This window comes from Dermochelys coriacea, chromosome 3, assembly GCF_009764565.3.
Source record: "Dermochelys coriacea isolate rDerCor1 chromosome 3, rDerCor1.pri.v4, whole genome shotgun sequence".
Taxonomy (NCBI): domain Eukaryota; kingdom Metazoa; phylum Chordata; order Testudines; family Dermochelyidae; genus Dermochelys; species Dermochelys coriacea.
Window position 1 is genome coordinate 99,535,674 of NC_050070.1, and position 1,097,776 is coordinate 100,633,449.

The window sequence follows — 1,097,776 nt, forward strand, 5'->3', positions numbered from 1 at the left end:
TGGGGCTCGCCTGGCTTTTGGAGCCGTCCGCCCTGCCCGGACCCGGCAGAGCTCCGCTGGAGGCTGGCGCGCCGGAGGGCGCCCGTCGGCGTGGGGGCAGCGGGAGGAGGGCGCCCGGCAGGCCGGAGCAGGGCAGGGCAGGGCAGGGGTGTGTCTTCTTCCCCCGCCCCGAGGCTGCAGGGTGTCTGTCTCCGCTCTCCCAGGCGGCGGCTCACTCGCCTCGCTGAGCGGCGGGGGGAGAGGCAGCGGCTCAGGAGCCATGGCACGGGGAAGTCCGTCTCTCCTCCTGCTCCTCGGCGCGCTGGCCAGCCGGTGCAGCAGCCAAGCTCAGCCGCAGCCGCCGCAGCCAAGAGGTACCGTAGCGTTGGGGGCTGGCGAGTTGCTGCCGAGCTCCGAGCGGCGGGGCAGCGCGTCGCCATCAGGCTCGGGGGGCTCGTTTGCCCGCCGTTCCGCAGACGGGGGGACTCGGTGTGACAGGCCCGAGGGGACCCCAGGGCAGGCTTGGGGTTTCGCCAGGGGTAGCACCGTTGGCATCGCCCGCGGGCCGAGGAGAGACTTTGTGGTCAGGCTCCAAGTGTCCGTGCGTTAAGCGGGGAGGCAGCCCGCTGGGGTCCGAGAGGCAGCGGGCTGCTTGTCCGTGTCTGATCATAGCAGCTTGGGGGCTGGTTCCCAGCCCTCCGTCCCCATCTGCGGTGCTGACTGTTGACACGTCAACTTTTCAGGTTTCAGAGTAGCAGCCGTGTTAGTCCGTATCCGCAAAAGGAAAAGGAGGCCTTGTGGCACCGTAGAGACTAACACGTTTATTTGAGCAGAAGCTTTCCTGAGCTACAGCTCACTTCATCGGATGCAACTTTTCAGGCGCACCGGGCGGTAAAGGCTCTTTCACGTGCCAGCTGAGAACAAATCTGATTCCCGGCTAATTCCTTCCCTACCCCTTCTCACAGCGCGCACACAAATCCCTGTTTCAGGAAAAAGCCAAATGCCAAGTATTTCTCCTTATTCCCGTTTCAAAATATAGGGGAGATACAGTTCCCAACGTTGTGAGTGACCATTTCAGACACAATACCGAACGGGATCATTGCAGCTTGAGAAATACACTAACTCCCATATCTGTAATTCACTAACCCCCTCTTTTTGTCCAATGACTGCAGAGGTATTAATGCCACTCTGTCTTGAAAGGTCCCTTACAGTATGTGGTAACTACTTATGCTTAACAGTCTGTTCAACCTTGCATGCTGGGAGTATCTTTCCCAGACCTGAGGAAGAGCTCTGTGTGGCTCAAAAGTGTCTCTCTCTCACCAACAGAAGTTGATCCAATAAAAGATATTACCTTACCCACCTTGTCTCTCAAATACAGGAGTTGTAACTCAAAGTGTGATATTTTCTGTTATACTCACATAGTTTTCTATTGGATTTGGTAGGGATGGACTTGAATATGACTTCAGTTCTCCTGTCTGCTGTCTAGCCCATGCCCCACCTAACTTACATCTACAGGCATCTCTCTGTGATTGTAATGAAGTACACATTGATATCTATGTAAATGCATGCAGTCTTTATATGGCATTCCAATTTTAAGCAAGATCATAGGTTGATGCAGTAGTTGCATGATAGTTTAGAAGACATGGTGGTGTTGCTCAAACTCCTAGTCATTTTTAAAATAGAGTATATCACCTCAAGGGAAGTGGGATCATGCCCTTCTCAAGTACCCAAAATGCTGTGTCTATAGTAATATTTTGCAGTTACACAGTGCTTAATTAGTAACTTTAAAATGAAAGGACATTTTTTTTTGTTTTTGTTGCTAAGTCTGTATTACTGTAGGTGGAAATAAGATGATGCTGTACAGATACAAAAGAAATTTTTAATAAAAAGCCACATCAAAGAAATAAGCTAAAGAAAAGAAACTTTTAAAAGTTTTAGAGCCTGTTCTTCCTACCCTAACATTTTTAGCTCTGCTTAAAAAAAAAAAAAAAAAAAAGGAATTCAGTAAGACGATACCATGAGTGTGTGATAATAAATCTCTGATTAAAATAGCTAGAATAACAATGAGCTCCTAAATGACCTTGATATCATGCTATAACTTGAGAATAACACACAGCTTCAGATTCATCTAGGGTTTTTTCCTCCATTCAGGTTTTGGGTACAGGTGTTTGACACCTATTTTATAAAATATGATGTATTGTCTCAGAAAAAAGTGTCTCAAACAGCTGACTCCTTAATGCTAATTTTAACTATGTGAAGATAGATGACAGTTGACTAAAACTTCTTCATAGAACTTAAATAGTTGTAGTAAACCAAAGGCAAGAAATCTCACCCAGCCATATTGACTACTTTTGGAAAATGACTCACTGTAAATATTGAAGAGTAAGGAAGATCTTAAGATAGAGTAAAGATACAGAACTACATACATTTGCTATAACTGTCATTTGGGTTTTGCTCCGAAGAATTTAATTCTCAGCCAAAGACACACTCATTTTGGCAGGGTTTCATTCCTCCCCGCCCCCAACCATCTCTTATTGCTGGGGAATGTGCTTTTCTTTAATCAATGTCTTGGGTTTTTGACCTCCATGATGAAGAAACTTGCTTATTACTTTCCTCTTAGGAAGGAAGTGGGAGGCTTTGGTTTTCATCTACTTCAGCTGTTCTCAGATTTCATGGCCCCCGACCCCCTTCTGACAACAAAAATGACTACTCCACCACAGGAGTAGGGGCCGAAGCCTGAGTCTGCCTGAGCCCCACTGTCCTGAGTTGGGAGGCCTGTAACCTGAGCTATGCTGCCCACGGCTGAAGCCCTCGGGCTTTGGCTTCGGCCCCAGGCAGCAGGGCTCAGGCTTTGGATTTGGCCCCGTGTGGTGGGGCTTGGGCTTTGGCCCTAGGAAGTCTAATACCAGCCCTGGCGACCCCCATTAAAATGGGGTTGTGACCCACTTTGGGGTCCTGACCCACAGTTTGAGAATTGCTGATCTACTTCTTTATTTTGGGCTGCCACACTGTTAGTTTTATGCTATATGAGTCCCATTCAAAGAGGAACTCTAGTACTACTTGTAATGGAATGTTAAACTAAGTATAAATGGGACCTTTTAGACCTCACTGCTGAATTCCAGTATTGGACTGACAGTTTTCCACTTTATTTATACTTGTCCCTAATCTCTTTTTAAGATGGGCTACAGCTGCTAGGTGGTTCTCGCACATTATAGAGAAATCCCTCTACTGCTGAAGAATGATACAGTCAATTGTACTGTGATTTTAAGGTCCAAAGTCTGATCTCAGTGAAATCCAGTGGGAATTTTAACACTGACTTCAGTGGGAACTAGAACTGGCCTTAAATTTGTAAGTTTATGTTCACAGTTTTTGTTTTTTTCAGTTAATTCTTTATTTAATTAATAATACTGTATGGTTAATGCTACTATGAGATTTGGCAGCAATCTGAGAGATTTGGGGGGAGTAGGAAACTGTTCAACATGTCTTGAACAGTTTGGAAAATAGCACTAAGATGTCACATGGAATTTACATTTTTAAAGGGCAATATGGAAAGTTCAAGAACATCTTGTACCTCAAACATGAACATGAATGTAATTCTACATTTTAAATTGCTTGGGAGATTTACTGTGGTCAGAAACCTGGAGTTAATTTTGGGTATTGTTCTCTGCTACAGATGTTATTTGTTCTGTAGACCGAACAGTAAGTATTTTTGTAGAATTCCTCATAAACTGACAGCATCATGTCTGGGTCAAAATAAGCCCTGGTCTACACTACAGAGTTAGGTCAACACAAGGCAGTTTACATTGACATGACTCTAAGTGTCTACACTAAAATGTAACGTACATCAATATAACTCTCCCACAACACCGAATTAGCTCCACCTCCATGAGAAGCGTAGCACTTAAGTTGATGTAGTTAGGTTGACATCACGTCAGTGTAAACGCTGTGTTGTTTACATTGACTATTGCTGCCTTTCAGAAGCCATCCCACAATGCTCCACACTGACAAATAAATTGGTGCAATCACTCCTGGTGAGGACGTGCACTGCTGACACAAGGAGTATAGTGTGGATATGTAAAACTGATTCAATTACTGCAAAGGCTGTAAATTAACATAACTTAGGTAGACTTAATTTTGTAATGTAGATTTGCCCCAAGTGTATTTTACAATGCTATTTCTTGTAGGTTTTGGTATTTTATAGTTCAAGCAAGAATGCCAAGGAGATAGATAGCCCTTTTTAAAGCCTGACTGGGCTTCATCCTCCTTCTAGAATATTAGAAATAGACAGATTGGTGGGAATTCAGACAGGAGCAACAAACATCTCTATGAGCTTGGAGAGATTGAAAAATTAAGTATCTTACTGAGGAGTGAACATAATCCTGCAAATAGCTGAAAGGTGTAAGCACTAAGGACCAGAACCTGATACTTATGCTGAGGAGCACTGTACTCTTTATTTGTGAAGTAAGATGTTCCTGAACATGACGAATAGCATCAGAATCTGAGTCCAAATTACCTACAATGCCTCATATATGAAATAGGAAGAAATAAATGAAAGAGAAATATAGATTAAGTATCAGGAAAAACACACTGAGGCCACAGTGATACTCGGTCAGTGGTTCTAGAGTTGTATGCACCACATATGGCTTTTCTGGAGTCTGATGGAAGCTCTTTTGCCTGCCTGGTCTCATGTCATTGCTGATGTCTAGAGTCACTAGAATTCCTTCCCCCTACTGTCAGCAGGAAGGAGGAAAGGTAAGAGATAGCAGGCTTGATCCCTACCCCACCTCAGTTCCAGTAGACATGAGAATGCAAAAGGATAATGTATCAACTGGAGTTGCAAAGAGCCATAAAGTATCCTGTCACTTCATTGTGATGCTGTCAGTGCATAATGATACAGAGTAACAGTGATCCCCTCTATTATTTTGATCCCATCTATTATTTTACATTATTATAATGCAGCGCCATTTAGTGGCATTTTTGTGACTCTACTTCATGTATTATCTCTTTGCCTTCTCTTATCTACTGGGAATGAGTTAGGGAAGGGGACAAGCCTGCTATCTCTAACTTGTCCTCCTTCCTGACTGCTGACAATAGCGCAGAAAACAACTTTCCCTAGTCTCTATACAGATCCAGAATCAGATAGGCTGCCCGCTTATTTTTATTGTTGCTAAGGGTCTGTGGTTGCCTTGTCCTATTCAGAAAAGTTATTACTCTATTTATATAGAATGATTGCTACACAGCCTGTTCATGGGTCCAATTCTGCAAGCTCACTCTGTGCAGAACTCCCATGAGCACTCAGATACCAGTGCAGTGGGCACAATAAAAGAACCCAGATGTTAGGATCTGGCCCCAAAGCATGGAAACTTCAGGGAGATGGATTAATAAGGATACAGATATATCTGTTAATATGAAGGTCCCATTACAAATATTAAATCTTCAGAGTATTATGTGGATTTAGGTTCTGAAGCATCTGGTATTGATTGGTGTTTGAGACAGAATATTAAACTAAATGCACTATTGCTCTGACCTAGTAGGGCAATCCTTATATTCGGATATAGAATACTCTCTCTGGAGGATTTTGTTCTGTCAAAGAATATTAGAACCTTGTAACAGATCTAATCCTGCTCTGATATGTTTCATGGTACTTAACCCGTTTGCTGCTGCTTCCTGGTGCAACATTACTTGGAAGCGTTGGGTTTCAAAATGACTTATTTAGTATGTGAAGAAGTACTTTAGATGTTTTTAACTCTATGTACTAGGCATCAGTGAGAAACTATATATTTTCCGCACACTGGCATACTGAAATTTAAGACCATAATCACTTCACATCACGGACCTTACAGAAGAGCAAACTCATTTGGAGCAATCTTTTGAAAATGATTATTTCTAGGACGAGCAAAATACAAATTCCATGTGGAAACCTGGTCCAGCTTCTTCTCAAAGCAGTAGATAGATGGATTTGACTTACCTCAGTCAAGGGAAAAAACCAAGTCAGTCAATCTCCCAGCTTCTTTCTTGCTCCTTGCCCTATGGCATGATTGGATTTGGCAAACACTAACTCTCCACGCCCCCTGGCACTTGATGCCCTTTCCTTACTATTCCACTAGCTGCAAGTGACCAGAACACCAGTGAAGGAAGATAAAATAAAGCTCCAAACTAGAGTGCTGGTCAAGTTCCTTTCTTCAGGTCTGGCTTTATTAACAACCATAGAAGCTGTTTCAGCACAGGACCCCCCCAGACCCTGTTGCCGCCACCTCAATAGTCACCATTGTGGTAGCTCTTGTAGCCCCATCCATGTGCTAGTCAGGGAACTTGCATTCTACATGTAACTCCTTTCACAGTGGAACCTATGTAGCACCCGTTTATACTCCTGCAACAGTGAACCCCAGGCCATAAGAGGAGATGATGCTATGGGAGCCTGATGAGAAACAAGCTAATTACTGCTGCCACATTATTGCAGTTGTTATTGTTTTGCTTAGAACAGAAAGCAAGCTTGAGGCTGAATCTTGTGGGATAAATGATGGTCCTCTTTATTAATGTCCATCAATGGCTATTAGCCAGGATGGTCAGGGATGGTATCCCTAGCCTGTTTGCCAGAAGCTGTGAATGAGTGACAGGATGGATCACTTGATAGTTACCTGTTCTGTTTGTTCCCTCTGGGGCACCTGGCATTGGCCACTGTCGGAAGACAGGATACTAGGCTAGATGGACCTTTGGTCTAACCTAGTATGGCTGCTCTTATGTTCTTATTACAGGAATTCTAGCAGTCTGCTCCAAGCACTAATTGCTCATGCAGTAGAATAACTTTCACCAGAACTAAGGTTCTAGATTACAGTTTGGTGGCCTTAAAGGGAACATATCATAACTGCTTCCCTCTGGTTGCTCAGAGTTGTTGATTAAGGCTACATGCCTCCTCCCCTTAAGGGAAGCTGCTTCATCTCTAGAGAATATAGGGGAAGGAGGGAAAGAGTAGCACAAAGAGTGGCAAGGCTGAAGGAGAAGCCCACTCTTGGTGACATGAAGCAAAGGAGGTTCCTGGGTTGACTACCACTGCCTCCAAAGTTACAACGTCCATCTGCACCTCCAGCTATAGGAAATCAGCCTCCTATTTCCTATAGGAGATGGGTTGGGTCTGTGTCTCTAGATGAGCAGCAGGAGCTCCCAGTCATCCTCAGCCTGTTCATTGTCTTCCACTGCCTGTTCTTGCTAAGTGCGTTTCCAAAGTGAGAGGAAACTATCATCTGGTCTACTGTCTTCACTTTTGCACTGGAATGGTCTGGCCACAGATACCTTTCTTGGCATTTAGCTTAGTGCCTCTGCTTAACTTTCCTTCCTGGTCACAGCATGGGTAGAGGGATGCAGGGGTACAGGAACTGGAACAGATCCCTTTGTCATTTTTGAAGATGGCACAAGCGTGTTTTTGTATTTTCCCTCCACCTTACCTGGTCTGTATATCATAGGCAATGTAAATGTATGTTTTAGTTTGATGCTTTAGTTTAATCCTCCTGGTTTTATCTTCACAAGACAATAGCACAGAAGATGACTGCCATGATGCTTCTGAGGAAAATCTGAAGACGTTAAAATTTGAAAGCTCAAATTTTTGGACTAGAAATAGGTTTTGCCAATCAATCTGAATTCTTTTGCCCCTCAAATTGATATTTTTGAGATTACACATAGGACACAAAACACATCAGTGTGAATTTTCTTATTTTTTACCAGTTTTGCTTTGTCCTAATTGTAATCCTGTTCTTAAGGCTACTATCTATCTTTGTGTCTTTACTAGATACTGAACATTGGGAGATTAACACGTATTTTGAACGTTTGGAAGCAGTTGACAACTCCCTGAATATATTGGTTTCTTTGAGGTTGTTAATACCAGAAGCAATAGTTGTTTAGTGTACAGAACTTCAGAAGGAGATTTTTAGTGTCAACTTTCCTCTTTATATCCTTCAGGCACTGCAGGTCCCGGTCATCTAATTCAGAGAAAACAAAAGACATGATTTCTTCTTAACCTTTAAGGCTAGGATAGGAAGCAATGGGCTTAAATGGCAGCAAGGGAGGTGTCAGTGGGCCCCAGTGGGTCACAGCTGATAATACCGATTCAGGACAAACTGCTGAGAAATAGGGCAGACTGCTCACCAGTTCGGGAAGATTCTACAATTAGATAGAATCTCCAAGGCAGTAACAAAAGTAAACTTCTGTCTCATCACACTGATTATCAAGAAGTCAAAAATGCAGTCTCCTTAGGCGTTAAGCACTTATTTCACCACCCAGATTTTATGATGAGTGATTATTGAAAACCAGTTTTATCAAACAAAGGCTTCTTCTCATCTCAAGAGATCTGTGTGGCTGATCTCAGAAGATCAGCCACACAGCCAGGTCAATATATAACTCAGATCTTACCCAATAATCATGCTGTGACCAATCCTTTAGTAACTAAAATCTAAAGGTCTAATTTTTAAGAGAAAAGAAGTAGAGAGTTAACATGGTTAAGGAAATCAAATACATACAAGAACTTTGCAATCACTTATATCAGGCTTGAAGCAGTGATGGAAGAAACTGCTAATTTGAAAAAGTCTCTCCAGAAATTATCCAAACAGCTTGGGGGTTATCAGTCCTCGTTCAGAGCTTCCTTGTTAGAAATCCTTTCCAGAGAAATGAAAAGGAAAATGAAGGAGATGTTTCCAGAGTCTTTTATACCCTTTCCCATGTGGATGGAATTTTACTGTTCCAAATAAAGCTCACAATCTAAATTTGTAGAAAATTACAGGCACAAGATGGAGTCTAGGGTCACATGAGCAAGTCACATGCCCTTACATGGATTTGATGACTCATAGGAGCAGCCATTGCCCACTTGGAGGCTAAGGCGTCCAAAGGAAGACTTGATGGGAGGGACGAGTTTCTTGTGTGGCCCACTGTGAGAGCAAATTGCCTTTGATGGGCCATTGACAGAAAGCTGTCTGGCTTCAATGTTGGTTTTTGGCTGGTGGGTGTTACCCCAGGAACGAACAAACATTGGGTATACAGATCTATACCCAATATTCATAACTTCAGGTACAAAAATACATGCATATAAACAGGATAATCATACTTAGGAAATCATGACTTTTCCATTGACACCTTACATGATATACTTTGTACAAGTTTTGCTACAATTGTCTAAAAGTGGTAGCAACAATAATAGTAACTCCTCACTTAACATTGTAGTTATGATCCTGAAAAATGCTACTTTATGTGAAATGATGTTAAGCAAATCCAATTTCCCTATAAGAATTAATGTAAATGGAGGGAGGGTTTAGGTTCCCGGGAATTTTTTTTTGCCAGACAAAAGACATTATATATACACACACACACACACATACAGTAAGTTTTAGACAAAGAATTTAATACTGTACACAGCAATGATGAGTGTGAAGCTTGGTTGAGGGTGGGGGTGGAGTCAGAGGGTGGAAGAGGGTGAGATATTTCCCAGGGAATGCCTTGCTACTAAATGATGAACTTGCACTCGGTTGAGCGCTCAAGGGTTAACACGTTAATGTAGTCTGACACTCTACAAGGCAGCACGAATAGAAGGAGGAGACACAATAGACCATGGCAGTGGCTGCAAAAATTCCCTCGGAAACTGAATATGATGATGAACCCACACTATCCCACTGGAGTGCACCACTCCCTCCACTTTCCAAAGTGCCGGGGGGTGCATGTGTGAGAGAGAGACACGCACCTTGCCATCAGCACCTCTCTTACCTGCTACCCGCTGCATAGCAAGCAGGAGGCTCTCAGGAGCAGCACATGGCAGTGCGGGGCGGGACACCCAAACTGCCTAGCAATTCATAGCCTGGTGAGCAGCTGCCGCACAGGGAACTTAGGGGAGCTGATGGGGGGGCCTGCTGGCCCACCCTGGTTCTAAGCCCCCACCAGCTAGCTCCAATGGTCTGCTCTTCTTGCAAGCAGATGGCTGCCAAACAAGGGTTATAAGGGAGCATTGCGCAACTTTAAATGAGCATGTTCTCTAATAGATCAACAATGAAACAACATTAACTGGGACGATGTTAAGTGAGGAGTTACTATACATGGTCACATTTCAATCATAAAGCATCACAGACAGTTTAGGTTGGACATTTGGAAAAACTTCCTAACTATCAAGCTAGTTAAGCTCTGCAACAAATTGCCTAGGAGATTTGTGGAATCTCCATAATTGGAGGTTTTTAAGATCAGCTTAGACAAACACCTGTCAGGGATGGTCTAGATAATATTTAGTCCTGCCTCGAGGACAGGGGACTGGACTAGATGATCTCTCAAGGTCCCTTCTAGTCCTACAATTCTATGATTGATTCTCCTTCCTGAGATTTACAGTGCAGTTTCAGACAATTTGTCCCTTTGGTTAATAAGTGTCCAATTACAACCTCTTTTGGTTTTAATTAATTCAGAATGAAGGAAGGAACTCCACCCCCACAAATGCCTTCACAGTCAATCTGGCTATTTGGACTGATAGTACTTGAAGAAGATCTTGATTCCGAATGGAGGCAGCAGGACTTTCTCCTAAGTTCCAAATGCAACGGTGATAATGCTAATGAGCCTCAAATATATGTATAATAAAACAAATGTTTCTATTTTGTTGTCCGCACCCTTATTTTACTTGACTTTTTAAACTGTAATTTCTTTGCAGCAGGGGCTTTGTCTTTCTTTCCGAGGGTGAATCATGTCCAGCATATTTCTGATAACACCCACATACTACTACTAATTGAGGCTGCTGTCAAGGCTGAAACACCCCTCCATTGTAAAATAAATAGACAGAACTGACTGGTAATCTGTATATTGAATGTCTTCAAGGCAGCAATGGGACTCCTTTGCTGGCTGCCACTAAACTAGTTCATAGTAGGCATCCTACTAGGGACTGCACATCATTGTCCTTCTAAACCAGTTTCTGTAGCCAATCATAGGTGCTTGGTTCCTGTTTCACTGATGGCGGTTTGGATGCCTTGTCAATCAGGAAGAACAGATAGTAATTGATGAGGTACCCAAAAATAATTTGATAACTCTTAGAATATTGTTGCACTGTGTGTGAGATGGAGTGAAGTACTGCAGTGTTCTTACTCAGGGCTTTTATTGACAGGATTTCCAAGAAAAGTAATTTAAATTAGTATGTGGGGTTTTTTTTGTCCTGTCAAGTAATAAGATTGCTTCTCAGGATTAATATATAAAAAGTCTTCTGTCATTGCAATCAGTTAGTTATTTTAGTATAGATTACTCATCACCAATAAGACTTTGACAAGGACTGAACTCGCTGCCAGATTCCTCCAGCAGAAAATTTCTGACTCAGAGTCTAATGTCATTACAAGGTCTGCAACAGCTGTACAGCGATATGCCAGTGAACACTTATGAAACTTTATAATGAACAATAAACATACTTTTAGAGGATCCTATCCAAATGCTGCTAGTACGCCTTGTCCTACTCCTAATTGACAATAGTATGTGCATGTATTTGGTTGACTTGGGTTCATGGGTTTGACTCACAGTCATGTTCAAACAAATCAAGAAAAGCTGGGGTTTGACTTCATGCCCATAACATAAGATCCTGCTTCAGGAATAGGCACAGTTACTTTGGTGGCAATGAAAAGTGGAGCTACCAGAGCAGTGTGGAAAACTGCTTTGAAGGTGGTAAAAAGAACCACTACTATGGGAAAGGAGAGAGAAGTAGGAAGAAGTCATCTTAGGGAAGCTGGGAGTGACAGGTTGAGAAGGAAATTGGAAGGACCTCTCCTTGGGAGGTTTGGGGATGGGGAATGGGAATCTTCATGATCTCAGGGCAGGGATCCATGTATGATAGAAAAATAAATTGGAAATGTGCCTTGAGATCTACACATGAAAGCATGATATTAAGAGGAGGCTTGGAAAGATTAGATTTTTATCAGTAAATGTTGGTAGACATCAATTTCACCACATACACAAACTGAAAATATATTTTCATGGATAATAAATATTTACAGATAGACAAAGTAAGAAAAATGCTGTTTGAGAACTTAGAGTGAGAATCCAGTGATTTAAACATCTGAATTAGGCTTGTTACAAATGGATTAGTGAATGAGTAGTAAAAACTTCAGGATATTTACTTTGTATGTTTTGACATGAGATGCTGACAATTTGTGTTTTAATGGTATAAAGCTTTAACTTTTTGAATCCCAGCTGCTACTGTCATTAAATAATTCTTGTCTGACCCCTCATAATTCCCTGCAACTGTGAAAATTTAAATTGATTTTTAAAAAATGCTTAAAAAAACATTGATTATAAATAAATTTAATTTTGCCAAGCCTAATTAAGAGCTAAATATTATTAATTAATTACAGTACTAGGGCTGTCAAACAATTAAATTAATTGCAATTAAAAAAAATTGATCACGCTTTCATAGTGATAAATCTTGCTGTTTAACAATAGAATATCATTTATTTAAATATTTTTGGATGTTTTCTACTTTTTCAAATATATTGATGTGCTAAAGATTCATATGTCCCTTCATTCTTCAATCACCATTCCAGAGGACATGCATCCATGCTGTGATGGTCTCTGCTCGATAACCATCCAAAGCTGTGTGGACCAATGCATGTTCATTTTCATCATCTGAGTCAGCTGCCACCAGGAGAAGGTTGATTTTCTTTTTTGGTGGTTTGGGTTCTGTAGTTTCTGTATTGGAGTGTTGCTCTTTTAAGACTTCTGAAAGCATGCTCCACACCTCATCCCTCTCAGAGTTTGGAAGGCACTTCAGATTCTTAAACCTTGCGTCGAGTGCTGTGGCTAGCTATCTTTAGAAAACTCACGTTGGTACCTTCTTTGTGTTTTGTCAGATCTGAAGTGAAAATGTTCTTCTTTTTAAGAACACCTGCTGGGTCATCAGAGACTACTATAACATGAAATATATGGCAGAATGCAAGTAAAACAGAGCAGGAGACATACAATTCTCCCCAAAGGAGTTGAGTCAAATTTAATTAATATATTATTTTTTTTAACAAGTGTCATCAGCATGGAAGCATGTGCACTGGAATGGTGGCCAAAGCACAAAGGAGCATACAAATGTTTAGCTTATCTGGCATGTAAATACCTTGCAATGCCAGCTGCAAAAGTGCCATGTGAATGCCGGTTCTCACTTGACATTGTAAATAAGAAGCAGGCAGCATTATCTCCCATAAATATAAACAAACTTGTTTATCCTAGTGATTGGCTGAACAAGAAGCAGGACTGAGTGGATGTATAGGCTCTAAAGTTTTACATTGTTTTGTTTTTGAGTGCAGTTACGTAACAAAAAAAATCTAAATTTGTAAGTTGCACTTTCATGATAGAGATTGCACAATAATACTTGTATGAGGTGAATTGAAATCAACTTTTGTTTATCATTTTTACAGTGAAATATTTCCAATAAAAATATAAAGTGAGCACTATACACTTTGTATTCTGTGGTGTAATTGAAATAGTAATGTTTCACTCCATATTCTTTATGAAAATATGCTTATGATATGAATGACATAAGATATATACTTTATACAAGATGGCTCATGTAAGATATCATTGGAAACATTATGATTTATTGAATGTGATTATCCAATTTGTATGCCTGTATCATTTCTGTATCTGAAGTTAGAATATTAACTATATATCTGTATTTCAAATGTGTTACTTTGGGTGTCACCTCAACCAGTCCTTCAGCTACAACAATGGAAAAGCCAGACAGGGCTAATGAGCCATTAGCAGAGACAATGGATTATGAAAAAGCGTAGTCTTCCCATGGACACTCCAGACAGCCTACAAGTAATGGCTGCCACAGCCCTGCAGAGACATGGGTCTGAGTCACCTGGTACAGGACCCACCCATTGGAATGCCATTGTTCTTCCCCTGGGAGACAAAGGGTTCCTGCCATACACAAGAGCTATGTAAGGCAGGGGAGTTCTCATCATCAAGGTTCTCCTCTACCACCCCACCCAAAGAGACACTGAAAAACACCTGGAAGCAAGAACTGAACTGAGGGGAGAAGGGTTGAGCCCAGACTGGGAGGACATCCAGTCTGTGAGTGGAAGTACCTGAAATTTCCAGCTGCAGGCCAGTGCAGCTACCTTTCAAGACTTTCTGTAGTCTACCTGTGACAATATTTAGGATGAGCAATTACATTTTGTAATTCTTCTGTTTAAGTATATTAAGCTTAACTTGCATATTTCATTTTATTTGCTCAGTAATCTGCTTTGTTCTGTCTATTATCTTATATTCACTTAAAATTCACCTTTTGTAGTTAATAAACGCATTTCTTGTTTATAATATAACCCCAGTTGTACAATTCACAATTGGGGGAAGGGGAGACAAGAGGTCGTGCATACCTTCCTCCACATTGAGGGAGGAGGTGGATTTCATAATATATCTTTGGGTCTACACCCCAAGAGAGGTGGACACCTGAGTGCTGGGGCAAGTCCCTTAAGCTGAGCCTTCACAGAACTGATCTCAGTGTCTGTTTCATTCTGCAATTTGGTGTGGCCCTGCCTGTGTGTGTGCTGGAGGAGGCTTAATAGAATAGCTGGGCTCAGCAAGACAGGTTAAAAGGGTACCTAGGCTGGCATAATAGACAGTCTCAGTGGTATCTCAGAATCTAAGGTGGCATCCTAAGGGGGGCAAATCATCACAGATATATTTGAAAATGTAGAAAAACATTCAAAAATATTTAATAAATTTCAATTCCATTCTGTTGTTTAACAGTGAAAGTAAAACTGCGATTAATCTTTTGAGTTAATCGCATGAGTTATCTACGATTAATCAACAGCCCTATTTATTACTAAAGTTTTATTAAAACTTTCAATTACAAGATCATATATTTATTGAGTGTGTCTGATGATGCAGTTAATCATAAAAGCGATCTTGAATGGTTTTGTGTAGTCATCAGAATCGAGGGATTCGATTCTATTCAGTATAGGTTCTTATACCATGCTCATCACTGTAGTACCTGGAATCCAAACCCCCCATGACCCAAACTTTGCCTGTACATTTGTCCTAATACATGGAACTAGTTCCATGGTCTGCTCCTAGGGTTATGTCTTCACTGCAGAGTTTACTTGGGTTCTTACTTGGGTGTTGCCTGCCTATACCTCCCCTCTCATCCACACACAAAACCCTCTCACCAGATTTTGGTGGTGCTTTAAACCTGGCTAGCTGGCACAGCTGGCAGTATAGGCTAGACCTTTGCTACTGCTTGCATTTGGGCTGGTAACCTGCCAACTTTGCAGCAAGGATGAAGGTTAAATCAGTTGAGTGCTGATAGTCCTCCAATGCCTTCCCACAATTCCTCTTGTGTGCTCAGAAGGACAGGTATGTTCCCCCACAAGTTCACTTAAAATGTGCGCACTAGAACTGGACACAATATTACAGCAGAGGTTGCACCAGTGTCAAATACAGAAGTGAAATAACCTTTCTACTACCATTTGAGATTCCCCTCTTTATGCATCTCAGGATCATATTAGATCTTTTGGCCACAGCATCACACTGGAAGTTCATGTTCAGCTAACTATCCAATATGACCCCCCCAAATCTTTTTCAGAGACATTGCTTCCCAGGATGGAATCCCCCATCTTGTAAGTATGGGCTACATTCTTTGTTCTGAGATTAATACGTTTACATTTAGACATATTAAGAACACGCAGTGTTTGCTTGAGCCCAGTTTACTAAGTAATATAGATAGTTCTGAATCAGTGACTTGTCCTTTTCATTATTTGTCACTCCCTCAACTTGTCATCTGCAAACTTTTTCAGTGATGATTTTATATTTTCTTCCAGGTCATTAATTAAAATGTTAAATTGTGTAGTGCCAAGAACCTATCTATGTGGGACCTGCCTGGAAACACACCTACTTGATGATCATTCCCTGTTTAAAGTTACATCTTGAGATTTAGGAGTTGGCCAGTTTTTAATCCATGTAATGTGTGGCATGTTAATTTTATATCTTTCTAGTTTTTTAGTCAAAATGTTATGCAGTACCACGTCAAACACCTATATTACATTAACACTATTACTGTTATCTACCAAACATGTAATTTCATGAAAAAAAATCAAGCTAGTTTGACAGCATCTATTTTTCATAAACCTATGTTGATTTGCATTAATTATATTACCTGCCTTCAATTCTTTATTAATTAATTCCAAGATCAGCCGCTCAATTATCTTTCCTGGGATCAATGTTATGCAGACATGCCTTTAATTACCTAGATCATCCCATTTAGCCTTTGTGGAAATTGGCATAACATTAACTTTCTTCCAATCTTGTGGAACTTGCTTCAAGAGTTGTTGAAAATGAACATTAATGATCTAGCACGCTCCTTAGCTAGGTCTTGTAAAACTCTTGGATTCAGGTTATCTGGATCTGCTGCTTTAAAAATGTTTGACTTTAGTAGCTTCTGTTTGACATCCCATAGAGATACTAGTGGAATGGAAAGAGTGTTATCAACACTATATGATGAGACTGTCATTAGTTTTTCCTCAAATACAGAGCAGAAATATTTATTGAACATGTCTGCCTATTCTGCATTATTAGTAATAATTCTACCATTTCCTTCTAGTAATGGACCAATACCATTGGCAAGATTATTTTTGTTCCTAATATATTTTAAAAACTCCTTCTTATTGTCCTTAACTCTGCTGGCCATAGAGTTCTCCTTGTGTCCCCGGCTTCCCTTATTAATTTTCTACATTTCCTGATTTATATTAATTACTATCAACTTTTCCTATCTTCCATTTGTTTTATATATTTAATTTATAAATATATCTGCCTTCACTTTCTCTGTAAACTAGGTTGATTTTTTTTTAACTAGCATGGTGTTTTCCCTCATTTCTGGGATTATGGCCTCTGAATAAGGTATTCTTAAATGATTCCTAATTATCATTCACATTTCTGATGAAAGTCTTCTTCCCACCTGATTTGGCTCATAATTGTTTTCAGCTTTGTGAAATTGGTCCTATTAAAGCACCAAGTATATATATTTCTGGTCCGGACTCTATTCTGCTTGCACATTATAAACGTGATCAACTCTTGATCACTTGTATCCAAGTTACCATTAATTTTTAGTTCTGTGATCAGTTCCTCTTTATCTGCTAGAATAAGATCTAATATAGAATTCCTCTGTGTTGGCTACAACACTTTTTTGAGCTTGGAAATTGTCATATATAATGTTTAAAAATTCCAAGGATGTTTTAGAATTAACAGCATGAGATGTCCAGCATATGCCACTCTAATTGAAGTCCCCCAGGATAACAGATTTTCTCCCCTCTATACATTATAGATAGGAGTGTAAGGAGGTGGTCATCCTGTTCCCTAGTTGATTTGGTGGTCTGTAGCAGAGACCAGCTAATACCCCAACTTATACACTAAAGTAACCCAGATTCAAGCCTCTGCTTTGCCCCACACTTCATGTGTACAATGGGATAGAAAAGGGAGTTACACCCCTAGGTTATTTAAAAAATTCTGCTAGGCTTCTGCATCTTGCATCTGCATCTTGAGGTACTTAAATACCTTTGAAAATCTGGCTTTTGGTTACTAATTACTTCAGTTCCCATCTGCAAAATGGTGGGGTGTATAGCACTTCTATATCTCACGGGGGTGTTGGGAGTAAATCAGCATGACTAACTGATTTTTTTTTGGTTCATTGACTAAACTGAGAAATTGGGGGATGGGGAGAAATAATTTTGGGTTGATAAATTCTTCCATTGACCTAGGTACAGCGTCTTGGAGAAATGGATTTACTACAGCAACAGAATAATCTCTTCCATCGCTGTAGTATGTGTCTACACTACGACACAGCTGCTGTGCTTCAGCTGTGCCGCTATAGTGTTTCTACATAACCAAAGACATAACCTAAAACCATCTCTCCCTGGGTCAGTACTCTCCCAACTCTCCCATTACTTCCCTGTTGTCATTGCTATCTTCCTTCAGGTTTCAGAGTAGCAGCCGTGTTAGTCTGTATTCGCAAAAAGAAAAGGAGTACTTGTGGCACCTTAGAGACTAACAAATTTGTTAGTCTCTAAGGTGCCACAAGTACTCCTTTTCTTTTTATCTTCCTTCAGTTTCACTGCCAATTAACACTGCAATCCATGTGTCGTATTTTAAATATATTTTTCAGTTTTCCTTAGATCACACAAATTAAATTTCACACTGTTGGCACTTGGCCCACAGCATCTTGCTTAGTGAGGCACTTTCCCACACGTATACTAGTAGTTCTAGTGGAAGGCAGTCAGCATTAGCACCCTGGTCATCTGTGCTAGCAATACGCTGTGGCATCCTGTAATAATGGCTGCATATATACATGGCATGCATGTAAGAAAACGTATCCCCTAATAACCTATTTGGGACCTTCCCCTGTGCTGCAGGCATCTCTGGGGATGCAAAACTATTGCTATAAATTTGTTCCTGAATGTTTTTCAGATGTGGAAAAATAAATATACAGCAATATTTTCTTTTATTATTATGTCTTTATATATGTGTATGCAAAAATACTCATTACAGCAGCTTTTATTATACATGTATTTTCTAAATCTCATATGCTAATTGTATAGGAGCATGGAATTCCTCTGGGGGGAGAGGGTGCCATGGAATAAATTGAAAACCTTGCCTTTTAAATAAATGTATTGTATGAACTAAAACATTTTGGGTTTGATTAAAAAAAACCCATTAGGCATGCAATCCTTGTGCCTATATTGTGTGAGCAAATCCCAATACTGTTCATGCAAATGGCCAGTGCTAGTGATTTATGTATGCCTGAAGTCATTGCAATAGCATATGTGAATTCAGGGTGCAATTGTCCACATATTTTGTGGAGAATCCTCATAGGGTGGTATAACTGACAGAGCAGCACTAGCGGTGTTTTTTGCCTCTCAAACCATGCAAACCAGGCAGTGGTTAAAATTACTTGTTTTTTTCTTTGTGCCATTTTCAGACCCTAGGGTGATATCTAGCCCCCACTATAACAATTTTTAAAAAAACGTAACTGAAAAAAGTTAAAAATGGCATATACAATATGCAGCTTAAACAGAATAAGCCATTCATTAGCAGTACAGAGTTGTTTTCTGTTAATGATGTAGTACAGTATAACTGATCTATGAGATTCCACCACTTGTACTAAACCCTCTCAATATGTTTTTTAATTGAAAATGCATATTTAATTGGCAGTGTATCTTCAAAATATCTAAAGCTTGGAGGATTTCTCTTTTGAGCAAGTTGAGCTTTCTGCAGCTCGGCAGAAAGCCTTCTGAATTAGTACCATTGTATTAGACTTGTATATTGTGTGGGTTTTGGATCTGCTTAAATGTGTTTCTCCCTCCCAGCCATTTCTTTATGGATGTACAGTAAATATGGCAAATATTTGCTACATTCAGAGTGGGCGGGCAGCTTTTACATGCATACCCTATCATTATTGATTATGCATGGAGCTACAGTTTTCCGCTCTTCCAGCTGCAGCTTGGACACAGAGTGAGACACAAGTTTTCCAGTAAAGCATATGAACTTTTTGTGCCACTTTTTATAGCTTGGCAAACAGAGGGGAAAACTCACTCAACGTGCTTGCCTTATTGTAGGCTATGGAGTCATTTAAAAACTTTGTAGTGTCTTTGGAACTCATGGATTAATTGGTAAAAGAGCTTTTGTATGTGTGTGGTTTTTAAAAGCAATAATATCCACGCCCTGGGCATTTTCTGGGGGGGGGGGGGGTTAATGGCTGCCCAGGAGAGATGATGACACAAAGTAAGGCTGAAGCTATTGTATCCAGTTATTCATGGTCAGTATTGCTACCAGATCATCATCATTATGTTCACTCCCCACATCACTATTTCTCTTCCTACAGTATAACTTAGGAAATTCAGTGTTTTGAACAATTAGTGGATGCAACTGTCCTTTGTCAGCCAGGAAAGGTCTAGTGCAGACAAACAGATGGTGTAAAATCTTCAGAACAGGGACCATTTCTACATCTGTTTGTACAGCACCAACAACAATGGAACCCGTATCCTATCTGGGGCCTCGGAGCATTCCCGTAATATACATATTTAATTATTTGTCTGATCAAAGGTGATTATGGGTTCTTACTGCAACTGTCTCATTGTACCCCCTCTGTGTGGCATCCACTTGTTGTCTCTCATCTTACATGAGTCCCATGGGACTAGTCATGGAAGTAAACTTATGCATGTGCATAATTGTTTGTAGGATCAGAGCCTTTGATTTTCTTTTTGTATATGATAGTACTGTGCCTTGCACTATGGATTCCTGTCCTTTAGTTGCTACCAGAACAACAACAACATCTTTATTTTTAAAAGAGAGGGAAAATATCCTTTGAAAAGTTGTTCACTGCTTTTCTTTTTAATCCCAATAACATACTTGGTTGCTGTATATAGTCTGTCACTGCTTATTCCTAGAAGTGTTATTGTGGGGACAGGCAGTGCTGTTTATTGGCTATTTGTGGGGAAAGAACTGGAGAAAAACCATTATCCTTGCATTTTTTGCCAACAGTATGTCTCTAGGAATGAAGATCAAAAAGAGTTAGAGGTTCTCTGAACACTAAAGACTGCTAACAAACCAAGCTGTATGTTGCATTTTTCTTGCCACTTTAGGTTTGTAATAAAGAATTATAAATGGAATTGAATGTTGAGACAGTTCAAGCAATCTGACTGGATAATAGGGGGCATTAATTCTCTAGAAATGCCCTGTACAGCACATAGCAAATTAAAGTGATTCACCTATGTACAACAAAACCCGCTCATAGTCTTTTTTTCTTTTTAATCTTACAATAGCAATAGCTATCTTGGTGCAGAGCAATTTATTGAGAATTAATGATGGCCCACTCTGGTTAATGGCCTGAGACACAGCCAAGGGTACATCTTCTCTTCCACCTGGTCATTAATCCCCAGGAAATGCCCTATATCTTGACTGTAATTGTTTAATTATATTCTAACAATCTAAAAGTAGAATGTTTCATGTTCATACTATCAATCCACATTTATTCTGAATACTGGGCAAGTCTTTCTTCTTTTACAAACAGTGCCTCTTGTGCATAACTAGAAAGAAATAAACCCCTTCCATTTAATAAGATGTTGGGTTGGGTAAATGATTAGAATGAAACAAAAGATTTATGAAATTAGTTTCAACATCTCCTGATTGGTAAGGAGTATTGCCACTGTGTCTTTGAGGGTTGCAGAATTGATCTCTCATTCTAAAGACAGGCTATACATTGCTCTTGATCATTTCCAAGCTGCTAAAGCATCATCCAATGATATATAGCACAAGATCCCAAGTATGATATTTAGAACAGATTTTAGGATGATGTTCTAATTGGTTATACAAAAATGATGTCTGAGATATTTTTCTGTTTAGCTGATTAAACTAATCTACCGACAATCACGTGAAGTCAATTGGGGTGCTGGAAACATTTGTATAGTGGGAGTGTTGAGAGCCACTGAACCAAACTGTGAACCCTGTATATGATGGGAACCACTTCAACTCAGGGGGTACGGCAGCACCCCCAGCACTCTAAGTTCCAGCACCTATAAAGTCAATAAAATGAGGTGTACATTTAAAAAAAATAAAGCTCCTTCTTTTAAGTAAAGGAAAACCTTATATAATCCTCTTTTAAAAATCATGTAGTGGGTTGCATGTCAGTCATCCTTTATCTGTCTCCTTGTTATTGTATCTGTGGAGACCGCAAAAGTTGCAGAGCAAAGTGAGTAGGTACTAACTACATACTCTGTATGAGTTGTACAAAATGATTTAATCTTTACTGGAGAGATTAGGAGATTTTGGTAGCATTTTAAGAATGTAAATTGTCTTTTTTTAAAGGCTTTCTCATTAGAGTTGATGATCACCCCAATAATCAGGAAAGCATTTTATTCAATGCCAACTAATGTTGATTGCTTCAGGAAGGAATCTTTGCTGATATTGGCCCTCTTTTATTCTTTTTCTCTCTAATTGGTATAGATTCTGGAATGTAATACAGTACTACACCGCACATGCGGGACAGTTTAGGTAAATGCAGGGGGGAAAATTGGGGTAGTGAGCAACAATAAATTACATGTATTTAATTGATGACTGTGCTTGGCACTGTAGAGGACATAGTCAGTTCTTACCACACGCGGCTCAATCTAAAGGCTTGTCTGTATGAACACTTCATTTGCGGCAAACTGGGGTGTAAATCTAGCATGCAATACACTAAGTGTCTGTGTGGAGCCATCTGCCGTGCACTAAAAATTCTCCAGTGTACTTTTGATATACTGTGTTTTGAAACAGAAGTAGATTAAAGAGTGCTAGGGAACTTTTAGATCATGGCAGCAGAGTCCACAAGGACAATTAGAATGCAGCTGGCTAATGTGGGGTAGATTTACACCCCATTTTGCTGCAGACTAAGTGTTTGTATAGACAAGTCCTAAGAGACTCCAATAAAGTTATAAAATATAGGATTTGGCATGGTAAATTTGTGGACACAGGATAGGATTAGAATAGATTCATCATCCCAGGGTAGGGTTATGGTGTGGTGCCATTTGATGGTCTCAGAATTAGTATGGATTTTAAGTTTGGGCTAAGGTTAAAGTTATTGCAGATTTACAGGCTTAGACTAGCATAAGGGCTGTGTGCAGTTCAAGGGCTTTGACTAGGAACAGGTTTGCCTGGAATCGGGTGAAATTTAGAGCCAGCTGGTGGAGCTGGACTAGGGTAAGTGTTGAGAACTGTTCACTGTCCAATGGTAGGGTTAGCACTGGGGCTGTTTGCAGTAAATCTGGGTGAATAACTGATTTTTTAGTTTGCTGGCAGGTCATGAAAATAAAAAAAAAATCTTTTTGGGTTGATCATAGTCACTCTTGTTCACATGCAGCACTCCCACTGATGTCAGTGGTAGTTTTGGGCAGAGATACAGGGTAGAATGGCCCCCATAGTAGTTTATAGATGTAAGCCTATATCCAGCAGATGGATGTGTACAGACCCCGGTGCCCCATTTGGAGGTTCTTTGGGCTCGGTTCAGGCACACTGCTGTGCCTGCATGCAATGAATTGCAGAATCAGGGCTCTAAATTCTTATGAGAGACTGATTTTATTATCATGATTCGGAGTCTCTTAATGTTAAGAGTTATGGGAACTGTGGTCATATAGTGAGAAAATAAATTTCTAATGCATTACTATATGAATTGTCACTAATGCCTCACTTGAACAACATTTTTTGTTTTTGTCAAGTGACTCACAATACAATTATTAGACTCGTAGAAAAATAGAAAATTGCATTGCTCGAGCTTGTTTTGCAAATGCAAATAATTATTAAATCACAAATTTACATGCCATTACTTCCCAGAGCAGAGATATTTTTGATTTATTTTGAAATTGCAGTTTAAAAATGTTAGCACTGTCCACCTTTTCAAATAAATAACTTTATACTGCTAGTGAAGAGGAACTTGTTAATTCCTCATCATAGATGTCTACTAGACAGTGTCCATAAGGCATCAAGTGAAAAGCAGTATTAAAGAGAAGAAATTAATTTTTTATGATTATTATAATCTGGAATTTTTACTATGATACTTCTCTTATTGTGACATCTGTAGGTAGGTGCTATCAACACATCAAAGTGAATCCGGGCCTTGCTGTAGTCAGTGGCAAAACTCCTATTGACTGCAAAGGAGCCAGGATTTATTCCCCAGTCTTTATGAACTCAGCCATATAGTCCAGAACACTAATTCTGTTATATCCCAATTATCCATTGAATATATGTGAATAGCCACAGTGATTTATTTCTACAATAATCAGATGAACTAGAGAATTCAAACGGGAAGGTCTTGTATCTATCAGCAAGAACAATTTAACATGGAGGATCAGCTATAGTTGAAGGCTATAGAAGACTAAATCTCTACAAACAGCTATAAACAAGGATTTAAAGTCATTTCCTATGTAAGTGACAGATTTAGCTATTTTCTTTCTCCAAATTATATTAGCACTGTAAAAATTATACTTAGTGGTACCAAAAGGACAATAAAAAATATGTTTTTAAGAAATAAATGTAGTGTGGAAATGGCATATGAGGGGAATGCTTTAAAGAAGACATATATCAGGTTTAATCAGTATCCAGGAATTAAACCACTTTTCTGTCTCAGTTGAAATCTGTTTCTAAAATATCAGCTGGGCCTAATGAACATCTGGCTCCAAAGCTCCAAAGAACAAAAATATTGATCAGTATGTTCTCACACAGTACTACTGGCATCCCACTGACTTGTTTCAAGGACATAATTCATATATGTTTAATTTAAAATGCAACCAGCAACAATTCGAAATATGCACTCTGTTGTTGTTTTTATACAATTTCCCCCCTCAGTCCTTTGATAAAGACATTTGTAGTTTCCAGTAGTGCAGTAAAACCTCGACAAAAGACCATTTTTATTTTCCAAATTCTTCTCTTCAGAGACCACCTGTGATGTTCTGCTTAGTTCACCCAGAACCACTAGACACTGTATTACCCCACTGCCTCAGCAAGAATGAGCTTTGTTGTTGATTAGACCGTGTGTCAGCTCCCTGTCACAAAGGTCTGTCAACTTCATCAGCCAACTCCTTGAAATTCTGCCATTCTACACCTGGCCTTGCTGGTAAATACAGTGAACCCCAGTTTCTTAGTTTCCCAGAGACATCTCCCTCCTCTCACTGGACACTCACAGAAATTAAGTTCACTGCCCCCAAAGAGACAGAGCAGACTCCAGCCTATTAGTTTAGTTAAGGACACAAACCTATCACAATATAAGAGCACTGAAATGGTTTATAGTAAAACTAAGAATAAGTTTACTAACAAAGAATAGAATTTTAAGTGATACTAAGCAAGAGCAAAAAGTGACTGGTTTGGTTATAAACAAAACAAAACAAAACACAACACACTTTCTAGTGACCAAAACTTAATTTTAGCTAGTTACAATATTTGTCTAAACAGTTTTTTTACTGACAAGTACTGACAGCATACTTAGCCCTCAAGGCTAAGGGATCCAACTTTCAGAGGCTCAGAGGGTGCTGTACTCTGTGACCCCTAGGTGATGGATAACTAAAATGTCTTTTTGTTTCCTTTATATTACCCAAAGTCCATTGTCTCTACCTCAAGAATTAGGAAGCGTTCCTGGAGTGCAAATTCTGTTTCCTGGCATGATCGCTAAACTATCTTCTTAGCCGCTTGTTAGCCTGATGGCTTTGCTTACCTTATATGTACATTTACTTTCATTATCCTCTGCCTATAATCAAGCCAGTCAGACGGGAATACACATTCCTTTGTTTAGGGCAGGCTGGGTTTATGCATTGCACCCAAACACATTTTAAGAACATATTTCTTGCACAGATCTATAACTGTTTGTATACAACCGTACATACATCACACAATGATTTTCAGGACCAGTGTGTCACCAGTTTTCATATGATGCCTTTAGTAACATCTTTTAGATACATATGATGACAACAATGTATTGAGGGTAATGAGTGTGTCAGGCCTGATGGGTCCTGTGCCAGTTGGCATTAGCAGAATACATAGAGAGAAATAGTCCCCAAGAATATTCCACCAGATCCTGAAATCCTTAGCTGTTTTTATTCAGTCTTTCCTCAGACAAATCTTTTATTAATGATCAATAGAAGTTCTCTATAACCTGAATTGAAATTTGTACATTACGGTGTGCTGGGGACACAATTATGGAATGTGATTATACCACTGTATAAATTGTGTTTCACTCTGTCCAAATTAAATACAACTGGGTGTAGATAACATTTGGAATAACAGATGTTAGTAACCGTAAACTATTATACGCTATTAAAATGCTGTCTACATTTATTTTTCAGGAATTTCAGTTTTAGGGAAATGCCACTGAGAGAGGAGTGTGTGTGTGTGTGTGTGTGTGTGTGTGTTAGGCTGAAGGAAATTGTGAATATTAGAGTTTCACTGTATTTTTACTTTTAATTTTATAATTAAAACTCAGGGTCAGAGACAGAGAAAACTTCCCATCCTTAACAGCAACCACTTGTTTTCTTTATTTATCCCATTATTACATCTCCCAACTTTATTCTCCATGCAGTTGCCATGCATAACTTCTATGAATGGGAAATACTTGTATGCATCAAGAATAGATGCATTCTTGGAGGGTTGACTCAATTGTTCTTTTCAAACTCCAGGGAGGAGACAGCGACTGTGCTATTTGGGTAGGTACATAGCACTTCCAAAAGGTTAAATATGTAATGTGATATTGAATGAATTTGCAACAGGACCTCCATGAACATTAATAGTAGATGCGTAGTTTATACCCACATATTGACTCCCATCCATGAGCTACACTTGGTTGATCTGATGAGGTGGTTAGAGGAGAATGTATACCATCCATCCCCAATTATCTAGGCCAGCCTGGAGGCTGAGGCTAACTTAGACTAACTTGTAAAACATTGCCTTAGGGGGGCATTACATCAGCCAGGCATTTCTGGACACAACAAGCTTTGGCTATTGCCACCTCCCTCCCTGATATGTACCTAGAATACCCATAGGGTAGGGTTCAGGAGTGGGTCACGTAATGCTGTCTTCACACCAGCTATGTATTGTTTAGTTGTTCATTTAGTGCAGTGTGGGCCAGGATTTCATCCACTGTGTTCAAGATTTTAATGTCTTCACCTCTCTAATATGGTCATATTCTTTTGGCCCAGGGTTTTTAGCTTGGTCAGTCAAAGTATCACTTTAGAACATTGTTTTTCTTTTTCCCATCACTGGCCCAAACTGTCCCTTTTGGTTATGGGAGAAGAGGTGTCTTAACACAGACAATGTTCTCATTGGCTAAGCAGAAAGTTTGAGTACTGTTTCTGTGCTATTGTACGCCACAAAGACATGTAATTGGAGTGGGTACTTTCTAGGCTTGGAGTACAAGGCAGGGGAAAAAGAGAATGAGCAGCTCTCCAGATGCTGCTTTCTACTCAACCCATGGTTTCTCCATGTTGAAGTGTAGGAAGTAATTAATCTTGTTTGAAGCAGCATTATCTCCTGAGAACTTCTTTTTCTTGCTGCTATAGAACCAGGTGAAGTGGGGAATGACAGTGCTGCTGCTCCTGAAACTGTGCTGCTGTGGGGAAGGGGAAATAGGGGTACCCTTCCCAAAATGTTTTCCACAGGAAAGCGCAATCTGATCCATATTATACTTTTTAAACTATCAGGTTTCTGAAGACAAACAATTTTGCATTAGAGTATAGACTCTTGTCCAGCTTCTGATTTGGCAAAACTTTTCAGTTTTGACTTTTACACTTCCAATCTCTTTCATAGTAGCTATATCTTTCCCTGAAACCTCAGCTGAAATGGTGGAGTGTCCATTTCCAAACCTGAAGTTTCATGGATCAGGCAGTAGGTACTGATGAAGAGTGAGATGGTTGGCTGCCTTTCTTTCCCCATCTGGTCTCCACCTGCTCCCCTCTGATCCAAGTTGTTCACATAAAAGATATGTCCCAGTTTCATCACAAGTTATCAGGCTTTTTGCAGGAATTGCTGAGTGAAGTTCTGTGGGTTGTGTTATGCAGGAGGTTAAATTTTATGATCATACTAGTTCGTCTGGCCTTAGAATCTATGTATCTATAACTGGTGTGTTTGGACCCTGTTGAAAGGAAGAGTTTGGAGTTCCATTTTTTCTCCAAGGCTCAGTGCTTTGACCACATTAGGAAACTCACCTGATTAAAGCTATTAAGAAGTGTATGATATAATGTCATGCTATTTCAGAACCTCTGCTGGTAGTTCAACTATAGTAGACCTTACTTACCTTAGCGATCGCTCCTCCATACAGATCAAGTTACCAGCAGAATACCATCATGATGAGTTATGTAGTTATAAAATGAAGTAATACTTACATTATGGTAATACTCAAAGGTCTTAACATAAGTGTTTCCAGGATCAGGACCTAAAAATACTAGTAATACATGAAGGGTCGGGGAGAGTCATAGCCTTCTAGGTCAGGTCAGGGTGAATCTTTTTGTTAACGAACAACTGTACATTTTGAGTTTGAACAACATACAGAGGAAGTTATAAATTTAAATAATGGTTAAAAATAGTCATAGATTTACATCTGGATTTTGTTACTAGCCTCAAGATGCTACCCAGAGCAATTGTAGTACAACATACTGGAAATCTGATTGTTATACAAGTCAACATCATGCACTCTAATTTGGAGCATAGTTTCCTGCAGTATTGCTGATATGCCAGATAAAACAAACACATGTCCAAAATCAACCTCCATTATAATTGAGCCATTCTTCTTAGTTCCTGTCTGTGCTGTAATTTGCTATTAATTGTTCACTGTCATAAAAGTGCAGCAAGAATATTTTTGCCTGCAGTTTTGTGTCTGAGCTCACTTCTGGGTGAAAAAATAACTGTGGTTTACGTGATAGTTTGGAAAAGATAATAGACTTAATATTGCTTTTGTGCCATGGTTAGGTATACAAATAATTTGATTCAACAAAAGTGTCACAGTAACTGTTAACTTTCATGACACTGTCATGTCTTTTCATCACCCTGACATAAAGATTACTGTGACCAAGGTTCTGCAAAATAATAAGCATGGTTATTTCTCATTCCGTTAAAATGAAAAGTAGGACAATCTATGTTATCTATAGAATTTAACTGTCATGTTTTGCATAAGCAGACAAAAAATTATTTGTTTTGCTGTTTTTTTTTCTCTGAAAATGTTGAGTAGAAGCTGTGACTAAACACTGAAGACACCAACCCTTTTCCCTTCTAACCCTAGACAGAGTTTTTCATCAGAAGCTTTGCAATTTGCAGTGGGGTTTGTGAAATGCCAAAAGTGACATTTTGTAATTAAAGAACTAAGAGTATGTCTACATTGCAATCAGGATGTGTGACTGCAATATAAAGAACAGAAGTACTTGTGGCACCTTAGAGACTAATAAATTTATTAGGGCATAAGCTTTCGTGGTCTACAGCCCACTTCATCAGATGCATAGAATGGAACATATAGTAAGAAGATATATATACTATATATAGATATATAGATACAGATAAGTTGGAAGTTGCCATACAAACTGTGAGAGGCTAATTAGTTAAGATGAGCTATTATCAGCAGGAGAAAAACACTTTTGTAGTGATAATCAAGATGGCCCATTTAGACAGTTGACAAGAAGGTGTGAGGAACTTAGGGAAATAGATTCAATATGTTTAATGACCCAGCCACTCCCAGTCTCATTGGAGTCTGTTTTGAAGCTTTTCTGTTGCAAAATTGCCACCCTTAAATCTTTTACTGAGTGGCCAGAGAGGTTGAAGTGTTCTCCTACCGGTTTTTTAATGTTATGATGTCAGATTTGTGTCCATGTATTCTTTTGCATAGAGACTGTCTGGTTTGGCCAATGTACATGGCAGAGGGGCATTGCTGGCACATGATGGTATATATCACATTGGTAGATGTGCAGGTGAATGAACCCCTGATGGCGTGGCTAATGTGATTAGGTCCTATGATGGTGTCACTTGAATAAATATGTGGACAGGTTTGGCATCGGGTTTTGTTGCAAAGATAGGTTCTTGGGTTAGTGTTTTTGTTGTGTTTTTGTTGTGTGCTGAGTGGTTGCTGGAGAGCATTTGCTTCAGGTTGAGAGGCTGTCTGTAAGCGAGGACTGCTCTGTCTCCCAAGATCTGTGAGAGTGAGGGATCATTTTTCAGAATAGGTTGTAAATCTTTGATGATATGCTGGAGAGGTTTTAGCTGGGGGCTGAAGGTGACAGTTAGTGGCGTTCTGTTATTTTCTTTGTTGGGTCTGTCCTGTAGTAGGTGACTTCTGGGTACTCTTCCGGCTCTGTCAATCTGTTTTTTCACTTCAGCAGGTGAGTATTGTACTTTTAAGAATGCTTGATAGAGATCTTGTAGGTGTTTATCTCTGTCTGAGGGATTGGAGCAAATGCGGTTGTATCTTGGACCTTGGCTGTAGACAATGGATTGTGTGGTGTCCTGGATGGAAGTCGGAGGCATGTAGGTAAGTATAGCGGTCAGTAGGTTTCCGGTATAGGGTGGTGTTTATGTGACCATCGCTTATTAGCACAGTAGTGTCCAGGAAATGGAATGCTTATGTGGATTGGTCCAGACTGAGGTTGATGGTGGGATGGAAATTGTTGAAATCCTGGTGGAATTCCCCAAGGGCTTCTTTTCCATGGGTCCAGATGGTGAAGATGTCATCAATGTAGCGCAAGTATGTGTTTGCATACTTGAGCTGCTCGAGTTCCCGTAACAGCGAAGCCATGACAACACAAGCTTCAAAATAGGCTGTATTAGATTAAAGGTTGCGCATGTATGTCTACACATGCTGCAATTGCAGTGTGGCCATACCAGAGAAGAAGAATCATAGAATCATAGAATCATAGAATATCAGGGTTGGAAGGGACCCCAGAAGGTCATCTAGTCCAACCCCCTGCTCAAAGCAGGACCAAGTCCCAGTTAAATCATCCCAGCTAGGGCTTTGTCAAGCCTGACCTTAAAAACCTCTAAGGAAGGAGATTCTACCACCTCCCTAGGTAACGCATTCCAGTGTTTCACCACCCTCTTAGTGAAAAAGTTTTTCCTAATATCCAATCTAAACCTCCCCCATTGCAACTTGAGACCATTACTCCTCGTTCTGTCATCTGCTACCATTGAGAACAGTCTAGAGCCATCCTCTTTGAAACCCCCTTTCAGGTAGTTGAAAGCAGCTATCAAATCCCCCCTCATTCTTCTCTTCTGCAGACTAAACAATCCCAGCTCCCTCAGCCTCTCCTCATAAGTCATGTGCTCTAGACCCCTAATCATTTTCGTTGCCCTTCGTTGTACTCTTTCCAATTTATCCACATCCTTCCTGTAGTGTGGGGCCCAAAACTGGACACAGTACTCCAGATGAGGCCTCACCAGTGTCGAATAGAGGGGAACGATCACGTCCCTCGATCTGCTCGCTATGCCCCTACTTATACAACCCAAAATGCCATTGGCCTTCTTGGCAACAAGGGCACACTGCTGACTCATATCCAGCTTCTCGTCCACTGTCACCCCTAGGTCCTTTTCCGCAGAACTGCTGCCGAGCCATTCGGTCCCTAGTCTGTAGCGGTGCATTGGATTCTTCCATCCTAAGTGCAGGACCCTGCATTTATCCTTATTGAACCTCATTAGATTTCTTTTGGCCCAATCCTCCAATTTGTCTAGGTCCTTCTGTATCCTATCCCTCCCCTCCAGCGTATCTACCACTCCTCCCAGTTTAGTATCATCCGCAAATTTGCTGAGAGTGCAATCCACACCATCCTCCAGATCATTTATGAAGATATTGAACAAAACGGGCCCCAGGACCGACCCCTGGGGCACTCCACTTGACACCGGCTGCCAACTAGACATGGAGCCATTGATCACTACCCGTTGAGCCCGACAATCTAGCCAGCTTTCTACCCACCTTATAGTGCATTCATCCAGCCCATACTTCCTTAACTTGCTGACAAGAATGCTGTGGGAGACCGTGTCAAAAGCTTTGCTAAAGTCAAGAAACAATACATCCACTGCTTTCCCTTCATCCACAGAACCAGTAATCTCATCATAAAAGGCGATTAGATTAGTCAGGCATGACCTTCCCTTGGTGAATCCATGCTGACTGTTCCTGATCACTTTCCTCTCCTCTAAGTGCTTCAGGATTGATTCTTTGAGGACCTGCTCCATGATTTTTCCAGGGACTGAGGTGAGGCTGACCGGCCTGTAGTTCCCAGGATCCTCCTTCTTCCCTTTTTTAAAGATGGGCACTACATTAGCCTTTTTCCAGTCATCCGGGACTTCCCCCGTTCGCCACGAGTTTTCAAAGATAATGGCCAAGGGCTCTGCAATCACAGCCGCCAATTCCTTCAGCACTCTCGGATGCAATTCGTCCGGCCCCATGGACTTGTGCACGTCCAGCTTTTCTAAATAGTCCCTAACCACCTCTATCTCTACAGAGGGCTGGCCATCTCTTCCCCATTTTGTGTTGCCCAGCACAGCAGTCTGGGAGCTGACCTTGTTAGTGAAAACAGAGGCAAAAAAAGCATTGAGTACATTAGCTTTTTCCACATCCTCTGTCACTAGCTTGCCTCCCTCATTCAGTAAGGGGCCCACACTTTCCTTGGCTTTCTTCTTGTTGCCAACATACCTGAAGAAACCCTTCTTGTTACTCTTGACATCTCTTGCTAGCTGCAGCTCCAGGTGCGATTTGGCCCTCCTGATATCTTTCCTACATGGCCGAGCAATATTTTTATACTCTTCCCTGGTCATATGTCCAAGCTTCCACTTCTTGTAAGCTTCTTTTTTATGTTTAAGATCCGCTAGGATTTCACCATTAAGCCAAGCTGGTCGCCTGCCATATTTACTATTCTTTCGACTCAAGAGATGTGCAGTGTTTGTCTGCAGCAAAACTATGTAGTTATACTACAGGCCCATTGGTCACATTTAAAGTTTCTTCCATTTTGAAAGGTTCAAAGTGTTTGTTTGAGAGACATTTGCTGTATTTAAAAATGGGAGACTACTGCTGTAACTGGTAGTCATAGAATCATAGAATATCAGGGCTGGAACGGACCTCAGGAGGTCATCTAATCCAACCCTCTGCTCAAAGCAGGACCAATCCCCAACTAAATCATCCCAGCCAGGGCTTTGTCAAGCCTGACCTTAAAAACTTCTAAGGAAGGAGATTCCACCACTTCCCTAGGTAACGCATTCCAGTGTTTCACCACCCTCCTAGTGAAAAAGTTTTTCCTAATAGCCAACCTAAACCTCCCCCACTGCAACTTGAGACCATTATTCCTTGTTCTGTCATCTGCTACCACTGAGAACAGTCTAGATCCAGCCAGTTTGGAACCTGCTTTCAGGTAGTTGAAAGCAGCTATCAAATCTCCCCTCATTCTTCTCTTCCGCAGATTAAACCATCCCAGTTCCCTCAGCCTCTCCTCATAAGTCATGTGTTCCAGTCTCCTAATCATTTTTGTTGCCCTCCACTGGACGTTTTCCAATTTTTCCACATCCTTCTTGTAGTGTGGGGCCCAAAACTGAACACAATACTCCAGATGAGGCCTCACCAATGTCCAATAGAGGGGAACGATCACATCCCTCGATCTGCTGGCAATGCCCCTACTTATACATCCCAAAATGCCATTGGCCTTCTTGGCAACAATGGCACACTGTTGACACATATCCAACTTCTCGTCCACTGTAACCCCAGGTCCTTTTCTATAGAACTGCTGCCTAGCCATTTGGTCCCTAGTCTGTAGCGGTGTATGGGATTCTTCCATCCCAAGTGCAGGACTCTGCACTTGTCCTTATTGAACCTCATCAGATTTCTTTTGGCCCAATCCTCTAATTTGTCTAGGGCCCTCTGTATCCTGTCCTTACCCTCCAGCATATCTACCTCTCCTCCCAGTTTAGTGTCCTCTGCAAACTTGCTGAGGGTGCAATCCACACCATCCTGCAGATCATTTATGAAGATACTGAACAAAACTGGCCCGAGGACCGACCCTTGGGGCACTCCACTTGATACCGGCTGCCATCTAGACATGGAGCCATTGATCGCTATCCGTTGAGCCTGACAATCTAGCCAGCTTTCTATCCACTTTATAGTCCATTCATCCAGCCCATACTTCTTTAACTTGCTGGCAAGAATACTGTGGGAGACCGTGTCAAAAGCTTTGCTAAAGTCAAGGAACAACACGTCCATTGCTTTCCCCTCATCCATAGAGCCAGTTATCTCGTAGAAGGCAATTAGATTAGTCAGGCATGACTTGCCCTTGGTGAATCCATGCTGACTGTTCCTGATCACTTTCCTCTCCTCTAAGTGCTTCAGAATTGATTCCTTGAGGATCTGCTCCATGATTTTTCCAGAGACTGAGGTGAGGCTGACTGGCCTGTAGTTCCCAGGATCCTCCTTCTTCCCTTTTTTAAAGATGGGCACTACATTAGCCTTTTTCCAGTTGTCTGGGACTTCCCCCGATGGCCATGAGTTTTCAAAGATAATGGCCAATGGCTCTGCAATCACATCTGCCAACTCCTTTAGCACTCTCGGATGCAGCGCATCCGGCCCCATGGACTCGTGCTTGTCCAGCTTTTGTAAATAGTCCCAAACCACTTCTTTCTCCACAGAGGGCTGGTCACCTCCTCCCCATGCTGTGCTGCCCAGTGCAGTAGTCTGGGAGCTGACCTTGTTCATGAAGACAGAGGCAAAAAAAGCATTGAGTACATTAGCTTTTTCCACATCCTCTCTCACTATGTTGCTTCCCTCATTCAGTAAGGGGCCCACACTTTCCTTGACTTTTCTTGTTGATAACATACCTGAAGAAACCCTTCTTGTTACTCTTAACATCTCTTGCTAGCTGCAACTCCAGGTGTGATTTGGCCTTCCTGATTTCACTCCTGCATGCCTGAGCAATATTTTTATACTCTTCCCTGGTCATTTGTCCAATCTTCCACTTCTTGTAAGCTTCTTTTTTGTGTTTAAGATCAGCAAGGATTTTACTGTTAAGCCAAGCTGGTCGCCTGCCATATTTGCTATTCTTTGTACACATCGGGATGGTTTGTCCCTGTAACCTCAATAAGGATTTTTTAAAATACAGCCAGCTCTCCTGGACTCCTTTCCCCCTCATGTTATTCTCCCAGGGGATCCTGCCCATCAATTCCCTGAGGGAGTCAAAGTTTGCTTTTCTGAAGTCCAGGGTCCGTATTCTGCTGCTCTCCTTTCTTCCCTGTGTCAGGATCCTGAACTCGACCATCTCATGGTCACTGCCTACCAGGTTCCCATCCACTTTTGCTTCCCCTACTAATTCTTCCCGGTTTGTGAGCAGCAGGTCAAGAAGAGCTCTGCCCCTAGTTGGCTCCTCCAGCACTTGCACCAGGAAATTGTCCCCTACACTTTCCAAAAACTTCCTGGATTGTCTGTGCACCACTGTATTGCTCTCCAGCAGATATCAGGGTGATTGAAGTTTCCCATGAGAATCAGGGCCTGCGACCTAGTAACTTCTGTGAATTGCCGGAAGAAAGCCTCGTCCACCTCATCTCCCTGGTCCGGTGGTCTATAGCAGACTCCCACCACGACATCACCCTTGTTGCTCACACTTCTAAACTTAACCCAGAGAGTCTCAGGTTTTTCTGCAGTTTCATACTTGAGCTCTGAGCCGTCATACTGCTCCCTTACATATAATGCAACTCCCCCACCTTTTCTGCCCTGCCTGTCCTTCCTGAACAGTTTATATCCATCCATGACAGTACTCCAGTCATGTGAGTTATCCCATCAAGTCTCTGTTATTCCAATCACATCATAATTCCTTGACTGTGCCAGGACTTCCAGTTCTCCCTGCTTGTTTCCCAGGCTCCTTGCATTTGTGTATAGGCACTTGAGATAACTTGCTTATCATCCCTCTTTCTCAGTATGAGGCAGGAGCCCTGCCCTCTCGTGCGCTCCTGCTCTTGCTTCCTCCTGGTATCCCACTTCTCCACTTACCTCAGGGTAGTATCTCTCAAGCATGGAAATCTTTTGAAGTGTGATCATCGTATTGCAGTATTTCACTCTGTTATATTGGTAGCCAAAATGGTATGGAAAATATCCTCCTCCTTCCCTCGCCCCCACTCCCCAACCACCACCACCCCATATGGTGCTATTTGACATTCAGCTCTTCTCAGCAGAGCAGACAAGTAATAGAAATTGAACTAATATGACTAAGTAAAGGAGATGGAATTATTATGCTGCCTTTAGTGATCCCTCCAATCTAACAGTGAGCTACATAGGTTGGAAAGTAGGAAGAAATTTGCAATGAGAAAGTGTCAGTGTGAGAGAGCTTGTTTGGACTGCACCTGTTGCATGGAAAAAGTAGGGCTAGTTTTTAGGACCTTTATTAATGCTAAAATGCTGTTTTTTAATGAGATGCATGTAGGTGGACTCCTGCATCCATATAGAGACCCATTGAGTTCACTGGAGCTGCAAGCACAGGAGTTTGCTGCGCACATCTCATTGCAGAATTGTGGCATAAAATAGGCTAGTAATAATTTGCACTTCAGCACCTTCATCCAAAGCTCTTGAAACATACTCCTTGGGGCATTCTGTGGCAAAAAATTAAATATTCTGTGCATAATATTTTAAAATCCTGAAAAATTCTGCAAATTTTATTTGTCAAAATAACACTACCTAATCATGCCAGTTTCAATTATTTTGGTCATTTATTTCAAGTTACCTGTCAGCAAGTATGTCTGTAACCATACACACACACACAAAATTCCTCCAAGAGATGAGAGTTAAAGAAACCCCTATGACAACCCAGTTCCTGTTTCTCTGTCCCTCCCCCGAGTCCAGATTCCGGGGGGTGAGGTGGGGAGGGGAGGCAGACACTCACACCCCCTCTTTTCAGAGCCCAGTAGACCAAGATACCCGCACTCCGCCCCCCCCAGCCCAGCTACAGGGCCCCTCTGGCACAGATACCCACACCTCCCCCCCCGGCTCAGATACCCGCCCTCCTCTCCCCTCAGAGCCCAGGGATCCAGAGGAAGAAACAGCCCAATGCTGGCTCCCAGACTTGCACAGAGTTTCCTGTGTGCCACCCTCTCCTTCCCTCAGGGCATGCTGGGAACTGCAGCTGCCAGGATCCCTCTAACTCCCTCTCTCTCCACCCAGCTGTGACTTCTATGTGCAAGCTGGGCTCTGCTCCGTCCAGTGGCCCCTAGTGGCCGCTAGCAGCACTGCAGCCCATTTCTGCAGGGGAAAGGAAATTCTGCAGGCACAACATTCATTTCTGCAGAAGTCTGCATTGCTCAGTGGCACAGAATTCCCCCAAGAGTAGAAACACTAAATAAATACTAACCCTCAAAACCCCTATGGAGGTGCTAGAATTGCTGACTTTAGGTGCATGTTTTTTTTCTTTTCTTTTTTCTTTCTTTTTTAAAACAGCTGCTCACGAACAGCTGGGATTCTCTTGTAAATTTCTGTCCTTGTACAACATGGGTGTCATCTTAGCTTTTTTATCTTGGGACTGAAGACAGAATGCCCTCATTGAAGACAACTGCTCCCTGACCCTTACAATTTGTAATCTGAGCTGAAAGGAAGCTGTGGGGTCAGGGGAATGTGGGATGCAAGAGGGAAATGGATGGGGCATGCAGTGGAATGTGGGACCAAGGAAAGGAATAAGGATCTGGTAGCCGGGAGATGGGATGGGGCAGTGGGATAGAGGAACAAAGAAAATATGAGGGGTTTTAGGCACATGGAAAAATATGGTGGGCAGTTGTGGTACTGGAGATGGTTGGGGAGAAAAAGAAACTGGGACAGTGGAGAGGATAGTGAGGGTAGCAGGAGGGAAACTGATCAGGAAAGAAGATGGAGTGGGCAGCACCCCGCCTAGGGGTGAAGTGAGGGCTACTGAGGAGGCTTTCATTTTCATTTTTCCAGTGCGTACGTGTGCTTAAAGTTCCTGAAATGAAGAGAAAGCAAAGGTTGTTGCTTACCCAAGAGGCTGGAAAAATCACAATGCAGACCAAAAATTTATTATTCTTCGATTAAAATCTCACATGTTTGAGCTCTCACCCATGATTTTTGAACACTTGGGTATGGCAATACTGTGTACACATCTTACTGCTGGATAAACAGAGGCACATGAAGGTTAAATGACTTAACTAAGGTCATAGTGAAAGTTAGTGGCAAAACTGGGAATAGAAACCAGGAGGCCCAACTACCACTCTGTTGTACTACTGCTAAACATTTTTTCCCCAAAATGCCAAGGAATCAAAACTGAAACTTTGCAAAATAGATTCAGATTTGAAGAATCTCCTAACTAAAAAAAAAGTTTGAAAAAGTTTTCAAAATGAAAAAAATGCTAGTTTTCCAATTTGAAATGCCTTTACAGTTCAAAACTTGAGCTAATTAGGCACACAAAGGTTTTAAAAAGGGGGGGAAATAGTCAAAATTGAAACAAAACATTTCAAATTGATTGAAAGAAAGCATTTCAATTGACGTGAACTGATTTTTATTTCAGTTTGTGACTATTTAGCAGATTTTGACATTTTGTTCTGATTTGAGACAGGAAATTTTTTTGAACATTTGAAAATATTTGAGGACTGGGAAACCATTTCCCATCCACCTCTCAATATAAACTAGTTTACTAGAACATGAGCCACCAAGGGGAAGCCTGCTGCCAGCTACTTCCTCCCCCAAACATTCCTTTAATTCTCTTATGGAATAACTGATGAATGAATACTCACTGTGTTCCTATGGATGCCTCACTCTCTTCGGTTCAGGAGAGGCAGGTAACCACTTCCTCATGTTGTCCCTTTGGGGAGGGTACCAATTTTTGCTGTTACTTTCCCAAATCTCCAAGGGTCCAGGATATGGCGTGTAATCCTGCAAACCATATTTTAATGTATCAGAATTAGTATTCAACCAATAGTGTAAATTGAATTAGTGTGTAACTGGAGTATGTGGACAGGAAGAATAAGAATTCTTTTTTGTTTGGGCAGCATGACAATGCCTGAATCTTGTTTGGAAATGTAGCTGCAGCAGCAGCTGTAGTCTTGGGTACCTTCTGAGAGTAGGTGTGGTTCACACCCACCAAACCTAGCAAGACCGTCAAGATTTATTTGAAGGGAACTCTCTCTTGCAAATGAGCTTGAATAAACAAAGGGAGAGGTGGGGAGGGAAAAAAGGAAAAGTACAAATTTTCCTGTGAGATTTTCTTGTTCTTTCTTCTTAGAGCAATGAGCCAAAAGAAGGGTCTTCTGCCTTAATAGTGATAGATATGAAAAACAACCCTTGTGGGGAAGTTCTGCTTTTACTTTTCAGAATATTAGAACTAGACATATTCCTGAGGTCAGTGTTCAGGGCACCACTGCTATAACAGATCCTCAAACACAGGTGGTCAAGTAATCTGTGGTGCATAGTGCTTAATTTGTTCCTGGGCTTGCCTGGGCTGAGCTCCGGCACTTCTAGGCTTGGCACCTAATTGCTTGAGCTCCGGCACTTCTTTCATTACAAACGAAGCACTGATGGTGCAACACCATTTAATTCAGTAAAGTTGAATGGTGCTGAAATGCTGTTTAGGACCAACTACTGTCATAATGGAGAGGGAATGGGAATTCTCTACATCTTAATGTTCCAGTCCTGCACACGCTACTTCAGGTGGACTACCCAAGCATTTAACATTCAACCACCTTGCAGACCTGAGTCTTGAATCTGAATTTGTTTGGCTATAGTGAATGCCCCCATTGCCTCAAAGACTAGAAACCAAAAAATAAACCAAAAAAAGGGAAAAATAGTAATCAACATACCTAAGGAAAAAGCTGATGCTTGTCTGAATGATATGAATAATTCAGTCCTTTTGCTATTAACGTAATGTATTAACTGTGCCATGCTGCCACAGCTGAGATCCACAGAGGTGCTCAACGTGGAGCACCATTGGTATAAACAAGGGCATTCTATGTGAGCGCCACAGGTTTGGAATTTGTTCTCCCACTTGGCTGAAATGGCCTGAATCCGATGCCCTTTGGGGCATTTTGCAAAGCTCATTTTTCACTCAGGGATCTGAAAATGAGCTGAGGAATTGTGGGAAGGCCTGTGTGTTTTCTGATGGGTTATCTTAAATTGCTGCCCTTGTATTTTTAAGTTATGTCAAAGGCCCCATTGCCTTTTTTTCAATCACTTTTATAAATGCAAAAATAATCATTGTATTGAATGTTTTTAAGAAACACTATCAGTGTTGGCAGGCCTAAGATGTAATCTCTCCTATTATTTACTCATTTTTATTGGCCCACCAATAAAGAGGTGAACATATCAGCCAAATAAGAGGTTACAACCTTGTTAAAATCCTAGATCATAGGCTGAGCAACCCACTACTAATTGATAAATCTGGGATATTGGGTTGACTGCAACTTGTGATTGAGTGCACTGATTCTTTGGACATTATGGGCCTCTAAAGGAAGGTCATGCAGAGTCAGGGTCTAGAACTAGGTTTCTGTATCTGATTTTCTGCTGTGGAGTATCCCTGTGTGCCAAAAGTGATTGGAGGAATCCCTAGGATGCAGGCCTGCCCAGTTAGGCTCAGAGCCTTAGAAAAAAGCTGGGATCCTTTTCAGGGAATAAGCAGATGGGGATGTTATCTTAGAAGCTAGGACAAGAAGTTCTGGAGACATGAGAGCTGCTCTGTTAATATTGTTTTGGAGTTTAGCTGGGAATGTGGCCAAGGATTTAGCTAGTCTGTTTTTTTTATTTTAGTTGTACCAGAAAAATGTATAAACTGGAAATCCTAGAGAGGACAGTTTTAATGCTTAACCTCTGGCTTCTGCTTTCATTTCTGACAAGCTGTGCAGACTCTGACCTTCCAACATAATTATTCATGTTCAAGCATATAAATTAAATGATGGTATCATTCTTTGATATTGCTGTAACTTTTACCTGTGTTTTTCCCTATGTACCCTCCCGCCTCAGCTTCACTGCTGCCACTCGTGTCTAAACATATAGCAGGGAGTAAAGCCATGTTATTTATTCACATGTGAGGAATTCTTTTGCCCCATCAATACCCCCAAGGTGTGAAGAGCTATGCTCTTCATGCTTGTTGTAACAGTTCAGAGATTCCCGCCCCCCTCTGATATTTCTCCTTTTATCTCCCTTCCTCCACCTAATGCTCATGGGACTGGCTTCAAGGGACAGCTTCCTGTTCTATCAGATGCAGGCTACAGCATATTGCCTACTGCCATTTGCATCCATATTCCAGATCCCATCTGCACGGGGGGGCGGGAAGACATTTGCAGTTCTAGATTGTTTTATCTTAGACCCAGCCTCCACTTCAGAGCATCTTTCTAAAGACATCTTTGATGCTGAGGCAATTTCTTTCCCACTACAAATCTGTCAAGATACCTGCTTCAATGGTCCTTGATACAGGGACCAGTTGTGGTGGGGTGGATGCTGTATTGACAGGAGTACCATGTGGTGTGCATTTTTCTTCTTAGGGAAGACCTCTGAATCTATGGCATCTTAACCTTCCTCTCCAAGATTAGGATCATCCTTGTCCCACTCCTCTGGTAATCCTAACATCTGGAGGAAACTTTTGTGCAATTCCTCACGAACACAAAGCTCATTCCCACTCGTAAGGTAAAAGATACCGAACTCGAGAAGCTGTCTGAGTAATGAGAGTGATCCAGTGGAAGGTGGTCAATTCTTGGGGCCAGCAGTGTAGAGGTTTAAAAAACAGAAGAGAGTAAATGAACCTAAACTCCATATTTCCCAAATGAGAAGTGGGTAAACTCAGTTTACCCAAGTTTACTCTCAACTACACCACCGTGTGGGGTCCTTTCTAATGATGTTGGTCTCTTTGGAGGCTGATTAAAAGTCTGAAAGGTGGGGTTGCCTATCAGAGGCCTGGCTGAAAGGAAAGATTTTCTCCTTTGCATATAGTGCAAAATATGTCATCTCAATAGCAGGGCAGATGCCCTGTGTCATTAAGGGGAATGAGAGGACTCTGCAATCCGCTGCTGGAGTATTGCCCTTTCAAGCCCATCAGAAGGGATGTTAGAAGTCTCAGTTCCAGGCCCTGAAGTGACCATTTTTGGCAAGTAGCCATGCCTCCTCCTGTGGTGAAGACACCTCTATCTCTGGCAGAGGTAAGAAATGTTCAAATATTTGTCCCCTGGCCAAAAGGATTAAACCTCTGAAAGCAATCTGGAGGGAGTTCCTCTAGTGTTTACAGAAGATGCCTTTGCCAGATCTAGCCCTGGTAACCATAGGTGGGTCTCAAACTGTGTCCAAGTCTGGACAAAATAATATATCTGGTCAGTGCTTAGATATTATGGTGATGGGTGCTATAGAAAAATAAGTTTAGGCCCCACCCCCACAGCAGCAAAAAAAGTGGAATTTAGAAGATACCCCTGCCTCCAATCCTTCCACCCAAGGCAGAAAAGGAATTATTTAATGCTGAAAGTGCACTTGGTGCTGTACAAGATCAGACAGACACTTCTTACCCTTGGGTACTCTCCCAAAGATACCAGCCCCAGGACATAGAGGTAGTACCACAAGATAATATTTATGCAGACTACACAAGCTGATATTACAAGTTCTAGACTTAGTGGAAATTTGAAATTCTGAACCAGTTCATTCTGGGGAGATGTTCCACCACCTTTGCAGTTACATAAACTACCTTTCCAGGAGAATAGCTACAATTATAGCCAATTGTGTATTGAACATTATAGCAGAACTATACTGAAGTTAAATTGCGTTTTGACAATGTCAACAAGTCAATATAATATCGTTGGCTCTTTCCTTTCCCTCTGCATTTGAATAGTGGTAAGTGAAGATATGCTGTGAAAATGCTGTTAAAGTGTGTTTCTCTGCAAATAAACTCAGCAGTAATCACATATGACAGGTACCTAGTTTGTAGTTCTGATATATGGCAGTTTTTTCTTAAACCGAATGTGTATGTGGAACACATTTCTTTAGATACCTACATGGAAACATAATGTACAGTGTAGCATGATGTATATACAAGGAGGTTTTCTGACAGTAGATTGATAGTGTGTTTAATGGACCCAAGATTAAAATCTAAAATTTAATACCACATTAGAACACAACACAACATTTCTACTTCTAAAGGTGACATATTTAGGCACTTATATGGCCGCTTGCTGTACTATCTGAGCTATTTGGATAGAATGTATCTATTACTCCTGGAAGAATTCTGCGCCACTGCACATGTGCAGAATTTGTGTCCCCTGCAGATTTATTTGCTTCCTGCAGAAAAATGACTTTCTGATGGAGAAGCAAAGGGAAGCCACAAGAGTGGTCATGCAACCCTTCCCAGCAGTATGTTGTGGGGGCCCAGGGCAGCCAGCAGAGAGGTAAATCACTGTGGGTAGGAGGTGGGACTGGGGAAGACCCAGCTGGTGACTCCTACTCTGTGCCAGGCTCAGCTGCTGGTCCTGGCTGAGCTGGGGAGGACAGGACTTCCTCTTCCCCTGCATGGCATCCAGGGCCAGGTCAGACCCACCCTCAGATTTCTCCCCCGGCTGAAGGAAGCACTGCAAAGTCTCCCCGCCCGCTTCCTGCACCCATCGCTTCTCAGCCGCAAGGGGAGCTGCTCCCCCATCTGCCCAACCCTCGTGCATCCAGACCCTCTCATACCCAGACCCTCCCGCTGAGCCTCACCTTCCACTTGCAGAACCCCCCCACCGAGCCCCTCTCCCTTTGTACCTGGACCACCCTGACAAGCCATCCCCACCCCACCAAGCCCCAACCAGCGGCACCTGGATCCCCACCCCACTGAGCCCCTCTCCCCCAGCATCTGGATCCCCCACTGAGACCTCACATGCAGACCCCCTGCCGAGCTCTATCCCGCCCATGCCTAGACCCCCCCGCCCCCGGCTGAGACCCAACCACCTTCACCTGGACCCCTCTGCAGAGTCCCATTACTGTTGCACCCAGAACCCCACAACAAGCCCCAGTGCATCCAGATCCCCACCACACCTGGATCCCCCACTGAGACACCCGCACCCAGATCACTCTCAACCTATACCTGGATCCCCCCCCCCACTAAGCCCTTCCACACTTGGATCCTGCCTTGCTGAGCCTGCCTTCCGACACCTGGTTCACCTGGCACAGATGAGATGCCCTGGGATGCTTCTAGGGCAGGACCAGTCCTTGCGCTGTGTCAGGGTTGAGTGCAGCCACACCACTGAGTCTGTGTCCCGGGGGGAGCTGCACAGTGATCTCCCATCTCTGTTATTTTAATTCAGCGGTTCTCAAACTGTGGGTCATGACCCCCTTTGAATGGGGTCGCCAGGGTTGGCTTAGACTTGCTGGAGCTTGGGGCTGAAGCCCGAGCCCCACTGCCCAGGGCCAAAGCCAAAGCCCGAGGGCAGTGGGGCTCAGGTTACAGGCCCCTTTCCTGGGGCTGAAGCACTTGAGCTTCAGCTTTGGCCCCACTACCTGGAGTGGTGGGGCTTGGGTTTTGCCCCCACCCACCCGGGGCAGCAGGGCTCGGGTGGGCTCAGGCTTTGGTGCCCTCTCCTGGGGTCATGAAGTAATTTTTGTTGTCAGAAGGGGGTCACGGTGCAATGAAGTTTGAGAACTTCTGTTCTAAATAATACTGATGTTGTTATATAGAAAGAAATGACTATTGCTTACAGGCCCTATACAGTGGAATTAGGGTGGAGGTTAAAAATGAAACGGCTGTATGCTGCTGCATGTAGTTAGTGGCCTTGGGTTTGGACCCTATTTGAAGTAAAGGGACTGATTCAGTGCTTCACACTAGGCCTCCTACAATATATGCTCCTGATAAATTAACCCGTATTAATCATGCTTAAAACTTCTCCTGTCTCTTTGCTATATTTACAACTGGGATTGGAACAGCAGCTACTCTGTTCAGACTCACACCTCACCAAAAGACTCTTGTCTTGTTGCTTTGCAGTATCTGCTTTGCAGATTTTAAAAGTTTTCATGTTGCTTTCTTTGCTGCTGCGCCCTACTGACAATATCCCACTTATTCATCATTTAATTACTTGGCAACTTAGAAGCATTTCCTTGCTCACCCTAAATTTACCAAAATTGTATCCAGCCAGGCCAGTGAAATTTGACCTGATAAATGGTATGTTGTTGTCTAAAAGACAGTGGAATCAGGCTTTTCTGTAGCGTGAATGCATGTGTTACTGCAGCCCCAGCCCAGCACTCAGTCACATGTGAAACAGAACCCAGATGCTGTGATAGTGTAGATTATGGTTAACACTCTTTGCCAATGAATGGAGAACAGGTAGGAAGGCGGGAAGAGGATAGCATATGTAAATGTACCTGCAATCCCAGAAAAGGGAGGCCACATTTATCTCAGGATTGGCAGAGATAATACTGTAAAGATGTTGCCTCTTGGGTATTAAGAAAAGAACAAAGGGAAAGAAACAGAGAAACATTACAATTTTGGCTTGCATGGGCACATACACAAATATGCACATGTTCTGTGTCTGGCAGCTGGGAGTGGTCTTTTTGCTACTGCTGGTACTTATCATAGCAGGGGAGCATAAAAGCAAGAAAAGAATAGAGACTATGCCTGCAGTGCACAATCTCTTCAAACCGTCTCACAGCAACAACATAATGTTCAATAAATGTGGGAAGTAATTGCATTTCAATTTCAGCGTATTTAGGACCAAGGAGCCTTTCCTTGGCTTGGTCACTGTGTATGAGAGTGCTTATTTTTAAGTTTTGGAATGTTTTAAATCTTAATATAGAATGTCCTTGGTGAAAGGTTCTAACTTCCAAATCTGTGGCTGAATTCCTATTCTGTTTGCGCATAGCACATGCTGCAGCAGTAGCACATTGCACACACTTTGATGTCATCTTTATGTCTTCTAATATTAATGTCCTAACATTATGGATGTGTGTCTGACATTTGGGTCTGAAGCTCATAACCAGTGAAATTCTTTGCATTACTGTTTATATGTGTGGGCTAGGTTGTGTATTTAGGCACAGCCCTGAGGAGGGAGTGGTGGTATAAACTGTGCCACCCCAAGAACAGCCTCAGGAGGTACTCAGAATCACAGTTCCCTTCATGCGTGTGTAGGCCAGCAGGAAATTACAACATCCCATGCTGGCTAAACTATGCTGACTAGCATATATGGCAGTGGTGATCAAACTTTTCCAGTATCGTCCCACTTACCAGTAATGGAACCTGTCTGCGCCCCTCCCCGCCCCCATTACTGCACAGCCAGGGCTTCCTCAGCAGCAAAGCTTGGACTGAAGATGGAGCTGAAGGCAGAACTGGGGATGTGGGAGGAGCTAGGGCTAGAGGTGGAGCTGTGGCTGGGGGCAGATTGGAGCTGCAGCTGGAGGTGGAGCTGGTCTGGGGTTGGAGTGAGTTGCGACTGGGGTCGGAGCTGGTCTAGGGGCAGACCGAGGCTGGGTGGTGCTCCCTCCCCATCCTCCATGGAGGCTGGCCTGGGCCCTGCTATGTGCCCTTCGAATGTTCCTCTGTGCCCCTCTGCTGGGGCGTGCCCCAAACTTTGGGACCACTAATACCGCCAAAGCTCTGTCCCTCCTCCATCCTTACATGGGAGGATGTAAAGTAAGAGGGCACATGCACCTGTCCTGAATCCTCCGTCGGGTAGCTCTTACTGATCTTTAAGTGGAGGCTTCTTACCTTCCTGTGCAGATGAATCATCCAAGTCACAAGTTATCCTGCAGTCTATTCTCTGCCTTTCATAAGAAAAAATGAACTCAGTATCCTCATTTCAGTATTGACTGTTATAAGTAATAGGATTTTTTCATATATTTTTACATGAATTACACTGTGTCATTCCTTTTTGGTTTTAATATAGAAGATTAATGAATTTTTAAATAAAACACCTTCTCCCTCCCCCAACAGAATACGCTGTTTTCTTTTAACAGCTGTCAAGTGTTCAGCAAAGTGGGTTGGAAAGATGTCTTTCTGTTACGGCAGTGCACAGTTTGTCACACTTCTTGCAAATGATGTAACATGACATTATGCTTGAATTTGCAAGTGAAAAGATTGGAAACATTGCACAAAGCAAGTCCAACATTTGACAAAGGAATCCAGTTTCTGTACTTCAGTAAGTGTTTTCACTCCTTCCTGGTGCTCTTCCCTCACTTTAACCCAACATGTGTCCAATATACAAAAGGGGTGAGGGGAGGGCTGAGGCTGTTCCTTACACGCTCACATTCCATTGAAACCACTGGAAGTTTTTGAGTGAGTGAAGGATGCAGCATTGGGCCCTGGCTGTACAGGTAAGATTTTAAAAATTGCCTCTACTTAGTCAGCATAAATTACAATCCTAGGTAAAATATCTAAAAGGTATCTTCTTAGCAAATACATCATGTTCTAATATCTAAGAACACATCTTCAGAATCAGAAGTAGCCCAAGTAACTCATTTTGCTTGTTTTCTAAGCACTTCACACCCATCTCAAAAAATATTTAGGTAACATTTACATGTCATAGCCAGTGGCCTAGCTGAGAGAGAACCTTCATCTCTGAAATGTATGGAAATGTTAATTGTATTATTTTGTGTAAATACTTAATGAGCTGGTTATTTGAAATTTTCTGTGGAGAAATGGGTTATTATACATGAGATGAAGCATTAAAGAGGGGGAGGGAAAAGATTACAAAAACAGGGAAACAAATGCATTCTAGTTTTCATGATGAAGTACAGTATGCATTTTTTCCAGTGGCAAATTGGCTGCTAATACTGCATTTTAATCTCTGCAGTTTACACAAACTACCCATGCTGTGCTCAGTGAGTAAATGATACAATAGCTTTATGTAACTGGGGCATTTTATCACTGAAACTATAACTATACAAGGAATCACCTTAAATGCTTAAGCAATTGTATCTCCAAAGGGATTGATGACTTAAATGTGCTATTTTAATTAGCGGCAAGAGAGATAAAATAAAGAATTCCTCACTGAGGGAAGAGGTCTTCAAAATAAATTAAATGTCTCCAAGTCAGAGAAGTGCAGGATTGTGGGGAAAGGAGCACAGAAAGAAAACTGGAAATTGTGGTGAGAAGAGACCTGAATAAGCATGAAAGGGTGCAGTGTTATTCTTATATCTATCCTTGATTGTCTGGGACATTAATGCACTAAGAGCTTTGCTCATTGCTCTCCAGCTCTACAGAGCTGCTTCGTGCATGGCCTCTGAACAGTATCCATCTGTCTGACGTGGCAGGTCAGGCAGAGACTAGAGTGTTACATGAAGGACACGTTTCCTCCCTTTCTGTCTAATCATCAAGAATGCTCCTGTGGTGTTCCACTCCCACTACTTTGTCCATATGTTTCAGACCAAGTGGGATGCCAGTCGGAGACGTTTCGGCTGTGGTCACAAAAGGACCTAATTTTGATTTTCCTCACAGGGACTTGAGTCTCTCTCTCTTTTGCCTGCTACAGGTGGGTTTATAGTTTTAGTGCAGAAACGGTACATAACAAACCCAGTAATTTAAGGGTATGATCCTGCTCCCTTTGAAGTCAATGAGAAAGCTACTACTGATATCTATGACAGCCTGGTTAGACTCTGTCAGAGGACTCTATTAAATATACTGATTAAGGGATAAAAGTGAGGGCAAACCTGGAGAAGAAAGAGCAGGTGTGTTGTAGGCTGCTGACTTGAAACCGCCATTTGGATTTATTCTGAGTTTGAATGTCTATTGCTGGGTAAAATAAAAGGATAGAGAAAGCTGGAAGGATCAATTAAAAGCAGATGTAATCCATATCTGTACAAAAGGCCAGATTATGTTTTCTCATGTACAGGATGAATGGAGTGGAAATCTTGCTGCTTTGGTCCAAAATTTTTTTTTTTTCTGTTAAAAAACCATGTTGTTGCAGACTGAACAATAGAGAAGCAAATTATATTTCCATTTTCCAGCTAATTTGTTTTCTGTGGTTCTGTGGAAACAGAACAGATTTCCACACAGTTAGATTTTTAAACCCAGGCGAGGAAAAGAGATTTCTCATTTTAGCTGGGGTTGAAGAGCAGCATAACAAATTTCATACAGATCATAAGGAATCAAATTGAAGAAATAGAAAAGGGAGAACTAGTTGATGGGAAAATGCTGGATGGTAATTGGTAATTGTCCTGTCAGAGCAAGCAGTGAGGAGTAACCCAACATCTTCACTGTCTTGTACGAAACACAGATAGCAAAATAGCCGGGAATTGGCAATATAATTAATTTTCATTGAAGAAAACAAATAGTAATGCTACTTTGAGCAGTGGTAACTTACTTTTGGCAAAAACAACACATGAGCTTGGCAAAATAATATTTCAATGAATGCATACGAGGATTGGTGGCAAAGGATTGCAAGAGGCTTGGAAAAGTTTGCTTATCATATGTATTTACTTCTTAATACAGATGAAGATGATTGATGATTTATTTGTATTATTGTAGTGCTAGGAGAAGATACCTGGGATCAAGGTATCATGGTACTAGGTGCTCTACAAACACGGGGTAGGAAATTCTGCCATTTGAGTAAAGCATTGCATTTTAGCATGGATCACACAGAGGGAAAAATTGTCATAACTAAGAGGTGGCATGGCTAGAAACACACAATGAGGATTATAGCTGCTATTGACCCAATTCAGACCAGGTTTAGTGGGCTCATCTCAATTGACTAAACTTACACCAGATCTGCATTTAGCCAGTTTTGTCTATCATGCTCTATGTGTTTCTAGTCATGATTTTTTTTCCTCATCACTGGATGTTGTGATCCATATTAGCTTATAGTTCAGTTGTGTAATATATCTTTGAGGATCTCAGCCCTTTACTTCAAAGAGTTATATGTCTCCCAAAGAGCAGATATTAATTTTTTCTTTGGAACTAACTTTCACCTGAGTTTCTGCTCATGAATGTAATTTCTGAGGGTACAACATGTGGTTTGAGCATTGGCCTGCTAAACCCAGGGTTGTGAGTTCAATCTTGAGAGGGCCATTTGGGATCTGGGGCAAAAAATGGGGATTGGTCCTGCTTTGAGCAGGGGGTTGGACTAGATGATCTCCTGAGGTCCCTTCTAACCCTGATATTTTATGAAATGTCATCTAACATTTGGCTACTGTCTTCACAGTTGTTACAGATCTTGAAAATAGCCAAATCTACCAAGGAAGGATCTCCATGATTTTATTAGAACTCATTTTTTCACTATAATATTAATATTAGGTAGATATTTGTGTTGAGAGAATTCATTCCACAGGTAACTGCCTTATGCTATTGTATGAGATACATAAAAACTGTGCATTGACCGCCCTTTCAGTTGGTGATAGTGGAAGATTTTGCTCATAAGATTAATCTTATTCATATGAGCGACTTGGAAAGCTTGCACAGTCCATGAAGTAACTATTATGCCTTTACAAAGGACAAATTGTGACTTCTGTTAAGCTAGGCGTGTTTTGTGTTGAGAGCTGAGCAAATAATCAATTAAAATTATTTTCCTTTGTTGTGATTTCCTTAAATGTATTTGCTTGAAAGTCCTTCCTTCCTCCCTTTCTTCCTTTACATGTTTTTAACTCCATGGATTGACTATGACCAGTTTTCTACAATATTTTGCTATTTGAATAATGTTGGTTGGCTTCTTCAACTTCTTTGAAGTCTGTTGTGAATGGCTGGATGAATAATATGTTGTTGTTTCTGATCCCTCACTGGATGAGGAAGCAAGCAATAGTGGCATGATTTTAAAATTGAGTTCTATTAATAGTTGCACATTCAACTTTGAAATCTGTTTTCTGTTGACATTTATGTGAGTAAAACAAGATCATTTAAATATTTGTCTGAAGGGAACATAAAGAGTGTGAGCGTGGCCAAAATTTTAAATTAAACATTCACACTAAACATTAAACATTCACACAGTGTTAGGGTTTTCAAAGACACAGAGGGTAATTAGGAACCTAGTTGCCATTTGTGTCTTTGAAAAATCTATCCCAAATGTTTTTGTAGTATTTGTCCAGGACTGGCTATCTGCAGATAATTTAAAATGTGCCAAATTTCAGTTTTGGTAATATATTCACCTTGAGACAGAGACAAAGACACTTCAGCTGTTTGGTGTTAAAATAATCACTGTGGCTGTAGGCAATAAGAGCTGGCAGAGAGGTTTAGTACTCAGAATGACTGTACTTTGAGTATTTTGATGAGGCAGGGTAAACATATGAGAACAGTGAATTTCTTTGCTTCAAGGAGATGCTGTTAAAGGACTTCAAGGAGCAGAGAATCCTCCAGCAAGTGACCAGCATGGGGCACGGGTCACTTGCTGGAGGATTCTCTGCTCCTTGAAGTCTTTAAACCATGATTTGAGGACTTCAGTAGCTCAGACATAGGTGAGATGTTTTTCGCAGGAGTGGGTGGGTGAGATTCTGTGGCCTACATTGTGCAGGAATTCAGACTAGATGATCATAATGGTCCCTTCTGACCTTAATATCTAGTATCTATGAATAAAGAGTATACGTTCTAATTTTTTATGAGATGTTGGTAACAATTTCCCAGTGATATCATGACAAGAATACATCCCTATTTATTTCCATTAGGTTACATACAGTGCTGCTGTAAAACACTTGTCCCTAATACAAGTCCCACGATCTTCTGAGCACTAGTTTCCTGTATATTAGCTTCTTCAGCTTATGCCATTTTGTGGGGTGAGCAACAAAGGAAAACCACATGTCTGTGGATCTGAAGAGAGTTAAAAAAAATCTATAAACGTCAGCAACAGCATGTTATAAAAAATGGAACAATTGTATCGTTATTGTAGCACTGGGAGGACACACTTTAGGTTGGGGGTTCAAGAATAAATTCAGATAGGAGAAGGGATTAAACACTCACCCTCTACTAGATACTCCCACCAGCCTACTGCCTATGCTTCCTTAAGTATTTGGAAAGTACAAAAGATACAACCTTGTCGGTGGATGCAAGGGAGGTGTATTCTGTTCATAGTATTTCTTTGCTAGTGAAATACTTATATTAGCGTCTCTCAGTAACTGCCAAACCAGTTTATGTGATACTACTTAGATGGTTCTTCACATTGGATAGTTCTTGCCCCAAACTTTTGCAGCAAACAATAATAAAGCAGACTGCCAAAGAGTGAGAGAGGCATAAAAGTATACAATTTGAGCAAAAAGGATCAGACACACAATTAAAGACAAGTTTATGATTCAGAAATGTTTTGCCTGTAATTATACCCATGCATCCCTATAAAATGTCTCAGTAAAGAACCACAATCCTGAGGGATCTGTTATCCAAGGAACTCGGCAGATGAATGGGAATAATTAAACTGTCTGCACAATGTGTGATCTCCCTGTGGATTTCTTGTGATACATATTCAACTTGCCTGTTTCACATGGCTGTTTCTTGTAAAGTTTGCTCGTGTGAAACTGTAGATAGTGTTTAGGGGTTAACGCTCCAAGAGCTATAAAAGCATGCAATCAAACAACCTTGCAATTTGTCAGGTGTGGTTATGTTGGATATAACTCAGTCATGCTGTTCTGAAAAACTTTCTTTTGGAGTCCAACATAACCTGCAAATTCTTTATGTGGATTTGGAGGATTTTTGGATTGTGGCTCTGTATATATAAAATGGATGCTGTTTTTCAGAACAGTTACCTAATTTGCTAACATAAGCGCCTATTGACCTGTACAATGAAATGTTGGGGTCAGGGGAAGGATGGGGAAATTTCGCTTTAATTAGATATGTAAATTACTTGGTCTTCCAAACAGGTTAGTAAGTCTTCCATTATTAGTAATCAGTCCATACAAATCAGTCCATAAAGAAAATGAAGTTCTCACAAAACACTATATAATCTGTCAGAACACAGCCAAGCCATCCCAGATAGTGTCTACTCACACTTTGCAAACTCCTTTGTTAGTCCAGTTAACGTTGTAACCAACCTCTCATAAATTTGTCACTTTTTCATAAAGCAGCCATTGTTTTTAATGTGATGGAAATTGTTACATGTAAATACATCTGTCCCTGATATATGATACAAAGGAATTTATTCCATCAAGTTACATTAACCCTTTAGAGCTACTTTGAGTAAAGAAGAAGCAGAAGAAAGAAAAGTGATGTTCCCCTTCATGCTGGCTAGTGGCAGAACTGTAAGCACAGCCAGCAAACATGTAAGAGGATCATATTTTCAAGTGATTTTTCCTTTTCCTTTCCAAATGATGAGTTTGTAGGAATTCCAAGTTGCTCAGAACCAGGGAGATGGTGTGTTGCATTGATATAGAGACAGGCATAGGCCATAAAAATTGCCACAGAATCTATCCCATGCTACAGATTTTTACCATGGAAACTAAGCTTTCATTGGCCCCTTCTCCCTCTAGTTAATTTTAGCCTTCATGATTCATAGATTCCCTGTCCAGAAGAATGATTTTATGATTTCATTACTGATTATTTTAGCAGAAACATCCAGGTAACATATTCATCCCATAAATGCAAACTGCTTCCCATGCCTTGTAAAATGACATAAGCCACAACTGTTTCCTACCCATCTGACAAAATCTCTAGCTTCCCCCTGATAAATTCTACAATGCACTTAGAAATGACCAGTAAAAAAAACCCTGTAGCACATAGAAACGAAAAATATGGGCACAGAATAGAACTGAGTGTAATACCAAGATAACACCAGGACCACTGTGCTGATTTTATTACTTTTTGTATTAAATTAACTTCAGTTTTTTGTTTTGTTTAAATGAAGCTGCCACATGCAGTTTGAAGCAAAATGGAATTCCAGTTTGTTTAGGAATATAGCAAATGCCTTATTGCATCAAACTTGAGGTCCATCTTGTCCAATATTAAGTCTCCAGTTGTTGGCCAGCTTTAGAGGAAGGTGCAAGAAGCCCCACAATAGGCACATAATGGGTAATCTTCTCTATGTGGTACTCTCCTTGTAACACCTAATAATTAGGGTTTGTAAGCCTGGAAGCATGGTAATTGGTTATTTATATCCTTATTAAAACCATTTAAGAAAGCATTTACTGTTGTAGTTCTCATTATTCTTGTTATCCATATAAATGTCCAATCCCTCTTTGAATCTTGCAAAGTCATTTCTTTAAATAATATCCATACCAAATCTAAGGGTTTTACTTTCTTTACTTTTTTGTCTTTAGGTCCTTTTTGACTAGTCTCCTCTTTTTATTGAAATCTCCCTTTCTAAAGTTTAGTGTTACTGTGTCACTTTTTGGTAGCCTACCTCCTCCTAGTATGTTGAACTTAGTCATATTTGTGGTCACTATTACTTACTGGCTCAACTTTTGTTACTTGTTGAATCAATGCTTGCACATTACTTAGGACTAAGTCAAGATTAGTCTTTCTTCTCATGTAATCTAGAACTAGCTGCTCTAAGAAGCAATAATTTAGTGTTGAGAAATTGCTTCTTTATGCCTTTGACTGCTTCATATGTGGACACTTGAAGTCACCTACTATCATCATTTTGTTATTTGCTGCTTCCTTGGTCTCTCTCTCTGAGCATTGTGCACTCAGTGCCCTTTTCTTGATCTGGAGGCTGGTGGTATAGCCCTCTAAGTATATTAATAGTGTAAATACAGTAGTAGGGATTACTTCAGAGTGTGTTTGGCCTTGGATATAGGACAGTCTGTGCTATAGGAAAGCAGATAAAGTTGACCTGATTAGACATGGGTGAACTGGTTTGACTGGAATAAGAATTGGCCTGAACCTCATCCTAATTGAATCTGGTTTGGATAAGTGAAATCCCCCATTCTGCCCCACAAATTGCACTCTTTCAGTTTGATGAAGCTGCTTGGCCCCCAAACTCTCACATGTACTAGACTATTCAGTACTCTCTAGATTCTCTAGGTGTTGGACTGGAAATCTTGAGCCCTGTAGTGAATGATCTGTCTCTTGAAAGAGGAATACATAAGGAATGCAGAATCTGAATTCAGAGGTGACAGGGCCGATCTTGGGGTCTGATTCAGTTGTTGGGCTGTTGCATGTTTGTTAATAAAAGTAATGGGGGCTGTGTACATATTGGGAAGGCCACCTTGTGAAGGTGGTGGAGGCAGCATCCTGTTGAAGGGAATAGGAAGACTAATGGATTGACAGGAGACTGTCCTGGCATAGGGGTTGGGAAGATACTTAGTAGGAAAAAGGTTTGCAGAGTTGTGGTAGCCTTTCACAGCAGGGGCACAGAGAGAGGAAATAAGGCATGTACCACAAAGATAGCTCTAGGTTGCCAGGAATTTGTCACAATGGTTATAGCAAAGAAAAGTAGTAAACGGCCAGGATCCCACCTGGAGCTGGGTAATTAGGCATAGTTGAGGAGGAAGGGACAGCCTGTATGGCGTTGTTGTAGAAAGGGAAATTGAAAACTTCTGAGTGGAGTCAATTTTTACATTAACCCCAAAATGTTTGGATGCTAAGTTGAGTAAATCTTGTTTTGAGGTTCACATGCTAATCTTAACTAGCAGCTATCTGTCTCTACTGTTGTACAGTGTAATTAGGTTTGCCAGTTTTGGTTGGACATATTCCTGGAGATTTCATCACATGACATAATCTTTAAAATTAATCTTTAATTACTGGAGAATCCAGGACAATCCTGGAGGGTTGGCAACCCTCCATGTAGTACATGCAAATATGACAATGATTTATAAAGAAAAAGAGAGAGATGAAAGCTGGGAAATAATACACAGTAATAACACATTGTGTCAATGTTTGAATTCGCCTTCACACTGGGGAAACTTGGCTTAGGTGGCTTTATAAGGAGATATTTTGCATTCTGTTGGCTCTCTCTATTATGAATGACTGTTTCTAACTGGGATGGTGAATTAGACTTATATGGTTCACAGCAATGATGACTTGTTCAGTAGCGGAAGTGTACATCTTTGATAACCACATCAGGAATGATCTGTGTGTATTACAGGCATATATGAATGTAGAGTAGAAGGGCTGTGTCAGTTTAAGTTAACAACGTTTCCATGGTGGGGAGAAAAAATTATTTTTCTGATTAAGGCAATAATTTCCCCGCAGACTTTATATTTTATAACTGAGACATTCATCTTTAATTATTTTCAGATCTCTGTTCAGTATTCTATGTTGAGTAAGCAAAGACTTATTCTCTCTGCTACAAAGCATACTTTTACTTAATCCTATAGGGGATTTGTTTGGAAATCACATCCTAAAATTCATTACCTAGCTGAAGAATAGGTTGCACTAGTTCTGAGAAGGCTAGAATCAATCAGAACATCCAGGTCATCCATTGTCCCCTTGATCTGATGCCTTCTCAGCTATTGACTTCCCTTGTTGTTAATCTCACACACTATGTTAGATACTTATATGGCCCTCATTACCATGGTGTTGAATGCCTCAGACATTTTAATGTATTTATTCTCTCACCACCCCGTGAAGGGGAGAAGTACTCTAATCCCTATTTTCCAAACAGAAAAAAACTAGGCACAGAGAGCTTTTCTTCACTGTAGTGTTAGCTCAGGCTATAACTCGAATGTAGCCCCAAACCAGCTCCCCTCTGCACACACAAATAACTAGCTCAAGTTAAGTAGTATTTTACATGTCAGCTAGCTGGCCTGTCAGGAGGTATGTTCTGAAGTGTGAGTACTGCTGATACTTGAGCTAGTATTACAGTGGGGATGAACTTACAACATTGGTGCTTAAACTTTTTCAGTCACGCTCCTCTCCCTTACCAGTAATAGAATCTGTCCACATCCCCACCTCCATTACTGCACAGCCAGGGCTTCCTCAGCAATGGACCTTGGGCTGAAGATGGAGCTGGGGATAGAACTGGGACTGGGGCAGAGCTGGTTTGGGGGTGGAGAGGGAACGAGGGCAGAACCCGGCTGGGAGCAAAGCTGGAGACTGAGTGGAGCTGCAGCTTGGGTCAGAGTAGATCTGGGGACAATGAGGCAGCAGAGCAGATCTGGGCCTGGAGGCAGACCAGGACTTGGGGCTGAATGGGATTGCCGGAGGAGTGAGGCTGGGGATGGAGCTGGTCTTGGGGAGAAGCAGGGCTGGAAGTATGGCTCTACTTCCGGGCCCTCCATGGGGGCTGGCCCCGCCCTGGCTGTGCCCTCCCACATTCCTCCATGGGCACAGTTTGGGGGCCACTGACCTACAGGGTTACAGCCCAAGTTAGAACAACTGATTCGCTTCTAATCCAATCTGTGGATCTTAATTGTTGTTTTGCAGTGTGGACACCACTCTCAATTGAGCTAGGCTGACTTGACTGCAATAACGTCAGCTAACTCTTTCAGTAAATACAAGCCCGATGTGACTTTTGAAAGGTCATGCATGGAGTCTGTAGTAGAGCAGGGAACTGAACACAAGTCTCTAAATCCCAGACTTTCATCATCAGATGCAAGCTCCTCACAGACCAGGAGACACCAATTCAAAGCAGCACCAACACTGCCCAAACAACAGATGCAAACTGCAGACCAATCTCCCCTGCTACGACGATCAACACCTCCTACAGCACACCTTTCAAGATCCATGGATCCCACACATATGTATCACAACATGTGGTGTACCTCATCTAGTGCATTACATGTCCCAATAGTAGCTATGTGGGTGAAACCAGACAAACGCTATGTTCTTGAATGAACTCACACAGGAAAATGATAAGACAAAAACACCCTATCACCTGTGGGTGAACACTTTTCACAAAGCAAACACTCCATGTCCGACTTGTCAGTCCTTGTCCTCAAAGGAAACCTGCACAACACTTTCAGAAGACAAGCCTGGGACCTTACATTCATAACTTTGCTAGACACTAAAAATCAGGGATTGAATAGAGACACTGGATTTATGATTTAGTCACAGTGGGTATTTTTAGTAAAAATCATGGACAGGTTATGGACTGTAAACAAAAATTCTTGGGCCTGTGACCTGTCCATGACTTTTACTAAAAATACCTGCTGTGACTAAAACTTGGGTGGGGGGCCGTGGGTGCTCGGGTCGGGGGAGGTCTGGGGGCACCGCGAGTGCTGAGGGAGGTGGCCCGGGAGGTGGTGCAGCTCCTAGGCAGTGGAGGGGTCAGGATAGGGGCAGCGCACAACGCAGAGATCCCGCCCCAACTCCTCCACTGCAGGGCCATGCCAGTGAGAGCCAGGACTCCCCCACCCTGAGGTAAGCAGCCCCCTGAACCCCCTGCCCCTAGCCCTGAGCCCCCTCCCAGACACCCAAACAGCTGCAGCTGGCCCAAGGGCTGCCCAGATGCTGCAGAAGTCACGGAGGTCATGAAAAGTCATGGAATCCGTGACTTCCATGACCTCTGTGACAGACTCGCAGCCTTATTTGTGGTTTGTTACAATAATCTGTAACCCACTAACAACTCCTTCCCAACTGCTTCTCCCCCCTTCTGTCCTATGACTGGAGAGGTATTAATGGGCTGCTTCACCTTGAATGGTCCCTTGAAATATATGTTCACTACTTGTGCTAAACAATCTGTTCCACCTTGTATTTAGCTGTGACACTCTTGTGTATTTTTCCCAGACCAGAAGAAGAGCTCTGTAGAAGCTCAAAAACTTGTCTCTCTCACCAACAGAAGTTTGTTATATAAAAGATGTTACTTAACCCACCTTGTCTCTCTAAATCTTAGTTAACACATTTGTCTCAATCTCCCATCAAGTCTTGTCTATCTCAACTGTGCCTGTCTTTTAAACTATAAATTCCTTGGATTAGCATCTCATTAATTTTTGTCTTGATCAGCATGAAGCACATCGCTGATACTTTACAAATAATAAATAACCCTCACCCTAAATTTGAACCAAACATTTTTTTGAGGTTTAGAAGAAGTTTTGTGTTTCATTCTGACCCACAATTTAATATTTATTTATTTCTGCACTTTCTGGTTTTGGCTGGATTTGGAAGTGCAGATGCCATAAGGAAGTAGTAGAAATCTCCTTAGAAAATTCCTAGCTGTTTTGTTTAAGCTGAATTTTCCTTGCCCTACTATTTTGAAAAAACAAAATACGTTTACCAAATTGTCTCTGGCTGACTGTTATGGTGTTATGCCACTCCTCCAGTGTTTACTGTGTAATTTTGTCTTTTTTGCTTCTATGGGAATATGTATGCATGAAACCTTATGATTACCGGGCAACCTGTTTTTTGGAGTTCATGTCTTCCTGACCATTGGAATTATATTTTCTAATTTAGTCAAAAAAAAACCCCCAGACTTTGTGTTAAAGCTAAAACACTTTTGAAGTGCTAGGGTATTGGCAATAACAAGCACAGAAGACATCAAAGGCTTATTTTGGAAACAAAATCTGTAGTTCAGAATGATACTTTATATCATTGTCACTGCTGAGGATGGCTATCATTTTAGCTGTTATAAAACAGACAAAGACATCAATGAGCATTAAAATATAATGCTTGCATTCACCATAACATAAAATTAAATAAGGTGAATACATGAGCATTAGTTTTTGATCTGAGACATTTAAATAAGATTTATTTATTTTTGATTTTTTTGTGGTATATCATTATTTCTGTGAGAAACTGTAAACTGTATGGCAGTCCTTTGTGTCTCAGATATAAAGAAGCTTTTGGTTTTTATGGAATCTTTAAAGGAACATAATGTACCAGTGTAAGTCAGTGAAGAGTCATCAAAGTTGATTTTGTTTTGAATATGTTAAGTTCATACCAGTGGTTTTAATTCTTTTTTGGTTGGCTCTTTTATATTGCTGATGACTCATTTTGATTTTTGCTTTAGCTCTTTACATGTCACATGGTGTAAATCAATGTAGTAAAGCCCTGATAGTCAGGTAAATGGTAGAAGATAAATTTCCATGAACAATTCTACAAAGCACGGGATGAAGAGAGGATCTGAGTAATTCTTGTAAAACACTTAAAAAGATTAGGATCAGTGGGATTTTTTTTCTTAGTAATCACTGAGGACCAATGTGTTGGCTTGAAGCCATGGGCTTCTGTAAGGGACTGTGTGGGCAGACACTGCCTCAGCTAGGCACAATGTCTCTTGGCTGTGCTCTCTGGCATTCCCAGAATTACAGAGTTTGGAAGGGTGCAACATGTGCTCCTCCTACAAATCCGTGATTGCACCCCAAACGTCAGAGGTCTGCTTCCAATAAACAAGGCAATCAAGTGAGACTTGCATAGATTGTACACAGAATTGTTTAGACTAAATCTAGCTAAACACCGTTAAATAACCTCGGGCTTTGTCATGAAGTCCATGTAGCCAGTTAGCAAAATCCAGCTCTTGAGCTCAGATGTCACATCCTGAGAGAATTTTCTGGAGAAAAAGTATTGTTCTTTCTGAACTATGAGGAACAACTACATTTTACTTTAAAGGGCTGCTATCATGATCAACAGGCCCTGTGTTTTACAAAGCTTTCAGTTTTTATATCTGTTTGCAAAGTCCATATGCTACTATGTTTCCTTCAAAAGCAAATGCTTTTTATGTTTTTAAAAGGAAGCCATTGCTAGCTTTTGAGTACTCATGAGCAACCCTATAATAATAAACTAATTTGCATGTATCAGGGAGGAAAACTCTTCAGGGCTATATTTTGCAACTCATGCTGATGAACATTTACTGGTATGGTGAAAAATACATTCATTTCAGTGGGACTACTCTTGTGAGTAAGTGCCCAACAACATGAGTAAGAGTTGCAAAATATAGCCTTGAGCAAGGAAATGGATTTCAATTTGCAGCTTCCAAAAGGCTAATAGAATAGCAATACAAGAAAGTTGTATTAAACTATATAGATAGTTCCATATAGAACTATGGAAAATGGCTTGCCAGCATCCTTAATATTAGGTTTATTAATTCTGTATTTGTAGTTTACAGTAAATAGTCAGCTCTCATAGTTGTCCTGTATTCTAAACTGTTACCAAGAGAAAAGAACTTGTGTTAACATCCTTTTTAATATAATGCCATCACTATTATATTATGCTTGCCATTTTATTCATAGGAAACATCTGTCTTCAGGGATTTAAAACTTGCCGCAAAAGAGTCTGAGTAAATTTGACACATAAGATTTTCCATCAGATATAACTTTGGTTTTAAAAGATAAACTAAAGTGTAAACAAGACATAGTTAAAGGTTTTGGATTATTTCTGTGGTCAAATGACTAATAAATGTTTTCCATTTAAACAATAAAAACTGGAAAAACTCACAGTGGGCCAGTTTAGTCTTGGTGTAAGCAGCTACTACTCGGATAAAATCTTTTAAAATGCATGTGAAATTCAAAAGAAGTAACAATGCTTATGCAAATTCTATTAAGCAAACATCTCTCCTTTTTGGTGGGGAATAGAGGGGGAAAGTTAGGGGAAAGATCCTAGGGTGCATGCAACTATCTTTCATTTGCTCAAAGAAGGATTAAAATAGCCATTGTTTTTGAGCTACCCTGTGTATTTGGAGAATCTCTCCATTCTTTGCCTACAGGATAGTCTAGGATAGTCCTGCTTCATCTGCATCTAACCATTTCACATGCAATGTCCTAATTGGTCAATGAGACAAATGTCAAATAGAGAGTGATGATTAAGTGGTATAGAAGTTATGAGTGTCTGCTGCCCTTTATGCTGCTGTAGTTTGGGGATGTGAATCTACTTATCATTTTCAAATGACATCCAAATATGGTTACAATTTTCTTTTACCCATTAATATTCAGGTACTACATTTTGGTTATGGTGCAGTAGCCTTGTAAATGGTTGTGTAGGCCAGCCACCACAAAATGGCAATGGTTCCTTCTGATAGCTGGATGAGATCAGTTGTGAGCTCTATTCAACAGAATATATGTTCTATGCAATTTTATTGTAAATCATACAAATTGTGCCCCAGAACTACTTTATAGAATTGAAAAATAATAGCACAGGAAGAAAGAAGCTTTGACAGAAAGGACAGCGGCAAAGCCATGGCCTGTGTTAAATGAGCAGAGACCTCAGAGTAGGACCGAGAGAAGATGAATTGCTTCTTAAAGCCTCCCTGATTGTCCTCATGATTAGTCATTTCAGTGCTGTTAAGCCATATTCTTTGTTCCTGAACAGAACAGAGTTAGGATTTTACTCTATTTTTCCTTACATTTTAATTTTTGTTAATATCTAGTATTGCCTGTATCAACATTTATGCACATAATCAATATGTCTGAGAAATAAAACTGTTTTTAGAAACTCGCCTTTCACAGCTCTGATGTCACAGCTGTGAAATAAGGCCTTCTGATACTTCCATACCTTTGAAATTAAATGGGAGGAAAAAATCAAACGATGTGAATGATAATTGGGTCTTGTTTAAGATAACTTTACAAGATGCCCCCCCAAAGACACAGTTCCACAATCACAAAAGAAGATTTTGTTGGTTAAAAACTATCCAAATTGAAGGAAGTGACAGGAGAAATAAAAATAAAACAGCAATATTTAACAAATGGAAAATGGGAAATTTGACAGCAATGACTATAAACTAGCAATCCTGAAATGCTGACAATTAATGAGGAAAGCTACAAGTATCAATAAAAAAAAATCAGGCCACTTAAGGCAAAGGACAATAAGAAGGAATTTTAAAAATATATCAGGTTTAAAAAGAAATCCCAGGAATTGTATAGATTTATTACTACTTAGGGATTGGGAATGGTAAAATGGCATTCTGAGCCACTGATATTGATATCTTACAATACTGGAGAAATTTCAGAGGACTGGAGAAAAGCTGTATTTGTGCCAACATTTAAAAAGAGTAAATGGGATGACCCATGTCACTATAGTCCCGTGTGCTTTACATTGATACCAGTAAAACTCGTGGGAAGGCTGATATTGGAGGCAATCAGTAAGGAAGAGAGCATAATTATTACTGCTAACATGTTTCTCTGAAAAAAAGCCCTTGTCAAATGAAACTAATTGTTTTTTTCATAAAATTAAGTTTGGGGGGCAAAGATTGACATAATATAATTAGATTTTTATAAGAAGGGATTTGACTTAGTCCTGTATGACATTCTGATTAAAGAATTAGAACTCTACCAAATCAGCACAGCACATATAAAATGGATTTTAAAAGTGGCTAAGTGATAGATCTCAAAAAGGAATTGTAAATTGGGAGTGCACATCCAATAGAGGTGTTTCTAGTGATGTCCTATGGAAATCTGTTCTTGGCCCAGTATTGTTCAATATCTTTACCAGTGATCTGGAAGAAAACCAAAAATCTTTGCAGATAGAGTTCATAAATGACACAAATTGGTGAACTGGGTAAAAATGCTAAGAAGATGGAAGTTTTATAGCGCTTAGATTGCATAGTAACCTAAGATCATTTGAACAACATGGGTTTTTAATCAGCTAAATCCAAGATGATACATCTAAGAATCAAGAATGTAGGTCACGTTTATAGGATGGGAACTGCATTTTGAAAGCAGTGATTCAACAAAGGATTTAAGGGTCACGGTGGGTAACCAATTGAACATAGACAGACAGTGCAAAGTGGCGGCTAAGAGAGCATGTGTGATTCTTGCATGTATTTGTCAGGGAATATTGAGTAGAAGTAGGGAGGTTTGTTATTACCACTGTGTATGGCCTTAGATCATTACTGGAATACTGTGTCCTTTTCTGGTGTCTTCACTTTAAAAATGGTGTAGACAAATTGGAAAGAGTTCAGGAAAGAGCTACTAGATGATTCGAGGCCTGGAAAACAGCCTTACAGAAGCCAGTAAAGAAGCTCAATTAATTTATTTATTGAAGAAAAGAGTAAGTGGTAACGTGATCATGGTCTACAGGTACCTACATGGGGGAAAAGACGTGTGATAATAGATTGCTCTTTAATCTAGCAGAGAAAAGCATAACAGGAACATATGAATGGAAGCTAAAGCTAGACTAATTCAAATGTAATAGTTAGGGCAATTAACATTGGACCATCTTACCTAAGGACGTGGTGGATTCATCAAGACCATATATCTGTCTAAAATAGATTCTCTAGCTCAATGCAGAAATCATTTGGTGAAATTCTATGGCCTGTGTTGTGCAGTTGGTCTGACTAGAACAATGGTGGGCAACCTGTGGCCCATCAGCGTAATCCACTGGTGGGCCGTGAGAATTTGCTTACATTTGCATGGCCGCCTACAGCTCCTAGTGGCCGCACTTCACCATTCCCGGCCAATGGGAGCTGCAGGAAGTGGCATCCAGTATGTGTAGTGCTGGAAGGGATCTCAAAAGTTCATCTAATCCAGGCCCCTGTGTTGAGGCAGAACCAAGTCAACGTAGGCCATCCCTGACAGGTGTTTGTCCAACCTGTTCTCTAAAACCTTCAGTGGTAGGGATTCCACAAACCTCCCTTGGAAGCCTATTCCAGAATTAATTATCCTTATAGTTAGAAAGCTTTTCCTAATACCTAACTTAAATCTCCCTTGTTGCAGATTAAGCCCATTCCTTCTTGTCCTACCTCCAGTGGACAGGGAGCACAATTGATGCTTGTCCTTTTTAAAACAATCCTTAACACATTTGAAGATTGTTCTATGGTTCCCCTCAGTCTTCTTTTCTCAAGACTAAGTATGCCCAGTACTTTTAACATTTCCTCAAAGATTGTATTCTTAACCTTTTCTCATTTCTGTTGTTCTCCTCTGGATTCTCTCCAATTTGTCCAATCTTTCTCAAAGTGTGGTGCCCAGAACTGGACCCGGTACTCCAGCTGAGCCTCACCAGTGCTGAATGGAGCAGAACAATTACCTCTCTCGTCACTTGGTATTTTTTGTATTTCCTGATTGGATGCCCTAACCATAACAAACTTGCACATTTATCAGATATTAATTTTGTTTGTTTGTTAAATTAATCTTGGTTGCAATTAGAACTGGACAAAATGTTTAATTAAAAAAAAATTCAGCAAAAAATAGCTGTGAAACGATGACATTTTTCAGGGAATATTTGAATCCCACTACAGAAAAATTTCATCCAAAACTTAAAAAAAAAAAAAAAAAAGGTTGTGGCTAAAATCTGATATTTTTCTGATTTTGACTAAAATGTTCATTTTTGATACTTGAAAACAGAATGTTTGTATTCTGAGGTTTTTGACAAAAACTTTTGCAGAACAATTTCCATGAATTTTTTTGTTTCATTGACATATTCATGGAAACATAAGACATTTCCCCACCAGCTCTGTACTAAAGTCCTGAAGTTTGCTTTCATTAAACATCTGTATAAACAAAACTGTGGTCATACAGATATTCAAAAGTAGTGAAGAGTGGAGACAAAACTAGGATGAATCAAAAAGCTATCTTGGAATTTTTTGTTTTTACACTATTTGACCAGCTCTTTTCTGCTCCATACTGGGCCTGCCCCAGTTGTGTCCTATAGATTTAAGACAAGTTTGACTAATTGGAAGCCTAAGCTACATTGGTTCATAGGCTTGGAGCTTTTTACAAAGTATTTTTATGACAAGTTCACTGTCTTTTAGCTGTTTAGTGATTTACTATGAATTATTTATTATAACATCCTCTCAGTTCACTTTTTCATAAAATTGCTGGCGAAGTTCATGTGTATTTATGCAAATAAAAACTTGATACAGCTTAGCTCAGTGGGATAAATATTTTTTGGTAATAGCAGGAGTTTTTTTTCTCATAAAGATAATTTAATAGACTATTTCATAAATTCCCTAATTTCTGCTCAGTAATCAGGAAAGAAATACAAGTAAGAAATCCATCGTCTCCTGTAAGATGTAATAACTTGTGTACTATGGTCATCATACAGAGATTTCCCAGGGCTTCACATGGTCTCCTTGAGTTTTTATTATAACTGTAAAGAAACTGTTGTCTGTTCCAATCTGGTTCATTTGCTTACTTCCTTTTATTTTTTGGACAGGTTATACTAAAGCATTCCTCTAATTCCTTACTGCTTCAAGAAGCCATAGTAGCAGAGAATAAAACCAAAGAAGTTGAACTTATTTATTTTGTGTAATCATAAAATCCATTCAATCTTTTTTGGAGAGGGTGGGATGCAAGGGGAGGATGAACAAAGTGAATATTTCCCCACTGCTAGAGGAGTCCAGGGAAGGAAAGCAACTCTCCACAATGACAGAGTGGAATCCCTCCCTCTCCATTTTTATAATATGTCATCTGTGATTTGGAAGACCACAGGAAATTCCAGGTGCCAACAGAGTGACCAGCCATCCCAAATTGGGTGGGAGAGTCCTGAAATGCAGAGTTCAAGTCCTAGTCCCTGGCTGAATGACTCTGGGCCAGCATTTGTCCTGAATTTCCTGCGGCACTGCTATGCACTACCCAAACCTGAGGGGCAGCACCAACCTCTTCCTGGTGGGAGTGGGGACTCAAGTGGGCCTTAGCCTTGTCTTGTCATGAGGACCTGTCCCCTGCTACTCCTCTTTTCCCCGAAGCCCCACCCTGGCTAGGCTGGAAGCTGGAGCTGGGTTGTGGTAAGAGCTGCCCAGGCCTCTCTGGGGAGACATGGACCTTCCACCTGCCTGGGTGGTGTGCCTTGTGTGGGCGGGGCATTGGCCGGGGGACGCTCTCCGGCAGGGCCTCAGGGGAAGAGGAGGGATTGGAGGTAGGGTCACAGGGGTGGCGGGACTTCTGCATGTGTCTGCTTTTGCCTTTTGAAAAGATGGTCACTCTAGATGCCTTATTAATAAAGGACTACAGATATTGATGTACTAAAAACAAGCTCATTATTATGGTCAGATCTCTTTCTGACTAGTGTCAGAAGTGAAAACTATGAAGTGCCTTTGCACAAAACCAAGCACATATCAGGTTAAAAGCTTTTTTGTTCTGGTCTGCATCATACAATACAGGAAGTGAAGGAAAAATTAAAATGTGCACACTGTGGGCATTACCTTGACAGCTTTACACAGGTAAAACTGCTACTGAAATCACTGGAATTTTTGTCAGAAGAAGGTCCAAGTGAAGAGTTCAGGATTTGCCACCAGGTTATTAAAGAGATATAATTATCTTCTGCCAGTGAAGGCTCTTGAAAGACCTGTGTTAATTTTAGTCAGAGCAGAAACAGAATTGTGAGGTCACATGGATGCAGTAAATGTTTTGACTGATAGGGCAAAAGGCTTTGCTGGCCTAAGCAGCCACAACTCCATGGAAATGAATGCACCTGCTTATACGAGCTGTGAATGCGTTCCATACGCTTTCCGCTAAATAAGTTGTCAGTATGTTGATCTTTGCCATTTGACCTCATCTCTCTCACAATAAAGTAAGATTTTTAAGTGCTCCTTCATGTTGACAGGTTTTGGGGTAATTTTTTAATATCTATTTAAAAAACCTTTATTTTAGAAGAGGTATTAAGATACCCAATATATGACATTAACCTTTATCCAGCCTCTTTAATGCAAGGACTGGAAAGCACTATATAAATATTTTTGAATTAAGCCTCTCAACACCTGTGTGAACTACGTAAATATTGTTCTTTGGGGAAATGGGTAATGGAGGCTTAGCTTAAAATTTTTCAAAGGTGGTAGAGGAGCCCAATATCTTAGGAAGTTTTGAAAATCTCTGTTGAAAACACCCAATGGTATTCAAATGCTCAATGGTATTCAGTGAGTCATTGATAGAGTGGAGACTAGAACCCATGACTCCTAAGTACTATGTGGCTGCTCTAACCACTATACAAAACTTTCGGTCAAGGAGATAGTGATTGATGAGGTATTTTTATTGTCTAGAACAACTCAAATAAAACAAATGGTTAAGCAGAAAATCTGTTCAAGTTGTTAACGGAAGCAGACTGTTCATGTCACTTCAACAGCTAAATAGACTCATCATACTTGCATGGTAAATCCATGTGTGCTTTTGCTAAGGCTAAGATGCCTGCATATTATTAATGGACATTGGCACAGAGATAGAGGCAAAACTAACAGTTAAGTTATCACATTTTAGCTGATGAAACATTCATTGAAATGTTATCTCTGTAAGTAAGTGGGAAACTCATCATTAGAAAGTTAAATAGGCTGAGTTATAGTACAGGAAGAACATAATCTACCAGGGGAATTTAACTTCAGCATCCAATTGGCCTAAATTAAGTGAAAGTACAGATGTTTATAATCTTCATATGTGGTATCCCAGAAAAAGGAACATTTTCAGTTTAGCTATTCTGTTTATTTTCTGAACATTTTCACACAAAGACCTCAATTAAGAGCAGATTAGTTCACAACTATTGTTTACAGTTTTTCCTTAGTGCAGAATTACTAGATAATTGGATGGATGGGAAATGAGATGAGTTTTCTTTACTGCATTAACTATGTATGTATGGATGCCTTTAAAAAAAATAAACAACTGTAGCAGCTTTTATTTCTGAAGAAAAAAAATCCTGTTTTTAAACTGGGATATACCAAATTCAAGTTTTTACAGAAGTAGCTTAAATTGTATATGAGGCCTGCCCCAGTAAATAAGAGGAAATAAGCAGAGATGTAAATCTTCAGAACAGCTGCGTTAGCCTGTATTGGCAAAGACTAGCTGTATTTTTAGTTAAGTGTTATAGATGTGTAAAAGCTGAGTTTTCATGCACAAAATGACACTAGACAATTTTGTAATCTATTCCATCTTTATTTCAGTCTTTTAAAAAACACTTCTTAAACCTGCAAAGTGAAGCACTCAAAAGTTAGGAAATGCCATAATGAAGGTTGCCTGTGCAACTTTGATTTGCCCCCGTTGTGTGTATACATTATGATACAGTCTTTGGATATGTCTAACATGTTACTGTGGTTCTAAAAACCCAAAGCTCTTGGTAGCGATTACTCTTGACAGAGGCATTAGCAGGAAATAAATTAGTGGAGACATGTCTGTCCGACTGATAGATGGCTGGCACAACCAGTATACCACAAGAGTGCTTTCACTTAAAGCTGTACTTTTAGCCTCAAGCACTTACACATGTCTGCAACAGGTTCGTAAAACACCCCCAAAATCAATAATTACCAAAGTCTGGAGCAGTCTTCGAGTGGTACAATGACAGCTGTCCAATTGGCCAGTCTTTCAGCCGCTGTTGGAGACCTTGCGATGGGTCCACAAAGTGTTCCTGAAGAGTCCGACTACCTCATACTTTTTCTTCTTATTTATTTGGGTTAATGTAATAATAACATGTCAGTCAAAAAAATTTGTTAAGCAGACAATTTCAAAGTCTAAGCAAGAGATTTCCTCAAACCATTAATTAGACAGATGTATTTTTGCAGAGTCTGCATGTCTTGTGGGCCCTGACAAACACGTCCCAAAGGGCAGATATGGATAAGCTTCCTGTTTTTCTAAAACACATACCGCAGCAATTTCAACAGAGATCTTATCAGGAAGGATAGAGGGTCAGTCTCCCCCCCAGCCCTCCTGGCTGCTTGCTTAGTTATGCTAAGGCCATTGCAGAGGCCTGCTAAGACCTACTGATTTAGCTGCTTTTGGCAATAAGCATGATAATCAATATTCCAATTATCGGTAGTGGTCCAAGCATTTTGCTAGTCTGCCAAGATCTCCCTGTATAAACACTGCATGCTTCTTTCAGCAGCCTGTAGAGTACATTCTCACATAGTCCACCATAGGCGCTGACTCTGTGGGTGCTCCGCGGCTGGAGCACTCCCGGGGAAGCCCCTCTACCTGCTCCCCCCACCCCCTAGCACCTCCCGCCCACTGGTGGGCTCCACTGATCAATACCTCCCCCTCCCTCCCAGTGCCTCCCACCCGCCACAAACACGTTTCACGGTGTGCAGGAGGCTCGGGGGGAGGGAGGAGGAGCAAGGATGCGGCACGCTCAGGGGAAGGGGTGGAATTGGGTGGGAAGAGGTGGGGTGTGGATGGGGCCTTGTGGGAAGAGGTGGATTGGGAGTGGTGCTGGGGTGGATTTAGGGGTTGAGCACCCCCCAGTACTTTGACAAGTCGGCACCTGTGTAGCCCACCCAGCATAGGTGTAAATAGTAGTGTAGCTGGTGAGGCATGGCTTAGGCAAGTAAAGACATGCCTGAAAGGTGTGGATATGTTTGCAAGTACAAAGCCTACACGCTCTCTCCACCCCAAGCTGTGCCTCTCCATCAGCACTGCTATTTTCAGCATCATAGTATCTTGCTGTCTCCCTGATGCTGGAGCTCTTCCTCTCCACAGGAAAAGACTCCCCACAGTGGGGAAAGGCTCAGCCTTCCCCCCCTTCCACCTGCATTTCCTCACCTTGATGAAAGGCTCTGGCGGAGGGAAGCTGCTGAAGCCTTTCCCCGCTGCCTCCCCTCTACCAGATTATTTCACTGACATGTAGCTACACACTGGAGTGTAGACGCAGCCTGCTTTTCAGTGCAGCACATAGCAATGTGTACTGTACATGCCGCTGCCACCAGTGGTATGGTGTGTAGACTTAAATCACGTGATCACATGCCGTTTTTCCCCAGAGCCCCATATTTTCCAGTGAATGGGTAGTTATTCAATATTTCTTTTCATCCTCATGTTTGGCCTCAGGCCTTATTCACCGCACACCATTCAAACGCTGCACTGAAGAGCGGACTGATAATTTCCTCCTGGACATTTCTATAGTGCTCTCACTATAGTGTTTGAGTGCTTCATGAGCATTAATGAATTTATCTTCACAGCATCCCTGTGAGGTTAGATGGTGGTATTTTACAGCCGGAGAATAGGCACAGAGAGATTATGGTAAAAATTGTCAGAAGTATCTATTAATTTTCTGTGCTCAACAGAGGAATCCAGGGACTAACTTTTCTGAGTACTAGGCTGAAGTATGCTCAGTGTAGATAGAATTTTAGGAGAATCTTGCTGCCAAACTATAAGAAGTTTCTAATGAGCATGTGGTGAATTGAGATTTTTTTTTAAATGGTGGTTCATAACTTGGCCAAACTTGGGCAATTGTTAAGGCACATCCATGACGCTGGGGTGACTCCCAAGCCAAATTTCATGTGCCTGCTTCAAACATGAAGGCACTAGTGCTTTTTAATGAAAAGGATGTAAGGAATTAATATGGGAAAAATATTTTCCCCTAATCTTGTCCTGAGAAACATGAACTGTTTAAGATTAAAGTTTCCAAAAAACAAATCCTGAGACAGACCTCTGGCATGGAAAAGATTATTATGGTTAAACTTCGCAAAGTTATAAACAACTAAAAATAGGATTTTATAATGGAACTCTTAATTATAGGCAGTGCTACCAGCGTCAGCTATAGTAAGAAGGGTTTTTCTAAAGTATTACTACTCAGTAAACTTGTGTGTAGGTTTATTGGTGTAAGATTGCTCTTGTCCTTCTTATTTTATGGGTTTTCTTATGGTACTCAATGGCGAAACTATGCAGAATTATAACTTTCAATCTTGAGTTAGAGGGTCTGGAAAAATTGGAATTTTGGTTTTAATAAGAGGTCTCACTACAAATAGGATAAAGAAAATAAGATGTGTCCTTGAAATAATCCAGTCAAGTCAACTCTCCCTTTTAGATAAAATGTTTATCTCACAACAAAATTGTTGGTGATTTTATTTATTGTTCTGGTGTGTTTTAATTGAAACTTCATTACACGGTATTTTGGAAGTATATTGCTTTTTTGTCATTATAGTGCACTTCTCTCCAAAGTATTTAGTAATTAATTAAAAAAAAGGATGCTAAACAGCATTTAAAAGGGATAAACATTTTTAAATCAGCAGGCTTGGATAACTTGCACCCAAGAGTTCTAAAAGAGTTGGCTGAGTAGATTTCTGTCTTGCAGATGTTAATTTCTAATACATTTTAGAGTAAAAGGGAAAGTCCAGAAGGCTACAAGAGTGCTAATGTCATGGCAATATTCAAAAAGGGCAAGCATGATGACCTGGGTAATTATAGGCCAGATAGCCCGACATTGGGCCAGGGCAAAATAGTGGAAAAGCTGACAACGAACTCAACATGAGCTCCCAGTGTGATGCTGTAAGAAAAAGGGCTAATTTTATTCTTCTTATTCATAAATATGGGAATAGTGAATAGGAGCATGGAGGTGATTTTACCTCTGAATAAGGCCCAGGTGAGACTGGTATTAGAATATTATATACAGTTCTGGTGTCAACATTTTTAAAAGGATATGAAGAATTGGAGAGGTATAGAAAAGAATCACAAAAATTATCCGAGGGCTGGAGAAAAGGCTTTACAGTGAGAAGCTTAAAGAGCTCAATCTGTTTAGTTTATCAAAAAGAAATTGAGAGATGACTTGATTAGATGAGTATGAGTACCTTCACAGGAAGAAAATACCAGATATTAAAGGGGTTTTTAATCTAGCAGAGAAAGGAATATCAAGAACCAATGGCTGGAAGCTGAAACCAGACAAAATCTGATTAGAAATTAGGCACACATTTTTAACAGTGAAAGTGATTACCACTGGGACAAACAACCAAGCGGAAGTGGTGGATTCTCCATCTTTTGAAGTCTTCAAATCAAGACTGTCTGCCTTTCTGGAAGGTATGCTTTAATCAAATGCAAGTTATTGGGCTCAATACATTGACTGAAATGTAAAGGCCTGTGTTATATAGGAGGTCAGACTAAATTAACTAATGGTTCCTTCTGGGCTTAAAATCTATGAACCCATTAAAAGTACTTGGCTAGTAGTAGACTGGATTCACATTTTAGGCCTTACAGAACTGGAAAATGTACAATACTCTAATGTTCCCTTCCAAAGTAAATATTAATACACCCCAAAAGACAGCAGAGTATGAATCTGATTCGAGTAAATGAATTAAAGCGTCTGTGAATTTTTGGAGGCCTGGCCTCTCATCTTACTTGCAATGTATTTATAGGGTGCCTAACATAATCAGGGGCATTGCTCCTGATTGGGGCATTTGGGTTCTACCAAACTATAGATGATGGTGCTAAATCGGTACAATCCCTTCATTCTGAGATGATGTTTCTGTGTAAATCTTTCTGAAAATGGTACTCTCCTCAGGAATCAGTAAAGCAGAGTGTCCTTTTGCAAGTCACTTCTTTTGTTCTCTGGGAAAACAGAGAACCCTCAAAGATGCAGTCTTTTAATTTTTGTGCATCCTCCTGTACAGGACAATATTTCTGACTTTTCAAATAAATGCTCTCAGAAGTAGTTGTGGCTTGCTTATTAAGACTTCAGTCCCGCAAGCATGTGCATGATAGTTAACTTTAAGTAGACCATGGGGACTACTCATGTGTAAACTAAACATTTGTTTAAAGTGTTTTACTGAATCAGAGCCCAGTTTCCTGACTCTGCACCATTGTCATTTTGCCCCGACATGACTGGGAGCAGGAATAGTCCCCAAAAGACATTTATTGTCAAGCTCCCAAAAGTATGCAAGGTGCGGCGCAGACCCTGCCTTTGAAGAATTTACAGTCTAAAGAGACAACAGAGAGAGGCCAGGATGGTGGGAAGGGGAGAAATACGTTAGTGAAATGATTGAGATGAGGTTCTTACTAGTTTCACTATTTTGAAAATATTAAGTCCAGCTCTTTTCTTCCCACGCAACTCCTCAAATTTCCCCTTTGCTACATTGTGGCAGGAAAATCCTAATTCCTGTCCTCATAACTGTTCTTTCTCCCTCAACATGCAGTAGGGATCAAGGGGTGAGAGAGTCTACATTACTCACAAAAAGAAAAGGAGTACTGGTGGCACCTTAGAGACTAACAAATTTATTAGAGCATAAGCTTTCGTGAGCTACAGCTCACTTCATCGGATGCATTTGGTGGAAAAAACAGAGGAAAGATTTATATACACACACACAGAGAACATGAAACAATGGGTTTATCATACACACTGTAAGGAGAGTGATCACTTAAGATAAGCCATCACCAGTAGCAGGGGGGGGAAAAGGAGGAAAACCTTTCATGGTGACAAGCAAGGTAGGCTAATTCCAGCAGTTAACAAGAATATCAGAGGAACAGTGGGGGGTGGGGTGGGAGGGAGAAATACCATGGGGAAATAGTTTTACTTTGTGTAATGACTCATCCATTCCCAGTCTCTATTCAAGCCTAAGTTAATTGTATCCAGTTTGCAAATTAATTCCAATTCAGCAGTCTCTCGTTGGAGTCTGTTTTTGAAGCTTTTTTGTTGAAGTATAGCCACTCTAAGATCTGTGATGGTGGGAGGGAGAAATACCATTCCCCATGGTATTTCTCCCTCCCACCCCACCCCCCACTGTTCCTCTGATATTCTTGTTAACTGCTGGAATTAGCCTACCTTGCTTGTCACCATGAAAGGTTTTCCTCCTTTTCCCCCCCCTGCTGCTGGTGATGGCTTATCTTAAGTGATCACTCTCCTTACAGTGTGTATGATAAACCCATTGTTTCATGTTCTCTGTGTGTGTGTATATAAATCTCTCCTCTGTTTTTTCCACCAAATGCATCCGATGAAGTGAGCTGTAGCTCACGAAAGCTTATGCTCTAATAAATTTGTTAGTCTCTAAGGTGCCACCAGTACTCCTTTTCTTTTTGCGAATACAGACTAACACGGCTGCTACTCTGAAACCTGTGATTATACATTACTCACAGTATCTCTACTATTAAGCAAAAAGAAAAGTACTGGTGGCACCTTAGAGACTATTATTAAGGGCATTTGTAATAGAAATCTAGATGCACTTTCTTCCAGTGTCCTCTTACAGGGTGCTGCTTTGAGAAATCTGGATGAATGGAGATATACTTAATGTAAGACATTTGCAGTGGTGCATATCAATATATTATAAATCTTTTTGGGGGTTTTAGACTAAGATCCACTTTACTCATTTATTTTTTGCTAGGAAAGACAGGACTGAATCTTAGATTGTAAGCCCCTGAGTGCAGAGGCTGTGTAAAGCTCTCTATTTGTGCAGTGCCCAGCATAATGGAGTCTGACCCTGGTCAGGGATTGTAAGTGTTATCATAAACTAAGTTATTCGTAAATCCAACACAAGTCATTCAAATAACATCAGTTAACACAGTATTACAGAAAAAGAATCATTTAGACAGCAGTACAGGTAAGGTAAACAGACTGAAAACTGGAGAAGGAAGGGCATCAAAGTATGATTGTGGTGGTATTTCAGCCTTTTGTTTTCTTCTCTCTTCAAAGTTGTATAATATTCACCTTTATTTCATTAATACCTATCTTCCTTTCTTGCTTTGCTTTGAGGGTTAGTAATAGAACCGCTGAAAACACAGAGTTAGAAATAATTTAAAAATTAATAAACCCAGATAAGACACTTACAACTACGCCTTCTGAATATTTAGTCACAGGAAACAGTCGACATTTTTAAAAAGTCAGCAATTGTCCAGTCATTCTATTACAGGACTTTAGCACAAAGAAAAGTAATTTGAGTCTTTTGTAGTATTTCTTGATTTTTCTCAATAACAATAATTATTAAAATATATATTAATTAATATATTCTTACAGGTATACGGCACACAGTAAAATGAATGATTTCAAATACACACACACACACACACACACGATTATGGGATGAAGCGTCTCAACCTCATAGATCTTCTTTTTCCCAATGGCCTTTAGAGGTGAATCCTTCTTGTATTTTATTAGAAGATAATCAATTAATGCCCGAAGGGGAGAGAGCATAAAAGTATCTAAGTCTATCCCGGGGGGGGGGCGAGGGTGGAGAGAAAAGCAGGATAATGTATGCAGACATACAAAATAGAAGAGCACTTCCCAAAATGCTTTAGGGATATTTGATTGTTGAGGTATTATAGAGATTATTTATAATCTGGTGTATGAGAAACTGAGATCCTTATAGCTAATGGAAAAAATGAAGATTTTTTTCTGAGACAATCTGGTGCTTAAAAAGATGAGGCATGAATAAAGAAAAGAATGCTGACCTTTCACATTTTGTTGACTTTTGGACTGGGTTCAATATGTGTTCAGAAGTAGAATGACTAGGATGGTTTCACTTCAGTCACTGATGGACATTATTTTGGAAAGGTAAACTATTGCACAAATTATTCAACATTGTTGACAGTCTCAGAGGTCTGCCTAGCATGGAAAAATTTTGTCACCCATAGACTCTGTAAATTCAGTTTGTGATCACTGAGGTTCCTATGTGAGATGACGTTGTTGTTCTTTTCTTCCACCGTACTCATTTTGGGCCACTCAAATGAAAATAAGAGTAAAAAGAAAAGGAGTACTTGTGGCACCTTAGAGACTAACAAATTTATTAGAGCATAAGCTTTCGTGAGCTACAGCTCACTTCATCGGATGCATTTGGTGGAAACAATGCTTTACGGCTATGTCTACACTACAAGCTAGGGTGTGATTGCTCTGCTTGCATACACCTACTTGCGCGAGCTTGAGTATAAATCACAGTGAAGCCATGGTAACATTACAGGTAGCAGAGACACACCTTAGTTGTGACAAATACAAACCCACCTGAACCCTGTGGATATGTACTCGACATGGCTAAGCCATACCTCTGCAATCCATACCTGTGCTACAGGGCTATTTGTAGCTGGGCTAGCTTGAAGAGAGCTACTATGTGTATTTGAGCAGGGGATTCACACCCTTCATAGTGTAAATATAGCCCATAAACATACCTTTAGTTAAACCAATGCAAGTTTGTGTGTAGACAAGGCCTTATTTCTTGATATACAGTGTATGGGCAGAACTTTGCAGTCCTTATTCAGGCAAAACTCCCAATACACATAAGTTGGCACAAATTAGAGACACTTTAATATTTCCAATGGAGTGGTTACAGGTTGATTCTATGATGTCCACATTTTTAGAATAACAGTTTATGAATAGCTGAAAACTGCTACCCAATCATCAGAAAGTTAGCATTGTGTGCTGGGATCTAAATTAAACATGGCTGTTGAAAGACATGCCTGTGGCTCTGCCCCGGTATTAGAATCCACGTCCCAGTGCTAAACAATTCAGCTGGGTTCGGGACTCAGTGTTTCTCTACTCCATGTTCTTTTTGCATCTGGCCCTGGCTAAGAGATAAAGCCCACACAGAGGAAGGCACATAGCCCGACATCGGCTTAGCTGCGGCTTGAAGATTATTTTCTTCCAGTACAGGTGTTTTATGTTTTATAAAGAGAGGAAGAAAAAAATTGTGTGGTGCTGGCTAAAAGTTGGGTCAAATTCATCACTGGTGAAATGTAGCTGGTGTCATAGTTGTTACGTCTGGCGTATTGTGTTTATATAATCGCTTCTCTTAATCTGTCTGTCTGTACTACACAGGAATCTTTCATTAAGGCCCTGATTCAGCAGCGCACTTAAGCACAATGCTTATGAATAACTGGAAACAGCTGCCTAAGCATTAGAAAGTGGACATTGTATGATGTGATCCTTAATCATATCTGTCTGTCAGAAGACAGGTTAGTGGCGCTACCCCAGTGATTAAAACCCACTGAAATTATTGTAATTTAGGCTTGTATTTGAAGTTAAGCATATACTTAAGTGCTTTGCTGAAACAAGGCCTAATTTACTGGTGCAATTTTCTAAAAAGCATTTGAAAAGCCTGCTAACGGTAGCCAAACACATTAGAGCTGCTATTCATGCATTAGTTATTCATTGTGATAATGTTATCACTGTACTTAGTCCTGTCTAGAGTGCAGGGGACAGGACTAGATGATCTGTCAAGGTCTCTTCCAGTCCTACACTTTTATGATTCTATGCAATTTATTATATTTATTTCTGTTATTAGTGTTTGTTTTTTTAATGATGATTATTACCGTAGAGACTAAGGTCCAATCAAGAATGAGGCCCTATTGTGTTAGGTGCTGTACAAACACAATTGTAGATGGCTCCTACCTTGATGACTATTTAAATAGACAAGACAAGACCAAGGGTGGGGGAAGAGGCAGAACCCACAAGCTGAGTGACCAGTGTGATGGCAGCAAACAGCATGTTAGTTCTATGATTTTTTTTTGGTGGTGGGGGAGGTGTTAGGAGGGGATAAATTAAATGGAAAGAAAATAAGAGAGAGGAAACATGGAAGGGAAGGGGATGGGGAGCACTGAAGAAGAAGATAATTGGACAGATGTGGAGTGAAGCTAAGAAGTGAGGGAGGAAGGGAGTGGAAGGTATGGAACAAGCAGCCAGTCAGCACAGGGCAGAAAAGGTCTATCAAAATGGATGTAAGCAGGATCTGAATGAGCTCTCCCCTGACATCTAGTGATGCACTCACAGGGGTGGGGAAGACTTCAGGAGCAGACCATGTTTGCATAGACACGCCTACTCTGCCTAGGTGTGCAGCATAATGAAGCTACAAAAATGATCAGTTTTGGCTGGTTTTGGGTTACAAATCACTCTAGTATTTGAATGCAGGGGTTATGGAATGTTGTTAACCTTATTGTATGAGTAAAGGGCAGCAGAACTGTGCTTAGTATGCCCTATTGATGGGTTCACCCTAAACTTAATCTCAGTGGCTAAGCAGGAGGTAGGAATACCAGTGGCAAGGGGGGAAAGGGAAGAGAAGAGGTGCTTGTGTTCCTGCTTGGTGATATGGCCTCTACCTAAAAAGTTCTAGACATCATTTGACCTTCCTTCTTTAATGTTTAATAACAGAGCTGTAGTAGACTCAATTAGGAATTTATGTTTCCAGTTGGTGATTTTTAGAGCTGTCCTTACAGCTGAGTAAGTCTAGGGGCTCAGACTCAGATCTTGTGTGAGAACAGTGAAAGGCAACGCAGAAACTTCACTGGCAATGAGGTTCCCCAGTACCTGCTGAAATCACTGAGAGCTGGGTTAAGTTGTGGAAAGAATGTGACATCACAGCAGCAAGGAGCACTAGCCACTGGTGGTAGCAGAGAGATGGTGGCAGTGGTGGTAGATAGCAGTCGGAGAAAGACAGCAGTAGCTGGGAGCCAGTTGCAAAGGCGGCAGTGGCGAGGCATTGCTCAACACCCCCCCCCCTTGTGAACACACCTCTGAACTCTGGGTCTTCACTAACCAGGGACTACCAACTGTGAATGGGGTGCTGTGGCGAAAACTCTACCCATTAATATTAGTGAAAATTAAGTAAATGCAGATAGTTTCCCCTTAAGATTACCTGTACCATCTGCTCCTATCGCTCTTCCTGGTGGTATTTGCAACGTTCTGAGGATCCTTTTAGAGAAGAAACTCTTCTCCATCAGCTTTAAATTATAAACCCCAATTTTTGTGATCCCTCTGTTATGTGAACAGATATAACTCAAACTCTTGTTACAGACATTTTAAATACACATGAACTACAATGAAATTCCCTCTTGCTCTCGTCCCAAGGCTAACCGTAATCTACTCTTGAAGCCTTTCCTCATAAGAGAGACCTTCTAATCCCCAAATAAACCTTGCAACTTTTAAGAATGTGAATATCTTTTACAGTTATCCACTGAGTCTTATTTTTGCATCCTTATTTGTGCGTGTGCTGGAGATGTATTATTTATGAAGCATGGTATTGTACCATGGAATCTTTATGGACAGAAATTCCATGCTTGAATAATAAGAGCATAGCAGTAGGAATATACTATCGAGCACTTGACCAGGATGGTGATGGTGATTATGAAATGCTCAGGGTGATTAGAGGCTACAAAAACAGAAAACCCAGTAATAATAGGAGATTTCAATTAGCCTCATACTGACTGGGTACATGTCACCTCAAGATGGGATGCAAAGTTAAATTTTTAGACACCATTAATAATTGCTTCTTGGAGCAGCTTATCCTGAAACCCACAAGGGGAGAGTCAATTCTTGATTTAGTTCTAAGAGGACCACAGGATCTGGTCCAAGAGGTGAATATAGCTGAACATCTCAGTAATAGAAACCACAATGTAATTAAATTAACATCCTTTTTGGGCGGGGGGGGGGGGAGAATACCAAAGAAACCCACCACAGTAGTATTTCACTTCAAAAGGGGAAACTAGACAAAAATGAGGAAGCTAGTTAAATGAAAATTAAAAAGAACAGTCACAAGAGTGCAGTACCTGCAAGCTGCATGGAAACTATTTAAAAACACCATATTAGATGCTCAAATTAAATGTATGCCCCAAATAAAAAATAATAAGAGGACCAAATAAATGCCACCATGGCTAAACAACAGAGTAAAAGAAGCAGGTAGAGACAAAAAGGCATCCTTTAAAAACTGGAAGTCAAATCCTATTGAGCAAAATCGAAAGGAGCATAAACTCTAGCAATTCAAGTGTAAAAGTATAATTAGGCAGACTCAAAAAGAATTGAAAGAGCAACTAGCAAAAGACAAAAACTAACAGCAATTTTTTAAGCACATCAGAAGCAAGAAGCCTGCTAAACAATCAGTGGGGCCACTGAATGATTGATTGAGATGCTAAAGGAGAACTCAAGGAAAACAAGGCCATTGTGGAGAAACTAAATGAGTTATTTGCATTGGTATTCACTGCAGAGGATGTGAGGGAGATTCCCACACCTGAGCCATTCTTTATGTGACAAATCTGAAGAACTATCCCAGACTGAGGTGGGATATTGAATTTGTATTGAATTGAAATATGAAATTGCAGAACTGCTAAGTGTGGTATGTAACCTATCGCTTAAATCAGCCTCTGTGCTAGATGACTGGAGGATACCTACTGTAACACCAATTTTTAAAAAAGGCTCCAGAGGTGATCCTGGCAATTACAGGCTGGTAACCCTAACTTCAGTACCCGGCAAATTGGTAGAGTAAAAAAAATAAAGAAAGGGAATTATCAGACACATAGATGAACATGATATTTGAGGAAGAGTCATCATGGCTTTTGTAAAAGTGAAGTAATAAGTCACCTATCTATTAGAATTCTTTGAAGAGGGTCAACAAGCATGTGGACAAGGCTGGTCCTTTGGATATAATGTACTTGAATTTCAAGAAAGTCTTTCACAAGGTCCCATACCAAAGGCTCTTAAGCAAAGTAAGCAGTGATGGGATAAGAGGGAAAATCCCCTCATGAATTAATAACTAGTTTAAAAAGATAGCAAACAAGGGGTAGGAATAAATGGTCAGTTTTCACAATGGAGAGAGGTAAATACCAGACTCTCCCAAGGATCTGTATTGTACAACATACTCATAAAAGAAGGAGGTGAACAGTGAGGTGGCTAAGTTTGCAGATGATATAGAATTACTCAAGATGGTTAAATCTAAAGTCAACTGCAAAGAGTTACAAAAGGGTCTTCACAAAACTGGGTGACTGGGCAACAAAGTGGCATGTGAAATTCAGTCTTGATAAGTGCAAAGTAATACATATTCAAAAACATAATCCCAACTATACATACAAAACGATGGGGTCTAAATTAGCTGTTATAATTCAAGAAAGATCTTGGAGCCATTGTAGTTAGTTCTCTGAAAACAATTGCTAAATATGCAGCAGTAATCAAAAAAAGTTAACAGAATGTTAGGAACCTTAGGAAAGAGATAGATAATAGGACAGAAAATATCACATTGCCTCTATATTAATCCATGGCATGCCCACATCTTGAATACTGTGTGCAGATGTGGTCACCCCATCTCAAAAAAGATATATTAGAATTGGAAAAAGTACAGAGAAGGGCAAAAATGATTAGGGGTATGGAACAGCTTCTATATGAGGAGAGATTAAAAAGACTTGGACTGTTGATCTTAGAAAAGAGATGACTAAGGGAGGATATGATGGAGGTCTATAAAATCATGAATGGTGTAGATAAAGTGAATAGGGAAACGTTATTTATTACTGCACAATGCAAGAGCTAGGGGTAAGCCAATGAAATTAATTGGCAGCAGCTTAAAAATAAGATAAGGAAGTACTTCTTCACACAAAGCACAATCAACCTATGGAACTCATTGCCAGGGGATGTTGTGAAGGCCAAAGGTATAACTGGGTTCAAAAAAGAATAAGATAAATTTGTGGAGGATAGGTCCATCAATGGCTATTAGCCAAGATGGTCAGGGATGCAATCCCAGGCTCTGGGTGTCCCTAAACCTCTGACTGCTATAAGCTGGCACTGGATGACAGAGTACCAATCACTTGATAAATTGCTGTGTTCTGTTCATTGTCTCTGAAGCATCTTGCACTGGCCGCTGTTGGAAGACTGGATACTGGGCTAGGTGGACCACTGGTCTGATCCAGTATGGCAGCTCTTAACTGGCATCTAACTTTCAGTTAATGGTAGTGCACTAATGAAGTAGACTGTGATTGCTGATTAAGCAGTTATACTCTTCAAGGCTCACAAGACAAAATGGTGAGGAAAGAACTGGACCTAGCAGAAGCTAGCTTGCAATTAGGCACATGATGGTTCCTCAAGCAGTCATAGGATAACCCCAGAGAGATGAACTAGGGCTTTGTCCTCTTTCATGTTAGTCTTCCAATTTTTTTGAGGTGACTATCCAATCTATAACACATGGGAGACATTGGCGTATTGTCATGTATGTTTCAGCCCCACTCTCTAAGAGACTGAGATGGGAACATTTAGCCCTTTTCATGCTTAATTGTAAATTGAACCTGAAGCTGTTGCATTCTTCACTGACTTTCCCAGCTGAACTATTGCAGGAATATTACAACAACCAACAGTGCATACTGAGCAAGAATCTTTCCTTACCGGGAGCTGGTCAAAGTTATAAAAACTACAGGTGCCTTTCACTTCCATTTCTCCCAGAGCTATGTCACAACAATGAAGCTGCAGGCTGTCTGATCATCCTGGAGAATTGGTATTAAAGGCAAAATGAAATGCTAGAAACTGCAGATTACTAGAGGGAATGAGTATTGAGAAAACACTAAAAAGATCTCCTGAAAAGCAAAGATGACATGGGAGGTGAACTTATTCTAAGAACACAGTAACTCTCTTCTTGCAAGAGAAAACTGTTATACGGCTGCATTCCATCTTGTCTCTGAAAGACACCGTCTGGAGTCTCTCTAGACAATGGGCTGAACACTTGAGAAGTATTAAGTTCTGTTCTCATATAGCAGTTTGTCATGAATTGTCACAAATACTCTTCTGATGTAGTCATTGGGCAAAACTGGCATAAGATAAAACTATTTTTTCTCCTTTCTCTCCTACCCCCTTTCCTTTAATTATTGTAAATTTCTCTGAATGGTGTACAGGACCATGCAGTATGCAAATAATCCTTTGTTGCCTATATGCTACACTAAGGAATAATCAATATCACAGATCAGTGATACAGTCAGGATTTAGAGTAGCAGCCGTATTAGTCTGTATTCGCAAAAAGAAAAGGAGTACTTGTGGCACCTTAGAGACTAACAAATTTATTAGAGAATAAGCTTTTGTGAGCTACAGTTCACTTCATCGGATGCATTTGGTGGAAAAAACAGAGGGGAGATTTATATACACACACAGAGAACATGAAACAATGGGTTTATCATACACACTGTAAGGAGAGTGATCACTTAAGATAAGCCATCACCAGCAGCGGGGGGTGGGGGGAGAAGGAGGAAAACCTTTCATGGTGACAAGCAAGGTAGGCTAATTCCAGCAGTTAACAAGAATATCTGAGGAACAGTGGGGGGTGGGGTGGGGGGGAGAAATAACATGGGGAAATAGTTTTACTTTGGGTAATGACTCATCCATTCCCAGTCTCTATTCAAGCCTAAGTTAATTGTATCCAGTTTGCAAATTAATTCCAATTCAGCAGTCTCTCGTTGGAGTCTGTTTTTGAAGCTTTTTTGTTGAAGGATAGCCACTCTTAGGTCTGTAATCAAGTGACCAGAGAGATTGAAGTGTTCTCCAACTGGTTTTTGAATGTTATAATTCTTGATGTCTGATTTGTGTCCATTCATTCTTTTACGTAGAGACTGTCCAGTTTGGCCAATGTACATGGCAGAGCGGCATTGCTGGCACATGATGGCATATATCACATTGGTAGATGCGCAGGTGAACGAGCCTCTGATAGTGTGGCTGATGTGATTAGGCCCTATGATGGTATCCCCTGAATAGATATGTGGACAGAGTTGGCAACGGGCTTTGTTACAAGGATAGGTTTCTGGGTTAGTGGTTCTGTTATGTGGTGTGTGGTTGCTGGTGAGTATTTGCTTCAGGTTGGGGGGCTGTCTGTAAGCAAGGACTGGCCTGTCTCTCAAGATCTTTGAGAGTGATGGGTCGTCCTTCAGGATAGGTTGTAGATCCTTGATGATGCGTTGGAGAGGTTTTAGTTGGGGGCTGAAGGTGATGGCTAGTGGCGTTCTGTTATTTTCTTTGTTAGGCCTGTCCTGTAGTAGGTGGCTTCTGGGTACTCTTCTGGCTCTGTCAATCTGTTTCTTCACTTCAGCAGGTGGGTATTGTAGTTGTAGGAATGCAAGATAGAGATCTTGTAGGTGTTTGTCTCTGTCTGAGGGGTTGGAGCAAATGCGGTTATATCGTAGAGCTTGGCTGTAGACAATGGATCGAGTGGTATGATCTGGATGAAACCTAGAGGCATTTAGGTAGGAATAGCGGTCAGTAGTTTTCCGATATAGGGTGGTGTTTATGTGACCATCGCTTATTAGCACCGTAGTGTCCAGGAAGTGGATCTCTTGTGTGGACTGGTCCAGGCTGAGGTTGATGGTGGGATGGAAATTGTTGAAATGTTTTGATGGCTGCCTATAGCAAATCTAGTTGGGGGATGGATGCTCTGACAGGTCTTGCAGGACAGGAGTAGGGGTACAAAGACATTTGTCTAGCAGAAGTTCTCTCTGTTATTCTTGGTGGACAAGTCATTCCTAGTTCTCACTCCTAAAAATAGTGGACGCTGATTGTAGTGCATATCTCTTCATTACTCCTACTCTTTATACAGTGGAGTGTCTTTTCATGGTAGAACTTTTCTCCTGGCTGTAGTTTTTCAAGAAGAAGCTCTTTCTTTGGCTACCTTTTGTATCTCTGGCTTTCACTATCCTCAAATAGATTCTCTGACTTGAGATTACTCCTCCTGACTCTTGTACAGTCAAAAAAAAATTCTGCTATTCTTGTTCTGAGTACAAACATGAGTAATTATGAATTACAGTGATTACTAATAACAAATATTGTAGAATTAACAACTAGTAAAGAAGTTATCTGAAGCATTTCAGTAGATCCTACTTTCCAATAAAACGTTTAAGTTTTGCTTAAAAGAAACTGATACAATTGGCAAGAATTTTCAAGTAGGGGGCATTATGAGCAAAAACAACACAAAAAGGATCCCTTATTCCCCCCTCTGTCATTTATTTATATAATGAATTAGTTTGGAAATTATTTTTAACATTTGTGAACCTTGACAAACTATTGTCTGTAAATTCTATGGCAGCTGCTGTTGTCTTGATGATCACGCTACTATACAGTAACATAATAAAGAGATAAGTATTCCAGTGCATTTGTGTTTTCCTTTTGAAGCCTAAACATTGAAAGGATATGTGTTGTGTTTTAGTATTTTTAGGATAGATGGGATTCTACCTGGGGTGCTTATCATGTAAAGAGGAAATACCTTGTCCCTGCTTTTTTATTAGGGACTTTTCTCACAGAACAATGTGTCAGATTAGGTGAATCATAGGAAGCATAGGTTGATTGAGCTCCTCAGTATATCTGCTAAAGGAATTATATATGCAGAAATAAACAAACTTGTTTTTACACAGTGTCAGAATGAGGGGCAATAATCAGAAGTCATATAAACAGTATTACCACCAGCTGTAGTACCAGTTTTTGTTTATTACACATGTGCTTTGTTTGATGCAGTCTTTTCAGTTTTCCTGATATAAAAAATAATCTTTCTTGCATCTGTGCTTGTTCCTATGATTTCATACACCTGGATGGCCAGAAAGCTGATATTTTGGAGTATCTGGAGTCCATAGTTCCTGTGAAGAAGGTTTTCTTGAATCAGGTCTTAATTCAAAATTTTTTTTATTATTACTAATTTAATATTTGTGAAAGATATTGGAATGGCAGTCCTGATGATGGGAGTCCCCTGCATAGGCCTGATCCAAAGGCTTCTGTTGGTTTCAATGGGCTTTGGATTATGGCCTATAACCAAGGATAGCAGTGGGGCAAACTTTCCTGCCATCATACCTTGTCTATGAATTGGAGGGACCATTTCTAGGGTTGAGAGTTGCTCATTCTCTAGGCCCTTTTCCATCTGTGCTGAGATGCTAACAAGAATCCTGTTGTAGGTTTTTGTGAAGTAAAAATGGGTTTGAGGTCTGTTTCACATAGGTCATTGATGAGTTATATCATTTTTATTGGCTTTTTTAATTTGTTTTTTGCTGTTCTTTCATGCCATCTTTAATAATTGATATGTTTCTCTTGTTCTTGCTTACAGGCAGAGGGGGCCACATGTGTTCTGCTGTTACTAACAGTGTTTGTTTAGCTGGTTGGGAGGCTATGGTGGGCAGAGTGTGACTGTGGATACCGTGTGAGAACTGATATGTGAATACTATGACCAGCATGCTTGCCCTGAGGATAGAAATAAATACTCTGGGTAGGAGTTGCAAAGCTGCCTTGTGCATTTAGGTGCTCATTTCCTATTAGGCAAATCCCAATCCCATCCTTTATTCATGCCCATATTCCCTCAAAACACAGCATGAAATCCTGAGCTTGTATTTATTATACGTTTTTGTAAAACACACTAACTTTATCAGTTCCCTATAATTATACACATTCCAACCCAGGTGCATCTAGTCATGATGTGCTGATCCTGTCACTTTGGGTCATGTGTAACAAATGATTGCAGGGGAGCTGGAAAATGTTCTTTCCTGGGAACTGCCATAGAACACAACTCAAAATGTTGAACACTTTGAATCAATTGGAGCTGCATTAATTTTACAATGTACTCTCTTTTGACCCTTAGCAAAGAATTTATTGTAAATATTTCAATAGTGCTGAGAACTTTTGAATATTTCACCTTACATTTCTCTGATGTAAAAGCCTATTTTACATTTGAGTAAAGGTCACTAAGAATTAGTTCCAGCCTTCAGATTTTATGTACCTTTTTAGGGCTCAAATTCTACCTTTGGATGGTCATAGATTGCTACCATTAAAGTCACTGGAAGCTCCATGCACATGTGTGAATTTTATGTCTGGGGCCTACAACAGAATTACAGCCACTTGGAGTTGTGGGTGGCCGTGCCTGCGGATGGTCAATGTAAACATTGTCTCGCGGCCCACCAGCAGATTACCCTAATGGGCCGCATGTGGCCCACGGGCCGAAGGTTGCCCACCACTGAGCTAATTTATAAACCTGTAGGTGGGTAAAAGATCCCTGACCCACACTGTGACCCATATTGTACTGTCACATGATGAAACACATAGGAGGGGAACAGAGGGCCCAAGAACTCAGTCAGGGTTATTTTGTGGAGTTTTCTTCAAGTGCTTCTAACAGGGTTAGGGGCTTGGATTGGCCTTAGAGGGAATGGAAAGCAAGGCCTTCAACCCCCCAGGATCCACAGGAAAAAGAAGCTCCAACCCTACCGTGACTCTCTAGAAAAGAATGAATGCCATTTTTGGCACACCTTTCTCATTGTTAGTATCCTTGCCCATGGTGAGGGGACAGTAAAGAGTAGGAATTAATACTGCTTTGAGCAGTGATAACTCTGCTGGTTTAGCCAGTAGTATTTCCACCAACTTCAGAGGACAGAATGCTGCACAGACTGGCTGCTCTATTCTCTACTACCAAACCACAAGCATTCACATTTGACTCTGGGATTCTGGGCAGACTACAGGGGATGAACCTGGTACATGCTCTGTTCTGCTGCCTGTTTCCACTTCTTTTGGGGGATTCTGTACATCCCCTACAGAATAGGAGAGCATAGGTCCCAATAGTGGTATTTCTGGGATCCCCTGTAAAATAAACAAACAATAATCATCTTCACAAGGGTCCCTTTTCCCCCTACTATCCTTCACCAGACTTTCCTGTTTGCTCAGTAGAAAGCATTCTTCTTATTATGAACACTGTTTTATTTCTCGGTACTATTTTTCTTTTTGTACTGTTTGTCCAAAGCTAACCAACTCTGATATGAAGCCCTTTCTCCAGTGATTGAGAATTTCCACTGAGGAAAGAACTGAACACGTTTTTTATTAGATGTCAATTAAAATGAAACAGATTGGGGCGGAGAGCAATGAGGATGTTTTAACCTCAAGATATTGGATTCCATTTTCAAATTACACTGTAGTTTAATCCCAAGAATCAGTCACTTGCTGCAGACAACCAAGTTTTTGATGAGTTCTTTGTTGTATTTTCATTTCTGTAGGGCTAGCAGGGGGTGCCTGGGTTACTGTTATGGAACACAAATTGCATTCCTAAGCCTTGGGAATCAAACATTTTGAAGCACTATAGTGTGTTAAACATAAAGGCATGACTATGTCACTGTTCTCTGAAACCTGTTCTCTAGAAACTGTCTCACTTGCTCCTTTCTGTAGAATATTCTACAAATTAATTAGTTGGCAGGTCTGAATTACCTATTTTTTATTACATATGCAAAGACAGAATATCACATTTTACTCTTTTGATGTAAATCACCGTGTAGTACTCTGTAAGTACTGTACTGCTCATTTCCCCGCCCCTCCTTGTTCATAACCTATTTCATCCCCTTTTGATTTATGTCTGTTACATGTGTGTGGTTATGAATGCAAAATGTATCCCTATGAATGAAAATAGGTCAGTTGCTTATACAGATTTGGGAGAAATTGATGCCTTTGTAGGCTCTCATCTGAAGAGCTCAGGTCTAAAATATAGATCAGTTAAGACTGACAATGCTGCTACCAGATAGAACGTGTGAAATGGCTGTGCAGCTTATACTGCTTAATGTTTAGGGTCAAATCCTTTGCTTATGAGGATTATTTTTTCTTTTAAGGATTGCTGGGATGGGGCTGGGATCTTGTTCATTCTCTGTGTGTTTGAATACAGACCAACATACTATGTGTTGTTATTTTTGTAAGCCTACTTCTGATCATACATAGATGTTACTTCCCTTATTTTCATTTCTACAATGTACTTCATCATTGATTACTGAAACCAAAGTGGCATCACGGTTTTATCTTTCTATGCATGATTAGTAAATTAATTGCTATTGTCAATAGTACTGCCTGCCAAATAATCAACAGTCCGGTGAAAATCAAACAGCAGTTTTTACAAATGTGTTTACAAAACAATGTAGACATTTGAATACTGGAAAGACAGCTGAGACACCTTGCTAAAGGTTGCCATACTCCCTTATGTAGAGTCAAATGTGTTTTGTATACCCTAAAAGTGTATCTATTATAAATAATGTCAGAGCCCTTCCCACACAATAAACAAACAATTCAGATGCAAGTTAACATCTGTATTCTGGGCTATAGATTCTGTATCCATTGCATATGCAGAAACTCATGATAGGGCTCAGAAATCTCTGTTTCTCTGACCAGTAATGGCAACTGCAATTATGTTTTTGCAGAACAGTAAAACTGAGTTTATATAATCTCACATTTTGATCCAGTTCTGAGGGTTCCCTCTTCTCAGGAGGCGGGTGGAGTTATCGGAGCTAACTTGATCTCCGGTTCAGAAATATATTCAATGGTAAATATTTGTCAGATAGCATTCAAAGGATTCTGACATTTGAAGATAATCCTCAAGATATAGACACACAAAACATAATCCATTAGCTGACTTTTACAGAACTAAATTGGCAAGATGAAGAGGCCTGGGTGACATTCAGAGTAGATTTTCAAAATGCTGTGCAGGTTTTTAGCTATGCGACTTGAATTCGGGTCAATGAGAGCTGCATATCTAAAGCCTAGGACGATGCCTTGAAAACTTAGCCTCATGTGTTACAGGATGGAATCTCAACCATGCTTTCAAAACCTTTTAGAAGGTGGCGGTGGTGAGTGTTAAAGTAATGGAAAGGGGGAAGTGCAGCTTTCACTCCTCTTCTAAAAGTGGATGAGAGCTCCCTTCCTTGCCTTGACTTGGCAAGCAGACCATGCTCCCATGCGTAGCTCCCCCTCCTCATTGGTTGGTGTAGTGAGCTCTCCTCCCTTTTCTTTCAATCTCCTTTAACCTCTGGGTGGAAGGATGTCAGAGGACACATTTTAAGAGCATGCATCTCAAAAAGTTCCTTGTCGGCTAATGATTTTGGGAGGCTCAGAGATAAATATTTCATTACAAACAGGGCTGGCTCATCAGCTCAGAAAAGGGAGGTGCAGCCTAACCAAGATTTCCTAAAAACTACAAAATACATTTTGCATATTCTTTTTAAATTGATAAGTATATAGGGATTTATAGACAAATTATGATTTGATGTAAATGTCACAACTTACTCTCTCTCCAGTAGCCAAATGCAACACCAGAAATTTTTAAGATTGAAGTGCTGGGTAACACTTGAATCTTGGTTTAGCTAATTGAGCCTCACAAAGCCCTCATTACCAGGGCACTTTACCATGCCAAAGAGTGACTTTGTAAGGGTATTGCTTGGTAGGGACCACAGCTGGCCTGTAGCAGTTAAGCCTGGGCTACGAAGTGTTTGCAGGGGGTGGAGATGGGGCCTGTACCTCCCTGGCCCTCTTCCCTCATGGGGCAGGCCTAATGGATGTGTGTGAGGAGCCAACAGTGGTAGATCCAGCTCCCAGGTCTGCTGCTGTTGCTTCACTATTAATAAGGTAGGCTTTTAATAGCTATTAAGTTATAAATTGGGTGGGGGAGGAAATAACTAATTGTGTTTTGTGCCTCACCTTTAAAAAAAGGCAGCAGCCACCATTGGTTATGAATCTATTGAACGAACTGGCCGTTTGTTTTCTGGAATAGTGGTAGTGTAGAACTTGTGGGTTTATTTACTTAAATTATACTGGTTTGTAGCAGAGCACATCCTCTCTCATGGAAAACTTCCACAAAGCATATAAACATCTACTTGCTACCAACCTAAGTGGGATCTGCACCATCCTGGATTAGGAAAACCTGTCTCAGGGAGTGGTTTTACTGGGACCCGGGGAGAGCTGGCACATATGGGAGCCTCCAAATCAAGTAATAAAACTAGTAGCTCAAACTACTCTGCTCCCTGGTCCACTTCCTGCAGGAAAAAAGACATCAGTTCTCCTGTTTGGCTAAAGCTGTTGCTGCTTCTCCCAGAGCGAGCGAGAGAGAGAGAGAGAGAGAGAGAGAGCAGGAAGCATCCAGTTCCTGAGGAGCTAGGGCAGAGGGGCAGTAAAAGGAGCTGGAGCTGGGGGCCAATGAATTTGTAAGAAACAGGGGCTCTGCTCCTCCCTCCCTTCCAGTAAAACAGCTTTTGCTTCTCTTAGGTCTGAGTTACTAGTTTTACTGCAGAGGAGGATTAGTAGGTTGTAGATTGCTGTAATAAGCCATCAGTCACTGCACTGATGCAGTGTTTTAAGTGTAGACGTGCCCAGAGACTGCCAATGGGATGGTATAAACTTGCATGTGTATGGCACGGCTGCGAGTACTCCTGGGTTTTGAACATCTCTGCTGGCGAACTGGAATCCTGGTCAGTACCCCAAGGCAGTGCCAGATGGCAGGCTCCTCATGGTCTGCTCCCTGCTTCCTTTCAGTAAGACAACTAGCAACTCCTGGTCTAGAAGGGGCAGCTGCCTTTACTGGATGGAAGAAGGAAGCAGAAAGCTCAGGAATTTGTGTGTGTCTGAGAGGGATAGGAGCTGGAGCCCTAGCTGCTCTGGGGCATCCTGGAGGCAAGAGCTAACTGGAGACACCCATGTGCTGTTTCAGAGTAGCAGCCGTGTTAGTCTGTATTCGCAAAAAGAAAAGGAGTACTTGTGGCACCTTAGAGACTAATGAATTTATTTGAGCATAAGCTTTCGTGAGCTACAGCTTCCGATGAAGTGAGCTGTAGCTCATGAAAGCTTATGCTCAAATAAATTTGTTAGTCTCTAAGGTGCCACAAGTACTCCTTTTCAACCTGCATAGGGACTCCGATGGGAGCAGAAGCTGCAGGGTCATGGGGTAAACAGATGGAGAGAGAACTATACACGTCTCTCCCACCCACCCCTCTGAGAGATGGGAGAGATGCCAGATTTCCAAATGCACAGAGGAACATTATCCAAAGGTGGAGTATGTGCACATCATCTATAACACTAAGGAACACATTTATTTAAGCATTAAATAGTTACAAATGCATTAGCCACTTTCTGCATATGACACCATATTGTGCTGAAATCCACCACGTCACCCTCCCAAAAGAAAGAAACTTTTTAGTTCTCTTCAACAGCTGTTGGCAGCCACCCCCACTGTGGATTATTGCAGTTTTCTCTCAGAGTGGAGGATGTACCACATATCAGTTTATTCAGCCCATTTTTACTAAGAGATTTCTGTGGACAGAAACTCTTTCCATATATTCAGAACGTGTGCCCCTGTGAGTCTAGCAATAAATCATATATCAACCTTTATTTGAGTTTTCCAATGGCAGCATGCATTGCTTTTTACAATCAAGATACCATCAGGATTGCACCAAAGTTCTTCAGTGCAGGTCAATGGGCAAGGTAAACTTGTCAAGATAGACAAGTCTAAAAACTATGTTGCTACTTTAAAGCAATTGTAAAGAGAAATTAGAATTGAAGGTTACATGGCTAGTGTTTTTGGTTATTCCTTTCTGGCTTTTAAAACAAATCTTTTGGGAAGAAACATAATATCATAACTGGTAGTCCTATGTAAATAATATATAAACTATAACAACAGTATGTGTGCATAATATAGTCTGGTTTTGTTGTCATAAATATTTGAAAGCTCTGGGAAATTTTGTCAGTTTGGGGGGAGTGGCAAGGGATGTCTTCATTTTTATTCAATTGAGCAAGAATAGCTGATAATTTAATTTGGGGGCTAATGTTATTCATTTTTATTAATAGTCCTATTATATTAGCAAATCTGTTCTCAAGAATGGCAAACCACATGGAGTGTATGATGTAGTGTTTACCAACATCCAAATCTCTTAACGTCTGGGTTTTGTTAAAGCAATAAGAGAACTTCATTCAAAGCTGTTGGCTTCAAAGACCGAAAGTAAAATACTTAATATCTCAGCCCAAAGGAGTAAATAATAGATTTTTATACATCTGATATCTTTTATTAAAATTATGTTTCACATACACTGTATGTTACCCAGCTTAATATTTAGAACAAGTGCCAGTGCTGACATGATACTTGCATCCCTGTTTCCATGAGAGAAGATTTTATATTGAAGATTTTAAAAGGTATTCATTTATAATAAGGCAATATTTCACTGCATTACCAGCATTTGTCTCACAAAATTGGTATGATAGCTTTCTGTTATAATAGTGTTACCAACTTTCTTCATTTTATTGAGATTCTTGCTTTGGTACTTTTTCTTAAAGCCCCAGCTCCTGGAGGTTATTATGTGAGAATTTCAGATTCCATTTTTTTAAAAAGTAATTTTCTTGTCTTCGTGATTGTAAAGAAACTCTTGAAAATGCGAATTGAATGTATCCTGAAGGCTCAACATCTGGCAGGCAAATAAAAAGAATCCAAAATGTATTATTTTTAAAAATCTTATGATTGTCATGGGGCCTGATTCATGATTTTCAAGGTTAGCAACACTGTAAGAGTCTGAGCCATAAAAAAGAGCAATGGAGAGAGAAAAGAAAATTGCTTCCCAAGTAACTGAACTTGTATTTTTTGTATCAACAGAAGAAAAGTTCTGGATAATGGGTGACATTTTGATATTTCATCTCCACTTATGGGCCAAATTCTGACAAGACAACACAAAGTGAATATCTCAAACCACCCCATAGCAAACAAACCAGTACAAATATGCCACCTCACACAAGTGACTTCCAATTATGAATATGTCTGTGACCTGAAAGATGTGGCAATCTGATTCCACCAGAGCTATCCAGAGCACCATGCATCCGATGAAGTGAGCTGTAGCTCACGAAAGCTTATGCTCTAATAAATTTGTTAGTCTCTAAGGTGCCACAAGTACTCCTTTTCTTTTTGCGAATACAGACTAACACGGCTGCTACTCTGAAATGAGTACAGCTGAGTCCCATCCAAATTGGTGTGAAAAATTGCAGTCTCGGGGGGGGGGGGTTGTCTGTCTTATTGCATATCTTCGTAGCATTCAGATTGTTCAAGATTGTACTCCATAATGTGTTTTCCCCTTGTGTCTAGGTTGACAGATTTGTGGCTTCCTTATAGATATATGTATCCCCATGAAGGGCCTGCTTCATTTTATTGCTGATTCTGAAACTATTTTGCATCCTGAAAATGAAATATTATTGCTTTTTCTAATACAAGTGATCCTATCGAAACTTAATTTAAGTGGGTGAAAACTAAGCAATTTATCTCATGAAAGCAATACTCTCTTCATATTTTTCTTTTAAAAAAGTATTTCAAAGCATAACACTGTCAAGTTTCCAGCAACCTGTAAAAATCTTAAATTTCCAACGTTCCACAAAAGAAATTGTATGATATAAAATAACCTCTAAAGGAATATTAATGCAGTTTGTGTGACTATATTAGTTCCAAAAGCAATTTTAAGTTTGCTGTGTTGCATAAGGTCATGGAATTATAGGTCAACAAAATAAAACCGTACTGAATTTCTGGTCTTAATTCAATGGGGCAAAACATGTAGAAGTTGGACTCATTTCCATATTGTATTTCTGTATTCTGTAAAGAGAGAATGCAACCAGGAAGAAGTACTGTGAATATACCCTTGATTACTGTTCTGAAATTTTGAGCCTTACTAGTAGTAGTAGTAAAAATAAATTAAAAAAATTGTGTAACTTGCCATTGGTTTGTTGCGGAAGGCTAAGTTATCCATCTGGGCATAAAAGACTTGTTTAGATCTCAAAGAATCTTCAAAAGTTATGCATGGCCTGTTAAGATGCATACAAAGGTCAGTCATGTAAGCAATTGGACTAAAATATACTGTAGAAAAATTAATGAGACTGGGAAGATTAAAGGGAAGATAAAAAATGTTCAAAGGGATTTTTTTACTACTCTCCAGTACGTCAGTTGTGTAAATAGGAATATATTAGTTACTTGATAAATAGTTCTTCATTGAAAGATGCTTGTGAAACCATTGTGCTTTAAGAGTAAAGTATTATGTTAGTGTTAAAAACCAGAAAATCATTTTTTCAGATAGTTGCAATTAGAATTGCATAGAATGCTGTATAATATGGTGAATATCGTCACATCTGTGAATGCTGTTGAAAACTGATGGACCAAATCAATGAGGAATGACAAAGAATCTTTCTAGGACATCTGTGTGCCTGGGATGGAAGGAACTGTCATGTGGAAAGAGCAGCATATTATCTAATATTTTCTAGAGAATGCCAACGAACACTAAAGCATAGACCAGCAGAGCACTCCTTGGACATATCATAGATGGCATAGCAAGCTGGGCTTAGTATTTGAGGAGACCAAAAACATGGTTCAGTAGATGAAGTAGTCCTAATATCTAGCGGATGTTGCCCATCTGCTTCACCTTAAGCTGTTAGCAAAGGCATGAGGCAAACTTCCTACTTTTGTCTCCAAAAATAAGAAATGGGAAGACTGCAAATGCCTTTGATGAGGTCTGACAACCTGCAACGTGGTAGCATAAGCATGAGAAAGGGGTTACCATTCATAAACAAAATTTCCTGGGTATAAAACAATAGAGCATTCTGGTGTACAGTTTTAAGTGATCAATTTATCTGACTCATACTTTATGGTTTTGCCTTTGACTATCTGTTGCCTGCAAAATCTATGGCTCAAGTGCCACGCACCCCAATCCTGTCTCTACCTTAACCATGAGTAGGTAAGATTGGCAGAGAAATTGGCTGTGATAATTAGTTGATATTTTTGTCATCTGAAATAAAGGAGGATGGAACTTAAGTGTAATAGATGTAGGTTTTATTCACCTCAGAGCAGACAGTGACAACTTTAATGAGCAGATACTATGGACAGTTCTGAAACTACTTGCAACCAATTTCGTAGAAACTTTTGTCAGGAAACCAGACTTTTGTCCACAGATGTATGAAAGACAAAAAATGAGGCGTTTGAGTCAAAGGGGACGATGCAAACCAGTTCAGACTGAAATTAGAACTGAAGATAAGTGCCTGCTTATTTTTGTTCTCTTGCTTTTGTCATGAACATTCCTGTCTCCTCATTAATTTTACTGGCAAATCGTCTGACACCAGTGAGTATGTGTAATGTGCCAGTGCTGTCATTACTTCCTGGTGTGAGAGGGGAAACTAAACGTTCTTCAGATCATCAAAGCTGATTTGGATACTGAAGTTTGTCAATCTGTTGACAAATGATACTGAAGGTAGAGGGCAAAAATGGTCCAAGTTGCGGTAAAGCTTCTGTACAAGTGGTCTTATTTTACAACTATATACCAGCCGTTTCTTAATTATCAGGATATGCTTTCATATGAATGAACTCTTTCCCATGATTAGGAGGTGCTGTAAATCCATGTGTCATGGTTACAGGGCTAGCTGCACCTCTGACCCCTTTTGGGTCTCTCTGAGTGCAGCCCCTCAGCTGTCAGGTCCTAGTACTATAGGCAGCTTAGGCAAGTCCCTGGTTATTGTAACCAGTATATCAACTGTGCTTACCCAGCAGGTGTTACTGGGTCTGAGACTTGCAGTTCTTCCCTTCAAGAGTCTGGGACCAGTTGTGTATGTTGTGACCAGACAGCCTTGTGGAAGCTGTTGATTTTAGAGAAGAAGGATTTTAAAATGGCAAATAGTATACACAGCTTACCTAAAGTCTTATCCCTAGGCAGGCCTAACTTCTTTAGACATCCTCATAAGTTTCTATGTGTCAGTCTGGTTTCCCTTCCCGCCGTACCCTGCGTAACTCATTGAACATCTGCCTCCACTTGAAGGAGTGTTCCTTTTTCACCTGCTACAGTACTTTTGATCTTCTGGTTCCCAGGCCTTGATCCTCCTCATCAAAACCAGTTCTGTAAGCTGACTAAGCCAGGAGGTAGAATCTTCCAATGGAATTGTCTCTTAATCACCCTCAAGTGTTTGCTGAGAAGTAGATTATTTTAAGCCATTCTTCTCTTCCTGCTTGTTTTCCTTAAAGCCTACTATTAAACTAAATCAATACATTCATACCATGAACATCCCAATAACCAAATCAACATACAGTATATATAGTCCCCACAAAGGCTAAAAGCATGTTCTCTATGTACAGTTTATCATTAACAGAAAGACAAACATATTTCATATATAACTTCAGGTGCATGGAAAGGATTCAATTTCAATACTTTGTAACTCTCTCATAAGTGCAAGTGATGGATCATTTTGCAATACAATAGCATTACTTCAGGGACATCATCCATCTAGTCTTTCTGGATTTTTTCCAGATGATTCACACTTAGCTGATCTGCTGGGAAATAGTTGAAAGATGACAATAGATGCTTAGGGCACACCAGACGTGAACAGCTGGGTGTTCTGCAATTTTACATAAGTTGACTAGATTCCTTCACTGGCCATGCAGCTATTATCCAACACAACCAGTTTGGAATGACTGGTTATAGGAATTCCTGCAACACTGCAGAAGAAATTCCAATAGATAGATCTTTATTTGTGTTCTTACTTGCAAATGTAGTTCTAAAAAATTAGATATCTGAACAAACTACAGAATTAACACTTGAATGTTTTCGTCCTAAATTACTCCCCATCATGAAACTGGAAGTTTGGGTTTGAATTACATGCATATAGTCAATTTGAAAAACAAATATCCATCTGAAATTGTGGTAATAAATTATACCTATAGATGCTATAAATGAGCAATTAAGGGAAATTATTTATCTTTTTCTTTGTTTAGTCAGTTTCACTTTTCAAGAGAGGGTAGGTGTTCTGTTGTGCATTTGATCGTATATATTGCTAGAGGGTGAGCTCAGAGCTCACATACCTTGCAGATCATGCAGGATGATGCTTGTCAGTGATACACAATCATAGCTGAAACTCAACAGGAAGCAGTCAGAATTGTACACAGAAAAGGGAAGTGTAAATTCAAATTATATTTGGCACAAAGGCTCACCCAAAAGACTCTTCTACACCAGCAGGAGAGCAGAAAAAGCCCCTGTAAAAATTTTTTAAAGGAATTTATTGAAAAAGAAGTGTCAGGACATGCTATTGAAAAGGTTTTATATAAAAATCTTTGATTTCAAAAATTAGTAAAAATGTTTACAAGTGTCCCTGAAATTTCAGAGAACCTGTGCCCTTATTCTGGGCTATTTTCCCATTATATGGGATGTGGCACACCCTTTCCTTTATAACTATGCTCATAGCATATTCTTCTTTTCCTTCTCTGACCTATCTTACTTGAACTTTGCTTTCACATGTTATCATCTCGGTCTTTGATGTCCTGAGAATCGCATCCTTTTGGAGCCCTGGTGTTCTCTCTGGCAGCACATATTATGCTAGGATTTTCAGAAGTAATGAATGATTTTGGAGGCCTCAAGTTTTTGGGTGTCCAGCTTGGTACTCCTTAAAGGAGTTTGATTTTCAGAAAGCAATGAAAATCTACCATCTGAATCAGGAGAATCAGTCCTTTTAATGTATCTCAAATTAGGCAACATTTGTGACGAAGTGGGACTGTTCTTAATGTTTCCTCTGATTACTGTAGGGGTGTCTCAATTTCCCCTATGCATTTCTTAAGTCTCTAGGTGGTGGGATAAGGGGTATAATTGTTGCAAAGCAAAGGGCCAGTGTACATAAATGGCCGACACTCTCTGTTTCCTGGCAATTGATGGTCTGGGCCCTTCCCCCCTGCAAGGTGATAGCTAAAGGGTTGGAGAACAAAGAAATCAGGTGACCTCCTGGCCCCAGAAAGGGACAAAGCCCAGAGGAGGAGGGGCTGAAGAATTAGTCAGTTGGGACTGGCTGGGGATGTGGAGTGAAGTGCAGACGTGGTTGTCTGGCTCACTGCCCCACAAAATGGACCCGGCTGAGGGGTCCTGTTCTCTGAACCTACAAGCTCTGTTTTAGACCGTGTTCCTGTCATCTAATAAACCTCTGTTTTACTGGCTGGCTAAGAGTCATGTCTGACTGCGGAGTTGGGGTGCAGGACCCTCTGGCTTCCCCAGGAGCCTCGTCTGGGCAGGCTCACTGTGGGAAGTGCACTGAGGGGCAGAGGATGCTGAATGCTCTGAGGTCAGATCCAGGAAGGTGGAAGCCATGTGAGCTTTTTGCCCTGAAGACAGTCCGCTCATAGAGAGGAGGCTCCCCCAGAGTCCTGACTGGCTTTGTAGGGAGCAGTTCCAGAGCATCGCCCAGGGACTCCGTGACACCACTGGAATCCATAAAGTCTTCAGGCAGGCTGGAAATTTGTTTTCTAATGCTAATAAAATACTTTATAGTCAGGAATATATTGTTACTATTTTAATTATTTTTTATTATTTTTACAGGCATGGAACCAATTTCAAACAAATGAAGAGTTCTACATTTCTGACTATAAAATGTGAAATTACATATACATGTGATGTATTTATATATATATAAAATAATACATCACATACATGAATATATACAATGCATCACATTTTCCCTTCTGCTTTCTGATTAAAAAAACAAAACAGATCTAAAACCAAGACCAGGGAGAAGCAAAAACTAAATCAAGGTTGGTATGGTGAAAGGGAATTAGAAACTTAGTCTTGTAAATAAATAAATTTAATTAAATAAAATATTTTCATTAGACCATAGAATTGCTACATAAATATTAGACCTTTATGTTTCTTTAATGTCCGTTTTCAATGTGGGGGCTCTGCTTGGAGCACAAACTGATTCTGTGCAAAATCAAGGCTAACTGGGGAGGTTAGCTTTATATTCCTCCTGTTGCTGATTCAGATCGCAAAGGAGCACTTTTCTGAGCATAGACTGTTGAAAATGGTATATCAGACTGTGAGTACGTTTTTTATTTTTTCTTCTAATATTGCTCTCACAGCCTGTAAACTGTATTCAGTTTTCAGAAGATGACCTTCACTATAACTTGCATATATAACTATAAAATGCATGGCTCTGGAGAACAATTATAATGACGGCAGGATGTGCTTTCGTGATTATACAGTAGGGTCCTGTTTCCCACTTCCATTTTTGCAGGATATTAAAGGAAATATTAAAAATGCGGCAGTTGTTCTGCTTGCCTGACTGTAGCTGTGAAGGAGACAAAAATGATTCCAGCTTACGGCCTTGTGTTCAGTGTTGTTCAGCAGCACCTGTTGGCTGCCAGCTGTTTGGGATTATTACAGGTTTCTTAGTCATGAAGAGGATAGCAGCAACAAAAAAATCAGATTTAAATTAGCTACTCAAGGGGTTTGGTTAAAATATTTAAGTATTTTTATATTTGAAGATGTTAATTTTAATTGTTAAACTAAATATCTTGATAAATACAGGCAATTATTATACATGCACCAATATCTGTGGATTCCCTCTTAGATTCCATCACCAGAGGAAAAAAAATGTCAAAATCAAACAAAACCTATAAGCAGAGGAAATAATTTCCTTTTTGACCGTTAAATTCATTGTCTGGGTCAAATGAAGGGTACCTCACCCCATGATTAGAATTTCTTACAGTTTCTCTCTCTCACACACATAAGGATTTTATTTAATCAAATCTCCATTCTGTGAGGGGGTACTTTGCAGTGAGAGTCAAGATATTTGCAGAAGAGTTGGAGAGTAATTAAACTCCATATTTACCGCTTCTGTCATGAATCTGAGGATTAGTGTTGTAAAGTCACTAATAGACTTTTTCTCTCTTACTGTTTAACCACAGCCATTATAAGATGATATGTGTACTCCTTGGAACTGGGGAGGGGATGATAACTGTATAGCAAGACCTGATACTTTGCAAAAGATTGTCGTGTTTTATTATTTTATGAAGTTATAATACTTCAGATTGGTAAAAAATGCAATTTTGTTGAAAAACTTCCATAGGCCTGTATTTTTCCCTAAAAGCTAAAATATGTAATATGATGATAGTTTTTGATTTTAAAAAGTTTTAGTTCCTCTTGGTTTTTAAAAAAAGTATGGTTTTATATAACAGATTGCCAGGTTTTAGATTTTGGATTTTGCTTGGTAGAAAGGGGATAGTTTTGATTATTCCAGAAGTACTTCATGTGGTTTTCTGTGAAAGCACATCTGTTCCTGTTCATTTTATTTTGTTCTTGAATAGCTGTTGTTTTTCCACTTACATCTTCTCTTACAAGCACAGCATACGGATCCTAAGGCACAAAAGGTCTCCTTTTGAAGAATAATTTAAGTTAACAACAGACATCATTTTGGTGGCAAACCACTTAGCAATCTGTTCTACTTATTGAAGGTTTTCACCCCTTCCAGTTACCATGAGTAGTGAATTTTGTGAAAGGGCTTCATATGTAGAAAATAATCCTTTGATTGCTTTCCTATTTCAGTTGCTTTTCTTCCCAGGTGTATGCCTCTGAAATAATACTAATTTATCCCTTTATGCTTTTTCAAGCTCTCTAATGACCAAACTGTACCTAGGTGAGTGGAAGTTCTTTTGTGCTATGCTCAGGTGACCAGTCTGTCATTGAGTCTCATAAAGCATTTCTTCCTACCGTCATTGTGTTCTGCTTCAAATAAGAAAAAATCTTACTATGGATCAATCTTATGACCTCCTGTTCTGAGAGCAACTATTTTAGCTACAGTAGCATTCACTTGGGTGTTTTTGGGGATACTAGAGGACTTGTAGTGATTTATGTCATGAGTTATGATCAAGAAATTGATGAAAGGTTGTAACAGCAGAGATGTTGTTATGGGAAGTTATGGATGGTCTATAGCTTCCTGAGATTACTACACTCACTTGCAGATAATCATGTGGTCCATTAAATAAAAGATCCCTGTGAGAAAGAAAATATCTTGCCACTTTTGGAACAAATATACTGAAAAAATAGGAATGTTAGTCTTATAAATATTTCCGCATGTTATGTTTGCTTCAACCTGTGTTTCTTAGGTAAGTAATATATTACCACTTCATCAGTTGATACTCAACAGTATGCTCTTTGTGTATGTAGCTGTGTATAGAGGGAGGAGCCCAGAAAGAATGGAGAAGTACAAAATATGATCCTACTTGAGCCAGTTTGACATCAAGATTCACTACAACTGAAATCAGTGACTTTATATCAGGATTAAATTCAAACACAGCACTGTATTGGTTTATTGTAAAAATAAAACAAGTGTATTAGCAAAAGGACATAGGTTAAGTGATACCAAGTAGAAGGAATAAAAATAGAAATGGTTAAAAACAACCAAAAATAAAAATACACATCTGAAGACCTAACTTAACATACTACAGTCTTTGTTCAAGGTAGTGTCCTCGCCAATCTTCTTTTTCCATCAATAGCTGACTAACTCTTCACCACAATCCCCATAGAGTCCAAGGCACTGATTTTCCTTGTCTTCTCAGGTGAAGGATAATCCAAAGTCTTTCTATGTGTTGTTCTATCTGAAAGTCTGCTTTTGCTTCAAGGGTCAAATTGATCCCCTTGGGTTCAGTCTTCTCTATTTATTAAGAGGTCCCTTGATGTGTTCCAATGTGATTCTTCCTGATAACAATTTACAATGTAAATGTTCTCTTCCTGCAACCTTTGGTACAAATGAATAGCTCATTGAATTTGACCACGCCTGATCTGAGATGTTGGCCTCTTTCTTTTGTCTTGAGAAAACCTGTTCATCAATTCTCCCTGACATGCTTGGTTTAAACACTTTTGAGTCGTAGACTTCAGAGCCTAATATCAGTGAGTATCCATAATTCCACACACAGCATTGTCTCATGCATTTCAGAATGATATTATTGACCAGTGTGTTATGAGTTTTCAAATGATAACTCACATGGCATATGTTGTACAAATACCATTGCGGTGGCATGCAGGGTATGAACAGAAAGGGTGCACAAACATAGTGCAGTTAGTCATATTTCTTACACTGTATGTTTTTACATTATTTGCACATTTTATGCCAAATTTATAAAAATGCATAGTAAAAAATATGGGCAAACCTTAAAAGGTCCAGAAATTTGGATGAGCCTGGAAAATTTTGAGGCTGACCTAAAATGTATCTAAACCTTTTTTGAAGACTCTCTTTCTTCCTCTTCACCTCCTACTCCTTACTCCTTATAACCCATCTAAATACTCACTGCATTGTATCCATCTTAGTTTCCTCTGATCCTCCTTTTTCCTGACCCCCCAAAAAACTACCTTTACCTTATTCTAAACAGGATCCAGCTCTTTCGGCTTTTCTACCTTTAGTGACATTCCAGCTGCATATCTAAAGAAGTTTTGGTTTGCTTCAGTTTGAGATTTATGTGGAGGATTGCGCCAGTTCTTTTTAGTCTCAGACTGGCTTCCCTCATCCCTAATTCTGATATTTGTCCAAAATTTTACCTCCAGTGTAAGCCGCTGTAGTTCTTCTCTAATAGATATCCTGTCATTCAGAATTTACTGTATTATATTAAATTGATTGGTACTGTTTCACTTTGTTAGTTATGTCATTTTTGATGTTGGTATTGTAAAGTTACGTCAAAGGTGATTAGAGGGTATGGATAGGTGATTTTTTACTGTTGTGTGTATACAATACTAGAGTTATAGGTTAATAATCATCTTATATTGCTCTGGTTTTCCACAAGCAGGTGCTAGTTTGTGCTCATATTAACTATGTTGCTTTTGACTTAGAAGGCCATTTTTCATATTGGACTTTATCTGCATAATTGATTACATTTTTATCACTTGCATTTCATGATCTGTTTACTTCTAACTTCTTATCAAGCTATAGTTTTGGTTACAGATGATGGGTGCTATAGTCTCATGTATATAAAACAGGGATAGCTAACTCAGAAAAGTTTAATAGTCTTTTCACTTCTTCGGCCGGAGTTCTCCTTTTGTTTATTGGATAGAGCTGCTCACTTTGTATACTATCAAATCTTGGACAAATAAAAATAGAATCAATTTTCATTTTCATTGTATAACAAGATTTCCACTCTAAGGAGATAACTGGGAAAATATGCTGTTTTTAAAAATACCAAGGATAAAACCAAGCGAAATTTTTGTCTTTCATTTAAATGCATAGCAGACCAAGAATCATTACAGGCTAAATCCTGCTTGCCTTGCTCAAGTCTGACTTCAGTATGACTATTCATGTGAGTAAGAAGAGCATGATCTGGCTGTAAATGGGTATGAGTCATAGCAATCTGCCCCATCTCTCTCAGATTGTTTTTTGCAAAAATACAACACAACACAAGGTGATTTATAGAATGAACTTCCAGATAAAATTGTTATCTTGATACTGTCCACTATGGATACAGTATCATAAGCTATATTATATGATGATTGGTTCTCCATAAATGCCAAAAATAGAATAAAAGGGCTATTTATGCCTCTGAAGAGGCCTCCGAATGATTCTTAGGAAAACGCAGTGCTGTCCCAAGCGGCAGTGCCTGAAAGCCTAATACCTTGAGATGCACGCAGGGGAGTGGAAGTGGGAGTGGGCTGGAAGACTTGATAAATTTGTTCAGCCAGTGTAGACAGTGCTCTTCTCTCAGCTTAATACAGGCTGGATAGTGTAGGAAAGATGGGACATGTGGGGCAGTGACCTTGCCTAGACTTGGCCTTGCCTAGATGTGTGCTCATCAGCAGCACTAGTGGAGCCCTCTTCCCAGTACCTGCAGCCAAATTATAATTCCTTCCTGCCTGGGTATCCTGCTGAGTGAAGGGCTCCCTGCACCCTTTCCATCCTAACACTTGTGCTATAATTAGGCCCATAGAATTTAGAGATGGAAAAGACACCGACTCAGGTTCTGAGCATTGAACATAAATGGTAGGTAAAATCTGTCATTGGCGAATGCTTCTGTAATATCTACTACTTCTCGGGTATTTTCCTATGTGTAAGGGTTATTCCAGTCTGAAATAGATTGATCCATACCCAAGTCACATTCATCCATGCCTGTTAGCCAGCGATGAGGGGGTTGTTCCATCCAACTGGGCAGTTTAAAAAAAATTATAGGTTTTTTAAAGTATTTAAATCTAGTTGCAGCTGGCACCTGGGGGCAGTGGTATGGTGCCTGTAAGTTAACTGGATTTTTAAGCTTACAAAGGCAGGAGATGCTGCAGAGAAGGCAACAGTGTCTTCTGCCTTTGAAGTGTATATGCAGCACTTTTAGTCATTAATATATTTTCCTGGATGCCTGGGTTGTATCTAGATTTATTATATCACAGAGAGTGTAATATTAAACTGCTTTGTAAAGAGCCCCAGGATGTCTTTTCTATGAAAGATGGCACATAAATGTGCATCGTATGGTATGTGTACATATTGACATCATTTGTAAAACAAAACAAAACAAAACAAAACAACAACTTAGCCTGTCTGAATTCATTTTGAAGGGCTTCTGTTCTACATAGGTTCTTATGCCACTCATCACCATAGGATCTGAGGACCTTCCAGAGCGCATTAAATGATGTGACAAAAATGTGTCACATGTGATTTGTTCTTCCTTTCATTCTCTCCTCTCTCATGCTCATTCTCACAGGGAAGAAGACCTGTGTGTGTAGTGTAGTGTTTTTGTTCTGATTGGGTTTTGATATGGGTTTCTTTATTTAAATGTACATACTGCTACGTGTGTTAGAGAAAGAAAGGTCAAAGAAGTGTATCTTGCACTTGGAATGGAAAGTGGTAAGGTTTGTGATGCTCCTTAGTTCTTATGGGAGTTGGTTCTGCTATCTTGGACTGGCCCCTGAAAAAGTTATGTCACAGACAAAATTTACTCTTTTGATACAGAGTTCCATTAGACCTGAGGACTGGAGTAGCTGATCTCAGTCTTCATCTGGGAGCTTTAGGTGATATTTTGTAGGCATGCTGGATCCAGGCATTGAGCACTTGAAGATAAAAACTTGACTCTGTAACCTATGATGTTCTCATTGTAGATTGTGTTGGTGAGGAGACATGCTGCAGTCCTGTACTATTTGGCGTTTCCTACAGCCTGACGGCTTCATACCTAGATATACTGCATTACTGTAGTCTTCATGGCAGATGACAAAGAAGTGTATAACTGACGACAGGTCATTGTCTGCCAGGATCAAGTGGAGCCTCCCTATACCCCTGGAGATGGCAGAAAGCATTACTTGAAATAGCACTTTATTGTTCTAAGGCCAAAGTCCTGCATCCTGATTTGTTATTTTGGCGCAAATATATTCTGTCATGGGTAGGAGAAAGAGGATATCACCTCCAAGGTGTCAGTGGAATAGATGGTAGTGAAAGAATGTGTATCTGTGCAATAGCCTCAGTTAAGTTTGACTGGTACCTTAATTTAGCACAAACTATCTAATCTGTCTAGATAGCTGTTCTGTGCTTATCACTTTGGTATCTGAGTACATATTGAATATCTTACTGTTGACATGGGGATTCCACCACAAAGGGCATTAAAGGGGACAGTAAAAGATTTAAAGCAAACTAACTTTTTATGCTGTATTGAGTAACAAAGAACGAAGTTATGCACAAGAATTGGTGGGTTGAATAGAATGCTCTGCAAGAACTGCCTCATAACGGTCTGTGCTGGTTGACTCCAGCTACCTACAAAATGCTGCATTCAAATAAACTGATACAGTTTCTATGTCTGGAAAAGGGGCACTCTGAATCGTCATCTCAAAGTGAGAAAAATATTTTTTTTGGTTCCTTACTAACTTGTGCTGAAGGTCTTTAGACTCTGCTTCTACCAATTTTTTGAGCAGAACACTTTTCATCCAAGGATCTCCATATGCTTTATAAAGGTGGGTAAGTATTATCCATGTTTTACAGATGTGCAAACAGAGAGCTTTCCACAGATGTGCAGAAAGGAAATGACTAACTCAAGATCTTGCAACAAGTTAATAACAGAATTGTGAGCAGAACCTACATCTCCTGGCTTTCATTAATTTCAACTAGCCACTTTAAATGCTGCCACTTGCTTTATGAGAGTGAAATTTTTACAATTTAACCCCAATGAGAGATTCTAGATGGGATAAGGAACAAAATCCTGCTTCTTCTTAGGCTACTGCATGCAGGAAACTCATTTTTTCTTGTTTTATCCTCACAAAGTTATTTTCTAAAGAAAAAAGTGAACATGAAGTTATATTAAAGCAAAACAGGTTCATATTTATCATAATACACTGGAAATTGTAAAGGAACAATGCACTTTTATTCAAAGATGCCATTCTGTTGCCAAGGTCAGAACACCTTGGGTTATTTTCCTTTGTAACTTACTGCCATTTGCTCAAGTTAAAACCAGCTGAGTCTGCTAACTCATACAACTGACCTTTTTGGTGAGTTTTTAAAATTTTGAGGCCATTTGCACTGCAAGGGGCTGTCCTCTAGTCTTTTCTTTTTCTTTATAATTGTGCATCTTCCTAGTGCTTGAATATGTCAGATGTGTATTATAATATTTGTTCCAAACTGCATGTGACAAAATACCTGTTTTGCATTCACTGGCTGGGAGAGTTTAATTTTACCATTTTTTCTGACATGAAAAATAGATTTGCTGTGCATGCTGTAGCTCTGCTAGGAATACTTGTCCCTAAACTAAAAATTATCTTGAGGCTGAAATATTAAAGGCGTTTGGAAATTTTTAACAGTTCATTTCACAGTATGATTTAATAGCCTGTAAAACAACTATAATACTTTCCCGACTTCCATAAATTGTTCTCTATTACACACTTTTTCTCTCTCTTACCTGTAAGGATGATCTTTTCGTATAGCTAATGAATCCATTTATTTTTAGGCTCTGCTGCTTTTTTGTGTTGTTTCGATCCCTATTTGCATTGTCAGTATGAAGTTCATTTGGTCATGTGATTGTATGTTTATATTTAGAACTAAAGGGAGATTTAGGGCTTAATAGTTTTAAATGATGATAGCATTAAGAGAAAAATCAGTGTAAAATGATAATGTTGAACAGAATTTCTGTAATTGAATAAAATCTGTCAAATAATTCTGATAAAGTTGCTGAGGTGATTCCAGGAGTCCAAATTTCAGAAGAAATTAGAATAATGGAATCATAAAAGTATCGGTCTAAGGGTATCTGTTCCATCTCCCTGAGTTGAGGCAACACCAAATTGTTTGTAAAAGAGCTCATTCTAGCTTTGTTTCTCACATTAAAGGGAAGGTCTATTGTCGTAAGCTGTATCATGGCATGAAAATCACAGCATGAGTGACAGCTAGGAGGAGGGAGAAAAAAATGTAAGGTCAGAACCTGGTTCTATTAGATTCGCAGGAGAGATTTACCATAGACTAGAGCTGGTTGACTGTTTTCATTCAAACATTTTTTTAAAACAAAAAAAAAGCCTTGCTTCAGAAATGATTTTTTTATGGAGAATTTTCAAAATTTTCAATGAAGACCCCAAACCTGAATTTTTTTTTACCTCTCTTCCCCTCCCCCCCCTTTCAGAGTAAAATTGGGAATAAAAAGAGGGAAAGGGGAGAGAAGGAATTGGGGGAGGACTGCAAAAACTGATGAACTAAAAATGCAAACTTGAAAAATGTTTGGGTTTGAGCTTCTTTAAATCGAACAAATCTGAAAATTGAGGGTTTTTTTTAAACCTAGCTAACGTTTTTCAACCAAGTGGTACATAGATTTAATGTGGGAGTTGGATCAGGTCCTGATGTTGTATTCAAGAGCTGTGTTGACAGGATGTAAAAGGAGGTACACTTAATTCTCCGGGGCCAATAGGCTGTCTTAACCTATTGCAATGCCTTTGGAAGTGGATAAAAGGGAAAATGTGGCAATTTTGTGCGAGTTCTTCAGAAAAGAGCAGAGGCTTTGGTACATTTACACAAACAAAACGATGATTAGAGCTGGTCCAAACATTGCCACAAAACCTTTTATCCAGTGGAAAATGGCATGTGAGAAACAGAGATAACAACACCTCACACCCCACAATCCATTTTCATCAAAAACCAAACACTCAGAAGCCAAACGGCATTTGTTGTTTCTACACAAATCTGAAACACTTCAAATATTTTTTCATTTTTGACATTTTTCTGAGTATAAAAAAAAATAAAAAAAAATTCCCGACCAGCTGTCCTGAACACCTATCTACCCATCTTGCATACTGCATACTCGGTTTTCCTTCCTAAATCACTGATTTTAAGTATCTTCCCCAGCTAGGTCACTGATGCTTTAGAGGGTGTCAGAAGCGAAGGAAGAATGAGAAGAGCTTGCAGCGTTGAACATCCTTACTGTGAGAGCTCCCTGAATGGGTGACTTCTGTAAAATAATAACAAAAACATTTTTTTTTCAGGAACCTGCATACAATTCCTTGATGGCCTTTCATTATTCTCAGGCAGAGATTATAACATTCTTATATTTACTGGGAGGAACATTAGCCAATATAGTGCAAAGAAAAAACTTTCAGATCTGTCAAAAATTCTGCAGAATGGTAAATATAGGCATAAAAATGAAGAGCAAATCTACACCTAGTTTAAAAGTAAAATTGTATTGGAAATTTAAATTACCACTTACAAATAATCTTGATTCTGCTCCATATTAGTGGGAAGTAGGGGTATTGGTACAATTTGTATAGTGGGGGTGCTGAGAGCCATTGAAGCAAACTGTAAATCCTGTATATGATGGAAACCATTTCAAGCCAGGGGGTGCAGCAGCACCCCAGCATCCCTAGTTCCAGCACCTATGGTGGAAAGTTATATAATTGTCTCAGTCTAAGAATCATAAAACTAGAGACAGATTATATAATTACCTACTTATCCAGTAATGCAAGTATAGGCTTTGATAATTTACATCTTGTACCCTCCATATTTACTTATAATAGTATTTCATTATAACTGGTAAGATATGACACATGGGTAAATGCATTTTTACAGTAAATTACAAATTCATCCTGTGTTCTCCAAGGAGATTAAAGATAGAGGTGATAAGGGAGAAACTCAGGTACCTACCCTAGGTCCTTTATGCAAGAGGAATTCACATAGGGGATAGAAACTGGAGTTTCCATTCATGGATGTTCCTCCCAATTGTCCTGTCACACAGGTTCTCCTGTGTGGAGTTTGGCTTCTATGGAACTGGCTGGAGGAATGGCCCCCAGACCTGTTGATTTCAGGAGATTTGGGTCATCCATACAGAGCTTCTGTGCCTCTGCACATACACTCACTCTCCATGATGGCACACCTCCTACAGGAATTAGTCTTTCATGGGCCTTCCTGCTGGCTGCTGTCTTCAAACCTCTCCTGAAAGGTGTGTATTGTCATGCAATAGCCTACGCTGCCCAGTATAAGGAAAAAATGAATCAGCAGGGCCATTTGTACCTTTGAGCCCGCCTAATGCTGCCCTGCCATTCCTCTCCACATCTGTAGAGTTAGATCTGAACTAAGCCCCAGCTTGGGGGGCCTCTGTGGGGCATTTAGGATGTGTGTGCAAAAATACAGCAGGTGTTATGCAGGAGTTGTGCTGGGCCTAGTTGGCCCTACTCATCGGTAGTCAGTCTATAGAAGAGTTAAATGGTGTTTAATGGAATGGTTATAACACACACACTTTCCCTTGCAATTTTTTAAAAACACCTTCATACATTCACTATATAAATAACTGGTCTCAGTACATGGGCTTGATGACTTGAGAAGTGGCATTTTGGTTATCTGCGGCACTGCTGTTGGGTCAGATGAACTTTTATTTACACAAAGTGACAGCAGAAGTATAGATTTTGATGTTTGAAAGCAACGCTGACTAGAAGATATAGCAAGAGGAGGAAAATAAAATCAGATTAGTGCTGAGTTTTGAGCTGCCACTCTAAATTAAACAAGAGTATGGAAGGCTGGGGACTGGGGGTAGCTTAGTGGCCTAAGCATTGGATTTCTAATACTCCCTGAAAATACCAGTTCCTATTATAGTAGGGTCATCTCAGTGTTTCATCCATCTGAGGTGGGTAAACTATTTTGCATGCAGTTTGCTATCTGGGTGTCTTTCAGATTCGGCCATAAGAACTCAAGTCCACTCTGGTGTGGGGACATTAAAGATCCCCTGTCATTCTTGTAACAGAATGCTGTCTCCCTCCAACTACTTTCAGATGAATTGTACAGAATACATATTATCATCAAGAGTGACTAATGTTAAAATGAGGGAAGAAGTGGAGTTAAATCATAGATACACAAAGAGAGGGAGAAAATATCCAACTCTAAAAAGATTATATACAAATGTTACACAGTTCAGACAAGCCTTAGAGCAAGATGTATTAGGTAGTAGCACCCCATAAAATCAACAGAGAATAAAAGTGTTGCTAGATGACAGCAGGGGTGCTTTCCTTTGATCACAGTATTGACAGAACAATTGAACTGTAATTTAAGACAGAATAAAACCTGGTAATATTATTTTACAGGAGAGAATATTAGCACAGAAAAAGCCTTCCACTGCCATAACAATATTTTAGTGAAATATTAAATGTACTGTATGCAGGCAAGTCAATGAGCAGGGATCTGTATGGAAAATTTGTATGTAGTTCTAATTTGAGTTGAATGGTAAGTTAAAGAGCCTGGGGGTTCTTATTAAATGTGAAGAATTAATTGAAATGTATACTTCTGCTATCTCTAAAATAACTGAAAAACGTTTTCTAATGAAACATTCTTCTCTTACAGGAAATTAAAGTGATCTGTTCTGTCTGGACTTTTCCATTGTCCCCACCTATTAGTTACATCCATTTGTAGAAGAAAATCAGGGGAAAAAGTATAAATAGATGGGAATCATTTTAAAAAATTTGAGACTGCTTTGTGTGGGACTACAGTATATGTTTGACTGCACAGCATGTAGGGCAAGTTTTAGCTGGCTGAGGTTACGTGGTCATGTGGAAACCTGAGTTTTAAGGCAGAGCCCTGCTAACACAGGTCTTGGTCCAATGATAGCTGGATGCACTGCAAAGATGACAAGTTATCTTTTCATATATGTAGAGATCAAAGCAAAAACAGTAAGATTCTATGTTAACTAAACTATTAGAGGGAGTTGTCAACATCTCCTGAAGTACAGTGCATGGGTAAGAGGGTTTTGACATGGAAGAAGTACAAGGCAGATAAGGCCTAACAATACAAGAGGGGGAAAAATTGCTTGACTGTAGTGAGACTATGCAATACCCATAGGAGCATGAGTAAGGCATTCTAGTGTTTGCGGTCCCAGATTAGAGTAAACTGATTTGTAGGCACACATTTTCTTTTTGTTGCGGTTGTTGGGTTTTTTTGTTTTAACTCTGTCCTGGAGTGACACAATGAGAGGAGAAGTTTAAGTGCCCTCTGTGGAATTCTCTGAAGAACATTATTCTTCAGCCTATGATGAAGAAACTTTCATTTATGAAGAATTAAAGCAAAATAAATAACAAACTTAGAAAAACCCCACACCTGTGAACATCAAATATAGCCTATGTACATAACTTCAGGGAAGTTTAACTATGAAAAGTTTGAAGACTCTGCATTATTCTATTATTAAGACCACTTGGTGCTAAATTTCTTAAAGAGCCCATTTTAAAATTAACTTCATCTTAAATTTATTTTTACAAGTAAATTCTCAGAAAATTCATTAGTTAAAGAGCTCAGTATTATAATTTTGGGAAGATACACTGTGTTATTAATACATAACAGAAGCTGAATCTCTGGTTTAAGGCAAAGCCCAACTCAACATTAACTGCCATCTCTATAATGAAGAAAGTATTTAGAAAAAGATATGCTGTTTTCTTCTCCTCAGTACAATGTAAAATTAAGTGAATTTTTAATATGAAAGTTTTAAAGTTGACAAAAATGGCTGCAAGCTCTGCATTCAGACACAGTGGCTAATGCATAGTTGGAAAACCCCTTTCTTCTTTGAGGAAATTATCTTGAAGAAAACCCTGTGTCCCACTGTATCTTCAGAAATGATAGTGATTTCCTCCTTGAAGTTTTGCCAGTCCAATTCTCAAAGTGATAGCTCCTCTGTGTAAGAAAAAGCCGATGAAACTATGAAAAGTGTGTAGAAAAAAGGAATTCTAGAGTTGAGCAGTACTGTCTCTGTTAATGAACTGGAGAAGCTGAAGACAACCTCTGTAAATGTGAAAAGACTATGTAAAGCAAAAAGCTGCTGTTGAGCACACAAAGCTACTAGAGACCAGTAAAATTTCCCCTGCTCCCACCTACCCCATGCCACTTTCCTACTTTCAGAACAACGGCATAGCCCCCCAAATGCAAACTCCCAGGGAAACAGAGTTGCTTCAAATTTCTGGAGAAAAAAACCCATTTGTTCCCAGGCTGAGAGCCCATGATTGCAATGCTTATTTATGCACTTCATCCCTTACTTTTGAGAGTAGTATTATTGAAGCCAATCAAAATCCTATATGAAGGACTGCAGGAGTGGACTTCTTGATGTCATCCTATGCATTTTTAAAGCATCATCTATATGCAGTTCCAAATTATTATTAATGAAATGTAAAGCTATGTTCAGCTTTGAGTCACTTAAATTCCAGACGAGGACGAGTTTATATAAGGGAATGTAGGACTTCCCTACTAAGATTGTGCCCAGCAGATATGATTACAATTTAGTATTCCTGAACGATAAAATAAATATAAAGGAACATTACAATGAATTCAAGCCAGATTTTTTTTTGGCATTTTTTGCAGGAACTCTGCACTGTGTACCATGTTGCATATTTTTGTGCACTAATTCTCAGCCTGCTATGCAGTATTGGTTTGCTGACAGCCAACTGCTCAGACCTCATTTGATCTTCCTATTCAACTGCAGTTTGAATTTGGTGGGGTGGGGGTACAAAGATGGAACAAACATTTTTTTAGGGAGAATATGAGGTTTTGTATAGCTCTTGTGGAAACTTATGTTTTTAAAATGTTATTTCTTACTAAATATGTAAAAATAAAAAATAATAGAAATGAACTATTCTCTTATATTTTGGGATCAAAAGGAAAAGGTTTAGACCATGTACAATTTTCTATGTGTATATATATATCTATATATATCTATAATATCTCTGTGAGTGTGGCTATGCAGGCAACAAACAAATAAAATATTAATGTCGTAGGTAGTGCATATGCAGCTTGATTCCTCATTCTGTTACAGAGAAAGCTATGACCTATGCAACAAATTACTACAGATCAAACATATCCGAATAAAAGCAGCCAAAGAAATTGATATAGAATTTTCAAGTCTTCCCACAGTATTATGTATAGTTCAAGAGCTTCTGCATTAATCAAAGTACAGTAAACTCCAATATGTGTTAGTGCACAATCCATTTAATATGCAGTTTAATTGTGCACTTTTGGAGGGCTTGTAAGGTACCCATCTAATTGCTGCCTAACAAGATGGTGGGAAGAGTGGGTACAGAAAGAGATATTAAATCAAATAAACCTTTTCTATTTAAAATTCGGAGACTGTGTTTCAGAGTTTAGAGCAGGGAATTGGATCTCATGGACTTCCTGGTTCTATCTCTAGTACTCTTGCAAACTCTTCTGCACATCTGCTAGCACAGAACAGCTTGCAGATTGGGAGCCTTATGGTATGACCTAAGGAAAGTAACGTCTCTGTTCTGCATTTTAATATGTGTAAAATCAGGCTAAATAATAACTACCTAGCAATGCTGTGTTGTGGTTTAATTGATTTGTAAAGGCTGTAGAGATCTTCATATAGAAGTGACTATAGTAATGCACAGCATAATTGGTGGTTTTGTAATATGAAAGAGATGTGACTCTCATTTGTTTTCATCAGCATGTATAAGAATAGCACTATGGTAGTTTTTCAAAATGGCCACAGGCTGTTAAGACAAGAAGAACATAAGAACGGCCATACAGGGCCAGACCAACAGTCGATCTTGCCCAGTATCCTGTCTTCTGACAGCTGCCAGTGCTTCATGCTTCAGAGGGAATTAACAGAACAGGGCAATTTATCAGGTGATCCATCTCCTGTTGTTCAGTGCAGGCTTCTGGCAGTTAGAGGTTTATGGACACCCAGAGCATGGGTTGCATCCCTGATCATCTTGGCTAATAGTTATTGATGGACCTATGGTCTATGAACTTATCTAATTCTTTTTAGAACCCAGTTATAGTTTTGGCCTTCACAACATCTCCTGGCAATGATTTCCACAGGTTTACTTGCATTTTGTGAAGCACTTCCATGTGTTTGTTTTAAACCTGTTGCCTATTAATTTCATTGGGCGATCCCTGATTTTTGTGTTATATGAAGGGGTAAATAATACTTCTCTATTCACTTTCTCTATGCCATTCATGATCTTATAGACCTCTATAATATGCCCCCTTAATCATCTGTTTTCTAAAATGAACAGTCCCATTCTTGTTAATCTCTCCTCATATGGAAGCTGTTCCCTACCCCTAATCATTTCATTGCCCTTCTCTATACCTTTTCAAATTCTAATATATATATTTTCTGAGATGGGGCAACCAGCATTGCATGCAGTATTGGAAGTGTGGGCATACCATGTATTTATACATTATGATATTTACTGTCTTATTTATGCCTTTCCTAATGGTTCCTAAGATTCTGTTAGCCTTTTTAACTGCTGTTACACACTGAGTAGAAGTGATCAAAGAACTATCCATGATAGTTCCAAGATCTCTTTCTTGAGTGGTAACAGCTAATTTAGACCCCATCAATTTGTATGTATAGTTGGGATTATGTTTTCTAATGTTCATTACTTTGCATTTATCAACACTGAATTTCATCTGCCATTTTGTTACCCAGTTTTGTGACATCCCTTTGTAACTCTTCATAGTTAACTTTGGACGTAACTATTTTGAGTAGTTTAGTATTGTGGGCAAACTTGCTTCTGATGTACTTTAAAAAAATTTGCAACTAGTTTTTGTGTCTTTGCTAGTTGCTCTTCAAATTCCTTTTTGGCCTGCCCATTTATACTTTTATACTTGCCAGAGTTTATGCTCCTTTGTATTTTCTTTAGTAGGATCTGCCTTCCAATTTTTAAAAAGATGTCTTTTTGTCTCTATCTACCTTTTTTACTCTGTTTAGCCCTATTGGTGGTTTTTTGGCTCTTTTACTGATTTATTTTTAATTTGGCATATACATTTAATTTGAGCCTCTATTCTGGTGTTTTTAAAGTTTCCATGCAGCTTGCAGGCATTTCACTTTTGTGACTGTTCCTTTTGTTTTCCATTTAACTAGCTGCCTCATTTAGTGCAATTCCCATTTTTGATGTTAAATGCTACTGGGTGGGTTTCTTTGATATTTTCCCACTCAATAAGGATGTTGAATTTAATTACATTATGGTCTCTACTTCTGAGCGATTCAGCTATATTTACCTGTTGGACCAGATCCTGTGTGTCACTTTGGACTAAATAAAGAATTGCCTCTCCCATTGTGGGTTCCAGAACTAGCTGCTCCAAGAAGCTGTCACTTATGGTATCCAGAAATTTAATCTCTGCAGCCCATCCTAAAGTGACATGTACCCAGTCAATATGGGGCTAGTTGAAATCTCCCATTATTACCGGGTTGTCTGTTTTTGTAACGTCTGTAATCTCTCTTAGCCTTTCATAATCACCATTACAATCCTGGTCAGATGGTTGATGGTATATTCCTACCACTGTACTCTTATTATTCAAGCATGGAATTTCTATCCATAAAAATTCTATGGTACAGTTTGATTCATAATTTTTTAATTATATTTGACTCTATGCATTCTTTCACATACAGTGCTACTCCTCCACTAGCACAGTCTGCTGTCATTCCTATATATTTTGTACTCTAGTATTACTGTTACCCATTGATTATGATCATTCCTCCAAGTTTCTGTGTTGCCTATTATATCCATAGGTGCTGGCACTAGATGTGCTCGGGTGCTGCCACACGCCTGGCTTGAAGTGGTTTTCATTATATACAAGGTTTACAGTTTGGTTCAATGGCTCTCAGCACGCCCACTATAAAATTGTTCCAGCACCTCTGATTATATCAATATCCTCATTTAATTCCAGGCATGCAAGTTCACTCATCTTAGTATTTAAACTTCTTGCAGTTGTATACAAGCACTTATCAAATTTGTCAATATTTAGTTTTGCCTTCATGTGAAATAATTGAATGGGACTTGTTTGTCTGATATTCCTTTTTAGGACTCAAAGAGCTTGGCTTGTTTAGCCTAACCTAAAGAAGACTGAGGGGAGATATGATTGTGCTCTATAAATACATCAGATGGATAAATACTAGCGAGGGAGAGGAGTTATTTAAGTTAAGTGCCAATGTGGACACAAATTGGCCATCAACAAGTTTAGGCTTGAAATTAGATGAAAGTTTCTAACCATCAGAGGAGTGATGCTCTGGAACAGCCTTTCAAGGGAAGCAGTGAGGGGCAAAAAGCCTAACTGACTTCAAGACTGAGCTTGACAAGTTTTTGGAGGGGATGGTATGATGAGATTGTCTACAATGGCATATAGCTGGTGATGGGACTGCTAGCAGCATGTATCTCCAATGGCTGGTGATGGGACACTAGGTGGAGAGGGCTCTGAGTTACTACAGAGAATTCTTTCCCAGGTGTCTGGTTGGTGAGTCTTGATGAAATTCTCAGGCCACCATATTTGGGTTTGGGAAGGAATTTTTCATGGGTCAGATACCCTCGGTTTTTTTTTTTGCCTTCCTCTGCAGAATGGGGCACAAGTTACTTGAAGGTTTAAACTAAAGTAAATGGTGGATTCTCTGTAACTTTAAGTCTTTAAATCATAATTTGAGGACTTTAGGAACTCAGTAAGAGGTTTTGGATCTATTACAGGAGTGGGTGGGTGAGCTTCGTGGCCTGCAGTGTGCAAGAGGTCAGACTAGATAATCATGATGGTCCCTTCTTGGTCTTAAAGTCTTGAGCCTGTGAGTTCCTATCTGTACTTTGTCAGTTTCTGTCCTCTCTTGGTTGCTAGGATATAGAGATCTCCTTTAATAAATCCTCCCCTAAGAGATATATCTGTCCAAATCACATGCTGTTCTGCACCTGTTGGCTTTCCCCCAGGCCTTAGCTTAAAAACTCCTTGACCTTTTTAATTTTATATGAATGAATAATGAATGAATAAGTTCAGTTCAAATAGGAAATGACCTGAATGTTTACCCAGCCCTCAAACTGAACCCATACTGATGAAGCTCAGTTAATTTAAAATTTCCCATCTCTACTCCCTGCTGTCATTTTCCCCTGCATCTTCCCATAAGCAAACTGTTCCTCTGCTCTTTCCAGCCCAATCAAAAACAGAACTGTTTGAAATCTCTCAAGGAAGCCTGTTATTCTAGCACAGTAGCTAGTATTTTGTGAAGTCCAGTATAAACCAATAGTTTAGATAGCAAACTGGGAGCAGGGAATACATTTTTGTTTGGAAGAAAAGCAAATGTAGGAAATAGGTAGCATTCTGACTAGTGCTGTACCAGATTCCACTTTACAAGTATTTGCGTGTCAGAGTTTGGTAAGTATGCTTGAGAACTCATATTTGAATATACACTAAAATGTGTGTTGCTACTTTGAAATACAGGGCCAAGTTCTTTAATCATTTTTTGCTAAAATCTTGAGGGCTTCATAGATGTAACAGGTGAGTTCTTGTTCCTATGAACAAGAAAATTTTGCCCTGGAGAATTCTGAAAATTTGCAGTGAAGCCGCCTTTTTTTTTTTGATGGAAAGATGTTTCAGTATTGCAGAAAGCAGTGGAAAAAAAAAGGTAAATTAAATAGGGCTTGCTTTCCACACCTGCCATGCACATATAACTGCAGCTACCAGAACCACGGTAGGAAGTAGCCCGGGGGGACTAGCCATAGTCCCGGACATAGGCAGCGTGTTGCGGTTTGATCCCCGCTGACCTCAGTGGCGGAACCCTTTGCCACTATTAGGGTCCTGAGCTGGGATCCTGTGGAGTAGGGAGCTACCAGTTCCCCCACCCTAGGCTGCCACTTTCCCCTCAGGGGGCGGCCCACTACCCTGTGAATCAGGGATGCCTCATTGATTCTGGCCACCAGGCCTGCCTACCCTGCAGCCCAGGGACACCTCTTTGACTCTGGCTGCCAGGCTTGTCTACCCTGCTGCCCGGGGACTCCTCAGAGACTCTGGCCGCTTGGCCTGCTTACCCTGCGAACCAGGGAACCACTTTTGACTCCGGCCATTAGGCCTTGAGACCCTGTGAATCAGACCCCCCCCAAGGCTCAGAACACTAGGTCTTGACCGTGCGAACCAGAGAGTCGCTACTGACTCTGACCGTTAGGCCTTATTGCCCTGTGATGCAGGACAATCTTATCAGTGTAAGACCATCAAGTGTCCTACCCCAAAGAAATGGGCACTCAAAGTAAGGGATGTACTCACCCCACACTGGACGGAAACCCCCACCCCATCACAATGGCCCCTTGTGCTGATGGTCATTCCATCAGTGCAGTAGTCTCTTTCCCCATAATTCATGATGCTTCCTCTTTGTGACTTTGCTCTGACTATGTCGTTGTATGGCTCCCCCCACTTCTGAGATATCAAAGTCTCGCCAGGCCAGCTGTCCAGAGGCACCTCTAGCAGTTCTGCACCACTTCCCAGTTGCTGGGAGGAAGAAACCATGCCCTTCCTCTACACTGGGTTCCATTCCAGAGACCCTATAACCAGTAGCCAAGGTCTATACAATCACCATCCATGCTGCTGGTTCCCTGGGTTGCTTCCTACCCTGCCTTCTCAGTCTTTCTTTCTTCACAACTCCCCTGGGTGACCCTTCTTCCAGGGCTAGGATTCTAGACTTATTCTCCCACTTGGGTTTCCTCCTCCCCACTCTCTGCTTCCAGAGAGTAACTGCAGACCTCCCTGCTATAGCCACCTCATTACTACCAACTTCCTCTCTTTATATTTCTTGCCCAATCTTTGTTGTTGTTTCATCATTGTCTCCCCGCCCGCCACTAGGTTCCATCAGCAATTAGTATTTATGAATCTCAGGGCCTCCCTTCAGGTACAACTGTAAAGGTTAATTGGCCTCTTCTGGGCCACCTTAACCCCTTCGGGTCTGATATGGGATGAATACCCCATCACAGATGGGTTATTGGGTAAAGTCTTGGTGTGTGCTGAACTCAGAGTGTTCTGTCATCGACTGCAATAGGGTTGAGATTTCATCCATTTTGCTGCCACAGGTCTGAGAGATGAGATCTGGGTTCTTTTCATAGCTTTGTGGCAGACTTCCTATGTGGTGATCAAGTATCTGTGTGACCCAGTATCTCTTTGTGGCTCAGTTCCCAGTCTGTAAAATTGAGGCGTTGTATGGTTATGCCAATAAAGTTTATATGGTCCTTTGACATACTTGGATCTCAGAGGCCATAGAAGTGTACTAGAAATTATCACTAGATAATCAATAGTTCCTTTTCCAGATGCCCCCACTAGTTATAAGCATTGTGAGCAGTCTTGTTTAGTGCTAGAAAACACCTGTTATTTTGAGTTTCATACTATGTATTTTGACTTGAAGATGAAAATACTATTTTAAAAAAGGTATTGTCCTATAGTACAAAGAAAGAAATTTGCTTGGGATTTTAAAGCAAACAAAACAACCCTCGCAACTTTCCACTTTCTTTTGAGGGAGAGAAGAGAGCGGGACTATTTAATACTATATGAACTGTTAGAGCAACAAACGTGAACTGGAACTACAGTATGTGCTTTCTGATTTTGTTTGCAGCTGTGTAAATGAGTTTAGTGTCATTTTTTTCCAGTCTGCAAGCACTGTCATGTCTGAACAGTTATTTTTTCAAATTGGAATTATTTTCCAGTTGTCTAAAACTCTTCATCTACATTGTGGATCGAGTGCATTAAGTTACTCCCCATGGGTCACAGCTGGAAACCATTCTTTGCTGCAACATTTTGTTTTGTTTTGTCCCAGTTTTTTTCTACCCACTGTGTTCCCACACACTAGCATAGCTTAGTACTACAACAGACAAGTATCTCTCTTTTTTCCCCATTGACACTTCTTAGAACATCTTAAATAGGCATGTTCTCTTTTGTCTTTTTAATACAAATTCAGTGGCAAACAGCTTTGCTTGCTTGCATTAAGATTTCAAAGTACTTTGCAGACTAGGAAGACTGGTTGGAAAAGTTTGACACATTTAGGCAGACTGTTTTCTTTTGCTGTTTTGAAGAGATGAGAGATGTTTTGAGAAAAAAACTGATGCCCAGTAAAAAACACTGTGCCCAGTAGTTGTGTGTTAAAAGAAAGCATGGGGACACTGGTCTCAGTAGAACTTTCTTTAAGAAAAAATAGTAACAAAACCTTTAGGTGCTTTATGAAATATTAATGAATACCATATACAGTAAACTCTTTGGGGGCAGGGACTGCTGTTTTCTGTCTGTTTGTACAGGTCCTAGCAAAATGGGATGCTGACCTGGTTGCGATCTAGGTGCTACCACAGTCTAAATGTAAATAATACATACACATATATAGTACAATCAAGTGTTTCCTAGTACTGAATGTAAGGCTTTCTCTATGAACCTCCCCGTGCCATCTGCCATCAACCAAATTAAAGGCAATGTCTAGGGGATTGGTCTGACTGCAATTATTTGCAATGAACTGGTTATGTGAAAAACAAAATAAAACCAAAAAATATATTCTAAATGTCAAAATAGCATACGTTAGAGTGGTTAGAAGATTAACATGAAAGGTATTTTTTGTATTTACTTGGATTCGTATCCACATTTGTAAAAAAACAGATTTCAGTAGGTGCTCCTTGACACATTTTAAAAATAGTTATGCTAGTAAATTGTTCCAGAGACCACCACCAATTGTGCCCAACAATTAACATATAATCATCCAACAGTTGAAGAAATAGGCAACATATTTGATTTACCACCAGAGTCCTCCCAGCCCCTCATAATTAGGAAAATCAGCTAGGTTTTGCAGGGGGCGCTGCAGGTCAACCAGATAGGACTATTTTGGACCATGTTGGGAATGAGTTGAACAGCTGAGAAGGATCCTTGCAGAAAATATGCTGCACTGGCTACCCTCTCCTTTTATGGGTGGGGCTCCAGATCAGGTGTCTTTGCTGATCTCAACTGTGGTCTTGTAGCATAGGGAGAGAGGCTTTCCTAGATAAGTAGGTAATAGGATCGTGCCAAGACGTCCATTCCATTGATACTCATTGGGGTGAATTTTACAAATCCAGGGGTACTGAGAAAGTCTGAAGTAGATAAAGGAGAAACATTTGAAATCTAGGTCCTTATGTTTCCTTCTGCAATGAGGCACACGAGAGCAGCAAATACAAAATAAAATGAGGAAGATAGTAGATGGGGGAGAGCCGTGTCTTTTGCAGCATATTTATTTTCTCATGAAGAATCTGTTGAGGATTCAAAGCAGCAGCTAGTGAAGTCAGGGCTCCATTAATGTGTAGGCATATTGTGATGTGAAGGAATAAAATGGATAACACTCACTCTGTGACATTATGACACATAATAAGTATTAGAGACAATAGTATTATGGTAGCACCAAGAGATCCCAAACAAAACTAGGGCCCCATTGTGCTAGGCACTGTACAAACACATAGTGAGAAACAGTCTTTGCCCTGAAAAGCTTGCAGTCTAAATAGACAAGATAGACAAGGGTGTGGGTGTTTTGGGGAGGGGAGGATTATTGATCAAATTTGCAGGGGTGAAAGTAATTTAAAGGATTTACCGGTACTCCAGAGTCCTGACCAGGGGGCATGGCCTCAACCGGAAGAGGTGTGGCCTTTAAATACCCGAGCCCTTTAAATCAAGATTTAAAGGCCCCGGGGCTGCAGCTGGGAGTCCCAGGGCCTTAAAATCACCCCTGGAGCTACCAGCTGCAGAGGCGGCTGGGAGCCCCCAGGGCTCAGGGGCAATTTAAAGGGCCGGGGCTCCCCACCGCGGCTGGAGCCCCAGCCCTTTTAATCACCGCCAGAGCCCTGCCGCTGCTACCCCAGGGCTCCCGCAGCGGAGCTCGGGCAGTGCTTTAAAGGGCCTGGGGCTCCTTGCACCAGCCGGAGCCCCAGGCCATTTAAATCACCGCTGGAGCCCTGCTGCCACTACCCCAGGGTTCCGGCAGCGGGGCTTGGGCGGCGCTTTAAAGGGCCTGGGGCTGTGGCTGCTGTGGGGAGCCCTGGACCTTTAAGTCACCACTGGAGCCCTGCTGCCAGAGCCCTGGGGCTCAGGCAGTGCTTTAAAGGGCCCGGGGCTCCCCGCAGCAGCCGGAGCCCCTGGCCCTTTAAAGCACTGCTGGAGCCCTGCCGCCACTACCCCGGGGCTTCGGCAGTGGGGAGCCCGGGCCCTTTAAATCGCCAGCCTGGGGAAGCTGGACCAGTCCAGCATGGCGTACGGCTCTTGCCGGTACGCCATACCGTACCATACCAGCTTACATCTGCAAATTTGTGAGGCCTTCGACCAGGGGTGGGCAAACTACTGCCCATGGGCCAGATCCAGCCCCTCAGGGCTTTGGATCCGTCACACGGGATTGCACCCGCTGTGGTGCCTCAGGCCCCGCGCTGCTCTCAGAAGTGGCCAGCACCATGTCCCTGGGACTGGGGGAGAGGGAGGGGACAGAGGGCTCCATACATTGCCCTTGCCTCCAGGCACTGCCCTCTGCAGCTCCCATTGGCCAGCCAATGGGAGCTTCGGAGGAGGTATCTGGAGGCTTGGCAAGGGCAGCAAGCAGAGCCCTGTGCCCCCCTCTCCCCTAGGGGCTGTGCAGGGCCATGGTGCTGGCCGCTTCCCGGAGCAGCACAGCGTGGGGCCAGGGCAGGGAGCACGCCGCTGCCACCCTGGAGCTGCTTTAGGTAAGTGGCGCCAGGCCGGAGTCACTTTAGGTAAGTCGCGCTGGTCTGGAGCCCGAACCCCTCCTGTATCCCGCCCCCCAACTCCCTTCCCTAAGCCCCCTGCCTGCACCTTGCACCCCTCCTGCACCGCAACTTCCTGCCTTGAGTCCCCTGCCACAGTCCGCACCCATCCTGCACCCCAACCTCCTTCCCTGAGCCCCCTCCTACACCCTACACCCCTCCTCTGCCCCAATTCCTTGCCCTGAGCCTGTTCCTGCACACTGCACCCCCTCCCACACCCCGCACTCCCTCCCACACCCCAACCCCCTCCCCCAGCCCTGCATACAATTTCCCCACCCAGATGTGGCCCTTAGCCTAAAAAGTTTGCCCATCCCTGCCTTAGACTCAACTTGGTGGCCTTTCTCTGTTTGGATGTATTGTGATAACTTCTGAATGCTGCAGCTAATCAAGTCCAAAAATTTGGGGGATGTTCTAGGCATCAATGGGCAGAATCCTACTGATCTGGTGGAAATTGGAAAACCTGAAGGGGAAAGTGGGGGACACTCACAGCCCCTGGCATATGGCTAGCAAACCATCAGCTTCAACAAGGTCCGTAATTGTGTATAGATCAATGATCCAGTTCATGGCACTCTTTAACACCTTCCAGTATAACATCATCTCCCATCTCAGCTCTGTCCATCTTCCCAATAGGGTTTTAAAAAGTCAACAACCTTGAAAATGAAAAGAAAGGAGGAAAAGAAGAATGGTGTGTGGGCAATGGGGTGAGCATATGAAGCTTATGGTGGGTGGGAGGGTGGAGAATGGGAGACCTTGCTGGGAGAGAGTTATGAGGGGGGACACCCAGAGGCCCTGGTATAAGAAGAAGAAAAACTTTTTATTTGTATTACCCTAATGCCTATGGGGGACCCCCAGAAAATGGTTGGTGCAGACCTGACTATGAGGGAGGGGTGTGCACACAGAATCACTGTCAGTGGGGGAAATAGGGGGCACACAGAACCTCTGGTGGAAGGAGAATGGGGGACCCTGGTATGTGGTGGAAAGGGGAATGGGGGACCACACAGAATCCATGGCATGAAGGCATTGCAGGGACGCCTTGACATAGAAGGGGATGAGAGGGTGGCGCACAGGGAGTTTGTGGAGCAGGGAATGGAGGGATGCAAGCAGCCCGTGGTGCGCGCAGTGAGCTCAACCTACAGAAGCAACAAAGCATGTCACCCGCTTTTTATCCTCATTTTACAGATGGGCAACTGTGTCACAGAAAGACCAAGTGACTTGCCCAAAATCACACAGAGGTTGTTGCAGAGCCAGAAATTGAACCCAAATCCCTTGAGTCTCAGGTCAGTGGCTTAACCACAAATCTTCCTTCCTCTCCTGCCCCTCAGCCTAATTGTCAGAATTTGGCAGGTTTTTCAGAGTGAAGCTGTTCTCTGCCAAGGGCGGGAGGGAGGGAAAAGGGGGAAGGCATGACTAATTTGTCCATTGCCAGCCTGAGAGAGCCAGGCTGACAGAGGTAAGCCTTGACTTACAGGGCCTGACTCTCCAACACTTGGCATCACATGTGGTAGTTTTACATGCACTGTGCAAATGGATATAAAACATGTTCATTCTTATTTAGTAGTACGTTAAACCTTCCTTGCACAGGTGCAAATGACTACCTACGGATCCAGGCAGTGAGGAATCAGGTCCACAGAGTAGCATCAAAGGGTTGTCCCTAAGCACCAAAGGTCTTTAGGGCTCCAAAGCTGGAATGTTTCTGCAGATTCCCAGATTTTCCTTTCTCTTTATTGGAGCTCGCTGGGTGAGATTCCTTCTGAGAGACAGTTTGGAGGAAACTCAATAAGATGAGCCTCAATATGTAGGGCTCTCTTGTCTCTTTCTCACTGGCTTTAGAGGGAGAATGTGATGTGAACCTTTTGGAAAATGTAAACCGTCTGGATCAGTACCACAAATGTGTTTAAATCTCCGTTTTAAATTCAAATGACCTTTTTATAGGACTCGAGCCAACCAGTGCTTTCCATTTGTGGGTTGCTCGAATTGCATGCTTGTATCAGAAAAGTATGGTACATCCTGGGTGCTATGAGTCAGTCTAAATGGCAAGGCTCCCCACTTCCAGCACACTTCCAAGTAGACTGCATCTTAAAAGCACAGCAGTGCTTCGGGAGGGAGTGGCTGCAGAGGGGCATTGCTGCAAGGAGAGCTTGAATTCTTTCTGTGGCTTGTGGAGAGAATTTGCTGCTGTCCTGTGAAAGGCTGCAGTATGAACAACCTTGTGTGCCTGAAAAACCCTGCTGGGTGATACAGAAGGAGAGAATCACCCCTTAGTTTGGACCAGTTCAACATGGCTGAGAGGAGCTACAGCTCCATGCTAGAGCACCACTAATGGTAGTCTCCAGAAAGGGAGTAGGGGATAGACATCTGATCCTACCTCTTCCTGTTCCTTTGAGGAGGCTAACATCATTGATGGTGCTCGTATAGAGTCATGCCACTCTCTGCCATGTTGGGGTCGCCCAAACTTAGCCTTGAAGGCTCCAGGCGCCCGACCCCATACATCTGCACAAGGGAAAGAAGCAGGATAACCATATATCTGGCTTTAAAAGCAGGTTCATATTTTGTCCAAATAATGTATAAATAAATTGCAGTACATATAGGGTGATCAGATGTCCCAATTTATAGGGACAGTCCTGATATTTGGGGCTTTTTCTGATTTAGGTGCCTATTACCCCCCACCCTCTGTCCCGATTTTTCATGCTTGCTGTCTGATCACCCTAAGTACATAGATTCTGGGTGCTGTTCTTTGGGACTTGGCAATGTCTTCTGCATCCATAATTCAAAATGCAAACTGGGAGTCACAGAAGGTGCATCCTAGGAAAAATATGTTCATTGCTTCTCAATATTTCAAAAGCATAACAGCAAACTTAATATTAAATGGCACAAATGCAGCCCAAACTGTAGGAAAGATTACTATCATTTTGGCTCCAAAAATGGCCTCTCTTGCAATCAACACTTGAAGCTAACAGGCTTTTGTCAAGAGAGAGAGAACCTGTGATCTGCCCCATAAAAATTACACTTCCTATTCTAAAATGTCAACCTAAATGAAAAAATAACCAACATCCTTTTGAAAGAAGGGCTGGCTATGTAAAACAGTATTCAAATATGTGTTTATCAACTGTGATAAAATCCGAGCTCCAAAGCTGGGTGACTCAATAGCAACAAACCCCAAATGCTGGGTATGTGGCAGAAGTATGCATACATTTTGTGCAACTTCTGTGCTTTTCCTGTCAGCTCCATTCTTATGAGCAAGCAGGGAATTGAAAGTGACAAGTTTTCTTCTCTCTGAACCACTGGGACCTTAACAGTGTCTCTTTAATGAAACATCTAACAATATGATGATTAACCAGGCTCTGCCTCATATAATAATAAATATCTAGCTCTTGTATAGCATTTTCACTAGTAGGTTTCAAATTAGTTCATTTGTATAAATTTAACACCACAACATACATGTGCATATATCCAGTGTGTGTATAAATAAAATATTGTGTGTGAATGCTTCCAACATAGTGTCAATGTATATTTGTAAAAGTGAGCGAGAGACAGGCATGCTGTAGTCCTTTTCTGCTTCTATCTGTCACCTTCTCCATTACTTCTCAGGGTTTATTTTCACCAGATCATGTGCTGGAATTCTTTTCGTACAGTACTATATTCTTTTCTTATGCTGGGCTCCCATTTGAGGAAGCTAGTTGCTGTACTCAAAGCAGAGTGCCAGTCTTCATGTTGTGGCTAACTGATCACTGGCTTTTATGTTATTAATATTACACAGCCTCAACATGGAATAAGGAGGCAGTAAGTCAAGTGGTTCTACAACTGTTCACAATTCATTTGTGCTTGCAACGCTTACAGTCTTTAGCAAGCAACCCTATTGTAGACAGCAATAAATATCACTGAACACTTTGAATAAAAATACAATGGATATAACAATATAGATTTTAAAATGTAATGAAAATGGGCTGTAATCTGTAAAGAAGCAGCAAGCTGCAAACTCAATAAAATCTCAGCTATTGATTGACTGACTGTACAAATTGGACAAGTAACTAACTAATTGGATGCCTTACTCGAGCAATATGTTTAACATGGTTTTAAAGTGAGCCAGAGAGTCACTAACTTATGTCAAAAGATAACTGTACCATGACCACTGAGCTCTGTAATTAAATGGTAAACAGGTTAATTGCAGGGACTGTCAGGAGAACAGAGTTAGCAGATCAAAAGGAATCAGATGCATGATGTTGTATTAATTCAGCTAGCACAGTACATCAAGGAAAAGGAGGAGAGTCATTACCAAAGGAGTTTCATAAATGTGCAATAATTTCAAGACCCGTTTTGGCAAAGGACCTATTTTGAGGTTAGGTTTATGCTCTTTAAAATTGGCCACCGATTACACTGTCTAGAACTAGGCAAGAGGCAGGCAGACACTGGTGGAAATCTCCAGACAGATCTGTCAATGCCCCAATCCAAACTACTTCTACCTGTTACATTGCAGTAATGGCAGTTTTTAGCAAACTGCTTTCTAGCATGGAAGGTTCATGTGTAAGCTCAACCTGCCACATCAGTTTGCCTCCGCAGATCACCTTTTTTCCCCTACAGCTCTCCGGATTCAATCTGCATTTGGTGGAAAGGGGAGTAGACTTTACTGAATGATTGTTCGTCAAAGGATTTATAATCTTTATTGCATGCTGTGGGGTTCCTCTTATAGGCCTTGATTCAGCCAAACACATGCTTAAGTGCTTTGCTGAATGAGGATCACAGTATGCAATACTACAGGTTTCAGAGTAGCAGCCGTGTTAGTCTGTATTCGCAAAAAGAACAGGAGGACTTGTGGCACCTTAGAGACTAACAGATTTATTTGAGCATAAGCTTTCGTGAGTTTCATCCAATGAAATGGGCTGTAGCTCACAAAAGCTTATGCTCAAATAAATTTGTTAGTCCCTAAGGTGCCACAGTGCTCCTTTTCTTTCAGTGTGCAATACATATAGCAGTATGTACATCATATACACCCACAAAAACCCCAACAACTATCAAAACAATACTGCGCACACAATTCTCTCCCTGAGGAGTGGATGAGAGAGAGAACAAACCACATGTGACAGATGTTAGTCTTGTTGCCTGTTGGAAAGTGCTCAGATATAAATGTGATGAAAGTGGTCTAAGAACCTATATAGAACAATAATACAGTGAAAACGTAACACAAATTGTAAAGTGTATGCAAGGCAAGATTGGTAATGTTCCGCCATGGAGATGAAAATAGAGTGTAAGAAGTTGCACAGATAATTTGCAGGTGTGATTCAAATAATGTTCAACTTGTCAGTCACTGGAGAGCTTGAATTGCTTATAATATCATTTCTTGATACTTTGAGTAAGCTACTTTGTCCAACCTTTCAAGTAATACAACAGTAATATGTTTTCAGATGTATGTAACTACAAGATATTTTTTGTAATCAGATTTTAGAAGGTCGTAAGCATGATGACATTATTAGTAATGGCTTTAATCAGATGTCTGAAATCTAGATTGAAAAATGGAAAGGTGTTTGATGTCGGCATTGCATTCTTCAAAATATATATACAGCCTTGAATGTTAGGTCTTTTGCTTTATTGCCTTAAAAAGGCTAAATATGTAGTATACATTTCTGTTTCTACTGAACTCGTTCTGTCCTCACTTCTGTTGTTTTTCCCCCCTCCCCAGGATTATTTCCAGCAGTGCTGAACCTGGCTGTCAATGCTATCATCACAACCAATGCTACCTGTGGCGAAAAAGGCTCTGAAATGTATTGCAAACTAGTTGAACATGTACCTAGGCAACCAGCAAGAAACCCCCCCCAGTGTCGTATTTGTGACCAGAACAGTAGGATTCCACATCGTATGTATTCAATTTTGTTATGTTAATAGACATGGTCTTCTATGGGAGTTTGGTCTAGGTTCATTCATATTCAGGGACTTTCTGACCAAACGACTGGCAATGGGTGGGGAGTGGAGGAGGAAGAATAAACTCTAGCTCATTGGCTTAATTACTTTGGAAAATTTCTCTTGTTCTAAGTAAAACAAATTTTTTGTCCCTGGGCTAGTTTTGCAAAATTCTTACCTGTAAATTAAATTAAACTTTTTGGGACAAAGAGTGCTTAAAGTTCAGCAACTAAATCTATTATTAGAGGCTCTGCAGCTCTCAGTGAGTTAATATGGATTTGTGTTTGCTTGACATACATGAAAATCAGGCCATTTTATAAGGTACCTAAATATGGGATTAGGTCCTTAATTTTAATCAGAAAATTCTGATCTTTTTGAATCATTTACAAAATTTTAATTTGTGGATAAGGCCAATTTTATTTATCTTAAGTCTGTTCTGTGATTCTCCCCACCCCAACCCCTTCTCAGCTTGATGTTAATTCTAATTTCACTGACTAAAAAACCCCCAAACCACTGAGTTTTTAATTACTTCATTTTTTTAACACTAGAACTGATCTTTGCTAAAATTATTACTATTTTTTTAAAGACCAGCCTCAGGGTAAAATCAGTTTTCAAGCATTAATTTATTATCAGGTACAAGGAGAGTTTTGTGCCTCTTACAAGGTAAGTGCATACAAGGAAGACTTGAACCTAGATAGAGCTGTATGGTAGTATTCCCGTATTTTCACCTGCCCTTTCAGTGATGGAGGTGAACAGCGTATTAGCAGCTATTCTCCATGGTAATTCCTGAAGAATTTCCTGTATGTTTAAAATCACACCCTCCATTTTGGGAAGAGCCAAATATTTTAATAATAATAAAAATATATAATCTATGATAATTCATACAGCAAACCAAACACACAGTGTGAGGAATAGATTTTGGGTTGCTACATCCCTGTGCCCTGCTCCAACCACTAGACAGTAATGCCTCATTTATATATAAAAACACACAAGTGCTGTAGGTCTATGTGTCTTTCCCTCTTATTAACCTGCAACTGTCTGGTTTTAGAATGCCTGATCTTTCATAGCCAACCACATCTCAGTTTAAGGTTTTCATAATGATAATCTGGCACTGTGAAGAGCCTTTTTTAATCAGAGATGACTCATTAATCAGAATACCATGTAATGTAACCAGACTTTAACTGATCCCCTTGGAATCTGTGAGTCTGGTGTGCCTCCCCTTAATTACTGTAGAAGGAAATGAACACAGACTCCCTGGTTAATGGCATGCGAGCCCAAATTAAAGGGAAGAGTGGGATGGGCTAACTCTAGGTGCAGTCCCCCTTGTCATCCATCAGTCAAGTTAGTCCTAGGAGTAGTTTTTCAGTCCCATCCCTTTTGCAAGTATTATATTATGTTTCTTTCTTACTTTAAATAGGGAAAACATGCCAGCAATTAATCAATGTTTTCAAATTAATTATGATTAAACATTCATAATGGGGATTACAGTTAATTGTTGATTCATCTCCCAACTCTACTTTTCAGGACTAAATCTCGTATCAGTTTGGTTGGAGGAGACTGATATCAAAATTTCCAGTTAGACAACTTCTATCACAATCACCTAGTAGCCCTGAGTTGAATTTACAGATGATTTTTGCAAGCACACATTTTAAGATGGGGCTGTAATGATGATCAGAGTTGTTAGCTTTGACAATGCCTAGAGCATCGGCTTTTCTGTGTGTGTGTGTGTGTGTGTGTGTGTGTGTGTGTGTGCGCGCGCTTCTGTGGAGACCTTTTTTCCAGTCCTCTGCGTTTTGAGTGGCAGGCCTTGCCTCCACTTCTGTTTGGGACGCAGCTTTGTGATACAACCACTCCCCAGTTGGGTCTCTGGATTGCACCACCTAGGTAGCTTGCTGTAATACCTAGCAAGCCCAATGGACTTGTCACCTGCAAGTGCGCTCGTGGATAGCGGTAATATGCCGTGACATTTTCAGGGTATGTTTTTATTGATTTTTTTTTGTATATGTCCAAAAATTGAGGTTTATATTGTACATATATAATAGTATATACTGTAATGAATAATCTCTTTGTAATGTTCCCTCGTGCACTTTAATGTTGTGCGTTTGAAACAGTACTACATTAAGGTGCACAAGGGAACCTTTAGTGCACACCAGCAGGGTCTTCATCGACAAATTAATGCACAACAGATTAGTGCACTTTAGAAATCACACCCTACAGAGCACATTACCCCACCTTCTAGACAAGCCTTTAGATACAGGTAACTGTTTCTGGAGTTTTTATGGTGTTTATTGAATAAACCCTGGTTTTAAAAAAAAATTGTATTGGAGGTATTGATTCGTTAAAACCTAAAACCAGAAGCCCTTGTTCTTGTTCCCCTTGAGGCCCTAGGTAGACATGACTTAGACTTGATGTTCCCTATTCTCTTAGGAACCAAACTGTAGCCTCCTTGCTGCAACAAGCTCTCTCTCTCTCTCTTTCTCTGTCAGCTTTTGATCCCTCCTTTCTTGGCCTGAGCCAAACAGCTCTGTTGCCAGAGTGGGATCTGAGCAGTTCCTCTTCATGGTTATAAAGCTGTTTGAGGGGAGGCTTCTTACCTGGGCTGCTGTTGTACTCTTCCTGTCTGATTTCTTTAACAACTCCCTCTGATCTAATGGTATATTCAGTCAAATATTTTCCAATTATCCATACCAATTATACTTCCATTGTACCACTAGTGTTATGACAAGCAAATGCTAGTGGTCACTGGTGCCGCTGAAGCATTTGATATTTAAATACACTTCTGGCATTTGCAGTTTCTCCCACAAAACACTTTAGTTCTTTCTTTAAATATTTTCAGACATTCTGGCTTTAATTAATGAGGCAGGATTCCTGTCCTCCACAGACAGCTGACGTGGTACGAAACCACAAAAAAACAGACTTTCAATCTTCTTAATCTTCTTTATTTGTTGTTGACGTAAACAACAAATAAAAGGCCGGTAAACTCTCCAGTTTGATTTAGTCCCCTAGAAATCTAAGAACAATAAATAACTCCTTTTTCTTCCCATTTTATATATCTAGCAATGTATTTTAGGAAGTCATTCTAGGTGAAAGGGTAACATTTATCAGGTGCTTGATACCACAAGAATAATACATTCTCTGACTGTGTTTAATGTCTTCCATATCTAGCAGCTGGGGGAAGGAGACATATTATTTCTGAAATAACTTCTGATTTTTTCCCCTCCTTTGGATGTAGTCTTGCTCTCAGATAAATCAGTGATTTCTGTAGGTGCAGGATCAAATCCTTTAGAATTGTGGGTAGGCTACCATCCTGCATGCACAAAAGGAGCAGATCTTCCTGAAACATGGATAGACAAAAAATACTCTTTGCAGTTACTGGGTGATATTTACCTGAATCAAGAGAATGCAAGCAAGACCCCTCACCTTCTAAATACCATAACATAAATAGTTCAGAGGGTCTTGAGGAGAACCTTGAGGGGAGGGAGAGAGAGAGAGAGAAAGAGAGAGATGGAACCTCTATCATTTTAAGCAGTGGATTATAAAGCACTCAAATACTACAGTAATGGTTCTTGGATTAGCTCTGTGTAGAATAGAATAGAATTTCTTTCTGCATGAAAACTGCATGATTGCATATGACTTCCAAACACAAATACTAGCAAAAAGAACCACAGTACCTTCTCCTTCACCTGCCTGCCAAGTCCTAAATTCCTGGTTTGTGTTCATTACATTAGCTGATGATCTCATATTGCCTGCCTGGAGATGCTGGTTTAGATGGCTGTGGTCTCCTTGGAGGTTGCAAGGCAAACATATAATATTAATATTAAACTTTCTTCAAAAGTAAAAGAAAAACAGATTATTGGTTATTTTGTTTTAATGTACTACTTTGTCTTTTTAAGTCTATACTTGTATTCTGTTACTGATTTGGGGGGTTAAAAAGTCTTTTTGATACTTATTGCATAATAAAGCTTTGTGGTTCACCTTTACAGCATGTTGCATACTGTGCCATAACACCAACAAACACATGGAAGTACTTTTATGTACAATATTATATTCACATGCTGTATTAACTAAATGCTACCACCAAACGACTGCTGACCATTCTAAAGATGTTTTTCTTTTACATATTGCCAATGGTCCAATAGAACGACACCCAATAACTAATGCAATTGATGGGAAGAACACTTGGTGGCAGAGTCCCAGTATCCAAAATGGGATAGAATATCATCATGTTACCATTACATTGGACCTTCAACAGGTACTGTTTGTTCTTTGTTTCTGCAAGCCTTTCTCACTTACATAATTGCTGTCTCATTCGTCATTCCTTACTTTGTCAGTGATGCTTTTGGATCATAAAGATACTCCCAGATTCATTATAACATACTGAGTTATTTATATGGACTACACACAATGTATCTTCTTCATTGTAGCATAATACATATATGGTTTGGTTTTTTTAAAAATCAGATTTCAGGTTATTTGTCTTTAAGACATATTTTGAATTAGTCTAAATATGAAGTATTCAGTGTTTGTTTCAACTGTAGGTTTGGATATTTAGAAATAAATCTAATTAAAAATGGTGTATGTTGGGGGAGGAAATTTATCAAAGGTTTAATTATTGGTTTAAAATGCTGCATTTTTTAACTACTAAAATAAAGCACTAAGAATGTCTTCAGCTTTGCTAAGGATAGGTGCGCTTAAAGATTTTTTTAGGGGGTGAGGATGTTAACAAGGCCCTTAAATAAATTGCTTCTCATTACTGAAAGCTCTGCAGGCAGTCAGCTGGTAAACTAAACCTGGGCTACTTGGAGAGTTAACAAGACCTGTTGTATTTGCATAGATTCAGTAGGAGTAGCCTCAGGTTTCATGTTGCATCTTCTGCTAATCATTTCTGTCTCTTTCTATGGTATTCTTGACAGCTGTAGTTTTCCAGAATACAGTTGTTTGATGCTCACGGATTTGCTGGATTATGCCAGACATGCAAGCACAAGGATTTTGGGTGCTGGAGGAGAGGTAGTTTTATTTGTATTCTGGTAATGCAAATACAGAATAACGATCCGTCACCAGAAATACACATCATGCTATTAGATTTATCATCCTGCTATTCAATGTCATAGAAATTAAAGATGGACTAGATAATCCAGGAGGCTTTGACTTTATCCCCAAGACAATGGAATATTGTCACCAGGTCCCCTCAAAGTCCTCTCTTTTCTGTGATCTATAGGCTTGTCCCATATACCAAGATGACTTATGGGATGGGCTAAAGTGAAGAAAATGCAGTTCTATTTTCCTTTGTAAAAGCAAAGGGGAATGTCCCCATCTCTCCCTGGCTTGGGTAAGTAGCACAGCCCTCACAACTCTCCCTTCTCTATACTTAAGTGTGCAGAGATCCTCCTACAACCTCCTGATTCAATCTCCTTTAATCCCTGAATGGGATTTCTTGGTTTATGACTTTCACCCAGAATCTGAGTGGTGCATATGCTCAATTATTACTTCTCAGAAGGACCATTAACCTCTCCCCAGGATTACAGGACTGTAGCTGATTATCCCAGAATGAGTCAATGGTCCAAAAGGGTCTTGAATAAAACACAGTTTATTAGAAACTTAAAATGAAATCAAATGTAAGAGTACAAGAAAAACATCTGTAGGTCTTGGAGTCCCTAGCCTTGTCTAGTTTGAGCCTCACCCTTGAAGTTAATCAAAATCCATAAAAACTACAAAGCTTAATTTTCAAAAATTCTTTCTTTCATTTCCTCAGAAGAGACAAACCACCATCTATATAAATGGCGGTTAAAATGCTTGTGGTTGTTTTACATTAACTTTCCCTCTAGTGGTGCTGCAATGGTCAGAGAATTTGAGAAAATGGATTTGCAGACATGGTAGCTTGCTCCTGTTATACCTTGGAGATGCTCTGAAGTTCAGGTGTGAGCCCCTTCCATTGTTAGCATTCTAACCCTGGAACCATCTTTGTCATTACCATGTTGAAAATAAGGTTGCTCTGGACACCCACCTATGTCATCGTCTCATATCCCTGGTCCAGGGTCTAATGAATATTTTTATTTTATCCAATAAGATGATTTTTTTTTGCTGGAACAGGTTTGATTTTAGTCTTCTGCTCTTAAAAAATGTTCCTTTGACTTACAGGTACTATTACCTTCCCCCTACACATTGATTTTCTCTCTTGCTGGCTTGGATCCATTAACATGCAAATAGCTCTCATGCATCAGAAATTAATTAGCATCCTTACCCTTAACCATTCACCCCGCCCCAAGACATTGCGTCGCTGATTGTCAGATAGTAGTATGGTTTAATTCAACTACAATTTTAAGAATAAGGCTCCTCTATATCCCAATAATTCTTTATGTCAATCCCAGCATCATAAACTATTCCATCCCCTTTAGTGCTGGTATCCAGATTGTTACAGGGAAAAACCAAGAATAGCTTTCTTTAATTATGTTTTGCTTACATAAAAAGAGCTGTGGTGACTATAGAGTTATAGTGCCTATGCTGACACGTACATGAGGTGGTGGTTTGACTGTATTTCAGGAATTTCTGCAGATACCAATAGCATATTACAATTAGCACACTGTGACTGCTATATTAGTTTGCTTAAATAAAACTTAAAGTGTGTGATAGTGTGAAAGGGGGAGATTGTACTGTTACCCCTAGCCCATGGTCGCTGCACAGTTCACTGTTTCAGGAATAGTCCAGAGAGAGAGCTTTAAGCTTAGACCAGTGCCATCTGACTTCTCCTGCACCAGCTCAGCTGTGCAGGGTCAGTGCTTCGGAGGAGCAGAGTCAAGGATTTGCCTTTCATTCCCTATCCATCTTCACAGAAGTGGGGGAAGTTGTGAAGCCTGTGCTCTCCCCATGCTCTGGTTGGCAATGTGAGTAGCCCAGGCAGTTAAGGAGGCACCTTATACCACTTACCATCTTACATAGGACAAGGGATAATTTTGCCTCCCAACAGTAGTGATATATATCAATAGTCTTGGCTTTAAAATGTCAAATATATAGCTCTATACTATAAGGTTTTCTTTGCACACAGAGAGCTGTAGGCTTTAATAGAGTATTCAGTAAAACATGAGATGTCTGTTCCAGCTGGGATCACAGATTGCAGTCACCAGGAATGGATGAAGGTCACAAGATGCCTCTGAGGCATCATTTAAAAAAAAAAAGATTTTGCTCCGTATCTTTGTTGGCAAACATGAGATTCAATAATTGCCAGTGATTTTACTGATGTGTTCTTAATGTAAGTACAAAAATGTGTAATTTTTTTGAAACAGATTTGTCACATTATTTCTGCAAAGAATGGACTGTAAATTGCAGGAATGCATTAGCAGTATGTGCTATTACTAATAATTATGACTATACATGGAGTACTTTTAGCAAATTCTAATTTTATGAAAAGAAATTAGGAAAATAATTACTGTTTCTTTCATTAAATAATTTCGTACCTTTTGGGGGCGCTTGTATTATTTTTCTATTGTTTCTATGTTTTATGTTTATAAAGCACTTTGAGATTCGTGGATGAAAGGCACTGTACAAATACTGCATAAGATTTATTATTCTGTTACAATTAATAGCTGATCAAAAATATTCATTTAATGGAATTTGGTAAATGTAACTGTGCTTTGTGCAGACTGTTCATATGGCAAGTTTACTTGGGGATAAAAACACACTTAAATTGGGCTGGCCTGGTAGTGTAGCAGAAGAAGTTATGAATTTGATTTTAAATGGATCCTTTAATCCATATAGTGAAGCACCATATCTATGAAATGTGCATCACATAGGAACAGGGAGTGTTTTGCCTCCTGCATCTGATTGTGTTGGAAACTGGGTTTTAGCTTTGGGAGCAAGGGGTAGTTTTGCATACATCCTCATCATGCAGCAGAGGATATTCTGATGCAATGAGATCAGTTCCAGCACAATGGGAAATATTCCTTTTTAAAAGGATTACACCCTTTCAGGAAAGGCAGGGGAAGGAAGCAGGGAAAAATTGGAAACGTGGACTTTCATGGAGACCTGGAGTTGCAAGTTCTACTCCTTGTGATATTGATTCCCCTAAGTTCTCTAATAGTCTGAAGCTGAAGAAGCTGCTGTGAAAGATTAGAAGGGTTTCTATAGGGAAAACTGGCAAATCCACAGGGAAGCTGATAGGTGGTTGAATGGTCATCCCTTCCAGTTCTGGTCCTGGAAAGGAAAAAACAACAACATAATTTGAAATGATTAGCATCTCAAAATATTTCTTTCAAATTTTGTCTAAAAATGAGGTAGTGTCCCTAGTTAAGCTCACCATCACCTTCACTTTCCTACTTCAAAAGACTTCTGATAAATCTTCTGTTCCATTGTTCATGTTCTGAGTTGTATTTTAGCTGCTATTGCCTTTAGAATGCAAGCTTTCAGAGGTAGGGACTCTGTTATTCAAATGGCACGTTTAGTGCTTTGAACAGTGCCAGGTACACCATGTGGAACTATATAACAAATAGAATGGCTGGGAGCGAGAGGGAGACATATTACTTCATCTGAAGCAGTTCTCCCATCCCCAGTTATGAAATGCGTACAGCACTTTCATGGATGTACACTCTGAACTCCTTATTTCATGATTTTGTGTTGCCCAAACATCACTTTGAGGATTTTGATCTGGTTCAGTATAATCTTTTATGAAGTGAACCAGTTGATTATCTTTTAGAACAGAATCAGTTGATTGCCCATGAGTGAAGCCACAGAAAAATGAACTTCTGCGTTATTACTCAACTCCTCCATAAACTTAATAGGAATAGTGTCACAAAGAAGAAAATTGGAAAAGAGAGAGTTATGTGTTCGGTTTTGTTTGGTTTATATATATGACATTGCAGAAGTGGGACACTGTGCTGAAAGAGAGACATAATGGAACTAGGCAACTGTGACAAGTTAAACTGAGAAAGGCTGGAACATGAAAACAACAGGATGGAACTAAGGCTAGTACTATAAAAACTCAGTATAGCAGTTGGTGGAAAAAGCTCCTTAGAGAGACTTCTGTCAGTGGAAGACAAGATGAAATCAAAGCAAAATTTTCTGCAAAACAAACACCTAATTAAAAAAAAAAGTCATTACGGGGAGAGAGATGAATGGAAAGAAATCTGTGTAAAAATCATTTAATCCTTTTTGATCACTACAGTTATGGAAAGGACAAAGTAAAACAATTAGAAATAGGATATGATAATGTCTTTAAGGTAATTTTTCACAGCTGTATTATGGGTTCCACTTATAAAAAGTGGATGGTTTCATCATTTTGGTATACTACTTCTTTTACTTTCTTACCTTTGTAAAGCTTGAGCATTTAGGTTTGTATGCAATGGAGTTGTTTATGCATCTGCAGCTGTATTTTAAAATATATCTGTAATATGGGCTAAAGATGAATTTGAACATTTGGGGCCATATTTAAATGGAGCTAAGAAAAAATATGAATATCAGTGTTTTGTGAGTATCCAGTGTGATCAAAAAATATCAAAAGCCAAGTTAGTATCAAGAGCCTATTAGTATTTATCTACCCAAGAGCTGTGTTCCAGGATGGCCTAATATAGTTATTGCTGATCCATGCTTGGGAAAAAGAAACCTTCTGTGAAGGGGGCAAGCACTGTCTCCTCCTTAACTTGTTCCCATCTAAGGCCTGACTGGCCCTAATGTCTGCTTGGGAGGAAGTTCCCTTCCCATAATGCACACCACAGAAGGGATCCTGGAGTGAGGTTTAGCTGTTCTTTAGAACTCTTGGCCAACAGAAAACCAAGAAAGTCTCATGTTCATTAGAGATGTAGCTTAGGCTGAGACACCGTTTTTTTCAAACTTGGGTGCCTAAAATTGAGCACATAAACCCATATTTACAAGCAAAATTAGGCCTTTTCAGAGATATTGAGGAGCTGTAGCTCCTGTTGAAGTTGGTGGGAGCAGTGGGGCTCAGAGTTTTGTTGGGGTACTCAAGTGCCCAAACCTAGATGCCTCAAATTAAACTCCTAAATCTGTACTTAATTTTCTCAATAAATTTAGCCTCATTTTCAAAGATGCTGAGAACATGCAAATCCCATTTGACTTTGGGATTTGTGGGTATTCAGTACAAAGGATCATAACTTCAGACACCCATGTTTGAAAATATTAATCAGAGCTTTCCCCCCTAAAAAGTGTTTGAAAAAGAAAGTTAGAAACACACGGGAGTTGAAATATGTAAGTAAACTGAAAAACATAATGTTGTTTTTTCTGAAGAGCCACTGCTGAAGTTTTGAGTAAATGAGTCTAGGCCTTTGTGCTGTCCCATCTCTGGTCACAGCTGTATTCTGTGTGTACCATGGTGTAAATTAAGTGCCAGAGGTTCCGAATTTATTAAACCATTGTCTGTGTCCACTTATTTCTCTCCTAAAAGAGATATAACCCACTTTTTGAGTCCTAAATCTTAATGATTGCACAATAGTTATGGCATTATTTTAGATTCTGAAAGTTCATCTTTGCAGTCTTAGTTCAGAGACCCCCTAATTTAGTGGATCAGAGCCCCTTGTGTCAACCTGCCCCTCCTGGCTGAAATCACATTGTTGGGACTTGTTAAACTAATACTTTAGGGAGCAACATCAGAGTCTCTCTTCCAAAGTGAAGTGTAACTTATGGTAGAGTAGTAGGAAATGTTACTCACACAATAGGGTTTCTTTATTGTTGTTTATTATTTTGTTGCTACAATCGAAAATGGCTATCCAAGGGGTGGTTGGTGAACCAGAACCTGTTTTGCCTCACAGCCATATTGCAGTGACACTTGACACACCATCAATATGGTCTACATTATAGTAGGTAGAAACTAGTCCTATACATCAGTGTCAAACTTTGATCTTCACACTTTGCTCTTAGGCATTTTCTGGCCTCCAAGGAAGCGGAGTCATTTTTCTCAGATTGAAATTTTATGTAATGTAATAAACCACGTTTTCATATCTGAACTTCTAGATTAGGGTAAGGAGATAGGGAATAAAGGATTGGTTTTGTTGTATGCTAATCTTCATGCCATTGCTTTAGACTGCAGATGGTAGAAATTATATTAGTCAACTTTAATTCCACATGGACTTTGTGTGTTAGGAATGTATTTGCATCCACGCTTTTTACATACTTTTACTTAAATATCTGACCAATAGAAAAAAAAATGCCAGATATCCTGGGCTTTAGGTGCTTTTGACAAAAATAAAAGTACAGTTACATAAAAGATAAAGCCAGCAGCTTCCCTCCACCCCAAAAGCAGAGTGTAACCAAATAGGAATTAAAGTGTACATCTCATTACCAACAAATGCCAGCCCCTATTATCCCTCTTCTACCCCATATACTGAGAGAAATAGGGCAGTGTGTACAGAAAATCAACTGAGTAAGTTCTGGGACACAAGAAAGAGGGCTCTGGAAAGAGAGAGAGAACTAAATTTGGAAAATTGAAAGAGATCTAGCTCTGGAGGCCTTGGGAGATTCAGGCAGGGTCTGCAACACCAAGATTTATTTTATATAGTTTTTTTCCCCACAATGTAGTAGAAGTAAATTAAGCCAACTATTTAAAATATTATAGTATTTGAGAATTTGGAACTTTTAAGATTCTTGCAAGGAAGCCTTTGATTCTTATGTACATGAAAGTGCCTTTACACCAGTCTGATGACATAAAGGGTTTTAAAGTGGATGTGAATTACATTTCTTACAATCATACTTACTCCTACTTTAAGACTTTTATTTTGCCAGAATGGTGAAAAAGGGGCCTAGAGTAAAAGAATGAAGATCTTGTTTCTAAGACACGTCCAGCTAAATTTCATGTACATGAGAAGTTTTGTGAAGTCGTTGAACTTTTGGATACTTATCAGAATTTAAGCTGAACTTTGATCCTTTTGAGAGTTGCTCATCACTACTTTAGGTTTGTATTTTGCTGGTACTAAGGGACATATACAAAGTATGTGGCGGATTATATTTTGCTCCTGGTTCTCGAGGACTCTTTCGCTGAAATATTTGCTGCTTGAGCTGAAGTAATTTTATAATTGTGCTCATTGTTTCTGATCATTTAAAGCAATTCTGCCATAAGCTTCTGATAACAAATATTCTGAGGAAATATAATTATTAAAAATATTTTTTAAAAACAAACAGAACTGTGGTAAGTGTTTTGACAACATAGTTAGCTTTTTAATCACTACCTGTGTAATGTGTATAGTATCTAGCATACCTCCTACCCTGTAATTTTCCCCTGCCTTTTCCTCTGTTTGTTTAAAATGTAGAAAATGTGCTTGTACAAAACTCAAAACAATGTACATACATTGCTGATAGATGTCAACCCAGGAAGATTTCTGCCCCAGAACAATATTGTACTTATTATTTTCCCCACACTCCTACTCCTCAGACAAATGTCCAAGCAAATCAATTAACCTTTCACCAAGATTAACAAATGCAGGTTCTTCCATACCAGCATGGGAAAGTAGTTCTATAGCAAAGGATTCTCCAAGAGAACCTCTTGTATTTTTAATGGCTGAATGCTTAAGACATGATTGTCAGTAAAACCAGTCCAGTTGATCTCTGCTTTTGTGACAGTACATTAGAAAGACAGGCTTCTCTTGGATAGCCAGGTGTCAAAACAGACATAGGGAAGCCATACCTTTCAGTTGCAACCTAAAGGATATGTCTACACTATGAAATTAGGTTGAATTTATAGAAGTCAGTTTTGTAGAAAGTGTTTTTATACAGTCGAGTGTGTGTGTCCCCACACAAATGCTCTAAGTGCATGTAGTTGGCGGACTGTGTACACAGTAACGAGGCAACCATCAACTTCTGGAGCTTTGCACTGTGGGTAGTTATCCCACAGTTCCCGCAGTGTCCACTGCCCATTTGAATTCTGGGTAGAAATCCCAGTGCCTGATGGGGCTAAAACATTGTTGCGGGTGGTTCTGGGTACATATCGTCAGGCCCCCGTTCCCTCCCTCCCTCCATAAAAGCAAGGGCAGACAATCATTTTGCACCTTTTTTCTTGAGTTACCTGTGTAGACGCCATACCACGGCAAGCATGGACCCCCGCTCAGCTAACCGTCACCGTATGTCTCCTGGGTGCTGGCGGACGTGGTACTGCATTGCTACACAGCAGCAGTTTATTGCCTTTTGGCAGCAGACAGTGCAGTATGACTGGTAGCCGTCGTCGACGTAGTCCTGGGTGCTCTTTTAACCGGGCGCCTGGGCAAACATGGGAGTGACTCAGCCAGGTCATTTCCCTTATTTCGTCTCATGGCGATTGAGTCCTACCGGCAGTGCACTGTTTTTTAATCTGCAGCCAGCAGAAGATGATGGCCAGCAGTCATACTGCACCGTCTTCTGCCGAGCACCCAGGAGGTGACGATGGCTAGCGGTCGTACTGCATAGTCTGCTGCCAGCAAGATGTATAAAGATAGATGAAGTGGCTCAAAACAAGAAATAGATCAGATTTGTTTTGTATTCATTTTCTCCTCCCTCCCTGTTGAAATCAACAGCCTGCTAAACCCAGTTTTGAGTTCTATCCTTGAGGTTTTGAGTTCTATCCTTGAGGCAGCCATTCAGTTTCTCGCAAAGCCACCCCCTTTGTTGATTTTAATTCCCTGTAAGCCATGTCGTCAGACGCCCCTCCCTCCATCAGGGCAACAGCAGACAATCGTTCCGCGCCTTTTTTCTGTGCAGACGCCATTCCATGGCAAGCATGGAGCCCGATCAGATCACTTTGGCAATTAGGAGCACATTAAACACCACACGCATTATCCAGCAGTATATGCAGCACTAGAACATGGCAAAGCGAAACTGGGCAAGTAGGCGACGTCAGCGCGATTACGAGAGTGATGAGGACATGGACACAGACTTCTCTCAAAGCATGTGCCCTGGCAATGTGGGCATCATGGTGCTAATGGGGCAGGCTCATGCGGTGGAACGCCGATTCTGGGCCCGGGAAACAAGCACAGACGGGTGGGACCGCATAGTGTTGCAGGTCTGGGACGATTCCCAGTGGCTGCAACACTTTCGCATGCTTAAGGGCACTTTCATGGAACTTTGTGACTTGCTTTCCCCTGCCCTGAGGTGCAAGAATACCAAGATGAGAGCAGCCCTCACAGTAGAGAAATGAGTGGCAATAGCCCTGTGGAAGCTTGCAACGCCAGACAGCTACCGGTCAGTCGGGAATCAATTTGGAGTGGGCAAATCTATGTGGGGGCTGCTGTGATGCAAGTAGCCAACGCAATCAAAGATCTGCTAATATCAAGGGTAGTGACCCTGGGAAATGTGCAGGTCATAGTGGATGGCTTTGCTGCAATGGGATTCCCTAACTGTGGTGGGACCATAGACAGAACCCATATCCCTACCTTGGCACCGGAGCACCAAACCAGCGAGTACATAAACCGCAAGGGGTACTTTTCAATAGTGCTGCAAGCACTGGTGGATCACAAGGGACGTTTCACCAACATCAACGTGGGATGGCCGGGAAAGGTACATGACCCATATCTGAGCTATTGAAGTCCTTAAATCATGGTTTAAAGACTTCAAGGAGCAGAGAAGCCTCCCTCAAGTCAACCGTGCCCCATGCTACAGAGGAAGGCGAAAAACCTCCAGGGCCTCTCCAATCTGCCCTGGAGGAAAATTCCTTCCCGACCCCAAATATGGCAATCAGCTAAACCCTGAGCATATGGGCAAGATTCACCAGCCAGATACTACAGAAAATTCTTTCCTGGGTAACTCAGATCCCATCCATCTAATATCCCATCTCAGGGGATTTGGCCTATTTACCCTGAATATTTAAAGATCAATTACTTACCAAAATCCCATTATCCCATCATACCATCTCCTCCATAAACTTTTTCATAGGAGTGGGTGGGTGAGATTCTGTGGCCTGCGCTGTGCAGGAGGTCGGACTAGATGATCAGAATGGTCCCTTCTGACCTTAGTATCTATGAATCTATGTATCTATGACGCTCGCATCTTCAGGAACTCTGGTCTGTTTCAAAAGCTGCAGGAAGGGACTTTCTTCCCAGACCAGAAAATAACCGTTGGGGATGTTGAAATGCCTATAGTAATCCTTGGGGACCCAGCCTACGCCTTAATGCCATGGCTCATGAAGCCATACATAGGCAGCCTGGAGAGTAGTCAGGAGCTGTTCAACTACAGGCTGAGCAAGTGCAGAATAGTGGTAGAATGTGCATTTGGATATTTAAAAGCGCGCTGGCGCAGTTTACTGACTCTGTTAGACCTCAGCGAAACCAATATTCTCACTGTTATTACTGCTTGCTGTGCGCTCCACAATATCTGTGAGAGTAAGGGGGAGACGTTTATGGCGTGGTGGGAGGTTGAGGCAAATCGTCTGGCTGCTGGTTACACACAGTCAGACACCAGGGCGGTTAGAAGAGCACAGGAGGGTGCGGTGCGCATCAGAGAAGCTTTGAAAACCAGTTTCATGACTGGCCAGGCTACGGTGTGAAAGTTCTGTTTTTTTCTCCTTGATGAAACCCTCTGCCCCTTGGTTCACTCTACTTCCCTGTAAGCTAACCACCCTCCCCACCTCCCTTCGCTCACCGCTTGCAGAGGCAATAAAGTCATTGTTGCTTCACATTCATGCATTCTTTATTAATTCATCACACAAATAGGGGGATAATTACCAAGGTAGCCCAGGAGGGGTGGTGGAGGAGGGAAGAACAAGGCCACACAGCACTTTAAAAGTTTAAAACTTATTGAATGCTAGCCTTCTGTTACTTGGGCAATCCTCTGGGTTGGAGTGGCTGGGTGGCCAGAGGCCCCTCCACCGCGTTCTTGGGCATCTGGGTGAGGAGGCCGGTTGGTTACACAGGGGCTGTAGCGGCGGTCTGTACTCCTGCTGCCTTTCCTGCAGCTCAACCATACGCCAGAGCATATTAGTTTGATCCTCCAGCAGCTTCAGCATTGAATCCTGCATCCTCTTGTCACGCTACTGCCACTTTTCAGCTTCAGCCCTCTCTTCAGCCCACCACTTACTCTCTTCAGCCTGCCACCTCTCCACCCGGTTATTTTGTGCTTTCTTGCACTCTGACATTGTCTGCCTCCATGCATTCGTCTGTACTCTGTCAGTGTGGGAGGACAGCATGAGCTCAGAGAACATTTCATCGCAAGTGCGTTTTTTTTGCCTTCTAATCTTCGCTATCCTCTGGGAAGTAGAAGATCCTGTGATCCTTGAAACACATGCAGCTGGTGGAGAAAAAAAAAGGGACAGTGGTATTTGAAAAGACACATTTTATAGAACAATGGGTACACTCTTTCACGGTAAAACTTGCTGTTAACGTTACATACATAGCACATGTGCTTTCATTACAAGGTCGCATTTTGCCTCCCCTCACTGCGTGGCTAACAGCGGGGAACATTTCTGTTCAGCCAGAGGCAAACAGCCCAGCAGGAATGGGCATCTCTGAATGTCCCCTTAAGAAAAGCACCCTATTTCAACCAGGTGACCATGAATGATATCACTCTCCTGAGGATAATACAGAGAGATAAAGAACAGATGTTGTTTGAACGCCAGCAAACATACACTGCAATGCTTTGTTCTACCATGATTCCCGAGTACGTGCTACTGGCCTGGAGTGGTAAAGTGTCCTACCACGGTGGATGGAATAAGGCTGCCCTCCCCAGAAACCTTTTGCAAAGGCTTTGGGAGTATATCCAGGAGAGCCACGAATGCCAGGGCAAATTAATCATTTAACATGCTGGCTTTTAAACCTTGTATAGTATTTTAAAAGGTACACTCACCATAGGTCCCTTCTCCGCCTGGTCAGTCCGGGAGGCAGCCTTGGGTGGGTTCAGGGGGTACTGGCTCCAGGTCCAGGGTGAGAAACAGTTCCTGGCTGTCGGGAAAACTGGTTTCTCCGCTTGTTTGCTGTGAGCTATCTACAAGCTCATCATCATCGTCTTCCTCATCCCCAAAACTTGCTTCTGTGTTGCCTCCATCTCCATTGAAGGAGTCAAACAACACGGCTGGGGTAGTGGTGGCTGAACCCCCTAAAATGGCATGCAGCTCATCATAGAAGCAGCATGTTTGGGGCTCTGACCCGGAGCAGCCGTTTGCCTCTCTGGTTTTCTGGTAGGCTTGCCTCAGCTCCTTAAATTTCACGCGGCACTGCTTCGGGTCCCTGTTATGGCCTCTGTCCTTCATGCCCTGGGAGATTTTCACAAATGTTTTGGCATTTTGAAAACTGGAACGTAGTTCTGATAGCACAGATTCCTCTCCCCATACAGCGATCGGATCCCGTACCTCCCGTTCGGCCCATGCTGGAGATCTTTTGCGATTCTGGGACTCCATCATGGTCACCTCTGCTGATGAGCTCGACATGGTCACCTGCAGCTTGCCACACTGGCCAAACAGGAAATTGAAATTCAAAAGTTTGCGGGCCTTTTCCTGTCTACCTGGTCAGTGCATCTGAGTTGAGAGTGCTGTCCAGAGCGGTCACAATGGAGCACTCTGGGATAGCTCCCGGAGGCCAATACCATCTAATTGTGTCCACAGTACCCCAAATTTGACCCAGCAAAACCGATTTCAGCGCTAATCCCCTTGTCGGGGGTGGAGTAAGGAAATCGATTTTAAGAGCCCTTTAAGTCGAAAAAAACGGCTTCATCATGTGGACGGGTGCAGGGATTGCATCGATTTAACGCTGTTAAATTCGACCTCAATGCCTAGTGTAGACCAGGGCTTGGTTAGGAAGCAAATATATTCCTCTAAGAAGAGTTGGAATATCCTCTGTGTACAGAAAACACAGCTAACTTGTTACGTAATTGGGTTGCCAATAAATCTCTTCTGAATTATGCCCCCAATCTCTTGAACTTATTACTGAGTCAGACTACACAATTTTTATTGCCTAGTGGTCTGGAAGATTTCTTATTAACCTGTTTTTCTCACCCCCACATTGGAACACATACTGGCAAAGAACAAAAGTGCTTCAGAATTTTCAGAAAGAGAAACCCTTTCAGTTTCTTGTTTCATTTTTTCCCCAGATGACTGAAGTATTGATGAATATTATTTTTCCTCCTTCCCATTCAAGCTGTTACTATAGTGGCCTTTCTATCAGTGGTCAGATAGTTTCAGGATATATGTCCTGGATACTGTGTTGTACCTCTAAATCCCAGATGACACACTGTGACCTAATGCACCCCTGTATTCACATCCTGCACACTATTGTAATAGTCTTTGACCAAAATATGGCTTGTGAGGTGTCATTTGAAAACTAATAACTCACTAATCAATAATATCATGGTAAAATACGTGTAGCAACATTATATGTAAAATTATGAACATAAGGTGAAATTATGACTTAAATCTGTTTTCCAGACAAATCTGGAGAGGGGATAAACCTGTTCCTCAAAGACAAAGGACAAGCTGGCCATGTGTCATCAAATTTGATTGGTAATCACATGTCAAGTGGCCATTCTTTGGCAACAGAGGGGAGCAGGAACAGATAAATCTGCATTTTAACAAACCAACAACATGGAACCTCTTTCACCACAAGACTCGATATTTCCGTCCTCACAATGGGAAGGAATTTTATCTAGGGTAACCTTCAGGAAAATGCATTTTAAAGGGTTACTGGACTATGAAAGTAGGGTTGAAAACAACACAGCTATTCTATCTTTCTTTCTCTGCCTATCTCTCTCTTGCTCTGTTTCATCTAAGAAGACAAAAGAACCAGCTTTTGGATTTCGAAGGCATTCTGACCTGAGAATTTGGTCAGCCCTGTTGCTGGAAACGTGGTAAAGATTTTACCTTGAACCAAGTCCAGTTTGTTAAATTTTAGTTACTAGAAAGAGTTTTATCTTTATTTTTGTCACCATTTCTTTAATACCTGTTATACTTGTACTCATTTAAAATGTAGCTCTTAGTCATTAAATAAACCTGTTTTATTCTTTAATCAAAACTAATCCGGTGTTGTGTTTTAACTGAACTGTTTGGGTAACTCAAGTTAAAGTAGCAAACTCTTGCATATTGACCTGTTATAAGGGCATTAAGCCTATAATATCTGAACTGTCCAGGAGAGGGCTGGACAGTGCAGAACACATGTTTTGGGGGAAAATCCAGACTGGAAGTGTGTTGGGGTCACCTTGCAAGTGGTAACTGAGTCTGGTGGAAGCCAGAGTGTTGTCTGGAGTGTTGTTGACAGGCTGAAGTAATACACAGAAACTTAGGATATGACCTGCATGCTGTTTGGCTGTTTGCGAGGGGGCTACAGCAGCAAAGCATTGTGAGGCACCAAAAGTTGCAGAGCTTGTAGTGACACAAGCCCTTATCATCTAGATTGCACCCCAGAATGTGATACACACACAAACACACACACACACTCGTGCATTCCAAAATGATTATTTTATGACTGTTTTATTGCCAAGTCCTCTACTAAACAGAGTCCACAGAGAGTCCGAGAGACTGGTAGCATGGCAGGTAGAAGAATCAGAGGAATCTAAGTCTTGGACAGATTTTGCTCCTCTCGCTGAAATGTGTTATAACTGAGCAGTTGTCAGTGAATAAAAACCAAATCCTTAAAAACTGATTTTTCTGGTATACTATATGGGAATGCTGATGGTCATAAAATATGACAGTGGTACTATTACAGCAGCCATTTAACACAAAATTATTATTGAAATGTAGGATCCATGCTAAAGCTAAAAAGGAAATTTAAGGGCAGCAAGAATCTGTGGTAGCTGTTGTGTCATAGGTGATGTGTAGGGAGGTGTGTGGGGTCAAGTGCCCCCCCATCCCCGATTTCTACTTGGCCTGACCTAAGGGAGGGAGAGCTCTGTCCTTCTCCCACTGCACCTGCTCCCTTGGCATGCTTGGCTCCTGTCCCCAGCAGCTAGGCCTGGGCAGGGAGCAGAAGGGGCAGGAGCAGCCACTTCTTATGCCTGCTGCTCTGGCTTGCTGCTCTATGCAGTGTGGCGGCTGGCTCCCAGAGCCCAGATGGGGAGGCGGTGGCTTCTGCCTCCCCTCCCCCCCCACCCACTAGCTCACACCCGGCTGCCGGGGACATGGGCTGAGTGAGCAGGAACCCTCCCTTCCCCCGTTATGTTTCCGGCTCTCTTTGCTCCTGGCCCTGGCAACTGGGCCCGGGTGGAGAGTGGGCCGCCACCTCCACAGCCAGGCTCTCTCAGGCAGCTGCTGTGCTGCACAGAGCAACGACCTAGAGCAGACAGCTTCAGCAGGTTTGAGAAGGGGTTCCCTCCCACTCCTCACCTGGGCCCAGCTGCTAGGGAGAATGGCTGAACGTGTGTGGGGAGAGGGAGATGCAGTGGGAGAGGCCCCCCGCCTTCTGAAGGTAACTCTGGTGGGGTGGGGAGAGCACCGGCCTCGGGCTGGGCACAGGGTGGTCGTGTTGCTGGGCAGAGGAGACACATGGAACGGTCATGTGTGCTCCTGTTTAGATTGTGCCCCCCAGTATCAGGAGGCATGAGTCCTCTATGTGTTGTGTTATTGAAAGCCACTGATGATAAAAGTAGGATGACATCAGCAGACCTATTAGAAGGTTATTTATTGATTGATTAAGTTGCTTTTTTGTGGTATATTGGCCTTATGGTCATAGGGCCTAATTCTGCAATGAGCACCCTAATGGGAGTTCAGAATGCTAAACAACTTGCTGTAGGCATTCAGCAGCTTGCAGGATTGGGTCAATAGTGATAAACTTGAAGCAAATGTCAGTAAGTCAGTTTATTTCCTGTACTTTTTTTGTATTAGCCGATTGTGGGCTGTAAATATTATTTAAAAACATGAGTAAACCCAATATTTAATAAGACACCACCGTCCCTGGCAATATGGGTTATATGCCAGGACATGGCCTAGGCCAGACCATTGCATTTGAAAAGATGACTTGCCAGCAGCTTCAACCCAGCAGTGATCTTGATTTGCTAGCACATCAAGAACCACCCCAAGTTAATAATGGTGTGGTGATAATAAAGTAAACGTTTTGGTAGAACCTGAGGCTGCTGAAAGGCACCCAAGGTTCATTGATTTAAGATGAGGAATGTGTATGTATGCCTTTTTCCTTTAAAGACGGGAGAATTCATTTGTTGCTGGCAATAATACTATCCGTTTCTGCTCAGTTAAACCCACGTGCAGCAGTGTGCTTCAGTAGTGCTTGGGGAGTCACTTTTCAGTGATTCAGTTTAAACAAAAAGAAAAGACACTCATTAACACATGCCTCTTGCTCTTTGATATTCTAAGTCACTGAACCTCTTTAATGAAGAGGATATTTATTGTGTCTCTTCTAAACACCATTACCAAATAGTAGAGGGTTAGCCTTTCCTTACATAAAGTGTACAGTTTTATTGCCAAGGAACAGCTTTTGCTTGGCTCTTGATCTTGAAATATTACAGTTCCTGACTGTAGCTAAGGAAATTCTTCTTATATGGATGTGGTAATTTCTCCTAATACTTTTCCATTTGAGAGTCCATTCTTTATGGTCCTTCACCCCCCTACCCCAAACTCATCCATGCTGTCTTGTGCTTATGTTTCAAGTAGTCCTCAAAGTACTTTGAAAATATTTGGTTCAGATAAGCACCCAGAAATTCAGATGCTTAGCAGAATGTGCATAAATGTCTCTGAACTGCAAATCTCATAACATTTTTTCTGGGAAATTTCTAATGCTTGCTGGCATCAGCTAGGCTGGAACCACTGCCAGAACTGTCTTTTACAGTATTTCCACTTCCAAACCCAGGTGAAGCAAAGAAGTGCAGAGATGAGGAGAAATTAAAGAAAACAAACTATTATGTAAATGAACTTTAACAAAACTTTTTCTGTCTGTATGAAAATCTGCAGTTTTGGTTTGAGATTTGTTTGACGGTTTGTGTCATTTCAGTAGTACTACTTTTGTTATTCAGTTTATCCAGTCAGATTATTATTATTTATGTATATTATGGAAGCTCCTGAAGGCCCCAGTCAGGGATACTATACATACATATAATGAAAAGATGGTCCTGACCCAAAGAGCTTACAGTCTAAGGCCTGATACTGAAAAGACTTGTGCACATGGTTAACTTCATGCACTGTGAGCAGCCCCATTGACTGTAAAGTTAAAAACATACATAAGTCTCTGCAGAATCAGGACCTAAGAGCATCTTAAATGGTCTAGATAAAACATTTCAAGTGCTTAAATGATATAGGAGCTTAAATCCTGTTTTCAGAAGTGTCTTAGGTACATAGGAGCCTAAGTCACATGGAAAGTCAATAGGACACAGGCTCTTAAATGGCTAAGTTATTTTTGAGAATGGGACACACACTCCTAAGTCACTTAGACACCTTTGCAAATGTTATCCTGAAGTTAAAATGAGTCTTTTGGATTTGGTGTTTTAAGAGTTCTTTTCCCCCCAATCTATTTGAAAACAATTGTTTTTTTCACTAGAACAGTCTAAGCACATTCCCACTAAGATTTCAATAGAAAGATATAAAGGTTTTAAATGTCAGTTATACTAAATGTAAGCGGGGGAATAGGCCCGCTGTTGTGGGGAACTTTCCTGGCTTCTGCACTACCCCGGTGAAGTGGGCTAGCGAAAGGATCTGAGTCCTTGCTCCCACTTCCTTTACCCAGTGGCCTCCCTGTCCTTGAGGACTCCCCTTCCACTCTCCTGTCTGGCAGAGTCCTTGTAACCCCAATAAGGCTGGGCCCAGGATTCCTGGGGGGCTCAACCCCCAACCCTGCTGTGGTCACCTTGGACAGAGGCTAGGGTGTCCCCACTCCGGGGTATTCTCTCTGCACTGGGCATTTCTCTGACCCACTGACCATTACATACAAGTTAAAGCAAACGCAAGTTATTTATTCAACAATTAATTTTAAAAAGAATAAGGAAAAATGGGAAAGGTTAAAGGAAACACTTCAACCGGCTCTGTGGCAGGGAACATCACAAACAGTGTCTCTGGAATGTCAGGGCAGTTCACAGGCTGTTCCTTGTAAGTCCCAGACCTTCTTCTCCGGCCCTGGCTGTGCTGCAGGGATGCTGTGGGTTGGACACTTGCTCTGGTGGTGGCCACATGCTCTCTGGCTCTAAGTGGTAGAACCCTTCTTCCCAGTGTCGCCCCGGCCCTGTCGGGTTTATGATCCAAGCCTGGCCTGCAGAGCCTCTTGGCTGAGGCGTCTCCCTGTGTTGGGCCCACTGCCCAGGGTCCCCCTTGCTCTCCCCAGCAGCTTACCGCACCCAGCTCGGGACTGCTCCAGCCCCAGCTGCACCACTCTGTCTCTGCACGGCTGCTGTTGCTCTGCCTCCAGCTCCCTGGGATGCTTCTTTGGCCCCTCTGGCTCTGGTTGCTACAGCTCTGCTCCAAGGACAGGTCTGCTCTGCAGGCTGCTTCTGTGATTCTGCTCCCAGCACTGACCTGCTTCCTGGGCTGCTTTTCTGGCTCCTCTGGCTCTGGTTGCTGCAGCTTTCTTCCCAGGACAGGGTCTGCTCTCTCTGGATCTGGCGCGGCCCTGCTCCCTAGCTCAGCTTGGGCCCCTGCTTTCTCCTTAGCTCGGCCCCACTCTGTCTGACCCAGGCAATTCCAGCTCACACAGAGGACGGGACCTCCCTGGCCTCCTGACTACCTGATTAGCCTGCCCGCCCTGTCATTCAGGCTGATCTGGAGCATTGGCCTCTCCCCATTGTTCCTGGGGGCTATCAGTCTTAGGGTCCTGATTCCCCATAGACCCTTCCCCCTTTTTAGTACTGAGTGCTAGCAACTAAAACACCCCTACTGAATGTAAGTAAGGGGGCAACAGTCCCTTAGATAAAGTTGCTTTCTGCTCAGCGGTACAGCAGTTTCACAGACATGTGTTGTATCCTTCTTTTCAAAGTGGGTAACAGGTGGGTGTCACCTCAGATTAAAAATAAGCATTTCTTTATGTACTATTAATATAATTTTTTTCCATTGAATTGAAAAGTACAGAAATCATAAACATGAATAAAATTTTTAGACTTCACATTCATAAAACTGTTTACTGTTGTGCGAACTTGCTGTCACTTGTACATAAAGCAAATCCTAAACAATTTCAGTGAGAAAATTAGGCTTTTTGGGGGGAAGATATCTTAGTGCATATTGTACCTTTATCTGACCAAAATAGCTTTATTTGTTTCAATATTAATATTAAGGTTCCTATGGTGGAAATAAAGCATATATTAAAGTGGGGAATATTATTGATGGTGTTTGGAGTCATCACTGGAATCTAAATGATATTCATTGTTGTAGGGTTGGCTCTGTAATCAGTGCTGAGATTGAGAGTGGCATTGTAAATAACTGGAACTCCTGATCAATGTTTCAAATGGCACCTGTAGAATTGCTGCCATCATTACCAACTCCTCAAGCATACAGATAGCTCATTTTGGAATGAAGTAGGTGAAGAGGGCCCCAGTGGAATTTTCGTTAAAGTACATGAAAACTCCCATTGTCTTGGGAGCTGGATTGGCCCCAGAATTAGCACCCCTTCTCCCCGCTATTCCCCACTATGAGTGCAGTTCTGGCTTGCGGGGAAAAAAAAGCATTCCAGCCTGTCTTTCTTGAAAGTAATAGGAACATAAGAACGGCCATACTGGATCAAACCAAAGGTCCATCTAGCCCAGTATCCTGTCTTCCGACAGTGGCCAATGCCAGGTAGCCCAGAGGGAATGAACAGAACAGGTAATCATCTAGTGATCCATCCCCATTGCCCATTCCCAAATTCTGGCAAACAGAGGCTAGGGACACCATCCCTGCCCATACTAGCTAATAGCTATTGATGGACTTATTCTCCATGAATTTATCTAGTTTACCTTGTTATAGTCTTGGCCTTCACAACATCCTCTGGCAAGGAATTCCACAGGTTGATTGTGTTGTGTGAAAAAAATACTTCCTTTTGTTTGTTTTCTCCATGGAAAGAAATGTAGAGCCATAGGAAATGAATAAATGTAAGTTGCTTTCTCCCGCTGTCTTACAGGGGAAGTGACTGGGAAAGACTAATTTTGACCTTAAACTCTGGTGTGATAAAGGCTAAAGACAAGAAGCCGCAAATGTTGTCCAGAGAAAGCAACCAATCCTTTATAGGCTTTGACAACTAAGCAGCAAGTTCAGAAAGTAGAGAAAATCGCAAAGAACTGAGGCTGCCAGAAACTATGCTGGCACTTACGCTCCTCACTCAGCTGAATGTGTCTCTAAGTATTCAGCAGCAGGGCAGATCAGGAGTCAGGTCTAGTTTTGCAGTGCTTTGGCTTTTCACAGAGTGCTTTTTTGTTTGTTTTGTTTTGTTGTGGTAGACTTCCCCTTTACATGTTACAATAATGAGATGAATTCTATTGCTCTGCTGCTTAGAACATGATCAAAATGTGAGAGCTGTTATGTTAGTAAAGTATTTAGTTTTCTTAAGAAGAACATGGTTTTTAGAGGATCTGTGGTTACTCTGATGGTTAAAGGTGGTCGTTGCGGAGAAAGTTGGACCAGGAAAAAAAGGCATTTTTATACTCTTGTTTAGGGTACATTTTCCAGATACGATTTTATTGATTGAACAGAATTGAGATGTCCATATGAGTGAATATTATTGTTTCATGAGGAAGATAAATACTATTTCTAATTGGAAAATGGATAGATTTACAGATATTGATGTTCTGACTTAGATTTTTGGGGTTCACTATGTCAAAGCTTTTCCCACATTTGCCCCCAAAATCTGTTCAGTGGCACCTTATGTTCTGTGACACTCTCTTCATGAGATTTTAACAGGACAAAGAGTCCCACCCTGATCAGTTGCAACTAGTGAAGTCTATCACATTATGGAGAAACTACCTTGGAATCAAGCATGTGCTTTTAGCCCAAGCTCCCCATTAGTAGGAGAATTTCAGCTGGCAGCAACTCCGATGAGCAGGAGAGAGATACTGTCATTAGAAGGCAAACTACAGCATGGTAGGGAGCTGTTTGGTTCTCTAAATTGATATTAGTTGACTCCTACTAAGCATCTTTTCCCCTATGCTGGCATTTTCAATTATAGCTTCTCTGACTGTGAGAGCAGAATGTTTGAAAGTGATGTGCCTGTCTCTCTCATGACAAAGTGTTAGATAGAAATTTACATGGCAGCTTGAGGAGTTTTGAGAGAAATGCTATTCTTAAATTAGTTTCTTTTCCACATCTGAATTAGGCTTTAGAGTTTTAAAAGTTGCTTACATGAGGAAAGCTGCTAATTTTTTAAAATATCCACTATTTTAAAAATTCTGATGTCAAAGATTCCTATCTTCTGTCAGAAATGAAAGAGGCACATGATATAAACTCTTGTAATGGTCTCTGACCACACGCCAGAACCGACAAATGACTGCTTACATGGGGTGTTGGGAACTGAATGCATGATGGCAGTCTTCAAAAGCATGAGCTGCTACACCATGTACCAATGAAAAATCTGCTTAATAGCTATCAGTAGCAGTTGGACTTAGTATTTCTTTCAGATGTAAAAGCCATTAGAAAGCAAGACTATTACAAAATGACAAACATTGTAGGTCTAATATTTCATCCAGTAGAGGGACGTGATATTCTGCATACAAAGAAACCAGTATACACTGTTAATGATGATTTTAAAATATGGATATGAAACTAACTGTGTAGTATAGGAATTGGCATTATATTAATTTCATTATATTTCATGATTATATTTGGATTTCCTGATGCATGGATGATGTTCGGTACACAAAATCTGACTATTAGAATACTGTTATTAATCTGAGGACTCCCTACTCTCTCACCCCAGCTACATCCTTCTGCAGCTGGCTCTGAGATCCTCTCTTACTAATGTATGCATTTCAATATCACTCATCATCAATGTATCATCTGGGCTTGGACAAGTCTCTCCGTTTTAATCAGTGTGCGGTGTCGACTCTTCCCATGTCCTCAGAAGTAAAGGTCCTCTGCAAGGCATTCTGCGACAATGGGAACAGGAAATGCTACTACTACCAGCCTGATTCACTGGCTCCAGGCCGAGTTGCTTCATGAGCTCATGTGTGTTGCTGCTAGAGAAATCTCAAGTTTTGGGATATGGGCAACTTAAATACTGAAGTCCCAGAATTTTTTTCACTTTACAAACGTTCATAACCTCAACATACATCAATATGAGAAATTTACTATATTGGCTGCATATTCCTGCAAGAAGAAACTGAATGGAATAAAAAGAAAGGATGCTGACAGATATTTTTTTCTGTTTTCAACAAAGTATCGTGTAGAACCTTCACACAAGTGTAGACAGCCTTAGAAGTGCATGCTTTTTTTTATTGACTCATTCTGTCAGATGCTAGAACCTGACACAGAGATGCAGTTATTTCTACTGACTCATAGACCAAATAAATTCCTTCTTTGCTGTCCCTTTATGGATAGGACAAGAAGTTACTTATGTATATAATATTTTGGAGGGGAGAAAAGAGCAATAGAGGCAGGAACAGTGGCTTGATGACCTCCTCACCAACCCTTGACAACATCCATTTGCCCTGGTTCATTATCCACCACTGCATCCAGTATTAGTACATGTTTCTTGTAAAATGATCAGCAGATAAACAGTTAACAATGTTGGCATCTCATTTATTATCATTACATTCCAGAGTTAATGCATCATTGAGATGAATGGGTAGTTCATACTTATAAGAGTTGTTTTAGGTTGCCTGTTTGTCAATTCAGGAAGAGGAACTGACTATAAACAATGTTAGTGTTAAGTTTAGGAGGATATTTTTGCAACCATAAGGATTAAAAATTAATTATGAATAGAAAAAAATGCTTAGATTTATCCACACAATTTTGCAGAATTAGGTTAATTATGTTCATACATCTTAAGCATCTAAATAAGAATATAAACCTTTGTCCAAATTCCGAATGCCACATATATGTTACAGTTTACCTGATTGATGTATAGAACAAAAATTAAAGAGAAAACTATAACAGTAAAGAAACAAGTAAAGAAACATTTTATCCCAGATTGTTGGTATAACTCTGAAACATTAGCCCTGTTTTTCAGAATTAGGTTCTGAGATGTTGGGCAATATTCTATATAATTGGTCAATACTGTATTTAATTTGTGATGCTATTCTGAATTACAAAAACTACTATTAGCTGATGGATTTATTTTTGAAATAGAAGACAAGGTGGGAGTAACACACAAGGAAATTTCTGCTTCATTGGCTAACCTTATGCAGATTAATGATTCACTTCAGACAATCTGAATAATATTAGTATAGCAAATTACCTGTACAATAGCATACACTTTCCTATATCTTCTGAGCCATTCTTGAGAAGAGACAGTGCTATAACATATGGAAGTGTGTTTCTCAATGTGTGTTTTGAAGACTTTGCTGCTGAGATAATTAGCAATGAAAATGAGACCCAAGACTCATTTTGTATCTCATCATGAGGCCCATTCTGTCCATAATTTGGGAAAGGCTCAGAGGACTATTTAGAGTATTCCCCTACTAATTATGTTATAGTCACATGAATGAAGTAACTGGAAACAGTTCCAGCTGTACAGTGGCTGCTGTGCTAATTGGCTGCTATACGCCACTAGGTAGTTTGGTACTGCTCTGCTCTTTTTTCACATTCAGATTGGCAAACTTTGATTACCAGTTGTACTCCATTGGACTTGTGTAAAAAGAGATATGCTCTAAGATTGATCTATTATGATATCATTTACTCGTATCAGCCTACTGATCTAATCAAAAAGTAAAACAGAAAGATGTATTTCATGAAATACCCTATGGGAACAAGCTCAGAGTGAACATTTTACTAGGAATTTTGACTCCAGCTAGCAGAACTGGTTCACTTTTTGTGTCATTGTGAAATAAACATGGTGACAGTGTGACATAAGTGCAGTAAATCTCAAAGATACTTTAGGTTTTATCTGTATTAGAGCACTCAGTTGCTGAGTTCCAGTTGGTTGTATTGTGCTAACTGAAGAACCATTGACAGGTTTGTCCACTAAGGTAAGGTTGCACCCACACCAGGAGTGCCTTACACTAATTCAGGTGGAGTGGCTGTCATCTTTGACAAAGATGACAGCTCCCTGAACTAGAAAACCTCCTTTATTCACTGGCTGAGAGTTCCCTCTCAGCTACCCATCTTGTCACACCCCACCTGTCTCCACAGTACCCTCCTCAAAATCTTCCCCAATCCTGTCTCTTGCCATTCCCCCCACATTATCCACTGAAAATTCCCTGGCAACTGTGGTTCTTCCATCGAGACCGTTATAATGTAACTTACTTGCTTGCCTCCCCAACAATCAGATGAAGCGCTTTCGTTTGTGTATGGGTAAGGGTAGTCTTCAATCATTTTGAGGGGGTGTGAAATCTTGTAACTTCTCTAATATAGACAAGGCCTCAGAATTATTGAAAAATCATTCATCCACCCCATTATCCCTATTCCATTTTTTGTTGTTAGCATGTTTGGAATCTGTACCAAAGCGAGGAATTTACCACCATAAGGGTGTTATTTTCAGCTGGTGTTAATCAATGGAGCTTTATTGACTTACAGCAACTGAGGGATCTGACACTGAACATTTACATTTTAATGGTGCCTATAGTAGCATTACCAGCCTGCCCAAAAGAAACTGTTTCTCCCTGAGCTCCTACTGGTGTGCAGTTCCACAACTCTCTCAATGCATGTCTGTGTCTAAATGGGACCATTTAGTCCATACTCTTTTGTGGGGATCAAAAAATTCATTTAGTTCCCAAGTTTGGCTTTCCTATTCTATTGCATGGCCCACACTGAAGGAATAATCTTGTTTTATTACAAAGACACCATCTTTGGGGTCAGCTGATGAATGGAGACATGAATTAGAAAAATGGAATGTGATTCATAACTGTATGGAATGTAAATAATTTGGCATCATTTCAAAAGCTACTTTTGGAATTCTCAAATCAAAGGCAAGACAGAGACAATGCTCTGGGTCAGCTGAAAACTCTAACTAGTGTGTGTTTAAAAATGAATCTTTATGTACTACACTATTAAAGTGTTTTCTTAAATTAAGAAAAAATTCCATGAGTTGCAGCATCTCAACTGTTTATTTTCTTTCCCTTTATATTTTCTTTAAAACTTTATTGCATTTTTCTTAACACAAGTAAACAAAAATAAACAAAACCAAAAGATATGTAATCAACTGATAACTCATCCATAATGTACAATATCTCAATGGAATACAAGAGAAAGGAATTAGGATAAATCTTCTGCAGTATACACAGGATCCTTATTAAAGTATGGTTCCAATCTGAAGAGTTTCAGAGTAGCAGCCGTGTTAGTCTGTATTCGCAAAAAGAAAAGGAGTACTTGTGGCACCTTAGAGACTAACAAATTTATTTGAGCATAAGCTTTCGTGAGCTACAGCTCACTTCATCGGATGCATTCGGTGGAAAATACAGTGGGGAGATTTATATACACACACACAGAGAACATGAAACAATGGGTTTTATCATAAACACTGTAAAGAGAATGATCACTTAAGATGAGCCATCACCAGCCGGGGGGGGGGGGGGGGCGGAAACCTTTCATGGTGACAAGCAAGGTGGGCCATTTCCAGCAGTTAACAAGAACGTCTGAGGAACAGTGGGGGGTGGGGTGGGAGGGAGAAATAACATGGGGAAATAGTTTTACTTTGTGTAATGACTCATCCACTCCCAGTCTCTATTCAAGCCTAAGTTAATTGTATCCAGTTTGCAAATTAATTCCAATTCAGCAGTTTCTTGTTGGAGTTTGTTTTTGAAGTGTTTTTTGTTGAAGAATAGCCACTCAGGTCTGTAATCGAGTGACCGGAGAGATTGAAGTGTTCTCCAACTGGTTTTTGAATGTTATAATTCTTGACGTCTGATTTGTGTCCATTTATTCTTTTACGTAGAGACTGTCCAGTTTGACCAATGTACATGGCAGAGGGGCATTGCTGGCACATGATGGCATATATCACATTGGTAAATGCGTTAGTCTCTAAGGTGCCACAAGTACTCCTAATCTGAAGAGTGACTATAAAAATGGAACCTTCATCCTCAATAAGTCTGCTTACTTTAGTTGTAAAAGCAGCCTTTTACTTTCCTTTATTCCCGTTAGCCCTGCAGAGCCCAACACAACTGAGAGTGTAAAGTGAACACTGACAGCAGTTTTTGCAGCGATGAGAACATGTATTTGAGCAATGCTGATATTGGAGCATGATGGTATTCAACAGTAGAAAATACTCCTGGTCCATACTCTAGGGTTGTCAGACCAAACACTACACCTCCCATTTTTTATTGTGTATTTCAGTGTGATTGCACAGATTTCAGCAGTTCTGCTGTTGTCCTAATATCTGAGCTTCGAGTATGAAATCAAATACTAAAGTATTTGTTGGGAATACTTCATAGTGAAATCTCTGGACTGGATGTTTTGAGCCAAAAAAAGGTTACATGGCTGGACTAGATCAGACATATTAGTGTAATATGAAATTATTTAGTTCAATGGAGCCACTACCCATGCAAAAAAAGTCCAAAATAACTTTCTGTACAAATATATCAGAAACAGTCTCCTAGACAATGCAGTTTTTTCTCAACAATTACAATACAATGTTTTAAAAAAAATTATTGAGCTCTCCAATTAGATTGTTTCTTACCAAACAGCATAATTTTGTGAGGGGAGAAAATAAAGTTTAGCTATTTTTAAACTATTTTTATTTACTGTTTACAGATCCGGTGTGGCTGTAATTTATGGCTGCAATTCAATCTGTCAATAAGTGGGAACAATGAAGAGAGTAAAAGGCATGTATGAAATAAGAGGAGAGTGATTGAACGAGACCAATGAATAGTGTGGTTAGTCTTTCCTAGCTCAGGGTTTTGCTGGTTTATATGCTGATATATGTCCACCAAAAATAGTGTTCATAACCAAGTTCTCATGCTCTGAGTGGACACAGTAATACTCACCACCTAAGGCAACCCTCAACAAAACCTCTCCCATATGCATGTTTTTCAAGTTGAAAAACAGATGGCAAGTGCTGTGACAGCATGGTGCTTGTAAATACTGCAGGAGCTTCTTCTTAAGAGGGCAGAGAGCAGGGAGCTTCTCTTGCCTGCCCCTAATCCCATCCCAAAGATCTCCAAGCATTGTTAATACTTGGGCTTCACAGAGGGCAGAATTCTGTGCTCTGGATCTTAACTATTTTGTTCTTGGTATGTGCCTGGAGGGCAGAATGATGGAGTTGAGGTGTAGATCTGATAATTTTTTGTCATATATGTTCTTCACAGTCACTCTCCCAAATCCAACATTGAAGCCATTAAGCCAGAAATTAGTGCGATATTCTCCCTCCAGCCTCCTTCTGTATGTGCTCATGGCACTACCTCATAGAAAAGTGACTCTAACTATTAATTCATCGAGTTTTCCACCGAATGCAGTGAGCTGTAGCTCATGAAAGCTTATGCTCAAATAAATTTGTTAGTCTCTAAGGTGCCACAAGTACTCCTTTTCTTTTTGCAAATACAGACTAACACGACTGCTACTCTGAAACCTATTAATTCACAGTACATTCATCCCTTCTAACAGGTACCTATGTACTCACTCCTCTGCTTCACTGTTAGCACAGTGGTATCTGTATGTTATTAGGGGAAAAGATGCTGCATCATTAGCAAATGTTGTTCTGGAGCTACAAATGTAACTGTTGTTTGTGACTCAAATCCCAGCAAGCAGCCTAGCAGGAAAAAACCTTGATACATCAACTGGAAAGACAGATGAAGCAGACAATAATAAGTGTTGATTACATGCTATTATTCTGTTTATAGTGACATTTCATGTATCTCTATAAGGCTTATTTATGGCAGCTGTGCAGAAGCCATGTGTTGTGGCCAGAAATGTTTTATAGAGAGATTTCATATGACATGATTACCCACTAATGTCTTAACCACAGAGTTTTACATGAGAGAGAAAATCACAATTGAGTTTTGGAAATGGGTAACGGTTACAAAAGGTGTGTGTGTATGTATGCTCAAATGAACATTTATATGCATATATTGATATACAGTAAATTGTACAAATGTAAATACCATATACAAAGATAAAATTTTCAATATTTCAAATGAACCTGAAGGAGAGGTTTGGCAATTCTCTAGTGAGTTAGATTGAATCTGGAGGATTATTTTTTATCACACTTCCAAAAGTCTGTGCTGTCACAGTGGAATTTCTTTCTTGCAGAAATATTACTGGAGAAGGGATATTTTCACGGTCAAAGAGTTTCACTGGAAGGTGTTGCCTCCTTTCATTTTCAGGGAAAAATTCTCAAATGAGAATTGACTATATTTAGCCTTTTTACTTTGGCAGAAAATGAATATATAAATACACATTTACGTGGATTTTTAATTTGTTCTCCAGGTATTCCAGATTGCATATGTTATTGTGAAAGCAGCTAATGCGCCTCGACCTGGGAACTGGATTTTGGAGCGTTCACTGGATGGTGTTAACTATCAGCCATGGCAGTATTATGCCATAACAGACACAGAATGCCTGACACGTTACAACATTCATCCCCGCAGAGGGCCTCCATCCTATGCAAAAGATGATGAAGTTATATGCACTTCGTTTTACTCCAAGATCCACCCACTGGAGAATGGAGAGGTAAGATTGGAAATATACTTCAGCCAACATACCAACAGAAATATTGTTTTGCTTAATTGATAAGTATATGCCTTGTGCAGGCAATGTTTTTGTATGGGCTTTATATATGAAGGATGGAGCTCTTTTCCTTATATGTGCATCAATTGAAGTTGCCATATATCCCATTAAACAGGGAGAAATACTCACTAATAAACACATGCAGTGTGAAGAAACTGTGTGGTCCTTAATCTCTAGTACTTGCAGGCTAAGATAGGCAACAATTCCAATAAGAAGCAGAGAAAGATACTGGACGAAACTCCCAGTGACTTCAGGGGGGTTATGATTTTACCTGCTGCATTTAAATATATCACTTGCAACTGTAAGCTGCTTTCCCCTTCCTTTTACTTATTAAAGTGGCAAGAAATTTATATTTTTCACAGAATAAAATGTTCATATTTATTAAACTTACTCACATCCTGATAATTCACAAAAATAAAATGACTATTGGATATGGAATAGATTTTAGGCAACACATTTTAGTGTACATTAGTCACAGGGTGAGATATTTTTCTATTACTGTACTGACTGATTGCTGCGTAATTCCTGACTATCATGCAAAATCTCACGCTTTTTATTGTTTTAAACCAAAACTGTTTTTGAGTTTGTGGAGCTTCTGAACTTTCAGCTTTTCTTCTTTCATACTTCACGCCTATTTCACTTCATCTATGCACCTCACTATATATCACCGCTAGATTTTTTTTTATGAACAGAATGGCATAGCTCCTAGTTATGGGTGACTTTATTGTATTTTTTTTTCAGTAGTTTACATTTCAAGGCCCATGGATTCCTGACATGCTGCAGTCAGGACTGCTGTCTGCAAACTTTTCACAATTCTGGACAATACTCAAAACATGCATGTTTCTGAGCTCTCAAAATGCTATCTGTCTAGAGACACAGTGGATTGAACTGTGAAACTGGGAGGCTGGAGGTCTGCATTGAAGAATTTGTGTATTTGCAAGCTTATATTTCTGTTTGCAATTACCATGATTATCTGTGCAAATTGGGGGTTAAGGCATGGAAACAGCCATTTCTAATGCAGTTTCAGAAATAATACATATACATGTAGGCATGAAATATACACAATTTCTTGCAAGGAAATTTTCAAAAGGACCTGAACCTGCCCTTCTAGCATGTGCAATCGGATACACACAAGATACAATTCAAGACATAGACACCATTTGTGTTCTCTTTTCACATGAAGTAGACTGTACACATGTAAAATGTAACACTTGGCTATGAAAATGACGGTGCTAAAAACTGTATGTGTACAGATGTCATATTTCTAAAATATTTATGAGTAAATCCAGGGAGTGAATAGGGGATTTGAAGCAGCAATTTTACTAAGATAGAAATTTCAAACAGTTTCCTTTGGTGAGAACATTTGTATAGTTAAACCTAATGCCACCAGAACCTTTTCAGCATCTCAGTTGTTTTAAATTCATTCTCTTTCTTTAAGGGCATAATTCTCTTCTGAGACTTGCAGGCAAATCTTGACTCCAATCTTCTGCTGTCCTGTGAATGAAACTGTTCAATCAGATCCATGCCTCCTTATGTCCTTAAAGTGGATTAAACTGGTTTCAGTGAACTATGGGCTCCTAAGTAACGAAGGGCCCCAGTTCAATAAAGCACTTAAGTATGTACTTAACTGTAAGCACATACTTAAGTCTTATTGACTTCAGTGGAACTTAGCCCATGCTTAAAGTTAAGCACTTGCTTTAGTTCTTAGTCTCTAAGGTGCCACAAGTTCTCCTTTTCTTTTTGGGTTCCATGTGTTGTTAGATTGGGATGTTGCATCAAAGCTCATAAAGGACATATACCAGTGATTATGATACGTAAACAGGGCTCTGATTTTAAGAAAAGGAGACTTGGTTTGAACAAGGGATGTATTCAGCATAATGTCCAGTTAAAGCAAATTCTTATCCAAAAACTCTAGTCCACTGAAGGCATGATAATAAAAACATCCCTCTGGAAGCTTATCTCACACTTTTTAAAAGTATCCTTCCATGATGCAGATCTATATGGAAAGTCAACTATCTCCAGTGGAGACATCAAGTGGAGTTTGCACAATCATTGGAAGAGTTTGATTCCATGTAAATTAATAAGCATAACCAGTAACCTACACAAACCTGTTACCATAGGCATAACATCAATCTTATCTGTTTTATTAGTACTGACAGCACTATGAAATAAATGTCAGCCACAGTCAGTTTTTTAATATTCAGCCAAAACACACATGAGGTGAGCAATAATAAAATAGAAATCCATACAGACTTCATAGTTAGCCATATCTTACATTGCAGAAGATTTGATTGGACCCTGGTCTTTCAGCAGAGCAAAATACGTGCATTACTTATTTCACTTTCAGTGTAGAAATGTGATCTATATAATAGTTACTGAAAGCCAAGATTTGCATGTGTGATGCATGATTAGTGATTGTGGGTATGTTCATATCTTGGTGACCTGCTTGGGATACCTTGAAGGAGCCTGATTTTCAGACAGTGTGTACTCATCATCAAGCCTGACTACGTGCAGGATGTATATGGATCTACAAGACACTGCCAAAGTCAGATATATGCTCTGGTATTACACATTTGTTCATAGCAACATTTGAAATTAAAACTGGGCAAATTAGAGGGGGGAAACTCCTGTGTTGGAGCCCTTTTAGTGCACGTTATCTACATATATTTTAGTCAATGAGTTTATTGATGATAATATTAATAGAAATGGCAATTTTAAGTAATTATTAGATATATTAATCAAAATGCATATCTGGAATTCATTAACATGGTATTTGCTCCAGAAAGAAGTTTCTAAGATATATTCTCAGCCAATCAGGGAATAGAAACAGTACCGCATGACTTGTCTTCAAGCCAGCCTAACCAACACAGCTGAATTTCATATAACAGATTCTTTACAATCAGGTGCTTGTAAACAATCAGGTACTTGTAAACAATCAATCTACAGGGCAAGAATTATTTACAGAGATGAATCATTGAGTAATTTTTTTAACAAATAAATTTGAGAAAATCAAAACCTGCGCAAGAACATTTTATGAACAATAAAATGGGCAAAATCAATTAAATTAGTTACTTGATCAGCTCTATTTGAAAAGCACTCTGAAAAATGTTGACTTAAGTAAATGCATTGATACCACTGAAACAGTTAAACCCACCACGCATTCTGAAGTCATTGGGACTTATGGCTTGTAGGAAAGGTAGAATGTTAGTCACACTCCACTGCAAAGACTGTGACATTGTTTTTGGTTACAGCATGTTTCTCAAAGAATATCAGTACATGAACAGACCTGCAGTATGGTGAAAGCTTATTTTCAGTACGAAAATATATCTTCCAATATCTCAAATATTATCAGATGAGAGTTTCTTTCACATATATATTAGAGGATGACATGTTCTTTATTGTTTTTATCAAGCAGGTTCTTTGATTTAAAGTTAATTTGTTTGACATCAGTCAGGAAACTAAAAATAGATCTGGGGGACATATGAGGAGGCTGTGACTGCCATGTTTTGGTGTGGGGAGAGAGCCCTAAGAATTAGCCCATGTCTCTTTTGGTTTCATGACATTTCCATCCTTCCTTGCTGGGATTACTACTCAGATCATCATTAGTCTGAGAACTAAAAATTAATAGTTAACATAGTGATTTTTTTGTTTCATTTCCCTGGCACAGAAGTCTATTATTTACATCTAATTTGTTCCTTTTTTACTGCAATCACTTTCTTGTTTTTCTGGACTGTAACCAGTGCCTGGACTTCTGTTTGATTCTATTAGGTAGATATTGGTCTCTGGAACATTTTCTTAGTGCCACTTATTTTTCTGGGTGGTAGCCGGGCTAGTCTGTATCAGCAAAAAAAACAAAAAACAAAAAAAAAACCAACAACAAGGAGGACTTGTGGTACCTTAGAAACTAACAAATGTATTTGGGCATAAACTTTCATGGGCTAAAACCCACTTCATTAGATGCATGCAAAATAATTACTTGGAATTAATTTGCAAACTGGACACCATTAAATTAGGCTTGAATAAAGGCTGGAAGTGGATGGGTCATTACACAAAGTAAAAACTATTTCTCCGTGCTGTTTCTCACACCTTCTTGTCAATTGTTGGAAATGGGCCATCCTGATTAAAACTACAAAAGTTTTTTTTCTCCTGCTGATAATAGCCCACCTTAATTGATTAGTCTTGTTACAGTTGGTATGACAACACCCATTTTTTCATGTTCTCTGTGTATATATATCTTCCTACTGTATTTTCCACTGCATGCATCCGATGAAGTGGGTTTTAGCCCACGAAAGCTTATGCCCAGATAAATTTGTTAGTCTCTAAGGTGCCACAAGTCCTCCTCATTTTTTTTACTGATTTTTCTGTGGACTATATAGAGTTTTCATCTATTTTGATGTTTTAAATGGCATGTATAATGTCGCATACTATACGTTTTATACTTAGACACATGAAATTTTCCCTTTGTATCCCGTCAGTCTTTGCTGGATGCTTCTAAGTTCATCTGAAGAAGAATGGGAACTGAGGTGCTTCTGCCTCTCACTGTAACTCATTAAATATTTTAGACATTTTCATCAAAAATGACCTTTTCTGCTGGGCTGCAGCTTGATTTGGGGTGGAGTGAAATGAGGCAGTCATCTCTTTTCACCTCCACCTACAAAAACATTTCCTCAAGCACAGACAGATGTTTCAAGCCTATTATAGGGAACAGGCAGAAACTTAGGGGAAAATAAATTGTTTTGCCATTTTCTACATAACCAATTGTCTCTGCAAGCAGAGCTTGCAATTCTAATCTAGTGAAAAAGGGTGGAGAGAGCTCTACTCAGGGTCTGTGCCAAAAGCATTCAGGGTCACTGGTGAAGCAATAAGAGGGATAACTCATCATCCAGAAGGCTGCATGCTTCCTGATTGGGCTTTCAGCCTTTGGCAACTCTATAAAAGAGAAGATAGGATTTGAATTTAGATTCTTCCTTTGGCAGTGATGAAGAAATCTAAATCCAAATAGCCATTTGACTACCTGGTTCACTTTACTGTGATCCCATACAAGAGATCTGAAAAACTGCTCTTCAGAAGATATGATTAATGTTGATGCACAGCAATTAAGCAAACTTGCAAGAAGGAGAAATATCTCTCCCTGTGTGGGTACAGTCTGTCTTCCTGAGTATTGCTTCAAAGCATCAGTCTGCAGTAAGTTTAATAAAAATGGGAATAGCTGAGAGTGCATATAAATTACAAAAGCTAGTCCAATTTACACATTTAAAAGGCACACAGATTTGTATATGAGGAAGACAGGATCAGGGAATCAGAGTTGGGAATGATTCTGTTGTGAATGGAGAGTGGGTATGCCTTGGATTGGTGACATGGTCACTTAGCATTAATGGCAGGCCAAGCCACTGGGGGAAAGAAGACAGTTTGGATCCAGAGACACTGCACAAGGAATAATTATTGTTGAGTATCTTTCTTAAAGTCCCACCCCTACCCCACCCAGGGGGCATGAATTTTCAGAAGTAATGGACCCTGCTGAGGGGAAATCATATTAATTCTGCAAAAAAGAAAAGAAGGACTTGTGGCACCTTAGAGACTAACAGATTTATTTGAGCATAAGCTTTTGTGAACTACAACTCACTTCAGCTTATGCTCAAATAAATTTGTTAGTCTCTAAGGTACCACAAGCCCTCCTTTTCTTTTTGTGGATACAGATTAACATGGCTGCTACTCTGAAACCTGTATGAATTCTGGAGAGCCACATAGCTGGCTCTTCCTAGTACACGTTGCACTTACCGCTTCTCCTCTTCATTAGACCAAGCAGCAGAAAGGCAACAATGTTTAGGCTCCTGCCTATTATCCTGGACCGCTATCATAATGGGAGCCATTTTTACACCTGATCTGTTAGACCGATGACCTTGGTAGGTCAACACTAGGCATGGAAGGCAGAGGAGTTGTTTTTCAAGCAGAGCCTAACTATGTAGTGCACAGTAGAAGAGAAGTGCCTAAGGCAGATCAACTGACTTAAGCCCAATATGGAAAGAAGTTGCTAGAATGGAATCATCATGTTATACTGCAGCTCTCTGAGCGTCAGAGGAGAGTACAGCCAGGCATAAGTCACAATCACTTTACTTTTGCCTTCCCCCCCGCACATGTATTCTGGCTAATTGTTTGTCTCTTTCTTCTAAAGTATCGGAGATGGCTTCAGCTGGAGATGGGACGCTGGATGGGGTTGGCCAGTGGTCTGAGGTGGTACTGAGCAGTCTCTCTCAGGTGCTTGGCTGGCTGGTTCTTGCTCACATACTCAGGGTCTAAGCATTGGGGGCAGGAATAGCTCAGTGGTTTGAACATTGGCCTGCTTAAACCCAGGGTTGTGAGTTCAATCCTTGAGGGGGCCTTTTAGAGATCTGGGGCAAAAATTGGGGATTGGTCCTGCTTTGAGCAAGGGGTTGGACTAGATGATCTCCTGAGGTCCCTTCCAACCCTGATATTCTATGTCAATATGGAGGATGGGTAAGGAATTTTCCCCCAGGTCAGATTGTCAGTGGTTCTGAATGGGTTTCACCTTTGTCTGTAGTGTGGGGTGCAGATCACTCGCTGGGATCATCTCAGTTAATCATTTCCCTGCCATTGTGGGGACCTCAGCTATCAGTGCCCTTTTCTCTGCCAGTGGCACATACTAGCTTAGTCTCCTTTGCGTTGTAATACTTTGATCTAATGTTGGGTGTTAGATTTAGTGTGTGGGTGCGGGGTGGCGCTGGTGGCCTGTGATATACAGGAGGTCACACTAGATGATCTGGTGGTCCTTTCCGGGCTTAAACTCTATGACTGCACATGGACATCATTGCTCTGGAAAAGCAATCTGAGAAATAACAATTTAGCTAAGCACTGATGCATGCTTTTTAATGAAACCTTTCACAGTAATAATAATATATATTCTTTTTTCTGTCATGCTCCTTTCCCCCTCCCTCTGTTACTTAGAGAGTCATCAAATTAACTAGGATAATTGCAAGCTTTTCTGCTTTCAATCACATTGTAATTTTACTATGTTCTATTTCATTTTTCGTGACAGTATAAGCTTCAATGTTCAGATTAGTTCTGTCAGGATTGTCAAACATCTTAGTAACTTAGTATAAAGCCAATATGGTATCACAGCACAGAAAACACATGGGTGAACAAACTCATCCCCCCCCCCCCCAACCAAAAGACCCACATACGGTACACAATGTGCCACTAATGGGGGAAAAAAGCATTCAGAAAGCTACATGCTCCTTAAAGAATCTGGAGTTGGCAAGGGAGAACTCAGAGTTTCAGGCACTAGCAAATATATTTTGGTAGAGATGGGGGAATTATTGCTGTTGATAAATACCTAACATCTTTGTGAGAGATGCTTTTCATTAAGAAGAAAATTAAGTCAGAAAGATTCAATTTTGTCTTCCATTGTCTCTGGTCTGTGACCCTTCGCTCATTTATATTTCTGGCTGGGGCTAGTACTAGTCTTTGCTGATTTCCAGGATCTGTAAAGTTATGAAACTTTAGCTGTATTTTTGCAAGGAAAACTTATCTGTCTGGGAATAGGAATCTGGCATAGATGGATTTTGGCCATATTTGCCATTATCTAACATGTAGGCCAGGCATTTTGGTTCAAACCTAACATCTCTTCTCTGATCTTTCTGAGCCAGTGGCTAGATCAGTAGCGTGCTAGAAGCAAAATACCTGTCTGTAGATAAAGTTAAGCATACAGTGGACTTCCTAGGATCTGTAAGCAGCTACTTTATTTTCTAATCCATTAAAGTTACTTACACTATTCTGAGCCATTTCAGCCCAAATGTACCTTTAGTGGGTCATAAGTACTAAAGCAGTGGGTTATTGACTTTAACAGTGTCAACCTACTCTCACTGTCTCATTTAATTTGATAAGTCTGCAGCATAATGGTTAAAAACATGCTACCCATGGTCAGATGTACAGTATTAATGTAATATTGATTCTTCATAAATAGAGCAGGGAAATAAGAGGGATTTAGAAAGGAGCTGTTAGGTGTCAGAGACAGCAAGGCAGACAAACAGAAGGAGAATACTGGAGACAAATAAAAGGACATGTATTGATCATGCATTCTCTCACAGTCACTGTGTTCTGCTGATTGGTACTTAGAGAACTACAGTTATTCGTTGTGGGAACCACATATATTCACTGGCTTATATTGTATACAATTTTATGTATAAATAATGCTTCAGCTCCATATCTGCTCCATAAGCATATATGGAATTGCAGAACAACCTAGTGTGGTATGTAACCTATTGTTTAAATGAGCCTCTGTACCAGATGACTGGAGAATAGCTAATATAGTACCAATTTTTAAAAAGGGTTCCAGAAGTGATCCTGCCAATTACAGGCTGGTAAATCTAACTTCAGTACTAGGCAAATTGGTTGAAACTATAGTAAACAACAGAATTATCAGACACATACAGGAACACAGTATATTGGGGAAGAGTCAACATGGCTTTGTAAAGGGAAATCATGCCTCACCAATCTATTAAAATTATTTGAGGATGTCAACAAGCATGTGGACAAGGGTGGTTCAGTGGACATAATGTACTTGGACTTTCAGAAAGCCTTTGACAAGGTGCTTTCACTGAAGGCTCTTAAGCAAACTAGGCAGTAATGGGATAAGAGGGAAGGTCCTCTCATGCATCAGTAACTGGTTAAAAGAGAGGAAATAAAGGATTCCCCCAAGGATCTGTACTGGGACCAGTGCTGTTCCACATATTCATAAATGATCTGGAAAAATCATTCCACAAATACAGGGGCCACTTTAGTAGTATTGTTCCCCTACATTTTGTCCCACTTGGACCTCATTCTTTCACTTTCTGTCTTTGGCTCTTGCTGTTAAGATTTTTCCTCTTCCACTTTTTTGCCTTCTCTCTCTCATTTCTTCATCTTTATTTGCTTTCTATCTCCTCTTCCCTTCAGACCTTTTGTTCTTGCTCCCTGATTTTTTTGGGTGCTTAGAGTCTGATTCTTCATCTCACATAAACATTTGATAATTACACTTCTCTTCTTTTTCCCTATAGTTGTTCTTGAAGCACTTGAAATGCCATGGTAATAAGTGTAGTACAAATACTTAGATACATAGAAAGATACAAATGTAGTGTGACAATGTCTTATAGATAACTGCAATGAGGACTTCAAAAATGTCACTGATAAGCTGAGGCAATGCATGAAATTAGCCAAGAGAGACCGAAAAGTGTTAAGGGAAGAATCTCAGAGGAAACGAGGAATTTGCTAGAGAAGCAGAGGAATATGAAGTGAAATGATGGCGACAAACTTGAGTACTCTCTCCTCTGCAATCTGGTAAGAAGACGACTATAGGAGGACTTTGAGAAGCATCGAATTGAGAGGCTTTTAAAGACGGCTGAAGATCGCAGAAGCCTCAAAAAATGCAAACAGGAATTAACGCTGTACAGGTTGACAATAATGGTGCTGAAGAACAAGGATAGAAAAGCAGTAATTTACAGAACAGGGATGGAAGTGGTCTGCAAAGATTTCTACACTGAACTGTTTGCGTTTCTTATAAATATCCCACTACCAACCCTTCAACAGACCAACAAGCGCATACTTCCAGTCCTTGTACGCAAAAATCAACATGCAATTTACCAAATGAAGGAAGGAAAAGGTCCAGGAAAAGATGTATTGAAACCGAAATTATAAGAACTGGAGGTCATGACTTCTGGAAAACCCTTGTTCAGAGGTTTATCCATTTCTTAGGAATGCAAAATATACCATTCAAGTGGAAGGAGTCCAATGCCAATTTGCTGAACAAGAAAGGCAATCATGAAGATCTAAAGAACTATCATCCAATATGCCCGCTTTCACATGTCAACAAGCTATTTACCAAAATAATAATGTAACCCTTCTGCCCATCAGAGTTGGCAGCAACAAAGGCCGGGTTCAGTATCCAGGGATTCCATTCCAATAACACAATGCAAAACCGGCTCGAGCCCCCACCCAGTGACCTGGGACAAATATATACCACCTGCGCTGGGTACCTCCAAGAGGCAATACTTCCCCTCTCACAAGCACAGAGTCTGAGTGTAGCAAAAACCTTTTAATAACAGAGAGAAACAATGTGGCATTATGTTGGGGAAACACCCACAGGATTCATAACACAACCCATGAGCAAAAAACCCACCCCAGTTGGAGCATGTCCTTTCCCTTTGGTTCTTGAGCCCAGCAACCCAAAATCCCCAAAAGTCCAAAAACCCAAAAATCTCTGCCCTGGTCAGTGCAGCCCCAGAGTTCAAAAGTTTATCTGCAGCGTTTTACCTCCCAACCTGGGTGGAGATGGGGGAAGGGGGTTAAGGGGCACCTTACATGGTCCAAAGCCGATCGCCCCACCTCTCCATGGGGCTCTGCTCCACTCCACCAGCTAACCCACAAATTGCTCTGCTCTGCCAGCTGCCCCCATGAGCTGCTCCAGGCATCCCACAAACTGCTCCACTCCACCAGCCGCTTTGCTCTGCCAGCCATTCCATGAGCCGCTCCAGCCGTCCCCGCAAAATGCTCTGCTCCAAGAGCCACTCTGCTCTGCCAGGCATCTCACAAACTGCTCCACACTATATCTTCAGGCTCCCCCTCTACTTAACACAACACTCAGTGATTTCAGCTCTTAGTAAGTTTAGCTCTTTTATGATTTCAGCTTGTAGTAGGGGAGCTTCAGTGCTGGTGCACCATTGGCCCAAAGTGAATTCAGCTCAGCAGCCTGTAATTAGACTCCTAATGGAATCAAAATTAGTTCTGATATTCCACAGTGGAGAGAGGAGGAAGTGCAATTAGCACGTAAGGCCCTCACCAGGAGGCCCATACCACCAAGTATCAATAACTGTCCCCAGCCTCTCTCTATTCACTGGGTTTTGGAACCCATGACCCTTGCCTAGCGAGTGCTGCTTAGTTGATGGTGAGTCCCACCATCATAACAAAAGGCCAAGTACAGTTCCACTGTCCTTGATTCACATAATCAGGATAACAACAGTTTATTCTTGCCCCAATAACAGAGAAACTGGAGCTCCTAGAGCAGCCACAGTGACCATCTAGGCAGGGTGGGTGTGTCTATGCAAATGAGATCAGCTCCTGAAGTTCTTTTCTACAACCCACCATGACTCGCCACCAGATGTCAGGGTAGAGCTCATCCTGACTCTGTTTACAATAATAAATCAACTCTCACAGAGTCTGGATGAGCAGCAGCTAAGAGAGTAGGCAGGTTTTCAAAGGAACTTCAGTACATTGGACCATATCTTTACTATAAACCAGCTATTGGAGCACTCAAGGGAATACAAATTCCATTTATGCATTGCCTTCGTTGACTATGAAAAAGCATTCAACAGCATAGAGATCAATGCAGCGCTGAAAGCTCTTGCAGAGCAGGGCATTGACACAAACTACATCAAAGTACTAAAGGAAGCAAACTCTGACTGCACTATGGATATAACTCTATTTGACACTCCCCTTTGCATCCTAGTCAAAAAAGGTGTGAAGCAAGGAGACAAAGTTTCACCAAAACTCTTCACAGCCTGCCTTGAAATGGTAATGAGGTGGATTAATTGGAAGAGTGGAATCAGCGTCAATGGAGAGCAGTTAAGCAACCTCCGATTCATGGATGATATTGTGTTGATTGCTTAAAACACTATCAAACTACAGAAAATGCTCTGAGAATTCAACACAAAAAGCAACTGAGTCGAACTGAAAATGAACCATTCTAAAACAAAATGTATGTGTTTTGATACCTTGCCAAAAGCCCAAATATTATTCAAAGGAGAATAAATAGAAGAAGTTGAACAATACGTGTATATAGGCCAAGAAATTAACATGTGCCACGGTCAGGAAGGGGAACTCTCGCAAAGAAAGAAAGCCAGTTGATGTGCATTCAATTCTATCAAGGATGTCTTCCAAGGAAAAATCAATAAGGAAATGAACACCAACCTCTTCAACTCAACAGTGCTGCCGGCAATGTTGTATGGCAGCGAAACACGGTTGCTGACAAAGATAGAGGAGCAACAACCGTCTGTTCCAGAGAGGATGGTAGAAAGAAGAATTCTGGGGTTTTAAATCTGCGACCGAGTCCCCAATGAAGTGATCAGACAGCAGAGTGGAATGCAGAACATCATTGTTCAAAGCAGGTACAGTAAAATTGATGGGCCGGGTATATAGCTAGGATCACTGACAATCGATGGACTGCAGCTGTCACCGAGTAGTACCCGCAGGAACTGAAATGACCACTCAGCCAAACTCCAAAGAAATGAGAAGATTTTATCATGAAAAGGCATGGCTGCACATGGAGAAAGAAGGCCAGGATAAGAGAAGAATGGAAGACATGTTGTGATCGGCGCAATCTATCTGAGGGCTGAAGGACTGATCGATCAAGGTGCCAATATAACAATTTTGATGGATTTTGTGGGTATTTCTCATCTCCCCACAACCATCATTAACATGATTCTACTGTTAGAACCAATGGCTGACATTGAAATGAAAAATCTGTCTCTTCTACACTTCTTCTAGCTACTGTTTCCAATGCACATAGTGCTAAAATTATATTTAGTAAGCCTCTTTTGGTGTTCTGTAAGAGCCTCTGTGATGAAAGTAAAGATTTGGGAAGAGAGGCAATCCACAAGAAGATCTTTCTCACAAAATGTGGGAGAACCATTGCTCTGAACTACCGATATCCTCAAAGCCTTCAAAAAAGGATTTCAACCATAGATTCCTAGGAGGCACAAGCTGTTCTACAGATTACTAAACACTTAGCAGCTGCATCTTTTTCAGCATTGTTTGTGTTAGATGGGGGACAGTGTTTTGAGGATATTTTCACAAAGAAGTTAATACCTCAGTCTTTCGTTTTCTCTGACAGTGGCACACAGCAGTGTAGTCTCCTGAAGACTAAAATACTTTAATTTAAATGAAGCGTTTGGCTCAACATAGGGGTACTTGGGTGAAATATAATGGCATGTGATATGTAGGAGGTCAAACTTGACCATCTAAGGGTCCCTTCTGACATGAAACTATTAAATCAATATTTCAATTTTCTAGAGCCCCTTCCAGCTGAAGATTCACTGAGGGGGGAAAATGAGAGACCAAATGACTTAGGCAAATTAATTCTCCTTGTGACTGATGTAGGGTGTGCCAGGAATAGAAACCAGGTCTTTTGGGTCCCAATCCGAGGCTTTAATAACAAGACTTTCCTTCCTCCCTAAGATCAACTGCCTAAGCCAAATGATAAACTGAGGATATAGAGGAGGTGATGTAACATTCTGTTGTCTTTTTCCTTCCCTTTCCTCATATGAGTTTTCCTGTCACCATTTTTATTATGGTAAGAATGTTGATATAGCAATAGTGGCAACGCTGTGTTGCTACCTCAAATTTTTAACCCCATGGTTTTCCTGAAATGGTAATAAGATAAGTGTAAAGTCAAGTAGTAATAACCCGTTTCTGTGCTTAGAAAAAAAAAGGCTGATCTGACTGAACAGCCTGACTGCATCAGTCTTTGTTTATTTCCTCCATACAAGTGGAAGCCTGAAGTACACATTAAGAGACTGAAGGAAAATGAGAATCCTTAAATAAACAAAAGAGAAATATTCTTTCATTAGAACAAATTTAGACACAACTTAAAACTGCACTTATGGCTGCAGCTGAGAGACAAGTGGTTTGATTTTAAAATGTTGCCATTCCATTCACTTGCCATGTGCTCACCCTCTATCTCCTCGTTCCTTCTTCCAGTTATCTTTGTGTTGCAGGGCTTGATTCCTTGACTCCCTCAGATATTTTTTTGGGGGAAGGGGCAAATTCCTCTCCCCCTGGCAGGGACTTTGTTTCAGTCACTTCCCCTCTTACATAGAGACAATGGGTTTTGCTTGGATGGGGAGCCTCCCCTCCCTCTTGTTCATCAGTGCATGAGCCAGTGCCTCCAGGAGTTGAGTTCTTGGTGGACTCCCTTGCACTCTGCTTTACAGGTATAGACTCCCCATGCATCAGGTCACAACACCATTTGGCCCAGTTACCTCTCTGTCTGGACAGAGGGGCAGCCAGTCAAATTTCAGTGGTGTCGCAATGCCACACATTGAAATTTGGCCCATCCACCCCTCTGTCTGTAGGGAGGGGGTGGCTGGGTCCAATTTCAGTAGCATTGCAGTTCTCAAACAGTACCCATACTGATTTAATACAGGTCTGTTTAAAACTGTCTGTCCCATGTCTGCCCTTCCCCCGCGGCTCTGCAGCCTATGGAACTTTGAGGAAGTGCAAAAACTTGAGAGGCATTCAGATGAGCAGACCTCTCCCATAAGCACCACTGCTTCCAAGACCCCACTTACCTGGGGATTTAAAGCTCCTCTGTCCTAGTATCAGACCAATGATGTCAGGAGTGTCAAACTCTGCTACTGCTTAATGCTTGCCTGTTAGTGTTCTCTTCTTTATGCCCTAATGCTTGGCCTGTTCGCTAGAATACGACTGGTTGATAGGGAGAGGCAAAGAAAGGAAAGGGGAAAGGGATTTACAAATGAACTGTAAAATTAATTCTCCCCACAGCCAGATTTAATCCTCGTACACTAAGAGTTGGGTATTGCCAACACTAACAGGTCAAAGTGTCAGCATTGCCAACAGTACTCAAAACTAAAAGGTATTCAATTCAGTGTCAGTGAGATTGAAAATTTGCTATGACATCTTTCTACTTAATAAAAGATAACTTGGTGCATGTAGTGATTCTAGCACACATAAAAAGGGGTTTGCATAGGAATTTATGGATAAACTCAATCATATCTACTTTGCTATTTCCATTTTTAATTTGACCTTCTGAGCACCCAAACTGCATTTTGTATGTTGTCTTTGCCTGTGGAAATCTGACTCCAGAGCTTGAACTGTCAGTTTGCCTTGAGTTGCTACCGTTGTTCTCTGCAACAGCAGCAGGTACAGAAAAGATGCCTGCAACGTGAATAATAATGCCAATAATCTCTCTCTCCATGTGCTCTTTTGCAATCTCTCAAGGCATTTCTCATGGGCATGAAAAAATTCAATTTATCTGAAATTATTATACAATTAAAACCAAAAAAGAAAAGGAGTACTTGTGGCATCTTAGAGACTAACAAATTTATTTGAGCATAAGCTTTTGTGAGCTACAGCTCACTTCATCTGATGCATTCGGTGGAAAATACCTTTTTCTTTTTTGCAAATACAGACTAACACAGCTACTACTCTGAAACCAATTAAAACAAAGAAACCTGTACTGTGCATTCCCCTAGAGTATTTATTTGTAAATGTGTGCGAGGAAAGATGTTGTTTTGCACCAATATTTAGTGAAGACACAGGGTACATATACATCTTCCCAGCCCAGGTAGACAGACATGCACTAACTCTGCTTGAGCCAGCATGCTAAAAATAGCAGTGTAGGTGGTGGTAGCACATCTGACAGCCTGAGTAACAAACCCACCAGGAACCTTACTCAGGCAGCTAACCTGAGCTACCGCCTATGCTACTCTGGCTACACTTTTAGCATGGTAGCCCTGCTTGAGCTAGACCGTGTCTATCTACTCCAGCTGGGAAGCATGCTTCCAGCTGAATTATAGATGTACCTACTTGATTGTTACCCAAAGGATAGTGGGAAAACTTGTAGTAACAGTAATTTATTATTAACAATTATTATTTATTAATAAATAACATTTATTATTAACAATTCTAAAATTTGGCCTGGCTGTGCTAAGCATTTCCTTCAAAGAATTTACACTTCTTGAGAAGGAATCACACTCTAGACACAGGCAACATGGTCTACTGCATGTAACTTGGCACTTGGGAGTCCTGAGTGCTAATCCTGACTTTCCCACTGACTTGTTCTGCAGTCTTGGGCAAGACAATTAATGCAGGGATGGCCAATCTGTGGCTCTGGAGCCACATGCGGCTCTTCAGAAGTTAATATGCGGCTCCTTGTATAGGCACCGACTCCGGGGCTGGAGCTACAGGCACCAACTCTCCAATGTGCTGGGGGATGTTCACTGCTCAACCCCTGGCTCTGCCACAGGTCCTGCCCCACTCCACCCCTTCCTGCCCTCTTCCCAGCCCCAGAGTCTCCTGCATGCCATGAAATAGCCGATTGGGAGGTGCAGGGAGGGAGGGGGAGGTGCTGATCTGCGGGGCTGCCAGTGGGTGGGAGGTGCTGGAAGCGGGATGGGGGAGCTGATGGGGGCTGTTGACATATTACTGTGGCTCTTTGGCAATGCATGTTGGTAAATTCTGGCTCCTTCTCAGGCTTATGTTGGCTACCCCTGAATTAATGTCTGCCTCAAGTTTCCCAACTGTAAAACAGAAATTTTAGACATATTATAGAGATATTGGACCTAATCGTAAGTCCACTGTAGTCAACAGAGAGACTCCCATTGACTTCAGTGGGCATTGGATCAGGCCCTCATTCAGTGCTTTGAAAATATACAGTGCTATATTAACATAAAGGTGTTGATGGTGCAATCCTTACTCACATTATTTACTAAAATGAATAGTTCCATTGAGTTGAATGGGATACTCGTGTAAATAAGTGGGAGTAAGAATAGTACAAACTAGAGCAAAATATTAAGTCTGCAAAACTGAGCTGTAGACCACCCTTTCTTCTTGTATTTTGACAATTACACTTTTAGCTGGAGTTGGAAAGTTCAAATGAGAACACAAACAGGAAAAAACAAGTGTACAAAAAGTTTAACCCATCTTTTTCCAAACTAATACGAGGCAGTGCAGATGAGAGTTTTGGGCAAAGGTTCAAGTCTGGATCTGTTTGCCTGGCTCTACAATATTTTTTGTCTCATTGAGTAAAATGGAACTTGAGTGACCCATATAGAAATTATCTATCTATCTATCTACCTATCTATCTATCTATGTATCTATCTATCTATCCTCTTACACATGTGTGCCATATAAGAATACATTTTATGTATTGAACTTACACAATTGTATACTGTCTCATTAACTAACATAGAAATATTAACTAATATTTCATATAATGCAGTTCAAAAACACATAACATATAGTAAAATATGACATGCTGTCTACATGTGCGACACATTTATGCTTGTTCCACATGGGGAAATTGTCTGGGCAAACTTTTATTATGTGGTAGGACCTATAGGTGCTATTAAATTACAAATAATGATAATAATTCAACTGCTTAACTGGTGTGCAAATAGTCCTGCACCTTACTACTGTACATTGTAGCAAGCTACATACTTTGGTTTTGAGCCAGAAAAAAAAGAAATCTATACCAGTTGCCTCTTCAAAATTTGGTGCTATTTTGCAGAGCACTAGATCTCTTTCTTTGCATTAAACCTGGCTTGTGATCTTTTCAACTAGTAAAATGTAAAGAGGATATAGAATTACTGTTAGATAAGAATATTTAAATTATATACCAGAATGAAAGTGACTCTTAAAACTTATTAATAAGATGGACAGCAATCTGTCATTAGTTTGAAAACAAGGGGGAAAGAGGTTTGCTGTCATTTCCCAGGGGGCCAACTTGGAAACAAAACTTCCTCCTGGTAGCACATGAGACAATCCTTTTTTCAATTTTGGCATTTCCTCTGTCCCTCAGCAGACACTGTTGTAATTTCTGCCATTTGTGTAAAACAGAACAATGATTTATAACATGAATCATAAAGCCTTCTGGGATAATGTGTTGCAAATGATTTAAAAGTAACAATTTATAAAGTACATACTGTACTGAACAATCTTTCATAGTTTGGGGGTGGAGGATAGAAAGGATTAGATAACCTGTTTGGTCTTTTCTCTGCCTAATTTTTATGATTCTATTGTCTGTAATTGTTAACTGGAAATCAAAATGTTACAAATAGCTCAGATTAAAATAAATATCTGCCAATATCACCAAATTAATAATACAAAGATTTATACCTATACTTGCTAATCATATTTGGATATCATACTTGAAACCGGACTCACTGTTTTAGGGCTACGTAAACTTGCAAGGCTCCTGAGGGAAATGCACTTCAGAGTTTCAGCGTTTACTTGGGTCATGGGGATGATAATCGCAATGCTGCTCTTTTTCTTTTAGGCTGGCAGCTATGCTGTGGCCAGTGGTTGGTTTCATTCCAGCAGAAGAATCATACCATAGTGCACTAAGCAAACTATACATTTTTTTTCTTCTTGTGCATGAGAGGAAGGAATTTAGGTTTCCTAAATAATTACTTTAAGGGAATGGATATCTGAATACTCTGCACTGTTGTCTGAAATATACAGTTGAAAATGTCATGTATATTGAATAGGATCATTAATTACTTTTCATAACATTTATTATTTACTTAGATAGATCGATCGATTGATAGATGGATTTAAGTAAATCTATCTATCTATCTAATCTAGTACTGTATAGGACCCCAAAGTGAGCCAGTGTAGAGGAGGATGTGAATGAGTTAATGTGGTTGCTTGTTTCATTTTGTTGATTAGTAAAATCCAGGAAAGACTTAATGGGGGGCTGGGACAGGGTTGGTTTGGTGTTGGGCACGTGTATGGTAGGGTGACTGGAGGAAATATCAGAAGATAGATGAGAATATGGGAGCCAGGGAGATGAAGAGAAGGAGCAGCTGATGTTCATTAGCGCCAGGTGAGAAAGGAGGTAAGGGAGAGTGAAACGAAGGGCAGGAGGAGGAAAAGGGGTCACTTTTTTATACATTTATAGTGGATTTATGCTGTAATTCTTTTAAATATGTGGAATTACATAAACTCATTAGAAGTTTGACAAAACACTCTCAGAGCTTGTATTTATAGCCACTCTGAGTAAGTACTACAGTTTTTGTAATATTACAGCAATTAGTGAAAGAAGTCAGGAGAAAGATATAATTGTTTCGATGGCTATAATTTTTAAATCTGTCATATTTCAAATTAGTTTGTTTAGACAGATTTATGATACCGCTGCTGACCTTTGCTGTTCTCTCTGTACTACTTAAAAATGGATTTGTTCTGTTTTTTCTTCTATTAGCCCCCATAAAATAACACCAAATTTGGAAAGACCTGGATCAGAGTGGGAGAGGGATCAAAAATGCTCATGTTATACAGCAGAATGTCTTGTGTCTTCTCCTGTTTTGTTTTTAAAACATCATAAATGATTTAAAAGACATTGAATGCTTCCCATTCAAGAGCATCCCATCTGTTTTTTCAAAACTATTTGTCAAGTTTATGTTCCAGCTGAAATGACACAGGTTCTGGCACTTTGGATAGAGCTTAAGCTCCAGCCTTGTACTGTGATTGAAACTGGCTCCTCCACATATGGAACTGAAATAAAAAAACAAAGAAAAAGCACAATGTGTTACTTAAATTTCCCCAATTACTCGTTCTTGCAAATCATAGCTCAAAACAAGCATGGTTGTTATAATGTAAAGGCACATCAGTGGAGTTTATGTAACAATATTCAGTAGCAGGTGTATTTGATCAGTGTTTTTAAATGCACTGTTTTTGTACTATCCCCACCCTCCTTACCCTTTATTAAAGAAAAGATCCTTTGAATGCTCACACTCCCCATCCTTTACATCAGTAGTTGTATTTGGGATCCCTTCAGAACTGCTTAAAAAGCTGGTCAAGTTCAGGTGGGTTCTTTCCTCTAGTCATTGTCATGCTCTGGCCATGAATTGTCTGTGATCCCACAGTGCACACCATAAATGCTCTCTTATCAGAAGGTATGCTAGGACATTTATGGAATATGCAATGGGATCACAGAACAGCCTTATGGTGAACAAGTGAAATCAAGACTCTGCAAATTTGGGGAGTATGGGGTGGGGAGAGGTCTCTTATCATTATTTAGATCCCCCGTTGGTTAAACTTGTGAATCAGTATTTTTTTTTGGTACTTCCCTTAAGAAAACTTGCAATTTAATAAATACTTGTCTGTTTTTGTATAGCTATGCTCATGGAATGGTTTGCTTCTTTAACAATCACTGTCCAATAATAATAATAAAAATAAGCTCATAACCGTTAAAAGAAAATTATCATGAACTAATGAAAACTGTCATATTTGGGAAATATGCCATCTATTTTTAAAGTGAATTTTTTAGTGCTTGTGAAAGATGCCAAATTGATAACCCCAGAGACTGAAGTACTTTATTCAGAGTATGAGATAAGAGGTAGAGTAAGCTTCATAACACCAGTGTGCTTCAACCCTGGTGAAGAGGGATCACTTGCAGGAGCAAGAGCTTATTGCATAATATTCAGAGGTGCTATGCACTACAGCGCCCGCTGCCATGAGGCAGTAATTAGTGCAGTCTCTATGTTCTCTGTGGGTATGTCTAGCTATTAAAAACCCGTGGCCAGCCTGGGTTTGTGAAGCTTGCGCTAAGGGACTATTTAAATGTAGTGTGGATGTAACACTGACAGACCCCGGTTGCTGGCGGGCGGATTGAACTCCTGGGACCTCTGATGCTTAGTGCATGCGCCTCTACTGCATGAGCTAAAAGCCATATGGCTCTTAGCTGAGGCTGTAGAGCAGACTCATTAATCTCTCTCTTTAAGTAGTCTCGGTGCCACTAGATGGGACAGAACGCCACGCCCAGGAGGTGTGTGGGTTACATAGTCATTTGGGCTCAAGCTGGGCCTCTGGTTCTAGGATGATGGAAGGGTCCCAGAGTTCTAGCTGAAGTCTGAATGTCTACTCCGAATTTAAATAGCCCCTTAGCCTGAGTCCTGTGAGCCTGAGTCAGCTGGCACAGGCCAGCTGCAGGTGTCTAATTGCAGTGTAGCCATACCTTCAGTCCTTAGCCTGACTGCTAAAACTACCAGTTTAGGCAGTAGTTTTGTGATGTTGACATCTGTAAACTTGGACTGATACACCAATTAATTTTTCAGAGGGATCAAAGGCCTGATCCCCAATGACTTCAAGGGAATTTGGATCAAGCACCAAATAGCCAACAAATGATAACTTTGAATTGCTGACAAACTAACAAAGGCTCAAACTGGCAACCTGGAGGTTGAAGATTCTAGACCCTGTTACCAATCTCCTTAAAAATACAATCCACATTTTGCATTTTTGAGAAAATTGTACTTCCTATAAGAGATGAGCCTTCAGCCTTTTTCCCCCAACCAATTTAGCACATTCTGCTGTTTAATCCTGAACACAAAAGAAGCAAGAGCCTTTTTTTTAAGGGACTAAGGAGTCTGCAGAGTGATATGAATGAGATTAACATTTAGAAGTATATTCTGAGAAGCCAATTGTACAGAACCAAGCAGGGTTGTCTTTGTAAGGGTACGGTGCTTCATATCTGTTGGCTAAATCCTTGATAGGTTTAGATATGCACAACTATTGCTGAAACTTTCAACCGAATATAATATTTCCTCTTAGCTGCTGCAGCAACAAAGGGAAAATGACAAATATACGTTCAGGAGAATTGAATTCCATATTATACTATGATTTATTAATAACTATTGCTTTGACAAGTAACAATCTGTTTAAATATCTCATGGAGGACAATGTCTTTGACAAATTATTTTTCATCCAAAAATGACAAATGCAAGAATTGCAGTACTGTAGAAGAGGAATGGCTAGGGGAAGCAATTTAAGTTTCAGGTGCAATTGAAACAACAAGATGACAAAAGCAAGCAAAATAGAACTGGAGAGGAAGTCCTACTTAGCCTAAGCTGTAGGGCATAGCTGTCAATGACACAATACTATTTGCTAAACAGTTCATTAAGCTGATATTTGCCTGTATTCTTTGGGGGAATGAGTTAGCTGAGGTAGAGTCTACATGCACAGCCCTTGACATTTTCCTGCAAGTTCAAAGCATTGCATTTCAAGCAGCTCTGTACTCATTATCAATACATAGAATAGGAACTGGTCTTTGCTATAATAAACTATTAATTTACTAAGAGAGTCAGACATTTATTAGAAATGCTGCAAACTCTGTTTAATACACTATGTATTATACAGAGAAAGGAATTCTAACTATTTTATGTAGGAACATTATGACACAGGCTATGAGAAATCCTCTGGTTAGAAATCATCTGTTACGTGTGCTTCCAGTCTATATTTTTTTCTGTTTTGAAAACAACTCTAATGATGTCTGAAATTATGAGCTTAGGATCCTCATGTGAAGAAACACCCACAGAGCTTTTTCTTTAGGCTCCATGAACTAGCTGCTAAGGGATTGATTTGCCAATAGTAATTTAAATGAGTTGAAAATGAATTGTTTACAATGGGTTTATTCCATCATTCCATTATTGAAGGTTGCAGCAAATAAAACTACCAGTAGAAATAATTAGACAAAATGGTGGGTTAAACCAGGTATGTTGTAGCTGAGCTAAAATATTTGGATAACCAGCAAATGGGACCTTATACAGTTACCAAATAACTGTATAAAACTCATTTGACTGTTATACTGCTTATTATCCATCTTCATATATTTAATGCTTTTGCATAATGTTTCAGGAATATTTCACAATATGTCCTGCTTTTAACAATTTTAAGAATAAAATGTCTGCCTCCCACTTCTCAATAATTTATTGTTATGCTTCAGGATAGAAGCTTCCTGCAGGGGCCAAAAAGAAATTTCCCCTTCCATTGCACTACTGCAATGGATGTGTAAAGGGGGATATTCATCTTCCTCAGAAATATCTCAAGTACTACCCACTATCTTGCCTTAGGTAGTATACCAGGCTTGATATGACAATGGCTTTACTATGAAATCCAAAGTAAACTGGTGAGGAGTGGAACAAAGGGATGCTATGTTGTTAAACAAAGGTTACTTTGAAGTGCTAGTATTCTCCTAATGCATCTCTGAGACAGGTCCAATTGAGATGCATTCATCTTTTACAAAAGAATTACAGCTTCCAGTAAAATCAGAACCTAGACTAGTTTATTTAACCATCAGCATATATATATTGCACCAGTGAAAACATCCCAGCCAGTGATTATAGTTTATTTGAAAGGAAAGTGAACGTGAAGGTTTCGCGCAACATAGCCAAACAGCTGGGTTTTTTTATATCCCTAAAACAGCTTGGGGCTGACTGCACTGAGTAGATTGCTTGGCAAAGTAGCTCACTTCAAATACCAAAGCTGTGAGTAGAAGAAATACTGTTTTGTTGAATTCCTCAAAAAGCTATCATATGGTTTATTCATTTAAATGAGAAAATCTGCATGATTTAAAATAAGAAACAACCTTATTTGTTGAAATTTGCATTGATTTTAAGTTGAAACCATACTGCCATGTGAAGCACAAGTGTTGTGTCTATTTCATTAATCAAAACAAAGAGAGAAAAAGTCCCCTTTGAAGCTACAGGTGCTTTACAGACAGCTTTAAGGTCATCATTGGAATTTTTCTCTATTCCAAGTACAAGATTTATTAGAAATGGAAGGACAAGGAAATCCCTGTTTAGATAAACATGACTGAGGTTTCAGCAGACAGATATGCAGTAGTTGTAAAAGAGCTTAGACTCCAAAATGAATCTAGAAAAGAGTTTATATGGTAGCTAGAACTATTTGAGGACATATAGCTATCACTACAGATATCAGGCCAGATTCTGATGCCCTTGTGTTGAATAGTACCTAATTCAGCAAAGTACTCCATTGATATCAATGACCTGTTGAATTGGTTATTAATAAATGCAACTGCAAGATGTGAAAAGCATGAGATTGTTTCCTAAATGGGGTTTTATTTTCAAGATGGCCCTGTGGTTTGGGCACTTGTCTGGGATTGAAGGACTCATGTTCAATTCTCAGCTTTGCCACAGAATACCTGTGTGTCCTTGAGCAAGTCATTCAGTCTCTCTCTGCCTCAGCTCCCCATCTGTAAAAGGGGAATATTAGCACTGTCTTACTTCACAGGGCTTAGAGACGTACATTAAAAACTGTGAGGTGCTCAGATACTATGATAATGGAGGCCATATAAGTACCTCAGATAACTCTAGACTGTTTGGGACAGTTCTTGGGGCTGAATCATAAGCTCTTGGGCCAGGAACAGGGACTGTCACTCTGGGTGCCTAATCAACATTGGGGTGAAGGGGTGGGCCTCATCCCCCAGGCAGTTTTGTTTGTTTTTGCTCTGCTGATCTGCCTGGCCTTTCCCCTTCTTCCTCCCTCTCCATACTTGGCTTGGGAGGTGCCGAAAACATTTTCCACCTTGGTGGCAAAACAACCGCCCTGGGCAAGGACCACATCTTCCTTTTTCCTTGAGTATCATTCAGCATGCTAAATGCTTTCAGGAAGTGAAAAAGTTTGAAAAAATGAATGTATGCTCTTGAAAAACTCTAAAATCTTATTATAAAAGTGTTAAATTGAAACAATATTTTATTAGTCAAAAGCTGAAACTTCTTTTTAAAAAAACATATTTAAATGAGTCATAGTTATAATTCTAGCTTCATATTTCTGATTTAATGGCAAATGTTTCCTAGGTACTCTTAGTTCTTTCCTGTTCTCTTCTAAGAAGTAGGAACATCTTAGTCTGCACTATTAATGGAGATTCTAAAATGTTTCTTGGGGGAAATTTAATGATTTTTTCACAGATGCTGAAAAGAAGGAGAAATTATTTGGGTAATTACATTTTGCCTACCTAAATTCCCCCTATACATTCAATTTGATAACATGCTCCCCATTTATTCTCCGAAACCGAGGTGTAGTGTTGGTGTGCGATGTTTAACAGGCACCACATTTCACCAAAGAGGTGGCTACATTTGAGTGGGTATGTAAAGTGATGCCTATCTAGATTTAAAATGGGATTATATACTTCTTAATGTTCATTCTGTATGAAAGATACAGCATAAATGAAAATCATTACTGTTACTGTGCTAGCTTGCAGAAGAGATGGGTTCCTGGCAGATAGACCATGGAGCCTTTGAAAGTGTAGTTTTACACTGAAAGGCATTCTATAAAACTACAGTTATGGGGGCTCCATGTCCTTGTCACAATGACTTCCAGATTCAACTTGGCCTTTTTGTAAGTAAAAAGGTGTCATTCCTAGTTGCCACCTGTAATGTTCAGGGGCACCTGTAATCTCCCCTAGTCTCTCCTGTGGCCACTTTTTCTGCACTCTTCCCACAAGGCTACAAAACACCCCCATTCCCAGCATACTGTCACAGTTACAGGCTGAGTGGCATCTTAAACAGCCCTTCTCAAGGATATCACTCAGGTGACAGGTTCTGCTACCTTCACCGCTCTCTGGGTGGTATCCCACAGTTCTACCACTCTCCAACTAGATACCAGGGTGTCAGCCTCTCTCTTTCCAAATGTTTTGTTTATTCACCCAAAAGTACACAGCAGGCACAGAGAAGTGTTTAAACAACAAAAATCTATAGGTATCTGGTCTCACCTAAACTTTATCCTTCCTTTGAAAGTTTCAGCAGTTACCACCTAGCCCAGTTAACTTTGTTGCTGGGCTGGAAAAGACAGGCTGGAAGCATGTCCCTCTGCAGTTCTCTCTCTCTCTCTCATTCATGTTTCCCCCTGAACAGCTGCTGCCTGCTCACACCTCCTTTCTCTCAAGGTCAGGCTCTTTATTAGTTTAGTGCCCCGTTGATCATAGGTTCAGAACTGAGAAAAATTAACCTGCCAGCATGCTTGGAGACAGGTAAATGGACATTTCCCAACAAATAGTCCCCCATTGTTTCCGTAAGATCCCTTGATATGCTCTCTGGTGGTAACTGATCTTGGTCATTGTATTGTTCCCTGTTTACATCCCCTCTGTTTAAATCCTTTGATTTAATTCCGTTCAGTCAGGCAGGATTATGTCAAACAGATGAACTCAAGTGGATATGATAGTCATAAAAATAATACAGATAAATCCTTTTGTAAAGCAACTGCTCAGTCCAACAAAACAAAACAAAACAAAACAAAACAAAACTCTTGACTCACAGGACTGTAGGCAGGAATTTGCTGCTTTATTCCACTGCCTCAAAGTGTGTGTGGGACACTGTTCCCTCCAAACTGTGCGTGTGTTTGCGCACACACAGATCCTAAACCCCATGCACACAGCAAAACACCGTGTGCACAGAAATTTGCACAGAAGCACAGCAGTTTGCACAGAAGAATTTTTTTGCGCACACGGCCTGTCAAAAATTAGAGGTAACATTGGTGTGGGAGGGAGAAAACTCTTACTTTCAAAAGGAAGTCAGGGATGAGTGAAGCAAGGCTCTATCCTGTAACGCTCTGGGCAACCCAGTTAACCCTATCATGGTCACTATGCTACAACTCCTTCATTCTCCACTCCAGCCCTGCGTATTCAATCTGAGATCTGAAAATGGAGTCATGTTCTTTTTGTTCATCAGCTAGTAATAGAATAATAGAATGTAGTTTCTGGAAGGGACCTCAAGAAATCATCTAATAAAGATACACCAATCAAAAGTTAACACTCCAGACCATAGAGTAAAATGTTTTGGTTTTCCACAAAGTGCTCAAGAATGGTATTTTATTACATGTGATGTTTTCTTCTGGCAGAACTTTTCCAAGAACACTTCCCGCATAATCCCTTTTCTTAAATTTCTTGCCCAATGACTTAATAGGAGGTTAGTTTAGAACAGGAGAATTTATCTGCATTAGGTTTGGACATATTATTATTTATGATTTATATATTGGTTGGAGCCAGTTGTTCTAGAAACTGTTCAATATACAATAAAACAGTTTTTTGGAGGCAGGGGGATATTTGCTTTCTAAAAAAGAAAATATTTGAAATAGTACATGGTCCCCTGTCTCCTTATCTGGTTTGACACCATAACTGTGACATTTGCTGGCATCTTCACAAGCAATATTCTTTTAATCTGATCATTTCAATAATTCTGTCTTTAGATTCACACATCACTGATCAATGGACGACCTAGTGCTGATGATCCTTCCCGAGTATTGCTGGAATTCACCTCAGCTCGCTTTATTCGACTGAGATTTCAGAGGATAAGGACACTGAATGCTGATTTAATGATGTTTGCACACAAAGATCCCAGTGAAATTGACCACATAGTTACAAGGAGGGTAAGTTCTGGTAAAGGCATAGAACTATATAATAGATGCTGAACTATCCTTACTAATATTGTATCTGCCTTTGATCACCACAGGAAATCTTGGAAGAATATGAATAGCTTCTATTTGCTGTCAAACTCCCAGTGGCAAATAAATAGCTCCCCTTTCTTCAGTCTTTTTTTTTTCTTCTCAGCAAAAGGAAAAGTTTGTTTATATTTTCAGTTTAAATGTGTTATTAACGTGAAGAACCAGTAGCAGTGCTACTCTGTAGCTGTGGCTGTAAAGATTTCTGGGATTATTGTACAGATGATCTGCAGGAGACTGTGGTCAGATAATGTCTTTTACCGCTCATGCCATCTCCTCAATATCCTTTGGATCATTGTACAATATTGGTGTTAACATTTTAATTCAAGAGATTTCTTTCATTATTATTATTCATATCGGTTTTAAAACATGTTTTAGTGTATAAGAAAAGGAGGCGTGCAGTGCTTTCGTTCTTATTTCTGCATCATTTAGTGTTTTACTCTATATGTTGTCGTTTCAAAGACATATTCCGTTTGGTAGCTAAAGTTTCAGGACTTTGTCTGATGTTACACTAGTGCTTGTAGGAAATTTCACAGCTGTGTGAACACCAGCTGGCAACTAGGTAAACTTGAGAGTTTGGGGTCGGGGGAAGAGACTCGGAATAATTTTTGTGAGGGGAAAATAAACCTTGTAAATCCCTGAGGTCAAAATCTGATTACTCTTCCCCACTTACTGACAATATGTCTTTAAGGTGGAACAATGATTCTTCCATTGCTATGAGTATTATTTATTTTAATAGTTCCTAACTGTTGACAGTAATAGTCTGGAAGCTAATTGCTCATATCTCAAGACAGGATGCACAGCTGATCTAAACGAGGCAGGCTTGACAACTGAATCATCTAGATAAGGCCACCTTGTGCTGCTCAAGCCCCAGTAGGAGGATCCACAGGTAGCTAGAACTAGCACAGTGGTTTCTGTACTATTTCCTACCTATGGCAGCTGCATCCAGATGGTGTTGACTGGGGAAAGAGGGCATAACTGTTATTCCCTTGTATCCCACCCACCCATTCCCTGCTGCCCCAACAGACCCTTTGAGGCCATATTGGCTGACGTGTTTAGAGTAACCTTTAAGCTAAGTGGCAGAAAACAAAGGTTAGGCAAAAATGGTCAATTTTCAATATGGCAACAGTTGAACAATTTTAAATATGTCCCTACAGTTACATACTAGATCTACTATTGTTTAATGTATTAATGACCTGGAAAAGGGGGTGAGTAGTGAATTAGCAAAATTTGAAAATAACCCAAAATTACACAGGCTAGCCAAGATTATAGAAAAATGTGAGCACTTCAGTGGACCCTAACCAGACTAGGTGAATAGTCAACAAGATGGCAACTGAAATTGGCTTTTGACAAATTCATGGTAATTCACAGTGCAAGGAATAATTTGAACAGCTCATATATTTTGCTGGTTTAAAATTAATTGTAACTACTCATGAAAAAAGACATTGCAATAGCTCAGTGAAAAAGTTTTGTTCATGATGCATCAGTAGTTTAAAATTGTTAGAATGGAAAGTAATACTGAAATTATTATAATGCCTTTAGGTAAAGCAGTGGTATGTCCTCATCTGGAGAACAGTGTTCAGTTCTGATCCCTCCTCGCAAAAGGATATGGCAGAAATATAAGGTGTGCAGAGACAGGCAATGACAAATATCAGAGGAATGTGAAGACTTTCATTGAGGAAAGACTAAGAAGAGTGGGAGTGTTCAATTTAGTTAGGGGATATTTTCAATCTAATTAGGCTGGGGGAGAGGTCCCTGCCAAGCCAATCTTGGTCTTCATTCTTCTACAGAATCTCGTGCAGCAGTGCTACTGCTAATTAAGTTTTGCATGGTTACGTGCATTTGGGGGTTCTAGTGTGGGATCTGTAAGACCAGCCATACATCTCTTCCATATATAAGCAGTTTCAGCCCTACTGAAGCCTGTTTATTTGAAGGGTATTGCTGGTATTCTTTCACCACCATGGATGCACTCCTTGCTTTTGTCTGGGCCATTTATCCCCACCAAAATCAGAAGGGAATGGTCAATGGGTGGACTGACAGACCATAAGTACATTAATCAGGATAGGGAACTCTCCCTTCTCTCCCACCCCCATTTCCTATCAGGTAAACCTGCAGACCAGCAGGAGATTTTAACTGTGCTTCTCACTGTCCGGGGCATGCCAAAGCATTACCTTATTGAGATGAGTAAAGGCCTTTGTTACATAGCATTTGTTAAAAAAAAAAAAAAAGTTCTTCCTTTAACACATACTATGTATTTGCTGAGTGATTTTGTACCATTACTGTTAGTGTACTTTCACCATGGGTTCTGAGCTTTCTTCTTTCACAGGTGTAAAATCTACATATATGACCTGCTCTTTTATGTTGTGAATATTTAGCCTTTATTTTTTCTATATCTGTGTTCTGTACGTGAACTGTGAGCCAAATTCTATACTGTATAAATTGGTGCAGCTCCTCTGACTTCAATGGAGCAATGACAATTTACACCAGCAGAGAATTTGATCCCTTTTCTTTTTCACTGAGGCCTGAATCTGATGTTCAGGAAGCAGTTACCTACCATACCATCTGTTGTATTTGTAATAAATAAAAAGGAAATAAAATAAGCAGTTTCAGTACTTGGCCACCTGCAGCTTGCAATCCATTTGGCAATTCCTTCTCTGTTTTGTCTTACAGTATTACTATTCTGTAAAAGATATATCTGTTGGAGGCATGTGTATCTGTTCTGGCCATGCAAGGGCTTGTCCTTTGGATCCAGCAACTAACGTACGTATATTTCTAGGCTCTTTATTCATGGTGTAGAGAACGAATATTCCCCATTGACAGAGTTCTGTGAATTGATGTCTGTTCCCACTTAGACAATATAACCAAAACCTGTGCCAGGGTGAAATAACATTGGTAGTCAGAATGATGGACTTTGAAATCCACCATCACAGTGACAGTGAAAGATTTTCTTCTTAAAAAAAAAAGGCTTTGAACAAATCCATTCATTTTGGAAACTCTCCAGCTCTGACAGGAATTTACATGATTTAGCTTTGGAAACTGAATGCCCTCAAAAAGAAAAGGAGTACTTGTGGCACCTTAGAGACTAACAAATTTATTAGAGCATAAGCTTTCGTGAGCTACAGCTCACTTCATCGGATGCATTCCGATGAAGTGAGCTGTAGCTCACGAAAGCTTATGCTCTAATAAATTTGTTAGTCTCTAAGGTGCCACAAGTACTCCTTTTCTTTTTGCGAATACAGACTAACACGGCTGCTACTCTGAATGCCCTCAGTCTTTCTATTCCTTCCATGGTAGTCATCATAATTCTTCTCAAACAAACAAACATCACCAATTTAATGGTTATAATTTCTTTTCCTATATTTTTAGCTTTCCACTCAAGTTCAGCTCTATGAGAATATAATCAAACAAGGAATTCAGTTTAAAACTGATTCTCCAGCTTCTTCTCAATTCCATACACATGTATGCACACATTAATACTAAAATGAAATTGCTGAATTTATCTGTAATGTTACTAGCATGCAACAGTGTAAGATCGCACCCAGCTTTCCCTTATGGAGAAGTCCTGTAGAATTTTATAGACAATAATAATCTTTTTATAGGATTCTGAAGCATCCTATAGAATATAATAGAAAATCATGTCCCTGCTATAAAGTGAAATAGGATATTTCAAAAGCCCTCTCAAAAAATCTCATTCTATAAAAATATCTATAGTTCTGAATAATTTCTATAGAATCCTGTTGGTTTTATTCTTATAGGCCTTTTTCATAAGATCTGCATAACAAATGCTGAACCGTTTCTGCAGTTATTCTCAAAGAACAACTGTCAGACTACAATCATAACCCTAGAGCTATGCCTTTCCATTAGGCTTGCCTTGGAAGAGTGATGGTAACATTGCAGAACCAGAAAGGGGTGTCCAGAAAATTCTGTTTGGATGTTCTGCATATGCAATACTTTGTTTTCTTTTTTTTAATGTCAATTGCAGTGGGGTGAAGTATCCTGTTCTGCCACTATGCAAATATTTGTAGTCTGAATTGTGTTAAAACTATAATACATTAAAAAATGAAATATACCTGGAATTCGTTGTAGATCATTTTGCTTGCAGTAATTTGCATAAATGTATTGCTGGAAAGGGACAGGTCTCAAATATTTAAGATCATTATAAAAATATGATGAATAGATTGTAAAGGACCATTGAAGAAAACAGGATAATATAAGAGAGGTTGTCAGTCACAGGCGGGCAGGTTTGCATGTATTCCTAACCTCCACCTGTCTCAGCGCTCTTCTCTTTGCTTTGTTATAACATCATGCTGTGTTAGAACTTTGTTTTCTTTTTTCTTTAATGTAAATTAGAGATCTACTTGTGAATGTGAACACAACACATGTGGAGACAGTTGTGATCATTGCTGTCCCGGTTTTCATCAAAAGCCTTGGCAAGCTGGGACATTCCTGGTCAAGTCTGAGTGTGAAGGTAAATTATAAAAAAGCAAAGCAAAATAGAAAAGTGTTAGCTTAACTCCTCGTCACTCTGAGTAGTATTTAGTCCTTAAGCCTCTGCAGAATTCATTTAACTTCAAAAAAACACTTGCAAGTGATTGTAAATGTAAACCACATGTTGTTTAGATCCACTATGCTATTTTTAACCATATAATTAATAGACGTGGTTGAAAAAGTTTTGATTAAACAGATTTCCACCGAAAAATAGAGTTTTATCAAAATTAAAATGTTTTGTGAGAATGTCAGTTTTGATTATTTGATTTTGAAATTTTCAATAGAAGAATATCAAAACAATTTGTTTTGACTTTCTCATTTTGTTTTGATAAGGTAAAAATGGTTAATTTCAATTAATTTTGACTAAGATATTTATATATTTATATGAAATGTTTCAACATTATCTAAATGAAATAATTTAATATTTCCAAATCATTTTTTCTAAATTTACATTTTCTGGAAAATATTGATATTCAACTTTTTGTTCTGTTTCGGAATGAAAACAAAGTTCAAAAAGCTGGAATTTCTCCTTTCTCTAATAATAATAGTTAACACTGATGTTCACAAAGCACCTTAATTTCTGAACCTATTAAAATGCAATGCTACTGTACATGAGTGTTCATATGGCTACAGGAGTGCAGATGCATTTATTCTAATGCTCTTTGCAGCCCTTTAGGTGCAGGGCTGTACCTAAATAGTGCAAACGAGCCCATAGAGTCTGATCCAAAGCATGCTGAAGTCAATGGAAAGACTCCCTCTGAGTTCAGTGGGCTTTGGATCAGGGATTCCTCTTTATTAAATTTTGGAATTGATAATTACCAAAATTCTACATTTATACAAACCAGGCACCAAACTTGTTTATAACACACAGGAAAATATTAGAGGTTGGCCAGGGAGGTGGAGTTTAGATCCCGATTAAATTGAGCCTAGGGTTTGGGGTCTGAGGCCAAATCATGATAAAAGGGTTGATTCAATAGTAATGAAATCTTGCAGACTGTTTTACACATTTTAATAGTGAAAATCTCATGAAACGAACCAGAATATTGTCCTCTTGTAATTTTGGGTCCAGCCTGGAACAAAAGCCAAGGGGGCAATTTTGGATCTGAAGATTCAAATTTGAACTGTCCTGAAATTTGAAGAAGTTTGGATTCAAAGTCTTTGTTGTGACCATCTCCAACATGCATTATATGTAGATGAAGTACTTCCATTAAGCTTCCTTTTTTGGTGAATATTAATGTTGCTAACAGTTTTAACATCTCAATAGATTCTTTGTAGTCCTTGTATCTTCTTAGGTCTTGTACTGTCCAACTTTCTCATGAGCAACATGTGTATTCTGCAAAATGTTATGGGATCACCAATTTAAAATAGTGAATTGCAGCATTTTTTAAAAAAGAGCTTTTAGGGCTTTTTCCCAAGACAAAACCCCTAGAAAGAAATATTATGTGAAGGAACTCCAGGCACCGTTTGTGAGTGGACCTTATTATATTTAAGAGCTGAAGAAGTGGTGTGCTCATGAGTAAAGTTGCTATGTGTTTCAATGTTCATGGTATAGATATCAAAATGATGAAAGGATGTTGTTAATACTTCAGTAAAAATGTTATTTCTGCATGTCTGTAGTCTGGGTGTGAGGTTTGCTATTACAGTTGTTTCTTTTTCAGAATGCAATTGTCATGGGAAGACTAAGGAATGTTACTATGATCAGAATATTGCAGACAGAAATCGGAGTTTGAACATCCGTGGAGAATATACTGGGGGTGGAGTGTGTATTAATTGTACACACAATACCGCAGGCATAAACTGTGAGACCTGCACTGATGGATACTTCAGGCCAAAAGGGGTAAAGTATGCTCTGCTGTCGCTTCTAAGTAGTTCAAGCTATCACTTCTGTTTGGGAGTTAGGTTATTTAGTAGAGAAGACACACTTTTGATTACCATTTTATGAAGGTTAAGTTCTAATTCTGACAGCCAACTAGTCGTCTTTCACAGTTGGAAATCTGTAAAGTAGATGTTCACAGGAATGTGAAAGCAAATTGTGTTGATATGAAGGAATGTACTTAAGGTCAGGGCCTCCAGCTAGTACTTCAGTTTGAATTAAAGGAGGATGCAATCCTGCAAACACAGCTTTTGCATCATAGAGAGTTTCAACATACACTCTCAGAAAGCAGAGAGAAATTGCTGTAGTTGTTGGGGGTGGTGAGGAAATTGGGAGAAAGGAGAATCTCTAATTGGTTTAAGCTCTTTGATTTAGAAGTACTGCTATATTATATTTAATCTGTTAATCTGTCACCTGACCTATATCAGGCATGGCCAAAATGCTGTTGCAAACCAGACATAGTCAACAAAATGCTACAGTATATCCTGGGGATGCCTTCCACTTCAGTAGAGAGAGATATGGTCTGTGGAAATGCTACCGTAAATTCCAGAAGATGATGCTCCATCTCAGTCTGAATTGAGGCCATGAGAAGAAGCATGGCATACTGGGATCTGTTATCTCCATGAGCTGTCATCACTCTGTATTAAAGATCCAGAGAGCTGCTCTCTATTCTGGTCAGATGTGCCTCTTGGATTCCTGGAGGTTCCTGGTACATTATCATTGTGGCCCTCAGTTCAGCAAAGTCTGACCACTGGGCCTGATAGATCTTCCCTCTACTACCATGGAGGCTAACAACAAATGAAAAAAATTAAAAATTCCCCCTATGTAGCAAGGTTGCACTTTGTCTTCAAAGCATATAGAAGAAAGAGTTTTGGTCTTTTGTCAGCAGCTGGATGATAAAACTGTTTTTGGAGCAAAATTTAAGCAGTCCTCCAGTTAATAATTTTTGTGTCCACAGTCAATTGTGAGTATAGAAAATGTGGACAAGCTTCTGAAAATAGAGTAGGAAGACCAGGCTTTCGAAAATGTAGGGCTAACTGACTTGTCCAAGGTCACAAAGAAAGAGTATGACCAGCCTTTGACTAGAACTCTCACCTCCCAAGTCATATGGTGGTATTTTCAGAAGTGCATGAAAGACATATAGGACCGCAAGTTCCATTGACTGTCAATAAGAATTGTGCTCTTAAGTCACTTAGAAACTTTTGAAAATATCACTCTAACTTCTTTGTTTTACTGTGAGAATGTTCTTTCTTCCTAATAACGGAAAAAGACTATGAAAATATTCTCAAGGTTCAGTGTGGTTTTGGCAGCTTTCCGTGTTCAGAGATGCTGGTTTATCAATGGTAAAAATGCTGAATCTTGGAATAAGGGTGAGGATACACAGGGTTCAATCTGGGTTGGGTCTTGTCCCCTGAGTTTTGGGGATCAGGCACAGAATGGAAGTGTTACTAAGCTTTTACAACCAACATGATAGCTCTTTACTGCTTGTGCCCAATTCATCAAGCAACACCAAGTAGAGGTCAACTGACCTTAAGGACACTTGAAATGAACAGCTACATGGGGTCCCAAAATGATGGGGTACTCACAGAGGGAAATATGATTGCACTTGCCAGTCATAATCAATATAGGTTCCATCCCCTTCCATATAAATCCTCTGCTGCCCACAGGAAAAAGAGAATGATGGAATATGTACACCTAGATTTCTCTGCACTTTTTACTTTTTGTCCCAGGCATACTGTTATAATAAAATGTGGGCCTTGTCTGTGGTTCCTTTTCTAAGATGGGAAAAGGAAAGGTGAAAGCAAATTGTTCAGTTGTCTAGTGTTCACTTTTCTTCATTTATCTGTAGTTTAATTACTGTTTTTCACTCGTCTTGGACCGTGTAACTGAACTACTCCACTTACAATAAGTTTCAATCCATGCTTCTCATTCATTATCACACTGCTGCAGAATTTAGCTACTAGAAACCCAAAGAGGTTTAAAAACTAAAGCATGCTTTCACTCCCTGTAATTAAAAATTATAAAAACATTTCTGTTAACATTAGTTTATATACAACTGTTTTTTCTTTAATAAACTAAATTTGGGGCCTCAATTACTTGAGTGTCTCTTTAGTAAAAATTTGCTAAGATTAACATGCAGACTGAATAACAAACGAATGGACTGAATGAACAATGCTGTTTCAGTTTTTGAAATAAACCCTAAACACAGCATGATTCGATCCTGATTTTTTTTTTGGTTATTTTTTTTAAATTTATGTACCAGTTTCTAATTTTTAAAAGGTAAGATTTAGCTTTGAAACTCAATGTGTTTTTTTTTTTTGTACTTGTATTTATTTCTGGTAGGTATTACCAGATGACCCGAACCCATGCCGGCCATGTTTCTGTGATCCAGTTGGGTCTTTACATGCTACGTGTGTCAAGGATCAGAAACATGCGGAAGGAGGTGAGATCCCTGACAGTTAGATTACAGTTATAGTGCTAAACATTGTGACCCAACATTGTTAAAATGAAAGCTGAATCATCTCCCTTCACTGAGCCAGCCCTCACAGCAGACCAGTGCTGATTCATTCACACGGTCACTAGTCCGCCTGTGCTCTCACAGCATTTTTTCATACTATCTTTCCGTTTTGCAGCCCGCAGGCACGTGCACATTGGGAAGAATATTCCCAACTGAACTTTTTTACGTTGGCTTTCCCATTATTCCAGACTTCTCTGAAATGTAGTAGATACTGACATTCAAATACACAGACACACTAGACCTCTCCCCAAACTCAGCCTATAGCATGTCTCCTAATTCTGTGCTGGGAAGCAAGATGCATGCATGAAGCACACAGCATGCAGTTGCATCCTTGTAAAGGATTTTCTAGTCCTCTTGCCAAGAGCAGAGAGCTTTCTCTTTCAGAGACAGAGATTAAAATAAAGCAGAACCTTAATCTTATCCTCTCTTTTCTTCTGAGTGCCTATTTGCATTTGAAAACTAGGAAAAGTCCCTTTGAAAGATGGGGACCTACCATTTACCTACCATCTCTATTATTACTGTAGGATTGTAAATTTTTCACCTTAGTTTCTCTGTAAGAGCCACCTTCAAATAGAGAACATGCTGCTTTCTTGTAGCTTGGAAACCATATTTTTTTGTTGTTGACATTTGGTTGGGGTGCAGCAAAACTTCCAGGTCAGGTTTTAAGAGATTTTTTTAATTGGACTAATTGTACACTATTGATAAGAGACAGGTTTCAGAGTAGCAGCCGTGTTAGTCTGTATTCGCAAAAAGAAAAGGAGTACTTGTGGCACCTTAGAGACTAATGAATTTATTTGAGCATAAGCTTTCGTGAGCTACAGCTCACTTCATCAGATGCATTTGGTGGAAAATATAGTGGGGAGATTTATATACACACACAGAGAACATGAAAAAATGGGTTTTATCATCCACACTGTAAGGAGAGTGATCGCTTAAGATGAGCCATCACCAGCAGCGGGGGGGGGGGGGGGGGAAGGAGGAAAACCTTTCATGGTGACAAGCAAGGTAGGCTATTTCCAGCAGTTAACAAGAACATCTGAGGAACAGTGGGGGGTGGGGGGGAAAATAACATGGGGAAATAGTTTTACTTTGTGTAATGACTCATCCATTCCCAGTCTCTATTCAAGCCTAAGTTAATTGTATCCAGTTTGCAAATTAATTCCAATTCAGCAGTCTCTCATTGGAGTCTGTTTTTGAAGTTTTTTTGTTGAAGGATAGCCATAGTGTGGCTGATGTGAATAGGCCCTATGATGGTGTCCCCTGAATAGATATGTGGACAGAGTTGGCAACGGGCTTTGTTGCAAGGATAGGTTCCTGGGTTAGTGGTTCTGTTGTGTGGTGTGTGGTTGGTGGTGAGTATTTGCTTCAGGTTGGGGGGCTGTCTGTAAGCAAGGACTGGCCTGTCTCCCAAGATCTGTGAGAGTGATGGGTCGTCCTTCAGGATAGGTTGTAGATCCTTGAGGATGTGTTGGAGAGGTTTTAGTTGGGGGCTGAAGGTGATGGCTAGTGGCGTTCTGTTATTTTCTTTGTTGGGCCTGTCCTGTAGTAGGTGACTTCTGGGTACTCTTCTGGCTCTGTCAATCTGTTTCTTCACTTCAGCAGCTATGTCCACATATCTGTTCAGGGGACACCATCATAGGGCCTAATCACATCAGCCACACTATCAGAGGCTCGTTCACCTGCGCATCTGCCAATGTGATATATGCCATCATGTTCCATCAATGCCCCTCTGCCATGTACATTGGTCAAACTGGACAGTCTCTACGTAAAAGAATAAATGGACACAAATCAGACGTCAAGAATTATAACATTCAAAAACCAGTCGGAGAACACTTCAAACTCTCCGGTCACTCGATTACAGACCTGAGAGTGGCTATCCTTCAACAAAAAAACTTCAAAAACAGACTCCAACAAGAGACTGCGGAATTGGAATTAATTTGCAAACTGGATACAAGTAACTTAGGCTTGAATAGAGACTGGGAATGGATGAGTCATTACACAAAGTAAAACTATTTCCCCATGTTATTTCCCCACCACCACCCCCCACTGTTCCTCAGATGTTCTTGTTAACTGCTGGAAATAGCCTACCTTGTTTGTCACCAAGAAAGGTTTTCCTCCTTTCCCCCCCTGCTGCTGGTGATGGCTCATCTTAAGCGATCACTCTCCTTACAGTGTGGATGATAAAACCCATTGTTTCATGTTCTCTGTGTGTGTATATAAATCTCCCCACTGTATTTTCCACCAAATGCATCTGATGAAGTGAGCTGTAGCTCACAAAAGCTTATGCTCAAATAAATTTGTTAGTCTCTAAGGTGCCACAAGTACTCCTCTTCTTTTATTGATAAGAGATACTCTAGTGATCTTTTTTTTCCCCCAAGTAATTGAATGGAACATAGAAGAAGCACAACAGAGCTATAAATACAGAGTCCAGAGGTACAAAATCTACTACATCAGCCATGTACTGATCACATGAGCTAAATAACATGATTAAAGATTCCAGATAGAATGATAGAGCCTGATTAATACAGAAGTGAAAGAAACAGTATATCCCACAGATTAATAGGAAGTTGTATAGAAACTGAAGTGCACATGACTCCCAGGGTTAGAAAAGACACAGCAAGACAATGTGATGTCTTTAGCAAACCTGTTGATGAGAGTGCACAGGTTATATATTATACAGGTTATAGATGAAGGACTTCAAAAACTGAATGCTATTAAAAGGGACCTCTTTTATTCAAACATCTGCTACTGCTGATGTTCAGTCTCTTTAGTAAAATAATGAGGCTATCATTTTGAGAGAAGAAGGCCTTAATTAAAGAAATGTGGTGCCACACATGCATGAGCTGTCTCCAGGTAGCTGTCAGCTACAGTACAGTTTATTTCTCATACCTACTGAACTAACCACAGTAGGGGGCATTCTACAGAGTTTTGTACTGTGCGGAGCAGGATTTTAAACCTGCTTCAAAATAACTGCATCCACATGTCCTTCTTGAAACCTTATCCTCCCTTGCTTTTGTGATTCTTGTCTTCCGCTGGTTCTCCTCCTGCCTCTCTAGTCATTGCACCAGTGTTTCTTCTGATAGGTTCTGCTGCTCCCCTTTTCGTCTTTCTGGTGGAGTCCTTCAGAGCTTCATCGTTGATCCACTCCTCATCTTTCTCCACAGTTGTTCTCTAGTGTCTCAATCCATCCAATTCCATATTGCAATGTCTCTCTTTAACATGTCTACCTGGATGTCTTGACATTTTTTCCCCTCTCTTCACACTATTAAACCTTTGGTCTAGACCCTCATCATCTCCTAGCTTGACAGAAGCTCCTCCTTCCTGACAACCCTCTTCAGCTCCATCTATGTTAGAACATGCTTTTAGTTTCTGTGCTGGCTCTGTCTTCTCTACCATATCAGATACAGTTCCCCCCCCCGTCACCTTTAAGGTCTCTAACACCTCTGTCCCTCCCTACTTACTTGTTCTTGTATCTTGTCATATTGCCTTCCAACTCTTTATTCTGCCAATGATACCAGCCTCAGTTGTTCATTTGACCACATCTCCAATAACTCCTCCCATCTTTTTTCCATGCCAGCCTTCATTCATGGAATACTCTCCCTGAAGCAGTCTGTGCAGAAGGACAGAACACCCTCACTGAAAAAGGCTGTAAAGCCACTCTTCCTTCCTCCTTGAAGTCCCTCCACAAGATCCTTTTCTATTATGATGCTTATGGGAAAGGACAATTTGTGATGGCTGGCTAGAGGGCCAGTAAGGGAGTTCTGATACTTATCTTATATATATTTAAAATTAGCAAACTCAAAACCATCTGTGCATACAACTAGGCTACATAATCACATTTCTGGTCACAGTACCTTTATCGTTGCTCCCCTATTACCTCCAGTTATTTGTTACTCATTTCCTGTTGTCTTAGACTGTAAACTCTTTGGGACTAGAACTGTTGGTGGTGCTGTTGTTGTTAAAGTCTTAGAAGTCTTGTTTAATAGTCTCTTAGATGGGATCAAGGATGATAATAACTGTAATCCAATGTGGTGTTTGGGATTCAGCTGGAGCTGGTAGGGGTGCAATGTCACCTAGGTCCCTTTCTTTCTGGCCTGTTCTGATCAGGATTATGATGATGAAGGGCTGGGTTCCTGCGAAAAGGTGGAGGTGGCAGCCATGATGGTGAAGCTCATTCCAGTAGAGTCTGTCTGTTCTTTCTGTCTGTTTTCCATTTTGTTCTTTTGTACTTTCCCTACAAAAATCTCTTTCTTTTAAGGACCCCAAAAGGGAGTTATGAGTGGAAGACCCCATCCCATCATTATTTTGACCTCCAATTAGGCCTAATATCAGATATGCCAATTTTGGCTCATTAACCTCTGGTTCCACGTCTCCTATTTTTAACAAGTATAATTTTAACACAGTCCTTGAATCATATCAACTTGGCCTGTTACGTTTTGACTAATTTAGTTTCTCTGTCTGATTCTCTTGCACCTGTTAATAACATGTTTTACTGAAAATAACATGACCTACTTTCCATGGTAAATTCCTAAGCGGGCAAAAGTTACAGACCAATTGTCACAACAGCTCTTATACTGCAAGCATCATTGTAATAGCTAGGCACAGATCCAAACTTTTCCCTTACAGATCCCTGTTCATTTATGTCTTGAATATGTGTTCACTAGCTCATTGAAACCCTATGTACTAAAAAAAAAATATATTGTACCCAGCCAGTTGTGAAGGAAGTACTATGTATTGAGCCCATAATATGCTACTTTGATAGAATCTCTATTTCAGTGAAGATAGCAAAAAACCTCTCATCCAAGACAGCAACTGAAAATTTATCTGAGTATTTGTAAACTGAAAAGAGTCTGTTTCTTGTCTGAATGAAAGGCTGAGAAACATGATCCATTCCAATGAAATTTCTCTATATACTTGCAAATCAGAATGAATACACATTAGATATATTGAAACACATTCCAGAGGAGCTGGCTGGTTGTTTAAGGAGAAATTGTTTACATGATGTAAAATGGAAATCTGCTTCTGAAGCATGTGGTACACCAAGCAATAAACAGGTTATAATTCTTAAATTTAAATGGGAAGATGATGGTGATTGAGGGTATAGGCTAGTAACGAGTGCTTCTCACTGAGATGGAGGTTGCAGGATGTGCACTCTGGATATATCAAGGCTGAGGATTATTGAATATGAATAATAATTAAAATGTCTCTCTCTGGCCCAATGCAGGAGTACTTTATATATTTGGTACAATTAACAATTGGCCATTGTTACAAGAAGATACTATAGAAAATTGCATAATGAGGTTTGGATAGATCAGAAAACAGGTTGGAGAATTATATTCCCAAGCGATCTGGAATTGTTTCAGTAAAAACATTTATTTTTTATTGTATAGTTCCCATTATGAACATCATACCGTACGTTTCAATAGCAGTACTTTTTCTACTGTGCTAGTATGTTCCACTGATAATCCTAAAGGTAAATAATGATTCTTCTGGCATAAATAGCACATTTTAATATTTGACTCTCAAAGTGCTCATTAAATACTGATTTTCATAATTGTCCTGTGTAATAGGTTTATGTTCAATATAGATAAGGGCCAGAACCAGAATCTTTTATGAAACCATCACCCTAGCTACAACCTTTGGTATGGATAAAATGGAGCTCTGACCCGAACAACCCTTGATTTAGGATTTGAAAGGCCATAATCCATGCAAAGATTTTCCAGATTAAACAGTGACCTCTTTAGCCCATCTGTAATCTATGTTACCAGTGGATAAACTGAAGCACAGAAGTTTAAATGATTCAGTCCATAATCACCCAAGTCAGTGGCAGAGCTGGGACCTCTGAGACCTGACTCCCAGTCCACTGCTCTAAAAATTAGACAGCAATCCTTGACTGAATCAACTCACCTCTTCATCCAAGGCACTCTACTGTGGGGTGAAATAAATAATCTCCTAGTAAGTTTGCTTTTAAACAACCTGTAACAGCTCTGGTAGTTGAATGCTTCCTGAATCAGAGACGCCATCATGCTGCCATTTTTTTTTTGCCCACGTATTTGTATATGTAATGCTAAATCTTAATGATAGCTGTTTATTTTAAATGTAAAGCCTGCTCATACAGTGTGGGGTAAATGAGATCTAGATGCTGCTCCCACCCCTCACATTTAGTCGTACTACTTTACTTATGGAGCAGTCCCATTGATTTCTGGGGGATGTCTTGTTGGGTTAAGGTGCTACTCGATAGGAGTAAGAGCAGCACACTGGCCCTAGGATTGTCAGCTTTTCAGGGCATGCTCTGTGCACACAATTTATACCTGTACAATGTTGAACACAGGTATGGCCCCAATCCTTGCAATCATAGTACAAATAACTCATAATAAAGATAAATCAATACATATGTGGGTTTAGTGTTGTCTTTGACTTTCCATAGGCATGCTCCCTGGATTCTGCCACTGCAAGACTGGCTATGCAGGTGAAAGCTGCAGTCGATGTGCATTGGGTTACAAGGGTTATCCTGACTGCATGGCCTGTAGCTGCTCTGTGAAAGGCAGCTTGAATGATGACCCTTGTATAGGATTCTGCATTTGCAAGGTATGAGTGTATTTTCAGCCATACTAATTCACCATTGATAATATGAGAAATTAAAACCCATTATCCTCTATCATCATTTCAATGTTGTTATGCTGTTCTTTTTCTTCGAGCGATTGCACACGTCTGTTCCACTTTGGGTGCGTGCACACCTTATGCACAGTTGTTGGAGATTTTTCCCCTAGCAGTACCCATCAGGGCAGCATGAGTGCCCTCTGGTGCCTCATGCCACTGCACATAAGTATAAAGGACTGTGTTGCCCCCGTCCTCCCTCAGTTCCCTCCTACCACAAGTGATGGTTGTTGTTGGAGCTGCCACTTTGATTCGTCATGTAGAATCATAGAATATCAGGGTTGGAAGGGACCTCAGGAGGTCATCTAGTCCGACCCCCCTGCTCAAAGCAGGACCAATCCCCAACTAGATCATCCCAGCCTGACCTTAAAAACTTATAAGGAAGAAGATTCCACTACCTCCCTAGGTAACCCATTCCAGTACTTCACCACCCTCCTAGTGAAAAAGGTTTTCCTAATATCCAACCTAAACCTCTTCCACTGCAACTTGAGACCATTAGTCCTTGTTCTGTCACCTGGTACCACTGAGAACAGTCTAAATCCATCCTCTTTGGAACCCCCTTTCAGGTAGTTGAAAGCAGCTATCCAATCCCCCCTCATTCTTCTCTTCTTCAGGCTAAATAATCCCAGTTCCCTCAGCCTCGCCTCATAAGTCATGTGTTCCAGCCCCCTAATCATTTTTGTTGCCCTCCGCTGGACTCTTTCCAGTTTTTCCACATCCTTCTTTTAGTGTGGGGCCCAAAATTGGACACACTACCCCAGATGAGGCCTCACCAAATAGAGGGGAGGAATAGCTTCCCTCCCTTAGTGTAAATAGTACCTGTAGCATTAGTTTGTAGTCTTGTATAGCATATCTGTAAATAGTTAGTTTTAGGGATAAGTTTGGAATACAGTCTTTTTAGTGTACAGTTGCTGATGCCTGATTGGGTACTGGGATTGGTACCAGACTGTACCCAGACAGGTGCCCTGCTCTCCTGGCTTTAAGGCCTGTTGTTCATGTAACAGGTCTATGCCAGTCAGTGACCCATACCCCACCTACCTTAAGTCTGTGGAGAGGCGCATGTAAGTGACAAATGTCACATTTCTAGAGGGTCCCTGTTGGAAAAAGGGCAGGGCTGCCAGATGCGAGTACCTGCTCATGGAGTCTGCACTCCATCCATCATCAGAACCTGCCCCCATTCCAAATGGGTTTCAAGCATGTCTGAGTCTCCTAGGAGTGCTCCTCCTATTCTGACAGAGTCCTCAGGCAGATCTGTGCTACAGGAGCCTAAGAAGAGATGCATGAGTCTAATATAGATTTGATACCACCACCCTGCAAGGAGAAGCACTGAGTGCTCACAAGAACTCAGAGGTGTACTCAAAAAAGTCACACCCCCAGCCACAGAGTGAGCCAGGAAGGGTCAGCTGAGACCATTTCCCAAAGGGTTGGCACCCCTAGTGGTACCTCAAGCCCAGGAACACTTTCCAGTTGCTTTTGACACCTGAGGCTTTCGAGGCACCCTGAGAGTTGCTTAATTTGTCAGTACCAACTTCTCCTGTGATTCAAGAGCCTTGCACAGTACTGATAGCAGAACATGCTCTGGCCCAGCCTCAGAGCACCGCTCAGTACCAGCCACTTCTACTCTTGCGGCACCTTTATGTAGGATTGCGTCTACAGGCAAGCCAGCAATGATTTGGTTGATACCCTCTTCCCAAGACTCGGAACCTCTCTCCTTGGTACAAATGAGTTCAGCTCCCCAATGCTCAGAGGAGATAGACTCCTCCTCAGACTCAGATCCTTTGTGTTCTGACCTGAGTATGCCCAGCAGCCCCAGTGTGATACTGTCCACAGCCTCATCATCCTAGTAGTCAGTGGTCTACACAGAGCTGGGTTCAACCTCCATACCAGTAACCCTTCCAGACCCCTTTGGGCTTCCCTCTACATTCCAGAACCTCTCTGCTGCCTTCCCACCCTTCTATGTCAGCCAGGAGCCTGGAGCATCTGCAAGAAGGTCACCATCTTCCTTCCCCTGGTACCAGTATTGGTACCATACAAGTGGAGCTGCAGGCTTCGGACTCCCAAGTAGAGGGATTGGAGGAGGTACCTCCTCAACAACCTTAGCCTCTTCTATGTTGCCTGATGAGGCAGTAGTGACTGACTCTACCTCTTCCCCTCCTGATGATTTTAGAGCTCATCAGCCATTGTTGAGGAGGTTGACTGTAGTTCTAGATATCCAGGCAGAAGAGATACAAGAAAGGTGTCACAGGCTTGTGGGTATTTTAGCTTCTGCAGGTCCCTCTACGGTAGCTCTCCCTATTAATTAAGCTGTCCTGGAGCCCGTCAAGATTTTATGACTTACCCCTTCTTCTCTGCCTCACTCTCCCTAAGGGTGGAGAAAAGATATTATGGGGTTTTGAACACTTTTACAGCCACCCTTCTCCAGGCTCCCTGGTGGTTGCAGCCACCAACAAAAAAGGAGAGGCAAGGACACCAGGCCTCTACTCTGAAGGGAAAGGAAGCAAAACAATCTAGATCTGTTTAGCAGGAAATTTTATTCCACTGGGAGTTTACAGCTCAGGATCGCAAACCAGCAAGCTCTGCTGGGTTGATACGATTTCAGCCTATAGGATAATATCCTACTTTGCCTCATCAGGAAGCTTGTCATTGAACTTCAGGAGTTCTCTTCTTTGGCAGAGTAAGGCAAATTAATTGCCAGAATGGCATTGCCGTTGAGCCTGGATGTTGCAGATTCCACAGCTCAAGTTATGGCTTCTGCCATCATGATAAGGCATTTATCTTGCCTGCAGGCATCAGGCTCTCTCCAGAGGTGCAACAAACAATTCAAGACCTCACATTTGAAGGCTGTTGTCCAGTAAAACTGATCAGAGGCTACATAGCCTTAAGGATTCAAGGGTGACCCTTAAGTCACTGAGGATCTATACACTTGCCACAAAAAATAAAGCCGTTCCACCCACAGCATTCCCAGTGGTTTCAGCTCTTCTTGCCACATTCTCAGGACTTGTCTAAAAAAAAAAAGGGGGAAGGAGTTACAAGATACATCTTCCTCCTCTACCCCCCTCGGCAGCTACCAGCTCTTCTAGGCAATCTGGATTATCTAAGCAATTATTTTGACCTGTTGGTTGAGGACAGCATACACTCCCCATAGTGCCATCTTTCCTGAGTGCTATTTTTGCCAACCACCTATCCCACTTACTAAGCATTTGGACCCACATCATCATGTATTAGTGGGTCCTAAGGAAAAGGAAACTGTGATACAGTCTTCAATTGATTTCTACCTCCCTTTCAACCTCCCTTCCCCATCCCTCTTCAGGGACCACGCTCACAAGAGGATGCTACATCAGGAGCTCCAGTCTCTGCTTTTCCTGGGGGAAATACAGGAAGTTCCCATGTTGTTCAGAGGGAAGAGATTTTAGTCCTGTTACTTCCTGATCTCAAAGGCAAAGGGGAAGGGTGTCCTCAGGCCAATTTATTCTGAATGGCCACTGTAGCATCTAGTATCCCTTCCATAGATCCAAGGGGATTGGTTTTGGATTGCTGCTCTAGACCTAAAAAGATGTTTATTTTCACATGGCAATTCACCAGAGTCACCAAAATTCCTCAGGTTCATGATCAATGGATTCCACTACAAATTTGCAGTGCTGCCTTTCAGACTATCAGCAGCTTGTAGCATATTCACAAAATGCATGGCTGTAGTAGCGGCATTCCTGAGCAAGTCTGGACTGCATGTATTTCCTTATCTGGATGACTGGCCAGCCCAGGTCTCTGGTACTCTCCAGTGTAGCAACTATTCAGTCCACTTTTGACACACTGGGGCTACTGCTCAAGCACAGATTTCACTGTATATCTCCTGTTCAATGAATAGAATTCATTGGAGTAGTTTTGGACTTGACTTGACACAGCAGAGGTTCCAAACAAAATGACTTATTGCTCTAGATCTAAAGGCTCATCCTGGCATCAGAGTTTGAAACTGCCTCAAACTTCTAGGATGCTTGGCATCATGCACCTACATGCCAAACTACACCTGAGACATCTACAGGGATGGATAACCTTGGTGTACTTACTGGCCCGTCATCATATAGACATAGTGGTTCAAGTACCCATTTGGGTCTTATCCTCCATGGACTGGTGAATGTTTGCATGTAGAGGCCCAATCCACAAAGTTATGCCAGGAGGCAATCCTCCTGTGGTATATATGCTTCACAGGTTCCATCAACCTGAAAGCTGCTTACAATCCGGGAGCTCAGAACACTCTCTGTGAGCAGGTCATTCATAGGCCATCATGAGTTGTCCCTTGGACCAGACTTTTCTAGCTCCATTTTCCAGCAGTGGGGAACTCCTCAAGGGGATCTGTTTCCAACAAGAGAAAACAAAAAAAAATTTGTTGTTCCTGAGCAGGTCCTTCTGCCTTGGTTGAGAGGCCTACTGTATGCCTTCCCTCCTTTTCTGCTCCTGCCCAAAATCTTATCCAAAGTCAAGCAACATCCACACACTTTATTCTAATAGCTCTAATATGGATATGTCAGCATTGGATTTTGACTTTACTAGCTCTATCAGTCAGACTTCTGCTCTTGCTCCTGAGAGATGTGCATGTGATATCACGGTCAGGATCACGGTCACCTTCTTCATTTCAACCTTCCGGCAAAAAACAGTTACCTACCTTTCTGTAACTGTTGTTCTTTGAGATGTGTTGCACATGTCCATTCCACGACCCACTCTCCTTCCCCTTTCTATTGGAATCTTGCTAGTAGGACAGAATGGAGAGGGATCAGGGGGCAGTGCAGCCTTTTATAGCTGTGTGCAGTGGTGTGAGTCACCAGAGGGAGCTCACACTGCCCCAGCAGGTACAGCTAAGGGAAAAATCTCTGACAACTGTGCATGGGCTGCACACACAACCACAGTAGAATGGACACATGTAACACATCTTAAAGAACAACTGTTATGGAAAGGTAGGCAACTGTTTTTTTAAGTGTGGTGATATCTGCATGTCAAGAAATTGTGACACCTTTTAGGGTTAATGTGTTACTGTGACACTTCGAGTCTTGAGTACAAGTCTTAAAACAAGTAATTAGGAATCAGCTGCCATTCAGGTAAACCCAATAGAATGATACTCAAGATAAGATATTTAATACATTCAGAAAGCTATGAATTGCTTATTTCAAACTCCCACCCCCATCCGCCCAGGAGCTATACATTAAAAGCAGTTGAGCACTGTCAACTCTAAAAATAACCTGTCATATATCTTTAAAAGAGCAAATATTCTGAACTATTGGTTTAAGGGGAAATGGCATTTAAGGCCTCTATTTTATCGGTTGTTATGTAATATATATCATTCTGCTGCTAAAGTTTGGACAAAGGAGATTCTCTTTTCCATTTTGGGCACTTTGTTTGGAAACCATCAAGGTATTTCTGTCAAAGATGCTGTTAAAATCTGACTGCTGAGGCTGTTTGTGCTGTAGCTGAAGTTCTTAGTGCTGTGTGTGTGTAAATTCAGAGAGCCAAGTATTAATATAGCTTTTGAATTAAAACACTATTTTAAAGTGATACACAACTATTTTTATTTAAAAAAATATCCTGAATACCAATAATACACATGAAGGTCCTGTTGTCCAAAAGATGCAGCTTGCATAAGAAATAAGTCACCCTGACTATGCTCAGCAGAGAGCAACATGGCAGATACTGTGGGTTATTTTTCAATATTTTGTTGTGTATGTTTCATTTGGATGTTTAATTTACAGACTCAGATACAAATGCAGTGTACAAGATGCAATGCTTCTATTAAGTTCTCAAGAGCACGAGTGTACAAAAAAGTTTCATTCCATCATCTCATATTGAATATACTCATAAACCACCAGTGTGACAGTTGAACAGCACTGAAGTCTGTTCAGGGTATTAATCTTATCCTCACTTGGCACATATATAACACTCAAATGTTCTCTATCAGAAGTAAAATCTCTTCCTATCAGGATTTTAATTTTTAAGCTATTGTGTTTACAGGATCAGACTTGGGGCACATTTCATTATATTCTGATTTGAAAACGAGCTTTGATGATGAATTATACATTCAAAATATACTATACTGTAGGAAACAATTCTGCACTGGCAGAGGGATGGGTTACATATCTTTTTCCAGCTTCAGGGTTTAGGATTCTGTTAACTTCCTGTCTTTTCACAAGAATGGTGTAGATTACTTGCAGTTGTAGAGTTCAATTGTGCTGAGCTTTGTTACTGAAACTTTTATTATAACTAATACATTTACTTTTCAGTCTTCACTTTTCTTTCCTCTTCCCACCCTGCCCACAGTAACACATCAGCAATTCAATTGGATCCTATTAAAGGAACTTTTAGGGCCAGATTTTCAAAGTGTTTTCAAAAATTGCAGCTGCAAACATTTGTGTGCATAGAAACCACTTTCAGAGGCCAGCTACAGTTAGAGTATAGTAGTACTACAGCTTACATTTTCAGACCAACAGCCTTGACAATTGCTTTAAGCTTTTGGTGTATAGACTCCTACTGATGTTTCTAGTTGGCATTAGAGACAATGAAAACAGATATAGGAATTACCACATCATTGGTGTTAACATCCTTATCTGCCCTTTGCCTCTTTTTCTTTAGCTGTGCCCCATTTTTCTATCTCTTTTTTTCTCTTCTGTCTTCTTTTTCTTTGCCCTTTGTGTTTCCCCTTTTCTCCCCCTTCCTTATCCTTTATTTGACTCACTCTTTCCAGCATCTCTGACCAGAAGGCAGGCAAGTGGCTTTCAGTACACTTATTTCTGTGCTGCAAAGCCAGGCTGATCCTAACCTACTTGTGTTATGGGCAGGCTTTCCATAAACTGTTCAGCCTCTGCTGGCCTGGAGCCAATGATTCTGGTACATCTGTGCACACTTCACAATGTGGTGTCGAGGATTAAAGAGACCATGTGCAAAATATTTTTGAGAGAGTACTTATAAGAATAATTCTTCTCTGGGATATCTTTAAAAACTACTGTTGCATTATTCAGCTCCCACCACAGTGTGAACCTTTTTGTAATGCACCCCATGTGGAAAAGAGGCATCTTTGTCTCTGCATATGGGCCAGATTGATTACATATTGGTAACTAGGCATCTCAACTAGTAAAATAAACCTTTGCTGTAAAACAAAATTACAAAATGCTGCAATGGTCTGGCACTTGGGTCCTCTGCTCCAGTTCTCTGTAGGTTCACAGATCATCTATGTGGTAGGCAAATACTGTCAGTCATGGAGGAAGAAATACAGGCCTTGCCAATACTTGGAATTAGCCCTCATTCAGCCACCAGTGGCCAGCTACAGGAGTAGCTGCACTGGTGCAAACCCCAAGCATAGACAAGAAGAAATGAAATGCTGCATTTTGCATTGGATGATCATACCCTAGTTTCAAGTAGCTTTTGCAGTTGCTGGACATTGATTGCTGATTTCCAGGAATAGGCAAGTTGTACCCCATGCTTTCCTCCCTTTGGCCATCCATGTTTTAGAGATTTACTAGATTATTGTGAAAAAATAATATGTTCATGGAAAAGATATAAATTAAATGGCCAAATTCTACCTTCAGTTACACCCATTCAATCCCTTTAACTTCAGTGGGGTTGCACTGGTTTAATTGTTTGGAGATTTTGGCTCTTATATTGAAAAATGAGGGGTAGTTTCTCATAAATGTCTTCTTTTTGCATTGTTGTATCAAACCAAAAGCAAGCAAAAAGCCTCTAATTTTAATATGTGATAGATGAAGTAATATTCTAATGTGTATTTCCAGGAAAATGTTGAAGGAGAAAACTGTGATCGTTGCAAACCAAGTTTCTTCAACCTGCAGCAAGATAATCCCAGAGGCTGTGAGGAGTGTTTTTGTTCAGGGAAAACAAACGTCTGTATAGACTCTCACTGGACCTACAGCAGTGTAAGAAAAATAATAGTAAACATCATAGCAAAAATATGTCATTGAGTATGCTGTCATTTAAAACATATCTTGTACAAAAGATGTTATCCTAAGATCTGCAGGCACATTATATACCATGTAAGTCTTTTCAGATATCCAAAAGGAAAGGATTTTTCACACACAAGAACTGATCTTTCTTTGTTTTCATTGTGAAAATGTTCTGAAATCAACATTATGACTGATATAGAAAGCAACTCCGAAATGTCTGTCAGAGGTGAAGCTGTGTGTGTGAAACAGTCATGGAATGTGCAGATGATAAAGTATGAACATGAGGGTAATTCTGAGGTGTCCATAGGGGTGCCTCTTCTCTGGGTGTGTAATAAATATCCATATAGACACATATGGGTTAATTAAGAATTTACACTTACAAATACAAATTTATGTAAAAAATAATATCCTTCATAGGGGCATGTAAACAGTGAGGGTCTTACACCTATGGTGAATTTCTTATATACAATATGTATATAGCATTGAAGCTAAAGGTGGAATGACCCTTCCAATGGTCTTACTTGCAAAAGCACATTGTAGAAAATACTATTTTTTTTGTACAAGCATGCCCTATACTTTCAATAAGGTCTCAAAACCTGGACACCAGTTTCTCTATAAAGGGGCTATAATATATGTCCATACATCTAGCGTAGGAAAATCTGTTTAGGTTAAATAGCTACTGTTTTGGCTGTTTGGTATATGGGAACTCTGGGAGTAAAGTGTGCCTGGTGTACTCATTTATATACCAGTATCCAGAAAGCTTTTCCAGCTCATAGCTGAGCCATTTCATAGCTCTGCTGCTATCTAGGCTTCTGGAAAACAACCAACAACCATACAGCGTGCTTGTATGTATATTAAGCTCTTCTGTACCGGTTAGTTTCCTGATAGAGGATTTCAGAGATTCAGGGTCTGAGGTTTTTGATCTTTGCTAGCTGGTGCAGTAGAAGCGACCTTTGAACTTCTAAGATATAGGTCTTTAGAACAATAAACTACATTGTCTATGTCTGAATAATATCTGTTCAGATTTGTTGAACTCTCAATTCAGGCTTCTGTACCATCTGGGACTTATATCACTTACAGAGTATTTGTGTTGTGTGACCTACAGTGTGAGCATGAATGGCTCTTATTCAAATATTGTTGGGAGTGAGCCGACATTCCCTCCCCACTCTCTGTTAAGTCACTGGGAACAAATATTTACCTATCCCCTAACTTTTTGGCAGCCTAAATGGCTGTCCAGGACACAAAAATCCAAGAGCTGGTATGCATACAGTAGATTAATTTTCCTATGAGTATTCTCATGTCACTGAATATGATTCTTCACTGAGATTAATCAAGATCTTAAACCAAATTAAGCTGCAGAAAAGACAAAAAAAAAAACAAAACAGAGAGGCTGGTGGGTGCTGGGACTTTGATATCTTGACTCTCCCTCCAACAGGTATTTTATTCTGTCATTATAGGTAGGAGACATGAGTGACTGGTATCTGACTGATGTACCTGGTCTCCTTCAAGTTATACCTCAGCAGGACAGTTTTGGTGGACTTCAGCAGCTTAGCATCAGTAATGTGGTTGCCAGAAGAGTGCTGCCGCTGATTTATTACTGGAGTGCACCCAGTCCTTATTTGGGCAACAAAGTAAGTGCAAATGGTCCTTGACTGTATGTTAATTTAATTTATTGCTAGGGAAAGATGTAAGCAATTTTTTTTTAGTTCCTGTTGGAGGGAAGATTAAGTTGGATAGATATTTGACCAGCAAAATTTCTTGCTGAAAAGAACTGAATTAGGCATGTAGAGAATCCTTATGGGGCACAAAGCATCAGGGGAAAGCAGAATAAACGAAGTACTTCAATTCTGAGACCTCTTGAGGCCTCTGCTGTCAGGTCTTAGAGAAGCTCAGATAATTTGCAGCGTTATTTCTTAACGAATTGGCTGGCATATGAATATGTGTTTCAGGTTGTCCTCTTCTCTTTCCATCTTGTCCTTGGATATGAAAGGCTGTTCCCTATACTGCTTTTCACAGATGAAAAGTGAATATCAGATGATGTGAGTTAGGTTACAAAGCTTTAATGCTTGGCATAAACTTGTGTCGGGAACTCTCCCCTGGAACTCAGAAGGTGCTGTACTAAACTTTGTGCCAGTTTCTTTATTCAGATCCACTCACCGGCTTCCCACCCCTCACACACAAACACATAAATATATAAACATATTAGTATCTGCCCTGAAGGTTACTGCATTACATTATTTTTAAAATTTTTGAAGACCTCCCTGGCTGCCTTAGTGGTCGGAGTATCAGGCTTACTATCCACAGACTCTGTTATCACAGGTGGTGTGCTCTTAAAATGAGTTTTCTGTCAGGCTTTGGAATTGGGGACTGTGTTCAGAACTTGAGCTTTTTTCTGATTATGGTGAAGTATATGAAACTATGGTGTGCTTCAGCACATTTTCCATTCTAGTCTCTTCAGGCTTGTCCGCCTAGTTTTTTCCTGTTGGCTGGAAATCAACATGACAGAAGGTAAGTGAGCATGTGAAAATTAAACAGCATCATTTCCAAAGAATGTGGGCATCCTGTTCATGGCTATAAGATGCTTAAAGATATATAGCCAAGCCCATTCAATTGGGGTAAGGGAAGTTTTTTATAGCTTCCATATAGTGAACTTTTCCTGTACTCTGATAGAAACTTTGCACAGACAAACTTCTTTCTTTTCCATTTGGTGAACAAAATAATTGTCTGAACATGGAAGACATTTTTTCAGTGTAATTTGAAGGTCCTTTGTGGTTTACTGTCAGACATTTCTGTATGAATAAAACAATTTGCCTTAATAACTGAACCAAATACATTTTTGATACTACAATAATACTGAAAACACTCACAAATTACCACAGTACATCTTAACTGTCATGTTACATCATGTAAATTATAGTCATGATGACATGCTTAGCTTGGATGATTTAGTGTATTGCTATGGAAATGGAGTATTGCAGGTTCTTATTTGTAAACTCAATAAAACATCTCTCTAAATAGCTGAAACTGGATTAAACCAGCCCGTCTCGACTATGACTGCTAGCTGTGTTACTAGTATAATAATTGCTGTTTTATGGTAGGTGTGCTTACCTAAGAATGTCTGCCTTAAAAGTACGCAGAGAAAGGTTTTAAGAAGTTTTATATCGAGACATTTAAGTTTAGTGTAATCCATAACTCTGGAGTTCATGCTACATTTTCAACTCCCTTTCTTTCTATCTCTACCCATTTCATTAGAATGTTGTCTCTAAAAATAAATTTGAATAAAACATGGGGACAACTGTCCCTCTATATTGAGAGACCCCAGTTTTAAAACATAGCCCAAAACCTTTGTTTGAAAGGCTTCTTTTCACATAAGGCTGGCATGTGATGCATATGTCTCCACAATGTTGATTGCCATATATATTCTATCTGCATGTTTTCGATCCACCTTCAAGTCTGCTTTCACATGACACAAATGTTATAAAATGGGATGATACTGAGTTTGTAACCCTGAGCTTTGTTTAAGAATGAATGACACTGGAGTTAAATGAGATTGTTCTGTGGCAGATTCTGGTTTCTCTAAAAAGGTTGGGCTACAAAGTGAGTAACTGGAGGCTATAGGTAACGCTTTTAGGACTGGTTTCAGAGCAGCAGCCATGTTAGTCTGTATTCGCAAAAAGAAATTATATTAAATATAAGTACTGGTATAGTAATACTAATAGCTCACCTTACCTGATCACTCTCGTTACAGTGTGTATGGTAACACCCATTGTTTCATGTTCTCTGTGTATATAAACTCTCCCCACTGTATTTTCCACTGCATGCATCCGATGAAGTGAGCTGTAGCTCATGAAAGCTTATGCTCAAATAAATTTGTTAGTCTCTAAGGTGCCACAAGTACTCCTGCTCTTAGGCCTCTTGTTTATGTGAAAGTGACAGTATGACTATGGGACAAGAAAGCAAGAAAATGAATGTAACATCTCAATTGTTGTTTAGAAAAACAAGAACAACAACAACAAAGTACTACTGTACTACTAGCAAAATGTCAGGAGTTAGATGAAATTTTACCAAATTAAAAATATAAAATACATGCAGCTCTGTGTTATCTCAAATGTAGATTTTTATTTTTTTTAAACAAAGGTTAGTTTTCAGATGCTTGTTTTAGCCTATATTGGTTTAAAATGAAAATTTGAAGGTGTGGTGTATTCATTAGATGGAGTGCTGTTATTTGGATAATTCTAGAGCAATATAATTTTGTAAACTTCCGAATTATTTTATTAGGAAGAAATTTTATGCTGGGCTACTATTAAGATTTAACAGGGATCATGTAATAGCTTTTCCGTCTATTTTATGGTTGCCAATTTAATTCTGGACTGACACAGTCATAAGTACTTGGTAACACAATACTCTGTAAGTGTATGTCTACACTGCAGTTAAAAACCTGGGGCTGGCCTGTGCCCGCTGACTGTCGCTCGTGGGTCTTGGGCTAAGGGGCTGTTTAACTGTGGAATGTAGACATTCTGGCTGGGGCTTTAACCTGAGCTTTGGGACTCTCCCACCACACAGGGTCCTAGAGTCTTGGCTCCAGGCCAAGCCCCAACATCTGTATTCCAATTAAACAGCCCCTTGTCCCAAGCCCCATGAGCCTGACTCAGCTGGCATGGGTAAGCCCCAGGTTTTTAACTGCAGTGTAGCCATACCCTTAGAGATTCTGCCAAGTGAAGAAAAAGCTTTTGCTCTATTAAACAGAAAAATATTACACATTTGAAAGCCCCTGTTTGGTAAAACTGCCTTTTTAACAATTGCTTCCACTAGGAATTTATTTTTGATGATCTTTAAAAGAAAAGGGAATATGTTAATATAATGTCAGCATTCTGTTTTAAAGCTCCAAGAGCCAAACATTTGAATTAAGGCTAAATTTCATCCATAACTCTTTCCACTGTGCATAGGTATTGTCCTTCTGTGTAGGCCCCAAAAGAAGGGCTGCTTTAATGTCCCATATGATCTGTACCAGCAGTGATAGGGCATATTTTTAGCCTTAATTAGTTTTATTCCTTCAGTAGGTTTAATCTTGAGGGCTAATCTTTAGAATGTTTGCATCTAAAGGTGCTCCTGAAAAAATAATGTGCAGCTTATGCCACGGAACTTGCCCACGCAAATGGACAATTGCACATGGACAAATACCCATTTACCTGGGCAATGATCTGATAGTTTTCATATGCATTACCATGTATAAAATAACATCATCATAAATGCTATAACTTTAAGACCCTGTGCTGCTTGGTATTATTATGCAGTAATGGGCTTTGAAAAGAACTGCAGGTACAGCTTAGTGAATGCTGTAAATTAGTGCATCACCATGATTTCAGGAAAAACAAAAATAGCGTAAGTATCTTACTGCTCTGCGTATAACAGGACTTTGTGCTCTCTTTATTTCCTTCTATTTGTGTTCATTTTTGGTGCAGTTCTGGTCCAAGAGACAGAATCATGCCAAAGAAATTACAGAATACAGATCACACAGAAAAAAACCATAAAGCAGCGTAAATAAAACAATGATGGCCTGAAACAGAATGCCAAGATCAATTGTCCTAAATTATTAATGCATCTAGACCATCAAAACTCCATCTAGTATTCACATGGTTTAGCTTCAGATAGCAAAAATTGGAGACTGTTTCTAGATCATCAGACACGATAGCTGCAATTTGATACCAAAATATGAAAACATTTTGGCTTGTTTTCACTGCAAGCCTGGGAAAGGAAAGCATTCTCTCCTTGATACTTCCTGATGGTTGAGATGACAGACAAAGTGCTATTGTAAAAAGAACAGGAGTACTTGTGGCACCTTAGAGACTAACAAATTTATTAGAGCATAAGCTTTTGTGAGCTACAGCTCACTTCTTCGGATGCATACATGAACTGAGCTGTAGCTCATGAAAGCTTATGCTCTAATAAATTTGTTAGTCTCTAAGGTGCCACAAGTACTCCTTTTCTTTTTATGGATACAGACTAACACGGCTGCTACTCTAAAAAGTGCTATTGGAAGCTAATTTTTGGATAACTTTTTCTTTCGAGAGCTGCTGGCACTTCTTGGAAAACCTTAAATGTTAACAAATAACATTGATAGCACTACTGTATGTCATAACTGATCTAGTGAATTTTGCTAAATTATTTATAACTCTAGCTGCACTGAGATATAGATAGATAGATAGATAGATAGACACACATACAACACCCTTTTAAGTGTATTTATTTATTTATTTATTTATTCATTTTGAGCTAATCAATTCTGATGGATAAAACGTCATATATTTAATTAAATGGAAGTAAAATCGAATGGGTGTCCAGTAAGGTGGATAAAACTGAATTGTTATGTTTCAAATCAGATATTTTACTTTTTTTTAAATTTAGATTTATTTAAAATTAAAATTTGAATTTACAACTGTGCCCCAAGAACCTCTTAACACCAGCTGGCGCAAGAGGGTGCAGAGGGGTTACAGGGAATTCCTGAGTCTGGTATATACATAGAATCATAGAAATGTAACACTGGAAGAGACCTCGACAGGTCATCTAGTTCAGTCCCCTCCACTGAGGCCAGATGAAGTGTTATCTAGACCATCCCTGCTAGATGTTCGTCTAACCTATTCTTTAAAATCTCCAATGATGGAGATTCCACAATCTTCATAGGTAATTTGTTGCAGCTTTTTACTATGCTTATACTTAGGAAGATTTTCCTAATGTCTAGTCTAAATCTCCCTTGCTGTAATTTAAGTCTATTACTTCTTGCCCTGTCCTCAGTGGTTAAGGAAAAAAAATTATCACCCTCATCTTTGTAAAATCCTTTTACATCCTTGAAGTCTGTTATCATGTCACCCCCTCACTCTTCTCTTCTCTAGACTAAACAAACCCAGTATTTTCAAAAAGAAAAGGAGTACTTGTGGCACCTTAGAGACTAACAAATTTATTAGAGCATAAGCTTTCGTGAGCTAAATGCATCCGATGAAGTGAGCTGTAGCTCACGAAAGCTTATGCTCTAATAAATTTGTTAGTCTCTAAGGTGCCACAAGTACTCCTTTTCTTTTTGCGAATACAGACTAACACGGCTGCTACTCTGAAACCAGTATTTTCAGTCTTTCCTCATAGGTCATGTTTTCTAGACCTTTAATAATTTTTGTTACTCTGCTCTGAACTTTCTCCAGTTTGCCCACAACTTTCCCAGGAGTGGTGCCCAGAGCTGGACACAGTACTCCAGTACATTCTAGTTTACCAAAGAATGTCATATGAAGTCTCAAAAGCTGGTGTCAAATTGGTCATCAGTATCACTGTGTAAGGAAATACATATAGATGCTGAAAATTGTATTCTTAAGATCTCGGTCTAGGGACTGGTCGCCAGCAAAGGTGAAAAACAAATTTCTGTCAGACAAGAAATGTTTATCTATTTGGCTGTTTACATGTCAATGAAATATTGTATGGTTCACAGTGGATCTCCTCTCATCAGTCTGAACTGAATGCTAGTGAAGGATTGTAAGAACTTCAAAGAAAGAAGAATAACAGGAAGAAGTAAACAGTGGGGTGGGGAGAACCTTATCTTGAGGTGTGCATCAAAAGCTTGCTCTAGTTCATTTGCAGAACAAATAAGACACTGTCATTTTTCACCTACAAAATAAATGGACTGTGAGTTAGCTTCATGAAAGAGGAGTCTCATTCAAGGCTTGGTTGAAATTGGTGGAGAGAACTTTGTGTGAGACAAGCCTGTTTAGATAGGAGTATAACTTGTTAGTTTAGTCTCAGGAAGGTGTGTTATGATTTTGTTTTATATGTAACTACTTGTTTCCAATATTCTTACTTGCTATCACTTAAATCTCTGTATTTTGATAATAAATCTATCCTTGCCTTCGCTATAAATATAGCTAAGTGCTGTGGTGTCAAGCAAAGTGGTGATTCTGAGTTGAATCTTACAAGCTGGTGTGTTCCTTTGGGAAGAGCAGGCCTGGTAATTCTATTAGCGCTCAGTGTATAAGGGGCTGGACATGACAGGGAAGGTTCTGAGGACATGGGAGTAGGTCTTTGCCTTTTGCTAACTTGTACAGAGAGAGCGAGATCTGGAAGGCAGTGCTTGTGTTGCCAGAGGCTGGTGGTTTCTGAGAGATGGTCCACAGCAGGCACAGACAAGACGCCTCATGCTATAGAAACCTGGATACCCCTGGGGAGTGTCACAAGTACCATATTTTCCAAGGATTTGTCTATGCTGTTTGAAGAGCCATATGATTTTTTTAATTGATTCATAGATCTGTCTCACATTTTATTAATGGCATTTCAAAATCTCATACTGTGGCATCAGTTATCAATATGAAGCACAAATAACTAAAGACCACTATTATTGCCTTTCTAATCTTATTAACTTACTCTAATCAAAGGTGGAGTTCTGTCATTTTTAACACTGTCATCATAAAGCACCGCAACTCAGCAGGCTCCAAGGTGTCCAAGAAGCATGAGTAGTGGGGAAAATAAATATATAAAATAAATTTCTATTACTACCTTAATATTATTCAACAGATTGGAAAAATCTAGATCCAATTAAGATTTCATAAAAAAGAAATAATCAGTTTAGGTTCAAGTACATACAAAAGTTTATTTTCTTTTCCTCTTTGTTCTTTCTCTTCTTTTTTGCCACTAATAATTATTACTCTAATGATAATTATATAATAATTTAAAAAACAGAAAGCATAATTCTATAAATTATCCAAAATACCCAGTGTTTAAAAAAAGGTACATGAACAATTTGACCATTGCAGGAGGGGGTGTAATTCTATCCCCTACACCTGCCGCAGACTAACTATTCCTGTACAGTTTTCTGACATGCGTTAACAGTTTGTTAGAGCACTTTGATCTAGTCCTCTCTGAAATGGGACTAGATGGACTAGATAGGCCCAAAGTAAGGTCTATGAGGCAGGTCCCCAGCTTGTGTAAATTGACTAAATAAATTACTTAACAGGGCCTGTGTCAAGGTTCCTTCCCCACTCTGAACTCTAGGGTACAGATGTGGGGACCTGCATGAAAACCTCCTAAGTTTACTTTTATCAGTTTACGTTAAAACTTCCCCAAGGTACAAACTATTTTACCCTTTGCCCTTGGACTTCCACTGCCGCCACCAAACGTCTGTATTTATTTTTGATAGTGTTGTTTGGAAACGTCTTTACCCCCAAAATCCTCACCAAAACCTTGCACCCCCCTGCCTGGGGAAGGCTTGATAAAAATCCTCACCAATTTGCATAGGTGACCACAGACCCAAACTCTTGGATCTTAAGAACAATGAAAAAAGCATTCAATTTCTTACAAGAAGAATTTTAATATAAGAAAAGGTAAAAAGAATCACCTCTGTAAAATCAGGATGGTAAATAACTTACAGAGTAATTAGATTCAAAACATAGAGAATCCCTCTAGGCAAAACCTTAAATTACAAAAAGACACACAGACAGGAATATCCATTCTATTCAGCACAGCTTATTTCCTCAACCATTTAATCATAATCTAACGCATATCTAGCTAGATTACTTACTAAATTCTAAGACTCCATTCCTGTTCTGTCCCTGGCAAAAGCATCACCCAGACAGACACAGATTCTTTGTTTCTCCCCCCCTCCAGCTTTGAAAGTATCTTGTCTCGTCATTGATCCTTGTGGTCAGGTGCCAGCGAGGTTATCCTAGCTTCTTAACCCTTTACAGGTGCAAGGGTTTTCCCTCTGGCCAGGAGAGATTTTAAAGGTGTTTACCCTTCCCTTTATTTTTATGATAGCCTGATTTTCAGGGGATGGATATTCAGCACTTTCTGAAATTCCTTTCTTTAAGGTGTGTCAAGTTGGGCACCCAAAAATCAAGGAACCCAACCTCACTAGGAACTTTTGAAAATCTTGGCCTAATAGTAAATAATAATGGTGTGATTCTTCCAGAAGTTATCCAAGCATTCACATAGCATTTACCATTATCTATATTCCTGGAAGAAAATATGATAGGCTTTTGAGAGCTCAGCACTGAAAACTGGAGTTTTCTGTTTGACTGAAAAATGGCAATTCCTTTCCTGGACTAATAAACAACTTTCTATGTGAAACGTTAAGAAACAAATGCCAGTCAGAGCTGATAGAAAAGCAACAGACCAACAGGGAACTTGAAAAAACAATGAGGAGTCCTTGTGGCACTTTAGAGACTAACACATTTATTTGGGCATAAGCTTTTGTGGGCTAAAACCCACTTCATCAGATGCATGGAGTGAAAAATACAGTAAGCAGTATATATATTACAGCACATGAAAAGATGGGAGTTGCCTTACTAAGTGAGGGGTCAGTGCTAACGAGGCCAATTCAATTAAGGTGGAAGTGGCCTATTCTCAACAGTTGACAAGAAAGCGTGAATATCAGAGGGAAAATTACTTTTGTAGTGCTAACAAGGCCAATGCAATCAAGGTGGACGTCGCCTATTCGCAACAGTTGACAAGAAGGTTTGAATATCAGCAGAGGGAAAATTACTTTTTGTAGTGACCTATCTACTCCCTAATTTGATGGTGTCCAGTTTCAAATTAATTCCAGTTCTGCAGTTTCTCGTTGAAGTCTGTTTTTGAAGCTTTTTATTGAAGAATTGCCACTTTTAAGTCTGCTATTGAGTGTCCAGGGAGATTGATTTTTGAATGTTACAATTCTTGATGTCTTATTTGTGTCCATTTATTCTTTTGTGTAGAGACTATCCGGTTTGGCCAATGCAAATGGCAGAGGTGCATTGCTGGCACATGATGGCATATATCACATTGGTAGATGTGCAGGTGAATGTGCCCCTGTTGGCATGGCTGATGTGGTTAGGTCCTATGATGGTTCCCTTGAATAGATATGCAGACGGAGTTGGCAACAGGGTTTGTTGCAGGGATCGGTTCCTGGGTTAGTGTTTTTGTTGTGTGGTGTATAGTTGCTGGTGAGTATTTGCTTCAGGTTAGGGGACTGTCTGTAAGCAAGGACTGGCCTGCCTCCCGAGGTCTGGGAGAGTGAGAGATCGTCCTTCAGGATAGGTTGTAGATCCTTGATGATGCGATGGAGAGGTTTTAGTTGGGGGCTGAAGGTGACGGCTAGTGGCATTCTGTTACTTTCTTCGTTGGGTCTGTCGTGTAGTAGGTGACTTCTGGGTACTCTTCTGGCTCTGTCAATCTGTTTCTTCACTTCAGCAGGTGGGTATTGTAGTTGTAAGAATGCTTGATAGAGATCCTATAGATGTTTGTCTCTGTCTGAGGGATTGGAGCAAATGCGGTTGTATCGTAGAGCTTGGCTTGTGTGGTGTAGTCTAGATGAAAGCTGAGGCATGTAGGTAACTATCGTGGTCAGTAGGTTTCCAGTATAGGGTAGTGTTTATATGACCATCACTTATTTGCACGGTAGTTTCCAGGAAGTGGATCTCTTGTGTGAACTGGTCCAGGCTGAGGTTGATGGTGGGGTGGAAATTGTTGAAATCCTGGTGGAATTCCTCAAGGGCCTCCTTCCCATGGGTCCAGCGGATGAAGATGTCATCAATGTAGCGCAAGTAGAGTAGGGGCTCTAGGAAACGAGAGCTGAGGAAGTGTTGTTCTAAGTCAACCATAAAAATGTTGGCATGCTGTGGGGCCATAGCAATGCTGATGACTTGAAGGTATAAATTGCCCCCAAATGTGAAATGGTTATGGGTGAGGACAAAGTCACAAAGTTCAGCCACCAGTTTTGCCATGACATTATCGGGGATACTGTTCCTGCTGGCTTGTAGTCCATCTTTGAGTGGAATGTTGGTGTAGAGGGCTTCTACATCCATCGTGTCTAGGATGGTGTTTTCTGGAAGATCACCGATGGATTGTAGTTTCCTCAGGAAGTCAGTGGTGTCTTGAAGATAGCTGGGAGTGCTGGTAGCATAGGGCCTGTGGAGAGAGCCCACATAGCCAGACAGTCCTGCTGTCAGGGTACCAATGCCTGACATGATGGGGCATCCAGTATTTCCAGGTTTATGGATCTTGGGTAGCAGATAGAATACCCCTGGTTTGGGCTCTAAGGGTGTGTCTGTGTAGATTTGTTTCTGTGCTTCTTCAGGGAGTTTCTTGAGCAGATGGTGCAGTTTCTTTTGGTGACCCACAGTGGGATCATAGGGTAATGCCTGTAGAATGTGATGTCAGAGAGTTGCTAGCAGCCTCTCACTCAGATTCCGACCTATTTGTGATGACTACAGCACATCCTTTGTCAGTCTTTTTGATTATGTCAGAGTTGTTTCTGAGACTGTGGATGGGGTTGTGTTCTGCATGGCTGAGGTTATGGGGCAAGTGATGCTGCTTTTCCACAATTTCAGCCCATGCACGTCAGCGGAAGCACTCTATGTAGAAGAGTCTGTTGTTTAGACCTTCAGGAGGAGTCCACGGAGAATCCTTCTTTTTGTAGCATTGGTAGGAAGGTTTCTGTGGGTTAGTATGCTGTTTGGTGGTGTGTTGGAAATGTTCCTTGAGTCAGAGATGGTGAAAGTAGGATTCTAGGTCACCACAGACTCTTCAGCCGGGCTAAGAGTATAGCTGGATAGATTAACAATATTGTTGGGTGAGTTAAGAGTACCATTGTTGTGGCCTCTTGTGGCATGTAGGAGTTTAGATAGTCTAGTATCCTTTTTCCTCTGTAGAGAAGCAAAGGGTGTGTTGTAAATGTCTAGTTTTTGTAAAATCCAGCCACAAGGAAGTTTGTGTGGAAGGTTGGTTTTTTATGAGAGTCTCCAGTTTTGAGAGCGCATTCTTGATCTTTTCCTGTTTGCTGTATGGATGTTGATCAGGGGGTTCTGCAGTTTCTTTGTGACTGTGTGGCACAACCTGTCACCATCGTCTGTGTGGTATGTTGATTGTAATGGATTTTTTACCTTCAGTCCTTTTGGTATGATGTCCATCTGTTTGTTTGCATTTGGAAAGGAAAATGTCGTCTGTCTGTATCTGCACGAGTTTTTTCATGAAGTTGATAGTGTGTATTTCAATTATTTTCTTTTACAGTTTTAAAAACAATAAAAATTTCTAATAACATGAATTACTTATGCTTTGATCTGATCATCTAACATCTGACTAGAATATTGTGTCTTTTAAAAGCCCTCAGGCCCTCGTCTCCTCTACTCTATCATTACCTGCTGCAAAAGATTTCTGAATGAGTCCATACTGCTTGGTTAATCCCTGGAATGCAAGCTGAGCTGCATTCCCTTAGGTTTCCATTAGCTTTGACTACCAGATTTTGATCCTCAACAGGATGGTAAGGTGGGGACAAAGATTTTGTTTTTCAGAGAGATAATTCAAGTAATGACAGCAAATTTCTTTAGAAAGGAAATCTCAGTGGAGATTTTAAATATGCAATAAGTCTCTTGACTTTTTTTAAAATTCTGTTTATTTCCATGGGCCCAAGAGATGAAAGAGTTAAAACCAGACATTCAGCAGATTGAAATTGTAGTAATATGATAGAACCCCAATTTGAAATGTGATGAATTATTAAACAAGCAGTTTGTTGGGTGATTGAATATTACCTGCAAAGTACTGCTCATCTCTGACTCCTTGAGGCACATCCAAAGCTAACGGAATTGAGCCAATTAGACTGACTGTCTCTTCAATGAGTTGTGACCTATCAATGGTAATAGCTTATTATGATGATAAATGAACCCATCTCTCAAACTGAAGCCTGAGTACACAGTTCAGCAGTTTCCTTGAAACATGGGGCCATTACCTCTCAACTTCAGATCGACAGGAGCGACTGCAATGAGAACAGATAGCATGCATGAATAGACACAGATGATTGTTTTACCCAAATGAATATATTTACAGTTATTTTTGGTGAAACTATTTTTTTTAATATGGATCTGTCTGAACATTCCCTGTTTTCACTGGAAATATATATAGCATTTCTCACAATGTATGAAGAAGACCACTCTCCATCTCCTGAGATGGCTGGATGAATTTCTGATTAGTATCTACATGCCTTTTCAATCAGCAAGGTTTTAGAGGCATTGCTATATGGCAGAATATCTTTTCTGACTGAAAAGTTTGCTTTATTTTTTTAGTCCTATTAGCCTTTGTACTTACTGTGCCAGAAGTAGTCCACTTTGGGGGGAAAAAGAAGAAGGAGCAGCAGGAGAGTTGTGACATCAATAAACTTTTGTTTTTTCATTAATTTATTCTTACCGTAAAGAAGATTTTTGAAACTTTCAAGTGAAATATCATGAAGCATTTGAGAGTTTTCTGGAAGAATTTTATTTATTTAGTTAGTTAGTTGTGAAGAAGGGATGTTTATGTAAGAACAGAGTATGTTTACAATAGTTTACTTTCTGCATTAATTTGCTCATATTTTGCGTAAGAATTCAGTTTTATTAAAACAGTGGTGCCAGAGGCACACAGAGTATGTTCATAAGAACATAAGAGTGGCCATACTGGGTCAGACCAATCGTCCATCTAGCCCAGTATCCTGTCTTCTGACAGTGGCCACTGCCAGATGCTTCAGAGAGAATGAACAGAACAGGGCAATTATCAAGTAATCCATCCCCTGTCATCTAGTGTCAGGAAAGATGACTGATTGACAGCCACCAAACTACACTTCTTTTATCCACAGATAGTTACTTTGACCTGGAGTGACCACCTTCTTGAATGAAAGTATAGTTCAGTCTCCAGAGCGAGTCAGTCAATTGTGTATATACAGTGTGACAGTCTTTAATTATATTATCACATGCTACTCTCAAATAATACAATTCATATCAAAATATCTCCTGCAGAGCCCTATATCATTCAAATGCACACTTTGTGTATTTAATGAAGCAGGAATCCTACAATTACATCTACATTTTTGCATTGCAGAATTGCACAGCATGTCTGCAGAGGTATTAGTAGATGTGGAGAGTACTCTCTGGAATTCATCCACCAACTTTGCATCTTCCACCCTAAAGAACTCCATGGTAGCAATTATCACTTAATCTTCTTCTGGTTCCTCCAAGGTCATATGATCAAAGTTCTTTCTTTCTTTCTTTCTTTCTTTCTTTCTTTCTTTCTTTCTTTCTTTCTTTCTTTCTTTCTTTCTTATTATATTTTATCTAGAACTAAACACAGCTGTACATTGTTAGTCATTATAGTACAGTACATAAAAATGTGAGGAAATTGGTCAATATTGTATTTTTTGTAATATTGTATTACAATATTGTAAATTGTATTTTGGAATTACCAAGCCTATGCAACCAACATTAATAACATTAATTGGCTAAAACTACTTTATTTAACTTACGCCATAGGTCTGAGACAACAGATGCCTTTAAAGCTAATCAATACATAGACACGATGATATTTGGTCAGCTGTGTCTTCTTATTTAAATGTTTCAGTTAATGTTGTTTAGTCTGCTGCAATTGAAAGTCCTCTCTGGAAAGAAAGTTTATACTGCATTGCTCCTTGAGGTCTTTTGTCACGTGAAGTGCAGTTCAGTTAACTCTTCATTGTTTTTTTTATATTGATATAAGATATATGCAGAGTTCAGGCAGAAATACAAAAAAATCCCATCCTGTGTAGCATTCTTCTTTTGTGTCTTTCATAGTACATTTTTGCAATCACGTTTTTCTTAGACTGATGTAAGTAACATATATGTGTGTAATATAAATGTAAGTTACATCTGTCTAAGAAAAATATGATTGCATGACACACAATTAGAGACAAAAGAGGAACACAACACAAAATGGGATTGCAATTTTTTTAAACATGGAAACTTACAAATATAAAATAGGAAGGTGCCACTAGTTCCTGTTGTGAACGTGCTTTATGTTTATACATTAGAATTCGTTGGGATTTTCCCATCCAAATATTTCCATGGAAAATCAAAATGAATTTTTTTGTTTCAGGTTTGGTCAACCTGAAATGAAATATTCTGGTTGTTGAACTGAATCAAAACATTTAGTTTCAGGTCAGTTTGACATTTATTTGTGTCTGCCTGAGCTGCTGCAGTGCATCATGGGAGTTGAGATGCCTCATGCCCCCACTCTCTTTTGAGGATTGAAAGGGGGCTCTGAAGAGTGGAGAAAGTGCAATATTTAGTGACAGAAACACCAGCCCACAATCCAGTGGGCATAGCCCAGGAACAACCTCCTAGTGGATGGTCAGACCCACAATGTGTCAGGCCTCCCTAGACTCCCATGTAACAAAAAGCCCAGTCAAGGATCTGAAAATTGCATTGGTCAGCGAGACAAGCATCAGCCCAAAATCTGTAGACCCTTCCCGAAAATTGGTGGTCAGGAAGAGGGATACAGCTCAGCAGCCCTATCGAGAATCCTATAAGCAGATGGTCAGTCACACAGTGTATCCTGGCTTAGCCCCATTCCAAACTCAAACAGATTAGCAGTTTACCTTCTGTGACATGCAGAACAACTGAGCCAATCACGTGCTTTTCTTCAGATGATGGTCTCTATTGTATTCCACTGAGGGTTATATGCATGAACCTGGAGTCAGAGCTTTTCAAAGTAGTAATGTCTGTTAGTTCCTGCATGCACCCTTGTGCCACCGTTCTAGCTCTGGTTCTAAATCTGGTTCCAACTGTGGAGCATGTACCGTTGATGCCAGGGAGGATCAAATTGGCTCCCACACCTCATGAACTCTTTGCCTTGGAGGTAAGGTCTCCACCTCTTCAGGGATTATGCTCTCCTACATTGTACTTAACTTGTTTTGGTTGTGTTCACATCCACTCCCCTACAACTCCGGTGGTTCTGCCGGTACTGCCATTTAAACTGGGCTCTGACTTCTCAGCATCAGAGGACTTGAATGGAGTGCAGGGTCAACCCCTCCTGTGCTGTTGATATGGCTATTTGAAGATTCTACCAATTCAGTGGCAGTACCCTCCTTTTTCTCAGCAAAAGAATAATTGATACCCCACTCCTAGGGGTCCTCTGCAGCAACTGTCGGATCCAACTTGTTGGCTGTCCTGGGGGTCCTGGCCTCAGTATCCACCTTAGGAACCTTTCTGCTCAGCTTGGGAGGGCTCCCCCATCTCACTTCAACTGTCATTGAGTAGGCATTTAGAACCGGTATTGGGGGAAGATGGTTTAATGTTTCCTCCCTCGCCAGCGACCTACAATTGTAAGTACACACAGCAAGGATTGTCCTTTTCCATGTTGGCCTAGCATCTGACATTTTTAGCAACCTCTCATCGCTCAATTTCTGCTCCACCACCGTAGAATGGTTCGATGATGCGCAGGGAACTAAGACCCATTTACTTGTGTTGTTTTAGCTGTTAACTTCAAGCCATCTCACTGGCTAGGCGGGCAGGCATGCATACCTCCTCAAGCTTAGCTAGCCTTCTACTTCTAAGGAGAAGGAAAAGCACTCTTTCCTCTGAGGGAGCAAGTCTGAAGCACACTACACCAGATGAAGAAGGAAAAAGCTCCAAGAAAAGATGGAATAACATCAGAAATGATCTGCAGGAGGCAAAAAACTTTGGAAGGCCCTCGCTTTAAGATTTAGTCAGTATCTTGAAGAAGGAAAAATACCATCAATCTGGAAAGAGTCAAATACCATCTTGCTGCACAAGAAGGGCAATTGAGAAAATCTTAAGAACTACCACCTTATATGCCTGCTTTCTCACATCTACAAGCTTTTTACAAAAGTGATAATGAACCGACTCTCACAGAGTCTGGATGAACAACGGCCAAGAGAGCAGGCAGGGTTTTGAAGAAATTTCAGCACGATTGACCATATATTTACCTTAGCCAGCTCCTAAAAAAAGCGAGGGAATACAAACTCCTGCTGTGCATTGCTTTCATCAACTATGAAAAGGCCTTCAATAGTGTTGAGTTTAACACAATATTAAAGGTGCTTGCAGAGCAGGGCATTAACATGCAGTACATCAGTTTGTTAAAGGAAGCAAATACTGGATGTACAACAGACATTACTCTCCTTGAAATTCCCCTCCACATCCCAATCAAGAAAGGCGTAAAACAAGGAGATACGATTTCACCGAAACTATTCACTGCCTGCGTAGAAATAATTATGAACAAGATCAATTGGAGGAGTGGTGTCAACATAAATGGGGAACGATTATCCCATCTCAGATTCAAGGACGACATCGTACTAATTGCCCAAAGCACCAACCAACTGCAGAGCATGTTACGAAGGCTTGACAAGAAAAGCAGTCAGGTTGGCCTGAAAATGAACCTCTGCAAAACGAAATACATGCGATCAGACGTCTTACGAAAAGCCTGAATAATGGTAACAGGAGAAGAAATTGAAGAAGTGGAACAGTATATATATTAGGGCAAGAAGTTAATATGTGCCAAGACCTGAACAGAGAACTCTCGCGAAGGATTCGGTCAGGGTGGTATGCATTTAATTCCATCAAGGACGTCCTCAAAGGAAAAATCGATAAGACCACACATACAAATATCTTCAGTTCAACAGTGCTGCCAGCCATGCTGTATGGCAGTGAAACATGGGCACTGACGAAGAGAGAAGAACAGCAGCTGTCGGTAGCTGAAAGGGTAATGGAACAGCTATGTTGGGAATTTCCCTTCTGGATCGCATCCCAAATAAAATTATCAGAGAACACAGCAGTGTGAAAGATATTATCGTGGAAAGCAGACATAACAAGATGCGATGGGCGGGGCACACAGCATGGTTCACGGACAATAGGTGAACCGCAATCATTGCCAAGTGGTACCTGCGAGAATGGAAAAGACCACCCGGTCGGCCTCCAAGAAGATGGGAAGATGACATTGTTAAACATTTCGGATGAACATGGAGAAGAAAGGCAAGAGAAGAATGGCGGACATGTTGTGATCGATGCAGTCTTAACGACAGCTGAAGACTAATTGATCCAGGTGATTGGGGGAAGAACTGCTTAGCCTGCCAGAACTGGAGTGATTCCTTTCCTTGTCCCCGGATGCCACAGTGTCTTCGGCTCCCTCTTCGCTCCCGGATAACTACCGCCAGTTCCAGGACCTATTATGCAGGGTGGCCGAGTACTTCCACATCCCACTGGAAGAGGTACAGGATGAATACAACCAGCTGCTTGACATCTTGTGTGCCTTAGTACTGACCAGAGTGGCTGTACCGATCAACGATGCCTTTCTTCAACAGATTTGGACTGTCTGGCAATTTCCAGCCACTGGCACATCTACCCCCAAGGTGGTAAAGAAGAGGTACTATGTACCTACAAAGGGGTCTGAGTTTCTGTTTTCTCACCTCTCACCCAGTTCCCTTGTCATATAGGCGGCAACAGATTGAGTTCGGCAACAACCCCCACACTCCACGCAAGAGAACAAAAGGGCAAATGACTGAACCTTCTGGGTCTCAAGGTCTTCTCCTCTGCCAGCCTTCCATTTCTAATCCCAAATTACTTGGCTCTATTCACTAAATACAACTTCCTTACCTATGGCAAGTTAGCAGACAAACTTCCCCAGCAAGATGGTGCCCACTTCCAGGCTATCTTAGAGGAAGGGAAACTGGTCAGGAGGACAACACTTCAGGCCATGGTGGATGCGGCAGACACTTCTTTGCACACAATGGCTATGGGGATTGTCATGAGGAGGGAGTCATGACTACATTTGTCAGGTTTCCCAAGAGAAGTCCAGAACACAATAGATGACCTCCCTTTCAATTAATCTCATCTTCGGTTAGAAGATAAATGATTCCCTCAATTCCCTCAAGGACTACAGAGCCACTCTACAATTGCTGGGTATCTACACACCAGCACCCATTCACAATGTCTACTGCCTGACACCAGTGCAATGATTCAGAGCTCCTCAATTCTTCAATCAATGGCACAATGAGTCTCCTCGCACATAACAGGAGAGCCCATGGCCACTTCTCCAGGTACATAATCACAGCCTTCAGCATCTCATACTAAGTATTTGCAGAAGCAATATTTCTGAGTGCATCTAGAGAGCCGTCAACCATCTTGCCTCATGCAGCACTCCCGAACCACCCTCTTCGAGGGGCATCTAGCACTCTTCTTACCAGCTTGGAATAGGATAACAATGGAAAAGTGGATCCTGGATGTTATTTGACATGGCTGTACAATTAAGTTCATAATGATACATGACCATATCCCCTGCTCTAGCCCCGCCTCAGGGACCACTCTTATGACAGTATCCTCTCCCTAGAAGTGAACTACCAAGTACAAAGGGGAGCAATAGAGCCTGTTCTTATGATCTATCAGAGCTCAGGGTTCTAATCCACCTATTTTCTGGTTCCCAAAAAGAAGAGTGAGTAGAGATCAAACTTAGACCTCCATTCTCTCAACCGTTCCATACATAAGCGAAAGTTTTGTATGGTCACTCTAGCAGCCAACATACCTTCACTAGAAAAGGGCATGTGGTTTACAGCTCTCTTACTTTCACATAGATATCCATACTACCCACAGACGTTTCTTGAGATTCATGGCAGGCCTTCGACACTTCCAGTAGAGGGTTCTACCATTTGGACTTACCACTACTCCATGGATCTTCACCAAAGTTTTCTCTGTAGTGGTGGGCCACCTTTGCCCTCAAGGGGACTTTATATTCCCTTATCTTTATGACTAGCTAATAGCAGCGTGATCCAAAGGGAAGGCTCGAGCCTCGACCCACATGCTGCTCACACTCCTCTTCTCCCTGGGAATGAGTGTAAACATTGAAAAATCACATATAATCCCTAGAAGCCATTGGGGCCCGCATTAATGCAGTCTCGGCATATGCCTACCTACCAGAGGGCAGGTTCCAGATCCTACAGGAACTGATTACCAAGGTGTTCTCTGGTCCTTCTGTTCTGGCCAGGACTTGCTTTTCCCTTCACATGGCGACCTGACAGTACATTACAGCCTTCGCTCATTTTTTCTTTGACTGCCTACAACTGTGGCTCCAGAGGGCCTGTTCACCCATGTACCAAACCATTGGTTTCCTACTGACAGTTCCCCCCCAAGGTTCTCTCCTCCCTTCAGTGGTGGTCAAGTCTTCACCAGGATACCCTTCCTCCCATCCTCCCCAAGCACAACGATCATCATGGAACCTCACTCAGCAAATGGGGTGCCCATATGGATGAGCATATATCATGGGACTTGGACCACTCTGGAATCCCGGATACACATCAAAATCCTGGAACTTCAGGAGGTGTGGAGAGCATGTCATGCATTTCTTACATCTAGTCACTCCCGTCATATACTTATCACATCAGACTACACCACCACCATCATTTACTACATCGACAAATGAGGGGGCATTTGGGATTGGTGCATTACACACAAGATCTTGTTGTGAGTAGCATATCTTCCCAGGACTCAGAACATAACCACAGACTCTCAGCAGGAAATTCATGGCCAATCATGAATGGGAGCTCCACAACACCATGATTGCTGACATTTTCGACCACTGATCTTTTTACTTCCCATGCCAAAAGCAAATGCACCCAGTACTGCTCCTGGGGAGTGGGGGTGGGGGTTGGGGAGGCTCAGCGCCCTTTACCTAGAAGATGCCCTGGTCATCCACTGGTCAGACCAGATCAATTATGCCTTTTCTCCGCTACTGCTCCTGCCACATGTCTTACACAAAATCAGACAGGAGCAAGGGACAATCATTCTGATCACTCTATTCTGGCCTCATCAGATCTGGTTTCCCCTCTTTCTCCACATGTCGGCATGTCCCCTGCTTCTGTTGCCACCTTTCCTGGAGCTCCTCATGCAGCATGGTGGCAGGATCAGGCATCCGGAACTGCAGATGCTTCACCTAAGAGTTTTTGGTTTTTGGATGGGCATATTCGCTAGAGCGGGAATGATCATCAGCAGTTCAAGACATCCTCTAGAGTAGCAGAAAAGAGTCCATGAGGTGGTCCTATATGGGCCAGTGGAAGCGTTTCACCTCAGGGGCCAGTAGAGGGGTTTTGCCTCTGAAGATGTGGACATCCCTATTCTTCTGGGCTGCCTCCTGTCCCTGAAGGCGTGAGGACTCATGCTCAACTCCATCAAGGTGCATATAGCTGCTCTCAGTGCCTTCCATGCCTCTGTGGAGGGGCACTCTGTCTTTTCACACCTTTTGACTACCAGGTTTTGGAAGAACCTTCTCCTGACTTATCCACCCATTGAGCCAATTGCTCCCAAAGATCTCAACCTTGTCCTTTCTGCCTTGATGAATTCACTCTTTGAACCTATGGCCTCCTGCTCCCTGTCTCTCCTTTCCATGTAGGTTGCCTTCCTGGTAGCTATTATTTCCACGAGAAGGGTTGGTGAACCGGAGGTCATGATGTATAATAACAAAATTTCCCTGCACTTGCATGCCAAGTTTCTGCCAAAGGTTGTTTTCAGACTCAACCAACCCCATACACTTGCTTGTTTTCTTTCTGAATCCTCACACCTCAGTAGACTTTGTCTTTCTAATACTCTGTATTTCTTTTCATGAAATAAAGTGATTCCAATATGCCTTCTGCTATGAATACATCATGTAGTGAATTAACCTGGCCCTGGTGTGTCATGCTGCCGATTTCCAACACGAGTGCTTTTGCTTTCCTCTCCTCACTTTTGTGCAGTAAAGTATATCTTTAGCTCATTTTTCAATCTATGTAGCTTTCATGTTTTGGTATCGTTGGTATGGGTAATCAGTACATACATGCTGCAGGTTTTATTTAGCAGACAACTGTTTTACAGATCTGTATGAGTCATTGGCACAAAAAATAATCTTTCTTTTTTTCAGGAGTGTAATTGAAGGAAATTTCAAAAGTATTTTCCTAAATGCCCACTGTTTTCTCAGAAGACTCTTTGGAAATTGTAAAATATGGGCTAAATTCTCTGACTCTTAATACAGATCTCTCTTACATGTTCTGCACAGGTTTTACTCTTGATATCCCATTAAAATTAGTGATAGTTTTGCATATGGACAGGATATACAGAATGTGCAATTGTGCTCTGTTTGGTAGGGAAGAAAGGACAGTGCTGATCAAAAGGAGAAATTTTACCCATTGTCTGTAAATAAATCACTAGGGAGTCTTGAAGTACAGCTGATAAGCAGCAAATTCTTTTCTCAGTGACACCTGTGCAACATTACTAGTTTTCTTCCCCCTTGGTTTCAGTTGAGTTGCATGGTTGCAATAGAGTGCAAAATTTGGCAATGTTCTCTAGATATCATTGCCTTATAGTCTGTAGAACCCTGTGTGTGTTTTTCTGAAAGGTTCTTTTCAGGAATCTAGAAGACTATTAGGCTTGATGTGCTCCATCTGACACCCAAAATTCCATTGGGGAGAAGCTCTACACTGCCAAAAAAAAACTACACAAAAATATCAAGCTCTAAACTGAGCTGTATTGCCACTACTGTTTCATGTCTTAGGAGCACAATTTTCTAATACCTGAAAACTTAGGCATCTAACTCCATATTTGGGTATCAGCTACTCTTGAAGGCTGTACTTGTGGCACCTTAGAGACTAACAAATTTATTTGAGCATAAGCTTTCGTGAGCTACAGTTCATCGGATGAAGTGAGCTGTAGCTCACGAAAGCTTATGCTCAAATAAATTTGTTAGTCTCTAAGGTGCCACAAGTACTCCTTTTCTTTTTGCGAAAACAGACTAACACGGCTGCTACTCTGAAACCTGTCTTGAAGGCAGTGAAACTCGATGTTCATTTGAATGGTTAACTTCAGTCATCTGTGCTTGAAAATTTAGGTCTGAGGATTCCTCTTCTCACATTATCAATCATCACCCCATAGAAGCAAGCTGATTTTGTGTATGAGGGCTTAAAATGTCATAAATAATAAAGCAATGCTGTAGTATGTGTGATTGCAGTGTAGTTTTACATCTCACTTGTAGAGCTTTGGGATTGCTAGTATCCCTTTGGACTACCCTAGAGCATCCTAGGAATTCAAGTTACCACTGCAAGGCAGGGTTTCATCTTCCCTAAGTAGGCAGTGAATACCACTTGATAATAAGTGAACATTAATTAATGCTCAAATACAATGGAAGTATTATTGGAATTATTTTTAAAAATCCACATTATTACTCAAAGGAACCATCATAATGAATGCTAGAGTCCATGTTGAATTACGATGTAATGCTTATGGAAAGGTATATGACATACATTAGGTATTATAATGGATATCATTATGGTCAATGTTAATACAATGAATACCAAATTAATTAATATGAAAGGGACACTAAAAATAAAGTATAATCATTAGCTGTGTTGGTAAAGATATGCAGTCTTATCACACAATTATCCAGACACAACAGCTTACCATGCACTTGTTTTGGGTGATCTGAGAACATCAGGAAAATGTCTTTACTTAGAAAGTTGACTTTGCAGTAGGTCAGGAAGTTATAAACCACTGAACTACAGCCAAATATTCTACGTAAAATATTAAAAATGCTAAGAATGTAGTACTAATACTGCCCAAAAGGCAATATATTCATCTTCCCTTTCTTTGATATGTGAGAAAATCTACACAGAAATCCCAGCAAGCTGACAATAGAAATTAAACAAGTAAAAATTTTTCTGTTTGTGTGCTTTTACGATGATGTTGATTGTGTAAACAAAAATGTGAATTCCCAGTGACTTGGCTTGCCCTTATAAATATGCCTCTGTAGGACAGTATTAAGCATCCTGTTTAGAGCAGAGAAAATGGTCCCAGCAAACTGGCCCAACTGTTAATATGTATACCCAAAAGTTCTGTGAGCTCTTCAAAGTGCCAAAGATTCTTCTTGTTATCCCTTGAGGCTTATTTTTCACTGGAAGCCAAAAAGTTCTGTATGGTTTTTTTATAATTATTATTAATGTGCCACCAGGACATGAGGAAATTCAAACTCCAAACTCAGGAGACCACAGGCTTGTGACAAAACGAAGTGATACTCAGAATGAGAGTGTTACACATAATCTCATTGAGCTTTTCATTTTAGCTGGGATGAGGAAAAAGAAAGGGGTGGGGAAAATTGTAGAAACACATTGATTACCAAAATGCATCCGATGAAGTGAGCTGTAGCTCACGAAAGCTTATGCTCTAATAAATTTGTTAGTCTCTAAGGTGCCACAAGTACTCCTTTTCTTTTACTGATTACCAAAGAATCATTTCACAGTATTTATTTTAGCATCTAAGAGAAGAAAGAAGAAAAAGATGATTTTAGCCACAAAGAACAAAACATTTTCCTTTTTTCCTTGAATGTCTAAGAAACTACAGTTAAAATTCTGCTCTTTGATCTACAGTGTGGATCTGTATTAGATATTCTACAGTAGCTTTGAGGGAAGAACTTCCACTGTCATCACTAGGAGTTTTGCTCATGAAACAGGTGCATAACATATAATGTAGCTGCACACTGAAGCCAAGAGATCCACACTGCAGATCAGAGAATAAAAATTTGCCATGAGAAAGGGAGTGTAGACTGAAGTCCAAAACTACTCTTGTGAGTATTTTTTCTTGACTCTTAATAAGGGAGAAGCAGGGGTATGTGGTAGGGATTGTAGAATAGTGTCGTTTCCGGGCATAATGCTTAGTGCAGGAATTGAGCACAGGCATTAAAAGGAGAATATGCACTTCAATTCCTGGTGTCAAGTCCTGTGCTCAGAACTGCTTTCTAGGGAACATGTTCGGAGGCCCTAAACAGGGCATTCAAATATTGAAGAAAAAGGGGGACTCTGAGGTGCCTGAGGCTGAAAGCCTGTCTCACTGCTTTGTTCCCCCTTTATCACTAATTTTGTATTATTACTGAAAATTGTTTGAGGGTATAGAAAAGCTCTTAAACACAGGAACAGCCTTTCCCACAAGCCTCAAGAGTACTGACTGGCCTTACTGTGGTCCTGCCGGGGAATAAGAGTGGAGTAGGACTCCAGTTCCTGCCTGGTTGTGTTAGTGCTTCTGGTGGCGCTAGCACAGCTTTTTCATGAGACCTTCTCCTAAGTGGCTGAGTGGGGTAGGATTGGAGAGAGGCAGGCCAGCTGAGCTGAGCTGACTTGAGGGGGGGGGAAATAAGCATCTAAGAGAAGGGCTGCAGCTAATTAGTTTCCCCTGGGAATAGGGCAAGGAACTGTGATGCATTTCCTCCCCAGATCTCCTCCTTAGACAGGACAGCTACAAGCTGGGCATAAAGCTAAGGTTCAATCTAGCCATTTTGGGTTTGCTGTATTACATCTGACACCAGACAGGGAGAAAGGAAAATATTTTTGAGAATATAAATAGTAGAATTCTTTAATGCCTTTATTCTTGTTTTTTCTTAGTGGCTTATTTTTTGCCTCCACATGACATTCCCTTCAGTAGCTAATCACATCCCTTGTGTCAGCAATGCCTGAAATCTAGAGGATTTCAGGATTTAATCTGTCTTTTCCTGGATTGGCTTCAAGAAGATTGCAGCATTTTAAAATTCTCTTTGCTTAGGCTCAGAGCAACATCATGCACTAACACACCATCTATTGTTAGGGCATTATGCTAGTTCCAGGTCTTAACTTCAGTACGCCCATCACATGCTGCTCTTTGTGCTAAAGCATATCAAAAGCAGTGGATCAAGGAGAGAGATTTGAAGTAATATGGGTACCCAGTCTTAAAAATCGCTTAATGGGGTTGAGTGAAGGGAAGTGAAAGGACAGAGCAGGCAAGGTCACAGAAGGAACTGGTACAGGAACAATCTCATTACTAATAATTTTATTCTTTAAAAGGCCATATTTTGCCTTCTGTTGAATGGATTTGTACAAGGAACTAGAGGGCACAGCAGAGACTGAACAGCTATACCTCTTCTTGTTCTGTGTTGCGGGCAGCTAGGATCTTGAACCTTGTGTTCTCTGCTGAACACAAGATTGGGTTCCCTTAGGGTCTTCAGTTATATGAAATATCCTAAAAAGAGTGTATGGCCATTGCCTCAACACTTTTCTGCACCAGCTGGCAGTCTAAGACCAATGCTTGTGGTAGCACGCTGTGTGCTCTTTTAATGAATATCAGTTGCTGCTATTTTGTGCACTGTCCCAAATGTCTGGTGGTATTTTAGTTCTTAACCATGTATTACATTTGTAACACACTCCCAACATGGTTGTTATGGGATAAATTAAAGATCCTTTCATGGACTGAGAACTGGTTAAAAGACAGGGAACAGAGGGTAGGAATAAATGGTAAATTTTCAAAATGGAGAGGGGTAACTAGTGGTGTTCCGCAAGGGTCAGTCCTAGGACCAATCCTATTCAATTTATTCATTAAGTGATCTGAACAAAGGGTTAAACAGTGAGGTGGCAACGTTTGCAGACGATACTAAACAGCTCAAGATAGTTAAGACCAAAGCAGACTGTGAAGAACTTCAAAAAGATCTCACAAAACTAAGTGATTGGGCAACAAAATGGCAAATGAAATTTAATGTGGATAAATGTAAAGTAATACACATTGGAAAAAATAACCCCAACTATACAAACAATATGATGGGGGCTAATTTAGCTACAACAAATCAGGAGAAAGATCTTGGAGTCATCGTGGATAGTTCTCTGAAGATGTCCACTCAGTGTGTAGTGGCAGTCAAAAAAGCAAATGGGATGTTAGGAATTATTAAAAAAGGGATAGAAAATAAGATGGAGAATATCTTATTGCCCTTATATAAATCCATGGTATGCCCACATCCTGAATACTGTGTACAGATGTGGTCCCCTCATCTCAAAAAAGATATACTGGCATTAGAAAAGGTTCAGAAAAGGGCAACTAAAATGATTAGGGGTTTGGAACAGGTCCCATATGAGGAGAGATTAAAGAGGCTAGGATTTTTCATCTTGGAAAAGAGGAGACTAAGGGGCGATATAATAGAGGTATATAAGATCATGAGTGGTGTGTAGAAAGTGAATAAGGAAAAGTTATTTACTTGTTCCCATAATATAAGAACTAGGGGCCACCAAATGAAATTAATGGGCAGCAGGTTTAAAACAAATAAAAGGAAGTTCTTCACACAGCACACAGTCAACCTGTGGAACTGCTTGCTTGAGGAGGTTGTGAAGGCTAGGACTATAACAGGGTTTAAAAGAGAACTGGATAAATTAATGAAGGTTAAGTCCATTAATGGCTATTAGCCAGGATGGGTAAGCAATGATGTCCCTAGCCTCTGTTTGTCAGAGGGTGGAGATGGATGGCAGGAGAGAGATCACTAGATCACTACCTGTTAGGTTCACTCCCTCTGGAGCACCTGGCATTGGCCACTGTCGGTAGACAGGATACTGGGCTGGATGGACCTTTGGTCTGACCCATTATAGCCATTCTTATGTTCTCATGGTATTGGCTTTGAAAGCCACAATCTAGAAGACCATAGAATGATGATACACTGAGAGCCATAACAACCACAAATAAACTCAAGAATCCAGATTTTTAGCTGGTGTAAACTGTCATTGCTCCATACAAGCCAACACTGCTACATAGAATTATACTATCTGAAGGCTGGGGCTAAAGTGTCTAAGTGCTGTACTGCTATTGTAATATTGTTGGTCAAATTATAACTCCGAGTGAGTGAGTGAATTGGTTGAAATCTGACCGATACGTTTAGAGATTGTGTTGTAACACGAACTTTAAAACAAATCCTCTAAAAATTGAGGCAACTTTACTGCACACAACAAAGTCCTTATTAAAATTTCAAATCTGTAAGAGCTGTGGAATTCATATACCTTGCAGAATGACTATGGGAGTCATATAAATCCCTTGTACAACACATCACGTAGGCACTATAACAAGTTAATTACTTTGCAGCAGTTCCTAAAACTGGATTGTATTAGCAGATTAGTGATATAAAAACAAAATGACATGAGAAATCCTCCTGCTGTATGGACCGAGTATTAGTTCTGACCATACCAGTCACTTAAGTTAATAAATTCTCACATCTGAAGTTACATTATACACTTTTCTATGTTTTACAGAATCCAGCTAGGCTCAATCAATATCCTGAGGAAATGTAGCTTTCTATTTTAAGATGACATTTTTTTACTTGGCAGGATATTATTCTCATACAGCATGTGTACAATATGGTACTAATTTGGATCTCTATGTGTTAGTCTGGGAAAACTCTTACTACAGTGAGTCGGGGCTTAACTCTTACTTTTTACATGCTTTAAAACACTCTTAGAATATCTTACTTTTCCTCCTCCTTGAATTATTGTCAGATGATGTTGAATGGATGAGATAGGCAGGCAGTCACAGAGTCTGCTAGTGCTGCAATACTGTAGTTAAGGGCTATCGCTAATTTCATAATGAAATTTTTTAATCAGGGTGTCAAATTTCATCTGGACACTGAAACTGGGCACATAAAATTCTTGAAGTGTTTGTGTCTATATTCGGCAAGAGGATCAACTATAGGATATGGTTTGATGTGTTTTTTTGGGTCCAGAGATTACCTGTTGGAAAACTAATGTGGAGATTAGTTGGATAGTAGTTTTTGAACTAACCCATCAGAAGTATCATTAATGTGGATACTGAAGTGTTCCAAGACATTTAAACTTAATCACCAGGTCACATAGGAGATGTCTACACTGCACAATAAGCTCTGGATCTGACTCAGGTTTGAGCCCAAGCCCCCGTTCCATCCACCCACAAATTAGTCTTAATTGGGTCAGAAAGCATGAGGACCCAGATCTTCAGGCCCTGTCGGGTTGGGGTGGGATGGAGTGGGGGAGGGAGACGGGGCAGTCAGAACCTGAGTCCCACATTCCACACAAAGATGGACTACAAGCCATCAGGAACAGTATCCCCGATACTGTCACGGCTAACCTGGTGGCAGAACTTTGTGACTTTGTCCTGACCCATAACTATTTCACATTTGGTGACAATGTATACCTTCAAATCAGCGGCACTGCGATGGGTGCCCGCATGGCCCCGCAGTATGCCAACTTTTTTATGGCTGACTTAGAACAACGCTTCCTCAGCTCTCGTCCCCTAATGCCCCTACTCTACTTGCGCTACATTGATGACATCTTCATCATCTGGACCCATGGAAAAGAAGCTCTTGAGGAATTCCACCATGATTTCAACAATTTCCATCCCACCATCAACCTCAGCCTGGACCAGTCCACACAAGAGATCCACTTCCTGGACACTACGGTGCTAATAAGCGATGGTCACATAAACACCACCCTATATCGGAAACCTACTGACCGCTATTCCTACCCTACATGCCTCTAGCTTTCATCCAGATCATACCACTCGATCCATTGTCTACAGCCAAGCGCTACGATATAACCGCATTTGCTCCAACCCCTCAGACAGAGACAAACACCTACAAGATCTCTATCATGCATTCCTACAACTACAATACCCACCTGCTGAAGTGAAGAAACAGATTGACAGAGCCAGAAGAATACCCAGAAGTCACCTACTACAGGACAGGCCCAACAAAGAAAACAACAGAACGCCACTAGCCATCACCTTCAGCCCCCAACTAAAACCTCTCCAACGCATCATCAAGGATCTACAACCTATCCTGAAGGACGAGCCATCGCTCTCTCAGATCTTGGGAGACAGACCAGTCCTTGCTTACAGACAGCCCCCCAATCTGAAGCAAATACTCACCAGCAACCACACACCACACAACAGAACCACTAACCCAGGAACCTATCCTTGCAACAAAGCCCGTTGCCAACTCTGTCCACATATCTATTCAGGGGATACCATCATAGGGCCTAATCACATCAGCCACACTATCAGAGGCTCGTTCACCTGCGCATCTACCAATGTGATATATGCCATCATGTGCCAGCAATGCCCCTCTGCCATGTACATTGGCCAAACTGGACAGTCTCTACGTAAAAGAATGAATGGACACAAATCAGACGTCAAGAATTATAACATTCAAAAACCAGTTGGAGAACACTTCAATCTCTCTGGTCACTCGATCACAGACCTAAGAGTGGCTATACTTCAACAAAAAAAGCTTCAAAAACAGACTCCAACGAGAGACTGCTGAATTGGAATTAATTTGCAAACTGGATACAATTAACTTAGGCTTGAATAGAGACTGGGAATGGATGAGTCATTACACAAAGTAAAACTATTTCCCCATGGTATTTCTCCCTCCCACCCCACCCCCCACTGTTCCTCTGATATTCTTGTTAACTGCTGGAATTAGCCTACCTGCTTGTCACCATGAAAGGTTTTCCTCCTTTTCCCCCCCCTGCTGCTGGTGATGGCTTATCTTAAGTGATCACTCTCCTTACAGTGTGTATGATAAACCCATTGTTTCATGTTCTCTGTGTGTGTGTATATAAATCTCTCCTCTGTTTTTTCCACCAAATGCATCCGATGAAGTGAGCTGTAGCTCACGAAAGCTTATGCTCTAATAAATTTGTTAGTCTCTAAGGTGCCACAAGTACTCCTTTTCTTTTTGCGAATACAGACTAACACGGCTGCTACTCTGAAATGAGTCCCACTGATACTCAGGTCCAAGTCCTGTCATTTTTCAGTGATGCAGCTCAAGCCACAGACCTGAGTCAGAAGGTCTGTGTACGGCAATATGGATGCACTAGCACGATTGTGAGACCAAGATCCATCAATTGTAAAACAATGTTTACAATGCAATGTGAACACCCTAGTGTGGGCTTGCTACACTGAGTCCACAAGTCTGAGTCCCATAGACATGGGATTACAATGCTGTGTCTCTGTCATAGTGACAGAGTGTCTCTGTCAGCTCCTCTGGGAAGCCTTTGGTATTGGGGTATTTGAAGATTAACAGAATATCCCAATTGGGTTTGTCTCTAGAATTACAAATTGAGCGAATACGTTCAGAGTATTTTACCTGAAACTGATGTCAGTAAAAACTTTTCTCTCTCTCTCTCTCTCTCTCTCTCTCTCCATTTTTATTTTCTGTCCTGCCCTATCACAAAGATATTTTGCTGCTGGATCATATGCAAAATACTACTTTTCACACATAAACTACTTCCTGCCTAGTCCTTCTTTTCCATTGCCTAAATACAGTCCTATGGGCTAATATTTTTACCTTTCAGATTCAAGCAAAGCTGAAATTGCGCATCAATTGATCTTAGAGCAAACCCAAAGCACCATTAATCATTTGGCAAGATGAACTCAACCAGAGAGAATAGTTCTATGCAAATTCTGATTTAACTACTACTCATGCGGTTTGTAAAATGAAAGTCTCTTATATTAGAAATGGGAAAGACCTGTTCGTCCATGCTGCTGAGACACTGTTGATCAAGGCAGATGTGTATATATAGGATCCTTGAAAGGATTTTGGCCACTCACTTCTAAAATAACTGCGAAGTTGATACATTAGGCTTTGAAACCCTTTCATCTACATCAGGTATTCTCTAATAACACTGCCATAAATATAACCTCCTTCTCTCAATTAATCTCTATTGATCATGGTTAATATTAGGGTGACCAGATAGCAAGTGTGAAAAATCAGGACAGGGGGTGAGGAGTAATAGGGGCCTACACAAGACAAAGCCTCAAATATTGGGACCATCCCTATAAAATCGGAACATCTGGTCACCATAGTTCATATCATTGGAATAGGTAGTGTGGCATTTGGTCACTAACTTTACAAATCTTTAGTTTTGGAAGCTCTTTCATGATTGGGTGGATTTATTCTATTCAGACCAGATAGTATTTGCTGGAGTCAAGGGCTATATCACTCATTGAACTGAGTTACGTAGGTGGTACAAATCTGTGTTTTTATAAAAACAACAATAACATATATGATAGCAGAAACACATGCACTGTCTCCCTTTTCTTTTATGATTGCAAGGAGCCACTTCCCCCCATTCATGATTGCTTACCAACCCTGTGGTGATAACAGCTACTATTTATGTGGGAAAGTACTGTTAACTAATATTTATGCATCTTCTCTGTCTCCTCGTAAAATGCAGCAGCTGGAAACAAAGAGAGTCAGTGCCATGTGACCAGTGAGCACCCCATAAATCACCAGAGGTCCACGGACCGTGCTTGGGGAATCATTACACTAACATTGATACTGCTTTTATATACATTCAGTTTCATGATTCATTTCAACTTTCCTAATAGAAACAATTTACAATACTATAGGTTATATAGAAACAAGTAGGAGAGGTAAATGTGTCCAAAAGCAGCAGCATCCCTAGAACTGAAGATGAGTTGAGAAGAATTTTGAGTAGGGCAGAGGCAAGCGTGTAGGATGCTGATGTTTTTTAAAAAAACGTCATCCTCTGCCTGGATAGGTTTCAAGAAAAACACAGTTATTTAACCTGCGTGGGAAAGAATTTAAAATTAAAAGTGTCTAAAGCTGCATAAATATTTGTACCACCCAAGAGAGTGTGAGAATAGTGGCAGTCTACATCCTGGTGGATAGTCAGTGCTTTCATGCCCTGCTTTGAACTCTGAGCAGAAACTCCAAATGTCCTGGGGGCTTGCCTTTGCAGAGCAGAAATTCCTGTTTTCTTAGAAAACAGCAAATAATAACACACTAACAGTCTGTGTCCTGAGGAGACACCTGTGATTTATGGTACATATCCAAACTAGAAGGAAGTAATAGAAACACTTAAATTATCTAAATTAAGAAGGCTATAAAGATATATATTCCACACTTTGTTGTTCATATATAGTCTTTTCATCCCTCCCCCTCCATGTAGCAGTTAGATGTTTAATCTGCAATGGGAAGGTCATGATTTGCACTATGTATAATTCATATACATTGGAATTTTGTGACATTAATTTTGAGCGTTAAAAGATACAGCCAGTAGGAAAACGGATCAGAAATGTAACAATATATGAATAGGCCCTGAGCACAAATTTAAAGGGCTCTTCTGCTCCTTGCTCCTTCTTTGTTCTCAATGTTAGTTTTCCCTCCTGTTCTTGCTCCACTCCTCCCATGGAGGCCAATCAGAGACAGGAAGAATAAGGATATTGGAGTCTTACTGTAGCTCCTCTGGTCCAAGGTAGCAGTGGTGCCTCTTGTAAGGCCCCTATTCTTACACATGCCCAAGCATGATATTGAAAGGTTTATGCCATTGTGGAATGTCATTCTATGAAGTGAGAGCATATCTCAAACATAATGGATGCACCCCTAACTAAAGTATTGTTTGGCTTGGACGTACTTGAGTCACCAGTCAAAGCGCCACTGGAAGAAGCTTCCTTATTGATAAAACATTTGTATTGGCTTGCTGAACCTTAGTTAGATAAAACTGAATTAATTTGGAACATTTTGTTTGTTTGTACTGAAAACCCTTGAATTTTACTCAGATTACTGTTAACATTTAATATCGTAGCTCGATCCCCTCTGTTGCACTTCACTGAAGTGCTACCATTTAATAACATTGAGGTGAGGGCTCAGACTGAAAACTCTAAGGTGTCAATGTGGTTTTCATTGGAACTTTTTTTATCTAAGTAGTAACTAAATCTAAAACTTTCATGGCATGTTTTACATAAACAAGTAATACAGCATTGAAAAGATATTAACCACTTACCATTGCCACTTGTTTTAATAACCTCACACACACTACTCAGAAGAACACATGCTTGTTTAGCTGATTCTTCGATGCTTATGAGCATGTTTTGACCACTCTTATTCTCTGATTCTCTGGGACAGGATCTTTGAAGTGCTAAGCATCCTGAGCGCCCCTTAATTTCAGTTCAGTTTACTGAATTGAGTTCATTGGATTGATTTCAATGAGAGCTGAGGTTGCTCAGAACTTCAAAGGCTCAGAGTCTGTACCTTCAGGTGTTTGTCAGTCACTCATCTCTTGTGAGAAGACCAAGTCTTCTCCACAAACAGTAACCAAGATGTCATTCACACTGATTTTTACCTGTTTCTGATAGGAATATCATTGCTGTGCAAAAGTAATCTCTTAAATAAATCAACTATTTCAGTTAGATTATGAAAAGACAATAGGTTTTTAATATGTGCTAAAATACAGTATAATAAAGAAAATATTCAGTTCTAAATCCAGAAGTTTGTACTCAGGCCAAACTCCCATAAAGAGGTTGTTTTTTTTTGTTTGTTTTTTTTTGTCTGAAGGAGGTTTGATTAAGGACTTCAGGATTTGGCCCTCTGAAAATAAAAAGTGTTATATGTATTGCATGCTATCCTTGCATGCCAATAGAAATTTTAATTTTGGTAAGAAAAATGAAATTTAGCAAAATATCTTCCAGTCTAGTTGTAGAAACATCACTGATCCTCTATCCCTAGCACCAATATTTTGTGCGATTCCCTTCTAAATCAGATTGTTCACTAACGTTGTGCAGACGTATATGGTAACACAGTATATAAGGCATTGGAGAATCAGATGCATAAAGTGTTGTATGGGTGTGTGATGGGATGGACTAGGCCAAAGGCCCCCTGCTGGAGGCTTCAGGGTTCTGCCATACCCATCCCAGGAAAGGAGCAGTGGAGAGATCCTACAAGCAGGCTAGACAGACTGCAGGGGAAGCAGCCAATCAGGACCCAGGAGGGCCATATAAGAGGAGCTGCAGAACAGAACAGTAGCAGGAGAAGAATGCATTGCAGGTTTGGCTACCTGGATGAGCAGTAGGATTATAAACAGATGCTGGATGGGACCAGGGGAGTGAGAGGCTCCTGGCTGGCTGCTAGGGACTGAGTAAGGACTGAGTCTGGGAGGACTATAGAAAGATAGTGTTTCCAGGGAAGAAGTCTTGGGGATAAAGCCCCATACCAGTGCTGGACTACTTAAAGACTAAAGTCCAAGGAGGGCTACAGAGAGACACCACCACGGAAGTACTGAGATAGGCCCCTGTGGACTGTATACCCCAGAAGAAGTTTCTGCTGGCTAATGTGCAGACAATGTGACTCGGCTGGAGGGCTGAGTCACTGAAAAACCTCCTGAGAATGACCAAAAGAGATCTCCAGACCTAAAGAACTCAGACATGCCCAATCAGAAGGGGGCACTCGTGAGAGGTGGGTGCCAACCCAACCATTACAGGGTGTTGATATTAATATGCAGTAAGAAGAGTTGACATATGAAATTATAGTGATGCTTTTCAAAATTCACAGACACACAAAATTAAAAAAATCATCAATATTAAACTTACATTTATTTATATAGTGCCATTCATCCTGAAGAACATTTAAAGTGATCTTCAAAGAGAAATCCCTTCACCTGCTGTTTAAACACAGACACCTCTGGGTTGGAAAGACAGCAACCAGCTATATATCCAAGGGCTTAAGGTGAGCCCCACTGCAGCCCAACAAAAATAAATATTGATATGGCTCTGAAGCAGGTTACTTATGGTGATAGAGGTATTGAAGAAGACGTCCAAGTCCTACAAGTTTATTAAAAACAAAGGCTGGGATTTTCAAAAGTGCTCAGTGTTGACCAGACTCTCTCCCACTGAAGTCATATGGGAATTTTACCATTGATTTTCAGTAGTATTAGAGTTAGATCTACACTGCACATTTCTGAAAATCACAATGAATCATGAAGTAATGACAGAGCTGGTACTTCTTAGCGATAACTGTAAGCCAAGTGGACATCTACACACAAGACTACAGTGTAGTGTGGAGAAAGAACATTTTTGATTAAGGAGTCTGGGAAAAGCTCTTACTTTTATTATGGTCATGTTGACAGAGAGTCTCAAACTGGCCTCCAGGTTTTGCATAAACACACTTTTCAGTTATTAATACCTACCTATGCAGTTTATAAAATTACATGCACAAAAACCCATCACAAGCACACAAGATGGCAGAGTTTGTACTGATGAATGTTCAGTCAGAGGTGATTGTTCACACAGAGTTGAGACACGCAAATGGAGACTGTGTTTTGTAAATTTGGCTCTGATTTCCCATGCAGAGCACACATCGGTTTAAAAGGCCCATCTCATATCCTACATATGTAGAGTTGTATGGATTTAGTGTGTAGCAATGTGAGCCCTGGTTCTATGAAATTCCACTGTTTCAATATATTTAGTGTATGTTCCCTTCCCTCTTCTCTTTCCTCAACAATGGGGAAATCTTGATTACCAGCTGGACAACATATTTGAGTAGATACAGTGGATTGCAAGTAGTGTTTTATGAAAGTTAATAGCTCTGAACCTGCAAATTATGTAGTAGCTAGGTGTCCCAAGCTTTCACACACACGAAAGTAAATTTACACACAAAATTATTCTCATTTAAATGAAACTACTTTACTTATGTGTAACAATTTACAGCATGTTCTTATTTCTGTGTTGTTTGGTGGCAAAGGTGATGGTCCAGAAACGTGTGTTATATCATGTAGACAATTGTCCTTCACCTAAAATATGCTTTGAACAGCCCGAACTTAAGTTCAACACTTTTAATCATTTTCTCTTAATGCTATTGTCAAGCAATAGCTCTTTTATCCACATTTTATCTTCCAGCTATAAAGTTAATCATTGCTTCAGACTACACTATTTGCATTATATCTAAGGCACCGTGAAACCCTGCTAACTATTAAAGAGTTTGAAACTGAAGCATTTTAGCAATGTTTACATTGTTAGTCAGGACTTGTTTTATTGAGGCCTGGCATCCTGATTTACATTGGAACTAAGCAGAATATACACTTTGCCAACAGACAGAAGGAAGGAATAGTGTATTGGAACACTTTAATTAAAAGAAATGCATGTAGGTAATGTATAAATCACACTGATCGCACTCTGTGGACCTTGTGTTTATATATTACACATGAACTATACCTACAACAACTACATGTTGACTTGAGTTGAAGTTTAAAGTTAACTGTTGCACATGAATTGAAAAAGTGATTAAGTTAATTAAAAATGATCTGCTGGAATAAGGATGGGATTTTCCCAACAGCCTTAGGGAATTAGGTCTGATTCCCATTAGGCACTTTTGATAACCTCACCCTGAGTTCACAAGTCTCAAATACGGTGGGTGAAATTCTAGTCCCATGGAAATCAATGGCAAATCTCCCACTGATTTCAGTAGGTCCAAGATGTCACCCTTAAGCATCTGATGAAATTCTGTGCTGAGGCTTCTCTGTTTTTCGCTGCCAAATTGTATCACCTTAAATACCTTATACTAAAGAGGGTTCTTCTTGCTGGAAAGAAATGACAAAGGTAAGAAAAATGCTGGTAGGAATCTATTCATGGCTAGCAAGGTTGCATCATTCTCCTTGATTGGTACAGAAGATGAAGTATTATGGATAATGGGTAGCTTGGAATACAGATTTGCAGAAGGGTATTTTTCAGTGGTAGTGAAGATTTCCCGGCTTTATCTTGCACTGCTGTGTATATGATACCTTATACAAGGTTTATCCTGTACATCCATTGTGATCATATTGTCTTTTTAGAAACCAAGAGATTGTGACTTTACACTCAACTGTGAAAAAATTATTACTTTTCTGCTACAGCTGATATTTTCTGAAAATTAAAATGGACTATATACAGACTAATCTTAATACATGGATCCTATGCTCAATTTGCCATGCAGCATAGTTGGAATGTGAGGAAATTCTGACAATGGATGGGTGAGTATGTGGCAAGGAAAGTTGGCTATTGAGAAATCTCTCACACACACTTTAATGCACATGCACACACATGTAGTACCACTTCAATAACCTTTGCAATATATCCATATGGCACAGGGCTAGGTTGGTAAAGAAGGCAGGCCTGGGAACCCAGGGAGGAGCTTGAGAACATTTTCTTTAAGCAGAACATTCCTCTACCTGTGTAAAATAAAATCCTTAATATAACAATAATACTTTAACTCACCTTGTGGAGCTTCAGTCAATATAAAGGGGACAGGGTGGAGCATGGATTGTGAGCTTGGTGGGATCTGTATTTAGTGGGCAACTTGGTTTCCACTAGATACCCACTTGCCACTAATTTTCTTAGCATATTTTCCTGCTAGCAATGCACCTTCATCCTGCTTATGAGTGGTGCTAATGCAACCAAAACACAATGCAGAGCCCCAGAATTTCTCCATTATATTGCCTACCATGCATTTTTACACAGGAGGAGAATATACACGTCCTGTTTTCCTCAATACAAATTATGTCACATGATTGTAATAGACATAATCTTCTCAGCAACTGACATCTCATGCCATTTCATAAGCCATATTGCACCAAGCCCAAGTAGGAAAATATTACATCTTAGGAATCAGTGATAAGCAGAAGCGACAATTTATGTTGGCCAACAACAAAATAATCTCATTATCTCCTGATCAGTGTAACCACTGCAGAACAGATATCTTTTTGTTGTTGTGGTGTTTTGGGTTGTTTATTTTAAATGAAATAATGGTAATAAAATGATATTAAAGATAAGAGACAAAAATAAACAAAAGCCAGGAAATTCACAGAGATAGATTATCCTTGCAGCGCCCTGGGGATTTCACATGTTCAACTCCCATTAGTGTGAATGGGAGTTAAAAGTATAATTTCTCCCATGGATAGAAACAAAAATATAGCCTTATTTAGGGCTAATAAAGCATCCCTATCTCACTCTCTCTTGTGCCTAGACATCAATCCAGTCATCCTCACTATCTCTTTCCCCTTTATTTCCCCTCAGGAAATAAACACATTGAATTTGATACACAGGAAAGGTTATATAATTCGATCTAAGAAAAGTAAATTTAAGGAATTCCTCTAATGAACCATATTGTAGCAATGCAAGAAAGCTGATATAAAGTAACAAGACTCCGTGAGGATTTTCAAAGAAAGCCTTTTTCTTTTAAGGTGATATTCATCAATTTTTTTTAAAGCATGAATGGCTGCTTCTATATTTGTAGTTAGGCATATTTCCTGTACATAATTTACAAAGAGATGAACATAAGCCAAGGTTTGTTTATATATACTCTACAAATTTTCTGGACAAGTCATCCATGGAAGATATCCTGGCTGTCAAATTATCCACTTGGAGGACAGGAATACAGTGTAGCAAGTGTCAGAGTAGCAGCCATGTTAGTCTGTATCTGCAAAAAGAAAAAGAGTACTTGTGGCATCTTAGAGACTAACAAATTTATTTGAGCATAAGCTTTCTGTGATTTTTAATTGTGTTTTAACATGTTAACTTATACAACTGAGTTTTATCTACACTAGACTTTATAAACATTTGTTCATCATGTAAAATGACTATTAAAATTCCCAGGATTTCTACACTGGGAAAATGCACCATATTAACTGACTCATGTTTTAACTTGCACAGTTTAAACATGATTTTTGTTCTTAATGCAAAACAAAACAGATGTGTTCAAATGCATTAGCCAGTCCTGATTAGTATAGTCAGAGGAAGGCTATAGTGCACACAAGCTCAGAAAAAGTGGCCTTAAATTTATTTATGACAGATGATTGGCAGTAGGAGCAAAGTAACTCAAAAAGTTGGTAGAACAAGCTGAAACGAGTGTATGGTCAGAGCAACTGAGAAGAGTGCTGATTCACTGATGCCCTTTAACAGCTCCTGCTCTCAGAGATCTCAGGTAGGATTTAAATTTGGAGCTTTCCTAGAAATCCCAGGAGAGGGCCGAGGCAGGAATACTGCATAGGAGGCTTCATTTACAGATGGAGCTTCATTTATACTCTGAAACAGCTTTCCTGAGTTTGACCCATCAGCAACTTGTTCAGTTAACTTTTTTAAAGAATTGAAGTGTACCATATCGAAATTTAACTTTTTCATCTCAGAACTAGTGTCAGTGTTATGGTAAATGGTGACATGTTTATACCATTTTATGTTTGTTTAATATTTTATGGTTTGTTTTTACTGCTTATTCTTTTGATGTATGGCCCTTAGAGGTCTCCATAATATAGTGAGGTACTAAATAAGAATACATTTAATAAAAATGAGTCACTGAAATGGAAAGTACTGGACTTCTCAGAGTCCTATGTGATGTTGTAGAGAGGAGAGAAACTTGCATTCAAATTGGTGGCTCTCTTCTTACAAAACCTCCCACTTTGTTTTTAAGGAAAAACATATTTAAAGGTAACGTAGGGAACTTCTAATGGACAATGTATATTCTCTGTCAGAATAATTTACAAGATGGATGCTGTAATTACATGAGTCTTGTCAACTGGATACATTAATCATAATAAATAATAATTTATATTTATGCATTCCTTTTAATGAATGATCCCCAAGTTCAAACTATGATATATAGTTGTGAATTACGTGTGCAGCCATTTTGGGGTTGGTATGCAGCAGCACGTAGCAATATTACAAAACAGCTTAGAGCAAAGAGATAAGAATAACCATTTCCAATTAACTGTAGAGAAGGAAATTAGATAAGTACTATAATTATTATTTATTTATACTGCAGTAATGGCTAGGAACTCCAGTCATGAACCCTTGTGCTCGGTGCTGTACAGACACAGATCAAAACATGGCCCCTGCCCCAAAGAGCTTACAATCTAAGTAGATAAAATGAAGTTACAAAAAATGGAATTTAGTCAGTATTTGCATTTACTCATGCAAAAACTGACTTTACCTCTCTGCTAAACATGATTGTTTGGGACCTTGGTTTCACATTTCATGCTAAAGTTCCTATCTCCAGCTGTATAGCATTTATATATTGATTGCCCCCAAAGGCAATAACAAGTCTGAGGACAATCTGTACCATCGAAGGTACTATTTTCACCCATCTTTTAAACTATTGTCCCTAGAGAGTCACTATTTGTTTCATTAGCCCCTTGCTTTTTTTGTTTGTTTTGTTTTTATGAGAGATGACAAAGTCAGAGCTTGCAGTGGGATAGCTGCAGGCAAGGAACCTGCCAAACTACAGAATATGGGTTTTCTTAAGTTTTGGGGAAAAAATTGCATATTTTTGGTTTTAGCCAGAATCTTCATGCAGGAGTACAAGGATGGTGGGTCAGTTCTTGTCATTTGAAACAGGGGAGTTGGATGTAGACACAGACATTCTTATTTTATTTTAATATTACAGGAAGGCATTAATTGATCTATCGGCCATAATTATGACTTTGGCCATTTGAGGTCTATGGTTCAGGAACCGATAAGTAAACATTTGGCCAGTGAAATTTAGAATTGTTTTCAGTTATATATCTGTTGGCACTTTCAAGACCAGCAGTACAGTTGTGTGTAGTTTTCATTTGGAAATGTTTGCTGAGGATATACTGTTTGGAACCAAAGATGAGACGCAGAGTGGATAACCAAATTGCTGAGTTTGATTTGCATCACCATTGGTCGTCTGTAACCTCTCCAACACTAAAAGAAAATGTGGTACTTTATGCAACCTTACCTCTCCCCAGCCCACTCCACCCCCACTAAATTATTGTTCATTAAGGGAATAGCAGCTGTTGCAAAAATCTACTCAGCAGCTGGTGAGCTTGTATTAGTTTTTTTTGCAGTTTAACTACATTCAGACAGGGAATAGGGGTTTGGATAATATTTGTAATTCTGATGAAGCACTTAGTAGATTTTTTTAATAGCCCTTCATGATGAAGGCCTGGCATATTCTATAGCCGGATCACATCTGTTGGCATTTTTTGCCAGACTTGGGTGGTTTCCAAAGTCTAACTCAGACTGTTTGTCACCACGGTACTAGAGGATGTGAGTATATTCTATCTGAATTATCTCCACCTAGCCAATATTGGCATAATATATGGTTTAGTTTGGATGTTAAGAACAAGTCTGAGGCCTTGATCTAACTGCAAGCAATGTGTGGGAGTAGTGTGTAGGAAGGACACAACCATGTAAGGTATTTTTAGTTATGTGCGAAGCAGCTAACGATAGGGGTATAATAGTGATCTTACACTCTGCATATTTCAAGAGATCATCATTGGCAGAGAGGATCTTTGTCACAGGGAATAGGCTGATGAGATGGACTGGAATCCCTACTCCAAATAAGAGAATATGGTAATGAGAAGCAGGAGTGGTAGCAGTGCTTTGTACATTTATAGTACATGGATTTACAGCAAGACGCACATTTTCAATACCCAACAAACAGTATACAGTTTGATACTGGCACTCTTATATAACCCATGCTTCTGTCACTGTTCCTTTGAAACAACAATAGTCAGTTTTGTTTTTTTCCAGAAGAGTGGAGCAGCTCTCCACTGACTCCAGCTAGTCTGGGACAAGTAGGTAAACAAAGGGCAAAAAGTTCACAAACTCTCGAAGCATGTTTAATAGGGCATCTCCAAGAGTGGAGGCCAATTCCACTCCCAAATATGTCAGAAAAAAGGGCACCAAACTCATTAATTCATCAAGATCCAGAGGGAGACAGTCATACTAGAGGAGATGGGAGGGGAAGATCACTACCCTGAGGGTTGATGCTTAAGGCCTGCTTTTTTACTAACTGCAGGAATATGCTGGAGCCAAACTTAATTATGGATTCCCTGTTAGGAATTGTTGTTATTAGATGTTTAAGAATACTGTATTATGTGTGTTTGAGATGTATGTTTTTGTGTGTTTGTATGGGTATAGTTGCCAACTTTCTACTCGCACAAAACTGAACACCTTTGCCGCACCCCTCCCCGGAGCCCCGCTTCTTCTCAGAGGTCCCACCCCTGCTCACTCCATCCCCCTCTGTCGCTCACTCTCCCTACCTTCACTCACTCACTTATTTTCACCAGGCTGGCTCAGGAGGCTGCGGTGCAGGGGGGGTCAGGACTCCGGCTGGGGGTGCAGGCTCCAGGGTGAGGCCAGAAATGAGGAGTTCAGGGTGCGGGAGGTGTCTCTGGGCTGAGGCAGGAGGTTGTGGTGTGGAAGGGGCTCTGGGCTGAGGGTGTCGGTTCTGGGGTGGGGCCAGAAATGAGGGGTTCAGGGTGCAGAGGGAGCTGTGGGTTGGGGCAGGGCATGGGGGGGAGGATTGTGGCTGGGGGTGCAGGCTCTGGGATTGGGCTGGGGATGAGGAATTTGGGGTGTAGGAGAGTGCTCCAGGATGGGACCAGGAGTTCAGAGGTGCTCTGGGTTAGAACTGAAGGGTTTGGGGGCCCTGCCCCACACCTCCTACGAGGTCCCGCCCCTTCTCTGAGGCCCCACCCCCACTCACTCCATTCCCCCCATCCTCACTCACTCATTTTCATCTGGCTGTTCACTGGGGGATCAGGGCTGTGACATGGGGTTGGGGTGCAGGGGGGCAGTGAAGGCTGGGTTGTAGGCTCTGAGGTGGGGCTGGGGATGAGGGGTTGGGGGTGCAGGAGGGTGTTCCGGACTGGGACTGAGGGGTTCAGGGGTTGGGGCGTGGGAGGGGGGCGGGGTGCAGGCTCCTGGCTACGCTTACTTAAGGCAGCTTCCGGAAGCAGCAGCATGTTCCCCCTCTAGATTCTGTGTGGAGGCATGGCCAGGCCACTCTGCGGGCTACCCCATCTGCAGGTGCCACCTCCGCAGTTCCCATTGGCCGTGGCTCCTGGAAGCAGTGGCATGTCCCCCCTCTGGCTTTTATGGAAAGCCAGGGGCCTTGTCAAGGATCCTTACCCACACTCTGAACTCTAGGGTACAGATGTGGGGACCTGCATGAAAGACCCCCTAAGCTTATTCTTACCAGCTTAGGTTAAAAACCTGGTACGCTGCCACCACGAAGCAACTTAATAAAGAATCGGGGAAGATCCCACTTGGAGATGTCTTCCCCCAAAATATCCCCCCAAGCCCTTACATCCCCTTTCCTGGGAGGCTTGAGAATAAACAAGTTGAGCACAAATCCCTTGGATTTTTAAGACCCCAAAAACAATCAGATTCTTAAAAATCAGAAGTTTATTAGATGAACAAAAAAAATAAGAGAACAACTCTGTAAGATCAGAATGGAAGATAATCTTACAGGGTAATCAGATTCAAAACACAGAGAATCCGTCTAGGCAAAACCTTAAGTTACAAAAAGGCACAAAAAACAGGAATACACATTTTCTCCAGTAAATTTGCAAGCCAAAACAAAGAAAACCTAACACATTTTCTAGCTAGATTACTTACTAACTTTACAGGAGTTGAAGGGCTTGCATCCTTGATCTGTTCCCAGCAAAGGTCTCACAGAGACAGACAAAAAAACCTTTCTCCCTCCCCCTCCAGATTTGAAAGTATCTTGTCCCCTCATTGGTCATTTTGGTCCGGTGCCAGCGAGGTTATCTTAGCTTCTTAACCCTTTACAGGTGAAAGGATTTTGCCTCTGGCCAGGAGGGATTTTATAGCACTGTATACAGAAAGGTGGTTACCCTTCCCTTTATATTTATATCAGGCCTCTACACACTGCCCTCACCCCAAGCACCAGCTTGCAGCTCCCATTGATCGGGAGCCACGGGCAATGGGAGCCTGACTTGGCCCCGCTGTGCCACCGACCGGACTTTTAATGGCCCGATCAGCGGTGCTGACCAGAGCCGCCAGGGTCCCTTTTTGACCAGGTGTTCTGGTAGAAAACCAGACACCCAGTGACCCTATGCATGTGGGGAGAGGGGCGTGGAACTCCTCCTCAAAAATCTTGAGTTAGTTCAGGCAGATCCAGAGAGAGACAGCCATGCTGGAAGCAAGGTGAAAATCTCTGCCCTAAGAGGTAATGCTCACAGGTCTGGTTTTACTAATTGTAGCAAAACGATAACCAGAAAGAGAAGGGTACTGTCACATTCAAAGAACTGAGTGCTTGCTGCTTGTTCAGCTCAGTGTGGCGACATTAATGTCAAATCAGTTGTGTAAGTTCTCAATGAATGGGATATACAGCCCATATACCTTCTGGTACTGAAGAAATCTGTGTGTGTGATATTATAATTATTACTATTCATTTGTTTTGTTTGCACAGTATTTGCTGTATTGCTGTAATGATAAGATTGTGTTTAGATTTATGAGGAGTCTTAGTTAACCAAACCTACTAGGGTTTGGTCCAGCTGCTCCTCCGGACAGAGGGGCAGCCAGGCCAAATCTGAGTGAGGAGTGTTATGACGTGGTGCAGGGAGATGTGGAGCCCCTGAGATCTGGAAATGGGCTGGCCAGGCCAAATCTGAGGGGCATTGTAATCCCATGCAACAGGTCAACGCCCAGTGAGGGGAGCTGGGCCCCACGCTGTGGAACAGGAGCTACTGCTACAGGGTGAGCCCACTCTCCAATCTACTCTTCTCCCCTCCCAGGTTCTCTGCTCCCCACCAGGTAGGGAGAATTGTGTTTGCCTAGGCCCCATAACCCATCTAGAACCTTCCTGTGACCCCACTGGTGGGTCGGGATGCTTGGGAAACTGCTATAATACATGTCTGGTTCCACTGATTTCAATGGAACTACTTGCAGAGAAAGTTATTACGCGGCAGGAATAAAGGTGGCAGAATGGAGACCACAGTAATCAGTACTAAGAAAATGGTGTCCTCCAAATCCTCTCTTCCTAATAAATGAGATAATGTACTCAGATGGAAAAAAAGTTCCATTTTATCATTCTACACTTTGATGCTGTATTAAAAGTGTATTCCATACAATAAATTATTGAACTTTATTTAGACAAGTGAGTCTTTTTTTTATTTCCAATGAATGATGTAGTCTGATTCATTTAAGAGTAGCTCGGAAGTAGGATTGTGACTTGGTAATGTATATACAGTATTTCAATAAAAGTGAGATTGGGCTGGATTTATATGTATAATTTAGAAAATCCTCAGATAATAAACTTTTTATTGTATTACTTAATCTTTTCCATTGAAAGATTTCTCATTACGGCAGATATATTGAATTGAAAGAAAGATGTAAGATGGATTTTTAATTTATATGTATTGCATATGACAAGCTGTCCATTTCAAATGTAAGGTGCCCAATTGATACAAGAATTTTGATAGTCTTGTTCAAGATAGTAAGCAGCACAGACCACGGCTCAAATCTTCTACAGCACGAAGAAAGAATAGATGGGACCTGAAGATCCCTACACACATGTGCTGCATATATTAGTATTACTTATGTACTCATATTAGAGTAGCACTAATTATGTGTCTGGCACTGTCCAAACATATAATAAGACACCAGAACAATGGTTAGGGGACTGGTGATGGGAAATGGAGCCTTTTATCTGTCCAGTTTGTCTTGCATGGTCTGAAGAGACTGAATGATGGGTTTCTGTGATCTGTGTCAAGAGGGCTGTTGATCTCTTCCCATTTCCTAGTGTACACAAAACCACCATTATGGTTGGGATCCCAATAGGCACTCTTATAAACAAGGCTATGATTGAACAAGTATAGAAACTAGACCAGTGGTTTTCAACCTGTTTACCATTGTGGGCTGCATATGCAGCTCTCTATGTGCTATGTGGGCCGCATCCATACAATATATATACTACCTGTACAGCTACACAAAAAAAGGTTTAGTATTTCTTATATGATAGAAATATGATTCAAACTGATATAGTACCTTTCCTTTCAGCACTGGAAAATATCTACAAAGCACATTTGAAATTAGCAAAATAAGTCAAAACATTAACTGTTAAAATTAACTAATTCACTATAAGGGTGGCAGGGCATAGTGTATTGCCACCCTCACTTCCGCACTGCTGCTGGCGGCGAACCTGGGCTGAGAGCCTGGAGAGAGCAGCTGCAGAGCCTGCTTACGCAGATTGGGAGCCCTGTCCGGTGCAAGGTGCCCTCTCATCCAGCCCCCCATCCAAGGACAGTGACCCAGTATCTATCCCCCGCCCCACCAGCGACTGCTCTCAGCCTCTTCTTAGACTGCCATCCCAGCCAGGGAATGCCCCACCATCACTCAATCCCCACCCCCGTGACTGTCCTCCTGCTCCCTGCATCCAGACTTCCCCCCCCCCAACACTGGGCTGGCACAACCTCCTGCTTGGGACTGCCCCCTCCAGCATCCAGTCCCCCACCCAGGGACTGGCCCCCAGCAACTGCCCCAGTCTTCCCCCCCATGACTGCCCCCTAGTACTCAACCTCCCCTCCCCCTGCATCCAGGGACTATGTCCCAGTATCTAACCCCCAATCCAGGGACTGTCCCCTGCCACCAGTCCCCACACCTAGAGTCTGTCCCTCATGCACCAGTTGCACCCCTCCCTGCAGCCCTAGCCCCCTGCATCCCCACCACTCACCCCAGCCCCTGCGCTCTCTTACCCATGCCTGTTGGTCTCCTACCTCAGCTGCACATAGCTAAGCCCTGCAGCCCACCCTGCCCATCTGCCGCTGTGGTCCTAGTGCCAGGGAGTCCACTCCACCCAGGGTCAATGGACAAGTAATCCTGTGAGGGGGGCAGGCACTGAGCATCTTGGCCTCGTGCCAATGCTGCTGGACCTGATTCTGCCAAGGGGAAAGATGGGGGCTGACGCTTGGCCCTATCCCGCGCCACCCCATTTTTGCATCCCACCCACCCCGTCAGCTCTGCACCTGGTGCAGGTATCCCTCCTACTCCTTGTTACTTCCCTGAGGATGTCTCATGAGCTGCAGCTGTGTACTGGTTGGGTTGCAGGTTGAGAACCGCTGAACTAGACTATCCTTAGGGATATGGCCAAGGCATATAAGAGGTGTTGTGTGGGAACTCTGATTTTCTGTTCTTTCTCTGTAAATAGAAGATATAATTCTCTTAGGTTGCAAGTTGCCTTTCACCAGCTACATTCATTCAAAAAGAGAAGAGAAAAGCAGAAGAAGAAACAGATTTAGTGGCTTTTTTACTTTCACTGCCGGGAATCAGCAAAACATTCAGGGGTCTTGTGAATTCTTGAAGCTATTGTCCTTTATCTAGTATCAATGTGCACTGTGTAAAAAGGCTTATTTAATGCGTTTGTGAGAAATTGTTATCTAGATTTGCCATGAAACTCTTTTGAGTAGAACAGAGCGGATGTGTTCTCAGTGATGTTCTTTATAATTGATGTTTACCCTCCCTAACATAAAACCTTGGTTTGGTAGAACTAGTTCTGATAAAATGAATACTCACCCAACAAAATCACTATTGAAGTTTGGAAGAGTTAATTGTACCTCTGAACTGCCTGAACTTCCAGGCCTGCTTATGGGCTGGAAGTGAAATATTAAAATACAATGAGCGTATATCATAATATTTCTGACATGATTTCAAAAAAGAAGTAATGGAAATCCTTTGACTTCCTGAACTCATGAGATTTCCAGTCTGATTTGTTGATCAAAGAGGTATGTTCAGGTAAACTGAAGGTGGCTACTAAATGGCAATTTTTAATTATGCTATATTAGTCTAAGTAGTTTGTCTTGTAGAAAACCACTGACAGATTTGACAAAAGCTTCAGGTCCAGGGAATATAGTAGTAGGCCTACAATCTATACTAAGGGTATGTCTACATTACCCGCTGGATTGGCGGGCAGCGATCGGTCCAGCGGAGACTGAATTATCACGTCTAGTCTAGATGCGATAAATAGACCCCCGAGCGCGCTCCCGTCGACTCCGGTACTCCACCGCCGCGAAAGGTGCAGGTGGAGTCGACAGGGCAGCGGCAGCAGTTGACTCACCGTGGTGAAGACACCACAGTAAGTCGATCTAAATATGTTGACTTCAGCTACGTTATTCACATAGCTGAAGTTGCATAACTTAGATCGATCCATCCCCCACCCCAGTGTAGACTAGGGTTATGGAAGTGTATTCCTTAAGAACACAGTTCTGAAACTTTTCTGGCTGTTCCAATGACTGTTCTGGAGTATTATGTTGAACGAATGTAGGTGATTTTAATGTACAATTCAGCTTGTGCAGTTATAGAATTATTAAGTATTCAGAGTATACCTAAATAGTAAGCCTGTATAAGACTAAGGGCTGGAAATGTCTTTTGCTGTACACTGTTATGGCACCCAACAGACCAATTGGTGGTGATTGGAGGTGGACTCCATTGCACAATATAAAGACTACCTTTCTAGGAAAAATATTTATGGGAGGCAAAAACTCTAAACAGTGAGAAAAAAGTGAATCAGAACTATGCAGTTATTCAAACAGAGCATTAAAACTGGCATTACTGCTGTCCCCTTTATCTGAAACATGAGTACAAACTCTCGGCAAAGTTTATGTATGCTACTTAAATTCAAGTCCTATCTAAGATAGTGGAGACTAGATAATCTCTTTCCTAACAAAATGCAACTTGAATAGATCTAAAACAGTGAGGACCCCACTGGAATTTCTTTCTCATCCCTTCCCCCACTCCACATACATGCACACCAAATGCAACACTCAACCATTGAATCAACCATTCCAAACTAAATTTCCTTAGGAGTTTGCAATCTGTATTTGGTTTTTGTTTTTGTTTTTTAAAATGTTAATCCAGACCTGAGCTGCATTAATGATGGAACGTTGCCTTAAATGTAGCAAGTAAACTCAGGACAAACAGATGTTTGGACATTCCCACCTGTGAATCCTGCACTCAGTAAACCCACCCGAGGCATATACATAAACTCTTTGTACTTACATCCATCTGTTAAAATGGCATGCTGTCCAGTCACCACTTGTCAAACCCCATCACTATAGCATAGGTGCCAGTCAATTATGGATTGAGTAAACAGCCTATGGAACACTCTGAGTGCTGTTATTTTTGTGGGGATTTCTTCCTCATTGTCACCATTGCTGTAGTGGCATCAGATGTCTCTATATTTGCTAATACCTATGTCTTAAAAATAAATACATACCTGAAGAGTGGATGAAAGTCAAGACAATCCAAATAATGTGGATTGTATATAATGTGGTTTCAGTATCTCCCGGCATTGTGTGTAAAGAAAATCTAGTGGCAAATAGAAAAGGAGTACTTGTGGCACCTTAGAGACTAACAAATTTATTTGAGCATAAGCTTTCGTGAGCTACAGCTCACTTCATCAGATGCATCCGATGAAGTGAGCTGTAGCTCACGAAAGCTTATGCTCAAATAAATTTGTTAGTCTCTAAGGTGCCACAAGTACTCCTTTTCTATTTGCGAATACAGACTAACACGGCTGCTATTCTGAAAATAGTGGCAAATACTGCCACTAGTATGCTGACAGAACCCACAGAGTAATGAACATGTTGTCAGGTGTCATAACTTGGGATCATGACAAATGATGGGAAGTTCATAGGCATAAAGTGGGGGAAAAAATCTTAGTAGGCAACATTTTCTCTTAGCATGCTCAGTTAGTGTCAAATGGTTGGTGTGTGACACCTTCCAAACATTGGTTTCCTGGAAGCAATTTGGAGAAACTCCTGATTAGAACATTCTTCCTATTCATATATTGATGGTAGCAGAAATACTGCTGCTTCTTACATAGTCTAAGTCTACCATACAAAATGTAAAAAGAAAAGGAGTACTTGTGGCACCTTAGAGACTAACAAATTTATTAGAGCATAAGCTTTCGTGAGCTACAGCTCACTTCATCGGATGCATTTGGTGGAAAAAACGGGAGATTTATATACACACACAGAGAACATGAAACAATGGGTTTATCATACACACTGTAAGGAGAGTGATCACTTAAGATAAGCCATCACCAGCAGTGGGGGGGGGGAAAGGAGGAAAACCTTTCATGGTGACAAGCAAGGTAGGCTAATTCCAGCAGTTAACAAGAATATCTGAGGAACAGTGGGGGGTGGGGTGGGGTGGGGGGGAGAAATAACATGGGGAAATAGTTTTACTTTGTGTAATGACTCATCCATTCCCAGTCTCTATTCAAGCCTAAGTTAATTGTATCCAGTTTGCAAATTAATTCCAATTCAGCAGTCTCTCGTTGGAGTCTGTTTTTGAAGCTTTTTTGTTGAAGGATAGCCACTCTTAGATCTGTAATCGAGTGACCAGAGAGACTGAAGTGTTCTCCAACTGGTTTTTGAATGTTATAATTCTTGACGTCTGATTTGTGTCCATTCATTCTTTTATGTAAACTGTCCAGTTTGGCCAATGTACATGGCAGAGGAGCATTGCTGGCACATGATGGCATATATCACATTGGTAGATGTGCAGGTGAATGAGCCTCTGATAGTGTGGCTGATGTGATTAGGCCCTATGATGGTGTCCCCTGAATAGATATGTGGACAGAGTTGGCATCGGGCTTTGTTGCAAGGATAGGTTCCTGGGTTAGTGGTTCTGTTGTGTGGTTGCTGGTGAGTATTTGCTTCAGATTGGGGAGCTGTCTGTAAGCAAGGACTGGCCTGTCTCCCAAGATCTGTGAGAGTGATGGGTCGTCCTTCAGGATAGGTTGTAGATCCTTGATGGTGCGTTGGAGAGGATAACACATACAAAATGTGTTATCTAGTCAAATTTTTAAATCTTGCTAATGGATACAAATTGTTAAATAATATCTCTAACCATTGAGAAAACACATGTAAATGCTACTTTGATGACTAATTTGATTTCTGATTGTCTAAAACAAAGGACCAATTTGGCTTTGGCAGCTACAAAAATAGAGGTTGGGGTCAGTGTCAGTAAAAGTGAACATAGGTATTTTCCATTGAATGCATCCAATGAAGTGAGCTGTAGCTCATGAAAGCTTATGCTCAAATAAATTTGTTAGTCTTTAAGGTGCCACAAGTCCTCCTTTTCTTTTTATAGATCTTTTAGTAGCTTATTTGATATTTCTCATTCATTATATTTTATATCTGTGTAATAGCACCAATGCCAATGGAATGTATGTGTAATAGTCATGGAATCACTGATATTAGAAATGGAAAAGACCGGTTGGGTCATTTTGTCCACCCTTCTGCCAGTATGCACTTCTACTCCAGAGTGTATTCATTGCATTTCTAAAGTCTTGTACTGTACGTAGTAAATCCCTGAATATATATCATGGGTCCACTTCCCTGCAGTAATTTCTTTCTGCTTTTTCAAGTATTATGCTCTCTTGGATTAGGTCAGAGATTAAAGCCTTTCTGAAAGAAATCCATTCGGAGGCAGGAGTTTTACTACTAAATGCACCACTGCACTCATGGGCAAGATATATACGTTTTATATTCAACATTACTACTATTGTTGCTTTTACAAGAGGTTTTGGAATCTCTTTTGTGTCTTCCTAGTTCGTTTTCACTACCAGCAACAAAAGAAACTTTATAGAACTGACTTGAAACATCTTTCTATAGAAAGAAGTGAAAGTGATGCACCATATGTTAAAACCTTTTAATGTGTGTGTTTTAAATGTATATAACGTTTGCTAAAGATTACTGTCAGAGTTACTGGGCTAGCTACACCTCTGTCTCCCTTCTAGTCTCTCTGAGTTCTCTCCTTCAAACATTAGGTCTCATGCCCTGACCCATCTCAGGGTGGAAAGTTGCAATTCTCCCTCTGTTAGACCAGGATCTGCGTACAACACCCTGTCTATGCTAGCTTATTATTGTGCAGGTCTGGCTGGACACCTGTGTTTCTTCCCTTTGGGAGTCATCACAAACTCCTGAAGGGAAGAAGCACAGGTGTTCAGTACATAGTGATATAGTGAACAGCAACATTCTTAAAACAAATGAGTTCATTAGCAAACAGAACAAAGCATTAAAGAAAATTTCAAAACAACAAACAGCTGACACTCATATCTAAACTCATATAATCTTGTGGTTCATTACGAGCTCATCTAGATGGACTTCCCTTTGAGTTGCAGAAACAGAACAGACCCAATTTACATTCTTTACCCAATTACCACATATCTCAATGGATTTTCTTATAAAGCCTACATGTGAAGTCGTCTTTTAGCCAGCGACTGTTTTTTTCCCCCCAGATAGCCAGGCAGACCGTCTCAGATAATGTCCCTATGATGGCTACTCCATTGTTTGGCAATTAGACCTATTCACTCTTCGTGGCCTGTTTGACACTCTGGGGTGTAATCCAGACCAGTGAGGGTCTATCTCACACCTGTCCTGCAACCTGGGGTGCCTCAAAATGCTTTGCTGATGAGTCCAACCTGTGCAACCTGGGCTTCTTACAAACAGCCGAACAGCATGCAGGTTACACCCTGAGTGTATATAGCCACAGCCCTGGTCAGCAACGGTGACCCCAGCAGCCTGTTAGCAAACACCAACCACACTCTAGCTTCCAGCAGCCTTGGTTACTACTTGCAAGGTGACCCCAACACACTCTCAGTCCTGGATTTCCCCCCCAAAACATACATTTTGCGCTGTCTAGCCCTCTCCTGGATAATCCAGATATATTAGGTCCATTGCCCCTCTTAGGGAATCAATGTACAACAGTCTGCTACCGTAAATGGATTTACCCACACTGCTCATAACACTGGATTACTTTTGGTCCAAGAATAAAACAAGTTTATTTAACTACAAAGAAATAGGTTTTAAGTGAGTACAAGTATAAGGCACTAAAAGTCAGACATGGTCACAAGAAAAATAAAGATAAAATGCGTCCTAGTACTAAATTTAACAAACTAGACTTGGTTCAAGGTGAAATTCTTACTACAGGTTCCCAGTAACACTGTTGACCAAGCTTCAGGTCAGGATCTCTTCCCAAAGTCCATAGGCTGTTTCTTTTGTTTTCTTAGGTGAAAGAGAGAGATGGATAGAGAGAGATAACTTGAGGTGGTTTTGCCCCTCACTTTTATAATTCAGTCACCCTTTGAAATGTATTTTCTTGAGCGTTACCCTGAGATAAAGTTCCTTGCAGCTGTGGGATGGAGACATGGAGTCTCATTGTGAAAGAGGTTCCATGCTGTTGTTTGCTAAAATGCAGATATGCCTTGTTTCCCTCTTGCTCTCTCAAGGACCTTGTTTATTATTTACATGTTTCACACATTTCTTTGTTTAAGATCTGCTTGACCAGTCCTGCCTAATTGGGGCTATGTGGGTTTGAACATGTGCTACCAACATCATTCAGGGGAATTCCTAACTTTACATATAATGTTGTTACATACATTTCTCCATATTTTTGACTAGTGAATTATTAGTTTTCAAAAGATATCTCACAAGGCATATTTTGTACAAAGATTATTACAATAATGTGAATATAGAATCATAGAACTCGAAGGGACCTCGGGAGGTAATCTAGTCCAGTCCCCTATACTCAAGACAGGACTAAGTATTATCTAGACCATACCTGACACATGTTTGTTCAACCTGCTCTTAAAAATCCCAATGATTGAGATTCCACAACCTCCCTAGGCAATGTATTCCAGTGCTTAACCACTCTGACAGTTAGGAAGTTTTTCCTAATGTCCAACGTAAATCGCCCTTGCTGCAATTTAAGTCCATTGCTTCTTGTCCTATCCTCAGAGGTTAAGAAGAACAATTTTTCTCTCTCCTCCTTGTTACAACCCTTTATGTACTTGTGAGGCAACATGATAACAGTTTTCAGTCTTCTCTTCTCCAGACAAAACAAACCCAATTTTTTTCAATCTTCCCTCATAGGTCATGTTTTCTAGACCTTTCGTTTCTCTTCTCTGGAATTCCTCCAATTTCTCCACATCTTTCCTGAAATGTGGCACCCAGAACTGGACACAGTACTCCAGTTGAAGCCTAATCAGCATGAAGTAGAGCGGAAGAATTACTTCTCGTGTCTTGCTTACAATACCCCTGCTAATACATCCCAGAATTATGTTTGATTTTTTTGCAACAGCATTACACTGTTGACTCATATTTAGCTTGTGATCCATTATGACCCCAAGATCCCTTTCTGCATTACTCCTTCCTAGGCAGTCATTTCCCATTTTGTATGTGTGCAACTGATTGTTCCTTCCTAAGTGGAGTACTTTATATTTGTCCTTATTGAATTTCATCCTATTTACTTCAGATCATTTCTCCAGTTTGTCCAGATCATTTTGAATTTTAATCCTATCCTCCAAAACACTTGCAACCCCTCACAGCTTGGTATCGTCCACAAACTTTATAAGTGTACTCTCTATGCCATTATCTAAATCATTGATGAAGATATTGAACAGAACTGGACCTAGAACCGATCCCTGCAGGAACCCACTCGTTATGCCCTACCAGCCCTACCACTGATAACTACTCCCTGGGAACAATTTTCCAACCAGTTATGCACCCACCCTATAGTAGCTTTGTCAGGGTTCCCTCCACACTCTGAACTCTAGGGTACAGATGTGGGGACCTACATGAAAGACCCCCTAAGCTTATTTCTACCAGCTTAGTGTAAAACTTTCCTGAGGCACAAACTCTTTGCCCTTGGAGGGTATGCTGCCACTGCCAAGTGATTTAACAAAGAATCAGGGAAAGGACCACTTAGAGTTCCTATTCCCTCAAAATATCCCCCCAAGTCCTTACACCCTCTTTCCTGGGGAGGCTTGAGAATAATATCCTAATCAATTGGTTACAAAGTGATCACAGACCCAAACCCCTGGGTTTTAGGACATAGAGAAATCAGTCAGGCTCTTAAAAGAAGTAGAACTTTATTAGAAAGAAAAAAGGTAAAAGAAGCACCTCTGTAAAATCAGAAGGGAAACTAATCTTACAGGGCAATCAGATTTAAAACACAGAGGATTTCCCTCTGGGCAAAAACTTTAAAGTTACAAAAAGAAAACCAGGAATACACCTTCCTCTCAGCACAGGGAAAATCACAAGCCAAAACAAAAGTAAACTAATGCATTTCCTTGCTAGTACTTACTAATTCTAATGGAGTTGGGTTGCTTGCTTTCTTGATCTCTCTCTGGCAAGCAAACAGAACAGACAAACAAAAGCCTCCCCTCACCCCAGATTTGAAAGTATCTTGTCCCCTTATTGGTCCTTTTGGTCAGGTGCCAGCCAGGTTACCTGAGCTTCTTAACCCTTTACAGGTAAAAGGATATTGTGCCTCTGGCCAGGAGGGATTTTATAGTACTATATACAGGAAGGTTGTTACCCTTCCCTTTATATTTATGACAAGCTTCATCTAGGTTGTATTTCCCTAGTTTGTTTAAGAGAAGGTCATGCAAGACCATATCAAAAGCCTTACTAAAGTCAAGATATACCACATCTACCGCTTCCCCCCTACCTACAAGGCTTGTTACCCTGTCAAAGAAAGCTATCAGGTTGGTTTGACATGATTTGTTCTTGACAAATCCATGCTGATTGTTATTTATCACCTTATTATCTTTTAGGTGTTTGCGAATTGATTGCTTAATTATTTGCTCCATTATCTTTCTGGGTACAGAAGTTAAGCTGACTGGTTTTTGGGGTGCATTTGGTCACAGCTTTCAATCACTGGCCTTTTGATAGTGGGGGAACTGTGCTGAAATTGTCTTCTTCTCCTGACATTCCTAAACTCCACCTCAAAAATCCTATAAAACAGTTTAGAGGCCGGGTCCATATTAACCACCAAGGGCCCTCCTCCCCCATCCATTATATTTATCTTCAGGTTTGGTAGTGTTTTCATTAGTTGTATCATGCATAGTAAAGCTTCACATTAAAATACACAGATATCTCAGGAAAATTTGAGTTACCAAGCCAGCTCCAACCAATGGTCTACCTCAGGTCCACTGAACAGGATTTCTGTTTGAATAATAGCCCAAATCCTGCTTTCCATCTGTATTTCATAATTAGGCAAAACTCCTATTGACTTCAGTGGCATTGATGGAAGTTTACCTAATGATTAAAATAGTAGACAGAAAATAAAAAATATCACTTAGTATGTTATTCTATTAAATGTTAAAATCTTTTATCTTTAATACTCTTAAAATCAGTGTTGCCATAGCTAACTAAAATATGTCATGTCAGTATTTGCAGTATTCCCTAAAGTATTAAAGGAAAATTGAGAGATCCAGAGCTGTCCTACTTTGTGTTCAGGCTTGTATATATTCAGATATTTTTGAATAACATTAGATTCAAAAAGTTTATTATTCTACTGAGATATTTCCTTTTCCCTTGCTGTGACTTGAAGGTGTAGTTAGAAATATTAGGGCTCTTCTTCTAAAACTCCAGGTCAATAGCAAAGTATCCTCAGCTAAAAAAAAAGTATCAAAAGGATAAAAATATATCAAAGATCTGGACAAAAGAGAAAACAGAGGAGAGTATAAATGTAAAACACTAGCTCCATAGGTCGTAAATATGGAAGATAGGACACCTCTATTTAAAGTTTTTTAGTTTATGGATCAAAATTCAATGTCACTAATTTTTTCATGAATGAATGCTACTAAAAAACTACAGTATTTCTTAACATTTCCTTACAGAGTGAGCCTCTCTGAAACATTAAACAGTCACATACAAAATATTTTTCAGTTGCAATATAACTTAGGAAATGATCCTGCAACCTGCTGAGCAATTCCTGGAGTGCTGAACACTCTCAGTTTATCTTGAATTCAATGCAATTTTAGTGAGCTTGCAGGATGGAGCCTTAACTCATCATCTGGTACAGACAGAAGAAGAAAGATTATTGGGTTTTTTTGTAGAAAAGTTTTCTTCTTGCTTAATCATTCCCTTCTCTATTCCCCTTTCTTATTCTTCCCATAATTTTTTTTAAGAAGATACTTTGTGATCTCACAGCTATACCAACTTGAGCATTACCATACATATGGGAAAATCTGCCTGTCTCATTAAATCCCTGATGCAGTGTGTTGCATACGTACCATATGATTACTGGTGACATCAGGTTATATTGCACAATAATTGTAAAGTTACTTGTAAATATGTTGTTTCTTCCCCTCCAGGCTGAATTAAGACAAATGCACATGGAAAGAAGATTCTTGTGTTTTTGTTTTATTTTAATTGGCTAAACTTGATACACATGATAATGAAAGACTTGCAGTACTAGTTACCTTCAAGCACAGTGTGGACTGGTGCTGTGCGGCCTTCTTCTACAGAGCTTAGGTACAGCACCTGAATGTTGACTAGCTTCATTCCTCTTATTTCTGTCCTAGAATCGCTCTTCAGCAAAGACTGGAAATCAGGTCAAATCATACTAACCTGTGATTTATGCTATTGATATGCATATAGTACCCAATACTTGCCAACATTTGGAAAATATAAGGAGAGAAATAAGGATGCTTCTTTTTACCTCTGTTGATATACATGGGGATATATATAAGAGCTTTTTTGCAGGGATGTAGTGGGATTAGTGAAAATGTTGCTAAAATACTTGTTCTTCCCATGGCTTCTAACTTGTTGGAATCCCCATGGTTCTGTTATCCCTCCTGTTCAGTGTATATGTAGAGTATTGTTGCTGAGGGAAAAAATTAGATGATACGATATGCAGTGCCAAGAATATGTGGATGGCACTTGGTTGTACATCTCCTTTTGTTGAATCTGGCTTCTCTAGTCTGCTCTGTTAACAGAATGTAACAGAGAACATAAGAAGAGCCATACTGGGTCAGACCCAAGGTCCATCTAGCCCAGTATCCTGTCTTCTGACAGTGGCCAGTGTCAGGTGCCCTGGTGGGAATGAATAGAACAGGTAATCATCAAATGATCCATTCCCTGTCACTCATTCCCAGCCTCTGGCAAACAGAGGCTAGGGACACCATAGGTAGGGCTATGTTTTTTCCAGATAAGATGGTAGTCATTCTGCTGTGTAGGGAGAAATGGGGAGGTCTTGCTCCATCATTTGTAGTATCTGCATTCTCTGATGGGCCCCAGTCAATCAAAACTCTTAACTTTAAGAGCATGAGTCGTTCCATTCATGCTTACATGGTTTTCTAAATCATGGCCATAGTTGCAGCATCTTGTCATGCCTATTGTCATCTACGTTTTCCCAGGAAGCTGTGGCCCTTCCACTCAGATGCAGACTTTGCTACAAGAACTGGTCAGAAAACTTTGAAATTTCATGAAAAATGGTGATAAGAATTCTGTGGGGAAAAAAATACCAAAAAATTCTTACCAATTTTTGAAGCAACGTTGCTTGCCTCAGTGATTCTTGCGTTTGTCACCATCAAGATAGACTATGACATTGTGAAAAGAAAAGGAGTACTTGTGGCACCTTAGAGACTCACAAATTTATTAGAGCATAAGCTATCGTGAGCTACAGCTCACTTCATCGGATGCATTTGGTGGTAATACCATTTGATATTACCACCAAATGCATCCGATGAAGTGAGCTGTAGCTCACGAAAGCTTATGCTCTAATAAATTTGTGAGTCTCTAAGGTGCCACAAGTACTCCTTTTCTTTTTGCGAATACAGACTAATATGGCTGCTACTCTGAAATATGACATTGTGTTGTACTTGGTGTTAAAAAGAATGCAGAGGATGACCCTTGAAAGAGGACTTAGACTCTTCAGATGATGCAGAGTGCAGCAGTTCTGCTGAATGTTGAGTTGGGTTTATATGAATATTTTTCACTAGTACTCCATGCCATGCTTAATTTGTACCTGGGTGAAAGCACTTGCAGACCCAGAAAATAAAATTTCCACAACTCAAGCTGGGTCTTGGAGGGGCACACATTTCAATCCTGCCGGGGGGTGGGGGGAGGGAATTCCTTCTGATTGGCTGCTTTTACCAATTCCCTCCCCTAAGGAGCCAAAGTCATTTCACAGGAGGAGAAGAAGGAGTCCCAACAGTTACTGGAGGAGCAGAGGTGATGCGTGGGTTGGGGGGTGGAGCAGGGTCAGAACAGATGTGGGGTCAGAATTGATAGGGGGCATGGGGAAGAACTGACGGCAAGCTGGGAATGTTACATGGGGTGGGATCTGAGTTACTACAGAGAATTCTTTCCTGGGTATCTGGCTGATGAATCTTGCCCATATGCTCAGGGTTTAGCGGATCGCCATATTTGGGGTTGGGAAGGAATTTTCCTCTAGGGCAGATTGGAAGAGGCCCTGGAGGTTTTTCACCTTCCTCTGTAGCATGGGGCATGGGTCACTTGCTGAAGGATTCTCTGCTCCTTGAAGTCTTTAAACCACGATTTGAGGACTTCAGTAGCTCAGACATAGGTGAGAGGTTTTTCGCAGGAGTGGGTGGGTGAGATTCTGTGGCCTGCGTTGTGCAGGAGGTCAGACTAGATGATCATAATGGTCCCTTCTGACCTTAATATCTATGAATCTATGAACAGATGTGGGGGAAAATTGATAGGGGGCGGATGGACAGGCAGGTGTGATATTGCTCTCATTTATGTAGAAAATGATAGGGCCCTCCCACTTCTTTCAGACCACTTTAAGTGCTGGGTCCATGCTCTTCTCAACCTTCCTGTTCACTTCCACATACAATTTAAAAAGTGTTGGTTGCAAAATATTTAGTATCCCTAATGGTCTAGGATCCAAATTTGTGAGAAATTCCCTACCATCCTGTGTCCTGCTGCAGAAGTTAAGATCTGCTGTGTTTCTCCTTCTGACTGGATCTGGAACTTAATTGTTTAAGATCACTGGTAGGTCATTCTCAGTTGAGAGTAATCAATAGGAGGATGGGAAGAGGTGTGGCCTAGCCAAAGCTATAAATGTAGAGGCCTCATGAGAGCAGAAAAAGCCCATGACAGAGTGAGTGAGAGCGAGCATAGCAACTGAGTGAGCTGCCAAGGTAAGGAGAGTTTAACTCTAGGGGGAGGAGTCTGAGGGATTTAACCATTAGAAAGGCACCAAATTCCCCAAAAAAGTAACTGATGGAATAAAGAGAACCCAATACACTTCACAAACATCCTCTAAGCTTAGGCTGAATAAAAAAGCAGATAGAACACCAGTAACAGAGGGTGGGGGCTACCCAATTAATGGCACTGAGTGTAATATGTATGATTACCTGCCTCGCAGGCAGATGGTGTATGTGTGCATGTAACGCAAAGCCTTCAGAGACAGAGTACGGGCTCTGGAGGCAAAGGGAGACAGACAGGTACACGAAGGACATACAGCAGTCCCACCTCTTGTCCAACAGTGCTGTACTATTAAGGAGGATGAAAGTCTGGGCAGGAGACCATGAAGCTGGATTGGAGGGGAATGATCCCATAGTTGGGATGCATCTTCTAGATAATGTCACGGTATCCTCTCGCACTGAAGATATCCCTCTTGGCGGGGGAGGGGGGGAGAATTCTAATTATTAGGAAGACACTGGCAATAGCAGAGGAGGAGTCAATTTTTAGAAATACAGATAGTTGGGTTTGTGATGACCAGGAGAACCACAGGGTAAATTGCTTGACAGGTAAGAAGGTAGCAGAATTGCCCTGTTCTGTACATTCCCCCCTGAGGCTGTGGTATGGGCCACGGTCAGAGAGAGGATAATGGGCTAAATGGACCTGGTCAGACTCAGTATGGGAATTCTTATGTTCTTATGAGGCATATTTGTTTATGCAGCACAGTGATTGCAGGACTACAGTTTATGAATTTAAACTGATAGTCTCAGAGTGATTATTTTATGTCATGAAATTTTAAATGTGTTATTAAATTGCCCAAATGTTATGATGGTAGTTCATAAAAATACCAGAATAAAAAACAGAACTGCCCTTCCTAAATTAGGATACTTGACATCAGACGAAGATGAGACTACCACATTCATTTTTACCCATGACTTAAATTGTAACTAAACCTAGGTTGCAACAGAGGAAGGCTAGCAAAAACAACGGCAAATGTAAATGATAACTTCTATCATATTGTGAGACTTCAGTTGTATTGTTAACCACTTCAGTATTACATAGAATACCAGATAAAATACACTTCCAGAGCTGACCAAAGTACCTCATAAGTGCCACTTTGAAACATCAGAGACACATGGTGGGTGAGGTAATATCTTTTATTGGACCAACATCTGTTGGTGAGAGAGACATTACTTGGTCCAATAAAATATATTATCTCACCCACATTTTCTCTCTACTATCCTGAGACCAAAATGCAGCTACAGCAACACTACATACAACTTTGAAACATTGGCGTTCCTGTGCTACCATTATGGTGGCATTTAAAGAAACTCTTCTAACTCTTCAAAGCTGTGATGGCACTATGCGTGGAAGGGTTGACCACTGAGAATTTATATTGTATTCATGTGTTCATTATCTGTGCTAGCTAAAAAGGGACAGGTCAACTAGAGAAAATAAGAATTGACCTCATTCAGACCCTTTCTGAGATTAACTAGACAACTAGACTAAATAAGAACTGACCTGATTTCAACCCTTTCTGAGGTTGAATAAAGCTTGACTATCTTTGCTTTCCTATTGCTTTTCATTCTCCTAATTGCCTACAGGCTCAGTCAGGACTAGAAGCAGAGGTGCCAAAGCACTGCATTAGAGGCTAGGGATTTTTTTTAGGTGTTTTTGGTGTCACCAGAGGCTAGAGGTAGTTTTGTAGACCCAGCTGGTCTGGATAACATTTGAATACACATCCAAACTTTTGGTTGCTTATGAATCCTGGGAGCCTCTTTTAGTTTTCACATGGCTACTAACTATAAAGCCTAAATCCACAGATTTTTATACTTCCATATGTTATCTAAAATGAGCTGATTGCTGCATCTTTAATAAGGAGATTGATTTGTTTTCCCCCTTCTTCTTAAAATACAGTGCACAGGAAAATATGAGCATCCTTGGCTTTCTGGTACATATGTGCAAACATGCCGTGTAACACATCCAGTATGATGAATGATAGAATATAGTACGTTGTTCCCTTGGATCAGTCTTGAGAATAATCATACTGTTCTCCTTCCTGCAGAATACTCACAAGACTTCTCTGTGATCAGCAACATGGATTGGGAAGGGCAGGGAGTTTGCTGTTGTAGGTTGTTCATCTCAGAGGAGATGTTACACTGGAATACAAAACAGACTTTTTTCATATTTTTTTTAAAAAACTGCTCTTTTAACAGTGTTTTGGTGCAAAGCAAACCTGCTGTATTTGCAGTAAACTCAGTCATTCATGACAGTAGTTTTGATTCCTGTCCTAAAAATGATCTATACATGTTGTGATTTTTCTCCGAAAAGTTATTGTCAGGGCCCTGAATTTGGGTGCAAAAACAGAGTAGGAAAAACATACTGAAATGAGATACGACCTGAAGTTATTAGCCTCTTATTATGGAAAGTGACTCAGGCTGAGATAAAGAACATACCATTCCTTTGTTTGACTGCATGAGGACAGACTATTACATTCCTCTATTTTTGGTTACAATTGATATGAAAGCAAAACTCTTTTTCCTTTATGCCAGTTTGCCTTATTGGTATATTTTGCATCAGAATAGGAGATGCTGTATCCATTATTAATTATTATTATTATTGTTGCTTATTATTTGTATTATGGTAGTGCCTACCAGTCCTAGTCCTGAATCAGGGGGACCCCGTTATGCAAAGTGTTGTACAAAACACTGGTTGGTTGATTCTTAAGGAGGCAAGGACCAGATGGGGCTAAAGTAGCTGAAACACATTCAAAACCTATCTTTGAAACAGCCCTTAGCCTTCTACAATGCAGATTGAAGGGAGATGTATTTGCACAGATTTCAAAGCTGTTTCTGAGGAACTGCTGCTGCTTAGTTTTACTGTATTTGGAGTGATTTGCAACCTTTGCCTGGCACTGGGGAAAACATTAGTAGGTGAGAGTGAGTCCTCTCATGCTTGGGGCAGGGAGGGAATGGTTCATAAGGACTTCCTGCTTAAGGCACTAGATCATCCACATCTCCTTTCACAACACTGGAAATCCATTTCCTGGAAATACTGTCATAGGAAAAGAGTAACCCAGAATGGTTAAAGGCATGTTTCCTATCATGTAATAAGCATCATTCTGCTTTATTATAGATAACAGCTGCTGGAGGGCATCTGAAATTTACCATCTCCTATGACCTCACAGGGCAGGAAGAAGCTGTTGAAACAATACTGCAGTCTGATATCATCATAGAGGTAAAGTATTTTCATTTCCAGTGACTGACTTTTGTCCATCTCTTTCATGAACACTGAAGGCTAATAGCATCCAAAAGTGAGCAGGCAAAACCGACATGTAAAGGTGTGTCTGCAGCCAATTTACAGCAACAAATAAGGATCAGAGCTTAATGACTTAAAACTAGATAGGCAAGACTAACTACCCAAAGGAGCCTCTACTAATGTTAGAAAATATTGTAGACTACATTTGTAATGATGAGCAAGAAAAATGAATAAATATAATACATTTGTTCATTGAAATAGCATTTGCAGACACTTTAAACCACTTTACACTTTAAACATCTGTGCTATATAGTATCATGTATACTGTGCTTCAGTGGGTTATCTGGATTTTCTCATACTCATTCAAAGCCACGCTACTGGGTTCCAATTGGGTTACCTGAATTTTGCATGCACTGACTTTTTGCAACAAAGCTCATATCAGGAAGATTAGAAAATCCAGTGCATTCCTGATATAGACTGTTCTTATAAAATATGCTTTCCAGTTCTTCTTTATACCAAATATCTACAATGATACAGCATCTTTTCTACCCTTTTTTATATTTAATTGTATCCCTAACACATCGCTCTCTCTAGGGAGCTGGCTTAAGAATCAGCACTTCAAAGGAGGGCATTCACCTACAGCCATTTGAAGAACACACTGAAGAAATTGTGCTGAAACCGGACTTATTTACTGTACAGGGCACTGACTCTCCAGTCAACAAAAGGGAATTCATGACTGTGCTGGCAAATATAAAGAGGCTCCTCATAAGAGCCACATACAGCTATGGGATGGATGCCATCTACAGGTAGATGTGGGAACTGCATTTATGATAATGTTCTGCAGGCCGTCTGATGAATGCTTTTATTTTCTCTTTGTGCAGGGCTGAGGTTGGTGTAATTTAGAAGGATGCTTATTGTTATTTTTCCTCAATTAAATCTTTAACATTTATTTAAATCTTAACATTTTCAAATAGTCTGCATTTTTCCCATTCTGGCTCTTTTTGGGGGGTGGGGGGCTTCTACTGGCTAACCTACAACAAAGTGAAATCATGTGGACTATTAGGAGAGAATCACAATTCTATAAATACATCTATTTTGAAACACTATATTTCCGTTGTATATGATAAGTGATTCTGATGGGTAATAGTGCTGAGATGCCTTGGTTATGAGAGGAAGATCTTAATTTTTTGTTTCCCCATTTAAAGAATAGAGTATGCCAGGATGTTAAGACCATGCAGGAGAGAGGGATCCTTTAGCTCTCAAAATGAATAAAAACCAAATTGACAAAATGTAGCTAGAGGGATTTTTTTAATCGGTATTGCATCTACAACTAGGTAATCCCAAACCTAATTTCCCTCTGATTTATGTCAGATGATTCTACTGTCTGGTCGTCTTAAAATCAATGGTTTCATTTGAAGTCTTTTGAACTCTTTCTATAAAATGAATGATGTGTGCCCTGAGGAGCTTTATGTGAGCTGGCACAGCAGCAATCCCATTTAGGTGGCTGCAGTGTATAGTCTACAATACCTACAAAACTTTGTGATTCAATCTACAAAGCTAGCATTGGATTTGGAATTTCTGTTAGTGCATTAGTGGACACTGCAGGTAGGCCAAACGTCAGCCTGGTTCCTGGTTCTTTAGATTTATCCTTTGTTAATACACTATTGCTCAGTGACTTGAATCATGTTTGTAAAATTTGGTACTGGAATTAATTCCAGTTTATGTTCCATTGTGGTTTTCCACTCATGAGGTATAATATCTGAAGTGTAGACTAACCCACGAACCAGTCACTTCAGTGATCTTAACCAAGTGGAGGTAGAGGGAGCTGACTGCAATCCTGTGATTACTTGCCTTGAATGAAGTATTATCTAAAAGAGGAGAGTAATCAAAATCTTTGTGTTGCCCTGTTCCACTAGAACACATTCCTAGATATAGTATATGGAACCATCTGCTAACATTTTCAATACTTTCTAATTTCTCACCTTTACTTAGAGAACCTAAAACGTAATCATTTTAAGTACTATCCAGCTGAAACGTGGCAAATAAGTTGAAAGCAAATAAACACCGATTTTGCAAGTGAGCAGAGTGTCTTAAATCACAAAAGCCATTGTTTTAATTCCAAATGGGTTAAACAAAGATTCCAACCTGTAGATGTGGAAATTCAGGTCATGGCAAGCATACAGCTTGCTGATGTCAGCTTTTGTTTAGGTGTCCAGGGAAATTTGTCCCTGTAACATTTGATCTTGCTTCTTTAAACTTAAGAACAAGCTAAGCTGCAAAATTTGGTTCTAGATCTAAATTTTCCTCAACTTAGTAGTGTTTGGATTTGGCATTTTAGTTTGACCCATTGTGGAGGAAAGAGCCTGCCAAAACTTCAGCAAAGGTCAGTAGGGTTCAAATCTGAGTGTCTTGGCATTGGCCGGTCTCTATTTAAAACTTTCTCCTACAAACTGCGAAGTAGTGCCCAGAGTCCTGCCTGCCAAGTTCCAAGTTTCCACTCCTCTTTTGATTCCCCACAGTTTACTTTCTTGACAGAGAACTCCTTTTAACATTTAAAGCTAATATGCTGATTCATAAACTGTGCCATGCAGGTTAAATATGCTAGCTAAACATTGTGAAAACATACATAGACCCCAGACTCTCAGAAACATGATAATGCTTTTCTTATAAGCACTTTTTCTCAAAAGCAGATCTCAAAGCACTTTGTAAAAGAAGGCAAATATTATTTTCCCCATCTGTAAAATGGGGCCCACAGGTGAAGGGATTTGCCAGGACATTCTGGAGGCTGCTGGAAGAACCCAGGACTCCTGATTCCCAGTCCAGTGCCCTGTCCACTAGGTCACACTGCCTCCCTTTAAAGAAGCCCCTTTGTTGCTGAGATGGTGCACAGCATTTTGGGGGCACTTGAGAAGTTCAGGGAAAAAGGAACCTCTCTGCTGAGTAGTATCCTTAGGGAAGCTCAGCAGGAGAACATATGGATGGGTCAGAATAAAAATCCTTTTTATAAGTGCTTTGCAGGGTTGTGGCAGTCTCTCTCCAGTTGTTGGATTATGGTTGGAAATGCAGGTTCCACAAGGGCTATGATAAAAAAGTAGCTGTTAGTCATTTAGAAGAGTGTTCTCTATTTTTATTGTCTTTGGCTAAAAAATGACTTTGAGTTGCTCTCAAAGATGTGTCACTATCTCTGTGGATGTTCTGCCTGTGTTCACCACAGACATAATACTCCTAATCAGTGCTGATGGTACAACCTCCCTTCCACACATAGCCGTTGCTGGTAAATCTGAGATCCACCCACTGGTGTTGTTTAAAGTAGCTTTTTGTGTGTGTATAATACCACCAGTATCATGCAAAGCCTTTCACACTTGGAAGATAGCTTGCTCTTTGGTTATTATGGTATACTGAGTGCTAACAGGGTGCTCAGTGCTGTACAATATTGAGGAAGACATGGTGTGAAACCCAAGCTACCACTGAAGTCTATGGAGGTTTTGCTAAGATTTCACCCAGGGCCTCTGTAATTAAGTTGATCTTTTGATGTCCATTACATCACACATGTACTGCTAATTTCCAATGAGTGCCTAGGTCTGACTGTGTTATTTTCTGTTAGATTCCATTTCATTCTTATAAAACACTGTAGGCCCTGGGGCTACGTGGTAATGCTCTTTACTATCTTGCAAAATACCTGATTCAATTCTCAGTTGGATGAATACTCAATAATAATCTTGCACATTAAAATAAATGTATAATATTCTGTTTTCTCCATAGTGGATTTGGCTAAACATTAACTTTATTTCCTGTTCCCTTGGCCCTACGAGCCTTGGGAGTACTATAGGGAAAATCTTTAAGAGTCTGTGTGCTTTGTGTCACTCAGCAGTGACTCTTCTGGCTGCTTAAAGACTAGTGTTGATGGGTTCTGAAGGAAGTCAGACTTCCCCAGAAAACTCAGATAGCCCCAAGACTAGGAGTGTGAAAAAATAAATGTATGTGTAAAAATGTTCCTTGAGAATGTGACAGAGATGCAGAGGTCCCACTCCATCTGGTAAGCATTTGAGTGTAATTAGGTTTCTCCAGTGGGTAAGTTCCACCTCAGAAAAGCAGCAGAAACTCACTACCTTTAAATACCCTGTTCTTTTAAATAGAGCAAATATTCAAACTTCTAATGACTTCACATCTGCAAGAATTTTCAAGGGTGATTTTATAGTTTTGTGTTTGAGAATCTCTCCACGGAGAGAGAGAGAAAATGAGTTGCACAAAATCATACAGAACGGAGAATTGAACCCAGATGTTCTGAGTTCCAGTCAGCCTGAGCCTTAACCAGAAGATCATCCCCATCCCCTCTATTTTTTATCCTGACAGAAGGATAAAAAAACAAGCCATAAAAATTTCAGTATCATAATAATTTGAGGATACTTCATATTAATGTGTAATGACTGATGTGCCCTTGACTAAGCAACAGCATTTGATCTTGAATGTCTTGTGGATTATTTTAAAGCTAGGGATGCAATTATTACTGTATCTCATAATTAGGAAGTTTCCTCAAATTAACATCTAAATAAAAGCCCATTTAGAGAGGATAAAAACATGAGGAGAAGAGAGAAATGCATCAGAAGTTTTGAAAGTGATTGTTGCTTTTCTGCCTAAATTGGGAGACTCTGTTAAAGCTTGTGGAATCTTTCAAATTGATTGAACTTTTAAAAAGTATGTATTGTAGTTGTTATTTAATCCAGTATTGTTTAGACTCTGTTCTAAGGAAGCCTGTAGTAATAACATTGATTCTTCACTGTTAATATTTGCCAGTGCAGCTAATGTAAATGTGGTGTAGACTGAGATGGGCACTGGAGAGCAGTTGTAGAAATCTTGATAAAGACAATATATTACTTGCAGTCTGAAATAGACTCATCACTTAACATGGCTGCTACTTTGAAACCACTAAAATAGAGGGGAGGAGGATGGGAAAGGCAAAGCAGTGGGGTCCCTAAGTATACAGAATTAGCTAAAAGACAAATGAACAACGCTCAGGTCAGTACCTCATGTTACTTACACAGCTGATGTGATTCAGATGCTTGCCATAACAGGCAGTAAACTATGCTGATACTGTCTGAAATGTCTCCTTCCTTTTTAATCTTATTTGTATTTAGAAGTCAGCAGTTGCCTGCTGACAGTAACAGTCAGCTTAAATATTTGGTCTAGATGTTGAATCTCAGATTGTTCACGTATCTCCAGAATCCAGTGCTCCATTACTGCCAGCATTATGTATTTTAATGAATGCAGAATGGCACGGAGGAATAGAAATTACAACAATGAAGTGGAAAAAATGCACTGCAGCTTTCTTCAATGAGTAACTGTTTAACACTGAAAACTGTTAAACACATTAAAATCCCATTTAGCAAACAGCAGAACCTAATGAAAATTGGAAGTATTCAGTGAATACAAATGTGAAATAATATTAGATGAAATGTTTCTGTGTGTAACAGTTTCTCCTTGTTCTAAATTATATTACACAGAGCGGGGAGCAGGCCAGCTGTAATCAATAGGCAAATGGGATTCAACATTTCACTGGCAATTTTTGTTTTGCCTATAGGTCTTTCTTTCTAAATTCTTTGATTTATTCTGTGCCTTTTTCTAGCTTTTCAGTAATGTTTCTTTAATATCTAAAGGGCTAGGGATTGTTCATAGAAAGTAGAACTCAAAAAATGTAATTGCACAATTGATTTGTAGCAAGGAGCAAGGTAAATAATGAAGGAGAGAGGGAGCTTTCTGGAGACTCAGGGGTGAACTCAGCTCATCCTCTCTGGGTTGAGTTTTATTGCAGGGGTTCTAGGTTTTGTCTGAATTGATCCCAATTTGGCAAAAGTCTCTAGCTGTGCATTAAATTCAAGCCATGGCAAAAAATAACTCCCTTGTAAACCACACAGAGTATCTCTTACATTTCCCCAGACTCCATGCTCTACCATCTAGTACAGGGGTAGGCAAACTTTTTGGCCTGAGGGCCACATCTGGGTATGGAAATTGTATGGCAGGCGATGAATGCGCACAAAATTGAGGGTTGGGGTGCAGGAGGGGGTGAGGGCTCCAGCTGGAGGTGCGGGCTCTGGAGTCGGGCTGGGGATGAGGGGTTGGGAGTGCAGGAGGATGCTTCAGACTGGGACTAAGGGGTTCAGAGGGCGGGAGGGGGGCTCAGGCTGGGATAGGAGGTTGGAGCGTGGGAGGGGGTCAGGGGGTGCAGACTCCAGGCGGCGCTTACCTCAAGCAGCTCCCAGAAGCAGCGGCATGTCCCCCTTCCGGCTCCTGTGCAGCCAGGCGGCTCTGCATGCTGCCCTGTTCACAAGCGCTGCCCCGCAGCTCCGAATGGCTGCGGTTCCTGGCCAATGGGAGCTGCGGAGCAGCACCTGGGGCAGTGTGCGGAGCCCTCCTCCACGTAGGAGTCAGAGCGGGGACATGCTGCTGCTTCCAGGAGCCACACACTGACCCCACTCCCCAGCTGGAGTACCTGAGCGGGGCAAGCCCCGGATCCTGCTCCCCGGTGCGAAATCGAAGGCCGGATTAAAACGTCTGGAGGGCCGGATGCGGCCCCTCGGCCATAGTTTGCCTACCCCTGTTATAGTAGCTAATCCCCCTTCCTTTCTTTTCATCTGTTCCCCTCTTTCTCTGTGAGAGCAATCCATGTATAGCTGGTTAGGGAAATAGATTCTTTTTTCCTGTAGAAAATTTTGAGACTGTGTGTGTGTGTGTGCATTTTTTCAAATCAACATTTTTTTTTTCAGTTTTTGGCAACCAAAACACCAAACTTTTTTGTTTGAAAATCAAATAGTTTTCAGTTTTTCAGTGAACGTTGATTTTTTTTTCACAAAAATTGTGAAATTATTGTGCCAAAAAAACTATTTTCCTTTGAAAATGCAGTGTGGTGGAAAGTTTTCAAACACCACTAGTAATAAAGGTCTCCTTTAAGGATGCTAAGTGAAAATAGGCTAAGCTGCACCTCACTAATTCAAATGGTGTACCTCTGAGCCATAGGTGTAGTTTCACTTCTATTTTTAGGGCTAGGGGGCAACTCCAGTTAGGCCAATGGGGCCACAGGTGTGTGAGGGACGGGGGGCATATTCTGTGCCTGCCCCAGGCTTGCAGTTTTGGGGATCAACAGACTCCTGTCCCTTTCCCCCCAAAAACTCTGAGCCCTGGCTGAGAATCAACCCCACAAATCCCAGCCTGCTATCAGCCAGTGGGGTATCTCTGAAACAGGGTGCAGCAGAGATGCATGATCCCTTCCAGGACTCACCAAAAGATTTGCACAGTCTGTCCAGTGTGCAAGGAGATGGGGTGACTTACAACACAAATTTGTATTAAAATAGCTGTCAGCTGTGATGAAGTACTTTCTTGACTTGCTAATTTATACATTTTTGAGTGAAGGTTTTTTAAATAATCAAAATAATACTTAAAGTTTTGCCAAGTCATTTATGGAGAGCATGGAATATTGGAGCATTTTTTCTGACTGGGTAAAATGATTGATTTTTTTTTTGGCTCCTTAATTTTTTCAAAGGAATAGAAAGAAAGTTACTAGTGAGGGGTTTTAGAGCTAGTTGCCACTGAGATATATATCAGCCATATCACTGAGATGCCAAAACAATTCCACGAGAGGTAGACTTAACATTTTCTTTCAGTTTTCTGCTGCAAGATTATGGAAACAATAGAAATTCCTGTGTGTGTGTCTTCTCTTTTTGTGGCATTTGGAGAACTGGAACTAATGACTCTTATGTGCAAGGTATAGAATTCTTCCTGCACAGAGCTGATAAGTTGAAATCTTTTTCAAAAGGGCAAATCTGCAGAAGAAAAATGTCCAATAATCAAAGCTCAGTAATGTAATGTTTTAAGCAGGAGAAAGTTGTTTTACAGTCTAAAATTCTTTGCTACTTCATTTGCGACAAGCAGGCTATTTATATGTACATCTGTAATGGAAGCTAAAGCATACAACTTGCGTGCCAAGAATAGTCTTTCTCTTACAGATACAGTATTCTGAGTTTTCAAGTGTGTGCTGACCATATTCTTCTTCACATGATGAACAGAAATAGCTAAAGCCTGCAGACATTAGTCTAGGAAATTGAGACATTGGATAAATATGAATGCCTTCCTATATTTAAGCAAGTAAATGAGAATAGCACACCGAGTCTCCCCATTCACTTTTAGTTGTATGCAAGTGTACTGATCTGCCTTCTATACTTGGTTTGTGAGTTAACTATTTTATTTTTGTTAATCTAAACTCAGGTTGAGTGGGGTTAGCCTTGAAGCTGCTGATCGTTATTCAACTGGTAAGAAGGTGGCATCTTCTGTGGAGGTTTGTCAGTGTCCTCCAGGGTATGGTGGTACCTCCTGCGAAGTGAGTATCCATGTGGAGCTGAGATATATTTCAGTGCAAATCACCTGTGCTAATGCCACAGTCTATTGGAGCTGCCTGTTGATGCAACATATCAAATGAGCCGTTTGATAGATTCACTTTCTCTTGGATTTTAGATCGAATGGGAAATTGCTGCTTGAAATTTCAAGTTGCAGTCTTGTGGTTGTTATTGTTGTTGTTATTTGATTAGGGAACTTTGGAAATTGTAATAATTATTTGCAAAACATAACTTTTGATTCCCAAGTGCCTCTTCTGTAAATCTGATTTGGTCCCTTGTGTAGTTTCCCTAACTCAAAAGTAACAGACTTACTATTAGACTTCAAAGATAACGTTTTAGACCCCAACAATGATTTCCACATTATGGAGTGGAAAAATATTTCTCTAGAAGATTTTCTTGTGCTCTTCAGATAATTTATTTTGCAACTGCACAATTTAGAGACATTACATATGTATGTAAGATATTGCTTAGCAATAATCTTACAATTTGTGAGCATGAGCTGGTATCAACCACTATCAGACTCCGGCCATGTCTGGTTTACAGACTTCTGATGGTACAGCTATGTCAGTGAAGGGCATGAAGAGGTGTGATCACTGACCGACATTGCTGTGCCAGTAAAAGCACTAAAGTAGATGCAGTTATACAGCAAAACTCGTTCTTTTCCAGCATAGCTTGTTTCACTCTGTGGGGCCAGAATTACCTATACCAGCAAAATGACAGTTTTGCTGGTATATATGCTGCATCCATGCTAGGAACACCTTGTTGGTACAGTATACCAGTATAGTTATACTGGCAAAGCACTCATACTATAGACTTGGCTTCAGTGTAGTCATGGTCTGAGTGTAGCTGAATTCCCACTTTTGTTTCCCCAGGTTCTTTGCATGAGTACTGTTCAGGTTTTTCTTTTTGTTCAGGTTGAAGGTTAGAGGAGTAACATATACATGCTCTCAGAACATGCATATGTTCATACAATCTCACTAATGCACCCTTAATGCATGCACACACATACACTTATGCTTAACCGAGAAAGGCATGGCTTGAGGTAGATTGGAGCGCAAAAGTCTTCAAAAGCTATGCCTCTAAGGAAGTGGTTTCAAACACCAAGATGCTCTGCTTCACAAAACTACAAACAATATGCCATTTACACAGACACTCTAGGCATTTGCTTGTCAACTCTCTTTTTCTTTAAATCACCCCATGCTTATATATGATATTTAGGGCTTAGAGTCTTGTTTCATGCCAAATACTTTTGCTTTTTGCTGGGGCTAGTAATACTAATCTAGAAAGAAGACCTAAAGGAATCCACAGAAGCTCATATCATTTCCAAAATCATATAGATAGGAACAAAATCAAATGAGACCATTGCTTAGCTAGATAGATGCAACTTTTACAGCCTGTCTCCTGTAGGTACAATTACTTGGAGAAGCACAACTGGCTGAAACACCATTATTATCCTGGACACTTATGCTTCTGACTCCTCCATTACTCTTCTTAATTCAGACCTTAACTTTGATCTCAAGGCCAGAAATTTTAGAGGCCCCTTGACTGCAATTGTGTCTAATTCTGCCTACTGCCAACTTTGGAACATTGGCAGAGTTCCTACTTACCTTGACTCTGCTGAAATTCTGACTCATGCTGTAACCACTTCTCATCTTAATTGTCCTAAATCCCTATCTTCTGATCTCCAGGGTGTCCCAACCAGACCATTCTCTTGCTCCAGAAAGTCAGACTATATTACTCTCATATTCTGTCTCCATATCCAATTCACAGTTATTGCCCATTTGCAACACTGCTTATGGATTTAACACACACACAGAGGCCTAGATTCTACATTTGACAGTACATCTGCAAATGGCTGCACTGTCACAGAGCCCTAGTGGAGTCCATGGGGCTCTGTGGGGGTGCAGCAGTCTGCCTGTGTTCTTTCAATTATGCAATCGGAGCCTTTGTGCTGAGCAAATAATGTGCTGTGGAAAATTCTGTTTGACAAGTTTAGCCTTTATTCCTGCTGACAGAATGCCAGTGAGCAGATCATTATTTCCTTATATTTATTTATTGAATTGACTGTTGTGAGCACTCCCTACTAGAGATTCAAAGTCTGAGCTGTGTGCTGGCTAATTGAGATTCGTCACAAAAATCACAAAGTATTGTTTCTGGACCCTGACTGGATGACTATGACTCTTATAATCAGGAGACATGAGAAGGAGCCAGTGGGGCTTTGAATCTCCCAGGGAGTATAGCAGTTGAGAGTATCCAGTTAAATAGGATTTTAAGTAACTTTAACCTCTTTCTTTCTCGGCAACACTGGCTTTGCCCAAAGCTTTGTTTTTTCAGAACTGAAGCTACTGTTGATTTACTTCAATGGTGCAGATTTTAAATTTAACTTTCTCTCATCCTGTTTATACAAGGCAATTACATGTCCATGCACAAAACAACTGATAAATAGGCACTACAGCAATATAAATAATCATAAGAAGAAAAATAGTTGTGAAAGGTGAGGTCAGACCCTTGTCTGGTTCATTCAGTTGCACCTGTGGTAATGTTCTAGTGAGGTGTTTGAGGAACCCAGTTTCGTTGCTATGCTAGAACGTATCCAATCCCATATTAAAGATGTCACCACCGGTGAGAATACTCAAGTGCATGAGTTTAAAATTCACTTTCTACAAGAATTTGGGCAAGGAAAATTGTTCAGTTAAATGTGCATGGGCACAGCTGAAATGGATCAATTTTTAAAAATCCAAAAATGTTCATGCTTGTGATAATCACCTAGTTCTGCCCACATCACCCCTCTGACCTTGTAACCACCTGTTTCCTTGCATTCTCACTCCTCCCCCGGCCTTGGTTTCTTGCTGGCTTTCCTTCCAGTTTTCCACTGTGGGAGTCAGTGTTTCACTTGTGCTGCCATGATTATGTGGGATTCAGCACCCATCCTCTGAATCAAAGTAATTTCCTCTTTTCAAATCTCAACCCATAAACTCTCTCCCTCTCTTCAGTGCAGTTTCTTCCATTTATGCTTTGAATCTCATCTTAGATGTTCCACCACCAAACCAGGCTGGGATTAGGCATCCACATCCTTTGGATGTCTGAAAATATCAGCCTTAAATAGTACAACGTGGTGCATGCTTGCCAACTCCCTCAGACTAGATTAAGTTTCTAAGACAAATTAAAAACTGTATATGCAGTTTATAAAGGAGGGAAAGATTAAAACGTGGAAGGGGGCTGCTCAGGAACCTATTGATGTGTCTTGCACAGCAGGAGAAAAAACAACCCTCTTCTGTTAAGTTTTCTTGTTCTTAATTTGACATCTACAGTTTATCTTGATTAAGAATGCATAGCCAAAACCAAAACAGCAACAAAAAAACCCAACATCTTTTTCTGGAATGTTTCTCAAAGAAAATCTTCCTTTTCTAATCAATCTTCAAAGCTATCTCATGTTATACAGGAACATGACTAAAAACATAAAAATAAAAAGCAACTCCCCTTAAAGGGGAAATGAGATCACTTGTCAACTGGAGGTTGTTTGGAAAACATTTTTTAAAATGTAGGATCATTTTATTATAAATATCTCTGTTTCTGTAAGACTACTCCCACCTTATATAAGGCTGGCTCTCTTCAAGGTCAATACAGTATGTCATACACCTATTTACAATATGCAAAATCCTTAGATCACATAAACAACTTTATAGAAGGAGAATAGTTTGTGAAAACTGTAAAGCCATTTTTGAAATATATAGTAAGACTGCTGCCTGACATCTTATTATGAATAAGTGAAACAGCTACATTTTTGCCGATGAATCAGTTGTAAGATATCACCGTTGCCAAGAAAAATCTAGTCATGCATTTATTGGATCTAAATTTAAAGTAAATAATTTCAGATGTGAAACTATTATACATGCATGAAGAAATAAAACTTGCAGATAAAGGAGCATGCTTTGTTTTCAATCTATATTGTAATTTAATGCAGTCTCCTATTAGACTTGGAACAAGAAAGATTGAAGGGTATCTTAGTTGTACATTGTTTGCAGTTAAGCTTCTCAAAAAAGGTCCTTGCTTTTTTCTCTCTCTCTTTCAGTATTTTGTCTTCTGGCTATTTTTCAAACTGTACCTCTTGCTTTGACGCTGTCATATTTCCATTCTTCATTTCTGTGCTTTATTTTACCATTTCAGAAGAAAGATCAAGTTAATGCTTCCTCTAATCTCTCACCTACCAATAAAGCTAAGGTCAGTGCAAAGCCACAGTGCCAGGAAGAATAGCTTTCTAGAAATAGTTCAATATTTTTAGACATTTAGCAAATATATTTTCTGAGCCTGTCTATCAAATTCAAAACTGTTTAAAAAATAAAGTCACACACAAACTGTCTGACAAATTTGTTGTCTTTCTTGCAGTCTTGTTGGCCTATACACAGACGAGTGAACGGCACTATTTTCGGTGGGATCTGTGAACCATGCACATGCTTTGGTCATGCAGAGTTCTGTGATGACATCACAGGAGAATGCATGGTAAGTGCTGCTGCCTTTGGGTAACCTGACTGGTGGCACCAATATTGGCTCAATATACCAATACAATTGAATTAACCACCACTGGGACCTCAAGTACTTGAGGAAAAGAAGCAGTGATTTGACAGAAGAGATCTTTATATTGAACTGCTTCTGAATGCCCCTATATCAGGATAAAGTAGCTTCTGCAAATAAGCAAAAAAAGGGTTTATTCACTTTAGTCTGACGCGGTAAAATAGGATCAACAGCATATGATATGGCATGATGGAAGGGAGCAAAGCATATCAATAAGCTTTCCATGCAAGATTTCCCATCTCTGTCTCCTGCTGTGGGGTTATTCTGTGTATTGTTTGTAGAAGGTAACTTTGTAAATTCTGTTATAATATGGCAAGAAGGTGTTGTTGTTGGCTTCTTCCTTCTAGCTTCAAAGAAATGCTTAATAAATCAGAAAACTTTTTTTGTATTTAAAGCATATGGTTCAGAGTAAATAGAAACCAGCATTTTTGTTGCAGAATGCATATATTCACTATAGTTCCCTGCTAATTCAGCAATTAGGTCCATGCTATTATCCAGAATAATCTTACCCAATATACAGCTGTTTCCATCCTGCTCTGTAGCCTTTTGGAATGGGCGAATTACGCTGAATAGACTGTTCTGATTAACTCAAGGGCATTTTAGTTTTATATTCTCTGACATGGCATGAAGCTTGAAACAACATTTCTCATTTCATTAGTCTTGCAGAAACACAGTTTGAGCCGGTGCCAATTTAGTGGGATATCATACTCTCATTTCCCTGTAGAATTTCAAGCAGGCTCCGTATTGAGTGTGTTTCTAAATGTTCCCTTTTCTTTCCTTAAGAAAAAGCTTCTGGGAAAAGTCCAAAATGAAAATTCAGGGTTTTTACAATGTAATTTGGCATTTAGAATTACCACTGGTCTTCCTGTTTTCCCCCATACAGGATGTTTAATTGCCTTGCAATATAAAACAAGATAGCCTTAATTTGTGGATCAGTGGAGTTTTCAAATTGCTTTTCCATGAATAGCATTTTAATTATACAGTAAGTCTTAAAGATGTACCTCGGAAAACATAACCCTCCTGACAGTTACATTTTGAATCCTTCACTTTAAATGCAATGAGAAAAATTCATGACCATTCTGATATGGGTTTCCTTACACAGATAGGGAGAATTTAGTATATTACTGATTGTAGCTCCCAACCACAATCTTTGTAACATCAATACGGGATAGAGTCAATTAAAAAGAATGAAAAGGGGAGGCTTGCCAGTGGGTCAGTGTTTAAGGCTCCAGAAGGTAAGTCAGCTGCTCTGGACTACTTTGCTTAGAAGTGCACGGCTGTCTGGCCACTTGCTCAGCCAAAACAACCCAATAACCTAGGACCTCTCTTCATTTTTCTCTACCAGTCATTCACTCACACTCCTTTGTGGGGAGTGATGGAGAGCTGTATTGTGGAGCTTGTGTAGTCCACTGATTTTGATGTTCACTAGTAAATCAGTGACTGAGATTCGTATAGTTCCCCCATCAGATATCTCTAGGAACGCTGCTGTGAGGATAGCACACTAGTGAAAAGGACTTGGAAAATACCCAGTTGAAAAGAATAATACCTAATCTACCTACATTATCAAGCATTTATGCTGTGCTCATCACTGTACTATCTGTGCATGTACTATAGCATTCTGTCGAGAGAGGAAGCACAGAAGGGCTTAAAAGTCTGTCTGGAGGTTTCTTGTAGCTACCATTAAGTGTACTCTAAGTGAAGTTAGATTGGTTAGTATCCAGGCAGACTGTTAAATGCTGCTATTCAGTTTGGATCCTAAGGCTTTTGAAGTGAAAGAGAGAGAAGTTTGAGTGCTGAAAGAAAGAAATGTTTCACATCAAAGGTATTCTTTATATTGAGATTTACACAGTCTTTTGGCCTCTTTATTATAATTCATGGTGTTTTTTCAGTAATATAACAGACAATTTAGGCACCTAATTTACAGATATGATACTTCTTTTTACTCTTCTTAAGCTTTGAAATGTGATTGAAAAGCAGCTGAAATATGTTTTTGACTCATGATAAAAGCTCGGATCATCTGCTCTAGCATAGGCCTGCATAAAAAGCTCATTTCTTACGCACATCTTGCAATAACCTGCAAAGCCCTTTGATCCCTGGAACAACTGTACTGCGAGAGCTGCGTGCTATATCATTTACATTACCCTTGTGATATACATGATAACTGCTTTAGTAAGCAGTGCAAGTTCTAAACATGCAGAAATCCTTTTTTGTAGTGTTACGAGAGCACTATGCAGCATTAGGAGGCTGGTTAAACCTAGTCCTTGTGAAGAACAAAAGCACTCAGTGGTGTTAATATTCACTGCAGCATACACTATTTGTAATGAAATATTAAATCCCAACTAGTAAGCTAGGAGAAAATAAACCCTCTGAAATTTTGTTTTGAATTTATTCATGTTGGTGATAGGATGGTTCCCAGAATCCTTTGGGAAGCTGGCCTTCATTGTTTCTTCAATCATCTATAAATGGGGCACTCACCATGAGCACCATAGCTATGAATAGGCAAGGATTGGAAGGATCATGGTGGCCAGAAATATACTTTTTTAATATCTCCTCTCACTATCCTCTGCTAGTGTAAACTAACAATGGGCATGACTCTCCATGACAGAAATCCAGAGGGAGGGCAGCAGTGCACAATCATTCTGCTCTGGCAGGCTAAAGGGGCCTTAGTTTAAATAAGATATAGGTTCTTAATATATAGTAGTGTTAATGTTTATGCATTAGCAAAGTTATATTGAGGGTCTTGGGCACTATTCTGTACTCTGACAGAAATTTTACTGTGTGATCTCCAGGACAAACAGTATAATGCTTTGAGTCCTACCTGAACCTTAGATATAACATTCCTCGTACCTATTGGCAACATTATCAGTCATCGCCTCATCTTCATCCCATTTCTATTACTCCAGTTTACAAGGTCATCCAAATCTTCTTGTATGATATTCCGGTCCTCCTCTGTATTGGCAATACCTCCCAACTTTGTGTCATCCACAGATTTTATTAGCCCAGTCTCACTTTTTGTGCCAAGGCCAGTAATAAAAATGTTAAATAAGATTGGTCCCAAGAGGAACTCCACTAGTACCTTCCTCCATCCTGACAGTTCACCTTTCAGCATGACCCATTGTAATCTCCCCTTTAACCAGTTCTTTATCCACCTTTCAATTCTCATATTAATCCCCATCTTCTCCAATTTAACTAATAATTTCCCATGTGGAACTGTATCAAATTCCTTACAGAAATCCAGGTAGATTAGATTTACTGCATTTCCTTTGTTTTAAATGTGGCTATAGGAAAAAGTGGTATGATCATTGCAAAATTCTCAGGATGGGGTGAATTGAAATGTCCTACCCCAACATTTTGGATATGCTGAGGACTTGGCTATCATAGGAGAGACAGATGATATGGTTCGAAGGATGACTGGAGATTTGAAGGAAGCAGCAAGAAAAATGGGTCTTAAGATTGGTGAAGGTAAAAGCAAATATGAGCTGATGAGAGAAAAAGGGACAAGTTTATGTAGCAGTCTATAATCATAGATATAACCAGTTAGACAGTTTAAATACCTAGGAACATTAATTACCAATAACAGTATGGTGAGTGAGGAAATTAAGGCATGGCTTCAGAGCAGGAATGCCTGTTACCTTTCTCAGCAAAAAAATTTCAGCTCCAAACTACTACTCAGAAAGACCAAACTTCAGATATACAAGACTTTGTTATATGTGGATGTGAGACCTGAACAATGACTAAGAATGATAGCTAAATACCTTGAAAAATAAAGTATTGAGATGAACTTTTGGGCCAATAAGGGAGAATGATGTATGGAGAAGAAGTTCTAATAAAGAACTGTCAAAGGTCTATGGAGAACCAGGTATAGTAAATGTAGTGAAATACTCAGGGGGCAGGTCATGTAGTTAGAATGACAGAAGACAGACCAGCTAATTGTCTCCTGCAAGGACATCCTTGTGGTGTCCAAGGTAATGGTCGATCAAGGAGAAGATGGAAGGACAATAAATATTGAGAAAAATCTAAGAGCTCTCAATGTGAATTACCCTCAATGGGAAAAGTTATGCCCTTGACAGAAAGAGGTAGGGGCAAACTGTGAGAGCAGCCAAGGATCTCCATGGTCTGTAGAGCCAGGGATTGAATAAGTCACTCACTAACAAAGGAGCATACGTGATTGGTTGAGATTCCATGTTTTGGGGGCCAAACATATAAACCCAGTTTCTGCCCTCTAATTAGAAGTAAGACTTGAAGGGAATTTCAAATCTTACTTGTACCTGCAAATCATAACACTGATCCTGTTATACAGCATAAGTAATAAATTACCAGGGGTCAGCTTCTGATCCAAAATAGAGTGGATTGCCAGCCACAGACCTCATAAAATGAATGACTGTACTTAGATGTGCAACTGCAACAGTTATTTGCAGATGACTGTGTGCTGTATATGTGAGATCGGCATCTGAACCCCTTAATTTTTCATCAAGAGTATAAGAGTAAGGCTACAATAATAATCCTTTTCACATTGCTAAGTGCATCAGGCCCCTTTAAAATATGCCAGATCGAAACAAGAAATAAGGAGGTATAAATACTCTTTTCATTTGGCTTAAGAAAATCTCTCCAGAAAGAACATAAATGTGTCTTTGAACCACTAATTGTAAGAGTTAGTTCCCTGCTAAACAGCAAAACAGTAGAACATGTACTGTAGGGAACAACCCTGCACTAGTGGGAGAATGAATTAGATGACTTACAAGGTCTTTTCCATGGCTGGTTCTTTGATTTTGAGATTGAATCGACATTCTCTACTTTCCATCTGCTATTCAGGACTGCAGGTACAATACAGGTGGCCCATATTGTGATAGATGTCTTCCTGGTTTCTATGGCGATCCTACTAAAGGGACAAGTGAAGACTGCCAGTTGTGTGCCTGCCCATTAACTATACCTTCTAACAAGTAAGATGCATATTTACTGTATAACAATAATTTTTTCATACATTTAATAAATGGCGTTATTTTTGTGTTGAGTGCTCTTGCTCTTTTGGATGAGGATCTTCAATTCCCCCTTATTTAAAATAAAAACAACTATAATATTGTACAATAATGATCTAAACCATGGAATCTTATAGGACTGGTACTGCCTCATTTTGGGCCAACCAGTGCTGTACAATATTGTCTCACAGGGACGGCTGCTACTCTGAAACCAGGGATTTTATGAACATTAATAAATATCATATGACCTCAGGTATGTATTAGTCCCACTTTAAAGATGGGAAACAGTGGCATTGAACAGCTGAGTGGCTTTAGTTACTATGCTAGTTAAGGCTGGGGCCAGAAGTAAAATCTAAAATTCTTGACTCCCAGACCTCTGTTCTCACTAATCAGTATTTCTTTTTATTAAAGTCCCCCTTCCCACTCTGCCCTCCCCTACACCTACACAATAGCTAGCCATTTAAATAGAAAGCTGAAATTACAGATTTTGTATGTGTTTTTCTTAGGAGTTGATGTTGTTTTTTTTAACTTTCTGTTGGATAACCAACTAGTTGGATAACCAATTTGGCTGAGATTCCTTCCGTCTTTTTATGTTTAATTGGGATTCAAATAGGTCATGGTAGCTGCTGATTCATTCTCAATCTGATGTACAGAACAGAATTTTCTCAGTTGAATTCAGCCTTGTAACTTGCAAATCAAGATATTCTAACTCATTTATAAATATTTCTTGGAATAATTACTATGAACTTGTATTGTTAAATGTTGTAAAATATTGGTGAGATTGTTAAATCATGATTAGTGGCTAAGATCAATATTGTTTTGGTAACTACAAATATTTCTCTGTGATACTTAAGTACAAGCAATTCAGTAGATTGTGTGGTTTGAAAGACAGTTCGCTGGGTTTAGCCAGTGCAAAATCCTGACAGTTCAAAATACCAAAATTCTATTGATACTGTGTAGTCCAGGTAAAGTTCTACACTCACACCCTCATATTGGATTAAGATTGGTGAAGGTAAAAGCAAATATATGGCTATGAGCTGATGAGAGAAAAAGGGACAAGTTTATGTAGCAGTCTATAATCATAGATATAACCAGTTAGACAGTTTAAATACCTAGGAACATTAATTACCATAACAGTTTAAACACACTCTCCTATTCTGCTTGTCTTACATGTGAAGGAGTATTTTAAAATAAATATATGGGTTCACATTAACTTCTTTAGCATATTCCAGCCACAGGTTAATTGAGGCCCTCTTGCAGCAAAGTGTCATTGTTAGTGCCACCAGCATTTTAGGAGCCCAGTGTTGAAGATTCTAAGTCAATCTCCAATCTGTTTTAATATTTAGGAGACAAAGATGATGATCATTTCATAAGAAGTTTAGGGCTAAATGATTTCTCTATGAGGCAGAGCTCTGCAGGGAACAGGGAGAGATTGCCTGAATGGCAATCTGCCTGCATAAAGTATAGGTGGCCCAGTTTTTGTTCTATTTACATCACTCTATCTCTGTTGACTTTGTTCCACATTCACATCTCATTGTAAGTCAGAGCGTACTTTGACCAAGAGTGTGCAGAGATCCTGGGGGAAAGTGGTGTACAACTTTCCCTGTCAACAGAACTGTCCTGGTGCTGGTGCTCCTCAGTGTACATGGCTCTACACCCACCCTGCCCAGACATGGAACCACTAGTACTGGCATTTCACTTAGTACTCCCCAGCAGAGCCAGTAGACTGCCTTCCTCTACAATGGGTGTATTGCTGTCGAACGGCTTCTTGCATTTCATTCCTCTAGCACACTCATTTGTGCAGAGCACCTTCTGCTTTTCCTTGGTATTGAACCCTCAGTTTCCCACAACCACACAGTTTCCCACAACTCCACAGGCTGCTTCTAAAAAGGAGATATCTATATTGCAATCACTTGGTGTAACTTCATCTTGAGTAAACATACCTGAGCTAGCTTTAATCTAGTTAGCTTGGTTCCCAGAGCAGTGAAGCCAAGACAGCATGCTTTTCAGCATGGGCTATTCAGCCCTGCCTTGGAACCCTGAGTAGTTCCTCAAATGGCTAGCTCTTCCTGACGGGCATGCTGCCACAGCTTCGCTGCTCCTGAATGTCGACTCAAACTGCAGGCATACCCCATGATTGCATTATAGACATACTCAGCCTCATTCATGTTACTTGTACTTGGCTCTATGCTCATGCTCTCATGTGAGAAGATTGCAGTAGCAGCTGCTGCATAAACAGCATGAGGAACTCCCCACTATGTGAGTGGAAGTAGAAGACTGAAGTAGAGCTTCCTACTGTAGCAATATATACTGGAATACAGTCCTGCCCTCAGTTAACTATGGGAGTGCTACAAAAACAATACAGTACCAGAATTGTATATTGTGCAAAAGTGTAGTGGCCTAAATCAAATCTTGTGGTGGGGTTAGTTTTCACTGGCAACATGTCTGTAACAAAATGCCTATATCAGATAGTTTACTTGCTGGCAATGTGCTTTTTTTACATCTGGATGATGAAAGCTCTTCTTTCTACACTGAGATTTTTTCCTTAAAGATATGGGCCCGAACCAGCAGGCCATTTGATCACTCCTAGGCTGTAGTGGAGGAAGGAAGTGTTTGGTGGAAGTCTGGCCTCTAATTTTACTGCTCAGGCCCAGCTGTAAACATGTTTTATGATATTAAAACAAAATAAAATAGAGTGAGAATGTCTATTGCAGTAGGGCATATTATGAAGTTTGCTTAAAATATTAGTTTTTTCATCATTACTGATATTATGTCAATATAACTTGGTGGCATTTTTTGGTATTCATGGCCTGGATCCTGTAAACCATTCAGAAAGCAACAGCAAAATCCCTTCAAAGGTGGATCAGAAGAAAGGTCAAAACATTTCTGGCAAACTTCTGCCTTTCTTCACTGACACATAATTTTCCCCAATTATTTATGTATCTAAAATTTGCTCAAAATCTTGAAGTTCATGGACACTGATGCATTAAACCTGCTTGAGCACACTCTTGTATGCAGTGTTGTAACTGTGTCTGTCTCAGGATATTATAGAGACAAGGTGGGTGAGGTTTATCAATTTCTGTTTGTGCGAGAGACAAGTTTTCAAGCTTACATAGAGTTCTTCAACACATTGACTATGTTTCCCAGACCTGAAGAACGGCTCTGTATATCTTGAAAGCTTGTCTCTCTCACCACAGAAGTTGGGTCAATAAAAGATAGTACCTCACCCACATTGTCTCTCTGAGCTTACAGTTAACACACAGTTTCTGTTTTTAAAATATAATTTAATCCACTTTCTTTGCATCACATGATTTAGTTTTCAAGAACCTAGGAAGTGGCCAGAATATGTATTATGTACATACAAAAGTCTAAAGAGTATTCAGCTCATCAAATTACACGATTAATTGGACATCCCTGCCTCTCACTCTCAATCTGAGTAAAATGTATCTGGTACTACTCAATAATGTCTATACAAGGAATTTCTGAGCAGGTCTGCAGACTTGGCTTATTTTTTAAGTCAAAAAAAGAAAACTTGAAAAATCCAGATCTGAGTGATATTTTTCTGATAATTAAAAGTGTGGAAATATTATGTTTATACTACTAATTTTATTATTACTTCTATATTACTAAATACTAATATATTGTAATAAAATAGCTGCTAAACTATGTAATGCGGGCCAATTTCACATGACTATAAAGGTGCATTACATGGATCATAACAGTGTAAACAATACCCCCAGGGGGAAAAACAGAAAATTACAAACCCTTGTTCACGTTTACTAACCCCATTGCACTCATTCTTTTCATGGAGCTATGTCCTAAGGCTGCTGGACCACCGGTATGTCTTGTGGCAGCCAGAGTGGTTATAAATAGAATTAAATTAATCTATAATTGAAACAGAAGAAAGCATAACTGAGGATAGATTGCTTTAAAGTGGTAAAGCAATGGATCTCCTGTTGTTCTAAAACTGTTTATATCTTTCTGTGTGCCAGCAGATTACCTCATTATAGTGTGTCAATCATGTAACAGGGAGGAAAAACATAGAAAACAAAATGCTACAGGGCAGAGGAACACGCCAGGATAAAACACCATCATAGGAAGGCTGTAAGCATGCAAATAACTGCATTGCCAAGACCTGACTATTACCTCTGTTATATAAAACTACAGCTAAAAATGTGTGTGAAGTAAAGCTCAGTAGTCTGCAGAGCATTCTGAAATTGCAGTGTGACTGGATGGCTTGTTGATACTGCTATTGTCACTGGATTTGCTCAGATAAGGCTTAGGCAGAATTTTAATCTTGAGTTATGTTGGAAGTTTTACCAAATATTTTTCTTTAGCACCCCCCCACCTTTGTGCATTGGGGTTTTTTTTTACACTCCACATAAACTACATTAACCGAGCTTTCAAAACAATTGTCCTTCAGTTTCAGAGAGATTTAGCTGGAGAGTGTAGTCCGAGGTTTCATGTTTTGCCAGACCCTCAGGGGCACAGACAAACAGCTGTACATTCCTGCTTTTTAATGGTGTACTGACTCAGTGAAAAACTAAAGTCCCATAATAACATGACATTGGGATGGTGCCATCAGTTGTGCTATATCCAGTGTTGGTAGAAATAGCAGAGTCATTCCAACTTCTATTGGCTGGAGCCAATCCTAAACTCCATGTGCTAGAGCAGAAGGACTTTCTCTGTGCTCTATTTTCAAAGTAATGCTTTTTGAAGAAGGAAGGGAACTAAAACACTAATGATTTTGTTTTTATGTTTCCTCCTTGTCCCTGTTCTTGCCCAACATCAACAACGTAGCTTTAGCCCAACATGTCATTTAGACCGAAGTCATGGATTACTATGCGATGACTGCCCTCCTGGGTATGCAGGACCACGCTGTGAGAGGTAAGCAAGTGCCATACAGCAGTCTTTTTTACCATTTCTCCCTTAAAGTATAAAGCAAGAGTGCTTTTCACACAGGATTATTATACCTGTTTGTTCTCTCCCTATGCCCCCCAACTTGCAATGAACTCACCAAGGAGGTTCCTATTCATACTTCTCTATTATAGAGTATATGTACTGACATAATTTATTTATTCTCTATACTAGTTTTCTTACGTTGCTTTATAAATCAGCTGCAAAAAAAAGGGATCATTTATAATTTTAGGGTTAAACACCAAGCTACAACTTCAAAAAAGCATTTGTCAGAAAGCAGTCAGAGTTTTTAATATTATCTTTCTGGCTATTTTGTGCCCCTTTTGAGTTTTCATAATTATTTTTGTGTCTTTAAAATGTAAGTCAAATGCTTAGAGCATGGTGAATCAATTATTCAGTGCATTACTGTTGGTTCTTTTTAAAAAGTCAGGGTACAACCAAAAATGCAACTTTTCTAACAGGATTTATTTGTTGTGTTAATTATTTTAAACCAATATTTAAAATGTTTGTTGCTTCTAGATCTCTATTGCTGTAGCTTACTTAGCAAGTGGAGCTACTGAGTTTTAAATAGTGACAGAAAAATATCTGTGACAAATATACAGCAATGCCCATTAATAATTCAGAGACTTTTCTGTTGCTTGAGAATATTAAGTTTTTAACCTATACAGAAAAAGACAAAAAGAGAAGTTTTGTGTATAAGAACATGAGAATGGCTGTACGTGGTCAGACCCGTGGTCAGACCCATGGTCCATCTAGCCCAATATCTTGTCTTCCGACAGTGGCCAGTGCCAGGTGCTTCTGACAGAATGAACAGAACAGGGCAATTTATCAAGTGGTCCATCCCCTGTCACCCAGTCCCAGCTTCTGGCAGTCTGGTGTATTTCGTGTATACTTGGTCTTAGTCTAATTTCCCTCCATGAGCTGTTGGTATTGAGAGAGCCTAAGGTTTGGTGAAGGTCTTCTTCCATCCCCGCACCTTTTTTCTGTGTTGTACTGGAAGGGCCTAATTTAAATGGCTGCAGAAGTTACCATTGTGTAGATTGAGATAGGTTGGGGTAAGAGCACTTGACTCCCTAATGCTAATCAGGGAGGCGCAAATTGCACACCTTTGTACCACAGGGAACAATTGCTCACAAGGGGAATATCACCTATATGGGAGGGAAGGCAATGTTTACACTGTCACCTCCTTTAGGGGCTTCACCAGAGAGGGGCAGCTTTTCAGTTCAGGCAGTGCTGAATCAGCATATCCTCAGGCTCCCTGACCACAGCCCCTTGCTCTCCAGCATATCATCCTGTTGTATAGGGCACTGTCTAGACCCTGGATCCTCTGTGGTCCCCCTTTGACCTTTCTTTGAATGAACTCTCTGACACTTGGGACTCACTGTTCGAGTTTCCTCCAGCATCTTCCAGCACAGACGCTAAAGTGAATGAAGGCCACTGACTGTAAACTGATGTAAGTTACAGGATGAGAAGTGGGAGAGTGTGGTTGTAGCAAGAAAACTGACAAACAAGAGGTGTAAGAGAAGGCAAGGGGCCTGTTTTACACCCCTTTTCACCTTCCTGTATATTTACTCTTGTGTAGCCCTGCCTGTCCAACTTACAGTCACAGTGACTTCCCCCGAACCACAGAAAGAGAGAGAGAGAGAGAGAGAGAGAGAGAGTATGCAGGCAGTCACCTGTTCCCACCCACCCTCACTGTGGCTGCTCCTGCTAAGTGCTATTTCTGCCTGTCTTTTCCTGTCTGCCTCGGACAGCATCCTCCTCCTTTCAGCTAGGGGGCTATGAAGTTAATGACTGCAAGAGGTAATCACATCAGGAGCACTTTGGTGGCAGTTTTCAGAGTAGCAGCCGTGTTAGTCTGTATTCGCAAAAAGAAAAGGAGTACCGGTGGCACCTTAGAGACTAACAAATTTATTAGAGCATAAGCTTTCGTGAGCTACAGCTCACTTCATCGGATGCATTTGGTGGAAAAAACAGAGGAGAGATTTATATACACACACACAGAGAACATGAAACAATGGGTTTCATTCTATAGCTATACAGCTGTAGCTCACGAAAGCTTATGCTCAAATAAATTTGTTAGTCTCTAAGGTGCCACAAGTACTCCTTTTCTTTTTGCGAATACAGACTAACACAACTGCTACTCTGAAAACTGTAAGGAGAGTGATCACTTAAGATGAGCTATTACCAGCAGGAAAGAGGGGGGAAAGGAGGAAAACCTTTTGTAATGATAATCAAGGTGGGCCATTTCCAGCAGTTAACAAGAACATCTGAGGAACAGTGGGGGGTGGGGTGAGGGGAGAAATAACATGGGGAAATAGTTTTACTTTATGTAATGACTCATCCACTCCCAGTCTCTATTCAAGCCTAAATTAATTGTATCCAGTTTGCAAATTAATTTCAATTCCACAGTCTCTCGTTGGAGTCTGTTTTTGAAATTTTTTTGTTGAAGGATAGCCACTCTCAGGTCTGTAATCGTGTGACCGAAAAGATTGAAGTGATCTCCGACTGGTTTTTGAATGTTATAATTCTTTGACGTCTGATTTGTATCCATTTATTCTTTTACGTAGAGACTGTCCAGTTTGACCAATGTACATGGCAGAGGGGCATTGCTGGCACATGATGGCATATATCACATTGGTAGATGCGCAGGTGAACGAGCCTCTGATAGTGTGGCTGATGTGATTAGACACTATGATGGAGTCCCCTAAATAGATATGTGGACAGAGTTGGCAACAGGCTTTGTTGCAAGGATAGGTTCCCGGGTTAGTGGTTCTGTTGTGTGGTGTGTGGTTGCTGATGAGTATCTGCTTCAGGTTGGGGGGCTGTCTGTAAGCAAGGACTGGCCTGTCTCCCAAGATCTGTGAGAGTGATGGGTCGTCCTTCAGGATAGATTGTAGATCCTTGATGATGCATTGGAGAGGTTTTAGTTACAATTAACTTAGGCTTGAATAGAGACTGGGAGTGGATGAGTCATTACACAAAGTAAAACTATTTCCCCATGTTATTTCTCCTCCCACCCCACCCCCCACTGTTCCTCAGATGTTCTTGTTAACTGCTGGAAATGGCCCACCTTGATTATCACTACAAAAGGTTTTCCTCCTTCCCTCCCTCCTTCCTGCTGGTCATCCTAAGTGATCACTCTCCTTACAGTGTGTATGATAAAACCCATTGTTTTATGTTCTCTGTGTGTGTATATAAATCTCCCCACTGTATTTTCCACCGAATGCATCCGATGAAGTGAGCTGTAGCTCACGAAAGCTTATGCTCAAATAATTTTGTTAGTCTTTAAGGTGCCACAAGTACTCCTTTTCTTTTTTGCGAATACAGACTAACACGGCTGCTACTCTGAAACCTATTAAACATTTAGAAGGCAGAAGAAAACATGTTGTATTTGCTATTAAAAGTGTATGTGTAATTGCCCAAAGATAGTACATGAAATTCCTTTTTATTTTAGCAACTGCAAGCTAACAACTGATCTGAGTCATATGAAACTAGTAATTTAACAGTCCCAAATTATCATGAGGTATCTTATATACAGTTCTCTCTCAAAACAACAGCTTCATACCCTTTCATTCCTACAGCTGCCCACAAACCTGCTTTTGCCTGTTGTAGGGGGATCTGGTCAGGACTCCTTTATTTAGGATGCATAATACTCTCCATTTCAAGGATTTCTGGGACCTTTTTATTGTGAAATATCACCACCTTCATTGTTTACAGCAGGCCTTGTATTCAGCTGGGAAAAGCTCACACCCACCACTCCCAGCTTCCAAAGTGCCTTTTCTTTGTCCTATGAAATTGCATTCAGATTTAGCAGAATGTTAAAGTATCAAAAATCACTGTCAGTTTTCACTTGGGCTTGTCAGGAACATTTTGGTAGCCTAACAAAATCATTGACCACTCTGAAAAGCCTGGCCTCTATCACTACCAAAACAGTGGCAGCAGAAGGAACTGCTCTGGGAATGCTTGGGAGCTGCCAGACCAGCTGGAGGTGGGGGATGCGGGGGAGACAGCAAAGCTAAGTTCCCCTAATAATCCTTCTTCCCCAGACTTCCATTTTCTCTTTCTTCAAGGGTGTGGTATAGGGCCGGAGTTCTCCCAACTCCCAGAGGGGCAAGAGAGAGAGCCGAGCCAAGCCAAGCACCCCCATAACCCATCTCAACACAATACATGGCCCAAGTCACAATTTACCTACTCCATTCTGGGGGCAAGACATAGAGCAGGAGTTCCCCTAACTAGTGAGGGAGGGAGGCAAAAGAGAGCCAAGTTGATCTTCCCCGTAACTCCCTGCATCCAGCATGTAGTTTCAGCCGTCCATCCTCCCCTCTGGGGGCATCACATGGGGAAGGAGCCTCCCATCTCACAAGGCAGGGAAGAGAAAAAAGGGCTGGGCTCCCCCTGACCACCTCCTGGACCCAGCACATAGTACCAGCAGCATGTTCCTTCTCTGTGATAACTGCTTTTTCTTGCTGCTGGCTAACAAAAGCTCAAGCAGTAGCAATCTTTGCTACAATACAGACTACTCAGGGATCAAATCCTTATGATGATATTTGATGGGGGATTATTATAGTGATACAAAATAGAATGTGGTTTTACCCTTGTTATTTTAAAAATACCCTCCCCCCCAAAAAAAACCACCAACCAGAACCAACCTATGTTAAAAGAATGCTGTTTAGGTTGCAAAGCCAGGCACTCAAAAGTTAGGATTTATGGTTGTGCATGCAACCTTAATGTGGCCACCCTGTGCATATTCATTGTGGTGGTTAATCACATGCTATTTTTTCCATAGCACCATTGCTTTATTGAATACAGAGGTTGGAAGCACAAGGGAACTAAATTAAGGTTGCACAGGCAACCAGGAATCTAGTATTTTCCTAACTTTAGAGTACTTGGCTTTGCAACCTAAAAAATTTTTAACAGTTTATAGGGATTCTTGGGTCAAAGTAATTTTTCTGTTGGTTGGAAATTAGTTAATAGTTGCTACCCAGGTCAAGCTCAACAGTATAGTTGGAAGAGGCAATAATCAAGCAACTGGAGTAGTAAAGGATTTAGCATGAGTTTGATTCTGCATGCTTCACTAGTGTTGAGTCGTACCATAATCCATGAGCAGGCCTCTTTAAAGCAAAAAGCAAAATCTGGTATTCTGTGGCTCTTTGTGTGAATGCAACCTGCAGGTGGTGAGAGAAGGAGTTATATATTTTCCAGCTTGCCTAGGGCAGCAAAAACCATGCAGCTACCACTGGATGTATGTGCCAGATAGATACAGAGTATGTCAGTGACTTGTGTTTATGTTGGCATCCTTTCGTCTGTGACAGATGGTGGGAATTGCAACCTATGATGTAGATAGTTTGCAATGTCTCATGACTGAATAGGCCAATCTGAGATTTGCATTATCTTTGGCAGTTATTGCAAATGTATGTGTCTTGGTTGATACCTGCTTGCTTCCCATGGGCTCTTTTCTCCTCAAGCTGTAGGAGCCAGCTCCTGTCATGGACTTGGATAGCCTGAGAGAGATGATGGCGCCCCTTGTTACGAACACTTGCCAAGATTTCCCATTGGTCAAAATCAATTCCAAATTCCTTCATATCTTGCTTGCATGTGTCTTTATAGCAAAGCTTGGGACGTCCTGTAATACTTGTTCCCTCTGATAGCTCCCAGTATAGCATGTCCTTGGGTATGCATACCTCTTCCATCCTACTCAGATGGCCCAGCCAGCACAGTCTTCTTTGCTTGAGCAGGACTGTCACAGTTGGTAAATTTGCCCTTTGAAGAACCTCTGCGTTGGTGACTTTATCTTGCCATTTGGTGTAAATGTAAACAAACTGTATGGCGGCCCGCCAGCAGATTACCCTGACGGGCCGCATGCGGCCAGCGGGTCGCAGGTTGCCCACCACTGACCTATACAGATAATCCCTTTTGGACTGTTTATGTGAGTAAGGCTTACATAATCTAGACTGTAATAGTTTTTAATTTTAGATATGATGGTGGAATAGGAAAAATTATATTTAAATTCTATAGCATTCTGCTACAGATAGATATTTGATCAGATCCAGATAGAATTTTCTCTCCACTCTCAATCATTCAGCACTTTATGAGCTCTGTTAGTATCGAAACTAATAACCATTTCGTAAGACAGTGGTACAGTAAGTGTTAAGATCCCTTTAAAAACCTTGATGGGATGTGCTGAGTGCAAAGAAAGGGTGAATTTGAGGGAAATGGGTGAAGTTGCCTCTGAAGTTCTGAGAGGCAAAGTGTAGCGGAGATGTATGCATACATCCAGGTACAATGCACAAGATTCTTGCTTGTGTATCCTGCCCAGTAGGTGATGAGATGGAACTGTCAGCTCGTTGGAGACACTGGCTTAAATAACATGGAGGTTAGTAGAGTTTTAGCGTTCCTTTACGTTAGTCTGAATTCTTACGACATGACGTGAACAACAATATTAGCCTGAATTAGGAGACTTTTACGTTCCTTCTTTTACTTCTCCCTTTACAAGTTGGTCTTACTGTGAAGTGTGAGCAAATGCAATGGAAAGGGAGAGCCGAGCGGAATATAAATAGAAAATGGTCTGCAACAGTAAAGATACACTTTCAAAACATGCAGTAATGTTCACTCAGGTTCAGTAATGTTTTACATGGTACCTATAGAAAGCAACTGACAGGTAAATTGAAAAATAGGTGAGTTTTTTAACATCCCTAGTTTGAAATTTTCAAAGAGCAGTATATCTTACTTTGCTACAACTAAGTGGTTCCTGCATTACTGAGTTCACTCTACATGACCTCTGTGTGACAGACATACATCCCTCTAATATTAAACAGATTGTTCCATGTTGCAGATTTGGTGTTTATTATTTTATTTTATTTTATTTTATTTTATTTTACTTTATTTATTTATGAGGAAAACAAATACATTTGGTGCTGTATTACCAGGTGAACTTGTTTTTCTCAAAAATATTTTATGGCCAGGGATGGGGTGGGGGTGGGGAATTGTCAGTCTTCCTGATTAGTGAGTACAGAAAATCAGCTTACTTGGGTAGCTACACATGATGTGCTGTACAAAGGCTTTCCAACATGGACCTGAATTTCTCTGGAGTGCCAATAGACAAATTTCTTATTATGCTTTTGTCTCGTCTTCAGTGCCAGTGACAAGATTCCCGCTCCCCCACTGAAATCTAATTACTAGCAGAGCTGGCAGGATTTCAGCTGGTTCTGTATCTACAGTGCTGTTTTTTAAGGCACTTAAAAAATACTTGAAAGAAAAATCAAATCATCCTTAGTGATTAGTGAGACAACAAAACTGTAAACATTTCTCCTAACAGGACTATGTAATCAGGACTACCCTGATTGATAGTATCTCTTGTCTTAGGTGTGCAGATGGCTATTTTGGACAACCTTTAATACCAGGAGGATCATGCCGGCCCTGCCAGTGTAATGACAACCTTGACTTCTCCGTTCCTGGCAGCTGTGACAGCTTATCTGGAGCTTGCCTGATATGTAAGCCTGGTATAACAGGTCAATACTGTGAAAGGTGTGCTGATGGATATTTTGGAGATGCTCTTGATCCAAAGAATTGTCAATGTAAGTCCTGAACTCTGGCTGCTCCTGACAGAACTGATATATTCCATATCCACATAACTGATGTGTACCTGAGATGTGTGGGGGGGAGGTGTGCATGTGAGTGATTCAATATATTTATATAAGTAAAAATGATGCTATATATCTATGTATGGAAAGAGATATTTCAGTGTATATATAAAGTAGAAATTGTTGAAAAGCATCCTGCTACATGTGAACAGTGACCAGGATAAATTTGTGTGTTTGGTATTGCAGCAGGGGCTACATTTTTAAAATGGTGTTTTAAGAGATATAGTAATCAGTAAACACAACTGCCATTTACTATTAAGACTGTGTGTTTTTCAGGCCCACTTGTTGGACATTTTACTTCATTGAGGGCTTGATTCTCCTTTTTCACTGGGATAAATCAGAAGGCCACAGAGGCCAATTTAGTTACATTGGTGTAAAACTAGTTTAAATTAGAAGAGAATCAAGCAATTGTTTTACTGCAGTGTGCTTCATGGGCTGCAGTTTCTAGAGCATTTGGCTAGAATATGAAACTTTGGGCCATCACTACTGGGTTTTGTAGTTTTATCTGATACTGACTTGCAGTTTGGTAGTGGGGAAAGTCATTTAGGCACACTGTTTCAAAAGTGCTCTGTAAATTTGGGTACCTTTGTTTGGGACCCCAACTCTAAAGACTTTTTTCCATACATTCTGAGCATCACCAACTCCCTTTGAATTAAATTAGATTGTGGTCAGTACCCCTGAATATCAAACCACTTGTATTTAAAGTTGGACATCCAAAACTAGAAGTACTGGGAGTCCTCGACTTTACGACGTTCGATTTACGATGGATAGCACTTATGATATTTCTGAATTGACATCCTGATTCGACTTATAACACTTGGTTTTGACTTTAAAGCGCTTGGTCCCTCAATGGAGAAGATTGCGATTCTGAGTTACAACATTTCGACTTACGGTGCAATTTTCAGGAACCAGTTGTGTAGTTAGTCTGAGGACTGCCTGTACCTCAACTTAGAGGCCTCTTTTGAAAATGTTGGTCTTTATTCAGCAGTCTGTTTAATTGGCATACAATCATAATACTTATCCATCAGAGGTTGAATTAATTATTGTAAAGCCCTTTGTTCTTTGTGTATAGCATTCCTTTCATGGAGGATTTCAAAGCATTATTGACAAATTATCAAGTTTTTCCATTGTGTGGATATACATATGTGTGTCCATACGCTGTATGGGTGCATAAAAATATTCTGTGTGTGTGTAAAGATATAATCGGATATGTATGCATACCTATCTCTATATACTGTATGTATATGCAAAATTATAATGCTAATATCTAGCTTATATGTAGCACTTTTCCTCATTAGATCTCAAAGTGCTCTACAAAGATGGTCAGTATCATTCTCCTCATTTTACAGATGAGGAAACTGAGGCACAGAGCAGTGACATGACTAACAAAAGGGTTTTTCCAAATCTTCTACACCTAGACAGTGCTAAAAACTCAGCATTCACAAGTAGCCTCAGAACTGGTTAATAATTCATGGGCATGATGTCACATGATTTAAGACTTTAAATATATAATGTCACGTAAAAAGCAGTGCATTTCACATATCAAACTACAGGTACAAGCACAGCTCCCAATACTGCCTCACCCTCTCTCAGACATTGACATGGCTGAAGCTTTGAACATTTCTGCAATGGTGGCAACTGCAAAGGGGAGGTATCTGGAGTATGATGAAAACACGCAATAAAAATATTAAAAATAAATACATTTTAACGCATCATTAAAATTGTTGCTTTTGTAGTTAGTTATGATGACAGTAAAGCCTCAATGTATTCATATCCTTGTGTTCACAGCTACCTTGCCTTTATTTTCTCTCCATCTTTCTTGTGGATTTTCTTTTTGCATAAGATTTTATATTTCTTTAGCAGCATTCCATGAAGTGTGCCCTGCAGCTACAATATCAGAGGGACTACGACTTGACTTTGTTGTTTTCAATTTTCACTTTTTATCAAAGAGCGAAATCCCAGAGTATTGTAAAGCATGAATTTTGCTCTGAGGTTATTATTTGAAATGTTTCCTGCTCTTTCTTAAGAAGAGTGCTATTGTCATTTGCATTAGCCGTTTCAAAGGATGGCCCAGCTGTATATTATCACAGCATTTCTGAATTTCAAAGTGAATTTAAAAAAAAATCAAATCTAAGAATATTGAACAAATGTCTTAAGCCTATTTGATATGATTCTTCTGGGTTGGTTTTTAGTGATGATAGTGTGAAACAGCCACAATCTGGCAGAGAAAACAGCAAGCAATTATCCTGGTACTATCACAGTTGGATCAGATGAGAAAAATTGCATAATGATGTGTATATGTGTGTACCATACCATAGATAAAGATAGATGAGTGAGTGAGTGAGTGTGTGTGTGTGTGTGTGTGTGTGTTTGATATGAATAGTAGATTTTGACCAATGTAATTTGGGGGGAAATTTCCACATTTGCTGGAAAGAACAAAACATTTCCCTGATAGGCTATTTTATTAAATTGCAACTTTTTGAAGTTGCTCAGAGGTTTGGACAATAACTGTGGAGGTGAATCAGTGAGCAGTGTAAAAGTGAAATAAATGCAGTTTATTGTGTGGATCTGTAATGTAGCAGATGATACTACTAAATACATGCTACTCCTATACGTATTATACACATTGGCAGAGCTGGGAAAAAGAACCAGAGTCCTGACTTCCAACTTTTGCCCTAACCACTATATTACACTCCTTCTCAAGAGCTCATCTGTAGTCAAACTAGGAGTACACTGTGTGGAATTTTGAGTATGATATTACTAATAACATAACCTGATCTATGTAAAAAGTGTAATTTCTGACTTAAATTCTTGAGATACCGTATTTGGAATTGTCTGAAAGACAAAAATCCAATGAAGTCTTCAGTAGACTTACTATATATATATTACATGCTGACAACCTATGTTATGCTTTTAAGAATGGAGGTTTACAAGTGTATAATCTTTCACTGTTGATCTCAGAATTAGAAAGCTATTTTGAAAGAAGTATGTAATAATAATCATTATGTATCCTTTTTGGAATGTAGGTAGTTTTAAAGAGTAAACAATCTGGGAGGCAATAGGAGGAATGGTGGAAACAAGGGTGAGGGAATTGGGACAAAAATGCAGCTAGAAAAAAAATCAGGGAAAAGTGGGGACAAGTGATATAATCTATAGGAGAAGGGTTTTTAAATCTTTGTATTATACTAAATATATCCCAAAATGTAAGAAGATTAAAGCATTAGGAAGACATGAACAAGCTTTGCTTGTTACAAAAAAAGACATTAGGGTAGTACAGGTTTTAATTTATGTATGTATGTATTTATTCCAGTATGTGAAGTGCTTATCTAAAGACCTAGGAAAATGGGACAATGAATAGACTCACAAGTTATAAAATCCTCAGTCTTTTGTTATGAAGTGACAATCATCACATAGCACATAAAAAATACCATTCTGTATTTTGAGCGAGCATTTATCTGCAGATCGGAGACAGTCATGTGAGATGACTGCAGTATTTCCCCATACATAGACTAGGAACAACTGCAGTATCTGAAATGCCATGTGGTGGTCTGTCAGATGCTAACTTTTTAATGGTGATCACAATGTGTATTGTTGGGACTACAAGTGTTCCTTAAAATGAAATGTCAAGTTGGGGTTTGAGAGAAGGACGAGAAACAGGCATTCAGGGAAGCTGGCAGGGGCAAAAGATACTGAAGCAGGGACCTGATAAGCAGAGGGAATTTACAGTAAGAAGTATAGGACTATATGAACTCCTCTCCTGGGGAAGAAGGGAGACGGAAGGTCCTATTCATGAAGGTGAAGGGGGATGTGAAAAGTGTCTATATGGTCACATTCCTCACCATCATATAGCCACCTCTCTCCCTTCTGTAACCATTATGGATTCTCTGGTCTGTGTGACTGAGAGAGGCATGATCAAAGGGAGTGGGAGGAGCAGTTGGTAGAATAGCCTCGCTGTGCATCAGGTTCTTCCTCTCTCAGAGCATCAGAACTTAGAATGCGGAGCATCAAAAAGTATCAAAAAGTATCAAAAAAGAGAAGCAGCAATTCCTTTCAATAGCTCTTTCAAAGCGAGATTGGGCATAGATTGGATGAGGGCCAGCCAATGGCAGCAGGATGCCTACCTGAGTTACATTGCCCGTTGCTGAGATGGAGACATGGAGGCATATGATCTCCAGTTTCATCTTTGGGCATTACAACAAGCTAGTCTCTAAACCTCAACCCTATACCTTTTCATCGCTACTCAACCACCATCCTGTTGATACGAAGATTTGTTACAGTGGACAGGCTGCTCTTTAGAAGCAGTGGGTTTCAGCAGGTCTTTGTTCCTCATTCCTCAGTTTTCCATGAGATTTTGAGCATGTAATCTATAGAGTAGGAAGTAAAAGTTTCAGACCCTTGATTATAGATGAACATGTCCATAGTAGTATGCTCTCCTATTTTTGAATTCTGGTGATTTGCAAATGATTTGGTTTATCTTGAAGCAAAATTCCTAGGTTTGCAAACAGTTTTATAATGTACAGTTAGAGGTGCACTAATCCTAAAATAGGTGTGATAGTATTATGTGCTGAGTACCCTGAACCGCCTTTATCATCAGTGAGAGTCTAAGCTGATCAGCACCTCACAGGACCTTGCCAGTAATAAGACTAATAATACTGTAAATGCTTGGTTTCAAAAAACTGTTTTGAAATTGGAGTGTAAGCTTTCACTTATTATGCATTTCATGTCCTCACAAAGTGCATTGTGAAACTCTGTTTCCCTATAGCATGTCACTGCAACATCAATGGCTCATTCTCAGAGATCTGCAACTCTCAGACAGGGCAGTGTGAGTGCAAGCCCAATGTTGTGGGACGTCGCTGTGATGAGTGTAAGGTGAGTAATCTGAACTGGGATTTCATTTAACTCTTCTCGACTGTTTGACATGACTAAGTGCTTTTCCATTTAAAAAAATATTATGGATTGTTCCAGGCAAAGAAAAGCAAAAGTTAAATGGTTTTATTGCTATAGCAGGAGATCAGTGTGTATTCTGGGAATTTTCTGGAGGAAAACTCAGCACTAAATGAATATGCCACTTTCTGTGTAATTAACATGTATACCTTTCTATTCTAAGTCACCTGAAAATTATATACACTATCAATACTTAATGTATATGAAAAAGGTAATACATATGAGAGCCCTGAGGAAAAAATTACTGCCTTAAAAGAGACTGGCTGATTTGCAAAAAAGCAAATGCTTGTCTTCTCTGCATTGTATTTTGTGCTTTATGCATTGTGAAGATTTTCATGGCATGAAGGTAATGAAGATTTTCATGGCAAAACTGCCTGTTGTCTTGGTGCATTAGTTCAAAAGTGGAAAACATTGCAAAAAACAGTTCCTCTCATGGACCCACCCAACAGCCCAGTCCCCAAATCCTTGATTTTCAGGATGTTTTGTTCTTCTTCATAGATTATTGTAGCTCTACAGACTGCCGAGTGAGAACTCCTGGCTTTGGCCCCTCTCTGTTAAAACACCTAAGCAGGTGCCTAGTTTAAAGCACATGAGAAATCCTATAGAAATGGAATGGATTATTTCTACTTACTTACTTACTCTTAGCTGTGTACTTACGCAAGTAGATTTCTGGGTCAGGGCCTCCATAAATGCACTACTTTGATTTTCAACATTCGTCAAAGGTTTCATTCAAGGGAGCCCCACTGACATCATTGGAACATACCAGGTGTAACAGAGGGCAGAATTTGTCCTTTGCTGTACAATGTGCACATACAATAATTAAAGCTAGTTAATACTAACCATAGAGTTTATATTTTAGTTCCCATTATTAAATTCAATGTTTTGTGTATTTTATTTCATAAGTATGTTATCAGATGGTAGATAGCTAATCTTTGTTTAATGCCGCACTTTTTTCTCAACAACTTTCCATATCACTTCTCTGCCTTTGTTGGCTAACTATCTTTTGCCTTTCACTCCTAAAGCCCAACTACTTGTGGGCCCCAGAAAAGCAATTCTGCATACCCTGTGGCTGCAGTCCTTTAAGATCCATGTCACTGAGCTGTGATATGTTGGGGAGATGCATCTGCAAATCAGGATTCATGGGTAAACGCTGTGAGCTCAGCAGACAGGTGCATAAACGGAAAGAAAATCCACGGGCCACTCAGCAAATCCAAGTCCCTTCTAAGAGATGGGGCTTCACTGGTACCAGCGGGTGTCCACGGGGTGCTTACAGCCCTGTCGCTTTGGTAATAAGAAAACCTGTGTGATGCATGGGCTGGATTTCAGCATTTGTTTGTGCATGGGGACTCCCAAATAGTGGTTGGAGGTTTTTACACCCATTCTTTGTTGTGCTAAATTAATAGTTTATCAAGAAACCACAGGCTTAGGAATATGACATGGTACAAATGCAGACTTTTAAAATATTTACACTCCTTCAGGATTGAACCTAGCCCAAAGCACAATGTAGGCAAAACCATAAATACCAGAATAAGTCTAGAGACAACATAATCAATAGTGACACGTACAGAAATTATGGGTGAAATCCTGGCCCCATTGAAGTCAATGGGAGTGTTGCCACTGACTTTAACTGGGCAGGATTTCACCCTAAATCTTTATGGATTCCAGATATCAAGAAATTTAGTCCAGGAGAAGGATCAACCCTGATGATGAACATATGTAGGGGTTCTGGATCATCATATGTAGTAGACTTTGAGTTTTCACTAATTCACATGCCAGCTACTTGAGCTGACTTCTTTTATTACCTAAAGTGCACATTGGAAGAATCTATTTCCCAACTGAAAACAATAATCAGGATAGTCCTGTTATTTTTCATGTCTAGTCAAAGCAACCTTTTTTGAAGTTGGTGTAATTATAATGCCCTGTTCCTAAATGGAAGCATTTAGGATATACTTTTGTTACCCAAAACCATACGCAAAAATACTATTTGCACATATATTACACATACATGAACATCCATCATAAAGACAAAACATAATAGTATATTTGGAAAGATTCAGCATATTTCTTTGTTTTTATCCAGAGTCTTAGAAGTGAGAAATTTGCTCCCTGTTAAATATGATTCTTATAAAATAGAGTTTTAATTTCAATATATAAATAGATTTTATTGAGGATTAATCTGGGGGGACTGCATGACTTATCAGAATGCCTTTCACTCTGCAAAACTCATCACTGTAGAAAATAGCGTATGCTGGTGATCCTTCTTTCCATCACGCTATGCAGTTCTAGCCTGTGAGCCAATTTTACTGTTTTTCACCCTGATAAACAGAATTTATTAGATCCTATCAAACCTTTCATTGAGAACTGAGTTGCATGCTGCGTTATGCTTGCTTCGCTGCATTAATCTGAATCCCTGTCCTGAGATTTTGCATATTCACATTTCTTCTTTTGAATTCTATTTCTTCCTCTTATGAAAGAAATCTTTAGAGATGGTCTGTAGATTTAATTGAACCTGGAAATTTAATTACAAGAGTTTGGGTATTCCTTTCTCTGTTATGTTTCATCATGCTAAGGTACATACCAGTGTAGCATATCACTATAAAATTTGGAAATGAAAATTTGGATAATTACTTGTTATATGTATGATCCTTCATTAGTTTTCACATGATTCTCCCAGTTGACCTCTGCCCAGATGCCCAGATTGCCCCAGCAAAACGATCCATGTCAGATCCATGTCAGCTAAACAAAAATACTCCACCTCCACAGCCTTATGCACTTTAATGACAAAATCACTATATGCAAAGTTTGGTTTCCCTGTCATATTCACAGTAAACATATACCTAATGTAAAATTAAACTCATTATTTTAATATAAAGAATTTTGTGCTGCCATAGAACTTCTGTTCAGCTGATTCAATTTAACCTATCGGCCAAAAGCTCAGCATAGGTCTGTCCAGTTTGATATATATTAAAGCCTTATCTTCCTTTCTTCACAAGTATTTTTGCCTTATACAGATAGCCTTAAGGGGGAAGCTACTTAGTGTTATATCCGTTGATATTCAACTTTTGCAGAATATTTTTCTTCAGGTTTTGATTTTGGAAGGCCCCTGGAGTGGTTAATGCAGAAAAAGTAAAAGAATAAAATGAAGAGAAACAAGAGACTGGTTGCATAGCTTTATCTTCGGCTGTCAGAGCTATTTAATTGTCCTGAAAATATTGGACAACACTCAAAACTAGAATAAAAGGATGCAACTCACATTGAAGTAAATAAAGTTGCACTCGCTTATACCATAGCTGAAGTTGGCCTGTAAATTTTACCTTAATGCTTCCCCCCTCCAATTTGGCAGGAAAATAAAGGGTTCAGTTGTTTTTTGTAAGTTATCTCTATGCATTATTCACAGAGTGCTGTAGTCATATATACTGTTTGACAAATGTGTGAGAAATGGTCCCTGGCCCAAGGAGGTGAAATCTGTCCTCCCATTCCATCCTGTTTCCCTTCTGTGGGAGCAAGAATGGGCCTGAAATCAGACAAATGTAATAAAAATCATAATGATAATGTGCAAAGCATATAGCAGACTGTGCTGAAGCATAGGTCAGTATTTGTGTTTATTCAGTTAGCTTATGACTATAACCTTCAAAAATATCACAATCCAAATATTCAATTCAGCAAGATGGAGCCGGCATTTTAGTCAGGTTAAATGGCAAAGTTCTATAAGTGACCTTTTAGAGCACACTTCAAAATCTCCCTGCTGAAATAAATTGCTATACTTAGGGATGCCTTATGAGTATGTCTTTGGGAGGTTGTCTGCAATCTGATTACCCTCATTTCTTCATGTGTTGGAAGGGTCTAGAAACAGACATCACAGGAAAATTCAGTAGGCTTACACAGCGACACAAAGTGCCCTAATTCTAATAAACATTGGATCAAATCCTTAAGTCCTTACTCAGATCAGAGCCAGCAAGATATGTCATGTCCTCAACTCAAAGGCTTTAGGCTCTGGCCCTTTATTTTTAATTTATTTCAGATTATTCTTATTGCCGTTGAGGAGGAAAGAACTCAAATAAACCCTCTGCCCCCAGCATTTTTACTGTTTAACTCTTTGTTCTGTAGATAGACCTCATCTATACTAAATGCTCTTCCTCTGTCTTATGTGGCAGCCTGGAACATTTGGTCTACACTCGTCTAGAGGATGTGTTCCCTGTAACTGCAATTCTTTTGGTTCCAAATCCTTCGACTGTGATGAGACTGGACAGTGCCATTGCCAGCCTGGCGTAGCAGAAAAGAAATGCGATCGCTGTGCTCCTGGGTTTTATAACTTTGAAGAAGGAGGATGCACTCGTACGTAAACAATCAGGTCCCATTTAATGGCCTGTTGCAGATTTTTCCCTTCTCAATCTGTAGCATGTTCTTCCTTGGACTATCCTACCCTATATCTAAGGTGGGGGCATTGCCATGGACCAAGCTGCATACAGGATAATATGGAGTGAGCCACTCTAACCTCTTTTTATAGCCAAGCTGCTGTATCATGGGTATGCATAAAAGGCATAGGGACAGAGGTGGTCAGGAATTTTTAAATTAAAAATCTTTTGGTTGGAAAATGGTGATTCATGTAAACTTTTTGCAGAAATGATCAGTCAGGAAGGTTTCTCAGGTCATGGATGGAATTTCTGGTCAGAGAATGAGCCCTACAATAGCCCAGTGGCTAGGGCACCAGGAATGTGGGAGACCCAGGTTCAGAGTCCCTGCTCTGAATAAGGGGTAGAGAGAGTGAAAAGGACACTCTCCTGGTAGTTAGAGCACTCACCTAGGATATGGGAGACTCACTGACTCCATGAAATGAGTAGCTTCAGCAGATGAGACTGAGAGAAGATCCATAGCAGAATATCCCATACTCCAATGGCTTGGGCAGTCTTCTGGATGGTGGGAGACCCCTGTTCAAATTCCCTCTCTGCATTAGCCAGAGTGGGAATTGAATCTTGGTCTCCCATATCTCTCATGCCCTAACATCAGGGCTAAAGTTATAGGGAGGGCAGCAGCAGGACCCCCTCCTTGTTTGCCCATTTTCTTAAATAAGCCCTTGAAAGGTATGGGAAACAAAATCAGTTTTGTTTAATCTGAAATGGATTTTTTTTTTCAATTTGCCTGAATTTTCACAATTTTAGTGTCTACCTGAAATGAATTTTTTGTTCATTTTTTCCAAAAATTCCTGTGAACCAAAAAATCAGTTATTCACTCAGCTCTAACGGTAACTGCCATCGCCAAGCTCTTAGTGCATAAAACAAGAGAACTGTGAATGGAGTTCATGATTGGTAGAACTGGTCAGGAATTTTCCAACAAATTTTTTTTTTCAGGAAGTGCCAGTGTGTTGAAACCAAAGTTTTTCACAGAAACATATCTGTTTCAGCAAAGCTTCGGTTGGGAAGGATTCTCAGGTCCATATTTCTTTGGGGAGGGGTAGAGAGAGCTCAAGACCTACCCAGAATAGCCAGGAGCCCAGTGTTTGGGGAACTCGTGCAGGATACGGAATACCCAGGTTCAAGTCCTGGGTCCAAATCTGGGATAGCCGAGACATGAACCTGGGTCTCCTGCTTCCTGGGGAATGCCTAAAGCACTGGGCTATAGAGTCAGCCACTGCTTCTGTTGATCGGTCCTATTGGAGCTATTCCACTTTCTGTAAATATTTAACTATTCATTGGGGCAAAGGGAGGTCCTGACACTTAGAGCTCAGTGGTTAGTATATGTCCAAAATCAGGCACATCTCTAGAGTTAGTGTCTCTGTCTCTAACTCAGTTTTGAAAGTTTTGGTTTCATTCCACATTGGAACAGAACCAAATGTGGAAACCTCAAAGTTTTTTGTGAAATGGAATTCTTGTTTTCTGGCCAACCCTAATGATTGGTCTCTTCTTCTAACAGTCACAGAACTAAAAAGCACATCCCTTTTGTGAAATCTTTCTGTCTTTAATCATCCTACAGATAATAAGAATACTTAAATACATGTTTCCCACTCATTACAAAATGTTTTTCATGTATTTGAGTAAGGGGCATCAAAGGACAATAAATGAGATTTTACATTAAAATCTTAAATTCTGTTTCTCCCAACACAAAAAAATTTAAGTTTAAGACAGGTTTCAGAGTAGCAGCCGTGTTAATCTGTATTCGCAAAAAGAAAAGGAGTACTTGTGGCACCTTAGAGACTAACAAATTTATTTGAGCATAAGCTTTTGTGAGCTACAGCTCACTTCTATTAAGCTGGGAAACAATCCAGGTAAAAAGGGAGTTTTTTGTTTTAGGAGGGGTTTTGTTTTTGTTTTTTTGACAGAAATATATTTGTTTTGTACCAGATGAGAAAACCATTGTTTAAATAAATAAATCCAGATACTTAAAATCGGAAGACTCCGATTTTTAGATGTTCTAAAATGAAGAAAATAGACAGGAAGGAATTCTGTTGAAAATGCAAGTCCCTCTGCCCCCATCTATTTTTAGTCAGCTTTTTATATGTTGTTTCAAAAGACGAAAAACTACAGGAATTGAATAATAAATCACATAGAAAAGATGGAATGTTTTTAAGTATATCAAATCATGCTCGAAAAAAGTCCATGAAAATGAGCACCAAAGAGACAGTTAAATGTAGAATAAAATATTGGGCCTCTTTTATCTAGCATTTATCCAAGAGGAATGTAATTTAGAGATTTTTGGCATAATAAAAAAATTATAAAACCTACAAAGGTATATTATAGAAAAACAAAGTATCACAATATATTATTGACATCGATACAGAAAAGTTGTACAAGATTTCTACATGTGAATCCAGTTCTTCACCTACAACAAATGAATTCTGCTTTTATTATTTATTTTATTAAGCTCATACCCTACAGTTATTGAATATTATAATATAAATTTATTTTTAATTAAATAACATTTGTAGCGAATAGAACTAAAGTCTGGAAATCCAGAGAAGAGAATTCAAGTGACAGACTCAGTCCCTCAGTGACCTCTGCATGGCTGGGCCTCTACACCAGCATGCAGTCAGCGGAGCTGTGTGGGCACAGGAGTCCATCTGCATGAAGGTCATTGCAGGTTCAAGGCAAACGTTTAATAATTTTCTGCAGCAGTTGATTTGTTTTAGAGAGATCAATTTTTACCAAACCACAGCCAACTGTTACGTCACCACGCCATGCTCATGATTTCGTTCTGATTGGAGTAGAAATATTTTGAACAATAGAAGGCTTTTTATTGGTATATTTTATCTGTTCAGTGAGCTAAATTGTGGTTGTGCCACAACCCTAAGCAAGGAGTAGTACATTGTAGTGCTGCCCTAGAAATAGACCAGGGGACAGATAGTCATGAGCTGCTTGCTCATTCCCTTTCTGCTGTAGTGGCGAGTGAGAGGGGAGTAACCGGTGCCAACCTTGTACCTGCACTATCTATATTTTTAACCATGAGGGTGAGCAACCATTGAAACAACTTACCAAAGGTGGTAGTGGATTCTCCATCACTGGCAATATTTAAATCAAGACTGGATGTTAATCTAAAAAATATACTGAAACAGGAATTAATTAGGGAAGCCCTGTGGCTTGTATCATACAGGAGGTCAGACTAGATGATATCAGTGGCTTTATAATCTATGAATCTATGGATCTGGAGCAAATTACTTCTTCCAGCATCCTGATGCAGTTGCATTGGTCAGAGCCCCCGCTCCTCACCTACCTGTGGAAGCAGCTCTCCCATCCAAGATGCTACCCATGATGTGGAGTCAAGAGTTGCCCTGTGCCAGCCTTCTTGGAAGTGTTAGATTGACCATAATCTGGCCCATTATATTTTAAGATGACTCAGTTCCAGCCAATAAAGCTAAAAGAGCTGAACCTTTAACTGATAGTTCTTCAATCATAATTAGTTGGGAATACCCAGAATCCAAACATTTGTAGATTTAATATTTTTTCCATAAATTCTGGTTTACTATGAGTAGCAACATTATCTCTGATAATTGCTCCAGTTAGAGCTATAGTGCTATTATTCTCTTCATAAAAATTCTGGATTTTATCATCTAGCTCATTGATTTATTTCTTCTGTTGCTGCACTACATTGTTCTAAACTTACAATTTTATTTGAAACGAGAGTCTAATTTTGTTTGAAGAGTTTTTTACAGACCCATTAAAAGCAGAATGTGGTGAAGAAAGGGAACTAGATTTCCATTCTACTGTTTTAACTGCTTCTGAAGCAGATGCTGTTACCCGGGGTTCTTTCAACCCAAAGCTCTTGGTAACTTTTACTCTGTGTGAGGTGGTGTCAGGAAATAAATCGGGAGACACGGCCATCCGACCGATAAATGGCTGGCACAAACAGGACAACACAAGAGTGCCTTCACTTAAAGTTAAACTTTACTTAGTCTCAAGCACTTATACACACATCTTTAACAGGTTAGTAAAACACCCCCAACCCTTGATAATTACCAAAGCTGAGTGTGGCTCTCGAGTGGCACAGCGGCAGCCTGTCTGCCACTGGGGAAAATGACGCACCCAGAGGGAGAGTCCAGTCCTGAAGAGTCCCACCACCTCAAACTTTTTCCCTGTATTTATACATTAATAATAGCATGACATTTCCCTTAAAGAAAACTTGTTAAGCAAGCAGTTCCAATGGGCAAGCAAGAAGCTCTTTCTGATTATTGATTAACTAGGTGTGGGTTTTTCCAGAGTTTGCAGCCTTGAGGCCCCAGTAGACATTCCTGGGGCACATCCTGCTCTTCTAAAATCCATGTATCAGCAACTTCAACACAATTCTTATCAGGAAGGACGCGGGGTCAAGCTGCCCTCTCTGTGGCAAAAACCCCCCTCCCCTCCTGCCTTGGTTAAACTGAGACTGCTGAATGGCCAATTTACAGCCTGCTGACTTGGCTGCTTTAGCAATAAGCCATAGTGGTTTCAGGCACTTTACTGGTTTGCCAAAGTCTCCCCGTACAATGCAACTAAAGGGGATCTCAGTGGTGAATGTGGGGTTTTTGCTATCCACATTATTAGCGCCACTTGGAGTTGCAATCAGTTCAGTGGTAGGATATTTATCCCGACTACCTCCTTTTTTTTCTTTCTGCCACCTCTTTGGAGGCAAAAGGATGAAAAAAAGGGGAGCCAGGAAGATTTGATTTTTTTTTAAATATCTCCCTCTTAAAATAGAAGTGCTTGGCTACAGTGAGCCTCTCTGCAGAAAATTCCAGCAAACAACAAGATGTGGAGAGGAACCCTTAGACTTCAACAAGAAAACAAGAGGAAGGAATAACTTTATTTCATATAGATATAGATATATGACAACAGAAAAGTGTCATGTAGTGAAAGCTCTGATGAAAATGGACTTAACCTTGCTCTCTCTATGTCAGGGAGGGAGGATGACTTTATCTCTATTTTATTTCTCTATCTCTCTCCCCTGAAGCTTGTGAGTGTTCCCATCTTGGTAATAATTGTGATCCAGTCACCGGCCGCTGTGTGTGCCCTCCCAATACCATAGGAGAGAAGTGTGATAAATGTGCACCAAATTACTGGGGTCATGACATTGTCAGCGGGTGCAAGGTGAGTGGATCTCTTATTTTCTCTCTGTGTGTTCCATGTTTTTTATGGGGTAAAGTACAGTAGTTTGAAGCTACAATACAATTTTAGGCTTGTAAAGAGCCACGTGGTTGTGTTTTGAGTTTTGGTATCAATCAGGGAAACAATATAGGTGCTGATGACCTGTATCTGAATACTGCAGACTCTCTCTCCTGGCATGCAATCTGTTATTTGCTGCATCACCAGATCTGTTTGTACCATATGTTCATCCATGGTAAAGCTGTTGGATATTGTTTGTTTATGATTTTTGTATTATAGGTATATTAACTCAACTGGGAAGATTACTGTCACAATTCAGGGCAACTGTACCTGTATTCCCCACTATGGTCCATCAAGGGCACCCACTCTTAGTCTTCTAGCACTCCAGCGATTACCTCTCTTGGGCAGAGACCCACATTTCTTTCCCTACTGATTGGCAGGCTGCCCTGCTTCCTGCCTACACTGTGAATTCATCAGCAAGGCAGACTGACTCAGGAGGCCGCTTTGCCTTCCTTCTTCAGAGACTATAAACAGCATAACTGCCGTTATGTTAAGTTAAGTTATGTTAAGTTACCGTGCAGCTCTTTCAAAGCAAGTGCATTTCTTCTTAAGATGAAAGCATTACAGAGAGAACATATTAAAAATAATAACATAATCTACACACATGCTAATAAGCTTACCAGAGATCACACCCTGACTGCAGGAAGGGCTCCGGGAGGTGAACAGTCCTTCAAACCCCACCTAGGGTTCATAATCACCTTGGCTCACCCATGAATCTGAGAGTCTCTCCTTTATACAGTCTGGGTCTTTGACTTGATAATAGTTGATTCATAGACAATAGGTTTCTCCTCAGGGTGTAGCTTCAAAAGACTGGTGTGGGGGGTATTGCATAACTGGAAGAATTAAATTTGCATACACCTTCCCTAGAGATTTCCTGGAGACAGGGCCGGCTATAGGCACCAGCAAAACAAGCAGGTGCTTGGGGCGGCACATTTTGAGGGGCAGCATTCCGCCGCCGGCCATGCCGCCCCTAGAAATGTGCCCCTTCCACCCCAGCTCGCCTCTGCTCCACCTCCGCCTGCTCCCCTGAGCGCGCTGCCACCACCGCTCCACTTCTCCTCCCTCCCAGGCTTGCCACGCACGAAACAGCTGTTTCGTGCGGCAAGCCTGGGAGGGAGGGAGGAGAAGCCGAGTGGCGGCATGCTCGGGGGAGGCGGTGATGGTGAGCTTGGGCGGGAAGCAGATCTTCTACCCGCCCCGTTACTTCCTGCGCTCCTCCCCCCCAACTCACCTCTGCTCCGCCTGCTCCCCTGAACATGCTGCCCCTCCCTCACCTGAGAGGGAGGGGGAGAAGCAGAGCGGCGGCATGTTCGGGGAGCAGGCAGAGCAGAGGTGAGCTAGGGCGGGAGGTTGTGGGGGGAGGAGCCACAGGAAGCAATGGAGGGGGAATGTTGGATGCCCGGGGAGGAGGCGGAGCTGGGGATTCAGGGAAGGGGCGGAATTGGGGCAGAGCTGGGGGCAGGAGGGCATGAAAAAAAGCAGGGACTGCAAAATATTTTTTTGCTTGGGGTGGCAAAAATCCTAGAGCAGGCCCTGCCTGGAGAACCACTTAACTTTAAAAGTTCTCATTGTTTCAAACTCTCTTTTGAAGCTCATAACACTTCCCAGGGTTTACATTAGTCAGGTCTCCTCCCTTGAGACATTGCATACACTCCCACAATAATACATAAACATTTGCATTTTTAATACAACAAACTCCTAAAATACATAACTCAATATGGTTTGTCCAGGATATTGCAGGAAATTGCCATATCTGTCACAATAACAACTTGTTTATATTAAGTACAGACATACAGTAATAAGTGATATATTGTGTCTGTGCAGAACAAATTCACTCAGGTCATGATTCTGACATCAAGGAGAATGTTCTCTTGGACTTCAGGGCAAGGAGACCTTTGACATGTATTTAGAAATCAATGGAAGAAAGAAAGGGGAAGTGGAGGAAAGAGCAATGATGGCAATTAAAAAGTGCTTTCTAAACCAGGTTGAGATGTGTAAACCTTCTTTTGAGCATCTAAATCCCACAAGAGTTTGTCACAAGAGTTAAGAAAGAGAAAGAAGGGAAGGAAAAGAGAAGAAAGGAGCGGGAATGAAAAGATGAGAGGACGTGAGACAGGCAGGGGGAGGATTTGAAAGATATAGTAATGACATGCACGGATATAAGGTGAGTATCATTCAGCCAAGGCTGAAAACTAATGACAGACCGTGAATATTATGCCAGGTTCAAATATCTACTCCTCTCTACCACTCACCTTGACAAAATGGGGTTTAATACTTCTGCAGTTATGCTAGAAGAGTGTGCTCTGTCTGAACATAGTCATATACCATTAATGACCTTCCTTAAAGGGTTGTTTCTCATCTAGTTCAAGCTGCTCACTAATTATGTAGAATCTTTTCCGAGTGTGTTTAAAGCTGCTCTTGTAAAATCTTTGCCTTTCTGCTGCAATATAGAATGTTTGGCTTGAAACCAGCCTAACAGGGGTGAAGACTCTTATCTGAGCTGTGGAATCCATTCTCTGTTTGTCTTTTATATGAGTATATTAGCATGGCAGCTGCTATGGCACTACCTAAATTAATAATGACAGGTTTCAGAGTAGCAGCCATGTTAGTCTGTATTCGCAAAAACAAAAGGAGTACTTGTGGCACCTTAGAGACTAACAAATTTATTAGAGCATAAGCTTTCGTGAGCTACAGCTCACTTCATCGGATGCATTTGGTGGAAAAAACAGAGGAGAGATTTATATACACACACACACACAGAGAACATGAAACAATGGGTTTATCATACACACTGTAAGGAGAGTGATCACTTAAGATAAGCCATCACCAGCAGCGGGGGGGGGGGAAGGAGGAAAACCTTTCATGGTGACAAGCAAGGTAGGCTAATTCCAGCAGTTAACAAGAATATCTGAGGAACAGTGGGGGGTGGGGTGGGGTGGGGGGGAGAAATAACATGGGGAAATAGTTTTACTTTGTGTAATGACTCATCCATTCCCAGTCTCTGTTCAAGCCTAAGTTAATTGTATCCAGTTTGCAAATTAATTCCAATTCAGCAGTCTCTCGTTGGAGTCTGTTTTTGAAGCTTTTTTGTTGAAGGATAGCCACTCTTAGGTCTGTGATCGAGTGACCAGAGAGATTGAAGTGTTCTCCAACTGGTTTTTGAATGTTATAATTCTTGACGTCTGATTTGTGTCCATTCATTCTTTTACGTAGAGACTGTCCAGTTTGGCCAATGTACATGGCAGAGGGGCATTGCTGGCACATGATGGCATATATCACATTGGTAGATGCGCAGGTGAACGAGCCTCTGATAGTGTGGCTGATGTGATTAGGCCCTATGATGGTATCCCCTGAATAGATATGTGGACAGAGTTGGCAACGGGCTTTGTTGCAAGGATAGGTTCCTGGGTTAGTGGTTCTGTTGTGTGGTGTGTGGTTGCTGGTGAGTATTTGCTTCAGATTGGGGGGCTGTCTGTAAGCAAGGACTGGTCTGTCTCCCAAGATCTGTGAGAGTGATGGGTCGTCCTTCAGGATAGGTTGTAGATCCTTGATGATGCGTTGGAGAGGTTTTAGTTGGGGGCTGAAGGTGATGGCTAGTGGAGTTCTGTTGTTTTCTTTGTTGGGCCTGTCCTGTAGTAGGTGACTTCTGGGTACTCTTCTGGCTCTGTCAATCTGTTTCTTCACTTCAGCAGGTGGGTATTGTAGTTGTAGGAATGCATGATAGAGATCTTGTAGGTGTTTGTCTCTGTCTGAGGGGTTGGAGCAAATGTGGTTATATCGTAGCGCTTGGCTGTAGACAATGGATCGAGTGGTATGATCTGGATGAAAGCTAGAGGCATGTAGGTAGGAATAGCGGTCAGTAGGTTTCCGATATAGGGTGGTGTTTATGTGACCATCGCTTATTCGCACCGTAGTGTCCAGGAAGTGGATCTCTTGTGTGGACTGGTCCAGGCTGAGGTTGATGGTGGGATGGAAATTGTTGAAATCATGGTGGAATTCCTCAAGAGCTTCTTTTCCATGGGTCCAGATGATGAAGATGTCATCAATGTAGCGCAAATAGAGTAAGGGAATTAGGGGACGAGAGCTGAGGAAGCGTTGTTCTAAGTCAGCCATAAAAATGTTGGCATACTGTGGGGCCATGCGGGTACCCATCGCAGTGCCGCTGATTTGAAGGTATACATTGTCACCAAATGTGAAATAGTTATGGGTGAGGACAAAGTCACAAAGTTCAGCCACCAGGTTAGCCGTGACAGTATCGGGGATACTGTTCCTGATGGCTTGTAGTCCATCTTTGTGTGGAATGTTGGTGTAGAAGGCTTCTACATCCATAGTGGCTAGGATGGTGCTTTTAGGAAGATCACCAATGGACTGCAGTTTCCTCAGGAAGTCGGTGGTGTCTCGAAGATAGCTGGGAGTGCTGGTAACGAAGGGCCTGAGGAGGGAGTCTACATAGCCAGACAATCCTGCTGTCAGGGTGCCAATGCCTGAGATGATGGGGTGTCCAGGATTTCCAGGTTTATGGATCTTGGGTAGCAGATAGAATACCCCAGGTCCTGATCAACATCCTCTACAGCAAACAGGGAAAGATTAAGAATGAGCTCTCAAAACTGGATACTCTCATAAAGAACCAACCTTCCACACAAACTTCCTCGTGGCTGGACTTTACAAAAACTAGACAAGCCATTTACAAAACACACTTTGCTTCTCTACAAAAGAAAAAGGACACTAAGCTATCTAAACTACTATATGCCACAAGGGGCCACAACAATAGTTCCCGTAACCCACCCAGCAATATTGTTAATCTATCCAACTATACTGTTAGCCCAGCAGAAGAATCTGTCCTATCTCGGGGCCTCTCCTTTTGCCCCTCCACCCCCACGAACATGATACAGTTCTGTGGTGACCTAGAATCCTATTTTCGACGTCTCATACTCAAGGAATATTTCCAACACACCTCTGACCAACATATTAACCCACAGAGACCTTCCTGCCAACACTACAAAAAGAAGGATTCTGGGTGGACTCCTCCTGAAGGTCGAAACAGCAGCCTGGATTTCTACATAGACTGCTTCCGCCGATGTGCACGAGCTGAAATTGTGGAAAAGCAGCATCGCTTACCCCATAACCTCAGCCATGCAGAACACAGTGCCATCCACAGCCTCAGAAACAACTCTGACATCATAATCAAAAAGGCTGACAAAGGAGGTGCTGTCGTCATCATGAATAGGTCGGAGTATGAACAAGAGGCACTAGGCAGCTCTCCAACACCACTTTCTACAAGCCATTACCCTCTGATCCCACTGAGAGTTACCAAAAGAAACTACAGCATTTGCTCAAGAAACTCCCTGAAAAAGCACAAGAACAAGTCCGCACAGACACATCCCTGGAGCCCCGACCTGGGGTATTCTATCTGCTACCCAAGATCCATAAAGCTGGAAATCCTGGACGCCCCATCATCTCAGGCATTGGCACCCTGACAGCAGGATTGTCTGGCTATGTAGACTCCCTCCTCAGGCCCTTCGTTACCAGCACTCCCAGCTATCTTCGAGACACCACCGACTTCCTGAGGAAACTACAGTCCATTGGTGATCTTCCTAAAAGCACCATCCTAGCCACTGTGGATGTAGAAGCCCTCTACACCAACATTCCACACAAAGATGGACTACAAGCCGTCAGGAACAGTATCCCCGATACTGTCACGGCTAACCTGGTGGCTGAACTTTGTGACTTTGTCCTCACCCATAACTATTTCACATTTGGTGACAATGTATACCTTCAAATCAGCGGCACTGCGATGGGTACCCGCATGGCCCCACAGTATGCCAACATTTTTATGGCTGACTTAGAACAACGCTTCCTCAGCTCTCGTCCCCTAATTCCCTTACTCTATTTGCGCTACATTGATGACATCTTCATCATCTGGACCCATGGAAAAGAAGCTCTTGAGGAATTCCACCATGATTTCAACAATTTCCATCCCACCATCAACCTCAGCCTGGACCAGTCCACACAAGAGATCCACTTCCTGGACACTACGGTGCTAATAAGCGATGGTCACATAAACACCACCCTATATCGGAAACCTACTGACCGCTATTCCTACCTACATGCCTCTAGCTTTCATCCAGATCATACCACTCGATCCATTGTCTACAGCCAAGCGCTACGATATAACCGCATTTGCTCCAACCCCTCAGACAGAGACAAACACCTACAAGATCTCTATCATGCATTCCTACAACTACAATACCCACCTGCTGAAGTGAAGAAACAGATTGACAAAGCCAGAAGAGTACCCAGAAGTCACCTACTACAGGACAGGCCCAACAAAGAAAACAACAGAACTCCACTAGCCATCACCTTCAGCCCCCAACTAAAACCTCTCCAACGCATCATCAAGGATCTACAACCTATCCTGAAGGACGACCCATCACTCTCACAGATCTTGGGAGACAGACCAGTCCTTGCTTACAGACAGCCCCCCAATCTGAAGCAAATACTCACCAGCAACCACACACCACACAACAGAACCACTAACCCAGGAACCTATCCTTGCAACAAAGCCCGTTGCCAACTCTGTCCACATATCTATTCAGGGGATACCATCATAGGGCCTAATCACATCAGCCACACTATCAGAGGCTCGTTCACCTGCGCATCTACCAATGTGATATATGCCATCATGTGCCAGCAATGCCCCTCTGCCATGTACATTGGCCAAACTGGACAGTCTCTACGTAAAAGAATGAATGGACACAAATCAGACGTCAAGAATTACAACATTCAAAAACCAGTTGGAGAACACTTCAATCTCTCTGGTCACTCGATCACAGACCTAAGAGTGGCTATCCTTCAACAAAAAAGCTTCAAAAACAGACTCCAACGAGAGACTGCTGAATTGGAATTAATTTGCAAACTGGATACAATTAACTTAGGCTTGAATAGAGACTGGGAATGGATGAGTCATTACACAAAGTAAAACTATTTCCCCATGGTATTTCTCCCTCCCACCCCACCCCCCACTGTTCCTCTGATATTCTTGTTAACTGCTGGAATTAGCCTACCTTGCTTGTCACCATGAAAGGTTTTCCTCCTTCCCGCCACCCCCTCCGCCCCCCCCCCCCGCTGCTGGTGATGGCTTATTTTAAGTGATCACTCTCCTTACAGTGTGTATGATAAACCCATTGTTTCATGTTCTCTGTGTGTGTGTGTATATAAATCTCTCCTCTGTTTTTTCCACCAAATGCATCCGATGAAGTGAGCTGTAGCTCACGAAAGCTTATGCTCTAATAAATTTGTTAGTCTCTAAGGTGCCACAAGTACTCCTTTTCTTTTAAATGAATAATGATATATCAGTCAATCTTCCCTTCTAGCATGTTGCAACTAATTTCTCTGAGATGAGGTGCGAATGCCTACTCCACTTGAGCTCGTACTGGAGCAGGTTTCAGAGCCTGTCATAACTCTCAGGCTGGAGGATGCGGCATAAAACTGGTTCCTTGCAAAAGAAACATTATATATGATGGTTATTTAGGTTTTTATCTTGTACCCCGAGTTATCTCTCTGTGTGGTGAACAAGTTGTTCTCTAGGATTTATCTTCCAGCATAACATATTGAGTAAGCATACTGCTTTGAAAAGGTTTTAATTCTTAGACTATACAGCAGCCTGTCAAACATTTGCTGACCATTATTGTTTCTGTTGCAGTCAGTAAAGATTGAGTGCGTGACTGTCATATAAATGACCTGTGCTGTGAGCAGGTCTTTTGAATTCAAATGGGATGCTGTAGCTAGTCATGTTAACAAGATTTTAATTTTGAGTGGAAACTAAATCTGCAAATTTTATTCTTCTCCCTGCCAGCTTTACTTCTTTAATTTTAGTGAGTGTGTGTCCATGCCAGTTACTGTGGCAACTTGTACTATTGGCACTGGAACAATGTTGCTATTGCAAGCAAAGTTTCTTGATATGAGGCTCCCATCATGCCACTGATTCAATTGAATGTTCTCTGCTAGCATTACCGAGTAGTCACAATGATACTCCTAAGGGATTGGTTCTTCTACCTTTTAGAGGCCTTCAGCTTCTCTGACTACCTGCTTCTCTAGAGGACCGTATGCAAAATCAGTTCTGTCTGCACTGCGACATGTGTTGTCCATGCACTGGAACCTAATTAATAATCATTGCACTAGTTCTGGTGGGACTCGGTGGCACGGGGATTGAGACCTATGGCAGCTGCAGTTCTGGCAGTGTTGTCTAAGCCTGCCCTGCACCAGATGTCAAGATTTGTTTGTGGGTTTAACAAAGCACATTATATTTCTCACTCTGCTACCTCAGACTCAGAGGCCACTAGACTGGTTCATTTACAATGCAAAAGCTTCAAGTGATAAATAAAATATGATGAAAATAATATTGTAAATATATGTTGTTTCACTTCTGGCTCCTCTCTTACCCTAACTAGATTGTGGCCTTCTGATACAGATGCATTGCTGTTAACTTTGGAAATACATTACTGTATACGAACTCCCAAGTAACATGTGTTCATCTATGGCTGCAAATGACAAGACTTCCTACAAGAAATGTGATTAAAATCTATTGTTGTCTCTCTCTTCTTTATAGGCCTGTGATTGCAGTGTGGTTGGATCCCTCAGTTTCCAGTGTAACTCAGATACCGGCTGCTGCTCCTGCCACCCTAAATTTGCTGGGGACAAATGCACTCAGTGCAGACCGGGATATTGGAAATACCCACAATGTATCCCCTGTGACTGCTTGCTGGCAGGGACTGATCCTCAGACTTGTGATGCAGAGACTGAAAAATGTTCATGTGTTGATGGTACAGGGAAATGTAGCTGCAAGGTAAGGAAATGAGGTATGCAAGCTGACTTAATGGTGCCATGGGAACCTGCTTCAAAGTTAGTGGGAGTTTGTACAATGCCTATCACAACAGATTGTTAGTGAGATAACTTGGGACCTACAGTAAACACAAACTCTTAGCTGCTTGTAATAGTAGCCCTTTTTTCCTGGCCAAAGGTCTTGCAACTAGAGGGAGAAACAAACACTTAACTAAATGTTACACTATGTTGCTCTTTCATCCACTAAAGCTTAATAAAGCAAGTGCCCAAATGTGGCCTCGACTCAGATTTTTTTCTTATTTTATGTTTTTCTTCCTGTCCTTACAGAACTGTTACCATGCTGGCCATATTCAGTGTACAAAATCAGCTGTCTGACTTTTTGGGTGATAGCAACATTTGGGCCATATCCCATAGTCCTTAATTAATCCTTACTGGGACATTGACTTCAATGGGAGCTTTGTTGAGTAAGGCTATAGAATTTGTCACATTAATACTCATGTATCTCATCGGAGTGACTCCATTTTAGGATCCTTCATTCTGTTTCAACATCCAGACATGCAGAGAGCTAGTAATTAAGGAAGAGGGAGCTGAAATAAGTATTATTGCTTGATAATTCTTTTATCAAATGGACATTAGTTGACACATTTTAGGTCTAAAGTATAGCTCCCAAAGGGAGAAAGGAGATTTTACAAAGCCTTATAAAGAAATGTTTTCTTTGGTTGGTTGGGTTTTAAAATTTTGATGAAAGCAGTTGTTTTTACTTACGTGATCCTGGCAATGTTGTGAATCAAAAAACAACGGCATGGAGCTCCTATAAAAGAATCAGAAACCATAACTGAATAGGAGCAAAAGCGGTGACATTGACATTTGATATTTAAGGCTGATAAGAAAAAAAAGTTAAACAAAAGATGTACATGAAATTAGATAGTCAACATTCTTTTAATTTTAATACTCTGATTTGATGTTAGTAATAGAAATAGAGATTTTTTCCTGAAATGTTTTATATTGACATTGTTCTTTAAATAAAAGTTTCAGCTCTTTAATATTGTCTGTGAGTGTTTAAAATGCCACAGAATTGGTATAAAAATCATTTCAAAAAGGCTCAGTGTAAATGATGGGTACATCCAGTGATACACAGTCTAGCGTTCTTTATTGGAAATAATAGCGTAGTGGAATTAAAGTATTGACATTACAACAGTGAATAGCTTCACATTTCATCCCTTTAAATATTGTTCAATGATGCGGAAAAACAATCAGATGAAGAGAGAGAGTGGAAATGTTTTACCGCCCTTGATAGTTCTATAAAAATAAATTCCTCAGCTAGTACGGTTAGTACGGTCCCTTAAATATTCTGACATGTCAGGATAAACTCATGGCAGACAAAAGGTTTGATTAACCCATCAATTTTGGAGGGCATAATTTCACTGATTTTATCAATAAGCTGTTAAGCACTCCATATCAAAAGTGCGATTTGTTGTCCTACAAGTACCTCTACCAACATGGAGCCAGCATCCTCTGCCCATACTTATCTAGTATGATATATGTGTGATTGGAGGCTGAAAACCGTAAGCCTTAATTTTTCCCTTAAACCTACTCTTCTCATCCAAATCCCTTTATTGTGCATGTGATGTGGGGTTGGTTTTGGTTTTTGGTGTGTCTAAATAAAGCTCTTCCCTGTGCTCTTTCTCTTGCAGGCTAACGTGGAAGGTGTCCACTGTGACAGGTGCAGGTCTGGAATGTTTGAACTCTATGCCAAAAACCCACTTGGCTGCAACAGCTGCTATTGCTTTGGTCTGACTACTCAGTGCAGTGAGGCAAAGGGACTGATCCGCATGTGGGTGAGTAGGGAACTGCTGAGCCGTGTAATGTGATAATGTTGTTTCCTGCTGGCTTCTTTTAGTCAGGCACAGAGAGGTAGCTAGGAAATGGCAAAACGTTTAAGCAATCTTTTCCCCTGCGTACTTTGAGAAGTAGAGAGAGGAGCATGTTCCATTAGACAATCAGGGTCAAGGCATTAAAAAAATTGTTTGATAGTGTAATAGATGTCAAGCCAAAGTAAAGCTATTAAAACCCAGTAAAAAGCAGTGTATTCAAGTGTGGGAAAATTGTACGGTGAAGATCCAGCACACTAGAGCACTGATACAGCGATGAGAATCAGAACTTGTTGCACAGTTTCCCTAACCATATTCCAGGGTCATTATTGCTTGTTGTTAAATATGTCGATTTGATTTGATTTGATTAACTCCTCATTTTTCCCCTTATAATTTTTTTTAAAGTCGTGCTTGTGACAGATGCTTATCTATTTAAATCCTGGGTTGGTGGGTGGAGCCCAATTGAACAACAAAAGACCTGTCACCTCAGAAGAGAGGTACCACAGATCCCATGCTGGATTGACAGTCCTCGTGACTGAAGTCCTCTGTTTATCTCTAGCACTTTTTCTTCCTCCTGGTAGATGGAGAGGGATTCCAGATGAGCTGTATTGGTGCAACTTTATCAATCCGACGTGGGTTGGGTCGAGAGGAAGGTGATAAAACCAGTCATGCCACAGAGCTAATGAAAGCATCAATCCTTTTGCAAACTCTGTTTTGGTCTTTACATGAGGGAATAAAGCTGAAGCATTATTTAAAGCTGGATTTTTTTTATTCTCCTCTTTTTATTCGCTCCTCTTTGAATTCTGAGCTTTAAACAAGACTTTGCAGATTCACATTGTAGGCTACCTGGGCCTTTATAGTTTTGAATACTCCAGTCTATCTCAAAACAGAGTCAGTGCCATTTGAAAAGCCATAAATTCACAAACTTCATGTGGCTGATGAAAATCTTTAATGCAGTTCACATATGTTAACCATTTTCTTGCTGGCTGATGTACTTGGTGAATAGTAGCAAAACCCACTCCAGGAACATGACTTTGAAGTTGGCAGCTGGAAGGAATACTTCCAAGTCCTGTCACTGAACAACAGCTGCTGAGAATATAATCAGCACAATAATTGAATACCGTGCTGGGTCTCTCCTCTTCCTCAGTAACCAAATGGCATTTTGTGAAACCCAAATGTGATTTCTTCATTAGCTTAATTGTTGTTTCTGACTCCTTAGCATTATGGTGTCTGCATTTCTGATTTTTTATTTTATTGTTCTCTGTGTTTGTCCAGCTTGCTGCATGCTTTCTATGAACAATCTTGGTAATTCTGGGCAGAAGTTATTCCAGTTTTCTTTTGACCACAGCAATGATTTGGCTGGCATATTATTGGTTTTCTTTCAGTGAGGTTGCTAACATCTAAATAGTTGTGGAATACCATTACATTATCCAATCAGTGTGACTTTTGGGCTCACACAGTTTAGTATATTTGAGAACACAGTAATTTGTTTGAATTTTAAATGAAAAAGATGCAAGTGGGGCTGGGCAGTACAATGGGTTCATGCACTTGCCTGAGTCTCAAAATAGATTAGAACTGGAAAAGGAGATATTTTATTGTGGTACAGGATCACATAAACAACTAATCTGTCTACATCTCAAAAAAACTTCCTCATTCCCACGGCCTATCCCCACCCCAAACCCGATGAAGAATGCTCAGTACAGCCTTAGGCTGCTAACAGTAAATACATATTCTCACACTGGCCACCAGGTTTCACCAATCATAACAAAAATACCTAAAACATTACACTCCTTCCCCTCTAAATCATTCCTAATAATAAACATAAAACATTAACATTGCAACAACAAAACAAAACGTCCTGACTAATTGGCTGGGTACACTACCTCAAACCTCAGACAAATGCAAGGAATTTTCTGCCATCTCTAGGATAATTGACTTATCTTTGGGCTCCCCAAGACCTCTTCCACTTGGTTCCCCAAGAATGCAGTCTCACTCCAGTCTCGTTACTCAGGTTCTTTTGTTTGGCATATAGGAAAGCTACAGTGAGTGGATCAGATTCAAATGTGGGTGGGTGTAGGTCATACCTCACAAACTTCTTACTTTGTATACATTTACACATGACATTGCATTTACTATGCATTGCATCCCCCACACGTTTTGGGATTGGCTTTGTCACTTTGTAGGAACCAATCCCTGTACAGCATGCTCTGTCCACACACTGTCCATGCACAATTTATTCCTTACCTCATCTTATATTTCAGGAATATCTTATGTATCGTTATCTTGACCACTGTAAATGGTTCCCTGGGTGTTCTCCCTTATCTTAGTTAGTATAGACATTTTGTTTCCAGCCTGCTGATCCATTTCCCTCCTTAATCCTGTCTCCCAAGAAATGAGGCCTCACCCATGTCCATTACTCATGTCAAGCCTACACCTTACTACTACAAGTCCAGTCTATCTCTAGGTTTGGGAGATTTTCTGGAACTGTACAATGGAAACACCTGCAATCCTTGATCAGTAGCAGGTGCAGAAGGACTTTCTGATAATACAACCATCTCTTCAGGCTTAACGTCCAAGTCTCACTATTTCTGAAAGTAACAATTGGGTAGTCTAATGACTCTGCAACACCTGTTACGTCAATATCCAAATGAGAATTGTCTACTGGTGACTTCTCGTGGTACTGCAGATGAACATGACTGTGATATCTATAAATGTGCCTCCCATCTGATAACTCAGTTACCCAACAAAGTGGTTTTGCATGTGCTATGATGCGAACAGTTAACCAGTTCGTGCCGTAAGAGCATATACTGCATTATGTGCACCTTCTTGGTGATGCTCAGACATCATAGTATAACTTTTGTGCTGTGTGCTTTTCCTTCAACTTAGCAGCTTTAACAGAGTGTAGAGAGTCGAAATGAGTTCTTAGTTTCCTTCCCATTAAGAGTTTCTGCAGGTGACTTTCCTGTTGTGGCTAGTGGCATCATGCAATACTGGAAAAGAAGCCTGGTAATTTTGGCTTCTGTGCCATCTTCTCCATTCCCTCTTTTATGATTTGGACAGCCCACTGTACTAGGCCCTTGAGGAAGAGTGGTTTGGTGCAGTCCTACTGTATTTGATGCTGGGTTTTTTTCCAATAAATTCCTGAAATACAGCACCAGTAAGCTGGGGACCATTGTCACTCATCACTGTCTCAAGAAATCCAAAAGTGGAAAATGTAAGTTCAAGTTTATCAAGTGTAGCCTCAGCTGTGGAGGAGGGCATTACGTATGCCTTAGTCCATTTTGAATGAACATAAATTATTATTAAAAACATTTTCCCCATAAATGGACCTGCATGGTCTACATGAAGCTTCGCCTAGGGTGCATGAGTGCAAAGGAACTTTCAGTGGAGTATGGCGGCTAGATTGTGCAACAGTGTGTGGTTTGCAAACAGTCTCGATTTTCTAATCCATTCCCGGGCACCATACACAACTGAATGTGACCCGCTTTGTGTGAACAATGCCAGGATGTGCTTCATGTAACAACTTCAATACCACTGGTTTTCTTACTGGAGGTCTGATCACTCAGGACTCTAATAATAAGCACCCAATCTGGACACGTAAAGAATCCTTTAGGAAGTAATAATGTTGGAGCTCTGTGCTTACTCTCTCTGTCCAGCCAGTTGTAACCATTCTCTGCACTCACAACAATAATGGGTCTTGCTCTATCTCTCTTTTTATCTGTGTTGCCTCAATTAGAGAAGATGAAGGATAGTTCCTATAGGTTGAGGTACTCTGGGCGGGCTATCTGGTAAAGGAAGTCTACTCAGAGCATCTCAATGCTTTTCTAGGTTTATAATCAAACTCATAGTCATAAGCTGATAAAGTGAGAGCCCATCTCTGAATACTGGCAGATGCCATAGGGAGGACAGGTTTGTGCTCACTAAACAGATCTTTCAGAGGGTTATGGTCTGTGCATAACAAAATGCCTGCCACATAGGTAAGAGTGAAACTTCTTTACCCCCAAAGACTATTGCTAGCCCTTCTCATTCTGGTTTGGAGGAAAAAAAATTCTTTTGGAGCTAGTGACCTTGATGCATTATTGATTGGATGCTCAGACCCATCAGACATTCAGTGGGCTAGTGCCACTCCCATCCCATATGATGAGGCATCACAAGACAAGACTAGCTTTTTCTGGATTTCATAATGAACTAAAAAGTTTGACTGTAGCAATTCCTTTGCTTCTGCAAAAACTATTTCTTGTTTTTGACTTCACTAGAATTTTATCCCTTTCTGTAATAGTACAGTTGCCATTTGGGTAAAAATTTGCTATAATAATTTAGCACGACTAGAAAGGACACGGACTTTGGTGGTGGTGCCTCAGTTTTGGTGGTGGTGCCTTCTCCTCTACAGAATGTAAACCAGTTGCATCAGTTTTGTTTCCAGGTATGTTACTCCAGCAGACTGAAAAATACACTTCTCCCTCTTAAGATGCATACTGTTTCAGCCAATTATTGTAGGACCTGGTCCAAATTTTGCAAGTGTTCTGACTCAGATTCCCCTGTAATCAGGATATCGTCAAGGTGGACTCAGACATGTGCATGCCTTTGAATAAATTGTCCATTACCCTTTGATAAATTCTTGGCTCTGCTTACTCTCTGAATGGGAGGCAGTTGTAATGGAACAACACTTTAGGAGTATTGATCATTACATAGCTGTTACAACCATCGTCCAGAGGAATTTGGAGGTTTGCATTACTTAAATCAGTTTTTGTGAAAGGTTTTCCCACAGATAAGGTAGCATATAGCTCTTCAATCCTGAGGAGTGGATACCTATCTAACTTGGCCACACGGTTGTAGTCCTAGCATAGCCTCACTCCACCAACTGATTTCAACACTGGGATAATAGGAGCAGCCTAGACTGAGAATTGGACAGGCTCAATAATACCAGCTAGCTGTAATTGGTCCAGTTCTTGGTCTACCTCATTGTTCTTGGCATAGGGTACTTGCCTTGGCTTAAAGAAACATGGTTTAGCATCTGGATCCATGTAAATTCTGCCAGTGACCCCTTTCAAAGTACCAAGAACCTCCTTGAACAGCTCTGAGTGTTTTTTCAAAAAGTGCTTCTACATGTAGCATATAGAGATGGCTGATAACTGCCCAGTTACATTTTAATAGCTTTAACCAGTCTTGCCCAAGGAGGCTGGGACCTTCTCCCTTTACTACTACTAAAGGTAAGCATAGCTTTTGATCCTGGTATCCCACCTCCACATTGACTTTACCTCTCACTGGAACTTGTTCTTCTGTATATATACATAACACCACCTTTGCTATTCCCAGCTGTAGTGTATTGTTCCTTGGCCACAACTGGTGATATGTAACTTCACTGATTATAGATAGAGAAGCTCCTGTATCAGTCTCCATGGTTATTCTTTGTCCATCAATTGTAACATCCACTCGCAATGCCATCTCCTTTTGGCTTTTGTTGGTAACATTAAACATCATATACATCAAGTCCTCAGTTCCTTTTCCTTCTCTGCAATATGACGAGCCTCTTTCTTGTGACCCACATTTTCCCTTCCATATGTCCATTTTGCACAGCATGCCTCTGTAAGATGACTTCGCTTCTGGCAAATCCAGCACTCTGTAGCCTTATATGGGGAGGGGTATTTGGTCATGTTTCTCCTCACCTCTAAAGCAATGTTGTGTGTTCATAAGGAGGTACCTCTGTTTACTTAAAGATTCATTTATTTTGTGTGAAATGCTGGACAATTTGTGTATGGCAGGTCCCCACAACAGTTTGGCTATCTAACTGTTGTTTAGTGCTTCCCTGTAAATCCAAAACATGCTGCATACCTATTTCCATACCTTACACTATTTCCAGAGCTTTGTCAAAACTAAGGTGGACTCTGCCAACAAACATCTTTGAACTCTTTCATCACTGAACCACAGATAAGTCTATCCAACAGCATGGCATTTACTGTATCTCCAAAATCACAAAGCTCTGATAAATAATGCAGTTCTTCTACAAAAACTACTATGGGCCACATTCCAGGTTGGTGGGAGAAACTGTTAAATTCAAAATGCTGCACAATCTCTGATGGCCTGAGGTTATAATGGTGCAAGAGAACTTTAACCAGCTCATCAAAGGATTTGGCATGGGCCCTTTCCAGTGCCAACAAACTTCTAATTAAACTGTATGTTTTTGCTCCAAAAACTCTCAGTAACATGGCATGTTTCTTGTTATCATCCTCTTTACCATTTGCAATGAAGTACTGTGAGAGTCTCTGAGTACTGAATCCAGTTCTCCCATTCTACATCATACTCTTTCATTTTTCCATATGCAGCCATATGGAAAGGCAAAAAAGGTTGTCACTTGCACAGTATGTAGAACTGTCTGATGGTTGTTTTCAGTTTATCCTCATTGCCAATGTAGTATATGGAGACCCAAAATGGATTAGAACTGAAAAAGGAGATATTTTATTGTGGTACAGGATCATATAGACAACTAATTAGTCTCCATCTTAGAAAAAATTCCTCACATCGCTCCAACCCAGTGATGCATTCTCAGTACAGTCTTAGAGCTTCTAACAGTAAATAGTTATTCTCACATTGGCTGCCCAGTGGCAATAAATGTAACAAAAATGCCTATATTACACTTGTCTACCCTTTAAGTCTAGATCTTAAGTGAAAATAAGAAGTGTGTTTCATCTTAATATAAGATTCTCAGACTCTGAACAGAGGTGTGGCCCAGGATTGAAATAACAGACATATCAAAGTCTTATGAACAAGCTACATTGGCAAAGGTCTGTGAAGAGCTTGCAGACACATGCTCATATCACACGGTATTTGGCTCTAGCCAATTCTGCTTTTTCCTCGCTGTTATGAGCACTAAATGCAAAGGGCTAGATGGTGGAACTCTTACAGTGCACAACACTTATTCAAATAGTTCTGTTTAGTGGGACTACTCACATGACTAAGGGCTAGTGGGAAAGTAAGTACAACCAGTTTTTAAGAGAATAAAAAATAAAAGAATAACAGGACTTTGCCTACATGAAAAAAGCTTGAAAAATAAACTTTGTTTTTTCTTTTTAATCCCTTTAATATGTGCAGCTGACTTTGAAGCCGGAACAGATGTTTCTGCCACTGGTAGATGAAAACCTTCAGGACAGTACTACCAGAGGGGTTGTATTCCAGCATCCAGAGATAGTAGCTAACATTGAACTGGTGATGCAAGATCTCCAATCAGAACCTATTTACTGGAAACTTCCAGAGCAATTTGAAGGACGAAAGGTAAAGACGATTCCTTTGAACTCTGACAAAAATTGACATTTTATAAATGCTTCTGATTCCTCTCTTGGGAAAATCACAGCAAACTGGAAGGTGCTTGCAAAGAATACATATTTTTGTCAGCACATTTGTCAAGGCAAAATTGTCACAAAAATAATAGGAAATTCTATTAATTGTAATCAAAACTTGGAATTCTGTAACATCAATACTATCTTAAACTAGATATTTAATCATACAAATATATAAGAAATATGCTGCTAATGGGAATTTTATTGTCTATCGAAGGCAATGATAACCAACAGATCTGTCAGGAATTCCAGATTTTACCTTGTGATTTTATTTATTTGCACAAGATGGAGCTTTTCACAAAACTACTTTAAAAAAAGGTGGGGGGATTGTATTAAGTTAATATTTCACTCTGGTGACTCCCTGCCTCTCCCAATCTGACAGAAATGTTTCACAAGCTTTATATGTCTTGTGTAGACACAGTTTATTGAAAATGTTTGAAACAGCCTTCTCTTTGGGCCTTTTGCACCTCTGTGGCTCTATTGTGTGTTGCACTTTTGAAGTCCCCTGATTGGACTCATGGGAATGTTGATATTCCCACAGACTCTCACAAAGAGGGACATTTGTTTTTACAGTTCTGCAGAAACAGCTTACCTTCATGTATGTCTATGCACAATCCTTGATCTCCATGTATTCCAAGTAGCACATGTCTCTGTGTACACACACACACACACACACACACACACACACACACACACGTATTTATACATCCATTTGTAATACTTACACATCCATCATGTATGCACAGAGATATATTTGTAGCTAACTGTAACTGGTATCTCTTTTTGCTTCGTTAGCTGACAGCTTACGGAGGGAAACTGAAATATGCTATCTACTTTGAAGCACGTGAGGAGACGGGTTTTGCTACCTATAATCCTCAGGTCATCATCAGAGGTGGGCCTCCCACACGTACTAGAACTATCATCCGGCATATGGCTGCCCCTTTGATTGGCCAGCTGACGAGGCATGAGATAGAAATGACAGAGGTAATGTTTTAGTCTGTTCTGTTTCAGAATGTTAACTCTTGGTTCTGTTGATACTGTTAACTGGCTGGCTTTTGTGTTACTTTTTCCTTCAGCATGAATGGAGATATCATGGTGATGACCCAAGAGTCAGAAGTACTGTGACACGTGAGGACTTCATGGATGTGCTGTACAACATTAATTACATTCTTATTAAGGCTTCTCATGGCAGCATCATGAGACAAAGCAGGTAACAATTTCATGCAATAGCCTGAAATACTGCAGTCATCCCAGCTAATTCACTTGAGACTTCAAACTGAATTTTTAATCCAGGCACAAAATCAGTGGGATATACAAGAAGAGTAGAGTGTCCAGTATAGCTGGAGAAGTGGAAGAAAGGAATTGTATTAAAAGAAAACCATAATTATTGTAGCCAAATGAGACTTATATTCTCAGTATCCCAAAGCCAAGAAAAAAACAAAAATATATTTTGTAAACAGATTTGAATGCTATGCAAATATTGTGCTATTATATAAATATGAATTTTGTCCTGTGAAATATTTGTCTCTTGTCAATCAGTAGTGAATAAATGATTAGTGATGCAAATAGTGCCCAGTTAAAATGACACTTACGCCAATATAGCAGAGACAAATAAAAGTAATAGGCTACAAATATCTCTATCAAGATATAGAATTTCGAGAAGGTACTACTATGATGGTAGAATTAAAAAGATATAGTGTAACTTTGCAATACTTGTGTAACAGAGACATCGAAGACTAGTATCTGTGCCCTAAAAGTAATAGAAATCGGTTGGTTGTTATTTATTATTAATTATTAATTTTTGTAAGTAATTTTAAAGGAACTAACCATCCATTCTCCAAAACTTGAATGTCCCCTGCAGCTGCGGGTGTCAGTCAATTCATATTGTCTATTTTTGGCATGCTCAATTTACAACATTGTGTGATGTGCACAGGGAAACCTCAGCTTAGAGGAGTGGGAAAGCAATTATGATTCCTCATGGAAAACTTTGAAAAGCATTCTCTTTGCTCCGGAAAAATATTCCATCTACTTGTATCAATCACTGTTAGCACTACAGAGCCCAGCTCAGCTGTGGAGAGTGAGGTGAACTCTATCCTGGCTCATGAATCATAAGAAAAAATGTCATATGATTTTCATTTTCAGAATCTTTATGCTGAGGTGTACAGAGATGGACACCTTATTCACAGCTAGCTACACCAAAGCATAATGCACCTTGATTGGGTCAGGGCTACCAATGATGATGTGTAAATCAGGAGATGAGAGATCGGCTTTCCAATTTCAGGGTGTGTTTGCAGGGATAGCAGTTACAAAACTAAGATGCCATTTTTATAGAGTCACATTACAGGGTATAGCCTTTTATATAGCAGCAGGACTTGTTAAAGAGTTAATCTGTTCCCCTTCTGGTACCTCTCCACTTGAAGTCATAGCCCTTGTGTATGTTATCACAACTGATATGAAGATGATTGTCACAATAAAGTTTTATGATATCTGTCTAGGCATTTATATAATGCTCATCACCATGATATTTGAGACACTAGGTGGAGATTTAACAGGCAAACCCCTGCAATCTATACTCAAGCAAAATGCCTGTTGATTTCAGAGGAAATTTCATTTGAATAAGAACAGCAGAATCAATCCCAAAAATTCCTTAGAAATCATTGGAAGATTTCCCTAAGAACTACAGACTTTGATTCAGGAGAGAAGTTAAACCACAGACTTAAGTCCATCCCTATTCAGAACAGCCCTTACGCATATGCTTACCTTTGAACATGTTCTTAAGTCCAGTGACTTATAGTTAAGCATGTGCTTTAGTTGTGTCCTGGATGCTTTCCTGATTTGGAGCCTAACTCTTAACAAGCAAAGCTTCTCTTCTCATCCAGTTGCCATTAGAAATAAAGTTTGAGGGAAGAGAGTTATAGAAAAATTATTATAAAGGGCTGCTGTCAATTTTTTTCAAAGTGTATAATGAGGAGTTAATAGCTCTTTAATTCTAACATGGAAATTCTTTCAACTCAAATGTTTAAAAAAGCAGAGCTGCAGATAACTGATATACTGTAGAAAAACACTGTCAATGAAAATTCAAACCAGACCTAAGTGTAAAATAGTTTAATTCTAATGTTAGCCCTATATTAGCCATATAATTTATCATTTGTTTTTACAAGAAAGCTATGCTAATAAGGAGAGTTATTTAGAGGTTTCTACTAAAAATCCAAAGGCAAACATTTTTCTCCTACTGTGTTCATTTTGTTCTCCTTTTTCACTTTCACCACTCAAAATTGAAATATTTCTTTCACAGATTCAAATTAGATTTTGTTTTGCTCGACAGGCAATTGGATTTTGATAATAAATTAGTTTGGATTGGAAGTATGCTTTCAATTTTACTGTTAATTATTTCAGAATACTAGATGCTAATCAGGAAGCAGTGATTAGACTGATTCTTATTAGACATGCTTCAGGAAGCAACTGAACCTAACTTACCTTAAGTAACACTTTTACCCAGACAACAAATAGCTTTTTGCCCCCAAAGTATATTGTTATGTAAATTCAGCTCTGGGACAGTATATAGTTTGTGCCGAACACAGAGCATTGTCTCTGGTTTATGAGTAAGGGCTTCAGTGCGGGCTGTACAGGCATGAAAGGGACCTTGGATTCGTATTTGTATTGCTAGCCCATGCTGAAGATTGCAGTGTAGGCATATCCTCTATCTTGAAGATGATGGGGAAGCAGATTCCACTCTGTTTTTATATTAAATGTACAGGGAGTCAAGCTTGTGTTGACACTCCATACAAAAACAATAATTTTGGACCCTATTTATTTTGCAGTCTGTTGTTTTTGTCTCCTCATTGTTCTACTTCTCTATTCCAGGTGACCCTCCTTCTCAAGTAGGGACAAAGGTATATAGGCTGGAAAGTGCTGCTGTCATTTGGGACATTGCATTGACTCAAGAAATTAGTGGATCTCCGGATCCCATTGAAGTCAATTGCAAAACTCACATTGATTTGAATGGGTCAGGATTTCACCCTAGATTTGCTTATGGTCTTCTTAATGTTGACACCTATATACCAAGATGACAGGTGCAATAGACATGCCTAAACAAACAGATGAGTATAATTGGGGGTGGGGGTGGAGAAATCTGTGAGGGTGATTTGGGAGTATGAACAGGAGCTAATTATTTCCATAAGTTTCTTTGTACTAACGCCTACACACGGATATTTAATAAATAAATTCTGGACGGATTAGCTTCTTTATTTTGATTTAACTCTCACTATAAGTATTCATACTCAATGATAGAAGAGAAAGAAACTTCCTCTCCTTGCTTAGATTTGGAATTATTTTTGGAAGCTTTAAAATTTACATGGCTTGCCATATATTTTTTACTTATTAAAGAACAACAAATGTTTTCACAGTTTAGTATTCATTTAGACAAAAGAAGAAGGAGAGGGCTAAAATACCTTCTTTCGGCAAAGCAACAATTTTGCAATGCCCTGGGATAAACTAATGCTTTAGAACTGTCTTTTGCTGTCATTGTCCATGCTTCATTTGTTGCCCTTTAGAATCATTTTGTCTGTTCGGTGTATGTGGGGAGGATAATTGGGAGATGAGGGTATATGATATTAATATAATCAAGTGGACATTTGGTAGGGAAAGAGTCAGCAGTCCCAATGTGAAACAAACTCTTTTCCGACATTAACCAACTTCTATGTGTTTCTTTGTTTTAAACATTTCGCTTGTTTGTCCTGGTGATTCTGAGGAAAAAAATGAATTCTGGCTGTCTTAAAATTGCTGCTAAAAGACAACTGACTGTCCAATGTCTTTGAAGTCTGTTCTACAGCTTGTTAGATTGCTTTAGTTGCTGGGGATACATTTTATTTTTAAAAAAATGCCTCATTGGAAGCATATTTAGTGAATAAAGTTATTATTGCACTTCTGTGAATTGTTAACTGTATCCGGGTTTAGTGTGTGGCATCAATTTCTTAATGATCTGTTCAAGTGAGGAATCAGATATGAGCTTTTGTCAGTATTCTGGCTGCAAATAAAAAAAAGGAGATGGAACTAAGAAGAGTACACCAGTTAGTTAAACTTTAGGGTAGAAATGGAAAATCAGAGTGAAGGTATGTTGGATTCAAAGTTTCCTTCATACACAGGCAAAAATAGAGCATTTTTTGTCTCATGTCGATGAGGCCAAGAGGATTCAAGACAGCCAAATGAAGCCTTTTTCTCCTCAATTGGCTGACTTTGAACCTGCATTGAAACAGTGCTTTATGGAGTTGATAAGCTTTGTTTGCCGATTTGTGTTTTCCAGAATTTCTGAGATCTCGATGGAAGTTGCTGAAGAACGCAACGTGTCTGGAATGAGTCCTCGTGCTCACTTGATTGAGAAATGTGACTGCCCGCTAGGTTATTCTGGCTTGTCATGTGAGGTACAGTGTCTGGTTAACCTCCATTAAATGTCTTTACTCTGTGTTTGTCTTTCAGCAGAAATGGTATGAGAAGAGTTTCAAACAATAACTGTGCTTAACTAAGCCACCCACTTTCCCTTAATTTTATTCCCTCTGTTCCTTCTCTCCCAGGTCCTCATCCTTCAAAGTGTTTAAGCACTTATTTAATTTTAAGCCCATGAGTAGTCCCATTGAAGTCACTGGAACTATTCATGTGCTTAAAGTAAAGTTAAACTTTGCTGGATCAAGGCCTCAGCACTTGAGTTGTGTGTGCAGTAGAAGTCAATGAAACTTGTTGAAAGAGATGAGGTGTAAACAGTGGAATCTCAAAGATAAGAACACCAGAGTTACGGACTTACCGGTCAGCCAGATACCATGTGGCACCAAAACCAATCAGTCAGGCAGCAGGGGAGACCAAAAAACCACCAGCAAATACTGTACTTCCTCAGGGCTTTAGCCCTGAAGTTCAGGGCTTCAGCCACGGGGGTTACAGCTTCAGCTGTGGGGGGCCCAGAGCTCTGGGTGCGGGTGGAGGGGCTCGGGTTCTGATCCTCGGAAGCACCAGGGCTCAGGGCTTTAAACCGGGGGAGCCCTGGGGCTCGGGGCTTCAGCCTCACAGTTCAGTTCCTGGCTTAAGACCCATGGGGGGCACTGGGGCTCAGGGCTTTGGCCTTCCCTTAATGAATGGAGGAGGTAACCTAGTGATAGATGATGTGGAAAAAGCTGAAGTACTCAATGCTTTTTTTTGCACCTCGGTCTTCACGGACAAGGTCAGCTCCCAGATTGCTGCACTGGGAAGCACAGTATGGGGAGGAGGTGAGTAACCCTCAGTGGTGAAAGAACAGGTTAAGGACTATTTAGAAAAGCTGGACGTGCACAAGTCCATGAGTCCAGATCTAATGCATCCGAGAGTACTGAGTGAATTGGCTGATGTGATTGCAGAGCTATTGGCCATTATCTCTGAAAACTCGTGGTGATTGGGGGAGTTCCCAGACGATTGGAAAAAGGCAAATATAGTGCCCATCTTTAATAAAGGGAAGAAGGAGAACTCGGGGAACTACAGGCCGGTCAGCCTCATCTCAGACCCTGGAAAAATCATGGAGCAGGTCCTCAGGGAAACCATTTTGAAGCACTTGGAGGGGAGGAAGGTGATCAGGAACAGTCAACATGGATTCACCAAGGGCAAGTCATGCCTGACCAACCTGATTGCCTTTGGTAATGATAACTGGCTCTGTGGATGTGGGGAAAGCGGTAGACGTGATATATCTCCCACAGTATGCTTGCCAGTAAGTTAAAAAAGTATGGATTGGATGAATGGACTATAAGTGGAAGAAAGCTGGCTAGATTGTTGGGCTCAACGGGTAGTGATCAACAGCTCGCTGTCTAGTTGGCAGCCGGTATCAAGCAGAGTGCCCCAGGTGTCAGACCTGGGGCCGGTTTTGTTCAACATCTTTATTAATGATCTGGACGATGGGATAGATTGCACCCTCAGCAAGTTCATAGATGACACTAAGCTGGGGGGAGTGGTAGATATGTTGGAGGGTAGGGCTAGGGTCCAAAGTGACCTAGACAAATTGGAGGATTTGGCCAAAAGCAATCTGATGAGGTTCAACAAGGACAAGTACAGAGTCCTGCACTTAGGCCAGAAGAATCCCATGTACTTTTACAGGCTGGGGACAGACTGGCTAAGCAGCAGTTCTGCAGAAAAGTACCTGGGGATTACCGTGGATGAGAAGCTGGATAGGAGTCAGCAATGTGCCCTTGTTGCCAAGAAGGCTAACAGCAGATCGAGGGAAGTGATTATTCCCCTCTATTTGACACTTGTGAGGCAACATCTGGAATATTGCATCCAGTTTTCAGGCCCCCCACTACAAAAAGGATGTAGACAAATTAGAGTTCAGCGGAGGGCAATGAAAATGATCAGCGGGCTGGGGCACATGATTTATGAGGTGAGGCTGAGAAAACTGGGTTTGTTTAGTCTGCAGAAGAGAAGAGTGAGAGGGGATTTGATAACAGCCTTCAGCTACCTGAAGGGGAGTTCCAAAGAGGATGGAGCTAGGCTGTTCTCAGTGGTGGCAGATGACAGAACAAGGAGCAATGGTCTCAAGTTGCAGTAGTGGTGGTCTAGGTTGGATATTAGGAAACACTATTTCACCAGAAGGGTGCACGGGTGGCCTTATCATGAGGCGAAATGAGGCGGCCATCTCAGGTGCCAGACTAGGGGGCGGCGGGTGGGGAGGGGCGCCACTAGGACTCAGAGTGTAGAAAATTGTGTCTGCTGCTCGTGCATATGTATTCTCTCTGCTCTAGGTGCACAGAGATGGTGGAGTGCTGTACTGGAGGAAGGAGGGCATAAGAGACATAACAGGCAGGCAGGAGGAAAGGTGAGAGGCAATAACAGAAAGCAGCAGGAGCTGCAGGGAGAGAGAGGAGAAGGATCCTCTTGTGTACCTCTCTAGCACCCCTACGAGCCTGGACTGATTAACATCAGCTTCTCAGGGAGCTTCCTGTTTCCTGCTGCTTCCCTGAATCCACTCAAGGAGAATAGGCAGTCAACTGAAGTAGTAGGAGCCAGTTAGGCCCTTAAGACGTTGATATCTTCCCTCACTCAGGCCCTGCTACCAGCCTGTTTATTTGTCCCCTTTAATTGTGTGTTGAGAGCCACTGTAGCTGGCACAGAACAACAGTCATCAGTGAAAGAAGAAAACGGCCTCTGGGGCAGCATTCAGAAAAAGAAAGAAAGCAAAGGAAGCTTTTCTATCTAAGCAGGAAGGAGCTCTCCTGAGATACATAGACACAAATGTTCACGGCAAGCCTTCTGGCCCCAGTGAGGATGTGAGTGGTGAGGAGATGCCTGGTCTTCCAGTTAGTCAGAGTGAAGGTGACCTGGCAGCTACTGCAGCATCCATATCTCCATCTCAAATGGATGTAACCATGCACATTCTGAAGAAAAGTGTAGATCAGAGAAGAGTGTGGTGGAGGCACAAGAAACAGCTGCTGCTGAGTTTAGTTCCTTAAGTCTAGATGATCTAGGACTGTGGACCCACTTGGGCAGTAGCCTGAGGTACTTCCTTGTACTGCGTGGGCCACAGCAGGTGAAAAACTTGATGTTCCCCAAAGACAATGGAAATAGAAGTTTCCATCCAACACATTACTGGCATGAAATCCCCAATTGTGACAAAGTGGAGAGGCCATGGCCCAGAAAGCTGCATACTGTTTTTGTTGCAAACTCTTCCAGTCTAATGTTTCAGCGACATTGGGTTCTACAGGAACAAAGGACTGGAAAAATCTGGCTAGAAATCCGGCATGCCATGAGAAGGCAGCAAATCACCAGAGCGCATTCCATAGGTGGAAAGAGCTTGAGATGAGACTAAGGTTAAAGGCCACCATAGATGATCAGCATCAAGAGAAGATTGCATCAGAGTCTCTTTACTGGCAAAATGTTCTTAAAAGGCTCATTGCCATTGTGAGTATGCTTGCTACCCAAAACCTAGCACTGCGGGCACTTCAGATCAACTGTATGTGCCAAACAATGGAAACTTCCTTAAAATTGTGGAGCTGATGGCTGAGTTTGATGCTGTACTCCAGGAGCATCTAAGAAGAGTTACCACCCAAAAAAAGGAAAAAAAACCACTACCTTGGAAAAACCATTCAAAATAAGATCAGACAGTTACTGGCAACAAAAGTCAAACAGAAAATTGTGGCAGATTTGAAGTCAGCAAGATATTACTCTGTTATTCTGGACTGCACACCTGACATCAGCCATACGGAACAAATGGCTTTAATGGTGCGTTTTGTAACAACAAGAGCTGATGGAGGAAAAGATCCGAGGTATGGAGATGCAGGTGGAAAGTCTGGTTGAGTATAGGAAGGTGTTTGAGCAGATGATGGAGCAAAGACATGAGGTATCTGAAGGGAAAAGCTCAGACTTACAGATGGAAGCAGGGCTGGGGAATTTTGAGGGGAGACTGGGTGAGGAAAGTGGTCAGTGAAAGCATGTGACTAAAAGAACCAGGCAGAGGAAAAGAGGGGCTAGTGAAGGAGAAATAGAGCTTAGGACCAGGTTTGCAGAGTTGGAAAATGAAGAAGGGGCTCAGCAGGGTTGCTGAAGGTGGAAGGGCAAGGAAGAAGAGAAGAGAGGCTAGTCCTATACGAAAAGGGGAAGAGTCAATGGAGACAACACCAAATATGAGCCCCAGGAGGATACAGGATGGGTTGAAGAGGATTATAAGGGAAAATAGGAATGGAAAGAACTTGCAGCCAGAGGGAACAGGGGAGAGACTGGAGAATAGCACTGTCACCAGGAAAAGGCAGGTCTATATGATCGGGGACTCTTTATTGAGAAGAACAGACAGGCCTGTAACTAGAGCTGATCCAGAGAATAGAAGGGTGTGCTGTCTTCCAGGTGCTAAGATACAGAATGTAGACCTGAGGTTGAAAAGGATCCTAAAGGGAGCAGGAAAGAATCTCCTAATTCTAATCCTTCATGTGGGAACAAATGATACGGCTAGATTCTTGCTGGAAAGTATTAAGGGAGACTATGCTAGGCTGGGGAAGACGCTTAAGGAAATCGAGGCTCAAGTGATCTTTAGTGGGATCCTGCCTGTTCTTAGAGAAGGGCAACAAAGGTGTGACAAGATTATGACTATCAACAGATGGCTTAGGCAGTGGTGCTATAAGGAGGACTTTGGGATGTATGGCCACCGGGAGGCATTCATGGACAGAGGACAGTTCTCTCGGGATGGACTTCATCTGAGTAGGGAAGGAAATAGACTTCTAGGATGGAGGCTGTCACAACTGATAAAGAGAGCTTTAAACTAGGAATTTGGGGGAGATGGTTGGGAGATGTCCAGGTAATCTCCATGCCAGATTTTAGCATTGAGAGGGAAGAAGATGAAGTAAGAAAGGATACAGCCATGGGTAGGAGAATGTATATAGGGAGCGAGGGCAGTGTGGATACCAGTCTAATAGGTTCTACTGGCTGTAGAATGACTGTGCCTAATAGGGTACAAAATGTGAGCGAGGCCAAACAGCAAAAATTAAGATGTTTATACACCAATGCGAGGAGCCTAGGTAACAAAATGGAGGAATTAGAGCTACTGGTGCAGGAAGTGAAACCAGATATTATAGGGATAACAGAAACATGGTGGAATAGTAGTCATGACTGGACTACAGGTATTGAAGGGTATGTGCTGTTTAGGAAAGACAGAAATAAAGGTAAAGGTGGTGGAGTAGCATTGTATATCAATGATGAGGTAGAATGTAAAGAAATAAGAAGCGATGCAATGGATAAGACAGAGTCCGTCTGGGTAAAAATTACATTGGGGAAGAAAACTAGTAGAGCCTCTCCTACGATAGTGCTTGGGGCGTGCTATAGACCGCCGGGATCTAATTTGGATATGGATAGAGTCCTTTTAATGTTTTTAATAAAGTAAATACTAATGGAAACTGCGTGATCATGGGAGACTTTAACTTCCCAGATATAGACTGGAGGAGCAGTGCTAGTAATAATAGGGCTCAGATTTTCCTAGATGCGATAGCTGATGGATTCCTTCATCAAGGAGTTGCTGAACTGACTAGAGGGGATGCCATTTTAGATTTAATTTTGGTGAGTAGCGAGGACCTCATAGAAGAAATGGTTGTAGGGGACAATCTTGGCTCAAGTGATCATGAGCTAATTCAGTTCAAACTGAACGGAAGGATTCACCAAAATAAATCTGCAACTAGAGTTTTTGATTTCAAAAGGGCTGACTTTCAAAAATTAAATAAATTAGTTAGGGAAGTGGATTGGACTGAAGAATTTATGGATCTAAAGGTAGAGAAGGCCTGGGATTACTTTAAATCAAAGCTGCAGAAGCTATCGGAAGCCTGTATTCCCGAGAAAGGGGAAAAAATTCATAGGCAGGAGTTGTAGACCAAGCTGGATGAGCAAGCATCTTAGAGAGGTCATTAAGAAGAAGCAGAAAGCATACAGGGAGTGGAAGATGGGAGGGATCAGCAAGGAAAGCTACCTTATTGAGGTCAGAACATGTAGGGATAAAGTGAGACAGGCTAAAAGTCGAGTAGAGTTGGACCTTACAAAGGGAATTAAAACCAATAGTAAATGGTTCTATAGCCATATAAATAAGAAGAAAACTAAGAAAGAAGAAGTGGGGCCGCTAAACACTGAGGATGGAGTGGAGGTTAAAGATAATCTAGGCATGGCCCAATATCTAAACAAATACTTTGCCTCAGTCTTTAATAAGGCTAAAGAAGATCTTGGGAATAATGGTAGCATGACAAATGGGAATGAGGCTATGGAGGTAGATATTACCCTATCTGAGGTAGAAGTGAAACTCAAACAGCTTAATGGGACTAAATCAGGGGACCCAGATAATCTTCATCCAAGAATATTAAAGGAATTGGCACCTGAAATTGCAAGCCCATTGGCAAGAATTTTTAATGAATCTGTAAACTTAGGAGTTGTACTGAATGATTGGAGAATTGCTAATATAGTTCCTATTTTTAAGAAAGGAAAAAAAAGTGATCCAGGTAACTATAGGCCAGTTAGTTTGACATCTGTAGTATGCAAGGTCCTGGAAAAATTTTTGAAGGAGAAATTAGTTAAGGACATTGAAGTCAATGGTAAATGGGACAAAATACAACATGGTTTTACAAAAGGTAGATCGTGCCAAACCAACCTGATCTCCTTCTTTGAGAAAGTAACAGATTTTTTAGACAAAGTAAACGCAGTGGATCTAATTTACCTAGATTTCAGTAAGGCGTTTGATACCGTGCCACATGGGGAATTATTAGTTAAATTGGAAAAGATGGGGATCAATATGAACATCAAAAGGTGGATAAGGAATTGGTTAAAGGGGAGACTGCAACAGGTCCTACTGAAAGGCGAACTGTCAGGCTGGAGGGAGGTTACCAGTGGAGTTCCTCAGGGATCAGTTTTGGAATCAATCTTATTTAATCTTTTTATTACTGACCTCGGCACAAAAAGTGGGAGTGTGCTAATAAAGTTTGCAGATGATACAAAGCTGGGAGGTATTGCCAATTCAGAGAAGGATCGGGGTATTATACAGGAGGATCTGGATGACCTTGTAAACTGAAGTAATAGTAATAGGATGAAATGTAATAGTGAGATGTGTAAGGTTATGCATTTAGGGATTAATAACAAGAATTTTAGTTATAAGCTGGGGACGCATCGATTAGAAGTAACGGAAGAGGAGAAGGACCTTGGAGTATTGGTTGATAATAGGATGACTATGAGCTGCTAATGTGATATGGCTTTGAAAAAAGCTAATGCAGTTTTGGGATGCATCAGGAGAGGTATTTCCAGTAGGGATAAGGAGGTTTTAATACCATTATACAAGGCACTGGTGAGACCTCACCTAGAATACTGTGTGCAGTTCTGGTCTCCCATGTTTAAAAAGGATGAATTCAACTGGAACAGGTACAGAGAAGGGCTACTAGGATGATCCGAGGAATGGAAAACTTGTCTTTTGAAAGGAGACTTAAGGAGCTTGGCTTGTTTAGCCTAACTAAAAGAAGGTTGAGGGGAGATATGATTGTTCTCTATAAATATATCAGAGGCACAAATACAGGAGAGGGAGAGGAATTATTTAAGCTCAGCACCAATGTGGACACAAGAACAAATGGGTATAAACTGGCCACCAGGAAGTTTAGACTTGAAATTAGACAAAGGTTTCTAACCATCAGAGGAGTGAAGTTTTGGAATAGCCTTCCAAGGGAAGCAGTGGGGGCAAAAGATCTATCTGGCTTTAAGATTCTACTTGATAAGTTTATGGAGGAGATGATATGATGGGATAATGTGATTTTGGTAATTAATTGATCTTTAAATATTCAGGGTGAATAGGTCTAATCCCCTGAGATGGGATATTAGATGGATGGGATTTGAGTTACCCAAGAAAGAATTTTCTGTAGTATCTGGCTGGTGAATTTTGCCCATATACTCAGGGTTTAGCTGATCACCATATTTGGGGTCGGGAAGGGCAGATTGGAAGAGGCCCTGGAGGTTTTTCGCCTTCCTCTGTAGCATGGGGCACGGGTCACTTGAGGGAGGATTCTCTGCTCCTTGAAGTCTTTAAACCACGATTTGAGGACTTCAATAGCTCAGACATAGGTAAGGTTTTTCGTAGGAGTGAGTGGGTGAGATTCTGTGGCCTGCGTTGTGCAGGAGGTCGGACTAGATGATCAGAATGGTCCCTTCTGACCTTAGTATCTATGAAACAACAGAATTTTGTGAAAATGTCCCTGCAACTGTGACTGTCAGAGAGCATTTTCTAGAATTTATTGACATTGATGATACTACAGCAGCTGGTCTGACAAATGTGCTTCTTAAAAAGCTGGAAGATAAGGGAATTGTGATAGCTGACATGAGAGGTCAGGGCTACGATAATGGTGCGAACATGAGAGGAAAGAACAGAAGAGTGCAGACACAGATCCAAGAGTTAAACCCTCAAGCTTTTTTTGTCCCATGCAGTTCTCATTCATTGAACTTGGTGGTCAGTGATGCAACATCAGCTTCTAGTGAGGCTGCTGAATTTTTAAATGTAATTCAAAGCATCTATGTATTTTTCTCTGCATCAACTCATTGATGGCAGATTTTGAAGCATCATCTGGGAACATCCTCTCTGAGACCACTGAGTGCCACACGATGGGAAAGTCAAGAGGAGGCGATAAAGCCTATCAAACACCAAATTGGGAAGATAGATGATGCCATTATGGAGGATAATGCTATGACAGGAACTGTTCATGGGAGAACAGTGGCAGAGGGAAATGGAATCACCAGAAACATACATAACTTCAAATTGCTGTGTGGCTTAGTGTTGTGGCATGACATACTGTTTGAAATAAATATTGTAAGCAAGAGACTCCAAGGCATTGACTTTGATATATCTGGAGCAATGGAACAACTGGACAAAGCAAAGTCATACCTACAGTCTTACCGGTCAGATGAGGGATTGCAAAATGTTCTGAAGAGTGCACAGAAGTTGCTAGAGGAACTTCACACTGAAGCTATTTTCAAGAATACAAGAGTCCCCAAAGAAGACGACATTTTGATTACGAGGCACGGGACAATCCCATTAGAGACCCCAAACAACAATTCGAAGTTCAGTTCTTTATCCAGGTGCTAGATTGTGCAATACAGTCAGTTGAAGAACGTTTCATGCAGCTCAAGGAACACAGCAGTATATTTGGGATGTTGTATGATATTCCAAAACTCTTCACTCTACCTGAGGAAGACCTACACCAGCAATGCAGGGCACTAGAGACACTATTGACACATGATCACATGCGCGATATTGATGCGAGTGATTTAGGTGATGAACTGAAAACCCTTTCAAGATACATTTCAGCAGGATCAACTCCAAAAGCTGTTGTGGAATATATGTGCACAAATAAAGACCATCCTCTTTCCAAATGCTTTTGTACGTCTGTGCATACTTCTAACACTTCCTGTATCAGTTGCCAGTGGAGAACGCAGCTTCTCCGAGCTGAAGTTAATAAAATCACATCTACGCTCCACAATGACACAGGAAAGGCTGGTCGGCCTTGCAACCATCTCAATAGAGCATAAGCTGGCCCAGAGTGTGGACCTTCAGCAGGAAGCAGTTCAAAACTTTGCAGCCAAGAAGCACGGAAAGCACCTCTTTGATTATTCAAACAGATAAAAATGCCAGTGTTTAGTATGCAGACAAGAAAAGTTACATTTGCTGTTCAGACCTTTGAAAGTTAAGTGTTACTTAAAATTTTTGAACAAGGCATTTAAAGTTGTTAGTTCTCCTTTATTGGGGTAGGTATCAGAGCAGTCCCATGAGAGGAGTAGAACAGGAAGAAGGCAGAATTGAGACCTTTCAAAGTTTTGGCCCAAGCAAGGGGGCATGGGGACATCATTTGAGCTCCCCGCCTCAGGTGCCAAAATGTTGTGGGCCGGCCCTGGGAGAGTGGTGAAACACTGGAATGGGTTACCTAGGGAAGTGGTGGAATCTCCATCCTTAGAGGTTTTTAAGGCCCGGATTGACAAAGCCCTGGTTGGGATGATTTAGGTGGTGTTGATTCCCGCTTGGAGCAGGGGGTTGGACTAGATGACATCCTGAGGTCTCTTTCAATCCTAATTGTCTATAATTCTATGAAGGAAGTGCCAGTTTCAGCCCCAGTGGTTCCCCCATAGCTAAAGCTCTAAGCCCTACTCCTCCCCCCCAGCTGAAACTGGGAGCGGAGCTGTGGGGAGCCCCGAGCCCCAGTGCCTCTTGCAGGGCAGAAGCCAGGAATGGAGCTGCAGTACTGAAGCCCTGAGCCCCAGCGCTCCCCCCAGGCCTAAAGCCCTGAGCCCTGGCGCTCCCGCGATGCCGAAGCCCTCAGCGCCCTTACCCCTGCCACCTTGAGGGTCAGAAGCTCTCATCCCCCCCAAACACCCATCCAGAGCCCACACACACACACACACACACACACACACACACCCTTGCCCTGCAGCTGCAGCCCCCAACCCCACGTCTTGTTCAGAGTTATGGAACTTTTCAGAGTTACGTACAACCTCCATTCCCAAGGTATCCGTAACTCTGAGATTCTTCTGTATTAACAGTACCTTGGTTGTTGTGCTATCACTATCTTCTGGAGGTTAGCCTACAAATATCACTTCATGGCTATTTCTTAAAATGCTCAAATACTGCCACTGGCTTGATATATTCTTGGCTAATTCTCTGCAGTGAATTCGAAGTTAGGTACTTGGCAAAACAGACATGAACCGACAGAATATAACACATTCTTATTTATCACTGCAGCTGGGTGGATGCAGCCAAAAATTGTCAGTGAATTTTGAATGTTTTAAAACTAGGGTGATCAGACAGCAAATGTGAAAAATTGGGACAGGGGCTGGGGGGGGAGGGGGGTAATAGGATCCTATATATGAAAAATAAGAAAAATTCCTTTGAACTGCATTCACATCCCTTTTGCTTGTATTGAGCAAATATTCTATCAAGTGCATTTACAAGCAGGAATGTTCCCCCAAAACCAAGATTTTTAAGTGGATATTACAAAACTTTTCCCTGTAGTGAATTTTGAATTTATACCTGTGCAAATTCATATTGAAAAAATTAATCTAAGTGATGCATTCATCCAGTCAGGGAATAGAAACAACAGGTAGCCTCTGGGTTCAATAAAAACAGCTTGAATTTTAAATATTAAATATTCACTATTTCACGAATAGTCACAAACAAACTATAGACGAAAAAATATGCACAGTAGTTATTTGGTGAATTTCACGTAATTTTCAGCTCATGAGTTGTCCACAAACAAATAGTGATCTCTTTGAAATTTTTCACCACACAAGTTATTTATTATTACACCCCAAAAAACTTCATTAAAAGAACACTATTAAGGTTTCAAAGTCAAACACCAAAAGTAAAGCTGTGTAGGGGATGGAAGTTCCATTTCATGAAGTATTTTGAGTTTTGGAAATTGGGCTTTTGTCATAATGCCCAAAATCAAAACACAAATTTTTGAAGCAGGTCAAAATGAAACCTTTTCACTTCAACCTGACTCAAAATTCTTTCAACTTTTCAATTCTCTGAAAATTTAGTGAATCAAACCAAAGCTTGTTTTCAATTTTTCCAACTGCAAACAAACCAAAAAATCCATTATTCACCCAGCTCTTATATGTGGTAATGTAATTAGAACTGTATCATTATGCACACTTTCTGGGAGGGAGAGGTAAGGTTGAAGTTACAATGTTGCCATTTCCTGCTTAATTGTGCAATCTTAATGCTTTTACAATATATATATATTTAATTTTAATATTCTATAAAGGATTAAGCCCCCATATTCCAATAGGAAAAGAGAAAGAAAAATCTGATAACCAGTTGCTTTCTAGAACATGGTAATAGGTAGTAAAGCTTGTCATATAATCTGGAATCATTTCTACTGCTTAGTTTAATCCATATCCCAAAATTGCAGTTCTAAGAGCTATGCATGTAGTATTTTTGCCTCAGATGTTTCAGAGGTGATATTGGTGTCCAAAATTTGTATTCAAGTGCATGCCCAAAATTTAAGGATAAAAAGGACCTTTCCTGATAAGCACTGCTGGTATCTTTCAAAAATAGTTGTGGAAAATACATTCAACATCCTCATAATTTACTTCATATTATAACCATATTCTGGATCATGACATAATTTTCAAATCAATACAGATGAGAAGAATGTCAATAGCATATTAGACAAATGATTTAGAGTTTACACTTAGGTGAAGATTTACCAAAATTGCATATTTGTACCCTAATCCTAAGGGTCTCAGCCCTTGTAAAAGGTCCCACTGTACCAGTTTGTTTTGGACAAGAACATTTTTGAGGGGGAAAACTAAGAATCTATAGTAAGGAGCAAAATTACTTCCATTTGAGATTATTCCTCTAAAGTAGAATTCCTCACAAGCCATGGTAAAGGTAAATAGACTGTTTCTGTGCTTCACTGATTTTACCATATTCTAAACCAAAATAAAAGTGAGTTGAGATTACTTACTTCTGACTCTAAAGAAAATAATTGTGTTTCTACTTTCTCTCTTACTTAGATTCTTGAATGGGTCACCAGTGCTTATAAACTTAACATACTGCTACAAGCTTTTGTACAAGCATAGCCAAGCACATGTCAATTAACACTCCACTCAAATATCCCACTTTTGATGCAAAGCCTTTACTTCAATTTCCCTTCTGTTTTACTTTGCATCGATTTTACTGCCATGTAATGGAGGGAGAACTCCCACTCCTTCAGAAAAGCTTAAATCCTCATCAAGAGTAGGACATGACCTCATTAAGACTCCCTTAATAGGATTTGGAGACCTGCTCCATTGTACATGATACTATAAAACTGAATATCTTATCTATGAGGAACAAGGTAGGTGAGGTAATGTCTTTTATTGAACTAACTTATGTTGGTGGAAGGGGCAAGCTTTCGAGCTCCACAGAGCTCTTCTTCAGGCCTGGAGATAGTTACCAAAGTGTACAAGCTAAATATAAGATGGGACAGATTGTTAAGCGTGAGGGGTTGTAGACCACTTCAAATAAAGTGGGCAATTAACACTTCTACAGTCATAGGTCAATGGAGGGTTCATAGGCAGCAGGGTGCATTACAAATTTTTGTAATGGGCTGTAACATTAATGTCTCAGTTAAGTCCATGGTTTTTAGTGTTCAGCAGAGTTATGAATTTAAATTCCCAGGTTTGTCCTTCTAAAGTTTTGTGCAGATTTCCTTTGAGGACAAGGACTAACAGGTTAAATATGGAGTTGGTTTTTGGTTTTTCGTTCATTTTGTTTTTTGTAGAAAGCATTTACAACTGATAGGGTGTTTTTATCTTTTATCATTTTTCTGTGTGAGTTCATCTGAGAGCATAGCGATTGTCTGGTTTCACCCACATAGATGTTGTTAGGGCATTTGATGCACTGGATGAGGTACACCACATGTTGCATTAGGCATGTGTAGGACCCACAAATCTTGAATGGTGTGTCGTGGAAGGTGTTGATCATTGTAGCACTGGAAATATGTTTGCAGGTTTTGCATATGTTCTTCTGGCAGGGTCTCGTCTCACTTTGAGTTAGTTTGTCCTAGTCTGAGGGAGCTTTCTTCTTCTGATGAGCTTGGCAAAGTTCGGTGGGGCGGTTGTTTGAAGACCAGAAGTAGGGGTTCAGGAAAGATTTATTTCAGGATGTGATCCCTCAAGTATGGGTTGTAATTGTTGATACTGTCAGGCTGTCTAGAGTGGTTCACGAACATAGATGCCAACCTCAGAGCACGCTGCCAGAAACCAGGGCACAAACCCCAAATTGGTTGTGTGTTCTGTAGTTAGATACAAACCAAGTATCAAGTGTGAGCTCCTCAAGTACTAGAACAGTCTTAACATGGAATCACAGAGAGCCCCTTGGGGATTCCGGTCTATCTTACCACTTGGCAAGTCTGCCTTTGTGGTAGATGGTCCCTTACACCAATTATCACAACAATATTCAGTATGCAGTGATGTTGTAGCCATGTCGGTCCCAGGATATTAGAGAGACAAAGTGGATAAGGTAATATCTTTTATTAGACCAATTTCTATTGGAGTGAGAGAAGCTTTCAAGCTTTCACAGACCTCTTCTTCCAGTCTGGGAAACTTAGGGCTTGTCTTCATGTGGATTTAGTGAAGACGCTACTATGCCATCAGGGGAGCTTCTTCTGTTGACACAGTGCTGTTTACACTGGGGCGGGGGAGTTAAGTTGGTATAACTAAGTTGCTCAGGAGTGTGGATTTTTCGCACTCCTGAATGACATAGTCATACCGATATAGGACTGTAGTGTAGACGTGGTCTCATAGTGTCACTGCTAAATAGTTTGTTTAGCATATGTAGTTAACGCATGTTTCAAGGGACCTTTCAAGGTGAAGTGGTTGGTTTAATTACACCCCCCACTAGTCATAGGCAGGAAAGGGAAGAAGTGGAAGAGGCTGGGGGGAGGGTTGTTACTGGGTATTGATTGTTGTAATAAGCCATAAATTCAGTCTATTCAGTCCATGATTCTTAGTGTCTAGCAAAGTTATGAGTTTAAGCTCCCAGGCTTGTCTTTTGAAAGTGTTGTTTGGGTTTCCTTTGAGGATGAGGACTGATATCCAAGCATGTTGGGGATCCCTTGCTTATGCATAAAAATATTGCCATCTCCAAATTCCAAGCAGCATAATGATACAGGATCTTTGGGTCAGGGATTTTTATTCCCTTCCCCCAGAGTTCAAACTGTGATGAGATGAGGGTTTGTGCACATCCCCTTTTCATGGGTGTGAGGGGAGCAATCAACAAAGTCTTCTGTCCACTGATGTTCCACAATCGTTCATCTGGTGTCTATTGGTCTTCTTTTGTTGGACAGGAAACTGCACCTCATGTGGTAAACTAGTATTTCATACTTAGTAATGCTTTTCCTCTGACTGGGTTAGGGGGTCTTTCAGCTTCATAGCAAACACTTTTATTGTTACAAGCAAACACTTAAATATTACCTTATAACACGGGATACAGATGTCATAAGTGAGATTAATTCATCCACCAACTCACAAGCATTTCATAAAGTCCAAACACCAAATATAGCTCTATAAGTCTAATACCTATTTTAATAACACTAACACACAGGTGAGCCAGACTGGTTTCCAGCCATGCATTTGTCAGTTTTCAGTGAGACTTAGAGGCCTTGGCATGAGCTGGCACCTGGGTTTGCTAGCATAACAGATACCTCATATGGGTTCTGTTGTGGGGTGACAGGTGATAACTAGGAACGGGCAGTCAGTGGGGTTTGTTTTCTGTACTGAAGCAGGTTCTTTTGAGATATTTGGATGACTTATTCTATGATGAGATCTACTTCTCTGGTAAAAAAGAAAAGGAGTACTTGTGGCACCTTAGAGACTAACAAATTTATTAGAGCATAAGCTTTCGTGAGCTACAGCTCACTTCAATCGGATGTAGCTCACGAAAGCTTATGCTCTAATAAATTTGTTAGTCTCTAAGGTGCCACAAGTACTCCTTTTCTTTTTGAGAATACAGACTAACACGGCTGCTACTCTGAAACCACTTCTCTGGTAGTGGTCCTTGTTTGATGAAGGCTGTTTTAAGTGTGTTTAGGTATGTATCCTGAACTTTCTCTTCAGAACATATTATGTGGTATCTCAGTGCCTGGCTGTAGATAACAGATTTCTTAGAGTGTCTAGTGTGGTTACTGGATCTGTGTACGTAGATGTGGTGATCTATGGGTTTCTTGCATATAGTGATCTGTACTATTCCATTGTTAAAGCTGATTGAGGTGTCCAGGAACTTGATACTGGTGTGGAGGTTTTCTAAAGAGAGTGTGATGGATGGGAGTTGAAGTTGTGGTGAAAATCTATGAGGGAGTTTGGGTTATCTGTCCAGAGGATGAAAATATCATTGATTGATGTGTGCTGCATTTGTCCAGAAATTCTTCCTCAAGGTGGCCCAAGGAGAGATTGATATACTGACAAGTGTACCTGGAACCCATGGTTGTTCCCATGGTTTGGACAAAGTGTTGTTGTTAAATGTAAAGTTGTTTTGGGTGAGGATGAAATGGATGAGTTTGGCAATGTGTTTGGAATGGATTTCTGAGCTTTTTCCATTATTGTAGATATTTGAGGCAGGCAGCAATGCCCATCATGGTGAGGGATGTTGGTGTTCAGGAAGATGACATCCATGGTGGCAAGGATGGTGTTCTGAGGGAAGTTGTTAATGTTGCAGAATTTCTGGAGGAAGTTGGTTGTGTCCTGGAGGAAACTAGCCCTTTTGGTGGTGAGTGGTTTGAGGATTGTTTCTGTGAGACCAAGTATTCCTTCAATAACAGTGCTGTTGCATGATATAAGGGTCTGCATCGGTTCCCTTGTTTATCTTGAGAGGCATGTAGAAGATCCCTGGGGTGGGTTTGTGAGGGTTGAGGTTGTAGAGTTTCTCTTATTTAGGTACACTTTCTCCTTTTGGGATGACTCTCCAAAACAATCCTGCTTTGGTTAGGTTTTTTTGTACTGTCATAGCTGTATGCTTTTGGAGATCCACATTGATCTACTTGCATAATAAGTTTGAAATGAAGATGAAAGGTTTGATTTTGCATATGTCAGCTTTGCTAACCATCTTTGGTGGGTTCTCAGAATTTTATTACCAAGTGGAAAAAAACAGATCAAGAATAAATTTTATTAGAGCTTTTATTATTTGTAATTCTTTACTTTTACAGTATTTAAATTATACAGATACAAATAATACATGAAGAATGTTTTTGCTGAGTATCATTGGACATTTGCTTGTTATCCATCAAGCAGATATTAGCTTGTTAAATCTGAAAAACCCACCAAGGACAAGGGAAACATAATCCTCCTCCTTGCTCCCTGTAGCCCACGCAACAATTTTATTTTGAAAATAAATGAAGGGAAGGATGCTTGATGCACAGTGAGAAAGACTGGGTATTTTGCATGTGAATGAAAGGTCTCTGTAGTTGTACTATGAAAAGGCTGGTGCCAGGGCAGTGTTCCAGGGATTTTGCAATGTTTCCAATTTTTGTTGGTTCTGCTATTTGTAAAGTACTGTATATTATTTTTAACATAGCTGGGGGCCTGGCAACTTGTAAAAGCTGCTGGTGGAAGATGAGCTTGCCGTACTCGCAGTATCCATCTATTATGTGATGATCTGTTTTCCTTCTTGTAGGCATGTTCTCCAGGATTTTATAGACTGCCTTCTAGATCATCTGGCAGGAGACCTGGCCCAACCCTAGGCACCTGTGCCGCATGTCAGTGCCATGGACATAGTAATATGTGTGACCCTGAAACCTCTATTTGTCAGGTATAAATCATAGGCTGTTCCTAATGTAGTGCACTATGTTCTTCTAAAATTAATCTGCTGTGTGCCAAAATTGAAAATCTGGAAGTCATATTTTAATCTCTTGCTTTAAAGATGGGACACTGTCAAGGTTGCCAGACCAAAAAAATGAACCTACCTTCAGAATTTTCCCAGAATTTTCTTGAGTTAGGGATTCCAGTCACGTAGCGTATTTTTTCTCCTCCAAATTCCTGCAGCTTGAATCAAGAAACCTGTTGAAGAAGGGTGCTCCTCTTTAGCCTGGAGATACAAGAGAACCTGGGGAATGGAGATAAAAGGGGCTGGGTCGGAAGTGCCTAGGGAAATAGCAGCAATGGTCTGGAGTAAGAAGTATGTGTCTGCTGTTTATAGGGTTCCTGGGTTGGAATCCAGAGTAGGGGAGAGGCCCGGCTTTCCTTGCCAGCCACAGGCAAAGGGGCATAAACTGGGACAGGTCTTATTTGGGAGCCTGAACGGAAGAGGTTCATTTGAATTTTGTGACTGGGCCACAGGGCCAAACCACTGAAGACCCATCAAGGTCAGCCAGCAGCATGCAGGAGCACCAAGGGTGAGAAAAGGACTGTGATACTGCACTTCGCCACTTGGAAGCACTCCGGAGGTGATTGCCTCATTACACCTGTAAGCCCAATACGCAACTTACTGTTTGTTTCACACTAATCAATGTGCTATTCTGATAGACAATAACATCCCCTGCACATGTGGTGACGCATTAAGATGGAGTGTTAATTGTTTCTCCTACTTTGACAGCTGGAGCAGAGAAAGAAAGGGAAAGATAGATGAACAGGATGAGAAACTGCAGAAATACATGTGGCTAGTTGCAGGCTTCCATTCCTCCTCCGCGTAAACCCATATGTAACACACAGCATGTCTTTTGGAGAGTCTCAAAGAAGGCAGCTCCAGTGAGAACTGCATCAGGGACAGTAGTGAAGAACTCATTCAGTGAAAAAGATCCCTTGTATCTAAGACTGTGTGACTCCCTTGGGCTAGGAACAAAATATGGTCTACTTTCTTTCTCCCTCCCTCCTCACAGAACTGCAGGCACAACACCGCTGGCGATCATTGTGAGAGGTGCGCAGTCGGATTCTATGGTAACGTCCCACGATCTCCAGAGGACTGTCATCCTTGTGCTTGTCCTCTAACCATTCCCAGCAACAAGTAAGCCTGTGGCATTAAGCTGCCTCTTCCAGCCAAAAATAACGTTGTCTTGGTCTCACTCAGTGTTCTCAGTCAGCTGTACACAGTATAAGTGCCCGCTAAAAAGTGTCTAATCCACTTTCGCTAATTGATCTTGCTGAAAGAGTCAGGGACTGCTTCCTTGCTAATTAATGATGAATAAATTAATAATGGGTGGAAAATGCAATGCTCCACAGATAATGAATGTGTGTTACAAAAGGTTTCTCATAAGTGAAGCTAGAGCAGAGCTCAAGTACAATGTAGCCACAAAGGAGCTGTAAATAGTCTTTTGCTCATATATTGTGTTGGTATAAATGTATTACAGTGCCTTTCTCTTTCTGCTGTGCAATTTATTGATTCCTTATTTAATGTTACATGGGTTTTAGGCAATTTGTGAAGGATAGAATTACAGTTACAGTTACAGTTACTGCAGTATCCACTTTATTGGTTGCCTTATGCTAATGAACCTTCTCACCTCCCTCTCTCCTTGTTTCCCACAAATGATACTTGAGATTTGTTTGTTATTGTGGTGGGAAGCCCTAGGTGCCATCAGGAGTCATTCTTTGTTGCCTCTTAAGAGGTTTATGGCACATGATCTTTCTTTTAAAAGGCCAAGGGCATACAGCTTTCTCCAAAGCCACATTCTGTGTTCTTTCTCACTGATTGACATTTAGGATGTGCTAATAAGTACTTTGGTCAGTACACTTCCCCTTTGAGATGTCATCTTCTGTCTTCATCATTTTATAATTTTGGGGGTGGTTTTGGTTTTTTTTTTTGTGGGAATGGCTCCTCTTTCCATCCTCAATACCCAAGATTTTAGTGATCTGTCATGTGAAGCAAATGGCATCAAGAATTCTTTCAGAATTCAAATATGCTGAGTCTAGATCAACCAAAAAGAAAAGGAATACTTGTGGCACCTAAGAGGCAAACAAATTTATTTGAACAAAAGTTTTCGTGAGCTACAGCTCACTTCGTCAGATGCATTTGGTGGAAAATACAGTGGGGAGATGTATATACACATACAGAGAACATGAAACAATGGGTTTTATCATACACACTGTAAGGAGAGTGATCACTTAAGATGAGTCATCACCAGCAGCGGGGGGGGGGGAGGAAAACCTTCCATAGTGACAAGCAAGGTAGGCCATTTCCAGCAGTTAACAAGAACATCTGAGGAACAGTGGGGGGTGGGGTGGGGGGAGAAATAGTTTTACTTTGTGTAATGACTCATCCATTCCCAGTCTCTATTCATGCCGAAGTTAATTGTATCCAGTTTGAAAATTAATTCCAATTCAGCAGTCTCTCGTTGGAGTCTGTTTTTGAAGCTTTTTTGTTGAAGGATAGCCACTCTTAGGTCTGTAATCGAGTGACCGGAGAGATTGAAGTGTTCACCGACTGGTTTTTGAATGTTATAATTCTTGACGTCTGATTTGTGTCCATTTATTCTTTTACGTAGAGACTGTCCAGTTTGACCAATGTAAATGGCAGAGAGGCATTGCTGGCACATGATGGCATATATCACATTGGTAGATGTGCAGGTGAACGAGCCTCTGATAGTGTGGCTGATGTGATTAGGCCCTATGATGGTGTCCCCTGAATAGAGATATGTGGACACAGTTGGCAACGGGCTTTGTTGCAAGGATAGGTTCCTGGGTTAGTGGTTCTGTTGTGTGGTATGTGGTTGCTGGTGAGTATTTGCTTCAGGTTGGGGGGCTGTCTGTAAACAAGGACTGGCCTCTCTCCCAAGATCTGTGAGAGTGATGGGTCGTCCTTCAGGAAAGGTTGTAGATCCTTGAGGATGCATTGGAGAGGTTTTAGTTGGGGGCTGAAGGTGATGGCTAGTGGCGTTCTGTTATTTTCTTTGTTGGGCCTGTCCTGTAATAGGTGACTTCTGGGTACCCTTCTGGCTCTGTCAATCTGTTTCTTCACTTCAGCAGGTGGGTATTGTAGTTGTAAGAATGCATGATAGAGATCTTGTAGGTGTTTGTCTCTATCTGAGGGGTTGGAGCAAATGCGGTTATATCGTAGAGCTTGGCTGTAGACAATGGATCGTGTGGTATGATCTGGATGAAAGCTAGAGGCATGTAGGTAGGAATAGCGGTCAGTAGGTTTCCGATATAGGGTGGTGTTTATGTGACCATCGCTTATTAGCACCGTAGTGTCCAGGAAGTGGATCTCCTGTGTGTGGACTGGTCCAGGCTGAGGTTGATGGTGGGATGGAAATTGTTGAAATCCTGGTGGAATTCCTCAAGGGCTTCTTTTCCATGGGTCCAGATGATGAAGATGTCATCAATGTAGCGCAAGTAGAGTAGGGGCATTAGGGGATGAGAGCTGAGGAAGCGTTGTTCTAACGCCATAAAAATGTTGGCATACTGTGGGGCCATGCGGGTACCCATCGCAGTGCCGCTGATTTGAAGGTATACATTGTCCCCAAATGTGAAATAGTTATGGGTGAGGACAAAGTCACAAAGTTCAGCCACCACGTTAGCCGTGACATTATTGGGGATACTGTTCCTGACGGCTTGTAGTCCATCTTTGTGTGGAATGTTGGTGTAGAGGGCTTCTACATCCATAGTGGCTAGGATGGTGTTTTTAGGAAGATCACCAATGGATTGTAGTTTCCTCAGGAAGTCAGTGGTGCCTCGAAGATAGCTGGGAGTGCTGGTAATGTAGGGCCTGAGGAGGGAGTCTACATAGCCAGACAATCCTGCTGTGAGGGTGCCAATGCCTGAGATGATGGGGCGTCCAGGATTTCCAGCTTTATGGATCTTGGGTAGCAGATAGAATACCCCAGGTTGGGGTTCTAGGGGTGTGTCTGTGCGGATTTGTTCTTGTGCTTTTTCAGGGAGTTTCTTGAGCAAATGCTGTAGTTTCTTTTGGTAACTCTCAGTGGGATCAGAGGGTAATGGCTTGTAGAAAGTGGTGTTGGAGAGCTGCCTAGTAGCCTCTTGTTCATACTCCGACCTATTCATGATGACGACAGCACCTCCTTTGTCAGCCTTTTTGATTATGATGTCAGAGTTGTTTCTGAGGCTGTGGATGGCATTGTGTTCTGCACGGCTGAGGTTATGGGGCAAGTGATGCTGCTTTTCCACAATTTCAGCCCATGCACGTCGGCGAAAGCACTCTATGTAGAAGTCCAGTCTGCTGTTTCGACCTTCAGGAGTCGTCCACTCAGAATCCTTCTTTTAGTAGTGTTGGTAGGAAGGTCTCTGTGGGTTAATATGTTGGTCAGAGGTGTGTTGGAAATATTCCTTGAGTCAGAGACGTCGAAAATAGGATTCTAGGTCACCACAGAACTTTATCATGTTCGTGGGGGTGGAGGTGCAAAGGAGAGGCCCCGAGATAGGACAGATTCTTCTGCTCGGTTAAGAGTATAGTTGGATAGATTAACAATATTGCTGGGTGGGTTATGGGAACCACTGTTGTGGCCCCAGGATGATTCAAGGTTCCCTTTTCCTCAGGAAATTGCTGTGCAACCTCCATAGCTCTTCCAAGTCTGATCAGCCTAGCTAATGAAAGACTTGAATACGACTTGAATCCAGGTTTCTTCTGTAGCAGTGCAGCGTTTTAACCTCTGGGACATGGTCCACCTGCCTTATTTATAACAGAAAATGTTTTCTTGTATTGATTAGTTCAAGCTTAGATTTGATAACTGCCAGCCTGATTATATTTGTTCCACTTTCTCATTACAAGCTCTTTGAGATAAAATTAGAGGGGAAAAAAATCAGATTCAAACGGGACAGTCTCTACGTAAAAGAATGAATGGACACAAATCAGACGTCAAGAATTACAACATTCAAAAACCAGTTGGAGAACACTTCAATCTCTCTGGTCACTCGATCACAGACCCAAGAGTGGCTATCCTTCAACAAAAAAGCTTCAAAAACAGACTCCAACGAGAGACTGCTGAATTGGAATTAATTTGCAAACTGGATACAATTAACTTAGGCTTGAATAGAGACTGGGAATGGATGAGTCATTACACAAAGTAAAACTATTTCCCCATGGTATTTCTCCCCCCCACCCCACCCCCCACTGTTCCTCTGATATTCTTGTTAACTGCTGGAATTAGCCTACCTTGCTTGTCACCATGAAAGGTTTTCCTCCTTTCCCCCCCCGCTGCTGGGGATGGCTTATCTTAAGTGATCACTCTCCTTACAGTGTGTATGATAAACCCATTGTTTCATGTTCTCTGTGTGTGTATATAAATCTCTCCTCTGTTTTTCCACCAAATGCATCCGATGAAGTGAGCTGTAGCTCACGAAAGCTTATGCTCTAATAAATTTGTTAGTCTCTAAGGTGCCACAAGTACTCCTTTTCTTTTTGCGAACCACTCTATTGTAGCTCCGTATTAATAAAGCTACAGACACGTAGATGAAATACACACGAGCTGGTAATTGGATGACACAGATTGACACAATAGCATTTTTTGAAGAAATAGAATTCAGTTATTTTTATTTTTTAAGTTTTCAAGAGCACAACTAAGTTTAAGGTTTTAAGTTTTTAAAGATGTTCTTGTTTTTCTGCACAATCAGCTTTCAGCTTCAAATATGATGAGCTGAAAAACTGGAGGGAGTAAGTTGCGTATGGATGTGTGGGTCTATTTTTACACAGTTGAAAATGTGTTGGATAATGAGTTTGTGAGTAGTAGATCAATTTGTGTACATTTTATGTAAAGGTGTAATTTTTATTACTTATTCAAGCACTACTGATTTAATGCATTATAAGGATTCTGACTGCACTATACCAAAGTGGGGAGTTCTGGGCCACCAGCACCTCAGTGCTTTTTCAGCATTAATCTGCTTTGGCACTCCCTGCACAAATAGTTGGATACATTTTTTAGCACAAGCACCATTTTGATGCTTAGCTGTGTCTCCCTCTTCCCCTCCTATTTTTTTTTTAAACTGTGAGTACAGGATCCTGACTTACTAATATTCCAATAGCACGCTACTGTATACATCTTTCGTAGGTGCACACTACAGTCACCAATTTACCATATGCATATGGTATCGTGAACAGAACTCATTATATTCTGTGACTAAAATACACACATTCACTGCTTGAGCTAAAAGAAATTATTCTTTCAATAGGGTAGTATTAGGGCAAGAGTGTGAGATCGTCACAAACGATCTTGCCAAAGTCTTTAATGACCTCTTCCTAGTCAAAGCTCAGAGCCAGTATTCCATCCCCATGCTCCTTGGCCTGTTAGCCATCTTTGACATCATCAGCCATGCTCGTCTTGAAATCATATCCTCCCTTGGCTTCTGTTACTTTATCCTGTCCTGTTTTTTGTCCTCCCTCTCTGATCACTCCTTCAGAGTGTCTTCAAGAGGTTCTGGCTCATCCTGCCCATCAACATTCTGTTGTGGTTCCATATGGCTCTGTCCTTAGTCCCCTTCTCTTCTCCCTCTACACCATACCTCTGGGTAATCTCATCCACAAACAACAAATCAGCTGTCACCTCTCTGCTGATGACTCACTGATCTACCTCTCTATTTCAGACCTGTCTCCTTCTGTCTAAAATGAAATCTCAGCCTCTCTCTAACATCTTCTTGTGGATGTCTAGCTGTCAGCTCAAACTCAATATGGCTAAAACAGAGCTCATAATCTACCCCTCACCCAAGGCCTTCTCCCAGCACCACCATTCTGCCTATTAGGCCCATAACTTTGGCATCAATTACCTATGAAGACAAGCCCTAAGATAATGGTCTTTCCTATACACTCACACAACTAAAACTCCGGTTCATCTCATGTCTTGATTAGTGCAACATCCTTTTCCCTGTCCTTGACAAACACAGTTTTGTCCTGCTCATATCTATTCAAAATGCTCCTGCAAAGATAGTTTTCCTAGCCATTCACTTTGACCATGTCAACCATCCCTTTGCATCCCTCCACTGGCTCCTTTTCTCTGTCACACTAAACATAAACTACTCATCTTCACTCTTAAGACCCTACTTTGCCTATCCACATGCTACCTATCATCTCTCACCCATTATCAAGATGGCAACTCCCGCCTCCAAATCAGCTTATGACATCAGCCCCCATCACCTGTTAGTTAAATTTTCAAACAAGCACTTTTGTGCTTTCTCCCTTGCTACCATTCATGCTTGGGAGGCACTCCCTGTAAACAGTCTCAAAGTACCACCTTATCCACCTTCAAAATCCTCCCTCAAACATTCCTTTGCCATGATGCCTACAAAAAACTTGACAATGGTTAGGCTGCTGGCTACTCCGGGGGGAATTCTGCATCACTGCACATGTGCAGAATTCATGTTCCCCACAGATTTCTTTGCCTCCCCACAGAAGAATGACTTCTGATGGGGAAGCTGCAAGAGTGGTCACCACCCCTCCTCAGCAGCACAGGCAGGTTGGTTCAGGTGCTTGGAGCAGCTGGTAGAGACATAAATCACCACTGGGAGTGGGGCTGGGCAGTCATACGTATGAGAGAGAGAGACATTCTGACCCTCTTATTCGCTACTGCGGCATGCTCGGCATGGAGGGGCAGGTCTTTGGAGAGACTGCTGAATTGGAATTAATTTGCAAACTGGATACAATTAACTTAGTCTTGAATAGAGACTGGGAATGGATGAGTCATTACACAAAGTAAAACTATTTCTCCATGTTATTTCTCCCCCCCACCCCCACTGTTCCTCAGATGTTCTTGTTAACTGCTGGAAATAGGCTACCTTGCTTGTCACCATGAAAGGTTTTCCTCCTTCCCCCCGCCCCCCCGCTAGTGGTGATGGCTCATTTTAAGTGATAACTCTCCTTACAATGTGGATGATAAAACCCATTGTTTCATGTTCTCTGTGTGTTTATAAATCTCCCCACTGTATTTTCCACCAAATGTATCCAATGAAGTGAGCTGTAGCTCACGAAAGCTTATGCTCAAATAAATTTGTTAGTCTCTAAGATGCCAAAAGTACTCCTTTTCTTTTTGCGAATACAGACTAACACGGCTGTTACTCTGAAATCTGAGGAGGTAAGCATTAGGCAGGCTCCGTCCCCTTAGGCAGAGCAGAATGTAGCAGCCTGCCTGCTTAGTCACTTGTTCCCATTGTTCTTAGTGAATTCCCCCAGAATGTAAAACACGTGTAAAAGTTTTAAGGCTCCTTCACATTGCCAGAATGATATAAAGGACAATATGGTTTTATAAATGCTTATGGTGCTTTCGTGATTAGAGCTGGTCTAAAGTTTTGGACTGAAAAAATATGCTCCATGAACTGTTTCCTACTGACCTTTCTGGTGATGGTCAGTAACCAATATAAATTATGAGGTTGATTCCTCAGCCCTCACTTGCTCTTTAGTTGCCTTTGATGTAACACTGATCATATGGCTGCATTTGTTGGTTGACTAATAACTAGAAATTAAGGATCAAATCTAGCTATATTACTATTTGGGGATTTGGGGCTTGGGGATTTTCTCCAGTGCTCCTCGTTCCCATTCTCCATCCATTGCACTGTAGTTTAAATAAATTACCTAAGTAATTGAAACCAGTGTGATTATATTACATTATTTTGACAAATAAAATATGCAGAATTTTGTGGAATTCGAAAATATTGCGTGCAGAATTTTTATTTTTTTGGCACGGAATTTTTAATTTTTTGGCACAGAATTCTCCCTGGAGTAGCACGTATGCTGAGAGCACTGCCTGTCATGCTAACCAATACTTTCTCATTGTTTCCTTGAATTCCCCTGTCAGTCTTCATCCATCTATTGTCCTCCTGTGTTATGCTTAGACCAGTGGCGGGTAACCTGTGGCCCATGAGGGCAATCCACTGGCGGGCTGCAAGACAGTTTGTTTACATTGACCATCCACAGGCATGGCCGCTTGTAGCTCCCAGTGGCCATGGTTCACCAGGAGATGGAGCCTCTTTTTGTTCTGTTTGTACAGCACCTAGCATAGCGGTGTCCTGGTCCACAACTAGAAATCCTAGGCATTATGGTCATAATAATAATAATAATAATAATTAATAATAATAATAATCAGAAGAAGAAGTAACACTTCAGCAGGTCTGATTCTATCCATCAGAGGGCAGAGGCACCCATACACACCGGCAGATGCTACATTATAAAACAAGGACCAGAGGACATGGAAATCAGCAAAGTATGGTTGAGGTGGGAAAATTTACTGTTGCTGGAAAAATAACAGAATTTTTCCCTTCGCTGCTCACCCTTTGACACCATTCACATCACAGCTAGGGACTTATAGAAGAATTGTTATCACTGATGAGTATCCCTCCACTAGATGTACATAGTAGGTACATAGCGGGTAAGAAAATCCTGATATTAACATTGAAGAGGAGACTCTATTACTGGCCCTGTACAGCTGCTTAGCATGAGATGGCATATAAATGGAGTACAGTAGAAATGGCTTTTTATTCTTTGTTTCCCCCGGTTTAGCTTTAGCCCTTCTTGTGTTGCGGAAGGTCTCAGTGATTACCGGTGTACCGCTTGCCCACCTGGATATGAAGGCCAGTACTGTGAAAGGTATGATAATTGTGTGGGCTGAGATGGAGAGAAAGAATTAGAAAGGGGACAATGTAGAAAGAGGCATAATGCCTTTCAATGGATGTCAGTAAATAATTCACAAAAAGAAAAGGAGTACTTGTGGCACCTTAGAGACTAACAAATTTATTAGAGCATAAGCTTTCGTGAGCTACAGCTCACTTCATCGGATGCATTTGGTGGAAAAAACAGAGGAGAGATTTATATACACACACACAGAGAACATGAAACAATGGGTTTATCATACACACTGTAAGGAGAGTGATCACTTAAGATAAGCCATCACCTCTCCTTACAGTGTGTATGATAAACCCATTGTTTCATGTTCTCTGTGTGTGTGTATATAAATCTCTCCTCTGTTTTTTCCACCAAATGCATCCGATGAAGTGAGCTGTAGCTCACGAAAGCTTATGCTCTAATAAATTTGTTAGTCTCTAAGGTGCCACAAGTACTCCTTTTCTTTTTGCGAATACAGACTAACACGGCTGCTACTCTGAAACCAGTAAATAATTCAGTATCTTCTAAATATGCTTCTTTTGATAAGTTATTTCCTCTTCTGTATATGGTTTAAAATCTGGATTTATCAGGTAGTTTATCAATTTCTATTGTAAATTGACAGTGGATAAACTCATTATTGTTAATGCCAAAATTCTATTGGCTTAGTCTTTTTTTACTCTATGTTATTTTTTCATTGTACTCCAAGAGCTAAAGAAAATTATATATTTATCTAAAATTATGTGTTGTACATATAAATTGTCCTGATGTCATCCTAAAATTCCCTTTTTAGCTATTAGTGAAGCCTTCTTGACCTTGACCACAAGGAAGAAATTTACAGTTAGATTTATTAATAATCAAAGAGATTGCAGTTGTTCCACCCATAACAAAAAATAGCTGCATAACACAGTATGAATAAGCTGATCACAGTTATCAGGAGATTTAGTACAAATTTCTCTTTTAAACACAATAGCCAGAGAGTCTCTTGATAAAAGATAAATCATGGGGGAGATTTCAAGTCAGTCTGTTGTAGAATTTTACTTCTGACGGGTTTCAGTGTCTGCAAAGCTTTTAGGGAGCATTAGGCCTTGGCATCATTTTGCCCAACCCTGCTGTCCTGACTGAAACCCACATATTGATTACAGGATTGTGCCTATAATCAGTTGGTCAGGTGGTATGTATATTTCTCCCTTACATAAATATATATTTGTTCATAAAGTGCCCCAAAAAACCCCAAGGCTAGTGCTTTGGGGTGCTCAACTTGGTATAGTCTTGCCAACTGCAGACAAGATAAAGATAATACACTGAATTCTTAAGAGGATAAATCTGTGTTGATATTTATAATGTCTAGATGTTCCCCTGGCTACACCGGTGACCCAAGAATTCCAGGAAGGTCCTGCCAAGAATGTGAGTGTGATCCATACGGTTCACTGCCTGTCTTCTGTGACCCTGTCACCGGACAGTGCACTTGCAAGCCTGGATCCACAGGGTGGACTTGTGCAGGCTGCAAGCACCAGCATGTGCGTGATGGCATGGAGTGCATTTGTACGTATACTAACATTACCTTTCGGGGGGTTATGGTGGTTTGTGTCGCATCTCAGGAACTGAATCTTGCTATGGTGCCAGTCAATTATGTAGCTGTTTTGTTTTATTTTTTTGAAAATATCTACCAGACTGCTCATTTCTCTAGCATTCTGGCCTCCCATTTTCACAAGCCTCAAGCTGCTGGGAAAATCTTCAGTACAGTTTAATACCATCATTGAAAATCCACAACAAAGCTCTGAAGGACTTCTTTTAGTCAGTTTCGAAGTTTGCGGATTTGCCAAAGGTTGGGGATGCTGCTGTGACAGATTAAAGATCTGGGTTTATTGAATATTTTAGTATGTTCCTAAATGTTTAATCAGCAGCTCCACTGCTTTTTGCCATGAATCATACATAGACTCTGAAAAGTATTCATCAAGGCTTATTGAAAGCCTTGGACATGCTGGTTCACAACCTCCTATTGAAATTGAGAAGGTAGAAGCAGTCAGGGTACAATCTATTCAGAAACAAAGAATGTCTTTTGTTTAAAGGATAAAATTAATAGCCAATCTAGCCTAAAACACTGTTGAGTGTTTTACAAAACTCATACTTTTTGCCCTTGCCTTCAGTTTTTGTGTGTTCAGATTGTCTTCTCTTTTATTATTTTTTGGAATTTGGTTTCCATGAAATTGGATATTATGTTTGTTCTGAGCCCAGAATTTCATTTTTCTATGATAATGCCTTATGTATTCTCAAAAGCTCATAAAAATCAGATTGCAGAACATATTCTTGGACACTTAGTCAATCATGAACTGAAATAAGGCATTTTCTTAAAAAAAAAAAGAAAATGAATAGGAACTAATTTAATTGTAATTTTTCCCCCCTCCAGGCATTCACATCATTGTTCTATTTAAAACAGAATACAGATAAGGATCCAATAAGCCCCCAGTATATAAGATTTTTATTCTATGCATACTTGAATATATTGGCAGGGCACAATGAACTGATTTTAATGTTTTATCTGAATTTTATCTTGTTGTTGAATTTTAATTGAAGCTTTTTCATTTTGTGATTTTCTTTCGATGTGAGGCGCATATAACACCAAAGCAGATAGGCACCATAAAACTAAAAATTTTATTTTCGCGTTGGGTAAAATCCTGGAGTACTCATTTCATGTTTACTCAGCCTAAATTTCCAGAGACTTTGGTAAGGACTCAGGTACCGTTACTTTTAAACCAGCTAATAGGTAATCAGGACAAATTGTAACTGTGCAACACAAACAATGCAAAGCAGCCTAAAAATAGCCATTAAACCCAAAAATTGACATGGAATAACATTAACAGCTCATATCCATCAAGAGCTAAATATGTCTTTCGACGTTGGAGAGGATGAATAATGGAGTCCTGTTTAAAGAATGCTAGGCATAATGGTCCTGATGCTGTAAGGTGCAGAACATTGCAGTCATTTGGGCTTTCAGCATCTCTCAGGAAGTGCTCAGAATCTGGCAGGGTGAGGTTTACAAGTGTTCAAATGCACAAAGGAGCCAACATTGCCTTGTCAGTGAACAGAGAGCTAGGTGGGAAACTTCTGTAAGTGCTGAAAAAGGACGCTACACTCTCTGAATAAGTATGTTAATATCTTCATAGGTATGTTAAAGAGAATGATAGAGAGACCTCTAATATACCCCAATGTTATAGGGCTTGGTTCTCTGTTGTCCTGCATGTTGTCTTTTTATTTATATCGGTGCAACGTGAGAGTAAAGTGCATGTAAAATGCTACCAGATCAGAATGGCAGTATTTTACACCCTCTCTGCAGTGTTGTAAATGATGACACAAGGTGCAGGGCAATGGACCATCAAGCCATGCTGTATATAGCTACCTACCTATAAAACATTGATTGCATTTTTCAGTGTGGCACCTAAAGTAAGCCATCTAAAGCCATAGGTAGGTACCTAAATGGAAGAGGCCTGATTTTCAGATGTGCTGAGCACCCAAAACTCCCAGTGAAATCAATGATAATTTGTAAAATACAATACACAGTATGAGTGCAATATTAAGGAAAAATAAGTCTAGGGTTATTGTATTACTTATTAGTAATATAGCCAAAATTGTCAGTGTAGCCTCAACTCAGCTTGTATTTTTGTGTGTATGCAAATAACTTGTATATATACAAAACAACATTAGTACTGAGTTTGCATGTACAAATGGGTTTTAGCATTTGAACACACAAGTGAAAGTGCTCAAAATTGCATGTGGAAGTGCCAAGTTGCAAATGCACAAATAGAGGTATTTTCTCTAATATGTTTTAATATGTGGCCCATATTATTCCTAGCTGTGCACCAGAGGAGACTAGTATTGAATAATATAAATCAGATATCACTCTATTTCCTATTTCCACAGGTCTGCCTGCTCCAGTGGCAGGTTGGGGACTCCGCTACTATAGTGGAAACCCCAGGTAGCCTAGAGCCAATATAGGCAACTCTATGCTTCTCCCTCCTAGCCCATCAAGGGCATTCTAGGGGCATAACAGACACAAGGAGTGTTGGTGATACACTGTTGCACTCCACTGATCACCAGCTGTGAAAGGGCCCACCAAGAGCGATTGCAGAGAGGCATCATTTAGAGAAACTCTGAGGCTTTGCCCACCTCCCCAAGCCCATAGCTGTGCCAAGTTTCATTCTGATGCAGCTGAGGAGTTGGCCCCTTTATGTTGTTATCATTCAGCTTGAGTGTATAAAACTTTTTTTTTCCAGAAAATGCAATAAAACCCTTATGCCTAAGCACTTTCAACTGTAATAAAACCATAATAATATTGATTAAGTGACTAATAGTGACTAAAATGGAGCAAATGAATGCCCCATAAGGAATATTACATACCTGCAATATTTCAAACAAATGATATATGAATATTCGCCTGGATATTTTTGTTCCTTTCAATAATTTCATTTTAAATATTGGTGCATTGGTGGTAATTGCAAGAATTGTGATGTAAAGTCCTAGATTATTAGATGGTTTTAAAATGGTCTAGCTTAATGCAAATATACATACACACACATAAGTAATGTAAATTTAAAGCATAGTCTTGTTAAACTATTAACATTTTGGTCTGTCATATTTAATATTTGTCCATTGATTTTGTCCATTTAATACCAAATGATTTCTACTAATTAATTTTTGGAAGTGTTCTTGAAATGGCAGTTATTTAAAAATAACAAATAAAAGATAAGGAATACAAATTTAAATCCTCTTAAAAATAAACTTTTAACCAATTTATTACAATGTAACATTATTTAAATGTGACATTTGTATTAAAGATCTTTTTTATACTAAACATCTTAATGGTGGGACAATTTAAAGTGACTAGGCAAAAAAAACCCACCACCAGAGAGGTGTGCATTTGCATTTAAATAATCATATTTTTGACTGAACGTAATTTTTTTTATTTACAATATAGCGTCATCTTGTCTAGCAACTACTTCATAACATCATTTTTGTTGCTTAGTAGGTGGCATTTTTGTCAGTGTTGTTTTGTAATAACTATATTTTAGAGAGCCACAGGCAGAATGGAAAAAGGGGGATTTTTTAAAAACATACAATTGCTGAACAAAGGGAAGAATTTGTTTACAGTCACATAATAACAGAAAGATAATTACATGTGGATAGCGTAGACATATGGAATAAACCTCCTTATTACACTCCCAGAACAGAACAATGTTAGATCTAGTCTGATGAGGAGCTAGAGCAGTGATGAGAAAAATTATAGCCAAAAATAATTTTTTTCTGAGAAGTTCAATACTCAAAATAGCCTAATATGCCTCTGAATTAATTCTAATCTATTTCTTTGTTTTTAAATAAGTAATTTTGGCACTTATATCATTGCCCCCAATTGATTGGTTCCAACTGAAGCCATCAGATTTTCAAAAATTCCAGGGAGTGAAGAGTTTGTATGCCCAGTGTCATGCTGAGGAGGCCTCCACACTGATTAATATACATGATCCTTGAAATTTGTGCTCTTACGTAGTCCAGTTCTAGTGTCTTATTTTCTCTTTTTGTTCAAGCAAACAGTAGCCTTCATAACCAATAAGAAAATTAGCAACATTATTTTTAATGATGCTGGGAACAAATTGTTTAATTTCAAATACAAAAAATTTCCCCCCGATTTTCTCGAATTACTCACAGATATTAGTTTTAATTTGTAATAATTTACTCTGCTTAGGGACCCCTATGATGTTAAATAATAGAAATATCTATGCAGTTTTCACCACTGTAAATGTCACCATTGACCGACAACTACCACAGCCTGGTGTCAGAGATACAGGCAACACAATATCCTACTTATATTAGAAATTAGTTGTGGTATCTCAGGTATTGGGGTGTAAATGTTGACCTTTTGATAGTGACAACTGTATTTCAGAAATATGTGCTTCTCTGTCAGAGTTAAAAAGGGATGGCCACAATCCTTTATGCCCAAGAGTAACTCAATGCATAGGTATTGTCTTTTTGCAGCTCTCTGCCCCTTCACCTGGATTAGATAGTTTTGGGCATAAAAACTTAAAATTATGCACATGGCCACAATATGTAACTCAGACTTCCCAGTGTTCTCACGCTTGTCCTCCCTCCCTCTTTCTTCTTCAATATGGCTTGAGCCAAAGCCTACTGAAGTCAATGAAAATATTTCCATTTATTTAAATCGGATTTGGATCAAGTCTGTAGTCTGTTGCATCTCATCTTAAATTAGATCCTGATCCTGCAAAGACTTACACATGCTTAACTTTATGCTCTGTGAGTAGTTCTAGAGACTTCAACTGGTCTGCCCAGAGTTGATAAAATCATGAGCGAGTCATTGGAGAATTAGGGCCTTAGATTGTAAACTCACCTGGACAGGGACAAAGACTTTCTGTGTGTTTGCACAGTGGCTAGCACAATCCTGATTGGCCCCAATCCTGATACGAGCTTGTAGGCTTTGCTGTAATACCCATAATAAATAATAAAATAATAATTCACCGATTGAGCACTTTTCAGGGGATCAATTATATGTACAATTCAGACTCATCTGTAAAAGTTTAGTCACAATATTTTGAGATCTGCAGCAATATTTAAACAACAAATCCTTATCCTCAAATATATGCTGCCAACATGGTACTAATGTGCAAGCAAGGACTTAAATGAAAGGGTGAAAAATAAAAGGGAAAGGGAAAAATGTACGACAAATAGAGAAGCTGGGAAATATATATATTAAAAATACAAAATTTTGTTTATTTAATTTAACACTGTGAAAAGAGATGGACATTGTACTATGCCATGCAGCCAACAAACCTGCACTCTACTATTGGAGAGAGAAAATTTGAGTGAATGTCCTACCATCAGCCTAGCAGTTCCCAAAATATGTATCAGAACCCCAAATGGCATCATCAGCAGATAGGATTGCAATTCTGTGTGCGGAGATGCCTTTTTTCTCTACAAAATGGCAGACTCCATGTTGTGTGATTTCACATGTATGGTTCATGTGAAGTCATGCTGTGCAGAGGACACCATTTTGTAAAGCAAAATACCATCCTCCATGCTTTCTGGGGTAGCACAAAGCACTAAATCTGAAAATGGGGTTATGACGGCAAAAAGTTTGAGAACCACTGCACCAGCCTCTGCATGTTTAAATCTTGCTAGCTACTGAGTCTCAGCCATCTGCAACAAATGTGGGATTATGAACAGTGGAGAACAGAAGTGAACCTGAGCTGCACAATTTTGATCCAGATCTAGGTCTGAGTTTTCTCCAAAATTTGGAGACATAGAGATCACAGGTGAAATCCTGCCTCCAATGAGGTTAATGGCAGAACTCCAAATACATTAAATGAAACCAGGATTTCACTTCTTTTTCCCTAATGAAAAAGGGGCGGAAATGATACAAGATTGATTAGTTTAGTGAGTGTTCTGCACAATCAAGAAAGACAGTTGGGATTGATTCCAGGTTCACTCGACCACTTTTTTGACTGGCAGCCCCTGAGATTGCAGAAAGAGGAGTAGATAGTAGTCAACATTAAAAAGTCAATAATGATCATAGGTTACCATATAGTGATATCAGAGGTTCCATGGATTTCCCTTATACTTAAACTGGGAAATAACTCTGGGTAAGTTGATGTGTTAGCACTTTAATGGTGATGACAATATTTAAGACAAAATTCTGGGTTCAGTTACACAACACCAATTTCAGCCATAATATTTTGCTCTCTGTTGTCATGCAGAACTGACACTGACGTAAATGAGCTTTCTGCATGCTTAGGGAGAGTGGTATATTAGGATTCAGGTATTTGTAGTACTAAGAACAAAATTATGCTCCAAGACACTGATGGAAGGGAGGAATGGTTTGTCTTGCTCTGGAGCATTCACTTTTACAAAAAAGTATCAGCATTGATCACCTCAGGAATGACTCCATCTCTGCCCTACTCATCCAGAAAAAAACTTTAAAAGACACTATAGTGTTGTATAATAATGATTCAAAACACTAGAACTTATACTAGTTTTACTACAGTGTTTTGTATCATTATTAGGATATTCCATGTGAGTATTTTTGTAATGGAAATTCCATGTAATATGAGGGCTTGAAAGTTAAGAAAGGAAAAATAAACAGAGGAAAATGAGAGATATTGTGAGATCTTTCAGCCATACAAAGGAATTCCAGAAAAAGGAAGACTTGATGGAGAGCCTTTCAACTATACTCTGATCTGTGTGTATTGAAAAAAAAATCTGATTCCATTATCATTATCTTTGGCTTTTTTTTTTACTTAAAATAGGTAAGAGGATAGATGTCTGTAAAACATGTATGTCTTGAAATATCCTTTATTATGAGATCAGTGTTTGTGAAACCATTTTTCTTTGGCATACATGCTTTCTGAGATGCTTTTCACTAGGAGATAGGTCAGAATATTTATAGTACATATTATGCATGAGAGATTGTGGTGAAAACTGAAAATACAATATTTTGTATTAATTGCCAGCTGAAAAGATTGTAATAGTGGCATGATTTGCTCCTTACACACGTGCACTGCTATAATGATCTGAATTTAAAGTTGCATTTGTTAATATTAGACAGAGATTTATGCTGACAGTTTTATAGATAAAGCTTTGGAGACATTTCATCATATAAAATACATTCATACTCTTGAAATATTTGCTATTACTCCAGTACATTCAGACTATGTATTGGAGTAACTGTCTCTTCTCCTCAGCTGTGGTCCTGACTTGATGTAGTTCATCTTTTCAGCCCGATTGTCAACCAAGAGGTGTTAATTCATATCACTTGCTCACAGAAAACTTATCAAATGACACTTGTTTATTCACTGAGAATACTTCATGTTTTTATAAGCTATTCAAATTTTTCCTGTTACAGTAAATTGTTTGGTTTTAACTTGCAGCCCATTTTAATTTCCAGTCACTTCAAAAATATTGAGGGCAACTAGAAATTTCTTATTGTTTTATGTAATATACAGAATATAATAAATACAGAATAAAATAAAATATATCTAAAAAAATTCCTCTGCTTTAAAAGAACACTGTTTTTCTCTTAGACAATGCATTTACACCCTCCAAAATGGCTTTCAGATCTGTGTGTCTTCTTGACCAATTAGGAGACAGATGTTGATATATAAAACACACAGCTTGCCGTAAAACTTGCCTTTAGCTTATGGAAATATGTTTTCTCTCTCTAAACAGATGACAAGAGGTGGGCCAGTAAAAGTCTTTTTGATATACAGGCATAAACCAGAATATACTGGCCTTCACTAGAATAATTATAATGTACTTCATCTCAAGCAACAAAATATTGAGACGTAGGGGGAAGAATTAAATGAAGAGAGGAACTCATCTATCCTCCTTCCAGTGTGGCTAGCCTACCTACTTCTTACTGCACTAAACCAACATCCGTTTTCTCTCACACCTCTCCAAGTAGCTCCTTGGTGTATTAAACCAGTATCCATTCTTCTTTCTACATCCACAATTGGACCAGCCCCCCGCTTCACAATTCCACTGTCCTCACCTGATTTAGAATGAGGGAACATTCTGATGACTGTGACTGAACATTATGAAAAGCAGAGGAGATTTAATCTACATGGAACAATAGATTTCAGATGAAACTGTCACTCTGCATTGAAAATCATCTACCTACATCCTACATCTATCTACATCCTATTTTTACAAAGATGCACATTTTGCTTAATGGTTTCCTAGCCATTAGGCAGCTTAAAAGGATGTTGCTGAGTGAGATAATTACATCCTAGTAAAATTTTAGGCACAGCCCTCTGTGTTTCTTAGCATCCCCATTATATTCATTGTTTCACAATTACTCCACCTTCCGAAATGCTGTATAGCTTTACTGAACCTATGTAACACGTTTGTGCATGATGATGGGAGACTCATAGAGAGAGACATACCCATAATTTTCTGTTTACAGGGTGAATAATTTTCTGTCTTCAGAGTGAATAATATTAGACGATAAGGTTATGTGAGCTTCTTTTAATGGATGATAAAGTATTGGGGAGAAAAGATTCAAACGCCTTTAAGGCATATGCAGTACACAACAGTCAAATAAATTATAATCTGAATAATGAAATGAAGTAGAGGAAAGCACTAAATAATGGGAAGTGATCAGCATTTTCATACTGACCCTTTTTGCAATCTGCATTACAGTTTAACTTGCTTGGCGATGCTGCTATGTGTGGTGTGACTATAAAGTGCATAAATGATATGAATACAAGAGGTTTGCATCTATTCAAATACATGGCAAGACAATCCATAGTTCTTTTTTTTTTTTAGTGCTCTTTAGATTTGCTGAATTATCTGCCTGCTTTCTCCAGACTTCCTCTAAATTGCTCACCTAAATTAGGATTTTGTATAGGCTAGTCTATAACGTTTAATGTTAATTTTTTTCCTTCTTTATCCCAGGTAAGTCTACTTATTTAGCTCTATAGGTTTTATATCATACTGTCCCATTATCAAGTTCTAGGCAATATTCCCTACCTATTGTTTCCATGTTTTTTTTTCTAGTTCCATACATTTGTTGGGTTTAATTATCTGAGATTGGTGGCATTATCTTTCACAGAATTATAAGTGTGCTGTAAAAGATTTTTGGCTCAAACATCTGCCTTAAATGCTTAGCAGGAATAAATATGCTTTACTGTCCCTGTCCTTCCCACAGTTTGTGATGATGAATGCATAGGACTCCTTCTAAGTGACTTGGATCGACTAAACCAGATGACTTTGAGTGTCAACCTCAGTGGCCCCTTGCCTCCTCCATATAAAATGCTGTATGGTTTTGAGAACACGACACAGGAATTAAAGGTATATGCACAGCACACCTACATCAATCCAAGGATTCAGGACAAACACGTATATATTTGCCTGTACACATAACTACAGCTAGAAGTAGGGAAAAAGACAAATGAAAGGTTTAATTACTTCAAACTTGTCACAGTTGGTAAATAGTTATTACAATTATGTATTTTGACTCATGATAATAAGTAAATCATGCAGTGGTAATTTGTTTGTTCACTTGGATGGAAGGAAATATATGGCAGGCACAGAGATAATGAAATGAAATTCTAGTAAAAATAAATAGTATTCTTGTTAACAGTCCGTAGAGCAGTTACATTGTAGTGAGTGCACTGTATACTCTACCACATGCATATATTTTATATCCTATATTAAAGACTTAAAACTGTCAGGAACGCTGAGTAAACAGTTTCAGATCGGTGTGACATTAGTCATTAGTGTCAAAAAAGGAGTTGCATCTGTAATGAGAAGAAAGCTTTGATGTTTCTTCCCTCCATTATTTCTGAAGCCCTGAAATCCATGAAATGGATTTTTTTCCCCAGCATTTGCTATCACCTCAGCGAGCACCAGAGAGACTCCTTCAGTTGGCACAAAAAAACCTGGATACTCTTGTGACAGAGATGGATGAGTTACTGACAAGGGTAAGTCTGTAGCATTCTGAGGTAAAGCTAGAGGTTAGTTTAAAGGGATGCTTCTAAGTGACAGACAAAATTCTTTTTGAAGATGAATTAAATGTGAATGAATGGTTGAGTTATAAATCACTTTTCACTCCCAAAGTGCCAGTTTCAAATCACTCCCCATGACTCCCCTGACATCCTCTTTTTGGGGGGGGGGGTGGGCCAGTATGTTGAGATGTGTTCTTTTCACATAAATATATAATGTAAGCAGAAGCAGCATTCAAGAATGAACGGATTTGAAAAAGATAGTGCTAAAGGAAAGAGAGCCATTATTGTGGCAAATATGCACAAGTCTCAAAAGGGTTGCTGCTAGGAGTTATTTTACAAAACCAACAGTGGCTAAGCCTCCAGATTAATACAGTGACTCCTGTGGCTGGAGCCGTTTTTGGGTAGTAGAGGCCTTCAGCAAGTGAGGTAGTAGCTTTCTCTCATTTCCCCCTGCACTGAAGTGTTGCCTCTTGAACAGTCTTGGGGTTTCTGCATTAGTAAAATCATGTAACACATAACACACATAATAAATGGAAGGAAGCGGAGGTTGATGATGATGAATATAAATCAGATGTTAGGAATTGTAAGAAATTGATAAGGGATGCAAAGGGAAGGGACAAAAGGAGAAATCTATGGCCATTAGAGTTAGGGACAATAAGAAGGAGTTTTTAAAATATATAAGGCACAAAAGGAATCCTGACAATGGAATTTGGTCCATTACTAGATGGAAATGGTAGAATTATCTAATATTCAGAAATGTTCAATAAATATTTCAGTTCTATATTTGGGGAGAAAAGAGATGATATAGTCTTATTGTATGGTGATGATAACATTCTTCCCATTCCACTAGTATCTCTGGAGGATATTAAACAGATTATACTAAAGTTAGATATTTTTAAGGCAGCAGGTCCAGATAACTTGCATCCAAGAGTTTTAAAAGAACTGACAGAATTTTTCACTGGACCTTTAATGTTGATTTTCAATAAGTCTTGGAGCACTGGGGAAATTCTGCAAGACTGGAAGAAAGCTAACGTTGTGCCAATTTTTCAAAAGGGTAAATGGGATGACATGCATAATTATAGGCTCGTCAGCTTGATATCAATCCTAGGCAAGATAATGGAGCGGCTCATATGGGATTCAATTAATAAAGAATTAAAGGAGGGTAATGTAATTAACACAAATCAACATGAATTCATGAAAAAATGTTCCTGTCAAACTAACTTGATATCTTTTTTTGATGAGATCACAAGTTTGATTGATAAAGGTAATAGTGTTGACGTAATATCCTTAGACTTCTGTAAGGCATTTGAACTGGTATTGCATAACATTTTGATTAAAAAACTAGAATGATATAAAATTAACATGGTACACAGTAAATGGATTCAAAATAATGACTGGAAGATAGCTAATGTTACGCCAATATTTAAAAAGGGTTCTAGAGGTGATCCTGGCAGTTACCGACCGGTAAGTCTAACGTCAGTATCGGGCAAATTAGTTGAAACAATAGTAAAGAATAAAATTGTCAGACACATAGAAGAACATAAATTGTTGCCCAAAAGTCAACATGGTTTCTGTAAAGGGAGATCATGTCTTACTAATCTATTAGAGTTCTTTGAAGGGGTCAACAAACATGTGGACAAGGGGGATCCAGTGGACATAGTGTACTTAGATTTCCAGAAAGCCTTTGACAAAGTCCCTCACCAAAGGGACTTACCTAAATTAAGTTGTCATGGGATAAGAGGGAAGATCCTTTCATGGATTGAGAACTGGTTAAAGGACAGGAAACAAAGGGTAGGAATAAATGGTAAATTTTCAGAATGGAGAGAGGTAACTAGTGGTGTTCCCCAAGGGTCAGTCCTAGAACCAATCCTATTCAACCTATTCGTAAATGATCTGGAGAAAGGAGGAAACAGTGAAGTGGCAAAGTTTGCAGACGATACTAAACTGTCCAAGATAGTTAAGACCAAAGCAGACTGTGAAGAACTTCAAAAAGATCTCATAAAACTAAGTGATTGGGCAACAAAATGGCAAATGAAATGTAATGTGGATAAATGTAAAGTAATGCATATTGGAAAAATAACCCCAATTATACATACAATATGGTGGAGGCTAATTTAGCTACCACAAATCAGGAGAAAGATCTTGGAGTCATCATGGATAGTTCTCTAAAGATATTCACGCAGTGTGCAGTGGCAGTCAAAAAAGCAAACAGGATGTTAAGAATCATTTAAAAAGAAATAGAGAATAAGACGGAGAATATCTTATTGCCCTTATATAAATCCATGGTATGCCCACATCTTGAATACTGCGTACAGATGTGGTCTCCTCATCTCAAAAAAGATATACTGGCATTAGAAAAGGTTCAGAAAAGGGCAACTAAAATGATTGGGGTTTGGAATGGGTCCCATATGAGGAGAGATTAAAGAGGCAAGGATTTTTCATCTTGGAAAAGAGGAGACTAAGGTGGGATATGATAGAGGTGTAGGATTCAGAGTAGCAGCCGTGTTAGTCTGTATTCGCAAAAAGAAAAGGAGTACTTGTGGCACCTTAGAGACTAACAAATTTATTAGAGCATAAGCTTTCGTGAGCTACAGCTCACTTCATCGGATAGAGGTGTATAAGATCATGAGCGGTGTGTAGAATGTGAATAAGGAAAAGTTATTTACTTGTTCCCATAATATAAGAACTAGGGGCCACCAAATGAAATTAATGGGCAGCAGGTTTAAAACAAATAAAAGGAAGTTCTTCACACAGCACACAGTCAACCTGTGGAACTGCTTGCTTGAGGAGGTTGTGAAGGCTAGGACTATAACAGGGTTTAAAAGAGAACTGGATAAATTCATGGAGGCAAAGTCCATTAATGGCTATTAGCCAGGATGGGTAAGGAATGGTGTCCCTAGCCTCTGTTTGTCAGAGGGTGGGTATGGATGGCAGGAGAGAGATAACTGATCGTTACACTGGCCACTGTCGGTAGACAGGTTACTGGGCTGGATGAACCTTTGGTCTGACCCAGTATGGCCGTTCTTATGACAGGTGTCCAGGTGTAATTGTAAATGGGGAATTATCATCAAGCTTGTGTGGGGTCCTGCAAGGATCAGTTCTGGACCATACAGTATTTAACATTTTTATCAGTGACTTGGAAGAAAACATAAAATCATCACTGATAACATTTGAAGATGACACAAAAGTTGGGGGATTGTTAAATAATGAAGAAAGTAGATCACTGATTCAGAGCGATCTGGATCACTTTGTATTATGGGGTGCAAGCAAAAATATGTGTTTTAATATGACTAAATGTATACATCTAGGGATAAAGAGTGTAGACCATACTTACAGCATGGGGGACTCTATCATGGGAAGCAGTGACTTTGAGAAAGACATGGTGGTTGTGGTGGAGCTGAACATGAGCTCCCAGTGTGACACAGTAGCCAAAAAACTAACACATCAGGAGATTCATAAAGAGGAGAATTTCGAGTAGCAGTAAAGAAGTTATTTTACTTCTGTATTTGGCACTGGCATGACCACTGTTGGAAGTGTATAGGTTTGATTACAGTCTATAAGCACCTACATGGAGAACAAATATGTATTATTGGGCTCATCAGTCTAGCAGAGAAAGGCATAACATGATCCCAGGGCTTGGAAGTTGAAGCTAGGTTGAATGCAGACAGGAAATAAGGTGCACATTTTAAATGGGAGCAATTAACCATTGAAAGAAGTTACCAACGGTTACTGTGATGGACTCTCCATCAGTGACAATTTTAAAATCAAGATTGGATGTTTTTCTAAAAGATCTGCTCTAGGAATTATTTTGGGGAAGTTCTACGGCCAGTGTTATACAGGAGGTCAGACTAGCTGATCACAGTGGTCCCTTTTGGCCTCGGAGTTCATGAATCCCTTTTCAGAGGGGTAGCCATGTTAGTCTGTATCAGCAAAAACAACAAGGAGTCCTTGTGGCACCTTAGAAACTAACAAATTTATTTGGGCATAAGCTTTCATGGGCTATAGCCCACTTCATCAGATGCATGGAGTGGAAAATACAGTAGGCAGGTATAAATACATGTAATATATGCCATCATGTGCCAGCAGTGCCCCTCTGCCATGTACATTGGACAAGTCTCTACGCAAACGAATAAATGGACACAAATCAGACATCAAGAACTGTAACATTCAAAAACATTCAAAAACCAGTAGGAGAGCACTTCAGTCTCCCTGGACACTCAATACCAGACTTAAAAGTGGCAATTCTTCAACAAAAAGCTTCAGAACCAGACTTCAACACGAAACTGCAGAACTGGAATTAATTTGCAAACTTGACACCATCAAATTAGGCCTGAATAAAGACTGGCAGTGGCTGGGTCACTACAAAAAATAATTTTCCCTCTGTTGATACTCACCCCTTCTTGTCAACTATTGGAAATGGCCACATCCACCCTAATTGAATTGGCCTCGTTAGCACTGACCCCCCCCCACTCTGTAAAGCAATTCCCATCTATTCATGTGCTGTGTATTTATACCTGCCGAATGTATTTTCCACTCCATGCATCTGATGAAGTGGGTTATAGCCCACGAAAGCTTTTACCCAAATAAATGTGTTAGTTTCTAAGGTGCCACAAAGACTCCACATTTTTTATCAATCCCTTAAAAGCATAATTTTCTCTTTCAAATCCCCTAGGCCTGAATATTTCAGAGAAATAATAAACGCGTGTTTGTAGGATTGCCTCTCACAGACGGGTACCACAGGTTCACTCAGCATTTGTGACGGAATTGCAAAATGCCCAGGAGGTCTCAGACATATTATAGAAAAAGTTTTGCAATTTCTGCATTTTGGTTTCCTGTTTTTAAATAGACAAATGATCTGTTTGTTGTGGTAGTTCATTTCTCATTTGGCTGTACAACAGTGGTTCTCAATTTACCATTGTGGGCCACATATGCAGCTCTCTATGTCTCATGTGGACTGCATCCACACAATATATACATACTACTTGTATGTCCCTGAGGATGTCACATGGGCTGCAGCTGTGTGCTGATTGGGCTGCAAGCAGGCTGTAGGTTGATAACCACTGCTATACAGCACTGTGAGTTGTTTCAGTTTCTACTTAAGAATTGCACAGCAAGACAGAGAAATTTCTGATTTAAAATCAAATCTAGTTATCATGAAAAGTCAATCAGTGGGGCTATCAAAATGGCAATGGCATTTACAGCGATAAATCAAATAATTTTTAAAACACTTTTTTTATTTTGGGGAGGTGAGGGTCTCTGGATGCTAGTTATTCCTTTTATTAGGAAAGCTTTTATTTCAGATTAGAGCGTCAGTGCAGAGATTGGAATATTGTTAGGTCATCAGAGAGAGAGTCTGAAAGGAAAATAATATAAAGTGTGCCACCTAATGGTTGAGAATTCTAAGAAAGGGAATTGATATCAGCAGTGTTGAAGTTCAGGTATTTGATGGAACATTAATATATAGGACTTGCAGACCTGGAGAGACGATATTCAGCAAAATAGTTGAATTAATAGTTGGACATTAATTAACACACACACATGACACTGAGAGTTGTATTGCTAACATCAGCTGCTGAGTATGCCCCTGAAATTTTAAAAGTTCCATGTAATTTTAGACTCCTTCCCTAAAGAAAGTCCTGTGTTGTAGTTTTAAGCCACTTTAAAATAGTGGTTTGGTTATTGCTTGTGTACATTTTATATATTATTTTGTAAATCCCTTCAAAATTACAGTGTGTGTGTGTGTGTGTGTGTGTGTTTGTGTGTGTGTGCACACGTGTGCATGTGCCTGAAGAGAGGGAGTATGTGTGTACTCCAAATATTAATGTAAAGGAGGCTCATTCATTATCTCTTTATTTTCATCTTTTAATACAAATTATAAAGTCTGAGGCATCACAGACCTTAAATAGAAGAGGACTTTTATAACTGCAAGCAGGGGAAATGATATTTTCTAGATTGGGGTTCATGAAGAAAATTGCTATCCATTTAATGTAAAGGGCAGGAGAAAACAGTATTTAACCTTCTGCAACCCCTTCATTGTGTTTGGTCAGTCAGAACAACTTCTCATCCACTCTTTCCTCCCCTCCAGAGTGGCTGCCATTCTCCTATCTCTCCCTGCTGTCTTCCTCTCCATCCATACTCCCTCATTCATCTACATTCATATTCATTGCCAATTCATTCACCTTCACATTCACACCTCATTAGCTTGCAGGTGCTTGCTTCATTCTTCCCTTTCCATCAGTTCATTTTTTTCTCCCCCTCTGGCTCTCCATTTAACTTTATTCTCCCTCACTCACATTTCCATTCACTCATTCCTTACAGTCCACCCTCACTGAGGGCTTGGCTACACTTGCGAGTTTCAGCGCAATAAAGGAGCCCTGGGCGCACTAGCTCACTACCCATCCACACTGGAAAGGCACCTAGAGCGCTCTGACTCCGCAGCTACAGCGCTGCTGGTTCTCCACCTCGGCGAGTGGAATAATGTTTGCTGCATCCTTGCTGGAGCGCCGCAGAGCCAGTGTAAATGAGGTGTTGCTTTACTGCACTCTGATCAGCCTCTGGAAACGTCCCATAATCCCCTTAAGTCAAGTGGCCACTCTTGTTATTGTTTGGAATTGGCTGCAGAAATGCGGAAATGCCTTTTGAAAGCTCCGTTTCTGAGAGCCAGTTGCTTATCTGCTCCGAGACAAAGCAACCATTACTGTGGAATGCTGTGTGTGAAAGAGGGGGGTAAGGGGGGTCTCTTGCTCTCTGAATTTACAAGACAGCATACTGACATGTTCTCAGCCCCCCAAAACCCACTCTCTCTCCCCCCACATACACACAACACACTCCCTGTCACACTCCACCCCACCCCACCCCCCATTTGAAAAGCACATTGCAGCTACTTGCATGCTGGGATAGCTGCTCATAATGCACCACTCCCAATGCCACTGCAAGTGCCACAAATGTGGCCATGCCAGTGTGCTTGAAGCTGTCAGTGTGGACAGATGGCAGCGCTTTCTCTACTGCGCTCTCCGAAGGCGGGTTTAACTCAAAGTGCTTTACATCTGCAAGTGTAGCCATGCCCTGAGACTCAGGTGGTGTATTGGGGAATGCAACTGTAAGGGCTGAGCTTCCCAGACAGAGTCAGAAAACCTCTTCACCCACACCTTATCCTGCAAATCAGGATGTCCCTATGTCCATCCATGAGAGCTGCCACGACTCAGAAAACCCTGTTACTGGATCTGGAAAAGTAGGCGGCCGAAGCAACACTGGCTGTAGATAGCAGGAAGTACTTGAAGGGGGGCCAAACCCTGCCTCTGTGCAGCCCATCTCAATTAGCCAAATATATGTCTATGTTGCATGTTCACTCCACCTAAAGCATGTGTTCAGTAGAAGGTCTTGGTAGAGCTATTTCCCTGGTGGCATGCAGCGGATGGAAGCAGCACCATAGTACGAGTCCCTCTACTCGGAGCAGATGATATTAGGAGATTCTATCACACAGAGGGAGAAGTAGGGCTGAGCACAGATGGTAATATTTGTATGGATTTCAGATTTGGTGGAAAGGGATCCAAATGCAGTGGAGAATAAAGATTATATCTGTATGGATGTGTGCCACCTGTGAACCCTAGCCACACAAGATGCTTGTAGGACCGCAGGGCTTAAAAACATTCCCTCTTCCTGAATTTCCATGGGATAGATCCTTGTTATCCTAAAGGGTTTACCTTGTGTCTAAAATTCTGTAACTTTTCAAGCCCCCGCAACCCTGTTTAAAAACTCATTCATGGATGTCACTCTACCACCTTCCTCTAGTTCTTATCTGGCTGGCTTTGGTAGTTTCTCAGAAAGGAGTTTGAGATGTAACTTTCAATATTAGTAGTGTTTTCTTCAGTTGAATCCTGCCCCTGTAGATATGGGGAATTCTAATGAACTCAATACATGGCAAATAGTTGGCACTTTACTAACAAAGAGTGACCCCTGATTGTCTGTTATGGTGAGACAGCGTCTGAGTGATGCTATTGGTTATTTAATTTGGTTTGTAGAGTTGAAGTTAAGCCAAAAGAGAGAAAAAAATAAAGAGAAAAATTTATTTTCCAGTAGAGCAAATTATGGTTGAATACAAGAAGCATTCAGAGGAGCTGAATGCGTTTAAAGAGTTAAGGGAATGGTCACAGAGGGGAAATGGAAACTGTTCAAAGACAGATTAATTTGCGCCAAAATGTAATACATGGCATACAGCCATAAATAGTGAGAGTTAAAAAAGGCCAATCTGAATTAATTTGAATGTGAAAAAAGTAATCAAGGATAAGAAAGGTATATGCAACTTATAAAACATCATTTGTAGTGAAGGACTAGAATATTATAGAACAAAGTGAAGTGCATGTAAAACATTCTAGGAAAATCAAAGGCAGAGAATAAAAGGATGATTGCAGAAGATGTGACAATAAATAATAGGACAATTCTCAAATACATGAGGAACAAAATGACATCAGAAATGCCATCCTGGATTAGACCAGTGGTCCATCAAGACCAGGTACATCCACCAATTACCTGTACTGGATGCCCTTTATAATTTACCCAGCAAGTTCTGCCTCTGGGGCACATTTTAAAGGTTTGATCATCCAGTAACACTGGCATAACTTGCATAGAAGTGATAAGCCCATGTTCTTTTAATGGTCAGTGTAAGACTGATGCTTCTACTCACCTCAACCATTTTTAATGTAAATTACCTATGTTGTAATTACTGTGAGGCAGATCAGTACAATAGACCAAAATCATCCATGGATTTTATTTCAAGGATAAATTTGGCCATTTATGCTTTAAGTACCATACATTATTATACTACTTTGATTTTTAATGCCATTTCTGTGCAGTAACAAGTATTCAGTTTTCCTGAGCAGATTTAGGGATTGGGCAAGATCTAGTGTGATAAGTAAGGATTCACACACAGCCAGCTTGGACAAGACTCAGAGTTTTAAAGTGTCATTAATTTCCCTGGACTAGATTATTGCAATGCTTGTTCGTAACTGAGAACAGGATTTGCATAGCTGTAGCCAGATAAAATGTAAGCTTGCTCCAGGTCACGTAGATCTTTCAACCCTTTCCCAGGAACTGGAGAGAGCATGATGCCCTGTTGCCTGAGATGTTCCTTCTGGGCAATCAAATTCCTACACAAACAGCTTATTTTCCTCCATGAAATACTGTTTGCACTCAGTATATGAAATGTTTTCAAGAAATGGTCTAATATCGTATGATGAATGTAGGTGTATTATAAATAGGATGTTTTAAATTTGAAAATAAATATGAATGTATTTGGATGGTTTTTTTCTGACTAGTGCTTTGTCAGACTTGTATTTGATGTTCATCTCCATCCTGATCTGTTGTGATTCATCAAAACTATAAATCATGATGGTAGTCATAGTCAAAACTGTATTGATCACTTGAAAATGTTGTATACAAAAGATTTTAAGCAAAATGAATGAAAGAGTAATTATTCTTCCTTTTCTTTCTCTTTTTCTTTCTTCTTCCAGTTAATTAATGTATTGATTTAAAATTCTACTAACTTACTGAGACAGGCCATGTCTTCTTCAAAAACACCCCAGGGGAGGTACCAGGTAGGGAGTGCTGTGTATATTGCACTCTGTCATCAGGAAATCAATCACATAGTGAAACTAGTGGAAGTACGCCCTGAAGTATCCATTAAAAGCTTTTAGAGTAGCAGCCGTGTTAGTCTGTATTCGCAAAAAGAAAAGGAGTACTTGTGGCACCTTAGAGACTAATAAATTTATTTGAGCATAAGCTTTCATGAGCTACAGCTCCGATGCATCCAATGAAGTGAGCTGTAGCTCACGAAAGCCCATGCTCAAATAAATTTGTTAGTCTCTAAGGTGCCACAAGTACTCCTTTTCTTTTTTTAAAAGCTTTTGAACAACATTGCTTTAAACAGATTCAAAGAATGTTCAAATGACTCAAACTTGAGTCCCTTTGTGTGCTGTTCCACACAACTAGCATTTCCAAGAACCAAAAATAAAGCCCTCCAATTTCCATTTAATGGAAGAGGAAATAAAATGTAATTGTGTACTTGAGCAGTGTGTGTCATTTCTAGTACATCTGATCAATAATTCATCGATTTGCCTTTTGCCCGAGGAAAGATTTGCAGATGGATTCAGCCAGTGGGAATATCTCCTGGTGCAGTCTTGTCATGTCCATTAATTATACTTTCCCTCAATTTGTATCACTAGGCTACCAAGGTGACGGCGGATGGAGAACAAACCGGGCAGGATGCTGAGAGGACTAATGAGAGAGCCCAGTCTCTTGGACAGTTCATCAAGGACACGCTCCAGGCTGCGGAAGGTATTGGAAAAAGAAAACTATGGCAGTTGCTCCTCATGGAAATTGAAAGGAAGTAGGGAAAGAGACAATGAGAGAGAGAGAGAAAGAGAGAGCATTAGCTGGTAGACATCCTGTGATTTAAGAGTCAGGCTAAGAAACTCCAGCCAACTATCTGCAGACTTCTGTAATCAACAGGGTGCAGTTCATAACAACCGTTAGTGGATTGGTAATTATGAGCACAGACTAGCAAGAAATTGGAAGTGTTCCTTCAGGAATGTTCCAGTTCTTGAAGAACAGCTATTATGATTACATAACTAATGGGTGCCTTCTGCTTAGCTGTTTATTTTGAAGGCAGTTAAAAAAAATTCATTTGGACAGAACAAAAAAGCCTCTTATAATTTTATCATTTCACTTGGTGCATTGAGGCTATATCTTAATTTCTCAGATTGACTTCAAAAATACATTACTACTAATACATTACTACTAATGAACATCTGCTGCTTGGAATTTGCAAGTGAGTCCTAGCCATGAACAGTGGCATTGAGCCAGTTCTCCCCCAAGAACATGATTCTCTGCACCTACAAATGCAGTTGAGAATCACGAGCAGAAAGATAGCAGCCAGCTTTGGGAAGCAGAACCTAAGTACTCTACAAAGCTATAAAATAGGAGAAAGGTAAACACACTTGAAAAACATGGCTTCTTATAATTAACTGTAGTTTAATTTGAGAAACATTGGGCTGCATTCTTCTCTCCTATTAGACTTTTACTACCCCTCATTGTTTTCAGTGGGGTTGCATGGATGTTACAGCAGAATATAGCCTATCCATTTAAAAAAATACTCATTTTTGTCACCAGATTATACTATAGATTAATTTTATATTGACTTTCATGAAATGCATCCCAATGTGCTCCACCTGGTAGAACTAATTAGTTATTTAAAATATCTTTTGATCTTTCAACCCTGACATAAAACAAGTGAGTGTTAAAAAAAGCATGAAAAGATCTGCAGTTTTCAAAGTGATTTAAATAGAATGAGGCTGAGCTCCTTGCACTCAAAGTGGGTGAGGAAATATCTTTTATTGGCCCAACTTCTGTTGGTGAAAGAGACAAGCTTGTCTCTTTCACCAACTGAGATTGGTCCGATAAAAGATATTTCCTCACCCGCCTTGTGTCCCTAATATCCTGGAACCAACATGACTACAAAAGTGAAGACTCCTTGCTCTCAAACAAAAGTGAATTTGAAGGATGACAAGCCAAACCTGTTGCTCCATAAAGTTTGTGTCCAATGTTTGGAACCACCACAGAAGATGCTTCCAGCAGGTTTCCAGGGAAAAATGGTAACATAGAATTAAAAGGTTTCAGAGTAGCAGCCATGTTAGTCTGTATCCGCAAAAAGAAAAGGAGTACTCGTGGCACCTTAGAGACTAACAAATTTATTTGAGCATACGCTTTCGTGAGCTACAGCTCACTTCATCAAATGTATTCCAATGAAGAGCCACCTAAGCTAGCCAATGGGAGATATTGATGAGAGGGGTGTATCTTAAGTCCCACCCCATCATAGAGTTAGGCAACTAAGTCCAGACTGGCAGGGACATGTCTGTCTCTGCTAGTCAGGGCTGTCCCTAGTGGGTTGTGGGGCCCAGGGCAGAAGTGTTGAATCTGTCACTTCTGGGACCGACCCATCTCTTCCAGGACCGACCGCGCCGGCCAATCACACCAGCCCACGGGGCCCCCCAAAGTGCAGGACCCTGAACAGTCACCCCGATTTGCCGTATCCAAGGGCTGCTAGTGATCCACAGCCAGGAACTTCTTTCCAGTAGTCAGGCAGCTTAGGAACCTAAATTGTTTCTTGTGAGAATGATTAATGTGCCTGCCTCACTCCACACAAAACTGCTGCTGGTGGATAAATATCTGAAGAGCTATTGGACCAGAGACAGTGAGAGTGAGTGACTCAGCCTGGCAGTTAGCGTATCCATCTGTGAGCCTTTTAAAATCCTTGCTCCCTATCGAGCAGAGGGGGGAATGGAACAAGGGTCTCCCATATCCCTAACTACTGGGCTAAAAGTTATAAGATGGGGACCCCCACCCAGAGTTTTGAATGGTACTTGGTCAGACTGGGTCTCACATGCATGTTAAGTGCCTGAACACCTGTCTTCCCCCAGTTTGTGGCTCTCTCTGGGGCTTGGGTGGGAAGTAAGTGCCTGGACACCTCGGGGGAAGCAGCAGTGCACATGCCTAGAGGCAGAAACCGAGGCTCCAAGGGAAGTTTTACTGCAAAAAAGTAGACACCAAGTGAGTTTGGGCACCTAGAGGGGTAGGCAGCAGCTGAGCAGGAGTTTTGCGGATCTCAGTGGAGCCTAAGTCTGACGGTTAGGTGCATAAGTACCTCCATGGAGCTGAGCTTAAATGTCTGATCTCATGAAGTTCTCACAACCTTGAAGATTCCTGATTGACTATTGAGGAGTTAGCAGTAACTTTCCTCTGAGGGGAACATTCCATTATAGCAGGATGCTCTCTTAACAAAAGCATTCATATAAACAAAACAGGCAGAGGATAATAACTAGGAATAAAACACTGCAATGATTCTATTAAGTAAATACGTACTGTTGCAGACTTATGGCAGGATAGTTCAAGAAGTGCTTTGTTTTCTTTCATAGTTTTCACCCATCCTACTGACAAAATGCTACCTGTCTGCCTCAAGTGAAATTCCCATTTCTATGTATTGATTTATACAAAGAGAGTGCATGAACTGGCATTTATACAAAGCCTTACTACCATGTGCACCAGCAGACACTCACCTTGTCTGGCATGAGAACAGAACGTTTGTCAGATAGCTCAAAATATTTAATATATAAAATATATGCTTAAGTAGAAAAATACATATTCTATCTAATGTAATATTGTCTGTTGTGATGGTGATAAATACAGAATATATGGCTTTTGCTGTTTATCTTTGCTTCATATGCACTATGTTCACTAACCCATTTCTACTGGACTACTTCTTGCTTTCCAAGCCTGTGAGTAGTTATACACAACCATCTTTAAAAAACACAACAAAATGTGCCAGTAAAATGTTTCCTTTTCTCTCCTCAAATTTTGAAAAGAAAAGGAGTACTTGTGGCACCTTAGAGACTAACAAATTTATTAGAGCATAAGCTTTCGTGAGCTACAGCTCACTTCATCGAAATGCATCCGATGAAGTGAGCTGTAGCTCACGAAAGCTTATGCTCTAATAAATTTGTTAGTCTCTAAGGTGCCACAAGTACTCCTTTTCTTTTTGCGAATACAGACTAACACGGCTGCTACTCTGAAACCTCAAATTTTGAATTTCCCCAAAATACACTCATTGGAGTTCATAGACGGAATATCCAGCCCCAGAGCAGTAGCATCATTATAGTCTGATAACTTGCAACTCAGCAAGACTAGGATGTGCATATTGTCTTTTTTACAGTTGGATGAACAGCATATGCTTCTAGATGTGAGATATAACTTATGTCCAGTAATTTCTATTTTAGGTAAATAATTTTGGGTAAATTAATATGGATTCTTCAGGAATCTTCACAACATTTCACTTTGGGTTGAAATAATTTTTTTTTAGTGAATTCCTAAATTATCTATTTTTTTCTATTAAAAAAAATTAAAAACGGGTACCTATCCACATCCGTGGATGCCCTGACCATACTTTTAAAATAACAGTCCTTACAAGGAATAAGCACCCAGTAGCATAGCAAAGCCCATGCCTCCTCCCCTGCTCAACACATGCACCAACTTTAAATTAACCAGCCAGAAATTTAAAACAACAAAATCTATACCGTATCACCCCAAAATCCCATCCTTCCCTACAGATCTAGCAAATTAAGAGTCTTTGCAGTGTGCCCTAAAGTTCATATAATTGGTTATATGCTCAGATTTATACAGTTGGGCTAATAGCAACTAAGGGGAACGAGTCCTGCAGTGATCTCTGTATGGACATTCCCTTGTGCCTGCTTGGAGTATTATTCAAGTCACTGAGGCGCCACACAGCTAGAGGGATCTGCCCACGTAGCAAGGTTCTTTGCAGGATTAGGGTTTAAGGAATACAAAAAACAATGACAGTTACATCTCTAAAAATTCTCTGATGAATTGTGAAATAGCTTTTGTTGCTTTTTTGTTAAAGGTGTAGGATTAAAATTTCAAAAGTGATTATGTCCCAGTTTCAACAGCGACTGAGGGTATGTCTGCACTGCAATCCCAGGTATGATTGCAGCACAAGTAGATATACCCGAGCTAGCTTTGACTGAGCTAACTCAAACAACAATAGCAGTGAAGCTGCAACAGCATGGGCTAGCCACTAGAGTACATACCCGAGGTCCTAGGCAGACTTGTACAGCCCTTGCTACTGCAGCTTCACTGCTATTGTTATTTTTAGATGAGAGCTAGCTAGGGTATGTCTGCCCATGTTGCAGTCACCCCTCTGACTGCAGTGTAGACATATTCTAAGACACTTTGCACCTTAGTCTCATTGAAAGTCAGTGGAACTTTTGCTCCAAAAGTCCTAAATTATTTTTGAAAATGGGGCTTAGTCGTCTAAATCATATAGGTGCTTTCGAAAATTTTATTCACAATATATTCTGAATATACCATGGGGTGTTATGGCATAAATATTTTATCAGTACTAGAATGAGATGCCCTGCACAGAGGCTTTGGCATTTATGAGTAATTCAGCCATCTTGAACCCATGCCCATAAACTTTTATACACATCACTGTGCAGTCTATGCCTTTTTGCCCCCTTCTCCCCTTCTGTGTTTCTGTGTATAAACACATAAGCTTGTGCTCTCTCACCAATGCTCGTTCGCTCTCCATTTTCAGAGGGGGATCTCCATCATTTATTCTTCTTATCATTAGTAAACTTGAATTTTAAAAACAGTAAACCGTCCTCTAAAACTCATTCACATTTCAGTTTTTCATTCCATTTCTTGCCCCACCCCCTCACTCGCTGCTCAATGCCCCAAATTATCACCTGATGTTTCCAGGGTTTGGTACCTATTTTCTATATATATTTCTTACTTTAATTACTGTGCCTGAAAGTGAAATACAATAAAGGATTTGATGGAACATATAACATTTTCTCATTTGTTACTGATTGTTGGATTAACTGCCTTTTATATTTCACAGCTGGAATACCCATTGCAAATTTCATTTCCCTTGATGATGATGATGATGATGATGATGATGTGCGGATGCTGAAAGTCTCTGTGTCACTTTTATTTACTTATTTCGTATATGTGTGTTTTGTCCCCCCTCTGCAGCTGTAAATGAAAATGCTGTAAAACTGAATGAGACACTCCGAATCCAAGACAAGACCCTGGAGAAAAGCCTTCAGGCTCTGCAGAGTGATATTGATAGAATGATGAGAGAACTGAGAAGAAGAAAGTTGAATGTGCAAGAAAGGGCAGCCCAAGATGAGTTAGAGTAAGTAGAAGGGCCACAAGCTTCAACCTCCCCTGAGCCCAATAAGATGAGTCTTATTAATGTGATCGTAGTCCATTCCGATGGGATTTCAAAAGTGGAGGTCACCGAAGCATAAGGGAAAAGGATTCTGATATTTCATGTCTATTTTGTAGCCCTTGGATTCCTGAAAGTGCTAACATTTGTGTAAAATTATCCACCAGCAGAGGCATTCAGAAGGATATGTTTTTCCATATTTGAAGTAATATAGGCCAAAAGGACTTTTGCCATTGACTTCAACAAAAAGTTGGGTTTTTTTAGCATTATCATAAAAAAGTTTGTCTGGAAATTCTCCAATCAGACTCTTTCCAGAGGTATTAAGGCATTCTTTAAGGGAAAGGGGTTAAAAATGCTATCCTTAAAATTATGTATTTATACTTTTTAAAATTCATAGTTTTCAGGAAAAAAAAGTCTCTTTGAAACATTTCCCTTTTGAAGGGGATTACAACTCTTGTGACTACTTTGAAGTAATTAATCATGTTTACTCTTTTATCAAATGATTTTGGACAGTTGCTGGTTCTGGTTGGCTACTTTTCAGGATTCTGCCCAAGGACCAAGTGACCCTCCCCCTTCCCTGTGTTTGAGTTGAAATTCTACATGCTAAGTTAGGAAGAAGACTGTTTTAATTGTTCCCTTTGAAGTCATCTTCTTGCTCCTATAGTCAACAGAACTTTACTTGCAGTTGTTGCTTTTCCCCCTTCTTATTTCAGTGTTTAAATTTGAATTCAGGTCTGTAATCCTATTCCTCCCAGTCCACCTGAAGGGCACATTTCTGAACCTAATTAAAAAAAAATCCACCACTTTCTCACCAAAAACCCCAAAGTAAATAACTACACATGACGTTTTCCTACTCTCACGATTTTATGAAGAAACTTGTGATGGTTGATATTTTTCTTAAAGCGCCACCTCCTGGAATTGTGAGACTATGTCATAATCTCAGCTTTCATTTTAAAAAGCGTCTAACCCACTAGAGGTTGTTTGTAACAAAGAAAAAAGGGAATAGAATTAATTATTTCAAACTGACTCTCGCAGCTTGTCTGAAGCTCTGCTTTGAGATAGCTTCAGATCAGACATATCCCCTCCGTTCAAGGTAATGGACCACTTTGTGACAAGTGTCACATTAATGTGGATGAGGGGATGCTTTTTGACAAGTGTAGTGATTTACAAAAACTCACTTCATCAGTCAGATAGCAAAAATGATAATATAAAAAAAGACTTCCCTGAAGACTATTTCCTAAATAAGGACTCAGGGCGAATTTAAAATTCCATAGGAAAACCTAATATGAACTTGTCCTTATGTTTTACTAAATGTGTACTCTCTTCAAAGTTGTTTTCCACTTCTATTTAAAATGAATATTTCAGCTGAATGGAATTAAAAATGATGAGATTACTGGGTGTGGAGAAGATGGAGTCAATGCCTGTTTTTTGTTTGTGTTGGTGGCAATTGCAGAAATGCAGAAGCCCTTTTGAACAAAGTGAAGAAATTATTTGGAGAGCCCACAGAGAAAAATGAGGAACTCAAGAATGAGGTCAGGGACAAGATGGCAGATTACAAAAACAAGGTTGATGATGCTCGAGACCTGCTGAGAGAAGCCAGTAGTAAAATTAGGGAGGCCAATCGCTTATCTGCAATCAACCAAAGAAACATGACAGTGATAGAGGTTAGTGCTGATGATCAGATACCCTTGACTTACCACCATCTTGAGGGTTAGACCAGAATCTGGAACTCTGACCCCTTTGGTTCACATGAACTTTTTACAACCAGCAGAATATATATATGCTGTGAAGAGCCCCTTCAATGAATGGTTTTTGCTCTCTTCATCATTCTTATTATTTCTTCTAAAAGCAAATAGAACCCTAAGAAATTTCAGGTGGAGGATGCCCTGGATCCCTATAGTGCATGTGGGGTGAAATTCATCCCAGGGCAAAGACCCACAAAAGTCCCTATGCAAAATTTAAACCCTGGGTTAAGGTTTTAGCAGGAGACCAATTACAGTCTTCATTATCCTCTATTTGCATCTTGCAGCCTTACATTTTCACCTCTATATCCCACCTCTAGAAAGAAATGAACTGGGTGTGTAGATGTTAAAAAGTCATAAATCAAAGTATATCTTGGGTAGTTAGTAGCTGTTATAAATGATCTCCCTGCTAGCAGGGGAGTCTGCTTCTGATTTAATTTTAATTGCAAAGACTTGAAAAACACATTATACTTTTCATTAACAAGCATTTATCCAAGATAGAAAGAGCAGAGTCAAACATAAATGAAGATAAATGTTTCAAACTCTCGTTGCTCTCGATGTGCTTTTGCCTAATATACAGTGATGAGGTTAGAGTTCCAGGACCTGAGTTTTCATCAGAAGTTTGTGCACTTGATTGATTTACAGATAGATGCTGTATTGTAAAGAAGTTAGAAAATATCAGCTGCTCTATATTTCTTTTCCAGTGGGGTTAGAGCAGAGAAGATGGGGCGATTGTCTTTTATCTAGGTTGTTATGCACTCCCTAACACAATAGATGATACAATTAATGATAATAATTAATAAAGTAATAACAATTATCTGAATGCTGTGAAGAGTCCCTTCAACCAATGGTTTTGCTCTGTTCATCATTCTGAGATTTCCATCTTTTTTCCCTTTCTCTTAATTTGTGGCCATCATTGCACTTTCCCGTTTGCCTGAATGATGCAATTTTATGGCCTGCTGTCAGTCTACTCTGTGATGCTTAATGGTTCTGTACATGATGTATCTAGTACTTTGAACTAGAGACAAAGGAGTGCCATCCCTCTTGAGCAATGTATGCAGTATCCACTAGTTGGAAACATGGAAGTCCCAAGGTTGCTTCACAAACTAATAAAGCAATGGTGTCAAAAAACCCAAACCCCACACACTGGAAACTTTTATTAAATGTGGGATCAACAATTAAAATCAAGAATGAAAATTAATATGGATTCTTCAGGAATCTTCACAACATTTCACTTTGGGCTAATTCACTGTCATGCTTGGGGAAAATAACACTATCAAAAGAAGAGGAAGGGTTGGGATTTCTGACTTTTCGAACTCATTCTACTCTAATGCTACAGTGAGGCAGTTCTGTGGTGGGGCAATATAAAACTCAGATATTGACTATCTTTGCCATTGAGACATGCTGTATTTTTATTTTTTGCTCTAATATCTCTGAAGGTTTCTGAAGTTTCATGTGGGGGGCCCCAGAAAAAAATGCAGGGGTATTGGAATGCCTGGCCACTCCTGCTTTACCTTTGCTTAATTAATTTATTTCATTGTGTGGATTCAACCTATAGAAAAGGAAGCAAGCTATAGAAAGTAGAAGACAAGAGGCTGAAAAAACAGTAAAAGAGGGGAATGACATCTTGGATGAAGCCAGCCATCTTGCAAATGAAATCAGTTTAGCTGTGGAGGTGAGTGGTTTTGGTTTGGTTTGGTTCGGTTTTTGAGGATAGGCACATTGAGGCAGCTAAGTGGATAATTAAAGGAACACCTAATTAATCCAACCTTTATCAGTGCTGGAATATTTCAATTGGAAGCACTTGGCTTTCCATTGTTGTGTGTACAGCCAGGTTGTAAAGGATAAATTGGTATATAAACTGATCAAGGTTGACCCAATCTGATTGTATTACACACAAATGCATATATACACATCCCTTACTTTTTACAGATGCTGTCTGCTTCTGTAAGTGTGGTATTAGGCATCTAGATTTGAACAAAGGATTGTAGCCTTAGAATAGCAGGTGCAAGATGTCCATAGGCAGTCCTACCCTTGGCTCTATTGTCTAGATGCACATGTACACACATGGAATGCATCCGATGAAGTGAGCTGTAGCTCACGAAAGCTTATGCTCAAATAAATTTGTTAGTCTCTAAGGTGCCACAAGTAATCCTTTTCTTTTTATGAATACAGACTAACACTGCTGCTACTCTGAAACCTGACATAAAAAGAGTGTGGAAACACAACAGAGAAAAGAAACATACGAAATTATTACATAAGGACCTGTGGCTGCAGACCTTGGGCTAGGTAGATCAATGGGTCTTGCGCACCTATCTCACTTGAATGCTTTTGAAAATCCCACCCTAAAACTTCTATGGACATGTATTTGGAAGGACTAGTCACAAGAAGTGATGGAATGAACGAATTATTCAGACCATTCTAGCCAATAAAACATTAGAACAAGTCATGCCATCATATATTCTTCATATGCCATTCATCCTACAGAAAAATGCTTTCAGAAATATTTGAGAGTTTTAACTTTAACATCATTATTTTTGTATCAGTTTTCGGCTAGTTTAGCTATACCTTTATTTCTTTCATGCAGTTACTCCTGATTTTCACCAGTGTAAGCTAGAGAGGCCTTTAATGGAGAAAAATTAAAATAAATATATTTTAGAAACCTCTACAATAACTTTTCTATAATGCTATGATTTTACAGTTTGATACTTTAGTAATATACACTCCCATTTCTATACCTGATAATTTGCAAAATATTTAATTTCAAAACAGCCACTGGTCCAAGAAATAATATTTCTGTCCTGCATCTCAAACAAGTGTAATTTGGGGGGAAATTCCATATTTGGGGGAGGGGGGTGGATTAGAAACCCTCTTGAGGTCATTTGTTTGGGGTAAAGTGATGGCTATTTCAAAATTGTAGCCCTTAGTGAAATGGATTAATAAGCAAAAGTGTAGGTGAGTCAGTCAAAGGTGCATGATAAATGGAATTTGTCATATAACTTGGCAGTTTATCTCAGGGATATCACCACAGCATAGTATAAATATTTCTGCATCCATAATTTAGAAAATATCTCCCTAAGAGTGCATGTGTGTGAGTGTTGTGTATAAAGTGTGTTTTTATCTTTTCTCTTACATCATTAAGAAATAAGGAAGAACACCAAGTTCAAGACAGTCAAGTCTTCAATGGAATAGTGGCTTTTAAAATAGCCTAATTGTCCCCATATTTCAACACTGATGTGTTTTTCCTTATTAGTTCACTGAAGTGTTATTAAATGTCCAAGCATATGTGATTATATCTCATAGAGAAACAATATGCAAAGGGCTATGATGTTTGCATTCAGCTCTTCAAATATTCTTGTTTTGTGGCTTTCAGTACGTGGAAGACATGGGGGATAAGATACAACCAATCACTGATCAGCTGAAATATAAAATAGACGATCTATCCCAAGATATTCAGGATAGGATGCTTCCAGAAAAGGTGTTGCAGGCTGAGAACCATGCAGCCCAACTGAATGAATCATCTGCAATACTGGATGGGTAAGACAGCCATTTCTTCATACTTCTAAAACACTCATAGCCTAGTGTCTAGAATTCCCTGACAGAAATAGAAGGGTATTATTTTCAGACTTTAAGTTCTGTGATTATGAATATACAAGATTCCAATGCTCTATACAGAACCCAGTTAGGAGAGGCTAGATTCATTTCTTTGGAGGAGCATCAAAAGTCTGAGTTAGATATGGGGCTTAAGAAGGTATTGTACATGTCCTGGGGTATATCCAAGATAATCAAACCCAAACATTTCTGAAAATCAACCAGTAGATGGAAAGTACTGCCACTTTCACAAGAAGTTCTCCTATTTAAAAAAATATTTTTTTCAATCTGATCTCTCTTGTGCCTTCTGTTGTCATTTACACCAGGGCAAAGTGAGTGCAAATTAGTGTAAGATGCTACCCTTCTCATTTAGTGGCATTTTTTACAGTCACTTTCCCACAGTAATAAATGACACCGCAACATGCAAGGAGAAGTTTGTTTATCTTTGTGTGTTTGAAATTGGCAGCCTTTAAGAGTGTGCACTTGCTGATTCTGGGGTAAAGGAAGCAATTTAAGCATCACTTTCACAGAAAATTGAGAATACCTAAAACTTGTTCCCAAAAGCTTTGGTAGATTGTTTAGAATTCAATTGCTGAGCTCCTTCATGTCATTTAAAAAGAGTCATACAAACTGATGTGATTGATGTGCAACAGACTGTGGAGAGGCAGATAGACACAAAATACTGTTGCCATTGAATTGAGCCCCGGTTCTGGAAAAAGACTATGGACCATGTTGATTTTGTCTGAGGAACTCTGAAGAAGAGGAAAGCAGAGATGGTGGGGTGGGGGATAAAGCAACCTCTAGTTATGAGGGGAATGCTTGTCACTCCCTGCTATGCCTCCTTACTTGCTGGTAATCATGGGGGGCAAGGCTTGTACTCTTTCCTCCTTTAATAGATTAAGCTAACTGAGGAAAAAGGTACATGTATCAGAGTGTCTAAATGGGGAGCTATTGTGAATAGTTTGCTCTGCATTAGCTATTCCTATCTATTTCCTCATGTAGAAAAGCCCTTAATTCAACAGAGGGTAAAGCACTCGGTACCAGTCAGGACTTTTTGACAATTTTTGTTTTTAATCAGGAAAGTGCTGATTAGTCAAACCTGAAACTTTTTACAGAAAGGTTCCTCAGATTCAGGATGGACTTTCTGGTGCGAAAGAGAGATTCACCAACCCATCCAAGAATAGCCAGTTGGTTAGGACACTGAGGTGGGGGTGTGGGAGATCCTGATTCAAGTCCCTGATCTGCCTGGTTCAGAGCACCACCAGGCTATAGAGTCACTCTCTCAATCTCTCCTGCTCGAGCTGTTCCACTTTGCATACATAATTAAGTATTCACTGGGCTAGAAAGAGAGAGACTCTGACTCTGTAGCCTGGTGGTTAGGTCCCTCACCTTGGACATGGGTGACTTGGGTTCATAGCTCTGCTCTAAATCAGGCAGAGCAGCGGCTTGAACCTGGGTTACCCACATTCTAGGCTATTGACCACCAGGCTATTGGCTATTCTGAGGCGGGTTTGTTTCTGTCTTATGTTTTTTTGCAAAATTTTTTGAAAGATCTCAGTTTTGTTCCAGGGCAGAACTAAACACATTTCAAAACCTCAAAAAAAATTTCATAACATGGATTTACTGTTTTCCAGCCAGTCCTGCTAATAAACTGATAAGCTTGAGAAGGTTGATAGACTATCCAGTAGATGGTGTTTGTACAAAAACACCAGTGAGTGTCATACAAATATGTCACTCAAAATATGGTTCGGCTCTACAGAAGGGACTATATAAAAATAGAACTGGGGGCTCCCTGTTTGTTGTGTCTCTCCATTTCCATATCAAATTTAATGAATTCACAGATGAAAAAATTTCAGAGCCCAGAGTGAGTTTGCAGGGCTGAAGTTTTTAATGTGGTCTTATGTGTGAGATCAAGAGGGAGAGGAATTGCACAGTCTTGTGTGGGGATATCCTGTCACCTTGTATCACAGGGGTTCTCAAACTGGGGGTCAGGAGGTTATTACATGGGGGGTCATGAGCTGCCAGTCTCCAGCCCAAGCCCCACTTTGCCTCCAGCATTTATAATGATGTTAAATATATAAAAAAGGGATTTTTAATTTATAAGGGGGGTTGCACTCAAAGGCTTGCTATGTGAAATGGGTCATCTGTACAAAAGTTCGAGAACCACTGTTGTATCAGGATAAAGCTATTTACCTCAGACACCTAGACACTAGACATTTGTACTTTCTATTAGCTATCTATGGTATTTATGTGGACCTCATTACCATAGTATCTATATGCCTCACAATCTTTTTAATGTATTTAACCTCAGAACTTGGCTAACCTCACAGGGGTGGTGTGATATCAATATGACTAAGACATGGAAAGACTAATGGTGATTCTACACTTAGAGCTGAAGGTGTACTTTGTGACCCAAGGAGACATACCTATACTAGCTCTCAACAAGCTAGCATGCTAAAAATAGCAATGTAGCGGCAGGAGGAGCTAGCCTCCCCAAGTACGTACTCAGGCAGCTGGCCCTTTACGCTGCTGCAGCTACATGGCTATTTTTAGTGAGCTAGCATGGGTCCATCTTTTTAAGATGGAAATTACATCTCAAGCTCGAAGTGGAGCTGTACCGTGGCTTTCCCAAGATCACCCAGGAAGTCTGTGGTGGAGCAGGATATTGAACGTGGGTTTCCTGAATCATAGGCTAATGCCCTAACCACTGGACCATTCTTCCTTTCAATGTGAAATATCTCCTTAACCCACAGTACACAGAACTGTTGTTGCTCCATGTGACACTAAGAAAATAAAATTTGACACCCCCCTTTAAACACTTAGCACCCAGACTTCGGAAACCTCAAATATGGCATTGTGCACTAGAGCCAATCATTAGAAATCTGGGCTGTTTGGCTCAAAGTGCCAATCCATTTTGCTCTGTTGAGCTACAGCTGCAGTTTTTAATGGTGTGCCGTAACTTTTCCACCCTAACAGAATCCTTGCTGAAGCTAAAAACCTCTCATTCAATGCCACTGTAGCTTTCAAGGCATATAGCAATATCAAGGACTATATTGATGAAGCAGAGAGACTCGCCAGGGAGGCCAAGGCCCGTGCAAATGAAGCTATGCAACTGGTAAGAAAAGTGAATGGTGTCTGTTGGAAGGGAAGCTCAGGCTGCTTCTATACCCCCGGCTCCCTGCATCCTCTTCATTCCAACTTCCATGTGCTATCATCCTAGTGCTCTATCTATACCCTCTCCTACTGCAAGAGCCCCCAGTTCTGAGATCATATCTCCACATACTTCTAGTCTATGTCCCTCCTGATCCCATTTTCCCCTCTCTGTGCCCCCTACACTGTCCTTTTCTGGACTGCTTCCCCTTTATTTTTATTCCTCTCTCATACCCTTCTGCCCATGCCTCCCCTCACCCCCCATCCCTGACTCAAGTCAACAGCTGCTGCAACAAAGCCTCGAGACAGGAGCAGGTCAGTTTCAAGTCAATGTTCTGAAGAAATCTTTATCTTGGCATTCCCCCACAATAGCTCCCTAAAATATTTAAGGGCATTTCACCGCAACAAGGCCATTGAAACAAAACAGAACTGGAGATGGCAGGGCCAGTCCACCCTGCAGATGTGATGAGCCACACAAACTTAGGAAGATTTTTTGGGAAAGTGAATGGCAGAACGATTTTAAACACTGGCAGCAAAAAACTGCATTTACAAACTGTACCAAACTTTATCTCCAAGATGAGATGCAACAAGTAAAATTTCAGGGGGTTGGTTCTTTGGGAGGGTCAAGGCAACTAGAAGGATTTTAAATGGGTATTATAATGGGAAGCTAGCTCTTTAACCTCAACTATGAAGGAACTACCTCTGCTCTACAACAAACTCAGCAGAGGCAGAAAGCCAGGGATATTTTGTATTGGGATTATTGAAGGAGTTAAAAGCTTATTTATAGAGGCAAATATGTGACCAGCTGACCTGCACTTCACAAACACACAGGCTGAAAATACCCCTGCAGATGACAGAAAACAGTGAAATTGGAAAATCTCTATACCAGATAAAGAAACTGCAATGATACAGATAGCTAGCAGAAATAATACAAAGCCCTGTGGATTCAGAGTCACAAGGCTAGAAATAAGAACAATGTGACCAGTCCATATTCATGAACAAGATAATAAGGTCTGGATTTTAAATCGGTGTTGGTGACATTTTTTGCAACTTCAAATATTAACTTACAGTTCAAGTAGCACTAATTACTGAATTTATCTCTTTATGGGAAAATGGGGCCTCACATATTGATATGTGCTGGGGAGCTATAAACATAGTTCCTTCTATCAGAATTACCAGTTTTAAAGCAAAGGCAGATAAAGAGTAGTGGGTTTATTTTCAGAATAGAAAAACAGAAAAATATCTCTATCTTTTTCTCCTTTGATGCCTCAGAGACAGTGAGGGAGACAGATGTTATGATGGTTGAATGGGAAAGAAGACAGATGCAATAGTCAGGAAACAAAGCAGGTGATTGCTATATGGCTACAAAAGGGCATATGTCAGAGAGGCAATGAACCAGCTGATTATACTATAGAGAGAAAGAGGATAGATAATTTGAAATGGAATGAAGAAAGAATGTGGACAGCGTGACATAGAGACAAATGATTACCAAGTACGGAGACCAAGGCATGATTAAGACACCATTTTTAAGGGTACTCATTCTTATGGATTCAATAGATATAGCCTTATTTGTTTTATGCAAGTTGTATAGAATAGGGATCTAACTGATAGAAAAATAGGAATGTGGAGGGAGTAATGAGTTAATGTAAAGTAATGAGTTTAGGGAAGTTGTTCTTGCTAGGTGTTTGCCATTTCTACCCTTCATAACATATAATAAAATACCTACTTCTGTATTACATAGATTCTTAAATAGAAGTGTGATATGTGGTCATTTTAGGGTTTTATTTATGTTAATGGAAAGGATGCTTTCTTTTAAATTGAAATTGACAGTGTTAAAAGCTAGAACTAAAAGAGACTAAGAAGCATTTCACTAGCAGGAAGCCTGATAGATGACTAGAAAAGATGATCCATATTTAAAAATATGATAGAAGAATTCCTCCCATTTTTTTTATAATGGATTCATTCTCCCTTTTAAAAGCAAAATAAATTAATCACTGATGCAGCATTTCCAGCATTCAAGCAGCTTTCCGCAGCCCATCACTTATCATGGGTGATGGTGGTGATTGGGTTAACTGACTGAAAAGTTGAATCATGAGAAAGGATTTGGCTTCTAGTTCAGAGTTTAGAATCAGTTTTAAAGTGGTGCTTCAAGAGATATTTTTAATGTGATCACATTTTTTAAAAGTGCCGGTGCAGTCTACTAAGCAAGATCTAGGAACTAGAGCTTGTTCTATAGTACAGAGTTAGGTTGACATAAGGCAGCTTGTGTCAACCTGATTATGTCAGTTGCTCCCGCTGACACAAGTGCCATACTACACCAAAGATATAACTCCACCTCCACGAGAGGCGTAGGGCTTACGTCGGTTTAATTAGGGTGACGCAGTGTAGTAGACACTGCATTACTTCCATTGGCTGGTGGCTGTCATTCTTGTCAGTTTTACAGCTCCAGCCATGACAAGGGGGCCGTGGGGCCCGTGGTAGCCTCCAGCTACAGCCTGGCAGCCATCAGAGCTCCCTGCTCCCAACCGCACTGCTGCCTGTGCTCCCCACTCCTGCTGCACCTGGGCGCCCTGTTCCCAAAGGGGCTGCTGCCCCGACTCCTGGCTCCCTGCTCCTTGCTCAGTGGCTGCCCCCTTCTCCCGGCGGGGAGGTGAAAAGCCCAGGGGGCAGTTGGGTTCCCAGCAGGGAGCCGTGGGAAACTGAGAGGTCTGGCTTTCAGCCCCCCACACTGCCCCTCTTCAGTTGGTAGAAGCGCTCTGGTGAGGACACGCACCACCGACAGAAGGAGGGTAGTGTGCATGTCGTTTGACAGTGCTTTTCTTTTTCTATTATCTATTTTTTAGCATATGGACTGATACAGAAGATCTAAACACAGTATCAATCCATATGTCTAAACACACAGTATCACCTGCTATTAAAAGATGAAGGAGTTTACCATCACACACGCTTGCCTACACACATGAACACTCATGTTGCACACAGTAAGATATTGGTAATGTCTGTGCTTTTCATTAAGTCAATATCTTATGAACCACAAATCACCAAAATGCACATATTGTATAAGATGCTTTGATTAGTTGACTTTTTGAATAGCATATTTTCTTTTAAATTGTTTTCAATTTGTACATCTCTATTTATCTCTGAAAAGGCCTTTGTAAATATTATCTTTATGCTATATGGAGTGCAATCAGGGTTTCAGGCACAAATATCAGTCTTGCCCTAATTACTCAGCCCCTTGTTCAAACCACATCTTGTTTTTGCATTGCAAATGCAGCCTTTCCACTTCATTCTATCAAATATAAACTGCCTTTAATAGCCAATCAAGCAAGCCCAGCAAATTGTTAATAATAACAAAAATGATCATTAGATCTGAAGTTCTATGCTCACAGAGTGATCATTCCCTAGTTCCGAAGCTCAAAGGGAAAAAGAACATAAAAACATAATCTGATTTGACAGGTGTATCTGCTGCCAAAACTGGCCAAACATGCCTCCTTCAGGAGCAATTCCCTTATTGCATTGGAGATCAAGTAAAGATTCCTCATGGATACTCTTTTTAAGGGATTATGGGTATCATTTTTACTATACGTGCAATGCATTATATTAGCTGTTACTCTATGTTAAAAATAGATATATAAAACCCAGCTCTGCAGTTTTTATGGGTATGTTGAAATCAGCAGTTCCGCGTGCACAGGGACTGCAGACTTTAGGTCTTTGAAGCCCTAAGTGAGCTTGGATATATGGAATACTATTGCACAATAATGCAGTCACCTGGATTTTATTTCAGGAGAGCACTTTAGCACATGCTTTTGTCAGGCCCTATTCAGGAAAGCACTGAAGTATGTGTTTCAGTCCTATACAATAACAAGGAGCCTGAAGCTGTGCGTATATCGAGTACAGCACCTTAAGCAGTAAAATGCTCTCTTACAGAGAACCGCATTGCGAGGGTGTATTGAATTTCCAAAGAATTCAGGGCTTCTGCCAAGATTTTGATATGGTTAGGCAAATGTATGGACTCCAATGTATAACAGAGAAGTGGAGAAATCTGCAAGTGTTCAAAAATATGACCTTTGGGCTTTATCGGACTATAAATATTAAATAATACAGTGTCATTTAATTGGCACGTAATTAATTTTTAAGTACATGTATCTGCCCTGCAAAATGAAAAGTGGCTACTTTTTAATTACATACTAGTTACAAGGCTATGACCCATGACTAATATAAAATGTTATCTGGCTGTCAAGAGTATCCTCAAAGAAATGCAGTCTGTGTTATGGAGTGACCGGAGTTCATTCTCTCAAACTGAACAGTAAATGATTCAGATTCTAGAGCATTTCCTAGCAAGTTAAAATACTAATTTAATTTAGAAAAACAGTTTTTCCTATGTCAACCTTGAACTGTAGGTACAGCTTTGTGTGATTCTCAAATAATGAGATTTTTAAATAGTGTTTAGTAGTTAAGAATTTCAGATTTAACTACACCTTACCCTTTTGTCCCCCTCCTAAACCTATTTTCATTCATTTCACCTTGACTGACTTGGTTTGATTCAGGAAATACAATTGCTATGAGAACATCTCTCTGGTCTATGTTAGAGTCTGTGTTGTGAGATCTAGTCTATTTATTAACCATTTCATAGCTGTTGTTAAGGAGAAATATCAAACTGTATTATGTTATTGTGTCCTTAGTTGCAGGAAAAAATCCAGACTGAAAAAAATCTGCTTACAAAAATTTGAAAAAAATCTGCTCCCAGATTCTATTATGCTTTCACTACATTCAGAAACAATTTGTCTTTCTGTCTCTTTTATTAACTTCATCATTGACATTCCAAGGGAGCCCTGGTTTCTTGTAAAAAATAAAAGTAAATTAATAAGTGAAAAGTATTTTATTAATCTCTGTTGAAGAACCAGTGTAATGGCAGCAGCATATAATTCAGAGAACATTGATGACTGCTTAAAATTTCAATGATTCTTGAGCTAGATCTTCCTCCTATACTTTTTATTACTTTAAACTTGCCCTGAACCAGCTTAAAAATACTTTTCTGTAAATGACACTGCTTGTTGGCCTGCAGGCATCTGGTCCTCAAGGATCGTTGAAGGATGGTGCCAAGAAGTCGCTTCAGAAAAGCTTCAGGGTTCTTAATGAGGCCAAGAAGTTAGAAAGTGATGTTAAAGGTAAGTGTACTCTATATGACATTAATTTCTGTTGATAAACTACTAAGATTGAGTATGTTCCTAGTGCAAGGAAGACATATCAGTGGAAATTTTAAAAAAAAGCTCAGCCGGAGACACTGTGACCTAAATGCAGAGCCTTAGATGACTAAGTTATCCTGATTGCAGGACATGAGTATAATTTGTAACTTTATGACTATTTATTTAAGACTAGCTTCAAATTCTGACTGTGGGCCCATGCAAAGTATTAATGCAGTAATATGTGCCTACATGGGCAACCGGGGTGTTCGGTCCAGTAGGGCTACTTGCTCCCTGTTACTGGTGGGCAGATAAGGGTAATGGTAGAGCCTTAGGTTCACCACTGATTCATTGGCTACAGTAGGTGAGCCAGCATTATAGATGGTGGGTTGTAATTTACTACTGTTACAGGCCAGCAGTAAATTACTACCCTACCACCTAGGAGTAAGGATGAAGCAATATAGGCTTTGCAATGAGGAGCTATGTCTCTGAGTCACAATGTCTCCCTGAACTACTCATGGCTTGGTGTTAGAGCTGGAAAAAGAATTGAGGGTTTTTCCACTAAAAATTTCAGTGAAAAAGAGGCGAGGGTGGGAAGTTTTCATCAAAATTTTCATAGGAAAATTCTAACTTTTCATTAAAAAATTACATTTCACTTTTCAATAACCGAAAACTGTAAACATTAAGCCCCAAAACTGCAGATTTGAGGCTAACAACTGTCAAAAACCAAACCAATTTCAATTTTTAGCCAAAAAATTTTTGCTGTTTAGTTTTCCGTATTCCAATGAAAAAATCAAACATTTTTGAGGAAATGAGATACTTTCAGTGAAAATTTTCATTGAATCAAATGAAATTTTCTAATGCAAAGAATTTTCAACAGAAAATATTGACCAGCCATAGATGGTGCAGCTCATGCATTATTTCTTTCTGAGGGCTTTGCTTAAAGTCAGAATCTAGCCCTTAAAATACATACATTACCTTAATATATAGTAAAGCAGGTCAAATCATATTTATATATAATGTATTCAAATGTTTTCCTATCAATTATTGAATGTATTTTTGGTGAATATATTTGTCATTATTTGACCAGTTCTAGCATCTTGCAGCCAGTAGTAGCCTACTTCCAGAGCTTTTTATCCAGACAAATCCTAAACTGTTTTATAAACTTCTTAAAGAGTATACAAAATCACTTATTGTAACACTAATGAAAGCCATCTCTGGATGGAGTCGAATATAGCATCTGTTCAATAGCTGTCAACAACCCTCCATAACAGCTTAGGACAGGAAGTAAAAAATACCTTATTTGAATGAAAATGAAGGGGAAATATTTGGTAAGCAGAATACAATTACCCACTTTGAATTTGGCCAGTATTCTGAAGTTCCCACCTCTGCGCTTGTGGAAAATGCTAGGGGTTTTTAATGATCACAAGTGGTCTCAACTGCCATTTTATGTCAGCCAAAGAAAAACATCTCCAGAACTATAGCATTTTGGGTCAATGGTTTAATAAAAACTTGGAAAGAAGAGTATCACCTACTGAATCAGCCTTTGAAGGCCTTCTATCCAAGTACTAACCAGGTTTAGTTTATGATTATGAGATATGATATCAAGTCCAGGGTGGTAACTTTGTGGCTTACTTCAGATTAGGATCCAGTAAATTTGATGTGCATTCCTTTGTTATAGTTTGAAATGTCATCCTGGATCTTTTGGAAAAAAGCTATGTGCAATGATCATAGCATCTCTTGAATTTTGAGTAATAATCATGGCATAGTCAGATCAAGCTTAACTGGCTGAAATTATCATAGCAAGCTAGGGACACCTGGAAATAACCATAAAAACAGGAATGTTACAGTCCTTGGAAGCCTGTGAGAAGAAACAGATATGGGGCCTGCAAGGATATAAAAAAGATGGCACCCTGGAAACAGAGAGACTGACATGATTTTTCTTGCTGACAAATTGCAAGCTCATCATAGTTTCTGAAAATCAAGATGATTTCTTTGCTTTATGCATCATCACTAGAAAATCACCAACAATAAGATTCTGGAATCAGGTCATAGCTGGTTATTTCCTTGATGGTGCCTAAAGCCATCTGTAGTGCTAACATTAGTTATAAATTGTTTGTGTTAGAACATAAACAAATTTTGTCCAGAAAATGATTGGGTCCAGTCCTTCGGTCCTTTTCCTGCAAAACCCCTGTTGACCTCATGCAAGTTGTAGTACAAAAGCATAAGATCTACAGGATCAAACCCAGAGGAGGTAGATCTTAATGTGTCTTTTCGGCTATTTGCACTTAAACATATTTTGGCAGCCCTAGGAATTCAACCAACAGAACATATTTAACATGCAGTAAGTAGTAGATAGGTTTAAAGAGGTCATTTATTATGTTTTATGATCATATTCTCTTGGGGAATTAAAAATATTTTATCACAGTCTAAAAGTGCAGGAGATGTGAAAATGTGTAGCACTGATAGCTTGTAAAGCTGGATGTACATTTTAGTTGCCCATTCCATAAAATTCTATTGTGTGTCTTGACTGCAAGATTTAGTAAAGATATAGGGCTATATTATGAAATTTGGGAGCAGCCCACAGTAACATGTGGTGCAGATCCACAAAACTGTTGGAGGATGGGGAGCAGGAAGTAGTCAGGTGAGGGAGGAAGGACGCCTATCTCTCTAAACTCCCAGGCATTCAATAGTACACCCCTTTCTGGGGTACAGCTTATTCCATCAGGCACTGTAGGCCTGTTTCACAGACCAGTGTATATGGGACAGTAGAGATCTGGCTCTATCTCCTCCCCATCCACTTTGATGACCACATTTATTTTGAATACACGGTGCCACAAACAGTGGAACATGGTCCATAATGATGATTGATCTATTATGACTATTATGATATGGGATTCTATGAATAGAGAATGCAAGGAGCGTAATAAAATTAATGCTATGGGTTTATGGAAAATAGATCCTGTCAAACTAACTTGATACCTTTTTTTGATGAGATTACAAGTTTGGTTAATAAAGGTAATAGTGTTGATATAATATATGTAGACTTTAGTAAGGTGTTTGACTTGGTACCACATGACATTTTGATTAAAAAACTAGAACAATCTTAAATTAGCATGGCACACATTAAACGGATTAAAAACTGGTTACCTGATAGGTCTCAAAATAAAATTGTAAATGGGGAGTCAAGATCGAATGGGTGTGTTTCTAATGGGGTCCCACAGGGATTGGTACTTGATCCTATGCTGTTTAACATTTTTATTAATGACTTGGAATAAAACTTAAAATCATCACTGGTAAAGTTTGCAGATGACACAAAAATTGGGAGAGTGGTAAAGAATGCAGAGGGCAGGTCACTGATACAAAGCAATCTCTATTCCTTAGCAAGCTGGGTGCAAGCAAACACTATGTATTTTAATATGGCCAAATGTAAACATCTAGGAACAAGGAATACAGACTATACTGTATAGTGGAGAACTAGTGGAGGACTCTATCTTGGGAAGCAGTGACTCTGAAAAATATTTGGGGATCATCATGGATAATCAACTGAACAAAACGAAAAGGAGTACTTGTGGCACCTTAGAGACTAACAAATTGAACAACTGAACAAGAGCTCCCAATGCTATTCTGTGGACAAAAGAGTCAATGAGATCCTTAGATGCATAAACAGGGGAATCTAGAAGACATTATTTTACCTCTGTATTTGGTATTGGAGTGAGCACAGCTGGAACACTGTGTCCAGTTCTGGTATCCACAATTCAAGAAGGATGTTGACAAATTGGAGAGAGGAGTCATAAAATGATTAAAGGATTATAAAACATGCCTTATAGTGATAGACTCAAGGAGCTCAATCTAGTTAGCTTAACAAAGAGAAGGTTAAGGGATGACTTGATTACAGTTTAAATACCTACATGGGGAACAATGGGCTCTTCAGTGTAGCATCACATTGGCATACTATGATCCAATGGCTGGAAGTTGAGGCTATACTGATTCAGATTGGATATAAGAGTAATTTTTAATTATGAGAGTAATTAACCACTGGAACAGTTTACCAAGGGTCATGGTGGATTCTCCATCTCTGACAATTTTGAACTCAAGATTGGATGTTTTTCTAAAAGATCTGCTCTAGAGGAATGATTTGTGGGAGGTTCTATAGTCTGTGTTACACAGGAGGTCAGAGTAGATGATTAGAATGGTCTCTTCTGGCCTTGGAATCTATGGATACCTGAAGAAGTTACACAGCTATATTGGAACAGTCATTTGGTATGGACACTTCTCCACAGTGCAAGATGTCTTGTGCTCAAAGTAAAAAGTGAGGACAGAATTTGGCTCAGATATGAGTGAATTCCGTATGCATATATAAGCATATAACTTGGCCCGGAAAAGCATATTACAATATAAATTATATATTTAGAGGCTGTTTTAAAATACACTCCAACCAAAGTTTCACTCCTATCAAAATTCACAGAAGTGAAAGTGCAAATAGTATAAAGTATTTGCAAGACAATTTCAATCCAAGCAGAAAGGGACATTTATAAATTCACAAACTAGGTTCTCATCTACACTCACGCAACCCCACTGAAACTGATAGGTTTTCATTAGGATTCTTTAATAATGATTTATATTAAAATTGCTTTGTAGAGACATAAAACAAAGTTTCATTGCATGGATTCTGAACATAATTAAATATGGTCTCAAATTCCACCTTCCCTGCAGAAATCAGTTAATATTTGTGCCCTGAATGTGGATACAGCAGAGTAAGAGCAATGAACAGATTTCCCACCTCCCCCTGCTTTTACATCAAAATAATGATGTTACTGGTATGAACATAATCCCTCCTGTATGTGGTGGCATTTCTGGGATGGGAAGTGAGAGCTGAGATTAAAACTAATAGAATGAAACCTCCTTAGGATTCTTACAAAGTTGCCCTCTTCAGAATCCCTACTGGAAATACAAAAGTGAAAGATGGATGATGGGCACTCTATAAATAGCTGGTAGACAGAAGTAATCATTAGTTCAGAATTTCTCTCTCTGCACTACAGGTAATACATTAGTTAAAGTAATGAAAACCCGTAAACCTCTCAAATAATCTATCCTCCAGGAAGCCAGGCCTAAGGTATGACGGAGATGGGAATGTTTTCTTGCTACATTATGACATTCTCATGATTTGTGGCCAATTACACTAGTTATAAAATGGCTGTTAATCAGAAAAATGCCATATATTACTTCCAAAAACTGCTGAAATAGTCCTTACAGAGAAAAACTTCTGACAGCAGCTATTACAATGTAGGTTTAGTCATTTCTCTCTCTGTGGGACTGAGAGTTAGAAGGAATAAACTTGCGGGGAGAAGTAGATTCTATTTGTAGTGCTTTGCCTACGTGTAGAGTTTCAAGAATTTGGCTGTGAGGGAGTGAATGCAGCTGCCTGCCAGCTTTTCTCTCTGTCTGTCTGTACCTTGACAGATTCTCAGCTTGCCAGGAGCAATTTGTCTTGCTTATAATTTTGAATTTACATTTTTAAAAATATGGTTGCTCCTGTGCAGATTTGAGATCAAATATGGAGTTTTGTCCGAACAGATCAATGAAAAGTGAAGTAAGATTGTGTACAAGCTCCCTTTGAGCTGGAGACATGTCAGGTGGCTTCTGAAATTCAGCTCATATCATTTTCTTTAGTTTAAGAATTGACAGCTTGAGGAGACTCTACCCCTCTGACAACAGGTGAACATTTTTAGCTAAAACATTTCACTTCTGACAAGTACAGGTAAATCTTATGCAGGGATTTTGTCCTAACCTGAAGTGGATTTTAGCTGATCTAGTGTGTTGTAATCACTGAATGGTTACACATAGTAGAGCTCCTGTATTAATTTTGGTAACCAACATACTCTTCAATACAAAAATTACAATCAATAATAAATATACAATTTTTTTAGTAAAGATTGACCAACATAGGATGCATCTCCCTCATTACATCTCTATTTTTTCTGCTTATTCCTGTCTACTGTCTTGCATATTCTGTAGCTAAAGCATTAACTTGGGACTCTTTATAGGATAAGACAGTGGGGAGCAAGAATTCTATTTGCAAAGGAGCAAAACAAATGTAATAGAAGCAGCAAGATATACACATAATTTCACCAGCTAATTTGGACAGCACCCAGCCAACAATGTCTACTGTGCATGCAGTTTCTATGGGTTTAAAACTACTCTTTAAAAATAATCTAATGAAGCTTCCTTTCCCATTCTTTGGTGTCACATTTAACTATGTGTTCTTTATGATGGCATCTTAGACAATTTCCCATGAGAACATGCATTCCATGTTGCTATAAGAATACTATATATGTTAACAGCCAAGTGAAGGTATTTTAATGGTGCCATGTCATCAGCAACTAATCAGTTCTCCCAATATATAAAATCTGCAGAGACCTAAACTATTCCTTAGATATATAAATAGATAAATCATCCTCCATTTATATGTAGCTCCTTAATCACCTACAATACTCAGGCATATGTGGTGCCAGATTAAAATGTGGGGAAATGGTTTTGCTCTTATGACTTCTTTAGGTGTTTTTCTTCTTCTGCTGAGTAGACAATGCTTTATCCCTTATTGTTATGCCACAGAAACATAAAATTGTTTTGGCCATCTTAATCCAGGTCACTGGAACAGGTGTCCATTGCCCAAAACACAATCACAGCCAGCACTAATTGGCATTCTTGTGCAACCCCCTCACAGAGGCTAAGAACTGAATGGGTATACAGGGATCAATCCTGCAAGGCATTCAGCCAACTCAATTTCAGTGGGAGTTGAAGGTGCTCAGCATCTTACAGGAATGAACCCATTAACTCCTCCAAGGCCAGTGGTAAAGCATGTTAACTGAGCAATGTGGACAAACTTATATTGCAGCTGCTCATATTGTACCTATTCTCAAGCTACCTGAAGGATTTTGGCCTCCAGCATTTTTCAATATTAAATATTTAAAGGAGAGGAAAAAATTCCATGTTAAATGAAGCCAGTGCATGTCACGATTAATATACAACATACCTGCTCAATACTTAATAAAAAGTACTGTCTGAATTATAGATTTACAACAAGTTACTTCCCAATATGGTCTTTAAGAACTTTATTACTTAGCAACATTTTTAAGAGAACTTCTCATGAACAGTGGTTTTAGGAGCTCCTCCCCTTCCCTCCCTTTCAGCAAGGGACTCCCTTAGGGCATTTATTTATGGCTTTATTCTTCTAATACTAAGAAAACAATTAAAAATGCATTTGATAAATTAAAAGGAAAAAATATTAAAAAGATGGAGTTTGAATATTCAAATTTAGGAGTTCCAGAGAGACTGAACTTATTAAAATCCATAAAAAATAGTTTGATGCTATAGTTACAAACAGAGGAAACAGAGGTCTGGAAACACGATGCTTCAGAAATATAGGAGGGGAATAATTAGCATAATTTCTGGATCTGGCAGGCTAAAGAGGAGGAAAGGAGACAATTGAAGACCATACAGCAAAATTACTAGAAACACCACCTGAAATGAATAAACTATGTCAGAATTATTTTAAAATGTATACACACTAATATTCCAAAAAGGGACCAGAGATACTGGGGAAATATCAGGCAAATTTAGAAAATTAAATGGATCTAATTAAAACTGTTTGGAAGCTGATCTTAGTAGACAAGAAATTAGCTCTGCTACATTCTCTGATCATTTAGGGGTAGATTCTGATGCCTTTACTCTTGTATAGTAGCACCTTACTAGTAGCCCCACTGACTTGACTATTCAATGAGATTGGAGAGTTTCTGAACCTGGTGCTTAAAAATACAAGGCACCTGGGCATCCAGGGCTAACCTTTGTAATTCAAACAAGATCTTTCCTAGGGCTTACTGCAGCCTCAACTCACCTCGCTTTCTCCCACAGGTTGCCCAAAAAGGGAGGCTACCTCCTGTTCTATGTGGGGCACTTCCCAAGAGTGAAGCCTTAGCTCCACCCAGCTCAAAGTATTCCCCACCCTCCTACCTTAAATAAGAGAAGCATATTCTTCCCTGGTTGACATTTCAGACAGTCTTGGAGTCCAAAATGTATCTCCCTCTTACATGCCCCCCAAACATTGCCCCTCCCACAACAGCAGAAGAGGTATAGGTGGGGGCCTCTAGTGCACAAGGGCTTGATCCTGCAATATGCTGAGTGCCCCCAACTCTCAATAAGTTGAAGGTGCTTTGCACTTGGCAGGATCAGGTCCTACCTGGGTAATTAAATGTTTTTTTCAGGGAGCCATAGATTTGCTTGGACCAGCTCCCTATCTTCCCCCAATTCGAGGCCAGCTCCTAATCCCTTTCTTTTTCATCCTCCATCAGGATGACTGCTCATGCTCCAGTGTCTGCTGTCCCTCAGCCCCCTTCCTTTTCCACCTGTGATTGTTTCTCTCTTTCTGCCTTTTGTTGCACTGCCTGTCCCAGAGGTTGTGCAGATGCATGTGCTCTTTTGCTCTCTTTTCTACCCATTTTTTAGAAATACAACTTTTTAAAAAGTGCAATCTACTAAAAAAGAGCCTCACTTTATAAGGCCAGTGTTAATACTGTTCTAATAAATCACCTGGAAAGGAACAAAAATCTGAAATACATATCTGTTAACTCATTACAATAATTGATCAATCAATCAAAGAGACAGCTATTGTGCTGTCATTAGAGCACATGGGATTCAAGCACAGAGTATAGAGTCTATCCGAAGATATTCAGAGTACCATAGGAATACTGTACACTTTGCCAGTTAATTAAGAAAGCAGGAAAATAAGATTTTTTTGACACACAAAATCATTTGATTCCCTGGTAGTAACTAATTGGCTAGTTTTGAGGGTTACAAAAAATCTTCAAGCCTTTTTATAATCTACGAAAATGCATATCTTGGTTTTATAGGTAATGTACAGTTTTCTTAGATTTTATTTTTAAAAAATAACAATTTGTCTTCCTATCTGTATACATCCGTCTTTGACAGATTTTAATCTTTTATAATTTATTGACTGGTTTCTCTCAAGCCACATCCAGGAAAGTTAATACCCATCAGTTCTGAGAAAAACAAATATGCTTTCTTTTTTAAAAAAGAGCTTTGGAATTCTGTAATAGTCACTGAGAGAATTAAAATTAGTTAAGAAAGTTCTTCAAATCATACAATATAGTTCTGTATAGCAGCTCATACAGAGGGGTCCCAAGCTGTTCCAAGCCAGTATGTGCTATTGTAACACAAACAATATTAATAATAATTGTTTCAGGTCAATGTGAGACAGAGACAACTGAGACACTCTTTGCATAGATAATGTAGAGTCAAATTGCTCATACAGTAATTCTTCTAATAGTTTGGTAAAGTGGACAGTACACTGAAACTATTTAATTCAATCTTGAACCTTAGGTAGGCAGTATGAGATTTTTTCAGTCTGTCCCACAAATGTCTCAAGTCTCTCCGATAATTTAACTCACACTGGGAGCTCTTTTGACCCTTAGTCAGCCTATAATCAGGGGACCAGAAAGGTGACTTTGATCTAGTCTGGCAGACACCACAGACATCTGTTTGGATAAGTATTCAAACTTCTAATGTATTTAATTTCACTGAACTTCTACACTTTTGAAGGTCACAGTTAGAGTGTATACCCCATCCCCTTTTCTACAAATTATTCTCCATCTTCTGCTATCAGTTCAATCAGTTATTCTGATTCATGGAGTACATTGAAGCCAAGAAATTCCCACCTTTCTGTTCCTCAACTCCAAAGAGCTCCATAATAATGGGAATAAGTGATTAAAAATGTCCCCCCAAATAGGTGTTTTCAGACATAATTAGCATTTTTCCCCCAAACTGTACACTGGACTTTTTGAAATGAAGATTTCTAAATAACTTCAGTTGGAGCCTCTCTCTGAAGAGTCTGAAAAATCATTTTTATGTAGCATGTTGTTCCAGCAAAAATATCACTGTTATGCAAAACAGTTTGTGAAGAATATTGACTTATCTGTGAAGGATAATGTCAGTTTCATCCTTCATGTACTGATTATCACATTACTGATCCTCTGGTTTGTACTAGTTTTTCAGTTTAAACAAATTTTGATATATGCTTTTATCTACAAACAAGTTTCCCCCCAAAAAATCAATCTGCATATTTCATGATAACTTTTTCTTGATGTAGCCTCCTAATATTGATCATGATGCCGCTAATATGGTTTCATGCCCTTTCTCTGGACATTGTATCAGCAGTTGTTGCCGTACTTTGAAAAAGTCCAGCAAGAATTGGGAAATAGCATGCTAATGGTGATAGTACACTACCCTATTGTATTGTTTTGTCACTCAAAATGGATGAACCATTGGCCTAGGGCAGACACCTGAAGAAGAACTTGTGAGGTTACCATAGAAAAGTTTAATGTTGCTTATCTTTAAAGCACAGGTCTGGTAGTTTGGCTTCTTGGGTCCTCTGCCCGGTTTGCCATTGACTCACTGGGTGGCCTTGGGTAAATCACTTAACCTCTGTCTGTCTTATTTTGTACTTACAGGAGTGTTGAGTACATAAAAGCACTTTGAGAGCCTTAATAAAATCCCTCTATAAGCACCAAGTATCACCATATGGTAGTCTAAGGAAATCAAGCACTTAGATACAAAAGAAATAGGTGCCTTAAAATATGGAAGATAGCATTAGTAAACTCTGGAACTGAGTGTTACATATGTTCATTGCAGTAACTTAGTAAATTAATTAAATATATGTATATTGATGACAAATGGGTTGTTCATGGTCTGTTCTATTACAGTACATACCAAATGAATGTTTAAATGTAACCTGTGCCTGCTTGGTGTGGCAGTCTGTCCCCATCTAATGACAACCTGTGACTCCGGAGCCATGTGCAGCTCTTCATAAGTTAATATGCGGCTCCTTGCCTAGGCACTGACTCTGGGGCTGGTGCTATAGATGCTAACTTTACAATATGCTGGGGGCTGCTCATTGCTCAACCCCTTGCTCTGCCCCAGGCCCTGCCCCCCCACTCCACCCCTTTCTGCCCCCTCCCCTGTACCTGCCGAGCCTTCGCTCTCCCCCCTCCCCAACAGAGCCTCCTGCGTGCCACGTAACAGTTGATCGCGGCGGATGGAGGCATGGAGAGGGAGCGGGAGGCACCGATTGGTGGGGCTGCCAGCAGGCAGGAGGTGCTGCAGGTTGGAGTGGTGAGAGCTGATGGGGGGCTGCTAAAATATTAGTGTGGCTCTTTGGCAATGTACATTGCTAAATTCTGTCTCCTTCTCAGGCTCAGGTTGGCCGCCCCAACCTAGACCATGTACAGGTTGATGAGTCTGCTATAGGCTTGACTAAGAGCCAGATGGCTTTTAGCTCATGCAATAGAGGCTCATACACTAAACTTCAGAGGTCTAGGGTTTGATCCTGCCTGCTGATGACCAGGGTCTGTCTGTGTTACATAAACACAGCACAGTGAAAACAATGCGTTAAAGCTTTTTTGTATGTGTACTCTCTGCAGAAAATGGGGATATCTTGAATAGTATGCAGTACAGGTTGAAAAATGCTGATGAAAAGAATTCTGATCTCCTGAGAGCTTTGAATGACACCTTTGGAAAGCTGGCAGCCATTCCTAAAGGTAAGTATAAAAAGTGCTGAAGCACTGGGCTCAGTTGTGCTTCATTGTGTCATCTTGCATCTTTTTAAAAATGTGTATAGGTGTTATTTGTTGTCTACATACACTCCATCCATTGGCTGCTATCTCAGCCACAGTGCTTCTTTCACAATGAATGTACACTGTGTGTAAGAGGGAAACTGAACTGAACACAAATGCCTGGTGTTCATTTGAATTTTGGGCTTGTAGGGGCTGCCATGTTTTTGTCATTCTCAAATGGCCCACTTCTGGAAGATAGTACTTCTGGAAAGGAGTGATGGCGTACTGTTAGGCAATCAGTCTTTTTCAGAAGCTGCGAGTGCTCCCTGATAGTACCTGTTTTCAGAACAGTACTTCCCAGAATGGTAAGAACGATGATAACGGCATCAGCAAACAGTTCAAAGAGACCTGGGATAAATAATCTCAAATTGCCCAAAGGACTCCCGATAGTCTGTATCTAGAGAGACCCAAATGAGTGAGTCGTTTTGGTCCACCTATACTTTAGAATACTGCTCAGTCAACAGTGAATCATGGTAGATTCTGTAAATAGTATATCATTTTCCCAGCACTGTCATTTGTGAAATAAATAAATGATTGTGTGTCCCATACTAGTGGCCCTGCACTTTTTTATATATAAACATTGATACATGCAGAAATAGAATATATACACATGCTAATGAACTATTGCTCTTTTACCTTAGGGCTTGTCTACATAGGGAAATAGCTCAGAATAGCTATTGTGGAATAAGTGTTCTGCACTAGGTCCCCATATAGACACTTATTCCACTTGAAGAGTTCATGGATTAAGATAAATTGTACAAAGGCACTTTTAGTGCACAATAAGAATGTCCACAGAGAGCTAGTGTGGAATTGCTTTTGCACTTTTAATTCACACCTTAACTTATTTCGCAATCACTTCCCAATGTAGACAAGCTTTTAATGAATGATTGCTCTAGTAATTATTATTAAAATAGCATAAGAGTGTCATCCTCAGCATCTAAGGGGCTCACAACTTTGTCTTTGCTCTGTCCTGTTTCCTTTTTTCCTTCGACATCCCATTTCACATCCTACACTATACCTTGTTGCCCTCTCTTTTTTCTCACACTGGGGCCTGAATGCCTTCTTGCATGTTGACCTTGTCCCTGTAACTGCCTTTCTGGTCCAGTGTGCCATCTGTCCTCACTTTCCTTCCTTAAAATTTACCTCTTTCATTAGCTATCCACCACTGAGTTCTGCTGCTATGTTACCTGCTCCTGCTGTCATGCTTGACATTCTTCTCCCAATAATATTAAATAATAGGAAGAGTAAAACACAATATTGATAAAAATCTGAATTAAACCTAACAACTTCAGAAACAAAACTGTGTGATCCTTATTTGTTGTATCTGTCCTCTATTCCCCACATCTCCTCAGACCATTGTCTTCTGTCATTACTTGCTGTGCTGTGTCTTATTTAGACTATAAGTTCCTCAGGACAGGGACAGGCTTTCTTCTATTATCATAAGGTGCTATGCAACTTATGGTACTATATAACTAATAGCAAAGAGTCTTTCATTAATATGCAAGAGCTCCATATATTTGATACTTTTTGTGGTGCTAGTAAGGGACAGAGAAATACATTATAACTTCATTATAGTGGACACTTACAAACTGAATGCTTGTTTAAACATTCGAACAAAACATTCAAACAAAACAAAAAAGCTCTATCATCTATTTCAGAATGTAGTTTGCTATGTCTGTTCTCTCTAAAGAACTGCTCATTGTTGTTATAAACTGAAAAAATGCCCTGGAAATTTGCACCAAAGAAAAGTTATTATCTATCCATTTTGAGGTGTTCTCGAAGGACTGCACACAAAGCTCCATGCAATATTTTTCACCAATTTATTTCACACATTTTTGCATCTTCCAGATTTCATGTAACTGGAGATATTCTATTTTATTCACCCAGATCCTTGAAATCTTTCATTCATGAGATTTTGTGCTATGTCATGCATACTTTAGTTAATTTTGTGAAGTTACTGCTACAGCTACTAGTGTGACTGTGTGCAGATAGATGTCTCAATCAAGCAGAATGGACCTCAGAAGGCCGTCGCCTTTAGGAATACTAAATGTGAAGAGAGCAGAAGAAATATGAAGTAAGCAATCAATGGCAATGTAGATTAGAGTTAGAGAGTTTTTGCTCTTGGGACAAGGGCACGAGTGCACGAATGGCGTGCTTTGTAAATATGATTAAAACAAAGTCTAAAATCTGTAGCAAATAAATGTCAAAGATAGGAAAATGCAGTAAACTGGTTATCAAACAGAGAATTAAAAAGCAAACTACTCTAGTCATATCCCTGGCTTATCAAAGATTCAACAAAACAGAATGGCCTGAACCAATAATTCAGACTTGACACAAAAAAAAAAAAAGCTCAGACAGATAGCTGCAGTGGCACAGGAGCTAGCAAACGGAGCTGAAAACAGGGGAGTCTGAGTAGGAGTTTGGAAGGGGAGTTTATATTGTGGTGGTTGTTTGGGGTATGTTTTTCTGTGGGGGGTGGTCTTTTGGTGTGGCTTGTGTTTCCCAGATTAACAGGACTTGGGTGGGAAGGCTATGACAGATACGGAGGCAGCAGTGGGAGTGACTCATGTAGTGGAAGACACAATGAGGATGACTGGATGTGGAAGCTGTAGTATGTACATGATCTTGGAGGGGGGACCTGGTAAGAGTTTTTTCTGCATGAAATGCCGTCTGATAGAGCTGATGGAGGAAAAGATCTGAGGTTTGGAGATGCAGGTGGAAAGTCTGGTTGAGTATAGGAAGGGGTTTGAGCAGATGATGGAGCAAAGACATGAGGTATCTGAAGGGAAAAGCTCAGACTTACAGATGGAAGCAGGGCTGGGGAATTTTGAGGGGAGATTGGGTGAGGAAAGTGATCAGTGGAAGCATGTGACTAAAAGAACCAGGCAGAGGAAAAGAGGGGTTAGTGAAGGAGAAATAGAGCTTAGGACCAGGTTTGCAGAGTTGGAAAATGAAGAAGGGGCTCAGCAGGTAGTTGCTGAAGGTGGAAGGGCAAGGAAGAAGAGAAGAGCGGCTAGTCCTATAGGAAAAGGGGAAGAGTCAATGGAGACTATACCAAATATGAGCCCCAGGAGGATACAGGATGGGTTGAAGAGAATTATAAGGGAGAATAGGAATGGAAAGAACTTGCATCCAGAGGGAACATGGGAGAGACTGGAGAATAGCACCATCACCAGGAAAAGGCAGGTCTTTGTGATCGGGGACTCTTTATTGAGAAGAATAGACAGGCCTGTAACTAGAGCTGATCCAGAGAATAGAAGGGTGTGCTGTCTTCCAGGTGCTAAGATAAGGAATGTAGACCTGAGGTTGAAAAGGATCCTAAAGGGAGCAGGAAAGAGTCTCCTAATTATCCTTCATGTGGGAACAAATGATACGGCTAGATTCTCGCTGGAAAGTATTAAGGGAGACTATGCTAGGCTGGGGAAGACGCTTAAGGAAATCGAGGTTCCCGTGATCTTTAGTGGGATTCTGCCTGTTCCTAGAGAAGGGCAACAAAGGTGTGACAAGATTATGACTATCAACAGATGGCTTAGGCAGTGGTGCTATAAGGAGGGCTTTGGGATGTATGGCCACTGGGAGGCATTCATGGACAGAGGACCATTCTCTCGGGATGGACTTCATCTGAGTAGGGAAGGAAATAGACTTCTAGGATGGAGGCTGGTACAACTGATTAAGAGAGCTTTAAACTAGGAATTTGGGGGAGATGGTTGGGAGATGTCCAGGTAATCTCCATGCTGGATTTTAGCATTGAGAGGGAAGAAAACGAACTAAGAAAGGATACAGCCATGGGTAGGAGACTACATATAAGGAGGAAGGGCACTGTGGATACCAGTCTAATAGGTTCTACTGGCTGTAGAATGACTGTGCCTAATAATAGGGTATAAAATGTGAGCGAGGCCAAACAGCAAAAATTAAGCTGTTTGTACACCAATGCGAGGAGCCTAGGTAACAAAATGGAGGAACTAGAGCTACTGGTGCAGGAAGTGAAACCAGATATTATAGGGATAACAGAAACATGGTGGAATAGTAGTCATGACTGGACTACAGGTATTGAAAGGTATGTGCTGTTTAGGAAAGACAGAAATAAAGATAAAGGTGGTGGAGTAGCATTGTATATCAATGATGAGGTAGAATGTAAAGAAATAAGAAGCGATGCAATGGATAAGACAGAGTCCGTCTGGGCAAAAATTACATTGGGGAAGAAAACTAGTAGAGCCTCTCCTACGATAGTGCTTGGGGTGTGCTATAGACCGCCGGGATCTAATTTGGATATGGATAGAGCCCTTTTTAATGTTTTTAATAAAGTAAATACTAATGGAAACTGCGTGATCATGGGAGACTTTAACTTCCCAGATATAGACTGGAGGAGCAGTGCTAGTAATAATAATAGGGCTCAGATTTTCCTAGATGCGATAGCTGATGGATTCCTTCATCAAGTAGTTGCTGAACTGACGAGAGGGGATGCCATTTTCAATTTGGTTTTGGTGAGTAGTGAGGACCTCGTAGAAGAAATGGTTGTAGGGGATAATCTTGGCTCAAGTGATCATGAGCTAATTCAGCTCAAACTGAATGGAAGGATTCACAAAAATAAATCTGCAACTAGGGGTTTTGATTTCAAAAGGGCTTACTTTCAAAAATTAAGGAAATTAGTTAGGGAAGTGGATTGGACTGAAGAACTTATGGATCTAAAGGTAGAGAAGGCCTGAGATTACTTTAAATCAAAGCTGCAGAAGCTATCGGAAGCCTGTATCCCAAGAAAAGGGAAAAAATTCATAGGCAGGAGTTGTTAGACCAAGCTGGATGAGGAAGCATCTTAGAGAGGTGATTAAGAAGAAGCAGAAAGCATACAGGGAGTAGAAAATGGGAGGGATCAGCAAGGAAAGCTACCTTATTGAGGTCAGAACATGTAGGGATAAAGTGAGACGGGCTAAAAGTCGAGTAGAGTTGGACCTTGCAAAGGGAATTAAAACCAATAGTAAAAGGTTCTATAGCCATATAAATAAGAAGAAAACTAAGAAAGAAGAAGTGGGGCCGCTAAACACTGAGGGTGTAGTGGAGGTTAAAGATAATCTAGGCATGGCCCAATATCTAAACAAATACTTTGCCTCAGTCTTTAATAATGTTAAAGAGGATCTTAGGTATAATGGTAGCATGACAAATGGGAATGAGGATATGGAGGTAGATATTACCCTATCTGAGGTAGAAGTGAAACTCAAACAGCTTAATGGGACTAAATCGGGGGACCCAGATAATCTTCATCCAAGAATATTAAAGGAATTGGCACCTGAAATTGCAAGCCCATTAGCAAGAATTTTTAATGAATCTGTAAACTCAGGAGTTGTACCGTATGATTGGAGAATTGCTAATATTGTTCCTATTTTTAAGAAAGGAAAAAAAAAGTGATCCGGGTAACTACAGGCCTGTTAGTTTGACATCTGTAGTATGCAAGGTCCTGGAAAAAATTTTGAAGGAGAAAATAGTTAAAGACATTGAAGTCAATGGTAAATGGAATAAAATACAACATGGTTTTACAAAAGGTAGATCGTGCCAAACCAACCTGATCTCCTTTTTTGAGAAAGTAACAGATTTTTTAGACAAAGGAAACGCAATGGATCTAATTTACCTAGATTTCAGTAGGGCATTTGATACCGTGCCACATGGGGAATTATTAGTTAAATTGGAAAAGATGGGGATCAATATTAACATCGTAAGGTGAATAAGGAATTGTTTAAAGGGGAGACTGCAATGGGTCGTACTGAAAGGCGAACTGTCAGGCTGGAGGGAGGTTACTAGTGTAGTTCCTCAGTTTTGGAACCAATCTTATTTAATCTTTTTATTACTGACCTTGGCACAAAAAGTGGGAGTGTGCTAATAAAGTTTGTGGATGATACAAAGCTGGGAGGTATTGCCAATTCGGAGAAGGATCGGGATATTATACAGGAGGATCTGGATGACCTTGTAAACTGGAGTAATAGTAATAGGATGAAATTTAATAGTGAGAAGTGTAAGGTTATGCATTTAGGAATTAATAACAAGAATTTTAGTTATAAGCTGGGGACGCATCAATTAGAAGTAACGGAGGAGGAGAAGGACCTTGGAGTATTGATTGATCATAGGATGACTATGAGCTGCCAATGTGATATGGCTGTGAAAAAAGCTAATGCGGTTTTGGGATGCATCAGGAGAGGTATTTCCAGTAGGGATAAGGAGGCTTTAGTACCGTTATACAAGGCACTGGTGAGACCTCACCTGGAATACTGTGTGCAGTTCTGGTCTCCCATGTTTAAAAAGGATGAATTCAACTGGAACAGGTACAGAAAAGGGCTACTAGGATGATCCGAGGAATGGAAAACTTGTCTTATGAAAGGAAACTCAAGGAGCTTGGCTTCTTTAGCCTAACTAAAAGAAGGTTGAGGGGAGATATGATTGCTCTCTATAAAAATATCAGAGGCACAAATACAGGAGAGGGAGAGGAATTATTTCAGCTCAGTACCAATGTGGACACAAGAACAAATGGGTATAAACTGGTCATCAGGAAGTTTAGACTTGAAATTAGACAAAGGTTTCTAACCATCAGAGGAGTGAAGTTTTGGAATAGCCTTCCAAGGGAAGCCTTCCAAGGGAAGCAGTGGGGGCAAAAGATCTATCTGGCTTTAAGATTCTACTCGATAAGTTTATGGAGGAGATGGTATGATGGGGTAATGTGATTTTGGTAATTAATTGATCTTTAAATATTCAGGGTAAATAGGCCTAATCCCCTGAGATGGGATATTAGATGGGTGGGATCTGACTTACCCAGGAAAGAATTTTCTGTAGTATCTGACTGGTGAATCTTGCCCATATGCTCAGGGTTTAGCTGATCACCATATTTGGGGTCAGGAAGGAATTTTCCTCTAGGGCAGATTGGAGAGGCCCTGGAGGTTTTTCACCTTCCTCTGTAGCATGGGGCACGGGTCACTTGAGGGAGGATTCTCTGCTCCTTGAAGTCTTTAAACCATGATTTGAGGACTTCAATAGCTCAGACATAGGTGAGGTTTTTCGTAGGAGTGGGTGGCTGAGATTCTGTGGCCTGCGTTGTGCAGGAGGTCATACTAGATGATCAGAATGGTCCCTTCTGACCTTAGTATCTATGAATCAAAGTAGGAGGGCAGTTCACCTTAGGACAAGGACCCACATACTTAGGAATGGATGTATTTTATAGTGTGATGAAAAGTAAGTACAAGGTATTCAATGAATAAATGTCAAAGGAAAGCAACACAGTGGCCTCAATTTACATTATTCTAAGGTAGATATCACACAAGGAGGTCAGAAGGAATATACTCAGGCACTTTGGGGAAAAATAGGTAAAGAAATAATCAGATCCCACTCTTATGCTTGTAAAATATTATTAATAATACTATAGTGTTAAAGCGTTCAATTGTATTTCCAAAACAAAGCTGGCTTATCAGAACCAGCCCACCCAGAGGGTGCTCTGGGCAGTATCCTTCCTCAAGAAGCAGAATTCCTCACAGAGTGCAGCCTAAGTGAGTTGTCTAAGGTCAAACAGGAAGTCTTTGGTGGAACAGGAGATTGAACTCTGATCTCCTGAGCCTCAGTTTAGTGCCTTAGCCACTGAGCTCCCCCCTTTCCTAATCAATAATATCTAATAGCTTCCACAGCATTTTCACACCTATCATTGAAAATCATCTCACTCAAAACTTTGTTGCAAAAGGAAAAAATGCTCAATTTCACACAGTTCAGGTAATTTGTAAGGAGCCACATTTTGATGAAAAATATTATTACCACAAATATTTCACTCAGCTGTACTTCAAAGTAACCATAAACTATAGAGGAGGAGCTGAGTTATGTGGATCATGTAGATTAATATTCTGTACTGTCTTCACCAACACATCAAAGGGCTCCCCCATACTATGGTTTCTGAAGATCATCACTTTCATTCTCAAGGTTAATCAGCTATTCCCAGCACAGGGAATGGTTTAATAGAAAAATTAATCTGGCTAAGAGGATGTTTCATTCTCTACTTTTAAACAGGACTGGATATTCTGGGTTTTTTTTGTTTTGTTTTTAAAGATGCAACTGTCAGGTCAAGAAAGACAGAGGGTCTGATTCTGCCATCTGTATTCATGACTGCTCTGACATTTTGATCCTTTCTTGCCCACAGATACAGCTGTGAAGGTGCAAGCAGCTAAAGATAAAGCTGGACAAGCTAACACCACTGCAAATGATGTACTGGCTAGGATTAAAGACCTCAACCAGAACCTCCTTGGTTTAAAGAACAACTACAGCAAATTTGCAGATGATGTGGCCAAAACAAATGCAGTTATGAAAGATTCCACCAAGAACAGTAAGATCTTTATTTTGTTTGTAAGTTTTTCCCCTCAAAAGAAAGATCTTTCCCTGCTGCCATGATTTATAGCATATCACTATCTTTTTTGTTACAATTCAGTACATGATCTTACTAGAGTACACTGCTGTAATAGGAATCTTTTTGTATAGCCTCCATATTATTATAAAGAAAAGGAGTACTTGTGGCACCTTAGAGACTAACAAATTTATTAGAGCATAAGCTTTCATGAGCTACAGCTCACTTCATCGGATGCATTGAGTTCTGTTAGGGATACACTTAATGACGCCTTTTATATTCATTATTGTTTTCTTTATACAGCATAAAGGCAGTTCTGAGGCACAATAATTAAAAGGGACTTCCAGTGAGGTTGTTTGCTTGTATTTTAGCATTGACGTGACTCCTGCTATCATATAGTGATGATTATGTTAGAATTTTCACTGGAAGACCCTTCGTGTTTCATGGGAAAAGTTCAACAATTTAAATTGCAGCATGCTGCATAGTTCAATAAATCCCAGATATAATATAATTTGTTGTGTTCAGAAACATGTTGTCTCAACAAAAAGACAAAAGGATCTGTCTCTTAAAGTTGGAAGCCTAAATTCAGTCACGTGGATGAGTGATCAGATTGGCAGTTAGGCACCCGTTTATCCAGTTTAAAAGACAGTAAATCTGCCTAACTTTGACAAATAAGTTCTAGTTGTGCATTTCTGGCTGTGGGGTGAGTAGTGGGTAATGAGTTTCTCCAAACAAATCCTGTCCTCTAAGTTACTTGACTTTTTTTTTTTTGCACCTTTTAAAAATATTATCTTGCAATATTTTCTTTTGTTTCTCTCGTCTCTATACCTTGCCTACAGAAATCTGTATGTGTGTATGTGTGTTTATATATATCTGATGCCTCATTGTCTACCACAAAAGCTTACATATATGCGTGTGGGTGTGTGTGTATTTATATATATATATTGCTATTTTTCAGTGTCTGATGCCTCATTGCCTACTGCAAAAACTTTTGCATAATGCCACATTTTAGTGCTGCATTAGAACATTTACTGTTTTAAATGCTGCAACAATGGAACTAAAGATTTAAATTATTCTCACAGGATGTACCATAAGCAATATGCCATATCTGAAAGTGACGAGAAAGAGATTAACATAGGAGCTCTTGTTTTTTCTCAAGAACCTGGTGACTTGTGCCTAGCGACTTGTGCCTTGTATATCTTTATTATCCTGTTTCAATAAACATCCAAAATGTGGATATCTCTTTGGACCTTATCCAATTTTTTTGAGGCTGCCTTCCTACTGTATTACTGGTTTGCTCCCCTACTATATCAGCCACACACACTCTCCTTCCTGGACTCCAGCTGCCATGCAAGTCAGACAGGGATAAAAATAACTTAAAGGGCTTACCGGTATGCCTGAGTCCTGAGCAGGGGGCAGGGCCTCAACCGGAAGAGGTGGGGCGTTTAAATCCCCAGGCCCATTAAATTAAGATTTAAAGGGCCTACGGCTCTGGAGGTGGTAGCAGCGGCTGGGAGCCCCAGGCCCTTTAAATCACCCCCAGACCTGTCAGCTGCAGAGGCAAGTGGGAGCCCTGGGGCTCAGGGGTAATTTAAAGGGTCCAGGGCTCCAGCTGCCACTACCACAGCGGAGCCCCGGGCCCTTTAAATCACCCACAGAGCCCCGGGGGCTCCCGGCTGCCACTGCTATCCTGGGGCTTGGGGCTCTGGCAGAGATTTAAAGGGCCTGGGGCTCCGCTGCAGTCGTGGCAGCCGGGAGCCCCTGGTCCTTTAAATCACCACCAGAGCCCCGCTGGTGCTACCCCAGGGCTCTGGCAGCGGGGCTTGGGCAACAATTTAAAGGGCCCAGGTCTCCCTGCAGTGGCTGGAGCCCGGGTCCTTTAAATCGCTGCCTGAGCCCCACTGCCAGAGCCCCTGGGGTAGCAGCAGTCAGAGCCCTGGGCCCTTTAAATCGCTGCCTGAGCCCTGCTGCAGGAGCCCTGAGGTAGCAGTGGGAGCTGGGGGCTCCGGCAGTGATTTAAAGGGCTCTTTAAATCACTGCCTGAGCCACCTCCACCACCAAGGGGCTCTGGCAGCGGGGCTCTGGCAGCAATTTAAAGGGCCCACGGCTCCAGCTGCTGCCAGGAGCCCCAAGCCCTTTAAATCGCTGGCCTGGGGAAGCCGGTCTGGCATGGCGTACCGGCTCTTGCCGGTATGCCATACCGGACCGGACCGGCTTACTTTCACCTCTGAAGTCAGATGTTTCACTCTTCAGATCTCTTAGAGATCGAGGGAGATTAAGAAAGCTATGGGACTATTGGATGGCTGTATGTGGGAGGGAATTTCAGTCATCCTAGAACTCGAGGAGAGGAGATCCTTATGTAAACTAATGGAGTTCATCTGAGAGATGGGAAAAAATATACAGTGGCTAACAGTCTGTATAATATTTTAATCACAATTATTGTCACACATGGGGTAATCTGAAACTTGTGATCAGGATAAAAAAATTTCTAATTGTGACCATAGAACTAAGTTAAAATTAATTATCTAATTATTATGCAAATAACTAATTAATTGCTCTTTTAATCCAACGTTTCATTAAAGCAGGAGTAAAGAAGAAAGGTAAACTCTGAACTTGAGCTGTATTATACCACAGTTTTTTCTACCAGTACCATTCTCAGACATAACTATTGATCCATACCCTGCCTTTCCTCACATTGCAATTTTAAAATGAGTCTAAAAACATTCCTAAAGTTATTATCCCCTTGCTTGTCTCAGGAAGCTGAATTTTCAGTCAGAATTTCTTGGATTTTGCTATTGGTGTTTGTGTCCACTTTATCAGACTCTCCCTTCTAAATTTCTGCTTTTTTTTTCATATGAAGTTGCTGCCGCAGATGCCACTGTTAAAACCCTAGAAAAGGAAGCAGATCGGCTACTGGATAAACTCAAACCAGTCAAAGAACTTCAGGACAATTTGGGGAAAAACATCTCTCAAATAAAAGAACTGATAAACCAAGCCCGGAAACAGGCCAATTCAGTAAGCACTTCTTTCTCAGTAACTCTATGTGGGTAGTTTGTATCCTTTCATCCAGCAAAAGAAGCCATCCCAGTCCAAAATTCCTATGGTAAAGAGTGCAGTATAAATATCTAGATAGACAGAACCCAGGGTATCTGATGTCCGTTTTTTCCCTATGGTTTGCTCCCCATTTACAACACAGCCCTGTTGAATGGGGAATACTTATAGGAATGTTAGTACGACGGGACAATTTGGGGGTAACATGGATAAGGGTACAAGGAGGGGTCACAGAGGAGAAAATGTCCCTCATTCGATAGTTGTGCACAAATTAATACTGAAACAATACCAAAAAGATGTTTTCTGCCTCAGCATAGGTATTAAAAACCTAATTTTGTAGCAGTTCCATTACTTATGAAACATATGGGGTTGGCTGCTTTTTGGCCCCTTTTTGGACCATCTCAAGCTAACTGAAAATGTAGAGTGCACTTGCTTTCCCATTTTCTTGATATTTACTTCTCCTGATAACAATTTAATAGACCCTTGTGCTTGAGATAAGGGTATATTTTCTTACCTGGTTACTGAGTCCCAAGTCTGGATCTCCAATGTAATTTTTAAATTCAGGGATCAACTAGTGATAATAAACTTATTTGGCTTTTGACCGCAACAATCAGGAAAACTGTAAAGAAAATCCTAAGAGATGAACATTCAGTTACGCTCCTGTATAATTCAAACAAAACCAACATTCTGGAGCACAAGTGGCTGAAAGGAATGTATGCACAATAATGGAGCCGTGACATGTCTGCTCCATCTGATAAAGTGCATTTCAAATTCTCATAAAAATATAGGTAAGACAGAAGGGCAGGTTCATCATCATCATCATACTTTTCCCCTACATAACACATTTTGTGCAGACTTCAAAGTGCTTGACCTCTCAGAATTTCTGTACCCTATTGTTATCCTTGTTCTATGGATGGGAAAGGCAACATGGAGGGAAATTAAATGACTTGCCCAAATTCACATAGCACTATGTCTGATGGGCCAGAAAGAGTCTGGATCTCTAGATTGTCTTTGCTAACCAGTAAACCATGTTCTTTTACGGTTCTTGATCTTTTATCCTTTCAGTGTTTTTTTTCAGGTTCATAAAAAGCTCTCATAAAACATATAAATGGTTGCAAGCATGCAGGCTCCTAAACCTTTGTGAATGTAGCATGATATATTTCAGAATTGTTAAATTTTATAAATTAGTATTTTAAAACCTTGTCTGGAGTTTGCAATAGGACCCCATTATAAGCGTATGAGACAAATATGGAATACAAATATCAGTTGATTAAAACTAAATGATGCATGAATGCAACAAAACTTTTAGTGCCCCCCAAAACATATCTCACACATGACACACATAAAGACCCTGCCCAGTCCTCTCTGCTGCCCTCAGTGAGGTACTGGGTTCCCTCAATTCACCAAACCTGAATTCTAAGTAGGCCCTGATCCAGCGAGTAACCTACAGAACTTTAAGCACATAAGTAGTAACAATGACATCAGTGGGACAACTCAGATGCTTAAATTTATGCAGGTGCTGCAGTGATTTTCAGCATCAGAGCTTTAATTCATTTCTGTATCCAGAAAAGAAAGTTCACTTGGAGAAAGCATTGTTTGCTTGCTTTTGGTACCAAGAATCCAGAAGCCATTAAATGATCCACGTAATTACTGTCGAATTTCTTCTTTCTACGCCATTCACCTTAATACCTAATGAGTTGATCATGGTTATTAATATTACAGTCAATGTCAAAGGAACTTATAATCATCACTAATCAATTATGATATTTAAGACTTAACAAGGATCCATTAAAATGGAACCAGCAACATCTGACAGGAAAAGGAATCTAATCTTAATATAAAACAAGGAAATCTGGAATATATAGTGGTGAATGTCTCAGTTGGGGGCTACTACAAAACCATGCAGTTATAAAATCAATTATTGGTAGAAAGTGCTTTGAGATCAACTGATGAAAAGTGCTATATAGGAGCTAGGTATTATTATTATTTTTTTTTATTATTATTTATTTATTAAATAAAGCAGCCATTCAGGTCAAGTTGGTGTTTCTATGATTCTTTTATCGAGCCAACTTTTGAATATCTCCACCACCTGAACTACCACAGCTTCCCCATTATCTACTCTTGTAATTCTTAATGTAAAATAAATTTCCTCCTGATATCATGTCTGAATGCCAGGTAAAGCTACCACTGCCCTTAATCACAATCTATCCTACTAAACAAGGAAATCACATTTCAGTGTCCCAGATACTGAATGGCAAGCATCAATGCCTGCTTACTCCTCAGTAATACATGTGACACAGAAATGAAACAAAAGCAAAATCCATTTGCAGTTATTCTGAAGCCCCTAAAGTTTTCTCTGGACTAATGAGCTGTAAATCAGGTTCTCTCTGCTGTGTTTTCTTTGAAGATCAAAGTCTCTGTGGCTTCTGGAGGCGACTGCATTCGCACGTACAGACCGGAAATAAAGAAAGGAAGCTACAACACTGTCATTGTCAATGTGAAGACAGCAGTAGCCGACAACCTTCTTTTTTATCTTGGAAGTGCTAAATTTGTAAGTGTGGTTTCAGTTTTCCCTTGTCAGAGTTTCTCAATCAAATTGGATAACTGACATACAAAAAAGAGGAGAACGTTTCTTCTCGGAGGCTTCAAAGAAACAGCGTAGAGTCTGGGAGTTTTATTGGTTCCCTAGTTAGTTACTGTTTCTCATAGAAGAAGGGAAAAATATTGCCTTGTATATTAATATAGATTTTTAGAAATAACATAGGTGGGAAATATTTTGTTTTTAGCTAGGAATCAAATCTGAGACTCCTATATGAACTGCATGAAAAGAGCTGCAGTACAACGGGGGTGACTTTTGGTTTGTTTCTCATGTATTTTCCCTTGGGAATGAAGTAGCTAATCATCTTAAATCTGTCAAAGATCCTGCTTAATATGACTTCAAGTCAAGACTATAACTTCAGGAATGTGTAGTAATGAAAGATTCAGTTTTCCATGAGCCCTCCAGCAGACAGGCTTCTAGAACCATCAATAATAATTCAATGAATGGGAAAAGTGTTCTTTTCCTAACATCCTGAGCTATGTGTTATTTTCCTACTATAAATGAAGATTTAGGATGGCAGTGTGTATTAATGTATAGAACGCTCATATTTTCTATTGTAGGTTGCCAGTCAAATGAATGTTTGTATAGTATTTCAGTTAACAACTTAGAGAGACAGTCGGTGACCCAGCATTGTGTGGACACACATCACTTGGCAAGTTGGGAACCTGGGGCTAAGAGGTGGAGGTCTGAACTTAGATCTCTCTTGGGAGTTATTGTACAAATTTTGTTATCTGAGCATGGGTCTCGAGGCCCATTAGGTTACTAATGATCTTCAGAAGCTTGAAAGGGTAGGGATTTATAAAGATTGTTCTAATTCAAGTATTTGATTCCTTATCCCATAGATTGTTTTTTGTGTCTTAGACTGACTTCTTGGCCATAGAGATGCGTAAAGGCAAGGTGAACTTCTTGTGGGATGTGGGATCTGGCGTTGGACGGGTTGAGTATCCAGATCTGACCATTGATGATGCATTTTGGTACCGTATTGAAGCCTCTAGGCAAGTACTCAATTAATTTGCAAGCTTTAGTTCTTACCCAAAAAAATGATGAAACTGAGCAAGCCATCTGTCAGGTCCACTCTCTTCAGAGTCACATTCTTAAATACAGCATTTGTAACAGTAATTTTAAAAAAGAGGTACCTTTGATAATGATAAATATAATCCAGTTTAATAGATTTTTGTTCAATAGTCCATTATCAGAACCTGTGTTCGATAGTCCATTATCAGAGAGTTTGTAGCCAAAGAGGTTATAACTGTGTTATAGTGTGTCTCTCTGACTGCTACTGAAATATATTACACCTGTTTAACGTCCATAATCTGCTTTTACCCCTGTACTACTTTGCCCTTCCTCCTTCAGTCCACACAAAATCCAACTACTAAAAGCTCCCCTTTTTTACTCCTCATGTTATAGCCTCTTGTCATCACCTTTAAGACCCTTCACATCTTTGCCCCTCCTTCCTTAGCCACTCTTGTATTTTAGGTGGAACCCCCAGCCCTCTATGCTGTCAGTGATGCCAGTCTTACCCCCCTTCCACTTCTCTCAAATTCCTCTTTGTGCTGGGAATACCTTTCCTCAACACATCCGTAAGGGACAAACTCTCTCCTCCAAACTACTTCTTATGACACACTTCTACCATGAGGCCTACAAGCATTTAGCCAAATAACAATGGCTTGGTAGACAAGAATTTGGGGATAGATTATCTAAAAAATGCAGTTGTATGTGCTGTTCCTCTTCCCTACCTTTTGTCTGTTTGCCCATCAGAGTGTAAGCACTTCATGTCATGGTCTGTGTCATCTTATGTGTGTGTACACTGTACTGTGGGCACTACTATAATACAAATAAATATTGATGATAATGTTTAAAAAGTTACTCATTAGCACAGAATTATTTTTAAAATGTTTAAAAGTTAAAGGCTATTTTTGCACTCAAACTGAAAACTATATTTTTCTCTCGGGCTTTCAATTAATTGTGTCTTTTCAAAACCTCTTGGTTTGATGCAGTATTGGGAATGGATGGCCTGTCACATCCCAGTACACTGATTCTTCCTCAGCATGCCAATCTAATAGGCACAATACCCCTTCATTCTGAAAACATTTGAAAAGATGTGGTTTATAGGAAAAATCAACATTAAAAATATTTTGGTCCGTTTAAACAACAGAGATTTTTTTACATATTTTGAAAAAAAAAGCAAGTGTTGAATGTTTTTTAATTTTAGAAGTTTAGATAAATTTATAGCTGAAAGTTATGTTGGCTTCTTGATCCATATATTTAGAGGCACTATATTGGTATTTCCCGGAAGTGCATACCATCTGGTACGGCAATTAAGGCAAAAAAAAATAATAGGTTGGTTTAAAAAAACTAATCTCTGTGCATATTATGTATTTACCATAGTGTAGGCACTATTAAAATCTTTATAATTTTTGCTTTGGCAAGTAGATAACGTTACTGCATTTAGCATAGGGAACACTGTATTTCATGCATAAAGAATATCATGTCAGCACTAACTATTTGCAAGGGGAGCTGTAATATTTTAATAGCAAACCATGCTACAGGTGTGTACTATGTATATGATGTGTCCTTTATTTGCTAGTGAGGAACAAACCCTATAATTTATGTAATATCAGATCAAATGAAATCAGATAGAGAACATGAATCCTAATTTAAATAAATCTTGTGCCATCATAATATGTTAATTTTACATAGTGTTAGACACACGAAAGATTAAAATAGTCATCAAATGACACAGGAAGGAAAAATAGGAGTTTTAATTTCTATTCTGTCCATAGCTTTCAGAAGAGGGAAATGATGTTCAATTTAAACAATTTAATGAAATCACAGAATAAGCCCTTCAAAGCAGAGAGCTAAATAAAATTATGGCAGAGTGTCCAACTGCTGGCTCAATTAAATCTTATAGCTGGGAAAACACAAATTGGGATACTTATGCAAGATCTTCATCAGGTTAGTGCGGTCTGTGTTCATATTACACATACTGAAATAGCTGCATGTCACAGTAGTACAGGACCTTCATTTGCAGGAAAACTATTTCAGCAGAAAATGGAGTCAGGACATGATATAGACATCCTACATATGCACATTGTCTATTAAGCTGTTGTTCGTGATATATAGGGCTTTAGATCTAAAGCAACTGGAAAAAACTGCTAAATCAGCAAGGGAAGCAATTACAGTAGCACAAATCTGAGGAGTGGAGCAGTGTTTAGAAGGATTAGATTATGGAGACACTAATTGGATTTTTAGGATCAAGATGAAGATGAAGGACTGGTTTTGTATTCTTAAAGCAGAATTGAGGGAGCACACGCTGAAGACCTTTAATTTGAATCATTATTGTATCACTAATAGCATTCTTGTCTCCCTTGATAAAGGTCTCAAACCAGTTGCACCAATTTCACTTTCTGACCTTTGTCTTTAAATTTTGGCCAGATTCAGCTGCATACTTTTGACACCACTAACATAATATCCAGTAGTGGGGATACTTGGTCCTCTGGTGGGCTCCCCGCAACCTCTGAAGCTTTGGGACTTTCTCTGGGGAGCAGAGGAAGAAGATAATGCGCACACACACACTGCCTTGGGTCTCTAGGAAGGGTCAGGAAGTGGGGGTAGATGGGTTTCACTTAGCTGAACAAAAGAGCAACTGGAAGACATTGGCTCATTTGAGGGGGCAGACCAGCACATGCACTGGGGGATGGGATGGGATGGGATGGGATGGGGGAAGATATTTATATCCCATTCCTATCAGCCATAACCCCTTCTTTCCATGAAAGCAGCTCTGTATGCGTGTTTATACTTACATATACACACAGATGATAATGTTGCAATTTTAGATTTATATAGCACCTCTTATCCAGGGATCCCAACACATTTTAAAAAGAAGCAGAAACTGACACGCAAAGACAACTGAATTGTTCAAGTTGACTCAGCAGAGTGGGGAATAAAATCCAGATGTGGAAGGGGGTATTCTTTCTCTCATTTTGAGACAGGATGTCTAGTGGTTAGAGCAGGAGACTGAGGCAGATTCTAACTTGGACAATTCGCTTAACCTCTGTGTCACAGTTTCCCGGTCTGTCAGATGGGTACAGTAATGACTGCATATGTTTTGCAGAATATTTTCTTAATTACAGTCTAGCAGTACTTTTCTATGTTTATGTATATGTTTAAAGTATGTCTATATATAAATACACATACAGTATGTATATACACATATACAGTGTGTCTGTGTGTGTGTGTGTGTGTGTATATATATATATATATATATATATAAATATATATATATATAAAAACCCTGAAAACTTAATATTGTTGCAAGTAATTAAAGTACAACTTATGTTACTCCATTGATATTCCCTAGTGCAGGGACTGTTATGTATATTATGAGAATGTTATTTACTTGTAAAGGTAAAAACTAACTGGGATAAAAATCCTGATCAATGAAAACACTGAAAAGAAGGCAAAATGTACATAAAGTTTTACTGTATGAGAATCATGTTAAATAAGTTATCAATACACAAAGCAATCAATTCTGTGACACAGTCAAATGTAATAAAGACTTGATCCAAAGCCCAGCGGAGTCAATGAAAAAATTCCCCTTGACTTCAGTGGGTTTTGAATCAGGCATAATCTAATTTTTGTTTTACTCAAATATCGTTTACATACCACCTCATTATTATTCCTTAGAAATCTTGCTGAGAAGGTTGAAACAATGTCTTTTCCATTAAGGGGAACCTTAACTTTCTGTTTGGAGTATTCTTCTTTTGGGGAAGAACAGCTGTAGAAAGGGATGTTTATTTTAGGGACATATACTTTACTGTCAGCCCACATTGCTCCTTGTAACTCCCCTCTCAGGTGGGTCAAAGAGCAAGTATTTATATGTGGTGCTACAAAAGTTATTCAGATGTTGATGGCTAATGCAAGGTGAAGCCCACTTGCTCCATGCATCTCTTAAGTAGTAAGCGTTTATGAATAGTGCAGTGTGCATTTTTCAGATTGTCATTTACCAACGTGCTGGTATATGTTCTCCAGTCTGCCAAGTATCTCATAGGAACCCAGCTGTCACTTACAAATTATCATTCAAATCCTATTAATGTCTTTTATCCTGACAAGTCAGTCAACTGTTCTTCCTTTAAAGCTCACTAGCCCTTCTCAAATGAAAGAGAGAATTATTTAAGGAGGAAGATCTGTTGTTAGCACTTTACTCTAGTTGAAGATCAAAGATTCCCTATGCTGTGTAGGACATGTGCTCTTAAAAATTGTATACCGTATTCTGCTCATTGTCTTCAGATTTATTGAATTTGGTCTTTTAATCTGGTTTTACTGAATATTGGTTTTAGTACACTACAGTTTGAAAGTACCAAACATTATCTTTCAATAGCCTCCAAATATGAATGGCTTAATAAAAGTCTCTCCTATACTTAGACTATTCTTTCACCAGTTCCTGTACTGACTATTTCTACTCTTTTAGGTATATAAGCCAAAGGTCTATACATTTTTGAGGTAATACAATTCAGAGTTTCAATGGAAATGAGATTTATATATTTACAAGAGTCTTGCTCTCTCTCCTCACCCCTCTCCAACACACAGATTCAGTAGAGTGCCTAAACCCATGTGTAATTTTAAACATAAAAGTAGTCCCACTGACTTTAATGGGACTGCTCGCATACTTAAAGTTATGTACAGGCTTCGTTGCTCTTTCTAAGTGGTAACTCTAGGTTTAATGCTTACTTCAGCACTCACAGACATCTTTTCTTTTATTTTAATGAGAAAATGGATTTTATATGTTTAAATCCAGACAATTTCATGATACTTTGTAAAACCAAAGTAAAGTTTTGATTTGCTAGCTGAGACATGATATGGGGTGGGGCCAGGGGCTATTTTTCAAACTAGAAATGCTACTTGGCAAGGCTTTAGGTGAAATGTAATCTTATTACCTCTGTCTGTCAAGAAACTCTCTTGTATCAGAAATGCAAATATTAGTTCTGGTTTCTGAGAAAAGCAATTTAGCTTTGCTTGCAATCAGGGAATTATTTTTTAGAGTACAATAGGGTAGCCCACAAAGATACAGAAGATGAATAGCTAAACATTATTCAATTAGCTAGGTAGTAATTCTTGACAGATATAGGAAGTAAGCAGCAGTGGGTGAAATTATGTGTGGACTGTTGTATAAGAAAAAGACAAGTCATAGTAAAAACAGTATGTTTCCCAATTAATCAAAGATAACATAAGTTAAATATGTTCCATGAATTCATATTTCAGTCTGTATTAGGACTGCATGATCATATGCCCATATTAAGAATGCCCACATTATCATGACATTGATCAAGATCTAATTGTAAAACTAGGGGATTTACCTTTCCAATGATTTTTGCATGAACAAAAACTCTTAATAATGTAGGAGGAGTTCACATGTCACAGTTCAAGGTCAAAGGTAAAATTCAAAAGGTCATACTTTAGGTACAATATTGAGACATTGTTACAAATTAATAGGAAACTAACCTTTCCTTTGAAATAGCCTTTCCATAAGGCTATGGGGGAGATCATACATGATCGTGCAAAGGTTCATAAAGTGGTTTCCATTAAGTTGTAAGTATTGGCCAACAGTTACCACATCAATATCTGAGATACTGCATTTATTTCCTACTCTGAATACAGAAACAGGAAACACTGAAGAAACTGTCCACAAAGCGGCAAATCATGTTATAAAATATAAAAAGGCAATTTTAAACACAACAAGGCAGCCATTTTAAACATAATAGGGCTTGTGCCTGAGTACAATAATCAACTAGGGAGCTCCTTTGTGGAGGATGCAGGTCTCCTGCATTACAATGAAGTAAATTAAAGGGCTTTGTTATATGATCATCCATTTCAGAGGAATAAAATTAATCAAATACCCCATATGAAGTTCAGAAATGAATTTGAATCATAGCCTACTTCATTTGTTGTCAAAATACAATTACACTGTACTATTTTGGTCACAGAGAATTTTCACTTTTGATAATTACTATTTTAGTCGGTGAATTCACCATTTAATGCATGCATATAGTGAATTATATTCAGTGAGGATACTGAGATGAGAGGAAACATCTGTTATGTGATCAGATTTGGAGCTTGCACAGGTATATGAGAGCTAAGAAATCTCTATTGATTTGTATTAAAAACTGAATAATACCAAGTTACAAATGGACCAGTAGTGCCTGTCACTTGTAAAAGATGTCTGGAAAATATGAGGCTTTATTTGTTGTGGTTTAACAGCAAATTTATTTACTTATTTATTTGCTTTGGTCCAATTCCAAGGACTGGAAGAAATGGCACAATTTCAGTACAAGCTCTGGATGGTCCCAAAGCAACCATCATGCCAAGTACCTTCAGCGCAGTCTCTCCACCTGGTTATACTATTCTGGATGTAGATGCAAATGCTGTGCTGTTTGTTGGTGGTCTAACTGATAAAATTAAGGTAATGTACTTCCTCACTGTTGGTGCATTAATCCTTTGGTTCGATTATTTACATGGGCAGTGCCTGCTATTATAATTAATGAATATATATTTATTGTAGTGAAAGCATGTGACTTGCTGGCCAGCATGGATTCCCTAGTGACTGACCATGGCATGGCAGACTTTTCTCCTTTTGTGCCCCCTGTCAAAAGCCATTTTGTCCCAGTGATGGTCTGCTGCTTCTTGCGACTTGGCCCTCCATCCGGGTCACATAGAATCCCACCCCTTCCAGGGTAGACCATTAGTCACACAAATAATAGTTGGTCAGCTTCACATTGGACCTTCAGTCAGACTCCAGACTCACTAGCCTTACCCCTGGTGTCAGGGGGTTTCAATAGTCCTTACCCATTCTCAGGGAATTTTAGCCGCACCTTTCTCCGTGGGCTGGTAGCGGAATCTAGGCCATCCCTTTCTACTGGGTTCTGGTCAAGGGACCCTTAATTTGGCAGTCCATACCTGACTGCACAGACCTCCCTAGACTACTTCCTACATTGCCCTGTCTTGTTCCTTTTCCTTAGCCTTTTCCTGGGCTTTCATGTATCAACTCTGTTCTTGGTAAGCCTTCTCTCTGCAGAGTTTTCTAGCACTTTCTGTTACCCAGCTGGTTCTGCTGCAGAAGAGTTTTCTCCACTCCCTTCACGGGGCAATCCCTGAATCTTTCTACTCCCTTCCCACCCCTCCACCAGTGTACAGAATCCAGCATTGACTCATGTCCTGCTGCTTTCTTTTTCAACTGCCTTGGGCTCCCTGTTGCAGACCTATCTATTTTCTATCTGCCAGCAGCCAAGTCAGCTCTCTGACTCCAGCCAGGCTTCTCTACTGAGTGAGAGCCAGAGATCTACTCACCTTCCAGGTCAGTCCTTAACTGAGCCACGTTCAGCCCTTTTAACTCCTCCCTCCTGGCTTGATACCTACTGCAGGTGTAGTGGAGCGAGGATGATTGCACCTACAGGCTCTCAACCCTGTGTGGGGTTGGTACACCCCATCACCTAAACACAGCACCTAAACACTGCAACCAAGTTAGGCCCTGTTGTGCTAGGTGCTGTACAAGCACACACACAAGCTAAGCTCCTAAACAATACTAGCCCCATAACAGGTTGTATTCATTCTAGAATTCATGTCCTTTCCACTGAGTCTCTCCTCCTCCTTTCTGTATGCTAATCTGCTTTTTGCTTTATCTTTTTCTCATTTGGACACTGGTATGTTCCTCATAATCCTTTCTAGAACCCCTCTTCTTTCAGCTGCTGACATTTTCTCAATGTGTCTGAGACATCTTCCATTCTCCTTTCTGTTGGCTCCTCCTCCTAGTCTTTTCCTGTGGGTGCTCTTCTGTATCCTTAGTGCCTCCAGCTCCAAGGGATTCAGGATAGGGATCAGGAAGAGAGATATTAATATCATGAGAACTGTAAGAAGTTAATTTTTTGCCTACAACAGAAGGTGGTGCACAATATTTGCAGAACCTGGGTTTCATTGGTAAGTTACCAGGAATCCAAGTGCTGCACTTATCTTAGATATAAATGCAAGTAAGATTTATTCTGAGTAGAGATGGTTGAAATTTGTCTACAGTAAAAATTTCCCAGCAAAGGAAGTATTAAAATAAATATTAATTAAATTAAGAAGTATAATATTTTCTAGTGAAATAATGTTTTGCAGGAAAGTCATTCAATGAAATTTTCCAATTTCCAGGAAAACTTGAAATAATGTTTAGTTTCAAATATATTTTTACATTTTGAAATGGCAAAAATGTCAATGTCTAAAAACAAAATATTTCACTTCAGTCAAAAACATTGAGATTTTTTTTTTATTTAGACATTTCCAAACTAAAAATTTTCAGAACTTCGTTTCACTAAAATTTTGAATATTTCAATTTTTTGGGATGAAAGCAAATGTTGAAATATCAGAATTGCTTGTTGCGTGGAAGTTCTGTTTTCTGAAGTCCTAATTCTAAAATACTCAGCTAATTGCTATTATTTTTTATGTATAGAGTTCCGTAAGTGCATGTTGTAGGCTTGCATAAATAGCAGCTGTCTAACATAACTCTGAATATCAGACATTTGACAAGCATTTGTAGATATTCAGAAAAATTATTTTAAGAGATTTGGATTAGAGAATTGTAAATCAATCCTTATTGAATGAACTTTGATTTAAACTCCTTCTGCTTTACCTGAAAATGGGTCTGCAAACAACCTGCAAACTTTATTCTTCTTTGAAAGTTTTCTGAGCTGTTGATCAAATAAATCTTGAAGCTTCTTCTTGAATCATTCAGTGGAAAATAACTGTCACAGTCAGTTCTTTATCATATGTTTTCATATCAGAAAATAGGAAAGGCAATTCCAAGATATCTGAAAAAACGTATAGTGACAGATAACTGCCTTTGCTACCCTCTCTCCCCATGCTTCCCTAGCTGCTGCAAATGGTGGCTCTAGCTTGCTTTCCCAGCCACTGAAAAGAAAGATTTAAACTTCCCCTGTGAGCCACAAACAAGAATCCCTGCAGCAAACACCAAACAATAATATTCTGCAAGCTACTAAGAGTCCAGAGGGGGCTTCAAACTTGCAGAGAGTATTGAACCTTCCACAATTACCAGCTGCTGAACCCCTGCCAAATCTATCTGGCTATTTAGCACAGCAACTCACTACCTCTCTTCCCTATATTTTCTCTTGCTTATACTCTGCTCCTTTAGGGAGAGAGAGTGAGCGTCCAGAGGCTACAGGTGGTACATCACACACCTAATATGGCTTTTTCCTCTAGTATCTAATATCTATGGTGTTCAGCCATGATAGATAAACATATTAGCTGGATATTTCTGAATTAATGCTCAGCAGTAACATATTTAATAATGTTGTGATGTCGATGCTCATATTAGGCTTCAGAGTATACACTCCATTGAGATGAATGGAGACAGTACTCAATTTTCAGAGACATAGCCATAATCATCAAACCCCCAATTAGACACAACCTCATTAAAGTCAGTAGAACTGCTTCTATCTGTACCAGAAGTGAATTTGACCCATTGTGTCAGTCTGGCTAAAGATGCAATTAGACAGCAACACATCTGGGTCAGGTCACAAGGGTTAGGACCCTGGTTCAGATAAGCATTTAATCATGTTCATGCTTAAGTCTTTCCCTGTGCATGAACTGAAGTCCTAGGAACTTAGATGCGATTTCAGCACGCTTAAATATTAGTGGTGTTTTCCTGAATTGGACCTAGAAGTTTTAATTAAAAACAAATCCACTGTTTACATTCTGCCAGACGGAAAAGCCATCAACAGACTTCAGAAAGCCCTTCAACCAGCATATTTGGCCTGTCGGCCAAGAGTGCTAAAAGCTGTGGCACAAAACTAAAAACTAAAGTTTAGTATATGGTTTTATTTCATTTCAGATTTTGTTTTTGAGCTATGAAAGCACAAATGAGTCAAGCACTCACACTAGTTTGTTTTAATTTGTACAGCTCTGCCATTTTAAAATGTCTGCATATATTTTTGAGCATAAATCTGGAGGGGGAAAAATACTCCCAGACCGAGCCTTTGTCTTACATTCCAGCTTGAAACAAAAGTTGATGTCTAGGTTATAAAGTCTGGAGAATCGGAAGGCTGTTGTGAAAAAGCTGCCACAGTCTTCACTGCAGCTGTGCCACCTTATACAGCTTTTAGAAGCAAAAATGACTAGCACTGTCCAAAGGCTGCCAATGCAAGAGGAGTTCATTTAATTAAATAATGTTTGTACTTGGTATTATCTTCTGCAGCAATGCTGTAAAACCTCAGATGTGTTTCTTTATAGAACAGATTATTTAAAAGCTATCAATCTAAGAGACTGATCTCAATTTATCAATCACAACTTTTTAATGGAAACTATTGATCGCAATGTACTGATGAAAAAGAAAAAGGAGTACTTGTGGCACCTTAGAGACTAACAAATTTATTTGAGCATGAGCTTTGATGAAGTGAGCTGTAGCTCATGAAAGCTTATGCTCAAATAAATTTGTTAGTCTCTAAGGTGCCACAAGTACTCCTTTTCTTTTTTGCGAATACGACTAACACGGCTGCTACTCTGATAAATGTACTGATAGTATCTTGAGAATATGCTACTGTCACTTAACTAGGACGTCTGTTGTTACCCAATATTCCAACTGCATAGAATATTTAATAATTGCTATAACATTTTAAACTTTATTGATATCATAACTAGTTTAACTAGTCATATATACTCTTTCCTTCCCTAATGTATTTAATATGTTCGCTGGACAAAACGGTTAACAAGAATAACTTGCAAATGATGCATTATAAACTATGTACCATATAAAAACTAAAGAAAAGATTAAAAATCTAAAGTAGAATCACAGGGGGATCTTGAAGATATGGGCCAAGAGAGATTAAAAGGTTCTGACACTTAGCAGGGTTTAAATCTGAAAATATAACTGAAAAATAAATGCTGCTATTTGGTTTGGTTTTTTCCAAGTTAGGAAGGTTGGGATAAGGCAGATGTGCAGTGGAAGCAATTCAGCACTTAACTTAAAGCATGTGCTTTCTGAATTGGGGACTCTAAAGTCCCAGTCACTCATCAGCATGAGGAATAGAAGTAGAAACCCCAAAGTATGTCTAACTGAGACAGAGTCCTACCCAGGATGAGATTTTGGCAAAGGTTTTTGAATAGCTCTAGTTTCTTCTCTTACTACCAGAGCTATCTTGAAATCAATCTTTCACCCTGGCAACCAGGGTTGAGAACAGTAGTCTGGCATGACTGTTGGGTTTTGAGGTTATATTTAAGAGTCAGAAAATTCAACATTTTCGGTGACTGTCTAGCAAAGTCTGTGAATAAAGGAGAATACTGTAACCTTGATTTTCCTCTATAAGAGAGAGAAGGTGGGTGAGGTAATTTCTTTTATTGGATAATTTCTGTTGGTGAGGCCTGAAGAATTGCTCTGTTTTAGCTCAACAGCTCGTCTCTCTCGCCAATAAAAGTTGGTCCACTAAAAGATATTACCTCACCCACCTCATCTCTCTAATATTCTGGGACCAACACGGCGATAACAACTTTGCATCCTCCTCTGTAAGTAAGTTTAGTTGTTAATTAGACAAGATGAACTCTTGCAAAAACTTATATCTTGTCATAGAGCAGCTTGTATAAAAAGCTGAAACTATCTGGACATTCATCAAGGTCAATGATACTTTAAAAGGTTCTTTCTCACTCACAAAACTAATATTTCATTTCACTGGGTCTCAGTCTGGGTGATCAGACAGAGTCTCAGATTTGCCCTAGGATATAGTATGAAATCCCTTTTTGTGTGTACGTCTCAGCTTCTTTCATATCACTTTCCTGCCCTGCAATGTTTATAAAATGTTCCTTTTCAGTTTTAAAAACCATCTATCATTTATCTGGCTTAGAGTTCTCATTTATCTTGCTTAGAGTTCTCAAGTTCTCATAAGTGACAGTAAATTTATACTTGTTGCTAATTAAAACATTTATGATTACCCCAGGAAATATCACCAGCACATTAAGACTTTCAAATCAGACTCTTCCTTGAAAGTTTTCAATATGCTCTTCTTCATGATCTTACAGATTAATATTCTTAATATTGATAACTGCTTCATAGAAAGAAGCAGGTGCTTGTATGTCTCAAATTCCTAAATGCATAGATTTTAAATCAGCTTATACTGAACCAAAACTTCAAATGAAATTAGATATTTTAGAAGGATGAACTGAGAGGAGATTTTTGTGCTCTTTCATATATTAGCTGAACATAGTCTCATGTTAATTTCAGTTAGATAAAATCAGCAAGACCCCGAGCAGTTTGTGTTACCCTAGCCTAGTAGGCTTTTGATATTTCATGGTTTAATTTTGCTTTGTCATGAGTAATTTTTTTAAATTCCAAAATTAAAGGATTTTTTCCAGGTTTAGCAAAGTGGGATAGTGATACTCATTATGCTAACTTGGTTTGTTTCCAGTCTTTCACTTACCAGGTTTTCAAGGAATGAATATAATGTGGAAACAGCACATTTGCCATATTGTGGAGGAGATTACACACAGTCCCTACCATGATCTGTAAAGGGAAAACACTGATAAACTCTGAAGAGAGTCTTCCATAGGTGGAAGGATAGTAACTATCATGTATACCTGGGGAGGCAGGTGGGGCAGTGGGATCAGGAAGAGAACCAAGAATTACTGTGCCCACACCTTTTCCCTAATCTTACATATCTTGCCTCTCCATTCCTACTGTCCTCCCATAGTAGCTCATCTATGCCCTGCCACTTATTTAAAAAAAGAATTTGTGGAATCAGAATGATATTTCATTAAAATTCCCCAGTCTCTTTCAGTTTTTCCTGTATCCATTACACAATTATGCTTTGAAGATAGCAGATCACTTCAAGATGCATTCTAACAAGTTCCATACTTTCCTGTTTGCAGAAATCAGATGCTGTAAGAGTCACTACCTTCACTGGCTGCATGGGTGAAACTTACTTGGACAGCAAGCCCATAGGACTGTGGAATTTCAGAGACACAAAGGGTGACTGCAAAGGATGTGCTATCAGGTGGGTAATGGACTGGCTTCTTTTTATGTTCTTCACCCTTTATGAACCTATCTGTGAACATGCACCATTTTGTTGTGGAGTAAAATAGGAATATCTACACCAGCCACACCCATATAAGTAAGCAAGTACAATATGGCCTACTGCACATTAATCAATGAATTAAAAGGAACATTAATAATTATGTTATAATAACGCCAGAAGGGAGTGTGTGTCCCCCATTTCATGAAGGAGATTTGCAATAACTTCAATAGACTAGTGGGGAGAGAGTGCCATGAGCTGAGCATAGTAAAATATTGCTCCAAAACTTATTGAAGTTGTGGAAAATCTCCTGTTGACCTCACTGGTCTTTGGATCAGGCCAAAACAGAGTAAAATCTCATTTCTCAAACACATTGATGATAATCCTGGACAGCTAGATTGGAAATCAAGATAAGGAATGAAAAAGAATGTTGGGGCTTAGGAATGTGTAGGAAAGTGCAAATTTACAATAAGAACTTTGAATTAATCACATAAAATTGCTCTCCTGGAAAATATACTTGAAAGCAACTTGCCATTAAACATGGCTATGTGGGAGTTAGAAATCTAAATCCAAAGTACTTTTTTGCATGTAAAAATGAGGGAACAGCATGCATAATGAAATATTTCATGAGGACGTATGCATGCCAGTTCTTTGTCTCTAGATCACTGGTTCAAATCTAGATAAATTCAGTAGTGGCCAGAAGCCACTGGTTGTCTGTCTGACAAGAGTGGGCAAGAATCCACATCACAAAAATCACCACCATAGAAAGTTACCATTAATTGTGTCTCTTGTTGGAAGTCTCAGATGAGAAGCCATTGTTTGAATGGCAAGGGAAACTGAACTATCTTCTCCCTGATACATGGTCTCTTCTTAACTGTCATGACCATGGTGTGGGCAGTCTAACCTAGTGTTCGGAGCAGGTGTTGGGGGTCAGGCCAAGTCCAATAACAGGAGATCAGAGTCTGAGACAGGCCAAACCAAGAATCAAATGTCAGGTGGTAGACAGGGTCAGGTTACCAGGAGATCAGCAGCGGGCCGTAGAAGTAGGTATCTCGGGGAAAGCAGTCTCAAGCAGGGGGAACCCAGTTTCACAGACAGCTGCCTGTGCCACTGCGTGGTTTATGTAGAAGCTGTGAACTAACCAGGAGGCCCAGCAATCAGATTCCAGGACTGGGGTCCTTGGTCAGAGTTCACCTCCTAGTCTGACAACATTTAGCAGTCACTGGGTGGCAGGTTGGAGCTTACTAGCTCTGAAAAGTCCATGGCCCAGGGGCTCAAGACCTGTGGTCTCTGACATTAACAGAGTTAAGGCACTGTGGCAGAACAGTGTGGGGAGACTGACGCTGCTGTTCTTGTGCTGTATGTCATCTGTGAATAAATAGAGGACTTCAGTCTCCAGGGCTGTCAATCTGACACCTACTAAAATCACTTAATAATAATATGATTACATAATGCTGTCATGAATCTTTTCCAATAAAAGATGCAAGATGAAATTATACGGACCATGAAATACACAAGGCAGACATGTCCCCTGTCTTTCTTCTAGACTACCTTCCACATCACATGGACTGAGTTTAAGGGTTCAGGTGTCAGAAAACATGTTTGTATAAAATTTGGCTTCCCTCAGATTCCCATGGTTCCCTTTTACCCCAAAGCAGCCAGAAAAACTGGTAGAAATTCCATTCTTTTATAGCCCACAGGTGCCAGACAGTGAAGGAACTATTCAGTTTGATGGAGATGGTTATGCTTTGGTGAGCCGCCCAGTCCGCTGGAACCCCAATGTTTCTATGGTCATGTTCAAGTTCAAGACCTTCTCTTCTAGTGCTCTGCTGATGTACCTTGCTACACATGACTTGGTAAAAAATAAAAACCTCTCATCATGTTTCATGCTATCGTTAAAATTACTGAATACCTGTTACTTAAAAGGAGAAATGGAAATTAAAAATAAAATGTGCTGATTATCACTTCAGTACTGAAGCTTGTGGGTTTTAAGGCTTGGGAGTTGTGGAGTCTGCCTAGCATGCTTGAATATTTTCATATACAAATCATTTCAGACTCCACAACTCCCAAGCCATAAAACCCACTAGCTTCTTGTGTTTGGATGTGAGGGGTGGAGGGGGGGGAGCAGCGGTGTGTTCATGTGGGGAAAATGTCAAGGGTGCAATTTTCATGGAAGTCAATTACTTTAGTGGGGCCAAGATTTTACTTCAACTTTTGAAATGCTCAAATTAGCAGAATTCTTTAATTCTCGCCCCCTCCCCCAGTTATGGTAAATTTTTGTGGCTTAAAATATAGTGCATGGGAAATGGATAGTCACAAGAAAGGATTGAGTACAGAATGCTTTGTGCCCAATGTGAGCAGCAGGATAGGGAAACTGTATGGAACAGCCAACAGAATGTGATGCTGGCATTTCTTTAAAAAAAATTAGTTAATGTTCTCACGCTACAGTTGAAATGGATAATTTCAGACATTGTTTATTAAGGTTGTTTAACTTTTTCATTTGTCTGCATTGTCAAGGGTCTGTGGACAGCAGGAAGAGGTTATTCCTAAAGACAGCTGGCCAGATTCTGATCTCATTTACACTGATGTAAATCTGAAGTAGCTCTGGTGAATTCCAGTCAGGTGCTCCAAATTTACAACATCCTAACTGAGAACAGAATCCAGCCCACTTTATCCTTCTATTATGGGTTGTGATCTTCAGTACAGGAGCTTTCAGAACTGTGTTTCTTGAACCATTGCAAAACCTTTAATAGTGGGCAGGTGCCATTGGCTGAGCACATTGTGCTGGCCTATTTCCAGTCATTGAACTGCATTAAAAGAGCCAAAAATACATTATTTTCATAAGATTACTTTTTCATGTAAGCAACTGTGGTAGTTGCTCTAGGGATGTTTTGCAGTTGTGAGTAAGAGGGTGCATGAGCGAGCCATACAATGGAAACACAGGTAGTCCATAACATCATTTCTCTTAAAATGTGGGCTCACACTAGGTTTGGTAGGCGCAGCCATGAGAGAAACAAGTACTAAAATTAAAACTTCTCTGATGGTTAAATGCCCCTGCATTAGTAGTTCCCCATTTCTCAAGTCATACTTTCTCCATTAGCCTGGTCTCTGGCTCCCTTGTGAGCTAGAAATTTCCCCCCCTTCATCCTACCAGCTTTTGTTTGCCCTGGATATTGTAGTTTATTGTACCACAGCTCCAGTCAGCCACCAATGCTACAACTTCAGGATATTTAAATATCAGCACCAGTGATTGACGGGAATTATAGCAAACTGAACTACCCAATTCCATTTGGGGTATATCACTGGCTAGAGGGAAATTGCAGGACAACCCACCAATTTAGCCAGTGACCCATATAAGAAGGTAGGAAGTAAAGAAAACAACTCTTTGACAGTACATTTCAGTGTACTTGAAGTTAGGGACTATAAATATCCGAGGAGTTTAACAACTTAAATAAAAACCCTGTACGTTGTCACTCAGAAAATAAACAATTGTTTCATGTTAAATATTGCTTATCACAGAGAACAGGAACCAGTCTTCCAGTGTGTCTAAACAATGTGTCTAATCTGTCTCATTAACAGAAAGATTTCATGAGCGTAGAGCTCAGTGATGGGCACATAAAAGTCAGCTATGATCTAGGTTCAGGTACAACTTCTGCTATTGGCAACCAAAACCATAACGATGGGAAATGGAAATCGTTCACCCTCTCAAGAATCCAAAAACAAGGTGAGTTCCTACAGTAATAACATCAGAAGTGCTCTAATTACCCTATCCAGCACAGCTAACCATCTAATCATGGGGAAGATGATGTACAATATTGCTGGATTAGAAAATTCTACAAGAAAGTGATTTAGCAACTTCTTTTGCTTAGGTTGCAGGTGGCTTAGGTAAGAAATGACTGATTGCAGAGTCAACCAGGTCTTTTATGATTTTCTTTTGAAACCGGTAGCTTAATTTTCAGGCATAACTCTGCCTAACAGCTGGCTAAATTACGTTCTAAAATGCATTTGAGTGAAAAATGTTTTCTTCATGCAGTGCCCTGATGTTGTTTAAAGTTCATAAAACAAACCTATGCAGTTTCTGTTAGAGTAGAAATTGGTTTTAGGCTTTACAATGCTTTTCATACTCTGGGTATCCCACCGTGCTTTAAAAAGTAATGAGTTAAATACTGGTAATGCAATAATTATGTAAATAAACACAGCAGCTATTATAAGTAACATCTTGCACCGTGTCATGGACATTGGAACCCAGATTGCAGAAACGAAGCATGTTTTCAAATAGTGCCATAGATTCTTTAGCCTCTACTTGTACAAAAGCTAAAGCTAAAGCTAAGCAGGAACTACAGGGGTGAGAGGGGAGTTTAGTCTCCATATCCATTCTGTGTTCCACCTTGGTTGAGAATCCTGGCAATTGTGTGTGGGATGGGGTTTGTTTTGTAAGGTAAGTATATGACCAATAGGACTTGAACTGAAATGTTTGACACTGAGCAGCTATCATATGGTAAAAGCTTTTCCTTACTTCTGTTCTGCATTGGATTCAAACCAACAAAGTAGAGGTGAAATGATCTCCCCATTCTTGATCTTGTCCTGAACTCTTCACTGAATAAAGTACTGACACTGAAGACAAACCAGTTAGAACTGGGGATAGAACATATTTAAAAATAAAGCATACAAGATTACTATGGCATTTTTCAGGTTGTTATGGCAACAGAGAAAAATATGTTTTTTTTCTTCCACCCAGATAATTTATGATTTGGAAATCCAGTATCTGACCTGCAAGTTACTATCCCACTTCCCACACTCCAAAAAAATTATTTTTCTTCTGTTTTTTTCCACTGGGTAATATAGTGTTCATGTCTGATTTTCAATTTCTTAATCTTTTCCAGCCAATGTATCAATTGTAGACATAGACACTAATCAGGAAGAGATCATCGCAACATCTTCTACAGGAAGCCATTTTGGTCTCAACTTGAAAGCTGATGAGAAAATATATTTTGGTGGATTGCCAACTCTCAGAAACCTGAGGTAATTGGACTTAAAACAATATCTTTGCCTATCGGGAGGGCATATAATGTAAGTTTATTATATGTACCTATTTCTCCTCAAGTTTACTTGCCAGGAGAATGGTGAATTCCATTCCCAATGCAGGACCAAAGGTACTTGGCATTGATCCTCTTGAGTGGTATTTCCTCTGTAAGTGCTCTCTCACACCTTAAGATGGCTCGAATTGTTCACTGCTCCATTTGAAATACACTGTGAGCTGTGACTATACTACAGTAAAGGCTCCTGATGCTTTGTATGGAACCATAATGATGTAACTGGGCTTCTCTTTCTCTGTACATTTCTTCGCTTCCTATAACAGTGGAATTTGCAGTTCCAAACCTGTAGCTCAGAGAAAAGCCCAAGTCCTGCAATGACTTAAGTACATGTTTAATTTTACAAACATCAGTAGTCTCACTGAAGTCAGAAACTATTCATTTGCTAAACATGAAATGATTGCGTAAGTCTTTGCAGGATCATTGCCTACTATACTTTCAATATGTGTTACATAAAATGTATGGCATGTTGTACTTATTTTAAAATCTATTTGAAGACAAGAGTTCCATTTTTGAACTCTTCAGAAAGATAAAATTCCTTGTGCTCAATAATTTATATTGAATAGATTTAAAATATCATGCAGTATACTTTAAATGCAATGAAATGTGGTTAATTTCATTTTATTTTATTTTTTCTGAAAGTCCAATCCTCAACTGCTTACTCGGGAAAAACTTCTCCACAGTACATTTCATTATGTATAAAATACATTGCATGTTTTTTCCCTGTACTTAAGTATTTAAGAAATGGGATATGAGATGCTGGAATTTAACAAGGGGCTTTTAAATAATCTGAAAAATCTTGTTGGGATTCAATGAATGCTCAGCTATTTCTGCAACACAAAAAAATCTGAGCTACAACAAGGAGATGAACTATAACATATACAAGCCTATTAATCTGGGTCAACTTCATTTACATTTCATAATGACAGTCATAAAGTCACCTTGTGCACCGGGAAGCCTAGCTATAGTTTAGGGGGCTGTTTCACAACCAAGGGGAGAACAGGGATATTTTTAATTTATTACGTTTAATTTACGGTACCTCTGATATCAGTTTACCTTGTAATAAAAAAGCCAAGCTGTTTCCCTCATGATGTCTCACATTGCATTATGTAATTGTGAAGTCACACTGACATGTGCCAAATTATATGAAGAAATTATTCCTAGGCATATCCTTTCTGGTTGCTTAGGAAACCAAGAACACCCTAGCTATTTGAAACTGTGGAAACCATTGTGCCTGTAGCTGTGATTCATCAGTTGTGACCTGGTGGTGCAAGATGCATGTTACAGTAAATTACTATCAAAGATAAAGCTGAGCAAGCAGCAGACATCGAGATACCTGTGACTTTGTAAACGCCAGGCTGTATCAGTCCCAGACCCATCTCCTGCTAGTTCTTTCATGATTTTATTTTACTGAGGACTAATTGTAGTAACAAATAATAAAACAATTTATGATCAATATGACATTTTATGGGAGAATGTGTGGAGGGGAATAACACTGTTAATTGTGCTAGCCTATTAAGGCCTGGTGTATATTTATTTAAATTAAAAGAATCTCACCAACCAGCATCTGTTTTCACTGGGAGATCTCGATCAATTTCAGTCTGAAAGGTTCTGAATGTAGATAATGAATATCATTTTCTACAATGAATGTAATTAAAAATAAAATTGTTTTTTCCCTCTCTTTTATCCTAGTATGAAAGCAAGGTAAAAATAATTAAATATCTGCATGACTTGCATGCATTGAGTAAGTGCAGCTTGGTTCAGGTGGCAGTGCAGAAGCAGCCTGTGGGTAGCATTTACACCCGCCGTTCCCCTGGGGCTGTTAATTGAGCAAGTTGCTCCTGCTGCAACAGGCAAAGTTGCTCCTATGTGCTTAACACTCTCTTGTTGCAAGCTGTGCACACACATACCCAAATACCTTTCTCGCTTCTTCACATAGCTGCTTGTGTCTGCTGTAGGTTGTTTTGTTGTTGTTGTTTTAATTGGATCAAGATCCTAGTTAAAGAAAGCTAGGTACAGGCTAGCAACAGGCGATTTCTGTTCAGCATGGGGCAATTTAGTGGTTCAACAAGTTCAGGGCCTGGAAGTACTGTTCTCGAAGGCAATGATTTAATTCCTAAAAATGGCAGGAAGGTTAGCAGCAGATCTGTGTGAAACTTGCCAGTTTGAGCCAATGTGGGGTTGCGACACCTTTTGTGCATGTGTGTTTCAGTTTGGGTGGGTTTGTGTTCTGGAATTTTGCTTTGACTTTTCAAGTGTAAATTCAGTTTTGCCCAAATCTCCATGTTAATACCTGGTTTTGAGTCAGAAACGTGCAATTCTCAAATTAACAAACCCCAATGATTAGAACAAAGCCATACATGTCTCCCTTGAAGCTCCCTTACTTCAGAGAAACCCTACTTAGGTTCACCTGAAATTCAGCCCAGGTTTTCAAAAACTGTTGTGAATCTCAGAAAATCTCTGGATGAAATTTGACCTTGTTTCAGTAAAGCCCCAGCATGAAAGCAGAGTTAAAATTTCATACAGAGTTAAAGTTCACATAACTCTACTCTAAGAGTTGGAGGTTGGAAATAGCAAATTTCTGAAATTGGAGATGTCAGTGAAAAAGGGTAGGAATGTGGAATTGCTGTTTGGATGGCCAAGACATTCATGTGGGTATTTGTATAAACTGGTGGCGTTTGGGTAACTGCGAATAATTGCTGCCAATGAGATTGCAAAACAGCTCAGCTGCTGGAAAGTTAAATTTCTAAAGAGGCACTGAGAAGAGATGGGATGTAGAGAATCAGAAATGAAAGACTGACTATAACTGAATGACTGTGAATAAAGCAGAGTTTGGATTATTTTAGTAAACCAGAGGGTTAGTCTAATTTATGTAAAGGATGCAAAATTGTCAGAATCTGTGCTGTGCTTTCTGAGATGGCTATAATGCAAAGAATGGCTTTCAGTTCCAAAATATATATTTGAAATGAACTGTTTATATTAAGTTATTTTGTAATTAATGGCATTGAAAATCATACTAAATAGTTTTTTCTGGGATTCTGAATTTAATGCCCTGGTTTTCAGTTTTAATTCCCCAGTTTTCGTTCCTTGTTATTTTCTAAAAACATTTTTCTTTTGTTTGGTTGGTCAGGTTGTCCCCATGTCTCATTAAGATGTTTGTTGTCATCTCCAAAAACTGTAATAACATGAATTATTAGTTAATTCACTCCAGGTGAATTAACTACAGTATCAGTGAATTAGCTACAGGCACTGCTCCTCCTTTTGGATTTAGTCTCCATGGCTTGAATAGCGGGGGGGGGTTATGGAGTTCATGGGGTTCAAACTGGGGATCATGGAGCAGTTCGTTCTTGCTAATTGGTGGCTAATGACTATAATAAAGGGCCGACTTGGCCACGAGTCCTGGGACTTGATTTAGTACCCTGAGAGCTGAAGTCTCTGAATTACTTCCACACTAGCATGCTAGTTATGGTGGAATGCTCAGCAGTTTTGTCGTTTCTCCTGGCATTGAAAGACTATGCAAACCATAGCACAGGAGTTTTGCAATTACATTAGGATGCCCTTCATGACGTGGGTGTGGATCCAGATCAAAAACCAAGTGTTTTGTGGGGGAGAGAGTTAACTGACTGGGAAAGGCTGAAATAATACTATGGATTTTATAGAATGGTATTTGGGATAAAAATGAGGGATACGTAAGGAATGAATCTTATTTCATGAGAGCAAAACAAGAAAGCTATTTTAGTCAGAAAAATCCAAGACTTGGAATGAAATATTCTTGCAGTTTTTAACAAATATTTCATCCTAAACTTCTTCAAATTACAAAAGTCCCTCTTCCATCAAAATCTAGTATTTATATGAAAGAAATATTTGTCTTCCAGTCAAGGTCTTTCCTTGTTGTTATGATTTCCAGCCTGCATCTTTCGGCTTTGCCCGGAGGACAGCTACCTACTATTTCGTAGTTTACCTCATTTAAATGTCAAAGGTGACAGCACTCCTTTAAAGGAAAAAAAGAGTAGAGCCAAAGACTATTCTTGTTGGGGGATGAGAAGAACATCCTTTAACACCTCTGATGGATGATGGTAGCCAGACTGTATGTGTGCTGATGGGCGATGGAAAGCAGGATGTACTTTGTGTGTGCGCAAACAATGCTCGTCCATTCAGATGTGTACCTGTGCTTAAAAAAAATACAGTAGAGTATCTTTGTGCATATGAATGCATGAGTGTGTGGGTCTGATTGATAAAGTCTCTATAGTGGGCATAGAAAACATGTTGCATGTTAACTCACATGATGAGCGCTATGGTTTTAATTTTATTTTTTTACAGGCCTGAAGTGAACTTAAAGAAATATGCAGGCTGCCTCAAAGATATTGAAATTTCACGAACACCATATAATATACTGAGCAGCCCTGATTTTGTTGGCATAACCAAAGGATGCACACTGGAGGTTGGTTAGTCTGTCTCATATTTACTTTAGGTAAAAGGATGAAAAAAGATTGTCTTGTTTTGCTAACAACACAAGATATCAATCACATACTGCATGCATAGGGTGGGATTTTGAAAACTTACCTTTGCTCCAACCTTTTGCAGACAATGGGAGCTTTACTATTGATTTTAACAAGAATAGAGTTAGGCCAACTCTATATTAGTTACTGTTTATAGCATCTTTCATTATAAAGGATACTAAAGCACTTTACAAAATACAGTACCTACCATAGATTGAGGATCATTGAAATGCAGCTAGCTCTAGGCTACACAGTGACAACCCATTAAGGCACAGTTCCACACAAAGGACTCTCACACAGTAAGCTGCGTAAAAATAATTGTTTCTGTCTCAGAAAAAAGAAGGGTTGAGTAACCCTACCAGGATTTAAAAATATACCAGTACTACATAGCATTTCTGAAGCACTTTCTATTTGAGTTTCTCAAAGTCCTTTACAAACATTAATTAATTTACAATTGTAATAGTACTGTAAAATAAGCATTGTTATCCCCTTAAAATCAAACTCTTACAGAATTACACAAACTCTTTTGAATCTCACAAAATTTGGGGTTTGTTGTAAATTTTACAGTAAAAGGACGATGCTAAATATGAGGCTTAAAATAACACTCAGCTAGTTAAATGCCCTGGAATTTCAAAGAAAAATATTGCAGATGTCTGTCTGCCTTCCTCATCTGGCACAATCTACTATGTCTCTGTCTGAGGGCAACTCCACTCAACTTACCATTTTGTCAGTAATTTTAGAAAAAGTGACCGTATTCTCTACACCTAGTTGGAATGATGCACAAATGGGCAGCAGTTACAGAAAACCTGATATAAAATGCATTGATTTATTATTTGATGATATACTGCATGTCTTTAATTGTGCTACTATCTTCCAGTGTGCAAAATAGTTGGGCCATGGCAATACGTGCTTCATTTATGAGTTTATCTTATCAGTGAAGCAGTAATGTTTAGCAGATGATGAAGCAATGATGAATGATTAATAGAAAGTGTATTCTGGTCAAATTTTACAAATAATAGAATCCAATGCATGTTCATATTGGTTATTGTTCTTTACTGGATTGATTTAAAAGTGAAAGAAAAACAGGAAAAGGAAAAACAGTCAGATAAAATAACAATAAGCGGTCACTTTTAAATCAACTGGATTCTAAAATAAGGCTGCAATTACGTAAACCATTCATTCCCTCTGAAATTTAGTATTCCAGAAATGTTCTAATAATGATTGATGGTACAGACTGATTAATGCTTGTGCAACACTTTGAAAATGTAAATGACTAAGTATTATAGTCTATCTCAATGCTATGCATTAATAAATATAACTTTATGGGGGGGGGGGGTTCGTACTTCGTTTTGTGTCATATCAATTCACCTTCTCTCTCTCCTTTCCACAGAACCTTTACACAGTTAGCTTCCCCAAACCAGGTTTTATGGAACTGCAGCCAGTCTCATTTGACATGGGTACAGAAATCAACCTGTCCTTCAGCACCAAAAATGAGTCTGGGGTCATCTTATTTGGCATAGGGGGAACACCTATACCCCCAAGGAGAAAACGCAGACAGACTGGGCAGGTAAAGAACACTACAGTAGAAGATATGGAAAATTCATAACTTCTGCTGAGCTTTTTTCACACAGCTTGTTGTACCCAGCCGCTGCATTGCCATGATATATTTATGATGAAGTAGAAGTTCAGTGCTGCTGAATGAGGTTTTTCTTTCCAAAGCTTTTGTTTGTTTGGTGGAGAAAAAAATGGGGGTTCACAATTTACTTTTGCATTGAATATTGGCTTTATTTAGGATTGGGGGAGTTAAATCCTCAGAATTCTGTCAGTTCATGTTTTCATTTCTTTGATTGGGTAAAACAAAGCACTAATATTGCACAGGGTTGTTTTTCTTTGGTATAATGATTTGACAGTATTTACAGATCAGTTCTGGATTTCTCTAAGTGACTGCTACAACAGAACCTACTTTTTAGCCTAAATACCAGATTTATTTTTATGTCCTATATTTGCTTCCATTTTTTTTATCAGACCTGAGTAACAAAGAATATTGTTCTTTGGTTCTCCTCAGGACTATTCAGACAATGTTTATATGCTGGATTTAATTAAATAATTACTGCAGTTTCTACAGTAATTTTCCAAAAACCCCAGCTTCCTGTGGGTCCCATTCTGCTTTCCTTGTGAACCCACATTTCCCATTGACCTAAATGCCTCATGAATGTTACTAGTGTTTGGGGATTTTGTAGAATACTGGGGTTTGTTTGTTTTTAATACAAGGGCACAGCTTAAATGACACCCCAATCTCCCCTTCCTCCCCAAAATAAAGGCTAGTTTAAAAACCTTCAAGACCTTGAATTAACACCAGCAAAGCACAGTTTCTACACCACCCTAGTGACTAATTCGAAAAACTACAGACGTTGTTTGAGATTATTGAAATAGTAAAACAAAATGCTTTGCTATTTTCCTTGTACAATACATTTGGTAATTGATTTTCCACTGCTCTGCCCCACATCTATAAGATTGTATTGGAACAGAACACTTGGTGGCTTGAAAGAACGTACTCCAGAGTCAACACATTTAAATGGCTGATCCATAAAGAAACATACGTACGGTGGGAACTACTTCCACAACTTCAGAACATAGACAAGAACATGACATTGGTTGCTGGAGTGACTATGGGATGGATCCTGGAAATCCGTCACAACATGATACTAGTCACTGGAGTAACTATGGCTGGCCATCATCCTGCAAGCCCTCCATACACAGAACTCCCATTGAGATCCATGGAAATTCTGTGCATGGAAGGTTTAAGATCAGGCTTTGTAATAGCAAAAAACCGGGATGCTTTGGAGCTGAGATTCTCTTTTCTTCTCCCTACATGCATGTAAAAAGGGTAAAATATTTTTAATGGCACTTTATACGTTCCTTGTTGCAAAATGTCATTAAAGATGTTGCTTATGTATCTTAGGCTATCTGAATATAACAGCGAAACTGAAATGGCTATATCTTAACTGCCTCAAGGAGTGTAACAACCATTCTAGCTCTCAACGTCAGATGCCAGGATTTGAGTATATTCCTGGTTAAATTAGGCTCTCTTTTATACCACTGTAAATGTAAAGTAACACCTTTGGCTTCAAAAAAGTTACTCCTGATTCATACTAGTGTATGATGGCAAAATTTGATCCACTATCCTCAGTGGGTGGAATTCTAAGTGCAGCCCCAGCCGGTTACTATGTTTTTATGCCTTAAGTAGGATAGTGGCACAGTTCTTGAAGAGCCTGTAATGAAATTTTTCCTACCACCAGCAACAGTAGGTGGAGCAAAAGAGAAGGGATGTGCTTTACTAAGGGAGAGCTTGGGCAAATGCAAAACTAAGAGAAGCAGTTCCCTTCTGAACGTGGCTTAGCTTTTAATAACTGTCCCACATTACAGGCCTATTATGCCGTGTTCCTGAACAAAGGTCGATTAGAAGTGCATATCGCCCCTGGAATACGAGATCCACGCAGGATCACCATCAAGTCTGAATCCGGCGATTTTCATGACGGTAGAGCACACTCCATCCGGATAGAAAGAGTCAAAGGGTAACAAACAAGGACTTCAGGATGCTACACAACTCACAGTACAATTAATTCAATCACCATAATAAACAGATGACTGAAATCAGTATTCCTTTTTATGAAAGGAGGAGAGTATAATATGTGCACTGTTTTCCTTTACCCCCCATCCCCCCAAAGGCAGTTTCTGACTGCTAATTTTATTACTGTATAGGCTAAGTCTACATTCTTTAGTGAAGTTATCAGGCAGCTCCTCTTAAGATTTTCATTAATCAAAATTGCTATATTTAACCTTTTGGTACTTGGCAAATGTATTTTATTAATCTAATTTGTGTGGATGAAAAATAAATCTTCAGAACAGGAAGTCATCTTTGCAAGAGTTGTGGAGAAAGACAGCTTCAAAACAGTAGCAGCGGCAGATAACCTTTCCCAAATACCACATGCTAATTTTTATATATATAGTTACAGTGGTGTCCAATTGAGTGAGTTAAGAAAATGAAGATACATAGTAGTGGATTAACACTACTGTTTCTTTATCACAATGAAGCCATTGCAGATATTTCAGCTATATTCACCCCTTCACTCAACCTCCCTTACCACTTTTTCAGACACATGCACCCAAAAGGCTATTAAGGAGATGCACATTACCATTTATTAAGGATGCCCGCATATTGTCATCTTGATGTGTAGGGATTTATGCAGTTACTATTATTTATATTCTGTTACTGCCCACAGTCTTCAGTCAGGATCTCGGCCCAATTGTGGAACGTACTGTACAAATATTCAGTGGTCTTGTGCATACTAGGAGAAAAGATGTTTTTATAAAACATTGTAAGTAACATGTGATAGCTAGCATTTTATAAACTCCAATGTATCCAGGGCAGATTGTAATTGAACATATTAACTGATGAGGTGAACCGTAGGTGCCTCACTATGATTCACCTTGACCAGCTAATGTGTGAAAACTACAGTTAAAACTATTATGGTCATCTAGTCTAAACTCCACTTATGACTTTGTGTTTTTCCCAACTGCCTAGAAAAACTTCCTCTTCCATCTAGTCACCAGGTGCTTTTTCTCCCCTCTACCTTAAAACTCACTTCTCTTGGCTTTGCCTTCTTTCACTATAATCTCTGCTCAGGAGAAATTTACTGCCTTTTTCACCTGTTTGTTGTAAATAATCTCCTACTGCAATTTTGTTCCCAACGCCAGCATTTCCTATCATTTATTTTTTGTTAGATTGTAAATTCCTAGGGCCAGAGATTTTTTCTGTTGTTAAAAAAAAAAGAAACCATCATGCTCTCTTGAAAGACTAATGTTACGTGATGATGATAATACAAATTTTTAAACATACAGGTAAACTCTTCTAACTTGAATAACCAAATAAAACTGCTTATAACAAAGGTAATAATCTCTTATAATAAATCAAAACATAACTGCTCTACAACGCCATCCAGTGATGAGAGATGCATATTAGAATCAAGCCTTCAAAATTTTCTCAGTAGCTCTGTTTCAAAAACAAATTAAATGAAGACTGTGCACTTCATGTAACACAGGCTGGATTGGAAATGAAAAGATATAAATGATTAAACCTAACCCCTTTATCTGCTTGTCATCAACTCAGGCTTAAATATGGGGCGCATCATTTGAAAACTCTTCAAGTAGCTAATTGTCCATATAATTATAAACAAATTGCTTCCCATTCCAGGATAATTGTAGGATAGTTTTCAGGATCAATGCACTATATGGTATTCTGTTGTAAAACGTGTAAATGTTTTCTATGGTAATCTGAAGATGAGATGAAGTATTGTACTTGGCTGAAGGTGTCAATAAGCAACAATGTACAGTACAAGCAATTCCTGCAGTAGAATGGAATCTAAGAAAGGCATAGTGTACAACTTATGTCTTTTGATCAAAATGATGCTACCTGTAACTATGAAGAGATTGGATGTTTTGCACACAGTAAACCTAATTTTTAATTTTTGTGCATACATTTGAGTGCCTGTTTCTGCATATGAGCATCCAAATAACATGTACTTGGGTGTCTTAACTTTGAAAATTGGCCTCCCCTGGATAATGTTTTTTTAATTCATTTATATTCTATAATTTACAAGATTTGTATTATTTGGAGTGGGGGTGAGGAGGGAGGATTGAATTTTCTTTGTTATATGAATCTATAGTTGAGAAAATGAGGTTATTTGCCAGAAACTGACTCTTTCAGAGTGTTCTGTGGGTGCTCACTTCTTCTGAACAAATGAAACTGATTATTTAGGCACCTAAACATGGATTTAGATGCCTAACTCTTGGCACCGATGTATAAATATTTATTCCCTAATATTTAACTTCTTGTGATCCTGAAATAGAGAATTGACTCAACATCTCTAAAATAACAGCACACTTGATAACCTGCACCAGAGTCTTCCAGATTTCTCTCTCTCTTTTGTTGTCCTTACTCTCCCATGGCTAATGTCTATTAAATCCAGTATAGCAATGTAAAGAAATTATGTCAAATAGCATTCCACTTGCACCTTCAAAAATAGTGAAGTTCTGATCCACCTTTTGGCACCGAGTTCACGTGGAATTAGACTTGCTACAGCCTTTGTCCATTTCATCACTCATCTTCAGATTTTCCCAAAGATAGCAGCAGATAGATTGCTGACCCTGTTATTGTTATGCCTTATTACGTTATGTTTGCTACCCATCAAAATAACTCACTGTCTCTCTACATCTACATTCTCTGTATTAGTACCTGTTTCCTTCTTTTCAGCATACAGGTTCCTAACAACCTAGATTTCTCTACCCTCCTAGCCTTGTTATAAACGTGGTAAAAATCTTTCAATAATTTTACACTGACATACATGGGTATATGCCTCTATCTCACTGATCTGTAGCATTGTCTTTGTGTGACCTCTTTTCTTACATTTGGACCATGTGTTTGCATAATTACAGTGAACAATCCACATGGCTTTCTCCCTTACCTCCTTCCCACAAAACAGACTAACCATATATTTTTTAAATGTACAGTATATATCTACTGTTGATTCCTGCAATCAGAGCACTCCAGAGCATTGTTTGTCCCCTAGCAAGAAGATAATAACTAGTACAAACCATAAAATAAAGAGCCAGACAAAATGTGACCCCATACTATTATATCCCACTGAGCCCTATTTGATTATACATAATGTCACGTACAGCAGGCTTGACTCTTTCCATGTCAGTGCTGTCATGCTTCCGACTACTATTTTCAGTTCAGCCAGAAGCTACTATTACGGCAACTCCACTGTCTGGTGTTGCCATGCCCTGATGGAGAATTAATGAAGGAAGCATAGTAGTGGCTGTGAACCTGTTAGTAGCTAATATTTGCTTAATGTGGTGTTGCTAATCATACCATTTGGGTTCACCCAGTGTGATAGCCGGTGCAGCAGTAAATGGTGCCTGCAAAATGGTGATTTTAATAAAAGCAATAGCCATAGTAGATCCTTTTTTATTCATTTGCTTTTAATCTTTTCCTAGGATGTTTACTGTTCAAGTAGATGAAGACAGAAGCCAGACTCAGAGGCTACCTACTGATCAGTCTATAACTGTCAAAAAGCTCTTTGTCGGAGGGACTCCGTCTCACTTTCAGGCTGCACCTATCAGGAACATACCCCCTTTTGAGGGTTGCATATGGAATTTTGTCATCAATGCCATGTAAGTAGGTCTTACTAGTGCTCACAAATGTTTTGTTTACTGAAGCGATAAGCACCTCATCTGCCAAGAGAAAAGCTGCTCTCAAAATCTAAACTTACGCAAAAGGATACCTAAAAACTGCTTTATAAGCCATTGTTCTTTTTGGTATATCAATATGCAGTATGCACTTGACAGGACATAGGTCTGATTTATTGAGGTCAGTCTCCTTCAGGGTGCAAGAACTAGTGCCTGCCCACAAAAAATACCAGAGTATTCTACAGCCACATTCCAGACCACAACAGCTTACCTGAGTAATGCGTTGGTGTTATAGATCATTACAATGGAACTCTGTGCCATTGTTTTTAAATAAGGCTGAGATCCTGGGCTGTCAGATTATGGAAATTAGTATGCTTAGTATGGAGCTTTAACCATAGGAAAGGTTCTGCTCCGCTAGGTTAATGATCTGGAGGGAACAGGTGGACACAAAAAAGGGAATGGTGAATGAAATGGAACTTCTGCAAAACAAATCATATTGATAACACTTTAAAGCAACATACTCAGTGCTTGGTCAAGTGTGAGCACAGAGCAGTACCATAGCTTCTTCCGTGACACAGAGAGGCAGAGGAATTGATGAGACCTATTGATTTTATTGTATCTCCATAGCCCCATGGACTTCGCTCAGCCTGTGTCCTTTAAAAATGCAGATATAGGCCAATGTCCCACTCTAGAACCTGAGACCAGACTTCCTGAAGATGAAGATGAAGCTACCCCTGCTTCTGTCTTGATCCAACTTGAACCTGATGCTAAAGAGGAAAAAGAGAGCACAACTACCACCCCCAAGTTTTCTTTCTCTCCTCCTCCACCACCTTCACCTCCTGCACGTGTAAGTGTATATTGCGCCTATGAAGAACAGTTTTAGAAGAGAAGTCTCTTTTATGTGGGAAGAGGAGAGGAATCAATAATGGTGCCTTAAAATTATGATGATGGTAGATGGCTAGAGGATATTGAGTAGTTGGGGTATCTACACTATTATAGAGTTCTGGATGTTTCATCCAGCAAGTAAATGAAGCAGTTTATCAACTAAAGCTCAGGACAAGCTTGAATCCTGAATCATATTATTTTTTTCCTCAGAAAAAGCTGACAATAGGATGATCATAGCATCCTGAAAAAAGAACGAAGAGTACTTGTGGCACCTTAGAGACTAAAAAATTTATTAGGACATAAACTTTCATGGGCTAAAACCCACTTCATCGGATGCATGCAGTGGAAAATGCAGTAGGAAGATAGATAGATAGATAGATAGATAGATAGATAGATAGATAGATAGATAGATAGATAGATACAGAGAACGTGAAAAAATGGGTGTTGCCATACCAACTCTAAGGAGATTCATCAATTAAGGTGGGCTATTATCAGCAGGAGAAAAAAGCTTTTGTAGTGATAATCAGCATGACCCATTTCAAACAGTTGACAAGACAGTGTGAGAAACAGTAGGGGGGAAATTAGCATGGGGAAATAGTTTTTAGTTTGTGTAATGACTCATCCACTCCCAGTCTTTATTCAAGCCTAATTTAATGGTGTCCAGTTTGCAAATTAATTCCAGTTTTGCAGTTTCTCGTTGGAGTCTGTTTTTGAAGTTTTTTTGTTTGAAGGATTGCGACGTTTAGGTCTGTAATTGAGTGTCCAGGGAGGCTGGAGTGTTCTCCGACTGGTTTTTGAATGTTATAATTCTTGACGTCTAATTTGTGTCTGTTTATTCTTTTATGTAGAGACTGTCCGGTTAATGCCCCTCCGCCATGTACATTAGCCAAACCGGACAGTCTCTATGCAAAAGAATAAATGGACATAAATCAATCGTCAAGAATTATAACATTCAAACCAGTTGGAGAACACTCCAGCCTCCCTGGACACTCAATTACAGACCAAAAGGTGCAATTCTTCAACAAAAAAACTTCAAAAACAGACTCCAATGAGAAACTGCAGAACTGGAATTAATTTGCAAACTGGACACCATTAAATTAGGCTTGAATAAAGACTGGGAGTGGATGAGCCATTACACAAACCAAAAACTATTTCCCCATGCTAATTCCCCCCCACACACACACTGTTACTCACACCTTCTTGTCAATTGCTTGAAATAGGCCATCCTATTATCATTACAAAAGTTTTTTTTCTCCTGCTGATAATAGCCACCTTAATTGATGAGTATCGTTGGAGTTGGTATGGCAACACTCATTTTTTCATGTTCTCTGTGTGTATATATTTATCTATCTTCCTAATGTATTTTCCACTGCATGCACCTGATGAAGTGGGTTTTAGCCCAGAAAGCTTATGCCCTAATACATTTGTTTGTCTCTAAGGTGCCACAAGTACTCCTCGTTCTTTTTGCTGATACAGACTAACACGGCTACCACTCTGAAACGTAGCATCCTGAGTCACACTGAGATGATATGATTCCATTACATACCCCCTTTCTCCACCTCTCCCCTCTTTAATCTCCCAAGAACTCCAGAAAGTCACCATGGCAATCACAGATTTTGTTTTTGTTGGCTTTTCCTTCATTCCTCCAAAGAGTTGTGTCATTTATGTGCTTCTTTTTTTTTCATGGTCGAGGACGGGACCACATTGAATGATTAAAAGCTCTTTTATAAAAATACATGCCTTGCTATCATCATATTAGGATGTAATGCTTTGCACACGTGTGCAAATAAAAATAAAAAGGTGATTTCATTAAAATCAGCATCTATATCAGAAGACTGGAAGGTAACAGATGTTTTTAAAAAGGTGTGATAGGGAATTAGAGACCAGTGAATCATACTTTGGCTTCCAGTAAATTAGCTGAAATGATAAATTATAAATAAGGGCCAGATTTTTCAAACTAAATTAAAGCAAAGGGAGCTGCTGGATGGTGGCTGCTTTTAAGAACCCAGCCGCTTCACTGACATGCCTAAGTAGAAACTCAGCTCTCTTGAAAAACTAGCCATAGAGAAAGATTAATAAAACAGCTGATTGAACATCATCAGAAATTTATGCCTCTCTGATCTACTAGAATTCTTGAAATATGTCAGTAAAATAATGGACAAATGAAAACTGACTGATCAAATTTACTTTGTCAAAAATCTTTGGTGATCTCCATCACAAGACTATGTCACAGGTTGAGAGTTAAGGCTGGGATTCCTCATGCTTCAGGATTTAAGACAACAACTAACTGATTAGAATTAGAAAGAAGCTTCCCCTATGGGAAATTTTTCTCAAGATGGTATTTCTTGCACCTTCCTTTGGTATCAGCCACTTTCAAGGGATACTGATCAAGGTGGACCACAGGTCTGATGTGATATGACGATTCCTGGGAAATTTTATAACCTTAGCCAAAAGACTGCTGAATCATAGAATCATAACACTGGAAGGGACCTCAAGAGGCCATCTAGTCCAGTCCCCCACACTCAAGGCAGGACTAAATATTATCTAGATCATCCCTGACAGGTAGTTTGTCTGATCTGCTCTTAAAAACCTCCAATGATGGAGAATTCACAACCTCCCTAGGCAATTTATTCCAGTTCTTAAGCACCCTAACAGTTAGGAAGTTTTTCCTAATGTCCAACCTAAACCTCCCTTGCTGCAATGTAAGCCCGTTGGTTCTTGTCCTATCCTTAGAGGTTAGCAAGAACAATTTTCTCACTCTTCCTTGAAACAACCATTTATGTATTTGAAAACTGTTATCTTGTCCCCTCACAATCTTCTCTTCTCCAGACTAATCAAACTCCGTTTTTTCAATCTTCCCTTATAGGTCATGTTTTCTAGACCTTTGACCATTTTTATTGCTCTTCTCTGGACTTTCTCCAGTTTGTCCATATCCTTCCTGAAATGTCGCACCCAGAACTGGACACAATATTCCAGTTGAGGCCTAATCAGTGTGTAATAGAATTTCAAGCTTCAAACTCCTGGCAGTGCAAAACTGGGTGTTATTGGCAAGAATTTTAAAAATGTGTATCTCAGTAAAGGAGCTCAGATGATTAAACTGTTAGAGAAAGTTGTTCCTGCTCCAATACAGAAATATTAAAAGTTGGCAAAGCATTTTCCTGGACAAATAGTTCAGGTGCTTGATATAGTAAATTGGAAAGTATTGTGAAAAAATCCACGGTCTTGAGTTTGTTTTTGTATAAACCCAGAAGTTTATTGCAACTCTGTAGCTGTGTTGTCTGAGTTGTCTGACCACCCTTATAATTTCCCACAATCGAGAAAATTTAAATCAATACAAATAAAAAAATGCTTCATACCATAATTTGAGCAATGGTGAAAATGTAAATTGATACAAATTTAAAAATGCTTAAAATAAACATTTATATTACCCATTGAAATTATAAAAAAAAAAATTAAAATTGAATTCTGCCCAGCCTACTTATATAGGATCTAAAGCAACACTTTTGATTACTACCCACAAGATGGCGAAATTGTAACATGATGAAACTGATACATTTCCATTTTCAATTAAAAAAATTATATAGTTCCAAAACACTGAGTCTATGACACAAATATACAGAGCAAAGAAACTCCAAGATAAAGATGATAATCCGTTTTGCCACTCTCCCACTCTCATGAAAGAGAGAAAGTCAGGCTGTTTGAGAGAAGGGTTTGTTTCTTTCTTTATTTTTTTATTTTGCTTCCATTGCTTGGCTGTCTTCTGTCTATAAATCTGAGAGACTCTTTCCAGTGTCTCAATACGTGTGTATTTATACTAGCCATTTTTCAAGGGCAAAATTAAGAGGAATAAATGTTAGTTAATATTAGTTAAATGTTTAATATTATTTACAATAATTGTTATTGTTTAATGTTGTTGTTTAATAAAGAGATGGAATTTACACATGAGGTACATGGAACCATGGTGAATTGTGTAATCCACATATATTGCCCAAAGTAACAATCTGAATAAAAATGTGTGAAAAATTCACATGTACCAATACCCCTGAAGTTTCTCTTTTGAAAAATAAAAGTGTTTTCGAATTCTGCATATTCAACAGCACCTTAAATAATCTAGCTTTTTCACATTTATTTATTTATTTTTACCTAAATCCTGCTCAGTGGAACTGGGCAAATAATGGATTTTTTGGTTTACTGGTAATTCTGAAAAATTGGTGGAAAAAATCATTTTGGGCTGACTCGTACAAAATTTATTAAAAATTTTCAGCAAATCAAAAAATAATTTTAAGTTGCACACAAAACATTGTGTTTTGATTTTGAACACTTTAAATCATTTAGATAAAGCTAAAGAAAATTTTAAAATGAAAAATAATTTTGAATCAAAAATCAAAATGTTTCATTTTGAAAATGTTGAAATAAAGGATTTGAATTGTTTTCAGAATTTTTTTAAGTGTTGGGGTTTTTAAAAAAAAATTTGGCGGGGGGGCTAACACAATTTGCTGAAATCTACATGACTTTGTCAAATGTTTCAGTGTTGCTGAATTTGTATTTTTTGCCAAAAAAATTGTATTGAAAAATTTCACTCAGCTCTATTGCTCAGTATTGGCACCTGCAACAAAGAGCATAACCATGGTTTATATCAAAACAGCGGATACATCATTTATGATTCCGTAATTTATTGCCTCAGAGTCATTCTGGAAGAATCTTACTTTCAAATCCATTCAACACAGAAATTTACCCACATCCAGAGGGCCCAAACAAGACTTTGCTATACTTAAATCCCACCCTATTCATAAGACTTAAGTACTCATGTGCTCTCCATCTCCACAGCAGTGAGTTGAACCCTTAATGAAGAAGTTGTATTTTTTAAAAAAAGACAGGACACAGGATAGTCAGGTAGTTTAGAAATACAGTGGTCGCCTGTTTGCTGCTGTCTTCTGCTAGGATTGCTAAAATGTGTCTTGCTGGAGAACAATGCCTTGGTAACTGCTGCTTCTGCCTCATATTATTTACTGCTTCTCAGGACTTGTTTGTCACTGAAGTGAAGAGCGCCAGCATTACAGCTGACTTTGACATCATCACGGTATCTTCCAGCATTTTCCCAAATGGTCCCCGGTTGTTTTATTTAACGCTATTGGGTTAATTGTGGTGCTGCCTTCTTCCTTTGCTAATAAACTACTTTTCTTGTGAGTGCTAATGCAGCATCATTTGTAGAGGAATGTGTGAGAGAGTTGGACAGTGAAGTTCCTATTTGATCAGATAGCTCCACTAAAGTTATCAGTTTTCTGTGATATACAGTGGTTTCTGCTGATCTGTTTCCTGTCATATAGAGAATAGTGAAGTTAAAGTAATTAATAAAATGGTTCAGTTTTGAGGCTTCCAGGTGATGTTAGGGTTTATTAACTGGTTGGGCTTAAATGTGGGACACCTTAAGGCTATGATACAAAAATACAGATCCAGGAAACTCCAATTTGGGCTGATAATCCATGCTTTTAAGTCACATACTTGTGAAAGAGGTAAAGTCAGACTGTCAGAGATAAAGTCAGGCTGACCTTTGTTGAAATGAGTGTGGAGATAGGCTTGTAAATAAAGCCTGAATATTCTAGAACAGTTCTCTTTTACAATTTTTTCTCACTGACACTTCCACCTCCATACTGTTGACTATTTTTAAGCTTTGTTTTTAAGGGGTAGGTGAATAAAAGACCAATATAATGACAAAATAAATGAATAGGTGTGTTAACCTATTACCAAACCCCCAGCAACATTTGTGGCACTGATCATTAATTCCTTACCCAACCAGTCCTCCTACTGAGCCCAAGCATCAGTGTTTACTGAAAGTAGCAATAACTGAGATAGTTTAGTAATATTTGACATCTGACAACCAAATTTTTCCCTAACTGAAATCATTGGAGGCCAGAAATAGATAACCAAAGGCAGACTTTGCCCCCTTAACATTGTAACATGCACCAGTGTGCCATTGAAATGTCCATTTAGATCCATTTTTTTCATTCTTCATCCATCTGCCAATTCCAGACTTTAATTTATCTCCCAGTTTAAACAACCGATGGGATATATTATATATACAGTACCATTACCAGTTGTTAAACTGCCAGGCTAAAACTGTAACGGTTAAAACAGCTTTGGACATTAGCCAGCATTATAGGAGTATTATTCTGCAACTACATCACCTTTATCCATTTGTTAATCACTGAAAGACTATCATCTCACATTCATCACTCATTTGTTTTGTGCTCTTGAGTAACATCTTACTCCCGTTTTTCTTTTAATTGCACATTGGTGTGTACTTGTCACAGTGCATGCTCTTCTACTGTACATGGAGGATTGTCATAATCAGAACAGACTAGTAGTTGTGGAAAATGTTTTTTAAAAAGTTCTCAACTGTTGTGAGGATTTCTTTGTGACTTGTGAAAGACAAAATATCACATTACTGAAGAGGGGAATTACAGAGAGGGGAATTTCCTCTTTGCAATAGAAATTTCCTGTTTCCTGAGGAATCACGCATGACATCTTGAAAATACTTCACAGAAAGAACACTTTGTCAAGCAAGACAGCACATTGTACTTTGAGGGCCCCTGCTGAATCAGGGCTCAGACAGAGGCTGTGGCCAATCCAGGAGAGTTAAACACAGTGCTTAAAAATAGAGTTACCAGAGTCTGTTTTTTCCTGTGGTATTATTGTCCTGAGATCGTGCTGTTTTAGATCCTCTGAGATACTTCTTCACAGTATACCGCAAAGTGTAGTATTGGGGGAGATAATAATTCTTGTGGCCCTTTCAAAATTGAACAGTGCTAGACCGTGGCTATATGATCAAGGTTCTAAGGGACACAGTAAAAAAAAAAACAGACTTCTGAAAATGTTTTACCTTCTATTGTTACAAGTAACACCTAAGAGTAATGTAGCTGAAAGAGACCATTGTAGCTGGAAAAAACCAGCATTTTTCTTTATTTCTTCAGTTTGTCATGTTTGTGCATTTGATAGCACAAAGTGTAGTACCTGTTTTTCCTCTGTATTAACTAGTCAGTTTCCCTGATATTTGTGTGAGTCTTTCAAACAGCAACGGGGAGTTGGGGGGAGGGGAAGGAGGGAGGGAGAGAGAAAACATTTTGAAAGACAGAGAAAGAAACCTGATTGTATAACAAACAAAAAATTGGCATGGAGACTCAGTGGCGGGTGTAGCACCTGCAACTACTTCTATTTTTTTTAAGGATTGGCTAGATTTCAAGTTGATAGTGTCCCTTTAAAATTTCAGTCCTGCTTAGGCTCTGTAAGACAGCACCTTAAAGTATAAGTGTCAGTGAGCTACATTTAAGGATGCACTGAGCTGTCCAGAAATCATTTAAGGGTCTGGTGAGCATACCCTGATGATGAAAAGCAGTATATAAGTCTAAAGGAACTCTGCTTTTAAAATAAATCTTCATTATATTGTCTGCTAACTTTATTTTACGTGGAGAGACAAAAGACACTGGGAAGTTGCAGAGCCAATACCTGTAAAGAGAACATATTCTAAAGTGCTCCAGGGTAAATGAAGGGACTTTAGCACTTGGACAGATGAGGTTCAGAATGAGAAGTTCTTCTTGAAAAATATTACTAGCATCCCTAGGAGACTGTAGAAGAGGTTTTTTTTTATTTTCTGATGTATGTTTTATACTGCTGTAAAGCACATAATAAATTCATATGCTCAATCAATGACATGATTTATATTTTGCAGGACTCTTGTGCTGCTGATATAGAGCCAGCTATTTTGGAGGGTGGCAAACAATTTGGTCTTTCAAGGAACAGCCATATTGCGGCTGCATTTGATGATACTAAAGTGAAGAACAGGTACAACATTTGATTTTTGTGATGAAGTAATAAAAGTGAGGTCTTATGTGATGACTGATAAGCAAAATACTCTGGATCGTATTCTCAAAAACTTTAGGCACATTCTTGAGTACAATTTTCTGTGGCCCAGTTTTGTACATACAAAAACGCTAGTTAGTGCACACAAATAGCATTCAGGCATGAAAACTGGGTAATGATTAGTCTGCCTAAGTAGTGTGCCCAAATAAATTTGGGGAAGCCTGGGGGGAGGGAGAGAGAATCGAAGTTCAGGACATACAAAACTGGCCTGTGAAAAAGGTTATGTGCACAAAAGTGTTCTCAGTTTTAGAGGCCAGGTGTGGCCCTTTTCAAAGTTTGGTATCTTGGTCCATAAATAACACAATCAAGAGTAAAGTTTTATTTGTTTGGGTTTTGTTCAAACAAGAGCATAGTGCAGTTGAATGATATCGATTGCCAAGAACCAGTTTAGCCAGTTCATGCAACAGAATTAATAAATTGCACATGGGGAGAAAAGTGAAGTTCACTGATTCACAAACTAAATTATTTTTCTTGTAATGAGCAGGTCCCTTTTCCTCTTTTCTCTTCTTGTCTCATGATTAAAATCAGCCAGCAAGGTTACCTGTTGCACATCAGGAACACTGCCAAGCTACACACCCTCACAGAAGAATTAATAGAATTACTCCTTCTGAAAGTTATAGCTACACACTGGCTGGTCCTAGCTATTGGACCAGAGATTATGAAGCAATACCTGGTTCATTGCTCACTTTTGCAGTGAAAGAATGTGACAATAATTGCTTCAAGTGAAACTAGTGAATTTTGTTCACCTTCCTAGTCTTGTTCACCTTCCTTCGATTGCACAGGCAACCTTAATTCTGACTTTCCTAATTTTGAGTGCTTGACTTAGTAGATGTAATGTTATTTTAAAATAGTTTTTGTGTGTAATTTCTTAGTTAAAAAAACATGGTGAAAAGACAGAAATTCCATTATATAGTATCACTTTGGACACCTACATGGGTCATCAGCAGGGTTGCTGTATTAGACAATATACATCTCCGCAATAGGTGTTGGACTAACAAGTAAAATGAAGCTCTCAGGTCTGAATGATGTTTGTTTTGATGGACAAACAAAAGCACTGGTATCTGGCCTCTTAAAAATTCATTTTTTCTGAAAGGAAGGAAGGGAGGAGGGGGAGAGAGTGAGAATTAATTTTTCCTCCATTTGAGTTTGAGAAAAAAATTTCTTTGGTTCTGTGTTTGCTTTTCAGGCTAACAATTGAATTTGAAGTCCGAACAGAGGCTGAATCTGGCTTGCTTTTTTATATGGCCCGGATCAACCATGCCGATTTTGCCACTGTTCAGATAAAGAATGGACTGCCTTACTTCAGCTATGACCTGGGAAGTGGGGACACCAACACAATGATTCCAAACAAAATCAATGATGGCCAGTGGCACAAGGTATACAATGCAGTGGGATGCTTAGAAGTGCTAGAGAAATCCTTGACTTGTTCAGGAGATCTGCTTGAAATCTACATGAGCTGAATTTTTAGATACTGGCACCTAAGTTGTGCTTGGAGAATTTTTGCTTTCAGATGCAAACATGTAATTGTAACTATGTTTACACAGGTTCATATTCTGCTAGGTGCCGATATTTGAACATGTGTCCTGTAGGCATATTTGGGTCACATTTAGAATATACAGTATATGTAGCTGGGAAACCCAGAGAAGATTATAATGTTCTCCTCAGCTGTCTACGTTATCTAAGTAATGGGGCCCACGTGACTTGTTTGGAGGGTTTCACACTCGATGAGACGACACAATAGGGCTAACAGTCTTTTTGAGGTATCACTGTGTCTGAAATGTGACACAGTTAAAAGACCAAAGAACTGTTAAAAAAAAATCAAGTGAAGTCAGTTTTGTTTGCACTGTTACCTCAACTCATTGTGGAGCAAATATGATATTCACAGACATGTTTGCAATGTTTGTGAGCTTTAGGAAAGGAAACACTCATGAATATAAAATGTACTTGGCCTCTGGATAAAGGGTAGGAAATCATATCACAACAATCAATATAGTATCTGCTGAAGAGAGGTAACAAATGCATTATAAGTCATTAGGTATACAGAGAACTGTCAGAGGGGATTTACTAAATTTGACAGATCTGTTCTGCTAATCACAACACAAACTAGAGTAAATTAAAACCTGTCACTAAACAAGAATAACCCTAATAGCATTTCACCTTAATCATGGCTCACAGTACTTTAAACCCTGGTCTACAGCAGGGCTTTAGAGCTAGTCCAAAGATAGTTTTCCCTGGTGGAAATATTTGACAAAAATCAAAAATGGGAAATTTTGAGTTTTCAGCGAAAATGCAAAACTGAAAGATTTCAGCCAACAATGAGAGTTGTAGAGCCCCATGGGAGTGATATTTTGATCCTCCTGCCCCCATTGTTCTTTATGGGTTGGGACCCCAACTGGACTACAGCTCCCATAATGCATTACAGATCTCTCCTTTTGGTGAGAAGAAGGAGTGCAACATGGAGTCCCTGGCCCTGGGTACGTTAGGGGAGATATAGTCCAGCTGGGAATCTCGGCCTGTAGAAAAACTTGGGGACATGAGGAGCAAACTATAACTCTCCTGAAACCCCACAATTACCTTTTGATCCAAAATCTTTCTGTTTTCAGCCAAACACGTTTGAGCAAAAACCCAGCATTTTCTGCTGAAAGCAGACACTGTTCATGAAAAATGTCATTGACTCAACAACCCAGTCTTTCCTCTGAAAACAGTTTGGACAGAAAAGTTTGAACCAACCCTAGAGAGGTTGAAGCACCCAAGGTTAGTCATGGCAAAATTGCCAAACCCTGGTGAACGCTAGGACCCATGGTCAGCAGAACCAGAGGAGTTGTAGAGGCTAGTGCCACCACAATGGAAATATTGCAGCAGCTGAACTATGTTTCCACCCCACACTTGGCTCCACTTCCCCTCCGACTCTGCCCCACGCCACCCAGCTCCAGTTATTGCCTCCACATTGGCTGATTGTTTGGGAGCTGAGAGCCAATCAAGTTCTGGCCAGCACCTCCCTCCCCAGCAGTGGGCAGGGGTAGGGCATACTTTCTCTGATAGGGAGGCAGTAATTGTGCAGAGGGGGCTAAGGCTAGAGTGGGACCCAGAGGGACTAGAGCAGTAACCACAACACCCAGGATCCAGCTGGGGGGCAAGGATGTGATGGAGCCAGGATGTGATGACTCCCTCTTCTATCCATCCACCTCCCCAGCTTCCAGTTCAAGATGTGCTTCTGCCACCTCTGCTAGGACCCAAAGTATGCTAGCTAAGGGGAGGGAAGGAGAAATACTGCTCCCTCCTACTAGTGTCCTGCCTTTCTGCCCTGTCCTGTAGGCACTCCTCCCATTTGCCGTCCTACCTCTGTTTCCTGCTGCCTGCATCACATTCTGTTCTAGCAAGGCTGAGGGTGAAAGGTGGTGAGGACCATGTGGCCCTGCTGCTCACAGCATTCAGTCAGCCCCTCACCAGGTTTAAGCAGCCCTTCACTAGAGCAAAGCAGAGTGAAGGTGGGGACAGGAGTAAAAAGGAAGCACCCCCTTTCTCTTCTAGCAGCACCCCGCTGCTTCCACCTTACTATACCTCCCAGCACTCAACACCCCACCAGCAGCATCCACATCCAGTTGTAAAACCCAGATGGCAGGACCCAGACACTCCACCAACATCCCCAACACCAGCCGCTCACCCAGTAGAACATGCCCTCTCTCCACCTCAACCCAATCCAATTCTTGCTGTGCCCCACGAAGGATGTAAGGATGTGAATGCAAATGATTTAGTGACTGAGGTCACTGCAGCAAACTTCATCTGTTTTGGCATCTCATATGGAAAAAGCTTGAGAAGCTGACCTAGAGTATTCTCCATACTTATCTTAGGCCTGGTTTGATACTCATTATTAAACTATATTGTATTAGCATTGCACTTAATCACCAAATCTCATTCTTATGGCCCAACTCCACTATACTGCTATTACCCAACTTATCCTTCAGCTTTTTCAGGCTCCCTATAATAATAATTCTGGGTACTTCAGCTACTCCATACCCAATTCCTTTGCTACTGGCCAGATCACACTCCCACCCAGTTTAGAGCTGTATCCCAAATTCACCCCAGAGTGAATTTCACCCCAATTCACCCCAATTTTCAGTTCTTTTCTTCCGAGACACCCTCCTGTCAGTTTTCAGTACTTCCTACTGTAGATGTGCCACAGAATCCTCCATGACTGATGTGCTCCTTAACTGAACAAGGAGAGGGAATGTTAAAGGAATCAAGGAAACACTGTTGTCCCAGTTTTTAATATTTTAATAGGCTAACTACTAAATTGTACCAATGCACCACATGATTTTGCCTTGCTGACGCATTCTGAAGCAGCTCTACAAGATCCTACAAATTGCTTTGCTACAGCAGCTTGTAACTTTAACCTCACAAACAGCCAAATAAAAAACAATGTACCAATCATCTTCTCAACAACCTTACCAAGACTCATCAATAGTCACCAGGCACCAAGCTCTCAAACAGGTTATTTAACGCAGTAGCACGTTGAACAATCAACCACAAAGTGGATGTGTGAAACAAGTAAGCCAGCACTGCATATTGTTGTCTCCATCACCAAATCTGGAAGCAATGTGGAATCTGTCTACAAACGAAAGTCAAAGCCTATAATGCAGTTGCCTCATGACATTGCTCTTTGGGTCCAAACCATAGACCTGTTATCAAGAGCATAATAAAAAACTTCACAGTTTCCACTTGCAACACCTATGACAATTGCTTGACATCAAAGGGCAGGACCATGATTTCAACATGGAAATCCTGGAAAAAGCTGGTGTTAGACTTCCTGTGTGTAGAACCCAGTCCTGCCAGGCTGGGGACATTGCCATGCTGCCACCCAGTAACAGATGTAACGCACTGGCGCTCCATGACCCCCATGACATGCTGTGGACAAGTCCTGCATCAAGGGGTTTGACAGGCAGCAGCCTCATGGCTCCTAATTGGCTCCCCATTCTATACAGACCCACGAGATGTTCCAGGAAGAGTCTAGGCAACAGCCCAGATCTTCTGTAGCTACCACAACCATTTCTGCTCCTTGATCCTGAACTCCTGGCTTTGACCTTGGCTTGACTTGGATTTCATCTCCTGACTTAGCCCCTGAAACCTAACTCAGACTCTGACCTTTGAACTTGACCTGGCCTGGAACCTGACTCCGAATTCCTCCTCTATTCCCAGCCTCAGGTTTGCTCCTTCTCTGACCCTTGGTCCTTAGTGCCCTTGTTGGGATCCTGACATCTGGTTCAGTCAGCTTCAAGACTCATTTGATCTGCACCCAATTGAGGTAGACTGGCCATGTAATTTGTATGCCTGAGACCCGTTTATCTAAACATGTCATATTCCGAATTAAGCTCCAGCAATTGTAAACATGGACAGCAGATGAATTACTTCAAAGACACCCTGAAACAACATGTGAGGGGAAAAAAATTCTGACTTGACCTTTGAGCAACTGGCAGTTGATCGTATTGCATGGCACCGCACGGTCAGGGTGGGCATTCAGGACTTTAAGAAGAATCAAGTTGAGCAGCTTGAAGCACTCAAACAAAGTGCAACTCAATCACCACAACTAGGCAAATGGCTCCGTGGCCAGTGTGGTAAATGTTCTTCCCAAATTGGTCTATGGAGTCACATGAAGGCCCATTACTACAAACTATGATTGTCAACGTCGTCCTTGAAATCGAGGGTCACTAGCATCATTATCATCACCAGGGTGCTTTAAAAATGTTACCTTAGTTTAGCTAGCATGTATACTATACAAGACATTTAGTCCTCTTAATACACAGAAGCACTGCTGCAGAAGTCACTGGGGACTCTAATACATATCTTTGGAAAGAGAGTGGTTTAGCAGTAGTTATGGGCAAAGCTTGAACAACTCCTCAGCAATTGTTGTTCCTCCATATGAGACATGTCCTATTTGTCGGAATCTTATTAAGCCCGTGTGTGTACATTTACTCCATCCTGAACTATGATCTGTAGCAAGTATAAGCTAAAGGAACAAGAAATTCAATCATGGCATATAGTTCTTAAATATGCCCTGTAATAAACCTTTACAGTGGATGCCATTAAAAAGTTAACATTTACCATCCCAAATGCTTGCAGTTAGCATGGGATCTTTCAATATCTAGAAAAAGAGATGGAGGAGAACTGCTATCACTTTAGTGAGGCAAACACTGAGTTTTCAAATGACATCCCCTTTACTTTTAGTAATTCTAATACTAATACTCATGATGCTTCCTGGCATATTTGAATTAAAAATTTAGTTTTGTGGTTGTGCAACACATAGAACTGTGATGTTCAGGTCCATGACTAGGACTGCTAGGCGCTACAGCAATACAAATAATAAATAGGAATAATATTGTCTGCCTTATTCTTTACATAGAGGAAGTTTTATTTGACTTAAAAGGGAAATCTGAAGTTGCACTTTGAAAAGCATCCTTTGCTCCAGGGTTGTCTGGTACCAGAAACCTCTCACTAATGTGCTATATTTATGTCTTATTTCTAGGTAAAAATATTTCGAACCAAGCAAGAAGGAATCCTTTTAGTAGATGGTGTTGCAAACAGGACCACCAGCCCTAAGAAGGCTGATATCTTGGATGTTGTGGGGATGCTGTATGTCGGAGGATTGCCCATTAACTATACAACTCGAAGAATCGGTCCAGTAAGGAAGAAAGTTGAATAAGCTATTTCACAGTCTTTAAATATGTGTTAGCCAGTATCATCATTTACATTTCTTTTCCAAAATATAAAGGCAAATGGATAAAAGGGCCTATCCAATTCTTCTTTAAGTAGTTGGAAGGACCTGGGTTAGAATACAGTCAGTACAAAGAATTGAAACTGGCCCATAGTCATTACTGTGGGGAGAGGGAAAAGCTGTACAGTCCTGGAGCCTTACAATTCCCCAGTGAATAAGGATTTCTTATATGAAAGATTGTGCAAAGAAAATACAAATAAAACTAGAAAGGTTTTAGAAATTCCATTGAAATCAGTGGTCTTAAGAGACTTACATGGGTGTTACATGATTTCTCCCAATGTGTGTGTGTGTACCTCTCTTCCCTCCTCAATGTCTGCCTCCTTCTCCTTTCCCCACAATCTTTTTCTCATTCTCTTTCCCCCTCACACCAAATGTATGCGTGTGTGCACACTTTTGTCCTTTGAAGTGTGCGTTTGACATTTACCTTTCACTTCCCCAATATTATCAGACTCCAGCATCAGCCAAGGCAGGGCTGGAACAATTTTTACAGTGGGGGTGCTGATGATAGAAACCATGTATTTGGTGTTTGTTATTACTACTTCAAGGGGTGTGGCAGCACCCGCCCCGTTCCAGCGCCACTGGGCCAAGGACTTTCTTTAGAGCCTGTAGGCTCTCCATGCTCCATGCTCCTGAGCTTCCTCTCCCCAACCTCTGCCAGCACCAGTTGTCCAGTAGGTGGGTGGACTCCCAGGCCTCCTTCAGGGAGGAGAGAGGAAACACTGCTCTGCACAGCATCCAGCATCAAAGGAAAGAGACATTATCTGAGATGGGAGGGGGGAAAAGTGCTAATACACCAGCTACACAGACTCAGTGCAATCCTTGCTGCTTCTTCCTTTAAAGGTCATCCAACGAGCAGCATAATAGTAATAATAATAATATCTAGCTCTCATAATGAAGTCTTGTTAAATTGTAAAACACTGATAAAGATGCAAGAAAATCCTGCAAATAATATCTTAGCTAGAATCAATATAATTGTAATAGATAAGATTATATGGAGGGCCATATGATGCCATAAGTATTTATGTAAAACTTCCCATTCACTTAAGCAGGAGTACCACATTTAGAAGGATGTGGCCCAATATAAGCACAGCTTTAATATGTAAGATTAGCCACTCAATGGAATGATAAACAAAAAATGTAGTAATATTACAAGTTATCTTGAGAACACTTACTATACTCCATGCCTTTGTCCACTGGCTTAACTAGAAAGTACGGATGCTATTCAATTACAGAAGTAAAGTATGGGCCATTACATTTCTACATTACCTGTGCAATTTTCTCTGTTTCATTTTGCAGTGCATTATTTTATGCCCCTTCCATTAAGCCAAAGAGATATAACTCCATTTTGTAAGATCTGATCCCTAGAATTTCAGAAAAGCAACATAATTAGTCGGTAGTGTGATGGAGATTAGATTCTAATTACAATCAGATATTGTGGATTAGCCATGTAAAGTTCAAGACTCATTCAGCTCCACACATCCAGCAGCAAAATACAGAATCAAAAGAAGGGATACTTTCTGATGCCATAATTGAGCCTTTCCATACCAGCATTTCTGCTTGTTTTTCACAATAACATTCTCTGTTTGAACATTGCACCCAGGTTACTTACAGCATTGATGGTTGCATCAGACATTTTAAGATGACAGAGGCTTCTGTTGACCTGGATAATCCAACCTCCAGCTTCAATGTTGGCAAATGCTTTACCAATGCAGAGAAGGGAACATTCTTTGATGGAACAGGCTTTGCCAAAACAGGTAATAAACTACAATTTTACTAGTGCTAAAAGACCATTATAGCAAGTGGGATTTTCAAATGCATTCAGCATTGCCTAACCCCCATCGACTTCCGTGGGAGCAGAGTTAGGCCAGCTCTGACTCTGAGCACTTTTCAGAATCCCATTCAGCATGTTTAAACGTTATGCCTGGTGTTTGATCTTGTGTATTTTTAGCAAGATCTCATATTATGAACTGATATCATGAGCTACTATTTTACACTTGATTTCAGTTGGACTAAATAATACTGTAGCTGTTTTTCTAAATGTATCACTGTATGTTTTCTACTCCCCAGTTGGAACATATAAAGTGGGAACAGACCTACTAGTGGAGTTTGAATTCCGTACTACTCGAATGGATGGTGTTCTACTGGGAATCAGCAGCCAAAAAATGGATGGACTCGGCATCGAGCTGGTAGATGAAAAAGTGAGTGAAGGTATTTTGCAGTGAGGGCACCATCGGATACATTTCTGGATATCTGTAGTGCATTTTTCAGAGTAGCAGCCGTGTTAGTCTATATTCGCAAAAAAGAAAAGGAGTACTTGTGGCACCTTAGAGACTAACAAATTTATTTGAGCATAAGCTTTCGTGAGCTGTAGCCACAAGTACTCCTTTTCTGTAGTGCATTTGTGTGTTTTAAACTGCATGAACAAGTTTAAACTCTGATTTAATGTCAAGTCATCTCAGTCAAGATCACAGCCCCAGATATGCCAGTCAGTCTTTCCCCTTCCAAATTTGTTTGACATGTCTAGTTTTGCTAAAACAACCTAACACGTTATTCTGCAACACTGCTGTGTTTCCTGCGTTACAGCATTGGGCCTATGTTAGCAGGAGTGTGCAAAGTTGGGGGCACTGTGTCTGTCATGTCATGAATATCAGTCCCTTGTGTGTGTAACTCAATTTTGATACATAGTTTAGTCAACCACTCAGCTGCACTTAAAAGTAAATAGCTCTGTTTTGTGTTAGACCCACACAAACCTATTTTTTTTGTCCTTATACAGTTTCACAACAGCTTTGCACATTCCTGCTAACCTAGGCCCCAGTGCTACACATGGATCTACACAAGTGAGCTCTGTTGACTTTTATGGGATTCTTTATGGGTGCAAGGATCCACCCCCACAGAACTGGGTGCAGGATCAGAGTCATAGTTATTAAATTCTGGTGATGGAAATAAACACAATGGAGCTAAGCTGTCTTGTGTTGATTTAGAAATGTAATAAGAAGACACTTTATGTTTAACTCTACATTTATTCTAAATCTATATGTAGCCTTTGGGAAGAACAGATTTGATGAAAACTAGAGCACCATGTTCTGGATAATTATTATTTTGATAACTAGTCCTTTTCCCGCTCTTTCTTGATACATTCTCTAGCTGATGTTCCATGTGGATAATGGTGCAGGCAGATTCTCTGCCATCTACGAGCCTGACAAACCAGGCAGCTTGTGTGATGGACAGTGGCACAAGGTTACTGCAAACAAGATCAAGCACCAATTAGAATTGACTGTGGATGGGAATCAGGTGGATGGGAGCAGCCCAAATGGAGTCTCCAGTTCTGCGGACACTAATGATCCTGTCTTTGTTGGAGGATATCCTGGTGAGTGTCCAACACACAAACAGGGCATTAGTCACACTCTCTAGTAATGATGCGTTGCCAATGTCTTAAATATAATTCAGTTTCACACACTAATATCAATGGAGATAGCATGGTTGTGAATATCCAAACTTCTCTACAGTACAAATGCCAGTTATCTAGATGTCATTCTTGTGCCTTTGAATAGCAGAAGCTCTGCAGCACTGAATTTCAGTCATGTGCTGCCAATATTTCAGCTAAGAAAGCATAGTTCTTTTCCGCTTGAACCTATAATAAACCCTCTAGCTGAGGGAGTGTATGCATTTGCAGAGAGGAGCAAAAAGACTCTACCCCTTTCTTTTCACATTTAAACAAAAACGCTTTTTCATAGCCAAGGCAACAGCAACAGCATTTGACAAACCTGAACTGCCAAAAATGTTTACACGTTGCTACTGGAAAAAAAGGTATGCTAAGTATATTGATCAAATAGCACAGAGTTCAGCCTGTGAAAATTGATTTGGGGATGTGGGGAACAATCTGTAGAAGATGTGGGAAGCGATCTGTCCTCCCTCAGGAATGTTTTGAAAATATTTCCCATTTGGTGCAATCTGGTTTATTTTTAAAGGCAAAACAAACATTACACTTCAGAAGTATTTTAATGAGCCCCAGCAAAGTTATTTCTAGCATGGGTGAAAGGAGCCAGAGATGAGATAAACGCTACAAAGAGGCCTTCAGACTTGCTCTACTGACAGTGAATATTCACAACTAACTGTTCACAAACAAACAAATAGACCAAGAATTATTTGAGGAATAATTTAATATTGAAAATCAAATTTCTGAAATTTGTAAAATGCTCATAGTATTGGTTTTTTTACTAATTTTGTAGCACTCCTAGTGCTGTTTTGCGAACAGAGAGAAGCTAAACATCAGATAAAGGTGCCTATTGCAGTATCCATTGAAGTCAATAGAAGGCTTCTCATTGTCGTCCGTGAGCATTGCACTGAGCTCTGAATTATTTTCTTTGCATTTTTTCTTCATTCTAATTGATGCAATACAATGTATCCAGTAACACTTAGCTTTCAGTCCCTCCAAATCTTATCTGATGTGTTTCCTGTATTGTTTAATATGTAAGAGAAAGCCAGGCTCTGTCACGCTGGCCTAATTTGAAATGAATGTTGTGCCATAAAGGTGTTCCTAGTGTTGTGGTATTTGTACATACGAACAGCCATACTGGGTCAGATCAAAGGTCCACCTAGCCCAGTATCCTGTCTTCCGACAGTGGCCAATGCCAGGTGCCTCAGAGGGAATGAATAGAACAGGTAACCATCAAGTGATCCATCCCCTGTCACCCATTCCCAGCTTCTGGCCCTTAGAGGCTGTTTTTACAGCAATCCTTAGACTCTAATATAAGAACTGGCACTAAAGAAAAGTTTCCAGGGGCGTGCATAATGAGTTATGAGCTGCATTTAGCCAAAAGAAGTGCAATCAGGTGTAATACAGCAGTCTATATAAAACAAATACACACCATTTGCGTTGGAATGATACCCATGAACTGAGTTAAAGCTGCATACTAAATTGTGGATCCATGCGATAAATAATTTATCATGCTCCTTTGACCATCTCTCCTCCTTCTGTTGACTAATCCATTTCCCCCGGAGTTTATTCTAAGATTCCAAACACCTCAACAGTCTCGCACACCTGCCTCTTTTTGATCAGCCTGCCAGAGAAATGTTTTGTCTTCCTCCAAATGTGGAATTGTCCCAATTTATCCTCGCCAGAGGCTCAGAACAGACAAGATTCAGTCCAAGACCAGTGGCAGCTTTTCAGTATGTACATATGTCACAAATTTAATGTCCATTATCATGCAATCCAGATTCAACAGTCCACTGAGGTTGCTTTATGCTTCATTAAATCATCTGATATTGGCTAGTGGAGAATTCCCTTGGGCAGGGGAATTTTCCACCAGTGGAAAGTTGTTGAGGTGAACTCTCATTGCCTCCTGCACCAACAACTGTCTCCCTCCCTGCCCTGCCCTGCCACACACACACACACACACACATCCACAGTGTAAGGAGAAGGAGGTGTCAGAGTTTTGGGGTAGGGGAGGGCTTGTAGTGGAATAGAGCTCAGCTGTGCCCAAACCTCCACTGATATTGTAATGTCCCTGTGAAGCCCTGTCTTGCACTAAGGCTAGGCAGCCCTGAATCAGGAAGCACAACTGTTTCCCTGTGGCCACTACTTCACTCAGAATACAGATGAGAAACAAGGCTGGTAACTTCAAACAATTGTGAAGGGAAGATTCTCAGCTTCCCAAAGGGTTTAGCACTCACTCCAAGCCTTCTGGGTTCCCAAGATAGCAGACTTTAAAGTTGTGACATTTTTAGGCATGTAAAAGCTATTGGGGTCATTTTCAGTGTTTTTATGGCTCTATTCAAGCCCAGTACAGTTGGACTCAGAGTAGCTAAAGCCCTTGCCTTTACAGACACAAAGATACAAAATATAATCCAAAAATAGTCTCTCCATAACATTGCTATGGTAGCCTCTCTGTGATACCTGCAGCACATACAGAATAGACAGTATGTGCCTTTTGGGGATGCAGAAGTCACCCTGACAACTTTGCTACTTGTGAGTAAATGCACCCATTCCAGACTCATACTGATAAACCCTTTCTACCACATGTAAACAGACTACAAGTTGCAGATACACAGAACCATTATTTGTGCTGCATACCATTTGTTATTACTGTAGAAAAAAATGCCATTTGGACTTCTCAGGAAGTATGAAGGCTGTTTTATTTAATGTCATGAACATCACCTGAACTGAGTTGTGTGATTTAAATGGAAGATTTAAATGCATTCTGATTTTGCCAGTGGCACATTGTGGATGAAGAAAGAGACGGATTAGATAGTTGCCACCAAATCGAGCCTTTATCAAATGTGCTTAGAGGTTTAACCAATCTCCTGCTAAAGAATGGAGGGCAGCAAGTAAATTGTGAAGAATATATATTTGAGAATGCAAGTGGGAGAAGAGATTTGAAGAAGAAAAATGAGGTAACAACATTAGGTTTTGTTTTGTTTTGTTTTTTCAGATGGTTTGAACCAGTTTGGCCTGACCACAAATATCCGTTTTAAAGGATGCATTCGCTTGCTGAAGCTCACCAAAGGCACTGCTAAATCTCAGGAGATTAGCTTCAGCAAAGCCTTGGAGCTGAAGGGAGTTCAGCCTCTATCATGCCCTGCAAACTAACATTTTGGAAACTAACACTGTCATTCAACTTTGACATGCGTCTGATTGTTTTAAGTGCCTCCTTTTTTTAAAAAAAAATACATTATTTACAGTACATTTATAATAAAATGTCTTTGTGCAAGTATTTTGAGTTCTGTCTGTGATTATATTTAAATGGCTCTATTTCAAGGTAGCTCCCAAAAGAATATTAAATTAGTAATAATTCATTTCTTCTTTCTTTAACTGAATAAAGCAACACATTACTCTAACCTTTTGTGCTGTTTTTCTGTAGTTTGAAATTGAATTGTTTACCATAGTTTTTCATAAGTAGGACTGTATAGTATAGAGAGACATGTGTGTTTGTGTTTCTGTGTGAATGCACTTTATATAAAAAAGTGCGTTAACTCATTTCAAAAATCAATTTTGTTTTGGCCACTCCCAATTTTTTAAAAATGCTTTTAACAGAAAACTCTGCTTTGTATTAATGGACTGGTTCCATTCAAAGATCATTTATCATTGCTGGTTGGGGGCAATGCTGGGTGATTATTTAGTTTGTGCGTTGTTGTTACAAAGACTATATTGAACTTAAATTCTTAGAGTATGGAAATGTGATAGCTTTGGAAACTTGTGCAGTATGTTTTTAGGGTGGCCCTAATTTTGCATCCATTCTGAATCCAACACTCCCTGCTGAAATTCAGTTCTATCCATGAAAAAATAGCCTTATTTTCTTTTTGTATCCAATAAAACTAAAAAATATTTCCATATATTGCGGCACTTCAGACATCTGAAGAAACTCTTTGTATTCATATATTTTCATACTTACATTCCTTCAAAGTTCTAAGAACCAAATTGTACATTCAGTGTTTTGCAGATGGCATACAATAGGGAAAATAGGTTTGTGCTGGTCTTTGTATTTCTGTTCCTTTATTACACTGAGAGAAGACCTAAAAGGTACATTTAAAGACACACAACTTTTTTTTTCTTTTTGCTTAGAAAGATTAGGAACATCAAGTCTGGTTTTCCCTCATTTTACTGGGAGGGTGTCAGTGGTCAATCGTAAGATGCCTCATTTCTTAAATGGAGAGGTGGGGATAGCGCTGGTTGACAATATTTCCCCAAAATATTTTGATTTTTGACAAAAAGGTGTTTCGTGGTGAGACAGAAATTTTTCATTTTTGACAAAAATTGTCAGGTTTTCATTGACAATCAAACATCTGAAAACAAAGAAATGTGTTTGTTTGTTTTTTTAAAACAAAAATAAAATCAGTTTTCAGGTGCCTGGGTTTTTGATTAAAACTTAAACATATTTTGCAAAAATTAAAAAAATCCAGCAAATGAAACACTTTCATTAACAAAAAAGTAATGGAAAATGAAGTACTTTTCCTTACCAGCTCTAGTCAGTGGTGTTGAAATTTTAATATTCAGATGGTTTTTCTTCCAGCCATTTCTGAAAAGTTTGAGTTTAAAAAAAAGCAAACCAAAAAGGAGGGCTTTAAACAGAATAAATAATCAATTCCCTTGTCAACTAATCAGATGTCATTTGCATGGTATCTCTGATGTTATAATCCTACCATTCTCCAGTCACCCAGGGTAGAAAAGATCTGAATTTCTGATGTATCTATATACGGAGGGAATCTCTTCTGCCTCCTTCATGAATCATAAGTAAGCACAAGTGTGCGGACCTTTAAAAAAAATCTTTAAGTAGCTGCTAACAATGTTTCATGCTATATTCCTGGGCTTTAGCGGCTGTTGAAACAAGACAGAATTATTCAGCCTATATATTACTGCTCTATTATAATTCATATTGGAGAATACAAAGTGTTTCCTCAAATGGCTGAAATGCTGCAAAATATGACACTATTTCACCTTTTGGCACATATATATGATAAGATATTTCTATTCAAACGCCAAAAGGCAAACATCCTATGTTTCATAATTGGTGCAGGAGCCAGTATAAACTAAATGATGCATCCAAAACTAAAATGTGTACTTTCAGCAAAGAAATAAAATTTTAGGGGAAAATCTCTTGCCGTCAGTTTCCCCTATATGTATCTTTTATGTTCCAAGGAAACCAACTGCAGAATTTACAGCTCAACGCTCTACCTTGAATGGTCCCTCAGAATATGTTATGCTAACTACTTATGCTAAACAATCTGTTCCACCTTGCATGTTGCTCTGACTCTGGGAGTTCCTTTCCCAGACCTGAGGAAAAGCTCCAGTTAAGTTTGAAAGCTTGTCTCTCTCACCAACAGAAGTTGGTCTAATAAAAGATATTCCCTCACCCACCTACTCTCTCTGAGATCCTGGGACTGATACGGCTACGGCTACACTGCACATAGCTCAACATAACACAGCCTCACAGTTTTCCCTTGGCTGCAGAGTTATTTTCTTGAGCAAATTGCACCACTTTTCTAGCACTTGATTCCTCCACTTTTCTTTTTTGCCTTTTTTCCAGTGGGATATTTGTTTGGATGCAAATTAAAATGATCCTGTCTACTTTTCTGTCTTTATTAAGACTTGTTTGCAGTGTTTATTAATGCTATAATAATGAAAGTAGATATCTGTGGTTTCAAGGTTTTTAACTCGTATGATGTACAGTAGTATAAAATATTCTATAAAGCAGAGTAAATTGTCTCAGATCTCCCTTTTATTCAGAAGTTATTCTGGCACTTCCTGTACCTCTAGTTGGCATTGGCAGGAAAATTAACAATGGTTTCCAGAGAAGAGAATCAGACTCTGACTCCAGGATGTTAAGACTCTAGAGTTGTTTTATTTCCTAATGTTCTTTTCATTATGATTCTGGGCTAAAATATGAAGTGGGCAAGACTCATACAGTCTAAGGCCTCAATTCTTCAATCAGCTCCACATAGATAGATTAGATCCATGTAGAGCTGAAGGTCAGGCTAGTGGTTTGGGTACTAGCCTGAGTCCCAGGAGACCTCATATTCAATTCCTTGCTCCACTGTGGATATCTTGAATGACTTTAGGCAAGACATTTGGAGCAACAGTTTGATGTAGGTGGTGCCAAGTGGGATTTCAGAAGTGCGTACATGAATTAAATTCCAGGGATTTCAATGAGTGTTAGGGAGCTAACCTGCTTCGGTACTTCTGAAATTCCACTAGGACCCTAAGTTCATCTTTAGGCACCTAACTACCTTTGTCAACCTGGCCCTTGGCCTCCCTGTAGCACTGCCCTAGCTCACAGAGGTGTTGTGACGATAAATACATTAGAGATTGTGAGATGTTCAGATATTACAGTAACGGTGGCCATATAAGTCCCTTAAATAGCCAAACTTTGGGAGCTTGATTCTTAACCAGTGTCAACTGGTATAACTGCATTGACCTCAATGGTGCTATGCCAATTTACACCAGTGGAACATCTCATCCTGGGACTCCTCCACACAGGTGCAAAGTTGCACCCACATGGATCCAGTTGCAGGATCAGGGGATTTATCTCATCCCTAACAGGCCCTTATTAGGGCTGTCAAACTATTTAAAAATTAATCATGATTAATCACAATTTTAATCACACTGATAAAAATAATAGAATACCAATTTAAATGTATTATAAAACTTTTTGGATGTTTTGGTACATTTTCAAATATATTGATTTCAATTACAATGCAGAATTCAGAGTGCTCACTTTATATTATTATTATTGATTACAAATATTTGCACTGTAAAGAACATAAACAAAAGAGCAATCTACCAGTCGAAGTATGACGGGGCATACGAATGTTTAACATAACAAATATTTTAACATATTTGGCACATAAATACCTTGCAACACCAGCTACAACAGTGCTAGGCAAACGCCCACTCTCACTTTCTGGTGACATTGTAAATAAGAAGCTGGCAGCATTATCTCCCGTAAATGAAACTTATTTGTCTTAGCGATTGCTGAATAAGAAGTAGGAAGGAGAAGTAGTAAGACCACTCGGTCTTGTAGGCTCTAAAGTTTTACATTATTTTGGTTATGAGTGCAGTTATGTAAAAAAAAAATAATTCTACATTTGTAAGTTGTACTTTCACAATAAAGAGATTACACTACAGTACTTGTATGAGGTGAATTGAAACATACTATTTGTTTTATCTTTTTTACAGTGCAAATATTTGTAATCAAAAATAATAATATAAAGTTAGCACTGTACACTTTGTATTCTGTGCTGAAATTGACATAAATGTATTTGAAAATGTAGAAAAACATCCCAAAATATTTATAATAAACGTAAATTGGTATTTTTATTGTTTAACAGCATAATTAAAACTGCAATTAATCATGATTAATTTTTTAATTAAGTTCATTTGTTTTGAGTTAATCACTTGGGTTAGCTGTGATTAATTGACAGTCCTAGTCCTTATTACTACTACTGTCCCCCTTGTTCCAGAGACTTCCCTTCATATCACTCTTTTTTTGTTTGTTTGTTTTTGTTTATGTTAAAGTCCCTTCTTCCCTTTAGGGGAAGTTCTCCACATATTTCCCCTCTTAGTTTCTCTTACCAAATGCCCTGCCTTGCAGAGACTCAACTCTTATAGCTGGGGCGAAATGGGAGTCTTCAGCAGAAGAAACACATTGGTGCATTGAAATCAAAGATGCCATCAAAGTCTTTTTTTTATTCATTTACCCACCAGATAGGAGCTTTTTCTTCAAAGGGACAGAGGAATCACTTCAGCACAATGTGAGGACTCCTTCTCCAGGAGCTGTGAGTACTGTCTCCATGGCACTCCTGCTCCACACTGGCTCAGGAAGCCAGGACCCAAATTGGTTCCCACATTGAGATTCCAGAGCAGCTCCCCAGGTCTGTGTGTGAATGATTAGAAAGAAGCAAAACCTTATGTACTGTCAGAGATGGCTATCACCACTAGCTTGCACAGTGTTTCATCTCATGCCATTGATAAAAACTTTCTTCCTGATTGGCCTCGGGGGAAGCCAATCTAGTAGTTTCTCAGATATTGCAGTTGTACCCAAAGTTAATGTTTTTTAAACTGAGCCATTAGTTGCAAATCTGCAAGCTCTATAAAGCAAAGAAATGATCAAGGGACATAATAAATTTAGGGTCTGCTTGTTTAAACACCATTTGCAAGATGACCTGTTTAAATCTTGTGGATTAGCTCAGGCAATAATTTCTGATTTTTAAGCACATTTGTAGACAAGGCAGTGTTCATCACGGTGGTGTACATTACTGGTTTTAATGAACACAACCAAATACACTCCGTAGGCCTGCCACCTTGGAAGATGCTGAGCACTTCAGCTCCCACTGGCGTTAGTGACTTAACTGACAATTGAGAGTGTGCAGCACCTTCTTCAATGGGATACTCAGCACCACACAGGATAAGATCCTGAAATACATGCATTTTGCCTAGATTTTAGTATGGTCCTTTTCAAAGATGCATAAGGATAGCATGTTTCATCTTGATCCCTTTCCAAAGGGCCCAGGACACAGGCGCTCTCTATATGAGGTACTCTAAACTACGCAGCACTTGTCTCCTCAAGTTTTATTTAACCCTATTTGTGACCACCTTTTACACCAGAAAAAGAGGCAGGAATATTTCTGCAGAAAAAAATTTAAAAAATCAATATTGTGTTTTCCAGTACATTTTTGGTCATGTGACATGCTCAAGGAAAGTTCTCGCTCTGTAGAGAATCCGGGGTTTGAAGGCCCTATTGCTATAGGAAAGGATTCCTCTAGTAGTTTTTGCAAAGGAAGGGACTAATCTATTGCCCTGAGACATGCTGCACTGATGGGAGAAAAATTACTGGAAATGAAGCAGGGGGCAAGGTGGAGTACATGATCCGCTTAACGTTCATGCTGCCCACAGCACCAAGACTGGATACTGCAAGATACTGAGCACTCAGGCCTAGTGGTGCTGGAGCAATTTTTATAGTGGGGGTGCTGACTGCGGAAGCCATTGATTTGGATTGTTATTACTACTTCACGACAGGGAGTATGGCAGCATCCCCAACCACCCAAGTTCCAGCACCTATGCATAGGCCCCCAAATGTACACTAAGACAAGAAGGCTCAGCACATTGAAGAATCAAGCCCACATGCACAGAAAAGCCCTGGTCCAGTAAAACACGTCTTACTTTACGCTTGTGAGTACTGGATGGGAGCTTTAATTTTGCTCACAGAGGATAGCTAGCAGGAGGCATGCTACCCTTCAAAACCATAGCACTTTATGGCAGTGGGGTAACTGCTACTACAAGGAGCAGTCAAACGGATGGAAATTTTTGGCATAAGAGGTTTTCCCCTGAGTTAAAAAAAGAGACCTATTTCAGAAAGATGAAACTTTTCATTAAATCTTTTTCAGTTTTTGGCTGGTTGGTGTGTTTTAAGGAAACTTTGATGAAAACTTTAGCTAGATGTTACCTGACATCATTGTTGGACCTTGTATGTCATGTGTTCTAGTTTGTTCTTTTGCTGTTGTTTTCAATTGATAATTGCAATTGGACAACACAGTCATATGGGTGAGATTTTTTTTCAAAAGCTTGAAAGTAATCAATTTTGAAACAACAAAAGTGTAGATTAAAATTTCTGCAGAAAAAATTTAAAAAATCAATATTGTGTTTTCCAGTACATTTTTGGTCATGTGACCTGCTCTAAGCAGTGGTTACTCACCCTCCTTGACTCTGACTCTGTACACAGCAGGTAATACTCCTGGGGGAATTCTGTGCCAAAAAATAAAAATTCTGTGCACAATTGTTTAAAATTCTGAAAACTTCTGCATATTTTAATTGTCAAAATAATACAGTATAATCATGCCAATTAGTTTCAAAATATCTGTCAGCAACTATGTCTGTAACAATACAGATAATAAAAAAGATTCAGGAAATGTTTATGACAGATACCTTACTAGGCATATTAATACAGAACTTTGAATAATTCATTTAAATTACAACACAAAAACATATTTCCTGCATTCTTCAGAAGCAGTACAAAGGTTGTGGGGAGTCAGGGGTAATGGAAGAGCTGAGGGAAGGGGAAGTAATTGCTGGGAAGGAACCTGGGAGTGAACCTGGAGGGTTCTTGGGTGTAGGTGGGGGAAGTATGGAACAGGGTTTTTATTGTGGGGAGGGATTGTTAGGGAGTTGGGGAGCCTCCCCCATGCAGACCCTGGCTGATCCCTAGCCTCTCCCATTCAGTCAGGCACATCTGCCCCCGTCCCCATGTGTCTCTGCACCCCACTCAGCCACCACCCTCCCCCATCCCCGTGTTCCCAATCAGCCAACCCTCCCCCCATCCCCATGTGTCCCTGCACCGTTACTCAGTCACCCCTTCTCCCTCCGTTCCATCCCCATGTGGCCCTGCACCATGATTCAATTCAGCCCCTGGATCAATGCTGTCACCCCAATGGGGCTGTGCCCCTGCCCCAGTCTGTTCCCCCGACACTAGCTTTTCTGAACCCCAGGCTGTGTGACCTTCCCCCCAGCAGCCCTGTGTGCCCTGCTCTGTCTGTCCCCCCCATAACCCATGCCTCCTCACCTGGCCCCCATGTGGGCATGGATCTGTGAGGAACACTGCCTCTGCCCCCTCCCTCTCTGCGGCTGGGTACTCTGGCCCATGAGCCAGTTGCCTTCTCTTCTGACGCCACAGCAGAAAAAGATGTAATTGCAGCACCTCTCTGGCAGAATGTATTTTTATTTTCCGGGGGGGGGTGGGATACACAGCCTTATCAAGTAGAGCAACCCCTGTTGCTTATGCCTTTTCCTAAAACTTTCTCCCAACCCCCACCCCTTGTCCACTCCACCTTGTCAGAAGCTCTACTTCCAGTAGAAGAGAATGTCATGAAACGTGGTGGGAGAAAGGGCTGTAGAAGTTTAAGTTCTCTTAGACATGTCTGGGCAGTTATGGCCTAGCAACGAATTGTAACATTCTTCCTAACACTGTTTCTCTAATTTAAGTAATACCAAACTATATGTTGTGAACTAGGTTCAAGAAAAAAAAACAATAGAGTATTTTTGGTTTTGTAACTGGTCAAATGCAAATGCACTTAAAAAAAACCCTAAAGGGCCACAGGATAATTTTACAATCTTTTTACCGTTTACCAAATGCAAGGTACTCTGTACAACATCAGCTCCATATAACAGTTTGCCTGTGCAAATGTACCCATAGCAAGAACCTTTATTTATGTGCATGTGAACCAATTTACCTCACACTGCTTGAGCCCTAACTGTAATTTGCTTAAATGCAGGGACCCAAATTGACTAAATCAAATGCATGTCCGCAAGCTCAATAAACAGACTCATAACCCTTGGAAGTGCACAAGTCATTTAAAGAATCAAATGCTTCCTGTTAGTGGAATAGTTGATTCAGGACCCATGCACGGCTCCAGCTAATCATCCATGGTGCTCACTAAATATCATTTGCTCTGCCAAGGTCTCTATAAACTTATTTAAAGGGAGCACATTAAGATACACAGCCTTATCAAGTAGAGCAACCAAAAGCTTGTTTTCCAGTCTAATGGTATGGAACAAGTGGAGAAAAATACTTTAAAAAATCTCTGCTAATGCAACCATAGTCATTCTTAAAGATCTCAGCTATCTATTAGATCGTTTTCACTTTTGTGGAAGGTAATAAAATGATGAGAACACTTATACCATTACAAGCTTTTTATGGAAGTATAATTTGGTTTAGGCGCGTTTGGCTAATCGCTGTCTCAATGCTTGAAAAAGGACATTGCTTTGCAATGTTAGAGTGATCATTTAAAAACAAATAGGTCTGCCTCTGTCAAGAATGTATTAAAGCTGCTCTCACTCTATCTTTAATAACTAAGGGCCAAAATCCTGGTCCCATTGAAATTAATGGGAGTTTTGCTATCAACTTCAGAGGGACCAGTATTTAGCCCCCAAACATTTTAATAGTATGATTAATGTTATATCAGTTGGGTTGTATTTTGAATACAGTGATAAAGGCAAGATAAAGCACTTGAAAGGGAATAAATGTTTTGTACTTTTCACCAATTGGACCAAACACAGTTAATTTAAAAGTATTCCAAGCTACAAGCCCATTCATATGGTTAATGGTAATATGGCCATAATAAACGTATAAACCATAGCTGTTTAGCTGTATTGGACTTAACAGCAGTATAGTAGGGCTGCTCCATGAAGGAATTTCATGATTAACACTCACGTCTTGAGGACATGATGCAAGATGCTTTCGTTTGGTTTAGCAGCTAGTTAAGTTCATTCTTGGTTTCAGTTTGAAAGTAGGTGATTTTAAGTGCCTAGCTACCATGAGGAGAAATTGATTCTAGAGATTAGCAAAAAACAATTACTACAACATGTGTGAGAAATAAACTGAGTAAATCGCTAGGGCTATTAAAGTTTTGTAATTTCTGAAACAACTAGGGAGTGTTGCTATATGACTAAGAAAATGAATAAAACTTAGCATTTATAAAAAGTTTTTAATCTTTAAAGTGCTTTACAAATATTAACACATTCATTATGCTATTAATACACAAACTTTGGTGTGAAGCAGTTAGGGTTGCTATAACCAACATGCCTTACACAAACCCACAGAAGCAAGGAAATGAAGAGTTAAGCCACCTAACATTATATATCCCCTTCGCCTCCACTTACAAATGTACCTTACCATACCTCAACTATCAGCCACCACAGGCCACGCATTGCAATCTTAACTCCCCCCTTCCTTCATCCTTCTGTACATCCTTTTCCCCAACAGTAGTAGTAGCTGGTTGTTTTGGGAAAAGGTAGTTAGCTAAAGGGAGTTGGAAAGTTGAGAGCTCTAGAACATGCCTGTGTAACTCAAATACAGAGAGCAGTGCATAGTCTGTAGTGAACGGTCATTGTTATAATAGTAAGATGTAAGCCTACGGATGAATGTGAAATTGGTACTTACTGCTAGATGGCTTCGTTTCTCCTTGCTTTTCTGAGTTTGAGTCAGGTGCAGGCATGAGTGTCTGCATGTGTTTGTGTGGCGTAGTAACAATAGATTTTGGGGTATTAATTTCATAGGGTTTAGTAATGCTTAATTTGCTCTGCTGTTACATGTGGGACAGCCTGTGGGGCAGTAGAAGTACAGCCGCTAAGATTATTTCATCCATTAGCATCTGCCCATGAATCCTCTCTGTTATAGGATCAAATCTGAGCAAGAAGTATAGCTCCTGCTAAAGAGGATTTTGTGTGTATCTCCATCCCTCACTAACCAGTAAGAGTTATGAGTACCCAGCCCCACCATCCAATCAAATGTCTGTGTGCCCAACTCCCCCCTCCTCCCGTCAATCAAGTTTGTGCATCCCTAGCTCCCATTAGTCAGGTTTGAAAGCAAATAAACTTTGTTATAATGTGGCTGGCTATAAATGACCCTTTGCAGCAGATCTACCCAGGAGCCACCTCTACCATGTTTCATATAGAAAGATGTGTTTTTAAAGAGTTATCTGTGGAAATAGTATGGTTTAGTGGCTACAGCACTACAGTGGGACTCAGAAAACCCAGGTTCTGTTCCTACTTCTTCCACTGAACTGCTGTGTGAACTTCTGTGAGTCGTGTTGTGCCTCACTACCTCAGTTTCCCCATCTGTAAAATGGAGATAATGATACGGACCTCCCTTATAAAGAACATTGAGATGATGTAAGAGTTAGATATTATGGTTAATAATGAAAAGTAGGGAAAAAATTGAGCCAAATTCAAAAACTTTCTATTCAAAGATTCTGGAGAGAACCAGAAATTGCATTGCGTGAAATTGCACAGCATTTGGCCACCTACTTTTAAAGAGAAACAGAAATGTATGCCCTAGTTTATGCCCATTTTGGAATGCTACCCTAACTGTGGAGTCACCACTGTTTGTAATGCAACACTGAAATAATGACTAAAATGCGTTCACAAGACAAGTCTGGAGAGGGGCTAAATTGGTTTCCCAAAGACAAAGGACAACTGACACCCCAGCCAGGTGTCATCAAAGTTGATAGGTAATCACCTATCAAATGATTATTCTGTGGCTACAGAGACAGAGCAGGAACAGATCCTATCTGCATTTTTAGCAAGCAACAACATGCAACCTCTTTCACCACTAGACTCCGTCTCTTTCCTGGAATGAACTTGATCTAGAGTAACCCTCAGGAAAATTCATTTCAAGGGATGACTGGGCTATAAGAGTGAGGGGCAAAACCACCCCAAGTTTTCTCTCTCTCTTTCATCTAAGAAGAAAAAGGAACCACCCCTTTGACTTTGGGCGGGATGCTGACCTGATAATTTGTCCAGCCCTGTTTCTGGGAACATGTGGCAAGGATTTTACCTTGATCTAAGTCTAGCTTGTTAAGTTTTAGCTCCTAGGAAGTGTGCTTTCTTTATTTCTCTTGTAACTATTATTGACTTTGGTACATTACACTTGTACTCACTTAAAACTTTTTTCTTTGTAGTTAAATAAATCTGTTCTATTTTTACTCTAAACTAATCCAGTGTTGTGTTTAAATTGAGTTGTTTGGTAACTCCAGTTAAAGTAGGAAATGGTTGAATATTGACCCTTTACAGGGGCAATGGACCTTTAATATCAAAACTGTCCAAGAGAGGGCTAGACAGCGCGGAACACATGTTTTTAGGAAAATTCAGGACTGGGAGTGTTTTGGGGTCATCCTGTGAGTACATTACAAGTAACCAAGTCTGGTGGAGGCCAGAGTGTGGCTGGTGTGTTGCTGACAGGTTGCTGGTGTCAGAGTTACTAGACCAGGACTGCGGCTATATACAGACACTCAGCATGTGACCTGCATGCTGGTTCACTGCTTTTGAGTGGCCCTGGTTAGGAGCTACAACAGCAAATCATCGTGAGGCACCCAAGATCACGGGGCAGCATTGACACAACCCCTGACTGATCTGGATTGCACCCCAGAATGTGACAGCAATTAGAAGGAAAAAATTAGGAAGGTCTAGATTGATCCAATTCAAGATTTTTTCCCGTCACTCTGCTAATTCTCCTTGTATGTTCCTAGGGACCAACTGAGAATGGGGCTCTTGTGCTAGGCACAGTACAAACACAGAATAACAGATAGTCTCTGCCCCAAAGAGCTTACAATCTAAATAGATAATAAAGGGTGGGGGGAAAGCCTGAACATACAACGAGAATTAGCAGAGTGATGGTCTGGAAATTTCATGTCAGTGCCATAATATATGTGTGTTTGTCATTGAAATCCTTTGGGAGAGATTTAGTGAGGAAAGGATACGCTAAGTAGAAAGATGAAGGATGGGAAGGGACAGGACATTGAAGGGATGAGGCAGCTGAGGGAAGGGAGCATGGAGGGCAAGTGGAGTGAAGTTCAGATGACAAGCTTGGGGGGTAGCAGGGTGAAAGTGCTGGAGCAAACAGCAATCAGCACAGGGAAGCAGGCATTTCCTGGAACCCTTGAACTGAGCAGAAATGGGAGGTATTCCGAATTTCCTCTATTCGCTATTTGTATGTCCAATTTTAATTTCAGCAGTTATAATTATTTTGAAAGTGACTTATAAAAACTTCTGTTAGTTTAATAAAAACCCTGGAATTGTAAACATGATGTTCTGTAAATATACATTTACAATTTACATTAATAGATTTGAAAATCACTTCCTGCTTAGCTAACCTTCCATGACAGAAGTTCAGAATCCTGTGTTGCCCTAGCCAACAAATGATACGTGTCAATTCAGTTACAGCATGGAAAACACTTGCTCAGGACTCTGAGCATGAGTCTTGGCTGGTAAATGAATTTCTAAATATTTTAGTGACTTTTATACATGTAATATGTGAACATGTATTGTTTATATATAAAGAAACAATATATGCTGATGTTGGATGGTGCTGTGCAAAAGTTTTATTAGCCATATGTGTGATTAAGATTAATGCTTAGACAGATGAAACTGAACACTGTAATGAAACCTGCCATGCAGATGTAACTGGATAGGGAAAAATAACACCAATTCCATAGAAATAATATGTTCCCCATCCTTTCCACATCATTATGTACTCAGAGCAAAAGCTGTGTAGAGACAGAGAACAGAGGTCACTTCAACAGGATCACCTGGTCTTTTTCCCACACTGAAAATTCTGTATGAAGTGAAAATGGTTTTGTAGGTGAAAAATATATCTTTCTCCATCTCCCCCAAACCATTCTTGTTATTTCACATACAGGATTCAAGAAATGGAAAGAAACATTTGTGATTTCTTATGTTCCTGTGTGGATGTGCAGTTTTGTCCAGTGGAAAAAATACATTTTGTTTGTGGGGTGGAAGTTAATGTGGCTGAGAAACAGACAGATGGCTTACTGCAGAATGATCATGAGGTGAAAGGAGGGATGCTTCTATAAATAGATAGGAGTGGATGTTTTTCCTTTAGATGTGCCTGAATACACTGCAAGAAGCATTTATGTTATTTCTAGAGTCACAAAAAGTGTTAAAAAGACATAGGTCAACTATAAAACAAAAACAAACAAGGTTCCTTGCCTGCATTGCATGAGGAGAAGGTTTTCAAAGGCATATTGGGCAATTCAGCATCTCCCACTGAAAGCTAATGAGCATTAGCACCCAAGTCACAATGGTGCTACTGCAAATCTTCCTTTAGATTATTAAAACTAAAGGGTTTGTTTTCATATAATTTAATTTTCATTATTTATACTGTTTCCTTCTAAGAAAAGACAATGAAAATAAACTAGTTGGTTTCACTTTTATCATCTTAGTTACAAGCAGAGCTGGTCCAAAATTGGGTTGTTTTTAAGGCTATCAATTAATCGCAGTTAACTCATGCAATTAACTCAAAAAAATTAATCGTGATTAATGACATTTTAATTACACTGTTAAACAATAGAATACCAATTGAAATTTATTAAATATTTGGATGTTTTTCTAAATTTTCAAATATATTGATTTCAATTACAACACAGAATACAAAGTGTACAGTGCTCACTTTATATTATTATTTTTGTTACAAATATTTGCATAGTAAAAAACAAAAGAAATAGTATTTTTCAGTTCACCTAATGCAAACAATATAATGCAATCTCTTTATCATGAAAGTTGAGCTTACAAATGTAGAATTATGTGCAAAAACTAACTGCACTCAAAAACAAAACAATGTAAAACTGTAGAGCCTACAAGTCCACTCAGTCCTACTTCTTGTTCAGCCAATCATTAAGACAAACAATTTTGTTTACTTTTACAGGTCATAATGCTATCTGCTTCTTATTTACAATGTCACCTGAAAGTGAGAACAGGCATTTTCATGGCATTTTTGTAGCCGGCATTGCAAGGTATTTACATGCCAGATATGCTAAACATTCATATGCCCCTTCATGCTTCAGCCACCATGCCAGAGGACATGCTTTCATGCTAACGAAACTTGTTAAAAAAAAGTATTAATTAAATTTTTGACTGAACTCCTTGGGGGAGAATTGTATGCCTCCTGCTCTGTTTTACTTGCATTCTGCCACATATTTCATATTATAGCATTCTCGGATGATGACCCAGCACATGTTGTTCGTTCTAAGAACATTTTCACTGCAGATTTTCCAAATGCTAAAAAGGTATCCAGGTATTCTAAAGATAGCTACAGCACTCAACCCAAGGTTTAAGAATCTGAAGTGCCTTCCAAAATCTGAGAGGGACGAGGTGTGGCGCATACTTTCAGAAGTCTTAAAAGAGCAACACTCCGATGCAGAAACTACAGAACTGAAACACCAAAAAAGAAACTCAACCTTCTGCTGGTGGCATCTGACTCAGCTGATGAAAATGAACATGCATCAGTCCACACTGCTTTGGATCATTATCGAACAGAACCCGTCATTGGCATGGACACATGTCCTCTGGCAAAATATTTAAATATACAGTATTCTATTATTCTTTAATTGCAAAATTAATCGTGATTAATTTTTTTAATCGCTTCACAGCTCTAGTTGTTTTCTATGGAAATTTCTGTGAAAAAAATTCATTTTCATTAGAATTTTCCACTGAGATTTTCAACTTTTTAGCAAAAAGAAAAAAATCAAAAAATTGAAAACATTTGGTCAAAAACTGAAGAGTTTTTTGCCTAAAATAAAAAATTTCTATTCAGAAATTCCACCATGGTGCCTTGTGGTAGTTTTCATTCAGCTGCTATATGTCCCCATTGTTGTATATGGGTTGGGCTCTGTGGCAGGACTACATCTCCACAATTCACCACAGTCTGCCCTTTCCCCATGACATCACAGTGCATCATCGGAGTACATAGTCATGGTACATCATTGGAGATATAGTCCAGCGTGGTAACCCAGCCTATAGAGTAAAATGAGGGCAGGAGGCAGCCAAATAAAAACTCCCTGAAGGCACAATGGCAGCATTTCTGACTCTTCTTTTTATTTTTTTTACAAAAACCTCGTAACATTTCATTTAAAGCAGAGCCTTTTCATTTAAAAAAATTGTAAGAACATAAGCATGACCATACTGGGTCAGACCAAAGGTCCATCTAGTCCAATATCCTATCTTCCACCAGTGGACAATGCCAGGTATCCCAGAGGTAATGAACAGAACAGGTAATCATCAAGTGATCCGTTCCCTGTTGCTCATTCCCAGCATCTGGCAAACAGAGGCTAGGGACATCATTGCTCCCCATCCTGGCTAATAGCCATTGACGGACATCCCTCCATGAACTTATCTATTTCTTTTTTGAGCCTTGCTATAGTCCTGGCCTTTTCAACATCCTCTGGCAAGGAGTTCCACAGGTTGACCGTGCATTGTGTAAAAAAATGCTTCATTTAGTTTGTTTTAAACCTGATGCTTATTAATTTCATTTGGTGACCCCTAGTTCTTTTGTTATGAGGGGTAAATAACACTTCCTTATTCACTTTCTCCACACCAGTCATGATTTTACAGACCTCTATTATATCCCCCCTTAGTCGTCTTTTTTCCAAGCTGAAAAATCATCTTTTCTCATATGGCAGCTGTTCCATACCCCTAATCATTTTTGTAGCCTTTTTCTGAACCTTTTCCAATTCTAATATATCTTTTTTGAGATGGGGCGACCACATCTGCACACACTATTTAAGATCTGGCCGTACCATGGATTTATATAGAGGCAATATGATATTTTCTGTCTTATTATCTATCCCTAATGATTCCTAACATTCTGTTCTCTTTTTTGACTGCTGCTGCACATTGAGTGGATATTTTCAGAGAACTATCCACAATGATTCTAAGATCTCTTTTTTGAGCTGTAACAGCTAATTTAGACCTCATCATTTTACATTTATAGTTGGAATTATGTTTTCCAATGTGCATTACTTTGCATTTATCAACATTGAATTTCAGTTGCCATTTTGTTGCCCATTCACCCAGTTTTGAGAGATCCATTTGTAGCTCTTCGCAGTCTGCCTGGGACTTAACTATCTTGGGTATTTTTGTATCATCTGCAAATTTTGCCATCTCACTATTTACCTCTTTTTCCAACTCATTTATGAATATGTTGAATAGGACTGGTCCGAGTACAGACCTCTGGGGGACACCACTATTTACCTCTCTCCATTCTGAAAACTGACCATTTATTCCTACCCTTTGTTTCCTATCTTTTAACCAGTTACCAATCCATGAAAGGACCTTCCCTCTTATCCCGTGACAGTTTAGTTTGCTTAAGAGCCTTTGGTGAAGGACTTTGTCAAAGGCTTTCTGAAAATCTAAATACACTATATCCACTGGATTCCCCTTGTCCACATGCTTGTTGACCCCCCCTCAAGGAATTCTAGTAGATTGATGAGGCATGGTTTCCCTTTACAAAAACCATGTTGACTCTTCCCCAACAAATTATGTTCATCTGTGCGTCTGACAATTTTGTTCTTTACTATAGTTTCAACCAGTTTGCCTGGTACTGAAGTCAGGTTTAATGGCCTGTAATTGCCAGGGTCACCTCTGGAGCCCTTTTTAAATATTGGTGTCACATTAGCTATCCTCCAGTCATTTGGTACAGAGGCTAATTTAAATGGTAGTTTACAGACTACAGTTAGTAGTCCTGCAATTTCACATTTGAGTTCCTTCAGAACTCTTGGGTGAATACCATCTGGTCCCACTGACTTATTTCTGTTTAATTTATCCATTTGTTCCAAAACCTCCTTTAATCACACCTCAATCTGGGACAGTTCCTCAGATTTGTCACCTAAAAAGAACGGCTCGGGTTGGGAATTTCCCTCACATCCTCAACCTTGAAGACCTATGCAAATAATTCATTTAGTTTCTCCGCAATGGCCTTATTGTCCTTGAGCGGTTCTTTAGCATCTCGATTGTCCAGTGGCCCCACTGGTTGTTTAGCAGGCTTCCTGCTTCTGATGTACTTAAAAAAATTTTTGCTATTACTTTTTGAGTCTTTGGCTAGCTGTTCTTCAAATTCTTTTTTGGCCTTCCTAATTATATTTTTACACTTCATTTGCCAGAGTTTATGCTCTTTTCTATTTTCCTCACTAGGATTTTACTTCCACTTTTTAAAGGATGTCTTTTTGCCTCTCACTGCTTCTCTTACTTTGTTGTTTAGCCACAGTGACTCTTTTTTGGTTCTTTTACTGGTTTGGTTTTTTAATTTGGGGTATACATTTAAGTTGAGCCTCTATTATGGTGGCTTTTAAAAGTTTCCATGCAGCTTGTAGGGATTTTACTTTTGGTGCCATACCCTTTAATTTTTGTTTAACTACCCTCCTCATTTTTGTGTAGTTCCCCTTTCTGAAATTAAATGCTACAGTGTTGGGCCACTGTGGTGTTTTCCCCACCACAGGGATATTAAATTTAATGATATTATGGTCACTATTACCAAGCGGTCCAGCTATATTCACCTCTTAGATTTGATCCTCTGCTCCACTTAGGACGTAATCGGTTTAACAAAAACCCAATTTTCCATCAAAAAATAGTTTCAACTGAAAAATTTTGACCAGCCTACTTTCAAGTCATGTGTCATGCTGTCATATGGTGTCAATCTATCTCTTCCTGACCTGGTTATTGTTAGTGAAATCTCAGACTATAAAATCTGATCCTTTCCATAGTAATTATTCTTCACTCACTTCCTTACCATGTCTTGGAGCCTACTGAATGACATGGAAGAGGCAAGAGCATGGAAAAGTCAACTACAACAGTGATCTAGACACAATTGGTCTCTTTGTAATGATAGTAGGCACTCTGAAATAGGAACCAAAGTTACCCATAGTGTTGTTTGTGGGGAACGGTTATGTAGGGAGCCTTATAAGCAGAAGCACATTGCTTTCATATGAAACTAGGCAGGCAAGCCAGCAACACCGATCACAGTGCTCAGCAACAGGCAAAGTGTTTACTGTTATTTAAAAAGTCTCCAGTATCTTTGCTTATGTTATAATAAAGGTTGGCAACAGCTATTTCATGGTGTCAGAACAAAACTAAATGTAAGAGGACAAACCTGAAAAAAATGGACCTATTAAAGCCTCCAGAAAAGTGAGCGTTTGAAGGAAATGCAGCAGAAAACTGGAAAATGTGGAAGCAAGCATTTTGAGCTGTACAGCATTGTGGCAGGGCGGGGCGAGGGGGTGTGGAGGGAGGATACAAAGATAATGAACAGCTACTAACAGCATTATTTCTCCATGTGGTAGTAAAGAAGCAGGAGACATTTAAAACTTTTCAACTGGATGATGCAGCAGACAAAGGAAAAAACACAGGTCTTAAAGAAGAAGTTTGAGGCATACTGTGCACTGCAAAGAAGTCACTTATATTAGGCACACGTTTTTCACCAGAAGTCAGAAAGTCGGAAAGTATAGACCAATATGTGACTGATTTAAACTGGGAATACAATGACTTGCAAATCTGGAGAACTGTGTGAATCAATCATTAAAGACCCCATCCTGTGTGGTATTGTGTCAGACTCACTGTGAGCCAGGTTCTCAAGAGAGCCTAATTTAACCCTTGAATGTACTGTAGACATATGTTGTGCAGATGAAGTGACTGCAAAACAATTGAAAGGGTTGTGTGAACCAGAAAAACATCTGCCACAAGTACTCCTTTTCTATCTGCACACATGTAGCCTACAGAGATTAGGCTTGCTTATGTTTATCTAAAAATGTGCTCACATGTAAGTAGGCTCAAAAAATCTATTTCTTAAAAATAGGCTTAACAATAGTCAAGTAAGCCATAGTGGGTCAGACCAATGGTCCATCTAGCCCAATATCCTGTCTTCCTACAGTGGCCGGTGCCAGAGACTTCAGAGAGAATTAACAAAACAGAGCAATTTTTGAGTGATCCATCCCCTGTTGTCCAGTCCCAGAATCTGGCAGTAAGAGATCTACAGACACCCCAAGTATGGGGTTGCATCCCTGACCATCTTAGCTAATAGCCATGGATGGACCTCTCCCCCATGAAATTATCTAACACTTTTTTGAACCCAGTTAAAGTTTTGGCCTTCACAAGTTGACTGTACGTTGTATGAAGAAGTGCTTCCCTATGTTTGTTTTAAACCTCCTGCCTATTAATTTCATTGGGTGACCCCTGGTTCTTGTGTTACATGAAGGGGTAAATACCACTTTTTTATTCACGTTCTCTACACCATTAATGCTTGTATAGACCTCTATCATATCCCCCCTTAATTGTCTCTTTTTTAAGCTGACCAGTCCCCATCTTTTATATCTCTCCTCATATGGAAGCTGTTCCATACACCTAATAATTTTTGTTGCCCTTCTCTATATTTTTTGTAGTCCCAATACATCTTTTTTGAGTTGTGGTGACCAGAACTGAACACAGTATTCAAGATGTGGGATTAATGTAGTGGCATTATGATATTTTCTGTTTTATTATCTGTCTCTTCTCTAATGGTTCCTAACATTCTGTTAATTTTTTGACTGCCAGGGCACATTGAGCAGATGTTTTCAGCGAACAAGCCACAATGTCTCCAAGATCTCTTTCTTGAGTAAAACCAGCTAATTTAGACCTCCATCATTTTGTATGACTAATTGGGATTATGTTTCCCAAAATATGAGTAAAGGGCAATCAGACAATTCAGAGGAAAGTTGAAGAAAAGGTAGGGACCAAACCCTAACTTGTTTTGGTCCTAACTGTTTTTCAAGGGTTTTAGATAAAATTGATTGTTTTGGAAAATGCTATCTATACTGATAGTTACTGGTATGGCAGTTATGCAGATGTTAATTAAGGTGATGCTTAATGTTAAATAGCCAATGAGAAATTAAAAAATATTAAATGATGGTAAAAAGGTAGACATAATGCAAATTAATTAGGAGGTGTTATTTTAATTGATTACAAAAAGTGTACTATGCTGATTTTAGATAGGTGCACCATCCACCATCAAAGTACCATGGGAGAAAGAATTATATCCATTCTCATACAGGGATTGATCACACTGAATGCATCGTTCCATCTTAGAATGTGAGTATCAAGGCAACATTTGATTATAGTGCTTAACTATTTATTTTATATTAAATAAAGTTTAAAATTTTATCACTTATTGTGTCTTTCAGAGTTCTCCACTAAAATAAATTATCTGTAACCTCTCTGGAGGCTCAAACCTTAAAGAATTCAGTTTTGTTTTATTCCTTATTTTTAAATTGCTAAATGGGAACACATAAACCAAAGATTACACACATTACTGCAAGGTAACCGCAACATTAGTAAGCACCCAGATATGTCCTGCTTCTAATAAAAACCTGCAATCAAGTGTGGGGGGTGGAAGGGGGAGAAGCAATCAGAGGCCATTAACAATTGTTATAAATGTGGCTTCTTACAGGGAACTGATATAGGGAACTGTCCTACATATAAGCAAGAATGCTGAAGATATGGCAAACAGAATCATTTTGCCAAAATATGCAACTCTGGAAAGCAAAAGTCCCAAGGCAAACAGATGTTTACCCACACAAAAGCCAATGAGCACTCATAAAGTCTGTTCCTCAGTATGTTGAGTACTGAGCCTCCCAAGCATGAGTGGAATGGTTTATTAAAAATCACAAAAATCTGAGTTTTAAAATTCATTCGGGGTCACAGGCCAAGGTGATATCCATAAAATTACATACTACTTTAAGGAATGAACCAATTTGCAGGTCAAATATCCATCTGATAATCTACTCGGGGGGGAAACTGCAAGTATGAGGTAAATGCAACTTGGACTGTAAATATCAGGATAAGAAAACATTGCTGGAATTTCAGGTGGTAGAATCTGACTCGCAAGCAATACTCAGCTTACAGGCTGTGACAAGTTTCAATTTAGTGAAAAGAATCATTATTGTAAAGGAAGAACCAGAAGGAGACTGGGATATATTTAAAGAATACAAGGATGTATTTGAAGGTTTAGGGTGCTTGCCAGGAAAGCACAATATAAAGATGAGCTCACAAGTATTACTTGTAATTCACGCTCCTCCATAAAGTTCCAGTGGATTAAGGGACAAAGTAGAAAAATAATTGCACCATATGGAAGAGTTACAAGTAATAAAAAAAGTGAAAGAAACTAAAAAGTGGGTCAGTTCTATAGTAGCTGTAGATAAAGCAGGTTGAGATGAAATAAGAATATGCTTGGATCCAAGCGATATGAATAAACAATACTAAGGGAACATTTTTAATTGCCTACAGTAGAAGAAGTAATCAACAAATTAGCAAAAGCTACAGTTTTCGCTTCCTTCAATGCTAGTAGTAGATTTTGGGAAACACACCTGGAAGACAAAAGTTCTACACTGTGTACGTTCAACACACCGTTTGGCAGGTATAGGTTCACCAGACTTACTTTTGGCATTGATTCAGCTCCTGAAGCATACCAAAGAGTGATCCAACGGATATTTGAAGGTCTGGAAATTGTTGAATATTACATAGATGACATACTGGTGTGGGGAAATATCAGACGAGAACACGATTAAAGGCTGGACAGGTGTCATGATAGAGTTCTGGTCAGTGTCATGAAAAGAACCGATAGCTGAACAAGAGCAAATGATGCTCTGATAGAGATAAAATACTTCGGGCTTTAACTGGACAAAAAAAGGTCTAAAACTTGACAAGTCAAACTTGTGGCAGTAATTGAAATGATCACACTGACCTCCAAATCTGAATTACAAAGATTTCTTGCAATGGTTACATACTGTGGGAAATTTATCCCACATATGTCAACAGTAGTAACTCCTTTAAGACAACTGTTGGGAAAAACTGTCAAGTTCACCTGGATGCCAATGCATGAGGTGGCGTATGAACACTTGAAAGTATTGCTTACACCAGCACCCAGTGCTGAAATACTTTCATGTCAAAGAACCAGTTACTGTGTCAGTGGATGCAAGTTCTATTAGGGGCTATTTTGCTGAAAAACAGGGCTCCTGTTGCTTATGCCTCTAAAGCAGGGACCTCAAACTCAAATCACCACGAGGGCCATGTGAGGACTAGTACTAGTACGAAGGCCGCATCACTAACACCTTTTCATATAAAGGTACAAAAGCCACCCCCATGCCCCTGGCCCCGCCCCCACTCCGCCCCTTCCATGAGGCCCTGCCCCACCCCTTCCCCACCCCCATTCCAACCCCTTCCCCAAAATCCCCATCCCAACTCCACCCCCTCCCTGCCCCTATTCCAACCTCTTCCCCAAATCCCCGCCCCTGCCCCACTTCTTCTCCACCTCCTCCCCATAGCACGCAGCTTCCCACTCCTCCCCACTCCCTCCTGGAAAGCACTAAGAGCTGCCAAACAGTTGTTTGGTGGTGGGAAGCACCTGGAGGTAGGCAGAGGAGCGGGGACGTGGAGCACTGGTGGGGGGGAGGTACGGGAGGGGAGCTTGGCAGGCCGTAGCAAATAACTCCTTGGGCTTGAGACCCCTGCTCTAAAGCACTGACAACTACACAACAGAACTATGACCAAATGGAAGAAGAAATATTGGCAATAGTATTTGGCTGTGCCATTTTCAGAAAATCTTTGTACAGTGCTCCACCAAGGATTCAAAGATGATTGCTAAGACTCCAGAAACATCAAATAGACATTGGAACCAGGGAAAGAGTAACCAGTTGCTGATGCTTTGTCCAGCATATACATGTTTCATGGTGAAAGAAGTAGATTCATAGGAAGCTAATGTCACAGTACAACTCATTATGTCTTATTTGCCTATTTCAGAACAGAAATTGAAGAAATGGCAAGCAGCTACAAATAATGTCCTGCAAACCTTAAGACAAACTATTTTGCAAGGAGGAGGAGTACTTGTGGCACCTTAGACACTAACAAATTTATTTGAGCATAAGCTTTTGTGAGCTACAGCTCACTGCATCGGATGAAGTGAGCTGTAGCTCACGAAAGCTTATGCTCAAATAAATTTGTTAATCTCTAAGGTGCCACAAGTACTCCTTTTCTTTTTGCGAATACAGGCTAACACGGCTGCTACTCTGAAACCTGTTATTTTGCAAGGATGGCTGGCCAAGAGACCTGAACTACCAGAAGATGTCCATGCTTATTGGTCCTATAAAGAGGAACTAAGTGTGGAAGGTGGACTTGTCTTCAGAAATGACAGAATCATACCAGAAAGTTGCAGAGAGGAATTTGTGGCTCTTATTCCCGAGATTCACCACACTGCTCCAAGATCTTATTTTGAGACAGAAGAAGGAGATGTCTGTAGCAGAAACAGAAAGGATTTGATGAGCACTAAAGGAATTGTGTGGGAGGAGAATGAAAATATGGAAAAAAACACAAACTGTGTCAAGATCAAGCTCAGAAATATAAGCAATACCAGACCAGTCTATTGAATCTATTGACAGGTTTCAGAGTAGCAGCCATGTTAGTCTGTATCCGCAAAAAGAAAAGGAGTACTTGTGGCACCTTAGAGACTAGCTAATTTACTTGAGCATAAGCTTTCGGGAGCTACAACTCACTTCATCGGATGCATCGGATGAAGTGAGCTGTAGCTCACGAAAGCTTATGCTTAAATAAATTTGTTAGTCTCTAAGGTGCCACAAGTACTCCTGTTCTTTTCGTTGAATCTATTGCGTCTCTAGTGATCAGATTGAATACTGAAAAGAAAAAAAGAATAGGACACTGATACTCCTGTTACTATTGCTAAAGGTAGACTGGTTTTAAAAAAACCACCCTGCTTGATACAGAAACTAATTGTTTAAGATTCTGTAAGGATTCAGATTAGAATTATGAATGCTAAATTTACTTCATACAATTAAGTAAAACGTTGAAATTTAATTAAATTGTATGTATCTAGTTTTTTTAAAAGAAGAGGGAGATATACTGATAGTAGGAACTTTGGAGTAGGGACCAAAGTTACCCATGGTGTTGTATGGGGGAAGAGGGAATAATTATGTAGTGAGCTTTATCAGCAGAAGCAGATTGCTTACACTTGGAGCCAGGCAGGCAAGCTAGCAATGCTGATCTGTACAGTTCTCAGCAACAAGCTCAGTAAAGTGTTTACTGTTACTTACAAGTCTCCAGTATCTTTTCATATGTTATAATAGCAAGTTGACAACTGATATTACTCTCTTCATGCATTAGTGAGCAACTGCATGAGGAATCTGTCTAAGGCACCAGCGGTTATAAGGAGAGGTTTATAAGGAGAGGTGGCAGCCTTACAGTGCTCATTTTGCTGCTTAGTCGTCTTATTTCTTTCTTCCTTATTTATTTTATTTTATTGCACCTGGATTCTTTACTCACCTAAATAACAATTTGGCATGTTGTCTGCCAACCTAATTTGAATGAGCTGATAGAGGAACAACTATCCTTTTGAGGTAAGTATGTAATTAGAAGAAAGAAATCAGAAATGGCAAATATATTTAAGGTAATTCACTGTGAATAGACTTCAGCTGCTACCATCTATTTTATTATTGCATTTCTAAAGTGCTTTCTCACAGTTCCCTATCAGGCACTCTATTCAATCTCACTGTATTGTTTTAAGTATTTGTCCAAAGTAATGCAGGCTGACAGTGAGAAGTAATTATTTTATCTGTGGTACATGTTACGCTTGTCACAATGCCTCTTTCTTTATTAGGAGGCTTAGGAACCCAGGTTAGCACTGATGTGTGTAGGAGGGCACAATTCTGGCAACTTTCTGGCTCACCTACAGTAAGTGGACTATTTTCTTTCTCTAGCTCCCAGCTTTTTCTAGAACATTCTCTGTTTCATAGTCAAACTCTCTGCAGCCCTTTCGGAGGGGGGAGGTTATCTTGCCTCTGACATGTGGACTCTCCAAACTTTTTAAACCTTGGAAGTTGATAAGTGGGATATGGGAATGTTGGCACCGCTACAATATAGCACCTGCCTGATATGATGCTGTGACAGAGTGCAGAGGCTCTAGTGAACAAGGGGTTAAGTCCATCTCAGCTTCCTCCCTTTGCTTGCACAGATGCTCAGGGCTGGGTTAAAAGAGAGCTTGGTCAGTAAGGTAGGGTTCTGTACCCATGGCATATAGGAGTGGGCTGAACCACAAGCTGGGAGAGTTTTTCTGCTTACTTTCTGGTTCTGTTAACTTACTTTACTTTGTTGTTATACAGACAACACTAACCTTTCAGGAAAAAACCTTGTTGATTGTGATTGTACTTTTATTTTGCTGTCTCACCGAATTAGCTTACACATACCTTTTTGTGCCAGTTTTATTGACGGGTGTATGATTAGGTTGAGATTTTCAAAAATGAGTGCAGATTTTGGTTGCCTTTTTTGAGACTCCTCAGCTTGAGCCACATGAATGGGGGTTGATTTTAAGAACTTGTTGATCACCTGTCTACAGAAAATCAGCCCCTTTTCAGGCGTGCTGAATTGGAAACCCAAAATTAGCCAGCCAAAATTGCCAGCCAAAGTTCTACCTTAATGTGTAAGATGAGCTTGTCCATTGTATTGCCCTGCAGTTGGTTCCTGTAGTGATGACACTAGATGATTTCTAGCATGTGATGTACTCCTAGCTCTCATGACTATTAATTCAAATGGGTTTACTGATGGTCTTTTTGTTATGTTTTTGTTGCACCTAGGGAGCCTCAAACTGTAGGTTCTAGTGCAGGGGTTGGCAACCTATGGCACGCATGTCAAAGACGGCACGCAAGCCGATTTTTAATGGCACGCTGCTGCTTGCCAGGTCCCAGCTGCCGGCCCCGCTCAGCCCGCTGCCAAACCCAGGCCGGGACCCTGGCAGGCAGCAGTGTGCCATTAAAAATCCTGCCTGCCCCGGCCCACTCTTTTCCGCCCTCCCCATGGGGGCAGGGTGAAGAAGCTTGGTCCTGCCGGCTGCTGCTGCAGGGCAGGCAAGTTCCCCCCTACCCCTTGTCTTCCCTCAGCTTGCTGCATTCCTGCCCCTCCTCTGCTCCTTCCCTGCTACCAATCAGCTGATGGCCCTTGCAAGGGAGGGGGATAAGAGGAGGCAGAGAAGAGGTGGGGCTGGGGCCTTGGAGAAGGCAGGTGGAATCAGGGCATATCCCTCCAGCCCCATGCCGTGAGCCACTCTGGGCAGAGGGCTGGGAGTGTGGGCTAGGATCATGGGGCTGCTCCCAGCCCTCTGCCCTGCACCCCCCGACACACTCCCAGCCCTCTGCCCTGATCCCTGTCCCCCCCCACCACGACCCCAGCCCTGACTCCAGCACCTCCCACACAAATGTGGATAATAGCACTTCCTTACTTTACAGGGGTTTTGTGAGCATTAATATATTAAAAATTGTGATTTAATCAGATACTGCAGAAGTGGGGGCCATAGTAGTACCTTGGATAAAATACTACTACTGTATTAATAATATAAGCTGTCTACTCTATTCTCTGGGTGCTAATCTCCCATACAGACCTGCAGTAAAGCATAGCCTAAGTTTTGTGAACATTGTTCTTCTCACTTTAAGCACTATGTAACCTTCTCAACAGCTTTGGCTTGGAATCTATTTTTGAACCTAAAGAATTTAGCTCAATGTCACCCCAATAATGCCCTACCAGCATTCTTTCCACAAGGCTTTTCATGCTAAATTTTCAGTAGAGTGCACAGAGGAATCAGATGTGAAGTTCCATATTAACACAGAGCAGAACTGCACATCTGTTGTGTTCCCTGCTGCAGCTTGGTGCATCTGAGAGGCAGAATCAAACGCTAAGGCTGCTTTTATCTCTTGAAAGGAATGTCAAATCTCTTTGTGAATGAATTGCAAATGTTTGAATAAAATTTTCTTTTTCAACCAAGCAGCTGAAACAACTATAAAGGTTCAAAATTGGCAGACATCAGCAAACATGGTAGCCACGCTTAACATGTCACTGAGCAAACGCAATATTTGGGAGGGAAATTCTAAGCCCTGTATTATATCTTAATAGCTCCTCGTCCCTTTTGAGTGCATAGTTGAATCAGCTGATTATGGCGCATGAGCTGCTTTAGAGAGGAAAGCTAACAGTTCCAAGGTCTGCAACCTGCATCAGAGTTCCCTTTCCATGACTACATCCCGTCTAAATCCCTTTTAAAACTCTTTGTTAGTATAGCAGGTCCTTACTGCTGCCTGTTTCCTCTTCCTCTCATTTAATCAAACTTCACACTGTAATCGACCCTTTTAGGAGTATGATTTATAAACATAAAGTTCAAAGCAATACATGTCCTTAAAGCAGCCTTCCTAATTGTCTCTCAGTGCAGGTCCTGGTTCTATGTCACATGACCCTTATACTTATTCTCTCCAGCTGGTGAGGTGGGCTAAACCTGGCGTAGGTAAGGCTTAGCTCCAAGCCCCTTAAAGCTTAGCCAATTTCATCCTGTGACAGCATTAACTGGTATAACTGTGGACATTTTTGTTATCCATAAATAATCTTGCTAAAGTCTTGCTCTCAATGACATCCTGTGGCAATGAGTTCCACAATCTAATTACATGTTGAGTGAAAAAGTGTTTCCTTTTAGTTTTAAATCTGACGCCTTTCAATTTCATTGAGTCTTCCCTTGTTCTTGTGAGACAGGGGAAACAGAAGCTCATCAATCTCCCTTGTCTAAATCATCAGGATTACATTTTGCAATGTGGGTTCCTTGCGTCCTTCCCCAGGTCCTATGCTTCTCATTGATCTGCATATACACCACACATTGGGCCATGCAGAATTTATAAAGTGCACATTTTTATACCAAATGATAAAACTGATTTGTGTAAATATGATTTTTTACAAAAATAAATAAATAAAAATAAAAATTAGCTAGGTTGTAATAGTATTTCACTGTATATGAAGTCTGAAGATGCAGCTGTATTTTTGGACACAAGTACCCAAAACAGTTAGGCACTTAAAGTAAAAAATGTTAAATGGGTAATTTTTAAGCATCCATATATAAAAATGGTTTGACCAGTTGCCTTCAGATTTCCCCCACTCCAACCCCACCCAAAAAGTCCTCCAGTGTACTATGAAATTAATTAGGAAAACACTTTTTTTCAAGTTATATGGGGAGTGAATATAAAGCTTATCATAAAAAGTGGATGACACCCTTTCTTATGGAGGTGCTACCGAGTGGCTCCATATTCAGACTATTATTTTAATTACCAGTAATTCAAACATAGTTGGAATTTCCTTCAAACTCTGCAGGGAAAAATAAAACATTTGGGTGCCACATTTGGAACAAATTTATTTATTCAAACACAAACAGTTGTTAGATAAACCATTCAAACTTCCAATGAAAGGATTCAAGCCCTGCTCCTTAAGCTCCAAAATTATAGACCTCTCCTACTTGAGCAAAACAAAACAAACTAACAAACTTTCTCTTACAGTCTTGGGGTCAGATTTTCAAAAGACCTCAGTGCCCACCAGTTTCCAGAGTGACAATTATGGCCTGAGGTCAAAGGAACACAGCATACAACATGCTGATTTATTTTGAAAATCTGGTCCATAATGTTTTCTTTAAGGTTCAATCAGCTATCAGAGCGCCAACTGCTCCACTATAATTATTACAATTAAGTTTAATAATTTCGCTTAATTTACATTATCCTTTCAGGGCTGGAATATTCTCCTTTACCTGCACATAGGTTTTCAAGGAGATTTAGCTACATGATGTGGATAATCTGAAGGGGAATACTAACAATGCATTTCTGAGTTGGAAGGACACAAACATGGGATACGTATTAAAATTTCAAATCAGGGTAAATTTGCAATCACCTGTAACTCAAAAACCATTTCACCAATTTTCTTTGACCTCCTTAGTCTTCTGAAAAATGCTACATTTATTCTGGCTAACCCAACTTTCAAAGCCTACGTGTCTCAGTGACTAAAAATAGGGCTTATTATAATGCTCTGGCAGCCACCTTAACTATGGAGAAACTAATATCTGTGCATGATTCAACAGGTTGCTATTACCTCTGATATATGCTTTTTCTCCCCATCTTAGTGTAGACAGCAGGTGCACTGGCAGGGACCAATTAAATGCGATGAATCCAAAAATAGGCAAACGCTACAATGAACTGTTCTTGAAACTGAGTAAATACTTAGAAGTGCTATAGACAGTTGGAGGAGAAATAAATTAGCAGCCTAAGAAAAGATCATTTGTTCCTGGGGTTTTTTTTCATTTGAAACATTGAGTGGCATAAGAGGAATGTTTTGTGCAAAGCAAAGTGAACACATGGACCAAGAAAGGATGGATAATTATAGCTGTTGCTCAACACTTTCTGTACAGGTCCTTGGATTACTATTCAAGAGAAAGAAAAGACTAAGTATAAAGGCATGGAGCTGCCAAAGGGCTGCAGATTCTGGAAGGCTAATATGTTTAGTGTCTTCAGAATCCTGAGTTACAAAAAAAAACTACAGACATCAGCCTCTCATCAGCTCTAGTGTCTCTCTCTGTACTTTAGTATCAAATAAGTGCCTTTCACATTACTGTGGCACTGAAACAGTACATAAGTCAGACTGACTTACTGAGAGGAAACCAAAGGGGAAAGGGGAAGGGATCTGCAGGAGGGATGACATGAAGAGGGAGCATAAGGAAAACCAGCCAAGGAAAAAAACAAAATAACCAACAGAATAATAATAATAATAAAAATCCAGTTAGGAAGGAAAAAATTGCATTCCAGCAGCTCAAGAATTTTTTTGGTGGCAATTGTATTAATGATGATCAAATTGACATTGGACAGAGGGATGAGCACATGCATGAGATACAGGCCTTGAGGAGACAAATCAGGGCAAAGGAACTGCCTAGGTGCCGAGAGTGGCCTTTGAGTGTCAAAGCCTGAAGTACCCAGTGAAAGAACCACTGGAAGCAAAGAGCTCAGCAGAAATGTTGGCACAGCTGTTCCGCTGCAGACACTTTGTCTTAAAAACAAATGGCCAAACATGCAGGTTGGGTGGCGATGTTAGTTTTGTTTTTGTTTTTTGTGGTGGTGATGGTTGGTTGGTTTGCTTTTTGATCCTGTACTGGGTGCCATTGGGGCACTGAGTTGAGTGTGTGTGATTTGAGATATGGGGTAGAGTTTAAGGTGGCTTCAGCTGCGAATAAAACCCTAAAGCAGGGTTATTGTTAAACTACAAAATGAGCACAAGAAGAAAAACAAGAGTAGCCCTTGCTTCAAAGCTGTCTCTGGGACCTTTTGGCTCAGTCCTGCAACAGGGTGAGTACTTCAATTGAAGATGCAGGTGTTTGGCGCCACTGAAAATCGGGTCACTGAGGGTATGTCTACACTGCAATGTGGACATTGTAGCACGGGCAGAACCTTGGGCTAGCTGCACAAATCCAAGCCTGCCCAACCCCCTGGGTCTGAGCCCCAGTGGTGAGCCCAGGACACCACCTCTGCAGCCACACTGCTATGTTTAGTGTGCTCGCTGCAGCAGAGCTAGCGCAAGTTTCTCTGTCCGCAAGTCTCTCTATCCCGGCTGGGAATCAAACCTCTTAGCTGAACTGTAGACATACCCTTAGTTAGGTGCCTAAAATTAAGAAATTTTAAAAAGACGGTTTGTAGCTCTGTGATGCAGGGACAGAAAGTATCATACCCACTGTCCTGGTTCATCCAAGTATACCATAATATAATCTGATACAGCAACATCAATGGCACTAACTTGCCAAGACTAAGGGTCCCTTGTTAACTGATCTCAGTGGGACTACTCGGGTACTTAAACTTATGCATGTGCTTAAGAGTTTTGATGGACTGGAGTCTAACTGAACAAGGAGCCTGTCTAATGGAGATGGTTTTCCGTTATCGTTCAGCCTCACAGACACAGCTGATAGAGAGATGTGACTGTGTGTTTGGGGACATCACACTTACCAGAGAGAAAATGTGATGTGTGAATAGAAAATCTCAACAGCATGTGTTTTATGGAAAGCTGCACTGACAAAGTTACTGCAGAATTTTATGCATTGTTGTGTTTTACAATTAACATAATGTACAGCGCTCTAAAACACGGCTTGCATTGTGTTAACTGTGTTGTAATCCATGTATTATGGACAAAGTAATGTACCTTATGTTACTTGTAAAACATAAAAATACATAAAGTCAGTGCTGGAGTAGCACATTATGTCATGGGGTCACTTGGGTGAAGCAGGCAGGGGTGGGTTCCATGCCTCAACTGCTTGTGTGATGGTATGGTCCTGAGCCCACCAGGCCTCTCTTGAAAGCAGTATTTCTTAAGCAGACAGGACAAGCTTCAGCCAAATCAATACTAGAAATGTAAGCCCCCTGCAATGCATGCAACAAGAAAGGGCTATGAAAATAAATCAGTGGTTTTTATGTACGTGACATCACATCCTTTAATGATCAGCATTACCAGCATTATCAGCAAACCAACCAGAGCTACCAAAGCTGGAGAGGGAGGCTACTACAGGAGGAGCATGGTGAGAACACTGTCAAGGAAGAGAGAATAATGGAAGGCTGTTTTTTGGGGGGCTAGGGGAGGTAAAAGCCCCACTGGAGCATCATTGGTGGGAGGAGAAGATGAAAAGAAGGATCTTGCAGAAGGGACAAATGCCCCTTGGAAATGTCCAGGTTTGAACTGAATTTTGAGCGAAGATTTATGTCAATGTTTAAAATTTATTCAAAACCTTTTCCTCTACTTAACTGGACTCAGTCAGGTGGGCAAGAGCAGGCTATTAGAAGATAACAAGCAGGTCCTTATCCAAACCTCTTCAAATCCTCCAGAATGATTGTACTCTGATCTAAATATCTGATCAGTGATTTTATCATCCAGACTGGTTTGCCTGTCCTTAGCACAAAATACCTGAGATACAGATGCTTCTTCCTCGGTTTCCCTCAAAAAAGAACCAGGCTCAAAGTTTCTCACGTTTGTAAACCTCCCATGTACTGAGGCACATGAACCTTTCCATATAAGCCCTCTGTCAACCAACAACAGGACAACTGCAACTTACCTCTGACGTCTTCAGTGACCTGCCTTCCTTCCAGGTCCGTTATGGGTTAAAATTGACACTTCCTGGTCTTCGGACCATGGAGGCATCTCTCCAGCAAATTTTATTGGGCATTTTCACTATGGGCCACTATAGCCCAAGCCGTCAGTGTCTTCAAGGAGGCGGCTGAGGCCTGCCTCTCTCATCAACTACGGGACTAACCAAATACTCCTGCCCCTGTTGCTAGCCGGGTTCCTCGATGAGCAGAGGCTTTTTAGAAAGCACATAATGTTCCCTAGCGACTATGGACACATCATGCTCCCTAGCGTGTGGTTGCTAGTGAACTTGTAAAGCTTCCTAGCTCCCAAACTAGAGATTACGGGGTGCCTCTCAGTCTCTTCTCATTGTGGCGGTTAACTGGCTTTGAGTGTGGGAATGTTTCTCATAATCCTATTTCCTATTAGCATCCAATGGATTGGGGGGCAGTGACCTATATTGAGCAGTCTCCAGAAAAGCCTTCTAATGAAGCAGGGAACCTGACACCCGTGATCTCTGAACCCCAGAATCCAGTTGTGATTGCTCCTTCCCCAAATGGTGTCATGGGTGGGGATGGATAAAAAAGTGCACTATGGACCCTTGGAGGTTAGAACTAAAACATACTCAAAAGCTGCATGAAAATATGTAAGGCTTGATTCACTCTCAACTGAGCTACTGGGTTTGGTTTGTAGACCCCTCCACAGGGGCAAGTTAAAATCCCGTGAGGCGTGTGAGAATTCTTCTTTCCAACTTCTCCTGATATGAAATTTGTTTACCCAGACTTCGCCATGGGCAGAGGGGTCACTTGGCCCACTGAGATTTCTGGCCTGATTTCTCAACTAGAAACAAGCGTTTGGATAAGCGTCACATATTGTAAGCAGCTTTTTGAGGATGCTGGCATTCTGAAGCAATGTGCATCATTGCTATTTGATGAGTCAAGGTTTTCTTCTTCTAGTTAGACCTTTAAAAATAACTCTTTTATCTGATGCCTGCTCTGTGTCTCCATTTCCCATGTAGACAGGGCACAAGTGGAACAAAAGATCTCCCCAGCAGAGGTCCACTAAGAGAACTAAACCTTCGTGGTGGGACAAGGTGAACAGCCTGAGAGGCAATTGAGTTTTGCCACAAAAAATAATCCAACAAAAACAAACCTTTAAGATGCCTTTTCTTGAATTGCAAAATGTATTTGATCCCTTACCCTCATCACCACTGGCTGTTATTTCATTGCTAAGTCAGAAGGGGAGAGATTCCCAATCTTTTCTGGTTCATAGAGGCCTCATTATATTAAAAGTAGCTGCACAGATTTTTGTCAGGACTACAATATAATACCGTGAGAAAGTTGTAATCATCCTTATCAAGCCCAATTAGATGCTGCTTTTTCAAGGCCATGAATTTTAAACAAACTTTCACTTTCCAGCATTAATTCTTTAACTTTTGGATTCTAGCTAAATTCCACATGGATGTCACCTGGCCAAAGGTTTGACAGAGCCAGAGAAGGGGAATGCTGTGCTGGGAGGGTATCTGGGATAGGATATGGGGGAATATTTGGTTGAGTAACACTTGCTCCAGCGCTACTCCCTAGACACATGGGAGACTTGTAAAAGGGCAGGGGTGGTGTAAAGGGCGCTAGAAGACCCAGTTCTGGGTGAAGGAGGAATTACCCAGTGCAAGCTCTGAGGACCCCTCCTCACAGGCCTTTGCATAGGGTTTGTGTTGGGACAGGGCCATAAGAGATTCTAGGCATCATCCCAGGCTATAGGGCATCCCTGGGGAAGGCTGCTGGAACATAGCCAAGCCCCCAGGGTTGTCTACATTATGCAGGGAGGCTTCTCTAAGCTTCAGAGCAGTCTAGGATCATGAGATCACAGAGGTGGTTTAAAGCTGCTTTAGCACACTTTTCCTCTTGGGCTCTGAGTTGTGTGCTGCACCCCTTAGAAGTGCTCAGCTTGTGCTTTTTCTTACTTTGTTGTCAGTTTAGCCCCCCTTGAGATTTCTCCTATGCAAGAGGAATGTTCAGCTACCCATTTAGGGCCTTAATTCAGCCAGGTACTTAAGTACAGCCATAACTTTAAACTGCGTAGTACCACTAGACTTAAATTAGACTACCAGTGTGCTTTAAATTGGGCACATGCTGAAGAAGAAGAAGAATTAGGTCCTTTGGCAGTTGTCCAGCTACTTTGCTCTGCCTCAGCAGTACACAGCAGCTGAACCAAGGAGTGAGTATCTGGTCACTAGATAGAGAAGCATAGGAGATGATCTCTGCCCAAGTTAACAGAATTATTTTATTTTTGCTCTTATTGAGACAAGCACCCTGCAAGATTAATTTTATAGAAGTATCTGCTTTTTTTTTAAATGAGTTGCCTTATTTTGCTGGGCTTTGTTTATTGGAACTGAATGAAATGCTCTGGTTTGCCACAGTGAGATGCTTACATAAGTTTATAAAAGCTTAGCTAGACTGAACTGAGCCCTCCTTAAAAAAAATATTCCTCAGCAAAGCACAACGACAGATTCTTGTTAAAGGGCCACCATTGCGCAGCTCTTGCAATTCTTCTTAGCGTATACACAAGGCACCTCAGGTGGCACGCAACCAGGATTCATCACCAAATGTTGACCTCTGGTTGGATCATTAGCTTGGGCTGGGTACTGATGCGGAGTACAACGTGAACACTCTGGCAATGGGCAGATCGTATTGCAGTCTCTATGTTCTGGGGAGTGCAAGGGCTGCTCCTTCCCTATCCCTCAGGGATAGCACAGTGCCTGCAAGTGGTGAGGATGAGGCAGGCAGATCCATTGCTGCATCCTGCATACACCATCCACCACTCACCAAAACTGGGAATGGATCCCACAAATGGTGGTAGCACTAGACATGTAGCCTCTGTGCCTGTAGGCGGTCCAAAAGAATTGTCTTAGGACAGAGCAGACCCCAGCGCAGTACTACCCCTTAATAAGTAGAGTAGAACTCCACTTGCATCCCATCTACTTGTTTGCAAACTCAATTATTTCAAATTAACAGCCACCCCCAATCCCTTTCAACTAAACCGTCATCAACCCTGTGATTTCACCATTTACCAGCAAAGGTTAATCAGACAGAGGCAGAGATGTCTTGTATTATTAATATACTGCCTACATTTGCTTATTTACTATACTATAAAGCATTAGCAAACATAAAGCACAAATTGTGTGATGTGCGGAAAGTCTCCTGAGAGGTTCTGTATGTGCCCTCTACTGCTAGTGATGCCTGCTCTGGGCCACATTGGATCAGGCCATTCATTTGCAGTAGCTGGTAATCAGCAGTGAGTGTCTCAGTGTGAACTTGAGAGATTCTGCTATACAAAGATTTATAGCAATGAAAGTTTCAGTTTTACCCTTTTAAATTTATGAGAATAAATGACAGGACAATACCACGTTGTCCAATATAACAGTACAAGTTGACCTAGAGCTTGAAGAGTTGTTAAGAACTGTGAATGAAAGCACAGACCCAGTATGTAGTTATAGCAATGAATAACACTGCAAATTCCAACCCTCTCCAAAAATTCAATTGCAACTCTCCCTGATCTATGTGTTGAGGATGACAGGGGGTTCACCAGCCAGCTGGCCTATTTCATGCTCTTTGTATTCATTAAGTGTTTCTCTTGCATGTAGCCAATATCTATGCTCACTTTAGCCGTATGTGCCAAGATTTTATACCATGAATAAAAGAATGTCAAACTTCTCCCATTCCTGTCCACTGATGTTGTACTGAGATACTGACGAAGAAAATGTCTGAGCAATACTGCCACCTATTGGGTTGATAGGGAAAGACCTTACAGAAAAGAAGGGAAACTGCAAGCATATAGAAAAGAAGAAAGCAGAAAGTGCATATATGGAAAGTCACACTCAAGTTAAAAAAAAATCAACAAAAAACCCCAACATTTTATTGCCTAGGGTAATTTACAGGGATTTTATAGAAACATGACATCATTCAGACAGGAAAATAAAGATTTGCGTATTATAATACTAATCTGCTCTGCCATTTTCCCAAATGAGGCAATGAATTATAATAGACAGCAAACATATACTGGTGTAAGAACCCAATAGTAGTTTCACTGTTCTTTAGACACAAGAAAGCCCATGGGATAAAAAACAGAATTAACTTCATAACTGAGGCCCCGATCTTGAAATTTACAATGTGAGCAGACTATTGTGCCTACACTGGGCTGTGTTGAAGTCAACAGTCCTCTGCAGGACTGGGGCCTTGTAGACATAGCTTGGTCTGGCCGGGAGGTAGTTTTATCTAGTAGACTGAATATAGGACTGGAACCGGGCTCTTCTCAGTAGTAATACTATTTATTTGTATTACAGTAATACCCAGAAGATCAGTGTCTCACTGTGTTTTACCATTATTATGGAAAGTAATCACAACCTTTCTATAGCTTTTTTGAACCAGCAAATTGGAATAGCAAATTATATTCCTGCAGTAGCTTTCTATAGACTAAGTTAAAAACTCTATAGAAAGGTTGTCATGCCACTTTTTAGTGTTGCCAACTCTCCCAGTTATGCCAGTGATGTGATTTTCGCCAGGGCTGGAGTCAGGCTCTCCCTACAAGAGAAGTTCCATACCCTCCAATCATATTGGGCCATTACTAGCTTGAAATGGTAGAATTATCAATAATAATGCAGAATAGGCAGAAGTGTTCAATAAACATTTCAGTTATATATTTGGAGGAAAAAAACAGATCACGTAGTCATATTCTATGATAGCATGCTTTCCATGCTACTAGTATTTTAGGAGGCTGATAAACAGCTGCTACTAAAGTTAAACATTTTAAAATCAGCGGCTCCAGATAATTTGCATCCAAGAGTTTTAAAAGAGCTGGCTAAGTGCTTGCTGGACTGTTAATGATGATTTTTTTCCCATAAGTCTTGGAACACCAGGGAAGATTGGAAGAAAGCTAGTGTTGTGCCAATATTTAAAAAGGGGAAATGGGATGACCCAGGTAATTATAGGTCTGTCAGGCTGACCTTGAACCTAGGCAAGATAATTGAGCAGCTGATACACACCTTGATTAATAAAGAATTAAATGACAGTAATATAATGAATGCCAATCAACATGGTTTTATGGAAAATAGATCCTGACAAACTAACTTGGTGCCTTTTTTTGATGAGATTACAAGTTTGGTTGATAATGGTAAAAGTGTTGATATAATATGCCTAGACATCTGTGGGGCATTTGATTTGGTACCACATGACATTTTCATTAAAAACTAGAATTGTATAAAATTAACAAGGCACACATTAAATAGATTTAAAAATTGACTAACGGATATGTCTCCCTGTAAGTGTATACAGGGAATCATCATCGAACAGATGTGTTTCTAGTGGAGTCTGCCTTGGTTCTTGGCCCAAGGCCATTTAATATTTTTATTAATGACCTAGAAGAAAACAAAAAATCATCACTGCAGCTGACACAAAAATTGTGAAAGTGGTAAAAAATGAAGAGGACAGGTCACTGATTCAGACCGATCTGGATCACTTGGTAAATTGGGTTCAAGCAAACAATATCCATTTTAATATGGCTAAATGTAAATGTATACCTCTAGAAACAAAGAATCTTGACCATACGTAGAGGATTGGGGACTCTATCACTGGAAAGCAGTGACTCTGCAAAAGCTTACGGGGTTGCGGTAGATAATCAGCAGAACATGAGCTCCAGTGTGATGCTGTGGTCAAAAGGGCTAATGTGATCCTTGGATGCATAGACAGGGGAATCTCAAGCAGGAGTAGACAAGTTATTTGACCTCTCTATTTGGCACTTATGCAACGGCTGCTAGAATACTGTGTCCAGTTCTGGCACCCACAATTCAAGAAGGATGTTGATAAATTAAGAGGATTCAGAGAAGACCCACGAAAGTGATTAAAGGCCTTATAGACATAGACTCAAGGATTCGATCTATTTAGCTTAACAAAGAGAAGATTAGGGGGCAACAATTACAGTCTGTAAATACGTACATGGTTAAAAAATATTTAATAATGAGCTCTTCAATCTAACAGAGAAAGGTATAACTTGATACAAGGGCTGGAAGTTGAAGCTAGAAAAATTCAGACTGGAAATAACGCGTAAATTTTTGACAGTGAGATTAATTAACCAGTGGTGCAATTTACCAAGGGTCTTGGTAGATTCTCCATCACTGACTGTTTTTAAACAAGAGTGAATGTTTTTCTAAGAGATGTGTTGTAGTAATTATTTTGGGGAAGTTCTCTGGCCTGTGTTGTACAGGAGCTCAGCCTAGATAATCCCAGTGCCCCTGGAATCTATGCATCTTTTCTGAATTTCAGTCTGGACTGGGGAAATCCGCTCTGATTGGCTGCCTTCCCTAATCAGGGCTGTATCTGCAGGCAGACACATCTCTCCTCATGTCTCCTCCACCCCACCAGGATAGGGTGACCAGACGTCCCGATAAAATCAGGACTGTTCCGATATTTAGTTGTTTGTCCTGCGTCCAGACCGATGTATAGTCAGGACGCCATTTGTCCCGATATTTTCCTTGCTTGCCTGTGGCTGCCCCCCCCCCCATGTGTCCTGATATTTTGTTCTTGTCATCGGTCACCCTACTCCAGGAGCTGAGAAGACTTTTTTTGGGTAGAGGAGGCAGAGGGAGAAGCCTCCATCACCCTCACAGGATGGAAGGGAGAAGAAAGCGCAGAGCAGCTCTACTTCCTCCTCTCATGTTAACAAAGGGTTAGCATCTCTCCCCATCCCCACAACCAGACCTGGAAAGCAGGAGGGGGTGTGAAGAGTATTTGGAGCTGCCGCCTGCCCCAATCTGGGAAGAGAGAGATGTGAATGTTTCAGCAGCTGCCCATCCCCCCAAGCCTCAGATGATCATAGGGAAAAGACCTCAGGAGCTGCACAGGGAGCAGAGATGGGGCTAGGAAGGACAGAACTGAGTTGGGAGAGGGCTGTGAGATTAATAATTAAAAGTTGGGATGGGGGACAGGCAGATATGGGGTTGGAAGGACACAGAATTAATGAGAATTCTGGGGTTTGGTGAGCAGCTGGAAGCTCCACATGATCAAGTAGCCAGCAAGAGCTCCTGCAGTGTGGGCTGGAATCCTCTTAATCAATAAATTTGGGAGAGCTGGCAACACTAATTGTCTCTCTCTCACAGCCACACAGTGGATGGGCAGGAGCTCAAAAATGAAGACAGGCCACACACACAAAAATCAAACTATAGTCTTTAACAAAAATCTCATTATTTTTGGGGGGGGGGAGGAGGGTGTCTGGCTGGCTCATGCATTTTGAACTTTTGGGGTTGGAAATAGTGTATTAAATGCTACTGGATTTTTTTACAGAAATTGCTGGAGAGCCCTATGGAATTGCTTTCTATGGTTTCCTGACTGGTTATCTCCCTTTTGGCCCTAGGGTAAGTCACTGAAACACAGTTTCCCAGCTGTAAAATGGGGAGCAATTTAGCTGCTTTAGAGGGGTTTTATGAGTAAAATTTGCACAGTGCTTTGCATCATTTTAAGCACTATGCTGTATACATATTTACTATAAATATTATTGGAGATTAAGAGCATATAAATGTTATTCTTTTTGAAGGATTGCTTCATTCCAAAAATTGAGGTGTAGTAGAGGTCTGGTGCTTACATATATTTAGGTTTGGCACAAAGTAAATAAATTCATTTAGTACATCTTTTCTTTTATGTGGTTAGTTTTCTACTGTATTTTAAGTTTTGATAGGCTGGAGGTGTATTCTGTGAGCAGCTTTGTTCCTTTATCAGATGGTCATCTTAAAACCATTTATATGCTGCCAAAATTTTAACAAGAGGCTTCCTAAAATTTTCCAACTTAGAAGCCAATACACTTGATATTCACCGGGTAAAATACACTTCCTTATATGAGTTGCATGGTGTTACTTTCACTCCTCTCCCAACTTCCCAAAATATATCATGCTTTCCACACATGCTATGTCATTTACCCTTCCACCTGCACGCACACCCTCCCACGTTTCCCAACTTCCTCATGAAAACTCATCTACATGGTTGCCCTCCCTGCTATCTGTTCCACACATCAGCTATCGTTGTGGTAAGTGGGTCATCCTGCAGCCTCTGTCCCTGGGGTGCGGATCAGTGGGGCATGGAGTTTTGAGGTGGTGGCTTTCTCCTGCTTGTCAGGTCTCCCCTGGCTGGCGCGTGTATATGTGTTTAGAGGATGGGCCGGGGTAGCTGGACTATCCTGGCTGATGTTTGAGGCGGACTTAGCAGGATGTTGGAGAAATGAGGCCCCTGGCTTTCTTCTGCTTGTAGTTATTTAGTCATTTGACTGGGTAGGCAGACATTGACCTATAGTGAGATGGCTATCGCCATAGGTGCTAATAGTCCTGATGTGGCTGAGACACACCCAGGTTTTTAAAACTCACCCTGGCTAACTGGTCTTGTAGCTAACATCTAAGGTCTGCTTGGCAGCAAGAGACATCTCTTCTAAAGCAAGTAGCTCCTCCCCCTGCAGCAGAGCCACTGCTCCCTCCCACCCTCAGGCTGCTTCTCTTCTTTCTCAGCAGCAGCTGACCCCCACCTTTCCCCTGCTGAAACCTGCAATTTTAATATGCTGAGCTGGCCTGAGGTTTCTGGAGAGTTTTAAAGCAATGATTCTTTGAGACACACTTTTAATGTAAAGGTTGTGGTGTATCTGTGGAAAGGGGGTAAATAGCTGGATAAAACAATTCAGAAGTGTTTGAACAAAAGGCTCCTGGAATAGAACTTTGGGGCAAAGAGGACCCTCGAAGTAGGAGGCCCTGATGAATTCCACCAGGCTATAGTCTATAACCTAGTCCTGACACCAATTCAACTAGCTCTGCACTAATAGTGTGAATGTTAAGGAAAGTATATCTAGATCTCTTATTGTTGTTCAAAAACTGTTTGAGTGTGGCTAAATTAGGAAGCACCAGAATGAGCTTTGGTTGAACAGGCTAAATGAAATTTCTCCATCATCAATGGATTTAAAGCAGAGATGAGCTCAACCTGCAAAATTCAGATCCATATTTCAAAATTCCACAGACTGTGGAGGTGTTTGGATTTGGAGTTCCAGTTTGGACCCATCTCTAACATGAAACAAACATCCTCTCCCCCTTTCCCACCTGTTGAGTTTACAGCAAATAAATGCTACAATTGCCAAGTATGAACTTCATATCTTCTGGTGTGGGAAATCTTCTAAAAGTAGGTCAGTTCTCTCGCTCCCCCACTGTGGTGCTTTCATGAAGTGATTATTCTGGAAGACGATTGCATTTTGGAAGTCTCATTCAAGTGACTTGAAGTCTCATTCATTATTCTGGAAGTCTCATTCATGTCACCTATTTTATGCCAGGGTTAGATGAAGTAACCTATCATCTGGGTGATGCGCTGCAGTACATCACCAGATTCAGTCAAGTGAAGGGCAACTGCCAAATTACTTTGGCTAACCAATCATGCCGATACTGTCTTTTCATTACAAAGGGATTTTATCAGCTCACCCCCCATGCTCTTTGGTCTTCACTTATGCCCTAGCTACATTTTACAGTTAAGTCTTGAATTGTATTTAGAGGAAATGCTGGAGGTGCCTGCTTCATTACATATACACTGTAAGTATATATTGTAGTTTGATGGGTCAAAACTCACACCAAGACTGCAGTATAGTACTAAGATGGAGCACCCCAATAAATAAATAATCTTTCTGTTTAAACTGACGTCCCTTCTTTGGCTGTTGTCCAATTGGGCATTCAAATATCCAAGGCTGTGTGGCCTATTACAGGGCACGTAAAAATAACACATAAGAAAATATGGAATATAGTAAAACACTAAGTGTGTTCATAAAAAGAAAAAATACCAAGTAAATCAGTTTTCATCTGAAACATCTCTTTTATATATAAAGCTATAGACTACCCGTACGGCTTATGAAGTGAGGCATTCAAAACAAAAAGTTTATTCAACAACTAGTCAGCATTGCTTTTGTGTATATTTCTATAGCATAATAATTAAAATAAGAAAATTAAGAAAAAACATTTGATTATAAAAATTAGTTTTAAATAAAAAAAAAAGTAATGGCACTAAACCTGCAACAAAGTTATTTAAATTATCGTAGCCACCAGGGTGAAATTTTACAGCTATTCTTCTCATCAGCACTTTGTTCCTGATTAAAATAACATCTAGAGTTCCAGTAATATGTAAGCTGTTTTTTAAAGAACTACAGATAAAGTATTATGAACACACAGTTTGCTGTATTACACATCTAAATTGCCTTATATTTATTACATTCTAGACTCATAAATATTTGCTCAAGCATTTTTTTGTTTCTTACTCCCTTCCTTGTATTTACAGTATAGTCTTTGTTCTATCCACAAGATGACTTGTGTTATAGAATCCCTGGGAACAATTCTTCCTGCCCCATTGCAATATTCTCTGCTGTTTTGATTAAAAACAAAAACAAAAGAATACCAAAATCACACAAACATAAATTGTTCATATGTTGTATGTCTCTCACCTAAATGGAATAATTAACCAGCAGATGTGCACAAAACTCTTTCTATAAAGAACACATTCCATAACCTTTACAGTTATATACTATTGCATATCTATGTTGCAGATGCGACAGTTCCAACAGTGTAATTTTAAGTTCACTTGTGAATAATACAGTGTGAGAGCCTGATCCAAAACTCGTTGAAAAGATTCCCTTTGATGCCATTAGGTTTGATCAGGTCCAAAAGACCTGATTCTTCCCTTGGACATGTACACAAGACTCCCTTTGAATTCAATGAAATCAATGTAAGTGTGTCCAAAGGGAAAATTTGGTGCAGAGGATGTTTTTGCTTCAGAGTTAGATCAACTGAGTGGCACAAGCATTGATCTAGCTGAGGTGAGTAGCCACACTGCAAAGCCACACTCAAGTTACTGGGTCTCCACTGGTGCTGCACTCACGTGTGTGTGCGTGTGTGTGACGCTAAAGGGCATATCCCATGTTTCTTCACCCGGTGACTTTTGGGACTTGTTTGTCCTTCTGGAGACATGGGGAAAATTGTGGGACAGCACTGGAGGACTATCGGCTCTCAAGTGGTTTAGCCTTCGTCCTCATTACAAAGTGGGCAGGTTACCAGCACAAGTGACAGCAGAACTTGGGCTTTAGCCTATACCCCAGGATAGGCCAGCTAGCCCAGGTATAAAGCACAACTATAGTTGGGTAAGAGGGTTTTGTGTGTGGTCAGGAGCCAGTTTAGCAGCAACACCAAGTAAGAGCCTGGGTTAACTCTGCAGTGAAGACATGCTCTAAGGGGGGGGGGGGGTGAGGGGAAGGGGTTTGGTAGTTTATTAAATGTGAATTTCAGACCAGTTATTTGCCACAGGTGTTTTATTTATCCTGAATGTTTGTGTTCTGCAATATGTAAGTAATTGGCAGTTTTTAGCAGTTCGCAAAATGTTTTGAAATCTGTCAGATAGTCTAAGAAAATCCAAAGTAGTGTTCACAATGTCCCTGTATGGCACCACTAAAACAACTCAGTGCCTTTACATTGGATGCTAATATTCCAACATCAGAAAGAACACTATTAAGGACTGTAGGCTTTCAAATGGACTCACCTTGACATGTGGTCCCATTTAAAAATTCTTTACCATCAAGAATACAATGAAACTACCAGACCGATAATATAAAAAGGTGTGCAACTTAGTTTGTCTAGCAGGAATGCTGGGCAGAAATAGAAGCTTTCACAAAAAAAGTCACTAACCCTCAATTTTCATCAAAAGGTACCCCAAAGGAAAAAATTGGGGCACACTTATTAAGACAGAGACAGGATATATTACATTACAGTTTGTCTACTTTGAATCTCACAGTGACTGAGGAAACTTTGTTTCTGGAATCATTCTTTTTAATTAATATTTATATTACTGTAGCACTCAGAAGCCCCGGTCAGGAATGGGTTCCCCACCATGCTAGACGCTATGAAAAACACATATATAAAGAAACAATATAGATCTCCCTCGCACAAAAAGATTATAAATGTGAACATAAGACCTGCCAGATGGGACCATTATCAAGGTACAATGGTTGTCACTGAAAAGTCAACATTTAACTTCAGTTACCATGCAATCACTCCTTAGTCTAAATATGCATGGCGGGGAAAGCTAGTATCTCAGATATTGCTGCATGGTGACTGGTAAATGTTGCCAAGATAGTGGAAACCACTTGTAAGTGATTTAATAAGCTTGACAATGTTCCTTTAATATTCAATGAATTTGAATGATAAAACAACATCCTGTCCTTTTAGAATACACAGTATTACGAAGTCCAGTCCACAGATTTTTCTTTTGTAATTTGTTATGAGTTTAACTATGCTTGCACTTTATAACCCACTCAGCATTTGGGTTGAGTTGGTACAGGTCCTTCATGTAGGTATCATCATCAAGGCAGCGTTCTCCTGATAAAAAGAGATGTGTGATTAGATTTAGTACACCTAAAAAAAGGGAATTTACTTTCAACATTCATAGAACTATTCCAATCTATTTAGGTTTTTATACTGTGCCCATCACCATGGTATCTAACAAAGCAGAGGAAAAGTGACATCAAGAATTACTCTCTTATTTTTCCCCGACTCATGGGGGCTGTACTTAGTGGGATTCTTTCATTATCTTGTCCATAATTAGGTCAGATCCTTCGGATGATGTAAATTGAGGTATTCCATTGACTTCAGTGGATCTATGCTGATTTACACCAGCTGAGGATTTGATGCTACTGGGGATAAGTCAAAAGGCTGGGTTTTACATTTAGATCTGAAGGCTGTTATATTTATGGTCATTTTCAATTCCTTTGGAGGGGAGTTCAAGAGGTGGGGCTTTTGACCAAGAAAGCTGTGCATCTTCCCACTCCCAGCTCTCACCAGTCTTGATCTCATTGTTAACAGTTCCTTTGTATCCAGTGTGCACAGCTGTGTTGTGATAGGTCAAATCATGGAGAGAAAAGCAGTTTAACTTCTGCTGATATTTTATCCTAGTCTAATGTCTAGTAGCAGTTACGAAAATAATAATTTAAGCATAAATGAACATAAGAGTACTGCAATGATTAGAAAGGCAGCAAGTCAATATTAGTAAAGGTAGAACCATGATTATGTCGCCTTGTTTGAGTTGTAGTCTTCTATGTTCCCAAGTTCTTCAAGGAATCATCTGATATATATACACGTATTACATATGCAAACTACGCTGAAAGAATATTAAGGTTGCAAAGTCAAGCATTCAAAAGTTAGGAAATGCCAAAATTAAGGTTGCATGAGCAACTTTAATTCAGCCCCCTGTGCACATGCATTACGATACAGTCATTAATTTCACCACTGCGTACCTGACACAAAGGCTGCCCTCCTGCCAAACTTCAAATCCCCACTTCAAACATGAAGGCACAAGAGCTTCTCAAAGAAAAGGTTAACGTAGGCAGTTTTCTGTAACGTTGTTCTCAGAAACAGCCTATCCATTTAGGATGAAATTTCTCCTCCCTCTCTCTGCCTCCTGCCCACGCCCCCTTTCCTCCCCCCCAAAAAATCAGCCTGTGGCAGACAGACAGCATGGAACATTTCAGCCCAAACTTTTAAAATTTTGCAAAGCTATAAGCAACTGAAAACAGGGTCTTATAATGGATAGTGTCAGGCAACCTGCTGATGCTACCAGCCCTGCATAGAATATACATGAAGGAGGAAAAAGTCAGCAGCGACAATCAATAATTAAATATATTGGTCATGTTGCTGCATTTTATAGTGAGCTGTTGGTTCTTTCCTCTTTTGTGCAATCTCTGCATGAGTTTGCTGTGTCATGAAGAAAATGACAGTCAAGAGCAGAAGAGCCCGGACACAACAAATGAAAAGAGAGTCAGCCTGTCTGCCTGCCCAGCAGCTTAAAGTCAGGAAGCTTCTCTTCACCAACCCCACAGTAACTGCTACAGTAATTAGAAGTAGAAAACATAGGGAGTGATAAAATGCAATTATCAAAAAGGTTTATTAGCAAAGAGGAGGATTACTCAGGAGGCTTCCAGCATTCCACCATATGCCATAACAAGATTGCAGAAAATCTCCAGCTTGCCACATCTTCACTTTAACAAGCACATAGAATAACTACATTTCAAGTAGAGGGACTATTCAATAAACCAGTTTCTTCAGTACAAAATAAGCAATCAGATATAAATTAGCAGTAAAAATTTTTCTCTCGCTCTCTCTCTCTCTCACACACACACACACACACACACACACACACAGCCCTACTCCCACAGAGCTTCCCAGTATTACAAAATATGCATACTCAGATTATATACTTTCATTACATACATACCTGCAAATCAACCCAGTGCTATTTATGTACATACATTATATAATACCACAATATACCTGACATGTAGTAATAAGGTAGGTCTCAGTTCCACTGAAGTCAATTACAAGTCTTTTTCTATGATATTAATATTGCTGTGAAATAAACAAATGCTCCTCTCCTAAAAACAGCCTTATGGAACTGAGAAGACAGTCTTACTTAACAGATACAGAGCATCTGTGCAGACAGACAATGAGAACTGTGCAGTCATTTGATATAAATGAATACTATTTTTTAATCAGGCATTAGGCACAGAATAAAAACCTTTGTGACTAGTTGCCCTTACAATGCTGCATTAGAAAAACTGAAGCATGTCTATAACATATTGTAAATTGTCCCTATAATAAAAGCTGATATTGTAATGATTTTGGTTTTGGTATAAATGTTTAAACTATTTTTAAAGCAGTAACATGGTAGAGAAAAAAATAGGTTAGCATCTGCAGAGAGTACAAAAATATTAAATTTTTGCTTAAAGTTATACATTTTGGTAAACTTAACAGGCCACAGTTAATAGAAAAAACAAAGTAAATCTAGTTCATGCTGTCTGGTTCATGAATGATTTTTTAATTTGCTCAGCCCATTAAAAATTTGTGGTTAGAGAGTGATTCTCAGTGTAGAGATTAGAAAGAAACACTTTTTCATTCATTAAAGAAAAACTCTAGCACATTCAAAATGGTGTTCTGGCATTAATTATACTAAGCCACTCTCTTATTTTAATAGCCTGTTATTCAGAGCTGGGAAACTTGCATCACGGGAAGGCCAGGGAATCTTTCCCATTGACAGTGACTTCCCCTGTGTTTGATGTGGAACACAGGAGTGGAGGTTGTAAGGGAAGCTCAAACAGTAAGCATGAAGATAAGGACTGTTTTACTGTTCAGTGCACTTAAATATTTCTCATTTTTAAAAATAAATCATTAGGAGAAGCTATGACAATGTCTCTCCTTATAGGGGAGATTATAAGATGCTATGGGCTACGGTGCCACCTATATGCTGATGACAACAGCTCTGTCCTTCCTTCTCACTAAGGTCTCCCTGATGCCTTATCGGAGTAAACTAGGGACATGGATAAAAAGCAGCTGATTCAGGCTCATCCCAGGCAAAACAGAAGTGATGCCAGTTGGCAGGAGATAGCACTTCAGAGAAATGCAAAAGCCTGTGACCATGATCTCATCTCTTCTCCACACTCAAAACTTTTGGACTCTTCTCTGTTGCTAGACACCCAGATAGCAACAATGTTCAAAACCACTTTTCCTCCTCTATGACTGGGCAGGCATTGATGGTAAGCTTTCCTGCCAGAAGAGAGCCATACTATCGTCACCTTCAGACTGGACTGCCATATAAGGTACACCTGTTAAATACTAGGAAGGCTGCCCAGTTATTACAGTTTGTATGGTATTCAGCAGCCTAACTGCTGAACAGGACAGACCAACTTTACACTAGTTGCCTGTGCTGCTCTGGGTCCAATTCCAGGTTCAAGCCCTCATCTACAAAGCCCTGAATGATGTGAGCACATTACTTCAGTGACCACCACTCTCACCTCACACTGGCGTAGAAGCTGCTGTCAGTAACGACTCTTCTGTCCAGGGTACAACTTGTAGTGGGACAGAACGTTCTCTTTAGACGGCATAAAATGATGGAATCTGCTTCTACTGTGGCTTAGACAGAGACCATCTTTAGGGTGACTTACAGACTTCACTTCTTCATGTCTGTAATACTAATATATGTGGCGGGGGGTGGGGGGGGACTGAGAGTCAGGCCCTTCAAGTAGGAAGTTATGAAAAAGGAAGAACAGATGGAGAGTTTCTGGTTGGGGCATGCCTTGTATATAAACTTGTGGGTAAAAACATTCATATAATGATGATGGACATTTAGAAATGCAAATCATCACAAATAAATATTAACAGGAATGCCAATTTAGCAGATATCCATGACATAGATTATTACATGCTTTTGACCTACCTCTTACTATCCACTTTGGGCTTGATTCATCTGTGAAGGAGGACTGTGATACAATGTGAACCCTTGCTCATGCAAGCCTGGGCAAAAAGATCTTTCCCCAGATATTCTTGCATGTGGGAGCCTAGACAGGGTTCCATAGAACCCAAGCCAGCAAAGGGTGCCTGTGTTGAATAAACGAACCCTCTGGATGTGAATATTCTGGCCCCTACTCCCTCTCCTTCCAGCACTGCCCATCTTTTAAGCTGTACCAGGTGGCTTTGGATGAACATGCAGCTAGTGGTGAACCCATGGAATGAATGAATCAAGCCCATTATTAATTCTAAACTTTATCAGCCAAACTTTTGCCTCATTCACATCTACATGCACCCACAGCGAAGTCAATAGGAATCATGTGGATGTAACTGAGGGCAAAGTTAGGCCTAAGCAATCTCATTTCAGCAAGGGAAAATCTGTTGAGAAATCATCCTTACCAATATTTCCTCCAATTTCATATAAAAATACCTCTTCTTTCTTGAGAGCTTGGACAACTCCACTGTTAGGAACAAAACAAAATGATTAGCTATCCCACCAAATAGCTTGCAATCAAACCACTTAAATGTGCCTGGGAAATGTGATGGTAGTTAAAGAAACTGACAATGCATCGAAATTATCTCTACATTTCTATTTTACCTATCTCTGCACACACAGACAGGAAAAAGACTATCACGTCAGTATGATAATGCAAACAAGAGTAATCCTGCATAGTAAATTATAAAGAAGAAAAATAAATCAGACTTGAAGGAATTGAGACTTTTAGAAAAGAGTAATCTTTTTATTGACAGTTGGTGGCAGCCTGACTTTGCGCTCTATGGCTCTGCTCTGAATTTTTTTTATTTTTTTTTTTTTACTGTTGTTGCAAAACTGAGTTCTCCCACCATATATTTCATATCTCTGAATGTGTAGGGGAAGGCATAATCATGCTCTTATTTTCCTTCTTATTTTTCTGTAACTAAAAGGGGAGCAAACATAATTTTTTCCAAAACTGGTGGTGGAACCAATAAAATCCTCATCTGATTGCGAGGAGATGTGCCAACTTGCAGCTGAAAAGAATGTTTTGCCAAAATCATAAGCCCCTTTAAAAAAGAATTTAGATAAGAATAAATTCTTAATGTTAAGAAGAATGGAATGCCACTGCATCATCATTAATAACTAGATAAATGATGTAGAAACTGAAAAGTTACTTTGCCTTACCTCCCACACACACACACACACACACACACTAGGATCCAAAGTCCACCTAATTTAATGATGTTAAAGTCCATCTAAGTTTCCAATGACTTCAGATGAATTTGGATTAGGCCCAAATTTTAGATATTGATTTACATCTGTGTGCATCTCTCTCTCATAGATCTATGTATATATAGATATGAATTAATGTTTTTTCCTGAAGGGTTTATCTTCTCTTTTCCCCATTTCTTTTTCTCTTAGACTTCTTTTCTTAGAGTTCCCTGCTAAATTCTCCACAGGAAGATATAAAAACCTACTGTGTTCCATGGATGCCATTCCTAACCCAGCTGACAAAACAGTAATTAATTCTCTACCAACATACTGCACTTTGGCATATTCCTGAAGGCCTCAATATGTAAGGATTTAGGCGGTAAGGAGCATTAGAACTTCTTGGAACAATCCAAATAGTTAGTTAATCAAACATTTATTTGAACAGGCTAAATTCAGCTCAAGTGGTCACTGAACTCACCTTAATTGTTAACCATATCTGCTTTTTTGTCAAACTATTTTAAATTTTTTTGTGTGATAAGAAATACTAAAAGCCACTTATTCTGAAATGTTAGTAAAACAAAAGGGGATTTGTACCTCTTCTGGCTGAGAAACCTGGCTACTATATCACTGGCTTTTAGTTCTTCCGTCAGCTGTATTGCCATGGAAACTTTCGAAAGATGAGGCGCTTGCACCCGTATCACTCCCTGAGGAACATCAGCCTGCAAAGCAATAATGAAATTGGAACAAAGCTGCTAGCAGCTGGCTTTGATGAGTTTCTCCAAATACTGCATGGAATAAGTAATTTAGTACAAAGCTCTGTAAGTATGCTTAACTACTGTCTACATCACTGCAGAAAAATGTTAACTACGTTGTAATTTACTAAATTACATCAGACCCTCAAATCTCTTTTTAATGGCAATAGAGAACTTTATAACAAGAGAACAGTAATGTTTAATTATTTTCCATAGATGTTATGAATGATAACAGTAATGATTATTGCTATATTAAGAGACAATTTCAGCATGTTATGAAGCTTGTGTGTTTGATATAGTAATACATGAACCAGATTCAGAAAGGAGATGTTGTATGCGCAGGCAAAAATTTCCAGTTTCCTTTAACCTGAATTTCACAAAAGATTTTACAAATGTATTCCCAGATCTGTCTAATTTGTTCAATTGATTTTTTAACAAAAATCTTTTCCCTTTCATATATAGACACTCACAAATCATTTGTGCAGCTTTTATCTTCCCTTTCTTGTTCTCAAGACTTTGTTCAGCTAGTCAGCATGCACTTTTGACTACATAATGGATATATTTTATTTCAATACATAAATCCCGTGGTGATGAATATCAAATTTACATCAGTGCAGAAAAATGATTGCTTTTTCTGTTCAATATACAATACTGACATTTGGCATTAAAAGAAGGCATAATTTATTTATATAGTCAGTCCTAATTTCTGTTCTTAGAGAATTTAGATAATTTTTCTGTACACAAACTACCATTTGCCTGGTTCCAAATGTCCTTGTTTTGATGTTAAAAGAAGTTTGTGTCAGGGTTACTGCAAAGAAGTATGACGAGTTCTGAGAAGTAATTCTCTTTTTTTTTTTTTTTCTAAACACTGTGATTGTAAAGCTGAATGTTTGTTATTCATTATCAGTGAATAATATCAGAGGTACAAAGGTTATAGAATTAAGCCTAGAAATATTCACGTACACAGATGTGAATCTGGAGCAACTCTATTGAAATCAGTAGAGTTAGAGTGGTGTAGAACCAGTATAAATAAGATCAGAATCAGACCCATAGGTTAATGAGTACAAATGTCATCAGACTATTAATTGCACCACGGTGCTGAGCTCTGCAGTGATAAAATAAGTCTGATCTTAAACCAGTGGACTAAGAACAATCACAGCTTAGACTGTATCCCAGCTACTTTCACAGTCTTTTCATGTATGTTACAACTTTCAGAATTGAACTGTTGGATTTAACACCTAGTCATGTCTAAAGAATTTACAACTGGTGGATCAAGAGTTTGCAAGAGACTACTAGCAGTGATCATGACTATAAGTATCTGTCAAACTGTATACACAGAGTTAACTAGCTCTTGCTTAAATAGCTCTTGCCTGTCTTCAAAACTGTTATGAACATATTCACTGTCAACAAGTGAGCAATCTTCTGAGGGTGGAAAGGCTATTATCCTGAATAGCCTTTCATTGTGTTCTGCACAGTAAATTTAAATCGGCCTTCATTTTCATATTCAGTTGGATTACATAGTGATTAATTTTTTTGCTCATCGGGCATATGATGGATGTGTGTGAAAACTGTTTGGCTTGATTGTGTGAGTGGGAACAAGTGTGTTAAGCATTTCCACAATATTGTGACGTCAAGGTCATAGGTCAAATGGAAAACTTGTTTCCTAGCTAAGGAAAATGAACCTATCAACGCCTTCAACTCCTAAATTTCTTGGAGGAGTTCATGTTCAACCACACATACATTCAGGATACCCTACCTGTAGAGAGAGCGATCCTCAGCGGCACCTAGCCCATGTTCAATGCAGCGGATAGAAAAGAGGGAAGGCAAAAGTGGCTTTGAGGTATCTTTCTCTTTCCCATCTCTGAGGTTCATCATGGGATAAACTTGCTGCTACAAGTTACCTTGAGTGACAAGGTGGGAAAGGCAATATCTTTTATTAGACCAACTTCTATCAGTGAGAGAGACAGAAGTTGGTACAATAAAATATATTACCTCACTCACCTTGTCTCTAATATCCTAGGATTGACACCGCTACAACAACACTGCATACAGCTAAGTTACCTTGGACCATTATGCAGCCAAGGACTGCTCTGTCATGCCTGTGACATGATCCCTCTCTGCCCTGTAATGGCCCCTATGCCAAGAGAGATGGGATAGTGGGTGACATAAAACTGGTTATGCCACCTAAGGGTTTTCCTACCTCGAGGAAGCCCCCAATTGTCTGACTAAAGCAGATTTCAAGTCCAGCTTGGTCCTTGCACCATAACAGTAAGGAGACTTAACCAGAGCCATGGATCTGGCCCAAACAGCTGTAAAATATGGATGTTTTGGAAAGCAAATAACCCTCAGGAGCTTATAAGAAGTAGTCATTAAAGCAAAGCCTGTCTAACACTTAAGTCCTACTTAGCCCCTATTCTAAGAGTGGAACTTAAATGGTGCATAGGGCATATGCTCTGCAGAAAGGTGAAGATAATCCACCACATGCAGGCTATAGGGTAAAAAAGAGACCTTGATGCCATTTAGAAACTATCCTGCACATATTAAGGTAATTTTAAAATTATGGCGTTAATTTATAACCCACAAACTGACTTCTGTGGGACTGCCTGGATGTAAATGTAAATTGTGTAGACATTAGCCCCATTTATTTAGAAGTCTAATGCTGCAAACAAGGAAACAGATGGACAATTAAAGATATGCTCCTGAGAATCCTGAAATCTCAGTATTCTACAGTTATCTCAGTATTCTAAAGAACAAGTTCAGATGTATCACTACGTGAAATGCCTTCTTACAATCAGGAGCTATACATTACAATCACAAGTCTGAATAATATAAGATACCCAAATATAAATATTGTGCTTCCCTGCATCAAATATTATGGAATGCCTTGTACAGGTAACAAGGATTTATGAAATAAACTGAAATTAGATTTTTCAGTAAGCCTATATAGAGCCTTTTCGGATTTAAAGCTGATGCTTTAAATACAAGCATATTTACAGCTGGGTTATGATCCGTTACATGAAACCTCAGTCCTAATTCTTAAATGGCTTGTGAAGGGCAGGGGGTGAGAGACAGATGTTTTTGACTGTAAAATGCTCAGTGCCACCAAATTACATCAGTTAAAAATAAAAAAGATCTAAAAATATTGTTTGATTTAACTACTTCACTATATTCTGCTGCAGTTTCTGTATTGTAGCAGATGATGGCAGCATTTCTTTAGGTGCCAACATCCTAATTGTACTGAACTGTTTTCAAAGAATCTATATGCCATTAATCTTCCCATTTTAAATGATCAGTGTGAAGGAATTACATGTTAATGTTTGGCTATCTCCATTTTAAAAGATAGATAGATGGAAAACTCACTGTTTGGGTGTGTATTTGGAAGGAAGGTAGAGAACTGTCTGAGGAATCAGTCTGTTTGGAAATTTTGTTCTGGTCAGAGATGTTTCAAATCCTGCATCAGCCCTCTGAATATGGGTAAGAAATGTTGAAAACTCTAGCCTCCATCTTGTAATACAGATGCAATGTTGCAGCGTCTTTTACCTGAATGGAGTTCATTGTATACAAGGGTCTGCACTGATCCACTTGTTTGCAGGATCAAGACTAAGCTTTTGCCTAATGGCAGAAATGCAGTCAAATACCATGCCCCCCAAATGCCACTTCTGAGCCATTCTATACAGGACTTTGAAATACTGATTTGTTAGTGCTACAACACTGATCCCAGAGCAACCATCTCTAGAGGTAGAACTTTTGCAAAGAATGTCGCACAAAGACCATTCTTCAGATAGGTATTCTTGGAGTGGCTGTGTGGAGAGGACTTTAATATCCCAATATAACTAGTTACTGATATATTTCTACTTCCTAAATTATGGCTGACTTGCAAATACACCATCAGTTTTTTAATTCTGTGAAGAAGTGGACATCTAAGTTTAACTGGCAAGTTATTTTACCTACCTTTAAATGTCACATGCGTACTTCAACTTTTCCTGGCCTTAAAAAATCTCTATATTACACAAATCAGGGGTTGTTTTCTTGGAAAAGTATATATTTCTCTGTTACATCACCTTGCAACAAACCCCCAGGGTTGTGATTTTGTACAAGATCATGGATTTTTATGTGTAATTCTTTTCAGCCTCTCTCCAGTTTGCCTGCCTGTTCTATTCCTGTGAGAAAATAGGGAACCGGTATATACATGAATCCTGTATATACTGCGAGAAAACTAATACATTTCAGAAATCCTGTTACCCAAGACAAAAGAACAAAACATACAGGAAGATCAGAGGGATGTTGCAACATACACATGTGGCATAAATCAAACAGCTGACAGGTCTAATTTTTGGCCTAATGGCCTTGATAAACTTGCTTACATTAGAAAACTGTAGTCCTTATGTATCAAAGCTTGCCCACAGCTACAAATGAAATAGGAAATCAGACAATTCAGGCCAGTGCAATTTTACAGCCTTCCACAAGATGTCTCTAGCTCACTGAAATCTGGAATATGACCTCTGCTAAAGAAGGTTTCAGAGTAGCAGCCGTGTTAGTCTGTATTCGCAAAAAGAAAAGGAGTACCCGTGGCACCTTAGAGACTAACAAATTTATTAGAGCATAAGCTTTCGTGAGCTACAGCTCACTTCATCGGATGCATTTGGAGAGATTCTCCTCTGCTTTTTCCACCAAATGCATCCGATGAAGTGAGCTGTAGCTCACGAAAGCTTATGCTCTAATAAATTTGTTAGTCTCTAAGGTGCCACGGGTACTCCTTTTCTTTTTGCTAAAGAAGATGATCTGTTCATAGTCATCCAAGCCCAATTTTTATTCATTATGATACAAGGAAAACACATATTTGGCGTTACTTAGTTGTGTGTTTAAAATACTGTTTACCTTCAGAGGGTCTCTTTCAGATGCATTAAATTTAATACAGTAGATTTTACTGGTACATAAACTAAAAAGTAAGTTATATTTAACTAATTGGAATTAATGATGCAACAGGTGTGTTTGGGTAAACACCCCACATTAAGATTGACAATCCAATTAGCAGATCCAATTTTTACAGACCAACAGGAAAAAAATTCTCCAAAAAACACATGCAATTTAAAATCAGAATGTGTTTATGCTGAGTGGCTGTTACATTGAAATCTATCCTTAGCAATCACTTCTGGGACTGACAAAAATTGGTTGTTTAATGAAGATGGTGCTGTAATGAATATGAAGCCAAATTGTACTCTATATCTGGGAATACAATGAGATGGAATATTAAGACAGTAGAAACTTGGACAGATGAGTAGGGAGGAGTATAAAAATATTGCTCGAGCATGCAGGGGTGTAATCAGGAACGCCAAAACACAACTGGAGTTGCAGCTAGCAAGGGATGTGAAGGGTAACAAAAAGGGTTTTTACAGGTATGTTAGCAACAAGAAAAAGATCAGGGAAAGTGTGAGACCCTTAATGAATGGGGGAGGCAACCTAGTGACAGATGATGTGGAAAAAGCTGAAGTACTCAATGCTTTTTTTGCCTCGGTCTTCACAGACAAGGTCAGCTCCCACACTGCTGTCGTGGGCAACCCAGTATGGGGAGGATGTGAGCAGCCCTCAGTGGTGAAAGAACAGGTTAAGGACTATTTAGAAAAGCTGGACATGCACAAGTCCATGTGTCCAGATCTAATGCATCCGAGAATGCTGAGGGAATTGGCTGATGTGATTGCAGAGCCATTGGCCACTATCTTTGAAAACTCGTGATGAGCAGAAGTGGTCCTAGACGATTGGAAAAAGGAAAATATAGTGCCCATCTTTAAAAAAGGGAAGAAGGAGAACCAGGGAACTACAGATCGGTCAGCTTCACCTCAGTCCCTGGAAAAATCATGGACGTCCTCAAGGAAACCAGTTTGAAGTACTTGGAGGAGAAGAAGGTGATCAGGAACAGTCAACATGGATTCACCAAGGGCAGACCAACCTGATTGTCTTCTATGATGAGATAACTGGCTCTGTGGATATGGGGAAAGCAGTGGACATGATATATCTTGACTTTAGCAAAGCTTTTGATACGGTCTCCCACAGTATTCTTGCCAGCAAGTTAAAAAAGTATGGATTGGATGAATGGACTATAAGGTGGATAGAAAGCTGGCTAGATTGTTGGGCTCAACAGGCAACGGCTTGATGTCTAGTTGGCAGCCGGTATCAAGCGGAGTACCCCGGGGTCAGGCCTGGGGCTGGTTTTGTTTCACATCTTTATTATCTGGATGATGGGATGGATTGCACCCTCAGCAAGTTCACAGATGACACTAAGATGGGGGGAGAGTTAAATACACTGGAGGATAGGGATAGGGTCCAGAGTGACCTAGACAAACTGGAGGATTGAGCCAAAAGAAATCTGATTAGGTTCAACAAGGACAAGTGCAAAGTCCTGCACTTAGGACAAAAGAATCCCATGAACTGCTACAGGCTGGGGACCGACTGGCTAAGAAGCAGTTCTGCAGAAAAGGACCTGGGGATTATAGTGGACGAGAGGCTGGATATGAGCCAGCAGTGTGCCCTTGTTGCCACGAAGGCTAATGCATATTGGGCTGCATTATTAGGAGCATTGCCAGCAGATCAAGGGAAGTGATTATTCCCCTTTATTCGGCACTGGTGAAGCCACATCTGGAGTATTGCATCCAGTTTTGAGGCCCCCACTATAGAAAGGATGTGGACAAATTGGAGGGCAATGAAAGTGATCGGGGACTGGGATACATGACTTAAAAGGAGAGACTGAGGGAACTGCGCTTGTTTAGTCTGCAGAAGAGAAGAGTGAAGGGGGGATTTGATAGCAGCCTTCAACTACCTGAAGGGGGGTTCCCAAGAGGATGGAGCTCAGCTATTCTTAGTGATGGCAGATGACAGAACAAAGAGCAATGGTCTCAAGTTGAATTGGGGGAGGTCTAGGTTGGATATTAGGAAACACTATTTCACTAGGAGGGTGGTGAAGCACTGGAATGGGTTACCTAGGGAGGTGGTGGAATCTCCATCCTTAGAGACTTTTAAGGCCCAGCTTGACAAAGCCCTGGTTGGGATGATTTAGTTGGAGTTGGTCCTGCTTTGAGCAGGGGGTTGGATTAGATGATGTCCTAAGGTCTCTTCCAACTGTAATCTTTTATGATTCTATGACAGTAGTTTTATAATAATTTGTTTTCTTTTACAGGTTTTACTGTATATTCATTTACCTAACAACTTGACAATTTGTCCTCATCCCTGTTTTAAACAAAAACAATAATCCTCTCAGTCTACTAGATTTTAAAAATCCCTTTCCTTTCCCCACCCAGATATCGTATTACAATGCCTGGCAGGTTTGTCACTGCCCTTGCTATTGGCTGTAAGTCAGTTGTGATCACATTCCAACATGACTACCATCTGACCTGGTAGTGTCCAGAACTGAATAGTATGCACTACATAGAGTTGCTGAGTGTAGCTTTATATAATGGAATTATTATAAAGAAGAATGTGGTGCATAGACCTTTATGCTTTTGGTGGTGGCCTTCCACTGCACTTCTCTGTGGTTCACCATCAATTAACATTGTGCTGGAATCACGACAATGTACCCAGAAAATTCAAAGAGCAGCAGAAAAGATATATTCTAACTGGAAATGCAATCAATTCTGTGCATATTCAGCAACAATCATAATATATACTTTGGGAAGTTTAACAGTCTTCAATTAAGTCTTTGTACTATTCGCTAAAAGATAATTTATAAACACATGTTAAATGTTATTAGGATATATAAACACACTAAAAGAAGACAATACTTCAGGATGAGCTTTTCAGAAGTGTCCAGTGATTTTGTGTGCTTGTTTTTTTGAGTATCCAAACTGAAAAAACACCTGATTTTCACAGGATGGGTGCCCAGCACTTTCTGAAAAACAGGTCCCTTTAAGGTGTGTCTAGTTGGACTCCCAGGAATTGAAAGTCACCTCTCAGTTACATCTAGGTAAATCAATTCACTTCACTCTAAGTAAAAGGAGAATTTGGCCCAATAACTATGATTTGACAAGAGCCTATTTCTTACATCATTGGGGCTCTTGTCTTGCTTTTCATGTTTTTCCTTGTCATAAGCCATCTTTTTCAGCAGTTTCTTCATAGCTTTGTCCTTTTTCTCCTTCTTCTGACATGCAGTGTTTTGCTTTCTCACTTGATTGACAATAAATTTAGGAATCTGAAAGAATATACATCTTAATTATTAACACACATATAACTTCCTTGAAATATTACACATCTACAAAAACTTTCTAAGAGACATGCTGTCAGATGGGACTTGCAAAAGCTAATATTTATTTCCAGTAACAAACACTCATAAACAATCTAAGGCCTTGACCCCACATTTGGGATCTGCTAGAGTTGAAATTAATGGGACTATTTAAGGAGTAAGGTCTCAACATGAGTATGAGTGGCAGAACTGGGCCCTCACATAGTGTTCCTACTTCCCTGAATCAAAAAATATTAAACAAGGAATCTGTATTACAGATTTTGCCCCATAATAATTCTGTAAGTGTGAGACTGTTGGAGGAGATTGGAGATTGTTTAAGGTAGCTAGTGGAAAACAAAGCCCCAAATGTCACAAGGATGAGCTACATCCTGCTTGTAGGTCTTTCATGGGGACTGTCATGACACAACTAATTTTATCAAAGGACAATGACACGCCCTATACAGAAATAAATTTCAAAACAGGAGACAAAGACCTTGAGGTTAAAAAAAGAAAACTACTCATTAGATGGGTCATTGTTATAGACTATACAAAGGTATCCCAGAAGACTTATCTTTTGAGATCAGGTATTCTACATAGATATATAGTCTATATCTCACATTAATAGTAAGACTGAAAAAATCTAATTTTGCTCTCATCTTCAATGATTTTTACCATTGGTGTAACTTCACTGAGAATTACCCATCAGTTAGGGCCCAGCTGTGCCCTTTGCTGCCTCTCCCTTCCCCTTCCCCCTCCAGTGTGTCAATCTCACCCCTGCATCACTGGTAGAGGTTCAGATGCCTCCTTGTTCTTTGAAAGCAATGATGATTTGATTGTGATTTTGTAAAAATGCATATTTTTTTAAAGAACAAACTTACTGTCCAAAGAAGTTTTTGGTACTTAATCATAAAATGCATGACGTTTGCTGTTCCAGCAGCCATAACAAACTCGCTTTGTTCAATAGTCTTTGAGCCTAACCCATGAAACGTGAAGAGGTTTGGGGCCATCACCATTGCAACATTATTTAGTGTCATTTTATTTTTATCTCGATGATCAATTACCCTTTGGAGGAATTCAAGCAGTATCTGAAACGAAAGTAGCACTTGAAGGCAAGTTCTGCACATGAAAAAAATCATATGGAGTGAAGCATCATGTTATGTATTCTTTGAAAAGGCTTTTTATGTCCTTGTTTAAAAAAAAAAAAGCAAACGATAGAAAGTGCAGATGTGTTTACTGATGAGGTCAAACCCTGACTTAGAGAGTAGAGTGTGAAGAAGTAAATCATTCTTCATTCTACTTTAGCTTTGGGGTAAAATTTTCAAAGGGATCTAAGGGTATGTCTACACTGCAGTTAGACACTGGCCGCTGGCCCGTGTCAGCTGACTTAGGCTCATGGGGCTCGGGCTAAGGGGCTGTTTAACTGCAGTGTAGACATTTGGGCTCAGTCTGGTGCCCGGGCTCTGGGACCCTAAGCTGTGCTGAAACCCTTCTTTATTTACTCCAGTCATGCAGACCACAGATGAGTAGAGCAGTGCTCTGTGAACCACATGTTGTCAGTGGAACTGCTTCTGTCACAGTGACAAAGGCACCTGTCAGTCTCTAAGCAATGACACTTTCAGCTATTTCTAGCCCAGCCTCTGTGCATTTCCAGTGGTGTTTTTGTCAAACTAGACTAAAAAAAACCACCTATCCAAGCAACTCTGCACCATATACAGCTCTTCTAAAATGTTTCTTTGTCTGGTGCAATTTCAACAGTGACCAAATCTAAAGCTTAGCAGAGAAGAACAGAACCAAACAGCAAAGTGATCTGGAAGGTTTAGAGCAATGGGGGCAGTTGGTATCCAGGGGAAATCCTAACTCACAGTGGGGGGACATAAACAGTACAGATAAAAAATTGGGATACAGTCAAACAACTGCACCCATCACATTCAAGTGAGTTTATTTCCTTTTTATCTCCATGATATTCTAAAATAGTTTTTTTCCATGTAAACCAGCAACAGCTGCTGCAGAAAAGGTACTGAATTGGGATTGTGATTAGGAAGTTTGAAGGAGAGGTGGTTCATTACAAGATTATTATTAGAATCTCTGGTAAAATTTTCAGAAGTACTTAAGGCCCAGATTTTTAAAGGTAACACCTAATTGATTTAAGAGCCCAAGTCTCATTTTCAAAAGTGACTTGGGCACTTTAGGAATCTAAGTCCCACAGAATTTCAGTGAGATGAAAGGTATGTCTTCACTGCAATCTGAGGTACGATTACACCTCAGATAGACATTCCTGCGTTAGCGTGACCAAAAATAGTTGTGTAGATGCAGATGAACTTCAGTGTGAAGTCTACAAGCCAACCAAGGGCCGTGGCTACCTACTTGCATTGCTGAAGCCTGCACCATAGCATCTACACTGCGATTCTTAGCCTTGCTTGCTAGAGTAAGCGCAGGTATGTTCACCCAAGCTGCAATCACGTCTGGGACTGCAGTGAGACATAACCTTAGACTCCTAAGTGTTCAAGTCACTTGTGAAAATGAAACTTAGATTTCTGAGTTACTTACACACTTTTAAAAAAATTTTACTCCGTCTTAAGTTACCGCAAATATGAAAAAAGTAACAATCAGTTAGTTAAAATGTTAAAACTTGAACTTTTCAAAATAGATGCATTAAAATAAGCTCACTTTTCTAATGCATACTTTGTTTTTAAAAAGTGAACAGCCAATCTAACCTTCAAAGTGTCTCTGTTTGCTTCAGGTAGGAGTAGTACCAAAAGATTCAATGCTTGCAGTTGATGCTTCTTAGTTGGAAGATCTGCCAAGGAAGCATATACATCTCATTTCTTTAAAAGTTTTATTTTTTTCCTCCAAAAAAGCATGATTTAAGTTAAATTTTCTTGTAAAATGTCAAGTTTATCCTGTTCACAGATTTTCTACGTAATGTTAATGAGCAACAGCAGTTGCAGCAGTGACCCAGCAGTGATAATAGTAGTATTGAGATGGTGTTGATAACTGTCATGACGATGTTCCTATTCTGTAACAATTGTACTTATTTTATTGTACATGAACCTGCAGAACAGACAGGCAAATTTAAAATAGTTACCCAAACAAATGATCCTCTGGTCTATTTTGCACCATCATCCTTGGCATAAAACAGACTTATATGTTGTGGACCTAATCTAATCATGTGAGGATTCCTTGGATGCGGTAGAGCTATCATAGGAGCACCTATATGACCCTATCCTGGCTGCCAGTATGGCTAATGGAACAAGGACATGGACAGTGCCTTCTTAGTTCCCAGCAATTCCTGGTTGTTGGAACAGCCGCCCAAGGGGTACTGGCAGCCCACACAACTTAAAGCATCCCTGGGGCAACTCTAAGTTGCAACTAGGAAGTGGCCTATTACTCACTGTCTGCAGAATAAGCGGTGCACAAAGGTAGCTTAAACCCTTAGCCCTACCCCCTCATGACTTTTGTGTCATGTGCTCTGCAATCTGGGCAACTTTCCTGTGACATGTGAAAAGATATCATGTGTGTGTGTCTCTCTCTTGCTTTCTCGCCCCTTTGGAATCCCCTTAATGTCTTCCTCCAAAAGTGACCAGTTATTCTGGTCATGGACAACAGAAAATGGATTCATCTGAAACCTATCAGAATCCCTCCTGCGCTGGCTGGAGGATTTAATAAAAGAGAGGCTCCCCATGCCTGCTGGACTTCTAAGGAATTGCAAAATCAGTATTCCATACACTCTATTTTTAAAGCAACTGTGTTCTTGTCCAGATTGGTGCTTTATTAGCCAATAGGCTATGTTAGAGTAGATTCTCACAGTAACTGGCTGATTATTGGGGAACTGATGGTAATCAACAGCTCTGATTTTTTTTCTGGCAAATAGATACCAACTATCCTCCAAATATTAGCAGAAGCTGCATATTTTATCTTCTGGTTGATTTCCTGCTGAACTGTAACTTCCTCCCTGTTGCTTATTTAAAGAGAATGATCATTTATAAATTGCTACTACCTTAACTGTAGTTTTTTAGGGCTTGTTTCACTGAAAGAGAGAGCTTGAGTTACCCCAATCAAGCTAGCCTAGCTCCAGTGATGAGCAACCACACTGAAAAACAACACTTGTGCTACAACGAGTTATTGGCTTAGCAGATGGCAAGTTGCTATTCGAGCTACTGCATCCCCACTGCATTCCTAGGTCAGGTGTCAGCAGCACTTGAGCATCAACCCACATCTCCTGGACAAGCCAGCTAGCTCTAGCATAAAGCACCACTTAACTCAAGCTAGAGAATTCTGTGCATGGATGGGAGTCAGTTTTGGGGCAAAACTCAAATTCTAACTCAAGCTAGCAGATAATGTCCTATAATTCACCTCGTGTTTCCCAAATACTATTTTATAAATCTGTGTGTTTTCTTTCCCATGTGTGCTAATAAATGAATGTTCTGCGAAAAATGTCTCATTTGAACACCATCAAAGCAACAGCCAATCTTTTCTAGACAGAATTAATCCTGTTGTTATTTAATGTATTGTTCAGGCTCACATACTGTTAGTGAAAACGGTTTCACAGCAAAGCTGTATTTGTTGAGATAACTCCCCTCTCTGTGTTTAAGACGCTGCTGTTTGTGGTGTCGCCTCTGTAAATCTGAGACCCAGAAGGGACGCTGCTTACTCTGCACATCCTGGAAAGCTTTGAGATATTCCACAGTGAGCAGTGGCTGAGGCAGTTCTCGGATGAAGAGTTTTAAAAGACTTGCTGCATCATGTTGCTTTACGCTTTCCCAGTTAAAAGTCCCTTCATAAAACTTTGCTTCCAGTTCTTGGCAAAGACTCTGAAAGATAGCACAACAGAAAGTACCATCAATGCGGAATTTTATTCATGCTGGTAGAAGATTTGTGCATTTCCCACATAGCAATCCTCTTTGAAAAAAAGACATCTGAAATTATCATTCAAGCACCACCTGCTATTGCTACTTTGGTACAAAAAGATAAACTCTAGACCAGAAGTATTAGAAGCGTGCAGCTAAAACCAAATGCTAATAGGCACCAGACAGCATAGCTGTTCCCAGGGCACTGGCATACCCACAGGGCCAAATCCTGCAGACCTTCCTCAGGTCATATATTACTTTGATCAGGAAAGAGCCTGATAAGAGCCAGATAAATATGCAAGTTGAGACTCAGAGTCTCCTACCGATACCTTCTGCTGAGGCAAAGTTGGCCCCCTCTTCCTCTTGCAGCACAGGGAAATATCCAAACTTGTGGATGGCCTGACATCTGTGGAGAATCTCAAACCAATCATGAGGCATGTGCACAGATGTTCAAGTCCCTACTGAATGGCTCCCATGGGAGTCTTCATTAGTGTTGGACCTTAAACCTACCCTTGTTTTGAGCTGGGGATTGGGTCCTACAGCATGGAGGGTAAGCAGCATCTAGTAACACTGACTGCTTCAGCATTGTCTTATGCAGATATAACTTTGTGGTTCTAAGTGGGAAGGTGCTTTAGTCATCACAACCCTTTGACAACCATACTGGAGAGTCTTCAGGGAGGATCAGAAGGAGTGGGAGCATGTCACAGAGCTGCTGTTCCAAATTTTTGCTTCCCGCTTCAGATTTCACTCCATTAATTTCTTGGACTACTGGGTGGCTTAGGAGACCTGGAGGCACCTAGGCACCAAGAAAAAGAATCCAGGACCGGACCAATCCAGGAGAGAGGAGAAGCCACTCCAAATGTGGGTGATAACAAGCACCAGGAAAAGGGAAGCACTTCAGCCACACCCTGGGGGAAGGACTATACATGTATATAAAAAGACTGTGTTTTAGCAGACAGGCAAGTGTGCTACATAACAGATGAAATTTAAACTGTCCTCCCTAAAGGAAAATTGCTATAGAATTTAAAAGGAAGCACAAACCCATACCATTATTTCCTTACTGGAGATTTTCTGTACCAGCCTATAGAATTCTAAAACTATTCTATAATTCTCTATTGATTTCTAGAGGATAATAAAATTTCAAAGAAACCACAGAGTACTATTTTCTGTTAAATTCTCTACTGTTTGTGTAAAACATTGATAATGCTCATTGTTTTACAAAAGCAATACGTTCATTCAAAAGAGAAATTCTTCCAAATGTTTGATCCTCATTATTTTTGCAGTTACTTAGTGAATGATCTCTTATATGGAAACGCTCCCCACATTAAACAAAACGAAAAACAAACAAAATCACCCTAAAAATGTGGAACTGTTGGAAAGTGGAAACTAAGCACTAAGCAAAGTCATGAAGCATCTTAGTTATTGGTAAATCAACAAAGCCAGTTTCCATAATATTCTTTTCCTTCAGTTGTTTCTAATGAAGCAGCTGTTGGACAAAGTTCTACATGACAGAGGCTGGCAGATATCTTGAGGCAGCTGAATCCATTTAAATGTTCTTTCTGTTTAGAATTTAAGGTTTCTTTAGACCATTCTTATAACAGGCCGCATCTTGGTGTAAATCATACCATGTATTTGGTTTTCTGCATTAAAGCAAATACTGAGCTATGGTTTGTGTGTAGTTGGTAGTCACTCTGTAATGTGAACAGAGACTGTGAATAGTGACCTGAGCAGTTAGTAATGCTATTTGTAGAGATAATGGGAGAGATTCTCTATGTAGTTTGGCTGTTTAGTGCTATTCTACAAGTTGAATCTGGCACTTAAAATTACCTAATTAGGCCAGGGAATATTATCCTCCAGTGGCATACAGCCTACATAGCAGCCCACTAGTCATCTGGCTCAGGGAGCTCACCTGGTTCAGGTGCAGACAAAGAGGTTGGAAATCTTGTGAGAACAATTCATGAGATTTTGGCACAGCAGAATCTGAACCTTAGCTTTGATTCAGCCGCAAACCTGACCTCCTGACCTCTTACCCAAATGTAATCTGGATCAAAATACCATCTCCTTGGCTAGTCTAAATCAAATCGGTTTGTATGTAGTTTTATTAAGATTTCATTGCCAATCTTGCCATTACAAAAGTGTTAACAAGACAAAAGTAAAAACAGCAAGTGAGTATAGGCTTTCAGGGTTTTGAGCGTCCATGCAATATTTTACCTTTACTCTTGCTGCTACTCCTGGTATTCGAAGAAGTCCTTCTGTATCCAATCTTGCCTCTTCTATCTGAGAAATCAGCTGTCAATAAACAGAACCAAGCTGCATGAAGCCAACGTGCGAATTAAAATGTTACTGGGAGATAAATATAAAACAGTGAAATCTGTTTTTGAATACAAATGATTGCAAAGTGGATTATCATTGATTAATTATATGCGTCCTACAAGGAACACCTGACGCTGCTCCTTTATTTTTCATGTACACTATTAAGCATTTTTTTAAAGGGAAAATGTAAAGTCAACACTTTCTGCAGAGATAGGGAATTATTCAGATTTCAAAAGTAAACCAGCAATTGCTTATCACACTAACAATCTGCACTAATAAAAACTATTTACTGTAGTACGAAAGACTCTATATTAACTTTCATGTACACTGTCATTTACCACTTTACAAAGGAAGATCTAAGAGCTTGTTCATTGAAAAGGCTTCAGGTTTACTAATATTGATGGTCTCATAACAGACTCAAATGAATTGCTAATCCTATGCATGGCTTAGATGAACTAGAACAATCACTGTAAAAGATTTATATGAAGTGACCTGTAGCTCACGAAAGCTTATGCTCTAATAAATTTGTTAGTTTCTAAGGTGCCACAAGTACTCCTTTTCTTTTTGCGAATACAGACTAACACGGCTGCTACTCTGAAACCTAACTATATATCATGTATGTGACTGATATGGCAATTTCCTGCAAGATTCTTGGAAGACCTTCTTGTGTTAAGTTTATGTATTATTGTGGACTGGGATTATATGTAACCTCTCTAGGGGGGAGATGTGATAGATGTGAGACCTGAGAGTTCAGAAGACAATACTGAAAATGTGTCTAATAAGTATGGACTTTTTGGACAATAAATATGAAGAGGATTTCCTTGGAAATCTCTAGGGAGAGGTTAATGCAAATTCTCCAACTCCTATTATGCAAAAATCCAGCCTGTTGAAGCTATGCCTGAGGAGAGGGTCACTGTCTACCTATTACCTACTACAGAAGGCCAAGACCCAAGGCCTGAGCTGTATAAAGAAATGCCCAGCCTCTGTTCTGGTTCTGGATGTAAGATGGATGAACTCGTAATCATGCAGGAAACCTAGTTGTGGGTGTTTAAGGTTGGAGTTGGGGTGACCTCTGGTAAGCTTTCCAGCATGTTTTATTGTTTTAATGTTTTCTCTGTAACGCTCTTACCATAAGAATAATTGTGGTTGCTTAGAAGGAGCAGTGCAGTAACTTGTAACTACGGGCAATACACTGGGCATAGCTCTTGGAGAGAAAACAAAGTGGAGGTTCTGGCCTGTTAGGCAGTCTGGCTTGCTGGGGTATCACAGTATAGGTAAGGGAGCTGTGCAGCTTTATATCTGTGGTCAGAGAGGAGTGAGATGCAGGATTCTACTCAGGGGAGGTCATGGCTAGGAGTCAGAAGCCTTTCAGTGGGCTTTTTACAATTTTTACAAAATTGATGCCTATTTTAAAAAAATCTTCCTGTTCAATTGGTTTGTTTCAGTGATGTGCAACCAATGTTTTAAAATGCCTGAAAATGTTCTCTCTTAATTTGTTATGAACGCCCAAGTCCAGTAGTGGATGTGATGCAGAGATGAGAAGGGAGAAATGGAAAATCCATTCACGTATTTCCCCATTTAAACAAAAAAATATTATAATCAAGATGAGATCACACAGCGAATAAATTAAGTGTATTTGCTAGAAATGTTTATGTAGAACTTTCTTTCTGGAAAACTATACTGAATATATTGATGGTATAGTGTAGTGACCAGTATATGTCATTTGTAGTGGAGTAGGGTGAAGACCTATTTGGAGGATGTGGGGACTTTCTTCTTCTTTTTTTATTACTGTCCATTTGGTACAATCTTGTCCACATCAAAGGTAAAAAAATTGTTCTTCAGAAGTATCTTTTGTTTTGGTTTGGGCTTTTATAGGCCCTAAGATGTCATTTCTGGCACGAATGATGTAGCAGTAGTGCCTAGAGAGGGATAGGAAATAACTAGAAGTCTCCTTTTGATTTGGTGGGAGAACATAATAAAAAAGCTCTCAAAAACCTCTAAAAGGCCTCTTCAGAACTTCATTGATTTGTCTTGAAAAATAACGGCCTATTCTCCTATGAATTCATTTCTACAACTCAACATTCTAAACATTCTAAATTCTAAACAGAATTTAGCCTGGAATGGTGTTAGACTTTGGACATCTGGCTTCACGGGCTTACTAGTAAACCCTGACCAAATCATGGCTGAGTTAATACACTTTAGTAATGTATTTTTCTAATAATAATTCACTAGATGTCCTAATTAATTACTCTACTCTAGCACTGGAGCATGCCAATGGCAATTCACAATACTTCTAATGTAAACAACTTACAATTAGTTGCTGAATTGTATTCTCTATTCCACTAACTCCACTAAAGTAAGTTAGTGGAGTAGAGAATTGTACAAAGGTCATTTATCTAATTTAGTGCATTAATAGTACAAAGCACCGCCCTTAATAAAAGCTACAAGTCCCTTCTAATGGAGTTGAGTGCTACATTTGAGATTCACAGTACAGAGATAGTATGTCACTGTGAAAACTTGACTATAGTGAGCATATGAATCCAGGACAAATGCTATCACTTCTGGAATCCAGTAGGTTTGTAACAAACGGACTTGTTCATGCCTACTCACTTTGTGAAAGATCAGTGGTATCCTGGTGCCTGGTACTTTCTTCTGATCCTGTTCCAGCAAAACTGACAGTGGGACACCAAAAAGACCAGAGTCTACACAAAGAAAAAAAATAGAGACACTATCCACATCTGCTCCAATACATGAGATAAGTGGCACAAAACACATTTTCAAAGAGATAAGCCCATTCAATACATTCAGAGCCATTGGCCTTCTCTTCAGCATATCTGAATGTCTTCATCAATCAAGTAATTCAGAGGATGATTAAACAAAGCACTTGGCTAAAAGCAAAGCACTTGTTCATCTCCTCCTTCACCCATAAATGAGGAGTCCTCTGTTTTACCTTCAAATTGCCATCCACACACTCTGCAAGTACAGTGAAGGAAAATGCATAAATGAATCATCTGCATGTTTCTGATTTGTGGAAAACTGTTGTGTTGATGACCCAGAAATGCAGATCTTTATCACTCAATACAAGTTTAGATGCAAATGGCCTGAGTAAGCTTCCCAAGAATTTGACTGGTAAAATGAAATAGATGTAATTATAATCCACTTTTACTATAAACAATTCTCCCTCTGTGTTTTGAAAGAAGAGCTAGTTAGCATTCATTGTGCTTTTTTGCATCCTATAGTGTAAATAGGTTGATAGTGCATCTCAAAAAAGGAATGTTTTTATATGAAAATTAAAGCCAAGTCTTGTTCCATGCTCATTGTAAGCCCTGGTTAAAAAATGGCCATTACCTCATATTATCTAACTTTACATTACTATATGGTCTTATATTTTTATGGTAAGAGTGTTCTGCCTTAGATACATACTAATCAGAAGTGAATGGTTTCTGAGAGAGGTAAATTATTGAACCTTAAAGATTTGTGTCTTGTAACTACTCTGCTGGGATAAGATTAATGGTCGTTTTTCTGGAACTATGTATAGAACAGTGGTACAAGGTAGGTGAAGTAATATCTTTTACTGGACCAACTTCTGTTGGGGAAGAAACAAGCATTTAAGCTTCACAGAGGTCTTCCTCAGGTTGGAAGAAGATAATCAGTATTTCCCAGCCTAAATACAAGGTGAGAAAGATGGTTAAGCATAAGGGGTTCACACATGCTGTAAAAGACCATTTAAAATGAAACAAACAATTAAGAGCTAGCAAATAGTAGGGTGTGTTGCAAATTGTTGTAATAAGCCATAAAACCAGTGTCTCTGTTAAGTCCATGGTTTTTAGAATCTAGCAAAGTTATGAATATAAGTTCCCAGGCATATCTTTTTGAAAGTGTTGTGCAGGTTTCCCTTGAGAACTGGGACTGAGAAGTCAGCTACAGAATGACTGCTTTGGGAACAGTGTTCACCCCCGGGTGATAGGGTGTTGTCAAGGTTCCTTCCCCACTCTGAACTCTAGGGTACAGATGTGGGGACCTGCACGAAAAACCCCCTAAGCTTATTTTTACCAGCTTAGGTTAAAACTTCCCCAAGGTACAAACTATTTTACCTTTTGTCCCTGGACTTTATTGCTGCCACCACCAAGCGTCTAACAATATATAATCGGGAAAGAGCCTGCTTGGAAACGTCTTTCCCCAAAAAATCCCCCCAAGACCTACACCCCCTTTCCTGGGGAAGGCTTGAAAAAATCCTCACCAATTTGCATAGGTGAACACAGACCCAAACCCTTGGATCTTAAGAACAATGAAAAAACAATCAGGTTCTTAAAAGAATAATTTTAATTGAAGAAAAGTAAAAGAATCACCTCTGTAAAATCAGGATGGTAAATACCTTACAGAGTAATCAGATTCAAAACATAGAGAATCCCTCTAGGCAAAACCTTAAGTTACAAAAAGACACAAAAACAGAAATATACATTCCATTCAGCACAACTTATTTTATCAGCCACTTAAACAAAACAGAGTCTAACACATATCTAACTAGATTGCTTATTAACCCTTTACAGGAGTTCTGACCTGCATTCCTGCTCTTGTCCCAGCAAAAGCAACACACAGAGAGAACCCTTTGTTTCCCCCGCCCCTCCAACTTTGAAAGTATCTCGTCTCCTCATTAGTCATTTTGGTCTGGTGCCAGCGAGGTTATCTTTAGCTTCTTAACCCTTTACAGAACGGTTTTTTCCTCTGGCCAGGAGAGATTTAAAGGTGGTTAGCCTTCCCTTTATATTTATGACAGGTGTCTTTGTTTTTTTATCATTTTCCTGTGTAAGTTCATTCAAGAGCATAGCGATTACCTGGTTTTACCCTCGTAGTTGTTGTTGGGGTATTTGATACCCTGGATGAGGTACACCACAGGTTGTAATAGGCTGTGTTTGCCAGAAGCTGGGAACGGGTAGCAGGGGATGGATCACTTGACGATTACCTGTTCTGTTCATTCCCTCCAGGGTACCTGGCATTGGCCACTGTCGGTAGACAGGATACTGGGCTAGATGGACCTTTGGTCTGACCCAGTAGAGCCATTCTTATGTTCTTAGTAGTGTAGTGTAGTAATTTGTGTAGTAATTCCAACACACAAATCTTTAAGATTCAATAATTTGCCAGTGTACCTCTCTCAGAAACCATTCACTCTGATTAGTATTTATCTAAGGCAGAGCAGTCCTACCGTAAACATATAGGCCCGTATAGCAAAGTAAAAATAGATGAGATGAGATAATGGCCATTTTTAACCAGGGCTTACAAAGAACACGGAACAAGACTTGGCTTTAATCTTCATATAAAAACATGCCTTTTTCGAGATGCACTATAATCACATGGATCTTGAAAAGTGTGTTGTGGGGGGTATTGATCATCATAGCAGTGGAGATATGTCTGCAGGTTTTGTATCTGTTGTTCATTTTTAGTGGTTTTAGGTGTGAATATAGAACCATGATATCACCTCTAATGTCAACAATAAGTGTCAAATGAGCCACCATAAGGCAGAAGTGGGCAAACTACGGTCCGTGGGCCACATCAAGCCCATGGGAACATCCTGACCAGCCCCTGAGCTCCTGGCCCGAGAAGCTAGCCCGGCCCCTCTCCCGCAGCCTCAGCTTACTGCACCGCCAGCGCAATGCTCTGGGTGGCGGGGCTGGAGCTCCTGGGGCAGCGCAGCTGCAGAGCCATGGCCTGATCCGGTGCTCTGTGCTGCGTGGCTGCCTGTCCTGGTGCAGCCGTGCCGCCAGCCACCAGTGCTCCAGGTAGCGTGGTAAGGGGGCAGTGAGCAGGGGGGGTTGGATAGAGGGCAGGGGAGTTCGGGGGGTGGTCAGGGGCTGGGGTGTGGATAGGGGTTGGGGCGGTCAGAGAGTGGGGAACAGTGGGGTTGAATGGGGGCAGGGGTCCCGGGGGGCAGTAAGGAAGGGGGGGTTAGATGGGGCAGCAGGGGGTAGTCAGGGGCGGGGGTTCCAGGGGCAGTCAGGGGCCAGGGAGCAGAGGGGTGGATGGGGCAGGGGTCCCGGGGGGTAGTCAGAAAGGAGAGGGGGGGTTGGATGGGGGGTCGGGGGCAGTCAGGGAGAAGGGGTTGGATGGGGCAGGGGTCCCTGGGGGGCAGTCGGGGGGGCGTTGGATGGGGTGGCAGTCAAGGGAACAGAGAGAAGGGAGGTGGGGCAGAGGTCCTCGGCGGGCCGGCAGGGAACAGGGTGGGTTGTATGGGGCAGGAGTCCCATGGGGGCCCGCAGGGGCCGAGAAGCAGGATGGTCGGATGGGGGCAGGGACTGGGCCATGCCTGGTTGTCTGGGGAGGCACAGCCTCCCCTAACTGGCCCTTCATACAATTTCAGAAACCTGATATGGCCCTCAAGCCAAAAAGTTTGCCCTCCCCTGCCATAAGGCGTTTCTTTAGAATTTGCCTTATTTAACAAGTGTATTGAAAACAGGCCATTGTCTGTAAAATACGTGCACTCACAACCATACACACACACACAATCCTTCCTGTGCATGCTCACTAGATAGCAGAACCCATGTGGGTCTGCTGTGGTGAGGGAGGAAGTGCAGACAACAGAAAGCCCATGCAGAGGTTTCACACCTCCCTTTTTCAGCAGAGCTGTGTACTCTCCAGCACCTCCAACCACCCAAACATGAAGGGAAATGGCTAGTGGATCCACTACCGCATGTATCCAATGGCCAAACCATGCTGTATGAGGTGGGAATATGGAGGTGCTACAGAGGTGTGAAAAAAAATGCATGGACTTCCTGCATCCTCCCACTATCGCATGGATGCTCTGGTCAAATTACATTGCAGGTGAGAGGGGAGAGACACATAGAAGCTATAAAGTAGGTCTACACTGCATCTGGGAGCAAGCCTCCCAGCCTAGGTCCACAGACTTGTGCTAGCAGGCTAAAAATAGCTATGTAGACTTTGCTTTCATATGGCAACTCAAGCTGGGGCTGGAGCTCGGGCTCAAGCTTTGAGTCACAACATCAAAGCAACATCTACGCTGTTATTTTTAGCACATTGGTGCAAGCCCCCTTAGCAGGAATCTGTGGGTCCAGGCTGAGGGGCTTGGTCCCACATGCAGTATAGACATCCCCACAGAGGGTCCTGCACCCTTGAGGTGGGAATAGCAACTGTCAAGCCACTCCATTTCCTGGGAGGCAGGGTGACATTCTGTTGCCTCTTTCCCACACTGTTGTGGGGCCCCTAAATCAAGTTCATCTTTTTGGTTTGGGTGCAGGACAAACTATTTTAGCCAATTTACTTGTTTTCCCTGCTGGCCGTCATTTAAAAAACATGCCAGAGATAATGTTAAATTAAAACTACATCAGTTTGGTAAGAAGACCTATTTAAATACACAATCAAAAAAAATCAAGAGAAAAAAGTATTTTGTTTGCACACCATTTTCTAATTTTCTACAGACACTTCTGCAGGGTGGAAATTAGGAATCAAGGTCACAAAGATGGTTGTGTGTATGCTTTTGCATTTAAAAAGTTATTTTCTGCTACTGTAAAGTGAAGAGTGTATTCAGAGGAATCAATTGTATCCCGCTGTATGTCTCTCAACACTCTCTGTTGCTTTCAATTATTTAAAGGGAGCTATTTCACTGTCACATCCACTGAACCTTGACAACAGGGCTTTGGCCAAAGTGGGTTTGTGATTAACTGGTAATACATTTCGAGCTCTTGTAAAACAGTTAGCAGAAGGTCAGAAAAGCAGACAACTACCAAAACACTGAAAACCTCTTGCAACTTGAAATAGGTTTCCACATATTTCTAGTTTTTGAAAAGGAGTCAGGATTATACATAGGCTCCAGTGCCTTGATGCCACAGTGACTTGCTACAAGAACTGCCTCAACAGACCTCCTCCCCTGCCCCCTAGTGTGTATGATGCCATGCCAACACACAACACAGAAAAGCACAGGAGATCTGCAAATGCCAAAAAGAGGTTGCGATCTGAGGAAATGCAGGATGTGTTAGGGCACATCAATATAAGTTACTACAGGAAAAAAGATGGCAAATTATTACTGTGGGCAAAAGGTGCAGACTGAATGTGGAGGGATCATATAGGATGGAACGTTTTGTGCCTTATACAGAGCTCAGCACAATGCAATAGAACAGAATAAGGGTGATGAGGAGGTATCTACTCCTAAGCAAATCCTCCCATCCTCATGAAAAGGGGCTGCTTTAGGGATTATGGAACAGATTCTTGCTATAGGGCTGGAGAATTGCTTTTGTCAAGCCAAACACAAGTTACTGGGCTCACAACAGAAGGAATTACAATGGTATTCTATGGCCTGTATGATGCAGGAAGTCAGCCTACGTGATCTAATGGTCCCTTCTCACCTTGGAAGCTCTGAAACTATGAATCTCTGAAAGACTCTGAAGCAATGCTTCCATCATACTATAGTACTACCAGGAGGATTCCTTTCCCTTGCTCCCTAAGACATCTGCCCAGTGTCTGGCCTAGAATGCCTGGCCTACTAAAGTTAGTTGCTAAAGGCTAAATTTAGGGCTAAAATCCTCCTTAGCTGAAACAGTTTATGTGCATGAGGCTGTTTAAACGTGAAGAGAGTCGAGAGCTCTCTGGCTAGTGTAATGCTGAATCAGGGCCGACATTACCAGCTAATGTACATCTCTCCTTTTGGGATTATTTAAAAACAACCCCACACAGACCCATTTGTTTCTAAAGAATTTATAACTGTATTACTCACCTTTCGTTTTGATTTTTATGGCCTTCTGTTGCTTGAATTCTGTCCCGAGTAAGTCATACAGCGCAGTTAACTCAATCAGTGCCAAGGAATAGACTTTCTTCATGTCCTGAGGAGCCAGATCACCAATCTTTGTGGTACCTGTTTTGTCCTTTGGCAATCTGAAATTCTAGAACATAGGATTTGCATCATGGCAAATAAAAAATTTCAACACATTGAAGGACAAAGAAAAGTATAAAGGCCTTTCCGCTACTGTGGCACCACTTTTGTAACAAAACACATTGCTATAGATGGGTGCCACAGGAGAGTGACATAGTTTAAAAAGTAGGCTGTCTGCAGCATGTAAATTCCTCATGCTTCTTGATAATTCAAAGCTTGCATAGAAAAACCTATACACTGCAACGACCATATCTGATTGCAAAGAGCAAATCTGTGATGGATGGAACCCTGTCTAGCGCAGATAATTTGATTAGTATGCACTTCTGGGTGGTATCTCTTTCCTTTCTCCCTTTTTTTATGTTGTCTATTTAAGTTCCAGCTTCACTGGGGCTTCGAGTAGATGCAGAAGTCTACCTAGATGCAGTTGACTGTAGGATTAGGGTCACAGATGATAAACTCTTTGGGGCAGGAACCTGTCCTCTTACGTGTGTGTTTATACCTCACTCATTCTTGGGCGCCACATAAAAAATTAGTAATAGGGGGCTCACTGTTGTTCCCTCCCTCATTATTTACTATTTGTATTACCATACCACCTTGGACCCCAGTCACGGAGCAAGACCCATTGAGCTAGACATGGTACAAACACAGAAAAAAAAGATGGACCCTGCCTATAAGAGCTTATTTGACTTTACTTCAGCTTTCTGCGATACAGGAAGTTTAACTCTAGCAGATAAGGGCTGGATGCATCTCTTTTAAAGTATAACACACCAAGAACTGAGCAGGAAGGTTACCCAAAAGTTAGGCATGGCATTCTTTCTGCTGGAAAGGGCCCTTGATACCTTCATGGTCCTCTAGTCTCCGTTGGCTCAGATATAGCTGAATTTGGGGTTGAAAACTCTGCGTGGCTGCTGAGTCAGCCCTTATTTATGACTGGTGGATCTAACCAGCTTCCTGCTTGGGATTTAATTAACACACTTTATACACTTCTTTTTTCAAATCAATATATAAAACCATGTGAATATCTTGCGTAAGGGAGGGAAGGTCTTTACAGATCACACATATCAATAGTCAGATCACTCCTTTTCTGAAATGTTTCACTGCCTTAGGATTGTTCATCCCTAAGGTTATGAAAAATAGCCACTTCAGTGTGTAGACAGTCAATAAGTAAAACTCCAGTAAACTGCTCTTTGAATGTGTGACTCTTCTACAATTGAATCAAAGACTTCTCATTAGCCAGGCCAGAGTTTCCATTCCTAATTTTTTCTACATTACTGAAGTGTGAGTCAAACATTTTTCAGAGCAGGTTTATTGTATTAAAACTAAGGGAATGTTCAGTAATTATTACTGGCAGAAATGTTTATGTGCTTATCTAAATTGAGTGTTTGAAGAAAACTGAAACATTATTCCAAGCACTGAGTTTACTCAGACATGTTTGCACACAGTGTATGACAAAAAATTGCTATCTATTTAAAAATGGTTATTAATTTGTAGTGTGTGTGAGTGCATGTTTCTAATGTTTGTGAAATTCTAAGGCTATTAGTATTGATTTAGCCTTATTAAGAATAAGACTCATTGGTTGAGAGATGGGAATGTGAAACTAGGGAGAAACGAATCCTCACATTTTGGAAATATTCCTTGACTCTTTGTTGTTATAACAGAAATTAAATATTTTCTGAAGGGTTAAAATGCCTCATTTCTATGTGTTATGTGCTGGGCACCTCAGCAGGTGCCATAAGCAGTATGATTATGCATAGAAAATATGAAATCCAGAAATGATCAACGTATCTATTGAAAAGGGACCCATCCCCAACCTATAATCTCTATTACAAGCATAAAGATCAACCCATTCTTCATTCTCATCCTTTCACCTCAATGGGCCACATGAGACTTCTGCTGGAGTCCATCAACGCTCTTTAACCAACAAAAGAGGTCTCTATTAAGTGATGCAAGGCACCTCACCTCTATTAGTGTAGTGAGCAAGGAACTAGGGCCAACACTAAATGGTGAAGATCCTCAGCTGGTGGACATTGTCAGAGTTCCATTAACATCTAGCTGAGGGTCTGCCCCAATAAACATAACCTGAGTTTTCTGAACTGTAATGAAAATAACTATTAGTGAGCAGACTAAAGTCAGGCTAAAGTCCTAATTTTTAAGCATTACTAGTCCTCAATTTCTTTAAGATAAAAGGTACTGGCAAATAGTGGGCATAAGAATAAGATTTCCACATTTATTAAGAGCCGAATACTACTCTCCTATAACACACACACTGAAGGGACCCAATCCAATGAGAGCAGGACCTTTAGGGGCCTGAAAGAAATAAAGCTATAGCATTCTGAATCTTCTTGTTCCAACCACTATCACAGAAACAATGTCAAAAAGGCTAAAAAAAAGTTTATGAAATGACTACACCAATGAATGAGAAACACCTACAGGAAGTAGCGTATCGTCCTCTTTGCCTTTGCACATTTTGCCTATTGAGCTGTCTTTGAGATTGGCTGCCTGCTCTGCAAATGAAATCTCTAAATTGATATCAGTTTCAGAAACTGGCACATCCTCAAGCAGGCTGGTCTTTTCACTGATACCAAGGCTGAACTCCGGATCTGAAAACAGAAGGGGGGAAATAAGTCATCAGCACTTTCAAATATTGCCTCTCTCCTCCTCTGGTTTGCATGAAAGTAAATATTTAGGACTCCAGACATGTTAATCCTGTGCAGGGGGTGGAAACTCGTGGGGCAAAATCTCTGCTGTGTAACTCCAATGACTGGAGTTATGTCAGCCGATAATTTTCATTTCATGGAATTGCACTGGAATAATTCTGCCAAGAGGCAGAATTTACCTCCTCCTTATCCCTCATGGAAAAGGCAAAACATTCTATCCCAAATAAACCAGAGATTCCTGGGATCTTCCAGAACCAAGCAGCTTCTGCACAGAAGTCCCTTGCCTCAGATCTGCTTCCCATCCTCCTCTCTTCCTCGTGCCCTGCAACCATTAACTGCACAACTCCAGCAGCCATCCTTTGCGGGGCAACCCTGAACACCAGTTCTTTGTCCTGCAGGTCTGAAACTGGTGTGTGGGATGGGAGTGCAGGTGTGGGAATCCAATAAAGCATGACTGAGTTCTGACATTCTTATCCCCTTCCCATGGTGTAGAGCCTGAATCTCTCAAAGCCACTACAGAGACGCTTCTATGAAAAAGAGGTGGGCAGAGAAGAGTGGGAGCACGTAATGGTGGCACCACTTCTATTTCCTTGTTGCCCTCAAGAAGGAACTGGGCACTGAACAAATGATTTAGAATAATAATTCATGTTTAGAGTAGCAGCCGTGTTAGTCTGTATTCGCAAAAAGAAAAGGAGTACTTGTGGCACCTTAGAGACTAACAAATTTATTTGAGCATAAGCTTTCGTGAGCTTATGCTCAAATAAAATGCATCCGATGAAGTGAGCTGTAGTTCACGAAAGCTTATGCTCAAATAAATTTGTTAGTCTCTAAGGTGCCACAAGTACTCCTTTTCGTTTTGCAAATTCATTTTTGGTTTTGGTTTTTAAATAGAGGCAGTTCTTTTACCATTTAACCCAGAAACAGCCTGCTTTTATAGGTAATTACCAGATGTTTTTCATTCCCAATGTGTCACTGGTATCAGGAGACAAGAGAAGGGTGCAAAGTGTTTTCAGGGGGAAAAAATAATTTTAAATATTCTATTCTGTAAAAGAAAAAATCCAGTCAATACACAAAACAATTTATCTTATCACAAAGTATCAAAGAGAACCCAGTCAGTCAATGGCTCTGACTGGGTGAGCATTCTGACACACCATCACCAACATCTTTGTTACATGTGACCTGGTATCCCATCAGGATTTTGGTCCCATTGTGAGAGGTTCTGTACAAGCATGCTGGAAGACACCCTGGCTCCACTGACATCAAAGGCAAAATTCTCAGTGACTTCAATGGGCCAGGATGTCACCGTCTGGTCCCTGCCCCCAAAAGCTCGCAATCTGTTTAAAGACAAGATGCTGCAAGTAAGTGTGAAAAACAATGGAATGGGAAGTGGGACGGAAGGATGAGGGAAACCATAATAAGAGCATGCGTTTGTACAGACTAGCTGTTGTGTAATGAAACATCCAACAGATGGCTTTATTTTCACCATTGTGGGAAACTTAGGGGTGCCAATTCTCAGATGTCTCTGAATTCCTTACTCCAAAAGGGGCAAGACATGGCCCCCTAGGAAATAGCCTCACCTTGAGCAACTTCTCTGTACCACCTCACACTCACTGACCCAAGGGCTATGGTGGGGATAGGCTGGATAAGGGAAAAGGTGCAACTGAAATGGTGCTGCACTCCAGCTATTCTCTGCTCCCCCCAGCCCAGAGAAGGGTTTAAGCAGTGCTGCTGTCTCCCAACATTACAAACCCAAACAGTGTGGGAAAGAATAAATTACAAAATAAAACGTTTTATTTTATTTTAAAAAAGTGGCCCATACTGGTTTGAAAAGTCTATATTTTAAAGTAAAACTATTTGTGGAGTGCTTGAAGCTCAGACCATTCCATGGCAAACTGCCCCAGCCAGGGCCATACCCTTGGAGTTCTTCACACGGAAGGGCTGGCCTTAAGATCTTCAAGCTGTGAAACCAGCAGCATCAGTTTCAGAGTAAGCCATAATGTCTAGCACTCAGCACTGAGGTCCATTCAGCAGGGACTGAAGCAGCTCCAAAGAGAGGAACAGTTTTGATTGGGGGGAGCAATATGCTTTTATTCTACTCACAACTGAGTGTAAAGCTTTGAGAAGTAGAATAAAATAGTTGTAAAATATACATATATGACCAGTTTCTCTCTTCAGAGTAGCTTCAGCCTGAACTGTGTTAGAACCTCAAAGGCTTCACTGAGCAGATTTGAAGGATCAAGCTGAAGCTGAAACTGGAGCTGCTGAATTCAGCAAAGTGATATCAAATGTTTTAGGATCGCAACACTTCTAGAGCCAAATTCAGCTCTGCATCACGTCTACTGACTTCAGTTGGATTACACCACAGATATATTTGGCCCCAGTGTTTAATACATTTAAACTGATTTAAATAGTAAAAGGGGAAATAGGGTTCTTATTCCTCTATTATTATTTTTATCAGGATGTTGTAGTTAATGTGGCTTGTCTGATCCATGTATCTTTTGCCCAGTATCAGCTTGGAACAGAACTGTTGTTAGCAAACAGTAATACAGTAGTTCCTGTTTCAGCCCTCTGTTTAGATGGAAGTTTTGGGGTTGTTGGTTTTTTGTTTTTGTTTTTTTGGGTATTGATGTCTTTGTAATGATATAAAAGCTTCAAAGACATGTGGAAATGCTGCTGTTCTTATTTGGGGTTTGATGTTTTTGCAGTCCTGATCCTATTGCTTTGTGTTTATTAACTAGGAAACAGCTGTAAGAGGAAGTAGATTTGCTATGTTGTCAATTTACCAGTTGCGGTCAAAGTTTCATATGACAGAAATGTGAACGTGATACCAAAAAAAAACAAAAAAGGAAATACTGGATATTAAAGGGGACGTGCAAAAGGCGTGTTTTAAAACTGGGCCTGCACTGTCATTTTGCTTCCCTGTGATGTATAAAGAAGGCTTGTGTTTAAAAAAAAAACCCTGGGAACAGAAAGGTTAAGTTCCTGGAGAACATAATGGATGGCCCAGAGGATGTATAGTGTACGCTATGACTTACGTAACTGTTAGGTTTCACATTTTTATTGGAGGGGTAGAGCGATTTAATCTTTAATTAATATGTTCTTTCTCCAAAATGCTAATTGGTGACTGAATTTATACACACAAACTAACAGACAGTTTTAGACTGTCATTGTTTCACTAGCTCTCCAAATAAAGAGTCTTCCACGCGGCACAATCATTTATTTCTAACATTAAAAAAAAAAGGCAGGAAGAAAAACTTTTGAAAAAATGTTTCAGGCCTTATTTATACACCATAAAGAAGCAAATAAGGGCACAGCTCCATTTTTCCCTTTAAGTTACCTTTAACGAGATTCAATTTTTCCTTCAGCTACAAGGGTACTACTGCCACTGACTTCAATGACTTGTGCAACTGAGTCAGAAATAGACTATTTACGGTTTGGGGTGATTTTTCTCTCAATTTGGAATAGGAAAACTACTACATGGAATGTTTGGAGCCTGGATGTTGGGGATTGGTCCTGCTTTGAGCAGGAGGTTGGACTAGATGACCTCCTGAGGTCCCTTCCAACCCTGATACTCTATGATTCTATGATCCTGATTCTATTGAAGACAATGGGAACTTTGCCACAGTCTCCTATGGGAGCAGAAAAGGCTCAAATACAGTAGACTATATTTATGAAAAGTTAGGGAAACAAATGTTGTACTAATGTGTGCATTAAGCTGAAACTAGCAAACAAACATCTCTCATATTTCCATCATTCCCCCTCTTTTACCTCAGTGCTGAAAGGGGGACTGGGAACTTCTGGAAATCACTAGGGCATTTTGTGGGCTTCCTTGCTCCTTCCTGGACAGATGTATGGGGCATTCTCCATTTAAGGAGAACCATTCTCTCCCACTCCCAACCATGCCTTATTCTTTCCTGACTTACATCCACATTCCTGGGGCCAGCCAGGAAGAATTTATAAATGCTGCTGGCCTCAAGTGTCTCACAGTGGACATGCTTCAGAGAGGACTGAATCCCCCTCTTACATTGAGGCTAGGGCTGGTGCAGAGCCTGAGGGAAGTGGCTTGCATTGCTATGATTTTGGGGTCCTCAAAGCCAGTTTCACCCTGAAGCCTGTCATGAATTTTGCCCCAGTTTTAATGGTCTCTGTGAACTTTAAACAAGCCAGGAAATAGGAGGGGCACAGGAGCATGCCCCTCCTACCCAATCCATGCCCCACCTCTTGCCTACCCTGAAACACCTCCTGCCCAAAGGGCACCTGTGGAGTGGGGCATTCTTCACTTGGGAATATACCCTGGGGGGTGTTGCTTTGTAGCCCCTTTGTGCTGACACAGCCAACACAGACCTTGCAGGGCAACCATGAATGGGCCCAGAGGGAGCACACTACGCCACTGGTCCACAGTCTGTGCTGTTTGCATATTAATTTCCAGGTGGAGTTGTTTTTAACCTGTATAGGTAACATCCATGTATCATATCTACCCCTGTGTGCTAGTGCTGCAGTCATACTCAGAGAGGGTTCTCAGACTAACAGTCATCCAGTAAAGAAAGGCAGAAGTTGGTGATGGGATTGTGGCGGGAAAAGTGCCTGTAGGTTTCTTTTGGTTAAGTGATGGTAAACTTCAAGCAAAGGAGTCAACTGATGTCCACAAGGCATGTGGGAATTTGTTAAAACCATACTGCATAATCAGCAAAACAAGAGAAAGACGTTCCCAGCTTGCTTAGGACCCAGTCTAACTCCCTTTAAAGCCAACGGATATCTGTCAGTGAGTGTTGGATCAGGCACAAGACACTCCAAGGCCATATTCCCAGAGGCTATTTATGAGCACAGTTTTACTAAAATCATTGGCACTTTGCCAATTTACACGAGCTGAGGATCTGGCCCCAATCCTGGAAATTTCAGAGTGTCTTTCAACTAAGCTCTAGTCCCTCTAGGTCTTAGATGAAAGTTCCTTAGCAACCTCTGTTTTCTAACTGCCTGACCATTGTGCTTTGGGTTTATCCTTCTAAAAGCGTCTTACTCAGCATGCTTACCCTGGAAGCTGGCTCTTTAAATCTGGAAGAGACAACCAGCTGCAGCCCTACATTAGTCATTTTGTCTTGGCTGTTGCTACTCTGAGTGGTGAGTTCTCCGTTTGTTTATGCTTTTTTTTTAGAATATCTTTTCCTGAGGAAGCAGCACATGTTCTCACTATCTTAACTCTTACCTGAGCTCCTTTACATGATCATCTAAAGAGCACTGCATCTATTTACCTTCAGGGCATGCTGTGATTTTTTGTTTGGGATTTTGATAAAGGAGTGAGGGTTGTGGATGGTTAAATCTGTGAGATTACTGTAATTTCTGTTAAGCATATAGCAAGTAGTCTGGCAAATGATGTTTGGCAGCTCAATGAGTGTCCTTTGGATTTTATTTTTGTTTTGTTTTGTAGATATACACACAAAAGCCATGGAGATAGAGGTTTCAAGAAATCCAAATAAATGAACCTCTCCATGGATACTAAACATACTAGGACTAATTGACTAGACAGAACTGTCCCCCCTGGATTGGGCCAGTCAGGAAAGAACAAAAAATGTGAACAATGGGGACCCTTTCACATTATTTCCTGAGTTTGCTGACCTCTGTTCAACCAAGGAAGAGTTTAGGTTAGGGTAGAAGAAAAAAAAAGGGAGGGGAACAGGCTCAAGGAATCTGAATTCACATGCTCCATGGAATTTTCAGTATAATTATCAATAGCAGTAGTAGGCAGTGTGGCCTAGTGGACAGACCATGGGACTCAAGAGACCTCAGTTCTAGTCCCGGATCTGCTACTGATCTTGTCTCATTCTCCCTTCTGTAAAATGGGGCTAGAGATCCTATGAACATCTCTGTAAAACACTTTGAGATCCGCTGATAAAAAGAGCGAGGTATTATTATAGCATCACCATCCTCAATTTGGCACTCCAGTCAGATGCTCTTGAGAAATGGACACTTCAGATACCTAACTAGGAGCAATCATCGCTTTCAGAATATGACAAACCATAGATTTCACAGCCATTAACAAGTTTAAAAATATGGAATGTAGAAAACTGAGGCATCTCTATGATTTAAATTTCTAAAAAAAGTAAAAATCTATTATAACAAATGATACAAATGAGCATTTTTTCATGTAAAACTGCTAAAAGCATTTTAAACTTTACAATAATGACTCTGGATTTAGATTTCATAGGTATTTGGTGTCTTTGAAACCCCAGACAATGTTTATTTATTGCCTTTAAAGCCAATCACTGTTTACATTACACCAATTTGCTCATTATTCTTGAAGAAAGGGATCATGGCACAGTCCTGAAACAGGTGCAGCAGATTTTAATGCAGCTCAAGTTGGATGGCTTTCCTGCAAAAATGAACTGATTTTCTTCTTGTTCTAATCTCAAGAGCAGAGCCCACTTTAGCGTGTTGGCAAAAGCAGAAGTGTATTAGGACGTAAGTAGGCTGCATTATGCCCTGCCCATCGCAATCTGTGCTAGGGAGAGCTAACATATGGAATTTGCCTTTCAGAACTTCCCATTTCTAAAGGGTTCATCAGGCCACTGGAAAAAAAGCACCAGATGTGATAAAACTCTGCAATAATTGCTTGGTAATTTTCCAGCCCCAAATTTTAGTGTAGTTTATTGACACACCAGGCTTCTCTTCCTTCCCTTGTGCTAACCCAGCATTTTGGCAGCTCTCCCTGTTGTTCACAGATCTTACCACTGAAAGGTCTGCTGAGAGTAGGAGAGGGTAAGATTAAAAATGCTTCTGGAAACGTAAGAATTGTGGGGGGCTCATTTCTACACCTCCCTCTCTCCCTCCTCTCTTTTTACATTGTGTATGTTTTGTTATCCATCTCTCCTGTTTTTAACCCTCTATTATCTATTTCTCCAAAATACTTTGGATACACATTCTAAAATTTGGAGGTGGTTAATCAGTCTTCCTGTCTATGCATCTACAAAGTGTCCAGTATAATATCTAGATGCTCTCCAATCACTTGTGGGTTTTTTTTTAAGGAAAGAGTAAGTCTCTTTCCTTAAGTATTTAGGTATTTAGGCCAAATTCAGGACTTGAGTGGTTGGAACTATGACTTGATTGTACCTTTTTGGTCCAGGGGACTGTTGCAAGTGGTGAGCAGTTGCATAGCCCCAACAGGAGCTCCAGAAGGCATAGGAGATGCAAACCAGCCACAACCCCTAACTATAGGGGGCTGGAGAGCTACTGTCAAGCACAAGGGGTGAAATTTGGATTCACTGAAATCAGTGTGAGTTTTGCCATTGATTTTAGGAAGGCCAAGATTTCATCAAAGGGCTGCAATTAGGCCCTGCCCCACGTGGGCTGGTCTTTGTACCTGCCCTCTCTCTGTACTTCACCCTGTAGTTCAACTGGACAGGGCAGGGCAGAACCTACCCCTAAAGGCAGAGAACTCCCCCTACTTTCTGTTCTCTCCATGAATATAGTCAACTAATTAAACACTGATATTTTCTCTCACCTTTGAGCCCTAAATATATAGCAAATCCTTACATTTTTCTTAGTTCTTTAGCTCTTGCTCTCTCATATTTACTGATGAACTTTTCCACAGCTCTTGTTTCTTGTGTTGAAAGTGAAGAAGAGAGAAAACCAAAAGGGATAAAAATGAAGATCTAAGAATGAGCCATTGGTGCGGACCTTTATCAAAGCATTCTGCTGTAAAATCATCACAAGATTTACCAGACTTTTCAAAAGACACCATCTATAAATGCATTTTAAAAGTTACAAACTTGGAAAGATGTGGGCCACAGCTATATTCATAGGGTTTATCCAGTGGCTTTTTTTCTCTGAAATGTTACTGAAAATGTGGACCTGTTCTTCGGTATGCCGTGAAGCTAAGACACTATGGAACAGAAAAAAAGAACAGAGGAGCTGCTCAGCATTACCATCTTTCACTTCATGTTGAGCTTCACTTTTATTCTCTCTTTCTGTCACAGATGAGGGCTCACTCTCACCGGAGACCTAAAAATGCAAAGAGAAACCAAGCCATCTCTAAGATCAAATACCAATAGATTATTACAGCAAACGACAGAATGTAAGCAACTCCTTTGGCCCTGATCTTGTGAGTGGGTAGACTTGCAACCAAGGAGAGCCCCTCTGAAGTCAATGGAACTCCCTGGGGGTGCAGCTGTCCACCTATGCATTGTCAGTTGTGGGACTAGGGTGTTTGATAGGAGCCTCTTAATCACAGACATGGGACATAAGAAATTAAGTCCCTTGACCAAAAACACAATTAGACACAAACTTAGTTCAGATGTCACTACAGCTCCACCATAATATGCAAAATGAATGGGAAAGGCTAAAATGTGAATTAAAGCCACAGTCTGCCCTGGCGGGGCTGTAGAGGGGGAGATTATATGTAATATAAGCACAGAACTGGGACTCAGGAGAGCTGAGGTTAATTCCTGGCTCTGCCACTGGCCTGCTGTGTGACCATGGGCAAGTCACTTCAACCTCACAGTGGTTCTGTTTCCTTATCTGTCAAAGAGGCATATGACACTGGACCTCCTTTATATAGTGCTTTGAGATGTACCGATGAAAAGCATTATATAGGAACTAGGTATTATTATTATAATAATATTTCAGTGGGAGCTCCCAGGAGGAATTCTGATTGACTCAGCCCAAAAGCGCAAGCTGCAGCAGAAGCACTGTCACCCTGGTGCAGAACGTAGCATGTACTCACTCCTGTGATTTGATGGGTCCAAGACAGATCTGGCCCTGCTGTCATCCTAGTCCTTGTGGGGGGGGAGGCTAGTGATATTAGCTGTGCATACTGCTTGCATTCCCAGCAACAGTATAGCTGGTCCACTCCACAAAGGGACAAGAAGGGAGGGAGGACAAAGGCCACTTCTGCCATTTTTGCTCCCATAGTGCAGCCTTGCAGGATCAACTAAAATCCAGCCCTGAGTTTATAAACAAACAAGACTTCTGAAGTTCCATTGCTTGTTTATGTCTAAGATTATTATGGATACAGTATTAGCCAGGAAATCTTCACGCTCATGGTCCAGGCAGTTTCTTATTTCCATATTAAAGTTTCATTAACTCCTTGCACAGCCCAGAACGTTAACTAGATATTTAGTGATCTGGCTCTTGCCTGACATTTTAGATAAGATCTGTGCAGCCCAAGACTTGGGGAGAATAAGGGTGAACTGCAACACTTTGGTGAAAAAACAAGTCAGGTTCATTTTGTTTTAAAATCCCAGATCCTGAAAGGCAAATCCTACTCCCACCTCTGTGAGTGCAGAGAGCGCCCGATCTATGGTTGTTCCACGGCGCTGGGGCGGGGCAGAGCAGGAGTGGGGAGCTTTTGCAGGGTATATGCAATCCCAGTGCACTAAGAGCATAGCTCCAGAGGACTCTGTGCAGTCACCCCGCTGCTCTTTGGGGACATGGCAGGGAAGGATCCATGACTCGATAGCTTTTTTCCTGTCCTATCTCTTTCCTGTTGCTAGAGGAGGGATACAGAAAATAGGCAGAGGCTGTATTAGGTTGGAGTATCAGCAGCAGAGTGGATTCACTCCTGTTTTGTGGCACGGAAGGGACAGTGGTAGGAAGATTTTTTTTTCCTATTTAGAATCTTCTCTTTGGTACATGCTGCAGGATTACAAGAACTTGTTTGTGCTTCATAATTTATGGCTTGAATACAAGAACTTGAATGTCCTTTTTCATGCTGAATTAACTGAATTAGTTAAGAGTGAAATGAAACTGCTCTAAACTGCATTTTATCCCGCCTCTGTGATCTAACGGTATAACAATGTATAACACAACTTCACTCTTTGGTATAACCTGTTTCCTATAAAATGGGCCCCAGAATGTTTTGCAGAATTAACGGTCCCAAGCCCCATATTTCCCTCCCCATCCATATGCAGAAGGGAGCTTGATCTTGGTGAAGGAGAAGTTCTGTCTCTGCAGCATGTAGCTTACAAACTTCCTCTGGAGAATTTTAGCTCCACGGTGTTAGAAGGGATGGGTCAAGTGTGGGAGGAAATCAGCTGGTCTCAGTTTCTCCACCTCGCTACAACCACTTGAAGTGCAATGCTCAGGAACAAAAATAAGGGCAAGTGGCCACAAAGCGAATATCAAGGAACAAGGCCTGCATGTGGATGGCCCTGCGCCACCATCAGATCAGTATCTTCTCCCAGCTGAATGCCTAGTTGCTGCTTTGGGGGGCTGGAGGGGAAAAGAGGTCAAACCCCAACCCTCACAACAGAAAAATTACCAGGCAACTCCCTACACTGAATCCAAGTTTCTTCTTCCATGTGTGGCTTACTCCTGCGTAGGGAAGAATAGCTCTTCCTTTTTATGTTTAATATTTGCTTTTGAAAACTCCACTCTACATGCTAAATGTATTCAGCATTGGCCTAACTTTGCTGCCACTGAAGTCAGTGGGAGTTTTACTATTGACTTTAGGGAGCAGAGTGAGGCCAGTACTGAACCCTTCTGAAAAGGCCAGCCAGGGTTTCAGCAGAGTAGAACAAAGCCAAACCATACTAAGGAGCTTACTTTTTCCTTTGAATCACTTTGTTGCCTGAAGATATCTCTGACGTCAGGAACCTGGTACGGCTTGTTTTTTTTCCTCAGGGTTTGTGAGACAGTCTCCACTCGCTTCTGTACTGCTGCTCTCTGAGTTCGCGTCAATGTGGACAGAAACACCATGCTGTCTAAGGAATCTCCTGTGCTCTCACTAAAAAGGTTTGACAGTCCAGCTTCCTTTAACCACTCTTCTTCCAATTCTCCCTCTGTGCCAGGAGAGAAGAGAAAAATCAAAGGACATGAATGCTAGATTTTTGGGTCTGAGCTCTGTAGCTGAGCACAGTGGGTTAAAGCCACGCCATGTAGTCTGTGTGAACCTACAGGAAAAGGTCTGAAGGAGGATCTGCAAGTGGAGTGCAATTCTTAGCATGGTCACACATTATATTAAGGGGACTCTTATGGTGTCTAAACAGTTAATATGTGATTAACCCTTTAAAAAAAATTATGTTACTGTAGATTGTGATAGTCTGACAAGTCAACAGGTGGTTTAGGACAGTCTATAGCACCTTCTGCTGAGGTACTTATAACCATCTACCTCGTAACATGCTAATTAATTTCTATGGATTAATCCTTCATACGCCATTTACAAACGTGATCCTTACCTCTCTTCACTGTTTCAACTTCTAACTAAGCAGTAAAGATCTCTTTCTCTGCCAGCTGTCCCTATTCCAGTGGAGGGGGTAGATAGAAGAAAGCTTGAAAGCCTTTAATCAGAACCACTTTATTTATAGTTCAGTACTCAATCTTTTTATACCATTAACTTAAATTTGTGTGCCTTGTTTTTTTAGTACAGTAATTCCTATAGCTTTTCACTAGTGTGATCTAGTTCAATTTGATCAGGGGTAATTCAATCTAATAGGCGATTTTAATGCAATTTTTAATTATCTATACTGATGCAGTCTCTAATCTGTACTGATATGCAGTAAGATTATCACTGTTTTGTTGTTTCTAGCTGATGATGTATCTTTTATTGACCATTCATCGCAGAAAGCATCTGTTAATTATTGTGATTGACCAAGAGTGTAATACAACCCTGTACTCTTCAAACACATTTTTACATAATGGTGCTTGTTTAAAATTGCTACCAAACCCTGATGTGGAGTGGATTGTACTGACCTTTGATGTTGCCCTCAAGTTTTTAATGGTCATTAAGTATGTAGAGCTGGATTCTCATCTCAGTTAAATCAATGGAGTAGCTCTGGATTAGCATCAGTTTATCTGAGAGATGAATCTGGCACATACTCGTCAATATTTTTATTCATTGTAGCCTAGTGTCTCTTAAACCCTGGTGAGCATCTTTGTATTCATGGACAAGTGAAAGAGTAGAGCTCTCACTGAACAGCAGTAGAGTCTGTATTACTAATTGTTACTGCATTAGGGCAATAGCCTGAACTTCTTACTTGGACAAAACTCCCCATTGACTTGGAGTTTTCCCCAAGCAGGAAGTTCAGAATTTGGAGTAAGGACTAGAAACAAGGAATCTGTAGCGTAGTTTGTTACCTTCTTCTGAAATCCCACCCTCAGGTAAAAGTGCCTACGGGAGCTAGTATGAGCACATGGCCCCCTGAAAGCCTATGAGATCATCTTTGAAAATCCCACCCCAAAACTTTAATTCACCATTTTCAGAATGGGGGGGGGGAATGTTTCCTAACAATTTCGTATCTTTGGGAGAAGCACACACCATATTGTTGAAAATAAATGCTTCCTTTACATTTAGATTACTTTTACATTCTGGTATTCAGGGCTTTGGATCTTTATCGGAAAAGTAAGCGGTTGCCATATTGGATCAGTCCACCTCGTCCAAAATCCTGTCTCTGACAGGGACTGGTACCTGATTTTTCACAGAAGGTCTAAACCCCCCATAACAGATTACACCATGTCACAACTGTAGGAGTTGTTGCTTCCTAAACCCAGGTAGTCAGTGGTTGGCTTCTGTTCTGAAGCATGAGATTGTATGCCCATTATGCAATTTTATCGTACCTATTGTAATTACTAATTGTATTAACAAATCCTTTTCTTCCTAAATTCAAGAATATAATCTGTCTATAAATCTTAAACTAGTATAATTTGAAAATAGAGAATATCTGGAAATACCTTTTAAGGAAAATAAAACTTATTTTATCTACTCTGGCATAACTCTTTAAGGACAGATATTTTTTAAAGCAGCCACGAATTTGGGGTACCTCATTTTTTGGGTGTCCAATTTAAGGCACCAAAGGCCTGATCTGTAGAGGTGCTGGAGAGCTCCTATTGATTCATTTGAAGTTGTTGGATCCTCAGCACCTCTGAAAATGAATCCTAAGGTATCTCAAAACTGGGTACTCAAAATCAGTGGCCACTAAAATAACCCTTCATCAAAATGTTACCATCAGGCTCTTTCACCACAACTACTTCTTGCTCTTTATGATTATTTTCGCTGGTTTCATGGATGTTTTCAAGTTCTTTCCAATAATCATCCATAGACAACTCATCCAAGGAATCCTGGGAACTTGAGCGGTCAAATTGTGGCCTCTCTGTGGACGTCTTAGAGTTCTCATGGTTCATTGTATACTGGCCAGATCTGCGGCTATAAGAATACACAAACAAATTAATCTTCAGTAAATAATTCGGAGTGCAAGATATAGTGATATCAATACAGATAGTCAGTATTAACTGACAAAGATATAAAATCAAACTTAACACTGAAATGCAGAACAAGACACTAATTACACTTTGTCTGGTATGTTTTAAATTAACATCTCCACTATGCACATCTCTAAATCTGGAAACCCACCAGAGCAATTTCATGGAGTCCAAGTATTGGGGGTGGGGGAGAGAATGGATTCCATGTTCTCTGAAATTAATCTGAGTTTTATTAAAAGTTTCACTGGTTTTAACAATATCCCAAATTTAGCTTCACTGATGTTCAATAACAGGAGATATTTTTCCAGTAACTAGCAATCATTTCTTCTCCAGCTCCATTATGAATTGCATCTCTGTCCATGAGTGTCCGCATTTAAAGATAAACTTCTAAAATATGAACAATTCCCAAGGGTGATTTATGCTGAAAAACAAGCTGCTTGATAACTAAATGAGGAAGTGCTTGGTATTCAAATTGTGGATAAGGCATTACCTATGCAGCTCCTACTGATGAAGATATTGACTACTTGTCCTCAATAACATTCAGAAGAGGCAAGGTTCATGGCCTAATACAACTGTTCTGGCCGAGAGGGAGGGAAGTTTTCACATTAATACATGTTGAAATTTGTGAATAATCTAAAATATCAGTTTTGCTACTGACAATGTATATACTAAGCCAGGTTTTCCCATCCAAGTAACATGCTAATCTGCCATCCTGAACAGTTATTTCAATAAACATAGTACTTCCTTTGAACTGGACCCTGAGCGACTTTATTGCAGGAGCTGCAATCATAGAGGAAAGATGGACTGGTAGTTAGTGCGCTAATCTGGAATTTTGGAGATCTGGGCTCAAACCTCTGCTTTGCCACAGACTTAGCGTGACCTTGTAGTGTTAGCTTGCGGCATAACTTGAATGTTGCCCCTAACCTGACTCCCCTCTGCACACACAAATCACTAGTTTAAGTTAAGTGGCTTTGTAAACTGTGAGCGAGCTGGCCCATTCGTGGATGTGGGTTAAAGTGCGAGTGCTGCTGATGCTGGAGCTAGTAATGAAGTTGGGACTTCGCTACTCTATGCCACTATTTCAATCATTGTGGGCAGCCCAAGTGGCGTTTTGCAGCATGGTTACTCTCACTCGAACTAGCCTAACTCAAGAGGAGTTAACCAGTGTAGATAATTCAAGTGAACGCTGCAGTGAGGATGAGTCCACTGTCTCTCTGTGCCCCAGTTATCTGCTTGTAAAATGGGGATAACAGTACTTTCCTACCTCAGTGTTGAGGATAAACACATTAAAGATTGTGAAGTGCTTAGAAACTATGGGCTTGCCAAGCAGCAGCTTGCCATGCATTGATGTCCTACGTGCACATTTTCAAGTAGTGCTAAGCCACACTCTGGGACTTTCTGTCAGCAGTAACAGAGTCCACATGGATGTTGCCGCACAGCAACCTGGTGCACTGCAGATTCACGCCCTGGCTTGCCGCGCAGTAATCTGAAGTGTTGACAAACCCTAAAATGGACAGAATCAAGTTATTCTATAAATATATCCCATTCTGACAAAGCTGCAGTGTGTTGTGGGGGGGGGGGGGTTATACAAGACACGCTGCTCATTTTGCAGACTGGGTTTCTCTATCACAAAGCAACATCTGTTTCTCCATAAAAACATTCAAGTAGTAAAATTTCTGCTATTATATAAAACTAAATTTTTGGCTTAAGGCCTGGCTGAAAATAACACTGCTGCAAAGCACTAAATTTCTGTTGTTTATCTCCTCAAAACATGAAGTTTGCTTAGTGAATTATAGGAGTAATGTGTTCATTCTGAATGGCTGCAGCTGAGTTCAGTGGGAACTATTGTTTGCCTCTAATGAGTCAGCTAGATAGCATCCGGATATGCAAATCTCTGCTTTCTGATTGCATTGAGAGAGGAGTATGAACTTTATCTCCCAAATGTAAATTTAAATTTTAAAAAAGAAGTTTCGAAAGCATAATTGCTTTTTTTTCCCCATTGCCTTACTGGGAGAAATATCCAGATATTTCCAATTAAGACATTCAGAATGAATGTAACAGCCAAATCACTTTATGCTGTAATGAAGCCAGATCTTCAAAGTTAAAATAGGAACAGGTTGGGTCAGTACTTGAATGGGATATCTCCAAGGGTTGTAGAGAGTTGAGGACTTGATACAGTAGATAGAAATTTCCCCGATTCTGTTCTGGACTGTCTATACTGAATTTCATCTGCCATCATAATGTTCTCTCAGCTAGCTTTGTTAGGGCCCTCTGAAGGGGGAGGGATAGCTCAGTGGATTGAGCATTGGCCTGCTAAACCCAGGGTTGTGAGTTCAATCCTGGAGGGGGCCATTTAGGGATCTGGGGCAAAAATTAGGGATTAGTCCTAGGGGGTTGGACTAGATGACCTCCTGAGGTCCCTTCCAACCCTGATAATCTAAGTTCCTTGCAGGCTTCTCTATGGGTGACCTAAATAATGGTCATCTGCAAATTTTATCACTTCTGTTGTCCTCCTGTCCTCATTTTTCAGATAAGTAATACATATTAAATAAGTCTTAGTACGATTCTGTGGGATACCCTACCATTAACCTCCTTCCCTGTTGAAAATGCATATAAAATATATTCCTATCCTGTTTTCCATCTATTCACAAGTTTCTAATAAAGACAAAAGTTTGCTTCTCACTGGATGACTGCTTTCTTAATAACAGGTTTCAGAGTAGCAGCCGTGTTAGTCTGTATTCGCAAAAAGAAAAGGGGTCTCTAAGGTGCCATAAGTACTCCTTTTCTTTTTGCTTTCTTAATAGGTTCTGATGAGCTTTGTCATATCTTTTATGAAAGTTCACATAAATTATAGCTTAGAAAGGCATGATTTTCCTTTACAGTAACTGTGCTGTTTGTAAATATCCTATCATGCTCTTCTGTCTATTGTATAACCGTCTTTAATTATGGTTTCCACTAATGTACCTGGTACTGAACTAAAGTTCACAAACTATGTGATTTCCAAGATCAACCTAGCACCTTTTTAACAATATCTATCAGTACAATAGAGACTACCCTCATTAAAATTAGTTACTGTAGTGGAGAGTACATTTCTTTTCTTTTTTTAAACAGCTCAACCACTCTCTTTAATTCTTTCAGTACTCCTTGATTGATACCACCTGGCTCCACCGATACTGGATTTTAAGGATTTGATCTTGCTCCCACTGAATTATCAGTTTGTTCTAGGATAGTATGTCTCCTTTAACTCCTCAATCCCTGACAGTGCCTCTTCTTTATTACCTTCAACGACAAGCTTTGGAATAGCTATCTTTCTCAGGATCACTATCTGTGGTGAAAAATTTTTGAAGGGTGCATTTTTTGCTTGAATAAATTCTTTTGCCTTGCCATTCATCCACATGCTTTTCCTTTGCCTTCCTGCTTCCTTTATGGTTTAAAGCTATGAACAATTTCTATGATCTTAATGATAGTGGGTGTGGTTTTCGTGGGGATGGGGGAAGCTAACACACTATAGTTAAGGTTGTTACAGTTTGCTAAAGTAACCCTCATGATGAGTCTAAGAAACATATTTAGCTTTTGTTTCTTGTCTTTTTCTAGTTTGCTTCTTCACTACTTTTAAACGCACCCTTCCTATATAGTTTGCTAGTACAGTCCTAGATTTTGGTACGGTCCAGTAAACAATTGTTCAGAACTATAATTAACAATTTTTGGAAAGTGCAGAAATCTTTTAAATTTTAAGTGGTAGCAAAGGAGAAAGGAAAAACAGCTGACTAAAATGTTACACTTAGTGAGCTGCGACCTCTAGATTTGCTTAATAGTAAAAGTGAAATCCTGGCCCCATAAAGTCAATGGCAAAACTCCTATTGGCTTCAGCAAAGATTTCATCCTACAGGTGCAAATTTCATTACTATGTCATTCAAGTTACAGGTAATCCTTCCTGCCAGTTGAATACACTAAATCAGCCAACAAACTGATACACAATTCCAGGAAGGAAATACAGATGAATTGGGTTATACAAGGGTTTCAGAACAACTTTAGAAGTCCTACATGTATGCATGTCCAATTCATGATTTCTTTTATACCATATGTGCCTTTGCAAATTATGCTTTTGAAAGTGCTTGAGTGTCTGATGACAAATGCAGGCTATTTATGGACTTTGCCTCCGTAGTCTTAGTACTTTTGATGATGAGAAGCACTCACTGTAGAAGTGTTATCCTCCCCTTCCCTTGCTCAAGGTATAAATTAATTAATGACAATTAATCCCCAGACCAATATGCCCACCACTACCCTTCTGTTCCCCTTCTTTGGGCTGAATACTCAGGAACTAGAGGTAAGAAATGTGATTTGACTAGCCTGCCTGCAAAGATGAATACTTTTGGCTGGAGCAAGAAATTGCATGGCGGGGAGCATAAGGGTTTGCAAGTTGCTACCTGTCCACACAAGGTACAGGACATTAGTGTCCCGAGGTTGACTTTTGCAAGGCAAAAAAAAAAAAAGAGTGGTATTAAACTTGAGGTTGTTGTAATGCATTGTTAGTTTATGATCAGTTACATGTACCTCCAGGATCACAGATGACTCATAGCTATAATGAGTAGATTCAGTAGCAGGTAGTTGGAGGATTTTGGGAAAAGGATATCCCTATAAATGCACCTTTCATGTGTCTGGTTAGACATCTGTGACTTTTGTCATGGGTCTGGATCTTGCCATTGTGATCCATCCTCTTGTGACTTCTTGATCTATTGCTATAATGAGATGTTCATGGGGCTACACTTGAAAAGCACTCAGAAGCTAAAGCTGATGCAGCTGTGCACCTGCCCAGCAGGGTTAGCATTGGGAAGATACTGGACTCATAAGCAACTGCACTGGCTTCCTGTTTCCTTCCTGGTATAGCTCAAGGTTTTAGCTTTGAGCTCTAAAGCCCTTAGTGGTTTGAATACATCTCAAACACAGTTTCTGTCCTCAAACTGCAGCAGCAGGTGAGAGTAATATTTAAGCTAAGAGTCCCTTAGTTTTAACCATCTGTGGCTGCTAACTAGGCATTCAGTGGCAGCCCTTCTCTTTCGCAACTCACTCCTACTGGGCCAACAGAGCCCAGGTAACCTTCAGGGGGCAGTGTGAGCAAAAGAAATAGATAAAAGGAATCAGACCTCAAAGCTTATTGGGCGTCTAAGGTGACTTTGGCCCTACTGAACATTTTGTAGCAGTCTGCAGTCCTCTGCTACATTTTCAAGTGTTCACCATACTGTTAAAACAAATAAAGTCCCCTGTATAGGAACTTCACACTGCCAATGACAATCCTGCATCTGATATTTTTTGAGATTTATACAAAACGCTAAAGCCTCGCTGTCCACGGCTCCAGAAACTTTTGCCATGTATTAAAAATATAGTCAAAACCCCGTAATTCTTGGGGAGTTACATTCATCACATGAGCAATAGGCAGAAACATCGATCAAACTGTGCCAGAAACTACGAGAAACAGAACTATGGAAAACAAGCAATGCTGCATGCTCTAGAGAAGGATGGCTGATAGAGCTGCCTAGACATAGATCTGGTCTTGTCCTGCTGTCTCCCTCATCATACCTTCAAAATTCCCCTCCACCTGCACTGCTTCAGAAGAATCCCCTCTGGAGCTGGGTTCTTTTGTGCACGGGATACAAATTTCTGCACCAGTTCCAGGCATCCTGGTGTCTGCATATCCAGTGTGCAGACGCACAAATAAGAAAAGTATTTTTAATGTAAAAGAAAAAAAATCAGTGGCAGAAATCCAATCTCATCTGCAAGTATACAAGGGTGGAGTCAGAGACGTGTTTAGAATATTTCATTCTATACTCACAGCAAAGCTTTTTTCTGGCAAAAAATGATGGAAAAAAAATTGTCAAAATGTAGCAAATGCCTCAGGTCAGGAAGCTGACCAAAGCATTCTGGAGGAATTTGGAGCATTCTGCCCAAAACTTCTGCTTTCTTAAAATCAATCAGACCACAACACACCTGGATAAGCACTAAGCTCATTCCACTATGAGTAAGGCCCTACCAAATTCACAGCCATGAAAAACATGTCACGGACTGTGAAATCTGGTCTCTCTTTGTGAAATCGCGTATTTTGTGTGCTTTTACCCTATACTATGCAGATTTCATTGGGAAGACCAGCATTTCTCAAATTGGGAGTCCTGACCCAAAAGGGAGCTGCGGGGAGGGGATCACAAGGTTAGTTTAAGGGGGTTGCGGTATTGCCACCCTTACTTCTGTGCTGCCTTTAGAGCTGGGCGGCCAGAGAGCAGCAGCTGTTGGCCAGATGCCCAGCTCTGAAGGCAGCACCCTGCCAGCAGTAGCACGGAAGTAAGAGTGGCAATACCATACCACGCCATCCTTATTTCCCCAGCTGCCCCGTTCTGAAGGCAGCGGCACTGCTAGTAGCAGCACAGAAGTAAGGGTAGCAGTATCGTAATCCCCCCTACAATAACCTTGCAAACCCCCCCACAACTCCTTTTTGAGTCAGGATCCCTACAATTAAAACACCATGAAGTTTCAGATTTAAATAGCTGAAATCATGAAATTTATTATTTTAAAAATCCTATGACTGTGAAATTGACCAAAATGGACCATGAATTTGGTAGGGTCTTGACTATGAGAACAGTAGAGGTAGTTGGAAAATGGAGGTTTCTTCATCAGAAAATTTCTATGACAACAAAAATAATTCTGTTTGTAAGTAAGTAAATATAAACTAAAATCCAGAAAATGGTCTAAAAATTTACCAAAACATCAAAAATATCTGGGTGTTCAGTTTTCCATCAAAAGAAATTTGAGGAAAGCAGCCACTTTTCATGAAAACTTTAATTTAGTTGAAAATCCTATGTTCCATCAGAAGAAAATTCAGTCAGTCCTAGAAAATACCAGCACTTCCAAGTAATCTTTAAAGAAGGGATCTATTTAGAGTACCACTTCACTCAGAAGAAAGAATATAGACAGTTTTAACTGTTATCTCCATTCAAATCCTAGCAACATTTACTTTCAGTCACAATAAAGATTTTGCTCTTCAAAGAACTTGATTGGGAACAGTGTGATAACCATATCTAAAATTATACAATCTGTGGGCTCAGTTCTGCTCTCTGATAAATGGGCACCGTGCCCACTGTAGTCAGTGAGACTTTCGCCTGCTTATCTGAGGACAAAATTTGACCCCAGCTATAAAATAATTGTTCTATATGATCACAGGTTTCAGAGTAGCAGCCGTGTTAGTCTGTATTCGCAAAAAGAAAAGGAGCACCGGTGGCACCTTAGAGACTAACAAATTTATTAGAGCATAAGCTTTCGTGAGCTACAGCTCACTTCATCGGATGCATCCATCCGATGAAGTGAGCTGTAGCTCACGAAAGCTTATGCTCTAATAAATTTGTTAGTCTCTAAGGTGCCACCGGTGCTCCTTTTCTTTTTGTTCTATATACTTATGCACGTTTGCATTGCAATCTATTAACAGAGCTAATCTTCTTTCCCCACCAACTGGGGAAGTATTCATTTATTTGAACTATCAAGGACATGGGGACAAGCACTGCCATGCTCTTGGGGCAACCCGGGGAAAAAAATCACTTCTTGTAATAATAATAAATATAATAATTAATATTCATCATCCCCTTTGTACAATTAGGAGCCCACAATTTACAGGAAAAGAAAACTGATTCAGACTGACATTGTTAAACATTAGTTAGGCTAAACGCTAAAGTGAGAAGAAATGGGTGTAAATATTATCTCAGGCTTTTCCTTTGGCATTTGGCTGCTTGCCTTTCTCAGCCTGTAAGAGAAATATGACCCTTAACATTAGTCAAAAGAAAAGGAGTACTGGTGGCACCTTAGAGACTAACAAATTTATTAGAGCATAAGCTTTCGTGAGCTACAGCTCACTTCAAAGCTTATGCTCTAATAAATTTGTTAGTCTCTAAGGTGCCACCAGTACTCCTTTTCTTTTTGCAAATACAGACTAACACGGCTGCTACTCTGAAACTTAACATTAGTCAGTGTCTTATACACTCATAACAGCTGCTTTTTTTCCTTCAAATTCTTGAGGCCTTTATTTTGATCTCACAGCAGTTCTGAACTGATTGAGCTCCATTGACTTCAGTGAAATTACTCCTGAATTACACTGGTCTGAAATCAAACTTTTCCTGAGTGTTTCTTAATCATCTCCTTCTCCGTAGTTCATATCTAGCATCAACAGAATTCAAAGCACAAACACTAAGTGTTAGCTAGGTAGCTTCTCAGTGTTAGTGACTGCTTGAGAATTACCAATTAATAAAAAGGTGTCAGATTACTGGATTTCTATGTTTCATTCAGCTCACTGAAGGATCATTCTACCTTGGGTTTTATTTTTTCTGCTTTATAAAACAGGGCATTGTGGATTTTTTAGGAGAAAGTTGTTGGAGGAAATAGTTTTTTTGCTAGTTTCCTAGTACTAGCTACCAAATGAGGATCTTGAGGATGTTTTTTAATGGTATTTATATATAAATGCAAGTACTTTTAATGTTTGAAGTGTTGGGCCAATAGAAGATATTACCTCACCTACCTCATCTCTCTCAGCACCTTTAATGGTCATGAAAGCAACAGACTAATAGCATATGGCTGAACCAGGAAATGTAGACTGGTGTCATCGTAGTAGTACAGTATATTACTGGTAATATTGCAGTTAAGCCTAGGGACTCCAGGCAAGAATGCTGTAGTAAACAGAAGATTGGTAGAAGCAAAAGGAAGATAGTCCCTGAGCCTGTAATCAAGGTTTATGAGTAGGGTGACCATATTTTCTTATGCTGAATATGGGACACCTGGTAAAATTACTCATTTTCAAGCGAGTTCAACAGCAATCAATCAGAACTATGCAGTACAAATGTTCAAATTAACATCAAGTTGACTGAACCCCTGTTAAAAAGAAATACTGCGAATTCTTTTTATTTACCTTTGTATCTTTAAGGCTTTAGGGTTCACACAGGGAGGGGTGACCCGCACATCCCTACCCCCCCCCCACACACAGGGAGATGTCACACACACACATTCCCATTCACCTCTCTCACATGGGGGGGTGAATGGGGGGAATGACTGACCGACCCTCCGCCCTCCATGCCTGGCTGGGTCCCTGGGATAGACCCGCCTCACCTGATGCCTCGGGAAGATGCGGCGCCAGGTAACACAAGGAGGGGCACGCAGGGTCACGTATCTCCCTCTCCAGATTTCAGCCAAGGTTCACACCAGAATGTGGCCAGCAGCAGCCTTTCGGCGCTGTGCAGGAGGGAAGGGATGGGAGCTGCTTCCAGCTGAAGGGCAAGGAGGAGTGGAGAAAGGGATGACCTGGCCTGTGTCTTTGCAGAGATCATCTCTTCAGAGCTCACAGTGTGCAGCCAATGCCGTCCAGAACGGGATGCGGGGTGGGGGCTGCACTGACGGACCGTCACGGGGAGTGGCTCAGCCGCATGCGCTGCAGCTTTGCCCTGCCACCAACCTTGCACATCCACCCCCATCATTGGCCACTTGACCCCCCCCGACGCACCCCTGGTGGCTGGGTGGCTAGCAAGCTGGGATCTGGCCAGCAGCAGGACCTGCCAGTACTGATGAGGGAGAGAGACAGAAAATACAGGACAATTTGCCCATTTTTAAGAAAAAGTCAGGACACCTGCAGGAGGGCTTAAATATGGGACTGTCTCTTTAAAAACAGGACAAGGTGAATGAAACACAAATGGGGACAAAGAAGGCAGGAGGATGAGGTAACAGAAAAGCAGGCTTGTTCCGCATAAGAATCAGTAAACTCTTCAAGTTTTTCCAACACAGGGAATCTGTCAAATCTGTACACTCAGTCTTAAAACATCTGTTATTCCAGTCCTGCACCTTTCCTGAGCAGAGAATTATATGATGTGATGGTTTTGTGATGTACAGAAATGGAGGCTGTCTAATTAATTTCTGATTTTCACCTGAGTTCAGTGGACAAATTAGTTTAAACCTGTTAATCTAGCTCAGTAAGAGCTGGAACCATTGAAGTCAATGACTCTTCCACTGAGGCTTTGGATCAGGCTCTAATTATTGCTCCTACCAGACTGAATGTTTCATGGAACACTTATTTACTTTAGTAATTGTTTATCAGTGAGATAAAAGAAGAAACAAAAATTCACCAATCATATTGGTTTTCTATGCCAGCATTTAGTCAGTTTTACAATCCTGTATCAGGCCCTTTAAATTCCACTGAATCTTTATAACCAGAAAGTATGAGCTATCAGCATTAAACACAATTTGTAGTGTTAAAATATATAAAGATATATATAAATAATGCAATCTATTAAACTAGGTGAATTTTATGTAAATAAACAGGATAAGTGTCAAATATGATTAACTATGATTGATTGTAATAATTAGCAACTTTCCTAATGCAAGAATTTCACAGAAACATAACATGACATGGATATAATCCCGGCCTTTACAAAATGGTGCCTGAGTGGTATTGACATAGATGTAGAAAAAAAATGATTTTGAGATTTGTGTATGTGCATCATCTTCCCATCCTCTTGGGAAGTGCTAGCCTTTCAGATAAACTCAGCAGCACACCAGTATCTGTCTAGGAGTCTCACAAGACCCTTATTACTGTAGTATCTGAACATCTCACAAACTTTAATGTAATTATCCTTTCAACACTCCTGCGAGGTAGGGCTGTGCAATTATCCCCATTTTACAGATGGGGAACTGAGGCACAGAAAAGGCTAAGTGATTTGCCCATCACCTGAAAATGTCTCTGGAAGAGCAGGTTATTGAACTCAGGTCTACTCAAGTCCTAAATTAGTGCCTGAACCACTGGTCCATCCTTCTATCTGCCAGTCTTCTAACTTATACAACACAACAGAAAAATTAAAGGTGACTAAATCCATCTACAGCATGTAAGTAATAAAATGCCTGTACTGGATCTAAATTCTGGCCCCCTTGAAATCAATAGGAATTTTGCAACTGATTTCAAGGCTGTTTTTGTTTATATTATGGGAGCAGCCCCATCAAGACACGGGTCCCATTTCATTAAACACTGTGCATGCACATGGAGAGAGATAATCACTGGCCCAAAGATTTCACTAACTAGCAGCTGAAAGCCTGTGCTGTTGCATGTGTATAATTCATAAAGTTATGTATGTAAAGAAGCCAAGAATGTCTGAGAGATTAAAAATTGGATGGTAAGACTGCAAATCCTAGGGAAGACTGATTCTGGTGATATTATGAACAAAAAGAGCCCTCACCATGCTTGTAGCTGTTTCCATCACTTCACTCAGACATTCTAGGCTTCAGAGGGAAATTTGGGGTTAGTGTGTGTGCTGGTTGTGTTCTTTTGTGTAGGTATGTTGATTTTTGTGGGGGGATGGGATGTGTGCTGGGAGAGTTGAGTTGTGTGGGCGCACGGGTGTAACAATTAGGCCAAGTAATCTATGATCTGTGCAGTCTCCCTCAAACAGCCAGTGAAACTGCATGCAAATTAGCTATAGAGTAAGGGCATGATTGGTTGAGTTACTTCTGATATCACAAGTCTAGGACTCTTGGCATGACATAGATACAGGCTTATTGTAGCTACACACTGCACCGGTGTAATCTGTAATGTCAAAATGGCTGAGAACTTAAAAATTGGATGATAACAGACCATGAAACCGAGTGATGATTCAATCTGGTGATATTCTGAACAAAGAGAGCTCTCAGCTATGCTTGTAGCTGCTTCCATCATGTCACACTGACTCTACAGACATTCTAGAGTGACATAGGATGACAATCCTGGAATCTTTTTATATAGACAGATGGTGGGGGAGAGTGGGAGTGGAAACAGAGGCACAGAGATGTGAAGTGTTTTGCCAAAGTTCACACACCAGTAGAGTGGCAGAGCCAGGAATACATCCCAGGTCTCTGCAGTCCCAGTCCACTGGACCATGCTGCTCTAGGGGACCAGGACTTGACCTATAGTAAACTCATAGTTAAGAGTAAGAACTGTAGCGTGTTTATGACAGATTTCAGTTCTGGGTTTATAAATAGACTGAGTGACAATCTTTTAAGAGTGCTATTCTGTTGATATAGAAATTACGACATACAGCAAGTGATTCACAGAAGTGATTTAAATTTACCTACAGGCCAAGCTGTAATTGCCTTAACTAGATTTATATAAACATAAAAATGTTTGGACATACAGTCTTCCATTCTGAAGTTATTCTATTTACTGAGCAATCAAATCAGCAGTCAGGATGAGGTATTGTCTATATATAACAACAAACCAGTACTTTCCAATTCTAAATAAAGCCAGGAATGATGAAGATTTGGGGAGGGAGGCAGTGTGGTCTACTGGATAGCACACTGGATGGGGAGTCAGAAAATGTAGGTTCTATTCCATGCTAGCTGCTGTGTGCCCTTGCGCAGGTCACTTCGCTTTGTGCCTTCCCCACTTTGCCTTGTCTATTTAGACCGTAAGCTGTTTAGGGAGTAGCATCTAGAAGGCCCAGCTGAAACCAGGGCACCATTTGCGCTAGCTGCTGTACAAAACACACAAAGGTTCTTCTTGTGTGTTTGCACAGAGGCTACCACAATGGTGCCCTGATCTCAGCTGTGACGTCTAGATGCAACTTTAATCCATATGATCAGTAATAAAGATAACATATGACCTTGAGTCTGAGGAAGAGTTAATTGAAGAAATCCTCAGTGCTCAAAAAAGGAAGCAGAAGAGACACTGCTGTGGAAGGGAAAAGATTCATGCACTGAACCACTTTTTCTAACTGGGTGAAGTTTAGAAATTAAGGAATCTTTTTCTGGTACTTATACACAGTGTTGAAGATTATGCAGTCATCACTTTAAGTGTCTTTGCAAGTCTCTTATTAGAGTTATCAAGCTTGAAGCTGTCTGAGCTGGCTGTTCTGATGCTATTGTTCATAAGGCAATGGAGCAGTAAAACTTCCACATTGAAGTTTATGAAGAAGTTGTGGAATGTCTTGGGTTTTTATATAAATGGCTCAACATATTAAAGAATCTGGTATGGTATTTGGAATCTCAATCTCCTGGCAAACAAAAACTGATATCATCAGTGTTTGTGAGCAGCAGGCATGCCCTGAGTAATTGCTAGTTTAGAATCAGGTTGTGGGCATTTGGGATCCAGCATAATGCTATGCTATGCTATTTCTTGCCCCATTTAAAATGCTTTATGACCTCTGGAAAGCATTAGAGAGATCTTATACCAAAACTGTGTTTACATTTTGTTGTTAGCCCTAGTCATCCATTACAGTGATTGTAACCTTTCCTTGCATTCCTTTCCATTATTTACCTTATTCTTTCCATTACTGATTGCAACTTTCCTGTTCTTCTTCCTAGTCCTTTCTAACAGACATACTTGAACATACCAGGTAACAATTAGTTGATCAAAACCAAGAAAAATCATCAGTTTCAGGATAACTGCACAGTATCCCCCTCTCTGTGGTCTACTCCAGGAGCTCCCAGATCTCCAGCCATCACCTGTATCTCTGGGTAGGGCCCCTTATCACATTCCCTTCTGACCTGGGAGGTTTTAAGACTGCGTAGCAATCTGCCTTCCACTGTGATATCCCACCAAATTAGTCTACCTAGAGGCCAGCACCTGTGCGCTGCTTTCTTTCTCCAAGGGCTCTGAACAGTGTATTGCCAGCAGTTACAAGCAGGCAGGCCATTCACCTGGTTCTTAACCAGACAGTCCTGTTTTGGTAACCTTTGTCCCTATCCGGTACTGGATGTGGTTTTGTCTGGTAAGAGAGCACGCTGCTCCTCCCTAGCTCGTCTGAACTTGCACGCACCATAGCTCACACCTCATGGAGGGTGCCATTGTGCAGAGTGCCACCCCGCTGGAAGTATCTGGATCTCTGGTATTCTGGCCACCCTAGTTACAAGTTACCACACAGCTCTTTCTAAGCAAGCACCTTGATTCTTAAGGCAAAACGCTTGACAGAGACAACATATAAAAACCAACAGAAGTTCCTATATTCGTGCTAAAAGCTTACTGGAGATCACCCATCAGTCTGGTAGGCCAAAGTTTTTCCAACCCTTCCGCAACGGTTGGAACCCTTGCACAGAAGGTCCTGTCCATTTGCTGGATCAGAAAGAAGGCCCTGAGTCAGTTTAAATGTAGCCTTTTTATGCCAAAAGCCCTTTGTCTTCCTAGCCTCTGGAAACCCAATTTGAACCAGAATATGCAAACCTTTCCAGGGGTGGTCCTTCTCTGGAGGTATTTATAATGTGAGTGATTCAATATAATCACTTCCCACTATTTTAGTTCCTGATGGAGCTGTAGTAACCATTGATCGTTTTCTATTCCATAGACATTCATACAATCACTGGCCCACCATGATACATAAACTTCATGCAGTGAGTTGCCTCAAAGATACTGCATGTGGTTGCAATATCTATCACAAAGAGATATCTGGTTAACTTACCCCTAGGTTCCTTCTCCCACAACTTTACAGCTGTTGTAAATCTATTTTGTGACCTTTTGGGAGCTGGCATTGTGAAAGTCACTTGCAAGTTCAGGCTTGCCCAAGTCCACTTTCAGCTTAAAAGTAACAGGGCAGTGGGGGTGTGGGACATAGATCAGAAGCAGAGTAATGTTCACTTCTCAAATCTTTGGAAACAGTGTAGTTTTACACTCACTTTGCACTTGCTTTGTAAATGACTACACAAGGTGCAAGACAATGGAGGACCAGATCCTTGGGTTTTCTAAATGCCATCAGCAGTTGTCAATGCTGGTTCAAAAATGCTTTGGAGATTAAAAGAACAATATAAATTCCTATTATTCATTTACAGTTTTCAAACACTAAACTAGAAATGTGCCAAACTGGGATCTTGGGGTTTTTTAGAAGCTTAGAGTTAGTGTGTCTGTTAGTATAATTACACTGTGCCAGTACATGCCTCATTAGTGCGTCGCAAGACTTGAATGCTGCTTCTCTCCCCCTCCATTTCCCAGGGAATCTACAGAGCATTTGTGGCAATGATACAGGAGAAGATATTTAGCTAATTCTCTAATGGATAGTGCTAGAAAGTTGGTTTCTAGATATGAAGCCATAATCAAGCAGCCCAGATTGTATATATAGTACAATATTACCAAGGGCATAACTGTTGTGAAACAGTTTAACCTTAAACTATCAAGGACGGGCCGTTCATGCACCACCATCTAAACTAATCTTATCACAAAATGGAAAATAGATCTCAGCCATCACTACGATACGTTGCTAGTCTACCAGGGTGACGCTTTTTCCAGTCTCCAGAAATTAGAGGCAAGTCTACATGAAAGCATACTGCTCAGTAGACTGTGGTGTAAATCTACAATGCTCCAGCATGCCACGCACTGTCTGTGGCACTGAGGACTTATACTCCAGCTTGCTGAACACTGACTGTTCATGTAGACATGCCTAATGTTGTCTATTGAATAACTGCAAATTTGGAGAGGTCAAGAGAGTTCTACTCAGTGAGCTGGTGGATACAAAACACATAGTATCCAAAATAGCACGTTAGTAGCACATAAGTGGACCATAGGCCTTGTGTGGAGCCCTAAGCATGTACAGGGTGAATCTCAACCATAGAGCTTTGTGTTGCCAGTCCCAAACATTCAAGAACCATAAACCGGCCCTCACCCCAAAAAAATCCTGAGATTGGATTAAGCTATGAGGTTTAAAAATATATGGATATATATTATTTGCCTTCTGGTTCCTGAGGCTTTAGAGTGAACTTGGTTCACGTTTTTAAGTTTAATTCTGCAACCAAGAGGGCTAGAAACTTAATTTCTTTTTTTAAATGCAAGAGGAAATCCTCATGACTCCAGGAGCTGGGCCTTGAAGTAAAATACCAAATATCACAAGCCTCGCAGTAAAATTACGACAGTTGTCAACATTCAGAATTGTTTTTAGAAATCAATTCTCTTTTTACCTTCAATTTGATAACAGCGACCAGGATTTCATGTTAGATGTCATTCTAATCTCCCTTCATTCTTGAAATATTTGAACAGAAAAATTCTTGGGCTTTAGAAATATTTTCCTATTGGATGCAAATGTATAGAAACTCCCTGCTCACAAAGGGTTTCTGTTCTTAAAATGTGAATTCATGTAGAATCAGACTTCTCTAGATATGCCCGGGAACATTTCAGTAACCTGCAAGGAGAACAAGGAAATAGATGGAAACCATGGCTGACCCTAATAAATGACCTTTGTGAAGTGTAGGTCATGTAATTGGTAAAAAATTTCAAGAGTTCCCAAGTCACTTAAAAGCCTACGTCTCACTGAAAAAAAATGGGACTTAGGCTCCTAACTCATTTAGATGCTTTTGCATACTGTTAGGAAAACAAGAAAAATAATGTAACCAGCTGACCCTGTTCCACTCTCCTTCTTTCAACTTTTTGCTCTTATTTTGACATCCATTTACCAAATTGCCAGCTATTGTATCTATTAACCCCATCCTTTGATTGCACACTCCACAGCATCTCTCGCTCCTCCTAAACATTTCTCTAATCCTTTGTCCTAATACTGATACAACTACAACCCCATTCAAGATTACTATATTTTCTCTCTTACATTAAAGTCCTTCTAAAAACCATTCAATCTATATCTTTAATATTCATAACTTTTATTCCACTTTTTGAGAAAATGAGCCTGGAGTGCTCACACATAACGTGTTATTTTCTGTTTTGAAAAATTCTGCCATCTTCTGAGATCTAACCTCTGGATCTGATATGTCTAAAACTAGAATGAAACCTAAAAGTGTGACCACTGTACTATGCAAACTCTGCACATGTCATGCAGCTTGGCTCTGCAAATATAAAAGAATAAGTTTGGAGGTGATACTGGAATTACAAATACTGTTCCTTTCTTGAGAGAAAGGGCTGAACGCTCAAAATAATTATTTGCAGTGTTGTTGTACTTGTGTCGGTTCCTGGATATTAGAAAGACATGGTAGGTGAGGTAATATCTTTTGTTGGACCAATTGGAGTAAGGCTAACTTCTATGTAGGCTACTAACCTGCATTGATTTTAATGGAGGTTAAGTCCCTAACTCCTTTTGAGCAGTCAAAGAGCCTAAGAGCTCCTCAAAATATGAGTCTTCTACTCACAGTCAAAAAGAGTCATGTGAATAATGTTCCGTTAACTTAAGATATATTTTAAAAATCCCTGGCCATCTAGCCAAGCATGGTAACATCCATGAAACTACACTAGGGTCCCTCATAACTTCAGAGCAATAGTGGTATAAAATTGGTGCACTAACAGCACCAGCCCTACTGCTTTTAGTTAAAGGAGACTCTCCATTAGCTATTCAAAGTATAGGACTTACAGCACATGCTACTAGCTCCAGTTCCAACTGAAAGTTAGTGGTGCACATACGCAGTCAGTTTGCTACAATATAATCACAATAGTCAGATTAAGTTGTAAATGAACTTTTGTGAGCCTTCCCAAACAGTGTTCAGAGAGATCCAGCTACGGAGAGTGTTTTTATTGTTCAAAGGAGAGCCACAAGGACAAACATGCTGTCACAGGAACTGGAGAGCTGCCTGCAGAGCAGGAAGCTGTGCAGGCTGCAGCTGGATGCAGAGCCCCATGCAGAGTAGGCTGTGACTGCCCGATGCTGCACCAGAATACAGGTCTGTGCAGAATTTGTAGGAAGCAGCCGAGACTTTCATGGACTCTGAAGCCAGAGATTTTGTAAAGAGAAACTGACTGAGCCTGTCAGCGACACAAAGCCAGAAGCCAACCCAGGCTCTTAAAGGGCAGCAACTTGAAGAAGGTTTTTTTCAAACAAAGTGCCGAAGATCACTATGCTCTGACTACATGTTTGGCCCAAAGAGATTATGCTGCTGTAACAGGCAACTACATACAGCCAGGGACTGGGGGCCTTGTAGTCCAATTGCTGCCCACAGTTTGCTAGCAGGATCTGAGCAGAAATCACTTCAGCAACAGCAGGATGACAATGCAAAGCCCCCAAAGAGAGACACCACAGAGTGATCCAGACTAGGAAAACCTTGGGTTTGCTTATTTACTAACCTTGGGGTTGCTTATTTCTAACACAGGAGTAGATTGGAAAAGGCCCTCTGTCCCCAAGGACCAACCTAGGAATAGCTATGTTTCATTTTGAAGAGTTTTAAGCCATTGTTGTGACCCATGAACCCCTCAATGCCAACTGGCAAGGGGGTTACAAGAATATCTTGACTCTGGTGTGTACACCCTGGATCAACAAAGAATGTTGCATGAGGTCTTAAATGAAAGCCAGAGTCACACTGGTCATTAATATTGTGGTAAAATGTATGTACAGATATTACATAAGTATGTATGTCTACTGGCAATATGTTCCTGAAGTCTGTGTCAATGCAGAGTTGACAAACAGGTTTTCTGCCAGACAAAAGATTATGCACCTGTCTCTGAGTTGCATGTAAATTAAGCTTTGTAATTTAAGCTTCGTAAGCCAACCCAATGGGAGCCCCATTGTGATGGGGTATACTCCCCACACTGGCTCTGCAAGTGCTGAGTTAGGCTAATAGATCCAATCAGGCCATTAAGTTGCAAAAGGGGGAGATTTAAGCTGGAAAACGTTAACTGGCTCACCTGAGAGGGAACAGGCCAGGCCTTATATAAGGGAGGTAGTCCCCAGTCGCTCCCTGGGAAGAGGGAGTAGTGTTTGGGGGCTATAGAGACAGACAAGTAGCCTATGTTACTCCCTGGGAGGAGGGTGCTGAGAGGCTGGTAAACCCAGAGGAGTGGGGAGGGCCAGGAGGTAAGGGAGAAGTTCAGGGAAAGGCAACAAGATGAAGGAGGGAACCACTCCTCAGCTGCTGTTTAGAGTGTCTTTGAGCAGGAACCCAGAGTAAGGGATGGGCCTGGGTTCCCCTGCCAGCCACTGAGGGAGTGGCACCTGGGGCAGTGAATGGGTGAACTGCCTGAGACTGCCATTGAGCAGTCTGCAATGTTATATTTCATATGAAGGTTTTGTTATAAGGTATCTGGGAAAAGGTCATAATTAAGGTTGTAAATGGAACCTGTAGATTGGAGTAAAGGGGATAGATTCTGACTGGCCCACTGTTTGGGTGTGAAGGGTGGGTAAGGATTCTACAAGGAGAGTATCTCAAAGGAGGAAGGGAATTAGGGGTAAAGAGGAGGCACCTAAAGGATGGAGGACATGCACAGGCACACAATGAGGGGCAGGTGAAGAAGGGACAGTCTCTCCCTCTACCCCATCTGGGCAAGATGCCACTGCACTGCCTATATTCAGAATCTACCTAGCACAATTTAGCCCTTTCTGTATTCATTGGAAGATACACTCCATTTTCAGTTCATCCCTCACAGAAATGTAGGGCTGAAAGGGATCTTGAAGTCATCAAGTCCAGCCGCTTACACTCTGGCAAGACTGAGTAAACCCAGACAATCCTTAATTATTTGTCCAACTTATTTTTAAAAGCTTCCAATGACAGTGACTTCAAACCCCTCTTTGAAAACCTATTCCAGAGCTTAACTTTGCTTACAGTTAGAAAGTTTTTCCTAATATCTAACCTATATCTCCCTTGCTTCAGCTTAAGCCCATTACTATTTGCCCTACCTTCAGTGGACATGGAGAACAATGGATCACCATCCTCTGTATAACAGCCCTTAACATATTGGAAGACTTATCAGGTTGCCATGTAGACCTCTTTTCTCAAGACTGAATATGCCCAGTTTTTTTTAAACCTTTCCTCATAGGTCAGGTTTTCTAAACCTTTTCTCATTTGTGTTGCTCCCCTCTGGAGTCTTCCCCGTTTGTCCACATTCTTCCTAAATTGTGATGCCCAGAATTGGACACCCTACTCCAGTAGGATCTCACCAGTGCCGAGTAGAGCAGGATAATTACCTCCTGTGTCTAACATATAACATTCCTGTTAACCCCAGAATCAGAAATTGGCCTTTTTTACAGCTGCATCACATTGACAACTCCATTCAGTGTATGGTCCACTATAACCTCCAGATCCTTTTCAGCAGTCAGACAGTTATTCCCCCATTTTGTAGGTGTGCATTTGATTTTTTTCCTTCCCGAGTGAAGTACTTTGCACTTGTTATTGTTGAATTTCATCTTGCTGAATTCAGACCAATTCTTGAAGGTCATTTTGAGTTTTAAACCCATCCTCCAAAGTTCTTGCAACCCCTCCCAGCTTGGTGTCATCTGCAAATTTTATAAGCATACCCTCTACTCCATTATCCAATATATTAATGAAAATATTGAATAGTACCAGACCCAGGACTGAGCCCTATGGGACCCCACTAGATGTGTCCTCCCAGTGTGACAGCAAACCATTGATACTTACTCTTTGAGTACAGTTTCCCAACCTGTAATGCACCCACTTTATAGTAATTTCATCTAGACTGCATTTCCCTAGTTAGTTTATGAGAACATCATTCGGGACTGTGTCAAAAGTCTTACTAAAATCAAGATACTGTATATCATGTCTACAGCTTCCCCTCAGTCCAGTAGGTCAGTCACCCCATCAAAGAAGGAAACTAAGTTGGTTTGGCATGATTTGTTCTTGACAAATCCATGCTGACTATGCCTTATAACCCTATGATCCTCCAAGTGCTTCCAAATTGATGGTTTAATAATTTGCTCCAGTATCTTTCCAGGTATTGAAGTTAGGTATGATCTAGGTGTAGGATAGAGGTGAATCATCTTCCCTCTAATTTCCTTTCTTCTTGTTTGCACTGAGTGAAAATGCACTTCTGCATCCTTAACTGTAATTTAGCAGAGTTTCTTTGTGTACAGGGAATATTTCATTGCCACAATAACTATTCTACCCCAAAAAATAAAGAATAACTCACTCTCCAAAATAAGGAACACTGGTGAAGTCCAGCCATTTTGGGTGGGGAGCGGAGAACTGGTGTACTTCATGTATATCCCAGGCTGTAAAGCACTAGGGGGGGCACCCGCTGAGATAAATGGTCACAGCTCAGAGCTATTGTTTCAGTCTGTATTCATCTCCATGGGGAGTTTTCCTTCAGCTGAGAACCTCACATTGAGATAAATGGGCCATTTCACACCTTTCAGAACTCCTGTGCTGCAGATGGATGTGTAGAGGAGTCCTTTCCCTCCGCTGTCATTCTATACTTCCTATTTAAAGGAACATGCTTCCAAGTGCTCTAAAATGGAATGCTAACACACATTTTCTTGAAATTTTCTAGGGTCTTTTAATAGTGTAAGATGGAATGTTGTGGGTGAGTGAATGGGTAGTAAAAAGAGGTGAGGAGCTTGTACATTTCAGCAGCTGTGGGGCTGGAACAAAAGAGGTATGTGTTAATGGGCATATTGGGGCATTGCTGGAAGAAGGCAGAGTTAAGGTTGAATGGGCAACCTTACCTGTGCATATCCTGGTTTTCAGAAGGTTGAGTTTTGCTTAACACATTCTTCTGCAAGGGGAAGACATACCACCAGGCAATTTCAACTCTGTGTTAATGTAGAGTTTTTTGCCATTTGCCCTACTGACCCTTACTGAAATGGGCCCTCCGAATCACTAGTATTTCTTTCCTGCTTGTTCATGTTTTTGGAGCCCACTTCTTTAAAGTCTTAAACTGGAATTGTTGCCAGCACATGACCTCCCATGGAATTCAGTGGGAGCTATGTAAAAATCTTTAGCACAAATGTTTATAACAAAGTTTGCATATCCCAGAGGATGAGGAAGTCATCATTTTAGGGGGGATGGTAAAGGAAAAAATGTTAGCCTGTTTTCTTAATTATTTTAAAGGTGTTGGCTGAAGCAAGAGTGTAGTTAACCTTTGTATTGAATGGGAAGTTTGGAAATGATCAGCTCCAATTTGAACAGAGCATGTAATCACTAGAACACATACAAATATTACTGTATATGGAGAAAAACTACCTTATACAGTACATTAGATGCATTACTGCAAGGCATTGCCTGATAAAAGTAACAACAATGGCTATGGTGAAACAGCTTGGGATAGTAATGAAGTATCACGTCAGGCTCTTTCATGCTGGCTCAAAATAAGATAGTTAAAAGATAAGATCTGAAAACTGTCATTCAGCTACCAGTTGTTGCGGCCTACGTTATGCGTTAAAAGTCATCTTAAACTTTTATGACTGGGACAAGTTAAATTTAAATCCTGTTACTGCACTATATTAAGATATTTAAACTGCAAGAAAATATTAGCATAAGATTAACTTCCTTTGCTCATTAGAGAATCTACGAATTTGTTTTGATGTTTGCATATCTTTGCAAATTTCACATGGCAATGTTTTATTGGACACTATAAAAAATGGGAGAATAGTGAATAATAAACTTGGGAACTGGCTGGCTCCATTAACTGTTCATATTCAAATATTTGGATTTCTTAAGATGCTGAATTTTTGCAAAGAATGTGCAATACTTTGGAGTATTGGCTAGACTCCATGAAAAAAACATTTGCAACTTCAACTTTTTAAACAGTTTTTGATCTAAATATAGAAAGCTTTACTGTAAAGATCTGATTTTATTTTCTGTGGTTCTTGCACTTTAACAAAGTGACCTTTTTTCCTGATCCTTACTTTGGAACTGTGAATCAGAACAAAATGAACAGGAAACAAAGAATAAGGAAAAACCAGAGATTAACATGGACAAACATCTAGAGAGAGACACTCAACCAACCCCAAAAGCTGGATCCCTCATTTTGGGAAAAACAGACATTTGCTAAAGCAGAACTAAATTACCAGTAATCATAATCTGATGTACATAATCACGTGGTATCCTGGCTCCACTGAAGACAGTAATCAAATTCCCACTGATTTCAATGAGTCCAGGACTTCATCCATGGATTTTTTTTGTTTTGTTTTTTTGCTTTTTGAAAGAAAGAACCTCCTTTCAATAAATAAATAAATAAATAAATAAAATAAAATGAAAACTTTATAGTTGCCAAAATGTAATCGGTCAAAGGGCTATGAAGAAAATATACAACAGTATGATAATTTGGCAAGTTATTTATATCAAAATTGCTACTTTATAGTCAACACTGGCCTATGCCAGCAGCTAACCGTTGACTATGTCCCCAACACACCAAATTGCACTTTGACCTCATCATATCAAATTACAAAATTATTTTAAGGTAGGTCAATTCCTCTTGTAGAGGAGGATTAAGATATGTATGAATTTACAAGACTAATGTATTACACACACTGAGATGATCTGTATCCCTATATGTAAGAAATTTTACAAATAAAAGTAAACATTTTATTTTATTATATATCCAGGCTTTACTTCAGTTACTCGGCAAAAGAATCTACTTGGTCAAACATTCTATCATTATTTGAAACCTTTAAGGACTTATGGCCAAACTGTATTCTCCTATGGGACTAGCCATGGAAGAAGAGTTGGGGGCAAAGGGAGAGGAAGATACGTGAGGAAACTCCATGAAACTAACCTTGTGGGAATTTTCCTAAAAACTCCCACTAAGAAGGGCTTGGAAGTCTATAAAGGATCCTGAGGTCTACAAAAAAGGGAACTCCCAGGCTCAGAAAGGGTCATCCCCTATGCACTATTCTGTTTCCCTTTAGGAGCTATGCCATTGACCATGCACCTGGTACCCATCTAAACACCATTGTATGGGCACAAATATTACTAATGTAACCCCTTGGGGTTTAGAGAGCATTACCCCTTTACATCTTTTTCCTGGGGGGGAAGGGGAGCAGCGAGAAAAAGGAGGGAAACTCCAGATGGGGCTCTGGAGCCAGGAGAGAGAAGTGAAGTGACGTGGCAGAGAACCTGCCTGAAGCCTGGGACACCTCAGGACAGGAATCGCCCGAGAAGGACAGGCCGGAGCTGGACCCAGTATCACTGCTGTCCAAGATGCATGGGGCTGTGAGTACTGGGGCTTGTGACTCTGCCCTGGCAATAAGGAGGGAGGCTGTAGCTAGTTAAGTGGGGAGGTGGTTGCTCTTAGTGGCTTTGCAGAGAGCGACAGAAGGCGGCACCGGAGGGGTTTGTTGGGGAAAGTTCACTGGCGCCGAAGATGACCAGGAGCATCCAAGACTCAGCACTGAACTGGAACTTTGCTCAGGACTCCTGAACTCTGTGTGCAGACACATTGCTCAGTGTCTGCCCTTTCAGACTGTGCTACCACTGGGCCTGTGGGGCCTTGGTTTGGATGCAACCCTGTTCTACTGCTCCCCCAATTTTTCTCCTCTCATTCCTCTGTAAATAAATATCTCCCTTTGTTATATCCATTGTAGTGTGTGTGTGTGTGTGTGTGTGTGTGTGTGTGTGTGTGTGTGTGTGTGTGTGTGTTTTTCACTCTGGGGATTTGGAACAGGTGCCCCTGCGGTAGAAAGAATTTTTCCTGCTGTATTCCTGCATGCGCCCTCTTGGCCAGAGCTGCCTGCAGCGCAGACTCCATAGTGGCCACGAGGGCGCTAAAGTTACACTAAATTAATATCTTGTTGAGTGTTAATGATTTAAACATATTTGATGAGTTATCCAAAGAAAGCAGCTCCTCCTACTTCATTTTCCTGAACGCCTAAGGAACCTGATACCACACACATGGCTTCTGTAGGGGGAAGAGGTTGCAAACTGTGCCACAGAGCCTCCAATCAGGCTCCAGCTAATCAAACTTCGCATTTGGCTTTGAAAGCTCTTCTTTTAAAACAAACAAACAAACACACACACACAACTTAAGTGGATAAAACAATTAAGCCACAAATACAATTAGTAGTTTAAAATTATTCAGAATATAAACACCTTTAGCTTGTCAAAGTGGCATTAGGTTCCTGTAGAACTATAAATCAATACATACTGAGTTTTGCATGATTTGAAAGCTCTGGTATTAAGGGGAGAGTTATGCTTGTTCTGAATCACATTTTAGGGCCCAGTCTTACAATTGGCTCAGTATGGGCTCCACCATGGCTCTGACTGCAGAATCAGCACTCTACCTTTTTTTATCAGATTGGCTAATTATGCAGCCACTTCACTAACTCTTTTACATATATGTACCTAGAAGATTAATCTTAATCAGCACATTCTGTTCTTGCTTATTCTTTTCACACATACACCACAGTAAGAAACAATGCTGAAATCTTAGTTCCTGAACTATGATTAAACCAGGAGGCATTCACTGTAATTCTGAACTTTTCTGCTTCTGGTGGTGCAATTTAGAGACTAAAATAAATAAAAATATGTTATTGTTTTGAAGATTAGCAGCAATTTGGTGAGTTTTTACAGTCAGTGTAGACTAGTGTCTTAAATACATGGAATTCTGTCAACATGGTGACTACTAAGTCCCTTACTTCTTTAAACACAAAGATTCAAGAAAGCATCCCTCATCCTCAAGTGTTTTCCTTTACTGGGAGAAAATAGATAATGCCAATATCCCAGTGTGTCCTTTCCATCTCATAATAGAGGAGGACTATCCACGCCTCTCTGACAATCTTGCTGAAAGTTAGAGAAAAGTCCCGAAGCAGCACTATCCAACAGACTTTAGCAGCCTACAGTGTCAAACTCTGTTTTCAGATAGGAGATATAAAGTGCTCATGTGAACATTCTAGAACATTGAACTGCCATTAAAGTTAATGGAGTTTCATGAATGTGCAACTCCTGCTTTACCCTGGTATGAGCAGAATCATGTGATTTTGGGATCTTGTATGTGATTAACATTCATAGAAATTCAAATATATATTCATTTTTTCCTTAATGAGCAGTAAATACTTAACTTTTAATACAAGTATGATTCTCCTTCTCTGAAGGGGGAAGAAGGAAGGAATTCAGTCTTAAATTCTTAATTTTTTAAGAAAAGCTAACCATGTTCAGTCTTTTTCCTGTTATTTTCCATAGTAAGGAGGTTGCTGGGGTGAAGATAATGGGAACTTACGCAAGTATTTCTTATACTAAAATCACAAACAGCTGATTACACTTCACATGTAAGATGTACTTTGATGTATGTCATAAAACTAATCTCTCTGGTATAAAGTTCAAAACCAACTAAGGTGTGTAAAATCTCTATATATTAACCTAGCTTTGAAAAAACAAATTGACCGCACTATCAACTAATACTGTGATACAGACTGGGCACAGCTGCATGTTGCATTTCATCGTACATAGTTCTGGTTTTGGTGGTTTGATTCTTTTGGTGAGGCATTGTTTAAAGCACAACAAGCAATGGTCAGCAGTTCCATGCTGCTGAATATCATGTTTTCTGTCATTACAGTGCTGCCTTTTTTGTTAGAAAATAATTCATACAGCTTGCATGGCTTCCATTCCACATTATACAATATAATTAAGCATATTATAGCTCGTAATTCATGGATATTACCAAGGATTGCTTCCTAAAATTTCCATTAAAATAAATCATGCATATTGCCCAAAGACAGGTTTCAGCAGAGTTCCAAGTCAATGGGACACTGGCTTTTGCCCATGGTTGAGGTAAGTTCTCAACGCTTCCATCACCCGCACAGTACTTGCGGTGGTACTAGTAACCAGCCTACTATCAGGATGCTTGTGGATAGTCTGCCTGCTGAACTCCTCATTCCTCCCCATTGTCAGTAGAGTTGCACACATTACACAGCATCCAGCAATAGCTATTGGGATATTTTTTCTTTGCTGAGATCAAGCCTTGCCAGGAGGCATCTCCAGCTGTCCTTCAATCCCCCAGATGCACACTCCACAGTCATTGGGCTCTGGCAACAGTGAACCTTCCCTTGTTTATCTCCAAATGCCTGCTATATGGCTTCATAAGCCAGGGAAGTAAAGGGTTGGCAGGATCACCAAGAATAATAAATAGCATAGAAACTCCATTAATGTCAATTGGTTGGTCTGGGAGAAAGTCCCAGCTTTCGTCTTGTCAAAAGTCCTTTATTTCTAAAAACCTAAGTGTCATGGACTTCTTCTGACCACTCAACACTGATGTCCGTATATTGCCCACAGTGGTCTACCATGGCCTGGGTAACCATAGAGAAGCACCCCTTTTGATTATGAACTCAAGCTATGCAGACGTCTGTAGTATGGAGATGTGTCCCACCTAGGCCCCAGCATTTGGGAAGCCCATGCCATGGAACCCATCTATTTCCTGCACACTGACCAGCCATAGTGCTCTGTACAGTCGGATATACTTTATGGCCTGAGATGGGATATCCACCCACACAAGGCCTGAAGGGGTTAAGGTGGCTAGCTGGGCTAATTAACTCTCCAGGCTGCACCTGGAGGAGTAGCCAGGGGAGCAGTGAAGTAATTATACATGAGGCTCAGTTGAATAGGAAGAGGAGGGGCCTGTATAAATCTCAGGAGCTGAGAACAGAGAGGAACTGTAGGGAGGTAGTCTACAATTGCTTCCTAGGAGAAAGGAGGTGTGTTTGGGGGTTACAGAGCTAGGTAGCCTACAGTTATTCCCTGAAAGGAGGAAGTTTGTGCTGGCAATCCCTGAGATGAGGGAGACCCAGAAAAGTAGGAAAGCTTAGAGGCAAAGCAGCAAGATATAGAATAGGGCAAACCTTAGCTTCTGATGAGAGGGCCCCTGATCTAGAACCTGGAGTAGAAGGTGGGGCCAGGTTCCCCTACCAGCTACTGGGGAAGTGGCATGGACCAGACAGTAAGCTGCCTGAAACAATTTGCCTTGAAGAGACGAGACTTTGATATTCCAGAAGGGGAGAACCACTGTGACCTTCCTGTTTGCGAATTAGCCCTCCAGCAAGTCTCAGTTCTTAGAGTGAGAGGGGCTGTAACATCAGAGAAGACAAGTGAAGAGACTGCCAGAGGCGGGTGCTGCACCTGGAAAGAGCTAATCTCCAGAGCAGCTATCCCTAGTGGTGAGTGGACCCCTGTGATATGGTCTTGCACACCTCAATAATGATTACCCACACCATGTTTTGTTTTTGTTCTTTTTTTTCATTTCCAAATTGCTATCTGTCAGTGGTAGTCAATCTGGAGTTGCAGGCTTTCATATGGCTATTGCCACCCTTCCTCCACTGTCAGGACAGGAACAGATCTTAAGATAGTTGTCCTGCAGTGCTGGGCTGAGTTTGGCACACAACTTGAGGAATGTGCCCTTCCACGTCTGGAAATTCTTGGTCCATTGCTGGTCATCCTAGGCTTGCATTACAGTTCAGTTCCACTACTTGGTACTCATAGGAGTAGTTGAAACAAACTCACACCACCATGTGCAGTTGTTCTATACCAGTGAATCTGATGCATTCAATATTCACTCATCCTCAGCGGACTGAGCACTGCAGCTTTGCAAGCATAACAGAACTGTATGGCCTGTACGTAAGTATGGTGAAAAGTGATGTACTGCATCCATGTTTCCGGCAGAGTTGAAAAACATGTCTCTAGAGCAATGGATATGGAAATTTGACCCCAAATGCCCACAACTCCCTAAGAGCGGCCACTTGTGCTGGCACACAATATGAACCCACTCCACTGAAATATTTTTGTCAGTGACACTATGCTAATAGGACTTTTGCTGGTACTATTTTCTAGTGTAGCCAAGGTCTAAAAAGCAATCAGCATGCTATATTATGTTTATAATATAAAAATAGTTAGGGAAATAATCCAGTATTATTTCCCTTCCAATATTTGTCTTCAAGGGAATGGGGAAAATATGCCCAAGTATGCTATACCTTTAGAGTAGGCCTATAACCAAGCACTTTGAAGCCAGTCTTTCTAATATCCTGTGAAGAACAGGACACTTAAGGTAATTGTTTTAATGTTCAATTTATTATCTCCAAACAAAACAAACTTCCACAATGTCCTGACTCTTACACAGAGATGGTTCTCAGCTATCAATATTAATAGATTTAAGCATTTGCTAAATCCTAAAAGAGATATAAAGGTCAAAGAATTCTCTCAACATCCCTGTGAAATATCTGCTTATGATTCCTATTTTTAAATGAGAAGTTGAGCCATAAAGATTGACTTGCTCAAGGCAGAGAGTAAAGGCCATGTCAGTGTGTTAAGAATCGAGAGAAAGGAACTGGAGTTCTGAATGCTGGTAGGCCAGAAAAATTTTGTACTGACATTCAAATAAAGCAAAAAATAGCATCTACCCTCCCATAACTTGAAGCCAAGAACAGGTGGCAGGATAATAAATGTGGTGGTTTTTGTTTTAAAGGAGGCAGTGATATAAAGGTAATACCTTCTCATATACAAGCTGCTTTGAACAAACTTCATAAACATATTAGAAACAGCCCAAATCAACTTCCCTCTAAACATGAGGTATAATTGCCTTCTTGTATTGTGGATACTGCAGGATGAAAATTTTATTCTGTAATTGTATGTTTAGTCTCACAATGGTAAACTGCTCCAAGAAGAGTAAATCTTGCATCCGTTTGGAAAATGCAGTGTTGGAGAACAACTGCCATTGATTCCAAGTTGGCATAGGTACCAGTGCCCTGTCATGGAAAAGTCCTCTGATCGACCTCTCTCTCAAAAATCTTGATGTTTTTATTTCCCAGGAAAGCCACATTTCTATAAATCACTCGACAAACTGTACCCCAGAGATCAGAGTTTGGTTTTGTATTTGAACAAATAAAAGGTGACCAAAAAGTAGTATTCCCATTTACAGATGGAGAACTAAAATACAAAGATTAAATATTTTAAAGACTCGAGAGCATGTAACTGAATGCAGCTCTGAGTCCCAGGCCAGTGCCTTATCTGCAAGACTATCCTTCCTTCCTTGCATCCTGCCCCTCTCAAAAGAAAGGTCCTTTCCTGAGTGTGATGTATTAAGGACAGTTTTGGAATTGCAAGCTCTCTCTTTAAGAGTATTTGGGAGGCAGAGGATTTTCCTAGGCCTACTTAGAGCCCCCTTGCCTACATAGTAAAGTGTGCAATCCAGCAAGACTAGCAGCAGTCAGTCTGAAGAACCAACAGAGCAAGGTGGGAAGAGTTGTATGTCTGTGCCTTAGGGAGCAGCCTGCTTTCTCTCTCTCTCTGTTACTGTGTGCTATTCTGGATTCTAAGAGTAGAAGTAACATTACATTGCAATCTTCCTGCAAGAGTATTTGATATTTTCATCTAACTTCTGTCTGTATGCTGTGAACAAAATACTGGAGTTATTACTGGCTATGATTTTCTTCTCCTGTGAACAAAGGCCAGGCCCCTGGTCATGCAGATCTATGGGCTGTGGAAAGTTGTGGTGGAGGGTGGCTAGCTTGGTAATACTGTCTTCCTCCCTGGTATTCCAAGGAATCCCATCTTTTGAAGCTTCGCAGGTTTGAACTCCATGGGTTGTATGTTGGGGAGAGGACAGGAGTGACAGGAACTCCATTGCACAGCATTGCTCCATTCCCACTTCATTGGGGATGGTTATTGAACAGGATAGCCACACCTACATTAATCTTGCTTGCCAAAAATATACATGGTGAAATGGTTTAAATGTGTTTTTATAGAATAAACTGGGTTTTGCTGGGGGCTTTTACATCTAGATTCTTAAATACTTACTTCTACTTTCAGTTTGGTTTTTTTTTTAAACTCTAATAATTCTGAGGCCAAGATTCCTGGGCAGAGATGGGCTCATAAAAAAAAAAAAAAAAAAGCACTCATCACGTAGCCTGTCATCTTGTTCAAAATCCTACTATAGTGGAATCACTTTCCTCAATCAAGTTCATTAACAATCTATGAGCCATGTACAACAGGAATCTACAGAACCATTCATGGCAAGAACTTCCATGTAGCAGAGTTGCCGAGTCCATAATTACAGTATGTAGTATTCTGATTCATAGAAAAACATGAGGCACATTAACTCGAGTGCAAACGTTAATTATAGAGAAGGGTGTTCAAGTTACAAATGTTTCTGGGGCACCTATAAATAGCTTGTTTGAAAGCCTTACAGCTTTCAGCTCCAACTTGTCTAGTCATGACTCATTTTATTAAACAATGATACGAAGAGAAGAATATTGGCAGTTACGGTAGTTTAACAGTTTTGCAAATTCTTATTGAGTGCAACACCAGCAGATTGGCATTAGGACTCATTTTAAAACAGGGACTGCAAGTGTAACTATTCTGCTCTTCAAAAAGACTTCTAGGTATATTTAGTTTCAAATAATTTACATATAATTTTAATACACCATACATAAAGCAAATATTAAAGTTAAGAAAATTAAAGCAGGCCTCTGTATCTTCCTCTTTTGAATTTGTTACACTCTGCTGTTGAATAAAATCAACTTTTTCAACAGCACATCTTCTATATTAACTTATCATTCTATATTTACTAATAAATAAAAATACAGACCTCTTTATCTGTTAGACCCCATATTCCACATATAAACAGAAAAGGACATAACGTATTGGTTTTTTGCATGTCATAAATAATATACATGGAGTCCGGATTCTCTCCCACCTGTTTGACACTGATAACTCTGACTACAATTGTTACTCCTCATTTATCAAAGTCCACTGAAGTGAATGGAATTTGCTCCATTGACTTCAATGTGCTTTGGTTCAAGCGTTAAGTGAGGTAAGGACCTGTGGGTCGGAGGGGAAAAAAGTGAAAACTATTCTTAAATTGAGCAGTTTAAGTAGCACTCATGCCCAACCGTTCGAGATGAATTTGTAAGAATAGCATCAAATTGGGTGTGGTTTAATGGAGCAGGAAGATCCAAATAAAAGACTGCATTTACCTATCTGCAGTAAAAACATCTACATGCACAGCTCTGCAGAGACCACATGCAAGACTGCAAGTGTAATCAGTCTTGATGTAATAAATCTTTTGTTTTGCTATGGGGAAAAGGTAGTGCAAGGCAGCACATGTGAAATAGCATGTGTAAAATACTACAAAACTCCCCATAGAAGCATAATGAAAGAGGTTACAAGACTTAAGAATAACTCGTATGGTAAATGCAGGGAGACCTCCGCTGCAGACATCTGGCAGAATAACAGATTATGAAAGAACCCAATAGGGGAGGAAAGGCTCCACCAATATAAATTGTATAAATCCCTGATGGTGCTTCAATATCTTATGCAGCATTTTACTGTTTGGAAGTTGAGCAAATCAGTGGTACTACTGTGGCCGCGTTGCATCTCTTTGCAGGGATGGAAATAGACACATTGAGGGAAGCCCTGAATTTATACTGACTACTTTTGGTTTGGAATGTAAGTGATTCAATATTCAAATTAAAGAGAGTAAATATTGGGACATGTCTGAAATCTATTCTACTGATGAGAGAGCTTGTCCTTGGTGTATGTGATTACTGTTCTGTCTGATCTATCTGTCATGGTCAATATTAAAACTCCCATTTCTGGTGGGATGATACATAATGCAAGTCTGTCTTTAATCTTCCAGACTCAAGATGTTCCTACCTTCTGACTATCAAAGATAGACCAAGTAGTAAATGAGTCTGTGGCAGTGTTTGTATAACATGTTGACAAAGTGGTTTTGTTTCCCCTTTAGAGATGGTTCAGAGTGGATAAGAGCTTACTACTGCTATCAGCTAATACAGTAAGTCCTTTTGCTCAAGTGGTGAGTGTATTTTTGTTGCTTAGTCTCAGGTTCTATCAGTGCTGACCCGAGATCTGTGGTGAAGCTCATTTCAAAGCCTAGATTCCAGACTTTGGATGGTCAGTGGGGAGCACCATATTACATGGAAAGGACAGAGATAAAGAAGTAAGGACTGGACTGTTAATCCAAAGATCCTCCTTCCTACAAGAGAACATAGAAGGCAGCAGTGGCAGGAGGATCAGGGGAGGGGACCCATCCATGAAGATTCCCTTGGTCTGAGGGTGCATTGGAGGTGATGGGGATAGTGGGAAGAGGTGAGGTCTTACCTTGAAAGTTCAAGTTGCTCTTTCCTTCTCCACTGGGAGCTTAGGAAGGCAGTGGTAGCAGGAGTGGAAGTTAGGTGGGTGTGCAACCCACACCCCTTCCGGGTGTGGTGCTCTGTCCCATCTAGTGGCACCGAGACCACTTAGAGGTTAACAAGTCTGTTCTACAGCCTCAGCTAACAGCCACATGGCTTTTTGCTCATGCAGTAGAGGCTCATGCAATAAGCTCCAGAGGTCTCAAGTTCGATCCGACATGCCAGCAACCGGGGTCTGTCAATGTTACACATGCACATGAAGGCTGAGTGACCGCCAGTAAGCTGGCTGAATGAGTCACTGCAGAGAGAGGAATACTGGGACAGGAGTAGAAAAAACACAGGATGGCAGCCTAGCTCTGAGAAAAGAGTGGGAGAAAAAAAGATAGGAGGAAATATGAAAAGAATAAAACTTTCTTAAAAATGAGAAGGGAAAGGAAGAAAAGCCACAGTTGAATCATATTCCTATCAGCTAATCTGTGTTTTAGGCTTGGCTCTCAATGATGCAATATATAAATGTTTAAATACATTAATTTTTGTTGCTGTTACACCAGAGAGCACAGAACTAGTGCTGCTGCATGCAGTCACTTGACTTTTTGCTCTATCCCATTCCCTATCCTTTATACATGCTCCATTTAGACCTTAATCCTGCAGACCGTTACCTGTGTGTAATATTTACATAAAGGAGTCATGCCATTGAACTCAAACTTTTCATATGCACGATGTTACATGTGCATAAACATCTGCCAGATTGGGGTCTTTAATTGTAAATTACTCAGAACAGGGACCTCTTTCTTTCTACTTACCTACAAAGTACCTCATGTACCTTTGGTCCAATATGAACCATAAGTAACACACTTGACTTATTTTACCAGGGTGAAAAGGCGCACCTGCAGGTGCAGCAGGGAGACACTCTAAAGCGCATACAAGCAATGGATGATGAATCCAATGATAGTGGATCTATGCTGTTGATAACATAGGGGAAATAAGCAGTGTGGACAGAGGAAAGTTGTTAAAATGGAATTTGACACTGGGTTGGCCATCTGTTATTTCTCTCAAAGGGTTTGAGACAAAATTGAACCAGGGTTAGAAAACACCCACAATTGTTACTTTAAAATATATAAAGGAGAAGAGACTCTACCAGATGTTATGGTCACACAAATGTAGATTATCACAGGAATAAACTAGATTTGTGTGGTTAAAATAGCAGCAGCGTTTGTAAGATCCTGGTGGAAGGAAATACCACTGGATTGGCAAAAATGTTAAAGCGACCATATAAAAGCCTATTCTGAATTATTGCCTCCTAAAACCATACTTCTGTAAGCCTGTTCTAGAGGAGATATGAAAAAGACGTAGCATGATTTTTCAAAGACCAACTTGAAAGGTTTACATCTTTTATCCATCAGGATGGCTTTGATCTAAGTTTTGTAAAGGAAGACGTCTCATATGTCTGAAGAACAAAGAGTGAACTGGCTTAGCAATTTTTGCATTGGTATTATCTCTGGAGCACAATAGTGTACTGCTCCAGTATTACCCATTTTGAAAGGGGGATTCCTCAGATGAGCAGAAATCTTAAGGCTACACTTTTGCAAGTAGGCCAGTACGTTACGAGTTGGTTTCCAAGAGCTGACTATTTGTTAGCAGGGAGGATATGTCAGAACACTAATTAAATTTTAAATGCTCCTGGAGAATGATTCCACATAGTTGATGACTTTCCCATCCAAAGCATTCTTTTGTTATAGTTCAATATAATCACTTGTATAGTCAATCAAGCAACTGGAAGATGGACCAAATCATTTAACCACTTGCTGAGTAACACTGTTACTTATATTTTGATCACTATTAAATTTGGAGAAATATTTAAGATAGGTGGCTGCCAGGTTAGAGACTGAAAGTTTTTAGACTCAAAGTAAAGCCAAATAAGTGACTTTCAAACCAGCACTAAAGTTACAATATCTGGAGCACTGACCTGGTGTATGCATATTGCAGAAGCTGTAGATAAGGCATTAAATTCTACAGAAGATGTGTTTTAGTTGGATGTTTCCTACATAACTGTGGCGCATTCCTACACAACCTGGCAACGCTGAGTAGAGCTGGCCAGAAAATGGAAATGCCTCTTGAAGAAATTTTTTTTCTTCGGGGGGGGGAGGGGAGGAGTGTAAATCTTTCCCACAGAAAAGGATTTTCAGAAAAATTCCATTTGAAAGAACAAAAGCAGAATTTTTTTGGCTGCTGGTGGTCCTCCTAGAAGGCTCTTGCCAATTCCCTGCAGGCAGAAAGTGAAATTGAAAAAGCCTTTTGGGCAGCCAGCAACCCCTTTTTATATTTTCCTGATGGAAAATCAGTTTTTCCTCCCAAAATTGAAATTGTTCCATGGAAACTTTTTTTTTTAAATTTTATGAAAAGGTCATTTTTCCTTTGAGAGAGTTCGAAACCAGCACTAATTATAAGCAGCATTGAGGACAAAGCTGTCACACAGGTTTGCAACAAGCAAAGGCACAACTTGCCAAGAGTGTTTGCCTGGCCATTTAACACGTAACTCATAAATCCACATAAGGATACATTATCTAAAAGCCTCACTTACACTGAATAGTACCTTAATACACAAAACTGATGCCACTGGGGATACTTGCATAGCAAGGCAGGATTCAATATGCACAAGGGTGTGAAAATCTGGCCCAAATCTCCAGTGAGGAGGAGAGACCCATAACTCTTTCAAAAGTTAAACCAAATTATGCTCAAGTAGTTTAATGAAATAACCACCAATCTGACTGTATCATGTAGAAGTTAAGGTATGAAATTAGTTGCATAAGTACAACTTCATAATTATCCACATGTAAACCATTACATAGCTTGTGCTAGATGATTTTCACATATATAAGTGTCTCCCAGCATGTGTATGTAATGTGTTGTCATAAAAGGTGAGTCACCCCTGCGCAGAAGGCCAACACATCACATGAAGCCCACAAAAGACTGTGTAAGTGGGCTATAAAGTGGTACACATACTTGGTAGCTGGCAGTTTGCATAGGTATGCATTTGACCCAAAATCCTCAATAAGCAGCAGACAGCATAACCAACCATTAAGAGAATACAGTACGATTCTTTTGGTATCAATATAACTAGCATCTAATGTTTGCAATGGACTGAGATCCTCGGGACAAAGGTATTATGGGAGGGCAAACTACCATTATTCCTATGTGCACTGACTTGCTGAGCAGCTTTTATACCAGGATTTTTTTCAAAGGCAGGAGGTGGATACATTTTTCATTCCATATTCCCCTACATTTAGTCACAAATTCCTAATACTGAAGTTATTAGCAGCATGGGTAAACAGTTAGTTTGTTTTGATATTGGTCTGAGCTGTCTACTTACTTAGTTTAAAGTACTTTGGAGTTTAGGGTTCCCTACCATGCAAACACATCCACAATATATATTTTGAAAAAGTGCTAGATTTCTTATGCATGTAGAAAGAAATGTACTGCTATGTCTTAGTGTCACTTAAGCTCATGCAAACAGTGCTGCAACACTAAGGACTGGATTATCCACTTGGAAGAAAGCCAGACAAAGTACATTCAGACTGGGGGCGAACTAGAAAGAAGGATCAAGAATTCCAGAGCATGTTCCCCTTATCCCACAGAACCCTGGTTGGAAGTCAGGCTCCAGGGGTAGTGAGGTAAAAGCACTAGTGAATGACTACTCACATTAAATGCCCCTCTTTGCACCTCAATACCAGGTGGATTCTCCATGTAAAATAATGCTGATGCCATCAGCATTATCTTGTATGGTGACTCCTTCTGTACAATGAACCCTCCCACTCAAGGGAGCATTCAGGGGCAGCTGCAAATTAGTGGGGACCATGTGGGAATGCTCCTCCTGAATTAGTTGTGTTGCCATGGGGAAGAGGTTCCCAAGCAACAAAGCAAAGGCCCTGGGCCTTTGTGCATTTGAAACAACTGCAGGTGTAAGGCACCAAACTTCCAGCCCACCCTTGCAGAGCTTCTAGCAGAACATTCCCCCTTCAAAAGTTCTCTCTCTAGGGAGCAGGATAATGTTTTTCATCCTGTCCTTCTGATAAATGCAAAATGAGAGAGTGGGCCAAACTTAGAAAAAATGTCATTAGATACATAAGAAATTAGGATCCCTCCCAACATGATGGTGGGGGTTTCACTACTTCCTCCCTTGAGTCTCAGCTCTCTAGTGTGGTGCTTTCAGTACCCTTGTGTCTTCTTTCACTCGTTCTAGAACCCTTAGCCACATTCAGAAGTAAGAATAGGATTGCATTACTGTGTCCATGGCTCTCCATGTTTATAGGAGTGTACCAGCCTTGCAGTGTCCTCATGTTTATACCCATGAATATCAATGGAATGAAAGCAAAGGAGCAGATGTTAACATGGGGAAAGGGGTGGGGGGAGTCTCTTGTCATTAGTCTATCTAAAACCAGCTGGTTTTCAATAACAATCCAAACCATCTCATACAGCTCTGGTGATCTAAACAAAATGTACAGATAGTCTAACTCCCGCTATCCTAATGGAGAAATTAGCAACACTGTAATGAAAAGGATGGTCTTGTGGTTAAAGCACTAAACAAAGAGTTGAGATTTCGGATGTCAATTCCTGGCTCTGCTACAGACTCCTTGTATGACCTGGACAAGTCAAAATTCACCTCTCCTCAGTTATCTATCTATCATGATACTAGTACTTCCTTCCTCCCACCCTTTATTTGCCTTGTCTATTTAGACTGGAATCTCTTTGAGGCAGACAAATTTACTTACACATGCACATAGTAAGAGACAGTGCCAAGCTAAATGGGGCCCTCAATAGTCTAAGTATTCTAAATCTCACCACCGCTGCTGGCACTTTTGTTGACTGTCTCAACAGAGAAATGGTAAATGATCAGAATGAGCCATGGAGACAGTACTCCTCACTCCCACAGGTGATCTCTCTACAGATGACCTTTATGGGGGTTTATGTGGAGAAGTCTGCAATACTGCTGTCTGTGCGAAACCTGTTCTATGGAATAATCTGATCTTCAGTCTGCATGTGAATCTGACACCTTTCTCATGTACCAATTTTGCTGTGGGGGGGAGGGGGATACTAAATTTTTTTTCCTCTTTACCAGCACCATCCTTTAACTTACCACATAGAAAGAAGAGAGCAGTACGCTATACATAAAGGCCCCATGAAGAGTTGTACAATGCTTAACTTGAAGGGCCTGATCTTGAGGTGTGGTGTTCTACAACTCCCACTAGCATCCATGGAAATTGGACATGCAAAATGCTCATCAGGCTCCAGGCCTAGGTAAAGGTGCGTAAAGAACTGCAGTGGCTGTGTTTTTAGGTAATACACATGCAGGTACTGAGTTAAATAGCATTCACTTTACAAGCAAGTTTTCCACTCAGTGCCTTTAGCTGCAGTGAATATTTACTATTTCCAGCCCACACACTGAAGCTGGAAACAATACACCAAGTATGAGGTAATTAGAGAAAAAAATCAGGAGGGGGGAGAAATAAAGTACACAGAGCCTATTTGTACCACATGTTCCTCTCTCTCCTTCTAGATAACAGCATCATGTTGTGCCAGTGAGGAGCTGTTTTGTTTGAGTCAAAAACTTGTTCTTATGAACAGTAGTAATATATATACATACACATGGATTGTGCACAACTGTCTCTCCTCCACCCACATGCCAAGTGAAAGTGCAGCACACGCCCCCCCCCCCCAAAAGCAAAGATCAGATAATCCCAATGGGGGGGAGGGAGTTTTTTGCTGCTTGACTCCATCAGTTTGTGTTTTCATCCTGTCGTGTTACCAGTTAAGAATGGTAATTTTGTGGGCAGAAAGTGTTTCTACCTGCTGTACACTAAAGGCATAAAAGACTCCCAATCTATGGGAGCTCATGTGCTGTCCCTGAACATGCACCTGTTCCAGACGTTAATAAGTCTCCAAACCATGCCCTGCGCCTCATTGCAGAGAGCAACTTCTGACGTTTTCCAAATTTTGCTCCTCTGATCTGCAATCTACAGACTGCACCCCCGAGCCTTTGTACTGAACCCTGGGACAGCATTCCCTGCGTCAACAGGGCGCGCGGTAGCAGCAGCGTCTCCCCCAGCTCAGGCTGCCTCTGCATTGCCGGGCTCCCCGAGCAGGTGAAGTTTCCCGTGCGCTGCACCTTACCTTGCGGGGGACGTTTCTTCGCTCTCTTTCGCATTACTCCCGGCCACGGCATTGCTGCCGCTGGGGTGGTATGCTGTTAAAACCACTCCCTGGGAAGCAGATAGCCAGTTCATGGCGCGAGTAGCAGCATAATTTGCCAAGATACTAAGGCAAAGAAGGGTAATGAAGTTCCTGCCAGCGCCTCGCTTGGCAACTCAGCTCATTTGAAGATCCGCGTTTGCAAAACAGAGGAAGAAGGAGGGGAGGAGTTATTTATGTGAAATGCTTCCTGTCTCTCCAATTAGACTCTGATTCATGAGTATTGTTAAACAAGGCGATTTCTTGCTCCTTTGCTATAATCTTATTTAATTACTTAAACATTTAAATAGGGTATATTCAACTAGTCAGTACAAGTGTAGAAAGAAACTTATTCACTAGACAATACTAGGTCCCAGGAAAAGATGGTTTTGTTTTCCAGTTCCTGTTTCCAGGCTTTTTTGCTTGTTTGTTTGTTTTAATCCCCCCTAGTCACTGCAACATGAGTTGCCACTTTCCTTAACCCCTGCTGCGAGGATTTAGGACTTCCTGAATACACATAGCTAAGGCAAATACGAGTACAGCAGAGAAGAACTGATATAACCAGATTCATATAGATCTCCCAGCTCAGACTGTACTCATAATGATTACCCAGCTTAGCTTTCTAAAATACAGCAAATTCTTTTTTTTGTTTTTTGTTTTTTTGGGGTTTTTTTGTCAGTTTGAACCATAAAGAAACTTACAGGCTGCCTATCAAGCCAGTCTCTCCCTTCCCCCACCCCCTCCACCACAAATAAACACTGGACATATACAATACCAAAAATATAGAATGTAGTATTTTATATGATGGTAGTCAGTCAGGATCTTGGTCCCATTGTGGTAAGTGCTGTGGAAACTCCAAAACTGACAACATTCCTGCTCTACAATCTCAGGCCCTGATCCTGCACACTTTTTTTTTCTTTTTACTCATGTGACGACTCCCACTGACTTCAACTTGACTACTTGTGTGAGTATAGTTATATACATATATAAATGTTAGCAGGATCAGGGTTAATTGGACACAACTAATTATTGTGACAAATAAAGAGTAGGAAAAGGGAGAGAGGGAGGAAGAGGGTAATAATAATAGTTATTTCCATAGGATAGCAATATTTGTAAATCAAAGGTTCTGAATCAGTTGATTTCCATAAAATGAGTATATAAGAGCACTCCACTACCCTTCAATGTAAGATGGCTTTAAAAAGCCTTAATACAATATTACTAGTTTAGAAGTAAAAGAATACAGTCAAGTGAAAAATCAGACTTCACTCTGAAAATGTTTTACCTATTACAAGTGATAGCCTCAGCGTGCTATAACTAGAAGAGAAGAAAGTGTGTTTTTCTTCCACTGTTTTACTTTATGCACCAGACAGCACTTAGTGCACAGTCTGTGTCACTGAATCACTATATACAATTTCCCTTGTTAGCATTTTTCACGAGTGTTTTTTTAATTAGAAAAAATAGTTAATTGTAAAACTACAGTAACTGGCAGTGGGAAGTAATGGCAGGTGCATTGTCCCCAGTGTGATGGAGCAGCCCTGAAGCTTCTCAGAATTGCACCTAGCTGCCAATAGCTCCAAGGCAACATTTTGACAATCGGGCACTAATTGGGGTAGCCAGAGTGCAGGAGGTGCCTGGTCAGGCCTCTTTCTCATAGTCATACCACCTTCATGGAGGGTTGGGTGGGAAGGTGCTTTGTCCCCATAACATCCATAAATTATCAAGAGTCCAGATCTCTGGACTTTCCAGTTGCTTTGTGTTGCATAACAGAAAATCAGTCAGAGTCCAAGCAAAGGTTCTGTCCCAGTGCATTCAAAGTTATGATTTTCACAATCATGAGTCCCTTTCTGTACATGTATACAAGTACTTACACCATAAACCTCTGTATCTAAATTATTAGTCTGTGTACCATAAATGAATTTCTTGATTTCTGCATATTGTAATTTTAGACTGAGTTCCTTTTACTTTTTTAAATAAACAAAGATTACACATAGAAATAAAAGCTCCTATGCACATGCATGTATTGGGGTGTGTGTGGTTTTAATATCAAATGAGTTCAGTGCACAAAGCAAGATGCTTGCTAGCATGCAAATGCCTGGAGTTCTGTACCTACATTTATTTAAATGATCACACATTGAAATAAACATATTGTACATGGCAATGGTTAATCCCTTTATTTTTCTGCCTGGCTGATTTCCAAAATAGAGATCCAATAATTTTGACCTAGTGCCACTCTGAAAGGGTTCCCTAGTTGAGAATCAGCCAAGGAAGAATGTGCCCTCATGGTTTAATTCTGAGAGTCACGAAGCAAGATCAACACGTGCTTCAGAAACATATCTCTCTCACTAACAAAGTTGGTCCAATAAAATATTACCTCACCCATCTCTCTGTAATATCTTGGGTACAACATGGCGGCAGCAACAGCAGCACTTCATAGAATGTGTCCTTCAGAGTCAATCTTGAGCATAGTTGCTTCTTATAACCATTGATCTGGCAGAGTTAATGAGTGAAATTCTAACCCTGTTAAAGCCAATGAGAGGTTTTTGCAAGTGGGACCAGGACTTCATTCAACAGTTTCTCCCTTGGAGGGGTGGCTACGGAATACCTGACTGCATGTTCTTTCACTGCTGGGGAAGGGGTAATATCCCTGTAGAATTGGGAGAAGCTTCCCAAGGAAATTCAGTTGTGCATCTGTGGGCCAGCAATTGTAAAGGTTCCTTTCCGCTATGCAATCTTTGAGGGCCATCTTCTGGTCCGTAGAGATTTATGCAGAGTTCGTTTTTTCTTGTGGGGGGGAGGGGAGAAATTGCAATTCTGCCTGACCCTGATGAGGGCTCTTGTAAGATGCTTTCTACCACTATGCTCGTATGCTGCCCATGCAAAGGCTAGCGAGCCGGTTGAAATGTTTTCAACTGAAATTTGTGTAAAAATGGCCATTTTTAAATGAATTTTTGTGTGAAACTTTTCATTCTTTTGACTTTTACAATTTAAATATCAACATTTTAATATTCTTAACCCTATTCTTAGGGAAAAGACTTTGTTAAATTTCAATAAATATTTCTGAGGAAAAAGTAGGGAAGGGAGGAGAAAACCAGTCCACTCTGAACCCTTTGGAAGTTTGTTTCCATTCTTAAGTCAGGTGTAGCATGCAGAACTGCACCCCGTGCTCACAGGGGAGAGCAGAGGCTGCTATCTCCTTATTTCCCCAAGGAATGCCGAGCACCCCAAAGGAGATGGGGAGGGAAGGAAGCAGGACCACTGTTCCACCTTATACTCTCCCAGCAGCAGGGGCAAATTAACTTCACGCCTCCAAGCCCTAGAGGAGTATAGTAGCAAGGGTACTGCCAGAGCACATCTTGGAGCTGTGAAAATGCCTCCTTAGTGCTCTCCTTGACCTGATGCATATCCACAGCATATCTTATGGGCTCTATCTTAATGGCACAATTTGGGGCCTGATTCTGGTCACACTTAGCTTACAATTGGAGTTACTCAAATTTTACACCAGTGTGAAACAAGAAACTATAGCCCTGTTAATGAATGTCACTGTACCATATCTCACTTTTTTGCCAACTGTTCTTTTTGTTTTATTACACATGAAATAGTTAATTGTTAAGTAGTCTGTTTAAGTGAAAGTTCTTTTGCATTATTTTTTTTAATATTGAAAACATATATAAATACTAAGATCTTCAGGACTTTGTGGATTTTTAAATTTTCAGGATGAGTGCATACCAAACATTTCTCAGTTACAAATCCTCCTGTAGCGACTACATAAAAATATTTAAAGTATTGTATGTTTACTTCAGGCATTTCAAAGCAATTTGCCTGAACGGAATGGAGATTAGGTGCTAGAAGCATAAAAATGTAAGATGCCTTTGTTTCTGTGATCCTACCAAAACTTTCTTCTCTTGGACAGTGTGTGTTTGTCTAAACTAGTCTAGACCAATTTTAAACTGAGCTGAAATCATCCCATCACCCTTACATCCTGATCCATATTCATATAAATCAGTGGCAGCCTTCCTTTTTCCAATTTGGGTTTGTGGGTTCCAAATAACAGATGAAGGCATGAAATGAAAAGCTGCTCAGGTAGTATATGCTGAATGCAAATCTATATTAAATTGACCACTTGATATGGTATTCCACTCTATGTAAAGATCCACATATGTTAATACTAATCTGTAGCCGTTAATACTAATCTGTAGATGAATAATAGAAATAATTTAATCTTATATAGAATGCTTAGTCTGGTTCTGTTGTGCCAGCAAATAGCAAAGCAGATTCAACAGTTTAATTTAGCTGAACGTGCAACATGTGGTACATAAAAATCAGAATAATCAAGACTCTACTGATGTACTGTACTGGTGTATAGGCAGTGATTTAGATCAGCATAGTTATGCAAAGAAATTAAATATGAACTAAGAATTAAATACAAACACTCTTTGTCCACAGAGAAGCTGATCATATATTCAGTAGCTGGCATGTTATGTGCATTCTTAGGGTCTGATCCAGAGAGGTGCTGAACACTCTAAACTTTCATTATATTGATGTGTTGGGGTTGCTCAGCAGTACTCAAGGATAGCTCCATACACAGGGAATTTTTCGTGAGCAGCATATGACAGACGCAGCAGCAGCGAAATGGTGCAAGAGAACAAACGCTTTGTGCTCACTGACAGTCCAACCAGCCTCCCCTCCATTTGTAATCTTTTTATACAAATATATAATTAACTTAATTATACAGATTAATTAAGAAAAAAGAACAACAACAACACTTTTCACTGTTCTCCTTTCTCCTGGAAACTGTTCTAAAATTCATGTGGTGCACTCTGCTGGCTGCTTTGGTAATTATTTTTCAATGAGTTCATGATGAATAATTAGTTATTGGTGCATTTTTTGAGATTATCCTTATGAAGACTAATACACACATGAATTAATCTAAAACAAATTCCCGTATACTTTTGATTGGATGAGGTTCTTGTTTGATTTGTTGCTTTTGGCTGATATGTAGCTGCTGTGTTTAACATAGAGGTGGCCAAGTTTCAATGGTGGTAAAGTGCATGCATTTATCTGCTTTTTACAACATGTGTCTTGGAGAAGTGGTTAGCCTTGTGGCTTAGCATGGGATTTGGGAGTCAGTAGTCCTTAGCTTCATTCCTAGACCAGTCATTTACTTTTTGTGACCTTTATACAAGCCACCTAAGAGTGCCCTGCCTCAATTTACCTATCTATACAATGAGATTAATATGTATATTACAGAGCTGTCTGAGGCCTATTTAATGCTTGTTAAATTGTTTTAAAAGTCACTCCCTAAGTGAAAGTATTGTTAATGTCCTTTTGTGCATGTTACATTGAGGATGAAATGATGCAGATTTGGACTGAACTGTCTGTATTAATGGGGGCAGGGTAATGTCTTCAGGAACAAATGCTAAATCTACTGTGCTTGAGTTCTGGTTTGTGACTCTACCTGAGATACAGGAAGTTGGGGGAGAACTATATGACAAAACCTATGCTTTGGACCCAGATCATCTCTGGCTAGTGAAAATCGGTGTTGAGGAGCTAGGCCCATTTTCAGTGCTGACTGTCAGTACCTCCATTACAGTGAGCAGATTGCTGCCTTCTCTGAAGGATGCCCTGATAACCGTTTTAGTTCAAGAAACTACCACGTGGGTCTGACAAATGTGGCCAACTATAACGCTAAACTAAATCTTCCAAGTTTTGTTAAAACCATTCTTGTCATCTTGTCTTTTCAATATCCAACTGCCTTAAATCTTAACCCAGTCGAGTCTGGGTTTTAACCTGGGTATGGCATGGAGAGTGCACTGGTCGAATTAGTGGCCAATGACAGATGCAGATCAGGTGTCCATTTGAATACCGTTCTCCATGAGGAGTTGTTGATTTGACTGCAGCTGATGTGGGGGAGGCTGCTCAGATACTTTCTTGCTGCGCAATCCCAGAGGAAGGCTTTTGTGCAATTCCTTTCTTGCACTGAGGATGCTCTCACAGGGGGGTTTCAGAGGCTTCTATTTTATCTCCCTTGTACAATGGGTGTATGGGACCATTGTCAGAGTCAGTGTGAGGCAGAAGCTGTGATGTATTCAGTATGCTGATAACTCAAGTCTGTGTCTCAGCCAATCTAGGCAATGAACTGAATGCTATATCCATTGTTTGGTGACTCAAGCTTTAACCAAGTCAGATGGAAATGATGGTAGGTAGGGAGAAGCCATCTGAAAAAATTCAGATGATATCTGCTGCTTTGATTAAAGATGTGTGTCTTCCATTTGTTAATATTCAAGTTCACAGGAAACCTTTGCATACAACTAGTTCTCAGGATGGTCTTGGATGATCAGGTATGAGAGGGGGCCAGGATGGTTTTTGTCAATTTTCATCTGGCTAGGAGTTAGCAACCAATTATTTCAGATACTCTCCAAGTCACTTTGCAGTTTGGCTCTGTCCTCTTTTCTTTGTTACCCCTCCAATTTTGCTGTTGCCTGTAAATATGATCACAGCTGACTGTACACCAGAGAAACACTAGTTAAAGTGAAACATGAAGCAGCCAGGCAAGATAGAAAGATGGGGGGGGTTGTTTGTTTGTTTGTTTTTTTTTTTAAGCTTATGAAAATAGTGAGTCCTGGACTAGGACACGGCTATCTGGAAATGTTGTTGCGTGAAGATAATAGATGCTTCAAACTGTAAGAGAAGCAATTGCATGGACCACCATTGGTCCACTGACCCCAGTTTGAGAATCATTGCCCTAATGAGAAGTCCGGTGGCACCTTAAAGACGAACAGGTTTATTTGGGCATAAGCTTCTGTGGAGGAAAAAAACCCTCTTAGGTGTGGGGTTTTTTACCCATGAAAGTTTATGCCCAAATAAATCCGTTTGTCTTTAAGGTGCCACCAGACTCCTTGTTAGTCTGTATCCACAAAAACAACATGGCTACCCCTTAGATACATTGCCCTAATGGGATAATATCTATTGCTCAGAAGTATTCCTCTGATCTACTGGTCTTGGTGTCCTAGGGAGTTGAAGTCCCCAAATCGCTGCCAGTCTTGGGTTTCCTGACAAGTTGCCATACTCATTCTTGCTACACTTGCAGATTGTAGAAAAGATCAAATGAGGAAATCCAAGTAATGTATACAACATTACCATGCCTTGGGCATAAATTGGCTCTGACAGCACAACTGAGCACTCAGATTTTACAGTTAAGTTTGATTATAAGTGTCTAACTTTTTTTGATTCTGGAGTTGAATTCTTAGTACAGTTTCTTGTAGCTAGAACTGGTCAAATATTGAACAAAAATATTCACAAACATTCATCAGAATAAAAACTGGAACTTTCCTTTGATACTATCTGTCCCTGTGGTGGGGCCGTGCCCCACCCCCATGCCAGATTGGGCTACAACAGGCCAGAGCAGCTGCGCAAGATGGCAGACAATCAGGGAGAGCCTGTTAGAGAGCCAATCAGGGCTAGGCTAGGCCCTATATAAAGGCTGCCCTGGAAGGGAGCAGGCAGTCTCTTCCAGGCCTTCAGAGGGTGAAGATCAGTCTTCTGCATGAGGGCACTGGCACCACTGCAGTGAGCAGAAGGGAACTCCTGCTGAGTACCTGTTGGGCTGCAGGTCCTGAGAAAAAGGGCCTAGCCAGTCCAAAGGGACAGAAGGGGAAATGGCCCAGGCAGAGAGATGGACAAAGGGAGCGAAGGAGGGCATGCAGGAAGGCTGCTGCCAAAGGGTCCCTGGGTAGGGACCCAGAGTAGAAGGTGGGCCTGGGTCTTCCCCCCCCCCCCTTAGCACTTCTACCTGGCCATTTGGAGTGGCTATCACAGACTGCACCAGACCCCTGCCAAAAGGGGTTAGACTTTGAGGTATGGTTGGTCATTGTGGCTGGGACAAAGAGAAGGACTGTTGATAACGCCAAACCCCCGGAAGGGGTTGAGACCAGAGCAGTGGGCACTGCTAGAGGGCAGTGTCCTGAAGAGGATGCCGCAAGCTGGGAGCAATGCGGGTCGAGATGCCAATCTAGGGCGAGAGAGGATGGGATGCCACAGGCAGAGGGCGCTCTGCATGAGCTGAGCTAATTCCCAGAGCAAACAGCAGGAGGTGCTGTGGTGGTGAGTCCAAACCCTGTCACAGTCCCCTTCTATTTGCTTTTCACAAGCATTCATCTGAGTGAAATTTATTTCAAATGAATATTCATAGGAAGGAAAATCACTGAAGAATTGTGCAACTATTTGCACTAGAAATCATGATGGGCATATTCAGATGGCTCTTTGTGGGTTTGGGAATCAGCCAGTCGGGGCTGAAAAAATACTACTCACACAGCATGAATTCGCAAAAAGAAAAGGAGTACTTGTGGCACCTTAGAGACTAACAAATTTATTAGAGCATAAGCTTTCGTGAGCTACAGCTCACTTCATCGGATGCATTTGGTGGAAAAAACAGAGGAGAGATTTATATACACACACGCACACAGAGAACGTGAAACAATGGGTTTATCATACACACTGTAAGGAGAGTGATCACTTAAGATAAGCCATCACCAACAGCAGGGGGGGGGAAAGGAGGAAAACCTTTCATGGTGACAAGCAGGTAGGCTAATTCCAGCAGTTAACAAGAATATCAGAGGAACAGTGGGGGGTGGGGTGGGAGGGAGAAATACCATGGGGAAATAGTTTTACTTTGTGTAATGACTCATCCATTCCCAGTCTCTATTCAAGCCTAAATTAATTGTATCCAGTTTGCAAATTAATTCCAATTCAGCAGTCTCTCGTTGGAGTCTGTTTTTGAAGCTTTTTGTTGAAGTATAGCCACTCTTAGGTCTGTGATCGAGTGACCAGAGAGATTGAAGTGTTCTCCAACTGGTTTTTGAATGTTATAATTCTTGACGTCTGATTTGTGTCCATTCATTCTTTTACATAGAGACTGTCCAGTTTGGCCAATGTACATGGCAGAGGGGCATTGCTGGCACATGATGGCATATAATCCTCCAAGGGACAGCTATGGTGAATTGTGTGTAAGGATTTACAGGTTAATATACAACCATGTCAATTATTCACAAATTTTAAATAAGTAGCAAATTTTGTGGTTTTTAAAAAAAATAAAAAATAAAAATTCCTCCTAACAGTCAAAGATTAAACTTTTGTTTGTGGCTAGTTTGTCCGGCTCTGCTTTCCTACCCTATCACAATAGGGTGGGCATTGTTGTAAGCAATGTGATAATAGTATAGGAAGGAACAGAAAAATATAGGGCACAAGAATATATTAATGTTGGGTATTCTGGATGTAGTAAATTCAATTAGCCTTTTGTAACTTAAAGAGTTTACCTAGATCAGACGTAAACTGTGTGGTTTCTGCAGAGAGGGCTATTTATAGGATTTACTTGAGATTTTTCACAAAAAAGGGTTTCTGTTACATTAGTCAGACTTATTTTGACTGTCAGTGTAGTAGCTTAATATTTGCTGGCTCTCACTATCATAAATTTACACAAGAACATATTGCTAACCCTGAATACAGCAAACAGACAGCAGAAAAGATGAAACATTGTTACAAATTTTACTAATCTGCATGCGCATATATTGCATCTATATGCACTCACAATATAAGGGCAAACCCACTCTTCCAGGAGGGAGCTAAGCAGAGGGCATGGAATGCTGCTGAGTGTTTAGTATAGGAGACTACTGCTCTCACTGGCAAGCAAGACTAAGAGTGAGCAACTGCAACATACTAATATGCACTACTTTGCCTCACTTTGGAGGAGGAACCACATCCACACCCCTTACCAGCACATGCTGCTGATTCCACCACAAGTAATAGCAAGTTGGGAGGACAATACACATCCCCTCTAACCAGTGGATTAGATCTTTCTGTGACAGGTGCAGTGACTGAAACTGTAGTTAGCACCCCATCCTAAAACTCTCATCAGTGCTGTACAGAGGACCTACACTAGTGCTTTGGCAGGTGTAGGGAAGGGAAGTTGAACTATGGCCTCATTTAAGTCGGTGGGAATTTTGCCTTGGATTTCAACCACAACAGAGCCCAGATTTCACCTGGGGAGAGAAGACTGTTCCTATGTAGCAGAGGATCTCTATATGTATGTATCTGAGTGAATTAAATTAAATATAAAGTGCTGTGAAACAAATTGAAAGAGGACCCTAAAATCTGGCTACTAAGACTCCTCTCCAACTCAGTATTTACCCAGACCCCTGCACTGCTAAATATTGAAAAATAGAAATAACAATCTGCTTCTTCCTTCCCAGCCTGTAGGAGTAATAGATCAATTAGTTCAGTGTATTTTTTTTGTTTGTGTGTGCTAGGGGTGTGGGGTGTGAGACTTTACTAAGGGAAAGCTAAATTGAACAATGAGTTTTCCATTTACTGGAAGTTAGTTTGTGACAGGAGCGCTTCCATTTCAACTAGTGAATGTCATCTATTCAGCAATAATTCTGACTGTCAGAATTTTGACTGGGCTTCAAAACTGTTTTATTTTTACCTTTTTTTCCTTTTGCTGTTTCTGTTAACTGTCTTTAAAACTGTGCAGATGGGAAGTCAGCAGTCTCATTGATTTAAAGCTCAGATTTTCTTGGAGCAAGACTCGAAGTAAGGATGTATTATGATTTTTGTAGAATGTATTAGAAAGTAGATGTTAAGCCTGCTTGCAGCCTCTTTAACCATCAACTCAACAGAATCTGGCAGCTATTAATTTTGTTTTGATTTGGAACATTTTGCGAAAGTACACATATGGAGGCAATAATTTACTGTCGCTTTAATTTGGTTGCCATGTGCTGGCTGAAATATCAAAGCTCCAACCAAGCAGAAGTACCCCAGCTTTACAAGTCTAACTTTCTCAATTTATGACTGCCATTAATGAATATCATGTTGTATTACATTAGCAAAGCATTTCATGGAGTAATCCAGTCCCATTCATACAAAAATGATATTGCTTTGTGTTGGCCTCCCCCCCAATATTGTAATACCATATTATCTGGATTTAAGAGGGCAAACTACAGTATCTTGGTTTAAAGGTTAAAGTCCAAAAGAGATGGTGACAAGTCTCTTGCTCACTTATGCAACTGTCTACACAGCCTACCTACCAGCTGTAGTTTACAGTAACTTTTTTAAAAATTTTGCCTTTTGTTTGATTAATGCTACTGTAATATTTGTGGTATTTCCTCAACTAAGCAGAGGAAATATTTTAACTTTTTTGCAAATGGTATTTGTAAAGATTTTAAAAACAAGCAGTCTATCATGCATGCAAATAGTTATTAGAGTACAATGAGTTCAGTGCTACATTTTCCAAGAGCTGGTTGTTGAAAAATTAGTTGCTGTATTTTTGGAGATTGTGAGAATCTTTATTTGCAAGGAAGATTGTTACTGTTCATTGCATTGAAATAGGAAGTTGTGGAAATAACCTAGTTCAACTGTCTTGTTAAACTTCTCCACTGTTGAAAGACCTCAGAGAAATCCTGGCCCCATTAAAGTCAATGGATAAAACACCCATTGACTTCAGTGGGCCCAGGATTTCCTTTCAAGCCAGCTCAAAGCCAATCTATCATGTTTTTAGCATGTTCTGATCCACATCTGACTGGTTCTAGAACATGCTAAAAATATACTTGCTTGATGGACGAAGTGCTGAAAAAGCAAAGCAGTTGGCGAATTTGGTGAAAGTAAATTAGTGCCCAAGAGCAAGAGAGGGGTAGGCATAAGTAGTTGGTGCACTCAGTTACGTTCTTGCTTTTCTAGCTTTTCCTTTGGGACAATATTTGTTTGGGGTTTTTTTTTTTTTTTGAGGCATTAATGTGCTTGTGAGATGAACCACATAGTATGTTCCTGGGTTTCGCCTCATAAAACCTTTGACATTTTTTACTGGATATGTCAGTGTTTTTAACTATTTGTGGTAAGTGGCACCAATCCTGCAAATAGCTCAGATCAACCCTGTGAGTCCCTAAAGTAACTGAAAGGAAAAAGGCAGTAAGAATTGAGGCAGGGGTGAATATGAACGTTTTTAGAAGGCAAGCTTCTTTTCTCCCCCTCCCCCCCCCCCATATATCCATGGTTCCCCACTGCCAGGGAGATGAAGATAGTCCCAGAGGCAGCACATGTGGGAGAGGAGCAGGGGCATGAAGCTCTGCAAGGTTTCATTCATTGAATTTTCCCCAAATTCTTCAACTGAAGGCAGGGAGAATCAGGGTTTGCTCCCTCTACTGTCTTCTCTCCTGGAGGAAAAACTAAAAGTTCAGGTTGGGATTTTCTAAAGCACACAAATGACTTAGGAGCATAGGTGCTGGAACTAGCAGTACAGGAGGTACAGCAGCACCCCCTGATTTGAAGTGGTTTCCATCATATGTATGGTTTACAGTTTGGTTCAATGGCTTTCAGCACCCCCACTATACAAATTGTTCCAGCACCCCTGCTTTGGAGCACAACTCCTGTTGAAAATCAATGGGATTTGTGCTCCTAAGCACTAGTCTACACTTCAAAGTTTTGCCCCTGTAACTATGCCAATGTAGTTAAAGCAGAAAACAACCCCAGTATAGATGCAGTTATACCAGTATAACAGTGTTTATACTGGTATAGCTTATTCCAATTCAGGAGCCAAAATAAACTAGACCGACATAAGATACTCTTATACCTGTAAAACTGCATCTATAAATTTAACTGGCATAACTATGTCAGCAGAAAAAAAAATCACTTCCCCCATCCCCTCAACTGATATAATTATGCTGGTAAATCTTGAAAGGGAGATCAGCCCTGAGTCACTCAAGGTGTTTTGGAAAATCCCACCTTTCAGCATCAAAGCCTGTAGCTTTGGGATCTGCCAGAGGCACTGAGCCACCGGCTCAGAGTCCACGTGCCAGTGTGCTGCCTCTGGGACTATCTTCATCTCCCTGTCAGTGTGGATCTGTAGATAGTTGAGAGAGGAATGAGAAGCTTGCCTTCTAAAACCATTCATTTCTTTCCCTCCCTAGCCCCCTCCCCTCCCCAAATCCCTACTGCCTTTTCCCTTTCAGTTGCTTCAGGACTCACTACAAATTAATTAAGTTGCTGTCAAAAATTATTACAACAGATTTGACACTGAAAAGCCCTTCCTATTTAGAGCTCTAGCTTGAGTATTGTCTATTTGTGGAAGCCTCGGGTTCTACACCTTTAATTTATGCAAAGTGAACTTCATTAGAATAATCATAGGGAGATATTTTCATAAGGAATCAGAACTGTGCATAATGTGTAATATAACACTATGCAGAAGTGTCTATTTAGTATGTAAGCAAAATAGTTTTTATTTCTTGAATGTTGCCTAAAGTACTTGTTACATAGGCAAAAGGGCACCCCTGTTGTTGCCCCATGCAGCAGGCACATCATTTCTGAAGTGCTCACATACAAGTGGGATTCTGACACCTTAGAATGCTGTCACGTTCTTCCTCAGAATGCCTGCCTCCAAGGGGTTAAATGTTCTGCTTGTGGAAATACTTTACATTCCCCACACTTAACTCACTTTTATAACATGTAACCTAGTTCAATAAACCTGATTCTTCTGACTACAACTGAAATTCTTCTAGAAGGCTAAGTATGGCACTTCCTAAAGGGGCCTTAAGATAGTTAAGCCCCTTTTGAAAATCCCAGTCTAAATTTTTGTGCACATCGTGTGTTCAATGTTTTTCCCATTTGGGCCACTGAGGAGTATGAGGTGCACAGGTTTCACTGTGGTCAGATGTGGGCTGAAATCTCCATTGGAAGTCAATAGGAGTCCTTCTCTTAGCTTTACTGGGAGCTGAAGGCTGACCCTCAGACCATTTAGCTTTTATTTTAACTGGTATCGCTGGAGTTTGTTTTGTTAAGAACCGCAGAATGTGAGCCATTTTCTTTTTATTTATCTCTGAAGTGCCACACTCACTTATGGCACTGTATGAAAACTAGTAACCAATAAGTCTTTAAAATTATTTTATATACTTGCAAACAGGCCGTTGTCCTTGGATATTCCACCACTCAATTAACTATTTAAGAAGTATGCCAAACAAAAAACTGTTATGAGACTATTAAGGTTGCACAGTTATGCACCCAATAGTCAATAAATGATTAAATGTAGTCTGCATGCTCAGACATAACTCTCCCCCTTGTGTGTGCATTACTATAAAGTCTTTATAATTCACAAAATGTACAATATAATATATTCAGGGGTTACTAATATAAATTTCTTACCAGTGCCCCAGAAGAGGTGTGGCTCTGGGCAGAAGAGGTGGGGCTGGGGATCACCCTGTGCCACCCAGGGCTCTGGTGGTGATTTAAAGGGCTCGGGCTCTGGTCACTGCCACAGTAATGGCGGCAGTGGCCGGGAACCCTGAGCCCTTTTATATCGGCATCCCCAGGGCAGCTGCCTCTTCCTCCCCCCAGCCCCTGCTCCAGCAGCCCGGGGGGAGGGGACGAAAGGGGCAACAACGTTAAACCGCTGCCACAGCAGCACTTTAATGTTAGCTGTGTACAGGCCTGTATGGGTGGCCACTTCTTACTGGTACACTATACTGGCCCACTTTCACCTGTGAATATATTCTACAACTTTAGAAACTCAGGAGTAGCATTGTCTGTGCTTTAGTTTGTGTATGCCAGATTCTTTTAAAGTCATTTGTATTACAAAATACACAGTGAACGATTCTTACCCAACATCCTCCAAATTAAGGACAACACCACAGTGTAATAGTGGAAAAACTGTTGGTATATAGAGGCTACCTGATTTCACAGCCAGATCATTTTTCTAGTTAATTTTCCTATCCCCCAATTCCAGCTAATAGAGGCTGTGCTGATTGTTGAAAAGAAAATATATCAGTCATGATTGCCGATTTAGGGCCTAATTTGGCAACCCTTGCTTATGCCAGTGACGCCAATGCCAGATACCACAGTGACAGGAGCAGTACAATGACCTGAATAGCACAGAGTAAGTAGTGACCAATTCCGCAACTTGATTCCTAAATTAATAAAACATAACATAGCTTGGAGGAAATAGACTATTGATACAATTAGTTTTAAGTCAACAAGGCCATACACTATTTTCATTGTTAGGATCTAGTAGGTGTACAAGGATAAACAAATTACAAGTATCTAAACCTGTAGGAAAAATTGCCTATTGTATTTGAGAAATAAAGTCAAATTAACTTGATGTGGGTGACCCTTTTAAATGTTTTGACAATAAATTTTCTTATTATACAGAAGTGCATCACCCATGCAAAGAGCCTAAGTCTGAGCACATTTAATCTGCTGTCCCCAGGAGCAAGATCCTAAAAGTGACTCCCAAACCTGGTTTCTCCCTCAAATGATGTTCAGTTTGACCTTCCTTGCAGGAGTAAAAGCAATTCTACAGCTACATCCCCTGTAGCTGCAACTTTTTAAATACCGAATTAACATTGTTGGCATACTTATCTCCAGCCCACAGGCTTTTCTTTAAACTGCAAGCCAAAAATTTAAGCTCATGGTGAGTTCTCAATGTTACCTTAATTTCAGTGAATTATGTATTAGCACAGTAAATATGCTTTTAAATTTGAACACATTTCAGTGAGGCAATACTGCTATATTTTATGCTCAGATTGTAAAGATAAATGTCAGAGTTGTTAATAGGCAAACAGACATCTAGTGATACAATGCCCTATTAATTTCTGACTATTTTGGTCACTTGGGTCCACTTAATAGAACACTTGTTCAAGGAATACAACTATTTAAATATATTTTACTAATGTAAAATATAAATGCCTTGAACTTTAAATTGAACACCTTAAAAAGGGACAAAACAATTAACTATAAAATACCCACGTAGATGGTCCAGTTTCTGTATTCTTCTGAAAAATCACACATACACGCAGAGGTGAAGCCCAATCCTCCTGTTCCCGTTGAATTTTTTTTTTTTTGGTCATTAGGATTGGAGCATGTTAAATAAAATATTTCCTATATGCCAAATCAAGGTAAATGTCACAAATCAAAAAAGCCCTCTTAGGAATTCTTACAAAAACAACACCTGTTTAAAAAACACATTGGCTGTTGTTTTATTTAATGGAGTTTTAGTATAACAGACCATACCATATTTCAGACATGGTGGCTTGACTCAGAACAATTTCTATGTTCTGCAATATCCTAGAATCTGTGACTGACCCTATTATCTGCTATGTTCCATGGTCCTTTTCATTTTGCCCCAACTGTTCATGCATCTATGCTAAAAGTCATTGTTGGGAGCAAGCTATTTATTTATATTGAAACAGTACTGCAGTATCAAATGGTTTGCTATTCTAACATTTTTCGCATGAATGTCACCACTGTGCATCCAAAGTCTTGCTAAAATGCAACTATTTTCCATCTACAAGTGGGTGGAAAGTTCAATCTACATGCCCATTCAATCTGTGGCCTCTCTGCTGAAAGTGGCAACAACTAGCTCATTCAGCTGCTCACAGCATTTCTTTCAAAAACAAAGGACAAAATTCTGGCTGCCACAGCGCAGGTGCAGTAGGAAGGAGAGGAGGGCAGAAGGAGCATCTTCTCCCCTTACGCTTCCACTTAGGAGACAGCCATGATCTGTCTGAACTCCCTGATTGCAGAGAGGGTATCTATTGCATCTCTGGCAATGCACAGTGGCTAAAGGGGGGCCACTGTGCACTGCCAGAAATGCAATCAATACCCTGTCTTGGCAGGGTATGGCTATGGCTCAGTCAGGACCGGCTCTAGGCACCAGCAAAGCAAGCACGTGCTTGGGGTAGCACAATTCCAGGGGCTGCATTCAGGACTTTTTTTTTTTTTTTTTTTTGCTTGGGCAGTTGCGCTCTCAGAGCTTGGGGTGGCAAAGAACCTAGAGCCAGCTAGGTTGGGAGTACCTCAGTGGGAGGGAGTCTAAGAGCCACCACTAAGCAGCCTTCCCAAAGTCATTAGGCTTGCTCCTGACCATCATGGGCATAATGCCTAGAGTCATTGCTGCTCACGCAGTTAATTTCCTCCTCCTCTGCCTGATGCTCTGGAATCCTTAGTTCGATCCAAGACTATGGTCCTACCCTTACTCTGGAACAAGTCTGGTATTGCCAAGGGTAGAAGGCTATCACCTGGATTCAAGCTGGGACTATTTCTTGGCTTTATTGGTCTCCGAAAACAGGGTTTTGGATAAATGGGAGTATACTGTACCTATTCCACAAACCTCCGCTTTGTCCAAATCCCTCCCTTGTCCTCCAAGTATCTCATGCTGGGGGAGGAGGAAGGGATTGCGGTAACATGGAATTTGGGGTAATAGATCAGAGACACCCAGCCAGGGCTGCAAGGAAGAGGAAGACGACAAGACTTTGGCCACGGGGGAGACCACCCTGCTGCTGAATGACTCCTGCAGCAGTACAGGGAGCCTTCTGCTGCCATGGGAGTGAGTGCGTGGGCTGTGACAGCATGGGGCAGAGGGCACCCTGCACTGCCTTCAGGTGATGACACCCAATCCCTGCAGGTGAAAAGTGCATGGAAGGCAGGTTCTGGAAACTTTTTCTTGAGCCTAAGATTTGTCACCTGTATATTTTTTTCCTGTTTATTCACTCTACCTTTCTCCATTTGACCCCAGATCAAATGTACAAAACAGTTCCTTTCTGTGTTAAGGATAACTTCTGCCAATCCATTTATGTGGTCACTCATCTGAGCACCATGAACTGAAGATAATGGGAGGAAAGGAGGTAAATTTTTTTTTTTATTCAGCATTAAAGGGCATCACTAACCACTCCAAGAGCAAGAATTGTATCTCCTGCACCATTCTACAGGAGAATGTTTGTTTGTTTGTTTTTGTTTGTTCTCTTTAAGAACAGATGGTCTCTAGTCAACACTGAATACCAAATATAATCAATACATGTCATGAAGACGTACAGAAGAGACAGATAAAAAGAGGTGTTCCAGTTCCAATTCAGGATGTCACATCTTTTGTGGCTTGCAGAGGCTGTATGACTATCTACCACTGTTGAAACTGAAATGACTAAGCAATATGATATGCATTTCCTTTTCTTCAGTACTTATTTTGTATCTCCATATGAAGTAGTCGTCTATGGCTCTCCTGTGACTCGTTTTGGATTCTGTTGTGCCAGACAGCCTTATTCTGAATTTGTATAACTTGAAGAAAGCTTTGGTGTAGAACCACATCCTGTTCTGGGGACGCATATTAAAGTAGATGCCAAAAAGAAATAAGAATATATCATGTGCAATAAGACTATGCATTTAACTGACTTCTACTGTAATAAGGACCCAAATAAATTAAATACAAAATACAGCAGCAGCCACTCAGCTCATGATGGTACAGGCAGCAATTTGCCTGCAATTTTACCATTTAATTAAATAGGAAACAGTTGATAGTTGTCTAGTGGTAATGTGAATAACTGTTGGAAAGGAGGGATTATAGAATTCTAGTCATCTTAATTCTAGTGCATGAGCATTAATGGAGACTTTTCTTGCATTGCAAATGACTAACGTAGAGAAAACTAACATTCGCCTGAGCTTCTAAAATCTTAACTAAGATTCTGATAACTGTTATAGATAAAGTAATGGTTCATTTAGTAAACATATTATGCATGGCTTACAGGACAGCCAATTTTTTTTTGTTTTCAAAAGTCTTTCAGATGGATGGTAACATTAAGCGAAAACATGTCTAATCAGTATCTGCACACTGGGCTTAGACACATTTTGAAAGAGCACATAATACTCCTTAGTGGAAAAGTACTGCACTAAATCCATTATATATGGTTCAACATTATTGCCTCATAAGCAAATTAACTGTCTTTGCGGCTTTACCTTGTACAGTGTATGCTCTGCTTGTTGAGTGAACAAATGCAAAGTAAACTGAGCACTGGCATTCGTGAGAGTGAAGTTAAGTGTGCACAAGCTATCCTGGCCCAGTAGGAGTATGGTTCAAGAGACGAGTGAATACCCTGGCACCGTAAGCCAATTTTTCTCAAGACCTGCCTGTTCTCCAACCAGATCTCATGCCATTTTTACCCTGCATTCTAGAAGGTAAGAGAGTGGGTCTTTGTGGATCCTCTTGAGTACTAAGCGTGTGCTAATTATCTCAGAGCAATTGATCATGTGTTGTGGGTGGGTTTTTTTAAAATAACTAAGACATGCACTAAATTAGTTAGTCACCATTGTATCTGACAAAGGTAGATTGTGGTTTAAAAGGTCTTTACTAATGTGAATATGTGATAATCCTAAACTTCACTTCTTTTTAAAATAATAATTTAGATCCTTTCAGCAACTGATCTCTATAATTTGCCCCAGCTAACAGCGTGGTTCACTAATTTTGTTTCACTGATAGCAATATTACATGTATCGTTTAACAGAAAGAAGAGTATTGCTATGCCATTGGTGGGGGAGGGGAGAGGAAAGCAAAGGACCAACTTGATACTGTAGGTAGATCAAAGGATTATCACATAGTCCAGTCCTTAAGTTTTATTAGAAATTGATCCCTTAACTGGCCACTGCAGGCTTTTTCCAAATCAAGTTTACTTAAGTTTGGATGGTAACAGATGGCAGTCTTTAAAGGTTATTGAAGGTATAAAGCATTCCATCTTACATAATTACAAATCAATACTGGGTCTCTAATTCCCAGATAACGTTCTTTTTCTCTCTGACCCTGGTGTGCTTGTATGTTCCTAAGGCTAGCTCTAATTGCACTTAATGGCATAAAGGCACAAAGCAGCAGTTAGCGAGGATGTTGATCTGCAGCTAAAGGTAGCTACCAAATATAGGTTGCACATAACACTCTGGCATGAAGAGCAGAGGGGAACAAAGATGACTTAAATGGAACAGAAATTCCCATTGGAGTAGGTGGGAAATCAACAGCTCTCTGCCATTTCCCTAGTCCACTTTTGGCAGCCCAGATAAGTAGTCTTCCTCAGGTAACTTTGAGAGACATGGGCAGAGGGAAAGGCTGTTCATCCAGGGAAAGTCTCTTAGCCCCTTCACCAAAGCATACTCCCCTCCTAGCTGATGGAAATATTGACTTATCAGTTCTTTCCTGCTCTCCTGAACTATCCTGCAGTGCAGATTGTAGTTGGAACTCCTTCTATTAGTCACAAGTTCCATTCCATATTTGAAGCATTACTAATTACTTTTTTAATTTTAGGTCCAATATAGTAAAGGTATGGATGGCTTTTTTATTTTTAAATGCCCTGGGAATTACTTTCCAACAGTAGTGATGTCGTGACTGTTCTCAAGTGCTCCTCCAAAAGAACACCGAATTTCATACTTTTCTAATAGTCAAAAATCTAATAGCCATCCCCCCCTCTAAATTTTCATTGGTGAAATATTTTGCAAGAGCAAAGAAGGTTTTGATTCTGCTATTCCTGTGCCAACTGTAACACTTACATCAAGCATAAAAAAAATCATTTCATTAATAGTGGCTGTAGAATGTCTCTTTTAAACTCAGATTCCCACAGTCAAGAGTTAAATGTTTATTTGCAACATCAGTGATTTCTGTACCAAAAAATATTGTTCCAGACATTCAAGTATATTCACTCGAGTTGAAGCTTTTCCAGAAATACTTTGTGTTTTGTTTTTGTTTTGTTTGTTTTTTGCCATGCTCTTTTGGCAATGAATAATTTTCTAAACGTCATTGCTATATCAAGCACCAAAGTAAATTTCATTCAATGCTCCTCTCAATATAGCCAAGAGGACAAGATGACTTTCATTGTTCATCCACACTAGAATGGATGATAAAATGGAGCTATTATGGACAGCTTATGCCTTGCAACAATGAGCCTAAACTTGCTGAGACTACAGCCACCTCTTAAGTCAAAAGTACTTATGGCAACACCATCAATCAAGCCAGAGCTATTACAACTCCAAAGAGATTGTTTGTTTGTGGGTTTTTTGTTTGTTTTTATTTAGGCTATATCTGCACTACCACAAGATCAATGCTGCTGCAATTGATGCATCGGGGGTAGATTTAGTGGGTCTGGTGAAGATCCACAAAATGACCTCTCCAATACTCCACAGGGAACGAGAGCCATAAGGTAAGGAGATGCTCTCCCAGCAACCCAGTGCGGTGTAGACATTGCAGTAAGTCAACCTACACCGCATTGACTCCAGCTATGTTGTTCACGTAGCTGGAGTAGCGTTACTAAGGGTATGTCTTCACTACCCGCCAGATCGGCTGGCAGCAATCGATAAATTGACCCTCCCCTCCCCCCCCGAGTCGCACTCCCATCGACTCCAGTACTCCAGCGCCGTGAGAAGCACAGGCAGAGTTGACGCGGGAGCAGCAGTTGACTCACTGTGGTGAAGACACCACAGTAAGTCGATCTAAGTATGTCGACTTCAGCTATGTTCACGTAGCTGAAGTTGCGTAAATTAGATCAATCCCGCCCCCTAGTGTAGATCAGGGCTCTGGTAGACTTACCATGAAGTGAGCTGTAGCTCACAAAAGCTTGTGCTCTAATAAATTTGTTAGTCTCTAAGGTGCCACAAGTACTCCTTTTCTTTTTGCAAATACAGACTAACACGGCTGCTACTCTGAAACCTGTCATGATAGTGTAGTTAGCGTGAAAAGTCTTAAAGTGAAAATTACCCCAGTGTTGTGGCCCTAAGACCCAAGATTGTGACATTTAACCCTAGTCATGAGTATAAGGCCGCACCATATCTCCAACAGGCTGCTTTTGGTAGAAAGGAAAGGATCATGGGAATAGATATTGCTGCTCTCCTCCTTTCTTTAGCCCATGAGAAAAGGGAGAGAAGATGCCCTAGGTCTTACAAGAATCTGCAGAGCATGGGGATGAGTGAGCTCGAGAGGAGAGGCATTGGAGGGGGAGGTCATTGGTCTGGCACTCACTTTTTTAAAAGATTTCTTAGCTCTTTAGGACTGCCTCAGAAATCTCAGTGTTGCCCATAGCATCGCTGCCATGGGGTGCCACCAGTACAATGCCCACAAGCACCAACTGTGGAAGCAACACTGAATAGAGGAAGAGCAGCGAGCTGCGTCCTGTCCTGTCAAGGCTGACTACAAGGCAGATGTTTAATGAATTCTTAACCCCACAGTAGTCTTCATAAGTGGGGGATGTGTGTGTCTTTTTTGTTTTTGTTTTTGTGTTTGTTTGTTTTTTAAATCAGTTTGAGGTTTTCTCCCTTTTCTAGAAACAATTGCTTTTACTGCATGGCTGGCACCGCTCCCCTAGTGCTGGACCTCTTTTATGTCAGTGGTGCAAATTCAGATATTTTTGGAGGGGTGGGGGGTAAATTCCAGTCCCTACCTTTCCCTCGGGGGGGACTCTGTTCTAATTCCTGCTCGTCCCCCGCCTCCTCCTACAGGGATCCTGGATCTCCCTTTGCCTGGGAGTCTTCTCCGTGCTCTGCTGTACAGGTACAGATTCCCCACACACCAGGTCATGATACCATTTGGCCTGGTCTCCTCTGTCTGAATGGAGGGGTAGCCAGGCCAAATTTGAGTGGTTTTGCAACCCTGTGCACCAAGTCACAACCATTCACTGAAAATTGTCCTTGCCGCCCCTTTGTCTGCAGAGAGGGGTACCTGGGTCAAATTTCAGTAGAATTGTGACCAAAGCAGCACTCACACTAGCAAAAACTGACTAGGGCTTTGTCTAGATGGGGAGTTGCACTGGTTAAACATATGGATTTTAAATAAGGATTGAGTGCATCCTCCTGGGTGAAAACTCGTATTTTGCTTTGAGAGGCTTTTTTTTATTATATTGCTTAAGTTGATAAGGAACTGTTTTAAGCTAAACCAAAGTAAGTCAAACTTAAACTGAACTAAGGATGCAAGTCTGTGTGTAGACAAGACCTAAACTTAAAAGCCTGGTCCCTCAGCTCTTATGAGCTCGTGAAGGGCTGCTTCTTGTGCTCAAGATCCTCTGAGGAAAAAGACATGGGAGGAGTTGTGAATAGCTCAATAAAGATTGCTGACCAGCTTCAGTTGGAAAAGCAAATAAATGGCTGGGCAGATTCATAGTGTCACAGGGAAGAATACAGAATTATAATAAAAGCAAAAAAACCTGTTTTTAAAGAACACTAAGGTTTGTAAAATTAAATGGGCAATAGTAAAAACTTCTGAAGTTAACAGGTAGCCATAACTATATCCCCTTGTGCACAGGCATTACAATCCAGTATTTTAATTGTGGTCACATACAGTTTCTTAAACAATGCAATTAAGGGCCTGTAAATCCTAATACTAGCAAGAAAGGACTACTAATGTGAGTAAAGTTTGCAGTTTCAGGCTAACACAATTCAGTTTTTTCTAGAAAGTAAGGGCCAGAATGTGGCCCGTCCTTCATGCCGGTGCAAGGCAGTAAGGTGGCTTAAGGCTCCCCCTTACTCCCTCACACCAGTGTGCTGTACTGGGTCTTCCAGGGTGCAGAGGTAGCACACTCTGCAAAGCCACTATATGCCCTACTTGTGCAGTTGGGCCAGAATAGGAGGGAATGGCGGAAGTGGGTGAAACCTTGGCTCCAGCCCCTCAATTTTACCAATGGCATAGTTACGCAGGCCAGTTGGGGAACTGGCCAAGTATAGATCTCTTGCCATGTACTCCCTAGCAAGAGCAGCAGGGAGACTGTGAGGGTTATTTCTGGAAGGGAAGTACCACAATGCTGAGCTAGCTCATAGCATCATGATCTACCCTAAGCAGCACATCTTACAGTCCTTACTCAAGCAAAACTCCTGTCTAATTTAACTGGAATTTTGTGAGAGTGTAAGAATTCAGGACTGGAGCCAGAGGTTGAGGGATGAAGGAAGACCTGACTAATGGCACAAAGAAAAAAGTATATTTTATTCTCTGACCCATTTTTCTAAATATACATAAAGGGAAACTATAAAATCTGGCACTCTTGTGACCACTCCACAACCAAAGGTACTAGTACTAGCTATTTCAATATAATCTTGCAGCATTTCCTAAATTCACTTTCTAATAATTCTAAGCCACTTTATAACAAAACATACAATTAATGCAAAATAAATACCAACATTACCTTTTTTTTACAAAAGAAGTCTTCCTATTTAAATGTATTTCACAATCTTGTTTTTTCCTATTTCTTTAGCTTCATGAGTTTTAAAAACCTCCTAAAATAAAGAGAAATAGCACCCCACACAACCATGCTTTCATGAATTTAGTCTCCTTTATATGATATACTGGAGGTACATCTTTTGGTAGTATCCAGTGGCCATTCTCTCCATGTATGCTGTCTTGTCTTTTTGGGTTTATCATGTCTTTGTAGTCTTCTGTTTGTTCAGTGTTTCTTGGGGTTATGGTTTGGGGCTTCTGTCTCCTTTGTTTGTTCTCAAATATCCATGTGAATCTGTTTTGACTTCTTTAATTATATATTATATTTTTCATATGGTACAAAATATTTATTCTTTGTAAATTATTACAAAAAAGAAAATATATGAAACCATTTGACTTGTGCTGAGGTTCCCCCCCCCCCCAACGGCAAATTTTCACAGCACAGTCGGCTATGGGCCTTATTTAGAGTTGGGAAGGATTTATATTTAATTGAAGAATTAAAATATGAAATTGTTTGGTCCTCTAATAAAGGTTCATAAAAAATCACATGGCACAGAACCTAAATATTTCCTTTTATAAAACATGGTGTAACAAGATGTTAGAAAAAATAATTTCCTAATAATAATAATTAATAATCTGATTAACCATGAATTGAAAAGAGACATTATGGCCCAGATCCCAAAATGTGTTTAGGCACCTAAATCCCATTGAAATAAATAGGTGTTAAGTGCCTAAATACCTTAGAGGATCAGGACCCAAGTGTCTGATCATGTCCCACTGAAGTCAGTTTTACCATTGATTTAGGCACTTTACCATTCACCTCTTATTGAACTTGAGCCTATAACATCATCAGTCCAAGTAGGTGTTTGTGTCCAGTATCTATCAAATAGTCATACCTGACCTATTTATATCTGTTAAAGAGGTATATTTGTTTTGTTTTCATTTTATTTCAGGAAGGATATTTTTGAGAATGTCACTGCATCAGGCAATATCCTGTTCTTGCAGCTACCGCCTTTGGGATCCTATTTCTGGTTATATTAACTACAGCAAAGTTCAAAGGTGAATCAGGTAGGCAAAAATCCAAACATCCTTGCATTAAAATCTGCTCATAGTTCTCTTCAGTAGTTGTTCCTCTGTGGTGGTAACCTCATTCTATTTTTCAGTAATTACTGAATATGATCTCTATATGACAATCATCCATGATGTCTGTGCTATTTCCATAGCACAGGATTATCTTGTCACAAATTATGTAGTTAAAATCTTACAGGATAGAATCCAAGTCCTCACTATCCAAACATTTCTTTCAAATGAAATGCCAGTGTAATGTTTGCTGTTTACTTGCATTGTAGTAGCACCTACAAGTCCCAGCCATAGACCCCACTGTGCTAGACAATATAAGCCTTTTGGGGAAGGGATCAACTTTTTGTTATGTGCTTTTACAATCTAAGTCTAGGATAATGCACACCAGCTGAATACAGATAGATGGGGAGCAGAAGTTAAAAATCGGACAATACTGATCAACACAAGGCATTGGTTTCAGCACACCAATTGCCCAACCATTCTCAAGTCCCCAACCTAGCTTCCTGTTCTGTTAATTCCCTGCCTATCCACTTCCAGAAACCCACATTTTGGTTTATATAAACAGACATTATATTGCCCAAATTTTGGGTAAGCAGAAACCTACTCAAGGTTTTTTGTTTTAAAATCATGGCTCATAAATGACTTTTTTCTCTCAACTTCCAATGATACTTTACCAGTACATGTCTCCTCTTTGCTTTATTGTATTCTGGGTTTATTATTACATTACAAGACACAAGATAGTTGTAGCAAGTATAAGCACAATTTACAGTGAGCCTAAACTATCAAAACTGAGTACTGTTCAACTAAGTTTAGATAATAAAATATCAATATTTATTTTTACTCTTGTCTGTTATACAATTATTGTCTTTAGGGTTGCAAGTTTCTTCTCTAATCTTTACTGGGAGATGAAGGGGATGCAACCAAAGCAATTTTTTGGTTGCGTGGCAGGTCACTGCTGCAGGTGACTCTGAGGCCCCACCTACCTTATAGTTGGGGCCCTACCAAATTCACAGCCATGAAAAACATGTCACAGGCTGTGAAATCTGGTATCCCCCCATCTAATAGTGTTTTTATACTATACAGATTTCACTGGGTACCAGCACTTCTCAAATTGGGGGTCCTGACCCAAAAGGGAGTTGTTGGGGGGGGGGGGGCTCACAAGGTTATTTTAGGGGGATCATGGTATTGCCATCCTTGTTTCTGTGCTGACTTCAGAGCTGGGTGGCTGGTGAGCAGTGACTGTTGGCTGGGCATCCAGCTCTGAAAGCAGCAGCACAGAAGTAAGGGTAGCAGTACCACAAACAATAACTTTGCAATCCCCCCGCATGCACGCACACACACACTCACTCCTTGTTGGGTCAGGACCCCTACAATTACTACACCATGAAATTTCAGATTTAAATTGCTGAAATCATGAAATTTAAGTTTTGGGTTTTTTTTTGTTTTTTAAATCCTATGATTGTGAAATTGACCAAAATGGACCATGAATTTGGTAGGGTCCTAATTATAATACTTAATCATGCCAGCCCATGACTGTCTGGCATGGTTAGGACATGGATGTCCCTATCACTTTTGTTATGTGGATGGAACAACAAGATTACATAATTTTGTTAAAGAATCGGATTACAAGCCAGATCTAGACTGTAATCCATGGAGGCCCCATGGGGATGCTTGAGTAGCTTTCCTTATCCTGTTATAAGTCAAAGTATGAGCTGTACCTTCTGCTGTACATTGACTCAAAGTATACCTTTACTTGTCTCCCTGCTTTCCGATATCGCCACCCTCCACTGCTCCAAGAGTGCAACATTGTTTTCTCTGCAGTTTTGCCCCACTCATACCCATTCAGAATGCTGCTCCAAAGATAGCTTTGACCGTGTCATCCTTCCACTGGCTCCCTTTTCTCAATCCCATCAAAAATAAGGTACTTGTCTTCATCTGCAAGGCCCTTTGTGGCCCATTCCCTACCTAACTGCCATCTCTCATTTACTAGGGAAATGTCTGTTCCCACCTCCAATCAGCCCACAATGCTAGCCTCCAATGCCCCCATGTGTTTTCAGTCATACTGCCCCTCATGCTTGGGAGAAGCTCCCCATAAACAAACTCATTATGCTCCTTTAAATCCCTCTTTAAAAAACCTCTTTTTCACTAAAGACTACAAAAAACTAGACAACGGTTAGGCCGCCAGTGTGCTCAGACCACTGCAGCAATGCTGGTCAGCATAATAGGGTTTCCTTGTACTCTTCCATCTGTCTGTAACCATTTGTTGTCTTGTTTTATACTTGGATTGTAAGCTCGTTAGGGAAGGGACCATCTTTTTGTTCTGTGTTTGTACAGCTCCATCACTAGGGCTCCTAAGGATTATGATAATACAAATAATTAATAATAAATCCAGAAACTACAGAAGGCCCACATTGCATTCAAGCTGAGATCAGAAGGATCACATGGGTTAACTGTGAAGCCATATAGCAGGTCTCCATAGTGTCCCATTCCACTGGAGTGTGGACAAGTGAGGCATGATAGTGGAGGTTGGAGCACAATGAATGGGTCTGCACATCTCACAATTTTACTGACCCACAAATACACACAGTAGAGGAGCAGGACCGTACAGCTGTGATTCTTGCCCAGTCCCTCCATTATCTACTGATTTGGCAAAACCAGAGCCAGATTTTCAGTTAGACCTGTGCAACTGCAGAGATGCATTTGCGTGCTCTTAATTATTTGGGCAAATAGGCAAAGTACACTTTTGGATCACGTATTTGTGCATACACATTCCCAGTTAAATGCCTAATGTGAGTGTGCATGTGCAAGACCAGCCGTTTGCCTGATTTGTTGGGCAAAAGTGTGCATGCAAAAGTGTGCACACATTGTGTGTTTCTAACTTTGAAAATGTGTGCCCTAATTTCTCTTTACATATAAGATTGTGCTCCCCACATTCCAATTCTATTCTTAGAAAATATTCGGGTCCATGATTTTGTAAGTATTGATATGCTCCAGTTAAATATTGATAATACCTATTTCAAAGGAGCATTGTGAGGATTAATTTGTTGTACTCTTAATGTTTTCTTGTGACATCAGGTTGCTTCAGCAATTATTCAGCACCTTTTAAACTTCTCTAAACAGTTCTTGTGGCATCAAAATGGGTTAGATTAGAAGCAACTCGTGTTATGGACAATTAATTCCCTTTTGAGAACATTGTTATTTAGGGCCACTGACTTCAGTGAGAGTTGAGGACTCTCAGCATCTCAGAAGAAGCCCAGCACCTTACAGAAAACTTTGCAGGATCAGTTTTATAAAGTTATCCAAAGTACATGCTCTAATAACTTCATTTTCTTGGGAGGTGAAGTGAAGTCTCTGGTGGAATGACATGCCTTAACAGTGATTTTATATAGACTGTAAATATTTAAATTTTATTTTAAGACATCAATATATCAACATCCCAGGAATCCAGCTTAAAAATAACCAACGAAAAAAACTCAAATTGACCATTCAATTGTTTGTTGGGGGGGGGGGGGGTGTTTTCATTTATTCCTTAAAAATATTTACTTTTAAAAATAAATCTCTAGAAGTTAAATCCAACATTTTAATGCATATTCTGTTTTGAAAATGTTTCACCACAAATGTCACTGCTTTTAGAAACTGGATTTCTTATCAGGAATATGCTCCCTTAAGTGTTTTGCAATTCTTTTGATCTTTGACTATTGCAATATATGATTGTTTACCTGATCACACAATACATCCTTGTATATTTATTTGGACTAGATGACCTTCTGGGGTCCCTTCCAACCCTGATATTCTATGATTTGTATCCTTGCTTTCTGTCCATAGGAGTCAACAATATTTGTGTTCATATTTCAGATTCTAAAGAGAGTAGTTTTAAGAAAAATTGGCTCAGCAATGTGATCTCTCCGTGGTTATATTTAAAAGGGGGGGAAAAAAAACTGAAGGAAGCTTATTTAATCCATTCGGTTAGAAGGGTGCTAGCCAAGTACACTATTATGGTGATCACAGAGCTCTGATTTAAAACAATAGCTATCACATTTTAAAAAAATCCTTAAACTATTTGAGTTTTCAATAAGCTAATACTATAGTATCATATATAATAAAAAATTAAGTCTGTCATTTGTATTTTTTTCCTCTTTATAAAATAATGCCCTTCACAACTCCAGGCTACGCCATGGGAAATAGAGGTGAAAAACCCCACCCATTTCACTAAAATAGAAGCAAGTGCGATGACAGCTGCAAAAGTTGCTCTCCTGTTTTTGTAGTTAGGAACAACCCAGCATGCGGAAAATAACCTACCCCTTACCATTAGACTTGCAAAGCTAGTGCCGCTTCGGGGAATCTATCCCAGGGTGCATTGAAGCATCATCCCAGGAGAGAGTGGGTGGCGGGTGGTGGCAACTGGGCACGGTGCATTTTGTAGGAAGGGCGTGGGTCTAGGCGGAGTGGAGGTGTGGGTGGCTGGCAGGGGGGGGGGGGGTCAGAGCCAAATGCGTCCTCTCTTACCTTAGATGCAAGTAATGCACCAGCTTGGTTACTACAGTAACCATCTTGTTGGAGTCCAATGTCTCAGCCTGGGGCAGGGGAATCCCAGAACCAAGAGAAGGTCAAAGCTGCCAATGGACGGCGACGACTCCTCCCCTGGCGGCCGCCTTCCTCCTTTTGTCTCCCTCAGGACCAGGCACTCCGGGGGCGGGGGCGGCTTTGCCTCGGGCGCTTTCACCTGCCCTGCACGCTGAGCGCCGCCGAGCCCGCGCCCGCTGCTCATCCCTGCCGCGCGGACAGGACCCGGAGGAGCGGGGCTCCCACAGCGGCGGGCGTGTGGCAGGAGCTGCGGCTAGCCCCCCTCCCCCGCAGAGCTGCACCCCGACCCCCCCCCCCCCAGCGCCGCCTCTCCGCCCCGGGGGCAGCCTGTGGACCCCAATGAGCCCCCAAGTCTCCCCCCCCCCCCATTTTCGCCGCAGCCACCCGGTGGGGCGGCGCTGGGCGTCGGCTGACTCGGTCCGCTCAGCTCCAGTGAGGGATCGAAACGCCTTGGATGCCGCATTCATTTCAAATGGGTCGAGCACCAGGGCTTCAGCTGGCATGACTGAAATCCCCACACGTCCCTCTCGGATTGTTTTTGGAGACCCCCCCCCTCCATCCTTTCCCCCCCTCTCCTCTGAATGTCTTTCTATGGTCATGCCTCAAACTAAAAGCCAGGCACCTGTACCAGGAAAAGGGGGAAGATAAGATTTGCAGAATAAGCCTAGGAGAGACGGGAGTGATTTCTAACCAAACATCCCAGTTTAAGCCCCTGAAAGCTGGGTGTATTTGCTGCCTACTTCACTTTATATTTTGCACCATAGGGTGCCTCATGGGATAGGTGTGTATCTATAAGGGCTTTTGCAGTAGCTAAAACTATAGATTAGGTCAAGGTTTTCATTCTCCGCCTGTTCCGGCATGCTCACAACTTGCAGTAGAAATGAAGGCATCTTTCCCAGACCTGAAGAAGAGCTCTGTGTAAGTGCCAAAGCTTGTCTGTGTCTCTCTCTCTCTAACAGAAGTTGCTCCAATAAAAGATATTACTGCACCTACCCTATCCCTCCCTTCCCTCGCTCTATAAATATAGATATTACAGGCATAACAGCTAGGTTAAAATATATGAAATTATATATAAGCAGGAAATATCAAGTAGAAGTAGGAAAGTATTGTGACTACTGTATATGGAATTAGTGAAACTGTTCCTGGAATACTGTGTCCAGTCCCCGGGGCCACACTTTTAAAAGGATTTGGAAAAACTGGAAAGGGTTCTGCAAAGAGCTTCATGAATGATTTAAGTACTGGAAAACCTGTCCTACAGTGAGAGACTAAAGAAGTTCAATCTATTCAGTTCAACAAAGAGAAGGTTTAGAGGTGACTTGATCATGATCTGTAGGTACTATGGAAGGAGATTTGTGATAGCAGCAATCTCTCTTTAATTTAGCAGATAAAGGCATAACAAGAACCAAAGGCAGCAGAAGCTGGACAAACTCAATTAGAAATAAAGTGTGGGGTTGTTGTTGTGTTTTTTTTTAACAATTAGGCTATTTAACCATTGGAATAATTACATAAATACGTGGTGGATTCTCTATCACTTCGTCTTTCAATCAAGACTTGGGCATCTTTATAAAAGACATACTCTAGCTCAATCAGACATCATGAGCTTGACACAAGAATTACATGGTGAATTTCTATGCCCTAAATTATTGTAATGGTCGCTTCTGGTCATAAAATCTATGACCATCAATTTAAAGCACTCAAAAGTTAGGAAATGTCAGATTTATAGTAGTTCATGAATCTTAATTCTAACTCCTTATGCATCCTGTGTACTGAATGAGGCAGGACAAATAGAAAAAATAGTATGTAATGTAATTAAAGAATGCATCATAGTGTATACACACAAAGAAAAATTAAGGTTGCATGGGCATCCATCTGGCATTTTCTAACTTTAGATTGTTTGACTTTACAACCTAAACAATGTTATTTTAATGGGGTGGGGTGGTTGTTTAGAGGTAAAAGCAAATTATATTATTAGGGCTGCCATGCGATTAAAAAATTAATTGTGATTAATCGCCCTGTTAATAATAGAATACCATTTATTTAAACATTTTGGATGTTTTCTACATTTTCAAATATACTGATTTCAATTACAACACAGAACAGTGTACAATGCTCACCTTATATTTTTGATTACAAATATTTGCACTGTAAAAAAACAAAAATAGTATTTTTCAATTCACCTAATACAAGTACTGTAGCGCAGTCTCTTTATCATGAAAGTTGAACTTACACATGTAGAATTATATACCAAAAAAATAACCGCATGTTTTATTTTTGAAATATAAAATGTTAGAGCCTACAAGTCCAATCCTACTTTTTGTCCACTCACACAAACAAGTTTGTTTACATTTGCAGGAGATAATACTACCTTCTTCTTGTTTACAACGTCACCTGAAAGTGAGAATAGACGTTTGCATGGCACTGTTTTAGCCGGCATCGCAAGATATTTATGTGCCAGATGCACTAAAGATTCACAAGTCCCTTCATGTTTCAACCACCATCCCAGGGGACATGCTTCTATGCTGATGACGGGTTCTGCTTGATAACAATCCAAAGCAGTGCAGACCAGCGCATGTTCATTTTCATCATCTAAGTCAGATGTCATAACCAGAAGGCTGATTTTCTTTTTTGGTGGTTTGGGTTGTGTAGTTTCCGCATCAGACTGTTGCTCTTTTAAGATTTCAGAAAGCATGTTCCATACCTTGCTCTCAGATTTTGGAAGGCACTTCAGATTCTTAAACCTTGGATCAAGTGCTGTCACTATCTTTAGAAATCTCACATTGATACTTTCTTTCAGTTTTGTCAAATCTGCATGAAAGTGTTATTAAAAAAGAACATGCTGAGTCATCGTATGATGACTGCTATAACATGAAATATATGGCAGAATGCGGGTAAAACACAGAGCAGGAGGCATACAATTCTTCCCCAAGTTCAGTCACAAATTTAAGTAACTCATTATTTTTTTTTAACAAGCATCATCAGCATGGAAGCATGTCCTCTGGAATGGTGGCCAAAGCAAAAAGGGGCATACAAATGTTTAGCATATCTGCAGAGGTGAAAGTAAGCCAGTACAGAGCCACCTGTACCGGCAGGGAGTAGCTTCCCCAGGCCAGCAATTTTAAATTGGACTCCCAGCAACAGCTGGAGCCCTGGGCCCTTTAAATCACTGCCAGAGGGCTGGGACGCCCGGCTGCTGCTGCAGCTACCACTACACTGGGGCTCCAGCTGTGATTTTAAGGGCCCGGGGCTCCCGGACTTCGCTACCGCAGCCAGAGCCTTGGGCCCTGCCCCTTCTGCCCAAGGGTCCCCCCAACTTGCTCAGGACCCTGGCCCTGTGTACTGGTAAGCGCCTTATGTTACTTTCACCCCTGCATATGCGGCAGGTAAACACCTTGCAATGCCTGCTACAAGAGTGCCACATGAATGCCTGTTTTCACTTTCAGTTGACATTGTAAATAAGAAGCTAGCAGCATTATCTCCTGCAAATGTAAACAAACTTGTTTGTCTTAGTGACTGGTTGAACAAGAAGTAGGACTGAGTGGAGTTGTAGGCTCTAAAGTTTTACATTGTTTTGTTTTTGAGTGCAGTTATGTTACAAAAAAATGTACATTTGTAAGTTGCACTTTCACGATAAAGAGATTGCACTAGAGTAGTTGTATGAGGTGAATTGAGATACTATTTTGTTTAATTTTTACAGTGCAAATATTTACAATAAAAAATAGTGAGCACTGTACACTTTGTATTCTGTGTTGTAATTAAAATCAATATATTTGAAAATGTAGAAAAACATCCAAAAATATATACTACATTTCAATTGGCATTCTATTGTTTAGCAGTGTGATTTAATATCAATTAATTTTTAGTTAATCCTACGAGTTAACTGTGATTAATTGACAGCCCTATATATTATGTGTAACTGTAACAACCAGCCAAGTAGAGGGGTGACTTCCAACTCCTCTGATGATTAGAACAGACAGTAGGGTGACCAGATAGCAAGTATGAAAAATCGGGACAGAGCGTGGGGAGTAATAGGCACCTAGAAAAATCCTCAAATATCAGGACTGTCCCTATAAAATTGGGACATCTGGTCACCCTAACATACAGAGATAGATATGTAGCAGAGGTTCACAAACATTTTCTAGTGTTGATCACTCTTTAACGAAAGAGATTTTTTTTTCTCATGCACACCTCCCTTCTGATTCATGATTCTATAGCCTACGTCCTTCCATACTACATGGACCACCTCTTCTCCCATCCATAATAGCTTATTATCTCTGTGTGAACTATAGTAATTACTAATGTACACAAGTAATATTAGGGAAGAATTTTATGGGTTTTTTTATTCTTGTAATGAAATTCAGTTTCTAGAAACAAAGAGCCAGAACCATAACATCATCCAAGTGTTTATCAGTAAGTAGTCCACGAACCATTATTTGAAAATACTTAAATGTGTAATCTCATGCAGGTAAACTTTTAATATTATTTGGAACAGTGTAGCTAAAAGCAGGACTCAGACTGGGGCACAGTTGTCATTTCTTTTTTAGAAGTGGTTTAGATTCTGTACACTGTGTTCCGGGGTAACCTACAGGAAATATCCAAAAAACCACGGGAATTTCAGCTTATAGTTTCAGAGTAGCAGCCGTGTTAGTCTGTATTCACAAAAAGAAAAGGAGTACTTGTGGCACCTTAGAGACTAACAAATTTATTTGAGCATAAGCTGATGAAGTGAGCTGTAGCTCACAAAAGCTTATGCTCAAATAAATTTGTTAGTCTCTAAGGTGCCACAAGTACTCCTTTTCTTTTAGCTTATAGTTTGTGGTCTGTTGCATGCAGCAATAACCATCTCTTGCTGCCCACATATCTTTGGCAATACTAAAATACTTGTATAAATAACATCAGAATTGGGCTTTGTTTCTGGATCAGTAGATTAATAATACATATAACTAAAATTGTAGCTTTTTATTATAACTTATTTGCAATGGTTTGTAGTGTTTCTATGTTATGGTCCTCCTATCTCTGACATTCAGCCTTCTTGTTTTCACTGATAAGGTCTTTCTAACTCTGCCCGTACCTCCTGTACTTCTCTGCTCTTGTTTCTAACTGGTCCCACCTATGTGCCACTCATTCTGCCTACTCTGCTCATATTGATGCTCTTTGCTGTCTTCATCCATTTACTTTTGTTCTCCCTCTTCAGACTAGCACTGCCTGCTTCTTTTCTTGTTTTTAATGAGCTTACTCTGTTCCTTCAAATTCTCCCTCAAAATTCACTATTTTTGCTAGCATCCAACAACTAATCTCCATGGGGTTACTATGTGTAGCTACTTCTGCCCATAATAAAAGTATAACACAAAAACATTAATATTTTAATAAATAGAACAAGAATTATCCATAACCTAACAAATCACATGATCATAACCAAAAGTTGCTGTGCACAAAATACAGGGGTATATAGGAATGGCCATATTGGATTAGACAACTGGTACAGCTGGTTGAAACTTGAAGTGTCCATTCCCCAGGAAATTCTGGCATTTAACTGTCCTTTCTAACTAAAATTAGAACAAAAATTTGAAATTTCAAAATTTCCTGAGAAACAAAAATCCCCCCCTACAAAAAAATTGTTTTAGAAATATCTAAGCAACTGAAATGTTTCATTTTGGAAAGATCAAAGCATTTTCTATTATAATGTAATAGTCAAAATTAAACATGTTGACCTTATAAAAACTAAGCACTTCTATAATTTTTCATCAGATTTTGACAAAATTGATCCATTCCCACTAAACATTTGATATAATTGAATTTGCATTTTCTGGTAGAAAACTTTTATGTTGGGAAAATTTTCAGCCAGCTCTTACAACTGGTCCATTTATCCCAGTATCTTCACTATGTCAATGGCAAGTACCAATCATTTCTGAAGAAGGTACATGGAAACCCATAGTGGATAATTATGGCATAATGTGCCCACAAGGGAAATTTGTTTGTAATCCTGTTATTTAGTAGTTTATTCCCTAAAACCATGAGTTTATATCCTTTAAAAAAGAAGCTTTTGACTTATCTATTGACTTATCTAATGTAACTGTGGTAGTTTTTGTAATTTCTACATTTTTGGAGTGTTGCTTATGATTCTCCTTGTGTGGTCCATAAATGAGCATAACAGAAGAGACAGATGATAAAGTTGTCGAAGAGGAAGTTCAGTATAACAGACAGATAATTTTGAGGTTAATATAAACAAATGTGGGCAAACAATTCAGAAAAAGTTCTAAAGGCAAACCAGGAGAAGCACCCTCAATTACTACCCAGTAAGACTTTCTCAGTCACAGCTGTGGCTGCACATGCTCAGAAAGGGATTCTGAAGAGCTCCATCCACAGGAAGAGTAGAGCCTTCAAAGGTATTGATCCATTGAACAAGAGGTTCATAATATTGCTAACTTTAAAAGAGATCATGTAGTTAAAACTTTTCAAAATCTAGGGGGAGTATATGTGATATCACAAGTATTGAACATATCACCTGCTCTCACATAAAAAAAATCCAGTTCCTTTAGGAAACTGACATCCGTTATTTAATACAATCTATGGACATAGCACTAAAGAATAGGTAGAAGCAGATTCCAATAGCAAAACTAAGTTGCTTTTTGTAACTTGAAGCAATTTGCATTATTTGTAAGAGGCTTATGTTCTGTAGCAACAGTTGTTGTCATTATGAGCTTGTACGGTTTATGTGGGATTTAGTCTTGGTACTTTTTGCATTCTGAAGAGTTTTTAATAGGGATAACAGGCTTCAAAATAGAAGCAAACCATAAACTAATAAGTGTACACAACGTTGTAACAATGTTTTTACTGCAGCTTCAAAAAGTGACCATTTTTAATGCAATAGAAAAATGATTCAAATCCACTTTGTATCATGGCATTTTTATGGATAACAAGATATAGGCAAATAGGTTATCTCTTAGTAAAAGTAGACAGCTGTTAAATGGCAAATTGTAGTGTCTATTTACAAATTGGCCTTGTAAAAAACACAATACTTTAGATTACTGAGGAAAGCTAATTATAAAGGACATATTTCAAATGTTAAAATGGAATTATTGTTTTGAAAAGACAATGGTGTTTTTTAATAAACCTGGCTTTCTAAGAATCTCACATAGCATATTTATGGATGTAATTCCATGAAAAGCATGTGGACCACAGTATTTTCTAAACTATTTCTGTATAAATGATTCTTGTTTCACATTTGTCAATCTGTTTCTTTATTGGTAGTCAGTTGTCACTTTCATTTGCTAAATTCACAAGATGCAAGCGGAATCCATATGAAAAGAGCAATCTAACACTTGCATGTAAAATGAATCTTCAGGGGGGAAAAAGGCATTTGACAAAGGGAAAAGGTGCAGCCTCAAGGTAACAGCAAGATATCAGTTCTTTCACTTTTCAAATCACTTTACTGATCATTGTTCCAGTTGCCCAGGTAACTGTTATTTTATTCTGCTAATATTAACTAGGGATATATAATTCTAAAAATATATATACAACAATATGAGGTGTTCACCGCCACCCCACCCGCTCTTTTAGAGCATGAATTTTTCAATGAAAAATGCCTTTTTGACTAAGCAGAAATTTTTGTGAGAAAAATTCAATTTTCATCAGTCTTTAGAGTTTCCATTTTAAAAAAAAAACCAAAAAACCCAAGAATTTTTCACTTCTTGACAACTGAAAACTGAGAAATTGTTAACTTGAAAAACTTCAAAGAAAATGAAAATGTCTTGTTTTTGTCCAATATTTTCACAGGTAATAAAATACACTTCCTGATCAAGTCAAATATTGATATGCTTAAAAGCCCCTGGGCAACACAGCCTATGAAAATATTTAACTAACTGGATTTATAGCCATGTCTAGTGTTCATCACTTGAGGATCTGAATATCTCACAAACACTAATAAATTAAACCTTGCCACAACCCAATGAAGTAGGAAAGTAGTGTTACTATTCCTATTTTACAGATGGAGAAACTGAAGCCCAGAGAGTTTTAGTGCCTTGTCTGATGTTGCAAAGGAAGTCTGGGACATCTAGGGATAGAACTCTGGTCTGCTAAAGGACAAGTAAAGTTTGAATAAATAGAAAAACAATACTATCAAGTTTTAGGCAATAGCATATTTCAGTAAGCATATATCTATGAATTTAAAGACAGGACCTTTGAGGTAGGAAATGTATTACTGCAACTTGGAATGTGTAGAAAATTAGGAAAATTATCTTTATTTTTCATTAGCTTCAGATGCACCTTAGTTCACCTGGGAGCTGCAACCCAGAGATCCAGTCCAAGAGTGGTTGTACCACAGGGTCCCACCCAAGCCGATCACCTGAAGGGTGCACTAAAAGAAGTCTAAAGCATAGCTCATTCTGTTACTCTGAGAGGCTGTGTATGTCAATATCTTAACACATAGTTACAGGGCTCAATCCTTGTACGCTCAAAACCTCTCATTAACTTCACTTTAAATTTTGGTTATGCATGAGATATAGGATCAATTTAGTATTTTCCTCTTTTTACTTCTGTTTATATGTAATGGGAAAATCCATAGAAAACATGAGATAAGCAAAGAATATTTTACAAGGGGCGAGGTTTCTTAATTGCTTGGGTCAATGCATTCTAGTCTTTCATTTTCACTTTGGGGGAGAGAGCTAACTGAAAATCTAACAAAAAGCCATCTCCAGCTACATCTATCTACCACTAAGACCCTGGCCTCCCTCCCCAGTCAGGTTTCTTGTCAGCACGTGGAATGGAAATGGCATGCTGATTGCATTATTTCTTGCCCATAGATGGGGGATAATGTCAGTTCTCATTACTAAATTGTTTTGTGGCATTCAATGGCCAAGATGTAGCTTACTGAGAAAGAACTGAGCTAGCTGAGATCCTTGCTTTCAGACTTCAACCTTCCTGGGAAAGAGTGACGAGTCTCTGCTACTGGTTTGCTCATCTGTAGAGTCACTGAAGACAGCCTCTTAAATATCTGAATGAAACCACTGAGGCATTCTGGCTTCCAATGTTACTGGGCTCTATCTTTCACTCTTTCTGACAATAATAGTACCATTACCCAACATCTCAGTGCCTAGCAAAGATTGGCAAATGGGTGAAGTTAAGCTGAAGTAAAACACAAGTGATATAATGTTGGTGGAAAAGGTAAGACCGTTTGAAGATCTAGTCACCGCTATAGCATCTTCCATGACTGAGGGAAACTGTCCTCAGATAGTCAAGTTGGTTCATAGCCTAGGATTTCTTCTGAACTTCTCATTCTTGGGCCCTCAAAGAGCTTAAACACCTTTTTCATCTGCCCTTTCCAGACAGATGTATCACGTGCTGTTAGATGCCACCTTTCCTTCTCTCACCATTACTGCTATATTTAAAAAAACTCCAAATCCCACAGAAACATACACTTTTGAGATAGTGTTATGTTAACTGTTTAGAAGATGGCTTAATTTTAAATAGTCATAAACAATACGTCAGGTCATACCTGATCTTTTTTTGTTCCTTTTGAATTCACATACGTAAATAATTTGACCACCAGCGAATTACCCTCGTGGGCCATGTGCCAAAGATTGCCAACCCCTGGACTAAGTTCTCCCTTTACCTTCAATAGGAGGTAGCTACAATTTTTGCACAATCAACCTGTGGAACTCCTTGCCAGAGGATGTTGTGAAGGCCAAAACTATAACAGGGTTCAAAAAAGAAGTAGATAAGTTCATGGAGGATAGGTCCATGAAACTGGGAATGGGCGACAGGATAGATCACTTGATGATTACTTGTTCTGTTCATTCCCTCTGGGGCACCTGGCATTGGCCACTGTTGGAAGATGGGATACTGGGCTAGATGGACCCTTGGTCTGACCCAGTATGGCCGTTCTTATGTTCATTTACTGCCATATGATCTACCAAGCAAATGTGTTTCATATTTATTATTTTAGCCCCTATTTAAAAGTGTTTCTGTGTCAGAGCCCACATTTCTTAGGGATCTTGAAAGTGGATGAAATCGATATACTAGAGAGATTTGATATAGATTTTCCAATTTAGATGTAATTTTGACACACAGATAACTATAGACCTTGATATAAAATGGGGAAGACATTATTTTGTCTGTTTCCTCACATACATGTTTTATTTAAATGACATATTGTTGCTTCTAAAAGACTGACCGTAGAATAACTGACAGAAGAAAAGAGATATAAACTAACCTTGTATGCTGTCCTCCTGTTGGAGTTAATGGGAGCTTTGCCATTGACCTCAATGCATATGAGTACATTAGCAGCGGGGATGTGTGATTCCCAGCACAGATAGACAGACTTGTGCCAGCTCTGCTCCAGCTAGCATGCTAAAAATAGCATTGTGGCTGTTGTGGCACTGGTGGTGGCTCAGGCTAACCACCCGAGTCCAAGCCTGCTTGACCTCCAGGGTCCAAATTCAGGTGGCTAGCCCTGCCAGTGCCATACTGTTTACACTGCTATTTTTAATGAACTAGCTTGAGCTAAGTTAGCCCAAGTCTGTCTCCCTGCACTGGGAATCGCACCTCCCAGCTGCAGCATAGACATAGCCAATGGGAACAGAACCAGACCTTTTGTCTCCAAGTCTTTTTGAAAAAGGATGGCAAATTAATTTAAGGATATATTTCCCTGATCCATATGGAAAACTAAGGGTTAGATTGTTGTGACTAGCCTTTGGGTAGGTGCGTGGCAGTGAGGGACACTCCTCCTCTTGCATGCCCCTCAAAAGGTCCAATCCCTCCCTTGGCCCCCCTGGGACAGTGTGACTCTGCACCACTCAGAGCTATGCCTTTAAAGGCACAATTTAGCACTGAAAGGTTTAAAGCCAGTAACCAATGTATTAATTGCATCATCAAATTTTGCAGTCATTGCTAAGACTCTTATCCTCTATGACATCTAATGAGAGAGTGCACACTGTCTGGGGCGGTGATTACCTGACAAAATGGAGAGATTAAAGCATTAGTCATTACCTGAGCAGATGGGTCATTGCATAGGGCCTTAAGCCAAGAAATAAACATATCAAGTCACATTTTGGAAGGTATAAAGTATCAAGATAAAGCCTTAAGTATCTATAAAGCTTAATAAGGATCTAATTTTATGGTGTAACTATATGCACATTGGAGTAAGGTATATAATATGCATAATGTATCACCATCTTTTCTCCATTTAACAAAGTTTGCTTGGTCAACATTGTTATTTCTAGATCAGATTCTGAGGGCCATATGGTCTCCTGCAGGAATTGCCTGCTTAGGAGACTGCAAACTCCGAGTGCCTTATACACTCATTGCTGATTATCTGGTACAATTCATTCTGTTTTACAGATACACTGGTACAGTATCTGATTGATTGTTTCATGCATGCATTATGAAGACAGATTGATGTTACTGCAGATAAATTGGCACTGACTAGCTTTTTTTTAAATCTAGACTCATTTCTGCAGTCCAAAATCTAGAGCTGCAGTGATATTTGATGATCTAGCATATGACAGAGATGTGCAGGTTGACTGTTGAATAACTAGTCCCTTATCACTATGAGTTTAAACACCGTCTAGATATTTTCTCAAGTACATTCCAAATCAAATACTTTATCTCATTGTTTATATTCTGTGGCATGTTGTTTTACTGATTGGTTGGTTGGTCCCAGAGAACCAAGACCAGAATTAACTGCTTGCCTTTATTTTTTGAAGTGTAATATAGTTTAGAATTACAATAGAACATCAGAGTTACTAACACCTGAATTACGAACTGACTGGTCAACCACACACCTCATTTGGAACTGGAAGTATGCAATCAGGCACCAGCAGAGACCTCCCTCTTCTCCCCCACATTACTGTGTTAAATGTAAACTATTTAAAATAATAAAGGGAACATTTTTAAAAAAAATTTGACAAAGTAAGGAAGCTTTCTGTGCTTTTCATTTAAATAAAGATGATTAAAAGCAGCATTTTTCTTCTGCATAGTAAAGTTTCAAAGCTATATAAAGTCACTGTTCAGTTGTAAACTTTTGAAAGAATAACCATATGTTTTGTTCAGAGTTTCAAACATTTCAGAGTTATAAACAATCTCCATTCAAAGACAGTGTTACTATCATGGTAAAATAACTGTCCAAATATAACGTTTCCTTTACTTTCTTATTCATAGACAGGCCACTATAGCACATGAAGAAGAAGTGAACCCAGCCATTGGAAGGGAGAGTCCCTGAATTGGGGAAAGTGTGATTCCACTCAGTGGGTAGCTGGACTATGTGGAAGGAGATGGAATTCCTTTAGAAATCTTTAAGGTCAGTTCTACCCTTAAAAATGATTCTGTGAGCATGACATTGTGAGGCTCCATGTTTAATCTCATTTATTTCCATGCCAAATGTACTCAGTTTACAACTTCAAACTTCCTTTCCTGCAAACTCAATTTGGGATCTCAGAATGGAGATGGGCTCACTCTTCTGCACCACCAGTAATGAAAGTTCTTCCAGCCAGATTGTGCCCTTGGAGATACTGTTAGAACAGTTTTCCTTATTACTCCGGTAGCTCTGTTGTCAGTGCTGCTGGGGTGACTGTGGAAGTGGGAACAGAAGTAGCAAAGATTGGCAGAATGTCATCATTTAACAGTGCCACCTCACACACATGATTTATTAGCATTTTATATGAATTGCAATCTATTAAATACTGCAGCTTAAGGGTTATTACTAAGTAAACACATATGCTTTAAACGGTTTAATAATTTTGGTGATGAAAAATAATGTATACGTAAGCAGCAAGATGAAATAGCTTTTCACACTGCTCATTCTTTGAAATACTGCAGACTGTAAGGGTTTTCAGTAGCAGAGCTACAGTTTTTAATCCTTTATGGATCTTCTGATCTGATCCTTTCTTTAGCACTGGCCTGGCTGAACACACTTTAGGGAAATCCTGTGGCTGGGCCACTTTTCACTTTAAACCAGCAATGTTTCTTGCTGCTGATTTGATATGATGTTTTAAATAGAAAACAAAATTGCACAACCTATTGAAAGCTGCAGCTGGGTTGCACTCTTACAGTAAAAGCCTGCCAGTTTAAAAATAGAAACTTGTTCCACTCATGGATTAATTTGTATCCTAATCCACTAATACACTCTGCCTCATAGCTCCACTGCCCACACACAGACTGTGTAAAGACAAGGTTAAAGCCAGTGCAGATATATTATTTTATATTAATTTGTATTTCTTCCCTGTCTAAGTATTAATACAGCTTTAAACTGGAACAAATAATGCAAAAACCTTCCATAAATACAACATTGGTCATAGTTACTTGGACCCTAATATTTATATAGAGGCGGCATTCTAAAAATGTTCTGTGGTTCAATCCAAATCTCACTGAAGTCTATAGAAAGACCCCCATTCAGACTGGATCAGGCCCCTAATAGGCATTCATTTGCTGTCGTCCTGTATTGGTTTTGTTTGTTAGAGCTTATAATGCTATAAACTTTGAGATATGATTTGCCTCTAAATATACTTGTGTGTCATTCATAAAAGCTAAATACATCTTGTCTGGGGAGTCCTCTAGAACTTCCCCCTTACCATGTGCACACTCAAACATCAATACAAGATTTAGTACTCTAAAACTGTGGTTCTCAAACTTGTTTGATCGCACCCCCCCTTCTTTGTGTCTGTAGTTTACACCCCGCCCCCCACCATACAAGTACATATACGATAAAAAAAATCAGCATGCAGCTCTCACTAAATATTAAAAACTATAAGGCATTGATTCAAACAGAGCCAATGATCCTCTGTAATAAGAGCAAAAGCAAAACTGTGATTGTGGTTGATCCTTACAATTAAATGTGCACACTATGTTGTAGAAAACAGATTAGCGTACAGATGGCAATGACTTTGTATAATGCTATGCAAGCCTAACCAAAATCTGTGAAAATGCACAGCGCCATCTGAGGACCTGATACGTCCGGAGGAATCAGCTATGCTAGTTATTCAGTGCTGTGGGTAAAATGTGTGCAGTATGAAGAAAAGGAGTACTTGTGGCACCTTAGAGACTAACAAATTTATTTGAGCATAAGCTTTCGTGAGCTACAGCTCACTAGTGAGCTGTAGCTCACGAAAGCTTATGCTCAAATAAATTTGTTAGTCTCTAAGGTGCCACAAGTACTCCTTTTCTTTTTGCGAATACAGACTAACACGGCTGCTACTCTGAAACCTGTGTGCAGTATGTTTTTTCCCCCTTAAGCGTCTCATGCCCCCCCCAGAATACATTCCAGGCCCCCCAAGGGGGCCTCCCCCAGTTTGAGAACCTCTGCTTAAAGCAAATGTGAGCATTTACAATGGTCTAGTCTTGCTGCCCTTTCTTAGGCAAAACTCAGGCCAGATTCAGTGCTGCTATATCTCTACTCAAGTCACCGGAGTTGCAAGTAAGATGAATTTGGCTCACTGGGAGTCGTGCTTAGCATGAATTGCAGGATCAAGCCTATTATATGTATATAGATGAAGATTCATGTCAAGGCAGTATTGTGGTTTTTAAAATAATTACAATCTACAGGCTAGATCATAGGGATTGGTCATGCACCTGGCACAACTCAGGAAGTGAGAAAGGGATGGGTGCAAAAGTGGCTATAAGCTATCCTTGCCTTTCCCCATTCTAGCACGACCAAACTTTTAGTGGATCAGCAGTGCAAGTTAGAACACCCTTAAGGCTGCTCTATCATACATTCCACTCTCTATGCCTCCCTTCCCCATGCACTGCTCTGGAAGCCAGGGATCAGCTGGAGGTTGTTGCTCACTGGTTATGTCCCTTTTAATCTTATATACATCCTGCAAGAGGACTGCAAGATGTGGTGGTATAGAGCTGACTAAACTAGCCCTATGCTATTCAGGAATTCCCCGTGTGAGGGAGACCCAGGAAGCCAGTGAAGATGGTTTTGAAATTTCTTTGTACCACTGAAATGGCACAAAGAAGCCTTAATGGAGAGGCAGACTCTGGCCCAAGATATACTGACACTTAGTAAAATAAATTTTATTTAATAATTTACAAAGAAAAACCCTGGAAGCTTGAAACTGATGTCTCTTTGCTTACCAATTTTTTTCCTCTCTTCCTTGCATGCACATTGCTTTGCTGTAGGGTTGTACACGAGTGCTGTACTGCTGGCATTGATCTTTCTCACTTTTTGGTTGGTTTGTTTTTAGGAAAAGGAGCATATTTGAATGTTTGCTTAGGGGAAAATACCCTCACAAACTGCTAAAATAATTGCATGGAATTTGTAAACAGATGTAAGAAATAAATGGTACAGTAGGCTAAATATTAGACTAATAACCTTGACAGTGTATCTTACTTTGTTAGTAATTTAAATTAGATCATAAAAATAATATAGACTCAGATTCAAATACCTATTTTTTACTCTTCAAAAATCATCCAGGACTGGGTAAATGAAGTTGTCCTTGAACAAGCAGTATGCTAAGACCTGTCCTCCACACATCATCAAAATTAAGCCAGATCCTGAAAGGAAATGTAAAAATATTCTGTATTAATGTTAATACTGACATATAAACATTACAAGAATACTTAAACTGATCCCATTTTTATAAGCAACCATATTTAAAGAGAGTAGGTTTTGTTACTCTCACACTTCTCTGGTATTACAAAGAAGAAAGTGAAACTCCTCATGCCAGTGACTTTGTGTTTTCAAAATGAAAACAACATTGATTTTTCTCTTTCATTTCTAATAATGAGGACTTTCATTCTTATCTTTTTGGCCTGATCCCTCAACTGCCTCTGTATGGTCACTGGTGTCTGCCTATGCAGAACAAGTTGCAGATCCAGGATTTTGTCTGTCACTGCTGTCCCTGAGGGTTTCAGTACAGCTCTGGATACTTAACTGCTCCTGAAGAACTGACTTCCACAATTTTTTGAAATCTCAAAGTAATGGATTCCCACGTAGAGGGCAGGGATCCCTAATCTTACACTGAAGTCAGTGGGAGTTTTGCCATTCACTTCAATGGGAACAGGATAAATCAGGACCTGAATCAGGCTCACCTTACAATTGCAGTCCTGTTGACCTCATACTGTTTGGTACAGTCCAATAGATCTATACATGTGACTTATTAATGTACATAAGATGAGCAGGATTTGGCCCTAGAATATAAATTTCAAGGCTTGACAAACGTTAGATCTGAACTACTTGACCGAGTCCTTTTTAAAAATAGTATCAACTATTTGGAGCACACATGTTATCATTTTTCTTGTTTGAACCTGTTAGGCTGAGCCTTTCCCTGAGATCACACACAGACAGGTTCAGGGTCTCTTCTCCCTTCCAAAGTCCTTTCCCTACTTGGGAAATTTACTCCACCCTTTCTGAGTTCTCCAGTGTGGGGGTCTCCCACATAAGGGTACATTCAGTCTCTGAGTTCTCTAAAAAAGCTCTGGTTTATTTATATATGGCAGCCTGGCACAGCTGGACTCCCAGTCAGGGTTTATCTTCAACTCCTGCCCCACAGTGATCCCCAGCTTGTACTGGTCTGGTAAGTGTTTGTAAGTGGGGGAGGTTTGTCAGCTCTTTCTCTCTCTGCTATGAACTATAGCAAGAGTTATCTATTTAAGAGGCATGGCAGCTTTTTCCTCCTAGTTACCACTCTCCATACCCTCCTGTGAGACGCTTCTTCTTAAGCTTGCTTCCTCCAGCCACAGCAGGCCCTGCAGAATGGCCTATTTGGTAGTGGTTGACCCCAGAGGATTCATTAGCCTTCTTCTGATTGGGATGGGGGTGTCCCCCATCACATACCTTACCATACATTTGACAGAGAGGGAAATCTCATAGCTGGAGCTGGATGAATAATGATGTTTCAACATTTTCAGTGAATCAAAAAGTCAAAAAAAGTTTAATTTAAATTGTGAGTGTTTTAAGCATTTTTCATTTTAAAAAACACTAAAGGAACTTTCTAAATAAAAAGTCATTAGAAAAAATTAAAATGTTTAATTTTGACCTGAGTTTTTTTGACCAAATGTTTGTGTCATTGAATCTACATTTTATGCCAAAAACCGGGTTTGATCAAAAAATTTCTCCCAATTCCACTCATAAGTACAAATACTATGAATCTACAAAGTTTGTGATGATTTCAAAGTTAAATAATTGACCTGTACCTAAAGCCATCCACCAGTGCAACATCAGAGGGAATTCAGACATAACTGTAAAATGAAAAACATTACATCATAAATAATTTTAGGGTTGTTTTTCACATGAAGAAAAGCTGAGTCTTCTAAAATAAAAATGTACAGTCTTAGTAACTGTATCTAAATTTAAAGTCTAATGAAATGTAAGCTGAAATCCTGCAAACATTTTCCCACTTGATTAGCTTTATTACTGTGAGCTGTTCCATTGAAAGTTAAATATAGGTGTAATTATTTGCAGGATTGAGAGTTTAAAATGTAAACTCTGAGGCAAAGACTGTCTCTCTTTTCTTATTTTTGTACAGTATCTAGCACATCGGTGGGTACTGATCTCACAGAGCCTCAACTAGATTCACAAATGAGATGTAAATGTTGCAACACCTACAGCTCAATTCGCAAAAGGATTTAGGTGCCTAACTGCCACTTTGCTTAAATCCCAGAATCTGGCCCCATCAGAATTCAGAAAATCCCCACTCAGCAGCCCCAAAACTCGGTAGGCATCTAAAATCACTCACCAGTAACAGTTTTTGCAGTAACAGTTCCTTTAGCACCTATCTTTCTGCAGTACAAATAAATAATAATAATCTAATTATTTTGTTTTATTTTCTTAAAGAAGATCTGAATAAGGTACATAAGATACCATAGAAACCATCCTCCTTGGTAACTCCGATATGGTACAGTGTTTTTGTAATTTTCCTTTAAAATCATTGTTTCTAAGGAAGGAGAAAATTATTTAGCAGGATTAACAAGGATATAAACTGGAGTGATGGGATGAAATCCAGTAGAAGAAATATTATACCCTATCCTGCAAGGAGGTATTCCAAGTGGAACTCATTGCAGGATCAAGGTTTTTAGTCTGTATATCAGGAAATTGATCGTAATGGTGAAGTCTATTGATCTCTGGAACAATATCTCATGGGAAATGGTGAAGTCCCATCCCCTGGGATATTTAAAACCAAACTGGACAAAGCACACAAATAATAACCAGAACCATTGTACACTGGGAGGGACAGATGATCTAATACTTCTTTCCTATTTCTAAATTCTAGGATAAATATAATAGGATGGATAGGTGAATCCCCTATAAAAGCTTTGTGATGGGATGAAGAGACCCCACATTGGCTCTGGCAAGGATGGGGTTAAACATCTCTCCCAATCACCCATCCCTGCACTCTGCTAAGGAGCTAGGGTAGATCAGCAGGTCTTCCCAGCAAGTACTGCCATTGAACCTCATTTGCAGCAAGCAGCTCTTTCCTCAGAGGAAAGAGAGAGAAAGTGACAAGTGAGGATGCTGGAGCGGATCGTAGGCTCTGTTTTCCTTGTTGGGATTTAGCTGAAATGAGCCACAACTTAGACCATTTGTGTTGGACTTGGCTGAGGCAAGCTTCAGTATTGCATTGAACTATGGCAGGGGTATTTATGTCTGAGCCTTAAAGGGACAGGGCACTGAGGGCAATATTACTACTTTGGTTTTATAGCAGTGCACACCCTCCAAGCTGAAACTGCAGGCAGGCAGGCTTCTTTCCTTGACTGCCCGGTTACCAATAAAACCTCTAAATACACTGCAAGATAATTTAACATTTGGAAGTTGTTGCAACAAAAATGTAATAAGATTTCTAAATGGCAGTAACTCATCTACACGTGGTGCTTGAATGCAAGAAAGATGAAAATTTGAGGGAGAAACTTGAAGAAAAAAGGCAAAATTAGTTTAATAACAAAATTAGATCAATAGTATTTGACCAGCTCTATTCAATTTAGCGTACTGCACATATATTTAATAACATGCTCACTTACCAGCTGCAGTTATGATAATATGAATAGCAGTAACTGTTATAGCATAATCCCAAACCCATTCTTCCACAATCAGAGCAAACAGCAGTCCACAAATAAAGTAGGTTATCTCCAGTGAAACCAGAAGAACTATAAAAGAAAACAGGGAACTTACTCCAAGCAGAGTTTTGGAAGGGTGGTTTCCATCCTTGTAACTAATGGCAATAGGCAGTTCTGATTTCTGAGGTTAACCTGTGGCCTGGTCTATCCTAAAAAATTAGGTCAGTTTAACTACCTCAGTCTTGGGTGTGAAAAATATGCAGCTGATCAACAAGTTCTTCCTCTTAATGACTAAGCTGTATCCCCACTCCCTTGTGTGAAACAACATGGGCCATATTGTGCCATCAATCTGTAATGAGAGATCCCCACTGAAGCCAATGGTAGTTCTTAAAAACCAATGACACAATCACCCAGTGGCTCCTTAGTGGAAACAATGGAAGCTATAATGAGGAGGGACAGGAATACTGAGTGTCAGGTTATCCTATGTGTGGGGTTTTTGTGTTCCTCCCTGTCCAGTGCAGTAGAGGGGACCATAGGTTCCCAGACTAAATGTGAAGCAGTGATCTAGAAGGGAATTGCTCTCTATTTCGATACTAATCAAAAGTCTCTGTTACAAATCTTCTTTTGGAGGGGGATGAGGAGGAGCAGGCAGGAAACATTCTGGCCATTTCTCAGTTACCCAACGACAAAAAATGAAGTACAGTCCACTGGTTTCAATTTGTAATTTGATTTGATAACTTGAAGGGGCCTTTGTTTTCATGCTAAAATGGCACAGGACTATCATCTATATTGCAAGCTAGTAATGTTGGGTTTGTTTGTTTTAAAAATACAACTTTGTATGTGATAGTGTCTGCTGCTGATGAGCACAGTTATGTGCCAGATCGACAGGGAGATATCCCTAAGTAGGAACTGAATGGACAGACCTATACCATAGTATCCTAACTGTCCATAAAATAAAAATAAAAAAGCTGTCTTTTAAGAAGTCACTGACATGGATTTTATAAATGTAATCGTTCCACAGCAAAATTGATTAGGAAAATGAAATGTGTTTTTAAAGAGCCACTATTTAATCTTAAAGTAAATTAAGGCCCTAATCCTGCATATCCTCATGCATGTGCTTAATATTAAGAATGTGACTAGTGCCACTGAAGTCAATGGGACTACTTAGATGCATAAGTGTTTGCAAGACCAGAGCCCCACAGAATGGGTCATAATAGCTATTTTGTAGTTGGTAGGGATCTTTCAAAATATAATACATTATTTTTCTTTTTAAAGGGTACGGTCAACTAAAAAATCATACTTCAAATGTTTATCCTACCGTTACTGCAAGTAACAGTTAAGGTTACTATGACAAAAAAAGAATAGAGAAAAATATTTTTCTGTGTTTCTTCAGTATAATTTGTGCATTTGTATATTGTCAGTTTCATTCTTTCCCTTATATAATCATTTTTATGTCCACTGTTGTTTGTGCAGATCTTTCACACAGCAATGTGGGAGAGAGAAAAAAAATTGTAAAACCACATATCCAAAAAATGGCAGAAACATTTGTGTGAATACAGTACCTGAAGTTCTTTTTAGGTTTTTTTCTTTAATTGACTAGACTTCAAGTTGATTGTGTCCCTTTAAATTTTACTAGTCATTTTAGTGCTCATGAAAATGGGTAACTAATTTGAGCCCAGTGTAGTGCAGGGAGGTGCTGTATAAGCTTCCCAGTAAAACAGTGCCAACACCAACACCTCAATCTTGACGTGTAACCTCCATTTTCAGCTTCAGGCTTCTTTTTTCTTTGGTCACAGCTCAATTTTGTAATGTGCACAAATGAGGCCTGCCATAAGATGAGCAAGATCACTTTCATTTGTGACCTCAGTCCTACATTTGAATCTTCTCTATCTCTGTGTCACCAGACCTTCGGCAGCTATTGTTATAGTTTGTTGGTTTCTCACCGTTCTGCTAACAGATAAATACTTTCCAAACAGAAAAGAGACTAGTGCACTAACCCATTAGTCTCCCAGTCAGATTTAAAAAGGGATCTTATTAGTGTTCTACCAGCTAGAAAAATTTCATTGCTACCACATTAGGCACATATATAGTGGTCAATGGTGCAGTTTTTCTATATCACATAATGTTTAAACATTATCAGAATCTAAAAAAATCAGAAAAAGAGCCATAGCTCAGAGAAAAATAGTCTTTTTTTTTACCAAAATTGGCAGAAAGCTTCTAAATACAATTGATAATGCAACCATGTCCTCAAAACAGTACTGTTTTGGAAATTTGGGGAAATATTTTGCCCTAGATTATCTTGTATGTATTTTCCCATACTTTTTTGCCTTTTGTCTGTAGACTCATGACAGTATGAGCTTGTTTGTACCATGTTCCAGTGTGGTCATGTGGTTTATGCTAGATGGCGTTGTGTAAATGTAGAAGAGTCAGACTTCTGGCGGAGGAGAAGCCTGATGTATCTTATGCCCTACTTGATAGATGGGGAGCAGTATACTGGACTGCCAGACCTTTCAGTGGTGTACGGCACAACATGGCCATCAAGCAAGCTCTCAACAAGGACTGTGGGAAGCATCAGCATCTTTGCACAAAAGAGAAGGATCTGACCAAGTATTACCTGACTGCACATTTTACAGCAGCTATAACAACTATGAAACAACAAATGTGTAGAATGCAGCCTTCAGCAACAGAGAAAGCTACCACAAAGTGCTTGACTACAGATGACTCTGCTGTCCAAGATATAAAAAATGTGACTGAAAGAATGACAAATTCTTTTAGCACTGAACCTGGAACAAGGCCAGACAACAGATAGCCACTTGTGAGCAAGTGCAACGTCTTCTGTGCCCCCACCTGAAATTGCAGAAAGTTTGTGTATGATAAGAGAATGGCACACAAGAAGTTAAGCAGTTTGTAACCAGTAGGGTGCAAAGGGGTGAGGTAGACCTCTTTGATCCTCTAAAGGCATAATCTCAAATCATTTGGTGATCTCAACAAAACAACTGAACAAAAGAAGCACAAGCAATTGGTTGTCAGATATTCAGCAAGCTGACAGTTATTTCCCAGTCCAGAGATGCTGATATCCAGGGTTTGATGAAGTATGAGCTGGCAGCTGTCCCATTTCCATCTTTAGCTTGGATGGATCTCTATGAAAGACCCAAAAGAGCAACACGCTGTCAGAGAAAAATCTATCAGTGGTTGAGTTATCAGCATCTGATGAGCCAACATTAGCTATTATAGATGGTATGATGCTGCTGCAGATGGTGTGCACTGATACTGCCAAGTGCAAAACTTTTGGGGAGCTGTCTGATCAGGTGCTGAATATTATCCTTGGACTAAAATGTCAATACACTGCTGTTGTTGGTGACAATTTTATGCAAATGAAGAATCAATCAAATCTGGTGAGAGAGCCTGCAGAGGGAATGTCCAAATGCAAGAAGTTCAAAACCCCACTGTGTTAACACCAAAGCAAAGCTTGAATATGATATCAAATCCACAGAACAAATCAAACATTGTAAACTTTCTCATCCAGGGGACTGGATTGTGAAGCGTGACCACAGATTTCCACTTGGTCATGAAGTGTATTTTGCTGGTGGGTTTCACAACATTGCATAAGCAGTGAAAGTAGCACCTGGCAACCACTCTGCAATACCAAAACTCAAGGCAGAAGACAAGGAAGCATATTCTTGTATGTTGCTCATGCAAAGCAAATACTCAAATTAAACAGGGTGCTAATGGGGAGCTTGGACACAAATGTTGCATCTGCATGCTCATCTATTCTTGGGATTGATTAATTCTATTTCAAAACTGGTGTTGGCCAAAAGAAGAGATTCATTTTCATGCATAGAATGGCTATGGAGCTGGGAAGAGACTTTGGCAGTCTTATTCTGCCAAACATTCATGCTGTCAGTGAATGTGACTCTCTTTCTGCTTTCAGTGTCAGGGGGGAAAAGAGATGGCTGAAGACAGCAGCTGAGTATAGAGCTCAAGGAGGGTCTGAAACATCTTGGGAGCAGTGCATCTCGGATAGAGGAAGAGACAGAGGCAGCCTATGTCTCACTAGTATCTTGATTGTACTGTGGTAAGAGGCAAGCATCTCTGGATAACATGTGCTATAAATTGTTTGCTAAGAAGAACAAAACAAATGAGAAACTACTATCAGCAATGCAAATTATCAGTCATGAATGTAGTCATGCAAACAGTTCAGTATCTTCAAGTATTCCTTGTCAGTAACAGGGCATCTTGTTCCTGAGAGAATGGTGCTGCCACCTGTTCTAGAAGCCATCCTCCCCTTTGTGCAGCATGGCTGTGAGAGTACCTGTGCAACAGGGAGAGGCAAATGCCACAAGGAGGGTTTGGTGTGGTCCAATGTATGCAGCTCTGACAGTGACAAGTGTGGCAAGAGAGTACTGAACACAACAGATGCAGATTCTAAGGGAGAGTAGAAATGTTTCAACAATCTGCAAAGTCCTGTGACTATTTTGTGGGTAAATACAGCTTGAAGCACTGTTGCATTACACATTCAGCAGCTCATAGTTACACGTAGGTGTTACGTAAGAGTACCTGGTTATACTTTTGTTATTCACACAATATAGTCACACAAGACATTATACAGCCCTTACATGAATTGTCATTGTATTCAGTGATTATTACAATTATACCAGGTGTGGTTTCTGCTTATGTCTCCGGCTGAGCAGATAACATCAAAAATATATGTTTTTATACTTGGGGGTAAGGGTATTATTATCTGCATAACTTCATAAAAATAGCAGATAGAAAAACTTTTCTCAAATCATTCCATTCTACAAATAATGACAAATATTTTGATGTAGCACATGGTATAAATAAGCTCATACTGTCATGTGACTACAGACTTTTGCTTTAACTGAAGGGAAAAATGTATGGGAAAATGCATAAAATATATTGACGGGGATATTTCCCAAGCTTTCTAAAATAGTACTATTTTGAGTACATTGTTGCATTATCAATTGTATTTAGAAGCTTACTGCTAATTTTGCTCAAAATTAAACAGTTTCTTTGAGTTATGGCCCCTTTTGTGATTTTATTGATTTTTTCAGATTGGATGGTTGATAACATTTACTTTTAACATTACATGATATAGAAAAACCACACCACTTCTGGCATGTACATCCACCCTTGTGATAACCACCACATATGTGCCTAACATGGTAGCAATGAAATTTTTCTAGCTCAGGGTTTACCTCATAGTGCCCAAAATGGGTCCAAGCTGGTAGACTATATTGCACAAATGGGTTAATATGTCTTCAATATGGCTTGTTACACACCCTGCACATGAAGGCATGTAAAAAACTATAATGTTATAATTTAAATACAAATCCTATCAGTCATGTTGAGATTCATTATTTACTTTGGCATTGTGCAAATGCACACTAATTCAAACTGTGTAGGATCTATATTTTTTCTAGGTTTCAGAGTAGCAGCCGTGTTAGTCTGTATTTGCAAAAAGAAAAGGAGTACTTGTGGCACCTTAGAGACTAACAAATTTATTAGAGCATAAGCTTTCGTGAGCTACAGCTCACTTCATCAGATGCATTTGGTGGAAAAAACAGAGGGGAGAGATTGATATCAGCTTTCGTGAGCTACAGCTCACTTCATGGGATGCATTTGGTGGAAAAAACAGAGGGGTGAGATTGATATCAGTATATCAATCTCCCCTCTGTTTTTTCCACCAAATGCATCCCATGAAGTGAGCTGTAGCTCACGAAAGCTAATGCTCTAATAAATTTGTTAGTCTCTAAGGTGCCACAAGTACTCTTTTTCTTATATTTTTTCTAGTAACCCATTTTTCTGCTAATCTAATTGAAATGTTCTTTTTTTACATCTAAAGTCAAATCAATAATGGCACTGAACAAGCCTCCCTGCACTTTCTGTTCCTGTAAGTGTTTAAGATTATGATCTAAACAATTTACATTTGAACAGCTCTAATTCCAGCTGACGTTCCTTTGCAACAGATTCCAAACCTGCTGAAGCTTAATTTATGTAAATGCTTCTTTTTTCCTCTACAGAGAGACAGTAATAGCTTTGGAAAGGGTCACTTTTTTAAGAGCTTGGATAAATATGTATTGTGATTTGTATTCACTCAAACTATACTTTATTCTCCATTAGTACACTGAACTGCCATAGAGCCAAATCCTGAAGTCTTATCTTACTTTGTATTGACTCCTTGCACTGGCAAAATTGCCATTGATGTCAATAAGAGGTTTGTGACTTAAGAATTTGACTTATTATTTATGAAGCCCTATTGGAAGCTGGTTCAAATATGGATGATAGGAAACTTTACTGTAGTAGAGATTAGATTCAGTAACCTTACACAGAATAATTAATAGTTTTATAATGAAAATGAAACGTCTTCTTCATGGTAGAACAATTGGTTTCAATTGAGAGATGTAAATTTGGAAGGAGAGAGCATGGGAAAGGCTATGGGTTACTGAGAGGACAAGAAATATGTTAATTTATAAAGTGACTCTGTTGCAGAGTTATGGAGAAATGAGAAAAACACTTTAAAATTTAACACAATTAAAACATCATTAAAAATATTGAAGCTAAATGGAGAGGCATTATTAGAATGTTTTTAAAAAAACTTTGTACGTGTGCATGAGGGTTGGGGGAAATTGGGGTTTGTCTGCAAAGAGTCTATTTTCTTAGTTCTGCAAAAACTAAGAAACAAAATCAAGGTACCTAAGTAATTTGGGTTAATCCATGAGGGATTTGTCTTAAAATCAAAAGGTGCCCAACCGTCCAACATTTCCAACCTGTGGAGATTTAAAAAAAAAGTTAATCATTTTCATATGTTATCACAATTAATGTGTTAGTTACATTACACAATGTAGCTTACTCTATGAGCTCTTTTAAACAAGATTCCAAATCAAGTAATCTGGGATAGAGGAGTTCACAAGTGTCCGTGGTTTGGTGCCACTGTGTGACGTGGGCTTGCCTTCACATGCAGTGTCTATAGTCTTATTTCTGCTATAAATACTCTTTATGTGCTGTGTCTATACTGTTATTCAATATCAATTTGACATCCCCAGTGCTCTTAATGACTTTCTGAAGCAATACAGCTAGTCTTTCTGGCAGCCACAACAAATCTTTTTTGGAAAAAGATACTATCTTTCCCCTAGTGTTCAGGTTTTCGGTTAGTATATGTATGTCAACTAGTTTGATCAAAAATAAAGTGTGAGCCAAACAAACTTTTGGGTGTCCAAGTGCTAATTTGTTCATCTAAATGGAAGTTTAGGCACTCTAGCATGTCTGATGCTGAAAACTGTGCCTACAATATAACTGAGATCATATTCTAGACTTCTACCCCCTCCCGCCCTGCTCCACCAGGTTGTAAATCAGAAATGCCCCATTTAAGTTCAATCATATTAATTGTGAATGCTAGAAATTCTTACCTGAATGCTGTGAAACAAATGCTTAGGACCACATAGTACACAATGTAGAAAACTACTACACATATCAACAGGTTCAGCAGTACAATCTGTAAAGAAAAGATTAAATTAAACCTACTTCCTTATCTGCATTTGTCAGGTGGGGTGCCAGGCAAGCAATGCTAGATTTCTATTTAGGAAATATATTTTTAATGTTTAAGGGAAAAGAAATATTTGGATAAGATTTTTTTCCTCATTTTATATAAAGTCCTGAAGTAAATGACACAATGGTGTCATAATGTATTTTCAAATAACCCAACCCCTAAAACTTTATCCATTTTTTAATATTTTTGAAAAGAAATATACAGTGTAATTACTTTCTTATTATGTATCTGCAGATTAACTGCTAGAGGCCTATGTAATCAAAATGGCCAATGGAAAGCACGTGTTCTGGCAGTTAATGATCTGTAGGAGGAGTTGAGAGCCTAAGAAGCAGATCCAGAGGCGTAATCAAGTCTAGTTAGTAACCACCAGGAAATGCCCTCCCTATAATTGCCATCATGAGGTGTATGCAAATATACATATAGAAAAACATACAGCTTTTATCCTGTCTTTGTGTCTAGAGCTCCATGTGATGCTACTATATAGTTTCACCGACAAGGACATAGACTGCTTTTTAAATAAAAGTTTTAAGAGAAACGATTTGTATAACATAAAACAATTTAAAACCTCATTGAGGCTATTTGTAAAAAAAAAATCCAAGTTTTAGAAAGCAACCATTATCTAACGGTCAAAGCAAAGGTCTGGAAGAGGAAAAAAAAAAGGCGGCTGGATTCCATTCCATGCTTTGCTACAGATTTCCTCAGACACCTTGGGTTCATCATCTAATGCCCATGTTCCTCGCTATCCTCATCTGTAAAACTGAGGTAACATGACATCACAGTGGAGTTCTGGGGCTTAATTTGTTAACGTGTTTAAAGTGTCTTAAGATCCTCTGGTAAAAGCTGCTATAGACATGTAAAGTATCATAGTTCATAGATTAGAAGCTCAGAAGGGACAATTGCGATCATCTAATCTGACCTCCTGCATAACACAGGTCACAAGACTTCCCTGAATTAATTGCTGCAGATATAATGTATTTTGTAGGCTAATATCTTTTGATAGTAATAACAGATGCTGGCCACTGGAGTCCACTTTGGTTTCTGTCATTCTACCATTTTGTATGATGTGCTCTGAGATATCCATTCACCCCTATATTTAAAAAAAAACATATCTAGAACACCCATAGCAAAGTCAGGGATTTGCATGCATGAAACCTTGGTGTGTGCATTAGTTTTAATGCATACTTAAAACCAGCAAGCAAAAAAGTAGCGCCAGATGTTTACAACACAGTCTGGAGGGCAGGATCATTCTTAAGCAATACAATCAGGAAATACATGTCCTCTCCCTCAACTTCCATACTGTCTAATATTTTCTCATGCTGGTTAGAGTTTGTGTCCCTCCCTTTCCTTTTCTTTAAAAAGCAGCATCTTCTTTCCTCTCATTCTGTGACCCCTTTCAGATTTATCCCCATGTTCCCTCCCATTTTACTTTTATTCTTTCCCTTAACTCCTCCATTTTCCTCTCCTGTATCCTATTGCCTCACCTCAACTCCTTCCCCGCACATTCCTTCTTGGCCTCTGCATTCTATGCAGTTCCCTGTCTCTTTCTTTCTTCACACAGGGGCACCTTCTCTTCCTACAGTGACTAACCCTTCTCTTTTCCTCATGTTCTTCATCCACCACCCTATGGAGAATAAAAATAGGTGTGCATGTTTAATTCTGCCACATGGTCAGTGGCTGCCTCTTTCTAGCTCTTGCTTTCTGACAGCTCCTGTATTGTGCAATGACTGAGACAGATACGTGCAGAGGGGGAGCAGAAGACAATGAGTGCAACAGAAGAAAGCAACTGACATCCACCTATCTGCCTTGTAGTTGGAATGGTAGATGAACATTTGTTTGTTTACTGAACCTAGTTTTTCTTCCATTGCAGTCAAAGACCTGTACAAAAACCAAAGGGGGATTAGAGCTCTAATTGTTTTTAGGTATTTGCCAGGGCCAGCCCACAACATTTAGGCACCTGAGGCAGGGAACTCAAATGACGCCCTCATGCCTCCTCGCTTGGGCCATAACTTTGAAAGGTCTCAATTCTGCCTTCTTCTTGTTCTACTCCTCTCATGGTACTGCTCTGCTACCTACCCCAATGAAGGAGAACAACTTAAAATGCCTTGTTCAAAAATTTTAAGTAACACTTAACTTTCAAACGCCTGAACAGCAAATGTAACTTTTCTTGTCTGCATAGTAAACACTGGCATTTTTATCTATTTGAATAATCAAAGTCGTGCTTTCCGTGCCTTCTTGGTTGCAAAGATGTGAATTGCTTCATGCTGATGGTCCACAGTCTGGGCCAGCTCATGCTCTCTTGAGATGGTTGCAAGGCCGACCAGCCTCTCCTGTGTCATTGTGGAGCATAGATGTGGTTTTATTTACTTCAGTTTGGAGAAGCTGTGTTCTCCACTGGCAACTGTTACAGGAAGTGTTAGAAGTATGTGCAGAGCAACAAAAGCATTTGGAAAGAGGGTGGTCATCTTATTTGTGCACATATATTCCAGAACAGCCTTTGGAGTTGATCCTGCTGAAATGTATCTTGAAAGGGCTTTCAGTGCATCATCTAAATCACTCACATCAATATTGCGCATGTCATCATGTGTCAACACTGTTTCTAGTGCCCTGCATTGCTGGTATAGGTCTTCCTCAGGTAGAGTGAGGAGTTTGGGAATATCATACAACATCCCAAATATACTGCCCTGTTCCCTGAGCTGCATGAAATGTTCTTCAACTGACTGTATTGCACAATCTAGCACCTGGTTAAAGAATTCAACTTTGAATTGTTGTTTGGGGTCTCTTATGGGATTATCCCATGCCTCATAATCAAAATGTCTTCTTCTTTAGTGACTCTTGTATTCTTGAATGGGTGGGAAAATAGCTTCAGTGTGAAGTTCCTCTGGCAACTTCTGTGCACTCTTCAGAATGTTTTGAAATCCCTCATCTGACCGGTAAGACTGTAGGTATGACTTGGCTTTGTCCAGTTAGAATCATATAATATCAGGGTTGGAAGGGACCTCAGGAGGTCATCTAGTCCAACCCCCTGCTCAAAGCAGGACCAATCCCCAACTAAATCATCCCACCCAGGGCTTTATCAAGCCTGACCTTAAAAACTTAGAGGGAAGGAGATTACACCACCTCCCTAGGTAACGTATTCTAGTGCTTCACCACCCTCCTAGTGAAAACGTTTTTCCTAATATCCAACCTAAACCTCCCCCACTGCAACTTGAGACCATTACTCCTTGTACTGTCATCTGCTACCACTGAGAACAGTCTATATCCATCCTTTCTGGAACCCCCTTTCATGTAGTTGGAAGCAGCTATCAAATCCTCCCTCATCCTTCTCTTCTGCAGACTAAACAATCCCAATTCCTTCAGCCTCTCCTCATAAGTCATGTGTTCCAGTCCCCTAATCATTTTTGTTGCCCTCTGCTGGACACTTTCCAATTTTTCCACATCTTTCTTGTAGTGTGGGGCCCAAAACTGGACACAGTATTCCAGATGAGGCCTCACTAATGTCAAACAGAGGGGAATGATCACGTCCCTCGATCTGCTGGCAATGCCCCTACTTATACAGCCCAAAATGCTGTTAGCCTTCTTGGCAATATACGCACACGGTTGACTCATATCCAGCTTCTCATTCACCATAACCCTTAGGTCCTTTTCTGCGGAACAGCTGCCTAACCATTCGGTCTCTAGTCTGTAGCGGCGCATGGGATTCTTCCATCCTAAGTGCAGGACTCTGCACTTGTCCTTGTTGAACCTCATCAGATTTCTTTTGGCCCAATCCTCTAATTTGTCTAGGTCCTCCTGTATCCTATCCCTACCCTCCAGCATATCTACCACTCCTCCCAGTTTAGTGTCATCTGCAAACTTGCTGAGGGTGCAGTCCATGCCATCCTCCAGACCATTAATGAAGATATTGAACAAAACCAGCCCCAGGATCCTTGAGGCGCTCCGCTTGATACTGGTTGCCAACTAGACATGGAGCCATTGATCACTACCCATTGAGCCCGATGATCTAGCCAGCTTTCTATCCACCTTATAGTCCATTCATCTAGCCTATATTTCTTTAACTTGCTGGCAAGAATACTGTGGGAGACCGTATCAAAAGCTTTGCTAAAGTCAAGGAATAACACGTCGACTGCTTTCCCTTCATCCACAGAGCCAGTTATCTTGTTATAGAAGGCAATTAGATTACTCAGGCATGACTTGCCCTTGGTGAATCCATGCTAACTGATCCTGATCACTTTCCTCTCCTGTAAGTGCTTCAGAATTGATTCCTTGAGGACCTGCTCCATGATTTTCCAGGGACTGAGGTGAGGCTGACTAGCCTGTAGTTCCGTGGATCCTCCTTCTTCCCTTTTTTAAAGATGGGCACTACATTAGCCTTTTTCCAGTCTTCTGGAACCTCCCCTGATTGCCATGAGTTTTCAGAGATAATGGTCAATGGCTCTGCAATCACATCCGCCAACTCCTTTAGCACTCTCGGATGCAGCACATCTGGTTCCATGGACTTGTGCTCATCCAGCTTTCCTAAATAGTCCCAAACCACATCTTTCTCCACAGAGGGCTGGTCACATCCTCCACATGCTGTGCTGCCCAGTGCAGTAGTCTGGGAGCTTACCTTGTTCGTGAAGACAGGCAAAAAAAGCATTGAGTACATTAGCTTTTTTCACATCCTCTGTCACTAGGTTGCCTCCCTCATTCAGTAAGGGGCCCACACTTTCCTTGACTTTCTTCTTGTTGCTAACATACCTGAAGAAACCCTTCTTGTTAACTCTTAACATCTCTTGCTAGCTGCAACTCCAAGTGTGATTTGGCCTTTCTGATTTCACTCCTGCATCCCTGAGCAATATTTTTATACTACTCCCTGGTCATTTGTCCAATCTTCCACTTCTTGTAAGCTTCTTTTTTGTGTTTAAGATCAGCAAGGATTTCACTGTTCAGCCAAGCTGGTCACCTGCCATATTTACTATTCTTTCTACACATCAGGATGGTTTGTTCCTGTAACCTCAATAAGGATTCTTTAAAATACAGCCAGCTGTCCTGGACTCCTTTCCCCTTCATGTTATTCTACCAAGGGATCCTGCCCATCAGTTCCCTGAGGGAGTCAAAGTCTGCTTTTCTGAAGTCCAGGGTCCGTATTCTGCTGCTCTCCTTTCTTCCTTGTGTCAGGATCCTGAACTCGACCATCTCCCAAGCAGTTGTTTCATTGCTCCAGATATATCAAAGTCAACACCTTGGAGTCTCTTGCTTACAACATTTATTTCAAACCGTATGTGAAATAACATAGAATACCACAACACTAAGCCACACAGAAATTTGAAGTTCTGTATGTTTCTGGTGATTTCTTTTCCCTCTGCCACTGTTCTCCCATGAACAGTTCCTGTCATAGCATTATCCTCCATAACGTCAACTATGGCATCATCTATCTTCTCAATTTGGTGTTTGATAGGCTTTATCACCTCCACTCGACTTTCCCACTCTGTGGCACTCAGTGGTTTCAGTGTCAGAGAGGATGTTCCCAGATGTTGCTTCAAAATTCGCCATCAATGAGTTGATGCAGAGAAAAATACATAGATGCTTTGAATTACATTAAAAAATTCAGCAGCCTCACTAGAATCTGATGCTGCATCAATGACCACCAAGTTCAATGAATGAGAACTGCATGGGACAAAAAAAGCTCCAGGGTTTAACTCTTGGATCTGTGTCTGCACTCCTCTGTTCTTTGCTCTCATGTTGGCACCATTACTGTAGCCCTGACCACTCATGTCAGCTATCGCAATTTCCATATCTTCCAGCTTTTTAAGAAGCACATTTGTCAGACCAGCTGCTGTAGTATCATCAATGTCAATAAATTCTAGAAAATGCTCTCTGACAGTCACCGTTGCAGGGATGTTTTCACTAGGTTCTGTTGTTGTTACAAAAAGTACCATTAAAGTGATTTGTTACATATGGCTGATGTCAGGTGTGCAGTCCAGAATAACAGAATAATATATGGCTAACTTTAGATCTGCCACAATCTTCTGTTTGACTTTTGTTGCCAGTAGTAGTCATTTTAAATTGTTTTTCTAAGGTAGTGGTCTGTGTTTCTTGGGTGGTGACTCTTCTTAGATGCTCCTGGAGTACAGCATCAAACTCAGCTATCAGCTCCACAATTTTAAGGAAGTTTCCATTGTTTGGCACAAACAGCTGAACTGAAGTCCCACGCAGTGCTAGGTTTTGGGTAGCAAGCATCTCACAATGGCAATGAGCCTTTTCAGAACATTTTGCCAGTAAAGAGACTCGGATACAATCTTCTCTTGATTCTGATCATCTGTGGTGGCCTTTAACCTTAGTCTCATCTCACGTACTTTCCACCTATGGAATGCTCTCTGGTGATTTGCTGCCTTCTCATGGTATGCTAGATTTCTAGTCAGATTTTTCTAGTCCTTTGTTCCTGTAGAACCCAATGTGGCTGGAACATTAGACTGGAAGACTTTGCAACAAAAACAGTATCCAGCATTCTGGGTTTTTGAGTACCTAATCCATGGCCTCTCCACTTTGTCATCATTGGGGATTTCATGCCAGTAATGTGTTGGATGGAAACTTCTATTTTCATTGTCTTTGTAGAACATGAAGTTTTTCACTTGCTGTGGCCCATTCAGTACAAGGAAGTCCCTCAGGCTACTGCTCAAGTGAGTCCTGGATCATCTAGACTTAAGGAACTAAACTCAGCAGCAGCTGTTTCTTGTGCCTCCACCACACTCTTCTCTGATCTACACTTTTCGTTAGGAATGTGCACGGTTACATCCATTTGAGATGAGATGGATGCTGCAGGTCACCTGCACTCTGACTAACTGGAAGATCAGGCATCTCCTCACCACTCACATCCTACTGGGGCCGGAAGGCTCCTGTGAACATTTGTGTCTATGTATCTCAGGAGAGCTCCTTCCTGCTTAGATAGAAAAGCTTCCTTTGCTTTCTTTCTTTTTCTGAATGCTGACCCAGAGGGGCATTTTCTTCTTTCACTCACGACTGCTGTTCTGTGCCAGCTATAGTAGCTCTCAACACTCAGTTGAAGGGGACAAATAAGCAGGCTGGTAGCAAGGCCTGAGTGAGGGAAGATAGCAGCATCTTAAGGGCCTAACTGGCTCCTACTACTTCAGTTGACTGCCTGTTCTCCTCAGGTGGGTTCAGGGAAGCAACAGGAAACAGGAAGCTCCCTGAGAAGCTGGTGTTAATCAGTCCAGGCTCCTGGGGGTTCTAGAGAGGTATATAAGAGGCTCCTCCTCCTCTCTCTCCCTGCAGCTCCTTCTGCTTTATGTTATTCCCTCTCACCTTTTCTTCTGCCTGCCTGTTATGTCTCTTGTGCCCTCCTTCCTCCAGCACAGCACTCAACCATCTCTGTGCATCTAGAGCAGAGAGAATACATATGCACCAGCAGCAGACACAATTTTCTACACTCTGGGTCTTAGTGGCGCCCCCCCCCCACAGTCTGGCACCTGAGGCGGCCGCCTCAGTTCACCTCATGGTAAGGCCAGCCTTGGTATTTGCTGTTAGTATAAAATTTGTACAGAGCTGAAGGCATTTGCAGCTTGGTAAATTCCAGTAATTATTTTTATATTGGTAGGCAAGACACAGGGTTTATGCTCTGGGCCTAATTCTTCACTGCTTTTGCACCTTGGTAACCATTTACACCTGTGCAAAGTGTCTGTAAACTGCTAATATTCTGGTAGCATTTTACACCCATTTTGCATAGGGGTAAATGACTGCACAAGGTGCCAGGTGATGGAAAATCAGGTCCTCAGCATAATCATGTTAATCTTTGTTACGAGGAGCTGTCATCTATCCCGAGGGCAGATTGACTTCAATCCTACTGGGAACTATAGGAGATGATGCCCAATTTTGCTTGTTAGCGTTTAGCATTACTCTCATTGAAAGCAATAGAGATGGCAACAAGTTTGAAAAGAGGGCAGTACTTTGTAATTCTTTGCAGAAGAACATTCTTCTTCTTCCACAAGTACTCCATACATTCAACAGAGAAGGCAGGCAAAGCAAACTTGGGGGTAGGGTGAAGGGCAATTTGCAGGACAGGAGCGAGGGTGAAAGTAGAGAAAAGGTACACAGAAAAATGTGGAGGTCATGGGATGGGGAAAACTAGTATTCGGGTAAATCTGGCACTAAAAGCTTTGTTTGTTTGTTTGTTTTTTAAACCCATAATCACAAATTTGGTACTTGAGCTGGTCAGAAATGTTTTTCTCCACAGAAAATGTCAATGTTTTGTCAAAAACTGACATTTGTTTGATTTGCAGGGTTTGTTAACAAATATCAAAAAGTTTTGAGTAAAGCAGTTATTTCACATGAAAATTTCCATTTTTTCAGAAACCCAATTTTCCATAGAGGGGAATTTTTGAGGGAAATTTTTGACCAGCCTTGCTTGACATAATATGCACAGTTAAAAACACACACACACACACAACCTTAACTCTATCTTGTAATGACAACACAATGAAAAACCTGAACAAAAGTCTGTCTTTAAATTCAGTTTAATCTAATCTGCAACTGCAAACCCTACTATACACTACTTCTAATTTCATGGTTATTGCAAGGTATCTCTAGAGGGAAGGATTAGGGTTGTTTGGGTGCTTTAGAAGTGCATTTCAGTAAATTAATACGTTTGAATTTCTTTTAAATTTAACTTTTAACTCTGAATTAAATATTTGGTAACAGTTGGCTAATGTGTTCTGAGCTGAGTAGTTGTTCAGTTTCTGAAAACTCATTTCTATGAGGCCCACAAATGTTAAGCCGTATTGGCATTATGCCATGAATGTTGCACATTCATGATCCCAATTTAAAACACTACCACATTGGCATAAGTTATTTCCATCATCTAGGACTGCTGGTAAGTTTTAGTCTCTTCTATTCCTGTCTTTTAGATAGTCCCTGCGCCAGAAGCTAACCATGTCTTCATCTGTGTCTCGTACAGTTCCAGTGCTTAAAAACTAATGGTATGGTGTACAGGGTTTGAAATGAAGGGCTGCAGGGGGAAATAGTTTCCCTTTTTTATTTACTATATGTGAGGAGATAAAAGGGAATGTAAGTTCCTTTTATTTAAGTCTTGCTAGAACTTTTGACTCCTGCTAGATTCCCACACATTCATAACAATAAAGAGGAGACTCTTCCTTTCATAACACCGTAATTACAGAGGCTTAGAGAATTTTCTTTCTTAAAAATTACTTGATATAAATGTTTGCTCTTAACTTCTATATAGATAGAGAACATATCTCATCAAAATATATTAATTATATATGTGTATTAATTTCATATAGTGCTTTTGTTCTCCATATGCTGGATGATATTGATGTGTGTGTGTGTGTGTGTGTGTGTGTGTGTGTGTGTGTACAGAGGAGGGAGAGAGAGAATGTTAATCTTCTGCAGAGGTAAATAGGTCAAAATGTCAATTCTGATAGTAGTTTATATAGATTAATTTAATTTAATGTGGTTATTTACAGGTATGAGATGACTTAGACTAAGGAAGATTTAGGAGTACGTTTTCAAAGAGATGTATGACACAGGCACAAATCTTTTCCTTTGTTAATAAATCCTGGGTATGTAACATCCAACATTCTGCTCTGCACCTTCACTTCAGTGAAAATACCTCTTTTCTTGCAAAGAAAATGATATTCTCACTTTATTTTATTAAGAATGCTCTTCTGTTACATTTTTTCTACTGCCTTTAGCTGAATCATAAGGTTTGTTTGGTTTCAGCGCCCTCATGATCTGACTCGTGGAAAGTTGTAAAAGTTTGTTCTTTAAGAGTACATCTTAAGCAATACATACTAGAAAACTGATCAGCCAATCTAAATGGTAGTTGATAACCTATCAAGACATTTTATGCTATTTTAAGTAATTTGGGAGTCTCTGGGGCCATTGAATGTCTAAGATAAGTGTTAGTCTTTTTTAACATCCTTTATGATCAGCGTGGTGAAAAAAACACATTCACTAATTATATTTGTATATGATTCTAAGTGTGAACATTAACAATACAAAAGCATCTAGAGAGGTTACAGGTATGGGGCCTAATCCTGCAAGTTGCTGAGCACTTCTGTAAAATGCCAAACACGCTCAATTCCTAATATCAGCTGAACTGAATTGAAGTGGAAGTTGGGAAGCCTCTATAGCTTTCTGGATCAGGTCTTTGGGCAGCAAAATAAACTGAGATTCAAATTGGAAAGATGCAAATTGATATAGAGAAAAATTCCAACCATAGATAATCAATGGGTGAGAATTCCAGGCAAAGGAGCTATGCAAAAAAAAAAAAAAGACCTTGAAGTGATAGTATTCAGGAATTGGCTATGAACTTGCACTGCAACAGGATGGCAAAAAATAGGTTGCAGGCTGCATATGATGACATGTTGCAGCAGAGACCAGAGAAGCGAGTCCCTTTCTGTGTGACATTGATGACACCACACGTAGAACAATGTAAATGATTCTAGGCAACACAATACCAGAAAGACATTAACAAACTGGAAGGAATTTAGAGAACAGCAGTAAAAATTAATTAAGGGCTGGAATTGACTTCTGAAAAAAGAGTAAAAATTAAATGCGTATAATTGGAATATGAGAATTGTATACTTAATATATGAAGAAGGACAGGAATTGTTTGGAGTACAATTAAATGTCATGGGAGGAAACAAAGCTGGTCAAAAATAAAAATTCATGAGACAGTTTGAAATGTCAAGTTGTTTCTATTTTGTGGAGATTAAAGGGGACTCATTTTATTTTGATCAAATCATTCAGAAATAATTTTATCAAAATAAGTTCCTGAATATTTTCATTTCCCCTAAATAGGATTTTTGGTGAGCAGAACATTGGATTGTTCTTAAAAAAACTTGAAATACATTTTCAAATGTTCCTAATACATTTACCCAAAACCAAAAAAAGGAAAAAGTCAAGTTTGTAATATAATTTCTTAGTTTTGAAAAAAGGCTATTTTCCAGCGAAATTCAGCCACTTCCAAAGCTTAATTTACTTTGGTAATTATTGGTAGATCTTTTTGAATGATCTTCCACATAGTGGAAATCATGCCTACAGAATGGGGGACTATATACAGGAAAGCAGTCACTCTGAAAAGAATTTAGGGGTAGTACTCGACAGACAACTGAAGATGAGCTCCCAGCATGATGCTGTGGCAAAAAGGGCTAATGAGATATTTGGATGTATAAGCAGAAGCAATGAGGAGAGGTGATTTTACCTCTGTATATGGCCTAGGTGAGACCAATACTGGAATACTGAATCCATTCTGGTGTCCACAATTTTAAAAGACTGTTAGAAAAGGTACAGAGCAGAATCTCAGAAATGATTCAAGGGCTGGAAAAAATGCCTTTCAATGAGAGATTTGAGAAGTTTAATCTGTTTAGTTTACCAAAAAGAAGATAGCGAGGTGACTTGATTATGCATGGGAAAAAACCAGCAGGTACTACTACAGGGCTCTTTAACTTAGTGGAGAAAGGCATGACGAGAGCCAATGTCTGGGAGTTGAAGCCAGACAAATTCAAGTTAAAAATAAGACACACATTTTTAACAGGGACGGTGATTAACCATTGGAATAATCTACCAAGGAAAATGGTAGATTCTCCCTCTTGATGTCTTCACATCAATACTAGGTGCATTTCTGGAAGATATGCTTTAGCCAAACATGTTATGCTCTTAGTCAAACAATTTATTAGGCTCAATACAGGTGGATGGAATGCTATGGCCTGTGATCTACAGGAGATCGGACTAGATTATCTAATGATCCCTTTTGGCCTTAAAAACTTTGAATGTTTGAGTTCCAAAGCACTAGAGAATATAAAGAGAACAATCCTGCATTGGTAGAATCATGGGCAACAGGAACCTAACATTTTTCCCTCCCCAGTTTTAAATTTTTATGATTCTTTGATAATTCCTGAAAGGAGAGCAAAATAAAGCATGTATTCTGGTACATGTAGCTTTCCCTTTAAAAACTTTTGTCCTCGTGCAGTAGAACAAAACGCACTGCCATTGTGTCTGAAACAGGTTGAATTTTTTTTGTCCATCTTTTATAATTTTGTGCACCAGATAAAGTCAAAAATAATCTCATCCCCTCCTAACCAGCCAATGAAACAAGCAAGTAAAATTTCTTCATCATACAATCTGGGACTGAAAGCATAACCTTCCACTCCTCCCGAGGCCCTTCTCCAAATTAAAGTTGGCTAAATATCTCTTATGGTCCGGTCAGTTTTATATAATCTTCCAACTTTTGCTTAAATGTAATATTATGAGATTTCACTACCTCCCCTGGAAGTCAATCCACCATGCTACAAAATAATAATAATCAAAAAAAAACAAAACTCAAAAGTACAATCTTTAGTACAATTTTGTAGATGTAAAAAGAAAAGGAAATGCATCCGATGAAGTGAGCTGTAGCTCACGAAAGCTTATGCTCAAATAAATTTGTTAGTCTTTAAGGTGCCACAAGTACTCCTTTTCTTTTTGCGAATACAGACTAACACGGCTGCTACTCTGAAACCTTTGTAGATGTAGTTTACATTGCACTTAGTTAACTAAAGTTAACTAAAGACTTAACTAAAGACCTGCATTTCATGGAGGTCTCTAACTTTGTTAGCAGCTGAATTAGGATGGCATTATATCTTATCAGCTGAGATGCAAGGTTGTACTGTAATGAAAGCTGTGTTGCAGGGGGAGACATGGACTTAAGTAAAAATATCAGCTCTGGAGGCAAGGTGTGAGCTGATGTCCTGTTGACCCTTACGTATCCTAGGTTAAATTCTGACCCTACTGAATTTCGTGACAAAACTCTCATTGACTTCAATGGGGCCAGGATTTCACCTCTTGTCTCCAACATATCATTAGCCACTGCTTCAGGAATGAAGTAGTTTTTTATTTTGCTTTGATTATGCTCAAGTAGGCTAGGGAAATGCATTTACTTAGATGCCAGGCATTCACCACTAAATGAATGACATCAACAATTAAAGTTTTTTGGGCAGTTCCAGAAGTATTAAATTCCACTTCATTTTTTAAAGTATTTTGCCACTGGAATTTAAATATAGTTGTTAAAAAGTCTCAAAAATCCAACATTCCATGTATTTCCCCCCTTTCTAATATATCCATTCAAAATGCATTTTCTTTTCAAATAAATTGTGAGTCATGGTTATTTATTTATATGTTTATGCAACTTAAGGAAAGAATGGAAGAACCTGTGATGCTATATTGGAGAGCTCAATATAGGCAATTTATTAGGCATTTCTAAGAATTATATCGAGCAAACTACGCCCTCTTTACATCTTAGAGACTAACAAATTTATTTGAGCATAAGCTTTCGTGAGCTACAGCTCACTTCATCGGATGCATCGGATGAATGCATCCGATGAAGTGAGCTGTAGCTCACAAAAGCTTATGCTCAAATAAATGTGTTAGTCTCTAAGGTGCCACAAGTACTCCTTTTCTTTTTGCGAATACAGACTAACACGGCTGCTACTCTGAAACCTCTTTACATCTGTATCAGATGCATGTTGTAGTATTCACTATCAGCACCAAAAAGAGATAGTAGTGCACTTTTCACTTGCTTATTCAGAAACTAAAAACTGGAAAGTATGCTGTCACAACAAAGGCAACTGTTTTGTTTTAAATACTCCTGTAACTGCATAATGCGATAAGTACTATAAAATGATCTAAAATGCATACAAACTCGGTTATTTTTACCTTGGTCTCAGGAAGATTGATCTTAAGAGCCATGTACACATCATAAGTAAAAGGAGGTGATGCAGTTACGTTCCTTATGTCAATGTCAGCTGGAAAAAGAAGCTATTTTTCACTCAAAAAGTGCTCCTGTAGGTGCAGTATAAGACTGAGTAAAGCAACTTTATTGGATTAAACTGAACCAAGACACAAGCCATCTGTGAGCTAACTATAAGCTGCTGAGGCGCAAACAGAAAATCCTTACTCGCTCATTAAATGCTCATATTGTTTGTAGAGATGGTCAACCAAAACATGCTTGTAATATGTCTTGATCAAGTCTGCAAATAGAAAGCAGCAAATGATAATTTCAATTCTCTATGCAATGTTCTTTGATTACAGTTAATAGCAGTTTTAAAGTCTCTCGCCTCCAGTTAGTTTTACAGTCCTTAAAATTAATTTTATATTCCTATTTACTTTAAATCTGGAAGGGTACATTCTTTTTGTTCTTTGTTAGCATTTTTCTGAAAGCTACATTGTATTACATTAGCTATAATTCACATTTAATCAGGTATGGTTATGTTATGTTCTGTGAAGAAATGCTAGTCTTGTGACATTGCCTTTCTCTTTTTCCTGAATCTTATTTTGTTCCTTGGGAGGTATGGAATTTAGCAGGTTTTGTAGCAGACCTATCCGTTACTGAGCAGTTCTTTAATGGATTTGGATTTCAAGTTTGACAGACAACAGCTTGGTATAACATAGCTATGTATATTTTTAGGGATGAGGCGATACAACACAATGGTTCTAGAAGCCGAAAATGAGTGGATTATTAATTGAATTTCTTTACCATCATTAAAATCTGAATAATGAGAATTAACATTTTTGGATTTTTATGAGACAAAATTAAAATGATTTATTTTAAAACATAATCTATGATCTACAAACCAGAGTTCCTGCATGTGTATTGCATCTCTCATGGTATATATAATCTCACATTGTAAATACTGTAGGGAAATAGTTACATTTTTGTGGGAAATTCCCCCCAGTGCCAAAGGCCAACACAATGCCTATGCATCTCTTATAGCCTATTTTGAGGATATAAACAGTGCCCAGACCTTGTTCTGGACCTACAGGAACAGGTTGTAAACAAGCAATAACCTGGAATTAATTCACATAAACTGTAGGATTAAATAGCAAATTTAATTAGTAAAAATCATAATGAATTAGTCTGTAATAATCTAACAGTTTGCAAACAGAACAAAACATTAGGTTTGTGGACTAATTTTTTTTCACAAGGAACCAATTCAACCAGCCCCAAATTATAAGCTGAGATCTAGGTGCCCAACTCTCATTGAAATGTAATGGAGGTTGGGTGACTAGTTCCTTAGGCTTCTTTGAAAGTCCTACATTCAGTTTACTTTACACCATGTCATAAATGTCAACATTTTTAGTAAGGTGGCAACCTAAGGTAGACTCATAAAAGCCAAGTATGCATAGAATGCCTTTGATCCTAAAAGAGCCTAAAACACTTAATAAACTATATACAGACTATATACCACCATTGACATGATTGTAGCCAGGTGGCACGCAAAATGCTGCACTACAGGGAAATTTTTGCCAAGATTCTTATGAAGATCCCATGGCATTTTCAAATATGTCCACATAGAATCCAGGTCTTGTCTGCCATGAGAGGTCTTAAATATGTTTGTTTATTCACAGTGAAAAAAATAGAGATGGGTGGCTTCTTTTTTTTTTTTTGGATGAATAGTAATGCATATTTTGGATCACAAAATCTATTCATAAATTTGAGTTGAATTTGTGAATAATTGCAGCTGAAAAAATTGGATTTTTTTAAGTTGAAATGGTTCGTTTCAGTGGTTTCAGAATGAAACATATTGAATTTTCATTTCGGAACAGCCTTTTGTTTAGAAATTGAGCTTTTAAAAAAAAATTTGGAGGTAAAAAAACAAACCCCAAATCACCAAAAACAAAAATAAAAAAACTGAAAAAACATTTTTTTGTTTCAGCAAGAATAAGTGGGGAAAAAATCAATTTAGGTTCAGAATGAACCTTTTTTCAGATTTTTCAGTTTGGCCCTATAATGAGGCAGAGTGGCCTCATTCCAGTACAGAAGGGGGTTAAATCACCCTATTGGGCTCAGCTAATTCCATGCCACCCCCCTCGGAGGAAGTGTGGGGTGGGGCAGTAAGTATAAGAACAGGGCCCTGCAACTCAGTTGGAGTCAGCTGTCCCTCCTAGGGAGCAGAACTGCCAGTGGAGCCCATGACCGGCTGTGGCAGGTGACGACTGCCCTGAGCTAACCTGGAGAAGAGACAAACGGCTGCCCCAGGAGATGGAAAATCCCGCAAAGGGAGAGGAAAGCAGGTTGCCCAGTAAGGAGACTGGGAACCAGGTCCCAGCGGCCGTGAAGCAGCCCCACCAGATGCTGGTAGGAGGTAGCCCAGGAGAATGAGACATTGGTCCCGTTGTGGTGCTGAGAGGTGAGACAGTGACCCCATGTTTTCCCATCCACCCTGCGATGGGTTCACCTGTCACTTCTAGGTCTCTGGGCTGTGATCCACTGGAGCAGGGTTGGCCTGGGTCTCCCTACCACCAGCCCTGCACTCGAACCCTGAGACCAAAAGCCTGAGCTGCTGGTTCCCCTCAGCCAATCAGGCAGTTCTGATATAGCTGGCCTGTGTTCATTAATCTGCCTGGAGAGTGAGCTAGCTAGTCCCATGCTTAGCTGCAGGCCTTCATTCCTGACACCTTAACTTGCTCTCCAGACATATTGTTTATACGTTTTATGACTATTTCATATAAGCCCACAACTTTTCATAGTTTGGTTTGATGGTATCACAAAACTAGTCAATAACTAAAGGAACCATTCCTATAGTCATACTACATACATATCTCATTGAAGTGAATGGATGTTTTGTGTTATGCAACTCCCTAGCAAGATATGACCTAAGATACAGAGTTAAGGCCAGAAGAGCACGTGTTTGGTAATGTCAATAAACTAAATATACCTAAACTAATGGACAGATCTGTAAATATAGAAATTCAATAACATGGAGGCACTAAAAATGAACAAGACTCAACCATGAGGAGATTATCCAGATTCTATGATGGAAATTTACTAGTGTTATAAAGGATAGCAACATCAGAACACAAGTACAGCTGTCTCCATCTGCAGATAGGGAGGCTCTACACCTACACATCTAGAGTAGCAGAATATAACTTGAAAAGGAAATTTTAGTACCTGCTAATTTTCTGTTTTTGTTCCAGTGATTGACAGATTCTGACAGGACAGTTGAGGGAACATGGTGAAAATGCATGTTTTAAGAATAATTGTCAAATTTTATTCAATCTGTACGTTGAATCACTATCAGGGATGACCAAATTTTAGCCTATGTGACTTAGTGGTTGTGACCTATGCTTGCCAATGAAGGTGGGCACGTGCCCAGATCAAGACAGAAAATTGTGGGGTTTTTTATAGTGTTGGCAGGTTGTACCTTCATATAACATATTTTAATATATTCTCCTCCCACCCAACCCAGCTAGCTGGGTTGCAGGTGAGTCTAGTTTGAAAGAGGCTAGGAGAATGAAAACTGAAACAAAGTGTTCTTTTGGTGAGTGGATCTGCCTGAGGCCAGCTCTAGGGGAGGGAGGCACTGTTGGGTGAGGGCTCTAGCTGCATTAAAATTTTGTTGGACTGCTTTAGGCAATGTGGTATTGCCTCAGTCCTTCAGATGTCTTCAATGTTACAGTATGAATTATGTTAATAAGATGTGGCTATCAGGCTCAAAAAAAAAGTTGTCAATTTGGCTTCCACTGAGGACACCTCATGATCTCTACTGCCCCCAAGAAGTTAAAAGAATCAAACTTAACTCATAAATGTCATCATAATTTTTTCATTTACAACTTGCAAATAAATAGCATTTTTAAAGCCTCAGTTGGCTTAATAGGAAAAACAGAAAACAGCATCTTTTGTTTGGTTGGTTACTGACACTGTTGGAATTACACTTTATTTGAACTATTTAAATGAAGGCTTTGAAAACGTTGGCAGAAGAACTAATTTCATTGGAGTTATTTGTTCAAATGTAGAAGTAAATTTTGCCGTTTGTGAAAGGTGCACTATTAAAAGCTGAAAATGAAGTCTTCTGTTTATCCAGAGAGAGGATAGAGTACTGTTGCAGTAGTGAAAACTATCTACACTGGTTCCCTCCTGTGTGCCTAAACCCAAGTTAATTATCCATGTCAGAAAATTCAATATTTGGCCTTTCTGCTGAGATTCCAACCAACGTACAAATTATCATAGGCCCAAATTCTGAAGTCCTTATTTTATTCAGATAGAACTCCCATGGGTGTCAGTGGGAGTTTTTTATGAGGAAGGACTAAGGAAAAAATAAGGAAGGGGCTTTAAGATTTGGCTCACAAAAGAGAAGAGATGTGGGTAGCAAAACTGTTGCCACCTGCTCTGTTTCTCTGTCAAAGTTTGCTTCTCTCCTTGGTTTGGCAGAGCCAGAATCTGACTGTAAGGACATGGTGGGAGTGAAAATGGGATATATTTGTTCAATTTTCTGTTAATATTTGCTAGTTAATACTAGTATTGTTTTTAATATTTGTACATGCACCCAGAAACAACTGTGGTGGGCACAATTTTAAAGTAAATGAATAAAATAGAGAGCCCTGAACCTGTAGGTAGCCAGTTCAAATCCATCCTTAGTTGGTAGTGAGTGGAATTTACTACCATAGGATAGTTGTAGAGGCTATGTGAAATGGTCTGGGGGACTCAGTCTATTTATAGCACACAGGTGTCCTGGTACAAAAATACACTGCTATAATCACTGCCCTTTTTGGCATTCTAAAAATAGAAGTCAAGGTTGATCAAGCATGAATTCCTTTTTTATTCTTCAAGGTGGTCCCACCAACCTGAGCTTTGAGGCACATTGGTAGGACAATATGGGGAAGCTTGCACTGCCAATACTCATGGTGTACTTGTTAATAAGTAGAAGATTATGCTTTATTTTTCCCCCATTAATGTTTTGTCTTTGTTCTCATAAGCAGGAACTTAAGTAAACTTACTTGAGATCTTTTACTCTATGTTTTTAGGACACATTGTAAATTGCACAGTACATAATTTCCCCCTTTCATGCTATCTTCCTTTTGTTGTTCATTGTTGATTGGCATTTGATCTGGGTGATTGTTCCAGAATAGCAGGTCAGTGAGCAAAACGAGGCTGCATACACCCAGCAGTGACCAGGACTGTAAGTTCTTATAAAGTGGAAAGGCTCTGAAGGACAAAAGCATGCACATTTATGATTATTATATTATGATCCTTGCCTTGAGCTCAGCAGTTTAATTTAAGGTGATAAAGAAACTATCTACTTGGCTTAGGCCTAAAGTGCTGCAGCATAAATCATGTCAGAAATTGAACTGAAAAAATTCTCTTATCTTTAATTGCCTCGATACATAGCTATACTGCTCTTAGATTGAGACTGAAAATGTATATGAGACCTTAACGTGGCACTGTGTGCACTCATGCACACTTACTCACTCTTGTCTCATATGCAACTGGTCTGAAACATGACTGTAAAAATGGCATTGGGTAGTTGTCCATCATTGTTTCTATGGCTTATAGATCAAATTTGTGTGGTTGACAGAAAAAAACTCTTTTGACTTAACTTTAAGTTCTGCAAACTCAGCTAGAATCTGAAAGTCAAGCAGTGTTCTCTGTGGCCATCAACAGAATACAGACCAATTCTGCCCTCAGTTCCGCCCGTTGAACTTCAGTTTCTTCAACTTTGCCTTCAGCTGCATTTGTGTGTGTGTGTGTGTGTGTGTGTGTATAGATAGACAGATAGGGTCCTTTGTTTTGGGTTTTTATTTTATTTAATTTTTTCCAGGAATATATCGTGTTTATTACTACAACAACAAAAACAGCTGAAAATAGATGCAAAAAACTATTAATAATTTTTATGGGGAATATCCTGGTTTTGATGTAAGGACAAAAAAAGTATTCAGTAGATTAATGCTTTGATGACTGGAATTCAGTGTGGTTTGCTGCAGAACTAAAACAAAACTCAAAACACAATGCCACCTCTGAGTTTAAGAAAACAATACATCTCTAATCTCCAAATAAAACTTTTTCTTTGAATAAACAGTTCACTGTTGTAGACTTAGAACTATTAGCCTATAAATATTTACATTTAATAATTGGGCCCAATATTTTAAAATATTTATAAACATTCACTGTCTTATGGGAAATCCTTCGGTGTAATTTCCAGAAGTTCTGCATAGTGTAGATTCTCAGCCATCTTTTTAAGGAGTCTTTTCCTAGGCCCATTTCCTACAGTCTTGGATGTAACTAAATTTCAGAAACACTCTCGCCACATCAGGTGAGCCAGGCGGGACACTGAGCCAGGCTGCCTCTCGCATCCCCATAGTTGGAAAGCCGGTGCAGTGGATTTTCCAGAATTCAAGAGGAGTGATGGAGTGGTTGTCCAGGGAAGGCATTGCCATCTAGGCATGGAATTCACTTTCCAGTTTTGTGCTTTCTTCATTTAGAAGCCACAAAGGGGGAGATTATATGAGCATTCTCTTTACATTTGTCAGCTGAGGCCACACTTTTACAATGAGGGTCAAATAGCACCATGACTTTCCAGAATGATGATTCGCCATGAAAAGCTTCAGGGGACATATTGCAAGTGACAATAGCTTCCAACTTCTTTGACAGCTCTTCATAAAAACTTTTGAAAACTTTTGCGAGGTTGTCCTGCTCAGTGACTGGCAACACAGAGAAAAGATTTGTTTTTTTCTGGAATCTCCCCAGATGTGCTTTTGCGAAAAAGTTTTGAAGAGATATTGTTAACCAGAATGCCATATACCTTTGTATTAGAAAATGTGCCATCTGTTAAAGAATTGGATTCCAGTTTCTTCTGTGCTTCATGTAGTGGTTGAATGTTTCACTCAGGAGTTTAAGTTTTGTTCGAAGGTTTTGCCTAATTTCTTGCATAGTTGCTTGAGATTTCAGCTTTTTGGCTTTTCCACTGCTGAACTTTGCGATCTAAAAGTTGCACTAAGACACCCTATGTCTTCTGAACACTCTGTGCAGCCAAATACAGACTAAACCATCTCTTTGCAAACATCATAGAAGAGTTTTTTTGTTTTACTTGAATGCTTGAAAATTGCACAAACTTTTTAAAATCAGCCATTTGGGGAACACCTGGTGCATGAGAGACAGCAACGTGCAGCGTGTGAGCTGGGCAAGACAAACAAAGCAATTCAGGTTTTTCATTCAGCTTTACATCTTGTGTGGACTTTGTGCAGTAAGAAGCTAAGTGGAATTCACTATTGCCACGTCCTTCCAGGTAACTGCATATTAATTTAAAGTTTTACAGACACAAGCTGCAACTGTTTGACTGTTTGCTGACTTTACAAACTCCAAATCTGCCTAGATGAGTTCAGGCTTCTCCACAACAATATAAAAAAATTGAAAACAAAATCACCAGGGTGGGGAAGTCAAGAACATCTGGTGATTCGTAAAAAAACAAATAACTAACTATATTTCTAGCCAACCTCTCTTTAATTTTGTTGGTCAGAGCAACATCATTCTCCTCAAAATATTTCTTGGTCAGATTTATTGAATTTGGCAACGATTTTGCAGCTGGATAGAAATTTCATATAAAGTCCCCCAAAGGACCAGCAGCAAGATCTAGCAGCTGCCCTGAAAAGTAGAGGGTATGTACAAATTCACTTACTACATTGTGTTGATCTCGCTCTTTCTGTCGTGCCCTAACAAATGCTCATTCCAATGTTGCTTGTTTCTATTTTCACCTTCTTGTTTTAGTCTTAAGTGTCATTTGCTCTCCAAATGTTCTCTAATCTAGTCAGCCCGAGTGACAACTTTGCCCTGGTCTACACTAGGAGTTGAGGTTGAATTTAGCAACATTAAATTGATTTAACCATGCACCTGTCCACACGATGAAGCCCTTTTTTCGACTTAAAGGACTCTTAAAATTGATTTCTTTACTCCACCCCCGACAAGGGGATTAGCGCTGAAATCGGCCTTGCTAGGTTGAATTTGGGATACTGTGAACGCAATTAGACAGTATTGGCCTCCGGGAGCTATCCCAGAGTGCTCCATTGTGACCGTTCTAGACAGCACTCTCAACTCAGATGCACTGGCCAAGTAGACAGGAAAAGGCCCGCGAACTTTTGAATTTCACTTCCTGTTTGGCCAGCGTGGCAAGCTGCAGGTGAGTGCAGAGCTCATCAGCAGAGGTGACCATGGTGGAGTCCCAGAATCACAAAAAGCTCCAGCATGGACCGAACGGGAGGTACAGGATCTAATCACTGTATGGGGAGAGGAATCTGTGCTATCAGAACTCCATTCCAGTTTTCGAAATGCCAAAACATTTGTCAAAATCTCCCAGGGCATGAAGAACAGAGGCCATAACAGGGACCCGAAGCAGTGCTGCATGAAACTTAAGGAGCTAAGGCAAGCCTACCAGAAAACCGGAGAGGCAAATGGCCACTCTGGGTCAGAACCCCAAACATGCAGCTTCTATGATGAGCTGCATGCTATTTTAGGGGGTTCAGCCACCACTACCCCAACCGTGTGCTTTGACTCCTTCAGTGGACAGGGAGGCAACATGGAAGCAGATTTGGGGAACGAGGAAGATGATGATGACGAGGTTGTAGATAGCTCACAGCAAACAAGCGGAGAAACCGGTTTTCCTGACAGCCAGGAACTGTTTCTCACCCTGGACCTGGAGTCAATACCCCCCGAACCCACCCAAGACTTCCTCCCGGACCCCCCACGCGGAGAAGGGACCTCTGGTGAGTGTACCTTTTTAAATAATATACATGGTTTAAAAGCAAGCGTGTTTAATGATTAATTTGCCCTTGCATTCGTGGCCAGTACAGCTACTGGAAAAGTCTGTTAACGTGTCTGGGGATGGAGCGGAAATCCTCCAGGGACATCTCCATAAAGTTCTCCTGGATGTACTCCCAAAGCCTTTGCAAAAGGTTTCTGGGGAGGGCAGCCTTATTCTGTCCACCATAGTAGGACACTTTACCACGCCAGGCCAGTAGCACGTAGTCAGGAATCATTGCAGAACAAAGCATTGCAGCGTATGTTTGCTGGCATTCAAACAACATCCGTTCTTTATCTCTCTGTGTTATCCTCATGAGAGTGATATCATTAATGGTCACCTGGTTGAAATAGGGTGCTTTTCTTAAGGGGACATTCGGAGGTGCCCGTTCCTGCTGGGCTGTTTGCCTATGGCTGAACAGAAATGTTCCCCGCTGTTAGCCACAGGGTGGGGGAAGGCAAAATGCGACCTTGTAACGAAAGCACATGTGCTATGTATGTAATGTTAACAGTAAGGTTTACCGTGAAAGAGTGAACCCATTGTTCTATACAGATCTTTTTAAATACCACTGTCCCTTTTTTTTTTCTCCACCAGCTGCATGTGTTTCAAGGATCACAGGATCTTCTCCTTCCCAGAGGCTAGCGAAGATTAGAAGGCAAAAAACACTTGCGATGAAATGTTCTCTGATCTCATGCTGTCCTCCCACACTGACAAAGCAGAGACGAATGTGTGGACGCAGACAATGTCAGAGTACAGGAAATCACAAAATGAGCGGGAGGAGAGGTGGTGCGCTGAAGAGAGGGCTGAAGCTGAAAGGTGGCGGCAGCATGATAAAAGGAGGCAGGATTCAATGCTGAGGCTGCTGGAGGATCAAACTAATATGCTCTAGCATATGGATGAGCTGCAGGAAAGGCAGCTGGAGCACAGACCACCGTGACAGCCCCTGTGTAACCAACTGCCCTCCTCCCCAAGTTCCATAGCCTTCAGGTTCCAGACGCCCAAGAAAGCGGTGGGGGGGCCTCCGGCCACCCAGCCACTCCACCCCAGAGGATTGCCCAAGCAACAGAAGGCTGGCATTCAATAAGTTTTAAAGTTTTAAACTTTTAAAGTGCTGTGTGGCCTTGTCCTTCCCTCCTCCACCACCCCTCCCGGTGCTTCCCTCCTCCACCACCCCTCCCAGGCTACCTTGGCAGTTATCCCTCTATTTGTGTGATGAATTAATAAAGTATGCATAAATGTGAAGCGACAATGACTTTATTGCCTCTGCAAGCGGTGATCGAAGGCGGGAGAGGAGGGTGGTTAGCTTACAAGGAAGTAGAGTGAACCAAGCCGTGGGGGAGGTTCATCAAGGAGAAACAAACAGAATTTTCACACGTAGCCTGGCCAGTCATGAAACTGGTTTTCAAAGCTTCTCTGATGCGCACCGCACCCTCCTGTGCTCTTCTAACTGCCCTGGTGTCTGGCTGCGCGTAACCAGCAGCCAGGTGATTTGCCTCAACCTCCCACCCTGCCATAAACATCTCCCCCTTACTCTCACAGATATTGTGGAGCACACAGCAAGCAGTAATAACAGTGGGAATATTGGTTTCGCTGAGGTATAAGCGAGTCAGTAAACTGTGCCAGTGCGCTTTTAAATGTCCAAATGCACATTCTACCACCATTCTGCACTTGCTCAGCCTCTAGTTGAACAGCTCCCGACTACTCTCCAGGCTGCCTGTGTATGGCTTCATGAGCCATGGCATTAAGGGGTAGGCTGGGTCCCCAAGGATAACTATAAGCATTCCAACGGTTATTCTCTGGTCTGGGAATAAAGTCCCTTCCTGCAGCTTTTGAAACAGACCAGATTTCCTGAAGATGCGAGTGCCATGTACCTTTCCCGGTCATCCCACGTTGATGCTGGTGAAACGTCCCTTGTGATCCACCAGTGCTTGCAGCACTATTGAAAAGTACCCCTTGCAGTTTATGTACTTGCTGGCTTGGTGCTCCAGTGCCAAGATAGGGATATGGGTTCCGTCTATGGCCCCACCACAGTTAGGGAATCCCATTGCAGCAGAGCCATCCACTATGACCTGCACATTTCCCAGGGTCATTACCCTTGATATCAGCAGATCTTTGATTGTGTTGGCTACTTGCATCACAGCAGCCCCCACAGTAGATTTGCCCACTCCAAATTGATTCCCGACTGACCGGTAGTTGTCTGGCGTTGAAAGCTTCCACACGACTATTGCTACTTGCTTCTCTTGGGAGGGCTGCTCTCATCTTGGTATTCTTGTGCCTCAGGGCAGGGGAAAGCAAGTCACAAAGTTCCATGAAAGTGCCCTTACACATGCGAATCGTGCCAGACCTGCAACACAATGCGGTCCCACCAGTCTGTGCTTGTTTCCCGGGCCCAGAATCAGCGTTCTACAGCATGAACATGCCCCATTAGCACCATGATGCCCACATTGCCATGGCCTGTGCTTTGAGAGGAGTCTGTGTACATGTCCTCATCACTCTTGTCACCGCGCTGACGTTGCCTACTCACCTGGTTTCGCTTTGCCAGCTTCTGGTGCTGCATATACTGCTGGATAATGCGCGTGGTGTTTAATGTGCTCCTAATTGCCAAAGTGATCTGAGCGGGCTCCATGCTTGCTGTGGTATGGCATCTGCACAGAAAAAAGGCGTGGAACGATTGTCTGCCATTGCTCTGATGGAGGGAGGGGCGACTGATGACATGGCTTACAGGGTTGGCTTACAGGGAATTAAAATCAACAAAGGGAGTGGCTTTACATCAAGGAGAAAAAAAAACAACCGTCACACAGAATGGCCCCCTCAAGGATTGAACTCAAAACCCTGGAGTTAGCAGGCCAATGCTCAACTCACTGAGCTATCCCTCCCCCTGGTATTTCAGGAAGGACTGAAACTCCATTAAACTTTTCAAGGTGCTCTTGACAGACCTCACCAAAACAATTGTCGGCCGTTGATTTCACAGAGGGAGGGGGGAGCAAATGAATACAAAGATAATCTGGTGTATTTCTTGTTTTGATCTACTCCATCTATCTTTTACATCTTTGGCTGGCAGCAGACGGTTGCAGTAGGACTGCTAGCCATCCTCATCTCCTGGCTATTTGGTAGAGGACAGGGCAATAGGACTGCTAGCCGTCCTCATCTCCTGCCTGCTTGACAGAAGATGGTGCAATAGGACTGCTGGCAGGACTAAAGAGAATGACCTGGTCGAGTCACTCTTATTTCAGTCCCTACTCCCATGTCTGCCCAGGTGCTCCTGACCAACCTCACCGACTCACCTTGGACATGATGACGATGGTTATCAGACCTATTGCACCATCTGCTGCTACAAGGCAATGAGCTGCTGCTGTGTAGCAATGCAGTACCACATCTGCCAGCACCCAGGAGACGTAGGGTGACAGTGAGCTGAACGGGCTCCATGCTTGCCGTGGTATGGCATCTGCACAGGTAACTCAGGAAAAAAGGCACAAAATGATTGTCTGCTTTCAAGGAGGGAGGGAGGGAGGGAGGTCCTGCTGACATGTACCCAGAACCATCCGTGACAATGTTTTTGCCCCATCAGGCACTGGGAATCTCAATCCAGAATTCCAATGGGCAGAGGAGACTACGAGAACCGTGGGATAGCTACCCACAGTGCAACACTCCAGAAGTCGATGCTAGCCTCGGTACTGTGGAAGCACTCCGCTGAGTTAATGCACTTAATGCACTTAGAGCATTTTGTGTGGGGACACACACAATTGACTATATAAAAATGATTTCTAAAAAACCGACTTCTATAAATTCGACCTAATTTCGTAGTAAAGATATACCCTAAGATGCCACACCATTTGCAGCGCATACACTCAACTTCATCCTTTTCGCCAGTTTTTGTTTTTTTTTAAACTTTCAAATATTTTCTTGAGTTCTAAAATGGATTCTGATACAGATTTTTGTTTTCTTCCCATTTTAGTATGTCAAATCGTTAAACCATTATCTGCTAACAGCTTGAAATGTGTATATGGTGGGCATGAGATTCAACACTATGTTCAAATGTGCATGCACTTCACAGCTTGCATGCATGCCTGTTTGTTTATCATGTGCATCTTCTACACTAATACATAGCCTTACTTCAACAGGCAGCTTTGCATATTCACACATCTCATGCAATGTATTGTATTTTCCTAATAAAAGTTTGTTTATTATATATTGTGGTAAATCCAGGACAAACAGCTACAAAGGGGGGTAGTAATTAGTCCCAGGGGATTAAAAGGCCCCTCCCTATCCACTGAGGAGAGAGAACCACGGGGCAATAAGGTTCAGCTGGAAAAGGGGTTGCTTAGGGAATCAATTAGGTTCAGCTGACTCCAACTACTTGGGACCTTTTTAAACCCTCCCCTGGCTGGTAGGAGGGGGAGAGTGAAGGAGTGAGAGGAGCAGGGAAGCTGCAAGTAGGCTGTTTGCAGTAAGACACCAGACCTTCCCAGTAGGGAGGCTGCACTCGCTCCCCAGAAGGGAAGGAAAACACGTACAAGGGACTGACTGAGGAGAGGAGTAGCAGGACCCTGTGCCACCTATAAGGATTTGCCTTGCCCCAAACCTGAGTCTCCAAGGCTAAAAAGGATTGAGCCTACTGAGGCAAACAAGGTATTTTGCCACACTTGGTGTCAAAGGTGGGATGTGGTGAGTGAGTAAAACTCTGTGGCAAGCCATCTCAGGGCAGGGTAAATCACACACACACACAAAAAATGGAGGATGTAGTGAAGGCAGTGGTACAGGCCTCTGCGGCCCAGCAAGAGGCTACCAGGGTGCAGATGCTTGCCCTGCAGGAGTCAATACACGTCCAACAGGAGATGAACCAATTACTGATGAACCAGGCAGCCCAAGATCGAGCCACCCTGAATGAAGTAGTGAACCAGTTAAAAGCCCTGACCATGCTGACGCACAGACCCCAGAGGATCCGGCCGCTGCGAGCAAGCAACTATTTACAGAGGATGACTACAGATGACCATATAGAGGCATATCTCCTCGCCTTTGAGAGGACGGCACTGCGGGAGGCCTAGCCAGAAGACCAGTGGGCAGGTATCCTGACTCCATTTCTGTGTGGGGAGCCCCAGAAGGCCCCTTTTGACATGACCACAGAGACAGCTATGGATTACACCCCCAGCTGAAGGTGGAAATCTTGGCAAGATCAGGTGTGACGTCAGCCATATGGGCCCAGCGCTTCCATAAGTGGAAATACTGGGACAGCAAACCGCCGAGGTCCCAGCTATTTGATTTAATCCACTTTGCCCAGAAGTGGCTCTGCCCTGAGACCCATGGGCCAGAGAAGATAGTGGAAATCCTCATGTTGGACAGGTACATGAGGGGGTTACCGTCGGACATACGGGGGTGGGTCCGGCAAAACAATCCCTCCTCCTATTATGAACTAGTTGCCCTCGTAGAGAGATACCTAGCAGACGAAGAACTTTCGCGGACCAAAGGGGAAGGAAGGTGCCAGAATAGGAGACATGTCTCTGCACCGAGGCCCCAGTCAGCCCTAGCACCAGGCTGGACTATGGAGGGGAGGAAGGAGGCCAAAGAGCAGCCAGAGGTCCCGGAGAGACTTGAGGACTGGGGAAGAAAGGCTCAGGGGATAAAGCCCAGTAGCCCGAAAAATCGGGGGCTGCCCCAAACAGGGTACTGATGTTATGCATGTGGCGAATTGGGGCATATCGCTGCCCAATGCCCAAATCTAGAAGAGCCCATGCAATGCGAATTGGGAGATATAGGGGGACCATGTGATCTAATAAGTCTAGTAGTGGTTGCAGTGGTCACTCATAGATACACTAGATCCGTTAAGATGAACGGTATAGAGACCACACGTTAGTAGACTCAGGAAGTGCAGTCACGCTGGTCTCGGGAAAGCTGGTCGGCAGACCAACTATCCCGGGCCAAATGCTCAGGAATATCCTGTGTGCATGAGGATGTCAGTTACTACCCAACCATCCCCGTAAAAATAGAAATTCTCGGAAGCCCCACTAAGGTGACGGTGGGAGTAGTTCCGAAACTCCCCTACCCAGTCCTTATCGGACGAGACTTCCTGGGATTTGATAGCCTACTCCCTGGGGAGAAGGTGGAAGAAAATAATGAACCCGGGACCCAGGGGGGGCCCTGATAGATAACACTCCCCGGCCTTCCACAAATTTGGCCAGGATTTGTTCTCCCCGCTGGGAAAGCCCTGGAAGACTCGGCAGGAACGGAGGGCGGATAAAAGGAGGGAAATGAGGATCTTGACCCAGAACCAGAAATCTACACTTGTAGGGGAAAGAGGTGGCTCAATGGACAGCGGGGCGGGGCAGGAGATCAGCGACCCAATAGCTGGACCTTGTTCCCTTGGGGTTTTCCCCGAGGGGGAGACAGAGGTAGATCCCCCTGAGTTTGGACAAATGGGGACCTCACTCAAGAATTTTGGTCAGGATCAGGCCAATGATCCAATCTACAGCAATATTCGTAAAGAAGTAGGCGAGGTAAATGAGGTCCCCGGGGAGGGGAGAGTCAAGGGCCCAGGGCCATATTATGTGATTTAAGGGTTATCTGCTATACAGAGTAGTCCAGGTCCAAGAGCAACTCTTGGTCCAACAGAAGCATCAGAGGGGCGTGATGGATCTGGCCTACAGCCATCTGTTTGGGATCATCTGGGGTAGATAAGACCCTTGATTGGATTTTGCAGAGGTTTTTTTGGCCTGGCATTTATGCGGCTGTCCGGCGATATTGTACCTCCTGTCCAGAATGTCAGTTACATGGGCCCCGACCACACCTAAGGGCCCCTTTGGTACTTCTACCAATTATTGAAATCGCATTTGAGCGAATAGCTATGGATCTAGTAGGGCAACTGGAGAAGTCAGCCCGGGGTCATCAGTACATTCTGGTAGTACTAGATTATGCCACCCGATATCCCGAGGCCGTACCCCTATGGAACACCATGTCGAAGACCATAGCCAAAGAATTAGTTCGGATTTTTTCCAGAGTAGGCATACCTAAAGAGATCCTGACGGACCAAGGGACCCCCTTTGTGTCTAAGTTAATGAAGGACCAATGTTCAATGCTCCATATATGGATCCTCAGGACGTCAGTCTATCTCCCCAGACTGATGGTCTTGTCAAATGATTCAATAGAACATTGAAAAACATGCTACAGAAAGTGGTTAGTCGCGACAGAAAAAACTGGAATGCCCTGCTGCCTTTCTTGCTGTTTGCTGTACAGGAGGTTCCTCAAGCTTCCACTGGATTCTCCCCATTCGAGCTCTTATATGGTCGCCACGCCAGGGGCATATTGGACATGGCCAAAGAGGGCTGGGAAGAACAGCCAAACACTGGGAGAAACATCGTTGAACATGTATGGCAAATGAAAGACAGGATAGCCCAATTTGCCCCCCTTGTGCGCGAACACCTGGAGAAAGCCCCAGGGGCCCAACGGGCATACTACAATCGCCAAGCAATGACCCGGAAGTTCCAGGTGGGAGACCAGGTAATGGTGCTCATACCCACGGCAGAGAGCAAGCTCCTGGCCAGGTTGCAGGGGCCATATGAGATAATAGAAGCCATAGGAGAAGTCGACTATAAGGTCCGATAGCCGGGTCGCTGGAAGCTGGAGCAGATCTACCATATAAACCTGCTGAAACCATGGCAGGATAGAGAAGCGCATGTGGTTGCGCTAGGGGCACCATCCCATAAAAGCAACCAGCCCGACCAAGTGGGAATATCCCCAGAGTTGACTCCGGAGCAACAATCTGAAGTGATCAGCCTGATTAAACGCAACCAGGATGTGTTCTCAGAAAAGCCAGGCAGGACTATTGAGGTTCACAGAGTGTGGAGTGAAGATGAATGTCAAGCTGGATCCCGGAGGCCAAAAGAGAGGAGATCAGGACAGAGGTCAGGAAAATGCTGGCCTTAGGAGTCATTGAAGAATCGCATAGCCAATGGTCAAGTCCAGTGGTTTTAGTGCCTAAGCCAGATGGCAGCATGAGGTTCAGCAATGACTTCCGAAAGCTGATTGAGGTGTCCCAGTTTGATGCTTACCCTATACCCCAGATAGATGAGCTAATTGACAGATTGGGAAAAGCACGGTTTATGTCTACCCTTGACCTGACCAAGGGCTATTGGCAGATCCCCCTGGCCAAGGCTAATAAAGAGAAGAAGGCCTTTGCAACTCCAGAGAGACTATATCAGTATACCGTCCTCCCCTTTGGGTTGCATGGGACGCCCGCTACTTTCCAAAGGCTCATGGACAAACTGTTGCGACCACATGGGAAGTACGTGGCAGCCTATCTCGACAACGTTATCATATATAGCCCCGTCTGGGGGAGACACTTGGAGAAAGTGCTGGATACCCTGAGGAAGGCGGGGCTGACAGCAAACCCCTCCAAGTGCTCGCTCGGGCTAGCTGAAGTCAAATACCTCGGGTATATAGCGGGGAGGGGCGTGGGGAGGCCCCAACTCAACAAGTTAGAAGCTATACAGAAGTGGCCCCGACCACTCCGAAAAAAACAGGTCAGGGCATTCCTGGGACTAATGGGGTACTATAGACGGTTCATTCCCCACTTTGCCATCAGGGCATGCCCATTAACGGACATAACAAAAGCTCGGGGCCCAGACATAGTAAGATGGATGACCGCGGCTGAAGACGCTTTTTCAGAGCTACGGACGGCCCTCTGCACTGACCCCATACTCGTGGCCACAGACTGGAGGAAGGAGTTTATCCTACAAACCTACAACTGTGATGTAGCGTTTGGGGCAGTACTTTCACAAATGGTCGGGGACGACAAACACCCTCTCCTCTTCCTCAGTAGGAAGCTCCTGCCTAGGGAACGGAAATACGCCGTTGTCAAAAAAGAATGCCTGGCAGTAAAATGGGCCATAGAAAGCCTCCGCTACTATCTACTGGGACGGAGGTTTACCCTTGTCATGGACCATGCCCCTCTGCAGTGGATGCACCAAAATAAAGACAAAAATGCCAGAGTGACGAGATGGTTCCTGTCGCTTCAACCATTCCACTTCAGAGCACAACATAGGTCTGGAATCCAGCATGGAAATGCGGATGGCCTGTCGAGAGTGCACTGTTTGCCGACCCAAGTAGCCCAACCCCGTAGTGTTGAGTGGGGGTAGAAGGGGGGGAATATGTGGTAAACCCAGGACAAACAGCTACAAAAGGGGGGTAGTAATTAGTCCCAGGGGATTAAAAGGCCCCTCCCTATCCACTGAGGAGAGAGAACCACGGGGCAATAAAGTTCAGCTGGAAAAGGGGTTGCTAGGGAATCAATTAGGTTCAGTTGACTCCAACTACTTGGGACTTTTTTAAACCCTCCCCTAGGTGGTAGGGGGAGAGTGAAGGAGTGAGAGGAGCAGGGAAGCTGCCAGTAGGCTGTTTGCAGCAAGACACCAGACCTTCCCAGTAGAGAGACTGCACTCACTCCTCAGGAGGGAAGGAAAACACGCACAAGGGACTGACTGAGGAGAGGAGTAGCAGGACCCTGTGCCACCTATAAGGATTCGCCTTGCCCCAAACCTGAGTCTCCAAGGCTAAAAAGGATTGAGCCTACTGAGGCAAACAAGATATTTTGCCACAATATATACATATATATTTGAATGATACAAAAGTAGGGAGAAAATTGGGGGGGGGGGGGAGAAACAAATACTTTTTGTAAAACCTGGGATTTTTTAGGTAAAAATAGTTTAAAACTAAAAACAAAGGGGCTTATGTGTATATGTGTATATATATAAAAAATACGCAAACTCACTGACTTGACCCATTTGGCCTTTCATTTGGAACTTTAGTTAACAATTTGAATGATTGGTTCATGGGCCAGAAAAAAATTGAAGTAATTTTCTCAAAGCTGGGTTGGCTCTGCCGGGCTAACAGGAACAGAAAGTAATGACAAAATACGTTTGTTTATTTTTTTATTAACTTAGATATAAGTCACTGAATAGAAAAAGGGAGCAGTTCAGTAAGACAGTGGCACTTGCTACATAATCACTTTCTGACCATAACTGCATTTAAAAAAGATGTATTATTGAGCTCATAAACTTGATAAATTCTCTCATCTGAGTAATCTTTTACTCAATGTCTTGTTATTACTCTGACATCAGATTTACCCTTTGATGTCCATCTGTAAAATAACAAATTCATTTTAGAGAAATGAGTTTTGTAAAAGCTTGTGTACATTTCTTATTTGACAGAATTCATTGTTACCTGGCTTTGCAAAGTGTGATGTCCAATGACATCCTTTAATACATATTTCAGCTCCCTGAATCCTCCTTAAATCCACCCTTTTAACCGTGATACTGCTTGAGTCCAAAGCGATTTTAGGATTCCCCTGCCTACTTGGGAAACTTCTAATTTTGGAGGACTGGTGTTTCTCTCTGACCTTTTGTCACCCTTTGTTCTCAGCTATTTGCTTAGTTTAGCTACAGCCAGTTATTTGGCATGTATTTTGTATTGATTGACGTCAATTGGCTTTCAAGTCTTTAGTCTCCATGATTATGGAATCGGCTCCCAGTAGAATTTAAAGGTGCAGAATAAATACCTTTTACTCTTTTAAAATTAGAATGAAAGAAACTGAAGCTTGATTTTACTTTTAATAGGTTTAACTTATTGTGAAGGATTTTGGGACTATTTGTGAATACTGTTGTATAAAAACGTGCTCTGCACTTTATGTATTTTGAGGAAGGACGGTTCAGTGGTTTTAATGCTAGCTGGGACTCAGGAGACCTGTGCAATGTTGGCACTTGGTTGGTCAGTGACACAGTTCCCCATCTTTAAAATGGAAATAATAGCACTTACCCTGTCTCCACTGGGGTATTCTGAGGATAAATATATTAAAAAGTGTGAGGCTCTCAAATACTACAGTAATGGAGGTCAGAGAAGTACTATAAATATAGATTCCTCAAATTACTTAAAGAATGGCCAAAATTGGGTTTAATTACATCTAGAATTGAAGGTATAGAGAAAAACTGCCGGTACGATGCTTTACCCATCTATGCTTATGTTATGGGTTTGCCAGAGGAGTCCTCAGCTGGCCCGCCACAACCAGATTCTGGCTCCTTTGCCTTTTCAGAGCAGCTTAAAAGGAGCTGGGAGGGTAGAGAAGCTGGATCATAGTGTTTCCCTCTAAAATTCAGCTGTGAATGTGCTGTGAGCACTAGTCCATTGTGTCAAATCCTTTAATAGTCTCTATCTAATATAAACCATCAGACGGGAGAAAATACTCCCTGTAACCGTCTGAACTGTTGCTATTGCAGTCAATGGAATTACCCATGTGAGTAAACAGAACATGATTTTGCCCAGTATCAGGCAGTATTATTGACTCTAATGATCAGAATCACTTTCTGTGGCTCTCAGTTAGGTGGGAAAAATGGATTCTTGTGGATATTTTGGCACATCTCCATTCATGAAAGACACTGTATCCAAAGCATGGCCCAGCATTATGTACAATAAGTAATATTGCAACTGTTTGAAATGTTTTAACAGCAGATAGTTAGCCTGAGTCAGGGAATTCCCCCATATGAATACAGAAAGCTGGCATGAGGATGCGGCATAAATAAACACAAGTTGATCTTTTCCTTCATTATGATGTATTATGAAAAGCTCTGGAAGGCTATAAAATGGCTTTGCTATAGTAACTAAAGTCTTTGAAAACTTCAGAAGTTTTCAGATGCATGTTGTCATAAAATAACAGCTTCTGCTAATAGTGTAGCTCACGAAAGCTTCTGCTCAAATAAATTTGTTAGTCTCTAAGGTGCCACAAGTCCTCCTTTTCTTTTTGCGAATACAAACTAACACGGCTGCTACTCTGAAAAGTGTCAAGTTGTGATTTGTGTTCAAAATAGCTGCCACTAGATGGCAAGCTGATTGTATATAGTGAGCTATAACAAAGGAATTTATGAATATGCTGTGCTGCCAAGTATACATATTGCATCAAATTCATTATAGGTGCCACTCAGTTCAGTGGAATTGCACTAGGGAAAATATGGCCTATTGAGTTTGGGTACTGCAGCACCTATGTAAGATCATCCACTGTCAGATAACGAGGCAGAAGACCATATTGGCTGCTGTTTGCTTGTTTAAGTCAAGTCTGTTATACTGAATTGTTTTAAATTCAAAAGATTTAGTAAAATGCAAGAGTTAGGCACCTAAATCCATTTTTGGCACCTAAGTAACTGGCCTCATTCTTCCCAAGTGCTGAGCAGCCACAGCCCCTATTGACGAAGAGAAAAGAAGCTTAAAGATTTCTACCATATTTAACATACATGTGGGGCCCAATCCATCAAGCTGCTCCATGTAGATGATCTCCTGTGCCTCCACTGTTTTCAGGGGGACTCTGCCTGGGCAGAGGGGTCTAGCCACTCAGGGTATCTGCCAGAGACAAGACTTTACTATGTTATCCCTTCCTTTCCTCTGACCCTGTTGCTTAGAAGAGCCATTCTATTATTAAAAGATCTTGTGATTACAAGGTCCCAGAGATAACAACATTTTCATGGATAGGTGTTCGTGCATATTCTCATGTGAAAAAAGCATCAGCCTAATCCTGATCTTGTTAACATCATTGTTACATCTGTACAACTTCATATTTTCCCGTTTATGCATCTTACGGCTCATTCACTCATATTTTAAAAACATTGAGAGTATGCATCAGCTGTATTAGTTTATGCCTCCAGGTATGCAATTGTACAACACAAGCAGGAAACAAACAGAGGCCACCTCTGAAAGGCAGGAATTGACCAGGGATTTCCTTCTGTAAAATTAGCATCTTGCTTACCATGTTTGTGTTCACTGACATTAATGGAAGAGGTGCCATTATCTTGTGGATATAAGAGCAGAAATATCTTTGATTGGCTTCAGTTTGACAGCCAGATTCTCACCTAAGAGTTGGATGTACATGGAGCATCCAGGGCATCAATGGACAGTCCCTACGCGTGCTGGGGTTCACTAAATAGTTCCTGAAGGCAAAAGATCAACAGCTGCTTTATAGTTTTTGTTGTGGGAACAAAGTCAAACCATTCCGTCGTTGGATAGATTTCTCACATCACCTTGGCTTGGTGGGCTTTGTGCCACAATGCTGCGTCACCAGAGGGCAGATTGGGATCCTGGTGCTGGTAAAATTTCTCCTGGGGATGTGACTTGACAAAGTTAAGAATTGACCAGAATATGGGGCCAACAGCTCAGTCCAGGAGGCTTGTCTTGGGAGAAATAGTAAGGCATCCTGGTACAGATCTCGGATATATTTGGGCAAATAAACCTGCTAGAGCATATACTAAATACAGGTCTGTGTTCAAATGGCCAAGCATTACCACACAAGATCCTGTATATTTGCAATCAGAAATAGCTGATCTGCTACAAGGTATTTTGCACCATGGAATTACATAGATTATTGCACACATTTGGAAATAATTGCCTCAAAGGAGAAAAACAAACTCCCATTTCCTGCTGCACAGATTAAAACTGCTTGTTTAAGAAGAAAGAAAGCTAGAAAGATATTTTTTTTCCCTTAAGCACAAGTCAGTCTTTCCAAGCCTTCTCCACAACTAGTTATAAAGGAACACAGAAGCTGGTAGGTGTATCAGAATGTTGAAACTGAAGTATCCAGTATCTTCTGGTCAAAAATCTGGAACATAAATCTATGTCATAGTTTTGGCTCTCTTCCCTTAAATATCCCAACGTCAGTTCTGGGAGAGGTCACCCCTCTTGATAAACTCTCTTTTTCTGTGGAAAGGATACCACGTGTCCCATCCAGTTCTATCTTTCAGTTTCAGGAAGCTCTTTTAAAATAAAACGTTCTTAAAAGCAACAGAAGGTATATGGAGTCCAAGAGTAAATTATTTCTCAGGATGTTGTTTTCAGTCCAAGGAGCTGTCCTAGTCAGAGAAAATCGCCTATAGAAAAATACTACACTATTCTATTCATTTCTATTACGGTTGTGCCTGTTCTATTACTGAACAGGCCCCATTCTACTGTTGTGCCATTTCTATTACTGATCAGGCCCCATTGCACTATGCGCTGCACAGACACAGAACAAAAAAGCAATCCCTGTCCCAAAGAGATTACAATCTAAGTATAAGACAAAGGACAACAGCTGGATACAGACAGACACAAGGGGGAGAACAACAATGAAGCAATATTGGTCAATGTGATAGGCAGCAGTCTCAGCATACCAGCAGCCAAATCATTGTCAAGTTTTTTCTAGAGCAGTAGTCCAAAACACTACTGTCTGTAATAGTGTTTATACAGTGTTTTGTGGTAGTGTTCCAAGCAGACTGTAGTCACTTTTTAAATGAGAAATTGATAGCCTTTATTTTGATATTATCACAGAACTATATGTGCACATTTAATGTAACAGTCACATGCTTATTTGGTATAGCACCATATACTTCTTATTAGACAACCATCCTAGAAGGGGAGGGGATGGACTTGTGTTTAAAGCACAGAACAGGGAGTTGTGAGTTGGGGTTTTTACCTCTGGTTCTGCCACAGAGTCTTTGTGAAATTGAGCAGGTTTCAAACCCTCTGTGCCTCAGTTTAATCATCAATAAAGTGAGGATGATACTTCCTCTTTCATAGGAGGGTTTGGAGGTTTAGTTCATTAATGTGTGAGAAATTATTTGAGATTCTCTGATGGAAGGTGCCATTGTATGTAAGTGTGCTAGACTGGATACGCTTTAAAATGAAGGGACAGAACAGTTGCTAGTTTGGGTTCTTAGCACTGTTGCTTCTATCTTAGTAAAAATCTACACTAAACAGCCAAATACTGCTTTATTACCTCCAATCCCCTTGTCAGTGGATTTGACCATTTTCTTTAAATTAGTGGGTTGTTAGAGCATGATCCTTAAATATCACACCAACATTAATGTGTCTGCAGTTTTAGCAGTTTAGAATCAGCCCTGTTTATGCTTCTCCAGGTAAGCTAGTCTTTCAGCATGAAAGTGGAAACAGCATGAGTTGACAGAAAGTTATGCAGTTAGGCACTTAGATGAGTGTGGTAATATGAACCTAGACAACTAAATAGATATAAGAGATTGTTCAGAACCTTGTCTTTACACAGTACTACAAGAAATCCCCTCCCACTTTTGGACTGAAAACATTGCTGTTTGCTATTACTTTGCAAACCTCCGTTGTATAACTAAGAACTCAAGTCTAGTCTTCCTGAACTTGAAAATGAAAAGAATGTGCAGTACTTAAACCATTGTTCCACTGAAATGATTGTCTACAAGTCATTTTACTGTAACTCCAAATCATTCTTTGGTTTCTGTCCAAAAGTGGAGAGTTCTATTTTAGTTACAAAACTAATTACACAGGTTATTCAGTAAAAGCTAACTATAATGTTTTTTTCACTCCAGAACCATTGTTCTCTCCTTCTGCATTTAATCCAAGAACCTAGTTGATCCCCCATGTTACATGAATCACCAGATACCCAAAAAATTGCAAGAAGCCCCCTAGGATTTAGCTGACTGTTCAAGCTAGAATAAACAAATCACTGTAGTTGTCCATGCATAAAATAATTGTTTGTTGAGTTATTCAACATGAAATGTATTGTGAAATAATGAAATTTAAATTTTGTCTATTTTGAAAGAGATCTGACATTGCACTGTATTTTTAGGTTTGTAGTTACTGGAAGAACAAGACTTACACATAAGACAAGCATCTATCAGTTTCATCTGTCTTGAAGTCAGTGAGGGACATCATTTTCCACCTGACGAAAATGAAAAGTAGGCATGTTATGGATTTATTCTTTAGTGGATTTACATGTTTAACTGATTACAGGTTGGATGTTTGAATTAAATTGTATATAATGTGTATATATATATTAAACTCACAAAAACATATTAAAATAGCATTATCAAAATTGTGAAGACCAGCAATCAAATTTAACAAATAATTGAATTAAGATTGCCCAGGCAACCTCAGTTTGGCCCCTTTGTGCATATGCATTATGATATAGTCTTTAATTAAATGCTCACATACTATGTTTTCCACAGAACTCCTACCGCACTCAATTGACAGAGTGAATGGTACTCACTTACTGAGCAGCTATTCAATATTTTGTTTTTTCCTTACTGCTTAATATGTGACTGATGTCTTATTTATTGTACATTATTCAAGCCCTGGTCTGAAGACAGAATTATTAATGGGCTTTCCTATAGCACTCATCACTATAGTATCTGAGTGGTTCCCACACATTAACTATTTTTCACAGCCTTCCCTATCCGGCCCTCCATACAGTTTTGCAACACCGATGTGATGTGGCCCTCAGGCCAAAAAATTTGCCCACCCCGATATAGAACTTTGTGTTCAAAGTAGGGCCATTGATTAATCACAGTTAACTCACATGATTAACTCAAAAAATTAATTGTGATTAAAAATATTAATTGCAATTAATTACAGTTTTAATCTCACTGTTAAACAATAGAATACCAATTGAAATTTATTAAATATTTTGGATGTTTTTCTATATTTTCATATATATTGTATTCTGTGTTGTAATTTGAAATCAAAGTGTATAGTTTTATTATAAATATTTGCACTGTAAAAATGGTAAAAGAAAATATTTTCAATTTCACCTCATACAAGTATTGTAGTGCAATCTCTTTGTTGTGAAAGTGCAACTTACAAGTGTAGATTTTTATTTGTTACATAACTGCGCTCAAAAACAAAACAATGCAAAACTTCAGAGCCTACAAGTCCACTCAGTCCTACTTCATGTTCAGCCAATCACTAAGACAAACAAGTTTATTTACATTTACAGGAGATAATGCTTCCCTCTTCCTATTTACGTCACCAGAAAGTGAGAACAAGCGTTTGTGTGACACTTTTGTAGCTGGCATTACAAGATATTTTCATGCTAGATATGCTAAACATTCATATGCCCCTTCATGCTTTGGCCACCATTCCAGAGGACATGCTTTCATGATGATGATGCTTGTTTAAAAAAAAATGTTAATTAAATTTGTGACTGAACTCCTTGGGGGAGAATTGTATGTCCCCTTCTCTGTTTTACCCACATTCTGCCATATATTTCATGTTATAGCAGTCTCAGATGATGACCCAGCTCATGTTGTTCATTTTACAAACACTTTCACTGCAAATCTGAAAAAAACGTAAAGAAGGTACCTGTGACCCGGGGGTGTCTGGGGGAGCCCTCACTGGACATGCCAAGGTCAGGGCAGGCTCCAAAGGGAGAGCAGCTACTCCCAAGACTGGTGGGTGACACTGAAATTAAACTCCCCAACCAGTCACAAACTGTGCTTCTGATCTCCCCACACTGGTTATCAAGAAGCAAAAAAGAAATCACACATCCCCCTTTATTGCATTCCAGTTCTCTGGCTCCCACTTAGCACATAGGTCCAGTACAGTGAGAAGTTATTTGAAAAACTCTGCTCACATATACAAAATGTTCTTCTGACCCCAAAGGGTCAGCCACATTACTAGTTTGGATCTTACCCAAAATACCACGCTGCCAGCCAATCCTTTAGTGTCTAAAACTAAAGTTTTATTATAAAGAAAAGGGAAAGAACAAGAAGAGATGTTAAATGGTTAAAACAGTCACATATATACAAAGACTCCAAAGTCCATATATCAGACTCTTAGCGGTACTGGTGAGTTTGCTGGCTTGAATGTCCCTCTGGAGTACATCCACAGCTTGGATGGGTCATTCCAGTCCTTTGTTCAGAGCTTCAGTTTGTATCAAAGTTCCTCCAGAGGTAAGAAGCAGGATTGAAGACAAAATGGAGAAGATGCAACTGTCTTTTATAGTCTTTTGCCATGCGGCCTGTGCTTCTTTTGTTTCCAACACAAGCTGCCTAGCACATGGCTTGGAAGCCTTTTCTGTCCATAGGCATGCCCACGAATGCTTGGCTGAGTCATAAGGTATATCCTTTGCCTTCTCTCAATGGGTCAGTTGTATAGCTGATGGTCCTTAATGGGCCATCAAGCAGGCTAGGCAGAGCTGATGCCCAAACTATCTGGGGGGTCACAGCCAGAAGCACAGTCCAAGTTTTGAAATACAGACATACATATGTATCTATAATTCATAATACAAAAGTGATATAAACATATAAATGAGATTATAATATTTGGCAAATCATAACATTTTTGCAGATATCTTACATGGCTTATCTGGCAGAACCCATTGCAATTTTACAATATTGGTATTCATAGTATCCTAAAGTGTCCCCCAGATTCCATACAGCATCACAATACCAATGTGAGATTTCTAAAGATAGCTACAGCACTCGATCCAGAGTTGACGAATCTAAAGTGCCTTCCAAAATCTGAGAGGGACGAGGTGTGGAGTGTGCTTTTAGAAGTCTTAAAAGAGCAACACTCCGATGCGGAAACTACAGAACCGAACCATCAAAAAAGGAAACCAACCTTCTGCTGATGGCATCTGACTCAGATAATGAAAATGAACATGCGTCAGTCCACACTACTTTGGATTGCTATTGAGCTGAACCCGTCAGCAGCATGGACGCATGTCCCCTGAAATGGTGGTTGAAGCATGAAGGGACATATGAATCTTTAGCGCATCTGGCATATAAATACCTTGCGATGCTGGCTACAACAGTGCCATGAGCATGCCTGTTCTCACTTTCAGGTGACATTGTAAACAAGAAGCGGGCAGCAATATCTCCTGCAAATGTAAAAAAACTTGTTTGTCTTAGCGACTGGCTGAACAAGAAGTAGGACTGAGTGGACTTGCAGGCTCTAAAATTTTACATTGTTTTATTTCTGAATGCAGTTTTTTGTACATAATTCTACATTTGTAAGTTCAACTTTCACAATAAAGAGATTGCACTACAGTACTTGTATGAGGTGAATTGAAAAATACTATTTCTTTTGTTTTTTTACAGTGCAAATACTTGTAATCAGAAATAAATATAAAGTGAGCATTGTACACTTTGTATTCTGTGTTGTAATTGAAATCAATATATTTGAAAATGTAGAAAACATCCAAACATATTTCAATAAATGGCATTTTCTTATTGTTTAACAGTGGGATTAATCACGATTAATTTTTTTAATCTTTTGACAGCCCTAGTTCAAAGCACAGTGCTCATTAACTTTAGTTGCAGCTGTAAGTGCTCAACACCTTTTCACATCAGATCCAGGCCCCCAGTAGATGAGGAAGACACAGTTAGAGACCACCTGTGAAAAATTCAGTGTAAGTGACTTGCCCAGCATCACAGAGGAACTCTGTGGAAAAGTCAGGGATGCAATCCAGTTCTACTGATGTAACCATGAGACCATCTTTCCTCTTCCTGTAATTTATTGCCTCATTCCCTACAATCCTTCCAACTTCTGTAAACAAAATGAAGCCGTGTTCTGATAGACAACAGTCTCCTTCACTATACAACCTTGGTTCATCCTCAAAGCTGGTCAGTCTCTTACACTGAATGGAATAGGGGCCCTATGGGGGAATGAGGGGGGAAGTATATGATCATATAATTAAAGACTGTATGCTAATGCATACAAGCATCTTAATTCTGACATTTCTTAACTTTTAAATTCTTGACTTTGCAAGCTTAACGTTGTTCTTTTAGGCCTTGTCTACACTGCAGAGTTTGGTTGGCAAAAGGCAGCTGTTGGCAGCAAAACAGTGGAGGTGTACACACTGCAATACCACTTTTGGCAACAAAACTCTTCAGTTTTGGCAACAAAATAAAACCACTTCGACAAGAGACATAGGGCTTTTTGAGCAAAAGTTCTGTTGACAAAGTGCCATTGTAGACACTGCGCTTGATTTTATTTCTTTAATTGGCCTCTGGAAGGTGGCCCACAATGCCCATCCTGACCGCTTTGGTCAACAGCTCCAACTCCACTTCCCTGCAGGTAAACAACCATCTGCCTCTCCCCTTTGAATCCCCGGGAATTTTTGAAATTCCATTTCCTGTTTACTCAGTTTGGAGAGCTCACATCTCATGTTCCCAGCTGACAATGGCAGCTCCATGCAGCAGATGCTCTCCTGCTTAGACCATTGAAGAGCTGCCGGATCTGCTCAGTATTTGGGGAGACGAGGCTGTGCAGACCCAGCTGCGCTTGAGCTGTAGGAATTTTGATACCTACAGGCAGATTTCTCAAGGCCTGTGTGAAAAGGGCTATGATCCAGACACATAGTGCACAGATCAAGGAGCTGAGGCAGGCATACCAGAAGGCAAGGGAGGCAAACTTTCGCTCTGGTGCCATGCCAAAGTCCTCCATTTCTATAAAGAGTTGGACACTATCCTCAGTGGCAACCTACACTGCCAAGAGCCAGGAGACTTCATCATGGTTGGAGCTGATGGAAAGTAGACCTAACCCAGAAGATGAAGTAATTGATGAAAAGGTGGCATTAGACGACGATGTGGATGTAACCATGAGACCACCCACTCTGTTCTCCATTCCGGAGGTGTCTCGGCAGTCGCACTCCAGCAAGCAAGAAGCAAGAGAGGAGACCCCCCCAACCTCCAGTAAGTTGTTTTGCTTTGTGAAGTGTGGAGGTGGGTTGACGACATAGAAATGTACAAGGTTGGCTGTGTTTCTGTGTGCTGGATGTTGTCCTGTGCAGCTAAGCAATACGATGAAACAAGGTGTTGATGTACACCAAGATTTCATGGGAATCCTCCAGAGAGATCTCTAGGAAACTTTCCTGGAGGTGCTCGGCAATCCTCTGCCAAAGGTTCCTTGGCAGAGCTGCTCTTTTCCTTCTCCTATTGAAGGAAACTTTCCCATGCCATTTTGAAATCACTTGTGCAGGGATCAAAGCAGCACACAGGCAAGCAGCATAGGGAGCAGGTCGGAAGCTGGAACCGTGTAGTAGATGCACCTTTGCTTCCTTGCTTGCTCTCAGGAGTAAGATATCAGCTGCAATGACCCATGCCTGTGGAAAAGGGTGTAAAAATTTAGACTATTGTCCCTAGTTGACTGCACTACGAACCTTTCATATTGCTTTTCTCCCCATGTATAATTGTGACAAAGTGGGGTTTTATTCACCTTGTTATGTGACATGTGAGTCTTACTGTCCTTCGCTAATACAGTGTGTTCCTCAGTTTCCCTTTGTATTGCACCAATGCCTAGGTGATGGGAATTGGGTGTGTGACTTTTGCTGAAGCCCTGAGGAAAGGTGAGGCTGTGCAGAGGTCTGCACGTAGGAGATGGCAGATGCCCTTTGTAACCTGAGAGCCAGGAGGGGGATGCGACCAGGTGACACCTTTTGCCCAGGAAGCAGGACAAAAGACCAGAGGAGGAGCAATGGGCATGTCGGATGCCAGGCCAGGGGATCCAGGGCAGTCTGTTGTGAGGGACTGGAAGAGGGGCAAGTCCAGGCCGTCTGGCCCAGGGTTCCTCCAAGACAGATTCTGTTGAAAGTCACTGACTTCTTAACTACCAATCTTTGTGCTGCGTTCCTGTTAACCAATAAACCCTTCTGCTTTACAACACTGGCTGTGAGGCACTGATGACTGTGGAGCTGGGGTGCAGGGCCCTCTGGCTTCTCCCACCAAGGGGAAGTGTGAACAGGGGTGCTGAGTGCTCCAAGGTCAGACTGGGAAGGCCATAGCTGAGGAAGCTTTTAGCCCTGAATAGTAGGACCTGAGGGGAGTCATGCTACCCAGAGTCCTGGCTGGCTTCATACAGAGCAGTTCAAGAGCATTGGATCTGTGACTCTGTCACAATGTCCCCCACCCCGGGGTAAACTCACCATAGCTGGGGTATTTGCCAACATGTGTGCTTGTCAATGGTCAGTGGGAAAGTGATTGGCATGTTACTAGAGGTGTATTTTACTATACTGGTTCAATGTTGTGCATGTACTTAACAATCATGCATCTGTGTATTGCTCCTTTTGCTTCTGCAGATGTGGCCTTCAGAGTGCCTCCACCAGATAAGAAAGCGCCCAAGACAGAGCAAGGAGGACATGTTCCAGGAGCTGCTGCAATACTCAGCAGCAGAAAAGAGGGAACGCATGGAGTGGAGGGAAATCCAAAGGCAGGACAGAAAAGAAAATTAGGCCTTCGTTAAGGATGCTACTGAGAGGATGATTAAAGTTATGGAGGAGCAAACTGAGATGCAGAAGTCCCTCATAATGCTCCCGACTGAGCAGATGCATTCCTGTCTTCCCCTTCAGCACATTCAGAACTCTTTCCCATGCCCTTCTTAAAATCCACCCGCACATTCCTTTCCACTTTCTGGGACTTCTCGTTTTCCCATTCACTCCACCGCTATGGACACCTTTTCAAATGATAGCTGGACTTACGCACAGCTCTGAAAGTCAGCCCTCCCCTGGTGCCTCCTCTCCCACCGAGCGTGTGTGTTGTTTTCTGTGCAATAAAAACAAAGTTTTTGAATGATAAGTAATCTTTATTTGTTTCCTGCAAATTGTGATAGCAGGTGCCAAAAACACATTCACAAGCAGTTTAATCATTTGCATACATAGAATTCTAGGCCACAAAAATCAGAAGTGCTTCCTAAAAAACTTGATTTCATTAAGCATTGCAGTCCCGAGCATAGTAATATATATGACTGCTTCTCATTTTCAAAGCATTGCCTCAAAACATTCCTGAATCGAATTTCCCTTCTATTGTGCTTCTTTAATAGCCCTGGTATCTGGCCCTGCACACTTGCATTAACACAGCCCCAGTGGTTGACTTCCCGATTCCAAACTGATTCGTGACTGACTGGTAGCAGTCTGGACTCGCCAGCTTCCACACTGCAATCACAATGTGCTTCTCCACTGAGAGGGCAGCTCTTATTTGGATGTTCTCGTGTCGCAGGGCTGGGATGAGCTCCGCACATAGTTCCAGGAAAGTGGCTTTCCTCAACCAAAAATCTGTAGCCACTGTTCATCATCCTAGACCTGCATGACGATGCGATGCCACCACTCAGTGCTAGTTTCCCACGCCCAAAAGCAATAGGCCACTGTGTGCAATTGTTCCGTGAATGCCAAAAGTAATCTAGTGTTGCTTCTATCCATGTCAGACTGCACTTCAGGCAGCTGTGAATCCTACTGAGTTAGGAACTTCATGATTAACTGTATTGCCATTCACGATGTGTTACTGACAACTAGCAGAGCATTGGAGAGCAGTGTGGGGTCTATCCTTTCACACACAGATGGCTGGGAGAACAGCAAATGAAGGCCCTTGAAAAATGCTGCAAATCAAAGACTGAAGCACCTGGAATGCTAGAACAGAAAGCAATGCATCATGAGACGCTAAGCCCGGATCCATGATGCACTGCCTTCCACTCCGCCTTCCCACAAGACCTAGTGGCAGAAAGTCGTGCACTGAACTGTAGGATAGCTACCCACAGTGCACTGCTCTCACTGTTGATGCTAGTGACCCAAGTGTGGATACACTCTCACAACAGACAAAATTTTTTGATTGTCGACAAAACTTTTGCTGACAAAACTGCAGTGTAGACAAGCCCTTAATGTAGTCTTTCCGTGTTTAAAAAAGCACTGAAAACACAGAAATTCCATTATATAGCATCATATTGACACTCTAGTGGGTCATCAGCTGGGTTGGAACCTTTAGATCCACTTCACAGCCCTCTGACGCTTCAGCTAAGCATATAGCTGTTAACGATAGTAGGTTGCTGTCCTCTAGCGGATCAGCACTAGAGGGGGATGAGGGAAGGGGATGATACTTTGTGAGTGTGTTTCATGGATTTTCACTAACAGCTAGAGCTGGGTTTTTTTTTTCATTTTTGTTTTGTTTTTGAGACCGACACATAGGAATAGCTTGGTGGTTAGGGCACTCATCGTGGGTGTGTGAGATCCAGATTCAAGTCCCTGCTCTCAATCACTTGGAGTGGGGGGAGAGTGTCTCTCTCTCTCTCTCTCTCTCTGTTTTTTTGATGAACAAAAACGAATTCTGAAACCTTAATTTTTCACAAACCAGAATTATAGCAGAAGAAAGAATGTGAGACTCAAAAATTATGGGATCGCTTCCAAACTCTGCAGGAGTGTTTTCCAGTGGGCACAGACTCTTCTGTCTGTTATCTCCAAGCTTGACCCCTTTTGCCCCATCCTCCCGACTCAGTCCCAGTCTCCTTGTTGAGCCATTCCCAGTTCCCCCCCAATTCTGTCTCTTTGCCCAGCCAGTCCCAGTTCCCTATATCCTGGTTCCGTATCTGATCTCTCTCTCTCTCTCTTATCCCCACTCCCAGGCTTCCAGTCATACTATTGTCTCCAATGGAACTACTTCTAAGATTCCAAATCTTTGAGCAGCTTCAAGCTTGTTACTTATAAAAAGACTGTAACCCACACACCTGCACACACAAATCCTCCAAATGTGTGTTTCCATCCCTCCCAGAATTATTGAGGCCTGACGACCACCTTTGAACCAACCTGCAGCATTATGAGGTGGATGTATGTGATTGTTATATGTTATGCTCACACATATACATTATAAAGTTGCAGTCCTGTCTGTTTTAATTTAGACACTCACCCAACTCCAAGTTCTTTGGTAGTGTTTGCAGTCAGCTTCAGACGAGCTAAAGTTGGGAAGTTTCCATTTCAGCCCCTCTGGAAAAGGAGTCCACAAATTCATCAAGTGGGTGAACCATTGTATGGTACTGCAGCTTTGAGGGTGAGGATTGCCAATTATCAAGCTGTTCTGGCATGATGTACTATAACGTTCACCTTCCAAATCAGCTTAAATACATCTGGATAAGATAATTTGCATGCTTCAGTCAGTTTGTAACTCCCACATATAGTGGATGTTGCTATAAAATATATTGTGTGATTCCATTTCCCAAGCTACTATAGAGTATTACAATAGGAATAGGCTGAAAGCTCTTCTAAAAGAGCAACAAAGCTTCCTATATTTTGGATCTCTGAGCAATAATAGCTCCTGGTTTTTCTTCTTGCTGGTAAGAGGCCAAGTGGGTCAAATGGTCATGGTCAACATAGCATCAATTTGGATTGATACAGGAGGAACTGGTATTCTCTATTTTGTCAGGAAGCACTTATTTTGTGTAGTTTGAGTATCAAAAACTAGGATTTTCTTCATGAATATACTTGGCTGAGAAGAACTACTTAGCAGATTAGCTGAGCTACAAGGGCTAGGGTCAAAAGGAGCAGTCTTTAAAAGAATCACATTCTTCCCCATCTCTAGTGACAATATGCTCTTGGATGGTTCTGTGGCCTGAAGGACAGTGAACAACTGTCTCAGTTTTGAGGAGATAATTTGTTGTGAGAAACACTAGTTGCTGGTAAGTACCTCCTTTCCATGTTCATAGAGCATCTAACTTCACTTTTGTGTCTGGGTATTTTTAAAGGGATATAGTTGAGCTATAACCAATATTAAAAATAAAAGCCATACTCCTTACTTTTATTACCACATTAACAAATCAGGAAAAAAATAGATTTACTTCTTGGCTTTGATGCTGGCTGTTTAGTTTTTCCATTTAGCTTAAACTGTGTTATTTATCTATTTAGGTTTTTTTCCCCATCCAGTAATGTTCTCTTAGTATCCAGTTCTGGTAGGAAATGTTTAAACAAAATTGTAAACCCCTTTTCATTTGATTTTTTTTAAAAATGTCAATACAAACATTTCTATCAATTAGTTTATAAAAATAATTTTAACTTTGTGGACTAACTGACTTGGAAAATCTCTTTAAACTGTTCTGAGTTTCAAAGTATATTTGTCTGTCAGGATCCACTAATAAGATTTATCTTCATATTTTTGTGACTAGTCTGTTGTATGGTGTTTACCCTTTTTGCCTTTAGAACTCCTGGTTTCTAATTTGTCCAAAGTGCAGACGATTAAATTTAAGCAACTGAATTCCCTTTACAAAGGTGAAAGATTTTGTTGCAGAATAATTCCTCCTATGTTTTACACGCCTCATACCTAAGCCTAATTGTAATTAAAAATTTAAACTGGCAGAATTAAAGTTACTTTGGTAACAGGGGTGCTGGAACAATTTGTATAGTGGAGGCGCTGAGAGGCTTTGACCCAAACTGTAAATCCTGTATATGATGGAAACCACTTCAAGTCAGGGAGTGCTGCAGCATCCCCAGCAGCCCTAGCCCAGCACCGAAGGGTAAAGTGAATCTTTCAACAGGCTTTTTACTTAGCTTATGTTTTACTTTTTGAAATGTTTCCTTTTTTAGACATCTGTCAATTAAGGCTTCACAAAACTTTCAGAACTAATAGAAAAGGCATATAAAATGTATATTATTCATTGCAAACATTTTATAGAGAATGCTAAATAATCACTCTGTAATGTTTGAAATCTGTATTCTTGTGATTTTGAGTCAATTACTTTATTTTATATACCACTCTTAGTGTCAAATACCATAGTCCTTTATGATCCAAAATAAGTTGCCAGATAAACTTCTATGAAAAACACAACAATAAAAATACACATTTGGTTTAGTCTTCAAAACAATTAACTAGTATTTCCAACCCCAAAAGTTCCAAAATTACAAGTCAGACCCCCAAATCATGAGATTTTATATATATATATATGGCCACATTTTTCAAAGGGTCTTAGGTTCATATTTGTAAAGGGATTTAGGTGTTCCCATGCTCAATATTGCAATAGCTAGTGGGATTTAGGCTCCTCAATCACTTGGTGCTTTTGAATATTTGCCCTCAATCATGTTTTGTCTATGATTTTTTTTAACTACCCTTCCACTCTGATTGTGTGTGTGACCATTACAATGTTGCTGACTCTCACAAATATATAGGGAGTAAAGCAACTGGATCATTCAAGGGATTAACATTAGGACAGAAATCCTGGTGTCGGGGGGAGGAGGAAGAGGGGTGATGTTTTTTAAAAAGTCAGCATTTAGCCACCTCTTGTTCGCCCAATATGTCCCAAAAATTCAATCTGATACAACAGTGTGCAAACTGTTAAAATGTTCACTTATAATGATAACCACGATAGGTTATTAGTTCAAATCCAGTCCAGGTCAGTAGTGAGCAAAAGTATTATTTATGACTCTTCAATATTGCCTGTATAAAATGAGCTTATCGTCTTGGTGTAGTCCTCAGAGAACAATTATCCATACTACAGAAAACATCACTACCCCGGTTGGCACTCTTGTTGGCAGATGTTCAGCTGAGATGCCAAGGATTGAATAGACATTGAAATGCAGCTATTCTCTTACCCTTCCAGGTGGTCTTTCTAAGTCACAATTAAGGTACATTGATTGGACAGTATGTGGGAAATTTGCACTTCCCTTTCTAGGCAGTATTTGTTCTGTTAGATCTACAATAGATTCTTTAGTCAACCGAGATCTGAGCATATGTGTCTGTTTCAATAAGCATGTGCTGGTATATTATAAACTATTATAGCTGGAGAGGAAGCAAGGCAGCACGTGCAATAGTTACGGTTATGTAACAACTTCCATTCTAATACCCTGTTTTTCAGTCACTCATAACTTACCTATTTATCTTTGGAGAGAATGAGCAGAAAAATACTTTTTCCATTAAAAAATAATTCTTGCCATTTTTTTTAACCCACACCTCTACAGCCAATGTGACTGAGGTTTTAAAAGCAGAAATTGGCATGAAAATAGTCATTACTGGGGAGCAGGGCATGGCCTTAGTCTGGGAGAAACTAGTTCCGATTTGACTGAGTTATGAGCATTTGTAAGTTGGCTTCTGAGCATATGTAATAGTCTTTACATTTATTCAGACTGCATGAGTTTGTGAAGCTAATTTGGGGGCTGATCCTGCATGGTACAATTGTTGCTGATTACCAAGAAGCACAGGATGCCCTCAACTCCCACTTTGCCACCTTGCAGTATCTAGCCTTCAGCTTTTCAGTGAACTGGAACTTTAATTGGTTGTAATGTATAATGACAACTGGGACTTAGCTAAGGACACCTGCAGACTTTGAAAAGTGCACAGGAGTAGAGGCAAGAGTTCCTTTGGAGAAAGCAAGAAGTGCACCTACTAGCTCTGGTTTAAATTTTAACTGAGCATGTAACATGACTGTGTGTTTATTCTCAGCCAGTCTGCCCAGGTGTAACTTCCTGAGCTGCAGATTTCCTGGTGTGTGCAGAAAAGTGTCTTCTAGAGCTATGCCCTGATGTATAATAATGTACATAAAACTGTGCAATATTAGACCTTATTTGAGAAATAGCTTGTGATCAGAACTAACTCAGATTGTACTTTTGTTATTCTAGGTTTCCACTTTTGGTCAAACCACATCCCCTTTCATAGCCTCTTCCAATGCAAATGCAGGTAATGATATTCAAACAGAGAGATTAGTCTGTTTTGTAGTGTGGTGGTGTACCAGAAGAGCAAAAAGTTGATGTGAAGGCCGTTCACTGGCATTTACTCATGTAAACTGCCAAATTTCAAAGATCCACATTATAGATATCATATTATTTGGGTTTTTTAAAATATAAACAGTTATATAGATATCTTCTGATTTAGGGAAATGCCATTTTATTATAGTGTGATCCTTGCACTATAGGTGTGGGCTGGCTTCTTTTTATGGGAGCTTATATAGCTCAGTTAAAATATAATCTGTTCAGAGCTGAAACTTGACTTATAATCTGTAGAGGGGATCAAACCTTTTCCTGTGACTTGGAAAAAAATTATTTCAGCATTTTTATATATTTAAACCCACTATAATTTTAAATAATTTTCTTCCTCATTCAGGCACATTTGGGCTCATTCATTTTCTTCCTCATTCAGGCTCATATCCCTTATTCCCTGAATGGATGTTTGGAGCTTCCTCATTCTTATTCCGGTCAAGGCAGAAGTCTTGTGGGTGGGTAGAGAACATCACTGTTACGGAGTCTGGTTTGTGGTGAAGATTGCTAGGTTGGAAAATTAAGTCCCCAATCCCACAAGCACATACTTGTGCTTAACTTTACTCACAGGAGTGGTCATATTGACTTAATGAGACTGCTCATGTGCGTAACATTAAGCAACATGTGCACAGTGTTCCCAGTATATTCAAGTTCCCACCAAAACTACAAGTCACTTCCACTTCTGCCTATAAGGGAAAAGAAAGGAGAGATGTATCCTATGCTTGGTGCCAAAAGCCTTAACTGCCTCTTGGATGCCAAAGATCTAAACTCTCTTTCATACCTTCCTGGGTGCTTACAGTCCTAACTGTTCCCTGACCATTTGCCAACACCTCCAGCTACAATAAATGTATGCGTTGTCAGTACTAATAACTATTGAATATTAAAAATGTGGAGACCAGGTAAAATAGGTTAGATATATCCAGCTGAATAGTGCAGTACCATAATGGTTGTGTTATTCATTTTCATATTCAATCAAATCCTCCAATTTTTTTCCAATTTACTTGGAACCTTCCAGAGAATTTTCATTTTGCACAAGAATCCCTCACTGGGGTATTATTCAGAAACCAGGTGTCTTTGATGCAGAATTTAAGTGAAGTTTGTTGCTGACCATGTGAAAATAAACTACTTTAATAGCTATCTTTTCAAGGGTTCAGTTCCTCTGGCACCCTTAGTACGTAACAGTTTTGTTGTCACTGGGTACTACATTCATGGTAAACTGTAAAAGTAGAGTAACATAACATAATGGAACAGGCTACTATGTGTACATTAAAAACATGGACATAGTAGTACCCTAACTTGATCTCTATGGGAAAACAGTAATATCATACATCTAAGGCTGCTTTGTTTTGGTAGGTGTGGTAAAGGGAGACTGAATTCTCTACTAGAATGTATTGGTCAACTACTGTGGTAAGATTAATTCACTTAAGCTGCCATGCTGGAAGATAATTTCTAATGTTTAAGTTCCCTATTCACACTATGAGCATAGTCTAAATACCAGATGACATTCTGGCCACATTTCATCCTTACATGGCAGGTCAGTGCAAAGCCTCCTTGCCAGTAAAGGTCCAGAGTGAAATCCTGGCCCCACTGAAGTCAATTACACAATTCTCTGCAGGAAATACAGAGGAGCAGTCACTATTCTGGCCCAAAGAATTCTTAGAGTTTCCTGCACAAAACCTGATGACTCAGACTTGGGTGACAATTGTATGTAGTTTTCACCCATTCTGAATAGTTAGTTTATAGGAGGCAGAGGAAACATATCCCACTAGGGTTCTTTGTTTACTGCCAGTCAGAAGCTAGTGGAATGTTATTTCTGTGTATGCATGTGACATGACATCACTGGAAGAATGTTAACAAGAAGGGGAAGTGCTTCCTGTTGTTCTATATTGGGTGCTGGGTTTAATAACTAGCAGAGGATATTTTGTCTTCATTTTTCATTAAAAACACATTTCATAGTCCCAGTGGATACCTTTCTTGTCGTGATTCCAATTCTGCAGTCCTTACAGAGGAAAAAGTCCTATTAATGTCAAGCAAATCTTTATTCAACTTTGTCATGATTATGGGTTGGCCCTTTTGTTGGTCTCTTTGAGTACTCCCTCAGGTATTCAGCCTCTTGCCCTTAGTCATCTTGAGGTGAGATCTCATGATTCGTCGACTCTTAGTCTGGGATCTGGGGACACTACCTCATGTATACCAGCCACTTATCACTCTACAGGCCAACTGTTTTTTGGGCACTTGCATTTCCTCCCTTTGGGAACTTGTGACCAGTGATATAATTACCAACAGCTTTCTTAAAACAAAATATTTTTATTTAATGATTGGAACAAAGCATTCAAGGGGAAAAAGGATATAAAAACAACAAACAGCCTATGTTCATACTTAGTGTCATCTAATCTTACACTTTGCTACAAGCTAAGTTAGATAGTTTCCTCTTAAAATATAGGAGCAGAATCAATTCACAGGCCCAGATCTTCCTTTGTCTGTGGGTTTCTCAAACTGTTTCTCTCCATCTAACCCCCCTGTTCAAGTTGGTTTCATTGCTCCCCAAAGAGAAGGGGATAGAGCCATTAAGGTTACCTGTGCTGTTATCACTTAAAGACCTTTAAGTTTAAAGGGTTAGATGACTATTATGTAGGACTTTCTCCCTCTTTTCCTCTGTAGATAGGCTCTGGTATTCTGTCAGACCCCTAAGGTAAAATATCCATTGCCGTATATGGGCCAGATTCACTATTATTAGTTATTAAAGAGCACCCCCACATTTGTCACAAATATCAATGGAAATTTTTGCTGAACAAGGGCTGCAGGACAGAACCCTTATTAATGCAGCTGTGCCCTTGAGAACGCTGTTTGTCCCTATGCTGTCTCATCAAAATGCCTTTCCTTTCCCGAATTTAAAAAAACAGTCCTAAATTTTCAAAAGTGACAAGTGATTTTCAGGTGACTCAGTTTTGAGTTCCCAGTTAGAGCAAATCTGTCAATGTCATGCTCTGCCACATAACAGATGTCTCATATGCAGCTGGAGGGAAGGCCTCAAATTAAAGGGAAAAGATACTGGCCCTTTATTTCAGTGGTGTCAGGGGACAGGGAGATGAGTGGTTGCTTTTCCATGCACTGCCTGTGTGTCTGCTTCCTTCCCACCAGTGAAAAGAGCATGATGGGAGGGAGTATTGCTGGAGAGTCCAGTGAGGGCTCTCCCCTGATCCCCTGAGACAGCTGCTGCTCACTGCAGACCTCTTTGAACCAAGCCTCCCACAGTCTACCTTTGAAGTCTGCAATTCACCCTGCTCCAGACTCTCCGAATACAGACTCCCCTCTCTCCTCATGCAGGTTTTTTTGACCCTCTCTCCCCCCCATTCCAGTGCAGTAGGCTTGCCCTCACCCACTCCCTAACTCTCCCCTGCTCCAGGCTCCCCAACCCTTCTACTTTTCCAGACCTACCTCCAATACTTCCTAATCCAAGCCCCATAATCCTCCTGGGCTCCCTTAGATCTCACCCTTCTCTGGGTTACCAACCCTCTTCCCACACACCTTCCCTAGACCATCCCTCACTTGACTCTGCCTGATCCCCTCAACTCTCCCCACTAATCCAGGCTCTCCTGAGACCCACTCCACTTGTCCAAGCTCCCAGCCTCACCTTTTGCTTTGCCCACAATCCCTCTCCCATGTGTCTCTTTCCCAGTACTCCACCTCAAATTGCTGTTGCTCCTTTCCCCTATCATTACACTAGTCCCCTGATAGCTGGCTCCAGCTCTCCCTGGATGGACCCATATATGTTTTTTGGTTAGTGGCGAGGAAAACAAACTAGTGGCCTTAATACCCTCCCTTCAGGCTTCTGGGGGTGACTGGCTAGCCCAGTCCCGTATTAATTCTCATGCGGCCATGAAGCTGAGGGAGCACTGCCCAACAGAATGGGAATGGTCCTAGCGCCTTTTGCTCAGCAAGCTCCCACACTGGGCCAGTTGAGTTCTAGGCCTGACCTTCATAGGTTGGGCCCAGTGAAAGCCTCTCCTTAGCAGGGCAAGTATGGGCAAGGGGGACTCCTGACAACTGGGAAGAGGCTTTCTTAGGGCTCTGACTATCTAGACAGGCCCCAGCATTCAACCCTTTGTTACCTGTTTTGAGTCAGATGGGAGAGAAGAATCCATCCTCAGCCTGGCTGGGTCGTGAGTCCCTTACCCACAACACCTCAGTCTATTCTCTGGGGATGGGACTAAGCCTTTGTGCCTCCTTCCCCACATCTTCTAACTGTCTTTGAAGGCACCCCCATGGCAATAGCAGCTCACCACCTCCTTTCTCAGAGCAGTGCTACCCTGACAGCTCACCTCAGTTGCCTCACCCCCTGTAGCACCATCTCCCTTCCCTGGGGTACCACCTCCTCCCATGTTCACTGTTGCTCATCCTGACTGCAGTGAGTGTGAGTCTATGGTCCTCATCTGCCCCAGGTCAAGGGGCCCCGAGTGCCCAGGAGAAACAAACATAGCAGCAGCAGGGTTTCACAGAAAGCTAGTGGGAGTATCGTTTGCTTTTTTTGAGGGAGAGGGCAGAATTTGAATTTTTGTGCAGCAGGGTGGAGGCAATAACTTCTTGAAGTGGAAGAGGTGTTCTGGAATTCTCCATACCCCACCAGTCATAATTTGTTGCCTTCCCAAACACTCCCCACTTTTCTTTGCCTGGCTACAGGCCTTCCTTGGTGGAGTGAAGGACAGCTCCCTTAGGTGTGCTGGGAGTTCTGTCCATCTCCATGTATGACAGTTTTTGCCAGTGACAGTCCAAAATCCTACCTCCTAGGTTCCTTTTCCCATCATCCCTGAGCTAGTGGGAGTGGGGGGAGGGTACCATATGAGGAGACCAGTCACACTCACTGCTGAGAAAATCACATATAGAATAGCACAGAACTTGGCAGCTATACCTGAGTGACCATAAAGGGGCCTGATATTCAGAGGGCTGGGGCTCAGCACTTTCTGAAAATCAGGCCCTCTTTAACACATTTCAAGTTGAGTGTCTAAAAATGGAGGCATCCAAAATCCCTAAGTCACTTTTGAAAATTTAGGTCATATTTCTTTTCCTTCAGTTTATCTTTAGATATTTGCACAGCTCCCATTCATTATATGATGACATAATTCTAGTATCTAGCCTGAATCGCAAAAAGAAAAGGAGTACTTGTGGCACCTTAGAGACTAACAAATTTATTAGAGCATAAGCTTTCGTGAGCTACAGCTCACTTCATCGGATGCATTTGGTGGAAAAAACAGAGGAGAGATTTATATACACACACAGAGAACATGAAACAATGGGTTTATATGATAAACCCATATGATAAACCCATTGTTTCATGTTCTCTGTGTGTGTATATAAATCTCTCCTCTGTTTTTTCCACCAAATGCATCCGATGAAGTGAGCTGTAGCTCACGAAAGCTTATGCTCTAATAAATTTGTTAGTCTCTAAGGTGCCACAAGTACTCCTTTTCTTTTTGCGAATACAGACTAACACGGCTGCTACTCTGAAACCTAGCCTGAATCGGTAATACAGACTTCTTTTATCATCTTGGATAGTATTTAAACTAAGCTTTGGGATTTGTAAGCTTTGTGAGTAGAAGTTCATGCATGTACTCTTTAGAAAAATACTCAGTATTTGGCGACAGCATCAACACACACACCTATTCCGCTAGAATCCAAAATATTTGCAGGGAAACCAAATTTAGCTATTCTAAACACTGTGAATAACAATACACCCAAAATCACTCTAAACATCATGCAGGTATTCAGGAAATAAGTGTTCAGCATTCTCTGTATTCTGAGTACAAATGGAGTACTTGTGTTATATTAAATGGTAACGTTAAAAGAACACATTTAAATAATTAATATATTTTTACTCACTGTATATAACTAACCCATTATTTTGTTACTGTAAATTTGTTGGATTGCCAGAATAGGAATGGAGGAAAGATGGAAGAAGAGATAAAAGGAGAAGAAAAAAAACTTTGTTAATCTCAGATTCTTTTTCTGTGATCAAACAGCCATCTACTAAAAACTGCTGAGGCAAGTTATTTTCTGTGATGCAACATTTAGGCGCAAGTTTAAATTCTTGGTTTCAGTTCTAACTTCAAATTTGCATCTTTTTTGGGCTTTTTCAATCTTTATGGCCAAATTCTGTCTGTGAGTGCACTCTGATGGCTTCCATTGAATTAAATAGGAGCTAGGCAGGTATATGAAGGCAGAATTTGGACCTGAGTCAACTTGTTTGTTTTATTATATTAAAAAATAATTATATGCATAGCTTTCAAACTTACCAATATTAATATTTTGAGAAATGTTTAAGCATGAATCAACACACTTTTTAAAACTAGTGAAATATATATTTATACTAGTGTTACATTAAAATAAAACAGAAATTCTTAGAAATGTTACTGAAGTTTTCTGTTTGCAATCTTCAAAGGAAAAAGAGGCAAAATATTTCAAACATAAATAAAATGTGTTGAGTACCTTATCGTGCATATGCCTTACACAACTTAGAAAGAAATGCACCATTGTGGTATGACATACAAAGGAAAACCAAAGTGATAGACGGAAATAATCAGTACAGGTAGAATGACCTACACACTGATTTAAATAGTATAGAATTCTATCACTTTTAAAATGTGATATTTTCTGTAGGACCCAGCTAATTTAATACTATCAGAGAAAAATGTAATTATTTGGTACCTATTTTCCTACATATATCTCAGTAATACCCAATGACTTCAGCTGGAGTTATGGGTAAGGCTATGATTATGTCATGGAATCTGTGACTTTCAGAGACCTCTGTGACATTTTCTGCTTCAGCCCTCAGATTGCGGGGCTGGAGCTGTCAACCAGCAGGGATATCAGAGCTCTCAGCTGCAGGGGCCTCGCAGCTCCAAGCTGCCAACCCTGGAGCTCTCAGCTGTGGTGGGGGGCTCCCCCACAGCTCTCAGTCCCCGTGAGCAGTGGGGGGCCCTGCAGCTCTCAGGCACCTGCCTGGAGTTCCAAGGCGCCAGAGCTCTGAGCCACAGCATGGCCCCCCACAGGCCTGAGCTGCCACAGGCGGCCTCCGGAGTTCCAAGCCACCGCAGGCGGTGGGGGCCTCCGGAGCTCCCAGCTGTGAAGTGGCAGGTGGCCCCTGGACTCTGGGCAACAGTGGGGGGGGGGTCCCCCAGAGTTCCAAGCTGGGGTGGGGGCCCAGCAACTCCCAGTCTTCATGCCTTCATGGGCAGCAGGGGGCCCAGAGTTCCCAGCCATTGTGAGCAGCAGCAGGTGGGTGCTGGACTCCCCCCATTCCCCATTTTGTCAGGGCAATTTTTCGTAAAAGTCATGACAGGTCACGGGCTTCCGTGAATTTTTGTTTATTGCCATGTCCATGATTTTTACTAAAAATTACCATGACAAATCTTAGCCTTAGTTATGGGTACTCAGTATTTATGAAAATCATTTTCTGAATAGATTTCATCTCTTTATTCTTCACTGTGTTAACGTAAAAAATATTCTCTTTCTTTAGTATCTTTTGGATCTATGCTCTGTAATAGTTCAAATTTATGGTATTGAAGTATGTCAATTATCTAATTAAGCTAATACATTTTCTGTAATTAGTTCCTTATTACATGTTTAATTAATGGAATTGCAGCCTATGCAGAGTATCTGACCTAAACAGCTATAAGAAATGTCAGCCATGACACAGTTGTGATGTGCGACACTAAGGCCCCAATTCTGCAAACGTGCATGGGCTTGACTTTACTACCATCAATGGATCTACACATGCGAGTAAAGTTAAACAAATGTATAAGTCATTGCAGGATGGAGCCTTAGTAAGGCCCTTATTCAGCAAGATACATAAGCATGTGCATAACTTAAAGCACGTGAGCAGCCCCTAGTTACATATATTCTTAAATAAATATCTTGTTGAACGGGGGCCCAAGATTGTAAGATCTCCTTCTCCTGGCAGGGACCATGTATAGTTATGAATGTATAGTGCCAAACACAATGGAGTCTCAATCTTGATTGGGCCTCCAGGTATCTACTGCAACACATACATCATAAATGCTATTTATAAAAAAGGTGGTCTTTTATTATTTTTTATTTGTTTTTTGTGTAGGCCTTTTAGTTAGTTATCTTGACCTTCATGGATGAGCATTTGTCGTCATGTGTTAATTTATTGTTATTAATATTTAGTGCTGATATTTGTCATCCACTTGAAATATTTATTCCTGTTCATTGTGAATTGTGATCGGTTGGGCCTGGTGGTGCATTTGACTTTATTTGCATTTCTAAATAAAGAACAATGGAAATTTTGAGTGTGGATCTTTGGCAGGATGAGGAAAAGGAAACACAAGATGCTAAGTCTGAAGAGTTATATACACAAGAATAACGGATAACAAAATATTGAAAGCTGAACATTCACTTTTGATGACTTGTTTTTTCAAACTTAAAGGGAAAAGTAATTCTTCTGTCTGCAAAAATTCTACTTATTGTTAGACCCCCTATGATACTATAACTACAATTGTTGTTCTCTCTTTTTTCAGTTTGTTTACTTTGTAAATTTGAGAGCATTCTGTGTACAGTCAATTTCATTTCCCCCTGTAGTTAATTAGGCCTTGTGCCCATGTGCTGCTGCATTGAATGGGACTCCATTTGGGTGCAGGGGTCTGCACTAGCAGAGTAGGGGCCTTCAATTGTCAGCTTTCTTTGTGGACTTTTTGTACCACAATAAGGGAGAGAGAGTTATTGGTAAAAATAGGATATTGTGATAGTGAACTTTCAGAAATTGACAGGAAGGATGAGGCAACTGTGGTACCTGAAATTACTTTTTAAACTTATAAACTAATTAGATTTCAAGCTAAATGTGTCCCTTTATTATTGAAGATTTTAGCATTGCATGAACAATATTTTTATGTAACACAAAATTAGGCACTGATCCTGCGCTGAGCTAGGTAAGGGAAGACCCCCAACACCTATATGGAGCTTCACTATCCAGTGCAAAGATCGGCTTGCGTAGAGCAGCTTGCAAGATCAGGATCTTAATTATTGTCATGTACCCATAATATGTTTCACCTAGTTCTACAGTTGTGTGGGTTTTTTTTCCAATATGGGGACATATTCCTTTATGTAAAATCTTTCCCAGACTCCTGGTACTGTCTGCACAGATTTAACAGTACCTGATGGGACTTATTACTATTAGATCCTCCCCCTATAAAGAAAAGTAATATTTAAAGGAACCCCAAACCTAAAAATAGTCAACGACTGCTGCATTTTTCTCCTTATTATTCCTTCAACGTCGGCATTAAATCAGTGGAGATGATGCACCGAAGCTGTAGCTGTTGTTTGTAGCTGTATTTTTGGTAACACTGATTATCGCTGCTGCTGGAGGCTCAGGCGCAGCGGCAGCTAGAGCGCGCGGAGGAAGAATGAGACACCCCGGCGGCAGCGGCAGCAGCAGTAGTTTCCCCTTTCCCCAGCCCTGACTCCACGGGCGCATGCTCACTTGTGCCCGCAGCCCTGGACCATATTTGTCAGGACTACTCGGGAGACGGAGAAAGAGAGATTGGGGGGGTAAGAAGCGGCTGGTTCTGATCTAATCTGTAACCCCGTGGAGGGCGGTGCAATGCAAACGGCTGGTGATGGTTTTTAATTCCCCCCCCCCCCCGTAGGTGAAGATGAAAGTTAGAGAGAGCGTGAGAGATAAAGGGAGGCGCACCTCCTCTCCCTTACGAAACATAGCTGGGGAAGCGGAGAAGGGGGTGGGGGCTTCTCCACCCCCACCGCCGGCAGCAAGGATGGAACTTAATGCCGGGGAAAGTGGGCAAGTGACTCTCAAGTGGCTGGAGAGCGGGTGGGTCACTGGGGTGTCTCCCTAAATACTAAGTGTGTGAGTGTGAAAGAGGAACAAAAGAGAGAGCGAGAGAGGTGCCTTGCATTTATTTATTTTTCTTCCCCAACACACGAAGGGTGGACTAGAGAGAGGAGGGAGCTGCTGGGAAATGTGGACGCCGGCGGGGGGAGGGAGGGAGGAGAGAAACATTTTGCAGACCTGCCCCACCAATGAGCTTGTCAGTTGGCTCCATTTAATGACACTTACGGGGCAGCGCTGTGTCGCTAGGAACAATGTAACGTGGGTGCAGCGGCTGGGATTTGGGGGGGGGGGGATGCATGAGTGTGTGTGCGCGCGCGGGGTTCATATCGGCAGGTTCCCCTGCCCACCCTGTGCTCTTTGTTCCCGACCCCCCAAAGGGAAGAGAGGCGTGAGGGGCTCCAGGGGCAACGGGCAGGCGACAGGGGCTTTTTCACACCCCGATTTTCGCGTCTTGAAGCGGCGAGAGGTGGCGGCTGCCGGGATATACCGGTTGAACGTGCAGCGTGTCCCTTGTGCAAAGGCCTGTTCCGCGCACGGCAGAGAGAGTTTGCATTTTCTTCTGCTTCTGCACTTTGTGCGAGTGTGTGTGAGGGAGATTTAAAATATCATCTCCCAATTTCCGCCATTTTGGGGAAAGTTTGCACACACACGTACAAAAAAAAAAAAAAAAAGAAGCGCCTGGCAATTTTTTTAAGAAAGGGGTGGGGGGCAGTCTGGCTGGAGCGTGTTTGATTCCTGTCGGTGGCGTGTGCGGAGCTTCTCTCTCTGCTGTAGACGTGGTGGGGAGTGGGGTGGCTCCTGACTCTTCAAGGGGGCTGTGTGCGATTGATGGGGGGCCTTGGCTCCTGTCACTCTAGGGACTGTAGGGTTGTGCTGGGGGGGGGGGCTTCTGGAGGACGGCTTGTGTGTGTGTGTGCGTGCTGACACACGTGTAGAAATGTGTGCCTAGTATGGGGGGGGCAGCAGTTCCACAAGGTGTGGATTGTTGCTTACCCCATATATTTGGGGGGGGGGGGATTCTCCCTCCTCCCCCGCGCTTCCTGCAGCCTGTGTGCAACAATAACAGGATATCTACCAACCACTTGCTCTAAGGGGTGATGAGGCAGCAAGTTGGGGTGGGGGTGGAAGGCGCTCGCACAAAGCGTCCGCCCGCCCCCTCCCCAGCGACGGGAATGAACGTGGGACACAGAGCGGGCCGGGGGAGCAGACATGCAGGGGGCGGGCTCAAGTTTCTTCCCCCCCCCCCTCCCGCTCGCCGCTCCCCCGCCCCCCCCCCATCGTGGGAGCGGACGCGCCCGAGAGCGTGAGAGAAAAGTTTTCGCGAGGCGCTGGCTGCGCCTCCCCAAGGCGGGAGGCTGGGGATGCGGAGAGTAGCTGGCTCCTGGGGGAGGGAGAGTCCTCCCGCAGCTCTGCCTTTACCTTCCCCTTAGGAAGGAGGGTAACTTCTCTTCCCGGGGACTCTGGAGATTGGCTGAGCACGAGCGAGGAGGGCTCGCCAGCAAATCTCCCGAGTCCGCCGGAGAGCACTCGCCCTCCTCCCCGGGGGTGGGGATGGGGGAGGAGAAGGTAAGTTTCCCTCTCACTTAGGTTGAGTGAGAGAAGACAACCCTCACTTCCCGGATCCCGGCCCCGTCTGCAGAAAGGGGGTGGGGGTGGGGAATCACAGGGGCCCGGTGCACAAGCAGAGTCCCTTTCTCGTTATGCAACTTCCTCAGGAGCGCTTTGCGCCCAGTTCCTCCCCCGAGAACTGCGCGCTCGCCCTCGGAGGGGGCATTGCGGCCAGGCAGACCGCGAGCGAGGAGCGCTCCCTTCGGCCGGGCCCCGCCCCAGGCTGATTCCCTGGCGCTTTAATTGCGCGGGCTAGGCTTTGCCCGAGTGTATTTACTAAGAATCGCGTCGCTCTGGTGTTGCGCAACCCCTCCAGCAGCCTGTGCTGCGCTGGGAGTGTTAATCGTGGGGACGCCAGGAAGGTGCATGCAAATACTTTCGGCTTTTTGAGTCCTGCCCTAGTTTTCGGGAAGATATGGACCTGAGCTCAGTTCTTCAGAGCTTCAAGTGCAGCAAAAGAATGCCGCAAAAGTGGCCAAGGAGGGACCTCTACTGGTGGAACTGAGATATCCACCCTAGGGCGGAAAATGCAAAGTCGGCCTGCAGTTTGTAGTTGCCTCTGATTTTCCTTTTAGATGTCAAGATTAATCTCAAAGGAATGCTCAGGCAAAAAATAGCTAATTAAGAGGGTGTTTCTTCTACTGTTCCTGTACAACTCTAGCCGTACATTTGGCAAAGTGATTAGTGGGTTTTTTGTTCCCCTTCCTCCCTTCCCCACTTGTTGCCATAAAGGGGTCTGGTTGTCAGAGGGTGAGTTCTCAGCAGTTCCTGAAAATTAGGCCCCTTTAAGGTATCATTCTCAGGCGAGGCACAGAAAAATGCTTAACTTTTGATACTGTAGGTCACCCTTGTTTTCTTAAATTATCTTTGTTACTAATAACACCATGTGTATAATACATTGGAGAGTTTTAAAACTAGTTGTTAACTTTTAGGCAGTTTAATTTTGCAGTTTTACTCAGATTGACCACAGCTGGTCATTTTCACTTTTGTTTTTACTCATGAATTGGCACTATATTTTTAGGGCTAACAATACAACAGCAGGTGTTGAAATAAAAACTGAAACACCAAGTTTTCTAGTCACCTTCTTTTAAAAAAAATTGATTTTACACAAAAAAAAAATCTACGTTCAAAAGTAATAAAATGTTTCTAAGCAACTTTAAACGTAATGTACACTTTAGGAGAGTGATTCCTCACAAAGGAAAATTATCTGATTCCCAATAGCTTGTGTCACTTACTGTAATATTAACATCTATGGGAGAGAAACTAGAGATTGAAGATGCTGGGTCATTTTGTTTAAAATCTGACAGTGTGGGTTAATTCGCATTCTCTGTAGTATATGTTCAACTGCTATGTATAGTCTAATTTTTTTTTAATGAATCAATCAAATGAAGTGCTGATAGATCTGCCATCTCTTTGGGAGACTATTCCGTAGTGTAATAAACACATTTGTTAAGAAATGTTCATTTACATTTAATTTGCTGTTAATGTTGTATCTTTCATTTTCAGTCAGTTTCATTTAATCACTTTATCTAGAAGGGTGCTTTTAAAAATCCCAAGAGCTTGTAAGAAAAAAATAATTGTTTGACTACATTGTGAATGTTTGGTTTCCTCTTAATGACCAAGCACTTGTTGAGTTTAATTGGGCTTCACCTGTTGTGTGTAGAGAGAGCAGAGGGGTTGCTGATTGAACAGGTGACCTTATTTTTTGTGTTACTTTATTTACCATTCCTCTTTTTTTATGCTGCCTATAATTAGGATGGGGGAGTGTGTATGGTGTGGAGGCGGGGACTGAGGAATCAATGGCTGCACAATATGGTGATTACAAAAGACAGAGAGAGTGATTGTGCATATGTAGTAGTAGCTTATTGAGTACTTCAAGAGCAGATCTGCTGATCATAAGAGCAAATGTGCTGTGAACTACACAAAGTCTGAGAGAAAGAAAAGTCTGTAAATGCAATAATGTAGTGGCTATATTAAGAGCTGGAGAGACTTGAATTCTGTGTTAAAGACAAAGTGGCAGATGGGAGCTGGTCACTATGAGCAGAAAAGAAGAATGGCTCACTATGCAGTGAAATTAACTAGGGGGATCTTATTTTTCCTAAAAATGAATATTTCAAAGTAAGTGAGATTCCATGAAGTACAGTTCTGTCCAGAGAGACATCCAGTCGGGAGCTGTGAAGTGCCAGTACTTCTAGTCCAAGGAACAAATAAAAGTAGGCTGAAGTTTATTGTAAATCTTGGCCATCTGGCTCAAATAATTAAGGTAAACTAAAGAACAGGGCATCAGAGTTTCTTTATTTAGAAATATTATCGATTAGATTAAGCCCCCATTCAGGACTGCATAGGCCATAACAGATCACACAACCGATCAAGTGGTTCACTTGAAAAATTTTGCATTTATGTTGTCTCTATAAGCCAAATCAGAGATATGAGTGATAGACTTTTTTAGATTGGTGGCATAACTGTTTTCTGAGTAAGTATTATTATGGTGCTCTAAACTATAGATAGTTAAAAAGACATATTAAACAAGGGCTGCTTCTATAAGAAAATATTACCCATTTTCTAGCAGTGGTGCAGCAGTATTAGTGTTAGCAATGGTGTAAGAACACAAGCAGAGATGGAGCTCAGATGCAAACATCTTGTATCTTTACTAGCACTGGTGCAGATGCACTGTTGCTGAAAAATGGGTGCCAGGTTTTCTAGTATAGATGCAGCCAGAGACTATTTATGGCGAAAGACTTTAAGCTATCTTACTGGGAGGGAGGTACAACCATCTGGAAGTATCGCTGGAGAATCCAGTGAAGAGGAAGGATGCAACAACTAAAATAGGAAAATGGATAGAAATGAGATACACCCTAAAAGCTACTCAGTTTGAAAAAAGATTAAGTTTCAAATTATTACCTGTGCTAGGGTCCCTCTGCCAGTGTTGATGGTTTTACAATCACACATTTTATTTTATTTTTATTTTTTTTAAGTAGTTTATCTCCCAGTGACTAAATTAAAGACCTCCATGAACAGCTATAGGAACCTGACTGATTAGATATGGGGAAAAGTGAAATTTACTGTACACAAAATGCTGTCAAATGCATAAAGTAAACTGTAAAAAGAGAAATATATTTTTCTAATATCTTTTCTTTAGTTGTATTTGGTATTTTAGACAACAGTTTAGTTTAACAGTTTAATAGTTTAAAGAGAATCAAGAGTGTGACTTTTTTTCTAGTTCATGGCACCCCTGTAAGTAGTGAGAGGAAAAAAAGTTAAGAAAGAAAAATATTAATGTGGGGGGAAGAAGAGTATGAAATATACCCAACCTGTTTCCCACAGAGGATAATTAAATGATCACTTAAAGTATTGTGGACCCAATCTAGTAATTTTACAATGAGGAATGGGTAATTCTACTGCCCAGTACTCCAACAAGTGCAGTCCCACTGCATTTGTTGTCAATGGGAAGATAATTTACACAAATCTATGACTAGAGAAGGAGGAGCCTGGGTTCGTTTGAGAAGAGGCTTCTTGCAGGTGGCAATGTGTAACTTTCCCTGCATGTGGCTTTGTGGGGCATGGAGGTGCTGGTATTTTTCAGCCTACCTGTGATACTAGGTTGCCTTCTCTTCTCTGCAGTAACAGCAGCCCTTGACAATTTTCACTTAGTTCAAGGACAGAGCCGCTGCTACTTATGAGTCCATCATTGGTACCATAAGAGAAAATGGATAGCCTTTCAGCTCCGATTGGATAGGGGTTATAGATTAGTAGGTTGGGAGTCCTAATGCATTGTTTCACCATCTGACCCACACGTTTTCACTCTTATGCCTTACAGCACAGACATATGCATGCCTGTCTGTCTAATCTACTTACCTAGGTCCCATATACTAAACATATCATAGTGGTACGCAAGTGTCTGAAAAGAGTGATATACAAGCAGGTTCTGTTGAACCAGTAGTAATTTCTCTAGTTTTGAGTTCCACTGTCTTCATTGCTGAACATCTCTGTAGTGAATTGGGCCCACTCTCTGGCTAAAAATTATACATACAAGTTTTCTTCAAATTTACAGATAATGCCTTAGATTATCAGAACTTGGGTAGATGTCTGGTAAATTTTTCAAGCATTGACTTAAATAATGAATGCTTCTATTAGCATTGATTTTTGGACGCATTCAGTACCTAATCTTACAATTACATTTTTTTTAAAATACTTGCTCATTTAACTGAAACATCCCTCCCATATCTTTGCTTGAAATCTTTAAGAAGAGAAGCTTGCAACAGATGACACCGTCTAATTTTTTCAACTCCGTTATTCTTTGTAAGTGTCTGTTCTGTAATGCATGCATTCCTTATTGATTCCAGTTGGTAAAGATAAATGCTTTTCTAAAGAAGAATCTTATTTCAGATACTTTTTGTTTTAATAAAAATATGTTAAATATATATAAAACAGAAAGCTCATATTAAAATATTTAAGCTGTGCTTTGCCTCTTCAAACCACGGCAGAAACATTAATTAATGCTCACAACACATCTGAGAATATTATGTTTTACAGATGAGAAAACTAAGAAGAGAAGTGATTTCTTTAAGGCACATGACAGATGCTGCCATAGGTCCTAATCTAAAGTTCATTGAAGTCAATGGAAAGGTTCCCATTGATTTCAATGGGCTTTGTATTAGGCTTTTAGAAGTCAGATGTTCTAAGCTCTTACTGTAGTCTAACAATTAGGACATAAAACTGTCTCTTGCTGTTAAGGTTTGGCACAATACTTCCGTTATTTGGCCACAACTTACCTATAGTAGTCTATATGACTACTGTTTTCATAAAGCACCATATATGATTTGCAAAATGAGGTATTATCAATTCAAAGAACCATCAAATCAGAACTTTAAAGGATAAAAAGAAAATGGAAGTTTATAGATTTACAGTAGTTTTCATTATTTTGTGTTTTGTAGATGTAGATACAGCATATGATTTTTATCCTTTCCTTTAATTTCTTCACTGCTGTTCTAATTTCTTTCATTGGCCTGTTTCTTTCTCCTTACCACCTACAGTAGAGGAAGTCGTTTAGAACTAGCAGTCTCAGATTTTTCATCATTTTTGTATTCAATACCCCAGAAAGCCAGGAAGTAGAGATTTTGTTGAATACAGGTGCCTCTGGCAACTAAACTTGTTATTGGTCAGCACAATATAACAGTCCCATGGTGGTATCAGCCTATGGAGAGAGGACCGTCCTGAAGACTGGAAGAGAGTACCCGTGGTTGAAAGTACAAATTGTGCCTGGACTGTTGGGTTAATTTTAAAAAAGGAAAAACACTAATGAGTGTTGTTTGCACCCTGAGAAATCCTCCCCCCCTTTGTTTTTTGGCTCTGTTTTTTATGCTTGCTAAACAGTAGAGTCTAGAAAACATGTTAATCACTTCTTGAGGCCAGCAATGGAGAGATGGTTAGCTACAATCAAATTAATATATATATGGCCTGCTTGAGAAATGCATACATATGCTCCTTTGTGGTCAATATTCCCTTCTGTCTCTTAAAAATATACATCTTGTGTAAAAAGATTAGGTTGTAAGGATTATTTTTCCTTCCTAATTCGTTCTTCTCAAATGACAGTGATACAGAGCATTCTCAGTGCTGAGAGCAGCACCAGCAGAGACTGGGGAGACAGCTGTAACTCCTGTCTGCCCCTCCTCAGTAAGATACCGTCTCTGGCGAGGTATCGGGCAATGTGGGAGACGCATGCCTCTGCAGCCTTAAGCCATTAGAACACTTACACTATAACAAATAAACCTACAGATTGGATTACTGCCGTGTGCTCTAAACGGGGATATTTTAAGATTACTTGGAAACTTCAGCTAATGCAGAATGCAGCTGACCATTTGCTTAGCCAAGCTACTCAGAACACATTACACCAGTGATCTTAAAATTACATTGGCTTCCAGTTTGTTTCCAGATAGATCCAAGTTGTTAGCTCTTTATGGTTTGGATCATGTGTTTCCGTGAGAGACTGCCTCTGTCTTTAGGTTCTACAACTGTATTTTAGATCAGCTGCAGCATGCCCAGATTTATACATCTGCAAATTGGAGAGGGCATTCTTGGTGGGTCTTAGTTTTGGAATTCATTTCCTTCCTTGGTCAGATGGAGTTCATATATGTTGACCTTAGGTGATATCTGAACATCCCTCTCACTATAATTGTTAGAATATAGTTGTTTTTTTGGTTGTTTTTTTTTGCAGGTCTGGGATTTGTTTAGTTTACACTGGGCTGGTGTAGATTTATTAATACTTCTTTATTAAAAAAAGAACAGTACATGCACCTAGAACACATTTTATAAGCTCATTCTATTTAATCGTAGACATTAGAGATAAAAACCATCCAGTTCATCTTCCTGCCAATTCAAGATTGTTCCTCAAAGTATGTAAAGTTTTGTCACAATACTCTCTTTAAAGTATGCCTGCCAGATGCCTGCTTCTCAAGTCTCTGAACCGCAGCTGTCACATGTACAATAACTGTGGTTTCTCACTGAGGTCCTACACCCTTACTCATGTTGAGTAGTACCTTTTTAGTGGGACTATTAATTAAATACTGCATTACTCAGTGTGGGTAAAGGTGGTAGAATCAGGCCCTGGGAGAACTACTGCTAAAAATGGGAGGAAAACTTACAGAAATGTAAAGGCTATCACAATTGTGGACACAAAAATGAAGACTAAATCTTGAAATGACTGCTTCTAAGGGAAAGGTAGACAGCATAGTACCTAATCTAATTGCATACTGTTCGTTGAGTTAGGGCTGTTTGAATAACTCAAAACATTTTTATTCTCAAATTTTTACTCAGAAACTTTCAAAAATCCTAAATTCCCTTCTGCTGTGATTACACCCCTTTCTCAAACTCTGCTTTCTGTTACTGAACAAATGAGTAAATTCACTGAAAGCAGTGTTTCTGTAAACAGCATATTTTAAGAAAATATTGGTGAACATTTCTGGGAAATTGATTTTGAACTTTAAAACAGGAACATTCCCACCGGAAACCTGATTCGAAGAGTAATGCTCAAACACTTATGGAACAGAGACAATACTGTGTGACTTACATGTCCAATTGAAACCAACCAACATTTTGAATTTAAAATATTGAATACTTGCAACAAACTGCTTGCAAACAATCTGCAAGCTAAGTTTTAGTCTCAGAAAGTATTTGGTAAATAAATATGAATAGCAACTAAAGTTGAAAAAACTGTAAGCTGCTAATGGACAGTTCATGAACCAAAAGAGAAACTAAATTATTTGCTACAAATAATTCACTTGTGTAGATTATAGAAGTCTTTTTTTTTTTTTTTTTTTTTTTTTTTTTTTAAAGAAAAGGAATAGTTTACTCTGGTTTCACATTGAACAAATAGAAAATCAAGTGCAGTCCCATAATTTGAAGATTCTTGGGTTTAGAAGAATATGAGGAAGGTGAAGCGTTAATAGCCTTTCTTGACAAATGGCTGCTAGAGATTTTGCAGTTCAGTGTAACTGATGACCCTTTCATGATTGCAAGGGGGATTGGATCACAACCGGGGAAAGTGACAAGTGCTGTATAACTATTATTGCTTGTGTAACTGATTTAAGAGAGACTCCTACAGCAGCAAAGGCCATTGAAATCCATTATTTGTAAGGGTAAACAGTTCCTTTTTCTTCTGGGTTTGCTTCAGTGAAGCAAAAGGAGATCTAGTAAAACAACAACTCTCCGTGTGTATATAAATATATATTTAAGAAGATGTTTGCATAAAGTGTTATATACATTATGTGCAACTTCATGCCTGGGGTAAAAAATATTTGAAGGATTTATTTTATTCTGCGTCAGCCAGCAAACACGATTTTGTACTCTAGAAGTGGGGTTTAATTTGGACTTGGATAAGAAACTCACCTAAGCATATTACCAGCTATAAAGAAAAGCTAGCTCTCTTAATCAGTACTTGTACTTGTATTTGTTTCTTGCTTCCTCCATGTATAAAAAATATGATTTTTCTCATGTAAGCCTGTGTGAAATTTGAATTTTCTGATTTACCTCGTATCCAGCCTATCCCCATTAATGAATGGCGGATGGACTGCTAGTGTTTTTTTTAAAAGGATTCCAAAAGATAGGCACCTTGCTTTTTGGGATTAGCTCATATTTTCAGTACTTTGATAAAGCAAGTTGTGTGTGTTCTGGATGTGAGTAGAAGGACAATTTGATATTCATTGTATAAAGTGAGCTTGAAGAAATGTCCATGAATGAAACATCAACTTGGAGTTAGGTTTTATCTGAAAATGTTTTCTCATTTATTTTTTCCAGTGCATGCATCATGAATGAATCTGGCTCAAGTGCAAGTGGCCAAGAGTTTGATGTATTTAGTGTTATGGACTGGAAGGATGGCATAGGTACTCTGCCAGGAAGTGACCTGAAGGTAAGATAATATCAGGTGTTTTTAAAAGACTGTAATAAAAACTGTATAAATGCATAGGGAAGAGGGGGAGTATGTGTCACCCACTGTTAAGTGAGTGTTGTGTTCCTCTCTGTGCCTGGTCCACAGAGGATAAGAGTCTGTTACAGCCCTCAGCTAAAGGCTATTTAAGCTGAAGCTGTAGAAACTCGTGCTTTTATCTCTAGAGGTCCCTGGTTTAATCCCTGGTGTCTGTTAAAATGGCACTTGTCACATATACACACAAATATACAGGATAAGCATGAGTACAATTCTAAGCCAGAGTTCAAGTGCCCAAAAGCCAGTAAGTCTCAAAAGTTAAAGCTGAACAATCAACTTTAAAATGATACTGTCGATTTTAAATCTATTGTTGTTTGCAGTGTTGTTGTAGCTGATGTCTTTCTCTATTCTGTTGTACGAAAGATGCACATAAATGGGGAAATTCACCCCAGCAGGGGTATCAAATGAATGCTTTGTCTGATTGTTAGGACATTTTAGAAATTCTGAATACTTTTGTTTTCTCTCTTCCAAAGTATAGATCATGACTGCATGTTTAGTAGGATGTAATGATAAGTAACATTTTAAATATTCTGAAATACTAAAGTTAAAAAAAATCAAATATACATTTATATCTAGTAGTTCTGGTTTTTCTCTTTAGGCTTTCAAGCCTGCTTGCAGAAAGCCTTCAGCTGTTTTAACAAAAGATATGGCTATTATATCGGAGACCCTTTCTCACAAAGTTGTTGTTAATGAAAATATAATTTTTATGTAATTCCACTCAGACCGACATTGGTGAGGTGTTTTTATAGTATATTTTTTAAAGAGGGTCTCAGATATTCATTTATAAATGGTTCTGCGTTAAAGAACTGTATGTCCACTGGTGCTTTAAGATTGTGTTGTTGGAATGAAGTGCCCTGGGAAATGGGTTTCAGATTTAAGATAAATATATTATAAATGTCTTTTTGACTACATTACATTAAAATAAAATAATATTTTAGAATGCTTAAGGTATAGGATGGACAGAACATACTGAATGCCATTGTATAAATCGGTGGTATACTTAGCTGGGTATGTGATTAGCTCTAGTCACCTTATTTCACACAAGAGAGAGCAGAAATGAGGGTGGATTGCTTTGACAGTGAGTTAGATCACCAATCTTAAAAATGATTTAAATCAGCAAGCAGGAAGCCTTGATTTAAATCATAGATTATAATTGAGTCTTACATTTGTACTTTTTAGTTATTTTCCTAGAGAGGTTGATTTCATTGGTTGGTAACAATTAAAGTATGTTGATTGGCAACTAAATATAGCCTTTACACTAAATTTGATGCTTCTTTCTGCTTGCTAGGAGGATGCACTACATCTGTACACGTTTTTAAGCAGTTATATAGTTTACCTTACATTTATTCAGATTCTTAATTTTTATATTTTTATGTTAGAAAATGGTGAATGATGAATTTCCTGTATACTAGATTATTCATTTATTTTTTTATTGGAAATTCAAATTTAACAGTGCACAAAAACAGCTTTTAAAAATTATTAAATAGAACTACCTAGATACCGAAGAAATTTTTTATCAAAAAGTTTATCAAAACATGTTTTGCATTTAAAACTAACTTATTTATTAAACAAAGAAGGTATTGCCTGTAATTAGTAAATTGAACTGATTGTTTCTGATTATCATGTCCTTCAAGTTTTTAGAACTAGTAGAATTTACCCTCTTTCATCTAGTTTTTATTCATAGATTGGAAGAGGAAATAAGCCTTCCTGTGTTTGTTTTTTGTTTTGTTTTGTTTTAACTTCCAACTGGTTTATTAAGTTTGAATGAACTACTCATTTAACTGAACTAGTTGAATTAACGGAAATAAAGAAAATATTCTCTCTACACCAGCAGAGAAGGGTCTTGCTGTCAAAAGCTGGTTCAGCCCTTCAACAAACTCAAGTTCCAGGTGCTTAGCCAGTGATTTCCATGTGGTCGGTGGTTTGATTTTCTTTAAAACTTGACAGCAAACATGTACTGCTTAATATTATTTTTGTATTTAATTTAAATTATTTAAATACATTTTAGTAAGTAAAGGGCTTAACATAGGTTGTTAATTTCAGATTTAATTTTAAATATAAATTAAAAAATCTTATTTCAATAAAATAATCTGCTTTAATTTTTTTAAAAGAAATAATTGATTTTTATCCACTGTGGCAGAAACAGAGGTGGCTCAAAAATGGGCAACAACATTATTAGAGGCGTAGAAAAACTTCCATGTGAAGAGTGATTGAAAAGATTGGGTCTGGTACCTGAGGTCTCAAGTCAGGTATACACTAAGTATATGCTTAAGTATATCCTTATTCAAGAAAGCATGAACTTTAAATTTAAACATATGCTTAAGTTCCCTAGACTTCAATTGGATTTAAGCAGGTGCTTATCTGCTTGATGCATAGGGATGCTTTTCTGAATCTGGGCTTTAGAGAAGAGACTAGTAAGAAGGAACACAATAAAGGTATACAAAATACTGAATGGAATAGAGAAGGTAGATTAGGCAAATCTATTAATCCGTTCTCATAATACAAGAACAAAGGAATGTCAAATGAAACTGAAATGAAAGCAGAAAATGTAAAACTGATGAAAGAAAATACATTTTCACAGAGTGCACCATTAGCTTGGAGGAACGCATTGTCACATGATCTCATGGAGGACAAGAGTTTAGAAGACTTCACAAACAGATTGGATGTTTATGTGAATAACAAGTACATCTAGAATTAGAGTAAGGATTTAAAAACAAGTTTTGGATGGAATATAAACATTTATGCTTCAGGGCATAAGACAGCCTCTAAGTAGTGATGGTTAGGAAGAAACTTTCTTGACGCCTCTTTTGCTGGCCAGGTTACTACAAGGCCATTGGTCTTATCCACTATTGCAGTTCCTATGGAGGAAAAAATGTAAAAGGAAAAAATAAAAGCTATTCACCTTCTGAAATTTATAGTTTCCTTAATCCTGTGTTGTTCATCTTGGACGGATTAATTTCGGCATATTCTGAGTTTTAAATCAAGATTGGGATTTTTTTAAAAAACCTTCTCCACTTCAAACAGTAATTATTGTTGGGAAGTTCTATGGCCTGTGTCATACGAGAAGTCAAATTAGATGATTACAGTGGTCTCTTCTGACCTTGGAATCTATGAATACAATAAATAGATGGTGCCTTCCCTAAAGAACTTGCAATCTAACTGTACGATGAAAGGGAACAGGTAGATATGGCAAACGGGCAGGGGAGTACAAGGTAACAATACGTTTACTATATTAGCAGTGATCATAGCCTACCAACTGCCTAACTGTTCTTGTGTGTTTTAAAGGAATCACAGCACAGGTGGTTTTTAATAAAGAAGATATTGTAGGTACTCTGTTTTTTCCTTTTAAGAGGGAGCTCCTCCCATACATAATAGGTTGCATGGCAGAAAGCATAAAAGTACATGTTGGAAAAGTTGACAGATAATGGACTGATAATGTTGGCAGAGCAAAGGCGTGGCTCACCAGCTGACTAGAACATAAAGGTTCGTAGAGTGGGGACAGTCAGCGTACGACCTTAAAAGTGGAGACAAGTAGTCTGGGCTTGCGCAGTGGGAAAGAGGGAGCCCAGTGGAGGGATTCAGAGAAGAGGGTGAAGTGGTCAAAGTGATAAACCAGAAAAATGAACCATAAATGAAAAACAGATTAATTCCACAAAGGATATAAAAAACTGGATATTTTCATTGAAATATAATGGCAAAATCCTGTGGAAATTTCTTGTTTGAAAAAAACACAAAACTAGAGTTCATATTCCTTACAGATTAGTCATAGATTGGGGCTGCTAGGGGTTACCGCAAAAAATAGTAATAAATAACAGTAGAACTATTCACAGCAAACAATTTGTTTAAATTAACCCTTTTATCTGTTTGGAAATTGTCTGTGAGCATGTCATGCCTCTTTCAGATTTGTTGGTTATTCAAAATTGTTCAAATATTTTTGTGTAATGTTCGTAAACTGTGAGTATTGTTTTGAATATTCAGTATCTCTTTGAGCTTTGTTTTTGGTCACCTAGGTCATATGGTATTTGAGTTCTCTGATCGGATGATGCATTTGTCTGTTTTTAAAATAAATCATTTTCTGTCCTTGCTCTTTCTCGACTATATTCATACCCAGTCCCACCAGTAAAAGATGTTAAGTCACGCACTTCTAGCACAAATACGTGTTCTTGCAGGAGCAAGCATATTTTTACACGAACCATTGCATTTACATGAATACAAGTGAACAAAAATTGCTTATATAAAGGTTCAAAAAGTCTTGAGTGTGGTCAAATTGAAATGTGATTTAGAATTTCTGAAATGTTTGTAAATAACTTTTCTCAGTATTTGTCCAGCACTCATTACAGACATTCTCGTTGTTATCTGTGAAATAGAGATTTTTGAAAGCACAGAAAGAGACACCATTTTTCCTGATGTAACTGAAGCATGGTCTTCTGACTCAAATATAGGGATGGGAATTGAGTGCTATGGCTTCTATTCCCAGCTCTGCCGCAGACTTTTTATCCATGCCTCAGTTTCTACGTTTATGAAATGGTGAGAATACAACATCATAGAGATGTTGTGAAGCTTAATTATTGTTTGTTAACTGCTTTGAGATCTTCGGACAGAACATGCTATAGAAATATATTTTGATACACATAGCTCACAAAATATAACGTTAGTTAAAATCTGTACAATACTTTGAACATGCAATGTGCTAAATGAATGCTAAAAAATAATTATTATAAAAGGAATAAATGCTAGAAATGTAGATAATTAGTATTATTCAGAGAACAGAGAAAACTATAAATTGTAGTTAAGTAGTTTGACATTTGAAAAGGAAGATTTGAGAGTAGTATAGCGAAGATCCTTCTACTGTATTTTAGTACGGATAGTTTTAATGAAGTAAACGCATTGTAACTCTGGTATTTTAGACGCACGGCGTGTAACGCTGAAGTTTATAACTCTTCTCTTCAGTAGACTAAGTAGCATGTGCAGATCTGAAATGCTTCAATGCTTTCTAATTGCTCTGCACTAGGCAGGGTTGAAGAGCTGATAACTTCTGAAGTGAAGAGCATGTATAAATGCCTTTTTTTAAAAAAAATCACCGTTTGCTAAACGCACACAGAAACACCATCACTTCAAGATTTAAGTGCTTTCATCAATTGGAAAAGCTGTAATAATTTAAAATTGCTTCCTGCTGGAGTGACTGAAGGTTTACGGAGTGCTTTAAGTTTCTTTATTTAACTGTTGTGTTTCCAAAGTGAACTGTGATATACTGCAGGGATACTACTTGAGGTCACTACATCCAGCTAACAAATGGCAATTAAACAGAACAAAAAGGAACAAATAAATATGGTATTTTTTTTGTAAATACCATCCTGAAAATATACAAGGGTTAGTCCACTAGAACAAACAAAAATTATACAGGACGTAAACACTAACGTGTGGTCAGTTATTTAGAGTAATGTGGGATACTCCCAGCTAAGTTTTAAAGGAGGTAACTCTGAGTGTAGGGTGTGTGCAGTCAAAGTGGATCTTGTGATCATTAAAACTGTTCTCCTTGAATACTGAAGTACATGAGAACATACTGGGTCAGACCAATGGTCCATCTAGCCAGTATCCTGTCTTCTGACAGTGGCCAATGCCAGATGTGTCAGAAGGAATGAACAGAACAGGGCAAGTGTGGAGTGATCCATCCCCTGTCATCCAGTCCCAGCTTCCTGCAGTTGGAGGTTTAGCGACATCAGGAGCATGGGGTTGCATCCCTAATAACCATTGATGAATGACCTTCATGAATTTATCTTGTTCTTTTTTGAACCTACTTGTACTTTTAGCCTTTAAAGCATCGCAGGGCATTGAGTTCCACAGGTTGACTGTTGTGTGAAGAAATACTTCCTTTTGTTTGTTTTAAACGTGTTGCCTATTAATTTCATTGTGAGACCCCTAATTCTTGTGTTATAAGAAGGGTAAATAATACTTTCCTCTTCACTTTCTCTATACTATTCATGATTTTATAGACCTCTGTCATATGCTCTGGTTTCAGAGTAGCAGTCGTGTTAGTCTGTATTCGCAAAAAGAAAAGGAGTACTTGTGGCACCTTAGAGACTAGCAAATTTATTTGAGCATAAGCTTTCGTGAGCTACAGCTCACTTCATCGGATTCATCTGATGAACTGAGCTGTAGCTCACGAAAGCTTATGCTCAAATAAATTTGTTAGTCTCTAAGGTGCCACAAGTACTCCTTTTCTTTTTGTCATATACTCTCTTAGTCATCTCTTTTCTTTTTTCGGAAACTTTATTTTATAATTTTTATTTAAAGTACAAACACATAATGAAACAAAACATATAAATACGTGCATGAAATGGAAATAACAAAATTCAATGTTCATTATTTACAAAACCTAGGGAAAAAATACAAACAAACCCCAAACCCATAGAGGTCATGCAGGGCATGAATTATTGGTGACTAAATAGATAAATAAGTGAGAATATAACTTACGTGTATTGGGCATTAATATGTACTAAATTGCAAAAGTATGTAATAGTTTCATGCGTGATTTGACATCCTCATATTTAGGGCCCTACCAAATTCACAACCATGAAAAAACGCGTCATAGACCGTGAAATCTGGTCTCCCCCCATGAAATTGGGTCTTTTGTGTGCTTTTACCCTCTACTATACAGATTTCATGGGGAGGGGCAGTGTTTCTCAAATTGGGGGTTCTGACCCAAAAGGGAGTTACAGGGGGGTACGGTATTGCCACCTTTACTTCTGTGCTGCCTTCAGATCTGGGCAGCCAGAGAGTGGTGGCTGTTGGCCTGGCACCCAGGTCTGAAGGCAGTGCCCCCAGCAGCAGTGCAGAAGTAAGAGTGGCAATATCCTACCATGCCACCCTTAATTCTGTGCTGCAGCTTTCGGAGCTGGGTGGCCAGAGTGTGGTGGCTGCTGACTGAGGGCCCAGCTCTGCAGGCAGCAGCGTAGAAGTAAGGGTAGCAATACCATACCATGCCATCCTTACTTCTGCACGGCTGCTGCTGCTGGTGGTGGTTCTGCCTTCAGAGCTAGGCTCCCGGTCAGCAGCTGTCCCTCTCCAGCTGCCCAACTCTGAAAGCAGCACCGCTGCCAGCAGCAGCATAGATGTATGGGTAGCAGTACCGCAAACCCTTCCTACAATAACCTTGTGACCCCCCCTCCCCCAGCTCCTGTCAGGACCCCTACAATTACAATAGCATGAAATTTCAGATTAAAATAGCTGAAATCATTACATTTACAATGTTTAAAATCCTATGACTGTGAAATTGACCAAAATGGACCATGAGTTTGGTAGGACTCTACTCATATTTTTTCCAAGTGGTCATTTTTTCCATTAATGCAATTGTAGAGAGCTCACTAAGCCAGTCTGTGTATGAGGGACGAATTGCAGGTTTCTGTTTTCTCAAAGTAACTCTTTTGGCTGCTAAAATAGTACTACAATCTATTTCTTCATGTTAACTGGTAATACCAATTTATCTGGCACCCATAAAACACATAAGTTTGGAGAAGGAAAGATAGCGACACTTAAGTTTTCGAGACAGCACAGAATAAGGTGTTCCAGAACACGTACTTCTTGGTAGGTATAGAGGATGTGCAAAACGTTGGCGTGTGGCTATTTGCATCTCTAGCATTTGCTGTGTGTTGCCAATCTAGCCTTAAGCAAATGTTCTAAAGTCCAGTAGTACCTGTTTAATATCTTGTTCTGGAAGAATTGCAAGGATGAAGAACTTGAAGTATCTTCACAGTAAGCCAGGTATCCTCCCAGGTTTCTATTGAGATACTAAGGTTAAGGTTTTTTTCCCCCATTTTTCTTTGACTGAGATTGAGAGAGTATTGCTAAGGATTAAGTCACCTATAAATTCTTCTTTGAGTAGTGTCCATATAGGTGCGGCCGCATCCCCTGCGACTAGGATCGGGGATCTTTGGGAGCAGTGCCCATTGGACTGCACATGTGCTCCTCCTTGTCTTGTGCCATGAGTGGCATCTATAAGCTGAGCGGTCCAACTGCCCTTGGTTCCTTCTTAACTATCTTTGGTCTGGGACAGAACCTGGAGCAGACCCCTTCTATCCTCTGAGCCCTAAGATAGTACCCTGACCTGTTTACCTGAATAGTTATTCCTTTCCTTTAAATATCCTCTTCCCCTTTTAAAAAAAAAAAGTTCCTCGTACTTCTTTCCCCGTTAGTTCTTAGCTTAGAGTACGTTTTTCCGCTTCCTGCCCTTCCAAACCGGGGAGGTCCCTGAGGCCAGCCTCGGACCCCAGTCCAGATACCTTGCCCATGTGGTGCTCATGCTCACCTAGATAATCAACTCACCCTTACTCGCTGCATCCTTCCAAGAGAAAATCCTCTGTTTCCCATGCAGATGGGAAGAAACGGGACACCACCTTGCCCTTGAAGGAACAGTCTGGCAGAACACCATCCACTGTGAATTCAATATCCTCAACATTTTCAGGGGTGAGACATAGCTTCTGTGACCATCTGAGTACCTTTGGTACCAGAGCTAAGAGAGGTCTAAGGACCCTAAATGGGCAGGCCCAAAGGCGACTGCACTGTCTCTTGACACAAAGGAGCACAGTGAGGGACATTCAAAAACCATACCGACCGCCCCAGCCAAATCAGTTTCAGGCGCTTCGACACTGACATCTCTATTGGCACAACATCTGTAGTGGCACCGAGCAAATTCACAGCACTAAGCAAGCCATCGGCACTGATGTGAACACTGGCACTGAGGAGACCCTCAGGACTGGATTAGCCTTCGGCGCCAAATAAATCTGTTCGATCTGCTGGCTGTTCCAGGGAATGCGCTCCCCCTCATAGCAGCACCGACACAACCTCCAGTGGTGAAGATGTTTCTCTCTCCTCCACAGGAGTTCAGTTACCCAAAAGATCTGATGGTATCTGACATGCCTGGGTTGCTGCTACTCCGACACGAGCTCTCCATCTCGCGTCTCTTCTCCAGTGTCACAGCACTACTCCCTTTTCCCCTCTGAAGACTGCACCACCCTTCTCCAGTGAGGAAGAGGATGAGGAATACTCCATCTCATCCTTATATTTGGGACATACCTAAAAGGCATTCTCTGCATGTCCTCGCTGCTTAGAAACTGGGACCGAATCAGGGCCCTGGTATGGATCCCCAGGGATGCAACCCCACGCACCAATCCCCTCATCGAGCACATTTTCCAAAACCTTCCAAAGAACAGAGCTGGAGACACCCACGCTCATCATCCTCCTCCGTCTCTTGACCACCAGAGGCCAATTCACTACCAGTAGAAGAACAGGAAGAAGAACTGGAGGAGATTAAACCAACTCTCTCTACATTCCCTAAAGGAGACTCAAGCAACTCTCTGCTCTCAGCATATGTACGCCAGCACCAAAGAGATGTCTGGGGAAATACCAACCTGTCCCAAGGTCCCTACCTCCACCTTTCACTCCTCATCGACAATACAACCCACAATGAAGACAACACAGGCTTCATATGAAGCTCAGACAATTGATGCCTCAAGGGGCTACCTTTCACACACCCACATCCAGACAATTTTGAAGGTTTGTTCAAGGCCCTGAGAAGCCTCCTCCTGTTCCAGTCACTGCAACCATCTTCATCAACCCACCAGTTTGACGACTGCTCAGCCCCTTTCTATCTATCCTGGCGGCATATCACTTTGGATAAATAAGTCCTAGAAGTCACGAACAAAGGATATTTCATCCCATTCCTAGCGATTCCATCCACCCAACTTCCTCCCTGTCCCTCTTCAGGGACCCTTCTCATGAAAACCTTCTATGAGAATGAATAAATCACCTTCTGCAGCTGGGAGCCAGAGAATCAGTCCCATCCCAACACAGATGGAAGGGGTTTTATTCCCATTATTTTCTGACCCAAAAGAAATCAGGCAGGTGCAGACTGATCCGAGACCTATAAAACTTCAACAAGTTCATCAAACTGCAATGCTACAAGATGGTTACACTATCAACCGTTATCCCAGCACTGGAACAGAGGGACTGGTTCTTAGTCCTTGACCTCCAAGATGTATATTTTCACATCATATACCCTGCTCACAGACGGTTCCTCAGATTCATCATGGGGACTGATCATTACCAATACAGAGTACTACCCTTTGGACTTTCTACAGTCCCTCTAAGTATTCTCCTTCATGGTAGTGGCTGCTTACCTACAGGAACAGGGAAACAACAACAATACTACACTAGATAGACATCTGTACAAATCCAATTACATGAGATTCAGCTCTCAAAGCACAATAGGCCAACCCTCATTATTAATGAATGAATTGTTTTAAAAGATATATGGAGACTGAGACACTCCAAGGAGCATGACTATAAATATTTCTCTACAGTACATTCATCTTTCTCCAGAATTGACTTTTTTCTTGTGTGTTTACAACTGATTCCAGCATGCCTAGAAGCAACTATTGATACTATATTAATTTCAGATCATGCTCCAATTCTATTTACTATAGACACTGATTACACCTTATTAATGTCTTCTAGGTCAGTAGTTCTCAACAGGGGCCCTGGGAGGCAGTGAGGAGGTTTCAGGGGCTCTGCCACACAGGGCCAGCATTAGACTTGCAGGGGCCCAGGGCAGAAAGCCGAAGCCCCACCACATGGGTCTGAAGCCCAGGGCCCTGAACCTGCCACCTGAGGCCAAAGCCTGAGCAATGTAGCTTTGCGGGGGGCCCTTTGGCATGGGGCCTCAGGTGATTGCCCTGCTTGCTACCCCATAACGCCAGCCATGGATTTTATATGCAGAAAACCAGGTTGTGGCACAGGTAGACTCTGGAGTTTTTATAGCATGTTGTGGGGCGTGCTCAGAAATAAATAGGCTGAGAACCCCGTTCTAGGTAAAAGCTACTAAACAATGCAAAATTTCATTGCATGTCAGTCATCTCTAATTTCATACAAGGAAATGATCACTCACATACCTCAGATGCCATCTTCTGGGATGCTCTGAAAGCTACTATAAGGGATCAGTGCATAAAGTATGCCTTCCAAAAGGAGAGAGAGAGAGACTCAAGTTACTAGACTCTGGCCAAGAAAATAGATGAGTTGGAGAGAGTGCACAAGACTGATCCAAATAACAAAAATCTCGTAGGTCAAATCTAATCAATGCCAAATATAAATATAATGAATGCTTACTCGGCCAAGTTGAATTAATACCCAGTAGGGCTAAACAAAGAGATTATGAATGGGGAGATAAAGTAGGTAAACTACTTTCCAGAAGTCTTAAAATGGAACTAGCCAACAATAATATATCTTCCTTATTACAAGAAGATGGGAGTCCCATCCTTGAACCAATAGATATAAATTATATTTAGGCAATTCTGTCAAGCTTTATATAAATCAGATGTCCAATCTGACTAATAAATTTGATCATTTCACTGAAGGCCGGCCTTTTAATACCCATCTTCTGAACAAGTGTTATTTATGGACAAAACTTTCTCAATGTATGGGATCGAACAAGCTATAAAAAATATGAATTCCAGCAATGCCCTTGGATGGATGGCTTTCCAGTAGATTTTTACAAAGCATTTTGTAATCAGCTGTCTGCTATTCTTTCAAAGGTTTTCATTGAAACAGACTCCTGCCTTTTAATACCAGGCATTCAGTAGGCCCTTTCAAGCAGTTGAGGGTCCAATTTAAATACGTTGGGGAGCAGGTTCTGAAGAAAACTGATAATATCCTTCTCTTTTAGACCCTCAGCAATGCCAACAGATGAGGGTTCCTTCAAGGTCTTTTTTTCTAGTCATCCTGTTTTTCTTCCAGTTTGGCCTTAATTTTAAAGAGACAGTTGCTTTGAATGCACTAGCTTCAATGGCAGTCTTTTGTAGCTCATTTTCTAAGTGAGCCATTTCGGATTTCACATCATATAGAGAGGTCACAAATATCGTTTGAGATTGAGTCCAGTTGGTTTGTGACTATTTCTTTCGGTGCTGCAGTATCGTGGGCTAGGTTCTGCTGTGGCCTTGGGGTCTCCCCTTTCATCTGCTTAGGTGATTCAGGCTTAGGGCTCTTGTTGCCTCTCATTTTTTCATTGGAATCTATATTCAACAGTTTGAATTTATCCAGGGGATTAATTTAAATTTCTAAGACAGAACCTTATTGCCAGTTTGCTAGGAAAGTTATTATTGGAGGCTAATTTGATATGTGGGGAATGAAGAGATTCCAGACTTGCCAGTTATTTTCCTCCTGGGTACCATGTGGCCCCCATCATCTCTTCTCTAAGTTTAACAGTCCCATTTTTTTAATCTTTCCTCATACGGAGGCTGATCCGTACCCTTAATAATTTTTGTTGCCTTTTTTTTTTTAACCTTTTCCAATTCTAATATATGTATTTTTTTTTAGATGCTGCAACCAGAATTGCATGCAGTATTCAAGGTGCTGGCAAATCATGGATTTATATAATGGCATTATAATATTTACTGCCTTATTATCTATCTCTTTCCTAATGGTGCCTAATATTCTGTTGCCTTTTTAGACTGCTGCCTTACATTGAGTGGAAGTTTTCAGAGAGCTAGCCACAATTTCTTTCTTAAGTGGTAACAGCTAATGTAGACCCCATCATTTTGTATGTAAAATTGAGATTATTTTTTCCAATGTGCATTAATTTGCACTTATCAGCATTGTATTTCATCTGCCATTTTGTTGCTCAGTCATCCAGTTTAGTGAGAGATCCCTTTGTAACTGTCCGCAATCAGCTTTGGACTTAACTTTTGTGAGTAATTTTGCCACCTCACTGTTCACCCCCTTTTTTCAGATAATTTATGAATATGTTGAATAGCATAGGTCCCACTATAGATCCTTGGGGGACACTGCTATTTACCTTTCTCTGTTGTGAAAATTAACTAACTATTTATTTCTATTCTTTGTTTCCGGTCTTTTAACCAGTTGCTGATCCATGAGAGGACCTTCCTTCTTATCCCATGACTGCTTAGTTTTCTTTCAAGCGTTTGGTGAGGGATAGCATCAAAGGTTTTTTTGAAAGTCCAAGTACAAAATATTGACTGGATCAACCTTGTCCACATTCTTGTTGACGCCCTCCAAGAATTCTAATAGATTGGTGAGGCATGGCTTCCCTTTACAGAAGCCATGTTCACTCTTCCCTAACATATTGAGTATCTATGTATCTGATAATTCTGTTGTTTACTATAGTTTCAACTAATTTGTCTTGTATTGAAGTTAGGTTTACAGGCCAGAGAAGTGCCCCCCTCCCCACTTTTTTTTTTTTGGTCCCATGAAATTGGACACAAGTTTTACAGAGAGATAAAATTTAGAAAATCACAATTTCTCTTTTGTCCCATGAATTGTCTGCAAAATGTTAAAGGTATGCCATGATAGTAACTGAACACAAAAGTTCAAATCTAAGGCAGGGATCATGCTGCTGCAGGAGCAGCACACGCTGCTCTTGAAATCTTGACAGCAGATTGTCTCTTTGGAATGAGGGAAGAAGCGAGCTGGGTCAGGCTTCTTCACAGCTGAAAACTTCCATCCCTCTACCCTGCATAGGGCCCTGGTGGTCTATCCCCACAACATGTGGGCAGTACATGGAAAAGGAGCCTCCTGTACTTACTCGGGGGAGGGGAGAGAGAGAAAGCCAGACTGGTCTTCCCTCAGCCAGCATGTGGCCCGTTCTCTCCCCACTCAGGGTAACAATCTTTTCCTGCCGGCTAATGTAGTTAATCCTTTAGCTCAAGCTGTGTTCCATTGCCAGAGGTTCAGGATTCAAACTTGTACATAATAGAATTTGTTTTTACAATTTCCCTTTAAAAAACAGGAAATAAACTCCCTACATTAAAATAATTGTGTCTTGTTGCAAAGCAAGCACTCAAATTTAGGAAAATGCCAGAATTTCGGTTGCTGTGACCCAGGCCAGTTGGGTACAGCAGAGTAGTAGAAGACCGATATAGGGGCCATTGGATAAGCAGTTTTCTCTTCCTTGACTGACCAGGCCAGGGGCTGCTCCAGGCTAGGGTGGACACATGACTCCAATTAGCCTGCAAAGAGTCAGTTGAAGCTGTTCGGCTAATGTGAATACCTGACTCTAATTAAGGTCCCTCTGATACTATAAAAGGGCTCACACCAGTCAGGCCCAGGAGACCCAGGGAGCCAGAGGAGAGGAAGTACGGCTGAAGGCCTGGGTAATGAAGACACCCTCAAGCCACTGGGAAGGGAGCCCTAAGGTAAAGGTGTTAAGAGAGAGAAGCGGGGGAGCTGTGGGGAAGTGGCCCAGGGAAATGTAGCAACTCTGGCAGTGAAAGGTCGGCTGCCAACAGCTGCTGCCATTAGGGTCCCGGGGCCAGAACTCGGAGTAGAGGGCGAGCCCGGGTTCCCACCAGCCCGCCACTACAGAAACACCTCCTGGGAGGGGAAGACAGGCCTCTGTCAGGACAGGAGGCTAAACTGTTCTGGAATAAGCCCGTAGGGACAACACACTGTGGGAGTTCTCTCACCAACCTCCTTGCTGGCTTATGATGAAAAGGGCTCAATAAACTATACCTGGCCCCAGAGAGAGAAGGGCTACGTGGAGGGTCACAGTGAGCCTCTGAAGCTAGTATAAACCGCCTGGAAACATGGGACCCACGGGGACAAGGTCGGAGCTCTGCCATACCTGTGAAATCTTAATTCAGCCCATTGATGTATATGCATTATGATACAGTCGTTAATTACATGATCACATAGTAGTTTTTCCATGGGACCCTAGTCGCATTCAGTGCACCGAATGGATAGTTCTTTGGGACTGAATCAGGGTTGTTTATTGAAGGGAGCTATTTCCCTGTCTCATTTGCTTTAGATGGTGGAAGGTTTGTAAGGAACAAGGCAGGGAACTGTAGGAAGAAAAAGAATGGTCTTCTGGTTAAGGCAGGTGAATGCCATACAGGAAAGTATAGTCCTACCCCTTGCTCCTACCACAGCCTTCCTATGAGATGCTGAGTGAGGGTTCCGAACATTAGACATGTAGGACCTGATGGGCAGAAATCTTGAGCTCTAACAATTGTAACTGAAGTCAGTGGGAGCTGTGGCTGCACAACACCTCTGGCACTATGGGATTGTGCTCTGGAAGAAAGAGCAAGGGGTTGAGAGTCAGGAGGCCTGAAGTTCTAGTCCTGGCTGTGCCACTGACTCAGTGTGTGGCCTCAGGCAAATCTTTGTCCCAAGTTTCCTCATCTGTAAAATGGGGATAATAAAGCTGTCTAATCTCACAGTGGAGATAAATTCATTAATGTATATGGACCCCTCAGATACCAGGGAGAAGATTGAAAAGACTGAAGAAATGTGAATAGTTGAGATAAGGCATGGATGGGAGCTGGCTGAGGGACAACCCAGGCATGATGATGGGGGATTGGGGGACTGAGATGGAGGAGATAATATCAGTCCCTTTGATTGAAGGCGTGCATCTGCCATTGGTGAGCAGGGCTTGAAATTGAGGAGTGATTCTAGACCCGTAGCTGCTCTTGAACAATGATATTAGAGGTAAACCAGTCAGCTTGTTACCACATGTGTCTGTTTTGGCAGGTGCAACCTTTCCCTTTAGGATGTGGACCTTGGCACTGTTATCTATGTCTTTGTTACCTCAAGATTAGATTACTGCACATGGGACCACACCTTACAGGTATCAGGAGAATGAAGTTGCAGCTTGCTTATTGAGACATCCCATGCTCTGGATTGTGCCACTGATTGCCTATTGGTTTCTGGGATGTCAGCAGGGGCACTTGAATTGGATCCCCCTCATCTTAAAAGAGAGGACAACTGGCAAAGAGCAGTCTGTGAAGGCTCTGGGATTCTGGAATTTTCATCCCTCCTGCCCAGTTGGCCAAAATAGCTCAGATTTGGCAATCTTCTGGGCACATTGGAAAAGACACCTGTTTGGTCGGAGTTTTGGAAGTGGCTGAGGATATGCTTCCCAAAACAATGAAGGGGTATAAATAAATATTTTTGTAGGTGTCTGGATGGTTGCATTCCTGCCTAAAGGATTGTTTTAATGCTACTAGGATTATGTTGTAATACTAATCATTAGAGCACCTGAAGCCTTTGTATAGGCATCTTTTTTTATATTATTTAAATAAAGAATACATTTTCATTGCAGGCTTTGGAGAGTAGGCAGTAAATAAGGCAAGGACCATTAACTGGAGGATGAGTATAGAAATATCAAACTGCTGCCTAATTTCCTGAGCACTGTCAGCCCTGTGCACTGAATGAGGGAGGGGTCCTGTGGCAAAAGTAGTATGTGATCATGTAATTAAAGACTGTATCATAATGAAGGCTATGTTTTAGTGTCAGGTATTTTTAGTAAAAGTCATGGACAGGTCATGGGCAGTAATCAGAAAGCACTGTTGTTGCTGGTGGGAGAGATGTGGGGTGGCGGCCTGCAGCCTGGGACCTGTGCTGGGCGGGAGGGGGGCAGGCGGGAACGCCTGACCCGGGACCCCTGCTGGTGCTGGAATGGGGGAGGGTTGGTGGGGCTGGCAGGCTCCCGACCCGGCTCCAACCATCGTGTCCCTGCAGCTCCTTGGGGAGCGGCGGCCAGGGGGACTCCACGTGCTGCTCCCACCACACGCGCCAGCTCCACAGTTCCCATTGTCCGCTAACCGCAGCTAATGGGGTGGGGGTGATGCATGTGGAGCCCCAGGCCACTCTGCCTAGGAGCTGCAGGGACATGCCGGTGGGAGCATGTCACTCCCCAGGTAAGAACCGCCCTTCACCCCAACCCTTCTGCAGCAGCTGGTGCTGGCTCAGTGGCTGCCTGAGCCCCTTCCCACACTGCCCAGCTCGGGCAGCCACTGAGCCAGCACCAGCTGCTGCAGAAGTCACGGAGGTCACAGAAAGTCAGTGACAGATACGGAACCTTAATCATAATGCATCCATACAGACAGGCAGAATGAAGGATGTATGAACAAATTCTTGCATTTTCTAACTTTTACAGCCTAAATAACATTATTTCAAATAATTTTGGGTGTAACATTTTTCTATAATACATTGAGACCTAAAGTGTCTGTGGGTTGCACCATCATACAAAGGAGGAGAGTTGCTGGACTATGCTTCAAACTGGGGCACCACTCCTCTTTTGTATGATGGCGCAACCCAATCCTGTAAACACTTAAACACATGCTTAACCTTGAGCACGTGAGTAGTCCCATTCATTCACTTTAAGCATGAGCCCTAGTGCTCTGAAGTCCTTTGCATTCTAGGTGTAGTCTCTCCTGACGTTGCCAGCACAGCTTGTAGGAGGAGCAATATATACTGTTATATATCACTAACATCAGTGTTAGACCAGTTTCATTCCATTGTCATCAGTTGAGTTAGTCCTCGATTACATTGATGTCAGGCCAGAATATTCGGTCCCTTACTCCTAAATGTATTTTAAGTGGTATTGTACCAATTATATATATTACTGTAACCTCATTATCCTAACCTTGCCCAGTAGATGGTACTGTTGGCTCTATTTTGTGATTTCTTTTTGAAGATGAACATTTGTTGCTTGAAAGCTGCTGTACCTTTTTATTTTTTCTGTTTAATGTATTTTAAGTATAGATTTTCCCCCTTTTTGTCTCTCTGCTCTTAAATAACTTCTGCAGCCAGTGGAGAACAATAGTAACCCCTTTACTGATTTGATCTTCACTGGTACTAGTAAGATCTAACAGTCTTTAGGCAGACTGGTCAGTGGGCTAATGGTGAATGTCCTTAGAAGTGTAGAAGACATATTTAAAATATTCTAATATGTAATCCGTTGATTGGGCAGATTGCCTCTGATTCATGTTCTGCGTCAGGGTCTTAATCCAAGATAGATTCACATGAATTTTTTAAGATAGATACCTTTTAAAATTAATTTTCTTGCCATTTGGTGGGTTTTGATAATAGTGTTTTCATATTTAACATTGGTTCATTGATAATTACACCATTTTATGATTTATTGATCATGTTAAATGGTAGCCACTTTTACATGTAATTCCTGCAAATATGAGTTTGGAATTCCTCCAAATGCAATTTTTTGATTACATGCCTTTTCTGGAAACAATAAATATGCTTATATTCTACAGTTATGAGGACTGTAGAAGGACCTATCAGTCAGACAGAGAAACGGCTCAAAAGGTTTTACAGTGTTTCATCAGTCTTTATTTAGACCTTCATTCAGCAAAGCACTTAAATGTGTTAAGTTTTTTTCCTGGGTTAGGGCATTAAAGTGTTCTTGAAAGTTGTTGATTTGACAGCCATGCAAGCCAAAGTGTTGATTTATCTGCAGAAAAGGGATAGCATGTGCAGTGATGGTGAAAACTTTCTCTCACAACCCTTTCACTTTACCTTAACTCTGACCTGAAGGAACCTCCTCTAGGGGTGAGACAGTAATTCAGGTTCCATCCCCATTTAGTTCTGGTCTCCTTTGTTGAAACTGCCAACTAGTGTTAACTGTGGTGTTATTTATGTTGTGCACCTGTTCACTGGTCTGATACTGCCAATTCGGTTCATGTAGGTCACTAATGAGCTCTTAAATGTTAGCAACTTTTGGATGCTGCTGCTTTGGCTTGCTCCTAATTAGTGACCTGTCATATTTTGTTCATGGTTGTTTAACCCTGTGGAAACTTTGAAAGTGATTTTTTTAATCAAAACGTTAATTTTTGCACTGCATATGTTGTTGAAGGCTTGCTCATAATTGTTGGACTGTTGACATTTTTCTCTCTCAAGAGAATTGGATCTTTCTTTTTGTGATGGGGGCTAGGGTAAAAAATCTGTATACAGAATTACATGGACTTTGCAAACAGATGTGAGTAAAACAAAGCAAGTTAAATTTAGGTCTACCAACCTTGATGGTGTCCCCTTTTAAATGTGAAAAATCCCATTTAGACTTCCTTGATGTGGTGCCCCAATACAAGGAGCTGAATACTCCCTTCTAGAGCCTCCCGAGGCACAAAAATACACTAAAGAATGTGAGGGGTAGATCAGGGTGGCAAGGATGGATGGGTGGGTAGGTGGAAGTATGCTCCACCTCCCACTCCTTCACCCAAAGGAGTGCTGCAGTGGGTGTGCCTCTTCTCCATGCCAGGGAGCTTTGTGAGGGGATTCTAAGGCATAGTTCGTTCTGGAGATCCCTCTGGGGCACCTCAGTACCAGCACCTATAAGGTGTGATTGAACTCTAAGTGACTTGCATCCTTTCAGCTAAAATAGAAGATCATGAACAAAATTCTGCCCTTAGTTACACCTGTGCAACCCATTGGATGTACTGACTTATTTATTACGTGGAAAGCTGAACATTACTCTCATCTGCTAGCATGGCAGTTGATAAAGCATTTGGAGGATGCTTTCTTACTGGAGGTGGGATGGACATAAATCACAGTGATTTAGTAGAAGCACAGTATGTGGGATATTGCTAAACCTTGTTCCTGGCTGATGGTTATATTACAGTAGTAGGTAATTAGACAGTTCATAAACTGCTTTGAGATGTTTGCTTACATGCAATTTGCATTGGAGAAACAATCAGCTTTTGGTTGGTGCTGAAATTACAATATTCTGTGAAATACTTGTATTTTCTATATCACTTTCAGGCCTTTGACAAAAATGCTTGGTGGTAGAGCACTGGTTTACTGCCAGTGAAAGGAGAGCTAAAAAAGCAGAATAAGTTAATTTTCCTTGATTTTTGCTATTGATTTTTTTTTTGTTTAGGATACATACTATTCTGTATATATTTGTAAATGGTGTGTGTGAGTATATACATATAGAAAAATGCTTAAATTAACTTTTATAGAACACCATGTTCATTGTGTTTTAGAGACATAATAAATACACTTTTCCTGTTGCTAGGGGATTAGCAGTGTCACTGAGCACTCAGATAATACGATGAAGGGCACCATTATAAGAAACTAAAAGGATGGAAGAATAATCCTTAAGGGAGTGTCAGTCAATTCTTTTTTCAGAATCTCACCCCATTTTTCTTTGTTTTTTCAGTTCAGAGTGAATGAGTTTGGTGCCCTAGAAGTCATCACAGATGAAACAGAGATGGAAAGTGTTAAAAAGGCCACTGCTACCACAACCTGGATGGTGCCAACTGCTCAAGAAGGTCAGAAAGAAGCTATTTAATTTTTGTATGCTATAGGTTTTTTTTTTAATGTAATGGTGTTCCATAAAAAGTTGCCAGAAGCTTTAAATTGCTTAGTTGCTTTTCCTCTAACAACTTCTGTACACACCTCATGAAAAAAACTGAGGGGATGTTATTAATTACTTGAGTGTGAATGGGTGTCAAAATGTCTTTTAAATTAGAAAGAAGCAGAAAACTTCACACTTCTGTTATTAAACATCTGGAAGCAGTAATTTTAGAGAACTTCAGCTGTATCGTTCTGATAGACATTTTTATCTAAGTTTAGAACTAAAAATTTTTTTCATGTGATCTAGCCTGTTGTTCTTTAATTAAAAGATGCCCTAATGGCTTACTCTATTTGAATACATCAACATTCTGCACTTTGTTCTTGCTGAGGCTAGTTCTAAAAAGAAAAGAAGGATTTTACCTATTGTCTATAGTTAACTTCAGCTCAAAATAGTGTAAACTGCAAAACAGTTGTTATAGGATATTGTTTATTAGTTGCTCAAACAACTTAACTGATGGAAGATTAGATCTACAATATCTTTGTTACTGCTAACTCTACCATAGTGAACTATTGTGAGTGCTTGCAAAAATTTTCTGAGTAATAACATTCAAGGATTTACATGGGCATTTAACTCCATGGGGAAGGGGTTTAGACCAGATATTCTGTGGAATTAAAATATTGGCAAAAGGAAAATACACATTTTCATCCATAGAAAGATGTATCACATAGTCACAGATGCTCAGTACTATTTTTGTACACATTGAACATAGGATCAATAGGGTAGCACTGAAAAGAATATCACAGCTACTTGCATGGTTTCTTGCACCCATCATTTTTTTGCCCTTGGAGACGGTATATTTTACCAGATTCTTTTTCCTTTTTAAATTAAATGCATAATTATTTTTAGCATTTGTGGAAAATGCCAGATTAACAGAATATAACTGTTAGTCACTAGCTATCCACCAAACAGCACAAGTAATAGTGCTGAAAACTTTGCCCTGCCCTTTCCCCTTGATCAAGACAGACCCTTTCTATGGGTGAAAACGTAGTTGTTCTTCAAGTGATTGCGCATGTCCATTCCAATTAAGTGTGCCACTTGCGCAGCAGCCAGAAGGTTTTTCCCCCGAACAGTACCCATCGGGTCTGTTTAGGTGCCCCCTGGAGTCGCTCCTCCATGGCACCAAATATAGGGCGCTGCTGATCTGCTGCCACTTCAGTTCTTTTTTACCGCCTGTGATGGTTAGCCGGAATGCTCGTTCTCTGTTGCTTCAGCAAGCGTCTCTTTCTTAGCAGTCTTCAGACTTGTCCTGTAAATAGTTGTACAGCAGTTAGTGTACAGATCTATAAGATATCGTTTGGGGGTACCCTCTGCCTCTTCTTGTCCCCCACCCCCCTGGTACCGGGGCATGCCTCGGTCCCTGGAGTTTAAACCCTGTACAGCATGTGGCAAAACTATGCCCAAAAGCGACCCCCTACACTTCCTGCCTAAAGTGCCTGCGGGATAAAGTCCGAAAAGGAACATTTCAAAATCTACAGGGAATTTTCCCCCAGAACCCAAAATGAGAGGGATCAGTGACAGAAGATTCTCCTTATGGAGGCTGCCCTCCATCCCCACTTGGACCCAAGGTCAGCCAAGCTGATGCCAAGTACCTCGACATCAGTTTCTAGTGCCCTGTTGTCGTCAGAAGAGGTTTCGGCATCGAGGAAGGACTCTGATAGAGACCTTTGGCACCGACAGAGTTCTCTGCATAGGGGCTCTGTGCAGGTCAGTGGGCGGCACCGTTCCTAGTCTCTGGTACCCCACAAAAAGAAGAGACCTGACAGAGGGCATTCACCCATGTTCAGGCCAGTACTGAAGGAAGCTGGCGCAGTGAGACCCTCCTTGGCTCACATAACTGCAGCACCGCCTAGTTGGGCTCTCTTGACTCCTGCTCCACCAAGGGACAGTTGAATCTGGGCCCCCGAGACTCCAGGAAGGTCGTGAGCAAGCCAGGCCGGAGACTTTTGAGGTAGCCTAGAGCTTATTGCCTTCATGGCATTGTCTTTTCCACTTAGGCGAGACAGAACACTGAGCTTTGCTTCAGCAGCACCCGTGAGACTTCAGTGCCGTTAATGGTACTGTGCCGATCACCATCCCCTCAGCACTGGTCCCTTCTGCTAGTGGACAGGTAAAGGAGCTGCATCGGTCGTCAAGTTCCTGGCTTGACTGCTCTCTAGCACCGGTGGGCACTGCTCTCCTGTGGTCCTCCTTCGGCGAGTCCTCCGAGTCAGAGGTGGAGTCCTGCAGGTCTAAGTGAAGCCAACACCTAGGGCAGAGTTCTCCTCATTGGTAGAGGAGGGCAAGCTGGTGGCAAAGGTGTTGCTCCTGGATGTGGCTGTTTGGGGGTGGCCATGAGGAGGGACTCCTGGTTACAGGCATCAGGTTTCCCATATGAAGTCCAACAGACTACCCAGGACCTCCCATTTGAGGGCTTGACCTTCTTCTCAGAGAAGACAGACTCGAGGGTGGCTCTTGAATCCTTGAGGCTATGAAGCCTCAAGTCCCTTGGCCTTCACACTTTGGCTACACGGTGGAGACACTTTAAGCCACAATCCCTGCCTTGATTCTATCCCCCGCAGAACAGGCAGGGCTTTTCTAGGAGGCATAGCAAAAATAATAGAAGGAGGCCTCCCCATTTGTCGGCTCTGGGCAGGCAAAACAGTCCTCAGGCATAAAGCAGAACTTTCGAAGGTGTGCCCGGGGGCAACACACCAGTCAAAACTCTGGATTAATCCATCCCTACCTTCTTGTGCTGACTGTCCCATTTTTACCCTGTGTGGACCCAAATTACATCAGATAACTGGGTGCTCCGCATGGTAGAAAGAGGATACTCACTCCTTCCCTTCCACCCCACTTCCCTGTCCCTCTTCAGGGACACCCTCACAACAACTTCTCATGAAGGATATGCACACATGCCTAAATGTGGGGGTGGTGAAAGAGGTCCCTCAGGAGCTGAAGGGCAGGGGTTTTTATTTGCAGTATTTCCTAAAAGCCAAAGATGGCCTCAGACCCATCCTGTACCTCAACAAGTTCATAAAGAAGTTGAAGTTCCATACGGTCTCTCTGGCCTCCATTATCCCTTCCCTGGATCCGGGAGACTGGTATTCTGCCCTCAACTTGAAGGACGTTTATTTTCATATTTCAGTAACACCGTCTCATAAAATGTACCTCAGGTTCATGGTGAATCACAATCCCTATCAGTTCACAGTCCTTCCTTTCGGCCTGTCAGCTGCACCTTGAGTGTTTACCAAGCGCATGACAGTCTTAGCTGCATTCTTCTGCAAGTGCCAAGTGCAGGTGTTCCCATACCTCTATGATTGGCTGATCAAAGGTTGCTTCAAGGCGCAAGTGGATGTGCATGTGATCATTATAAGAGCAACTTTAGAAGACCTGGGCCTTTTATTGAATGTACAGAAGTCAATCCTATCCCTGTTCAGCGGATAGAGTTCATAGGGGCAGTTTTGGACTCAACACAGGCAAGGTACCTCCCAGAGTCACGTTTCCAGACCCTGTGTGCCATCATACTAGGTCTCAGCAGTCCCTACCACCACAGCAAGGAATTGCCTAAAGCAACTTGGCCACATGGCCGCTTGTACCTTTGTAGTACAGAATGCCAGACTGAGACTTTGGCCTCTTCAGGCATGGCTATCCTCGGTGTATCAACCAATTCGGGATGGTCTAGACAAGATAGTCAATCTCCCCTGGCTGGTTCTCGAGTCTCTTCTATCGTGGCTCGACCCAAAAGTGGTGTTTGCTGGTGTCCCCTTTTCCAGGCCTCAGCCATCCCTTTCGCTGGTGATGGACGCATCAGCTGGGAGTTGGGGAGCACACCTGAGACCTCAGGACTCGGGGCCTCTGGTCCCAGGTGGAGCTCTTACTTCATATCAGCGTCAGAGAGCTGAGGGCAGTCCGTTTGTCATGCCAGACCTTCCAAGTTCACTTGGAGGGGAGATGTGTATCTGTCATGACAGACAATACAACAGTGATGTTTTATATAAACAGACGGGGGGAGCACACTCCTCTCCCCTGTGCTAGTAAGCCCTCAAACTGTGGAACTTTTGCATAGCTCACTTAATACACCTGGAGGCGTCTTATTTCCCCAGAATTCAGACTAGTTGGCAGACTATCTCAGCAGGTCCTTTCACAGCCACAAATGGTCCATCCACCCATATGTCGTGAATACCATCTTCCAACAGTGGGGATTTCCCCGGTTAGACTTGTTCGCCACATGACACAACAGGAAGTGCCTACAGTTCTGCTCCTTCCTGAATCACAGCCCAGGTTCCATCACGGACATGTTCCCCCTTCCCTGGAGGGAACACCTCCTGTATGCGTTTCCACCTATACCTCTTGTTCACAAGGTACTGCTCAAGGTTTGAAGGGACGAAGCTGCAATGATACTGATAGTTCCAGTCTGGTCCCGTTGGCACTGGTACACTTTTCTCTCCTGGAAATGTCCGGGGAAAACCCAATCACCTTACCGCTGCTCCCAGACTTGATAACTCAAGATCACGGCCACCTCCACCACCCAAACATCTAACCTCTTCACCTCACGGTGTGGAAGCTCCATGCCTAAACCCAATGGAGCTAGCTTGTTCGGGTCCAGTCAGGGAAGATCTCCTTGGCATTAGGAAACTGTCCACTAGCGATACCTATCTAGCCAAATGGAAAAGATTCACAGTTTGGTCTTCCCAATGTCTCCTGTCTCCAACACTCTCGCCAATACCCATGATATTGGACTACCTCCTCCACTTAAAGTGGCAAGGGCTTTCTGTGTCATCAATAAAGGTCCACTTGACTGCCATTTCTGCCTTCCATCCAGGTGTGGAGGGCCAGTTGGTCTTTGCCAACTCAGTGGTTGATCGTTTTCTTAAAGGTCTCAACAGACTATCTCCTCACGTGCAATGGCTGGTCCTGGCCTGGGACCTTAACCTGGTCCTTTCCAGGCTAACCCTTTGAACCACTTGCAATATGTTCTCTGCTTTACCTCTCATATTAAGTGGATTCCTGGTAGCAATAACTTCTGCTAGGAGGGTGTCTGAGCTCAAGGCTCTAACATCTGAGCCTCCTTACACTGTGTTTTACAAGGACAAGGTTCAGCTTAGACCGCATCTGGCCTTTCTCCCTAAAGTTCTCTCACAGTTTCATGTTAATCAGGATATCTTTCTTCCAGTTTTCTAGCAGAAGCCACATGCAAGCAGCAGGGAGCAAAAACTTCATTCGTTGGACATTCGCCAGGCGTTAGCCTTCTATATCGAACGAACAAAGCCATTTCAAAAGTCTATTCACCTATTCGTCACAGTAGCAGACAGAATGAAAGGGCTTCCTGTCTCCTCCCAAAGATTCTCGGCATAGATTACTTCCTGTATCCGGGCATGTTACGATCTGGTGAAAATACCTGCCCCTCCACTCCAGCGCACTCCACGAGGGCACAGGCATCGTCAGTGGCCTTCCTGGCCCAGGTTCCGACCCAGGAAATTTACAGAGCTGTGACGTGGTCCTCAATCCACACCTTTACCTTGCATGACACCATTACCCAGCAGGCTAGAGATGACGCAGCCTTTGGCAGAGCGGTGCTACAATCAGTGAACTTTTGAGCTCTGACCCAGCCTCCAAATTTAGGCTTGGTAATCACCTACTTGGAATTGACTTGAGCAATCACTCAAATAAGAAAAGTCACTCTTGTAACTGTTGTTCTTTGAGATGTGTTGCTCATGTCCATGCCGATATCCGCCCGCCTCCCCTCTGTCGGAGCAAACCGTCAAGAAGGAACTGAGGTGGCAGCAGGTAGGCAGGGCCCTATATTCGGTGCCTTGGAGGCATGACTCCAGGGGATGCCTGCCCCGGCCCGATGGGTACTGCTGGGAAAAAACCTTCTGGCTGCTGTGCACTTGGCGTACACACATCTAATTGGAATGGGCATGAGCAATACATCTCAAAGAACAGTTATGAGAGGTAGGTAACCATTTTTTCAGCCTGTTTAGTCCTTGACCTCTGTCCTGAGACTGCCAACTACTGCTATTGCTATTTGCCCTTTTAACTGGTGCGATTTTGTTTGATGAACATCTCTTCAGTGTCTATAAGGAACTGAACTGAGAGCACCTGTTCATGTACCATAAGTAAGGCTACGTTTTAGTCGCAGGTATTTTTAATAAAAGTCATGGAGGGGTAACAGGCAGTAAACAAAAATTCATGGCCCATGATTTGTCCATGACATTTACTATATACCCCTAGCTAAAACTTGTTCCTTGGAGGGCCACGGCTGCTCTGGAGGTGGGCGGCGACCTGGTGCTTGGGGGAAGGTGAGCGGTGGCTTGGGACCCCCCCACTGGTACTGGGGGAGGCTGCGGCACATGGCCTGGGACCAGTTTTCCCTCTAATTTTTAACAGGCCGTGTGTGCAAAAAATGTCTCTGTGCCACCACCGAAGCACAAAAAAAAAAAAAAAAGCCAAAGCCAGAGTGCGCGCAGTGTTTCGCCATGTTCACGGGGTTTAAGATCTGTGTGCACGCACACAGCTTAGAGAGAACAGTGGCTGGGACTCCCTGCTGGTGTCGGGGGGGAGGGGGAGGGGGAGGCAGGCAGGTGGCCCGGGACCCCTGCTGGTGCGAGGGGGAGGATTGGCAGGCTCCCTACCTGGCTCCACATGTCCCTGCAGCTCCTAGTGGGAGGGAAGACCGGAGGCTCTGTGCACTGCCCCCACCATGAGCTGCGGCTCTGCAGCTCCCATTAGCTGGGAGCCGCGGCCAATGGGAGCTGCAGGGACAGTGCCTGTGGGCAGGGGCAGTATGCAGAGCCTCTTGACCCCTCCACCTAAGAGCTGCAGGGACATGCCGTCCGCTTCCGGGGAGCCCCCTCCATGTAAGCGCTGCCCTGCAGCCCAACCCCCTGTCCCAGGCCTAAGCCCCCTCCCACATCCAAACTGCCCCAGCAGCAGCTGCCTGATCTGCTAGGGAAGCCCCAGAGCCAGCTGCACCGGCCACTGCAGAAGGTCACAGAGGTCATGGAAAATCACGGAATCCGTGACTTCCATAACAGATACGGAGCCTTAACCATAAGCCATGAAGCAATTGGTAACGATTTTCAATCCGTATTGACTTGTGGAAAGTTCATATCTGTGATGTGGAGGTGAGAGACTCGTTATCCTAGTATAAGCACTATGCCATATGTTGTGGAGTAGATTCTGTCCCCTCTCATAGCTGTGTGATTACAGTTTTGTAATATCAAATGTACACCATCGTGCCCTGCAATATGGTTAACCTAAAACAAATTATTGCTAGTCAAATCATGCTTTGTATTGTATTAAGCATATATTTGTGATGAGGATGTACGTCTTACGTTGTACCAGATTAGTTTGTTGCAATATAAAGATATGCTTGCCTCCACTGCCCATCTAGACCTGCATTGGGGGAAGAGATAGTGTATGATGTCACTTAACCACTGATAACATTGAGCTGTGTAATGCAGCACACCATCTCATTAGTGATGAAGAGCTATCTAGATCCAGGGGTTCATTTGACTGCCCTTTAAAGGAGCGTTCAAGCAGAAGGAATTGTTTTGTCTTTTGACTTGGAATTTGTCTTTTAAAAGAAGTAAATGGGTTACAAAAAAGTCATATTTAGTTTTCATCAGATAGGTTTCTATTATTAAGTAGTTCCCCTCAGTTCTTTTTGAAGCTTCATCTTACCCATAAACATAGGCTACCATGTCCAATACAAGCCTAGACATTTGGTGCCTAGGCTTATAGATGTCTGAATACCTGAATCTAATGTTGGGAAATTTAGTTGTCCTAATCCAGAGTGATAAGAGGGAAATGTGTATTTTTTTTCTCTGGTAGACTACAGGAGTAGTTAGGTACAATCTTTTGGAGAAAAAGGTTGTAATAGAAGAATACCTTGTAGCCTAGGATTTTAGTTACAGAAAAGTGTGTGTTTGTTAAAAGAAAACTTCTTCAAATTTCCTTTTCATAGTTGGCAATAGTCCCACTAGGCTAGGAATGAGGCACGCTGGCAGGGGGGCATGGAAAAGTCTGCACAGCTGCTGCCTAGGCTGAACCTCAGTCTTCAATGCAACTAATGCAACATCTTTCAGCAGCACTAAATTCACACTAAAAAAGATCAGCTAAATGTTGGCTTGTGTCATTATGTTAATGTTCTCTTGTGAGGGGGGTTTTTTCCTTACCCAGGTTGTGAAAGACCAGTTATGTAGCTTGGGTGCACTTGGTGAGTGGGCCAAGCCTAATTAGAAATAAAGCACAGCTGGGGGAGCCCATTTGGGGAGCAAAGACATGGAGGAGAGGAGGTGGGAAGTGCCTGAGAGGGAGAAAGGGAAAAAGACCAGATAGGCTTCTCTAAAGATGAGCTGGAAGCCTGACTCGGATGGAGCCCTGACAAGCTGTAACCTGAGTAAGGGGAGGAGTATGCCAGCCCCTGGATTGAGAGATTGATCAAACTAGGGAGCAGCAACAGAGGTACTCTTGCGCTGAGGTGACTGCCCCCAGAGCCCAGCAGGCTGAAGGTTTGGTATGTATACATTTTTATTTGACGTTGATAAAGGTGTCTGTGGCCCGAAAAGGGACTGGATACTGTACAGTGGTCCGGCCGGAGGGCCAGAACACCCTTATGGCCACAGTAGGCCAAAAGAAGGGGGGGGCGGTGAGGCATAAGTTGCTGCAGCCAGTGAGGAGTGGGTGTGCTGTGGCGGCAACTTTGGCACACCTCTCCATTCCATTGATAACAGAAATATAAGGTTAATGGGCATTTATCTTTTGTTTTGCATGCTAAAACCTGTGTTACTTTTGAAAGCCAGCCCTTTGGAGTGAGGAACAGTGACCCATCATGGATGGTAGCCATTGGTTCTACAGCTAATGGCAGTGGCATAAGTAGAACCTTCCCTTTGCTTGGCAAGGTCTGTTCTATGGTTAGAAATTTCTTTCTTTTTGTACTGTAGCTTGGAGAAATTATTCTTTTCCTTTCACTGTGCAGCCTTTTCAGAAAAGACCGGGATTCCTCTGAAGTTGAAGGAAGCTACGAAAGTGGATGGGCTTATTTTCTGTGAAAACTGTTATCACGATGGTACCACAGAAGAGTTTGTTCCTGAAGGGAAATTTTTCAGCCAGAAATGTGCACATCACATCAAAAACAAGTAGGTGCTATTGTAAAGCATACACTCAAGTAATATGACATACACACAGCATGATGAGAGAGAATATTGGGATAAAACAGTAGTGGAATCAGGTGGGATGAGAATGAGGCAACCTAATCTCTGAATTTTCTGACTTTTAATTTTTAGTTATTCATATCTACTTATAATTTTGTCCCAAATATTTATAGAATATGAGAGCTTGAGTCTTGTGTAATGCAAGTGTTGAAAACTTTGTTAATTGCACAGAAAATATTGTCGTTTATCGTTGAACACAAACAGTGAAGAACTCATCTCTGGTCTGCATGAGTCAGTGTCAGACTGGCACAATATTTTATAATCACTAGAATTAAGATGCTCAGCAATGAGATGGTTGGTATGGTTAGTTAATTATATTTAAGTGCAAAAGCTGCGTTATATATGACAAACTCCAACCTGTGACAGTTTCTCTGTTCTTTCCTTTTCAGTGGTGCACTAATGGAGCTCATCACATCACAAATGAAGATTTCTGATTACATGCTCATTGTGAATTGTACATTTCACTAGGGCAATTTGACATCTATGTTCTAAAGCATTTTTCGTCATTTTTAAGTAATTGCTTCAAAGCTGTCTGTTTTTTGGTTGCTTGACTGACAATGTATGCCGTTGCATATCAGCTTATTCAAAATGGATTTGTCAGTCATAATAATTACTAGTTCTTTGCTTTCTTTAAACTGCCCTGCAGTCTTAAGCATTTCAAAAGAATTGATTCTTGATGAGTTTTGATGTCAGGCGGGAAAGACAAATTGTTTTAAACATGCAGCATCTGTTCAGTATAGGATGACAGCTTTCCTTTTGCAATTACTGGTGTATGTCTTCTGTGTTAACTTTTGACAGCTGTCATTTTCAATTGTAGCTCTAAGATTATATTTTGAATGATACCCAGGGACCTACAAACACTTGGATTTTCTTATCATTCTCTATCATTCAGGGTAGTTGCCTTTTCCTAATTCTTCCACCTAAGTTCATGGAAGCAAGAGTTGAATTGTTGTAGGTTCTTATGTCACCATGTTTTTTTCTCATGACAGAGAACCAAAGGAGGATAAAGATGGTGTGGAATGCAATGAGGAAGATGATTCTAAAGGGACTCGGAAAAGAAAAACAAAATTACCTCTGAAAGAAGAGTGCAAAGAAGATGGAGAAGACAAGAAAGAGAAGGATGAAACTGTTAGTATGCTTCATAAACCCAATCCCACAGTTAGCTTCAGCAGGAGTTTTGCCTTATGTAGAGGAGGTAGCATTTAGCCTAATTTGGTTAACTAGTGTGCACTTTTATAGCATAATAGTGGGACTTGCAACATCTCAGCTGGGCACCAGTTTCTGATGTTTCAATTGTTATGTTCTTTCTAGAGTGCAGTGCACTCTGGGGTGCATAGCTCCAACACAGCCAAAATTTCAGTTGAATAATAGATTCCTCAGTTATATATTTAACTATGCATAATTAGTAATTCAGCTATCACTTTTCTGTTCCTTTTCCCCCCTTTTTTAGAAAGAAACAAAACAAGGAAATTAAATGACTAGAATGTGCTTAAGACAGTGTTGTTGTTGGAACATTAAGTACAGAAAAATAAGGAAATTAGAATATACAGTTTCTACAACAATCATTACTTGCATTGCACATAAACTGATGCATGGAAGTTAATAGCTTGTTTGCAAGAGAATCATATTACAATTATGGAAACATAAGTTCAATTTTCTTGATTTTTATTAAATGCAAAATCTCTGCCAGAGTATTGCTCTGATGTCTGTCTTTTCATTTAACAGGATTTTCTTTGATCCAATTGTGGCTAGTTTTTATTTTCATCATTACGAGTAGGGGAAGGTGAATCTCAAACACTTTCGGTTCTTTCTTAGGGTACTGGCTTATGGCTAGCAATGAACTGCACCTCCATAGAAAATAATGTAGATATTAAAGTCTAGTAGCAACTCCTGGGTGAAAAAGATTAGAAATTTGGCCAGAATCATCCATGGTGTAATACGTCAGGGATGAATTTGGCCCATTGTGTCCAGGAAATGATCCAGATAATTAAAAAAAAAAATTCTGTGGAGAGCCACAGTTTGTGAAATTGTATTTAGTATAGATAAAGAAATAACCAGTATGTTACTTTACAGAGTTCCCTGTCTTAATCTCTCTATTTTGATCTCTTCAAAATGAACGTATTTTTGCTTAAAGCCAATGCAGTTTTTCACATTTCTTTGATTGCTGTGTCACTTTTTTAATTCGCATCATGTCACCATCTTCTTGGTAGTCTTATTGTCTTTGACCTATTTTAGCTATGCTTTAATACTGCCTTTGGTTTCTAGATACTTGACCTGCATTGTTGTGGTGCAGTTCTTACTATGCTCTGTTGCTGATGTTTCCAGGCATGAGTAAAATAACTCCCACAGCTTTCTGGCCTTCAGGAGAGCACATGGGTCTCCTCTAGGGTTATGCCTGCTTGCTCTGTAATAGATATTTGTCAGGCTCTGGGTTATAGTGACAGCTGTTACTTATAATTATTTGCTGACATTTAGGAGAAACATTTCTTCTGTGTTTCACATATCTTTTCTTGATACCAGCACAAATATTTATTTCTGATATAGAAGAAGCAAAATGTAAAAGGTGTGTGTGGGGGGGAGGGTCCAGGTGGTGGTAGTTTTTTGCCTTTGCCAGGGTACCACATGTGCTGTAGCTGATTATAAACCTCCAGCTAGCTGCCTCTTTACACGTGTATTTCTTAAGTCTGTTGGATGTACATGCCAGAAACTGTCACTGGTCCACCTCTGACCAACATATTAACCCACAGAGACCTTCCTGCCAACACTACAAAAAGAAGGATTCTGGGTGGACTCCTCCTGAAGGTCGAAACAGCAGCCTGGATTTCTACATAGAGTGCTTCCGCCGACGTGCACGAGCTGAAATTGTGGAAAAGCAGCATCGCTTACCCCATAACCTCAGCCATGCAGAACACAGTGCCATCCACAGCCTCAGAAACAACTCTGACATCATAATCAAAAAGGCTGACAAAGGAGGTGCTGTCGTCATCATGAATAAGTCAGAGTATGAACAAGAGGCTACTAGGCAGCTCTCCAACACCACTTTCACCAAGCCATTACCCTCTGATCCCACTGAGAGTTACCAAAAGAAACGACAGTATTTGCTCAAGAAACTCCCTGAAAAAGCACAAGAACAAATCCGCACAGACACACCCCTAGAACCCCGACCTGGGGTATTCTATCTGCTACCCAAGATCCATAAAGCTGGAAATCCTGGACGCCCTATCATCTCAGGCATTGGCACCCTGACAGCAGGATTGTCTGGCTATGTAGACTCCCTCCTCAGGCCCTTCGTTACCAGCACTCCCAGCTATCTTCGAGACACCACTGACTTCCTGAGGAAACTACAGTCCATTGGTGATCTTCTAAAAACACCATCCTAGCCACTATGGATGTAGGTTTCAGAGTAGCAGCCGTGTTAGTCTGTATTCGCAAAAAGAAAAGGAGTACTTGTGGCACCTTAGAGACTAACAAATTTATTAGAGCATAAGCTTTCGTGAGCTACAGCATCCGATGAAGTGAGCTGTAGCTCACGAAAGCTTATGCTCTAATAAATTTGTTAGTCTCTAAGGTGCCACAAGTACTCCTTTTCTTCTTACTATGGATGTAGAAGCCCTCTACACCAACATTCCACACAAAGATGGACTACAAGCCGTCAGGAACAGTATCCCCGATAATGTCACGGCTAACCTGGTGGCTGAACTTTGTGACTTTGTCCTCACCCATAACTATTTCACATTTGGTGACAATGTATACCTTCAAATCAGCGGCACTGCGATGGGTACCCGCATGGCCCCACAGTATGCCAACATTTTTATGGCTGACTTAGAACAACGCTTCCTCAGCTCTCGTCCCCTAATGCCCCTACTCTACTTGCGCTACATTGATGACATCTTCATCATCTGGACCCATGGAAAAGAAGTCCTTGAGGAATTCCACCAGGATTTCAACAATTTCCATCCCACCATCAACCTCAGCCTGGACCAGTCCACACAAGAGATCCACTTCCTGGACACTACGGTGCTAATAAGCGATGGTCACATAAACACCACCCTATATCGGAAACCTACTGACCGCTATTCCTACCTACATGCCTCTAGCTTTCATCCAGATCATACCACTCGATCCATTGTCTACAGCCAAGCTCTACGATATAACCGCATTTGCTCCAACCCCTCAGACAGAGACAAACACCTACAAGATCTCTATCATGCATTCCTGCAACTACAGTACCCACCTGCTGAAGTGAAGAAACAGATTGACAGAGCCAGAAGAGTACCCAGAAGTCACCTACTACAGGACAGGCCTAACAAAGAAAATAACAGAACGCCACTAGCCATCACCTTCAGCCCCCAACTAAAACCTCTCCAACGCATCATCAAGGATCTACAACCTATCCTAAAGGACGACCCATCACTCTCACAGATCTTGGGAGACAGGCCAGTCCTTGCTTACAGACAGCCCCCCAATCTGAAGCAAATACTCACCAGCAACCACACACCACACAACAGAACCACTAACCCAGGAACCTATCCTTGCAACAAAGCCCATTGCCAACTCTGTCCACATATCTATTCAGGGGATACCATCATAGGGCCTAATCACATCAGCCACACTATCAGAGGCTCGTTCACCTGCGCATCTACCAATGTGATATATGCCATCATGTGCCAGCAAAGCCCCTCTGCCATGTACATTGGCCAAACTGGACAGTCTTTACGTAAAAGAATGAATGGACACACATCAGACGTCAAGAATTATAACATTCAAAAACCAGTTGGAGAACACTTCAATCTCTCTGGTCACTCGATTACAGACCTAAGAGTGGCTATCCTTCAACAAAAAAGCTTCAAAAACAGACTCCAACGAGAGACTGCTGAATTGGAATTAATTTGTAAACTGGATACAATTAACTTAGGCTTGAATAGAGACTGGGAATGGATGAGTCCTTACACAAAGTAAAACTATTTCCCCATGTTATTTCTTCCTCCCCCCCCCATCGCCCCACTGTTCCTCAGATATTCTTGTTAACTGCTGGAATTAGCCTACCTTGCTTGTCACCATGAAAGGTTTTCCTCCTTCCCCCCCCCGCTGCTGGTGATGGCTTATCTTAAGTGATCACTCTCCTTACAGTGTGTATGATAAACCCATTGTTTCATGTTCTCTGTGTGTGTATATAAATCTCCCCTCTGTTTTTTCCACCAAATGCATCCGATGAAGTGAGCTGTAGCTCACGAAAGCTTATGCTCTAATAAATTTGTTAGTCTCTAAGGTGCCACAAGTACTCCTTTTCTTTTTGCGAATACAGACTAACACGGTTGCTACTCTGAAACCTGTTCTAGCCTTATGCATTATGAAAGGTTATTTGGAACATTTATTGTAGCAGTAAAAATGAAAATTATATCAAACGTAATATAAAGTAGTAGAACAACCATCATAAACATAGGATGTCATATGGTTTTCTATTTGATGCTGTCTTATTTATGTTAAAACATGTTATGATTTGGAGGTAAATTTTGTTTCCCTTTTAGAACTAAAGTTGTTCTTAGTTACAACCATTCTGCTAATGACAATCAAGAAAATCTATATACCTTGCTATAGCTGAGGGGGAGACTTGGAGTTATGGAATAGTCAAATGCGGAAGCTTCTTGGCTTGTGGGAGGGAAATATGTAATTGTCCATATGACATTCTTATGGGCAAAACTTAGGAAGCTGCTTCATTGCCTTCCTGCTGCAGCAATCTCTCAAATGAATCCCTGAACTACGTGGGGCGTTAGCACAACTATTGATGCACAAATAATAAGTAAAAAGGAGCTGTGTCAGTTTACCTTTCATAAGGAACTTGAAGGGGAAAAAATAGTTTGACATCTGAACAAGGCTAAATTGTTAGAGGAAGAACTTTTATTTTTATTTATTTATTTATTTAAAGAGGAGAATGAAGAGTCAGTGATCTGGAATCTCCACAGCTCACACAATGACAACTGGTTTTAAAGAGCTTGAGTTCCAGAGTGTGATGAATTGTCCATAGCTCTTAGTCCATAGCTGTTGCTGGGACTATTCCTTTATTTTATTTTTTTTATTTACCATTAGAAATTTACAGCTTGAAGTTTGATATGAAAGAGCTACAACAATAACTCTTTTAATAAATGTAAAAACCATGGATATGTTCTTTTAGCTTTAATGGACTGCAAAACTAATAAAAATATTAAATTCCTATTGTAATCTAGGAGGAGAATCATGAAGGGAGGATACTGAGAGTCTCTCAGAGAGCCAGAAGAAAAAGAAAAGGTGATATGGCCATTTTAAAGCAACGTAAGTTGAAATTAGCAGGTGGGGGGAACTGTCTATTGAGAACTGTGGTTTTTATAGAACTGGATTTATATTCTCTAATTCTACCATTTAAATTATTTATAACAATTACGATATTTTTAATGGATTAAAGGTAACTGTGAGGAAAGTAGCCAACACTTGGAGCCTGAGTCTCTTTTACACTAAGCATATGTCTGCACTGCAATGTAAGCCCAGGGTTAGTGGGACTTGAGTCAGCTGACCTGTGTTAGGGCACCCTGGGTTTGAATGTCTGTATTGAATTTTAACCCTATGTTTCTAACCCGTGCTCAAACCTAGGGCTCTGACATCCACACTGCAGTGCACAGATCCGATTCAAAGTAACCATGTCATAGAGTTCCCAGCACCCCTCTCCCCCACAAGAGGCCTCTCTAGCCCTAGGACCTTGGTGCATTGTGGGAAAACTTCACTGCTTGCCCTGGACATTATTAGGAAGCAGCTTGCTTTGAAAAAGTCTTGATCAGTTCGCTCTCCATTGCAAACCCAGGGGCCTTTCTGATAGTGTCCAAATCAGTGTTCAAAAGAGAATGGGTTAACGCTGACCTGAGCTGGATGGATTGCAGATTGTTGGGATAGAGAGGATTAAGGAAGTTGTCCCATGGAATTATGGGATACTTCTGTTTGACTACTGGGACCCGAGTCAAGCAGAGCTGTGTCTATGCTGCAAAGCAATAGGGTCCCGGCTTAACTCGACCTCAGACTCTCCAGCCCTGCAGGGTCCTGGGACCCAGGGTCCAAGTCCTGGGCTAGCGCAGTTGCAGCATGGATGCAAGGGAAGCTAGGCTTAAGCCTGAGCTCAAGTGCGGGCTTACGTTGCCATGTAGACGTACCCTAAGACCCCTTTACATGACTTTGGCAATGTGAAGGTGCTTGTAGTAGGCATCCAATATAATGCATTTTAAGGCTCCTTCATGCTGCCTTAGTGTAAATGAGAAGCAGACCCATTGATGTGCTGGATAAATAGAATTGCTCCTTTCACTTTTACAGTCATTCAGGGATGTGCATTTAGCAGAAGTAACTGTTTACAACTACAATATGGGTAGGCTTGGCAGAATTTGATTTTTATTTTTTATAATTTTGATGGATAATATTTATTTTTAAGCATTTTTTCTGTTTTTATTGGGTTAAATTTTTACAGTTGTGAGAAGTTATAGTGGGGAACAGATAAAAATGGAGTCAGACAATTATTTAATGACAGTAGACCAGGGTGGATTTGATTTAAATCACTAGTCAGGAAGACTCGATTTAATCATGGATTTCTACATAAAAGTGCATTCTTGTTGGTTGTTAAACCTTAATATATATTCTTCACAACTCAGAGATAGATGAAGGTTTCATTTTTAGATTTTTTATGTACACACTATACATTTTTAAAGTGATTTATTTAGAAAACTTTTCAGGTTAGTTTTATAGCTATATCAGAAAATGAATGATTGTTTGGTTATTTCATTTACCAAAGGTAATTGAAGCAGATATTTACGAAGTCATTGGGAGGTGAACCATCTCCAATTTAACAGGTTAATAATTAATATTTGGAGGATTTTTTGTCATGCCGTATTAGGAGGAGAACATCATCAGAGAGACATTTAAATTGTTTTATTTAACTAAAACAACAATGTTACGTATTCTGGATATTTTTCTTCACAGTAAACATATAATTTAACAAAACAAGCATACGCATTTTTGAATGTAGTTAAACATTCAAGTTTTTTAAAATCAGGTTTGTTTTTGTTAAAATTGTTTTTAACTAAAATAGTTAAATGAAATATTTTTTTTAAAAAAATTGACTATGTCAGACAGGTCATGAGAAACGTAAGATATTGGCTTCTGCAGCTAACTCAGTCATCTTCACCTTCATTTGCCTATTTGTTCATAATCTGGAAAAGAAAAACAAGCTTTTTCAGGTCCCAAACAATTTCTCAATTTGGAATGAATTAGTCCAAAGGAAGAAAATATTCTTTCTACAATGGCAGAAGAAGCTACTGCTGTTGAAAATGAGATTATCACTTCAACAGTCTCTGATCCAAGTGCTTAAGTGACTTCCACCACCAGTTCACCCGTGTGACTTTCTTTAAAACATCATCATCAAACATATATTTCTTGAATGGTTCACCCTTAGCTCTGAAGTTTATTATAGTTGGCATTATGGAGGGATGATTGCTGGATGTCCATGTCATAGCCAACTCCTCTTCTTCAGCAGTTAAGGTTTGACCCTGGTACCAAATATTTGCAAGAAATTGAGCTGGAAATAGTGCTTGTCCCATTCTTTTTTTCATGCTTGTAATTTAACTCTGTTGTTGCATAGTTCTCTTTTTAAAATCTCACTCAGTTCCTTCCAAATTTCAACAGCATCAACAACAAAACAGCTATTTCCCTGCATTTTGTTCAAGGCTACAGAAATAGGCTTCAGGGTACTCAGCATGTCTTCAACTTTTCTCTTAAGCCCTATGTTGAGAACCTTGGCTGTGACAGTGCAATCTATTTTTTCACAATTTTTTTCACAAACTGTCATCCGATTAGGCAAGTTCTTGATCTAGTGCTCAAAACAGTCCACAACTGAGTTCCATCGCACGTCTTGTGGGAGAGTTAGCTTGGTTCCTCCCCCTGTTTTCAGAGCAGCTTTTGCAAAGTGGTTGTTATGGAAGTATTTTAGAATTTTAACATTAGCCTTTATTTCTGGAACACTGAAGTCTTTGGCTAGGAGGTGCATCAAATGAGCACTGCAACTGTATGTTATTAGCTTGGGACTCTTCTAATTTCTTCTCATCTTGGATACATTTGCAGCATTGTCTGTGACCAAGCTGCATACTAGACATTTTAATTTTTTTTTCACAGTTTTTTATAGCTTTTACTGCTACTTCTTGTAAGTATTCTGATGCGTGTGCATTTCCTGATGTATCCATTGATTCTGTAAGGAAGACAGTCCCTTCTTCTGTTGTCACACAAGCACATACAACAGGATCGTTTTGGACGTTGCTCCACCCATCAAGACTCAGGTTAACAATTTTACCCTCTAGACCTTCTGCACACTGCTCAGTTTCTCTTTCATACACTTTATCCAGCAATTTGCCTGCGACATCTGCTCTGTTCGGTGGACTGTATCCTGGTCTTAATGACTGAACCATGTTAATGAAGTGTGGGTTCTCAGTCGTAGGGAAAGGAGAGTTTGTTGCATAAACAAACCAGGCAATTTTTTTCATCAGTGACCTCTTTTTGTAATCTGCTGGTTCTTATCACAAACTTATCTATGGTTGTTTCTGGATGATGGAGATCTTTTTTTTCTTTTTGCTACAGATATACTGTGGTTATGTGAAATACATGATGTGACTGAAACACTGTCATTGGCAAAAAACTCTGAAACTATAGGAAATGATGGTGATCTTGAAGGTGGATAGTCTTCAGAATCCTATATATTGAGGATGGATTCTCCTAAACAAAATAAGTCAATGCAGTTATTTAATTATTACCATACTGCTCATTTAGTATTACTCATTGCATTCACTGACACTCAGTACTACTTTAAAGGTGAAACTGTAAAAGGAAGATCTGCCTATTTCAGCTATTTTATTTATCGCAACTTCATCTAAAAGGATAGTATCCAGTAGCTCCAGGCCAATGGGGGCTGCGGGAAGCGGTGTGGGCCAAGGGATGTGCTGGCCGCCTTTCCCACAGCCCCCATTGGCCTGGAGCAGCGAACCGCGACCAGTGAGAGCCGCGATTGGCCGAACCTGTGGATGTGGCAGGTAAACAAACCGGTCAGGCCTGGCAGGGGCTTTCCCTGAACGAGCAGTGGACCGGCTTTGAGAACCACTGCTCTAGACTGAGCATTGGGTAGATAGAAAGATTAACCTAAATAATCGTACAAAAGCCCCTAGAAGACTGGGTCCCTAATCCATGAACTATTGGAACTCATTTACAAAACTTTTCTTAAACATTACATGAATATATTGTCTCATACTATAGAATTAGAATTTATAAGCCCTATTTCATGATGAGATAACTTTGAGTTTTAATTAAGATACATTATAGCTATCTTTAGATAGGTTTTTTCCCTCGAAAAGCATTTTATCAAACAAATCTGATTTTAATTTTAAAAAATCCTATTTTTTGATTTTTTTTAAATAATTGATTTTTATCCACCCTGCTGTAGACTTGAGTCAAAAAGTTATAACCATTAAAACCCAAATTGTCAATATAACATCAAAATATGCAAAGTAAATATCCTTAAATCAAACTACTAAGTTCTCAAACAGCATTTTTCTTATTTTGCCTATCTACAAATTTTGATTTTCATTTGAAATATCTTTTGTTGTTGTGTAGGTATACAGATAAAGTGGTGTCTACTGACATTTACTGATGAAAATTGAATCCTTCCAAGCCTAAGTATGTGCACGAAATTTAGATTCATTTATGGAAATGTTTAGGAATAATTGCTACAATCAGTCCAAAGGGTCGTATTCCACTCAAAGCAGCACAACAAAATATTTTTAAATGAGTGTAGTCATTTCAGTCCATTAATATGGTAGATTTTTTTAGGACAATCAGATGAATCAGCAGTTGTTGAATGTCAGTGATCCACCACCAGAAACCTGCATATGGCCCTTCAAGATAGTTCTTGTGATAGACTGTGAACCCTTATTGAATGAGGCTCCATTAGCAGCAGCTGACTGGCCACTAACAAACAGAAAGCCTAAAGTAGCTCTGCTACCCACCAGGGAGCTGAGCCAGGCAAACCAACAAAAGCACCTGGAGTGCAGAAGAGCCATGGGTGACACAACAGTAATTTACTGCTAAAGATTTTAAGTGTTATTTATGCAGACATTTGTTCCAAAGCTGAGACTGTGTGAGTGGTATGATAAAGGAGGAAAGCTGGTTTGCTGATGGAAATGCTACTGTTCACTGGCAGAATGATCTGTGCACATTTCTATTTAATTGAATTTATTAAATCTATTTTATTTAATTGAAGTGTGGTTTCAGCAAAAGGATTTTGAATTAAGGTTATGATTTTAGATTCAGAAGCAAGCATTTTAATCTGTTATTGTTAGACAACACATCTACAGATCTAAGTTCAAATATGGTTTAAATCACAAAATGAGCAAATGAACAAAGCGAGTTTGTATTAGTCCCAAACAGTTTCTGTAGTCCCAACACTTACCCATAAATGGGGGTATTGCTTGTTTTCTTCAGGAGGAGCCCAGAACAGATGTAGATTATGCAGATCTAAATTATATAAATGTTAAAATAATTATGCTATAATTGATGATGCTAGTTATTTCTGTTGTGGTATTTCTGCCCAGTCAGGATTAGGGCAGCGCTGTGCTAGGCACTGCGCAAACTGTCCCTGTTCCAGTGAGCTTACAGTCTAAAATGACAAGCTATATATGCTACAGGGTGAAGAAGGCAAAGGCCAGAGTGAGGTATCTGAACAAAACTGCTAATTATATGACAAAGCTTGTGAGGCATCGGTCTTCAGTGTTCCTGGGTTTTGCTATGCTGTTAGTTTCTTGCTTCCCCTTTGAGTGATTGTCCACGTATATCTTGTCCACTGTTGGTGCACAAGCTCCCCGGGCATTCAAGCCAGAGACTCTTGGTCATCTGTACCTACTCGGAAGCACTTGCACCCTTATGCCTCCAACTGAGGATATAAAGGGCAGGCCCACTCCAGCCCGCTCCGTAGTTCTTTCTGAACCACTCATGGCTGTGAGTCAGAGCTTGCAGTGACTGCTGTGTTGCTTCACTGTTGTATTCTTGTCAGGGTAAATAGTAGTTAGTCTTGTCTGTAAATAGTAGTTAGCAATTTAATAAGGTCGTTAGTAGAGTAGTAGTTTTTGAATAGATTTTCTGTATTAAGTCCTGAGAAATTAAATACATGTATATTACAAAATAGAAATTTGAAACACACACCATTTTTTTTTATTTTGCTTTCTTTGAGAAGTCAGCAATTCAATAATTTTGCAAAAATATTTGTTTTAACACTGTATGTTTCTTCACAGCTTTATATTCTAAAGGAAAGAAACCATGGTGCTGGGCTTCATATTTGGAGGAAGAAAAGGCTACAGCAGCACCTACTAAGCTTTTTAAAGAGGTATGTTTTCTTCTGAAACTCAAGTTAATCATCCATTACCATGAAATTTGTAAGGAAGTTAATTTGTAAGGTAGAATAACCAGAATATAAAGACTTTTGTAAGTTCTCAGTTTGCTCTGAGGGAAGTCTGACAATGATTAAAGTAACAGGTTTCCTTAAATATTCATGAAGAGTGTGAGGTCACCTTTTGCCCAGCTTTTCTCAGTGAATTAATAATAACTCACAAATCTGACTGTGTTGTTATCCTATGAAACCTATATCGAATATAGGATTCAGGCTGTTTTAAATCTCTCTGCTCATTTCTGCACATTTCCAAGATCTGGACTTTTCTCTCTGTTCACATAGCTAAAACTCTGATCCAGAACCTCCTTTTCTCATTCTTGACTTCTGCAGTCTCTTCATTTTTGGGCTTTCCAGATGCCTTGTTCTCCTTACATCCCTTCACAAGTCTGTTACAAAGATCATCTTCCTGGCTTGTTGCTCTGACTTCGCAACCCTCAGTGACTCCCCCTTTTTCACTGTATCAGACACAACATGGCTTAATCCTGTCCTCCTTATCATCCTGTTGGGTGCCAAAATATCAACTTCTGCTTCTCCTTTGCCAACTATATTGACCTTTGTCACCCATTTGTCCAGTTTCCCATCAAACAACTTAGTGCTTTCTCCCATGGCATATGATTTTGCATGGAAGGGAGTTCCCAATAAAAATCCACAAAGCCTGTACATTGTCCTCCTTCAGCTCCCTCCTTAAAACTCACCTTTTGGTTGTGATGCTTGCAAAACACTTGAAAATGTCTAGGCAGCTGGTATATTGTGATTACTGCTGCTTATTCTAATCATAATCATCTGACTGTTACCTTGTACTACCCTATCTGTTTTTTGCATCCACCTCTTGGCACTTTTCCCATATTTAAACTGTAAGCTCTTTTGGGACAGGAACTGTGTGCGTGAGAGAGAGAGAGAGAGAAAACGGTTGTGCCCCTGCAATATTTTGTTCCTGCATATGGTTAGGGAAAGGCAGAATATCCTACTGTTCTCAATACTTTAATCAGCTTTTCTAGAGATACTTTTTCTAAGCTCTGACTTGAACAAATAGCAGTTGCTCTGGTAAAATGAAATAACTGACTCTTATTTTATACTTTTAACTCTCCTGTATTATGACCCCACTTCTGTTTTTCTCTTTTTATTCCTTCTCACATCATATGGGTTTATCAAAACAGGGTTTCCACCGCCTGAACCTCCATATTGTTTTCATTCCCTATGCTGGCCTCCTTTTGCCAAAAAAAATCTTGAAATGTTTGTGAAAAAGGTAAATATAGTAAGCCCAATGCAATTGTATCTTAGGTGATCTATGATATAATTACAATCTTGCACAACATTTTAAACTTTAGTTGTTATTGTGGTGCAACAGGAGCTGACCCATAGTTAAGGTTGTGAGAGTTTCAATTTGATAATGGTAAGAATGGTGAATATCTTGTGACTTGGAGTTTTAGTAACACAAAAAATGGATTATAATGCTTGGCTAACTACAGAATTTTTGATGTATTGGCTGTGCAATTTGAAGTTTTTGGAAAGTTTATAATAACTGGAAAAATTGGTGTTTGATGAATTATTTGAGGAAGGGAGTCTCTCATCTTTCTTCCCCCTTTGCAAGAAATCTAAGTCATTCTGGGTATGTCTACACTGCAGCTAGGAGCAATCCTCCCAGCCTGGGTAGACAGACTCTCACTAGTAGGGGTATCGGGCTGGAGGTTGGACTCTGAAGCCTGGCGGGACAGGTGAGCCTCATTGCTATTTTTATTGAACTCGCTCAAGCCCTTCTAGTGTGTATTTGTCTACTCAGGCTGGGAGGCTCCCAGCTCCAGTGTAGACTTACCCTCTGGGGCCTGTCCTTTGAGCATGTTGTTACCGCTTACATGCTGATTCCTAGAATATCAGTTATACATCAGGATTGTTTACTTATTGAGTATTTCGTAACTCTTTAGTCATAGTGGCAAATATGTGCTCTAAGATAAACTTACCAAAATTAAATCTGATGATTTAAAAAAAAAAAAAAAAAGCCACTTCCAAGAGGTACCAAAAAGCGTATGTACCCCATCTACATGAAATTTGCACTTTAACGCAAAACCTGAACAGTGACCTCGGTGGTGATTAATGCAAAATAACTTCCCAAATGTATGACAATCAGATGTACTGTTATGTTGATATAACTAATATAAAAGCATGTGAGATCACTCTTAAGGTTTTGTGTTTCCCCAGCTTCATCAAACTTACGTTGTATGTATTGCTTTTGGGTGTCTGTTAGAGATGGAAGGGAGATCTTTATGGAGCACTGAAGAGTGTTATTGAATACCGTGTTGTAGGCAGTATGAAGGTGGAAAGGAATGCACTAATATTTCCTCCTCTTATTTCCCTACTTCTAAGGTTTTGGGCACATGGGTGTATCGTGCTGCAACCCTGTCATTAAAGCATTGCTTTTATTTATCAGTACATACAGCATGTAATACATTCTTTTTAAATCTTCTTTCTGAATCTTAAGAAAAGTGTATGACCTGATCATAGGTTATATCTTTTAATGGAAAAAGCCTGTGTTTACTAGAGGAATGTTTTGGGCATTGATTATTAGTTTCTATGATAATTTTTAATGAAGCTTTAATGGTACATCGTGAGATTAAAAACAGAATGTGGTTAAAGATGAGCTATCGAGCAATAATATGTTTTTGATTGTACATTTTACTGCTTTGTGATTAATTACAATCATGGCATATGTCTATGCTGGCACATAAAATGTCATTTCCATCTCAAGGAGATTTACTCACACTAGATAGAGCTAGCGCATTAAAGATAGAAGTGGAGCCACAGTTGTGCGAGCAGCGGGGTGGGCTGGATGCCGTGAGTATGATCCCATCTGAGATCCTACCTATGTATTTGGGCAGCTAACTCCTCATGCTGTGGCGGCTGCTCTTCTGTTTGTAGCACGCTAGCTTGATCAGAGTTACACTGGAGTTGCAAAGTGTAAATTTCAACTCGAGTAGAAATACCTATGTCTTAACCCATTGTAGGAAGGAATATTGTCAGGGCATGACCCTAATTTTAAAAATGTTAAAACCCTTCCCCACTTTTTAATTTTTTGTTGACCACTGACTGTGTCATACAGCACTGAGTGCAAAAGAAATACTTTACTTACCTGAGTAGCTTAAAATCTTAATAGTTTACAAAAGGTGGTGTCAGAGTTTCACTCTCTTGCCTTATTTGATTGATATTTTTTCTGCTTTTTTTCTTTAAATTAAAGTATTAAGGACTGATGACTTTGAGTTCTAACTTTGTCTGGAGCACAGAGTCAAGATATAACAGGAAGCCGGTACCTGACTCCCTAAGACATCCTTTCTGCCCTCTTCCCTTTTTTGAAGGCTGCAGCTTAGACTTCATCCTCATGTGATCTCATGTTCCCAGTCCTCTATTGATTGCCAAAATCCTCCTGGAAAAAGAGGCTAGTCAGAGCCCAATATTTCTCTCTACTGTACACAGCTAAGGGAATGTTACCATGTGAGAGGCCATCTTTATATATGAAGGCTGTTCTGTATTTGCTTTGTGACTCATCTTTGAGGGCCTGAGATGTAGAGACTAAAAGGCATTTCAGAGTATTTTATCTGATCAACCCATGAATGGTGATTGCCAAGAAGATGTCACTGTACAAAATAAGTAATTCAATTTACAGTACTGTGTTTTTTTAATTAGAAAGTAATTTAAAAAGTTGATGAAACACAGCATTTTCTACTGTTCTCAAGTGCCTTTCCTGGTAGCTCCTCCTAACAGATTTTTTTTCTGCATTTTAAAGTCTTTAACGACTGCATTGTCAGCCAGTTTTTCCATGGCTCGCTGAGTTCTCTTTTCTGTTATATGATTTTAAGAGCTTGAAATTTACCCAAATGTACTTACTTGTGAAAGTTCATTTTGAGTAGATGCCTGCATAAGGATAAGTAATAACAATCGTGTTTTGCACTACACAAGTGTTTTAACTTTCTTTGGAAGTATTTCTTTTGAAATATTGAAACTGTTTTTGTTCATTCCAGTATCAGTCCTTCCCATATGGCAAAAATGGATTCAAAGTAGGAATGAAACTGGAAGGAGTGGATCCAGAACACCAGTCAATGTACTGCATTCTCACTGTGGCTGAGGTAAGCACCAGAACTGTACCTGAATGAAGTGTGAGGCTGAGAATCGAAGTATATTAAGAATACAGTAAATACTATACTGGAACAGTGGTCTGTTTAGTGCTGCATTTAGCAGTAATAGTCAGTGACAGATTCTTCAGAGGAAGTTGTTAACTATTGTTAGGCTTTTAATTGCCTAATGCTATACCATGTGGAATATTTTTTCCTAATGAATAAAATTGTATTAACTTGTACCAAAAATCATATTAAAAACAATTCCTAAATATCAAGGAAATTACACATGTTCATGGATATGAATACATATACATAATATTATAGTGTTATGGTGACACAAGTATCTGTACAATTCTGTAATTTGGAGAAATCTATATTTAAAAGAGAAAATATAAAGAACATAAAGATGCATGAAAATTGATAGCCCTTGAATTTTTATTCTAACTACAGATGCTATACTCATTCATAACATTATTTATCGTATTTACTGGAGCATAAGCCGGTTCGTTTATAAGCCGACCCCTGCCCCAAGATGGATAAGTAAAAAATGGAAAATTTTTATGACCCATTCATAAGCCGACCCTATAATTCAGAGGTCAGCAAACTTTGGCTCCCGGGCCATCAGGATAAGCTGCTGGTGGCCGAGATGGTTTGTTTACCTCGAGTGTCCGCATGCACGGAGGTAAACCTAAGTAAACAAAGTGTCCCAGTGCGCCAGCTGCTTACCTTGATGGGCCAGGAGAGCAACTGGTGGGGAAATTTTTTTGGGGGGAGAAGCTGGGGGTCATGGGCGTAACCCCTGTGACCACCCCCCATAATACCTCACCCCTAGCCCAGGACCCCCACACTCTTCCCATCCCGTCTCACCTTATCTGGGGAGGGCCAGGGGAGGATGTCTCTGGCCTGCCTGGAGCTGCTCCGGCAGGCCGGGCGGCGCGGCTGCAGCCTGCCAGCCCCGGAACTGCAGCTGCTTCAGAGGCTGGGGGGAAAGCCGCGTGGACAGAAGCAGAGAGACTCTGACCCGCCTCTTCCCTTCTGGCTCTGCTGGCTGTGCTGCTTCTCCTTGCTCCCTCTGTTGGGGGGAGGGGCTGTGTCCCACCTCTCCCTTTCTATACCTGTTCATAAGCCAACCCCTTTCTCTGGTGTTTCCCTTTCTTACTAAAAAAAATCCAGCTTATGAACGAGTATATACGGTAATCATTTTTCTATTTTATTGACCTGTAGCTTCAAGTTCCACAGACTAATTTTACACTACAGGTTTAATTCTGCCAACTTTACTTACATTGGCTAGTATCTAACCCTGTGAATAGTTCTATGGATTTTAATTGTGTAATTAAGAGAGACAGAATTAGATCTTCATCTCTCTCTCTTTTAATTCCTTAGTTAGGGAATGGGAAAACAGGAACACCTGATATTCATTCTTGTGTACCATCATTATTTTGTACCACTGTGATTATATTTCCATAGTCCTAGTTTAGTTTAGTTATTCTCCCCCTCCCCCATTTCTGAGCCCCTCCACAGCCTCTAATCATATGCTCCTTTTGGAAATATCTATTTCTGACATGTCTTCTACTGTACATGCTGACTTCAAAGATCAGTATAACCAAGGCCTTAAGTACTCTGTAGTAAGCTGGATCTAAATTCTGTGGCAAAGTGCCCTGGGTTCTGTGAAATTCTAATGTGGCAAACTGAAAATTCTTTCAGTTTGAGTTACATTTAAGTTATGGCAGGTTTGAGTAAATTAAATATGAAAGAATAGTGCAAAGAGTACATGAATTCCTTTTTGTTGCTTATTTTGATACTAAATTTGATCTATTTGAAGCCACCGCTAAATTCTCAATATGCTTGGTTTGTCTTTTGACAAATAGACTGCCTTGTACAAGATATCCTGGGGAAGCTGGATGCTTTGACAACTGGTTATAGGATAGTAGTGGCATTTGGCACCCAGAAAAGTGTGGGAAATGGCACATGAACAAATGGACATTTAGCCACCAGGAGCCTTCAGCAGTAAAGAGGAGATGCAATTCCTCTTTCACTCTTAGGCATTAAGGTGACTTTTTATTGCGGAATAGGGTCCTTTGGGATCTCCCCTTTCACATTTACACTTTTTCTTACATAATGACCCTCATAATCTCCTTGTTATAATGACCTGTTCTCCAAAAGAGGTATTCTGGACACATCTCTCAGGTTTCTATTTTCTTTTAGCACTATGTTAAGTGCCACTCGTACTCTGAATGAAGAATATTATTATTATTATTTTATTATTAGCATTTACACAGCACTTTTCATCAGAGAGGTGCTCAGATGTGTTGCAGCCTTGCTTTTTGTTGTTCCCTTTATTAAGCTGCATTGTTTTTATATTATTAGCATGAACAAAAATAAAAAGTTGGTTGAATGCACCTTGAATATATTGTAGTACAGAGACTAATATATTCAAGTGTACTTTTACTAAGTTGTACACTTTGCAAACTGTTTTTAGGTTTTAGGCTACAGGATACGACTCCATTTTGATGACTACTTGGATTGTTACGACTTCTGGGTGAATGCTGATTCTTCAGACATTCATCCAGCTGGATGGTGCGAGAAAACAGGTCACAAACTTCATCCACCAAAAGGTATTGTCTAACTTTCAACTTAAAGATTTGTTTATCTTTCAGACAGTTGCTATCCATGTAATGCTGAGCTTTCTTTGGCAGCAGTATTTTCCTTCATCTTGATAAGTTTCTGGCATCAAATCTTTTTCTTTTATTCAGCTGTTTGGGGGTATCTAACATGTTATATACAATGGTATTGTGAATCGCCAGTAGAGTACATAACTGCTTTTTTGTTGAAATGTCTTGATTTGTATTCCAAATCACAATACAATAAGGGCAGTCAACCTGTTCATTTCTCTTTTGCTTCCATCTTATGACTGTAGATAATTAGCTTCGTGAGCTGATAGCTTTCATTGTGAAAAGGTGAAAGAAAGGTAAATGCAAAGCATTAATGGATCCTGTGCAGCCAGATGAAAGAACAAAGAGGCAAAGGGAAGGAAAGACTGTGCTTTTGTAAAAAACTATGAGACACACTAAAAAGCAAAATGATCAGAATAGTTATTCAAAGAGAACATGATGGGAGCATGAAGAGACCAAACTAGCCCCAAAATAAAAGCAAAATACATAGGCTGCTATGGAATACTAGCATCTTTAGTGCCTTGTACACTTCAAAGGCCTTGAACTTGTAGCCCTTTAATAACTTACAATGGGTTGCCCAAAATGAGGGCTGAAGGCCAACTATGAGTCCTTTAAATATGCCCCACAGCTGGCCATTATTATTTTGTTATTTATAAATCACCATCAGCGTATATGGAGCTGTACAGACAAATAAAGATAGTGTCCCTGCCCCGAGGAGAGAGTTTGATACAAAGTCAACGAGAGGTGACAGATCTCAGTGGGGAAATAAAGGATAAGGGTATCAGACTGCAAAATAACAACATGCAATATTTTATCTGAGTGATGTGTACTGGTTGTAATGTGCCTTATTCATTTGCTTACTTACTTTGATTTTAAATATCTAATTATTTTAATGTGGGAGGTGTAGGCTAGCCAGGTATCCTCACAAGGCAGAATGCCTTCAAACACCAACCTGGTTCAGCCACACTCCACGCTGCCTTCCAACAATGCAACTTCTATTCTCTTTGGTTGTAATGTAGCCCTGAATAGTTAGTTTGTGTAAAATTGGTCATTTATTGAAACTATTTAAAATATTTCCCAAAAGCCATTCTCCCCTGCCGCTATCCTCTTGGAGTCATGGATTTCATGTGCTAAATGAATAGGTAGTTACAATCCAGTTGTTCAAATACTGTGTGTACTCAGTGGTGAGGTTTTGTCAGCTTATAAATCCCTGGTTTTGGAGGCTTATTCATTTCGTAGTCATCAAATACTGCTGCTGGAGGAGAGCTGCTATACAAGATCTCATCCTCTGAGTCATATTTTTCCTGAAAAGTCATAAAAGTCATATGTGGGGAAAATTTGTTCAGGTATTTTTTGTTGGTTTGTATATTGATGTAACATGAAATGTTTTTTTAAAATTATTTTTGCACCGCTCTTAAGGCCTCATGTGGTGGATAAACCTCCTTTTAACTGGGGGAAACTGCAGCCTATCATTAACACCCCTCTGCATAACCATGTCTGTTAGAAGGGGTTCATCAATATACAGTGCAGTGCAGTGTGGTTCTACTATCCCCAAGGCATCCCAGGTCTTTGGGAGAACAGGATTGTGCTACTGCACTCCTCTCCAGGGCAAGCAAATACATTCTGGGCTCTTCCCTTGGGCTAGCTTGTTTCATTCCACCCTAGGATTGCTTCTCTTCCTGTCATATGGTCCACTGGATCTCTTCTCTTCCTGGCTAGATGAGTTCACTTCTTTCCAAACCTTCTCCTGAATAAGACTGTTAACTAATTCTGATATGCTCTTACTTCCCTGTAAGAGTTTGCCCTAATTCACAGCAGTTGCTAGGCTAAGCTTAGCTTCCGGTGATGCTGTGGAGCAGGTAATTATTCCCCATTCACAGGGGAGCTGAGTATGCCGCTTCAATAGCACTGATAGCCTCTGCTGGCTCTCGTAGCAAAGGAACATGACATGAAATTGAACCTGCACCATTCCATATGATGGTGTAAATGTAGTGCACGTTTCTAAAGGAGCTGAAGGTTGTTACTGCTGTCGCATTGTAGGGTCTCTCTCTGTGTCAGTGACAGTAGTTCTCATAATACAAAAAAGTACTATAACCCCTTTCTGGAATATGAATAAACCCAGATAAAAGGCCCCCTTTTTTTTCCTGAGGTGAAAGAGATCCACGTTAGGCTTGATTATGGTCTCATTCACACTAGTTTTACCGCTGCGTAATTCTGTTGACTTCAGTGGAGGTACTCCTGATTTATACTGGTGTGAAATCAGTTGGGTCCACAGCCTTGTCACAGTTTGAGTCAATGCTTTTGCTTACCTTAGCCCAGCCTTTCCTTGTTTTCTTTTTATGCCTTTCAACTGTACTTTCAGCTCCTGCAGCCACTTATAACCCTTCCTTGTAGGATTCCATCCAAATTTTAGAAAACGTACTGTAATGAAAGCATCCAACCTTGCAGACCTTGGCTGCATCTGGACAGCTCTAGTCCTAATTCTAGGACTTCATAGAATCATAGAATCATAGAATATCAGGGTTGGAAGGGACCCCAGAAGGTCATCTAGTCCAACCCCCTGCTCAAAGCAGGACCAAGTCCCAGTTAAATCATCCTAGCCAGGGCTTTGTCAAGCCTGACCTTAAAAACCTCCAAGGAAGGAGATTCTACCACCTCCCTAGGCAACGCATTCCAGTGTTTCACCACCCTCTTAGTGAAAAAGTTTTTCCTAATATCCAATCTAAACATCCCCCATTGCAACTTGAGACCATTACTCCTCGTTCTGTCATCTGCTACGATTGAGAACAGTCTAGAGCCATCCTCTTTGAAACCCCCTTTCAGGTAGTTGAAAGCAGCTATCAAATCCCCCCTCATTCTTCTCTTCTGCAGACTAAACAATCCCAGCTCCCTCAGCCTCTCCTCGTAAGTCATGTGCTCTAGACCCCTAATCATTTTTGTTGCCCTTCGCTGTACTCTTTCCAATTTATCCACATCCTTCTTGTAGTGTGGGGCCCAAAACTGGACACAGTACTCCAGATGAGGCCTCACCAGTGTCGAATAGAGGGGAACGATCACGTCCCTCGATCTGCTCGCTATGCCCCTACTTATACATCCCAAAATGCCATTGGCCTTCTTGGCAACAAGGGCACACTGCTGACTCATATCCAGCTTCTTGTCCACTGTCACCCCTAGGTCCTTTTCCGCAGAACTGCTGCCGAGCCATTCGGTCCCTAGTCTGTAGCGGTGCATTGGATTCTTCCATCCTAAGTGCAGGACCCTGCACTTACCCTTATTGAACCTCATTAGATTTCTTTTGGCCCAATCTTCCAATTTGTCTAGGTCCTTCTGTATCCTATCCCTCCCCTCCAGCGTATCTACCACTCCTCCCAGTTTAGTATCATCCGCAAATTTGCTGAGAGTGCAATCCACACCATCCTCCAGATCATTTATGAAGATATTGAACAAAACGGGCCCCAGGACCGACCCCTGGGGCACTCCACTTGACACCGGCTGCCAACTAGACATGGAGCCATTGATCACTACCCGTTGAGCCCGACAATCTAGCCAGCTTTCTACCCACCTTATAGTGCATTCATCCAGCCCATACTTCCTTAACTTGCTGACAAGAATGCTGTGGGAGACCGTGTCAAAAGCTTTGCTAAAGTCAAGAAACAATACATCCGCTGCTTTCTCTTCATCCACAGAACCAGTAATCTCATCATAAAAGGCGATTAGATTAGTCAGGCATGACCTTCCCTTGGTGAATCCATGCTGACTGTTCCTGATCACTTTCCTCTCCTCTAAGTGCTTCAGGATTGATTCTTTGAGGACCTGCTCCATGATTTTTCCAGGGACTGAGGTGAGGCTGACCGGCCTGTAGTTCCCAGGATCCTCCTTCTTCCCTTTTTTAAAGATGGGCACTACATTAGCCTTTTTCCAGTCATCCGGGACTTCCCCCATTCGCCACGAGTTTTCAAAGATAATGGCCAAGGGCTCTGCAATCACAGCCGCCAATTCCCTCAGCACTCTCGGATGCAATTCGTCCGGCCCCATGGACTTGTGCACGTCCAGCTTTTCTAAATAGTCCCTAACCACCTCTATCTCTACAGAGGGCTGGCCATCTCTTCCCCATTTTGTGATGCCCAGCACAGCAGTCTGGGAGCTGACCTTGTTAGTGAAAACAGAGGCAAAAAAAGCATTGAGTACATTAGCTTTTTCCACATCCTCTGTCACTAGCTTGCCTCCCTCATTCAGTAAGGGGCCCACACTTTCCTTGGCTTTCTTCTTGTTGCCAACATACCTGAAGAAACCCTTCTTGTTACTCTTGACATCTCTTGCTAGCTGCAGCTCCAGGTGCGATTTGGCCCTCCTGATATCTTTCCTACATGCCCGAGCAATATTTTTATACTCTTCCCTGGTCATATGTCCAACCTTCCACTTCTTGTAAGCTTCTTTTTTATGTTTAAGATCCGCTAAGATTTCACCATTAAGCCAAGCTGGTCGCCTGCCATATTTACTATTCTTTCGACTCATCGGGATGGTTTGTCCCTGTAACCTCAACAGGGATTCCTTGAAATACAGCCAGCTCTCCTGGACTCCCTTCCCTTTCATGTTAGTCCCCCAGGGGATCCTGGCCATCTGTTCCCTGAGGGAGTCAAAGTCTGCTTTCCTGAAGTCCAGGGTCCGTATCCTGCTGCTTACCTTTCTTCCCTGCGTCAGGATCCTGAACTCAACCAACTCATGGTCACTGCCTCCCAGATTCCCATCCACTTTTGCTTCCCCCACTAATTCTACCCGGTTTGTGAGCAGCAGGTCAAGAAAAGCGCTCCCCCTAGTTGGCTCCCCTAGCACTTGCACCAGGAAATTGTCCCCTACGCTTTCCAAAAACTTCCTGGATTGTCTATGCACCGCTGTATTGCTCTCCCAGCAGATATCAGGAAAATTAAAGTCACCCATGAGAATCAGGGCATGCGATCTAGTAGCTTCCGTGAGTTGCCGGAAGAAAGCCTCATCCACCTCATCCCCCTGGTCCGGTGGTCTATAGCAGACTCCCACCATGACATCACTCTTGTTGCACACACTTCTAAACTTAATCCAGAGACACTCAGGTTTTTCCACAGTTTCGTACCGGAGCTCTGAGCAGTCATACTGCTCCCTTACATATAGTGCTACTCCCCCACCTTTTCTGCCCTGCCTGTCCTTCCTGAACAGTTTATAACCATCCATGACTGTACTCCAGTCATGTGAGTTATCCCACCAAGTCTCTGTTATTCCAATCACGTCATAATTCCTTGACATCACCAGGACCTCCAGTTCTCCCTGCTTGTTTCCAAGGCTTTGTGCATTTGTATATAAGCACTTGAGATAACCTGTTGATCGCCCCTCATTCCCAGTATGAGGCAGGAGCCCTCCCCTCACAGACATTCCTGCCTGTGCTTCCTCCCGGTATCCCGCTTTCCCACTTACCTCAGGGCTTTGGTCTCCTTCCCCCGGTGAACCTAGTTTAAAGCCCTCCTCACTAGGTTAGCCAGCCTGCTGGCAAAGATGTTCTTCCCTCTCTTCGTAAGATGGAGCCCGTCTCTGCCCAGCACTCCTCCTTCATGGAACACCATCCCATGGTCAAAGAATCCAAAGCCTTCTCTCCGACACCACCTGCGTAGCCATTCGTTGACCTCCACGATTCGACGGTCCCTACCCAGGCCTTTTCCTTCCACGGGGAGGATGGACGAGAACACCACTTGCGCCTCCAACTCCTTTATCCTTCTTCCCAGAGCCACGTAGTCCGCAGTGATCCGCTCAAGGTCATTCTTGGCAGTATCATTGGTGCCCACGTGGAGAAGCAGGAAGGGGTAGCGATCCGAGGGCTTGATGAGTCTCGGCAGTCTCTCCGTCACATCACGAATCTTAGCCCCTGGCAAGCAGCAGACTTCTCGGTTTTCCCGGTCAGGGCGGCAGATAGATGACTCAGTCCCCCGGAGGAGAGAGTCCCCGACCACCACCACCCGCCTTCTCCTCTTGGGAGTGGTGGTCGTGGAACCCCCAACCTCAGGACATCGCATCTCATGCCTCCCAACCAGCGGAGTCTCCTTCTGCTTTCTCCCCCCAGACATATCATCTGGTCCACTCTCCGCATTGGTACCTGTGGAGAGAACATGAAAGCGGTTAGTTACCTGTGTCTGTGTTACTGGAACCCGGACATTCCGCTTACCTCTTCTGGAGGTCACATGTTGCCAAGCTTCTTCACTGGCCTCTTGGCTCCTCTGTGCAACCTGCTCTACATCTTTAGAGCTTTGTGCCCCTAGAAGGCTATCCTGAGTTTGGTCCAGAAAATCCTCAGTCTCTCGTATACAACGCAGGGTCGTTAACTGTTGCTCCAGACCTTCAATCTTTTCTTCCAATATGGAGACCAGCTTGCACTTTGTACAGACAAAGTCGCTTCTGTCCTGTGGAAGAAAGACAAACATGGCACATCCAGTGCAGGTCACAGCAGCTGAACCCCCCCCTTCCATATAACCTACCTACTATGAGCTTCCTCAGAGACGTTGGCAAGATGTAAGCCTCACTGGGCTCACTCCAGGCGAACTCCCAGGCAAACTCCTGCTGTGAGCTGCTCTGCTGTCCCCGCTGCTCAGCTGGTTCGCGAGGCTCTGGCTATTTTTAAACAGCCAGTCTTCCCTGACGCAAACACACAGACACCCTAATGCCCGCCCCCTGCAGGCTAGCAGCCAATCAGACACTCACTCAGGCTCTCTCCCAGCAAACACACGCTCGGATACTTCCTCAGCAAGCAAACACACACACTCGGATACTTACCAGTCCCAGGCAAACTCCTGCTGTGAGCTGCTCTGCTGTCCCCGCTGCTCCGCTGGTTCGCTGCCGCTCAGCTGGGACTTCCTGGGACTCAGATGGTCATAGTCATAGAGTTTAAAACTGGGAGTTGGGTTCCTATGGCCTGCTGTCTTTGTTGCCATGGAGATGGAAGGCACACTGCAAAGACTGACATGGACTGAGAATAAACTGTTCATTCCACTTTATTAAAGGTACAAATATGCAGCAGCAGACATAAATAACAGCATACCCCAAAGCCCACTCTACTCGGCACTCCTCTGTATCCCAGACTGCCAACACCAGCCAGCACCCGTACACTAAACCCAACAACTGAAATTAGACCAAAGTGTTACAGCCACCGCAATGGCAGGGAAATTATTAAATGAGAGAGACCCAGATCAACCTGGCAATATAGCTATTCCCCGTCAGATGCCAAACATAGAAAAATCATTTTTAAAAAACACTTCTTTTTAATACATGCAGGAACTATCCTAGAGATTCTTCCTACATCTGGTAGAACTTTGATTTTTGCTAAGGCCCTGATGACCTTGTAAAGACAGTCAGACAGACATTTTTATTTTTACATACCATCAGTAGTTCTACTGATTATTGTGGGACTACTCTCAGTGCACAAGGATAAGTATTTGTGTACATCTTTTGAGAATCAGGGCCCTAGAAAGTAGAGTGAAAGAAACAGTCTTTTAAAACATTTTGTCTAGCCCAGGGATTCCAAAGTGGTGTTGCGATTTTTTTCAGTGTTGAGCCTTTTCATCATAGGCAGCACACTGTGAGGTTTGTGGTGCCCATGAATATACTGTGAGAATCTTTTCTGATTTCCATTGTTATGTAAGACATGCAAAAAGCATATTCAGGAATTTCTGTTTATAAGAGGTAGAATTATAGTTGGGAGGGTTGACCAGTGAAGATGTTTCATTTTATTCCAATAGTTCATCCACAATTTATGTATTTTCCCAGTATTTGTGTAGTTTTACAAAATTCCAAAGTATATACAAAAAAGAAAAGGAGTACTTGTGGCACCTTAGCGACTAACAAATTTATTTGAGCATAACCTTTCATGAGCTACAGCTCACTACATGAGCTGTAGCTCACGAAAGCTCATGCTCAAATAAATTTGTTAGTCGCTAAGGTACCACAAGTACTTTTTGCGAATACAGACAAACACGGCTGCTACTCTGAAAAATATATACAATATGCCACTGTTTTCCATGATACAGTGTTTATCTCTGGTATGTGTTTCTGTTTTGGATTGTTGGGTTTTTGGTTTATTTTTGTCTTTTTTTGGAATCCAGTAAAGATCATAAATCAAGAAGTAAGCATACTAACCCTATTTTGAAGTTTGATTAGATTATGGTAATGTTCTGCGTGTTAGGCAATTTCTTGAGTCTATTTGTTGAGACCATCTGGGCTGGCCTTACCATGAGGCGAACTGAGGCAGCTACCTCAGATGTCAGACTGTGGGTGGGATGGGGATGCCACTAGGACCTAGAGTGTCGAAAATTGTGTCTGCTGCTGGTGCACATGTATTCTCTCTGCTCTAGATGCACAGAGATGTTGTGCTGTGCTGTGCTGGAGTAAGGAGGGCACGAGAGGCAGGCAGGCAGAAGAAAAGGTGAGAGGGAATAACAGAAAGCAGCAGGAGCTACAGGGAGAGAGAGGAGGAGGAGCCTCTTATGTACCTCTTTAGCACCCCCAGGCGCCTGGACTGATTAACACCAGCTTCTCAGGGAGCTTCCTGTTTCCTGCTGCTTCCCTGAACCCACTTGAGGAGAACAGGAAGTCAACTGAAGTAGTAGGTTTCAGAGTAACAGCTGTGTTAGTCTGTATCCGCAAAAAAGAAAAGGAGTACTTGTGGCACATTACCGACTACAAATTTTCGTAAGCTACAGCTCACTTCATCAGATGCATGCAGTGGAAAATACAGTGGGGAGATTTTATATACACAGAGAACATGAAACAATGGAAGTAGTAGGAGCCAGTTAGGCCCTTAAGACGCTGATAGCTTCCCTCACTCAGGCCCTGCTACCAGCCTACTTATTTGTCTGTGTCACAGGGTTTCCCCCTGCTTCCCTGTAGGGTGGCCGGGGACATGGTCAAAACCCTTAGCAGGGAGCCCAGCTGCAGGCCCTAACGAGGGTAGGCTTAGGGTGATCTGCTAAGCCACGTGCAACCAGCTGGGTTGATGACTGGGCAGGCATATAAACCCAGGGAGGAGCTCGTTGAGAGGAGGCTAGCCAGGCAGGAAGATAGAAGGGTTGGGGCTCTATCCCTGCTGGCTGACACAAGCCTCAAAGGCCAGAGGACCCAGTGAGGGGTTGGGGGGGAATTCGGACCATACAGCCACTGTAAATAAAGAAACATGGGTGAAGTACCTGCAAGAGGTGTCTGAGACCCTTTCTTTTGCCAGCTCAAGTACTGGGCGCAGGGACAAGGGGAAAGAAACTGTGCCGCCCTGTGACAGTCCTCTTCAATTGAGTGTTGAGAGCCACTATAGCTGGCACAGAACAGCAGTCATGAGTGAAAGAAGAAAAAGCCCCTCTGGGGCAGCATTCAGAAAAAGAAAGAAAGCAAAGGAAGCTTTTCTGTCTAACCAGGAAGCAGCTCTCCTGAGATACATAGACATACATGTTCATTGTGAACCTTCCGGCCCCAGTGAGAATGTGAGTGGTGAGGAGATGCCTGATCTTCCAGTTAGTCAGAGTGCAGGTGACCTGGCAGCTACTGCAGCATCCATATCTCCATCTCAAATGTATGTAACCATGCACATTCCTAACGAAAAGTGTAGATCAGAAAAGAGTGTGGTGGAGGCTCAAGAAACAGCTGCTGCTGAGTTTAGTTCCTTAAGTCTAGATGATCCAGGACTGTGGACCCACTTGAGCAGTAGCCTGAGGGACTTCCTTGTACTGCATGGGCCACAGCAAGTGAAAAACTTCATGTTCCACAAAGACAATGAAAATAGAAGTTCCCATCCAACACACTACTGGTGTGAAATGCCCAAAGGTGAAAAAGTGGAGAGGTCATGGCTTATGTACTCAAAAACCCAGAATGCTGGATACTGTTTTTGTTGCAAACTCTTCCAGTCTAATATTCCAGCCACATTGGGTTCTACAGGAACAAAGGACTAGAAAAATCTGGCTAGAAATCTGGCATGCCATGAGAAGGCAGCAAATGACCAAAGAGCATTCCATAGGTGGAAAGAACTTGAGATGAGACTAAGGTTAAAGGCCACCATAGATGATCAGAATCAAGAGAAGATTGCATCTGAGTCTCTTTACTGGCAAAATGTTCTGAAAAGGCTCATTGCCATTGTGAGTATGCTTGCTACCCAAAACCTAGCACTGCGTGGCACTTCAGATCAGCTGTTTTGTGCCAAACAATGGAAACTCCCTTAAAATTGTGGAGCTGATAGCTGAGTTTGATGCTGTACTCCAGGCGCGTCTAAGAAGAGTCACCACCCAAAAAGTGTACACCACAACCTTGAAAAAACTATTCAAAATGAGATCATACAGTTACTGGCAACAAAAGTCAAACAGAAGATTGTGGCAGATCTGAAGTCAGCAAGATATTGCTCTGTTATTCTGGACTGCACACCTGACATCAGCCATATGGAACAAATGACTTTAATGGTGCATTTTGTAACAACAACAGAACCTAGTGAAAATGTCCCTGCAATGAATCATAGAATCATAGAATCATAGAATATCAGGGTTGGAAGGGACCCCAGAAGGTCATCTAGTCCAACCCCCTGCTCAAAGCAGGACCAAGTCCCAGTTAAATCATCCCAGCTAGGGCTTTGTCAAGCCTGACCTTAAAAACCTCTAAGGAAGGAGATTCTACCACCTCCCTAGGTAACGCATTCCAGTGTTTCACCACCCTCTTAGTGAAAAAGTTTTTCCTAATATCCAATCTAAACCTCCCCCATTGCAACTTGAGACCATTACTCCTCGTTCTGTCATCTGCTACCATTGAGAACAGTCTAGAGCCATCCTCTTTGAAACCCCCTTTCAGGTAGTTGAAAGCAGCTATCAAATCCCCCCTCATTCTTCTCTTCTGCAGACTAAACAATCCCAGCTCCCTCAGCCTCTCCTCATAAGTCATGTGCTCTAGACCCCTAATCATTTTCGTTGCCCTTCGTTGTACTCTTTCCAATTTATCCACATCCTTCCTGTAGTGTGGGGCCCAAAACTGGACACAGTACTCCAGATGAGGCCTCACCAGTGTCGAATAGAGGGGAACGATCACGTCCCTCGATCTGCTCGCTATGCCCCTACTTATACAACCCAAAATGCCATTGGCCTTCTTGGCAACAAGGGCACACTGCTGACTCATATCCAGCTTCTCGTCCACTGTCACCCCTAGGTCCTTTTCCGCAGAACTGCTGCCGAGCCATTCGGTCCCTAGTCTGTAGCGGTGCATTGGATTCTTCCATCCTAAGTGCAGGACCCTGCATTTATCCTTATTGAACCTCATTAGATTTCTTTTGGCCCAATCCTCCAATTTGTCTAGGTCCTTCTGTATCCTATCCCTCCCCTCCAGCGTATCTACCACTCCTCCCAGTTTAGTATCATCCGCAAATTTGCTGAGAGTGCAATCCACACCATCCTCCAGATCATTTATGAAGATATTGAACAAAACGGGCCCCAGGACCGACCCCTGGGGCACTCCACTTGACACCGGCTGCCAACTAGACATGGAGCCATTGATCACTACCCGTTGAGCCCGACAATCTAGCCAGCTTTCTACCCACCTTATAGTGCATTCATCCAGCCCATACTTCCTTAACTTGCTGACAAGAATGCTGTGGGAGACCGTGTCAAAAGCTTTGCTAAAGTCAAGAAACAATACATCCACTGCTTTCCCTTCATCCACAGAACCAGTAATCTCATCATAAAAGGCGATTAGATTAGTCAGGCATGACCTTCCCTTGGTGAATCCATGCTGACTGTTCCTGATCACTTTCCTCTCCTCTAAGTGCTTCAGGATTGATTCTTTGAGGACCTGCTCCATGATTTTTCCAGGGACTGAGGTGAGGCTGACCGGCCTGTAGTTCCCAGGATCCTCCTTCTTCCCTTTTTTAAAGATGGGCACTACATTAGCCTTTTTCCAGTCATCCGGGACTTCCCCCGTTCGCCACGAGTTTTCAAAGATAATGGCCAAGGGCTCTGCAATCACAGCCGCCAATTCCTTCAGCACTCTCGGATGCAATTCGTCCGGCCCCATGGACTTGTGCACGTCCAGCTTTTCTAAATAGTCCCTAACCACCTCTATCTCTACAGAGGGCTGGCCATCTCTTCCCCATTTTGTGTTGCCCAGCACAGCAGTCTGGGAGCTGACCTTGTTAGTGAAAACAGAGGCAAAAAAAGCATTGAGTACATTAGCTTTTTCCACATCCTCTGTCACTAGCTTGCCTCCCTCATTCAGTAAGGGGCCCACACTTTCCTTGGCTTTCTTCTTGTTGCCAACATACCTGAAGAAACCCTTCTTGTTACTCTTGACATCTCTTGCTAGCTGCAGCTCCAGGTGCGATTTGGCCCTCCTGATATCTTTCCTACATGCCCGAGCAATATTTTTATACTCTTCCCTGGTCATATGTCCAAGCTTCCACTTCTTGTAAGCTTCTTTTTTATGTTTAAGATCCGCTAGGATTTCACCATTAAGCCAAGCTGGTCGCCTGCCATATTTACTATTCTTTCGACTCATCGGGATGGTTTGTCCCTGTAACCTCAACAGGGATTCCTTGAAATACAGCCAGCTCTCCTGGACTCCCTTCCCTTTCATGTTAGTCCCCCAGGGGATCCTGGCCATCTGTTCCCTGAGGGAGTCAAAGTCTGCTTTCCTGAAGTCCAGGGTCCGTATCCTGCTGCTTACCTTTCTTCCCTGCGTCAGGATCCTGAACTCAACCAACTCATGGTCACTGCCTCCCAGATTCCCATCCACTTTTGCTTCCCCCACTAATTCTACCCGGTTTGTGAGCAGCAGGACGGTCAGAGAGCATTTTCTAGAATTTATTGATATTGATGATACTACAGGAGCTGGTTTGACAAATGTGCTTCTTAAAAAGCTGGAAGATACGGGAATTGTGATAGCTGACATGAGAGGTCGGGGTAAAATAATGGTGCCAACATGAGAGCAAAGAACAGAGGAGTGCAGGCACAGATCCGAGTTAAACCCTGGAGATTTTTTTGTCCCATGCAGTTCTCATTCATGAACTTGGTGGTCAGTGATACAGGAACTGTTCATGGCAGAACAGTGGCAGAGGGAAATGGAATCACCAGAAACATACATAACTTCAAATTTCTGTGTGCCTTAGTTTTGTGGCATTGCATACTGTTTGAAATAAACGTTGTAAGCAAGAGACTCCAAAGTGTTGATCTTGATATATTTGGAGTAATGGAACAAGTGCCTGGGAGGCAGTGACCATGAGATGGTCGAGTTCAGGATCCTGACACAAGGAAGAAAGGAGAGCAGCAGAATACAGACCCTGGACTTCAGAAAAGCAGACTTTGACTCCCTCAGAGAACTGATGGGCAGGATCCCTTGGTAGAATAACATGAGGGGGAAAGGAGTCCAGGAAAGCTGGCTGTATTTTAAAGAATCCTTATTGAGGTTACAGGAACAACCCATCCCGATGTGTAGAAAGAATAGTAAATATGGCAGGTGACCAGCTTGGCTTAACAGTGATGCCACGGTGTTGACCTTAATATATCTGGAGCAATGGAACAACTGGACAAAGCAATGTCATACCTCCAGTCTTACCGGTCAGATGTGAGATTTCAAAATGTTCTGAAGAGTGCACAGAAGTTGCCAGAGGAATTTCACATTGAAGCTATTTTCCCACCCATTCAAGAATACAGGAGTCACCGAAGAAGATGACATTTTGATTACAAGGCATGGGATAATTCCATAAGAGACCCCAAACAGCAATTCAAAGTTGAATTCTTTAACCAGGTGCTAGGTAGTGCAATACAGTCAGTTGAAGAACATTTCATGCAGCTCAAGGAACACAGCAGTATATTTGGGATGTTGTATGATATTCCCAAACTCCTCACTCTACCTGAGGAAGACCTATACCAGTAATGCAGGGCACTAGAAACAGTGTTGACACATGATGACATGCACGATATTGATGTGAGTGATTTAGGTGATGCACTGAAAACCCTTTCAAGATACATTTCAGTAGGATCAACTCCAAAGGCTGTTCTGGAATATATGTGCACAAATAAGATGACCACCCTCTTTCCAAATGCTTTTGTTGCTCTGCACATACTTCTAACACCTTCCTGTAACAGTTGCCAGTGGAGAACGCAGCTTCTCCAAGCTGAAGTCAATAAAACCACATCTACGCTCCACAATGACACAGGAGAGACTGGTCGGCCTTGCAACCATCTCAAGAGAGCATGAGCTGGCCCAGACTGTGGACCTTCAGCATGAAGCAGTTCACATCTTTGCAACCAAGAAGACCCGGAAAGTACCACTTTGATTATTCAAACAGATAAAAATGCCAGTGTTTACTGTGCAGACAAGAAAAGTTGCATTTGCTGTTCAGGCGTTTGAAAGTTAAGTGTTACTTAAAATTTTTGAACAAGGCATTTTAAGTTGTTAGTTTTCCTTTATTCGGGTAGGTAGCAGAGCAGTCCCATGAGAGGAGTAGAACAGGAAGAAGGCAGAATTGAGACTTTTCTAAGTTTTGTCCCAAGTGAGGTGACATGAGGGCGTCCATTTGAGCTTCCCATCTCAGGTGCCAAAATGTTATGGGCCGGCACTGGAGACCATACAGACATTAAAGCTGGTGCAATATGTGGCATTTTGCACCAGTGTTGCAAGACACCAGTGCTCTAGGATCTGCACTGGCAACCAGTATTTTTCCAGGTATAATTCAAAGTTTTGGGTGTATTGGATAATCAGTAAGTGGTTTGGAACCTGATTACCTGGATAATTGCCTGTCTCTCTCTGTAATACTGCCAGTGGATGCATCTGAAGAAGTGGGGTTTTTACCCACGAAAGCTTATGCTGAAATAAATCTGTTAGTCTTTAAGGTGCCACCGGACTCTGTTGTTTTTGTGATACAGACTAACGTGGCTACCCACTGATACTGCCAGTGGAGGAGCTTGAGCTGAACCATGCTGATTTTAAAGGGATGGGGTGCTGCAAGTAGGGTATTTTCCAAGAAAAGTTTGGGACTTACGAATTCACTCCACCTTTGTGTACCGCAGCCGTAACTTGTTAACATTTGGGCATGCTGCAAAGTCCATCTTTTCTGCTGGGAGTTTAGGAACGAGTGGGCTTTGGGGTGAGGGTATGCTGTTGTTTGTCTGCTGCTGCATGTTTATATCTTTATTAAAGTGGAATGAACAGTTTATTCTCAGTCCCCTCCACGTCAGTCTTCACAGTGGGCCTTTCTATCTCTATGGCAACACAGACAGCAGGCCACAGGAACCCAGCTCCCAGACATCGTGTGATGTTCAATGCTAACAGTTGAGAAGTAAGGCTGGCTGGAAAAGAAGAATTCAGTTTTTCATGAAAAATTTGAAAATTTTGAAAATTGTTTTAATTCCACATCGGAATGAAACAGAGACCTTTCAAACAATTTTGTGCAAAATTAGTCAGCGAGACATCCCCACCCCAGAATAGCCAATAGCCCTGTAGTTAGGGCATTGACCAGAAATGTGGGAGACCCAGGTTTAAGTTCCAGTTTGGCTGCTTTGGAGTAGGAACTTGAACCCAGGTTTCCCACCTCTCAGGTGAGTGTCCTAATCATTGGGCTATTGGATATTCATGGGTGGGTTCTGTCTCTGTTTCTCTCCTCTCTCTCTCTCTGGTTTTGACCAGCAATTATATTGTGGAAATCTCAATGAATTGGTATTCTTCCGGTGAAAAAGATTTTGTCAAAAAATTCCCAACCAGGATTTTCTAGAGGTAACCCTGTTGAGCAGGCTGTAGTGAACCCAACTCACAGCCAATGTGTGGGCGAGGTCCATGCCCAGAGACTTTATTTGGCTACAATGAACTCAGCTGATGTGTGGGTGAGGTACAGGCTGAGACAGTTGAGCAGGCCTATAGAAGATCCTTTAACTGAAACAGAGCAGAATCAGTGGAATGGAACTGAGAGTAAGGTTTGGGGTTTTTTGTTTTGTTTTCCCCCAAAACAACCTCCTTCCTAATTTCTCCAGACATAGCTTGCAGAGCAAGTAGGAAAGTTTCACTGGTGCTCCTTGAATTTCAAATGGAGGCAAGATTTCCCCATAGCAACCCGGAGGAAAAAATTTCTGCTCCCAGCCAGCGTTTAGGGGAAGATTTTGAAGAATGTCTGATGTGATGAGAACCGAGAGGGAGAATTTTGGTTTACGCCTGTGAATTTTCATTCTCAGATTCCCTGTTTCAGACAGATCTGAACCTTCCTCAGCGGATTTCATTCTGTCCAGGGTCATTTTTGTGGTTCACTTGTTAAGGAGTTCGAGAGAGAAAAGTGTTACCTCCAGGAAATCCCTACATTTCATGTCAAAGCTCTGCTGCAAATGTTTGAGTTGAATAGCACTTGTAAACATTTATGTCGTTAGCTTCCAAAGCTGTAAAGTACTATCATTCTGTAGATATCTTCCTGAGTGGCAGCCAGAAGTCCAGCCTCACAGCAAGATCTGCTTGTTGCCAGTTGCCAAGGAGGCAGGTGTATCATGATCACTGGAACTGGAGTCAGAGAGAAGGCCCATGTTCCCTGGAAGGGCTGTTATGGAGAGGACACCAAGAAAAAAAGGAACATGGGGAGCTGGGCTGGAAGCAGTGTGGCCACATGGCACAGGGTTTAATAAAATTCCACTTATTTGACTTAACCTGCATTCAGCTTCACTTTGTGTTAATGAAACATGGTGTCAGTGTCAGAGCTGTGAGTTCTCTGCAGTGCAGCAGTTGGCAGTGTGAGCCAGGGAACTCACTCTGAAGCTCCCAGAGCCCTGGATTTTGCAGATGCAAACCTAGCCCAGCAATGGACCCAGTGCAAGGAGGAGTTGGAGCTGTGCACAGACCTGGCTATGCAGGAGGACAAGAATAACAGGAAAGTAAAACCGCTATGTTACCTTATTGGGGAAGAAGGCAGAGAGGTGTTTGCACCACTGTGAAGCTCACTGCTGCTTAAAGCCTCACAGCAGTCCTAGTAACTATGGAGACCTGTTGCCCCCCAAAGCAGAACAAAATTGAAATAAAAGAGGTTTTTCTGCTAGAGACCAATGCCAAGGGGAGAGGATAGACCCTATGTTACTGCCTTACGCACGCTGACTGATGCATGCAATTTTGGGGACTTGACAAGACTCCTTAATTTGGGACAGGATAGTCCGTGGCATTTGGGTCACCACCTATGGGAGCAGCAGCTACAGGAAGGCAATCTCACATTAGACAGATGTTGAGGCATGGGGCACGCAGTGGAAACCTTGAGAGGGTGAAACCTTAGGGAGGCACAACACGCCCAGAAGTACATGAAGTGAGACCACAGCAAAGTTGGGCGAGTGGCCATGGTTCCATATCCATAGCTGCATTTGCTCTGGGAGGCAGTGTGAGTGGGTAAAGTAGTATCCCACATTAGGACAGCATTGCAAGGAATGTGGTAAGTTGAACTATTTTAGCAGTGTGTGCAACAGCAGAAGCAGCTCTCAGAAAGATTGAATCAGACTTGTACATGAAGGGGATGGCACATCAGACAACGGTGATGACTTATGATTCTGTCATTGAGTCAGAGAGAATATCAGGTTCAGGGACAGGAAAGCAACAAGGGACAATACCAATCTCCTGTGAATATAACAATGTTAAATGGGAAAAGCCTTGTGCAATTTCAGTTGGATAGTGGTACCTCCTGCAATGTGACTCCTCAGGGTGAACTGGAGTTTAACACACCATTACAAAAAGCAGTTGCAAGCCAGTAATGTACAGTGAGAGCATAATGCAGCGCAGAGGAAAATATGATCTCATAGTAATTAATGTGAAGAATAACAGATGGTACCAACTAAAGTTTGTGTTGGAGGATAGTAAGCACAGCAGCCTACTCTTGGTGAATACAGTCATATAACCCATGCACCTAGTCAGGGTGCAGCATCAGAATTTTAAAGTTGCCATGCAGGAAGCAAAAATGGGAGCCCCATGGACAATGGAGACAATTTTAAAAGCACATGGGGATGTTTTCAAAGATGAGCGCATCAAAGGATGTGTGCATCAGAGTGGAATCTATGTGCTTATCATGAAAGAAAATTCCAGTGACGCTGTAAAATTGAGTACTCAAGGAACTTGAAAGTCTGCAGAGCAGGGGTTTCAGAGCATCTATAGAGACCAGAATTGCCTGAGTAAGCAGCCTGGTAGTAAAGAAGCCATCAAGCAAATAACACATCTGCACAGACCTGAGCCACTGAGCAGGGCATTGAAAAGATGCCAAATCCACAGTTGATGACATCTTGCCAGAACTTTCCAGAACCAGTCTTTACAGTCTGTGATGTGAGGAACAGGTTTTGGCACGCAAGTCAGAATAAAATGTCAAGCATGCTGACAACCTTTGCATCACCATTTGGTTGCTACAGCTGACAGTGCATGCCAATGGGCATAAGCCCAGCACAGGAGGTGTGCCAGAAAAGACTCTCCCAGGTGCTGGAAGGATTGCCTGGAATGAAAATAATTTGAGATGATATCTTCACTGTAGATGAAAGGAGCAACAATACAAAAACTGAATGAGACCATGACCAAAAACTACAAGCTTTTCTACAATGATGCAGGGACAAGAACATAAAACTCAGCCCACAAAAAAATGTTCATCAGTGTGAGGTGACACACGTTGGACATCTGATCTCGCAAAGAGCCTGAAAGCAGAGACATGCCATCTCCAGTGGATGTGAATGGGGTCTACAGCACTCAATAAGAGTGATAATTCTTTTTGTCTAAGTTCTGTCTACAGCTGGCTTCAGTAGCTCAGAAGGCAGCATGTTGAGTGGGATTGGGCAGGTCCCCAACAGCAAACATTTGACATGCTGAAACAAGTGATAATATGTGCCCCGTCCTTAAGTACTACCAGCCAGGAGAGCCACTGGCACTCCAGTGTCATGCATTGAAGCAAGGATTGGGTGTAGCTCTTCTGCAGGAGCAGCCAGTCGCTTATGCCAACACCTCTGGTTAAAGGAACATGGGATGAGGGGTCTGGGCATCTGTTTGTTTTCAATGTTTATATTAAAATGTTTGTAAAATTGGGAAGATGCATCATGATCAGTGGAACTGGAGGGATTGTTGTTGATGGGACACCAAGAAAATAGGGAATGCAGGAAGTTAGGTTGGAAGCAACTCAAAACATGGACAGAGCAGTGCCCAGGGTTTAAAACAGTTCCAGTTGTTCAACTTAACCTGCATTCATCTTCACTGTTTGCAAATGAAACAGGGAATGTCCATTTTGAAAACTGTCAGACATGGAGGGGCCTAATATGAAAATTCACAGCGAAGACAGAATTTCCCCCTTCTGATACTTTGTGAAAATTAAATTATGCAAAGGTGTGTAATGTTTGTGTTATAAAACAAAATAAGCCAGTGTTACTAAGCCAACCTAAATGAAAACAGCTACGGTAAGAGTGTTTAAAAATTAAGTCTCATATAGATTCATAGATACTAAGGTCAGAAGGGACCATTCTGATCATCTAGTCCGACCTCCTGCACAGCGCAGGCCACAGAATCTCACCCACCCCTACAAAAAACCTCACCTATGTCTGAGCTATTGAAGTCCTTAAATCATGGTTTAAAGACTTCAAGGAGCAGAGAAACCTCCCTCAAGTGACCCGTGCCCCATGCTACAGAGGAAGGAGAAAAACCTCCAGGGCCTCTCCAATCTGCCCTGGAGGAAAATTCCTTCCCGACCCCAAATATGGCGATCAGCTAACCCTGAGCATATGGGCAAGATTCACCAGCCAGATACTACAGAAAATTCTTTCCTGGGTAACTCGGATCCCATCCATCTAATATCCCATCTCAGGGGATTAGTCCTATTTACCCTGAATATTTAAAGATCAATTACTTACCAAAATCCCATTATCCCATCATACCATCTCCTCCATAAACTTACCGAGTAGAATCTTAAAACCAGATAGGTCTTTTGCCCCCACTGCTTCCGTTGGAAGGCTATTCCAAAACTTCATTCCTCTGATGGTTAGAAACCTTCGTCTAATTTCAAGTCTAAACTTCCTGGTGGCCAGTTTATACCCATTTGTTCTTGTGTCCACATTGGTGCTGAGCTGAAATAATTCCTCTCCCTCTCCTGTATTTATCCCTCTGATATATTTATAGAGAGCAATCCTATCTCCTCTCAACCTTCTTTTAGTTAGGCTAAACAAGCCAAGCTCCTTAAGTCTCCTTTCATAAGACAAGTTTTCCATTCCTCGGATCATCCTAGTAGCCCTTCTCTGTACCTGCTCCAGTTTGAATTCATCCTTTTTGAACACGGGAGACCAGAACTGCACACAGTATTCTAGGTGAGGTCTCACCAGTGCCTTGTATAATGGTACTAAAACCTCCTTATCCCTACTGGAAATGCCTCTCCTGATGCATCCCAAAACCGCATTAGCTTTTTTCACAGCCATATCACATTGGCAGCTCATAGTTATCCTATGATCAACCAATACTCCAAGGTCCTTCTCCTCTTCCGTTACTTCTAATTGATGCGTCCCCCAACTTATAACTAAAATTCTTGTTATTAATCCCTAAATGCACAACCTTACACTTCTCACTATTAAATTTGATCCTATTACTATTACTCCAGTTTACAAGGTCATCCAGATCCTCCTGTATAATATCCCGATCCTTCTCCGAATTGGCAATACCTCCCAGCTTTGTATCATTTGCAAACTTTATTAGCACACTCCCACTTTTTGTGCCAAGGTCAGTAATAAAAAGATTAAATAAGATTGGTCCCAAAACCGATCCCTGAGGAACTCCACTGGTAACCTCCCTCCAACCTGACAGTTCGCCTTTCAGTAGGACCCATTGCAGTCTCCCCTTTAACCAATTCCTTATCCACCTTTTGATGTTCATATTGATCCCCATCTTCTCCAATTTAACTAATAATTCCCCATGTGGCACGGTATCAAATTCCTTACTGAAATCTAGGTAAATGAGATCCACTGCATTTCCTTTATCTAAAAAATCTGTTACTTTTTCAAAAAAAGGCGATTAGGTTGGTTTGGCACGATCTACCTTTTGTAAAACCATGTTGTATTTTGTCCCATTTACTATTGACTTCAATGTCCGTAACTAATTTCTCCTTCAAAATTTTTTCCAGGACCTTGCATACTACAGATGTCAAACTAACTGGCCTGTAGTTACCCGGATCACTTTTTTTTCCTTTCTTAAAAATAGGAACTATATTAGCAATTCTCCAATCATTCGGTACTACTCCTGAGTTTACAGATTCATTAAAAATTCTTGCTAATGGGCTTGCAATTTCAGGTGCCAATTCCTTTAATATTCTTGGATGAAGATTATCTGGGCCCCCCGATTTAATCCCATTAAGCTGTTTCAGTTTCGCTTTTACCTCACATATAGTAATACCTACTTCCATATCCTCATTCCCATTTGTCATGCTACCATTATCCCTAAGATCCTCTTTAGCCTTATTAAAGACTGAGGCAAAGTATTTGTTTAGATATTGGGCCATGCCTAGATTATCCTTAACCTCCACTCCATCCTCAGTGTTTAGCGGCCCTACTTCTTCTTTCTTAGTTTTCTTCTTATTTATATGGCTATAGAACCTTTTACTATTGGTTTTAATTCCCTTTGCAAGGTCCAACTCTACTCGACTTTTAGCCCGTCTCACTTTATCCCTACATGTTCTGACCTCAATTAGGTAGCTTTCCTTGCTGATCCCTCCCATCTTCCACTCCCTGTATGCTTTCTGCTTCTTCTTAATCATCTCTCTAAGATGCTTTCTCATCCAGCTTGGTCTACAACTCCTTCCTATGAATTTTTTCCCCTTTCTTGGGATACAGGCTTCCGATAGCTTCTGCAGCTTTGATTTAAAGTAATCCCAGGCCTCCTCTACCTTTAGATCCATAAGTTCATAGAATCATAGAATCATAGAATATCAGGGTTGGAAGGGACCCCAGAAGGTCATCCAGTCCAACCCCCTGCTCAAAGCAGGACCAAGTCCCAGCTAAATCATCCCAGCCAGGGCTTTGTCAAGCCTGACCTTAAAAACCTCTAAGGAAGGAGATTCTACCACCTCCCTAGGTAACGCATTCCAGTGTTTCACCACCCTCTTAGTGAAAAAGTTTTTCCTAATATCCAATCTAAACCTCCCCCATTGCAACTTGAGACCATTACTCCTCGTTCTGTCATCTGCTACCATTGAGAACAGTCTAAAGCCATCCTCTTTGAAACCCCCTTTCAGGTAGTTGAAAGCAGCTATCAAATCCCCCCTCATTCTTCTCTTCTGCAGACTAAACAATCCCAGCTCCCTCAGCCTCTCCTCATAAGTCATGTGCTCTAGACCCCTAATCATTTTTGTTGCCCTTCGCTGTACTCTTTCCAATTTATCCACATCCTTCTTGTAGTGTGGGGCCCCAAACTGGACACAGTACTCCAGATGAGGCCTCACCAGTGTCGAATAGAGGGGAACGATCACGTCCCTCGATCTGCTCGCTATGCCCCTACTTATACATCCCAAAATGCCATTGGCCTTCTTGGCAACAAGGGCACACTGCTGACTCATATCCAGCTTCTCGTCAACTGTCACCCCTAGGTCCTTTTCCGCAGAACTGCTGCCGAGCCATTCGGTCCCTAGTCTGTAGCGGTGCATTGGATTCTTCCATCCTAAGTGCAGGACCCTGCACTTATCCTTATTGAACCTCATTAGATTTCTTTTGGCCCAATCTTCCAATTTGTCTAGGTCCTTCTGTATCCTATCCCTCCCCTCCAGCGTATCTACCACTCCTCCCAGTTTAGTATCATCCGCAAATTTGCTGAGAGTGCAATCCACACCATCCTCCAGATCATTTATGAAGATATTGAACAAAACGGGCCCCAGGACCGACCCCTGGGGCACTCCACTTGACACCGGCTGCCAACTAGACATGGAGCCATTGATCACTACCCGTTGAGCCCGACAATCTAGCCAGCTTTCTACCCACCTTATAGTGCATTCATCCAGCCCATACTTCCTTAACTTGCTGACAAGAATGCTGTGGGAGACCGTGTCAAAAGCTTTGCTAAAGTCAAGAAACAGTTCTTCAGTCCAATCCACTTCCCTAACTAATTTCCTTAATTTTTGAAAGTCAGCCCTTTTGAAATCAAAAACCCTAGTTGAAGATTTATTTTTGTTAATCCTTCCATTTAGTTTGAACTGAATTAGCTCATGATCACTTGAGCCAAGATTGTCCCCTACAACCATTTCTTCTATGAGGTCCTCGCTACTCACCAAAATTAAATCTAAAATGGCATCCCCTCTAGTCAGTTCAGCAACTACTTGATGAAGGAATCCATCAGCTATTGCATCTAGGAAAATCTGAGCCCTATTACTAGCACTGGTCCTCCAGTCTATATCTGAGAAGTTAAAGTCTCTCATGATCACGCAGTTTCCATTAGTATTTACTTGATTTAAAAACAAGTATGGCTCTATCCATATCCAAATTAGTTCCCAGAGCTTTATAGCACACCCCAAGCACTATCGTAGGAGAGACTTTACTAGTTATCTTCCCCAATATAATTTTTGCCCGGACGGACTCCGTCTTATCCATTGCATCGCTTCTTATTTCTTTACATTCTACCTCATCATTCATATACAATGCTACTCCACCACCTTTACCTTTGTTTCTGTCTTTCCTAAACAGCACTTACCCTTCAATGCCTGTAGTCCAGTCATGACTACTATTCCACCATGTTTCTGTTATCCCTATAATACCTGGTTTCACTTCCTGCACCAGTAGCTCTAATTCCTCCATTTTGTTACCTAGGCTCCTCGCATTGGTGTACAAACATCTTAATTTTTGCTGTTTGGCCTCGCTCACATTTTGTACCCTATTACACAGCCAGTATAACCTATTATACTAGTATCCACACCGCCCTCGCTCCTTATATACATTCTCCTACCCACGGCTGTATCCTTTCTAACTTTGTCGTCTTCTCTCTCAATGCTAAAATCTGGCATGAAGATTACCTGGACATCTCCCAACCATCTCCCCCAAATTCCTAGTTTAAAGCTCTCTTTATCAGTTGTGCCAGCCTTGATCCTAGAAGTCTATTTCCTTCCCTACTCAGATGAAGTCCATCCCGAGAGAACTGTTCTCTGTCTGTGAATGCCTCCCAGTGGCCATACATCTCAAAGCCCTCCTTATAGAACTACTGCCTAAGCCATCTGTTGACAGTCATAATCTTGTCACACCTTTGTTGCCCTTCTCTAGGACCAGGAAGGATCCTGCTAAAGATCACCTGAGCCTCAATTTCCTTAAGCGTCTTCCCCAGCCTAGCATAGTCTCCCTTGATACTTTCCAGCGAGAATCTAGCCGTATCATTTGTTCCCACATGAAGGATAACTAGGGGATTCTTTCCCGCTCCCTTTAGGATCCTTTTCAACCTCAGGGCTACATCCCGTATCTTAGCACCCGGAAGACAGCACACCCTTCTATTCTCTGGATCAGCTCTAGTTACAGGCCTGTCTATTCTTCTCAATAAAGAGTCCCCATCACATAGACCTGCCTTTTTCTTGTGACAGTGCTATTCTCCAGTCTCTCCCCTGTTCCCTCTGGCTGCAAGTTCTTTCCATTCCTATTTTCCCCTATAATTCTCTTCAACCCTTCCTGTATCCTCCTGGGGCTCATATTTGGTGTAGTCTCCCTTGACTTTTCCCCTTTTCCTATAGGACTAGCCTCTCTTCTCTTCTTCCTTACCCTTCCACCTTCAACAAGTACCTGCTGAGCCCCTTCTTCATTTTCCAACTCTGCAAACCTGGTCCTAAGCTCTATTTCTGCTTCACTAGCCCCTCTTTTCCTCTGCCTAGTCCTTTTAGTCACATGCTTCCACTGACCACTTTCCTCACCCAGTCTCCCCTCAGAATTCCCCAGCCCTGCTTCCATCTGTGAGTCTGAGCTTTTCCCTTCAGATACCTCATATCTTTGCTCCATCATCTGCTCAAAGCCCTTCCTAAACTCAACCAGACTTTCCACCTGCATCTCCAAACCTCGGATCTTTTCCTCCATCAGCTCTATCAGATGGCATTTCATGCAGAAAAAACTCTTACCAGGTCCCCCCTCCAGGATCATGTACATACCACAGCTTCCACATCCAGTCATCCTCAATGTGTCTTCTACCACGAGTCACTCCCACAGCTGCCTCCGTATCTGTCATCACCTTCCCACCTAAGTCCTGTTAATCTGGGAAACACAAGTTGCGCCAAAAAGACCACCCTCCCCCCAGCAAAAGCAAACCCCAAACAAGCACCACAACACAAACTCCCCTTCCAAACTCCCCTGTTTACAGCTCTGTTTGCTAGCTCCTGTGCCGCTGCAGCTGTCTGTGCCGCTGCCTGACTGGCTGGCTATCACCCTTTCTAAAGACTATATTTTAATAATATATGTGATATATTTGCAGATTTAAAATACATTTAGTAAATATTAGCCCTAATGATGTAATTTCAAACAAATTTGGTAATGTAATTTCAGCAAGAGATGATTAAAAACAAGAAAATTCACATAACAAAAATGTTCAAATAATCACTGAGGGCTGAAAAGAAACCTGTAAAAAAAGAAAAGTTTTAGAGTATTATAAGTATTTTAGTAAGGTATTGGAGTCTAGTTTTTAGTTAATGAGTTGGGCATTGATAGTACTGATGTGAGTTGTGTGTGTATGTTGAGTGGAAACTTAATTAAGCCAGTGGCATTATTTATTAAGCATTATGGAGTACCCACTGTGGGCAAAATAGTCTTGTGTTTTTGTGGCCCACTGAGGGGTAATTTGGACAGCTGGTTTGCATATAGGAGTGCACCTACAGATCTTCTGCTCAAGACAAGAGGCCCCTATGAACCCTGTGACGGGTTGGCTCACAGAAACCCCCTTGGGGCTGCCAACTGATGTGCCAAGACTGCTTCTGCCCCTGCTTTCCCCGCCAGCTTGGGACTCCAGCACCCTGTCTTGTTGAGCCAGACACACCAGTCTGCTCTAACACAGACCCAGGATCTGAACCACATGCCTTAGAGCTGCAGACTTAACTAAAAGCAGCTTAAGAAATGTTCCTGTCTTTGACACTCACATCCAACTCCCAGTGGGGTCCAAACCCCAAATAAATCCGTTTTACCCTGAATAAAGCTTAAACAGGATAAACTCATAAATTGTTCGCCCTCTTTAACACTGATGGAGAGAGATGCACAGCTGTCCTCCCCCCTCCCCCCGGTATTAATAGATACTCTGGGTTAATTAATAAGTAAAAAGTGATTTTATTAAGAACAGAAAGTAGGATTTAAGTGGTTCCCAGTGGTAACAGACAGAACAAAGTGAATTATCAAGCAAAATAAAATAAAACACGCAAGTGTAAGTCTAGTACAGTAATAAAACTGAATACAGATAAAAAGCTCACCAGTTCCAGTAAGCTTCCTTTTACAGACTAGTCTCCTTCTAGTCTGGGTCCAGCAATCACTCACTCCCCCTTTAGTTACTGTCTTTTGTTCCAGTTTCTTTCAGATAGCCTCTTCCCCCCCACCCCCCAAGGATATCTCTTTAGCCAGCTGAAGACAAAATGGAGAGGTCTCCCAGGGGTTTAAATAGACTTTCTCTTGTGGGTGCAGACCCCCTCTTCTCTCCTATGCAAACTCCAGCTCCAAGATGGAGTTTTGGAGTCACAGGGGCAAGTCACATGTCCATGCATGACTCCGTTTTTTACAGGTAGCAGCCCTGGGTCACATGCTACCTTGAACGTCCTCAAGTAGACTTCTTATGTGGATTGGAGCATTCCAAGATCCATTGTCCCTTAAGCGCTTCTTGATTTGAACATTCCTTTCTCAAGAAGCTGACCAAATGCTTTACAAAGGTTACTTAAAAATCAAGCAAGTACACAGCTAATATTCATAACTTTGACTACAAAAATGATACATGCATACAAATAGGCTTAATAGATTCAGTAGATCATAATCTTTACAGAGATATGATATATGGCATATGTAGCATAAAACATTTTCATGGTTTATGTCATATATACATTCATAAGCATATTTCCATAAAGCCTTATGGGGGGCACCGTCACAAATCCAGAGAAGGGGGCTTAGTTATATTTGTTTTTTGCAGTTAATTTAATTTTAGCTAATATTTACAATTAAAACTGTGAGGGGAGAGCAGGCCTAAAAGGAAGAAGGGGGCTGCTCAATAATTTTCTTATGATGCTTCACAAAATAAGAGGGCCCCAAAAGGTTAAACACAATTATTTTCTCCTGGTGTGTTTTAAATAGCACTCAGAAAGGGAATATATTGTGTGGTAAATGATTGACAGTATGGTTAAGCTTGGTTTATATATCTGTAACATCTGTGCCGGGGGTAGTCAATATGGGGACTGTTGGCCAAATCCGGACCACCAGATGCTTTTGAACAGACCCCAAAATCTTTTTATCTATCTGTTATCATTATTGTTATTTTTTTAATTATTGTCTTTGAAGTCTGGACCTTATCTATACCTTAACCAAGAAATGTGGATGTTAACAGAAAATAATTGACTCCCCCTGACTTTTATGCAGTATCTTGAAATGGCTTTATATGACTATATAACCGGGAAACAAAGGAAGACCTGTAACTATGCATACTAGTAATCTTTGTTGCCTTTTTTTAGTGACCAGGAATATAAATAGTTAGACTTTTCCTATGAGCTACATTATTTTCTGTAAGGGACAGTCCCAGTCCTAAAGAGCTTATGATACAAATAGACATTACAGACAACATGTGGAAGAAAGAACATAAGAATTGCCATACTGGGTTAGACCAAAGGTCCATCCAGCCCAGTATCCTGTCTACCGACAGTGGCCAATGCCAGGTGCCCCAAAGGGAGTGAACCTAACAGTTAATGACCTACTGATCTCTCTCCTGCCATCCATCTCCACTCTCCAACATACAGAGGCTAGGGACACCTTACCCATCCTGGCTAATAGCCATTAATGGACTTAACCTCCATGAATTTATCCAGTTCTCCTTTAAACCTTGTTATAAAAGAGAACTGGATTGGAGGAGGTAGTATTATCCCTATTTTGCTTATAGGGAATAGAGGCACAGAGAAAGTTTGCCTCAGGTCACCCATGGATTCTGGGGGAGAACTAGGAATTGAACCCAAATCTTCTGAGTCCCAATCCAGAGCCTGAGCCACAAGACCATCTTTCCTCCTATATGAAGATTGGAAACAGTCAAAACTTCAGTCCTGGAAAAAGATGAGAAGCCGATCGACTTCAGATCAGAAGGAAAAATAGACACTCGGGTCATCATAATATTTTGTTCAGAAACTAAAAAGCAAGCTGATCATTGTGATAAATAAGCTTCGCTAGCTGGTAGCAGGGAAGGATTAGTGATTCCTCTCTGAATTACCAGGTGCCAAATAAAAATAGAAATAATTGAAATCATCGGCGTTAAGTTGGGATAAAACTGGCGTAATGTAGCAGAGAAACAGACCCTAAATATTAAGTTTTACTATAGAAGATACTTATAATATTATTATATAATGTTAAATTAAATGATTTTAAGTTCTTTAATTTTTTCCATTTGTGAAATTCTGGAATTGAATGATTTGGGACTAGATGAAAAATTTATTGCGGAAAAAATAATTTTATGGAAGATTATAATTGCCATAATCAACCCTGAGTCTCATGCATATTTTCTTCTCTCTCTCTTTCGTGGAAACCTTTTAGGATATGAAGAAGAGGAATTTAACTGGCCCTCATATCTTAAAACATGTAAGGCTCAAGCTGCTCCTAAATCTTTGTTTGAAAACCAGAACACGGTAAGTATTCTTCATTTGCTGCTTCTTCATTGCTTCATTCTTTCATTGTAGAACGTTGCTAGCCGGTTCATTTGTATCATTTCAGTGACAGGACGCTTTGGAAATCCTGTAAATAATTTTTTCCTTAAGGTTTGATAAATGATTAATCTGTATTAAAATTCACCTCTGAAATACACATGAATTAAATTAATATATATATATAAACATCAAAAAAAATTGTGTTAAAAGAACTTTAAGGTTGCAATGTCAAGCACTCAAAAGTTAGGAAATACTAGAAGTAAGGTTGCCTGTTTAACCTTAATTAAACCCCCTTATGCATATGCATTCTGCTACAGTCCTTAGTTGTATGAGTAAACACTATTTTTTTCACAGATCCTCCGCCTCATTCTGTGCACAGGATGAATGGTCCACCTTAAATCTGGTATTTCCTACCTTTTGAGTATTTCACTTTGCAATATTCACATTCTTTTAACATTTTTAAATGTATCTCCTACATTTTTTTAAACTGAAAAAAACCCCAAAGTTTCATCATATGAAATAATTTCTTATATAACCCTTTTGTATCAATAGCCCTCAAACTGTTTTATAATTTCTCAGTGTATTAATCCTTACAATACCCCTGTGAGAAAAGCATTATTATCCACAGATGGGGAGCTGAGCCACAGAGAGGCTAAGTGACTTGCCCAAGGTCTCACAAGAAGTCTGTGGTAATTGAGCAGGTAATTGAACCAGGGTCTTCACATCCTAAGATAATCCCCTAACCACTGGATGATCCTTCCTCTCCACCTGAGCTAACAGAGTAGCTGGTAGCAGTGGAAGGCTGTTATCATCTGTGTGGATCTGCCACTAGAGGGGAATGAGATACACACAACAAAGGAGTAAAAAGAAAAGGAGTACTTGTGGCACCTTAGAGACTAACATTTATTAGAGCATAAGCTTTCGTGAGCTACAGCTCACTTCATCGGATGCATCCGATGAAGTGAGCTGTAGCTCACGAAAGCTTATGCTCAAATAAATTTGTTAGTCTCTAAGGTGCCACAAGTACTCCTTTTCTTTTTGCAAATACAGACTAACACGGCTGCTACTCTGAAACAACAAAGGAGTGTTGAGACTCCGGAATAATGGGTTAACTTGTAGGTTCTGTAGGGGAGTGGGTCTAGTGGCTATAGACCCTTCTGCCTCTGTCATCCCACCTGCTGCTTCTATCCCCCCAGATCCTGCCTGTCCCCTCCCATCACTGACTACTCCTGCTCCCCTCCAAACCTTCCTCCCCCAGGCCCTTCCACTACATCCCTGTTTCCTTGTCTCTGCTCCTTGTCCCCTTCCAGTCTCTCCCTGTCTCCTTCTGCTCCTACCCCACAGCTCCTCTCCATCCCCCGCTGCTATCCACTTTGCCTTTTGCTCCTGGCCTCAATTCTTGTGCATACTTTCCCGTGAATCCTCCCTAAATTTTATAAGCTGGTTTATACTTTTGTGGCACCACTGGATTTAAACCTGCTTCTCTCCTTCTCAGACTAAGAATATTGACCAAAACATGGAATAACTTTTAATCTTTATTAGGCATAAGCAACAGTTTCACTTGGCTCGTTTTTAATCTTCCTTCTATCCAACTTTTTACCCAGTTTGGCTATCCTGCTTGGATCATGAACTGGCATCATACAATTTTTATCATTTTATGGGACTAGGAGAAAGCTGTCAGAGGTAGTGTCTGATGAGGCAGAGTCAAAACCAAAGTCTACAAATTTTGCAACATGGTCGAAAATTTTTGGTTCATAAACCATGATCTCAGAGTCTGTATCTATGTTTGAGCATCTTTCATGTAAGCTAATTGGGCTGTTGCTGCATTGTTGGCCAGCTAATTGGTAAATTTTTAAATGATGGTAAATTTTTAAATGACTTGTATGTATTGATTGTGGACTCTGGGGAGGTTTTGGGATGTAGAGTGTGTTATTTACCTTTAATTTAAACTTTCTGTTTGAGCAGACAGTTATTCCATCAGGATTTCGAGTGGGAATGAAGCTTGAAGCTGTAGACAAAAAAAATCCTACATTCATCTGTGTTGCTACGGTAACAGACATGGTGGACAATCGTTTCCTGGTTCATTTTGATAACTGGGATGAGAGCTATGACTATTGGTATGACCTTTGTATTTGTTATATTTTAATAAGTCATATCAGAAATTTGTTAAGACCGTATCTTTCCCTGGTACTTTTTGTACTCTGCATGTAGTCAGCACATCAGCTTTTAGCAGTTTTTTATAAATATGTCTTCCAGACCATTAAACATCTGTAGTAAAAGATAGGGGCCAGGTTATCAAATGTAGATGTTCAAGTTGCACGTACACAGCTTTCACAAGATTGTGGAAAATGGGTGTTGTAGTTGCATGTGAGACTAAATCCGGTATAAGTAATTTCTCTTTTAACTTTGCAATGCATCTTCATGTTGGATTTTTTATTGGGAAATAGGCACATGGACATTCCAGTACCGTCAGTATTGAGCATGCTGGTAGCCATGATTGAAACAGCAGCTGCATTTCATCAGGGTGTGTCTAGGTTTGGCCCATATGCCTTGCTAATAAAATCTGTTGAAGGGCATGATTGTCTCTTGATTGTACTGCATCACGGTTCTGTTGTGTAGTCAGAACTTCAGTCTTGTTTCCTAAGGCTTTAGTAGAGTAACAAAATGGGGTTAAGGCCCTGTATACCTTGCAAACTGCAGCTACTAACTTGTTTCCCTGATTTATTAAATTTTTGCTGGCAGAACTTTAACATGTGGAGGTATATTGGGGGTCTGGAGGATGAGCACGTGTGAAAATTCTGCATTATTCATTGAATGTACCAACTGTACAATGTTATGCAGTTCAGTTTTAGTTTACAACATGCATATTTGCTTTTGCTACATCTACATCTTAATCAGCAAGCTGTATAAAGAAGTAGGATGCTACGGAAACATATATAACTGATGAATGAACCCTAAAGGATTTGCTGTTTTTTTCAGACAAGCTTCCAAAAGTTTGTAAATTATCTGAAACTTACTGAAATATTCTGTGTCTTAGCATTGCTAGTGGTAGCTCCTGTCCTCAACTTTGTGTTAACATTTTACATTGAGAAACTGGTAATGTTGTGGTTAAAGACTGTGAAATAATATTAATAAGAAGTCAAAATAAGGAATTATTCGTTACTTAAAAATATTTTGTTTGAGGCATTCAGTGGTGGGTCAAGAACCCATATAGAAAAGAATGATAGAGAATAGATGAAAATACTTACTGTGCACCCATGGACGTTGTGATTGTAGCTGCTGATGCCAAATATGAACTGGAGGAGAATGAACTTACTGAAACAGTGGCAAGCAAGTATTTGGGTCAGACAGAGGTAGGCAAAGCACTAAGTAGTCATGGGTTTCATCCACAGGTGATATGACATATGGAATTAGGGTTAGTGATTATTTTTAGGAAGTCTTCCGATACTGGAGAAATAGCAGGTGACTGGAGAAAGTTTGAGGGGAAATGCCGTTTATTTATTTAGATTTAAATTATAACATACTATTAACAATGCTTTTAAATCTCAGCAGCATTAAAATCATCAGTTCAACAGCCTACCAGTCTTTTGAGCAACTGAATAGCAAAAACAAAGTTTTTCAGAATTTTAATTCTTTTGTTGTGCTCTCAGATTACTGTAAAACACAGAAATAAAGATCTCCAGATTTCACATCCAAATAGTTATAATTCAGCTATAGTACCTTTTTATAGGACATGGTGAGAAAAATTAAAATAAAAAATGTATAGAGGATTGAAGAAATCACTTTTGAGTATGCTCATTTGGCATGTAAGATTTTACCAGAGCCTATTTGAAACATTGCCCCATTAGTGACATCATTATGCAGTTTTGCTGTCTGGCTGGAAAGGTCCTGGGGATGCTGCTAAAAAAAATGTATGTGAAGGAGGCTATGTAAGACTGAATTTTTGTAAAGTGTGTAAATGTCTCATGGAGACGCACACAGGAAAATCCACCAGGGGGGGAAAAAAAATCCTTGACCAAGTAGCCCTCCGCTTTTTACTGGTGTGTTTAGAACTGGCATGGAACTGGGGAGAAGGAAGGAAAGAACATAGATGAATGATTAAAACAAACAAAAACGGCAAAAGACACATACTGGCAGAAAAGGAAGTCTGGAAGTTGGCCCTCATGGATGTACTCACTGCTCTTTGTCCCGAGTTTAGATACGAGGATTGTAGGTGACTTAGAAATACCTCAAGTACCGGGCTCCACATCCAAACATGCACTCGACAGATGTGCCCCTGTTCTTAAACGTACAAGAGAAGAGTACTATAGGGCTTTTGCAGAGTGATGGGCTTTCAACGTACCCACCACCCTTAGTACATGCCTAAATCGGTAAGGCTCTATAAGAGAAAATGGCGTATGAAGCACATACAATAGATTATTGCCAAACAGTTCTCTCTATTCCTCATGAGGTCTTTTCAAACTTTAAAAATACAGCCATTTTGTACCTTATCCAAGTGGAAATAGACTTTACAAAAATAAATCTTAAAACATTTCTTTCCTCTCTTGGATAAATGAAAAACAGCTGAATGTAATTTTATCAAACTCAACAGCAGAAGAAAAAAAATCAGCTCTAAAACTATTTTATAAGCTTAACTTTCAGTCCATATGTAATTTTTTCTGAATATTTTCTGAACATACATTAATAACTTAAAATGAAAGTGTCTTAGCTAGAATTAGTGTCATTACTACAGCCCTATAAAACGTGGTGATAATACTTTCAATGGCCTATAAATCCCATTAAATAAATCATTGGCATTAGTTTTTAGGAGGAAGAAAAGTGAACAAAATAGCCAGAGTAGTATTTATATTCAGGAAAATAAAATTTGCTTTGCATTCTGCAAACCTATCCATTTCCCCCCTTCTTATCTAGAAATGACAGAACATTTGGTATTTCTATGAGAACAATAAGTGCCAGGGCTAGACTTTATCATGTCAGGATAAAGCAGCTGTAATTTTTCACTTCTGCAGCTATATTCTTCATATTTTAAGAAGTAGCAACATAGCTTTTCTCTATTTGAAAAATAATTCTGATTAATGCATGCAATATTCACAATTAATGCAGTCACATAATGATTAGGGTTAAATATTTTTACAAGTTTATACGAGAGGACCAATGATTCAAGAATAGTGAGTATTTTAATGATTCAAAGCTTTAAATAACAGTTTTCCAAGTTGCAACCAGGGCTCATTTCTGTTGATGATCTTAGTGACAAGATGTCCCAATTTTATAGGGGCAGTCCTGAGTTAGGGGGCTTTTTATTATATAGGCACCACCCCCCCAACTCTTGTCCTGATTTTTTACACTTGCTATCTGGTCACCTTAGGTGATCCAGTACTTCTTTTTGAATCAGTATTGAGTCAATGCCCCAGCCCTGACCTGGAACCTCTCTTGGGTGTGACACAAAACCAAAGTCATAAATGTGATGTAAGTGTGTTCTACTAAGTGCATTAACACTGAAAGATGTCCATATGTTATCTTTAGGGCAACCAATCAATACATATTCCTGACATTTTTTGGGGTCTGTTTCTAACATTCAGTTTGAAGATGAAAGCCACATTGTACTGGTACCAGGTCATTTGTTTGTGGGTTGTTGTTTTTTTTTAACCAGGCTTTGGGCCTGTAAGGCAGACAGTGTGGTTACTAAAAGAAAAGGCGTAGTTGTGGCACCTTAGAGACTAACAAATTTATTAGAGCATAAGCTTTCGTGAGCTACAGCTCACTTCATCGGATGCATTTGCAAATTAGCAAATGCATCCGATGAAGTGAGCTGTAGCTCACGAAAGCTTATGCTCTAATAAATTTGTTAGTCTCTAAGGTGCCACAAGTACGCCTTTTCTTTTTGCGAATACAGACTAACACGGCTGCTACTCTGAAACCTGTCATTATGCAAAGTGTGGTTACTGTGACTCATCAAGGTGGTGGTGGTGGTGGGTGGTAACAGGAAAAGGGAAAAATTTGAATGGCTTAATAGAGGTGTTCCTAAACTACTGTGTGCTTAGCATCTGGTGATCAGCAATGAAAGGCTGTGATGGCATCCATGAAAGTTTTGTTCTCTTACAAAGTAGTTAGTAGAAGGAAAAAGTTAAAAAACTGGTGTGATTTAAGGCTCTAATCCTCAACTAATCATCTCCTTCCCTGGGGATGGAATTTTCAAACGTTATTACATTAGCTTAACTGTTGTCATTGAAGTCAGTAGTAAAACTGAATGTGTAATCTAAAACTTGAGGATGTTTCCTGGTTGAACAGTCTTAGTGTTAGGATTTGTTATATATTGGTATATTTGTTATATAAAGACTAATAATAAAAATGGCTGTGAGTTCCTGCTGGAACCTGGAGGCACGCACTGGAGACAGATAACATTACAGCTTTTTATACCAGGCACAAAGAGCACTCATTGCCCAGTGTGTGGCTCGAGGCCCCACTGAGCCATTCTGTTTGTCTGCCTTTGGGCTGACCACTTGACTCACGGAACCTCTGCGCAGCCTCTACAACTCTGCTCCCTCATTGAATCTCTAGCAACAAAGAAAGCCAGAATGTAGATTTTGATTGTTTGACTGTCTAATTCCTGTGTCCTATCCTGAATGAGCTGTTTGAGTGTTGGGAGCAGAATGAACACTTGGAATGGCCCTATGCAAAAGGCTTACATCCACACCTTTACACCATCTGTTATTATTTTGTTTGGTACCCTTTAAAAGCATGCCCCTTTAAAAACTGCTCTCTCTGACTTGTATACTTCTGAGCTCTTCTGACATGATCAAGTCTGCTCCATCATTGCTCAAAAAGCAGTCACTTTTTTTGAGGGGAGCACATTGGATTAAAAAGACAAAAGGATAATTTCGGTACAGAAATTGCTTTTAATTACCTGTAGCATAACCAGTTTTGAACATGTTTGGTATTAATATAATATTTATGGTGAAATGCTAGCACTGAAGCACTAGATGGGGCTATAAGATGGCTTCTTTTTTATGCGTAGCTGGCTTGGCTACTGTGTATCAGTATGATAGTGTCAGAGAAGTTGTATAAATAGCCATACTTACAGTGTAGTTCTATTTGTTAATTATAATGCACTGTTATGGGTGTTTTATAGAAATTACAGTTGTTAACAAAATCATATCTGCTGTAGATCCAATAGTATATACATTTAATATGAGTATCCTGGTGCAAATCCTAAATATCAAAATAAAATTTTATCCAGTGGGGAAATTGGCAGTTAATTCAGAACAGCAAAAATAATGTAAGACATTTAGCGTATTTTGAAAAAAACTGGGTCAGTTATAAAATAAAACAGTGCTATCCATATCTTTCAGTGAAGGCACATTTTATTTGATATTTTTTTCTGAAAAGAATTAACAATCATTTAGTTCCTGTCTCTTACAATCTGAATTTAATTATTGGGCTGTGGGTATGCAACAATGAAATGCAAGACAAAAATCAAAGGGAAAATGAATATGCATGGTAGAAAAAATATTTCTTCCTCCAGAGTTGTGCCTATGGTGCCTTGTTCTTGAGAATGCGCGTGACCTGTTGTCATGAGCATATATTCGCTTGCTCCCATATGGATATCTGCGTGTTCCCTTATGGATCCAGATGTTTGGAAAGAATCTATAAAGGAATTCACAGTCCCAACCACCTTCAGCTCTTTCCTTAGCATGATAAACTGCTGGCAAGGAAGCCACCTCTCCATATATTTACTTTTTTAATTTTTGTTCTGTTTAGCCACATTTTAAAATTGTTAGATTTTTATAAAAATAAGAAAAACATTATAGTTTGCTCTCTGCTCTTGTTGTTGCATTATAGATCCAACTGGGTTTCAGTGATGGTTTTGGCTCTTGTTAAACATTGTTTACTGTAGGGGATATCCAGGTGCCTTTTTGGTTATGAACACTGGGACTGGCACTAACAAAGAGACAGGTTTTACATGATATGATTTGTATGACCTTTATAATCTGTTCTGAACTTTGGGATCCTTTATTTGGGCGAGTACATGCCACAATTGCACTGCTTTATGAAAGATTCCATGCTTGCCACACTACAGTTCAAAAGATAGTGGATTTGCAGAGGCAATATACTCAAACACAGATTACTGATTACTAACCTTCCCATTGCTTTTGCATAGTGCTTCTGGATTAAGTGTTTTACAGAGCTATGGGGTTGAGAAGGAATTTTTTCCTGGGTGAGATTGGCTGAGATTTGGGGGGTTTTTTTGGCCTTCCTCTGCAGTTGTGGGTGAGGATCACTTGCCAGGATAATCTCTGTATATCTCACTTAGCTACTGCGAGGACCTGAGGCACCGGTGCACCTCTGTCCCTCCTGTTCTGTGCCTGTGGTACTCAAGAGTCTGCTCTCTTGTGGGCTGTAATCCGTGGTCTAATTTTGGGTGGAGGGTTTAGTGTGTTGGGTGTTATTGGTTGGCCTGTGATTTACAGGAGGTCAGAGTAGATAATCTGGTGGTCTCTTTTGGCCTTAAACTCTGAATGACTGGCCTGAGTGACAAAATTGAGAATAGAATCTAGCATACTTGAAGTCAAGAATGCTAGATATGTACTCAGTCTACTAGACCACAGCTGTCCCTCAAAAGAATGCTGTATGTCCTACTTAAGATAAAAATCGGCCATTTTATTTGTCAATATTTCTCATTTTTTAAAATGACAATAAGGTGCTCAGAGGCAATGTTAATAGGGTACTTCAAAAATTGTCCATTTTTCCCACACTTATTTTACTCATCACACAGTGATAAAGTGACTGTGTCTCAGTATCGAAGTGACTTAGATGCTTAGGAGTCTTTTGAAAGTGGAACATAAGCTCTTAAGTAGTTTATGTGCTTTTGAATATTTTACTCCAGAGCTCTTCAGGCAGCATCAATGCAATGAGTCCAATGAGGTAATGGCTCAGTCTTTGCAAACCCCCCTGCCTCAGCCCTTTAATGGATGTGGGAGAGAGAATACCTGTTAGTCCTACTGTTCTTCACTTCTTTCCTTTCTGAAGTCTCTGTAGAGAGAATGGGGGGAGACAGAGAGAGTGTGTGTGTGTGTGTGTGTGTGTGTGTGTGTGTGTGTGTGTGTGTGTGTGTGTGAGAGAGAGAGAGAGATGCATTTGAAGGAGGCATAACTCTGACTTTCTTAGATCTGCTCCAGGCAGAGCTTTTCTGAGTCAGGTGTAAAAGACCAACTAATGGAGATGAAATGTGAACCTTTGGGAACTTCACAACCCTAAAAAGTGTTGACACAAAAGTACCATATTTTCAAAATAAAAAACCAGGGCAATTTTAAAGTGGAATAAATAAAGTGCTGGATAAATAATAAACTTAAATACATAAAACATATTTTGTGCATTTTTTTTGTAAAGGACAAAATGTTGGTACACTTGATATCAATTTCAGAGTAGCAGCCGTGTTAGTCTGTATTCGCAAAAAGAAAAGGAGTACTTGTGGCACCTTAGAGACTAACAAATTTATTAGAGCATACGCTTTCGTGAGCTATAGCTCACTTCATCGGATGCATTTGGTGGAAAAAACAGAGGAGAGATTTATATACACACACACAGAGAACATGAAACAATGGGTTTATCATACACACTGTAAGGAGAGTGATCACTTAAGATAAGCCATCACCCTCAGCAGGGGGGGGAAAGGAGGAAAACCTTCCATGGTGACAAGCAGGTAGGCTAATTCCAGCAGTTAACAAGAATATCAGAGGAACAGTGGGGGGTGGGGTGGGGGGGAGAAATACCATGGGGAAATAGTTTTACTTTGTGTAATGACTCATCCATTCCCAGTCTCTATTCAAGCCTAAGTTAATTGTATCCAGTTTGCAAATTAATTCCAATTCAGCAGTCTCTCTGGAGTCTGTTTTTGAAGCTTTTTTGTTGAAGTATAGCCACTCTTAGGTCTGTGATCGAGTGACCAGAGAGATTGAAGTGTTCTCCAACTGGTTTTTGAATGTTATAATTCTTGACGTCTGATTTGTGTCCATTCATTCTTTTACGTAGAGACTGTCCAGTTTGGCCAATGTACATGGCAGAGGGGCATTGCTGGCACATGATGGCATATATCACATTGGTAGATGCGCAGGTGAACGAGCCTCTGATAGTGTGGCTGATGTGATTAGGCCCTATGATGGTATCCCCTGAATAGATATGTGGACAGAGTTGGCAACGGGCTTTGTTGCTAGGATAGGTTCCTGGGTTAGTGGTTCTGTTGTGTGGTGTGTGGTTGCTGGTGAGTATTTGCTTCAGATTGGGGGGCTGTCTGTAAGCAAGGACTGGTCTATCTCCCAAGATCTGAGAGAGCGATGGCTCGTCCTTCAGGATAGGTTGTAGATCCTTGATGATGCGTTGGAGAGGTTTTAGTTGGGGGCTGAAGGTGATGGCTAGTGGCGTTCTGTTGTTTCCTTTGTTGGGCCTGTCCTGTAGTAGGTGACTTCTGGGTACTCTTCTGGCTCTGTCAATCTGTTTCTTCACTTCAGCAGGTGGGTATTGTAGTTGTAGGAATGCATGATAGAGATCTTGTAGGTGTTTGTCTCTGCCTGAGGGGTTGGAGCAAATGCGGTTATATCGTAGCGCTTGGCTGTAGACAATGGATCGAGTGGTATGATCTGGATGAAAGCTAGAGGCATGTAGGTAGGAATAGCGGTCAGTAGGTTTCCGATATAGGGTGGTGTTTATGTGGTCACTCTCTGGTCACTCGATCACAGACCTAAGAGTGGCTATACTTCAACAAAAAAGCTTCAAAAACAGACTCCAACGAGAGACTGCTGAATTGGAATTAATTTGCAAACTGGATACAATTAACTTAGGCTTGAATAGAGACTGGGAATGGATGAGTCATTACACAAAGTAAAACTATTTCCCCATGGTATTTCTCCCCCCCACCCCACCCCCCACTGTTCCTCTGATATTCTTGTTAACTGCTGGAATTAGCCTACCTGCTTGTCACCATGGAAGGTTTTCCTCCTTTCCCCCCCCCCGCTGTGGGTGATGGCTTATCTTAAGTGATCACTCTCCTTACAGTGTGTATGATAAACCCATTGTTTCATGTTCTCTGTGTGTGTGTATATAAATCTCTCCTCTGTTTTTTCCACCAAATGCATCCGATGAAGTGAGCTGTAGCTCACGAAAGCTTATGCTCTAATAAATTTGTTAGTCTCTAAGGTGCCACAAGTACTCCTTTTCTTTTTGATATCAATTGCATCCTTTGCTGTTGTAATAAAGCCTTTGTTTCTAGAGAGTACTTTTTTCTTCTAGGGCTTGATATAGTTGAAGTTAGCATAGAGGAATACTGGTGCAGCTGTTCAATTTTATATTATTAAAAAAAAATTACCTTAGGTATTTCAGCATTAGGTCTGAAATCTATAAGCAGAAATCTGAAACAGCACTTGCTGTGTGATGACGGTAATAAGATACCCTGCTTTCATTTCCATTATTTAACGTACACAATTAAATCCACCTACACTGGACTTCATCTATTTGTCATGTAAAATCACTTTTAAAACATCAGTGTACTTTAAGGTCTTTTCTTTAAATTCTGAATAAGAAAATATTTCTTTACTTTTGCTTTATGTAGCACAAGCTCAAAGTCAATGTAGTTATCATAATATAGCCAATGGTTCAGTCCTGTGTTTTTTTGTGTGCTCAATTGCCCATTAAAATCAATAAGTGGAGGAGATAGTGGTAAGAGATCTGACATGTTTAGACATCAGGCTGTGGTAATCTGTTATACCTTCAACTCATGCAGAAATCCTCCTCCCTATGATAATAACAGGGTAAACCCCTCTGTGTTCCATAGGAGATAAGGATGTTGGATATTATAGAATAACAAGCTGATTTTTTTTTTACTTAACTTACTGCTGTTCATTTATATATATATAAATGATGCTTGAGATCAGCTGACATGTTGTGCTAAGAAACTCAAGATTTGAATGTGTGGGAACTGGTGGGGGGGCTCCTCAGTGGAGGAGTTGGAATTTCTTGGAATTTGCTGTCCTTGTTGGTCCAGTATAATTGGGTTATTGACCTTTCAAAAATGTTGCAAAGATATTATGCTCACTATTATGGGGTAAGATTGAATTAGGTATATTGATATGTTTTTGTTACAGTTAAAATTTATATTTTGAGTTAAATCCATCATAATTTATTTTGTATTTGTTAAATAATTCTACATTTTTAGGAGAAAGGAAAAAAAAATTGTGTGCATGCCCAGACAACAATGATGAATGTATTTCTCAATCACTTTTTCCCCTACAGGTGTGAGGCAGCTAGCCCACACATTCATCCCATTGGATGGTGTAAAGAACATAGAAGAACTCTCATCACCCCTCCAGGTTTGTACTACACTTCATTACTACACAACTGAAAGAATTAAAGAAAATTTAGCTAGCAGTAGCATTGGCCAAGGCTCATAACACACATTATGACAGCTCCATTGAAATACTCTACTTATAATTAAGAATTGGTATTTGGAGGGGCCTGAAGTGGTCTTTTTACAAGCATTTGATCTATTAAATTGAATGATGCATGCACAAATTTGATATCTTTCTGTGCTGAATTAATGAGACAGTTATCCATACAAGATATTCCCAGGGAAAAGCCTAGAGATGGTCAAAAAGTGAAATATAATAAGACAAATAGCCTGGCTACCTCTTTTTTCTACTTTTTCTCTCTTATGTTCTCTTTTGCTTTGTTTTGCCTCTATATTTTTTTCTCCTTGTTTCTTTTTGTGTGATGGGCTGAATTTACTTACAGGTTCTGGAGTCTTGGTGCTGAAAATTATGAGAGAGATTGCAATGACATGCAGTCTCTTTGGGGACTATATTGTATTTAAATGTATAAATGGGGAAGGCTTACCACAGCTCCTACAGTAACTAAAAACAATGGCAAGTGATTAAGATGGACCATCTGAGACTTATCTAGAGAGTTTATCCCCCCCATCCCCTGGAGCAGTTTACGTACTGCTTTAAGCTGGGTTTTCCAGAGTCTACGAAACAAAGAAAGGACTTTTGGTATAAAAAGATGAGCTTGAATTTACACAAGGTCTTCCTTCTGATCCAGCAAACAGACAGACTTACTGTCCAGTAGAGGGCCACCCATGTGGAAGGGTCTAACTTCCAGATTTGGTTCACATGCAGATATTTGTCTAATGCACCAACTCTGTAAACCTGGCATACGTGCTGTTGACATTTTTGTTACAGTTTCAGGTAATTGCACCTATATCTCCCTCCCACCCCCTTTGTGGGCCACTCCCAGAGTTCCCAGTCAGATCTCAAGTTTGCAGCCATCACCTGTCACTGAATAGAGACTTTTATCCTACTCCCTTCAACCTGGAGTTTTTAGGGCTGTACAGCTCCCCACCTTACACTGCCTAGAGGCCAGCACCTGTGCTTTGCTTTCTCTCCAAGTGCTATGAACAATGTATTGCAAGCAGTCACAAGTTACCGGTGATGGAGTATACAAACCCCACACTGGGCTGGAAGGGGTTAAAGGACAGTACTGGGCCCAGGTAGCACCAGCCCTGTAGAGCATGCTCCAGCTGGAGGAAGGGTTGAAAAGGGAGCAATCCAGCTCAGAAATGGGGAGGCTGGGGAGGAGGACAGAAAGGCTACCCAAAAGGCTCCTGACGAGTGCTGGAGAAGCTTCCACAAGGGACTAGGACTGTATGCTGAACCCAGTTGGGTCTGATGGTTTGATTGCCTTTTCTTTTGCTTGTCACCTTATATTTCATCTGGAAGCTGGGGGGGGGGGAAGAAGGGGGGAGAGAGAATAGCAGACAATAGGAAGTGATCGGGGGGGTAACTCAGAGGGCACCTTGGAGGGCCATACACTGTTGACCCTCCTAGCTGGGTCAAAGCCTGGTGGAGTGGATGGGCCTGGGCTCCCCTCACTGACCACGTCACCACACCTCTGATTAAAAGGGGTCTGAACTGCAAGACCTGCCCTCAGGGAGGTGGCCCTAGATGTGCTAGCCACTGGGCTGCCTAATCCCACCAAGGACTCTGTGACATTACCATGGTTCTTTCTAAGCAAGCACATTTATTCTTAAGGTAAAAGCATTACAAGGAAAACATACAAACAATAGACGTTCCTATATGCATGCTAAAAGCTTACCATAAGTCACCCATCAGCCGTATGGGGCTCTAGTGGGTCAAAATCCTTCTAACCCTTCCACAGAAAGTCTTGTATGTTTGATGGATCAGCAGGAAGACCTTGTGTAAATTCAAGGTCATCCTTTTATGCCAAAAGTCCTTTCTTTGTCTTCTACTCTCTGGAAAATCCAGCTTGAACCAGTATGCAAACTGCTCCAGGGGGTGGTAACTCTCTAAATAGTTTAGTCTCAGTGATTAACCTTAATCACTTTTCATTGTTTTTAGTTCTTTTAGCTGTGGTAATTCTTCCCCTTGGAGTAGAATACAATCATACATGAACCATTGTATACATTTAATACAATATAGTTCCCAAAGATGTTGCATGTCATTGCAATATCTCTCACAATTTTCAGCACCAAGACTCCAGAACCAGTAAGTAAATTCAGCCCATCACGCAAAAAGAAATAAGGAGAAAAATATATATAGATAAAAGCAAAGCAAAAGAGAGCTCCATAGAGAAAAGAAATAGAGAAGGAACCAAGTGATTTGTTTTATTCTGTTTTCCTTTTCAACCGTCTCCAAATTCCCATGGCATATCTTGATGGGTAACTGTCTCATTAACATAGCACAAAAAGATACTAAATTTGTGCATGCATCATTGTTATTATATCAAGTACCAAAATACTTTTGGAAAATGAGATTTCAAGTTTCTATATCAACCGAGATGAGCGCAGCTATGCCAAAATACCTTTAAAAATCTGGGTCTTAGTGGATAAGTGGGGGATAGCCCTGTGTAATCAAGGGAACAAAAAGGTAAGGACTCTCGGAAAGGAAGGAAACCAAGGTGAGAGTGAGCATGCAATAGAGAGAGAGAGAGAGAGCGAGCGCTTACTGAAAACAGTAAAGCAAGCATTTATTTTGGGACATTGTGTGTTGGATTAACTGGAATCCCCTCCATACTGGAGATCATTAAGACTATTCCGTAGAAAATAGCTTGAGCTATAGTTTGTAAAAAGAAGTGCTGTTTAGCAAAGTTGTTAAATTCCTTTGAGACAGGTCTGTAGTGCCTGTTGGTCTTCCAAATTTATGTAAGTAATTCTAGAATATTCGGTATAAAAATAACCATGAGAGAATCAATGGAAAAAACTTAGAGATTTCTTTCTTGTAGAACGTATGTCATTTAGAGTTACTCATTCTGTCAGTTAAAGTAAAACTTAGAGAACTGTGGTGACTGTGTGTGGTTACTGCCCCTGTAAGGTCTGGAACATTCTGTGTGCCAGAGTTTAAAAACAATTCTTGTCTTTTAGCAATAATTGCCACTGGTTAGAGCTCGTTTGGATACCCAAGAAGTTAGCTGCATGTAGCTTGTAACCAAGGAAACCTCTGGGTGTGCTAGCTCTGTTCATTTTTTCTTGTTTGTTTTTTCTTATTCTGATCCAATTAAAGTCTGATCTAATAAAAGACTTATTGGATTTGGAGAAACAACAAGGCAACTGCCATATCAGCAGTGAGGCAAGAGGTCTGTCTGAGAAGCAAAGAGGAAAATGATAATTTGTGGGGAAATTGATGAATCCCTTTAATGTAAAACATGTAGGATTTAATCATAGAATATCAGGGACCTCAGGAGGTCATCTAGTCCAACCCCCTGCTCAGAGCAGAATCAATCCCCAGTTTTTGCCCCAGATCCCTAAGTGGCCCCCTCAAGGATTGAACTCACAACCCTGGGTTTAGCAGGCCAATGCTCAAACCACTGAACTCTCTGTCACCCCTAGTGCTATGTACCCATTTTATGTACAAAGGTCTCAGTAGTATTTCTATGCTGATGGTGTTGAAGAATCTTAATAAAAATTTCCATTCTTCATCTCTGTTTGGAAAGAGAAACATTTGTAGTCCTCAAAGACTTTTCTTTTAGGAACTGAGATATATGAACTATGAGGACTTGGCTGAATTATTTAAAAAGCAATATGTTCCCCAAACTAAACTCCTAGCTAAGAGGTCTGAGATTCACTTAAGAAACCAAAAGAAAATAGGAAAGCCTATTTGATTTCCTGGCTTATCTTAGACAGCTGTTCACAACCTGCCATTTTGGTTGGCATCTAAGAAAAGCACTCAGAGATCATTGTGTGTTCAGAAACAGAAATCCAGAGTTGAGGGGGCCTGCTGAATATTGTTTGCAAAAATAGAACTCAACCTGGAAGGAGCTGCAGATATAACATTAGTGTTTGACTGCACCAAGAGACACGTGTGGCAGTTTCAGAGAGTACATTTACTCTCATATCATATACAGGAAGGAAAGCACAACCCACAACTAGGAGGCCATCAGCAAGTTGGAGGAGGTTTATATTTTTGATCCGCTGAACTTTGCAGGAATCAGAGGAATGTTCCATTGAATAAAATGAAGTCAGGGAACTGTGGTGAGAGATATCATCCAGCGTGTTTTTCATGCATCCTGTAGGAGAGTTTCAGTGAAAGGAAGTCATTTTTGCAGAACATGAACTGCTGCACTAGCTATGTGACTATGTAGGACCTCATTACAAATACTGTGCTTTTCCCTGTGAAGATGGTTTATGACTTAGGAATCATAGAATATCAGAGTTGGAAGGGACCTCAGGAGATCATCTAGTCCAACTCCCTGCTCAAAGCAGGCACAATCCCCAATTTTTTTTTGCCCCAGTTTTCTAAATGGTCCCCTCAAGGATTGAACTCACAACGCTGGGTTTAGCAGGCCAATGCTCAAACCACTGAGCTATCCCTCCCCCCAAAGACTTACATATCTTTACTCAGAAAATTCAAGTTTTTGCTCTCCAATTCTCCCATCCCCATGCACTGTTGTTTCATAGGTTTGTAGAGAGAAAACAGATATTCCTTGTTTAGGAACCCTTTTTGAATGTCACTAATATGGTACCATTGCAAAAGCTATTATGTAACTTTGTTTAGAAACCTGTGTATGACTGAGAATAGTAAGATAAAAGGTATATTGGCCAATTCTGCATTCATTTGGTGTTGAAGATAGAGGATTTGAAGTTAAGGGCATAAGTTTTGCTGCCATGCGGGATAATGAAAGCACAGATCACAGGCGTCTGTGGCCTGACAACATGGAAAACTGTACTTAGCCAGCTAGACCTACTTTCCAAGTTGAGAAATATCCTTCTGCTCAGCAGCCTGGGGAAGTCATGAAACATTCTGAGGCATCAAATTGTAGAGCACAAAGCTACTTACAGAACAACCTGAACATGTACTGTAAAATTCTAATCTGCCAATAAGTTAATTACAACCTGTTATTTAGCAAACTTCATAAAACACAAGATACTGGTGTAAATTCACTGTCATGTCATGAGTCAGCACTTAAACATTTAGTTCTTATACAACGTCAGAGGCAAGATCTCTTTGTTCTTTAAAAGAAAACACTTTTTTGGTATAAGGCATATTAAACAGTACAATCTCAAGTCCATTTTCTTAGAACGAGTCCTTCCCCACGCCCCCACCCCACACACCATGATGTCTGTATCAGAGATATCCTAAATTTAGAAAGTATTACAATAGTTTTGGTTAAAACAACTTCACTTAAAAATGAAAGTTGGTAGATGGTCACATACATTTTAAACTGATACATGACTATCGTAGGTTCTGATTAGTATTGGCACAATAACCTTAAACCTGTAGAATACAGGATTAAGGGTGAAGCACTGTCTTGAATGCATAGAAGTGGATAGTCTTCCAGTCTTTGTTATTTATCTTCTCAAATCCAGAGCAGTTGTAGTTTATTTTTGTGCTGCTGGTTACTCAGTATTGTGTGTTGTGGGGTTTCTCTTTCTTTGATTAATAGGGAGTATGTGTCATAGGCAGCTAGAATGTTCAGATAAGTGCTGCTTATTGTAGTTACTTTGTTTATTCTTTAGATTTATAAAATATATCAAATATTTACTTGCCTTATTATGAATTCTCTAGATTAATGTGCTGTAATGTATGTTATGTCATAATACTTATGACATCATTAAACCTTGCTTTTATATTTTTTCTATTAGATTATCCACATGCCAAACATTTTTCTTGGGGAAAATATTTGGAAGAAACCAATTCTTTACCTGCACCAGCAAGGGCTTTTAAAGTGGTGAGAGAATGTTTACATAGTGTTCATGCTTCCAATTAGCTAATGTACAGTAGATGTTTTATTTTTTATGTGAGTTTGAAATTACTGTGAGAAATCAGAAAATTTTTCATCACTATAAATCCTGAGACTTTTGACTAATATATACTAATAATACTTAGCTAGCTAATGAGTCCTCCCAGCACACCTCGGAGAGAGGTGAGTATTATTGTCCCCACTTTACAGGCACAAGAAGACAAGTGTCTTATTCAAGAAAGCAGAAGGCATCATTATCGCAGCCAACAATAGAGATGAAATTCTTGGCTCCGTAGGCTGACCTTCTGTCTTTGTGAGCTTCCGAGGTTCAAGTCCAACATTTTTGAATACTATCACGTTGCTAAGAAATTCATTAAACTAAAGCAGAAATGTGGTGCTAGCCCAGAATTCCAGCCATCTGCTATAGTTCACTGAGGTTTGGTTACTGGCTTACAACACTTTTCACTACAAAATTTTAACAAGCATGGCCAAATCCTGAGTTTTCATCCAGAATAGCCAAGCCAAGTGAGATGTTGCATGCATTTGTTGTGTGGAGGGGAGTCCTCACTCATGGAAGTGGGACTGGTGACCATGAGAAATTCCAGGTAGTAACACATCTTCTAAACCTCCCCTGTCCTCGTCCATCCCTGCCCTGCCTTCTCTTACTGTCGTATTCTTTTTGAGAGAGGGAGGGTGAGGCAATATAAGTGTGGATTATGTAGAACGGGTGTAGAAAGACGAGGCCCAGCATGTAGCAGGGGGGAAGTTTGGCTGTGACTATATCCTGCACTCACCATGCATCAGTGGCTTCTGTCTCGTGGGGCTGGCTTGGCTCTCCAGTTCGGGTGCTGTGATCACATGGTCACAGCACCACTCACATCTGACGCATCTACCCTTCCATTTCCTTCTATAGAGCGGTGGATGTGCTAAACCTATGTGGCACTGTGACCACATGCACCACCTTGCAATGCCCAGAGTGGACCCAGACATGGGTGCCAGAAGGACTGCAAAAGTGGGGAGCCGAGGCCTTCCCTCCAGAGCCCTCGAGAGAGAGAGAGAGCCCCCTCACAGCAGCCTGATCCTCCTGGAGCCCCTGCCTTTCCCCTACCCCCAACAGTCTAACACTCTATCTCCCCCCACTCCTTACCTTACTCTCCTGCTGGTGAGCCCAAGGCCTTCAGTTAATGGGTCCTGTCTGCTTCCCAGACCCAGTTGGTCCCCGCTACTGAGAGGGACCACCACTGGGGTTTTCGCAGCCGGTAGGTGAGGGCCTGGCTGCCGGCATTTAGTATGGCACAGTGGGTCACAGCCAGCACATGGCATAATGCAGAGCAGGACCTGGATGCTGGCCAGCTGGCCTGGGCCATAGTGTGCTCCTTCCAGCCAGGTTTTTAAAAGTAGGGTGCGCTGAATTCCCTGTTTTAAAAAGTGGGGAGGGCCATCGCCTTCTGGCCTCTGCTGACTCTAGTACCTATCGAGCCGGGGCAAGCCCCATGGGACAGTAGGTACCGCTTCTGGGTGAGCTCATCACTGACTATTCAGATTCACAATTACCATGTGTGATGCTTCCTTGGAATACCCAGGGTTGTGAGGCACCTCGATGTCACCTGCATGAAGAAGCCTTGTCTGTGCCTGCCAGGGGTCAGCACCCCAACTCCACTTGCCATAGGTAACACAAGTACTCCCTTCTCAGTCCACGTAGGCCCCTGCCATCAGTTTGCAGGTTAGTGATAAAAACTCTCCAAGCATACCCCTGGAGCATGCATGCCAACCAGGGGGCAAAAGGGGCAATTGCCCAAGGGCCTGGGCAATATAAAAGGTCCCCAGGGCCCCTGGCCACTGCCACCGCTACCACAGCAGCAGCCAGGGCTCCCCGGGCACTTTTAAATTGCCCAGGCAGGCCACAGGGCTCGTAGGCGCACGCAAGATGGTACCAGCAGCGGTGACGGCAGCTGGGTGGGCATATGGAAGCCCTGGCCGTGCCTGAAGAGCCCCCATAGACTGTTCCGTCCTGGGGCCCAGAATTGCTGTAGGCGGGCCTGCCCTGGAGAGTCCAGCCCCTGTTCCATTGGACACACTCAAAATTCACAGATCTGCTGGTCTCAACGATATAGTATGCATCAACTTGTCAGTTTTACCTCTGGATCACCACTCAACACAGTGCTTAGATATGTTTATAGTGAAAACAAGCTTAAATTTATTTATCAAAGAATAGAGATTTGAGAAAAAGCAAGTAAGATTAATGTAAACAAAGGATTACATATAAAATAAAACCATAACACACAGTCTAGAGCCTAAACTTACCTAACAAGATGCCCTCTTATCTAATGAGGCACTGGTTACCCAAATCAGCGGCACTGCTATGGGTACCCGCATGGCCCCACAGTATGCCAACATTTTTATGGCTGACTTAGAACAACGCTTCCTCAGCTCTCGTCCCCTAATGCCCCTACTCTACTTGCGCTACATTGATGACATCTTCATCATCTGGACCCATGGAAAAGAAGCCCTTGAGGAATTCCACCATGATTTCAACAATTTCCATCCCACCATCAACCTCAGTCTGGACCAGTCCATACAAGAGATCCACTTCCTGGACACTATGATGCTAATAAGTGATGGTCACATAAACACCACCCTATACCGGAAACCTACTGACAGCTATTCTTACCTGCATGCCTCCAGCTTTCATCCAGACCACACCACTCGATCCATTGTCTACAGCCAAGCTCTACGATATAGCCGCATTTGCTCCAACCCCTCAGGCAGAGACAAACACCTACAAGATCTCTATCATGCATTCCTACAACTACAGTACCCACCTGCTGAAGTGAAGAAACAGATTGACAGAGCCAGAAGAGTACCCAGAAGTCACCTACTACAGGACAGGCCCAACAAAGAAAATAACAGAACGCCACTAGCCATCACCTTCAGCTCCCAACTAAAACCTCTCCAACACATCATCAAGGATCTACAACCTATCCTGAAGGACGACCCATCACTCTCACAGATCTTGGGAGACAGGCCAGTGCTCACTTACAGACAGCCCCCCAACCTGAAGCAAATACTCATCAGCAACCACACACCACACAACAAAACCACTAACCCAGGAACCTATCCTTGCAACAAAGCCCATTACCAACTGTGTCCACATATCTATTCAGAGGACACCATCGTAGGACCTAATCACATCAGCCACACTATCAGAGTCTCGTTCACCTGTACATCTACCAATGGGATATATGCCGTCATGTGCCAGCAATGCCCCTCTGCCATGTACATTGGTCAAACTGGACAGTCTCTACGTAAAAGAATAAATGGACACAAATCAGACGTCAAGAATTATAACATTCAAAAACCAGTTGGAGAATACTTCAGTCTCTCTGGTCACTCGATTACAGACCTAAAAGTTGCAATTCTTCAACAAAAAAACTTCAAAAACAGACTCCAAGGAGAGACTGCTGAATTGGAATTAATTTGCAAACTGGATACAATGAATTTAGGCTTGAATAGAGACTGGGAGTGGATGGGTCATTACACAAAGTAAAACTATTTCCCCATGTTTATTCCCACCCCCCACGGTTCCTCAGATGTTCTTTTCAACTGCTGGAAATAGCCCACCTTGATTATCACTACAAAAGGTTCTCCCCAACCCCCCCCCCCCCCGCTTTTCTGTTGGTAATAGCTCTCCTTAAGTGATCACTTTACAATGTTTATGGTAACACCCATTGTTTCATATTCTCTATGTATATAAATCTCCCCACTGTATTTTCCACTGAATGCATCCGATGAAGTGAGCTGTAGCTCACGAAAGCTTATGCTCTAATAAATTTGTTAGTCTCTAAGGTGCCACAAGTACTCCTTTTCTTTTTGTAGCTCTTATGCATCCCTGTGCTATCTGTTAGTTGGCCTCAAGAGGCACTTGGGTCACACTGTGACCTCTCTGGCAAACTTGTAAATGTAATCATAATTTAAAGTGCCATTTGATCTAGGATGAAAGTGTATGAGTGTAAGGAGATACAGCATGTAGAATTATTGTGCAGTATGCTGTTTCATAGAGGTGGAAATGCTCTTAAAACATTTCTAGAGTGTTTAGGGGAAACTTGTAGCATTAAAGATCTTTACAGCATTAATGATTATTTTATTTACCTGGGGGGCTTGAAGTGAAGAGACTAAACTCCTAGAGAAGTAAATTATTTTTCTAGACTAAGTTATTTTAATACAACAGTTTTTATGTTTTGGTTTGGATTTTTTTTGGAGGGGAATGATTGCCCTTATATTTTATAACAGTTTTTTTTACATTTCATTGAAATACCCATCATCTCTCATTGTAGAAACCATCTCATGGATTTCAGAAAAATATGAAACTTGAGGTAGTTGACAAGAGGAATCCAGTACTTATCAGAGTAGCAACTGTTGTAGATATTGATGACCACAGGATAAAAGTAAGTCTGTCTATCTGTGTGTGTGTGTCTCTCTCTCTCTCTCTCTCTAAATTGGAGGTCCTGTTTACAGCATGTTGACTGTTTTGTAAAATAAATACTGAAGTTCCAAAATTAAGGACCTTGATAGTTTGCACAGGAAGATATGAATCACATCGATGCACTGCTAAACTCATTCTCATCTTCCTCACTGATTAATACACAAGTAATTTCTTTGGAAGGGGCATCTCTATTATTTTTTTAGTCAGTGATGTGGTGAAATAGAAGCTAAGGAATAGAAAATAAGTGTGTTGGGAAATTGCATTGGGAATAGTTGAGATAAAAGTTGATGACTTAATAATACCCAATATCAAATGATTGCTGTGATTTTTGTATTAGGGCTCATAAAATATTTGGGATAGATTCATACAATCTTTCTCTATAATTTCCACCCTGCAAAAGCCCAGGTGAGACAGGGAAAATCTAAAAAGAATGAATGAATAAATAAAGATTTCCTTTCTCCCTGTCAGGATCTTCTGTTGTTTAGAAACTTATATTAATTCTGGACTTTAGATTGGATTAATTTCAAATGATGTTTGCTAAAGGATTTGCTGTTTTTTCAGAAGACTTGTATGTCTGGGTTATTTTCTACTTTGATTTATAAATCATTTTACTTATTGAGTCTTTTAACCGTTAAAATACTGGCAATTTCTGGAATGCTAGCTAAATGAATATGAAGGATATTTCTTTCTGCAGTGTGCAGAGGATTCTTATGCATACATGATATTTCAGGCAGCAAATGCAATTGACATTTCATTTTGAATCCAAATTAACAAAGGGTGTGAAGTCATCAAAATTAATATCTGCACACCTACACATTTTCTGCATAAACTACACATTAGTTTGGTCCTGTCAAAAAATTATCCAGTCTAATATATTAAAATGTCAATATTTATGACCCTTGCAGTTTAATTAACTTTATATTGTATATTGAAATAGCCTTTTATGTACATTTTATAAATAAGATAATAAGAAATAAAGATCCAAGGTCTTCATTAGTACAGTAATTTAAGTAAGTTAGTTAGGGTTGCAGATCTTTGGTCCCAACCTGAAGAAAATCTGTGATTGTCTTCTACAGAATCACAGTTCGGTCTCTTATCTGATTTAATTCCTTACCCTTAATAGTCAAATTTTACAATCGCTATAGATCCCTTTGTTTTTGGGGTTGGTGAAATTCATCCTTGTGCAGAGGCCCTTTACAAAGTCTATGAACGGTTTTAACTCCTGTTTAAAATAGGAATTTGACTATTCTAAATGTTTAGAGCCCTTTGAGAGAGAGGGAGGACAGAATTTGGCCCTTAAAGTGTTAGTGTATATACATAAACATTATAACTGTCTAAATGTACATGTCTGTTTTGAACCTGACAGTGTAACACACACAGAGACCCATTCTGTTCCCACTTAAGTAAACAACAAACTTCCTTTCTCTTCAGTGGAAGCAGACTAATGCCCAAAATCTAGTTTATACCTCTGTGTAATTTCTATAGTTTTCTCATGTTATTTCTCTAAAGAAGATGACATTATAAAGCCTAACGTTTTGGAAGATGGTTGAGGTAAAATGACTTCATAGATAATTTTTCTGGTGTTTTTTGTTTTCCTTTTAGGTGCACTTTGATGGCTGGGATAGTATTTATGATTATTGGACTGATGCAGATAGCCCCGATATCCATCCCGCAGGCTGGTGTGCAAAAACTGGACACCCTCTTCAGCCTCCTCTTAGTAAGAGAAATCATAAGATGGTATAATTTTAAAATTATGATGAGGGGCATGTGTAATTTGTGTAATGCTTTTTCTGTGACCCAGTTCATAGGAAGGCAGCAGTTGGTGTATGCAATATAAAATAAGTAGATGTGACGTTTATAACAAAACACATAATTTATTGAGATTTGGCATAATTAATTGCTTTTTAAGAGGTAACTTCACTGATCTTGTAAATGAAATTTAACAATTATGCATAAGAATTACACTCGTATACTAGCGGAATCTATGGGGAATTCCTGACCCCACTGAAATGAGTGGCAAAACTCTCATTGACTTTAGTTGGGCCAGGATTTTGTTCCTGGGTCCTCTCTCCACATTTTGGAATGTTAACTTGTTTTCCAGGCCCTACACAATGCAGACTTTTTGAAAAGGCACTTGATTAAAATGTGGTGCCAGATGCTCAAAGTAGGCTTAGTCCCATTCTGGATGATTGACTTGAGACCCCGGGGTCTGATTTGCAGAAGTGCTGAGCACTCACATCTACTAATGAAATCAATCATATAGAATGCTAAGTAAGCAGAAAAATCAAGTCCTAGATGTCTCAGATTGGACACCTAGAATTAATGGATACTTTTGACTTATTTCTCTGCCCTTCAGCTCCCTATCTGTTAAGTGGGGATGATAATACTTGCTCATTTCACAGAGATTTTGTGAAAATATATCCATTAATGTTTATTAAGCTCTCAGATACTTGTTCGCTTCCAGCATGCCTCATCTTATTAGAATCTTTTTTTAATCTTAGTAGTAGTTTTCAGTTGATAGTTAGATTTTAGTTTTAATGAGAGGAGTATCTCTTTTCCTCTCTTCTCCTATCGGAGAGACTTGCCTCCTTAAGCGAGCAGATCGAGGGACGTGATCGTTCCCCTCTATTCGACACTGGTGAGGCCTCATCTGGAGTACTGTGTCCAGTTTTGGGCCCCACACTACAGGAAGGATGTGGATAAATTGGAAAGAGTACAACGAAGGGCAACGAAAATGATTAGGGGTCTAGAGCACATGACTTATGAGGAGAGGCTGAGGGAGCTGGGATTGTTTAGTCTGCAGAAGAGAAGAATGAGGGGGGATTTGATAGCTGCTTTCAACTACCTGAAAGGGGGTTTCAAAGAGGATGGCTCTAGACTGTTCTCAATGGTAGCAGATGACAGAACGAGGAGTAATGGTCTCAAGTTGCAATGGGGGAGGTTTAGATTGGATATTAGGAAAAACTTTTTCACTAAGAGGGTGGTGAAACACTGGAATGCGTTACCTAGGGAGGTGGTAGAATCTCCTTCCTTAGAGGTTTTTAAGGTCAGGCTTGACAAAGCCCTGGCTGGGATGATTTAACTGGGACTTGGTCCTGCTTTGACCAGGGGGTTAGACTAGATGACCTTCTGGGGTCCCTTCCAACCCTGATATTCTATGATTCTATGATTCTATAAGAGGGTATGTCCAGCTCCCAAGGCTTCAACCATTGCCTCACTTGCTGGGAGGCTTGGATTGATGACCACTCCAACTGCATCCACTGCTGTGGAGAATCGCACATTCTGCAGAATGTGAACTTCTGCTTACCCCTGAAATGTAGGGCCAGCAAGAACCAGGAGATCAAACTGAGGCTTCAGATGGTGGAGCACTCCCTTTGTCCCACATTGGAACCAGATCAGGAGAACCCTCCATATTCCAGTCTCTGGGAAGATCTAATACCCTTTTGACCTTGACTCCATCACTCCCCCAAGAAGGGAGAGGCCTCAGAGACCTTCAGAGGCCTCAAGAAGAGGGGCTGTGACTTGCCCCATAAGGAGTCTGCTCCAAAGAGACCTCAGTCTCCTAAGTCAGCGGTCTTGGAATCGTCAATTTCTAGACCTGGTACAATGGAAGCTGCAGGTTCCTCTGGTACCACTAGGGCTGGAAAACCAAGAAGCTCTTACAAGAGCAAACATGGCTCTAAGCGAGCCTCAGTACTGACCGGGGATGACCAGGAGAAACATTCTGCCAGATAAGATGCATCTCTAACACCAGTATCTCCCGTGGAGAGTTCTGAACCATTGCTACTGACTTTAAAGGCAAATATAGCAGCCATTTTCTACTCTGCAACCGCTGTCATGTGCCCGTCGGCATTAGAAAGTTTGCTTTGCTTGTTATTATCGTCCCAAGGCATCTTCTCAGGCCTTCAATTTTCCTGTTCTACTCCCAGTCCTTGCACCAGTTTTGCATGATTAGTTATGGCTCCATATGGAACTCATCAATATTGCTCATGACTAAACTGAATAAATAGGTGGAGGCCCAAAGAGATTGTTAAATGTAGTCTGAATTGTATCTCATAGGACATTAAACCTCATCCATTTACCCTTATTAAGACAAGTAATTTGTATTTTACTAAAGCATATCTTTCAGAAAAGGCATCTAGTCTTGATTTGAGTACTCCAAAAGATGGAGAAATATACCACTTCCCGTGGTAGTTTGTTCCAGTGGTTAATCACCCTCTCTGTTGAAAATAACTGTCTAATTTCTAGTTTGAATTTCTCTGGCATCAGCTCTCAACCATTGGTTCTTATTGTGTGTTTGTGCTAAATTAAAGAGCCCTTTAGTCCTGGGATTTTGTCCCTGTGAAGGTACTTAGCCGCTCTGCAGGCTTCTTTTTGATAAAACAGATTGAGCTCTTTACGTTTCTCACAGTAGGGCATTTTGTCCAATCCTTGAATCATTTTTGTGTCTCTTTTCTGCATGCTCTCCAGGTTTTCAACATTCTTTTTAAAATGTGGGCATCAGAACTGTACACAGTATTCCAGAATCGGTCTCACCAAAGCCATATACAGATCCAAAATCACATTCTTACTCTTAATCACTACTCCCCTGTTTATACATCCAAGGATCATATGAGCTCTTCTTGACATCGTATCTCACTGGGAGCTTATGTTGAATTGCTTACATAAGAATGGCCATCTTGAGTCAGACCAATGGTCCGTGTAGCCCAGTATCCTGTCTTCAGACAGTGGTTGCTGCCAGATGCTTCTGGGGGACTGAACAGAACATGGCAATTTATCAGTTAGTCCAGTCCCAGCTTCTAGCAGTCACAGGTTTAGGGACACTTCGAGCAGGGGGTTGCAACGCTGACCATCTTGGCTAATAGCCATTGATGGACCTATCCTCCATGAACTTGTCTAATTCTTTTTTGAACCCAGTGATACTTTTGGCCTTCCCAACTTCCTGTGGCAGTGAGTTCCATAGGTTGACTGTGCATTGTGTGTAGTATTTCCTTATGTTTGTTTTAAACCTAACATCTATTAATTTCATTGGGTGACCCCTAATTCTGGTATTATTTGAAAGGGTAAATAACACTTCCTAATTCACTTTCTCCACCCCAGTCATTATTTTATACACCTCTATCATATCCTTCCCTTAGTCATCTCTTTTCTAAAATGAACAGTCTCAGTCTTATTAATCTCTCCTCATATTGAAGATGTTCTATATCCCTAATCATTTTTGTTGCCCCTCTCTGTACCTTTTCCATTTCTAATATTTTTTTTTTGAGCTGGGGTGGCAAGAACTGCACACAGTATTCAAGGTCTAAGCGTAACATGGATTTATGTAGTGGCATTATGATATTATCTATCTTATCTCTCGGTTTCCTAATGGTTCCTAACATTGTTAGATTTTTTTTTGACTGCTGTTGCACATTGAGATGTTTTTCAGAGAACTATCCACGATGACTCCAAGTGACAACAGCTAATTTAGACCCCATTGTTGTGTGTATATAGTTGGGATTATGTTTTTCCAACGTTCATTACTTTGCATTTATTAACATTGAATTTCATCTTTCATTTTCTTGCCCAGTCACCCAGTTTTGTGAGAAATGCCTTTGTAACTCTTTGCAGTCTGCTTTGGACTTAATTATCTTGATAATTTAGTATTGTCTGCAATCTTTGCTACCTCACTGTTTACCCCTTTTACAGATTGTTTATGAATATGTTGAATGGCATTAGTCCCAGGACAGATCCTTGGGGGACCCCATCATTTACCTCTCTTGACTGTAAAAACTGATAATTTATTCTTACCCATTGTTTTTCCTATCTTTACCAGTTACTGGTCTTTGAGAGGATCTTCTCTCTTATCCCATGATTGCTTACTTTGCTTAAGAGCTTTTGGTGAGGGACCTTGTCAAAGGCTTTCTGAAAGTCCAAGTACACTATATGCACTGGATCACCCTTGTCCACATGTTTGTGGACCCCTACCCCCCAAAGAGGCATGGTGAGGCATGATTTCCCTTTACAAAAGCCATGTTGACTCTTCTCCAGCACTTTGTTTTCATCTATGTGTCTAATGATTCTTAATTACTATATTTTCAACCAATTTATCTGATACTGAAGTTAGGCTTATTGGCCTGTAATTGCCAGGATTGCCTCTGGAGCCTTTTTTAAAATATGCATTACATTAGCTATCCTCCAGTCATGTGGTACAGAGAATGATTTAAGCATTAGGTTACATACTGCAGTTAGTGGTTCAGCGATTTCATATTTGAGTTCCTTCAGAATTCTTGGGTGATTATCTGCTGGTGATTAGTTATTACTGTTCAATTTATCAGTGTTTCCAAAATCACCTCTATTGACACCTCAACATGGGACAGTTCCTCAGAACTGTCACCTAAAAAAAAAAAATGGCTTAGATGTGGGAATCTCTCTCACATCCTCCGCAGTGAAGACCAATGCAAAAATTAATTTGGTTTCTCTGCAATGTCCTTGTCTTCCTTCAATGCGCCTTAAGCACCTGGATCATCCAATGGCCCCACTAACGTGTAACATCCTTCATGCTTCTGATGTACTTAAAAAAAATTGCTGTTAGTTTTTGTGTCTTAGCTAATTACTCTTCAGAGTCTTTTTTGCCTGCCTAATTATACTTTTACACCTGACTAGCCAGAGTTTTTCTTTCTATTTTCTGTAGTAGGATTTGACTTCCAGAGTTTAAAAGATGTCTTTTTGTCTCTGTCTATCACTTTTACTCTGTTTAGCCATGCTGACATTTTTTTTTGGTCCTCTTACTGTTGTTTTTTTTAATTTGAGGTATACATATAGTTTGAACCTCTATTACAGTGATTTTAAAAAGTTTCCATGCAGCTTGCAGGCATTTCACTCTCATGACTGTTCCTTTTAATTTCCGTTTAACTATCCTCTTCATTTTTGTATAGTTCCCCCTTTTGAAGTTAAATGCTACTGTGGTGTGCTTCTGTGGTATTTTTCCCCCTACAAAGATGTTAAATTTAATTACATTATGGTTGCTATTATCAAATGATTTAGCTCTGTTCACCTCTTGGACCAGATCCTGCGTGCCACTTAGGACGAAATCAAGAATTGCCTCTCTCCTTGTGAGTTCCAGGACTTGCTGCTCCAAGAAGCTGTCATTAATGGTGTTTAGAAATTTTATCTCTCTATCCCATTCTGAGGTGACATGTATTCAGTCAATATGGGAATAGTTCAGGGGTAGACAACCTATGGCACGTGTACCAAAGGTGGAACACAAGCTGATTTTCAGTGGCACTCACACCGGCCACCGGTCCGAGGGGCTCTGCATTTTAATTTAATTTTAAATAAAGCTTCTTAAACATTTTAAAAACCTTATTTACTTTACATACAACAATAGTTTAGTTATATATTATAGACTTATAGAAAGAGACCTTCTAAAAACGTTAAAATGTATTACTGGCACGTGAAACCTTAAATTACAGTGAATAAATGAAGACTTGGCACACCACTTCTGAAAGGTTGCCGACCCGTGGAATAGTTGAAATCCCTCATTATTACTGAGTTTTCTGTTTTTTGTAACCTCTTTAATCACCCTAAGCGTTTCCCAGTCACCGCCACCATCTTGGGTCAGGTGGTCAGTAGTATATTCCTACTGCTATGCTCTTATTATTCAAGCATGGAATTTCTATCTGTAGAGATTCTATGTTACTGTTTGATTCATTTAAGATTTTTACAAATTTGATCAGCAGTGGTTTTATATTTACTTCCAAATTATAGACGGTAATGTTGAATAACATCAGGCCTGGAACTGATCCTTGTGGAACACTACTAAAAACACCCACATTCGATGATCCCCATTGCAACTACTTTCTCAGATCTCTGCTAGCCAGTTCTTAATCCATTTAACATGTGCAGTGTTGATGTTGTATGGTGCTAATTTTTAATGAGAATGTTGTTCAGTACCAAGTCAGATGCCATATAAAAATCTAAGTATATTACATCCATGTAGTTGCCTTTATCAACCACACTTGTAATCTGACCAAAAAATGCAATCCGTTTTGTTCGCCTATTTTCCACGGGCATTAATTATATCCCTGTCCTTTAATTCTTTATTAATTTAATCCCATGTCAACCTTTCTGTTGTTTTGGCTGGGGTTGTTATCAGGCTAACTGGATTATAGTTGATCAGGTTATCCAGCTTGTCCTTTTTGAATATTGGCACAACATTAGCACTATTACAGTCTTCTGGAATTTCCCTGGTATTACACAGAATGCACTGACTTTTCAGAAATTCCAACTCCTAGAGACTGCTCTAGGATCCTGTCCACGGATGAACATTGTTTTAATGCTGATTGCTAGGCTGACCTCCGTAAGAACTTGTTAGAAGGAGCAAACTTCCACTCAAAGAAACAGTTTTATTTTTTTTTATTGCTCCTGGCATTGGAGTTAACACTCAGGTTCCACCTGGACTGTTACCTGGGACAGGGCAGAACAGAGGACTTTGATTAAACTTTTTATCGATAATAGGAATAGTATTTCTGCTATTTAATGTGCTGCACTGTGGATGTTATCAACAACATCTTTGAAAGCTATTTAAATCAGAGGTGAGATTAATATTAACCTGTTGGATACTCTGGGCCTGACTGTTCCAAAGTTCAGGTGTCTAATGCATGCTCAAAATAGCTGCTGCATTTCTGTATCTGATTTGTGTGTGCAAGACAGGGTTTTCATCTAGTTAGCCATTCACATGCACAATTGAGGTAGTTGTGAAAGAAAGTTAGCTACACAAATTCACTCACAAAATCCAGCTCTGTGTATGCTATCTGTCTGGTTGCATTTGTGTGTGTGGGGGTGGGGGGGGCGGGGTTGGTTTTTTTTTTTTTAATATTGCATTGTGGTTATGGACTTTTTTTTTTAATGTAAACAAGATAAGAAGCTCAGTTCTCCATTACATTACAACATTTAAGCCACCATTACACCAGTGTGACTCCACTGGAATCAGAGTAACAGGAAATGAGTTCCAAAAAAGTGTATTTTTGGAATATGGCTGAAAATTAAATCTCTCTCACACACACTCTTGTTTTGTTGTGAGTGAAAATATGTATGTCATGTAGGAAGATTTCTTTAAGTAAATCTTGTCTTTCATGTGTATATCTGAATATCTCTGTGTGTGTGTGGGTGTATTTTTTTTTTTTTCAAGAAAGAAAAATACTAAAAACAATTCATGTTTGCTGTTGTTCAGAAGAGATTTCTCTATCTGCTAAACTGGAGAATTTCAGTGTCTGACTTGCTGACATCATAGATCGTGTACTGTCTGTTTGATTGAGTACCAAACCTAAAGTCTAGTCATATTCTTCAAAGCCTCCACAATCCTCAATGTGAAAAGAAAAGGAGTACTTGTGGCACTCTAAGTACTCTACGGTGCCACAAGTACTCCTTTTCTTTTTGCGAATACAGACTAACACGGCTGCTACTCTAAATCCTCAGTGTATTATCCATTGATGAAAACCAGATATTCCCAAAAGTTCAGAGGAGTAAGCTTGTCAAAAATGCATTTATGACTTGCTCTTACTAATGTTGTCTTCATCAATTTCCACCTCTTCATTTATTGGAAAATTCAAACTAAGAACCTCAAAGATCAATATCCATTATGAACAGATCTCTGTCTTTAAGCACAATAGGAAGTCTTAATTTGACTCTCTGCTCTTTCAAAATAACATTATTACAGCTGCAGTGTGATTAATCTAAATTGTATGTACTTTTTTATGGACTATTAATTATGTAATTTTTCTATAGAGGTCCATTTACACAGGACGTTTTTATTTCCTCTTTAAAACATATTGCATTAGTCTCCATCATACTTCTGCAAAATACATTTAAATAAGTACTTTAAGTTGTGTGGTGTGTACCTATTTACATCTCCATGTGTTAATGTAATCCTCCAATTCTTGCTTTTGTGTAAATTTACATAACTTTTCTAATTTCTCATATGTCCCAATATATAGGTCCCTTGGAATTAGTGGAAGCTTTAGAACATGGAGGATGCCCTACTGCAGGATGTAAAGGAGTTGGATACATAAAACGAGCAAGACACATGGGCCATCACAGGTATGTGCTATAAAAAGTTGTAGCTTAACTGTTGCGTGATATGTTTATATCATTTAGAAAGAGAGCTGCATATACTTTTTTTTAAATTGCTGTTCTCAAGAAAGCAGAGCCAAGCTGGAAAAAAATTAGATCCACGTGGACTTCAGTTGCTATGGTGAGCATGTAGAAATTAACATTAACAATCTGTAATTTCATTGCAGCTAGGTGTGCCTAGGAAAAATATGTCCAACATTTTTTTCATTGCAAATGAGAGATGTGGCTGCTCTGCTTTTTGTTCCAAAAGGTCTACTCATCTGGCTGTTAGGATTAGAAAATGATGCAAAAAACCCTTTTGTGCAGCTGCATCTTTGTACCAGGTGAAATGAACAGGGCAGTAGTTTTATCAAGGCTTTTGTTTTGGGTTTTTTAAATTTTTGTCAAAGCACTTTTTAAATCCTTAATTCATATTTCTGTCATCACTTTTGACTGATGGGCCTGCGCTAAAGCTGCCTGCCAACTGTATTTCTCTGAAGCACATTCACGAAATGATGGATTCCAGGGCCTTCCTGAAGAAGACTCAGCAAGAGAAGGGAAGGATTCTGAGGGAATGGAAAGGAAAGAGGGAGAAATATCACAGAAGTCACTAGTTTTGTTATTATTTTAAAATATATCCAGTTACAGTACAATGTGACCCTAGTACCCCAATAAGTGAAATACAATCAGTGTAAAGTGTTAAACTCAGAAATAAATATCAAGCAGAACCAAAGGGACTGGCACAAGGGAAATCCGTATAATCCTCAGGCAAATCAAACTACTTGTAGCTTTTCCTGGTATTTGGCCAAAAAAATCTGTGGGACCACTAATGTACCACTGTGTGCTTTCAACTCGCATGCGGTGTGCTGTTTGGTAAATTGTTTGAATCAGTTTGCTTTTGTCTTTTTATGTTGGTGCCTTCTTACAATATATTGACAATTGGGTTCTCCTTTGTCTCCTCTTTGGTCTGTTCTGGCATATTTGCCATCTTCTCTCCATTTTTCTTTCCCTTCTGTCTTCTTCTGTCCCTGTTCTTCTCTCATTCTGTTGGCTTTTTATTTTTTCTTTTCTGTGCATCTTTTCTTTTGAGTTCGGTTTTTTATGCTTTTTTGCTCTTCCCTCTTTGCAGTTGCTTCCACTTTCACGGTGTGGGGAGGAACATTCAACAATGGGTCTGTGGGTCCAGGTTATCTTGGCTTTTGTGTTTGAGCTCAGTGTCAGAAGAGCAGAGAAAAAAAGGCCAGAGAGACTGTTGATCATTTAGTCTGACTTCATGCATACACAAGGAGCCGCTCGCTGCTGATGGGAACACATTTGCTTCAACTTTGGTCATAGTTGTGATCTAGCAGCCTTTGCCATCCCTTTTGTCTCCTTTGCCACTGCCCCACCCACTTTTGTTAGCCCAGAAACTTGTAGGCCCTGATCCTGCGCCATTGACTTCAGTTAGAGCAAGGTAAAAGCCCTTAATTTGTCCAGTGAGGAAATTTTAAAATGAACAATGAGGGTAAGTAATTGTTTGAAAATTTTTATCTATTCATTAATCTTCTCACCTCTAAAAGAGATTTGGCACTAAACATTTTTATATTGGGAGGATGTAAAGCTTCTGGCAAGTGGAGTCGGCAGCAACAGGGGTAGGGTTTGATGTCTAGGGGTTTCTCTCAACAACAAAAAATAGAATTGGTTTGAGCCCTCACCCAGTAACCTGTGAAAACTAAACACCACCCTGGGTGCCTCTAAGAGGCAGTACTTCCCCTTTCACAAGCACCGAGTCCATGTACAACAAAATAAAACTTTTATTCAAAGGGAAAAGGGGATCCAGCATTAATTTGGGAAAACACCACAACTATAATTCAGAAGCAGGTGACCACAGGCAAACATCCACGCCACAGTGCATTGGGCAGTTTCCTTTGTCTCAGTTGCTCACATTGTGGTGTGAAAGTCCAACAAACGAATGTCCCTTATCACACCACTCCCCTTCCCCTCCACAGCACCCCACTCACAGTTGGCAGTCCTTGGTTAGCAGAGACCCGGAGTTCAGCAGTGTGTTCATGGGGGGGGCAGGGGGCATTGAGCAATGCCTCGCAGCTGCCACCTCGGTAACTGGTTCACAGCTGCTGCTGTCATGTCACATTCTGAGGTTCCACCACTTAACCCAGCTCTCAGTGATTTCAGCACCTAGTGGGGAACCTCACTGCCAGTGCAGCTTCTGTGTTGCCTTTCATTGTTCTCAAACAAGGTCTAAGGCTTAGCCCCTAGACTTGCTTAGCAGTTAGGACAGCTCTAGGAATCACCAGCTGGAAGCAAGGACTCTTAATTAAGTCCAGTCAGCTCTGTCGTTAAACACTGGTGAGCAGCAGGTCAAGTGGTGTTTATGACTCTTTATGCAGTGTCCACACTGCCAGTCGGAATACCTGTCACCACCAACTCTCATCTCCTCTGGGATTTGGCATCCCTACCCCTGACTTAGCAGGTGAGGTTCAGTTTAGGGTGACCCCCCTCAATCAGGGCATACTAAGCACAGTACTGCTGCCCTTTACTCAAAGAGTAAGGAGAACAACATTTCAGTACTCCCGCATTTGAATACTAGAGTGATTTGTAACCCAAACCAGCCAAAATTGATCATTTTGACAAAGCAGGTCCATCTTGCTGTGCACCCAGGCAGAGTAGGCGTTTCTGTGCAAACACAGTCTGCTACTAAAGTTTTTTCCGTTAAGGGCATCACTAGATGTCATTGGAGACCTCAATCAAACCCTGTTTACAAGGGGTAAAAATGAGAAAGAAAGAGATATATATGAAAGTTAGCACATATGTGCTCTGCTTTTATAACTAGGGTTTCTGTGCTACTTAAAATGATTATAAATATTCAGAATGAATATTGAGAGAAGAACCAAAGTCCATTGCAATTTATTGTATTTTATTTTTACTGTAGTCTTAGAAATCCTATTCATATACACAATGACCAGTAGCTGGGGATAAGAAAACTAACCAAAGGGGTCTTGTTGATCATAAAACTGAAAGATTTGCCTCTTCATAGCAAATACATTAAGTTAATATTTCACTGATTGGTTTGCCCTGTGAACTTGATAGTTTTTCTGTTTAAATAGTTCTGAGGAAAAATGTGTTTTCTTGTTTATCTGGAACTGACAGGTTTGAGATTCCAGGTCATCCTAAGGATTCTAAAATTGTATTAGTACTTTTTTCATGAATTAGCGAATGTATTGTAAAAATGGTAAAATTATCCACATCCAGATACAGTTCTTTGGCTCTTCCATTTAAGCAACCTCAAATTGTATTTTAATCATGGTGCTTTTATTTATGTATGTATTTATTTATCTATCTGTCTATCATGATAAGGTGCAATATGTGTGCGGAGTAAATGCCTGAGAGCAGGCAGAAAGATCATTTACAATTCTAAGCAGTTTTGCAATAATGTTGATAGCTTGCTCCTTAGGAGCCAGACAAAAGCATTGGATGATTAATTGTGACAGGGTTAAAGTGTGCACGTCTTGAAAAAGTTAATGATAATAAGGACTTGTTCTCTAAGATTTTGAAATGAGGGTAGAAGCTGTGGGAGCAGTACGCAAATAGGTAGCATTATGCAAATTAGCTGCATATTTATGATAGTGAAATGTGTGCTTATAGCAAGCAACAATCTTTAAATCCTGGCAGTCATGAAAAACAATTATTTGTATTTTGTAGTTTGCTAGTGTCTTGGGTCAACTCTTGATGAGTAAACATTAAAGCTAGTCTGCTCCAAAGGTCCTCAGTTGTAGCACATCTATAGTTTTTCAGTTAAGCAGGGTGGAAAAAGAACATTTCTCCATTTGTCATAGTTGCAGGCAATCCTTAACAATATGTGGATGTTGAGAGAGAATACTGGCTCATGTTGAGCCAGAGTTTCAATTATAGTTTTGGGAATGGCCTCCTTTCCTTATTAGTATCTTTTGTGTTCCTGGTGCTTAGTAAAGACCTAATGTTTGACAAGTAGTGGGTGATTACAGTGAGCATAATTATATTTGCTGAAATACCTAGGCAGCAAAACAATAAAACTGGACACAATTTTATTATTAGTTCCAAATCTGTAACTTAGTTGCATGAATTATAGCGGGGTGGCCAACCTGAGCCCGAGAATGAGCCAGAATTTACCAATGTACATTGCCAAAGAGCCACAGTAATATGCAGTAGCACCCCAGCCCCTAGTGCCTCCCACCCACCAGCAGCCCTGCCAATCAGCGCCTCCCCTCCCTCCCTGTACCTCCCAATCAGCTGTTTTGTGGTGTGCAGGAGGCTCTGAGGGGGAGGGGAAGGAGTGAGGGCATGATGGGGGTGGGAAAGGGTGGAGGGGGGCAGGGTCTGTGGCAGAGCCAGGGGTAGAGCAGTGAGCACCCCCTGGCACATTGGAAAGTTGGTACCTGTAGCTCCAGCCCTGGAATTGGTGCCTGTACAAGGAACCGCATATTAACTTCCGAAGAGCCGCATTTGGCTCTGGAGCCACAGGTTGGTCACCCCTGAATTATAGTATCTATCAATGGAAGAGATAGCAAATGCCATAGAAACAGAAATAATAAGCAGTATATGTTTTTATTCTTTCTTAATTATTTTTGAGTCTTCCAGAGTAAAGTTTTTTTTTCTTACAATAAATTTTCTGCTTAGCCTGTGAAAGGTGCTGGATTGACAGCTCTGGAAACTGTAGACCTGTGTCCCCGGAACAGTTGTGGTATGAGCACCTGCAGTGCAAGCCTTTCCCAACATTGCCATCTCACCTCACTTAGTGTAGCTTAGTGTATGTGCCAATTCAGTCCTTTAGCTGTCTGCTCAGATGGTCAGTTAGTACTATTTGTGATGGGGGTTTTGTAAGTTTGGACATTCATCCACTGATCCAGCTCTGATGATGATTTAATGTCTCTAACTAACCTGGATGAACTCAAAGCAGTGACCTAGAGTTGAAAGGTTTAGTATGCCATTTTAAATCCCCAGAGCTACCAAGTTCCCATTAAAGAGAAAATGCTGAAAAACAAACTTAATTTACAAATAACCTTCTTATCAGGCCTGTCAAGTCAATGAAGTCAGTTGTCTTTAAGACATATAGGCACTCATATAAAAAAAAATTATTTAATGTAGGTATAACAAGATTAATTATTAATGCTTGATAGCTGGCCTGTTAAATGGAAAGCTGGAGGCAGTGAGGCTCAGGAGGGATTCACTGATTGATTTAAACCTACATAACTCATAGGTAAGTTCATTCTTGTTGTCCTTTGTTAAAATTAAAATGACAGATGGAAATCATGGGAATTTTTTTTATTTTTATTCCTCTGAGTAATCCAAACATCAAGGACTACATTATGAAGTGTTCCAACAACTTTCTGTCATACCTTAATTAGGAGCTGACTTGCACCAAAAAATATATTAAAGCAAAGTGCCTTAGAGCATCATTAACATTATAACAATTAATGATTAATACTATATCTTTAAATTTCCAAAAAAGATTAAAATAAAAACCACAGTCTTACTTGTAAAGAAGCGAGTTCCAAGAAGAATGAGGTTTAAGGCTGTTTAAATTCAGATTTAAGAATTTTAAAAATGTAAACACTGTTTAGTCTCAGAGTGTGCAGTTGAAAGATTCTGGTGGGAATTCTTTGTGCAAGATGTAACACACACACACACCCACACACACACACACACACACACACACACACACACACACACACACACACACACACACACACACACACACACACACACACACACACACACACACAACACACACACACACACACACACCCCTCTTTGCAGAATATGTTATTATTTTAGCTTGTACAAATTAAATGTGTCCTTCAGAAAAGAAGACAAACATGTTTTCAGATTCCATTGTACGTTAATAAATCAAGCCACACAAGACCATTGCGAGCATGGGAAGCCACAGAAAGATTAAACAACTTGCCTAAGGGCACATATTTCTCAGTGGCTGAGCTGAGAGTATACCCTACATCATCTGACTCAGAGTCTTTTGGCCTTAATCACTATATGATGCGGATTCAACAAAGCATTTCAGCATATACTTAAATCCCTTTGGTATCAAGCACACACTTAATCTTTTTGCTGAATCGGAGCCTGTGCCTCTGTCTCTCTTCCTCTAACCTCCGCAACCCCCCTCCCCCAAATGCAATACCAGGGGAGAGACATTTAGGTTAAAGCTGGGAAAGCATTACGAGGAGGGGGGGCAAATGCAAGGCTCTCCAAACCTCAACGATGTAAAGGAGTCAGAATTAAAATATTCAAATTAAAATATATTTTCCTCCACCCCTTTTACACTCATTTTTTCCTTTTTCCACCCTTAAACATTCATGATAGCTAAATTCCCTCTCTTCCTCAACTATCCTTTCTTCAACCCCATCATTCACCCATGTGAACCCTAAACCTTTAATCTTCCAACTGACATGAAAAACACACACAAAATGCATCTCAAACAGTTGTTAAACACAGGCATGTATTTTAGTTATGCACTCCAAATTCAATTTCATATATACCCTCCATAAAAACTTAGCATCCCACAGAGGCTATACACTAAAGGTGCATGCTATAGCAGAAAAGCCAAAATAAATTCTATTTAATAGTAAATTAGAATAGGTAGGGATATAATTGTAGCACTCAAGATTACATTTTCCTTTTTTGTTATGTGTTTGTGTTGAGAAATGTTTGATAAACAAGAAAATTAGCCAGTGGAACAATTTACCAAGGATCGTGGTGGAGTCTCCATCAATGGAGATTTTTAAGTCAAGTTGTGATGTTTTTCTAAAAGGTATGCCATAGGAATTATTTTGAGGAAGTTCCATGGCCTGTGTTATGCAGGAGATCAAACTAGATGATCACTAGGGTACCTTCTGGCTATGAATCTATTCATTTCAAGCATAGTATTTGAGGCCCTTTTTCAGCCATCTATGTGAGTAAATTTCATCCTATATACATAAGCTTCTGTACAGAAAGTTTATACACTAAAGTCTCAAATATGCACAGGGACTTCACATCATAAAGACTAGCTCCCCTCAGCAGGAGATGTCAGGACTGCTTCTCGCTCCTCTGGACATGTGGAGACATTGGGACAGCTGTCCAGTGTCTCAAGAAGAGTGCTTAGGGGAATCCAGTTGCACACATCCCATGTTCACCTGTATGCCAGATCAGACTATTGTAGGGTACTACCTACTCTGAAGAATGGTAATATAAATCCAATTCGGTCTATGATCCATTCTATATGAATCGAATTTTGTTAAAGGAAATAGAAGAGGTTAATATGGTCAAGTATTTTGTCCCCAGAACTCCAGTCTAGTACAACTGTATGAAGAAAAAAAATTGGAGGTGTTGTCCTGTGTACAAATGTGTTGATTATCCAGCTAGAACAAAGTTTCTCCTTCAAGTGATTGTGTACATATGCATTCCATTGCAGGTGGTGTATCTGCACCCAGTGCACTCGAATGGGAGACTTTTGACAACGGTACCACTAAGCATCACATCTGTCCCTGCTCTCATACTCACAGATGAGGGCATGAAAGGGGCATGTCTGCTGCCTCCGTCTTACTTCCTTCTCACCACCCATTGAGAGTTGAAGTTCTCCATAGCATTTACTTCAGTTAGCAAGCTTTCAGAAATTTTTGGTGTATATAATTGTGGTTAGTATATATAGTATAGTTAATTATATTTATATTATCATTTATAGTAGTACCTGGAGGATTTATTATGGGGAAAAAAGATCCCCAGTTTGCCATGTGCAGAGCTGTTATACCTGTCGCAGAGAGGCACAAGAGCTGTTTGATTTGTCTTGGTGAGGGCTATGTGAGAGACAGATGCCCTATTTGTTCCTCCTTCCCTACCAGGACTGAAAACCAGGGACATTCATCTTTAAGTTCTCCTCAGGAAAGAGGTGATGAGTCCTGCATCAGAGCTGGACCCTGACCATGAGGCAGGGACTCACTTATTCAGGAGCACCTTTCCAGCTACTTCCGATTTGGGATGCAAGTTTGGTGACGCACATTATTCTTCATCTTCTCTGTCCGCTTGGTCCAAATGCTCCAAGCATTCTGATGCTTGCAAGAATACGAAGTCTCTGATTTCTTCCAGAAAATCTTCTGGTAAGTCCTCTGGTTCAAGTGTGAGGTCTCACAAATCCAAGTACTCACTGGTCCCATCTGAGGCAGTACCTTCCTTCAAGGCTGTCAAGACCAGTGTCTTACCTGTTCTGGGTCCTTCTTCTTCTGCTTCTCTTCAGCTATTTCAGCCTCTCTTAGCTCCACTGTCACCACTGAAGCACTCAACAACACCAATACCGTTGACGCACCGTGGATGCACGTGGCACTGTTGGCGCACGCAAGGGATCTCCTTTGTTTTTCCCGTCTGGATTCTCCTTCACTACAACCAATGACCGCTTCCTCAGCTGCGCTCCATCACCCCTGTTGGGGTGCTTCGCTCCATCAGTCCCGTCAGAGCACCTGATGCTATACCTTCCATCTCTGAGAGAGTCATCTCTTTGATCAGTTATGCCTAGATCACGGCACTAGTCATTTCATCACCATTCTGCCTACCCCAACACTTGCTTTCTTTGGAACCAAATGTGTCTCCTATACCTAGGTCACCTAGAAATCCCATGGGAACTGCTCTACCCTTTCTGAGGAGGCTTATATCTCTTCTTACTCTGAAAGAGATTAACCTGTTTCTCCTTAGAGCTCCTTTAGATGATTTTACAGGTCTTCTACTACTACAAGACCTAAAGGTCAAGACTGCTCCTCCTATAAATAAATCCCAGCATGGGGTTCCCTGCGGTGGATGGCTCAAGCTATGCAGTATCCTCCATGGCCTTGCTGGTCTTGGGCTGCTCTGACACACAAGACTTCCATCACGATCACACTCTAGAAGAGTTTCCTACTCCTCCATTGCAGTAAACCACTACTCAGCATCCTGCTACCATCCCACTGAGCTGGACCCCATGGAGGTGGGAGAATTAGTGGAAGAATCCTTATAACTTCACCAGATGAGGCCGTCCCTCCAGAGCTGTTCCTCCACCCTAATCCCAAGAGGATTTCAGAGTTTTTCAGGCCCTCATGAGGAGGGTAGCCACTTCTCTGTGGGCAGGTGGAACTTGTGCAAGAGAATCCCTATACTCCTAGATATTTTACAGAACCCTGTCCCAGGAAGGGTTATGCTCCCTATCAATGAAGTCTTGCTGGAGCCAGTGAAAAGCCTTTGGCAGACACTAGCCTCAATACCCCCAATAGCCAAATGAATGGACAGACTATACCAAAATCCCTCAACAAGAATTTGACTGGCTCTTTACCCACCCAGTTTTTGATTCTTTCTTGATTCCTGATCCTGGTCACAGCCACTAATGAGTGATCCCATCAATCACACTCAAAAGCCTCTTCAAGGGATAAGGAATTCAAAAGGTTGGATTAAAATGGCTGGAAGGTTTATTCCACTGCCAGTCTTCAAATGAGAGCTGCAAATTATCAGGATCTTTTGTCAAAATACGATTTTATTAATTTTTGTGCAATTTCTAACTAATGACAAAACTATCAGAAGAATACAGGGAACAGTTTTTTGCTTTGGTTTCCACAGGACATCTTAGACGCTGCTGATATGACCTCACTTTTTGTAGCCGTTGCAGTCTGCATGCGGTGTTCGTCCTGACTGAAGGGATCTGGCTTTCCAAGGGAGCAGCAGAATACAATAGAAGACTTACCTTTTGAGGGGTCTAAACTGTTTTCTGCCAAAACAGATGACACTATGCATACACTAAAGGACTCTTGTACAGTGCGTCATTCATTCAGAGTTTACACTCAGGTTACAAAAAGGAAACAATTTAGACCAATGTTTTTCAATGTTTGGGTCGCGACCCAGTACTGGGTTGCCTTGCTCGAGCACCCAGGGACCCTAGCGGCTCTGGTCAGCACCACCGACCGGGACGTTAAAAGTCCTGTTGACGGTGGGCTGCCCAGCTATGTCAAGCTAGTGCCTACCTGTTCTGAAACCACGCTGCGCCCTGGAAGCGGCCAGCAGCGGGTCCGGCTTCTAGGCAGGGGGACTACAGGGCTCTGTGCACTGCCCCCACCCCGAGCACTGGCTCTGCACTCCCAGTGGCCGGAAACGGGCCAATGGGAGCTGGGGGGAGGGAGTAGTGCCTGTGGGCGAGAGCCACTTGGAGCCTCTTGTGTGCCTCTGTCTAGAAACTGGTCCTGCTGCTGGCTGCTTCCGGGGTGCAGCGGGGTCTGCGGTGCCAGGACAGGCAGGAAGTCTGCCTTTGCACCCTGGCTGCGCTGCTGACCAGAAGCTACCAGAGGTAAACCCATACCCCAACCCCGCGTCCCTGCCCCAGCCGTAAGCCCCCTTCCTGCACCCAAACCCCCTCATCCTTGGCCCCAGCCCAAAGCCCTGACCCCCTCCTGCACCTCAATCCCCTGCCCCAGCCCTCCCCAACCCAGAGCCCCATCTGCATCCCAAACAATTCATCCCCGGCCCCACCCCAGAGTCTGCATCCCCCAGCCCAGAATCTGATCCTCTCCTGCCTCAGCCCAGAGTCCCTTCTCACACCCTAAACTCCTCATTCCCAGCCCCATCCCACAGCCCTCACCCCCACGCCCCAACCCTCTGCCCCATCCCTGAGCCCCTCCTACACCCCAAACCCCTCATCTCCAGCTCCGTTGGATCACAAGCATCAACAATTTTATTCAACTGGTTCCCCAGAAAAAAAGTTTGAAAACCATGGATTTAGTCTGTCATCCTATTCTAGGCCCTCTTTTGAACAGAGGTAACAGTATGTCTCTAAAAGAAGCTCCAGGGTTCCTCAATGTCACCAACTGTCTTCATTGGCAGGAAGCCCTAATAACCCAACAATTGTAGCATCCAAGCAATCATTTTGACTTCTTAATCAAGGACAGCATATCTTCTCCCTTCAAATTGTGCCTCTCCCTTTTTTCACTGTGCTTGGGAAAGCATCACATCAAACAAATGGGTACTCGCCATAGTGAGTCAGAGATACGTTAGCCAGTTTACCTTCTACCACTCCCTTCCTCTTTCCTTTTTAGGGACCCTTCTCCGAGATTGTGTTACTTCAAGAACGATAGTCTCTTCTAGAACTGGGAACAGGGCCATCTCCAGGCACCAGCGAACCAAGCAGGGCGGCAAATATAAAGGGACGGCAAACGTAAAGGGGCGGCAGGATGTCGGGCTCTGAGGCAGCAATTCACTGCTCCGTCACAGCGCGTTTCGCGCTCGGTGGCAATTCGGCGGCAGGGACGCGACTCTTCTTCAGTTGCACCATCACTCCGCTTCTGTGTTTGGCGGCAAGTTTTTTTGTTTTGGTTTGGCTTGGTTTTTTTGCTGCTTTGGGCAGCAAAAACGCTGGAGCTGGCCCTGACTGAGAGCAACAGAAGAAGTTTCTTACCAACACAGAGGCAAAGGCTTCTATTCCCAGTACTTCCTGGTCCCAAAGAAATCTGGTGGCCTTTATCCTATTCTAGGTTAAAAAAAAAAAAAAAAAAAAAAAAAAAAAAAGGTTAAGCAAGCAAATTATTTAATCAAAAAAATCAAGTTCAGGATGATCATTGTTGCCTCTTTCATCTCTTCCCTGGAGATTGGTATGCTGCCCTTGATCTGCAGGTCTCATACTTCCACTTGGCAATGCTTTTTTCAGACTGTCATCTCCCTGGGGTCTTCACCCAGTGCAAGGCAGTAGTAGCAACCCAGGTCCATCATTCTGGTGTTCAAGTATTTCCATACCTTGATGATTAGCTAATTCATGGAGCATCAAGCAACCAGATCCAAAACAATATCTTAATCATCAGGAAGCTGTTTTTCTGTCTGGACCTGAAACTGAATTTGGACAAATCTAAGTTACAATCAATATAGCACATAACCTTCATAGGTTTCAGAGTAGCAGCTGTGTTAGTCTGTATTCGCAAAAAGAAAAGGAGTACTTGTGGCACCTTAGAGACTAACAAATTTATTTGAGCATAAGCTTTCGTGAGCTACACTCTCCTTACAGTGTGTATGATAAAACCCATTGTTTCATGTTCTCTGTGTGTGTGTGTGTGTGTGTGTATAAATCTCCCCTCTGTATTTTCCACCAGATGCATCCGATGAAGTGAGCTGTAGCTCATGAAAGCTTATGCTCAAATAAATTTGTTAGTCTCTAAGGTGCCACAAGTACTCCTTTTCTTATAACCTCATTTTCAGGACTGCCACAGCTTACTTCCCAGTGGAAAGATGTCAGTCCATCGCCTTCCTTTTCCAAACTTCAGGTCCCACCCAATGACAACAGGGTGTGCTTGCTTTCAGCTCTTGGGTCACATGGCCTTGTGGACATAACGTTGTAAAAGGTTAAAAATCATTATTTCCTTCTCTAACTTGAATTCCTCAGGAAACCATTGGTGCAGCCTGCCAAAATTAGTGAACATCCTGAGACTGAGCTCCCATTCCTGCCATAGCAGCTGTAGCAGCAGACACTGCGCTGAACAGCTGGGAGCTGACAAAGCAGATATAGCAGGAGAGTAGAAGAAAAAGCTGGGCTTCCCCCCAGCAGCTCCTCCTTGGACCTGGCACACCCCATCCCTCCCCTTTGAGCGTATCAGATCAAGGAGGAACTTCCTTAAGCCTGGGAAGTGGGCAAGAGAGAGCCAAACTGGGCTGCCCTTATAGTTCCCTCAGACGCAGAATATGACTCCAGTTTCCTATTCCCTCCATTCCCAGGGGCACCACATAGGCACAAACTGCTCTAACTCCTAGTGTGAAGTGGAGAAAGATGAGCTCTGTCAGTTCTCCAGATCTTACACAAGGCTCAGCCCCCTTACATCTGGGGACACCCCTTGGAATGGGAGTCCTTCATCTCCCAGGATTGGAAAGAGAGAGAGAGCTGGACTGGGCTCTCCTTGACCATTCTCTGGACCCAGTGCATAGTGTCAGCAGACCATCTTCCTGTTGGGATAACAGCCTTCTCCTGCTGTCATCTAATGTAGTTTGCCAGGTAGGGCGATGCTGAAGTCTCCGGGTTCTGCTGATGATAGAAGACGGGGAGATTGTTAGAGCTCCACATAATGAAATTGAGTTTTACTATTGCTTATTTAAAAAAGAAACTAGGAAATTCCCAATATGAAAACTATGCTATTTAGGTTGCAAAGTCAAGGACTTTAAAGATCGTAAATGTCTGTTTTATGGTCACTCTGGCAATCTTAATTCAGCCCCGTTGTGTGTATTATGATAATGCCTTTAATTACATGATCAAAGACTACTTTTTTCACAGGATCCCTGCCTAATTCACTGCACAGGATGGGCCAGTTGTGAACAACTGTAAATCTGGCATTTCCTAACTTTCAAGTGCTTGGCTTTTTAATATAAATAACATTCCTTTAACATATTTTTGAATATAATATAATTTTTAAAATGCTAACAGCCAATCAGATGTGGGCCAATCACTGTTCCCAGTCAGAGTTGAATAGCGTAGTGGTAACTCTTTCTGTAAAATGTATTGCAGGACAAATAACCATGGTAGCATGATTCTGTTGATTCCATACAAATAGTTTATGTAGGTTGGGGGAAGTACCGTCAGAAGGAAAGGATAACTGGGCATGGTATCTGGTGTATATTCTCAATACAATACTGTTGGACCACTCAGAAATCAGCAGGACAACCTAAATGGGAGGAGGACCAGTACCCATGGGAGTTTGGCTAGTATTCTGAGGTAGTTGTGTGGTGGGGAAAGAGCCAATTTGAAAATAAAAGCATCAAGATAGCAACACAGTGGGTTGGCTTCTTTGTGAAGTAACGGGAAATATTTGCTACTTGAGTTTGGTTAGTAGCACAGTTCCAGTTTTCCCTTTTAGCTGGTGTTTTACTGAACATCCATCCGTGCTTGGTTTTCTATTGGTTTCTAGAATTTATACCATAATACCTGTCCTATGGTAGTAAATTGCTGTAGAAAGAAAGAGTAAGATAGGTGCAAACAGGTTGGCATATCAAAGATCTAGTGTATTTGATGATAATTTAAAGTGAGAATATTTCTTTCCATCTTTGTTGTTCATTTTTTCAGGCTGGAATCTATAGTCAGTTCACTTAAACTAAGGAGAGTTTGTTCAGTGTCTGAGCTAATGGAAGTATTTCTCCTCTCTTCTTCAATTTTCTGTGTTGTCAGCTGCCCATATTCTGACGTCAACTTGAACAAAGAATGTATTTTACCAGATCGTTTAAGTGGAGAGATGCCGCTAGCCAGTCCATCTGTCCCCAAGAACAGAAGGACAGAAGTAAATGAAAGATCAGCCTCTCCTGTAATCAAGTAATTAAGATCTAAATAGTATTAACAACTTACAATAATATCATTTTATTTAAATGCTATATTACATAATTTACAGAACTTGAAGGCTCTATTGTCTCGAAAAACCTGTGCTTTTCTCTGCATTGCTATTTCCTGAGAAGAAGTGGCCCTGTCAGAGCTGAGCCTGAAGATGATTGAGCTGACAAAAATTAATGCTGATTTCATTATGTATGATTTAGCAAGAGTGCATTTTCACTCCTGCTAAGTGTACAGACCATTAAGATGTTAATTATTATTTAAAATCAGTTGTTTAATGCTTAATTTCACTTGTGGAAATGATTATTTTGTTTTTACATTTGTTAGAGCAGTTTAACTGATGTGTATATATGAGTGTTGATGCTTGAAAAACAGCCTTAATAAATTTGGTTTTATTGGTGGGGAAGTGAGGAATCAAATTATTGGGGGTGAGTTTTGTAATAAGCAGCAACAGGCCTGGAGTTAAGGCCCTGGGGCGATTTATTCTTCTTCGAGTGCTTGCTCGTGTCCATTCCATGTTAGGTGTGCACATGCCGCATGCACCGTTGCTGGAGATTTTTCCCTCAGTGGTATCTGTCACACTTGCTCTAATGCCCTGTGATGCTGCGCGCTCATGTGCCAATATAAAGGGCCCGGCCAACCCTGCACCCTCTCAATTACTACCCGTGACAGTCGCTCAAACAACTTCTCTTGCTTAGGAAAGACAATCAGTCAGTGATTTCTGTTGTTCTCTGTTTAGTTATCTTCAGTTTTAAATCTAGTAGTAGTGTACATAGTGTATATAGTATTAGTGCATATTAATTAGACCACCCTGTTATAGCTTAGAGGAGCATACTCTGCCCCTGGGGCCGGGAATGCCCCAGTCTCCAGGCTTTAAACCCTGCACCTCCTGCAGCAAGCCCATACTGGCGAGTGACCTACACTCCAGCTGTCTGAAGTGTCTGAGGGAAGCTTATGTACAATAGTGTTGTCAAATCTGCCACAAATTCAGCCTTGTACGAAAAAGGACAGGGAGGGTAGACTAAGGGCTATCCTGATAAAAGTCGCACTTAGGCTGGCGTTGGAGCCAAGCTAGTCAACTTGGCATCGAGCACCTTGGCTTCGGTGTGAAGTGCTTCTCTGGCAACATGTTTCTCTGCACCATTTAATCTCTCTGGCACTGAGAAGAAACACAAGAAACATGGTCCGAGAGGGGACGCTCCCTGGAACCAGGAAAGGACAAGCAAGCAGAGTGTGACCCCTGTCAGGCCACTCCCGCTCCACTTGCAGCACTGTCAACTCCACCCTGTTCGCAGGTGCCATTGAGTCTGGTGCGGGACCATCCACTGACAGTGGGGGAATATTGAGGTGCCAGTGGGATTAAGTGCCATCCACCCCGGAGGCCTTTGTGGCGTCCAAGGACCTAATGACACTCCAAGTTCTGCTGACCCTGATGGGGCAACTACCAGTGCCGACGAGAGCATCGAGCAGAAGGGAACAGGTTACCCAGAGCTCCTATCCAGCACTGGATCCTCTGGTATCGATCAGGGAAAACCGGTCCTACCATCATTGGTGAAGACTTATTGGACCCTCAGCAGCAGCTGGCAGAAGCAGGGGTACTGCCCCCCCTCCATGGTCTCCTCAAGATGACTCATCCTCTGAGTTGGAGGTGGAGCCCTGCACACAAACAAGGGGCCGTCACTAGTACTTAACTTACATCCTACTGGTTCTCAGCATGGGTGCCGCCCCAGCACCTGGCAGGTCCATTGGCCATTTTGGAATCTGGGGTTTTTCCCCCGGTACCAGGACTGCCTTCCAGCTCTTCATACTTGGTGGTGTCTAAGAGAAGGACTCCCACGCCATCCAGCACCTCACCCAGATTCTGGTATCGAGCTTAGTACCGACACTCAGGATTTAGGCCTTTGTCATGTGATCAGTGCAGAAGAGGAAGGCCCCCCCCTCCAATACAAGTGTCTTCCTCCTCCCCAGACAAAGCAATCTGGGGACTGAACAGCTTGGTGTCACAGGACAACTTTAGAGGTCACAGGGACTATTGAAAATTGTGGCTTCTAACCTGGGGCTAGAAGTGGAGGTTCTTAAAGATTTCTCACATAGCCTCATTGATATTTTGGCTGCCGTGGTTCCCACCAAAAGTGTCCCTACCCCTCAATTACGTCGTTACGGGTCCAGTCAGGTCACTATGGCAGACCCCATCCTCTCTGTCTCCCACCTCAAAGAGAGCAGGGAAAAGGTACTACATTCCTGCCAAGGGATATGAATACCTGAATTCCCACCCTCTTCCTGGGTCCCTTGCGGTCATGGTGGTCAAAGAGAGACAGATAAGGGCAGCTAGGCACAATCCCCAAGCAAAAGGACTTTAAAAAGCTAGATCTGTTTGGAAGAAAGATTTATTCTACTGGTGGGTTACAGGTTTGCATCTCCAACAAGCAGGGCTTGCTTGGTGAAGCATGATTATAACATTTGGGATTCTATGGCAAAGTTTAAGGACTCGTTGCCACAGGACTCCAAGCAAAAGTTCTCCGCTGTTATGGAGGAAGGGAAGACCATAGCCAGGGCCTCCTTCCAAGCAGCCCTAGCCGCAGCCGATGTGACAGCTAGAACAATGGCTTCAGCTGAGGTAATGAGGAGGTGCTCCTGGCTCCAGTCTTCAGGGCTGCCACCTGAGCAGTCCATCCAAGATTTTCCCTTTGAGGGAATCTCCCTCTTCTCTGAGCAGACGGTCTCAAAACTCCATGGTCCAAAAGATTACAGGCCTACCCTCAGCTTCCTGGGCCTCTACTCCCGGCACCTTCAAGGAAGCATTTCAGACCTCAACAGCCGACCCACTTCTCAACTCTGCTGCTCTGCCAGGACCCATTTCAAAATGGAGCAGGGATTACATGCACAGGCAACTGCCCCCCGGCACCTCATCCTCACTACCGTATTCACAGATACTCGAGAGGCCCCAAATAGAACTTTTGAAGGGGCACCCGAGGGCATTATATCCGTTCCCTTACCAGATCTTGCCTCCTTTTTGTTTTCAGACCAACTCTCCCACTTCAGCCTGTCATGGTCCCTCATCTCGGACCACTGGGTACTGAGTACAGTGGAGGAAGGTTACACCCTTCAGTTTTCTTCCACCCCTCCCTTCCACCCTCTCCCCCATCCCATCCCTCTTACGAACAACTTCTAGTCCAGGAGGTTCTAGTCCTATTCCTGCAGATAGAGGCTGTGGAGGAGGTGCCTCAGAATTTGAGAGGGAAAGGGGATTTACTCCAGCTATTTCCTAATACTGAAAGCCAAGAGGGGTGGGAGGGGGGAAGCTTCGACCCATCCTAGACATGTGTCGCCTCAACAGTTACCTCAAGAAACTGAGGTTCCACATAGTCTCCCTGGTCTTCATCATTCCCTCCCTGGTTCCAGTAGACTGGTATGCCACCCTCAACTTGAAAGACACCTATTTCCACGTCTCCATCTTCCAGGGCCACAGAAGATTCCTCAACTTTATTGTAAACCAGACCTATTGCCAGTTCACCATCCTCCCCTTTGTCCTGTTAGTAGCCCCTCGGGTTTTCAAAAAATGCATGCCAGTGATGGCAGCCTTCCTCAGAAGTCTATCCTTACCTTGATGACTGGCTGTGATCAAGAGCTGGTCCGAGGCTCAGGTGAAAGCCAGCATCAGCCTGGGCCAGCCACTTTCTGTGCCGTGGGCCTATTGATAAATGAGCAAAAGTTGAATCTCATCCCCTCCAGAGGATAGAGGTTATTGGAATGGTGCTCGATTCTACCTGGGCCAGAGCTTTCCTCCCAGAGTCTCGGTTCCAAACAATGTCGGCTTTGATATCCAAGGTCAAGGCCCACCTGGTCACAACAGTCCATTTTTGCCTCAGACTTTTGGGTCACATGGCTGTGTGCATTTATGTAGTATGGCACACAAGACTACATCTCAGGCCCCTTCAAGCTTGGCTGGCTTATGTGTAGTCACTGAACCATCACCACTTGGGATGAGTGCTTACAGTCCCCGTCCTGGACCTTGTCTCTCTCGACTGGTGGAGAGATCTCCGTTCAGTATGTGCAGGCGTTAACTTTGTTACCCCCCCAGTCTTCCATATCCCTAATTTCAGATGCATCCAGTTCGGGGGAGGCTCTCCTTAAGCACCTCAGGAACTCTGGTCCCAGGAAGAGCTCTCCTTGCACATAAATGTCAGCGAGCTCAGAGCGGTGCACTTAATTTGTCAAGTGTTCCTACCCCAGATCAAGGGCAAAGTTGTAAGAGTGCTCACGGACAACGTGGCAGCCATGTTTTACATCAACAGACAGGAAGGAGTGTGCTCGTCTATCCTGTGTCAAGAGGCCATTTACCTGTGGGACTTCTGCATGAAACTCTCCTTCCACCTCGAAGCTTCCCATCTTCCGGGAGCCTGGAACGCTCTGGCAGATCACCTCAGCAGATCTTTTTTTTCTCACCATGAGTAATCTGTTCACTCAGAGGAGACCAGATCCATCTTCCAGAGGTGGGGATCTCCCCTGTAGACCTGTTCACAACCAAACCGAACAGAACAGGAAATGCCATCAGTTTTGCTCACTGCAATCAGAGCCCTGGCTCTCTCTCAGATGCCTTCCTATTTCCATGGACAGAACTCCTGTTTTATGTGTTTTCTCTCATTCTTCTGGTGCACAAGGTCCTTCTGAAAGTCAAATGAGACAAAGCAAGGGTCATCCTTATAGCCCCAGCATGACCGTGACAACAATGCTTTGACACACTGCTGGATCTGTCAGTAGCACCCCTGCTGCCACTCCTGACCCTCCCGGAATTGATCTCGCAAGATCACATGTTTATTCCATTTGAACCTCAGGACTCTCCACCTGACCACATTAAATCTCCATGGTTGAACCCGGTGGAGCAGGCCTCTTCAGAACAAGTCCATCAGGTCTTGCTAAGTAGTAGGAAACTGTCTACTAGAGTGACTTATCTAGCCAAGAGAAAGCGTTCCTTGGTGTGGTCTTCCCATTGAGGATTCTTACCAATTCAGTCTCCCTTCCAGTCTGTGCTGGAATACTTACTCCATCTGAAACAACAAGGCCTAGTCCTTTCATCTCTGAAAGTGCATCTGGTGGCTATCTCAGTCCTCCAGTGGACAGTAGGTTGGTCTTCTCACATAAAATGTCCATCTTTTTCCTCAAGGAATTAAAGAGACTTTACCCTCTAATTTGCAAACCTATCCCACCATAGGACGTAAACCTGGTCCTGGCAAAACTTACGGGCCCTCCCTTTAAGCCGCTGGCATTGTGCCCTCACTCGTATCTCTCCTGGAAGGTTGCCTTCCTGGTAGCAATTACCTTGGCCAGGAGGGTCTCAGAAATCAGGGCCCTTACTTTGAAACCCCCATATAAAGTGTTCTGTAAGGACATGGTTCAACTGCGACCCCAACCAGCGTTCCTCCCAAAGGTGGTCTCGCAGTTTCATAGTAATCAGGCTATTTTCTTGCCAGTTTTCTTCCCGAAATCGCACAAGAGTTTAGAGGAGCAGCGTCTCCACACGCTGGATATTAGACACTCCCCGGTCATTGAGAGGACCAAGCTGTTCCGTAAATCCATGCTGCTCTTTGTGGCAGTAGCAGACAGGATGAAAGGCCTACCGCTTTTGGCCCAAAGAATTTCATCCTGGATCACTTGCTGAATTTGTATGTGCTATGAGCAGGTGGGCGGTCCACCTCCTGCCATCTTGACCACTCATTCAAGAAGAGCTCGGGCTTCTTTAGCGGCATTTCTGGCCAAGGTCCCAATCCAAGACCTCTGCAGAGCAGCGACCTGGTCATCGTTAAATACCTTCTCCTCCCAATACAGCATCACCCAGCAGGCAAGAGATGATGCCAAGTTTGGTAGAGTAGTGTTGCAATCCATGTGTCCATGAACTCTGAGCACATCTTCTCAGGTACCCCTTGGGAGTCACGTAACGTGGAATGGACACGAACAAGCACTCGAAGAAGAAAAAAGAGTTACTAACCTTTCCGTAACTGTTGTTCTTAGAGATGTGTTGCTCAAGTCGATTCAGCGACCCACCCTCCCTGCCCCTTTGTCAGAGTTAGCTGGCAAAAGGGAACTGAGAGGGTGTGGGGCCATCCGGGTCCTTATACCGGCGCCTGAGCGTGGGGCACTAGAGGTTGCTAGTGCTGATCTGACAGATATCACTGAGGCAGAAATCTCTGGTGACGGTGCACACGCACACCTAACGTGGAATGGACATGAGCAAGACCTCTCAAAGAACAAGCGTTTTGGAAAGGCTAGTACCATTTTTTATTAGAAGCACTGGGGAGAAAATGGTTGTGGTGGCAAGGGGCTGCTCATGTTTGTTTTCAACAGTTTCAGGTTTTTACCCCAAAATCAATTGCAAACACCTGGAGTGCGGGGGTGTATGTGTGTGTGCAGTATTTCTGAGGGCTACATTTGAGTAAAATGTGCTAATGGTGACTTCTTTTGCACTCCAGAATTTCACCCAGTATAATGCCTTTGAATTTTGAATATGTAGTATTTTAAATGCTGTTTTCATGGAGAAGCCCCACTTTCCGGTTACAAACAAAGAGGGTGTTCAGCTATTAAAGGTTCACTGTCTGGTTAAATTATCCCCAGATTGTAGGATTGTGCTAATGTATTAGAACTAGAAAGTGAAATTGACAAAGAACTGACTAGTTCCATTGGTGCCTACAGTAACTTCACTTCAATGGGAATAGTATCAGGCGCTAATCTATTTTGATTGACCAAGACACAAGAATGCATACATTTTTTAAAGCAAAAACTGTGAAAAGAAATTTTAAAATTCTTTTGTTTTAATATTATACTGGTAGGCTTTTCAAAAGCACTCAGTGCTGGGCAAACTCTATTCCCATTGAAGTCAGTGGGAGTTTTACCTGTGACAATACAGTAAATTTACACAGCATTTCAGAGCAAGTGGCAGTGAGCCTCCAAGCCCAGGTTGACAGACTTGAGCTAAGAGAACTGGTGCTAGTGCTCTAAAAATAGCTATATACCTAATGCTTTGAAGTTGTGGCTGGAGCTGGAGTTCCACTTTTGTCAGTTTGTAAAGTTTTGTTAGTAGCAGGGAAGGAAATTTTATTTTTCTTTAAATATATGATTTCTTGCTATATCAATATTTCTTTAATTACAGCAATGAATCTTCAACCACATAGAAAATAAACTGACAGCTCAGATTTCAAAACTTTATCAATTTGTTTTAATAGTGACAGAAAATGTCCTAGCCCTGGTCACACTGGCTCAAAATCTTCAGCTCATAACCGATCATCTGGGAAAACTGTGTCAGAAATGACAAAGCAGGAAGATACAGAAAATAAACCTCCTTGCAAAGAACTTCTGTTATGTGATGCCAAAGACAAGAAACCTTCTAGGTATGTGTCTTTCAACTACCTTTGAAATATGTATTGTTTGGAGACTTCATGTGAAATGCAGCTTGTTACATAAATACAGTATAGTGATTTATTAGTGAAATTCCCAGGAAGGCGTGGGGAGACACAAGGAAGCCATGCAGTAGTCTCTAAATTAAAGACTAGAATAAATAGTGTGTCATAATGTATACAGCCAGTGAATAATGCATACCATAGGGAAAAATGAGGAGATACGTATATTCCTGAACAAGGAAATTATTGACTGTAAAGGTGAGGAATTTCCCTGTGTTCTCCTTAAAAATAAATCATGTTTTTAAATGAAAAGTGCTTCTTTAACTCACTAAGGTTTTCTATTAATTGTTTGGGCTGAAAGGAGCAAGGTGTGTTTAAGCTAGTTTTTAAAACAATCTAAATTTTTACTAGTGTTACAGAAAAGTTGCTATTGTCAGTATATGTGAAATTAAAATGTAAGCATTTCAGTGACTTCAGTGGGGCTTCATGTGGGTAAAGGAACCTACTCAAGTTAAACTCATTGCAGATTTGAAGCCTTATTTTGGTGGCTATTATCCTACACTAGAATGAGACAGCCTAGCTTAATTCTGTGCATCTTCACGTTATCTCAAACATTCAGAACACCCAAATTATAAGTGGTGATAGTAGCAAATTAGTTGAGATACAGTTCTCTGCCTAGGAATGTTAATCAAATAGAGTAGATATCTCAAAGTAATGTTTAGATTATTGAAGCTCACTGTTTAATTAAGAAGCAATTCAATCCCTAGAAACTTGGATCTACTCAGTGATTTCTTTAATTAAAGAATCTGCAAATCTATTTTTTGATATAGATATTTACGAATAAAAAAAATAACATAGCAGTAATTGAAAATGCCGAGTAGACGCAGCCATGTATTCCATGTATTCCACTTAGGTGTGTGCACTCCCACTGTAAATTCCTCTACCAGTTCTTGTAGACGGGCAGCGCTTGCACCATGTGGCTGTAGCCGCTCCTCTGGCCTGTGGTCTTAACCTCACAACCTCTCAACTAGTTTAGTTTTCTCTTGTTGTAAATAGTTAGTAGTATCCTGAGTGTTAGATTAGCAGTAGTTATGATCATTTAGATTTTCTCAGTGATGCCCTCATGGGGGTTTAAACACTGTTCTTCGTGTGGGGGAGCAATTCCCAACTGTGGTCCCAACACATGGTTGCTTGCTTTGTCTCAGTGAGGCCCACGTTAAAGAGCATTGTGCGATCTGCAGATTGTTCTAGAAATTGACTCAAATGGCTTGGGACCTTTGCCTGAAGCAGCACCTGCTTCGGTACTGAGGCCCTCATCAGGCTGGGGACTGTCGTGGGGTTCTGAGTGTGCTTCCACTTCACATTCTAGAGCAGGCACCTCTCTGAAGAAGCAGAGGAGCCATTCCCTGTCAACTATGCCGAGGAAAAGGTCATTTTAAGACCAGTCGAGACCGCTCAAGGTCTTGGGGTGACGCTTTCACCTTCCCCAGGAAAACTGTGGACTGGCACAGAGTTAGTGCCACCACATGGGGATGGCCTGGATATCTCTATCCCTTCCCTGGTACCAAGTATATAGGTTAGAAGCCCTGTACCATTGACTCCGATTCCGGCTCCTGGGCATCTGTTGAGTCCAGTACTTAGGAGGGAGATGCCAGCACCAACTGTTTCCATGTCGGCAGCGTACCAGGCAGCTACAGACCTCCTCCACCTTCAGTCCTGACCTCTCCTTTGGTCCAGGACTTTGCCAGGGCTGCATCATCTATAGCCCCGTCGACCGAACGAGCTGCTGAATGTTCAGGTCTCTTGGCACAACACCCCAGTGTTCCTGCTCCACAAGCTGTGGAGGCAGGGCCCGTACAAATCTCCTCAGCACCATGCAGTCATCACCTCAGATATTACCATGGCAGCTTTCACTATGGCTTTCAACAGAGGCAGCAGTATCATCCATAGCACACATTTGTCCAGCCTTTCACTCCTCTGAGGCAATGGGACTACCCCAGAAAGAGGGATAGGTCCCACAGGAGAAAGCAGAGGGGCTCTGGGTTCAGCCAATTCTCTTCTGATTTTCCCCAAGCAGCCATTTTGACTCCTTGGTTCAGAGCACTGTTCCAGTTATTGCTCCTCCCTCCTCATCTCCTCCTTTGGGGCAGGCTGGCCCACTTTCACAATGCTTACGGCTTGATCGCCACCAACAGCTGGGTCCTAAGCACCATCATTTCAGGTTATGCTATCCAATTCCTTTCCATTTCTCCTCCCCACCCTCCCTCCCTGTCCCTCTTCAGGGACCGTTTTCATGAGATATTGCTCCTGAAGCAGGTCTGCTGGCTTAGGGAGCAGTGGAGGAAGTTCCTCTGGAACACCGGGGTCTTGGTTTGTGCTCCCAGTACTTTCTTGTACCCAAATCCATGGCAGGGGTAAGACCCATCCTTGATCTTTGCGACCTCAACAAATATATCAGGTACATGAGATTGAAAATGGTCACTCTATGGACTGTTCTCCCTGCGTCGTCTCAGAACAATTGGTTTGTTGCTCTGGACCTTCAGGATGCCTACTTTTCATGTGGCAATTTTGCTGAGCCTCAGAAAGTTCCTTTGATTCATCGTGGCAGAGCGCCACTTTCAGTGCACAGGTCTTCCATTCAGCCTCTTTTCTGCCCCCTGGGTTTTTACCAAATGCATGGTTATTGTTAGGGAGTATCTCAGGAAGAAGGGAATTCACGTTTTCTCATATCTGGACAACAGGTTACTGATGGATAGATCCAGAGAGGAAATTCTTGCTCACATCAGCACCATGTTGCACTTGCTCAACTGTCTGGGTCTCCTCCTAAACCCCAGGAAGTCAACTTGGCTCCCACTCAGAAAATTAGATTTATTGGGGCCCTGTTAGATTCCATGACATTGAAAGTGTTTCTGTCAACTGACCGTTTTCAGACAGTTCGCTACCTTTGCCTCAGTTTTAAGTCTCAGCCTTCCACAACAGTTTGGATGTGTCTGAGACTCTTCGGACACATTTCCGCTTGCACGCAGGTGGTCCAATATGCGAAGTTGTGCTTTTGCCCCCTTCAGATGCATCTGAGGACCGTTTACCATCCTGCTCTTTATGAATTGAAGCTTAAATTCATAACTTTGCTAGGCACTCAAAATCATGGACTGAATAGAGATACTGGATTTATGGCTTAGTACAACAATCTGTAACTCCCTCCCAGTTGCTTTCCTCCTTATGACTTGGAAAAGTGTTAAACCGCCACTTCACCTTGAATGGTCCCTTGAAATATGTTTTAACTACGTATACTAAACAATGTATTCAGATCTTATATTTAGCCGTGACACTTTGAGTTAAGCTGTGTCTACACTACGGACCTTACTATGGCATAGCTGTACTGCTGCAGCTGCACCACTGTAAGGTCTCCCGTGGAGCCACTCTATGCCAGTGGGAGACAACTCTTCAGCCGGCATAATTAAACCACCCCAAAGAAGCAGTAGTATCTCTGTCGGTGGGAGAGCATTTCTGTCTGTGGACATAGCTGTCCACACTGGCACTTTCGTTGGTGAAACTTATGTCGGTTAGGGGTGTATTTTTCCATATCCCAACCAGCAAAAGTTTTACCGACAAAAGAACTAGTGTAGACAAAGCCATAGTTTCCCAGACCTGAAGAAGAGGTCTGTGTAAGCTCGAAAATGTGTCAGTATCACCAACAGAAGCTGGTCTAATAAAAGGTATTACCTCACTCACTTTTGTATCTCTAATATGCTGGCACTAATACAGCTACAACACTGCATATTTATGGTACCTTCAGATAACTCTCTTGGTTCAAGAATTGACCCGTTTCCAGTCTGTGAAATCGGAAAACAAAATTACTTTATGGTGAGAGTATTTTGAAAGGAAATGAAATTGTAATGGAAATAATCAATCAACTTTATTGCAGGTACTAGGCATATAATTTTTAAACTTCCATGCAAAGTTTGAATTACTGGAGTCAATAAAAGGTTAATCCATTTCCTGAAAATAGATACTGTGGATTTTCCATAGAAAGTAATAGGAAAAATGAAGTGATACTTTTATCAGTAATAATCAAGATTTTTTATAATCCCAAATATGATTATTCACGATAAACACTGCTGCCTAAAAGAGTACCTCTCTGAAATTTCTGTTTAAACTGAAATTGCATTTGTGAAATACAGGACAAAACAAAGAAAAATTACCATAGGGCCTCTTATTTTGATCAACAGTATGCCAACAGAAAATGGAAGAGAATTATATATATGGACAGCACATTCAAATTCTATTATTGACTCTATTTTTTAATAAGTGGAAAATGTATCATAACTCAAACACCTTGAAACATACAGAGTACAAAAATTAAGATAAAAGATGAGAAAAGGAAAAAATCGATCCCAGCTATTTTTAGCTAGTATAATAAAAGGTAAATTAAGTATCTGGTTATAATTCCAGGTCATTAAAGATTTTCCTTATAAAATCTAGGCAGCAAGTACAATATTGACAATACATAAAAGTGTTTTTAATTTTATATGAAGCAATTATGGCCTGATGCAAGTCTCTCAGAAATAAATGCAGAGACTTTGACTTCAGTAGGAGTTGGATCAAGCCCTTAATGAGCATGATATAGTAACACTAATCGATTGCAAACAAACAAAAGCTCACTCTTAACCTATTAGAAGGATACAATCATGTACAGAGGTAAAAGATAATTGCCTCAAACAGAATAGTCACGGCCAACATTTTCAAAAGTAGGAGTCTTAGATTTAGCCTTCTCAATTCATACATAGGTTCCTAAATCAGTGGCCTGATTTTCAAATGTGGGAGTCCCCACTGAATGCCACAGGATTATTTTTCAGTTTAACAGAGGAAAGAGGGCCATTGTGCCCTAACTCTGAGTATACAATAGACTTTTATCAAGATACCTGTTAAAGGACTGTATAAAGCTCAAAACAGTTTAGCACAAAGCTGAGGAGGTTTCCAAGCTCTCTGGCATCCTATTATATTATTTATTATTTATTAAATGTTATCACAACTCTTGGTAGGAATAGATAAGGGTATAAAAATTACATTAGTAACTATTTATTTAAAATGCTAATTAGCAAACCTTGACCCCAAATTCTCTCTTTTACGTGTTTGGTAGGATGACTAACGGTCACTTTTTACGATCTAGCTACAGCTGATTGGACAGAATCTGTCCATGGAACATATAATTAGGGCTGTCAATCACAGTTAACTCAAGCAATTAACTCTAATCAAATTAACTCTATTAAAAAAATTAATTGCGATTAATTGCAGTTTTAATCACACTGTAAAACAATAATAGAATACCAATTTAAATTTATTATAAATATTTTTGGATGTTTTTCTACATTTTTAAATATATTGATTTCAATTACAACACAATACAAAGTGTACAGTGCTCACTTTATATTTGTATTACAAATATATGCACTGTAAAAAAATAAACACAAGAAATAGTATTTTCAATTCACCTCAGACAAGTACTATAGTGCAATCTCTTTATCAAGAAAGTGCAACTTACAAATGAAGATTGTAAATAAGAAGTGGGCAGAATTATCTCTCGTAAATGTAAACAAACCTGTTTGTCTTAGCTATTGGCTGAACAAGAAGTGGGACTGAGTGGACTTGTAGGCTCTAAAGTTTTACATTGTTTTGTTTTTGACTGCAGTTATGTAACGAAAACAAAGAAAATCTCCATTTATAAGTTGCACTTTCACAATAAAGAGATTGCACTACAGTACTTGTGTGAGGTGAATTGAAATATACTATTTATTTTGTTTAGAAATATTGCACTGTAAAAAAGATAATCAAAAATAATAATATAAAGTGAGCACTGTACACTTTGTATTCTGTGTTGTAATTTGAAATCAATATATTTGAAAATGTGGAAAACATCCAAAAATATTTAAATGGTATTCTGTTATTGTTTAACAATGCAATTGAAACTGATTAATAGTGATTTTTTAATCTCTTGATTGTTGTTAATTTTTTAATTGTTTGACAGCCCTACATATAATTTTTTAAAATATAGGACAGGAAGGGAGGGAGGAATGCCATGTTATTTTGGATTCCTTAATCTCTCTCCATTTTTCTTTCACATGAAGAAAATATTTACACAATATTATTAAATGATTAGATAGGGATATTAAAATTGCAATACTTGAACAGAAAAATTTGGCCATCTAATTAAATATTCCATTTTCAAAAGTAGTTTAAACTTGATGCTTCAGGCAAAATTGAAGCTCCCTTCTCCTCCCCCAATATAATTATGGCCAGAAACTAACAAAAAGTCTGTAGAATGTCCTTCTCCACACATATTCTCTGGATATTTTAGGAGAATCTTTGTTTAAAAAAAAATGGTGCTTGTAGAATTAAATTCAGTCAGAGCCTATGAAAACATGAATAAATTGTTTAACACATTTATTTTATAGTTTATTTTAAATAAATAAAATTGACTGTTATTTCACCCAGATCACTCAGTTCCCCAACATTCTTCCCGTAAGATTTTTCATACATCTTTCCAGATCTTGCACCTTAGATCACCTAGTGCCTTCAGATTTTCCCAATGTTTCCCAATTTTCTAATGTTTCCATTAGAGATTTTCAGACTTTCTCTCTTTCCCTTCTTCCTAGACATCCATATTTTTTAAAAAATGTTAGAACATTCAGTTATTTGCATCTTTTAACATCTGCAACTTTTTTCCCTTGAAACAACCTTTCAGATTCTTCCAATATGCATTCCTCTAACATCCTCCAATCAGTTGTTTTTCATATGTGTATTTTTATTAAAGTGATATTGAAATATATGTATTTGGTTGGCATCATGCAATTTTTAGAGAAAATAATTCCCTTGCTATATATAAATAACATACTCAAATGAATTCACATAGCAAATTAATTTAAGTAGCAAGAACAAGACAGAAAAAAGAGGGGAAAAACAGAAAATAGCTCCATGTTCAATCCTGAAATGACCTGTGCTAGTATGTAGGTATAGTTCTCAGACATCATTTTAATTATATAATTCTAGCAAAGCTGGCCATGTTTCTTCAAAGGAACAAAAGACTCTTGTCTCTTTACACAGAGACTCTTGCAAGATAGATCAGTCAGCTTGTTGTAGTGAAGAGCAAGTCTTTTGCCTTCCATTTTTCTAGGATGTTATTTTTTGTGAATTAATGAAGTTGTGACTACGTTAAATAGGATAAATTGGATAAATTCCTTATCTCTTCATTGTATCAAGGAAATCAAATTAAGATGGGTAATAACCTGTTGCCAGACACTTCAAACTATCTGGCAATTCCACAGCATGTGTCTGAGTGAACCATTCAGCTCATCACAGTTTTGATGATAATTTGCATTTGGCAATCTATCCACACCTTTTCTGTAATCCATCATATCCAGAGCAGGATCTATTCTGCAGCCCAGCATCTCCCACGATTCTGATAGGAATGGGCTTATTCCCCTCCTGTCTGCAGTTTCTGGAGGCTGTGCAAAGCTGCAACATAGCCTGTGCTAGATACACTCCCCTTTCCTGCCTCCTACCAAATCTTCTGCCTCTGTGGCAGTAGTCAAGTGATGGTTTGCTACACTCCCTTCCTTTTCTTTTTGTAATTTGTAGGTGTTTTGGGGGCAGTTAAAGCATTTTTATTTATATTCAAGCCCCCTTTCCTCCTCCTGGTCCAGGATCTGAGCAGCACAATGGTCACAGCTCCTGGAGCCTCTGTTGCAGTTTCTGTCCTTACCCCACCTCCCCACCAAGCTCCTCTGCTCCCCTTTGGGCATGGAAGAGCAGTTGTGCAAGCACTGGGCAAACTCCAAAAGGTGCACTGCATGTGACCCAGCTTTCTCAGGGTTGGCAGAAGGTAAAACATGCCCAGTCTGTACCTAGCCAGACAATCCTATCTGTCCCAGGGCATATGGCTCTGAGTCGGACAGGCATGTTAGGACCTATCATCCCAAGTAGCCTTGACTCCTCTGCAGAAAAACCTGACCAGGGGAGACAGAGCAGAACAGGGAGAGGCTCTGAGAAGGCTCTGGATTTTATCCAGCAGAGCCAGAGGATAAGTCCTGGGGTAACAAGAGATTGTAAAGCTAAAACCCTTCCTGGGCTATGGGTCCCCCCACAAGTCCTAACATGGGTCCTAGCATCCCTGGGGAGAGAATCAGGGCTCCTACATGGCTCCCCTTCTTCGCACCATGAATCAGGGGGTTTTCATGACACTCTGAGGTAAGTCCTGCAAAACGCAGAGACTCTGGGTCCCAAAAAGGCAAAAGCAAATGTGTCCTTCACGAGGCATTGAGTACTGTTGTTTAATCTTATTAAACAAATGGGGTGAAAATTAGGGGTTAACCACCTTCTCCTTTGCCTTCTCCCCAAGGGACTGATTGCTAGGGTTTATCTCCTTCACAGAGTCTCTTTCACAGTGCCACACTTACCCTCTCTCACCCCACCAACTGTGCAGTATGTCTCAGGATGCAGAGACCCCTGTGCAGCCCTACCTCAAGCTGCAATCTAAGAGAAATTGTGCCTGTCTGGCTTTCAGACTAAGAACCCTCACTCTACCAGAGAAGGGGACTAAGCTTTGAGTCAGCAACGGAATGGGAATTGTGCCTTCTGATCATGAGCCATAAACCCTTGCTCTGCCAAGGAAGGGGGCTCAGACTCTGAAAGACAGGAAAGAGTCTTCCTGTCCATCCCTCCCCTGCTCCACAGGCTGACTCTACATTAGAGCCTGGAGCACTTCAGCTAGCCTGCAGCAGACCAGAGGTTCGTGAGGATTCCACTCCCCATGAAGCTGCGCCTTCATGGGATTACAGAGGGGTAAGTGAGAATTCCCTTCCTATGTTCAAAATTACCCTGATTTCTTGAGTAAAGCTCCAGGTGGTACTAGGTTGCTCTTACAGCACTTACTTGGGTGCTAGCCAGCCTGGCAGAGTAAGCAGGCAGCCTTTTAGGCTCCCAGGGACAGCTGACAAGCTATTTTCACAACTGAGGTATGCGTTCCCATACCCCTCCACTCTGGTGTGGTCCCCAGACCAGGATCAACAATGTACTGCCTCCCACAAAAAACAGCCAGGGAATGAAGTAGCACACATGCAAAAAACCTATCAAACTTTTCTAAAACAGGATGTCAGTCATTGGTATGCAAGGAACTTATTAATATTAATGAAGTATGTTTCTTGTCGAGCATTATGATGATATGTTTTCCCATTGATGCCTCCTTTGAGGGCATCATAAGATCCAATCGAGGACACCTGATTAAACCAAAAGTTAAACTAAGATATTGTTTATATGTCTAAATATATATATATTTGGGAGCCTACGGTTGATGCAGCAGTAGCTCCACCAGTGAAAGACCTAGTCACAGCTTCAGAAGGGGACTTCCTTCCAAAAGACCACAAGAGTGGCCCACTGTGCAGCCTCTGCTATAACTGTTCAGACCAAAGTTCAGGGTTTTTTTATATTTAGTACAGAAAGCCTATTTTGTAGTAAACAAGCAGCTCATCTTCTAGGCGTATGATCCTTTCTTGGAGTAAGACATCTCTGGTCCTATCTTGGTCAAACCCTTGATGTGATTTGTCACGAGCAATGGATTCTAACTTGGTGACTACAAGGATGTTACGTTACACCAGTGAATAGTCATCACTCATCCTAAATGGATATCTTGTGCCTCCAAACTTACAGGTGAGGAACTGTTGGGGGAAACGTTAGAGAAATTAGTAGCTGACGCTGCAGAGAAGCCTTAACCTTTGGGGTCAAAGCCAGCACAGCAATCCATTGGTTGCTACCAACACCAGTTGTATCCAGAAAGAGATTGTGACCATGTTGGGGTGGGGGGAATCTGGAGCAGAAGCTTCCAAGGAAACCTAAATGAATTTTTCTCCAAATCAACAAAGTCCTCAGCATGACAAAGATTATTCCTTTTGATCCACATCCCCACCCAGAGACTTAAGTAGGTGCAGCAAGGCAGAGCTCACAGGTCTCTGGATCGCCCCCATAAGCACATGACTTTGCATTGACACCAGGAAAAGCTTCCTGGTTCTCTCGATAAACAGAGTTGGAGCAGAGAAAGACACTAGACCAATTATAGAAGATCTAGGATCTGATATTCATGCTGGACAAATGCATGAGGCCACTCATAGCTCAGTGTCTCTAGTCACTGGATCTTCCGGTCTCGCACATTTGGGTCTCCCCATAGGTCAGGGGTGGCCAACTTGTGGCGCCAGAGCCGCATGTGGCTCTTCAGAAGTTAATATGCGGCTCTTTGCGTAGGCACCAATTCCGGGGCTGGAGCTACGGGTGCCAACTTTCCAACGTGCTGGGGGACGGTGGGGGTGCTCATTGCTCAACCCCTGACTCTGCCACAGCCCCTACCCCTAATTCACCTCTTCCCCCTACCCCCAGAGCCTTTTCCATGCTCAGGAGGCATGGGGAAGGAGTAGGAGGTGCTGATCAGCAGGGCTGCTGGCAGGCAGGAGGGAGCTGATGGGGAGTTGCTGAGGTATTACCGTGACTCTTTGGCAATGTACATAAGTAAATTCTGGCTCCTTCTCAGGCGCAGGCTGGCCACCCCTGCCATTGGTGAAGTCACATGCCAAGTGTCTCCATGCCTTTCTTCTGAGAGTATGGGGCCATTCCTCTGTATACATGCAAAAATAGGTGCTGTATCACTTAAGATGATGGACAGTCTCAGGGATCATCCAGAGGGATCTTCCCATATGCCTTCCAGGCCTGTAGGTTCATAATAGATGCCAGTTTGAAGGAAAGAGGGGCACTTTTGGGACCAAGAACAATGTAGGATATCTGGAGCTCTGGGGATAGGAACCACAGTTGCCAAACAAGCTCTATTGAGATTTTAGAGTTACCTTGAGGGCAACCATGTCTTGGTTTGTCAGCCAGACAACATGACCACGGTTGCATGCATTCACAGCCAAGGGTGAACAAGAAGTGATGGAGACCATGGAATAGGCAGACAAGACTCTCCCTTAACTAAAGACAGCACATGTAAAAGGAGAGCAGAACCAAAAACAGATACAAAGTCAACTACTCAGAGTGATATTTGAACCAGGAACTCTTCACTCTGATTTTGCAGACATGTGGTCTCTCCTCAGTCAACCTGTTTGCCAGTTGGAAGAATGAGTAACGGCCAAAATTCTTCACTTGGGAAGCAGACCCCAAATCCATGGACACAGATGCTGTGTTGCAGAGAGTTTCCACACTAAAAACCTAGTCCTCCGTGTGGACCAAACTCAGTTCATGGTGTCAAGAGTGCAGAGAAGATTGAAGGGATACTGGGATTCCAGCCACTCCAGACTTCATTCAGGAAAGTGTGGCTAAGGGCCTTCAAGCCAGTACCATAGCACACCTGATATCAGCGCTAAGTAATGTACTACTCACAGGACCCTCAGGCTCCTTGGCAGAACCCTCAGATTTCTCAGAGCAATCAAATTGGCCATACCAGAGGTCAGACCGATCTTCCTGAAGTGGGACCTACCATTGGTGTTGAAAGCCTGTAACCAACCTTTGAGTCTCTGACTTCCTTCGTTCTGCCCAGGGTCACAGCACATGATTGTGAAGCAGTTTCACATCCTTGATGTCAGAAAAGCACAAAAGACGTGTATTGATCATATAGAATCCAGAAGGAGAGCAGGCTCCCAGTTTATTTCCTTTCATCCCAAGGTGCCAAGGGCTTAGAACACCCAAACTATCGCTTATTAGATGAATCATTGAATCGGACTATTCATCATTGAGGCATACAGGCCATTCGACACACCTGTAAAAAGGAGTCAAAGAGCACTCTGCAGGATCCATGGTAACCTCATGGACTGAAAAAGCATGCATTTTCACCACAGAGGTCTGCAGGGTAGCCACCTTATCAGACACTATGAAGTGGATTTTGTGTCTGCAGAGGTCTCCTTTAGCAGGAAGGTACTGCAGTTGATGGTCCATGCATAGCCTTGCCATATGAGCAATTACAAAAGGGTAGGTCTTCCCTATTTCTTATGTTCATTTTTCTATCCCTCCCTACTCCTTTTCATTGATCACTACTTCTCATACATGTCCGAATTGTGGGAGATGCTGGGCTGCTGAATGGAAAATTTATAATAATATTTCTGCTATCAGCATCTCCCACAATTCCATCCACCTTGGATGGCTTCAGAGCCAAGGGTCAGCATTTTATTTGGATGGTTACCATATAGGCAGTGGCCTACTGTTCATAGTTAGTTGGCACTGAAGTTATTGTTACTAATAATTTTTGTAAGAGTTTGTTTTACAGTTTTGGAATGAATCGTTTGGCAGCAGGCAGGATGGGGTGGGACATGGCTGGCACAAGCTGTGCTGCAGCTTTCAACCACCTCCGGAAACTACAGACAGGAGGGGAATAGCCCATATGTATCGTCACTGGGATTTTTAGATTCAGCACTCAATTTTTTAAAATAATATGATTGTTTGCACAAGAGTAAGCTTGTAATAATATGTTTACTGCACTTAATAATACTTTTGCATGCAAAGTGGTATTATGCATTCATATGGCCAGTAATTGTGAGTGTCGAGTAATTGCAAATAGCCAGTAGTCCCGTTCAATGTGCATTCAAGTAGATATACAGATGTGTACAATTTTGCAGTTGACCCCCTGTGGGTTTAATTATGTTTGACTCAATCCTAGTCCATGTAGAATTTTCTCTATATATCTCTTCATGGCTTCATGTTCCATGTAGTCCTTTTCTTCACTGAGGTATTTTTTGAGGAATTCTATCCATAAATGTATATAACAAGGGTTCTTTATTTAGTCCTTAGATACGACTCAATACTATCTTCAACTGGTACTCATAAAGCTAACTCCCATTTCCTTCTGTTACAATCCTAGGTATCCTGTGTGCAAACAATTACTTATACTAGAAAATTTTGGCTTACAAAGTATTTTCTGAACTTTAAAGTGTGGGAAAAATGTGGTGTACATCTGGAATGATCAAGAGATTAAAACTGAAGATAGATAAATGTGTGGGCAGGATTGGATCCAAAAGCATATTTTAGGAAATTGGGCTATTATAATTTTAAGGTAGATTTATAGCACTTTCACAGCTGCAAAGGAAACCTAACATAAGTAGTCAGCTATGGAAGTATTTACAGTTAAGAAACATGAACACTCAAATTTGAGAATTAAATAGAGCCAATTTGCAAAATAAGTCTGATATTCTTTAACTGTAATGCATTTAACCAAACTGGATAAAGCCCACTATATGGATATTTCTACTAAAATGGCTTTCTGAGAAATAGTTAAAAGTTGGTATGTACTTTGTACTATGAGGTTCCAGTGTTAACAACCATTGAGATAAATGGGGAAGTCATGTGTTTCTCAGAGCTTTCATTTTGTGTGTACAGTCCGTGTACTGCCTCAGTTTATATTCATAAGGCATTCTCTGCACACAGGGTTAGAAACCAAATTTTTATATAAATAAAAGCTTGAAACTACAGCAACTCTTTACATTTGTGCCAAAGCTTGGAATTCCTGCTGTACATATTTGCATTGTGCTTAGCTATAATGCCTCTAGTTATTTTGTGCACTGATATAGCATAAGGCATAGATTCTCTAGACCCCTAAGTTCATTTTTTTCAGTGTATCAAGTGCAACACTGCTGATGTCAGTGAAGTTGTGCCTATCTGCATGAAGTCTAATTTAAGCCCAAAATATTTATATGTATTTTAAAAATAGCTTCTGAGGCCAGGTCTACACTACAAAGTTTTGTCAGCATAGTTATGTTAGTCAGGGATGGGGGCGGGGAGGAGAAACCACACGCCCTAGCCGGTACAGCTCTGCTGGCAAAAACCCCAATCTATACACAGCTATGCCAATACAAGGGTGCTTCTGTCAGCATAGCTAGTGCCATTCAAGGAGGTTGAATTGTTATTTTTCAACAGAAAAACTGTTGCATTTACACTAGGGGGTTCTGCCAATATAGCTAAACCAATGAAGGTATACCAGCAAAGCATTTATTGTGTAGACAAGGCCTATGATAAGACAAAGGGTTCCATCTGTTTGTCATTGAGCAACTTTCTTTTGCATTGGAGTTGGTGCAACACCTACCTAATAATTGCATTGCCTGCCAATCCTCTGTACCTATATTAATTTGAATGTTTTGCATTGTGGAATCTCAGATCAGATATAAAGCTTTGAACACAACAAACTTGCATATATGAGTTTTATCTACATCCTTTTTGAGTCTCCATTTCAGAGTTTGGCCAGTAGGAACTATTACACATCTGCATCAATGGGAGTATAGACCCTTTAAAACCTTTTGGTGCACTTTATGGTTATAGTATAGTGTTCTTTGTGTAAGTAACAGGGACTGTCATATAGTTAATAAGGGCATTTGTCATATTTAAAAGGTTTAATGTAAGTTAATAAAAACTGAACACCTTGTTTTCCTCAGAGGAGGTCATCAAGCTAAGGACTCTGCTAAGAAGGAAGAGTGTGAAGAAGAGGAGACAGAAAATGAGCTGTCAACTTTCAATGAAACTAGAGGTAACTTAGCAGTATTTTTATCTCTGGCACTAAGATCTGCAATATAAAAGCTAAATTATTTGTGTGTTACTACTTTGTGATTCAGTTTATAGGTCAAATTCACTGTTGATATAAGGGGCACAATTCCATTGACTTTAGTGAGTTGTGCCCTTTTATGCCAGCAGCATATTTGACGCCTGTGTTTTTTGTCTTGTGGTCAGGGAAGATTGTGCCTAGCACTTTATCACAGCTGTCAAAATGAGCTCTAAATTGAATACGGGCATACAAAGTCTCATTTTAAGATTATTTTTCTCCACTGAGTTTGCAAATAGCTGATTACCCATGCTGAGTTGTATAAGTGTAAAATATATATCTACTCCACCAAAAAAACTACACTGAAAGAATATTAAGGATGCAAAGTGAAGCACTTCATAATCAGGGTTCACCAAAGTTAAGGTTGCCCACACAGCCTCAAAGGGACCTAAGAGAAGGAAATGGGCACCTAATTCTCATTGGCTTTCAATTAAAGTTAGGCCACAAATCCAGTTATGCCCCTTTGAAAATTCCAGTCATAGTCCTTACTTGCATGATTACTTAACATTATTTCATACCTCATCCAATTGGTAGGTTGGACAGTGCACCATGAATGAGGCAGCTGTTCATTTTTTATTTCTATTCTCATTGTTCAGAGTGTATACATGAAATAAGGCAGTGTTCCTTTGGACACCGCCTCAGTTACTATACCTCCCCCTCCATCGATTCTGACCTTGCACCAGCTTTACACTGGTACAATTCCATTTACTTCAGTAAAGTTACTCCTGATTTACACTGGTAGAAGTCAGAGAAGTTGCCATCCTATCCATTGAGGGCCTAAATGTTAAATGACTTCAATAGATTTACTCTGGATTACACAGTAGCAATTGTAAACGGATTACAGGCCAAAAGAAGATAGGTGCTGACTCCATGGGGGCTTTGGGGCTGGAGCACCCATGGGGAAAAAATGGTGGGTGCTAAGCACCCACTGGCAACCCTATATCAGCTCCCCCAACGCTTCCTGCCTACCGGTGGGCCCCGCATATCAGTGCCACTCCCTCCATCCCTGTGCCTCCCACCCACCAGGATCAGCTGTTTTGTGGCGGGCAGGAGGCTCTAGAGGGGAGAGGAGAAAGGAGGTGGCATGCTCGGGGGAGGGGGCGGAACTGGGCAGGAAGAGGTGGGACAGTGGTGGGGCCTTGGCAGAAGAGGTGGATTGGGGGCAGGCCTGGGCAGAGCCAGGAGTCAAGCACCCCCGGCACTTTGGAAAGTCAGCACCTGTGGAAGACACAAATCTGCAGAACTACAGTCTCGTTCACTCCACACCACAACTTCAGTCACTGTTTGCTGTCTAAACTGCTCGTTCTCAAATATCATGTGGAAAGAGGCAGTTAGTGTGAATTAGCAAGGGTCAGCCTTAGCTTGTCAAATGAAAGGGTGTTTTTTCATCAGCTTAAAGAAATAAAGACAATGTCTGCTCCATCATAAAAACCTGAGATACTCTTTAAAAAAAATACTGATTTCTGAAATATATTCATAGTGTTGTGCACTTAGAGGTGCAGTAAAGAACTCACAGCTTAGGGGTGGAGGAGCCAAGTTGGCATTAAGCCACTTTTGCACTCCAGGGCCCATGCATTAATGTAGACAGCCCTACAGATGTATCTAAATTATAGCAGTCCCACAGGGTTCCCCTCTGGGCTGCCGTACTGCCCAGAATCTCCACAAACTTGTGTTGATGCTGAAACCCTTCTCCTGACATACATGCCCCTTTTGTATCCAGTGGCATGCCTCCTGCCCCAGGGCTTGCAGTTGGAGTCCTTGGACGGGCAGCCTTATGGCAGTCTGCCATAATGCCTGTGTGGAGGATCCTCCCATGGCCAGAACTCGGGATTTTAGAGTGGTGTGAAGGCTCTGGTGCAGCAATGAGGATCTTGCTAATAATGTGTTTGCATTTGCAGCACCATGCTAATTAATGCTTAAATCCCAAATCAAGATCTTAAATAAAGGTGGTTTGGTAATTAATTATTGCTAGACTAATTGGCAGAGCACAAGACAGAACCCATAGTACTGATCTTTTTCTGAGTCCTTGGTTAATTTCAACAAAATGAAACAAAGGGGCTTGACAGGGTCTGAATTTATTTTCTAACTACTTAAGACTCTTCAAAAAATGTCATTAAATGTGTTAGTGGCCAAGGACTGAATTTTAAATCACAGAAATTACATTACTGCTTCATGATAACTACTTTTCATCTATGCTTATTTCTTGCTACTACTGTTTGTTGGACTGAAACTCATTTACTTACATGTTCATATTTTCAAAAGTGTAGCTCCTTCGTTGTTGGGGTTTTGTTCTGGCCTGAGCCCAGAAGTCTGCACAGCAATGAAACAGCCCTGCAGCCTGAGACCCTGCAAGTGCAAGTCAGCTGGCACAGGCCAGACCTGGGGTTTTGTTTGCTGGGTAGACATAGCCTGAGGATCCCACATACTGCTAGAGTTGTGTGGAGGGTGTAAGTTCTGTTTTGCAAAAGGATTTTGAGATTTTACAATTTGGCTTCATTCTGAAGTGGTGAGAACACAAAAATTTTAAAATTAGCTGTGAAGGAAAATTCGGGGGGGAGGAGGGAGTCATTTAAGGTCATGCTATATATTTTGTTTTAATTTTGACTTCTTTATTATATATATAATATAAATAAATCATTTAAAGTGGAAAGTCATTTAAAAAAATTGAAACATTTTGTTCCGGAAATGTTGAAATGGGACATTTTTACATTGAACTTCTTTTTTCTGTTTTTTTCCCCTAAAGAAAGTCCCAACAAAATCTACCTGAGTTCGCAAAGTACTTTCATTTTTGACAGAACTGCATGTTCCAGTGGAATATGGTTCTGTGGAAGTTTCTATGACCAGCTCTACTTACCACTTTGGATAATTTTCTATAGAGGATTCTGCAGAATTAGATTTGTAAAGTGAAGACACGATTACTTATCCTCTATATTTAATTACTTAATCTGTTCTTCACCTTCTTCTTTTATTTGTATGACGATGTGGCATTACTTACTAAAAAATGCCTAGATAGGGAGTAGGTATCTGAGTATTATAAATACACTTCTTGATGGAGTAACAGTAGTATGTGAGTTTGTGCTGACTTGGAAACTGAAATCTCAACCTATAATAAAACGAGAGCCCCATGCTCCAGAATCTGATATTTCTTTTTATTAACAAAATTGTTTCAAACCTTCATGGTTGTAGAGAGAACCAGAGTGTAAACTGATTGAATGCCATCTGCCTGCTTCTGCAGAAATCCTGAAAGAATATCTCTGAGAGGTGTGACCTACACCATTCATCTCAACCAGAGCCTGGTGGACTCTGCAGTTCTCTGGCTGTGTAATTTGGCATTTTCCCAACCTGCTGTGGAATTCACCGTTTTGCTGCAGCCAGGCACCCAGTGTGGTGTTTACTTTCTCTACTCTGCCATGATGACACCTGCCTATAGCAGTCTATATTCTCCAGCTTTCCCCCACAAGAGGCAGTTAATTTGATTGCAGTACATGCTCCCTGCACTGTTGCATGGAGCTAGCCAGCAGGGGGCTGAGAAACAAGCACTGGAATCCAAGGAATGGAGGGGACAGAAGTGTAGGCTAGCTAGCTAGGTGACCCAGAGAACAATGCAGCAGATGAGCTTGTTCTCTACACATTCTGTACATTCACCACATGTTCTAGATTTTCATCTCTCTCATCCTACTTTTGCAAAAAGAAAAGGAGTACTTGTGGCACCTTAGAGACTAACAAATTTATTAGAGCATAAGCTTTCGTGAGCTACAGCTCACTTCATCGGATGCATTTGGTGGAAAAAACAGAGGAGAGATTTATATACACACACAGAGAACATGAAACATGATGATTCTTAGTCACTTAGTTGGAGGACTGGTTTCAGAGTAGCAGCCGTGTTAGTTTGTATTCACAAAAAGAAAAGGAGAACTTGTGGCACCTTAGAGACTAACAAATTTATTTGAGCATAAGCTTTCGTGATCTACAGCTCACTTCATTGGATGCATGTTACCAAATCACCTGGCAAGAGTTTGTGACTGAATCTTCCTTTTCCCCAAATTTCTCAGCTTTGAACAATTCCCTTACAAGGCAAGTTTGTCATAATATTTCTTATCCACTTAAATAGAAAGCTAGTAAAAACACTGCATAAAAGCAGAATGTGTATACTGTGGATACAGGGCTCAAAATAGATGTCTTATTGACCACTAGATTACAGAAAGCTAGAGATACTGGGCATAATTCAGAGGTGAGTCTGCCTAAAGAAGACTAGAGGGAATGTAAATTGGAGTCTACACCCTCAAAGTGCATGTTACAGCACTTTAGACTTCCTTAGGTTTAGGGCTTCTCTTCATGGTAAATGGAACCAAAATAACTACATTGGTTGCAATTCACACCTTCAGTTAGGTTGGTTCCAACACTGCGTAGACAAATTCTGTTACCTGGATTTACACTGACTAGTATGTAATTTACACTTGCTGTCACCTATAAGTGTGGCCCACAGAGTCTGAGTGCAAGAGGAATCCAAGATAGTTTAGTTTATATGCCAAGGGATTTGGGGAAAATTCTGTAGCAATCAGGCCATCTTCAGCCTCTGTGGTGTGTGAGGTACAGCTTAAATTCAAACACTGATAAGGGAATTTGAATATAAGAGAAATAAAACAGCAGCAAATCTATGGGCTACTTCCAGTAAAACTCAACCTCTAACAAAACAAACTTTTCATGTGCATTGTTTTTCTCTGTCTGCATTAAACTATAAACTTTGCAAGGAAAGGATCTAGTTTTCTAAGGATTTGTAAAGAGCTATAATACATGTGTATACACATGCATACAAACACACAAAACTACATTAAAAACCTTAAGGTTGCAATGTCAGCCATTGTCCCAGCTTCTGGGTTAGGAGAGACAATGCATTGTGACAGTCACATAGCTGTGGTAAATCAAGGGAAATGAAGTCCAGCAGGGGAGCCCAGCCCATAGAGAACAGGAACAGGAAGCACCTGAACCACAACTCTCATGAGGCACAGCGTCAGCATTTTAAAATCAATAATTAGTTTTCACTTGTTCACTTCTTTAACACAAACAAAAAAATTCATGGAAAACAGGCATTTTTCACGAAAAAATGAATTGCCTTGAACATTTTCTATCAACTGTTCCTGACAGAAAATTGGGTTTTCAATCAGCTCTACTGCTCAGTATAGAGGAAATGTTTGGAGATTTTGGCAGCAAGCATCTGCGAGCTTTACTGAGCTTGTGCAAATAGCAATTTTCAGAGTTTTACAACTCTGTAAAATGGGGGTGTGTTTTCATGGAGACAGCAAAAGGCACCTAACTTTAGCACTCTTCCCCTACCAAGTCTCAGGTTCCAGCTCCAAAGCCTGGAGGCACTACAGTGCTGGGAAGAATGGTTGCAGGGAGGGGATTAGCATTCGCAAAACTACCTTTTTTCCCTATCCTCTGTTTTAGGAACAGCTGAACTGTTTTTGCTGAAACTTTCTGAAACAGCAGATTTTCAGCATGGAAAAATTCAGCTGGAACAGTTAAAGTTTGACAGTTATAAGCTACTGAAAACAGGCTTTTAATAGGAAGTTTTAGGCAACCTTAACTATCAATGTTGATTTCACTTTCTTGTTCAGTACAGGTTGTGGTACTGGGAACTCAGCTTTGGAATATTGGAACAAGTCTTAGTTTTGGAGCATGAGTCAATAGAGAATAGTTAATAACAATGTGAATAACAGAAATATCAGTCAGGAAAGGTGAAAATAGGCTGGAGAGACAATGAAAGATTGCACAGCGTAAGGGAGACTAGTATGCAGAGTGGTAGAGACAAGTGATTACAAAACAGTGTTTAGAGAGGATGACTCAAGATATAGTTCACTGTGTGCTACCTTCATTCAAAAAATAATTCTAAATTAGTTTTCCTCAGCAGTTGGGAAGTTTGGTACCTGGATTTTTAGCAAGTTTGTTCCCTCTGTGTTTCCAAGTAGAATGCAGATCTGGTTGAAATGAACACTGGTATCTTGATTTCAGTTTAAGAATACCATCATTTGGGGCCTGCTGTCCACTCTCTCCTCCCACTCCAGCTGCAGACACATTAATAATTGCTATACTTCTCCAGATAGCACAGCACTCTGCAATTTTGGCTAGTCTCAAAGCTGGGTTGCCTTTGAGGGAGCAAGTACTGAACTGTCCCGGTTTGAGTTATGGATGTTTAATGGAAAATGGACATGAAAAACAAACTCCAAATGGAGGAATTAAATATGTTTTCCAAATGAAGTATATAACTAAAGAGCAGAACTGCATGGCCTTTGCAGATATTTATTTTCTATGAAAAACACTGAGAATAGCTGAAAATTTTTTCTTACTTAAGAGACATAAATTTGGTGTGTCATGGAAATAATAAGCCTGATTCACCAGTGCAATTTTATACCAATGCAGATCTGATTTTAATGAAATTACACCAGTATAAAACTGGAGTAACTAAGGCCTGGTCTACACATGCAGATTTTGCACCAGCATAATTATTTTGGTTAGGGGTACGATTATTTTTTTAAACAAAAATAGTTACACTGATGCAACCTTAGTGTGGATGCAGCCATATCAGTATAAAGGTGTTGTATAGCAGTATAGTTTGTTCCCCCTTCCCATACAGTAATAGCTATATCAGTACAGAGCATCTTTATGCTGATATAAATGTGTCCACCCTAGGGAGATTGCAGCACTTTATACCAGTACAGGTAAAGTAGAACCATTTTTTGTGTGGAGGTACATGTGTCAATAATGATGAGGATGTTTTATCATGACTGATCTTGTTGTTCGTTGAGGGATTTAATGCTTATTTGTATTTTTTATAGACATAGAAGAACCCAACAGCCAGAAGCCTCTTCCTCAGCCAGTTTTTTTGTCTTCCAAGTTCCAAATCCCATGCCTACCCTTGCGCTGGGAACAGCAGAGCAAGCTCCTTCCGACCGTGGCTGGAATCCCTGCCAGTAAAGTTTCCAAATGGAGTACAGACGAGGTAGGTTTATTTTAGAAGGGCTCGTAGCTTCAGTATCACAGCCACAGCATTCTGCTTCTCTTGGTACCAGCTCCTTCAGTGTAAAGTGCACATTAGTGGGATGCTTCCACTGATTGTGTCTACTCACCGTAGAGCTATCAGAGCCCTAACTTCACTTCATAACAAGTAAATAAAGAGGCAATACTGAAGATAGCTCCTTTATGTATAAATCTATCTTTGACAGGTGAAAAATGTTTGTCTTCGCTATTTATCTGCATTTGGGCAAGAGCCTAGGTTTTTAAAAAACTTGTTGTTATGATTTGGTGGCAGGTTTCTGAATTCATACGGAGTTTACCAGGATGTGAAGAACATGGCAAGGTGTTCAAAGACGAGGTGAGCATGATAAATAAAAAGTTTGAAACGTGTTACATTTCCGTATTTCCCTGCAATCTGTAATGGGCTTGCATTCTGCACTGATAGGGTACGGTTTTTACCTACGGGGTAATTATACACTTAACTTCTGTTACGTTCTGTCACAGATTCCTAGGCCAAAAGGGACCATTGTGATCATCTAGTCTGACCTCTTGTAGAGCAGAGGCCACAGAACTGCCCCAAAGTAGAAAAATACCCAGTCTTCATTTAAAAATGGACAGTGATAGAGAATCCACCAAACCCTTGGTGATTGTTCCAACCCTTCCTCAGACCAGACTTCCATGGTGATCCATGGGAATTTTGCCTGAGTGCAGACTTTAGGATTTGGAGGTAAACTTTTTTAAAGCACTTAAAAATCATTTTCAAATGTCACTTAAGTGCCTATCTGGCATATGGAAATGAAACTTACGTGTTTTTGAAAAAATTGCTCTTGGTCTCTAGGAAGAGTTTTGTTAAGAAACAGAAAAAGAAACTGTTGAAATATAAACTTAACTTCAAATTTAAAAAAAAAATATAAATGAATGAATCAAAGTGTGCTCATCTGCACAGCAGTACATCTTTGAGGTCAGTGTGAAATAAATATTGGGAAGGTTACATGGTTTTGCATGTCACTGAATGGGCAGTAAAATATATAAAAGATACGACTTGGAGCTTGATTTTCAGCAAAGCCTTGACCAGGCCTCCCTTTTTTATCCTATTCTGTAGTTTTGTGGCTGTAAATAATTGTGGTTGTAATTTAAGTCACCTAGATAGAGCTGTGACAGAAACAGAATGGCTCTGTAATAAGCCATGTATATTATATGAGACCTGGTTGTTGGGATGTTTACTGTATGCATGTTAGTTTAGTTGGATTGGAGAGGGAGGAAGCAGCAGGCAAAATAATGGCTCAAGGTAAACCAACTCTTGGTAAACATTTAAGGGTTGTTAAGAGGCAAACTCGTAAGGTTATACTTTTTGCTTCCAACCATCTCCTCCTTAGCAAACTGGTTTTGAAAAGCAGAAGCAAACTCTAAGAACAAATTGGCAAGAACAAAGGAGCTCTGGCTGGATGAAAAGGGACTCTCAAACGTAGGTAGTCGTTCAGGGGCCCCAGACTGACACACACATACCTAATATGGGTGTCTGAAGAAGTGAGGGCTGGCTTGCCTACCGTCAAGGAGATATGTGAGAGAGAGAGGTGCTCTTACCATTGGTCCATTGGGTAAAAGAGGGGGCACCACCACGGACTGTGCTTCGTGTGTGGGCATGTTTACTGAATCGGGGGGTAATGCTGACTTAGTAAATCCCACTGGGGCTTAGACATGATTTCAGGCAGCTCAGTCGTGCCAGGACTGAGACAGTTGTGTGCCTGGCCATGGCCAAAAGTTTAGGTACCTTTGGGACTTACCAGTGGAAACCTAGGCATCCAGGGAGTTTAGGTGGCAGCTGAGCAGGGGTTTTGAGGATCTAAATTTGGACTTAGGCACCTGATTCCCTTTGTTGTTTTAAAATTCTTTTTCTCTAAATGCTTTGGCCTGGATCCACAAAAGTACTTAGGTGACTAAGTTCCGTTTTGAGGCTCCACTGCAGTCCACAAAACTCCTGCTGAGCTGCTGCTGAAACTGTAGGCACCTCACTCAGGACCTGGTTTTGCAGTAAAATTTTTCTAGGCACCTGTGTGTCTGCCCCTGGGCATGCATGCTTCTGCTTCTCTCTAGGACTGAGCTTCCAGAGGCCTATCTCCTGCCTAAGCTCCCCCACCCCTAGGATATTTTGTGTGGAGTTAGGAGGCCTCTGAACACACCTACTGCATTGGGCCCCACACACAAAGGAGGATTGCCTATCTTCCCCCCCAGGTCATGGAGATAGGCACCTATGTCTGTCTGAGGGGAAGGGCTTAGGACACACCCCTTGTATCTGCATCTCTCTCGGGCTGCCTTGCCTAGCATGCTGGCTTTATGGATCGAATTCAAAGGCACCTAACTCAGGCTTTGTGGATCTCAGTGTTGTTCCTCTGAGTTTTCTAGGCTCCTAGAAGTTGGGCATGGCAATGCTGAGCATCACAATGCCCAAGTCCCTTTGTAGATCTGGACCTTTGTTCCTACTGTTAAAAAATACTTTGGTTCAAGTAATCTGACTGTTCACTATATTCACCACTGGTCACAAACGCCTGGAGGGAAGAATGACGGGTGCAAAACCCAGGTGGACCTGCTGGGTAGGTACAGTTGATGCCCAGCCTAGACAAGTGAGAATTGCGAAATTCTGACACCTTATGGGGTGCTCTCTGAGAGACCAGAAAGGGTCTCTAGTCCTGCAGAGGTGCAGCTGGCACTGTAACCGTGACAAGTATGTCAGATAGTGCCACAGTATCTTGATGGCTACGTGATCTAAAATTCACTCCGTTGTTTGCACCACAAACATAGACAGCTCGTACCTCCCCATGCTGAGGGGGTCACAATCTAAAGGGGAGGACATGTGACTGCCCAATGTGTGTCCTCTGCCCAACTCCCTCTGCGCTCTCCCTGCTCTACATTATCTTGGGAGGGGGGGTTCTGTCCTTCTCCCACTACATCTCTCCCCCTACCCCCACGGCAAGTTCAGCTGTTTCTCCTGGCAGCTAGCCCGGGTGGGGAGCAGGACCAAGTCGCTTCTCATGTGGCGGAAGCTGGCCGCTCTGGGTTGCTGACTCTGTGCAGCTCAGCAGCTGCACAAAGAAAGCCTAGCTGGGGAGGCAGCGGTGGTGGTGGGCCACCCCAGGCCCAGCTGCTGGGATGGGCTGAGTGAGCCAGAAACATGCCAAGGTGGAATAGGGGAAGAGGGGACTCTGGTCAACTCAGCCCCTATCCCCAGCAGCCTGGCCCAGGCCGGGGGGCAGCGTGCCACCAAACGCCCCAGCCAGGCTCTCTCAGGCAGCCCCTGTGCTGCACAGAGCAGTGACTTTGAGAGACCGGTCCCACTCCTTCCGCTCCCCACCCAGTCCTGGCAGACAGGGACAGAGGCCAAGCGTGCTGGGAGTCAGGCACAGTGGAAGAAAGACAGAGGTCCTCTCCCTCCCCCCGGCAGCCAAGCAGAAATCTGGGGGTGGGGGCACTTGACCCCACATGGCCTCCCCCCCACGCATTGCCTATGACCACAAACAACATAGGCACAAAACTAGAGGTCTGTTGTGGACGGGCTGAAAATTCAGCCTTTAATGTTCACATTTGTGCTGTCTTCCACTGTTAACTTCCAACAAAATTAGCAGTTTATACAATACTTACTATTTGCGTGTATTAAAGTTAAATAATGGATACTTTTCTTCCAAATATTGTAATGCTGTAAAAAACTTTATCCTTGTTTAAAGCTAATATATGTAAACTTTTGGCCTCTGGGACCAAGTCTGTTGTAATGGGAAAGGAAAGAGCAGCTGGAGAAAGGGGTCTTAGATTATTTGTCTGGGATGGGAGTTAAATCAGGGAACCTTTCTGTGGAGATTTGAGGCAAGGAATAGTTGGGAGGTGGATTCAGATATGTGACTAGGCTGAAATCTAGATTCAGAGGACAGAATATTTTTCAAATAGAAACAGGAAATAAGGTCATTATAACTTTGAATGTAAACCATATAGGGATTTTGAACCAGAAATCCTCTGAATTTTGAATTCAAGCTTCCACTTACGGCAGTCTGAAATTTTAATTGGCTTCCTGGGGATTTCAGTTTAAATTATCTTTAAATATTTAAAGTACCATAGCCTCAGACTTAATAGCTTTCTTTGTGTTTTTTACTCACGTTTTGTTTTAAAGCAAATTGATGGAGAAGCATTTCTACTAATGACCCAAGCAGACATAGTAAAGATAATGAGCATTAAACTGGGACCAGCCCTAAAAATCTTCAATTCCATTCTGATGTTCAAAGCCGCAGAGAAAAACTCACACAATGAACTTTGAGATGAATGGAAATTGTTTAGAAGCCAGTTTTCTCCACTGGAACTCATGTTTTATTCAAAGCACAAAGACTTGCTAGAATTGTCAAGTAAGAACTCTAAGAAAGGAAGAAAAATAAGTCAGCACTGGTGGACTATTTATACTCTTTGAGAGCCAGTACACCTGAACTCTTCTGGAATATGTTTGAGCTTTTAACAAGGTACTGTATAACAACTGCATCAGCTAGTCTTATTTGCCATACTTATGGCACTAATTCTCTCATGAACTGTTAGTATTTCTAATTTTATCCCGGCATCAAGAAAACCTTCACTAATTATTTATCCTATTATTAAAATTAGGAAAATGTTAATATGGTCTAAAAAGAAAAGGAGTACCCGTGGCACCTTAGAGACTAACAAATTTATTAGAGCATAAGCTTTCGTGAGCTACAGCTCACTTCATCGGATGCTGTAGCTCACGAAAGCTTATGCTCTAATAAATTTGTTAGTCTCTAAGGTACCACGGGTACTCCTTTTCTTTTTGCGAATGCAGACTAACACGGCTGCTACTCTGAAACCTGCCAATATGGTCTAAGAATTCCTGGGTTATATTTCACACATCCACTTTCCTTTTCAGTAGCCTTTACTTCCTATTATCAAAACAAAACTGATTAGCCAAAAATTAGGCTACCAGTAGACAGGTGAGACTGTTATGGCTAATGTTAATTTTGTACCATAGTTTAAAATGCAATGCTTATGCTGCATAAGTAACACTTTGCTACAGTGTATAACTTTACAGTTTATAAAATTGTCAACTTGCTAGTAACGAAAAAAACATTTGGGGTTGAAATTAGCTTTTTTGATAACTGAATGTTTTTACTTTTGCACGATACAAAAATGTTAAGTGAGTTTTTTCCACCAGCATTTTTAGTGTAACTTACCAAAAGACCAGTAAAGAGATGGCTGCAACTGAAAAATAAAGCTTAACTTCCATAGAATACCTTTGGTCATGCTGCACCATGGCGTTCCCGTCTTTCTACATAGGGGAGCCCACTATGTTATACAGCACATGAAGGAACATATATATATTAAGGCAAGAAAATAAACAAAAAGGAGAAACATTTTCTAAATCTGTATATGCTAATCTTTAGTAATTACTGCAATAATGGAAAAGAACAGAATGCTGAAACTGGGACTCAGTAAAGGTTTCATGCTCAGGAGCCCCTTGAAAGTCACCATGATTTCAAGAAAAATCTTGGCAGATAGAGGAGTGATTACAGAGAGGAAGAAAGCGGATATTCAAAAGGAGTATGGCAATCACTAGTTAAGGCATAGATTTCACCAGTTAATTAGCAGGAATAAGGTGTCCTACAGCAGACTTTTAGGTAAGAGACCCTTCTTGAAGGATTGTTATAAGCATTTGGCAGGTAAGGTGTTGCACTCGATATATAAATCACAATATAGAACAGATGCACTTTAAGATAGAGAAGGCCTACCTACCTGAAAACTGAGGACTGACCTGGAACATTCCTGGTAAGAATTCTCTTCATAGGAAGAGGATGACTAGTTGGAGAAGTGTTCCCCATGCAATCTCTTATTCCTAGTCGAGGGGGGGGGGGGAAATGTCCAGCTTTTTAATTCACAGCAAATAGAATATTTCTATGACACACAAGTCTGGGGAAATCTTCCTATCATTTTTCCTAATTTCTCTTTCTTAAAGGTTTTCAAGAGCTCTGTGTGCCACTTGCAGAACAGTTAGGTGACTGGTACCTGCTATAATTCCAAGTAAAATAGTGTCAGTCTGACATAAATTGCATTGCTCTATTAATCTCCTTCCATAGCATTGCATAAATATTTTTACATTTTGTTCAAAATTTGTACACTTAAACTGCAATCTTATTGTATCAACAATGCAAATAAAATTTGAATTGGAGACGCTTGTTATGTTGGTGTACTTCTCAATACTCACAACTGAACTGTTCTGTATGGCTGTGTGGATGTTGTTAAAATGAAAGCCTTATTCAATACATTACAAATGCTTTTCCTCTCTCTCTTTGCTTTTATCTTTAATACAAGGTTAAAAGGATTTTTAATGGTGTTTGTGCCATGGTATTAAGCAGACTGAGGTCTCTCTGTATACCCAACCCTGAATCTTGTTTAACAATGTTTAGGACCTAAAGTGTTAGTTAATAAATATGCAGAAGCTGTCATCTTGGCATAGGAGATGTTTTAAAATTCTTAAATGTTTTGAGCTTGTTTGCTTTGCATGTTTCTCTCAAACCTTTAATGTTTTTGCTTTTAAAAAAACATATTTGTTGTAAATATTTTTTTTATCTTTTAACAAACTTTTTTTGATGGGTGGGAGGGATCTTTTATTTTGATGTTTGGTAATTTTAAAGGTTCAATGAAAAGGTGTTTCAGAAAAAGCAAAAGTGGTAAAATGAAGTGCTGAAGGTTAAATTGCTAAAGCAGACTTTCACTTAACAACTTAGATAACCCTCTTGTTAACAAAATGCCAGCTTGATTTAGGGCTGTGACTGCATTAACTGTGAATTAAATCTCAAAGCACCAAACTTTTTGTAATTTGTTTTTGAAAATTTTTCCCCTTATTTTTGCAGTGTTTTTTCCGGATTTCGATGTTAATATAAAAAACATTGCTGTTCTGTGCACGAGATGGCACAGTCCTTCTGTTGCAGGTTAGATTCCCATGATGGCCATGCTGTCCCCACAAATGGTGGTCATAAAAGAGTTGGACAGGATCTGTCAGACTAAAATGCATGTGGATTTTTACCACCTTTGGGTGGTGCAAATGGCTCATGACGGCAAAAATGGTTTCAAAAGAACGTCATTTTGTTGCTTCTTTTTAAAGGAGGCAACATACTTGGGAAGAATGCCATCAGGCCTAACATTTTTCTCCAAGTGAGCAAGTTTAATCACTAGTGCATACAATGTTCATGGTTTGTGTAAATTTACAGCTTTAACTGTGTAAGCAGCAAAAGATAGAAGTTTTTTTTCCTATTTTGACCCATCCTAGATGTACAGCCAAAGAAGTGCTAGGAGTCTGGTTTGTTCTTAAAACTACTGTTGTTATATGTTTGTAAGATGTTAGTTTTGTTTTTAGCAACAAATGAAGTGAGTTGTAAGTTCTTAAACTGTGTTAACATCTGAATGGTTTAACTGTAATTTTTGTAATACCTGATCTGTAATTCCCAATTCCGAGATAAGCAATTTGCAAATCTTAACCTATAACCAAGTACATTTTCTTCTATATGCTTAAACTAAAATAAGGTTTTTCTGAGTCATCTATTTTTCAGCATCCTTATTGATCTTATCATAGTACCTTGGAACCCAAGTCATGGACCAGGACCCCAAATACTGAACAAAAAGACCAATTACAAACTGTTGGGAGCAAGGACTAAGTCTTATGAGACAACAGCTGGATACAGACAGACACATGGCAGAGTACAAGGAAACACTGGACAGTACTGATCAGCATAATAGGCCGTGCTCTCAGCACACCAGAAACCTCACTGTTGTAGTATATTTTAGGCTTCATGCCAGGGGATAGTTTTAAGGTGAGATTTTGCAGGTCTTTAGAGGGCGCTTCTGCTGACCATGAGGGGCGGCAGGGGAGAAAGCACAAATGGGTGTTGCAGGCTAGCATCATGAGGACCACAAACTCTAAATTTCTCTCTCAGACATTTTCAGGGCTATGACAGCTTTAATATGGTAGAGTCCTTCTAATTCTGCACAGAGTAGCCAATTTCCATCTGTCTGTGGGATTGGAGCCCCTGAAATCCCAGGGATGCAAGGGCTTCAGGCGGTAAGTGGGTGGAGGAGAATCAGCCTTAGCACAGAGAGCCCAGTCTGCACATATCAGTCACTGCAGTATTTGCAGGGTGTGAGAGAAAGAAACAAATATAAAGACAAGTCTCTCCTCTCATTGCAACAGCTATGTAGTTTTGCAGGCATACAGGAATGGCCCAAACAACTCATTCTTACAGGCTTGAGATCTCATCCTAGCAGATTTTTATTTAGTAAGTCCAAGTAACTAGTAAAAGATGAACGATGTGATATGAATGAGTGAATTTCTTCAGTCTCTACCAAATTGTCTCATATATCGTCTAGGGTTTGCAAATTAAAAATTAGACACTGCATTTTTTATTATGTGAAATACTGATCACACATTTTCAATTATCATCAAATCTTAATTGTAAAGATTTAACTCCTATTAGAGTAACTTGCACCAAAATGTTTACTGAATTAAATCAAAGTATGCATCTTACCTTTGACTTAGTCAAAATTCGTTCGAACATGAATAAAAAGCTTTTATGGAAAAATATTGCCCCACAAGTACATCTAATTATAAAACTTTATTTTTTCAAGTAAGGCTAAAGTTGCTCTAGAATTTCCATTGAAAATAATGAAAATACTCATGTTTTCAAAACTAAAAAAGCAGCCAGTACAATAAAAAAAAAACATAGCTGAGTTATAAATATTAATACAATTCCACTGGAAAGAATTACACCAACTCATCTTTACAACAAACGATTTCTTCTGACAAAGAGTCAACTGCTCCAAAAGACATTCCCCTGAGACAAGTGTTTTGGACATCATTAAATGTTCAGACATTCAAGTTCTTCCAGTTTTCTCTTTACCTTCTTTGGGAGGGATTGTGGACTTTTCATCTCCAAAATCAGTGACTCTAGAAAGTGAAATGTGTTGTGGATCCTTTTTGGATACTGGATGCCGAACACATGAAATGCAGCCAGCAGAGCAGCTAGAGCCATAGTACAATCATCCAGCTGGGCCAGTTTCTCTTTTTCGATATACAAAGCAAACTCGCATGTATTAACACTGAAGGGATTTTTTACTTCCAAGACTGGTGTCAACACCTTCACCTGAAGAAGAAGAAAAAAAAAGAAGTCAAATGATCTTCTGATGTCACTTGGGTGAGCTGAACTGTAAAAGTTGCAATAAAGGTTCAGAGAATTAAAGGTGCTTGAAAATAATGCTGTGAACTTGGTTAATAAGTCAGATTATTTGAGATCTTTGGTGAAAGATGGGTTAATGTCACCATTCAGAAACAGATACAGAGGCTAAGGGCCAGATCCAAAAGGTACTTTAGGTACCTAACTCCCATGGGAACTAATGGGAGTTAGGTTCCTAACGCTTCAAGGATCTGGGCCTAAGTGACTTGCTTCAATCAGGAGTCAATGGTAGAATCAGGAAGAGAGACCAGGACTGCCGTCTGTCCCCACTCTTACTACTAGATCACACTCCTCTAAAAGCCGCTAGCTGCCATGTGATGTGGCATTTTCTTAGATATTGCACAACATTATTTAAAAAAAAAGTGTGGCATGTGTGCTTCTAAAACCAGGACGTTAAATTTAATACATGTGGTTGATAATGGAGCAGAATTTTAGTTTGTCTGGAAGTATAGCTAGCCTCTACAGCCACATTTATGTACCTCCTCATTCACTGCCGTGAACAGACTAGAATCATCTCCAAAGACAGCTGGTAGAAGTAAGCAGGTGGCAGTCATTTTCATATCTGTCAAAAGCAAAGATTTTTACTAAATTAGATTATTAGCATCCTTGAAGAACAGATGAAGATTTATGAAGTATTAACAGTGAATTTAAGATTGGTAGTTAATGACTTGTTGCTTCCTTCTTATTTGATTGCTATTCCAAAGCATCTTAAAGAGTAAACTGCACTTTCTGTTGTGGTCTAGATTCCCCAACATAAAGGCAAAGTATGACTTTCAAAAAGAGAGAGCATTTACACTAGAGCCGCACATTAATGAACTTGGAAAAATCTCAAAATGTCTTCTAGTAAGAATTCCAGGTTGCTACTTTTTAATCAAATTAAGATTATATTACAAGTGCAAATTCCCCCTGGAAGTCAATGAAGGAAGAGCCCCTCTTAGATGATCTAGGCCATCTTACTGCCAAGTCAGGATTGCTCCTTACAATGCATTTTTTAAAAATAGTTTGTACCACTTGTTTTATGTATTGTAAATATTTTCCCTCTCAGTTCTCAAATCACAGTTAGGTTTTTTTAAAAGTGTGGCATTAGACATATTCCCATCATTAGCATGCGCCATTTACAGTTTTATGCACAAAAAGGAAAGCAACTCTTCACCCCACCCAAAATTCCTCCCTTAGGTTGTTAGGCCTGGTCTACACAGGGGAAAAAAATCACTTGATTCCTCTCCCAGTTTTCTAGGAGCCTCACAACTTACTTAGAAGATTATGAGAGTTTTGACTTTCTTTGTTTTAAAGAGAATCCCTTTTGAAAATCCCATGCACTTTATATTGCCTTAAGGTTAATGTAGGAGCATATCTCCATCAAAAGGCTTTCTAATGAATTGGGCTGTGCATTCAAACACATCATCTACCTGGGGCTGCAGGGTGATTGAGTGCTCATCGTAGTAGGAAAAACAAACAAAAAACAACCAACCTCACTGGCACGGTTCCTTAGTTTTGAAAAGCAAGATTTACAAAGCTGCTATTTAGGAATACTGCACAATCCTAGAGCATTACCCTGGATTTGACCTCCCCCACTTGTGCCTGCTTCAGGAGAGCAGTCTAGGTTGAGGAGTACTTCTCAGCCCTTCTCCTGAGGAGGTTGTGGTGCTGTCTTATCTCTAAGAAGGGAGCTGCAGATGAAATTCTGGAAGAAAGAGTACTTACAGGAACTACTTGCCTTTGCAGATCCACACTTTCCGTTCTCCTTCCTATACCTAGTTTTCTAGATGGAGGTTTTTGGAAGAAGTGGAAAGGAACTGAGTGCAATCAGGTCCATGCTCCCTTTTACACACACAGATCCAAACAGTTGTGGATGTAAAAGAGTACTCTCACATGGATGTAACGATTACTGCTTTTCTAACAAAAAAGAAAAGGAGGACTTGTGGCACCTTAGAGACTAACAAATTTATTTGAGTATAAGCTTTCGGGAGCTACAGCTCACTTCATCAGATGTATTTGAGCTTATGCTCAAATAAATTCGTTAGTCTCTAAGGTGCCACAAGTACTCCTTTTCTTTTTTGTGAATACAGACTAACACGGCTGTTACTCTGAAACCTGCTTTTCTAACGGCTCATAAGAACAGCCATACCGGGTCAGACCAAAGGTCCATCTAGCCTAGTATCCTGTCTTCCAACAATGGCCAATGCCAGGTACCCCAGAGGGAATGAACAGAAAAGGTAAGCATCAAGTGATCCATCCCATCACACATTCCCAGCTTCTGGCAAACAGGCCAAGGACACCATCCCTGTCCATCCTGGCTAATAGCCATTGATAGACCTAGCCTCTGAATTTATCTAGTTCTTTTTTGAACTCTGTTATTGTCTTTGCCTTCGCAGCATCCTCTGGCAAATAGTTTCACAGGTTGACCGTGCATTGTGTGAAGAAATACTTCTTTTGTTTTAAACCTGCTGCCTATTCGTTTCACTTGGTGACCTCTAGTTCTTATGTTATGAGAAGTAGTAAACAACACTTCCTTTATTTACTTTCTCCACACTAGTCATGATTGTATAGACCTCTATCGTATCCCCCCTTAGTTGTCTCTTTTCCTAGCTGAAAAGTCCATCTTATTCATCTACTTTTCTTGTCTAATTAATTACTAGTGACAACTATGTGCAAGCATGTGGATCTACAGAGGCAATATACCTAAACTAATTAGTAATTTTTCTTTCCATTATTTCATTGTGAACAGACTTTAACCTTAAGAACAGCAATTTCCAAGATCACTTCTTTCCTTTTTAGACAACAGGTACTCTACATTTGGTTTTCTCCATTTGGAGCCTCTACAATTGTCCATGTTTTTTCAAAACTAGTTTGCCAATGGTACAGTAAGTTTATTAGCCAATTCCCTAGGATATAAACAGGCACATATCTATAGTGGAAATATTTCGTTTCCTGTATGTTAGCACTAGCTATTTTATAGGATTTCTTTCTTTACCGATTATTCATATTTTTCTTTTCCTCTTAGACACAGAAATAAAATCTCATTCATTTAATTAATTCCCCTCCTCATTAATGGATTTCTGTTCTCTCTGGTAATTCCCCTTTACCCCAATATATTTTTAATCAGTCCCAGATACATTTTTAAAATAGTTTTTTTTCTACAGATAAGTAGAAGACAGTCTAGTAACAGTAGCCTGGACAATTATGTACTACAACACTCAGACAAATAATACACAGACAGTTTATACTGACATTTCAGAATGTCTTCCTCTGTGTGCTGTTTCAGATTTTCTCGCAGCAGAACATTAATTGGATTATTTCTCACCGAGTACAAAGTCAATATGTTTCCTGAATAAATCTCCAAAATCTCAACTGTTTTCTTATAAATATCCATGTGTGTAAGGAGCTGGAACTCCCTAAAAAGCTGAAGGAAGAGGAAAATTTTATTTCAGTATTCAAAATAAATGAATTATCTCTGGGGTGCATACATTGAAGACAGTTAATAAACTAGCTCCATTTTTCTTTCCTGAGGAGAAATATTTCATGTTTTATTAAAAGTATATAAAATAACCACATGATATTATACTGCATGGTATGTGCAAAGTATTAATTAGTAAATATTTTGAAGTAGTGCCAGGATAGCAACACACATTTACTAGTGGGTTAGTGCAGAAACTGAATATTAATGGATGCTTTACTAAAAACATTCAGTAGAGCACTCTCACAGGTGCCATCTTGCCAATATCTAGATCATAACATGAAATACTGTTATTAAAGACACTCACAGCATTACCTCATAAGGACATCTTAAGAAAGGAAACAGTCGGAGAATCTCTTTCAAAGGTGCTTTGTTACTGATCATCTTTCTTCGCATTTCTAATGTCTTGTTCATCCTTTTATCAATTTCTTCCCAGTTCCTCTCTGTTTTCATATATTCTTGCTTAAACCAGACAATGTGTTCATCCATCTCAGCGTCATGTCCTTCAAGATAAACAATCTCTTCCTGTCAGCAATACAATGACAGATGGTGAGTTCTCGCTAGAATTTACATAGCCCAGAAGTATTTTTGCCTACTGGAGGACCTAAATGATTTGTCATGTAAAATGGCATGGTTTACTGGGCTTCACTCTTCAGATTGTGTGTTCAGTTTAGAAATTGAGACATTTCGTAACTACTACCCCTGCAAACTCCACCTGGATTCTGAAAATCAGACTGGGTTCTCCTTGTTTCTTGAGCTCAAATTACCCCCTCAGTGATCTTTCTGCAATCACATTGCCTTTTTAGTGGGTGTGTAGCTCATTGGAAATTTAGTAAACAATTTGATGATGCAAGATCACTCCCTTAGCAGTGCATAGCTAACGTTGCTAAGGCACAGCTTACTTAGTAATTAAAAGTAGATGCAACTAAGAATATACATGGTGGGGTGAGGGAGGGACTCCTTCAGACTCTTACAACAATTATTCTTATTCACTTGAGCGGTCACACAAATCAGTGTTTGCAGGACTGCTCTTCAGTTGAATGAAGCAGTGTCATTTTTCCAAAGACATTTTTCCAAGAACCACCAAACTTAAATTTTTCATTGTTTTCTCACCATGTCTACTTTACAACTTTAAACTAGAAATGAGAGGAGAGCCACAATTCTTATGGCAACCATAATTTAAGTCATTTACTTGTTGGTGTTCTGGAGAAGTTGTTTATTCTGTAGTTGTAGACATAACTAATGGTTTTCCTAAAAATTATCAGGCCAACCCTACCGAGTTATAAAACCTATAATTAATAGGAGCAGTTGCCATCAGAAGCAATAAGCTCAGCAGCCTGGAACAACTTAGCTTTCACTGGAGGAAACCAGTGAAATAGCTGTTGAAATGAGCCTGGGAGGAATCTAAAAGAGCTGCTGGTCAAAACTACCATTCAAACTGCATTGACACGAGCATATTCCAGTAGGTCTCCCACTGGTGCAGCTTAATGATGGGAACACAGGGCTCAGGCATCACCACCACCATGTCATCTAGATGATGTAATGAGAAAACAATCAGTGGTCAGTCTACACTATCAATCCCAAGGTTACCACAACTGGTGGGAAATTTCCCTCAAAACACTAGTGTAGACAGGGCTTTAGGAGCTGGCGAATACTCATATAAGCTTACACCCACCGTCTTCCATCCCCAAGGATTTACCGGTGGTTCAAACTATATGCAGTATCTGCCAACAACTACTTTCGTTCATGTAGCACTAGTCATCCTAATAGACGCCAGAATGCTTCGCAGATCTGTCTGTATGTGCAACATGGAGTTATATTCTGTATCCCAGGCAAAAAACCTTTGTAAACCTATCATATTACGGTGGAAAGAATCTATAATTTACTCAAGGAAAGAGCCCTCAAGACAAAAATGATTAGCTTGGAAATTTACATCTCAGGTTCCACTTTATAAATACCCCTCCCCAAAAATATGGAACTGCACAGTTATCATTAAAACAACCTTAAACTTAATCATCAGCTTCGCAATAGCCAGAAACAGATGTAATGTGAGTTTCAAATGGCATCTGTTATTTTATTAGTGGCACCCAGAATTTTGAGATGTTGGGGTTTTAATTCCCTTAAGCCTCTCCTTTCCCTTTCCTCAGTCCCTTCTTCCTTCCTCATCAAAGTGGTAGCAGGGTTGAATACAATAGCAATTGCCAAGGGCTCAACTGTTCTGTAATAGTGTAGTTGCAAAGAACAAACAGCTCCTGAGGCAGCAGGTTCTCTTTTGAAGCCCATCTACTACAAAAGGGGTAGGCATTGGGAAGCAGGGGGAAGAACAACATGGACAGGGAAGGAGAAATGGGAAGGGAAGCATAAGGGAACTGAAAATAAAGCTCAACATTTGTGATACAGCTGCAGTTTATGGAATTACAGTTGGCTGCTACAGGTGGACAACAAAACCAGTTTTGTTATCTTTAGTAACCAGAAGTTTGCAAGCACAGCGACAGCCGCAGTTGTGTCAAATAAGCACACGGCTGTTGGAACTATATTTTAGCACGTTCAGAATGGTAATGCATAGTTAAAATACTTAAGTGCATTTTTCCCTGTAATCTGTTTCTAATCACAAAATTGCGGCAGTCCAGCTGAAGGAGCATTTGTCAGCCATATATATATATACACACATGTTGGTGTGATAAGCACTTTCAACCCACCCCTCACTCTTCAGCATGGCCACAGCACAAAGGACCATGGTTAAAAAAACAACACGTGAGGATACATGAACAATAACTCAAGCTCCAAATGGCACTGTTGCCATTGATGTGTTTTTTGGGTGCCTTTGCAAAATTCCTGCCTGTGTATGAGCAGTTTGTTCAACCACCTGAATTGTGCTGCAATTGCTCATTCCTGGAGAGGCAAATACTCCCAACAATCTGCTCACACAGCACACAGAATGGACTCAGTGTGGCAGGATGTGGCCATAGCCAACCTTGGAAACAAGTACAAGGTTGTGACCTTCCCTCCATTTTAATCTTCACTCACAACTATCAAAGCAAGCACAGCCAAACCCAGAGTGCATGGATCCTGCTACACAGATGGCTATGCATTCATGAGAGCCTTTTTAGTTACTGACTACATTAGCTGAACTAAACTTGCACAACACATATTAGCAGAAACCCCTGCTCTACTGGAAAACACGACAGAAGGCAATATCACGTTCACTCTATCCATGCTAGTCATCCCACTGAAGTTGGTGAGATTGCTTACCTGAGTAAAGCAAGCAGGACTCAGCCCTAAAGCATTTTTTTCTTTCAAGATTCTCTACAAGGTCTACATAAACATGTGAATGTGAAATAATCAAGAAGCTGCTGCAGTGTCGGACTGATACTGCCACAGAGTGTGGTCTATTGCTCTTTTTAGGCTATTCTGAATTTTAAACTCTATCTCTAGCTTCGCAAAAAGTATTATATAGCTGCATACACCAACCCAAAGCCCTCAACTTATCTAGAAAAAGCAGCAGAACACTCCTGTTTCCTTGTGTCTCAGGCTGCAGCCCTGGTCTTCCTATCCTGATAGGCATTTCCTGCTGGCATTATTAAAATGGCAGCCTTGAGGTAGTACATGTGGAGTTTTAGCAAATGTTTTCAGATATGTTCATTTTGATGAGAGGTACTATTACTTAGGTAACAGCTGTAGCCTTTTGAGGGTGGAAAATGCTACAGCAAGGAAATACCTAATTCATAACAAGCTTTGGGCTGGTATTCGGGCCCTTAACTGACATGGTTATGAGAATCCCTCCTCACTGCCAGTAATACTGACTTAAAGCATGAAAATTTCCTTCCTTTTGTGAGTTTAAGTCAAGAGTGATATTGAAATGTAGGTTATTAGTCGATAATGAAGTGATCTATCCTACCATCACTGCATGCTTGTAATTCCAATTGTTATTTAATTGGGAGCAACACATATGTCAACGGCAGAGCAGACCCTTGTGATTTCACTGCTATATTAGTTTTATGACAATGATCGCTGTTAGCAGAGAATCATAGCAGGAGTGCAGTATATTTAACTACAATATGGTTGTGGATGAATAGTTACTTTCATAGCCAAGCTGGCTGAAAGTACAAAGGAAAAAAATGGCTGTTTGATTTATGCTTATTTGGTATTTTTTAAGCAGAGTTCTAGTCATACCAAATTTGAGATTTTTGATAGAATGGGAAAACCTGGCATTAGTTCAAGGCTATATGAATAATTTCTATCAGGAGTTTATCTAACATCAACTTTTTTTGCTTTTATAAAAAAAAATGTTTAACTCCATGCTTGTAACAGAATGTTCCATATATAACTGCCTTATTACAGAACTTGTATATTTCATCAGATCATTTTTTCTTAAAGATATATTTGCAAAATACATTCTTACAAATGAAAAGTCCATGAGCTATTAATCAGCACTCAGTCTCATCTAAATACTTGACTATTTAACATCCTTTCTTTTTTTTCCAAAGAACTACACTTAGACATTTTCTCCCTTTATCTTTTAGTTTGTCACAAGATGATTGTTACAATAAATGGAAAGCCATTTCAATACGGAGGTGACTGTCATTCAGTGGAAGAAGTAATGATCCCTATGTGTCTGCATGTACCAGTTTACAGTCCCTGTCTGCAGTGACATTTAAACTTTTTTGAAAAATGGTGCTTACACATAGTCTTCAGAGTAGCAGCCGTGTTAGTCTGTATTCGCAAAAAGAAAAGCAGTACTTGTGGCACCTTAGAGACTAACAAATTTATTTGAGCATAAGCTTTCGTGAGCTACAGCTCACTTCATCGGATGCATTCGGTGGAAAATACAGTGGGGAGATTTATATACACACACAGAGAACATGAAACAATGGGTTTTATCATGCACACTGTAAGGAGAGTGATCACTTAAGATGAGCCATCAGCAGCAGGAGTGGGGGGGAAGGAGGAAAACCTTTCATGGTGACAAGCAAGGTGGGCCATTTCCAGCAGTTAACAAGAACGTCTGAGGAACAGTGGGGGGTGGGGTGGGGAGGGAGAAATAACATGGGGAAATAGTTTTACTTTGTGTAATGACTCATCCACTCCCAGTCTCTATTCAAGCCTAAATTAATTGTATCCAGTTTGCAAATTAATTCCAATTCAGCAGTCTCTCATTGGAGTCTGTTTTTGAAGTTTTCTTTTGAAGAATAGCCACTCTCAGGTCTGTAATCGAGTGACCAGAGAGATTGAAGTGTTCTCCGACTGGTTTTTGAAAGTTATAATTCTTGATGTCTGATTTGTGTCCATTTATTCTTTTACGTAGAGACTGTCCAGTTTGACCAATGTACATGGCAGAGGGGCATTGCTGGCACATGATGGCATATATCACATTGGTAGATGCGCAGGTGAACGAGCCTCTGATAGTGTGGTCTGCTGCAGTCAAGCCTTTGACATGGTTTGGCTGGGCAGCATGAACAAGGACAAACTGAGTTCTTCTTCAAGTAGATGCAACCATGTACTCCACTTAGTTGTGGGTGCACCGGAACCACTGTGTGCATGCACTGGAGAATTTTGCCTCCAGTATCTGTAGAGGGACAGCACTCATGCCTCGTGGCCATAGCCCAACCCCTGGCTATATGACGCAGTGCCGCCCAATCCCCCTCAGTTCCTTCTTTCCGCCCGTGGCTGGAGTTGGAGCTGTGTGAGATTTCTAACCTCTCAACTGCTCTATTTCTTAGTGACTTTTCTAGCTGTCTGTAGCTAATTAGTACTCTTAATATAGTGTTAGTTACATTTAGTGTTTGTTAGCTTTAATTTAAGTATTTCCCTGTTGATGCCTTCATCAGGGCTTAAATATTGTCCGTTCTGTTGGGGAGAGATTTGCAAATAGTTCCTGAAATGAACTCAGGATCTTCATCTAAAGCAGCACCTGCTCAAACAGGCCGTCTGGCCTTTTTCAGCACCAAGGCCTATGATGGATCAGAGGTTTCCCTCAAGTTCTGAGAGTGCTGCTGCTTTGCGTCCTGGAGTTGGTGCCTCTCCAAAGAGATGGAGGAGTCACTTTCCATTGAGTGGAACAAGGAAGCGGTCACATAAGACTGATCATAGCCGCTCCAGGTCATGTGAGGACTTGTCTACTTCCCCCAGGAGTGCAGACCAGCATGAGTGAGTGCTGACCCATGGGATGGAGCAGATCTCATCAACCGCTCCCTAGCATCACACAGGGAGGTCAGAGACCCTATACCATTGACTCCAGTTCTGGTCCAGGGGCGTCCACTGAGTTTAGTACCAACAAGGGCAATGCCAGCACTCGCTGTTTCTACACCGGTGGCGTCTCAGGCAGGAAACGGACCTCCTCTGCCTTTCTATCCCAACCTCTCCCAGGGTCCAGGACTTTGCCAGGGCTGAATCATTTATAGCTCGGTTAGCTAATAGAGCCACTGAACTTGAGTCTTTCAGCACCAACAGCCAGTGGAAATGGGGCTGAGGCTGGGCTCAGCACAAGTCACCAGGAACAACTTTGGCAGAAACACCCTGCTGTGTGTGGCGCTAATGTCACCGTGGTGGCACTCACTTCCCTCCACTTTGGCACCATTAAGTTACCTCAGTACTGCTGCCGACTTCATGGTTGACACCACTTCCAGCACTGGAACCAACAGAAGCATACCTGGTGCCAGCCATACCATTTCCACCGTGAGCGCCGGTTCCCTCTTCATTTTGGGCTATGGACAAGTCAGACTGACTGGTTCCACCTTTCCCCCCACCTCCCAGGACTCCTTGGTGTCCACATTGGGATCTTCCTCCTTCTGTTGTCCATCACCTGACCCACATCGGGGGTGTGTGCTGGTGTAGCACTATGGGTACCAGGATTGGCACTCATCTCATTGTTGGGACGGTGGCCCCTGACCCAGCACCCACTGGCCACTATTCTTGAGGGAATTCTGTGCCAAATATTGAAAATTCTGCACATATTACTTTAAAAATACTAACAAATTCTGCAAATTTTATTTGTCAATAAATAAATCTGGAGACTCCAGCATGGCAGTGGGGAGCACAGGCCACTGGCTGCATAGAGGTGGGAGCCCCTCCTCCCCAGGAGACAGACTTGACAATGAGGCTGCACCTGACCCAGACACAGCACAGGGCTAGGTCTGCCCCAGAAACAACCCCGGGGCCTTGCCCCTCTGCACAAGGTATGGGCAGGCAGGCTCAGCCCAACAGGTTCCAAATGTGGAGGGGCTTAGTGTGTGGGGATCCAGGTGTGGGATGAGGGGGTTCTGGGTGGGGCAATCTGGGTGTGGGTGGCTCAGTAGAGGGTGCAGGGGGGATATCTGGATGGACAGGAGCTCGTTGGGGGGTTCTGGGTGCAGGGGCAATGGGTCTCTGTGAGGAGGTTCAGGTGAAGGTGGTTGGGGCTCAGCAGGGACAGGGGCTCTGGCTGTGGGAGGATGGGGCTCAGATACTGGGGGAGTGGAGCTTGGTAGGGTGAAGGTCCAGGTGCAGTTGGTTGGGGCTCAGTGGGATGGGGGTCCAGATGTGTAGGGCTTGTTGCTGGAGGTCCAGGTGCAGAGGGGGTGGGGATTTGAGTGGACGGGGGATGGTCTGGGTGCAGGGGTGGAGGTTCAAATGCAGGGGGTGGGGCTCAGCAGGAGGGTTTGAGTCCAGGGGGTCTCCAGATGCAAGGGGTGAGGCTCGGCAGGCTGGGGGTTCAGAGGGCTCTCTGCTGACTGCCCAGGGAGCCCGAAACAACGCACTTACACTGCTGGGGGTGGGACGCGTGACCACTCTTGTAGGTTCCCTTTGCTTCCCTGTCAAAAAGTCCTTTTTCTGTGGGGAAGCAAAGTAATCTGTGGGGGCAGATGAATGCATGCACAGAGTGGTGGAGAATTTTCCCAGGAGTACTGGCCACCAACACCTTATCCAAACCAGTGGCCTCCATACAATCCATAGGACAGTCCTCGGTTGTGGAGGTCCCACACCTCATCTTGCTCTAAGCTGAGATCACCAAGCAGGTCTGTGGTGGTGATCATTGAGCAGCTGCAGGTCCAGGCACCGGTGAACCTTCCTCTCGTGGAGCCTCCAGAGTCGTCCCATCTAGGTCCACCAGCCTTGGAGCAGAATCCGGATCTGGCACAGTTAACTGCTTTGTCTTCATCGCTAGATGATTCTGTGGTATCTGGCTCTTCCTCTTCTTCGGTACCAGAGGATTCCAAGGCATACCAGGACCTTTTGCAGTGCCCGGATTCTTCCCTGGGTATTCAAGCAGAGTTCCTGCAGAAGAATACCCATAAATTTCTGAATATCCTGCAGCCATCTGTCCCTGGGAGAGTCACCCTCCCTATTAACAATGTGCTCCTTGAGCCCTCTGGAACATGCCGGCTTCGGTACCTCCTACCATGAAGTACATGGAGAAACGCTACTTTGTACCAGTGCAGGGATTTGAGGGTTTATACTCAGATCTGACCCTGAACCATCTGGTCTTAACCAGGGGGAACAATAAAGCCCTGCAGGGCAGATTTAAGTCCACTCCCAGATCTAAATGGATGGATTTGATGTGTAAGAATACCTAATAAGCATAAATCAGCCATTTTTTTCCTTTGTACTTTCAGCCAGCTTGACTATGAAAGTAACTATTCATCCACAAGCATATTGTAGTTAAATATTCATTATCGACTAATAACCTATATTTCAATAGCTCTCTTGACTTAAACCCACAAAAGGAAGAAAATTTAGTGCTTTGACCTCCTCTTCCTTGCAGATCCGCACTGGTAACCAGCAGGCATTTCCTATCCAAATATGATTTTGTAAACTGGACAGCTATGTCTAAGCATGCTGACAAGCTGCCTGAAGCCTCAATGGAGGCATTTGGGGCATTTATTACCAAAGACTGCTTGGTAGATAAGACTTTGCAGTCTGCACTAGATGTCGTGGATACTTTGGCCAGAGTGATGGCCTTGGTGAGGACCAATGAAAAGGGCATCCTGGCTGCAGAATTTGGGCATTGCTCCCAATGTACAACAGGCCATAGAGGATTTGCCCTTCGATGGCAGAATCCTTTTTGTTGGACAAGACAGACAAGATTCTGCACTCCTCCAAGGATTCCAGAGCTACCCTATGGTCCTAGGGGGTGTATATGCTGGCAGTGCAGAGGTGCCACCATGGTGATCAACAGCAGCAGCATCTGCAGCTCACATTTGGGAAGACTTTCCCTCCCACAAGACAGCAGAACTACCCCAGAAAGGAGCAGGTCCCAGAGGAGGACACATTCTGGTGCAGGGTTTCACCAGTTGACATGCCTTCACCTGGCGCCCCCAAAGTGCCTGTTTTGACTCCTTGGTCCACAGCAGTGTTCCAGTCACTGCTCCCTTCTCCCCATCTCCTCTGTTTGGGGACAGGCTGGCCTGCTTTTACAATGCTTGGGGCTTGATCACCACAGAAAGCTCAGTCCTAAGCTCCAACAGATCGAGCTATGCCATCCAATTCCTCTCCATCTCCCCGCTCCCTCCAGGACCCCTCTCATGAGATACTGCTCCTCAAGCAGGTTCACTCTCTATTGGCTTTGGGGGGAGTAGAGGAGGTTCCACCAGAACATGGGGGGGGGGGGGGGTGTCACAACTTCTTTTCTATTCCCAGTACTTTCTGGTGCCCAAATCCAAGGGAGGGATAAGACCCATTCTCGACCTTCATGGCTTCAACAAATATATCAGATACATTAGGTGCTAAATGGTCACTCTATCAACTACCCTCCTTGCGTTGTCTCAGAATGACTATTTTGTTGCTCTGGACCTTCAGGATGCTTTCATGTGATGATTTTGCTAAGCCACAGAAAATTCCTTCAGTTCATTGTAGTGGAGTGCCACTTCCAATGAACAGTGCTTCCCTTCAGTGGTTCATATACTTACTGACAATACTACCACAATGTATTATATGAACAGGCAAGGGGGAGCACAGGATCTGGTTGTGGCAGTTCTGAAACGAGGAGAGTATCACTCTGACAGCCAACTGCTTGCCCGGGGTCCAGAAACATCTCACACGCCATCTCAGCAGGAATTTTTCCCTGAAACACGAGTGGTCTGTGAAGACAGGTGTTCTCTGGGCCATTTTCACAGCATGGGGCATTCTGAAGATTCTGAAGACAACAGAAAATGTCATCTGTTCTGTTCTTGAGTGGGCCTCAATCCAGGCTCCGTCTGACACTTTCCATCTCAGCTGGCAGTCAGCTTTCCTGGATCCCAATCATCCCCAAGCTGAAAGCAGATCGGGTCAAGCTCATTTTCATTGCCCTTGTGTGGTTCTTCTAACGCTGTCAATTCAGCCTCCCGTACCTCCACTCCAATGTACTCATACAGAATCACAGTCACACCTTGCATCCTGCACTCAGCTCCCTGCATCTCACAGTGTGGCTGCTTCATGGCTAAATAAGGAGGAAGAGCAGTGTTTGGTGGCTGTCCATCAGGTCTAACTCAACATTAGAAAGCCCTCTACCAGAATGGCCTATTCAGCTATCTCTAAGCGGATAACATCCTGTATCAAGATTGCATATGAAATAGCTTTGGCTACGCCTCTTCAACAGGTGTGACCTCATTCTACAAGAGTGCAAGCAACATTAATAGTGTTCCTTATTGAGTCTCAATATTGGACTTTTGCAGGCTGCTACTGGTCATTCAGACATACATTTATGAACTATTATGCTAGTACCGCATCTTCCAAGGCAGATACAAGTTTTGGTAGGGCGGTCCTGCAATTCTGGTTTAGGTAGACTCCGAGACCTGCCTTGTAGGCTGGGTACTGCTTGTGAGTCATCTAAGTGGAATCTATGGCTCAATCTACTAAAAGAAGAACAACCAATCACTAATTGTAACTGTAAGCCTAACTTCACTACCAGGCAAATTGGTTGAAACTATAGTAAAGACCAGAATTACCAGACACACAGATAAACATGATTTGTTGGGGAAGAATCAACACAGTTTTTGTAAAGGGAAATCATGCTTCACCATGATTCACTATTGGAATTCTTTGAGGAGGGGGGTCAACAAACGTGGACAAGTGTGATCGAGTGAATACAGTGTACTTGGACTTTCAGAAAACCTTTGACAAGGTCCCTCACCAAAGGCTCTTAAGAAGATTAAGCAGTCTTGGGATAAGAGGGAAGGACTGCTCATGAATCAGTAATTAGTTAAAAGGCAGGAGACAAAGGATGACATATATGGTCAGTTTTCAGAATGAAGAAAGTATATAGCAGTATCTCCCTTGGATCTGTACTGGGACCAGTGCTGTTCAACCTATTCATAAATGATTTGGAAAAGGGGGTAAACAATGAGGTGGCAAAGTTTGTAGAAGATACAAAATTACTCAAGATAGTTAAGTCCAAAGTAGACTGCTAAGAGTTACAAAGGGATCTCACAAAACTGCGTGACTTGGCAACAAAATGGCCAAGTAAATTAAATGTTGATAAATGCAAAGTAATGCACATTGGAAAACATAATCTCAACTATACATATAAAATGATAGGGTTAAAATTAGGTGTTACAACTCAAGAAAGAGATCTTGGAGTCAAAGTGCAGCAGCAGTCGAAAAAGATGACGGAATGTTAGGAACCATTAGGAAAGGGATAGATAATAAGATAGTAAATATCATGATGCCACTATATTAATCCATAGTATGCTCACACCTTGCATATTGTATGCAGTTCTGCTCACCCCATCTCAAAAAAGATATAGTAGAAATGGAAAAGGTACAGAGAAGGGCAACAAAAATGGTTTAAGACTATGCAACGGCTTCCATATGAGGAGAAACTAAGAACACTTGGACAGTTCCGCTTGGAAAAGAAAGGACTAAGGGGGATCCAATAGAGGTTTATAAAATCATGAGTGGTGTGGAGAAAGTGAATAAGAAAGTGTTATTGCCCCATTCACATAAAACAAGAACTAGGGCTCACCCAATGAAATATATAGGCAGCAGTTTTAAAAACAAACAAAAGGAAGTACTTCTTCCCACAATGCAGTCAACCTGTGGAACTCATTGCCAGAGGAAGTTGTGAAGGCCAAATGTACAACTGGATTGAAAAAAGAATTAGATAAGTTCATGGAGCATAGATTCATCAGTGGCTATTAGCCAAGATGGTCAGGGACACAACTCCATGCACTTGGTGTCCCTAAGCCTCTGACTGCCAGATGCACAACAGGGGATGGATCGCTTGTTCTGTTTATTCAATTTGAAGCACCTGACACTGTCCACTGTCAGAGACAGGATACTGGGTTAGATGAACCATTGGTCTGACCCAGTATGGCCATTCTGATGTTCTTTGAGATGTGATGCAGATGTGTATTCCATGACCCACCCTCTGTTCCCTCTGCATTGGAATCTAGTATCTGGGTGTTTGGTGCAAAGGAACTAATGGGGGTGTCAGGTCAATGCTGCCTCATACAGCCACAGAAGGGGCTATGGCCACAGCGCCGCCCCTCAACAGGTACTGCTAGGCAAAATTCTCTGGCTCCAATGCAGACACACCTAAATGGCATATACATTTGCATCACATCTTGAAGAACCACTGTTACAGTAAGTACCCATTTCTTATGGATCATGTTTGTAAGTAGCATTTTAGTCTCCAATCTAGACAGGGCACTGGGTCTTCTCTATGGCATAACCAGGTTACAATGTGGTAATATCCCAATAGGATTTAAACATGCGGTCATACTGCACTATAGCCAAGTTTAACTGCACTCAGTCATTTTACTGCACTCAGAGGAAAAAAATTAGACAGTGCCTGGGGACTTTACTGGATTGCAATACAGAACCAAATCAGTAATTGGAGATCTCCTTCGTCATTGCATTGTACTACAAAGAGCTGAGATCAAACTCTCAAGCTAACGGCCCCATGTTTACATAGGATGACAGTGGCAGAAGTGCATTCTCAGGTCTTGAGGACATCCCCTCTCCCCTGGATTCTTCAAATCACTCTCCCTCCCCTGACCAGAGCCTAGTTCACTGACCTTTACAGCATGCTGTAAATCACATCAGTTTGCCTGGAGATAGTAGAGAGCATTTTAATTTTATTAATTTTAGTTCGTGTCTCTCAATTGTTTTTATATGGAAATCACTCCTATTTGATTTTGAACATACTATAAGTAAATTGTTTGCACTTGTGTCTAGAGTTTAAATTAACGGTTCTAGGTTTGTGCACGTCCACATGCACAGCCACTGGAGATTTTTCCCTTAGCGGTATCTGTAGGCTCAGCTGTGGCGCCCTCCCGAGTGCCACACTCATGTGTCGGTATATCAGGTGCCATCAGTCCTACGCCCTCTCAGTTCCTTCTTGCTGGCAACTCCAACAGAGGGGCAGCTAGCAACCTTGCGTGCTGAGCTCACCCAGGTGGGCTCCAGGTCTGAAGCATCTAGCACCTAGACAAATTGGAGGATTGGGCCAAAAGAAATCTAATGAGGTTCAATAAGGATAAATGCAGGGTCCTGCACTTAGGATGGAAGAATCCAATGCACCGCTACAGACTAGGGACCGAATGGCTCGGCAGCAGTTCTGCGGAAAAGGACCTAGGGGTGACAGTGGACGAGAAGCTGGATATGAGTCAGCAGTGTGCCCTTGTTGCCAAGAAGGCCAATGGCATTTTGGGATGTATAAGTAGGGGCATAGCGAGCAGATCGAGGGACGTGATCGTTCCCCTCTATTCGACACTGGTGAGGCCTCATCTGGAGTACTGTGTCCAGTTTTGGGCCCCACACTACAGGAAGGATGTGGATAAATTGGAAAGAGTACAGCGAAGGGCAACAAAAATGATTAGGGGTCTAGAGCACATGACTTATGAGGAGAGGCTGAGGGAGCTGGGATTGTTTAGTCTGCAGAAGAGAAGAATGAGGGGGGATTTGATAGCTGCTTTCAACTACCTGAAAGGGGGTTTCAAAGAGGATGGCTCTAGACTGTTCTCAATGGTAGCAGATGACAGAACGAGGAGTAATGGTCTCAAGTTGCAATGGGGGAGGTTTAGATTGGATATTAGGAAAAACTTTTTCACTAAGAGGGTGGTGAAACACTGGAATGCGTTACCTAGGGAGGTGGTAGAATCTCCTTCCTTAGAGGTTTTTAAGGTCAGGCTTGACAAAGCCCTGGCTGGGATGATTTAACTGGGACTTGGTCCTGCTTTGAGCAGGGGGTTGGACTAGATGACCTTCTGGGGTCCCTTCCAACCCTGATATTCTATGATTCTATGATTCTATGATTCATCGGAGACCAGGGTCAGTGACGGGGGCCAGGGCTGCAAAGGGAACTCCCTCCAACACTGACCTGGGGTCTAATCACCAATCCAGGGACGACCGGGTGTGATCCAGCACCCTGACTAGACAGCCTAGGTTGGGCCTCTTGGAGATGTAAGACTGACACCAGCCATGCTTGCAGAGGCCAGAGATAGAGCCAGGCATGACTGAACATGTATGCACATGTGGCCCAACAACCGCAAGCAGATGTGAGCCATGTTAAGTGAGTGGTTCTTGCAGGGTATAGCCCCAAGATACAATCTCTAGCATCCAGTGGTCCGAGGTGACTGGCACCAGGCCAAACAGTAGGGATGAAGACAGCCGAGGGAAAGAACAAGGTGGATCCGGGGAGTTGATTGAGGCGTCGCTCTCGAGCACACCTTGAAATTAGTGCTTCTGGCCCTCCAGATGCTTTGCCAGGCCAGGCTGCGCAGGCGAGTGGGAGGACGAAGGTCGGCAACAACTAAAGCTCGTATTTCTATCCTTTCTCCTCGCAGACTCCTGTCAAGGCGGCCAAGGCCTTGGCGGCAGTGGCCAGAACTGCTTCCTCGCTGATCGCGGTGTATGCAAACCCAGGGAGTGAAGGGTGGCCCGAGTGTCCTTTAGGCCATGCAGCCTCGCATCCGTCTGCTCTGCGAAGAGACCATTCCCATCAAACAGGAGGTCTTGAATTGAAGCCTTCATTTCTTGGGACAGGCCAGCAGCAGTCTGAAGCCAGGAGCTGCGCTTTATGACCACCGCCAATGCAACCACCCTAGCCACCGAGTCAGCTGTGTCCCATGCCATTTGAAGGGAGCACCTTGCTGCTTCAGTACCTTCTTCCATGAGGACGTCGAACTCCTGGGCCAAGTCCCAGGGCAGGGCCTCCTTGAACTTACGGAGGGAGTCCCATAAGTTAAAACATGCCCAAGAGAGCTTGGTTGTTTGACACCAAGAACTGAAGGCTGGCTGTTGAATACATTTTCCTCCCAAAAAGATCCAGCATCTTGGCCTCTTTATTTCTGGGGGTTGAACTGATGTGCCCCTGCTTGTCCTTTTCATTGGCTGCAGAGACAACCATCAAGCCTGGAGGTGGATGGGTATACAAGTACTCGAACCCTTTGGCTGGGACAAAGTACTTTCTCTCAGCCCTCTTGGAGGTGGGAGGGATGAACAATAGGCTTTGTCAGAGGGCCTTGGCAATTTTCAGAACCCCGTCATGCATTGCTAATGCAATACGTGCATGGGTAGATGCCGAGAGCACACTGAACAGGATGTCTGCCTGCTCAACCATCTCCTCTACCTCTAGGCCCAAGTTCTTGTCCACCCATCAAAGCAGAGCCTGGTGCTCTTTAAAATCGTCTGGCGGGCTGGCACTTGAGGGTCCTGCCACTGCCTCCTCCAGGGATGAGGATGATGATTGTACTGCCGGGGGAGGCCCGAAGGCATCATCCCCCACAGGGGAAGGGGGTTTCGGAGTGGGTACTCGCTCCTCTACCCCAACCTCCAAGGGCACTTCTCACACTGAGCCCGATGCTCTGGTGCCATCAACTGTTGCTCTGAGGCGGTGGCCGACAAATGGTGCATCAGCATCACAGGCTTGCCCCACACACTCCAATAGGGCCACTGCCCATGTTGCCAAAGTGGCATCGCAGAGGTCCAATCACACCGGTGATGCCTCGGTGATGGGCTGAACTCCCTCTCCATGCCAAAGGAATCCCCTTCTGGTGACTACATGCCTACGTCTGTCAAGTAACTGTCGCCGCTGGAGACCAGTGCGTCCAATAGGAGGACCAGGGCCAGGGCTGGGGGACTGGTATAGTGACAGATCATTCCCACAGTGTGGAGGACAGGGATCTGCGCCGAGAAGACAACCGGTGGGAGGGTGAATGGTGCCGGCCATATGATGACCGGCACCTCCACGTAGGCAACCCATGTTGAGAAGGCAAAGACTTCAATCGCGGTGCCAGTGACCTTGGGCAAGCTGAAGAGGAGTTGGGCTGCAAAGCTAGAAATCTGCGGTGCGGAGTTGGAGAGTGCTGCTTTGGCTCTGGAGATCAGTGGCGCTCAACTGCCCTCTGGGGGGTCCTGACGTCTCACTTGCCCTCACAGGGAGCCTCTGCCACTTCTTGTAGCAGACCCGGTGCCGGCAGCACTGGTAGAGGCCTCTGCTCTCTAGACACTGGGAGAGCCTGGGAAGACATCAGCCCTGCCACAAGTCTGGGTCCCCTACTGCTCCAGGGAGTCGGTAGTGGATTCCTGGGGGGGCTAGGGGCGCCGATTGAGGAGGCACATCCATGCGGCTCCAGTGTGGTCAGGCAGCCAGAACTGGGTCCTTTGCCTGATACCCCATGGCCTTTCTTGCCTGGTGCCAGGGAGCCATTCTTTTGGCGCTCTTTTTGGGCACCGTTGACAGAGAGCAGTGCCGGGCAGAGCCTGGTTCTAGGGTGTGCTGCGCACCAAGGCCGAGGTACTAAGGGTAGAGTCCAGCCGGGAAGACTCAGAATCCAGGCAAAGAGCAGCCTCCATGACAAGGACCTTCGGATGGATGTCACACTCTTTCTGGGTCCTGGGTTGAATGTTTTTGCAAATGCAACACTTATCCTTCACATGTGACTCCCCCAAGCACTTCAGGCAGCTGCTGTGGGGGTCACTTACAGGCATAGGCCTGCTGCAGTCCGAGCAAGGCTTAAACCCAGAGATCGGGGCATGCCTTGCATGGGGTGAAATCCCCATTGGGACTCTAACTTCTAACTACACTTAACAACTACTATAATCATACTTACAAGGCCCTAAGGCTCGACCTAGTCCTGGCTAGGCAAGGAAAAGACGCTCTGACTAACCACCACAGGCGGTAAGAAGGAACTGAGAGGGTATAGGGCCAGCGGCGCCTAATACACCAGCGCTTGAGCATGGCACTCAAGAAGGCACTACAGCCGACCCTACAGATACCACTAAGGCAAAAATCTACAAAGGCCGTGCACATGAGCGTGCACGCACTTGGAATGGAATGGACATGAGCAAGCACTTGAAGAAGAAGATTAGCTTCTGTAAAGACATGAGACAAGGATGTGTATTCTGCAATTTTAATTTATGACATGGTACCCAGTGCCTTGGATGGGTGCCTTTCTGTGTGTTCTGATAAATAAATATACACAAAGCTCTTGCCAAAAAGGATGCTAATAAACATCTTGTTAAAGTGTGTGTTTGTAATATCTAAATCATAGAGTCTCAGGGAGCTGAGCCAGATACATTAATTAATATATAGAAACCAAATAAAAGGCAAAATAAAATATGCTTTCTTAATTTTGCTAGCATGATTTCTCAACCTTAAAGACTTCACTAATGTTAGTTTTTGCATTTAAAATTTCTCTTGCATGTAAGAAAAAGAAGAAATTAGATCATTAAAATGAGGGCTGCCCTGAGGGAGACCTACACATCCATCGCACTCATTCCAGATGGAGGAGGGCATCACACAACAGCAGAAATTTGCCAGTAGCAAACATTCATAACATTAAGGCTACTGAACAAATTCTCCTTCATGTTAGAATTCTTTTTCCTTCCTCATAAACTCTAAAACAGAGGCTAAATAATGGCTTTGTGCATTGTGGTAGAGGGAGCAACCATGCAGTTGGGCAGAAGAGATGGAAAGCAATGTGACTGTGAAAGCCATTGGAGTACAGGGAGCAGTGGGTCTTTCTCCTCTTGTAGAAAAGGTGTAGTACGCACTTCACCATATTCCCTTGCTGGCATTGCAGGCGTGAGGCTATGACCCTAACCACACAGCCCTTCTTTCAACTGGAACATGCAGAAGGAGGGAGTGTTTATACCTGAAAGCACAGCTCCAAAAAGGGAATGAGATTTTAGGGTGTTTCTGGATTAAAAAATTCAGTAATCCACAAACCCCAGATTACAATTTACATAGAAGTTGTTTAAAAGAAATCACCATCTTTCTCCTCCAATGAAACACCTACACTTCATAAACAGATACAAGGAGGGAAATATCTAGATTAAGCTGGAGGCCAAACATTTGTGCGTTTTTTTTTTTTCAAAATACTGATATAACTTGGTGGTTTAAAGTTTAACTGTATTTTTTCAATAGCAGCTTTGATATAAGTGGTATTAGAGTTGGCAAAGCATAATAGAACACTTAACGCATTTATGACAATGTACACATCAATAGTAACACACTTTACGTCACTTACCTGACAGTAATGGCTTCATCTATAAATAGAGAATTCAGTTCAGAAAGATGCAGCACCTGCATATGTACATTCATAAGCACCCTATGTATCCTATATATTAGTACACAGACTACTTATAACATACTACGGATGGACTATCGTGTGAAGATATAAGGGCACCAATTATCTGCTCAAATGTACATGTACGCTTATTTACATATAGAGGGCTCAGCTGTAGCTGGACCAGGTGACTGAACAATTGTAGTCCCTGTTGTACTACTCTTTGTGCAGTCACTTATATGCAGTCCAAAATGCATGCAAAGTGGGTGACACGCACTAACAGAGTGGGAGTTTTGTATATACCATGGGTGGCCAAACTTACTGACCATCTGAGCCACATATGACAATCTTCAGATGTTTGAGAGCCAGGGCATGGGTGTCCCTGCCGGATCTCAGGGCTTCAGCCTTGTGGAAGGCACCTGCTGGGGCTTCAGCCGTGCTCCTGCTCAAGCCCCGGTAGGCGCGCCCTGTGGGGCTGAGGTCCCAAGACCCCCCTCCCCACTGGGAAGAAGCTGGAAGTAACACACTGGGGGAGGGGCCATGTGGAGTGGCACATGGGGTCACATGCCCCCCCACCCCCGGATTTTTGCCAGGGTTTGCTGGTCCTGCTTGGTCACATGGTGCCTCAGGCCTCCTCCCTGCATAGCAGCTTTTGGAGCCAGCAAGCTAGGAGCTCCGGCTGTGGGAAGAGACAGCGGCAAACAGCCTGGGGAGCTGCAGGGAGAGCTGTTGCCGCTGCCTCTCCCCCGGGAGCTAAAGCAGCAGCCCCTCCCTGCAGCTCCCAACTGCTTGCTGCTGCCTCTCCATGTGGATCCAACACCAAGGGGCTGCAGAGAGGGGCCACTGAGAGTAAGGGGGGGGGGAACGTGACTCAAGCTGTTGGGAGGGGTGAACCTTTAAATTGTGCCCCCCACTCTCAGCATGCACCAGTCGTCTCTAGCAAAAGCCCCTAACTCCACCACCCCGCTGCAGGTCAGAGGCCCTGAGCTCCTTTCCCCCACCCTCCCACCCCACATCTGGTAGGCGGAGAATGAGGGAGGGTGTAGGGGGCTCTGCAAGCTGCACTTTAATTGTAAAAGAGCCACATGCAGCTCGCGAGCTGCGGTTTGGCCACTCCTGTTATATACACTACATTTAAAATGCAGGTAAGCATTTCATATCCACTTTGAGCTGGTGCCAATGACTACAAAAGGTGCAGGGCAACAGAGAATCAATGCTTTGTGTTCTTCTGAATGCAAGGGCTATTCAAGTCAGTCACTGTCAGCGCTCAGGGCCCAGGACCCAGCTGCTTCTCCACTGGCCAAAAGAGCACCCCTCATGCAGGGCTAGCTCCAAGTAGGTTGGAGCTACTCTATGCTATCCCCCTTCTGCATGTGGTGGCTTACTGCCACACGGGAGCCCAAAGACATTTGCCAGATAGGTACATATTTCCCATTCCTGTTATTTATGGACTAACTTTCCCTTCTAACAGGAACCAGAAAGCTTACTTTTATTTGCACCATTTGGATTTCATCACATCTGTTTTCAGCAGAAGATTTCTTTGTCTGTCCTCGCCTGTGACCAAACTTGCATTTGTTCCTTATAACCTGCTCATCATCTTCAATTGGTCTCCGCACATATTTGAAGCGATCTTTAAGGGCTCGTTTCCATAGCAACTGCATAAAAAAACCCACCATCATTAGAATCCAACAGGAGTTTGCGCCACTCTCTCAAAGCAGGCCATTATCTACTATTTCTAGACAAAGGAAAAACTGAAAAGGCCGGGAAGGTACAAATTTTTAGCAAGCTTCTTTAACTGCACCTACAGTTTATATATTTAGGCACCTAAACCCAATCTGCAGAGGTTGTCCCAAAGAAAAGCAGGCAATTACAGTATGGGCCAGAAAACAGACAAGCTGCAGTTTGAATGCCAATCTGCCTCCTAATATCACCAATATCCATCAAATTAGTATTTTGTAGTTTTATATGAACTAGCAGAATAAGAGAGAAAAATGGACTGTATGTTAAAAGATGGTGAAAGTTACTGATTGAAGCTCTTTAATGTTTACTTGTGTTTAATCCCAAATCCACTGCCCCAAACAAGTTTCCCTGGAAATATCTGTGGTGTACTGGCTTCTACAAGATGGTAACATAAAACTTCATATTTGAAGCATACCAAAATGTGGAGAAAACACCTGATTTTTCATTTGATATAGTCAAGACAGCTTGGAGCACTCATATCTTATTGAGGCTCTCTTTTAATTTACAAGCACTTCCTTTAGAATTAATGAGTTAACTATATGAGTCGTTTGTGCCTCAATGAGACTCCCCGGTCCATCACCCCAAATACTTAGCATGGAAGGAGGAAATGCCATTGGAAGTCCCAATGGAAGTTTTGTCTCCACATGCTGTTCTTAAAGGGAGCTATTCTAGATAAGTTCTTATATCAGTCCCAATACTGGGGTATCTGATCAGCACCTGAAAAGTGGCAAACCCAAGACAATGATGCTAGTTTTGACAACTGGATCAATGACTCAGTTTGTAAATCCTTCCTGCAAGAGTTGCTGTTTCTCATATTATTCACATTTCAGCAATAAGATGTTACAAAATTGAGCAAGTATTAAATTGGCTGAAAGGAAGAGACTCCAGGAGTCACTGAAATGTATAAAATTGATACACAAATAAGACTCCCTATTTCCAGCACCGGTTCCCACAGTTACAAAGTATCAGACCACTATTCTTATTTTCTGAGACATAGGACAACACCAAAATAAATAAAGCCTGTAGAATTACCCAGAAGGATTGCCTGGTGGTTGGGACACTGACTTACAGCATGGGAAACCTCGGTTCAAGTCCCGGCTTTGCCTCAGACTTTCTATGTGACCTCTGGTAAGTCACTTAGTCTCTCTATGCCTCATTTCCCTATCTATAAAATGGGCCTAGACTAGAGGTGACTGGCAGTCTAGATACCAAAGCCCTACCCAAACTTGGCATTGGAAACAGGAGATGATGATGTAGAGCTATAAATCCCACAGCAACAGCACTTGCTTCTGAACTTTTAAACCTTGTGCCAATATGGGTCCATGATTAACCAGTCCAGGCACAAGGAGCTATTTTCACAAAGAAACTTTGGCATGGCAACAATCTGTGTCCCAGTTTCTACAAAATCGCCAGGATTCACAAAGCCAGAGTTTCGCACTAAGATCCCTATACAATGAGTGGAGACGGATAGGTGCCTCTGGATGGGATTCACAAAAACAGCATGGTGGGTGGCTCCCAGTCTAGGCTATCCCATGGGAGATACTGAAGCAACGAGTGTGTCCTAAGCCCTGCTCCTCTAAGGGTGTTCAATGCCTCCCTCTGCTTGGGATTCTCAGCTACAAAACCTCTTTTGGCATTAACTGCCAATGCTGTTTTTGCAAGCTGCTGGGGGAAGGGGCAGACCTTCCACATAACTTTTAGCTCAGCAACTAGTATACTCACCTGGGATGTGGGAGACTCCCCAACTCATGTCCCCCCTCTGCCTAATGAGAAGAGAGTTGAACACAGATCTGTCACTTCTCAGGTGAGCATCTTAGCCACTGGGCTATGGGATATTCTGAAGTGGGTTACTCTCTCCTGTTAAAGCTAATCCACTTGAATAAACAATTTAAAAAATTCATGGGAGCAGGGGGACTGGATTCTGTATCTCTCATCTCCCAGGTGAGCGTTCTAACCACCAGGCTACAGAGCCAATTCTCATGCTCGCTCGTTCTCTCTGGGCAATGATTCTTTCATTATTAATTCAGAGTCGAACAGCTTCAACGGAAGAAGTTGAGGGGATCCCACATCAAAACATCCTATAGATCAATGATTAGGGTACTCTCCTGACAGGTAGGAGATACCTATTCAAATTCTTTCTCCTCCTCAGACAGAGAGGGGACTTGACTGGGGATCTTCCATATCCCAAGTGAGTGCTCTAACCACTGGGCTATAAATTATAAGTGAGGTATTCCCTGGCTGTTTTCTGCAAATTCGCATACGTGGCCTGATCCCATAGGCGACATATGAGCACACATACCAGATCGGACCCTTCAGGAAAGCTAGGCAAAGGAATACCTATCTTCCCCTGGTTCGTGCATCACTCTGTGGCTTAGTCATCTACAAACCTAGAGTGAGACAGCAGTGCTCATGTGTTACACCAACAGACCCCTGTTGTCGGCAGGTGGGATTGAACCTGGGACCTCTGGAGCTTAGTGAATGGGCCTCTACTGCATTAGCTAAAAGCTGTATGGCTACTGTATTAGCTAAGGCTGTAGAGCAGTCTCATGAATCTCTAAGTGGTCTTGGTGCCACTAGATGGGACAGAGCACCACACCCAGGTTTGTGGGTTACACATGCGACAGAGAGAACTTGGGTACCTAAAGTGGTAGTTCGGCACCTACATCCTTTTGTGAACCTAGCCCAAGATCTTTAAAATATCATCAGTTTTTCATTAGCCAGACATGAGGCCCTAAAAACCTGCTTGCCAACAGATTAGTTTCCCAAGACTGCATTTCCAAAACATCCTGGAATTCCAAACTCTGTATGTCAGTGGAGTACCCAACAGTGCTAACTACAACCACATTCAAAACCAGTTATCAAGCAAGTTCTTGAACAAGACTTCATCAGCCTGAAACACACATTTCTATCTGTACTTACATACTATAATTACAAGGAAAACCTCAGTGTTTGTCTACATGAACAATTAGACTGCAGTATGTTGGGGGTGTGACCACCTCCCATGAGCCTAACTGTCCAGGTGCAGCCTGCTGACTTCATTAACAGTCCATTAATGGACTTTGAGCCAGCCCTGTTTCAAAGACGATTAGATTGAAATACTCTCACAAACTGTTTGTGTGTGTCAGCAGGGTGCACACGGACAGTGCAGGTAGATTCACACCCCAGCTTGCAGTGGTCTAATTGTTCATGTAGACAAGCTCTAAGGGCATGGATACACTTGCAGATGTAGAGCACTTTGAGTTAAACCCGCCTTTGGAGAGCACAGCAGGGAAAGCACTGCAGTCTGTTCACACTGACAGCTGCAAGTGCACTGGCATGGTCACATTTGCAGCACTTGCAGTGGCATTGGGAGCGGTGCATTATGGGCAGCTGTCCCACACAGCACCTCTTCCCATTCTGGCGCTATGGATTGTGGGAAGGGGGAAAGGGGTGCAGGGCATTCTGAGTCCTGTCCCAACGCCCTGTGATGCATCGGTTCGCATCCCAGCAATCCCTGTGTCTCCGTCCACATTTGGCGCCATCTTTTAATGTTTTTTGCACTGCGCGCTCTGTCTTCCCTTTCAGTCTGCGGGAATGGATCCCGAAGTGCTGAGGAGTATGCTGACGAGTCTCGCCAGCATGTCACGTTTGGCAGTCGAGTTATTCCTTATGATTCAAAGTGACAGTGAGAACTCAGATGATGATATCGACTCGAGTAATGTATATGGCACGAGTTTGCTTGTGGCATTCACAGACATGCTCACCACCATGGAACACCACTTTTGGGCTCGGGAAACAAGCAGTGAGTAGTGGGATCACATCGTCATGCATGTCTGCGATGATGAGCAGTGGCTGCAGAACTTTCAGATGAGAAAAGCCACTTTCACAGGACTGTGTGAGGAGCTCGCCCCCACCGTCCAGTGCATGGACAAGAGATTGAGAGCTGCCCTCACAATGGAGAAGCAGGTGGCTATTGCAATCTGGAAGCTGGCAACTCCAGACAGCTACTGATTGGTCGCTAACGGTTTGGAGTGGGAAAGTCGACTGTTGGAATCGTGTTGATGCAAGTTTGCAGGGCCATTAATCGCATCCTGCTCAGAAGAACCATGACTCTGGGTAACATGCGTGACATTGTGGATGGCTTTGCACAAATGGGTTTCCCTAACTGCGGAGGGGTGATAGCACAAACATTCCATTCTGGCACCAGCCCACCTAGCCTCCAAGTACATTAATCGGAAGGAATATTTCTCTATGGTTCTCCAGGTGCTTGTGGATCACTGTGGGCGTTCCATTGACATTAACACAGGGTGGCCCGGAAAGGTGCATATCACACGCATCTTTCAGAACACTGGCCTGTTCAGGAAGCTGCAAGCCGGGACTTTTTTCCCAGACCAGAAGATCACCGTAGGGGAAGTGGAAATGCGCATTGTGATCCTTGGAGACCTCGTTTATCCTTTAATGCCGTGGCTCATGAAACCCTACACAGGGAGCCTTGACAGCAGCAAGCAGCAGTTCAACAACAGGCTGAGCCGGTGCAGAATGACACTGGAGTGTGCTTTTGGCCGTTTAAAGGGCCGTTGGCACTCTGTATGGAAAGCTGGACCTGGCCCATGACAGCATCCCTGCAGTTACATCCGTGTGCTGTACCCTCCATAACATTTGTGAAGGGAAGGATGAACGATTCACTCAGGCATGGAACTCGGAGGTTCAACACCTGGAGGCTGAATTTGAACAGCCAGAGAGCAGGACTATTAAAGGGGCCCAGCATGGGGCTGCAAGGATTAGGAACGCCTTGAAGGAGCAATTTGAGTCTGAAAGCCACCAGTAATGTCTGGTGCCCTGCACAGGAGTGAAGTGCAGTGGTTCCAATGTTAGTAGGAATCCGTGTTTGCTACGCTGACTTGCAGTGCCTGTTTTCTTTCCTAGGCTAAGGTATCTTTTACTTATGCAATAATAAAGAATGTTTTCAAAGCCAAAAAATCCATGTATTGAAAAGAAACAGAACTGTCTGGGAAACAGAAAGGGCAAGGGGGTGGGGTGGGGAATGGTACAATCACAGATCTGCGTATGTCCTGTTATCATACTCAGCCTTCCTGTCTGGAGTGCTGTGCAGTGGGTGCTGCACTTCAGGATGGCTATACTGCATGGTGATGGGGGGTGAGTGCAGTGGGTAAGGGTTGTAGTTTTCAGGGCTGGGTGGTGAAGCTACAGCTATTGGAGGTAGCTGGTGGCAGTAAGGACCCGGATGTTGGGGAAAGTGGGTTGGAGGTGACATGGGGGCACAAGGGAAAGAGTTTTGGAACAAGGACTGTGGGGGGCGGAGGGGATGCGGTAGTGCTCCGCCTGCATGGCTACGAGAGCCTGGATCAAGTCTGCTTGGCGCTCCATTATGCTTATCAGCCGATCCGTGCTTTGCTGTCAGAGCACCACGCTTTTGTGCCGGCGCTCCTCATTCTGCTGGCGGATCCTCCTTTTACTGTCCCGCCACTCCTGCACTTTTCGATTTTCATTACTTGAATGCTGCATCGCTTCATGCAACATGTCTTCCTTGCTTCTACATGGCCTCTTTCTGATTCTTTGGAGTCTTTCAGCCGGTGATAACAGACGGCTGAGATCTCAAGGTTGCATCTGTAAAGGCAAAATGCAACACTTAACAGAGGCAGCATTGTTCACATCAGACAGAGCAATGATTCCCCCGTACTTAAGGGCAACCACAGTCTACACAAAAGGATAATTTGTCTGTCCCAAAGCGAGTGCACATAACCCATGGGAGCCCCAAAATGGTGAGTAAAAACAGGGTCAAGCGTGACTGATTGTTTCACGGCTGTACTCTGGGTTTCTGTTCCTTGGGGAGAGCCAACAAAAGCAGGGGGCCCCTATACTGAACACCATCCCCACATTTTCCACAGGAGTTCGTCCTGGAAGATATCTCTCTGCTGAGGGTGACCTGGGAAGCAAGGGAGGGTCTTCTTCTGCAATGCAGATTCCGCCCTGGCCCATAAGCATCTTGTCTGTGTACAGCAATGGTCCCCCCGCCCCTCACACACAGTGGCACGGACAAGTTAGCCTGACTGGGACAAGGACCACAATGGTTCTCCCAAGAAACCTGCACAAGCGCATTGCCCAAGTTCTGGATGAGACCTTTGAAGAGATCACTGAGGCCGATTACCGCGATGTGAGAGAGCACATCAACGCCCTAGTCCGCATTTAGGCATGCATGCAGCCCTAACCCTCCTCACCCCAAGAACCCACACTGAATAACTTCCTTTCCAAAATAAAAGCTGCTTACTGGGAACCTCCTCTGGTGTTTTGTCCTCCCCCAGGCACCGGCTGCCGTGACTGGCTACCTTCCTCCTGGCTTGAGAACAACTCCTGGCTGCGTCCAGGGATTCTGGGGTGTCTTCCTCTGCCTCAGCACCCTCGCTCCCGCTTTGCTCCTCCTCCTACTCCTCCTGCCTTGTTGAGCTGGGCTCTGAAGTCTCCATGTTGGTACTCGGAGTGGAAGTGGGGTCGGCCCCAAGTATCGTGTCCAGCTCTTTGTAGAAACGGCAGGTTGCAGGGGCAGCACCGGAGCGGCTGTTTGCCTCACAGGCTTTGCGGTGGGCATTCCACAGCTCCTTCACTTTAACCCTGAACTGCAGTGCATCCTGATCATGGCCCTTGATATCTGCCTGAAGGTATCATAATTCCTACAGCTGGAATGCAGCTGGGACTGGACAGCTTCCTCCCCGCAAACACTAACTAATGAGGTCCAGCACTTCTCCATTGCTCCAAACTGGGGATCATCTGGTGCGTGGAGACATGGTCACCTGGAAAGATTCACTGAGCACTTCATGCCTGGCTGAGCAAACAGGAAGGAAATTTTCAAAATTCCCAGAGAATTTAAAGGGCGGGTCTGACGGTTAGTCACTTGAGGGCAGGGCAGTAGAGTTCAAAGTGATGACCAGAGTGGCTAGAACAGGCATTGTGGGACACTTCTGGAGGCCAATCGGAGCGCACTAACAGACCAGGGTGTCCACACTGGCGCTGCGGCACACAAAATGTTATTCCACTCGCCGAGGTGGAGTACCAGGAGTGCTCTAGCCATGGAGTCAGAGCGCTCTACATGCCTTGCCAGCGTGGACGGTAGTGAGCTAGTGCACCCGGGGCTCCTTTAATGCGCTGTAACTTGCAAGTGTAGCCAAGCCCTTAAGACAGGCCTGCCGAGAGGGGGGCAGGGCAAAGGTGGCAGTTGCCTAGGGGCCTGGGTGATTTTAAAGGACCCGGGAGCCCCAGCCGCTGCCAGATTCATCACTTCTGCCCCAGGCCCTGCCACCCCACAGGGACAGCCCTGGCCCCCGGAATTGCTGTTGGCGGGCCTGCTCTAAGATTACTAACACAGAAAGACTGGAGAATTTTTTTTCTTTGGTTTGTTTCCTCTGAGCACCTAACAGCATCAATCAATCGTTTTCTCCTGTTTGTGGGTCTTTCACACAGGTAGAGGACAGAGAAAGACTTTTTTTAAAAATAGGAAAGTAATTAATTGTAAGCCATAGGCATTGGCAGGGGAGGGCATTTGTGGGCCAAGATCATACCCAATAGTGCATTTCACTAGAGCTGGAAGAAAAAAGGGACCCCTTTTCCATGAAAATGTTCATGTTTTTTAGAAAAAGTTTAGTCTTGAAGCGGAAAAAAAATAGCAAAAATGCAAAATTTTTCATGGAAACGGATTTAAAGAAAAATTACATTTCAGGAGAACTGAGATGGAATTTTTTGGCCTTGTTGCCTGCCCTCAGGGAAGGGACCTGTCAATTTCACAAGCCAGAAAGGCAGACAGCCTGGGTGCTCTGCCAACCACTCCCCTCCCCCACACCACCCCGATCTAGGAGCCAGAGAGGTGCTGCCCATTCCCGGGAAGTGGGGAGGCAGAGTGCCTGGAGGAAGACGCAGCATGTTTCTCTATCTTCCAGAGTCATTGGAGATGTCAAAACTGGCAGGTTTCCCTAAGACTTTTGTTGAATCTACTTTTATTTCATTTTTTTAAATGGCCTCCCCTCCAAGCGTCCTTTTAACATGTTTCTAAATGACAACATAACTATAAAATCAAAACATGAAATCAGATTTCTCAAACACTTTACTGAAATATAATGTCTTCTGCCTACCTGTCTAGTCCCAAGACCATCATGACCATACGAACTTAAGTGCTAATTTCAACTAAGATAGTTTTACATTCACTTCTGGCATTTACCAAATACCGCAAGAGTTTCCTAGTTTATTCCAAATATCAAGAGTTTCCTTGCACCATGTTTTATCTCATGCCTTTCTCCAACTGAAGAATTTGGAAGGTTTTTTTGCCAGTGCAGTAATCTTTTTCATAACTGTCATCTTTTCCTGATTCTATGGTGATAGTGATCTATCTAGTGATAGTATACAGACTAGGGCAACCTAAAGACACAGTAGGTATGCACTGAGCAATCACTTGGCTCCAGTCTCTGTGAATAAGTGGACAATGCATCTAATTAAAATGGACTGTAACTGAACAGTAGAATATCATACCCTTATGCAACTTAATGAGAATCAGATTCTGTTTCACATTTTCCTCAGTAGATGTGTCTTTGCTGGCAACCAGATGAAACATGTTTTCTGAAGTGACTGAATATTCTCTCTCCATCGCCCATGTTTACAGTGGGAAATTGTTCTGTTTTCTCAGAGAAGTTAGTCATCAGTAATATTTTTAGGTCCTCAGTGGAGTGATGCACTTGATGCTTGTAGAAGAGAACTTTGTGTAATGTTCTTGTGCTACATGGAAATTTTCCAGTGTAAGCCAATTTTCTCGGCAATGCAGCACAATACTCTCACAGCGAAACTTCCAGAGGGCTGCTTTATTATGCTGGAGCTGGTTAAGACAGCATAGTTAAGGTTGAGGTAGAAACTGTTGCTGTAACATGAGTTTACAAGTGTTTTGTTAATGGTAGATCCCATCAGAGAAAAGCCGTGTGGTCGCACAAGCACATCAGATACACACAGTGTAAAGCCAACTACGTAATTTGGTACCTAAATATTAACAGACTATATATTTTCTGCTTTCTTCAGGCACCCTGACCTGCTTCTAAATGTTCACCCCTTCCCCCCAACCCTGAGCTGCTGGCAGCCTCCCTCTTCGCCTCAACCAGGCATCCATTCTCCCATGTCTCCATTTCTCCCCAATAGCCCTCTGTTTCCACATGCCCTCTGTTATTACAGATAATAGAACCATTTTATCCATTTCTATCCCCTTTCCCACAAGTTCAGCTCACAACTGAAGTAGGCCTACTAGGTCCCAATTATTACAACATTTCTTCCAGAGACCAGTAATGGGGGACGGTTGTCAGGAGCAGAGACATGTAGGTAGAGAGAAGAGTGCTCAAGAAAAGTCAGTGGACAAGCACTAGCACTTCTTGCCTTTTCTACCCAACAAATCTCCTGTGGTCCTACGGCTATAATCCACAGAGAACCACGGGAGGATGTTAAGATGAGAGCTGAAGCTGGGTGGGGAGAGGAGGAAATCAGAGGTCCTTCCCCCCTTTTTCCTATGGGCTACCTCTGGTGTGGTGGTACCACTACAGTAGCACATAAACATACATGCATATCTTCTTGTTCACAACTTTCAGATGCTCAGGGCTGCAGGAGCAGAGAACCTCATGAGCTTTAGGAGGTGCACTGGACCTTTCATGAGCTTTTTGATCGGAGAATTATTTTTTTCCAGTTTCCAAGACACCCCCCCCCCCCGATGAAGCTCATGCTTACAAAGATAGTAGCTTGTGAACGTAGTCTTTAAGGGCATGTCTATGCTACAAAATTATGTCGACCTAAGTTACGTCAACATACAGCCTCTGTGGTAATTAAATCACTTTTGCATGTCCACACTACACTCCTTGTGCCAGCAGTGTATGTCCTCACCAGTGCATGTCCTTGCATCGATTTAACTGTCAGTGTGCGGCATTATGGGATGGCTTCTGAAAGGCAGCAACAGTTGATGTAAGCAATGCAGTGTCTACACTGACACTGCATCAACTTAACTACGTTGACCAAAGTGCTAGGCCTCTTGTGGAGATGGAGTTAATAAATTGGCGGGTGAGTTATGTCAGTGGGAGCAACATTTTAGCATAGATCCTTAAGAGTTAGATCAATGTACGCTGCCTTACGCCGACCCAACTCTGTAGTGTAGACCTGGGCTAAGTAACCAATTGCGGGCTGGGCATCAGATTTCACCTAAGGGAGTCCAGTAAACTAAGTTTCATTTCTCACCTGAAAAGTGGCAAACAAGAAACCCATTAAAGTACTTTCCCAGGTCTGGTGAACATCTTTATATTTAGGTTATAATTTAGGAACCATTTGTCAGATTCACTTCAGATTTGGTAGAAAAATATTTACCTTGGCCCTCATCCTAACTTTTCTATTTTCAGGCCACTGTTACCTTTTTTGACTAATTTTGGGAGAAGACATGTGACACTGGCAGACCAGGTGCCAGCTAGGCGTCACTGAACACTGACAAATGCATAGCTGGAGATGAATCACTCACTAAACATCTCTGCTAATATCTATTTGAACAATACTAACACAGAGATGAGTGTTAGAATTGTTAAAATAGGTATTAGATTTATAAAGATGTATTTAGTGTTTGGACTTTATGAAATGTTTGTGAGTTGCTGCATGCATTAATCTCACTTGTAATATCTGTATCCCACATTATAAGATAATATTTAAAGTGTTTGCTCTAAAATTGTAAGCCTCTCCCCCAACTCAGTCAGGAGAGAAGCATTATTGGGAGTGAAATGCTAGTATACCACAAAAGGTGTCATCTCCGCCCCAGTAAAAGAAGGCCCCTAGATATCAGATAAGCCATTGTCAAACAACAGTGGACAAAAGACTTTGCTGATCGCTTACCCCACACCCATGAAGAGAAGACTGAACAAACCTTCCTCTCATCATCTTGAGCTCTGGGGGAAGGGAATAAAAATCCCTGTCAAGAAGAAACAATTATCCTATATGCTGCTTGGACTTCAGGGAGAGGGCAAGATTTCTAAGCATAAGCAAGGATCCCCAGATGTTTAGCTTCGGTTAACCCTGAAGGGCAAACAGACCTTGCACAATACAGCAGCTTCTATTACTTTTTGAAACCTAAGACTAACTCATTTGTATGTGCATGTTTACCGGCTTTAAGCTTGTAAATAACTCATTTCTAGTCCCTAGTTAATAAATCTTTAGTTAGTTTATTATAGGATTGGCTATAAGCATGGTCTTCAGTGTGAGATCTGAGGTACAAACGATGAGATGAGTGACTGGTTCTTTGGGACTGAAAGTAATGTGAATATTGTTGTGACTTGTAATACAAGGGACCATCTATCACCAAGGCAGACTTGCATGGGTAGCAAGATAGACCAAAGTACCAAAGGGATGGTGTGTAACTCTATGTTAAGGCTGTTGTAGTGCCTGAGGAGTTCACACTTGATACTTGGTTGGTAAAATCTAAGTAGAGAGCTCACAACTAGTTTGGGGTTTGTGCCTGGTTTGTAACTGTCTGCCACGACATTGGCGCTTCTGGTCATGAGCTACTCCAGACAACATGACAGAAGGAAAGGGGGAAAAAAAGCCAAAAATCAGCTCATAATGGAAATTCAGTTGCAACTTTATCTTTAGAGCAATTGCCACAGAATGACTTGTGAACAGTAGAAAATGAAAGGAAGCAAGGCTTTTTGCTAACATATTCACATTCATTTGGTTTTGTTAGTCAAAAAGGGGTCAGGGGGTTGTTGGGTTTTTTCCTTTTCTTTAAGATATTCAACCAGCCATCTAATCTTCACCTAGACTTCAACATATAATAGCCTTTGACTTTGGAATTGATCTCCCCTATTGGTGAGATATTGACTAACTTGAACTTCAGGGTTAAGAATGGTTTCAGAGTAGCAGCCGTGTTAGTCTGTATTCGCAAAAAGAAAAGGAGTACTTGTGGCACCTTAGAGACTAACAAATTTATTAGAGCATAAGCTTTCGTGAGCTACAGCTCACTTCATCGGATGCATTTGGTGGAAAAAACAGAGGAGAGATTTATATACACACACAGAGAACATGAAACAATGGGTTTATCATACATACTGTAAGGAAAGTGATCACTTAAGATAAGCCATCACCAGCAGCAGGGGGGGGAAAGGAGGAAAACCTTTCATGGTGACAAGCAGTCCTTCTGTTCACTCAGGCTTTTGCCCTGTGCATATCTACACCCATATGCTAACAGCTCAATTTGAGTGTTAAGAACCAGATTTTTTAAAAAGTATTTAGGCATCTAGTGGGACTTTCAAAACTGCACAGGCACCTAACTCTCATTATTTGCAACATCTACATGCTTTTAAAAATCCTTCTATCTGCATCCTTAGAAGCCTGGCCATAATTATTATATTTGGTGTCAAATAGTCAACCTGCTTGTGTTCATGTGCCCAGAGAATGTTGTGAAAACATCTTTTTAAAAAAAATAAAAATAATAATAAAAAGGCCAAATAATTCTTAACTTAGTACTTATAAAGCATATTTAATCTTTGATTTTAAATAAATATTTATGGGACATGATATATTTAACACATTACTCTGCCAGTTTTAAATATCATTTTAATTGGTTATTCTGCAGATTTTTCTTTTAATCTCATCTTTGTCTTGGAGACATCTTTTAGCTGATTTTTCTGCTGCCACCTATGTAGAGCTTTAAATCTCTCTCCAAGTTCAAAACACTTAGATATTTCATCCTCCTCCCCTCACATACATTAAGAGTTTAGCTAAATCTATTTCTGTAATAGGATTCCCATAAGCTTCCGCAAACCCCTGCTCACACAAACTGTTTCATCAGTTGAGATAAGATTGCCATTACATATATTTATCTTGCTTCCCAAGTGGTGGTAGTCAGTGAGATGTGTTCTGGAGTGCAAGTGGAGGCATCTGTCTTGCCATTCTTAAATGGAGTTAACAAATAGCCTACTGGGTCACTTTGTTTTTACTAACACCACAAAAACAAGAAGATTTGCCTTGTTCATCAGAAGAGAACAAGGATTACTCTGTGTATCTGACACAGCAGGGAGAGGATTATGGGCAGATTAAATGTAGCAATTTACTAAAGAATAATCATTTTGTATGCAACAGTTATATAATCAAAAATGAAAAGGAGTACTTGTGGCACCTTAGAAACTAACAAATTTATTTGAGCATAAGCTTTCGAGAGCTACAGCTCATTTCATCCGATAAAGTGATAAATAAATTTGTTAGTCTCTAAGGTGCCACAAGTACTCCTTTTCTTTTTTTGCGAATACAGACTAACACGGCTGCTACTCTGAAACCTGTTATAAAAAACGTCAACAATGAGATTCTGGGTTTTGCTGCACTAGTGTTGCTGTGTAATGCTGAACTTTGAGGGAGGATTGTTATACAGAAGGTAGGCATTTACACGCGCTCTCAGTTCCTCTCCACCCCCAAATTACATTTGATAAAACAATTATTTGCTTTTTGAAGTTTGATATGGTGTATAAGTTGTTTCACAGAAACTGGCTAAAGTGAACTGAAATGGAGATCATTAACTGCTCGTATCCAGATCTTTTCAAAAGGCTGCCTATAAGCCCTCTAAAAGGATACCGGAGATGGAACAGTATTGTACAAAAAGTGATGAATTTTTTTTTTTATTCTATTCTGAATGCTGCACCTACTATCAGGGAAAGTATTATCACTGGCTTTCTGATTCTGCCCTCCCAACCCTCATCAGTAGTATAGTATTTTGGTGCAGAGGTTAACATTAATAACCTTTGGAAATATTAAATGGATATTTATTTACAAATTCTATGGGCTAGATTTACAAAGGGAATTAGGCACTCACGTGTCCTATACAATGAAGGGGGAGAGACAGGCGCCTAAGAACGAGATTCACAAAAGCCAGAACACTGAGTGGGGAGCTGCCTAAGCTAACCAATGGGAGAAGCCGAGGAGAGGAATGTGTCCTAAGCCCTGCTCAGGGAGTTCAGTGCCTAAATCCAGGCTGAGGGGAGATGCCTCTCTCTGCTTGGAATTCTCAGCTGTGAACCCTCTCCTGGAGTCCAATGCTTATGTTTTTGCAAGAAGCCAGGGAAGAAGAAGAGGTCTTTCCTCAGAACTTCTAGCCCTAACCGGGCACTCACCTGGGATGACTCCCAGCTCAAATCTCCCCTACACTTGAGGGGGAGAGAGAATTTGTTTAAGGATCTACCACCTCTAAAGTGAGTGCCCTGAACACCAGACAACGGGATGGCCTGCTGTGAGCGGTTCCTTCACTCTCCCCTGTTGACGCTGTTCCACTGTGGACAAATAATTAAAGAGCAGCTGGACTCAACAGAGCAAGTACAAGCAAGAGAATGACTCAATAGCATGGTGGTAGCTACAGAGCAATCACCCAGGATCCAGTCCCACTGTCCATCCATCCAAAGTGTAACTTCTTCAACAAGAGCGATTGAGGGAGTTCCCCATTAGATCATCCCAGAGCCCAGTGGCTAGGGCACTCTCCTGAGAGGTGGCAGATTACTCTTCAAATCCCTTCTCCTCATCAGACAGATGGGGACTTTGACCTAGGAATCTCCTACCTCCCAGGTGAGTGCCCTAACCACTGGGCTAACAGTTATAAGGGAGGCCCTCCCTCCTCACCACAACTATTTTGTGTGAGTTCAGCATGGTCTGAGCACACCTACTGGATCCCTCTGACCCCACTGAGGATTATTACCAAAAGAAACTACACCATCTGCTCAAGAAACTCCCTAAAGAAGCACAGGAACAAATCTACACTGACACACCCCTAGAGCCCCGACCAGAGGTATTCTATCTGCTACCCAAAATCCATAAACCTGGGAATCCTGGACACCCCATCATCTCAGGCACTGGCACCCTGACAGCAGGAATATCTGGCTATGTAGACTCTCCTCAGGCCCTACACTACCAGCACTCCCAGCTATCTTCGAGATACCACTGACTTCCTCAGGAAACTACAATCCTTTGATGATCTTCCAGAAAACACCATCCTAACCATCCTATGGTGTTTCCAGAAAACACCATAGCCACTATGGATGTAGAAGCTCTCTACACAAATATTCCTCACAAAGATGGACTACAAGCCATCAGGAATAGCATCCCCAATACCATCATGGCAAACCCGGTGGCTGAACTTTGTGACTTTGTCCTCACCCACAACTATTTCAGATTTGGAGACAATGTATACCTTCAAGTCAGCAGGACTGCTATGGGTACCCGCATGGCCCCACAGTATGCCAACATTTTTATGGCTGACTTAGAACAACGCTTCCTCAGCTCTCGTCCCCTTACACACCTACTCTACTTGCACTACATTTATGACACCTTCATCATCTGGACCATTGGGAAGAAGGCTCTTGAGGAATTCCACCAAGATTTCAACAATTTCTACCCCCCATCAACCTCAGCCTGGACCAGTCCACACAAGAGGTCCACTTCCTAGCCACTACAGTGCTAATAAGCGATGGTCACATAAACACCACCCTATACCGGAAACCTACTGACCACTATACTTACCTACATGCCTCCAGCTTTCATCCAGACCACATCACACGATCCATTGTTTATAGCCAAGCTCTAAGATACAACCGCATTGGCTCCAATCACTCAGACAGAGACAAACACCTACAGGATCTCTATCAAGCATTCTTAAAACTACAATACCCACCTGCCGAAGTGAAAAAACAGATTGACAGACCCAGAAGGGTATCCAGAAGTCACCTACTACAAGACAGGCCCAACAAAGAAAGTAACAGAACGCCACTAGCCGTCACACACAGCCCTCAACTAAAACCTCTCCAGCGCATCATCAAGGATCTATAACCTATCCTGAAGGACAATCCATCACTCTCACAGACCTCAGGGAACAGGCCAGTGCTCACTTACAGACAGCCCCCAAACCTAAAGCAAATACTCACCAGCCACTACTCACCACACGACAAAAACACCAAGCCAGGAACCAAACCCTGCAACAAACCCTGGTGCCAACTCTGTCCACATATCTATTCACGAGACACCATCATAGGACCTACCCACATCAGCCATGCCATCAGGGGCTCATTCACCTGCACATCTACCAATGTGATATATGCCATCATGTGCCAGCAATGCCCCTCTGCCATGTACATTGGCCAAACCAGACAGTCTCTACGTAAAAGAATAAATCTGACATCAGGAATCATAACATTCAAAAACCAGTAGGAGAACACTTCAATCTCCCTGGTCACTCAATAACAGACCTAAAAGTGGCAATTGTTCAACAAAAAAAATTTCAAAAACAGACTTCAATGTGAAACTGCAGAACTGGAATTAATTTGCAAACTGGACACCATCAGATTAGGCCTGAATAAAGACTGGGAGTGGTTGGGTCATTACAGAACCTAAACCTAATTTCCTTCTACTGGTACTCACACCTTCTTGTCAACTGTCTGAAATGGGCCACTCTCATTACCATTTCAAAAGTTATTTTTTCTCCCTTGGTATCCTGCTGTCAATTAATTGTCTCGTTAGACTGACCTCACACTTGGTAAGGCAACTCACATCTTTTCATGTATTTATACCTGCTCCTGTATTTGCATCTGATGAAGTGGGTTCTAGCCCACGAAAGCTTATGCCCAAATAAATTTGTTAGTCTCTAAGGTGCCAAAAGGACTCCTTGTTTTATCTTCCCCCTGTTCATGCATTACCTTGGGGCTTAGGTCTCCATCTGCTTAGAAGGAGGCAGCAGTGCACATGCCCATAGGCAGAAACGTAGGCACCAAGGGTACTTTCACTGCATAAATTTAGGCACAGATTGTTTAGGCATCTATGGGGTTAGGGGGCAGCTGATTGTGGATTTTGTGAACACTAGTGGTGCCTGATTCTGGGATCTGTGCGCTGTCACTGGCGCAGGTGACTGGCTCTTCTGGGTGAGCTAGAGTTTTTATTAGTACACTCTAGTTTGGTTTAACTCTAACTGATTGAGCCTAGAAGGAAGACACCTGAGATTTATAAGGAGAGGAGGCCTTGTAGAAGGGGGAATTTAATTGTAGTAATTAACCCCAGCTGTTTGAGTAGCATGGGGAGCTCAGAAGCAGGTGGAGGGATCAGAGGTCAACAGCTGCTGCTGCTAGGATGAGTAACAGGTTGACAGAGCAGCAGCTGTGTTCTGGAAGAGGGTCTCTGAGGAATGGCTGGTAATTAGGTCAGACAGTAGCCTAGAAGAAGGGCTCCAGGAAGCCTGTACTACCCTAAAGGGATGAGGGCTGGGAAGTTACCACAGAGTATGCAGTTTATGTTCTACAACCTAGGAAGACCTCATGGGAGAAGACCGGGGTTTGCCCAGACAGAGCGACTACATTTGTCCTGCTGAGAGGAGAGGAAAGGAGACTGTTGCTTTAATTTATTACATGTCATTAAACCAGCCCCAAGAAGTTGGTGTCAGGAAGTGTCCCTGGGAGATCACAGGAAAAATGCTGCAGAGGCACCAGTGATCAGTAGGGGGTGCTTCAGAGTGGGTCTATGCCTTTCACATGTGCCTAAAATGGCAGACACCCATGTCCATTTGTGAATCTAACCCTGCCTTCTATGTTTACAGTATGCACACAGCATATATAAGTACATAGAGGATTCCCCTCCACTACTAAATGCAATTTACTGCCTAAGTCCTATATCTGTTATGCATGTGTATGTAGTATTACTAAGAACAACAGTTATAGAACCTAAATAACGTTATGTTGCTTACGGGGGGATAGTGGAAAAAGTCACAGGTTTAAAAAGTTTAATAAATCCTGTAATTAATATTTGTAGAAGAGAAGGAAAGTGGGTACTGACAAACATCCCGCCTTCCTCAAAATTCAAGTTTTTGATTCTGACCTTGGGTTCTTTGCAATAAACTTCAAATGATCACTCCCACTGATAGCTGTGTACACGTATTTGGCTTCTCATCATTTTTCCCATCACAGCAAGGGTGTTCACCATCTAACCATGCAGCAAGCCATCTCCAAGCAAACGGCAATACCCAGAAAGATATGTACTAAATATCCACCAAATCTACATCATTCCATTAGATACTTACTTGAAAGCCTAGTTAGACTATTTAAAATGCTAACATAATTGAATATAGACAATCTACAAACCTACCTACACAGGGATTTGCACAGCATTTAATGCTTAAGACTTTATATATACTACTGTATGTTAGGAACAGGCATTTTTAGGATTAGATGACATCATGGTAAAGACACTTGTACTAGGTGTACATTAACAGTTATTAGAGTGGTAGCTGTGTTAGTCTGTATCAGCAAAAAGAATGAGGCGTACTTGTGGCACCTTAGAGACTAACAAATTTATTTGGGCATAAGCTTTTTTGGTTAAAACCTACTTCATCGGATGCATGCAGTGGAAAATACAGTAGGAAGATATATATACACAGAGAACATGAAAAAATGGGTGTTGCCACATCAACTCTAATGAGACTAATCAATTAAGATGGGCTATTAGCAGGAGAAAAAAAACTTTTGTAGTGATAATCAGGATGGCCCATTTCAAACAGTTGACAAGAAGGTGTGAGTAACAGTAAGGGAAAAATTAGCATGGGGAAATAGTTTTTAGTTTGAGTAATGACTCATCCGCTCCCAATGTTTATTCAAGCCTAATTTAATGGTGTCCAGTTTGCAAATTAATTCCAGTTCTGCTGTTTCTCGTTGGAGTCTGTTTTGGAAGTTTTTTTGTTGAAGAATGGGAATTTTTAGATCTGTAACTGAGTGTCCAGGGAGTCTGAAGTGTTCTACGGCTGGATTTTGAATGTTATAATTCTTGATGCCTGATTTGTGTCCATTTATTCTTTTACGTAGAGACTGTCTGGTTTGGCCAATGTACATGGCAGAGGGGCATTGCTGGCACATGATGGCATATATCACATTGGTAGATGTGCAGGTGAATGAGCCCTTGATGATGTGGCTGATGTGATTAGGTCCTATGATGTCAAAAACAGACTCCAACGAGAAACTGCAGAACTGGAATTAATTTGCAACTGGACACCATTAAATTAGGCTTGACTAAAGACTGGGAGTGGATGATGATTATCACTACAAAAGTTTTTTTTCTCCTGCTGATAATAGAGTTGGTATGGTAACACCCGTTTTTTCATGTTCTCTGTGTATATATATCTTCCTACTGTATTTTCCATTGCATGCATCCGATGAAGTGGATTTTAGCCCACAAAAGCTTATGCCCAAATAAATTTGTTAGTCTCTAAGGTGCCAAGTACTCCTCGTTCTACTTACAGTTATGCTGATGGTAGCATCAGTCTTGTAGCAGCAACACTGCTTTAAAAAACAGGTAAGAAATTTCCTATTGTAGACACACTTTAAGTGTGTTCTGGATCGTCTATGGCAGAATTTCCTTAAGATGATGGTTTGGTTAGTCTTGGTGGATAGGCCAAAGAACATTATAATTCATTTTTAAAAGCAACTAACCTAGGACTGTAACTTTATTTTGAGATTGTTTAAAAGAAACTCCACATCAAAGTGCACCCATTCAAAGTCCTAGATACCCATAACATACTCTTAAAATATCAATATCAGAGTGGTTACAAAATAAATTGTTCCAAGAAGCAGCCCTTTTCTTTTTCCCTTGCCTACCTGACCTGAATTGGTCAGCAGAACAAAAGCGTCAAACTTCCACTGTACTTTGCTAACAAAAGGAAATTTCACCCTCAACAGCTTTAGTTGCACTTTGCAGAATGTCTAGAAGGTCAATACATTCAGGCTGCTGTTGCATCAAACCAGGGTGGAGGCAAGCTCCAAAGGAAACTGCATAAAGTGAAAGGGAATGCAGTTATACTCCAAATTGGGGGGAGCGACTGTAAACCCTTGTAAACCTCCTGGACTGAGGTCCTGTTTCAGTTTGGGTAAGAGTTGTATATTTTTAAGTGCTCCTTGGTCAATTTTGATCACTTCATTTCTTTTTCTCAGCTTTTCTGTTTTCCTTGCTAACCTATCTTTTACCTTTCCTGGTCTGCCTTTCCCTGTCCCCCTTCCACACCCCTTCATTTCCAGTGTGGTGAGAGGGAAGCCAGATACACCTTTCCTAACTCTAGAATTAACAATGGCCTAAGCAATACTACTATTCAGGCACCTGATAGAGATATCTGACCAAGCACACGCCTTATGGCTAATATTATAAATTGTGTTTCCTGGAACATCAACAGGGTGAACCACCCATTAAAAAGAAAAAGAATTATCACTCATTAAAAACACTGAAAGCAGATATCTTCCCACAGGAAACCCACCACAATGGCTTGGAGGCAGAGAAAATTAGGAGGGTATAGATGGGTGAAGGGATGTTTAACAGCCAAAGACGTAGCAATATCGTTTCACAAAAGACTCAGCCCACTAATTCTAGATGTAAATAAAGATAAGGAAGGTAGATTTTTGCTGGAGAAAGCTAAGATCTCTGACTCTCTATATACCCTAATTAATGTATTTGGAGCCAATAAAGATGATCCAGGTTTTTTCTAAATTAATATCCCACTAGAACCAGTCATCTAGCTGGAGATTTTAATGTGGTGTTGTACCCTTTTTTAGACAAGTCAGGCTGTCCCCAGCATACACAAACACCTGCTAGAAAAATAAAGATTATACGGAAGAACTGGAGTTAAAAGTTATATGGCACTTGTATAACCCTATAATGAAGGATTTTACATTTCTTCCTCCCCGCATTCTAAATAGTCATGAATAGATTTCTTCCTGATTTCTAAGAATCTAGTACACTTGGACTTGATTTCATTATTAAGCACTACGATGATCTCTGATCATGCACCAGTGATACAACAATTTTCCCCTCCCGAGACAAATGGACTTATAAACAATGGAGACTGCACTTCTCTCGTTTTATAAACATTTTCAGAGCTATTGCACAGAAGAAATTATTTTTTCCTTCAAAACAAAATGACGCACCAGAGATATTCTGATCCATCCTATGGGATACACTAGAAGCTTTTATTAGGAGCAGGATCATTTCTACTCATCAGGTAGGAAGAGTGTTAGCCAAGTTAATCTTGAGGAATTAACTAAACTTAAAGCTATGGATTTAGAACGTGAAAGTTAACCCTTCCCAAGAAAATCGTAGAAAATTTATCAGTGTTCGGTATGAAGTAAATTGACTTAGTTCAGCACAAGCCAAACTTGCTCTTTTTAGACTCAAACAAACACACTGGGAGTCAGAGGGAGCAAGGAAAATTCTCACATACAGTTTAAAAATGAGAGGTCAAAGATCCTGAGTAGCATCACTCAAATCAGAACAAGGGCAGGTTATTACTAATCAAAAAGAGATCAACTTTTGAAATTCTTCCAGGCTCTTTACAATAATGATTCCGCAAAGAAGAGAAGAAGTGAATAATTTTGTTAAAACTCTTAAAATCCCATAAATCTCAAAAGAGCAGCAGGCCAGGATGACCTCTCGGTTGCATTCAGAGGAAATAAGTCTGGGCAAGACCCCCGGCCCTCATGTCCTACCTACAGAATTCTATCAAAGTTTAAAAAAAAATTTTGGCCCCTAAGCTGTTATGCATTCACAAAGATCCCTTAAAGGAAAAGTATATTACTCCCTATAATGAGGGAAGCTTTAATTACTGTACTATTTAAACCAAGGAAAGATGTACAAAAGTGTTAACAGCTATAGAGCCATGTCTTTAATTAATACTGATCTAAAAATACTTTCAAAAACATTGGCTAAGCACTTGAAAAAAATGAGTGATATGGTTCACCTTAATCAGGTGGGATTTATTTTAAAAAGGCAAAGATAACACACGTCCATTGATTAATGTTATGGCATTCCATCAACACTCTCGAAATTCCCATGTAATCATTTCACTTGATGCAGAAACAGTCTTTGACAGAGTGAACTAGCAATATGTTTCTTACCAAAGACAAATTTAGGTTGGGAAAGTCCTATTTCATGGATACAGCTGTTATATTCCAATTCCAAGTCTTGTATCCTAACAAACAGCACAATATCTCAGACAACTCCCTTCCCCCTGCTTTAATCTGTTTTGGGGAACTAGACAGGGAAGCCTTCTCTGTTTAGTCTAACATTAGAATCATGTGCAGTACTAACCAAAGAATACCCAAGGTATTCAAGGGATCAAATCAGGGAATCAGGAGACAAAAATCTTTCCATATGCAGATGACCTCCTCCTTTTTATTAAAAATCCAGATCAATCTATTCCCAATATCCTTTAAGCAAGAGACTCTCAGACTACAAGGATAAGTTGGGAAAAGTCAGAAGCAATGAAGATCTTATTGGATTTATTTGGAAGTGGCTCTCCTACAGGGACATTTAGATGGCAACAGACAAACCTCAGATATCTTGGCATCCTGTTCTGTAAGGAAATTAAAAACATAGTCAAGGTTAACCTATCCCCATTAATCATGCAGTTAGCAAACTATTTAAATAGATGGCAGGCACTACTTTTCTCCATTTGGAGAAAAATAAACAGAATAAAGAGGATCCTGGGAATGGCATTCATTTTGATTGAACTCTCCCTCCCTCCCTATCCATATTCTTCCCTTTTAATTTTACTAAAATCAACACGTTCAAATCCTCCTTGTGGGGTGCTGGTAAAAAGCCAGAATCTCTTTACAAAAATTACGGCTCTCTATCAAGACAGAGGTTTTAGATTTCCCAATTTTAAACTTTACCATCAGGCAATAATTAGCCAATGCATCCGATGAAGTGAGCTGTAGCTCACGAAAGCTTATGCTCTAATAAATTTGTTAGTCTCTAAGGTGCCACAAGTACTCCTTTTCTTTTTGCGAATACAGACTAACACGGCTGCTACTCTGAAACCAAGAAGGACAGTGAGTCATCTCTCAAACTGTAGAGCCCTGGATTGGATCCAGCTGAAAGCAGCATTGGTGGTTCCTTTAACCCTTTCCAATATGCTACACACTGATCACTGTCTATTCCCTAAAGAACAATTACCAACCATTGTGGCAGCCAGAGATACTTGGTGTATGATATCTACTACATTTAAAAATCACCTCCCTTCTACGTACCAAGGCCTCTATCTTGGGTAACTCAAAACTCTGTATATCAGACAACCTCATCATTTGGCCACATTCGATTAGGAAAGGGATTTTGACCATCAGTCAATTTTATTGAAAATGATACCTTCCTCCTTTTTACAATATTAAAAGAAAGGTTCAATCTAGAAACTAAGGAGGAGTGCCCATACGTTCTCCTTAAACATGCCATCTACCATCTGTTTGACCCAGATGCATGTGCTACCCTTATCCAGCTGGGAACTGCTTTCATTTCTCCAAATATTACCGCTTGCCAAGATCTATGGCAAATCTATATACACTTGGCCAGCAAATCTGAATTAAACATGGATTCCCTAAAGAAAAAATTCTCTACTAACCAATGGAAACAAATTTTAGCCAGTTTGTCAATCTGTTCCTTGGATCTCTATTTAAAGATTAATCCCACAGAAAATTGGATGGAAGGTGAATTGGACCCTTCTCCAACTGATCAAAACAGGTGCTGCTAAGTCAGACAAACGTTGATGCTATGATTCAACAGCTGCTAACTTAGCCCATATGCTCTGGGAATGTTCCTATACCTGTATGTTTTGGGCAGAACTTAATTGCAGAGTTTATTTTTCCTATCAAATAAAATTGTGTTACAAGCTAAACATGTAATTTAAAAAAGTCCTAATGGATGTTAATTGGAAGCTGAATTAATCTGAAAAACTTTGGCTCCGTGGAGCACTAATTACTGCTGAAATACTAGTACTAGAAAAATGGAAATCCAAAAAAATGACCAACAATTGAAGACTGGAACAAAGACATTGTAAGGTTGGCCATCATGGAATATAATAGAAATACCCAAGAAAAATTATTTCCTGTAAGTATCTGAATGAGCCTATTAAATGCAGCCCCATTCTTTTCTACCCACTTCCTTTCCTTCTTGTCTATCTCTCTCCTCTGAATTTTGCTTCCAATTTTTATCTTATTTGTTAGTTTTATATTTAATTAGTTGGAATTTTATAAACAAATTTTGTTTGTAAATTTTGTAATACAAATAATAAATCCTGTTTATTCCAACACTTTTTCTATACCATTCCATTTTACAGTACCATTCAGTTTATACTATAGACCAGAAATTTATCCCATTTATCTAAAAAGTTAGATTAACTTTTTTAAGTGTTCCATGTGACCGGATATATCTTTCAAGTAAGAGGGAGGACTATTGGAGGGAGCACGCGTGGAGGAGAGGGAAGGGGGGGAAAGAGACGAATGGGGCAACCTTAAATAAGATTCAAGCATTGATTTCCCCTCTCATCCCAAGCCAGTCCTATGTGGTGAAACTCGTGTTTCATTCCAAAAGTAGCTCAAAGCTCTTCACTAATGGATTACAGGGATATAGTTTTACATTTAGTGTCTTTAAGCCACTCTTTTCTTTAAATTGGGGTTTTTATCTTAATTCTTACCCGCCTCCCACTCTAAATAAAGAGCTAGTAAGACAACTTTCTTATTTGTTTAAAACAGATGTTGACTGTTGTTTAAAACAGATGTTGACAACAACTCAAATGTTGACTGATATTATGAATAATTTTTAAATGACCAGTAGTAGACTGCATCTTTCTGGTTATTTCTCTAATACAAAAGAAATAGCAAGCTTTTGTGTAGGATTTTATTTTCATGTTTCTCCTACTAATACTGGAGAAACACTTGACCTTTACAAGATCTTGTTCTGTCAGCTTGAGATTCCTAACATCTAAATTACTTTTTTCTCCATGAAAAAGAAAAGTATTAACTGCATTTAAGTTATACTTTTTTATATTTTAGACCAAAACAAGTGTCAATATTTGAAAACTAGAGCTGGTAAAAAAAAAACTTGTGCATGAAAATTTTCCTGTCGGGAAATGTTGTTTCACTGGAATCAATCTACTTCAATTTTTAAGATTTTTCCAAACTTTTTTTTATTTTCCGTTTCTGAAATGTCAAGTAATCTCCAGCAAAAATACTGACAGTTTTTGTTCCAACATTTCAGATTCAAAACTCTTCTGAATTTTTTGAGAATGTTCAGCATTTTGACTTCTTTGTTCCGATTCAGAACGGAAACAAATTTTAAAATGTTGACATTTCCCATGAGATGTAAATTCCATTTCCAGACCGCTATAGAAGTGGGGGTTCTCACTCAAACTTTTAAAATATGAGATTCACAAGATTGTGACTCTTTAGGTTGAACCTTTTCCTTGCATGCTTTTGTTGTTTCTTCCAGCTATGTTTCCCAGTTACTAAACAAAATGTCAAAAATAAAACTGACACGTTACCAAAACAGAAGCCTGTGCCCTATCAAGTTGCTTGCTCAGCCTACATTATGCTACTCCCCAAATACAGTTTCTGCTAGCAGGCTGCTAACGCAATGTCCGCAGCCAATTCAGAAAGGGATGAACGATTTGACAAAGAACAGTTTTATAAAATGATTTATAGCACAGTTTAGCCATTTCTATATTTGTTAGGGAAAGCTGCTTTCAGAGCCACATTTAAACATAATTTTTCCTAAAATTTTCCACAATTTTTCTTAAAATGAAGTTCTGTAGATGGGACCTTAGAAACACTCACAAATGGAATCTAGTCAGTCTTTACAAACGGGGTCATGTCGTACCAATGTCCCAGGCATGGAACTCCTATTGGAGGTTCTCAACAGGAATTTTGAGCAAAAATAAAGTAGAATATAGTTCACTGATGCTTTACCTCACCTTTCCTTCCCAGTATGGGGAGTTTGCTTACTTCAGTGTGCTACTTCCCTATCACAATGCCCAGGCTGAAAGGAGAATTGGGATATGCATCACATTTTTCCTTAGATTGCATTTTCTGCAATAACCGTGTGGAGGACATGTATGTATCTCTTAGAGCAAACCCCACTCCACCTCCCGCAGTCTTTTATCAGGGGCTGTATCACATGGCAAGGCAATGATGTGAATTCAACAGGCCTGCACATTATCCTTGGAGACTGCAGATCTGTATTCTGGATTCTGAAAACGAAAAATTACGTCCAAACCTAACAGCGTCTCCTCCTTCCATTCTGCTTCCTGCTGTAACCACATGAGAGTCCTAGCAGTGGTCTACTGAGTATTTTCTCCAAATGTACCTACTCCTGCCATATTTAAAAATATATGAACACATAACTACTTGATACAGATAGGTAACAGTAAACAAGTTCACTAATGATCATCACAATGCATTGCACGAGCATAAGGCAAAATATTCATAATGTAATGTTTATATCTCCCCCATACAAATACAATTGTCCACTGGCCTAGCATAGTAGTATCATCACCATGATTTTTTAAACTAGCACATGTTTAACACTTATCCAATTACCGTTTTTTAGAAAACGAGCACATTACAGAGAAAGTCAACTCAAGCAACAACTAGGTAACTTTTCATTAGTACTTATGCATGTATGATCTGACAATCGCTTTGATAATCAGCATGTAATGTAACTGATCGTGTGCAACAGCTGGTGTTTAAGATTAAGTATATTATTTGGGATACAAAACTTAAAATAGAAGCTGCAGCACTAAGCAAAATAAAAACACCAAACAAACTGATATTAATTTTCTCTGAATTAGTCTCCCTCTAAACAATTAGATTTAAAAAGTTTCATATTTGATAGAGATTTAAGATAAACAGAACTGCACTAATTATGATACTTACAAAGCCATTCCCATCCTCATCAAGGAATGGGTATGCCTGAAGCAATGCATTGACGACAACGTTATACTGCTGACTGTTTGGATACCTGTTCAAACAAGATAAAAAGAAAATATAGAAATAGGTGTCATTTTAGACACTTTTTTTTTGCAATTTGGAGTCTGGGGTTTTGGTTTTTTTTAAAAGAGGATATCAAGTTCAATTGATACAGTGTTTCCAAAATATTTTACATTAAATTACATAGTAAAGGAAAAAGAAATTATACTAAAAGTAATGCATGGGAAGAGCCTTTAGAGCTTGATGCAAAGTCCATCATTAAAACCAAGAGTGTTTTTCCACTGACTTCCGTGGGCTTTGGAGCAATGCCTTTAACAATTGAAGTTTACAGATTGCAGAGACTGGTTTATCATCATCTGGGAATTTCATTGTGCAATGAGTTTCACCTCCCCCCCCGAAAAGAGTGAATCTCAAAACTATTGTACTTACAGTGATCCTTCCAGGTATTTTGTCATGTCTGCCTGTAAAAATTCAATAATCCTTATTCTCATGCTGTGGTCAGGGCATTTTCTTTCTTCTAATATGCATTGGACATCATAAGGAAACTCTGGCAAAACATACGAGTTTGTCCACTTTACTGTTTCACATCGTGCAAAAACGTGTTTCATATTTTTTCTGTAAAAGAAAGGGTTAAAGATATCAAAGATTATCAGATGCTTATATAGTTTTTTTTATCCCTGTGGGAAACTAAGCAAGGGAAAAAAATAAGCCAAGTGTTTTTGTAGGAAAGAAAGTTATGGCCATACTAATTAAAAACTACTGGTGTTTTAGGCTTGATCGGAGATGCTTATTATTTTTTGCTTTCTCTTAGTTTCTACTAAAGAATAAAGTTACATTCAAAACATGTAATAAAATCACCCAATCTGGATGTTAAAATAGTTAAATGTTTTATACACAGTGCTTTAGATCAGGAGCTAGGAGAAGGCAACCAAACTTTTTCACCAACTGAACATGCACAAAAGAGCTTTTGGCACAAAACAACATATATGGATGATAATATTAGTTATTTTAGCAATTAATATTTGGCTCCAACCAGAATGGGTGAATAAGCCACTGTTTTAGAAAAAAATCAGTAAAGATACACGAGCCTAGATCCTGAAAAGTCTTCCACATGTTTAATTTCAAGTATGCCAGAAGTCCCACGAGTTTAGTGAGTCACCTCATATGCATGTCTTTGCAGATTCAGAGTCAAAACATATTTACATAAGAACAGCCATACTGGGTCAGACCAATGGTCCATCTAGACCCTTATTCTGTCTTCAGACCATGGCCAATGACAGATCTTCAGACTGAACTGCCACGTCAATCACGCGATCCATCGCATCATCTAGTCCCAGTTTCTGGCAATCAGGGGCTCAGGGTCAGAGACACCTGGACTTTATGATTGTATCCCTGACCATCTTGGCTAATAGCCATTGATGGACCCATCCTCTATGAACATATTTAATTCTTTTTTTAATCCAGTTATATTTTGTCCTTCACAACATCCTCTGGCAACAAGTTCCATAGGTTGATTGAGTGCTGTGCGAACTACTTCCTTTTGTTTGTTTTAAATCTGCTGCCTATTTATTCCATTGGGTGACCCCTAGGTTCTTGTGTTATGTAAAAGGGTAAATAACACTTCCCTATTTACTTTCTCCACACCAGTCACGATTTAATAGACCTCCATGCTATGCTCTTAGTCATCTCTTTTCCAAGCTGAATAGTCCCAGTCTTTTTAATCACTCCTCATGCAGAAGCTGTTCCATCCCCCTAATCATTATTGTCCTTCCCTGTACCTTTTCCAATTCTAAAATATCTTTTTTGAGATGGGACAACCAGAACTACACACAGTACTCAAGCTGTAGATGTACCATGCATTTTTATAGTGCATTTATAAATATATATTTACTGTCTTATCTGTCCTTTTCCTAATGAATTGAAACGTTAGCTTTTTTGGCTGCTGCTGCACATTGAGCAGATATTTTCAGAGAACCATCCACGATGACTCCAATAGATCTCGTTCTCCAGTGGTAACAGCTAATTTACAACCCATCACTTTATATGTAAAGTTGGGATTATGTTTTCCAGTATGGACTCCTTTGCATTTATTAACATTTTTTCATCGGCCATTTTGTTGCCCAGTCACTGAGTTTTGTGAGATCCCTTTGTACCTCTTCACAATCTGCTTTGGACTTAATGATCTTGAGTAATTTTATATCATCTAAAAACTTTGCCACCTCACTGTTTACCCCTTTTTCCAGAGCATTTAGGAATATGTTGAACAGCACTGGTCCCAGTACAGACCCCTGTGGCACACCACTATTTACCTCTCTTCATTCTGAAAACTGACCATTTATTCCTACCCTTTGTTTCCTATCTTTTAACGAGTAATTGATCCATGAAAGCACCTTCCCTCTTATCCCAAGACTGCTTACTTTGTTTAAGAGTTTGATGAGGGACCTCATCAAAGACTTTTTGAGAGTTCAAGTGCACTATACCCATAGTGGTGTCCCACATGTTTGTTGACCCCTTCCAAAGAATTCTAATAGATTGGTGAGGCATGATTTCCCTTTACAAAAGCTCTGTTAATTCTTCCTCACCTGGCAAGAGAGTATTTGGAATAACGGAAGGTAACTTAAAAGGAGACTGCCTTGGTTAATTCAAAGACATTTTGTGCTAAAGTCACAGAAATTTAGCAATCAATCGATTATAATCAGTTAAGGAAGGTGGGAGGAAAATAGAGTAGACTGAGGTTTGGCACATAATACAGAAATTTTCACTTCTAAGGCCACATCTACGCTACAAATTTTGGCTGCTGCAAATTATGTCATCATAAACCACAATTAGCGTCTCGCATCCCTGCACCGATACTACATATACTCAACAGGGGTGCTTGTCTCAACTTGCCACCATCCAGCACATTGTCTTTTGGGAAGTTGTGACAATGCATAGTAGGGCAGAGATGACTGGGAGCTAGGGGTCTACTTCCCAGCATGCAACTTTCTCCATCCCATAGTGTCATCTACATTCCTAATTTTTGCACCCTTTTCAAAAATCCCATGAAGCCACAGGGCCTTCCTCACAGTCTGTCATCTCTGACAGAAGTACGGAGCCTCGGCACTATTGTCATGAACTTTGCAAGCACAGGGCACATGATCCTCTAGAATTTGCAGAGCTGCAAGAACCACCGCATTGATGGAGAACATGATGATTTCATGGAGAGCAGATTGCTGCGGAACATAGAGAAAACTAATTCAAGGCTGTTGGTGGAGTTCACAGAGCAGTTGTGGATGGCATAGTGCCATATCTGAGCCCAAGAAACAATTGGGATTACACTGTAATGCAGGGTTGCAATGACAAGCAGTGGCTGCAGAACTTTTGTATGTGAAAGGCCACATTCCTGGATCTGTGCACCAAGCTCGCACCAGCCCTCCATCCCCTGGACAACAAAATAAGAACTCCGCTGACAGCGGAAAAATGAGTGGTGATCGCACTGTGGAAACCTGCAACATCAGATTGCTATGAGTCAGTGGGAAATCATTTTGGAGTTGGAAAATCTACTGTGGAAGCTGTTGTCATGCAAGTGTGCAGGATCACTAATCATCTGCTGCACAGGACTGTGACTCTCAGCAACGTGCAGAACATATTTGCAGCAACGGGGCTCCCAAACTGCAGTAGAGTGATGACATGTGCATCCCTGGAACCAGCCCACCTTGCCACATAGTACAGCAACAGAAAGGGCTACTTCTCTATGCTTATGCAAGTGTTGGTTGATCAAGGGACACTTCACTGACATCAGTGTTGGCTGATCAGGGAAGGTGCATGATGCTCACATCTCTAAGAACACAGGACTGTTCAGAAAGCTGAAAGCAGGGACTTTTCTTTCCAAACTGGCAGATTACCATTGGTGATGTTGAAATGCCAACAGTGATGCTGAGGGACCCAGTCTACCTCTTGCTCCCCTGACTTATGAAGCTGTACAGTGGCCACCTCAACAGCACCAAGGAAAGATTCAACCACCAGCTCAGAAGTTGCAGAATGACAGTTGAATGTGCTTTTGGTAGAATGAAGAGATGTTGGTTTGTTTACTCGTAAGACTGGATCTCTGTGAGAAAAACATCCCAAGGGTTATAGCTGCCTCCTGTGTCACGCATAATACCTATGAGGCAAAGGGGGGAAGTTTCATATGGGGTAAATGGCAGAAGTGGACCAGCAGTCTGCGAACTTTGAACAGCCAGACACGGGTTTTTTAGAAGAGCTCAACAAAGAGCTGTATGGCTCAGGAAGGCCTTGAAAGAGCACTTTAAGAGCAAGCCCCGGTAATGTGTGGTGGTGTACTATGCTCTATCCGGCCCTGCAGTTTTGAGGCCTGTTAGCAACTGTCTGGTTACTGTTGAACATCTATGAATATAACATGGTCAATGCACCTATTAATTTTGTGGTTCTTGATGTACATTTATAATTATTGTTGTTTCAGAGTAGCAGCCGTGTTAGTCTGTATTCGCAAAAAGAAAAGCAGTACTTGTGGCACCTTAGAGACTAACAAATTTATTTGAGCATAAGCTTTTGTGAGCTACAGCTCACTTCATTGGATGCATTAAGTGGAAAATACACTGGGGAGATTTATATACACACACACACAGAGAACATGAAACAATGGGTTTTATCATACACACTGTAAGGAGAGTGATCACTTAAGATGAGCCATCACCGGCGGGGGGGGGGAGAGGAGGAAAACCTTTTGTGGTGATAATCAAGGTGGCCATTTCCAGCAGTTGACAATGTCTGAGGAACAGTGTAGGGTGAGAAATATTTTACTTTGTGTAATGACCCATCCACTCCCAGTCTCTATTCAAGCCTAAATTAATTGTATCCAGTTTGCAAATTAATTCCAATTCAGCAGTTTCTCGTTGGAGTTTGTTTTGGAAGTTTTTTTTGTTGAAGAATAGCCACTCAGGTCTGTAATCGAGTGACCAGAGAGACTGAAGTGTTCTCCGACTGATTTTTGAATGTTATAATTCTTGACGTCTGATTTGTGTCCATTTATTCTTTTACGTAGAGACTGTCCAGTTTGACCAATGTACATGGCAGAGGGGCATTGCTGGCACATGATGGCATATCTCACATATCAACCAATGTAATATATGCCATCATGTGCCAGCAATGCCCCTCTGCCATGTACATTGGTCAAACTGGACAGTCTCTACGTAAAAGAATAAATGGACACAAATCAGACCTCAAGAATTATAACATTCAAAAACCAGTCAGAGAACACTTCAGTCTCTCCGGTCACTCGATTACAGACCTGAGTGTAGCTATCCTTCAACAAAAAAATTTCAAAAACAGACTCCAACGAGAGACTGCTGAACTGGAATTAATTTGCAAACTGGATACAATTAACTTAGGCTTGAATAGAGACTGGGAGTGGATGGGTCATTACACAAAGTAAAACTATTTCCCCATGTTTATTCCCCCCCCAGCCCCACTGTTCCTCAGACGTTCTTGTCAATTTCAGGAGATGGCCCACCTTGATTATCACCACAAAAGGTTTTCTTCCTTCCCCCCACCTTCCCTACCTGCTGGTAATAGCTCATCTTAAGTGATCACTCTCCTTACAGTGTGTATGGTAACACCCACTGTTTCATGTTCTCTGTGTATATAAAATCCTCCTACTGTATTTTCCACTGAATGCATCCGATGAAGTGAGCTGTAGCTCACGAAAGCTTATGCTCAAATAAATTTGTCTTAGTCTCTAAGGTGCCACAAGTACTCCTTTTCTTTTTGCGGAATTATTACTGCGTTTGTCACTGATCCTCTGAGTTGTCTGTACAATAACAAGCAGCGGGTTCTTTCACTACCACTAGGCACTCTGCAGCGTATGTTGGAGATTAATAGATCAATTATTTTCCAAAAAATATTTTATTGAGTAACAAAGCCAGTGCAAAAACAAATCTGTGCAATTTAAAAGCAAATACATTAAAAACTTAATTAATGAAAAAGAACATCCATCTTGGCTACACATACAGCAACTGTGGCGCTCACAGGTCAGTGTATGTGAAGCTGTGATTGTCCTTAACGTCCCACGAGTGGAGTGGTAGGAGTAGAGAGGTGGGCCCTGATGCCACGTGGAATGTAAAGGGTGTGCTGGAAGGTGCTAAAATGAAATTCTCTGCAGACTGCAAAGGGAGGTGAGCTTGCAACTGTTGAATCTGTAGGTTCACAAGCATCTGCAACATGTGTGTTTGCGGAGAAGCCCGCGTTATGTCCTGGCGCATCTCCCTCTCCTTTTCCTGCTGCAACTTTTTCCTGTTCACTCTTTCCTTCTCCGCACCCTCTGCCCACAGTCTGATTACAGGATCTCATTGATGGCATCCCAAGTCCTCTTCTTTCTCCTCCTTAACTGGCTCTGGCATTCCAGAGGTGTGGGCGGGAACAAAGGCCACAATGGCAGCAGCTACAGACGAAACACAGATACACCATTGTCAATATAGTCACAATGGAAAAGTGAAAGCTAAGATTCAGAACTCCCTTCCCTCACTCCCCTAAAGTTTTAAACAAGACTTACTTATTGACACTTCTGCTTGGAGTGCTTGTGCACAGTGCCACTCACAGCACCCGCAATGGTGAATATCACCCACCAGAGGTGAGGAAAATGAGGAGGGAATTGCTCAGTAGCATGAAACTATGACTATAGGGCAACGGCACTGAATACTGACCCCATTTTCCATATGTGGTGGTGATTTTAGCTCATATTTCGTTCCTGAGGGTAACAAAGGCTCAGAGAACACAGCTCTGCTGGCATCCTAAATGGGCCTGGCCCATATGCTGCTATCATGTTTACTGCGATGTGCCTGCTGATGTTATCACTGATGGGCATGGAAAAGCATCTTACCATGAAGGAAGAAATACGGCTGCCATCCCTAGAAACCTTCAGGAGAGACTTCCAGAGTACCTCCATGAAAGTTTCATCAAGATCTCTCAGAAGGATTCAAGGGACATCCCTGGGTAAACAAACTGGTCCCAGGCCCCTCCCAACTCTACAGGGGAATGAAAAGCAGGTAACAGCTCTGCCTCTCTTTGTTGTACCTCTGCCTCTTCTAGTATGAGTAAATTAATGCAAAGTTGACCTGCTAAGTTGGGAGCGCCATCAGTACATTATTGTAATGGGAAATACATTTATACACTTACCTGAGATTCCTTCCCCTGCATCAGGCTCACATGTGCTCAGCTGCCAAGACTGACTGAACTGCTGTGGAATCTCCACCAGGTCCAGGCTCGCGACACAGCATGAACCCCCAGTTTCATGTCCCTCATCCTCTTCTTCGCTGTGACTCAGGCTCCTCCGAAGTATCCACAGTGGCGTACAGGGCAGTGGTATAGTCTCTGTCAAGGCATGCAGCTCTCCCTAAAACCGGCAGGCCTGCGGCTCAGTACCAGACTGACCGTTACTTCACTGCTGCAGTTACTTCACTTTCACGCAGCACTGCTTCTGGTCCCTGTCATACCCCTTCTCCTGCATCCCCCGTGCTATCTGCTCATAGATGTCCACATTTCTACAGCTTGTCCTTAGCTGTGCCTGCACAGCCTCTTCTCCACACAGGCTCAGGAGTTCCTTTACCTCCTATCTGCTCCAGCCTGGGGCATATGGAGTGTAGTGGATAAATATAGGAGACGGAGAGGAATTATTTAAGCTCAGTATCAATGTGGACACAAGAACAAATGGATATAAACTGGCCATCGGGAAGTTTAGACTTGAAATCAGACGAAGGTTTCTAACCATCAGAGGAGTGAAGTTGTGGAATAGCCTTCCAAGGGAAGCAGTGGGGGCAAAAGACATCTGGCTTTAAGATTAAACTCGATAAATTTATGGAGAGGATGGTATAATGGGATAACATGATTTTGGCAATTAATTGATCTTTAAATATTCATGGTAAATAGGCCCAATGGCCTTGGTGGGAAGTTAGATGGGGTGGGATCTGAGTTACTATAGAGAATTCTTTCCTGGGTATCTGGCTGGTGAATCTTGCCCATATGCTCAGGGTTCAGCTGATCACCATATTTGGGGCTGGGAAGGAATTTTCCTCCAGGGCAGATTGGAAGAGGCCCTGGAGATTTTTCACCTTCCTCTGTAGCATGGGGCACGGGTCACTTGCTGGGGAATTCTCTGCTCCTTGAAGTCTTTAAACCATGATTTGAGGACTTCAATAGCTCAGACATAGGTGAGGTTTTTCGTAGGAGTGGGTGGGTGAGATTCTGTGGCCTGCATTGTGCAGGAGGTCAGACTAGATGATCATAATGGTCCCTTCTGACCTTAAGATCTATGAATCTATGATCTTCACATAGTGAAGACCAGCCCAAAGTTGTGTCCATGTAACATCACACTTTTAGTTAAACCAGTGCAACTTGTGTGTTTCGTCTAGGCCTCACACAAGGAGAAAACTATTACAAATGGAAGTTTAACACCAAGGGCAATATAGTGTCCCCCAAAGTCTCTCTCATACCTGCAAGATCTTGGGACACAGACCAGGTTACCACACCTGACAATGGACTTGTAAGTCTCACCTTACTTCAGAAAAAGGCATCCCATTGGTATAATAAAGCCTATTTACTAGTTTTTAAATCAAGCCATTTTTGTAAATTCCCATTTTATTTTACGTTCTCTCTGCTATGCTTGGAAGTCATGTGAAGCAAATGCTATAACTGTAATTAGTCTACACTGTAATTCTCTTTGGCTGCATAGTATTCTCAGGGTGTTCCACACAGTACATCTCCTGGGAACATAATACCATAAAGTAAGGTCATTATGGACTGAGCTGTTCTGTCTCCACTAACTGAACAAAAATTACAGTCCCAATGTCATGGGGAACATTTTGTCTCATTGAAAGAAAACCTATGGCGTTTGCACCCCTGTGGCGTCACCTTGGTTATCCAAGGATGGTTTTAGGCTGGATTGTATGGTTGAGCACATAATTAACACAGCAGAAAAGCCTCCAACAGCAAAATATATGGTGTACTTCGCACAAAGGCATGTTCCTGAGTTAGCTGAAACTGATCATAAAAAAAAAAAAAAACACTTGGCATCAGTGCAGATAGTTCAATCAAGACATCTGTGCAATGTGCAGCAGAAGCCAAGAAACAGGATAAAATATTATACACATTGGTAATAATAACCATTAAAGCCTCTGGGCATCTGAGTAAAGAAGAACAGTTTCCAATATGTATTTTGTTTGTTTAGATAAGTTAAATAAGATTTTGCTGGCTGAAAGCCAACTAGCTGTGCACATAACTAGGCTATGTAACATAGGTTCCTCTCAATGTTGTTTCTGGGCTTCCTTGCTTCATTCCCTCCACGGGTTTGTTACACCCCTTTTCTTAATTTAAATTTCTTAATTTTTCTCAATTTTCTCTGATTAGGCAATGAACCCCAAACACACAGCTCCCTGCAGCTACACAGAGCCCCACTGTGGCCCTCCAAGTAGAGCTGGTTGAGCTTGGTCAGACAGAGCTCATTGCAGGAACAGGATCTTTGATTGTAAACTCCTCAGGGCAAGACGTGTCTATGTGTTTGTATAGCATCCAACAAAGCCCCCTCTCCCCCTTCCCAATAGCGATAGAACCTCTGGGCCCGGGCACGGCCACAATATAAACAACATTATTTCCATTAACATTTATTTTAAAATGAGTCAATTGTCCCAAAGGGTGGGACCTCAGAAAACTTCAGCACTGCACTCAACACATTCTCAACATACTAATGAGGATGGAATAATAGTCAGAAAGGTTAGGATGGAGACTGCAGCTTGGTGGTGATGGTTGGGGGGGAAGGGCATGTTAGTGTTTCAGGTGGGTAGGAGAGAAAGATTCTGGTCCACTTGCTGTTGGATGAGCCTTATCTACATCTTATTTATTTATTGCTATATTTTGCCTGATGTTTTCTCCACTTAACTTCACTGGCCCATTGTAGCTCTTCTTGAATGTAGAAACAGGAAGAGCTGATATCAGTAACAGTGTGAGACTCAGGGCAAGTCTACACTAGAGCACTACATCAGTGCAGCTGCCTCGCTGTAGCACGCCTGGTGAAGATGTGCTATGCTGACAGGAGAGCACTCTCCTGTTGACATAATTACTCCACCTCAGCAAGAAGCAGAAACTATGTCGGCGGGAGAGCGTCTCCTACTGACATAGTACCGCTGTGGACAGCATGAAACTTGCATCACTCGGGGGGCTTTTTCATACCCCCAAGCGATGGAAGTTGCATCAACTTGGGCTGTAGTGTAGATCTGCCCTCAGAAAACCTCTCACTTACTGTTGGGAGAGGGAACCATTGCAGAAATAAAAAAATTAAATTTCAGTTAAGTTTTGTAGAACTATCATCACATTTTACAATTACTAGCTAAAAAAACAGTCCGTGAAACTACAGGCAAAACTAATCAGATGACACCCATGCTTTAAAGCCAGTTTCTAACATGGCTGATCCTTGACACAGCCAACTTCACTTTGGAGGCAATCAAGATTGCGTTTTGTTTGTTACATTCTCGGGAGTTTGTGCTTGGAATTTGCTTGAGTGCTGCAGAAGCAGCGGCTGAAGGCTCGGGAGAGAAGAATTTTCCTCAGGAGTAAGACTGGCTGAACTGCCATCTAAATCAGGCCATTTTACAGGAGAGGGAGAGAGAGCTAACACATGTGTGCGTGTATGAGAGAGAGAGAGAAATCTAGCTTATTGGAACAGAAGTACTTTTACAAATATATTTTGGGTTTCTGTAAGTCTCATTTCAGAGTAGCAGCTGTCTTAGTCTGTATTCGCAAAAAGAAAAGGAGTACTTGTGGCACCTTAGAGACTAAAATTTATTTGAGCATAAGCTTCATGTTCTCTGTCTGTGTGTGTATATAAATCTCCCCACTGTATTTTCCACCAAATGCATCCGATGAAGTGAGCTGTAGCTCACGAAAGCTTATGCTCAAATAAATTTGTTAGTCTCTAAGGTGCCACAAGTACTCCTTTTCTTTTTGTAAGTCTCATTATTTACAGTAATTTTTGTGGAATTACTACATTACATAGTTAATGTTTCCTCTATGCCACAAGTCCCTAATCTGTGGGACATGGAGGAATGCTCGGGGGTGGAACTGCAAGCACCTGGGCCTGCTCCCACGAGGAGTGGGGTGGGAGTGCTACCCAGTTCCGCTCCAGGCCCTGCGCCCCAGGGCACCAGCTGCTGGCCTCAGCTCTGCTCTTGCCCCCTCCCACAGCTATGGCCCCAGCCTCGGCCTCCTTACCTCTGTCCATGTCCTCCCTCCCACAGCTGTGGTCCCGCTCCTGGCCCTGGGAGGTGGAGGCGCAAACAGGGATAAGTGTGGGGTGCAAGGTAAAAAGCTTGGGGACCACTGCTCTTGGCTGTTTGGAAGATTCAGTTTATTTTTGTTAGAAAAAGGGGAGTTAGAGCAATAAGCACCAACATAAAGAAACCCCAGGCTGACCGCATCAGAGTGGTAAATATAATACTATCAACTCCAAGCATTCAAAAATCATGAGTCAGTCCCCCCCAAAATCACAGAGGTATTTTTTGTCTGTTTGAAATTTCCATGATTTTTAAAACAACAACTTGGGGGTGGGATGGTATTTGTCTTCTGTTTTTTAAGCCTCTAGAATTCACATTTTCAAGATTTCCCCTGCAATTGCAAGAGCCAGAAGCTTTCAGATAAAGGGGGATGGGGGGGGGGGTAGAAATTCTCATATAGACCACTGACTCCAATGAGCTGAGGCTTTAAGGGGGAAAAAATCCCCACAAAAACAGGAAGAGTTGGAAATGCTGTAAACAATCATGCAAAAGGTAAGGCTGCAAATCTAACAAATTAGAAAAATAATTAGATTATCACATGTATTATAAATAGTTCTGAAGGCCAGTGGTATCAATGTTAAGGAATTAGAAGTCTATTCAGATAAGCTCTCAATGTATATAAAGATCTGACAAACAGTCCAGCAGAAAATTTACAGGAACAATGTTTCAGATCAAGAGTTTTCCCCTTGTTTTTCCAGCATGCATATAAATTAATTTCAGATAGTGTTACTCTTTTAGGATAGTCTATCTACATACAGATAATGGGGAATTAAAGAGCAAGATCTGAGTCTGACAGAAGAAGACAAACATCTTCAACCAAAAGCACACTTGTGAAACTACTTTCAATAGGACAAGCTATTAGCTGTATACTTACCACATAAGAGGTAAGATTGTTGATCTAAAAATTCCTCACACTTTCACAGCCACTCAATTAGTGTGTCAGGCAGGATTTGAAATGTGATGTGGTATCCTGCTAGTGCACACAAATCTGTCCCCCAGCCGAGTATTTCACTCCAAGGCATTTGGACAGAAAGTCCATTATGCAACATCTCACAAAAAAAAGCTATGGAACACCTTTTTATTTATATATAAAGATTTATTCTCATATAAGAATCAATCTTTTATCAGGATGCCGTTCCTAAAGGAAAACAGTTGGAACTTCATGAGAAGGGGATCTGGTTTGTATATCATTTGGCATGCATGACTTCAGACACTGCATGTAGAACATATGCCAATAAAAATGTGGGCTCTCACACAGCTGTCTCAGGTAACTATAGGAAACGACGACAGTTGCTGTCTCAGCAACAAGACCATCTCATACTGCTTTGAGCTGTGCAGGAGCTAGTACTTAGATAGAAAAGCAGGTATGAAAAGTGTTCATGGGAGCATTTTGTGTATTCTAAGTGGGTGTTCTCACAGAAGAGCATTGCTACCACTTCAACAAATTTTTACACAAGAAAACTTTAAGACCTTGGATACTCCACACTTTTTTGCTCTTATCCCATCTCTAAAAAATAATTTAACCATAGTGTCCTCTGATCTAATCAGTTGGATGCATAATGCACTTTGATGACTCTTCAATAGAGGAAGAAACGGGGTAAAATAAATTATGTTTTTGTTACAACAAGTTAACTGTTATTTTTGAGTTTAAACTATCAGAGCTAGACAGAGTCTCCCTCAATCTCTTTGTAATATCAAGAAGCATATTTTGAAGGTGGTTGTTGGGGCTTGTCTATATAGAGAAGTTATATCAGGGTAAGGTAGAATGTGAATTTAAAATGCTGTATTTCGACCAGTGTAACAACAGCGGTTTAACTATATTGACCTAAATTCCTGTGTAGACAACCCCAAAGACTCTTTTCTCTTTCAATATATTACTACTACACTAGTGCGAATGAAGCAGTTTCCATGAGTAAGGGGAAAACATATACAAGAGAAAGGTGTACAGAATTTAAACACTCCAAATACATAAAAACAGGAAAAATGAACCAATTCTGGAAGATGAACAAAAGAAAAACCACTAAGAAGCACCCCCATAAACATTGGCAGTACCATCAGACTAACATTATGTTGAACTGTGAAATCAGTATTCAAAACAGGTTTTTCTTAAACCTGCAATCTATGTTTAAAAATTCAATAACCATCACCTCAGCAGTCAAACCCACAGCAACACCAGCTATAACCTCTCCCTGAAGCTGTTCCTACACATAAAACACTAAAGTGACACACCTGCAATGCCATTGTAGCTTTTCAGTGTAGACACTCAGTACAGTGACAGAAAAGGTCCTCACATTACTGTAATTAATCAACCTCCCTGAGAGGCAGTAACTGGGTCAGTGGAAGAATTCTTCCATCAACCAAGTACCGTCTCCCCTGGGAGCTAGGTCAGTATAGCTACGTTTCTCTGGGGTGTGGATTTTTACACCCCTAACCAGAGGTGCCAACTTTCTGATTTGCCAGGGGGGCCACTCGACTTCCCCCCCGAGGCCCCGCTCTCATGCCGCCTCTTCCCTCCCAGGTAGTTTGGTTGTTTTTTTGTTAATAGAGGTGAAGTTTAATGTACATAGGCCTGAGGAGGTTACGCTGGCTGCTTGCCAGTTGCCAAGGTGTCAAACAGGATGTAGAAGCACACCTACACAGCAGATGGAAGTGTGATTATAACATGGGTAGGTATACCTATACTAGCTTTAATTTGGCTAGTGCAAGTAACAATAGAAGTGGCGGTGCGGCAGCATGGACTGCAGTTCAGGCTGGCTGCCCCAGTACAAACCCATCCGGGACTCTGAGTACATACTTGAGTTGCTACCCTGTGCTGAAGCCTCCAATGCTGTGTGTGTACTACTATTGTTACTTGCACTGGTTAGATTAAAGCTAGCATGGACATGTCTACCCACACTATAATCACACTTTCATTTGTTGTGTAGCTGTACTCTGTTCTAGGAATTTTCATTAAGGGACTAGAAAAACTGGTTGGATAGTCTGGATGGCTCCTATGCTTGAAGTGAATAAAAGGGCTGAGTATTTGGCTTGAAGGCTCAAGGTTCACATTCTGGGCTGGTCTACACTGAAAACCAACATCCAGCCCCGGAGCACCCACAAGAAAAAAAAATAGTGAGTGCTCAGCACCAACCAGTGGGCCCCGCCAATCAGCTCCTCTCCCTCCCCCCAGCGCCTTCCGCCCACCAGCAGGCCCCGCCGATCAGCTTCTCTCCCTCCCCCCAGCGCCTTCCGCCCACCAGTGGGTCCCACCGATCAGTTCCTCCCTTTGGCTCTTCATAAGAGACTGACAAATAAGAAAAGTCAAAAAAAAAATTCTAACCCAACCGCTTCACTTTTGAACCAGGACTCAGGCCTGCCCTTAGATAAGCGTGTTCCAATTCCTGCTTGTTTATCTGAGAATTACAACTGTATCTATGAAGACAGATTTGTACTAGGGATGTAAAATGTTAACCAGTTAACTGATACGCATCAGTCTTACCGCTAATGTATTCAGTTAACATTTAAATGCTTAATGTGCACATCAAAAATGCCACAGCAATACCATTTCATAGTGTATATGGAACTAGGTTCGGCATTGTTGCCATTGCTATGGCACTGATGTCATAGGTGCAGGAACTAGGGGTTCAGGGCGCATTACAGCACCCCCCATTTTATGCAGGGCTCCACTGCCACTCTGCACCTGGGGTCCCGGCTGCCCGCCCCGTGCCTGGAGCTCCGTTCCCAGCCCCACACCCGCCCCTAGCTGTGGCCCCAGCCTCAGCCTCCTTACCCTTCTCCAGGTCTGGGAGCAGGGCTGGCAGCCAGGACCCCAAGCGGAGGGCTGGCAGCCACAGCCAGGACCCCGGGTGCAGGGCCAGCAGCTAGAATCCATGTAAAACGTGAGGGTGCTGCAGCACCCCCCACACCCTTAGTTCCCACACCTATGTTTGAACTTGTTAATGGTTCAAATGTTTAACTGATTCAATTTTAATAATTTAAATGGTTACTTTTTTAAAACTCTATTTACATCCCTAATTTGTACTTCAAGATTTAGGAACAGACTAGTTCACTTTTCTGATGGAGTATATAGGACTTCCTAGCAATGTGGAATAACTTCATAGTCTCATTAGCAAAACAGAAATGTAATGCTATTTTCAGAACATAAGTAGAATTAGCAAGTGCACTTTAAACTCACTTCTGCTTTAGCACTCTTCGGTCAATTAATCCACCATCATACTTTTCAGTTGGAGAGATATAACCTGTCTGCTCCGTAGGACTAAAAGGACTGAACACCTGGATGCCCATGGTGCTGGAAGAGAAGGAATTTCATTGGTGAGTTGTACACTTTGCAAAGCTTGTACAAAGAGATATATTCTAAGATTCCAAAATACCTGCTGCAAAAATAGAAAAGGCAAAACGTTAACAAGTTGAATAGTCCGTAAGTGACGCTGATGTGTCTGAAGTGGGTGATGAATTAAATTAATCATTAGATCCAGCCAACTTAAAAGAAAAAACTAAAGTAATATTGCTAAGAGATGTTCTAATCACTACTCATAATTACTGAGAAGCAAATCACTATATTTTTGAAGTTTCATAGATACAGCAGCTTCTTGATTATTTTTTCTGCTATATTTAGTGTCTGATGTCTTCTAACATACAGGAAACAGTTCACCATTACAACACATGAGACAATACAATACAAGAGACTTGCAGAGTGTTGTAAGGCAGGCTCTATTAAACTAGGGGTATGTCTTCACTACCAACGTTCAAGCGCTGCTGCAGCAGCTCTTTCACATGGCTGTGTAGTGGTGGCACCAGCACAGGGAGAGAGCTCTCCCAGAACTCTAAAAACACCACCCCCACGAGGGGAGTAACTACCAGAGCTAGTGCACTGTCTACACTGCCATTTTACAGCGCTGAAACTTGCAGTGCTCAGGGCGGGTGTTTTTTCCCACCCCTGAGCGAGAAAGTTTCCGCGCTGTAAAGTGGCAGTGTAGACAAGGCCTTAGAGGGCTGTCCGCTTCACGGCTTCTGTAGGCTGAGCTCATTGCACATATCAGGCACTCCTTGTATTTTCAGGGCCTCCCTGAAACCCCTGCTGTGCCAGGGGTTCTGTGTGTCCCCCATTCTCCACCCATTCCTCTCACCCCCATTTTGCACCCATGACATTGCAATCCGTGCCCCCCACATTGTTTCTTTTCTTTCTACCTGGGGGAGGAGAAGTCCTTCAGCATGGGAAGGTGTTAATGGCTGCCATCAACCAGTTCTTTGATCTTTGGATAATTACAGACCTAACTGAAGTAGATAACTCTGCTAAGTAGATGCAAGGGCTTCCACAGGTCAATTTTCATTGAAATCAGTAGGGTTTGCCCCATTGCAAACATGAACATTTAACTACTGCATCCGATCAATTCCAAAATTATGGGAAAAGTTACCATATTACCTAAAGAAAAACGACATCAAGTTGAGTGTAGGTAGGACCTTGCTTCATTCTGCCAAAAAAACCAACAGATTCTGTTCTAGCCTACATCATACTGGACCTTCTGCTAAGAACAGTAAATAAGAAGCTCTCATTGAGACCACTGAGACACTGAAACATCTGTAAATATATCATTTCCAGCATTGTTGGAGAAAGTGTTCTTGAGATTTCCTTGAACCTGAATATTAGGGAAGTTTGGACCTACCGCCAGTTGCAACATAGAAGTGTTCCAGCCATTTATAATATAGATCTTGAAGACTTCTATTTCCATGCCATCTCTGCAGCATCTTTTAAGTCTGAAGAACACTTTCTGAAGTGGCGTTCAAAATCACTGTTCCATCCACAGTAGTGGACATACTAATACAACTGGTGCATGGTGACCCGTTGCTGACAAGTTACCTCAATAACAGTCATGTTTGAGTGCAGATTTCCTTTCCAGTGGGCCTCTTCATTTTCCCTAGTCATTTTTTCCAAACCACTCACTTAAGTCAGAGCAACCAGACATGTTCTCAATGTGGCTTCAGGCTCCCAACTGAACTTGGGAGCAGTTAGTCTACAGATAACTGATGTATGAAATGTGCATCCATATGTAGCTATGGAGACACCATGCAAACAGTTCCTCTGGTGCTAGTGCGCATGCAGGTACACTCTGACCTTACAATTAGCGATTGAGTTGTGGAGCCCAAGGCTTTAAGCCCGGTTCCAGATACTGATGCAAACTTCACAAGATGTGTTTCAGATACACAGTATTTCTGTTCAAGTTCATCACCTCTACCCTTAGTATTTTTATACAGTCACTATTCATTTAGGTGCCCACAGTACGCTGCCAACTAATGCAGTTTTCATTTTATAAGCAGGAGCCAAGCTGACTTTGTACAAAATCCCTGCTGTTAGAAATCATTGTCTCTCACCTGACAACCAAAAGACAGCAAACAACAGGAAGGAAGAGAACTTAAGGAGTGATAGGCCAAGAAAGCACCATTAAGTGAACATTAAGAAAGGCATTCATGTAAGAAGGAATGGAGGCAGAAGAAAGGATGATGGACATATTTCTTACAGTGTGGCAGATGCTTTGCCATGGAATTCTGTGAAAAGCAAGCCAGGTTGGAGCCTACATGCAATTAAGGGCTCTGTAATCTGGTCTAGTGTCAGCAAGTGAGCAGTGAAAAAAATGAATCCTTTTTGTGTGACTGTATATATTATATTACATTATATTATATTATAGATCTGTGCATTTCTGCTTTTTCCACAAATAATCTGATTCTCTATGTCAAAAGGTGGCTTGCAGCAAAACTATTAACAATGTTAAAAGTAAAAAAATGTATTACAGTGCTCCAAAATCACGGTTAGCACAAATTCTGGTTTCTAAAGCATGAAACAAAGTCAAACAAAGGATTCCTAAAAAAATTTGTGCAACATACATATTTATTACACACACAAAACTATGTTAAAAGGAAATTATTAAGGTTGCAAAGTCAAGCATTCATGAAGTGGGAAATTCCAAAATTAAGATTGGCTGTGGAACCTCTATTCAGCCCCCTTGTGTGTACACATTTATGAAACAATCATTGATTATATCATCACATACTATTTTTTCCACAGGACTCTGCCTCATTGAGTGCACAGAATGGATGGTGGTCACTTATTGAGCAACTATTCAATATTTTATTTTCCCCACATTGCTGAAAGTGAGACTCCAGGCTTTATTTAATGCATACTATTTAAATCCTGCGATGAAGACAGTATTCGTTTTCTCATGGGCTTTGGTGCTCATCACTACAGTGTGAGTGCTTCACAAACATTAATTAATTTATTTTCAAAACACACCTGTGAGATGAGGGAGAATTATTATACCCATTTTATTATCCTCTGGGGAACCGAAGCACATAGAAATTTAAGTCAAAAGTATCCACTAGTTCTGGGTGCCCAATCTGAGATGCCTAGGACCCAATTTTCAGAATACTTAGCATTATGTAGAACGTAATGCATACAAATCACAGCTCCCATTGATGTCAGTTGCAGGTGTCAGGTTTCAGAGTGGTAGCCCTGTTAGTCTGTATCAGCAAAAACAAGAGGAGTACTTGTGGCACCTTAGAGACTAACAAATTTGTTTGGGCATAAGCTTTCATGGGCTAGAACCCACTTCATTGGATGCATGGAGTGAAAATACAGGAGCAGGTATAAATGCATGAAAGGATGGGGGTTGCTTTATCATGTGTGAGGTCAATCTAATCAGTTAAATCAATTAACAGCAGGATACCAAGGGAGGAGAAATAACTTTTGAAGTGGTAAGAGAGTGGCCCATTACAGATAGTTGACAGAAAGGTGTGAGTAACAGTAGGGAGAAATTAGTATTGGGGAAATTAAGTTTAGGTTAGAGGCTCGAGTCACACGCCCAGAAAAAGAGGCACACACAATTAGGTGAAAAGAAAAGGAGTACTTCTGGCACCTTAGAGACTAAAATTTATTAAAGTATAAGCTTTCGTGAGCTACAGCTCACTTCATCGGATGCATTCAGTGGAAAAAACAGAGGGGAGATTGATATACACACACAGAGAACATGAAACAATGGGTTTATCATACACACTGTAAGGAGAGTGATCACTTAAGATAAGCCATTACCAGCAGCAGGGGGGGAAAGGAGGAAAACCTTTCATGGTGACAAGCAAGGTAGGCTATTTCCAGCAGTTAACAAGAATATCTGAGGAACAATGGGGGGTGGGGGGGAGAAATAACATGGGGAAATAGTTTTACTTTGGGTAATGACTCATCCATTCCCAGTCTCTATTCAAGCCTAAGTTAATTGTATCCAGTTTGCAAATTAATTCCAATTCAGCAGTCTCTCGTTGGAGTCTGTTTTTGAAGCTTTTTTGTTGAAGGATAGCCACTCTTAGGTCTGTAATAGAGTGACCAGAGAGATTGAAGTGTTCTCCAACTGGTTTTTTAATGTTATAATTCTTGACATCTGATTTGTGTCCATTCATTCTTTTACGTAGAGACTGTCCAGTTTGACCAATGTACATGGCAGAGGGGCATTGCTGGCACATGATGGCATATATCACATTGGTAGATGCGCAGGTGACCGAGCCTCTGATAGTGTGGCTGATTTGATTAGGCCCTATGATGGTGTCCCCTGAATAGATATGTGGACAGAGTTGACAATGGGCTTTGTTACAAGGATAGGTTCCTGGGTTGGTGGTTCTGTTGTGTGGTGTGTGGTTGCTGGTGAGTGTATGCTTCAGACTGGGGGGCTGTCTGTAAGCAAGGACTGGTCTGTCTCCCAAGATCTGTGAGAGTGATGGGTCGTCCTTCAGGATAGGTTGTAGATCCTTGATGATGCGTTGGAGAGGTTTTAGTTGGGGGCTGAAGGTGATGGCTAGTGGCGTTCTGTTATTTTCTTTGTTGGGCCTGTCCTGGAGTAGGTGACTTCTGGGTACTCTTCTGGCTCTGTCAATCTGTTTCTTCACTTCAGCAGGTGGGTATTGTAGTTGTAGGAATGCATGATAGAGATCTTGTAGGTGTTTGTCTCTGTCTGAGGGGTTGGAGCAAATGCGGTTATATCGTAGAGCTTGGCTGTAGACAATGGATCGTGTGGTATGATCTGGATGAAAGCTAGAAGCATGTAGGTAGGAATAGCGGTCAGTAGGTTTCCGATATAGGGTGGTGTTTATGCGACCATCGCTTATTAGCACCGTAGTGTCCAGGAAGTGGATCTCTTGTGTGGACTGGTCCAAGCTGAGGTTGATGGTGGGATGGAAATTGTTGAAATCATGGTGGAATTCCTCAAGGGCTTCTTTTCCATCAAGATTATGAAGATGTCATCAATGTAGCGCAAGTAGAGTAGGGGCATTAGGAGACGAGAGCTGAGGAAGTGTTGTTCTAAGTCAGCCATAAAAATGTTGGCATACTGTGGGGCCATGCGGGTACCCATCGCAGTGCCGCTGACTTGAAGGTATACATTGTCCCCAAATGTGAAATAGTTATGGGTGAGGACAAAGTCACAAAGTTCAGCCACCAGGTTAGCCGTGACATTATCAGGGATACTGTTCCTGACGGCTTGTAGCCAATCTTTGTGTGTAATGTTGGTGTAGAGGGCTTCTACATCCATAGTGGCTAGGATGGTGTTTTTAGGAAGATCACCAATGGACTGTAGTTTCCTCAGGAAGTCAGTGGCGTCTCGAAGATAGCTGGGAGTGCTGGTAACGTAGGGCCTGAGGAGGGAGTCTACATAGCCAGACAATCCTGCTGTCAGGGTGCCAATGCCTGAGATGATGGGGCGTCCAGGATTTCCAGCTTTATGGATCTTGGGTAGCAGATAGAATACCCCAGGTTGGGGTCCTAGGGGTGTGTCTGTGCGGATTTGTTCTTGTGCTTTTTCAGGGAGTTTCTTGAGCAAATGCTGTAGTTTCTTTTGGTAACTCTCAGTGGGATCAGAGGGTAATGGCTTGTAGAAAGTGGTGTTGGGGAGCTGCCTAGTAGCCTCTTGTTCATACTCCGACCTATTCATGACGACGACAGCACCTCCTTTGTCAGCCTTTTTCATTATGATGTCAGAGTTGTTTCTGAGGCTGTGGATGGCACTGTGTTCTGCATGGCTGAGGTTATGGGGCAAGCGATGTTGCTTTTCCACAATTTCAGCTCGTGCACGTCGGCGGAAGCACTCTATGTAGAAGTCCAGGCTGCTGTTTTGACCTTCAGGAGGAGTCCACCCAGAATCCTCCTTTTTGTAGTGTTGGTAGGAAGGTCTCTGTGGGTTAATATGTTGGTCAGAGGTGTGTTGGAAATATTCCTTGAGTCAGAGATGTCGAAAATAGGATTCTAGGTCACCACAGAACTGTATCATGTTCGTGGGGGTGGAGGGGCAAAAGGAGAGGCCCCGAGATAGGACAGATTCTTCTGCTGGGCTAAGAGTATAGTTGGATAGATTAACAATATTGCTGGGTGGGTTACGGGAACCACTGTTGTGGTCCCTTGTGGCATGTAGTAGTTTAGATAGCTTAGTGTCCTTTTTCTTTTGTACAGAAGCAAAGTGTGTGTTGTAAATGGCTTGTCTAGTTTTTGTAAAGTCCAGCCATGAGGAAGTTTGTGTGGAAGGTTGGTTCTTTATGAGAGTATCCAGTTTTGAGAGCTCATTCTTAATCTTTCCCTGTTTGCTGTAGAGGATGTTGATCAGGTGGTTCCGCAGTTTCTTTGAGAGTGTGTGGCACAAGCTGTCAGCATAGTCTGTGTGGTATGTAGATTGTAATGGATTTTTTACCTTCAGTCCTTTCGGTATGATGTCCATCTGTTTGCATTTGGAGAGGAAGATTATGTCTGTCTGTATCTGTACGAGTTTTTTCATGAAGTTGACAGATTTCCACCCTATACGGCTAAATTCAGTGCCTTGCATAATGACAGGTTTCAGAGTAGCAGCCGTGTTAGTCTGTATTCGCAAAAAGAAAAGGAGTACTTGTGGCACCTTAGAGACTAACAAATTTAGTAGAGCATAAGCTTTCGTGAGCTACAGCTCACTTCATCGGATGCATTTGGTGGAAAAAACAGAGGGGAGATTGATATACACACACACACAGAGAACATGAAACAATGGGTTTATCATACACACTGTAAGGAGAGTGATCACTTAAGATAAGCCATCACCAGCAGCAGGGGGGGGAAGAGGATGGCTGGTGATGGCTTATCTTAAGTGATCGCTCTCCTTACAGTGTGTATGATAAACCCATTGTTTCATGTTCTGTGTGTGTGTGTGTGTATATCAATCTCCCCTCTGTTTTTTCCACCAAATGCATCCGATAAAGTGAGCTGTAGCTCACGAAAGCTTATGCTCTACTAAATTTGTTAGTCTCTAAGGTGCCACAAGTACTCCTTTTCTTTTTGCGAATACAGACCAACACGGCTGCTACTCTGAAACCTGACACAATTAGGTGGCGAACCTGTGAAAAGTTTGATTTAATGGCCTTCACCAATATCACATAGGAGCTCTGAGGTAGAGGCAGGGATAGAATCCAATTTTCCAGGGCAGCGTTCAACTGCCTTAACTTCAAGACCATCCTTTCTCTGCCTCAGTCATTACATACCTTCCAACTTCTGCAACAAATGAAGCAGGGATTCTACAGACATCATCATCCTTGGCTACACAACCCTGAATCATCCCCAGAGCCGGTGCACTGAATGAGGCACGGGGGGGGAGGGGGGTGGATAGTATGTGATCATGTAATTAAAAACAGTATCATAATGGATGCACACAAGGGGGCCAAATTAAAAGTACCGTGTTCTGTCTGGACCACCAATAGACAGGGATTGGACACTTTGCTAGGGGGGTTCATAGATATTTGCTGACACCAGAGGAACAGACACACTCAGGAATTCTTGAGTTCCATTCCAGGCTCTGGAGAGGAGTGTTCTCTAGGGGTCACAGACTTTTCCAAGCATGCTAAAGAGTGACCTGTTCTGCTCGATCTCCTCCAACCTGTCCCTGTCCCCGTCCTGTCTCATCCTCTGAATCCCATTCTCCTCACTTAGGCTTTGTCTACACTAGAGACCTTACAGCGGCACAGCTGTACCGCTGCAAAGTCTCCCATATAGCTGCTCTATGCCAGCAGGAGAGAGTTCTTCCACCAGCATAATTAAACCACCTCTAAAAGCCAGGAAATCCCAGCACCTCCCTGCCCCCGCCGCCCCCCCATCCCAGTCTGAGCCCCTACCCCATTTTCCCTCTCCTTCCCCTACCAGCCTCAAGTCCAAGACTCTGCCACCCCCCAGGTCCGAATCCCAGTCTTCCTGCACCACCTTGTCCTAATCTATTTTCTCTGCCCCCTTCCATAGGTCTGGCTCTTGTCCCCCCTGCATTCGAATTAGGCAGCTTCCTCCTCCAGGCTCCCCAGCTGAAGGCTCATTGAAAGCACAGGAGAGACAGGCTTTGCCAACTGTGCTCTCTGTTTAGATACTCACAGATGAACCTGGCCCAGCACAGAGCTGCAATTGCAGGGAAATTCCAGCTGAACCCTGGGCAGGAACATGCCCAGTGCAGTCAGAATCTTTGGGAAATTCGGCAGGTACAATCTTCTAAAATGTCTCTATTGAGCATTTGTGAACTGAGATTTTTCAAAGGCTTATAACCCGGCCAAATTTGGGTGGGTTTTCCCAGAATGGTAAAAGGCCCATCCCTTACACAAAGGCTGCCCTGCCCCCCTGCCAAATTTCAAGTCCCCTCTCCAAACTATGAGTGAGAGCATTTAGAAGAAAAGGTCCCACATATTTTTAACAGGGACAAGTCCCCAGAACTTTTTAACGTGACAAAACATTTCTCCATAGCCTCATACTCTGGAATGTCTGAATTGTTTTGGAAGGTTGGGGGGGTGGGAGTGGGGGTTAGAAATTAAGCCTGAGTCAGACGTCTAGCATGGAATGTTTCAGCTAAAATGGTTACAGTCTGGCAAAGTTATAAGCAACTGAATACAAAGTCTTGTAAGGGCAATCAGCCCCACCTATAACAACTTGTGCAGCAATGTTTATATCATGTCTAAACCCACAAAGTATTAAATTAAACATTTCAGCTGGGATTCAAATTGTACAGAAGTTATATAACTTAACTATATAACATATTAGCTATGGTGCTAATGAATCTCAGCATGAAAACACTGAGGGAAGATTACAGCCATACTTAAACAGAATAATATTTTGTTTCATGCATAGACAGACTCACCCACTGTTTGCTTCTGGTGACTTTGGAGGAGTTATTTCACAACTATAAGTAAAAGATTCTAGTCCATTATTCTGTTGCTGGTATTTATTAATCAGATCCATTAGTACTGCTTGGTGCCCAATTTTCTTCACCAGCTGCTGTACCATACGATCATTAAGAGCCAAAAGAGCTGCTCCGCTCACTTCTTCCTCTAAAAATTGAAGAGAAAAATATCCTTACATATTACTGTGTAATAAGATTCTGAATACCTAATACAACAATATGTTACAAGGTAGGTGATTCTCAAAGGCAAACATGGTTAGTTCTTCTACATCAACTGTAACATGAAATCATTTGTTTTGGCCACTATCCCTTCCAAAAAGCTGGGCAAGAATTTTAACTTATTTTACAAATTAGTGGTTTGATGTCTTCTTGTAACAAAATTCTGTGCCTTAGACACAAAGCAATCGGCGAACTGGATACTTCAATATGTTAAGGCAGGCTTATTTACAATATACTGGTATTTTGTTAATGAGGGAAAACATTTTAGAGATTGCACAGCATGTTTGAATGCCAGTCTCTCTCAATCCTTTGTACAGAACATATATATTCACACATAAAACAAACTTTTACATATCAAAGTTGTATCACTACAAACACAGGTATTAAATATAAAAAGGCCCTAAACAAATGCTAATAAACCCAATTTTGTTTCTAGAAGGTGTACATGTTTATAGGTTTTCAGTCCCTCTCATAGCAGTTCTTCCAGACTATTCATAATAAATTTACAGCCTCATTTTGATTTATCAGGTCTGAGCCAGTTCTCTCCCTAATAAATTCTGTTAAAAGCTGAAGTTACCCAATGGCAATTAAATACAAAAATACCCATAAACAAGAAATTAGAAGGTGGCAATTAAAAAACAAACAGACTATACTTTTTTCAAGAGAGAGGCAGGAAATATACATTTAACAAAAAAGACTTACCACGAAACTTAGGGACTAATTCTCCTAAATTTCTCTGCACCAACCAGTTGCAGACTTCATCAACTGACCAACTTTCCATCTTCAGGTGCTGCAATAGTAAAATTCCACTGTAGAATGAAAATAAAGGAATGTTTTATTTTTATGCTCCACTCCTGAGTCAGTTTCCCAAGACTACAGAATGCTCAACCTTTCTGAGACAGTGTTACATGCTCCAAGTAAAAACATGTATTGAGAAATAAAGCTGCTATTTACCTGCTAAAGTGATACCTATTTCAAGCAGCCAATTTTTCCCATTCCTTCTTTCTTCCCCTCCCCTTCTCTTCCTCCCTGGTTTCTCTCTGTTCGTCTAACAAAAAACCTCATTCTTTATTACACAGAATGCTACCTGATCCTGTACCATTAACTCCCAGGTTTCCACACAAAGAAGAGAAAGGTGTGAAATTCACCACCACCATGCTCATCAGGAAATGGCTGACATTTTACTGAAAAAAAAAAAACAGATCAGATAAAGTCTGTCACATATATGTTTCTAGTAAATCAAGCACATTAACCCTCTCTCCACCACCAAGCGGTTAGTCAAGTGAATACTTAAATCTTGATTACAAACAATTAAGGGCAATAAAAGCCTCCCGAAAATCCGGGGGGGGGGGGGGCAGACTACTTTTGTTGTTCTCCATTCACACATTCTCTCTCAGGCTTAAACTATTGGTAGGAAATGCATGTCACATGGATCATAATGATATTAGATGATATTAAATGCATCCGATGAAGTGAGCTGTAGCTCACGAAAGCTTATGCTCTAATAAATTTGTTAGTCTCTAAGGTGCCACAAGTACTCCTTTTCTTTTTAATGATATTAGAGCAAACAGAAGGGCCCATTCTAGGAGGGGCTCAGTTCCTTCAACTCCTATTTGATGGGACTGAGGGAACTCAGTACCATCCAGAATTGAATCCTTAGACAGCCTCCTTGCTGTACCCAAGTATTTTTATATTCCATGTGCCATATAGTCCTTCTCTAAAGGACTTGTCTGCTCTGATCTACGTATTTGAAACCAAGATAAACCACACCATTGTAAGTCACTTCTTTCACCAAAAGATCACTAGGAGTTTGCACTGTTTTTTGTTTTTTTTATATATAAGGAAAGACCTAGACAGATTAAGGGCCATCAACCGAAATGCCTTAAATATTACAATCCCTCCCTCCATAATAGCTTGAAATAAGATTCTTTAAATAAATCAATAAAAATAGTTATCTGCTCTTAATTTGGTTTTAAGATGCTGAGTTGGCAGTAACTTTAAGTAAGTAAATAAATTAAATTAAATGAACAACTGCATTGCAAAGATCTGATGTGCTTGTACAGAGAAATTGCCTTCCCACCTTTATGACTCCTTTACAATTAAAGTTCTAGAGAGACATTGTCATGAGTGAAAAGAAAAGGAGTACTTGTGGCACCTTAGAGACTAACGAATTTACTTGAGCATAAGCTTTCATGAACTACAGCTCACTTCATCAGATGCTGTAGCTCACAAAAGCTTCTGCTCAAATAAATTTGATAGTCTCTAAGGTGCCACAAGTTCTCCTGTTCTTTTTGCGGATACAGACTAACACGGTTGCTATTCTGAAAACTCATGAGTGTTTTTTTTTATTTTTTTAAATACTAAATTGATGCAATTTGTCTCTGCTGCATGGAAGTCAAGCACTCACTGAATGCCATGGCAAATCTCAAAGAGCTAGAGAATTAGTTGCTAAGTAGTCAGAGAGGTGAAAACATTAGCTGACCCAAGAGAACTTTTTGGGGTGGGCTAACCATTTTCCTTCCAGGGAACATTAGACAGACTAGACCCAACATTTTCTTACAATGCAGACATACATAAGGCCCTGATCCTGCAATGAACTCCATGTGGGCACCAGGGTCTGCCCATGTAAAGCTCATTGCAGGATGAGAGCCACAACTTGTCACACTGTAGGAGGGCAAAAAAATGTACCACACTTGAGAATAGGCATTTACATGCTTCAATAATAATTTTCTCTTCCCCCGACATTAGTTTTTAAATAATTAGAATAATTTAAAGTTAACCCATCTCAGATCAATATGCTTCAGAAACTGAAAAGGGTTAAATAAAAAAGGATTGTCTTTCTGAATTACAAGAGTGGATTTAATTTGATATGACAACAGTAGCCATACAACTCCTCCCCCAGGCTAAGCAGCAATAACAGGGTGTGAAAAGTCATTATTTGCTGAGAACTCTGGTGTAAATTAAAAATCACACCTTCCTGTCACACTTCTTGTTTCCTTGTGAAGAGTAGGACCAAAAAAAGCCTCTAAAAACTTGAAAGATAAAATAGAATGCAGAAGATACTTGCCTTAAGAGCCAAACAATAATAAAAAAGTAAAATACTTAAAAATGGAAAACTGCCAATGGCCCATACTATAAGAGCATTTTTAATCAGGTTCTACCAAAACAGGCCAAGATGCCAAATCGATTGTCATTAACTGCAGCTATAAAAAGGGTCTGAACATGTATCATGTGTGGTTACCCATTTTGCATGCAAATGACAGTATACGCATGGAAATGCAGGTTTTGTACATTATTTTAAATAGCACCACTTTACAGGGGGTCATGTTTGAAAATTAGACTTATACAAATGCTCATTATATACATACACTTCAAAGTATTTAACAACCACACCTTAGTTTACAGATGCTTTAATGTGGTAAAGGTAATAGGGGGAGAATAGAGAGCCTGCCACTATTCTGGCAGAGTTATGGAGCCAGCTAGAAGCACTGAACATGGATACTGAGATGCAGACTCTTTGCTGCATAATTATTATTCACCGTAGAAATGTAGGGCTGGAAGAGACCTCAAGGGATCATCTAATCCAGCCCTCTGCACTGAGGCAGAACCAAGTAAACCTAGACCATCCCTTACAGTTTTGTCCAACCTGTTCTCAAAAATCTTCAGTGATGGGGACTACACAATCTCCATTGGAAGCCAATTCCAGAGCGTAACTACCCTTCTAGTAAAAAAGTTTTTCCTAATATCTAACCTAAAACTCCCTTGCTACAGATTAAACCCATTCCTTCTTGTCCTACCATCAGTGGCCATGGAGAACAGCTGATTACAATCCTCTTTTTCACAGAGTATCAGGGTTGGAAGGGACCTCAGGAGGTCATCTAGTCCAACCCCCTGCTCAAAGCAGGACCAATCCCCAATTTTTGCACCAGATCCCTAAATGGCCTCCTCAAGGATTGAACTCACAACCCTGGGTTTAGCAGGCCAATGCTCAAACCACTGTGCTATCCCTCCCCCCTTTATAACAGCCCTTAACATATCTGAAGACTATTATCAGGTTTCCCCTCAATCCTTTTTTGTCAAGACTAAACATGCCCATTTTTTTAACCTTTCCTTATATATTGGGTTTTCTAAACATTTTATTGTTTTTGTTGCTCATATTTATTACAGTAGAGCCTAAGGACCAACCACGAATGGGGCCCTACTGTGCTAGTTACTGTACAAACAGTAGCAGAATGTATATTTATATACTATCAGTGCTTTAAAAGCAGAACAAAAAAAAGTCAGAAGCAGCAATATTTTTAGCAATGTAGACCATAAAGTACAGACTGAACTCAGCATTGAGCTTCAATTTTCAAGAGCTCCCGCCTGTTTATGATTACTGCAATACAGCGTTAGCACCCGTTTCTTCAAACATTTACTACTGGGGAGAGTGCCTATTAGTCCAAGTCGACATCATGAGAATCTCACGGACATCCTCAGGATTACTCATGATACTTAGTGCTTTTAGAATCAGTCCTTTAGAGCAGGGGTAGGGAACCTGTTTTCTATCGGGGCCACTGACCCACAGAAAAAAATCAATCGGCGGCCACACACAGCCCCATGCGGGGGGTGGGGCGCGGAGGCTCGGGACTTCCCCTGCAGTGGGGTGAGCAGCTGCTTGTGGCTCCAGCTCCGCAGGGGGGCGTGGAGACTCAGGGCTTCCCCTAGGCTCTGGGGTGGGGACATAACTTAGAGCTTCGGGGTGCAGGAGGGTGCTCCGGGCTGGAGTACGGGAGGGAGGGCAGGCTCCGGATGTGGGCGGGGATGAGAGGTTTGGGGTGGAGGGGGCTCCAGGCTAGAGCTAAGGGGTTTGAAGTGCGGGAGTGGGCTCAGGGTTTTGGCAGGGAATTGGGGTAAGGGAGGGGTACAGGCTCTGGGAGGGGGTTTTGACCTGGGGCAGGGGTGCGGGAGGAGCTTCAGGGTGCTGGCTCCAGCCAGGTGGCGCTTACCTCAGGCGGCTCCCGGTGGGCGGCGCAGCAGGGCTAAGGTAGGCTCCCTGCCTGCCCTGGCACTGCGCTGTGCCCTGGAAGCAGCCCGGAGGTCCAGCCCCTACGCAGAGGGGCCAGGCGACTCTACGTGGTACACACTGCCCACACCCTCAGGCGCTGTCCCCGCAGCTCCCATTGGCCATGATTCCCGGCCAATGGGAGCTGCGGATGCAGTGCTGGGGGGCAGGGGCATCACGGAGAGCTTCCCTGATTGCCCCTCCACATAGGGGCCACAGAGACATGGAGCAAGCCGGCACTCGCGGCTCCAGCCTGGCGGAGGAGCACCAAGACTTGGGGCTTTCAGCCCATGGTGGGGAGACTTGCCGCGGGCCGGACGAAAGGAAGCAGCAGGCAAGATCTGGCCTGCGGGCCGGAGGTTCCCCACCCCTGCTTTAGGTTAAAAGCTCGGAACTTTATTTTCTTAAAGCAAATTAAGATAGATTTTTAAAAATGTCCTAAAAGTCAGAGCCTCATTTTTTGAGCACTTTATCTCCAAAACATCTTTTCTGATTCAACTCTTCTGAATAAACCTTAACATGGCATAAGAACACACCAGTGAAATTTCAGGCTGATTTAATTCTGAGGACATTTGTGAAAGTGGAGAGGAAAAAAAAAAAAAAAACTAAAACCACAGAACATTATAATGAATATTTTATTGCAACCTGGACTTTGAGAAAGCTATTTTGCCAGATAATAGTGTTATTTCTTGGTTAGATTGGCCCAATGGCTTACAATCCTTTGAAAAGAGGAGAGACAAACTTCCAAATAGGTACAATGCATGCCCCAGTATGAAAAGTTTAAAAAGTAGTGCGAATCTAAGACTAGAATTTGACTCAGTTGGTGGGGAAGGAGGGAAGGCAGCACTGTCACAAAAGAGAGTTCAGGATAGAAAAAAAATAAGTGTGTTGTGAGTGTCAACTCCCAGGAGTTTGGAAAAAATTCTAGACAATGGTACAGCTAAGGCCAAGTCTACATTATAAACTTTTGCTGGGATACCTATGTAGATCAGGGGTGTGAAGAGGTGTGATTTGTGCCTTGACATAGCTGTGCTGGAAAAAGTCCTTAGTATGCAGCTTTGCCAGTGTAACTTATTTTGCTCCGGGGTTGTGCTAGAACAAGTTATACCAGCAAAAGTGCAGTTCCGTTGGTATAGCTGCATCCACACTAACAGCACTTAGCCAGCATAGTATACACATTTAGTGATACCAGAAAGCACTCCTAGTGTAGACATAGCTTAAAAGATATTTGGCAGAATTCTATTTTTACTTTTTCACAATTTTGACAGATAAATTGATGTTCCTTATTAAGCATTTTATCAATTTTTATTATTTAAATTTCCACAGTTCCACAAACTGATGGGTTATAAGACTTTTTTAATTTTTATATTTTAAATATTCATAGTTCCATGAAATTATGGGACTGTTCAGATAATTATTTAATGATAGTAGACATTGAGATTCAAAATGTTAAAGTTTTATAAACCATTAAAACACAGCTCCTCATCATATGTCAAAATAGACAAAGTAAATATCCTTAAATCAACAATTCATACCCGTTTTTAATATTCATTCACTAGTCTCTTTTTAGCCTAACTGAAAAGTCTAAATCACTAGATTTAGACTAATAGATTCTCAACATTTTTCTTACTTTGCCTATATGTAAATTTCTGTCATCAATAGAAGTATTTTTTCATCAGTTTGTGTGTGTATGGTGAAATAGACATTTAGCGATAGAAAAATCTAATCCTTCCAAGCCAAGATATAGGGAAGGTTCTTTACTGTCCCCTTTTTAATCCTGCTCTCTGATTTCCTGGGCTGCAGGGTATACCGTATATTAAGATGTACCTAGTGCTTAAGATTTTCAGTGGTGGTGCATCATTTTGATTTAAGAAAAGAAGGCAGATTCATGAAACTAATAGCAGCTCTATCTGGGACAGCCATAAGGCAAGTTTAAAAAGCACAGTCTGAATACCAGTTGGTGACTTTGAAACATTCCCCTAAAAATTGTAAATATTTTTAAGAAGTTAAAAATTCACACAGCTTCTGCATCCCTTTTTAAAAAACAATCTACATAATATTTTGGCATCTCATAGCTTACTTCTAACTCATCCAATAATAAAAATTAGCTGTTATATACTTTATCCACAGATCTCAAAGCAGTTTACAAAAGTAAATTAAGTTGTTATCCCCATTTTACAAAAGAAAACAGTATCATACAGTTTACTGGTATACTGATGCCTAACTGGAATGTATGTTGATGTCAGTGTGGTCAGAGTTAAGGTTTGGCATTATAATACAATGGTGAGAAATGTGGTGGGTGGGTGTGTGTGCGCGTGCGTACAGAACATTTATAGAAAGGTGGAATCTGTCACCGGAAGTGGAAAATGTGATGAGTGAGGGTAAAGCATGATAAAGAAGTATACCTTAACTTGATATTTCCTTGTTCCAGTCTAAGACCTTCTGATGGAAGGCAGATAAGAACAATGCCATCTTAAATACGGTTACACCATGAGGAGCACTTCAGTGTGTGGACCAACCTTTTAAAAGCACAGACAGAAACTTTTGTTGACAAATAGTAACCACTACAAAAACAAAATCCCAACAACAACTTCTTGCTGACATTCTTCAGGAACATACTAACAGAGCATTTCATTACAAACTCACACAAACTTGTGAATGCAGAATATCATTGGAATTCTGATTCCCTGCTTCAAGCAGAAGCACTTTAGAATACAAATACTATATAATCTCATGAAGAGTGACTGATTCAGAATAGAAGAATTTAGGAAAGAAAATTGCATCAAGTGGTCTATCCACAGTGAATGTTCTACACATTTTGAAATACAGCATCATATAACTTATTCTGTTGCCACACATAATTCACTTTACGTTTGGTACTAAACATGCATGCCCAGAGCCTCCCGCTGCCCTTTAACTAATGCACACACACACACCCAGAGCCTCTCACCGCCCATTAACAATGTTCTCCAATAATCCAGATTAGAGGGAACTCTGAATTTAAATTAGACAAATTAAAAAGTCAAGCCATTGACATAGTTCAGCCGCACACCAAAATACATCACGTCATTCAATGTTTGTAATTTGAGTAACACAAGAGTCATAAAACAATAATAATGGCCGCTTCCATTGTGCACTTTTTGATTCACTGTCTAAAAACATGATGTTTAAAAAGGACATTATAACCGAACACATTTATTTTACTACAGAGTTGGCAATACTTAAGGCTATTGAGACCTAAAATAAATGTGCACAAAAAGGGCTATGTAAGGCTATGTCTACACTAGAGACCTTACAGTGGCACAGATGTACTGCTGCAGCTGCGCCACTGTAAGGTCTCCCATGTAGCTGCTCTATGCTGACAAGAAAGAACTCTCCGATCGGCATAATTAAAGCACCCCCCACGAGCGGCAGTAGCTGCTCCTGCTGACACAGCACTGTCCACAGCGCTTCGGTCAGTGAAACTTATGTCGGTCAGGGGTGCTAATGTAGACATAGCCTAAGATAAAAAAGTTTGAGAACTACTGTTCTAGAGAACTGCTTCCTGCACTGTCTTCTATCTTCTGTACTTCTGATTCACATACATTTTTGAACAAGTAACCAGAAAAGTAGTGTTAAGCTTATGATATAGTGCTTGCCTACACAGTTTTTGAACTAGTATAGCTAAGCAGTGTTTCTAAATTGACCAGTGCTTGAGTCCTTAAAAAAAGTAGTGCAGGAACACATGTCCACCACTATCACTCATAAGTGATAGCAATGCAAAGTGGGGCAGCTTTTTCTGGGTTCGGGAGTCCCAGGAGCCCCATGGCAGCAGGTTCCACACTGCCCCCCATCTTACCCAGTACACCTTGGCACCACCTGTCAGGGGCTACACTGAGCTCCAACACCCTCACAGGCTCCCCACTGCTGCTAGCCAATCCATCAGCATTAGTCTCCAGCCAACTCCCTGGTGCATCTGAGAAACACGCCAAAGATCCTCCCTCTTCCTCCACTCCATCCTGGGGTGGAGAGAGTCAGAGGAGCGTACCTCCAACACACTGTTAAACTCAGCTCTACCCAGAGCCAGTGAGGACAATACCACAGACCCTCTGCAGGGGGGAATGTGTATAAAATATCCAGCCTCCTTATCATAAGTGATGGCATCAGCAGTACCAGAACACTGTTCCAGAGCGTTCTGGCACAACTCAAGCCCTGAAATCGATATAAGCAACTTTTTTACTACTATAACTATGTTCATGCACTGATTTAACTAAAGCAATAAAGTTAAATCAGTACAGAAATTATATGTAGGCTACCCCTTTCAGAACAGTTCTGTAAAAAACTACGCCTTCCTTATTGTAATCTTTGTTCACACACCAAGAAATTTGTGCACATACATACAATACAAGCCTTTGTTCTCATGCACCTCTGATATCTAATGAACACTTAACAAAAAGATGTTCTTGTTGCCTTTAATGTGGTGAACCACACCTATTTCTTAACAGGTGCATTCAGAGTAGTCTCTTTTGACTTCAAAGTCACATGTGTGAAGGTTTGCTGAACCAGATCCTAGATGGAAATCCAAATGCTCATCACCATCTATGCACTGTGGCAAGCAACCACACTCTAGGCTGCTTCACATACATTTGTTGTGTATTCACTATGGGTAATCATAGAATCTCAGGGTTGGAAGGGACCTCAGGAGGTCATCTAGTCCAACCCCCTGCTCAAAGCAGAACCAATTCCCAATTTTTGCCCCAGATCCGTAATGAATAAGAACAAAACATTTTATTCTCAATTCTGAAAGGAAACTTTCCACATCAGCAACCTGTATGCTGAACCAGACAGAGGCAAGGTCAGGAGGCACGATTATATCTACATTAGTATGAGCGGAAAACTATTTACTCCTGACTAAGAGGACATATAGAGAGGCCTAAGAAGAAAACTTGCTCTTGACCTTGCTCAGAAGTAGAGAAAACATCAACACATTCCTGATCATCAAAAGGAGAATGACTATTTAAAAAAAAATAAAAAAGAAAAACCCACAATCGTGGTCTCAGCAAGAAGAGCAAGCCAGACATCCCCTTATAAATCTTAATCAGAGTTAAGGGCCATATCAAGGCTACTGAATACATCTGATTATAAAGTTTGAAAGCAGACAAATTCCACGGTTGCAGGATTTATTCTGAAGAAGATTATGTAAAAGTAAAGCCTTCAATAGATCTGCTTTTCCGTAGGTATACAGAGTCATAGGTTCCGATATCAAACTTTCTTAAAACGACTTTATTTTTGTTAGCTGGCTTATCCCTACAATGCTATTGGAAAGGGAGAAATCCTGATTCACAAGCCAAAAGAACAACACTAAGGCTTGATCTATGTAGCTACATTGGTCAGGGTGTGAGAAAACCACCCATCATAGATGCAGCTAGGCCCACAGAAGAATGTTTTCATCAACATAGCTACTGTCATTGAGGAAGATAGTGTTCTTACACTGATGGGAAATCTCCTTCCATTGACCAAGGCTGCGTCTACACAGGGTTATGCCAGCATAGCTAAATTGACATAGCTATGCCTATATAGCCTCTGTAGCATACCCCCTAATTCCAACTCCAAGGCCAAATTCTGCCCTTCCTTATACCTGTACAACCTCACAGACAAAAGTAGAGTGCATAGGTACTAGAAAAGACAAAATTTGAAAAAAATAAGTTGCCCAGCAAGGGCAGAATCTGTCTGGCAGAACCTTTATCACTGGCAATAAATCACAACCATGATTAGCAGATTCCAGCTTGAATCTGATGCTGGTAATTAGAGAAAATAAATCTCTCATTTGTAAACTGAGCGAACTTCATCTGAAAATGGTTAAGACACAATGAGCACGGAATCAGACAGTTTGTTCAAAATCAGTTTTTAGAGGAGAACCACACAGTTGCTGGGAGAGGGAAAAATCCTAATAAATATTAAAATTCCATTATCTACAGGATCTATAGTCCCATATGAAAAATCAGACATGTTGAAGGACTTAATTACAAACCCAGTTGTCCCAAGAACTTCTAGTGTAGACAGAATCACTATGTCTACACTGAAAAAAAAAAACCACAGCAGTGTGTCTCAGAGCCTGGGTCAACTGACTCAGGCTGACCCTACATGTCTAAAAATAGCAATATAGCTGTTCCTGCTCAGGATCTGAGACCCAAAAGGGGGGAGGGTCCAAGAGCCCAGGCTCCAGCGCAAGGGGAACATCTATACTGCTATTTTTAGCCCCATAACGCGATTCCTGCAAGCCCAAGTCAGTTGACTCAGGCTCTGAGACTCACTGCCAGAGGTCTGTAGGTTTTTGCAGCATCGGTGTATCCTCAGTGATATTTTTCCCCAAAGAGAAGTGTGAATTTCTCAATAGAAGGCCAATACCATTGACCATTTTCCTATTCATTGTCTAAGGACCTGTCTACGCACAGAAGTTGCAGCACTTTAACGATACCAGAATAGTTAAAGTAATAGCGTGGACACCATTCTACTGGTATAAACATGCTTATACTAGTATAGCTTGTCCCTGTACAGGAAGGGGAATAAGCTATATCATATAAGGCATCTTTTACAGATATAAATGTGTCCATGCTGGGACTCGTGCTGATATAGCTATTTTGGTAAACTACTAAAAAATAAGAATAAAAAAAATCCACACACATACTTAACTGAAATAGTTATATCAATATAAAACCTGTGTACTTTGGGCCTAACTAAATGGCTTATGCACTGTGAGTCGGTGTTGTTCATTTGAAGTGATATTCCCCCGGAATAATGCTACAAGTTAGAGAAAGTTCAACCATCTTTATCTTCTTTAATCAGCTATTTAATATTTTTTGTTTACAATGCAGGGCGGGCTGGGCAATTGATCAGTCAAATATTTTCAAGCACTAACTTATTAGAATAGTAAAAAAAGGTAATAAAAAGAGTAGGACTATGGTCTCTAATAGCCTTAGATCAGGGGTCGGCAATCTGCGGTACGCGTGCCAAAGGCGGCAGGTGAGCTGATTTTTAGTGGCACTCTGCTGCCAGCTGGGGTCCCGGCCGCTGGCCACACTCAGCCCTCTGCCTGCCTGGTTGAACAGAACCCCAAGCCGGCAGCAGGCTGAGTGTGGCCAGCGACCAGGACCCTAGGGGTGGCCGGGGCTGGTGGACAGAACCCCGGGCCAGCAGCAGGCTGAGCAGGGCCAGGGGATGGAACCGCTGACTTGGGGTTCTGTCCACCAGCCCCTGTAAATGCAAAATGTATAACTGGCACGCGAAACCTTAAATTACAGTAAATAAATGAAGACTTGGCACACCACTTCTCAAAGGTTGCCAGCACCTGCCTTAGATAGATATTTATGCCGAATTACAAAATACACTTTACTTAACGTCACTATTTTAACATAGAGAAATGCAAAACACAACAAATGAAGTTGTAAAAAATTAAAGAATGACACCATGATGCAATCAAATGGTATGCCACTACTTAGACTAGACTTGCTGAAATATCTGACAATATTTGACTATGATCAAACAGTAGGCAGTCAATTAACATTATTTGACCAGTCAATTGACTGACTTGCCAAGCCTAAATACAGGACATTCTCATCACCTTACCATTGAGTAACATGCACAACTTTTTTCCAGGAAGGTCTGTTTCCTGGGGATACAGCAGTATCCTAATATATAGTTTGGCTGTTTGACTAACTAATCTCCCCCTGCTCCTGCTCCACCTCTTTCCCTATGTGGCAACATCTGCCAGACTCTCCAGTGAATGATGTCCCAACTCCTGCTATTTTGCAATATGGGAAATGATGGGATTTGCACGACACCATTCCACATGCTCAGCTCGATTGCAAACATCCAGATAGATGGTGCATTGCAGCAGTTTAGATCCAAATGCCTCTGTGCCTTTTTGTTTTATGAACTCGTTTCTTTTTGTTTGTAATATTGAAGAATAAAACCTGCATGAGGAATAAAAGCTCTCTGGAATGAGACTGATTTACTCCAGACCCCCACCACCAGAAGGGGAAACACTGAGCCCAGTCACAAGAAGGAGGTGCCTTGTCACAGCCTCATTAAAGTATATGTGCAAGTCTAAGGTGAGAGCCCAGAAGCCCAAAATGATCAAGAGTCAACCACTCCATCTTAGTTACAAAAAACTAAAACAAGAAAATTTTTCCTACATGTCTGGAACAAACACCCTCCACCCCCCTCTCAAGCCTCCTCAATACACAGCTAACCCCACCAAGCTGCCAGTGGATGCAGTTCCCTTAAACCCCCCCATCAGCTCAGCTCCTTGCAGAATTACTCCTTCTCCCCAGTAAGACACACTCAAGATACCCCTGCTGCACTCCCAGCCTCTTTCAACGTGAAAGAATGAGACTGGCCCACTTTACTGAATCTGGATCTCTTGCATGGTAATGCAATAATAGAGAGCAATAAGGCTGACCCATTTTCTAACTAAAAGATTACAAATAACTGAGACGCTTGCATCCACCTTTAAAGTAAGTGTCCTGCTGTTTAGGGTCTTGAACCTCTATTGTAATTGTACTATGGTGTTTCAGCTTTTAGCCAGCCCTAAAAGCTGCTTTTCAAGTTGGTGACCAGAAAGCACCAGGCATACATCAAAACCTTAAGATTGATCTTTGCAGTTCTGTCTCTTAGAGCTTGTCTACACTGGCATGCTAAATTGGCACCACTGCAATCAATGCAGCGGCATTGATTTAGCGGGTCTGATGAAGATGCAATAAGTTGATGGCAGAACACTCTTCTGTCAACTTCAGTACTTCTCCTCCTGGAGAAGCAGAAGCTAAGTTGGTGGGAGAGCATTTGCCACCGACATGGCATGGTGTAGACACTGTGTTAGGTCGACATAACTTACATCAACTTAAGCGGCAGTGTAGACCAGGCCTTACTGCCCCAGGGAGTGGAAAAACAAAGTTCAGTGTGTCTTATGTAAACCATAAGCACTATAAAATGCATAGCAAAGCACTGCTCAAACCAAACAATTTAAAATATATAGAATCAGAAATACAGAAAAAGTGAGACTAAAATTAAGCATATGAGATACACAAGACATATAGAACCTTAGACATATAGGACCTGATCCTTCCTCCATGAGTTCTCAAAAGATTATCTCTAATAGTTCTGAGATTGTTTGAGCTAGTTCCTTAAGTGAATTTCATTTGGCCCTGCCTACTTGAATATATCTAACTTATCTCAATATTCTTTAACCTATTTTGGCTTGTGTTTCTTCCTGCTTATTGTCAATACTAACTATGTTGACTATCTGGTCACAATTAACCTATTTAGTGAAGAATGAAACAAAACAGACATTAACCACAACAGCCTTTGTGATATCATCTGCTATTAGCTCTCCTTCCCTGCTAAGTAGAGGACCTACGCTTTCCTTCATTTTTCTCTTGCTCCTGATGCAATTAAATAACTTCTTCTTTTTACCTTGTTATTGCTAGGTATAACTCATTTTATGCCTTAGCCTTTCTGATTTTGTTCCTACATGCTTCTGCTATTCTTTTGTACTCCTCCTTAGCAATTTGTCCATGTTTCCACTTTTTGTACGATTCCTTTTTGGTTTTCAGGTCAATAAAGAGCTCTTGATGTAGCCATATTAGTCTCTTACTATTCTTCCTATCTTTATTTCACGTGAGGATTGTTTGCTGTTGTGCCTTTAACGTTGTCTCTTTGAGAAACTGCCAGCTTTCCTGAATTCCTTTTTCCCTTAGATTTTCTTCCCACTGGATCTTATCTACCAGTTCTCTGAGTTTGTTAAAAAGTTTTTTGAAGTCCACTATCCTTAGTCTCCTGCTCTCATTCCTTCCTTTTCTTAGAATCATGAATATATTATTTTATGATCACTGTCACCCAAATTGCTTTCACTCTTCAGATTTGCAACAAACTCCTCCCTGTTAGTCAGAGGCAAGTCTAAAATAGCCATTCCCCCGGTTACTTCTTCCACTTTCTGAAACAAAACTTTGTCCCAGTTACATTTCAAGAACTTATGCAACGTTTTGTGTTCGGCCATATTACTTCTCCAACAAATGTCTGGAGAGTTAAAGTCTCTCATTACCACCAGGACTTGTGTTTTGGATATTTCAGTTATTTGTTCTAAAAATGCCTCATCCACTGCCTCCTCCTGCTTTGGTGGTCTCTAGAAGACCCCTACCAACATTGCCCCTCTTTTTCCCCCCTTTTATCATCATCCAGAGACTTTCAGCTGGTCTGCACCTCACTTCCTTCTGCACCTCAGAACAAGCGTATGCATTCTTGATGTATAATGCAATACCTTCTCCTTTTTTCCCTGCCTGTCCTTCCTGAACCAACTACACCCTTCTATACCAATATTCCAGTCATGAGGCAAGTCAGTTAACCTCTCTGTGCTTCAGTTTTCCTTATCTGTAAAATCAGGATAAATACTGTCTCCCACCCTCTATCTGTCTTGTCTACTTAGGCCTCAATCCTGCACACACACGTGCTTAACTTTAGTACCATGAATAGTCTTCTCAGGGTACTAAAGTTAAGCATGCATGTTAAAGTGTTTAGGATCAGGGATTGTAAGCTGTTTGTTCTTACTTTGTGTTCATGCCATGTCATTGTACAATGGAGACCTGACCTAAGTTTGAGATTCCAGATGGTACCATAATATACAATATAAATATGCAGTCCTACAGCAAACGTAATAATCAGTACTCATACTGCAGTAAAAACAGGTATATTGCCCCTCTGCACAAACAGCTGTTCTACCATGCAGCATCTGAGTGTATTGCCATTTGATTCAATTTACTCCTGCTCTATTCTATATAGAATATATACAGAGGTAGTATGCCCATCATGAGGCAGTCATCATCGGTGATCCCTTGAAGTTGAGGATGATCTCTTTCACAGGTTTTATTTTTTATGGGTCCTTTGGTGACTGAGGAGTCCGATCCTTGAGCCACAAGCTTGTTAGCAGACATTGCAGGTGGTGTTGGAAGACAGGGTTGGGCCACAATCATTGTGTGACAGTTATCTTTCCTTTCTTTTCTGGCGTTTTTCTGCAACCAGGGCAAGGCGATTTTCCTGAAAAGTGGACATTTCCTCTCTGACAAGTCTTCGCCACTTATCCCTATCCTGGGCTGCTGTCTCCCAGTGTGTGGTGTCAATGCCAAATCTCTTGACGGTTACCTTGATGGTGTCTTTAAAGCGTTTCTTTTTTGCTTCCCCGTTTCCTTTCTCTTTTGGTGAGTTGGGCGTACAGCAGTTGTTTTGGTAAGCATGTTTCAGGCATAAGCACACAGTGCTCCCTCCACCTCAGCTGGTGCTGAATAATCAGGGCCTCAACACTGAAGATGTTGGCCTCTGAGAGGACACTGACATTAGTGTGATGATGTTAACTTTAGTACCATGAATAGTCTTCTCAGGGTACTAAAGTTAAGCACTTCATGTTGAGGATCTTCCAAAGAAAGTGCTGGCATTCCAGCTTTTTCAGGTGTTTTCTATAGGTCACCCAAGTCTCGCAGCTGTCGAGGAGAGTTGGCATTACCACCACTTTATAAACTAAAAGTCTAGGATGTGTTCTGACGTTGTGACTGTTGAACATCTGGCGAGACAGTTTGCCAAAAGGAAGGCTGGTGCGGCAGATTCTATGCTGAATCTCGACATCTATGTCTGCCCTCTGTGAGAGATGGCTGCCAAAATAGGCGAAGTATTCTACATTTTCCAGTTCTTCTTTGTCAATGTAGATCTTCCTTGCTGGGTCTGATGATTGACCGGGGAGTGGCTGGTGGAGAACTTTTGTTTTGCCGATGTTCAGAGTTAGCACTAGGCTTTTGTAAACTTCAGAGAAGCAATTAAGGGCTGTTTGGAGATCCTCCTTTGAGCGTGTAACTACTGCACAGTCATCTGCGCACTGGAGTTCAGTTATTGTTGCCAATATTACTTTAGGCACGAAGATGAGAAAGGTTGAAGAGGTTGCCGTCAATCCGATTTTGGATGCCAATGCCCTGTGGTAGACTGTCTTGGGTTAGAGTTTTCATAGCTGTTAAAAAAAAAAAATGGAGAAACGGGTGGGTGCCACTACACAGCTTTGTTTTATGCCACTTTGGATGACAAAGGACTCAGAGGTAGAGCAACTGCACAGGATGGAGGCAGTCATCTGGTCATGGAGGAGTCTTACAATGGGGATAAATTTGCTTGGGCAGCCAAACTTTGACATGATTTTCCACAGAGCCTCATGGTTGACAGAGTCAAAGCTTTGGTCAGGTTCATAAAGGCCAGATACAGATCCTGGTGGTGGTCTCGACATTGCTCCTGGATCTGCCTGGCTGCAAAAATCATGTTGGTGGTGCCTCGTGATACTCTGAAGTTGCGCTGGGACTCTGGAAGTACTTCCTCTGCAAGAGGGAGCAGGCGCTTCAGTAAGATTATAGCAAGAATTTTCCCAGTGATGGAGAGGAGGGCAACGTCTCGATGGTTGTCACAGTCAGCCCTGTCTCCCTTTTTGAAAAATGGAGACTTGTTAGCATTATGTAAATTGGCAGGGATTTCTTCGGTGTGCCAGATTTTGAGGAGCAGCAAGTGAAGCTTGTTAGTTAGTATTTCTCCCCCCACTTTCAGTACTTCAGATGGTATGCCATCAGGACCTGGTGTTCTACTGTTCTTCATTTGTTTAATTGCTTTGTAGACCTCCTCAGGTGTTGGGAGGTTGGCAAGAGTTTCCCAGATTGGGTGCTGAGGGATGGAGTCTATGGTGTCGTCAATCACAGTCGATTCTCGATTTAGAAGCTTTTGGTAGTGTTCCTTCCAGCGCTCTTTGATGGATTCGTTATCTTTAAGAAGAGTTTAAGAAGTATCTTCAGATCTCAGAGGTGTGAGGCCAGGGTCTTTGGTCCGTACAGGGTCTTTGTGTCACAAAAAAAGCTCCACATATCATGTCTGTCAGCGAATGTTTGGATTTCTTTTCCTTTGTCCTCCCACCATTTGTTTTTGATTTCTCGGATCCTCCTTTGAACTTCAGCTTTGAGCTGATGGAAAGAACTCTGCTTCTGACTGGATAGTGGTTGGTTTTGCCAGTTGCAGAAAACTTTTCTCTTCTGCTCCCAAAGGGCTGTAATCTCAATATTGTCATTGTCAAACCAGTCCTAATGGCGGTAGGTAGCAAGGCCGATGAATTCCTCGCAAGCCTCATGGATGATCTCTTTTAGGGCTTCCCAGTCTTCTTCAACACTTGTGTTGTCATTTCCAGGTGTGCATTTGGTCAATATTTCACTGAGTAGTGTTTGGAAGTTCTCTTGGTGCCCTGAGGACTGAACTTTTTGGATGTCGTATTGATGTCTGTGTGATGTGGACTGCTTTCTATGTTTCGGTGCAATCCTGATGGACATGACTGACCTCACCAAGCCGTGTTCAGTCCAGCAATCATCGGCTTCTCTCATGACATGGGTGATTTGGATATCTCTTAGATCCTGTGTTCTTACAATGACGTAGTCTAGGACAGGAGTCTCAAACTTAAATGACCACGAGGGCCACATGAGACTAGTACATTGGCCCGAGGGCCGCACCACAGACCACTCCCCACCCCGTTTCCCTGGCCCCATGAGGCCCCCCCGTGAGGCCCCACCCCACCCCACCTCTTCCCACTCCTTCCCTGCCCCCATTCCAACCCCTCCACTGAAATCCCCACCCCAACTCCGCCCCCTCGGGGTGCAGAAGAGGTGAAGGGTGCATCAGGGGGCTCAGGCAGGGGGTCGGGTGCAGCAGGCGGCTCAGGGCAGGGGGTCGGGGTGCAGGAGGAGTGCGGGATGCGGCAGAGGGCTCAGAGCTGGGGGTCAGGGTGCAGGAGGGATACAGCAGGGGGCTCAGGACAGGGGGTCGGGGTGCACGGTGCAGTAGGGGGCTTAGGACAGGGGGTTCAGCTGCAGGAGGGGTTTGGGAACGGGGAACCGCGACCAATGGGAGCTTCGGGGGAGGTACCTGAAGGAGCGGCCAGGGCAACACACAGACTCCTGTGGCCCCCCCCCCCCACCTCCTCCAGGTCCTGGTCACTTCCCGGAGTGGCGAGGGGGCAGGGCGGGCAGACAGGCAGGCAGCTGCTCTAGGTAAATGCTGGAAGGGGCCGGGGGTGTTGTGGGAAGCTGGCGGGCCGCATGTTTGAGACCCCTGATCTAGGAGGTGCCACTGTTTTTGAGTGACAAGTTGTTCTATACTTGTTGCTTTGACTGAAGATTGTGTTTGTGATCACAAGGTAGTGCTCTGCACGTTTGCTGAGTAGAAGGATGCCACTGGAATTGGTCTTGCCCACTCCTTCCTTCCCAATGGTGCTATTCCATATGTTAGAATCTTGGCCAACTCTTGCATTAAAGTCCCCTAAGAGGATTATCTTATCTGTTTTTGGAATGGATGACAACATTTTATCATGGTCAGCGTAAAAGGATCCTTTCTGTTCTTCTTCAGCATCGAGTGCTGGTGCATATGCACTGATGATCGTGGCAAATGACTTACTGACCAAATGCGCAGGATAATAATGCACTCGTTGATGCAGATGGGAAACTCAGTCAGGCGGTTGACTATAAGGTTCTTGATTGCAAAGCCAGCACTGTGTATTCGCCTGCTGCTTGCTGGTTTTCTTTTCCAGAAGAAAGTGTAATCACCGCCCTCTTCCCTCAAGTGGCCTTCATCTGCACATCTTGTTTTGCTGAGAGCAGTGATGTCGACGTTATACCTCGAGAGATCTTGGGCAACAATTGCTGTTCTGCGTTTGGTTCTTTCACTTTTTGATTTGTCTAGTAGGGTATGGACATTCCAAGTTGCAAGAACATTTTTGTTTTTTTACCACATTGGGATTGATCCCTCTGGACGTGATTATCCAGTCAAGTATGGTGGGATAGCCTATGTTTGGGGCACCTTTTCTAGTGCCTTCACCATATGGGGTGAGAAGAGGGGTTTCTAAAAAGGCCTGCTCAGTCATGCCTTCTGCTGCCAAAAATGCCCCCCTATCCCAGTCCAGGGGCACATGACAACCATCTTGCGGACACCGCATGCGTGTGGGTCTGTGACTAGGAACTTCTGGTGATCACTTCACCTGTCCCAGTCACAACTCACCCATAGTCGCAGGACTTTTATGGGTAGGGGTTGCGGAAAAGTTCTTCCTCAGGAAAAGAAGCCTGCGTGTGATTAGTTTAATGTGGAGGAGCTGTTGCACACCAGCAGCCACATAAATCTTGGCGGAAGAGGCACCTGTGTCCGGTGGCAAGGAGGTCCAAGACAACCAGGGATTTCTTCACCATTGCAGCATTTGTCCGCCTTCGCAGCAGTTGAGAGGTGATCCTGCTTCATCCACCTGTTCTGCCATTGAGGTCTTATACTGGGTTGTGTTGAGCTGCACCTTGCCTTCAACCTTACTGCCATGGGTGACCCTGCCAGGGGTACAGGACTCCCGATGGCATCGCTCTTAGGGTCTTAAGTATACGCAAGCTTCTCCACCACGTCAAGGTGACCGCCCAAAGAGAATACATTACTAAATACATTTCATCTAGTAAACTTCTATCAACAATAATATCTAGGTGCTATTTGCATGCATTTTTATGAGAGATAAAAATAGATTTAAAATTTTTATTAAAGCTAATGTTAAAAAAATTATATAATACATAGGTCGAGATAACAGTGTCTGTACATCTGGGTATAGAGATTAGATTATCCACAAATACAAAGTTTGTTTTTAAAAGTCATATGATACATAGAGTACATAATCAGCAATAACCCAAATTTAGGTGAATAGATTAACAATACAGTTTAGATATTAGAATCCGAATACTTTGGTACATCACTCATGAAAAGTTGTACAGAAATTTGGTTGTGAAAAGCAAAATATATCAATGAGTGGAGATTGTCCCTCAGTAATTGAGAATTAGGTTGGTTGTCCATTTAGAAAATGCAATCCATAAGGAAAGTATTTGTTACTTTCCTGACTGCGCTTCTCATCAGCACTCCAGCTCATCCCTCCTGGTATTGCCAAAGTCCAGTGATGTGTTCTATGTAGATGTCCCTCGATCACCTGATGGCATCCGACACCATGAGCTGCTGTATCAGCCGAGTGTAGCGTTGACCGATTCTGCATTCTCTCAGCACTCGCTCATTACTGGAGTTCCATGTGCCTAAGGCTCCGAGGATCAGTGCATGTGTCTGGACCTGGTAACCCTTAGCTCTCAAGATTTCGGCCAGAGGGGCATATTTCTCTACCTTTCGAGCTCGGGCATCATGGAAGGCTGGGGTCCTGTTCTCGAATGGCACTGTGATGTCCATAGTACTGGAGGAACATAGCTCTCCTCTTCCCTCAGGATCCCTTACTTACAAGGTGGGACTCCACCAATCAATTAAGTAAGCACCTGCATGAAGTGATGAATCTTGCACTGTGTCCAGAAGGTAGCAGGATTTGGTGCTACCTGATAGCTGGTGGTAGCAAGTTCCACTGCCATGAGCCTGTCACTGAAAAGGCTCTCATCAGTCTTTATGGGGTACACCCTGATCTCCATCAACCAAGGCTGTCTCCTTGAAACAGCCAGTCAACAGCATTCAAACATTTGTGCAATAGGACCCAGGACTGTACAGACAGTGCGGAGAGTGCCAAGCAATAAGACCAGCCTACTAAAACTCTGGAATCTCCCCCAACATTTGATACCATATAATGAGTAGCAGAGAGACGGGTTAAAAGTCAAAGGGAAGAAATCAAAGAGAAACTGAAATGAAACCACTGTAGTTACCAATAAAACAAAACAATCACAGCACCACAACCAGCCTCACCAGTCAACACAATCACCTTCTATTTGCACCTCTAAAGCATTCTGTTCAGTCGAGAAATGACGATTACATACTTGGGGAAATGTACACATTAATTGTGTGTTAATCTATAACAGTCAACCTGATACATCATTTTACTTAATCAATGACAAATAATTTGGTCCATGTTGTAACCTGATTTTTTCCTTCAAAGCTTCACATTACAGAGTGTAATGTGTATAAACATTGTCATATCTCTTTCTGCAAATGAGTACATTGTCATGTACTTGAAAATAAATACTGTTCTCAGCTGCACTACAATGTGTCTGTTTTCTGAAGAATTTCTAAATAAAACAACCTCATTATACTTAGGGCTGGTCTACACTGAAACATACATTGGCATAGCTACATCTCTCAGGGTGTGAAAAATACCCATGAAAACTATGCCAATCTAATCTCCAGAGTAGACATTGCTAGGTTGACAGAAGAATTCTTCCATTGACCTAGCTACTGCCTCTCAAGGAGATGAATTAACCACAGCAATGGGAAAACTCCTCCTGTGCCTGTAGACAGCGTCTACACTGAAGCACTACAATGGTGAACTACAACAGTCCAGCTGCGCTGCTGTAGTGTTTTAAGTGTAGACATAAGCTTAGGGCTTGTCTACACAGGCAATTTACAGTGCTGCAACTTTCTCACTCGGGGGGTGTGTGAAAAAACACCCCCCTGAGCGCAGCAAGTTCAGCACTGTAAAGCGCCAGTGTAGACAGTGCACCAGCGCTGGTAGCTGTGCTCCTCGTGGAGGTGGGTTTTTTAGAGTGCTGGGAGAGCTCTCTCCCAGCGGTCTGCCGTGACCACACAAGCCACATTAAAGCACTGCCATGACAGCGCTTTAGCCTTGCTAGTGTAGACTAGCCTTTAGTCCAGTGATTAAAAAGCTTGGGCCTGGTTCTCTGCTTTGCACCTCATGTCATCATTTATAAAATGGGTGTAATGTGCAACCATTCTGATTTGGTAGTGGTTTTGCATTCACTTTTACTGGGGTAAGTGACTTTACCAGGTGCAAAGCACTGGAAAATCAGGTCCTCAATTTATTTATGTCAGTGGGAGTAGCTGAATCAAGGGCAGTACCTGGCCCAGAATCTTCATTTACACTGGGGCAATCTAGGCATTAAGGAATTAGATATGGGTTCCAGACTTCTTGACATTTAAAGAAAGCAAATAATCAAGCAGCCAACCATTTAGATCTACGCAAGGCCATTTACCCCTTTTATGAGCCTTAACTTGTGTTCTCCAGAGACATCCTTTTCCCTTTCTTAAAGCAGTTCCACTTTATTTCTTCTAGTTGGGTTGGTCTACACAAAGATTTTGTACTGCTATACCTATAGCTATTCAGAAAATTCTATAAAGTAATACAATCCCCTAGTGCTGACACAGTTATGCCGGTATAAAGATGCTTATTTCAGCAAAGCTTATTCCCCTAAATTTACAGGAATACACTATTCCAATATAGACATCTTGATGATAAAAGATACCCTGTTTAGACAAAAGGAAAAGCAGTACTTGTGGCACCTTAGAGACTAAAATTTATTAGAGCATAAGCTTTCGTGAGCTACAGCTCACTTCATCGGATGCTGTAGCTCACGAAAGCTTATGCTCTAATAAATTTGTTAGTCTCTAAGGTGCCAGAAGTACTGCTTTTCTTTTTGCGAATACAGACTAACACGGCTGCTACTCTGAAACCTGTTTTGACAAGCACTTTTAAAGGGGACATTGTGGCAGAAAATAATTTACCCACATTATTGAAAGAATGTGATACATGGGGCTAGGTATCATTATTTTGTTACAAGGGTTCAGTTCCCATTGAGCAGTTTAGCCCAATAAGCCTAGTTTACCTTTTTTATATTTTACTCAGCTTGTATAGCAATAGACATGGAGTTTGCATGGCCTACTACTCTACAAAGTTTCTCCTCTGACTCTGCTGAACTAGGTTTGCCCCATATTGCTCTTCAAGGAAAGTGCAATCAGGTGTCACAGCAATTTGATAATGCTTACAAGGAAACTGAGGTGCAAGGGTAATTCTAACTTTCAGCTTCCTGAAAGAGAGGAGTATACAATCTTCTCTCATTCACCATACATTCTACCTCATTTTAGCACATGCCTTTTAGAAAGCCTCCCACCAAAGCAGCAAGCAAAAAAGGAGGATTTTGGAAAAATATTACGCTATAACACTATTTTGCAAAGATAAGGTATCTTCAGAAGCAACACTTGTGGTCAAGGTTAGGTGGTGAGATAAGCAAAAGTCTCTCCCAAAGAACCAGATGCATAAAATGCACCAAATGACCCCTAAAAGCGATTCACAGGGAAAACCGTGCCATCAACCACTTTACACTTCGCCACCAGCCAAGGCTCTCAAAGCACTTTCCACACAGTACATGTATTGTCTACTCCTGGGGGAAATTGTGCGCCAAAGCACAATGCAGAATTTTGCAGAAATTAACGTGCAAGCAGAATTTCCTTTCCCGCAAAGAAATAGACTGCAGCGCTGCTAGCCGCACTGGACTCGGCAGAGCCAGGTTTGCACATAGAAGACACTGCTGTGGGGAGGGAAAGGGATCTAGAGGGTTCCTGGCAGCTGCAGTTCTCAGCATGCCCTGAGGGAAGGAGAGGGCTGTGTGCAGGAAAGTCCACGCAAGCCTGGGACCAAGCATCAAACTGTTTCTCCCTTTGTATCCCTGGACTGATGGGGGACAGGCAGGGGGACGAGTGTCTGGGCAAAGGGGGACCCCCAACGGCTGGGCTCTGGAGAGGAGAGTGTTTGGGTGTATTGACGGGGGTGGCCCGCATATATATGTGTGTGTGTGTGTGTACACACACACTTTTACAGACATACTTGCTGACAGATATTTTGAAATAAATTACCAAAATAATTGAAACTGGTGTGATTATGTAGTGTTATTTTGACAAATAAAATTTGCAGAATTTAAAAATAGTGTGCAGAATTTTTTATTTTTTGGCACATTTCATTTTATTGGTTGCCAACTTTCTACTTGCACAAAACTGAACACCTTGCCCCGCCCCCTGCCCTGCCCCTCCTCTGAGCCATGCCCATCCCCTGCCCCTTCTCTGAGGGCCCGTCCCTTGCTCACTCCAACCCTCCCTTCTTCTGTCGCTCACTCTCCCCACCCTCACTCACTTGCTCATTTTCACCAGGCTGGCTCAGGGGGCTGGGGTGCAGGAGGGGGTGAGGGCTCTGGGTGGGGCCAGAAATGAGGAGTTCAGAGTGCAGGAGCAGGCTCCAGGCTGAGACAGTGGGTTGAGATGCAAGATGGGGTGAGGGCTTCAGCTGGGGTGGGGCCAGGGATGAGGGGTTTGGGGTGAAGAAGGATGCTCCAGGCTGGGATTGAGAGGGTCAGAGAGGGATCAGGTTGGAGTTGGGGCAGGGGGTTGGGGCACAGAAGGGGATGAGGAGTACAGGCTCTGGGTGGCACTTACCTCAAGCAGCTCAAGAAAACAGCGGCATGTCCGCCCTCCAGGTCCTACCCAGGGGTGCAGCCAGGGAGTTCTCCACTCCGCCCCTGTCCGCAGGTGCCACCCCCACAGCTTCCATTGGCCATGGTTCCCAGCCAATGGGAGCTGTGGAGTGGTGTTTGGGGCGGGAACAGCATGGAGAGCCCCCTGGCCGCTCTACGTGTAGGAGCCGGAGGGGGAACATGCCAGCTGCTTCCTGGGAACCGGGCAGCGCAGAGGCTAGCAGGGAGCGTGCCAGCCCCGCTGCACAGTGCCGCCAACCGGATCGTCAACAGCCCGGTCAGCGGTGCTGGCTGGAGCCATCAGGATCCCGTTTCGACCAGGCGTTCTGGTCAAAAACCCGACACCTGGTCCCCCAGCGCAGAATGCCCCCAGGAGTCACCTTCCGAGCTCGGGTGAGCAGACAGCGCGCGGGAGAGGGGGTGGGCAGTAACAGGGCCTACATAAGACAAAGCCCCACGGATCAGGTCATCTGGCCACCCTCCTCTGCACACCCCGCTGGGGGGGGGGAGGGAAAGGCAGGGCGCTCACCCCACACGCCCCGCCCCCGTCCAGCCAGGCAGCCGCCTGAGAGGCAGAGCCAAGGGCAGGTGAGCCCCGGGCACCGCGGTGCGCGGCGGGGGCGGACGCCGGCCGCGTCTGGCGGAGAAAGGGGCAGCGAAGGCTTCAGTTCGCAACCCCCCCCCCCCCAGCTCCGGCTCCGCCCGCTCCCTCTGCCCCCTGCCTTTGGGCTCAGCGGGACCGGAGCTGCGGCCCGCGGGCCAGCCCTCCCCAGCGCTGCTTGCACCGCGCCCCCCTTACCTGCCCCGCTCAGCCGAAGACTCTCGTCCCGAGCAAACTTCATGCAAAGCTGCCTTTGCCTTTGCCTTTGCTCCCGGGCGGCGCTTCCCCTTCCGGGGCGGGGGCTGGCTCTCCGCCGCGGTGGGAGCAGGGCTCGGGCTCGGGAGCCGTGCCGGAGCGCCCGCCCGGGGTGCTCGGGAGAGTGGGCGGGGACAGGGGAAGGGGGGGGGGCGGTGCCGTGGGTGCTTTTCCCAAAGCAAAACTGGCTCGTTTGCGGGGTTCAACCCGCGGCACGTTCTGAGGGAGGAGGCAACAAGCGCGGCCACCAGCCACAAACACCCTCCCCGGCCGCTGCCGCTGCCTCCGCCCTGGGGCGCTTCTGGGCCGGGGCAACATCTTCCGAGCGGGGCGCTCAAGCCCCAGGCAGCCCGGGGCTTCCTGCTGCTGCTCCTCTGAGCTAGGCAGTCCGGTGGAATATTTCTGGTTCCAGTATAAAGGACAAACCGTGCTGTGCCTTAAAAGACGGAAAATGAATAGATAAGCTGCTTGGTCTGACGGTCGATAATTAATCCTGTTTGATGGGGGGGGGGGCGGAGGGATTTTGTTTGTTTTTGTCTGTAAATGAATCTTGACTCTGAGTTTGGACTCTTGGAGCTGGTTTTGATTTTAGATTGAGGAAGGAACAAGACGCCCTTGCAAGGAACATGATTTAAAAAAAAAAAAAAAAAAGAAAAGGAGTGCTTGTGGCACCTTAGAGACTAACACATTTATTTGAGCATAAGCTTTCGTGAGCTACAGCTCACTTCATCGGATGCATTTGGTGGAAAAAACAGAGGAGAGATTGATATACACACACAGAGAACATGAAACAATGGGTTTATCATACACACTGTAAGGAGAGTGATCACTTAAGATAAGCCATCACCAGCAGCAGGGGGGGGAAAGGAGGAAAACCTTTCATGGTGACAAGCAAGGTAGGCTATTTCCAGCAGTTAACAAGAATATCATTCTTGACGTCTGATTTGTGTCCATTCATTCTTTTACGTAGAGACTGTCCAGCAACCACACACCACACAACAGAACCACTAACCCAGGAACCTATCCTTGCAACAAAGCCCGTTGCCAACTCTGTCCACATATCTATTCAGAGGACACCATCATAGGGCCTAATCACATCAGCCACACTATCAGAGGCTCGTTCACCTGCGCATCTACCAATGTGATATATGCCATCATGTGCCAGCAATGCCCCTCTGCCATGTACATTGGCCAAACTGGACAGTCTCTACGTAAAAGAATGAATGGACACAAATCAGACGTCAAGAATTATAACATTCAAAAACCAGTTGGAGAACACTTCAATCTCTCTGGTCACTCGATCACAGACCTAAGAGTGGCTATCCTTCAACAAAAAAGCTTCAAAAACAGACTCCAGCGAGAGACTGCTGAATTGGAATTAATTTGCAAACTGGATACAATTAACTTAGGCTTGAATAGAGACTGGGAATGGATGAGTCATTACATAAAGTAAAACTATTTCCCCATGTTACTTCTCCCCCCCACCCCACCCCCCACTGTTCCTCAGATATTCTTTTCAGAGTAGCAGCCGTGTTAGTCTGTATTCGCAAAAAGAAAAGGAGTACTTGTGGCACCTTAGAGACTAACAAATTTATTAGAGCATAAGCTTTCGTGAGCTACAGCTCACTTCTGTAGCTCACGAAAGCTTATGCTCTAATAAATTTGTTAGTCTCTAAGGTGCCACAAGTACTCCTTTTCTTTTTTCAGATATTCTTGTTAACTGCTGGAAATAGCCTACCTTGCTTGTCACCATGAAAGGTTTTCCTCCTTTCCCCCCCTGCTGCTGGTGATGGCTTATCTTAAATGATCACTCTCCTTACAGTGCGTATGATAAACCCATTGTTTCATGTTCTCTGTTTGTGTATATAAATCTCCCCTCTGTTTTTTCCACCAAATGCATCCCATGAAGTGAGCTGTAGCTCACGAAAGCTTATGCTCTAATAAATTTGTTAGTCTCTAAGGTGCCACAAGTACTCCTTTTCTTTTTGCGAATACAGACTAACACAGCTGCTACTCTGAAACCGATTATTTTTAAGTGACCCTTGAAATCACTGTGTTCAACCCCTGTACATCAAGTGATCTACTGAGGTCTCTTCCAACCCTGGTATTCTAGGATTCAAAGATGTGCGTTACACCACTGCAGTTTACCACTGTTTGAAACCAGGCTTGCATCACTGTGCTAGGAGGCTGCATGAAGAGCAGGTGCCCTCAAATCCCCCAAGTAGACAAGGCCAGCTGTGTTTTAAAATATTTAAACAATAGGGTTAACCGTGACCGGCTAACAGGTCTTTTAGAAAACAACTGTCCTAGTCCATTATAAGGGGAAAGTTGAGTTTAACATTGTGTTAGTAAACAGTTTCTCAATGCTTTTTTCCTCCAGTATAGACAAACCCTTCAAGGGAGCTTGCAGATGAAGGAATCAGTCATTTTTGGAGTTATGGGTTTACAGAGCTGCTTTTTCTTACTGTGTAACTCCTACAATAAGCAATGGATCCATTGTTCTGGAATCAAACCCTGGTCGATTGCTTGGAAGACAGCTATGTTTACCGTTATACCACCAATGCAGCAAGCTCCAATAAGCAATGGAAGGAGTGGCATTCCACTTCTGTAACTCAAGTAAACAATGTGCATCGTTTTGAAGTGTATTTGCATAATTATATAAATAGTAACCTTTACTTATGAATGATTTGGCAATTACTTAACATTGCCATATACTTCCCACCTAATTCAGTGTAGTTCTGCCATTGTACAGAGTGTTTTGTACATAGTTCACATAATCTGCTATTTCATATTAGGTCAAGTCAATCTCAGATTTTTAGGTCAAGAACCATCTGATAAATTCTGATGGCATATTAAATCAGCGGAATAAGGAAGAGCCTGCAATCAATTCACATGGTAAAACTAAAAACAGTTTCTTCAATGACTCATGTTTACTCAGTATGAGCAGCCATTTAACTAAATTGGTTTCCATTGTGTGGGCATCCTTATTCTGGATTTAAACAAAATCAAAATAAGTGTCCCCACCTTGAAGTTGCACTGATTTAACTAATTGAGCTTGTTCAGTTAAATTGGTGCTCAAACTGATGTTGTACACCAGCCCTAAGTCATAGCAGCAGTTTCTGAAGAAGCTAAGTACTACACTGGAGAGAGAAGTAACTGGGGAAATAGTGCCTTTTATCTGTTAAAATCCTTTGTTTCACTAAAGCTAGTGCTACAAACCAGACAATATGCTTTGAAGAAAAGACATCTATGTAGAATACATTGTCTTTGTTGGACCAAGTGAGTTAACGCTGCCAGCTTACAGGTCAAAATAAACATACAGGCAAATTTGGCGAAATATAATGGCTTTTTCTGGAAAGTATTATCCTGTGGGAAATTAAATTAATGCTGATCTAAAAAAGGATTCACGTTGTTATGAATCATGAAGAGGTGAAGAAGACAAATAAAGGAACTCAAGACATTTTTGAGAACTGTGGAAATGTGAAATTTACCCACCTAAATATTAATGTGCCAATATACCAGTTAAAGTGCCAATATTTTGTACTTTATATTTTAAAGAAAACAAATGATATTTTTTGGTATTTGAACAGCATGGATAATTAAATATAAATGACTTGAAAGGGGTGTATGCAGTGGTGATGTAGTCATGTTGGTGCCAGGATATTAGAGAGACAAGGTGGGTGTCTTTTACTGGACCACCTCTGTTGGTGGGAGAGACAAGCTTTCCAGTTTACAGAGAAGACCTAAAGAAGAACTCAGCAATGCCTGAAATGATAGAGAAGGCTTACGTAGCACAATGCGGCTACAGACCTCCCCTCAAACTCCATTTAAAAAAAATATTTTTTAAAGTTGTGATTTTTAACTGACCATTCTCTCAACACTTCTGTCTTTCACTATGTCCAACGCTTCTATCACTGGCTTCTGTAATCTGGCTTGTCCAGGGAGCTCTGTGATCTGAAGCAGTCCTCGGCCCCTATATTGAAACTCAGTTTCAAAAAGTAACAGTTCTGTCCAAAATTTTGGAAATTCCAAAATGATTTTTTTCTGTGCTCCTGCACTGAGTTGGAAGGGAAAGAAGAATGGGGGGACACACCAAGGGACACACAATAATATTTGGGGGGGAGGGGAGGAAAGGTATCCTCTGCACAGTTTAACTGTTCACATTTCTTTGTGCACTTTGATTTTGGCTACTTTTAAAGCTTTTGGTGTTGCTGTTATTTTGGTTTGCTTATGGCAGCTGTCCTGCCAGGCAATTGTTTAATATTGTACTTGTCCAATACATGTGTAAAACTAAATGTTTTTATTTTATAAGGAATTTTTTGCCATTACCTCAATACGTCATATTACGTATATTTCAGATATTAGAAGTAAACACATGATCAGAGACAATGGGGAGGTTTATGCAAAACCCATGTCTCCATACAGCTATATACATCAATCCATACTATTCACCCACCCATTTATAAGCCATCATGTCATTCAAAAGTACAATGCATGGCAATCAACGCCCCCACCCCGGCAATCAATGCCCCACCCCCCAGCACATTCATAAAGGTACTATTCTCCCTCTTCCATTGAGCCATGCAAATCCATAATATGGGAGCACAAAGTATCCCCAATTTCAGTTGCCCAGGTGCATCCAGCTCCAGGGGGCCTCACAAAGATTTTGAAGAGCACAGCAAGCCACAGTGATACAGACAGAACTGGTGACACTGGAATCCAAATCAGTCTGTAGACATTGCCAGCGGGATTTCAATTGGCCAAACACACATTTGACCACCATTCTACACACCTGCTGAGAGTTTAAGTAAACCTCCTTTTGCCAGGGTGTGACAGAATACACCCCTGTATTCAAACCCTATACACTATTGTAATAATCTTTGTAGAAAATATGTTTTGTAAGATCTCATTTGAAAACTCATATTTGCTGATTATTATTGTCCTGGTAAAATATGTGTGGTGAAGTTATAAGATTCCCCTGTATGGTGTTCTTAACCCATGTTCTAAACCCCACAGCCCTGCCCAAACAGAAGTGGGCAAACAGGTCTCGCCTAAACAAAGGAATGTGTACACAGCTTCATTTGCAGGAAGGGAAGACAAAGGAAGTTCAAACACGTGAAAAAAACAGCAGGGCCTTCCACATAGACTCTTTAGCTCCTGGGTCTCTGCTGGAAATATTTTTCAAGAGGGGGACTGAAACTATAAAAAGGAGGGACAAAGAGCGCAAGGCTCCCCCCTCTCTCTCTGCCCATTGCATTCACTGTATCTGAAGAAACAAAGGAAGCAGTCATTGGAATCTGGGGGAGGGGTACTGACTGATAGAGTTTGGTCAGTAAAACTGTTGAAAGCATGTGATGAGAGTCATAGAATCAGAAGGGACTGCAACGGTCATGTAGTCTAAACTCTCAGACAGAGCCGTCGCTAAGGATGGCGAATTGGGGTGGCTGCTCCAGGCCCCGCGCTTTGGAGGGCCCAGCGGGACAGTGCATTTGGCCAGCACTGCATGGGTGGCGGGTGAACCGCTGGCTGGAAGGACTACCCCCAGCCCTGCCCTTTCCACCCAAGGGAGAGCCTCCCAGCTGCAGCCTTCCCAGTCCCGGAGCGCTGGGTGAGAGTGCGAGGCACCGTGGGGCGGAGCGTGGGTGGGGGGCACTCCTGGCTGTTTGGGAAGCACTGTCTCCCCCAGCCTCACCATCCACCCCCGGCACGGTCAGTCCCGGAAATGATGTCACTTCTGCCCTGGGCCCCACACTCCCCTAGGGACAGCCCTGCCCTCAGAAACCTAGCAGAGGATGGGTTTTTTTGATCCATTAACTTCTGGGTTATGGGCCCAGCATGTTTCCACTGCATCACACTGCTGGTTGAAATATTACTTTAATCTAAAATAGTTTGATAAGTTAGGCATTAGTAAACATCTTATCTTTATTTTTCTTGTAAATATTTCTGACTTTTATACCTCATTACTTGTACGCTTAAAATTTATCTCTTTGTAGTTAATGAACCTTGTTTTATCTAATCTAGTGTGTTTAAAATGAAGTGTCTGAATAACTATTTGAGATAATAAACTGACATATTATTCTCTTAAAGAAATAAGACTTAAAATATTTATACAGGAGAGGGCTGGACAGCACAGGACATACATTTCTGGGGAAGATTGGTGGTGGGTTGGGGTCACCCTGTGGTATAACCTAAGCTGGTGAGAGCTAGAGTGTAACCCAAGAGAGGCTGGCAGGCTGTAGTTACATATAGACACTCAGGGTGTGACTTGCATGCTGGAAGGCTGTTTGGGAGTGGCCCAGGTGGGAGCTATTCCAGGAAGGCATTGTAAGGCACCAAAGATTCCAAGGCAGGGGTGACAGCCCCACACTGGTCGGGACTGCACCCTGGTATGTCATACAGGGCCTCTGAGACCAGGGTATCATTTCATAAGCCAAGGCAAAAGGGAGAAAACAGCGTCCTGTACGGGGAGACTTTGGCAAACCAGTAAAGTGCCTGAAACCACTATGGCTTATTGCTAAAAGCAGCCAAGTCAGCAATCTCAGTTTAACCAAGGCAGGAGGGGAGGGGAGTTTTTGGGTGCCACAGAGAGGGCAGCTTGACCCCACGTCCTTCCTGATAAGAATTATGTTGAAGTTGCTGATACATGCATTTTAGAAGAGCAGGATGTGCCCCAGGAACGTCTATTGGGGCCTCAGGGCTCCAAACTCTGAAAAAACCCACATTGGGTTAATCGATAATCAGGAACCTCTTGCTTGACCATTGAAATTGCTTACTTAACAAGTTTCAGAGTAGCAGCCGTGTTAGTCTGTATTCACAAAAAGAAAAGGAGTACTTGTGGCACCTTAGAGACTAACAAATTTATTTGAGCATAAGCTTTCATGAGCTACAGCTCACTTCATCGGATGCATCCGATGAAGTGAGCTGTAGCTCACGAAAGCTTACGCTCAAATAAATTTGCTCAAAATATTTGTTCAAATAAATTTGCTCAAAGCTTATGCTCAAATAAATTTGTTAGTCTCTAAGGTGCCACAAGTATACCTTTTCTTCTTAACAAGTTTGCTTTAAGGGACATGTCATTCTATTACTAATGTATAAATAAGGGGGAAAAGTTTGAGGGTGGGGGGGGAGTCTTCAGGATTGGACTCTCCCTCTGGATGCATCTTGTGTTCCCCACCGGCAGATGGGCTGCCGCTGTGCCACTCGAGAGCCACACTCAGCTTTGGTAATTATCAAGGGTTGGAGGTGTTTTACTAACCTGTTGTGGATGTGTGTATAAGTGCTTGAAACTAAGTAAAGTTTAGCTTTAAGTGAAAGCACTCTTGTGTTGTCCTGTTTGTGCCAGGTATCTATCGGTCGGACAGCCGTGTCTCTCCTGATTTATTTTCTGATACCACCTCACACAGAGTAAAAGTTACCAAGAGCTCTGGGTTGAAAGAACCCTGGGTAACAGGTCCCAGAAAATAACATTGGGAACTGTAACTCCATTTATGACAATGTCATGTGGTGCTGAGCAGACTTCTGGGCTTGGGCTGCAGCTTGAACTCTGGGACCCTCCCACCCCCCTAGAGCATGAACCCAGAAGTCTACACAGTAATGAAACAACCCTGCAGCCGTAGCCCCGCAAGTCCAAGTTGGCTAGTATGGGCCAGCCACAGGTGTCTAGTTGCTGTGTAGATATACCCTGAGACTAATTGGGAATGCATTGCTGGGGGCTGCGACCACACTGCAAACCAGAGAAAACTGGGAGGTAGAGCAGCTCAGGGAAAGCTGGTCCGGTGCACCAAGAAGAGGCGACTGAGACACTCCACACCTCCCTCCCTGGGCTGGGACTGGGTTAAGAAGGAGGGACCGGGTGCCCCTACCTTTCCACCTGTCTGTCTGGATAGATCCAATGATAGATCAAAATCTATAATGATAGATTTAATGATAGATCAAAATCTGACTGGTGGGCCCACTGACTGCCAGGCAAGCCCATCCCAGGACTTTGGGGTAGAAAGACTGTTGAGCCATGTCCTGCCCAGTAAGCCTGCTGGCCTCTGAGTGAAATCTGATATAATCCAAAGAATTTTGATTATATACAGAAATCATTTCACTCACCACTTAAACACAGCCACTTTGGTAGTGAAACATGCACACCCACAATAATACTACTGCACATGAGTTGAGGTCCAAAGGTAAAGAAAACCTGATCTAAGTGAAACTAAGGCAGACAGAATATTTAGATTTTGGCTAGGGAAGCAAAATATTTTGTGTTATCTGTAATGCACACAATTAGCCAAAACTTTAGTTTCCAATATCATCTGAGAATCTGCATCTTCTCAATATGATGGGGTGCAGGGAGTGGGTTGATTCAGCGCTCAGTTCAGGAGAAACAATGCATTTAGGCCCCATTCAGATTATAACTAGATCCATGATTTTGTAAGGTTAGAGACATGATCATCTGAACTGCTTATAAGTTGTGTGGTTAAACTTTTGTCTTCACAGCAGCTTCTCTGTCTTCATGATTTGTATCTGTACACAGAATTCTGCCTACACATATTTTAGGAGTACCTTAAACTACAGTCCAGAATCCCATCCCATAATGTCCCAGGAGTTGCTCACAGCACCAACAATTATGGGTATTTAGTGGTCCCCACTTCTGCTGAGGTCTATGAGATTTCTTACATAAAGCCCATAATCTACAGCCTCAAAGGTCAGAGTGGCTATTTACATCATGGGGGCAGATGTGAGAGTGCTACATCTAGCAAAATAAGTTACGGTCATTTTAAATCTGCCAGCAGCTTCTGGGTGAATTAGCTACTTTTGTGCTCTAGGATAGCTTAACCACAGAGGATAGAGTCCCCGTAGGTCAGGCTCAGAGTGGCATGCTCAACACATGGGAAAGTGTAGTGTGGAACATGCAACCACAAAGAGTTACGCGATGCAGAGGGCTTGATTTACTGGTTACGGTGAAACAGTCAGGAATGCCCATCCACACAGCAAAAAGCTGTGTCTTTAACCACTTATATGAATCCAGACTAGGCCTCTAGCAGGGGCAGCACACAATTAAGTTGTTATTAGCTGTGTGGACATGAATGAGATTTTAGCCATCTGCTCCACCAACCTGTTAGTGGCATAGTAAGAAGCTGTCATGTGGACAAGGCCTTAGTGAACTACTAGCACCACTTCCTGCAGCATCTGGGTTTCCCAATTGAATATTTACCAGGCTTGACTCCAACTGCCATAGATAGAAGATTTTACATAACTGCCGTAGGGGATGCTTGTATTCCCTAAGGATGGACACCTAAACACTACAGGGATGAGTGTGTTAAATATATACATATTAGATAGACAGAAGGTTAGTCCTTTACAAACTTCGTATCATGGAGACTGCACTCCAGAGCTTTGCCCACCATACAGTCTAACACAGCTGTGTTTAAATATCGTTGAAAAATGGATCCTGTTTAAACTAATTTGTCTGCTGGTGGGGAGGTTTGGAAAAATGGCTTTTAAATGATGTATCCTCAACCACAGTCACCAGTCAAACTGTGTGATCTACCAGGTTAGTGGAATCATGCTTAAATCATGTTTAAACATGAATTTTAAATATGGCTCTAAGACTACTGTATGCATGGCTCAGCTAGATTTTTGTTTCCTAGATTGCCCATACTCCCATACTTAGTCTCTGGTCCTTAAAGAGAGCTTTGGATTCTTGTCCTCCTCTCCATATCAGTGGCTACAAATGCAAGAAGCTTTGCTGTCTTATCTTGCTTTTTCTAACCATTCTATCAGCATCTAGGTTTATTTAGGCAATGAAAAATCTGGGTGCTGCTAGAAGCAGTGGGAAGCAAGAAGTAGGAAATTTTTGGTTCTTGACAGACCACCAGTGGTCCGCACACCACAGATTGGGAATTGCTACTCTATTCTTATATTACTATTATTACTTATATGCCAGGGATGTGCTCAGCACTAAGGACCAGCCCACAACATTTTGGCACCTGAGGCGGGGAACTCAAATGATAGCCCCATGCCCCTTCACTTGGGACAAAACTTTGAAAGGTCTCAATTCTGCCTTCTTCCTGTTCTACTCCTCTCATGGTACTGCTCTGCTACCTACCCCAATAAAGGAGAACTAACAACTTAAAATGCCTTGTTCAAAAATTTTAAGTAACACTTAACTTTCAAACGCCTGAACAGCAAATGTAACTTTTCTTGTCTGCATAGTAAACACTGGCATTTTTATCTGTTTGAATAATCAAAGTGGTGCTTTCCATGCCTTCTTGGTTGCAAAGATGTGAACTGCTTCCTGCTGAAGGTTTCACAGTCTGGGCCAGCTCATGCTCTGTTGAGATGGTTGCAAGGCTGACCAGCCTCTCCTGTGTCATTGTGGAGCGTAGATGTGTTTTTATTAACTTCAGCTTGGAGAAGCTGCGTTCTCCACTGGCAACTGTTACAGGAAATGTTAGAAGCATGCACAGAGCAACAAAAGCATTTGGAAAGAGGGTGGTCGTCTTATTTGTGCACATATATTCCAGAACAGCCTTTGGAATTGATCCTACTGAATTGTATCTTGAAAGGGCTTTTAGTTCATCACCTAAATCACTCGTATGAATATCGCGCATGTCATCATGTGTCAACATTGTCTCTAGTGCACTGCATTGCCGGTGTAAGTCTTCTTCAGGTAGAGTGCGGAGTTTTGGAATATCATACAACATCCCAAATATACTGCTGTGTTCCTTGAGCTGCATGAAACATTCTTCAACTGACTGTATTGCACAACCTAGCACCTGGTTAAAGAATTCAACTTTGACTTGTTGTTTGGGGTCTCTTATGGGATTATCCCGTGCCTTGTAATCAAAATGTCTTCTTCCTTGGTGACTCTTGTATTCTTGAATGGGTAGGAAAATAGCTTCAGTGTGAAGTTCCTCTGCCAACTTCTGTGCACTCTTCAAAACATTTTGAAATCCTGCATCTGACCGGTAAGACTGTAGATATGACTTTGCTTTGTCCAGTTGTTCCATTGCTCCAGATATATCAAGATCAACACCTCGGAGTCTCTTGCTTACAACATTTATTTCAAACAGTATGTCATGTCACAACACTAAGCCACACAGAAATGTGAAGTTATGTATGTTTCTGGTGATTCCATTTCCCTCTGCCACTGTTCTCCCATGATCAGTTCCTGTCATAGCATTATCCTCCATAATGGCAACTATGGCATCATCTATCTTCCCAATTTGGTGTTTGATAGGCTTTATCATCTCCACTCGACTTTCCCATCGTGTGGCACTCAGTGGTTTTAGTGTCAGAGAGGATGTTCCCAGATGTTGCTTCAAAATTTGCCATCGATGAGTTGATGCAGAGAAAAATACATAGATGCTTTGAATTACATTAAAAAATTCAGCAGCCTCACTAGAAGCTGATGCTGCATCAATGACCACCAAGTTCAATGAATGAGAACTGCATGGGACAAAAAAAGCTTGAGAGTTTAACTCTCAGATCTGTGTCTGCAGTCCTCTGTTCTTTCCTTTCATGTTGGCACCATTATTGTAGTCCTGACCTCTCATGTCAGCTATCGCAATTCCCATATCTTCCAGCTTTTTAAGAAGCACATTTGTTAGACCAGCTCCTGTAGTATCATCAATGTCAATAAATTCTAGAAAATGCTCTCTGACAGTCACCATTGCAGGGACATTTTCACTAGGTTCTGTTGTTGTTACAAAACGTACCATTAAAGTCATTTGTTCTGTATGGCTGATGTCAGGTGTACAGTCCAGAATAACAGAGTAATATCTTGCTGACTTCAGATCTGCCACAATCTTCTGTTTGACTTTTGTTGCCAGTAACTGTATGATCTCATTTTGAATTGTTTTTCCAAGGTAGTGGGGTGTGTACATTTCTTGGGTGGTGACTCTTCTTAGATGCTCCTGGAGTACAGCATCAAACTCAGCCATAAGCGCCACGATTTTAAAGAAGTTTCCATTGTTTGGCACATACAGCTGATCTGAAGTGCCACGCAGTGCTAGGTTTTGGGTAGCAAGCGTTCTCACAATGGCAATGAGCCTTTTCAGAACATTTTGCCAGTAAAGAGACTGATGCAATCTTCTCTTGATGCTGATCATCTATGGGGCCTTTAATCTTAGTGTTATCTCAAGCTCTTTCCACCTATGGAATGCTCTCTGGTGATTTGCTGCCTTCTCATGGCATGCCAGATTTCTAGCCAGATTTTTCCAGTCCTTTGTTCCTGTAGAACCCAATGTGGCTGGAACATTAGACTGGAAGAGTTTGCAAGAAAAACAGTATCCGGTATTCTGGGTTTTTGAGTACACAAGCCATGGCCTCTCCACTTTGTCACCATTGAGGATTTCACGCCAGTAATGGATGGAAACTTCTATTTTCATTGGTCTTTGTGGAACATGAAGTTTTTCACTTGCTGTGGCCCATGCAGTACAAGGAAGCCCCTCAAGCTACTGCTCTAGTGGCTCCACAGTCCTGGATCATCTAGACTTAAGGAACTAAACTCAGCAGCAGCTGTTTCTTGTGCCTCCACCACACTCTTCTCTGATCTACACTTTTCTTCAGGAATGTGCATAGTTACATCCATTTGAGATGGAGATATGGATGCTGCAGGTCACCTGCACTCTGACTAACTGGAAGATCAGGCATCTCCTCACCACTCACATCCTCACTGGAGCCTGAAGGCTTGCCGTGAACATTTGTGTCTATGTATCTCAGGACAGCTCCTTCCTGCTTAGATAGAAAAGCTTCCTTTGCTTTCTTTCTTTTTCTGAATGCTGACCCAGAGGGATGTTTTCTTCTTTCACTCATGACTGCTGTTCTGTGCCAGCTATAGTGGCTCTCAACGCTCAGTTGAAGGGGACAAATAAGCAGGCTGGTAGCAGGGCCTGAATGAGGGAAGATATCAACATTTTAAGGGCCTAACTGGCTCCTACTACTTCAGTTGACTGCCTGTTCTCCTCAGGTGGGTTCAGGGAAGCAACAGGAAACAGGAAGCTCCCTGAGAAGCTTGTGTTAATCAGTCCAGGCTTCTGGGGGTGCTAGAGAGGTACATAAGAGGCTCCTCCTCCTCTCTCTCCCTGCAGCTCCTGTTGCTTTATGTTATTGCTGCTCATCTTTTCTCCTGCCTGCCTGTTATGTCTCTTGTGCCCTCCTTCCTCCAGCACAGCACTCCACCATCTCTGCAGAGCACCTAGAGCAGAGAGAATACATATGCACCAGCAGCAGACACAATTTTCTACACTCTGGGTCCTAGTGGCGCCCTCCCCCCCCCCACACACACAGTCTGGCACCTGAGGCGGCCGCCTCAGTTCACCTCATGGTAAGGCCAGCCCTGTTAGCACTACTCAACACCTAAAATCAGTGCCTGCCCTGAGGAGCTTAAAATAATCATCACTTTCTGCTACTATTTACCACAATTAATAAATAAAATTAAGGCAATCAAGATGTAGCACAGGGTAATGGCTTAAAACAGTTTCAAAGACAACCACACAGTGGTGATTTTAACACATTTATAAACTTGTTAAAATAGGAAGTGTAGTACACGTTAGATATTACAATGCAGTTTGCAATGTCATTTTTATTCAGATGAAACTATTACTTAAATTCTAGATTCTAGCTCCTGGAATTTCTTGACACAAAGCAATTCATACCAGATCATTTCAAGGAATTGACATGTTTTGATTGTAACCTCTGTAATGAACCTGCCATGTAGTGGGAGAATGAGATTTTGTGGAAAGTACTATATAGGCTGTACCGTGGGGGGGAGGGGGAGGCAGGGGGAAATGGTCTATGTGCAGAGAGATAAAAACACTTGTGTGAGAAGCAGTGATTGTGTGACTGACTACAGAATCCTAGAGAACAAGTTTCTGTACTGGCTTTGTGAGTATGTAGCTGTTAAATAAAATATGATACATATCTGTTGAAATTGCAACTAGAATTTTATCCACATTAAGCATTTCAGGGAAATCATCCACTGTTTCAGAGTAGCAGCCGTGTTAGTCTGTATTCGCAAAAAGAAAAGGAGTACTTGTGGCACCTTAGAGACTAACAAATTTATTAGAGCATAAGCTTTCGTGAGCTACAGCTCACTTCATCGGATACATTTCCACTGTTGTTTCCTTCTAGTGCTAGGAGTGGTAGGAGTGCTAATATAGCACTCCACCAGTACTTTTACTGTGATGTGAACTGGATCTGCAGTGAAAGGAGAATTTGAGAAAATCTTCAGTGCAAAATAAAGCAGTCAAATTCTCAGCTTTTCATAAAACACCTTTTGTGCCATTAGAGAGCATAGTAGCAGTCTTTGGTGCCCTTGGTGTGGAGAGAAGTTAATCTTACAGAGTTCTTGGTCCTCCATTTACCAGAGTAGATTGGAATATGCTGTAAGGGGAACTTAATAAAGAGACAGAATTCCAGGTAAGAGGTTGTTCTCTAGTGCCTTACTTAAGGATATAATCTGTTTTTCTGCTCACACACTTGGTTAATTGCCCTTTAAGCCACCCCTTGGTGCATTCACACTAGTCAAATACAGGCATCTGTGTCCATCTTTCAGATTGCTTATTCACTGACACTTCCCCGCATCTCCACTGAATCCATGAGAGGGGTACCATCCCCTACCAGGAGGTAGGTGGTATGCTTTTTGGCCCCCTCTTTTTGTTCAGTGTGTAGAAGTGGGAGACATGATCCATCTCCCAAAATAACTGGATGTGGGATCAAATGATGGTGCCTCGGGTCCTCGGCACCAAGCTCATCCCTCTTCTACTGACACTCTCTGTGGACAGATGGATCCCAAGGGTAAGACACTTGGGCCAGATTTGCAGAAATATTTCCTGGTCCCCTTGCCTTCCTCTATCAAGGCCCTCGCAGCCTGGAGGACTAGATGGAAGTCTCCCGACCTCTGGAGAGCAAGCTGAACCTTCCCCAGACCAATGTGTGCCTGCCAAGAACTGGCACAGCACAGTGGGGGCTGAGTGCAGATGTGGTTGCCTCATCTCAAAAAAGATATATTGGAATTGGAAAAGGTTCAGAAAAGGGCAACAAAAATGATTAGAGGTATGGAACGGCTTTCGTATGAGGAGAGATTAATAAGACTGGGACTTTTCAGCTTGGAAAAGAGATGGCTAAGGGGGATATGATTGAGGTCTATAAAATAATGACTGGTGTAGAGAAAGTAGATAAGGAAGTGTTGTTTACTACTTCTCATAACTCAAGAACTAGGAGTCATCAAATTAATAGGCAGCAGGTTTAAAACAAATAAAAGGAAGTATTTCTTCACACAACGCACAGTCAACCCATGGAACTCCTTGCCAGAGGATGTTGTGAAGGCCAAGACCATAACAGGGTTCAAAGAAGAACTAGAAAAATTCACAGAGGCTAGGTCCATCAATGGCTGTTAGCCAGGATGGGCAGGAATAGTGTCCCTAGTCTCTGTTTGCCAGAAGCTGGGAATGGGAGACAGGGGATGGATCACTTGATGATTACCTGTTCTGTTCATTCTCTCTGGGGCATCTGGCTCTGGCCACTTCGGAAGACAGGATACTGCGCTAGATGGACCTTTGGTCTGACCCAGTAGGGCCATTCTTATGTTATTAATAAAGGGGGCTGTGTGATTTCTTTTTTCTAACTTTTTAATAACCAATATGGGGGATCAGGAGCACAGTTTTGTGACTAGTTGGTGAATCTCATTATAGTGTTAACCACCAGTTTTGAGAGACCCCTATCAGGCTAACTAAGTGAAGGGCTCTTATGAGGAGGGTGACCTATGGTGGCCAATACTGAGTAATAACTAAACATCAAGGGTATGTTTGTTATACCAATAAAATAAAAACCAGCAGGATCTTATTAAAGGGGAAAAGGCAAAATGCCACATTTATTGTGAATACAGAAAGAATCATAGTAAGTAGTTAGTTATAGCTATAACATTCCATTCAATTTCATATTTATTCACACATTCATTCATATACACACACACAGAGGTTCTGCAAGGTTGTTTTCATAGTTACCAGCCTTAGAGTTGCTTGTGCCAAGCCACTGGCCAAGTGGCCTGGGCACGAGGAGGGAGCAGAGCCTTGTCAGATGCTCATCTGATGCTCTTGGAAGTTGGTTTGCAGAATCAGACCCCAAAGTTCTCAGTTTCTAGAATCCATTTTTATAGGAATTTATTCCAATGCTAGTCTATGGGAATTGCTTCATCATGCTGTTGCTGAATCAATCAGCAGATAGCACATTCCTGACGGCTTTGTGCTGCCAGATGTTATCTTGTTCTTTGGTTCTCCCATCCTTGATACTGTTGGGTGGATTCCAGTCTGCCCTCCGGGGGTCCTCTGGTTGTTTCCACTTGACGCCTTCTTCAGCTGATCAACACTGGATTCTTACACTGGCACCTCCCTGATCATTCATTTATTATCCACACCAAGCATACATCCACATACATCCTCTATCTCTATTTTAATCACAATTATTAACAAAGCGAGATAAATACAACAAAAGGGTGGGGAGTCTCTGTGTGCTGTTTCTATTGTTACAAAGTATCACTCTGAGTCTCTCTTTGTGTGAGTAGTTGTTGTTAAAGTATTACTTTGAGAACAGACTCTGTCTTGGATGTACTAACACAATTAGCAGCTTGCAAGTTTCTCACAGAGAGGGAGAGAAACAGTAAAAACAAGAGACCAAAAGCCAAGAGACCTCTTAATTAGTAATACCCTCGAATTTAAACTATGGGGAATCAAACTAATTTGTGATTTTAATACAGAACTTCTTTAATATGATCCAACATGTTTATGGCCAATTGGAGTGGGAGGTATACTCAAAATTTTGTAACACCCCAAAGGCACATTATATAGATTGAGCATGTGCCAGTTCCCCTGTAGCTGTTATTATCTACAATGTATTATGTAAAATGCAGGTGCTTAAACAAAGGGTAAGGCCCTAAGTTTACATCATAGGGCTCATTAACGATCATCCTACAAATGGGGGCGGGATCTGTAGCCTATAGGTAATTGCTAGGTAAGGCAGTAAAGCTATCAGCCTACAGGCCTACATCCTGAAAGACATGAGCTTAATCAGTTAGCATGAGGCTTTGAGGCCTGTAAACTCTGAGGCACAGATAAATGGCCCAACCCTCATTCTGAGTTTTGGGGAACAGGGAAAGGTGTGTTTCAGGGGCAAGTTGATACCAGGTAACCACAAGAACATTGAATACTAGACTTGGGTAGTTTAGGGTAAAATATTGGCAAATGCTTAACCTCAAACTTGCCTTGGCAACAAACTGACGTGTATGATAATAAGTTGAGATCACTAATATACTAACCTATAGGATAAGGGCATCCCAACATTAGTAGGGTGAGGAAATACAAATAACAAAAAGAATAGAAACCTCTACTGAAGGCACAGTCATAGTGGCATCAGCATAACATATTATAAAAGTCTGTGTGCTTGGGGAGGGAGAGAGATGTAGCCCTCAGGGGATACCAGGATGACAGTCACTGGCAATAGTGATGAGTAAGATGACTAATGTTGTAGGTTGTTCTGCAAGGGATGGGGTGAATATTAAGATGCTCAGATGCACAGTCTGTATTATCTCTGTCTGCCTTTCTGGGTTAGAGAGTTGGTGATTTTGTGAATGGCATTAATAAAACTATTACAAATACAGAAGGATTTTCCCAAGTGTGAGTATTGCAACTGTGCACATCAGGGATCTCAACCGAACAGTAATTGTAATACTGGGCCAGATCAGGGGGCAAGAACCTATCAAACCTCAGAGTGCGAAGTGGGAATTCTTAAGTAAGCAATATAATTAATTCTAAACTATGGATCAGGCACCAGTAGCCAGGGGGCTACAGCCACCATTAATGGGAGAGGAGGTGGCAGTGGCAGAAGCGGATGCAGCAAATGGCGATGGGGTCACAGGCAGAGGTGTGGCCACCTACTCATATGCTCTTAGAGCTCAGGGTTTTGTTTTGAGCACCCCAGGGCTGGTGGAAAGGATAGCGGAGGAGGGGGAGCCACAGCCAATGATGGGGTGATGTACCAGCCATTGCCACACCTTGCAAGCACTTTTCGCCAGCTGAGGGGTAACAGTTCTGGCAGTGGAGTCTCTTCCTCTGTCTGCTACTATCACCCCAGTGGGGGTGCTGTTCTGTGCCATTGTTGTTCGTGGTGGTAGCAGCAACAGAGATGGATGGGGGAGAAAGCTGAGGCAGTGCCAGATTAATCTTTTGTGGGCCTAGTGCCAAACATATTTGTAGGCCCCCAGGAGACACAACAGCAGGAGTGCCGGAACCTCTCCCTGCCCCGCCTCTTTCCCCCAAGGCCCCGCTGCTCGCTGCTCTTCCTTCTCCCCATTGCTCAATCCTCTCCACTTCTCTCTCCCCACCCAGGGGTTGAAGCAAAGTGAATGAAGTCACTGTATGCTTTCCTTTTTATGTCCATATACTTCCTTTCTGAAAAACTAGAAAACTTAATCACATGGACCAACCATCCACTTCCAGGAAATGTAGGCATAAACATGCATGAAACTTTTCCCCATAAATGAGCCTAGTTTGGTCCTTCATAACCCCATACAATTTTTGACCAATTACTGCATGGCACTTTCTAAAGCCAAAGCTTAATTGCATTTTTTACTAAATAATGTCTTAATCTGATAAATAAGAGTAGTGTTTCATTTCTTTGGCATCCAAAAATCAAAGACTTCTGGACATGGTAACAAACTCTACATAATAGTAAAATTATAAAACAAAGCTATATAGTTTATATATACCAGAGCAGAATTAGAATTAAAATCCTTGAGATTTCAATATCTGCACAGAGGATAAAATGCACAACTTCCTGTAACAACAACAGAAAAGCCATGTCTAATGCTCTTCTCACTGTGCTGAAGAAGGTGGTTTTGTTTTGTTTTGCCTTCATCTATCACTATTCCTCAATTTCTGGGGGGACTCCAGGGCTGGGCTGGCAGGGAGCTGTGGGCAGGGGTGCTGGAACAATTTTTATAGTGGGGGTGCTGAGAGCCATTGAATTAGGGTTGCCAGGTGTCCGGTTTTTGACTAGAACACCTGGTCAAAAAGGGACCTTGGCAGCTCCAGTCAACACTGCTGACTGGGCTGTTAAAGTCCGATCAGCAGTGCTGGGGAGCTAAGGCAGAAATTCTGGAATTCTGCCTGCCGTGGCTCTGCAAGGCTCCTGGAAGCAGCGGCAAGTCCCTCCTCCAACTCCTATGTGTGGGAGCAGCCAGGGGCTCTGCACGCTGCTCCCACCCCAAGCACTGGGAACCATCGCCAATGGGAGCTGTGGTGGTGGTGCTTGTGGATAGGGCAGTGTGCAGAGCCACCTTCCCACTGCTTCCAGGAGCTGCTTGAGGTAATCGCTGGCCCAAGCCTGGACCCCTCATCCCCTCCCCCAGCCAGAGCCCTCATACATCTCCCTCACCCCAATCCCTTGCCCTAGCCCAAAGCCCCTTCCCATACTCTGAACCCCTCAGCTCCAGCCTGGATCCCCCTCCTACACTCCATATTGCTCATCCCCAGCCCCACAGCAGAGCCCGCATCCCCAGCCAGAGCCCTCACACCCTGCACCCCGACCCCCTGACCCAGCCCAGAGCCCCCTCCTGCATCCTGAACACTGCATTTCTGGCCCAACCCCGGAAGCTACACCCTCAGCCCCCCAGCCTGGAGCCCCTTCCTACGCCCCAAACCCTTCATCCCCAGCCCCACCCCATAGTCTGCACCCTCAACTAGAGCCCACACCACCTACCACATACCAGCCCATTGCCTCAGCTTGGAGCCCACTCCTGCACCTTGAACTCCTCATTTCTGACTCCATGCCAGAGCCCTCACCCTCCTGCACCCCAACCCCCTGAGCCAGCCTGGTGAAAATGAGCAAGTGAGTGAGGGTGGGGAGAGAGCGTGACAGAGGGAGTGTGAGGGAGGGAGCGAGGGGTGGGGCCTCAGAGAAGGGGCGGGGCAGGGGATGGGGCAAGGGTGTTTGGTTTTGTGCAAGTAGAAAGTTGGCAACCCTACATTGAACCAAACTATAAACCCTGTATATAATGGATTCGACTTCAAGCCAGGGGGTGCAGCAGCACCCCCAGCACCCATAGTTCTAGTACCTATGGCTGTGGGTTGGGAGTGAAGGGCACCAGCAGAGCTGCGGGGGGAGACGCAAGGCTGGGTTATCAGGCGACTGCCTGGGTCAGGCCCCAGAGTGAGGTAGAGGACAGGGGCAAGCACAGTGGGGAAGAGGGGGTGGACAGGATCCCCCTCAGGTTGACATGGAGCCGGTATCTCTCTCTGCTGGAGCCATGTCCTTTGGAACCAGTTCTCTCTCTCTCTCTCCAGCTGAGCTGCAGCTCCTACAGGTAGCATCAGCTTCTCTTCCCACCCTCCTAGTAGGAAGGCTGTTTGTGATTACTCCTGTAACTGTACTTTTAGTGTTTGGTCACTGCCAAGTCTGCTTTTCGACTGGATTTTCCAGTCAAAATTTGGACACCTTGGCACAGGGACACTGGAACAGGGGAGGCCTGGGTACCATGGCCCTATCACTTTTAAAAGTGGGTTGGGAGGGGGCGGAGAGGCATGAGCAGCAGGCAGGGCCTCAGGGGAAGAGGCAGAGCAGGGGCAGGGAGAGGTGGAGAGAGGGGTCTTGGGGGGAGAGATGGAGAGATGTTAAGAGTAACAAGAAGGGTGTCTTCAGGTATGTTAGCAACAAGAAGAAAGTCAAGGAAAGACAGACAGCTGCAGCGGCACAGGAGCTAGCAAACAGAGCTCTAAACAGGGGAGTTTGAGTGGGAGTTTGCAAGGGGAGTTTGGCTTGTGGTGCTTGTTTGGGGTTTGCTTTTGCTGGGGGAGGGTGGTCTTTTTGGTGTGGCTTGTGTTTCCCAGATTAACAGGATTTAGGTGGGAAGGAGATGACAGATACAGAGGCAGCTGTGGGAGTGACTCCTGTAGTGAAAGACACATTGAGGATGACTGGATGTGGAAGCTGTGGTATGTACATGATCCTGGAGGGGGGAACCGGTAAGAGTTTTTTCTGCATGAAATGTCATCTGATAGAGCTGATGGAGGAAAAGATCCGAGGTTTGGAGATGCAGGTGGAAAGTCTGGTTGAGTTTAGGAAGGGCTTTGAGCAGATGATGGAGCAAAGATATGAGGTATCTGAAGGGAAAAGCTCAGACTCACAGATGGAAGCAGGGCTGGGGAATTTTGAGGAGAGACTGGATGAGGAAAGTGGTCAGTGGAAACATGTGAGTCAAAGAACCAGGCAGAGAAAAAGACGGGCTACTGAAGGAGAAATAGAGCTTAGGAACAGGTTTGCAGAGTTGGAAAATGAAGAAGGGGCTCAGCAGGTACTTGTTGAAGGTGGAAGGGTAAGGAAGAAGAGAAGAGAGGCTAGTCCTATAGAAAAAGGGGAAGAGTCAAGGGAGACTACACCAAATATGAGCCCCAGGAGGATACAGGATGGGTTGAAGAGGATTGTAAGGGAAAATAGGAATGGAAAGAACTTGCAGCCAGAGGGAACAGGGGAGAGACTGGAGAATAGCACTGTCACCAGGAAAAGGCAGGTCTATGTGATCGGGGACTCTTTATTGAGAAGAATAGACAGGCCTATAACTAGAGCTGATCCTGAGAATAGAAGGGTGTGCTGTCTTCCGGGTGCTAAGATACGGGATGTAGATCTGAGGTTGAAAAGGATCCTAAAGGGAGCGGGAAAGAATCCCCTAATTATCCTTCATGTGGGAACAAATGATACAGCCAGATTCTCGCTGGAAAGTATCAAGGGAGACTATGCTAGGCTGGGGAAGACACTTAAGGAAATTGAGGCTCAGGTGATTTTTAGCGGGATCCTTCCTGTTCCTAGAGAAGGGCAACAAAGATCTGACAAGATTATGACTGTCAACAGATGGCTTAGGCAGTGGTGCTATAAGGAGGGCTTTGGGATGTATGGCCACTGGGAGGCATTCACGGACAGAGGTCAGTTCTCTCGGGATGGACTTCATCTGAGTAGGGAAGGAAATAGACTTCTAGGATCGAGGCTGGCACAACTGATAAAGAGAGCTTTAAACTAGGAATTGGGGGGAGATGGATGGGAGATGTCCAGAAAATCTCCACGCCAGATTTTAGCATTGAGAGGGAAGAAGATGAAGTAAGAAAGGATACAGCCATGGGTAGGAGAATGTATATAAGGAGCGAGGGCGGTGTGGATACTAGTCTAATAGGTTATACTGGCTGTAGAATGACTGTGCCTAATAGGGTACAAAATGTGAGCGAGTCCAAACAGCAAAAATTAAGATGTTTGTACACCAATGCGAGGAGTCTAGGTAACAAAATGGAGGAACTAGAGCTACTGGTGCAGGAAGTGAAACCAGATATTATAGGGATAACAGAAACATGGTGGAATAGTAGTCATGACTGGACTACAGGTATTGAAGGGTATGTGCTGTTTAGGAAAGACAGAAACAAAGGTAAAGGTGGTGGAGTAGCATTGTATATCAATGATGAGGTAGAATGTAAAGAAATAAGAAGCGATGCAATGGATAAGACAGAGTCCGTCTGGGCAAAAATTACATTGGGGAAGAAAACTAGTAAAGCCTCTCCTACGATAGTGCTTGGGGTGTGCTATAGACCTCCGGGATCTAATTTGGATATGGATAGAGCCCTTTTTAATGTCTTTAATCAAGTAAATACTAATGGAAACTGCGTGATCATGGGAGACTTTAACTTCCCAGATATAGACTGGAGGACCAGTGCTAGTAATAATAATAGGGCTCAGATTTTCCTAGATGCAATAGCTGATAGATTCCTTCATCAAGTAGTTGCTGAACCGACTAGAGGGGATGCCATTTTAGATTTAATTTTGGTGAGTAGCGAGGACCTCATAGAAGAAATGGTTGTAGGGGACAATCTTGGCTCAAGTGATCATGAGCTAATTCAGTTCAAACTAAATGGAAGGATTAACAAAAATAAATCTGCAACTAGGGTTTTTGATTTCAAAAGGGCTGACTTTCAAAAATTAAGGAAATTAGTTAGGGAAGTGGATTGGACTGAAGAACTTATGGATCTAAAGGTAGAGGAGGCCTGGGATTACTTTAAATCAAAACTGCAGAAGCTATCGGAAGCCTGTATCCCAAGAAAGGGGAAAAAATTCATAGGAAGGAGTTGTAGACCAAGCTGGATGAGCAAGCATCTTAGAGAGGTGATTATGAAGAAGCAGAAAGCATACAGGGAGTGGAAGATGGGAGGGATCAGCAAGGAAAGCTACCTAATTGAGGTCAGAACACGTAGGGATAAAGTGAGAGAGGCTAAAAGTCGAGTCGAGTTGGACCTTGCAAAGGGAATTAAAACCAATAGTAAAAGGTTCTATAGCCATATAAATAAGAAGAAAACTAAGAAGGAAGAAGTGGGGCCGCTTAACACTGAGGATGGAGCGGAGGTTAAAGATAATCTAGGCATGGCCCAATATCTAAACAAATACTTTGCCTCAGTCTTTAATAAGGCTAAAGAGGATCTTGGGGATAATGGTAGCATGACAAATGGGAAGGAGGATATAGAGGTAGATATTACCATATCAGAGGTAGAAGCGAAACTGAAACAGCTTAATGGGACTAAATCGGGGGGCCCAGATAATCTTCATCCAAGAATATTAAAGGAATTGGCACCTGAAATTGCAAGCCCATTAGCAAGAATTTTTAATGAATCTGTAAACTCAGGAATAGTACCGAATGATTGGAGAATTGCTAATATAGTTCCTATTTTTAAGAAAGGAAAAAAAAGTGATCCAGGTAACTACAGGCCAGTTAGTTTGACATCTGTAGTATACAAGGTCCTGGAAAAAATTTTGAAGGAGAAATTAGTTAAGGACATTGAAGTCAATGGTAAATGGGACAAAATACAACATGGTTTTACAAAAGGTAGATCGTGCCAAACCAACCTAATCGCCTTTTTTGAAAAAGTAACAGATTTTTTAGATAAAGGAAATGCAGTGGATCTAATTTACCTAGATTTCAGTAAGGCGTTTGATACCGTGCCACATTGGGAATTATTAGTTAAATTGGAGAAGATGGGGATCAATATGAACATCAAAAGGTGGATAAGGAATTGGTTAAAGGGGAGACTGCAACGGGTCCTACTGAAAGGCGAACTGTCAGGTTGGAGGGAGGTTACCAGTGGAGTTCCTCAGGGATCGGTTTTGGGACCAATCTTATTTAATCTTTTTATTACTGACCTTGGCACAAAAAGTGGGAGTGTGCTAATAAAGTTTGCAGATGATACAAAGCTGGGAGGTATTGCCAATTCGGAGAAGGATCGGGATATTATACAGGAGGATCTGGATGACCTTGTAAACTGGAGTAATAGTAATAAGATGAAATTTAATAGTGAGAAGTGTAAGGTTATGCATTTAGGGATTAATAACAAGAATTTTAGTTATAAGTTGGGGACGCATCAATTAGAAGTAACGGAAGAGGAGAAGGACCTTGGAGTATTGGTTGATCATAGGATGACTATGAGCTGCCAATGTGATATGGCTGTGAAAAAAGCTAATGCGGTTTTGGGATGCATCAGGAGAGGCATTTCCAGTAGGGATAAGGAGGTTTTAGTACCGTTATACAAGGCACTGGTGAGACCTCACCTAGAATACTGTGTGCAGTTCTGGTCTCCCATGTTTAAAAAGGATGAATTCAAACTGGAGCAGGTACAGAGAAGGGCTACTAGGATGATCCGAGGAATGGAAAACTTGTCTTATGAAAGGAGACTTAAGGAGCCTGGCTTGTTTAGCCTAACTAAAAGAAGGTTGAGGGGAGATATGATTGCTCTCTATAAATATATCAGAGGGATAAATATAGGAGAGGGAGAGGAATTATTTAAGCTCAGCACCAAAGTGGACTCAAGAACAAATGGGTATAAACTGGCCACCAGGAAGTTTAGACTTGAAATCAGACGAAGGTTTTTAACCATCAGAGGAGTGAAGTTTTGGAATAACCTTCCAAGGGAAGCAGTGGGGGCAAAAGATCTATCTGGTTTTAAGATTCTACTCGATAAGTTTATGGAGGAGATGGTATGATGGGATAATGGGATTTTGGTAAGTAATTGATCTTTAAATATTCAGGGTAAATAGGCCAAATCCCCTGAGATGGGATATTAGATGGATGGGATCTGATTTACTATAGAAAATTCTTTCCTGGGTATCTGGCTGGTGAATCTTGCCCATGTGCTCAGGGTTTAGCTGATTGCCATATTTGGGGTCGGGAAGGAATTTTCCTCCAGGGCGGATTGGAGAGGCCCTGGAGGTTTTTTTGCCTTCCTCTGTAGCATGGGGCATGGTTGACTGGAGGGAGGCTTCTCTGCTACTTGAAGTTTTGAACCATGATTTAAGGACTTCAATAGCTCAGACATGGGTGAGGTTTTTCATAGGAGTGGGTGGGTGACGTTCTGTCGCATGCGCTGTGCAGGAGGTCGGACTAGATGATCAGAATGGTCCCTTCTGACCTTAGTATCTATGAATCTATGAAAGCGTGGGCCCCTTACTGAATGAGGGAGGCAACAGAGTGACAGAGGATATGGAAAAAGCTAATGTATTCAATGCTTTTTTTGCCTCTGTCTTGACAAACAAGGTCAGCTCCCAGACAACTGCACTGGGCAGCACAGCATGGGGAGGAGGTGACCAGCCCTCTGAGAAGAAGGAAATGGTTCAGGACTATTTAGAAAAGCTGGACGAGCACAAGTCCATGGGGCCGGATGCACTGCATCCGAGAGTGCCAAAGAAGTTGGCGAATGTGATTGCAGAGCCATTGACCGTTATCTTTGAAAACTTATGGCGATCGGGGGCGGTCCTGGACAACTGGAAGAAGACTAATGTAGTGCCCATCTTTAAAAAAGGGAAGAAGGAGGATCTGGTGAACTACATGATAGTCAGCCTTATCTCAGTCCCTGGAAAAATTATGGAGTAGATCCTCAAGGAATCATTTCTGAAGCACTTAGAGGAGAGGAAAGTGATCAGGAACAGCCAGCATGGATTCACCAAGGGCAAGTCATGCCTGACTAATCTAATTGCCTTCTATGATGAGATAACTGGCTCTGTGGATAAGGGGAAAGCAGTGGATGTGTTATTCCTTGACTTTAGCAAAGCTTTTGATACAGGGTCTCCCACAGTATTCTTGCCAGCAAGTTAAAGAAGTATGGGCTGGATGAATGGACTATAAGGTGGATAAAAAGCTGTCTAAATCGTCGGGCTCAACGGGTACTGATCAATGGTTCCATGTGTAGTTGGCAGCCGGTTTCAAGCAGAGTGCCCCGAAGGGTCGGTCCTGGGGCCGGTTTTGTTCAGTATCTTCATTAATGGTCCGGAGGATGGCGCGGACTGCACATTCAGCAAGTTTGCAGATGACACTAAACTGGGAAAAAGAAAAGGAGAACTTGTGGCACCTTAGAGAATAACAAATTTATTTGAGCATAAGCTTTCGTGAGCTACAGCTCACTTCATTGGATGCATTCAGTGGAAAATACAGTGGGGAGATTTATATACATAGAGAACATGAAACAAAGGGTGTTACCGTACACACTGTAACCAAAGTAATCACTTAAAGTGAGCTATTACCAGCAGGAGAGCGGGGGGGGGGGCGGGGGGAGGAGGAACCTTTTGTAGTGATAATCAAGATGGGCCATTTCCAGCAGTTGACAAGAATGTCTGAGGAACAGTGGGGGGTTGGAGGAGGGATAAACATGGGGAAATAGTTTTACTTTGTGTAATGACCCATCCACTCCCAGTCTCTATTCAAGCCTAAGTTAATTGTATCCAGTTTGTAAATTAATTGCATTTCAGCAGTCTCTCCTTGGAGACTGTTTTTGAAGTTTTTTTGTTGAAGTATTGCCACTTAGTGGTAGATATGCTGTAGGGTAGGGATAGGATACAGAGGGACCTAGACAAATTAGAGGATTGGGCCAAAAGAAATCTGATGAAGTTCAACAAGGACAAGTGCAGAGTCCTGCACTTAGGATGGAAGAATCCCATGCACTGCTACAGACTAGGGACCAAATGACTCAGCAGCAGTTCTGCAGAAAAGGACCTAGGGGTTATGGTGGATGAGAAGCTGGATATGAGTCAACCGTGTGCGTATGTTGCCAAGAAGGCTAACGGCATTTTGGGCTGTATAAGTAGGAGTATTGCCAGCAGATTGAGGGATGTGATCGTTCCCCTCTATTCGACATTGGTGAGGCCTCATCTGGAGTACCGTGTCCAGTTTTGAGCCTCACACTACAAGAAAGATGTGGCAAAATTGGAAAGCGTCCAGCAGAGGGCAACAAAAATGATTAGGGGACTGGAACACATGACTTATGAGGAGAGGCTGAGGGAACTGGGATTGTTTAGTCTGCAGAAGAGAAGGATGAGGGGGGATTTGATAGCTGCTTTCAACTACCTGAAACGGGATTCCAAGAGGATGGATCTAGACTGTTCTCAGTGGTATCAGATGACAGAACAAGGAGTAATGGTCTCAAGTTGCAGTGGGGGAGGTTTAGGTTGAATATTACGAAAAACTTTTTCACTAGGAAGGTGGTGAAGCACTGGAATGCATTACCTAGGGAGGTGGTGGAATCTCCTTCCTTTGAGGTTTTTAAGGTCAGGCTGGACAAAGCCCTGGCTGGGATGATTTAGTTGGGGATTGGACTAGATGCTTTGAGCAGGGGGTTGGACTAGATGACCTCCTGAGGAGGAGAGAATCACAACCACAGGGAATGCAAAAGTTCATGGGGCAAGCAGGGCTAGGGCAGGGCAGGACAGGGCAGCCAGGAGGTAACAAAGTCGGGGAAGGGGCTGGGCAGGGAAGAAAACGAAAAGGAGACCCTGGGCAGGGTAGGAGATGAAGGCAATAAATAATGGGAGAGAAACGCAGATGGCGCTGGAGAGATAGTGTCAAAATACAGGAAGAGGAGAATGGGAGGGGACTACACAAAATGGTGCAGGGGCAGCGAACTGGAAGGGAAGGGGGATCATGCAAGATGGTGAGCAGCAAGCTGGGGAAGGGAACCACACAAGACAGGAGGCAACAAACTGCAGGTGGGGCAGGGGGCTGGTGGGCAGGGAGAGGGATGAGGAGGCCCACTAGCCCCATGCAGACTGAAGGGAGGAGTTGGGAGGTGTCCAAGGGGGGCACATGTATCCACGTGCACTTGAAATAAGTAGGGTTGCCAACTTTGTAATATTTAAAAACCTGACACTACATCAGGAGTGCTGGAACCTCCCCTGCCTCCCACAGACCCCGCTCCTGCCCTGCCTCTTCCCCCGAGGCCCCACCACTCTTTGCTCGGCTTCCTCCCTCCCCCTGTTGCTCACTGCTTTTCCCTTCTTCCCACCTGCCTGGTTGGGAGGGACTTACCTGCAGACCTGGGGCTGGGAGCTGCAGCCACCCAATGCAGGTAGGAGGTGGCCCCGGCTGAGTAGGGGCTGGCATGGGTGATGACCTGGTGCCTCCCCACCTCCCCCGACTCCCGCACCTGCAGTAACTGGACTTTTGGTGTCCAGTCAGTAGATCTGACTGGATACTGGGAGGTCCTTTTTTCAACCAGACTTTCCATCTGAAAACCAGACACTTGGCAACCCTAGTGATAGGAGTCTCTGCTGCAGCAATCCCACAGTGGGTGAGTGGACACAGATAGGCAGGCCAGCAGCAGGAGTGGTGTATGATTGGATGGCATGAGGGGGGGAGGGCTTCATGGCATCAACAGCAGTAGTAGCTCAGTAGCAGCAGCAGCAATGGCAAGCCCCACCCACAGCATCATAGGTGTGCAGGAATGGCTTGCAGAAAGACAAACGATGGTCTCATGGTTAAGGCAGCTGAACACTGTCCTGGAGAATTTGAGTCTGTCCTTGCCTCTGCCACAGAGCTCCCTGTGTGATGCTGGGCAAGTCACTTAAACCAGACTTTTCCATGGGTAGTCATGAACTGTCTTCTGGATGCCCTGTATGAGACACTTGGGCCACATTTACAGAAATGCTGAGGACTCACAGTTACAAATGAACTCAAAGAGAGCTTTTCTTTGAACATATAAAGTGCTATAAAAATGCTAAGTACTCTGAAAAAAATCAGGCCCTGGATACTAGATTCACAAGAGGAGCTTAGGCAGTGCAATGCTCAAAAAGAGTGTGGGTTTAGGTGTGCTCAAAGTACATCTACTGGATCAGGTACCAAAGGCAAGAAAGGCAAGGCAACACTTATTTTGTGAATATTGACCTGCCTATATTAAGCACTTCAGAGCTGATATTCAGCTGATGGAAATTGTCACAGGGCAAAATCCCAGGAAATTGTCCATTATAGCCAGGACAATATCCCAGTTTCACTTTCAGATTTAGTCCTGTATAGATAACAGCATTTCTACCAGTAGCTTGGTTAATGCTACTGCTATTCCCTTCAACATATGCATGTTAGGAAATAGGCTATTAAATATTCACATTTCTTTTAAGAGAAAATACTATCAAGTGATAAGTTGTTTCAGACTCTCTTAGTAATGTTTCAGCTTGCTTGCCGAGAATTTTCTTGCATGGTTTAATCAAAACCAGTCACTATAATGATACTGGAAAATGAGGTGCATAAACTGACTTATTTTCCTAGCGTTTGTAGAACACTTCCTTACATCTAATCATCATGCTTAGCCATCTCTGAAAGACTTTAAAAGCAGATAGGTTTCTAAATTCAGCACTTGGTATATTGTAGCCAATTTCTCTTCTTTGTGTCATACTAGGCTTTGCTGATTCCATCATTTGAGATGCTCTAATTTAAAGTAGTTTATTCAAACTCTTAAGAACATAGCCTATTTTTAAAAAATGCAGGTATTTTAAAATCAGGCATTAAAGAGTCTAAATATGGATTTAAGTAAGTTCCTGATGTTCAGAAGAGCTGAACACCCACAAACAGAAGAAAATGTTTGGACATTGATCTACATTTTAACCAAACTTCCAAACCTATGAAAGTTCCTGTCCTTCAATGAAGCCCATGAGCCAGGTCTCATAATACTCCTTGCTTCCAAGCCTGACTTTGACAGAAAATACAGACTCAATGGACTCTTGAACCTTTTCATCCCATGATGTTCCTGTAATCCAAAAAAGATGTTAGCTATGATTTGTTACAATCCATTAGCCCAATAACTAAAGGGTAAGGAGTCTGCCTGGGTGAACACCTTCCAGGATTAAGGCCTTCAATTATAATTTCCTGCTATAGACAGTGTTTCAAAACTGTCTAAAAACTACAGCTGCAATGCACAAGCAGAAAAGTCCAATGGGAGGGATCTCCTAGGCCTGGGATAAATTAGAGCCCTATTGTCTCTCCCATTATAATACCTGGCATGGAGCAGAACAAAAGGCACCATTGCAGTGCAAAAGCCCTAAGAACACTACCACATGAGCACAGCACATATGTAACTTTGCCTCCTGCTCTATCCCAGACCTTCCCAGGAGTCTGAGGAGACTGCAGGTGTGGAGTCAGAGATCCACGTCTAGATACAGAACTAAGTCTGTGGAGAAATTGCATAGCTAATTGTAGAATTGCAATTGGTTTTTCAGCAGACATTGATGCTGTTTGTCTCTGGGCTTAGTGAAACAGACATCCTGCTGAAAAGCAAAATCATTTCTGATACTTCCAGAAGTATCAGAAATGTTAGGGTCAGTTTCCAGCCTGGTTTAATAATCAAAAAAGCTCTGTCACTAAAACAATTATAAAATATTAACCATTGAAAGCTCTCACTACTTACACAGCTTGGAAAATGGTTTCCACTCTTACACAGCTACACTACCACATTCGCATGTGTCACCAATGACCTCCCTTTTCAGCACAATAGTTGAGAAAAGCCCATTAAAATTAAAGTTGTTTTTTTTATAAATACACTTCCACAGTTCATTCATGGTGAGAAGTGCTCCTTAAACTCTGAATTTCTATTCTCCTGGATTAAGCATGTAGAGTGGTATTTCCATTTAATGAGACTGAGTATCAGCACAATCACTTCTGCAACTGGGTAGAAGCAGCAGTGAAAGTTTGTGGAGGGAAGGTCATTTCAGTAATGAACAGTCCTGCTTTTTAGCACTTGTAGACTTGGTGGATATCAGTGGTTTATTTTTTCTTTGACATTTTCAATATTATTGTCCTTCTCTAGTAGCAGTTAAGATTAGCGTGACATTTTTTAAATGACCCCCTATCGTTTTCTTGAATAGGTCATATAAAATAAAGGTAATAAAAATATTCCTAAATACAATTTCCCCTTATTAGGTCAGTGCCTACAAGCAATCTGTGGGAAATGAACCTGTGCAAAAGAGTATACCCTGAAGAAAAGAAAAGCCCCTCAACTTTCTTTCTCAAACACAAATATTTGAAAGGGTCCCTTTCCTCCATTTAGCCAACTGAACCTCCAATAACATTAATTAAAAAAAAATCTCCGACTGTCTCTCATTCCTCTTTCCCACGGTCGTTCCCACTCTGGTACCATCTGGAATGATGCACACTCCCCACTAGTGCGTCTCCTTATGTCAGGCAGCAATGTTTCATGGGTTTTAGTCTCCAGTGCCCACTGCAGGCCATCTGTCTTTTAGCCCTATCACTGACAATAATTCTGCATAGCTCCTATACTGCTTTATCTTACAGCTTTTTCTGACTTCTTGCCATGTAAATTATACCCACTTAGACTCCCTTGTACATTGGGAAAGTGACTGTAAGCAGCTCTGTGGCATTCTAAGCTAGTGTAAAGGGTTGAGGTGTGAACACCAACGGAAGAGAAACTGCTTGTGTAGCTGGCTAGCCAGTCACAGTCTTTGTTTAATCCTGAGCTGATGGTGTCAAATTTGCAAATGAACTGAAGTTCAGCAGTTTCTCTTTAAAATTTGCGATAGGTTTGTTTGACAAGATCGTTCCTCCACTTCAACTGATTCCCTGGCATTTGTCATGGCATGTGGAAAAGTCCCCATTGGTTGGAGCATTTGACTCATGAATGGATATCTTTCTAAAAGATCAACCACAAATTACTGGGCTGGATGCAGAGGTTACTGGGTGAGATTCTATGGCCTATGTTAGGCAGGAAGTCAGACCAAATGATACTAATGGTCTCTTCTGGTCTTAATCTATGACATTTAATTATTTCTTTTTCAGCCTCAGTTGCAGTCTCCAGTATAGTAAGTGGGTCTGCAAGCCAGTTTCCTATCCAGCCCTAGGAAAGGGAGTGGAGCCACACATTATATAGATTGTTCCATCCCACAGTAAAACCCACAGGTGACTTTTAGGGTAAACATCTGAGGAGATGCCCCTCCCCCAGGATGAAACAGGTATGTTCTCCCTGGGAAAGTGTGGGGTCAGAGCCCAAACCCGATGGATCTACAGAAAGCTATGGTTGTCTGCGTGCAACTACCATGCCCCTGCATGGACTTTGGCTCCCAGAATCCTACCCTCTTTTCTCCCTGCTGGGATGGTTTCATTGGACCCACACTACTAGGTACTTCTTCTGGCTATGGCTGCTTCTGGGAACCCTGGCAGGACTATGTGAAAAAGGTAATAGAGCCCAGGTCTAGATTATTTTTTCTAGATAGAGAGGATAATTTGCATACCCTGCCCCTGTCCTCAGGACACCTGCCATCCTACTTAGTGTCTGTCCTGGCTCAGTACAGATCAGGATTCCACCAGATTTGGCTGAGGAGACCAATGTCACAGAGGTGGCACTTTCTTCATGGAAGTGGATCTGTGGGAGCACCATCTGTTCTATGGCGATCTAGTGAATGGTGCCCTTGCAGCACGGCTGGTGTAAGACTGTACTGAACTAAAAGCCACCAAAATTTTGCTCCACCTCCTAGAAAGTTTAGCATCATCATTCCAGGCTTCCCATCCAGACAATAAGAAAAGGAGTACTTGTGGCACCTTAGAGACTAACAAATTTATTAGTTTATTAACAAATTTGTTAGTCTCTAAGGTGCCACAAGTACTCCTTTTCTTTTTGCGAATACAGACTAACACGGCTGCTACTCTGCATCCAGACAATGCGTATTCTATTCTGTGGGTCCTGTACCTGCAATAGGGAATCGCAATCGACAACCACCTGTGTGCTGTGCTGCTAGCTGCCCATGGACTTTCTGCAGTGCGGGGCCCCCTTTGATCTTTCTGGCTACATATCCTGGATCCCAAGCGTCCCTGCCTTGACCCTCTCTGTCACACTTAGTACTGTTATTTTTAACATGGAATTTGGTAATACTTTCTAGAGGCTCAATAATGAGGAGATACCAGCCTTATTCCAGTGTGGTTCCATTTATACCATTGGGAGAGCAGAATCATGGATAATATTTCTTTATGGTGTTAAGACATTTCAAAACAGAGCGAGAGTGTGCGTATCTCAACATTGTTGGGGGTTTACAACATTCAGCACCTTGCAGAATTGAACCCCAAGTAAAATATTTGTTGAAGACAGTAACATTAATAAAAATATCATGTTATTCTACAGGCATTCTGAAATAACCCAAAGTCAACTGAGATGCAGTGAATGTAGAATTATGCTCAAATAAATTTGTTAGTCTCTAAGGTGCCACAAGTACTCCTTTTCTTTTTTTAGAATAGCTTAGGCTTTTTGCTTTGTTTTTTCTGATAATTAAGACCTTTTTGAAATACAAAAGTATTTTTGAAGGCTCTGTGTCTTGATAGCTAAGGAATGGCATGCTTTATGGGATTATTATAAAATATTTCTTTGTCTCACACGGTGACATATAATCCAACACAAAGAGATGCACACATCACATGGTGTTACTGACTTACCAGAAATAAAAGCTGATAATTGTCTATTGAAAGTAGGTATATCTTCAGCAACCTACATTTACATAGTTCCTTTTATCCTGAAGGTTCCAAACAATTTTTTACAGACTATGTAGGAACTGCTCGTTCAGCTAATGTGCTTGGAACACAGCATTCTTTTTTCAATAGAAATACCACAAATGTTTTAATAGACGGAAAGTGAAAAATAACTTTCAATTGAAACTTCAGAGGGAAATGTTAGGCAGGCTGAATGCCAGGATACCAGGGTTAATAATTCTACTCCTGCAAAAATGTGCTATGAAGTATTTTAAAGACTACAATTGGTCAAACCCTTCATTTTACAGCTGATCCAGAGATGACACTTTCCTGCTATACAGAGGATTTGATTCAATACTGACTTAGAGAAAAGAGTGAATCACCAACTAAACCTACTGAATCACCAAGACCAATTCCTTACAGTTCTCCCAATCAACTGGCCAGGTCTGAAGCAGCTTAGTTTATGACAGCTAATGACAACTTTAATAGGAATTGAAGGCTCTATTTTCTGAAGAATTCAGGGGAAGATTTTTCAAGTGTTCAACACCAACAATTGCAGCCAGATGAACAAGCGTGATAGGTCCCATCACGGTAGCTAACCCACCCCCTGAGAGGCGGTATCTAGGTTGAAAAGTCTTCCATCCACCTGGCACTGTCTACACTGGGGGTGGGGTGGGTAGGTCATCTTAACCAAGTTGCTCAAGGGTGTTGGATTTTTCACATCCCTGAGTAATGTGGGTCAACCTAACTTTTTAGAAGACCTGCCCTAAGCAACCTAGCCATAAGGTTTAATAGTTAGAAAAAATGGAACCACTGGAAATGAGCCACTTACGCATGCAATGACCTTAGGCATTAGGATTTTCAGTACTCTGCAGGATCACCCTGAAAGAACAAAAAGAAAAGGAGGACTTGTGGCACCTTAGAGACTAACAAATTTATTTGAGCATAAGCTTTTGTGAGCTACAGCTCACTTCATCGGATGCATTCAGTGAATCCACTGATTGCATCCGATGAAGTGAGCTGTAGCTCACGAAAGCTTATGCTCAAGTAAATTAGTTACTCTCTAAGGTGCCACAAGTCCTCCTTTTCTTTTTGCAGATACAGACTAACATGACTGCTACTCTGAAACCTGAAAGAACAGTTTATAGGCAGTGCTTGAGGTCAAAACAGTAGTATACTAGGATATTTTTACACAGTTACTTTAAACCAAATTCTTATGTTTCAAAGTTTATCTTGATGGCTCTGTTATTTGACTAGAGTCAAATGTTAAATAGTTCTTATAATGAACTCTGTCCTTACAAAGGGAAAAGGGTGCTAAAACTCTGTATAAACTCTCTATAATGCATTGAGCTTCGCTAGGTGGCAGCATAGTTAGTTTCATATTCTAAGCACAACTGAAAAACACACCTCTCCTCCCATGTGTATTTTATATATACTTTAAAGAAACTTGATAGGAAATGTGCCATGAGGGGTCTGAAAGAGCCAACAGACAAGCAGGTCTCCTGGGAAATTAACATTAAACATAAACAAAACTACTTCAGGGGCTTAAGATCAACCACACTATTTTAGCAAAGCCCAGACTACAGTATCAACTTCAGGAAGATCTCTGTACTAGTTTTCAGCTACATTCTGAATACTCAAAAAGAAAAGGAGTACTTGTGGCACCTTAGAGACTAACAAATTTATTAGAGCATAAGCTTTCGTGAGCTACAGCTCACTTCATCGGATGCATTTGGTGGAAATGCATCCGATGAAGTGAGCTGTAGCTCACGAAAGCTTATGCTCTAATAAATTTGTCAGTCTCTAAGGTGCCACAAGTACTCCTTTTCTTTTTGCGAATACAGACTAACACGGCTGCTACTCTGAATTCTGAATACTGAGATACTGTGTGGTAAAGATCAAAGATAGAGGTAAAGGAGGTGATATGCCTAAAATGATGCACTAGGTACACATATCCTAAATTAAAATATCAGTCTCTAAGAATTCCTAGCTAAGGTAGGCTAGTCCTTATGCACATAATAAGGGGTAGTAAGAGGGTGGCAGGTTCTAAGACCCCCTTGGCATTTTGTATGTGCACTGTACATGCCTATTTTAGGAAGATTCCTTCCTTCTCTTCAGTGAAATCTTAGGTTAAACCCTAGTAATCAGGAAAATTTGGTACTAAAACATAAATGGACTGAAATAATCTAGTCTGCTTAAACTCCTGGCCTTCGCTTCTCCATACATACCCTCAGGTTTCAGAGTAGCAGCCGTCTTAGTCTGTATCTGCAAAAAGAAAAGGAGGACTTGTGGCACTTTAGAGACTAACAAATTTATTTGAGCATAAGCTTTCGTGAGCTACAGCTCACTTCATCGGATGCATGCAGTGGAAAATACAGTGGGGAGATTTATATACACAGAGAACATGAAACAATGAGTGTTACCATACACACTGTAACAAGAGTGATCAGGTAAGGTGAGCTATTACCAGCAGGAGAGCGGGGGGCAGGAACCTTTTGTAGTGATAATCAAGGTGGGCCATTTCCAGCAGTTGACAAGAACATCTGAGGAACAGTGGGGGCTGGGGGTGGGGGGAGAAATAACATGGGGAAATAGTTTTACTTTGTGTAATGACCCATCCACTCCCAGTCTCTATTCAAGCCTAAGTTAATTGTATCCAGTTTGCAAATTAATTCCAATTCAGCAGTCTCTCATTGGAGTCAGTTTTTGAAGGTTTTTTGTTGAAGAATTGCCACTTTTAGGTCTGTAATCGAGTGACCAAAGAGTGGATGTGTCATTACACAAAGTAAAACTATTTCCCCATGTTTATTCCCCCTCCCCCTGTTCCTCACATGTTCTTGTCAACTGCTGGAAATGGCCCACCTTGATTATTACTACAAAAGGTTCCCTCCCCCATCCCTGCTCTCCTGCTGGTAATAGCTCACCTTACCTGATCACTCTTGTTACAGTGTGTATGGTAACACACATTGTTTCACGTTCTCTGTGTATATAAATCTCCCCACTGTATTTTTCCACTGCATGCATCCGATGAAGTAAGCTGTAGCTCACAAAAGCTTATGCTCAAGTAAATTTGTTAGTCTCTAAGGTGCCACAAGTACTCTTTTTCTTTTTGTGCATACATACCCCATCAACGGTTGTGGATTCTGAAGGGATAATGATGGTTTATTAAAATGTTCTGTGAGCAGGCTATTTCCTGGTATACTCAGACACAATTATCCAGTGATCTATGGTCTCCAGCATCATGCTCAGCCAGTACTTCTTAGCTCTTTGCAAGTGTGTTTGCAGTAACATTACTGCTAAGTGATTAAGACCCAATCTTGCAGCATTTACTAAGGCAAAGTTTTCATTGTCTGAAGAATTTTGCCTCACTAAAAACTGCAGGATCAGTTCCTTTAAATTGCAAGCCTTGAGCCTAATCCTCCCATTGAACTCAGTGGAAGTTTTTCCATTGACTTTACTGAGGCACATTTGAATCCTTGGTGTTTTCCAGTGACATTATCTTGCTGCTTTGACTTTCCTTTCATTATGAAAGAAACATCTTTTTATAGGTCACAAATATCAATGCAGTCCCAAATTGAATTCCAGACTTGGTATTTAATCAGGGGGATTGGCTGCCAGTCACAAATTGCTTGAGCTGTGCTCTTGCTGTTTATTATTTCAGCAGTATCCCCTGATTAAATTACAACCTTGTTCAATCAGGGATGATGTATTCTTTTACATTTTTGGCAGAAGATCTATGGCACAGAAGCAATGTATAATGTGTTGTAAATGCTATTGTTTATAATAAAATAGGACATATTTTGTATATTGATCCATCTCTATTTTTTCCATGGGGAAAAGGAAAATAGGAAACTTTAAATTCAGAGAAACTCTAGGAAGCTGGTAACTCCAATCCAAATTATGCATATTTGAATCTACTCACCACTACCTTAAATCTTGAGAGGATCTGTTTGGGGATTGGAGGAGGAGATATAACAGGATATGTATATAAGTAATATAGTTGCACAGTAACTCTGTAGCTAAGTCACATAGAGCCCAATCCTGCAGTATTTACTCAGGGAAGAAAATGTCTATAAGGATTCAGGCTCAGTTCCTTAAATCACACACTTTGATCCTGTTCTCATTGAAATCAATTGGGAGAGTAACGTGCACCAGGTGAAGGGCTATAACAGATAAGTCATAGTTCCTGCCTTGGGTTGCTCTTAGGACAGCCCAGATGCATGCCATCATGCCTTAAAGAGGATTGTGCCAAAAGGCTCATTATAACTCTAAAGATCTGTAAATAATTTTGATTAAGAAAGATTAAACACCTTCATGTCTGCTTTCAAGCTAAGAATCGGTGGCACTGGAAAATGTCAACTCTTTAAAACAAGTGTGGTGTTTCCTTCTTTCAATAAATATCTGTTTGGAAATGATAAATTGCTTCTTCTGTTATGTACTTTCTTGTTCCTTAGCCATTTTATCTTCTAATTAACTAAAACATATGATATTAATTTACCATCATAGAATGTCCAGAAATTATAGCATGAGCAGTTCTTCCAACCTCTGTTTTCTCCTTGAGGTAGAAGGTAAATCTTAACGCATGCTTTCCTGAAGATCTCTTTAAGTATAATCACTGTGCTTAAAAACAAAAACCAACAACAACCCTAATAATACATGGCAAGGGCCTGGGAATGGCTATGTTACCATCAAATACAAGCCAGTGTTTTGTCTTCAGTGGAGAAGAGTCAAACTCACAAATGATGGTCACGGATAAATCTATTGTTTACATTATTTTCATGAGTGGTAGTCAAGTGCAGAATAAAATAATGGACTCAGATATTAGGAGTGTGGCTTGATTTTTGTAAAATACACTCTGAGTTAAAGTATTACATGATTTTGATTTGGATAGAACTATGTTGTAGAGGTCCCACATAAAGATTCCTTTTTAAGGACAAAATGTAATGAAACCAAACTTCAGCTCTAGAAAATAGCAGGCCTATCAGGTTGGTTTGAAAAGAGTGGGAGCAGTAAGAAATCAATAAAACATTCAACAATATGACAAGTAACCAAAAAGCATGTTAATATTTTGTGTGTATTTCAAAAGTGAGGTCATGACGTGCTAACTCATACCTATGCAAGCAGTGTTGCTGAAATCAAGGGCACTACTTAAATGAGTAAAGGGTGCATGATTGAATCTTAACTTCAATATTGTCACAATGTGATTGAACATAATATTCTAACATTAAAGATCTGCAAGGCATATTTAGGAGAATGCAGAATTTTCATAATGAGGTTACTGTGAAATTGTGAACTATATGGAAATTACAGTATAATTAAGTCATAGGTGAATAGCAGTTGTATTATTAATAATGCTGTGAATTAAATGTTCAAGCCCTAAGTGAGTTCAGAATGTTCTGTGTGGTACTGATGGCTCTCGCAGCATGAAAGATTTCCAGATTGGCAGAGTTCATATCCATGGTCAATATATAATTCTAGTCCTCATATCAGGGGCTAAATTTATGTGGGTATGTCAATGCTCCTAAAATCCTCTCCCTGCATGCAATGGGCTTGGTGTAGAACCTGAACAAGATTTGCAGGGGCAGCCTCTTTCTTACTTTTTCCAAAATCGTTGGCTAGGAATCCAGAGGTCTGAAGTAAGTGTAAAGCACTCACAAATCGGAACAGTATCACTTCACAGCCACTTTGCTTAAGTGTAAATGATTACATAAGGTGCTGGGCAGGGGAGAGTCAGACCCATATGGTCAATAGAGATGTTATGTTTCAGAGTAGCAGCTGTGTTAGTCTGTATCCGCAAAAAGAACAGGAGTACTTGTGGCACCTTAGAGACTAACAAATTTATTAGAGCATAAGCTTTTGTGGGCTACAGCCCACTTTATTGGATGCATAGAACAGAACATATAGTAAGAAGATATATATATATATATACATACAGAGAAGGTGGAAGTTACCATACAAACTGTAAGAGGCTAATTAATTAAGATGAGCTATTATCAGCAGGAGAAAAAAACTTTTGTAGTGATAATCAAGATGGCCCATTTAGGCAGTTGACAAGAAGGTGTGAGGATACTTAACTTAGGGAAATAGATTCAATATGTGTAATGACCCAGCCATGTTATGCAGGCTCAAAAACCCCCAAACCAAACCAACCAACCAACCAAAAAAAACCACACACAACCACTACTGGAGAATCTGGATTCTGGGGAATTATTCTTCTGAACTGCAAGATAAGTCAACTTATCCACTTCTTAAGTTAGGTATACCCTGAGAATGTTATGGTAGGTCAATGACTCAAAGAAAAGAGACAATTATCTTACATTTATATTGTTCCTTTCACAATAAATGATCCTAAAGTGCTTTATAGACTTAGGAACTTGTCTATATTAACAAACTCAATTTTAGGTTGATCTAGTTAAATCAGTTCAAATCTTTATGGCAGACACGCACAAATCATCTTTGCACTTTAATAGTATTACCATATCACCTAGATGCCCCAGTCATGGATCACGACGTCATTGTGTTAGGTTCTGTACAAACAAAATAAAAAAAGACAATCTGTGCCCTAAAGACACTGCAATGTAAGTATAAGACAAGAGACAACAGATGGAGACAGATAGAGGAGTACAATGAGATACTATAGGTCAGTATGATAGGCAGTGGTCTCAGCACATCAGCAGCCCAACTATTGTTAAGTTTTTTGTAGGCATCATGGGCAAAGGAGAATTTAAAGATAAATCAGTTTAGCTTGCCAAGGTAATTTTTAATGCAAGTTAAAATGATTTAAGTTAAATTTAAAATCTATTTAATTAAACTGGAACATTTTTTCTATTATAGACAAAGCCTTTGGCTCCAGTGATGTACTGGGATCTGCTAAGCTCCATGGGACTTTCAGTGGGTGGTAGGATCCATGCTAGCAGATCCCAAAGTAACATCTGGGCCTTACCAATCTAAATTATACAGATGGTTTACTTCCTCCACAATTCAAATGCAGTTACCTAGCTACTCTATATAGAAGCAAGGGACCAGAACTGAAGAAGAATACTGTAACAAATTGAAACTGCAGGGGGAAATCTACATAGTGAGAATGTAATTACCCACACTGGAATTTAGTCAGGAGACCAAGGTTAACATCACCACTGAATGCATCCGATGAAGTGAGCTGTAGCTCATGAAAGCTTATGCTCAAATAAATAAAGAAAAGGAGTACTTGTGGCACCTTAGAGACTAACAAATGTATTAGAGCATAAGCTTTCGTGAGCTACAGCTCACTTCATCGGATGCATTTGGTGGAAAAAACAGAGGGGAGATTGATATACACACACAGAGAGAACATGAAACAATGGGTTTATCATACACACTGTAAGGAGAGTGATCACTTAAGATAAGCCATCACCAGCAGCAGGGGGGGAAAGGAGGAAAACCTTTCATGGTGACAAGCAAGGTAGGCTAATTCCAGCAGTTAACAAGAATATCAGAGGAACAGTGGGGGGTGGGGTGGGAGGGAGAAATACCATGGGGAAATAGTTTTACTTTGTGTAATGACTCATCCATTCCCAGTCTCTATTCAAGCCTAAGTTAATTGTATCCAGTTTGCAAATTAATTCCAATTCAGCAGTCTCTCGTTGGAGTCTGTTTTTGAAGCTTTTTTGTTGAAGTATAGCCACTCTTAGGTCTGTGATCGAGTGACCAGAGAGATTGAAGTGTTCTCCAACTGGTTTTTGAATGTTATAATTCTTGACGTCTGATTTGTGTCCATTCATTCTTTTACGTAGAGACTGTCCAGTTTGGCCAATGTACATGGCAGAGGGGCATTGCTGGCACATGATGGCATATATCACATTGGTAGATGTGCAGGTGAACGAGCCTCTGATGGTGTGGCTGATGTGATTAGGCCCTATGATGGTATCCCCTGAATAGATATGTGGACAGAGTTGGCAACGGGCTTTGTTGCAAGGATAGGTTCCTGGGTTAGTGGTTCTGTTGTGTGGTGTGTGGTTGCTGGTGAGTATTTGCTTCAGATTGGGGGGCTGTCTGTAAGCAAGGACTGGTCTGTCTCCCAAGATCTGTGAGAGTGATGGGTCGTCCTTCAGGATAGGTTGTAGATCCTTGATAATGCGTTGGAGAGGTTTTAGTTGGGGGCTGAAGGTGATGGCTAGTGGCGTTCTGTTGTTTTCTTTGTTGGGCCTGTCCTGTAGGTGACTTCTGGGTACTCTTCTGGCTCTGTCAATCTGTTTCCTCACTTCAGCAGGTGGGTATTGTAGTTGTAGGAATGCATGATAGAGATCTTGTAGGTGTTTGTCTCTGTCTGAGGGGTTGGAGCAAATGCGGTTATATCGTAGCGCTTGGCTGTAGACAATGGATCGAGTGGTATGATCTGGATGAAAGCTAGAGGCATGTAGGTAGGAATAGCGGTCAGTAGGTTTCCGATATAGGGTGGTGTTTATGTGACCATCGCTTATTAGCACCGTAGTGTCCAGGAAGTGGATCTCTTGTGTGGACTGGTCCAGGCTGAGGTTGATGGTGGGATGGAAATTGTTGAAATCCTGGTGGAATTCCTCAAGAGCTTCTTTTCCATGGGTCCAGATGATGAAGATGTCATCAATGTAGCGCAAGTAGAGTAGGGGCATTAGGGGACGAGAGCTGAGGAAGCGTTGTTCTAAGTCAGCCATAAAAATGTTGGCATACTGTGGGGCCATGCGGGTACCCATCGCAGTGCCGCTGATTTGAAGGTATACATTGTCACCAAATGTGAACTCTCATAAATATGAAATGTGAATTCTCATAAAGAACCAACCTTCCACACAAACTTCCTCGTGGCTGGACTTTACAAAAACTAGACAAGCCATTTACAAAACACACTTTGCTTCTCTACAAAAGAAAAAGGACACTAAGCTATCTAAACTACTATATGCCACAAGGGGCCACAACAATGGTTCCCGTAACCCACCCAGCAATATTGTTAATCTATCCAAATATTAGCCCAGCAGAAGAATCTGTCCTATCTCGGGGCCTCTCCTTTTGCCCCTCCACCCCCACGAACATGATACAGTTCTGTGGTGACCTAGAATCCTATTTTCGACGTCTCAGACTCAAGGAATATTTCCAACACACCTCTGACCAACATATTAACCCACAGAGACCTTCCTGCCAACACTACAAAAAGAAGGATTCTGGGTGGACGCCTCCTGAAGGTCGAAACAGCAGCCTGGATTTCTACATAGACTGCTTCCGCCGACGTGCACGAGCTGAAATTGTGGAAAAGCAGCATCGCTTACCCCATAACCTCAGCCATGCAGAACACAGTGCCATCCACAGCCTCAGAATGTTAGTCTCTAAGGTGCCACAAGTACTCCTTTTCTTTTTGCGAATACAGACTAACACGGCTGCTACTAAGAAACAACTCTGACATCATAATCAAAAAGGCTGACAAAGGAGGTGCTGTCGTCATCATGAATAGGTCGGAGTATGAACAAGAGGCTACTAGGCAGCTCTCCAACACCACTTTCTACAAGCCATTACCCTCTGATCCCACTGAGAGTTACCAAAAGAAACTACAGCATTTGCTCAAGAAACTCCCTGAAAAAGCACAAGAACAAATCCGCACAGACACACCCTTGGAGCCCCGACCTGGGGTATTCTATCTGCTACCCAAGATCCATAAAGCTGGAAATCCTGGACGCCCCATCATCTCAGGCATTGGCACCCTGACAGCAGGATTGTCTGGCTATGTAAACTCCCTCCTCAGGCCCTTCGTTACCAGCACTCCCAGCTATCTTCGAGACACCACTGACTTCCTGAGGAAACTACAGTCCATTGGTGATCTTCCTAAAAACACCATCCTAGCCACTATGGATGTAGAAGCCCTCTACACCAACATTACACACAAAGATGGACTACAAGCCATCAGGAACAGTATCCCCGATACTGTCACGGCTAACCTGGTGGCTGAACTTTGTGACTTTGTCCTAACCCATAACTATTTCACATTTGGTGACAATGTATACCTTCAAATCAGGGGCACTGCGATGGGTACCCGCATGGCCCCACAGTATGCCAACATTTTTATGGCTGACTTAGAACAACGCTTCCTTAGCTCTCGTCCCCTAATGCCCCTACTCTACTTGCGCTACATTGATGACATCTTCATCATCTGGACCCATGGAAAAGAAGCTCTTGAGGAATTCCACCATGATTTCAACAATTTCCATCCCACCATCAACCTCAGCCTGGACCAGTCCACACAAGAGATCCACTTCCTGGACACTACGGTGCTAATAAGCGATGGTCACATAAACACCACCCTATATCAGAAACCTACTGACAGCGGTCAGTACCTACATGCCTACATGCTATTCCTACCTACATGCCTCTTTCATCCAGCTTTCATCCAGATCATACCACTCGATCCATTGTCTACAGCCAAGCGCTACGATATAACCGCATTTGTTCCAACCCCTCAGACAGAGACAAACACCTACAAGATCTCTATCATGCATTCCTACAACTACAATACCCACCTGCTGAAGTGAAGAAACAGATTGACAGAGCCAGAAGAGTACCCAGAAGTCACCTACTCCAGGACAGGCCCAACAAAGAAAACAACAGAACGCCACTAGCCATCACCTTCAGCCCCCAACTAAAACCTCTCCAACGCATCATCAAGGATCTACAACCTATCCTGAAGGACGACCCATCACTCTCACAGATCTTGGGAGACAGACCAGTCCTTTCTTACAGACAGCCCCCCAATCTGAAGCAAATACTCACCAGCAACCACACACCACACAACAGAACCACTAACCCAGGAACCTATCCTTGCAACAAAGCCCGTTGCCAACTCTGTCCACATATCTATTCAGGGGATACCATCATAGGGCCTAATCACATCAGCCACACCATCAGAGGCTCGTTCACCTGCACATCTACCAATGTGATATATGCCATCATGTGCCAGCAATGCCCCTCTGCCATGTACATTGGCCAAACTGGACAGTCTCTACGTAAAAGAATGAATGGACACAAATCAGACGTCAAGAATTATAACATTCAAAAACCAGTTGGAGAACACTTCAATCTCTCTGGTCACTCGATCATAGACCTAAGAGTGGCTATACTTCAACAAAAAAGCTTCAAAAACAGACTCCAACGAGAGACTGCTGAATTGGAATTAATTTGCAAACTGGATACAATTAACTTAGGCTTGAATAGAGACTGGGAATGGATGAGTCATTACACAAACTAAAACTATTTCCCCATGGTATTTCTCCCTCCCACCCCACCCCCCACTGTTCCTCTGATATTCTTGTTTACTGCTGGAATTAGCCTACCTTGCTTGTCACCATGAAAGGTTTTCCTCCTTTCCCCCCCCCTGCTGCTGGTGATGGCTTATCTTAAGTGATCACTCTCCTTACAGTGTGTATGATAAACCCATTGTTTCATGTTCTCTCTGTGTGTGTATATCAATCTCCCCTCTGTTTTTTCCACCAAATGCATCCGATGAAGTGAGCTGTAGCTCACGAAAGCTTATGCTCTAATAAATTTGTTAGTCTCTAAGGTGCCACAAGTACTCCTTTTCTTTTTGCGGATACAGACTAACAGGGCTGCTACTCTGAAACCTATCACCAGTTTTATGAGTCAGAAAATGTGTCAGTAAGAGAATGTCAGTAATCCCTTCAATTTATAGGAAGACTTTTCCATTGATAGTTAAAATGTAAATAAACGCTATTCAGAGCCTAGCTTTGTCATCCTTTTGCATTCTAAATTCACATTGAAGCCAATGGGAATTTGAGTGCAGGCTGATGGCACAAGTGGCTGATGTGTGTATATATGAAACAGCGACAATGGAACTATTTTCCTGCCCAAGATAAGCTTGATTAGGTTTGGCAGAATTTGATTATTTAAAAAAAAATTCAGTGGATAATCTCTTTATTTTTAACTACTTTTTATTTATCAGTACAGTATAAATTTTCATAGTTGCCAGAAATTGTGAACAGGAGGTTAGGTAATAATTATTTAATGACAGCAGACAGATTCAAAATGTTAAAACTTTATAATTCTTAAAAAAGATTGTATTTTGACATGTGATGTTGACAAAGTAAATATTCTTAGACGGTCTCAAGCAGCATTTTCCTTACTTTGCCTAGCTGTGCATTTTTATTATTGGTGGAAATATTTTTTCATCGGTGTGTGTTTACAGTAAAATTGACGTGTGCCGACATTTACTGATAAAAATAGAATTCTTCCAAACCTCCAGTCCATCATGCTGAGTTTTGGCCTTCCTACTAATGAGGGCATTTTCCCAATATGAAGAGAGATTTAAAATAAATAGATCCCAACACAGCTTGCCAAACTTTAGTTTTGGAGATAGTTTGTGGAATGTCTTGGGATTTTGGTTAAATTCAACAGTGGAGCCTTCAGGCTGTCCGCTATGTGCTCAGTGGCAAATATGTTGAGGCAATTAACAATATTCTAAGGCAAGGGTTAGATTCATTCTGTGGAGAGGGCCAAATTGTGTTCCACAATCTAGTGTTTAATTTAAAAAACATGTATGTTTCTAGCCTTTATGGTTGCTTAGAAAATCTTAAAAACATTAGTTGAATGTAAACAAATGCAGTGTGTTCTTTCTGGAACTGCAGAAAACCTGAAACAATAGCTCTGAAAACTGAGAGTTACCCCCATTCATTTCAGTGTGGTATTTAACTCTGACACATAAACAAACAAACATGGCAATTTAAAATGGTAACATGGTCAACTATTTCACTACTGCAAATTTTAGCAGAAAAACCTCCACTATTGTGCTTATCCCCCAATCATTTCCCACTGCTTTTCGGTGCTAAAACCTTCAACCTTCCCTGAAATCTTTTATGATGTTTTTTATGTGTTTTCAACAATTTGCAGCACCTAGAAAACTGAGAATGTAGGAAAGGCATAAAATACACTAAATATCAAAATAAATATCACAGGGGCATGTCATTGAATGTATTACTCAATTAATATTAATTCAATTACGGTTTTTTAATTAAACGGTGCTGCCACAGTATTTTCAGTCTGCTGTAGAAATTAGAAGGTCTTGTCACAGAATTTAGGCCCAGCTTGCTGCAAGCCACACTGGTTCTTTGTGTCCCTGTATTTTCTGAACCTTTATCTCATAACAGCAGGTTAGTACGCTTCTTCATAATTCCTTTCAATTTTTACGAGTTATGGCACTGGTACCAATACATTCCTGGCCATATTTCTCCCCTTTCTCCCCCCACCCTCTTCCTCTGTAATTATGTATTAAAAATATTTGGTATACAAATCCTGGAAGATAGGGAGTAGTTTGAGGGATTCTTTACTCTGGGCTGTTGTTCATAAACTTCTTTTGCCAAATCTGATTTAAGTAAATCCAATATAATTAATAAGTGGCATTTGAGAAAGTATTCTGCTCAAATATTCTGAGTGGTAGCTTCAAGTGTAGACTTATGTAATAAGTGATAATAGAAATATGAAACACAATGATGAAGGGTTCCAACTTTTAAGTGTCTACATAAAACATGTTACTAACCCACTTGATACTGGGAGATACACATCAGCTGAAGTGAGCTGTAGCTCACGAAAGCTTATGCTCTAATAAATTTGTTAGTCTCTAAGGTGCCACGGGTACTCCTTTTCTTTTTGCGAATACAGACTAACACGGCTGCTACTCTGAAACACATCAGCTTCAATGTACCTAACTTAATTTTCCATGACAAATATTTGAAATTCTTTGCAAATGAATTGAACACTATTATCTAAAACAATCTCTTCAAATGGCAAGTTTGCAGAGGTGCTTTCTGTAACTGAAGAACATTTATCTTGTGGATTCAAACAAGATAGCTGCATCCACAGCTCCTTCTAGGGTAATTTCCTTTATATAACTTGTGCTCAGCAGCTGCGCTGTTCACTCTTGATTCCTTAGGCCTTGTCTACACTACCAAGTTTTGTCAATAAAAGTGATGGCAACACTCAACAATGGACATAATAAACATTGAAATGTCATGTTCACATTCGCTCCCTCTGTCGGCAGAACGTGTCCACAGTTGGGACACTATCATTGACAGTGTGAGCAATTCACTGTGGGTACCTATCCAACAGTCCAGCTTGACACCTTCTGTCGCTAAGTGTTGTGGGAAGGCAGAGTGGATTGTGGCGCATCTTGGGACCAGGCTCAATGTCCTGTGATGCAATGCTTTCTATCCCAGAACTCCCTGGGCTTCTGGGTTTCTTTCACAGCATTTTTCAACAGCCCTTATTTGCTGTGCACCCCAGCATCTTTGTGAGAAGGGATGGATCCCACACTGCTTTCCTATGCTCTGTTAACTGTCATGAAGACACCACAGATGGCAGTGCAGTTAATCGCAAAGTTCCTAACTGAAGAAGATTCCCAGTTGCCTGACATGCTGTGTGATATGGATAGGAGCAACTTTAGATTTCATTTGGTATTCACAGAACAGCTGCATAGGGTAAACCATCACTTTTGGGCTTGTGAAAAAAGCACTGAATGGTGGGACTGTATCATCATGCAGGTGTGGGTTGACAAGCAGTGGCTTGGAATTTTGAATGTGGAAAACCACCTTCCTGGTGTGCGGAGCTTGCCCCAGCACGGCGGAGCAGGGACACCAGAATGAGAGTTGCTCTATTGGTAGAGAAGCGTGTGGCAGTTGCTATGTGGAAGCTGGCGACTCCAGACTGCTACTGGTCGGTTGAGAATCAATTTGGAGTTGGGAAGTCGAACTTCAGGGCTGCATTAACGCAAGTGTGCAGGGCAATAAATCGCATCCTGCTATGATGGACTGTGACTCTGGGAAATGTGTGTGAAATAGTGGACGGCTTTGCAGAATGGATTTCCCTAACTGTGGAGGGGTGATAGATGGCACACATATTCCAATTTTGGTACCAGACCACCTTGCAATAGAGTACATCAATAGGAAGGGGGTACTTCTCCATGGTGTTGCAGGCATTTGTGGATCACTGTGGGCCTTTCACTGACAACAACGTGGGCTTGTCCAGGAAAGTGCATGACACACACATCTTTGGGAACACCAGCCTGTATAGAAAACTACAGGCGGGAACTTTCTTTCCAAACTAGATTACAGTGGGGATGTTGACATGTCCATAGTGATCCTGGGAGACCTGGCATATCACTTACAACTGTGGCTCATGAAACCTTACACGGGAAACCTGGACAGCAGTAAGGAGCGGTTCAACATCAGGCTGAGTAGGTGATGGATGACAATTGAATGTGCCTTTGGCAGATTAAAGGTGCTCTGGCAATGCTTTTATTTCAGGTTAGACTTTAATGAGGATAATATTCCCATGATCATAGCCCTGTGTTGTACATTGCATAATCGTTGTGAAGCTAAAGGTGAAAGGTTTGCTCGGGGGTGGAGTGCTGAGGCAGATCACTTGGCCGCTGATTTTGAGCAGTCAGATACCAGGGCTATCAGAGGAGCCCAGAGGGGGGGAAATTTGAATCAGGGAGACTCTGAGGCAACACTCTGAGAATGAGAACTAGTAATATATATCTCTGTGATTGGTGCTGCAATATTACATTTCATATAGTTTTCCTAGGAAGTAATGATGACATTTGGGGCTGGCATTCCGGGAAGCACATGAATAAACTGCCTGTGTATGTATTGGTAGTGCCTGCTATCTCAATTTGTAGGAAACAAATAAAGATGAGTTACCATTCAAAAACTTTGCTTTTATTGCACAAGAAACACACACACACACAAAGATGCTTAGTGGCAAAGGAGGTACCAGGGAAGGGCAGATTTTCAGAGCTGTGTGTAGGTCCAGCTATCATTATGAAAGTTGTCCGAGGGGGTGGAGTGAAGGGGAAACCGAGAAGTCCCAGAAAGCAGAAAGGACGAGTGGAGTTTGGGGGGGCATGGAAAAGAGTTCTGAATGTGCTGCAGGGGAGGGCAGGCATGGATCTGCTCAGTCTGCTGCATTATTAAGGACTTCAGCAGCTGCGTTTGCTCCTCGGTTACTTTAATCATCCGTTCAGTAGCATCCTTAACAAATTCCTGATTTTCTTTACGATCCTGCCTTTCAGCTTCCCACCACTCCTTGCGTTTCCTTTTCTCTGCATTGGAGAAGTGTAGTACTTCCCAGAACGTGTTCTTTGCTCCATCTTAGGCATTTTATTACCTGCCAGAGATGCTTGGCTGGTGTGTGCAGGGGTGTTCCTGAAGGCCAAATCTGCCAAAGCAGAAGGAACAATGCACAGAAGCATGGTTGTTAAATTCATGGCACAGCATTGAAACATTTTAGTAAAATACACTTTTTGCAACAAAAGAACCACTTTCTCACTGACCCATGGCAAGCACACATCTCTACAAACACCCAAAGCATGGTGAGTGTTGGTGAGTGGAAGGTGGTGCACTCCACATGGGGAAAAGAGCACTCACTCTGCAAGGGTTTGGTGCAGCTGACTTGGAAAAAAATTCTAAAATTGTCCCACACTTTCCCATAGGCGGGTGTCATTCTAGAAGATATCTCACTGCTAAGGGTAAGCAGGGAAATGAGGGTACATCTACTACATGCTTGTGGCTTCCTCCTTGCTCCTTAAGCTGCTCACCTGTGTGCTGCTTTGGTCCCTGCACAAGTGATTGCCGAATGGCGTGGAAAAGTTTCCTACAATGGGAGAATGAACAAAGCTGCTCTGTCACAGAACCTTCAGCAGAGGATTGCCAACTACATCCAGGAAACTTTCCTGGAGATCTCTCTGGAGGATTCCCATGAGACATCAGTGTGCATCAACACCCTTTTCCACCGTACTGATTAGCTACACAGCGAAATGTCCAGCACACAGAAACACAGCCAACCTAGTACATTTCTATACCCACAGCCACTTACCAGCCGTCTCCTCTCCTGCTTCTTGCTCACCGGAGAGTGACTGCTGAGACTTGCTAGACACCTCTGGAGTGGTGAACAGTTCCTGGCCACCTGCCCCACCAGGTAACCCCATCGGGAGCTCTACATCATTGTCTAACTCCACCTCTTCATTAATAACTTTGTCCTCTGGGTTAGGTCCTTTTTCCACCGCCTCCAGGCCCATTGAAGTATCCACGGGGCTCTTGGTGGTGGAGGTGGAGTTGTCACCGAGAATAGTGTCCAGCTCCTTGTAGAACCGGCAGGTCTTAGGTGCAGCACCAGAACGATGGTTTGCCTCCCTCGCCTTATGGTAAGCCTGCCTCTGCTTCTTTATCTTCCCTCTGCACTGCAGCATGTCCCGATTGTACCCCTTTTCACACAAGCCTGGAGAAATGTGCTCATGGGTGGCCGGTAACCTGGCCACTGGGGGGACTAGCTCCTGGCCCCTCCCCTTGTGCCCAAGGCCCCTCCCATCCCCATCTGCCCCCCATTTTGCCCTCCTCCCTGCAGGACCCCAGAGCACAGCCACCATGACCCCCGGCCCCAGCGCTGGGTGGCCGGGGGTGAGACCCCAGCTCCAGTGCACTGGGCGGCACGGCCAGCCCTGGTGCTCTGGGTGGCCAGGCAGCACGGCCAGCACCCCGGAGCTGTGGGCAGCAGCACTCCCAGCCCCAGTGCTCTGGGTGGCCTGGCTGGCCCCGGTGCTCTGGGCAGGCAGACAGTGTAGCCAGCCCCGGTGCCCCAGGTGGCGCAGCCCCAACACCAGCCTCCCTGACTCCCTGCAGGAGGCAGGCCAGCCAGCCTGGGCCAGCCAAGGCAGAGCACTGGGAACCATGGGATGGGGCCTGGCCTGGGGGTGGAGTGGGATGGGGCCACGCTAGGCTGTTTGGAAAGGCACAGCCTACCCCTGCCTATAATACCCACTGTGCATGAATGTACCCGTAGGTGTCCCAATTCCTACAGCTCAAGCACAGCTGGGACTGCATAGCCTCCTCTCCCCATATACTGAGCAGATCCAGCAGCTTCACAGTGGTCCAAGTGGGAAAACGTTTGCTGCGATAAGACACCATGGTCACTTGGGAAGATGCAATGAGACCTTTCCATGCTGAGCCAATAGGAAATTGAATTTCAAAAATTTCTGTGGCTTCTAAGGGGGAGGGGCAGATGGTTGTTTTCCTGGCTGCAGAGCAGTGGAGTTCAAGCTGCTGACCAGAGCAGTCACAATGGGCATTATGGAACACCTCCTGGAGGCCAATTAAAGCTATAAAATCAAGTATGGTGTATACACTGGCATGTTGTCAACAAAAATTTAGAGGAAAAAAACTTATGTCTCTCATCAGGGTGGTTGTATTTTGTTGCCAAAACAGGGCATTTTTGCCACCAAAAGTCACATCACAGTGTGTGTGCGTTCACTGTTTCGTTGACAAAAGCTGCATTTTGTTGACAAAACTTTGTAGTGTAGACAAAGCCTTATTCTAAAAATCAATATGATCTCTAAGGGCTTCTTATTGAAAGTTACAGAAATGACAGATAGTGAAGAGCTTCATTACATTGACTACAGGTGTTCAGAAATATTTTGCTTCCATGGTGGATGAGGAAGTGAGTTGGAGGAGGATGGGGGGCAGGTGACAAGGATGTGTGAGCGGGAACCTCTTCTTAACTCTGGAGGGGTCTAGCCAGTCTCAATACTCTGGCTCTGGAATGCCTGATGCAGGAGAGAGGAGCTCTGATAAGTACTCATGCTTTGATACTGCAGGGAAACATAAGGTAGAGCTAAGTTTTTTTAAAATCAGTATAGAAGAGGCATTGATATAAGTAGTGTAAGGGCCCTACCATCAATGAAACCCTAACCCCGCCCCTTAACCCCTTAAACCCTGCCCCTTGACCCTTAAACCCTGCCCACCTCTCACCGGAAGTCCCGCCCTGTGGGGGGTATTATTTCTGGGGTCAAGGCAGCCGCATGACCAGAAGGAAGGTGTGTCATGCGACCCCTCTAACAACTCCTCCCACTGCCCTCTACCAATCAGGATGGGTTTCGTCCCAATAGGACCGCCCCGAGAGGAGATTTGACCAATCGAGGCGAATTCCGGGGTGGGGTGACCTGTCCGGAAGTGGGTCATGTGATCCCTCTAAGAACTCCTCCCACCACCCTATACTAATCAGGAGGGCTTTCAGCTGCTGGGGACCTACAGAAAAATGTATTTGAACTAAAAGGAAAAAAAAAAGCAGCCCTGTTGTGCAGACAACTTATTTCCCCACCCCAGATCACAAAAGGGAATGCTAGGGAGGGGTGATGCAATGAACCAGCTAACTATTTTGAAACAAAGAGTTAGAATGGTATAAAAACCTCAAGTAGCTGGGAAACTGTCTCTTTCAACAGAAATTCTCTTGAATTGCTGCTGGACTGCAAGAGGAGGTATGCTCCCTGTTTTTAACTCCGCAAATATGTATTATATAATACCATTCTTTGGCCATGCTGTCTTAGTAAATAATGGTGCCTATCTTTATTACAGTATTTAGCATGGAACCAGTAACTTTAAGCTGCATTTCATCACAGGTAAAAACCATTTTAACTGTAGTTGTGCTTAGTACTGTTAAATTTAAAAAAAAAAAAAACTTTAGGTATTACACAGGTTGTATAGGGATTTGGGGGTAATACTAACTAACATTTTTGCTTGTTCTTTAACCCACAGTCCCAAACACACATGGTGGGAAATACAATAAGCAAAAATGTTAGTTAGTATTACCCCCAAATCCCTATACAACCTGTGTAATACCTGAAGTTTTTTTTTTTTAAATTTAACAGTATTAAGCACAACTACAGTAGGGCCTTCTTACAGTACCCATTTCAAGTGGGGGCCCTTTGCAGATATCAATGAATGTCTTGGGGCTTGGTTTTTGTTTTTGTTTTAAAAAAACATGTTTCTTTCATGTTTAAAGTTTGGGGTGGTGATTTCTAGAAAAAGTGATCCATAGCCTTCAACCAACTCCTGGGTCATATTTAAACTGTCCAATAGTGTTCCACCAACTTGTGGTGTCATATTTAAACTGTCCAATAGAATTCTGCCAATGCCAGGGGTTATATTTAAGCTGTCCAATAGCATCAGCAAACTCCTGAGGTTTTATTTCATTTCATATTAATCAGAACTCACTATCCTCACCCACCCACCTCCCTTACGATGGGTGCACCCCCGATGGCAACAAGGGTGAGTAATCACACTCACCCTGGCTATTCAGTGAGGGGGTTGTGTGGTTAAACCCATTCAGTTCAACAGAATAAATCAGCTCTATTGTAGTCAACCACATGTCTGAACCATCCCTCTTTGTTTTATTGTAAACACATTTTTAGGATATTTTTTTCCACAACATACATTTCAGCTTTTTGCTGTAAATGCTCTTACAAAAAGACACAAGAGCTAGGTTCTCACAAACAATTTATTTTTTATTTGAAAGACATACAGCTCCTTGAAAACAAACCAAGATGCTCCATTAAAAAACTTTTAGCTCACTTAAGGGCCAGAGACCTTCTAACAGAAATACAGATAGTCACAATACAAAGCCCTTTACAATAGAACACCTTACAAGTTTTATATTGCATGTTTGGCCCCTCACAATTTTCTAACTTAATCCTTTTAGATTTCTTACAAATAGCCTTTTTCTTAAGCAGGATTTTGTAACTTTTTGTGCAGACCAGAAGGTCAATATAACGCTCTAAGCAGGCATCTTCCAGTTTGGTCATTTTCTTTAAAACACGGTCAGGGTCTCCACTGAATTGCACAGCATTTATCAAGGTCACCCCTTGCGCTAAATGTTCTTGGGTTAGGCACAGACATTGCATAGCATAACCTATGGCAATAATAGTGTTTAATAAGCTTTCCAAACACAGCTCAGCACACAGGCCCCAGAGCTTGCAGTTTATATCCACGGAAGTCCAAATCACACAGTCATGGTGCCATTGGGCTGCCACATCTAGGACACAGCCCTCACAATCTTCAAAAAGCTTTTCCCTAAGACAGTGGTTAAGGACAGCATAAACAGCAACATGTACAATAGTCCGCATAACTTTTTTACATTCACGACGTGGCATTGGCTCAGTTAGTTCCATGCCAAGCCTCCTTCTAAACTCCTCATAGCCGTCATCCTCGGAGTCCTCTTCAACAATGTGTATCCGTGTTGAGCAAATATAAGGTGGGCCCTGTTCATCTTCACTGCTTCATGCAACGCTGTCCGGGGCCTCCAGGTGCTCTAGAAAGGCATCATCGAGCTGTCGAGAGATTTTCAGACAAGAAACAAATGTAAGTTCCCACTGCTTGTTTTTAATTTACACGATCCCTGGTTCCTAGCCCCATTACACACCCCTCCCCCACCCTTGAACATCGCTTCTTAATCATTCATTTACCTGAGCGATGTCTTTTCCATTCACCTTCTCCGCTGGTGACTCCAGCGAGCTGCATTTGCCTTCCTCCTCTGGGGGGGTGGACTATAAGAGGCCACCATGCTCATTGGGGTGTCTCACAAGCAGCTGGGTTTCGGGTTCGGGTTGGGGTGTATCCATCAACGGCTGGGCCAAAGAACTCCCCTCAGTTTCTCCCTCCTCCTCCTTGGAACTGTCACTGATGTAGCGCTTTCTCTGCGGATTGTCAAAGACCCTCGGGGCTAAAACAAAGTCTGAAGTTCTCATGGGGGTGGTGAAGGAGTCCATGTTTCCACGATTTCTAAAACATGCATTCTTGGTAAAAGATGGCCTCTCCTGCCCAGCGCTGGGACTTATGGGGTGATGGTGCTGTGCTCTGATTGGCAGAGGGGTCACACGACCCTCTTCTGGGAGGTCCACTCTGTTGCAGAACCTGCCTTATTTTGGTCAAATCTGCTCTCAGGGTGGTCCTATGCAGCCCAAACCCCTTCTGATTTGTAGAGGGAAGTGGGAGGAGTTCCTAGAGGGGTCATATGACACACCTTGCTTCCAGTCATGTCACTCCGCCCCGGAACTTGCCCTGATTGGTCAAATCTCCTCTCGGGGGTGGTCCCCAGAGGCTGAAACCCCTCCTGATTGTTAGAGGGTGGTGGGAGGAGTTCTTAGAGGGGACACATGACCCACTTCTGGATAGGTCACCCGGCCCCGGAATTCGCCCTGATTGGTCTAAACTCCTCTTGGGGTGGTCCTATTGGGATGAAACCCATCCTGATTGGTAGAGGGAAGTGGGAGGAGTTAGAGGGGTCACATGACACACCTTGCTTCCATTCAAGTGACCGCCTTGATCCCGGAAGTAATACCCCCCACAGGGCGGGACTTCCAGTCACAGGTGGGCAGGGTTTAAGGGGTCAAGGAGCGGGGCTAGGGTTTGATTGATGGCAGGACCCTTACACTATTGATATACAGGAGAAAGTTCTGGGAGGAGGAAGGAAACATTTTTCTGACAGATTTTAAAGATTGGTGACTGACCTGCTTAGAGATTTTGAATGATAATCGTCCTAGTGGAGATTAATTAGTGGGTACAGTGCAAATGAAATGGTCTGTAACAGGGTATCACTACTCACCACTGGGGCATATCCTTGTGGCTCATCGGGGGATTAGCTCTTGACCAGTCTGATGCTGCCTCCTTCAGTTGATCACCCCATGGTGTCTCTCTCTCTCTCTTTCTGGAGTCCTGTTACTCCCTCTTGGTGACTCAGGTGTGGGAAATACTGAGTATCAGATGTTTTAGAAATGTGTACCAAATAGTGGAAAAGAGCAGAACAAGAGGCGGGGCTGCGGGTAACAAGAGATAAAGGACAAGGCCAGAAAACTTTGGCTGAACTGAGGACTGATGATCTAAGCAGTGTCTGAGAGTCTTCACTACAACAAGATAATGGAACCCAAAGATAAGAACGTTGGGAACATTGGGTGATAAACAACAGAAAAGGAATAAACAAGTGCTGTATATATATGGCTGTGGGAAGGGAAATAAAGTGCTTTTTACCAGCAACTGTTTCAGTTGTCCTGTAAGCCAGCCTGCTAGCAGCAACAAATGGTGACCCCGACGTGATAGAATTCTGTGAATTTGGTACCACGGACGGAGGAAGAAATAGCAGGGACCGCCGCTGCCGGTGTCCTCCATTCAGGTGAGGGACCGGGATGCCCTATTGAGGTGGGGGAGCTCCCACTGAAAGGTGAGCGGCGGGGAATATCTCTCATAATGGGAGCGGCAGCATTGGCAGATGAGCAGGCCGTGTTTAAGGTTTTAAGCAATCTGCTTAATAACCAGGGAGAAAAATTTTCCCCAGAAGCTCTTCAAAAGTTGCTTCGGTGGGGAAGGCGACGGGGTTTCCTGGTTACTGCAAAGAATGTGTTTGATTTTTCTGTATGGAAAGCATTGGGGGAAGACATGTGGGACTAGGTGGGGGCCGGAAATAAAGAAGCTACTGCCTTGAGCCCTACATGGCGGATTGTTCATCGAGCCGTTACCACCGCAGCAGCTCAGGCAGGGGCACGTATTGCATTACGCGAGGCATTAGAATCATCAACGAAAGAGGTCTTCACGGTAGGAGCGAGAGACTTTTTTGGTAAAACAACGCCTGCGATTCCTTTGGCGCCATTGGAACCCAGTGAGGTACCGTTGCCCGCGGAGGCTGACGACTCAGATCAGGACGAACCGATGGCCGTGGATCGGCCGTTGTCGGGGGAATCGTCATCGGGCAATTTAGAGAACCCGTTACAAGGGAAGTCAGGACTGCCGCCCACGGTTGTGCCATCAGCCCCTCCCCGACAAGTTCGGATTACCGACTTACCTGAAAATGGAGAGTTTGATAACTTGACGCAGGAGCAGATAATTCGGCGGCTCTATAAGGAAGGTATTGCGGCTCAACAGATGATGGACGAGCTGGATAGAAGGGAAAACAGACCGCAAGGATCGTCACGATCGCATTTGCTGCAACAGCTTCAAGAGCAGGGCATACCTGACCCCTCACAATGGTCCCGTGGTTGCCAGCTCTGTGGGTTTTATGATTGTACAGCGCACCTCACTCCCGAGGGAGAGTTGCAACCGACAGCAGAAGAAGAATATCGTAAAATTCATGCCCCCGCTACGCAACCGGTTCGACAAAAAGTGAAACCTCCGCTGCCTACGTATTCTTCAATTAAACGAGGACAAGAAGAACGGGGGACGGGGGTGATTTGGAGGGATGGGGGAGGAGGAGCAGGACCTCCTGACCCAATTAAGCGCTGGCATGGATTGATAAAGGATGCTATAATTGAAGGGGAATTTTTGGATGCTATGCCAGCTACGTTCCCAGTTTCAGTATCACAGACCGGGGCTAGAACATGGGTACCGTTAGATTGGAAACTAATGAGGGAAGCCCAAAAGGCTATTATGGCATATGGGCTAAAAAATCCTTATGTACAAGCGTTATTAGAACAAATATTCTCAGGGCAAGCGATGTGTCCCTTTGACGCCCAGAAATTTGCAGATATGTTGTTAACACCCACACAAAGATAATTATGGAAGGATTCATGGAGAAAGAAGGCTGAGCACGCGGCAGTGCTTAATTTAGATAGACCCCGGGACGACCCTCTCCAGGTAGCATCAATAGACATGTTGTTGGGACAGGGGCGATTTGGAGATCCTCAGCTACAGGCGCGATTGGTACCCCAAATATTACAACAGTCTCAACTTTTAGCATTGGAAGCATTTAAGGAGCTCCCTGATTTGGGCACCCCTTCACCCCCATATTTAAAAATCACGCAGGGTATGGGCGAATCCTTTGCCCTCTTCTTGGACCGTCTAAGAACGGCATTGGATAGGGCCCCTAATTTAACACCAGAAGCTCGATCGGCGCTAGGATTAGATTTAGCTCTTCAAAATGCTAATCCCACGTGTAAGAAGATTTTGGTGACTTTACCAAAATCGGCCTCCCTAGTCGAAATGATTGAAGCCTGCACTCGTGCCCCCTTGGTGGAGGAGGAGGATAAGGCGAAGATTCATGCACACGCCTTGGCGGTAGCCTTGAATACCTCCAAGCCGAATTGGCGAAAGGGAAGGGAGGGGGCGTGTTATCAGTGTGGGAAGATGGGTCATTTAAAACGGGATTGCCCAAAGAAAAGAGGTCAGCCACAAAACAATGCACTTCCCTCCCCATTTCCCGGGATGTGTAATCGATGTGAAAAATTCGGTCATAAAGCTACTGAGTGTCACTCCCGGTTTAAAAAGGATGGGACCCCTTTGTCGGGGTCGGGAAACGCCTCGCGGAGCGCCAACCGGCAGGGCGTGAGGACAAACAATACTCCGGCTGCTTGGATGGCCTCCGCGGGGCAACTTCCGGCAGTGCCAGAGTTGATTTGGCCACCGCCACCGACTTTACATTAGAGAATGATGAAGTAAAACTTGTCCCTTCCGTGGCCTCTGGACCGCTGGGGCATGGGCTAAGTGCGTTATTGATTGGCAGATCATCTTCTTCCCTTAAGGGGCTCTTTGTACTTCCTGGGCTAATTGATGCTGATTATAAAGGGAACATAGGGATTATGGTACGAGCTATATGCCTGCCTATTACAATAATGGCCGGAACTAAAATTGCACAATTAATACCCTTTCGTGCTATTGTTCCTGTAAAGTCATCCCAGATAAGAGGAACTGGGGGCTTCGGGTCGTCCAGTCAGGTAGACCCCACACCACTCACAACGGCATTTGTTTTGTCAGTGGGACGGGATCATCCCACTAGATTAGTTCAATTTAAAGGCCCAGATGGTGCTTCTTTTGAGCATCAGGTCCTTGTCGATACTGGGGCAGATGTGACGGTGTTGCCCCTGCAAGGTTGGCCGGCGACATGGCCACTTTGACCGGTAACCACACCTCTTCAGGGCATTGGCGGACAGCGTGAGCCCATGCTGAGTGAATTTTTTATTGACATTACTGATGCAATCGATAATACGTTAAGGGGGTCAGTCCGCCCTTACCTTGTCGATACAACTATTTGGTTATTGGGGAGGGATTGTTTGAGTCAATGGGGGGTGGTGATTAGCTCCCCCCCTTTCTACTAGCGGCCGCTGAGGAGCAGCCAACCCTGGCATTGGAATGGAAATCCGATGAGCCAATTTGGGTTGCTCAGTGGCCGCTGCCAACAGAAAAACTTGCCGCATTAACAAAACTAGTAGAGGAGCAAGTACGTCTTGACCATCTAGAACCCTTGGTTAGTCCATGGAATACACCTGTATTCACTATCCTAAAGAAATCAGGAAAATGGCGCTTACTCCAAGATTTGCGTGCCATTAATGCTATTATGGTCGATATGGGTGCTCTACAGCCCGGTTTACCTGCCCCGTCCATGCTCCCCTCGGGGTGGCCATTACTAATCATTGACTTGAAGGATTGTTATTTTACTATTCCATTACAACCGCGAGACAGAGAGCGCTTTGCTTTCTCTATTCCGATGGTAAATCGTGAAGCACCTTCCGTACGGTATCAATGGAAGGTTTTGCCCCAAGGAATGAAAAATTCCCCTACCATCTGCCAGCTCTTCGTTGCATGGGCAATATGCCCAATCCGAATGAAGTATCCCCAATGGAAAATATATCATTACATGGATGATCTTTTATTTGCGGCACCCGTAGCTTTTGAACCCATGGTTATAACGCAGATCACCTTTACGTTAGCAGAAGCTGGTCTGTTTGTGGCGCCAGAAAAGGTTCAGACTAAAGCCCCTTTTTTGTATTTGGGACTTCGGCTCACTGACTGCACCGTACACCCCCAACAATTGAAAATCTCTCCTCATGTTCACACACTGTATGATGCACAGAAACTGCTAGACTAACACGGCTGCTACTCTGAAACCTGTCATTATGCAAGAAACTGCTAGGTGAACTGCAATGGCTTCGCCCCCTTTGTGGCATCACAAATCAGGATATACTTCCTCTTCTTCCTTTATTAGAAGGGGGGAGAGCACCGGGAGATAAACGACAACTGTCGGTATTACAGAAGCAAGCATTACAACGAATAGGGCAGAAGGTGGGGGATGGTTATTCCGGGAGATATCGGGAAAACGTACCCCTCGTGGTAGCGGTCTTTAGCTTAGATGCAGTATTGGAAGCGCTATTATTTCAATGGGATACAAGGGATAAAGACCCCCTTGTCGGTTTAGAATGGATATTTCCACTGTGTAAAAATGTGCGAACGGTAACTTCCAGAATTGAGGCAATAGCTATGCTAATAGTGCAAGCACGGAAAAGAGTAACTGTAATGACAGGACTTGATCCACATCAGATTTTGTTGCCATTTTCAAAAACGATGATCACACATCTGTTGATGTATAACACTGTGTTTGCTGTTGCCCTAGCAAATTATCAGGGACAATTGAGTTGTCATTACCCTCCCCACCGCCTGTTTTCTTCCCCGTTGCAGTTGGAAAAACACCTTATGAAACAGGAGAATCCAGTGACAGGAATAACAGCATTTACCGATGCGGCGGGGCGAACAGGGAGAGCAGGGGTAGTCTGGTGGGATGGACATACTTGGGCCCATAAGAAGGTTATTAGCGAGGGGTCGGTACAGATATTAGAACTCCTAGCTATACTTTTGGCATTTGACCACTGGAACCAAGAATCGCTCAACGTGATGAGCGATTCTAAGTATGCCGTGGGGTTAGTAAACAGGTTGGAGAGAGCTATGCTGGGAAAGGTTCATAATCCAGCATTGCAACAGATACTCTTGCGCCTTTGGCATCGACTCAATGAAAGAAAGTATCCATACTTTATAGGCCATATAAGGAGCCATACTGGCCTGCCTGGATACTTAAGCACGGGCAACGATCAGGCGGATGCACTGGTGGGATCCGTGGTAGTACCCAACCGATTTGAGCAAGCTCGCCTGTCTCATGGATTTTTCCATCAATCTGCGAAAGCCCTAGCGCGACAATTCTCTCTACCTATATCCCAAACCCGAAGTATTGTAGCCTCTTGCTCAGAATATAATAGGTTGACACCTACCTTTCCCGCCGGGGTCAATCCCCGAGGTCTAGAGGCTTTAACATTATGGCAGTCAGATGTCACCCAATATAACGAATTCGGAAAGCAAAAATACATCCACGTGTCAGTGGACACCTTCTCTGGAGTTATCTGGGCTACACCCCACGTGTCCACAGGCAGCAAGGATGTGATAAAACATTGGCAGGCATGTTTTGCTGCATTAGGGGTGCCCCGATCGATAAAGACAGACAATGGAGCTGGGTATGTGGCCAGGCGCACCGCAACCTTTTTACAAATGTGGGGGGTAACACACAAAACAGGGGTGCCAGGCAATTCGACAGGCCAGGCCATTATTGAGCGATCTCATGGTACTTTGAAAGGAATGTTGGATAAGCAGGCACAAACGGGACAGGATGCAGTAGTTCAGACACCAGCTGGGCGATTAGCTAAAGCAGTATATGTCCTTAATTGGTTGCAACCTAGTAGTGCTGATAACAATCATGTTCCAGTGCAAAGACATCTAGGAAGTATTGGGATAGAACATGAGCAGAAGAAACCTAAGGTGAAATGGTTTGACTATGCCTCTCAACAATGGAAGGGGCCAGCACAATTGCTAACCTGGGGACGGGGTTATGCTTGTATCTCCCTTGATGTAGGTCCTCGGTGGATACCTGCGAAGTGGGTGCGGCCCTGGATAGAGATCCTGGGAAAAGATGAAACTGCAGTTCCTGTTGATAGCCCTATGGCTGCTTTGGCCGGCCTCTTCTCTCCCTACTCGAATTGATCCACGTCAGAATGTGTGGGTAACATGGGCAAATCAGACGGGGCAGTCGTCATTTTGTTTATCAATGGCAACACCAACAGACCCCTTTAGCACATGCCTTATTGGTTACCCTAGTATAAATTTGGAAAGGTTTCGAGGTTATGTAAATAATAACACTATTTTACAATCAAGTAATTATAATAATATTAACATTAATGCTACTTGTTATAAAATGTATAATGGAGCACTAGGAGCATTATGCCCGGGAGTGGCTTGGGAACTTCTACAGGGAACTATTATAAACTCATTAAACCGATCTTTGTACAATCCCCCGCAAGAGTTAACCTTATTGGGGTCCCTACCAGCTACAATTAATAATACTAATAATTATTCGATGGGTTGCATTGAGTTTGGAGGGCAATTTCCTGTATTATATTACAAGTATGGATGGAAGATGAATATGTCAATGTATCATAATGTGCAAAATCTCACTCCTGTGGCTTTGTTAGTGGTAGGCAATTATTGTCACGCTGGTGGGGCTAATATAGGTATTCAACTACCCCCTAAAGGAATTTGGAATAATGGGTCTGCAAAGACCCTACCGCCGGGTACCTTCCTTATTTGCGGGAATCGTGCCTGGCAAGGTGTTCCTAGTTGCCCTATAGGCGGACCATGTTATTTGGGCAGGCTTACACTTTATGCCCCTAGTCGTAGAATACTTAGCCTACAATTAAATCGTACAAAAAGGGCACTGGAAGATTTTACTCCGGATTGTAAGGATACGGTGAAATTTTGGGACACTCCTTATAAAGTATTTGCAGCATTTCTTGCCCCTGGTGTTGCTACTACGGAAAATGCTTTTAATTTAGAGAAATTAGCTTGTTGGAGTATTAAACAGTTTAATTTAACATCTGAAATATTAACTGTGTTATTAACCGATGTAGATAGCATTCGCCATGCAGTTTTACAAAATCGTGCTGCAATTGATTTTTTGTTATTAGCACATGGACACGGATGTGAAGATTTTGAGGGTATGTGTTGTTTTAATTTGTCAGATCATTCTCACTCAGTTCATGAATTACTTGCAAAATTAGAACAAAATATTCATAAGCTGACAAAGGAGACCAACCCTATTTGGGATTGGTTGTCGGGATTTGGATGGCCTGTTTGGATAACATCGTTGTTGCACACCCTTTTGTTATTTGGTATCTGTATTTGTGTAATTTGTTTGTGTGGTCCATGTATAGTTCAATGTATGCATTGGGGAATGTCACGGATGATTCAAGCTGCTTTTAAACAAAGAGGGGGAGATGTGGGAAATACTGAGTATCAGATGTTTTAGAAATGTGTACCAAATAGTGGAAAAGAGCAGAACAAGAGGCGGGGCTGCAGGTAACAAGAGATAAAGGACAAGGCCAGAAAACTTTGGCTGAACTGAGGACTGATGATCTAAGCAGTGTCTGAGAGTCTTCACTACAACAAGATAATGGAACCCAAAGATAAGAACGTTGGGAACATTGGGTGATAAACAACAGAAAAGGAATAAACAAGTGCTGTGTATATATGGCTGTGGGAAGGGAAATAAAGTGCTTTTTACCAGCAACTGTTTCAGTTGTCCTGTAAGCCAGCCTGCTAGCAGCAACACTCAGGTGCTTCTTCATGGTGGCTTGGCCCTCTGGCCAGGTCACTATAGTTTTCCCCTTCCAGGATATCAAAGTCACTGGAGTAGTTGACAGGGTACTGTTCCCAGCAGTCCTCCAATTCAAAGCTATGCCACTTCCCCAGGGGCTGGTAGGAGAACTCAGGCCCTCCATCTTCCACTCTGGATTCCATCTCAGGGAACTTCAAATCAGCAGCCAAGGTCTGCGCCATCCCAAACCTTGCTGCCATCTCCCTGAACCTTTGCCTATTCCACCTCTACTGGGCTTCTGCTCCACCACCGTTCTGGGTAAAACCTTCCTTCAGGTCCTGGATCCAGGGCTTCTGCTCTCCCCCTGGGTCTCCTCCTTGCCCATTCTAAGTGACTACTGGCTTTCACACCGCAGTCTCCTTCTGCCCTCACTGCTTACCTTATACTAGCTCTGCCTGCTATTGCCTAGCTGGGCTCCATCTTCAGTCAGAGCTTTCCTTTCAAGACTGACTCTCCCTCAGGTATGGCCTATCAGGTTACTTAACCCTTCTGAGCCACATTAACCCTTTCCAGGCTAGTGTGGGGGTGTACACCCCATGACGTGGTCAAAGAGTAATGATAAATACATTTTTTCATATGCCTATTATCAGCAGATATATTGTATACCATGCCAAAGAAAATAACAACATAGCCAATAAGCTCAACAAAATGTATCTCAATAGATAAGATAATTTGATTTATCCTGCATTTATCTATGTGATTATTACATTTGTAACTATTTTTTATTCAGACCCAGGTGCAGGTGACTGCATGTTGTCACTTTGTCTTTTTAGGATGCATACTATTGTTAGTCATATGATAACCTCCCATCTCTAGATGTTAGAAAATGGCTTCATTGCCTCAGCACACTTCATTGCCTCAGCACACTTCATTGCCACAGCACAGAGCAGAATGTCTACAGGCTTCACTGTTAAACAGCTAAAAGGAATTCTTAACAATTAGTTTAAAATTATTATTTTTATTTAATATTATTACTGCTGGAAAGGCCATCATAAAGATCAAGACACCCCTCCACCCCACAGTACTAGACACTGCAAATATACAGAGGCAGACTTGGCCCTTGCCTTGAAGAGCTTATGGTCTAAGAAGAAGTATAACAAAACTGAATATGCAAAGAGTTGTGGAGGTGGGTTTTTTTGTTGGTAAGTTTTTAAATTTTCTTCTTTTGTGGGAAATGCCTCCCTTATTGCTAGGGAGGCTGAGGCTTGGCATGATCAACAACTGTTGTAAAGCCAAATCCTTTTATTGATATAATATCAACAGAATACTAGACACTTGATGATCCTGGATGTAGATAAGATTCTTGCTGCAAAGACCATATTGACTTGAACATTATTCTTAAAGTTAATGAGACTACTTGTAAGATGAACAGGATTTGAAGTCAATGGGGCTATTCATAAGACTACAGTAGGGTCTCAGAGATACAAACACCTTAACTAGGAAGTGACCGCTAAGCCACATGCCTCATTTGGAACCGGAAGTATGCAATCAGGCAACAGCAGAGATCAAAAAAAAAAAAGGGAAATACAGTACAGTACTGTATTAAATGTAAACTACTAAAAAAAAGGGAAAGCAGCATTCTTCTTCTCCATAGTAAAGTTTCAAAGCTGTATTAAGTCAATGTTCAGTTGTAAACGTTTGAAAGAACAACCATAACATTTTGTTCAGAGATAGGAACATTTAGAGTTAAGAACAACCTCCATTCCCGAGGTGTTTGTAACTCTAAGGTTCTACTGTATCAGGATTTGAAGCAAATGATCCTGATCTTCAACTCCCATGAAATTACAAAATAGTTGAGGGTGCTCAGTACTTTGTTGGAGGTGCTCCACACCACCTGGGATTAGTCTTCATGGCTTCAGTCTGGCAAGGTCCTGAGAATTTGAATCCAATCCAGCAAAGCAATTGAGTTTATGTAAAGTTGAGAACATTAGTTTTATTAACTTCAATGGGATAATTCACATGTTGAAATTTAAGCGTATGCTTATGTGCTTTACTGGACTGGGACAGAGAGTGTTCAGCAGCTAGCAAAGACAAGTCCTATGTGAGTAAGACAAAGAGGATTTGAATATAAAAGGAATATTGACATTGATTTCTATAGGAATAGAATTAGGGTTTTGGTTCTTACACAAGGTAAAAACATTGTCATCTGACCCCCTATTCTGGCTTCCAAGGTCCTCTTGAATGTAAAAAAATCCACCACAAAAATCAAGTTACTACCCCTTCAGTACATTCTGAAAATCCTAACTGGCATTAAAAACAGAAGGCGAGAACAGCTGTGTACATCAGACAGACTGAAGACTGCTGAGATAAAGATCTAGAGAGGCTGGATTTCTATAGAGGATTAAGTCCCTGAAATACAGACAACATAAATTGCAGATTTGTGTTGGGTGGGAGTCATAACATTGTGTCCGGGTATAAATAAAATTATATAAATCATTCTTATTATAAATGTTAACTTCCTGATGTAATCAATTATTCTGCTATAATGCCATATTTGGCAGGCTTTGTTACTAAATTATGCATTAATTTTCATGCCTGTTTCTGAAATGCAGGTAATGGAATGACAAATCATACTGCATTGTTAATGAAGCTCAGACTCTATTTCCACAATATATTTCCATGAGGACCTAATGTTTAGGATTTCACTCACTTTATCAAACTATTCACATATAAGCTATTTTTGTCTGCACTCTTATCAGTGGAATTCATTTAATTGGGGGACTTGCATGAGGACAATTACACAGGGGGACCCTAGAAAAATGAGGATAAACTACAAAAGCATATTTTTATTTGCTCTAAAGTACATTCCACTACCTATTATCTGACATCATTAAAGCCTGTCCTGACAATCTTTCTGCAAAATGAATATCTATAAAAACTATTTTGGCAGCTTTCTGAGCTAACGCTGTCTTAGCTTCTTTTTCTTTTTTTCTGTAACATCAATAAGTATATAAAGTTGGTGGCTACTCTGAAACCTGTCCTATAACACTGGAATTGAGAATCTGCCTTTGACTCAAGGAGACACAGTAATGGCAAATAGTCCTAGGGGATAGAACACCAATCACACTGTAAAGTCTTATTTTGGGCAGACTGTACGTACCTGGAAGGATCTGTCACTTTTTTTAGATACATTTTGGCAACACTTGAGTAGCTTGTCATGCCATGAGAGCAGCGGTTCTCAACCAGGGGTATGTGTAACCCTGGGGGTACGCACAGGTATTCCAGGGGATATATCAACTCATCTAGATATTTGCATAGTTTTACAGTAGGCTACCTAAAAAGCACTAGAAAAGTCAGTACAAACTAAAATTTCATACAGAAAATGACTTGTTTATACTGCTGTATATACTATACACTGAAATGTAAGTACAGTTTTCATATTCCACTCAATTTATTTTATAATTATATGGTAAAAATGAGAAAGCAAGCAATTTGTCAGTAATGTGTGACACTGTAAACTGTGTTGTGACACTTTTGTATTATTATGTCTGATTTTGTAAACAAGTAGTTTTTAAGTGAGGTGAAATCTGGGGGGTATGCAAGACAAATCAGAACCTTGAAAGGGATACAGTTGTCTGGAAAGGTTGAGAGCCACTGCACTAAAGTATTACTGAAGGCCTATAAAATAGAGATTTTTAATTCACCAAGTGAATTATTGTTGATAATTTCTCTGTTTTCTCTAGGTAATTCAGCAATATTCAGGTGACAGGAAGCTGATGGATCGCACTTGGAGTAACTTAATTAGGTCATTTAAAAAAAGATACCTTAATGTGTTACAAGGACCAAGTTCTCTTTTCTCTATGGAGTTGGGGCTGGGAAGAAGGATGAAAAAATATTCATGTGTCCCATTTCTGTGCATCTCCACAGTGGCATAGTTATTCAAACCAAGATATCAATTTGCTTTTTCTAGTGTTTGAAGATGTTTTTCCATAATAATAATGTGCAGAATTTAAGATGTCATGGAATGGAATGGTGTCTGATCTGATTATCGTCACAGTTAATTTGATGGTAGATAATTACAGTCTGTTGCATCTGAAATACTTCCATGACATATTTCAAAATCATAAAGAAGAAATGGTAATTTCTCTACTACTGGAATTTACCCTTAGCATAGCAACACTACCTTTCTCCAGAGAGAATTCTGCTTCACGTTCATCCTCCTTTCATCGGTTGATCTATAGGTCCCTGATGAACTTTTGTAGAGACAGTATTGGTAGTGCTCATGACAACATTCATGCGTGGGAAGCTTGTTGTTATGGGACCAGGTTGTTAAATCACACAGTACATGGTTTTGTTTTTTTTCTTCCAGGAAACATGATGAAAGGATGGCATTTCCGTGTGCCATCTCCTCTTTCACTGACACGATTGACTACATCTAAAATTTGAAAGGCACATACTTATGCACTTTAAAAGATACACTGAGAAGGTTCCTATGCAAATGAAGAGTGAAAGCCACATTAATGAATAACGTAAACTAGCTACCATTATCTCTCTTCCTCCTGAGACACTCCAAACAGAGAGGGTATTTTTTATTCAGAGGAAATATCTCCTTAAGATTTCTTATGCTCTTAAATACAGTACAGATGGGCAAGCTGTTTCCTGCAATTTCATTATTTTATTTAGCCATTGAATTTTTCTGTTTATGAATGGTCTGTGAAGATCATGAGTTCCATGAATTTGTTCATTGTTCAAAAATTACTCCATTTATGTTTTATGTAAACATATTTCAGCCCACTAGTTTATTGGACACTTAGGCCACATGGTATATTTCTGTTTTCTAGGTAGATGAGTGTAATGCTTAGAATCAGGTTTCTGGTGCAATTACTGTTATGATTTCAGAATTCACTTTCCATTAATATTTTGCAATATTCACTTAAAATTCACTGTTTCTGCAAACTTTCCTGCAAGTGAAAAAGTTCACTAGGGACTCAACCCTGCAAATACTGTCAGACATAATGAATATTACCATGATTAGTACCATTTATGTCAATGGACCCACTCCTAATAGTAAGAATGGGTCCCATATTAGGTAAGTTGTAGGACTTGTCTACAAAGGAAATTCACAGGGAAGTTAGTAGGGTGTAATAAGTAGAGAGTAAATTTAAAGGGCAATAGGTATTTCACAGTATACTCCTGTCTAGACACTCTTATTATTCTTCATTAAGGGTATGTCTACACAGGAAATTTAATGCAAAACTTTTTGATGTGTGTCTGGTACACTGCTGCTGCAGCGCCGTTTCTGGGCCCGATAAACCAGAGTAAATTGGTGGTAAAGGATCATTCTGCAGGCCAGGGGATGACCAGCAGTGGAGAGAGAGTTTCAGGATGGGAGGGCTATCTTTTTTGAGGTGTGTGCAGAACTGACCCTGGAGCTGCAGCAGCAGTGTACCAACATGCAGTGCCCCATGTAGAGAAGCAGGTCACCATTGCCTTCTATAAACTGGTTCCTCCAGAATATTACCAGTCTGTAGCCAACCAGGTCAGCCCAGGGAGATTAACTGTTGGGGCCATTGTCATGCATATACTGCCTAGCCAGGTTATAAAGCTGGGTCATGCTCAGGAGATTATTGAACACTTTGCATGTATGGGGTTCCCAAACTATATTGGAACCCATGTGTCCATCATTTGTGACACCTTCCCCCATCTCCCACCAGGGTACAGAATTTATAAATAGAATGGTGTATTTCTCCATGTTGCTCTAAGGGCTGATTGACCACCACGACAGGTTTACAAACATAAATAATGGGTGATGTGGATGAGGCCATGATGTAAGGCTCTTTTGGAACTCAGTTCTATTTAAATTAATGGAGAAAGGACTGTTTTCCCCTGGGGACTACTATGAACATTAATGGTGTGGAAGCTTATCTGCTGATGCCCTGGTTAATGAAGTCATATGCAGGCTGTTTGGAGAAAAGAAAGGAAAACTTTAACTGTTGCCTACGTGTTTGTCTACACATAAAATGCTACAGCAGGACAGCTGAGCTGCAGCAGCTGTGCCACTGTAGCACTTCAGTATAACCACTATCTGCGCCAACAGGAGGGATTTTCCCATCGGCATAGGTAATCCACCTCCCCAAGAAGTGATAGGTAGGTTGACCGAAGAATTTGTCGTCGACCTTGTGTTGTCTGCATGGGGGACTTAGATTGGCTTAACTACATCACTCAAGGGTGTGATTTTTCACATCCTTGAAAGGCATAGTTATGCTGACCTAATTTTCCACTGTAGGCCAGGCTGTAGTAATTGCAGAATGGTGACCGAGCATACATTTGGCTGTCTGAAAAGTGGATGGTGCTGTTTATGAAGTTGCAGAAAAATACACATTATAGCTGTGTGCTCTGTTCTGCACAATATTTGTGAGACCAAGGAAAAAAGCCTTAACCATGGGTAGGAAGCTGAGGTGCAGAGACTTTCTTGGAAGTTTGAGCAGCCAGCAAGGCATCCCACAGAGAATACTAATACCCAGGGGAATTTTGTCAGGGATGCCTATTGTTCATATTTTCAGTTTCAGAAGTAGCTGTACATCCAATTGCTAATCTGTAAACGGAAGGATTGGAATAGACTGTGAATGGTGTAGTATGGTTTATGGTGGTGGTGGAAGTGGGATGTAGTCTATGTACTTTTGTAAAACAGTATAAATTGTTTTAGCTTTATTTGAAGGATTTTGTGTTACATATAGTGATGAGTCAAAATTGACCAAATTGGATTTTAAACAGTTTTTACTTGAAACAACAGTAACAAATGCAAAACTAAAGTTTTAATTGAATTGGTGGATAAATAATGATTTACCAAAACAAACTACTGACTAACCAACAAACCCCCCAAACCTTTAAATAAGATGGTGCAAACCAAACTGAAAGTGAGACAATCTAAACAGAACACAAATAACAAGGTTGAAGGGTGGGGGTTAAAGTGACAGGGGCATATAGGTCTTTCCTCTGCCTCTTCTTGTATGAGGGGGTTCTGGGGTTGCGTACCACAGCTCAACCTTTTCAGGTGTGTTGCAGGGCTCAAAAGTGCTGAGCTTCCAGGAACTAGTGTTCTTGGTGTGCAGATGATGGATCTGAGAGGAGAATGGTTTCTGAGACAAGTGCTGTATGGTATGGCACAGAGGAGTTGCTGCTGGTCCCAGTAGCCAGTATTATCCAGGGTCTGAAGGACATGGCTGGGTTCCAGCTTATGGGACACTGGGGCCTGTTGGTCTAGCACGAGAATGTTTTGTAGGAGAGCATTTTGGCTCAGGATAGTGTCCAAGAGTTGCCTTTGCATCTTCCTATCTTACCATGTTCTTCTTGGCCATGGCAAAGCTTTCCTTGTCCATTGCCACACTGTTCTTAACCACTGCCATGATCTCCTGGGAGAGCTGTATTTTTTTTGTACCTCTGGATCATCATGTATGCCTCTACCCCTCAGCCAATGCGGTCTTCCTCTGGGTCTCTACCATGTCTCTCCAAACAACTAATCCTGAGTCTTCCTTTTTCACCACATCAGATTAGCCAGCCTCTCAGCAGTGGATGAAGACCCTGTGCTGGATGGTCTGGCTGTTGCAGGTGCTGTGGGAGTATGGAAAAAACCCTAGTCGCTTATTGTTCATATTCCAGATAGCCCATGTGAGAGCATTTTTTAAATATGCATATGTGACCTTACGTCCCTAAGTTTCTACCTCAGAGATGGTAAATGGTCTGCATTGGAATTTCTGTCTGCTGAAATTTCTATTTGCTGTTGTACCTTAGCAGGTTAGGGGGTGGGGTGGGGCTGGAATTATGCTCCTGTTTTGGTTTTGCAGGTCCTTGCAGAATTTTGTTTGTGCATTTGTTTGTGCTTCTGTTGTGTCAGAGTGGTTGGGAGGCTGTGGGGGGTGGTGGTTCTGGGGAGTGCCTACAGGGGTTAAGCCAGATAGTAATCCCCTCTGAATCCCCTTTAGGCTGTCTTGACTCTCAATGCCATTACATTGAGGTGGATGACTAGGAGGCAGAGAATGGCCTTATTTAAAAAGGCAAAGGGCAGATTAGTGAGATACAAGATACACTGTAAAGTTATTTACCAGGATGGTCCCCGCTAAAAGTGCTAGAGGAGTGGAAGGGGCTTGCGAGCTACACCAGGGGTTGGGTTATGCCCTATAATATGCAATGCAAAATAAAGCAATTCTGTGGTCTTAAGTTCTTCTTCGTCTCCCCTGCAGACTGAAGAAAATATAGAGAAGTGTCCTGTAATGACTGCCTTTTACAATACTTGTTATAGGGCATTTATACCTCAGCAGGGAACAGTATTGTTTGTACCTTTACCAGGCATGCAATGCCTATATCATGTAAATGGTGGACACTAACCAAACTTATTTTCCTGTAACCAATGTATCAATAAACTGTTGCATTTCCACAAATTATTTTTTTCATTATTTGAATGTTCTGTGTGTAGGGAGTGGGGGAGACTGTGTGTAGAGGCTGTGGCTGTGCCAAGCTGTTAGCTGCCATTTTAGGTTGGCAAATGGGGTTGTGGGCAGGGTTTGAACAGATGAGGGAAGGGGAAAAGGAAAATAGGCAGATGGGCAAGAGTCTCTGTGCTGCCGTCATGGAAACTGTCAATAGTCATGGCTTTAGCATGAGACAGAGGTTGGGCACCAGGGGGGAGCACCCACCATTTTGGAAACATGTATAAGGGGGCTGGATACTCAGAAGGAGTCCTAGCTCACATCTGTCTAAGACGGCTGCAGCCAGGGGCACCCAGAATAGAAGGCAGCATAGCACAATAATAATTTGTTATAATGATTGGTACTTGCATGCTAAAGTTCCCTCCAGGAATCTGCCTCTTTGGTCCTGGTCTGGGTTTCTGGCTGGGACTTGAGCTTGGCTGATGTAGGGCAGAAATCAGGGTACATTGCAGAAGGGCATGACTCTAGCTGGCTTTCCAAGTGGCTGGCATCAGGATCCTGGGTCCCAAAAAGATTCTGGCTCGCAGGACACAGTTCCTTTCTAACATTCTTCTGCTCATCCTCCGGAGAGCCTTGCCAGATGTCCTCAGTGGTGGGGTGAATGTGGGCAGCAAGCTCCACATGGTATCTTGAATGGATTGTTCCATAGCTGTTCCATAAAATGGACAGTTCACATGTCCCTGGCAGATTGTCTCCTTTTGTTCCTTGTTTCATTTTACATACTCCTGAACTACTTGCTCTTTATCTGGCTCTTGGCAGCATCCTGGTTGTGGCCCCTCTCGACATCTGCTTGGCAATGTCCACGAAAAGGACATTATTCTGGTGGTTGGCTACAAATGCTTCCTGCATCGACACTTCTTCCCAGAAGAAATACATGACTCGAAGCAGCTGTTGTGGGGCTTCTGGTGCACTATCGCAGTTGTATAGAAAGAATGTTGATACACATAACTCCAGGAGCAAATGGGCAAATTCTGGCCCAGTGCCAACTTTTAAAGTGGTGGAGGGGACATCCTGGGAACTTACCAGCAGAACAAGGGAAGGCAAACTAGATACCATTAACTTGGGTTTGAACAGAGACTGGGAGTGGCTGGGTCATTACATATATTGAATCTATTTCCTTAAGTTAAGTATCCTCACACCTTCTTGTCAACTGTCTAAACCGGCCATCTTGATTATCACTACAAAAGTTTTTTTCTCCTGCTGATAATAGCTAATCTTAACTAATTAGCCTCTCACAGTTTGTATGGTAACTTCTAACTTATCTGTATGTATATATATATATATATATCTTTCTATATGTTCCATTCTATGCATCGATGAAGTGGGCTGTAGCCCACGAAAGCTTATGCTCTAATAAATTTGTTAGTCTCTAAGGTGCCACAAGTACTCCTGTTCTTTTGACAGGTTAGTGACAGTTGCCCTGCAAAGCACTGTGGGATAGCTGTTGGAAGCCATGAGAGAAAATGGAGAGCAGCCATTGCGTCCACATGAACCCTAGCCCTAGCTAATTCAATTCTCAGCAAACCTAGTCCATTTGGCAAGAGGACTCCAGAGTTTGTGGCAAATGTGAAGTTAGTGTGCAGTAATGGATTGTGTCATGAGTACATACTTGTTTTCAAACCAGATTAACTCAGTTTGACCCACTTTAAAATCCCTGTGTAGACAAGCCTTAGGAGTGTATTTTTACACTTCATCTTAATCCACTTCCAAAGAGGATTAAGCTAAACCACACAAAGTGTTTCTTAGTGCACAATAAAAATATCTCCACAGAGTGCTAGTGTGGAATAGCTATTTAACAATAGCTTTTTTTTTGCCATGTAAACAAATCCTTAGAATATGTGTGCATAACAAATACAAGAGGGAATAATTCAGTCAAAGCCAACTGGTCTACAAATGAGAATGATGTTTATGCAGTATGTCAAGTTCTATTTTTAACACACAAATTGAAAAACAAGACTGAAATGTTTTTAGACTTCAAAAACATAATTTAAAATATTTAATCTGATAAGAATAATGAGAAGATATTAACAATTAACAAAAAGAAAAGGAGTACTTGTGGCACCTTAGAGACTAACAAATTTATTAGAGCATAAGCTTTCGTGAGCTACAGCTCACTTCATCGGATGCATTCCACCAAATGCATCCGATGAAGTGAGCTGTAGCTCACGAAAGCTTATGCTCTAATAAATTTGTTAGTCTCTAAGGTACCACAAGTACTCCTTTTCTTTTTGCGAATACAGACTAACACGGCTGCTACTCTGAAACCTAACAATTAACAAAATACTTTTTTAATACTTATGCAAATAGCCCATGGGAAGTGGAGGTAAACTTTTGCAGGATTAGACCATTTTTGTCAATCATCTGGTACATTAAAACATGATTTCAAATTAATTCTTATATTTAGAGACAACTTTTCTTGTATTATACATTTATAATTTATTGGGCAGATTCTTTTTACCCCATCTATAGCATCTTTGTGTACTTAATTGTACTATATCCAATTGCAAGATTTTTCATGAGTTATCAACATTACCTTCCAGACATAGTCTGGTAGTCTTAATATGTAACATTTCTGCCCCAACAACTACTTAAAATAAATTGTTGGGTGAAACTACACTACTTCTGTGGAAAAAACATCTGAGATAGTGTAAACTTTTGAATCATTTCAGGACATATGTAAGTCTGCATCTTCTGTTTCTTTTAAAATTATTTGTTTGATGATAATAAACATAATACTATATATCAAAAGGATTTAGAAGTTAGTTTAATTTAGCTTCTACTTTAATAAAAAGTGTAATCTTCTGAAGAGAGTGTCAAATCTAATTTTCTGTACATAAAAACTACAAACTGATTATTCAGAACAGTCTATACTCAGTTAAGAGGACCTCTTGTCACATATTAATGTTATCATGGACAAAAAAATGAATGACTGGATAACAGACAAAAACACCATCACGTGAGGGTGAATGCTGTTCACAAAATGATCACTCTATATTTGACCTCTCAGTCATCATTCTTAAAGGAAACATGTACACCACCTTCAAAAGATGAGCCTGGGAGCTTAAATTCATAACTTTGCTAGACACTAAAAATAATTTACTGAATAGAGACACACTGGATTTATAGCTTATTACAACAATCTATAACCCACTTACAACTCTACCACCACCACGCCAAGCTGTTTTTTTCCTCCTACCTTCCTTTCTCCCATATAACTGAAAGGGTGCTAATGGGCCACTTCACCTTGAATGGTCCTTATGCTAAACACTCTGTTCCATCTTGTATTTAGCTGTGACACTCTGAGTACATTTCCCAGACCTGAAGAAGAGCTCTGTGTAAGCTCAAAAGCATGTCTCACTCACCAACAGAAGTTGGTTCAATAAAAGATATTATCTCACCCATCTTGTCTCTCTAATTTCCTGGACCAACATAGCTATAACAATGCTGCATATATACAAAATGATGCACTGAGACCTAGCTGTGCAATTCCTGTTAATGTAAATAGGAAATACATGCCCAAATCCCAGTAGATGGCTCTGAAAATATTCCCTTGGCTCTTTGCTGATTTACATCTCAATTAATATAAATGTTTTTACAATACTTAATGGTTGGTGTCTCATTTCTGAGGACAAACAGAAAGGTTTTGAATTTCTTTTTCTGTGCATTCAAACTATGTAGTAGAAATATTAAAGCTGTTAATTCCATTTTCTGCTGGAACATATTTATTATAAAATGACTTGGATTCCTCTTTTAGAGCTGAAATTTGGTTACAAGTTTATAACTTATTATTAGTGACTGGTCTGTGATTTGTCTTTAAGCCTTCCTCTAAGCCCCTAATCTACAAATCATATAAGCACGTGCTTAACTGCTTAGCTGAATCAGGGCCTTAAACTGTAAACTTTTGAGGCAGTGAACCAGTTATTAGTCACATCTCTCCCCATACTGTACAGTAGAGTATACATTTAAGGTGCTTTTATAATTATTTTCACTGAGCCAAATCCTGAAGTCCTTATTCATTGCTTACTGAGAACTCCACTGAGTTCTTTGGGAATTTTGCCTTAGTAAGGAATGAATGAGGACTTCAGCATTCTTAGGTCATATAAAGAAGTAAGATAATAATTCTTGATACTATTGTATTTTAAGATGGAATGCTCAGTTATGTAAAACTATCTGGCTGTAAGTCCTTTGGAAAGCTCTAGCAAAAGTAAAAACAGTTATTTTTTAACTGGCCTTTGGGTTTTTTTCACTGTTATGACCCAATTTTGGCTACAGTGCTTCATCTCTAATTGGTATCCTTTCAATTTTTACTTTCTATGAAACTGAAATGCTAGGCTCAAAATATTACAAGTGTAGCTCTCTTAATAAAATGGGACAGCTGAGTATTATAAAGCTATAGGCAAATCCAGTCAAAAACCAGAGTGAGAACAAATCTGAGTCCAGGGAACAGTTCCGGTCAAAAGGGGAAAACCAAAATACCTCAATCTTGTTTTTGATTGCTTAAAGTTTATAAAAGGTGAACTCACAGTTTCCCCCCCCCTCAGTCCTATTTATTAGAGCATATAGATGGCTTCTAGTGCAGTGAGTTGAGTGATTGAAATTGGAAGAAAAATTAGTATAACATTGCTAATGCCTCTACTTGCAATTGAAATCATTTCTTCATTTCATTTAAATGCAAGAGCTCAGTGATTAAGCTAATTACTGAGCCTTGATACATTTGTTAGGGGGCTTATTCCTTCACCCATTTACTTCCCTGGTCCTTCTCGAATGAACAGAGAGCAACAATACCCGAAGTCCCTAAAGGTACAAACAATTCAATGTTTATTGGGGTGAACTTTCAGCAAGCAACGATTCCGATTTCCTTCTCTAGTGTCCCCCTTCCCAGCTCTGACACCACAGAGCCTTGCCTGTGTCCCTGTTCCCATTCCCCTCCTTAGCAAAACATGATTCTGATTCCGATTCCGATTCCAATTCCCCCCCATTCCCTGTTCCCATCCCCCCCACTTCCTGAGTGACTGCAGACTATACAGTAAAACTTGAGTTCTGCTTAGCTATACCTTAACCAATCATTTTACTGAAATTTAACTAACCAATCCTAACATATTGTAACATGGTTATTTAACCAATTATGTCCCACCACCTTAATTTGTTTATACTCAACAAAATTAATTATACAGAAGACAGAAACAATTACAGAACCAGACAGAGATTATACAGACAAACAATAGGGAAAGGGGGACTACAGTGATAGAACAACAAAGAAATTAAGATTTTACATCCCAGCTATTGATGTACATTTTTGACAGACAGGATGCTATCAAACTAAGTTTTCTTTAAATCTTCTAGGCTCTTCCCTTTCTCTGGAGGCGATAGGCATTATCAGGACAGGACTGTATTCCTAACAGCCCAATAGCATCTTATTTCAATGTGACTAGTTTGGAATGTGAGGAGCTGACCGGTCGCTTCCCAGCTTATGGCTGCCTCTGCTGCTTAGCCAAAGGCCTTTAAAAACAGTTTAAACAGTTTAAAAACAGGGCCTCAGACTGTCATAGTAAGGGAAGGCCCTTACACCGGCAGACAGTGATTTTTATTCTTTCTTTTATACCTCTATAACTAGTGTGACAGATCCAGACCAGTGGGGTACAGGACTCTGGTCGAAGGCAAATATACTGGCCAATGGATGAATAGTTTTCTGTTCCCTGACTGAACAGAGCAGGGGCTGCGCTAGAGCAATCAGGAAACTGCTAGAACCAATTAAGACAGGCAAGCTAATTAAGACACCTGGAACCAATTAAGAACATACTAGAATCAATTATAGCAGGCAGACTAATCAGGACACTTGGTTTAAAAAGGACCTCCCATCAGTTAGTAGAGTGTGTGCAGGGAGTGAGAAGGCCTGCTGGTGGAGGACTGAGGAGTACAAGTGTGATCAGGTTTCAGGAGGAAGATCCTGTGGTGAGGATAAAGAAGGTGCTGGGGGGAGGCCATGGGGAAGTAGTCTAGGGAGCTGGAGCTGGAGCTGGAGCTGTAGACAGCTGCTATCCACAGGGCCCTGGCTGGAACCCGGTGTAGAGGGGGGGGCCTGGGTTCCCCTCATTTTCCCCAATTCCTGATTGGACACAGGAGGTGTTGACCTGGTTTGCGAGCAACACCAGAAGGGAAGGTCTAATTTGGAAAGGGATCTGTCCCTGACCCACTACATGGGACAACAGAGCCTGTGGAGATCGTTCTCCATTTCCCCCATACTGGCCAGTGATGAGGTTAGCTCAGTGTATGGCAGGTTTGAGCCTCTAGCAGAAGTGGCTACACTGAGGCTGCTGTGAATCTCTGAGCAAATATGCTAAAAAGCACAGGACCCACCAAAGTAGAGGAGGAACTTTGTCACACTAGCTAAATAATAAACATACATAAATTCTTAAAGTATAGGCCTTTACAGGCAGGCCTGCATATCAATATCTGAATAACATTCTAAGAAGCAACTACCCTCATAATTAATATATTAAAATATTTGTATTATTGAACACCAGGAATACCCATATTGACCTTGAAAACCAGAACATTAGCCTTGACATTGGTTAACGTCCAGTGATTTGTAGTTCTCTGTCTGTTAACTCCTGATCCCACAAGAAAAGCCTCTAGCCTGATTCTCCTCTCAGGTATTCTGACTTTACACCAGTGTAAAGCTGATGTAAGTAAGAAAAGAACCAGGTTCTCTGTCTCTAAGAATGTACTGCCAGAATATTGACAGAATCTCAACACACACATGTAAGAAACAAAAAACCACCCATTCCCTGTTTGCAAGACAGACCTCCCAACTGTCTCTCACGGGAAGGGGTATCCAGTTATTTTTTACCAAAATATCTCTGCAGCTCACACAGAACTTTCTCCCCCCCCACCCATGTATTAAAATGACTATTAATTAATGACAAAATCACTGGCCCTGTGTCAGAGAAGAGGATGCATGGAGTCCATTCCACCTCTGTGTAAAAGCTGGCCAGAAGGCATTCCTTGCAGTTCACTGAGTGAAAAATTACACAGAATTCATGTCCCGCAAGAGAATTATTTTTTCTCTGCAGAAAATGCATTCTGCTGGAGAGGTGCTGCAGTTAAGCCTTTCATCCACCAGAGGGCTGCTGTGGTGGCGCCAGAACAGAGAGCAGCCCAAGCTGTGGCTAGGGAAGAGAAGAGAGGGCATTGCTCACAGCGCCCTGCCCATGGAGCCAGGTCAGGAAGCACAGGATATGGGGAGACTAACGGAATGGGGCACATGGGGGGGGGGTTACTGGGGTTCAGAAGGGTTAGTGGGGAGGACAGACTGGGGCAGGGGGCTGAATGGGAGTGGTGGTGCAGGGACACGTGGGGACCAGGGTAGATGTGCCTGACTGAATGAGAGAGGCTAGGGGTTAGCCAGGGTCTGCATGGGGGAGGCTCTCTAACAATCCTTCCCCAAACAAACCAACCAACCCACTGTTCCATTCTTCTCCCACCCACACCCAATAACCCTCTAAGTTCACACCCAGGTTCCTTCCCAACAATTATTTCCTCTCCCTCAGCTCCTCTCTTTCCCTTGACTCTCCCAAGCATTTGCACTGCTTCTGAGGGATACAGGAAATATGTTATGTTACAATATGTATTGTAATTGAAATGAATTATTACTCAATGTTCTATATTAATATGGGTAGTAAATAATCTATTTATCAAAAACATTTCCTGAATCTTTTTTGTTGTCTGTGTTGTTACAGACATATTTGCTGACAGGTACTGAAATAAATGACCAAATTAATTGAAACTGGTGTGATTATATTGTTGTTTTGACAAATAAAATATGCAGAATTTTAAAATATCATGCACAGACTTCCTCCAGGAGTAACAGAGCCAGTGAAGCTGCCATTGCTAGCCTTTCCAAAATGGAGGGAAAGGGTGGAGCGAATAACCCTGTCCCTTCCACGCTCCTGACTCAGAGAGGTGGATAGATGTAGAAAGGTGAAGCCATTACATTCTCTTCAAGGGTGACAGAATGACTGTGCTCAACCTGCTTTTCCCTAAACTCCAAGGATGTCCAATAAATCCTGAACATTCCTGCTTTGGGCAGTTTGCCTCCTGGAGGTCTTGCAATGCTTGTAACTCCTGATGAGGGTTAATCTTGCTATGCCAATGACTACCTCATCGGTAAGTAGTTTAGGTCAGGAGATGGAAGGCTCTTGTTGCCAGAGTAGATGGGAACTGAGGATATTCCTGCTGGAGAGGCCAGAGCAGCTCTTGGGTAGGAATATGACCATTATAAATTATGTATTAGGTGCTGACAATGTGCTCTGCATGGTACAACCATATAGAAAGACATGTTTCATAGTAGCAGCCGTGTTAGTCTGTATTCACAAAAAGAAAAGGAGTACTTGTGGCACCTTAGAGACTAACAAATTTATTAGAGCATAAGCTTTCGTGAGCTTACGAAAGCTTATGCTCTAATAAATTTGTTAGTCTCTAAGGTGCCACAAGTACTCCTTTTCTTTTTATAGAAAGACATGGATAACATTTTCAAAGGTACCTATGTGACGAAGGAGCTTCTGTCCTATTTTCAAAAATGACTTAGTCACTTAGGACACATCTACACTTGCAAAGTTACAGCACTGGCAGTTACAAGGAAAACCACTGTTGTGTGTTCACACTGACAGCTGCCTGCACAATAACGTGTTCAGACTTGCGGCGTTATTTGGAGCGGTGCACTCTGGGCAGCTATCCCACAGAGCACCTCTTTCTCTTTTGTCGCTAAGGCTTGTGGGAAGGCGGAAGAGGTTGCAGAGCAACCATTAGGACTGGGTCCTGTCCCAATGTCCCGTGATGCATTGATTCGCATCCCAGCAATCCCTGTGCTTCCGTTCACAGTTGGCGCCATCTTTCAACAGTTTGTGTACTGCGTGCCCTGCCCTGCCTCTTTCTGGCTGCAGGAATGGATCCCAGCTGTTGACCAGTGTGCTGCTTGCACTGACCAACACATCACGAGTGGCAGTGGAGTTATTCCTTAAACTACAAAGTCAAGAGGAGTGCGACGTTGATCTTGCCACACATAGTAGCTATGACACAAGATTGCTTGTGGCATTCACAGAGGTGCTGACCACAGTGGAATGCTGCTTTTGGGCTTGGGACTAGCACTGAGTGGTGGGATCACACTGTGATGCATGTTTGGGATGACGAGCCGTGGCTGTAGAACTTTTGGATGAGGAAAGCCACATTCATGGGACTCTGTGATGAGCTCGCCCCAACCCTACGGCACAAGGACACAAGAATGAGAGCTGCCCTGTTGCTGGAGAAGCGCGTGGCGATTGAACTGTGGAAACTGGCTACTCTAGACGGCTAGCGATCAGTTGTTAACCAGTTTGGAGAGGGAAAGTCGACCGTTGGAATTGTGTTGATGGAAGTGTGCAGGGCCATTAATCGCATCCTGCTCTGAAAGACCATGACTCTGGGTAATGTGCGTGACATTGTGGATGGCTTTGCACAAATGGTTTCCCTAACTGTGGAGGGGCGATCGATGGCATACATATTCCAATTCTGGCTCCAGACCACCTAGCCACCGAGTACATTAATCACAAGGGATATTTCTCAATGGTTCTCTAGGTGCTTGTGGATCACCGTGGATGTTTCATAGACATTAACGCAGGCTGGTCCGGAAAGATGCATGATGCACACATCTTCTGGAACACTGGCCTGTTCAAGAAGCTGTGAGCAGGGACTTTCTTCCCTGACCAGAAGATCACCGTAGGGAAAGTCGAAATTCCCACTGTGTTCCTGGTTGACCCTGCCTATCCCTTAATGCTGTGGCTCTTGAAGTCATACACGGAGCAACTTGACAGCAGCAGGAAGCGGTTCAACAACAGGCTGAGCAAGTGCAGAATAACTGTGGAGTGTCATTTAAAAGCCCACTGGCGATGCCTTTATGGGAAACTGGACATGGCCAATGACAATATTCCTATGCTTATAGCCACATGCTATACGCTACATAGTATTTGTGAAGGGAAAGGTGAAAGCTTCACTCAGGGCTGGACCACAGAGGCTCAGTGCCTGGAAGCTGAATTTGAACAGCCAGAGACCAGGGCTATCAGAGGGGCACAGCTCGGGACATAAGGATCAGGGATGCTTTGAGGCAGTAATTTGAAGCTGAAAGCCACTAATATTTGTTGCTATGCTCGGGATTGCAGTGCTTGTAATGCTAGGAGGGGATTGATACACGTGATGCAAGAAGGGACCTTAACATAATTGTATGTTGCTTTGCAGTGCTCTTTTTGCTTTCACACAATCACAATTCTTTTATTGAAAGACAACAACCAGAGGAGAAAGAAAAGGAGTACCGGTGGCACCTTAGAGACTAACAAATTTATTAGAGCATAAGCTTTCGTGAGCTACAGCTCACTTCATCGGATGCATTTGGTGGAAAACTCCACCAAATGCATCCGATGAAGTGAGCTGTAGTTCACGAAAGCTTATGCTCTAATAAATTTGTTAGTCTCTAAGGTGCTACCGGTACTCCTTTTCTTTTTGCGAATACAGACTAACACGGCTGCTACTCTGAAACCAGAGGAGAGAGTCAAATGAAAAAAATCATCAGCAGAGAGCGTGATGGGGGAAGGGAAGGTATCAAGAGGAGGAGGGATCCCAGGACTGCTACAGATGTGTGTAGTCCAGGGATCATACCCAACCTTCTTCTTTGGAGTACGATGCAGTGGGTGCTGGACTTCAGCAGGGCCAAACTGCAGAGGGATGGGTGTTGAGTGCAGTGGGTAGTGGGAGTCCACAGTGCTGGACTGTGAGGAGGGAGGAGTGGAATGCTGCGGGTAGAGAATGGAGCCAGGAAGTTGATAACAGTGTGGTGGTGGTGGTGAGAGGGGGGCGCAGAGGAAAGAGTTTTGCGACAGAGGCTGCAGGAGAGGGCGGGCGTGGAGCTGCTTGGTTTGAAAAGCTAGTATCGTCTGGAGTGTGTCCGATTGGCGCTTCATAACTGTTAAGAGCTGTTCCGTGGCTTCTTTCTGGTGTGCTGCATTCACCATATGTGAATGCATATGTGCACCATAACCTCACGTATAAGGTCCTCCTTAGTTCTTCTTGGATGCTTTCTAATTCTCTGCAGCCGTTCTGCCGCTGATAACAAAGAGGGAGGCTGTGTTCCCCAAGTCAGCTCTGTGAAGTTTAAATGCAACATTTTACAGAAGCAGTATTGTTTGCAACACAGACAACACTGTTTCAGTGCTTTAAAATATAGCCAGTATCCACACACCTCTCACAAACTAGCTGACCCCAGGCAAGCACACATGAGCCACAAGACCCCCAAAATGGTGAGGAGCCACAGGGGCAGGGTAAATCACTGTTCCTGGACCCTGCTGTACACTGGGCACGTGGCTCTTGACCACTTGGGGAGAGCCAGCACTGTAGGGAGGGCCTGATAATCATTCCAGTCCTCACACTTTCCACAGGAAGTGATCATTATGGAAGATACCTTGCTTCTGAGTGGGAGCAGGGTATCAAGGGAGGGTCTTCTCCAAGCCTGCGTCTTCTGCCCTGGCACCTATGCGGCTAGCCTGTCTGTCACTTTTTGTAGTTATGTTTCCCCTTTTAAATTTTTTTCCTCACCTTTGTTCTTAAGTGACTCACTCAAATAACAGGGGAAACCCATTAACTAAACTGCCGTACACCGAAGTGCTATCAAATGCTCAAGCGATTTGTTCTGTCATCTTGCATTCACAGTCACTGTGAATTGTTGCTTGTGACAATAGCAGATTAAAAAAAGGTTCAGACAGAAATGTGACTATTTAAGTTGATAGTCTCTCTCCCACAAAAACTGAAATTTGACTAAAGTTGTGAGGGTTAAAACTCCACTTCTCACAAGCCCCCTAACCCTGGAAGAAACTAGGGGATAAACCTGGTGAGATCCCCCACTGGAGTTAGGCTGAGTTGTGAAGCCTCTGCCTGGAAGCGGGGGATGGGGGACGGACAGCCAACAACCCAAAAAGCGGAG

General features: G+C 41.1%; 5 protein-coding genes and 1 long non-coding RNA gene across 19 annotated transcripts; 2 read left to right on the forward strand and 4 right to left on the reverse strand.

Annotated features, from left to right (window-relative positions):
- Positions 1 to 200: 200 nt before the first annotated feature.
- Positions 201 to 492,764, forward strand: LAMA2 (laminin subunit alpha 2). Of its 2 annotated transcripts, XM_038397415.2 has the most exons (64): positions 201 to 353; positions 128,535 to 128,708; positions 132,892 to 133,004; positions 162,048 to 162,290; positions 189,114 to 189,293; positions 192,036 to 192,125; positions 193,716 to 193,833; positions 195,512 to 195,690; positions 198,070 to 198,169; positions 204,672 to 204,832; positions 212,668 to 212,808; positions 214,293 to 214,466; positions 277,073 to 277,174; positions 277,790 to 278,001; positions 285,452 to 285,563; positions 289,966 to 290,079; positions 294,964 to 295,091; positions 299,928 to 300,014; positions 307,410 to 307,621; positions 312,450 to 312,556; positions 316,786 to 316,966; positions 322,049 to 322,185; positions 330,869 to 331,105; positions 332,796 to 332,939; positions 340,062 to 340,241; positions 341,102 to 341,290; positions 341,383 to 341,516; positions 345,609 to 345,726; positions 362,952 to 363,086; positions 364,153 to 364,277; positions 372,702 to 372,788; positions 374,152 to 374,345; positions 383,509 to 383,651; positions 384,185 to 384,283; positions 394,528 to 394,639; positions 399,908 to 400,070; positions 401,557 to 401,767; positions 403,404 to 403,520; positions 405,219 to 405,382; positions 408,413 to 408,551; positions 413,652 to 413,754; positions 425,265 to 425,381; positions 433,618 to 433,800; positions 436,679 to 436,833; positions 439,277 to 439,420; positions 440,330 to 440,463; positions 446,768 to 446,927; positions 453,371 to 453,495; positions 455,207 to 455,369; positions 457,093 to 457,237; positions 458,397 to 458,535; positions 460,299 to 460,310; positions 462,927 to 463,047; positions 464,496 to 464,672; positions 466,532 to 466,680; positions 470,165 to 470,341; positions 470,984 to 471,203; positions 478,968 to 479,080; positions 480,345 to 480,534; positions 485,679 to 485,834; positions 487,528 to 487,681; positions 487,995 to 488,125; positions 489,072 to 489,294; positions 492,359 to 492,764. In XM_038397415.2, the coding sequence occupies exons 1-64, from the start codon at positions 260 to 262 to the stop codon at positions 492,514 to 492,516; spliced, it is 9,399 nt and encodes a 3,132-aa protein (XP_038253343.1). In that variant the 5' UTR covers positions 201 to 259; the 3' UTR covers positions 492,517 to 492,764. The 2 variants fall into 2 exon arrangements, with proteins under 2 accessions (XP_038253343.1, XP_043366867.1); XM_043510932.1 differs by lacking the exon at positions 460,299 to 460,310.
- A 41,773-nt stretch (positions 492,765 to 534,537) lies between these two features.
- On the reverse strand, positions 534,538 to 651,907 carry ARHGAP18 (Rho GTPase activating protein 18). 3 transcript variants are annotated; one of them, XM_038397020.2, is made up of 15 exons: positions 651,632 to 651,907; positions 582,835 to 583,034; positions 580,439 to 580,674; positions 577,822 to 577,897; positions 569,676 to 569,845; positions 567,090 to 567,255; positions 560,978 to 561,069; positions 558,266 to 558,343; positions 555,859 to 556,018; positions 553,922 to 554,004; positions 552,086 to 552,292; positions 551,031 to 551,177; positions 542,841 to 542,965; positions 541,460 to 541,521; positions 534,538 to 537,103 (listed from the first exon to the last, which is right to left on the reverse strand). In XM_038397020.2, the coding sequence occupies exons 1-15, from the start codon at positions 651,673 to 651,675 to the stop codon at positions 537,012 to 537,014; spliced, it is 1,938 nt and encodes a 645-aa protein (XP_038252948.1). In that variant the 5' UTR covers positions 651,676 to 651,907; the 3' UTR covers positions 534,538 to 537,011. The 3 variants fall into 3 exon arrangements, with proteins under 3 accessions (XP_038252948.1, XP_038252947.1, XP_038252949.1); XM_038397019.2 differs by lacking the exon at positions 651,632 to 651,907 and adding an exon at positions 622,015 to 622,247; XM_038397021.2 differs by lacking the exons at positions 552,086 to 552,292; positions 651,632 to 651,907 and adding an exon at positions 622,015 to 622,247.
- A 15,193-nt stretch (positions 651,908 to 667,100) lies between these two features.
- TMEM244 (transmembrane protein 244) lies at positions 667,101 to 690,561 on the reverse strand. The gene is given in 8 exon segments (XM_043511481.1): positions 667,101 to 667,195; positions 668,837 to 668,881; positions 670,658 to 670,783; positions 677,408 to 677,481; positions 678,121 to 678,206; positions 679,848 to 679,881; positions 690,418 to 690,476; positions 690,478 to 690,561. Coding segments are annotated over 8 exon segments (603 nt in total).
- Positions 690,562 to 738,477: 47,916 nt separating this feature from the next.
- On the forward strand, positions 738,478 to 907,269 carry L3MBTL3 (L3MBTL histone methyl-lysine binding protein 3). Of its 5 annotated transcripts, none has more exons than XM_038397744.2 (22): positions 738,478 to 738,638; positions 748,840 to 748,951; positions 768,984 to 769,095; positions 778,144 to 778,303; positions 779,368 to 779,506; positions 784,603 to 784,687; positions 790,717 to 790,808; positions 794,882 to 794,986; positions 797,457 to 797,592; positions 826,350 to 826,441; positions 828,425 to 828,576; positions 838,742 to 838,818; positions 844,602 to 844,687; positions 849,034 to 849,144; positions 850,785 to 850,899; positions 859,160 to 859,262; positions 873,445 to 873,585; positions 880,818 to 880,982; positions 895,442 to 895,533; positions 902,442 to 902,605; positions 902,915 to 902,977; positions 906,776 to 907,269. In XM_038397744.2, the coding sequence occupies exons 2-22, from the start codon at positions 748,850 to 748,852 to the stop codon at positions 906,917 to 906,919; spliced, it is 2,436 nt and encodes an 811-aa protein (XP_038253672.1). In that variant the 5' UTR covers positions 738,478 to 738,638; positions 748,840 to 748,849; the 3' UTR covers positions 906,920 to 907,269. The 5 variants fall into 5 exon arrangements, with proteins under 5 accessions (XP_038253672.1, XP_043366868.1, XP_043366869.1 ...); XM_043510933.1 differs by lacking the exon at positions 738,478 to 738,638 and adding an exon at positions 738,789 to 738,918; XM_043510934.1 differs by lacking the exon at positions 738,478 to 738,638 and adding an exon at positions 739,174 to 739,192.
- A 3,983-nt stretch (positions 907,270 to 911,252) lies between these two features.
- On the reverse strand, positions 911,253 to 1,013,424 carry SAMD3 (sterile alpha motif domain containing 3). 7 transcript variants are annotated; one of them, XM_038396767.2, is made up of 13 exons: positions 1,013,218 to 1,013,394; positions 994,530 to 994,643; positions 988,180 to 988,264; positions 987,783 to 987,889; positions 986,820 to 987,009; positions 977,834 to 977,947; positions 962,774 to 962,959; positions 962,291 to 962,375; positions 935,300 to 935,467; positions 915,658 to 915,867; positions 915,117 to 915,288; positions 912,365 to 912,447; positions 911,253 to 911,795 (listed from the first exon to the last, which is right to left on the reverse strand). In XM_038396767.2, the coding sequence occupies exons 4-13, from the start codon at positions 987,859 to 987,861 to the stop codon at positions 911,511 to 911,513; spliced, it is 1,572 nt and encodes a 523-aa protein (XP_038252695.1). In that variant the 5' UTR covers positions 987,862 to 987,889; positions 988,180 to 988,264; positions 994,530 to 994,643; positions 1,013,218 to 1,013,394; the 3' UTR covers positions 911,253 to 911,510. The 7 variants fall into 7 exon arrangements, with proteins under 7 accessions (XP_038252695.1, XP_038252690.1, XP_038252691.1 ...); XM_038396762.2 differs by having other exon boundaries at positions 988,168 to 988,264; XM_038396763.2 differs by lacking the exon at positions 988,180 to 988,264.
- Positions 1,013,425 to 1,056,624: 43,200 nt separating this feature from the next.
- LOC122459351 lies at positions 1,056,625 to 1,063,017 on the reverse strand. The gene is made up of 3 exons (XR_006279969.1): positions 1,062,809 to 1,063,017; positions 1,058,344 to 1,058,349; positions 1,056,625 to 1,056,640 (listed from the first exon to the last, which is right to left on the reverse strand). It is a non-coding gene; the product is annotated as an uncharacterized LOC122459351 (long non-coding RNA).
- Positions 1,063,018 to 1,097,776: the final 34,759 nt, after the last annotated feature.

Excerpts from the sequence above, each read along its gene's own strand:
- LAMA2 (XM_038397415.2), top strand. The coding sequence starts at position 260 with ATGGCACGGGGAAGTCCGTCTCTCCTCCTGCTCCTCGGCGCGCTGGCC. Across the intron at positions 278,002-285,451 it reads GGGATGGATGCCATCTACAG|GTTGAGTGGGGTTAGCCTTG; the intron begins GTAGATGTGGGA and ends ATCTAAACTCAG. Across the intron at positions 383,652-384,184 it reads ACACGACACAGGAATTAAAG|CATTTGCTATCACCTCAGCG; the intron begins GTATATGCACAG and ends TTTTTTCCCCAG.
- ARHGAP18 (XM_038397019.2), bottom strand. The coding sequence starts at position 622,127 with ATGAACTGGCTATCTGCTTCCCAGGGAGTGGTTTTAACAGCATACCAC. Across the intron at positions 583,035-622,014 it reads GAAGAAACGTCCCCCGCAAG|CCGCAGATCTGGCCAGTATA; the intron begins GTAAGGTGCAGC and ends GTATTCTTATAG. Across the intron at positions 551,178-552,085 it reads ACCAAAAACTTCTTTGGACA|ATTCCTAAATTTATTGTCAA; the intron begins GTAAGTTTGTTC and ends ATATTCTTTCAG.
- L3MBTL3 (XM_043510933.1), top strand. The coding sequence starts at position 738,863 with ATGGAACTTAATGCCGGGGAAAGTGGGCAAGTGACTCTCAAGTGGCTG. Across the intron at positions 738,919-748,839 it reads CTCAAGTGGCTGGAGAGCGG|TGCATGCATCATGAATGAAT; the intron begins GTGGGTCACTGG and ends TATTTTTTCCAG. Across the intron at positions 902,606-902,914 it reads CCAAATGGAGTACAGACGAG|GTTTCTGAATTCATACGGAG; the intron begins GTAGGTTTATTT and ends ATTTGGTGGCAG.
- SAMD3 (XM_038396766.2), bottom strand. The coding sequence starts at position 987,861 with ATGGAAAGTTGGTCAGTTGATGAAGTCTGCAACTGGTTGGTGCAGAGA. Across the intron at positions 962,960-977,833 it reads CGAAGAGTGCTAAAGCAGAA|AAAAAATATGAAACACGTTT; the intron begins GTGAGTTTAAAG and ends TTTCTTTTACAG. Across the intron at positions 915,868-935,299 it reads TCCAAATGGTGCAAATAAAA|GAAGAGATTGTTTATCTTGA; the intron begins GTAAGCTTTCTG and ends TATTGCTGACAG.